We start from the raw sequence: 1,153,433 nt of genomic DNA, 5'->3' as shown, positions 1-1,153,433 counted from the left end.
GGTCCTGAAGTCCTGAAATAAAGACTGACAAACTAGTATTCCCAACCCACATATCATCTTCCATTCATTATTGAGTTGGTAGCTCCCACTGGACCATAATAAGAGCTTTCAACTACCACCGGCTAAATTTTCAGACAAGCACGATGTGATGGGTTCGGCCACAGAGACCCCCTTGGGACTGTCCCCTGACGTGCTGAAGTTACCTCTGAGCCCATTTTCCCTGCCAGCTTGAGACTCCAGATCCCTACCTTGTTGAGCCAAACATGCTAGCCTGCTGCAACACAGACCCCGGTCTGGTCCATGCCCCCAGAGCTGCAGACTTAGGTGACTTGCTGAGCAGTTTTTGGTTTATCTCCAGCACCCAGACACCCAGTTCCCAATGGGATCCAAACCCCAAATAAATCCATTTTACTCTGTATAAAGCTTATACAGGGTAAACTCATAATTTGTCCGCCCTCTATAACACTGATAAAGAGATATGCACAGCTATTTGCTCCCCCGTCCCAGATAATCACTTACTCTGGGTTTAATAATAAACAAAAGTGATTTTATTAAGAATAAAAAGTAGGATTTAAGTGGTTTCAAGTAATAACAGACAGAACAAAGTATATTACCAAGCAAAATAAAACAAAAACACACAAGTCTAATCCTAATACATTAAGAAACTGAATACAGGTAAATCTCACCCTCAGAGATGTTCCAATAAGCTTCTTTCACAGACTAGACTCCTTCCTAGTCTGGGCCCCATCCTTTCCCCTGGTACAGTCCTTGTTAGTTTCAGCAGGCATCTTAGGTGAAAAGCAGGGGCTCTCTCATGACTGGGACCCCCCTTTGTTCTCTTCCACCCATTTTATAGCTTTGGCACAAGGCAGGAATCTTGTCTCTCTGGATCCTCACCCCTCCTTCTAAATGGAAAAGCACCAGGTTTAAGATGGATTCCACCATTCTTCCTGGGCTGGCTTACATGAACACAGGAACGCTTTCAAGTAAACAGAGCCATTTACAATCAATTGTCCTTGTCAATGGGAGCCATCAAGATTCTAAACCATCATCAATGGCCCACACTTTGCATAATTACAATAGTATCTCAGGAGTTACACTTTATATTTCTAGCTTCAGATACAAGAATGATAATACAAACAAATGGATGAACACACTCAGTAGATTATAAGCTTTGTAATGATACCTTAGAAGAGACCTTTTGCATAAAGCATATTCCAGTTACATCATATTTACACACATTAGCATATTACCATAAAACATTATGGAGTGCAACATCACACGTGTGCTTTCTCCTATGCTACCCCCTCATATTTGGGAGACACTTGCCACAAATCTCCCCAAAACTACCTCATCTTCCTTCAAAACTAACCTTCTGTAATGCTGTCAAAAACAATTTTTTTTGACAAAATGGTTAGGCTGCTAGTGTGCTGAGATTACCCCCCTATTATGCTGATCAATATGGTCTCATTTTTGCCTTGTAGTCCCCCTACTGGTTGGTCTGTATCCATCTGTTGCCTCTTGTCTTGTCCATAGGTTGTTAATTCTTTGGAACACAAACTGGACTTTTTGTTCTTCACTTGTACGCCAAGCCCAATGGGGTCCTGGTCCATAACTACATCGCCTAGGAACTATGGTAATACAAATATTATGTTATTGACAACAGTCAATCCCCTACTACTCTATCTTCCCCAAAGTGTTTCCCATCTCTCCATCATCTTCCACCTTGATGCACAGATTCGTAGGGTATTTGTGTTAGTAAAATGTTTGCAAATCTCATGGTCAGTCCCCTTCTCAAATGGGGACAGCATTTCCTGAATCTGTCTCACCATGAAGTAGGAGGGTGCTTTATCAGAGATTGCATAGTGGGGGGAGGGCCCCACTGGCTAGTCCCTGCCTCAAGTTGCTAGCATGTGACTCTTTCACTTCACTCCTTGCAAAGAGGAGGACTGCTGCTATGGGAGATCCAGGGGAGCTTGTTCACATAGTCACTGTGATTGGAGAGCCACCTTGTTATTCCCTGCTTCCAGCAAGAGGGAGCCTCTCTTGTGGTAGCTGCATGTCAGCTCCCTCATACCAGCAGCCTTTCAGCTACTCACATTCTCCACTGGGCTATGCCAACCCTAACTTCACCTTGCAGGTACATAGTAGGTGCATCCTGTGATGGTGACCCCCATAAGGCTTTATGGAAATATGCTTATGAATGTATATATGATATAACTGGAATATGTTTTATGCTACATATGCCATGTAACATATCTCTGTTAAGGTTATGATCTATGAATCTATTAATCCCATTTGTATGCATGTATCATTTTTGTATTTGTAATTATGAATATTGGCTGTGTACTTGCTACATTTTTAAGTAGCTGTAGTAAAGTATTTGGTCAGTTTCTTGAGAAAGGAATGTGCAAATTAAGTGCCCAATCATAGCACTTAACGAACTATGGATCTTGGAATGCTCCAATCCACATAAGAAGTCTACTTGAGGACATTCAAGGTAGCATGTGAACCATGGCTGCTACCTGTAAGTTCTGAGTCATGCATGGACATGTGACTGGCCCATGTGACTCCAAAACTCCATCTTGTAGAGGGGATTGTATGGGGGGGGGGGAGAAGGGTGTCCACCCATAAGAGAGAGTCTATTTAAGCCCTGGGGAGACCCCTCCATTTTGTCTTCAGCTGGCTCAAGAGATGGCCTCTCCACCCCCAAGGATACCTGAAAGAAACTGGAACAAAGGACAGTAACTACAGGGGGTGTGAGTGATTGCTGGACCCAGACTAGTCTGTAAAAGGAAGCTTACTGGAACACCACTGAGGGTGAAATTTTGTCTGTATTCAGTTTTCTTAGACATAGATTTGTGTGTTCTATTTTATTTTGCTTGGTAATTCACTTTGTTCTGTCTGTTACTACCTGGAAATACTTAAATCCTACTTTCTGTATTTAATAAAATCACTTTTTACTTATTAATTAACCCAGAGTATGTATTAATACCTGGGGAAGGGGGCAAACAGCTGTACATCTCCCTCTATCAGTGTTATAGAGGGCAAACAATTTATGAGTTTACCCTGTATAAGCTTTATACAGGTTAAAACGGATTTATTTGGGGTTTGGATCCCATTGGGAGTTGGGCATCTGAGTGTTAAAGACAGGAACACTTCTTAAGTTGCTTTCAGTTAAGTCTGCAGCTTTGGGGCATGTGGTTCAGACCCTGGGTCTCTGTTGGAGCAGACTGGCATGTCTGGCTCAGCAAGTCAGGATGCTGGAGTCCCAAGCTGTCAGGGAAAGCAAGGGCAGAAGTAGTCTTGGCACAGCAGTTGGCAACCCCAAGGGGGTTTCTGTGATCCAACCCATCACACCCCCAATCCCCTTTAAATCATACCCCTGCGATATCTAACCTCTGATACTGGCTACTCACAGAAATTCCAGATCCTCTGCACCCAAAGGAGCAGTGTACCCCAATTTACCATTTTTACTTTAAACCACCACTCCTGTAAGCTGCACTGCTTTTGTGATCACTTATAAGATAAAAAGAAGGTTTATGTAAGAAATAGAGATTTAACTGGAAACAGAGTGGGGGATACAAAAGGTTACAGTGCAAAACAAAAATCACAAAATGCAAACCTGGGTCTATACTTATCAATAAAGTAGATTTCCCACTCTTCCCACCCCCAAAGTTCAGTTTGTTGCATAGCTGACTTCTCGACTTCTCAAGAACCAGAATTCAAACCTTCATGAAAACACCCTCACTTCACAAGGAGTTTCCTCAGTGAATGGATATTGAGTATTTCACCCTCCTCTCTGTTGTCCTGAAAACAGTCTTTTGTTTCTATTCACAGACCAGGCGAACCCATCTTGATGTAACATTTTTGTTTTGTTTGGTTTTTTAAACCGTTAAGTAGTTTTGATCATTTGCTGTTGCCTCTGATGGTTTCTAATTCATTGTCTTGTACAGTACAAGGCTAAATTATTGAGCCTTGCATGTCATCCTTGTCTGGCCAGTGATGCCAACTGCCCCTTGCTCAAATGGACCACCACCAAGATGCATTATCTGCTGGTGAGTAATTTCTACTCCAAGTCCATAAATCATACTTTCAAAATAAATACAGTACTCTTTAAATGTTACCTGTACATACATCTCACAATGATTATAAATCTTGTGACGTTGCAAGCTTGCTGTAGATATTTTACATGTTATTCTTTATGGATAAATATCCTGGAAGACATATGTTTGTAGTAAGTTTGTAGACATATGAAGTAAGTCTGTCAGGTCTGAAATGAGTTGTTTGCAAAGAACAGGGGATAACAAGGGGTCTCCGTGTCAGTTACCAAAAGAGACTGAAACTTCTGTGTGCTTTTGCACAACATGAATAATCCACTTTAATAGTCTGTCTTAAACGATGGTACGGCAATAGCCTTTTAAACTAGTTCCCCTCTGTAGTAGAGCAATAGAAAAGAGTTCATTAGTGGATGTCCTTTTTGCATATGAAATTCCATTTAAATCCCAAACTTAATATTTCATATCTTAGCCTGTGACTGACTCATCAGTACAGTGCACCCCCTTGCAGTAAGACCCAGCGTTGAAGCAATCCTGCCTTCTTTGATCCTCAGAGCTCCCATGGCCTGGTGTCTTGGTTTGGCTTTCTGTAGTCCACCCCTGCCAAAGTATCAGTGTCCTGCACCAACAGCAACCCACACGACATCATCAAAACATTTTCTGTCACTCCTGGGCTCCTCTTCAATCCCACTCTTCTTTTAGAGTACAGCGCTCCTGGATTTCTCCCTGGTATCCCTCAGCAGAACTAAAGACTCACAAACAGAACTACACTTAATCCACTCTGCCCACCCTGGGCTTGAGCTTTTAGTCTCTGTCTGGGGTCTCCCCAGCTCCCTGTTTCTCTTCCAGAACATTAACCCCCAGGGCCAACTACTTGGGGTCTTGCTCCTTTGTCAAGGTGCAGCACAGGAGTTCACTCCCACTCCTGTAGCTTCTGTCTCTCCCTGGTCCTGGCCCTTTGCAAGCACTCCCTTCTCAGGAGAGGATCCCAAGGCCTACTCTCTCCCTAGGCCTCTTCCTCACTGCTTGAGCGCCTCCCTTTATGAAGATGACTTAGTTCCTCCCCAGCTGGATCTGCTAATGATTTGTATGTAATACACACCCCAGGTGCCACCAAAGTGAGGGCTCATTTACCGCAGTCTCCTGTTAAGCCTGTCCACGCGAGGGTGGGGTATATGCCCATCCTATCAGCAGACTTAGTTACTAGTGAAATACTCAGAAGTGAAAAGCCTACTGTTTTAATGATAATCTCAGCCTGTTACTTTCCACAGAGAAGAAAACCAATTAAGCATACTGTAACCCAGACACTTTCTGGGTGTGGTGTTCTGTCCCATTGAGACCACAAAGAGAGAGAGAGAGATTGAGACTGCTCTACAGTCTTAGCTAACAGCCAGCCAGCGACTTGGCTTTTAGCTCATACAGTAGAGGCCCACGCACTAAGCTCCAGAGGTGCCCGCTGACAATCAGGGTCTGTTGGCGGTACAATAGCACATTTCTTTCTATACAGTCAGCCTGTTTTTTCAGACACTATTTCCTCTGTCAAAGGAGGAATGCACTCTAATTTAGTTTTGTTTTCTAATGAGCCATAGAGAAGAGCCTCTTGAGAGGGACCATATTTTATTTTTGTCTTTCTTCCATCTGACCTTCTCAAACCCCACTCACCCCTTCTATTTTTGTTACTTAGAATTTCTTTCTCTAGTATGACAGCTGGGCCCGCAATTTCCTTTGGCTAGACAGATACCTGCCCCAGAGAATAAGCATATCGGCTTTTGACATGTACCATGCAGCCTGCACCACCATGACATGTGTCCTTGATATCAGATTTTCAGCATAATTGTACTGTAGGCGACAAGTTAGCAAGCTACATTCTGCAGCAGCTATGCTATTCAAATAACTTCAAAACATTTAAGTGAATATTTCTCTCTTGTTAAAAGAAGATGGTATCACAGACTGACTGGCTGTAACTCCACATTAACCTACTCACTCCTGAAAAGTACAAGTCTAATTTGGGTAACCATACAAATGAAGGCCTGATAAATAACACTAAGACAGATTTATCTGCTCTGATGTTTGTGGTGAAAATGTACCTTCAATCTCAGCAATGCATAAAAAATAATCCATGGGGGAAGTAATTTTTTCCTGTCTCATTTCAAAACGTCTTCAACAATAAGAACCCAATGGTTGCTATATAAAAGTGTCTGGAGCACTGGGCTGGGAGAAATATATTTGGCAGGAGGGCGGTGGGTTTGGGGAGGTGTTTTGCTCTCCCAGAATTATGCCCTTGGGAAGCTTTTATTTGCAAAGGTAAGTGCTGGTGTTCCTGTAGCAGCACTTACTGATACACAGGGGAGCAAAGGCATGACATGCTCCCAGATACACTTTATCTGGAGCAGAAAGCACTGCGGCAACACTAGCTCTGCCTCACATTTTGTGCTCCCAAGTTCAGCCAGGAAAATTATGTCTGCATTCTGCATGGGAATGCTATAAGGGAAGGAGCAACTTGTGCCACCTTCCTCTTGTTTTAACACACTCACTCAGAGATGGCATAATTTAGGGTATGTCTCCACTACAAGCTCGGGGTGTACTTTCCAGCTTGAGGAGACATACCTATGCTAGCTCTTATTGAGCTAGCATGCTAAAAATAGCATTTAGCCATGGCAGCATGAGGGACTAGCCAATTGGGGTATATACCTAGCATCTCATGCCACAGGGGCTAAAATTCACACCTCCAGCTCAAAATGTAGACATACCCTGCCCACAGTCTCAAAAAAAAATTTCTCAAAAGGAAACTGGAAAAAAAAAATCATCAGGCCAGGTTGTTCTGTAAAATCATTCTGAAAGTGTGTGAATGATGTGACTTGGAAATTATTGATTGCAATTGAATGCAAAGGACCAGATTCTATACTTACACTACTTTACACCTGAAGTGACACCACTGCCTTCAATGGAGCTACTGTGAATTTAAAACAATGAAGAGATTTCAGGTCCTTGTAGTATTCTTGAGCTTGGTGCTCGTGACTCACCGTGATCTGGCTGAAAACACAATTTATGACACCGTCACCAGCAGCGTATGGAAGCCCCCACATCACATTAAAAGTTTGAAGCATCCGTTCACTGCAAATTAGCACCCACAGCTCATTCTTGACTTAATCTAAACTATCCATGTCTCTGCATATGAAATTTCTAATTCTATAAGTATTGACTTTTGCCAGCGTTTCTGTACTTGCAGTTAAGCCAGAAGTAGAATAATAAGAGCCCTTCTCATAGTATTTCAGTAATTTTGCCTCCAGTCCCAACCACAAACAGAAACTGCAGAGGCACATGAATGAAATATTTTTGTGTTAAATTCATAGAGCATTTTCTGACTTCAAAAAAGGTTTGATCCAAATTTTATTAGGTAAAAGTTTGGATCAGTTCTTATTTTATCCCAGCTGAGTCTCTCATCTCTAGGCTCAGGTGTTTAGTCAGTATTAAAACAGGATAGAAATTGATTTAAAGTTGGTGACAGTGCAGGTATCAGAAATAGTTATTTTTCCGCAGCTGACAGCAGTAAGCTTTGGAATGTCAAATATAAGTAAAAACTTTAGTTTAATATAGCCCATGATTTTTTACACACCTTTTGAATTTTAGGATTGCTGTGCTGAGCAAAATGGGTGCTCACGGCTTCAAGACATAAACCACTAACTGCCTAGGGATTGGATTTCAGTGGAAGTTTTCCATGAGGGGGAAAAAAGTGCATGATCATGCTCTATATATGATAATACAAACAACAGGCAATGAAAATAGGTCATAAGGGGAGAGAGAAGGGAAGGAAACAGACATTTTAGAAGAAAAATTCAGAAACCTTAAGACCTACCCAGCATTTAAATAAAATATTTCTATGCTTTGAAGCTAAAGTTCAAATTCAGAAATGACTTTACTTAAGGAAGTCTAAGGCCTGGTCTACCCTTAAAGTCGACCTAGCTACATCACTCAAGGCTGTGAAAAGTTTCACGAGCACCATAGTTTCATCAACCTAACCCCTGGTTTAGAAGTGGCTACGAATTCTTCTCTCAACCTAGCTACCACCTCTCAGCGAGATGTATTCATTACATTGATATAAGCATCTACACTACACCCTGACAGCAGCACAGCTGCGGCACCATAGCCATGCTGCTGTCACGTCGACATGGCCAAAGTGAGTCTAGGGGGAATCTAAGGCTGTCTATACTTGGAGCGAGGGGTGTGATTCCCAGCTTGTGTAGACATACTTGCATGAGCTCTCATTCTAGTGTGCTAGCTCAAATTACAGTGTAGCCACAGTAGCAAGGGCAGCAGTGACATGGGCTAGCCACCCCAAAGTCCACACCCACAGGATCCAGGCAAGTTTGTACTAAGGGCAAACAGTATAGGCATGATGAATGGCGGCATGAGCTACCACAGCTACACTACCTTTTTAGCATGCTAGCTTGATGACAGCTAGTGGAAGTGTGTCTGTACACACTGGGAATCACACCATGGGACCCGGAGACCCTCAGTATGCCTGTATGCGTACTGAGCCACAAGTTAAATAAAAGATAGCAAAATCTACAAGAAAGAAAGTCTACAGGATTAAACAAACAGCAGGCAATGTCCTGTTTATGCATAAAGACAAAGAAACACACTGGGTCCTTCACCAAGGAGGCAAGTTGGCAGCACGTCAGTCTCATGAAAGGAGTGTTAAAGCCAACTTGACTGTAAAAAAGTTGCAAATGTTTCAGGTTAAACAATATTCTGTGAGACATGAGTGTGTCTTGCTATTTAAATCTAAGCTCTAGAATGCATGTTATGGTTGTTTGAATATAACCATTTGTTTCAAGTAATAGCAAGTAGACATTAGAATCTCCAGGCTTTGTTAAATAAACATATACCTGATTTCACTATAAACACATCTCAGCTGTGAGTAAAGCAGAGTGGTGATGTGAAGTGGAACGGGTAAGCTTGGATATAGTGTAAATACTGCAAGGGTCCAGTAGACCAAGAGCTAGACATTCCAGGGAGACGTTCAGAGGGCTTGAGAGTTGGAGTGTGTCTATCACTAACCTGTACAGTAACAGCGAGGCCTGGGAGGGAGTGCTTGTGATGCCCTTGGCGTTGGTGACTGACCCACAACTGGCATACACAAGACTTCCTCACTTGAATGCATGTGTTAGAAATGTTAAGAATGCTTATAGGAATTTAATAGAAATTGTAACAAGTAGAAGAAACTAAAAGTAAGTATGACAGGTTTCAGAGTAACAGCCGTGTTAGTCTGTATTCGTAAAAAGAAAAGGAGTACTTGTGGCACCTTAGAGACTAACCAGTTTATTTGAGCATGAGCTTTCGTGAGCTACAGCTCACTTCATCGGATGAAGTGAGCTGTAGCTCACGAAAGCTCATGCTCAAATAAACTGGTTAGTCTCTAAGGTGCCACAAGTACTCCTTTTCTTTTTAAAAGTAAGTATATTAAGCTTTGCTATAGGTATTAAGGTTTGAGAATTAGCATGAGGTCTAATTATTGGCTTAAGTTTGCATAAGTTCTTGACCTAATGTTATGAAATGTAGCAATACGTGCTTTGGAACAAATGAGTGAACCACAAGAGAACAAACGAATATACTGCAGAGTTGCATAAATATTTTAGGTATGTTTTGCAATAAGGTAAACATGGAGCTAACTGCAGTGACTTGTGTCAATGGTTAGAAATCTAATTATAGTCAACCAGAATACCTATGAGCAAAGGGCACAAACATCGGTGGATGGAATGGGAAAAGGTGGGTAAGATGTGACATTTTGGGGTTCATCCAAGCCAGTAAGGGGTTGGGTCACCTTTGCCTGGTACTCCTGATGTCTTGTGGCTGTGCAGCTTTGGTCAAGAACTCTGACCCCAACACTCTGCAGGCAGCCCACAAGCCTCGCCCTGTGTTTGCTCAACCAGCTTACTCCTTGCAGGCTGACCTTAGTACCCTTCCAGCACCAAGTTTGCCCCCGAACTGTCCTACTGCAGGGTTCAGTCTCTCACTGGACCCTCCTAAAAGTGTTAGGCTTGCTGCCTTTTCAGAGACAGTAAGATACTCCAACCTGTTAAAAAAACTTCACAGAATTTACACACACTGGTGATTTATAATGAAAGCAAAGCAAGTTTATGTGATACCAAATAAAAAGGTAGAAATTGTTACAAACAAATAAAAGTGAAAAAAAAAATCTAAAAAGTAATCTAGCATGATAGTGTCTTTGTTCAAGATGGCTTCTTTCACCCAGTCTCCTTTCCATATATTACCGGCTGGATCACTCAGAGCCATAAGGCTCTGCATCAAACAAAAACCCTTCTTTTGTGGCCTGGTCTCTGTGTTTTGTCCTGTCCTCTCCACTCCACCAACTACCTCTATATTAACCTCTAACTCCTTTCAACTCTCTCTCAAAAAAACCTCTGCAAGCCTTCTTCAGGGCTGTTCCATGTGTTTGAAAGACCCTTCTGAAATTTTTTTTTTTTAAATCAGGTCTCCACCCTCATCTCATTTGAATCACACCTAAAATTCCACTCTGAAGCACCGCATACAAAAAAAAAATCACATTATTCATATTTACACATTTATATCTAATCATAATCTCCATAATTTATGTCCATCCTTGCCCCTCCTCCTCTTGGTGAAGATTATATCCTCACTGGTCTTAAATCCATCATTTAGGTTGCAATCTCTTCCTGCTGTGAAGCACCTAGTACAGCTGATGTTATGAAGAATAGATACACAATAAATCAGTCACAGCCTCTTTGGTTAGGTGTAGCAGACACACTGTGGGTCAGTCTCCCTATAGATTTGCTTAGAACTACTTGAACTTACACGCACTTACCAATGTATAACTTCACACCTGTGCCACTTACACATCACCTTTGAATTTGGTCCAGGTAGTCTATTCTACTTAAACATTGAGCTGCAAATAGATTTTTTCAATCCAGGGCCAAACTAAAAATATCCCAAAAAAGATAGAGTTCTGTTTCAACCAAAGCTGATATTTTTAGGTTTCTCACCAAAACGTGGTGGTGGGGGCATTCTTTCACACTGAACCAAGTGTTTCATTTGGCCTGGAATGACATTTTTTACTTTGGGTATTTTTTCCCCTCCCCACTTCAATTCAGTGAAATTTCTAAACAAAACTCTATTTCATTTTGAAATGTCAAATCTAAATGTTTTCCTTGGGAAGTGCTGAAATATTTCATTTCAATGTTTCTTCAACTTTTGTTGCAGATTTTTCTGGCCAAAGCTATTTACCAAATTCATGAATATTTTGGCAAATTAACTATTTGCCCCTCCCCACATCCCACCCCCCCCAAAATTGCCCAACTCTAGTTTAAAGAGCCAGATGGTAAGAGTGAAAAGTAAGAAAAACAGCTAACAGGAGGGTGCTAGAATTTGTTAAGTTACGTTGCCTTTCACTATAATTTACGTCTTTTTATAGCATATGTCATGCAGAAATATAGGAACTGTCATACCAGATCAAACCATCAGTCCAGCATTCTGTCTCCGGCAGATGAAACAACCTGTCCTACAGTTTGAAGAGTGAAGGTTTATAGCCCTTTTAACCATTATCTTTAATAATGGGAGTTCTCCATAATTCCTCTGTAAATGGGCATAAGTGAGTATAAAAGGGAGTCTTATTTGCACTTCCTTATAATTTACCTTTGATTTTGGCCCTCAGTTTCTCTTTTGATGTATGTATCTATCCCCTTTTATCATGATAGGAGTTAAACACATACACATCAAGAGGAGACTATTCTTTTGATTAGTTTCCCCTCAGCGACCTACTCCCACAGCCACTTAGATTTGTGACTTACCCAAGAATATTCTATTCTTCAGGCTCTGTTTTTATTTTATAAGCAATTCATCACTATTTTGTGTGGATTAGACTTTCCAAGACGAAAGCTTCAGCATTTCATTAATCAGCCCTAAAAGGCCCTTTCTATTTGGGATTTGCTTCCATTGTAAGACCTTGTTCTGTTTCAAGACTCCAAGATTTGCATCAAATTCAAACAAAAGCAGGCATGTAAAGTTGTATTCCACTTGAAATTCCTATGCATTTTCTACAGCATTTGGTTGTCTATTCTAACCACCACTTTTTGCCTCCTTTTCTTTGCACTGGGAAGACAGTTTGGATTATACGTCTAGGGTTTAAAAACCAACATATTTCCTTAATTGGCCTCTCGACACTTTTTCCAAATCTTTGTCCTTCAATTGCACAGCAAAACTAAGTTGCCCTGTGTCTAGAGATACTTGGCTAATGTCATTTCCACTGCTTACAGGACAAAACTCAATGTTAAAGAAAATGTAATGCTCAGTTCTGCAGCTTATACTGTATAAGGTGTACAGAGGTCACATGAATCGCTCCCTGGGCTGAGGAAACTATGCCAAGAACATCCTTTTATTCTTAAGAATGAACATTCTGCAATCACATATATTGTGTCAGGACTTACTGCCATTTCTCCAGTCTAGATAGTTGTCAGGCACCGAACAATCTCTCAGATACTACAGTGATAGGTGCAGTATAAGAACCTAACAAGACAGATTTGATATTGTCTTACCTAATGACGCAGCAAGTTGATCTCTACAAAATATGCTCCAGTTCTCTGGTATTATAAATGTAAGCAGGGTCTGAATGAATTCTCCCCTGACAGCAAGTTCAGGGGGGAGAGACTTCAGGAGCAAACTGTACTAGGTAGGTACTCGATGTAGGTATCTAGCAGACAGGAGTTGTGTAGCTCCAAGTGATCAACTTTGGCTGGTGTTGGGTTACAAATCATTTTAGTATGGAATGCAGGGAGAGCAAAATGCTATCAGTGTTATCTTCATTGTATGACTAAAGGGGAGCAGAACTGTGCTGAGCTTGTCCCGATTGAGGGGTCCTAAGCTGAAAGGAACTTGTGAAGATAGAGGCTCAAATGCCAGACCCCTGTGAAAGAGAGGTGGGGACAGATGTCCCAGCCAGGAGGTGTGGACTCTCCCTCAGGGTCCCCATTCTGATTTAATATGTTCCTCCCCACTATTCAAAGAGAGCTAAATAGGCTTCATTAGGAGCCTTTTGTTATGTTAATGTGCTCAAATGAGAGCTGAAATCACTTGTGGTGGGGCAGTATTTCTGCCCAGCCTGCAGAGACTGATGTGCAGACGTCACAGCAGAGAGGCAGGTGACAGCAGAAGGTGACTGACAGTTGACGGTGAGCAAAACAAGCTGCTGGTCTTCTTCCCCAGATGAGAGGTGAACTCACACAGATGCACCTCTGAACCCTGGGTCCTTACTGTCCAAGGACAACCATTGCAAGTTGGGTATGGTGAAGAAGCAGAGAGGGGAACAGAATAGGAACTTTTGGTTGTAATACTTAACATTAGGCAGAAGGCACTGTCCCACACACTCGAGGGTGGGTGTCCTGCTCACAGTTTTAGGATTATGAATCCTGCTTGTGGCATTTTCCCTAATTAATGTCAGGTGACTTCTCTCCTTTCATTAATTTTTTTTTCTAGACTCAGACTCTGTGCTTGCGAGTGGGGAAGTATTGCCTTTCAGAGGTGCCCAGTGGTGGTGTGTAGTTTTCCCAAGTTACTGGGTGGGAGCTCGAGCTAGTTCTGTGTTGTATCGATGGAAAGGAACTCCTAGATATTGAACTCAGCCCTGGCTGCTGCCAGTGCCACCTGGCAGAAAGGTTACATAAACATGGGCTTATAGCCCTCAGTTCACCCATTAGGCTTGTGTCTGGCTCAATATTGCTTCCGCATGCTGATTTGGCCTGATTGCTTCAGCCTGATGTGACAGAAAGATTGGCTGCTGACATCACCAATGCATTCTCTCCTTAGGCCCCACTTTGAAGCAGTCAGTTAAAATCAGCATGATGGCGGCAAGCACTAGCGCCCCGCGCGCCGCCGCCCCCCCCACCACCACACACACACAAATATTTCTGTAGGCCTGAACTAAAGCTGAGTCAGGGATAAAATACAAATCATACCTGGACAGGAGTACAGGGAAATTTCTTTTAAAAAATATGTAAAAGATGTGCATTAAATGTGGCTTTAAAGAGAGACCAAGTTGGGGATCTCTAGCCTGGAGGATGGGGAGCAGAGGCTGATTTTTAAAATAATCTAGCATTAAAAAAGCTTGTAATGGGAGCCGATCATATGACTAGGATAGATGGCAGAAGTAATACTGTATTTATTAAACATACTAGTTCTTTGCACTTCTATAGCATCTTCCATTCAAGAATTTCAGAGCACTTTGCAAACATTGATGCGGGTAAAGTAGTATTATTCTCCCGACTTTGCAAATTGCGAAGTTGAGGCAGAGAGAGATTCAGGGCTTGACTCTCAGAAATTCTGAACACCTGCAGCTCCCATTCACTTCAAGTGAAGCGGTGGGTGCTTAGTACTGCTGAGAGTCAAAGAAAAGCCTGCAGATGGCCCATGTCCTGGGACCCTGCAGGATGGGAGGGTCCTAGAGCTTGGACTCTAACCTGAGCCCAGAAGTCTACAGAGCAATGAAAAAGCCCTGTAGCTGGAGCCAGCTAGTACAGTCCAGCTGCGGGCATCTAGTTGTTGTGTAGACATATCCTCGGTGGCTTGCTCAAGGACTCAGTACTTGGAGTGGTCTGAAGAAAAAAAGTGTGGGTGGGGTCTCATAATAGCCAAAACAAACATTCAGGCTTTTGGTAACACAGTACTTAAAACGTGTTCTTCAGTGACGCAGTTCAACTTTTAATTTTTTGTTTTGGCAGGTCTGTGACCCCTTGTGATCCCACTCATTTTAAGTTCTGCAAGGATCCATAGGAAAGTCTGTGGCTGAGCTGTGAGGAGAACCCAAATCTCCTGTGTTCCCCTCTTGTATCAGCCACAAACCCAACCTCCTGCCTATTGTCATTTTGACATTTCTATGCATTCCCTCTCCAGCACCAGGCTGGAGTGAGCGCTTCTCAAGCAGTGTCAGAGTTCAAGTAACTCTGATTAAATGAACTGCATTTACAGAAACTTCAATTAAGTTGATTTTAGCAATCTGACCTTAGAGCAGGGATTGTCTAAGCATGGTCAACAGGACCAGTGCAGCCCATAAAGTTTTACAATGCAGCCTACAACTGGCCTTAAAAAAGTAAATCTGTGAATACTTTCATCTTTAATGAAAAAGAGCAGCCTGCAGAGACGATAGGTCCCCTTATAACACTTCATGCTGATCTGAGCAGAATGAAAATGAACATTTACATATTGATACGTGTAACCTCTGCCAGTCTGTACCTAAGATCAAATTGGAGCGTTACATATTTTGGAACCTGTGCTTGCTCTATGGATATCATTATGAAGCATTGCGTGCTGGGACCTGTAGTTTCCAAAGCCCACACCTGAGTCAGTAAAGAGTAGAGAAACTGAAGTCTGCTCCATGCTATACATTAATCATTTGTATAGAGAGTGTAATGAGCACAAGGTTTCTGTGTAATGAGCACAAGGTTTCTGCCTTTATTCATGTCTCCTCCCACACACTTGTCTCATTCCTGTGCCCCTTTCCCAACCGTCAGAGAAAGGGGTGTCCAAACCATCAGCACTCAGTCTAAGAAAGCATCACTCCTGCACCTATAGGAGCAGGATTAGAAATACACTTTGCACATTTACTAACACTCCACTCCTAACTAGAAACATCATGAAAGGAAGGATGGTCCATAGGCTAGGACATTAGTTTGGCATTTGGGAGTCCCACGTTCAATCTTTTGCTTTGTGAGAGACTTCCTGTATGACTTTGGACAAATCATTTAGCCTCTGAGCATCTGTAAGTATATTATGGTGATAATAGCACTTCCCTACCTCACCAAGCTGTTGGGAGAACAAGTACATTAAAGATTGTGGCATTTTTATAGTAATGGGGGCCACATAAGCAGGTAAAAATAGATAATCTCCATGATCCTTACAACTCTCCTATGAAGAATGTATTATCCCCATTTTACAGGTTGGGAAAGGAGGCTTCTGAAAGAGCAACTTGTCTAAGGCAACAAAGGTGGGCACCAATATTTCAAGGAAATTAAGGAGAATTGTAGAAAACTACAGGACAAGGTTTATATTTTTAAAGGGACAAAACCAGACCAAAGACCAAGCCATCCATGGTACAAGAGCACACTTTTGTACTCGAGTGTGTTTTCCTTTGAATGATTACAGCTGACATACAAGATAAGGCACATTCTATACTGATTTGACAGGATGTGCGACAGGCACAAAATAAGGGGCATTCATAGAATCATAGAATATCAGAGTTGGAAGGGACCTCAGGAGATCATCTGGTCCAACCCCCTGCTCAAAGCAGGCACAATTCCCAATTTCTTTTTCCCCCCTCAGGGATTGAACTCACAACCCTGGGTTTAAGCAGGCCAATGCTCAAACCACTGCGCTATCCCTCCCCCTCTATTCCTTAAAATAGGTGGCTATGCTAAATACCACATAGTTCAGTGATAGGATTTGGATGCAAACTCAGGGGTATCTGGCATCCAGCCCTGCGCTTAGTCCACTAGACTCTGCGCTCTCAAAAAGGTTACTGGTACCCTGAAGAGTTATTCAAATGCTTCAAGCTGCACTTAGCTGCTCTGACCACTTCCTGTCATACACCGAACCAGCTCACATCAGAACCAGAACTAGAGATCTCTGCTTTGTTAAGAACTTAAGAATGGGCCTACTGGGTCAGACCAAGGGTCCAGCTAACCCAGTATCTGGTCTTTCAACAGTGGCCAGTGCCAGGTGCCCCATAGGGAATGAACAGAACAGGTAATCATCAAGTGATCCATCCCGTCGCTCATTCCCAGCTTCTAGCAAGGCTAGGGACATCATTCCACACTAATAGCCATTAATGGACCTATCCTCCATGAATTTATCTCATTCTTTTTTGAACTCTGTTATGGTCTTGTTCTCCGCAACATCCTCTGGCAAGGACTTCCACAGGTTGACTGTGTGTTGTGTGAAGAAATACTTTATTTATTCTAAAACCTGCTGCCTATTTATTTCATTTGATGACCCTTGTGTTATGAAAAGTAGTAAACAACACTTCCTTAGCTACTTTCTCTACACCAGTCATGATTTTATAGACCTCAATCATATCTCCCCTTAGCCGTCTCTTTTCCAAGTTGAAAAGTCCCAGTTTTATTAATCTCTCCTCATACAGAAGCCGTTCCATACCCCTGAACATTTTTGTTGCCTCTTTTCTGAACCTTTTGCAATTCCATTATATATTTTTTGAGATGGGGCGACCACATCCGCACACAGTATTCAAGATGTGGGCGTACCATGAATTTATATAGAGGCAACATGATATTTTCTGTCCTATAATCTGTCCCTTTCTTAATTATTCCCAGCATTCTGTTCACTTTTTTGACTGCCGCTCCAAATTGAGTGGATGTTTTCAGAGAACTATCCACAATGACTCCAAGATCTCTTTCTTGAGTGGTAACAGCTAATTTAGACCCCATCATTTTATATGCATAGTTGGGATTATGCTTTCCAACGTGCATTACTTTGCATTTATCAACATTAAACTTCATCTGCCATTTTGTTGCCCAGTCACCCAGTTTTGAGAGATCCTTTTGTAGCTCTTCGCAGTCTGCCTGGGTTTTAACTATCTGGAAATTTTGCCACCTCACTATTTACCCCTTTTTCCAGATCATTTATGAATATGTTGAATAGGACTAGTCCCAGAACAGACCCCTGGGGGACACCACTATTTACCTCTCTCCATTCTGAAAATGGACCATTTATACCTACCCTTTGTTTCCTATCTTTCAACCAGTTACCAATCCATGAGAGCATCTTCCCTCTTATCCTGTGGCAGCTTACTTTGCTTAAGAGCCTTTGGTGAGGGACCTTGTCAAAGGCTTTCTGAAAAATCTAAGAACACTATATCCCCTGGATCCCCTTGGTTCACATGCTTGTTGACCCCCTCAAAGAATTCTAGTACATTGGCGAGGCATGATTTTCCCTTACTAAGACCATATTGACTCTTCCTTAACAAATTATATTCATCTATGTCTGACAATATTGTTCTTTATTATAGTTTCAACCAGTTTGCCCGGTACTTAAGTCAGGCTTACAGGCCTGTATTTGCTGGTGTAAGCGGGGGAATAGTCCCGCTATTGTGGGGAACTTCCTGGCTTCTGCACTATCCCGGTGAAGTGGGCTAGTGAAAGGATCTGAGTCCTCACTCCCACTTACTTTACCCAGTGGCCTCCCTGCCCTTGAGGACTCCCCTTCCACTCTCCTGTCTGGCAGAGTCCTTGTACCCCAACAAGGCTGGGCCCAGGATTCCTGAGGGGCTTGACATGCAACCCTGCTGTGGTCACCTAGGACAGGGGTTAGGGTGTCCCCACTCCAGGGTACTCTCTCTGCACTGGGCACTTCTCTGACCCACTGACCATTACATACAATTTAAAGCAAATGCAAGTTATTCTTTTTAAAATTAATTGTTGATTAAATAAGGAAAAATGGGAAAGGTTAAAGGAAACACATCAACCCGCTCTGTGGCAGGGAACACCACAAACAGTGTCTCTGGAATATCAGGGCAGTTCACAGTCTCTTCCTTGTAAGTCCCAGGCCTTCTTCTCAGGCCCTGGCTGTGCTGTAGGGATGCTGTGGGTTGGACACTTGCTCTGGTGATGGCCACATACTCTCAGGCTCCAGGTGGTAGAACCCTTCTTCCCAGTGTCGCCCCCGCTCTGTCAGGGTTACAATTCAAGCCTGGCCTGCAGAGCCTCTTGGCTGAGGTGTCTCCCTGTGCTGGGCCCCCTCGCTCTCCCCAGCTGCTCACCGCACTCAGCTCCACCACTCTGTCTCAGCACTGCTGCTGCTGCTCTGCCTCCAGCCCCCTGGGCTGCTTCTTTGGCCCCTCCGGCTCTGGTTGCTACCAGGGCCGATGCAACCACTAGGCGAACTAGGCGGTCGCCTACGGCTCCAAGTGGTTGGGGGCAGCAGTGGAGCGGAGGTAAGCTGGGGCAGGGGGACGCGGGGAGGGCCACCTGCAGCAAGTAACAGGGGGGAGGGGGAGGCAGTGCACAGGGGAACCGCTCCCCGCCCTTGCTCACCTCTGCTCTGCCTCCTCCCCTGAGCACCGCCCCACTCTGCTTCTCTCCTTCCCAGGCTTGCGTGCCAAACAGCTGATTGGCGCCGCAAGCCTGGGAGGTGGGAGAAGCGGCGGCATGCTTGGGGAGGAGGTGGAGCAGAGGTGAGCTGGGGCGGGGAGCTGCTGCACACGGCTCCCTGGGCCGAGGGGAGGAGGGGCAAGGTGGAAGTTTCGCCTAGGACCCTTCCCCTTTTAGTACTGGGAGCTAGCCAACCAAAACACCCCCACTGAATGTTAGTAGGTGGACAACAGTCCCCTTACACTGGGATCACCTCTGGAGCCCTTTTTAAAAATTGGCATCGCATTAGATATCCTCCAGTCATCTGGTACAGCAGGGATCGCCAACCTTTGGCACGCGGCCCGTCAGAAAAATCTGCTTGCAGGATGGGATGGTTTGTTTACCTGCAGCATCTGCAGGTTCGGCCGATCGCAGCTTCCACTGGCCGCGGTTCGCCGTTCCAGGCCAATGGGGGCTGCGGGAAGCGGCGGCCAGCAGATCCTTGGGCCCACGCCACTTCCTGCAGCTCCCATTGGCCTGGGACGGCGAACCGCGGCCAGTGGAAGCTGAGATCAGCTGAATCTGCAGACGCTGCAGGCAAACAAACTGTCCCAGTCCGCCAGCAGATTTCCCTGACAGGTCGCTTGCCAAAGGTTGCCAATCCCTGGGTTACAGACTACAGTTAGTAGTTCTGCAATTTCACATTTGAGTTCCTTCAGAACTCTTGGGTGAATACTCTTGTTGGAGGTGATTAAAACCTAGAAGCAGTCACAAGAGAATGTGTATAGTCGCTGGGTTTTTTTTAAAGCTGATGATTGGTCTTTTTACTTTATAGGAGCCCTTTAAGTGTTAAAAAATGGGGTTTAAGGTTTAAAAGAAAAAAAGTCACATTGCCTACCAACCACTGGCCTGCTTCTGAACTAGATTGTGCCTTTTGTCTATTTGTCAAAAAGCTTAGTAAGACCTACTTGGGTCTGGGGTGGAGTGCATCACCAGTCAGCAAGCCAGCAGAGAGGGAGAGAGTGAATGAAGCCTGGCTCTACCTCCTCACACTTACTCACTGGTCAACTAATCTGTGCATGAGACTACCAAACTAACTAGAAGGACCTTGCTAGCATGCTTGTCCAAGATGAAAGAATGCAAACAAATGCATACATGCAAAATAAATTTGATTATAAATACTCTTAATACTTTAAGATATTGTTAGGTAATGTATGGTGTTAGTAGCACAGGGAAAGTATTTTAAATAGGATTTTCATCTTTAGAGTCCCTTAAAACCCCCATATATATCCTCAATTGCCACTCCATCTTCCAGTTTTCCTCGTCCTCATAAAGAGATATTGCAGCCATTCAACTCAAAATAATGCCAAATGTGGGGGAAGGGGAGGGGGGTGTGGAGTAGAGGCAGAACTGCAGAAAAAAAATTCCAGGAGCAAAACACATTGCAATGCTAAAACAGACACACTGAACAACGGATTATACTTCCTTGATTTGTATTATCTGCACATTCTCTATATTTTGATCAATTCATCTTCATCAGAGCACAGCAGCCGACTAGACTCTGCCTGCAGATCTCCCCGCCAGAGGCAAGAAGCCCTTGGGGCAGCTGGGCTCCCCGTAGCAAGCTGCGCAAAGTGCTCTGGTGTGTATGCACACCACCAACAGAAGGAGGGTAGTGTGGACATCAGTAATTATTGCAGTGGCTGTTAGTCACCCTAATATAGGTCAACTTAAGATTGTAGTGTAGACATGCTCTCTTAGCTGTGCTCCACAGAGGCAACCTGGTGCAGAGGCATTGCCTCTCTGCTGGCCCAGGCGTTTCTACTTCCCCATCCTTCTCTGCAGTCTCTCCTTTATAGTAGGCCTTGTTTTCTCTGGTGGATGCAGCTGTGAGTGCCTGCCTCCATGATTGGCAGCTGTGTGTGGCTCTCCTCCCCCTTCTGTCTATGCTTGGTATGGGGTTTGTAAACCCCATTACACACAGTTTCTAAAATTTGAACCTAAAAACAATAAAAGTTCCTCCCCACATGAAGAAACTGATCATGAAAATTAATTTGGCCTCATCATTTGAAGCTTTGCATTTCTGTGATGTACTAAGTGGGAATAGTTTTCTGTTTTGGTAACTCTTATAGGACAATGTTAATGTAACACACAATTGAATAGGACAGAAATTGCTTATGCGTTGAGAAAAAGTAACTGGTGGCATGCATTTTAACACAGCCTTTCACACACATCTTTTTTAGCTGTGGCATGACATTTTCAACTGAATGTGCCATCTTACCAGCGAAAGGGGCTGTAGCTCTAATGCTTTTTCCAGAGGCACTACCTTCTTCAACCGCCCAGCCAGGGCCCATCTCGGTACCCTCACGGTCCTGGCCAGGTTCTTTGCTCAATCTCCCTGAGCTTCAGCCTGCCTCCACTCACCTTCCGCTGGCTCTACTGCTCTTCCAGCCTGCCAGTCACCCAATCTTCACTCCTCCACAGAGCAACTAAACTACCAGTCCCTGCTCTGCTGCTTGTCTTATATAGGGCCCTTCTGGCCCTTTATTGGTCACTCCAGCAGCCCCTCTGATTGGCCACACCACTCTAGGCTGCCAGGAGGACTTCTCACTGCTCTATTCCGGAGCAGGGTGATGCAGGGCCATGAGGTCTCCAGCAGGGGGCCTTCATACTGAGTCCACCCTGCCACAGGGCACTCACTTGAGTGCCTCCTAGCAGCTGGCTATGATACTGCAGTGCTATTCTCACCCCTGGCACCCTCTGTGGGCTGCCAGCCAACCTTGGCAGGTCTTCAGTCCCATGACTCACCAGCCAAGTCACAAAGTCAAAACAAACCCCTTCCAGTGTATTAAAGAGTCCAGCAAATACAACAGTCCATTCCCTTAGAGAGGGTCTTCAATACAGCTGTGGGCCCTTTAAATTCAGCCCATTGTTCAGGCCCAAATGAGCCCTGCTTCCTTTTGTGGTTTATGCTACTTTACCTGTGGGGGAACCCAGGTTCACTCACTACTCTAGGTTATAGCCCAGGGACCCTATAAACAGCAACCAGGTACTACTGACCGCAATCCTCTACTGCTAGTTCCTAGAGCCTCTTCCTGCCTGGCCCCTTTTAGCTTCACCCTTATCTCAGGGTTAAGATTCTTAGCTATTTGTTCAAGCTTTCCCCCACTCCCACCTAAGTAAAACACAGCCAGAAGTAAACTCCAGCTATCCCTCACACTTCCATCCTTACCCCTCTGGGCCCAGGCATGAACTAACTTCCTAAGCCCCTGCAGCTCTTTTTAACTGAGTCTGCTCAGCTCTGATTGGCTGCTTCTGTTAGGCCTCTGTAGGCATGCATGGAGGACCCACATTCACTGCTCCTTTCCTGTCACTTTGTTGCTCCCTGGGGGCGGGATGTAGTAGGACAGTGGAGCCTCCTATAGGGAACTGCAAAGGCCAAGTAGTCCCTGTCACACTGATCATCTGCCAATAGACAAAATGTTCTCATGGCTAGATCTGTGCACTGAGATCCACATTTGTGGAAGCATGCAGCAGTATGCTGAAATTTACATTTCTAAACAAATCTTTTTTTTTTTCCAAAGGGCAAGATCTGACACTTACTATCTTCATAATCCCAAGGTTTATTCACAATGAAACTGAGTTTAAGAAAACGTATGAGGCTATTGCAGGCATTACATATATTTGTTTTAATATATAAATTTTGAATAATTCAATTTTCATTGATTTTGTCCTGCATAAGAATTGAACAGAACACAAACATGAAAGAGGAAACGTTTCCAAAACAATGTTATCTTCTGTGTAATTTTGGTGAATGCGAGGGCTGACAAAGATAAAAGTTTCTCTCAAATATTCTTCAGTGGCAGAGGTACCAAGTTCCATTATTAAGAGAATTTGTTTGGTTTCCCAAGCTATGTTTCCCCTGCTTTCTTTATGACTGTAAAAGGGTAAATAAAATCCTGCTTACAGATGCACATGTGGAGAAACTAGTTTTCTAAGTGAAATAATTCAACATTTTTAAAAATATCTAGAGGAATAAAATCAGTCCCAGCTTCTGCCAGCAAAACCCACAGATGCAGGCCCCATTATTACATTAAACTGGATCAGTTAATGTTGGCCTTTTTCCGTTTGTTTCAAATGACATAAAATAAATACAACAATAAGTGAAATAGTCATTTAAAAATCAGAATGTTCTGATAATTCACTAGTTTTCAAGGTGACCTTAATTTTAAGAGTTTGCCTTTCAAAGCTTGGAAATTCAGAATGAGTACTCTTAATTCAAGCTTTTGTCCAGTATTGCAAGGGAATGAAAATAGTGCATGGTTATATAATACATTACATGTCTGCAGAGATCCTGAAGGCGGGCACAATGTTGTGAGGATATTGTAAGGCTTTAAAAATATGTAAAACTATACCCTTTTTTGTCACTACAGCTACTGTTCAGACTGGCTGTCAAGTTCTCAAAAAAAAATTTTTAAATCCAGAACTGTTAGGGGGTAATGTTGAAAATTATTGCAGCTTTTTAAGTGTTTCTCCTTTCACGTCATTATACAGGCATTAGACATCTATGTGACACTACTTCAAAATATTTCAACATGCTTCAAGGTATGCCAAAGTTTTCCTAGATTTGGCAATTCAGAGCAGCCTTACTGCATCAGTTCAGAGCAGCCTTACTGCAGCATGAATTGAAAGACCTGATTCAGAAGTCCCCCAGAGACCTATTATCTGTGGATCACTGACACAATAAACCAGAACAGCTTTAACGGAACCACTCAGGCCAGTCATGTCACTTCATACACTGTACCTGGGGAATTTTTAATCCATTACTCACTGAAACAATTCGGAGCTGTTCCAGACTGTACTTATGGAACCTTAGGTCAACAAATCTGCACATGCACCATAACTCAGCCTACTAAAAATCCTGCTTACAGATGCATATATGGAGAAACCAGTTTTCTAAGTGAAATAATTCAGCATTTTTAAATATATCTAGAGGAATAAAATCAGTCCCAGCTTCTGCCAGCATAACTCACAGATGCAGGCCCCAAACTGTAGATTCCCCTCCTCCACTGCATCAGTACAAGTCCTGCTCCTCCCACTGCCTACAGCTAACCGTTGCAATCTAAAAAGAAGGAGCCACTGGCTAGGGAGAAGGGTCCCCTAGGAGATGCACTTATTCAGTACACTACCTGGAAAGCCTCTGTTGCAAAAGAAAGGTGCTTTTCCCTGATAAACAAACAGGGAGGGCCGTAGTATAAACATCTGCCCTCCTCCAGGGGTAAATCATTGAGGGGTGCAGGTGAAAACACACCCTGTACCAGCAGGGTGAATTTAGCCCACGGGCTTTAACTCACATTTGGAAATATGGACTACCAATTATTAAAATGCTGACACAATGTAAGCTACAGCAGCACAGCGTTTTACTTAGGCTAATATAGCAACAGTTATCAACAGGATGATTGTTCCCCATTCCTCCAGTTATGACATGAATCCTTTTTTCCCCAAACTATTTCTCCACTCCGCAGAAAGAGGTGTTTTTATTAGCTAGATAAATAAATAATGTTTTATAGGTGTAAGAGCTGTCTCTCCACACTCAGTAGGAACAGCTGTCTTTTTTATTTATAAGTAAGGTTTCATAAGTCTCAGACATATAAAGCCAGGCCGGATATGGTTACATTTTGTACCATTGTGGTCTTAAAGTTATATATCAAAAGTTATAGATTGTGTATATCCTCAAAATGGTTTCCCCAGCAACTATTTTTGGGGTTCATTTTGCTATGGCAACAAGAAATGACTGCTTATTTTACTGCTTGAATTAATAGTCCATGATCTGAACCATAAAAGAAATAGTTAGATAATATGACTGCAAAAGGGTAAATAAATATCTGTTACACAAGCACAAGGTTTTGCAAGAGTTCATTCTCCGGTGCAAGGGTAATAAATAAGTGCATCACTAATGAGTATTTGTGTCCCAGTGCTTATAATGGAAACATTGGCTCAGTTCTAGTCTCAGATACAGGAGAGCATAATAGTGGGTTTGGCAATCTTCTGTTATGTGACAGTTGAGTCAGCCTCAGCTTAGAAAGGCCTGAGAACCAATTTCACAGTGTAGGGTGACCAGATGTCCCAATTATACAGGGACAGTCCCGATTTTGGGGTCTTTTTCTTATATAGACTCCTATTACCCCCCACCCCCTGTCCCGATTTTTCACACTTGCTGTCTGATCACCCTATCACAGTGTGCCCTTCAAAACCCTTTCGCCCACTCTTGTCCTCAATTCCATGGGTACAAACCACAGTGAAGTCAAGGGGAATTGCTTCTGTGTAGCTGAAATAGAATTGGGCCTTTGACACTCATCTCTAAAGAAATCCTACCAACACTTAACTCCGCTAATCCATTGCTTTTGTTATATAATTGACGAGATACACAACAATAATATTTTAAGACTTCTTTAAACTAGGGACAGACCAAAACCAGAATCTTCAATCTAAAATCCTTCAGATTTCAGAATAATGTGGGGGTTAGATCTGGTTTCCCAGATCTGAACATACACCTCTGATTTTGCTCTACCAGTAAGTTGTCTACCAGTATTTTCTCGTTCCAGTTTAGACACAGCTAAAATGTTGTGAACGCGGCTGATCTCGTGGGGTTTCGATGATTTGGGATGGTGGAAATCTCACAACATCAGCTGATAAATATGTTTTGCCATTTGGGGCCAAAATCTCAGCAGAATGGTGCTCCAGATTTTAGCACCATGTACTCTAAACCTTAACTGGATCCAAGATTTGGCCATGAACCTTAGCTCAAATTTAGTCTGGATCTGAACATTGCCTTCTCAGGCCATTTCTAGTTTAAACCATTTGACATAGAAAAATACAAGTGTGATGGGGTGTATAAACCCCACCAGGTGATGAAGAGGCTAAAGAATTTCCATAGGCAAGGCTGGCCCTGCCCCTCCAGACCTGTCAGTCATGTCAAGGGTGGCTTAAGGGCTTAAAAACAGGGAATTCCCAGGAGTTACTGAGCAGCTCTGAGAGAAAGCAGGTGGTGGTTCTATAGTTCCCAGAGTTGTTGAACAAGGCAAAGAAGCATGTGGGGATTGTTCAGGATATATATGTCTCCCATGATTCATTTTGTTCAATGTACTTCCACTTCCCATTGTTTCTCTCTGCTGGCTTGGCTGTCTCTTTCTAGTCTCTAAGGTGCTCCTCGTCTCTGGCTCTCTCAATATTAATGGATGTCGCGATGGTCATAAAGGGACACGACACTTTGAATTTCTCAGACAAAATGGCGGATGTTGTCCTCTTCAAGAAACGCACTCAGACCTGATAACTAGGGGAACTGGCTGAAGGAATGGGAAGGAGAAGCTTTCTTGAGCCGTGGCTCCAATGTCACTGCTGGGGTAGCTGTTCTCTTTTCCTGGGGGGTAGGGGCAGGGAGGTGACAGATCCGCTCTGTGAAGGAGATTGTGCCGGGCTGGCTCCTCCAGGTAGAGACACATATTGGCTGTATTGTTTTTAATCTTTTTACTGAGGTGAGATCATGTCCTTTCTGCAGATACTTGCCCGGGCCATGCTTGGCTATGACCCTGATACTGCTAATGTCCTGGGAGGGGTTTTCAATTGCACTGTAGATGATATATTAGACAGGAACCATGAGAAGTGAGGAAACTGCATTTCTCCTGCAGACCTTTGGACTAATAGATGTTTAGAGGTTCTCTCACCTTACTGTGATGCAGTACCCTTGGTTGAAGGCTACTCCCAACAAGGACTCAGGGTCTAGCTTGGATCACTTTTATACCTTGAAGACTAATGTGAATATGTTTGTTTGGTCTACCATGTCTCCCACTCACTTGTCAGATCATCCTTATGTCTCTGTCAGTGTGTCTCTCCCTCTTCCCACCTGTATTTTCCACTGGTGCTTTAATACAAAATTATTACAGGACTTGAATTTTACCCAGATGTCGCTATGTTTTGGGAGCATTGGCAGCAGCACTGGCCCCTGTATGAACCCCTGAGATAATGGTGGGATGTCAGAAAAGTCCAGATTCAACTGTTCTGCCAGCAGTATACACAGGCTGCCACACAGTCCATGCATCAGGCAATGAGTACCATGGAACAAGACATCTTGGGCCTTTCTAGCAAAACTTGATGTGGAAAGCCTGGTACAGATTCACCAAAATTTAACTGAGGTGCTTCTTGGAAGAGAAGGTGCAAGGAGCCCTGGTTCAGGCCCATTTTACTCAACTTCATGAAATTTACACTCCCACAAGTTCTTTTTCACATTGGAGAAAAAATTTATGGACCATCTGCAGAATATTTGACTGACCCTGCTGAGATCCAGAAAGCAGCTATTTCTTTTTTATAGCACTCTGTACTTCCCTCAAGCCTGTGATGTGCTGGCAATGGAGGAGCTGCACCAGGGGCTACTCTGTCTGACTGGTGAGGAACAGCAGTGCCTGGATACTCACTATCACCGCAGGAACTCTCTGTTGCAGTCCAGCAGGTCTCTAAGGGCCAGGCCCCAGGTATCGATGGGCTGCCATCTGAATTTTACAGACATTTCTGGAGCATATCCAGGAGAAAGAGCTGCCCCTATGAAAAAAAAAAGGGGACCTCTGTGAGAACTGGAGAACTATCGAACTGGAGACCTTTTTCTCTTCTTTGTTCTGCTTACAAGATTTTATCCAGGGCTTTAGCTAACTGACTGAAGGACTGTCTGGACTCTTTGATACACCCTAAGCAAAGATATTGTACTCCTATACTTTTGATACTTTGTTTTTACTGTTAGCAAACTTTGTAATCTGAATGTGGGACTTATCTCAATGGACCAAGAGAAAGCCCTTGATAGAGTTAACCATAGTTTTCTTTTAGAAACATCAGAAGCTTTGGGGATTGGGCCAGTGTTCTCTTCATATATTTCTTTATTGTACCATAACATTTTTAGTGTCCTAAAGATTAATGGGGGCCTTAGCTGCTGCTTCCCAGTTCGCAGAGGCATTTGTCAGGGGTGTCTTCTGTCTGGGATGCTGTATGCTCTTTTTTGGAGCCATTCCTGCACCTCCTCAGAAGCCATCTGCCTGGCCTTTCTGTGCCAGGGGTGGCGGATGCTTTCCAGTTAATCTGTCAGCCTATGCTGATGATATCTCAGTCTTTAAAACATCTGACAGTGACGTACAGGCACTTTGTGCTTGTTTACAAGTGCATTAACAGGCATCTTCTGCCCGCATTAACTCGGCTAAGAGTAATTTGATCTTACTGGGCTTGGCAATGTAGCTGTCCACCTTTGTTGCCCCGGCAATTGCAATGTGGCTCCTCTGGGATTAAGGTTCGGGGCAGGGGGCGGGGGGTGTCATTTTGGACCTGAACAACATTTGTTAAGGAACTGGGAGGGGGCCAAGGAGAAGGTGTAAGGCTGCCTTCAGAAATGGCCCTGGCTCCTTCCTAGACTCTCCTTGGGAGGACAGGTTTTGATTGTCAACAACCAATATTGTGGCCTCAATATTGTGGCACCAGTTGTGTGTCTGGGCCCTCCCTTGGGCCTTTTGGACCAGATTCAAAGGCACAGTAACAATTTTCTGAATACTTACTACTGGTTGCACCCAGCTTTGCTGTTCCTGCTATTAGATGAAGGAGGCCACGAGCTCATTGATTTAATCAGCAGGGTAGAAGTACCTAGCTTTTGTGTCCTCCATCATGCTGAGGGGATGGACTTTGCTGTCACCTATTTTTGTTAAAAGAAAAGGAGGACTTGTGGCACCTTAGAGACTAACAAATTTATTTGAGCATAAGCTTTCGTGAGCTACAGCTCACTTCATCGGATGCATTCATGGATGCATCGGATGCATCACACAAATGGGGGGAAACTCGCAAGGTAGGCTGGGAGGGGTAGATGGGGAGGGAAGCACCAGATGGGGTGGTGGATGAGGGGAGGAGGGAAGGACAAGGGCACACTACAGTTCAAAACTTATTGAATGCCAGCCTTCCGTTGCTTGGGCAATCCTCTGGGATGGAGTGGCTGGGTGCCCATAGCCTCCTCTTCCCTCTCCCCCCCACATCTGGGTGAGGAGGATATGGAACTTGGGGAAGAGGGCAGGCAGTTATAAAGGGGCTGCAGCGGTGGTCTGTGCTCCTGCTGCCTTTCTTGCAGCTCCACCAGACGCCTGAGCATGTCAGTTTGCTCCCCTATTAGGTTCAGCATTGCATCCTCCCTCCTCTCATCACGTTCATTTAACGCTTTCCTGGACTCTGCCATTGTTTGCCTCCATGCATTCTTCTGAGCTCTTTCAGTGCGGGAGGACTGCATGAGCTCTGAGAACATGTCATCGCGAGCGCGGTTTTTTTTTGCCTTCTAATCTGCACTAGCCTCTGGGATAGAGATGATATGGGGAGCGTAGAAACATTTGCAGCTGCAGGAGGAAAAAAAGGGAGAGTAGTATTTAACAAGATACATTTTAGAGAACAAAGGGAAGACTATTTCACACACTGAATCAAGCGATTCACATTACACAGTACATGTGCTTCACCTCCCCCCCGCCACCGCGTGGCTAGTATCAGGGAAGATCCTTCTCAGCCAAATGCGAACAGCTCAGCATGAACGGGCCTCCCCCACCGCATGGCAAAGTCTTTTAGAGTACCTCCAGGAGAGCTTCATGGAGATGTCCCTGGAGGATTTCTGCTCCATCCCCAGACACATTAACAGACTTTTCCAGTAGCTATACTGGCTGTGAATGCATCCCAAGTCTTCAGGGCAAATTAATCATTAAACACACTTGCTTTTAAACCCTGTATTATATTTACAAAGGTATACTCACCAGAGGTGCCTTCTTCAGCTTCATGGTCTGGGAGCCTGCCTTGGAAGGGTTGGGAGGGTATTGGCTCCAGGGTGATGAACAGTTCCTGGCTGCCGGGGAGAAGAGATTCTCTGCTTTCCTGCTGTGCGCTATCCTCTACCTCCTCCTCCTCCTCATCTTCCTCATCCACAAAATCCTCATCCCTGTTGCGTGAGACTCCCCCCTTGCAGGTGTCCATGGACAGTGGTGGGGTAGTGGTAGGGACCCCCCCTAGAATTGCATGCAGCTCATCATAGAAGCAGCATGTAGGGGGCTCTGACCTGGAGCGGCCGTTTGCATCCTTTGTTTTTTGGTAGGCTTGCCTCAGCTCCTTAACTTTCATGCGGCACTGCTGTGTGTCCCTGTTGTAGCCTCTGTTCATCGTGCCCTTGGAGATTTTGGCAAATATACTGGCATTTCGTCTTTTGGAATGGAGTTCTGCCTGCACAGATTCTTCTCCCCATACAGCAATCAGATCCAGTACCTCCCGTTCAGTCCATGCTGGAGCTCTTTTGTGATTCTGGGCCTCCATGGTCACCTGTGCTGAGGAGCTCTGCATGATCACCTGTGCTGATCAGCTCACCACGCTGGCCAAACAGGAAATGAAATTCAAAAATTCCCAGGGCTTTTCCTCTCTACCCGGCCAGTGCATCTGAATTGACAGTGCTGTCCAGAGCGGTCACAATGGAGCATTCTGGGATAGCTCCCGGAGGCCAATACCGTCGAATTGCGTTCACACTATCCCAAATTCGACCCAGCGAGGTCGATTTTAGCGCTAAACCCCTCATCGGGGAGGAGTACAGAAATTGATTTTAAGAGCCCTTTAATTCGACAAAACAGGCTTGGTCGTGTGGACAGGTGCAGGGTTAAATTGACCTAACGCTCCTAAATTCGACCTAAACTCATAGTATAGACCAGGGCTAAGTCTCCTGGTGGCTCCAGGCATTAGCCTCTCTATGCCTCTGTTCCGCATCTGGAAACAGGGATAGTTTCACTTCCCTACCTCACAGGGGTGTTGTGAGGATAAATACATTTATGCTTGTGAGTTGCTCAGATACTAAGGTGATGGGAACCATATAAGCAATTAAGATAAATAGAACAGGAGTACTTGTGGCACCTTAGAGACCAACAAATTTATTAGAGCATAAGCTTTTGTGGGCTACAGCCCACTTCATCGGATGCATAGAATGGAACATATAGTAAGAAGATATATATATACATACAGATAAGTTGGAAGTTGCCATACGAACTGTGAGAGGCTAATTAGTTAAGATGAGCTATTATCATCAGGAGAAAAAAACTTTTGTAGTGATAATCAAGATGGCCCATTTAGACGGTTGACAAGAAGGTGTGAGGATACTTAACTTAGGGAAATAGATTCAATATGTGTAATGACCCAGCCACTCCCAGTCTCTGTTCAAATCCAAGTTAATGGTATCTAGTTTGCATATTAATTCAAGCTCAGCAGTTTCTCATTGGAGTCTGTTTTTGAAGCTTTTCTGTTGCAAAACTGCCACCCTTAAATCTTTTACTGAGTGGCCAGAGAGGCTGAAGTGTTCTCCTACTGGTTTTTGAATGTTATGATTCCTGATATCAGATTTGTGTCCATTTATTCTTTTGCGTAGAGACTGTCCGGTTTGGCCAATGTGCATGGCAGAGGGACATTGCTGGCACATGATGGCATATATCACATTGGTATATTCAAGTGACACCATCATAGGACCTAATCACATTAGCCATGCCATCAGGGGCTCATTCACCTGCACATCTACCAATAATTAAATCAGAATTACACACCCACTCCCCCTTCAGAATAGAAATATTTTAAAACTTATTCACAGTAGAAGTTGAACCTACAGTGTGGCTCAAGCCAACCTGATGCACCAGAGAAAGTAATTTGCACACATGAGGCAGGACTAGGGCTCTATGGCAAGCCATTTTGAGGCAGCTTAGTGACAGAGTAACTGGGTAGCCCATGGTGACATGGTGTGGCCATTGAACCCAAGCTGCAGCCATGTACTAAAAGTTTCAATCCTGCCCTTAGCAGCTTTTCTGAGAGTGTGTCTTGTACACAATAGTTACTCTGTGCTCACAATATGCAGGGGATCTTTCGGGAAGTTTTGCCCTGAGAGCAAAGCTTCTGGTTTAAGAGATGATATTTCAAAGTGCTCTAAAATCTACATGTGTACTCAGATTTTTTTGAAAATGCTTGTGTCTCATCGGAATCAGAGCTAGAGATAGTACTACAAATTTGGGGTGATGTGTTCCAGGAATTTGTCAGAGACAGATCCCCCAATGAGGAGCTGTTTTTACTATTCAAATTGCTCTAAAACTCACATACATAGTGATATTGTCGTGAAAATTGGTACTCCAGAACAGGGTTCGGGGTAGAGTTTGTGGTGTCAATTTGGGGTAATGTGGTCTAGGGCTTCCTGAGCTACAGTCCCCCTAAAGAGAACTGCTTATAATATTTTCAGATTCTTATAACTTTTTTGGTGCAGAGCTAGGGAAAATGTAAGGTCTCTGTGGTTACCTTGACTAGCTATATATTAAGGCAAAAACTACAGTGTCTTGTCTCCACTAGGATTTTACACTGACTTAGCTATCTGGAGTAGCCAGAGTCTACTATATTCGGGTGACCCTGAGCTGCAGAACAGCTACTAGGGGGGATTGTTCCATCTAGTAGAAGCTGGGGCAGCCTCATGGCTGCTCTAAATTGTGCAAGGGGGCTGAACAAGTCCCCAGGTGCTCCCAGGATTGAGGGGTTGAAAACCCCTGGCCTCGGATGTAATAAAGAAATTACATCACAGGATCAGCCAGAGAATTTCAGTGCTCAAATATCATTCTCTCTAAAATACTATTTCTGGATTGGAATTTCTCCTGTGTACCACTAGTGCATTACATTTTGGTTGATACCTCCACAACAGCACTTTTTAATATTTAAATTGTAGTTTATTTTCGTTTCCATCCAATTTTCATCACTATAGAATGGTTAATGATTCTGTTTTGAAATGAAAACAATTAATTTGGTACTTACTGAATGTACTTTACTTTCTTAATAAAAAAAAATACTTACCAAATTGTAAATGGATGTTTTCAATATTTAAATTCCTGGACAGAATTACAGCGCGAATCTCCAAAGACACACACATTTGGAAGGAAAATGTTCCAACCAAAATTCACACTAGAATCAAGAAAGAAAACATCTCACTAGAAATGCAGCTGAAGAAGGACTCCTTCACATAGTATTTACTCCATTTTGAAATGTATTTTAGTTACTTTTAAGTATTTGAACAGTAAATTCTAGAAATAAAGGAATTGTATAACTTTCAAAAGGAGTTTTTATTCTAATTTCATTTTACATGCTAAATAGCATAATTCCTGCTTCAAGAAAAAAAAGCACTGCAGAGTTAATTTGGTGCAGTATATAGTTTGGGACTGAGCTCTCTGCATAATACAATCATTTGTGTTGGTTTTCACACTCCAATAATTACTGAGCAAGCCACAGTTAAACATAACTCTTGCCAAAAGTACTCTTCTTGTGGTAACCAAATAATAGTTACTCCACACAAGTTAAAGTTCCACAGAGGTATACTCAAAATATGCCATGAAGTACAGAATTTTTTGTGAGCACTTTGGGTCACAGGCTGTATCTTCCTAGATAGCTGATAGATTCCTGTATTTAGGAAAGAAAGCAGTTCAAAAAATGTGATAGGGTGTGAAGAGGTGACTGAACCTTTGAACTGAATTTCCTTAGCAATAAGAAAGAGAAAACAAAGGGAAAGTAGCAAGTTCTCAGCAGCTGGAAAAGAAAGTGGGATGGGGGGGCAGCCAGTTGCAAAACAGCCACTTTAGAGCTGCAGCTGTTTGGTTCTGCCAAATGTAAAGGGCCAGCCTTAGAGAGGCAAGCTGGGGGAAAAGATCACATAAAATGATAAGTACAACAAGAGTTGTCAGCCCAGTAATGAATCATAAGGCAAACAATGTTACAGAGCAAAATAAAAATAGAGAGAAGCAATCCTAACTAAAGATTCCATAGTTAGAAGCCTATTTATGGCCCATATAAAAGTACAGGTGGTGTGCTGTCTCCAGAATATTACAATAAATGATAAGGAGGCTGGGAATTTCTTGCTGATTATAGCTCATGAGGGAATAAACAGCAACAGCAAAAGAAATTTTGATATATCAAGAATCTGTTCAGAGAGCTAGAAAGAGAACTAAACATAAAACTGACGTGATCTCAGAGATCCTTCTGGAATTAAGTGCAAGCAAACAAAGGCAGAGACTGATATTGGGGACCAGAAAGTGGTGCAAAGAGAAGACTTCTGGGAAATAAGCAAGCAGGTTAGTAAATCCAGATTTGAAATGGTCAAAGTATAATTGTTACAGCACTCCCTAGAATTGACAAGAGAAATACTTACTCTTAACTACTGCAGTGCTACTGGATACCAATAATTAAATCAGAATTACACATCTAGGACCAGAACCTGAGCTGGTATAAGTCATACTGAGGATCTAGCACCTTATCCTTTTTATATTTGCTCTCGATTCAAAAGAGGCAAGGAATTAACTAAAAACAGAGGTTCCAATTCTCCTCTCTCACTGCGGAAAATCAGGAGTAACTCCACTGAAGTCAATTACTCCTGATTTTCATCAAACGGGAGAAAGCGTTCCTCTTTGCTTCACTGAAGTCAATGCAGTGATATTGGTGACAGCCAGTGTGAGATGAAAGTAAGGTCCAGAGGTTTATTTATCTATTTGTCTAAAGAATCATAAATCTTTAGTGAATGATTTTATGGCACTAAGGCTCTTAAAGAAAAACCATTACTGAAGTGTAATCTTTTCAGAGAGATTACAATGCTCTCTGAAAAGTAAATGAAATTATCATTTTGAACAGGAGTCCTCTCTTCCTAGATAAGTTTCTCATTTAGGGCTAAGAATAACACTCAAGACATGATCAGAGCATTACCCCAATTGCACTGCTGCTAGTGGAAATGGACCAGAAGTGCGGCAGCCGTGGCAGACACATAGCCATGACAGATCAGTTTCAAAAATTGGCTGTGCCTGTTGCTAATTCAAGCCAAGATACCATCTCCAAACTCTTTAATAAAGGGAGGTTTCAGAGTAGCAGCCATGTTAGTCTGTATTCGCAAAAAGAAAAGGAGTACTTGTGGCATCTTAGAGACTGACAAATTTATTTGAGCACAAGCTTTCGTGAGTTACAGCTCACTTCATCGGATGCATTCAGTGGAAAATACAGTGGGGAGATTTTATATACACAGAGAACATGAAACAATGGGTGTTACCATACAGACTGTAACCAGAGTGATCAGAAAAGGTGAGCTATTACAAGCTGGGGGAGGAGGGGAAGAATTGCCACTTTGAAGTCTGTAATCGAGTGACCAAAGAGATTGAAGTGTTCTCCAACTGGTTTTTGAATGTTATAATTCTTGACGTCTGATTTGTGTCCATTTATTCTTTTACATAGAGATTGTCCAGTTTGGCTAATGTACATGGCAGAGAGGCATTGCTGGCACATGATGGCATATATCACATTGGTAGATGTGCAGGTGAACGAGCCTCTGATAGTGTGGCTGATGTGATTAGGCCCTATGATGGTGTCCCCGAATAGATATGTGGACACAGTTGGCAACCGGCTTTGTTGAAAGGATAGGTTCCTGGGTTAGTGTTTTTGTTCTGTGGTTGCTGGTGAGTATTTGCTTCAGGGTGCGGGGCTGTCTGTAAGCAAGGACTGGCCTGTCTCCCAAGATCTGTGAGAGTGATGGGTCATCCTTCAGGATAGGTTGTAGATCCTTGATGATGCGTTGGAGAGGTTTTAGTTGGGGGCAGAAGGTGATGGCTAGTGGCGTTCTGCTATTTTCTTTGTTGGGCCAGTCCTGTAGTAGGTGACTTCTGGGTACTCTTCTGGCTCTGTCAATCTGTTTCTTCACTTCAGCAGGTGGGTATTGTAGTTGTAAGAATGCTTGATAGAGATCTTGTAGGTGTTTGTCTCTGTCTGAGGGGTTGGAGCAAATGCGGTTGTATCGTAGAGCTTGGCTGTAGACAATGGACCATGTGGTGTGGTCTGGATGAAAGCTGGAGGCATGTAGGTAAGTATAGCGGCCAGTAGGTTTCCGGTATAGGGTGGTGTTTATGTGACCATCGCTTATTAGCACCGTAGTGTCCAGGAGGTGGATCTCTTGTGTGGACTAGTCCAGGCTGAGGTTGATGGCGGGATGGAAATTGTTAAAATCATGGTGGAATTCCTCAAGGGCTTCTTTTCCATGGGTCCACATGATGACGATGTCATCAATGTAGCGCAAGTAGAGTAGGGGCATTAGGGGACGAGAGCCGAGTCAGCCATAAAAATGTTGGCATACTGTGGGGCCATGTGGGTACCCATAGCAGTGCCACTGATTTGAAGGTATACATTGTCCCCAAATGTGAAATAGTTATGGGTGAGGACAAAGTCACAAAGTTCAGCCACCAGGTTTGCCGTGACATTATCAGGGATACTGTTCCTGACGGCTTGTAGTCCATTTTTGTGTAGAATGTCGGTGTAGAGGGCTTCTACATCTATAGTGGCTAGGATGGTGTTTTCACAAAGATCACCGATGGATTGTAGTTTCCTCAGGAAGTCAGTGGTGTCTCGAAGATAGCTGGGAGTGCTGGTAGTGTACGGCCTGAGGAGAGAGTCTACATAGCCAGACAATCCTGCTGTCAGTGTGCCAATACCTGGGATGATAGGGCATCCAGGATTTCCAGGTTTATGGATCTTGGGTAGCAGATAGAATACCCCTGGTTGGCGTTCTAGGGGTGTGTCTGTGCGGATTTGTTCTTGTGCTTTTTCAGGGAGTTTCTTGAGCAAATGCTGTAGTTTCTTTTGGTAACTCTCAGTGGGATCAGAGGGTAACGGCTTGTAGAAAGTGGTGTTGGAGAGCTGCCTAGCAGCCTCTTGTTCATATTCCAACCTATTCGTGATGATGACAGCACCTCCTTTGTCAGCCTTTTTGATTATGATGTCAGAGTTGTTTCTGAGGCCGTGGATGGCACTGTGTTCTGCACGGCTGAGGTTATGGGGCAAGTGATGTTGCTTTTCCACAATTTCAGCCCATCCACGTCGGCGGAAGCACTCTATGTAGAAGTCCAGTCTGTTTCCTCCTTCAGGAGGAGTCCACCCAGAATCCTTCTTTTTGTAGTGTTGGTAGGAAGGTCTCTATGGGTTAATATGTTCAGAGGTATTTTGGAAATATTCCTTGAGTCGGAGACGTCGAAGATAGGATTCTAGGTCACCACAGAACTGTATCATTTTCATGGAGGTGGAGGGGCAGAAGGAGAGGCCCCAAGATAGACAGCTCAAACAGTTCAACTTGCCACTTTTCTTGCAATTATGTCCAACAGCTGAGCACTTCTCCTTTACCCATTCATGCTGTCTCCCACAGTAAATGCATCTCACCATGTGTATGGAACCCTGGCTACCTGCTCTCCTTTGCTTTTGTCTCCCTGCATGTACTTCTGGTGGTACGGTGCCTCCTAGGGCTTTCATTCTTTCTTTTGAGGTTTCTGCTGCATGCACAATGTCCAAGTACCCATTTAATGTGAGATCACTTTCCTGGAGCAGCTCCTCCTGCAGGTGATGACCCAAAGCTCTGCAAGCTATCCTGTCCCAAATTAGAAAGTCTGTCAAAATTGCATGTAGCAGCCAGAGTGTGTAAGCCTGTAACATAGGGGTCTATCCCCACCCCTGTGGATAGGTCTCTACTGAAAAACCTATGTTGTACCAGCTTCATTCTGCTTTGGAAAGCAATAGGTCCTCAGGGCTTCTTGGACTGCTGTGAGGCTTGAGGTAGTGGTGAGCTTCAGAGTGCTATCTGCCATGTTGCCCCAGCAAGGTAACATATCAGTTTAACTTTCTGCTGTTGTCCTCCTGCATAGCCAGGTCTGTGTACAACTCAAACTTCTCCTTCCACCAGGTCCATCACTGGACTAGGTTTGTGTCTGCAAAATCCAGGACTCCAGGGACTTCAGACAAATTTTCATGGCTCACACTGCCAGTTGCTGCCAGAACTCACACTCAGACGCTGCCACCACATTTCATTCACAAAGCGTGAAGCTGAATGCGTGTTAAGTTGAACAAGTGGCACTGTATTAAACCCCATGGAATAGACGGCTCTGTCCATGTGTCTGACCTGCTTCCCGCCTCACACCCCAGGTTCCCTGTTCCACTACTGTCCTTTCAATAACAGTCCCTCCAGGGAACATGGGCCCTCTAACTCCTGTTCCACTGATCATCATACAAAGCAGGGCACAGAGAAGGCCTGTATACCCTGCTACACTACTATGTATAACCCAAGTTATCTAAAGAACTGTACGCATCAATAGGTAACGGGTTCAGCACTTGCTACTTAAAGACACTATTACCTGTATTTTATATAACTCCATTGTAATTGCCTCTTTACATTTATATAACTGACAATCATCCTTTGCTTTTGCTCAAAATCTACTTGACAGCTTTCCTTATCTAAAACACTACATGGTTCATATTCAGTGCTGAAGATGTTTTGCCTAGAAACTGATCACCAGATAAATTCATTACCAACCAAAGATCCTGAAAATGCAGAGAGGTTTTATGGTCATTTAGCAAAGTACCACTGTGATACTTGGCTTGTTCCCTAGTCATTCATAGATAGGTCTTATAGATTAGAAGGGATCACTTAGATATTCTAGTCTGACCTCCTGTATAAAACAGGCCATAGGATTTCCCTGAATTAACTCCTTCCTTTGTGAATGAGAAATCATCTTTTAGAAACCAAATCCAGTCTTGATATTTATTTCACTTTCAATTTCCAGTGGTGGAGAATTCACCGCAGCCCTTGGTAAATTCTACTGGTTAATTACCCTCGCTCTTAAAAATCTCTGCCTTAGTTCCTGTCTGAATTTGTCTAAAACTTCCAGCTATTGGATCTTGTTTGCTAGACTGAAAAGCCCATTAATAAATTGTTTCCTATGTAGATACTTTTAAGTTACCCCCAAATCTTCTTATAGTCTGGTGGGTCTGTCCACCGACTTGGGAACAAAACAGTCAGTCCCACCCATCTCTGTTTTAGCCTTCTGGGTAGACTCTTTTATTCTTCTGCTGCACATGTACAAATGTATGAAAAAGTAACAGAGTGGCAGCCCTGACCTGGATTGATACTGCAGAGTCCTCTACCCCTGAGTAGCTCAAGAGTCACAGCCCTCCTCTAGCCTCAGGAATAACACAGGATGGGGAGGTGTGAGCAGATGGTAGACCAACCAGCCTCTATTTGTCTCCCCTTGCCCCCCCCATTGCAGAGCTGGGTCCTCATTTATATCTTCCAGCTGGGAATCAGAGCCAATCATTACCTGCTGCTTAGCTGGATCAGCAGGTTCCCAAAACATGCCTGCTGAGTTTCACCTTAGGGCAGGGCTTGCTGCTCCCTGGCTCTGCAGGCCCATAAAGGGGCAGACCACCCTGCTACACTTCTCTTTGTTAAGCTAAATAGATTGATTTCCTTGAGCCTATCATTAGAAGATGTGCTTTCTAATCCTTTAATCATTCTCATGGCTCTTTTTTGAACTCTTTCCTATTTATCAACTTCCTTCTTGAATTGTGGACACTAGAACTGGACAGTATTCAAGTAATGGTCACACCAGTGCCAAATACAGAGGAAATACACCCCACACACACACACACACTCCAACTCAATACTCCCCTATTTATACATCCCAGTATTTTATTAGCCATTTTAGCCACAGTATTCCACTGGGAGCTCACGTTCAGCTGGTTATCCACCATAGAATCACAGAAGTGTAGGACTGGAAGAAACCTCAATAAGCCATCTAATCCAGTCACCTGCACTCAAGGCAGGACTGTATAATAACTACACCATCCCTGACAGGTGTTTGTCTAACCTGTTCTTTAAAATCTCCTATGACAGAGATTCCACAACCTCCCTAAGGCAATTTGTTCCAGTGCTTAAGTACCCTGAGAAGTAGGAAGTCTCTCTCAATACTTCGCTAGTGACAAGCAGCAAACCCCTCCAGGCACTGTTATCACTCAGCACAACTGCATGTGGAGCCCCACACTCAGTTAGATTGCATGAATGCTCCCAAAGCCACTCATGAATCACCCAGAGAAAGGCACTAGCCAATTCCCCCCAGCTCTCCAGCCTTATACCCCACAGCTGTACAGTCTTGCCCTGGTTGTTAATGTATTACCTGATCCACCCTTCCCTCAATGTGGAGTGGTCATGCACTAGCCTTTGTAACCTGAACTGAGATTTCCCAAGCACTTCAAGCAAAACATAGTGTTTTAGGTAAAGTATAAAACAGATTTATTAACTACAGACAGATTTTTAAGTCATTATAAGTGGTAGGCATAACAGGTCAGGGATAGTTACTAAAGAAAATAAAAGATAAACACACAAACCTATTTGTGATGACGACAGCATCTCCTTTGTCAGCCTTTTTGATTATGATGTCAGAGTTGTTTCTGAGGCTGTGGATGGCATTGTGTTCTGCACGGCTGAGGTTACGAAGCAAGTGATGCTGCTTTTCCACAATTTCAGCCCATGAATGTCGGCAGAAGCACTCTATGTAGAAGTCTAGTCTGTTGTTTCGATCTTCAGGAGTCCACCCAGAATCCTTCTTTTTGTAGTGTTGGTAGGAAGGTCTCTGTGGGTTAGTATGTTGTTCAGAGGTATGTTGGAAATATTCCTTGAGTTGGAGATGTCAAAAATAGGATTCTAGGTCACCACAGAACTCTATCATGTTTGTGGGGGTGGAGGGGCAGAAGGAGAGGCCCCGAGATAGGACAGATTCTTCTGCTGGGCTAAGAGTACAGTTGGATAGATTAACAATATTGCTGGGTGAGTTAAGGGAACCACTATTGTGGCCCCTTGTGGCACGTAGTAGTTTAGATAGTTTAGTGTTCTTTTTCGTTTGTAGAGAAGCAAAGTGTGTGTTGTAAATGGCTTGTCTAGTTTTTGTAAAGTCCAGCCACAAGGAAGCTTGTGTGGAAGGTTGTTTTTTATGAGAGTATCCAGTTTTGAGAGCTCATTCTTAATCTTTCCCTGTTTGCTGTAGAGGATGTTGATCAGGTGATTCTGCAGTTTCTTTGAGAGTGTGTGGCACAAGCTGCCAGCATAGTCTTTTTGGTATGTAGATTGTAATGGATTTTTTACCTTCAGTCCTTTTGGTTTGCATTTGCAGGGGACACCATCATAGGGCCTAATCACATCAGCCACACTATCAGAGGCTCGTTCACCTGCACATCTACCAATGTGATATATGTCATCATGTGCCAGCAATGGCCCTCTGCCATGTACATTGGCCAAACTGGACAGTCTCTACATAAAAGAATAAATGGACACAAATCAGACGTCAAGAATTATAATATTCAAAAACCAGTTGGAGAACACTTCAATCTCTTTGGTCACTTGATTACAGACTTAAAAGTGGCAATTCTTCAACAAAAAAACTTCAAAAACAGACTCCAATGAGAGACTGCTGAATTGGAATTAATTTGCAAACTGGATACAATTAACTTAGGCTTGAATAGAGACAGGGAGTGGATGTGTCATTACACAAAATAAAACTATTTCCCCTTGTTTATTTCCCTTCCTACTGTTCTTGTCAACTGCTGAAAATGGCCCACCTTGATTATCACTATAAAAGTTCCTTCTCCCCCCCGCTTGTAATAGTTCACTCTTGTTACAGTCTGTATGGTAATACCCATTGTTTCACGTTCTCTGTGTATATAAAATCTCCCCACTATATTTTCCACTGTATGCATCCGATGAAGTGAGCTGTAGCTCACAAAAGCTTATGCTCTAATAAATTTGTTAGTCTCTAAGGTGCCACAAGTACTCCTTTTCTTTTTAATAAAGAGAGACACTGAAAGGAGGAATCAAAAATTTTAAGTGTGAAAATGTGTTTTACAGGAACTGAATTAAAACTATCAACTTCCATAAGATAGAATATTAGCACTTAGTGATATGTCGACTTGCAATTTGTCTTTTAAAAGGGAGGGAAATATGTCTGCATTTTAAATGTTTCAACGATTATTCAGGCTGGCATACCTTTGTGTTTTTTTTCTGAACTGAGGTAGCAAAGTCAACAGTAATGTTCCTGGGATTCACAATAAGGCTGCGACCACCAGGCTGCCCACTTTCAGAGAGACTACAATTTACCATGTTGACATTCTTACTAGTGGTGTAGCTGTTCCATCTCATGCAGAAGGAACATACTGTCATGTTAGGGTTTGACAGGTCTGAGGAAAAATTGCACTTAGATGGCATCTTGTATGCAAAACACACTAAGATCTCTAACCCACTTTTGCAAAGAGCAACAGAAACATTTTTATGACTATTGACAATGCAGTCAGCATAATATGGATTTTCTTTACAGCATTTTGTCTTTAGGAAACTTTTGGGAAGTTTTGAGATTAAAAATACTGTTTTTCTAGTGCCTAGTCAATACAGAGAAATTCAGGACATTGATTTCCAAGATCTGAAGGCTCATATTTTCTTGAAATCACTTATTCCTTTCAAATGTGTTTTAGGAGCAACAGATTGAACCCAAGGAAGCTTTTCTTTATCCTTCCTGAAAGGTTTTCATTATTTAAAACCTTTCATCCACAGGTTTACTGCCCAAAGTCTAAAATGCCATTTCCATTTGTCCTCTTGATTATCTGAGAAAAGTTAAGGAAACTCAAGCTTATTTATTTTGATTCTGGCATCTTATTAGAATGGCACAAGCCATTTTCGGCCTAGGCTGATGTAAAAGAATGGCCTTTTCTGCTTTACTCTGTCTTGGAAGAGACTAATCCAGCCTTTTTCAGCATAGGTTTTATAGGGTTGCTTATTTGATACATTGCGTCGCTATACCATGAGGATAAATATGTTGCCCTACTGAATGCCATTTTCTCATTCAGGTGCTTTGCATGACGTCTCTTCAACTAATTATTTGTCTTGGGTTATCACTGGTGAGATCTCTAGCATCATTTGTTCAATGTGTCTCTGCATTGCTTGTTTTCTGCTTTTGGTTACTGAACGTATCTGCTATTTAGACTGTAGCTGAAAGAACATGCTGGTAATAAAGTAATAGTACTTGGCATTTATATACAATGGGCGCCCTTATAATTTGCTAACAAACCTTGCTAATGCAGTATCTAAAGCAACTGTCAAGTGTTTAAGGATAACTACTTTACAAAGTGAGTAGGCATTATTATCCCTCCTGATAGTTGGGGTATCAGAGGTAAATTAGTAGTAAAGTGATCTGCTTAAAATCCCATAGCAACTTGGTGGCAGACCCAGGAATGGAAGGGACCCAGAGTCAAGAATATGCCCAGTACTGTAATCCACTAGACCAGAGATTCTCCTTTTCATTCACAACAAAAGCCTACAGTTTGTAACCTGATCCAATTTTCCTGACACTCTTTCATTGTTTACTTTCTATGGTTAATGACTAGGGACTGTAAAGGCCATTTGTGTAAAGGCATTCAGGTCCTGATTGTTCGATCTGCTTCCACAGGTGGAGAAGATCCAGCGGATCCATCCATGGAATCATCTTTCTTTCCTAAGACATTGCCATAGCTCTTCCTCCATAGCTCCATGCAGATGAGGTTCTAGAGAGCCAACTCGTCTTGAGCCAGGCACCAGAAGATTAAGGCTCTCCTACTGACATTTGTAGAAACTGAATTTTATTTTTTGTGTCTGTAAGTACTTGCACCAGAAGTGCTTGCACATTCAATCAAGAAACAATACAATATGACTTATCTGATCAACCACAATTCGCCAACAAGCTCAGGTAGTGAATACTTGGTGAAGACTATTCATGATCTCAGAAAACTAAAAAAAGTTAGCATGACCAGTATTGAATACATTCTAATAACCTTGAGAAAGTCATAGCCTGCTTTCTGTTATTCCATTCGCCAAAAAAGGGCTAATTTTGCCATATACATTATTGGTTCTGAGTAATTCACTCATCAAAACTACCATATGTCATTTTCATAGGGTGCCAGTGCAGTAGTCTACAAGTGATCATGACAGTCTATCACTAAAGTACTAATCTACTTTTAAAATTTCATTATTATTTAAGTGGTGTCATGCACTATAGTCTATCACACCAACAATTTACTCTGCTTTATAGTAACCATAAACTTTCTTCTTAACATGAAACTGGATAAAACTGCATTTATTTTTGTGTTATGTGGGGGAAACAGAATTTTCAAAAACACTTTTGAATATGCTCCCAGGATTTTCCATTAAAATATATATTTTAAAAGACTTAGGGCCACATTTTCGTCTACATTAATTTACACTATGCCACATAAATGTAATTTACTCCCACTTCAGGGCCCCTTTACACTGCCACTGTAAATGACAATCAAGTCCTTAGGGCATATACTGCCTTAGATCTGTGTGTTAAAATCCAATTGCTGTATGGATGAGATGGTATTTGAATTGATCCTACAAAGGGCAGCAGCACGGACTACCACTAGGGTATTGGACAAGTCATCAATTTTACAGTGGTGGATTTTCAAACAGGCCCCTTAAAACTCTCTTTGAGGGAATCCTGTCAAGCTGGTAGCACCCAGTTTCCTTTTTCTCTTCTAGTAGAAACCCCCATTAGCTATGCAATGATTCACTGATCTTTCCCACCACTGGCAGTTTCCTACCAGATGTTGCTCTTATGTTGCATTTGGTGGTGGTCTGAAATTCCAATGTGGATCAAAGCTAAATCTTGTGGATCCCTGGGAACACAATGGCTGAAGACCATGTGGAAAGGTGTTCTTCACTCCCCATATTTTATGGGCTGAGAAAAAAACAGTTTCTGAGTGACACAAACTGTCAGAGCAGGTGGACTTTACTGCCTTTAGATCCAATTACAGCATCTGGAAAGGGCTTGTTTCCCCACAGGAAAGGAGGCAAGAGAGACTGTGTGGAGAGATTTCTAGAGAACAGGGAACTTTGGTTTGCCAGGATTATAGCACTCAGGAACACAGACCTGACTTGAAATGGAAAAGAAATAAGTATTTCCTGTCCTACATTCCATACTCATGTTAATCTCCCTTTGACTCCACAACTGTAGCAAACTGTCATAGTCCCTGACAAACCCCGTAACAGGCGGCAGTCTCATGGCTTGTAAATGCTGGCCAGATTTTCCTAGGAGACTAAGAGAGTTAGTTGGCTAACAATGAGAGGTGGGTGCTTAACAACTTTGAAAATCCTAGGTGCTGTCTATGCCAACATGGCTCTGAATATTTAATTTTACAGCAATCATAGGTCAAAATTTATTTCTGATGTGCTGCGAGGAAAGAGTATAGGTATCAATTTCCTTAATACAATTACATGCAAAATAATCAGCAAACTACACTTCCACACACTGGGATTGCTGCATGTGTTATCCCAAAGAGAGTCTCTAGCAACTGAAAAAATGGTCAGGATTGGAGTTTCTCATATCTTCCCAAAATCCATTACTAGGTGGATCCTTGTGTGCATTACATGATTAGATCAAAGAGATCTCTCTCAAGTTAGTCTCATGTCAGCCATTGGTTTGTGAAATAACATTATCTTGCATCCGATGAAGTGAGCTGTAGCTCACGAAAGCTTATGCTCAAATAAATTTATTAGTCTCTAAGGTGCCACAAGTACTCCTTTTCTTTTTGTGAACATTATCTTTGTTTTTCTGCAACTTTGGTTTGCTTGCTCAATATGCAATTGAAAGTACACGGTGGTGCTAAACTTGCCAATAACATAAAGAATGGAAAAAATAGATTACCGACCACCACCACCACCACACACACACACAAGAAAACAATGGTGATTTATTTGTCCAGGTTGGTGATAATGGAGAAATAAACTTTTGCATCGCTTCAATTGGCATTTTGCTTGAGCAAAGACTCCAGGATCTGGCCCTACATAGCGGTGATAGGCAAGTAACTTTTAGAAACTACACAGCTGTTTCCAATCTGCTATGTTTGCCAATAGTGATAATTCTCATTCTCACAACAGGGCAAGTAGCCAAGGCTAACAGGGACATAAACTCTGACAGTTAGGGGTGCTGCTTTTTGAATGATACAGAAGGCAGATTCTGCTTGTCTCTGCTGGATATCAGGTGGAGGATAATGATCTGATTAATCTTCTCTAAAACAACAGAAGATAATCTCAGTGAGCATGATGAATCATTGTGTTCTGGCTCCTTTATGTCAGCTATGCCAGCACAAAGGGGTCATAAGGCCCTAGTATCTGGCCACTGGAGAATTCCATTAGTACACAAAGAATCCCCACATGGCACAGAGCCCCCATAACAGATCTATACTGCTCCCACTACCACTTCCAACACAGGGGTATTTAAGGGGAATGAGCAAGTGCAAGAAGGTTTGTGCTCCAGCTGTTCCTAAGTGCCTGGACAGCCTTGGTGACATAGACAGGTGCAATTTAGAGCACCACTGAGGCTGTTTTAACCCACTCTGGGGGCCAAATTGGTATAAAGCCACCTACACCCTACCTCTTCAGGTCCTGCACCAAAAGGCATCTCAGCTGCATCCAAGAATCTGTCCTAGTTTCCTGCTCAACCTTCTTCCTCTCAGTAAAATAGATTCTAGTCTCCAAAGGCATGTAAGCTATTACTGGGCACAAAATAGCTACCTCATCTAACAATGCAGTTATTGAATTAGTATTATTAGTATAATTAGTATTATTATTGCAAAGTACTTTGAAACATCCAACACAGGAAAACAGCTTTCGATAAAACCAAATTCTATTGTGTGCCATTTTTTGTTCAATTGTTTAACAGTGAAGTTCTTGAGATACTTGTATCAAGATAACTATGTTAAATTCAATTGGCACAATTTGGAGTAACAAATAGATGCTGTTTCTTCTAACAGTTTTTAATTTATATTTGTATGGATATGTCTACACTACGAAATTAGGTCGAATTTATAGAAGTTGGTTTTTAGAAATCGGTTTTATATATTCGAGTGTGTGTGTCCCCACAGAAAATGCTCTAAGTGCATTAAGTGCATTAACTCGGCGGGGTGCTTCCACAGTACCGAGGCTAGACTCGATTTCCGGAGTGCTGCACTGTGGGTAGCTATCCCACAGTTCCCGCAGTCTCTGCTGCCCATTGGAATTCTGGGTTGAGATCTCAATGCCTGATGGAGCTAAAACATGTCGTGGGTGGTTCTGGGTACATATCGTCAGGCCCCCGTTCCCTCCCTCCCTCTGCGAAAGCAAGGGCAGACAATCGTTTCGCGCCTTTTTTCCTGAGTTACCTGTGCAGACGCCATATCACGGCGAGCATGGAGCCCGCTCAGGTAACCGTCACCGTATGTCTCCTGGGTGCTGGCAGATGTGGTACTGCATTGCTACACAGCAGCATCAACCCCTTGCCTTGTGGCAGCAGACGGTACAGTACGACTGGTAGCCGTCATCGTCATGTCCGAGGTGCTCCTGGCCACATCAGCCAGGAGCGCCTGGGCAGACATGGGCGCAGGGACTAAATTTGGAGTGACTTGACCAGGTCATTCTCTTTAGTCCTGCAGTCAGTCCTATTGAACCATCTTATGGTGAGCAGGCAGGCGATACGGATTGCTAGCAGTCCTACTGTACCATCTTCTGCCAGGCAGGCAAGAGATGAGGATGGCTAGCAGTCCTACTGCACCATCTTCTGCCGAGCAGCCATGAGATGTGGATGGCTTGCAGTCCTTCGGCACTTTCTGCTGCCAGCCAAAGATGTAAAAGATAGATGGAGTGGATCAAAACAAGAAATAGACCAGATTTGTTTTTACTCATTTGCTTCCCCCTCTCTCCCCGTCAAGGGGACTCATTCCTCTAGGTCACACTGCAGTCACTCACAGAGAAGGTGCAGCGAGGTAAATCTAGCCATGTATCAATCAGAGGCCAGACCAACCTGCTTGTTCCAATAAGAACAATTACTTACGTGCACCATTTCTTATTGGAACCCTCCGTGAAGTCCTGCCTGAAATACTCATTGATATAAAGCCACCCCCTTTGTTGATTTTAATTCCCTGTAAGCCAACCCTGTAAGCCATGTCATCAGTCGCCCCTCCCTCCGTTAGAGCAACGGCAGACAATCGTTCCGCGCCTTTTTTCTGTGCGGACGCCATACCAGGCAAGCATGGAGGCCGCTCAGCTCACTTTGGCAATTAAGAGCACATTAAACACCACACGCATTATCCAGCAGCACCAGAACCTGGCAGAGCGATACCGGGCGAGGAGGCGATGTCAGCGCGGTCACGTGAGTGATCAGGACATGGACACAGATTTCTCTGAAAGCATGGGCCCTGCCAATGCATGCATCATGGTGCTAATGGGGCAGGTTCATGCTGTGGAACGCCGATTCTGGGCTCGGGAAACAAGCACAGACTGGTGGGACCGCATAGTGTTGCAGGTCTGGGACGATTCCCAGTGGCTGCGAAACTTTCGCATGCATAAGGGCACTTTCATGGAACTTTGTGACTTGCTTTCCCCTGCCCTGAAGCACATGAATACCAAGATGAAAGCAGCCCTCACAGTTGAGAAGCGAGTGGCCATAGCCCTGTGGAAGCTTGGAATGCCAGACAGCTACCGGTCAGTTGGGAATCAATTTGGAGTGGGCAAATCTACTGTGGGGGCTGCTGTGTTGCAAGTAGCCCACGCAATCAAAGATCTGCTGCTATCAAGGGTAGTGACCCTGGGAAATGTGCAGGTCATAGTGGATGGCTTTGCTGCAATGGGATTCCCTAACTGTGGTGGGGCCATAGACGGAACCCATATCCCTATCTTGGCACCGGAGCACCAAGCCGGCGAGTACATAAACCGCAAGGGGTAGTTTTCAATAGTGCTGCAAGCCCTGGTGGATCACAAGGGACGTTTCACCAACATCAGCGTGGGATGGCCAGGAAAGGTACATGACGCTCGCATCTTCAGGAACTCTGGTCTGTTTCAAAAGCTGCAGGAAGGGACTTTATTCCCAGACCAGAAAATAACTGTTGGGGATGTTGAAATGCCTATAGTTATCCTTGAGGACCCAGCCTACCCCTTAATGCCATGGCTCATGAAGCCGTACACAGGCAGCCTGGACAGTAGTCAGGAGCTGTTCAACTACAGGCTGAGCAAGTGCAGAATGGTGGCAGAGTGCGCATTTGGATGTTAAAGGCGCGCTGGCGCAGTTTACTGACTTGCTTAGACCTCAGCGAAACCAATATTCCCACTGTTATTACTGCTTGCTGTGCGCTCCACAATAGCTGTGAGAGAAGGGGGAGACATTTATGGCGGGGTGGGAGGTTGAGGCAAATTGCCTGGCTGCTGGTTACGCGCAGCCAGACACCAGGGCAGTTAGAAGAGCACAGGAGGGTGCGGTACGCATCAGAGAAGCTTTGAAAACCAGTTTCATGACTGGCCAGGCTACGGTGTGAAAGTTCTCTTTGTTTCTCCTTGATGAAACCCCCCATCCCTTGGTTCACTCTACTTCCCTGTAAGCTAACCATCCTCCCCTCCTCCCTTCGATCACCGCTTGCAGAGGCAATAAAGTCATTGTTGCTTCACATTCATGCATTCTTTATTCATTCATCACACAAATAGGGGGATGACTACCAAGGCAGCCCAGGAGGGGTGATGGAGGAGGGAAGGAAAATGCCACACAGCACTTTAAAAGTTTACAACTTTAAAACTTATTGAATGCCAGCCTTCTGTTTTTTGGGCAATCCTCTGTGGTGGAGTGGCTGGTTGGCCGGAGGCCCCCCACCGCGTTCTTGGGCGTCTGGGTGTGGAGGCTATGGAACTTGGGGAGGGGGGTGGTTGGTTACACAGGGGCTGTAGTGGCAGTCTGTGCTCCAGCTGCCTTTGCTGCAGCTCAACCATACACTGGAGCATACTGGTTTGATCCTCCAGCAGCCTCAGCATTGAATCCTGCCTCCTCTCATCACGCTTCCACCACATTTGAGCTTCAGCCCTGTCTTCAGCCTGCCACTTACTCTCTTCAGCCCGCCACTGACTCTCTTCAACCCACCACCTCTCCTCCCGGTCATTTTGTGCTTTCCTGCACTCTGACATTATTTGCCTCCACGCATTCAACTGTGCTCTGTCAGTGTGGGAGGACAGCATGAGCTCAGAGAACATTTCATCACGAGTGCGTTTTTTTTTCTTTCTAATCTTCACTAGCCTCTGGGAAGGAGAAGATCCTGTGATCATTGAAACACATGCAGCTGGTGGAGAAAAAAAAAGGGACAGCGGTATTTAAAAAGACACATTTTATAAAACAGTGGCTACACTCTTTCAGGGTAAACCTTGCTGTTAACATTACATACATAGCACATGTGCTTTCGTTACAAGATCGCATTTTGCCTCCCCCCACCGCGTGGCTACCCCCTCAACCGTGGCTAACAGTGGGGAACATTTCTGTTCAGCCACAGGCAAACAGCCCAGCAGGAACGGGCACCTCTGAGTGTCCCCTGAAGAAAAGCACCCTATTTCGACCAGGTGACCATGAATGATATCTCACTCTCCTGAGGATAACACAGAGAGATAAAGAATGGATGTTGTTTGAACGCCAGCAAACATACACGGCAATGCTTTGTTGTACAATGATTCCCGAGTACATGTTACTGGCCTGGAGTGGTAAAGTGTCCTACCATGGAGGACGCAATAAGGCTGCCCTCCCCAGAAACCTTTTGCAAAGGCTTTGGGAGTACATCCAGGAGAGCCGCAAATGCCAGGGCAAATTAATCCTTTCACATGCTTGCTTTTAAACCATGTTTAGTATTTTAAAAGGTACACTCACCGGAGGTCTCTTCTCCGCCTGCCGGGTCCAGGAGGCAGCTTTGGGTGGGTTCGGGGGGTACTGGCTCCAGGTCCAGGGTGAGAAACAGTTCCTGGCTGTCGGGAAAACCGGTTTCTCCGCTTGCTTGCTGTGAGCTATCTACAACCTCATCATCATCATCATCTTCTTCGTCCCCAAAACCTGCTTCCATGTTGCCTGCATCTCCATTGAAGAAGTCAAACAACATGGCTGGGGTAGTGGTGGCTACCCCCTAAAATGGCATGCAGCTCATCATAGAAGCGGCATGTTTGGGGCTCTGACCCGGAGCGGCCGTTCGCCTCTCTGGTTTCCTGGTAGGCTTGCCTCAGCTCCTTAAGTTTCATGCAGCACTGCTTCGGGTCCCAGTTTTGGCCTCTGTCCTTCATGCCCTGGGAGATTTTGACAACGGTTTTGGCATTTCAAAAACTGGAACAGAGTTCTGATAGCACGGATTCCTCTCCCCATACAGCGATCAGATCCTGTACCTCCCATTCAGTCCATGCTGGAGCTCTTTTGAGATTCTGGGACTCCATCATGGTCACCTTTGCTGATGAGCTCTGCATGGTCACCTGCAGCTTGCCACGCTGGCCAAACAGCAAATGAGATTCAAAAGTTCGCGGTTCTTTTCCTGTCTACCTGGCCAGTGCATCTGAGTTGAGAGTGCTGTCCAGAGCGGTCACAGTGGAGCACTCTGGGATAGCTCCCAGAGGCCAATACCATCGAATTGTGTCCACAGTACCCCAAATTCGACCCGGCAAGGCCGATTTAAGTGCTAATCCACTTGTCAGGGGTGGAGTAAGGAAATTGATTTTAAGAGCCCTTTATGTTGAAATAAAGGGTTTCATCGTGTGGACGGGTGCAGATTTACATCGATTTAACGCTGCTAAATTCGACCTAAAGTCCTAGTGTAGACCAGGGCTATGACAGCAAATTTTGCACAGATATATCATTTCAAACGACATATTTCATAATCGCAAACTCCATACTACTGGGAAAAAACATACTGTTATTCCACATCCCAGCCACTGTCCTAGGATTAATCCAAAAGAGAGTTTTAAAATCAAATCACTATTATTCTCAGGGATTCAGCTAATATAATACTTTAGAAGTAAATCCAGGTATGGAAAAAGTCAAAACCTGACTGCTTTTATATTTGCTTGACTACATTTCAAATAACTCCTATGTTGTTTCAGTGTTTAAAGTACAGTTTGGTGATAATCTTGCATTCAAATAATATGAATGATAAACTTGTATCTGTATTCTTATGTTGGAAATAGTTTTATTTCCATTACCCAAAGCCAGTTTTATTTCCATTAAAAATAAATCTGGCCCTATGATTACATTTAAATAAAATATCCAAAGCTATGTTGATACAAGAGACATTTGCAAGAGGCCACAAGACTTCTGCGTTAGAAGAATTGTCATAAGAGTAAATTATCTTTATACTATTTCCCCTCCTTTCTGCAGTTTTTGTCAGGAGAATAAATGTGTCTTACACTGCATTTTGCCCTGTCTATAGTCTGCAACTTGAATGAATGATCACCAAATTTTTAATGCTTCAGTACTGTGCATTTTTATTCCCATTATATTCTCCCTTTTTTCTCAATTTTGTGAGAAAAATTATAATAATAAAGAGAAAATAGCAGACCATTTATCCATTCCCTTGACACTCTTAAGACTGTGACCAGAAAAGAAAATGATATGAAAATGATTTGTCCTTACACTAAATATAGTGATGAGGAAAGAAATAAGTTTAAAATTAATCAGTTTCCTGAAAAATATGAACCCTTGGTCCATCTTCAGTGCTCTTGACTGCACTTCTACATGTAGCATTATCATCAATTAAAGCTATAGACAGTAATAAAATATTGACATCCGCAACCCTGATGTCAATTGTTAGGGCATGAGTCTGCTTTTGGTCACCACAAGGCTGTACAAGGAGTAGAGAGGTGGTCCTATTTTTTTTCTTTTTTTTGCAAAAGCACAGGTTTAGAAACTATACAATCTGCAAGTCCATGGCTCTGAAATCCAAGGATGGGCATTTTTCTGCTCAGTATACAGTGTGGCAAAATACCTTGTTCGCCTCAGTAGGCTCAGTCCTTTTTAGCCTTGGAAACTCAGGTTTGGGGCAAGGCGAATCCTTATAGGTGGCACAGAGTCCTGCTTCTCCTCTCCTCAGTCAGTCCCTTGTGCTTGTTTTCCTTCCCTTCGGGGGAGAGAGTGTAGTCTCCCTACTGGGAAGGTCTGGTGTCTTTCTGCAAACAGCCTACTGGCAACTTCCCTGCTCCTCTCACTCCCTCACTCTCCCCCCTCCTACCACCCAGGGGAGGGTTTAAAAACGTCCCAAGTAGTTGGAGTCAGCTGAACAGAATTGGTTCCCTAGCAATCCCTTTTCCAGCTGAACCTTACTGCCCCTGTGGTTCTCTCTCCTCAGTGGATAGGGAAGGGGCCTTTTAATCCCCTGGGACTAATTCCTACTACCCTTTTGTAGCTGTTTGTCCTGGGTTTACCACATATCTCCCCCCCCTCCAACACTACGGGGTTGGGCTACTTGGGTCGGCAAACAGTGCACTCTCAACAGGCCATCCACATTGCCATGTTGGATTCCAGACCTATGTTGTACTCTGAAGTGGAAGGGTTGAAGCAACAAGAGCCATCTCGTCACTCTGGCATTTTTGTCTTTATTTTGGTGCATCCACTGCAGAGGGGCATGGTCCGTGACAAGGGTAAACCTCCGTCCCAGTAGATAGTAGCGGAGGCTTTCTATGGCCCATTTTACCGCCAGGCATTCTTTTTTGACAATGGCGTATTTCCGTTCCCTAGGCAGGAGTCTCCTACTGAGGAAGAAGACGGGATGTTCGTCATCCCTGACCATTTGTGAAAGTACCACCCCGAACCCTACATCAGAGGCATCGGTTTGTAGGATAAACTCCTTCCTCCAGTCTGGAGCCACAAGTATGGGGTCAGTGCAGAGGGCCGTCCGTAGATCTGAAAAAGTGTCTTGAGCCGCGGTTGTCCATCTTACTATGTCTGGGCCCCGAGCTTTCGTTAGGTCTGTTAATGGTCATGCCCTGGTGGCAAAGTGGGGAATGAACCATCTATAGTACCACACTAGTCCCAGCAATGCCCTGACCTGTTTTTTTCGGAGTGGTCAGGGCCACTTCTGTATAGCTTCTAACTTGTTGAGTTGGGGCCTCACCACGCCCCTCCCCACTATATACCCGAGGTATTTGGCTTCAGCTAGCCCGAGCGAAGACTTGGAGGGGTTTGCCGTCAGCTCTGCCTTCCTCAGGGTATCCAGCACTGCCTCCACCTTCTCCAAGTGTGTCTCCCAGACGGGCCTATATATGATAACGTCATCGAGATAGGCTGCCGCGTACTTGCCATGTGGTCGCAACAGTTTGTCCATGAGCCTTTGGAAAGTAGCGGGCGCCCCATACAACCCAAAGGGGAGGACGGTGTACTGATATAGTCCCTCTGGAGTTGCAAAGGCCGTCTTCTCTTTGTCAGCCTTGGCCACTGGGATCTGCTAATAGCCCTTGGTCAGGTCAAGAGTAGACATAAACCGTGCTTTTCCCAATCTGTCAATTAGCTCATCTCTCCGGGGTATAGGGTACGTATCAAACTGGGACACCTCATTCAGCTTTCGGAAGTCGTTGCAGAACCTCACGCTGCCATCCGGCTTAGGCACTAAAACCACTGGACTTGACCATTGGCTATGAGATTCTTCAATGACTCCTAAGGCCAGCATTTTCCTGACCTCTGTCCTGATCTCCTCTCTTTTGGCCTCTGGGATCCAGTATGGCTTGACGTTCACCTTCACTCCAGGCTCTGTGGGGATGTGATGGTGAACCTCAGTAGTCCTGCCTGGCTTTTCTGAGAACACACCCTGGTTGTGTTTAATCAGGCTGATCACTTCAGATCGTTGCTCCGGAGTCAACTGCGGGGATATTCCCACTTGGTCGGGCTGGTTGCTTTTAGGGGATGGTGCCCCTAGCACAACCACATGCGCTTCTCTATCCTGCCATGGTTTCAGCAGGTTTATATGGTAGATCTGCTCCAGCTTCCGGCGACCCGGCTGTTGGACCTTATAGTCGACTTCTCCTATGGCTTCTATTATCTCATGTGGCCCCTGCCACCTGGCCAGGAGCTTGCTCTCTGCTGTGGGTATGAGCACCATTACCCGGTCTCCCATCTGGAACTTCTGGGTCATTGCTTGGCGATTCTGGTATGTCCGTTGGGCCCCTTGGGCCTTCTCCAGGTCTTCACGCACAAGGAGGGTGACTTGGGCTATCCTGTCATTCATTTGCAATACATGTTCAATTATGCTTCTCCCGGAGTTCGGCTGTTCTTCCCAGGCCTCTTTGGCCATGTCCAATATGCCCCTGGGGTGGCGACCGTACAACAGCTCGAATGGGGAGAATCCAGTGGAAGTTTGGGGAACCTCCCGTACAGCAAACAACAAGTATGGCAGCAGGGCGTCCCAGTCTTTCCCGTCGCAACTAATCACTTTCTGTAGCATGTTCTTCAATGTTCTATTGAAGCGTTCGACAAGACCGTCAGTCTGGGGATGATAGACTGACGTCCTGAGGGTCCGTATATGCAGCATTGCACATAGGTCCTTCATTAACTTAGACACAAAAGGGGTCCCTTAGTCCGTCAGGATCTCTTTAGGTATCCCTACTCTGGAAAAAATCCGGACTAATTCTTTGGCTATGGTCTTGGACATGGTGTTCCATAGAGGTACAGCCTCGGGATATCGGGTGGCATAATCTAGTATGACCAGAATGTACTGATGACCCCAGGCTGACTTCTCCAGTGGTCCTACTAGATCCATAGCTATTTGCTTGAATGGGATTTCAATAATTGGTAGAGGTGCCAAAGGGGCCCTTAGGTGTGGTTGGGACCCATGTAACTGACACTCTGGACAGGAGGTACATTATCGCCGGACAGCCGCATAAATGCCGGGCCAAAAAAACCTCTGCAGAATCCGATCAAGGGTCTTATCTACCCCTAGATGGCCCCCAAACAGATGGCTGTGGGCTAGATCCATCACACCCCTCCGATGCTTCTGTGGGACCAAGAGTTGTTCTACGACTTGCTCTTGGACCTGGACTACTCTGTATAGCAGATCACCCTTAATCACATAATATGCCCTGGGCCCTTGACTCTCCCCTCTGCGGGGACCCCATTTACCTCGACTACTTCTTTACAAATATTGCTGTATATTGGATCATTGGCCTGATCCTGACCAAAATTCCCGAGTGAGGTCCCCATTTGTCCAAACTCAGGGGGATCTACCTCTGTCTCCCCCTCGGGGAAAACCCCCGGGGAACAAGGTCCGACTATTGGGTCATTGAACTCCTGCCCCGCCCCACTGTCTGTTGAGCCTCTTTCCCCTACAAGCGTAGATTTCTGGTACTGGGTCAAGATCCTCGTTCCCCTCCTTTTATCTGCCCTCCGTTCCCTCCAAGTCTTCTGGGGCTTTCCCAGCGGGGAGAACAAATCCTGGCCAAATTCGTGGAAGGCCGCAAGGTGGGGTTATCTATCTGGGCCACCCCCTGGGTCCCGGGTTCATTATTTTCTTCCACCTTCTCCCCAGGGAGTAGGCTATCAAACCCTGGGAAGTCTCATCCAATAAGGACTGGGTAGGGGAGTTTCGGAACTACTCCCACCATCACCTTAGTAGGGTTTCCAAGAACTTCTATTTTTACGGGGATGGTCAGGTAGTAACTGACATCCCCATGCACACAGGATATTCCTGAGCATTTGGCCCAGGATAGTTGGTCCTGCCCAACCAGCTTCCCTGAGACCAGCGTGACTGCACTTCCCAAGTCTACTAATGCAGTGGTCTTTATACCATTCATCTTAACGGGTCTAGTGTATCTATGAGGGACCATCACAACCCCTACTAGACTTATTAGATCACATGGTCCCCCTATATCTCCCAGTTCGCATTGCATGGGCTCTTCTAGATTTGGGCATTGGGCAGCAATATGCCCCAATTCGCCACATGCATAACATCGGTACCCTGCTTGGGGCAGCCCCCGATTTTTCGGGCTACTGGGCTTTATCCCCTGAGCCTTTCTCCCCCTGTTCTCAAGTCGCTCCGGGAGCTGCTCTTTGGCCTCCTTCCTCCCCTCCATAGTCCGGCCTGGTGCTAGGGCAAACCGGGGCCTCGGTGCAGAGACTTGTCTCCGATTCTGGCGCCTTCCTTCCCCGGTGGTCCGCAAAAGTTCTTGGGCTGCTAGGTGTCTCTCTATGAGGGCAACTAGTTCATCATAGGAGGAGGGATCGTTTTGGCTGACCCACCCCCGTACGTCCAGCAGCAACCCCCTCATGTACCTGTCCAACATGAGGATTTCCACTATCTTCTCCGGCCCATGGGTCTTGGGGCGGAGCCACTTCCGGGCAAGGTGGATTAAATCAAATAGCTGGGACCTCGGCGGTTTGCTGTCCCGGTATTTCCACTCATGAAAGCGCTGGGCCCATATGGCTGACGTCACACGTGACCTTGCCAGGATTTCCGCCTTCAGCTGGTGGTAATCCATAGCTGTCTCTGTGGTCATGTCGAAATAGGCCTTCTGGGGCTCCCCACACAGAAATGGAGCCAGGATACGTGCCCAATGGTCTTGGGGCCAGGCCTCCCGCAGTGCCGTCCTCTCGAAGCCGAGGAGATATGCCTCTATATCGTCATCCATAGTCATCTTCTGTAAATAGTTGCTTTCCCTCAGCGGCTGGATCCCCTGGGGCCCGTGCGTCAGCGTGGTCAGGGGTTTTAACTGGTTCACTACTTCATTCAGGGTGGCTCGATCTTGGGCCGCCTGGTTCATCAGTAATTGATTCGTCTCCTGTTGGACGCGTACTGACTATTGCTGGGCAAGCATCTGTACCCTAAGCCGCAGTGCATCTTGTTGGGCCGCAGTGGCCTGTACCAATGCCTTCACTACATCCTCCATTTTTTTATTTATTTTTTTTTTTTTGTGATTTACCCTGCCCTGAGATGGCTTGCCAGAGAGCCTTACTCACTCACCACATCCCACTCCTGACACCATGTGAGGCAAAATACCTTGTTCGCCTCAGTAGGCTCAGTCCTTTTTAGCCTTGGAGACTCAGGATTGGGGCAAGGCGAATCCTTATAGGTGGCACAGGGTCCAGCTACTCCTCTCCTCAGTCAGTCCCTTGTGCTTGTTTTCCTTCCCTTCTGGGGAGAGAGTGCAGCCTCCCTACTGGGAAGGTCTGGTGTCTTTCTGCAAACAGCCTACTGGCAACTTCCCTGCTCCTCTTACTCCCTCACTCTCCCCCCTCCTACCACCCAGGGGAGGGTTTAAAAACATCCCAAGTAGTTGGAGTCAGCTGAACCGAATTGGTTCCCTAGCAACCCCTTTTCCAGCTGAACCTTATTGCCCTGTGTTCTCTCTCCTCAGTAGATAGGGAGGGGCCTTTTAATCCCCTGGGACTAATTACTACCCCCCTTTTGTAGCTGTTTGTCCTGGGTTTACCACAACAGTAAATGTCACATGTTACACTGCTCTGCTGTCACTGCTCTTAGGACAGACTTGGGAGGGGGGAAGGTGCTTTTTCTGTGGACAAAATTCTTTTGTATTAAAAAAGAATACTCAAATCTAATTGTTCATAAAAGTGATGTGTTAAAAACATTATTATTATTTTACAATAACCCCTAATGCCACCATGAAGATCAGTTGATGCTAATGAATATAAATCAAAAGTTAGGAATTGTAGAAAATTGATAAGGAAGCCAAGGTATACAATGAGAAACCTACGGCCAGCAGAGTTAAGCACAAAAAGAAGGAGTTTTTAAAATAAGCAACAAAAAATCCTGATAGTGGTATTGGTCCATTACTTGATGGAAATGGTAGAATTATCAATAACAGTGCAGAAAAATCAGAAGTATTTGGGGAAAAAACAGAAGATATAGTCTTATCATATGGTAATTATAATACTCTTTCCATTCCACTAATATCTCAGGAGGATGTTAAACAGAAGCTACTAAAGTCAGACATTTTTAAATCAGCAGGTCCAGATAACTTGCATCCAAGAGTTTTCAAAGACCTGGCTGAGGAGCTTGCTGGATCATTAAGTTGTTTTTCAATAAGTCTTGGAGCACTGAGGAAGTTCCAGAAGATTGGAAGACAGCTAATGTGCCAATTTTTTAAAAAGGGTAAATGGGATGACTCAGGTAATTATAGAACTGTCAGCCTGACATTGATCCCAGGCAAGAAAATGGGGCAGCTGATACGTCTCAATTAACAAAAAATTAATGGAGGGTAATGTAATTAATGTAAATCAACATGGATTTATGCAAAATAGATCCTGTCAAACTAACCTGATTTTTTATGAGATAACAAGTTTCATTGATTAAGGTGTAATAGTATTGACATAACGTAACAGTGTTGCATTTGACTTGGGACAACATGATACTTTGATTAAACAACTAGAATGATACACAATTAATATGGCAAAAAAATGCATTAAAAACTGCCTAACTGACAGGTCTCAAAATATCATTGTAAATGGGGAATCATCATCAAGCAGGTTTGATTGCAGTGGGGTCCTGCAAGGATTGGTTCTTTTGCCAGCCACTATTTAACATTTTTATCAATAACCAGAAAGAAAACAGAAAATCATCCCTGATAAAGTTTGCAGATGACACAAAGATTTGGGGAATAGTAAATAATGAAGAGGACAGGTCACTGATGCAGAGCAATCTGGATCACTTCGTAAACTGGGAGCAAGCAAACAGTCTGTATTTTAATATGGCTAAATATAAACATATCCATCTAGAAACAAAGAATGTAGGTCATACTTGCAGGGTGAGGGACTCTATCCTTTTTGTGAATAGAATGAACAACAACAAAATAAATTTAAAAAAGAATGGTGATCCTTAATAAAATATATTTAAAAAAGAATCCACCAGAAGAAAGAAACTGTTGTTTGTGTTATCAGAATAATAATGAGATCTTTGTGAAGTGTAGGTGAGCATTAATAACTTTGGCAACAAAGAGATAAAAGCAGGTAGACATATTTAATATGGAAAGTATGATAGCACTAGTAAGAATATGCACATACCAGAGTCAGGGAGTTTCCCCCTTCTAATTATGCAATTGATAGCATGAATAAAGGAAGTAACTTTTATTAATTAATTTGTATTCAGTACAGAAAACTAAAAGCTATGCCCAAAGACAATGCATTTCACTTAGCAGTGAAAGAGTTTATACCTACTGCAGGAGTCCAATATGGTTAGGCGGATTATAAAAATAGTCTTTAAAGACCAGAACCCCTGAAAATCTGGGTTGCACTTTCTGAAATGAGGGAAAGACACTGCAGTTAGAATCTCACATCTGTCTTCTTGAAACCAGTCATGAGCGAATGGTTTGTTTCAGTAAGCATCTTTCTCCAAAATTCTTTGGTATAGAAACTTGGCAGGAAATACATCAGATAAATACTTTCCTATGAGGTTTCAAGACCATGTTGATTCACACATCTGGAACAATACCACGAGATTACCCAGGTCCTCAAGAAACCAGGAAATGGAGAAGTCATGAAAATGAGTAAAAGAAGAAAGAACTAAGCATTTGAACTCAAAAGAGCAACTCCAAGCACTAAAGATATAGGAGGAAAGTATATCTAGAGAGGAGAACAGCTCTCTATATCCACCAAAAAAATAAAAAGTGATGCCCTTCAGATATTTCTTACTTCTTAGGAGGGAATTGTTACTTTTTTATAGTGGCAAATACAATATTCTAATAGAGGGACATTCACCCCTGTGCAGAGGGTCTGAACAAGGGTTATATACGCCTAAACCCCCACTTAAGGCCTATCTTTGCTGGCTCTGCATAAAGGTAAACTTAATCTTGAATAGAGAAAAGCAAAGCACATGCCCTAACCTCCTTTCACTGGTGGTACAACAGGGATGAATTTGACCCCAGGACAGTATCTCAGGCAGAATTGAAGGGGGAAAAACAGGATTACTGGGAAAAGGGGTAATTATTGAAGTGGTGATGGACTTTAAGAACTTTGCAAGCTATGTTTTCCTCTGGGTTGAGGAAGTATCTGTATTAATGACATTGCGCGGCAACAATTCTAGTATTGCAGGCCTGATTGTGATTTACACTAAGGCCAGTTTGTCCTGCTCTGGCAGTGTAAAGGGACCCAAAATGGGTGTAAATTGCATTTTCACATTAAGGCTCCTTTACACGGATAAAAAAGTCTTAGGCTTTGTTGTCACTGCAGTCTAGCCTCCACCTGGGCAAAGGTGAGTCATCTCACTTCAGTTTAACTCAACAGAGCACAACCGCACTGCAGAAGAAGCAGTTGAGTTCCAGGTACCTGCTGTCATACCCTGCATCCACACTGGTGCTATATCCAGTTGTGAGAGATGCAGCAATATGTGGGGTGCATATCCCTGGATGATTCTTGGTGTTACAACTCATTGAGCTGCTCTATACTCATTTTCATAGGGGCCAGGCTTTGTGGGTTGACTTGTCTATCTCTTCTGAGGATTCTGAATGAAAATGGTGTGGGCCCAGGAAATGAATTTCCTTGCAGGACCCAAGCAGGACTCCAGGCCAATGGGAGCTGCTGGAAGCAGTATAGGCCGAGGAACATACTGGCCGCCACTTCCAGCAGCTCCCATTGGCCTGGAGCAGCGAACCGCGGCCACTGGGAGCCACGATCAGCCGAACCTGCAGACATGGCAGGTAAACAAACCGGCCTGGCCCGCCAGGGGCTTTCCCTGCACAAGCAGCGGAACAAGTTTGGGAACCACTGCTCTACTGCAACCCAAGGTGGTTACACTGGAAATTATCCCTTAAATAATTGTGTGATCTGTATGGTGCAGGTGCCTTTGATGACACATATAGAACCATTATATTCCTACAATTTGGAGTGACTACATTCACAAGAAAGAATACTACTCTATTATTATGCAGAGTCTTGTAGACTACAGTGGCAGATTCATGGACACTCACATAGGCTATACCAGCAATGTGCATGATCCCATGGTGTTCTGCAGGTCTGGGATAGTTCTGATATTTCATTCCCTCCTATTGACACAGGCCTTGTCTACACTGTGCCACAGTGCGGACTACAGGAGCGTGAACTGCAGAGCACATATGAACTAAAAGGTACCTAGTTCATGTTAACATAGTCCTGATTGAATGAGTTCCAAGCTTGGCTAAAACATATTCCCAGAAAAATAATGACTAGTTACCAGAACCTTACCACTCCCCAAAGTGTTGAGTTTATATAAAATCAACCAGACTGAACAACAGGACAAGATAGGTATGCCAGCTTCCCATCCAATATTGAGTCCAGTTTAAGGTCATGATTCTAGACTTCAGAGCTTTTAATGGGGCTGGAATTTCTACTGAGTGAAAAATGCTACTTTATTACTTCTCAAAAATGGAGCAACATCAACTGGGTATTATGCTAATGAGAAGACGATACTACATGTTGCCTTAACATGCTGGGGTGTTCTTGGTAGTACCTTTAAGGATTGTGTTTGTGCAAGCTATATTTTGCTAAGGCCATGGGTGCAATGCTTTTAACTTTTAAATCTTTTGCACTCATGCAATGCTTTTTTATTAATAAATTGCTACTTTTACCAGTAAATTTCTATAAACAAGTAGTCAATCTAACAAACCTATGTGACACTGAGCTGGAAAGGGTTAAACAACCAGCAGGCTAGGTAACCTAAAGATCAACCTTTAAGAAGATATTAGAGAAGTATTGAAATAATAAACAGGGCCATTTCTTGTAGATCGTTATCAAAGCCATGTAAGTAGACTAAATCCTTTGAAATGTAAACCTATATTGTCAGAGAATTAGAAGTAAATACTAATTATATTTTTCTGTGTTTACCTGTATCACTTAGGAGTTTAACAATGTGATCTAATAGCGTGTAAATGCTAAAGTTCGGTTCCTTTCTGTAATATTTCATTACTGTGTTCTATTGATTCAGAGATCAAAAGGGAATGTTAGCAATTAGATTAAACATGTGGTGTAATGATATCATTGTCTTTATTTCTCTTTGAAGTTTGTAGTAAACTAGCTGTGAATCTTGGAATGGTTAATTCTGCTAGTCAATGCAACTAATTACCCGTGTATTCACAGGAAATAGGAGGTTTACTTCAAAGCAACAATGTGTGTTACCTATTTTTCATCCAAGGAATGTCTGCTATGTTATCTGCTGTCAAGAGGCTATCATAGCCAGCCAGAAATATATAAAAGAACTCTAGGGCCTGATCCTGTCATCTCAGATCGGCTTAAATTTTGTTAGGGGAAGTACAAGGCACAAGACTGAGGTCTCCAGTTGTGCCCAGATTACCTGCTATTTCTCATGGAAGAATTTGAACAAACTCTGCACATGGATTGACTATTGGACTATAACCTATGGAATTGATTCTAGAAGAACCTTTTACAAAAATCAGCTGCTCACCATCTCTGCTATTAAATTGACCTAAGGACTTTATTCATATCTGTATGTATAATGACCTTTTAACCATAATAACTCTTTCTTTTCTTTTTTTAATAAACCTTAGATTAGTTCATAAGAATTGGCTGTCAGCGTGTATTTGAGTAAATCTGAAATATTCATTGACTTGGTGGGTGATGTGTCCGATATCTTGGGATTGGTAGAACTTTATATATGGTAGATAAGATTTTAAATAATCCTCTCCATATTTGACTTGGCTGCCTGAGTGCGAGCCAAAGGCTGCATTGCTTAAGGGGAATTGTATTTTTTGCTTCTGAGTAACCAGAAAGGTATTATAGAAGCTGTTTTGTTGCTGGCTTGATGAATCTAATTATTAGAACAAACTACCAGTTTTGGTGATTGTCTGCCCCATTCTTTGCTGTTTGCCCTGATTGAGGAATCTCAGCGTGTCCCCTCTAGTACCCAGGGTCACAACCTAAATTCAGTAATAAATTGATAGAGCTAGCACAGAAAAGATATATGTGTCTTAAATGAGTTTCGTCAGCAGATCACAGAGTTAAAAAGCATTAATTCATTCATTGCTTGTCTCACGATAAGGCCAACTGCTAATAAAGGCTAAGTAATGTATCTTTGTGTAGCTTTAAGAGCTTCAGTGAAACATAATTGCTAGGTCTCATCATCTTGGAAATGTCAGTTGTAGGAACTGATCCAGAGATGTATATATGTATTATTCAAGTTTTCAGCATTATACTGACCTTAAAACAGATAGTTTTTTAAAAATAAGAAAGAAGAGAAATAAGTACACTTCCAGGAATAAGTGATCATCCAAGAACGAATGGGGATGAAGAGACTTAACGCAGAGTTTTTTCAGATGAACACATCCATTTATTCATCGCCACATCAGGTCATCTGTTCAGTAGTGCTAGCAGGTCATACATTTTTCTGAACCTTACAGTACCTTGAAAGAGTTATCATTTGCCTTTCATGTGGATGGTAAAAACATAGCAATTTTTATACCATTTGAGACTTCATGAATATAACTAAATGCTGCAGGGGTTACTAAACAGGCATGCTAGCTACCTTTCCTTCCTGAGCATTGTTCACACACCAAAATTCACAAACTATTTTGCTATCAAAATGACTTAAGATTTTTAGTGCAGTCATAGAAGAAAAAAGGAACTTGCATGAACTGAGAGCCTATAATTTGAAGAACATTTTAAATAAAAGTTTTTGATATTTTCAGAATACAAAAGTGTTAATAAATGCAGCCATCACAATGACTCAGGGGATTGCTAATGAGCTATGCAGCTTCCCACCTCTAGGCTTGCTTGTTCAAATCTAGGCAATTCAGTAGTCACGGAAAGTTTTTGAACTAATTCAAGCTATTTGATGGTCTATGTAAATAAGTTTAGATGGTCTCCATCCAGGGTTTACATCACAAAACACACCAGAAAAATTAATCCTTTGCTCCCTTTCTCCATTGCTGTTGACAAAACCAATCTAATTGTCATTTGTTACTCCACCCTTTGCTTCCCCCCAAAACATACAGTTACATTATATATTGTCACTTCTTTTTCCCTAACATCTCAAAAATCCAACCTTTCCTCTCCACCTTGACTGTTAAACATTAGTCCATGCTCCAGTCACTTCCTGCTTTGGCCTCTGTAACCTCCTCCTCCATGGACTCCTTGATACGCATATCACTCCTCTCCAATTGATCCAAAATGCTAAAGAGGTCAATCCATAAGGGAAGCAATGTCTGAAACTATCTGTGCAGAGTTATTGTGTTCTAAGTTAGACACCTCAGTGTAGAAATATGCTTTCTAATTGCCTGCAATTTTGGATAAATATGAGACTACATTATATAGGTTCCCGCTGGTAATGAGAAAGTCTGACTTATTATCTCTATTTATACTGCAAGTCATAAAAGAGCCAGAATAAATTTTGAATCCCTCAATGCTTGAGACTTTTAGAAGACATCAGATACAGGCACAGGGAGCCTCTAGCTACTATGAATGCAAGTAATTAGCACCATTTATTAGATCCTCCCAAGCCAAAGTTATACAGTACAATTTACAGTGGGTATAAACAGACAGGTTTGCAATTTTAGTGTCAAAAGCATTAGAGCATAGGGGCTCAAATGACGTCATTTCCAAACTTGGTAATGTACAGCCAGCTCCATAACTTCCCCCATCGAAAGAAATTTGACCCTTCTACATCCTCATAAACATTCTATATTAACACACATTTTCAAATGGGCTTCAATTTATCCAAATTTAGTGGCTGATTCAGGCTCAGTCAAAGTCAGTGAGCAATGGGATCCAATTACTTGAGTGAAAATGAATAAAATGGAGACATCTACCTAGCTAATTTGTGAAAGCATGTTTTTTTTAAAAAAAAATCAGAGTTGCTTTTATGTGGATACAGATGCACATGTAATTCCACACTTCTGATTCAAAGCAGATCTATAGAGTATGCATTCACCTTACTGCAACTGAATGAACAAAGTCAGGTGTCTAGGGACCTATACTCATGCTTTTGCAGTAATTGCATGAACAATCACAACAGTTTGGTAGGCAAATGTAGGCATGTAATTTCACACACACTTTATCAGCATGAAAATGGACTTACACACACTGAATATCTAGCCTTAACACTTAGGAGATTCTCATCAAAAGATGGCAGTTTCAGCCACATAGTACACACTAACAGTATGCTGGGACATCTTACAAGGCACTCGCCCTGATCCAGTAAAGTACTGAAGTGGCTAACTTTAAGCATGTGAGTTATCCCATTGGCTTCAGTAGCACTATGTACATGCTTGAAAGGAAGTACAACTTCACTGGATGAGGTTCAGGCTTCTCTGCACCTTGCAGGATCAAGCCCTCAGTGCAGACTCCCACGGAAGAGTATTTGTAGAAGAGTGCACCCGCTGCTGGCACACCCCTCTTGTGCCTGGGCATGGCAGGATCTGCCCTTCTGGTGACCCCCGTTGGCAGTCACTTCAGCCCTGAAATGGTCTGCTTCTTCCTGAGACCCCGTCCTCCAACCAGGTCATATATAGACAAAGCTGAGCCTGACTCCCCTTAAAGGGCCAGGCAGCCTGAGACAGTACTACATATTGCAACATTAATTTTTGTAGCATGTTGGGTTTTTCTTGGAGGTATTTTATCCAAGTACTGACCAAACTTTACCCAGATATGACTTCTGAAAACTGAGATCACTGCCTGAGATTATATGATCAGAGGCCATACTTATGGACACGTGAGGAGAAATAAAACATTTTAGCCTATGAAATATATAGTTTTTCTCACTCTGTCTTTGTGGAAAAGACTTATTCTCAAGGGTAATGGCATGACAGTCACCAAATAACCATCTAAATTCAGCAGCCCTTCTCCTTTTTGTGTTCTAACATCTGCAAAATAAAATAAGTCACAGGTGATCCCTCAAGAATTTGCCACTGAACTTTAATAATAATTCTAGCAATATATATCCTTGATGTGGATATCTGTTGTTCTCAAACTGTCGTCTTGATGTCACAACTGGAACATGAGGACAGACAATACTAGATTTAGTCATTACAACATACATCTTCTAAAGAGTACTGTTGATGAGTGGTCTTGCGGGAAATTCAGTACATTCAGTGTGTTCACCTCAACAAAGAGAGTGGGATTTCACAAAAGGGCTGAACATTTTGTTTAACTCTGTTTCCATTTAAATCAATGGGCATTACCACTGTGGGCTTTTGAAAATCCCACTCAGAATGTTGATTGTCAAATCTAAGATTGACATACCATAATTTCCTTTTGAACACAGACACAAATCTACATTTAATTACTTGGGCCAACTGACTGTGGCATCCATCATGTTGAAAAACAGAATAATTTATTACAAGAACACTTTGTATACAAGTTTTCTTAAAGACAACTTATAGAAAGTTTGAGGAGTAGCATGTTCCGGGGGTAGGAATGAGAAGACGTGGGTTCTCTTTGTGACTTTGCCACTGACCTGTAGGGTAGCCAATTTTGACTGGATGTATTCCTGGAGATTTCATCACATGACATAATCTTTAATTAAAGAGTAATCTTTAATCCCTGGAGGGTTGGCAGTCCTACTGACCTGCTGTGTGGCTTTCATCAAGTTATGTACCATTCTCTGCCTCAGTTTCACCATTAGTAAATGGAGATAATACAAATAAATAATATACATGAAAAGGTAGAGGAGAATATCTGCCAAGCTGAAGAGAAGGAACAACTGTAGGGAGAGCTGAGCTAGTTGGTCCCTTTATTTCTATCTCTGTGTGAAGAGTAGCACATACCCATGCCAACCACTGGAAATGCCCGAGGAAGGAATTTTGCCTTAAAGAGTAAGCAAAATGCCTTCCCTGGTTTCCTTCCTTGCTCTCAAGAACTGGTAAACTCCTATAGGACATAATCAGTATGAGATTGGTGCTGATGGCAAAACAAGGGCGGAGGTTGACCTCACAATAAGATAATGAGACAGATCGAAAGTACCAAAATTGACCATGGAGTATTCTTAAAATCATAGTGCGGCCATTTAGTAAAGCAAAGGCTGCAGCGAGAAAATAAACAGAGTGGGAACAGGAATCACATCCTTTCCTCAGTGATCAGTGTTAATGGAGCCATAATAGTATGAAAGAATTCCTTATTGGGAAAAACAAAACAAAACAAGCACCCTGATCCATTTGTACCAGCATCAATCTTATTTACAGAAACGGTGCTCAGACGCCAGTCTGCCAGTCTTATTCAGTCAAGACTTATTGATTTCCAATGGCAATTTTGCCTGAGTAAAATTTAAGTTTTAGCCCAAAGTAAATCAAATAACACAGGTACTAAAGGTCTTTCTGAACCCATATCATGCTACCATGATGTACCTCCATTAACTACAGTGGAGTTACCCCTGATTTAGGGCCTGATCCAAAGCCCGTTGAAGTCAGTGGAAAAAATCTCATTGTGACTTTGTCGCGGGGTAGGCCCAAGGCAGCATGGCCTAATGGCCGGAGTCAGTGTAGCAGCCCTTTGGTGTCGGACAGTGTGGCCCGACAGCTCAAGTCAATAGGACTACCCCCTGTGCAATAGAATTGCCCTTCATGGCAGGACACTGCAGCCTAGTGGATGGAGGGGAGCGAGTCACCACCCAAGGGTAGCCAGCAGCTGAGGTAGGGGGACCCATGCCCTTCCTACTCCACCGGGTCTAAGCCCAGGACCTGCCTGCAGCAGGGGTAGCCATCACCAGGTCAACCGGGATCATTCCAAAACACATTGAGTCAAACCCCAGTTTCACACCCAGATCAATGTGTAGTTCCCCTCTGCTGCTTCCTACCTGTTTTTCCACAGCTGGTGGGCTTGGGGGTTCTGCAGTCTCTCCTCTGCCTGCGGTGTCGGGCGGTTGGGGGTCAGTTGGTGCCACAATTCAACTGATCTCTGTGTCCTGCAGCACCAGTAGTCTCTTCGCAGAAGCCTGCAGCACACCTCTGCTCCCTTCAACGGTCTGAGCTGTTTCCTTATATATCCTGGTTCCACCTGGAGCATGCCTAGCATGGATGAGGGAGCATGGCCTCCTCAGCCCACAGAGCGTGCTTAACCCGCTTACCGGTAACAGGATTTTGGTCCTTTGTCCCATCAGCGCGTGCATTGGACTGTTTTCGCACCCATGTAATGAAGTATTCTTGTAGGCCAAAAATGCTGAACCACAAGAAACAGCATTGGGTAACAGTCGCATAGCTGTTTTCACTGCTAATTCTACCTTACCATTACTCTGAGAGTATGATGGGGAGATCTGGTGGTCCAACTCCCATTTGGGTGTAAATTTCTTAAATTCTTCCAAGGCAAATTGGGGCCCACTGACAGTGAATACAGTGTCTGGAATACCATATCTCACAAGCAGGGACCTCAATGTGCCACTAAGACAGGGCTCTGGCCTCCCAAAATTTGAATAGTAATCAATTGTAAAAAAGTACTGCTTTCCATTTAAGGTAAATGAGTTCATTCCCGTCTTTTCCCAGGGTTGGATGGACAGCTCATGTGATAACAGTCTCTTTCTGCTGGTGGTTATCACATGACCAGCAGGTGTCACACCCTTTCCTCAAGGAATGGAGTTGTATATTCATTCCTGGACAGTAAACACACCCTTGAGCACATCTAAGACAGTTAGCAATGGCCAGCTGTGAGGGATGTATTTTTTGCTTGACATTCTTATGTAATGAGGCGGGGACAACAGCCCTCTGTCCTTGAAATCTGGTTCCATCCTGCACAATCAGCTCATCTTTAATTTGAAAATATAATTCTGCTTCTACTGGTACTTAGCTTTTGTCTTCTGGGCATTCTGTTCTCTTGATGGCCTGTAGTTGGATGTCCTTTTCTATAGCCTCTTAGATTTCCATCCACTTTGCTGTTATAACTGGGATACAGTGCAGCATGTGTAAATGGATTCGAGTTCCTGATCCCCTTACCCAATGCTGGGTATATAGGCCCTACTCAGGGTGTCAGCTAACACCAGTAATCATCCTGGATAATATCTGATCTCTGTTGATAGTGCTGGAGCAACTTCCTTAGAACACTAAGAAGGGTCTGTGGCAAGGCACCTTCTTTGTCTCACAAGCCTCAGCACTTCTCCCTTTTGTGAGACGGACCTGGGGTAAAATCAACCCGTCTGCCACTCTGGGGCAGTCTTCCCCTTTCTGTGTTCCTTTGGCCATATTTTCTGAGTAGGTCTCAGGGTAGGTCTAAGGGGTGATCCTCCAACAAACAGAAGGAACTATTTCACTAGACACCAATACAAAAGGGAGATACCTTTCCCTGCCTCCTCGTTGGTGTGGGGTATCGTCCTGTGGTTTGCCCTGGGGAGTCAGTTCTTCCCCTAGCAAGTGCTCAGTCTTATCTGTTCCCCCTTCTCAGCTGATCCTAATTGACCTGAGATACCCCTTCTCAGCTGATCGGGAAGAGGGCCTTTAACATTTTAGAGCTTACATATCTGCCTTCCAACACCCTCTTGCATCTGACTTTGTCACAGAGCTTTGCCATGATTGTCTCTACGGGTTGCGGTCTGCACTATTACTGATTGCAATGGATGGCCATAGGTGTACTGATTTGCTCCACTCCAAATACCACAGTCAGAAGCACTTTTTTTATTTGAGCATACTCCTGTTCAGTCCCTATTATTCTCTATTTACATAAGCGACTGGCTACTCCTGCAAAAGAGCTACAACCAGTCCTTTCTCTGAGGCATCACACTGAAGTGTCAGTGGCCCAGTCCCACTCAACATCCTGCCTTGTCAGCTGATGTATGGGTTCCACTACTGCAGCCAGGTGTGGACAGACCTTGGACAGAAAAATGTATCATTCTTATGAAGTCCTGTGCCCCTTTCACATTCACTGGAGCTGGTATGTCTGACTACCTTGGTCTTGTTGGGATCTGCTTTCAGTCCTTCTGCTGTGAGCAGATTCCAATGTATGTCACCTCATGTTGTTTGAGTCTCAGTTTTTCTGGGTTGTGTTTTATATTGTTGTCCCTGCATCACTATAGAAAAGCTTGTCGTTTTCTGTCATGTTCTCATTCAGCTTCTGTATCATTGCTCCCTTCATCTACAATGAGGATATCATCTGCAATTATTTTCACCCCAGGCAGTGCTTGGGTGAATCTTCTCCGGAACAGCTCTGGTGCTAGGCTTACGCCCATTGGCGTGCAGATGTCTGTAGCAACCAAATGGTGTTGCAAAGTTGTCCATGTACTGGATTCTTTAGCCAGGGTTATGTACTAAAATCTATTCCTCACATCACAGATCATAATGATTCTGGCTTTGAAAAGTTCTGGCCAGATGCCAGTAGTAGCATCTTCGCAATGTCCAGTTCAGTGGCTTTGGGTCTATGCAGTTGCTTAATTTCCTTATGGATTCTTTACCATCATGTTGTGTACCTAGGCTGTACTAGCCTCTATAGGTTCTATGATACCCCTGCACTGCAATTTTTTGAGCTCCCTGCATACAGGATTACATCGTGTCACCGGAATTCTCAAGGATGGCAGGCTCCCCAGCTTTAGGCCAGGAGTCCTGCATTGATCTGGCCCGAAGTGGACGCCCGAGGTGGATGCCAGATGGTTTTGCTGACTCTCCCACCAGAGAGCTAATCTCCTCTAGACTGCTGTGTTGCTCGGCCTAACGGCAGGCCAGAGCCCCTTACCTGATTGCTGCCCTGTCCTGAGTGAGGGCCCCAGGCAAATAGACACACTACTGTTCTGCCTGACGGCAGGCCAGAGCCCCTTACCTGATTGCTGCCCCGCCCTGAGTGAGGGCCTTGGGCAGATAGACACACCACTGCGCGGCCTGACTGCAAGCCAGAGCCATTAACTGATTATGGCCTGTGGTGGGGCAACTGCCCCACCCCTATGAGAGATAGGGCTAGAGTAGGCCACAGCGGCTGCGCAGAAAGGAAGCCAATCAGGAAAAGGCCTACTGGGAGCCAATCAGGGCCAGTATTACAGCCAGCCAATCAGGGCTAGGCTAGGCCCTATATAAAGGCTGCCCAGGAAGGGAGCAGGCAGTCTATCCTGGACCTTCAAGGGGGGAAGGTTGGTGGGCTTGGCTTGGCTTGAATACTTGCCAGATTGAGGGCCCTGATAGAAAGGGCCTAGGGGGTGTGAAGGGCCAGAGGGGAAGTGGCCCAGGGACAGTTAGACAAGGGGAGAGAATGAGGGCAGGAAGGCTGCCACTAGGGGTCCCTGGGTTAGGACCCAGAGTAGTGGGTGGGCCTGGGTCCCCCCCTTCCTCCTTGTACAGCACCTGGCCATGGAAGGGTGGCTGTGACAGACTGCCACTGGCCCTTGAACAGAGGGGCTAGACTCGAGGGGTTGTGGCTGGCCACTGCAGCAGGTGCGAACTGGAAAGACTGCTGTTAAACCCTACCCCCCCCACCCGCCCTGGAAGGGAGTGAGTGTGGACTTGGGGGCACTGCCGGAGGGCAGTGTCCTGAAGAAGATGCTGGGAGCAATGTGGGTCGAGCTGCCAATCAATGGTGAGCGATGGATGGGACACCACTGGCAGAGGGTGCTCTGCATGAGCTGAGCTACTTCCCGGACTGAACAACAGGAGGCATGGTGGTGAGTCTGAACCCTGTCACATAGCCCCATCCTGATTGAGGGCTCTGGGTCTATAGATTTGCTGCTAGTCTGTCTGACTGTGGGCCAGAACTATTAACTGTGTGCTGCCCTGCTCTGGCTGAGCATCAGGGCTACCAGACCCAATTGCTGCCCAGTCTGGACTGAAGGCTAGGTCCTATTAACTGTCAGCTAATTCCCCCTGAATGGAGTCACTCTAGGAGCAGCGAGATGGCATGGTCTCCCTCCCTGACAGACGGGAAGAGAACCACGACTGCCTTACATACCTATTTTAACAATATTAATGCACAGGTGAGCCAGACTGATTCCAGCTATGTATTTATCAGTTCAATTGAGACAGAGGGACCTTGACACGAGCCGGCACCTGGGCTGACAGCACCACAGCAGTTATAAAATTTTGACTCTGTACTCTGATCAAATCCATGGTTTTATTCTCCAAGATGGGTCCCTGGTGGCTACCAAACACCACCACAAACTTCAGTTGGTACCATCTGTTTTTCAGGTTAGTTATTATGAGACCTTAATTTCATATAGGCTGCATTACGCTTTCATTGTATATTATTAGACTGTGCCTCCTCTTTGTAATGAGTGTGTTCAAGGCCTATTCACCCTGAGGATTTACACTGCAGGAGGCCTTGCTATTCAGCTGAAATCAGACAAGGCATTTCCCTATTAACATTGTTGCATGCATAGGGTTGGTATTGTCCCTGTTTGCTTTCCTGTCCTGACAGCCTGAATCTCCTATGCTCTCAGGCTGAAGGAGAGAGAATCATAACGACATCACCACTGCCTAATGTGCCATATCTCTTGTATACAAGTCTGACTTAATCTTTGTGAGACCTTCTTCTGCTCTTGCACACACAGCTCAAAGAGGCTTCAGAGTAGCAGTCGTTAGTCTGTATCCGCAAAAAGAAAAAGAACACTTGTGGCACCTGAGAGACTAAAAAATTTATTTGAGCATAAATTTTTGTGAGCTACAGCTCACTTCATCGGATGCATTCTGTGGAAAATATAGTGGGGATATTTATATACACAGAGAACAAGAAACAATGGGTGTTACCATACAGACTGTAACCAGAGTGATCAGGTAAGGTGAGCTATTACCAGCAGGAGAACGGGGGGGGGGGAGGGGGGACCTTTTGTAGTGATAATCAAGGTGGGCCATTTCCAGCAGTTGACAAAAATGTCTGAGAAACAGTGGGGGAATTTGTTCAAATCATGGTGGAATTCCTCAAGGGCTTCTTTTCCATGGGTCCACATGATGTCATCAGTGTAGTGCAAGTAGAGTAGGGGCATTAGGGGACGAGAGCTGAGGAAGCGTTGTTTTAAGTCAGGCATAAAAATGTTGACATACTGTGGGGCCATGCGGGTACCCATAGCAGTGCCGCTGATTTGAAGGTATACATTGGCCCCAAATGTGAAGTAGTTATGGGTGAGGACAAAGTCAAAAAGCTCAGCCACCAGGTTTGCCGTGACATAATCAGGGATACTGTTCCTGATGGCTTGTAATCCATCTTTGTGTGGAATGTTGGTGTAGAGGGCTTCTACATCCATAGTGGCTAGGATGGTGTTTTCAGGAAGATCACCGATGGATTGTAGTTTCCTCAGGAAGTCAGTGGCGTCTTGATGATAGCTGGGAGTGCTGGTAGCGTAGGGCCTGAGGAGGGAGTCTACATAGCCAGACAATCCTGCTGTCAGGGTGCCAATGCCTGAGATGATGGGGCATCCAGGATTTCCAGGTTTATGGATCTTGGGTAGCAGATAGAATACCCCTGGTTGGCGTTCTAGGGGTGTGTCTGTGTGGATTTGTTCTTGTGCTTTTTCAGGGAGTTTCTTGAGCAAATGCTGTAGTTTCTTTTGGTAACTCTCAGTGGGATCAGAGGGTAATGGCTTGTAGAAAGTGGTGATAGAGAGCTGCCTAGCAGCCTCTTGTTCATATTCCGACCTATTTGTGATGATGACAGCACCTCCTTTGTCAGTCTTTTAGATTATGATGTCAGAGTTGTTTCTGAGGCCACGGATGGCACTGTTCTGCACAGCTGAGGTTATGGGACAAGTGATGTTGCTTTTCCACAATTTCAGCCCATCCATGTCAGCAGAAGCACTCTATGTAGAAGTCCAGTCTGTTTCCTCCTTCAGGAGGAGTCCACCCAGAATCCTTCTTTTTGTAGTGTTGGTAGGAAGGTCTCTGTGGGTTAGTATGTTGGAAATATTCCTTGAGTTGGAGATGTCGAAAATAGGATTCTAGGTCACCACAGAACTGTATTATGTTCATTGGGGTGGAGGGGCAGAAGGAGAGGCCCCAAGATAGGCAAACAGTTCAACTTGCCACTTTCCTTGCAATTATGTCCAACAGCAGAGCACTTCTTTACCCATTCGTGCTGTCTCCCACAGTAAATGCATCTCACTATGTGTATGGAACCCTGGCTACCTGCTCTCCTTTGCTTTTGTCTCCCTGCATGTACTTCTGGTGGTACTGTGCCTCTAGGGCTTTCATTCTTTCTCTTGAGCTTTCTGCTGCATGCACAATGTCCAAGTACCCATTTAATGTGTGATCACTTTCCTGGAGCAGCTCCTCCTGCAGGTGATGACCCAAAGCTCTGCAAGCTATCCTGTCCCAAATTAGAAAGTCTGTCAAAATTACATGTAGCAGAGTGTGTAAGGCTGTAACACAGGGGTCTATCCCCACCCCTTTGGATAGGTCTCTACTGAAAAACCTCTGTTGTACCAGCTTCATTCTGCTTTGGAAAGCAATAGGTCCTCAGGGCTTCTTGGACTGCTGTGAGGCTTGAGGTAGTGGTGAGCTTCAGAGTGCTATCTGCCATGTTGCCCTAACAAGGTGACGTAACAGTTTAACTTTCTGCTGTTGTCCTCCTGCATAGCCAGGTCTGTATACAACTCAAACTTCTCCTTCCACCAGGTCCATCACTGAACTAGGTTTGTCCGCAAAATCCAGGACTCCAGGGACTTCAGACCAAGTTTCATGGCTCACACTGTCTGTTGCTGCCAGAACTCACACTCAGACGCTGCCACCACATTTCATTCACAAAGCATGAAGCTGAATGCGTGTTAAGTTGAACAAGTGGCACTGTATTAAACCCCGTGGAATAGACGGCTCTGTCCATGTGTCTGACCTGTTTCCAGCCTCACTCCCCAGGTTCCCTGTTCCACTACTGTCCTTTCAATAACAGTCCCTCCAGGGAACATGGGCCCTCTAACTCCTGTTCCACTGATCATCATACAAAGCAGGGCACAGAGAAGGCCTGTATACTCTGCTACACTACTATGTATAACCCAAGATATCTAAAGAATTGTACGCATCAATAGGTAACGGGTTCAGCACTTGCTACTTAAAGACTCTATTACCTGTATTTTATATAACTCCATTGTAATTGCCTCTTTACATTTATATAACTGACAATCATCCTTTGCTTTTGCTCAAAATGTACTTGACAGCTTTCCTTATCTAAAACACTACATGGTTCATATTCAGGGCTGAAGATGTTTTGCCTAGAAACTGATCACCAGATAAATTCATTACCAACCAAAGATCCTGAAAACGCAGAGAGGTTTTGTGGTCATTTAGCAAAGTACCACTGTGATACTTGGCTTGTTCCCTAGTCATTCATAGATAGGTCTTATAGATTAGAAGGGATCACTTAGATATTCTAGTCTGACCTCCTGTATAAAACAGGCCATAGGATTTCCCTGAATTAACTCCTTCCTTTGTGAATGAGAAATCATCTTTTAGAAACCAAATCCAGTCTTGATATTTATTTCACTTTCAATTTCCAGTGGTGGAGAATTCACCGCAGCCCTTGGTAAATTCTACTGGTTAATTACCCTCGCTCTTAAAAAATCTCTGCCTTAGTTAGTCTGAATTTGTCCAAAACTTCCAGCTATTGGATCTTGTTTGCTAGACTGAAAAGCCCATTAATAAATTGTTTCCTATGTAGATACTTTTAAACTGATCAAGTTACCCCCAAATCTTCTTATAGTCTGGTGGGTCTGTCCACCGACTTGGGGACAAAACAGTCAGCCCCACCCATCTCTGTTTTAGCCTTCTGGGTAGACTCTTTTATTCTTCTGCTGCACATGTACAAATGTATGGAAAAGTAACAGAAGTGGCAGCCCTGACCTGGATTGATACTGCAGAGTCCTCTACCCCTGAGTAGCTCAAGAGTTACAGCCCTCCTCTAGCCTCAGGAATAACACAGGATGGGGAGGTGTGAGCAGATGGTAGACCAACCAGCCTCTATTTGTCTCCCCTTGCCCCCTCCATTGCAGAGCTGGGTCCTCATTTATATCTTCCAGCTGGGAATCAGAGCCAATCATTACCTGCTGCTTAGCTGGATCAGCAGGTTCCCAAAACATGCCTGCTGAGTTTCACCTTAGGGCAGGGCTTGCTGCTCCCTGGCTCTGCAGGCCCATAAAGGGGCAGACCACCCTGCTACACTTCTCTTTGTTAAGCTAAATAGATTGATTAAAGGATTAGAAAGGACATCTTCTAATGATAAGCTCAAGGAAATCATTCTCATGGCTCTTTTTTGAACTCTTTCCTATTTATCAACATCCTTCTTGAATTGTGGACACTAGAACTGGACAGTATTCAAGTAATGGTCACACCAGTGCCAAATACAAAGGAAATACACACACCCACTCAATACTCCCCTATTTATACATCCCAGTATTTTATTAGCCATTTTAGCCACAGTATTCCACTGGGAGCTCACGTTCAGCTGGTTATCCATCATAGAATCACAGAAGTGTAGGACTGGAAGAAACCTCAATAAGCCATCTAATCCAGTCACCTGCACTCAAGGCAGGACTATCTAATAACTACACCATCCCTGACAGGTGTTTGTCTAACCTGTTCTTAAAAATCTCCTATGACAGAGATTCCACAACCTCCCTAAGGCAACTTGTTCCAGTGCTTAAGTACCCTGACAAGTAGGAAGTCTCTCTCAATACTTCGCTAGTGACAAGCAGCAAACCTCTCCAGGCACTGTCATAGAATATCAGGGTTGGAAGGGACCTCAGGAGGTCATAGAGTCCAACCCCCTGCTCAAAGCAGGACCAATCCCCAATCAAATCATCCCAGCCAGGGCTTTGTCAAGCCTGACCTTAAACTTCCAAGGAAGGAGATTCTACCACCTCCCTAGGTAACGCATTCCAGTGTTTCACCACCCTCCTAGTGAAAAGTTTTTCCTAATATCCAACCTAAACCTCCCCCACTGCAACTTGAGACCATTACTCCTTGTCCTGTCCTCTTCAACCACTGAGAATAGTTTAGAACCATCCTCTCTGGAACCACCTCTCAGGTAGTTGAAAGCAGCTATCAAATCCCCCTCATTCTTCTCTTCTGCAGACTAAACAATCCCAGTTCCCTCAGCCTCTCCTCAAGTCATGTGTTCCAGACCCCTAATCATTTTTGTTGCCCTTCGCTGGACTCTCTCCAATTTATCCACGTCCTTCTTGTAGTGTGGGGCCCAAAACTGGACACAGTACTCCAGATGAGGGCTCACCAATGTCGAATAGAGGGGAACGATCACATCCCTCGATCTGCTCGCTATGCCCCTACTTATACATCCCAAAATGCCATTGGCCGCCTTGGCAACAAGGGCACACTGCTGACTCATATCCAGCTTCTCATCCACTGTAACCCCTAGGTCCTTTTCCGCAGAACTGCTGCCTAGCCATTCGGTCCCTAGTCTGTAGCTGTGCATTGGGTTCTTCCGTCCTAAGTGCAGGACCCTGCACTTATCCTTATTGAACCGCATCAGGTTTCTTTTGGCCCAATCCTCCAATTTGTCTAGGTCCCTCTGTATCCTATCCCTGCCCTCCAGCATATCTACCACTCCTCCCAGTTTAGTATCATCTGCAAATTTGCTGAGAGTGCAATCCACACCATCCTCCAGATCATTTAGGAAGATATTGAACAAAACCGGCCCCAGGACCGACTCCTGGGGCACTCCACTTGACACCGGCTGCCAACTACACATGGAGCCATTGATCACTACCCGTTGAGCCCAACAATCTAGCCAACTTTCTACCTACCTTATAGTGCATTCATCCAGCCCATACTTCTTTAACTTGCTGACAAGAATACTGTGGGAGACCGTGTCAAAAGCTTTGCTAAAGTCAAGAAACAATACATCCACTGCTTTCCCTTCATCCACAGAATCAGTAATCTCATCATAGAAGGCGATTAGATTAGTCAGGCATGACCTACCCTTGGTGAATCCATGCTGACTGTTCCTGATCACTTTCCTCTCGTGTAAGTGCTTCAGGATTGATTCCTTGAGGACCTGCTCCATGATTTTTCCAGGGACTGAGGTGAGGCTGACTGGCCTGTAGTTCCCAGGATCCTCCTTCTTCCCTTTTTTAAAGATTGGCACTACATTAGCCTTTTTCCAGTCATCTGGGACTTCCCCCATTCACCACGAGTTTTCAAAGATAATGGCCAATGGCTCTGCAATCACATCCGCCAATTCCTTTAGCACTCTCGGATGCAACTTGTCTGGCCCCATGGACTTGTGCACGTCCAGCTTTTCTAAATAGTCCCTAACCACCTCTTTCTCCACAGAGGGCTGGCCATCTACTCCCCATGTTGTGATGCCCAGCGCAGCAGTCTGGGAGCTGTCCTTGTTAGTGAAGACAGAGGCAAAAAAAAGCATTGAGTACATTAGCTTTTTCCACATCCTCTGTCACTAAGTTGCCTCCCTCTTTCAGTAAGGGGCCCACACTTTCCTTGGCTTTCTTGTTGCCAACATACCTGAAGAAACCCTTCTTGTTACTCTTGACATCTCTTGCTAGCTGCAGCTCCAGGTGCGATTTGGCCCTCCTGATTTCATTCCTACATGCCCAAGCAATGTTTTTATACTCTTCCCTGGTCATATGTCCAACCTTCCACTTCTTGTAAGCTTCTTTTTTATGTTTAAGATCCGCTAGGATTTCACCGTTAAGCCAAGCTGGTCGCCTGCCATATTTACTATTCTTTCGACTCATCGGGATGGTTTGTCCCTGTAACCTCAACAGGGATTCCTTGAAATACAGCCAGCTCTCCTGGACTCCTTTCCCCTTCATGTTAGTCCCCCAGGGGATCCTACCCATCCGCTCCCTGAGGGAGTCGTCGAAGTCCGCTTTCCTGAAGTCCAGGGTCCGTATCCTGCTGCTTACCTTTCTTCCCTGCGTCAGGATCCTGAACTCAACCAACTCATGGTCACTGCCTCCCAGATTCCCATCCACTTTTGCTTCCCCCACTAATTCTTCCCTGTTTGTCACTCAGCACAACCGCATGTGGAGCCCCGCACTCAGTTAGATTGCAAGAATGCTCCCAAAGCCACTCATGAATCACCCAGAGAAAGGCACTAGCCAATTCCCCCAGCTCTCCAGCCTTATACCCCACAGCTGTACAGTCTTGCCCTGGTAAGAAGCCTGACCAGTGTAAATGACCTGATCCACCCCTCCCTCAATGTGGAGTGGTCATGCACTAGCCTTTGTAACCTGAACTGAGATTTCCCAAGCACTTCAAGCAAAACAGTGTTTTAGGTAAAGTATAAAACAGATTTATTAACTACAGACAGATTTTTAAGTGATTATAAGTGGTAGGCATAAGAGGTCAGGGATAGTTACCAAAGAAAATAAAAGAAAAACACACAATCTAAATCTTAAACCTTATTACACTAGGCAGTATTTTGATGAAGTATTGGTGAAGGATGTTACAGTTCATACACAGGTCTCAAGCCTAGACCAGTCTCCTCAGTTGAAGTTTTTGTCTTCTCTGCGTTCTTGTTGCTTCCAGTGTAGGTGGGGGAGGAGCAAGGCCAAGGCATGATACCACTGTCCCCTATTTATATCCTCAGTCCATGTGCCTGGAAAATACTAGCCTGGACATGTCCTGGTAGGCTTTGAGTCACAAGGTTGAGCAATCCCCTTGGTGGTCTTGTGCAACTGAGTCCTAGAGTTGAGCAGTCCCCACTGCGTGGTGCTTGGGCAGCCATCATTGAATAGTAAATCCCCTGATTGCAACTCCCCTGCTGATTGGTGGTCATTGAGCACCCTCACTGGAGTGGCTTGCTGCCTTTGTATGTCACTACCAAACTTACAGCATATTTCAGTGACAACCATACAGTTAGATCATTAGTGTGTATGAAGTTATGAGATTATGTATTTTGATACAAGGGGTCTCAGCAGATCATATATCTTACATGGCATACTTTCTATGAAATATCACAACCACATGTGAATGATCAATATAAGGGTTAGTGTTTTGAAGTACAGTGTCACAATACCACATCTGCTTCCCCCATCCACACGGCTTCTTACCCTGTCAAAGAAAGCTACTAGGTTGGTTTGACCTGATTTGTTCTTGACTGTTACTTAACACCTTATCTTCTAGGTGTTTGCAATGATTGCTTGATTATTTGCTTCATTATCTTTCCAGGTACAGAAGTTAAACTGACTGGTCTTTAATTCCCCAGATTGGCACTATATTTGCCCTTTTCCAGTCCTCTGGAATCTCTCCCATCTTCCAGGAGTTTTCCAAGACAATCACTAATGGTTCAGATATCTCCTCAGTCACCTCCTTCTAGGATGTATTTCTTCACACCCTGCCGATTTGAAGACCTTTAACTTGTTCTTTCCCTATTTTCCCTCAGATCCTACCTCATTTTCATTCGCTGTTTAACATAGTGACTGTCAATCACTACTAACCTTTTTGGTGTAAACCAAAACAAAAATCATTTAGCACTTCCATTTCCACATTTTCTGTTGTCTTCCCTCCTGTCAAGGTTCCTACCCCACTCTGAACTCTAAGGTACAGATGTGGGGACCTGCATGAAAGACCCCCTAAGCTTAATCTTACTAGCTTAGGTTAGAAACTTCCTCAAGGTACAAACTTTGCCTTGTCCTTGAACCCTATGCTGCCACCACCAAGCATGTTAAACAAAGAACAGGGAAAGAGCCCACTTGGAGACGTCTTCCCCCAAGCCCTACACCCCCTTTCCTGGGGAAGGCTTGATAAGAATCCTCACCAATTGGTACAAGTGAACACAGACCCAAACCCTTAGAGCTTAAGAACAATGAAAAAACAATCAGGATCTTAAAGAATTTTAATTAAAGAAAAAGTAAAAGAATCACCTCTGTAAAATCAGGATGGTAAATACCCTACAGGGTAATCGGATTCAAAACATAGAGAATCCCTCTAGGCAAAACCTTAAGTTACAAAAAGACACAAACAGGAATCTACATTCCATTCAGCACAGCTTATTTACCAGCCATTTAAACAAAAGGAAATCTCTCGCATTTCTTGCTAGATTACTTACTAACTTAACAGAAGTTCTGAAGAGCATTCCTGACCTGGTCCCAGCAAAAGCATCACACAGACCCTTTATTTCCTCCCCCCCACTCCCCTCCAGCTTTGAAAGTATCTTGTCTCCTCATTGGTCATTTTCGTCAGGTGCCAGCAAGGTTATCCTAGCTTCTTAACCCTTTACAGGTGAAAGGGTTTTGCCTCTGGCCAGGAGGGATTTTATAGATCTGTATACAGAAAGGTGGTTACCCTTCCCTTTATATTTATGACACCCCCTCAGTGAATAATGGGCCTACCCTGTCCTTGGTGTTCCTCTTGCTTCTAATGTATTTGTAGAATGTTTCTTGTTACCCTTTATGTTTCTAACTAGTTTAATCTAATTTTGTGCCTTGACTTTTCTAATTTTGTCCCCACATACTTGTGTTTATATTCATCCTTAGTAATTTGTCCTAGTTTCCATTTTTGAAGGACTCTTTTTCTCTGAGCTTCAGATCATTGAAGATCTCCTGGTTAAGCCAGGGTGGTCTCTTGCCATACCTTCTATCTTTTCTGTGAAGTGAAATAGTTTGCTCTTGTACCCTTAATGTCTCATTGAAAAACTGCCAGCTCTCTCAAACTGTTTTTCTCCTTAGACTTTCTTCCCATGGGATTTTACCTGCTAAATCCCTAAGTTTGCTAAAGTCTGCCATCTTGAAATCCATTATTTTTATTCTTCTGTCTTCCCTCCTACCATTCCTTGGAATCATGAACTGCATTATTTCATGATCACTTTCACTCTTAGCCAGTTCCTCCCTATTTGTCAAAATCAAATCTAAAGCAGTCTCTCCCCTAGTTGCTTTCTCCACCTTATAAATAAAAAATAGCCTCCAATGCATTCCAAAAATTTGTTTAATTTGTGCCCTACTGTATAACTGACTTTATCTGGTTAAAATATGACCATGTAGATCATTGTTACTATATAACAGTGGTAGCAACAAATCTTGTACAAAATCTGTCATGTAAGGTGTCAATGGAAAAGTTATGATTTGCTGAATATGATTATCCTATTTGTATGCACATATCGTTTTCATATGTGAAATTATGAATATTGACTATCTTTATTTCAAATGTGTTTGCTCCTCAGTAACATGTAGAAAGTAGCTTACATCTAGTCTAGCCAGCACATTGTGAAATGAGTCAGTCAAGCTGATAGCCCATCAATGAACACAGTGGGCCATGGAAGAAGCTTATCCCCACCTGATGGACTTTCCTGTGGACATTCTAGCCAGAATATGGGTAATGGCCCCTGCTTCGACTTATCGAAGCATGCAAGGGCATGTGACTAGATCATGTGGTACTCCATCTTTGTGACTGTACTTTTACACAATGTGCTGAGGGCTTTGCTTAGAACAATTAAGTTCCCTTCACATGGCGGAAGCTCTAAAAGGCCCTGGAAAGATCTCCATTTTACCTCTTTCCTGCTCTGATATCTGGACTATGGACTTATACTAATGGGCACATTCTAACCAAGGGACTGAGGACCTTCCACTTATTTGGAAGCAACCAGAGACTTAACAAGTCAGCAGTTTATTCCATCACTACTTCAAGCCTGGTCCAATTTGCAATTGTATATATTTGATTTCTTTAAGCAATTTAAACTCTCACCCAGTGATGAGCTGCCAAAATCTTAACAACCAGTTCCCTTCTCACCCCACAAGGGAGTCGTGGTCCACCCCCACCCCTGTCCCCTGACTGCCCCCAGAACTGGGCAGGAGGGTCTTGTGGGCCACAGTAGTCAGTGTCCACCCCGCCCCTAAGAGCCAGAGGGACCTGCCAGGGGCAAGGTGGGGAGTCCTAACAGTGCTTCCCTGGGGCAGCTCCCAGGAAGCATCCGGCAGGTCCCTCTGGCTCCTAGGGGCAGGGGAGCATAGCTAGGGGGGAAATGGTCGCTCCCCCACTGATCACATCAAAAGTGGCGCCTTAGACGCCGACTCCCTGGGTGCTCCGGGGCTGGAGCACCCACAGGGAAAATTTGATGGGTGCAGAGCACCCACCAGCAGCTCCCCACACCTGGCCCCAGCTCACCTTACCTCCGCCTCCTCCCCTGAACACGCCTCCCTGCTCTGCTTCTCTGCCCCCTCCCCTGGCTTCCTGCAAATCAGCTGTTAGCAAGGGAAGCTGGGGAGGGCTGAGAGGCAAGCAGCAGCTTCTCTGCCTCCCTGGGTCTGAGTGTGGTGAGCTGCGGCGGGGAGCAGTTCCCCTGCATTGCCCCCCACCAGGTTACCTGCTGGGCCATGGGTGGCCTCGTGCCCCCCCTGCCCCAGCTCACCTCCACTCCACCTCTGCCTCCCTGGGCCTGAGCACAAAGCCGCTGCCTGCTTCTCAGCCCGCTGGCTTCCCATGCAAACAGCTGATTCGCGGGAAGCCAGGGGGGTGGAGAAGCAGAGTGGGGTGGCACATTCAGGGGAGGAGGTGGAGAGGAGGTGAGCTGGGGGCAGGGTGGAGAGCTGCCAGTGGGTGCTCTGCACCCATCAAATTTTCCCTTTGGGTGCTCCAGCCCCAAAACACCCATGGAGTCCGTATCTAAGGCATCACTTTTGGCCGCTTGTTAAATTTTAGAAGCCATTTTAGAACAAGGGACAACTGGTTCTAAAAGGGCTTCTAAATTTAACAGCCAGTTCTAGCAAACCACTGCGAACCGGCTCCAGCTCACCACTGCTCACCTTTCTTTTCTCTTATAAATAAACTTTTAGATATTAGATATTAAAGGATGGGCAACAGCATGATTATTGGGTAAGATCTGAGTTATATATTGACCTGGGTATGTGGCTGGGATCATAAGAACCCTTTGGTTGATGAAATTTGGTTTTAAATAACCACTCATCAAGTCTAGTGTCTGGGTGTTGAAACAAGAACTAGAATACCTAAGGAGGCTCTGTCTGACTTGTTAGCCAGTGTGGTGAGACAGAAGTTTACTTTTGTTGCCAGTTTGGTATATCTTATGGAAAAATAACCACGAGTTTTGGGGTGTGCATGCCCTATTTCTCAGCATTTGGTATTCTCAGTTGTGATGCACTGAGGCACAGTGACAATTACCATGACCCCAAGTCTTTTTCAGAATCACTGCTTCCCAGGATAGAGTCCCCCATCCTGTAAGTATATAGCATGCATTCTTTGTTCCTAGCTGTGTAACTTTACATTTAGCCATATTGAAATACATAGTGTTTGCTTGACCCAGTTTATCAAACGATCTAGATGGCTCTATATCAGTGACCTGTTGTCTTCATTATTTATGGCTCCCCCAATCTTTGCATCATCAGCAGACTTTATCAGTGTGGATTCTGTTTTCTTCCAGGTCACTGATAAAAATGTTAAATAGTGTAGGACAGTGGTGGGCAACCTGCGGCCCAATAGCCGCATGCGGCCTATCAGGGTAATCTGACTGTGGGCCACAAGACATTTTGCTGCTGATGACCACCTGCAGGCATGGCCCCCCCCACAGCTCCCAGTGACCGCAGTTCGCTGTTACCGGCCAATCGGAGCTGCAAGGGGCCATGCCTGCGGATGGTCAACATCAGCAAAATATCTCGCGACCTGCAATCAGATTACCTGGGTGGCCCACGTGTGGCCCACAGACAGCAGGTTGCCCACCACTGGTGTAGGGCCAAGAACCAATCACTGCAGAACCTCACTCAACAATGACTTCATTTACAATTACATTTTCAGACCTGTCAGCTAGCCACTGAAATTTAAAGAGTGATATTCCTAAAGTTCAGGAGGAACCTGGTATGGTAAGTGTAATTTTGATTAGCCTTGTCACCTTAGCTAGTGGGCCTCAGAACTGTTCTCCTTGTTCCTTATAAGCAGATTTATTGCATCCTGCAATGTTGACAGGTACACACTGTGCTGCTCTGCAATGTCAACCATATTTCTTGTAAATTTCCACACTGTATTTGTTGACACCATCACCTATAACCTAAACTTTTCAATGTTTGTCACTTATTCCTACACAGTAGATGTGAGGTGACTGCACAATGGAGTTGTAATTCAGTCGATTACTCCCAAGAACAATAATAACCAAAACCACAGGGTGCAAACCCACTTGTACCTTTTCTAGGGGAAGGGCAGGGGAATATAAACTCAGTGGCAGACTGAACAGAGTCATTTGCTTCCTCTCCCAACCTCTAAGCAATTTTAATAAATTAAGACAACTGAAAAAACTGGGCAAGTAAGTTGGGGGGAAACCTACCATCTTCCCAAAATCTGGGAAGCCTGTCAGGTAGTTGTGCAGGCAGGAACACATGTAGTTGCAACAGAGGTCTTTTTTAGAAATCTGAAAGACTCAGTCAGCAATACTTCCAGGTGTAGTGAGACCTCCAATGCCTTCCATCATAGCACCGTCTTTAGCCTCAGAAACACTTCTGAACACCAAAAAGCTCAAGAAGGCCTGACTTGTCAGGAAGGATGATCCAGCAGTTCAGACCCTACTTTCGAACTTGGAAAAGGTGGGTTCAGTTCCTAGCTCTGCCACTGACTTCCTATGTGACTTGGAGTAAGTTATTTTGGCCTCCTGATGCCTCAGTTTCCATCTGCAAAATGGAGATAATAGCACTTCCCTACCTCACAGGGGTTTTGTGAGGATAAATACATACAAGATTGCAAGGCATTCAGATATTACAATAGTGGGAGCCATATAAATACCTAAAATGGATAGAATTACAAACTTGAATTGGAAGGCAAGGTAGACAATGGCAAGCTCCATTCTTGGTCATAAAATAATGGAAGAACTATTCTGGCTTTTTCATCACCATAAATTATTAAACCTGTTGTGACGCTGACTTGTCTTAATCAGAATTTTGGTTTTAACCTTTTGCATCACTGAGACTTGTTGACCACATCAGTCACCAGAACAACCTTCTTTCACTTACAACTGGCAAAGACTGTCCTTCCTATAAGATGATAGTTTAGCCTTGATCATCCATGTCTTAGTTCTTGGCTTAATAGCATGCCTTTTCAATTCAACTATTGTAAAAAATTCTACCTGTGACTGACTATGAAGACTGTCCGAAGCCCTAACTACTCTAGAATGCAGATGCCCCTCTCCTGAGTGGTGGTACTAAAGGTGAACACCTCCTTATTGATCGATTGCATGTTCTGGCTCAAAATTGAGGCTGGGAAAAATGACTTCATATATTTGTGTGAGGATCCAGGCAACAGTAAGGACAGTGACTTGGCGGGGATGTCACTTCCTTTCATCTGTTCTGCAAGGCTTTTCTGGAAGCAAAGGATGACCAGATGAATGGAGTAGTGAAAGTTTCTGGTTGAGGGTATCTGGGAGGGCTTTTTTTGGAACGAAGTTAATTGTGATTTTGTAGTTTTTAATAAAGATTGTACATGCATCCATAATGACACTGGGTTAGCTCATTTTAATATAGGGAAGGATTCAAAAGAGTAATCCCATGTCCCCTACATAGTACAAACAGCTACACCATAATGAAAGTATTCATTTTTAGGGAGATTAAATATTAGAATATTGTGTGTGTTAGAATTGGCCTTAAATTTAGGCTTTCTTTTAAAAAAAACAAGTTTTAACCAAACATCAATAAAAATGTGTCCATCCATTCTTTAAAAATGCCAATTGAAACAATATTTTTGAACACACATCACTCTGCAGCGTTTGCAAGGTAGACATTGCAGCATTGTCCTACACAGTGCAGCAATCTTGCAATGTACAGCCTTGCCACAAGCAGCATTGTCCAATGGAGAAAATACAGGAAAAAAATCAGGACAACTAGTTCCTATACGTGACTCTTTCATAGACTTGCTCGGTGACCACAAGTAAATCACTTAACTTTTTTGTGCCTCAGTTTGTTTTTAAAGGAGCTATAATTTTCACCTTTTAGAAGTGCTTTGAGATCTCTTGATGAAAAGTGATATTTAATTGCTAATTAGTATCATTATTATTTATTACGTCTGGTGCATGAAACTCTGAGCGAAATTAATGACAAATCGGCTACAGCCAACAGTGAAACTAAGTGCTCTTATCACAACTTGGAGAAAGAAAATAGGACAAAACAGGGATTGACCAGCATGCCAAGAAAACTAGATTTTTAAATTATTTCAATTTTAATAAACAAAGGCATTATTTAGGGTTTAAAATGTGTCCCTTTAAATGGCTTGTACTAAAGTTAGGATTTTTTAAAATATTGATATTAAGAACTGCCCCTGGATTATGACTTCCATATGTACTTCATGTCTTTTAGCCCTCCCCTACACTAGCATTTTTGGAGAATTCCCCCAACAATACATTACAATCAGGGCAGCTGCACTGGTGGTAACAATGGTGAAAGTACTAGTGACGACAGGGCTCTGTGGGCATGCGGAGTTATGCACTATCTTTCCGCCTCCCTTGTTCTGTGCCCTGTAGTTTGGCACCCTTTTTTTTTTTGTAGAATTGGGTCTAAAATCCCTGATTCTTCAATCTGATCCTCAAAGGCAGACCTCTGCGTCTGTTGGGGCCTTGTGTTTGTGTTTCTAGGAGGTACCAAACCAGCTTTTGGGTGCTGCAGAAAGAAATAATTATGGTAGTATTAATAGCAGCAATAATTTAATTCTAGTGATCAGGCAGTAGCAAAAAGTTTTCATGTTTTAAGTATGAACGCTGCAGGGGAATAGTTAGGTATTGATTTAGGAGATTACACAAACAGACATAAAACATTTGCCTGGTATTAGTTTTTATTAAATGAAAATTAATAATAAGCCACATCACTATTAATCATAGATTCGAAAGTCCTGGTTCTTCTGTCGGTTATACAGCTGTAAACCAGGAGCAAAAGTTGGTGGATTTACACTGATGCAAGATCCAAATCAGGTCCTAAAAGCTGTATAAAGCAACCCAAAGATTAGTGCATAGCAGATGGAGTATAGATATATTGACTGCTGTAGACTCAGTCGACAATCTGAATTTCCACTGGAAGAATGCCTGAAATTTTATTTTTATTTTTATTTTTTTTAGAAATCTACCCTTTATGTGTATCTAAAAGGTTAACTCTGATCTGCTCTAATGCACTGTGGGAATTGTAGGCAGCACAAATGCTGGGAAACGTAGTCAAACTGTCTTCCTCTTTCTTTCTTCCTCTAATGGCTGCCTCCAGGAAGGTAATGCACATACGCCTGGCTTCTAACACAGGGTGAGACTATAAACTTTGTAGATTAAAGAGATCCGGGGCCGTTCACAGCTCAAGCTCCCCCTTTGCTTTCAGACCCAGAGTTCATATTTTGTGCAAAGTTGTCGGCAGAGAAGCCGATTTTATTTGCCAGTCACATGGTGCTGCACATGACTCTTAAGCTCTGAGAATTTTTTTTACTCCCTTTACCGCCTCTTCCTCTTTTCCCTTCCACTGTCTATGGCTAGCAGAGCTTTTACATTTCCATGAACAGAACAAATAACTCTCTTGATTTTTGACAGGTGATGACTGAGTGGAGTTCATTGCTTTCTAGATTCCAATGCTAACCAAAAAGGAAATATTAGAGTAATTATAGAGGTTAAGGTAAGTTGCTGTTAATTATTTTAATAGAAGACAAAAACTTGTAGATAATTGACACTGTCCTGTTTTCTCAATCTCTATGCTCATCTGCCCTTCAAACTCCAGTGTTTGGACAGAGGGAAGGGAAATCTGGAAAAGTGTAGGCACGGGCAATTTCATTCAGTTTTAGGTCCACTTTTTTAGGTGGAGTGGGATGTTAATTGTGGCAATAACATAAATGTTATATCACTGATAAAGCTAATATAATGCATGGATCACCCTAGCAATGCAATCAATTAGGGGATAATTATGGGAAAACTGAAGCACAGTGAGATTTTAGTGACTTGCCCCAGGTCATATAAGAATTTTTGGCAGAGCCAGGAAGAAAACCTAAGGGCTTGTCTGCTTGGGGGTATTGACCAGAATAGTTCCCCATGTGGACACACTTACTTCAGAATAAGAATGGGTTTTTTCCTGATTTAGCTTGATCCACTTTGGAAGTAAATTAAAGCTAAACTGGAAAGGCTTCTTATTCCAGAATAGGACATCCACATGGGGACCTATTCCACAATAACTTTTTCATTTTAAATTCCCACCCTCCCTTATTCCAGAATAATTTCCCTAAAGCAATGTCTTCACTGATCAAAAAGGTGTGTTTTTTCCTGCATTAGCTATCCTGCTGTAAAATCCTAGTGGAGACAAGTCACTTTAGTGTTACTGCAAAATAAACTAGTTCAGTGCTGACCTTGGCTAGCTTCCTTCATGATAAACACTATGGTGTCTTCACTTAGGATTTTACAGAGAACTCTCTCCAGGTTTTTTATCTTACTCTAAAGAAAATCACTTTTTGTGTCGGTGAAGACCAAGCCTGAATCTCCCAAGTCTCATTCCTGCTCTGTGGATCAATCACATGACAATACATTTCCATACAGATTTGGTGATCATAGAATCATAGAATATGAGAGTTGGCAGGGACCTCTGGAGGTCATCTACTCCAACCCCCTGCCCAGAGCAGGACCAATCCCAAGTAAATCATACTCCAGTCACATCCAGTGATACTCCAGTCACATCTGTTGATCTAGAGTTCTTGGAAATAAATTTAAAGGAAAAAACCCTGTCATGTTCCTTTTTGTTTTATTTTTAGATACATTTGAAGTACCAGCTTCTCGTCATTGTTTAACCTCCCTTCCAAGACCACCTGATCAGCAACATGGCTTTTCTTGGGAACACCTCAGAACTCTTTTTGGTGCTGCTTTCACTGGTGCTTATGCTGCCTGTGGTTGAAGCCCTGGACACTGGAGACGCAATTGCTCTCTTGCTAGGCGTAGTTCTAACTATCATTGGATTCTGTGCCTGTCTAGGCTTGTATGCAAGGAAAAGAAATGGACAGCTATGACTTTTTAAAGAGATGACCTGGTCAAGCATAATCCTAAATTCTACTTGTTACAATTTAGGGTTTAAAACTGAGCCTAGTTCCTGACAACTTTCAAAACCATGGAGCACAATCCTGCAAATCCTTCTTGCTATGCCATCCTTGGTAATAAAAACCCTTACTGGTAGAAAGGGTTTACAGGGTCTGTCTTCATGACAGTAGGAAGATGATTATTTCATATTCCTTGGGATGAGGGGTTGCATTAAAGTAAAGATGGAAACAAGCTATTTGAAGAAAAAATTGCCCAGGTTCATTCACAGTGAAAGTTCATATACTGAATGTAACGTTTCTACAATTCGATTTCCGGGGCTAGTCAGCAGGAAGGCAGCCATAAACCTCCTAGTCAGGATAATAGATTTGGAAATATTGATGCACTCTTAATATGATAACTAAAGAATAGCCTACTTAGACATCTGTGTGAGTGCAGAGGTTCTTTCTAATTAGAATTAATCCCCCTGCAACAGCTCACTTCTGCTGTAATCAGGCTGAGACATGGGCAAAATAGACAAATGTGCAAAACCTTTTCTGTATTCTTATCTGAGAATGTGCCTCTTCTGTAGCTTGGATTCATGTTACAAATTAGAATCAAATTTAATCAATAGCTATGCTTAAGGATTAGACCATGATTTTTCTTTAAAATGTGTATGATGTATTACATTCTCCTATATAATATATATATATATATAATCAACCAGTCAAACAAGGAAAAGATTTCTGAAGAAAAGATTGAAATGACCAAATGTTTTGTGAATATATCTGTTGGTTCATATACATTTGTTTTAGTTTTCTTTTAGATGCTCACATTTTTGGGGTTTGTTTTGCAACAATGAAGACTTATATATTGTTCAGTGACTGGTTCTTTTAATTCTGAGCAGTAGGGGTATTAGAACCAGCTGCTTATGTAACTTCCCCCTGTGATCAATAAACTCAGTACACTCTTTGACGTCTAAGTGCCAGTGAACAAGCCCCCTGGACATTCTTGAAGGTGCACTGCTCAACACTTGAGTTTACACCCCCTTTCGCTACTCGCTAAGGCCTAAATTCTGAACACAGTTGTCCACCTGATCTCCGTGCAAAACCAGAGCTGAAACTTGTGCCAAAAAACAAAACTAAAGCTGTGGTTAGAATCGTACTCCAAAGCTAGTGTGTGTTTCTCTGAGCTTCAGTCATTCACACATGGTATGTTTTGACTTTGATATGCTTTGTACTGCTTGGCTGGAGGGCTCTGCTGAGAGAGCAACATAGTTGGCCCTGCCAGGCTGATAATGGTGAGGTAGGATCTCTTAAGCAATACCCACCCTCTGCTGCCACCAAAGGGGACATCCTTGTAGCACCCTGATGGTAGTCATGGTTTTGGCCCCAAATGTCTGTTAGCAGCTGGCATCTAGCTGCCCTAACTTGCCAAAGGGGGTGTAGGCCTGCACAAAGCAGCAGAATGAAGAGTGGAAAGGTGAGCTTTACACCATCTGCAACCTCAGCGCACACACACACTGCATGTTTAGGAAGCTCAGAGCAACTGGGCTGGTGTTTATGGGAAGCAGTAGAAAAGGCTAAAACGGAGATGCAAAGTTGTGCTTTTTACGACCTTTCTCTCCTCCCTGCCGCCACCCCTCCTTCCCCTTCTCCCAATGCCTCTATCAGAGTGGGAGCATAGACAGGGATAAAATGTTCACAAGACTCACTTGACAACCACAAATAATCAGGCAGGTCCTATTTTGACATTTTGGAGTTGTAAGACTTCCAAATGCCATTTGTAAGTGCTTTGACCCTTATTTCCCTCTCCTGAGGAAAACAGACAAGAGAGGAGAAAACGTAATTGTTAAAGCCATGGACTTGTCAATTTTACTATTCTTCCATTGTAACTGGGCTTCCAGGTACCACACAGGGCTGACATCACAGGAACAAATACAGCTGCCCCATTAACATCTGACTCTAGGGAGAGATACCCTTTGATTCCATGATTCCCCAGCTCAAGTGCTGTATGGCAATGCAGCTCACAAGGTTGTTCTATGGACATGCAGGTGTTTCTCTAGCTTTCCTAACATGAACCCCCCCAGCCCCATTTCTACAAGTCTGCCTCTGTTGTGTGCAGAAATAATGTAATGAAATTTGCATTTTAAGATCAAGGGCCCAAGAGAGGGGAACAAAGTGCTTAAAGCAGCTGCCACCCTCCCGGGCTTGCAGTGTGGGGCCACTGCCTAGCAGTGATGGATGTCCTGGACATGACCAGGCAGTAGAGCTGATGCTAATAAGCAAATTTCATTGCAGCTGGCTTTTCCCAAACACCTCCCTCATTGCTTTAACAGAAAATCTCTGATAGCTGTTTCTTACAAAGGAGTTTCACGCAATTACGCCATAGCTTTTCCCTGTAGATTAGCACAACCACCACACAATTTGTGTCATGCTATGGGATACCTGGAGTTTTATTCTTTTGCCTGTAGTGGCATGTGCCTAACTAAAGGACATTCACTATGCATAATGGTGTATTTACTGGGTTATAATGGAAATTAATTATTGCTCGAGAATTAATTTATTAATGGTTTGACTAAGAGCACATCATGGCCAATCTTCCTGTTTTTCCTCAATTTTTAATAAACTCTTTCAAATAGATTCTACTGTTAATTTGATGATTCAATTCTTACAAGCGGGCAGGGGGGAGGATGAGAGAGAAGTGACTGAAAACTTTAAATAGATGATTCAGCTCTTACAAGAAGGGAAAAGGGAGATGAGAAAAATAATCTGATTTAAACAGTTCAAATAAAGTGGTTTTTTTTCCACATTTTAGTTGATTCAGGGCATCTAGGTAAGTATATTTTAGGTTTACTTGTCATAGTGTATGTTTGTCTTTGTCCTATTGCCAAGATACATCAATAATATTGCATTTCATTGTCCACTACCAACATCAAAGCAATTTAAATCCCCTTAAAGGCATGATCCTATTCCTTTGAAGTCAACAACAAAACTCCTGTTAAGTTCGGTGGGCCCTTAATTGGCCGTTGGTTCCTGGGAGACTCGAGTCATTTTTATAAACTGTCAATTTCCAGGATTGCAATGAATGGCTTTCTCAGTAAAAAAAAAAAACAAAACACAAAACCCAGCAAGTAATGGCAGCTTTTCTGATCAGATACCCAAGTAAAAAGACTATTATACTATTTCCAAAGAAAATTATACAGTAATGTTTTATAAATATTATGAGACGTTTTCATAAAGCAATACAAAACAGGTTCTTGCATCTCAGCATTCCACGGTGAAAACTGTGGTCTAGTTATTTAAATACATTTTTTGGGCCTCAGTTCAGTGTGTGGGGGCAGTTCCCTTTCTGCACAGAACAAGTTGTCATTAGTATTTGTTTCTGTAGTGGAGAGCAAAAACAAACTGCAGCCTTGCAACACCCACCTCTTAGTGCACACAATCTACCCCCTAATTAATGTAGAAAGGTTAGCAGCCAGGAGCTAGCAGCTTCCAGCAGGTATTTTCAATCTGCCTTAGCAATAGTATGGCTCAAGATCAGCAACTCCACCGACATTTAACAATCTGCATGAAGCCCACCCTGCAGCTGGACAAGACAGAAAGGCCTTCACTCCTAAGGACCGTTGCTGGGGCAATAGCTTCCAGTGCTACATAAGACCTAAGTATTATTACTCTATGCTTTACAGGAGCCCTTGAATATTGGATGCAAATACTTCAGCTCACTTGCTTAGCACACTTGCCTCCCCTGAGGTGATAAAATGGACTACGCCACTGCTGGAGCCTTTTGCCCACTCAGATAAGCATTGCTGCAACTGCTTCAACACTTACAATAATGCTTTGGACAGCACCTTCTATATGAGAATCCTGTCCTGAACATTAATGAATAAATCCTCACAATGCCCTTTTACAGATGGGGAAACTGAGGCACAAAGCAAGACTTGGCGTAGTGGTTCACGGGAAGTATGCGGCATAGGTTGTAATGCTGGCAAAGGTCACTGGAGCAAAGAACGCTTTGGCCATGCCACCTCTTGTTTATAGCCCACACCCAACATGCCGCATCCCAAGGAGCACTCACAGGGTACTATCCCTCTGGTAGCCCAGGGACTCATGCCTTTACTATTACTTGGGGATGGTGTGGGGCTCCCAACTCCTACTGGTTCCCTGCATAGTGTTGTTTACTTGGGCTTTGTGGGAGGGAGGTGGGCTGACTTCACTGTTGATTTATAACAAGACAAAGCATGACTAAATAGAAGAACCATAATAAGTCTATTACTATGGTACAAGTGGTAATTATTACACTACAATATTGACAGTTCCATTCGCATCATAACTGACAAAGGGTTTTTGGGTGGTGGAGGGAGAGCTTGGGTCTGATTCCCCTCTCTGTTACACAAGTAAATTAAGAGTAACTCCACTAAAGTCAATTGGAGCTGAAGATCAGGCCACTGATTTTAGAACCCAATTTGGCAAAGCAACTAGAGACAGATTTTTAATGGTATTTAGTCCCATTCAGAATAATAACTAAATCCCAATAAAGATTCGGGTAGGTGCCTACTGGGATTTTCAACAGCACCGGGTATCTAAGGCCTATTGAAATAAATCTTCAAATCCTTTAGAAGACAATGTTTTAAGATTCAAATATTTAATGTGGCAAGAACACTTAAACTGTTAGCATATATCGACAAGGGTGCATTTATGAAAAAAACTTAAGCAGCCTTTAGTTATTTAGGCCTCTTGACATGCATTGAAAAGTGATTAAAATAGACTGCTTACAGTGCAATTCTCTCAAAGTGCAAGCTAGGGAGAGTACCACAGTTCAGTGAATCTCCTGAGTCTGCACTCAGCTTCCAGGAGAGGGAGAAGTAGAAACCATTAGAATCAAGGATGAAGTTACCTGGCCCAACACCCACCATCAGAACAAACCAGGCCCCTGCAGCTTTCAGGGGGTCTGGGATGGTTGGGGTGGGCGCTTGGGTTCCCAACTAGGTTTTCTAGCCTTTCAGCTACAAGGGTGGGATTGGGAAAAATAATGGCAGCTCTCCAAAATGCCACTCATTCATGGCATCAAAATGAGCTGTAATTCCCAAGAGACTGTGCAGCCCACAGACCCAACTTTAGTCTTAAGCCAAACTAGAGCTGAAAGAAATTTTCAAAGAGAAATGTGCTTTCATCAAAATATATCTGTTTTAGGTTCACAACATTCTGTGAAATTAGAACAACTTTAAATAATTTCTGAACTCAATGACATTTCCCCCCAAACTTTCTTTAGAATTAGGATGGTTGTGAAAATTATGCAGCAAATGCCTGTGCTCACTTTTCATACTTTTAACTGGGTTGTTCGTGACTGGTCATAAGTCACATGGTATGAGTTCTTGTTCTCGGATTGGCTGAGCCTCCGCAGGTGATCTTAAGGGTTAGTAGAAGTCATTTTGACTAATGCCCTCAGAAAGCATGGCTGAACTTAATTCACTCTCTCTGAGTGTAAGTGGCAAGGAACAATTTACTGTTCTGTAGTATAGTGTTGTGGAAAGGTCATGCACAGGCAACCTCCAAAACCATCAAGGATTTGAGGAGATCAGTGATCTTGAGAAGACTGCAGAGGGGCAAGCACATCTTCCAAAGATGCAAGGGGGGGAGTAGCAGACCATCTGCCCTTCCTCACAAGAAGAAATTGCCAGGTCAGGGTGATGGGAATTAGTAAGCTTTTCCACTGCACATGTATAGTAGTCAATTTTCAATCATTCCTAACTTAATTAACTAACCGTGTTAAGTGCTGATCAGAGACCTATAGTGGTTGCTGTTAGGATACCACATAGTAACATTTGCTTCCTATTGTAATTATGGGGGAAACTGTGAATCCCAGATATCTTCGTATAATAACAATTGGCAAATAGTGACTTTTTAATTACAATTTGACTGTAGTCAATGAGGACTATGGTCCTGCTCAAGAAGCCAACTGAAGTCAATGGGAAGCTTTCTGCCTATTTAAATGAGCACTAGATCAGGTTATGTCTCCCTGTCAAATTGTAGGTGTCACAAGTTCAATGCTTTTTTGATTTATCTAAAAAAAGTGGAAATAATTGTATGAAACACAAAATGTGTGGGGTGGGAATGGCGGCTGGGTTGGAGAGGAGTGGCAGAAAGGTGGTCTCATTTCCACAGGACTCAGACTTGGCTCAAGGGATTTTCTTAAACTCTCCACCCACAAAAATTCACTGCTGGGAGATCAAACCTGGACAATGTAACAGCAAACTCAGATGCATACACAGCAAGTCAGTTTACTTGTACCTTTATGGAGAATCAGCCTGTATTAATGGTGAACAAATCTAATCACAGTGAAAGTCTGTAGGAAAGCTGGCAGCAAAAGCTGTGAATCTATTCAGTCATCATGTCAGACTATGGGGAAACCAGATGTGCTCGCATTCTCCCACTGAGTCTAGTCAGCCTCAGTCCCTGTGGCATTAAACTGTTATGGAAAAGGGAACAAATACAGCATACAGAGAGTAATCCTTTTTTTTAGGCTGGGATTTTGAAGGGGCTTATGGGGGTTGGGGGCTTAACTCCCAATGAAATTCAGTGCTTCAGTTTAAACCCTGAAATGCTAATATCTCATTCCTGACAAAATCAATTTTTTTAAAATAATAAAGGTTGCCAGTCTTGTCCTGCATCCAGAACTCCTACTGATAGCAGTGGAATGGTCAAGGGCAGAATATGGCCCTTCACATGTGCCATCTGAATTTTCTATTTTTAAAATCTCAGGGCCAGATCCCCAGGCAGCATAAACCACCATAGCCTTACTGAAATGGCAGTTATACTGCTTTACATGAGCTGAAGATCTGACCCTCAGCCTTTAAATTCATTTTGGACAGCAATCGCACGAGGTCTGATTCTGATTTTATGCTGGGGTGTAACACCATTGACTTCAGTAGAATTACTCCTGATTTGCACTGCTGTGAGATTGGAGCTGGCTCTTAAAAGAGCTGCTACCATTTCTCTCTTATTTCTAATTTGACCTACATTTTTACACATATTAGAAAAAATATTTCCCCTCACATATGCACACATTTCAGAACCTGTATATTCAGTTTCAGTCTAAATGTTTCCCCCCTTCCCAGGATTTTTCAACCGAGAAGGTAGAAATAATCAGAGAAGCCCAGTATCAAAAACATCTCACTAATGTCTATTGTAAGTTGACCCAGAAATATACATAGGTACATGGGTACTGCATATAGATGTACATTACATACTCAAGCTCCTTTTCTGGGTTATATTTACTATACTCTCAATAACAAGCCAATTTTATTTCAGAGCTTTTCCACATCACTTTCCTTCACTCAGTCTACCTGACGTTCTCTTCATTAAATCTGCAAAGCTTTTTTTATGAGCTTTCTTCTTTTTTCTTCCAACTCAGATGTAATTTAATGAACTCCCAGTAACAAATAATCATGTGCACTTCATTCCAGATGGATGAACAAATATTTTAGTTAAGCAGTGGATTATAAACGTATTGTACACAGAATCAGTACTCACAGATTCCAAGGGCAGAAGGGACTATTATGATCACCTAATCTGAGCACTTGCGTAACACAGGCCACAGAACGTCCCCCCAAAAATTCCTAGAGCATATCTTTTAGAAAAACATCCAATCTTGATTTTAAAATTGTCAGTGAAGGAGAATCCACCACAACCCTTGGTAAGTTGTTTCAATGGTTAATTACCCGCACTGTTCAAAATGTACACCTTATTGCCTGCTTGAATTGTCTAGCTTCAACTTCCAGCCATTTGTCTGCTAGATTGAAGAGCCCATTATCAAATATTTGTTCCCCATGCAAGAATTTATAGATCGTAATCAAGTGACCCCCTAAACCTTCTTTGTTAAGGTAATCGATTGAGTCCATCACTATAAGGCATGTTTTCTAATCCCTTAATCATTCTTTTGGCTCTTCTCTGAACCCTCTCCAATTTATCAACATCCTTCTTGAACTGTGGGCACCATTGCTGGACACAGTATCCCAACAGCGGTTGCACCAGAGCCAAACACAAAGGTAAAATAACCTCTCTACTTCTACTCAAGATTCCTCTGTTTATGTATCACAGGATCACATTAGCTCTTTTGGCCACAGCATCTCACTGGGAGCTCATGCGCAGCTGATTATCCACCATGATACCCAAATGTTTTTCAGAGTCACTGCCTCCCAAGATAAAGAGTTTCTTCTGTCATCAATTTCCCAGGGATTTACATGCTTAAATACCATTAGATTTTATGGGAATTAACCATGTAAGTCCCCTGTGCATCCAGGGGAGTACTGACCCTCCGAGTAGACTGAAAGTCTAGAATACCAGGAAAGCGTGATCACCTTATGCACATCACTTTGTTAAATTAATAGTATATTTCAAGATGAAATCCTAGGAATTTGAAATTGTCCGGATGCAGCAGAGATGTCAAAAAGCTGCCTTAATGTATTATGGATTCAATTTTAATAATAATAATAATTAATAATTTAATTAATAAGTTGTCAAATAACAGGCTCAATCATAATGTATTAATCAAAGATTATTAATAGAAAATCAATACATCACAATACAGAAAAGAAGATTTTATGTTACCAAACCAATCTGGTGTAGTGATCCCACCGCTCGATCCACTCCCAACTAACTCCAAGAAACTTTCTCCCTTATATACTATGTTCAAGATAAAGAAAATTCCTTTTCCATAACTGATCTACCCAGGAGTTCCTTTTATGATATCTCATATTTCATAATCAATAAGCTAAAGACAACTGCAACCAAGTCATTATTACAGAAAACATCTGTGACAACAAGCAATTCCTATTGAGCTAAAAACCCCTTTCAATAACTCATTATCTCATCAATCACAGAACACATAACAAATATTCCTTATCAATCACAAATGGTCATTTCTTGGTTTCCTGGACTTTTGGTCATATTTTCTAAAAGTCAGTGGGGTCAGAGCAAGAGATTACACACCTTCCATCATTGATTTAATACATTCTATCATTTGGTCACACTCTAAGGTTCACCCTAAATACAGAGCACTTTTCGATTATAGGTATGGTGCTTCAGCACTTTGGTTCATTCACAAAAGGGTTCTAGGAACTTTCTGTACAAAGCATGATGGGAGTTTAATGTCTATTAACAAATGTATTATTCTGCCAACCAAGCCTTAAGGGTTTAAGACAATAAGAATTGCTTGATCAGGTGTTGTGTATGATTTAGCACACAAGATAGGTTCTTGGATTTAATGACATAGGATAGGTACAGTATGAGTGGGAATACACACTAGCTTTGTTATGGGCAGTAGTAGTGAAGCCCTTTGTACACGGAGAACTCTATATACAGTTGTAAGCAGAGTCAGGATGAGCTCTACCCTGACATCTGGTGGCGAGTCATGGTGGGTTGTGGAAAAGAACTTCAGGGGCTGATCTCATTTGCATAGGCACACCCACCCTGCCTAGATGGTCACTTTGGCTGCTGTAGGAGCCCCAGTTTCTCTGTTATTAGGGCAGGAATAAACTGTTATTACCCTGATTATGTGAATCAAGGACAGTGGAACTGTACTCGGCCTTTTGTTATGATGGAGGGACTCACCATCAACTAAGCAGCACTAGCTAGGCAAAGGTCATGGGTTCCAAAACCCAGTGAAGGGAGAGAGGTTGGGGACAGGTATTAATATTTGGTGGCATGGGCCCCCTGGTGAGGGTCTTACATGCTAATTGCACTTCCTCCTCTCTCCACTGTGGAATATCAGAGCTAATTTTGATTCTATTAGGAGCCTAGTTACAGGCTGCTGAGCTGAATTCACTTTGAGCCAATCGTGCACCAGTACTGAGGCTCCCCCACTACAAGCTGAAATCACAAAAGAGCTAAACTTACTAAGAGCTGAAATCACTGAGTGTTGTGTTAAGTAGTGGAGGAGCCTGAAGATATATGGCAGAGCAGAGCGGCAAGTGGAGCAGAGCAATTTATTGGATTCATGGGGCGGCTGGCAGAGCAGAGCCCCACGGAGAGGTGGGGCAATCAGCTTTGGACCACATAAGGTGCCACTTAACCACCACCCCCCCATCTCCACCCAGGTTGGGAGGTAAAACTCTGCAGATAAACTTTCGAACTCTGGGGCTGCCCTGACCAGGGACAGACACTTTTGGGTCGTTGGATTTTTGGGATTTTGGGTGATTTTGGGTTGCTGGACTCAAGAACCAAAGGGAAAGGACACGCCCCAATTTTCTTGGGGTGGGTTTTTTGCTCATGGGTTGTGTTATGAATCCTGTTGGTGTTTCCCCAACATAATGCCACATTGTTTCTCTCTGTTATTAAAAGGCTTTTTGCTATACTCAGACTATGTGCTTGCGAGAGGGAAGTATTGCCTCTTGGAGTCGCCCAGCGGGGGTGGTATATATTTGTCCCAGCTCACTGGGTGGGGGCTCGAGCTGGTTTTGCATTGTCTTATTGGAATGGAACCCCTAGATACTGAATCCGGCCCTTGTTGCTGCCAACTCTGACAGGCAGAAGGGTTACACAGTTGTTGAAGGGCTGGGGTTTTGCTTTTTATTTTCTAGTGATGTAAAACCATTTTCTGTTTTTCTCTTTGTAACAAGCATACTCCGAATTCTCAAGAATTAAGCCCTGAGCAAGAAAATTTAACTGAAAGATAATTTTTTCATTGTGATTGGTTGATCCGTGCCAACTGCTTTCAGTAACTGCTTATGGTCTTATTACCAGATCAGGTAAATGTACAGGTTACGTGAGAGTCAGAAATTTCTATAAGGTTTTATTAGTACATATGTTTCTGTAAATTCCCATAATATATGTGTGTAGAATATTTTCTCGGGATCATGGTAATAAAGAAAGCTCTAAACTAGTGCTTGGTGCAAACAGTCACTGAGAAAATTCTCACACCACCTGCCAGTACAAACATTTCACTTTCCCCACTATGATTATGGGACAGACACCAAAAAAAAAAGCTATTCCCAAGAAACTGTACAATTGAGCTGTATTCACATGAAACCATTCATTAATGTCAAATCAAAGTCTACTGTACTTTTTGTTTCCTTTTCTTCATTTCAGCTTGTTGAAAGCAATTGCTGTGATCACAAACCCTCCTTTCATGCTTTCCAGCATTGTTCTAGTTCATAAGCCTTAAAAAGTGACTTGGCATGTAGGTTTTTTCATTAAAGAGAATGTTGGCATTTTTTTAATCACACACTGTCAGGTTCCTGATTTTAATGTACTTTACTGTATTCAGTTGTTAGGAGCCATGTTTGAATATACATATGGCCCTGTTTCAGCAAAGCACTTAAGCATATCCTTAAGTACAACATTAAGGATGAACTCCTGGCCAAAGTGAAGTCAATAGCAAAATTCCCATTGACTTCAATAGGGCCAGGATTTCACTGTAATGTGAAGCAGTCTTAGGTCTGAAAATGCCATCATTAAGGTAGCCTGTATAATGTTTACTCTGCCCCATTATAGCTCTTGAAGGGTGTTCCAGCCACACTTGCTAAATCAGTCCACACAGGAGCCTGACTCTGGCACTGCGTCCCTGCCAAATTTCTGGTTTCCCATCACCTCCTGCAGATGTGCAAATGTTGTTCAAAAAAAAAATCAGAAAAAAAAATAGCAGAAAGTTTGCATATTTTTCACTCTCTGTATTTGAAAAAGATCTGAACCATTTTATCTGATACTTCCGGGGGTGGGGGGGAATCCCTCTTGCATTGAGAACAAACTTTCCACATTTTAGCCAAAACAGTAAAGATTTGAGAAAGTAATAAGAAAATGAAAAGGAAAATTTAGAATGAAAATGCTTGGGCAAACCTAACTATATGCAAAGATACATACTTCACCATTATGCGAATATATATGTGTGGGCAAGGGGGTATAAAATGATTAAATATTCTCTGATACCTCAAGTTTACAAAGCATGACACAATGACACATTACATAATAGGGTATGTTTTACTGGGAGATCGCTACAAGTTGTGGATGTGCTGTGAGGAATCAGCATGTTTGATCATCTGATGAGTGTATTTATGGCCAGACACATGTCCCAGAATGTCTGAAACTGTATTATTATGATTATCACTAATTATTAGTATGTAGATCCCATTTTTACATTTCATTTTTTAAGTTACTGAATGTGTTCCAGAGACGAAATATATTTAAGACTAGTGAAAATGTGTAAACAGTAAATTCCTTTTTCTTGCTCCCTCCTTGTACACTAGAACCATCCCAAAGAGTCCTTCTTCCTGTCACTCAACATGCCTGTGCCGAGTCAAATTCTTTCAGTTACACCACTGCTTGGCACCTTCTGCAGTTGTGTGCGCTTGGGTAAAGTCAGTACTGTTAACCCCAAGAGTTTACAAGTCCCCCCCCAAAAAATATATAATATTTGTGTCCAAAACCACTGGAGACTCTTTATATTGGCCTTATGGTTTCTGAGCCTTTAAGCATCACATTGTCCAGATTTTCTTTGCAACCATGAGGGCTAGAACCTTGCCCAGTTTCCACCCAAAAAAATTAAGTTTCTTGCAATATCACAACATCCCAGGTGCTGGGACTTCAAGAAAAAGACCAAATATGTGAGAGTTGTGATAAAAGCACAAGAGTGAGCAACAATGAAAGTCATGGTAAAATACTACCATCTCTGGTGAGTTGAGTATTCTTATTTGGTAGCATTTTACCTCCATTTTACACTCACTTTCCACTGTGTGTGTGTGTGTGTGTGTGTGTGTGTGTGTGTGGTACTAGAGACTCAGCTGTAATTTTGTATGTCTACACTTCAGTCGGGCCATGTGATTGCAGCCCATGTAGACATACCCAAGCTAGCTGTGACAGAGCCAGCTCATTAAAAATCAGCGTAGCCATGGTGATGCAGGCGGTTGCATGGGATAGATGCCCCAGTATGCGCCCAGGGTCCTGGGAAGGAGTGTACTAAGGAGGCTATCCCACATTGCTGTGGCTATACTGCCATTTTTAATGAGTTAGCTTGATAAAAGCTAGCTTGGGTATGCCTACACATGCTACAGTCGCTCCTCCAGATTGCAGTGTAGACATACCCAATGCCGTTGGAGTTACCCCAGGATAAACCACTGTAACTGAGGGTACATCTACACTGAATAAGAGGCTGTAATTGCAGCACATGTCGGCATACCCAAGCTAGCTTTAATCTAGATAGCTTGTGAAGCCATGGCAGGACAGGCTTCAGCCTGGGCGGCACAAGCCTGCCCAGGACCCTGGGAATGGATTGAAGGCCGTGCTGCCTCAGCTTTACTCATATTGGTACCCAAGCTAGCCAGATCAAAGCTCACTCAGGTATGTCTCCATATGCTGCAACTGCACCTAGGACTGCAGTGTAGATAGTAGAGTATGTAGGTTTTATAATACAGAAGTATTTAGCTAGACACCACCAGAAACCTGCCATATTGCTCCTGAGTACCAAGGAAAGAATATGGCTCAATCTTTATTTACCAGTTTGTAGTTTAAAAGATCAGATCTCAGAACTGGGCATTTTGAGCCTGATCTAGTGCTCACTGCAGCCAATGGAAGGATTTCCATTGATTACATCAGGCATGGAAACAGGCCCTAACCTGGCACTTGGTTAATCACCATTAAATTACGTAGCTCTAGCTAAATTTATGCTAATACTAGTCCAATTAAGCAGCAGTTATTGCCATTCACTATCATTAGGCTAGATTAGTTTCCTGGGTGAGGGCCTAGTAAAACAGTTATCCCTTTATACCATGCCCAAATGAAATAGAAGATGCTGTACTATCATATTACATTTCTGTGGTCTTCTTGGAGCTGTGTGGATACAGTTCCTGATGTGCCATCTCAGCACTTCTCCGATGGCTCCACCAGCTTCTGCAGAATTTAATCTTTCATTGTTTAAGAGATGTCTAGCCCTCAGCCAAAGAGATTCTCTTGTTTTCTGCATTCCCAACAAGCATTGTAACATCTAAAATTGTCTCTCCTTGGTTTGTGTTCTAAATCATCACATTTCACTCTTCATTCTGTTTGCAGAATATTAAACTATAGCTCCATGTGCCAGATGCCAAGTCTGGGACAGAAGGAAAGGCAGGCCTTTAACATGCAAGTGGTTTGTGACATGTCTAGAGCAGTGCAAAAGAATGTCCAGGAGAATTCCCCACTATGTAGATCCTAAAACCTAAAGCCACAACATAGGGGATACACAGGGCTCCCAGCTGGTACTGGACCCCAACATCCACATGCTGCCAACAAAGCTGTGGGGCTTGATTCTTCATCACCCTGGATCTTGTGTGGTCGTTTACACCTGTGCAAACTGAGTGCCGTATAGAGTGGTGTCCTCCTACTCCTGCATTGCATTCCCTCTGCAAAGGTGTCAATAACAGCAGAAGGTAATGGGCAATCGGGTCTGTAGTGTTCTTAACATCCTGAAAATTTCAGACAAACTGCCAGGGAACTCAGTTTTATCTAACACCTGGATCTGAACCACTGGCACCACTGAGAGTCAGGGTTTCCAACATGAAGTTTACACCTCCAAGCCTTTGCCATGAGTGGAGCCTGAAAGCCCTACCAATGCAGTGGGTGACAGTCTTCTCCTGGTCAATCGCCTTCTCTGGATACAGAAAATACTATTGCTAAATAGTCCTTTTCCCTAGCGACCTACAGTCCCTTCCCTTCCTTCTCTGTGATATCCTGACCCTCTCCTATTCCCTGCCACCCCTCACCAGGGTTGTGTGGAAGGCAGTAGACCTAGGATATATTCCCCCTTGCAGTGATGATGTATGTGGGCGCAGAAGAAGCCAAGCACCACAGCAATCCTTTGGAGCAGGGAGTACTCCCTTCCTAATTCCCCCCAGTGAGTAAATTGCTCAAAAGGAGATGGGGCCAGGCCCCCACCCAACCTTTGCCGCCCCCCGCCCCAGCCTGCCAAGCGCACTCACCAGGAGAAACACTCAGCCCCTACCCCAGTACACACTAGGAAGCTCCAGGGTAGGTTGAAGTGTAACATCTCCTCTGTGTGTGGTGTAGCTATGTGCTGCCCCAGACACAGGACTGTTCAGCCTCCAGTTTTTAAACAAAGCTCTTTCTTCACATAGTTAACTAGTGTCCACTGGGCCTATAGTGGTGTCACACTTTTGTCCGCTAGAAGTCAGCCTGTTCGTGTCTCACAACTATTTCTAGGTTCCTTCTTTAAAACCTTTTTTTGTTTCAGATTTATCACCCTGCTACTCACTGTCAACGAGGTTTCACTGGCATCCGGGCTAGTAACAAATGAAGCACCACCGAATGCTAGTGACTGGCACCCTGTAAGGCCATGACACTGAAGAGTGTACCAGCTGCTCTCTGCTTCATCAGTGGCTGGCTTACTTCCAGCTTTGACTTCCCATTTAGCAAGGTAAGCCCAGTGCATTTAATAGTCTCTGAGTAAGCATTTCATTGAAAACTCAATGTTACATGTGGCCTAGACAAAAAAGCTGTCAAACATAATAGCCAAGAAGGGGTGAGGTGGGCAAACGGAACACAAAACAACCAATTGCACTGTTCAAAAATGAAAATCTACTGGCTTTTTGTTGACCATCTGTTTCTACAGTTAATAATTTATGCCTTTAAAACCACAGGGACATATCCTCAGCTGATGTAAACTAGCGCAGCGCTGTTGAAATCAACGGAGCTGTTAGATTGATTGGCACTGGCTAGCATAGTATGTAAGTGAAAGAAGACGGGGTGAAATTCTGCCCCACACTCACTCATTCCTGTGCTGTGAAAAGACCAAAGCACAGCAGACCCACTGTGGAGGTAAGAAGGAGTGGGAATGTGGACAGGTCAGTGGAGATGTGTGGGCATGGCCAGTGTGTCTGACAGGGTTTGTCTACACAGCATTGTAAACCCTGGGCTGTGGGACCTGGGCTTGCAGACTCTGTGTTTTCAAACCTGTGTTTGAGCACCCATACTGCATGGTAAACCTGGGTTTACAATTGCTGGACCCAGGTCTCACAGGCACATTAACGTGTCCACACTGCACAATGCTGACTGTCTGACTCAGGTCTGTGGCTTGAGCTGCATCCACACTGCAAAATGATAGGGCTTGGACCGGAGTCTCAGCGGACTTGGGCTCTGACCCTTTCCCCTAGCAGGGTTCTAGGACGTGGGTGATTACAGTCTCAAGTCAGAATGATGGAAGCAGCCAGGGCTTGGGCTCAGACCTGAATCAGAGCCAGGATAAATGTGCAGTGTAGACATAGCCTGAGCCATGCATCAGTCCTGTGGGAGTGATGTCACTGGCTGCAGTCACTACAGCCTAGTATCTGCAATGTAACTATGGGGAAGCTCCAAGCCCAGTCTCTTGCCCACTTCCAGCCACCATTTTTTCACATCACCTATGAGACAGACTTTGGCCATGTGTGATGACTTTCACCTCTGGGGATCTGGTAATGAACTCAGACCTGTGTACAAGTTCTTTTATCTGTATCTATACAGGTTATGGTGCTGCACCTGTGATGGTCAACACACATTCCTGTATGACACAGAGAACAAAGCTAACCAGTGAATCAAGTATATTTATAGCACTCGAAAGCCATGTTCTAATGAAGCTTATACTAAAATATGTATCAGTAATTGGATTCATTAAACTTTAGAAGAAAACAAATGAAATAAATGAGTCAGTCCTGCTATAAGTCTATTTTTAGTATTCATATGTGTGTTTCAGTGCCTCTCGGTTACTGAGTATGATACTGTGAAGAGTTTGTAGGGTTGGGGCAATTTTATTTTTCTGGGGGGAGGAGGAAATGGTGCGGGGAGGTTTTCCTGAGCCTCCGATTCCTCCCACTACATCTTTAATTACCAATGCCTTAAATAGACTTTCAGACTGAGGGGACTAGATGCAGCATGAATGCTGTTCTGAAGTTGGTCCACAGGGTTCACTTGAGGATGATGTGAGGGTCTTACTTCTTCCCAGGAGAGAGGTATGGCCTTCGTACCAATCAACTCCCTACAAGGTTAGGCACTCGAGATCTCAGTGCAGATCCTACTGCAGAGCAAGCTGGGAATTTTCCATCAGAAAGATTTCCCAACAGAAAATGCCCTTTTTTGCAAAAATTGATTTTCCTTGGGGAAATTTCAGTTTTGCTGAAAAATGTCAATTGGATGTTGGGAAACATCAAAATGATGGCTCCCCTGTTCGGGGCTTGGAAGTCTCTTGCGAATTTCACTGGTGTGATATTTTTAACTTAATCTTCTAATAATTTAATGAGGTAGGCTCCAAAAGCCATATGCAGGCATCTGCCTGATCTTAAAAAAAAAAAAAAAAAAGTACAGCGCACTCAACAACTCACACTGCAGTTGTGTTTCTGACATTTTGCCCTGATTTAGGATGATTTTTTGTTTTAAATGTGACATTTTTATGGAAGTGGAATTTCCAGTTTCCAGCTAGCTCTATCCTACTGTTTTGCAGCATGTTGAGCCATCACTATGCATTGACCATGTTACCTAAAGATAAAGGTTGGAATAGGATTTGCCAAAATGGGAGCCTACGGTTAGGCTCCTACATCCATGTTTAAATATATAGGCATCTCCCTCAAAAGTGCTGAGCGCCCAACAGCTCCCATTGAGCTTAATATGAATTGTTGAGTGCTCAGTACTTTTGAATCAGGCAGGTGCCTGAATATGGATGTGGGAGTCTACCTCATTGAATTATTAGCAACCCAAATACAAATATTATATCATTTTAAAAACCTTTACGCATCTAATTGGTCAGGAATCCAAAGTGGCCACTACTACAGAAATGTTGCAAAATTTGGCTTTTTTCTAAGTGTTGTTATTATTCACTTCAGGCCAGATCCTCAGCTGGTACAAATGTCCATTGCTCTGCTGACTTCAGGGGAGTTACACCAATGCGAAGATCTGGATGGCTGTATCTTTTAAAGACATGAATTTTGAATTATCACTCCAATGTGGCTTTGAAATCATTAGCAATTCAGTAACTTTTCAATAAATCACAAGTGAGTTACAGACATTGTGGGCTGTTGAATTTTAAAGTGTCTATGTTGTATACGGACACAAGAAAATAAATACTTTGTGGAAAATAACAAGCCTCGTCCTATGTGTGATACTCTGACCTTTCTGCATTTATGCATAACTAAGAGTACGCTGTGAATTAAAATCAGGGCTTACTCTGTATGAACAGGAAGTAAGCGACAATGAGTTCTCCTTTAAATGTTTTATCTCAATGAAAAAAAAAGTTGCCAAGGCAGTTTTGAAACATTTTCAAGAATCTCCTTAAATATTCTTGAGGATTTGATCCTATATTTATTTTAAAAAAAACCTCTTCGTATCATGCAATTGCAATAAACATGTATATAAATTTCCCTAGTGGACATGCATGTAAAGAAAGTAAAGGAGTCTATAGGTAAGAATAACTTATGCTCCTGAAGTGGAGTACAGTAAGAGATTTTTAGAAAATAGCACAGGATCCAGTTGTGTGTTGCATGTAAAATGTTTGCAAAACAGCATCCCTTCCTGAAGCTTTTACTTCAGACATGTGTGAGACATGTGCCTGGAGAGAGACACTCTCTTTGAAGTATGTCAGACTGCAGCAGAGCCTTGCCTAGGCGTTTCAGCTTAGCTTACAATAATACACAAAGGCTGAAAACAGAGATTTGATGCCAGAATTTAGCCCACTGTTTAAAAAGTGTCCTCGTATTTCAGCAATCTCTCCCTTGCATATTAGGGGCCACCTCACTATCTGACCATTTTGGGCCTTGTCCACCTGTCATTTGTATTTGGATAAGTTCATCACTATTAGTCCCTCATGCTCCAAAACAGGTCTTTCATTGTAAAGACGATGCACGTACACACCGACACCACAGGTGTTTTCCTTACACACCTCATGCATTCACCTTGATTTACATCTTCCCTGCCTTCTGCTGCTTGCATAGTTTTAGGACAGAACTGGTAAATTTTACTACACACAAGCAAGAAGTATGGCAAACGCAGTATAATACAAGCAGTGTGGGATGTATGGGGCAGTTGGAGTGAAATTCATCCCTGTAGCAAGGCACAGCACAAGGCCATGGCACTGCTAAGAGCTTACAAATACCAATCAAATACAATAGGGGTGAAATTCACCCCTGTGCAGAGAGCCCATGCAGGTCTATGTATCACATTAGGCCTGATTAAATATTATTTCTACATTTTAAACTGGGGCTTCAGTGGTACACCGAGTTTATTCTGGCTTTCTGCGCAAAGATAAAATTTCTCTTGGAAGAATTCCATGAGTGGTTTGAAAAGGATATACTTTTGATAACAGCCTATCACAGTCACATAAGCAGTAGTAACACCTTGTGCTGGCCCTCTGCTCTGAGCTGGGTTTTACCCTTGCGGAGCATCTGTGCTATTCTGAAGAAACCCCACAAAATTGCTCTACAAATTGCATTATGGAGAATAAACAGACATCGCAAACATCCAGTTTTCAGGAACATTAGCCAACACCTCAGTTATCCATATAAGCATGGGAATGGTGGAATGAATATTCTGCTGTTTGTGTATTGATAATTTATAGCCATTGAACTGAAATCCTGATCCCAGTGAAGTAACTGGGAGTTTTGCTATTGATTTCAATAGGGCCAGGATTTAACTCCCATGTTTTGATCCTTTGGCTCCACCTGTCATCTTTAGCAGGTTTCAGAGTAACAGCCGTGTTAGTCTGTTTTCGCAAAAAGAAAAGGAGTACTTGTGGCACCTTAGAGACTAACCAATTTATTTGAGCATAAGCTTCGTGAGCTACAGCTCACTTCATCGGATGCATACGATGAAGTGAGCTGTAGCTCACGAAAGCTTATGCTCAAGTAAATTGTTTAGTCTCTAAGATGCCACAAGTACTCCTTATCTTTAGCAGAATCTGTCTTCAGGCCCTGATACTGTCTCAGTTTCCACTTCTTCCCATTTAAGCAGACTTCACATCGCAGATGGTTTTTTCCCAATAACTCTCCTCTTTTCAGAAATCTGGTTTATTAACATTAAGCTCAAAACAATGTATCTTCCACTCACCCTTCCTAACTGGCTCATACCTTTGATATTGGGTTCTTAGTTTGGTCCCTGCTGAGGCTTTCCTCCTAGCTGGTTCCTGCTCCTTGCAGACTTCTCTCCCAGGCCTTCCACCTAAGAGCTCTGGAGAGTTACTCAGCCTAGGCCTCCTCCCAAGCCCTTTCCTGACTTTCTTCCCACTTTTTGATGGACCACTCACTCCCAGATCTGCTCTTCTTAGAGTCTTCCCAGCCAGCCAGGTTCCTAGTCACATGATCCTGGTACTTTGGTCCCTCTACTGAGGAAGCAGCCCAACCCCTTAAAAAGTCAGCACACCCTGTGACAAAACATATTCCTCCAAGCATTGGTGTTTGGATTCTGAAATTACACATGTGCAATAAGTAGTGTTAATCTGCATTAGACCATCTTTTTTTTATATATTTTCTTACTGTGTGAACACATTACCAAATTGTGTTCTATGAATAAATCCTACTTGTGCGCATATTATAACAATTATATTCAACAATGAGTTATACATCAGCCGACCTGCTTCCTAATCAGAATGTTGAAGATACAGTTGAGATGCTATTATCAAAAGTACATCATTTTCAAGCTATTCAGGGAATTCTTCCAGTGTATTTGATCAGTCTATTCAATTTGCCAGATCATAGCAGGCATTTATTTGTCTTTAAAGTTTTTTTGACCACAAGTATCAGAAAAAAGTATTGTTTAACAATACGCTTGGGAACATGTATTTGAATACAGAAAATTAGCTAAGGTGACTATGGAGTAACAATTGTACATCTTGAAGTGATGTAACTTTAATAACCTTTTTAATCACCCACAGAGTCAATTATTGAAGGTTAAAATTAACCCCGTGTGCAGTGCACATACATGTTCTATGCATAAATTGAGCATCAAAGTCCTCAAAATAGGACCGAAGTTGTACATAAGCTTTGTGCGGGCTCTCTTCACAAAGATGAATTTCATCTGAAGTGAATAATACACATTAAGGAGTGGGTTTTTTTGTTTCGTTTTTGCTTTCAATAACCACACTTTTCAGTCGCTGAAGTCCCTTTGGGCCAGACAGTACTCCCATTGAAGTTAATGGATTTTGCCATTGAATTCAAGGTCACTTTAAAAGTGAAACAAATCCCAAACAATTCTGACAGCAGATTAACAAAAAGGACTGCAATCTACTAATGATGTCAAGATAACTGTATTCTGAAAGGCCTGAGCTACAAATAATGAGCTCAACCCTACAAATCCATCCTAGAAAGGGTTCCCTTTGACTTGAATAGAAGTTCATCATGCGGAAGACTTGCAGGATCAAAATTTCCCCGCCAACAATTAGCTGTTCCATAACAGTCTTGAAATAAACTAAATTATTTTTGGTAGTTGTTTTTTTTTTCCCTGTGCTTCTCCCAGATAATCTTGTATAAAATTAAATATGCCAGAGGGCAAAGGGACATGCTCTATGAGGTTTAATCCAAAATCCTCATGTTTTTCTAGTTTTAAATATTGCGATTGATATCCAACAAGTAGAGTGAATTGTACACCACACAGGGAGAATGGGAATAACGTATTGCAATAGCCTTTGGTCAGCAATGCCATCTCATAGCACTTGCATTTCATTCCAGCGGTTCCCGGCTGGGACAACATCAGAACCTCGCCATATGCGGAGCCTTATAGCTCTATCGTCAGTTTAATATTTCCATAGGCACTGACACACACACACTGCTGTTTGGATGCTCTCGGGACATGTTACAGCACTTCCTAGACATTTGGGGGTAGGGGAAATGGTGGCCTGTCGCCTTACCATGAACTGTGCTGTTGTCACTGTAAGGGGCAGGGGCAGTTCTGCAAGTTTTTCACTGAAATCCTCAAAACTTGCTTCACCACAAACAGACCTACAGTGTGTGTGTGGGGGGGTGTATTTCCCCATCACCCCTCTGCATCCCTTCCAGCGATGGCCCTTGGCTTGGGGCCCCTCGACCCTTGCTAAAGAGCGAACCAACTGGGGGCGGTGTGAGAGCCGGAGACCTGGGCCTCATCCCCAGCAGCAGCCAACGACAGACCTCTGCCTCCTAAGGGGCTGCAATGTACCAGCCTGCAGCCGGCAGGAAAGGCAGGCGCCTTCCGCGGCCCCGATCGGCGCGGGGAGGGGCCAGTGCAAAGGCATGGGCGAGGAGCTGGGCAGCCGAATCCCCCGCCCCGCTGGCTGGCCCCGGCTCCCCACTAACTCCGGCTGGGCAGCCGCACAGGGCAAGGGCAACGGGCAGCCGCCTTGGGCTCAGCCAGGCGGCGGCGGCGGCGTTACGGGAGAGACACTGTGCCGCTGCGACAGGGGAGGACGAGGCTGGGAGCTGAAGGAGGCGCAGTGAGCATGCGCCGCCAGAGCCACTGACTAGGTTCTCGGTCCAGGTACCAAGGCAAAAAAAAAAAACAAAAAAAAAAACCCAACCACCAACCCCACTGAGCAATTTATAGCCCGCCGACGCTGTAGTGTGTGTGGCTCTCCAGCACCAACAGGTAGGAGGAGAGGGGCTGGAGGGGCGGCGTGGGGGGGCACCGTGCTGGTGCGGCTGCTGGCTTTGCGGGGAGGGGGGAGTGAGCTGCCTCCCCCGGGTTTTTTATCATTCTTATTATTTTATTATTTTCAAACTAAACTGCACCATGGACGTGCCCACAGACCATGCGTCTTCAGCCGGGCTCCGTCTGAGCCGCCCAGGGCCGGGCAGGCTGGGCAGGCGCAGGGCAAAAGGGGCTGCAAAGCACCCGCAGCACCCAAGGCGCCCTTGCAACCCAGAAGCAAGGCTCCCCCGGCCTCGCTGTGTAGGTGTGTGCATGCCGATCTAGCTGTGTGTCGGGCAGAGAGGGGAAGGAGGGGGAAACTGGGGGGCGGGGGGGGGGAGAAGGATTTCATGGGTTTAAAACGTTGCCACGATCCGATCAGCCTCTGTTTACACAGCAGTAATCAGGCGCTTTGTGGATGGTAAGAATGGAAGGATTCTGGTGGAATTCAGTGTGAATCTCCTTTGTACACCCGAGGTGGCATAGGAAGCACTTCATGTGAATAACGGAGGAGCCTGATCATACTTGCAGTGGCTCTTGTCCCTGGGCTTTGGAAAAGCAGCAGGCAATTTTTGATTGTATTTTTTTTCCTTTTGCATGAAATGTATTCAGTTGCAATTCAGCCGGAGAATTTGTGTAAATCGTGGAGTCCTAATTAACTAAAGGAAGATCTGTTCATTATACCTTTATTTAAGCACAGCCAGAGACAGCCCTTTCAATGGAAGGGAATTATTTCTTGGGTGTGTTTCCTTTCTCTCCTTCCCCCCTCCCCTTCAATGTTTACATTTACCAGGGTTTAATAATAATGTTGGGGCTTTAAAGATAATGTTGGGGCTTTAAAGATTTATAATAATAAAGGGGGGGGCAGAAGAAGGACGGGGGGAGGGAACCTTTAAAGCACAGTGCTGTTGTCTGTCTAGCATCTGTGTTTATTTCAAACCTAAATGACAAAATCATGGTTTACAGGGGAAAAAACAGTGAATACCATTTTCTTTTACAATGTGCATGAGCTAACACTGTGATTAATGTGCTTTGGTGACTTGGGTTAAAAAGCATAAATTCTGCAGGGTTTCTTTGGGTATGATCCATATCAACACAGCAGCTGCCTCTAAAACATTGACAAATATGTAGATGTAAAATAAATGTAGGTAATGTGCAAATATAAGTGGCCTTTTAGGATTTTTTTTTTTAAGATGCCAATGATTATTTCCTGGAGTTATGAACTGGGGATCATTTTATTCATAAAGCCTTTGAGGCATGAATTATAAAATTGTATATTCTGCCAAATATAAGGTGTATACCAAATATGATATGTTTGATCAGTTCAGGGGCGATAAACAAGCCAAATCTATGAAATTACAAACAAGCCAAAATGTTATACAATAAGTATGCAGGTTATATAAAAAATGCCTCATGGTATATAAAAACAAATAGTGCACAGATTTACAACTTGATTTGGGTCCCCATAAATTAACATCTTTGTTAGCACTTTCTGACATCATTACTTAATAACTTAAGAACTGATAGCTCACTTTTTTTTTTCAGATATTTTGATGGCATGACAAGTCAGAAAGAAGAAAAGAGGATGTACTGTATGACTAGACACAAGATCTGTTCTGTTTGTGGATTACATTTGCAGTAAGATGTATGGATCTATTTTTCCCTTGTTCTTATATATAGATCATAAGACTTGACTGAGGCAATATCCATATCATCCATCCATCTATGGCGAACTACAGCCATGCAGCTGACAACATTTTACAAAATCTCTCTCCTTTAACAGCCTTTCTGAAACTGACTTCACTGGGTTTCATAATAGGAGTCAGTGTGGTGGGTAACCTTCTGATCTCCATTTTGCTAGTCAAAGATAAGACCTTGCATAGAGCTCCTTACTACTTCCTGTTGGATCTTTGCTGCTCAGACATCCTCAGATCTGCTATTTGTTTCCCGTTTGTTTTCACCTCTGTAAAAAATGGCTCTACTTGGACGTATGGGACTCTTACTTGCAAAGTGATTGCCTTTTTGGGGGTTTTGTCCTGCTTTCACACTGCTTTCATGCTGTTCTGCATAAGTGTCACCAGGTACTTAGCTATTGCCCACCACCGGTTTTATACAAAAAGGCTGACCTTCTGGACTTGTTTGGCAGTTATCTGTATGGTGTGGACCCTTTCTGTAGCTATGGCTTTCCCCCCAGTTTTAGACGTGGGCACCTACTCATTCATTAGGGAGGAAGACCAATGCACATTTCAGCATCGTTCTTTCAGGGCCAATGATTCTTTGGGATTTATGCTTCTTCTTGCCCTTATACTCCTAGCCACACAGCTTGTCTACCTCAAGCTGATATTTTTCGTTCATGATCGCAGGAAAATGAAGCCAGTCCAGTTCGTTGCTGCGGTGAGCCAGAACTGGACTTTTCATGGCCCTGGAGCCAGTGGTCAAGCAGCAGCTAATTGGCTGGCTGGATTTGGAAGGGGTCCCACACCACCAACCTTGCTGGGAATCAGGCAAAATGCAAATACCACCGGCAGGAGAAGGCTACTGGTCTTAGATGAGTTCAAAATGGAAAAGCGAATCAGCAGAATGTTTTACATTATGACATTCCTCTTTCTGACCTTGTGGGGTCCCTATTTGGTAGCCTGTTACTGGAGAGTTTTTGCAAGAGGGCCTGTCGTACCAGGGGGATTTCTAACGGCCGCTGTCTGGATGAGTTTTGCCCAGGCTGGAATCAATCCTTTTGTCTGCATTTTCTCCAACAGGGAGCTGAGGCGCTGTTTCAGTACAACCCTTCTTTACTGCAGAAAATCCAGGTTACCAAGGGAACCTTACTGTGTTATATGAGGGAGCATCTGTAAATCTTTAGCCTTGTGAAACACTACCCTTTATCTGCTAAGCAATTGTGGCCTGTAGCCATGTCTTGAGAAGAAAACCAAGAATGGGAAGTCAGCAGCTATAAGGATTTGGGCAACATTCTGCAGTCTTTGCAATAGCTCACCTATAATCCTATTTGAAACCCAAAAGTGTTCCTGCTGACCACTGGTGAAGGTTTGTAATTAAGAAAAAAGGACTGAACCACTGCCCTGAATTCCTTTATGTGGTTGAAATCTAGATAAGGATTGCAGATGCTAAGTATCAGTGCTAAATGCTGTGTATATCACTACATAAAATAAGACCATCAAAACGATTAGCATTGGACATCTTAATAAGTTAAGTTGATATGAGGTTAATGTGTTGATAAAACTAATTTTAGACATCTGAAGACGTTTAAAACATTTCATACAATTATTGTTTTGCAAAGACTGAAAATTGGGGACTCGTAAGTACCGTAACTAATTAAAGATGTGCCATGCATTATTGGATTATCACACTGACAAATCTGTTTGCCTTGTGAGTGAGTTTTGGGGAGCATTCCAAAGCAGTATTTTTGTTCAAATTAGACTTTACTCTTTTTTTCCAAATATATTACTCTTTCTAAGTACCATTTCCTTAACAGTGAAATTACTAGCATTCAACTGTATTCTGTGGTTTTTGCTGATTTGGTATAAAGTTTATTGGCATCTTATTTATGTTTTTTAAAAAGCTAGGTATCAGTCTGTTAGGCAACGTTAGCCTAGGTAATACCCAGTCATAATTGAATGGTCATAATTATACAGAATAAACACATGTTGCCTTAAAGGGTTATCTAGTATCTTCCATTTTGTTTAGCAATGAAGCAAATAAGCAAGGAAAATTGAATCAGTAACTCTGGTCAGTCATTTGGGAGTGCATGAACGATCACATAATCCTCTCTTTCCTTTTTACTGCTATGGTTCCCAAAATCGGTATGCACATCACTGGGATGATATATTTTTTCTAGGTGTGCTGCCCATTCTAGTTTGCTCTGAGAAACACAGGCAGTTGATGTATGTTTATATTTTAAGACAGCTGTCATAGGGAGACCGCAGCCTTGGTATGATATCTTGCACAATTTTTGAAGCATTTATTCTACTGAAGGCACAGTCTTGTTTATACTTTCTGCACATTTGGTGTATTGGTTGTTTTAAATTCTTTAAGTTTTAACTTGTGGAAGCATATAATATGATTTCTAGTATTTTAGAAATACATTAGAGTCTGTGAGTCTTTCCTTCTTTAAGGTACAGATGTGTGGATTTCAATATAAAGTTGCATTTGCCAAAATTTACCTGTGTAGCCTGTTAATTTTCTTGGAATAAAATTTTACATTTTTTCCAGTTTTATACAGTTAACCTTTTTTATTTTGTCAAGTGAGCTAGCATGAGATTTGAGAATGTAGCCATTATGGATTATTATTCTTTGCAGTCACTGTATTCGCAAACTGTAAATGCATGAATGATGGGGACCACAGGATTGATAAATGATATTATCTACAATAGCACTGTTGTGTAGTTTATCATAATTATCCCTCTTATCTATTCTAAGATGTCAGTTATATTTAAAGGTACAACACAGTATTAGACATAAACTTCACAGTTTAATTTTGGTAAGTGTATACATTTGAAGCACAACATCATGAGTCTGTCAGACATAAAGAATGTTGGTTTTCTTAAGGTTTGAAAGAAAAGACTAGTGGTTTTAATTAAATATTGGTGTACTCTGTCATTGTAGTTTTATGACCAGCCGGGTAATCCAAATATACACAAGCAGCAGTCAGTAACTGAAATGCTTAAGTTTGTATGATAACATTATACAGTGTGTATGCAGCAATTCAGAGAGTTGTGTCTATATATGATCAGACAACTTGATCACAGATTTTTAGTGAGCAATCTGTTTATTTGACCTCACTTACACTTTATACCAAGGTTGATTGGTTGAGAGACATAGTTTAATATACAGATTTGAAACAGAAAAATCACTACACTAATGATTTGTCATTGGACCAGGAATATTGCAGATCATAATTTGAAATGGGACCAAGAAACTTCTAGCAAAAAGGCTTTTTTATTACACTGAAAAAGGCTTTGAAATTAATATGGCTAAAAATTTGTCTAAAATAGCAAAATGGAATAAAAAGTAAATTATATGTTGAGAAAAATTCTGGAAGTTGTCCCACTTACGTTTATAAACAGTTGATTGGCAATAACTTTAGTCTGATTTCTATAAAATAGTAACCTTTACAAGGAAAATTGATATTACATATTGTAATAAAGATGTACATACACATAAAGCTGTAAATAAAGTTATAGTAGTACATATAATAGGTTCTGAAGATTAGCCAGATAGTTGTCAAGTAAGATACTTTCAAAAACTGCAGATTCAGGCCTGGGCGTGGCTCCTAAGAAAGTCAATTGGTATTTGCCCATTAACATAATTTGGTAGCAGAAGCAGACCCAAACATTTCTAGAATGCTCTGATTCTGGAGTACTAAGAAGGCTGTATTTACTCTGCAGTGGGAAAAAAAACTATTTAAAATTATTTCCCTGGAAATTTTGCAAACAGTAAAGATGTTAATTATAATAATAAACTACAAACAAGTCTGAAAGCAATTTTTTTGCTAAATATATTTCTTTTTGACATTAATATGCTTTGTTATACAGTTTGATACAATTCTTTGGACTTTAACTAAACATACACAGTTGTGTTATTACTTGACAAGAAGCCAGAACTATTTTCAAAATTACATTATAAGAGGTCCTATGTCAGAGCTACTTCCTTTTATTCTGTCCCACTATAAAGGAACAAGGGGACATTCAATGAAATTAAAAGACAACACATTAAGTTATGTTTTATGCAACATATAATTGCTCTGTGGAACTCACTGGCACATGATGTTATTGAGGCAAATATCTTAAATAAGATTTCTTTAGGATTATATGCTTACATGAATTAAAATAGCATGTGCAGTTATTGTAATTCTTGTCATTTTGATCCTGGTTAATGTATCAACCTCATGCTTCAGGATATAAATTGATTGGGCCAAGAAGATTCTCTCCATATTACTGCACAGTTGTCAGGGTTCCTTGTGGGGGCTTTTTGCTTTCCTCTGAAATTCAGGGTTTAGGCCACTGCCAGAGCTATGATAGTAGACTAGAAGAGTTACTGGTCTCTTCTGGTATAACAATATCATCTTACTGTACAGCTGCATTTACCTTTTATTCTCACACATTTAACTTAAAGTTAGCCGTTTTCATTTTAATCTTACTGACGAAGTATCGGAGGAAATCAGCAGGAACAGGCCCCTTCAATCAAAGTGTCTCCAGCCCCACTCCCTACCTCCCCCTTAATTGCCCCTCTGACCCCTAGGCAGCCTCCCTGTCCACCCCATTTCCAACTGCGTTGTTTCATTTCCTTAGTTTCTCTCTGCTCCCGTTCCTGTGCTCTTTTAGGACCATCCCACCCAGTCCTCCACCCTTCTGCCTACCCCCATCCAAATAGTGGATTCACTTGCTGCAGCAACAGGCCCCAGCCATCTGGATTCCCTTCCTGAAGAAGAAGATAGCAGGCAGTAGGTTCCCTGCAGGTATTGCTAGTTTCGGAGCTGTCATTTCCCATTTCCTGGCTAACAGGATCTGGTCTCTGTGCCATGGGGCTTCATCCAAGAAGTAGGTGAACCAGAAAGGAAAAAGTTAAAATAAAAGTAACTTTTTTCCCCAAAATAAAGGAGACCATAATTATTGTTCTGTTGCCCAGGAGACATCTGATTTGTGAAGTCTTAGTTTAAAAACACGTTAAATGGATAACAACATCTACCTAGTAAATGAAAGCAACATTTTGTACAACTACAAAATATTCTTATAAAACAGCTTTCAATCAATCTTTAGACCTGGAGGGCATAGGAGACCAGTGTGGTGATCCCCTTTGAAGTGTGTTGTGTTTGTTCACTTGCATTGTCTTTGCTCTGCCTTTTATGCATAAGAACATTTACTTTTATTAATACAAGTCCACTGCTGCAGCAGCATGTTATTACTGATGGGTAAAGAAGCTAGTTCGATGACTTTCACAGAGGTGAATTAGAATGTGTATTTTGACTAGAACATTTGTTTTTTTATAAATGTTGACTAAAAGTTTTGGGTTATCAAGCCATTACATAGTTATACAATCTTACATACCAGGTAGTGAACTTCCTTCTAATTTATATTCATTGAGCACTATTTAAGTGCATGTTACTGCATTCCTCTAATTGACTTTTCAGAGGAAGAGGAAGGATGTTCATCCTAAAATATTGTTCTCCATTATTACAAGTCAGTATAAAATCCTTTCCTACTAATTATTGAAGTGACTTTCAGTGAGAAGAGTTCAGTGGGCTCAATTTGATGAGTAAGGGTCATAAATTTCCCTCCATTGAGGGGACGATATGGCACTGTACAATGCATATCCCAGTCCCAAATCAAATACCTTGTATAATATACAACGATTTTCCTAGAATGACTTGGAAGTATCTCATGTGCTTTATATCCAAAGAAAGGGAGCTTCTGGGTCACAGAGAGTCTTTGGCTAGCTAACATGGAGAAAGCATGTGTTTATGTTAGAGATTACCTCATGATACATAGCAAAGTTCTTTTTTTTCTTATTTAGCTAAATGGTATCAGTATGTAAAAAGATGTTGACCAAAGAAGTGATGCAGTAAGTAACTTGGATCTTTCTTTATTGTCTAAACAGGAAACATCGTCTTATGGTAAAAACAATATTTAACCTTTTGAAATTAAATATATCTGGTTATCCATGTAATGCATACAATTGAGATACACCTATTAACAGAAATAATAATGATCAAGATTTTCAAAAGTCACTAGTGGTTTTGGGTGCCTGACATGAAACATCTTAAATGGGCCTTGTTTTTAAAGGGGGGAGGGAGAGGGAGGGTCTGAATCTACTGAAGTCAAAACCTATACAAATATTAGGCAACCTTCTGTCTCCAGAGGTTGTGCCTAAGTATCCCCAAATGAAGTGAGTAAACTTCTGCTCCACCTTTGTTAGGAGGCCACTTTTGTTAAGCAACCAAATCTTGTTGATCTCTTCACTGGTTGCTTAAAACAAGTTTCACTTTAATGTAATATCTAGAAATCCTGAGTGTGAAATAATATTGTTGACTTTCTATTGTTGTGTCACCATTTTGTTGCACTGTTATATTTAAAATCTAAGTCAGAGAGCAAAGATAATGACAAAAGAAAGGAGTGAGCCACTGATAGAATAAAGACACATGCTTCATGCAATCTCACTCTCCTCACTCCCTCTCTCATTTTAAATGAATGTCAAAGTTACACATTCAAGATCAGCTCATACATTCTGTATTCAAGCAAAACTCCTACTGAAGTTACAACGGTTTTACTTCAGTGAGGAATGCAGGTTTAGGTTTTGAAAATATATTAAAAATAGTCCGGAAAAGTATAATGCACAAGCTCAGGTTTTCATAGCAATGAAAAATATGTTATCTCAGTCATATTACGTGTTCTGTATATTAAAGCATGCATTTAAAAGCCTAACAATCCCAACTATCAAGTACCAGGATGTATGTGCTGTATGGGACTTTAACGTTGTTATGAGAATCTTATGTTTTTTCTGACTCTTTATTTTAACCTTGCAAATTCAGGGCTTGCTAGTGTGAATAGTCAAAGAGGATTGTTCACAATAAAAAGCACTACATTAGTGAGTGTTAGCAGGTCAGGCCCTTAAAATGGACACGGATTGAGGCTGCTCTGGCACAGGTGTGCAAGAGGGAGAAGAGGGCAAGGAAGATTTCACCTACACCCTCATCCCTTGTGGCAATGGCCAGCCACAATCCCAATCCTGCTGTTCCCATGATGACATTAATTCATATGCAGAAGGCCAGCACAAGGCCTGTGCCCCAAGTAAACCCTGTTTTGAGGGATTTACGAGGAGCATAAGTCTGGCATTAGCTCTCTGGCTATTGGTGAATGCTAATCTCCCCACAAAGCAACATCAGCTTTCCCAGTCAGCCAGTGGCAATATGCTCTGCTGTCTGTTGAAAAGTTGAAGAGTGGATGCTTTGTGTCCTCTTGTATCCTTGAAAGTGCTGGAGAGGACTGCCATCTTCGCCTGGTCCTGCCCTGCCCTGCCCTGCCCTGCTTAGCCCAGCACCACCTGAGCAGCAGCTATATATGTATTTGCTTTTACATCTAACTTCTTTTGCATGTGTGTGAGAGAGAGATGATTTGCCTTTTTGGTTTGGTTTGTTTTATAAAGAGTACAAATATGTATATCTATGGCACTAACTCTCGGGGTATGCGGTGGTGTGTGCATTTGCACATTTCGGTAAACTTCTGCTCTCTTACATAAACACACGCCCTACTTCTGAGACAGTGGTATTGTGCCTTTCCTTCCCTCACAGGCCATTCTCTGTAAGGGCTCCTCAGCTTTGAAACTTGCTCCCACTTAGGCCAAAACATTTCTTGTTTGTTGCTCTTAAGGGCATGCTTCCTTGCCTGGGAGAACTCTGGTGGGAGATCATAAAGATCAGAAATACATACTTAGCTGCTGGGTTATTGTTTATGGTAATTACTGGGTGCGGCACCCAGAGCAGTCTGTTTGGTTCACTGTAATTTCATCGGTCAAAGGACACCTACAGCAGAGGATAGTGCTCCTTTTGATGCAATGAGTATATACATGGAAAGTAAACACCAAAAAGAAAAAAAATTCCGTAGGTTTTCAGTTTATCTACTCTGATATAACTGTAGCGCTATGGACATAACATAACGACCAACCTAACAAAACGAAGTTTTACTGAGATGTAATTGCTTGCAACTTTTGGTCCAATTCTGTACTTGCTTCTCAGTAAAGAATGCAAGATCTTTGTTATTTCAAAATAAATAAATAAAAATGTTCAGGCTTTCCAATCAACTAGTCCTCAGTGAAGACCAGCCACAGAAGGACTTTAAAAGTTCAGCGATTTGTTAATTTATTTATGTGCAAAGATAGTCTGTTGATTTGTATTCAGTGTGTATGTGTGTGTGTACACACAAACAACTAAATGGACTTAGCTCAAACTTTCCAAAATAATTCAGTTTAGCTGAGACCAAGCATGGAAGGTTTGAGCCCAAAAGGAGGACATATGAGCAAGTAAAAACAGTTGTAATGAAAGGTGAGGGGCAAGCTTACCTATAGCTCGCTAATGTCTAATCTGTAAGTGATATTTTCGGGCTCTATTGTGAATCCTCCTGCTCCCCTAACTGGATGCCTAAGTGGGTGTAAGGGCTACTTGCATTGCCAGAGGCTGTGAGTGGGGTGTGGGGAATGGCACCACCTAGCTGCTCTTCCCCATCCTGCACAGGTGTGTGGGGAACGGCTGGAGCACAGGGGGAAGCAGAAATTGCACTCTGCTTCCTGCTTTATTCCTTGCTAAGCCATGCCATCTGAAGCCTTTCTCCACAAGCATTCTTAGGTCACAAAGCAGCTTTTTCAAATGGAATTTCAGTGAATTGTTTCTACTTTTATTAAGAAAAATGAAAAGTGTGATTAAATAAAATGGGTGAAATTCATCCCTTTCTGCACCTCAGTGTAGGGAACGTCCTGAGGGTTGAAAGATGGAATCCATCCCCACCCTCTCCAGCTGCCATATTGCAGTCGCTCTTGTATTCCAGCTCATAGGCACACACCACACCTTTGCAGAAGTGGGATCCAGTGACCTTTCCCAACAGCCCACTCTTATTTAGGGGTGAGGTGAAACCAAGATACCAAGACCTCACTGCCCAGCTGATCTGTCTTTGTTCCTCCCAAGAGGCACGTCACAGGGTGTAAATGGCAATGTGATCTTTGCTTAGTTCTTTCGTGCTGGGGTGAATTTCACCTATTTTGAATATCTCTCGTTAAAAGCTCTCACCACATAAGTCATCTCCACTCATAAAAGCAAGTTAATTTGTCAGGAAGAAGAGAGCATCACAAAAGAGTAGCTGGCCCATAATGAGTCACAGAACTGAAAGACTAACTGATAAACACAATCATGGTCAGGCACGGCAGTGTGGTCGAGAATTGATAAAATTCTTTAGGAAGCAATTAAATACATGCTTATACAATAATTATTACTAAGACATTTTATTTAAAGGTTCAAAAGCTTGAAGAAATTGGATTTCCCCTTTTGACATTTCCTTTACACTAATACCTTCCCTCCATGCGAGATCGGTTTGGCTAATGGGGACACTTTGCATGATATTAACATCTCTTAAACCATGCCATCTAAGGACAAATACTAACTGCTAAATAATTTATTACTTTAAAGCTCAAAAGAGACAATTACTTCCCAGTCAAACTAACTACAATGGAAACAAACCTCCTGATCTAAAGTAACACATGTAATGCATTAAACATTGGCACTGCCACTCTGGGTGTTGTCAGAGTTAGCAAGTGTGGAATTATACAGAATCCAGACAACTGACAGAAGAAGTGAATTAAGCTAAACCAAATTAAGGCCACTTCAGTTCTGAATGAGAGTGACCGGCCAAGAGTTTAGGGCAGTTTAATTGATCGACTTTAAATTCACACCTTTACTGAATTCAGATTAATTTTCTCAAGTGTCTCCAGGTAAGCAAGCCTAGAGTGTCTAGAAACAGGCTATTACTAGGGGATGTTACTATTTTTTAACAGACTATAATGAAGTATAATTGACATAGGTGCAGCATCACTGCTTTTTGACACAGTTGTGTTAAAAAGTCAGTTGATATGACCTCATTGAAATTATTGGCAAAACTCCCATGGATTTCAAAGGAACCAGGATTTCACCCGTAACACCTGACGTTCAAAGATGCTGAGTGTTGCTACGGCTATAGGTGCAGGTGCCCAGCACATCTGCAGATTGTGTCTACAGGGCCCCATACAGCCTTCATGGAATTCTGTCAGTCTTATCTGTCTGTCTCGGATTTATACTCTGTCTGAGTTCCTACGATTTATTTGTAGTACCATCAAGTTTAGGGGATCCCTGCCTCAAAAAGTTTACACTCTAATAAGACACAAGACAATACCTGGATACAGACAGATACACAGGGGAATACAACGAAACAGTGCGCTAATATGGGTCATCACACTAGGCAGTGGTCTCAGCACACCAGCAGCCTAGGCATTGTCAAATTTTTTTGTAGGCCTCCTGGCAAAGGAGAGTTTTAAATTGGGTGGATAAAAAGGCTCCTCCCAGGCACGAGGGGCAACATGGGAGAAAGCACAAAGGTTCTTGTTTGAAAATGTAACCAGTGGGCGGTGGAGACTGGCATCATGGGCCAACCGGAGACAGGAGTCAACATTGCAATACTGAATGAACAGTGATAGGTAGGGTAGATGCTGTGAAGATCCTTGAAAGTGAAGACAAACAGCTGAAGTTGGATGCAATAGAGAAGGGGGAGCCAGTAGCAGAATGACTGGAGCGGATGGGTGATGCTGAAAGGGACCAGGTGATGGTTGGGGAGATGAGAGAAAGAGAGAGTAGTGCTTGGCGAAGACCAAGCCAAGTGGCCTTATGGTGAGTGGGTGAGTTGCACCAGAGCTGCAGGTTTAATGAAAAGGTGAGGGTGACGAAAGATGAAGAGGAAGAAGCAGTTAACAGGTCAGATGGGCTATTAACATGGAAGTTGAAATCACCAGGGGTGACTGGGGGAGATTGTGAGAAGAGGAAGAGATACAGCCAGGAGTCAAATTCAGAGAGGAAGGCTGATGGGAAGGAGTTGGGTGGATGGTAGATTATAGCAGTATGGACGGGTTTGCGGAGAAGAGTGTTTTTTGAAAGAGTGGGAAGGAAGACAAAGAAGGGTTGGAACCATCAGGAATGGGAGAGAAGAAGCCCAACACCTCCACCATGGACTGGGAAGTGTGAGAGAAGAAGAGGCCTCCATAAGAGAGCACAGCTGCCGAAGAAGTGTTGGACAAAGGAATCAAAGTCTCTATGGGAGCCAAGAGATGTAGGGAGAGAGAGATGAAGAGGTTGTGGCTGACTGAAATATTTTTAGATGGGAGTGAGCATTCCAGAGACAGCAGGAGAAGTAGAGGAAGGAAGGTGGGGGATGGGCATGACATTAGAAATTGTGGACCTAGAGATACTGGTGGGGACAGGTGTAGGCGGTGGAGGGAGGGAGGGCCAGGGAGAAGGAGGAGGATTCAGATGTAGGATCAGGATTGGGGCTGGCAAGAGCAGCGAGGAAATCGGGACGGAGAGGGACAGAGGAACTGGAAGAGATGGCAGGAGCTGTAGAGAGGTGAGGATGGGGATGGGGAAATGGAGCCAATGGGAGAAGGAAGGATGGAGGAAGAGGAGGACAGATGCTATGATGCAGACAAAGAGTATGGTGAGAGCCATTGGGGAAGGGCAGGTGGCCAAAATTAATTTAAAAAAAAAATCATCCAAGTTTGAAAAATGCTGGGAGGTGGGGGGCAGGGAAAGACACTGGGACAGGAGTGGCTTCCCAGTGCTTGTAGCAGCTCCCCTTCCCAGGCAGCTAGAGTGTGTTGCCTCAGGAAGGGAGAAGAAGATGGCCGAGAGGGAGAATCTGGGTGGGTGGGAGACTCCTGGACAGGAGCGGCTCGACAGCGCTTGAAGCTGCTTCCCCTGCTAGTTCTATATTTCACCTCAGGAGTTTTGGGGATTCAAGGAAGACAGGATTAGATCCATTATTTACTTTCTCTTTTTTCATTTATTACAGCAGGGAATTATATTTCTGTTCTTGCTTTTTGATGTGGTATGAACACTAGTCTACCGACAAACTACAGGTTCTCGGATAGGTGTTCCTATATATTTAGAAGGAGCTGGGCCTGTAATTTTGATACATTTCAAAGTGAATGATAGCTTTTCAGGGCAGTGAAAGTGCTATGCATTTTTGGTGCAGTGTGAAAGCACCTCGCCATTATATTATCATTATTTTGTATAACAGCAACAGTATGGTCCAGTGAACTGATCATTGGGATGGAAGCCAGCAACTCCTGGATTCCAACTGCAGCTTTGCTACTGACCTAATTTCCAGTGTGACCTTGGACACATCACTTAGGCTATTTTTGCAGCTGTCCACTAATTTTAGGCATCTCAGCTTTTGGGTTCCCAACATGAGTCATACAGGACCCAATTCCCAGGAGAGCTGAGCACCCATAACTCCTGGTTAAGTTAATGGGATCTGCAAGTGTTCATCACTAGGGCTGGTTAAAAATCTCCTGTTGAAATTATTTTCCAAACTGTCTGCTTTCCATGCAAAAATTCAGCTTTTCAAAACCCTTTTCAGATTTGGTTTTTTGGCCTAAAAGTCAAAATTTTCTATGAAGAAAACCTGATTTTCCAACCATCTCTGCTCACCACCTCTGAAACTCAGGCCCCGAGGTGCTTCAAGTTGGTCATACAAAAAATGAGTGGACCCTTCTAAAAAATTTTGGTTTTAGCCTTTTTTTGTATCTCAGTTTGCCCAATCTGTAAAATTGGGATAATAAAACTTATTTTGCATGGGTGATGTGAGAATTCATTAGCTAATATTTGTAAAACTCTGAAAATAAGAAGTATTTAATACTATCAATGTTATTATGGAATATAGATGATTTGGGATGTTCCGATAGTCCTGTCCTGTAAGGGGGTTTGTCAGTAAAATATGACAGCAACCTCATTAAGGTTGTCAAAGAATTGAAATGTATATATTGCTTACTCATCTGTCACATCATAATTGAACCACAGTTGAATTCCTGACCTCTGGGATAATATAAGCTTTTGCCGTTAGAAAAAACCTGATATATTTGCATAAGCAAAAGCTTTTGGAGTAAAAGTGCTTTTATAAAAGGAGAGGCAAAAAGCATTTCTGAGAGCTAAAGACAGCATTGATCCATGGTGAAATGCCCAAATATAAAAATATCTCTCACGGAAAAAATAAGAAATAATGCTTCAGTGGCACCGCAGGCTTTCAGCACATTTAATAAAGCCTTTCTCTCGCCTGAAGAAAGATGGCAGCAGTTGAAGTAGCTGAAATAGAGATACGGCCTCGATCAAAATGAGCTGTTTCTGAAGGCTGAATAAGTAATCTGCATGATTTAAATTATTAAAAGCCTTTTTCAGGTTTCCAGATGTGCTTGCAAAAATGCAAGCTGGCAATTACACATAGTTTTGGCAGAGTCATCTGGACAACTCCATATCTGGAAAATTGTTATAAATAAAAGCAAGTATCAATACCTGATTTTTAAAAAAAATTATAAATATTCCTTTACCCAGGCAGCTATGTTCTCGGAATTTAGAAGGATTTGAGCCGCATTTTTAGTATTTTAATATTTGAAGCAAGATCATCGTGGTGTTCTATTAAGAGCCAGTCCGGCAAAAAAATGTAGATTTTTATAGATAATCGGCCAAATGCAATTACTCAGTTTTCAGTCTGCCTTTACTCAGGCCTCTCTCTCTGAGATCCTCATCTCAGTAAGGTCTGAGTGAAATCTGAATGGAGGCTGAACAATCATTCTCCCTTTGTGCACGGACCTGAAACCTTCTGGGCACATAAAGCGGTGAATCATCTGACTCTGCAGCAACATCCCCTTCTGCCCGGAGGGCAGAATCCTCTTCAGGTCAGGGGTGGTAAGGAGGGCCAGTAGCAGAGACCGGCAATGAGAACTCTGACTAGAAAGTAATGCAGTCCTAAGCTGTATTAGCTTTCCTGCAGCCCCCTGCATGTAATGAAAGCCCTCGTTGGGGGTGGGGGGAAGTTCTGGGGGCAGCCAATGGGAAGACACTCTGGCACTGAGGCTCTTGGAGAGGTGCTGCCAGGCAGCAGAAGAGAGCTGCAAGAGACCACAGAGCTGGTGTGGATGGTCCTAATCTCCTGTGGATCCTCAAGATCCATGTGCATTTTAGAGGTTCCACAAAGTTTAGGGGCTGGACCTACTACTTCCGCCAGCCTTCAATGGAAGAATTTGAATGAAATTCTGTCCGAATGAGCTTGCAGTGTTTTGCTGTCCCATGCCTCCTCTCAAAGGTCTTACCACAGCAGGACTTCAAGATTTGGCCAACAGGGACTCTTGTCTCTGAGTTTGCAGTGTCTGGTCCTTACTCCAAGTGATTATGTTAGATTCATTCCATGGGTTCTGCCAGCACCTGCCACAGAACCCAGGTTTCAGTTCACTTGCACCTGAGTGTGCACCAGGAGTCAGGGGTTCAATGGCACAAGCTGACCACAATCCCCACTGCTCCAGGGGAGCTAGTGTGGCTGGCTCATCCCCCAGTGTGGGCAGAGCCAGCCAGCCAGCCAGGGTGAGGGGCCATACTTGAGGGAGTGAGTGATTCAGCAGCTCTCCTGTACAGCCATTGCCAGCCTGCTCCTACAGAACCTTAGTTTGAGCTGAAAGCTACCTTCCTCTAGCAGAACTTCCAAGGGAGGAGGGCGACAGCACTGCCTCCTGTCCTAGGGATGAGTTCCTCCTTCCCTGCCCACCATGCAGCAAAAGAGGGAGATCAATATTGCATCCCATTAATTCTACAAGGTGAATCTGGCACATTTTTACCATAAGCGGGAAGTTTCTTTACTGGATTTTAAAAAAAAAAATTGAATTCAATGACCTCATCAGCTTTCGACAAATCTTGAAAGTCATTTTATGTGCATGAGCAAGTCAGTTTGTTTGTTGCAATGACCCAGTTGAGAAGTGTATGTATCCAAGGCCATTGTGGAATTAAGACTGAGGACTTTAAGCAGGTCTGCATGTGAATAAATAGCATTCATCCTCCTGATGCCCGAAAGGTACAAAGGCAAATCCCACAGAACCAACGCTTTCAGCACAACACTGCCCTCTGGAGCATTGTGAGTCACTCTCGTCAAATACCAAACAAAGGAAATAAGAGGGGAAAATACAAGCAAAAGGCCTTGATCTCTGCTGTCAGAATGAATAGCACAGTAAGACAAGTAGTGCAAACAAATACTGCAGAAGCTCTGGAAATATAAAGACATTCATCCAAGCCACGCATACTGACAAATGCATTTCAGCACTGTGTGAGGAGCAGCATGAACTTGGGCATTTTGGATGGTGGAGAGAGGAACCTGCAGCAACATCAATGCTTTTAATTTGGCTTAAAGGTCTTTTGGCAGAAAACTAACACAGCAAAATCAAAGCCCAATCTGAAAAAAAAAATTGTTCTCCCAAGCCCAGTTTCGATGCAGCCCTTTTACAGCGATGCATCCCTTCACAGTTTGATAGTGTCTGTGTCAACTCAAAAATGATATGTTAGCTTGTGCCAGCGAGAGCTTCCCAAAATAAACCTCATCAACAAAGCATTAAATAATAATATCACCTTTTCCCTGAAGTTTAGGTATTCTCTGTGATGTAGTTATGAACATTTTTTAAAAGGAACATAAATTATTGATTCTCTATCAAATCTGTCTAACCAGTGAAGTGCACGTAGATTGCAGCCCAGTTCTAAGATGTATTAAGGAATAAGCCACAGCTGCAAACAGAAATCATGAAATTATTAAGATCATGTGAATTTCTTGCGCTTATTCAGGGCCTGATCCTGCAAACGCTACCATGAGCAGTAACACTGACTACAATATGATGTCAATGGCGCTGCTCCCAGTAGCCGACACCACACTCAGGCCGTGGTGCTGGAACTAGGGGTGCTCGGGGTGCTGCCACACCCCCTGGCTTAAAGTAGTAATAACAAACACCAACTACGTGGTTTCCATGGTTTCCAGCATCAGCACCCCTACTATAAAAATTGTTCCTGCACCCTGGCACTCAGACCAGGTCATCAGTATAACTACATCACTCAGGGCTGTGAAAAATCCACACCTCTGACTGACATAGTTACACGGACCTAACCCCTCATGTAGACAGTGCTGTGTCGATGGGAGAGCTTCTCCCACTGATAGAGCTACCACCTCTTACAGAGGTGGATTCGCTAGGCCGACGGGAGAAGCTCTCCCGTTGGTGTAAGTCTTCACTAAAGTGCTACAGCAACACAACTGCACCACTGCAGCTTTTTAAATGTAGACCTGCGCTGAGTAATAAGTGTGCGCAGCACTGGGTCCTAGGGTATGAGAACCACATCAGAATATCTGTTTCCTCTTCAAACATTCATATATTAATTATTAGGGGAATAAAAGATTATAAATAGATATTAGCTGCCAGCAGGAGGAAACAAAAGCCCAAATAATGGGTTGTGAAGAAATGGCAGGATGATTCTGCTCTTACCTCAGTTGAAACAGAGATCATCGGAGGACTATCAAGCTAAAGAGGATGCATAACAATAAACAGGAAAGGCTAAAGAGATGAAGCGTCAGCTTCTTACAGAAAAAAAATCATTCTGGTGAGAAGAAGAAAACTCTATTCTGAGCAATGCACTGAAGGTCTGATCCTGTGCCCAGTGGGGTTTTCCATAGGCTTCCGGGGGTCCTGAATGAGACCCTAAGATACCTGTATGATGAAAGGAAGCAGACAAATGTTGTTACCTCATGAGATTGAGACAAAAATAACAAAACTCCCATAGGTTTCAGTTGGGCCAGGATTTTACCCACTGTGGTGATGTTTCTAAGGCTTAAAAATCAAATGAAAGTAATTAAAAAAACAAAAAGCAATTGTGACTTGAGTAGTTTTGTGGGAGAAAAGAAGAAGGATCATAATGTTCCTCTGAGATTTTGGCTTAGAAATAGAAGAGTAGAAGCAAAATACAAAGGACTCATCAGGAGCATCGTGTGCTTTACCTCTCCCTGTTGAGGTATTGTCTCCTGCATGGTGGGAGAGAGGCACAATAGAGTTGACTGTGCTGACATCCCTATGCCAGCTGCATGTCTGCTTGATGGAGCTGAGGTAGTGTAAAGCAACAGTACTCCAAAATTAGAATATGGCCCTTTGCTTTGACAACAGTGTAGACAAGGCCTGTACCTCTCTGCTATTGAGATGCTCAGAACTTTCTTGTAGGAGCACTATTGTTTTGGGGTCAGTCTCACCAGAATGAGCTGTTCAGCAATCACATCAACTGGAATGTATTCCACTGGATTTAACTACATCATCTCTTTGGCTGTGCTTTTAATTTATTTTTGTTAGTTTGATATGATTGTACTATTATTGTTGTGAAGTACAGCCAGCTGGCTGAATGGAGTTCTGTGTATACCACAGGAGAAAAATGTGCATGTCCCCTGAGCCTTTGGGAACATGCGAGGCCCTGCAGAATGGGTTGACCTTCCCAGGAAAAAGGATTGTCCCCTGCTCGTGGTCAAAAGGAAAAGAGTGCTCATGGTGGAGTTGCTGGAGTGTGGGGGAACAAGTTGCTCAGCTGCTGCAGGGGCGGACAGGTGAGAGGACAGGATGTGGGAATGTATTGTTTACTCATCTCGTTGTAACTCATTTACTGGATCTAGTTCTGCACCCTTACTTAGGGGCTATATTGATCCATACCCTCACTTCCAAAGGAGAGGTGTGGGCTCCTGCTCCTAGCTAGCAGGGCTCACTCTTTCGGTCTCTTGCTCTCTTGTTTTTTCTTTCTTTCTTTAATGAAACCATGCAGAGAGGTAGGTGGGTGAGGGGGGAGCCCCTGTGACTAATCTCAGATCCTGGGAATGGCTGGGTGCTGACACATTCTTCTGTTGGCTCCGGCTTGTTGTTTGAGGGGGATATTTTCCCCATTCTAGTTCAATAAATCAATAAATACTCCCTGAACGTTAGGACTAGGTGCCTGTAACAGCTGAATAGCCTCATTTTTAGCAAATATGCAACAACCCATTCAGCCAAAGGCAATACACAATACATTGTAGAATACATACAGGAACAGGGTGACCTTGACCAGCTATGTTCAAGCAGCACAACATCTGTCCTTGTCTCCACTATGAGAGCAGCGCTTTTCACAGTATTTTGGCACTGGAGCTCAAAAGTGCAGTAGCTTGCAAACGGGGGAAAAATAGGAACTCCAAACCAAACTTTTTCATATTGAATAAACTTCAGCTGAGGTTTGGTTTGCGATCTGGGGAATGGTTCAGACTGACTCTCCTTTTGACTGAAGCAGCTTGCCTATCTCCCATCATTAGTCTGGAAGTGTCAAGTACAAAAGGTAGAAATTTGCAATGCAACAATCCATGGCAGCACAATCCCGCCTTTCTTCCTGGCATTTCCTTTGCAATCAGTGCAAGCTGGATGGACTTTGAGCACTATGTAGCACCAGATGCAATGATTTCTCACAATAACTGACCTATTGCAACATGCCACCGGTACAGTGTGAAGATTACATCACTCAGGGGTGTGGATTTTTCACCGATATAAGTCTGAAGTGTAGAGTAGACCTGGCCTCAGCCAGCAGGGCTGTCCCAGTTCCCAACCATACTATTATAGAACCTTCTACTCCCAACATTTCAAACAGCCAGGCCCTCTTTTGGGAAAGCTTTTTAATCTCCCATTTTAAACCTTCATTTTCTAAATGTTGAGCAGTCTGAGGGAAGAGCAAATGGATCATCTTCTTCATGGCTCCATTGCAATAAATCAGGAAGACTCACTGAAGCACAGGGGCTGAAGTGTCTGCTGTTGATGGCCCATCCAATTTTAAAATGTCTGTTGTTCCCAGTTAAGTATTCCATTCAGTCCACTTGACACTGAGCTAGGTTGATCTGCAGTGACAGTTAGCCTCGTCTGGTCACTGCTTAGATATTTTCTTCACTGTTTTAATATATTTTCTTTTTTTGACATAATTTTGTTTGTCTTTATATAGGGCCTTTTATCCTAAAGGATTTTAAAGTGCCCTGCAAACTATTAATTTACACCACTATACAGTTTTGGAGCTGAAACAGAGGGTGGTGCACTGGTTTGAATAGTAGCCCGGGACGAGGGAGATCTGGGTTCCATTTCCAGCTGTGCCACAGACTTCCTGTGCGGCCTTGGGTAACTTGCATAGTCTCTCTCTGCTTCAGTTCCCCATATAATAATTAAAAAAAAGCACATTTCTTCATTTGTGCTAAGGCTTTGCCCTCATAGAGCTAGAACGATGGTTAAAACCAGGGCTAATTCCAAGTCGAGGGTGAGCCTAAGGCCAATATTTTCAAAGTCCAACTGGGATCCTAGAAAGGGAGGCATCCAAAATCAGAGGCCACTTTTGAAAAAAATGTGACCTAAATATCAAAGTTAAGGTTTGGTCCAGAAGCAGTTTGGGAAGTATAGACATTTATATTGGCTGTAAATGGCAAGTCAAATCAAACCTCTTTCGTACTATTTGCCTTATTGTGAAGCTATGACATTTGGAGATGTCCTTCGCCCCTTGGAAAAACCACTGCATACTGGTCTGGAGTTTAATCCACAGTATGGGAATCATTTAGCTGTCAGCACTTTGAACTCCTCCATAAATAGCTTTTGATGACTGAAATACATTTTTTGTCACTGACATAAAATTGTTTCCAGTAAAAGGCACAGGGTTTGGAGGAGACAAAAATTACACTTTTAATTTCTTATCTAAATAACTTGGGATTGTCTACTATGTAAATAAATTATTTAATATCCAACCAAGCTTGGAAAGAACAAATTCTATTTGTTCTAAGGCACTGGGAGGTGGCGAGGGTTGGGGAAAACAGATCTGAAGAAAAATAGATACTATTAGTAATGATTCCAACATGGAGCATGTCAGCTTAAGCCATAAGGAGAATAGTTTTAAATGTATTGTTTACTCGTATCTATCTTAAAGACAGTCACTTATAAATTCATTTAATTTGAATTCCTACATGGCCTCTGCAAATAAAAAGAATGAATAACCAAATGGAAAATGTTCTTGCTAACTCCCAGCTCTAAACGTGATTCATTATTGAAAACATTACCATTAAAAATGAATTATTTCTACAGAGAAAATAGAAGAGAGAATTTTTTACAGGCATCCATACTACACAGCTCTGAAAAATGTTAATTTCTACACCAATTTGCATGCCTGTGTAACACAGCCTCAACAACAAACATACAGACATCACATTACCATCTATACTTCACTGTAGCCCTTGATTTTTATTTAAAGTGATTTAGTGATGTTGTATTACACCACTGTGGGTTTGGCTCTGGTGGCTACAGTCTCAAGATCAACAGTTACCGCTGCCACTTGTTTCAGATCTAGAGCTTCTAGGAACACATGAAGACCAGGGAAAGTAATACATACAGTCATAAGAACAATGTCTAATATCTTTTATCAATTTAATTAAAGTTACTAACAAAGTTATGAATATCCAAGCACAGATAAATCCTACATATATCCAAATTAAAGCTGCAGTCATACTCACATCATCCTAGAAAGTATTAGGGTCTGATGAAGCTCGCATGGATTGATTACATGTAGAGGGATGGTTCCTGCTGGAGTTTTCCTGTAGGTAGCTCAATTTTCCCAATCTGGCCATCCTTTTATAATGTGATTCTGACTATACCTCATATTCTGTGCACGTGCATGGAAGTGTCAGCTCTCTTTCTCCTTATTTGTATTGTGTCCTCCAAGAATATTGGGGTACACCATTTTCAATAGGTTGTATATAGTTCCTTTTATTCTCATTAGCACTGACACACATAACCTGTCACACGTATCCTGTGGTTAAGGCACACGTTAGAAAAAATGTGCCTCTAGACCACTTTCTGATTAAAAATTAATCTCACAGCAATTTTTTCACAATACCACCCATTGGCATATCTTTTTCGGTAATCTTATGGTGTCAGGTTATTCTTCAGTCACTTACTTATGTCAAGCATTTCTTAATGCTAAGATCTAACACAGCTAAGCTAAAATCATACAAGCCTCAGCCTTGCGTTTCAGCCCCACTTATTTAGATACCTAATACATACTTACCTCCTCTAACTACTAATCAATCTTATACGTCTATAATCCTATTACACAACACTCAATAAATGAAAGATAAAATAATCAGCTACAGCTCACATGCAAAATGGGGATAGAACCCAAGACATTTGACTTCAAAATATAAGCTTCTATTTATTGCTTAATCTAAAGAAAATTCTCCTGTTTGACTATACTCAGCGCCAATTTGTCACTGCAACTACAGAGCCACAGAAGTTCGCAGGCCTCACAGCTGCAAAAGCTGCTCCATATTATGAAGCAGAATTACTTCCATAGAGGTAGCCACTTAATGAGAGTTTGAGCCTTACACTGCTACCTAAACCTACCCCTTGCCCAAGAATAGAGTCTCTGAGAGCTCTGCTCAATTTCCACATAGAGAAATCTGACCTTCAGAGTGTACTTCTAACTTGCTCATTGCTACCTTTGATGTCCTACCTGAAGATGAGTTCTTACTTGGCTGACTACAACTTGTCAGTCAAGAAGACCTGAAGAAGAGCTCTGTGTAGCTCATAAGCTTTTCTCTTTCAGCAACAGAAGTTGGTCCAATAAAAGATATTACCTCATCCACCCTGTCTCTCTATATCTCAGTCAGTCAGGGAAGAATTCTTAAGGGAGCCACAGAGATTAACTGGAGCAGGGTCTCTCAGTCAGGGAGAGCGGAAGCCACCTCAAGCCACAGTAGTTCTTCCCTACCTGCCCACACAAAGCAGAAATTCTGATTAGAGAAGAGGAGGGACCCTGGCCACCGTCCATTAAGGGTATTGCCCCAACAGTGACGGGGAGTGGATACAAATATATTGGCATCTGTTAGAAAGACTGGTTATAAAACACATACTGGTTAAATTGTTTAACAAGTTACCTCTATTAGGGTTCTTACTGTTCTTTGGGTCTGTGTTCCTTAACTAAAATACAGACTTGGAGAATTATGATGAATCAAAATAGTTTCTAAAGCAGATAAGAACATTAAAGATGGTTAGATTATAGTGTTCACAATGTCAAAACTGAGCTCAACATGGGATGTTACAATTTTCAAGAGATGATAAATCAGTTCAATTCAAGGTGTCATCACAATCTTGCAGTCTAGGCAGGTAATTTTGGTACTAACATAGAACCATGGATCCTTACATATAGACCCTTATTTACTTCCAGTTAAGCTTATGGGCCAGTGGAATTATTCAGCTTCTCTTATCAGTTCAAGCAAACAATTCTAAGTCAAATTTAAAATTTAGACAAGTTACTTAATTATCAAGCAATGTCCATTTGCTTCAGAATTACCCCTTCCCAATGTCATTCTCATAGCCACACTTTGCCACATATACACACCAGACTAGGACATCGTAAACCCAAAATATAACACACAGGTAATTATTTTTAAGTTATTCCAATTTATCTGAATTTCACCAGTACTATAGGCTTTGATGCCACTTTGCTGAAAGGTTCAGACAGTGGCAAAATATTTAGCTTACAAGCCGATTCGAAGCTTCTTCCTATTTTTATCTAGGAAGCTGTAGATGCTCTTGGCCACAAAATCTGTGTGAGTTCTAGACCAAAGTCTTTGAAATATTCAGGGGTTCTTTTTCATGTTGCTGTACAGAAGCACAGTTTCCTGTTACAAATAGTACTGAGTTTAGTTAGTTGTGATGAATTTTCTCCAGCGTCAACAATCTTAACTGAGTCATTGCAACCTCTAGACAACTAAGACCAAATTTGTTAGTGAAACACAAGCACACATCATACATTTTAGTCACTCAGAGTGGCTTTAACTCAAGTACAAACTCTTTGAGAAGCATTTAGCTTAACATAACCACATCGTCAGGTAGATAAACAATACATGTACAAAAGTCATTTTTCTACGATCAGTTGGAATTGGCATGAAGGTAGGTTCTCCAGCTTTAGTGACTGGTTTCTCATGATGAAGTTCATTCCAGTGATTCAATGAAGGTGTTATCACACCTGTTTTCCCCTTCTGTTTCTGGATTTCAAGGGGTCTCCCTCAATAGGACTTTAAAAGACAGAGTAAATAGTAAACAGTTAAGTTGATACCAAGCAGGGAGCACTCTCACTGCTAGGCAATGAGAGTTCCACTCACAGTCTCTCTCATCCTAATGTCTGGCTTCTGGGAGCAACATATTGAACAACACAGGGCATTTTATACAGTTTCTGCTGGGCTGCATGGCCTGGTTCCTCTTCTTGGCAAAGCTGATGTGGACCAATCAGAAAGTGACCCATGCTTCTGGCAAAGAATTGAAAGGTCCAACCAGGATATGAGTTGTGTCCCTTCTGATCACCCAATAAGAAAATGAGGTGTCTCTTTTATGGCTTCTTGAACTTTGTGTGGCCTCTATGCTATTTGCATCAGCACTTTCAATTTCTGCAGAAATGTCCATTTTGAAGTGAGAACAGTGTCTTTGTGTAACATCTCTTCACACTCCTTGATGGGATTGTCCTTGTTTAGTCTTTCATCATGCAGCACTATAATTTGATTCATTTGCTTGGTCAATCACCAACAGGAGATAGCAGTTAATGAAATTACACAAAACAGCCAAACACACTGTCATAAATATAAAGGGAAGGGTAACCACCTTTCTGTATACAGTGCTATAAAATCCCTCCTGGCCAGAGGCAAAACCCTTTCACCTGTAAAGGGTTAAGAAGCTAAGGTAACCTTGCTGGCACCTGACCCAAAAGGACCAATGAGGGGACAAGATACTTTAAAATCTGGAGCGGGGGGGAGCAAAGGGTTCTGTCTGTCTGTGTGACACTTTTGCTGGGACCAGAGCAGGAATTCAGCCTTACAACTCCTGTAAAGTTAGTAAGTAATCTAGCTAGAACATGCATTAGATTTTCTTTTGTTTAATGGCTGGTAAAATAAGCTGTCTTTTTGTAACTTAAGGTTTTGCCTAGAGGGTGTGAATCTGATTGCCCGATAAGGTATTTACCATCCTGATTTTACAGAGGTGATTCTTTTACCTTTTCTTTAATTAAAATTCTTCTTTTAAGAACCTAATTGGTTTTTCATTGTTCTTAAGATCCAAGGGTTTGGGTCTGTGTTCACCTGTACCAATTAGTGAGGATTCTTATCAAGCCTTCCCCAGGAAAGGGGATGTAGGCCTTGGGGGGATATTTTGGGGGAAGACGTCTCCAAGGGGGGGTCTTTCCCTGTTCTTTGTTTAAAACGCTTGGTGGTGGCAGCATACGGTTCAAGGACAAGGCAAAGTTTGTACCCTGAGGAAGTTTTTAACCTAAGCTGGTAAGAATAAGCTTGGGGGGGTCTTTCATGCAGGTCCCCACATCTGTACCCTAGAGTTCAGAGTGGGGAAGGAGCCTTGACACACACAGCTACATTTGTACCAATACTTGATTATTCCCTACACTTCAGTGATAAAGGATCACTTCATTTGGAAAACTCTCTCTATGCAACTGCCAATCAGACAGTTAATGAGCCCTTAAGTTCCTTTAGGCCTTATAACATTTTGGTTGGTTCACTACAAAGATTGACACTTCACACTGGCTTCTCAACATTCCATTTGAATGTATCAGCTTTTAAAATACTAAACAAATACTTTGTAGACATACCTTTGTTATAGATTAGTTATATATCTTATTGATCACATTTCTGTTTAAAATAGAAAGTATGGTCCAAACTATTTGCAATATTTTGTTATCAGGTTGCCTAGGCAATGAAAGTTCTTCAAGCTAAAGGGATCTGTTAGCAAATGCTTTAGATAGCTTCAATTTTCTGATACAGTTTCATAAATCTTACTTGACACCTTTTATATTTATTTTATCTAATAACATATCTTATACTATATCAAATATTGTAGCTTGATCTACTCTGTCTCTCTTACAAATTTATAGGCATAAAGCATATTGTTATGATCTGGGTGATTGTTATGGGTTGACTTAAAACCCCATTGAAACTGATAGGTGTGAATTCACCCTTCAATTCACATAACTGTAAACATAAGCCCGACCTAATGTGAAAGCTGTGTGTGAACATACCCAGGAGCGTGTCTGTGTGTGTGTGTGTGTACAGAGAGAGCTCACCGAAACTGAGGTCAGACAAGAATAAATAGCATCAGAGAGGTACCTTGAAGGAGCAGCTAAAAAGCATGTGGTTGACCCCGGAAGAAACCTAGGGAAAGGTTTTTGTGTCAGGGTACAGACTGAAAAGTGTGCTCTTGAAGATGTGAGGAAAGGAAGCTGTTTCCTGCTATATGATTCCTTCTGCATTCAGAGACACAGGACTTTGTACATTCTTTTAAAAATAAACAAAATTGTATCAAATAAATACCTGACTACCGACAATTTCTACTCCCAACTGGAACACCGACAGGCCCCAAACTTTGACTAGCCTCTCAAGTTGCAAAGAGGCAACAATACTAAATAGAAGAAAAGGGTGAAAGAGGAAGGTACTCCACAATTCAGCAAGAGTTTGTGATTAAGCCTCTCTAGTTAGTTGTTTACAATTACTCAACCTACATTTCCTGTGAACCACAAAAGAAGCATCTGATGTTTGACATGATTTAAAAGCTTAGACCTAAGTTATACCAAGATTCAGTCCTATGACTGGATGTCCATAGCATTACTGACTAACAGATTTATTTGGGCATAAGCTTTCATGGTTAAAACAACACTTCTTCAAATGCATCTAAAGAAGTGGGTTTTTTACCCATAAAACAGTTAGTCTCTAAGGTGCCACCAGACTACTTGTTGTTTTTGTGGATACAGATTAACATGGCTACCCCTTTGATATTGTATAGCATTACTGTTAATGAAAAGCTCCATGTTTTCTGTATCACCACTACACATCTCGTTCACATGATGGGAGTGGGAGCTCCCTCCATCCGCACCCCTCTTTCACTGCATTCATTAACAGAATGTGTTTGAGCCCATCCCATGCAATGATCAACACAGCAGTATCCCTCTCTTTTCCTAGCAGGTATATGATACTAGTTTTTTAAAGGATTGGGTAGAACCAGATCTGTCCCTCCATGTCCTTCTGGGACCATGGAGCTGGAATTAGGTGGCTCTAGATAATTAATCATTTTAACAGGTTGTGTGGACCCAATGGTAGATGGAGGGACAGACCCAGAACAGGGAGTAACACCTACATTAATACCCCAACCCTACCCCCCGAGCAGCTCTTGGGTACATGAATGGATGCTTTGGGGGTGACAGTGTGGGGAGAATTGTTTCATTTGTGGACCTGGCCAGCCTTCCCTCTGAACAAATTGTACTAGTGCACAGCTGGCTTATGTGCCCAGAAGGCCACGTACGTTTATTTTTTACTATGACCCTCAGATGCCAGTAATTTTTAAGCCTCATAAGGTCTCCATTGGACAGCTACTAGATAAGAACATAAGAACATAAAAATGGCCATACTGGGTCAAACCAAACCATCTAGCCCAGTATGCTGTCTTCCGACAGTGGCCAATGCCAGATGCCCCAGGGGAATGAACAGAACAGGTAATCATCAAGTGATCCATCTCCTGTCACCCATTCCGAGCTTCTGGCAAACAGAGGCTAGGGACACCATCCCTGCCTATCCTGGCTAATAGCCATTGATGGACCTATCCTCCATGAATTTATCTAGGTCTTTTTTGAACCCTATTATAGTCTTCGCCTTTACAACATCCTCTGGCAAAAAGTTCCACGATTAACTGTGCGTTGTGTGAAAAAATGCTTCCTTTTTTTGTTTTAAACCTGCTGCCTATTCATTTCATTTGGTGACCCTTAGTTCTTGTGTTATGAGAAGGAGTAAATAACACTTCCTTATTTACTTTCTCCACACCAGTCATGATTTTATAGATCTCTATCATATCTCCCTTTAGTCATCTCTTTTCCAAGCTGAAAGTCCCAATCTTATTAATCTTTCCTCATATGGAACCCATTCCATACCTCTAATCATTTTTGTTGCCCTTTTCTGAACCTTTTCCAATTCCAATATATCTTTTTTGAGATGGGGCGACTACATCTGCACACAGTATTCAAGATGTAGGCATGCCAGTGATTTATACAGAGGCAATATGATATTTTCTGTCTTATTATCTATCCCTTTCTTAATGATTCCCAGCATTCTGTTCACATTCTGTTGACTGCCGCTGCACATTGAGTGGATGTTTTCAGAGAACTATCCACAATGACGCCAAGATCTCTTTCTTGAGTGGTAGCAGTTAATTTAGACCGTTTCATATGTATAGTTGGGATTATGTTTTCCAATGTGCATTACTTTGCATTTATCAACATTAAATTTCATCTGCGATGGCTAGAGAGCTGCAGGAGGATCCCCCGCCACCCGCAGGGGCCGGGGAGCTGCAGGAGGGTCCCCCACTGCTGTGGTGGCTGGGCTGCTGTAGGGCGCCAATGTCACAGAGGTCGCAGAAAGTCACAGAGTCCATGACTTCAGCAACCTCCGTGACATACTTGTAGCTTCAGACATAAGCAGACTAAGCAGTTGCTTAGGGCCTCAAGCAACGTAAGGGAGTCCCCTATTCACTTTTTATTATGGGCATGTCTACACTACAAAGTTAAGTCAATGTAAGACAGATTACGCCGGCCTAACTATGGAGGTGTGCACACTGCAATGCTCCTTCCGCTGCTTTAACTCACCTGCTACACCAACCTAATAAAACCACCTGGACGAGTGGCATGGAGCTTTTCGCAACTTAATTAGAATGACACAGTGTCAAGGTAAACACTGTGTTGCGTACATCAGGTTAAGTGGCCTCAGAAGGTGTCCCACAATGCCCACCGTGACCACTCTGGTCACTGTTTGAACTCCGCTGTCCTGCAGCCAGGCACACAGGTGAACACCCCTTCCCCCTTTAAAGTCCAGGGAAGTTTTGAAATTGCTCTTCCCCTTTGCTAGGCTTGGAAAGCAATTGCCAGCTGACCAGGCCGGCTCCACACAGCAAACACGCTCCTGCCCGGAGTACACAGGTGGTGGTGGATCTCCTGGGTCTGTGGGGAGAGGAGGCTGTGCAGGCACAGCTCTGCTCCAGCCTCAGGAACTTGGATATCTACAGCAAGATCACTTGGGATATGGTGGAGAAGGGCTATGACAGGGACACATGGCAGTGCCACGTAAAAATCAAGGGGCTGAGACAGGCGTACCAGAAGGCAAAGGAGGCAAATAGACACTCTGATGGGAGCCACAGGTGCCACTTCTACAAGGAGCTGCATGCCATCCTCAACGGTGACCCCACCTCCACCGCCAAGAGCCCTGTGGATGCATTGGGGGAGCTGGACTAACTAGCCACTGGAGTGAACCCAGAGGACGACATGCTGGACAAGGAAGTGTAGGTGGAGGAGGAGGGTGGACAGGTGACAGGGAGATCCGGTGGCATGGCAAGCCAGGACCTCTTTTTGACTCCTGAGCAGTCTAGCCAGTCCCAACAGTCCAGCTCTGCTGAGCCTGATGCAGAGGAGGGAACAGCTGGTAAGTACTCAGTCTGCTTCAATACTGCAGGAACACATCTGGTCATATACTGCTTTTTTAATCGGGCTACAAGAGATAGTGAAATAACCAACACAGGAACAGTTTCTATCTACTTCTCATTACCCTATACGGCTAGATAGAGGGGACCCTGTGGAAAAGTTTGTTTATGCACAACAGGCTATCCCGTAATCCTCCATAGAGATCTCAGGGACAGTTCCTGGAGGTAATCTCCAATCCTCTGCCAAAAAAACAACAAGAAGTCCGGTGGCACCTTAAAAACTAACAGATTTATTTGGGCATAAACTTTCATTGGTATTTGAGGAATTGGTTTTTTACCCACAAAATCTTATGCCCAAATAAATCTGTTAGTCTTTAAGGTGCCACCGGACTCCTGGTTGTTTTTGTGGATACAGACTAACATGGCTACCCCCTGATACTTGAATCCTCTGCCAAAGGTTTCTTGGGAGGTGTCAAGGTTCCTTCCCCACTCTGAACTCTAGGGTACAGATGTGGGGACCTGCATGAAAGACCCCCTAAGCTTATTTTTACCAGCTTAGGTTAAAACTTCTCCAAGGTACAAACTTTTACCTTTTGTCCTTGAACCTTTATGCTGCCACCACCATGGTGTTTAACAAAAATAACAGGGGAAGTGCCCACTTGGAAACGTCTCCCTCCCCCACCCCCCACCCCCAAATATCCCCCCAAGCACTACACCCCCTTTCCTGGGGAAGGCTTGATAAAAATGCTCACCGATTTGCATAGGTGAACACAGACCCAAACCCTTGGATCTTAAGAACAATGAAAAAGCAATCCGATTCTTAAAAGAGAATTTTAATTAAAGAAAAGGTAAAAGAAAAACTTCTGTAAAATCAGGAAAACCTTACAGAGTAGTCAGATTCAAAACATAGAGAATCCCTCTAGGCAAAACCTTAAGTTACAAAAAGACACAAAAACAGGAATATACATTCCATTCAGCACAACTTACTTTATCAGCCATTTAAACAAAACAGAATCTAACGCATATCTAACTAGATTGCTTATTAACCCTTTACAGGAGTTCTGACCTGCATTCCTGCTCTGGTCCCGGCAAAAACAACACACAAACAGAGAGAACCCTTTGTTTCCCCACCCCTCCAACTTTGAAAGTATCTTGTCTCCTCATTGGTCATTTTGGTCAGGTGCCAGCGAGGCTTCTTAACCCTTTACAGGTGAGAGGGTTTTTCCTCTGGCCAGGAGGGATTTAAAGGTGGTTAGCCTTCCCTTTATATTTATGACAGGAGGGCTGCTTTGTTTTTTTCCCCTTGGTAGGAAATTTTGCCAGGCCACTCAGCAATTACTTCAGCAGGCACCATAACAATACAAAGCGCTGCAGCATACGGTCCTGGTCTGCAGCCACTTGCAAGCAGGAGCTGGAAGTTAACCTCAGCAGTGAGATATCAGCTGCAATCATCCCTGCCCCCCTACCACCTGTGGAAAATAGTGCCAGTGTTCAGGACAGTTGCCTTATGCTCTGGTTCTGACACTGCATGACTACCCCTCCCCTTTGTCCCAACTACCCACTCCCCCACCAGGCCATGCCCACCATGGCTGGGGCTACCACCGTGCTGTGAGAGTGCCAAGGGGAAGTGAGAAAGATTTACTAGTTACTTGTTTGAATCAAGGGTGTAAGTAATAACACCTCTGTCTATTCTACTGCTGTTTCTTTGGCAGCTGCAGATGTGCCCTTGAAGATCTCCCTTGAGATCGGCTTAGCGCCTCTCTCAGATAAGGAAAGAAAACTGGAAGAGTAAAGCAGACAAGTTCAAAGAGGTGCTGCAGTCATCTGGTGCTTTGGATTGTGAACAGAGAGAATGCAGGGAGGCAATCAGTGAGAAATTGCAGAGGGACAGTCAGGACAGGAAACTGGTGCAGGAACACCAGGATAGCTCTGCTCAAGGAGCAAATAGAAGTGCTGCGGTCCCTGACTGAACTTCAGGCTGAACGCCTCCCCCTACAACCCATACAGAAGTGCCTTCCTGCATGAATTTGTGAATTTTCTGTTCCTTCCCCTTTAAAGATACTTTCCCCTGTATGTATGAAGTTTAAGTTACCAATACATGAATATGTTTTCATGGGTGTGGAATAAAACTGAACTTTTGGGAAGTGAATGAATCTTTATTATTCTCCAACATATGGTGACTACTGCTAACTTCAGAGACAGTACCACTGCATTTGCAGTATTTTAGTAGTGCACACAGTAATCATTACAAGGGGTAATGTGTGCCATCTATCGCCCCACCTCAATTAGGGAATCCCATTTGCTGCAAAACCATCCACTATTCCGCTCACATTGCCCAGAGTCACAGTCCTTTATAGCAGGAGGCGATTAATGGCCCTGCACACTTCATCACTGCAACACTCTTGGTGGATTTTCCCACTCTAAACTGATTCGCAACTGATTGGTAGGAGTCTGGCATTGCCAGCTTCCACACAGTGATCACCACGCACTTCTCCACCGTTAGTGATTCTCTCATTTTGGTGTCCCTGCTCCAGAGGGCTGGGGTGAGTTCTGTGCACAGTTCCAGGAAAGTGGCTTTGCTCACCTGAAAGGTCTGCAGCCACTGTTCATCATCTCATACCTGCATAACAATGCGATCCCACCACTCAATGCTTGTTTCTTGAGCCCAGAACCGATGTGTGCAGCTGCTCTGTGAATGCCAACAGCAATCTTGAATTGTTTCTATCCATGGCACACAGCAAGGCAGACACCACGGTATCATCATCATCATCATCAGAGTTTTAGCTCATGATTAGGCACGTTGTGTTCATAATGCTCATCACAATATTGGAGAGCAGTGCAGTATCCAGAGATGGTAGACTGGCAGTTTACAGGGGCTGTTGAAAAGCGGTGCGAAACATACTAGAAAGCCCATGGAATCCTGGGACGTAAAAAGCTTCATCATGGGCACTGAATCTGCCCCCATGAGGCATTGCAAACCCTTCCCAGAACACCCTGAGGCAAATGGTGGCCAGTTGCACAGTGGGATAGTTACCTACAATGCACTGCTCTCTGTGTCGATGCAAGAACTGCTAATGTTGACATGCTCTGCTGGCACAAGGAGCATAGTGTGGACATGCACCAGCCCTTTAATTACAGCGATGGCTGTATGTTGACATAACTTAAGTCAACTTAAGTTTGTAGTGTAGACATGCCCTGTGTCTTGTGCGTGGGGAGGCCCACAAAAATATTCCTTCTTATGGCCCCCAATGCAGTAGCATCGCCTCTGCTAACATGTCACATGTAGGCCATTTTTCTGCTTTCCTCACCCCAAGTGCAAATTGTGTGAGGATTTTTTTTATTAACTATCTATGTAGATTGGCTTCATGTTGACATTAGTAAAGGTAAGGCTCTGACACAGGGTTGGGCAAACTACGACCCATCAGACCATTTAATCTGGCCCTCAGCTCCCGCCGGGGAGCAGGTGGCATGACCTGCCTCCGGCTCCTATGTAGTATGTGGAGATGTGGCCAGGCACCTCCGCCCCCGCAGCTCCCATTGGCCGCAGTTCCTGGCCAACGGGAGCTGCAGGGGTAGCGCCTGCAGACAAGGCAGCACGCAGAGCCATCTGGCTGCGCCTCGGAGCCGGAGGGGGGACATGGTTCTGGGACCTGCTTGCGGTAAGTGCCACCCAGAGCCTGAACCCCTTCACCCCCCGCCCACGCTCCAATCCCCTGCCAAAGCCCTGATCCAGCTCCCGCCCTCCGAACCTCTCAATCCCAGCCCTCTTGTACCGCAAGCCCCTCATCCCCAGCCCCACGCCAGAGCCTGCACCCCCCAGTCAGAGCCCTCACCCTCCGGTCCCCCAACAGCCTGCCCCATCCCTGATCCCCCTGCCCCCCGAACCCATTGGTCCCAACCCAGAGTACCCTCCTGCACCCCAAACCCCTCATCCCCAGCCCCACCCCAGAGCCCTCCCACCTTCCCCCCACACCCCAACCCGGAGCCCCCTCACACACCACGAACTCCTCATTTCTGGTCCCACCCCAGAGCCCACACCCCCAACCAGAGCCTTCACCCTCTCCTGCACCTCTATCCCCAATTTCATGAGCATTCATGGTCCACCATACAATTTCCATACCCCGATGTGGCCCTCAGGCCAAGAAGTTTGCCCACCCCTGCTCTGATACCTTTTATTTTAAAAATAGTTTGCTATGAGGCGGATTGATTAAACATAAATCTCCATGATTCCTCGTTGCAGTGTCATTCAATTTGACCTTGTTTAGCAAACATTGCCTATGAAACACCAGTATTACATATAACCCTATGAACTTGTTTCGGGAACGTCTTGTTTAAAATAGCTGGGAAGTTTCTTTCATTCTCTCCTACAAATGGATAAGAAGAAATCCTAATCAAAGTAATGCAAATTGCAAAAGTGTCACCCTGTCCTTTCTGAAAGTAATATAACCATCACATTGACTTATTCTGAATCTACTAATGGGGCTCTTAACTAAGAAGTGGAATAAACTGAACAGAGAGAATGATTCCAAGTACTTCAAATGTTAGTCCAAAGTTGACTGCTTTATCCTGAATCTTTCAGTTTGAAAAGCATTACAAAGAGAAGGACAGATCTTGGGCTGCAGCTGAGGAGGCACTTAGTATACCTGAGGACAGGCTGGTTTTAAACCATATTTATGTACCTCCAATCCTGGAGCCATACAGACTCTACACTGCCTAAAGTAGAACAACCTGATTTATGACTGTCATAAGTATAAAGGGACGGGTAAACACCTTTAAATCCCTCCTGGCCAGAGGAAAAACCCTCTCACCTGTAAAGGGTTAAGAAGCTAAGATAACCTCACTGGCACCTGACCAAAATGACCAATGAGGAGACAAGATACTTTCAAAGCTGGAGGGGGGTGGAAACAAAGGGTTCTCTCTGTCTGTGTGTTGTTTTTGCCGGGACCAGAGCAGGAATGCAGGTCAGAACTCCTGTAAAGGGCTAATAAGCAATCTAGTTAGATATGTGTTAGATTCTGTTTTGTTTAAATAAATGGCTGATAAAATAAGTTGTGCTGAATGGAATGTATATTCCTGATTTTGTGTCTTTTTGTAACTTAAGGTTTTGCCTAGAGGGATTCTCTATGTTTTGAATCTGATTATCCTGGAAGGTATTTACCATCCTGATTTTACAGAGGTGATTCTTTTACTTTTTCTTTAATTAAAATTCTTCTTTTAAGAACCTGATTGCTTTTTCATTGTTCTTAAGATCCAAGGGTTTGGGTCTGTGTTCACCTATGCAGATTGGTGAGCATTTTTTTCAAGCCTTCCCCAGAAAAGGGGGTGTAGGGCTTGGGGGGATTTCTGGGGGAAAAGATGTTTCCAAGTGGGGTCTTTCCATGTTATTTTTGCTAGACGCTTGGTGGTGGCAGCAATAAGGTCCAGGGAGAAAAGGTAAAATAGTTAGTAACTTGGAGAAGTTTTAACCTAAGCTGGTAAAAATAAGCTTAGGGGGGGTTTCATGCAAGTCCCCACATCTGTACCCGAGAATTCAGAGTGGGGAAAGAAACTTGACAATGACAAATAGCAAAACGGGGCTATTATGTGTGCCAAGGATCACCGGAGTCAAGGGACATTTCTGCCATGCCTCCGTTCCCCTGCATCCATGTACAAGGGCTGGCATATCTAGGGTTTACCATTACCTAGGAGACTCCTATGCCATGGGTATCCTCCAGTGGCTGGATACACCATTTGGGGGGCAGTTCTGTGCCAACAGAGCAGTGTAAGGAAGCCTGAATGAAAAAAAGGATCGGGCCTATTATGTGTTTGCTCAGAATATTGCAGTTCAGTTCAGTTATTACATGTAATGCATGGCAGTAATGGCTCCATTCTGTGTGAAAACGAGCAAAACTCCCACACTTGTTGAGTGATTGGAATGCAAACCCATAAGTCAGGCCAAATTCTTTCAAATCTTTGCCTAGTTGCTTCAGTACTGGTAAAAGGTTTACTCAGACATTAGCAAAGGTTTGCTCTAAAGATCACAAACCTTTTGACAAATCTGGTCTGTATATTAAGGTAAGTTTCACACAGTTTGTAACTTCACTGGTGCAAACATGTATAGTTCTACTTTGTACTTTTAGGAACAAAACTCCTTTTGACAAAGTGATGATGTTGTGATTAAGGCACAGGAACAGAAGACAAGAGACCTGCATTTTAGGCCTGGCTCTGGCTCTGACTTCCATGTTAGTTTAAGCAAGTCACTAAGGGCATAATTCTCAGGTATCTACTAACTTTGAGTGCTTCAGTTTTGGGGTGCCAGCTTCAGAGACACCTTGGGCCTGATTTTCAGAGGTGCTGAGTGTCTCACACTGTCTAGAGAGGCTCTTGACTGTGAGTGCCAACCTCGGGGCAGACTGTCAAAAACAGGGCAGACACCCCAAACTGGTGGTATGCTCTGTAATTAGATTTCACCAAGCCAGTAACAAATGTGAACTCCTGGATCACTATAACAGTCTCACCATGGAGTCACAGTCAGTCCCCCTTAGGCTCTCCAGCCTATCTTGCCACCTGGCAAGCTGGATTTAATGAAAAATGGTCACTGACACCAAAAATCACAAAATATTCAGGTTGCTTCCAGTCCCAATCACTTACACCAGATCAGTTGGTATCTAGATCTTACACCAAAGACCATGCTTGTAGCCAATCCTGAAATAAACTATCTAAAGTTTTATTAACTAGGAAAAAGAAATAAAAGAGTTATTTACAAGTTAAAGCAAGCAAACATATGCACACAAATGATTTACCATCTATGGTTCCTAAAGGTGACAGAGATGTAGTAATCTGTCCATTCAAAATGTCTCTCAGGGCAGACTCAGGTAGACCCTGTGGATCTCTGCTGTAGTTTAGTGTCTCTGGCCCTGTGAGAGTTCAAACAGCAAAGGGATGAAAAATTTTCCTGTGATCCTGTTTTATCTTTTACATTGGCCTTCCAGTCCATAAGCCGAGCTCTCTGGCACATAGCATTTCCAAGGTGTGCTAGGTCTGTTCACCAATCCTTTGTGATGTCCCTGAATGGCCCCTTTAATCATCATAGGCCTCCTGAATGGGCAGGGAAAACCACCCTTCCCATCGGAGTTCACAAGTTCAGAGCAGAAATTTTTACAATTATAAAACAAACGTATATTTTGTCTTGTAGCATGAAATACAGACATTACAAGTGAGGTTAATGCAAGCAGCAATTTACAAGCATTTCATAGAGTCTAAACACTAATTACATTCTTATAAGACCAATACCTATTCTGAACAAAACTAACATGCAAGTGAGCTGGTTTGGTTTTCAGCTCTGAGTTTGTCAGTTCTTAGCTAATGCCAAGGGCCTTGGCCAGAGCTGGCACTTGGTTTACCAGTCATTAAGGGCCTAATTCTCATGTATATACTAATTTTGAATGCTTCAGTTTTGGGGTGCCAGCTTCAGAAATCTTGGGGCTGATTTTCAAAGGTGCTGAGCAACCAAAATTGTAGTTAAAAACAAGGAAACTGCAGGTAATGAGTGTCATGCTGTCTGGAGTAGCTCATGAGTGTGAGTGCCAACCTCAAGGCAGTCTATCAAAAACAGGGCAGACAACCCACACCGGTGCTGTGTTCGATAATTAGATTTCACCAAGCCAGTAACAAATGTGAACTCCTGGATCACTATACTAGTCTTACAAATGGAGTCACAGACAGTCCCCTTCGACTCACCAGTCTACCTTGCCACCCGGACAAATGAACTTTGTGATGAAAGGTCACTCAATCCAAAGATCTCACACCACATCAGGTTGCTCCCAGTCCCAAGAGACTTACCCCAATCAATTGGTTCCCTAGATCTTACACCAAAGCCAACGCTGGTAGCCAATTCTATAGTAAACTAACTAAAGGTTTATTAGCTAAGAAAAGGAAGTGAGAATTATTGAGAGGTTAAAGCAGGTTAAATATACACACAGGGGAGTCACAGTTTGTAATTCCAAATGGTGGCAGTCATGTAATAAACTGTCAGTTTCCCAGAAGTCTTTTCAGGGTACCCAGATTGTCTCTGGGGTTCTCTGCTTTGCATCTGGTACACTTTCCTGTAAGTCCAAACAGTCCAGAGATGAAAATTTTTCCTTGAATCCATATTTATAGCTTCTCCTGACAGAATCACAGGCTGACAGTGTCTTTACCCACATGGGCTTTTTTTTTTGATGACTGTAAGTGAGAGATGCACTTTGAGTCTCTTGACCTCCGGTCATCACACACAATGGCCATTCTGATAAAGTCCTTCATTAGCATTCCACAAGGCTTCTTTGATGTCTGATGAGTTATTTAGTACAGGGTTATTTATAATGCAAATGTTTGCTTCTGCATCATAACAGGATATACATAAAACAATGCACGTAATGTCCCATTAGTTTTATGACGTTTAAACACCCAATACACATATACATTTAACAGTCGCTTTAATCTATAGTAATACACAAGTGAATTGACTTGAATACACTCTAGCATGACCTGGTCTGCCAGTGTCACCGTGAGTATCTCTGAAAACTAGGCCCAGGAATCTCAAGATGGCCACCCCAGAATTGAGGCACTCAAAATCATTGGAAACTTTCAGACATGCTTGCTTTACCCTCTGAATATCTATTTGCCCACCTGTAAAATGGGAAGAACACTTACCTACCTCACATGGGCCTTATGAAGAATTATGCAATAATATTTGTAAAGTACGTTGAGATCCTCAGATGGAAGGTACTGTAAATGGCAAAGTATTGTTATTATTGCTATGGCTTACCTGGTAGGGGTCATGGATGTATAAGAACCCAGGATGAAACTCCCCATTGACAGAGTTAAGATGCCATGCATAGGCGCCAACTTCTACTGGCGCCGGTGGGTGCTCGACCCCCCCGCCCCTGGCCCCGCCCCAACTCCACCCCTGCCCCGCCCCTTCCGCCCCCATTCCAACCCCTTCCCCAAAGTCCCTACCCCAACTCTGCCCCCTCCCTGCCCCTATTCCGACTCCTTCCCCAAATCCCCACCCCGGCCCACCTCTTCCCCGCCCCGTCCCCTGGGCGTGCCATGTTCCCGCTCCTCCCACTCCCTCCCGGAGCTTGCTACTGCTGTTTGGCAGTAGCAAGCGCTGGGAGGTAGGTGGAGGAGCAGGGTCGGGGTGCACTCAGGGGAGGAGACAGAAGTGGAGGAGGAGGTGAGGTGAGGTGAGGTGGGGCGGGGAGCTTGCTCACTCATTTTTCCCCATGGAGCTCCAGCCCTGGAGCACCCACGGAGTCACTGCCTATGATGCCAGGCAGTAACCACACCCAGATATTCATGAAGGGTATTGTGGGGAATAAAGTGCTCTCCTCTGTCTGACAGTTAAAGGTTTGTGTTTCTTTGTGTGAGAGAGTGGCTACCCAAAAGGAGGATAAACACACAGTCCCAGCAGGCTGGGCCATGTGATCTCAGCGGTCAGCCTTGGACTAGAGGTTTTTCCAGGTAGAAATGCAGTCTGAGAGAGGAAAAGGCACAGGGTTTGTTAAACAGAGAAGATTCATGAGAGCCTGGAGTGAGACAGGGGGTACATCTACACTGCAAAAAACCCCAGGGCAGCAAGTCTATGAGCCTGGGTCAACTGACTTGGGCTTGTGGGACCCATGCTACGGAGGTAAAAATAGTCATGTAGATGTTCCCCTTTGGACGGGACCCAGGTTCTGAAAACCAGCGAGGGGAGGTGGCTCTCAGAGCCCAGGTTCCAATCCAATCCAAATGGGGACGCCTACACTGCTGCTTCTAGCCCCATAGCATTAGCTCTGCAAGTCAGTCAGTTGACCCAGGCTCTGAGACTCACTGCTGCGGGTTTGGTTTGTTTAGTTTTCTGCCATGCAGACATACCCAGAGGTGTAAGACAGCTGCTTCTGGGGGCAGGTTTGACGTGCCTTACCTGAGGCTGCTGCAAGTTCTCTATTTTATAAATAAACAGCATATGCTAAGAAAATATCTGATTCTGTGTCACCAATTTCTGCTCCTACAAGGCTGCAGATTCTGCTACTGGTCAGCAAAGGAGCAATATTCTAAAACACGTTAAAAGTGTTTTAAACAACTGGTCATAAGGGAGATGAGTTGTTAACAGATTCTAGAATGTTACTCAGACTGATATTGAGAGGTTACTAGTAGCACATTTTGTGCAACATTGCACTTATTTTCTGCTGAAACCAAATGTATAATTAACTTCTACAAAGCTTCAATACTATGCATGACATTACATGATATTACATGACAAAGACCAATACTGTGCATGACGCGACATACATTTTAAAAGATTTTGGCGGTGGGAATGGCTAACCCGTGGGGATTTTAGTCTCAGTCCACTTGCTATTCTATTCCCAGCAGAGGCAAAGATTTGAATGGTTGTAAAAAGCCCTCTCACCCCTACCGTCCCTCCAGAGCAGGGTAGAGGCATGTTAGTAGGACATAGAGCTGTGTCAAATCATCCTAATGAAACCTGAAACCAAGCAGTGATTGGCTTGTTAGAGTTTTGAACAAAGCTGTGCCGAATTTCACAGGGATCTCCGCATCACAGGGTACCTAGCAGTAACACAACTGCATAAGTGACGTTCAGGAGGGACCTGGAGAGAAGGATGCATGAGTCATGGCACAGACAGTCTTTGTGGGTCCACAGACTCTGTGGCTATGCACCCTGAGTCAGGGAGACCTAGAAATGTAAGGAGAATCTCCACACTCATGTCTTGTTTACAGTTAGTTACTAACCCTTTTCTTTATGAAAATGGCTTTGAAACCCTAACTGACATGCACTGATCACTTGGGCTGCTACTGATCACTGATTTTTCCTAAAGATTAAATATGGAATTTTTCATAATCCCCTCACAGCCACCAAGGGATGGTCTTTGGGGTCCAGAAAAATTAGTCATAGATCCGCTGATTTCTGGAAAAACTCCCAGAGCAGTTCACAGCTGCATTGGGCTGTGCCATCCACACTGTCTTTGGTTACTGAGCAGCTCATGAAGTAGAAGGGAAAGAAAGTCATTGCAATAAGACATTTTAAATACTCTGTTAGGTATTAATACTGAATAGGAGAGAATATTCATTGATACTTTTGTCCTTGGAAATGTTTGTTGTCATACTCTTGCATCAGGGGTAAAATTTTAAAAAGCACCCAAGTGATGCAGGAGCCCATTGACTTTCAATGAGACTGAGTCTCCTAAGTGCCTAAGTCACTTTTGAAAATGGGACTTAGAGATGTTTGAAAATGTTATCCCATGTCATGAATTAGATTGTAAGCTCTTCCGGGCAAGGACTGTATCTTCCTGTACAATGCAGCTATCATCCTGATTGGGGCCTTTGGGCACCATTGCAAAAGACATAGCATAATAAATGTATCATTATTTTAAATCTTAATTTTATCATCCTTTATCATGTACAAATAATATCACGAGACATTACTTTTAAAGACAACAGCAAGAAATATCTATTAGAGCTCATAATAATTGTAAAATGTTTTAAACTTCTGAAGGTAAACATATAAATAAAGTATTTTTCAAATAAAATCTTACAATGAGAATAATCTATTTCTAGGATTGTGATAAATATTTGAGCATGATAGGCACTGATTCATCACTACTCCAGTCCCCAGCATATTGTTTCTTTTATTATATCCATCAGCAGAAATTTCAGTAGGCTAGTTTTCCCCCACAAAATAGGTCTTTTCCATATTGGATGAGATGTAATTAGAAAAGACAGACAGTTTCAAGGACCCAGTCATGCAAGCTGTCTCCTGGCATAAGTAATCTCAATCATCAGAATTATCCCATTACTCCCAGGGAGAAGCATTTTCAGGATTGGGCCCTCTGTCTCCACAAAAACTGTTGCATGAACTTGATTGTATATTGGGAATAGGTAAAAAGTTTAGTTTTTCAAAGATGGTTAAAATCACACATGCATTTTGCTTCCTGAAGGGAGGGGAATAGTTTGCCACTTTCTCTGCAGATTTCTACTTGCTGTTGTATTAACTCAACCTTTAAATGACCCATGACATTCTTCCATGTCTATGCTACACAATGGTTAAGATATGGTACCTTACATTATTTCCAGCATATTGGAGCTGAAAAAGCCTTTTCCACATTTTTTTTGTATACAGTCTTACAGAAAGCCTAACTATATAACAAACAGAACAAGTCCCATCTTCTCTGAAGAGACCAGTATTTTTCGTTCCATCTAACAATGTTCTCCTGTCATTCTGTTACTTCCAATAAAAGCAACTTAACATAAGACAAATAAACAATAAAGAGACAGTCTATATAAAATTTAATAATTCATGACAAATATCTTTCCTGATGTACTAGATAGGAATTCTGATTTGCATACTATCTGCCAATTGCCATTTGCAAATCCTTGGGATGTTTTTCATCTATGATAATAACAAACCTTTCCATCTGTGAGTGTTTCTATGAGAAATTTTTATCAGAAATGGTCCCAAAAGGCACTATATATATATATATATATGCTACAAAACTTGAAAGGGTTTCCCCATTCTCTTATGGAAAAATAGTATAGAATTTAATAGAAAATGATAACTTTTTTCTATAGGTTTGTTGAACCATCCTTCAAAAATTGACAGATGATGATACCCTTGCTTTAGAAGTGGATTTTAAAATGTACAGAAAAGTTATCATTTCCATTAATTTCTACTAGTTTTTAGAGTAGTTTCCCAGTACTGTGCTTTAATCACAAAACTACTGCATTTTTTTAAAGATGAAAAACGAACCGACATAGTAAATCCTGAAATAGTACAAATTGACCTTCATTGGGATGTTAAGGAGGGACACTTTGTAGGACCCAAACAAAATATTCTTCTTGTGGACATAAATAAAGACTATTATTTTTACATACCTTTAACACAGCAAAGAAAATAGTAGGGAGCAAAAAATCCTGCAATCTCCATCAAAAATTCTCACTGAAGTGATAATTCAGCAAAGCACTTAAGTACATGTTTGAATCTCTCCCTGTTGAGCAAAATAAATGAGATAAACTTCACGGCTCACTTCAAGACTCAACTTTTCCCAAACCATTTGAAAATAGAGGGGAATAATAGCTGATGGGATAGGGAATTTTTCAGGAGAGAGAGAGATTTGTGAGGGAGCCCCTCAATGGCCACTAACAGTGGGCTTGCAATACTGTAACTCTCATATCAAGCCTGACTACGGTGACCACATGTCCCAATTTTATAGAGACAGTCCTGATTTTCGGGGCTTTGTCTTATATAGGCTCCTATTACTCCCCCATCTCATCCCGATTTTTCACACTTGCTATCTGGTCACCCTGGGCCTGACACACTCACTACTCACAACATATTGTTGTCATGCTACGTACCCAAACAGGTATTATATGTAAACTGATGATGAGCTGCTCAGCAATATCACTGCATGGTTTATGTAGGAGTTGCATACAAAGAATTATGCATGTGTGCTAGAAATATGTTCTTAAAATATATTTTGGAGACAGCGTATAAATCAATCTGCCCCAGACAAAGGAAAGTGGATTTACTTATCTGACTGGCTTGATTGCATGCAGAGGACAATGAAAATACATTTACATATAAGGTGAGCAAAGCAATCAAGTTAACAAGCGTAAAAGTGTTTAGTGTGCCCAGCGAAGGACAAAGGGCTGCACCCCAGGAAGTCTTGCTGGCTCTTGAGACAAAGACCATGGACTTGGGGAAATATACGGGAAGCAAAAAGACATTCTAGTTATCCATCACTTAGAGGACATAGGCTACAGCACCCTCTGAGTCTGTGAAAGTTGGATCCCCTCCACTGGAGGGCTAGAGATGCTGGTAACTTGATGTAAGTAAGAAAAACTCTTAGGCAAAGGTAACGTGCTAAAAATAAGTTTTAGGCACTACAACGTGTGTTTTGCTTTGTTTGTAACCATGCCCTGTCTCTTTTTCTCTTGTTTATTAACACTTAAATCTATGTTCTTTGTTAAGAAACTTAGTTTTAGTTTTACAGTAAATCATTTCACTGCTATTATACTGAAGTAGAGAGTGAGACCTCAGCTAACCGAACAGGCTGGTGCGTGCACTGTCGCTCTCTGGAGGCAGAAGAGTAATTTCTGTGAGTGGTCAGTAAGAGGACTGGACACTGCAGAGACACGTCTCTGGGGAACTCAGGAATTGGGGTTCACTGAATGTTACCTGGACAAGGTTTTGACTGGCAGAGTCTTGAGGAATTTGCAGGAAAGACAGACAGACAAGATAGTCAGGGAGTTGACATACAGCTTAGCACCAGCAAAACTCTCACTTGCTGAGGCAGAGGGCAACACCGTGGGTTATGGTTCTGCAGTTCTTGTGGAGACCATCACAGGAGGGTTATCCTAAATGTTCCACTGGTATTTTTAAGTAATGACAAGGCCATATGCAGCATGTGGAGGGGTGGGTTTTTGTAGCATGTCTGTAAACTGAAATAGGTAAATCATAAATAAAACACCTAATCAGAGTCTTTATTTTAACCATGTGCTTAAGCGCTTTGCAGACTAGGGATGGAGTGCTGTCCAAAGGCCTGACTTGAGTTAGTTTGCCTGAGCATGGACAGCAGGATTTGACTGTAAGAGTCCAAAGGCTGGTTCTAGGCTACTAAATCATGTGGGAAGATACATTTCAATCTGAAGTTGATTTAAAAAATCTCCATGGAGTCAGGCAAGGAAACATTTTCATGTCAGGTTTCCCCATTACAATCCTGTGAGAACATGTTTTCATGTAATGTGTTGCGGAGATCATAATGACAAGAGCAATGTGAAAATGTACATGGTACCAGAGTTCTTACACCAAGTGCTATTACCATATTGATAACTGCAGAAAATCATTGTAGTAGAAGAACATTCAAATAACAAAAAAATGCGTAAGTATAGCAAAAGCTGGGAGACTGTGAGAGCTGATGGATCAGCTAGATTATCCAGAGTTAGTAAAGGGAGCAATCAAGGATAATAATAAGGATAATTAATAAGAATAATTAATAAAGTGCTTTTGATCTATCGATCTCACAGTGTGTTGGACATTGCAGAGAAGCTAAACAATTTCTTTGCATCAGACCTTGTCACACAGATTGTTCGTACAAAATATCCAGTATTTTCAGGTACCAGAGATGAGGCACTCTCAGAGAGTAAGGTGAGTGGGGGGGAATAGAATAGCCTCTGCAAAGGAAGATCATGCCTCTCCACTCTACTAGAATTATTTTGTGTGTGAGTGTAAAATCATGGATAACGGAAAAATGGATGATATTATTTTGTTGGACTTGAAAAAACTTTTGATTAGAGCTACTCACAAGAACTTGCTAAGGACACTAAATAGTGAGAATTGAAATTCTGTCATGGGTTACATACTGGAAAAGAGAGATACCTATGAGTATGAATGAATGGTCAATTTTCAACTTAGAAGAAAGTTAACAGTGGGACACAACAGAGGTCCATACTAGGAATGTTGTTCAACACATTAGCTAATTATCTGGACAAGAGGCTGAGCAGTGAAGTAGCAAAGCTTTTTGATAACAGAATTATCTACGTTAATCAGGAGGAGAAGAGGCTATGAGGAACTCGGCTATTGGGCAACATGCTTGCACATGAAATTCATTCTAGGCAAATTCAAGGCAACGTACACTGGAAGGAACAATTTGGACTACTCATATAAACCGATGAATTCTAAATGAACTGGAACCACTCAGGAGAAAAACTAGGTGTTCAGTTAAAAAATCTGCTCATTGTGCACTGGTAGTTAAAGAAGCAAATAAAATGTTAGGTTGTATTAAAGCAGGGGTGGCCACATGCAGCTCTTCAGAAGTTAATATGCTGCTCCTTGAACAGGCACCGACTCTGGGGCTGGAGCTACAGATGCCAACTTTCCAATGTGCCGGAGGCCGCTCGCTGCTTAAGGAGGCTCTGCCACAGGCCTTACCCCCACTCCACCTCTTCCCGCACTCTCCCCTGAGCCTGCCATGCCCTCGGTCCTCCCCTCGAACCTCCTGCACACCACAAAACAGCTAATTGGGAGGTGGGGGAGGGAGGGGAGGCGCTGATCGGTGGGGCTGCAGGTAGGTGGGAGACACTGGGAGCAGGGTGGGGAGCTGATGGGGGGCTGCTGACATATTACTGTGGCTCTTTGGCAATGTACATTGCTAAATTCTGGCTCCTTTTCAGGCTCAGGTTGGCCAGCCCTGTGTTAAAGCATAGAGAATAATACTGAAAATATTATAATGACATTATAAGAAAAGGAGTACTTGTGGCACCTTAGAGACTAACCAATTTATTTGAGCATAAGCTTTCGTGAGCTACAGCTCACTTCATCGGATGCATACTGTGGAAACTGCAGAAGACGCAATTACAGACATGAAGGTCGCTATCTTACAACAAAAAAACTTCAAATCCAGACTCCAGCGAGAAACTGCTGAATTGGAATTCATTTGCAAATTGGATACTATTAATTTAGGCTTAAATAGAGACTGGGAGTGGCTAAGTCATTATGCAAGGTAGCCTATTTCCCCTTGTTTTTTCCTACCCCCCCCCCCCCCCCACGTTCTGGTTAAACTTGGATTTATGCTGGAAATGGCCCACCTTGATTATCATACACATTGTAAGGAGAGTGGTCAGTTTGGATGAGCTATTACCAGCAGGAGAGTGAGTTTGTGGGGGGCGGGGGGTGAGAAAACCTGGATTTGTGCTGGAAATGGCCCACCTTGATTATCATGCACATTGTAGGGAGAGTGGTCACTTTGGATGTACTATTACCAGGAGGAGAGTGAGTTTGTGTGTGTATGGGGGTGGGGGGGTGAGAAAACCTGGATTTGTGCTGGAAATGGCCCACCTTGATTATCATGCACATTGTAGGGAGAGTGGTCACCTTGGATAAGCTATTACCAGCAGGAGAGTGAGTTTGTGTGTGTGTGTTTTTGGAAAAGGGGCGGGGGGTGAGAAAACCTGGATTTGTGCTGGAAATGGCCCACCTTGATTATCATACACATTGTAAGGACAGTGATCACTTTAGATAAGCTATTACCAGCAGGAGAGTGGGGTGGGAGGAGGTACTGTTTCATGGTCTCTGTGTATATAATGTCTTCTGCAGTTTCCACAGTATGCATCCGATGAAGTGAGCTGTAGCTCACGAAAGCTTACGCTCAAATAAATTGGTTAGTCTCTAAGGTGCCACAAGTACTCCTTTTCTTTTTGCGAATACAGACTAACACGGCTGTTACTCTGAAAAATGACATTATATAATACGATGGTGTGACCGGGGTCCTAGTGGGGAACCAGCCAGCTGTGGTCACTCAATTAGGGTGAACTGCAAAGAATGAGGCAGACAATCCGCATAAAACTGGTGGATATTCCAATACCTAGATTTACCAAGCCAGCATAAAACAGCTTCTTTATGCCCTCATTGGTTACTTAGAAGTCCAAACAACACAGTTCCCCTCAAGTGATCCAGCCTCAGGCCTCCATCCAGATACCCACTTCAAATATGATGAACATTTCTGTAAATCTTATTTCATCATATAAAAAAAAAGGTTTTACTAATCCCAAAGGAGCAGACACATTACCCTCCTAGGTTAATGACTATTTCAGATCTCACCCAAATATATGCTGCAGCCAATTCTTATTAACTAAACTAAAATGTATTAAAAAACAAAAGAGAGAATATGGTTAAAAGATCATTGTAGATACAGACATGAGTTCAGTTTATTTAGGTGCAGATTCATAGCAGAGATGGTGAGCTTCGTAGTTGCAAGAGTTCTTTTAGAATTCAATTCATAGGTTGTAGTCCAATGTCCAAATCTCATATTCAGGGCATACCAGCATAACTGGGACTTCAGTCTTGTGACTCAAACTTCCCCTGATGAAGTCTAAGCAGATCTGAGATGACAGAATCAGGACCAAAGGATCTTTTATACAACTTCATGTTTTTTGACAAGTTGGGAGTTCCTCAGGGAACAAAAGGTAATTAGGCCATTTGCTTTTTCCTCCACCATTCACAGTACATTTCAAAGAGAGAGGAATACTGAGATATCCCATGTTTACAATTCATTTACATGATAGGATATTCTTTTCAGAGTAACAGCCGTGTTAGTCTGTATTCGCAAAAAGAAAAGGAGTACTTGTGGCACCTTAGAGACTAACAACTTTATTTGAGCATAAGCTTTCGTGAGCTACAGCTCACTTCATCGGATGCATACTGTGGAAAATACAGAAGATGTTTGTTTTTATACACACAAATCATGAAAAAATGGGTGTTTATCACTACAAAAGGTTTTCTCTCCCCCCACCCCACTCTCCTGCTGGTAATAGCTTATGTAAAGTGATCACTCTCCTTACAATGTGTATGATAATCAAGGTGGGCCATTTCCAGCACAAATCCAGGTTTTCTCCCCCCCCCACCCTCCCAAACAAACCCACTCTCCTGTTGGTAATAGCTTATCTAAAGTGATCACTCTCCTTACAATGTGTATGATAATCAAGGTGGGCCATTTCCAGCACAAATCCAGGTTCCCCACACACACACAAACCCACTCTCCTGTTGGTAATAGCTTATCTAAAGGTTTCAGAGTAACAGCCGTGTTAGTCTGTATTCGCAAAAAGAAAAGGAGTACTTGTGGCACCTTAGAGACTAACAACTTTATTTGAGCATAAGCTTTCGTGAGCTACAGCTCACTTCATCGGATGCATACTGTGGAAAATACAGAAGATGTTTGTTTTTATACACACAAATCATGAAAAAATGGGTGTTTATCACTACAAAAGGTTTTCTCTCCCCCCACCCCACTCTCCTGCTGGTAATAGCTTATGTAAAGTGATCACTCTCCTTACAATGTGTATGATAATCAAGGTGGGCCATTTCCAGCACAAATCCAGGTTTTCTCCCCCCCACACCCTCCCAAACAAACCCACTCTCCTGTTGGTAATAGCTTATCTAAAGTGATCACTCTCCTTACAATGTGTATGATAATCAAGGTGGGCCATTTCCAGCACAAATCCAGGTTCCCCACACACACACAAACCCACTCTCCTGTTGGTAATAGCTTATCTAAAGGTTTCAGAGTAACAGCCGTGTTAGTCTGTATTCGCAAAAAGAAAAGGAGTACTTGTGGCACCTTAGAGACTAACCAATTTATTTGAGCATAAGCTTTCGTGAGCTACAGCTCACTTCATCGGATGCAGTGAGCTGTAGCTCACGAAAGCTTATGCTCAAATAAATTGGTTAGTCTCTAAGGTGCCACAAGTACTCCTTTTCTTTTAGCTTATCTAAAGGGATCACTCTCTTTACAATGTGTATGATAATCAAGGTGGGCCATTTCCAGCACAAATCCAGGGTTTAACAAGAACGTCGGGGGGGTGTGGGGGGGAGGGTTAGGAAAACAAGGGGAAATAGAAAAGGAGTACTTGTGGCACCTTAGAGACTAACCAGTTTATTTGAGCATGAGCTTTCGTGAGCTACAGCTCACTTCATCGGATGCATCCGATGAAGTGAGCTGTAGCTCACGAAAGCTCATGCTCAAATAAACTGGTTAGTCTCTAAGGTGCCACAAGTACTCCTTTTCTTTTTACGAATACAGACTAACACGGCTGTTACTCTGAAAGGGGAAATAGGTTACCTTGCATAATGACTTAGCCACTCCCAGTCTCTATTCAAGCCTAATTTAATTGTATCCAATTTGCAAATGAATTCCCATTCAGCAGTCTCTCGCTGGAGTCTGGATTTGAAGTTTTTCTGTTGTAATATCGCAACTTTCATGTCTGTAATCACGTGACCAGAGAGATTGAAGTGTTCTCTGACTGGTTTATGAATGTTATAATTCTTGACATCTGATTTGTGTCCATTTTTTCTTTTACATATGAGACTGTCCAGTATGACCAATGTACATGGCAGAGGGGCATTGCTGGCACATATCACATTGGTGGATGTGCAGGTGAACGAGCCTTTTGACTTCTGAATGATCAGAATACAGCAGAGACAGGGACTGTTGATTACATTATCCACCCTACTCATACATATGTAAATACACAAAAACACAAACATTATCTCCCCACATGTCTTCTGTGGATTACTTATTTTGCAGGATGTTTAACCCTTTCTAGCCATGCCTCACACATGGTATAGCTTCACCCTGACTACTTTTATTACAGAACCAGTAATTAAAACAACTTTAATTTTCAAATACATATCACAGCCCCTTTACAGAGAGAAATGAGTGTGCACATCAAAATTTCAGAATGCTGGACAAAACAAACTAAGGAGTTTTCTGTTAAGTCTTCTTACAGTAGAGCAATTATTGGCATTACAAATATTAATATAGACCTGAAATTTAATGGGCTCAGAATTCACTCTTGGAACTTTTCAAATTCAATTCCAGATCTCCCAGTGATTTCAGTAGGACAGGACCATAAACACTACATCGAAGCACAAAGAAAATCAAGAATTAGGGTGACCAACTATCCCCTATTTTAAGGGGTATTCTTCATTTTATGGACCATCCTCTGGTGACTAATGTAGTGAATCAAGTCAATACAGGATGCTTTCTGTTATTTCAGCAATAATCATGCAAAGGATCATGCCCTGTATTACAAATCAAACAAAGCTGTCCTCTGTGTCTTCCATAGGCCTTGGCCACACTTGCAAGTTAGAGCACATTAAATCAGCCCCGGGCACCCTAACTCCTGAGGTGTTCACACTGGCAAGGCATTTAGAGCACCTGGACTCTGCAGCTGGAGTGCTCCTGGTAATCCATCTCCACGAGAAGCATAGAGCTTGCAGCACCCTGGCTGAAATGCCGGGGTGTCACTGTGGACGACGTGTTGCATTACTGCGCTGTGATTGGCCTTCGGAAACATCCCATAATCCCTTGAAGTCAAGTGGCCACTCTGGTCATTGTTTTGAACTTGGCTGTAGGCATGCAGATATCCCCTTTCAAAGCTCAATTTCTGACTGCCGGCATGCATAAATGCTCCAGGACACAAAGCAAACCATTACTGTGAAATGCTCCTGCTGCAGAGGCAGGCATTTGTGCGTTTGTGTGTGTGAGAGAGAGAGGCAGGGGTGGGGGCTGATGTCGGGGTTTCCCCCTTTCCCCCCGCCACTGTTTGAACTTACTAGTCAGCATGCTGACACACTCTGTGCGCCCCAAAACACATTGTCTCTTCCCCCACATACACACAACACACTTCCTGTCACACTCCACCCCCTCCCCCATTTGAAAAGCACGCTGCAGCCACTTGCACACTGGGATAGATACTAAAATGCACTGCTCTCTATGATGTTGCAAGAGCTGCTAATGTGGCCACACCACTGCGCTTGCAGCTGACAGTGTGAACACACATCAGCGCTTTCCCTGCTGTGGTCTCTGAGGGCTGGTTTAAATCCTGGCACTCTACATCTGCAGGTGTAGCCATGCCCATAGAGTGAGTTCATAGGTTCATAGATTTTAAGAGCTGGAGGTCATTGTGATCATCTAGTTTGAATTCCTGTATAATACGGGTCATAGATTTCTTTGAAACATAGATTTTCTTGTCCATCATATCCTTGAAACATAGGTGGCCACTCTATGATGTTTCTTCCATCCTTACTCATGTGAGCAAGTCCTTACTCACAAAATAAAGAGATTCCAATCATAAAAAAAGTGTCTGGGTTATAATGAAAGAGCAGTTAATCAATCAGGAGTCTTCCAGTTTGACAGCCTCATAAAGCAAATGAAGACTATGAAAATTCATGTCCTATTAAAAGCCATTGAGAAGCTGTCTTAAAGTCAATTCTACTATTATATTTTAATTGTTTTGGTTAATTTAACAGCTTGATAAACACTTCGTTGCATTATCTAAAAGCTTTTTAATTGACAGAATTGACCTTAAAACACCATTGATTTCTCCAAAATCCTCTAATAGGATATGCATTTTTTCAGTCTTAATCTCTTTCATGAAGCTCGGCATTCTGCTGTAAAATACAATTCGGCATCAATGAGACAGAGGCCTCCAGTTTGTGAGAGACACTAGCCCCGTTCTCTGAATAAAAGCCCTTTCTATAAGTCTCTTTTGGAAGTTCCTTTTTAATATACATATTCTTATTTGGCAGATATTTATTTAGTTCCCTAGGATTCTAACACATCACTGACATTTTCCTTTAAATGTTTAGTAGTGTCAGCATTCCAAGTTGCCCTGGCTAAAACGCACTCATTTCGTCAGAAATTATTATAGCATACGTTCAAGTATGTCAAAAAAATATCGCTTAACTGAGAGGCACAGGCAAAGGGATTTAGCATGAGACATTCTCAAAACTGCTACCTTTCCCAGAAATTAACAAGAAAATGTTATCTTAGAAATTAGCACTTAATCTAAAAGCCTATATCAAACTGGCAAAAAGCTAGACTGAAGTCAGGTCCCCTTGTTAAAATAAAGCAATTAAATGTATATGCACTGCACAGAATAGCAGAATGACAGAAGGGAAACATGGTTACTTTGTTAAGCAGTCTGTTTTGCTTAATTGGGGCAGATTCACCCCCTTGGGTGCAGTGTGCGTGCAAATTGCATCCCCCTGTGAGCAGCTGTACTTGGTGGGGAATGACTCATCCTGGAGAAGGGAGGCAGCAGCAGTTCCATCACTACTCAATGGGGTTCCCCGGGGGAGAATAGCTTCAGAATCTGCCTCAAGTTCTGTAGGAGTCCTGCCAATGAATCAGTACATCTCCCATCCTGGGTGAGTAGCACCCACTGGAATGAAGCTGCACTCGCTATTCTGCACTAGCCATTTCGGCTGCACTAGCCATTTCTGGACCCCAGGCAGAGCAGAGCATGGGAGCTGCCAGTAATTTGGGCTATGCACCTCCTTTGTAGAGGACTTCCCAGTGTCAAGGGCCCACAGATAGAACTGCTGGAGCCTATGAAATGAATCTGGCCTCTAATATGTAGAGCAGATTCTTAAATTTTTACCAATGGATACCTGCTTATCCAGTCTCATTCAGTTATTCAGTAGCTTTTCTCCTCTTTTGTCATCACAGAGAAAGGGCACCACTGCAGTAATTGGTCAATGGCAGTGTTTGTGCAGGTGTTGACTTAGCTTGAAAGAAGAGAGGCAAATTGTGTTAGCTACAGAAAGATTCACTTCAATCCCATATACAGCAGAAGCCTCACAATTCTTGCATTGAAACCGTGACTTTTCATAAGTGGACATTAATTAATGTTAAATTACAACAGAGCTCTGAAAGCAGTACTTACAGTTAGGCAGACACACAAGCACAATCAACATGATAAATGTGATCTCAGTGGATATAAAGCAATTAAAATAATTACTAAAAATATCACTATTGTACAAAATATTTTTGGAGTAACAAAAACAGCACAAAGAATTGGCTGCTGCTTTCCCAAACAGAACGTATGGTATGAAATCTAAGCAGCCTGGAGTAAAGTTATTTTGAACTACCTGCCTCTAGGTAGGATCAGATTCAAAAATCTGTAATAAATGGAGAAAGAAACTACAACGCAGCAACGTTTTCAAAAGCAGCCTCTAATTCTGGATGTCCCACTGTGTGGGAGCCCAGTTTTAGACACCAAAATGCCCATGTGATTTTTGATCCCTCCCTCCATGCCCCACCAATTTCCAGCCACCAGTCCATGTGTTCCTCCCCCATGCCAAAACTAGGTAGCATGGCTTCGTGCCACCCCTCATGTGCTCCAAGATCTCTATACACAGTCCATATCCTTCTGAGCCCCCTTTCCAAACTCCTTCCGAGGCTCCTGCCTCTCCACATTTTCCCCTGATCTTCTACCTTCCCGCTAACTCCCAAACTCTGCCTAAGCCTAGTAACTGGAGTCAGAAGGTCAGCTTTTATTTATAAATGTTTCTGCAGCTAACATTGCTCTTTATACTCTCAGAAAAAAATCTTGAGATTATTTTACTCAGCACCATCCCCATTAGCCTTCCCGAAATATTAATCGGCACTTCTCAGAAAGGCCTACAAAAATAATTGGAGGCCACAGGCCATGCCAGTTCACAGATATGGTAAAACAAAATACCGTTACAATCAGCTGAAAAAGTAAACGACAACTACATTTGTCAGCACCAGGGATGAAATCCTGGCTTCACTGCAGTCAGCAGCAAAACTCCCCTTGACTTTCATGGAGCCAGGATTCATTCTGGCACTTTTTACAATGATTTTTCTCATTTTTACCAAACTTCCCAGAAAAACTGTTCTCTAGGAAGAGATGCAAAGTTTTAGAAAAATCAGTTTCTTTTTTAGAGAAATGAGGCATGGGGTAAATGAAAATCAGGCTTACAGTGGAGAGCTGGCTTCAACTTTAACTATGAAGCAACTAATATTGGCATCATGGGAATAATCTAACTGCTCTCTCCACTGACCAATTTTAACAAGCTATAAAACTCAAGTTATAAAATATACCATGCCAAAATGATAAGGGCTACATTTCATTATATTTTCAAAGAGTACATTTATTTTTAATTAATTTAATTAATGAGTTAATGTGAATGAAAGTGCTTTAAGGATTAAAGTGATACGTAAGTGCTCAGTATTATTATTTCTGTTAGCAAGATGACTTTTTTTAATAAGAGCAAGATCATCACTGTATGTGATACTGGATATGCAGAGGGCCAGTGGAGATTGCAGCTATCTAGTTAATTTATTTGCTTGTTTATAACTGAACATTAAAATTAAATTAAATTACATTTTTGATAGCCACATATTCCTGTGGCTGGATCTCTCAATCTCCTCTCACATAGTTCCTCCTGCAAGCTCCGATACAGGAAAGTATCCCCTGGCAGGATGGCAGTTAGGCGTATGGTAAATTGAACTGAATGAGATTTCAGCACAGGCTTAAAGTTAACCAAATACTTATGTGCTGTCTTAAAGACAGGTGGATTTAAGCATGTGTTTAAGTGCTTTTATGAACCGGGTGCTTTTATGAACTTGTTGGGTCTTGTCTTAGGCCCCGATCCTGCATTTAATCTCTCTGGGAATACCTATGTGCTACCGTGGGGCTCTGCATAGGTGTAAAGATTAGATTGTAAATTAAATCAGATTATAAACCTTTGTGACTGAGGTCACAGGTAAAATCCCGGTGCTATTGAAGTCAATGACAATGGGAATTTCGCCATTGACTTCAATCTGACCATTATTTCTCCCCAGGAATTTCTTTATGTTTGAACATTACCAGTCTAAATGGGACCTCAATCCTGACTGAGGCGTCTAGGTGATACTGCAGTGCAAATATTTAATTCAACTCTATTGTTACTACAGTATTATGAGGTTTGTCCCATTCGCTGTGTCTGTGATCTTTCTGACATCGAGAAGGATTGTCAAGTCCTATAGGATTTTTATAGGAATGAAACCAATAGAGGTTACATAAAAGATAAATAGGGTTCTATATCCATTATTCTAAAATCCTTTACTCTTAAATAGAGAATTATAACCCCACTTTAGAATTCCGCAGGTTGGTTAAAAATGTCTGTAAAGTTGATCATTGTCTATTTAATTCTATAGGACTTTTCCATAGGGTGCAGCACTGCTCAGAGTTGCAGAATGGTAGTACTAGCATCTATTAATGCTCCTATACAAACATGGAAAAAGGCAAGAAGGGGCACTGAAAATAGTTCTATTGATTTCAGATACAGTACAGCAGGTAGCTTTTAACTATATCTCTATACTGCATGATTGTAAATACCTGGTAACTCCCTTCCAGCACTCATATATGTCTATGAAACTTGCCCTTACAACATTCATCCAGAATCAAGTAGGTAGCTTTTATTCTGAGGATGATGCAAGGAAAATGAGTCATGACCAACATATCTTTGCATTTTTTCCCTCTAGAGCACCATTCATTATCCATTGGTTCCTAGAAAAGAGGCAGATTGTGGATGGTCCTAACACAGACAAGCAGGGGTACAAAGAGGAGTGAGATGCCCCCTCCAACTCCACTGTGCAGCCTTCCCACATTTGGACTACAATTGTGAGAGCTGCGTGAGCACACCTGCTGCTTCCTCCTGTGCAGGTGGATGCGGGGGGTGGGCAGAGCCTTGCGGGAAGTAAACTGAACCTGGTAACGGGTGGACTAGATCACTCCCCACTGCAGCAAGGGAGGGATCAGGGAAGTAATATAACTGAGGGAAATTTTATTTGCTGGGCTGCTCTTGGGGAGCCAGGCTTGGCTGCATGCCCCCCTTTTTGCAGAGGAAGATATAAATTCTCAGTTTAGCCCAGAATACAGGAGAGTCAGGCAACCCACAGAATTAGGTTACTATGGATCATAACAAAAACTTATCTTCCATTAGAATATGATATTCTCAGAAAAATGAAAAGATCCATCTACTTCCCAAACTGACTGTAATTTTCAGATCTTGCACATATTAAATTGGTTTATGGTATATATGTCATATTTAAGACGAAGAGACATCTGCAATATAAGTTGATTTGAACAGTTAAATATATGGCACACAAGTTACACACTTTACTTTATGCTACACAAGTTTGATTATGCTTCTTTATCTGTGTGCCATAACCTTCATATAGAAAATATGGAATATGGTTGAATTTTAAGGAGAATATTTAAGCAACTGTACTGCAAACAAGAAGGAATAAGCCTAACTTATTTCACTTATTTTTAAAACTAAAAAGGAGACAGAAAGATGTATCACTTGAAAACTATTAACACCCACACCCCACGCGCGCACACACACACACAAATTCTAAGGCTAGATGTGTGAGACTAATCTAAAGCTGGGACCTGATCCTCAAAAGTGCTAAGTACTTCTTGGATGGTGCTCAATATTCTTGACTCCTCCAACTAAAATCAGCTCTAAACAAGAAAGGTCTAAGAATTGTCCAGATCATGAGACAAAATTTGTGGGAATGGAAATTGGCTTGTGCCCAGTGTAGTTGCTAACAAGGTAAACAGATAAAAAATATCACAGATTTGTCTGAATTTCCAAGTCTAGTTATGTTGTAACCTAGATCTAAAATGAATGTTTATTCTTAGTTCTAAAAATAAGGAATCAAATTCCCACTAAGTGATAAGTCACAGCAGTGCTTCTATTATGTACATAATAGACTTAAAAACATGAGAGTGTGATGATTTTAGCTTGTTCTCTTTTTTCTAATCCAAAACAAAATATATATCAGCCTATTGGTCATGAATATAGTAATAATAGACTCAGTTCTGCTGCCCTTTTGCACGCATTCAGGAAACACTTGGTTTCATTGTTGAGTAATCATGCACAAAGCACAGTTACAAGCACAGGTTTTAACCTATTTTGTAATCTCTCTGGGATACCTTTTATAATATAAGGAAAAGTAAACTGTGAACTGGATTGTAAATTTCCACTAAAAGCCTCAGGCTGGGGGCTTTATCTCTGAGGAGTTGATGTGTTTTACACATTTCAGTAAAGGTAACTTCAGGTCTCCAGGTTCAGTTTTTGTTGGTCATCGATACAAGCTAATGAAAAAACCTTTCAGTGTTATTATCTCTGTCTGCTACACTGCCCTTGTTATCTAAGCTATAAACTAAGCGCTCAGGAAAGATTTAAAACATTCTGAGTAAAATCCTGGCCCCGTTGAAGTCATTGGAAGTTTTGCTAGTGACTTCTATGAGGCCAGGATTTCCCTCTTGTATCTATTGGCATTTTCAATGGCAGTCTTCTTAACCATACCTAGGTATGTTGTTACATTTGTATGTATTCATTTATATGTATTCAAAATCAAGGAGTTTTATTGAACAATGATTGGCTAAGCTGTTGTGACACAGTTTTATCCTTCTAGGCACTGTTATGTTGCTCTCCAAATGGATTATCATAAATAGATTTCTATTTTTGAATTTCATCTCTTTTGTCTTGCATCAGAAGCTTAGCGAATCCCCCTTTTTCCATCTATGGTACTTATATGGCCCTCAGTACTGTAGTATCAAAGCACATCACAATACCCTTGTGAGATAGGGACCAGGAAATACTCTTATCCCCATTTCACAGATTCATAGAGTTTAAAACCAGAAGACACCATTAGATCATCTAGCCTGATCTCCGGTATAGAATCATAGAAGTGTAGGGTTAGAAGGGACCTCCTGAAATCATCAAGTCCAGCCTCCTGCACTGAGGCAGGATCAAGTAAACCTAGGCCATCTCTGACAGGTGTTTGTTCAACCTGTTCTTACAAACCTCCAATGCAGGGGAATCCACAACCTCCCTTGGAAGCCTATTTCAGAGCTTAATTACCCTTATAGTTAGATATTTTTCCTCATATCTAACCTAAACCACCCTTGCTGCAGATTACGCCCATTACTTCTTTTCCTACCTTCAGTGAACATGGAGAACAATTGATCACAGTCCTTCTTATAACAGCCTTTAACATATTTGATGACTATTATCAGATCGTCCCTCAGCTTTCTTTTCTCAAGACTAAGCATACCCAGTTTTTGTAAGCTTTCCTCATAGGTCAGGTTTTCTGAACCTTTTATCATTTTTGCAGCTCTCCTCTGGACTCTCTCCAATTTGTTCACATCTTTCCTAGAGTGTGGCACCCAGAACTGGACACAGTACTCCAGCTGAGGCCTCACCAGTGCTGAGTAGAGCACAACAGTTGCCTCCTATGTCTTATGTACAACATTCTTGTAAATACACCTGGGATGATATTAGCCTTCTACACAACTGCATCACATTGCTGACTCATATTCAGTTTGTAATTCACTATAATACCAGACCCTTCACAGCAGCACTACCACCTAGCCAGTTATTCCCCATTTTGTAGCTGTGCATTTGATTTTTCCTTCCTAAATGAAGTACTTTGCACTTGTCTATATTGAATGTCATCTTTTTGATTTCAGATCAATCCTCCAATTTGTCAAGGTCATTCTGACTTCTAATCCTGTCCTATAAGGGTAATTTAGCTCTGAAACAGGCTTCCCAGGGAGATTATGGATTCACCTGCACTGGAGGTTTGTAAGTGCACCCACTTTATAGTAATTTCATCTAGACCTCACTTCTAATTTGCTTATGAGAATGTCATGTGGGACTGTGTCAAAAGCCTTATTAAAATAAAGATATTGCATGACTATTGCTTCCCCCCATCCACTAGGCCAGAAACCCTGTCAAAGAAGGAAATTAAGTTGGTTTGGCATGCTTTGTTCTTGGCAAATCCATGCTGGCTCTTCCTTATAATTCTATTATTCTGTAGGTGCTTACAAATGGATTGTTTAATCCTTTGTTACAGTATCTTTCTAGGTAACTAGGTATCCTCTTTATTTCCTTTCAAAAAAATGACACTATGTTTGCCCTTCTCCATTCCCCTGGGGACCTCACCCGTCTCCCACGAGTTCTCAGAGATACTTGCTAATGGGTCTGAGATTGCTTCAGCTAGTTTCTTAAGTACCCTAGGATGAATTTCATCAGGCCCTCCCAACTTGAATACATCTAACTTATCTAAAGATTCTTTAATCTGTTCTGTCCCAGTTTTGGCTTGCTTTCCTTCCCCCTTTTAATTCCCCAATATTAACTTTTTGAGTATCTGTTCACCATTCCCTTTTTCCTGAAGACTGAAGCAAAATAGGCATTAAACACCTCCGCCTTCTTGATGTCATCAGTTATTAGCTCTCCTTCCCCACTAAGTAAAGGACCTGCACTTTCCTTCATCTTCCTCCTGTTCTTAATGTATTTAAAGAACCTCTTCTTATTGCCTTTTTGGTCCCTTGCTAGGTTTAATTCATTTTGTTCCTTAGCCTTTCTGATGTTGCCAGCACATGCTTGTGCTATTCGTTTGTACTCCTTTGTATATAATGTATATCATAGGCCATTAAATTTCACCCAATTAAACTTGTATTTAGCCCAATAATTTGTTTGACTAAAGCATATCCTCCATAAGGGCATCCAGTTGTGACATGAAGACACCAAGAGATAGAGAACTAAGGCACAGAAAGATTAGGTGACTTGTCCAAAGTCACACAGGAAGTCTATGATGGAGCAGGGAACTGAATGTTGGTCTCCCAAATCTCAGGGAACCATTCTCCCTATTCTGACAGTGTGGCAGCTTCCCACAGACTGAGAAGTTCCTTCGAGAATTTAAAAAACACTGGAGTTGATTTCATGTCCCTAATAAAACACCAAACTGGCAGGATGGACATTTAGGCCAAAATTTTCCAAGCTGGTTGCCTAAAGTAATGCTTCTAAATACAAGTGACCTATTTTTTAGAGGTGCTGAGCACATGGAGCTCCCATGGACTGCTTTTTAAATGATAAATTGATTTTGGGGAGAGCTACACATGCTCTGAAAATCAGGCTGCTTTTATTGAGAAGCCTAAGTTTAGACACCCAGATTTTAAAATGTTGGCCTTATGTCTTCTGATTATCCACAAAATAGGTATGTAGGGTGAAACTTATCCCCAGTGCTCTGCCAACACATAACATTCCAAACCTAGAAGAACCACTTCTGCAGGTCAGAAAGTAGTTCAGTTTTCATGCCTATCTGCATTGACTTCCATTTCCAATTACAGGTAAAAGATGCCAAATATAATCTTGGCAGTGGGAAGTTGTTTGTTATGTGGGCATCTGTTATTAAATATTGAAATTAGAATATAGCAAGAGCATCATGCTGTATAGCTGACTATCTGCATCTCACATCCACATCCAGAACAGCACTTCTTAGATGTATGAATCTAAGTGATTTGGAGCATGAGTGCCATTGGCAGACGTGTGGGTTTTTTACCCACAAAAGTTTATGCCCAGATAAATCTGTTAGTCTTTAAGGTGCCACCGGACTCCTTGTTCTTTTGTGGATACAGACTAAAACGGCTACCCCTCTGATATTCACTCTTAGTATCCATTATAGCAAATTCACTTGGCTTGCACTAAGTACATTCGGGCTAAAAGAAGTAAATATGCAAAAAGTTAGAGGGAGTCATAATCTGGATTAGTATGGAAACGGTTTTACGGCCTTCAGTAGTGTTATGGTGTTACTATTATGGCTGCATAATCTTACTTCTTTCTCTCTTTCTAAGGCCAAAATCATCTGTGCACATAGCCTGAGAAACTCAGCTGGACCATGGAGAACTGCCAAGGGATGAGAGAAGAATCCCCTAAGAGGCTGCCCTGTAGCTGCTACTCCCACTAAAAAGCCCTAGCATTCTCCTTCGCTGGGGTGGGAGAAGGAGAAAAGTCAAGATGATTCACTTAGAAGTAGATCCTCTCACTTGTGGTTTCTCCCTTGCCCATAAGTGTGCCAGGAGCCCCTGTGGAGATGGGCTCCATGGCATGTAGAATTTGTGCTCCGATTGCTGGTCTCCTCAGCTCCTACCCCTTCTTGCCCTCGGTTCCTGATATGTGGGTGCAAGAATTCTAGCACTCTAATCTTCCCATCGGGTGACATCTGTAGAATGGTTTTTGGGTTCTGCAATTTGAGGATGGTGGGTCACTAGCCTTAGATTGCCCTTTTCTTATTTTTTTATACAAATTCAGGTTTACAAACTCTTACCAGCAAACCACACTGGAATTCTGGATACGTGGCATTATAGCATGCATCTGTGTGGCATTTATTTTTATCTTGCTTTATAGCTCCTGGGTCAAGACCTTCTTCGCAGGCAAAGTCAAATGTGTAAATTTCCACTGTATGGGGGCCAAGTTTTCTTTTGAGCACAAATCCAGTCTCACAGCCCAGTGCATCAGACAGTGCAATCTGTCACAGTGGAGATAGGATGAACCAAGTAGAGTCATTCTGGGCAGGTAGGGAAGAGATACAGCCATTGACAACTTGGTAGGCTCACAGCAGTAAACGGGTTCATTCTCTGCATTGGGGTGCCAGTATAGAGCACTCAGAGCTGACACATTTCAAGTATCATCAGTTCACTGAGGTAAGCAGGTACAGGGACTGTATTCTTCAGTTAAATCACCACTTATAGTTTAGGTTCACAAAACGGTGCCCTTTGAAATCATTGCAAGTAAGTAGATACAGGGAGAATTAAAACAGCTGAACCCATATCTAGATGGCAGCTTTCCTCCCGGGATCCAAATGTCAGCTGAGCAAATGAGTTTATAAAGAGGGTGAGGTGATCTGCAATTATCTACTCTCAGGACAGTAACAATATGGACAATGGGCCTGATTCTCCACGCACTTACATAGGGTTCACACCAGTGTAGCTCCACTGACTTCAGTGCAATGACTCCTAATTTACATCAGCACAAGTGAGTATCAGAGCCAAGGATTTCATGTATCTGATTTCCGGAATGATAATGGTGATGCTTTCTAGCCACAAGACTTGCCTTTCCACACTGACAACAAGGGGCGTTTTTCTACAGGGCATCCTGTGTAGCTGACTATATGTGGTATAGTTCCATATGACTTAGGTCGATGTAATGGAGGATGCTGAGATGTACAGTGCTTGTTAGATATGTGAACTGCATTACGTGTATCTCCATCTTGTCTGCCAGTCTCTTTTGCCATACTGCACAGTAAGGCTGCTCCTACAGTGTCTAGTACAGATTGCTGAGCCTACCTTCTAGGTCCTCTCTGCCACAGATTCCACATCCCTCTATCAAAGTAGCCCCACTCTGAAGTCTAATGCTGTGCTCCAGCCTGCCTCCTGGAAACCCTGAGCAGCTGTGGCCAGGAGGAGTCCCTGTAAACCTAAACTCCCAAGTTGCTGAAGGAGGCTAGATCCTCTGCATAAATGGCCATGAGAGCCTATAGATCTGCCAGATCTGGAGATGGGTCCAATGGCCTACTCCAGAGCTGCATGACACCCAGCCCACAATGGAAAAATAGATGAGGAGCTCTTTGAGGGCATTCTTATGGAGATTTCTTCCTCCAGAGCTCCCTAATGTGGGTTTTACTGCAGGAGCGGATGATCCAGGCAGTTGTGAAACTTCTATTCTTCCACGTGGGAATGTTTTTAAATATTGTGAAGGTCTTTCTTCCATGAAATATTTAACATATTATTGTTCACCCCACACCCGTGGGAAATACTCAGTATGCAGGAATAGTTCACTAGCTGATCTATTACTGGGTTCTTATCTCCTCCTATGAACACTTGTATATCTTTTTTCTGCTGTTAGAATCTCAGTTAAATTTCCAATGAGATTAGAAAAGAGGCCCTAGAAATGATCAATGCTATTTAAAATAATGGGAGAAGGATTGAGAAGACAGTGCTATCAAAATATATCTACCCTCCCTATTCTGCTTGGATTTGGTTATACTGAAGGATACTTTTTTTGTCGATAAGAATAACACATCACTGGCTTTTCAAATGATCTGAAAGCATAATAGCTGCCTTCTTCTCAGTCTCTTCTGAGTATCGATGTTTCATTTTCATCCAAATGAGTTCCTTGTAAAAATGCCCCATCCCAGTGCTACTCAAAGGCTACTTAATATTCATCTTTTCTTAACAGAACTATGGAATCCCGACATCAGAGGTTTTTTTAATCAGCTCTGATGATAGCCTGTCTCCCATACTGTTTTCCTTACTACATTAAAAGAAAATGCACCAAAAATGTATTGTCCAGCTGTACTGAAAGGAGGACAGGAGACATTTGATATGGTTTTAATCAGGCCACAACTTTATTATTAGACGTCTGGGACTACCCAGCAGATAAAAGTGTACAGTGCAGGTAACCCCCTGTTTATTCCATAATTACCTGGGAGGCTTCCACCAGCTTCACCTCTTTTTCCATCCGGGTCCCTCGAGCAAATCCATTGCTTGGACCTTACCATCCACACACACCCATAGGAGGGTTAAGGTGAGCCTATAATAATGGTGGGTTGGCTCCCTGGTGGACTAATGATAGGAGTCCCCAACCTTCCCCCCCCACCTCCTCCCCCTTCGTTCCTTTAACCAACACCCTTTTACGTCCTTTTCCAAGCTGTTTATCCAGTCACTGTGTACCTTTCCTATGGAGTACCTGCACTGGATATCCACCCTACACTTATATAATGAGTCGCGACATATGGCCTGCCACCCTTCCTGCCACACATGAACAAAGCCCTTCCTGAACCCGCTACGGGGAAGGAGAGGAAACCCCAACTGCACCGAGGCCAATCTGGTAGTAAGGGAAAAATTCCTTCCCAGCCCCGCTAAAAAAAGGGCGGCCAGTGCAATGCCCCCACCTAGTCTTGACCAAACCTGGTATTTCACCATCTGAAGGGGAGGGATGATGGGTGCTGCCTCAGTCTGCTCCATATAAAAGGGGGCTTCACGCACAGGGCTGCCCCTTTTAAACCTTTCCTCCCATCCAGTTCCCAGGGGATGAGTCAGTGTCGCCCTTGTCCCCTTTTGCAGCAGTATGATCTCTCCCCCACACCACCCCGCAGCCATAAAACACTGTTCCCTTCATTCAGCTAGCCAGTCAAATTCCCTCATGGTTAAAGGTGCATTGTGGTCAATCTGTACATTTCTTATCTAAGTGAAACAACAAGGTTTAGTATGCAAAGTTTTTTCTGTCATTTCTAAATACACACACACAAGATGAAATAAATGAGGCTACTTACATGTGTAAACGATATTCACAGAACTAAGGGTTTTGCAGAATCAGGCCTGATGATAATAAAAACAGAGGTAAAAGAATGAGGATTGTCCAGATATCTCACACAGTAATGCATTTTCTTACTTTGTCTCTCTTGTGACACTTCATAGTTTTGAAAGAGGAAAGTGTAAGATAATGATTGTGATGATATTATTAATTATTATTATTTAAACTAATTCAGTATTGTGGAGCTAACAGAACAATAAGCAATTGATTATGGACTGTCTGTTAGTCTTATGCCTCAGCCCCCGGCTTGCAATTAAATGTTAGTGATAGTCCCCAAAAAAGAGATAGAACTGGTCAGAAAACTGGAATTTTATTTTTGAAAATTGTATTCATTCCAAATAGGAACAAAAATATCCAAATTTTTGAAACTTCCTGTGAATCAAAAATTCCAAAACATCTTGATTCAGAACTGTTGAAACATTTTGCTAGTTCAGAGCTGTTGAATCATTTTGTTTTGATAATGTTGAAACAATATAAAATATAATAAATATAATGTATGTTATATAATATATATATTAAAGTTAATATTTTAATCTAATATAAACATCAAATCTAAAGTAAACAAAATGCTAAATTAAATCAAAATATTTTGACATTGAAACAAGGAAGCAGAAATGGTTCATTTTGACTTTTTTCTGCCTACATTTTTGTCAAAATCAAAATGTTGAATCAAAATGTTGTGATTTCGATAAAACTGCATTTTCAGAGAGTAAACTTAAGTCAAAATATTTTTGACCAGCTGCAAAGTAAAATGATCACTCAAATATCTGCTCATCTACAAGTTTCAAAGTGTAAAACTTGAACTCATGAATAGAAATGTCCACATGCATCATCATAAATTAATCTTCAGTGGAATGGCCTTCATCCCTCTCAATGCATGTCTCAGGTTTATGAAAGGCAAAGTGTTGCAATTTACAACATAGCTGATATTCATTAGCAAAGGGCAGGCAAGGGTACAGAGTATATTTGACCCTGCTTTATGAAGCAATGTAAACATTGCTGGAGCTGTCCTGTCTTCTAAGGATTTGTAGAGACAAGTCTAACCAAAGAGTGCCAAGCAGACTTCTTCCTTTTGTTGAAGAATCAAATCACATTGGGCTGAATTCTGGTTTATAGTAAGGCTCCTTTACACCTCTCTGGCAGGGCCCTAGAGTTATTTAGAATATGCCAATTACCTGTTTAAATGTGGCATGGCCAAAACAGTAACTATAAAAAATGGCAGTTACCTCATTTTCTACTTCTTACACCCTGTTTAATTATACAAACCAACTTATTCTTCTGTCAGCATGGCAGAGACATTATAGCAATAAGACATAGTCTGCTTTATGTATGATCAGAATAATTGGCAGGTAAATTCTGGATTTAAGAGTTTTTTATACAGTTTGATAGTAATTGTTGATAGTACCTGATGCAGATAAACTCATCTTTACTTTCTGATCTAAAGTTATGCTTGCAGAGCTAGAATTAGACAACTCTTGTTTTGTTATTTTGTCCTATACAGTGAACAAATTTGACACACAAATTCTGAAGGATAAATATGAAACAGTAATATGTCATTTTTACTGAGCAACTTTTGTGATTATAAACATACTTTGTCTGATTTTCATCAAATGTTGCATCCATATAGAATTTTTCATGGATGGAGAGAAGGCTTTGTTTTGAGCCTTGTATCTAAAATATTTAATTATCTTTTCTGTGCCAATGCCAGACATTTGTATTGTATTCATGTGACTCCATCTGGTGGCTAATTTAACAATTCTAAATATGATGTCAGCTTTTTTTTTTTAATACTCTGTGTAGCTCAGTGGCTAGGCTACTAAACTATAATCTGGCATGTTAGAGGTTCAAATCTTGATAAGGTGGTTGTTTTCATTTTTTAAAAACTCATTTTCCTCTTTGATACCAAAGACTACATTTTGATAAAATACTTTGCCTGAGTCAAATGGAAAAGTGAATACTACCTAATCTGTTTTTCATTCAAAAGAATCCAACCATGTCAGAAAATAATTCATTAAAGGTTCATTATCTACACAAAATCAAAGCCCTCTTATGTATCTATTTATGTGGACCTTAACGCAGTCCTCTATAAATGCCTCACAAACATTCCTAAATTCATTCTCCTAACACCCCTGTGAGGTAAGAAAGTGTTATTTCAATTTTAATGGTAGGGAACTGAAGCTTAGAGCTAGAATTGAGAGCTTGGTTCTAATTTACCCTAAGGCCATTTTATACCCCCTTAGTCATGTAAGGAGGTTAACTGAATGAATTGAGAAGAGTGCTTATGATTTTGCTTTACCTTCTAAGGACAGATTAACACATTTTTAACCTCTTTTTTTATAAAACAGAGTACTATTTCATAAAGGAAGAATTGTCATTTTTTCAAAATATTGTACAGCTATGCTCATTATGCAGTTTCAAGGCCTTATTCATTTATAATAAAGCATATACAAATAGGACACCTTGGTTTTGATTTTTTTATACATGAATCATACCTATTGTGGATCCTATTAAATGCAGACACGCACACCCTCATTGGCATGGAGTCACAACAATGACGCAAATTGAACATAAGCATATTGTGTACTTCTGCTGTCTGGTATAGACAGTTCCAACTATATGTGCCCATACCACGCTCTGCTTTGTTGTTGTCTGACCTGTATTGGACCTGCTGTGTCTTCACATTGGAGGCCAGACTGAAAATGAAAGCTGCAAGCACAAAGAACACGGATGCCTGTGTAGCTTTGTATACAGGATCGGGGCATTGATTTATGAAACCTTTCCACCCAACGGTGTTCCACGTAAGACCTGATCTATAGCAAAGAAAGTGTGCATGAAGTGTTGCCCTTAGACACAATTGGGTCGAGTTGTGCCCATTCACATATTCAAGCCAGGACCACAGGGACCTGCACAGCTTTGGGGATGCACCCGATAGCCTGATTTTCAAAAGCTGTGTGCCAACAATTTTAGGCTTAGTAACATCCACTCAAGGCTCATTGGTAGGTGACAACAGCTTGCAGGTCTTTGGGGGAAGATGTGGGTGGGGGTGGGGTGACCAGCTAATAATATTATTCGGCCAGGTTCTTAGCAGGTGTAAATCGGTGTAGCTCCGTCAAAGCAGTAAAGTCACAGATATACAACAGCTGAGAATCTCCCCCATTGGCTCCCATGATTCTGTGGAAAAATCCTGTGACTATAAATCCTAATGTAATAAGTGTATGGTAACAATAGGTACATCTACACTGGAACTGGAGATGTAATTTCCAGCTCAGGTAGACATACCTGTGCTAGTGTTGATTGAGCTAGCACGCTAAAAATAGAGTGTAGCTTTAGCAGCACATATGAGGGGATGGGCTAGCTGCCTGAGTACATACCATGGGTCCTGTGCAGGATTGTACCTGAGTGGCTAGTCCATCTCACTGCTGGTACTGCCATAACTACACTTCTATTTTTAGCACACTACTTCGATCAGAGTTAGGAGGGTATTACATATTTCAGCTCCTGTGTGGACATGCCAAATAACTATGGGAGTCATAAGAACATAAGAATGGCCATGCTGGATCAGTCCAATGGTCCATCTAGCCAGTGTCCTGTCTTCCAACCGTGGCCAGTGCTTGATACTTCGGGGGAATGAACAGAGCAATTATTGAGTGATCCATCCCCAGTCATCCAGTCCCAGCACCTGGCAGTCAGAGGTTTAGGAACACCCAGAGCATAGGGTTGCATCCTGACCATCTTGGCTAATAGCCGTTGATGGACCTATCTTCCATTTACTTATCTAATTCTTTTTTTGAATCCCGTTATATTTTTGGCCTTCACAACATCTCCTGGCAACGAATTCCACATGTTGTTGTGTGAAGAAGAACTTCCTTATGTTTGTTTTAAACCTGCTTGTTAGGATATAGATATTCAGGCCTGTCTGTAAAGGTCTATAGTCTAAGAATTTAGGTGTATTCTTATCACTTAGCTAATTATAGAGGTATAAAAGAAAAGAATCAAAATCACTGTCTGACTGTATAAGGCCTTTTCTCACTGTGACAGTCTGAGACCCTGTTCTTAGGCTACAGAGTAGCAGCCGTGTTAGTCTGTATTCGCAAAAAGAAAAGGAGGACTAGTGGCACCTTAGAGACTAACCAATTTATTTGAGCATAAGCTTTCTACAGCTCACTTCATCGGATGCATGTTTTGCTAAGGGGTGGGAATGGAAACAGGGACACAGGTAAGGCTCTGTGGTGTCCGAGCTGGGAAGGGGGACACTAAGGAAGGAAACTGGAATCATGCTTGCTGGAAGTTCACCCCAATAAACATCGAATTGTTTGCTCTTTTGGACTTCGGGTATTGTTGCTCTCTGTTCATGCGAGAAGGACCAGGGAAGTAAGTGGGTGACGGAATAAGCCCCCTAACACTGCTGCCTATTCATTTCATTTCATTCACTTTCTCCACACCATTCATGATTGTATAGACCTCTATTATATCCTCCCTTAGTTGTCTCTTTTCTAAGATGAACAGTCTTTGGCTTTTTAATCTCCCCTTGTATGGAACCCGTGCCATACGGCTCATCATTTTTGCTGCCACTCGCTGTACCTTTTCCTAATTCTAATATATATTTTTTGCAATAGGGTGACCAGAACAGCATGCAATCATAGAGTCACAGAATCATAGAACTGGAAGGGATCTCGAGAGGTCATCTAGTCCAGTCCCCTGCACTCATGGCAGGACTAAGTATTATCTAGACCATTCCTGACAGTTGTTTGTCTAACCTGCTCTTAAAAATGTCCAGTGATGGAGATTCCACAACCTCCCTAGGCAATTTATTCCAGTGCTTAACCACCCTGACAGTTTGGAAGTTTTTCCTAATGTCTAACCTAAATGTCCCTTGCTGCAATTTAAGCCCATTGCGTCTTGTCCTATCCTCAGAATATTCAAGGTTTAGGCATACCATGGATTTATATAGTGAGATTTATGATATTTTCTGTCTTCTAGGGCCCTACCAAATTCATGGTCCATTTTGGTCAATTTCACAGTCTTAGGATTTTTAAAATAGCAAATTTCATTATTTCAGCTATTTAAATCTGAAAATTCATGGTGTTGTAATTGTAGGGGGCTTGACTCCAAAAGGAGTTGTGGGGGTGTCAAGGTTCCTTCCCCACTCTGAACTCTAGGGTACAGATGTGGGGACCTGCATGAAAGACCCCCTAAGCTTATTCTTACCAGTTTAGGTTTAAAACTTCTTCAAGGTACAAACTTTGCCTTGTCCTTGAACCCTATGCTGCCACCACTAAGCGTTTTAAACAAAGAACAGAGAAAGAGCCCACTTGGAGACGTCTTTTCCCAAAATATCCCTCCAAGCCCTACACATCCTTTCCTGGGGAAGGCTTGATAAAAACCCTCACCAATTTGTACAGGTGAACACAGACCCAAACCCTTGGATCTTAAGAAAAATGAAAAATCAATTAGGTTCTTAAAAGAAGAATTTTAATTAAAGAAAAGGTAAAAGAATCACCTCTGTAAAATCAGGATGGTAAATACCTTCTAGGGTAATCAGATTCAAAACATAGAGAATCCCTCTAGGCAAAACCTTAAGTTACAAAAAGACACAAAAACAGGAATATACATTCCATTCAGCACAGCTTATTTTACCAGCCATTAAACAAAAGGAAATCTAACGCATTTCTAGCTAGATTACTTACTAACTAACAGAAGTTCTGAGACTGCATTCCTGGTCTGTTCCCGGCAAAAGCATCACACAGACAGACAGACCCTTTGTTTCCTCCCCCTCCCGATTTGAAAGTATCTTGTCTCCTCATTGGTCATTTTGGTCAGGTGCCAGCGAGGTTACCTTAGCTTCTTAACCCTTTACAGGTGAAAGGATTTTGCCTCTGGCCAGGAGGGATTTTATAGCACTGTATACAGAAAGGTGGTAACCCTTCCCTTTATTTTTATGACACGACCCCCAAATCACAGATAGGGTGAAAACACTGGCTGTGATTTCTTCCTGGAGCTCTAGGAGAAAACAAAGTTAATAAGACACATGCACCTCTAAATATACTACCAAGTGTATAAAGACTAACAATATTTTCTATATCTCAAGGACGATGTTAACCAGTTGATTCTGGGTAACTTTCATGAGAGAGTATATCAGCCACTTTGTTAGAAGCTCCTGAGATGTGTTGGATGTCAAATCAAAATCTTGGAGAGCTAAACTCCACCGAATAAGTTTTTTGTTACTTCCCGTGTCCGTATGAAGCCACTGTAGCGCAGCATGGTCGGTTTGCAGGTGGAAACGCCATCCCCAAACGTATGGGCGTAGCTTATCCAGAGCGTAGACAATGGCATATAATTCCTTTTCACTGATTGACCAGTAGCTTTCCCTTTCAGACAGCTTCTTGCTGAGAAACACGACAGGATGGAACTCTTGATTCAGTCCTTCCTGCATTAAGACTGCTCCCACACCATGCTCGGACGCATCTGTGGTTACTAGGAACGGTTTGTTAAAGTCTGGGGCCCTTAGCACAGGGTTAGACATGAGTGTTGCTTTAAGCTGGTTAAAGGCCTTCTGACACTCTTCAGTCCACTGAACTGCATTTGGCTGTTTCTTTTTGGTTAGGTCTGTCAGTGGGGCGGTGATTTGGCTATATTGCGGTACAAATCGCCTGTAATATCCGGCCAAGCCTAAGAAGGATTGGACCTGTTTCTTTGACTTTGGGACAGGCCACTTTTGGATAGCATTCACTTTGGCCTGTAGGTGGTTGATAGTTCCTTGACCCACCTGGTGTCCAAGGTAAGTCACTCTGTTGAGGCCTATTTGACACTTCATAGCCTTAACAGTTAGTCCTGCCTCCCCTATGTGCTCAAAGACTTTTTGTAGATGTTCCAGGTGTTCTGCCCAGGAATCCGAAAACATGGCCACATCGTCAAGATAGGTGACTGCATATTCTCCCAATCCTGCTAGGAGACCATCTACAAGTCTTTGGAAGGTGGCGGGTGCATTCCGCAGCCTGAAAGGGAGCACATTAAATTCATACAGCCCGACATGTGTGGTGAAGGCTGACCTTTCCTTGGCAGATTCATCTAGCGGTACCTGCCAGTACCCCTTGGTTAAGTCCAAGGTAGAGATGAACTGGGCCCGTCCCAGTTTCTCTAATAGTTCATCTGTGCATGGCATAGGATAGTTGTCTGGGCAAGTCACAGCATTTAGCTTACGGTAGTCCATGCACAAACTATCTCCCCATCTGGTTTGGGAACTAGAACCCCTGGAGATGCCCATGCACTGCCAGAGGAGTGGATTACCCCCATCTGTAGCATATCCTGGATCTCCCATTCTATAGTAGTTTTAGCTTGAGGAGACACCCGGTAAGGTTGGGCTCTAATTGGGTGAGCATTACCTGTGTCATTGGAATGGTATGCCCATTCAGTCAGTCCTGGGGTGGCTGAGAACGTCGGCGCGTAGCTAGTGCACGGCTCCTTGATCTGCTGTCGCTGCATACGCCCAAGGGTCATGGAGAGGTTCACCTCTTCCACGCCACCATCGCTTTTCCCTTTGTAGTAGACACCTTCAGGCCACTCAGCGTCATCTCCTCCCTGGGCTGTAAACTGACAAACCTTTAATTCTCTGGAATAAAAGGGCTTTAGAGAATTAATATGGTATACCTTACGCTTTCGGTTGGAGGTGGGGAATGTTATGAGATAATTAACAGCTCCCAGGCGCTCTTGGATTGTGAATGGCCCTTCCCATGACGCTTCCATTTTATGGGCCTGGAGCGCCTTTAAGACCATGACCTGGTCCCCTACTTTGAAGGAATGCTCTCTGGCATGTTTATCATACCAGGCTTTTTGCTCTTTTTGAGCATCTTGTAGGTTTTCTTTAGCAGGGGGGTTGCAAGGGTATTGTAGCAGGGGGTTGCGATACTGCTACCCTTACTTCTGCACTGCTGCTGGTGGAGCGTTGCCTTCAAAGCTGGGTGCCCAGCCAACAGCCACCGCTCTCCGCTCGCCCACTCTGAAGGCAGCACAGAAGGAAGAGTGGCAATACCGCAACCCCCCTAAAATAAACTTGCAACCTCCCTGCTACTCCCTTTTGTGTCAGGACCCCTGATTTAAGAAACTCTGGTCTCCCCCGTGAAATCAGTATAGTATAGACTAAAAGCACACAAAAGACCAGATTTCATGGTCCATGACACATTTTTCACAGCCGTGAATTTGGTATGGCCCTGGTTATTACCTATCCCTGTCTTGATGGTTCCTCATATTGTTAGCTTTTTTGACTGCCACTGCATCCTGAGCTGATGTTTACAGAGAACTGTAGATTGGGTAGATACAGGTGCATGTCATGTATCGCTCTATGGATATTTGCCTTTGGAGCCTTGACCCAGTTCATGTGATTGGATTTACAAATAAAGCTTTTATTTCCTGATAGCGCTCCTATGTGTCAGACCTATATTAGAGCAGTAACCTTACCCACTAGTAATACTGCCTTAGAACCACTGCATCTGACTCCCAAGTCCCTTTCAGTTCTTCCCAGGGGTGATGGAATGTTTGTTTGTTTGTTTGTTTGTTTGTTTGTTTGTTTGTTTGTTTGTTTTACAAACCTGTGCCTCTGGTTCACTTGCTCCTTAGTTATTTCTAGACAGCTGGTGTGTCACCTAAATTGTGTAAAGTCACAATTCTCTCCAAGAATGGTTAGAACACAGTTCATGCACATTCCCTTTGCAGGGCACCAGCATCTCATCTATTTCACCTTCACTTTATAGGTATATCTGTTGCCCAGGGGTGCCATTTCAGATTTTGGTAGGGAGGGGGGAAACTTTAACCTTGATTCTAAAGGCTACTTGGGCACCTGAAAACTGTTGGTTTTTTTGCAGATAATAACTTAGATACAGTGCTCCTGTCAGATAATAATTTATAATTCCTATATAAAGAAAGAAAATTAAATAAATATTAGACCCACTCATCTCTAATACTTGTTCTGACATCTTGTGTCAACTCACTTAAGGGATACTGATTAGGTTTAAAAAAATTATGTATTTTCTTACTTTGTTACTCACACTTGAATGCAACAATTGAAACAAGTGTAGAAAAACCTAGATTACTTCCTATCACTTTTTTGCAGTTCACCAAGCTTGGAATAGATCATTTAATTTTTGGAAACATCCTATTAGGTCAAGGCCCCGTGAATTTATACTGCACCTGCCTGGAGCTCTAGGGGTGTAACCTCACTACAAATAATAGGCTGGAAAATGACTTTAAACAGGAGTGAAACTGATACTTTCATGTCACTTTCATAGTATTGCCAACCCCAAATGTTCAAAAATCAAGAATCACGCTCACCAAAAATCATGAGATTTGCTTTAAAATAATGAGATTATGTAAAAATAATAGATTTCATATTTTTTTGTTTATATTCTGCTTTTTGAGCCTTTAAGGTGCACTGGGGTCACATTTTGAAGCTTTCTTCACAGCCACAAGGGCTAGAAACTTCATTTTTTTAAATAATGAAGAGTGAAATCATCACATATCACTTGACTCCAGGAGCTGGGACTTTAGGGAAAACAATAATTATCATGAGACTCATGACAAAATCATCAGACTTGGCAACACTGCTTACACATCAATTTAAAGGTTAGTTACTTTCCAGAAGGCTCTTAAACACCACACTACAGTGATTGAGTTGCAGTTTTCACAGGAGAATATTTTAAATCAAATACCAAGAAAATTCCACATTTTAAAGTTGGGGGAAAAATTAAGACTTCTGAGGTATATCAGGGCCACTACAAGCAGGAAAGGAAAATAAACAGGCACAGGAGCTCTGGGCAGCTCTTCCTCTTGAAAGAAAGTTAGAGGGTCAAATCTTCTAGTCCTTAATCAAGTAAAACTTCTATTGCCATCAGTGTCTCCACTCATAGATATAAACATCACAGTGACCATGTGATAACAGGTCTGGTCAGTAACTATACACTTCATACTTAAATATCTGAGCCATCTTATTCAGAAAAAAGAAAAGGAGTACTTGTGGCACCTTAGAGACTAACCAATTTATTTGAGCATAAGCTTTCGTGAGCTACAGCTCACTTCATCGGATGCATCCGATGAAGTGAGCTGTTGCTCATGAAAGCTTATGCTCAAATAAATTGGTTAGTCTCTAAGGTGCCACAAGTACTCCTTTTCTTTTTGCGAATACAGACTAACACGGCTGTTCCTCTGAAACCAGTCATGGGTTAACCTTCCCCACACCATGCCAGAGTTACACATCTTATATGTATTGGCTCAGGGACTGGATTTTCTGGCATATTCTGAACAGTGCTGAGTACACATATCATGCCCAGTGCAAAATACAAATCATGATAATAATGACAGGTTTCAGAGTAACAGCCGTGTTAGTCTGTATTCGCAAAAATGCTCAAATACTACAGTGATGGGGTCACATAAGTACCAGAGGTAGAGTGGGAACTTCTCTATACCACTGCTGTCCCTTCCCTGGGTTTTGGCCCCTTCTTTTCACTTACGCCCCTCACATCTTCCTCTTTTCTGAATGTAATGTTGGCTCAGAAGGCTTGGCTGTATTTCTTCTGAGTCCCCTGAGGTCTCTCTTCAACCCCCACACCTTCACTCCCACCTGCAGAAGATTCCTGTTTTACAGGTTCATCTAAAGACTTCCAGATCCTTAATTTAATTACCAGCCTTTTTTTATCTTAATCACCCTGCCTCTGTTTGTAAACAAAACACTGACTCCCTGCCCCAGGGACCCAGGCTGGGAGAAACTCCTCTCTACAAACTATTCCACACTCATGCTGAGAAGTTAAGAGCTCTGCCTGGAAGCCCACCTCCTGTATGAAACTGGGGGGGAGGGAGGAAGGGGAGGGAGGCAGCAGCCCTCCCCCCCCCCGCCCCTCCCTAACTGGCGCCCTTGCTATTGACCAGTTCAGCATTTCTCCTTGTGGGTAAGGACACTAACTCCCATCTGTTAAATTCTCTGTGTGTTCTGTCTCAGGGCAATTTGTTTCTCACAGCCAACTGAAGGTGAACTGCACACCAATTGCAGCTAATCTGTATACTGTCCAATGATGGTTAGCAGAGGGTACTCTGTATATTTATGGTGCATCCCTATCTGCTTAGCTGTGACCAGAATGTCACACTGAACCAGACAGCTATGGATCTGATGCGTGAACCTCGGTTTAATTTGGATGGGTGCACAGCTGGATTTTATATACCCAATCTTCTGAAACTCTAGCCCTCTACATTCTTTTGGATACAGACTTATATGTTTGGTACATTGCTCCAAGCGTACACCGTCATGTACATAAATAATAATAAGGGCACATAGAATATCACTTGTGTGGAATGGACACACTTTCATTTACCAGCACGGAATCTATATTATTAACTATTATTTATCCATCCATGTTCTTAGAGAACCCATGCCACATTTTAGCTTAGAGTTTATACAACAGAAACGGCCATAACAGCATGTAGAATCTAACTGACCAGAGCATCCTGAAAGAGAAGAATGCCAGATACTCTGTTGCTGGAGAGCCTACTGCTGTACCTAAATAATATTGTAGGAACATAAGCCAAAAAAAAAACGGCAGTGCAAAATATTCTTTGCTTTTACTGAAGTGAAACAAAATGCTGCATCAAATAAAAATAAACAGACAAATCAATAATTTAAAGACAGTAATTTAAATGAGCACAGGATAAAACAACCAGAGGGTGAAATAGAGCCTGTGTTATATTGTGCAGCTGTTCTGGTTATTGTGTGCTGTAGGGACTCAACCCTGCAAAATGTGCAGTACTCTCATCTCCCTGGCAATGGAGGGTGCTTAGCAACCTACAGAATCAGGCTCTTGACTTATGCACTGTGTTTTCATAAAGTCTTCTCCTCTTGGTCATGCAGAAAGCTAGCAACGTCATGAGGGTTTCATTCTCTTTGTTTTTTGTATTGGTTTTCAACCCAGCATTTCTAATCTTTTTGAGTCCAATTCGGTCCTCATACATGCAGTTGCAGTAGTGATGGATGGGTACATACGTACATCCAAGAACAGAATCTGGCCTTTTCTCATTAATGCCCATCTTTTCATGCGCACTTTTGTTGATGACAATTTATTCACACAGGTTTAGCTGCCATAAGGTCTGCAACTGCAGCAAAGAATTATAGTTACAGACAACGTTTTCTTTGTTATGTGTTTGCTAATCCAGGGATTCTCAACCTGGGGAGAGTATAGGGTTGCAACCACCCTTCCTTTCTTTATGGCTACCTGGGAAAGTGAGTCCCAACACTTTTTTCTATTGTCACCTGGAGGCATGGTGTGGGAAAGGTTAACCCATGACTGGTTTCAGAGTAGCAGCCGTGTTAGTCTGTATTCGCAAAAAGAAAAGGAGTACTTGTGGCACCTTAAAGACTAACAAATTTATTTGAGCATAAGCTTTCGTGAGCTATAGCTCACTTCATCGGATGCATTCAGTGGTATTTTCCACTGAATGCATCCGATGAAGTGAGCTGTAGCTCACGAAACTTATGCTCAAATAAATTTGTTAGTCTCTGAGGAGCCACAAGTACTCCTTTCCTTTTCTTTTTGTTAACATGACTGATCACTCTCGTTACAGTGTGTATGGCAACACCCATTGTTTCATGTTCTCTGTGTATATAAATCCCTGCACTGTATTTTCCACTGAATGCAACCTGTTAACATGACTGTATTCCTATATTGGTTAATTCTGTGAGTGGGCGTGGCTTGCAATCACGGTCAAGGAGGGACTTTAAAAAAAGGATGTTTTTAAAAGAAAATGCTTGGTTTGATAATGAAACCCAGGTCTGGTAGTATTACACAATGCAGTTATGCCTAGTAAAATCCTTAGCAATCAAACAAATTATGCAAACGGAAGGTCAGGTGGTAACAACAACCCCCATTATATATTTTTTTATATAGCCAGCATGTCCCTGTGGCCTGTGCTGCTTCCCGCAGCTCCCATTGGCTGGGAATGGCAAACCACGGCCACTGGGAGCTGCAGGTGGCCAAGCAAATGTAAACAAACTGTCTGGTGGCCTGCCAGCTGATTACCCTGACGGGCTGCGTGCGGCCCATGCGCCGCAGGTTGCCCACCACTGGTCTAGAAAGCCCCAGACTTGTACCGCTGTTTGCAACGGGGGGACACTTATATGTGCTGGTGTAATGTCTTCCAGACAGAGTTGCCGACCTGCAGGTTCACTCTGGGGAAACAGTCTCCAAACTGAACAGTAGTTGTGATGCTGGTAAAGTAAAAACTGTCTATGCCAGTAATAACAAGTATTGAGTGGTGGCTGAAGATGCCCACTTCTGGTATGGAACCAGGGAACTTTATTTTAATTGGCCTATGTTTCACACCTAAATTTCCCATGGTAATAAATGAAAAGATATTTATATATTGCATCAGTTTTTTATAATGTAATAAAAGCAAAGTTAGAATTGCAGATGGATGCTTTAAAGGCAAAGCAAGCTCATAATGTGAAATTACACCCTGGTGGACTATACCATAGGAGGTCAGCTTGCACCCCCTGGTTCGTACTTTGAGTCTAGTATTAATGGTGGTTCAAATGATTGCAACTACTGTGGTCTTGGGAACGTATTGCTGTGAGGTGAACTTAAAAAAGAAAGCACAGAAAAACAGGAATATAATGCAAATATAAAAAAGAAAAACAAAAGCAGTGGAATGTAGGCCAGTCTTGACATGAGTAAAATTGACATGGGTGAGGCCTCATTTCCTGGGAGACAGGATTAGGGAGGTAAATGGAGCCACAGGCTGGAAACAAAATGTTTGTACTAGCTAAGATAAGAGAGAACATCCCGGGAACCATTTACAATGGACAAGATAACAATGGATAAAATAAGTCTGGAATGTAAAATGAGGTAAAGAGTAAATTGTGCATAGACAGTGTATGCTGTACAGGTATTGGTTCCTACAAAGTGACCAAGGCTATCCCAAAACGTGTGACACAATGTACAGTAAATGCAATGTAATGTGTAAATGTATATCAAAGAAGAGGTTTGCTGTGTAACTCTGGTTGTGTGGTATGCCCTATTCCCACCCCATATGCTTGAGTCTGATCAACTCAGGGTAGTTTTGCTGAGTGATGAGAGTGGAGTCAAACTGAGCTCCTGGAGACCCAAGTAGAAGGAGTATCTGGGGAGCACCAATAGTTATGAACTGTTGGTCAGAGTAACATATAATTATGATGCCACATATGTGGGGGAAGATCTTGTTATTTCAGGTTGGAACCAGTCATACTGATCTAATTCCTAAACAGGAGTAGTTAATTCTGTTTGAAATATGATTTCATATTTGGAGAAATCACATTGGGACATAAAAACTAACATACAAGTCACATTATGTTTATAAGATGTGCTTTTCATTATCTCTCAGTGAAGAGAAACTGACAACATTGTTTTGATGTGTTAAGCAGGGTGACATTAAAGGTGACTAATAAGAGTATGCTGCCATTACAAAGTTTCAGGTATACTTACTGAAAGCAACAGACTATCCTTTTAAGAATACCCATCTGAAGAACACCCACCTACAGCAAAACTTCAAAGGATGGGTAGAAAATATATTTCAGGCCAGGATTTTGGAAGTGAATCAAAGAAATATGGATAGCATTAAACCATGAAGAAGCTTAAGGAAATACAAACAAACAAACAAAATGGATTCAATATGTGCAAAAAAATATTGCAATGGATATAGATGAAAAAGAAGCCATACTATTTGGGGAAACCAGTGAAACAAAGAAAGTTTTAGAAACACCCTAAGGAAAAAATTACATACAAGGACAGAAAAAAATATGTGGATGTACAACCTAACCATGAAACACTTTTAACGTCCTCTTTAGCATTTAACACTCCCACTATCCTTAGCTATCTAGGCCCTTCCGAGCCCTTTTATTTAAATTACTCAATTCAGTTTTTCATTGTTTAAGACACTTCCCAAGACCTCACTAGCTACTAAATTCTGAGACTGTAACTCTTCTATTTTATCTTCCAGAGTAACACATTTCTTTTTCTCCAAAACTCTAAGCTTATCTTTTATGGTTTTTGCACTTATTTCTTAACTTGTTATACTTGGACTGCAAAGCTGTACTCGGTAAACACATCCTTGAAGAACAGCTGCTTTTTACTTTGAATTTATGCAAATAGGTAATAGACACTGTGTTCTCTCCTGACCTTTCAGGATTTTTTTTTTTTTACTTTGTTTTTTCTTTACAACTTTGATTTGCTCTTCATGCTGTTTACCTTCTTCTCTCAAGGTGGCACATTTTATTTGTAAAGTTTTAGCCATGAGAAATAATTCTTGTAAAACTGCTGCTTTGATTTGGACTTTCTTTCCCTTAGAATCAACACGGTTAGTAAAATTTACCTTTACAAGCACAATTCAAGCAGGTCTTTCTACTAATCATCATGTTGGGGTTTTTTTCCCTCCGTAGTCAGGTATCACTGATTTTAAAGTATTTAAAATTGTAATTTCACCAGGATGAGTAGGTGTCTTCATAGCATATGCATTCTCATTAGTCCAGAATCACTGTTACATTGTGTCACAGTTTAGAGCAACTGCACCATACTTCCCCTCAGTGGTCCAGGAAGGGCACCCACTCTGAAGTTACCAGATCCCCAGTCATTGCCTTTCTTGGGTGGAGATCCACGTGTCTCTCTCCCTCCTGACTGGAATATATCCAGGCTGCATAGTTCCCTGCCTTCACTCTGTTATTCCCAGCAGAGACAGGTGACCTAAGCACACCTGCTTGCTTTCTCTTCAGAGGCTGATAACCTGTCAGCTGTCTAAATGGGCCATTTTGATTATCACTACAAAAGTTTTTTTCTCCTGCCAATAATAGCTCATCTTAATTAATTAGCCTCTTACTCCACCTTTTCATGTTTTCTGTATGTATATATATAATACATATCTTCTTACTATATGTTCCATTCTATGCATCCGATGAAGTGGGCTGTAGCTCACGAAAGCTTATGCTCAAATAAATTGGTTAGTCTCTAAGGTGCCACTAGTACTCCTTTTCTTTTTGCCAATACAGACTAACACGGCTGCTACTCTGAAACCACTCAGAAAATGGTTAGTCTCCCCTTTATACAGTTGAGGGGTCTTTGAACTGGAGTTTCCAGGAGCAGATAATTAGCACACAATGAGTTTTCCTCCCCAGGGCATAGCTTCAAAAGGGTCAATTCAAAGTGGGTGATTTGCATTCCTTTTACCCTGAGGAACTTCTTAGGAATTCCACTTCAAAAGGCATTGTTCCAAAAAGCCCTCTGAAGTTCCTAATATCTTCCAGACATTGCATTAGTCATGGTATGTCTACACTAGAAGCATTACAGTGACATTGCTGCAGCACTTACTACAGCAACAGAAAGGGCTTTTCTGTCCCTGAGGGCTTGTCTACTTTTAAAACGCTGCACCAGCACCACTGTAGTACTTCAGTGATGACACAACCTACCCCGATAGGAGGGGTTCTCCCATTGTCATGGGTATTCCACCTCCCTGAGAAGCAGTAGCTAGGTCAATGGAAGAATTCTCCCATCGACCTAGAGTTGTCAACATCAGGGATTAGGTTGGTTTAACTGTGTTGCTCAGGAGTGTGGCTTTTTCACACCCCGGAGTGACGTAGTTATACCAATCTAATTTCCTAGTGAAGACCAGGCCTGCAGTAAATTCTCCTCTCAGTTTCAGAGCTGTAGCCAGGTTGATGGAAGAATTCTTCTGTCAACCTAGCAGTGTCTACATCAGGTCTTAAATTCGCTTAACTACATCACCCAGAGTGTGACATTTTTCACAGCTCTGAGCATGTAGTTAAGATGATCTAACTTTGTAGTCTAGAGTTAGACTACCCTCAGTGGCCTAGAGAAGTTATGCAGATACAATTCCACAATAACACATACACAATGGCATTTTTAATACAATGGTCCCCAGAGGTATTACACCTAATTCAATAAGCTTTAACTGAATTCAATAACGTTCATTCAGGATATTGCAGGAAATTATCAGTCAGTCACACATTAGTCATGCTATTTCAGACCTGAAGTAGAATAATCTTTCCCACAGGCAAATATCTCCCAAGTGGAATAGTTCCACATCCAGAGCCCACAGAAAAGGGCACTGGTCAGAATGCTCCTTAAGGTTAATTTGTTTGACATTATTTTGTCTGGCTCTATGCTGCAATGCAAGAAGCCTCTTGTGAAATCAATATATACAACCATTTGCCATAGTGTATGCCATATGTATACAACTCAGGCCAGTAAGAGATTTAGGAATTGATCCTGAATCATTTGGTGCATCAAAACGCTTACTGACTTAATGTAAGTATGGGGGAATGCATGAAATGCAGGTCTTGGTCCCAGTTTGGAAGTCTGGATTTTTCTCTGTAAATGTACATTGAAATGGTAGCTCATGTGGCACATAAGTGTCTGACATTTTCTGAGAAGGCAGTGTATATTTTTTCTACATGCATTGCTTAGCATATGTTTATAGATAGTGATCATTTTTCAAAAATAAAAGTCTACTCATCTAACAGAGCTGTTTGTAGTATTAGGTTTCACAAATGTGCACTGTTATAACTCATATGCGCATTTCAAAATCCTAAATGGGAAAGCAACAATATTTCTGTCTCTAATTTTAGCATGATCTGCTTTTCTTCTGGTTGCCTTTCCAAACACCTCAGGCCAGACACATCAGTAAATTAGATTATGCTAAAATGCATATTAATGAAGCTCAAGCAATGGTTCCCCAAAGGGACAGTAAAGCTATATATAGCTCTTTTTTTTCCTCTTGGTTAATATGCCTTTCAACACATTTAGCTCCTGCTAAAATCCTTCAGTTCTAGAACTGTAAAGAAAATACTGGGAAATGATCAAATAAATGAGCTTCTGATGTTTTTAAAGCATGTAAATGATCCCCTTGTATAGTATTCTCATTTAATGGTGTGCTATTTCAAAAGAAATATGCTAAAAATGACCTCTTTTTCACCTGATGTGTCCTACATGGGAAACTCAATATCAGTGCTCCAGGAGTGGGGAAAGAGGACATGTTCTCCACTAGTTCCTTACCCTCATTTCTGTATTTCCCCCAGTAAAAAATAATGGTTATTATTGTAATTAATAATAGGAGGGCAAAAACCACCTAGCACATAGCACTCTGCACAACAGAGTGGAGAGACAAAGTTCTGGTGAAGGACACTGGGATAAATCCCCATTCTTAAGAAAAGAGACATGGAATCTTAAATATCCATGCAGTGCACACAGAACCTCAGTTTTTTAAGGTCTCGTGTAAAAGACTCATACGCACTAAACAGGGAACTCAGTTTATCAACCACGTATGAATAGGGAAGAGTCAGCCCTGCCAGTATTCAAACCAACAGTATAGGAAATCAAGTTGTTTCAAACCTAATACATGGGCCACTAATTCTGTAGTTGATTGTACCAGTTGGTCTAAGTAGCTATAGTTAATCAGATTATAAATGGTTGTGGGGTTGATCACCTTTTATTGTCACATATATCTAACATTTGGGTTTGGGCTGAAATATAAATGGATTAGGCCATCTTTGAAGTGAATGATTAAAAAAAGTATGTATAGGTTCCAGTCTATGACTAGGGCTCCTAGGCTTATAGTCAAAAAAACCAATAATAATAATAATAGACCTCTCACTGTGAAAAAACAAAAACAAAAACTGTGTACCTTTTTAGAATGAGGACTAGTGTCACTGCTAGGCCTGAAAAAGAACTGTTTGGAAATGTTGAAAGGAATGCTTATCTGAAAACACCACCTTGCACATATACAGTAGAAATGTCCACTGTCCGTGCGGGGGCACTTGTAAATATGCAAACAGATTTCCAACCATGGCTACTGATTTGGGTGCCCAATTTAAGGCATCTCAAGATTGGAACACAATAACAGTGACATCCAAAATCAGGGGCTGCTCTTGAAATTGTTCGCTGAAGGATATTTGTATGCAGAGCTCAGAGTGGGTGATAAGAATTCAATAAACAGCCACAACAGTATAAATACAAAATGTAAGATCTACCTCTATTTAATTAAATTGTTCCTTTCTCTGCTCTCCATTTCTTTCCCACCAGCCCATTGACATTGAATGCCTTAGCATTCCAAATTCTTGCCCCTCCCATAATGCTTTGCAAATGACAGTGAAATGTGAATGTTTTTAAGTTTCATTCTTAGTGTTTTGTTTTGTTATTTTTAATTATTTTCCCCACAATTAAACACGTTTAATTCCTTTCCCTGTCGTCCCGCCACTGTAATTAGTAGAATTATTATAACACCTAAGAGCTGTAGTCATGGCTCAGGACCCCAATGTGCTAGCCCCCCATTGTGCTCCACCCACACTGAGCCCAGCCCCCATTCCAGAATCATTGTGCTCTCCTCCCCCACAAAACACATCCCCTTCCCAGACACAAGTTTGCAGCCTGATGTTCTAGATTAGCACCAAGAGTTCATGGGTTGAGAAAGTGTGCTGAAAAGGGCCTATTGTATGCTTCAGAGATGTGAGAGGTTCAGTCCAACCCTCTTCCTCCCCCAAGTCCTTCCTTTCTCTCCTATTGCTACCGCATGTCTAGGAGCAACCAGAGTCGGTCTTTTGCAGGGGCTCAGGCTCCAATTCAGTGGGGGTGGGGGTGTGGAGACATAGAATTGTGTGGCTCCTGCCTAAGTAGCTCCAGGATGGGAATGGCTACTTGATTTAAGTCACTCCCAGCGCTCACTCTGGAGCCAAGGAGGTTGGGAAAACTTAGCCCAGCCCTGTAACTTCCATCTTCCAGCATTAACTCTGGTTCTATGCCGGCACACACACCCCAGAGAGTAAAGGCTTTGTACAGATATAGGCAACACTGGCAGCAGCCATACTGATAGTGGGGGATGAGGAAGGGCAGTTGGCAGCCTGCCCATGGGGGTGGAGTTTCCATTCCATGAATCTACAGGGGTTGGAGGCTACAAAAGGAGGTTGGTTCTATGACTCAAACTCATTCCCCTGAGAGGCCTATTAGTTCATGGCTCTCACTTTAGTTGCCTGGGACCTCTGACCCTCTTCTCTATGATTTACTATGGGATGGTTCAGTATCACCCTGAAAAGTTAAAATGCCAAAAATTAAGTGAACACATCATCAAGGTGTCATAAATATAAAAGGAAGGGTAAACACCTTTAAAATCCCTCCTGGCCAGAGGAAAAACCCTTTCACCTGTAAAGGGTTAAGAAGCTAGGATAACCTCACTGGCACCTGACCAAAATGACCAATGAGGAGACAAGATACTTTCAAAGCTGGAGGGGGGAGAAACAAAGGCTCTCTCTCTGCCTGCGTGTTGCTTTTGCCGGGAACAGAACAGGAATGGAGTCTTAGAACTTAGTAAGCAATCTAGCTAGATATGCGTTAGATTCTGTTTTCTTTAAATGGCTGAGAAAGTAAGCTGTGCTGAATGGAATGTAGATTCCTGTTTTTGTGTCTTTTTGTAACTTAAGGTTTTGCCTAGAGGGATTCTACATGTTTTGAATCTAATTACCCTGTAAGGTATTTACCATCCTGATTTTACAGAGGTGATTCTTTTACTTTTTCTTCTACTAAAATTCTTTTAAGAACCTGATTGCTTTTTCATTGTTCTTAAGATCCAAGGATTTGGGTTTGTTTTCACCTATGCAAATTGGTGAGGATTTTTATCAAGCCTTCCCCAGGAAAGGGGGTGTAGGGTTTGGGGAGGATTTTGGGAGGAAAGACATTTCCAAGCAGGCTCTTTCCCTGTTATATAAAGTTAGATGCTTGGTGGTGGTAGCAAGGTACCTTGTACCAAAGTACAAGGGCAAAAGGTAAAATAGTTTGTACCTTGGGGAAATTTTAACCTAAGCTGGTAAGAATAAGCTTAGGGGGTTTTCATGCAGGTCCCCACATCTGTACCCTAGAGTTCAGAATGGGGAAGGAACCTTGACACAAGGGTAAAAAGGTAAATTAATGAATTAAGAGGTGAGAAAGTGAAAGAGTCATAGAACCATGTTATGGTGACTGCACTGCACAAATAGTATTTTTGTTTCCAGTTTCCTTATTAAATGTAATCCTTAAATATTACTCGACATTTTAAATGTTTAGCACAAAAATACAAGATATCTAAGTGAAGGTTATTTGTAAAGCCTTTAAATTGTCATTTAATATTTTTATTATGTAGCATTTAATTGTGCAGTGTTACCATATTGATGTAATTTTTGTGGGTTTAATTTAACAGTTTCCAAAAGTCACAAACATGGTTTTAAAACCACACACCTTGCATAGCAAGTAATATTTCCAATAACACAGCAGAGGAAGTTGCCACACAAAAAAACCTTTATTAATTCTATTCTAAATTACTGATCTATAAGTATAGTTGTGATAACAAGTTATTGCAATGCCAAATGTAAAACCTGAGTTGTATGTTTACTTACTGATCATATATAACATGCACCTCAGCTAACATCTACCACAATGGGGTTGCTTACTCAGATTTTCCCATTAATCATACCATGTTCAAATTAAGAGGAAAAAATCAATTTTGAACACTTTGGGGAATAAAAAAATTACTTTTGAAATAATGAATATGTTTATTAAGGTCTTCCCTACATAGCTGCCCAATGGAAAAATAAAATAAAGTGGCAAACCTGCACTTTCATTTAAGCCATGACACTTGCGGTATCTAGTTGTTTAAGATTTCCTTGTGGGAATAACCGAGTGCCCTTTCAGAGTATGTGTTTGACTCTGAGGTGAGCAGCACTCTTTTTTCCTAAAGCATCAAGGTGTAGAAAATTACCACTACTTGTGTGTTTTTGCTTCTCAGTCCATCTATTGGTGACAGCATGGTAATGGTTTTAAGAATGACATACGGTTCTGGCAGTTTGAGGCACTACACAATGGAGACAATCAGTAGCTCAACCTGAGCATTTCTAATAGTAAGAAATATCTTACTTAATAGTATATCACTAATCATCTCAGGCTGGGTAAATTTAAAGTAGATAAACTACCATGGCAAGTGTTAATAATTGAAAAGCCTCCATTTTGCTACATACAAAGACCTGCTCTGTTTTTGAGATCAGCTTATCCTCTCTCTCTCTCAAGACTCTAGTTTTTTTAAAAGTAAGCATATTTGTCTTTTGTTTTGATCACTGTGGCTTATTTTGGAATAACTTAGTTGTTCAACATCCCACCTTCAGCCAAACAGCAGAAAATATGTAAAAAGGTTATTGATTCCTTGGATTTCATATCACATTGGGAATGACAGTAAAAAATTAAAAGGGATTTTTACAGTGAAAAAATCTACAGTAATGGAAGGATTCAGTTTACATATGGTAAAAGCTCACGTCTGCCATGTTACTATGAAAAGGAGTTAAAAACACAACTAGCTTAAGCAGAACCATCAAGCTGTTACATATCTTTGGGTTAACACATGGTAACTGCATAGGTGCTGGAACTAGGGGTGCTTCTGCACCCTCTGGCTTAACATGGTTTCCATCATATACAGGATTTACAGTCTGGTTCAATGGCCCTCAGTACCCCACACTATATAAATTTTTCCAGCACTCCTGGATAACTGTCCCCATTCTACTCAGCACTGGTGAGGCCTCAAGTGTATCCAGTTCTGTGCAACACACTAGAAGAAAGATTTGGACAAATTGGAGAGAATCCAGAGGAGAACAACAAAAATGATAAAAGGTTTCCTATGAAGAAAGGTTTACAAAACTGGGCATGTTTAGTCTTGAGAAAAGAAGACTGAGGAAGGACCTGATAACAGTCTTCAAATATGTTTAGCTCTACGTAAGTACTGATGAGCTAAGGCATAAAGTTAATGCATATATTTTTGTGACTTTTAGCATAGATAAGTGAGGATGAGCAAGTTAGAGCTTTGTCATAGATAGATGGCTACATAAGTTCATGCCCTCTTTAAACTTAACAGGTACACCACAGAGAACATGGAAATAACTAGTTAGGCCAGAAATAACAGCTGTGAGAATGAGCTAATGGACATTAACCATAGAATCATGGAACTGGAAGGGACCTTGAGAGGTCATCCTGCACTCAAGGCGGGACTAAGTATTATCTAGACCATCCCTGACAGGTGTTTGTCTAACCTGCTCTTAAAAATCCCCAATGATGGAGATTCCACAACCTCCCTAGGCAATTTATTCCAGTGCTTAACCCCTCTGATAGTTAGGATGCTTTTCCTAACGTCCAACCTAAACTGCCCTTGCTGCAATTTAAGCCCATTGCTTCTTGTGCTATTCTCAGAGCTTCAGAAGAACATTTTTTCTCCCTCCTCCTTTTAACAACCTTTTATGCACTTGAAAACCATCATCATGTCCCCTCTCAGTCTTCTCTTCTCCAGACTAAACAAACCCAGTTCATATGAATACATATGAACATGCCAGCCTATAAAGTAAGCATATCCTGATATTTTGTGAGTGAGGAAATTAAGTTTGGACAAGGAAGGTGGAAATGTAGCGCTCAGGTTCAATAAGAGGAGCAACACACGATGTATGTTACTTTTAGTCAGGCTTTCACTTAGCTTCTATAGCCTTTCTATAGCTTTTTAGCTCTCTAGCGTCTCCTAAATTCTGTGCCTCTCACTCACTTGAGTATTGAGGAACCTGGTCCATCAGTTTCTTTTGTCATGCCATAGGCAAGGCTGGTCCTTGGAAGGGTCTGAGCATGTTAATATACAAAGTTTTATCATATATAATACCACATGTACCTCTAGAACAATGTTATTTCCTTTGTAATTCTGATTGATTACTTTCCATTTGATTATTATTCCATTTATCTCAATAAAAAAGTCTTTAAGGCTGTATTTTTGTTCTCAGTGTAAGTATCCTTGTCATATATCCCGACGGTCCTTGCAAAACTCTGTGTAGCCTGATTCTGAGACAAGAATATTATCTTCTGATCAGATTAATCTGCGAGTCTATAAGCCATATTATATAAACAATAATATTAATCCCCTAAAACCAGGCAACAGAGAGTTAAAAGGAAAGTTGTGGAATTCCCGTCATTGGAGGTTTTTAAGAACCAGTTAGACAAACATCTGTCAGGGATAATCTAGGTATACTTGGTCCTGCCTCAGCACAGAGCGCTGGATTAGATGATCTCTTGAGATCCCTTCCAGTCCTACATTTCTATGATCTTACTTTAACTGTTAATCCTTCTGCCCTGACCTTCCTGCTCTCCCCCAATCCCCCTTTTCTGTTTAAAATACTCACCATGTGCCATGTCTGAATTTGGGCCATAAGGTAAATATTTTCAAGGATATCCACTGTATGGAGTGCCTCCTTTTTGGATTTCTGTGGCCTGGATTTTTAGATATTCTGAGCACCTGCAGCTTGCTGTTGATGTCAACAGGCATTTGGATGGCTCTGTACCTTGGAAAATGGGAGGGAGGGGGATGAATTGTCTCAAAGTGGACACCCAGAGGCATTCAAAACTGGCTGCCACTTTGGGAAGTTTGTCTCTAAGCTGTTTGGGGGAGGGACTGTGTCAGTTTCTGTGTAACATCTAGCACACTTTTGTGTGTTCACTGTTCAAACGTGGATTCTTGCAACAGCTTTGTGCTGACAAAGCAGGGCAAAAAAGTCATAATGCTGTCCTAAGGGACAGTCAAGGATTCTCCCAGTAGAGGGGGATCTTTGGGTGGCATACAGCCAGTTTCTATCCTATCCACTTAGCAAAACACCCTACCTGGTGCTCAGATGTTCTGAAGATGGGCACTAGTATAAAACCTTAACATAAATAATTGCTGGCACATTCTGGTTTTGTAACAGGTTGTTTCCAAGAGGTTGCTGTAAATAAGGACTGGAAATATGGCATACTTTTTAACAGTGAGGGTAATTAAGTACTGAAACAACTTACCAAGGGTAGTGGTAGACTCTCCATCACTGACCATTTTAAAATCATGACTGGATGTTTTTCTAAAAGATACACTCTAGGAATTAATATGGGGAAGTGTATGACCTGTGTTATACAGGAGGTTAGACTAAATAATCACAGTGATCCTTTCTGGCCTTGAAATCTATAAGTCTTATACAGGTTTGATACGTGGAAAGTATTTTAATTTAATGAATTCCACACACACGCACACACACCTACACCTCAGGTCAATTATTACATCTTTCCTTTTAATGCACCGGGAGTTTGTTTTTTGTTTATTAAAGCTTACTCTTTTTTTTTTCCTTTAAGGAATGCCTGTATTTCTGCATATGCTTGATCTCGAAGAACTAAAAATGTGTTTTAATACATTTAATTCAGCAGCTTCTATTCTGTCCTTGTTTCGTCTAGTTCTAGGCAGGGGGAGAGAGGAAGGAATTCAGTTAAGGAAAGACTCAACTCCAGGAGATCAAAGAAGAGGATCTGTCAAGACTTCATGCTTTCCACGTCTTATATTTTATTGCAAGCCACTGGGGGCTGAAGCAAAACCTTTAGTTTCAGAGCTCAGCCTTAAAAAGTTCCAGAATACTCAAAAATGGATGGGAGCCAAGAAAGGAATCTATAAGCTGGAGATTCACAGGAATAATAGGAGAATTAGGAAATGCAACATATTACCCACAGCTGCACTTGCTAGCATGGGAAAGGGAGGATAATAAAATGATGTGTGGGGATAATTAGCTAACACTGTGTCGTAATCTTCAATAGAAAAATAGATCCTTTACAAAGAACTCCCACCTGATATCATCCTGCAGTATTTATCACTACATGTTGTATTTTGATGTTCCTTTATATGTTCAGATACTTTATGTACACTTAAGATGCAACTGGTATTTAAATGTGTGAAAGAATCATCCATTTTTCTTCAGCACTGTAAGAAGCTCTAAGGACAAAAGCAATTTAATCAGAAATATGGGATGATGAAAAGAGGCAGCAAGGGAGTGCCTCTTCATTGCGGCATGAAGAAATAATTAATACCCACAGAATGTCTATTAAATGAAACATAATTTTTGATTGCTAAACAGTGCAGCCATATATACCAATTTTTGTATCATGCTGGTATTATTACTGTACATTGTTAAGAAAGATGACAAGCTGAAATTCACTGACAGCGAGTAGGGGAGCAAGAGTTGCAAACACCTTTTTGCTCTGTTAGATCCCACACCAAACTGCTGCAAGTCAATACTTCACTCACATCAATGCTTTCTGATTTCTTTTTTTTTTTCTTTTTAATTTCTGAACGTGTTATGTCAACAAGGCAATTTATACAGCACTGGGAAGTGGATCCTGTTTCAGACCTGAAAAATAAAGAGCAATTGTTAAGAAGTTATTATTAGTCAGGTGAAAAGTTCTTAGAAACTTAGTTTTTCTGCTGGAATGAAATACACATTTTATCACAGAAGACAAAATAGTTAAATAACTGACACAGACACAAATGCACTGTACTAAATACCATAGAGAGGGCAGTGACAGGAGGAAAGAGGGACAAGTAAAAAGTGACAGATTAGATATATACAGTAACAGAGGCTTTATGGAAACAAAGGTTTTCAAAAACTGGATATTCAATTACTTCAGGGTTGGCCTTAGGGAAAATGGTGCCCTGGGACAACTTGTATTTTGGTGCTCCAAGCCCCTGCTGCCCCCCCCCCCCCGTATCTATCTTCCCATCACCGCCTGCCTGGGCTTCCCACCCACCCTCCTGCTCCCTCCCCAGGCTTCCCACCCATTCCCTGGGCTCCCTACACATCCTCCCAACCCCGATGCCTCCCTGGGCTCTCCACCCACCCCCCCACTGGTTCCCACTGCCTCCCCAGGCTTCCCACCCACCTCCCTACCCCCTCTACCTCCCCAGTTTCCCCACCCATTCCCCCTGGCCCCTGCTGCATCTCTGGGCTCTCCAGCCCCCATCACCCCTGGACCCCACTACCTCCCCGGGCTCCCTGTAGGGGAAAAACTTTGGTGCTTAACATCTTAGGTGCGCCATTTTGAAATGCCCAAACAACAACTGGGAATCCGTCGTGGCTGCCCTTCTTCCCCCTCCTCAGGTACAGTTTCCCACCTTTTCTGCCGAAAAGTGGGAAACCAAGCAAACCATGTGACCCATGATCTGCCCCGTAACAGCAGGGCATAAGGGCATGCACAGCTGAGGGAAGGGGCTGCCCTTCTGAGTGGCAGAGTCTGGAGGTGCTGCTGCTGCAACTGTTGGGAAGCACAGCAGACACCTCAGCCCTCTAGATTGCCTCAGAGGAGTACGCTGAGCGCCGCACGCTTAAATCTGGTTGCAGGAGGGTAATTCTCACTTACATGCAGAGGTTATCACCAACTGCCACTCTTCTACTGAGGACACACACCCCCCCACGACGTCACAGGGGGAGTACAAGCAGAGTCATTGCTGGGGAAGAGCTGTCATCGCCTGATCCCGAGGTCCCTCCTTACCTGTGGGTTCCTCCTACCTGGACAGAGTCCGGAGCTGTCCTGTCATCATGAGGGTCCTCAGAGCTGCAAGATATGGTAGTGGTCCGTTGATCCTCCATTCTTTTACCGGGTCCTGTCCTAGGGGAGGGAACTTACCCTTAATCACAGTCAGCACACTGCCTGTCCTTTATTTACCTTATATCAGTTGTTGTGGGGGTCCTTACCTTATCTGTGTTCTTATTCATTTGGTTTACCTTGTTTAGAATTGTTGATAGTTTAATAAATACCTTGGTTGTTTACACCCACACATCCTAGTTGATTTTTTTTTTTTTTAAAAAAGGGGCTAACAACAAACCCCGATGATACATGCAGGTATTGGGACATTCCCCTAGATTGGTTTCAACATCTCCACCCATCCCACATCACTCACAGGCCCCACTGCCTCCCCAACTGCATTGCCTCAAGCTCCCTTCCGCAGCCTCACATCCCAGGTCCACCCTACTCCTTGCTTCTTAACCACAGCGCCCCCTAACAGTGCCTGGGCGGTTGCCCATGTCACCCATCTGTAAGGCTGGTCCTGGAGGTCTGTGATATTTTATAGAGTTTTCTGTTTCTCTCCCTTTCCTGGGAGCTCTGTGTGAGCTATGTGCATAATGTTTTTAAATCATTCTGGTTATGATGGTGAACCTTTATCAAAGATGTATTACTGTCCAAAACAACAGAAATCCACAATTGAAGGGGAATGGGCTGTCAGTGTTGTGGAATAATGCAACCTCCTATTCATTTATAGTAAAAGATACTGCAATGGGAATCAAAAGATACATGGCATGAACTATGTAATACAAAACCAAAGACAGTTCTAACACTGCAAGCAAAGGCACTAGTTTATCCTGACAGTTTAATAGCTGACATAACAATGAAAGCCACCTGTAAGCAAGACAAGGGGTACAGGGAAGCAGGTATCTGATGATTACCATGTAATGACAGCTCACAAAGAGCAGGGAGTGATTCCAAATGCAGATCCTATTGTACTGAAAGACACAACAGTCTCAGCTCAGGCTGATAAGGAGACATTGCAGAAAGTGGAAACCGCATGCTGAGGTGATGATCTCCAAAGGAATAGAATTGCTGAAACACAGTTATGGCTTAAGGATAGGAAGTGTCGCAAAACGTCAGCAAGATCTTGAGTTTCTGTGTATTACACATTTAAATTTCTGGGGATCTACTATCTAAAGAGGCAGCTGCATGGGGAAATGGGTCATTACACAAAGTAAAACTATTTCCCCATGTTTATCCTCCCCACCCCCGCTGTTCCTGAGACATTCTTGTCAACTGCTGGAAATGGCCCACCTTGATTATCACTACAAAAGGTTCTCACACCACCCATCCATCCCCCGCACCGGGTCTCCTGCTGGTAATAGCTCACCTTAAGTGATCACTCTCGTTACAGTGTGTATGGTAACACCCATTGTTTCATGTTCTCTATGTATAAAAATCTCCCCACTGTATTTTCCACTGAATGTATCTGATGAAGTGAGCTGTAGCTCATGAAAGCTTATGCTCAAATAAATTTGCTCATCTCTAAGTTGCCACAAGTACTCCTTTTCTTTTAACACTAAAAATAGTTTTCTGTTTTTCAGCACATGACCACATAAGGAACAAATATAGAGCTACCATCAATTTTGAGCTATGATTCACATTCACTCTCATTTTTGAAAGACTGCATATATCAAGAACCGTCTGAGTACATTTATGTATGAAAAGTAGCTTGTTTGTACTAAAGGTAGAAAAGTTGGCACTCTTAAAGTGACTTAGAAAACCCGAGAAGCCTGCAGTTGAAATGTATTCTCTCATGGAATGAATTTTTCTCCTTTATTTTATACTGCTTTGTTATTTTAAGGTTGCTTCTGAAGCCTAGGGATTTTTTTCTTTGCTTGTTTTCAGAAATATTTGTTCTGAAACTATCACCAACAAATGACATGAAAATGAAAACAGGTATGAGTGGTTATATTTTGGGCCAGCAGCTTCAACAAATCTCTTTAATCATATGCTAAAAAGACTAATTAGATGATACCACAATAAGTCTTATATACATAAAAGACTGGTTATCCATATTGAATCACTTTGGAAGAAGAAATTAAGGGCTTGACTACACATACAGTGCTGCAACAGCGCAACTGCAATTAATGAAGATACTACTTACACCGACGGGAGAGCTTCTCCTGCCGATGTAAATACTCCATCTCCTCGAGAGGTGGTAGCTAAGTTGACAGGAGAAGCCCTCCAGTTGACATAGTGCTGTCTACGCCAGCAGTTAGGTCAGTAGAACTGCATCACTCAGGGGTGTGGATTTTCCACACCCCGAGCAACATAGTTAAAACAACATAAATCTGTAGTGTAGACCAAGCCTAAGTACACCCTTTGGAAGGAGATGAATTCCACATCTAAAGCAGACTGAGTGCTTTATGAAAATGAATATGTTCTCCCCAGCTGAACATCCAATTTATGAGATGAAAGACCTATTTGTATCAGTTTTCTTCTATAAGAAGATATGAAAACCATAGCAATATTATATAGTTTTATTATTACTACTGAAATATTACATTATTTACTATATAAAGAGAATTTAGGGACATATTGTTAAAGGTATTAATGTGCCTGAAGTTGCAGAAAGGCACTTAGTGTAATTTTCAAAACATACCTGGACCCCTGACTGCCATTGAAGTCAATGGCATCCACTGCTTTTTAAAATCCCACCAGACTTTCATCTGCATCTTTAGGCATCTGAGTACCTTTAAACAATCTGGCCTTAAGACAACTTGGAAAAATGTGTTATATATCCAAATGAAGCCCAATGTCATTGCATTCAGTTTTTTATCTTATAGTTTATCTACTTTTCTTTGGGTATGTCTACACTACGAAATTAGGTCGAATTTATAGAAGTCGGTTTTTTAGAAATCGGTTTTATATATTCGAGTGTATGTGTCCCCACAGAAAATGCTCTAAGTGCATTAAGTGCATTAACTCGGCGGAGTGCTTCCACAGTACCGAGGCAAGCGTCGACTTCTGGAGCGTTGCACTGTGGGTAGCTATCCCACAGTTCCCGCAGTCTCTGCTGCCCATTGGAATTCTGGGTTGAGATCCCAATGCATGATGGGGCTAAAACATTGTCGCGGGTGGTTCTGGGTACATATCATCAGGCCCCCGTTCCCTCCCTCCCTCCCTCCATGAAAGCAAGGGCAGACAATCGTTTCGCGCCTTTTTTCCTGAGTTACCTGTGCAGATGCCATACCACGGCATGGAGCCTACTCAGCTCACTGTCACCGTATGTCTCCTGGGTGCTGGCAGACGCGGTACTGCATTGCTACACAGCAGCAGCAACCCATTGCCTTGTGGCAGCAGACGGTGCAATAGGACGGGTAGCCATCATCGTCATGTCCGAGGTGCTCCTGGTCGCCTCAAAGATGTAAAAGATAGATGGAGTGTATCAAAACAAGAAATAGACCAGATTTGTTTTGTACTCATTTGCAACCCCCCCGCCCCTCATCTAGGGGACTTATTCCTCTAGGTCACACTGCAGTCACTCACAGAGAAGGTGCAGCGAGGTAAATCTAGCCATGTATCACTCAAAGGCCAGACTAACCTCCTTGTTCCAATAAGAACAATAACTTAGGTGCACCATTTCTTATTGGAACCCTCCGTGAAGTCCTGCCTGAAATACTCCTTGAACCCCCTTTGTTGATTTTAACTCCCTGTAAGCCAACCCTGTAAGCCGTGTCGTCAGTCACCCCTCCCTGCATCAGAGCAACGGCAAACAATCGTGCATCTGAGTTGAGAGTGCTGTCCAGAGCAGTCAGAATGGAGCACTCTGGGATAGCTCCCGGAGGCCAATACCGTCGAATTGTGTACACAGTACAACAAATTCGACCCGGCAAGGCCGATTTAAGCGCTAATCCACTTGTCAGGGGTGGAGTAAGGAAATCGATTTTAAGAGCCCTTTAAGTTGAAATAAAGGGCTTCATCGTGTGGACGGGTGCAGGTTTACATCGATTTAACGCTGCTAAATTTGACCTAAAGTCCTAGTGTAGACCAGGGCTTTGTATGTGCTTGCATGGTTGAAAAGAAATGCTGACCAAGTAACAGACAAAAGAATATGCTCAGTCTTTTTCCTCTGAAGTTAGGAAAATAGATTCCAAGAATATAGGGCAATAAAGAAGATTATTAAGGATGATACTGAAAGTGCCCATAAAATGAATGAATTGATAGAAAGATTACAAATGAGTAAGAGGCATATGTCTTTACACATTAGTACAAATCAGACTAGGCCTACACAAAAGAACAAGATTTTTTTTTTTCCATCTCATTCGTCTCTGTTTTAGCTCTCAATTCCTTAAAGGAAAAGGAAATTATATTATAGCACTCTACATTTTAGTAGAGGATTATGGATTAAAATTTTTTCTTAATATCCACTTTTAATGTTAGCTAGAAGAAGCAGAAAGAACAGAGGCACTACAGTTGTCCATTTCATTTCCAATAGGGCTCATTTTCCCACCATGCAAAGAAATTACCAGAACCATTTGCTTCTTCATAAAGAATAATTTTATGCAATTAATTTAATCTGTTTCTGTTTGCAAATTGTCTGAGAACAGCTATTTTCTTTAATGTGTTACTCAAATTATTCAGGGATTAATTTCAGATAATAATTCACACCCTGAACTTCATTAGTGAGTAGTTTATTGCCAGTAGCTGATGTTAAAAAAAAATTAGCTGTTTTGATTGAAGATATGTCACATGGTGTTTTTCCGCCTTGATTGCATTAATGTAAATCTGACAATAAATTTACCCCTGTGCAGATGAAAAAAAAAAATCAGCATTTACTTTCAACTAATATTTTGCAATATTCAGTTAATTCTCCATTTTGGTAAACATTCCTGCAAGTAAACCCATTTGCTAGCTTTGCAGAAAGTGGACTCCAAAGTGCACCTGTGTAAACTGAGTGCAGGCCGGCTGTAAGGCAGTACCAAATCAGAATTCTTGCTGCCAATGGTGATAGTGTTTTTATACCCCTCCCACACACCTTTTATAACCTCCTTCTTGCACAAGAATAAATTACCAGATACAGAGCAAGCTTAACGGAGAAGCATGCTCCTAGTGTCTACATTTGCAATCCACGAAAGAATTATCTAAAGCTGAGCACAGTTATGTTATTAGGACCTCAAGGGCAATGAAGGTAGCTCTGCAGTAATAATAACTCCCCAATAGCAACATATTCTATGAAATCACTTTTAGTTTACAGCAACTCCTTCTGCACGTAGACAAAAGAGGAAGGAGTAAAAGTACTTCTCCCCACCCTGTTGCTGATCCAAAGGGATAAAGGAAGAAGGGTCATCCTGTGTCTTGATGGCATGATCTGGCCCCTGAAGAGACGTGGAATATTTAGAAGGACACGCCATTATGGACCTACAAATAGATTCTGGATCAGGGAACCAGAACCTGCAATATGTGGAATTTATTAACAGAAATACAGTGAGGTAGCTTCTATTATATATGGACATTTTGCTCATCAGTAAGTCATGGCTGGATTAATACATATCGAAACAAACCTGACTTTTCAGATGGAACAAAGGTCTTAGTATTGATCTGTAGGCTTCACAAATTATAAAACCACAAAAAAATTAGGCTAAGTGAAGATTGAGATCATACAGAGGTTGTTTATGTAGCTAATGAAAGAATCACACCACACATACACTGTGGTATGAACATTCAGTTATTTTCCTACCTGTCAATTGGCCACATTTCACACAATTTAGAGATAAAGTCTTGCAAGCTTTAGTGATCGTACTAAACACAGTGGTTGCTTTATCTTCTCATAAAAAGAAGTTAAAACTAAAAACAAAGGAAGGAGGTTAATATGATCTTGCTTAAAGATTACCACCATCTAGCAGTCTGTAATAGGGCAGAGGTTTAGATTTCAAGGCTAACAACAGACAATGAGAGTGTGGCCAAATTCTTAGCAAAAGAGCAGTAAGGTTCTTTGTGTATTTCAAAATTAGGCAAGGGCTTGAACCAAAAGATCAAATTCTAGCATTCCTGAATTACTGGAATGTAGAGAAAAGATGTCATCCTGGCTTCAGATCCTGATTTTGCAGCTCAGCCACATCTCTATTTATTAAAGAGGAGCTGCAAACACAGTGTTTTGATCCCTTATTCCTCCTTTTTGATAGTGACCATCTTGCTGCCATCCCTATTTTGGTGGAAGATACGGGCAAGATCTCTGGAGAACCTAAATACTGATGTCATACCAAGCTGAAACCTGAGTTACAGCTTCTCCTCCTCACAAGAGAGGCTGTCCCCCTCATGGGGGAGGAAGGGAGAACCACAGTCCAGGTTACAAGACTCTCATTTGCCACCTCTCACTTTGCTAGAGGGCTGGAGTAGTGAAGCAAGTATCTGACCTTTCTAATGTAAAAAACAGAATTTCCTTTGATGAAGGAAGGGTCTGAAATTTTAGACAGGAGAGCACCTCACTTGTTTGCCTGTCAATTATGCATGCAGGTAGAGTCTTCTGGCAACTACACATCATGTATCCTTCAAAGTGATCTCTTAAATTAATAGCATCAAGGCCTTAATTAGTAACAACCCCTTTCTGCCTCCCCCAGAGGATTATAACAATTCAATTAGGCTCAGGTAGATCAGTGAGATATGTTCATCCTAACCCAGCACTTTTTATGCAGGCAAAACTTCCAGAGAGGTTAGATGAGTTTGATGAGTGCAGGATTGGGCCCACTTGATTGAAGTCATAAATCTATCATCTTCTTCCCCTGGGCAGGCTACCATCACACAATGCCTTGTCTCTTGGGTCTTGTCTATACAAGAAAAGAGCACCTATCTAACTAAATAGATTTAAAAATAAAATTAATTCATCTGGTCCAAACTCCTACTGTAGATACCCTTGAACCAGTTTAATGCTTGCTTATATTGATTTTGTTTAAGTCAGTAACTTACTGATACAAGCAAAACTGATTGGTTCTATATTAAGAGTCTGCACATATAACTAGATTGACTTTTAAATTTATTTGATTAAAACAGGTGCACATTTCTAGTACAAAAAGAAAAAGGAGTACTCGTGGCACCTTAGCATAAGCTTATGCTCAAATAAATTTGTTAGTCTCTAAGATGCCACGATGGTGCTAAGGTCTCTAAGGTGCCACGGGTACTCCTTTTCTTTTTGCAGATACAGACTAACATGGCTGCTACTCTGAAACCTGTCATTTCTAGTACAGACAAGGCGAAGGACTGGCTGACTCCTCCAGACGTTTAACAGGTTCCCTCTCAACAGCTGCACTATTTCACATACCATGACTAATTACTTTCAAGGACTGTCCTAGTTATGGTGCAAGCTGCACTGCAGACACTTTTCAGTCCCTCTCAAGTGTACCCTTCTGGGGACAATGTTTCACTATGGTCATCCCTCTCTGCTGAGAGCTACACCAGTGCTTAATTTGTAATGAAAGAGGTGCCCAGGCTCAAGAAAATTTTAAAAATCATAACTGATGCAGCAATCCCAGAGGTGCTGGGGCTATGAACTACCAAGCCAATAGGTGCTGGGGCTCAGCCCTGGCAAGAATTAAGCACTGAACTACATAGTCCTTCCATTCAGACTGGAACTGTGAGCTGCAGTCCCCCTGATTCCCAACCATGCTAAGCTGACTGACCCAACAGTGTAAGCCCTTTTTCTCTGAGAGCCTGTGACTAGCAACTGATTATGGTGATTCAAAAACATCTTCAAAACAAAGCATTATTTATTCACCTGTTGCCGGTACCCAGTGCCGAGAGGCTGAACAACAGCTTGAGTTGGTTCGTTACCCGGTGTGCTACACCCAATAATCACAACGGGGTGGAGAAGCAGAAAAGTTTATTTCAAGCTTCAAATAGATACAGGGAGATTTGAATCTCAAATCCTGTACACAGAGCAGGAAGTTACACAGGCTTTTATACATCCTTTTTCCCAGCATACTTATCCAATAGCAAGCTGCCCCAAGTATCCATATAGCCAGCCAATCCAGTTCCCAGCTAGTTCCCTGGTTCTCTGTATCATTTATTAAACTATACATAAAGCTGCTTTATTCAGCATTGTTCTTCCATATCTGCCCTTTGTGGCCTTGCTTAGTTTCAGGCAGTCTGACTCTGCAACATATTGTTGCAGATTCTCAGCATAACTGCTGTGTGTGCCTCCAGGCGGGGGGGCCAAGGACACTTGGGCCTAGTACGCAGAGCTGCTGCGAGTGCCTCCAGGCGGGAGGGGGGCCAAGGACACCTGGGCCTAGTGCAAGGGGGCTTCATCGACACTCGTGGTCTTCCATCCCCTCGAGTTACCTAGTGGCCATGCCCCAGTGTCCCCAACACACCCAATGGTACATACCATGCAGATACAAGGGATACAACACAAAAGGCCTATATGCATATTTCTCCTTACTTAAACCTTAATCTTTCCTTGCAAACTGTAGTAAGTTCCATTCAGATGTTCAGATACATCCAGCTCTGGCTTGGGGGAAGTAGACTGACAAGAAGCAGCATGCTCTCCATGTGTCTCTCTGTCAGTACCACCTAACACTCCCCGGGCTCACCCTAAAAACTCACTCAGCGTCCCTTCTTTTCAGAGGCCCAGTGTCTCTTAGTGGTTTAATATCCCTTTTGTAGCACCCCTATTTACCCAGTTGCCTCCTTTAGCGCTAACCTCTTTACAAGTTTCAATGGGCAGGCCTGGGTTCATCTGGATCCCACTTCCAGCTCAGCATGACATAACTTTCCTATTCTCCTCACAGATAAATTTACTTGGTGGTGCCTCCCCCTATTTGCTCCTTCCTGGCAAGGTCACCAGGGCAGCTTGGAAGGAAAATTCTAACCACAGGGTAACCCCAGATAGTTGGAGACTCTGAAGGAATCACACAACATAAACACACACAATATAATCAACACAGGAACTGTATTAAACAGGAAGTAATTATGACATCAGAGTAAATCAATACTCTCAGGGTCATCAGTGCCCGCCCCATGCTGGCAATACCCATGAATTTCCCCACATATGATCTGATAGAGCAGGAGTAAAATTTACAGTTCTGTTGGTATGCTTACTTCGCAGGGGCTCTTGATGACCTATGACAATGATATCTTCTGTAGCAGCAATAGGCTGGCAGTACAGCTCAAAAGACTGACGTGGCATAAGATGGTAAGTTCCTCCACAGGTTTAATAGACAGTAGGTAACTAAAGCCCTTACCCCATGGCTTGAGGGCAAAGTTCAGGGAATCGGAGGTCTTCAAACAATTTCCCTGACTATCTGACCAAAATATGGTGCACTTCCAACTCCACGAATGATCCTCAGGTTCAGAGCTGAATCAGGACTCCCCAGCAACTGTGGAGGGGCTGACATTCACAGTTGGCAGGTATCCTCTTCATGCAGGAAACAGGCTGCTTCTAAACCTAAGATTTCCCCTCACCATAAAGGGATGCAAGGATCTGGCAACATTTTATTCTACTTTGCATGAATGTAAAGATTTATGCATTGTGCACAGCAGTGAAGACTCAAGCCCAGTTATTTTAGTTGGAGTTAGAACTACAAATAGGGTGATAAAATACATTTCTCACCAGGTCCCATATAGAAGCCAGGATTATCTTACATCTGTGGTTGCATAGACTGAAGAGAGCCAAGTCAGGTACTAGTGAAGCAGCAGAGCATGAAAGTGTGAGGACTCAATCCTCAGCTGTGCCAAGTTCATATTCAGACCAGAGAGGAGAACAGTAAAGAAATATGGGTCTAAGACACCTGTCCACTCTCCTGGGCCATCTAGGGGCCAGAATTATCTCCAGCATAATTTAGAACAACTTTAGGGACCACTGTGCAAACCAAGGAGTAGCAGTTTGCTTCTCCTCTTATAGTGAGCCAGAGCAGAACCTGGTGATATCAAACCAGCTGTCTACCATCTCTTCTGTGCTATGGAGACATTGACCCCCACACAGGCTTTGCCACTGATTCCAGATTTAATTACCCATTTGTCACATTTTCAAACAAACACCTTCACTGTGACATTGCAGTCATTCCTATGCTGCCCTTTCTCTCTTGATACCCTTCATGCATAGGAGGAGCTCCACATAAACATCTGCAAAGCCACATCATTGTCCTCCTTCAAATACCTCCCAAAACTCTTCCGCTGTGAGGCCTCCAAAAAGCTTGACAATGTTTAGACAGCTGGTATGCTGAGACCACTTCCCATCATGCTAACTAGCATTTTCTCATTGGTAACTTGAACTCCCACAGTCTTTGTCTTATATCCACCTATTTAATCCTGTCTCATACACAGATTATAAACCCTTTGGAGCAGGAATGTATTTTTGTTATGAGTTTGTATAGCACTAAGCAGAGCAGAGATCTGGTATGGCTAGTGCAATACAAATAAATAAAAATACACCAGCTCTGTACTACCCAAGGATTTCCCTATGTAAATAGGAATACTCAGCTGCTCCTTTAGTACCAGAGTTAGGCCCGAGGAATGAACCTTTACAGTCTAAGAACAGCAGCAGTTGTTCACACAGCTTTTTGCAGGAGAACTGTATGCCAAGTAAGAAGTCACTAAGTAACAGTTCTTATATATCCACAGTAACATCACTCTGTGACCTTGACACACAATATATTAAACTACAGGATACTGGTAAGTTCATATTTGCCTGCATGTTTCATCAAGGTTCCTCCCCAGGAGACAGGCTCAGAGCTTCCATTTTGAATTAATTATTGTATGGTAAGGCAATTGACTATATTTGTAGTTGCATTTCTGATCACCGCCCTTCCCAAACAGCCCCCCAAATAAAGCTGAAGTTGACCACATGACATATATACTGGAAGGTCACAAAGACACTGAAACTCACCATGAGATTTCACACAGCAAAATATATTTGGTAAATCACAAAACAGTGAACTTAATCTAAACCTTACTAGTCATAGATAGCCCTGCCACAAAGCTGTTCAGATCCCTGAATTCATCACAATGAGTACACTGATATGTTGCCATTACCAAACTGGCCATCTCACTACAACTCAGACACTAATATTTCATATTTATCTAACCTAGCTGCTGATTTCCAGTGCTCTGATAAAGGTCAGGAAGAGTTTTCTAATATGATGCAAGAGAAACCTTTCAACAAAGAAATATACACAAGCAGCCTTGTTTCTTAAACTTTATCAATTTGCCTTGCCCTCAAATAATCCCAGTCTCTCCCTACCTCAGCCTCCTCAGAGATGGCTTCCCTCAGCATCCCTTAAAGCACTGAGCCTTATTCTCTTGCATCAGTTTTACACTCATGTCACTCTGCGGACTTCAGTGGAGTTGCTACTGATTTACACCAGCATAAATGAGATGACAAGCAGGCACAGGCCCTCTAACCAGTGACTCAGGTGTTTTTGACTTGATGTCCTGTGCTGGAAGTCTTCCCCAGGCAACATCCCATGGGCAGTTTCTTTTCAGAGCAGGCCTTTGGAATCTAACCACAATCTCCCCTGCTTTTGAGATCTTCAAAATGTTTTTAAAAGAAAGAGAGAGAGATTTGTCTTCAGTATGTTCATAGACATTATCACAGTGTTTCATTCCTTGCAGATGTAAACTGATCCCTTGGGTACAAGGTGTGCCACTTTAGTTTTCCTTCATACAGTTGCCCAGGGTTGGTAGTGAAATTTATGGCTGCAGTTCTCTCCATTTTTGGAGAGGGCTTCTAAAACAGTTAGCACCAATGAGAGATGCTGCTTCCTGGGTCCCACCATGAGCTCCCTAACCCAGCAGCCATTGAGCTGCTTGCGACTAAGCCAGCTCCTCTGCATTGGCTTCTGACCAGAAAGAGCTCTCAATAGTATAAGCGGTAGCACGGCCTGGTAGTATAAGCCTGTCTTTAGGAATAAGGAATTCCTGTATTCTAATCCCAACTCTGACATTGACTATGACCAAAATACTGAAATCACCACCTCAAATTTCCTCATAAAACATGGTTAGCAGCTATCAGTTTAATTGTGATGTTGTGACTTGTGACGGGTTGGGTCACAGAAACCCCCTTTGGGACTGCCACCTGATGTGCCTAGACTATCTCTGAGCCTGTTTTCCCTGCCAGCTTGGGACTTCAGTCCCTGCCTGGTTTGAGCCAGACACTCTTGCCTGCTGCAAACACAGATCCAAGTCTGAACCATGTCCCCCCACAAGCTGCAGGCTTAACTGAAAAGAGTTTAAGAAGTGCTCCTGTCTCCAGCACTCAGATACCCAACTCCCAATGGGGTCCAAACCCCAAATAAATCCGTTTTACCCCATATAAAGCTTAAACAGGGTAAACTCATAAATTGTTCGCCCTCTATAACACAGAGAGATATGCACAGCTGTTTCTCCCCCCTCTCCCCCCAGGTATTAATACATACTTTGGGTTGATTAATAAGTAAAAAGTGATTTTATTAAATACAAAAAGTAGGATTTAAGTGGTTCCAAGTAATAACAGACAGAACAAAGTGAATTACTGAGCAAGGTGAAATAAAACACGCAAGTCTAAGCCTAATACAGTAAGAAAACTGAATAGAGAGAAATCTCACCCTCAGAGATGTTTCAATAAGCTTCAATCACAGACTGGATGCCTTCCTAGTCTGGGCCCAATCCTTTCCCCGGGACAGTCCTTGTTCCAGCTCAGGTGGTAGCTAGGGGATTTTTCATGACTGCAGCCTCCTTTGTTCTGTTTCACCCCCTTATATATCTTTTGCACAAGACAGGAATCCTTTGTACCTCTCTGGGTTCCCACACCTCCTTCTAAGTGGAAAAGTACCAGGTTAAAGATGGATTCCAGTTCAGGTGACATGATCATATGTCACTGTAAGACTTCATTACCCACGTATACAGGAAGACTTGACTGTAGATGGCTCTGTTTACATGTAATTGTCCTGGTTAATGGGAGCCATCAAGCACCACCATTAATGGTCCATACTTTGCATAGTTACAATAGGACCTCAGAGTTATATTTCATATTTCTAGTTTCAGATACAAGAATGATACATTCATACAAATAGGATGAATACGTGCAGAAGAACATAACTTTTGCACAGATATGTTACATGGCATATCTAGCATAAAACATATTCCAGTTATGTCATTTACATTCATAAGCATATTTCTATAAAGCGTTATGGGGTGCAACATCACATGACTAAACATGGTAGATGATGGATCAAAATCTGCCGTGACATACACTCCCAGCAACTTGAAATACTTCAACAGGTCTGCAAAAGGTGTAAATCAGGGCAGAACTTAGTTTCACATTTGTAAAGCATATATAAGGGCTAAGTATTATAATTAGAAAAGAAAATATCCAGACCTGACCTTGAAGAGAGAAGGTGAAAGATGATTAAGAAAGGGAACAGATGTAAGGGGAGGTGGTGTTTTTCAAAGAGAGAGCATAAAAATAAGAACACGGTGTTCAAATGAGAAAATGAAATTTGGGAAAGACAGACAGAAATTGTTTTATAGAGGTCTACTCTGAATCACCAAGGTCAGCTCTGTCTAATAACTCCTCATGCCCATTCCTAAAAATACTTTTAAAGTTTGCTATTTTAACTAACCTAATATAGGTCAGCCCATGCTAAATGCATCCAACGAAGACACCCCTTAAAACTCATATAGGACTGTGATCTGACCTGACCTGAAACACTAGCCCCCTAAACACTAGTTAGTTTCGACTTAGCACAAATTCAGCCCATAATTATTCTCTTCTTTGCTTACTACCTGACCTGCGCCATGAGAATCTCTATTTTTACTCTTTATTCTGAGCAGTCCTTTAAATACAGCTTACTTAGTAAGATACCTCTATTAGCAATTGCTTTAATAGCTTAATTGTGCTGAACTCTCAGATATACCAGGTTAATATTTGATGCTAATGCTCGATAAGGAAGAAATTTATCATTTTCAAATAGTCGCTATGAGGTTAATATAGAAATTGGAGGTGTCCTCCCAATATTAATGATGAGGTTAACATTTTCCATAGCTCCTCTTGTTACCCACTTACTGAATGTGGACTAATAATTGTGACATGCCATAGATATCGTGTCCTACTTTCTACTCTATGTAGTAATTCGTTTCTTCCCCTAGTGACAACGTTATCTTAGAAAATTACTGATCTATACAGTACATTGCACATAAGTCAAAAAGATTTTCAGTTTAGGTTGCAGGCTCCAGAGGACCCTGCTAGCATCTGCTGATTGCACACAATATACACAAATACATGAAATATACATTGCAGCTATTGATATAGTGCACAGGGTTTTTATAGCTTATTAATTGTTTATAGAGTACTCAAATGTGCACAGTGCTTAACATGTGAAGTGACTTGGTCCCTGCCTTCTTAGAGGATATAATCTAATTTAGACAGGATAACTTCTCAAGAACAAAGAAGGTGTAGATACGCTGTTTGCAAAGAGATAAACAATGGAAAGCTTCAAAAAGACAGGTTTAACATCTATGCTTAAGATGTGGACATTGATGGCCAGCAGTGAGTGTAGCTATATCAGTGCAGACACCCAAGTGTAGAAAAAAGAAAGTCACGATTTACACCATTTGAGCTTACTCACCAGTGTAACTTGGTGTTTGCATGGGTGCTGCAGCTCCAATTGCTGGCCACCAACAACTGAACTGGGGCTAGACCTAAATATAAACAAGGCCTAAATTACATAGGATACAATCTTACGAGCCAGAAAACAATGACTTCAACGAAACAAAAAGGCATCTTTGTGAAGAACGCATTGGCATCAGGGAAATTTAACGCAGTAAGAAAGGTGTCACATTCCAAGAAGCAAATTTTGGGGACTTCGGAAAATGTAAGAACATAAAAAAAATTAGTTAATAGCCGAATATGTTAAGCTGATTATCAAGGGCTTTATCAAGTACATTGGGGAAAAAGTAGGTTTAGGGAGGGGGAGGAAATTAATGATGATTCAAAACTGACAGATAATGAACACTGTCTGAAAATAAGTCTGAACAATTGGTAAGAAAGGATGACCCTATAAAATAAATACTGATAAAAGGTAAGTAAGAGTATACCTGGAAAATGTGAGCATCCATATATAAATTGGTCTGGTTGATATGATGGATTAAGAACATTATCCAATGCACCAATAAATATTTTTGAGGGGAAACCCTCTCAAATCCTGAGTCTATAGCAAAATAATAAATAAACAGGCTTTTAAAAGTTAGTGGCTAAAGGAAAGTGACAATGGTAACTATAATCCCATAAATTCTGTTTCTATCTTTATTATATGGTTATGCTGGAAGGTATTAACAGCTGCCATCAGTCACAGGCCTGGTTAAAACTGATGGGTGAATTGAGCACTCTTCATTCATAAATGAAGGTGCAGTTAAATGTCCCTTTGCATGGTGATAGCTGAACCATCAGAAGCCACCACCCAAAGCTTGGGCAGCACGGGCTTAGCAAAGCTAAGGTCTTGTGGTCTGAGGGATTTCCTTGGAGCAGGGCTGTCCCTACCCATATGGAAAGTATGCAGCTGTGTAGGGCACCTGTACAGCTGCATGCTGCTCCAGCCCCTGCTCCGCCTCTTCCTCATGGCCCCCGCCCGAGCCCCGCCTCCACTCCAGCCAGCCCTTCCCTGATCAGGCTCCCTGCACTCACCAGCAGCGGTAAGTAGAGTGACCCGGACCCAGCCTGCTCCACTCCCCTGGCTCTCAGCCATGCTGGTGACCTGGGGCTGCGTAGGGCACCAAAATGGCTAGGGACAGCCCTGCCTTGGAGACTGATTGCAAATGCAGGGCTGGGGAATTGATTGGTTGCAGCTGTGTGTCTGAAGCAGAAATGAAACAGAAAGCCAGGAGAGAGTGAGCAGATAGAGAGAAGCAGTGTAGAATATAGCTCTGACAGGGAGCAGAGACAGAGCTCCTGGTGGCAAAGGACTCACTGGAAGGGAAGGCTTGGCTTTCTGGTTAAGGAAACTGCCTGCGGTTGTTTGTTCCTACTGAGTTCTGGGAACAGGACTCTGTGTACATTTTTTGTAAATGAACAGGATTGCACCAAAGAAATACCTGGCTCCTAATCAATTTCTCCTCCTACTGGGAATAACCTGACAAGGCCCTGAATATTAACTAACTCCTCAGGCTAAACAATATTAATATGTCGTTATTAAGCTGGTCCTCAGGAAGTATACACGTGAGGGCATTAAATCAAAGAAACAGAATGGCGTGGGCCCTGATACTGAACATAATAGGCCTCCCAGGCACACAAGGCCCCCTGAAAACCCTCTCTCCCAACTACAGAATCTGAAGGAAATAAACTTCCCTGGGGCTTGGGCCAGCCCTTGAGGGGAATAAAGTGCTCCACCAGCAGCCATAGCTATTCTGCTGTATTCAGATTCTTATACCACGCCTATCACCGCAGTATAAATGCTTTCTAGCTATGCCTCAAACAATAAGGGGTGTGGGGAGGAGTCGTGTATGTATTCCTTGTCAGAGAAGGCAAGATCAAAGTGCTTTTTGCTCTTGGAACAGAAAGTAGTGAGATTAGAGGTGGCTTGTCATTCCTTTGGGAGACAAATAGCATGGACTGAGACCAGCCTCCAAGAAAGCTTTTTCTCCTGCACAGTCTTTACTCTTTTGATGATAGCCAGATTTGTTGTGCCAGAGCTGACATCTTCACCTCAGATAAACGTAGTGATTTTTGTAGTCTCCTAGGCCAAGATCTTTAAGAGCCTTGAAGATGAGAACTGAGATCTTGAATCTGACATGATATTTAGTCTGTGAGGAGCAGGTGTAATGAAGGAAGGACAGGTTCAATGTGCTCCCAGTAACTTGTATTCCTGAGGATTCCAGCAGGAGCTCTCCCTTTGTCTTTGCCACCGCTGGACAAATATCACATCACTGGGACTTGACATTTTACAGTTTTGCTCCTGGGTACTCTCCCTACGTATGTGGGGGGGGGGGGGGGGGGAGGATGGTATAAGATAGCAGAAGGATCAAGAGGCAGCATGCATCTGACATTTAATATTGTTTCTCTTTTTGCCAATTAAAAAAAAGTTTTATATTCTTCCCACTACTGAGCTATGTTTTCCTCTTGCTAGCCTCTATTACGCTAGCAAAAATCCAGTAAACTGAATTGTTAGAAGTTGCCTCCTGAAATTTCATTCCAATGTGAAATTTGCTGAGGAATGCTGCTTTTCTAAGGTCTGGTCTACGCTCCAAAGTTAGGCTGGCATAAGACACCTTGCATCAATCTAGTTGTGCATGTGTCTATATTAAAATTTGTCTCCCACTGATGTAAGCACCCTATTACAGCAACATAGCGACCACCTTCCTGAGCAGCATTGAGCCACAGTTGATGTACTGAGGTCTATGCAGTGCAGGTGTAGACACCATGTTACGTATGTCAATCCTAATGCTCCTCCAGCTGCTGTCCCACAATGCCTGAGACTGACCGCTCTCCTCACAATTGTGCATTCTACTGGCCAGGTGTCATGCAGACCAGAAGACCCTTCCACTCCCTTTTAAAGCCCTGAAAATTTTTGAAATGCCTTTTCTTGATTGTCCAGCTTGGCAAGTACACCTAGCAGTTCTCCCTTGTGTGTAACTTTTGCCCAGCTGACCATGCCAGCCACACGCTCCGGCTAAGAGTAGACAAAAGATTAGATCTCCTGGGCCTATGGGGAACAAGAGGCTCTGCAAGCCTTAGAAAAGTGGACATCTATGAGCAGTTTGCACAGAGGATGCAGGAGCAGGGGTACTACAGGGACCAGCAGCATTGCCACGTGAAAGCAAAGGAACTGAAGCAGGCTACCAGAGGGCCAGGGAAGCAAACAGTCGATCCAGTACCAACCCTTAGGCTGGCTGCTTTTACAAAGCACTGCATGCCTAGTTGGCAGAGGACCCATCACCATACAACAGATCACTCTAAATGCCTCCAAGGAGTGCGAGTCACAGTCCCCTGTGGCCGAGGAGGAGAAGAAAGAGCCCGAGGATGGGGGACATGAGACCCAGAGGGTGGGGATCCAGCTAAGCCAGGACCTGTTTGAGACTCCACCGCAGTCCAGTCAGTCCCAGCAGTCAATCACAGGCAAGTCTGATGCAAGGGAAAGAACCTCAGGTAACTGTGCAAATGTATTTCCCATTACAGTGATGTACAGTTGGCACCCTCCACTTAACAGCTATCGACTTTTCATTATTTACTCGTACCAGAAGAGTTAGCAGTACAAAGAGAGAGATAGCAATTGTCTGCTTTTCATCCCCCTGTACTGTTAGGCAGTGGGGTGCAATTTGTTTATGTACACGGGGATCTTCCTGAGAGATCTCAATGACGCTTTGATGGAGTTACTTTGCAATCCTCTCTCAAAGGGATCAAGAGATAGCAGCCTTATTTCTTCCTCCCGCACCAGTCAGCGATAACTTCAGCAGGCACCATTGCGATATGCAGGCTAGCACAATACAGGCCTGAGCAGCTTCGGGATGGCAGCAGCAGCTGTGTTCTCTGTGCTGTGTCACCCTCAGGAGGGACAGATCAGCTAAAATCACCACAGCCTGTGGAAAATGGTGCCAGTATTCAGTGTCATTGCCCTGTATTCATAGGGTCATGCACCTGAGAAATTCTCTCCTCATTTCCCTCACCCCAGCAGACTGTGCTCACTCTGGCTGGTGCTGTGCACAAGCACTCCAGAGCAGAAGTGTCAGGAATCATGTCTTGTTTAAAACTTTAGGGGAGCAAGGGAAGGGAGTACTGAATTTTCTGTTGTGGCTATACTGACAGTGGTACCTCTGTGCATTTATTCTGCAGCTGCTGCCTTTGCAGCCCCTCCACACCCACGGAAGGCCTGAGCCAGATACTGAGGAGAAAGGAGGACTGGGGATGACATACTCAGCAAGATCATGCAAGCCAGTGCTGCATCAGACCAGGAGCAGAGGGCCTCAAGGGTGAATACTGAAGACTGTATGGCAAAGAACAGAGCAGTCACAAGAAAGGCATAGGAAAAGGAGAGGTAGATGCACCAGGACATAATGGGGCTTCTCCAGGAGCAAGCAAACAATGATACTGCAGACTCCTGTGGAACTACAGGTTAAAAAATCCTGGACTCGCCTCCCTTTGTAGTTGTGATGGGATCCCCAGGATACAGCCTGTAACTGAGTACTGCTTTGCCCCCTTAACTGTCTCTCACAGTGCTTTGCTAGTGACAAGTAGCAAACCCCTCTAGGTGGTTATCACTTAGCTGGGTGTGGGGCTCCACATGCTGTTGTACTAAGCAGCGTGAATGCTCTCTGAGCTACTCACAAATCACAGAGAAAGGCACCAACAAATGTCCCAAGCCCCGAGTCTTGCACCCCAGAACTGTACAATTTTGCCCTGGTCAGAAGCCTGACCAGTGTAAGTTCATTACCCAGTCTACCCTCTCTCGATGTGGAGAGGACACACACTAGTCTTTGTAAGCAGAGCTGAGATTTCCGAACCACTTCAACCAAAATGCACACTTTTAGGTAAAAAATAAAACAGATTAATTACAGAAAGATAGATTTTAAGAGATAAGTGGTAGGCACAAAAGGTCAGAGAAAGTTACCAAGAAAATAAAAGGTAAGTATGTAGTCTACATCTTAAATCTTATTAGACGTGGCAGTATTTGGATCAAGCAGTTTCTCACCCCACTGGATGTTGCCGGTAGGTTAGTTCTTAATACGTAGGCTTCCCCTTTAAGCCTGGAACCGGTCTCCTCAGTTCAAGTCTTTGTCTTCCCAGCATTCTTGTTACTTCCAGTTTAGGTGGTGGAAAAGAAAGGTAAAAGCATGATGCCACTGTTCCTTATTTTATATCCTCAGTCCAGGTGCCAGGAAAACACTAGGCCAGACATGTCCTGGTGGGCTTTGCAGAGTCAGAGTTGAGCAATCCCCCATTATGTGATGCTTGCGCAGCTCTTACAGCATTGTAAATCCCTTGTTTACAGCCACCCTGCTGATTAATGGTCATTTAACAACCTCCTGGAAGTGGATCCCCTCCTTTGTGGTCACTGGAGAACTGGCAGTGGATGACTCTCAGATTTACTGAAATACATTGTAACAACCAGACGGCAAACTCTCATAACCTCATACACACTAACGATAAACCTACTTGGATAGAACAGTGGGTTTCAGCAGATCATGAGCTTTCATATATCTTCTATTTCATACAAAGTAGGCTATGTATCATAATTATATGACAGGGTTAATGTGGGAGTTCCAGGGTGCTGCTTTGAGGTACAGAGTGCCATAGTAGTCCATGGAGAACTCTATTATAACACCTCCCTAACCCACCCCGCAAACATTCTATGTGGCATCAAGGGCTGTATCCCTATCCACATCACTACACCCCAGGGGGGCATTAAGGACCACCACAGATTCACATGTCTTGACCTGTGAAAGCCCAGATAGTTGTATTTGTAGCTAAAATTGACATGAATGTTCTTTCCCCTTGTTAAGTTGCATTCCATTAATTTCTTAAGTTAATGTTTTTTGCTTTTAAGTTGCATAAAGGTTTCTTTGCAGTGTGTTTGAATTATTTTCCAAATAACACAATTTTGAGTAACAATCTTTATTTGTTCACAACATATGCTGCAGAGTACACAGCAGTTTTGAAAGCAACCAATTAATTATACAGTGTGACAACTCAGGATCAGTGACAGTGTAACAAACACATGTACAGCAAGCACCACAACATTAATAGATGCATTGACAGTGTTATCTTCATAGATGCGTACCAAGCACCATACAATTCCTAACAAGCCCCAAAACAGCATGGTTAGGTATAGCACAGGTCACCACACTGCATTACTATGGCTCACTGTTAGAGTGGTCTTTCAAAGCCTCCGAGACCAACAGCTCCACACTGAGCTCTTCTAATAGCCCTAGTTTCCAGCTGTTCAAACTCAGCAGACAGCTGCTCCACCTCCACAGCAACTCCTCTCCCCCCGCCCCCCATTCCTTGACAAATATTATGCAGAGCACAACAGGCAGCTATAACCATTGGGATGTTTTTCCCCCACTGAGATCAAATTTTGTGATTACAGAACATCTACCAAAAGTACATTCAACTGTCATTTTGCACCTGCTGAGCCACTAGTTGAATCTTTCCTTGGCGCTATTGAGGTGGCTGGTGTACAGCTTCATGAGCTAGGAGAGCAACGGGTAGGTTGGGTCCCCCAGGATCACTGCCGGCCTTTCAACATTGCCAATGGCAATCTGCCAGTCAGGAAACTGAATCCCTGCTTGTAGCTTTCTGAATAGTCCTGTTTTCTTAAAGATGAAAGAGTCATGCACCTTCCATGACCAACCAACACTGATGTTGGTGAATCATTCCTGGCAATCCACCAATGCCTGCATAACCATAAAAAAACAACAGCCCTTTCATTTGATGGACTCTGTGGCAAAGGTGGTCTGGTGCCAAAATAGGGACACTCGTGCCTTCTGTTGCTCCACTGCAGTTTGGGAACCCCACAGCTAAAAATCCATCCACTATGTCCTGTACATAGCTGAGAGAGTCACAGTCCTGTGTAGCAGGAAACAATTAACAATCCTGCATACTTGCATGACAACAGGCCCCACAGTGGATTTTCCAACTCCAAAATGATTTCCCACTGACCAGTAGCAATCCGGCATTGCAAGTTTCCACAGTGTTATCACCAATTGCTTCTCCGCTGCCAGCGCAGCTCTCATTCTGACGTTCCTGTGCAGGAGGGCTGGGACAAGCTCAGCACGCGGATCCAGTAATGTGGCCTTGTACATCCAGAAGTTCTGCAGCCACCGCTTGTTATCCCAAACCTGCATTATAATGAGATCCCACCAGTCAGGGCCCATTTTTTGGGCCCAGAAGCAGTGCTCCACCATTTGAAGCTGCTTCATAAATGCCACCAGCAATCTTGAGTTGATTCTCTGTGTCCCACAGCAATCTATCCTCTAGCAAATTGTCACGTTCCCTGCGGCTCTTCTTGCAGCTTTGCAAATAATGCAGGATTGTGAGTCCTATGCTTGCAATGCTTATGACAATAGTGCAGACCTGTGCAGGCTCCATGTGTCTGTCAGAGATGAAGGACAGTGAAGAGGAATGCATGGATTCATGGGGATTTTTTTTTTTAAAAAAAGGAGCAAAAATTATGGGATATAGAGGACCTCATGGAATGGAGACAGTTGCATGCTAGGATATTAACCCCTTCCTCCCAGTCACCCCTATGTGACTGGTTTCTGCCCCACCATCATTGCCAAAACTTCCTAAAGAGTGTACTGGACAGTAGCAGGTTGCACATTGGGATACCTACTCATTGTGCACTTCACTGTGCATCCACACAAGCACTCCCAATCAGAGGCCAATTAAGATTTATTGGGGCCCTGGGCCCAAAGAGCATTTGGCTCACCCCACATCCTGCCACAGGGACCCACCCCCTGCCAGAGAACCCCACCCCCTGCACCTCCTCTTCCCTCATGGCCCTTCCTCCTGGCCTGACCAGAAGCTGAGTGGTGATAAGAGCTGCTGCCCAGGGAGCCTGGACTACTCGGTGGAGCCCTGGATCCTCCACCTGCCCTGGGCAGCATGTCCCAGGGGGCAGGGACACAGGCAGGTGGAGGGTCTGGGGTTCCCCAGAGTTGCCTGAAGGGCTGAAAGTTGTTTGTAGTGGGGTGTGACAGAGCTCAAACCTCACCACCATAGCACCTCCTGCTGGTGGTTCTGGAATTAGCTCAAGTCCTTCTGCAGGCTGCCCTCCTCCAGTGGTGTCTCACTCGCCATTACTCCCACTTTGCTCTCTCCACAACTCTGGGACCCACATCGCACCCCCACCCCCCTTTGTCCTCTTCTGGGTTCAGCCCTCTAGCTGTGTCTTGCTATGCTGTCTCCCCCACTTTTGGGGGGGAACCAGCAGTCTATAATCCAGCCACTCACCTCAGTGGCCTGCTGCAGGCACTAGTCCCTTGCTCCAGGTGCAAACTGCAGTCTGCATCGGCCACTTCCCTCAGGGCAAGTGCAGGCAGCCCTAGCACCTTATTTGCTTTTCCTCCAGAGCCTCAGTCTGACAGCAGTCAGCCAGAAGCTCCTACTGCTCTAGCCATGATGCTCCTAGGCAGCCAGTCCTTCTCCCTCACAGACCACAGAGAGACTGTCCTCTGCTTTGTTGAGCAGCCCTTTATATATGGCCCCTGCTGGCTTTGATTGGCTGCTGCAACAAGCCACCTCCCGATTGGCTCACTTAGTGAGCCCTCCTCTGATTGGAGGGTTCTGCACAGGCTCCTTCTGGTCTGCTTTAACCCTTCCTCTTCCTGGTGTGGGGCAACTGCCCCACTACACGGGGGCTGATGGAACCTAAAGACTGCCCACTCTCTGAGAGCCCATTTAGCCAACTTCCATATGTATCATCCAAAACTAGGGGAGCAGCTTATCTAGCTGCTTTTGAAAGCCTTCTATTGTTGCTACCTCAGTGTATGGTGACACAGAATTTTTAACTCAAGTTAATTGCCAGTTAACTCAAATTAGTTAATATGTTTGTATGTGCTAGTCTGGATAATACAAACCTTTGTTCCTGGATACAAATGTTTAGGTAAACCACAGATGTTTGTGTCCTGGATTCCCAAACATGTTACCTTAGTTGAGTTAATTGGGAATCGATTAATGTGACTGAAAAACTTCTAGTATAGACAATACCTCAGAGTGCATCTTCACTTGAAAAGAAAAGCGTGTGCATAATTTGTGTTAGCTGGTAACTAACATGAGGTAAAATCCTAGACAAGGCAGTTGGTAGTTTTAACATGAGTTAGCAGATGAAGGTAAAGACTATGGGGAAGCCTAGGGTGTATCTCAACCTGCTCATGCATCTGACAACTACAAATCTTTTCTCCTAGTGAAGATGAGGTCTCATTGGCCTGTCGTGGCAAGTCCGGCCTTTTCTGAAATGGAGCGAACAAACAAACAAACCATATTTAAAGTTGGGTATTAGGAAAAGTACGTTGATTTCAGGGCACTTCCCCTAAGTTTATTACCAGTAACCATCTTCAATACCTGAAGTAACGTGTGAGGGAGAAGAATTACATAGACAATCACAGCCTCATCTTTGTAATCTTTTCTCTGCACTATGCATTTTAAATTCCTTTATTCTCCCTTCCTTAATCATATCCTCTAATAGTTTATCATCATTGTCACCTTCCTTTGAATTCCATCCAGTTTATCAGTATCCTCATAATGGGAGCCCAAATCTGTATACAGTACTTCCAAGTGTAATTTAAACAAAGTTGTATTAAGCAGAATTACCTTTCTTGTCCATATATATAATAGTCTATTTCAAGGTCCCAGTTAAACTCTTACTTTTTGCAAGCACATTGTGAGCTCCTGTCTAATTTGCTGTCCATCACCTGCAGGTCCTTGTCTGTATTACTGAATTTTTAAACTGGGCCTTAAATAAAAAGAACTGACTGAATTAGCCCTTTCCCAGGATTTTTAAATTAAGACAATGTACCTCTTTCCCCTCCATCTTCTCCACCAACTCCAGCTGGATTCACAAAGGGATATAGGCACCTAGAAAGTCACTGGAACAACAATGGGATCCACAAAGCCTGAATTAGGCACTTAGGCTCCCTATACAATGAATGAGGAGAGGTAGGTGCCTTAAAACGTGAACCCACAAAAGCCATCACACTAGTGGGGAGCTGTCTAAGCTAGCCAGTGGGAGATGCCAAGGAGTGTGGTGTATGCTAAACCCAGTCACTCTCATAGAATTCAGTGCCTAAGTTTGGGCTGCAGGGAGGTGCCTATCGCTGCTTGCGATCCACAGCCAAGAAACCCTCTCCTGGAGCTGAACAGCTTAGACACCAAAGCAATTCTTGCAAAAATTGCCAGAGAAGGCACCTCCCTTTCAAACCAGTGGTTAAAGCACGCACGCATAATGGGCAAGACCAAAGTTCAATTTCCCCTCTGCCTGATGGGGAGAAAGGATTTGAATAGAAGGCTCCCACCTCTCAGGAGAGCACCCTAACTACTGAGCTACAGAATAGTCTGATCCCTCACTCTCTCCTGTTGAAGTGGTTCCACTTTTTATAAATACTTAAATAGTTACTGTGCCAGAGAACAATTAAGAGTGACTCTCTAGTCTGGTGGTTAGGTACCCACCTGGGAGATATTGTAGGCCTGGTTTGGCATGAGTTATTAAACATAAGAAAGGCCTCTTTTTTTTTCCCTTTTTTTTTTTTTTTTTTTTTGAAGACAGGATTAGAGAGGAAAATAGTTTAGCAGGCTGAAAACAGAAAGTGTGTGCTAACTAAGATAGGTCAGGGAGCTAAGAAACAGAATGTTCGAACTAGCTAAAATAAAAGGATAGAATTCCCATGGAACCATTTACAAAGAACAACATAACAATGGACAAGGTATGTGGGGAATGTAAAGATGACTTAAAGAGTAGGTCGAACATGGACGGTGCATGGACAGAGCATGCTGTAAAGGGATTAGTTCCTAGAACATAATCAAGCCAATACCAAACTGTGTAATGCAATGTATAGAAAATGCAATAAAATGGGTAAATGTATATGAAAGGAGAGAGTTTCTGTGCAACTTTGAATCTGATGTACACTGCACCCATCCTCTTCATTTGAGTCTGATCAACTCAGCCTAGCATTTCTGTATGCCAAATAAAGATACCCTAGTGACAAAGCCTGAAGTCAAACTGAGTTCTTGGGAAAACACGTAAAAACAGATCTTAAAAGGAATCCCAAAAGATATGAGATCCAGCATCCAGTCTTCTTCATCCAATGGCTATTTATCCAAAATGGAATGGCTTCAATAGGAGAGACTTCAATAGGAGAGGCCAGTGGTTAGGGCACTCTTCTGAGATGTGGGAGAACCCTTCTCAAAACCTCTTGCCTAATCAGGCAGTGCGGGGAATTGAGCCTGGGTGTCCCACATCCTGGCTGAGTGCTCTAACCACTGAGCTAAAAGTTGAAAGGGAGACACCTCCCTACCCAGCCAGATTTTGAATGGGGCACCAGATCAGGCCCCACAGGAAAGTTATGTGGAGGAACACCTGTCTTCTCCTAGTTTGAGAATCACGCTGGGGCTTAGGCATGAGATAGGCCCTTAAATGCCTAAAGAGGGGCAGCAGCGTGCATGTTCCAAAACAGAAACGTAGGCACTTAGAGAACTTTTACAGCAAAAATTTAGGTGCCAAGTGAGTTTACGCACCTACAGAGTTTAGGCAACAGCCAAGTGGGGGGCTTTGTGGACCACAGTGGCGCTTAAAACTAGGACTTAGGCACCTAAGTCTCTTTGTGGATCTGGGACTCCTTCCCCACACTCTTGAAAATCCCACAGTAACTACCTCTCAAAGATGCTGTTGTTGTTGATTGAGCAGAGAAGATGAGGGGGGATTTTCCAGCACTGTTTCCTCTCCTCTACCAGGGCTCCTGAAGCACTATGGAGGGACAAAGTTGATTATCCCTCAAAAGTTCACGTACAAGTCCATCAGTTCTTCAGGCTGCCTGCTGGAACCATGGCTTGATTCTTCTTCCAAATTACACCCACTACGACGTTTCTCCATCAGAGGCTGACAGTACTCATGGGGGCATTTCCTCACCCTCTCTCCTTCCCTTCAGAAACTCACATTCTCCCACATAGCTTGAAAACTCCACTCATTAGTGACTAATGGGAAGCTTTTCTGGACTAGAATGGGTCCCTAAGCTATTGATTTATGTGGAATGTAAGATTTCATTGAAAACCAATTAAGTTTGTAGCCATTATAATATTGCCAATCCCAAGCATGCAACTATTATGTGAACCCTCCCAAATCCTAAGATTGGCTTGAACATCAAGAGATTTTAAATAAGTGCATTTAGTGTGGAGATTAACCCTTTCCTTTTTGAACCTTCAGAATATACTCAAGTCACAGTTTAAAGCATTTCTCCACAACCATGAGGGCTAGGAACTTATTTTTTTTCATCAGTGAAAGCCAAGATTCTCATATTCACATGAATCCAGGGGCTGCAGCTTTAAGAAAACCCCCAAATATACTAAGAGTTGGCAACACTGGCAGATCATTTATTTCACATCTGGAAGGTCAACTGATGCAACTGATGCGATACTGTCTTTCTGATGGCTCCAGTCTATCCGTTGCTGCTCCTACCCTTTCAAAGCAGCAGCCAGTGAAACCAAGACATGGATTGGTTTCTCTGTTGTTGTTCAGAACCACGCAGGCAGCTGTGAAACTGTCAGGAAAGTCAGTTTTATCTTGTTGCTGCTTGGGGAAACAGGCACTGGGGTTATTCGCAAGGAAGGAGAACCAAAAGAAATAAAAGTCTGGGGGATGGGAAAAGTAGAAGAGACCTTTTTCCTCCCTATCTCTAACAGCAGCCACAAAAATCAGAAGCAGACAGAAAGCAGTTCCTCCCCCCCACCCCGCCCTTTCAGCAGTATGGGGTGGGTGAGTGACAATGTAGTTACTGGATACTGACCCATGTCAAAGCCAGGTACATTTGCTAAATAGGCCAGATGTGTTTGCCTTTAGGGCCCTGACCCAGGCCATGTTACTGTGGACAAGAAATAGTTTCAATTTCTTTCCCACAACCCTGTGTGTATGACAGGGTGCACGAGGGAGATGACTGGAACTGCAAGTTTGTAATACACTGATTAATCATCTGGAGAAAAAAAACATGTTGATGGAAATCCCATCACCCTCCCCCTTCCCAGCAGTGTGGGTTGCAGGAGAGTGGGTTTTTCTTCAGGGCACTGACCCTGCAATCTCACAGAGCACCTCCTTCCCATTTGTCTATATCTATCTACTTCCAGTTAGTTGGTTTGAGTATATATCCTTCCATCTCTCTTCAATCAGCTAAGTTCAACACTCCACTATTGTAAGTTGCAATAGTGATATTAGTTCACAAATCAAAAATAAACATTAAAAAAGCAGAGCTATCATAAAAAGTGTACAGAAAACAGAGCCTGAGATGGTGTAACCTTTGTTGCTATCTTTAGCCATGCTATGGTTTCATGTAACCTTTAAGGAACTGATGGCATACTTTATTTACCCTGTAGGCCACTGTACATACTTATGGTACTGTATATATAACTAGAAATGCTGTTCATACACTTTCAGACTGATGGGAAGGTGAAGTCTTTCATGAAGGACTGTTCTTGTGAAACTTCCAGCTGTGTCTTGTAGATCCCAAGAGTTTTGGGTAATCACCTATATGTGGTATTACATTTGCTTATAATGGGTAACATGGAAGGTCCAAAAAAGTTAAAATTACACTTAATTTGACCTGCAGCCATGGGTAATAAGCAGAGGAGATGGTTCAGATACCTCCATTTTACACATTTGCTTCTCTATTTAAATGGATTTTTTTCATAGCTCTTGTACCTAAAGGCAGTGAATATTCTGGCTGTAACATCAGCTGCAGAAGCAGCTGTGACTCCAACTGATTTTCTTCCCTGGGGTGAGTATAGCAACAAGATATTTAGATTTGGTTTTTGTTTCACCATAAAGCACTTACAAATTCCTGACTTTTAAATAAGTTCTGTTTCTCAGGACACAAAATTTGAGTAGTATACTTAAGATACTAGCTTGCTTAAAGAACAAGATGTCTGATTTTCCAATATCTCTTGTACCTGGTGTCATTATTTACACCTGTGCAAATCAGAATGGTAGCATTCTACACCCACTTTGCATAAATGTAAATGAGGATATACAGTTCGAACCCATGAGGAATCAGTCCTGTTGCATCTGTTCCTATACCACTGAAGTCAGAGGGAGTTTTACTATTGACTTCAACAGGAGAAAGATTGGGGCAGTTGTTCATTTAATAGTAAATTTAGGACTTCTGGATGGTGATAGGTTCATAAAACACTGGAAACAGGCATTTTCTAAGGGCAAATCTACACTACCAGGCTATATTGATGCAGCTAGAGCAATGCAACTGTGCCACTGTAGCGCATCTGGTGAAGACATGCTATGCTGATGGGAGAGAGCTCTCCCATCAGTGTAATTATTCCACTTCCGTGAGAGATGGAAGCTATGTCAACGGGAGAGCATCTCCTGCCGACCTAGTGCGGTGTGGACAGCGCTTAAGTCAATGTAACTTATGTCACTTGGGGGATATCTTTTTCACACCTCTGAGTGACATAAGTTATATCGACTTAAACAGTAGTGTAGACCAGACCTAACCAGATAATAGGGACACTACAGGCAATGGCAGTCCAAGTTCCCCCACATTTTGCTGTCTGTGTGTCTCAAGTGTTCTAAAGAGTAAAGTGTTTCTGGAGGGAGAAAGTGGTTTATTTTCCATGCTGATAAACTCCTTGCTGAGACAACTAGAGATGGCAATTGTTCATCTTGGTTTGCAATACAGACAATACTTCCTGTCTAGTAGGAATCATCATTGCTAGCTAACATCAAAGACCACTATAGAGCTATCATGAAAAAGTTAATTTAAGTTAATATTTATTAGGAATAAATTTGAATGACTGACCTCAAGGTGAAAGGTAGCAAATCCCCTAACATAGTCAGTCCCGGGAATGGCTACCTTAGGTTAACAGTTGATTTTTTTTCAATGAGATTCTTTTCTACTTCAGAAAAGAGAGAGCAAGGGAACAGGAAAACAAAACAAAACAAAAAATAAGGAAACTGCTTAGGGGAAAAAGAGAGACAGCATGGATAAAACTACATGATCCTTAACTGGTATGAAAGGAAAAGTCTGCCCTTATCTCAGTCAATAAAGATGCAAACATTACATTACTAATTAGATGCAATCTGTCTTCTATGTTCTGCTCTATTACTTTGTCACTGCTCCAGATTCTGGACTGCATCCCCTAAAGGTGAAACTATCAATACATCTCTCCTTCCTATGCCCTCTAATTGCTCATCTAATTTGCTGGCTATTCTAAAATCTATGTTCCTAATACATGCATTTCCATGTTTTGGTCCCTCAATTTCCACTCCTTATAGTCTTAAAAGACTATAAGAGAGCAATTTAGAATTCTCCACTTTTCTGATCTCTTACAACTTCATTAGTATCATACCCTTTTCATGTTTTCTTAACATATTGTGAATTTTTAGCAAAATATTTTGTTCCGCTGTCACAATGTGTAGAATAATGACCTTTTTGATCTGATTAAATGTTGCAATCCATTCCAGTGGATTGGTAGCTGGTTCCTACAAGAAATCTAGACACCTGCTAATTGCCCTATTATCTGCAAAACTCCTCCAAGTTACTAATATTCAGCTTGAGACACTTCTAAACCAAGCAATCATTGAGTAATTTCCACCTCACTGATCCTATCTTATGCCTTAGGGCTGGTCTACACTAGACAGTTAGGTATGAAAAATTCAACCCCCTGAGCGATATAGTTAAGATGACCTAAGCCCCAGAATAGACAGCTCTAGGTCAACAGAAGAATTCTTCTGTCACCCTAGCTACCACCTCTCAGAGAGGTGGATTTATTACAGCAATACAACAACCCCTTCCGTTGCTCTAGTAAGTGTCTACACTACAGCGTTACAGCTGTGCTGCTGTAGTGCCTCTAGTGTAGGCCTACCCTTAGCATGTAGTTAAGCGTTACAACCAATTTGCTGAAACCTGAGAAGATAACCAAAAATTGAAACTAGTACTAAATAGTTATCTTATGTGATTAACTTCATGCACCTACCTCTTCCACCATTATACGTAGGTAAATCTGTGCAAAGAATTTTTTTTTTCGGTCAACTGAGAGTGAATACTAGACTGAAATTACCTTTTAAAAGTACTTATTCTTCAATTAGTAAGCAAAGGAAGAATGATCTTGTGGTTAAGATATTGGAATGACAATAAAAATGTTGGTTTCTATTCTTCACTGTGCCACAGATTTATGGCCTGATTCTCCACTGCCTTGCACCTTGTGGGGCAGATTTACCCCTGTGCTGGCAAACAGACACAGAAGAGGCAGTTTGTGTCTCTTCTATTCAAGGTCATAGAATATCAGGGTTGACCTCAGGAGGTCATCTAGTCCAACCCCCTGCTCAAAGCAGGACCAATCCCCAATTAAATCAATTAAATAGGTCGAGGGTGTGCATGTGGGGGAGGGGGGAAATCCAGTCCTCATTGAGGCTAGGCCCCCAGGGAGCTTTGCAGGAGTGAAGAATCACTGGAGCACTCCAATCCAGAATAGCTCCTGTGCCCAGGATGGCTGTGGAGGAAGCCTAGAACCCTCCTGCACCACACATATTCCCTGAGGGCACCTACATTCAAGCTAGCTAGATACAGGGACTACAGGGAAACAATAAATTGGTTCTAGATTATTTATATCCACTTGTGAAAAGTAGGTATAACTCATTACAAAATCAGAAAGATAAATTGTTTTATACCACTTTGCACAGGTGGAAATGAATACACAAATGTACCAGACCACAGAAAATCAGGCCACCTGCCTTCCCTTGACACAATAATGTGACAGATTTTTGTTACCAATTTGCCTGAAGCGTCAGGTGATCAGACTGAGGCCACAGGATCGTTAAGGGAGGAGATGACGGAACACACCAAGTGTTTAAATTTTAAAGCTTTATTGATAAAATAATAAAATAACAGCAGAGAGTCCTGGAAATGCTTCCACCTCACTTAAAGGAAGGAAGAAAGCATTAGTGCCCCAAGCCCTAACCCACTTTCATACTCACATACACCCGACCCAAAGCTGGCCAAGCCTGGGTGCAACGTAAGAAGACGACGGGAGGGAAGGGTGGTCAGGAGTGCTGTCCTGGGCCCAGGTCGTCCGAGGATCCACTGTGATCTTCAAGTTGCTCCAGCTTTCAGGAGGGTTTTAAGTCCCAGGCTCCTTTAGGGGGTGCTTCGTTCAGGGACCTTTGCTTCTGGTGCCCTCTGTGCCAGTTCAAACCTGCTTTCCATGGTGTTTTTAGCTTTTTTAAAACACCCTGGCTCCAGGGACGCAAGGCTTGGCTCCCCCTCTTGCCGGTGTTTTTAATTTTTGCAGTTTTAGACCTTGTGTTTTTTTGTTTTTTTTTTCCTGGCCTTACTTGCCTTGCTTGTTATGGGCTGGCTTTGCAGGTCTGTTTAGTTTAATTTTTCTTTTTTACGGCTGATTGGTGGATTCCAGGCCCCCCTCTTTCTTGGCAGGCAGCCGAGAGTCAGATGTGTGCCGTGGCCTTGAGCTGGCTGGAGTCAGCGTCTTATTTTCGGCCCTAGCAGAAGCGTGGAGTTAACCTGTTTTTTGCTCTTTTCCGTCCCCCATCCTGTCCCCCCCGGGCCTCTCGCGACCTGCAAAAAAATCCTCCATTTCACACTCACTCACACCTTTGACCCTTTTCAAAATACCCTACAATGCTTGCAACAGTGTTAGCAATATACAATGCTGATCTGCCTTCCCCAGGGGACCCTTTGAGGGAAGGGGCCATCAGGGTGTGACAATAAAAGGTTAAGGCTTAGACCCACAAAGAGACTTAGGCATTGCAATGTTCAGTGTTGCAGCATATAACTTTTAGGTGTCTTGAAAAACTGCAATCCAAAAACCCTGTGTTAGGTACCTCGGCTCCCTATACAAGGCATGAGGAGAGAGAAGTGCCTGAGAATGGGATCCACAAATGCTAGTACGGTAGGCAGAGAGCCTGCTACACTAGCCAATGGGAGATGCTCATGAGGGGGGTGTGTCCTAAGCACCAGCCTTCTCATAGAGTTAGGGACCTAAATCCGGGCTGCAGGGAGACACGTATCTTTGCTTGCGATCCACAGACAGCAACCGCCTTTCCTGTAGTCAGATAGCTTAGGTGCCATTTCTTACAAGAATGAATTAGATGCCTGCCTTACTTGAGACCTGAAGCAAGGCAGGCATCTAATTACTTCCCAGAGCTTAAGAAGAGCTTTGTGTAAGCTCAAAAGCTTGTTTCTCTCACCAACAGATATTGGCCAATAAAAGACATTACCTCACCCACCTTGTCTCTCTTATTTCATACAAAACAGCTGCGGAAGGGAGGAGGCAGTCTCCCTTATAACTAACAAAAAGAAAAGGAGTACTTGTGGCACCTTAGAGACTAACCAATTTATTTGAGCATAAGCTTTCGTGAGCTATGAAAGCTTATGCTCAAATAAATTGGTTAGTCTCTAAGGTGCCACAAGTACTCCTTTTCTTTTTGCGAATACAGACTAACACGGCTGCTACTCTGAAACCTTATAACTAGGGGTCTACTTCAACTGAGGAGAAATCACACATTTTTTGCAAGTTGGTCACAACATAAATAGCAAATTTCGCAGATGTGTTCATACAGCATACTTACACAAGTATTGTACTTTAATACTGTTACCTTTGTAAGTCACCCTGAACAAGGCAGTCTGGTAAATAAATTAATAAATTTATTAATAAAGTATAATACTCAAAGTTGCACGTAACGCTTAGAAATAGACATTGATGCTTACCTAAATAAAAGTATGTTTTATTTGTTAAAAGTCAGCATGCAGAATCCACCAGCAGTTGCAGTTGACAGCTTCTGACTCCATGGGGTGATACCTATCCATACATGGAGATCACATGTTTTGCATACATGGAATTGGTAGGAATTGTAAGGCAGCATTGTGCTGGCTCGTAGAGATTTGGGAACCGATCAGAAACAGGCATCTAAGCATTCTTTGACAAAGGTGAGAAAAGCTTACGATTGTTGTCATGATCTTTCTTCCATCCATGAGATGCTTGAATTAGCTCAGGGTCAAAACACAGAAAAGGCACCCGATTTGGGTCAAAAATACAAATAGCACTCAAAAAATAGGCAGCTGGTTGTTTAAACCGAGGTTGTGACTGATCATACCTGTAGTTTTAGTTTAACTTTTCTGCTATTGATTGATTTCTGATCAGCTCTATCACTTTGTTCTATGCTTTGTGAATCAAAACCTGCCAACTTTCAAACCATGTTAGAAGCTGTATGAACTGGATTGCATTCTCAGCCATGAACTTCACCTGGTCTTCAATGATGCTCTGTTTTAAACAGATCAGGGACTTTAAGCAAAGACTGTACCTGGTGTGATTTCAAGCTCCTTAAACACAAAATTGCCAGTAATATTTAATATTCTTTACATGGTAAGCAACTGCATTAAATCATAAATTCTATCCTGTAGTCACTGGTTCAGGTGGAAGCAACACTGATTGGCTACCATTTGATTGTCCATGGACTCCCTGAATCATAGTTTACGGCTTGGACAATGCTTGAATATTTTTTTGAAAGAAGAAACCAGCATATCCACATCAGGGAAATGTGTGTGCCAAATATCACTGGCCATTGAAAGAATGCGTGCATTACAGGTAACATGAATTTCATTGGGCATCATTCCTTGTAGTACATCAGAGAAAGTTTTGCACATGTATATTGTTATCAGAGAGAAATGCAGAGACCTTGTTGAAATCTAAGCCATAGTTTACAATAGCCTTTATTACAGCTTGCGATACAGTTGAAAAATTTACCGACTCAAGCTAAACAGGCTCTATTAGGAAAATGGGCGTAGTCATCTTTCCAGGTACAAATAAAATATGGAGTATGCATTTATGCTGTGCATCTGTTGCTTTGTCAGCGACAATTGAAATGGAATCATGTTCCGCCAGCACAGATTTTGTAGACTGAACATGCTTTGCAATTACTTTTGTTAGATAATCTTGGTGAAGCCTGTTTGCACACAGGAAAATGTCAGCATTTGGTACATCACTTAGTTTTGGATTATCGATTTTTTCTAAAGGTATGTTGGCAGCAGTGACCAGTAGCTCCACTGTAGCTCCTGTTTTTGGTAAACTACTTTCAGTTGTTCTTTTAAACGTTATGGACATGGTCTCTTGCTTTTTGTTCTCCTGTAGCCTTTGCACATGCTTTTCATTCAATATGTGATTCAGACTCAAAATGGAGATCGGTCGTATTTTTCAGAACAAATCCAGAGTCACGGTGGAAGATGAACAAAACAATTTACCAACGTCTGCATGTAAGGTTCTTACTTGATACTGCTTCACATGATCCAAAGCTGAAATGTTTTTTTCTTTTTTTGATTTATTGTCAGCCATCTTTATATGCAACAATCCTTTCACTCAACCTGATGACTGTCATGCTCACTTATCTTCATAAATGTTGACACACTCTCAGTCGACGATCTACTGTAATGACGGCCGTGCCCTCTTTAGTCTACATCATGCAACTTGGCAAACACTCTCAATCAACCATCCACTATAATGATTAGAGTGATATCACATGATTATAGTAAACTGTTTTTTCATTGTGGTAATCACAGAAGTTTTGCAGCATATTTTATGAATAATACATATTTTTATTTTGAAGGTTAATTTTGCAAATGGTCCCATATTTCATGAATTCCATGAAATCCACAAAAATCGCAAATTAAGTAGGCCTCTACTTATAATCAGTAGACCAGTGATTAGAGTATTCACATGGGATGCATAAGACCCTGGTTCATAAGATGCATAAGACCCTCTCTAGCTGCTGAGGAGAAGGGAGTTGAACAGAGGTTTCCCACCTCTCAGCTGCACTATAGTAATTCGCTCTCTCTCTCTAGCCCAGTGCATGTTTAATTATTTATACAAAGTGGAACGGCTTCAACAAGAGACATTGAGAGAGACCCACGTCTGAATATCCTATAGCTTGGTAGCTCTGAGCATGCCTACCAAATCAGGCCCACCTATATCAGCAGGTGAAATAGGTTGGTCAACACCTATATCCACCTGGTTTGAGGACTGCACTGGTGTTTAGGCATGAGATAGGCACCCAGATGCAACTGAGCAGCATTTTCTCAATCACAGTAGTACCTAAATCTGGGTTATAGGTGTGACGGGTTACCCCCCCATTCCGGGGTGCCACATGATGTACTGGGGTACCACTGAGCCCACCAGTTTCACCAGTCTAGGTTCTCTTACACTGCCCTACTGAGCCATGCCCTCAAACCTTCTCCAGCACACACGCAGGTAGGGCCATACTCAGCTACAGAAAAAAACAGTCACTGAGATCAGCTCTGCATGGGAAGACTCAGCTTGGGAATTGCCCAGCACTCAAGTGCACACGCCCTCTGGAGTGCTAACCCAAAATTGTATTGTTTGTACTGCACAGAAAATGGTACAGAGTAAGCTCATGAAATTTGCTCCCTCCCTCAATGTGGAAGAAGATATGCACAGCTTTCCTCTCCCCCCTCCCCCACTTATGAATTGCACAAACTGGTTTAGAGAAAACAAAAACAAGTTTATCAACTACAAAGGATAGATTTTAAGTGATTATAAGGGATAGCAAACAGATCAAAGTAGATTACTGAGCAAATAAAGCAAACATGCAAACTAAGCTTAATGCACTAAAGAAACTGGCTATAAGTAGAAAAATGAGGAGTACTTGTGGCACCTTAGAGACTAACTAATTTATTTGGGCATGAGCTTTCATGGGCTAAAACCCACTTCATTGGATGCATGCAGTGGAAAATGCAGTAGGAAGATATATATACACAGAGAACATGAAAAAATGGGTGTTACCATACCCACTGTAATGAGACCAAATAATTAAGGTGGGCTATTATCAGCAGGAGAAAAAAAACCTTTTGCAGTGATAATCAGGATGGCCCATTTCAAATAGTTGACAAGAAGGTGTGAGTAACAGTAGGGGGGAAAATTAGCATGGGGAAATAGTTTTTATTTTGTGTAATGACCCACCCACTCCCAGTCTTTATTCAAGCCTAATTTAATGGTGTCCAGTTTTCAAATTAATTCCAATTCTTCAGTTGCTCGTTGGAGTCTGTTTCTGAAGTTTTTTTGCTGGAGAATTGCAACTTTTAGGTCTGAAATTGAGTGACCAGGGAGGTTGAAGTGTTCTCCGACTGGTTTTTGAATGTTATAGTTCTTGATGTCTGATTTATGTCCATTTATTCTTTTGTGTAGAGGTTGTCTGAAATGGAATCATGTTCCGCCAGCACAGATTTTGTAGACTGAACATGCTTTGCAATTACTTTTGTTAGATAATCTTGGTGAAGCCTGTTTGCACACAGGAAAATGTCAGCATTTGGTACATCACTTAGTTTTGGATTATCGATTTTTTCTAAAGGTATGTTGGCAGCAGTGACCAGTAGCTCCACTGTAGCTCCTGTTTTTGGTAAACTACTTTCAGTTGTTCTTTTAAACGTTATGGACATGGTCTCTTGCTTTTTGTTCTCCTGTAGCCTTTGCACATGCTTTTCATTCAATATGTGATTCAGACTCAAAATGGAGATCGGTCGTATTTTTCAGAACAAATCCAGAGTCACGGTGGAAGATGAACAAAACAATTTACCAACGTCTGCATGTAAGGTTCTTACTTGATACTGCTTCACATGATCCAAAGCTGAAATGTTTTTTTCTTTTTTTGATTTATTGTCAGCCATCTTTATATGCAACAATCCTTTCACTCAACCTGATGACTGTCATGCTCACTTATCTTCATAAATGTTGACACACTCTCAGTCGACGATCTACTGTAATGACGGCCGTGCCCTCTTTAGTCTACATCATGCAACTTGGCAAACACTCTCAATCAACCATCCACTATAATGATTAGAGTGATATCACATGATTATAGTAAACTGTTTTTTCATTGTGGTAATCACAGAAGTTTTGCAGCATATTTTATGAATAATACATATTTTTATTTTGAAGGTTAATTTTGCAAATGGTCCCATATTTCATGAATTCCATGAAATCCACAAAAATCGCAAATTAAGTAGGCCTCTACTTATAATCAGTAGACCAGTGATTAGAGTATTCACATGGGATGCATAAGACCCTGGTTCATAAGATGCATAAGACCCTCTCTAGCTGCTGAGGAGAAGGGAGTTGAACAGAGGTTTCCCACCTCTCAGCTGCACTATAGTAATTCGCTCTCTCTCTCTAGCCCAGTGCATGTTTAATTATTTATACAAAGTGGAACGGCTTCAACAAGAGACATTGAGAGAGACCCACGTCTGAATATCCTATAGCTTGGTAGCTCTGAGCATGCCTACCAAATCAGGCCCACCTATATCAGCAGGTGAAATAGGTTGGTCAACACCTATATCCACCTGGTTTGAGGACTGCACTGGTGTTTAGGCATGAGATAGGCACCCAGATGCAACTGAGCAGCATTTTCTCAATCACAGTAGTACCTAAATCTGGGTTATAGGTGTGACGGGTTACCCCCCCATTCCGGGGTGCCACATGATGTACTGGGGTACCACTGAGCCCACCAGTTTCACCAGTCTAGGTTCTCTTACACTGCCCTACTGAGCCATGCCCTCAAACCTTCTCCAGCACACACGCAGGTAGGGCCATACTCAGCTACAGAAAAAAACAGTCACTGAGATCAGCTCTGCATGGGAAGACTCAGCTTGGGAATTGCCCAGCACTCAAGTGCACACGCCCTCTGGAGTGCTAACCCAAAATTGTATTGTTTGTACTGCACAGAAAATGGTACAGAGTAAGCTCATGAAATTTGCTCCCTCCCTCAATGTGGAAGAAGATATGCACAGCTTTCCTCTCCCCCCTCCCCCACTTATGAATTGCACAAACTGGTTTAGAGAAAACAAAAACAAGTTTATCAACTACAAAGGATAGATTTTAAGTGATTATAAGGGATAGCAAACAGATCAAAGTAGATTACTGAGCAAATAAAGCAAACATGCAAACTAAGCTTAATGCACTAAAGAAACTGGCTATAAGTAGAAAAATGAGGAGTACTTGTGGCACCTTAGAGACTAACTAATTTATTTGGGCATGAGCTTTCATGGGCTAAAACCCACTTCATTGGATGCATGCAGTGGAAAATGCAGTAGGAAGATATATATACACAGAGAACATGAAAAAATGGGTGTTACCATACCCACTGTAATGAGACCAAATAATTAAGGTGGGCTATTATCAGCAGGAGAAAAAAAACCTTTTGCAGTGATAATCAGGATGGCCCATTTCAAATAGTTGACAAGAAGGTGTGAGTAACAGTAGGGGGGAAAATTAGCATGGGGAAATAGTTTTTATTTTGTGTAATGACCCACCCACTCCCAGTCTTTATTCAAGCCTAATTTAATGGTGTCCAGTTTTCAAATTAATTCCAATTCTTCAGTTGCTCGTTGGAGTCTGTTTCTGAAGTTTTTTTGCTGGAGAATTGCAACTTTTAGGTCTGAAATTGAGTGACCAGGGAGGTTGAAGTGTTCTCCGACTGGTTTTTGAATGTTATAGTTCTTGATGTCTGATTTATGTCCATTTATTCTTTTGTGTAGAGGTTGTCTGGTTTGGCCAACCCTGTAGTGTCAAAGCAGCCATAAGTCCTCAGGAAGACTTCCCAAGAAGGTGGGAGATTAGCATCTTTAATGTCCTATTGTTCTCCCTAATGGCCCATCCAGACTGCATTCTGTCTGGTGAGCGTTCCCCAGATGTAAACCCACTTGTAATTGTTACATAGTCAATATTCCTAACTTTAGATACATAAATGATACAGGTTTCAGAATAGCAGCAGTGTTAGTCTGTATTCGCAAAAAGAAAAGGAGGACTTGTGGCACCTTAGAGACTAACAAATTTATTTGAGCATAAGCTTTCGTGAGCTACAGCTCACTTCATCGGATGCATGTAGCTCATGAAAGCTTATGCTCAAATAAATTTGTTAGTCTCTAGGTGCCACAAGTACTTCTTTTCTTTTTATAAATGGTACATGCATACAAATAGGATAATCATATTCAGTAAATCGTAATCTTTCCAATGTTAACTCACAAGACCCATCTTCCATAAAATACATCCTAGATATACTATAATAATCTTATAACAGTATTTCTCTGAAGAATATGGGGAGTAACGTCACAATAGGCCTAAGTGATTTGTTCAGTTACCCATCTGTGCAGTGGGGATAATCTTTTTACCTCATACCCATGTTGTGAGGAGAGTCAAATTAAGCCAGAGGTACTATAGGCCCCCTTTCACAGAGTCTTACCTCCTGGGGTCATGTGAATGGATCAGAATTGAAGCTTTCATTTAAAAAAAAAATTCTAGCCCTTATGATTATGAAGAAAAGCCTCAAAATGTGAATGAAGCACAATCAATATATTTGTAACCCTTCTGCCTGTCAGAGTTGGTAGCAACAAGGGCTGGGTTCAATATCTAAGGGATCCATTCCAATAACACAATGCAAACCGGCTTGAGCCCCCACCCAGTGACCTGGGACAAATATATACCACCCCTGCTGGGCGCCTCCAAGAGGCAATACTTCCCCTCTCGCAAGCACATAGTCTGAGTGTAGCAAAAAGCCTTTTAATAACAGAGAGAAACAATGTAGCATTATGTTGGGGAAACACCACCAACAGGATTCATAACACAACCCATGAGCAAAAAACCCACCCAAAGCAAATTGGGGCATGCCCTTTCCCTTTGGTTCTTGAGTCCAGCAACCCGAAATCACCCAAAGTCCCAAAAGTCCAATGACCCAAAAGTCTCTGTCCCTGGTCAGGGCAGCCCCAGAGTTCAAAAGTTTATCTGCAGAGCTTTACCTCCCAACCTGGGTGGAGATGGGGACGGAGGTAAGAGGCACCTTACATGATCTGAAGCTGACCGCCCCACAGCTCCATAGGCCTTCGCTCCGCTCCGCCAGCCGCCCCACGAACTGCTTCGCTCAGCTCCGCTCTGCGGCCCACAAGCGGCTCCCGCCGTCCCACGAACTGCTCCACCAGCCAGTCCACAAACTGCTCCGCGTCCCACCAGCAGCTCCCACTGTCCTATGAACTGCTCCACCAGCCTGTCCACAAGGACTCCAGCCATCCCACAAACTGCTCCACAATATATCGTCAGGCTTCCCCACTACTTAACACAACACTCAGTGATTTCAGCTCTTAGTCAGTTCAGCTCTTTGGTGAATTCAGCTTGTAGTAGGGGAGCCTCAGTGCTGGTGCACTATTAGCCCAAAGTGAGCTCAGCAGCCTGTAACTAGACTTCTAATGAAATCAAAATTAGCTCTGATGTTCCACAGTGGAAAGAGGAGGAAATGCAATTAGCATGTAAGGCCCTCACCCAGGGACCCATACCACCAAGTATTAATACTTGTCCCCAGCCTCTCTCAATTCACAGAGTTTTGGAACCCACTTGCCTAGCGAGTGCTACTTAGTTGATGGTGAGTCCCTCCATCATAACAAAAGGCCAAGTACAGTTCCAAGCACAGTTCCCATAATCAGGGTAATAATTTATTCTTCCTGCCCCAATATCAGAGACACTGGGGATCCCACAGCAGCCAAAGTGACCATATGGGCAGCTATGGCCTCATTCTAGGCGGGGTGGGTGTGCCTATGCAAATGAGATCGGCCCCTGAAGTTCTTTTCCACAACTTGCCACACCTCACCATCAGATGTCAGGGTGGAGCTCATCCTGACACTGCTTACATATTGATGTTTGCCTGTGCTGCAAATAACCTGAAAGAGTAGCTCTGAAGGGGTGAATTGCCTCCTGGAGGAGTCTCTCAGGGCCATTGTATGCTTACAGTCCCATTTGCCTTTATCAAGCCCTAGTTATGAGGTTACATTCATCAGGGTTTGTGAAGTGTTCCCATATGAACACCACAAGACACCTAGATAAATTAATTATTAGAAAACTCATTATATTACAGTGGTGAACTCATCATATTATAGTTAAGGTTATGGAAATGATTCTTTATGTTCAGGCTTTATTAATTCGGCTGCAATATCTGCTTTGGTTTGAGGATTCAACTATAGGGAGATCTTTAGAGAGAGGGAAATGTACACATACCTACTGGTGTTTTTGTAAGAAGGTCAACACACACAGTGAGAGAGGAATGAAAAAAGTCTAGTACAGACATTCTGACTGATATTCCTGCATCCAAAACTGTAGCCATTTTCAAAAACTACTCAAACATTTTACTCATTCATCAGTATTTCCACACTGACATGTCAGATGCTCACATTTCAGAGTTACCTAAGAGCTATTAGTGTATTTGTATTAAAGAGATAAAGACCTGAAATATTAGATTAGAACCAACTGCGCATTTGTAAAATTATTGCAGAAATAGTGTGTGCAAAGCAATAGTTACTGAAAATTGCTGACTGTGTATTGACCCATATCTTGCCACTGAGCATAAAAGATTCAAAATCAGACTTGATAAGCAACTACTGTCAGAAATTATAGCTGCTTATGCCATTCACTTCTGGGACATAGCAAGTACATATGCATTCAGCAATCCCTAACAGTGAAAGCCAAATTCAGATAATAGCAACTTGCTTGTCATCTTCACTTAGAGGACAGGTTTTATAGGAAGAGAAGACTAGTCTTAAAGAATTCACCCATGGCTTGTTAACTTGAAATTTCAGAACGGCAAGCAAGACAGAGTCACTGAGCAATTCTTACGTGCATTCAAGTACGAAGAGGATATAGAAATTTATTTATTTTAAATAAGCCTTCCCAAAACAGTGAAATGAACCAAGTTAGGCACCTAGGGGCCCGGATCCACAAAAAGAATTTTAGGTGTCTAGAAATTCCCTGGAACAATAGTGCAATCCACATAGCATGAGTTAGGCACTTAGCCTCCCTATACAATGAATAGGGAGACACAGGCTCCTTAGAATGCAATCCACAAAAGCCTGCATGCTAGACACAAAACCACCTAAGCTAGCCAGTGGGAGATGCTGAAGAGAAGGTTGTGTCCTAAACCGTTTTTCTATCATGGAGTTAAGCACCTAAATCCAGGCTGCAGGAAGGTATCTATCAAAGGTGGTGCTAGCCCATTGGGGGACATAAACAGGAATATTTATGGGTGCCTCCCCACACAACACATACTAAAAAAGCAAAGGGGCGGGGGAAGGCTTGAGCTGCTTGAGGCCATAAGAAATCGCTTAGTCTGCTTATGCCTAGTGCCGGTTAGGATGCCTAGCTCTGCTTGTGATTCATGAACGGGAACTCCCTCTCTTGTAGTCAGGCAGATTATGTATAGGTGCCTAAACTGTTTCTTATGAGAATGAGTTAGGTGCCTGCCTTACTCCAGACAAAATAGCTTGAGGTGATAGTGCTTAATTCCCCTCTCTGCCTGAAGAGGAGAAAGGGTTTGAACAAGCCTTCCTGCCTCTCAGGAGAGGTACGCTAACCCCTGAGCTACGGGATAGTTTGAGAGAGAAGGGGCTCCATCAGTCTCTCTTGTTGAAGTGGTTCCACTGTGTATAAATAATTAGAGTCATTGGACTGGACCCTGGGTCATCTACCTCCCAGGGGGATGCCCTGACCCATGAACTATAGATACATTTTCTCTCTTTCTCTCTGGGCTAATGACTTTTTTATTAGACAAAAAATGGTCTCAACCACTGATATTATGGCATAATATCATGCCCACTATACATTTATTATGGCCCACTATACATTTAAGTGCTAAAGACAGTGATGCAGAGATTACCATTTTAGAACATTTAAAATTCAGCTTCTTCTAATAGTTATTCTGCACATTCAGCATGCATATCAAAGTGGGATTCAAAACAACAAGAGCACAGACATCTTCTTTGCATCCCTCTTGACAGCCCAAAGATTTCACACCACACCTGATCATGGAAAGTCTCCCTCCAGCATAAAATAATTGGCTGGGACTTTGTAACAGAGAGACAAATTTCTCCTTTTGTCCCACCCTATTAGAAGTATAGGACCCTTACAGGGGTTTTCAGGTTAAACTAAAGTTAATTTCTTGGGGTAAGTGTGGATTGATAGACTCCACCCTGGCTCTAAGGAAAGGAGCGTAGCCCTCTAGCAGAAGGAACTAGAATACCTTCAACTATAAATTACAAAATTCCTTTTCATGTATGTTTTTAGTACTGACAACCTCAATGATTCATATTCATGAGATAGGCTTAAAAATGAGATTCTTTAAAAAAATAATAAATTTGGGGTCTTCTTAGTTGCTGGCATGGGGGCTTGTAGGGATAACATTATCAAGCATTTCTCCACAATTGTGAGGCCTGGAAACTTACCATTTTTTAAAAAATAAAGCTGAGATCCTCATGTAATAACATGAGAGGAGGTGAGGCTTTCAATACTATGAGACTTGTGATAAAATTGTGAATAGGCAACACGGCCTTTTCTTTTCACCTCTGCTTGGTTATAGACATTTTTTTCTCAAATATTGCCTTGAATGCTTGTTTGACGCCCAAAAGCATTCGAAGTTGTGAAAAGGGGAGGAGGAGAATACTTCCATGACAAAGCTATTAAGCTCTACAACATGGGTTTCATTTGCCATTGCCATACTAAAGGTTCCATGCTAAATATCAGAATTGACTACTTCCCAACACAGCCATCCAGCACAGATCATCTAACATGTTTTGATATGCTGATATTTGAATGTAGTGAGGAAGTAGGGAGGGAAAAAAAGAGGTGGATGTGATCCATGGATTCTGGGAGATATATATCATTGACAAGTAAGCTGCAAGTTGACATAAAGAACATAAGCATACAACTGCTATGTTATGGGGGCTCGAGGGCTGCCTTTGGAAGACCAGCCTCCTTTGTTTCAGCTACCTGTTTTATCTGATTCTCCATCTTTAGGCCTGATCTATATTACCATAAGAATGTGCTAGGAAAACATTTTGAAGTAGGGTCAGCCAGCACAGTTTTGTCCCCTTCAGAGTATATAATAATAGTAGGGCTGTCAAGCGATTAAAAAAATTAATTGTGATTTATCTCGCGATTAATTGCACTGTTAAACAATATAATACCATTTATTTAAATATTTTTGGTGTTTTCTACATTTTCAAATATATTGATTACAACACAGAAGACAAAGTGTACAGCACTCACTTTATTTTTGATTACAAGTATTTGCACTGTAAAAAAAAACAAAAGAAATAGTATTTTTCAATTCACCTCATACAAGTACCATAGTGCAATCTCTTTATCATGAAAGTTGAACTTACAAATGTAGAATTATGAACAAAAAAATCTGCATTCAAAAATTTAAAAAATGTAAAATTTTAGAGCCTGCAAGTCCACTCAGTCCTATTTCTTGTTCAGCCAATCGCTCAGACAAACAAGTTTGTTTATATTTTCAGAAGATAATGCTGCCCGCTTCTTGTTCACGTCGCCTGAAAGTGAGAACAGGTGTTCTCATGGTACTATTGTAGTCGGCATCGCAAGATATTTATGTGCCAGATGCATGAAAGATTCATATGCCCTTCATGCTTCCACCACCATTTGAAAGGACGTGTGTCCATGCTGATGACGGGTTCTGCTTGATAACAATCCTAAGCAGTGCAAATCAATGCATGTTCATTTTCATTATCTGAGTCAGATGCCACCAGCAGAAGGTTGATTTTCTTTTTTGGTGGTTCAGGTTCTGTATTTTCTGCATCCGAGTGTTGCTCTTTTAAGACTTCTGAAAGCATGCTCCACGCCTCATCCCTCTCAGATTTTGGAAGGCACTTCAGATTCTTAAACCTTGGGTTGAGTGCTGTAGCTATCTTTAGAAATCTCACATTGCGTTTTAAGAAATCTGCAGAGAAAGTATTCTTAAAATGAACAACATGTGCTCGGTCATCATCCGAAAGTGCTATAACATGAAATATATGTCAGAATTAGGGTAAAACAGAGCAGGGTACATACAATTCTCCCTCAAGGAGTTCAGTCACAAATTTAATTAACACATTTTTTTTTTAACGATCATCATCAGCATGGAACATGTCCTCTGGAATGGTGGCTGAAGCATGAAGGGGCGCATGAATGTTTAGCACATCTGGCAAGTAAATACCTTGTAATGCCGGCTACAAAAGTGCCATGCAAATGCCTGTTCTCATTTTCTGGTGACACTGTAAATAAGAAAAGGATAGCATTATCCCCTGTAAATGTAAACAAACTTGTTTGTCTTAGCTATTGGCTGAACAAGAAGTAGGACTGAGTGGATTTGTATGCTCTGAAGTTTTACTTTGTTTTGTTTTTGAGTGCAGTTATGTAAGAAAAAAAATCTGCATTTGTAAGTTTCACTTTCATGACAAAGAGATTGCACTACAGTACTTGTATGAGGTGAATTGAAAAATATTATTTCTTTTGTTTATCATTTGTACAGTGCAAATATTTGTATTAAAAATAACATACAGTTTAATTTCAGTTACAACACAGAATAGAATATATATGAAAATGTAGAAAAACATCCAAAATATTTAATAAATTTTAATTGATATTCTGTTTTTAACAGTGCGATTAAAACTGCAATTAATCGCAACTAATTTTTTAATTGTGATTAATTTTTTTGAGTTAATTGCATGAATTAACTGTGATTAATTGACAGCCCTACACAATAGCTTTCAAAATTGTGCCCTGCCCACAGTGGGGGCAAAACTACCAGCTGAAACAGCTTTGTTTTTATTAAAAATGGTTTCCTTGTATATGCTTCCACATAACCGTCTGCACCCAGTCTTCCCCTTAGCTGTGGTTTTCATATTGAGTGGTTCCACTTTCTGATTTGACCTGTTCTGGCTACGGTCTTTAGTATGTGGATAACCCTTTCTGGTACATTCAGCTCTTTTGCTTGTGCTTTCACAGTTTCTACTGCCCTGCATATTTGGAGAGCTTTTTCTAAAGTTAAATCTCCTTCATGGAGCAGTCTCTCTCTTAACACATTGTCTTTAATGTCAGAAATGATTCTTTCTCTCACCAGAGAAATCTGTCAACTCACTAAAGTCACAGATTTTACTGAGTTTCCTTAATTTTGTGACATATTGCTCAATCATCTCATCAGTTTTTTGCATGCATGTTAAAAATTTGTGTCTATCAAAGGTTTTGTTCCTTTTTGGCCTTCCATGTTCCTCAAATTTATTCAGTATTTTACTTAACTTCATGCTTTCACCTTCTTCGAACTTAAAGTTGTTATAAATATCCATAACAACATGCAAAAAGATTTACGATTTCACTTCATCATTTTTCTCCTCTTCCCCTATCGCTGCTAAATACAATTCAAATCTCTGTCTGGAATTTTTCCAGTTCTCTTCAACATTGCCTGACAATTGCAGACTAGAAGGAGGTTGCAACACATCCATTTTGGGCTTTCCCTCCCTCCCCTATTGTGCTCACCAAATACATGCAAAAGCCTCTGTGCCTGGGGCTCCACTTGCTTCCCTGATGCCTCCCTTTGTTTTTGCTTTCAGTTGCAAACACAGGAGTTAACTTCAAAATGTCAGAAGTTTCCTTCTCACTTCTGACACCATGTAACGATTTTGGGGTTCATTAAATAACAAATAAAATGAATGAGAAAGGAATAAAAAAATTAATAAAACAAACTGGAGAGTTTCTGTAGTGAGTGGCTGCACAGAGCCATGCAGTGTTCCCAATCCTTACTTCCAGGGCACATCTCCAAAATCCCACACTCACAACACTGTCCCTTATGAGGGAGTGTCTCCAAATCACAATCTTCTCTACAGTGCTCCTATCATTGTAAATTCTTTTTAGCTAAACCATTTAATCTGAAAAGGAATATGAATGTCTGTGATGCTGCTATTCTTAGAGAGACACTCTGTACTGTTTTAGGTATTCTCAGATTTATTTTATTGGCAGCATGTGACTGAATCAATCACAGTATTCTTGATGGCTCCAAATATATAGTTATTTTTCCCACCATTCTATATGGTAAATGTTCCAGAATACTTGGCATGCTATTCCATCTTCAGTAAACCAAGATGTTATATTCTCTCATCCACGTGTCAGGGCTGCTGCTATCAGACCAATCTTAAAGCACACAAAGATTCTAATCCATAGCAATTGGGGATCAAAGAATTGTAGGAATGAGTCTAGTGTGGAGAATGCTAAATTCATTGTCTCAATTTGTTTAGTAGAAGCAAAAAGAGATACTGTTCTTCTAACCCTAACATGAACATTCTATAATCCTGCATGTGGTGCAGTTACAGGAAAACGGCAATGACTCTCTATGTACATATAACCAATAATCCTGAAGTACCACTCCTACTTGCTGTTTCATTTGTCATACCACCATCCTTCACTGTCATAACTCCCAGTCTCTTAAATCTATTAAGAGAACAACATCCTGTCCTTGAATGCATCCGATGCATCTGAATGCATCCGATGAAGTGAGCTGTAGCTCACGAAAGCTTATGCTCAAATAAATTTGTTAGTCTCTAAGGTGCCACAAGTACTCTTTTTCTCCTTCATCCTGTCCTTGGACATTACAATCTGTTTATTCTCAATAGCTTACACCTTAAAGTGTTAATGAGGACCAGAATTATCCAACTTTTAAAAAGATGATCACAGGAATTGTCTCAACCTTCTAAGACACTGAGTTCCTCATGTGGGGTACAGTATGTAGGAGTTATGTAAAATAGCATTTCTGTAATTTTTTTCAAAACATATTGCCTTTTACTTTCCTCAAATGACCCCCTTTTTGATGCTGTATAAACAGAGCTGTCCTCCTTCTATTTTTCCTCTCTCCTTTTCAGCATTAATAGGGAACTACTTGCACCTCGCTAGAGTTCAGAGCACCAACACTCAATATCATATAATAATAGAGGATATGAAAAGGAATTGGAGAACCTCAGAGGAAAAATCAGACAAAGGAATCGTTAATGCATACCAGTGGTGGGCATTTCCTATGAAGCCCATCCCTAATAAAAGCCAAAATATATTCCCACATACCTCTTGAGGCTCAGGGAATATAGACGGTGGATCCGCACCCACCACACTCTTGCTGAATCTTCTCTCTAGAGCCACCAATAGTTTGAAAGCTATCTGAGGTCGAGCTGACACTCAGCTCCATTTGTCTCTCAGTGGTTACTGCACCTGCTGGAAAGACATTCCCTCTCCCAGTTCTTTCTGGCACTTGTAGTTCCCAAAAATGTGTAAGGTCAACATATTCAATGAGTCAGCCTGTCATATCTGCAGTACAAAAAATGATGCAGTACACAATAGTAGAGATCCCAAATTGTACTGAAACAGTGGTTGTCATTAGTTGTAAATTGGTACCAGTCCTAACATTTCTACACAGGTGCACCTGCTTTTCTACACTAGTGAACCGGAGTCTGTACTTAACTGACCCACACAAAGTGCCTACAATTTAAAGATGCTCCCAATTCTTGGGATACTAATGCTGTCAACTCCATTATTCTTTCTTTTAAATATTTTTATGTTCTCTCTTATTCATCTCCTTTCAAAGTAAATAATCCAAATCTTTTCAATCTTTCTTCATATGAGAATTTTTCCATGCTTCTAATAACTTGCTGAAATTCGTCTATTTCTGCACTATCCTTTTGTGAGATGGGATAACCAATACTACACACTATTCTAAATGAGACAGAACCACTGATTTATGTAATGCATTTGTTTAATGCCTTATTGACATACACTATACCTTTACAGTTTCAAAGCTGAAAGAAAAGCCAGAAACTAAAAGCATAAATAACACAATAGACTTATGTTTATATTCTTTGACCTGATGTCAATAGCAAATTGTTCTATTAATTTACGTCTTATTCTTGTTCCTGTATTTTTTTAATTAATTGAAAATGAGAATATCTTAACTCTTCTAGTCAACAGAAAATATAATGGTACATAAACATACTGGTGAGAAACTTGCACTAGTCGATTAAAAATACCTAAGCGAGACTGACAAACTTTTTAGACATCTACTGAGTAAATCTAGATCAACGTCTTGATCTATAAATCAGCACCCTATCTTCAATGGTGGTTGGGTGCAGGTACATGGGTTTGCCTGGACAGCCCTCACTGTAGGATCAGGCCCAAAAGGAAGAAACAAAGGATGTCGCTGAATTATGAGACACTTGCGATGAAGGAATTCCATTTGGGCAAATTCAATTTGGTATCCATTCTTCCAGCTTTGTTAATGCAGAAGTTTATCACCAATACTAAATTATATTGTCTTCAGTGATTAGTTTTAAACTAATTCCAATGATGCTGCCAGAGTGCTGATAAGAGACCAATAAACCATATCATATGGAGTCTATTTCATCACTAAGTTAACATTAGGGGTGAAATCTTGGCTCTACTGAAGTCAATGTAACTTTTACCATTGATTTCAGTGGGGCCAGGTTTTCACTTGATGTTTAGAAGCATTCCCAAGCAAGGAAGCTAGCTTGTCCATAACAGCCAGTGACCCGAGGAGAAGGAGGAGATATGAAGCAAACATAAGAGGAAAAAGTTGAGGACAATAGGCAGAAAAGCCTAGGTATAAATCCAGAAACATGAAGGCAACAAAGGAATAAAGGGGCTTTGGGACAGATATTTCTCTGCTATAATACCAGACGGAATGCAGTAATTTTAGTAATTTTTTTTGTTTACTATTTTGGAGGCATCTTGTTTATCATTTCTATTTCAATTATGTAAAAAGGAAAAATTTAAGAATAATCAGGATAGTTCTGCAACATCAGAAAATAATGGCCTTGATTCTGGGTTCTGCAATGGAATTTTACACTAGCATGAATGGGCCACCAAGCCAGCAGAACTGGATAGTAGGAAATATCCTGGCATAGGGGGTGTCTCCTCCTCCGCATGCTTCCTATCTTTTTCCTTCTCCTCCAGTTCTTTGTCCCTTGCCTCCATTTCTCTCCTGTGGGCAGCCTCCATTTCTTTTTCTTTGGCCGCTTGTGCGTCCATCTCCATCCGTCTGAGTTCTACCCATCTTTCATGTTCCTTTTGTCTTTCCTCAGCCTCAAATCTGGCTAATTCCAGCTTCTGTTGAACAGTGCAGTCTGTCATCCTAACCTCTCTGTTTTTAACTAACTTTACACCTGAGAGTTAGAAAGAAAACAAAAAAAAACTTGGCTTGTAAAATTTTGCTGTGCTGTCCGGATACCTATGTTCTCTGATAGTGATTGTCAGCCTACAGAAAAATCCTTAAAAAAAACCCCTAACACCTTTGTCTCCAGGTAAATAGGCAGAAAACCCCTCTAGTTGCTCTTAGGTAAAAAACAACTTCAGGTCTGTGAAGACTTGTGAATTTCCCTGCAGGAGGTTAACTACCCTGCCTTTAGGTAGAGAAAACTCCAGCTCACAAAAGACAATCCCCTTTTGTCTCTGCTCTGGCTCCCAAGAGAGAAAAAAAAACTCTAACTGCTTTCAGCTTAAAACCTGCTTTCCAGCAGCCCAAAGGGAAAAAAAAAATATTTCCTTTTAGAATCTGTGCTTCTGGTTCAAAAAAATCTCAAATTGATCTCAAAATAATTTCAAGTTAATCCCATTGCTCTGCCACCATGTCAAGGTTCCTTCCCCACTCGGAACTCTAGGGTACAGATGTGGTGACCTGCATGAAAACCCCCTAAGCTTATTCTTACCAGCTTAGGTTAAAACTTCCCCAAGGTACAAACTATTTTACCTTTTGCCCTTGGACTTTATCGCTGCCACCACCAAACACCTAACAGATATATAACTGGGAAAGAGCCCGCTTGGAAACGTCTTTCCACCCCACCCTCCCTTTCCTGGGGAAGGTTTGATAAAAATCCTCACCAATTTGCATAGGTGAACACAAACCCAAACCCTTGGATCTTAAGAACAATGAAAAAGCAATCGGGTTCTTAAAAGAAGAATTTTAATAGAAGAAAAAGTAAAAGAATCACCTCTGTAAAATCAGGATGGTAAATACCTTACAGGGTAGTCAGATTCAAAACATAGAGAATCGCTCTAGGGAAAACCTTAAGTTACAAACAGACACAAAAACAGGAATCTACATTCCATTCAGCACAGCTTACTTTCTCAGCCATTTAAAGAAAACAGAATCTAATGCATATCTAGCTAGATTACTTACTAAGTTCTAAGACTCCATTCCTGTTCTGTCCCTGGCAAAAGCATCACACAGACAGACAGAGAGAGCCTTTGTTTCTCCCCCCTCCAGCTTTTGAAGGTATCTTGTCTCCTCATTGGTCATTTTGGTCAGGTGCCAGCGAGGTTATCCTAGCTTTACAGGTGAAAGGGTTTTTCCTCTGGCCAGGAGGGATTTGAAAGGTGTTTACCCTTCCCTTTATATTTATGACAGGGGGCTTCCCTTGATATAGGGCTAGCAGAACTGTCGTATGCTGCCACACAGCAGTCTCTGTTGCAGAGAACCAAGGGTGAGAGGTTACATTGTTGGAGCACACTGTACTCTAGCTACTCACTGCTGCTGAATGGCACTTAGGGAGTTATTGCAGGCAGCCATAAATCAGAGCAGCCCAGGCAGCTGCCTGCAGAAGGTAGTGGGGAGGGATGGGTTGCCTACAGATATCTTGACTTCCACTGGCCTGAGTTGCACCGAGCCCAGAAACAGGAATGTTAGTTCTATAAAGGCAGAATGGATATTTTCAGAGTGTTTATGATGGTCAGAAGGTTCAGAGTAAGGAGACAGACCTGCTAAGGCTTACTCTTTAGGAGAGAGACTCACTTATTTTGAACTGAATTATTTTTAAAGGAGTTTTTACAATTTTCTCCACTGGGGAGGATCAATTTTACCAGGCCTATTTCAGTAAGATGTAAAATCTGACCCATTTAAATTGTCACCGCTCAAAGAAGCCTGCTTGTCTGATCCTTGGCACTTGGGTACAATCTGAAAAGTCAATGGTGTTGTAAAGAAAAGAGGGGAAGAGAGCCTAGGGAGAAAAAGACAAGGTCAAATCTGCAGAATGCAATTTGTCAGAGTGTATTCACTATTATGGCCAACTTTTGTCATCTGCTCTCTCTGGCTAGGCTGGTAAGTATCGTGAAAAGATCCTCTCCAGAAGACAAACCTAAATCAGTCAACACAGGATTATGCCTTAGAGTTGTAGGCTCTCTCAAGCTAGGACCATATACAAAAAAGGTGCTGCCTTTGGGATGGAGGGTAGAAACCAATTTGGCCACAGCAAGCCGCAAGAGTTAGGAAGGGGTGGCGGGAGTGCAAAACTTAGCCAAGGAGCTCAGAGCAAGCTCCACCTCTTGTGAAAACTGGTTTGGGATCTTTAAAGTCTCCGTAGAGCAGTCAGTACGGTGACTACAGAGGTCTTGTCATCAGAAAGCAGACACACAAGCTGCATGAAACACGTTGTATTTCCCTTGGAATTTAAGGGGCTTCTGAAATTTGAACTTGCGGCTCTGGGAATTTTACAGCAGATGCTGAAACAAGTAAGTTATTCCCAGGGGCCCCAAGAAAAGCCTTCAGGTGATTGCCTGAAAGACCTGGGCATTCCCACTGAAGTCAGTACAGAACTCCCACAGGGTGTGATGGTGCAGGATCAGGCCCCACTGGATACAGTGAGTTAGGCTGGCTTGAGAGACAAGGTGCATGAGATAATATCTTTTATTGGACCAGCTTCAGTTGGTGTGAGAAACAAGTTTTTGGGTTACACAAAATTCTTCTTCGGGTCTGAAAGGTACTAAGGGCAAGCCTACACTTAAAATGCTGCATCAGTGCAGCTTCACCACTTTAATGTTTAAACTTGGCTTTAATGAAGACTTTATAAGCCAATGGGAGAGCACTCTCTCTTTGGTTTAGTTAATCCACCTCCCTGAGAGGCGGTAGCTATGTCGGTAGGAGAAGCTCTCCCACCAACATAGCACTGTCTGCATGGATTTTTTATACCCCTGAGCAACGTAGTTATACCAATATAGGTCTATAGTATAGACCAGACCTAAGAGTGTCAGAGCTAAATACAAGATTGAACAAAAAGTGTAGTGTAAGTAGCTAGCACGTATTCTAAGGCAGCATTTCTCAAATGTGGCTACCGTGACTGTATGCGACCACCAGTGGCTTTTCTTGCAGCCATACCTTCCTGGTCAGTGATTGCGGGGGGGGGGGGGGGCGCAGCAGCCCCTCCCCCAGGGCCACCAACAGTGGTTAGGCCAGGGATGGGCAAACTTTTTGGCCCAAGAGCCACATCGGGGTGTGAAACTGTATGGAGGGCTGGGTAGGGAAGGCTGTGCCCCCAAAACAGCCTAGCCCCCGCCCTCTATCCACCCCCACCCACTTCCCACCCCCTGACTGCCCCCCTCAGAACCTCCAACCCATCCAACCCCCTCCCCCTGCTCCCTGTCCCTGGACTGCCCCGACCCCTATCCACACCCCTGCCCCATGACAGGCCCCCCGGGACTCCTATGCCCTATCCAACCCCACCTGTTCCCCGACCCCTGATGGCCCTGCCCCAGAACCTCCACCCCATCCAACGGCCCCCTGCTCCCTGTCCCCTACCCACCGGGACCCCTACGCAACTCCGCCGCCCCCTTACCATGTCGTTCAGAGCGGCAGGCGCTTGCAGCCCTGCTGCCCTGACGGAGCCAGCCATGCTGTCCGCACGGTGGGGTAACTATGGGGGTGGGGGGACAGCTGGGGTGGGGCTGGGGGCTAGCCTCCCCAGGCAGGAGGTCAAGGGCCGGGTAGAATGGTCCCACGGGCCAGATGTGGCCCGTGGGCCGTAGTTTGCCCACTTCTGCGTTAGGCCCTGCCTCCCTCTGGAGACACACAAGCTGGAGGAGCAGGCAGCCAGTGAGTTCCCCACCTTCCTGGGGTTGGTGGGGTCAGGCTCTAGCTCTGGGATGGCTGGTGGCAGCCATGGAGATTCAGGCTCCCTTTCCCAGGCTGTGCGACGGCGGGCTCTGGTCCCAAGCTCACTCCCTACCCCACATCACCCCCGGCCTCTGCTACTTCCCCCAGGGCCCGATTGCCCCTGACCCCTGGTGCCTCCATACCCACCTCCCCCATCCAGGGCTTAATTTGTCCCTGGGCTTGCCGGGACTGAGTAATTCTGCTGTGAAAAGTGATATTTGTATGTTTGCTAATAACACTTTTCACAGCAGATTTAGTAGCTAGCAAGTCTTAAAAAAAACAAAAAAGCAAAAGAAACAACAAGAAAAAACAAACAACAACATGCAAAGCACCTTATTTGTGTTTCTATTCTGTTTAGGTCCAGTAAAGAATAGCGACAACTGTACATTATTTTTATTATTGAGTCTATCCTACATAAATAAATTACAATGATTTGGACACATATATGTGCATATTTGTTTTTCCTAAAGTTAATTAAGTATTTTGGGAAAAATTATCAGAGTGGCGACCAGCAAGAGTTGGTAGCCACACTCTGAGGTCACCAAAAATTTTGTTGTGAGAACCCCTGTTCTAAGGGACCATACAAGGTGAAGTGGCCTGTTAACACCTCTGTAGTCACAGGACAAAAATGGGGGTTAGTGAGTTACAGATTGTTGTAATAAGGCACATATCTAGTGTCTTTATTAAAAACAGGATTCTTAGTGTCTAGCAAAGTTATGAATTTAAGCTCCCAGGTTCGTCTTTGAAAGTGTTGTGCAGGTTTCCTTTGAGGATTAGGACTGAGAGGTCAGATATAGAGTGATCGCTTTGTGAAAAGTGCTCACCCACAAGTGATCATTTTCTTGTGCGAGATCAATCAAGAGCATAGTGATTGTCTGGTTTCACCCACATTGTTCTTATTGGGGCATTTAGAGCACTGGATGAGGTACACCACATGTCGTGATAGGCACTTATAAGACCATGGCCCATATTCCATGGGGACCCTTGTGACCGGGTGCCGGGGTTGGACCACACTGAGAATGCTCTCAGAGCAAACAGCAAGAAATAGGGAAGACAATCCCCAAAGCTGGTGATTTATTCTATAATTAGGTTCACCAAGCCAGTAACAAAAGAGCTTCTGCAGTACTACACTGGTTAACCAGAAGCCAAACACAGTCCCCTTTAGGCATTCCAGCCCTTGGCTCCAATGCAGACAACCAATATAGTGAGATGTTAATGCAAACCTATTTCACCATATGTGAGTTTCTTACTAATCCTAAAAAGAAAAGGAATACTTGTGGCACCTTAGAGACTAACCAATTTATTTGAGCATAAGCTTTCGTGAGCTACAGCTCACTTCATCGGATGCATTCAGTGGAAAATACAGTGAGGAGATTTATATACACACAGAACATGAAAAAATGGGTGTTATCATACACACTGTAAGGAGAGGGATCACTTAAGATGAGCTATTACCAGCAGGAGAGTGCGGGGCGGGGGAAGCGAGGGAAGAAAACCTTTTGGAGTGATAATCAAGGTGGGCCATTTCCAGCAGTTAACAAGAACGTCTGAGGAACAGTGCGGGGGGGAGGTAATAAACAAGGGGAAATAGTTTTACTTTGTGTAATGACTCAACCACTCCCAGTCTCTATTCAAGCCTAAGTTAATTGTATCCAATTTGCAAATTAATTTCAATTCAGCAGACTCGTTGGAGTCTGTTTTTGAAGTCTTTTTGTTGAAGAATAGCCACTTTTAGGTCAGAAATTGAGTGACCAGGGAGGTTGAAGTGTTCTCTGACTGGTTTTTGAATGTTATAATTCTTGACATCTGATTTGTGTCCATTTATTCTATTGCGTAGACATTGTCCGGTTTGGCCAATGTACATGGCAGAGGGGCATTGTTGGTACATGATGGCATATATCACATTGGTAGATGTGCAGGTGAACGAGCCTCTTATGGTGTGGCTGATGTGATTAGGTCCTATGATGGTGTCCCTTGAAAATATATGTGGACAGAGTTGGCAACAGGCTTTGTTGCAAGGACAGGTTCCTGGGTTAGTGTTTTTGGTGTGTGGTTGCTGGTGAGTATTTGCTTCAGGTTGGGGGGCTGTCTGTAAGTGAGGACTGGCCTGTCTCCCAAGATCTGTGAGAGTGAGGGATCATCCTTCAGGATAGGTTGTAGATCCTTGATGATGCGCTGGAGAGATTTAAGCTGGGGGCTGAAGGTGACGGCTAGTGGCGTTCCGTTACTTTCTTTGTTGGGTCTGTCCTGGAGTAGGTGACTTCTGGATATTCTTCTGGCTCTGTCAATCCATTTCTTCACTTCAGCAGGTGGGTATTGTAGTTTTAAGAACGCTTGATAGAGATCTTGTAGGTGTTCTTCTCTGTCTGAGGGATTGGAGCAAATGCGGTTGTATCGTAGAGCTTGGCTGTAGACAATGGATCGTGTGGTCTGGATGAAAGCTGGAAGCATGTAGGTAAGTATAGTGGTCAGTAGATTTCCGGTATAGGGTGGTGTTTATGTGGCCATCGCTTATTAGCACTGTAGTGTCCAGGAAGTGGATCTGTTGTGTGGACTGGTCCAGGCTGAGGTTGATGGTGGGATGGAAATTGTTGAAATCATGGTGGAATTCCTCATCTGGACCCATGAAAAAGAAGCCCTTGAGGAATTCCACCATGATTTCAACAATTTCCATCCCTTGTGCTCCTTGTTTTTTTTGCTGATACAGACTAACACGGCTACCACTCTGAAACCTGTCACCATGATAGATAATATATGCTTATAAACAGGATAATCATATTTAGCAAATCATAACCTTTCAACTTTGTATAAAGATACACTTTGTATACATTTTGTTGCGATTGTATACACAGATAGCAACACTGATACAAGTGGTCATTTTCAACCATACAGCATCACAGACCCCACCGTGAAAGAAATCTTACCTGAACCATCTCTTCTGCCCTTCAACCCCCTAACCTCTCCAAGCTGATCATAAGAAGCAAGCTCCCCATAGACCAGGACACACCAACTCAAAGTGACAGCAGACCCTGCCAGAACAATAGATGCAAAACCTGCAGACATATCTCCACTGCTACCATGATCAACACTTTCCCCTGCCCCCCACCACAACACACCTTTCAAGATCCATGGGTCCTACACATGCCTATCACAACGTGTGGTGTACCTCATCCAGTGCACTAACTTCCCCAATAACAACTATGTGGGTGAAACCAGACAATCACTAGGCTCGCCAATGAACTCTCACAGGAAAATAATAGAAGACAAAAACTCTACCACCTGTGTGTGAACACTTTTCACAAAGCAATCACTTGATAGCTGATCAGGCCTCATCCTCAAAGGAAACCTGCGCAACATTTTCAAATGATGAGCCTGGAAGCTTATATTCATAACTCTGCTGGCCACTAAAAAATAATGGACTGAATAGAGACATCGGATTTACGGCTTATTACAACAATCTGTAGCCCATTAACTCCCCCTTTTTGTCCTATGACCGCAAAGGTGTTAATGGACCATCCCGCACAACACGTGCTACCAATCTGTTCCACCTTGCATTTGGCTGTGACCTCAGAGTACCTAGCCCGGACCTGAAGAAGAGCTCTGTGTGGCTCAGAAGCTTGTCTCTCTCACCAACAGAAGTTGGTCCAATACAAGATATTATCTCACCCACGAAGTCTCTCTAATGTCCTGGGCCCCACACCACTACACTGCAGACAAGGCTGGCTTCAGGCAGCTCCGCCTCCGGCCCTGGCTTTCGAGTGCCCCTGCGCTGCCAATGACTGAGGACTACACTTCCCAGCAGGGAGGGCGGGACATCACATGACCACGCATGCCCAGTGCTTGCTCTGACCTGCCATAGAGACAGAGCGGAGCACTCTCGCCTCCCGGCCGGGCTGCGCACGGAGGGGGAGGAGCCGCGGTAACACCATGGAGCCCGAGCCGCGGTCCGGGGTCGCCGCCGCCGCGACCGTGACCCAGCCCCCGGAACAGGAGAGGAAGCTGGAGCAGGAGAAGCTCTCCGGGGTGGTGAAGAGCGTCCACCGCCGGCTGCGCAGGAAGTACCGGGAAGGTAAATGCCGGGGCACGGCTGGGCCCGCCCCCCGCCCCGAGCCCCTCGGCGGCCGCGGGTGGGCGGTTAGAGCTGCCCGTGGGGCCCAAGCAGCCGCCCCCTGCACGGGGCCCGGGGGAAGGGAAGGGGAGCGGAGCCGGGCCGGGGAGCCGCCCCCTGCACGGGGCCCGGGGGAAGGGAAGGGGAGCGGAGCCGGCCCGGGGAGCCGCCCCCTGCACGGGGCCCGGGGGAAGGGAAGGGGAGCGGAGCCGGGCCGGGGAGCCGCCCCCTGCACGGAGCCCGGTCTTGGGGAGCTCCCTCTAGGTGTAACAGTTGGGGCCTGGAAGGGTGGGGGGGAGCTAGATCCTCCCCCAATGCGGGGGCCCGGGTCTCGGTTTCCTGCCTCTTTTCGTGGCGCCCCCCCCCCGCCCCCAATAAACACGGGGGCGGGGAGCTGCAGCCTTTGCATGCAGCTGTAGGCGCTGCTCACAGGCTGGAGCGTTGTGTTTGTGCACCTCAGTGCCCACAGTACTTCATCCTGCATAGCCCCGCTCCGCTGCCCGTTGGGCTGCTCACAGCTGGCAAAGTGTCCCTTTGTCCTGCGGCCTGTCGTGTCTCCTCTCTCTCTCCTCCTCCCCCCCACAAAGCTGCTTTTCCTGGCCCAGGAGTGCTCAAATTTCTGAGCTTCTTCCTTGGGATGTGCAGATAATAGGAGTCCTATGGCAACTTCCACTTTCTGTGTGTGTGTGTGTGTATATATATATTCTTACTATATGTTCCATTCTATGTATCCGATGAAGTGGGCTGTAGCCCACGAAAGCTTATGCTCTAATAAATTTGTTAGCCTCTAAGGTGCCACAAGTACTCCTGTTCATTTTATGGATAAATGATACCCTGTGATGTAAAAACAGACTGTTAATTTATATCAATAACCAAGTGCATTATAACCTGTCTAATCTGCATATCATCAGTGCCACTCATCCTAAGACTTAATAGCTGATGTTGTAGTGAGCTCTTGCAACAAACTTTTACCTTATGAAGTATATTATCGCACCTGACCAGTAGCCCTGGACATATGATCCAGGAGGTTACTGGTAAGAATGCTTGCCTTACCCTCCTCCATGAGAGTCTCAAATGTGTGCATGCTGTTGTGTGGGATTGGGATAGCAGAAGCACCCCAGAAATTAGACATACCAGTTTGAATATTTAAAATATGGCAAACTGTAAAGTTGAGATTAATAGATCTTCATAACAAAAAGGACTATTATCCTCTAGTCTGACCTCCTGCAAAACAGAGGCCATACTATTTCATCCAATAATCCTTGCATCAGGGCCATAATTTCTGATTGAGCTACAATATATATCTTTTACAAAAATATTAATGGAATGGAAACTGTTCTTATAATAATTAATAATAATAATAAATACTTAGCTCTTATATAGCATTTTTAATTGTTAAGTCTCAAAATGCTTTACATTTCAAACTAGTTCCTGCCTCTTAGTCCATGGCTGCTTGAAGGCCATCTTGCTGCAGAACTGATACTATGCTGCTCTCTGTGGAGTCTCCCCAAATTCTAAGAACACATGTTTCTTCTGCCTCCTAGCCCAAATTTGCATGTGATTTGGTCTTAGCTATCCACTGGATAGATCTATCAGCTCTTTCATGCTGGAGACCAAGGAGCCTTGGTTACTCCAGCCCTTCTGGGCATGTCTACACCACATCTGGGAGTGAGCCTCTCTGTCTGGGTCTACAGAGTAAAAATAGCTGTGTGAATGTTGCTTTGACATTGAGGCTCAAGCTGGCACTCGGGCTCTCAAGCCCACATCTGTTCCCCTCAGTCTTGAAAGCCCAAGCTCCAGTCCAAGCTACAGTGTCTATAGCTATTTTTAGTACACTAGCATGAGCCCCATTACCATAAGTCTGTCAACTGGGGTTGGGAAGCTCATTCCCAGATATAGTGTAGGCATACGCATAGTGGCCACACAAGCTTGAAAGGATTTCTCTCATCTTCCAGGCTGAGGAACCATTACCAACACATACAGCTTAGCTGCTCAAATTGTGTTCTGTTGCCAGGACTTGTGCTTTTGGCAGTTCACACTTTTCTGTTATTTCAGCCTGTCTGCAGATTCAGAAAGACAATGCTGGGTCACATTTAGGGCTTTTCTACACAGAAATGTCATGGGGAAGTTCGTGTAAAATAGCTAGGTTGTGAATTTTAAGTGCAATAGTTATTTGGCACTAACTCCCTGTAAGGACACTCTTATTCTGCACTAAAAGTGCCTTTTTGTGGATTAGGTTGATCCATTCAGCACTAGCTATTCTGCAGTAATTATTCTGGGCCTTTTCCCTTGTGTGGAAAAGCCCTTAGCTAGCATTTTTAATTGTCATAAAATGAATTTTTTTATGAAAGCTTAAATTCTGCAGAAATCGGGGTAAGCCTGCCTCTGCCCAGGAAAAGATTCTTACTTGCCACTGGCAAGTGAATATGTAGGGAATAATTTACTGGTACTAATACTGGTGGTCTTATTCAGAATGCACAGTTATTATTTGATTTTTTCCTCATGTACTGCATCTTGCACATTACTGAGAACTTCAGTGTCTTGTATTTTGGGGTGGGAATGGGGAATAACAAAACTGTTCAACAAATCATACTTCTACAGCATGGAGTTTTCTACCCATTATAATCTAATCAGTTGTAATCCTCATGAGTTACTAGCTATCAGTAGTACTGATTCAGTACTATTAGTTTTTCACATTGAAGTTGAAATAATTATCTTCCGTTCAGTTATCTTCTCCACTGCACCTAACCTTCCAAAAACGTGCTTGGGAATCTCCCTCTCTAGAGTTTAACATCTTATTGAACTTACAGTACCTGAAAATGCTTGCTTTCAGAATTCTGTATTGCCTTCTTAATACGCATTTTATTCTGTATAACTATCTTTATGAAATCCAAAATGGCAGCTTACTAAAGAAGCAAAAGGCTGGCATACTACCAAATAAATGAAGCATTTCAGTTGTCATGTAAGTGTGGAACATTCAGAAAACAAGGCAAAAGTTAAATCCTTAAACATCTACATCCAACAGGTAGACAAGGCAGTTCACCCAGCTGGCTTTATGCAGGTAGTAATGAAGGTGCTGATCTTTTTGATAAAGGCATTAAGATCTAAGAGTGACTAGGCTTTTTTTCTGTATTTTTTTACTTCCATTTGTCAAGCCTTGTTCTGTAAAGCTAATTTCCATCTCATCTGAATGGTATCTAGCAAGCCACACCAAAGTTGCTGTTTCATGGACTTTCCAACAGTACTTGACTTTTAATATATGAAATCACAAGTGGCGCTGTTCTGTGTGCAGTGAGCTACCACTGAAAAAGGGAGCATGCTCAACTTCCTCAGAGAGAACTGTATAATTACTTGACATAATACAGGTGATTCTCAGAGAATGCACTTTTATACTGTCCTTGCCATTTTAATAGTTACTTTGTTCTGAGAAAAGTATTGAATTAGTACCTTCCCCAAGGTGTTTGTATAACTGCAAAAAATTTCATCTAGACTTATTTCTAATAAGCAGATTTCAGTGCTGATGTGACTGAGACCATTACTGGAATTACTTACTATTGGGTGAATTTAAAAGGCAAGTTCATGCCTTACCTGACTTGCTTACAGCTGGCATCACTGACCTCACTTTGATTTATTGTCCACCACTTTCTTTTTTTAAAGAATGAGTCAGTGTAAAAATGACATTGGCATGCTTTAATACTACAGGCTAATGCGGGTCTCAACCAGTTGTAAATGTTTGTGTTTAAATGTGAAAGCAATGTTTGTTTTAATGTGCAGTTGCTAGTTAAAATATAATCTTGTCTAATAGGATGAACGTAACCGAAGAAAGGCTCATTTAACAACAGGTCATCCGGAGAGCCAGGCAATTCTTTCAAAAGTTGATACCATTCTATGAAGTCACTTTGCTCAAAGTTGCATCTTGGCTTATTTCCACGTTTTCTAGGCTTCTCCCATCTTCAGCAGCACTGTTGCATGTTAGATCACCCACATTTTGGCTATTTTATTTGTAATGTGACTAACCTCTAGGATGGTTTACCATATTAGTTCTAATTTATTTAATTCTCTTTGTGGCAACATGTCAACCTCTCATTACCTAACTCATGTGTTAAAACCTGTAACTTTAATCTGGAAATGAGACTGGAAAACATGGTGGTTTCTCTTCTGTAGCTCTGAAACGCTCACCACAAAAAATGCATTTTAATTTTATTTCCAGATCATTACTTTGCATCTCTTCACCAGTACTTCCCTTTTCTGTTTTCAGGGCATGGTCAATCTGACCCACTTCTAGTGCAAGTGTTGGGTTTGCCTTTGGCTTTTAGATGGGAAATGAGAGGGAAATGTTGTTTGCAGAAAAATGGATAAGCAAAAATGGTTATAAGTCTGCTTTGTGATTTATACTACCCTGCATCCCTGTCCACACATCTCTGAACCATATTTTCTGATTCATTATTAAACAAAGCTTAAAATAGCTTCAGTCTAACATGGCTTTAATATTAGATAGTATCTTATTTAAAATTCTCTTTTTAACAGTTGTTACATGGTTGAATCCTATCAACAGTAGTTAAACACTTCAACCAAATTATCCTAAATTCTTAATAAACTATTTCAGGCCAGTGACCTCTGCACAGTGTAGACAGTTTTTCTGAAGTTATTAGATGAAAGGGCTGATAGATGAAATCTCCTTCTTCTGAAACATCAGAGATGGCTATGGCTGGAGATGGGATGAGGAGGGCTAGGGCTTGGAGGTGGCACCAAGCATTTTCTGCCAGGTGCTTGGCTGGCTGGTTCTTGCTCATGTGCTCAAGACCTGCCCGTTAACCTTTATGGGATCAGAAAGGAATTTTCCCTATAGATCAAATTGGCAGTGACCTGGATTGGCAAGATATTCGCCGCCTTCTGCAGTGTGTGGGTTGGATCACTTGCCAGGATTATCTGAGTTTATCTCACTTAATCATTTTCCTGACATTGCAGGGGCTTCGGGCACTGGTTCATCTCAGTCCCTCCAGTTCTTGCCTGTGACACATAATAGTCTAGTCTCTGGGTTGTGATACTTTGGTCTAATTTTGGTTGTTGGATTTAGTGTACAGGTGCTGGATGATGATGGTGACCTGTGAAATACAGGAGGTGAGACTACCTGATCAGGCCTTAAACTCTGTCTCTAAGAAAATCTAATAAACTTCTAACATGTTTTCTCCCACACAAAAAAGGAAAAATAAAATTAGATACAAAACACTTGCTTTCAAAAAGCAATATAAATAAAATAGAAAATGAGGAATGAACATTATATATGCATAAACTTCAGTTATTTTATAACTTCATTTTGTATTAATGTTATCTTGTCCGTAAACTCTATTTCTGTTCCCCATCTGAACTGTTTATCTTAGATCAGTGGTTCTCAACCTTTCTAAACTACTGTATCCATTTCAGGAGTCTGATTAGTCTTGCGTACCACAAGTTTCACCTCACTTAAAAAACTACTTGATTATAAAAGGAGTGATTCTGGCATCTTAGAGACTAAGAAATTTATTTGAGCATAAGCTTTCGTGAGCTACAGCTCACTTCATCGGATGCATTCAGTGGAAAATACAGTGGGGAGATTTATACACACACAGAACATGAAACCATGGGTGTTACCATATACACTGTAACCAGAGTGATCACTTAAGGTGAGCTATTACCAGCAGGAGAGTGGGGGAAGGGGGGGGAGAATCTTTTGTAGTGATAATCAAGGTGGGCCATTTCCAGCAGTTGACAAGAATGTCTCAGGAACAGCCTGTGGGGGGGAATAAACATGGGGAAATAGTTTTACTTTGTGTAATGATCCATCCACTCCCAGTCTTTAGTCAAGCCTAAGTTGATTGTATCCAGTTTGCAAATTAATTCCAATTCAGCAGTCTCTCGTTGGGGTCTGTTTTTGGCGTTTTTTTGTTGAAGAATTGCAACTTTTAGGTCTGTAATTGAGTGACCAAAGAGATTGAAGTGTTCTCTGACTGGTTTTTGAATGTTATAATTCTTGACGTCTGATTTGTGTCCATTTACGTAGAGACTGTCCATTTTGACCAATGTACATGGCAGAGGGCATGCTGGCACGTGATGGCATATATCACATTGGTAGATGTGCAGGTGAACGAGCCTCCTTTTCTTTTTGCGAATACAGACTAACACGGCTGCTACTCTGATACTTGATTATACAATCAAACATAAAAATACAGAAATGTCATAGCACGCTCTTACTGAAAAATTGCTTACTTTCTTATTTTTACCATATAATTATAAAATACATTGATTGGAATATAAATATTGTACTTACATTTCAGTGTGATACTTGAGCCTGTTTTTCACTTTGAGCCTTGTCTGAAGCCCAAACCCAGGCCGTGGGGCTGAAGCATGTAACTTAGCTTTGTGGGGCCCTCGGTCAGTTGCCCTGCTTGTCACCCCTAATGCCAGCCCTACACTTGTGACCCCCCCCACCCAAAAACCAATCTCTCAACACCCCCCCCCCCCCCGGGTGCTGCAACGCCCAGATGAGTGGCGTATCCCCCCGGAAAACCTCTTAGTACCCCCTGGTTGAGAACCACTGTCTTAGGTCCTCAGAGTAGGAATGTATTTTGTTGTATTCAGGTTTTAATACCATGCTACTCACTGTAGTATCTGAGCACCTTGCAGTAGTGCAGTAAGCAATGTGATTACACATCTGTCACATGTTGTTTGTTCATTCATCCTCTTACCAGAGGGAGAAACATGGAATGGAGTTTCTCGCTATGGTTGGGTGGTGGTTGTTCAATATACCTGTTGCTATGTGTTTATATTTGAGAAGGCAAGGTCAAAGAAATGCACCTTTCACTTGGAGGTGAAAGTGGTGAGGTTTATGATAGTCCTTAGTTCCTGGGGGAGTTGATTCCACAGTCTTGGACTAACCTGGGGAAGATTCTGTCTTCTGCCCAGATGAGCTTTACTCTTATAATGGAACTCTCAGCAATGCCAGAGGAGCAAAGTTGTTGACCAGCATCTTTATCCTGGACCTTTAAATAGTCTTTTAGGTATCCTGGGCCCAGGCCAGAAAGTGCTTTGAAGATAACAACTAAGACCTTGAACTTGATTCATAATTCTATGGGAAGCCAGCATAGAGAGTGGGGGACAAATGTGATTTGCTTATGATAGCCTGTGTTGCTGTGGAGCCGTACAGCAGTATTTTGTATCGGTTAGAGCTTCTTAAGACCTGAAGGTTTCACCCCCAGGTATATTGGATTGCTGTAGTCCAGCTGAAAGGTGATAAAGGCATGATTAACTAAGGCCAGGTCTTTCTGCCAGAAAGGGATGGTGTCTCCTAGCTAACCAGAGATGGTAAAAAGTGAAACAGAAGCTGCTCCAGGTCAATTAAGACACCTGGGGCCAATTAAGAACTTTCCAGAAGGCAGGGAGAATGCTAGGTTGATTGGGACACCTGAAGCCAATCAGGGGCTGGCTGAAACTAGTTAAAAGCCTCCCACTTAGTCAGGTGGGTGTGCATGTCAGGAGCTGTGGGAGGAAGTTGTGCTTTGGAGAGGCTGAGTAGTACACACCATATAGGCACAAGGAAGGAGGCCCTGAGGTAAGGGTGAAGTGGAGCTTGAGGAAGTGAGGGCTGCTGTGGGGGAAGTAGCCCAGGGAATTGTACATGTAACGTTTCTAAAAGGTCAGCTACCATAGGGTACTGATACTATTAGGGTCCCTGGGCTGAGCCCGGAGTAGAGGGTGGGCCCGGTCTACCCCCCCCACCTTTGCCCCCTGATTAATCACTGAGACTGGGAGACAACAGAGACGGTGCAAGGAAAGATAACTTCTCCTCACCTCCCTTGCTGGCTTATGATGAAAATGGCTCAGTAGACTGTGACCCTTGTCTCTAGAGAGAGAAGGGTTACGTGCAGGGTCACAGTGAGTCTCTGAGTCTAGCAAAATCTGCCAGGAAATGTGGGACCCACGGAGGGAAGGACAGAGCTTTGTCACTATATCTATATATATCTCTATATCTAAATCTTACTATGTGTCCCATTCTATGCATCCGATGAAGTGGGCTTTCAGTTTATCTGTTTTCAGTCACCTGACTTCACAATAAAATAAAAACAAATTTTCCCCATTTTTTTAAAAAAGGATTTCTTTTAACAATGTTAAGTCTTTGACAAAGAATATAAAGTGTATATTTTACAATTAAAAAAAAAAATACAAACAGGAAGGACGGGTTATGTGCACATGCTAGAATCTCTCCTCTACCACCCAACCAACCAACCAACCACAAAAAAAACAACAAAAACCCAACCCTAACCAAAAATCACTTTTGCAATGCAGCTCATTCTTTCCCTATCTTCCCAAAAATAACCGGGGGGCCGATCTCTTCTTTAAGTGAATTGTTCCTTTTGTAGCAGTACAATCATGTGAAGCTTCTTGAGTAAGTGTCTTCTGTGCAACATTATCCATGGGCAAGCAGGTTTTATACATAGTTTAGATGGGAAATTTACAAGTGCCTTACTTCCATCTAAATCCAGTGGAGTTGAGTGCATTTGAAAAACTCCCCATAGATACTCTTTGAAGAATTAAAAAGATATTTGACCATGGTAAAAAAGCAAAACAGGAAATTGCAGTAAAATACTGGGCTGTCTGACTTTCTTTAAAAAGAAAGAAAAATCTCTCTAGAGATCACCAATACCAAAGCCACTTAAATCTTCTATAGCTAACATATAACATCAGTCTAATAAGCATTACAGCTTCTACATTCTTTTAAAAAACTTAGATTTAAATATCATTATAGAGCCAGTGCTATTCATCATTTTTTTTTTTAAATCTCACACTGGAAAGAGGGAAATACTTGTAGATACCAGCAGTTCCATTTTCAAACAATAATAGTCATCAGATTCAGAAGTTCATTAAGGCTTTAATTTTTTAGTAATGATTTCATGTAAATAAGCCCCAAAATGTGACTGACCTTTCAGCAATAAACGTTTGAGAGCTGGAAGGTGCTTTCCTTAGAAACAAGTTGTTTGTTTGTTTGTGGTTTGCTTGTACTCCCTTTTTTGGATTTGCAGAAGTTAAATAACAAACTATATTATTTGGTTTCTACCAACCTGAACAGTGGCATTACAGATATAACTGCACAAAGAAGGAAGTGATCAAACAAAAAGCCTCTTTGAAAACGGAGGGAAAGTACATCTGTAACTGTCAAAGTATGTTTGGTAGAGAAATGTATTCTAAATTGAGATTAAAAAAAAGCACACATATCTGTGATTCAGACAATTCTAAAAAAATCCCCCATACCTCCTGTTAACGACTCCAAAAATAGACAACAGGTGGTCATGTGATCCTTTATGTACTTTTCAAGCATTACTTTTAAACAACAAAGTTATTCCAAGACTTGTATTTTTGGTATATTTGTATTGTTTCATATATAGTATTTCCAAAACTGATATTGCAGGTCGATGCATGATATCAGTTTAACAAGTGCTGTCATTTGCTTTTGTATTCTTGGGTCTGTACTGTACACTTATTTATGCAGTGTGTGCTGAATATGCATTTGAGGCCCAGCATAAAGTAGTCTGACTAGGTCTCTCGTTAAAATATCTTCCATTTGAGCTTATATAAGTAGTCTATTATGAGACATTATAAACTAGAATTTGCATCAGCCTTGGATAACATAAACTGTGCAAAGTTTTTAGCATTGCTCTAGTAGTAGCAGAGCTACTGTATATAGGGATGTAAATAGCAATTTAAAAAGTTGACCAGTTAAACGATTAAAATTATATTTAATCGTTTAACTGTACCGCAGTAGCTCTGGTGGGCCTGGCACGGCTCAGGCTGGGGTCACTCTGGCTGGGCCTAGGCGCCCACTCCGACCGTGGGGTTAATGGGTTACCGCTTAACCTTTTACATCCCTAATTGTATGTTTAAAGAACTGTTATACTGAAGTTTTTGCTCTTCTTTCTATGACGATCAAATTAAAAATAAATAAAATATTACGTCAAATTTAAGTGAGGGAGTTAACTAATGTGGTCATATCAGCTATGAATTTTCTTCTGAAATTTATGGGATAACTTACTGCATAGCCTCAAAAGAGTTTTGTGTTGACAGACAGAGGAATATATTGCTAAATGAAAGTTTGCTTATATTTCGTTGTCACTATTAGTGGTGTCATCCTTTTTTCAGATTAGATCACAAAATGCAAGTTAAAGTTTGTAAAGCAAATTCTTATTTCACTTATGAAAAATAATCAATATCTAATTACCCTTACTTTTCATGTAAATAATTCTTAAATTATATTCCGTTTTGGACAAATATAAAATTAGACAAACTAGTCTTGCAAAATAGTTTGAGCTCCATTGAAATAGTAAGTATGTTGTGTGAGAAGAAGGCAGATGATTAGTAAACTTCTAGAATTTTGAACATGCTGAATGTTTTAAGTGGAATAAGATAGTGGGTAGCATTCCTAATTTAATTAACTTTTTCTCTGCTTAGCCACAGCCACATCTTCAATACTGTAGCACCAAGAGGACATACTTGTTGCATAATGCAGCACTGGGTATTTTTCCATCATCGCATACCAGAGTCTTACAGCAGAGAATTGGATAAGTTGTATGTTAAATTTCTCTGATAATGGGGATAGGATGAGAGAGAGTCAATTAGTGGACTATAATGTAAGAATATATTCCATTTTAATCATTTAAATTGTATAAAATGGTGTTGGTACAGTAGGTGGATGTATCTGAAGTCTAGAGTCTGACGTGATAGTTTGACAATAATAAAATGGGTTGTCCGCTCAGACTTTAAGAACAGAGTGGAATTTGTCATGTTGAGTTTTTCTAGGAATTTTTTAACCTACATTGCCCTCGCTCAGTGGTTCCCCACCTTCTTTCATATGCAGACCTCAAAAAAATTTCTACTGGAGGTGTGTATCCCTTTGGAAATCTTAGGCATAGCCTGTGGACCCCCAAGAGTCCATGGGCCATAGGTTGAAAACCCCTGTGCTATGGTAATGACAACCTTTCGTGGACCCCTTAGATAGTAGTCTGAGGTCCCCCAGCTGAGAACCACTGCCCTAGTTGACAATGTTTGTTCCCATTTATTGCTGTTCAGCATGTTGTGTAAACTGATATACTATTTCAGTGAGGAACCAGAGGTATTTTTACGAACACTTAAACTGTTCCTTTTGTGGAACACTGAGGCATGTTAAAATTAGTCTGATTGCAACATATTCTAGTTAAAATCTAAGCAGAACTTTTACAGTATAAATGGGATGTTGCCATAGCTAGGCTTTTGAAATTTGGAATCTCCCAGCAGTGTCATTGTATCCTCGCAACTAATAGATGTTGCTTTCCTTTAAAATGGAAGATTAAAGGGGTGTATCTATAAGCATCTTTGTAGAAACATAAAAATGTTTTCAATGCAGCAGTAGGCAACATGCTATGTTTGAGTTTTCTCTCTGGGACCAGCAAAGATGCACAGTTCTAGGAATTTTTTTGCTAAATAGTGAAGAGCAGCAGGGAAAAACTCACACATTATGTTCTGAATCAGCTTAATTGTCACTTTATATTTCTCAGTGACATATTTATGGATTTTTTTAAAAAAATAGATGAGATTCTTGAGGACAGTGCTGCTCCAGATTCTATCCAAATCTGTTTTTTTACCATTGTTTTACAATGGTTTGCATCCCTTTTACTAAAATTAAAACAAAAGTATAAGCTAGTAACATGACATATAAATTGAAATAAATGTGTACTACCCCAGTCTATAGTTCTGGATTGCCATAGCAGACTCTTAAAAATACTTCCATAAAAAAATGTTGGCATAGTGTTGATAGAACGCTATCCTGGCAGCAACATTAATATAACAAAAATTTTAATAAACTCCACTAACAAAACCTTTACCAGAGTTGCCATCCTCAGTTTTGCCCAACTCACATCTTCTTTTATGCACAAAGGAGGTTTACCGTAAGTTAAGAAAATTCTTGGTGTTGTCAAGATTTGAAGTTGACTTTATGTGGATGGTGTAATTATTCAGTGTTTTTGTTTAAATCTAGAGATTTGCAGGGAATGTATTCTGTTTCATAAAACATGCCTAAAATGGTGAATAAGTAATATATTTCTAGTGAAATAAATAACTAAGTGTGTTTTGGTAATTAAATTGATATTTATTGGTTTTGTTTTGTACTTTTTAAAGGACTTTAAGGCACTCTAAAATTGTTAGTGACAGCTTCTTACTTTCAATTTCTTTTAAGTTATGTTCCGTGTATACTTCAGACTTTTTTTTGCATTTGAATGGTGTGTTTTGTGTTTAATAGATAGGGTAATGTTACAATGCTGTCTCTAAAAGGTTATTGTCTGAATATCAGTTTTTACTATCTTTATTACAAGCTGATTAACTTTTTAGTTTACTCTACAGTTTACAACACTTGAACCTTCTGAGAGTAGAACACCTGATGAAATTTCTTACAACAGGGGTGGGCAAACTTTTTGGCTGAGGGCCACATCTGGGTGGGGAAAATTGCTTGCAGGGCCATGAATGTAGGGCAGAGAGTTGGTGTGGGGGACAGGGTGCGGTTTGCAGGAAGGGGCTCAGGGCAAGGGGTTGGGGCAGAGCAGGGGTGCAGCGTGTATGAAGGGGCTCGGGGAAGGGGATTGGGGTACAGCAGGAGGCTCAGGGGGGCTGAGGTGCAGGCAGGGGGCTCAGGGCAGGGAGTTGGGGTGTGGGATGCAGGAGGGGTTCGGGCTCTGGCCAAGCGCCGCTTACCTGGAGCAGTTTTGGCACGCACTGGGGTCAGGACAGGCTTCCTGGCCCTGTTCCGGGAAGTGGCTGGCACCACGTCTCTGTGGCCCCTGGAGGAGGGGGTGGAGCAGAGAGCACCACACGCTGCACTTGCCTGTGGGTACCTCCTCTGAAGCTCCCATTGGCTGCGGTTCCCCATTCCTGGCCAATGGGAGCTTCGGGGGTGTCAAGGTTCCTTCCCCACTCTGAACTCTAGCGTACAGATGTGGGGACCCGCATGAAGACCCCCTAAGCTTATTTTTACCAGCTTAGGTTAAAACTTTCCCAAGGCACAAATTTCGTCTTGTCCTTGAACAGTATGCTGCCACCAGGTGATTCAGACAAAGAACAGGGAAATGACCACTTGAAGTTCCTAATTCCCCAAAATATCCTTTCCTGTGGAGGCTTGAGAATAAACAAGACGAGCACAAACCAGCCTTGGATTTTTAAAACCCAAAAAACCCGATCAGATTCTTAAAAAACAGAACTTTATTAGAAGAACAAAAACAGATAAGAGAACAACTCTGTAAGATCAGAATGGAAGATAATCTTACAGGAAGTCAGATTCAAAACATAGAGAATCCCTCTAGACAAAACCTTAAGTTACAAAAAGACACAAGAACAGGAATACACATTTCCTCCAGCACAGCGAATTTCACAAGCCAAAACAATTTTCTAGCTAGATTACTTACTAACTGTATGGGAGTTGGAGGGCTTGCATCCTTGATCTGTTCCCCACAAAGGTATCACACAGACAGACAAAAGCCTTTTTCCCCCCACCCCAGATTTGAAAGTATCTTGTCCCCTCATTGGTCATTTTGGGTCAGGTGCCAGCCAGGTTACCTGAGCTTCTTAACCCTTTACAAGTAAAAAGACTTTGCCTCTGGCCAGGAGGGATTTTATAGCACTGTATACAGAAAGGTGGTTACCCTTCCCTTTATATTCATGACAGGGGGAGGTACCCACAGGCAGAAGCAGTGCCCCGCCCCAGGAGCCACAGGGACGTGGTGCTGGCCGCTTCTGGGAGTAGGGCGGGTGTGGCAAATCTGCGGGCCGGATCCAAAACCCTGAGGGGCCGAATCCGGCCCGCAAGCCGTAGTTTGCCCATGAAGAAGGCTTACATGGATGGAGAGCATAGTCTGGGGAATGCATTTTAGCTAGATACATGGGATTGGACTTCTGCATCATATCCAAGAATATACTGCTATAAGGAATCTCTCCTGGATCATCAGTTGTATTTGCATTCAGTGACAGAATTGCAAGGACAGGTGAACAAGTAACTGCTTAAAGAAATAATCTTCCAGGACATATAGAACTGGAAAAATGTTATTTTTAACAACCCTGGAGAGAGGGAACCAAACAGAAACACAATTATTTTTTTTTAAAAGTAGAGCTGCTGCAGGGACCTGAAAGGCTTGTAAAACTCACGTTGTGAGCGGTCGTTATAAATCAGAATCTCCCGGGTCTGACACTTACATGACTGGTATCTTTTATGAGAGGAATGGGGTATAGAACAGCTTTTTTTTTTTTTTTTAAATACAGGCAATCCATGCTCAAATAGGATTTAAATTGCATGGAAGGGGAGAGATGGAGACAACACTCACATCTGTACTTGACACCCTATGATGAAATTAAGGAATCCCTACAGTAAAGATGAACTGGAGGCAATGATTATCTGAAGTGCAGAGCTTAATGTAAGGGACATGAGAAAATATTATTCAAGGAAGCCCCCTGGACCAGTCCACACAAGAGATCCACTTCCTGGACACTACGGTGCTAATAAGCGATGGTCACATAAACACCACCCTATACTGGAAACCTACGGACTGCTATGCCTACCTCCAGCTTTCATCCAGACCACACCACACGATCCATTGTCTACAGCCAAGCTCTAAGATACAACCGCATTTGCTCCAACTCCTCAGAGACAAACACCTACAAGTTCTCTATCAAGTGTTCTTAAAGCTACAATACCCACCTGCTGAAGTGAAGAAACAGATTGACAGAGCCGGAAGAGTACCCAGAAGTCACCTACTACAGGACAGGCCCAACAAAGAAAATAACAGAACGCCACTAGCCATCACCTTCAGCCCCCAACTAAAACCTCTCCAACGCATCATCAAGGATCTACAACTTATCCTGAAGGACGACCCATCACTCTCACAGATCTTGGGAGACAGGCCAGTTCTTGCTTACAGACAGCCCCCCAACCTGAAGCAAATACTCACCAGCAACCACACACCACACAACAGAACCACTAACCCAGGAACCTATCCTTGCAACAAAGCCCATTGCCAACTGTGTCCACATATCTATTCAGAGGACACCATCATAGGGCCTAATCACATCAGCCCCACTATCAGAGGCTCGTTCACCTGCACATCTACCAATGTGATATATGCCATCATGTGCCAGCAGTGCCCCTCTGCCATGTACATTGGTCAAACTGGACAGTCTCTGAGTAAAAGAATAAATGGACACAAATCAGATGTCAAGAATTATAACATTCAAAAACCAGTCGGAGAGCACTTCAATCTCTTTGGTCACTCAGTTACAGACCTAAAAGTGGCAATTCTTCAACAAAAAAACGTCAAAAACAGACTCCAACGAGAGACTGCTGAATTGGAATTAATCTGCAAACTGGATACAATTAAATTAGGCTTGACTAAAGACTGGGAGTGGATGGTCATTACACAAAGTAAAACTATTTCCCCATGTTTATTCCCCTCCTCCCCCGCCCCCTGCTGTTCCTGAGACATTCTTGTCAACTGCTGGAAATGGCCCACCTTGATTAAAAGGTGTCCCATCCCCTCCCAGCTCTCCTGCCGGTAATAGCTCATCTTACCTGATCGCTCTCATTACAGTGTGTATGGTAACACCCATTGTTTCATGTTCTGTGTGTATATAAATCTGCCTACTGTATTTTCCACTGAATGCATTCGATGAAGTGAGCTGTAGCTCACGAAAGCTTATGCTCAAATAAATTTCTTAGTCTCTAAGGTGCCACAAGTACTCCTTTTCTTTTTGCGGATACAGACTAACACGGCTGCTATTCTGAAACTTCTGATTTTATGTAAGAATTCCTGATTAATTCTAGGTTATTCTGGAACATAACCTTTGACGCCTCAATGTCAGTCTTAGTACATTCTTTTGAAATAGTCCATGAGACATTTTCATATTGTATTTTGTTTCCAGTCATCCACGTAGCCCAAATTTGCTATGCAAAGTCCTTCCTGTAAATTCCACTGCATTTATAGTTACCTAAGCTTTGATTCATAAATCAGTTTCTATCCCATCTAGATTAGACTGTTCGTTAGTTTATGTTCTGTAACCAATGTACTGCAGTCTGCATTTCCATTATAACTCTGAAACTTAAGTGGCAAACTCAATTAGGTACAAAGTTTGAATATATTAATTCACCGTTAGTGTGGACGTGAAATCCAGATGTGGCAAACACCTTTTGGAGTTTGTCCACAAATACTGAGTCTTTTCAAGACTTTGCTTTCAATTTAAAGGACATGTGAATGTGCTTGTTCTATCAATGTCCTATTCAGTTTGAAGTGAAAAGTATGCTGTTAAGCATATTCAAGTCAGTTGAGGATTTTTGTTGTTAAGGTGGAATTCCAGGGGATGGTTTGAGGTTTATAGAATATCAGGGTTGGAAGGGACCTCAGGAGGTCATCTAGTCCAATCCCCCAATTTTTGCCCCAGATCCCTAAATGGCCCCCTCAAGGATTGAACTCACAACCGTGGGTTTAGCAGGCCAACACTCAAACCACTGAGCTATCCCTCTCCTCTTTCAGTTTGCACTGTGAATACATTACTTGTCAGGTGCCTAATTGTCTTGCTGTATGTGAAGCCTTTGAGAGCAATGGGAGTGTCTCAAAATGAAGTGCCTCCTCGGTGCAACAATACTAGAGTAAACATGATAAATATGAAAAGAAATATAGAGGAGAAAGGGGAAATTGTGTGAAGGAATTCAGCTGTGCAGTATTAAATATTTATCAGTTAAATCACGTCTTAAATTTATGCTACCAGGGAGGTGTAGGTTAGGGAAATAAGACATGGCAATAAGGTAGACTTTAAAAGCTAGTTTTTAGTTTTTGCCATACTTGAAATGGGCAGAAATATAATTTCTCATTTCCTTACAATTTAAGTAATCTCTTCTCCTATGTCTTTTTTTTTGGGGGGGGCTTTTCTTTTAACACAAGTGTAACCCTTCTGCGCATCAAAGTTGGCAGCAACAAGGGCCAGGTTCAGTATCTAGGGGTTCTATTCCAATAAGACAATGCAAAACCGGCTCGAGCCCCCACCCAGTGACCTGGGACAAATATATACCACCCCCGCTGGGCGCCTCTAAGAGGCAATACTTCCCCTCTCGCAAGCACAGAGTCTGAGTGTAGCAAAGCCTTTTAATAACAGAGAGAAACAATGTGGCATTATGTTGGGGAAACGCCATCAACAGGATTCCTAACACAACCCATGAGCAAAAACCCACCCCAAGCAAATCTGGCCATGTCCTTTCCCTTTGGTTCTTGAGTCCAGCAACCCAAAATCACCCAAAGTCCCAAAAGTCCAACACCCCAAAAGTCTCTGTCCCTGGTCAGTGCAGCCCCAGAGTTTTTTGAAAGTTTATCTGCAGAGTTTTACCTCCCAACCTGGGTGGAGATGGGGGGGGGGGGGGGGGGGGGGTGAGGCGGTTTAAGGGGCACCTTACATGGTCCAAAGCCAATTGCCCCACCTCTCCATGGGGCTCCACTCCTCTCCACCAGCCATCCCACGAATCGCTCAGCTCTGCCAGCCGCCCCCATGAGCTGCTCCAGGCATCCCACAAACTGCTCTGCTCCAAGAGCTGCTCTGCTCTGCCAGCCGTCCCACAAACTGCTCCACAATATATCTTCAGGCTCCCCCACTACTTAACACAACACTCAGTAATTTCAGCTCTTAGTAAGTTTAGCTCTTTTGTGATTTCAGCTTGTAGTAGAGGAGCCTCAGTGCTGGTGCACCATTGGCCCAAAGTGAATTCAGCTCAGCAGCCTGTAACTAGGCTCCTAATGGAATCAAAATTAGCTCTGATATTCCACAGTGGAGAGAAGAGGAAGTGCAATTCGCATGTAAGGCTCTCACAGTGGGGCCCATACCATCAGGTATTAATACCTATCCCCAGCCTCTTTCCATTCACTGGGTTTTGGAACCCATGACCCTTGCCTAGCGAGTGCTGCTTAGTTGATGATGAGTCCCTCTATCATAAGAAAAGGCCAAGTACAGTTCCATTGTCCTTGATTCACATAATCAGGATAACAGTTTATTCCTGCCCCAATAACAGAGAAACTGGGACTCCTACAGCAGCCAAAGTAGCCATCTAGGCAGGGTGGGTGTGCCTATGCAAATGAGATCAGCCCCTGAAGTTCTTTTCCACAACCCAGCATGACTCGCTACCAGATGTCAGGGTAGAGCTCATCCTGACTCTGCTTACACAAGGAAGCCCAGTCCCTGGAGCAGCAGGAGGGCTCCCGGGGCAGGTGAAAGTGGTTAGGCTAGTCCTGCTTTGACAGCCCCAAGAAATGGTGACAGCAACAGCAATTTCACAGACCCAGCTGCCTTGAGCCAGCCACTTAAAGGAAACCACAAACACAGCTCAGTCTTCCTCTGATGCTGCCTAATTTAATCCATTTGAATTCATTCTACATCTGCTCTAGACAAGTGTTGTTTTTTCGGGTGAGGGAGAAAGTGAAAGGATCACCAATAAAAGAGTAGGTGAGGGCTCAGAGTTGGGAAAGGGTTTGAAGAGGCATCATTACAATAGGGGGCAGGGGTGGGGGAATGCCTAGGGTTAAAACCTTAAAATATGGGAAAAAAGAGGTATGACAAGGCTAACTAGTAAGGAAAAAAAATGGCAGTTAGGAATGTGATCAGAAGACAGTGATGAGTGATAATGGTAGAGAGTAAAATTGAGTGTAGTACCACAAAGCTAACTCATCTTCTATCTGTAATCTTTTTTTCCTTGTATTCCCTTATTTTTTTTATCTTGACTCATCTTGTTGTCCTGTTTCTACTTAGACTGTAAGCATTTCAGGGCAGGAACTGCCTTTCTTGTGTTTGTGTATAAGGTGTCTAACATACTTCTGAATGCTCTGTAAACAAATAATAAACTAGAGCAACTAATCAAAGTAACTTTTAGATAAGCTTCGTCCAGGAGTCTTGTATTTATCATGAGGGGCCTATTAACAGGAGCCCAACTTAGCAAGATTCAGAGTATTGTGGTGAAACAGTTGCAAGACCGCAGTTAAGGTTGTGTTAGAATTTATTAACTACCAAGTTTATTTATATCTAAGCTTGGACTGATCAGTGGTTGGTATTTCTTAAATTGGTTTTGCATAGCCACAAACATGCTTCATTAACCCACCAACCAGGAGAGAGAAATTACAGGAGTTGTATTAGTGTCTTACCAGACAGCGGAGGGTGAAGAAATCTAGGCTATGACTACACTACAGCATAAGTTGACATAAGTGATGTCACTCAGAGGTTTGAATTAGCCAGCCCCCTGCACTACATAACTTATGCTGACTTAAGCGCCGGTGTGGACAGCTTTCTGTGTCAGCGGGAGAGCTTCTCCCACCGACATAGTTCGCGAGGGCTGGAGTAATTAAGCTGACGGGGAGCTCGCTCCCATCAGCTTAGAGCAGCTACACCTGGGATGGCCAACCTGAGCCTGAGAAGGAGCCAGAATTTACCAATGTACGTTGCCAGAGAGCCACAGTAATACGTCAGCAGCTCCCCCATCCCGTTCCCAGGGCCTCCCACCCACTGGCAGCTCTGCTGATCAGTGCTGCCTCCTCCCGATTAGCTGTTTCGTGGTGTGCAGGAGGCTCAGGGGGTGGGGAGGAGGAGCAAGGGCACTGCAGGCTCAGGGGAGGGGGCAGGGCCTGTGGCAGAACCAGGGGTTGAGCAGCGAACATCCCCCAGCACACTGGAAAGTTGGCGCCTGTAGCTCCAGAGTCAGTGCCTGTACAAGGAGCTGCGTATTAACTTCTGAAGAGCCACATGTGGCTCCAGAGCCACAGGTTGGCCACCCCTGGGCTACACTAAAGAGCTTGCTGCACCACTGTAAGCTCTCTAATGTAGCCATAGCCTTACACAGTTTCTCGTTCTATCCTCCGATGTCTGTTCAGTCCTATGTTGGTACTGCATGAAATGCCTTTTCCAAGGAAACCCAGCAGGAGGAACAGAGGTTGTACCAAAAATCGGGAGTGCCTCTGCGTCTCATCCTGCTCAGGCATGCTCCCAGGCTGATGTCTGTAACTGCTGATGTCTTTTATTGCCAACTACACAATTTAACACACACGCACCTCTTAATTCAGTGCTTTTGGGAAATAATGAGAATGAAAGGTGCCATATATATGCTTTCGAGTGTTCTGATCAGCCAGCCAATTTACTAATTGGGGCAGAGTGACTTTCCTGCCGTGTACTAGTCACGAAGCAGACAGACAAATCTATGGTAGAGCTTTTTTTGTTTGCCCTGTTTCCCCAGTCTTTCTGTTGGATTTAGACTGTATGTGGTCTGCTTCTTGGCCTTACGGCATGAATGCCATCTCATATGAGAGAATGCAAATGCCAGATTGGAAATATGCCTTATTCTGTTGATATCTGCATTTTATGCCTTCTGAAACCTTTCCAAGGAAAGGAAATTGGCTTAATATCCCTGAACCACAGTTGGACAGGCAGTCTGAGTAAACAAGAAGCTAAGCTGCTTGCCTTAGATTTCTAAGTTATGCAAGTTAGCAAATTTTTGTATAGTAACTCCTCACTTAACGTTGTAGATATGTTCCTGAAAAATGCGACTTTATGCAAAACAATGTTAAGCAAATCCAATTTCCCCCCCATAAAAATTAATGTAAATAGGGGGGGTTAGGTTCCAGGGAATTTTTTTCGCTCGACAAGACATCTTATACACATATACAGTATAAGTTTTAAACAATTTTAAACAAACAGTTTAATACTGTACACAGCAATGATGATTGTGAGGCTTGGTTGAGGTGGTGGAGTAAGAGGGTGGAATATTTCCCAGGGAATGCCTTGCTGCTAAATGATGAACTAGCACTCAGCTGAGCCCTCAAGGGTTAATATGCTATTGTTAATGTAGCCTCACACTCTACAAGGCAGCATGGACTGAGGGAGGAAACACAATAGATTCAGGGCAGTAGCTGCAAACACTTCCCTGCAAAAACTGAACATGATGGTGAACCCACGCTATCCAGCTGGAGCAGTGCAGAAAGCCTCCTCCTGACAGCAGTGCAGAAAGCTCCCGGGAGCAGCTCCAAGGCAGAGAGCAGGTCAGGAGCAGCAGAGCAGTGCGGGGTGGGCCAACCAAACTGCTGCTGGGCAGCTGCTGAGCCACATACCTTACAGGGAATTTAGGGGAGCTGATCGGGGAGAGTGGGCTGCCAGCCCCCCGGTTCTAATCCCCGTGAGGAGGGGCTGCTCTTCCAGAGAATCCTGCAATCAGCGGACAAAGCAGGCAGCTGCCAAACAACATTATGAGGGAGCATTGCACAACTTTGAACAAGCATGTTCCCTAATTGATCAGCAATGAAACAACATTAACTGGGACAACGTTAAGTGAGGAGTTACTGTATACCCACACCTGCTGCAATCAGAGGTCAAATGGGGGAGGGAAAGCAATGGTAATGTTTGCCCCCTCATGACACCAAAATAAATTGCTATTCAAGGTAGATTATGCAGTTCTTCTAATCATCCCTCTTCCTTGTTGGCTTTGATTAGCAGTAAATAGCTAAGCATGTTGACATGTAAGTTGTCATAAGTAGATTTAATACGTTAACGCTTCAATTGATATGAATGGGAGCAATTTTGCTATATTTTTAGGGTGCCTTTAGACTTAGGGAGATATCACTGCATCAATTTATGCTTGGCTCACGCTTTAAATGTCTTCTTCACAATCTTTAGACCTAGATGCTGCTTTCTGGTGACAAACATTAAACACGTATATTATTCTGCTAACACTGTTTTTGTTTTTGTTTAGTGGGAGACTTTGAAAAGATCTGGCGTGAACACTGTGAGGATGAGGAAACTCTTTGTGAATATGCTGTGGCAATGAAAAACCTTGCAGATAATCACTGGACAAAATCTTGTGAAGGGGAAGGTCGAATTGAATGGTGTTGCAGGTAAATCTTTGTGTGGTTTAACAAGATAGGATTGTAAACTCTGTCTCAAACTGGCAATCTGAGTCTACAGTGCAGAGCATATTCTTGCTTTCCGTACTTATCTCCAACACTCATGTTTTAATGTGTGGTTATTTTTAAGTAAACATCACATTTCCCATTATTCTATCTCACTATTCTTAGAATTTTAGAATGTGATGTTCTGAATTTTGATCTTTAAATCCAGAATAAAGCATTCCCAACTAGGTTTAGCAAAACTTTAATGTGTTGAAACTGTTAGCAGCTAAACTTGTTATAAAGAACATGATTAGTACTTGGTTCTAAATCTAGATTTCTCAAATTCAGGTAATCCTAGAACTGAAAGGGACCTTGAGAGGTCATCTAGTCCAATCCCCTGCACTCAAGGCAGGACTAAGTATTATCTAGACCATCCTTGACAGGTGTTTGTCCAACCTGCTCTTAAAAACTCCAGTGATGGAGATTCCACAACCTCCCTAGGCAATTTATTCCAGTGCTTAACCACCCTGACAGGAAGTTTTTCCTAATGTCCAAGCTAAACCGCCCTTGCTGCAATTTAAGGCCATTGCCTCTTGTCCTGACCTCCGAGGTTAAGAAGAATAACTTTTCTCCCTCCTCCTTGTAACAACCTTTTATGTACTTGAAAACTGTTGTCATGTCCCCTCTCAGTCTTCTCTTCTCCAGACTAAACAAAACCCAATTTTTTCAGTCTTCCCTCATACGTCATGTTTTCTAGACGTTTAATCATTTTTGTTGCTCTTCTTTGGACTTTCAGGAAAGATGTGGACAAATTGGAGAAATATGGTGCCCAGAACTGGTCACAGTACTCCAGTTGAGGCCTAATCAGCATGGAGTAGAGCGGAAGAATTACTTCTCGTGTCTTGCTTACAGTACTCATGCTAATACATCCCAGAATGATGTTTGCTTTGTTTGCAACATCATTGCACTGTTGACTCATATTTACCTTGTGATCCACTATGACCCCAGATCGCTTTCCGCAGTACTCCTTTCTAGGCAGTCATTTTCCATTTTCTATGTCTGCAACTGATTGTTCCTTCCTAAGTGGAGTACTTTGCATTTGTCCTTATTGAATTTCATCCTGTTTACTTCAGACCATTTCTCCAGTTTGTCCAGATCATTTTGAATTTTAATCCTATCCTCCAAAGCACTTACAACCCCTCCCAGCTTGGTATTGTCCACAAACTTTATAGGTGTACTGTCTATGCCATTAGCTAAATCATGTATGAAGATATTGAACAGAACCAACCCCTGCGGGACCCCACTCGTTATGCCCTTCCAGCATCACTGTGAACCACTGATAACTACTCTCTGGGAACGGTTTTCCAACCAGTTATGTACCCACCTTATAGAAGCTCCATCTAGGTTGTATTTCCCTAGTTTATTTATGAGAAGGTCATGCGAGACAGTATCAAAAACCTTACTAAAGTCTAGATCTACCCCATGGACTGCTTTCCCCCCATCTATAAGGCTTGTTACCCTGTCAAAAAAGCGATCAGGTTGGTTTGGCACGATTTGTTCTTGACAAATGCATGCTGACTGTTTATCACCTTATTATCTTCTAGGTGTTTGCAAATTGATTTCATAATTATTTACTCCGTTATCTTTCCAGGTACAGAAGTTAAGCCGACTGGTCTGTAATTCCCCGGGTTGTCCTTATTTCCCTTTTTATAGATAGGCACTATATTTGCCTTTTCCAGTCTTCTGGAATGTCTCCCGTCTTCCATGATTTTTCAAAGATAATTGCTAATGGCTCAGATTTCTCCTCAGTCAGCTTCTTAAGTATTCTAGGATTGATTTCATCAGGCCCTGGTGAATTGAAGACATCTAACTTGTCTAAGTAATTTTTGACTTGTTCTTTCCCTATTTTAGATTCTGATCCTATCTCATTTTCACTGGCATTCACTATGTTAGATGTCCATTCGCCACCAACCTGCTTGGTGAAAACCGAAACAAATAAGTCATTAAGCACCTCTGCCATTTCCACATTTTCTGTTATTGTCTTTCTCCCCTCATTGAGTAATGGGCCTACTCTGTCCTTGGTCTTCCTCTTGCTTCTAATGTAGAATTGCAGATGTAATTTGTAGAATGTTTTCTTGTTTCCTTTTATGTCCCTAGCTAGTTTAATCTCATTTTGTGCCTTGGCTTTTCTAATTTTGTCCCTACATACTTGTGGTGTTTGTTTATAGTCATCTTTTGTAATCTGACCAGATTTCCACATTTTGTAGGACTCTTTTTTTTTTTTTTTTTTTGAGGTTTAGATCATTGAAGATCTCCCGGTTAAGCCAGGGTGGTCTCTTGCCATACTTCCTATCTTCCCTACGCAGTGGGATAGTTTGCTCTTGTGCCCTTAATAATGTCTCTTTGAAAAACTGCCAACTGTTTTCAATTGATTTTCGCCTTAGACTTGCTTCCCATGGGATTTTACCTACCAACTCCGAGTTTGCTAAAGTCTGCCTTCTTGAAATCCATTGTCTTTTTATTGTGCTGTTCTCCCTCCTACCGTTTCTTAGAATCATGAACTCTACCATTTCATGATCACTTTCACTCAAGTTGCCTTCCGGTTTCAAATTCTCAACCAGTTCCGCCCTATTTGTCAAAATCAAATCTAGAACAGCCTCCCCCAAGTAGCTTTCTCCACCTTTTGAAATAAAAAAAGTCTCCAATACATTCCAAGAACTTGTTGGATAATCTGTGCCCTGCTGTGTTATTTTCCGAACAGATGTCTGGGTAGTTTAAGTCCCCCATCACCACCAAGTCCTGTGATCTGGATGATTTTGTTAGTTGTTTTTAAAAAAAAAAAAAGAAAGAAAAGAAGAAAAAGCCTCATCCACCTCTTCTTCCTGGTTTGGTGGTCTGTAGTAGACCCCTACCATGACGTCACCTGGGTTTTTTTACTCCTTTTATCCTTACCCAGAGACTTTCAACAAGTCTCTCTTATTTCTATCTCAACCTCAGTCCAAGTGTATACATTTTAATATACAAGCCACCTCCTCCCTTATAACCTATAACAGTAATACACTGTTAAGAAATAATTCATAATGTTTTATTTGCAGAGGACTTTTAAAAGTTGGTTGCTTGCTGCTTTTTATAGCTGTTCTGATTTTTTTTTTTTTTTTTTTAAAAATACAGGTCTTTGCTATGTAATAGTCACATGTTTTAATGACTTCCCAGTGGCTTTGTAAGCATATCAAGTTTTGCACATGGATTTAATTAAAGATGTAGAGTATGAAAATCCATCCCTGTGTTACTTCTCATACCCAGTGTTCCGTATATAAAGTTTTTCTTGCAAAAATGACTTGTCTGAGAGACAAGGTGGATGAGGTAATATCTTTTACTGGGCCAACTTCTGTTGGTGAGAAGAGACAAGCTTTTGAGCTACACAGAACTCTTCCTCAGGTCTGGGAAAGGTACTCCTTTTTTTCTTTGTCCACATAATCCCAAACTTCAAACAATATATAACAGTGCTGAGAAAATACTTTGCAATTCCTCACTTCATCTCTAGAGGCCAGGAGTTCTCAAACTTTTGTTCTGTGTATCACTGATCTGCAGAGAGGTGATGGGGCACATGATACTGGCCCTTCCTGTGTCCTGCTGCTTAACTGAATGAAAATAGTTTTAAAAATAAATAAATATTTTGATTACATAGAAAAAGAAATTATTGTTGGTACAGTTAGGTGATCATAAGTTTCTCTTCAGAAGTGGAAAACTCTGAAAACGTTGGAGAACCCCTTCAGTAAGCCTTATTTTGAGGACAGGATGGCTTTTGGAGGCATATCTTGGGTATCTGTAATGAGGAAAAAGATTTTTACCCAGAAGCTAGAAAAAAAACTTGTATAGCCACTTTACCTTCATTTTCTCTTGCCTCCATGCAATCTTTTCTCACCAAATACCTGAAAAGCAACTGTCTCCAAATTATTTAGAGGGCTAGCCTACATAATACAGTACAATCATTAAAGCAGGGCTGGGCAAACTTTTTGGCCTGAGGATCACATCAGGGAATAGAAATTTTATGGCGGGCCATGAATGCCCACAAAATTGGGGTTGGGTTCTGGTTGGGGGTGCAGGCTCTGGGGTGGGGCTGCAGATGAGGAGTTTGGGGTGTAGGGAGGTTCTCTGGGCTGGAACCGAGGGGTTCAGAGGGCGGGAGGGGGATCAGGGCTGAGGCAGGGGGTTGGGATGTGGGGAGAGGCTCATGGGTGCAGGCTCCGAGTGGCGCTTACCTCAAGCGACTCCCGGAAGCAGTGGCATGTCCTTTCTACTCCTATGTGGAGGCGTGGCCAGGTGGCTCTGCACGCTGCCTCATCTGCAGGCACCGCCCCTGCAGCTCCCATTAGAGTGCTGGAGGGGGCCATTGGAATGTGTAGGAGCCGGAGTGGGGCCATCCCGCAGCTTCCGGGAGCTGCATGGTGCGGCCCTGATCCTGCGCCCTGGCTGGAGCACCAGAGTGGGTCCGGGCCGTGTGGTGCAGCCCCTGGACAGAGCTCACGGTCCAGCTTAAAACAGCTCTTGGGCCTTAGTTCGTCCATCCCCGCATTAGAGAAACCATCTATACTCTTCTTTGGTATTAAGAGTGACAGTTATGCAGATTATTTTTTAAACTTTTTCCGCTGCCTAGTTGGGGAGGCTGAAAAATATTTTGAGATTAATTCATAAACTAGATGCTATGTGTGCCTTTCATTTTTGATTATATAATGTTTTTATTCTTTAATTGAAATATTTCTTCATGGTTTGTAAAAAATATTAAATATATGGTGATCGATACTGACTATTTGCATTTAAAATAAGGAGACTGCCTTACCCTGTATATGTGGTTGTTTCAGGGAATACCTTGGAAACCTTTAGTTATAGGATTGATACAAGATTTGTCTACTGAATTCCAGAAGCATTTCTGGACCCCATGACCTTAGAGTGCTATTGCAATAAGCTTGAACAATACATTAATCCTATACCCTGCCTGTGCTTTCCTCAAACTCTACTTTTTTTGTTGTCTTCCCACTTCTCTTTTGTATTTAAGACTATAGCTTTGTAGAATCATAGAATCATAGAATATCAGGGTTGGAAGGGACCCCAGAAGGTCATCTAGTCCAACCCCCTGCTCGAAGCAGGACCAAGTCCCAGTTAAATCATCCCAGCCAGGGCTTTGTCAAGCCTGACCTTAAAAACCTCTAAGGAAGGAGATTCTACCACCTCCCTAGGTAACGCATTCCAGTGTTTCACCACCCTCTTAGTGAAAAAGTTTTTCCTAATATCCAATCTAAACCTCCCCCATTGCAACTTGAGACCATTACTCCTCGTTCTGTCATCTGCTACCATTGAGAACAGTCTAGAGCCATCCTCTTTGGAACCCCCTTTCAGGTAGTTGAAAGCAGCTATCAAATCCCCCCTCATTCTTCTCTTCTGCAGACTAAACAATCCCAGCTCCCTCAGCCTCTCCTCATAAGTCATGTGCTCTAGACCCCTAATCATTTTTGTTGCCCTTCGCTGGACTCTCTCCAATTTATCCACATCCTTCTTGTAGTGTGGGGCCCAAAACTGGACACAGTACTCCAGATGAGGCCTCACCAGTGTCGAATAGAGGGGAACGATCACGTCCCTCGATCTGCTCGCTATGCCCCTACTTATACATCCCAAAATGCCATTGGCCTTCTTGGCAACAAGGGCACACTGCTGACTCATATCCAGCTTCTCGTCCACTGTCACCCCTAGGTCCTTTTCCGCAGAACTGCTGCCTAGCCATTCGGTCCCTAGTCTGTAGCGGTGCATTGGATTCTTCCATCCTAAGTGCAGGACCCTGCACTTATCCTTATTGAACCTCATCAGATTTCTTTTGGCCCAAACCTCCAATTTGTCTAGGTCCTTCTGTATCCTATCCCTGCCCTCCAGCGTATCTACCACTCCTCCCAGTTTAGTATCATCCGCAAATTTGCTGAGAGTGCAATCCACACCATCCTCCAGATCATTTATGAAGATATTGAACAAAACCGGCCCCAGGACCGACCCCTGGGGCACTCCACTTGACACCGGCTGCCAACTAGACATGGAGCCATTGATCACTACCCGTTGAGCCCGACAATCTAGCCAGCTTTCTACCCACCTTATAGTGCATTCATCCAGCCCATACTTCCTTAACTTGCTGACAAGAATACTGTGGGAGACGGTGTCAAAAGCTTTGCTAAAGTCAAGAAACAATACATCCACTGCTTTCCCTTCATCCACAGAACCAGTAATCTCATCATAAAAGGCGATTAGATTAGTCAGGCATGACCTTCCCTTGGTGAATCCATGCTGACTGTTCCTGATCACTTTCCTCTCATGTAAGTGCTTCAGGATTGATTCTTTGAGGACCTGCTCCATGATTTTTCCAGGGACTGAGGTGAGGCTGACTGGCCTGTAGTTCCCAGGATCCTCCTTCTTCCCTTTTTTAAAGATTGGCACTACATTAGCCTTTTTCCAGTCATCCGGGACTTCCCCCGTTCGCCACGAGTTTTCAAAGATAATGGCCAAGGGCTCTGCAATCACAGCAGCCAATTCCTTCAGCACTCTCGGATGCAACTCGTCCGGCCCCATGGACTTGTGCACGTCCAGCTTTTCTAAATAGTCCCTAACCACCTCTGTCTCCACAGAGGGCTGGCCATCTCTTCCCCATTTTGTGATGCCCAGCGCAGCAGTCTGGGAATATAAAGGGAAGCAGAAAGACACATTTTGGAAAATAACTCCAAATCAAGTCTTCACTTAGAGGTTTCGTGGTTATAGCAAAATCCTCCTTGTATATAAATAGCATCTACTGGCAAAAGAATGCTTTAGCTTTTATAGCTAATCTGGTTCTGCAAGCAAAATAAGTTATGGCAAAAGCACTCTTTTAATGGTATAACTGCATCTAAATTAGGGCTTTTTCTAGCATAGCTATGTGGTATCTAACATAGCTATGCTAAGAAAACTTTTAAGTATAGATGCTTTGGCTGGTTCTGAAATTTACTTATGTTCCTTCAAGAAGGAAGGGATGAAGTGGGCCCTAAATTAGATACAGATGGAATTTCATGTTGTCTTGTTCGGGGGGTTTTTTTTGTTTGGTTGGTTTTTTTTAATGCCAGTCTGGATTTTCTCTCACTTGTAAGGTGGTGATCAGCAGAACTATCTAAAAATTCTTCTTGCCTAATAAAATCATAAATTGCTTTTCTAATGCTTCAACAGAATCAGAACATTGAACTTGTGGTAATTGATAGAATAATCTCAAGATCTCTCTGTTCTAGTGCAATCCTTGAATCCTCAATGGGAGAAACTGCATCCAAAGATGTTCTTCCAAAAAAATCTTTGACATCTGTCTCAGTTCAGAATCTGTTTTAAACATTATAACTGTCTAAGAACCTGAAATTAGATCCCTATATCAAAACCAATATCTCTCTCAGTAAGAAGAGATGCAAAGCCTCTGATCTATGAAAAAAACAGATTGTAAATGTTTAGCTGCTTTTTTATTTTGTTTATATCATGTGAAACTTGAAGTTGAAAAATCTTCATTGTGTTTTAGAACAAGATTCCTAGTAGAAACAAGGCTTTATATTATCCTATATGCTGAGACAATTCCAGCCTTTCTAGTCTTAACCTGGGAGCCTACAATGACCCATGACACAGTCAACAATAGCAAAGCTATATAATAGGGGGAAAAGCTCTGTAATCCAAAGGTGAACCTCTTCTGTGCTCTGGTTGATATTGCTCATATATGCGTATAAACAGTTGTATTCTTGCCCTCCGTGGGTCTTGATGCTTATAATTAAGTCTTCTCTGCTTTCCTGCTAGTTTACCTACACCAGTCCTTATGACTGGATTATATTCCTCCTTTCCAATAAGTGTCTTACAAGTACTTGCTAAGCCTCCCCATTTCTGGAGACTACAGAGCTAGTACGTAAGTGGGGGAAAAGGTTGAATATACTTCTAATTGTAGCTCTGATAAGGATATCTTCATTAGGTCCACATTCCCTCTCCTTGAAAGTTAGGATCCATTTATGTATAGATAATACGGAATTTATCCAAAAGGGAAAACAATCCATATACCTCACATTAACTTAATCTAGCTTTTGACTGCTGCGTCTGGATCAAAACATCTGGAAGCAATTAAGCCACTCCTCATTTCATATGTGATCTGAATGGAAGATAAATGGCCAAAGACATAAGGATAATAAGTGCCTTATGAAAACTGTTGGAAACAATGCATTCTACAGGTAGCATTGTGGGTTTTCCTCTTTGAATATGTATTGTAGTTTTAATATGGGACTTTGTTATGAAACTCTAGTTATTAAGTGTTTGTATCCTTTAATGAATTCCATTTAAAATTCTTTTTTCCTTCATTCTCAGTTTGTCATGCTGCTGCTGAGTTCAAATTAATATAGGTAAACCCCAGTAATAACTTTTACAAAAGTCTTGATCATCTCGAAGCTTGGTATAATCAGTTTTTCATAATAATTAATGTACCTGCAAGTTTTAGATAACGTGTAAACTCAAGGTACCTATAGTTATAAGTATTGCTAACCCTCATTACCACTGGTCTGCTGAAATATTACTTTGGATATTTTCTTTTTTAGTGTATGCCGAGAATATTTTCAAAATGGCGGAAAGAGAAAAGCACTTGAAAAAGATGAGAAAAGAGCAGTTGTTGCATCTAAGACCACTTCAGCCTTAAATGTTCTCCAGAATCCCAAAATTGAAGAACCCTTATCCAACTTCAGCTTTACAAATCATGAAACCATATCAGAGGAGTAAGTTGTAACTTTTTGCTATAATAAAAAAAAAAAAGTTTGCAAAAGAGAAGTTTTTCCCAGTCGTATAACATTGACTTCTGTGAAATTGCATTGCCCTAATGTATTTCCAATGCAACTTTTTATAGTTTTTAAAAAAGGAAAGAAAGTTAAAAAAAAAAAAAAAAAAGTAAGTATATATTAATATGCTTCAGAAAATATTTGTATCATCACATTTTTTGGAAGCTAATGTTACAAAAATAGTGGCCCATAATTTATTCTGAGATTGACAATAGTCTTTTTTTTAATTTAAGGAAAAACTCATAATCACTTGTGGAACACTTCTATCTTGTTAATGTTCTTGGTGTGATTTATAATACAATTTGGGTTTGGACAAAGGGAACATTTAAGAGGAAAGTGCTTCAGTGGGAAACTGCTGAGTATTTAGCACTCTTGAAACTCAATCCACTTTGCCTAAATATGGACTGGGTGCCTAAGATTACACTCCTTTTACCAAAAAAAATGGGCAGAGTTCTTTGACATTACCTGTGTACTTCCAAATGACTTCTTGAAGTCTAACTTTTTTGGAACTTCTTGGTTTCCTGAGTTATTTATTTTTAAAAGTACATAAATAAATAACAAATGCATTACTTTTCTAAGGTATTTTTCCCTCAATATTCTGACTTGTTTTCAACCTTAACTCAAATTAATAATTTTTTTTAAACTTTTGGTCCTAGAATAGCACTAACTTTTGTACCTTTTATTATAGTTTAAAATTTCTGCCACCTTATTATAATGGGAAGACATTCATACTGTACAACAAGTATAGTAGAGTAATGAGACTACATAAATATACTCATTCAATTTTAATATGCTTTTAAAAAATAAAATTAGTAAATTTAATTTATGTTCTTAAATTCATGGGTCAACTCTTATGACTGCTTAGCTGCCACAGTATTTTGTTAGCAGTTTCAGGAGCGTTTCTAGATATTGCTTCTGTGCCATATCTTCTGTGAACAAGTTGTATGTATTATTAATTAGGGAAATGAAGGGCAGGTTGGTAATGTTAATAAATATCTTGTGTCCACATCAGTTAGTATCTTTGTGCCTTTAACTCTGTTAGAATAACTTGTACATGCCCTAAGTGTCTCTGTACAAAATGGCTAGAAACAAAACAGAAAACAAACAATTTGTTCTCTAATATTATTTTGCATTATGGAGATGTGCAGTATCCACTACATAATTGAGGTTGCAACCTGAGTTCCCATCAGAACCCTGATTTCTCTCCCCTTCTTCACTCCTCCCCCAAATTCAAACTAAGAATTATTCTCTTCAAAATTTTGTTTACTCTGTCTGAGTTACACTTGCTCATCAGTAGAAAATAAGTTAGTCAGGGAGTTAATACAGTATAGCATATAAAATGAAGAGATGTTCACCTAACTTAAAAAAAAAATCAAGTAGAAATGAATCCTGGTTCATTGTATTTATCTATTAAATCCAGTGAACAGGGCCAAAGATTAGGTGGTTAGACACTTAACTTCTAAATAACAGTTTAAATCAGTGGTTTTCAAACTTTTGTACTGGTGACCCCTTTCACATAGCAAGCCTCTGAGAGCGACCCCCCCTTATAAATGAAAACACTTGTGTGTATGTTTAACACCATTATAAATGCTGGAGGCAAAGCGGGGTTTGAGGTGGAGGCTGACAGCTTGCAAACCCCCCCCCCCCCCATGTAATAACCTTGTGACCCCCTGAGATCAAGTTTGAGAACCCCTGGTTTAAACAGTAATATTGGCAGGTGACTTTTTTGGGGGGGGGGGGCAAGTTAACTATTGACTCTTTATCAGCTCCAGAGACAGACTAGAAAGCAGGAGGAGATGGGTCCCTCTCCAATTTTCCTGCATAGGTTTTGGGATGGAAGAGGTGTGAACCCCTGCTCTACTCCACTCTTCCCAGGGCCCCTGCTCTGTTCTGTCTCCTATTGTGCAGCAGTGTGTGCATGCATAATATTTAAGGTCAGTAAGAATAGAATCTTGCATATATTAAGAGGTTTTCTTGGTGTTGAGGTGCTAGAAAGAACAGGAGGCTTGATTTAGTATCTGAATTAAAGGCTGTTTAATAATGTGGATGTTAAATGAGACCATACCTACTTGTATCATCTCCTTGATGCTCCCTACATCTAGCTAGATGCATAGTTGTTTGTCATTACTTTTTTTCTTATGGAGTGATTTTTTTTCTGTCTTCATATCGCACACAATTGCATTTCCATTTGTGAGGATACTATATGAGTTGCTTCTGTCTTTGTCCATCAGAGCTGCAAGTAGTTAATGCATAAGAATTCAGGATTCAGTGCTTGAGATCATGTGGCTCGTAAATGATAAGAAAAGCACTTTACCAGGGAAAGTCACTCAAAATGCTGGTAAGAGGGGTAACAGTAGAGGCAAACCTAAGAACAGTGGGAGTTCAGCTAGACAAAGTACTTCAATTATGCGGTCACAGCAAAATATCAACTTCCTGTAATTATGCACAATAGATAATCGCACACAGATCCAGCACGCAGTTTTTGAACACCCAGCGGTACCAAGCCAGCCAGTACAACTTATCTGAACAGGCAGTTTGGCAGGATAATGGGAACAAGAGGCACCAGTCTGAATCAATGGTCCATGACACTATTAAGCTGAGTAGAAAGTTGCATATACTCTGTGATCGTCAGCTTTGCACTTAGGTGACCTCGGTGTGACAAACTAAGCAGGTGACTGTGCAGAGAGAATTGAGCTTGAATGTATGTGTACAGTGGGTACATTTAAGGTTTCTAATGATTAGAGAGAGGAGCAGTTCTAAGTATAATAAATATAAGAATCTCAATTTGTGAGGTTCTTTCAAAAATAAAGAAACTAAAGTACCAGCACTGTATTCTGAGGTAACGGAATGCAGCTGCAGACATCCGGTTGTGGGAAGTTTTAGAAGGCTGTCTGGGTTGAAACTGCAATGACAAGTCAATTGGGTTTAAAATATGGTTCTGAGCTATCAGAGTAAAAATATTTCCCTAAACAGGCCCTGCGCGTTGAGTCAGGCCTGCTGCTTCAGGGTTTTGCTACTTACTTTTTACAGCTGTTAGCTCGGCAGACCCACTAAGGCTAGGGAAGAGTGGGATGGATTCTTCTGCTTCATGAATCAACAAAGTTCCTACTGTAAAATTTTTATTATCGGTGATACGTGTGTTGGAAAGAGTTTTGCGAAGATTCCATGTTCAGAGTCTCTTCTCCCTTGCAAACAGAAGGAAGACTTAGGGCAGGGGTTCTCAAACTGGGGTTGGGACCCCTCAAAGGGTCGCGAGGTTATTACATGGGTGATCGTGAGCGGTCAGCCTCCACCCCAAACCCCACTTTGCATCCAGCATTTATAATGGTGTTAAATATATAAAAGTTTTTAATTTATAAGGGAGGCGGTCGCACTCAGAGGCTTGTTATTTGAAAGGGTCACCAGTACAAAAGTTTGAGAACCACTGACTTAGGGGGTGGGGAGGAAGGTAGCACTGAGAAGAGCACATTAATTGACACACCTAGAAGTCAAGTAGCAACAAGCAATGAGGGGAGGGAAAACTAATCTTCCACTTCCGTTTTGATTTTATATGTTTTATATGTAGCACTTAAAGGATGTTAAATGCTTTTCTGATTTTATTTGTATGTTCAATGGGAAAACACTTCAGTAACAATGACAAAGTTGCTTGGTGTATGTTCTCCTGCAGAACGGCGAATTGAGCAAAACTCAAACTTCTGAAAACTAGGAAATGCATGGTTCAGGTTGCCCTGCACATAGATGAACATGATTTGTTGGGTAATAGTCAACATGTTTTTTGTAAAGGGAAATCATGCCTCACCAATCTACTAGAATTCTTTAAGGGGTCAACAAGCATGTGGACAAGGGGGACCCAGTGGAGATAGTGCATTTAGATTTTCAGAAAGCTTTTAACAAGGTCCCTCACCAAAGGGTCTTAAGCAAAGTAAGCAGTAATGGGATAAGAGAGAAGGTCCTCTCATAGATTGGTAACTGGTTAAAAGATAGGAAAACAAGGGTAGGAATAAATGGTCAGTTTTCAGAATGGAGCAAGGTAAATAGCAATGTCCCCCAGCAGTCTGTTCTGGATCAAGTCCTATTCAACATATTCATAAATGATCTGGAAAAGGGTAAACAGTGAGGTGGCAAAATTTGCAGATGATTCAAAACTACTCAAGATTGTTAAGTCCCAGGCAGACGGCAAAGAGTACAAAAGGATCTCTCAAAACTGGGTGACTGGGCAACAAAATGGCAGATGAAATTCAGTGGTGATAAATGCAAAGTAATGCACATTGGAAAGCATAATCCCCACTATACATATGAAATGATGGGGTCTAAATTAGCTGCTACCACTCAAGAAAGAGATCTTGGCATCATTGTGGATAGTTCTCTGAAAACATCCGCTCAATGTGCAGCGGCAGTCAAAAAAGCTAAAACAGAATGCTGGAAATAATTAAGAAAGGGATAGATAATAAGAGAAAATGTCATGTTGACTCTATATAAATCCATGGTACGCCCACCTCTTGAATACTGCGTGCAGATGTGGTCGCTCCATCTCAAAAAATATATATTGGAATTGGGAAAGGTTCAGAAAAGGGCAACAGAAATTATTAGGGGTATGGAGTGTCTGCCATATGAGGAGAGATTCATAAGACTGGGACTTTTAAGCTTGGAAAAAAGACGACTAAGGGGGGCATATGACAGAGGTGTAAAAAATCATGACTGGTGTGGCAAAAGTAAATAAGGAAGTGTTATTTACTACTCATAACAAGAACTAAGGGTCACCAAATAAAATTAATAGGCAGCAGGTTTAAAACAAACAAAAGGAAGTATTTCTTCACACAACACACAGTCAACCTGTAGAACTTTTTGCCAGAGGATTTTGTGAAGGCCAGGACTCTAACAGGGTTGTTAAAAGTAGATAAATTCATGGAGGATAGGTCCATCAATGGCTATTAGCCAGGATGGGCAGGAATGGTGTGTCTAGCCTCTGTTTGCCAGAAGCTGGGAATGAGCTACAGGGGATGGATCACTTGATGGTTACCTGTTCTGTTCATTCCCTCTGGGGCACCAGCCACTGTCAGAAGACAGGATACTGGGATAGATGGATCTTTGGTCTGACCCCGTATGGCCATTCTTATGGACCGGTCATGGGCCGTAAACAAAAATTCATGGGCCCATGACCTGTCCATGACTTTTACTAAAAATACCTGCCGTGACCAAAACTTGGGCAGGGGGGCTGTGGGTGCTCTGGGTGGGCGCCTGGTCCGGGGGGTGGGGAGGGAGGGAGCTGTGGCTTGCAGCCTGGGACCCCTGCTCGTGCTGGGGGGAAGGTTGGTGGGGCTGGCAGGGGCTTCCTACCCAGCTCCATGTCCCTGCAGCTCCAAGGCTGCAGGGGCCATGGCAGGGGCTCAGCCTATGCTGCTCCTGCCGCAACCACCGGCTGCCACAGCTCCTATTGGCCAGGAATCGCAGCCAATAGGAGCTGCGGGGGCAGGATCCACGGGCAGTGCATGGCACGGAGACCTCTCTTCACCCCTCCGCCGCAGCCAATAGGAGCTTCAGGGGGATCATGCCAGTGGGAGCTGGAGAGCCCCCCACCCTGAGGTAAGCGCCTCCCTGCACTCCCCAACCCCCTCCCACACACCCAAACTGCTGCTGCTTGCCCGGGGGCTGCCAGGCTCGGGCAGCCCCTGAGCCAGCACTAGCCGCTACAGAGGTCACGGAAAGTCATGGAATCCACGACCTTCCTGGCAGACTCGCAGTCTTAGTTACGTTAACTGAAGGGTGAGTTCACATCAATCTTAATGAGGTCTCTGATTTACCCAGCCATTAGAACCTCTCAGTCTAACAGTACAAGGCAGCAGAAGGAAACTTTTTTGTATGGGTTTTTTTGGGAGAGGGTACTCAGTAACTTGGGAACTCCTTTGTCATATGTCCCCAAATCTGGATCACTAATGCTATCCCGTTCCCCTATGTGTCACACCAAATACTGAAGCAATCCAATTAACTGATCAGATTTTAGAGCACGTAAGAGTTGAGGTTTAAACCATATCAAATGGCAGGAATGGAAATCCTCTAGCTTTTTTTTTATTGGCATATTTGCACTGTAAAAAGTGAGTATTTTTATAAATACTGTTTAGTTTGGGTCTCCCAAAGTTTTAGTGGGTGCCATACACTGCCTTGGGTAAAACTCCACAGATTGAGACTGTTTTGACCCACATCACATCAACAGTTTGATCTCAAGCTCTGGGCAAAAAACCCCACCTGGAAACTTTTTGAAAAATGGCTATGGGGGGGCGTGTATCTCTGCAACCCCTAACTCAAAATACCCCAAATTTGGGTCATCTACCCTACCGTGCATCCTCTTGAGGCACATCAAATTTCAAAGGAATCCAGCCAAGCATGTCTATTTTAGAGTACTTAAAGAGTTACGGGTGCGCTTTCTGGGGGAAGAGTTGAGCATATTTTCAACAACGTACACCGTATCTGCACATGCTGCCGCTGATTTGAATCTCTTATCAGACATGTTAAGTGTTAATGACTTTGCACTTTATCTAGTGACTGAAGTACAGCTATAATTTTTTAAAAAGTTTTTATAAATATTGGAGTATTCATTCTCCCTGCTAGCTGTTTTTGTGTATTGTGGCTATTTGTTAATCGTCTGGCATATAACTGTGCATTGTATGAAGACAAGAAAATGGATAACTAAACCCAGACTCACGGAAGCACTAATGGGCAGAAGAGAAGGATTTTTGGGTGGATGGGTCATTAGAATGCTTGTGATGAGGAAACTTATATTTGGTAATTCAAAACAATCTTTCAAGTTTAAAAGCTTCCTCTTTCCCTACCTAGCTTGAGCACTGAAAAGTATGAACGTTTGTGCATGTAGAAATGCACTGATTATGGTAACCAAGCAAGAGCAGCTAAGAGTGATAACCAATGGAGATTATAAACTGAAACATGTAGGATAAATTCTTATCACTGGAATGTGAAAGCAGATTTGTTTGTTTGTACAGAGATTTTTAGAGCAAGGCCTGAGTCTCTCTATTAATAAAATGGGGGAAAATACTAGATGGAGTATCATGGTCTGACCCACCCTGAAGGCCTGAACTCAAAATGTGTGCGCAAAAAAAAAAAAAAAAAGAAAGTTGACAAACATTCCAGGCCGTCTTAATACCCAGTAATGAAACAAGGACAAAAATCTTCTTCCCTGCTATTTTATTTCTTTCCCTATAACCAAGTTCTTTGGCAATGAATTACCTTTTAGTTTTTAGAAAGCATTTCCTTCTAATACAGAATATTTTTCACTGTGACAACATGTGACTGAAGATTATAGTTCTTGAAATATAAAACAATTAAATAGTCCATAATCTCCTTTGATCACCAAGTGGTTCAGCTGGTAGTTTACAAATGTAGCTGTTTGCACTAACAGAGTTTGCAGCCTCTTCGAAAACTGTCAGCTGGTCTGCTCTTGTTCAGATGCTGAGGAGGCTTAGTGCACTGGGGCATGAAGTGGAAGAGAGCTGCTTCCTCATCCACACCTTTTAAGGAGATATACATCCAGGAGATCCTGACAGTGCTCTATCAGTTTGACTTGTATGTCTGTAGGGAAGAGTGGGAGATGGAAGGAGAACCCTGACAGTTCCTCCTTAATGGTATTGCTGATATCATATTAATGACATTGAATTTAGGAACAGAATCTTGAGAAGTGCTGAAGAGGATGAAGATTTTCACAGACCATATAGGAAAGGATGGGAGCAGGGAGAGAGAAATGATCATTAGAAGCAAAAATATTAAGATTGGATTTCTGATTTCTTGTGATAGATGAGATGGAGGAGGATTATGAAAGATCACAATGACCAATAATCAGTCTACATTCTGAAGACTTATATTACAAGCAACACCTTCATTTTTTTAAAATGTTGTGTCTCCATCAGGCTCTGGCCCATGTGAGAATCTTTAGTCCCATTATATGAAAGATTGTGCAGAACCATCATTCTCCGTCACACAATAGAGCCTGAAAGTTTTGACTGGAAAATTCTACAGAACATTTAGAGGATGAGGTGCTGTATTCAACAAAATATCACCTATCACCAACTTCTCCATACCCGGGGGCGGTTTCCCTCCTCACTAAGCAACATATGTTGAATATCAACTGTACATCATTCTCCTTTTCTGCCTAGACAGAATGCTGTGTGCTCACCCCTTAATCTGCATAAGGCTTCGAAAGATGATGCATCAACACTAACTAATAGCCAGTTATTATACTGTAATAGCCAAGGGGGTTCTCCAGGTGTTCTTAAGAAAAGGGGAACAAACAAATTATTCAATGGTATCTCTGCCCCTAAAGATGAAGCTTAAATATGTGAAAATGCAATTTGATTCATTTCACTTTTGATTCTGTCATAGAATGTTAAAGGTCAGTGAATACATGAGCTATATAAAATAAGGGTACGTCTTCACTACTCGCCGGATTGGAGGGTAGTGATCGATCTATCAGGGATCAATTTATCATGTCTCATCTAGACACGATAAATCAATCCCCGAATCGACGCCTGTATTCCACCTCGGCAGGAGGAGTAAGCGGAGTCGATGGGGGAGCCGCCATGGTCGACTCGCCGCCGTGAGGATGGCCAGGTAAGTCTAACTAAGGTACTTTGACTTGAGCTATGCTAATAGCATAGCTGAAGTTTGCGTATTTTAGTTCGTAAACCGCCCCACCAGTGTAGCCCAAATCTAAGTTATTTACATTCTTTACAATGGAGCAAATGCTGGTATTTATATTTGTCCAAATATAGTTGGTTTCAGATTCTGTTGTGCAGAAAAGCTCTTTGGTTTTAGTTTAGGCAGCAGGTAGACAGGACATTTTCTTCATTTGGATTAGTTCATTCAAAGTTGAGAAACTGAATGGGAGTTGGAAAAGCTGGAAAGCTTACTTTTTCAATAAAAAAAGAGGTGGAAGAGGATGAGAACTACTAATTCTCAAAATTTGAAGGAAACTGGGTCAGATTTTTAAAGATATTTAGGTACCTGAAAATGCAGATAGCTACCTAATCTGTTTAGGTGCTTTTTGGAGGGTCGGGGTGGGGGGAGAAGGAATCAAACTAGAAACCTATCTTCATCTTTAAGTGCATAAAGACTCTTGAAAATCCTTACCATGACTACCAGAAACAGTTAGTTCATCAACTACTGTTAATATTTCTTTAATCAGTTTTAAATGCAAAATGTATTTTGATTAAATTTATATTTTCTTATGTATTCAGCACATGTTAAAAGGTACTTGTGTTTAACAAGAAGCCATTTTAAAAAATCAAACCTAGCTGCGAACCCATCTGACTTAGGCCTGGGCTACACTAGGGAGGGGGTTCGAACTAAGATACACAACTTCAGCTACGCTATTCGCGTAGCTGAAGTCGAAGCATCTTAGTTCGACTTACCTGGCCATCCTCATGGCGGCGAGTTGACTGTGGTGGCTCCCCCGTTGACTCCGCTTACTCCTCCTGCTGAGGTGGAGTACAGGTGTCAATTCGGGGATTGATTTATTGCGTCTAGACAAAATGTGATAAATCGATCCCCGATAGATCGATCACTGCCCACTGATCCAGCGGGTAGTGAAGATGTACCCTCAGATACTTAATGAGGTACCTGACATTCTGACGTATTTATAAACTTGAGTTGACCTCAGAAAAGAACGTTTTCCCTCTGATTCTGTATATAATTTTAAAAAAGCAGCACCCTTTAACTCATTAAAATTTGAGGAAGTCTCACTGATGCAGCATACTTTATTTAAATGATTTTAATAGATTCTAGTAAGTTGAGGCCTTAATATAACTTCAAATTTAATTTTAAATAGTTTATTTGAGAAAATGTATTTAAATACAAAATCTGATTTTAATCTTAATTTTAATCTTTAATCTTTAATTTAATTTTAAATTTAATCAGTTTTGTTATATAGGAGAACAAAAAAAATCTTAATATCAGAGGTGTTTGTTTCTGCATGTCTATCAATATTTTGTGGGAGAGCACTTTATTTTTGTGGAAATTTCTCACCAACTGAGAATTTGTCACTTTTTCATTTTGGAGTGAATTTTTATCATCTAGCCATTGAAGCCAATGGAAAGTTTCATAGGGCCTTAACTGATGGGACCATGTGTAGTATTAATTCTGTTTTAAAATGTTGTTCTTGGAGTCCTGCAGTACTAATCATACTGGCAACAGTTGCAGCCAAAAAAAAAAAAAAGCCTACAGAACTGTGGATTTATCAAGAGCCTCTAGAATTAGTAACTGACGTGCTGTTGTGACATGACTAAAGTTGCTGCTGTTACAGAATTGAACCCTTCTTGTATTGTAGATACTTGCAGGGGAAAAGGCTGACAGATGCTATAGTGATTCTTACTGACATGCTGGATAGATAGAAAATACTTTTAAATGACTGAGAATTCATCATGATTTTGGTCCACTGGGATGCTACTAATATTAAAATTGATTTGCTGTATCTCATTTCTCAGATCTTTTACAGGCATTTTTAAGGAATGTGTGCATCGTCTTAAAAAATGAACAGTAGTTTACATTCCATAATTTAGTTAAACTGCAACTAGTGCAGTTTATCTGTACCTCATGTTTTACTGTATTTTCTAATAGTTTTAGAAGTAAACTTTTATGAACTGGTGCCCAGGGGAACTTATTTCAACACTAGTAAAAATACTGAACTTGTTAAAATTCTGCCTTAAAAACAGCTTAAATTTCAATCTGGATCTGATGCAGATAACATCACATACAGGCATGAAGCATTATATGGTGCTGCAGTGGTTCTTTTCATGTGTGGCACTCCCAGATATTCCCAGTACACCTGGGTATAGTGTTAAAAATGTAATGGAAAATTATACTGTGTGCATAATATGTACTTTTTGAAACCATAACTTTATTACCAAATCAAATTTCTTCAAACATGTTAGACTTTTCTCACTGAGAATTAAGTACTGCACCTGGAAAGCTTAGTTTTAAAATCATCCTACAGTTTTTGGCTCATGTAGTACCCGAGCAATATTCTTTACATATTGTGGCAGAACTCCGACCTTGTCCCCATGGGTCCTGCGCTTCATGCTAGGTTCAGAGGCTCACTGCAACCCTCCACGTAGTCTCTAGGGCCAGGGATACAGTCTACTGAGCCCTTTTCATCATAAGCCAGCAATGGAGGTTGGTGAGAGAATTCCCACAGTCTTTATTGCTCCTATATGCAATTGGCCTCATGCAAAAGCAGTTTAGCCTCCTGTTCTGACAGGGGCCTGTTTTCCCACCCCAGGAGGTGTTTCTGTAGTGGTGGGTTGAGGGGAACCCAGGCCCGCCCTCTACTCCAGGTTTCGGCCCAGGGACCCTAATGGTAGCAGCTGTTGGCAGCCAACCTTTTTGATTAAGAAGTTATGGATACAATTATTAAACTTATAGTGAACTAAGTATACTAAATTTTACCTAACGTGGGGTACAATAAATGTTACTGTACAAAAATAAAATGGCAGGGATTTTTTGTCTGCATGTCTCCACTGGTGCTTCAGCGTTATGATCTATGATCTATAGTTTTCCTCCAAGGTGCTTTTCAGCTTAAAATCAGAATATCAAATGCACCATTCTGTCTTGGTGATGCATTTTTTTCCTTCCTTAGAAAAGGTTGTGGTTAACCTAAATCAGGGGTTTGCAACCTTTCAGAAGTGATGTGCCGAGTCTTCATTTATTCACTTTAATTTAAGGTTTCACGTGCCGGTATTACATTTTAATGTTTTTTAGAAGGTTTGGAAGAAACTCCATGGTTTGGACAGCCATTGTATCAGCTGCCAGCCCCCCACCCTCAATGGCCATATTGAGATCCCAGGTGGGGCCAAGAGACAAGTCTCCCAGGCCCCTAGCGTAGCATACCATCCTCCTCCAGCTGCAGCGTCAAAGGGGTTGGAACCTCCTGAACAACTGGTGAAGGAAGTTGAAGCTGAGGCAGAAAAGGAAGACACCCTTCAACCTGTCTTTCATCATCCTCGCCTGATGAGGTGGTGATGCCCTCTCCGCCATCCACGGTGATGACTTTAAATCATTCCAGGACTTTACTCAGAGGGTGGCAGCAGCCCTGCAAATACAGCTGTATGAAGTGGCAGAGCTTCACCGCAAACTGGTGTACATTCTACACTCTTCCATCTCTGCCAGAGTGGCACTTCTGGATCCTGCCAGAGTTATATGGCAGACCCCTGCATCCGTCCTGCCAACATGCAAGCAGGTGGCCAAAAAGCATTATGTGCCGGTGAAGGGCACTGAATTTTTATTTTCCCACCTACCTCCAAATTCCCTCATTGTGGATGTAGTTAATTGGAGGGGCTGTCAATGCCAGTTCAAACCCACCCCGTATTACCAAGATGGGAAACATATGGACCTGTTTGGCAGAAAAACATATTCATCAGCCACTCTTCAGTTCCAGGAAGCAAATTACCAGGCCTTGTCAGCCACATATGACTACCAGAACTATGTGAAACTAGGTTCCTTTATTGATCAGCTCTTGGACTCCCGCAAAGACCAATTTATGGCCACAATTAACAAGGGGCAGCTGGTCATGAAAACATCTCTCCAGTCTACATTAGATTCAGCAGACATGGCTGCATGTTCAATTTCCACGGCCATGGTTATGAGAAGGGCTTCATGGCTGCCTTTGTACAGCTTCCGTAAAGAGATCCAAAGCATGGTGGAGGACCTTCCATTTGAGGGAAAGAAGCTGTTCGCCAAAAAGACAGATGCATCCCATCACATGTTGAAGGATTCTTGGGTGACTCTTCAATCCCTAGGGATATACATGCCGGCCTACAAGAGAAAATACAGCCCTCAGCCGCAGTTTAAACCCCAGTCATCACAGTACACATCTCAATACTCATCACAGAGCTCTTATGAGTCACAGAGAAAGAAATCTAAGTTCCCCAAGCAAAAGCAATCAGGACCACAACTGACTTAGTCTCAGCCCTCAACTTTGAAGCCACAGTTTTATGTGTTGGTCGAGGCACCTGTAGAATACTCTTCTTGCTATCTTACCCTGGGAAACCCCACTCCTCTTTTCGGAGACTGCTTTACCCTGTTCTGCAGCACCTGGGAACAGCTAATCTGCAACAAATGGGTGTTGGAAATAATCTAGAATACATATGCCATCCACGTCTCCCTTCCCTGTCCCTCTTCAGGGACCCTTCTCACAAGAGTCTAACTGCATCAAGAGCTAAGCCATCTCTTCAGTGTAGGAGCTATAGAGCCTATGCTGGTACATCTTGTTACCCATTCTTGGACCAGCCAAGAAATAACCACAAACAAAGGTGAACTAGAGCAGTACTGAGGGTTGATTTATTGCTTCCCTTATTTGTGCAATTATACTCACAAAGAATGCATTTATGCTGACAGGCTGCAGGTGCAGGTATTGGTTTCGATTTTGCAGTAGAACTTTCTGGTACCAAAGAGAAAGGGAGGTTGGGGACCCATATTGGACCTCGGAGTGCTCAATAGATATGTCAAAGCACAAAAATTCAATCAACGATCATCCCAGCATTAGAAGGAGATTGGTTCTCGGTCCTCAACCTTCAAGATGCATACTTCCACATTTCTTTCATACCAAGTCACAGGCGTTACCTCAGACTCACGCTGGGCCAGGACCACACACTTTTGGCTTCTCATCGGACCCCAGCGTGTTTTCCCAAGGTCCTCTCGGTAGTAGCAGCCCACTTACGCTCTCAGGGCATAATGTTTTATCCTTACCTGGACGATTGCCTTCTCAGGGCATGGTCCTACACAGAGGTCCAACGGGTCACTCAGGTCACATGCAACCTGTTTCTGAATCTGGGTCTACAGATTAACAAACAAAAATTGACCTGTAATACCAGTGCAGATCCTAGATTTCATAGGAGCTGACCAAGACTCCATTCAGGCAAAGGTGGTACTCCCACATCACAGATTTCTCAGTCTCTCTTCTTTGATAGAAACAGTGCAATCCAGGCCCCAAATTTCAGCCAAGCATTGCCTCCAGCTTCTGGGACACATGGCCACAGACACATCAGTTATTGCTCATGTCAGACTATGAACGAGATGCCTTCAAGCATGATTCAGTTCAGTTTACAAGCCAAACAGAGACAACATAAACTTATATCAATGCCCACCAGGGTCAAACTATCCCATAACTGGTGGAAGAACCTGATAGACATCTTTACGAGAATCCCGTTTATTCAGTCCTCCCCATCTCTACTCCTGATTAGTGATTTATCCCTCAGAGGATGGGGCGCGCATCTCAGTGGTCACAAAATACAGGGCAAATGGTCTCTTGTGGAGACACGTCTCCATATCAACCTGCTCAAGTTCCGAGCAGTCAGAAACACGTATGCTCACTTTTTCTCCCACTGATTAAGGACAAGCATACAAAGGTCATGACAGACAACATGGCCTGCACGTACTATATAAACCGACAGGCAGGTGCAAGGTCTAATTCTCTGTGCATAGAACCTATGGAACTAGTGCATCTCCCACAACATCTTAATATCAGCATCCTACCTACCAGGAATATACAAAACAATGGCTGACCATCTCAACCACAAATTCCCACATGAATGGGAGATAGTTGGCTATTCTACACGACATAGTCTGACAATGAGGGACACGAGTAATAAATTTGTTAGTTATCAGAACAAGAAATGTCCACTGTACTGCTCCAGGGCGGGAATTGGACGACACTTCTTGGGAGACACTCTCCTTCCTTGAGTCAAGGGCCTACTTTACACCTTTTTCCCCCATTCCCTCTATTACCGAAGGTCTTGTTCAAGATAAAAAGGGAACAATATTATTCTGATCACCCTCACCTGGGTCACGCAAACCGCTGCAACTGGCATTTTGTCCACCAATGACTCTACTGGTCACTCCTTACCTCCTGTCGCAGAATGAGGGACAAACCTTCCACCCCAATCTGTGGATCCTGCGCCTCAAAGCATGGCTTCTTCGTAGATTTGGCACATAGAGATATCTTGCTCTGAGGAGGTACAGGAGGTGCTATTACACAGTAGAAAGAGCACTACTCATTGTACCTACCTCCAGGAATGGAAGAGGTTCCAGATCTGGTGCCAACCTAAGGGTATCACATCTAATATAGCCACCCTACCGGTGGTCTTAGACTACCTGTTAACCTTAAAGAAATCGGGTCTCTCTATTAACTTGCTGAAGGTTCATTTAGCAGCAATCACAACTTTTTACTGGTAGGTAGAAGGCTATTCAACCTTTTCCCACCCAACTACAAAGAGGTTTCAAAGCAAACCTCTTCCCACAACCCAGGCCCCCCACTCCCAGTAGAACCTCAGTCTAGTGTTTAAAAGGACTGACTAGACCGCCATTTGAACCCATGGCCACTTGTTCACTAACTCACCTTTCCATGAAGATGGTGTTCCCCATTTCCATCACTTCAGCCTTAAGAATAGGGGAGATGAGAGCCTTGATGGCGCATTCCCCTTCAATGTGTTCTTCTCTGATAAGGTCACACTCAGACCACATCTGAAGTTCACCCCTAAAGTGACTTCTGCATTTCACATGTATCGACTTATTCAGCTTTTAACATGTTATCCCAAACCTCATGAGGACAATAGGGAAGCCATCCTCCATATGCTCGCCGTGAGAAGAGCTGTGGCCTTCTGTTTGGACAGGACAAAGGCCTTTAGAAAATCTCTGAGACTCTTCCTCTCTGTGGATATATTGAAAGGTGCAGTCGTCTCAGCTCAGAGGTTCTTCATGTGGGTCTCTGGCTGTATTAAACTCTGCTACCAACTACGTGGGGTGATACCTCCATCTTCAATACGCACGCATTCCACCAGGTCAGTCTCCTCATTGATGCCTTCTCAAAGGGTATCCCTATATCTGAGATCTGCAGAGTAGCTACCTGGACATCTGCGCATACCTTTGCAGAATATTGTGCTATTCTAGGGGACTTGGCTACAGATGCCCAATTTGGTGCCATAGACTGTCATCTCTATCAGCCTCTACTCCAAAGTCCCAGCCTCCAGTGGTGGGTACTGCTTGGGAGTCACCTACAGTAGAGCACCCATAGGGACACTACTCAAAGGGTATGTCTACACTACGAAATTAGGTCAGTTTTATAGAAGTCGATCTTTAGAAATCAATTTTATACAGTCGATTGTGTATGTCCCCACTAAATGCATTAAGTTGAGGGAGTGTATCTTCAATACTGTGGCTAGGATCGACTCATGGAGTGGTGCACTGTGGGTAGCTATCCCACAGTTCCTGCAGTCTCTGCTGCCCATTGGAATTCTGGGTTAAGCTTCCAATGCCTGATGGGGCAAAAACATTGTCGCAGGTGGTTTTGGGTCTTTCCCTCCCTCCCTTCGTGAAAGCAACAGCAGACAATCATTTCATGCCTTTTTTCCCGGGTTACCCGTGCAGATGCCATAGCACGGCAAGTAGGGAGCCCGCTCAGCTCACTGCTGCTGTTGTGAGCATTGTAAATGCCTTACGCATTATCCTGCAGTATGTGCAGAACCTAGCTAAGAGATGCCAGCACGAGGATAATTGTGAGGAGGACATGGACACAGACATTACTGAAAGCATGGGCTGTGGCAGTTGGACATGGTGGTGGCAGTGGGACTGGTTGATGCAGTGGAATGCCGATTCTGGGCCCGGCAAACCAGCAGAGGTTGGTGGGACTGCATAGTGTTGTAGGTATGGGATGATTCACAGTGGCTGCAAAACTTTTGCATGCATAAGGCCACCTTCCTTGAACTTTGAGTTGCTTTCCCCTGCCCTGAAGTGCAGGAATACCAGGATGAGAGCTGCCCTGACAGTTGAGAAGCGAGTGGCGATAGCCCTGTGGAAGCTTGCAACACCTGACTGCTACCGGTCAGTCAGAAATCAGTTTGGAGTGGGCAAATCTACTGTGGGGACTGCTGTGATCCAAATAGCCAATGCAATCCCTGACGTTCTGTTATCAAGGGTAGTGACTCTGGGAAATGCGTAGGTCATAGTGGATGGCTTTACTGCAGTGGGAATCCCTAACTGTGGTGGGGCAATAGACAGAACGCATATCCCTACCGTGGCACCAGACCACCTTGCCAACCAGTATATAAACCGCAAGGGGTACTTCTCAATGGTGCTGCAAGCACTGGTGGATCACAAGGGACGTTTCACTGACATCAACATGGGATGCCCGGGAAAGGTGCATGATACTTGCATCGTTAGGAGCTCTGGGCTGTTCGAGCAGCTGCAAGAAGGGACTTGCTTCCCAGACCAGAAAATTACCTTTGGGGATGTTGAAATGCCAGTAGTTATCCTTGGGGACCCAGCCTACCACTTGCTCCCATGGCTCATGAAGCTGTACACAGGCACCCTGGACAGTAGTAAGGAGCAGTTCAACTATAGGCTGAGCTAGTGCAGAATGGTGGTAGAATGTGCCTTTGGACGTTTGAAAACTCGTTGGTGCTGTTTGCTTACTAGGTTAGACCTCAGCACAACCAACATTCCCATTGTTATTGCTGCTTGCTGTGTGCTCCATAATATCTGTGAGAGTAAGGGGGAGACGTTTATGGCGGGGTGGGAGGTTGAGGCAAATCGCCTGGCAGCCAGTTTTGAGCAGCCAGACACCTGGGCAATTAGAAGAGCACAGCTAGGCATGCTGCTCATCAGAGAGGCTTTGAAAACCAGTTTCGTGACTGGCCAGACTACATTGTGTTTCTCCTTGCTGCAAACCCTCCCCCTTTGTTGATTTTAATTCCCTGTAAGCCAACCACCCTCCCGCCTTTGATCACAGCTGGCAAAGGAAATAAAGTAACTTGTTTTGAAACCATGCATTCTTTCTTTATTAATTTAAAAAAAAAATTGAGAACTGACAAGGTAGCCTGGGTGGGGTGGGGTGGGGTGGGGTGGGGGAGAAGGAAAGGACAAGGCTACATTGCTTATTGTAGCCACACTACAAATCCAAACTGTTTGAATGGCAGTCTTCTGTTGCTTGGGCCATCCTCTGGAGTGGAGTGGCTGGGTGCCCGGAGCCAGCCAGTCCGCCCCCCTGTGTTCTTGGGCGTCTGGGTGAGGAGGATATGGAACTTGAGGAGGGCAGGCGGTTATACAATGGATGCAGCAGGGGTCTGTGCTCTTGTTGGCTTTCGTGCAGCTCCAACAGACGCTTCATCATGTCCGTTTGCTCCCCCATTAGCCTCAGCTTCGCCTCCTGCTTATCGCAGTCACTTAATGCTTTCCTGGCCTCTGCCACTGAATGCCTCCATGCGTTAAGCTGTGCCCTATCAGTGCGGGAGGACTGCATGAGCTCGGAAAATGTCATCGCGAGTGCATTTTTTTCGCCTTCTAATCTGTGATAACCTCAGGGACGGAGATGATAGGGGGAGCATAGAAACATTTGCACCTGGCGGGCAATAAAAAGGGAGAGTAAAATTTTAAGATGATAACATTTCTGAGAACAAAAGGGAAACTCTTTCACAGTGAATCAATTCACAGCAGACCGCACATGTGCTTCAGGTACGAGGTCACATTTTGCCTTTTATATTGAGCGCCTGCCAGTACGGTGACACATCACATATGGCTGGGCAACAGAATTCGGTTTCCAGGCAGCCATGATAAGCCAAAGGGTACACGGGGTTGTCGTCTTACACCTTCATAACATGTGGGAATGGTTTCAAACTGCAATGCCCTCCTTTCCCATAGCAAGCAATGCTAGTTGGGTTTCACATTTAAAAGGAGGGGCTGTGGTTTTTGGGTGGATGTGCAGCGCGCACCTCCCCCCACCCCGCCGCATGGCTATTCTCTGGGATGATCCCTTCACCCCTCTCCCTGCCACATGGCAGTTCTCGGGAATGATCCTTTTTAGCCAAGCGCAAACAGCCCAGCATGAACGGGGTCCTTTTACTGTTCCCTTACAAAAATTCCCCTATTTCAACCAGGTGACCATGAATGATGTCACTCTCCTGAGGCTAACATAGAAAGATATAGACCAAATGTTGCTTGAATGCGACCAGAACCCAGGACCATTTGCTGCCATGCTTTGTGCTGCAATGAGTCCAGACTACTTGCTACTGGCTTGGCGTGGTAATGTGTCCTACTGTGGAGGACGAAATAAGGCAGCCCTCCCCAGAAACCTTCTGGAAAGGCTTTCAGAGTACCTCCAGGAGAGCTTCAGGGAGATGTCCCTGGAGGATTCCCACTCCGTCCCCAGACATGTTAACAGACTTTTCCAGTAGCTGTACTGGCCGCGAATGCATCCCAATTCTTCAGAGCAAATCAAACATTAAACACTATTGCTTTTAAACCCTGTGCTGTAGTTACAAATGTGCACTCACCAGAGGTGCCTTCTCTGGCTTGAGGGTCAGGGATCCCGCCTTGGGAGGGTATTGGCTCCAAGGTGATGAAAAGATCCTGGCTGCCAGGGAGAACAGATTTACCGCTTGCCTGCTGTGCATTCTCCTCCTCCTCCTCCTCCTCCACAAAATCCTCCTCCCTGTTGCGTGAGACTCCCCCCTTGCAGGTGTCCAAGGACAGTGGTGGGGTAGTGGTAGGGTCCCTTCCAAGAATGCCATGCAGCTGATCATAAAAGTGGCATGTATGGGGCTCTGACCCGGAGCTACCATTTGCCTCCTTTGTCTTTTGGTAGGCTTGCCTGAGCTCCTTAACTTTCACGCGGCACTGCTGTGTGTCCTTGTTGTAGCCTCTCTCCACCATGCCCTGTGTGATTTTGGCATATATATTAGCATTTCTTCTTTTTGATCAGAATTCGGCCTGCACAGATTTCTTCTCCCCATAGAGCAACCAGATCCAGTGTCTCCCTTTCGGTCCGTGCTGGAGCTCGTTTGCAATTCTGGGGGGATTGCATGGTCGCCTGTGCTGCTGAGCTCACCGCCCTGACCAAACAGGAAATGAAATTCAAAAATTTCCCAGGGCTTTTCCTGTATACCTGGCTAGTGCATCGAAGTTCAAAGTGCTGTCCACAGCGGTCACATTGGAGCACACTGGGTTAGCTCCCGGAGGCCAGTGCTGTCGAATTGTGTCTGCACTACCCGAAATTTGACCCAGGAGTCTATTTTAGCGCTACTCCCCTTGCCGGGGAGGAGTACAGAAGTCGATTTTAAGAGTCCTTTGGGTTGACTGAACAGGGTTGGTTGTGACTGTAGACGCATTCATTTTAAAATCGACCTAACGTGGCTAAATTCAACCTACACTTAGCCCTGGTCTACTCTATGGGGCTAAGAAGTTGTTGTTATTCACCTTGTTCAGCAGTAATGGTTTTTTGAGATGTGTCCCTATGCGAGCTCCACGACCCACTCTCCTCCCCTCTACTTTGGAGTTCCACTAGTTGATTCTGCGGTAGAGAGGGAACTGAGGAGGGTGCCTGTGGACGCTGGCCGGCCTCGTGGCGGGCTGGACGTACTGCTGTTGAAGTTCCCAATCAGTGGTCCAGGGCCATGCACACGCCTACAGTGGAGCACCCATAGGGGGGACACATCTTGAAGAACCATTGTGGTGAGTAACTTGTTCTTTTGTCCTCCTTAATTTATTTCAAAATGTTGTTTTCTTTAGATGTGGAAGGAAGTGAAAACACTGCATGTCTCTTAAAATTCTGATATTTTTTTCCTGCAAGAGTCTCTGCGAAAAGGATGATTTCCCCCCCCCCCCCCCCGCCTCAAGCTGTGAGGCCAGTTGTCTTTTTAGCCCTTGCATAATTGTTTGATCACACTAAACTCATTTTTCTTAACTACAAATTTGTCAGAGACTGTGGAATCATTAAGAGTGAGGTGTTTCTCTAATTATCTAATTTGTAGATGCAGCTACTCTGCTTTCTATATACCTCTAAAAGTCCTTCTTATCATACCATCTGAAAGAGTGCCAAAGCCAAAATCATTTAAAAATAATGGATACCTGCACGGTGATGAAGGTATGACACCTGGGCTGATGCTTCAGAAATTACAAGTACATAAATTAATTCCTTTTTTATATTGCAGGTACAGACTGGGACTGATGTATGGATATATGAAACACATGGTCCAATCCCCCAAAAGTTTACTATCTAACATTTTAAAACAATAGGTGTGACAAAAAGCCCACCCCCGTCAGTGATCAGGGTAATTAGTACTAACTGTGTTAACTTTCTCTTCAAAATATTGTGAGCAACTCTAGCCAATAGTAAAAATGTTCATCTCTAGTTTAGAATAAGATTTTGGATTACAGTCAGGTAGTAACTTTAGTAACTTTATCACCTGTTTGCTATTTTTCCTTGGATGCAGGTTACAAATTTAAGTCCTTTCTAAACATTAAATTAACTTTTAAAAAAAAACCTTGAATTGTGTAAGGATGATACACACATTGGCAGATTCTGTACTCTGAAGGGCTGTCATACAAAGATACATCTGAATAGTTTAACTAGGTTGTAATGTACATAGCAAAAATAGTTTTAAATGTAAGTCTAAAACTATTAGACTTATTGGGGGGAGGGATAGCTCAGTGGTTTGAGCATTGGCCTGCTAAATCCATGGTTGTGAGTTCAATCCTTGAGGGGGCCATTTAGGGATCTGGGGAAAAAATTGGGGTTGAAGAGGGTTGGACTAGATGATCTCCTGAGGTCCCTTCCAACCCTGATATTCTATGATTCTAATGCTATATATTTCTGATAAAACAGCAGTGTATTCCAATAATTATCCAAATTATGTGAAATAAAAATTTAAATTCTGCAGTTAAGAGCACTGTTGTCATTTTGCTATATATACAGCATTGACAATGAAGCTAACATTGGACATTTACAGTGGCATGATTTCTGCCTGTAGACATTGACACAACACAAATAGTAAATCTCACTGTGAGGACACTTTTTTCGTGAAACACTGTATACATTTTTTTCTTTAACCTCACTACTTCTAGTTTGTGTGTGTGTAAAATTATTAGTGTCGTGTGCATGGTTCTTTACAAAGAGAACAAAAATGCTTCATGTGAAATAATATTTAAACCTTTATGTATTTACTAGAGATTTTATTTATAGTCGTTTGTTTGTTGTATTTTAACCATAGTATGAAACTAGTGCAACTACTACAGAAATCAGACTAACAAAAACCAGGTTATTCAAAACATACACAGTATTCCTAAATCTCTTTTTAGTTACTGTAACATGTTGGTGTAATATCATCCTCAGCCTTTTCATTTTGGTAATTCTGGTTCAGTCAGTGCCCTCAGGAGAACGTATGTTTGAAAAATAAATTGATTCATAGCACCAAGGGTAAGCATCAGCCACAAAACTCAGTATTTATCATGCTGATCAGAATTGTTGCCTTGTGCTTCCTACCTGTCTCTGCATTGTGTTCAGCTGTTGTCTCTCACCTTATGGTTAGGTTATACCGTCTTCAGGGCATGGACCATCTTCTTAGCACAATGGGCCGCCTCTAGGCAACTTCAGAGTACAAATAATAAATAATTTTCCCCTCTATTTAGTCGGCACTCAATGTTCTACATAACCGTCTTTTGCTCCAATTGTCTAATTCCAAATATACCTTTTAACAAATAGCATTTGATAAAACTGAATTTCTACTTTCTTAGGTTGCTGCCCCCCTCAGGAAAAATTAGATTACTTGATGTCGGCAGCTGCTTTAATCCATTTCTGAAGTTTGAAGAATTCTTGACTGTCGGTATAGACATTGTCCCAGCTGTTGAGGTATGTAATGTTTACTGAATTTATTTTTAGTTTGAATTATGTATTTTAGGGGTACTTTCTAAAGTGTAAGACTTAAGGGAATATGGGTCTGTTTTTAAAAGCAGGTATTCTGTTTGGCTTCTGGAGGATGGGGGGATTGAGGAAGGAAATATCTCAAGTTTGTTGAAACAGTCTAAGTTTATCAATCTTATCACATTGGTCAAGCCTCTATAATATGAATTTTTAGTGTTAAACAAGAAAAAAAACTGGCAAATCCCATAGACATGCAGTATATTTTTAAAGGTTGTTTCATTTTTCATTAGCTAAGAACAGGAAAGAGAAGACAAATTACTTTTTTTCCAATTTATAACATGGTAAATATACTATAATCGGAGCCGTTGGCTGGATGCAACAAACACCACAGAATTTATGGCTGAAGTTAACATTTGTGGCCCCACACAAAATTGCACAGGCTTAATTAAATCTGTGCAACACACAATATCCTTAGTTAAACCAGTGCAACCTCTGTGTTTTGGAAAAGTCCTGAAATGTTTTTAACTTGCTGTTATCATGTACTGCTTTTGTCTCCCCATTTTGGCCTTACTTATGTTAGTGAGGGTTAACCAGACTCTAACAGAATAACAGTGCCTTCAACAAGAGTGAGTCACAAGAGAGTAGGAGGGAGATGAGAAGATACAGAAAGGCATAGATTTTTATTTTAAATCTTTAACCACATCCACTGACTCCAAGAATCCTGAAGTGAATGAGCAATTTCATATCTTTTATTTTAGAAATGTAATTAGAAGCTAATAAATATTACAACTAATCTTTGTGAAGACAAAGTAAAAATATAAAAGCAGCCACTGAGAGTAGTGCTAGTCAAATCAATAGTATGACCAAATTTGATTGAAAACCGAAGGAGTTGTCATATTTAAACACAGTAATATTTCAGCCTTCATATTCTTTGATACTAATCCAGACAGTAGTTCACAGTGGGTGTTAAGTCAGGAATATATAGGATAGATGTGGATTCAGTAATATTAACAGCTTGAGGATAATGCTGTCCTTCAGCAAAGATGTACATTCCGTTGTTTGCTGCTGCTTTGTGTGAAGGCTTATTGTTTGCTGCTGTATAGCAGTGTTTAGGCCGTGCATGCACTGCATGTTGATGTGATCACCAGACTCGATGCTGGATCCCTAAAAGGATTTGTGCCTAAGTCAACATTTAAACACTACTGAGATGCTCAGCTCAGCTGCTGCTCAACTGTAGGTGCTTAAGCTACGTTATTCCAGTGAGTATGTGCATAACTGCCTCAGGCTAGGTGTCTGGGTGCCTATCTCATGCCTAAGCCCCAGCAGGATCCTCTAACTAGGCATTCCCCATCTGTCTTGCCTGTAGGACCCAATCCGATTGGTGTGCTCTGAGCATTCCTAATCCCCACATAACACGGCTTGTGAGGGAGAAGTGACAGGTATGCCTCACTCATAAGGACTTGCCCACACAGAGACTTGGTGCTTAGTAAGACAGGGTTTAATTCTACAGTGCGCTAACCTGCCGCACACTCAGTCACTGTGTGGACCCTGTTGCTGTATGCTAAAAGTTCTGTAGTGTGCTTTTACCTGTTGCTGGTAAACTCTGATGTCTGTTACAGCAGTAGGTCAGATTGCACTAAGGAACTTTAGTGTGCTGCAGCAGCGTCCACGTAACAACAATGTGCAGCAAGCTACTACACTGTAGACTAAGCTTATGTCTACACTACAGCTTATGTTGGCATAATTTATGTCACTCAGTGCTGTGAATAAATCACCCTCCTGCATGACATAGGTGCTGGTGTGGACAGTGCTATGTTGGCAGGAGAGCTTCTCCCTCCGATATAGCTACCTCCTCTCGCACACACTGCAGTGGCACTGCTGCATCTGTGCAGCTGCAGATATAGACAAGCCCTTACACTGTGGATTGACATGCACTAAATCTCTTTATAGATGAGCTCTAACTTTTAGCCCAGTAGTTAGAGCACTCTCCGTGGATGTGGAAGACCTGAATTCAGTTCAGTTCCCGCCCACCCCTGCCTCATGTGGTGAAGTAGATTGAACCTGGGGCTCTCACCTCCCAGGTGAGTGCTCTAACCACTAGGCTACAGAGTCATTTCATCTCTCTGCCCCTACAATATCTAAATCTCTTTGTGGATCTAGCCCTTGGTCCATGAACCCTTACTGTTGTTTTTTTCCCCATTTTTAAAACTAATTAAGGTTATCATAGAAAAATTTGTCTGTGCAAGTCCTAGATACATTTTTCTGTACAATTTAACACTAGTATCCACTAGTATATAAAGAAATGTAAATTTCCAGACATACTTAGCAAAACTAATTACACAGTCTGAAAATAATCATACATTTTCAATAAGATCATAGTTCAAGTGAGGTTCTTTGTAATTGCATAGAAGAATGTAAGATCAGATAGCAATGAATAACTGGATGCCTAGATGACTTATAAACTTTAAGATGCTACTAATGTAACTCATGGATCTTAATCCATGTCCGGCATTAGGAAATGGAGATGTTTAAGTACTTACATGACTTTCATTATTTGACCCATAAAAGGTGTAAAGAGGCTACTATGGAAACTAGTAATGGGGTGAAGAGTAAACTCTTGTCGTGAGTAGAAACTAGCAGAGACACAGCAAACAGAGCAGGAGTTAAAGGTCAAGTTTGTAAATTGCAAAATCTTAAATGTGGATGCCGTATTCTGAGAATTAGGGTTTTTAGGATGTTAGAATTTTGTTGCTGTATTTATTGCTTTTGTATTACTATAACATTAATAGTAATAAGAGTTCAGTTTCTCCTATCCCTGAGGACTTGACTTTTCTTTCTGTACAATACCAAATGAAAAAACAAAAACGGGCAGGGAAAGGTGAAGAGTGCAGTTAAAAGTCAAAAGATCAAGTAAAGCTTCTTGTTGATCCATTTTCTTTCTTTTTTGGATCAAGTTTTTTAAAGGCAAAATCTTTTTGTGAATCTGTCAGATGGCAGAAAATGTGCTTGGTGGGGAAAAAGAGGTCAGTTGTAGGTGGTAAATTGAAGTTCTCCCGTTCTGTTAGTTTTATGTCTCAAGACAAAACAGAGCATGGTGGTGAGGAAGAAATCACAAGATAGGAAAATGCATTTTTGTTCCCTGGATTGTAGTAAAATTGCAGGAAGAACCTAGAGGTACAATACAACACCTAGTTGGATGCTTTGGGAGCTGACTCTGTATCCCTTGTTTGGGGAAAAACTGTTGCCCAAGATGTTCTTGTGTTACTCTTGTTTTGTGAGGGAGATTTTTTCACTGAGATCATACTGGCAGCTCAACAGTCATTTTTAGCTTGCCAGACCCGTCCCACCAAAGTACTGCAAAGTTAAATTTGCCCTGGCTGGTTATATCAGACTCCTAGGGGTTGTATGCATGGGGGAGTTATTCCAAAATAGTTATTTCTGATTAACTCCCATGTATGAATGCTCTCATTCTGGAGTAGGAGTATTCACATATGGCGTTAAACAGGAATAGCTAATCTGCTTTAAATTCACACTTTACTTTATACATGAAAATTAATCCAGTATAGACAAACCCTTAAGGCAGAAGGAGGAAACCTAATATACAGGTGGCCTTGCTATTCTTGCTGAGTAAAACCCACCCCTGTGAAGAAATCCAGGACAAGGCCTATGAACCATTCAGTAAATTTAAGCCTTGCGCTGGTTGTCTGCATTAGGAGGCGGGGGAGGAAGAGGTGGAAGAAGCTTTTTGCTTTCTCTCCTCATTTCTGTCCAACATATAAAAGCACAGTATATTCAGAACTTCTCATTCAGAAGCACAACAGCAGCCAATGTGGAAAATCATATGTACATGCACCAGTCTGGGAAGCAGCATAAGGAAAACTACAGTGGTTACTGGTTAACTTTTTTTTTTTTTTCTTAAATCCAGTTTGATAAAGCACTCTTAAGTAACAAGTCCTGAAATTGTTTTAAAATTTCTTTCTCTTTTTCCCTGTTGGTTTATACTGAGTCTTGTCTTGTCAGCATCTGAGACTGACAGGCATCAGCAAATCTGACCAAAGCGCTATTTTCAAAAATATATTTTGCTAATTTTTTGCTAGTGATCGTATGTTACTTGAAGTATGTACAATTTTCAGATGGAAATACACTGAAAATCACAATGGGGGTATTTTAACTCTTAACAACAAATACCATGCAGTTACCACAGTTGCATCCTATTCTAAATATACTGTGGTAGAGAATGTGATACCACAGATCCTGTAATGTGGCTACCTTGGCAGAAGCTGAGATTTTAATTCCAGTTACTATATATTCTCTGTTCACTTCATGCCACAGTGCAAGCCTGTGAAAAGCAGCTGAAAGATTCCTGGAGCACTAATGACATTTTACAACTTTATATACATTCTCTGAGGAAGAAATTATTCTAGACAGACACACAGAAAATCAGAAGAGGAAAAGTCTTAATGTAAACAGTGACAAGTAGCTTTATAACAGTATGGTCTCTCTATTTCACAGTTTAGTAACTTTTACATAGTGTTTACCATTGAAAAGTGAGCCGTGAGTGTTGAGGTCTGTCCCACATTTTGCTTAATATGCCACAATTTTTGCATTGACAGTGTGCAGCTACATTGGGAGAAAGAGAGGATTTTGGCAACTGAGTATGAGACATTTGTGGATTTGAACATTTGGAGATGCAAGAAGACAATGTGGAATGAGCACATTAGATGAGTGTTTCTACCAAAATTATCAGCAGCAACACTTTAATCTGCAACTTTTAGAGATGACATCAACTGAGATTAAAATGAGTAGCTCACATTTCTGAGCTATTGGGTGTTAATGCATTGATTCACATTTTGAAGGCTTTCTGTGAAACTATGATAGCTGGCACTCTTACTTTTTTTTGTAGCTTTAGATTCTACAGCACAATTTAGTAGCAAGAGACATTAAAAGGCTTCTGAATACCGAGGGGCCTTTTCATAATCATCACATGCATTTGCATAATGTTTGTTATTGAGCATAATCTTAATCTATTTTAATATTTTCTCTCACCAGAGTGTATACAAATGTGACTTTTTAAACCTTCAAATTCAGCAACCTCTCCAGCTTGCACAAGATGCTATAGATGCCTTTCTTAAACAGCTGAAAAATCCCATTGATTCTCTACCTGGAGAACTCTTCCATGTTGTGGTTTTCTCACTTCTCCTTTCTTACTTTCCATCACCTTATCAACGATGGATATGCTGCAAGAAGGCCCATGAACTTCTGGTGCTGAATGGCTTGTTGCTTATAATCACTCCTGACTCCTCCCACCAGAATCGCCATGCTATGATGATGAAAAGCTGGAAAATTGCCATAGAATCCCTGGGCTTTAAACGTTTCAAGTATTCAAAGTTTTCTCACATGCACCTGATGGCATTTAGGAAAATCTCCCTGAAAACTAAAAGTGACTTAGTTAGTAGGAACTACCCAGGGATGCTGTATATTCCACAGGATTTCAACAGTGTAGAAGATGAGGAATATTCCAGCACTTCCTGCTATGTCCGATCAGATATTGAAGATGAACAGCTAGCTTACAGTTTCATGGAGCTTCCTGATGCCCCTTATGACTCAGACTCTGGAGAAAGCCAGGCTAGCTCAGTCCCTTTCTATGAGCTAGAAGATCCTATATTACTTTCAAGTTAATGTAACAGTTAAAATGCCCTTTAAGTCCAAACTTCTTTATTGCTTAACAAATTTTGCTATACTAACATGGGCTTGTTACATAAAAATGGTTTGCATAAAGAAAATGCAAAGGTTTACAGAGTTTGCTATTTTTTTCTACTTTTGAATTTTAAAATTTATTCTTGTACAAAAAGTGAAGAATACACATTTTATGCAAAATGACTCACGTCATAGCATAAATTGCTGTTACTTTCTTTAGGACTTTTCAGAAAGGTACCATTCTTTTCTTCAGTGCTGTGAAGTGTGAATTCTACTTAATTTTGCTAAATGTCTTGTTTCAATATTTTTAATTCTTAATACGGTTGGGTTTATGACACTGGAGTTGGTGGATTTCTGAGAAGTAATTTGCACTTTGACAGTAAATGTGCAAATAAGTTTGGAGTAAGCTGTTTGGTGGTTAAACTTGTCCATTTTTTTTATTGAACAAAGTTTGTTCTGTGTTGCAGAAAGTGGTTTCATTCTGGCTAAGCTTGGGCTGAAGAAACTTTAATACTTGCACATTTGGTTTTACTTAAAGATCTTGTTGATCTTTCTATTTCAGTTAATTGAGGTAATGCCAAAATACTGTATTGGGGCATACTCTCCCATCTGTATACACATGTAAAAACCTCACTGGCATAACAGAAGTTAGACGTGTGTTTGAGAGACAAGCCCTGACAAATGCTATAGTACGATAGGTTTAGATACCTTTTTTTACTTCAAAGCTGGAAAGTGTTTGCAATTTTATGATTATAGTAGCACTAACATGTCAGTATTGCCCACATTGGATAGTTTTCTGTATTCTCCTGAAATTATATTTTGCACAGTTTTAGAGCAAAATACTTATGGGTGGGGAAAAATGCTAATAAGTATTCTTTTATAATTTCAGAATTTCCACACAGTAACTCTAGTAGGCCAATTTTGTAAATACTAGGACCCAATTCTACACATATTTAAGGATGTACATACCTTTAAGTGACTAACCTCACTGACCACTCTCTCAAATGTGAAGTTAAGCGCATCCTTAAGTGTTTGCAAGATTTGGGCCCCATTCTAGATAAGGCATTTGGCTGGACACTCTTCTCGTGACTTTCTAAGAAATTGCTCTGCAATTTGACACAGACAAAATCTGCTCAGTACACATTCTCAACTATTTTGTTTAAATGTGTATAGTAAACCTACATCCTTCTGCAGACAAATTTCTGTACTGATGTAGAATCAATGATTATTTTTTGTGGGTTTTTTAAAATACTTTTGCTCTCCATTTAAAAAGAATTGCCAAAAATATCAAACCTGGGTACCTGAAGTTAGTCTTAAATCCTTCTACCTAACTAGAAGTAGCTTGAATTAGGTTCTGAAGTGTGGGTTTTAAGACCTTAACTTTAGAGTAGGCTTGAAAATTTTTATCCAGTGTTATAAATGTAGTTTCACAAATGATAAAAAAATATCTTTAGGCCATATAAAATTAATCTCGTATTCATCAGTCAGAAATTACCAATTGCCATTTCTAGTGTGAATTTTTAGGTGTTTATTATTTTTAGTTTTGTTTTTAAAATACTTCCATGGAAGTTTTGCACTGAAGTTTCACAATTTCCAGCTTCTTGATTGCTTTTTCTTTGTATTCTGTATCTTCTTGGCAATTGGTCCTACTTACACTAAAAATTTCACGAACTGTATTAAGTTGCTTTATTCTTCGACATAAACTTTTTGTACATCTTGCACATCACAGATTAAAAGAATTCCCTATCATCCAAACTTGATTGCTGTAGTTAACTATGAATGGCACAGTTTATTTATAAACAAAACAAGAATTATATTTAAAAATGTAAACATCTTAAAACTAGATGGAAGTGTTAAATTAGAACTCATGGTAAATTAAGAGAATATTAAAAATTTAACAGAAGGCCCCTAATCTAAATCCACCATATATTTTGAATTAAGTTAAATACAGCTTGATGTTCACATGTAATGCTTAAAAATTCACTTTTGCTAAACTAAGATGCTTGGAATCAAGACTGCATTCTTCTCAGTTGAGCACTGCTGGAGTCAGTGGTTATGTTAAAGCTAAATGTTGGTGCTATAAATTCTCAGTTGTTTACAGAAATTACTGATTCTGCTTATACTCCAAAGTGTGCATGAGCTATTTTAATTGGTACTCCTTTTAAGAAACACACACAAAAAAAAACTATACAAAATTTATTACCACCTAGTATAAATGTATTTGTACTGGTTAATGTAAATTACACTCCATTTACCATTCATTCAGATGGGGATGGCTTGGAATTCAGACCAAGGTATACTCAACAGAAATAGTTCTAAACATTGAATGTTTGAATTCAGCCTACCTGACAGCTTGGTGACGTTATGGTTGTGAATCAGGGACCCCAGATTATTATAGAAGCTGTGGTTCTTTTTGCTGCCCAAGCTCAATACCTTAAATGTTTTCCAGAAATGGAGGGTTTGGGCTGGCGTGAGGAAAAGTGGCTTTTTGCTACTAAGGCCTCCCAAGACAAGAGAGAAATGTCATGGTCTTCTAGAAATACAGTGTTGGAGGTTGAAGAAGAATGTCGCTAGGTTTTGAAACTCTGCAAAATTATGATTGTACATGATATGGTGAAAGAAGATCCCCATACTCCAGGTGTCAGGGAGAGGGGAGCAGGCATACCACAAAATATTTGTTTCCATTTATGTTGTCTTTATTTCACTACTTTTGTGAACAAAGCACATGTATTAAAAAAAATAATAAAAGCCTTTTGTAAAGTGTTTTGTTTCAGTGGAACTGTTGTCTTTTCTTGCAAGCTATTTATATTTATATTGTAATTAGTGTATATTACCACATAAAATTATGATTACTTATAAAACACTTTGAAGAGGAGTATTGAGTTAACATTTTATAAAGTAAGAAATAGTAACTAAAATGCAAAATTTGGTACCTCTAATTTTTTTTTATAATTTTGCTTCATAGTTAACAGAAACAAACATAACTCACTACTTTCCTGTCTGCTACATGCTTCCCTTTGGTTTCTCCCTTTCAGTCTCTTCCTCACAGTATATCAGAACACATTGGGCTTTCCTCCACCACTCTGCCCCTTTTACAGAGCACAACCTTGCAGCACCTAAAATAGGTGTTTCCTCTCAGCCATTATCAATCACAGAGGCACTTTCTGAGATGTTTTCTACTGCAGCTAACGGGGCAGAAGAGAGAGAATGGCAGTGAAGAAAGCAGAATGTAGACCCAGAAGATTGAAAATGCAGGATTCCAACACCATTTCAGGAAAAATGTAACGAGTCTTGTCTCTGTTAATACAATGGACTCCACTTAAGAGTGTATTTTTCTGTGGAATTTTAGCAATTCTCAAGCTAAAAGGTGCATAGAAAATGTTTTGAGTGTACATCTCCTTTCTCATACCCACTTGGAAATAGGCTCCCATAACCCACTGAAAGGGAATAAACTGTAAGCACTGGATACATTGTTGGCGTTTTTTGAAGTTTAGAAGGCAAAATTATGAGAGCTGCTCATACTGCCTTGTCCAAGCATAATACATAGCTGAAGTACAAACCAACTTCTAGTGATGTCATTTAAGAATCCATATGAAAGCAAATGCTGTTCCCACCCTGCTAACCTGTAACTGGGTTTTCCTTCACTGATAAACAGCAGCAAATGTTCTTTGGCTGCTTTAGTGTTGCTCCCTGCAAAAAACTTTCCATACTTTTCTCCCTACCGGAAAGAGGGTTCTTAAACCTTTTAAAATAAATCTCCAGTTCCAACTGTTAAACAGCCCTCCTGGGTGTTATCTGCATGAATCAGCAGAATAGCTCTTTATTATAGGGGCCTAGTAAACAACTTGTTTTAAGTTTTGGAGCTCAAATCACTCCAAAGTAAAAAGGCTGGTCAATTTTACTCCTTTTCTTTTTTCTTTCTTCTGTTGATGTTTGTTTTACTTGTGAATGATAGTCTGCTAGTGTAACATACCAGAGGGAGAGGTTGCAAGAGACGGGTTCCTTGAAGAACTAGTAATTTTTAAAGAGATTTCAGTCACTTGCGCAGTAACCGGTTTCTGTCTTCTCCAAAAATTTCAAGGGTATTCCTGGAGCTGAGCCAAAAATAGGGATAGGGAGTTCCTTTCTTTTGAGACTTCTCTCAATAGAGAACTATCTTTTAACTACTCTGCCAGTTTTAATTAATAGTGGGAAAGGTTACCATAGTCTAGTCTTTCTGCTACACATTCCCACTGTTGATTCACCTTTTTCAATACAAACTCAAACACCAGCTTTCTGTTCAAAGGCTGTAGTTATTGCCCACACTCTCCAAGTATTAAAGGTCCATGCACTTTCTCTCCACTGCATAAATTCCTTATGGAATTGAGAAATCATGGTTATATAAGCTATACAGAACTTTTAAAACAATATTCCTTTGCTCAAAACTTGATATACTGTTTTGTAACTAGTGATATCCAGCCCAAATAAGCTTCAGACCAAACAACTTTTGCTACATTTTATTAATATACTTCAGATTTTATGTGCAGGAATACATTAAAAGCTTTCCTTATAGAGAATTTAAAGTATTGGGTGCTTATTGCTTGAATGTTTGTGTCAGCATAGGGCATTTCTAATTTGCATCTTGTACTTAGTTTTTTTTTTTTCTCGATTTTAGAAAGCAAATTTATTTCTGTAATGCTCACAGACGGCAGACTGATTTAAACTAGAGCACATTTTCTCTATTTGAAGTTGTATCCAAGTTGTAGCATCACCCTGATGTTATGAAATTTTATAAAAACTCTTAAATTACAGCTATATTATACGAAAAGGCCCAGTTTTCTAACAATCCTTATCACTAGTAAAAATTCATTTCCATGTTGAATACCCCCCTCTATTAGATCGAAGACACTCAACCTCTCAATATGATCACGGATTGCGCAAACCTTGTTTTCTTGAATTCTGCACTTGTACATTTATGTATGTATGCTTTGAATACATAAGTTGCATTGCATGGTGATGCTGAATGGGCAGCTGCTTGCATAATATTAGCATGACAGTGATGTTTTAAACCTTGGGGAATAAATACATCCATGAGCTAAAACAATCTCTGCGCCCTCAGAATCCCACTGCTGAGCCAAGACGGATAGAGGTAGTTACACTATGCAGTATTGGTCCCAGGGTATTACAGAGACAAGGTGGGTGAGGTAATAGGTTTTACTGGACCAATGTCTGCGGGTGAGAGAGAAGCTTTCGAGCTACATCCATCTCTTCAGGTAGTATACTGTTATGCAGCTTTCCAATAAATGTCATTCTACTCTTTGAAGGAAGGGCAGCACTTGCCTCCAGGCGTCAGTGGGCAGAGTAAAGGGGGACTCGGCCCTGTGCTTAACCGGACTGTAGCAAGCGCCCTGAAAGAGAAAGAGGTGGGAGCTTTATACTGTATAGCAGTGAGTCGGGGCTGCAGGAGCAGTTTGACCTCGCGAACCCCCCAGGCCGGGAGGTGGCGGCGCTGTGGCGGGAGGGGAGCACTGCTCACGCCGTCAGCCCGCGTGCTGGGTCCCGGCTTGGCCCCGAGGCGCGAGGGAGATGGGATTTCTCTCTCCCTGACACTCCTGTGCCGCCCCCCTTCCAATCTTGTCCTAATGAGCGGGGGCTGGGGCGGCGGGGAGGCTGCTGCTCCGATCGGGGTGCCCGACTACGGGGTACCCCACCAGGCCCCGGCCTCTCTCACCGCTGTTTCGGGGATGGGGCGCCCTCCCACAGAGAAACGGCCGGGGCCCATCCTCCTGGCCTCGGGCCGCCCGCGCGCGCGCCTGCCAGTTGTTGCTCGTGCGCTAGCCCGTGCCGTAGTGCGCTGTTTGACCCCTCGCTCTGCCCGTAGTCTGGGAGGTGCTAACATGGCGGCGGCGCTGCGGTTCTTGTGGGGGTGGAGAACGTCCCGGGGAGTCGGCGCAGGGTGAGTCCAGGCAAGGGGGAGCTAAGCCGCTCCGCGGGGCTCCCGTTGCGGGGCCGGGTGGTGCGGAGCTGGCGAGAGGGAGGCCGCGGTGCGTGTGGACAGGAGCGTGGGCGGGGCTAGGGAGAGGCCGGGGCGCGGGGTTACTGGGTCCCCCTGTTCAGAGCGGGGCTGGGTGGCACAGTAGCTACAACGCCAGCGGCCGTGGGCGCCTTGCTGGGGGGGGGCTCTCGCCCGTGGAGCTGAGCCTGGGCGAGCGACGGCGGGAAACTGGAGGGGAAGTTTGTTTCCAGGGTAGGCGAGGCCTGTGCCTGTCTGACGTGTTTTCCTTTCGGTTGTACGTTGCTTCTGTCACCGTGTTAACGCAGCGCGGGAGCGAGCCTCGGAGCACCGGGTTCGCCTCAGCAGCAGCCGCCACAGAGCTGCCTGCGCAGGGGTGTCCGTTCTCAGACGACAGAAGGTGCCCGGGCACCTTAGCGCCAGACGATCCCTTTGGCTTGTCTGCCTCATGTGAAGCCCAAGCTAAAAAACCAACCCCGCTGATAACTGAGACACTTCACAACCACTTAACCCTGGCTTCTAAGGTTCCTGTCTCCCTCCCTGAAGAGAGTAGGTCATTACCATGCAAATTCTCCTGGTGGCTATTCAGGGATATCAGGAAGGATATGCTCGGACCCTGTTGCTCTTCAGTATACTGTATTGTTCAGACATCGTTGTAACAAGCCTTTGATTCATCCATGTTGTCTGACTAAAATCTAGTCAACACACCAGTTTAAAGGTGTGCTTTTAAATCCGTGCAAGATCCTGAGCAGACTCTTAATTTTATTTAAACCTAGATTACGTTGGTTTAACTTTCATTCGTAAATCGATAGAAGAGTATTCGCACAGGAGTATTTACCAGATTAACTAAAGCTTTGTATAGTGTAGGTGTTATGGGTATGTTGTTAGCAGTGTTTAATTTCTGTTGAAAGGTGCCAGGGCTCAAGCAATTGTTTTACATCCATAACTGATGTAGCGAGCCCAGAGTGCCAGGGCTATGGACTGCCAAGCCTAGAAGGGGCTGGGGCTAATCCCTGGCACAAATTGAGCACTGGTTGTCAGTATGTATTCTAACTAACACATTTTAGAAGTCTGGTGTAGACAATGCATACTTGATTTAGCATGTGCTAAACTGGTTGTGTTAAACCTAGTAAGAAGCGTAGGTCAAACTTTCCAACAAGACACCTTAAAAGCCTCGCCTAGATAAGACCTAATTTGGTTTTGAAACCAATTTTAGTTAAACCTCTTCAACTTCTATATATAGACAAGGTCTAAGTCAGAAGTCCCCCAACTGTAAGGCGCGCTCCCCTAAGAGGGCCGGAAGAACATTTGCAGGTGGGTGCACTGGGGCCCAGGCCAGCCCCCACAGGGGGTTGGGAGGGAGTGCCACTCAGGTCCACTCTGCTCCCAGCTCTGGCACCGCGCCCAGCCACAGCCCCAGACTACAGTCTAGCCATGGCTCTGCACCTGGCCCCGCCCTCAGCCTTGGCCTCTGGCCCTGGCTCCATTCCAGGTCCTGCCCCCAGCTGCGACCAAGCCTCAGCCCCCTAACCCCCATTCCCCAGAGCTGCAGCCTCACTCTTGGCCCAGCTCGCCAAACCTGATGACTGTAACAGAAATGTTTTCATTAAAAAATGAATGCAAATATTCTGTTTTCTTTGGATTTAAATATGAACTGCCTGTGTTTCCAGCTCAGCCATTGCAATAGTTCACTGGTGATGAGAACTGGATACATTGAGGGCACTATGTAAATAATTAAGTTATATTGATTAGCCTAGTTTCACAGTCGAAACAGAGTGAAATATAAAAAATAACCAACAGTATAAATATTAATGGGTAAATGAGATTTTTAAACTCTTCCAATTTTAATAACCTTAAGTGTTAACACGGTCAAGTTAAATATACTATGTATTTTAACATTCCTTATCTATGTCCTTTTAATAATGAGAATGCTGCTCTTTTCCTTTCCCTTCCAGAGAAAGGTGAAAACCTCTGATAGTTTTAACCTACCTAATTAAATAAATGGCATTAATAACATTGGATAGAAAGAAAGTAACATCCATTTGTACTGGGGATCAGTGTTATGACTGGGCAGTACATTTTATTAATAATCTGATTGGAGGGGAGGCAATAGTGAGGGGGGCTAAATCTGCTAACTAACACCCTGATTTAGACACATGCTTAATTTTATACACATTAATAGTTCTTTTGAATTCAGTGGGACTACAGTATACTCTTGATTATCCAAATAGCATGGGGGATATGACTTTTATTCAGATAATTAGGAGTCTGGATAATTGAGAGGGCAGGAACAATTCGGCAGCAGAGGGCCTCCACCCGCAACCAGGAACTCATACTTCTTGCAGTTCTGGCTGGGGGTCTCTGCTCTGCCCCACCAGGGCCCTTTGTACCTGCAGGGATCAGGAGTCACCAGCTCTGTGGCAGTGCAGGGAGGTCTCTGCAGCCTTCTTGCCATGGCCCCACTGTCTCACTCCCTTTACAGTGGGGCTGCAGTCAGCTCCCTGTGCTGCCACAAGGCCAGTAACCTCCCACCAGGACTCTGCCCCACCAGGACCAGAGCCTTCCCTGTACCTTTTTCTTGTAGGGAGTGGGTGACCCTAGACATGCAGCTGTGCAGAGAGACTTCTGCAGCTCTGTTCTCATGGCCCCGTTCACTCACTCCCATGACAGCAGGGATGTAGAGGACTCCCTGCACTGCTACAGGAGCCATTCAGCATTAGGGTGGCCTCCCCTAAGTCTGGGACTTCTCTTCCTCCTTCTCCTTGCAGTCCTGGCTGGAGGTCTCTGCTTTATTATCCAAATGTTGTTATCCAGAGCCCTTCCTTGTCCCCCAGTATGAGATGCATGCTGCAGAGGACTTGTGCTGGGGGACAAGGAATGGATTTGGATAATGTGGAGGTTTGGGTAATAGTTTTTCAGATAAATGGGAGTATGCTGTACTTGGCTCCATAAATGACTTCAGGATCAGCCCCTTAATTGTGAGGCTAGTGAGGAACTCCAGAAAGACTTAACAAATAACATGGGAGATGAAATTCAGTATAGTCAAATATAGGTAGTGCACATTGTCAGGAAACATTTAAACTGCTCCTACACATTGATGGGATTTGAACTAGTGATAACCTATCAGAGAAGAAAGATAAAGGAGTTAAGGTAAAAAGCTCAGTGAGCTGCCCAAAAAGTGAATGATAATAGGTTGTATTAAGAAAGGGATAGAAAATAGTCCAGACAATACTATAATATCATCTACATCACTGGTACTTCCTCACCTGGAATATGATATCTTACTTTGGGTCACTTCATCTTAAAATACATAGCAGAAATTTAAAAAAAGGTCAAGAAGACCACCATACCAATAAATTAAAGGTAAAAATTTACAAGGATTTTGTAATTATCTCTAAATCAAGCACTACAAATTCAGGAAATTCAGAGTTAAGGTTACATTTAACAGAAATCCAGTCATGTTAAGCTATTGAAATAAATAGTTAAGACATCCAAACAACCTTAACTGTACCTTAGAGAGAAAAGGTGGGTGAGATAATATCTTTTATTGGACCAACTTCTGTTGGTGAGAGAGACAAGTTTTTGAGCTACACAGAGCTGCTCTTCAAGTCTGGGGGTCCCTGTGTAGCTCAAAAGCTTCTCTCTCACCAACAGAAGTTGGTCCAGTAAAAGATGTTACCTTACCTACCCTGTCTTTCTAATATCCTGTGACCGACAAAGCTACAACACTGCATTAACTGTACTTTGTAAGGCATCAAGCAAAACTGTATGATAAAGCCATAGAAATGTAGGGCTAGAAGGAACCTTGAGAAATCATCTGGCCATCCCTCCATGCTATGGTGAGACAATATTATTAAATAAGGCATTGTAGGGTTTGGTTAGCCCAGTTTAGATTAAACTGATTTAAAGACACATTCCCCCTGCGTGCCATTCATATCATTACTTTCATTATTGGGCATGCTGCTTTGATATTGCCAATGATTTAAAAATGTGCAGCATTAACATTTTAAAAAATGATTGATCTTTTAAGGCCTAATTCATCATCAGTACACCAAAATAGCCAGAGTGCACTTGCTAGTTAAACTATGTTTATAGTGGTTTTACATCGCAAAAACAGCCAAAGTATGTAGGTGAATATGCCCTTCAATTTGCAGTTGACTTTAGGCTTATGTTACAGAGACTGGTGCTGCAGGAAAACCCAGTTCCTGAGTCCTGATATCTCTGCACTTTAAAGGCTCCCTCTTATGTTGTTGCCTTATTTCTTCCAGTAATGCTCTCTCGTTGTTCAGGGGAGCCATTCAAGTCCTGATGCCCAAGCTACCATGCAGCTATGGAACCTTTAAAGAGTAGTGGCAATTGGGCCAGTCATATACCAGTGAGAACTCTTGGCACATGTCCAGTCTCTCCCCTATGAGTAACTCATTACAAACTCTTGAATTGTTGCTAATTAGCTATAGAGGAAGGGTGCAGATTGGTTTAATTACTGCTGATGTCTCTGAAGTCCCACATGAGAGTTAACCTATCTGTTGAGCTGATCCTGCCTGTAACTTACATAGTCATAACAATTCAGTGCTTGAGTCCTGCCAGAACATTCTGGGACACTTCTCATGATGTTTTGGTTAGCAATGCCAATACTTGTGTTCCGGAATTTCTTGAGTGCAGCACTCACCTACTATACTTAATTAGACATAATTTCTTCATATGCAGCCTATATTCAAGATTTCTATGAGTTTTAACTGTATGGGAAGTTGGAAGAGTCTGTTCTATTAAGATCATTTGCAACAAAGGACTGACAGATGTTTGCTTTCTGAAAGGACCTAGTTTTTAATATTAATCTCCTTTGCCATGATGCCTATAAAAACAAAACATGACCACTGTTAGGCATCTGTTACACTGAGACCACTGGCTGTCACACTGATCAGTATTGTGTTTTTGTGCTCCCTGGTCCGTCTGTATCCACCCATTGTCTCTTGTCTGATACTTATTTTACGGTGACTAACACAGTGGCACTCTGGTTCTTGACAGTACAATAAAAGTAATTATAACTCACAAACTAATCAGTTTACCTGTAAGTTCTCAGAAAATTCATTCTCACAGAGTAAGTGTGGTAAATTTAGAAAGAATACATATTTTCATACATAGCCTGGATTCAGCCTCAACAATTCAGCTTTAACTATGGAACCTCCATAATATCCTTTTAATACAAATAAATGCAGTAAAAATAAGACAGTTTTAAAATACAAAGAAATATATTTTTACTCAAAATATGATTAAATTACTAGATATTGAAACAAATAGCTGTATTTCAATAGTTATATTAAAAATATAATTGATATTTACTGTAGGTAATAATATTACCTAAAGTAGCTAGGATTCAAAATTTAAAATGTTACACCAATCCTCTTGTTTCAAGCAACAAGTAGATCGTCACTCGGGGTCAGGAAGAAATTTTCACTGTAGAATAGTAGTGGTCTCTGCTAGATATAGGATGTCCAGAGTACCTGGATCATTGATCAGTTTTGAGAATCAGTATATTCCAAAAATATTTACAAGTTTCTCCCTCACAAAATGTCTCATTAAAATATCATATTCCCATTCCCCAACAAGATTTGACCAATTAAATTGGACATGGGGTCAATAATGCAATGGTTTACAAAGTGGTGAAATAGTTAGCAGATTCTAAATATAGCAATCTTTATTCTGGGGAAATTTTTCATTTCATAGTGGCAGATAAGTAGAACTTTGATTTTTGTGAACTCAGTCAGTTTGAAAGACATTTGATGATTATTGGTCTTTTCTCAGGGAATTTAGGGGTTAAAAGGATGGTTTTGTGATTAAGGCCCTGGGCTTGGGCTCATGCTTGTGCTCAGGAGGTCTGGAGTATGTTCCTGGCTGCGACATTGAGGAAATCAGTTAATTTCACCGTGCCTCAATTCTCCATCTGTGAAATGGGGATAATGATACTTCCCTGTCTCACAGTGTGTTGTGGGGATAAACTTACTAATGTTTGTGAAGTGTCCAGATACTTCAGTAATCAAGAAAACCTATTAAGTACCTATATAAATAAATTATTGAAAAGGTTACTAAAAATATTTAATAAAAAAGTAGGAATTTAGTTTTGTTACCTGAAATAATGTGGAGTGATCATATTGGAAACAACAGATCTGGGTTATGGATTTAGCAAGTTTAATAACATTTTATTTTTAATATTTTACTGGAATAAGAAGATGTTAGAATTTAACAGAAATATCACAGGAATATTCTGAAATGTGTTGGTGACTCATGGAAAGATTGTATTGTCAATTAGGGTTTGATCAGCTAACATTATATTCCTCATTAATTTATTCAAATTACAGAGCAGTTTTTATGAGATGAGACTGATGAGAATTTCAATTCATATTGGTTTTGAATAACTTTCAATGATCCACTAATTATAGAACATATACTTAAAAAAACCTTACACATTGTATATAGTTGATATTTATTGTATGTTTTTAATTTAGATTGTAAACTCTTTGGGACCAGGAGAGTATCTAATATGTTAGTAAATAAGTTTAAAGTTTGTAATTTAGCACTGACATTTCTATTCATTTTTCTTTCAGGACTTCTATAATCCAGGAATGTTACTGATGAAATGACATTGCAGGAGGTTATTGCTGCACTGCATTTCTTGGATGAAAGCCAAACAGTTACTTTCTGTAGAGTGGGTAAAATCCCCTAATTGCATATTTACATGTGTAGATCACTGCGTTACTGTGTTAGTCACTGTCTCTATGCAGCAATGACAAGGCTGGAAGAAGCAAATAGAGAAGTGAACATGCATTCATCGGTCCGATACCTTGGCTATTTAGCCAGGATCAGCATATTGGTTGCTATATGTCTGGGCCTTTATGTCAGGTGGGAGAAGACTGCAGATGCACTAATACTGGTAATATTTATCCTGGGACTTTTTGTTCTTGGAATTGCCAGCATACTTTATTATTATTTTTCAATGGAAGCAGCAAGTTTGAGTCTCTCCAATCTTTGGTTTGGATTCTTGCTTGGCCTCCTCTGTTTTCTTGATAATTCCTCTTTTAAAAATGATGTGAAAGAAGAAACAACCAAATACTTGCTCCTTGCCTCCATAGTTATAAGGATATTGTGTGCTTTGGTGGAGAGGATTTGCGGCTGTGTCCATCATCGACCAACTCTGCTGACAACAGTTGAATTTCTGGAGCTGGTTGGATTTGCAATTGCCAGCACAACTATGCTGGTTGAAAAATCCATGAGTATCATCTTGTTGGTTGTGGCTTTGGCCATGCTGATTATTGATTTGCGGATGAAGTCTTTCTTGGCAGTTCCAAATTTGGCAATTTTTGGAGCTCTGGCATCTTTATTGTTTTTTCCTTCCCTGAACATTCCCACAAACCCATTTGCCTTGGGCTGTTTCTTTAGTTGCCTGATTTCAGACCCTCTTCTTGATGTCTATTTCAGCGGACTTTCAGTTACTGAACGATGGAAGCCCTACTTGTACCGTGGTAGAATTTGCAGAAGGCTTTCAGTCATCTCTGTTGGAGTAATTGAACTTATCTTTTTCATTCTAGCAGCATTTAAATTAGGTGACTTGGGTCTCTGGTATTTTGTTATACCTGGTTTTTCCATTTTTGGAATTTTCTGGATGATCTGCCACATTATTTTTCTTATAACTCTTTGGGGGTTTCATACAAAATTAAATGACTGCCACAAAGTCTATTATACCCACAGGACAGAGAATAATAGCCTTGACCGAGTCATGGCTTCTAAAGGAATGCGTCATTTTTGTTTAATTTCAGAGCAGCTAGTATTTTTCAGTCTCCTTGCAACTGCAGTTTTGGGTGCAGTAACTTGGCAGGTAAATTTATAATATATTTATCTCTTTACCTCCTCTGATATTATAAAGAACTGTTTTCTAACACTTATGATATCCAATACTTAGGGCCCTGCTAAATTAACGGCCGTGAAAATCCACCATGGACCATGAAATCAGACCTTCCCTGTGAAATGTGGCTATTGGAGGGAAGGGGCAGGGCTGGGGGTACCCCAGCTGTGGGCTCCTCCCATTCACTGGGCTCCAGCTGCTAGTCAGCTGGGATGGGATGGGACAGAACTTCCTCTTCCCCTGAGAACGGCCATGCGCGGGAGATGAGACCCCCTTCCGGGTTCCTCCCCCAGCTGCTGGAAGCTCTGTGGCTGCTCTGCCTTCAAAGCTGGGCTCTGAAGGCAGCAGCCACGGAGCTTCCTGCAGTCGTAGGAGGTTCCGGAGAGCTGGGCTCTGAAGGCAGCAGCCATGGAGTTTCCTGCAGTCGTAGGAGGTTCCGGAGGTGGGTCTGATGTCTGTGCTGCTGGGAGCACCCCAGCCAGGGGCTGCTAGCTGCTAATCCAGGCTGGGCTGGAGGGGGACAGGACATCCTCTTCCCCTGCAGGGCTGCTTGAGGCGGGGACGGGGGAGAAATCAGCCAGCAATTAAGGCAGCATAGCTGCGGAGTTTCCTGCCTCTGAGAGAGGTACCGGGATTTGGGTCTGATCTCCCTGCAGGGGCCATGCAGGGGAAGAGAAAGTTTTGTCCCTTCCCAGCCCGGCCTAACACACATGTTCCTAACAGCTAGGAACATGTAAACATCTGAAAATTTGAAATTGACCAATTTAAAAACCTTTTGGCTGTGAAATTGATCAAAATGCACTGTGAATTTGGTAGGGCCCTACTAATACTGTACTAGGGCCAAGACACAATTGAGCAATTCAAATTTTAAAGTGAAACTGCTGGCTTCAAATGCAGATTCTTTTACTCTGGCACTTTTTTTTGTCTGACTATGGCTTAGTGAGGCCACTGAATCTAACCTAATCTGGTATGATTAAACTGACAGAAGGTACTAATTAAAGGCTGGAAGAAATATTAAAATAATTTAAAATCTGAATTTGTTTAATTTACAAAGCCACTGTCTTTATTGCCAGAATTTTCACAGCAGACAACATGCACATTTCTATAGCCATATAATACGAATTGAAATATGTTGGTGCGTTGGTCTGGGGACATCTTTTATATGGGGTAGTTTTAATGAAACCAATAAAAGATAATATTTATGTATAAATTTTTCAAGAATTTAACCGTATGACTCTTATTAATCTCAATCGAGGACAAACTTCTAAATCCTTACAAACTACTTTGCAAATGTATCACTTGCATCTTCCCCATGTGCAAATATACTTGAAGATAACATATATCTTCTAATTATTTCCTTAAAGTACCCACAAACTTTTCAGTTTTGTTTTTTTCTTCCCATTTGACTTTCCTGAATGGAGGAACATGCCTTTTTCCTTAGCAGGCTGAGCCAGTGTACATTTGTCTGAAATATTTAGTCAGGTCCCAAACTGAAGTATGCTGAGTGTTACTGGTACAACAGCAATTTGGGAGCTGGTTTAAGGTAGATATTTTTAAAAGTGGTCTTAAAATGGCCGTTGTTTTTTATATGTCTTCAGCCCCACCCCAAAAGAGCTTACGACTAGCAAGTCACATATGCAGAAATGCCCCTGCAATGCTTTCAAAATCATTTTGCCATCTAGTCGGAAGGACCTTGTGATCCTGGATTACCTCTTGCTGCTGACTCATATGAAATGCTTGATGAAGAGGGAAGCAGAATTTTTTTTTTATCAGAGAATCAGTTTTCCTCTGCATCAAGCACATTTGTGGTTTGCAGAGGGAAGCTGGCTAGAATCCTGGTTAGTTTTCCTCTGCAGCACTTCCTTCCATAAATCATCAGTATATAACTACAGGTGCAAACTTGGAAGAGAAAAAAGGTGTAGGGGAGTGATTGGGAAGGGATTTAAAAGAGAATGGGAAAAGTGTCAATTTAAAAAGACAACTAAAGAAGAAAAGAGGAGAAAGAAATGCACTGACAAAGATGAGATGGTGTTTAGGAAGAGATAAATAACACCGGTCGCACAAACATTGGTGACCAATGTAACTTTTTCATTGAGGATTATGCAAGGCACCAAAGTTTAGAGGTGGCCAGTCCAGAGTTTGAATTTTTATAGACTAGTATATGATCAAACAAGTTTTTCATCACTGCTGAATAATTTTCTGTTCCCACTTAGCCATCTGTGTATTTCGTGGAGTGCTAAGACAACATTTGTCCTTTCTTAAAATCTTAGGGAGCGCTACATGGTAAATGTAATGCTACTTTAAAGTATCTTGTTTTCTTAATTTGAGTGTTATAAACAGTTTCTGTGTTCAAAATTAATCTGAGATAGCTATCTATGTTGTATTTATTCTTGAAAATAATTACCGCAGTTCTGCAGTTGCACATTTTCAGATACCTGTAATTCTTAAGAGTCATGCTTTACACTTTTATCCTGATAATGTTTTGTGCTTGTGAAGGTTCATGAGAACCAAACAGGCCTATTTTTCTTAAGGTCGTTGTATTTATTTTTAGTGAAGTTAGTAGAAATTGAAGGGTATTTATTTCAGTATGGATCAGTTGATCAGATGTACATCACTTGTAGCTGGTAGAAGAAATGTGTACTTGTCTATTCAGTTGGGGAAGGAAGGAATAACTGCAGTATCATAGGGAAAGATATTGACTCAAGTAGTAATTTTCTCTTTTAGAAAATCCAGTTAATTGATTCTAGCCATGAATCAGAGCAAGGAGAAATAACCAGTCATTTATTTATGATAAAGTAACCAGTAAATTAGTCTAAGATTATAAATGCATGTATCACCTACTAGAAATATTTCTACCTTTGTAGTGTGAATGTTTCTTGATAGATCAGCATGAGCTGTCACCAAGAGGTCAAATACGTGCTTCTGTTTGCTAATTTGTGTTACAGCAAGATACGATAAAATATCACTTATTGCAGTAGTTCCCAGTGATTTCTGTAGTTTTTGAGGTTGTACACATTTTCAAAGTGATAAAAAACTGCAAAAGTACACCTGTATAAACACACCACTTACACCTGATCCAGCAATTCAGAACTCTTTGCTGGAATATTGTGCTGCCCTTTTTTTTTTTTTTTTTTAAAAAGCTTTGTGTTTAATATAGTTTAGGTAAGCTCAGTGGCAGTATAGCAAGTGAGGTGCTACAGCAGATAGGTACCTTCTTTCTAACCAGTTGTGTGTTTAGCCTTTAGCCTTTCAAACAGTTTTGGGCCTTTATGGTATTTAAAGCTGACATTCAAGTACCATTGTACACATGTTAATTCAACATAAAAGTAGTCACTGATGAATATTTAATCAGTGAAATGTGTCCTACTTATAAATTATAGTTTGATGTTAAGAAGTCAAAATATTTGAGAGGCTCTTTAAAGGTTTAAAATAAAAGAACAAACTTCCACTTACATTTTTAAAGAAATCCTTGCATAGATAAAGGTCAGTACTGTCAATATGCATTCTCTTTTTTAGTTACGTTTTAATTTTCTGCGTATGTTCTTCTTCCTTCCTTGGAATTCTCAACTCCTCACTGTCAATGACTCTTAAAGTATATTTAAATTATTATTTTAAGACTAAAATAATTTTGATAACTTAATATGACGAATGAAATTGCATTTAATATTGTTGGCCAGTTAGAATAATTTGGCATCAATTTTATCTGTTTCAGTATAAAAAAGTGGCAACTTTGTTTGAAATTTGGTAAATATAAGCTAGAAAATGCTGCATTTCAGTATAGAACTCCCGTATAAAAATGTACTGAAAGTTTGTTTAATAATTTAGCATTTGATACAGATATGTCTCAATGTTTGCCTTTTGGGTTGCTGCATAATGAATAGTACAGATTAAAAATTCAAATCTTGGAAACATTCTGAGTTGTCAAAATAATTTGTTATCGATAATTAACTCTAGCATATCCGAGATCTAGCACTATTGCATGTGGTTGTTAAAATTTGAAAGGGAAGCCATTTTTCTCGGTGATTGAAGAGCTTATCCTGTAATAAGCACATTATGTATGCATTTCTAATGTCTACACATCAAAGAAAATCTCACAGCTAGCCTATGCCAACCAACTCTGGCTCGCAGGGCTTGGGCTACAGGGCTGTTTCATTGCTGTGTAGACTTGCGGGCTTGGGCTGGAACCCAAGCTCTCGGATCCTCCCACTTCACAGGAAACCCCAATATGCTGTTTATAGTTGGCCCCATTTTGGAGGTGAACTACTACATGATGAACAGGCTGCAGCTTTCAGATAGGGCATGTTGCAGTAGTTTAAACTATAGCAAAGACTCCTTCTGAAAGGAATTCCCAGCTAGTTTAAGAAAAAAGACACTCTTGACTACTGTTGTTATGTCCAGGAGCAGCAAGTTTGTTGAAGATCAACTTGCTTATAAAATCTTTAGGGTCTGTTCCTGCACAAACTTACACTTGAGTAACTTTACTCGCACTTCACACAGTTCCTGTGACTTTAATAGAACTTATTCACGTGAGTAACTTTACATGTGTGAGTAAGTGTCTGCATAATTGGGTCCTTAGGTCCACGGCCAGACTAGCGCATGTAAGTGATCCAGATAATCTCGCTTACTGCAACCCACAAAACGTGACTAATTTGTAGACAAACGTGCACCTGGGTGAATCTTTTCTTAGAAACTCTTGAATATATATGCCAGCCATTGCCATTTGTTCTTTCCCAAAGGCAAGAAATTCAGAATTATTTTTATGGGCTTGAGATAAATGTTATCCCTAGAAGGGATGAATTTAATATTATCAGGATTCAGAAATAAACTCCCTCAGAGAAAGGGAAGTCCTTGCATCACCCTGCAAGCTAATCTACAGACTTCATAGTCCATATGCAAAAATGTCTCTTTCTCAGAAGATTTGAGTGCACAGTGCTATAGTTAAGTTTCATATTACTAAGACTAAATTATTTTTACAACATGTACTACAAGGCTCTGACAGGGTAGTCTAAATAAAGCTAAGTTTTGATTTCCAGATTAATGGAACAAAGTAAATGGTGATACATTATTCTTGTTTAAGTATTTATTAATTTACTAATTTACAAAATTCAGTAACTTGCAGTATATCTTCCCCTCTCTAGTGTGAATTAGCTAGGTTGTACTGTGTGTTTGTGTGTGCACGCGCGCATTCGTTCGTTCCTTCGTTCCTACCAGCCTTGCAAAACTGTCATGAAAGCTTGGCATGAAAATATTTTGATATTTTACTTACTCTTCAAAACACATTACTCTCTTGGACTGAGTTATTGAGTTTGCAAAGCTAGTCTATACAAGTATTTACAGGTGGGTTTTTTTTGTTTTTTGCATTAAATTGTCAACTTCACTTTCTTCCTATTATGTATTTTAGTATATCTTTCCCTCTGGCTTTTTCAGTCATTGGTTCCTTTCCATTCCCTCATGTTTCTTACCCTCTTTTCCCCTCACATTGTGATCTCCTCCTCCCCCCCCCCCATTTTGCCAAACTCTTACTTGATGCACTCAATAGCGCAAAGCTCCATCTTTTTTTTTTTTCTTTCTCCAGGAATATAGGGTCAGAATCTAGCTTCTGGGTTGCATGGGTGTAACCGAGGGCATAATTTGACTCATATGTCTTTCTGAGTCCCCAGTGTTGTCACGTGTTGTGTTGTGTGTTATTTCTTTAATCTATCCATGCATTTCTTTTTCTTAAATGGTAGTTCTGTGTATAGTTCTTTGTAGGGTGACCAGAGGACCTGTTTTTAAAGGGACAGTCCCATATTTAAGTCCTCCTTCAGGTGTCCCAACTTTTTTTAAAAAATAGGCAAATTGTCCCATATTTTCTGCCTTCCCTCCCTCCCCCGCCCCCCATTAGTACTGGTGGGTCCTGCTGCTGGCCGGATCCCTGCTTGCCAGCTGCCTGCCCACCAGCAGTGAGTGGGGGGGTCCAGTGATGGACGATGGGGATAGGTGTGCAAGGCTGGTTGCGGGGCCAAGTTGCAACGCGCAGGACTGCTTCCCCTGCTGGTTCGTCGACGCAGCCCCTTATGTACTCCCCCGTCTCTCTGTCCTCTCCCTGCTTTGCCGGTTCATCCCCTCCAGATCTGCTGCTCCTCCATACCCCGCTCCCCTCGCAGGCAGGGCACGTCCTGCTCCCAGTGCTGTGCAGAGAACCAGCCCCTGGTCGGAGCATTCAGCTGACTAACAGGCTGGCTGGCAGGCTCCTTCCTTCCCCCACTGCCTCTGTCTGGGTCAGCACCCCGGAAAAATCCAAGACCCTCTGACCTGGGGCGCTGGCCAGGAGGAGCCAAGCCTTGCATGTGCCAAGCTCCCCTGCACAGCGCTAGGACAGGGAAGCCTCTTTGCCCTTCAGCTAAGCTCTGGAGTGGTCGGGAAGCAATTTCCAGCCTGTTCATGCCCCAACCCTGCAGGCTCCACAGCACCACCCAGGCAGGGGCTTAGCGCCCTCTTTACCCCACACACCTCCACCCTGGGTCCTGCCCCCAGGAAGTGCAAGGCTGCTCTGTCCCCTAGGCACCCTCCCCTGCTGAGCCACTTCTCTGGCTGGGTTCACTGAAGCCCCTGCAGTCAGGTTCCCTGGGCCCTGGTGCACAGTGCATCCTTAGGGCTTAACCCCGTCCTGCCTGCCATGTAGCCGGGGGACAGGAGGTGGCTGGGTTACATCCATGGCCTGTAGCAGCCTGGAGGTGTTAGCTATCTTTCGGCACTGTGCGGGTAGGAAGGGACAAGCTGCTTCCAGCTACTGGGGAGCAGAGGGTGGGGGTTAGAAGAGGTGAGTTCTGCAAAGACACTGGCCAGGTCATCACTGCCTCCCCCTCCTCTCCTGCGACTGGAAGCAGCTCTTGTCTCTTCCCTCCCACGCAGTGCCGAAAGGCTGCCGCTGGCCACATTCTGATGTGAGCACCGGCAGGAATCTGGGGAGTGGGGGCATTTGACCCTGCGTGCCCTGCCACATGTTGCCTCGAGAAGCGGGGCACCAGGTACCAGGAGAGGCAGGTCTGTCCCAGGGACTCAGTCAGGCATGGAGGGCTGAGAGTGCCTGGCAGGGAGGGTCGGGTTGGTCGGTCACCCCCCTGTGTGAGAGAGAGGTAAGAGAGTGTGTGTGTCACCTCTCCCAATGTGAACCCTAAAGCCTTAAAGATAAGGTAAATAAATAGAATCCAACTACGCAGTATTTCTTTTTAATAGGGGCTCAGTCAATTTGATGTTAATTTGAACATTTGTACTGCATAGTTCTGATTGATTGCCGTTGAACTCGCTTGAATATGAGTAATTTTATCAGGTGTCCTGTATTCAGCATAGGGAAATATGGTCAGCCTAGTTCTTTTGACATACTGTATATACTCGTTCATAAGCCGAATATTTTTGGTAGAAAAGTGATGCATCAAAGAGCGGGGGTCGGCTTATAAACGGGTCTACACCAAAATTTGATGATTTTAAACTCTATGAAATCATTGAATTGAATATCTAATACATTGTTGTTTTGTTTACCTGGAGCGTCTGCAGGCATGAAGCCCCTCAGTTCCCTGTCGCCACGGTTCGCCGTTCCCAGCCAATGGGAGCTGCAGGAAGTGGCACGCCACTTCCTGCAGCTCCCATTGGCTGGGAACGGCGAACCGCGGCAGCAGGGAGCCAAGGGGCTCGGTGCCTGTGAACGCTCCAGGTAAACAAAATGTCCCGACCCACCAACGGCTTATCCTGACGGGCCGGGAGCCGAAGTTTGCCAACCCCTGAAATATAGGGTCGGTTTATGAAAGGGTCATACAGTTTTTATTATTTTTACCTATCCATCTTGGGGGGTCGGCTTATAAACGAACGGGCTAATGAACGAGTATAGACGGTACTTTCTGTTTAGCTTATTTCCCTCAGTTAATGCTTTCAAACTCTTCTTTCTTCCTGTTATCTTTATCAACCTTTTCCTGCTAATACTCTGGCGTAGAGTACTTTTCTGGTTACTCCTCTGGCACTTTCAATAATTGCTTGCTCCCTTAGAACTAGAGTGTCCCATCAATAAATGTCAACCCTGTATGTAAAATGACCTTTGCTGTTAACAAAGGTATATCCCTTACTTATTAACAATGTCACCTGAAAATATTTAGAATATTTTAAAGTAGAAAGATCATGTTATTAGGAAACATCGCAAATGTCTTATTGTCTAACATATCAACAGTTACTCAGGAAAAAAGCAAATGGGAATTTTTACCCAGTTTGCACATTGCTTGAAATGAGCACACACAAATTATATGCATCCTAAATGTTCAGGAGAGACTGTCAAGGTAAAAAAGAAAGGCAGCAAGAGAAAATGCCCGTTGATGATTTCCCTCTGCACTCTGTTTGCTTCCAGAGTAGTTACTTAAAAGAAAATGGGCACTTCAAGGTCACAGATGTACTGAGGGCTTAGGCTGCAAGACTTTGTGCCACTACACTCCAAACAATGAAAATGGCTAGAGCAGATGAAAGAACATAAATTGTTTCTGGCTCCACTTATATGTGTGTGCCATCTGTTCTTTTGGGTGCCACAGTCATCAAGTCTTTTGAATTTAGTGATGCAATGACACACTCCAGCTGCATGTTATTGAAGGTATTCCTGTCTTAAGATTTTTACTGTCATTATTAAGCTAATCAGATATTATTTTATGTTCTTTCAAATGATCACATATATACATATTAAAATGCCTTCGGATCATAGAGAGTAGGGAGTGGCACTGTACCAGAAAGAATCCATAGATTCTAGTGAGAAAAATTTCACAGTAAAATTTTTAAGGATACAAATTCCAAATAGCATACCAATAGGGTTATCAGGCCTTTGATCAGCTTTGAAAACACAGTGTTGCGGGAAATCAAAGGAATAACCCAAATCTAATAAGCCAGTAATAATGAGTGACTGTTGCAACTTGCATGGATGCTAGTCAAATGTCATATGACGTAAGGTTTAGAGAAGCAATTTTGTGATACCTTAAGTGATTGCTTCTAGGAAGAGCTGGCAAGTTGTACAGTTCAGTGAAAAATCTCTGCTCGCTGCAGCTGGGATTGGAAAGGCAAACATTGTTAGGATGGTTAAGGAATGGAAAGGAAAATACTACTGGCATTGTTGTAATGCATAGTATAAATCAACATTCTGAATCCCAGTGGTATAGCAGAAACAAAAAGGATTCAGAGATGAGTGATGAAAATGGTCAGGCATGGAAAGGCTTCCATTTAAAGACAGAGTGAAAAGACTGGGATTGTTAAATTTCAAGAGGAGAAGAATAAGGGAGGACATGATATGGGCTTACAAAATAATGGTTAATATAGAAAAGATAACTCAAGTGGTTACATTCACCCCTTCTCATAATAAAAAAGGAAGGCTGTAAAACTGAGAAAAGGAAATACTTTTTTATACCAGGTATAATTAACCTGTGGAAGGTATTGCCGTAGAACATCATTGAAATGAAGAAAGTAGTAGTAATAATACCACTTAGCACTTATGTGAAACTTTTCATCTGTAGATCTCAGTACTTTTACATAGATAGAATTCAGAAGTGGATTAGACATTTAAATGGATAATGAGAATATTCTTGATTACATTATATAGGATAAATAGATTTCTTACATATATCTTTTTAAGGGGATAATACATACCTTTGTGCGTCAGAGCATAAGCTGAGCATAAGCTGACCACAAACTGATGGGGGTGAGGAAGAATCTTCTCCTATAGTCAGGTTATTTCATAATAGTTCCCTAAGGGTTTCTTATCCTTTCCTCTGAAGAATCAGGTACTGGCTACTGTTAAAAACAGGATAGAATAGATCACTTGTCTGATCCAATACAGCAAGGATCATCTTTTTGGTTTGTGTTTGTACAGCACCTAGCATGATGAGGTCCTGGTTCTTGACCAGGCTTTTAGGTCCACAGTAACATAAATAATAATAATTCCTATGTAAGCCCCTGATTGTGCAAACATTTACACATGTGTTTAACTTGATTTTGATGGGACTACTCATGATAGTAAAGGTAAGCATATGTGTAAGTGTTTGCATGATTGTGGCCTAAGAGTCTTAACTAATATTGCCAGAGATGTGCACTGGGAAGCAGCATGGTAAATTGTCAATTCTCCATTGGATCACTGCCTCCCAAAACACTACAATAGTGCATGTTTTTTGGTGTTTTGAAGAAGTGGGGAGGGATGTGTTTTAAAAAAGTGTTGTTTTTTCAATGTCAAAGCATGTACTGAATTGCTTGAATAGAAATCTACATAAAATAAAATTGCTACATTATGATCTGTTAGAAACCACCAGATGTTGCCTTTTGGAAGAAAGAGTGTTTACTGTAAGGCAAAAATAATTTTTAAAATGTTAAGTTTTAAATAATACAAAAATAACAAATTATTTAAAAAAAATAAATTCAGTAGAAGTGCAGTTCTGAAAGACAGTTCTGGCTTAGACAGATCCAAGGGGAGTGCATAAATGGAGAACAGGCCTAATCGGTGTTATGTTACAAATAACTGTCTTAAAACCTTACCTTCCAAACCATGCATAGCATTATCTGAAATCTTTGTTAAGCTGAGAGATCAGGGTCCCAACTGATTACTTGAAAGATCAGTTAGTAATGGAATATCCTGGTCCGTTATTAAATAAGTAGTATGGCAGCATTACGCAGTGGGGAGTGAATAATTTTATGTCATATATGCTGTCACGCTTAGGAGGCATTTCACACATACATTTTGGCTATCTGATAGTAGAAGGCCACAGCTGAAAAGCCTGTCACTTCACTGACATACTGAAAAATGATAGATTTCAAATTGCTATAATGGCTATGTATTGCATGCTGACTCTCACTTTGCAAAAGCACTTAATACCTCATTAAACTCAGTCTACATCATATTTAAACAATTACACAAAACATGTAGAGATTTCTTTATCTCAGAAACCTCAGTTTTCAGGAACCAGTGTCGATTTATTTATGCTAACAGCTGTTGCTTAACTTTTGAAATATCAAGGTGAAGTTTCTGATGAATATGGGAACACACATATTTTAAAATAATAATGTATATTATTGAAGTCATATGTGCAGGGGCTGTCCTCAGCCCCTAAAAGGCATAAACCACCTTCTGGATATAACTTGATGACCTCCTGAGGTCCCTTCCAACCCTCATATTCTATGAATGAATGCTATGAATATCTGGAGTGCGGGTGCTATAAGATTCCAGTGAGTTTTAAGAGCCAGATATTGCTTTTCTGCATCCGATAAATAATTATCATTTTCAAGTAAAGTGCTTTGAAAGTACCCATAAATCTTCTGTTTAGTACAATCATATGGTAGAGTATGATACTGAGATATTTATACCAAAGGAGCTTTTAAAATATCAATGAAATAGGCTGATGAATAGTTGAATTTTATGGGTTTGGCACGTTAAGCACAGTCCAGCCAGCTATGCATGTAAGAGAGTCCAACAGATCAAGACTGAAGGAAAAAGATAAATAAGCTGACCCAGGAAGAAGTAGTGGGATGTCATAAAGGAAGAAATTAGCATGTGTTGTGATAGAGGATATGGCATTGAACAGAGCACTTTGGAGGGAGTGGATTTATAGAGCAGACCCCATTTGATGGGATTAATGCAAGGAAGAAGAAAAATAATAGTTGAATTTTATATTCCTATTACATGATACAGTGTACTGTCATCTAATATTTGGTATCTAATAGTCTCCATCATGTTTACCTAGGTCCCAAATCCTGCAAACACTTATACGCATGCTTAACTTAACACACATGATTAGCCCCATGGAAGTCAGTGGCTGTAGTCAAGAGCTTAGAGCTAAGCATGTATCTAAGTATTTGCAGGATCAGGGCTTTAGGGTCAAAATCAGTGGTCGCCTAAATGGTACAAATGCATATATTTCTGTGGAGTTGCTCCTGCTTATGCAACCAATAAAATTGGCCCGAAGTCTGTTTTTAGAATGCTACACTGTGTAATTAGGTTTATCTTTGGTAATCTGTAACATATAATAATTTGCACCTCATGTTTCAGCACCAAATTAGATTTGCTCACATAATTTTCGCAAATCACTGAGTTTAAAAAAATAAACTGAAATCTGAACATAACTTTTTTTATTGAATTTGCAAATGGCTATCATCAGACATAAATATATCTATTTTCTTTTTAGCCAAAGAATGGGATCTTCATGAGTGTGTTTCTGATTGTTTTACCTCTGGAGTCCATGGCTCATGGGCTTTTCCATGAACTGGGGAACTGCTTGGGAGGAACATGTGTTGGATATGCTGTTGTGATTCCCACCAATTTCTGCAGGTATAGTTACCATGGTAAATGTACGCACATTGCAACTTCATATTGGAATTAGTGCAGCTGTTACACGAGAGGCAATTCAGTGGTGTAGCTTTTCTTTTTCAACTATTAAATACTAGTTTTGATATTTGATGGCTGTGTTTGAATGAGCATTCTCCTTACCTATCCTCACCTTTCAAAAATAATAATTTTAATTATTTATACAATACAATACAAATACAATAATAATATTGTATTTACAATACAACTTCAAATTCTGTATACATTTGACTTGCTTTTAACAAGCCAATAAATATGCTAAACCCCAGTCCTGCAATGTACTGCATGAAAGAAACTGCTGATTCCATGTGTTGTATGTTTCAGGATCAGGGCCTTAGATTCTGGAGTCAGTGCAGATATTTTATGTAAAGTGATTTAATAATCTAAGCAGGCAATGAACTCATGCTCAGAACAATTTTATAAACTGTATTAGAATGATTTAACTGAGTGGCAGTACTAAAAATATGTAGATGTCAGAATGATTTTGGATTACTTATAAACTACATGTTATCTATGTATTTACAGCAATTCCTATTTTCAAAATAAAGGTTGCAGTAAAAATTATTTTCTTTGATACTAATCATTTACCAGCTCATCCAGCTACAAAAAATAGCTTCTAAAGTTGAAACATCCTATTTTAATTCCATTTTTATTCTTATAATTTAAATCCTTCATAAGAGCATTATCTTGTAAATGACACGAGAACTCATGAAATTCATATCTTCCTGAGTGTCCATGGAAATGGGATTGCAAATTGGAATTTGTATGAAAATGTCCAGCTTGCTATGACTATGGATTTAATGTGCAAGGAAAAGATCCGGGTTTTTTTTTTTTGAGGGGAGGGGTGAGGGGACAGGGATAAAGGGGGAGTCAGAGGAGGGAAAAAAAGATTGTGTGCTGATGTTCAGTTGTTAGATACCATGTAAATCATTTGAAAATGGTGTAGCCTTGAACAGATTAAGATTTCCACTGTTCATCTGGTTATTTCTGTTGAGAGATACATATATATGTGTGTGTGTGTATATATATATATATATTATGTGTATATATAGTAATAACATAAATATGTTTTTAATGGAAGTGTTTACCCATTTAAAAAAAAATTCTCGGATGTATGCTCCCCCATCTGCTTAACTGTATAAAGGGAGTCTGCATCCATGGATTATTGCTCGGGGTGGGGAAAATGATCTATCCTTCCCCTGACTCCACAGAAGCCCCTGGGTTGAGAGTTTGGAAGGGACAAGTGGTTGCCTAGTTTCAGAAGTGGAGTGACTTATGCTGCTTCCCCCATTGTGGTTTGGAAGACTCCTTTCCAAGGTGGTGTTCTGAGGCAGCTGCGGTCTGAGAAACACATGAGACTGTGGGGGCTGAGTGGTAGCTTGAAAGAAAGATATTTCTCCGTGGATGCCACTTATGGCCAGTAGAGATGCACAGGTCTGTGGGCTTAGTGATGAAACCACAGAGGATTAAATGACAATTGTTCTGTCTAGATGAAAGAGATGGTCCAGTGGTTTAGTCCTCTCTTCCCAAATGAAAACTTTAACACCAAGAGAATTGCCAGGACAATAAGTGAGTTAAAACTGCTAGAGCTCCTGTGACAGAATGATCGTGATAGGAGTGAATTTGTCCCTCTTGTACATTGTTGCATCTTTTCCATTTAGAATGCAGAAGGGTTTATATTTTATCCACAATAAAATTATTGGTGTCACATCAACTTCCTGAGCTGTGTTCTTGTAATGTCCTTAGCTGCCCACATTCTGCAGCCACCAAAATGAGGGCATAATATCCCACTTGGTCCGTTTTTGTGAGGGCTTAAAAAGCAGGTTTAATAAGCTTACGTTATAGTATAAATAATATTACCTTTCTTGTCCTAGATGATAATCCAATTCCTGCATTGTGCTAAATTATTCTGTCACTGGCAGTTTAGTTTCTCCATGGAGAAATTGTAATAAGGTCGAGAAAAACAGTGTGAGGCACTGGCAATGTTACCCTTTCATAATAATAATAATAAAGTTCAGTTAATAAGCCCATTCTCTAATTGTTCAGATAAAGTATAGGCAATATTAATATTGTATTTACTGTAATACAATTATATCAGTGCAGTGTAAACCTATTTAGGTCCTGTAAGAGTGAGGAGATGTAGAACCAAAGCAGTTTGGTCAGAAAAAAGGAAACTGGTATAATATTATATAAAAGACTTATTTCAAACAAAAGCAGTGGGAAAAATGTGCCCCAAAAACACTTTTCTTTCGCTTGTTTTGTTATGGCAAGGGTCTTCTGGGACAGAACACCTCACATTTTCACCCTTCAGAGTCTGTGCATCCCTACAGTCTTACTCAAGTGAAAAGATTTGATACAGCTCTCTCAAGCCCTCCAGTTCCAGTTATGGAAGTAGTTGAAAGGCATTGCTGGAAAGTGATGACTGATGCTTTTTCCCACCTGGAGGCTGAGCACAGCCTCTGGAGTGCTCCCAACCCTTGCTGGCTTGGGAGACAGAATGAGTCCCTTTTGTGATGTGTTATTTACTGACATATAAGCCCTAATGATTTACGAAATCACATTTATATGCAGTTTTCAATCTAGCATTTAGATTTCAAGCCTTGCAGTGAGTATTTCATCAAAGTAGTTAAACACTTAAATATCAATAGTGAACAAAATATTCCACACAAAGAGAACTGATTTCACCAGTTGCTACAAGTATGTGATGAATACAGTAATAAAATATAACTAAATATTTTTTCTTCTGTTTAGTCCTGATGGTCAACCCACGCTTCTTCCACCTGAGCATGTGCAAGAGTTAAATTTGAGGTCTACAGGCATGCTCAATACCATCCAGAGGTTTTTTGCATATCACATGATTGAAACATATGGCTGTGACTATTCTACAAGTGGACTTTCTTTTGATACACTTCATTCTAAGCTGAAATCTTTTCTTGAACTTCGGACTGCAGATGGACCCAGACATGATACCTATGTTTTATATTATAGTGGTCACTCCCATGGCACTGGTGAATGGGCACTAGCAGGTAACCAGCATTTGGAGCTTTTGATAATACTTTTTTCATTGATAGAACCTACAAGTAGATAATTATTGCTTTATTCCTATGAAATCATACCATACTATTATTAAAACTCAGAAGTTTCATATGTGACAGCTACACATGTACATGTGAGCATTCTAGTTCTAAGAACAGGAGGTGTAAAACACAAATGGCTAAAGTTAACCAATCAAGCTTTCAAATAAATTGAATTCCTTGTTGCTTAGTCATCTACAGACTTGAGAGTACTTATGAATTTACAGTTTTAATAACCACAATAAAAATGAAAAATAAAAGGCTTATGATAGCAATAACAAAGTGAAATATATGTAATTAAATGGAACGTTCAGAGTTCATCAAGAAGCTATATGAAACTTAATGAATTCAGAAGTCTTAGAATAAAGTGATAATCTTATCTAATTCAATTCATAATGCCCTGGGAAGATGATTTTGTTCAACATTATTTATGAAGCATTTAATACAGGTTTTGTTGTCCGAGCTTGCGAAGCCCTACGTATGCTCAAATTGGTGGCATTCGTGTGGATAACTTTTGAATGCCGCATCCAATCAATTACAAAATTTCAGGGAGGGTTCTAGGCATTAGTGGCCAGACCCCTCTTGATTTTGGGGAGAATTGGAAGGGGGGAAATGGGAACACATGATACCTCTGCCATCTGTTTTAGCAGAAAGTTATCTTCCAGCACCTCTCTAATTATAGATCAAAGAACTGTTTGATGGCATCCATTAGTGTCATGGAAGTAGGCTATTGAAATTGCTGTGTTGAGGTGGGGAGCAGAATTTTTGGTGCAGAATTTGGATCCCTGTAACACTGAGGTCTGGTCTACACTTAAAACTTGTCAACCTAGCTACATCACTCAGGGATGTAAAAAATCCACATCCCTGAGAAATGTAGTTAAGCTGACGTAAGCTCCAGTGTAGACATGCTAGGTCGATAGAAGAATTTTTCCATCAACCTAGCTACCATCTCTTGAGGGAGTGGACTTCCTACAGCAACAGAAAAACCCCTTCTGTTGCTAAAGCATGTGTACATGGTGGTGTAGCTGCAGTGCCGCAGCTGTGCTGCTGTAGCACGTGGTATCGATATACCTTAAGTATTTTTTAAGTTTTTAAAGCTTTTTTTTTTTCTTGGAAGTCATTGCCACTTAATTTTTTACACCTGTGTCAATTTGTGCCATAGGACCTTCTGTAGGGAAGCTCTGTCTTCATGTTACAATAAAGACCAACACAGAGAGAGTGCTGCTTTTACAAAAAATAGAGAGGAAACATGATAAAAAATAAAATATAGAAAGAATAAAGGATTTAAAAGCCATGACAACATTTTTCAGTGGATTTGAATTTTCTTGAGAGGAAGTTCCTCCTAGGTTACCCATGAATGGTTTGCGTGTTGGCACACCTCCAGTTTTTTCTCACAGAGATAGTATAAAGCCACACAAAGAAAAGGAGCAATCAGTATTTGTCATGAATCACTTTCATGATCAGTTTCCCATTGTGAGATCTAGGTAAACCATGGTGTGTAGCTTGATTTTCCTGCCTGACAGAACTTTTTCTGAATGCATCCAGCTGTATAAGCTGAAAAGCTGAAGGGTATTTGATAATATAATTGTGCATAGTTTATCCGACAGTGATGTTTTGTGACAGATGGAACAGACAGTCATTAGCTCCTCTAATCTGTACCATCCTCTGACCTCTGGAGCGGATTCATGACAACAATGAAATGTTAACATTCAGATATAGTAGAGAAAGTAGTATCTTCTGGGGGCTTGAACAATGATGTAGCACAGCAGTAGCACTGTAGTCTTTGTGCTGTAATGACATCTTTAAGGGAGGCTTGCTGTATTTATTAGCTCACTAACAATGTTTCTTCATTGTTGGAAGCTTGGAAGTAGCACAGTGGTGTATAAAAAACTGTTAGTTGGTCATGCATAAAGTATGAGCAATGAAACAGCCTGGGAGGTCATGTTCACTGAGTGAATTCAAAAGGCAAGAATCGGGCTCTAAAGCCTTGTCTGTGTCACTGGAGCTGTCAGTTTAACTGCCTGTGAAACTTGCCGAAGGAGTCAGATGCTGCTACGTATCCATAGGTCTCTTCCACAGCTTGGTGTCTAGCTCTGATGTTGGCTGATCTTGACATACGTGTGAGGGGTTAGCACTTGTATGTATGGGAGGGTCAGAAAGACTTAAGTTGCTCTCTTTTGGTTAGGTCCACAGTACCGTCTCTTCTGAATTATCTATACCCCCACATGATCATGCTGAAATGTAGGAAAGTCATTCACGCGGGCTTGGAAATGTGAAAAAGTAAGGAATACTTTTTCCTAATTTACATTTAGGGCTTACCTAAATTAGGGAAATTTTCACTAGTGCAAATCCAAAAATCAGATATGCTACACTGGAGCAAAGTGGGACTAAAAGAGGTATAATTTACTGGGTCAGTCACACCACTTTGCACCAAACTAGTGTGTATACACAGTAGGTTTCTGTTTTTTATAAGATGAACCTGACACTGAATTTTGTGGATTTATCTTCTTTGTTTTAGAGATGATTCTATCCCTGTAAATTTGTACTTACAATATGTACTCTGAACCTTAACTCCATCCTTAATGTAATTTTTCTCTGGAAGTAACAGATTACAAATGCATTTTTGCCATCTATCAAAGATAGGAATCTGCAGACAGCTACGATATCCCATATACTCTTGAGTATCACTTGACATTCACTATTTTAGAAGAACACCTCTTCTGGCTACACATCTCCATGACTAATAATAAACTGCCACCTTCTGATAAGACTAATTGGAGTTTAGTTGACCAAAGAAATGGGAGATGTAAGATGGACTCATAGCCACAAATTCTAGCTGGTGGTGGTTCTTACTGGATTTATTTCTTTTTATTGGATGCACTTTGGACTCTGCATCAGGCACCTTACAAATGGATGAAATAAATACATGAGTGGAGGAAGAAATTGCTATTTGCAGCAAAATTTATTTTAAAATATTCTAAATCAAGCATCTGAGCAGAATTTTTTTGGTAGAAATTGATCCAGTTGTATGAAGACAGTAAGTAATTAAAATATTGAATAGAATCAAGCAAATATTATAAAGTAAAATATGCTCCGATTTGTAGCTATAGTAAGTCTTATTTACAGCCACTTGAGCTTCACAGTCGTGATTTATATAGTCACTAGAAATTCTTGATTTCAAATGCAACCCTTCTCTAAGTTAGGGTATGGTGACTCTATATGTTGATAGTAATCATTAAAGCATTAAAAGAAAATGCTACTCAGATAACAGCCTGGATTGCTGATTGTCCTATAGAAGTGAGCAAAAGACAGGATTTGTTTTGTTATAAAGTTGCCACAAATTAAACACTTTTGAGTGTCTGGTTTGAGTCAGTCTGTACATTTATTCAGAGGTTACAGTAAAGTTTCTTCATCTTTATCACACATTTTTTCTTGGCTTGAAATTGTATCCACTCTGCACCCACAGCTAGGTTGTAAGGGAATTGGCTTTCTCCATGATAGATTACCTGCATCCTTAATGTAAATCCTGAATGTAAAACCTGTTTAAGAAGAAGATGGATGCCACTTTTTCTGACTGAAATATGCTTGTAAAAAGCACAGATAAAATTACTTCGGTGGCTTTGATCATATCTAACAAAGCATTAAGTAGAGTCTAGTTAGTCTAGTTTAAATTGCTGTAAATTCTCATACAATGAATGTGCATATTTCAGAAGTCAAGTAAAACCATGCTGTCAGGGGAGAACTACTTCCAAAATAAGATCTAGACCAGGGGTGACCAACCTGTGGCTCCGGAGCCACATGTGGCTCTTCAGAAGTTAATATATATAGGCACCGACTCCGGAGCTGGAGCTACGGGCGCCAACTTTCCAATGTGCCGGGGGACGCTCACTGCTCAACCCCTGGCTCTGCCACAGGCCCTGCCCCCACTCCATCCCTTCCCCCAACGCCCTTGCCCCTTCCCCCAAATGTGCTGTGCCCTCTTTCCTCCATCCTACCCCCCAGAGCTTCCTGTACATGCAAAACGGCAGATGATGGGGAGAGGGAGGTGCTGGGGGCTGGAGTGGGGGAGCTGATGCGGGGCTGCTGACATATTACTGTGGCTCTTCGGCAATGTACATTGGTAAATTCTGGCACCTTCTCAGGCTCAGGTGGGCCACCCCTGATCTAGACTTTCATATTTTAGCCTTCAGCCTTTAATACATGAACTTGTTGCCTCCTGTCTGATGTACCAAATGCTTTATCTGTTCTTCCAATTGAGAAACTTTGGTGATACATATTTTGTATATAAATTCAAAGAATTTAAACACTATTTAAATGTACTCAGATTCCCTGGTGCAGATTATCTCTAAAGGTGCATTGCTAGGTTAAAATTCATATCTGCTTCAAAAATCTAATTTCCTTACCTCTTCCTACTAATGTCACTTTAGATTAGATTATTAAAAAATAATCTTTTTAAACTAGACCAAAATGTTCAGTCTTGGGTCCTTAATATTGTGTATCTAAATCCTTATTATAGCTTCAGTCTGCAAACATTATAGGTGTGAGTGAAGTTCATCATGTGAGCAATCCAATTGAAGTTAGTGTTATCAGGATTTTTTCCTTATGCTCCTCAATAAGTAGCCTGATTTTTCTCAGGTACTGAGTACCAACAGCACCCATTCAATTTATTGGGCCAAAAGTGATCCAAATTGTTAACAACTTTTCCTAATTATAGTCTGTTTTCTTCAAATATAGTTTGAATTTTCAGGAGATGAAACTATACTGAAAGTTTGAAGCACTAATCAGAAGTAGTTTTTGAGATAGAAGGAGACAAACGTTAGATACAAATCAAAGTTTCAAATCATGGTAACTTTTTGATGACTTGTAACTTAAAATCCATTTAAATTTTCTTTAAAGATCACAGAAACATTCTCTTCTGCCTTTAGAGTAAATCTATCAATGTTCAGGCCAAATGACTTTTCCAAGGCAAAGGTTATGGTGGTGTATGAGCAGATGGCTTACTAATTCTGCTCTAAAATAGGCAGGACATATTATGTAGGTTTAAAACATACCCTATTCTGAGGTTTGAACTTATTAACATAACGCAAACAATATAAACTTCAGCTCAAGCTTTCTGCCCCTGCTTAGCTGTTCTTCTCCAAGTGCTTGCACATGTCCATTCCATTGTAGGTGTGTGCATGTCCCGAGCACAGCTGACAGAATGTTTTCCCTGAACGGTATCCGTTGGGTCGGCTCCAGCTCTCTCTGGTGCCTCACGCTCCTCATGGAGGCAGCCTTAAGCCTTGAAGCCATGCTCAGTCTCGGCATCCAGCACCAAATCCCCAGTGCAGAGAGCTCCTCCTAAAGGCTGCTCAGCTTAATTTATTTCACGGTAGGGTAGGGTTTTGCTCCTACTTGCCGTAATACAAGGATGAGTTAATGACTGCATCTGCAGCATTGAGTTGGCTGGGTTAGTTAGCATCTCTGCAGTGGAAAAACCCTACCACCTTCATAAAAGGTGCTAAAACAGGTTTACTGTTGGAAACTGAAAATTTAACTATACTAAGGTGTATATTTTTCTGCTTTCCTGCAGGTGGCGATGCATTACGGCTTGACACGCTTTTGGAATGGTGGAGAGAGAAGAATGGTTCTTTTTGTTCGCGACTTATAATTGTGTTAGACTGTGAGAACTCCCAGCCTTGGGTTAAAGAAGTAAGAAAAGTAAATGATCTATATATTGCAGTACAAGGAGCAGAATTTGCCAGAGTGGTAGACATTGAGGAAGCAGACCCTCCGCAACTTGGTGACTTTACCAGAGAATGGGTTGAATACAATTGTAACCCTGACAATAGCATCAGCTGGTCTGAAAAGGGCCGTGCGGTGAAAGCAGTGTACGGTGTGTCAAAACGCTGGAGTGACTATACTCTACATTTGCCAACAGGATGTGATGTTGCCAAACACTGGATGATGTACTTCCCTCGTGTTACCTATCCATTGGTGCATTTGGCAAACTGGTTTTGTGGTCTCAATCTGTTCTGGGTCTGTAAGGCTTGTTTTAGATGCTTGAAAAGATTTAAAATGAATTGGTTTCTTCCCACAGTGCTGGACACAGGACAAGGCTTCAAACTTGTCAAATCATAATTAAAAACCAAAGATGAGTAGAAGTGGGAGCTCTGGGAACTTTCCCACTCTCAAATTTGATTGACTTGCAATTTTTTATATGTAACAGTTTTCTCTGTTGAAGAAATCTTGCTACTTCAGTAGCTTTACTCACTGTGTTCATCTTTTTGAGCAATTACAGTATATGCAAAGGGTTGGAAGCTTCATTCTAAAATGAGGAGGATAGGATTATACTTTTTGAATTTTGTTACTGAGTTGTATATAAACATGTGAAAGATTTATTAAATATGACCATGCACTTTGGAGACAGAAAGCTGCCTGTGTTCAGAACCAAGAAATTACAGGCTTTAATAAGCTATGGCTCATATGATGATACATGGCAATTATATCCCTCTCAAACGTCAAATACAGGAAAGGAAACAAGCCAGTGTTCAAATCATTTTATTATGCCCTCACACTTCTATGATGGGTTTCAGAGTATTATAGAACAACACAGAGTCAAAAAATAGAAAAACTCAAGAAGCACTGTAGGTAGGTAGCTGCAAGGATATTTAAATTAATTTACATTAGCATTCTCAGTCCCTGCCTGCGATCCACATTGACAACAATAGGAGTTGCCCACACAGAGTGAGGGAATGAAATGGATCTTTGTTAGAACATTTTGTGGTTCCAGCCATGTTCTTGTTGACAGCCAACAAAGAGAGGTTTTCAAATGTGATTTTTAAAATGTTCAATATTTTTTCAAAATAAATTCAGTCTCTCAGGTGACATTTTCTTTTAAAAAAGTTAATAGGTATAAGGCATAATAAATGTGCTAAAGGTTTTGTGTGTGTGTGTGTACGCGTGCGTGTGCAGTTGGGGGCGGGAGGGATGGGCTATTCCATCAGATCTCCTGGACTTCCATCAGTTTGGCTTTTGAATTATTCCCTCTGCAGAAAAACTCAAAATAAAAGAAGCTGCTTAGAAAGAAATTATGCAAAGTTTACATAAAGAAACTATGTATGAATAACAAAATGGGAAGTTCAGAGGTAACCTTTCCCCCAGGTTTCTTATCTGAAATCTCTGCTGTGCCTAGGACCCCAGTCCTGTGGACTGGTGAGTATAGGATTGGATCCAGGGGGGTGATTATCTCTTTTTTTTTTTTTTTTTTTTTTTTTTTAAACTGAAACCAGACAGTTTGACAGGGAGAGTTGGGTTTTCCCTTTGTTGGGGAAATTAGTCCTCTCCGCCCTGAGTATCTCTCTTTGGAAGACCGGTCAGCACTGCTCCTTCAGTCAGAGATGTTTGTCAGTTTATATGAGGTAACACTCCCTCCAAAGGCAGAACTCTCTGGCTCCACAGTACTCTTAGCCTTTGTGCACCTGAAGTGCAGGAAACCAAGAGTGGTAGGCTGCTGGGTGGATCCACTTAAAATTGTTTCAGAATAAGTGTGTGTGTGAATAATTTATAAGATTTTGGATTTACATCATTCGTTCACCAGCATTTTAGTAAAAATGCAAGTCATTTTATAAATGAGACATTAGCTGAAGAAGTTGCCTGAAATGTAGCTGTGGTTTAAACATCTGAAAAACAATGTTATGAGCTCTGTAACTCTTTGACTTCTGAGGGCTCGTAGCCTGCTGGGTTTTTTAACGTAATGATCAACTCATTTAGATAATCTGCCAATCCTGGTACATATTAATTTGTAAACCCTACAAGAGAGGAAATATTCTAGTAGTAGTTGTTGGGCACGCCAGTAACCCCAATAACTCATTGTTCCTTCAAACTGTCAATTCCAATGAGTTAAATTCACTGGCAAGTTAGGGCTCCTTCCCTAAATTTTGTTTATTATCCTGTGTTGTGCAAGTTAGTTTAGCAAGAAAATCAGCATTCCCGCCCTGCCGCAAAAAGGGGGGGGGGGAGTTAAGGTGGGTGAGAGACAAATCAAATCATATAAACTGTTAAGTTTCATTCCATTCAACCATCTCAAAATAATAACTGAGCTAATGGTAACTAAGAGAAAGCAATACAGGAACAGAGAACACTGTGTCCCAAAAAAGGGAAGCACTGTCTTGATCTTACAGGGCAGGTCTACAAAAGTATTTTTCAGCTATTTCTGAGTGACAAACCTTGGGTCTGGATGGGAGGGATCTTCAAACAGACAGTTGTTATTCTTGGTAAAATGATCATTATTTTGGCTTCAGTTTTGGTAACAGTTAATTTAGTTGCAGTAATAGAATGCTCCATCTAGATGGCTCATAGTACCCAGACAAATCTGTGTGTAATGTAATGTAAATATGTAATGACAGATTTAACTTGTTAACTATGTCTCTTTAAAGCCCCATTATTAGGACATAGTAGTTACAACACAAACTTTTACAAGTCAAAAAATTAGAACATTGTAATTCAAGGAAACGTAAACATGAATCTGCAAATACTGTTGATTTCATCACCAGCCTTAAGTCCTCCCCTTGCTTATTCACTATGGACTGGTGGGCGATCCTTTACTCTCTAGTTGCAACTGGAGAAATCTTGTGTTTATATGAACTACATCAGTATATTCTGCTGTTGTACAATGATATAACTGGCTTTCATCCTTGTAGCCAGTAATGGTTGCAGAGAGAGCCCATCATTGGAGAGTTTATTAGAGGTCTATGGCCTATATGTTGTGAGAAGATATAGAAATGGTGATATTTTGTCCGCATATGAAAGTGTGAGATCTCTGACCTATGCTGGAAGTGTGAATGGCCTAGTGTGGGGAAACCTGCCCATAATATAATCATGGGCAGGGGCAGAGGGTAATATGTCAAATAATGTCTGCTGTGGCATGTATGTGGAAGGCAAGGAAGGGGCTGATCCTACAGCCTCTACTTAGTGGATTTGTTTACAGTTTATGTACTGGCCTGCTGCGTTATCTCTAGGATAGTGGGGATCGTCTTTAGCCTTTAGTTGAGAGATGGATGGGGGATATTGCTATTGATTAAGAAGGCAGAGGTAAAGTTGGTATTTGGAAACTTAAATGAGTATCTCTAGATTTTCCCATGTATTTATTTAACTACAACATTCTGATTTCCTGAGTTCAAATACTTGTGTTTTAACCTGAACTCAAAAGTCGCTCACTTTCAGACTTTTAAGAATAACAATAGTATTCTAATAATACTATTTTAGATGTAAAGATCTGTTTATAGCTATACTAACTGGACTTTTTGTCTGGAATCTTCCTTTCCCATTGTCCAAAAGAACATGCTGTCCATCTGTTTTTAATCAAAAAAAGAACCACAGGGGTTGGGAGCCTACAGAACTCAAACACATTAATTCTGAGTGGCACTAACTTCCATGCTCCATTGTCTAGCAGCACGAATGACTGCAGAATTCCATACTTCTGTGGCTAGCTCTCTGTATAGGTGCCACAAGATCAGCAGGGATGCAGCTTGAATTCTCTAGAGGTGTTGTGGCATCCACACAATTACAGGGCCATGCCCCAACTTCATGTGGCTGCAAACCCCTCTGGAGTGGGTAATGCATCAGAAACCTTATGCCTAAGGTTGGTCAGGATTGGACAGACTATTTAACGGTATCTCAAGTTACTGATTTTGTTGACAGATACTGGAGCATAGACGACATGGTGACACTCCTGTGGAACTGTGACCTGCCTAATGTTAAGCAGAAGTGATTTTAGGAACATTTGCAGTTGCAAGCTCCAGCCCTGCTCCAAGGTCCATGCAGGCAGACCTCATTGAGACTCACTGACTTCAATGGAACTCTGCCTAAATTGATCCTGGTGTAGGGTTTGGGCCATATTTGAATCTCAGTGCCATAAGGTGCTATTTAAATCTGATTCCAAAGAGTATCTAATTTGAGCAAAAGCTTAGGAATGAGCAGTATGGCGTCAGCAGGTGACTCAAGATTTGAACTTATTTTGCAGGTACTTGACTTCTGCACTGTACATTTAGCCACTCATTCAAAAGGTGTGTATTTTTACCACAGCTGTGAGCTCACTTTATATTGGCTTGGTTTACATTTCAGTTACCTCGTTTACAGGGCACGCTTTGCTGAAACATACAGCTGCACTGATTCCTGAAAACAATTGTCTTGAAATGGACTGCATCTTGAAAATGTACAGTGATGTTTTTCTCTGACTAAACACAGGACGAATCCATTTCCTTTTTAAAAATGTTTGCACTATCACTTCTGTATCTCCACCTTTTTGTTTGTGCTTTGGGAGTTTGGGTTTTGTTGTCTTGTCTTTAGCTAAAACATTTCCTAGGATTTTTTTTTAACTTATAAATTCTTCTTCCCTTCAGTTCGCAAGGTGATAATCTAACAGGGTGATACACTTGAGTTGTTAGATGGCATTTTCAGTTTGATGCCTGCGCTGGATAGTGTAATTGGATGAAATTCCTTGTTTATAAATGATGATAGAATTTTTGTTTGGGGAGATTTTTTTCATATTTGGTTTTAGATTCTGTAAATGAAATCTGTGTTGTAATATTATTGCTCAAATATATTTTGCTGTTTTGGATGCTCATCTCCATTTCATTTTCTTTTTTTTCTTTCCTTTTGTTCGTGGCTTGACACTTTAGTTTTGTTGTCATGCATTAAGCTTCCATTTACTGTAATTTCTCGATTTACATGGTTTTTAAACATGGCTTGTTTCAGTGCATTGTAGATAAAAATCACAGCAGAACTGACTGAAAATATATCACTCAGTGATGCGCTGCAGTTTGATACTTGAAAAGAAATTAAAAGTAATATTTACTAGATTAAATCATGGACACAAGAATCTTTTTATGTTGCACTATTTTTTCTCCCCCTTATCTCTCAGCCTAATATGAATGCTCAAAGGCTACATCTGCATAAGCATTTTTATTTAGCCTGATTATTCCACCTCTTCTTCACTAACAGCCTATCCCAACTCTCAATTAAAATCAATGGAGACACTCCTATTTGAGTTGGATCAAGCCTAGGAGACTGAGTGGAAATCATCAGATCATGGCACTACAGAATGCTGAAGAAATCAAAACTGTTCTTGCGCCCACTGGAGTGGCACCCGCATGGCGCGGTATAAGGGATGCTGCTGCCCCCCCCCCCGCCCCCCCAGTTCCTTCGTGCCGCCAGTGATTGCACTGGAACTTCGGCTGCTTCAGCTAGCTTTCGCTTAGTTCAGTGTGTCCCACGAACGTTTCTTGTAAAATAGTTGGATATAGTTTAGTAATACCCTTAGGGTTAGCTTTAGTTAGTTGGCCCTGGACAGACTCAGTCTAGGGACAGGGTATGCCCCAGTCGCCAGGCTTTAAACCATGCGATGGTTCTAAGCGGCCGATTCCCATCAGCGACCCGCATGTTAGCTGTTTAAGGTGTCTAGCAGAAGGACACATAAGCAGCAAGTGTCACATCTGTAAGTGGTTCAAACCCAGAACGAAAAAGGAGAGAGACATCTGTCTCAGGGCACCCCTGATGGAGTTGGCGCTGACCCTGGAACCGGAGCAGAGGTCTGATTCGGCCCCGAGCAGTGCAGCATTGGTACGGAGCACCCCGCTGGTGCCATCTATGAGCCAGCACTGATCCCCCCCACCCCAGCCAAGAAGCCCAAGAGGTCCACGAGGGGAAAATCTCCCACTTTCCGTAAGGGAAAGGAGAGGACCGGAGGAGAGCCAAGACCCGTGCTGGGCGGCTCAACACCTCCGTCAGGGAGTCAGGCCCCAGCTAATGTCGAGTCCCTCCCGTGCTATGCCTGCCACACCGGACAGTGATGAGGGCCTCTGTCAGCTCAAAGTTCCGTAAATGCCCAAAGCCCTGCAGGCAGCACAGGAGATCCTGACGCTACTGGTGCCACCTACACCGACTCCAGCAGTACCAGGGTAAACCCGCCTTGGGACCATTCTGAGTGTCCCCGCCTCAGCAGTGCCACTCCCCATCATGGGGAACATCCTACCAGGGCTTGCCCACATGGAGCTGTCATGACTTAGACTTTGGGAGGCAGGCTCAAAGAAGCCCTCTTTGGTCTCCAGACCCTGGGCACCGACAGCGGGATTCGAGGCGCTGCTCACCAGTAACCTGGCAGAGACCTGTGAAGGCACCCCTCCCCCCCCCAGCTTGAGAGTTGAGACTGACCCATCGTGTCTCCAATGCCTCGGCACCGGTCCTGTGGCCAATTGGCGGAACGGGATCATCGGTTACGCGCCAGCTGTCGCCGAGGTGCAAATCCCCTCGATCGGGGAGATTCTACTGATGACTGGCCCACTCTGATTCCCGGTCCTGCTCTAGATCCCAGTACAGGTCAAGTAGCATGAGGCATAGATTGCCGGTCTGACGTAGATCCGCTGAACGCCAAAGATCCCCAGGGTCCTGTCGGAGGAACTCATCCCGATCGGACAGGTTGAGGTCGATGTCGAGGCACAGCAGCTGGCACTGTAGGGAGGAGGGCTGCCAGGCCAGCTGGTCACGGTCACATCGCAGCATCCACTCCTCTTACAACTCTGGTGCTGATCAGGAGTCCCTGGTGCTGGCACCAGTGGTACCATCAACCTCATCAGCACCACAGCTGACCCCGTGGCCTCCGGGCCAATGGCCGGCAGCCTGGTACCCCTGGAATCCATGGGGGTTCATCCAGCCTTCCCAGACTGCCTGATCAGTGGCGGGGGGCCTCAGATAGGCTATCGACCGCAGCATCCCACCCTCCTCCAAAGGTGGAGGCCCCACAGGGAAAGACCCCTCCCAGGCCCGTGAGGAGCTAGGGGAGCAGCCAGTTGGACCACCAGGAGATGTGGTGGATCCCTCAGTGCTGGCTTCATCCTCCTCATCGCCGGATGAAGCGATTACGAGTCCCCCACATCCGCAAGATGATGCCAAGGCTCATCAGGAGCTTTTGAAGAGGGTTGCCTCTAACCTGGGGCTCCAGGCGGAGGAACTTGAGGAGCCATCAGACTCACTGTTTGACATACTTTGCTCCACAGCACTCGCTAGAATGGCTTTACCCCTACATGAGGGGGTATCAAAAATAATTAATACCCTATGCCAAACCCCCTCCTCCCTGCCACCCATCTCAAAAAGGACTGAGCGCAAATATTTTCTGCCAGCTAAAGGCCATGAGTATCTCTATGCTCACCCGGCCCCAAACTCCCTCGTAGTTGAGGCCATTAACCAGAGGAAGAGGAAGGGTCAGCCCGGGGCTATGCCCAAGAGTAAACATTCGAAGAGAGTGGATCTGTTTGGGTGAAAAATTTATTCATCTTCCAGCCTTCAGTTGAGAGTGGCCAACCACCAAGCCCTCCTTGGCTGCTATGACTACAATATGTGGCAGTCTATCGCCAAATTCGAGGTCTCAGTGCCCAAAGGAAGGAAGGAATTCCTAGCGATCCTCAAGGAGGGCACTGCTGCAGTGAGAGCGGCCCTCCAAGCAGCCTTGGATGCAGCAGACTCCGTGGCTCACAACATGGCCGCGGCCCAGGGTGGATTTGATTTAAATCAAATTGATTTAAATCACTAGTCAGGAAGACTCAATTTAATCATGAATTTCTACATACAAGTGCATTCTTGTTGGTTGTTATAACCTTAATACATATTCTTCACAACTCAGAGGTAGACGTAGGTTTCATTTTTAGAAGGTACACACTATACATTTTTAAGTGATTTATTTTGAAAACTTTTCAGACTAGTTTTACAGCTATGTCAGAAAATGAATGATTGGTTATTTCATTCACCAAAGTTAATTGAAGCAGATAGTTCACCCCCATGACTTCATAAATATCTCCAATTCAACAGATCAATCATTAATATTTGGAGAATTTTCTTGCCATGTGGTATTAGGATGAGAACATCACCAGACAGACATTTAAATTGTTTTATTTAACTAAAACAACAGCGTTATGTATTCTGGATTTTTTCTTCAACATATAATGTTTTAACAAAACAAGCATATCAATTTTTGAATTTAAACATTCCAGTTTTTTAAAATCAGGTTTGTTTTTGTTAAAATAGTTTTTAACAAATAGCTAAATGAAATGTTTTTTTTTGTTCTTTAAAAAAACCCAAAATTAAATCTACTATGTCAGCCAGGTCAACATGAGAAACTTAAAATATTGGCTACTGTAGCTAACTCAGTCGTCGTCACCTTCGTTTTCCTGTTTGTTCATAATCTGGAAAAGAAAAACAAGCTTTCCTGCTTTTTCAGGTTCCAAACAATTTCTCAATTTGGAATGAATTATTCCAAAGGAAGAAAATATTCTTTCTACACGGCAGAAGACGCTACTGCTATTAAAAGTGAGATTATCGCTTCAACCGTCTCTGAATCGAAGTGCTTAAGTGACTTCCACCAGTTCACTGGTGTGACTTTCTTTAAAACATCATCAGCAAACGTATAATTCTTGAATGGTTCACCCTTAGCTCTGAAGTTTATTATAGTTGGCATTATGGAGGGTTGATTGCTGGATGTCCATGTCATAGCCAGCTCCTCTTCTTCAGCAGTTAAGGTTTGACCCTGGTACTGAGAATATTTGCAAGAAAATGAGCTGCAGATAGTGCTTGTCCCACTTGTTTTTTTAATGCTTGTAATTTAAACTCTGTCATTGCATATTTTTCTTTTTAAGATCTCACTCAGTTCCTTCCAAATTTCAGCAACATCAACAATGAAATAGCTATTTCCCTGCATTTTATTCAAGGCTACAGAAATAGGCTTCAGGGTACTCAGCATATGTTCAACATTTCTCTTAAGCCCAATGTTGAGAACTTTGGCTGTGACAGTGCCATCTAGTTTTTCACGATTTTGTTCACAAATTGTCATCAGATTAGGCCAGTTCTTGATATAGTGCTCAAAACAGTCCACTACTGAGTTCCATCACACGTCTTGTGGGAGAATTAGCTTGATTCCTCCCACTTTTTTCAGAGCAGCTGCTGCAAGGTGGTTGTTACGGAAGTATTTTGCAATTTCAACAACATTCGCCTTTATTTCTGGAACGCTGAAGTCTTTGGCTATGAGATGCATCAAATCAGCACTGCAACTGTATGTTGTTAGCTTGGGTCGCTCTTCTAAATAATTTCTTCTCATCTTGGATTCATATGCAGCATTGTCTGTAACCAAACTGCATACTAGACATTTGAATTTTTTTTCACAGTTTGTTATAGCTTTTACTGCTACTTCTTGTAAGTTTTCTGCTGTGTGTGCATTTCCTGATGTATCAGTTGTTTCTGTAAGGAAGACATTCCCTTCTTCTGTTGTCACACAAGCACGTACAACAGTATCATTGTGGACATTGTTCCACCCATCAAGACTCAAGTTAACAATTTTACCTTCTAGACCAGTGGTCCTTAACCTTTACTGCAGCCTGCACCTCTTTGGTTCTCAAAATATGTTCTCTCACCCCTTATCAAAAATTGTTGAAGTAGGTCAGTTCTTTAAACCTAGATATATTTTTTGTTTGTATATTACAGTAATCATTAAAAATGTATAATGTTAATAAATACATAGGTTTGATGAAAAAAAGTAGTTGTACTTACATGCCTGTGCTTAATTTGTGTTTTTGATGATTTACCTTCTAAAAAAATCTGGCATGTCTTGCACCCCCCAGAAAGGGCACCTTGCACCTCAGGTTAAGAACCACTGCTCTAGACCTTTTGCACACTGCTCAATTTCTCTTTCATACACTTTATCCAGCAACTTGCCTGTGACATCTGCTCTGTTGGGTGGAATGAATCCTGGTCTTAATGACTGAACCATGTTAATAAAGTGTGGGTTTTCAATCATATGGAAAGGAGAGTTTGTTGCATAAACATACCGGGCAATTTTTTCATCAGTTACCTCGTTCTGTAATCTGCTGGTTCTTATCACAAACTTATCAATGGTTATTTCTGGATGATGGAGATTTTTTTTCTTTTTGCTACAGGTGATGTACTGTGGCTATGTGACATACATGATGTGACTGAAACACTATCATAGGCAGATAACTCTGAAACTATAGAAAATGATGGTTATCTTGAAGGTGGATAGTGTTCAGAATCCTGTATGTTGAGGATGGATTCTCCTAAACAAAATAAGTCAATGCAGTTATTTAATTATTATTACCATACCGCTCATTTAGTATTATTCATTGCATTCACTGACACTCAGTACTACTTTTAAAGGTGAAATTGTAAAAGGAAGATCTGCCTATTTCAGCTATTTATTTTTTATCACAACTGCATCTAAAATGATAGTACCATAGACTAACAATTCTATTTTTTGCTCAAACATGAGAATTCAAGAATAATCCAGAAGGAAGACAGGCAGTCCTTAAGAAGGAAATATAAAATAAAAAAGTTTTCCAACCTGAAGATCCTGCATGTTCAGACATGTTCCTTTCATCATCTTCAATGCAGCTTCCTCCTGAGAAGGAACACTTCTAGAATCATAGAATATCAGGGTTGGAAGGGACCTCAGGAGGTCATCTAGTCCAACCCCCTGCTCAAAGCAGGACCGATCCCCAATTAAATCATCCCAGCCAGGGCTTTGTCAAGCCTGACCTTAAAAACTTCTAAGGAAGGAGATTCCACCATCTCCCTAGGTAACGCATTCCAGTGTTTCACCACCCTCCTAGTGAAAAAGTTTTTCCTAATATCCAACCTAAATCTCCCCCCTGCAACTTGAGACCATTACTCTTTGTTCTGTTATCTGCTACCACTGAGAACAGTCTAGAGCCATCCTCTTTGGAACCCCCTTTCAGGTAGTTGAAAGCAGCTATCAAATCCCCCCTCATTCTTTTCTTCCGTAGACTAAACATCCCCAGTTCCCTCAGCCTCTCCTCGTAAGTCATGTGTTCCAGTCCCCTAATCATTTTTGTTGCCCTCCGCTGGACTCTTTCCAATTTTTCCACATCCTTCTTGTAGTGTGGGGCCCAAAACTGGACACAGTACTCCAGATGAGGCCTCACCAGCGTCGAATAGAGAGGAACGATCACGTCCCTCGATCTGCTAGCAATGCCCCTACTTATACATTCCAAAATGCCATTGCCCTTCTTGGCAACAAGGGCACACTGTTGACTCATATCCAGCTTCTCGTCCACTGTAACCCCTAGGTCCTTTTCTGCAAAACTGCTGCCGAGCCATTCGGTCCCTAGTCTGTAGCGGTGCATGGGATTCTTCCATCCTAAGTGCAGGACTCTGCACTTGTCCTTGTTGAACCTCATCAGATTTCTTTTGGCCCAATCCTCCAATTTGTTTAGGTCCCTCTATATCCTATCCCTACCCTCCAGCGTATCTACCTCTCCTCCCAGTTTAGTTCGGGCAACTAAGCCTTGCATTTCTTGGTTGCACTGTTTGCATTTTGCACGCATGCCTCTCTTACCCACAGGTAGAGGAACTTCATTAAAATATTCCCAAACTGGGTCTCTTTACAGCCTGCTGCCATTATAGGTTTTTCCTTCAAGTGAAAGAATGGTATGGTAGATCTCAAATCAATGAAGGCTACACTCAAAGACCTCAAGACTTCTGAAATATGCTGCTCAAACAGTTTCACTTTTGTTTCTACTGCCTGTCCCTCCTTTCTCACATTTATCTCCAGACTACTTCTTGTCCAGATCTATCTGCCCCCAACAATCTTCTATTCAGTACACTTTTTGAAACTCTGCACTTTTAGAGAGAGGTAAGGAATTGACTCTGTACACAAATTTGCAGAGGGACAACTGAGGTCTATTATTTCTCACCTCTATACATTAGTTATTTATTTATTTTAAAACATTTTTTCTGTTAACAAGCATGTTATCTCTGGAGAGACAAAGCCAGAGTTAGAGAACTGCAAAACTAAGCATCTTTGATGGTATCTTCTAGACTGAGCACTGAGTCCCTTTGGGTAGATAGAAAGATTAACCTATATAATCTATACAGAAGTCCCTGGAACCCCATAAGATTGGATCTCTAATCCATGAACTATTGGAACTCATTTACAAAACTTTTCTTAAACATTACAATCTACACATCCATGAATTCCTACCTGCCTCCAGGGGTTCTGCTTGGGAGTCACCTAATATGGAATGGACATGAGCAAGCACTCGAAGAAGAAAAGATTGTTACCTTTTCCATAACTGTTGTTCTTCAAAATGTGTTGCTCATGTCCATTCCATAACCCGCCCTCCTTCCCCACTGTTGGAGTTTCCAGAAGAAGGAACTGAGAGTGGGGGGAGCCCCTTATACCGTGCCATGCAGGCGCCACTCCAGAGGTCGCCAGAGCTGGTTCCCTATGGATACTGCTAAAGGAAAAACTTCCGGCACCAGTGTATGTGGTGAGCACACACACCTAATATGGAATGGACATGAGCAACACATCTCGAAGAACACCAGTTATGGAAAAGGTAACTCTTTTCATCCTTAGATGTTGTTAAATGTATTATGCAGTTGGAAAGCAAATGTATTCTTCACATAAAAGCATACCCAGCTAATAGCACAGTAACGTAAATAGAACACTAATGTAAACAGAAATGACTTTCAGGAAGAGCATTCAATTTGAACAGCAGGTTAAAATAGCTCTGCCCTTGCATTTCAGAAAAGGCAGTTGAAGAAATAATCCAGCTGTTGATTAGGAAGTTAAGGCACTAAAAAATACAGAGGAAGCATGCAAAACTCACATACGTTTTTCAGAAACAGCCATATTTGATAACACCTAGATAAAATGCAAGATGCATAAAACCAAACAATATTAATATATAGAATAAAAGAGGGGCAGTGAAGAGTTCTGGATTTTTTTAATAAGCACCTTGGGGCTGAATATGCATGTTCAAGAAATCATACAGGGAAGAAAGGAGAGAACGTGCTAGAACTTTGAAGTGTCATAGAATAGGGATGACAAAGACTGTATGGACGCATGGAAGCCTTTGGCAGTGTTACCTGCTTTCCTTGACCCTATCACCGTTGTATCTGAGCATCTTATGATCTTTAATAACTTATGCTCACAACACGCCTGGGAGACAGGGAAGTATTATTGTTCCTGTGTTGCAGGTAAGAGAGACTAAGTGACTTGCCTAAGGTCTCACAGAACGGCTGCAGCAATGCAGGAACTGACTGTGGGGCTAGTACTTGTACCATCCAGCCATCTCACTGATCATATTGGCCATCTTCTTGATAACGTACACTGTGGCAGGAAAATCCACTCCCAGCATGAAGGGCTCAAAAGACATTTTAAAAAGTTAATAAGGCAAGCAAAAGTAGTGAACAATTGCAGCGACAAGGGTAAGTTAAGTGCTTAACAAGCAAACAGGTAAGAAACGACTGAGTCATTCAGTGATCCTTGTCCCGTTCAGCTGGCTGGGAGATTGTACTCCCTTAACAAATATGGACATAGGCATGGTAATCAAGTATTCATCAATTCTAGGCTAGACTACTATAGCATTCTCTCTCTATAGCTCCTTCCTGTCTGTTAGACAACATTGCTATCCCTACCAGTGAAGAATCCACTGCAAGATCCTGAAGCTAATCTTTAAAGACATCAGTGTCCTGGTTTGTTCCCGCAAAAAAAACACCTCTCTGAGCTTGTCCATAGGGCTGTGATCCATGACAATGCTGAAGCTCACAGCTCAACCAAGAGAGGGACAGGCAGGGGAGATGGCAGGGAGTTCTACAGCCGGGGCTCAGCGTGAGCCTGACTTCTGTCCCCTTGGGGCTGCGAGGCTCCAGCCTTTGTACAAACTTCCCTGCAATGGGGAACCAATGGACCATGCCTCCCCTGCAACCAAAAGAATGGCCCTGTTTAGAGTGGCAACACCTATGGAAGCATAAGGAGAATAAACTTTTTGGATGAATGCTGCTTTATAAATAGTGTCTAGGGCCCTAGATACAATGACCCTGGGTCCATTATAAATGCATAAGACGGATGCATTAAGAGATGAAAGTGTGTGGGGGTGGCAAACTACATTTACATGGCTGAAAGCCCTAACGCTTCCTTCTGCTTTACAAAAAGAGGCTGAAGAGCTTAGATAAAGGTTACAAAGTTCTTCAGCCTGAGGGAGGGGGCAGGAAATATAGGAAGAGGAAGTAGGAAAAGAAATGTAATCAAAGGGCCAGATGCTGAGCTGTGGCCAAAGAGAGATCGAAACAGTGTGGGAGGGGGATGCAAATGTGGGTTTAAGGTATCTTTGTGTTCTCCCAATCTTAGCTACAGCTGTATTCGGCCAGTGGGTCCTGTCCTATCTCCTCTCCACTACTAAGGTCCCCCAGGCTAGTGATCCCTTTGCTATAAGGACATCCTATCCATACCCTCTGTGTTGGCTGTTGAGGAAGGAGACATAGGCTCTGCTTATGATGGCTCTATAACACCTGAGGTTTCCCTTACCCTGGGAAATCCTCCAGGGGCTACTTTGTGCCAGCACAGGGACACAAATCTAGCCCTCTAGCCTCTACTTTCTAACATTACGTAGGCAAATGGCTTTTAAAGCCATGTGTATAGTACTTTCCATACATAAAATCCAGCTTCAGAACATAGCTGTAATGTAGGTAAATGATACCCATTTTATAGAAGGATAAATTGAGGCACAGATTGGTTAAGGACCTTCCAAAGATCACACAATGAGTTGATGGCAGAACCAGAATGCAAGTCTTTGCTCCCACCTCTGCTCCACATGTTCTGGACCACACTACACAGTAAAGAGAAAACAAAAATGACTGCTTGCTGCTGGCAAGTATTCCAGTAACTAGGAACCATACAGAATTCATTCACCTTCAGAATTAATTGTTCTACTAATAAAATGATGTTTTACACGCTTAAACACAAAGCCCTGCACAATGTGCCAACTATCTCATTTGGTATCTCAGCACCACTGCGGCTAGAATGTAATTTAGTTCCAAGCTTTGCCCTGATGTTCAGATGTAATTGTTGTCTTGTAAGTGACAAATGGCTTGTCCACACAGAGACTTAGTGCACAGCAAGCCAGTGTGTGAATGTTCAGCGCACTAGCCTGGTAACGCACTAACTCACCATATGGACCCTGCTACAGTGTACTAATAGTACCATAGCGTGCTTTGACCTAAAACACTATGGAACTTTTAGTGTGCAGTAGCAGGGTTCGAAACAGCCGGACGTTACAGTGCACTATTGTACTATTAGTGCACAACAGCAGGGTTCACACGGCCACTTAGCGCCCAGCAGGCTAGCGCACTGTAGATTTACACCCTAGCTCACTGCTCGTAAGCTGACCACGTACACAAGCCCTAAGGCAAGAGATATCTAATTAAGAGTTTAAGTGAGGAGAGATTTAGTACCTGTGGTTATGTAGGCCGGGTTATGTTAGGCCTTTTGCCAGGGCGAAGTGAGGAATCAGCGTTGTTTAGGAAAACATCCAATGGCAATATTTCAAAGCTATAGACAAGTTCATATATGCCAGACTTTTAGAGTGATGTAGGTTAGGTCTGTGCTAAATAGTCTTGCGTTTTCTCTGTTTTACATTAACCTGCTTGAACAATAGTAGCAAATCTCAGCCATTAATGGGGCTGTGTTCAATTGTGCTGTAGTATACTTCCCCTAACCATATGTCCTCTCTACCTTAAAATGCTTTCAGTGACTTAAAGGCCCTCTTTTGGTATCTCCTCCCTCCATCAGCTAATAGGCATAGGCGGTATTTTTCTCCCAGCTGCTTCACTGCTAGCTTCTGGGGTACATTCACCTACTACCCTTTCTATCTGCAGCGACACCCTCAGCTCTTTTTTGTTTTAGCCTCTCTAACTGAAGCAAATCAATGTTGCCACAAAGCTTCTGTGTCTTGGGCTTCTGGCTTTTTTTTTTTTTGTATGCAGAGTAGGTATAAAGTCTCACTATACAGTGGACACCCTTACGAATTCAGCGTTTACCTTGAAACCATGCCAACTTTCCAGATGTAGGAGATAGTTACTGTGGAATGGCAACTGCTGAGATTTTAATGTCATTCATTATAACTTGTTATTGATCCTTTTCCTCTGTTTCCTCAGCTGCAGTTAAAGCTCGAAGAAGTCTCATATCTACTTTTTCTCTGAGTTCAGCTTCAATATAAATTTACTAAGGAGATGAACCATTCGTCAATCCTCTCAAGTGCTCTGGAGGGGACTTGCAGACATCAGTCATCAGGGAGACCTGACACACTTGCTTAAATCTCTTTGCTCTAGGGCAACTAGGGACATGTCCACACTGAAGAGTTTAGTTGACGCAAGTTATCACGTGCGTGCATACGGGGCTGCCTGAGTTGGCGCTGCGTGCACGCGGCAGGAGGGCTTGTGTTGATGCAAAGCGTGATGTGCCATAAGTACATATTCCAGTGTACCATGCGCTGCCATCCAGCACCGTACCTTTTGGGAAATGTTTGCAAGTTGTTGTGGGATAAAAATGACTCACCCAGGGATCTCTGGGAGCAAGGAGCCATGTTCCCAGCATGCAAGTTTCTCCATCTCACGCCCCCTATAGCCCATAATTTGTGTCTTTAAAAAAAAAAATCCCACAAATCTGCACCGCATTCCTCTGCCTCTGATAGATGAATAGAGCCTGTGGAGCTCCGTCCTATTTTATGAATGTTGCAAATAAAGGACACACAATCCTGTATTTGCAGACCCCCAGTAACAGCTGCAACAAGGGACAGATTGTAAGGGATGTAGCAAAAAACAATTCATGGGGGTTGGTGGCTTTCACTTCATTTCTAAAGTATTTGCTGGGTTATTATTGTGCCCGTAGCCAAGCAAGTAAAATAGGAAGCGGGTAGCAAGGCATGGGCGAGGTGAGAAAATAGCAATAAGGAAGTGACTCAGTTGCTGTGTGATAGCATGGCAAGCTGCCACCATCAGAGTTCCCAGCAGTCAGCCGCACTAAGACAAGAGGAGCAAAGCTGTGGTAGCTCCACTAAAAAGATTGCAATCGGTCCGTTTGCTGGGTTCCCTTCAAACTCCCAAATTTCAGACCTGTCCCAAACGCGAGATCCAAAGGTTGCTCAACAGTATGAATTGAGCTTGAACCCCCCCATGGAAGTTCTGTGGTTGTTATGAAGACAAAGGGACTGAGTGAAGGGAGAGTCATTATTGATGTGTATAATGAAATCCTCTAGAGACAGGAGATATTACAGTGTGGAACAGTCAGTCTGGTCCCTGGAAATTATTGACTTCTCTGAAAGTAGGAGGTGGTCCATAGTGACGAGTGGCATTTAGCAGGATGCTGACTCAGTAGCATCTAATATTTTTGCCTTCATTTTTGAAAGCATAATTGAGTATTATTTCTTATGCATTTAAGGTCAATTTCCTTTAAGATATCTGCCAACCAGTTAAAAAAGTCTCAGTGTCATAGACTGTCAAGTTATTATTGTTGATACCCTTATTTTGCCCAATGGGAAAATGAAGGTTTCAAGCTCACATTAGACCTGAAGAGACAGTCACTCTATTAACAGAGAAATCATCAAAATTGCACCCATAATGCTGGTTCAATCTACTACATCAGAATTATCATGGGTAACCAAGAATGAGTTTTATTCTCTGATGAGTCAGTACTTAAAAGCTCTCACTGTGTTTGTTATCACTTCTTTTGTTTGTCAGTTACAGCTGCTGTTTTTATAATTTCCCAAGGTTTTAGGATATTTACAAGCTTATGTTAGTGATTCATGCTCTGTCTTTATATCAGACACATCCTTAGATCACAAACAGAAAAGTCATTCTATCACTAGTCATTGGCTGTCAGTTATTAGATCATTCTGGCTCATCCATCTTTCATTTATGCTTTTGTTTCTGCTGAGTACAATTCTTAGTTCTACATGTCAGGTTTCACATAACAATACAATCCCTAGTTCTGGCTGTTAGGTTTTACCAGTGTAAAGTGTTCAGAATGATATTGATTATCAGGATGATATTATCTAATGTATAGGACTGTTGACATTGGGTAGTAATGAACAAGTCATTAAGGTCTAGAAAATTAGCAAGGGTCTAAATCATCAGCAAGTGTATAGCAGAATGAACTATAGTTTTCATGCCATAGCCACAAAATTCAGGATATTTGCTTTGACAGCCTATGAAGCATTTTTGTCAACCAACCTGCTCCATGATACCAGTCACTGTTTTATTTCTGTTTCAGCTTTATGCAAACTTCACTCCAAAGGGCACCTGTCAAGGTTCCTCCCCCACTCTGAACTCTAGGGTACAGATGTGGGGACCTGCATGAAAAAAACCTCCTAAGCTTATCTTTACCAGCTTAGGTCAAAACTTCCCCAAGGTACAAAATATTCCACCCTTTGTCCTTGGATTGGCCGCTACCACCACCAAACAAATACTGGTTACTGGGGAAGAGCTGTTTGGACACGTCTTTCCCCCCAAAATACTTCCCAAAACCTTGCACCCCACTTCCTGGACAAGGTTTGGTAAAAAGCCTCACCAATTTGCCTAGGTGACTACAGACCCAGACCCTTGGATCTTAAGAACAATGAACAATCCTCCCAACACTTGCACCCCCCCTTTCCAGGGAAATGTTGGATAAAAAGCCTCACCAATTTGCATAGGTGACCACAGACCCAAACCCTTGGATCTGAGAACAATGAAAAAGCATTCAGTTTTCTTACAAGAAGACTTTTAATAGAAATAGAAGTAAATAGAAATAAAAAAAAATCCCCCCTGTAAAATCAGGATGGTAAATACTTTACAGGGTAATTAGATTCAAAACATAGAGAACCCCTCTAGGCAAAACCTTAAGTTACAAAAAAGATACACAGACAGAAATAGTTATTCTATTCAGCACAATTCTTTTCTCAGCCATTTAAAGAAATCATAATCTAACGCATACCTAGCTAGATTACTTACTAAAAGTTCTAAGGCTTCATTCCTGGTCTATCCCCGGCAAAGACAAAATATAGACAGACACACATACCCCTTTGTTTCTCTCCCTCCTCCCAGCTTTTGAAATTATCTTGTCTCCTCATTGGTCATTTTGGTCAGGTGCCAGCGAGGTTACCTTTAGCTTCTTAACCCTTTACAGGTGAGAGGAGATTTCCTCTGGCCAGGAGGGATTTTACAGGGGTTTACCCTTCCCTTTATATTTATGACACGCCCCCCAAATCTCAGCTAGGGTGAAACACTGGCTGGGATTTCTTCCTGGAGCTCTAGGAAAAACAGAGTTAATAAGACACATGCATCTCTAAATATACTACCAAGTACATAAAGACTAACAATATTTTCTACATCTCAAGGACGATTTTAACCAGTTGATTCTGGGAAACTTTCACGGGAGAGTGCATCAGCCACTTTGTTAGAAGCTCCTGAGATGTGTTGGATGTCAAAATCAAAATCTTGGAGAGCTAAACTCCACCGAAGAAGTTTTTTGCTATTTTCTTTGACCGTGTGAAGCCACTTCAGTGCAGCATGGTCGGTTTGCAGGTGGAAACGCCGTCCCCAAACATATGGGCGTAGCTTTTCCAGAGCGTAGACAATGGCGTAACATTCTTTTTCAGTGATTGACCAGTTGCTTTCCCTCTCAGACAGTTTTTTGCTGAGGAACACTACAGGGTGGAATTCTTGATCAGGTCCTTTCTGCATTAAAACTGCTCCCACACCACGCTCGGACGCATCTGTGGTTACTAGGAACGGTTTGTCAAAGTCTGGGGCCCTTAGTACAGGGTCAGACATGAGTGTCGCTTTTAGCTTGTTAAAGGCCTTCTGACACTTTTCGGTCCACTGAACAGCATTTGGCTGTTTCTTTTTGGTTAGGTCTGTCAGTGGGGCGGCGATTTGGCTGTAGTGCGGTACAAATCGTCTGTAATAACCGGCCAAGCCTAAGAAGGATTGAACCTGTTTCTTTGACTTTGGGACAGGCCACCTTTGGATAGCATCCACTTTGGCCTGTAGGGGGCTGATAGTTCCTTGACCCACCTGGTGTCCAAGGTAAGTCACTCTGTTTAGGCCTATTTGACACTTCTTAGCCTTAACAGTTAGTCCTGCCTCCCTTATGCGCTCAAGGACTTTTTGTAGATGTTCCAGGTGGTCTGCCCAGGAATCCGAAAATATGGCCACATCGTCAAGGTAGGCGACTGCATATTCTCCTAATCCTGCTAGGAGACCATCTACAAGTCTTTGGAAGGTGGCGGGTGCATTTCGCAGCCCGAAAGGGAGTACATTAAATTCATACAGCCCGAGATGTGTGGTGAAGGCTGACCTTTCCTTGGCAGATTCATCTAGCGGTACCTGCCAGTACCCCTTGGTTAAGTCCAAGGTAGAGATGAACTGGGCCCGTCCCAGTTTCTCTAATAGTTCATCTGTGCGTGGCATTGGATAGTTGTCTGGGCGAGTTACAGCATTTAGCTTACGGTAGTCCACGCAAAAACGTATTTCCCCATCTGGTTTGGGAACTAGAACCACTGGAGATGCCCATGCACTTTCAGAGGGGCGGATTACCCCCATCTGTAACATATCCCGGATCTCCCGTTCTATAGCAGTTTTAGCTTGAGGAGACACCCGGTAAGGTTGGACTCTAATTGGGCGAGCATTACCTGTGTCAATGGAGTGGTATGCCCGTTCAGTCAGTCCTGGGGTGGCTGAGAACGTTGGCGCGTAGCTAGTGCACAGCTCCTGGATCTGCTGTCGCTGCATACGCCCAAGGGTCATGGAGAGGTTCACCTCTTCCACACCACCAGCACATTTCCCTTCGTAGTAGACACCTTCAGGCCACTCAGCGTCGTCTCCTCCCTGGGCTGTAAACTGACAAACCTTTAATTCTCTGGAATAAAAGGGCTTTAGAGAATTAATATGGTACACCTTAGGCTTTCGGTTGGAGGTGGGGAATGCTATGAGATAATTAACAGCTCCCAGGCGCTCCTGGACCGTGAACGGCCCTTCCCACGATGCTTCCATTTTATGGGCCTGGAGCGCCTTTAAGACCATGACCTGGTCCCCTACTTTGAAGGAACGCTCTCTGGCATGTTTATCATACCAGGCTTTTTGCTCTTTTTGAGCATCCTGTAAGTTTTCTTTAGCAAGGGCTAAAGAGGTTCGGAGGGTGTTTTGTAGGTTGGTTACAAAGTCCAGAATGTTAGTTCCTGGAGAAGGTGTAAATCCCTCCCATTGCTGCTTCACCAACTGCAATGGCCCCTTAACCTCACGGCCATATACAAGTTCAAATGGGGAAAACCCTAAACTGGGGTGTGGTACAGCTCTGTAGGCAAAGAGCAACTGCTGCAACACTAGGTCCCAATCATTGGAGTGCTCATTTACGAATTTACATATCATGGCCCCCAAAGTTCCATTAAACTTCTCCACCATGCCATTTGTTTGATGGTGGTAAGGAGTGGCAACCAAGTGATTTACCCCATGAGCTTCCCAAAGGTTTTTCATAGTTCCTGCCAGGAAATTAGTCCCTGCATCTGTGAGGATGTCGGAGGGCCAACCTACCCTGGCAAAAATGTCTGCTAGTGCCTGGCACACACTTTTAGCCCTGGTGTTGCTTAGAGCTACTGCTTCCGGCCATCGGGTGGCAAAATCCATGAAAGTCAGTATGTACTGCTTTCCTCTGGGTGTCTTTTTCGGAAAAGGACCCAGAATATCCACAGCTACTCGCTGAAATGGAACTTCAATGATGGGGAGTGGCTGGAGAGGGGCTTTGACCTGGTCTTGGGGCTTTCCCACTCTTTGGCACACCTCACAAGACTGGACATAGGTAGAAACATCCTTGCCCATTCCCTCCCAGTGGAATGACCCCCCCAAACGGTCTTTGGTCCTGTTCACCCCAGCATGGCCACTAGGGTGATCATGGGCTAAGCTCAAGAGCTTGGCCCGGTATTTAGTTGGAACTACCAACTGTCTCTGAGGATGCCAGTCTTCCTGGTGTCCACCAGAAAGAGTTTCCTTGTATAAAAGTCCTCTTTCTACAACAAACCTGGATCGATTAGAAGAGCTGAGAGGCGGTGGGTGGCTCCGTGCCGCCGTCCAAGCTCTCTGGAGGCTTTCATCTGCTTCCTGTTCGGTCTGGAACTGTTCCCTTGATGCTGGAGACATCAGTTCCTTATTGGATTGTGGACCTAGGCTTGGTCCCTCTGGAAGCGATATAGGGGATGGGGCTGTTTCTGTTGACTGTGAACCGCTCTCCGCTGGTGAACTATGTTGGGATTCAGGCTCCGGCTGAGCCTCTTGTGTCGGGTTATCGGCTGCTGTCGGTTCAGGGTCGGTGGGGCCCTCTGGTGTTGAGGTTGCAAGTACTGGATTCAGTGCTGGCAATGGGTCTGGTGTTGGTTGTTCGGCTGGTTCCGGTTCTGGGACTGGTTCCGTCTGGGTCTCTGGGACTGGATCCACTACTGCTGTTGCAGACATTGGTCTGGGGTCCGGATCCATCACCTCTGACCGGGTCCTGATAGAAGTTTCCGGAACAGAGCTAGGCCTCACGGCTTGGTTAGCCTGGCTGCGGGTGACCGTTCCCACCCTCTTGGCCTGCTTCACATGATTGGCCAAGTCTTCCCCCAACAGCATGGGGATGGGATAATCATCATAGACTGCAAAAGTCCACGTTCCGGACCAGCCCTTGTACTGGACAGGCAACTTGGCTGTAGGCAAATCGAAAGAGTTGGACTTGAAGGGTTGAATCGTCACTTGGATCTCTGGGTTGATTAAACTGGGGTCCACTAAGGAAGCATGGATAGCTGACACTTGTGCTCCGGTGTCCCTCCACGCGGTGACCTTCTTCCCGCCCACACTCACAGTTTCCCTCCGCTCCAAGGGTATCTGGGAGGTATCTGGGCCTGAGGACCTCTGGTGCGATTCCGGTGCAATGAACTGTAATCTGTTGGGGTTCTTGGGGCAGTTGGCCTTTACATGCCCCAGCTCGTTACATTTAAAACATCGTCCAGCTGACTGGTCACTGGGGCGAGGAGGGTTGCTGGAGAACGGGGTGGAGGGACGATAAGGGGTCTGGAGGGTTCTTTGGGAGGTAGGTGGGGCTTTGGGCGGCCCCCGGTAATAGGGTGTGGTCTGGGGTTGTCCCTTCTGGTCTCCGCTCCAACTGCGACCAGTTTTTTTTCTTCTCTGCCACCTCCACCCATCTGGCTCCAATCTCTCCTGCCTCGATTACAGTTTTGGGCTTCCCATCTAGGATGTATCTTTCTATTTCCTCAGGAACACCCTCTAAGAATTGTTCCATTTGCATTAGGAAGGGCAAATTTACTGGAGATTCAACACTTGCTCCGGATATCCAGGCCTCCCAATGCTTCACAATGTGGTAGGCATGTCGGGTAAATGACACATCTGGTTTCCACCTTAGGGCTCTGAACCTCCGACGAGACTGCTCGGGTGTTATCCCCATTCTGACTCTCGCCTTGGATTTAAACAGTTCATACTTGTTCATGTGTTCTTTAGGCATTTCAGCTGCCACCTCAGCTAAGGGTCCACTGAGCTGCGGCCTCAGCTCTACCATGTATTGGTCAGTAGAGATGTTGTACCCAAGGCAGGCCCTTTCGAAGTTTTCTAGGAAGGCCTCAGTATCATCGCCTGCTTTGTAGGTGGGGAACTTTCTGGGATGGGAAGTGGTACTTGGAGAAGGATAGCTAGGGTTTGTTGGGATATTCTCCTGAGCCTTTATCTTCTCTATCTCCTCCACATACTTCCTCTCTTTTTCCTTCTCCTCCAGCTCTTTGTCCCTTGCTTCCATAGCTCTCCTGTGAGCAGCCGCTTGGTGTTGTTCTGCCTCTTTCGCTGCCTCTTTCGCTGCCTCCCTTTCTTGTTCCTTCTCCTCCTTCTTCAGCCGCATGAGTTCTATCTGTCTTTCATGTTCCCTTTGTCTTTCCTCAGCCTGAAATCTGGCTAATTCCAGCCGTAGTCGAGCCGCAGATATTGTCATTCTAACCTCTCTGTTTTTAACTAACTTTACACCCGAGGTTTAGAAATAAACAAAAAAAAACTTGGCTGTAAAATTTTGCTGTGCTGGAATAGAATACCTATTCTCTGATAGTGATTGTCAGCCTACAAAAAAAAAAAAAAAAAAAAAAAAACAATTCCCTTGTCTCTGCTCTGGGCCCAAATCAAAGCAAAAACTTCCAGCTACTTTGAAACCTGTTTACCCAGCCCAAAGAAAAACCAAGTTTCCTTTTTAAACTTGTGCTCCTTGTAAAAAATCAAAATCCAAAAAAAAAAACAACCCTGCCCCTTTTGTCTCCAGGCAAATGGGTAGAACACCCCCCCTTCTATTTACTTTTAGGGAAAAAAAAACTCTGGGTTGGAAGACTGTGAATTTCCCTGCAGGAGTTAAGTACCCTGCCTCCAGGCAAAGAAAACCTGCAATTCACAAAGATAATCCCCTTTTGTCTCTGCTTGGCCACAAAGCAGAGAAAAAAACAAGCTGCTTTCAGTTTCAGCTGCTTCTGGACTTCCTTTTTAAAAATCTGTATTTCTAGTTCAACAAAATCTCAACTGGATCTCAAAATGATTTCAGGTTAATCCCACCACTCTGCCACCATGTCAAGGTTCCTCCCCCACTCTGAACTCTAGGGTACAGATGTGGGGACCTGCATGAAAAAAACCTCCTAAGCTTATCTTTACCAGCTTAGGTCAAAACTTCCCCAAGGTACAAAATATTCCACCCTTTGTCCTTGGATTGGCCGCTACCACCACCAAACAAATACTGGTTACTGGGGAAGAGCTGTTTGGACACGTCTTTCCCCCCAAAATACTTCCCAAAACCTTGCACCCCACTTCCTGGACAAGGTTTGGTAAAAAGCCTCACCAATTTGCCTAGGTGACTACAGACCCAGACCCTTGGATCTTAAGAACAATGAACAATCCTCCCAACACTTGCACCCCCCCTTTCCAGGGAAATGTTGGATAAAAAGCCTCACCAATTTGCATAGGTGACCACAGACCCAAACCCTTGGATCTGAGAACAATGAAAAAGCATTCAGTTTTCTTACAAGAAGACTTTTAATAGAAATAGAAGTAAATAGAAATAAAAAAAAATCCCCCCTGTAAAATCAGGATGGTAAATACTTTACAGGGTAATTAGATTCAAAACATAGAGAACCCCTCTAGGCAAAACCTTAAGTTACAAAAAAGATACACAGACAGAAATAGTTATTCTATTCAGCACAATTCTTTTCTCAGCCATTTAAAGAAATCATAATCTAACGCATACCTAGCTAGATTACTTACTAAAAGTTCTAAGGCTTCATTCCTGGTCTATCCCCGGCAAAGACAAAATATAGACAGACACACATACCCCTTTGTTTCTCTCCCTCCTCCCAGCTTTTGAAATTATCTTGTCTCCTCATTGGTCATTTTGGTCAGGTGCCAGCGAGGTTACCTTTAGCTTCTTAACCCTTTACAGGTGAGAGGAGATTTCCTCTGGCCAGGAGGGATTTTACAGGGGTTTACCCTTCCCTTTATATTTATGACAGCACCTAAGACATACATTTAAAAACACACAAAGTTAGACAATGCAAAACAAAACCAAACCAGAACAGCAGCATTTCTTCCTGCTGCACATCATTTGATCACCAGTCACTGTAGTTTAAAACCCACCCACTAAGGGCTAGATTCACAAAGCGGGGCTAGGTGCCTAACTGCCACTAAGTCCAGCATTTACTGACATTCCCAAAACCATCTCTCAGCTGCCACCTAACCCTGCTGGTGCCTAAAGTCCCCTGGACACCTCAATTTCTGCCCCTGGCCATGCACAAAGCCACCTCAGTCCTGCCACCAGGAAGCGGCCCTAACTCCTGGTGGGATTTACAAACTAGGCGTTCCCTGCCTATCTCACCTGCAGGGTCCAGTCTGGTAGGCATGATCTGAGCAAGAGCCCAGTGGTTAGGGCATTCACCTGGGACACCCAGAATCAAATCTCTTTTCTGCCGGATTCATAGTAGGAACTTGAACCTAAGTCTCCTATATTCCAGCAGAGTTTCCAATGATCAAATTATTGCTTATTCTAGGCTGGTGGGGGTTGGAGGGGGGGAGGGCGGTGGGTGTTGAAGGTGTTCTACATTGTATAAAGAAAAGGAGTACTTGTGGCATCTTAGAGACTAACCAATTTATTTGAGCATAAGCTTTCATGAGCTACAGCTCACTTCATCGGATGCATACTGTGGAAAGTACAGAAGATCTTTTTATACACACAAACCATGAAAGTTCCCAGAAGTCACCTACTACAGGACAGGCCTAACAAAGAAAATAATAGAACGCCACTAGCCGTCACCTTCAGCCCCCAACTAAAACTCCCCCCTCCAACGCATTATTAAGGATCTACAACCTATCCTGAAGGATGACCCAACACTCTCACAAATCTTGGGAGACAGGCCAGTCCTTGCCTACAGACAGCCCCCCAACCTGAAGCAAATACTCACCAGCAACCACATACCACACAACAGAACCACTAACCCAGGAACCTATCCTTGCAACAAAGCCCGTTGCCAACTGTGCCCACATATCTATTCAGGGGACACCATCAAAGAGCCTAATAACATCAGCCACACTATCAGAAGCTCGTTCACCTGCACATCCACCAATGTGATATATGCCATCATGTGCCAGCAATGCCCCCCTGCCATGTACATTGGTCAAACTGGACAGTCTCTGAGTAAAAGAATAAATGGACACAAATCAGATATCAAGAATTATAACATTCATAAACCAGTCGGAGAACACTTCAATCTCTCTGGTCACGCGATTACATTCATGAAAGTTGCGATATTACAACAGAAAAACTTCAAAACCAGACTCCAGCAAGAGACTGTTGAATTGGAATTCATTTGCAAATTGGATACAATTAACTTAGGCTTGAATAGAGACTGGGAGTGGCTAAGTCATTATGCAAGGTAACCTATTTCCCCTTGTTTTTTCCTCACCCCCCTCCCCACTCCTCAGACGTTCTTGTTAAACCCTGGATTTGTGCTGGAAATGGCCCACCTTGATTATCATACACATTGTAAGGAGAGTCATCACTTTAGATAAGCTATTACCAACAGGAGAGTGGGTTTGTGGGGGGGAGAAAACCTGGATTTGTGCTGGAAATGGCCCAACTTGATTATCACACATTGTAAGGAGAGTGATCACTTTAGATAAGCTATTACCAGCAGGAGAGTAGGGTGGGGGGAGAGAAAACCTTCTGTAGTGGTAAACACCCATTTTTTCATGGTTTGTATGTATAAAAAGATCTTCTGTACTTTCCACAGTATGCATCCGATGAAGTGAGCTGTAACTCACAAAAGCTTATGCTCAAATAAATGGGTTAGCCTCTAAGATGCCACAAGTACTCCTTTTCTTTTTGCGAATACAGACTAACACGGCTGTTACTTTGAAACCATACATTGTATAAATAAATACTGATTGAAGCAGGGACTTAAACCTGACTCTCCTACATCCTAGGTGGGTGTACTAATTGAGCCATTGGCTATAGCAGGGTGGGTCGTTCCCTTGCTCATGAGAAAGGGCTGATCTGATCTGAGTGCCTAACTCCAGGCATGGGTTCATGTATGTGAATCTGTGTGGAAATAGGTGCCTCCCTCCCGCCTGCCAGTCAGGCACCTAAAGCTGAAATCAATGGGAGTTAGGTGCCTAAATACCTTTGAGGCTCTAAGCCCTAAGTCCTGCCCTTCCGAAACTGTCTCAATCTTCTGGCCAGGCACAGGTAGGAAAAGCCTTCCTGAATACTGCTGCTGTGTGACCATCCAACAGCAAATGGGGCCCCGGGACGGGCACCTGAGTGACAGCTGACAGGCGATAACCTGGCCAGAGCTTCCAGTTTACCAGCATCCCCTCTGTCCGCTCTGCACAAAGTGAGTTGGCTCAGCCATGCCCCGTCTACTTATCTAGGCATTTCCACTGCACTCCTCCCTGTGGTAGCTAAGCACCAGGAGTCCTCATTCCCTTTTTCACAGTATGTCTCCTAAGTTCAGTCAAGGGAAGCACTAAATTCATCAGTATTCAGGGCAGGGAACAGTGCTAGAAACAGATTGTCTCTGTCCAGTCAGTTCTGTCCTGTACGTCCTGTTGTAGGTAGGAGTATATGAATGTTTACTTACCTTCCTTTCATCTCAGGAAACCATGCATGTGTGCCAGGCAGCAAGTAGGGGGTTAAATATCACAATTAGCTTTAACAGGCTGTTGTTGATGAGATTTTCCAGCCCAGAAAGAGCCCCCAGCATCAAGAATAATCTAATTTCAGAAGATATTAAATTACTGCTGGTATTTCTTTCTCCCTTTCCCGAACCACACACTTCAAGTCAAGCACCAAATACTAATGCCTGCCTCTCTGCTGGCATTTTACAGATACACGCTATGAAAAGCCCATCATTTTAGCTTGAATTAGCATTTTAATTAATCAAATACATTTCATCTGATGATTAATGATACTACACAACTGACACTCATCGTCCTCTCTAGTGTGACACAGCATGTGTGCTCCTAGCAGCTGCCAGCTGGTGTTGCTTTGGGGACTGATAGTACAGTAGGCTGATCTGTGCAAACAACACCTTCAGAGTCATCAGCGTGCAAAGGCACTTGGCCAAATCCGTAACTGCTATAACTGCTCTGTTGACTTCACTAATGTTACACCAAAGATGATATTAGCCCAGTTCTGAAATGATGTGAATATTTGTTTATTTACACGTAACTAAAGCTGTAACATAACTCCATCCACACACCCCCTCCCACACACACACACACCCCCTCCCACACACACACACACACACACAATCTTAGCAAGGCCGGTTTCCTTCCCTGCACTTCTACAACCTTCCACTGTAACTAACAGCCATGGGCCAGCCACCCAGCTGAATTCATCCCACCGTCACAAGTTATGGCATGTTATAAACAAGTTACCATTTTATTTCCCAATTCTATACAGGTTCAGAGTTATAGCTGGCTACTAAGGGTTATAACAGTGCTTAGCACTTACTGTATAGTGCAGCACTGAAGCACTTGAGAGCCATTAGTTAACGCTCATAACCCCCTCATGAAGGCTTATGCCCAGTGTATGGATGAGGAAATAGGGCACAGAGAAGCAAACACAGGCCTGGCGTAAGTGGGTGCAATGCCATTCAGTTTACTGAACTTAAACCTGCTTAAGCCAGGCCTGAGTTTGGCCCAGGTAGTTTAAGTGAGTTGTTCAATGCCAATTTTAGAGCCATGCTTAGAACTTGGCAATTCCTGGTTCTGTTTGTTTCTCTATCGGGGTTTAACTGAGGTGTAGTTTGTTGATGGGGGATGAGGACAACAATCTAAGTTAATCGCTGTCCTTTAACTTCTAGTATAGCGCATGACTTGCTATTATCCAACCCATCAGCTCACTGGCTAAGCTAATCCTCTCCACTAAAAGACAGTGTCCTTCTTTGCATGGACCAGCTTCTTGAGCAATAGTTCAATGCATAGCCAGAGTTTCCTGGCTAGAGGTAGACATAGGAGGCTTGATTTTTCAGAACTCTGTTATATGCAGCTACCCCAACCCCGTCAAACTAGGTGTAGCTGCCTCCTTGTCAGAGGCCACAGGCTGAAGAGGCATGGAGCCTCTCGCCCACGCCTAGGGGTTGCCCCTTCCAGTCTGAGTGGAAGGACCGTCTGGGTAAACTTACACTATCATTGCTGTTCTGTGGATAAATCCATGCCTTTGGTCTCCAGGGCTGTCAATGCCTCTCTTTTCAAGAGCATGACAGTCACTTTAGGAAACAAGCCAAACCTAGAGTGGGTAGTTTACGTCAGCAAATGCACTACTGGCCATGTGTTTATTTCATTGTGTGTGGAGAGAGTGTATAATGACAGCTATGCCCTGTGCATCATTAAACATTTAGAGGAGAATCTCATGTACAACCCACATGACTCCAACACTTACAACTTTGTGCCATCTAAACTACACTTTTCAAACATGTCATAACTGAGAACTAAGCCCGTGGCAAGTATGAATTTTTAATATGAAGCTATTTGATTTGCCCACGTGAAGAAGGGTTAAAACAAAAAACATTTAAGCCTGAAAAATATCTCCCGATACTCAAATAACTGGAAACCTGGCAATGGAAGATTTATGCACCTGAAAATGGGCTTAGAATGAAATACCTCTTTAGATGTAACCAAAACATCACTACTGCCCTTTATTTGTACACTGATGCTATTCCCTGAATGGCGCATTTCTTTAAAAAAAGCTCCACACCTTTATTCTTTATTCAAATAAGGGTTTCGGTTTCTAAACTGATTCATAGTACAAAGCCATGTAATTACATTACAAGACAGTTTAATCTGCAAATTCACCTCTTGCTAAGAGCCGTACGGTGGCTAATTCTAAATAAAATCTAATTTGCACCAAACACCCTCACTGAAACCCTCTAATCAGTGTTGTAAAAGGACTTCACAGGGACATCTTGTGAGCAGCAGTGATTCGTCAGACAGCCGCACTACCTTGGGACTACACTGCTTTTAAATAGCAGCCCATGTATTCCTACTTTTTTCCAAAAATGAGGGTTACAGTTTCTTCTCGCCTCAAACAGACACATCACCACTGTTAGAAACCCAGGGCCAGGGGTGACAGTAAGTCGAGTGACTTACCGGTACTCTGGGGCCAGCTCTGGCCCCCGGAAGGGGCGGGGCCTAGGGCAGAAGGGGTGGGGTTGGGCGGGTCAGAGCCAGCCCCAGCGCACCCTGTAAGGTAAGTGCCCCCCCCCAACGGGCTAGCAGCAGCAGTCCGGGGCTCCGGGGGCTATTTAAAGGGCCTGGGGCTCCCCTCTTCTACCGCCCTGGCCCTTTAAATAGCCGCTGGAGCCCTGGGGAAGCAGTGGGGCTCCAGCAGCTATTTAAAGGGCCGGGGCAGTAGAAGCAGGGGAGCCCCAGGCCCTTTAAATAGCTGCCGGAGCCCTGCAGCTGCTACCCCAAGGCTCCAGCAGCAGGGCTCTGGAGGCAATTTAAAGGGCCCGGGGCTCCCCTTTTCTACAGCCCTGGCCCTTTAAATATCTGCCAGAGCCCTGGGGAAGCGGCGGGGCTCCAGCGGCTATTTAAAGGACCGGGGCAGCAGAGGCAGCTGGAGCCCCGGCCCTTTAAATAGCCCCTGGAGCCCCCACTACCCCAGGGCTCCGGGGCTCCAGCCACTGCTGGGAGCCCCAGGCCCTTTAAATTGGCCCCTGGGGAAGCTGGGCTGCCCCACTACGATGCACCGGCTCTTGCCGGTACGCCGTACCGGGGCGTACCAGCTTACTTTCACCTCTGCCAAGGGCCCTTCCCGTACATTCTTCCTCAGCTCTATTATGCCCAGAAAGATAGTGTTGTTACTATAAAATATGTACGTTACAGTAGCTATACAGCCCACCATTTTCCACTGATTGGGAAAATGGCAGGCAATGTAGACTCAATTCTGCACCACAGAAGTCAATGACAAAACTCCCATTCATTTTACTGGTGCAGGATAAAGTCTATAAAAGGAAGAGTGAAAACCTAACAGTGCCTTGAATTATGTGGGCTTGATTCCTTAAGGTGCTGAGCACCTTCCACAGCCATTAATATCAGTGACTCAGCCAAATCTTGAGGTCCTTGCTCAGTTGTTAGCCAAACTCCCATTGCCCTAGGAAAAGCTGAGAACCAAGCTCTTTGGCCAGTTGAGAGTCTTCAGCCCTTTGAAGGAGACACTTGGACACCTCACCAAGCTGGGAAAGGCCCTCTCCTGTCAGGAAGCACCAAAAGAAGATGACAAACCACACCACTATGTTCCATCTGTTGTGTCCCTCACCATAGGCACCGACTCCGTGGGTGCTCCGGGGCTGGAGCACCCCTGAGAAAAAAAAGAGTGGGTGCTCAGCACCCAGCGGCAGCCACACCGATCAGCTCCTCTCCCCCCCATCCAGTGCCTCTCGCCTGAGGGGTGGGAAGAGGCAGGGATGGGGCCTTGGGGGAATGGGTGGAGTGGGGGTGGGGCTCAAGGCAGAGCGGGGGGTCGAGCACCCCTGGGGAAATTTGAAAGTCGATGCCCCTTCCCCTCACTGTAAGCCAAATCCTGAGACTATTCATCAAGCAAACTCCTACAGAAGGAGCTTTCCTGAGTAAGGAAGGAAGGACTGAGCAAACTCAGTAAGGACCTCCAAGGGTCATCCCTATAGTATCTAGGCACATGTAATGCTTCCTCTTACTGGCAAACCTGACTCTCTTACTGATTTAGCACTGTGTGATTAGTATGACATTCAGAATTAGTTACACAACATTTACCATCCTGCCTGGCACAAACTGTGTGTCATGGAAGCATTGTATATAAAGAGATTTTGAAAAAAAACCAGCAGAGAAAATAACCGAGCAGAAAGAGTTTAACCCAGGATTGTCATAGTCAAATTACTGCTGTGCTGAAGGAAATTAGCTATTGTAAAATGATAATCAAAATGGCACTCTTAAGCAGTTATATAGCATATTGCATGCTTGACATGTTTTGCAAAGTCAAGTAATCTTCAAAACACCTTTGTGAGGTAGGAAATGTAAACAAAATGGGTGCATGTCAGCTAGGGATTTCCCTCAAGAGATAATACAGTACCGGAAATCAAAAACAGGTTAACATAAGCAAAGAATAACAGAAAACTCCTTGGCCTGGTTCTGGATCCCTTTCCCACAGCCGTTCTCCCTTTTCCATCTCCCAAGCAACCTGAGCGCCTGTGAAGGGGCCCAGGAAGCGACACCTCATTGTAGTTTTATGATCACCATTTTAAAGATGGAGAAACTGACAGTCAAGTGACGCAGTAGCAGAAGGCGTAGTACCCAGGATTCCCAACTTCCAGTCCCTTGTCTAATCTACTACAACACATTGCCTCAGTATCTGACAGTGGTTTAAATTGCCTACAAAACCTGTATCTATGCCTATGCTCTAATAAATTTGTTAGTCTCTAAGGTGCCACAAATACTCCTTTTCTTTTTATGGATACAGACTAACACGGCTGCTACCCTGAAACCTGTATCTTTTTTGGCCATTAGACACAAAATATAGCACTGACACTTGAACTACAGTCCAAACCAATATATATCTAACTGAAGGTAGGGATTTGACAATTGCTCTGTGTTGTCAAGCAAAGTAGATTAGGCTGACCCAGAGAATACATACATTTCGAAGAGAGAAAAGGAGTACTAGTGGCACCTTAGAGACTAGTCCTCCTTTTCTTTTTGCGAATACAGACTAACACGGCTGCTACTCTGAAACCTGTCATTTTGAAGAGAGGAGTTCTAGTAAGCTGGTGCAGCGTCTGGAGAGTGACCCTGCTTGTCTTTATGGCATTTTACAGTTTTTCCTCTTTAAAGGTACAACAATTCACTGCAGTGAGGTAAATAAAGCTCAGTCACAGATACAGACCTTTCTGAAGTAAATGACACCATCTGGTAAAGCTGATAAGGTAAATTGCACTGCTATTAAATCTTCAATACCTTGTCTAAAAATGAGTCTTTAGTAATTGCACTGAGTCAAAGCTGCTCCTGAATTCATTAGTCAGAAGGAGGGTCTGTTTATCTCTCCCTGCCATGTCAGACTTAAATGGGATTTTGCTGTTCTCTTCTGTATATGCTCTGACTAGATTGTGCTACTAGCAAGATCCCCCTAACCTTTTAACACAAAGCCATCTTGGTAGGACACAGTTGTGTGTGTATAAGAGTGAGGGAAAGCTAGTTTTACAGCTAAGTAGGACATTTGCATCTGTCTATGTTCAGACAGATATTATGCAGTATAATGCATAGATGAAACACTAGATGCCATCAGTATTTCTTTAACTGTCTCTCAATTTACAGATGTAACCAGTACTTTCTCAATGGGCGCTGCAGAACATCCAAAAATGAAGCCACATATTTAAGTGCTGTGTAGCACACAAAGGTGAGAATTTAGGCTTAAATTAGTTGCAGAGTTTTAGCTCATCATACTAGACAGTCATAAAATGCATTGACTTTTATGTCTCTCTGCTCTTCAGATCAGCACAGAAAGTAGTTCAGGTAATACTGTACTAGTCAGAGTCAGAGTTTCATCAGTACTTTTTCTACATTGCACTGCAAAATTGCCATCTCCCTTTAGGTTTGAAAATGATGACCTTAGTTCATTGCTATCTGCTAACATAGATCTTACTTAGTCTGGGGGGAGGGGAGGGTTAGGATACTATGAATGCAATACTGAATATCGCTAGAATCAGCATGGATGTGCCCATTTTCGTTTCCCATTTCCTCCCCGATCCCCAGAGTGTGTCCTATGGCCACAGCTGACAGGCGAACCCTGGCAACACAAAAAATCTTGCAAGACTCTCCAGCCTCCTCCTTTCTTTCCCCTAGGAAAAATATGAAGGTCACTCTCTGAAAGCAAGGTGGAGGTTACCTTGTACTGTGCAGTCACCTCTCCATGACAATGACTCCCAATTCTGTTCCCTCAGAAGGCCCCATAGCCTCGGAGTCCACCAGCATGTAAAGATGTGTTATTTTTCCCTGTGTAGTTACTGACCCAAGTTGGATTTAATCTGCCTTTTTGGTAACCCTCCCAGCATATAGTTAATATTAATAGTACTGTCACTCTGTGACATTGTTTAGATACGTTTCCCTCTCTTTCTCTCTCTCTAGTTGGCTACCATAGCTCTGCTGAAGGGCTAAAAGCAATGTCATAAAGCTTCAGTAAAGCTCTCATTTCTCTATAGGTGATACAATTTTTAATGTAATTTCTAGACAGGCTCCACTTTTAATTTTTGAACTGCTTACGCATGACAATCAGAAGGAGGAAAAAAACTAGATTCTCAGTCATGATCAGCTTGTTTTATAAAAAGACTAAAGGACTTAACATAAAATCCTGTGTTTCAGTCTAATTAATAAGAGAAGCAGACAAGTTGCTGGTCTCTACCAGGATCAAACACATCCCACAAAGCAAAGTATCCTGCAGACAACAGGTGCAAGCAAATCAACACCTCAACCCCACTCAATCAAAAATCTCCCAACGAAATGCAGGTAGGCCTAATGACACTAGATCCCGATTAAAAGCACAGTGATTCTTACGGTTCATCCACCTGTAAACCTGCAAGCTGGCCACACGGCCAACCTCCCCAAATCAGCTTGTGGCAACAAGAACCTGGCTTCCAAAGGATCCTAAGTAAATGAGCCTGGTGGGGCGGGGTAAGAAAAGGAAAGGTAAAGGAAATCATCTGGTTCTTACCTCTGGTTGGCTTCTTTCCCAAGCTATGCTGTCATTTGCTAGTATTAAAAAGCCAGTTTTTGAGTGATGGATTCACTCTTGTATTGCTAAGATGAGCTTATGTTACATTGGTGATAGAAAGATGTTTGGTTTTCTAGTCAATGGCCCTGCTATGCACTGTAAGTATATGATAGACACTATGTAGATAGGCATGAACAAAATTGTATCTTTAATGAAAGTGAGTCACTTTCAAACTGCACACAGCAGGAGGAGCCATAGTACCACTGAGCTCCTTCCATAAGCCACTCCTGTCCCATGCAGAGACATCAGAATGGTTTGTTGGAGAAAGCTGAATATGGACCTGTGTTCTGCTTTTCAATCCCATCATTTTGGAAATGGCCACTTTTTGGAACCAAGGGTTCTCCAGCCTGTGACATATAAAAAATGACCCATGTTGCTGAGCTCTTACTATCTTTATGATTTATGGCAGTGCCCACCATGCACTGGTGCTTTCCAGGCATTCCGAAGAGGACAGTCCTTACTCAAAGAAGCTCATAGTCTAAGGACAAACACACAAGTAAACAGGGGTTAAGGGAAGAGGAAAATAAGGAATTTTATACAGGTTAACGAGACCCACTGTAGGCAGCATGACAGTAGTGGGTTTTTAAGAGGGACTTGAATGTTGGCAGGGCACAGGCCTAATGGATGAACGCAGCGAGGTCACATGGTTTACAGAAAGCCATAGGAAAGAAGGCATCTTAGTGTGTGTTTATCTTTATATATAAATATATTTGAGTATTTAGAAATTCCAATTAGTATTCAAATATACTTTCTTTAAAAACAACGTTTCTACATAGCAGCAGCTGTGCCTGAAGCCATTACGAGTGCAGTGCCAGTGTACAATTCTTGTGATGTCACTAGCTGCCTGGAAACAAATGGCAACATTTCCATCAACTTCAATGAGACCAGGATTTCACCCTTTATGTGCTTTCTCTCAGTAATGCCTCATTAAATTGACAGGCCTCTACTGTCTAATTTAGGTTTAGATTATGCACTTACATTTTCATCCACCACTTTTTATTTCTGCATTTGGCCCAACCAGAGGTGGAAAGCACTGATTTTTAAACAAACTGGCAGGTGTGATATAAATTCAGTTCTGGGGGATTACAAAACAAGAGGCCGTTTTAGAAAATTTGGCTTTGTGGGTATTATAAGTAAAGTGGACATCTTGGGGTTAACTGGATTACTCAGAGTACTAGGGGATGGTGCCATGCTCCATCCCTTCCTATTTCCCTGTTTGTCACTGGGAGTTTCCCCCCTACACATATTCAGTTTGTCTATGATGCAGGTGAATAAAGCAGAAAGTTTCCCAACTTACAGTTCTGTGAGTAAAATATTTGTGTTGCCCTGAGCCATCCCTACTCAAAAAGTATGCCCTTCTCCAGTCATAGGCTGTCATTACCACCATTGGGAGAAACAGGCTTTCAGTTTTCAAACCAAAGTACAGTAAATCCTTGTACTAGAAAATAAAATAATGTTGCAAAAATGACCAGTAAGACTAACTCTCCAGGCCAGCTAAAGAAATTGGTCAGCTGAGTCACCTGATATCTCCTAGATGCCCAAAGTTAGCATGACATTCGCTGCCCCTAGCTTCACATCTACTTTCCTTTAATGTGTAATAAACATAGCTTTGCCTGAAGAGTTCTGGAAACTTCCTGGTCTGATAAGTCTGTTAAATCCAGGTTCTGAACACTTGAGAATCAGGCCACTTACATGGGTGCCTATCTTTAGATACCCTCAGTTTGAAAAACCTGGCATTACCGGCTGAGAAGTACTATTAAAATATAAAAGGAATTCCAATGCAACTCTGTATAGGGCTCTTGAGAATGGTGTTATGATATAAACTCATGATACTACAGCAATTTGGATTGAAGTCTGAGAGTCCTTTAAATATAGCAAAATAAAAATTCAAGGTAAAGCTTTACTCCTGCTAAAAAAAAAAAAAAGCAGAAGTTGAGTATCTCAGCAGCTTGCAAGAGGTACGCAGCAATTTGCAGGATTGGGTTCATATATCGCATCAATCTGGTAAAATATTCAAGTAAAAAGGAGCCCAATCCTGCAGGTTTTACAGCGGGGATAATCTTACTGATGTTAATGGGATTACTCAGGAGTAAGGGCTGTAGGACTGGATTCCCCAATGTACTCCAGTAGAAACCAACTCACAAGAATGAAGCAGAGTGGGTGAGTATTAATCTATATGTAAGCAGAGTCAGAATGAGCTCTACCCTGACAGCTGGTGGTGAGCTGTGGAAAAGGACTTCAGGGGCTGAGCTCGTTTGCATGGGCAAACCCACCCTGCCTAGCATGATGGACTGCTTGCCCAAATGGTCACTTTGGCTGCTGTGGGATTCCCCAGTCTCTTTGTTATTGGAGCAGGAGTAATAAAGGGTTGTTATCCTGGTTATGTGAATCAAGGACAGTAGAACTGTACTTGGCATTTTAAGATGGAGGGACTCGCCCTCAACTAAGTAGCACTCGCTAGGCAAGGGACACTGGTTCCAAAACCCAATGAATTGAGAAGTAGGTATATGTATCTAGTAGTGTGGGCTCTTCTCCTTCTGAGGGCTTTAAAAGCTACTTTGACACCTGCTGTGCAATAATAGAGCCCATTTTGGCTCTATTTAGAGTTTTGTTACATGTTGCAGAGCTGAAGTCACTGATACCTAGGTCTAAGCATTAGACCTACTTTGGGCCAGTGGTGCACCAGCAATGAGGCTCCCCTACTATGAGCTAAAAATCCCTAAAGAGCTGAAGTTACTGAGAGCTGTGTTAAGGGGGGGGAGCTTGAAGACAAGTTGGGGAGTGGACAGCAGGATGGGTAGTGTGGAGAATGGAGCGGATGGCTGGCAGAGAGGAGTGGACAGCAGGATGGCTAGTGGAGAGAGTGGAGTGGATAGCAGGGTGGCTGATGGAGAGGAACGGCCAGCAGGACAGGTGGCAGAACAGTGCAGCTGGTGGTGAAGACTGCAGCAGAACCCCATGGAGAGGCATGGCACTCGGCTGTCGACCCAAGCAGCGGAGCATGTAAGGTGTCCCCCATGCCTCCCTCCACTTCCACCCAAGCAGGGAGGTAAACTCTTCAGATGAACATCTGGGGGGGCTGCACTGACCAAGGACAGAAACTGTTGGGGGGTGACTATTGGGTTGCTGGACTTAAGACCCTGAGGGGAAAAGGACACTGCCAAACTTACTTGGGGGTGGGTCTTTTGCTCATGGTTGGTGCTATGAATCCTGTTTGTGGTGTTTCCCTAACATAATGCCGCATTGTTTCCCTCCTTTATTAAAAGGCTTTTGCTACACTCAGACTCTGTGCTTGCGAGAGGGGAAGTATTGCCTCTTAGAGGCGCCCAGGGGGGTGATATGCAATTGTCCCAGGTCACTGGGTGTGGGCTCGAGCCGGCTTTGCATTGTGTTATTGAAACGGAATCCCTAGAGCTGAACCCGGCCCTTGTTGCTGCCAACTCTGATGGGCAGAAGGGTTACATATACCTTCAAACAAACCACAGTAACACATTTAGATCAATCAAAATTATTAGTGTAAGTAGCCATTCTTGCTGGGCCTGATCCACCTCCCACTGAAGTCAATGGGAGTGCTTTCAGTGAGATCTGGATTGGAGCCTTGATTGCATGCAGAACCATTTAATATAATTCATATGAACAAATCCAATATATCACAGTTGTATACAGAACACAGATCACATCAATGCAATCACCAGGTGCCTTTTATAAACAAAACTTCCGAGAAATGATTTTCAATCCTATTAGACATAAAAAAGGCAGGGACAGTTGGCCCTGTGAATGAGACTGTTTTCTAAACAAACAATATTGGAGAAATGTTCAATTACATGAAATCAAGAAAACAAGAAAGGTAGCACAAAATTCAACATTATTTTTAGTAAATTAACTTTTTTTATTTAATCAATTTTTATATCAGAAAAAAGAAACACAATATAGATAGTAAAATTCTATGAAGTGCAAAGATAAAATAATGCAAAACAAAAGTGAACTCATAGATCCATTCTGTTGTGTTCATAATAAAATTATATAGAATAGTACATCACATCAGAATCATAATAGGAAAGCCATTAGAAACAGCCCAACATTAAATATTCCATAGTGACTGGAAACAAATGGCTTCAAATATTGACTTTTCAGTGAAAAAATGGTCCATTCAGAGAGCCTTAATGTGATGACAAATTAAAATAACAAATTGAAATTTTTCAGAGTAGTAGCCATGTTAGTCTGTATTCGCAAAAAGAAAAGGAGTACTTGTGGCACCTTAGAGACTAACCAATTTATTTGAGCATAAGCTTTTGTGAGCTACAGCTCACTTCATCGAATGCATCCGATGAAGTGAGCTGTAGCTCATGAAAGCTTATGCTCAAATAAATTGAAATTTGTGATGACAAATTCCACTGAAGTGCCCTCTGCTGTCTCAGAAATTAGTGGGTACTGTTACAGACACACTAATGACTGGATGAACTTTGACATCCCGCACTGCAAAACAATTTACATTAATCTCTAGTTGAGACAACCTGTCTGAACACCACTGAAACTGATAACTGCTGATGATATAAATCTGCCAGAACTGTTAAAGATATGTGTTGCCTTTATTTAGCCTGATTCCCTCTCCAACATGTAATGTAACTCTTCCATTAGAAGTTTGCTGATGATCATTCTGAAATGCATAATTGTCTGAAGTTTTAAATGAAAATTACTGTCAAGGTTCTAAACCACCAACAGTATTAGACTAGACTAAATAAGAAACATTCTGCTACTGAACTTAATGAAAGAGAAGGTGTAATACTTCAAAAAAATATAGCAATACTCACTTAGCTACATGATAATAATTTACTATGTCATATGCGGGGAAAACAATTTGACTTCTCAATATATAGATACAACCCTGGGGGTCAAGTTCTGCAAGGTATTGAGTGTCCTTAACTGTGGTTAGTTGAAGGTGATCCACATCTCACAGGTTCAGGACTCAAGATTAGCCTAAGCCACAAAGTTCAGATCCTAATTTCCACAAAGTTGATGTGTTCCAATCCATGCTTTGGGTATTATAAAGATAAGGGCCAGAAATACAATAACCACTCTCAGACTTTGGGGAAGTTAGGATCATTTGGGTCCACTGAGAATATAAACATGACAAAACACGAAACAGAGAATTGATCAACAAAGGTTAATATAGAAACAATGTTTTATTTTCTCGTTAATGACAAGTGACAGTTTTACTGTGTATGAGACTGAATGTTAAAATATAAAAAAGCATAACTTGCACAAAACCTTTTGCTCACCAAATCATCCGCACCACCCTGCTAGTGGGTTATGTTGAAAAGTTACATGACCAATTAACAAATATTACTTTCTTGGCTGTGATTTCATATCTCACAAGTGTTCACAAGTTCTGTACTTCACCTACAAAACAAATCAGCTCTATCTAAACCAAACATAAATAGATTTAATGAGTTTCCAAGAGCATTACCTAATTGTGAAAATGAGGACTTGAGGACATCAGGGTCTTATGTTGCTTAATGTGACTTTAAGCGAAATGATGTTAAGCGAATCCAATTTCCCCATAAGACTTAATGTAAATGAGGGGGTTAGGTTCCAGGGAAATTTTTTTCACCAAAGGACTATATATATATATACCCACACACCGTATAAGTCTTAAACAAACAATTTAATACTGGTACACAGTGATGATGATTGTGAAGCTTGGTTGAGGTGGAGGAGTCAGACAGTGGGCTATTTCCCAGGGAATGCCTTACTGCTAAATTATGAACTAGCAATTGGCTGAGCCCTCAAGGGTTAACTCTAACAATCTACAAGGCAGCAGGAAAGAAGGGAGGGCAGACAGAGACACACACCCTGTGTGTGTTTGAGAGATAGAGATGCACATTTCCCCTTTAAGTATGAAGAGTGGGGTCAGAAGTACACTGCCTTGTTAATTAGATCAGCAGGCTGAGACCGGACTGCAGCTGCAACTGCTGCCTAAGGCAGCAGCTCCCTCCATCCATGTGTCCCCCTGCTCTATGGAAGATGGGGTAAGTGGGGTGCAGGAGCAGGGGGACACCCTGACATTAGCCCCCCTCTTCTTCCCTTCCCCCCCACACAGCAAGTAGGAGTCTCGGGGAGCAGCTCCAAAGCAGAGGGCCGGAGCAGCAGATGGCAGTGGGAGGAGGGACAGCTGAACTGCCGGCAATTAATAGCCTGCTGAGCAGCTGCTGCACAGGGAACTTAGAGAAGTGGGGAGCTGATAGGGGGGCTGCCAGTCCACCCTGGTTCCAACCACCCACCAGCTAGCTGCAAAGGGCTGCTCTTCCTGCAAGCAGTGGATAAAGCGGGCGGCTGCAAAATGACGTTAGAAGGGACCATTGCACAACTTTAAACGAGCATGTTCCCTAATTGATCAGCAACGTAACAATGAAACAACGTTAACCAGGATGACTTTAAGAGAGGACTTCCTGTACCAATAAACCCTCTTGAGTAGACCCATGATAACTTGTCGGGGAGGGAGCTCTAACTCTGGAGCAGAGGCAGTGAAGGAAGGATTTCTAGTGGGTTTCACACTCCAAGGAGTCCAATTTGTTCAAGACTGTATGTTGTAAGTGTAAGGGGATGGGGATCATGGCAGTGGAAACCAGAATGATTATTCCCCATTAGATCTCTGAGGTCTGGTTTGTAAGGGGGATTGCTGGATACCCCAGTATGTTATACTTATAAGAAGCACATGGGAGCTTTACAGGGGAGAAGGCAGCACACCGCATTTATTGAGAATACAACAGTTAGCATACGCTTTTCGATCTCTCTCTCTCTCTCACACACACACAGTCCTGCCAGTTGATGTTTATAGTTACCAGTCCAGAGTCTGGATCAATCTAGTGGCCAGCCAGATTGGTTACAGAGGGGAGCAGGGCTCTGTCAGTTGCGATCCGATGCTCCTGGAGTGTGGCAAGATGAACCCAAAGTCCCATGGCCAAGCACCCTGTTCTTATAGTCTTTTTTCTCTGTTGAAGTCTATGGATTTTGCTGTGTCGGTTTGTGACCGGTTACTTCTCAATTGGTGTATCTTGTGATGTAAACATTCCAATACACCTCCAAGAGGGTCAACCTGTCCTGGTTCCAATTTAATCAACGGTCCTGTCTTTAGGGGTGTCAGCCTTCACCTCAGGGTCGTCAATCTGCCCTTCCTTCATTATGGATGCACATTGATGATTCTCTGGTGTCGTTAAGTCTCTTCACTCCTTCTTCCTTGACCATCTGGCTATAACAATGGCCTTCACACCTTACCTTTTCCTGATGCATACATTCCTCATTCACACAAACAGTCTTTTACAGAGACCTTTGAGAATACAGCAGTTTTTATGTTGAGCAAGAAAGGCATAGTAAATTAAGCCTTCCTCTAATCTCTTTGACACAGACACAATACAAGATCCTGTCTCTTACTTACTAAACCTTAAAACAAAGAAATGTATATTTAACTAGAGTGCCTAATTTGTAATACATGTAGGAAACCATAGTAGACATTATAACTTATCCTAAAACAAAAGGGTGACCATAATCAGTCATAAGGCTTCTTCTGGTCTGTCCCTGCCTTAACATCAGTACAGACACTGGCAGTCTGTAAGGATGAAATCAAATCATACATTAATTCTCATAGTACAATTATAAAATCCTGTAAGTAGACCAGTATGGCTCATATGAACAAGCACGAGGTGTATGGATGAAGGATAGTTCCCTGCTATGTTTGGAAGGGGAGGTGAAAAAATACTTATTTCATGGGGGAGATACTCTACCTGGTGTGCTAGGGAACTCTCAAATACCACTCAAAACCTAAACAGGAAAGCTCCTCAGTACCAGGGCAGTATTAGTGAGAAGTACCAAGTTAGTAGCACTTCTAGAAGAAAAGGTTAGAACAGCAGATAAGGACAGCAAGGGTGACTGGTGCAGTCACTGAGCGGATCACTAGGAGTACCAAGAACATCTTTGATACTGAGAAAGCCAGCCCAAGAAACACCTACACTATGGAGGCTTATGCAGGCACTGAGGTTTTTGGTACCTAGAGCACAGGTACTGAGGAGTTAATACCAAGAGAAGTGTACAATTTCAGGCAATATCATCATGAGTACTTGGTGAGCAGCCTGTGCTGAGGCATCAGAGAGACCTGATCTGAGTCATGTACTGCCCTCCACCTGAACAGAGACATGATGGGTCTTTTGTCTTGTTTTACTAGGCACCAATGAAAGGCTGTGTTCGCTCTGGGAGCGATGTTCCTTCTTATCTCCTTCTGATGATGACTGAGCAGAGAAAGTCTTGACTATTCTGCTGGAGTAAGTAGTCTAGAGGTTCGATCTCTTTGAAGAAAAATGAACCTAAGAGTTCAGTGCTGAGCTGCAGCTCACAGTCAAAACTGACTTTTCCAGCTTGCTGGGATCTTTTGTCTCCAGCTCTGAAGAGCCCTCATTTGAGAGCTCCAGTTGAGAAAAGTTGAGGTGGGCCTTCCTCACTTTCTGTGTCCTTTTGTAGAAGGAGCAACAGATGAAGCATCTCTCAGGAATGGTCTCCTGCTGAGGTGAAAGAGGCATCTAGAGTGCCCATTGTTGATCAGGATAGTAGCCTCACAAAAGTTTTAAATCTCAGGGATTTTATTTCAGCAAGAGTGGCTAGTGGCCTGGTACCATGGGTACCTGGTACCCCTAAACTTTTCTAATTTTTATTTATTCTATGTACATATTTATTTATTGCCAATGGGTGGAACCAAATAATTAGTAACTATACTGTGAGGATTTGGGGAATCTGTTTGATTTTATGAACTACGTGTATGTTTATGCCCTTATAGGCTGCCTGTACTGTAGTCTTGCATCACACTATTTGTGTTAAGGAGAGGGAGTGTGGCCGCTGGGGTCAGCCTCAGAATGGATGGCCATTAAGTACCATCAACAACTGAATAAGCCTTGCCCTAGCAGGAAAATGGGGTGGTTGCAGTCTGTCTAGATCAAACCAGTTATCTCCAACTTGTCTGCAGAGGAGCAGAGAAAGAAAATACAAAAACAAAAACAAAAAACAAGAGAAGGAACAATGAACCCAAGATGTTAGTGCTAGCTTTTAAGAACATAAAGTCTGGGAGGGTCAGAAACACAAATAGAGTTTAGGGCAGGAGTGAGAGCAGACTCCATGATCTGGACATGAACACAGAGTGGGAGGAGTAAGGTTCAAAAGAGACATGAGATCCTGAAAGGACACTGACCAAATCTCAAAGAATGCTCAAGAGTGATGAGGAGACTGAGGTAGGCCTGTCTTTTAACAGCTTTTAACTTTTAACAGCCCAGTCGGCAAGAGCCGCCAGAGTCCCTTTTCAACTGGGTGTTCCGGTCGAAAACCGAATGCCTGGCAACCCTAGACCAGACCGAAGGGAGCAGAAAAGCTCACTGATCTAGTGCTTGGATCCAAACACAGCAGCCTGGTGAGTGTTCAACACGGGGGAGCTACGCCCCCCTTAGGTCTCATTCCTGACTCCAACAGACACGGATGGCCAAAATAATCCAATCTTGCATGCATGGGGCTTGTGCGCACCAGAAGTGGAATCCATGTGGATAATCTTTCAAAGAAGAACTAGCAGACATTCTGGGTGGGATTTTCAAAATAATTTTAATGGAAATTGGGCACCCAAATCTCTTAGGCAGAGTTGATAATAGCCTCAACGAAACTGAAAGGGAACAAATTACAACTGATAAAAGGAACTATTCTTTTACCCACAGCATATTTCACCTGTGGAACTCATTGCCACATTATAACATTGAAACCAAGAGCTTAGTAGGTTTTAAAGAAGGATTATATATTTATATGATAATGAGAACACCTGCATTTACTTTAGAAAGGCTAAAAAATTGTAAGAACTATAAACCCTTGTCCTTCAGGACATAAATTGGCCACTAACCGATGGGGATTAGAAGGAAACTTCCCCAATGGGTAGTTATTCCATCACTGTCCACTACTGGTGGTTATAGTTCATTTTGGGAACCTCTGCTCTAAAGGGTTTGGCCTTAACCAGGTTTGACCTTTCTTCTTCTGTGATACCTTGGTCACTGATATCAGCTGAGGTGCCCAAGCCAACAGCTCCTTATTTAAATAGGAAGAGGGTGGGGACAGAGGATTTCTGATGAGTGGCCCTCTACTTTGGAACTCGTTCCTCCCACCCAGAGCTATAGTCTGTTCATTCTGCAAGGCCTGCTGGGTTTATTCTCCCACACTGCGACAGCAGAATCCAGATTTGTAGTGCTAGGGGAAATGAAGCTCATATCAGGTTGCACATGTCAGTGAGGTGAAAGAAAATGGACACATCTAATCTGCACTTCTTCCTTTCATCATTCTAGTTATTCTCACCACGCCTTGTGATGTTATTGAAATGAACTGTGACTGTATACATCATTGTTGCAACCAGGGTCTTATGGTTGCACCAGGTCTTGTACAGAGGAGGTCAACTGGGGTGTCTATGGAAAGAAAGGTTGTAGTTTGCTGATTATGATTATGCTGTCTGTATGTGTGTACCATTTTTGTATTTGAAGTTATGAATATTGGCTATGTACTTGTATCTCAATGTGTTTGATTCTAAGTAGCCTCAGTGAAGCATTTGGTCAGCTTCTTGAGAAAGGACTAGTCTCAGTAAGTGCCCAATTAAGAAACACTTAACTGACAATGGACTTTGTGAGACGCCAATCCACATCTTAGCTTTCCTGGGAACATTCAAACTAACACGCAAACAATGGCGTCAGCCTGCAAAAAGCTGAATCATTCATGGACATGTGACTTGCCCAGGTGGCTACAAACTCCATCTTTTTGCTGTGATTTTGCACAGGAGACCAAAGAGGTTTTCGCCCACAAGAGAAAGAATATAAAAGGCCCTGGAAACCGCTCCATTTTGTCTTCAGCTGGCTCAAGAGATGGCCTCTCCACCCCAAAGAGATGCCTGAAAGAAACTAGAACAAAGGACAGTAACTACAGGGGTGGAAGTGATTGCTGGACCCAGGCCATAAACTACAACGTTGGTCTGAAAAGTATTGGGCCCAGACTAGGAAGGAGTTTAGTCTGTGAAAGAAGCTTACTGGAACATCTCTGAGGATGAAATTTTATCTGTAATCAGTTTCTTAATGTATTAGGCTTAGACTTGGGTGTTTTGTTTTATTTTGCTTGGAAACTTACTTTATTCTGTCTGTTATTACTTGGAACCACTTAAATCCTACTTTTTATACTTAATAAAATCATTTTTGCTTATTAATTGACCCAGAGTAAGTAATTAATACCTGGGAGAGCAAACAGCTGGGCATATCTCTCTATCAGTGTTATAGAAGGTGGACAATTTATGAGTTTACCCTGTATAAGCTTTATACAGAGTAAAACAGATTTATTTGGGGTTTGAATCCCATTGGGAGCTGGGTGTCTGGGTACTAGAGACAGGAGCACTTCTTAAGCTGTTTTTAGTTAAGGCTGCAGGGTCAAACCCTGGGTCTGTGTTGGAGCAGACTGCCATGTCTGGCTCAACAAGGCAGCGTTCTGGAGGCCCAAACTGGCAGAGAAACCAGGCTCAGAGGAAGTCTCAGCACATCAGGTGACAGTCCCAAGGGGGTTTCTGTGATCGAACCCATCACATGCCTATCCTGAGATGAATGAGCCCGATATAGAAACACAGACTGATGGAAAAATGTTGCCTTATTTTTTGGCCAAACCACTTCTTCTTTTAATGATCTGATGGTGTCAACATGGACTTGGTGAGCAGGCTGTTGAAATCCCTGTTTGGAGTATGGAAGCAACTGGAGAAGCCATGTGTACTGCAACAAATCTAAATTCTCAACATTTATGCTTATGCCTAATCTGCCCAGCAGATGTGATGGGATGATTCTGTCATAGATGTTTACTGTTTGAGCCCTGACTCATAGTAAGGTGTCAATTACATTGGAGTTAATAAGAAAATATTTAATTTACTAACTGCAAGATCCTATTAAATGGAATATCAGCAATTCAAGCAATAGGATTAGTTAAAACATCAACAACAATAATTGCCTGTAATTTTTTTTAAGGAGAAGACAAGTCTACAAATATAAAATCTGGCTCAGCCTTATTTTTCCATGCAAGTCAGATTATTTAAATTCATGAATAATGGATACATCTTTTTTATGATGTCTCATTGCTTTTCATAGTAGAAGAAGACTAGCATTATGCAAATGTAATGTCTTGAAAATGGTCTCTTGTCAAATAGGCATCATTTTCTATTTCTCTGTTGTTAATGTAATTGACAAAACACTCGATACTACTGATTATGCCTTTTCTTGTAAACCACTTATTTTATAGGCATAAACAGCTGTGTTTATGCCTCTATGAATTTCTGATTTCATTATGAAGTTGTCACCATGCTGTGAAAGAGCAATAGGCAGAGTCCTAGATACTCCACTTACCAGCTGGCAAAAGCAGTTCTTTAGTAATAAAGGTATAATTCAATCAACGTTTCTAATAGCACTGGAAGGTTTCTTTTTTTTCTTTAAATAGTTGATCCCACATGAAATGTGCTTGGATTTAACAAGTTGATCTGAATGCATGTATTCTTGATTTACATGAATAGTACCTGTCCTTAAACCTTCAAGCAGATGCCATGGGTTAACCGCTTGAGACCTACCCTGTGAGGACCTGAGCAAACTCAACTCCCTTTGAAGACTTCTGTGGTACCACTGCAGCTGCCATAAAGTTATACCAGGGGACATTTCATCCACCGGTGGCCTCAAGATCGCGGGAGTGGAAAGTTGGTTTACAGCTACTGCTGCACAAAGGGTGTGGCCCACAGGATCTGATTTTCACTCTCTTACAAGTTTTATGCCAATATAACTTGACTTACTTCAGTGGGGTTACACTGTACAAATCTGGTGTAACAGAGTGAAGAATCCAGCCACTTTTGTCCAGGAATTTGTGCTATATATTTGTTATTCATCACTAGAAATATACCAAACCTCCTATACAGGGAACAGATAAATCTCACAATATTATTGCCGTTTTTCACCCTGAGCAGCTAGTTAAATTTTGGGGCCCTGGGGTTGTTCTAGTTGGAAGCAGAAATTGACAGAGTCTGTCTTTGATGCCATCTTGTTTATTTACAAGTAATGTACAAAGTCCTGCTCCTTAAACACATGAGGAACCATGTGAAACAATGGAACCAAAAGAAACAATTTCTTAGCTTACCAGCCCCAAGCCTCTTTAGCTAACAGAACCAAAAGCTCTCTCTCTTGCCTCTCCCAAGCAGGATCACACTATGCTCACAGGCTACTGCTTGGCTTTCTTGCTTTTTGCCTCTGTCCCTCTCTCTGTTCTTGTCTGTCCCCAATTTCTGTGTGTTCTCTTTCACCCTCACCACACAAATACCTGGCCACAATACCCAGTGGAATTCCCAACCCATATGGTGCTAGTTTTTGGGCAGACTCTATTAGGCCTTGTTTTAGGTGTAGCCCTTGTGTGGGCCCTTACAACTACCTCAAGTGAAGAACAAGTTAAGGTTGCCAACCCTCCAGGATTGGCCTGGAGTCTCCAGGAATTAAAGATTAATCTTTAATTAAAGATTATGTCATGTGATGAAATCTACAGAAATACATCCAACCAAAATTGGCAACCATATCAGCTTGAATGAGATTTTAACTCAACCTGTAACAAGGTTTAGCTCAGCTCCCAACAACTCCCCCCACCCTCCACATTTGTTTTGCCCATCATCTCTATGAGGCCTAAAATAGTGACACTCCTATAACCCATCCCAAACAGAAAGAAAAGAAATAACTGAACAAATTACAAATGATACAAGCTTAACTGTTTACATATATACAGTATCAGAGGGGTAGCCGTGTTAGTCTGGATCTGTAAAAGCGGCAAAGAGTCCTGTGGCACCTTACAGACTAACAGACGTATTGGAGCTAGTCTATAAGGTGTCACAGGACTCTTTGCAGCTTTTACGATACATACAGTGTCTTTCTGTCGGGATAGTTTCACATCACCAGCATAAAATAATTTTATTCCCACCCAATTCTCTTTGGGGCTTTTCTCTCTCTGATGGACTTTTTTGAACTACCAAGGAAGGGTCCCCTTTCAATCAACTCCTAAGAATGCCTGTTGCTTCTGTGGAATTTGCTGGCTAATGCAGAAACTGCCCATTCTGTTTGAGTAGGACACTCATTACAGTCACAACTTTTCCAGCCTCAACTTCTACAGCTACATTCTTAGAGTCAGGGGACAGCCAAGATGAAATTCTGTCCTCCTGATAGCATCTCAAATGGTTCTTATGGATAACTTTGGGTTTAGTCCTCAAACCCAAGTGTATCCTGTACACCATTTCATTGATTTGGGTCAGTACTCCAGGCTCCCTCCCTTAACCAGTTTAGGGCTCCTACCTTTCTTTCCCCTAGGATTGTGGAACCAGAGCAGGCCCCCTCTTTTAAAAATTCCCCCATATGATCTTACATACAGTCATATAGCCTTTTCATTTTGTCAGAGACTATCCTTGAATTTTCCCTGGCAAAGGTGTGAACATTTTCAATTTTGGATTGTAGGCCTTCTACATAATCCAAATGGTCCAAGTCTCTCTGTTCCTCTTCAGGAACTCCACACCAGAGATTTGCTGGGGTCCTTAGCTCATGCCTAAACATTTGGAGTGCTGGGATATGCTTTGTACTCTATTAGCCATCAAAAGGAATGGGATATGCTAGTTCCACAAAACTAGCTAACTGAACCCCCTAAGTCCTATTGAACCTTCCCACCAGCCCATCAGGTCATGGGTGTGCGGGGGTGTGCAGTAGTTTCTCTCAAGAGAATTTAGACCTTTGCTATAATAACCAGCTACCCTCTCAAGTCCCCTGCATTACTGTGTCAATATTGCCCCCAAACCATAAGCACTAGCATCTGTGTCCAATATGAAAGGGGGTTTGAAACATGGAGAGGCCAAGACAGGTGCAGTCACAAGAGCCTTTTTCAACTCTGAAAGTGCTACATCATGCCCTGCTGTCCACTGAAATGGTTTCCCTTTTTCACCCAACCTATGCAGCTGTTTGGCAACATTGGCAAATCCACAAATGAGCCTTCTGTAATAGGAGCAGAGCCCTGTCTTTTGGAGCTACTTCCACTTGCCAATACCCACTTTTAAGATCCAGTGTGGGAAACTAGACTGATTCTGCTACATCTGTCTCATCCCTTTTTGCTACTGGTAACTGGTAAGGTGCCAGTTTAACAGGTTGATTTCCCCTAGTATCACTCTTGTTCTGGATCAATGCAGTACAACCTATATTTTTGTTGGATCTGAAAAACATCTCCTTATTCCTAACCGGAAAGTCTCTTATGCTGTTCTTCTGCTCCCTAAATAAGTGTACAGCACTGCATTAGAACGTGTCCAATAGAAACTCTGAGAGCTCACCTTCCCTCTTGTCGTTTTCTTCTATACTATAATTTACCAGATCCACTGGCTTACATTTTGCTACTGCAGTTCCCTTTTTTATTATTTACTCTTTGTCAGAAACATTCAGCAAATGAATCAGTTCTTGTGTCAGATCCACAAGAGCTTCAGCAGCTAAGATTTCCACAAAACCCTGGGTCTCAAAACAGATTTCCACTAATCCCCACCTTTCCTTTGCAGGAAAGCTACCACAGCGTGTAGCTGGTTTCTGCTCCCAGGAGCAGGATAATTAGTTCACTGCAAACCAATTACCTACAAACCATTTGTCTCACTTGTGCCCTAACTTTAAAGAAAATTTCCACAGACTGAATTTATAAGACATCTTTCCTTTTTGGCACTGATTACACAGTTATTAGCCAAAATGAATCCAAGCCAATTATTATCACATTTAGCCTTCTTGCTCGAATTTCAGAGGTCCAATCTTCAAAAACACTTTTTCCAGTTTTTGGAGGGGTGTCCTGGCCTCAGTCACTGTCTCTATTTGAGACCAATTAGGTAGTTTTTTATCCCCTATTCCCTAGCCTTTTTAGTGTGTCTGGTGTAATAACTTACATTTGAGCCTGTCAACTGTCCTTATAGACATCACAGATCCTATTATACACTAGTAGCCAACCCCCCAGTTACTGTTGTTACTGTTGTTGCCCAGATCTATACAAAACCTGTGGGGCTGCCCCTTCAGCATGGTGTTCTACCATTTCCTGAACTGGGCGAAACACTTGCACTAGACACCTGCAACAGCCTTTCATGGCCTGCCTTAAATTTACAACCATCTTTCTTTCTGAGGCCAGTTTTGTCACAGTACCAGAATTTAACTGAACTGTGTCCTTTAACTTTTGCATTTTTGCCAATTTTCCTAGTTTTACAAACTAAAATTAATAATTTTTTCTAATAAATTTAATAAGGTCATGAACGAGATTGGAATCCCCTCTTTCATCATACATATCAGAAATAGAGCTGTACTTACAGGGCTCACAGTGATCAGCTTCCATCTTCCTCAATACCTCAATTTCCTGGTGTACTGCTGCAAGGAAAGGTTCAAGTTTTGTGGCAAATTCCACAGGCTCTTCGAGTGTCTCTGGCCTCCTTTCGCTGATCTTGATTTGCAAGTCCAAGTTCAGCTGAGCATCGATGAATTGGTCCATTGCCTCAGTGGTATCCTGATATGCCAGGAACACAAGTCTCCGCAGGTCCTCTATCAGTTCAGGTGGGGTTTCTTCTAGCCCCACAGCCTGAGCCTGAATCAGCTGACCTGGGCTAGCTGTGGCCGTGCCATGGTTATTTTATTGCAATGCAGACATAGCCTCTTCCCAGCTATTCATTTGGACTATAATGTTGAACTGAGTCAAAGAAGCCTCTCAGAGAGCTTTTCCCTCAAAGTTTTTGCATCACTGGATCTGGAATAGCCTGGCATTTCCCCCCGGGCCTCTGTGGATTGCAAAAAGGGTAGAAAACTGTTGTAAATGACCAGTTTTATCCATGTCTTCTGGCTGGCTCAATTCCTCATCCAGGCAGCTGCTTTCCACTGTGATTTGTGACCCCCTTTGATTTCCTTCAGGAGTTGAATTTTCAGCTCCTTGCATCCTTGCTGCAGCTCATCTCTGTTAGCAAGTTGCAAGTTGGCTAAAGTTTGCCTGGTCTCTTCTATTTCATGGAAAAACTTCTGGTCTATGATAGTCAGATTGCTGGTCACCTCTTAGATCTGTCTTGCCATTTCAGCCTGGGAGTTTTGCAGCTGAGCTTCCCAACTTGTCTGGACTCTTTGAAATTATTGCTCCAACTGAGATTTGATCACCACTGGAGGTCAACATTCAGCCCTTTCTGGGAATCCTCCACATACTCCCTTAGTTTCTTTTGTGAAGCCTCCAGTCTTGGTTTAAATTCTTTTGTCCATCCTTGATTTCTGCAAGCATCCCCATTATTTTCTCCATCTTGGTTCAACAAGAAGACCAGCTCACAATTTCTATTCTTGAAAATTGGATCACACCCCTAACTTGTGTTTCCCCTTTTTGACCCCAGTGGAATTCTGGACCCTGGAGACATTCCAATTAGAAGTAGAAACTGATGGAATCTGCTATTTTCTTTGGTGTAATCTTAGTTATTTACAAGGAATGTACAAAGTTCTGCTCCTCCGAATGCAGGAGGAACCAAAAACAAAAGGAACAGTTTCTTAGATCACAGCCAAGCCTCTTTAGCCAACAGACCCAAAAGCTCTTTCTTTAGCTTTTTCCAGGGTCACACTGTGCAAATAGGCAATTGCTAGGCATTCTTGCTTTTTGCCTCTGTCTCTCTCTGTTCTTGTCTATCCCCTGTTTGTGTGTTCTCTCATCCACCCACCCAAACCCCTGGTCACAACTTTTTTTACAGTGGTTTGAACTTTGGTGTAAGAACATCCTTTGAAGAGCCAGTCAGCAGGAAGACAATCATTCTCCATTGATGAAGTTGTGTGGCAATCACTGCCATGATGACTTTTGTAAACACCCTGAGGTAGAGGAAAGCCTAAAGAGGAGCACTTGATATTGAAAGTGTTCCTGGACTTATAACAAATCACAGAACCTCTTGTGAGAAGGATGTATCGTGATATGAACGTTTGCATCTTGTCGGTTGAGAGTTGTGAACCAGTCCCTCAGATCTAGAGACAGTATGATAGCTGCAAGTATCACCATCCTGAACTTTTGTACGTTGATTAAGGTATTGACCATCCTGAGATCTAGGACTGGTCTCTATCTACCTTTCTTTTTGGGGGAAATGAGGAAGTATGTGAAATAAAATTCCTTTCTTCTGTACTGTGAGGGAACCAGTTCCACAGCTCCTATTGAAGAAGGGACAGAACCTCTTGTTCCAGGAGAGGTCCATGAGATGGGTTCCCTGAAAAGGGATGAGGAAAATGGTTGGGAGGAGGGTGTAGATTGGAAATGGAAGTAGTTTCCTGATATTACAGCCTCCAGAACCCATCTGTCAGAAGTAATCTACCCCTGTGATTTGTGGAAATGGCAGAGAATCTCCAAAAGGTGGGAGGGTGTGGGTAGCATGGTGCAGCAGCAGATCTGGAACATGGGAATGTTCATGATCTTTGATCAAGGTGTCAGAATGAATGTGTGGCTGATGAGGACAGTTGAGTTGTCACAGATGGAGCAGTCAAGGATTTTCTTTTCTGAAACCTAGGTTTATTTTTAGGGGTTCTGACAAATATGTAGGAAGAAAATTGAGATGGACTAGGTCACTGAGCTGTCTTTTTCTTCCTCTTCAGATGATTCCTCTTGTGGTGGAGATTGATATGGAGGGACGGAGGGAACAGGAGAGCACTCCATCCAAGACCTAGGTGCCTTGGAGAACCACTGGCAGTAGGCTGCCCAAGGATCCCAATGTGCCCATTGAATAGAGCCGTAAGGACGCAGAAGAGGCATCCAACTGCAGTCATACCACAGAGGATGTGGAACAATTTGAGGCTGTTTCTTGAAGTGTCCCTCAAGGAGACAAGTTCAGGAGAGTCAAGCCTGGGTTGATAATCAAAGAAGCCTTGGATGGAAATTTGGGAATTAGCAGAGCTGCCATCTGCTTAGACAAAAAGGGGAGGCACAGACAATGGTTGGGTTTTGGGTTATCTGTCCCTCCCATGTGTACCAGGGAACGGTTCAGTACCAATGATTGCTGAGGTATTGCAGATAACACAGGCTGCAGTACTCAATAAGGGGGAATTCAAGTTCACTGAAGACAAATACATCTCTGGAGAACCTAAACTACTGCAGTGCCAGTTGTATTTGTGCAGAAACCCGGTAAGTCTGATCCGTAGGACCCTGCAGTACTGAGGAGGGGGCAGATTGCATCAGCACCAGTTGAATGACTGGTCTGGGTACCGAAGAAGCAGTTGAACACCATCTTCCTTGGTGCAGAATTGTTAGAGTCTCTAGCACTTCAATCATGCTTTGATGGTACTGAAATGTGCTTTGGTGCTGAGTGATGGGTAACGTCACGATACCCATCACTCAGCACCAAAGCACATTTCAGGTGTACTTAAGGGTTTCAGTGTATAGTGGCGATTGGTACTGGGGCCACCTAGAGTCTAGGTGGTACCCTTCATGGGGTACCAGACCTCCAGCAAGGCAGGAACTCCTTTTTGGAACTCCTTTTGGCCGAAGACTTTGCACCATCACCTGCCCATCTCTCTCTCAAAAGTAATCAAGCTGTTGAGGTTCATGGGGCACTGTGGTCACTCGAAGACCACTATACTAGTGGAGAGGGCATTGTCTCTGGATTAGGATCTGATGTGGGATGGAGGGAGCATTCCATCATGTGGAGACAAAGCTTTATTTTCCTATATTGCACGGAATGACTCTTGAATCCAAAGCAGATTTTACACTTCAGTGACATGTGAGTATCCTCTAAACAGTGAATACAGTGTGAGTGGCTGTCACTCACTGAGAAGGACTCTGAGGAAGTGAGGCAACGTTTGAATCCTGGGGCCAGGGCTGGCCGTAGGGGTGGGCAGACTGTGCATGCCCTGCTGAGGGGCACCTCCAGATCAGCGGTGTCCTGTCCCTCCTCCCCATGCTGCTCTTCAGCTGTCTGCAGCTGTTTCTGCTCCTGTCCAGGAGCGACAGAAGCTCCATAAAAGTGTGCATGTGGGGGGCTACCAGTGCCAAAACAGTGCCCCTGCTCCCCCATGCTACTCCTTCCCCTGAAGCACAGCCCCCGCTACCCCTTCCCCACAAGCCCCTGCCCACACACTGCCCCTTCACCCCGAGGCCCTGTCCTCACTCACTCCTCTCTGCCCCCTCCCCACCCATTGCTCACACTTACAGCTGGTAAAAGTGGGAGGGCATAACCCTCCCACTTTTAAAACTGATGGGGCCATAGTCCCCTGGTCCCCCTGTTCCAGCGCCCCTGTTCCTACCCCCTCACCCACGCTTGGAGCTGCCCCTGGCCAAGCTGTTCCCAGGAGCCTCCTGTCTGCTGTTCCTGGGGGGGACGGTGTTGATGTCAGAGTGTCCCCATCCCCCTGCCCGTGTACCCAGTCTCCACTGAGCTGGGGTGAGGGGACAGGAGTTTGTGCTGCTTCCTCTGGGTCATGAATGGACGCTGCTGGCCTCTGCTGCGGGGCTGAACAAACCTTCAGACTAGTGAGTGCTTAAAGTGACAGTGTGCTGTCTCTCACACTCCCCAACACGCACACTGTCTCACACACTCCGAAGACACACACTGTCTCTCTCACACACACATATAACATTCACACTCTGTCTCCCACACTCTCCCAACACATGCTCTGTCTGTCTCTGATACACACACACACACACACAAAATCTCTCAAACTCCCCCAATCCACAAACCCCATCTCTTTCACACACCCACTCTCTCACCCCCTCAACACATTCTATTTCTCTCACACTCACTGTCTCACACACTCCTCCAACACACACTCTGTCTCTCTCTCACACCCCCACAAATACACCCACACTCTGCCTCTCTCTCTCTTTCACACACACACGCTCTATCTCTCACACTACCCCAACACACACTCTGTCTCTCTCTGGTGTGCGCACATGCGCGCGCGCGCACACACACACACACACACACCCCAACACACATTTGTATTATTGTTGTTGTTGTTACTTCTTAGTATTTCCAGTTGAAATGCACATATATTCTCTGTAATTTTATTCTTTCAAAGTTTGTTAAGGATTACAATGCTGTTATTTTAGGTTTTTGACTAGTCTGTGCATTTCATAATTTTATTTCTCTCTTATGCTTAAATTTAATTCTTTGAGTAGTGAGTTCTAAAATGCCTAACCTGTCTTGGCTGGAGTAATTACCATTATTACTTTTATTATCATATTGTGCTTTGTCATTCATTATTGAAAGTGGTACAATCAAATAATAGTATCCTACTAGAATGTAAATTTAGCTTGTACTCACCTTAGTAGTCCCAGTTTAAAAAAATTAGCTAAACACATAACTTCAGACATTGTGTAGATGAAGGTAGCTTATTTTCAAATTGTATTTTTAGTTATATCTGTAAAATAACTTAAAATTCATATGAAAATAAATGCAGTTCCAAGTATGATACTAATAGCAATGATGGAGTCAAATGTTAGTGAGTCACATACATGGTTGTGATTGGTAAACATAAATGCCAAAATAATTACAAAAATAAATTCCCTTTCTTAACAAAAGAGAAAAAACCCTTAATCACATATGTTAAAAATAAGTAAATATGTTTCTAGTGGAGTGAAAAACAATTGACTAAAATAGAGGAGATAATGGCAGTAACAGAGTGTGTCTCTTAGAGAAAGTAAGCAGATTTTAAGATTTTATTTATTTTTATTTATCTCTACTAAAGATAGTGTGCAATGTATCAAACTTGTATTTCTAATATCTGTGTTAAAGCTTCATTACTGACACCTCAAGGTTTGGGATTGGGAATATTTTGCTGTATTATCTCCTGATTGTTCTAAATTTATATATAAACTTAAAATGTGGCTTTAATTGGAGTTTGTATATATTTTTTCTTTCTTTATATAGGAATTAGATAGTGTCCCTGCCAGCTAATTCCTAAGTTATTATCTGCAAAAAAACCCTAGAGTTTTCAAGTGCCTAAGTAGCTCCTGGAATCACACTTAAAGTTGCTCCCTATCACTCAAAATCTGAAATGGCGCCCCTGGTGAGCCAGAAGTGGCCAGAGGGCTGGGGGAGGGCCATGGGCTCTGGCAAGATGCAACCCCTGTGTGACGGCACAAAGTCCACCTTGAGCCAGACGCTGAGCACCAGGCACCACAAACCACAGCAGCAGCGCAGAAGTAAGAGTGCCCATACACCACATACCATGCCATCCTTACTTCTGCACTGCTGCTGGCAGTGGTGTTGCCTTCAGAGCTGGGCGCCTGCCCAGCAACCACTGCTCTACAGCTGCTCCGCCAGTGCTTAATTTGTGCCGAGGCTGAGCTCTGGCACCTCTTTCAACACAAATTAAGCACTGGGGGGGAGGCAGCGGGGCCTAGAGGTGGTGCGGGGTGGGGATGGTGAAGAGCCTAGAGAGCCTATGGGGACCAGGGGTGATGGGGGGGAACCAAAATACAAGTTCACCCAGAGTGCCATTTTCCCTAAGGCCGGCCCTGCCTGGGGCTTTAGGCATACCCAGAGGAGAAAAGAAAGCCCCTTCAGAGAAGGAATGTTCTTCTCTCAGTGGAGGGAAGGCTAAAAGCCTCAGTTTATCAACCCCCCCCCCACCACTAAACTATAAAAGCAAAACTAGCAGAGAAAGCAAACTAAACTAAACTACAAGGAACAAGCAAGGTAAGTAGCTGTGCAAACTCTACTGTCTCAGGCCAAGGCCACTGATAAGAAACTGTGAGTGGTCTGTCTGTCATGGCCCTTTATACCATTGGTGTGGGGTACAAGAGTAGCTAGGGTGTATGCAGAGACCAAATGTGCATGGCTGCTGAAAATCTCCAATCGAAAGCGCATGGGGGCATCCACACTTTAAGTGGATTACCCATAGGGACATTACTCGAATAAGGAAGTTTTAACTCAACCCATAACAAGGTTTAACCCAGCTCACAACAGTGTTATATCCTGGAAATGAAAGGCTCCATTCTGAAAAGCAAGTCTGAAAAATGGCATTGTGATATTTCAGATTTATTGATTCTTGGTGACTTCCAGATAAAATCTGCTCACATTACAAGTAAAATGATGGGGAGGATTTCTAACTGGCAGCCCTGTGGACTTAACCTGGGTTCTGAAAGGCAAGCTGGGTTCTTTTCTTGTCCTGTATCATCAACAGTATAGATTTTGCAAGCCCAATAATGTCCTTGACTACAATTATTCAATGCCATTGTCTTTACTGGATTTGCATGGTCCCATAATTGGAACTGAGTAAACTTTTCTGTAATTGGAATGGACTAAATCTCTCTTGATTCACAAGAAGGACTAGAATCCAGCTCACGTTCTCAGCTGTGTTTATCCCTGCAGGGATAACAAGATTAATAAAATCTTATTTTTGTCATTGAAGAAAACAGATTTGGTTCTGAATACCCATAGGAAAGATTCAAAGTAAGACAGTGCCATTTTTACACAGTCACTTTTCAGAACAGAAGAGAAGGTTACTCACCTTGTGCAGTAACTGAGGTTCTTCAAGATGTGTGTCCCTGTGGGTGCTCCGCTTTAGGTGTTCGTGCACCCCTGTGCTCGCAGTCAGAGACTTTTAGCAGCAGTGCCCGGTTGGGTCGCACATACGTGGTCCCTGCCTCGCGCTGCTGCAGGCAGTTAACCGATGCTGTGCGACCAACCCCCACTCAGTTCCTCCTCTACTGCAGAGACTAATTAGGAAACTCCGAAGTAGACAGGAGGAGGGAGGGTAGTGGAGCACCCACAGAGACACACATCTCGAAGAACCACAGTTACTGCACAAGTAACCTTCTCTTCTTCTTCGAGCGCTGTCCCTGTGGGTGCTCCACTTTAGGTGACTTCAGAGCAGTGCCCTCCAATGGAAGGAGGTGCTTCGGAGTTGAAGTCGTGACCTCTGATAGTAGAGAGCATCCGAAGGAGGTATCAGCTGTTGCCTGTTGCTCTAAGGCATAGTGCTGTCTAAAGGTATGGGCTGAGGCCCAGGCAGCAACTCTACAAATGTCTGTGACAGGTGCATTGTGCAGGGAAGCCGTGAAGGCTGATAAAGCTCTAGTGGGATGTGAGCGAATCCCCATGAGGGACTGGCAGTCACACTGATGATAGCAGAGTTTTGTGCGATTATGGATCTATGTGGAAAGTCTTTATTTAGAGATGGTGCTCCTTTTGAAGCATTCAGTGATGGATAGAAACAGTCTGGATGATTTATGGGATGGGTTAGTCCTGTCTATGTAAGAAGCAATGCTCTCCGAACATCAAGATTATGAAGTGTGTAATGTGTTCTATCTGTGTGGGGTTTAGGGGTGTGGTCTGAGGAAGGCTTTATCCTCAAAGAAGACCATGTATGGGGGTTCCGCCATGAAAGCTCACAGTGCTCCCTCTTGTCCGACAGATGTCACTGCCAGAAGAAATGCTCTTTCATAGAATGGTGTAGTAGTGATTATGTCTTCCTGGGTTCAACCGGGGAAGAGGTGATGATCCGAAGGACCACGTTCAGGTCCCATGGTGTAGTAGGCTCACATAGTTCAGGGTATGCATTATTGAGTCCTCTGAGGAAACACTGGGTCAGTAGATGGATAAAGACGGGATGGCAATCCACCTGGGGTGGAATGTTGTGATGGTAGGTAGATGGACGTTTATTGAGCTCATGTATAGGTCTGACCATTTGAGTTCTAATAGGTAACGCAGTATAGAGGGTAATGTCCCTGGAATGGAAGTCATCCGTTTTAGTTGGCACCAGGTCTTAACTTGTCTCCCCTTCAGGGTGTATGGGCGACAGTTCATTTCTGTTCAACTGTGTAACTATAGTTTATATCTCATCTGAACAGGTCAGCTCAGGTTCCGTGAGCCATGGAGGAGCCATGCTCTGAGACTGAGTTTCTGTGGATCCAGGACATGGCCTGAGTCCTGGGACAGTGGGTGAGACAGAAGTGGGAGTGAGATTCATGGATTCAAATAGCCTTGTCCTTGATGAGTGGCAGGAATTGGGAGCAAGCGTTGCGGACAGCTTGAAGTTCCAATAGGTTTATATGTTGAAGGGATTCTGCAAGGGATCAGCAGCCCTATACAGAATGTGGGTGCAGGTGTGCTCCGCATCCCAGGAGTGAGACATTTGTGGTCTGAATGAAGGGTGCTCCCGTGCATACGTTGGTCGGTTTTGCCCACCAGAGAAGGGAGTCCTTTATTTTGCCCAGTATCATGGGGTGCATGTTTATGCCATGCCTGTGTGGAACAAAGCTGATACATAGCCTTCCTTGTAGGCAACGGATGTTTAATCTGATGTGTCTGACAGCAAATGTTGTGGCTGCCATGTAGTCAAGGAGTTGGGAGCAAGTCCTGGCAGATACCTGTGGGCTATTTCACGCAGTAGGTATGAGGCTGGTGAGAGTGAGAGAACGGTGTCTCGGTAGTGAGATTATAGCCTTGAGAGAGTTGAGGTGGGCCCCAATGAAGTCCAGCTCTTGCACTGTTGTTAGAGTGGGCTGGTCGGTATTTATTAGGAAGCCCAGATTCATGAAGAGGGTTACCACCTCTTCAGTGGCTTGCAATGCTGTCTACTGGGTTGACACTTTTAGCAGGCAGTCGCTTATAGTGTATAGTGGGACCATCTGGAATCATTGTGTTTCTGACAAACTTGTTGAATTATTGGAGGTCAAGCATTGGTGTCCATCCACCGGAGTTCTTGTTAGGGGAAGTTGATGGTTGGGATGCAGCAACTTGAGAAGTAGATTGTTGGCCCCTCAGGGACTGTGTCTGCGACCCTGTGAGTCAAATCACCCTGTTGTTGTTTGAATACATTGGCCAGTGGTATCACTGGGGTGTAAAGTAATTCCTCTGTTTCCTGTTCAGTTTGGGGTTCTAGGTTCCCAAGGATCAGAGAGTCACTCGTGAGTCCGTGAGTGAGTGGAGTGAGTCTTCTGTCTTTTTGGTAAATAACTGGGGCTGGCAAGTCTTCCACTGTGGATTGCACCTCTGCGGGGAAGCCAAAAAGATAGAGCCATGAGGCCCTTCTCATTACAACCACCATCGACAACGATGTTGCAGCCCTGTCCTCAGAATCAAGTGCTGCAAATTGTTCTCCCTTGTCCTTGGCAATAAAGTTAGTCAATTTGGACATTTTTGTGTAGTTTGTATAGTTGTATTTTGTTAGTCATGTTGCATAGTTGGCTATGCGGAGATGAGGGATAGCCGAGGAGTAAGCCTTATTGCCAAAACTGATCAAGTCTTTTCCAGTCCTTATCATGAGTTGTGTTTCAGGGCTGTTGTTGCATGCCATGTCGCTGGACTGCGTCTATCACTAAGAAATCAGGTGCTGAATCCATGCCCTTTGTTGGTACACACCTCCTGTCAGACCTCCCACCAGCTGGAGGGGCAGCCATAGGGGTCCACAGAATGACCCTTACAAGGTCCATCAGTGCCTCATTCATGTGAAGGGCAATTTTTTTTTTAAACAAAGCAGCTGTATGCAAAAAGTCCACTAGCCCATGCTGTATCACCGGGATCTCCTCAAGAGAGATGTCCAGAGAGGGCCACACCCTCTCAAATAAGCCATGGAACAGTTTGAAATCATCCCCACTATTAGGGGGAGGAGGCATAAAGTTGTCCTCTGCGGACAATGATGGTAAGTGATGTCCCCTGCAGGGGTGGAGGTTCTTCCTCCTCTTCCCCTGGTACCACTGAGGGTGCTGGTACAGAAGCTGTGGGGAATTACTGTGTGCTGGGTCTGGCCGTGGTGGGCAGTCCCCCCTTGTGTGGGGCATATGACCCATGGAGTCCAGTATGCCCATTGGGATGGGAGCGGCATAGGGGGTCCCCATACCACTGTAAGTACCCAGGGACAGCATAATATGCCCCAGGTGAGACTCCTGAGTTTACTGACTCCTGATGGATAGGAGCCGATGGGGGAATAGCTCCCTGTTCTTCCTCATCTTCCTCCTTCAAATAAGGAGCGAGACAGTGAGTGATGTCGGGGACACAAGGAGACTTGGTGCCGAGGGTATCATTCTCGTATTGGTACCACAGATAGGAGGATCAGGGGCAGAGATGAATACCAGAACCCTCTGTCTGAGGAACTGCTGCTGTGATGGTTTGATTGGCCCCTGGGGCTGCCTCCTTGTTAGTGCCAGGGCTGCAGAGAAGGCAGCGCTGCTGGCTGCGCCTCTGTGCGTGTTAGGTGAACTTTTGAAGAAGCTGCCTTTTGTAGTGGCACCGCGCCACCATTTGTAGATCGCAATGCGGAGGCACAGGGTTTTGGTTTCATCTTAGTGCCTGTGTCGGAGCCGGCTCTTGTAGAGTCTCTGGCTCTAGCGGTGCCGGGAATTTCCGCTACTTCAGCTCCCGGTGCTGACAGCACAGCCGGTGCCGGTATTGGATGCCTGCCCGTGGAATGAACGTACATCGCAGTGCAGAGGCACAGGGTCTTGATTTCCCCTTAGTGCCTGCATCGGAGCCTGCTCCTGTAGAGTCTCTGTCTCTAGCAGTGCTGACGGTGCTGGGATTTTCCATTACTTCAGCTCCCGGTGCTGACAGCACAAACACCTAAAGTGGAGCACCCACAGGGACAGCACTCGAAGCAGAACCATAGTTTAAAGCCTAAGAAAAGGCTGGAGGTGGCATCTTGTGTGGTGTCCATCCACTAAATGCATGGAAAGAAAAATTTATGCTTGGACATGGATGCTATATTAGAAAGAAAGAAATTATAATTCTACCTAGTTTAGGACCTCAAATTAAACCATGAGAATACGGATATTCTAGCCCACATAATTAGCTGAACAGCCTCCCATATGTCACACTATTGAGCTATTGGTGACTCATAATAGCTATGGTGCATAACAATGACTGCCTCATTTTAGAATATTTTGACAGTTGTACTTTACAGTATGTTGAACATTATGCCTAATATTTTGAAATGAAATTTTTAAAAGAAAAGAGTCTGAGAGGCCCACCACCCCTTTTAATTCATACTGGTGCTACTACCTCACCATACAAAACTTCACTCAGTGCTCCAGGAAACTACTGTTTGAGGTGGCAGAAGTACTGGTGTCAGAGAGGAATGTGCTACTTAACTTTTTATGGGCACTCACAGGAAAACTGGAGGGAAGGATTCTCTGTCCCAACAGGTAGAAAAGTACGACTCAGGAGCTGCATCATAGTCTAGAGACTTTTTTATTTTAATGACAATGTCCTTCCAGCCTAGGCTTTGGAGGTAAGGAGCATGGTTCCTGCAGTTTTTCTGCTGAATGGAGTGAACTATTTTGAGTAGGAGGTAGGACAGGAGAGACTGAGTTGTATTAACAAGAACTGCTTTTAGCTACTTTTTAAATAAAAAAAATGTAAACACAAATACATTTCATTGGGATAAGATGTACAGCCGAGTCACTCAGTTACTCCTACCGCTGGAGTAACACAGTAGACTGGTCTCATACAGAATATACTGTAATTAGCCAGGAAGCCTTTTCATTTGTTTCAGCAATGGTGAATTGGTTTCCTTATCCCCTTCCACAATTACATAGTATAGGATGAAGGACCTGGCTAAAACAGAAAGTGCCAGATCTCCAGGTGCCGCATTCAGTGCATCAGGGCAAGCTGGGGCATAGGTATACTAAGTTCTTGGGAGGTAGAGAGGACTGAGGATCTGGGTGACAAAATTTTCAGAAAAAGCCAGTGATTTCTCTACAAATGGACTGGCCAAATAGCCAAATGTTTGACAGTTTCATTCTGGATGCTTTCCTCTGTGAAATATAGGCACAAGGGGCCTCTAATACACACAAAACATTAAAAAGTGAAATAAAAATGACAGAATTTCATCAAGTTAGCACTGGAGCTAATTTTGTGAAAGGGAAAAGCTAATTTTAAAACCTGTGTACCACAGAAAATATCACACATGATCTTATTTAATGGGAAAGGCAAAGTGTGGCCATTGTTTGAAACTACACTTACAGAGAAATCTTATTTATTGGATTTGGTCTTGCTGGCTTCAGATTTCTTTTGCTCTGGCTTCTTCTTACTAGAGAAATGGAATAGAAAGTGCCATATGTCATTTTCACCTATCAATTATTAACTCAACAGCCACAGCGTTTATCTTTATATTGCATTGCTTTACGCTCTGATATCAAAATTACAAGGAAATGTTATTCTCATACTTAGAATGTCATGTGTTGAACTTTATTTCTTCGTTTCACTGTTACAGTAGAAGATAAAAGAGAAGTTTAAGTAACTGTCAGCAAGTTTAGGTACCACATGTAGTTTTCCCTGTGCCTAATGGACTCCAAAGTCTTGCCTCTCATAGAATGGGATGCTTTTGTTTTTTTGTTAAAAGAATAAAAACATTTCTTGGTAGGAAAGTAATATGTTTCTCTGTGTGTGTGTGTAAACGTAGTGACTGCACAAGTCAAGGGAGTTCTCTCTGCTCTATCTGAGCATCTAAGAGGCACCCAACAAAAAGTGCCATCAAAGAAGACAAGCAATTACTGCCCCCAGAAACCTGAAGTCATCTCCTGAAGGGTGCACAAGCAACCTGTAATTTGGATTCAGGTGGAGATGGAAAAGTTATTACAGCCTCAACTAAGAGGTAAATCTGGAGAAAAATGAAATTGGTGAGGGTGGCTGCTGGTTGACATTTATGGGGTATATACACATTACATCCCCAAACCCCATGGAGCCCGTCCATTTCCAGAAGCAGTAGCTACTTCCCTCTCAATCCCCTACATAACATTTTAAAAACTTGGTTACAGCCTCAGTTCTTTCTTGCCTCTCAAAAGACATAAATGCTGTTGAGGACCAACCCATTCTGTTATCCGGATCTGTTTTACCCCATTTCCCCTCCAGTGGTAATTCCAGCTAATTCTCAAAGCACCCACTTTCCCAATGTCCTCCAACTTATTATATTTGCTCCCCAACATACCACATAGCCTAACAAATTCTTCCCAGTTACCTCCTACAACAAGCCACAGCTGGATAGATACTAGAGGACTGCAAAAAGGGCAAATATAGTACCCATCTATAAAAAGGAGAATTACAGACCAATTAGCTTAACTTCGGTACCCAGAAAGATAATGGAGTAAATAATCAACCAATTTTTAAGCACCTAGAAGAAAATAAAGTAATAAGCAACAGTCAACATGGATTTGTCAAGAACAAATCATATTAAACCAACCTAATATCCTTCTGTGATAGGGTAACAAGCCTTGCGGATGGGGGAGAAGCAGTAGATGTGGTATATCTTGACTTTAATAAGGCTATTGATACTGTCTCACGTGACTTGCTCATCAACAAACTAGATAAATGTAGCCTAGACAAACCTGCTATAAAGGTGGGTGCATAACTGGCTGGAAAACTGTACTCAGAGAATGGCTGTCAATGGTTCACAATTGAGCTGGAAGGGCATACCGAGTTGGGGCCCATGGGGATCCTGGGTCTGGTTCCATTCAACATCTTCATAAATAAGGCTAAGCTTATGTCATGGAGGTCATGGAAGACACAGATTCCATGACTTCCAGAGACATCCGTGACATTTTCCATTTCAGCCCCGGGTTGGCGGAGCTGGAGCTGTCAGCTGGTAGGGGCCCTGGAGCTCTGAACCACCGCGGGCAGCAGAGGGCCCCTACTGCTTCCAGCCGCTATGGATGGCAGGGAGACCTGGAGCTCTGAGCCACCACGGGCGGCAGGGGCCCCCGCAGCTTTCAGTTGCCATGGTTAGCAGGGGGACCCCGGAGGGAGCTGTCATACACAGTGGCGGCAGGTGCTGGACCCCCACTTTATCTCCCGCAGCAGGTCTTAGGCTCTCTTTTCCCCGCCGTCCCCAGTCAGCCCCATTTTGTCACAGTTATTTTTAGTAAAAGTCAGGGATATATCGGTCATGGACTCCTGTGAATTTTTGTTTATTGCCTATGACCTGCCCCTGACTTTTGCTAAAAATTACTGTGACAAAAATCTTAATCTTATTGATAAATGATTTAGCTAATGGCATAGAGAGTACACTTATAAAGTTTGTGAACGATACCAAGCTGGGGGGTTGCAAGGGCTTTGGAGGACAGGATTAGAATTCAAAATGATCTTGACAAACTGGAGAAATGGTCTGAATTAAATAGCATGAAATTCAATAAGAACAAATGCAAAGTACTACACTTAGAAAGGAATAATTAATTGCACAAATACAAAATGGGAAATTACTAGGAAGGAGTATTGCAGAAAAGTATCTGGGGATTATAGTATATCACAGTGGTCTTCAACCTGTGGTCCGCAGACCCCTGGGAGACCGCAGATTACATCTAAGATTTCCAATCTGCACCTCCATTTGAAACTTTTTAGGGGTTCTCAAATGAAAAAAAGGTTGAAAACCAGTGATGTATCACAAACTAAATATGACTCAAAAATGTAATACTATTGCAAAAACCATGAACATCATTCTGGGATATATTAGCAGGAGTGTTGTAACACAGGAGAAGTAATTCTTCTGCTCTACTCAGCACTGATAAGGCCTCAAACTTGAGTATTGTGTCCAGTTCTGGGCACCACACTTCCGGAAAGATGTGGAAAATTGGAGAAAGTCCAGAGGAGAGCAACAAAAATTATTAAAGGTCTAGAAAACATGATCCATGAGGAATGATTGAAAAAACTGGGTTTGTTTCATCAGGAGAAGAGACGACTGAGGGCGGACACGATAACAATTCTCAAGTACATAAAAGGCTGTTATAAAAAAGAGGATGATACATTGTTCTCCTTAACCACTAAGGACAGGACAAGAAGTAATGGGCTTAAATTGCAGCAAGGGAGATTTTTGGTTAGACATTAGGAAAACATTCCTAACTGTAAGGGTAGTTAAGCACTGGAACAAATTACCAGGAAGGCTGTGGAATCTCCATCTTTGGAGGTTTTTACGAACAGGTTAGACAAACATCTGTAAGGGACATTTCTATGATTCTATGTTAATCTAGGAATGCCCATATGGTTAGCATGCTAGGACAAAACATGTATAGTTGGGATTATGTTTTCCAGTATGCATTACTTTGCATTTCTCAAGTTGAATTTTGTCTACCATTTTGTTGCCCCAAGACTCAGTTTTGTGAGATCGTTTTGTAACTCTTCAGTCAGCTTTGGACTTAACTATCTTGATTAATTTTGTATTGTCTGCAACTTTTGCCACACCTATTTACCTCTTTTTCCAGATCAGCACAGGTCCAAGTACAGATCTTTGGAGACGCTGCTATTTATCTCTGTCCACTGTGAAAACTGACCATTTATTCCTTCCCTTTATCTATTAACCAGTTAGTGATCCATGAGAGAACCTTTCCTCTTATCCCAGGGCTGCTTACTCCACTTAAGAGACTTTAGTGAGGGACCTTGTAAAAGGCTTTCTGAAAGTCCAAGTACGTTATAGCCACTCTTGTCCATATTTGTTGCCATCCTCAAAGAATTCTAATAGAATGGTGAGACAGGATTTCCTTTTACAAAAGCCATGTTGACTCTTCTCCAACATACAGGGAGTTCTCGGACTTACGACACAATTTGTTCCTCAGAATTGCATTGTAAGTCAAAACGTTGTAAGTCGAAACCGCTTTTCCCATAGGAATCAATGGCATGAAGGGGAGATTGGTTCCTGAACCAAGGCTTGATACACTATTTTCACCACAGTAACCCAGATTTTTGTACTAAATGAATTATAGATGACTAATGTTGCAACATCAATGTATTTACTGTACACTGTATTTTGTAAACAGCATTCAAATAAACATATAAACTCACATATACTGCCCAGAATGCTGGCAACACAGGCTCAGAAAGCCAGGGAGAACGGCACATATGCTGAGCCTTAGCCAATCACTGTTCAAGCTTTCTGATTGGCTCCCAGCCCTGGGCTTAGCCAATCAAAAACAAGCGGCAACCCCACCCAGCAACAAGCTACCCTGCTGCCTTGAAGCCAATCACAAGTGACCCCTTCCAGCTCCATAGCAGTATAATGCAACCAGGAAGTGATTTCAAGCGAACTTTATGTAAATAGAGTGTCATAAGGGCAAAACAAGCATCGTAGGGGTGAAACGGGCAGTCAATTGAAAAGCGCTGTAAGTGGCATCCGACGTAAATCGGGCGTCATAAGTCCAAGGTCTACCTGTATTGTGTTCATTTATGTGTCTGATAATTCTGTTCTTTACTATAGTTTCAATTAATTTGCCTGGTACTGAAGTTAGACTTGTGAGCCTGTAATTGCCAGGATCACCTCTGGAGCCCTTTTTTTAAAATCAGCATTACATTAACTATCACCCAGTCATCTGGTACAGAGGCTGATTTAAATGATAGGTTAGTAGTTCTGCAATTTCATACTTGAGTTCCTCCAGAACTCGTGGGTGAATACACCTGGTCCTGAGGACTTATTACTCTTTATCAATTTGTTCCAAAACCTCCTCTACTGACACCTCTATCTGGGACAGTTCCTCAGATTTGTCACCTAAAAAAAAAAAAAAAAAAAAAAGGCTAATGTGTGGGAATTTCCCCCCACATCCTCTTCAGTTAAGACTGTGACAAGAATTCATTTGACATCTCTGCAACGGCCCTATCTTCTTTCAGTATTCTTTTAGCACCTTGTTAGCTTTTGTCTTTTGCTAGTTGCTCTTCAATTCTTTTTTTGCCGCCTAATTATACTTTTACACTTGACTTGCCAGAGTTTATGCTCCTTTCTATTTTCCTCAGTAGGATTTGACTTCTGATTTCTAAAGGATCTCTTTTTGTCTCTAACTTCTGCTTTTACGCTGTTGTTTAGCCATGGTGGCATTTTTCTGGCCCTCTTACTGTTTTTTTAATTATTATTTCTGGTGTACATTTAGTACTATTATGGTGTTTTTAAAAAGTTTCCATGCAGCTTGCAAGCATTTAACTTTTGTGACTGTTCCTTTTAATTTCCATTTAACTAGCTTTCTCATTTTTGTACAGTTCCCCTTTTTGAAGTTAAAAAGATACTGTGGTGGGTTTCTTTGGTATTTTCTCCCCTATAAGAAAGTTAAATTTAATTACATTATGGTTGCTATTACTGAGTGGTTCAGCAAAATTCACCTCTTGGACCAGATCCTGTGCACCACTTAGAACTAAATCAAGAATTGCCTCTCCCCTTGTGGGCTTTAGGACTAGCTGCACCAAGAAGCAGCCATTGATGGTGTCTAAAAATTTTACCTCTGTATTCCATCCTAGGGTGATACATACCCAGTCAACATGGGGCTAGTTGAAATCCCTCATTATTATTGATTTTTTTTATTTTTATAGCCTCTCTGATCTCTCTGAGCATTTCACCATCACCATCACCACCCTGGTCAGGGTTTCAGTAGTATACTCTTATTATTCAAGCATGGAATTTCTGTTCATAGAGATTCTATAGTAGTTTGATTAATTTAAGACTTATCCTATATTTGACTATATGCTTTCTTTCACATATAGTGCCACTCCCCCACCAGCACGATCTTCTCTGTCATTCCTATATATTTTGTACCCAGGTATTACCAAGTCCTGTTATCATTGTTCCACCAAGTTTCTGTGATATGTATTATATCAATATCCTCATTTAATATTGGGCATTCAAATTCACCCACATTAGAATTTAGACTTCTTGCATTTGTATACAAGCACTTGTAAAATCTGTCAATATTTAGTTGTGGGCCTTTATTTGATGTAATTGAAATAGGACTCTTTTTCATGTTACTTTCTGTTCAGTTCCTGCATGTACTTTATCAACTTCTATACTCTTCTCTTTACTAAAATATAGAGAATCCCCTTTAATAAATCTTCCCCTAAGGGATGTCTCGGTCCAAACCATGTGCTCCTCCGCACCTGTTGTTTTTTCCCCAGACCTTAGTTTAAAAACTCCTCTACAACCTTTTTAATTTTACATGCACTCTGGTTCCCTTTTGGTTTAGGTGGAGCTCATCCTTCCTGTATAGGCGCCTCCTTTTCGAAAAGGTTCCCCAGTTCCTAATAAATCTAAATCCCTCCTCCAAACATCAATGTTTCACCCATGCATTGAGACCTTGCAGTTCTGCCTGTCTAACTGGCCCTGCATGTGGAACTGTAAGCATTTCAGAGAATGCTACCGTGGAGTTCCTGGACTTTAATCTCTTACCTAGCAGTCCGAATTTGGCCTCCAGGACCTCTGTCCTACCTATCCCTATGTTATTGATACCTACATGTGCCACGAACACTGGCTCCTCCCCAGCACTGCACAAAAGTCTATCTACATGTCTCATGAGGCCCGCAACCTTCGCACCCAGCAGGCAATTCACTAGGCAGTTCTCCTGGTCACTATAAATCCAACTTTCTAGTAATCAAATCCCCCATTACTATTATCTGTCTCCATAGGCGCCGACTTCCCCTCTGCCCAATGGGTGCTCGACCCCCTCATACCCTGGCCCTGCTCCTGCCCCACCATTGCCCTCCCCAATTCCACCCCCTTCCCCCAAGTCCCCGCCCCTGCCCCGCCTCTTTACCGCCTCCTCTTCTGAGCACACTGCGTCCCCACTCCTCCCCCTCCCTCCCAGAAAGTCCTAAGCGCCGCCAACAGCTGTTAGGCGGCGGGTGGGAAGCGCTGGGAGGGGGAGAAGTGGGGACGTGGCACGCTTGGGGAAGAAGGTGAGGTGGGGGCAGAGGGAGCTTGGCTGCCAGTGGGTGTGGAGCATCCGCTAATTTTTCCCTGTGGGTGCAGCAGCCCTGCAGCACCCACGGAGTTGATGCCTATGTCTGTCTCTTCCTAATAACTGGGGTACACTCCCCCAGAGGGGTATCCTCAGTGTGAGAGGATATCATGACACCATCATCGGGAAGGTTAGTCCCAACTATGGGATCATTTCCCTCTGCTGCAACTTGATGTTCTCCTTCCCCAAGACTTTCATCCTCCTCCACAGCACAGAGGTTATCAGGCTAGGAGTGGGACTGCTCTATTGTGTCCTGAAAAGTCTTATCTATGTACCTCTTTGTCTCCCTTAGCTGATCCAGTTCAGCCACTCTGATCTCAAGATCCCGAACTCAGACCAGGGCAACACTACAGACCTCTATCGGTATAACTTTGTTGCTCATGGCTGTGAAAAATCCATACCCCTGAGCAACATAGTTATACTGACCTAACCCCCTGTGTAAACAGCGATTTGTTGATGGGAGAGTTTATCCCACTGACATAGCTACCGTCTCTTGGGAAGGTGGATTAACTATGACAACAGGAGAAGCTCTCCTGTCACCATAATAGCATCTTCACTAAAGCGCTACAGTGGCACAGCTCTGGCTCAGCTGCACTGCTGTAGTGCTGTACATGTAGACAAGCCCACAGTCCCTGAGATCTCTGAGTTGCTTGCAGCAAATGCACACATACACCACCTGCTCACAAGGCAGGTAATTTTACATGCTGCATTCCGTGCAATAAATTGGACAGCCTTCACTCTGCTGCTGGACTTCTACCAGCACTATTTTTACTCCGGCATTTTTTTGTTTGTTCTTTGGGCTTTTTGTTTGTTTTTTCTAGGGGGAGGGCTTTATTTTCCTGTGTTTAGAGAATTTTTGTTAGGTGTATCTGGCTTTAAACTCCCTCACAAAACTCCCCTGTTTGCTATCTCCTCGCTTTGTTAAGGAGCTGGCTTTTTAAACCCCTGTTCTCCCTGAATTAGCCCCGCCCCCTTATCTAAGAATCCCAAAGGGATTAGGGATCAAAGGATACTAGACCCTCATTAGGAAGGTCTGCTAGGCTCTGCACAGAGCCCTCCAAACAGACTACACTATAAACTTCAATCAAGCAGTCCCATGGCAAGCAAGCAAGCACACAACAAACAATGGAGTACGTCTTAAAAATGGAGAATGTCTTTCAATGGAGTATGTCTTAAAAATCCAAATGTACTTTCTAGCCTTTACTTAAAATTTGAATTTAAACCCAATCTTCTCTCCCCGTATCATATATTTAGCTAACTGGATATTTTTAGTATTCACATTCCTTGTTTATCAATTAGTTTATAAATAGTCTTGCAATTAGACTGGGTCAAAACTCAGCTTACATTTTTTTTGTGAAAGGGGCTGGTGGTGTCTGTTCAGTCCCTAGTGGTCAGGTGTCCAGTAAGGCAATGGGATGGCCATTCATTAATTTTGGCCCATCCATGATGTTTCCAGGCTCCCGCATAGCATGGCAGCCTGTCTTCCATGCTGCCACTGGCTACGCACCCAGCAGCCATGCACTCCTACCCAGCCCTTCTGTAGTATAATAAAGTTACAGAAATACACTGTATTGTAGTTTATGCTGCCTTAAGAGGAATATGACACTCCTCTCCAACTTCATTCTCGTTCAGCTGGTCATTCTTCTCTTGATCTGCAGCTTACTACTTCTGAGGCCTGTAGCTTGCATCAGCTTGCAGACAGCCTCTGAGTCTAAAATATTTAAACAGCAGGAAAGAATATTGCTACTCTTCCCCTTAAGGCAACCTTTCCTTACCAAATTTTGGTGGTTTTTCTGGAAATTCGCTCCCTCCTGCACCAGGGAGCAGAAGGGAGAACATTGTCCTCTATCGCTTCTTATGCAATGCCAATAAAATGGGCCCAGTCTCCCCTTCAACCACATATTCAACTCAATGGGAGTTCTGTCCATATACCAAAGGGGAGAATTTGTTTCAACAGCCAGCTTGGTCTAGCAACTAGGCCAATGAGCTGAAGCAAGAGATCTGAATTCTATTTTTTCTCTCCAGTGCTTGGCAGGTTGGTTCTTGCTCACATGCTCAGGGTCTAACTGATTACCATATGTGGGATTGGGAAGGAATTTTCCTCCAGGTCAGTTTGGCAGTCACCTTGGGGATTTTTTGCCTTCCTCTGCAGCATGGGCGGCCGGGCTATCCCTCGCCCCCTCCCCTTGTGCCCGAGGCCCCTCCCCTCCCTTCTACTTCTCCCTCCCCTGCAGGAGCCCAAAGCACCCCCACTGCGGCCCTAGCGCCGGACAGCTGGGGGCGATAGGGGAGGCGAGGTCCCAGCCCCACTGCACCGCAGTCTCAGTGCCCACAGCCCTTGGGCAGTGCAGTCGCCACGTCCCCAGCCCTGGTGCTCAGGCGGCCAGGTAGTGCAGTCGCTGTGCCCCCAGTCCCGGTGCTTGGGTAGCCAGCCCCAGAGTGCCGGGCAGGCAGCGCCAGATGCCCTGGCGGCCCTGAGTCCCTGCAGGAGGCATGCTGGCCTGGAGGCGGGGCCATGGTAGGCTATTTGGGGAGGCACAGCCTCCCCATGCTTACGATACCCACTGCCCGTGCTCTGCAGCATGTCGAGGCAGGGTCACTTACTAAGATTATCTGGGTATTTCTTACTTAATCATTTCCCTGCCATTGTGGGGGCCACAAGCACTGGTGCACCTCAGTTCTTCCTATTCTCTGCCTGTGGCACACAATAGTCTAGTCTCCTGTGGGCTATAATACTTTGGTCTCATTTTGGTTGATGAGTTTAGTGTGAGGGTGCTGGGTGGTGGTGGCCTGTAATGTACAGGAGGTCAGATTAGATGATCTGGTGTGATCCCTTCTGGCTTTAAACCCTATGAATCTATTCCAGGCTCTGTCATGTGACCATGGGCAAGTCATTTTCCCCTCTAGGAACTGAAAATAATGACATTAACCTTTCTTCATAAAGCACTTAAGATCTTCGTATGAAACGCTCTACATGTATAAGCCAACCCCCTCTGCCCAAGTCTTGCGCACATACACATGCACACACACACGCACACAAAACAGAAGTAACTATTTAATCAAATTGCACTTGCCCACAGAGGTATTTAACCATACTTCACATTCACAGACAAGGGATTATTTTTACCATGCAAGGGCGCCAGATGTTGATGCTTCTGTTGTCTGTGAATCTTCCTTCACAGATTTACAGGATGTCCTCTTTTCTGACCATTCTGAAGCTGCCCGTGTAATTCTTAGAATCCTCTCTGAAATCTCGCTGCCTAAGGAACATATAACCATGTGCAGGATTCAGCTCATTTTCGTACTTCAACATTGGTTTCACATTTGTGATATGCTAGTTGCAGTGTTTTCTGAATTTTCTCATATAATTCTGTATGTGTTCCACTGTTAAGATAAACTGTAACCTTTCTCTGATTACTTTCACAGAACATAATAGTTAAAGCTCCAATTGTATTTATATGAATATGTTTTCTAATCTAATCTAAATGTAAACCCAGTGACACCTATTGGCGATGATAGCACTGTTACAGCAATAGCTATGAAGGCAACTTTGCTTCCCACTCTATCGGCAAGGTCCTTCACATTTGCTTCAGAGATGAAATTATAATCTAAATAAATTGGCATGTTGATTCTCAATCTAATTCTTACATGCAGCTTGGGCTCCTGTTCAAAATCTCCTTGTGCAGCATTTTAGTCTAGATGTAATCTGTGGGTAAAATGGGGCCAGATCAAAAGTTTAGGATCTGCCTGCAGAAAGGACCATCTGCACATGGATCTCTCCCTCTCTGTGCAGAAAAGCGTCAGCTGCTGCCATAGCAGTATTTGTCCCCTTCTCTTGGACTCAACATCTGTACTGTTTCAGGAATCCATGAGGGCAGGGCTGGGAAGTGAGCAGGAGGAGTGGGACTAGGGTGTTGGATGCACATAAACACACACACCACACAGCTCAAGCCCAAACATCCATACCACATTTAAACAGGCCCTTAGCCCAAGCCTCACGAGCCTGAGTCATCTGACATGGGTCAGCCTCAGGTGTTTAATTGTAGTGTAGACATACCCCTAAAGGGTGGGGAGCGAGGGGCCAACTAGGGAGTCCCTTGCAGTGCAGCTCCACTAAGGCTGGGACAGAGATACAGGAACCCAGAGTTGATTCAGAGGCCCAGAGTTCCTCAAAGATGCCCCTGTGACCTGGAGGACCAGCACTGATCTTGGAGGTTCATGGTATTTGTGTTTGTCTCACACTGGGGCAAACCCTATCTCTCAATGGAAGAATTCAGGAAAACTCTGGAAGGCAAAGTTCATGGAGTTTCCTGGACCTACATGGGCATTTCCTTGTAAGCAATGGTGGATTAACACATGGGACAATTTGGGGGCCCTAGGAGCACTGGAACCTGTGTAGAAAGGGGAGTGCCACCAGCACCGAAACTGTGGCCCAGCCCCTGATCCTCCTCTTCTCCCTGAGGCCCCGCCGTCTGGCCAGGATGGAAGCTGGAGCCTGGCCAAGGAAAGAGCTGCCCTGGGAGCCCAAGCCACTGTGCAGAGTCCTGGACCCTCCACCTGCCCTGGGAGGGGGCCCTGATAGCAGCCTTCATCCCCTGTCTCTGCCCCCTGGCGTGTGCCACCCATGGCAGGTGGAAGGTCTGGGGCTCCCCACAGTGGCCCAGGCACTCTGGGTGGCTCTTAGGGGTCTTGGGGGGAAGAGGAGGAGCAGGGCCCACCTCAGACACCGCCCTGCACTGGGAAGAGGCTGGTGTTTCGTGGTGGGGGAGCTGATCACCCCAGCATGCAGGGTCACGTGCCCCCCCCCATATTTCTCAAGATGCCCAGCAACGAGGAGGCAGTGCTCCCCCTGGCAGCAGCATTTTCCCTGTGTCCCTGCAGCCTGGAGAGGGAAGAAGCAGCAGGGCAGCTGGCTGAGCTCTTCCCCTGTCAATGGGATTGGTTCACCTTCCCTGATGCTCCATCCCCTGACTCACCTCAGTGGACGGCCTGCAAAGGAGGCAGCAGCAGGAGGGTGGGCATGGCATGGTTCTGGTGCCCCTGGGCCCCTGTGGTGTGGAGGGCCCAAAAGTTCTTTGTGCCCAGGGCCCCAGTAAACCTTAATCCACCTCTGCTTGTAAGGGCTCAGTCCAAGCCTTTCCTGGTCATCATCAGTTCATCAGTATTCTCAGTTTCCACATGGTTTGAAGCACTAATATGGTGCAAAGATTTTCTGCTGCTGCTCTCACAGTTTTGCACTGATTAGTGGTAAATAGTTTTTTCTCTTAATAGAATTATACATTTTTTAAATCTCCTAAAAGAGTGTTCATGTGTTTTTTAATCATAGAAACAAACTTCTCTAATTCCTTACATTTTGCTAACTATTAAAAATAAAATACTAATATGATACGAATAAAAAGTTTTATGGAGGAACTCCATAGTTAAGAATTAACTTAGATTTTCACTTCAGGTAGGACTTAACGAAATTCCTTCTTCTATTTCACACTTCAACAACTGAACTTAGGCTTTGTCTACATTAGCACTTTTGTCTGTAAAACTTTTTTCGGTCAAAGGTGTGAAAAAAACACATCCCTGACTGACAAAAGTTTCACTGACAAAAGCACCGGTGTGGACAGCGCTGTCGGCAGGAGATGCTCTCCTGCGGATATAACTACCACTGCTCATTAGGGGTGGTTTAATTATGCCTGCGGGAGAGCTCTCTCCCACTGGCATAGAGCGGCCACACAGGAGACCATATAGCGGCACAGCTGCAGTGGTACAGTTGTGCCACTGTAAGGTCCATAGTGTAGACATAGCCGAGTTAAATCTATCATGGGTCATTCAAATTTTCTAGTGTTTTTCATCAAAAGAAACATTTACTAACGAGCCTTTTTTAAAATTTCCCCTGAAAAAACATCATTTGTCCTTGGGCTCTTAGAGCAAAAAAAATCATGATCATTCTTTAAGCACAAAAAGAGTTATACCTCTAATTTAGTATAACCAATTTGACGTTTGCAAGGAAATACTGGACCTTCTCACCAGTTCTGCTTAGTACACAGAGCCTCTGCCCTTTCCTGCCAGCACCCCAACTCACTCACAAAGGATTGTGAGGGTTAGGTGGGTTCCAGCAAGAAACAGACTATGGTCATGGGTGAAAAAAAGCTGAGAATCACTTTTTGTCCCACACTTCCAGCTATGATATCTGCAAAGTATTGCAGCTGTCACCCTTTAAGCTGATCACTCCTAAATCTACCTTTCTCCCCCTGAACTCCACCCATTGTAATTTTCTCCTCTCTCACCTTCCCATTCCATCCTCTCCAATCTCCAGTCTATTAAAAAGTTCTTTGGGACAGGGACCAAGAGTTATTCTCGTTTATATTCCATAAAGCACCATGTACATCTGCAATACTATATAAATGATTCATAAAAAATAAGAACAGAGAGTGTTATAATGAAAGAAGAACTGGGCTGGGGGAGGGGGTAGCGGTTATTTTTAGCCAGTAACAATCTGTATAATCATTACCGTTCAATTTTAAACCAGAATCCTTCAATGCCTTTCCATATGATGCCCTCTTTGCAAAGGCAGTGTTGTCAAGATAACTGGTTGAAGTGCTACAGACAAACGACCCCACTCTCTGCCCGGGAAGTAAGTCCATTCTCTTCTCTCTGTGAAATGCTGATTTGGGAAGAAGAGACTTTTTAAGAAACATGAAGTTCTGTATTCCAACTGGTTTTAGAAGAAAGGTTTTGGGAACTGTTTCTTGAAAAAGTGCATAAGCTGCATTATAAAATCAGTAGTGAATTCAGAACAAACATCTGAATTTAAGTAAACTTAAATGTCCAGTATATTGAAAAATATAACTTACTCTCTATCTTACTTTAAAGTGGTTTCATAATGGTGCTGATATTCAGACCAGGGTCTAAAATTATGTTGCACAAAATACTCAGAGTGGAAATAATGATAACTAGTTTACACAGTAGCAGAGTCAGCATTTAAAATAGTAAGGGGGAGTCCTCTGGAGAAAGAGAGGGAGTTTCATCTTCAGAAGGAGTAGGTTATTCTTTGGAAAATTCTCAGGATTGTGAGGCCTCAAAGATTTTCATTATGACACAGTGTGCAGAGACCTTTATCTTTTATTGCTGGAACATAGTTTCCACTGCCTAAAGTGTGGTCCTGTTCCATTGTGGGGGAAACTGACTTAGAAAGGACTGCCCAACTTGCCTTTAACCCAGAATTTGGTAATATCAGTTGCAGGATTTGTAAGGTGGACATATCAAATTCTAGCTACTGACCCTTCACCCTTCTCCATTCCCGCACATCAACATGCCCCCTGTGCTGGGGACTGCAAGAGAGAGAGGCATAGATGACGACTCTACAAGTTCTATGCCCACTGGGGAGTAATGGGAGTAACCAGCTGGGTGACACAAAGGGAACTGGAGAACCTAGCCCAGTATCTTTGAATCAAAAAATGTTTGATGGTTGATTAGTTTAAACTTGATTTTAACTTGGAAGACATATTTCATTGTAATTAGTCACTGTATTGAAGGAATCAGTAGATAAGTAAAAACTTTACGCTGAAGTCCACATAGGTATCTATAACTATTTGTAAATACTCTGTGGTGAAGTCAGGGCTTAGTGGTATATTACATTGTCAGGCAATAGACCACGGTGCAATGCCAGGTCTCTCACTGTCTAGCAGGTAGAGACTGAGAGCTCTGCAGTGGTAATCTGCTGAGTCCTGGGTAAGAAATGCTTCATGTTTCTCTACAGAGAACTGTTTGCTTAAAGGAGATCTGAAAGGGGCTTCCTCCAGTCCTCCTCAGCTGGAATAAAAGTGGCAGCAATAAAGATCCTTAGCAGTGATGAGGTAGAGACCTTTGAGGAGAAAATTACAATTTCATTGAATAATTAGCAATAAGTAAATATAATGTTACATTACAAAGAAATATTGTCCATTAAAAATAGTGATTCCTGTTGTAGGGCTTGTGTATACAGAAAAGTTGTACCACTTTAACTATACCGGTACAGTTAAAGTGGTACAACCCTCTAGTTGGACGCAGTTATACAAATACAAATGTGCTTATACCAGTATACAGCTTATTCAGATACAAGAAGGGAAATAAGCTACTGCAGTATAAGGCACCCTTATAACAGTATAACTGCATCCACACTAGGGAACTGCACCACTATAACTATACAGGTATTGGCAAAAACCCCACATCCCTTACTAACACAGTTTTACTGGTACAAAATCTGTGTGTAGACAAGGCCAACAAAAATGGTCCATTTCTAACATGACTGATGGCACCATAAATATTTTTTTAAATCTTGTACTATAGGAGGCAAATAAATATTACTTTTCCATCAGCAGCAGCAGCATATTAGTCTGGAGCAGTGGCCAGCCTAGTTAAACTGAGCTATCAACACTTGATGGCAGATACAAGTTCCTCCCATTGTGAGGAAATTTCATGTTACATTGCAGATCAAATAAAAAGGATTTGGACCATCTGCTTTGAGTGGATGCCAGGCCATATCTGGAGGGAATGTTTTAATTTGAGGGGTTTTGAGGCAAGGGGATGCTGCTGGCTTTATCTTTTATGACACTGTGCTTTTAATAATGTCAAAGGGCCCCTACAACTAGAGCTGGATGACATTTTTCAAATAGTTTATTTGCTGACAAATATAGTTTCGAGTCACCTGAAACCATTCATGAATTCATATTGAATTCACTGAATAGTTCTGACCAAACAAAAAAAAATTGAAATGTTTTGTTAATGTCAAAATGAAATGTTTAGTTTCGACCGGAAAAATTTGTATCAACTTTCAGTCATTTTGATTAAAAAAAAGGAAACTAACAACATGGCTGAAGGAGGAGAAGTAATATTAAACACAGAAGGCGCAACAGACAGGTCATTGCACCAAAGTAGTTAAAAACACTTCCAATGCTCTTACAATCAGATGGTAACTGTGTAGTGAATGAACTTCCAGCCAACAAGTTGACTTGCATTATTGTGTGGGGAACATTGAGGGACCATAGGAATCTGTAAGACATCAGAAAAGAAAAAAAGCCACTTAATATTTTTCTTAGGAGTTACTGTCATTATGTGGGTTCAATTCCTTCCCGTTCTCCCCACAAGTTGTCCCCAAACCAGACAAATTATGTTATTAATTTTACACAAAGAAGTGCCAACTCAGATATATGGAGTCTCATTCAAAAAAGAATTAAGTGCTACTAAAAGCTGGATTAATATTTACTTTGATTTTGTATTAATTTATAAATGAATATTATTTTATTATATTCTCTTTTCAGGTTTTAGCATGTTGTAAGCTATTACACAAGTATTCTACATATTTGGCATTCTTTATCATGTTTTATTTAGCGTGTGTGTGTGCATGGCTCTTAAAGTACAGCTCTAAAACATACATTTTTAGAATAAACTTACATGTGCAATATCAGACTAACTCTCCTGGAGGTAGTCATCTTTAGGTTTTAAGTGTCATGCACATCAATGTTCTAACATTACAGTGAAACAAAGATTGCAATTAAATAAATTGTCACCTATCAGAACTTAGAAAGAGAAAAGACCTATTAGTCAACAAGTCTCTTTCCACGCTATAGCAGAACTTTCTCTACAATTCATTCAATAGATTCACGGTTCAGACAGAAAACAAGATCAAACTACAATATGTGTACCATACCTAGTTACAAACATTTTTTATGCTTTACTACAGTGGTTTGCAGCCTTTTTTCATCCCTACAAATTTTGAATGGAGGTGCAAACCCATTTGGAAATCTTAAACTTAGTCTGTGGACCCCCAGTGGTCTGAGGACCTTAGCTTGAAAACCACTTTTCTATGGTAACAACATCATTTTGTGGGCCCCTTACATAGTCTGCGGACCCCGCAGGGGTCTGTGGACCACAGGTTGAAAACCACTGCTTTACTACATCAAGCAATTCTTCCTGCTTATATCAAATGTTGCACTTTCTGTCCTGACTATTCACTTTCATTAATCTCACTGTTTAATTATGGAGTCCCTGGAATGAAGATGTTAATATATGCTCTTTGGTGTGGTCATTTAACTTAACTTTCGTATTAAACTAGATAGAAGATAATATAAATCATGCTTATTTTTATTTCCCAGATGAAAAACTTGGCTAAATTGGAGTTAAGGTTGACAGACATATCAATAACATGAGGGTTAAAAAAAATTAAGAATTTTGTAGTAACAAAAAAAAAGGAGAAAATCAGGAAATTCAGAGTTAAAAGTTAAAAGAAATACAACCATCTGAAAGTATGGTCATGCACATTTGAGGTAACCCAAACAATTTTAACTGCCTTCTTTGCAGTGCTGGCCTTCCATCTTGTAGTCTTCATGGCACAAACATGTACAAAGTGTAAACCGATGCAATGTCATCTTCTCGAGTTTGCGGACAGGATGAAAAATAGTGCTGAATGGTGTGAACTACATCATTATATTATTTTTTTATATTTTATTTAATAAAAACCTCCATTTTAATTTTTTTTTCTGAAGATACCACAGAAATTTCTGCCAGAGCACTGCCACATCCAGTGACTTTGCACAGAACATAGGTCCTGCTTGCCAGAGAGTACTTGGGCCTTGCACTAGACTCTTAATGAAGATGCTATTTGTTTAATTAGGAATTATACATTTTTGTTTGACTGCACATAGCACAACTGCTTTAGACAATAAGGCATTCTAATTTTTGAGGTTACTGATTAAAGTGACATCCTTTTTATGGTGGTAGCCGTGTTAGTCTGTATTAGCAAAGTACAAGTACTCCTCATCCTTTTTATGGGTAAGATTGTCACAGATGGTATGTCTATACGCCAATGTAAGCCCAGCGTTTGAACTCAGGCTCAAGCTTAGCCCTCTGCTTCCTTCCCCCGTCTACAAATAAATTGCACTAACTCAGGGCTGGGATTCAGAGTCCCAGGACCCCAAAGGGGTGGAAGGTCCAAGCCTGAGTCAAGCTGGGACTAGCAACTAGCCCCCAGCCATGCCCCTTCCACCCAAAGCCCCCCCTTCTGTCCCCCCCCCGAACCCCCTACCGTGGCTGCCAGCTCCTACTCCAGGCGTGCCAGGACGACCAGGAGGGCGGGTGGTGGGCCACAGCCTCTGAAGCACTGGGAGGGAGGGCAGGGCAGTGTTGAGTAAAGAGTACCCTCTGGATTCCCCAGCTGTGCAGGTTTAGCGGACTATGTCCCAGCCACCTACATACCCCTTCATGAGGAAGAGTGAACATAAAACTTCAGTGAGTTTTCTGGATCCTTTGTTCCCCATCTCTGGGATGTCACCAAGGAAAGGTACATTATTTATTAATTATATTATTATTATTATTTATATGGCCCAATGGCCCCAGTCAATGATCAGGGTCACATTTTGTTAGGTACTATACAAAGTAGTAAAAACCCAGTTCCTGCCCCAAAAAGCTCTGGTCCAGAGTTCTTATTTTCTAGCCTCAGTTCCAGTGGAGTGTATTTTCTTCCATAACTGCAGAAAGGGCCACATGACCCTTCAACACTGAAATATTTAGTAAGATTTAATGCTTCTAAATTCACGGAGAGGCTATTGGGAAATAGCTTTAAAGAACCTGGCCATTGAGCCATTAGATCAAATCTGAAGTAATGAAGGAATGAATCATATTCCAATATAATGAATTATGTTGAAAAAGAGGAATGTTTCAGCTCTTTGATACTTCTATTATTAGTTTGATATAAGTATGAGCTCTCCTTTTATAATAGCTTGGTTCACCAAAAAACAAATGACCCTCATGTCAGTGTATCATCTCAGGAGCCCTATTACTGTGGAATCAGTACTCGTAAGCCCTGCTTAAATACAGAGACAGAAATAAATGTTGTTTTTTAGACCAATTTAAATTTGCAGATTATTCATTCCCTTATTTAGCTTTATTGTAACTGTTCACAAAATTACTGGTTTCTAGATAGAGCAGTAACCATAGCAACCAGACATCATAAATTATATAGCAATCAGAAGCAGGACTATCAGCCATAAGCAACAATTTCAGGCTGGCAATGTGGAAAAAACAATGGTTATGAAGTATTTGTGCCTCAGCCTTGTCATATTCAGAAGCTGAATTCGCATATGTTGAATTTGCAGTCTGTACATACAAAGAATTGTTGCATATGTTACTGCAATGATCCGACCTGCAAACAACTGCTAGCAGTAATAAGCAAGAACAACTGAGATCCAGAGCTTTCCTTGGAGATTAAACATTGACTGGGAGGAGTTTCTGATCTCTGGCCAAAGTATTTCTGACCCTGTTGCTGGTTAACAGTCATCTTGCTTAAAAAAAAAAAAAGTGCTAGGATACTCCAGGGTGCAAGCCACACAAGAGAGCGGCTGTGTCACTCTTGCTTTGCTGCTGTCGTTCCCAACCTGGGCCCCTCAGAAACAGCAAAACAGCATGCAGGTCACACCCTGAGTATCTGTGTATAGCTGCAGCCTGCAATCCAGTTACACTTTGATTTTCACCAACCTAGGTTGCCATTTGCAGGGTGACCCCAACATGCTCTCAGTCCCAAATCCTACCACCCCCCCCCTCCAAAAGTGTGTTCTGCACTGTCCAGCCCTCTCCTGGACAGTTCAGATATTTTGGGTCTTTTGCCCCTGTAAGGGGATCAATATACAATAGTTTGCTACTTTACATAGAGTTACCCAATTCACAACATTGGATTAGTTTTGATCTAAGAATAAAACAAATTTAACTAGAAAAAGAGATTTTAAGGGAGTACAATTAAAAGGCATTAAAGTCAGAAACGGTTACAAGAGAAATAAAGATAAAGCACTTTCTACTGCTAAAACTTAAACTACACTTGGTTCAAGGTGATATCCCTTATCATATGTTCCCATTAACATTGCTAGCCAAATGTTCAGGCCAGGACCTGCTTGCAACTGAACATTAAAGATTTCTTCTGATTAGTAAATCTGTTACTTTGTAGCGCCAGTTTAGTGGCAGTCAGGGCCATTCTGTGATCAAAGGTTTGCAACATTTCTCCACTGCTTGTCTCTCCAGCATCCAGTTCCCCCAGTTTGCATCAGATAGAACAGCTGTAGCTTCTCACCCTGCCAGCTAGCCTGACTCAAAACCAGGGCTCATCTTCCCTGCACCTCTCCAACATGATCTGGCAGCACCTCTCTTTTCTCCTCCCTCATCTCCCCACATGTGGCACTTATGTTCCATCAACCTCTGCCCCAGGGATCTTTGCTTCCTCTTCAACTCTGCTCCTCTTTTCCTCAAGCCCTACATCATCTTTATTCCTAGCTCTCAAATTATCCTCTGCTGAAATCTCCCCTCTGCCCACCTCCTAGTTTGTGCTGTTTCTAATCCATTAAAATAACTTTTTAAAAAAAGATCAGAAATGGAAGGGCTAAGCTGTGGAAACATTACATAGTTGGTTAAAACTTTCAAAAGTGCATAAAGTATAAGTCCTATTCTCTTAAGTGATTTAGGCCGTTGACTCACTGACTTTTAATAAGATTTAGGCTCTTAAGAGTCTAAGTCACTTTTGAAAATTTTATCCAGTATCTCATACTTTCTCCCATACTGCCTGTCACATTTTTAGCAAAAGAGATCAGAAAAAGATTCCTGCCAGCTCCATTTTACAGTTTATTCAGATGGTCAGATGTATTTTTATCTGGAACTTTCAGATTGCTGGACTGAGGAAAGTGGTGGGAGTTTTCCCTTAAATAATATCCGTTTTGTCTTGAAGCATAAAATGAATAGTCCGTTTTTAAAAACAGTCTCTGACATAAACAAGAAGAAAATAACAATTAAATGAATCTTTATCAAATATGCTGTTGCCACTTCAAGATTTAAACAGAAAGACTTCCCACTTTTTGAATCCTTGCAAGTGTAACAGCCTTGCTGCTTATCTTGGTAACAGTCCTGCTCCCCCACTAGGTGCACTATTCATTGCTCCATTCTGGAACCTGTTTGTTGCCTTGTAGTGTAATGCACAGCTACCTTCAGCATTAACTATAGAACCATTCCATTTATATAATTCACTGACCTTTCACTTTATAGGGCTTGGTTTCAAGTCACTAGTCAAACAGCTTTTAGCTGAAGCATTTGCTTGGACTGCAGCATATGAACTCTTTTACAAGCCATCTGCACCAGACAACTAGACACACAACAGCCTTTCCTGGAACAGTACTCCACGCTTGAATGGCTGGAAGTGATCAGGTCTGACCTGTGAGCACTGCAGAACTGAAGAGGATTACAGCCTTTTTTCACCACCCACTAGATTTGTATGTCCCTGTATGGTGCCCTTTCTAGAATTACTTAGACTCAGGGAGCAGTGACCTTGAAAAAGAAGGTTTCAGAGTGGCAGCCGTGTTAGTCTGTATCCGCAAAGAGAAAAGGAGTATTTGTGGCACCTTAGAGACTTGAAAAAGAAGCAGACTATTGACAAAGTCATAACTTACATAGAGAGGTTTCTGTCTCCTGTTTTATTTGTGTGTGTGAATTTGCAGTCATGTTGCACGTATGTAATGGGGCATGCTGTTTAAGAAACAAAGTTTTCAAAAACAGCATGTTGCTCTTCATCTCAGTCTTAGCAGACAACTACTTATAAAGCTCATCAAACCAAATGACAGGTGATATTTTAGGCTCAAAATAAAAACCTCTAGAACTAAGCAACAATAATTCTCCTTGAAGGTGGTCTATTCAGGTTTAAGGAGAGTTTTAAATTTGGTTCCAGTTTGTGGCTTTTATTTCCACATCCCTAGAAGCAAAAAGGATGATTTGAGAATGTAATATTCCCTTTCAAAAAGCTTTGAAAAGAAAACAGATTGATAGACAGCTAAAAGCAGCTTCAGAGCTGAAATGAATCTTTTTTGGAGGGAGGGTAGATTTTGAGGGGGTTACTGTATATCAGGTGAGTAACAATTAACAGATTCCACTCCCACCCCAACTTGGCGGTATAACAGCAGAGATCTGTGTTTCTGTCTCTAGAAACGAGAACTTCTATTTAAATTTCCCACTGCCAAACACACACGAGCTCAACTTTTAAAACATCACATTTTACCAACATTTAAGTAAGCTGTCATTTTTTCCCTGCCCAGCATTACTGCCCATAAAAGGGAGAGCCATGATACATCACTTCAAATTGAAGACATCACCTGGCTCACCCTGCCTAATTTCTTACAGGAGAAATATCAAAAAAAAAAAATGCCCTAGAGCGAGCTTATTCTGTTTCAGAGGTGGAGTTTGCCCCCTGGCAGAATGAGCTGGGGTTTTCGCCACCAGAATCTTCAGATTCTTTGGGATTGAACAGAGGTCTGTTATATTAATTTAGAAGGATTAAAGGGCTCAAAGGTGTTAATGTAACCCAGTCACTGTACAACATTAAACAGTTTTAAACAAAGTTCATAGTTCGGTATACAAAGACCTCAGCCTACTTTTACTAGAGCAACACACTAAAATTCACACCAAAGGTTAGAAATTTATTGAAACATACAAAAAGAAAAGAATCAAAACAAGGCAAAGAGCACTGAAACTGATTATGCAAAATAGATGTACTCAAAACCTGTCAAAGTCTCTATTTTGAGACACTGAATATTGGCTAAAGTCTCTTATTCAATTAAACAGTCCTTCATAGCAGGGAAGAAAGGGGTTAGTTCTGTTGCTCAGTTCTAAATTGGAAATGTTAGTCACTTTGTTGCTTTAGGCAAAACAGATAGACACAGAAGGGAGATAAGATCATAAAGATGGGGGAAATATGGCTTTTGTTGATGTTCTCAGAATACAGGGCAGCTGGTCAGTCACGGACAGATGCTTTGGGCTGACAAATCAGCCACAACAACTGTTGCTCCATATCTCAGCTCACCTCCCCACTCAGGTAAATCATCTGATTGTTCTGGTCAGATCCCCATCCTTCACTGGTCCTTCTCAGGCTCAGCAGAGCTGGATGGGCTGTCTCATCCCATTGTGCTGGTGTCATGCAGTACAGCTGATTTCAGGATCAGATGAAAAGCCGAGAGAGAGAATGAGAGAAAGAGGGACAGGAGGAAGATGGGGGTAGGGGGCAGGACAGAAAGAAGCATACAAGGAAGGGGAAGACAAAGCAGAATCTCACATATATCAGGTTGGGATCCTCATTCATGTAATGATGATGGTCAAATATCCCCACTGGAGTACCAAAGTCTGATGTCACGGCAACAATCCCAACACAGCTGTGGTGATGGTAAAAATTTCCCCATTTTTCCTCCAAAGTCTGTTTATAAAGGACCAAGAAAGGCAGTGGGTGGAATAATCCAGCCTCTCATTATTTTGTCCACCAATTAGGCCTAATTTCCGACACACCAATTTTGGTTCTTTGATTTCCAACTCTCAACTCCTCTTGTTTATCAGTTACAATCTTTCAGTGGTATTAGTAGACCCTTTCTGTTTAAAGAAATTCTGTCTGTCTCCTTCTCACATCTTTTCTTAACCAGTTTCATACAACAGATCATTGTGACAAGTCATGAAATTTTACCCACTTTTCACCAAGTAGGCTAACAATTAAAGTAGGCCTGATAGACCACAATTATTACAACAGGTCCTGTGGGTCTGCTCCATCTACAGGACTTCTTGCCCCTCTTTCAAAAACTGGCAGCATTTCCCCTTTCTGGCAGCTGCCCTTAGAACTCCACTCCAAGAGGAGGAACCAATATGAAGGGGGCTCCATGCAAATACAGGCTGAATGCACTTTTTAATACATTTATCATTAGTTATCAGGGAACACTTATGTCACCCAAACCTCACTTTTGCGATCTCCCCACAGATGAACCCTGATCTATGGAGTGTCTGCTGCAGGACCTGTAGTGGGGAAATATGGTGCCACAAAGGTCAATACAGGAAGAAGGATATCCACATGTTGATCCTGGGGGAAAAGTTCCCCCAAAGAGATGCCATTAAGTCTTCTTATTGGCTGGGGCTTCTGATGACACAGCTACTAGGAAAGAAATTAGGACCAAGTGCAAAGAAAAAGGCAACTCATAATGGAATGATGGTTAGGGTCTCTTCTTAGTAAGAGTAAAGCAACAATAAGAAAATTAGCTTATCCTCACTTCAGCCATAACAAAAATAAGTCATTTACTTCTCCTTGCAGTAGCCATGTGCACTAGTACTTACCTATCATAGAAATCATCCATTTTAGGACTATGGAAATCTCCTACATCAAAGAAATTTTTACTAGTTTTGTCCAGTTTATAAGCCTATTGAGAAGAAAAAAAATGTAACTGTTGATAGATCATCAATAAATAAAAGTCTAATACAACCATCAGTGACATTTTGGGAGACATGAGCAAGTTTGTAAGGGCTGAGAAGCTAAGGGAATTCGGATTTCAAAAGTCATCATTGGTTTGGATGTATTTGTCTGGGGGAGTAGATGGCTTGAGGAATCAGTCACAGGAAATTGGGCCAGTCTAGGTTGCCAGTCAGGGCTGTCCTTAGGCATAGCGGCTGTGTAGGGCACCTGAACATTTGGGGCACCACTGGGTCTTAGTGTCCACTGTCCCGGTTCTTCCTATCCCTGTTCTGACCCTTCCTGCAGGTTCCCACAGACAGCTGCAGCAGCCTGGTGACTCTTATTCTGGAGGGGATCTAGTAACTTAAAAGTGAAAAAGCCTTCCTGCCTTCCAGACCTATTAGCACAACACTGAAATTGTTAAAGAGCCATTCAAGTGGTAATGAAGCCATTTAACAGGCATTTGCCAACCTCCAGGTATATAATGTCAGTTTCTGAATTTACTGACAAAAAACAGTAATATTTACTCAGAACATGTCTACAGGACCTTAGTTTAAAATTTGCTTTAAAAATATTTCATTAGTGAGTTGGTGAAGATTATAAAATCACATCTCTAAAAAATCCTTGCATAGCTTTTCAGATGCACAATCATCTTTAGCCTTAAATGCTTGGATCTTCAGACCTATATTTTTTTAAATAAATCCTTCAAAAGACCACCCTTATCTAAAATACTATAATTTTAATTACTATAGGAAAAAAACTTGCTTCCAAATACTTCCTGTCCTTTCTGTCCATCCCTTTCTCCCTTCAACCTTTCCCCCCACACTCAGTTGAAGAGATCCCTTAAAGGGATAACACCCCTTTCCTTCAGATAGCTGGACAAAGAGTTTCACTTTCTTTACTTCTGACTATCTGATGAACTAGTTTTAAGAGAACCCTCCAGCAAAATCAATACCTAGTAAGATATAAAATCCTTTGTTATGCCTAAAATCTTTGGAAAATATTTTTTAAAGTTGGTGAAATTTCATAAACATGTCTATTGTTATGGAGATCACACAAAGTAAATTAGTGATCCCTTTTTCTAAAAGCAATGAACATTGTTATGAACACACTAAACCTCTGTGACTGATTAATTTAAAATAATGTCTTTGTTTCAGTGAGTTAAATATGTAGTAATCTGGAATGATTACTTTATGAAGGTTTAAGAGAACATTTAAAATATAAAATCAGCTTAGAAATACTGATTAAGAAAATGTAAAACAGAGAAGAGCTACATCATGTATTCTATAATATCTAAGGTTGTATTCAGCAAGACAGCTGACTCGTTCTTACTACAAAGTTTTTGCAAATAAATCTCTGACAAACTTCAGGGCATACCAAAAAACCTGTGACTAACATTTTTTATTCCCAAGTTTAGTGCTTTTAATTAGGTACCTTCTGCATGTCCATTCTTCACCATCTGGCATGCAGTGGAAAACATGCTCCATTTTCTTTAGAAAGAAATTGCAGAAGTGTTTTTTTCAAATGCCATTTGCCTCATTTGGGTTCAGGGATTTAACTGGAAGGGGGTGAGTAGGGTGAGGGAGGGAAGAGAGGAGGGAGACAGTGGGGGGAGGGCAGGGACTGGATGGAGTGGGGTGGAGCAGGAGTGGAGTATGGGTGGTGCCACAGGCAGAAGAGGTGGGCTGCGGAGCTAGCCTCCCCAAGCGGCAGCTTCACCCACTGCCCATGACATCAGGTAAGAGAGGGTCAGCTCCCACACACCCAGCGTGCACTGCAGTCTCCTTAGGCAGGGGCCGCATTCACAGAGCTGAATGTGCCGGCGCCGCACATTCTGTGTGATGGAGAAGGTACAGGGGTCTCTGCAGGGAACTGTGACTCTCTTCCACCAGGAGGCTGGCCGGGTGACTCGGTATCCTTTGCTGACTCTCCCTCCCGCCACTGGGCTGCGAGCACGGGCTGCCATCGGGGATAGGGCCCCATAAATCCTAAGGACAGCCCTGTTGCCAGTTATGATGCAGCCCATGTCAGTAGTGATCAAAAGTTGTTACCACGTAAAGGCTGTTTGGTGGCCTGTGGAGATCAAGTGTTGGCCTCTATCCAGTTCCCAGTGGAGCCACACGTCACACAAATCACCACTATAACTGGCACTTTTGGGCAGCCTCCGCAGAGGCGCCAAGGATTGGAAAACATGGAGACTGAACTATCCTTTCTTTCCCGGATGTGGCCCCTGTGGGGCAGGATTGAAACACATTGACATGGCAGTTTCAGGAAACTTGCACTACTGTGGCCTATGTTGCAGCTGTTCTGTGGAATAATGGGGGACTGCATTCCCTAGGGCTGATAATCCCTAGGGCTCTATACTCATACAAAACATTTAAAATAAAGTGTTCGTTTACTGTTACTAATTGTACACTAATTACTACAGTATTTAGTGTTATGTTGGATCATATTAAAGAAGTTCTGTGTTAAAATCACAAATGAGTTTGACTCCCCATAGTTTAAATTCCAAGGTATTACTAACGAAGAGGTCTCTTGGTTTTTGGTCTCTTGTTTTTACTGTTTCTCTCCCTCTCTGTGTGAAACTTGCAAGCTGCTAATTGTGTTAGTACATCCTAAGACAGAGTCTGTTCTCAAAGCAATACTTTGTAACAACTACTCACACACAGAGAGAGAGAGAGACTCAAAGAGATACTTTGTAACAACAGAAACAGCACACAGAGACTCCCCGCCCTTTTTTTTGTATTTATCTCGCTTTGTTAACAATTGTGATTAAAATAGAGAAAGAGAATGTATGTGGATGGATGCTTGGTGCAGATAATAAATGAATGATCAGGGAGGTGCCAGCCTAAGAATCCAGTGTCCATTGGCCAAAGAAGGCGTCAAGTGGAAATAAGCGGAGGACCCCGGAGGGCAGACTGGAATCCACCCAACAGCCTCAAGGATGGGAGAACCGAAGAACAAGATAACATCTGGCAGCACGGAGCCATCAGGAATGTGCCATCTGCTGATTGATTCAGCAACAGCATGATGAAGCAATTCCCATAGACTGGCATAGGAAGAAATTCCTATAAAAATGGACTCTAGAAAGTGAGAACTTTGGGGTCTGATTCTGCAAACCAACTTCCAGGAGCATCAGATGAGCATCTGACAAGGCCCTGCTCTCTCTTCGTGTCCAGGCCACCTGGCCAGCGGCTTGGCACGAGCAACTCTAAGGCTGGTAACTATGATAACAACCTTGCAGAACCCGTGTGTGTGTGTATGAATGAATGTGTGAATAAATATGAAATTGAATGGAATGTTATAGCTATAACTAACTGCTTACTGTGATTCTCTCTGGATTCACAATAAGTGTGGCATTTTGCCTTATTCCCTTGAATAAGATCCTGCTGGTTTTTATTTTATTGGTATAACATTAGCACATGTTCTTATAGTGCAAACAGCAGCCTTACAAGATTACAAGCACTCTAGCAAATAAATTTGAAACACCTGAATTGTGAGAATTCAGTGATTATACGTGTCATACACAGATTTTATACACTTCCTTCCTCTCACAAACAATTTGTCAAATATTTACAAACATAGAAGAATAAAAGAGAAACTGTTTCGTTCTATAGGGAGAGAGAGAGGTTAAACTTCAGATGCCAATGGTGATGGTTTAGGCTCTAATCCAACAAAGCACACAAGTACATGCTCAATTTAAAGCACATGGTTAATCACATTGAAGTCAGTGGGATCACTTGTGCTTAAAATTCAAGCACATGTTTTAGTGCTTTGCTCACTCAGGGCCTTATTTTGGGGTCTAACTATCAAGCCTGTTTGAGCAAAATTCCTTGTAACTACATGTTCAAATCCCATCCAGCAGAGTGACTTCAGCCATTGTTTCCCAAGAGAGAAACTGAATTTCATGCAGTTTGTTGTGTCTGGGTTTTACTGGTGACTTAAAAATTGAGATCTTGTCTGCTCTGCATGGATGTTAAAGAACCAGTGGTACTTTTTGTAATGGCAGGGATTTATCCTGCTGTCGGGCACCATGCTTTCTCATGCTTCTAAAAACTATTTAAAATCACTTATGCATATAGCAAAGGAAGTAGAACCTTTGGTAAGTCTGTGCACTAACCTCAGGTACAATTTTCAAAATTGTCTAAGTGACATAGCCCTGGTCTACACTCAAGTTAGGTCAACGCAAGGCAGCTTACATTGACCTAACTCAAAATGTCACTCCCACCTATGTAACTCGTCTGCTACACCAACTTTAACTTCACCTCAGTGAGAGATGTAGCACTTAGGTTGTTGTAGTTAGGTCGATACAATGTCAGTGTAGACACTGTGTTACTTAGGTCAACTTTAGTGGCCTCCAGGAAGTGTCCCGCAATGCCCCACCTTGACTGCTCTGGTCACTGTTTAGCACTCTGCTGTCAAGAGGCCAGATACACAGATACATGCCCTCCCCTTTAAAGACCTACGAATTCTGAAATCCCATCTCCTGTTTGCCCGGTTTGGAGAGCTCACCTAGCAACTGTCAAGCATGCATAGCAACTGCCCAGCTGACCATGCCAGCTCCATGCTGCAGACACACTCCTGAGTGGAGTACACAGGCGGTGGTGGATCTCCTGGATCTGTGGGGAGAAGAGGCTGTGCAGGCACAGCTTCGATCCAGCTGTAGAAACACCGATATCTCCCAGCAGGTCGCTCAGGGCACGGAGGAGAAAGGATACAAGAGGAACCTGTAGCAGTGCCACGTGAAAGCCAAGGAGCTGCGGCAGGTGTACCAGAAGGCAAGGGAGGCTAACACTTGCTCTGGTGCAAAGCCTCAGACATGCCACTTTTACGAAGAGCTGCATGCCATCCTTGGCGGAGACCCCCCCACTCCCCCAAAGCCCCATGAATACTTCGGGGGAGCAGGAGTTACAGCCCCCCCTCCCCCATGAACAGTGATGAAGAGGAGGCGTATGGGGGACAGGCGACTGAGGAGATCCAGCGGCACAGCAAGCCAGGAACTGTTTTTGACTCTGGACAGTCCAGCCAGTCCCTCCAATCCAGCACAGATGAGCCTGAAGCAGGGGAAGGAACCTCTGGTAAGTATGCAATTTGCTTGGAAATTGCAGGGACACATCTGTTTATTTACTCTTTTTTATTTATGCTAGAAGATGTAGTGAAATAACCAAAAGACTTAGAGTTGCGATCTGCTTCCCATTCCCCTGTACAGTTAGGCAGAGAAGGCCATGCAGAACGGTTTGTTTATGTGCACTTGGATGTCCCATGAATCCTCCATACCTACCACTGCTGGGACTGCCACCATGCTCTATGAATCCCAACGAGAAGTGAGAATATACTGCTTGCAAATTGTGGGGGTCAAGGGGAGTGAGTTCAGTATACTAAGTTGCCATTTATCTCGTGAATAGTACCCCTGTGCATTGTACCTTTTCCAGCCAGAAATGTGGCCTTAAGGGTCTCACCATCCACAATGGCGGAGCAACTCAGCCAGATAAAGAGGAGGGGGATGACATATTCAAAGATGTCTTGCAAGCCTCTGCTACTTCAAATACCAAGCACAGGGCTTGGAGGATCACTCATGCAGACAGCAGGGGCAGGGATAAAGCGGAGAGGGGAAAGGCACAGGGAAAGGAGAGAGACATGTACCAGGAGATACTACTGCTTCTCAAGCAGCAAACAAATATGTTGCAGACTCTTGATGGCCTTCAGGTTCAACAGACCCGTGCTCACCTCCCTCTGAAGCCCATTCCACGTGGCATGTAGGGCCACTACATTACCCCTACCAGCTACCATTTCACCCTGGGGGAGAGTATAGGCAATCACAGCTGCACATACACGGACCAATGAAAGATGCAGATGGTGTATATGTATGGGAAATGGAAATGACTGTTCTTTCCCCTGTATTTATAAAGTTCCATTCTGTTATAAATGTGTCTGTTTGCATAGGTTTGGAATAATAGTCTATTTATGGAAACTTAATTCATCTTTATTAGCTCACAACATATGCTGGCTGAGGCTGACATCGTTCACAGATAATAGCAATAGGTGCATTTACAATGTTATATTGCTACACGCACAGCACTCATTACAGGGGCGCAAAAAAGCAATGCCAGGCACACTATAGCAACACATATTACCATAACTCACTATTAAATTGGTCTTTCAAACCCTCTGTGAGCCGAATAGCTTCACGTTGAGCTCTTCCTATAACCCTGGTATCCAGCTGCTCAAAATCAGCAGACAGCCGTTCCACCTCCTCCCTGGCAGAAATTTTTCTCCCTTTGCTTCACAGATATTATGAAGGACACAGCAGGCAGCTATAATCACTGGGATATTTTTTTCATTGAGGTTCAATTTCATGAGTAGACAGTGCCAGCGGCCACTCAAATAGCCAACAGCATATTCAACTGTCATAATGTATCTGCTGAGCCTGTAGTTGAAGTGTTCCCTGGTGCTATCAAGGTGGCTGGTGTATGCTTCATGAGCCACAGAAGTAAGGCGTAGGCTGGGTCTCCCAGAATCACGATTGGCATTTCAACATCCCCAATGGTAATACTCTGGTCTGGAAAGGAAGTCCCTGCTTGCAGCTTTCTGAACAAAGCTGTGCTCCTAAAGATGTGCATGTCATGTACCTTCCTTGACCAGCCCACATCGATGTTGGTAAAAGATCCCCGGTGATCCACAAGTGCTTGCAATACCATAGAAAAGTAGCCCTTTCTGTTGATTTACTTTGAGGCACGGTGGTCAAGTGCCAAAATAGGGATATGCATGCCATCTATTGCCCCACTGCACTTTAGGAACCCCACTGCTGCAAAACCATCCACTATATCATGCATATTGCCCAGAGTCACAGTCCTTCGTAGCAGGAGGTGATTAATGGCCCTGCACACTTGCATCACAGTAATCTCCATGGTGGATTTCCCAACTTAAAATTGATTCCCAACTGATCAGTAGCAATGTGGCATTGCAAGCTTCCACACAGCAATCCAGGGCCAGCCCACAACATTTTGGCACCTGAGGCGGGGAGCTCAAATGATGCCCCCATGTCCCCTCGCTTGGGCCAAAACTTTGAAAGGTCTCAATTCTGCCTTCTTCCTGTTCTACTCCTCTCATGGTACTGCTCTGCTATCTACCCAAATAAAGGAGAACTAACAACTTAAAATGCCTTGTTCAAAAATTTTAAGTAACACTTAACTTTCAAACACCTGAACAGCAAATGTAACTTTTCTTGTCTGCATAGTAAACACTGGCATTTTTATCTGTTTGAATAATCAAAGTGGTGCTTTCCATGCCTTCTTGGTTGCAAAGATTTGAACTGCTTCCTGAAGGTCCACAGTCTGGACCAGCTCATGCTTTATTGAGATGGTGCAAGGCCGACCAGCCTCTCCTGTGGCATTGTGGAGCGTAGATGTATTTTTATTAACTTTCAGCTTGGAGAAGCTGCGTTCTCCACTGGCAACTGTTACAGGAAGTGTTAGAAGTATGTGCAAAGCAACAAAAGCATTTGAGAAGAGGGTGGTCATCTTATGTGTGCACATATATTCCAGAACAGCCTTTGGAGTTGATCCTGCTGAAATGTATCTTGAAAGAGCTTTCAGTTCATCACCTAAATCACTCGCATCAATATCGTGCATGTCATCATGTGTCAACACTGTCTCTAGTGCCCTGCATTGCCGGTGTAGGTCTTCTTCAGGTATAGTGAGGAGTTTTGGAATATCATACCACATCCCAAATATACTGCTGTGTTCCTTGAGCTGCATGAAACATTCTTCAACTGACTGGATTGCACAATCTAGCACCTGGTTAAAGAATTCAACTTTGAATTGTTTGGGATCTCTTATGGGATTATCCTGCGCCTCGTCATCAAAATATCTTCTTCATCGGTGACTCTTGTATTCTTGAATGGGTGGGAAAATAGCTTCAGTGTGAAGTTCCTCTGCCAACTTCTGTGCACTCTTCAGAACGTTTTGAAATCCCTCTTCTGACCGGTAAGACTTTGCTTTGTCCAGTTGTTCCATTGCTCCAGATATATCAAGGTCAACACCTTGGAGTCTCTTGCTTACAACATTTATTTCAAACAGTATGTCATGCCACAACACTAAGCCACACAGAAATTTGAAGTTATGTATGTTTCTGGTGATTCCATTTCCCTCTGCCACTGTTCTCCCACGAACAGTTCCTGTCATAGCATTATCCTCCATAGTGGCAACTATGGCATCATCTATCTTCCCAATTTGGTGTTTGATAGGCTTTATTGCCTCCACTCGACTTTCCTATCGTGTGGCACTCAGTGGTTTCAGTGTCAGAGAGGATGTTCCCAGATGTTGCTTCAAAATTTGCCATTGATGAGTTGATGCAGAGAAAAGTACATAGATGCTTTGAATTACATTAAAAAATTCAGCAGCCTCACTAGAAGCTGATGCTGCATCACTGACCACCACGTTCAATGAATGAGAATTGCATGGGACAAAAAAAGCTGGAGGATTTAATTCTCAGATCTGTGTCTACACTCCTCTGTTCTTTCCTCTCATGTTGGCACCATTATCGTAGCCCTGACCTCTCATGTCAGCTATCACAATTCCCATATCTTCCAGTTTTTTAAGAAGCACATTTGTCATACCAGCTCCTGTAGTATCATCAATGTCAATAAATTCTAGAAAATGCTCTCTGACAGTCTCCACTGCAGGGACATTTTCACTAAGTTCTGTTGTTGTTACAAAACGTACCAGTAAAGTAATTTGTTCCATATAGCTGATGTCAGGTGTGCAGTCCAGAATAACAGAGTAATATCTTGCTGACTTCAGATCTGCCACAATCTTCTGTTTCACTTTTGTTGCCAGTAACTGTGTGATCTCATTTTGAATTGTTTTTCCAAGGTAGTGGTGTGTGTACATTTCTTGGGTGGTGACTCTTCTTCGATGCTCCTGGAGTACAGTATCAAACTCAGCCATCAGCTCCACAATTTTAAGGAAGTTTCCATTGTTTGGCACATACAGCTGATCTGAAGTACCACGCAGTGCTAGGTTTTGGGTAGCAAGCATTCTCACAATGGCAATGAGCCTTTTCAGAACATTTTGCAGTGAAGAGACTCTGATGCACAATCTTCTCTTGATGCTGATCATCTATGGTGGCCTTTAACCTTAGTCTCATCTCAAGCTCTTTCCACCTATGGAATGCTCTCTGGTGATTTGCTGCTTTCTCATGGCATGCCAGATTTCTAGCCAGATTTTTCCAGTCCTTTCTTCCTGTAGAACCCAGTGTGGACGGAACATTAGACTGGAAGAGTTTGCAACAAAAACAGTATGCAGCATTCTGGGTTTTTGAGTACATAAGCCATGGCTTCTCCACTTCGTCACCATTGGGGATTTCACACCAGTAATGTGTTGGATGGAAACTTCTATTTTCATTGTCTTTGGGGAACGTGAAGTTTTTCACTTGCTGTGGCCCATGCCATACAAGGAAGTCCCTCAGGCTACTGCTCAAGTGGGTCCACAGTCCTGGATCATCTAGACTTAAGGAACTAAATGCAGCAGCAGCTGTTTCTTGCACCTCCACCACACTCTTCTCTGATCTACATTTTTCTTCAGGAATGTGCATGGTTACATCCATCTGAGATGGAGATATGGATGCTGCAGTAGCTGCCAGGTCACCTGTACTCTGACTAACTGAAAGATCAGGCATCTCCTCACCACTCACATCCTCACTGGGGCCGGAAGGCCCACCATGAACATTTGTGTCTATGTATCTCAGGAAAACTCCTTCCTGCTTAAACAGAAAAGCTTCCTTTGCTTTATTTCTTTTTCTGAATGCTGCCCCAGAGGGGTGTTTTCTTCTTTCATTCATAACTGCTGTTCTGTGCCAGCTATAGTGGCTCTCAACACTCAGTTGAAGGGGACAAATAAGCAGGCTGGTAGCAGGGCCTGAGTGAGGGAAGATATCAGCGTCCTAAGGGCCTAACTGGCTCCTACTACTTCAGTTGACTGCCTGTTCTCCTCAAGTGGATTCAGGGAAGCAGTAGGAAACAGGAAGCTCCCTGAGAAGCTGGTGTTAATCAGTCCAAGCTTCGGGGGGTGCTAGAGAGGTACATAAGAGGCTTCTCCTCCTCTTTCTCCCTGCAGCTCCTGCTGCTTTCTGTTATTCCCTCTCATCTTTTCTCTTGACTGCCTGTTATGTCTCTTGTGCCCTCCTTCCTCCAGCACAGCACTCCACCATCTCTGCATCTAGAGCAGAGAGAATACATATGCACCAACAGCAGACACAATTTTCTACACTCTGGGTTCTAGTGGCATCCCCTCACAATCTGGCACCTGAGGCGGCCGCCTGAGTTTGCCTCATGGTAAGGCCAGCCCTGCAGCGATCACCCCTCACTTCTCCACTGTCAGTGCAGATTTTGTTTTGGTGTCACTGAGCTGGAAGGCTGGGGCGAGCTCCACACACTGATCGAGGAATATGGCCTCATGCATCCAGAAGTTCTGCAGCCACTGCTTGTCATCACATACCTGCATAACGATGCAATCCCTCCAGTTAGTGCTTGTTTCTCAGGCTCAGAACCAGCTCTCCACTGTCAGCAACTGCTCCGTGAATCCTGCCAACAATTTTGAATTGTTTCTTTCTATGTTTCACAGCAATCTAGCCTCCAAGGAATGGTCATGCTTCCTGCTGGTCCTCTGGGCAGCTCTGCAAATTCTGCATGATCAGGCGCCCCGTGCTCACAACGCTCATCACAGTTGTGCAGAGCTGTGCAGGCTCCAATGCTTCTCAGAGAGATGGGTTTCCAGGGCTTTTGAAAAGAGGCATGAAACATTATGGAATGGAGAACACTGCATTATGGGAGTTGAAATCATGTTCCCAGTCACCCCTGCATGACTCGTTTGCCCACATGAGGCATTGCAAAAACTTCCCAAAACACCCTGCGCTAGATTGTCGGAAGTTGCACAATGGGACAGCTACTACGATACACTGCTCGCTGCACCGAAACAAGCGCTGCTAGTGAGGATGTGCACTACCGACACAAGGAGCATAGTGTAGACAGTCAACAGTGATTTAATTACTGCTGCGGCTGTATGTCGACATATTTAGGTCAACATAATTTTGTACTGTAGACAAGCTCTTTGGGAGACCAGGTGGGTGAGGTAATAATATCTTTTACTGGACAACTTCTGTTGATGAGAGAGACAAGCTTTCAAGCTTACACAGAGCTATTCTTCAGGCCTGGGAAACTTACCAAGGCCAGGTCTACACTACAGACTCATATCGGTATAACTACGTCGCTCATGGGTGTGAAAAATCCACACAACTGAGCAGCATAGTTATATCAATCTAACCCATCGACATAGAGGTGGATTAACAACGCCAATGGGAGAAGCTCTCCCATTGGCATAGGAGCGTCTTCACTTAAGCACTACAGTGGCACAGTTGCATCAGTGCAGCTGCGCCGATGCACCGTTTTAAATGTAGTCCTGCTTTAGGACTGCAGCTGCATCGCTGAAGCACTTCCATGAAGATGCTACCTATGCCACTTCTCCCATCAGCGTAGGTAATCCACCTCCCCAAGAAGCAGCCGCTGGATCGATGGGAGAAACTCTTTCATCAACACAGCGCTGTCTTCACTGAGATTTAGGTTGGCATAACTGTGTCGCTCAGGGGTTAGGAAAACTGTTTAACGTAAGTAGCTAACACACATTTCCAGGGAACATTCAAGGTGAAGTGACCCGTTAGCACCCCTCCAGTCATAGGGAGGAAAGGAAGGGGGTGGGGAAGCAGTTGGGGGCATCGTTAGTGGGTTAGAGACCGATTTATGGCTCATTACAACAATCTAACAATCCCCCAGCTGCTTCCCCTGCCCCCTTCCTTTCCTCCCTATGACTGGAGGAGTGTAAACAGGCCACTTTGCTTCTACTTATGTTAAACAATCTGTTCCATCTTGTATTTAGGTGCAACACTCTGAGGCTTGGTCTACACTAGCAACTTATGTCAGTATAACTACGTAACTCAGGGGTGTGGAAAATCAACACTCCTGTGTCACTCAGTTATACCAACCTAACTCCCAGTGTAGCCAGCGCTATGTCGATGGCAGGGCTTCTCCTGTTAACATAGCTACCCTTCTTGGGGAGATGGAGTACCTACACTGAAGGGAGTGCTACTGTGGTGCAGCTGCACCAATGCAGCTGTGCTGCTGCAGGCTTTTAAGTGTAGACAAGCCCTGAGTACCTTTCCCAGACCTGAAGAAGAGCTCTGTCCAAGCTCAAAAGCTTGCCTTTCTCCAAAACAGAAGTTGGTCCAATAAAAGATATTTCCCCACCTTGTCTCTCCAGTATCCTGGGAGCAGACATACCAACTCTCACGAACTGAACATGAGAGTCGCAATTTCTGAGTAAAATTAAGTCTCACTCATGATCTCGTGAGAGAACTCAAGTGCCAGTGTTTTTTTCAGCCGTGGCACAAATGTGTTTGCAGTCAAACAGGAGTTACGTCACCCTAAACAAAGGAAAAAATGGTTACTCCCTTCTTGTAACTGTTGTTCTTCAAGATGTGTTGCTCATGTCCATTCCAATTAGGTGTGCGCGCACTGCGTGCACAGTCATCGGAAGGTTTTTCCCCTAACAGCACCCGTCAGGTCGGCCGTGGAGCCCACTGGAGTGGAGCCTTCATGGCGGTGAATATAGGTCCCTGCCAACCCACTGCCTCCTCAGTTCCTTCTTGCCGGTTACTCCAACAGAGGTTGAGGTGGGTGGGTTTGGAATGGACATGAGCAATACATCTCGAAGAACAGTTACGAGAAGGTAAGTAAACGAGTGCTTGCTCATGTTGATTCCAATTAAGTGTCTCACAAGCCCTACCCAGGAGGTGGGGTTGGAGTTCATGGAATCGCTGACTTGAGCACCGCTCTGCCGAATGGTGCATCGTCTCTGGCATGCTGGGTAATTGCGGAACGAGAGGTTGAAGTGTGACCACATCACCGCCCTGCAGATCTTCTGTGTCGGGACCTGCACCAGGAACACCTCCAAGGAGGCCTGTGCTCTTGTGGAATGTATCGTTAGCGTGGGGCCGGTACTTTGGCTAAATCATAGCATGCCCGGATACAGGACATGATCCACAATGAGACCCTCTGCAACAAGACCGGGAGTCCTTTCATCCAGTCTGCGACTGCCACGAACAGCTGGTTCAACTTACGCAATGGCTTCGTGCATTCAATGTAAAAGGCCAGCGCTTGCTGAAAATCCAGGGAGTACAGCCTTTTTTCTGGGCTATCTGTGTGAGGCTTAGGGTAAAAGACAGGCAGAAAAATGTCCTGGTTGGAGTGGAATTGAGATACAATCTTTTGGAGAAAAGCCGAGTGAGGCCTAAGCTGCACCTGGTTCTTATAGAAAATGGTGTAAGGAGGGTTGGAGGGGAGGGCTTTAAGCTCCGACACCCTCCTTGCTGAAGTAATGGTGACTAGGAAGGCCACCTTCCACGATGGGTAGAGCAGCGAAGAAGTCGTCAGGGGTTCAAACGGGGGCCCATTAGTCTGGAAAGGACCAGGTTGAGGTCCCACACCGGGATTGGCTGTCTGATCTGGGGGTATAGCCTGTCTAGACCCTTCAGGAAATGGCTAACCATCGGGTTGGTGAAGACAGAACACCCAGCCGCTCCCGGGTGGAAGGCAGAGATGGCTGCCAGGTGTACTTTGATGGATGATGCCGCTAGGCCCTGCTGTTTTAAGTGCAGTAGGTAGTCCAGGATAAGCGGTATGGACGCCTGCATTGGAGGAGCGTGACCCTGAGATCACCAGATTGCAAACCTTTTCCACTTGGCCAGGTAGGTAGCCCTGGTGGAAGGTTTCCTGCTACCAAGTAAGACCTCCCTAACAGACTCAGAGCACATGAGCTCCATACGGTTTAGCCATGAAGACTCAAGATCGGGATGGTGAAGGCTACCGTGGTCTTGGGTGATCAAGCCTGGGACCAGGGACAATGTGATTGGGGCATCCGCCGACAGCTCCAGGAGCATGGTGTACCAGTGCTGGTGGGGCCATGCCAGTGCTACCAGTATGACCGCCACCTTATCCCTGCAGATCTTGAGCAGAACCTTGTGGATGAGTGGAAATGGTGGGAACACGTACTACAGGGGGTCCGTCCAGGGGAGGAGAAATACATCTGCAAGGGAGCCCGGACTGTGATTCCGGAAGGAGCAGAATTGAGGGCACTTCCTGTTGCTCCTTGTGGCAAACAGGTTGATCTGGGGAACTCCCCACCCCCGGGAAATGCTGTGTATTACATCCAAGCAGATGGACCACTTGTGATTGTGGAAGGATCTACTGCGGTAGTCCGCCAACTCGTTCTGAGACCCTGGGAGGTAAAACGCTTCCAGGTGAATAGAGTGGGCTATGCAGAAGTCCCACAGGTTGAGGGCTTCCCGACATAGGGGAGAGGAACGAGCCCCTCCCTGCTTGTTTATGTAAAACATGGCAGTTGTGTTGTCCGTCATGACCTCCATGCAACTAGGCTTGGAAGGTTTGATACGCTTGTCGGACCACCCTCACCTACTTGACGTTGATGTGGACTGAGAGCTCGTCTTGAGACCAGAGACTTGCACCTGTAGTTCTTCCTGGTGAGCACCCCATCCCAGCGCCGATGCATCTGTTACCAGAGACAGAGAGGGCTGGGGCTTGTTGAAGGGGACACTCCCGCATACCTCCTGCGGAAATGTAGAGTATGTAGAGACTCAATAACCTGCACCAGAAGGGTGACCACTGTGTCCAGACTGTTGCGGCCCGGACAGTAGGCAAACACCAGCTAAGCCTGGAGAGGCCTCAGCCTCGTGTGCTGTACCACATATCTACATGCTGCCATGTGGCTGAGGAGCCGCAAGCAGCCCCTTGCTGTGGTAGTAGGGTACCATCTGAGGCTCTGTATGATGTCTGTCATTGCCCAGAAACGAGCCCCCAGCAGGGACGCCTTGGCCTGGCCCGAGTCCAACACTGCTCCTATAAACTCTACCCTTGGTGTCAGGGATAGGGTTGATTTGTGCTCGTTGAGTAGGAGACCTAACCTGTCGAAGGTGGACCCCACAAAGTTGACTTGTGCCTCCACTTGGCCCCTAGAATGCTCCCTGCACAGCCAGTCATCAAGATATGGGGGTATACCTGCACCTGCCTCCAGTGGAGGAAGGCGGCCACGACCAACATGCACTTGGTGAACACTTATGGGGCCATAGACAGGGGAGGACCTTGAATTGATAATGGTTGTGGTTGACCACGAAACTGAAGAAACTTCTGTGGGCAGGACATATCAAGATGTGGAAGTACATATCCTTGAGGTCGAGGGCGGCGTATCAGTCTCCCGGATCCAGAGAGGGGATAATCGTACTTAGGAAGACCATGCAGAACTTCAGCTTCTTCATGAAGTTGCTGAGGCCTCGCAGGTCAAGGATGGGTCTGAGACCCCCCTTGGCTTTGAGGATTAGGAAATAACGGGAGTAGAATCCCTTGCCCCTTAGCTCCTGAGGAACCTCCTCCACTGCCCGTGCAGTGAGGAGCGTTTGGGACCTCCTGTATAAGGAGATGCTCATGAGAACGGTCCCTGAAGAGGGACAGGGAAGGGTGGTGGGAGAGAGGGGAGGAGCAGAATTGAAGAGAATATCCCACTTCTTCTGTGCAAAAGACCCAGTGATCTGATGTTATCTGGGACCAAGCACAGTAAAAGTGGGACAGACAGTTCAGGAAACAGGGATGAGGATCCAGCATGTCGACTGGTGTGCTGTCCTTGGGCGCATCTTCAAAAGGCCTGCTTACAGCCTGATGAAGACTGCGCTGGGCCTTGGCCGGGTGGAGGCTGGGAAAGCTTACACCAGCCGTTCCTGCCACGCTTCCTTGAAAAGTCCCGCCTGCGCAGGGGAGGACAGAAGTGCTGCGTGGTCTGCGGCTTAAAGTATTTGTGTTGGATAGCAAGGGTATGCACGCCCAATGATTTTAGTGTAGCCTGCAAATCCTTTAGGCTGTGTAGCCTGTAGTCTGTTTGCTCCGTAAAAAGGCCTGTGCCATCAAATAGCAGGTCCTGCAGTGTCTATTGCACCTCTGGGGGAAGCCCGGACGCCTGAAGCCATGAGCTTCTCCTCATGGCAATGCCTGAGGACAGGGTGGGTGCAGCCGAGTCCGCAGCGTCCAGTGAGGCCTGTAAAGAGGTCCATGCCACTGCCTTGCCCTCATCCACTATGGCCCCAAACTCTGCCCTGGACTCCATTGGTATTAACTCCTTGAATTTCAACATGGAGTTCCATGAATTGAAATTGTACCTACTCAGGATTGCCTGTTGGTTGGCGATCCTGAGCTGGAGCCCCCCCAGTCAAGCAGACTTTCCGGCCAAAGAGGTCCAGCTTTTTAGAGTCCTTGGACTTTGGGGTAGGACCCTGGTGCTCCTGCCTCTCTTGCTCATTCACCGCAGCCACCACCAACGAGCAGGGCTGCGGGTGAGTAAATAAGTACTTGTACTCCTAAAAGGGGATGAAGTACTTTCTTTCCACTCCTTTTGCAGTCAGGGAAATGGAGGCAGGGTCTGCCATAGAGTTTTAGTGGTGGCTTGGATTGTTTTAATGAGGGGCAAAGTCACCCTCGATGGCCTCTCTGGGGCCAGGATGTCCACCATTGGATCCTCTGGCTCAACTACCTCCTCAGCCTGCAGCCCCATCTTGCAAGCCACCCTGCACAGCAGGTCCTGGTGCACTCGACTGTCAATCGGGGGCAGTGTGGAGGAGGAAGTCCCCGCCACCACTTTGTCTGGGGAGGATGCCAATGAGGCCAGAGGAGGCAGAGGGCATTCCTGGACCTCCGGATCCCTGGAAGCGTCCTGCTTGGTACGTGGTCCTCGGCGCTGACTGCGGGCTCGGTGCCGGTGACAGGTCAGGATCTGGATGCATCTGTTTAGCCCACACCGATGTTGTCTCTCAACCTCCAGGAGTGGGACAACTTGCAGCTGTCGGGGGCACTCACGGTTCTGATTCCACCGAATGCGAGCCTTTGGAGTAAGTGCCCTGGGCTTGGTGATAGGCCCAAAGTGTCCAAAAAGCCCACTGCACAAGCCCCTGCCACTGCACTTGCATGGTACCACCCCAATCTCCTGCCTCTTGTGACGGTCCGACCTGCGTCGGCTGCGCTGTGAGTAGTAGGACTCCGCCTCCGAGTCCAACGATGTGGATCTGGAGCGCGAAGACCACAGCGGTGCCGAGCAGAGCAGTGCCGTGGATGGGTGCCATGAGTGTGGTGCCGGAGAGTGGTGCCGTGATGGAAAGCTGTGCCACATGGCCGGTGCCAGGGAATGGTGCTGCTGGGACGGTGCTGCAGTAGCACCAGGGCACAGTGCCACAGAGACAGAGTTGGGGACCAGCGCTACAGAGATGGAGATGGAGACTGGTGCTGTGCGAAGCGGTGCCACAGGGAGCAAAGCCTGGGGGATGGTGATCTCATCATCACTGCAGCGCCAGAGGTCTATTTCGACTGGCAGGGGACTGTGGAGCCGTCATGGCAATCAAGTCCCGAGTGGCCTCAAAAGTATCTGGGTTGGAGGGGAGTTCTAGGTCCTCTACCTGGCACTCATGCTCAGGAGAATTCACTGGCACCAGACTCAACGGCCCCCTTGCAGGGCCAAAGTTGATGGTGCCGACTCCTGTGCTGTCGGCACCGGGTGCTCCTGCGTAGGACACACTCCAGCAGCACTATCCTATGTGGCAGCTCTCAGCGTGGGCAAGCACCCCCTGTTTGTCTTTGTTTGATGTATATGCAGCACCAGGGAGTGAGAGCGGTGCCATGCTGCCTTCAGTGCTGGGGAGCATCGGTGCCGAGTGTCTCTATGGCCAGAGTCCTTCCTTGGCACCGTCTCATGCATGGAGGCCATGGCACTCTGCATGGAGGAGCTCAGTGCCGGGTCCTGCCGGCCTGGGGTGGTTGAGGATGAAGGGTTGTCTCCAACAGGATCTGTTTGAGCCTGAGGTCCTTCTTCATCCTTGGACAGAACCCTTTGCAGATCTTGCACTGGTCTGTTTGGTGCGCCTCCCCGAGACACTTGAGACAACAGTCGTGAAGGTTCCGCAGGGCTCAAACTCTTGGGATCGAGGCGTGCCCCGAACTCCAAAGGGGAACAGGAATTTGGAGTGGGGGAAAGCCCCCACTCCTACAACAACTGACAATTAACACTACTAACTAAGAACTTTAGATATTTACAAAAACTAAGCTAAGACTACAAATTAGGGGAGCACTTGCGAGAGCAAGCAACTGCAGTTCCAACGACCGTCACTGGCAGTAAGTAAGAACTGAGGAGGCAGTGGGTCGGCAGGGACCTATGTTCACCGCCATGAAGGCGCCACTCCAGGGGATTCCACAGCCAACCCAACAGGAGCTGCTAGGGGAAAAACCTTCTGACACTGTGCACGCAGCGCACACACACCTAATTGGAATCAACATGAGCAAGCACTGGAAGAAGAATGTGGTTTCTCCTTCCAAAGTACTTTGAAAGACAATGAGAATTCATTCACATATCAGATAAACAAAGCTATCAAGCTAACAAGAGACAGTGTGGCTACACCCCAGCAGGGAAGAGAAAATTCATCTGAGACAGAAGGGGGGAGGGCCAACCCTCAAATAAGCAACGGAATCAAATGAAAAATAAATCCTGACATTTGAGAATTATAAAAGTGAGCCCTAATTTTACTGAGAAATTCTGTCAGCTGCCCCAAGCATGGCTGGGGCTCCACTCCAGCTGTCAGCCCCAGGGCAGCTGCTCCCCTGCCAGCCTGGGAAGTATGAGAAAGGCATGGGGAAGGTGAAGAACCCTAAAGAGGGCTGCAGAGAGGTAAAAGCTGATGGAGTGGGGAGGCTGTATTGATGTCTGGTTCCGAGCAGATGAGGTGAGTGCTGGGAGGGTGAACTGAGGGCAGTAGGGGTCGATGGGGTAGGCGGGCTGAACTGATGGGGTGGTGATGATGGGAACTGGGGGACTGAACTGGCGGGGGCTGAATTAAGGGGGGTTGGGTGGGAAGAGAATTAATGGGGGACTGGGAGACAGGACTAATTGCTGAGCAGGAGATGGGCAGATATGGGGAGGGGAAGGGAGCGTTCCTGCAACAGGAGCCAAAAATCATCTTATCCAGTACATGTGAAAGAGTGGGCAACACTAACTGTCACATGCACGTGCCCTGGGGCTGGGCAGGGGGAGTTCAAAAATCAAGAGACTGACCTAAAAAACACAATATCATCCTTTTTTAAAAATGTCATGATTTTTAGGCCAATCTCATGATTTTGGGCGTCTGACTCATGATTTTTGATCTCTTGATGTTGGCAATACTGTAGGAACAACACAGCTATAACAACACTGCATATAAGTGTCTTAGGCACTTCTGAAAATGTTATCCTGTGATTTGTATACAGACCCAACTTTAATTTCTAAACTAAAACAAACAGATTCACACACTGCATCATCCAAAGAACTGACACCTAGTACAAATTATATTGAAAGAAAACTATGGTTCTACTCTAAGAACACTAAAGAAATGGGGTGGGGGGGGAGAGGGGGAATCAGCAGAGGATTAATCCTCAACTATCAAATCAAATAAGAGCACTTTCTCTTAATGTGGTATGCTGTGATGGAACTGACATGTTTGATACTTAACAGATCATTTCCTTTACTTTGTGGGCTTGAGCAATATCTTTAACATTCCTTTAATGCTATTTTGCTAAATGAGTTACGTTGCACATATCATGCTTAGTAAATGAAAGTCTACTGTGACGGGGCAAGGCCAGATGGTTATAGAAAAGTAGTGTGTTTTTTTTTTGAAGCAGAAAAAAAATTTTATTTGTGTAACACTTACAAAGAATCACCAAAGAGGATAAAGCAAAACTATGCAACAAAACAAGAGCAAACAGAAGGTATAACACAGCAGCCTTCAGGAGGGAGAAGTGTTCAGGCTAGCCTGGGCCCAGAGCCGGGGGGCTTCCTCAACACTCGTGGTCTTCCACCCTCCTGAGTTACCTGGTGGCCTAGAGCGGGGGGGCTTCCTCGACACTCATGGTCTTCCACCCCCTCGAGTTACCTAGTGCCACGCCCAGTGTCACCGATTATTCCTCTCCTGAGAGTGCCCAACAAGATGGGCACGGCTGCAGGGTGGGCGGTTTGGGGTGGGGGGGATTACACCCACGTGTTATAGGACTCCTCCTAGGTGACAATGATGATGGTATCCATGGCGGCAACGGCTGGGCTGGAGTCTCTCGCTCTTCCCTCAATCAAAGGGTCAGACGGAGGGAACCGGACGGGGTCACCGAGCAGAGAGAAAAGTAGTGGGAGATAGATATATTAGCTCCAGGCTAAACAAATCCCTGGTACCAGGTTAAGTGAAATGGAAGCTGCTCCAGGTCAATTAAGACACCTGGGGCCGATTAAGAACTTTCCAGAAGGCAGGGAAAATGCTAGGTTGATTGGGACACCTGAAGCCAATCAGGGGCTGGCTGAAACTAGTTAAAAGCCTCCCAGTTAGTCAGGTGGGTGTGCATGTCAGGAGCTGTGGGAGGAAGCTGTGCTATTGGAGAAGCTGAGCAGTACACACCATATCAGACACAAGGAAGGAGGCCCTGAGGTAAGGGCGAAGTGGAGCTTGAGGAAGTGAGGGCTGCTGTGGGGGAAGTAGCCCAGGGAATTGTACATGTAACGTTTCTAAAAGGTCAGCTACTATAGGGTACTGATACTATTAGGGTCCCTGGGCTGGAGCCCGGAGTAGAGGGTGGGCCTGAGCTCCCCCGCACCTTTGCCCCCTGATTAATCACTGAGACTGGGAGACAACAGAGACTGTGCAAGGAAGGATAATTTCTCCACCTCCCTTGCTGGCTTATGATGAAAATGGCTCAGTAGACTGTGACCTTTGTCTCTAGAGAAAGAAGGGTTACGTGGAGGGTCACAGTGAGCCTCTGAGGCTAGCTAAATCCACCAGGAAACGCGGGACCCACAGAGGCAAGGACAGAGCTTTGTCACACTACATATAAAAATGTTAGCCGTTTTCAATTCAATGCTTTTAAAAAATACATTACATTTTCTATGCTTTCCTCCCCACCCATTTTTAAGTAGTCCAGTATTCATCTCCTGGTCTCCTCTTCAATATCTCCTTTCCATTGTTCAACTGTTTTCTGAATTCAAATTTGAATATCACTTCCATGCAGATAACATTCAACTGCAGATCCCTTTTACTGCTTTGGCTGTTTACTATCAGCCTGTATTAACCTCATCATTTCTTTGTTCCATTATAATTTATTTCTATTCAACATTTCAAATATTTATATCCCACAAATTCTCTAAGAACACTCTCCATCATTTCACTCCTCCTCTTCAAAAATCAAATAGTACATTCAGTCCTATTGCTAGGAACTAAGACTCACCCCCAGTTCTTAGGAACTTAAATTCATCTTCAGTCCTCTTATCTTCCACCTTTCCTAAGTTTGTAAATATTCCTCTTATCTCCTCTGAAACAACTTCCACATCAGAAAATATTTTGACTACTCCTTGGAAAAAACCTCATATTCAAGTTTTCATCTCCCTTTGCCTAGTATCATTTCATCTTTTACGTTCTCTCTAAATCCCAACTTTCCAGAGTTTAATCAGTTCAAAATGCAGTGGCTCATCACACCAATGCATCCTGACAAATTATCATGGATTTCCTATCAGCTTCAGAATTTAAGAAAGAAAAAAATCTCCTTTGAAGAGCTACATTCATCACAGGATCAACAATGGCTTCCTTCTTCTTTTGGAGATGGTTGTGGCAGTAAAAAAATGTGTAACCTCTTGTCAGCCAAGGACACCTGTCATGGGGTCTATACACCCCATCATGGTTCACCAGCTAAAGAGTAACAAAGCACCTGCCTGCCTGCTCAGCCAGACCTGACTAAGTCCCATAGCAGCTATAAGGACAAGAGGGCTGCAAAGTAAGAGGGTGTGGTGGCTGCTAGAGAGGCAGTGGGACTGCAGAGAGAACCCCTCCAGTAGACTGTGAGAAACTGTCTGAGAAGCCAACACTCCAAAGAAGGAGATGCAGGACAAGAGGCTGAGGAAGCCTACAGAGGAGGAGAGGTAGGAAGCAGTTCAGGTAACAGCAAGGGACTGAGAAGGACTGGTTCTGGCTGTTCCTAACAAGGACCCTGAGCCTACTTATTCCAGCCAGTAACTTTTGGAGAAGAAGGCCCTTAAGTTAAAGCCAGGAGACATAGGGCTGATTAGCCCTTGCTAGAGCCTTGGCATTTCTAACTCCCTACCGTTCTGAAAGTACGCAGCTCTGATAAATCTTGAGTTTGGTTTTGGTGTTGTATGTTGATGATTTCCAAACTATACTTAAGCTCCTGAAGGTGTTCCTGGCTTTATTGATTTTGTTCCGGATGTCCTGGCTTGTTCCACCATCCTGGCTGATGGTGCTGCCCAAGTATGTGAATGTTTCTACATTGGTGAGAACATAATCCTCTATCCGTACCTCTGGTGATGGTGAGGCAATATTAAAGGTCATGCTATCTGTCTTATTGCAGTTGATTTTCAGTCCAATTTGCTGGCTGAATGCATTGAGTCAAGTTGTTTGTTCTTGTATATGGTGTAGGGTATGTGATAGGAGAGCGACATCATCTGCGAAGGCCAGGTCTTCAAGGAATGAGAAGAGTGTCCCTTTAATGCCTCTTGGCATGTCTTCTGTTGTATGCCGCATTACCCGATTAGTCGATGGCAATGTTGAAGAGGATTGCAGACATAACACACCCTGATGTACTCCTGTTTTGACTTCAAAACTGAGCTCACTGTGATCAACACCACATGTAAAGTTGAAATAGAAGCTTTTGATGACATTGATTATATGGAAAGGAATTTCATATGCCCGCAGAATGTACCATAGGCTGTCCTGTGAATGCTATCAAAAGCCTTCTCAAAGTCTATGAAATTTATGTAGAGTTGCCGTTGCCATTCTAAGCACTGTTCTATTATGTTTCGTTGAGTGAAGATCTGGTCTGTGCATCCACATGCTTTCTGGAAACCAGCTTGCTCTTTTCTGAGAATGCTATCAACTGCCTCTGATATACGCTGGACTATGATCTTACACAATACTTTGCTTGGTACAGATAAAAGTGTGATACCATGCCAGTTATTACAATCGCTGAGAGTTCCTTTCTTTGGTATCTTCACTATAACCCCATTGGTCCACTCATCTGGCACTTTCTCCCTTTCCCAGACTGATGTAAATAGAGGGGCCAGGATAGATGCTGCTAATTTAGGATTTACCTTGAACAATTCTGCATTCAAGTTATCCTTTATAGTGCAGAATGCTGGGGAATGAGAAAGTATGACATGTCCAAACTGTCTTCGTTCCATACAACCTGCCTCAGAAAAATCCTCCATATCTTTTGGCCCAGAACAATCTCAAACCAAGATCTATTGACACAGTGCAGCCAAGAGGATCTGACCACCATCATTGCCAGGAGGTGTTGGAGAGGGATTGGTCCTGTGCTTCGGATGGAAACTGATTCCATCACCAGAGTAGCAATAAGATGGACACCTGAAGGCAAGTGAAAATGAAGCCGCCTGAAAACAACATGGCGAAGAGCTGTGGAAGCCGAGCTGAAAAACCTGGGGCACAGCTGGGGAACGACTGAAAGACTTGCCAGAAACAGACAGAAGTGGAGGAGCTTCGTCACTAACCTAAACACCAGAAGCGTAATAGGAACATGATGATGATAATGACCATTCTGACAGAGACTATTGAGAACCCAGTCAGGAGGGGTCGAGTCATAACAAGGACTTGATAAACATGGAATTGGGTGTGGTGACATAAGGGGGATGGAGCCAGGTTGGTGTAGCTCCCCATTTTGCCATAAGGGGGCACTAACAAAGACCCCATATTACAACACCATAGTAAGTAAAGTATGTTCAAAAAGTGGATGGTGCTGCCCAGAAAAGGAGCGTGGCCAGGAATGAGAATTCAATATATCCCACTCAGCAGCAACTATATATTTTCTTTTTATGTACCTGTTCTGTTCTGTGTCGGTTCTGACACCGTGGCTCATTGTTGCAGTATCTGAGCACCTTCTACTAATGCATTAAGTGACATGATTAATATCTGTCACATGTTGTTTTCTCATCTTCTCCCTAGGGAAAGAATGTGTGTGGGTAGTGGAGCATTTCATTTTTGGTAGTGTTTGTTTTTTAGAACCAAGTATTAGTAGATACTGCAGAGAAGATGCAGAATCAGGACTGAAAGGTGGGAAGGGCAATGCTCTATCTTAAGTAGTCAACAATATGGGACCAAATTCAGCCTCAGAATTAGCACTGACAGCAATAAAAGAGCTTCCTCTGCTTTCGCCACGGCTCAGTTCGGTCCCATGTCTGAGCCACAGTCCTTTTTTTTTTTTAAACACAATATGAGACAGATAAGTTAAACCAGATGTCACTTACCTTTTCATGATCTTTATTCTTCCCTACAAACTGTGGATCCCCTGTTGCCATAAGAGAATTTTTAATAATTCCCTTTATGATCAAAGTGGAAATATGACAAGGCTTTAGTTTCTGGCTGCAGTTTAAATCAAAAAGCGCTTTCTTCTTTTCTTTCATTGTGTTCCAAACAAGAGCACGAACACAATATACATCCTAGAAAATAGAAAGAACAACAGTGACTTCAGTTTTCTATATCCTGGAAGACTACTCAGGACTAAATTATGGCTACACTAAAAAAGAGAATGGGAACAAGGGGCCTCTCCTTCCAATTTCTCTGTAGATAAGGGGTCTGAGCTAGCACAGCTAGTTAGTTATTGCCAGCAGACGATATATGTCTGGGCAGAATAGAGAGGCATGATACAACACTAACACCATGGGAAGCACCTTTTCTACTAGCAGAGTAAAAGTAGATGCACATTATACCTTACAAAGTTGCTCTTGCTCAGGTGATGCACCTCCTCCTCTCATTCTCTGTATGGCTATGCCTTTATGAGGCACAATTTTGCTTACAGCCTCTAAACTCAGACTACTGCACAAAAGTTGTACCAGAGCCTTAGAGTTCTTATGAACACTTCTGTATGTCACCATTGTTTGAATTTTACTACACTGTGTGTACTAACCCTTCACTACTGATAAAACTTAGAGTTTATCAAAACTGTTGGAAACTATCTCACTAACAGCAAGGTATAGTTTTAAAAATGGGAAGTATGAACAGCTGATCTCTGGCTGAAACACAGACCAGATCTGCTCTCTAAGGCAATGAGAATGAAGCAGGTCACTGATGATGATACAGCAAGCAATGGTCATTGCAGTAACATCCATCAAATACATTAATTACCTACCAAAAGAATATAGATAACAGAAATAAATTGTAACAAAACATTTTCCCAAGACCAATGTCTCTTGTTTTAAAAATAAAACTTCCAGCTCTGCTGTGACAGTTATACAGAAGCAACAGACCATACAGAAAACTGCCATCTGATAACAGTAAAGCAAGGTGAAAAGTTATGAATACTGCTATTGATTGGCTAAGAATTATGCACACAGCTAGACTGCTAAAACACTCTGTTGTTGGTTACCCCATTTCTCTCTTTGATGTGTTCCCTTGACTTGTTTGTTCCATCCACATATTTGTCTTTCAGACTGCAGGCTCTTTGGGACAGGGGCTGTCATTTGCTATTTGTTTGTACAGAGCCTAGCACAAAGGGTTGGTTAAGGCCTGTGTGACCCTAAGAGCCCCTCAATGCCCATTGGCAGAGGGCCAACACTCTGCTGTCATAATATGTACCTAAAAGTGTCAGGGAAGGAATCATATGTAAACTGATGATGCACTGGTCCTGAAAATTATTGTGGGATTATCTATGGGTTGTGTGTGTGTGCTGGAAATATGTTCTTAAAGTGTGTTTGGGAGGCAGTGACTTCACCAAGCCTGGACAAAGGAATGTGGACTTACCTGTCTGACCAGCTTGATTACAGGCACAGGACAATGAAAGTACATTTACATATAAAGTACACAAAGCAATCAAGCTAACAAGCAGAGGAGACAACTTAGTGAGCACACCAGGGCACCTTTCTGGCTCTTCAGGCAAGAGACAGGCTTTGGGTAATGTAAGGGAAGCAAAAAAACACATTTTAGTTATCCATCACTTAGAGGACATAGGGTACAGCACCCTCAAGCCTGAGAAAGTTGGATCCCCCAGACTGGAGGGCTTGAGATGCTGGTAACTTGATGGGAGTAAGAAAAACTGCTTAGGCAAAGATTGTAACATGATAAAATTAAGTTTTAGTAACTAGAAAGCATGTTTTTATTTTGTTTTATTTGTAACCAGGCCTGTCTTTTTTCTTTTGTTTTGTATCACTTAAACTTCTATTATGTAATAATAAACTTTGTGATGTTATTGACATGAACTGTGACCATATAGATCATTGTTGCAACCAGGGTCCTATGGTTGCACCAGGTCTTGTACAGAGGAGGTCAACTGGGGTGTCTATGGAAAGGTTGTAGTTTGCTGGTTATGACTGTGCTGTCAGGATGTGTGTATCATTTTTGTATTTGAAGTTATGAATATTGGCTATGTACTTGTATCTCAATGTGTTTGATTCTAAGTAGCCTCAGTGAAGCATTTGGTCAGCTTCTTGAGAAAGGACTATTCTCAGTAAATGCTCAATTAAGAAACGCTTAACTGACAATGGACTTTGGAGACGCCAAACCACATCTGAGCTTTCCTGGGAACATTCAAACTAACATGTAAACAATGGCATCAGCCTGCAAAAAGCTGAATCATTCATGGACATGTGACTTGCCCAGGTGGCTACAAACTCCATCTTTTTGCTGTGATTTTCCACAGGAGACCAAAGGGTTTTCGCCCACAAGAGAGAATATAAAAGGCCCTGGAAACTGCTCCATTTTGTCTTCAGCTGGCTCAAAAGATGGCCTCTCCACCCCAAAGAGATGCCTGAAAGAAACTGGAATAAAGGACAGTAACTATGGGGTTAGAAGTGATTTGCTGGACCCACATTAGGAAGGAGTCCAATCTGTGAAAGAAGCTTACTGGAACATCTCTGGGGTGAGATTTCATCTGTAATCAGTTTCCTAATAGGCTTAGACTTGCGTGTTTTATTTTATTTCATTTGGTAACTTATTTTGTTCTGTCTGTTTTTACTTGGAACCACTTAAATCCTACTTCTTGTACTTAATAAAATCACTTTTGTTTATTATTGAACCCAAAGTAATTAGTACCTGGGGGAGCAAACAGCTGTGCATATCTCTCTATCTGCGTTATAGAGGGCGGACAATTTATGAGTTTACCCTGTATAAGCTTTATACAGAGTAAAATGGATTTATTTGGGGTTTGGATCCCAATGGGAGCTGGGTGTCTGGGTGCTAGAGACAGGAACACTTCCTAAGCTCTTTTCAGTTAAGTCTGCAGCTTTGGGGCACATGGTTCAAACCCTGGGTCTGTGCTGGAGCAGACTGGTACGTCTGGTTCAACAAGGCAGGGTTCTGGAGGCCCAAACTGGCAGAGAAAACAGGCTCAGAGGTAGTCTCAGCACACCAGGTGACAGTCCCAAAGGGGTCTCTGTGACCGAACCCATCACCAACTTATTCTTGTTTTGTTACAAAACCATGTCAGAGCTGTATATTAAAGTATAGTGTGAGTCTTCAACTAACCTAACAGGTTGGTGTGTGCTCTGTCTCTTTAGAGGTTGCAAACTCAGTAATTTCTGTGAATGTCCAGTGAGAGGGACTAGAGAGACGTCTCTGGGGAATTCAGGAACTGAGGTTTCACTGACTGTTACCTGCAAAGCAAGGTTTAGATTGGCACAGTCTCAAAGAGGCAGACAGACTGGTATATCAGAGAGCTGACGAAGCTTAGCAGCAGCTAAACTCTCACTTGCTGAGGCAGAGGGGTAGCAAAGAGGCTTACAGTTCTGGATATCCTGAACAGAATGTCTCAGCCTGTAGGTGCTACCATAATATAAATGTTAAACAACAAATATTAATAATACTCTTTAAAAACATTCTGTACTATTCAAAGTGGCCTTGATTCTGTCAGAGCAATAAATGGAAGAGCTGCACCATTGGGCCCATTGTTGCTTAAGTAAATGTGATGTTGCTCCAGCCCAGTTTTAAAATATTGAGCTATACAGAGACATTTTCCAAAATACCACTCAATTTGTCACTTAAAATATTCCCAACATTTTACACAAATACCTCCCAACTGTAATGTCACTAGTTAAAAAACAATGCTGCATGGAGGCACATACTAAGATGCAGGCTCTTTCATATATGTCAAATTTGACAGTTCCTACACCAAAAACCTAGGGCCCAGTACCACAAGGGGACTTAAGCATTGTTAAGCCTAGCTTTTAGGCCCTTAGAAAAATCACAGGAGCAACACTGCAATCCGCAAAGTCTGAGTTAGGTGCTTAGACTCCTTGTACAATGAATGGGGAAAGGAGAGGTGCTTAAGATTGGAATCCATACAAGCCAGTACACTAGGCATGGAGCTACCTAAACTAGCCAATGGGAGATGCTGCGGAAAGGGGTTTGCCCTAAACCCCACCCCTCTCCTGGAGATAGGCACGTAAGCCTAGACTGAAGAAAGGCACCTATTTCTGCTTAGTGATCCACAACTGGGAAAACCTCCCCTGGAGTTAGGCAGCTTAGGGGCCCAAGTCTTTTCTTGTGAGAATGACTTAGGTGCCTTCCTCTCCATACAAAATAGCCAGAGGAATATATGATGATAGTTGTGCTGCCTTTACCCCACACCTTGTAACTTTTATGCAAGTGATTAGAACGCTCATCTAGGACAGGGGAGACCCAGGTTCAATTTTCCCCTCCACCTGAGGGGGGGGGAAGTATTTAAACAGGGTTCTTCCACATCACCCCAAAACATGTTCTTAACCACTGAGCTGGGGATATTCTGATGATACAAAATTATTAAAGATAGTTAAGACCCAGGCAGACTCCGAAGAGCTACAAAAGGATCGCTCAAAACTGGGTGACTGGGCAACAAAATGGCAGATTAAATTCAGTGTTAATAAAAGCAAAGTAATGAACATTGGGAAGCATAATCCCAACTATATACATATAAAATGATGGGGCCTAAATTAGCTGCTACCACTCAAGAAAGAGATCTTGTGGATAGTTCTCTGAAAACATCCACTCAATGTGCAGCGGCAGTCAAAAAAGCAAACAGAATGCTGTGAATAACTAAGAAAGGGATAGATAATAGGACAGAAAATATCATGTTGCCTTTATATAAATCCATGGTACTCCCACCTCTTGAATACTGCAGAGGTGCAGTATACCTCAAAAAAGATATATTGGAATTGGAAAAGGTCCAGAAAATGGAAACAAAAATGATTAGGGGTATGGAAAGGCATCTGTATGAAGAGAGATTAATAAAACTGGGACTTGAAAAAGAGACAGCTAAGAGGAGATATGATTGAAGTCTATAAAATCATGACTGGTGTAGAGAAAGTAGATAAGAAAGTGTTTTTACTACTTCTCATAACACAAGAACTAGGGGTCACCAAATGAAATTAATAGACAGCAGGTTTAAAACAAATAAAAGGAAGTATTTCTTCACATAACGCACAGTCAATCTGTGGAACTCCTTGCCAGAGGATGTTGTAAAGGCCAAGACCATAACAGGGTTCAAAAAAGAACTAGATAAATTCACGGAGGAAAGGTCCATCAATAGCTATTAGCCAGGATGGGCTGCAATGGTGTCCCTAGCCTCTGTTTGCCAGAAGCTGGGAATGAGCGACAGGGGATGGATCACTTGATGATTACCTGTTCTGTTCATTCCCTCTGGGGAACCTGGCACTGGTCACTGTCAGAAGATGTGGGAGACCCCTATTCAAATCCCTTCTCTCCATGAGGCAGAGGAGGGAACTGAACTCAGGTCTCCCACATCTCAGGACAGTTCTCTAACCACTGATCTAAACATTGTAAGGTTGGTTTGCACGCGCATAGAATCACACACGACATTTTGAATGGGAACTGATCCAGTAAGCAGCCTCTGAGTACATCTACCAGATTGTGCTCCACAGGACACACAGGCAGAGGGGTGCCTATCTTCCCGTGGTTTCTGGATCACTCTGTGGCTTTGCAGGAGACCGGTATTCAGATGCCTAGAGGGAGGCAGCAGTGCACATGCCCAGAGGCAGAAACATAGGCACCTAGGGAACTCTTACCCAGAAAATGTAGGCACCAACTTTAGATGCCTACTGGGCTAGATGGCAGCTGAGTGGAGGTTTTGTGGATCTCAGTGAAACCTAAAACAGGCACTTGATGGCCTAAACCTTGGGTTTAGGCACCAAAATATCTTTGTTAATCAGGCTTTACAGCCTAAGAGATAAGCTATAACAAGTGGATGAGACAAGCAAGTCAGCACAAAGTCTCAAGGGGAAAAATGAGGTAACAGGAATAGGATATGATAGGATAGGAGTGGCTGGGTCAGTTACGCATATTGAATCTATTTCCCTAAGTTAAGTATCCTCAGACCTTCTTGGCAACTGTCTAAATGGGCCATCTTGATTATCACTACAAAAGTTTTTTTCTCCTGCTGATAATAGCTCATCTTAACTAATTAGCCTCTTACAGTTTGTATGGAAACTTCCAACTTCTCTGTATGTGTATATATATCTTCTTACTATATGTTCCATTCTATGCATCAGATGAAGTGGGCTGTAGCCCATGAAAGCTTATGCTCTAACAAATTTGTTAGTCTCTAAGGTGCCACAAGTACTCCTGTTCTTTTTGCGGATACAAACTAACACGGCTGCTACTCTGAAACCAGGAATAGGATATGTTAGCACAGACTAACTTTGTGCACAATTTCCAGAACAAAGGAAAATTACATATGAATAAAACCATGTCCAATGTGTATTAGGGGCCAGTTCATGTCACTATTACTTACAGGGTTCAAAGGGTCTAACTCAACAGCCTTGTTAGCGTCATCTATTGCTTCTTTCAAACGATCTAAAAACGCAGAAAAAAAGAGCACAAAATAAAAGTTTAAGAATCATTTTTCTATGACCAGCTATATTTCATAAAGAACCCAAAGCATTAAATGCAATAGCACCATTATGTAGTACTGATACTGTTGATTATGACATCTTCTAGACATGATCCGCTGGAATCCTTCTTCTTCTATGCCCTTCCAAAGACTCTGCATTGCTCTGACCTTGCCTAAGAATGAAGAAAGCTTGATGTGGTGGCTCCTTCAATCACCTCTCCAAAGCTACTCCTGTGTTTGGCCAGACATATTCAGTGGGCAGTGATATGAGACACTTATCCCTCCACAAGGGCTGAGAACACTGTGTCCACATATTACATTTCTTGTCCTTGTCCCCCAGAGCACTCAACAGTGAACTCAGTCAGGACGCAAACTCAGACTCCCTGTGGGCAACTACAATACAATACCATGAAGCTGTCATGCTGGCCCTGAGGCCACAATTTGTGAGATTATATGGAGACACACTGGATTCTATTATATATGTGAAATGGTGATTATTCAGTAATTAAAACTAAAATGACTGCCAGGAAAACTTTTCTAAAGTCTCTGGCTTTTAATGGTAGTTTGGTGAGTAATATTTCTCTCCATATTGAGCAGAAATGCAGCCTACTTATTTTTAAAAGTATAACTCGGATATCATCTAAAATTATGATCCACATAATCAAATGGACACATGAAAGGTAGTGTTGTATAGCTGTTAGAGCACAGAACTGGGAACCAGAACTCCTGGGTTCTATTAGAAACGCTGCAAGTGTCTCACATATTTACCCAGTAAGCTGCACAAAACCCTTGTGAGATAGGTAAGAAAAACAAACCACATAAGAATAAGAGGCTTGTGTGAGCATAAATCCTGATATACAAGTACATCCTGGGTGCAAACAACAAATGCATATGTGGACAATTTTCAAATGGGCTGGTTGGACATTCAGAACATGTGCATGTTGAAGGATGGGTGCTTATAAAGGAACAGGCAGTGAGCACAGTCAGAGATGCCCATTTTCAGAACGGCATGGGGTCAACAACTAAAGTTGTAATTCCACTATCTGGAGCACTGATTGGCTGTTATCTTCTAGAGGAACAGCCAGTAGAGGGGGACATAACCCACACTCTGCCAGTGTATTACATAGACATAGGTGGAGAAGGTCTCTACTCAGCCATCCACTGTCTGCTGGATTACCCGCTCCTGTTCAAAATATGCAACTGCTGAGAACAGGGGGTTGTATGAGAAGGGTAACAGGGTTTGAGGTAAGAGAGAGTATTAGGCACAGTTTAGGAGGCTGTTGCAGAGAACAGCAGACGGGGCTTGAGAGATGCACTGAAGAAAAAAATAAAAATATATAGAAGAATTAAATGATGCTTAACATTGACTTGGTATAGTACAATCAAACATTTTTGCATCAATCCTGAGGAATTTAAAGCTTTTCCATTAACATTTCTTCAATGCATCCTTATGAACAAGGGCTGTCTGCCTTTAGAAACAAAGAGAATGCATTAAAAAGTAATGAATTTGTTTTGAAGGCATAAGCTTGGCTTCAGAACTCATCTTCACAGCTATGACCTTCTCTGCTAGAGAAAGAAATTAAAGAGAAGTGGTGTAATAGCTGAAGTGATAGGTCAATTCCACCTATCACAAACCAATTCACTTCTATTTAATTGAACAAACCCCTTTTTTTAAAAAAGGAGAAAAATCAGGTATGCATCAGTTTACCAATACTAAACTAAAGATGCCACAACCTCCGCCCCCCCTTCCCCCCGGCCAATATTCCCCTATTATTTACCCTAAATTTTCATCAGACACCAAGTGTTAATCTGGATGTCACTCAATTTTTGCCAATCTTCAGCGGGGTGTTTTTAAGGCAAAATTAATAAAAATAACTACCATGTGTTCTGAGAGATGAAATAACACTGCTTATCAGTGTTTTAAAAGCCAAATCACAGCATATAGAGTACTAAATTCATTCAGAGATCAAGTACAACATTTCAGAGGAAGATTAGACCATTTGTGATATTTAAGAATTATACTGAATGTACTAGGACAGGGGTCGGCAAGTGGCCCATCAGGATAATCCGCTGGCAGACAGCAAGACATTTTGTTTACATTGACTGTCCACAGGCACGGCCCCCGCAGCTCCCAGTGGCTGTGGTTCGCCGTTCCCGGGCAATGGGAACTGTGGGAAATGGCGGCCAGCCGATTACCCTGATGGGCCACGTGTCGAAGGTTGCCAACCCCTGCACTAGACATGTCAAACTCTAAATTAAAGAAGTGCTTAGATAAGTTTTTAAAAGGTAAGACCTTAAGTACTAGCAAGTTACATCCTAATAACATAAGGCTTTCTACATCCTCCAGGAGCTATCTGCACCTATGATCATATTAGACATCCTAAACAATGCTAAATGGCATCTCACATTATACAATGATGAGCAGAGTTTCAAAGAAACATTGCAAATGGGAAAAGATTTTGAGTTTGATAGAATTTTGTTTTCACCACGCTCAGGAGGAGCTACCTGTCGCGTGGTCTCTAATACGTATAAAGAAAATTCTCTTTACACTGAATTTCATTAGATGGAAGATAGGAAACTATCCATAGCTTCTCAAAGTAACTCCAACATGCTTTTAGTATCTACTCTGACTTCCTTTAGAGGTTGCTAATTAACTTGTTTCTCTGCTCTCTGTTTCTACTGCATGCTGTCCATTCTTGGCTTTTCTGTGCATGTTTTCCTTCAACCAATGTCAAGATGGCAGATATTGCAGCATCACACATTATCATCATCATCATCATCATCAAGGCAAATACCAAAGGGGGACAGCCTTCTTGCAGATGGAGCACACCAAGATCGATCTCTAGCTCGGTTGTTCAGACTGTCTGTCACTGGCAATCTTATCACACTACCAAAGCTTTTGGTAACCCTGTGATCACCCACCATGTAGCAGAATTCTTTGGTAAACACTTCACAATTCGCTGGTCTTCCATCCTAATAATATGTCCCTATCAAGAAACTGCCAAAATTGAAGCAGTGCTGATGAGGGTGGTTTCTGGGTTCAGCTATGAATATCCTCGCTGCTGATCTTGTCCTGCCACTTAAGTGGAGCAGCTGAGAAAGATGACAAAAATAAAAAAAACATAAATCTGCCACTCACCAGCCTTCCTCCACGTTTACACTTCATTGCCTTACAATAAAGTTGGTAAAACCACAGTTCTATACATCTGCAGCTTTGCAGTAAGCTTCATGTCCCAGTGCCTCCACAGGAGCTATCAAAGGGTTCAGAATATGTTGGTGGCTGCTTCTATACCAGCAACAATGTCCATCGTGGGCTATCTCAGAACTAAATAAAAATGCCTTAAATTGGGCATCTAGCATGTAGGAAACTGTATATCTTTGTTCTACTTCAATGTGGCTGATCCAGTCTGAAATGGAATATAAAACCTAGATTTTGATTACTCTGATACCAATTTTCAGAGTAGCAGCCGTGTTAGTCTGTATTTGCAAAAAGAAAAGGAGTACTTGTGGCACCTTAGAGACTCACAAACTTATTTGAGCATAAGCTTTTGTGAGCTACAGCTCACTTGCATGTGTATATATAGGCAATCATTTGGGTATCACCCCTAGGTCGGCTGTCAATGCTCAAAGTGCAGGTCTCACAACAGAAATACAGGCTTGACAGGATCCAAGACAAAAATTACAAAGACGAGCCTCTGTGAAGCTCCGCCAGATTTTGGGCCTGTGTGGAACACTAGGAACTTCTGAACAAAAGATAGCAAGAGCCTGTTCATAGTCCTGAAAATATCTAAGCATACTGAAAGTAGAATTCTCCTGGGTCACGCATCTTGAATCAGGTAACAGCCAGTTTTAATTCCTGTTAGATAAAAACTTGGACACATCCAGCTCTGCAGTGCAGATAGGAGATAATAGAAGAGGCATATGAGAAATGGATAAGCAACTTCTTGTCGACCTTAAGTTCCTCATGGATGGCTATTTAATACTGCATCCTGGAGCTGGGTGATAAAAAAAAAATTGATGGTTGTTTTTTAAAAAATTCTTCTTTATTATTTAAATACAGGGATTTTTTTTTAAATAAACCTATTTAAAATTAACTTTGAAATAGCTTTTCAATGTCAAGGGCTAAATTTATTGTAGTCTATTAAAAACATTTAATTTAAGAACATAAGAATGGCCAAACTGGGTCAGTTCAAAGGTCCATCTAGCCCAGTATCCTGTCTTCTGACAGTGGCTAATGCCAGGTGCCCCACAGGGAAAGAACAGAACAGGTAATCATCAAGTGATCCATCCCATCATGCATTCCGAGCTTCGGGCAAACAGAGGCTAGGGACACCATCACTGTCCATCCTGGCTAATAGCCATCGATGGACCTATGCTCCATGAACTAATCTAGTTCTTTTTTTAACCTTGTTATAGTCTTGGCCTTCACAACATCCTCTGGCAAGGAGTTCCACAGATTGACTGTGCGTTGTGTGAAAAAATACTTTTTTGTTTGTTTTAAATCTGCTGCCTATTAATTTCATTTGGTGACCCTTAGTTCTTGTATTACACTCCCTTATTTACTTTTTCCACACCAGTCATGATTTTTAGACCTCTATCATATGTCCCCCTTAGTCGTCTCTTTTCCAAGATGAAAAGTCCCAGTCTTATTAATCTCTCCTCATATGGCAGCCTTTCCATACCCCCAAACATTTTTGTTGCCCTTTTCTGAACCTTTTTCAATTCCCATATATCTTTTCTGAGATGGGGTGACCACATCTGCACGCAGTATTCAAGAGGTGGGCGTACCATGGATTTATAGAGGCAATATGATATTTTCTGTCCTATTATCTACCCCTTTCTTAATTATTCCCAACATTCTGTTTGCTTTTTTGACTGCCGCTGCACATTGACTGGATGTTTTCAGAGAACTATCCACAATGACTCCAAGATCTCTTTCTCGACTGGTAACAGCTAATTTAGACCCCAACACGTATAGTTGGGATTATGTTTTCCAATGTGCATTACTTTGTATTTATCACCATTGAATTTCATCTGCCATTTTGTTGCCCAGTCACCCAGTTTTGAGAGATCCTTTTGCAGCTCTTCATAGTCTGCCTCGGACTTAAGTATTTTGAATAGTTCTGTATCATCTGCAAATTTTGCCACCTCACTGTTTACCCCTTTTTCCAGATTATTTATGAATATGTTGAATAGCACTAGGCCCCATACAGACTCCTGGGGGACACCACTATTTACCCCTCTCCATTCTGAAAATTCATCATTTATTCCTACCCTTTGTTTCCTATCTTTTAACCAGTTACCAATCCATAAGAGGACCTTCCCTGTTATGCCATGACAGCTTACCTTGCTTAAGAGCCTCTGGTGAGGGACCTTGTCAAAGGCTTTCTGAAAATCCAAGTACACTATATCCACTGGATTCCCCCTTGTCCACATGCTTGTTGACCCCCCCATCAAAGAATTCTAGTAGACTTGTGAGGCATGATTTCCCTTTACAAAAAACACGTTGACTCTTACCCAAGAAATAATGTTCAATCGTGTCTGACAATTTTGTTCTTTACTATAGTTTCAACCAGTTTGCTCAGTACTGAAGCCAGGCTTACTAGCCTGTAATTGCTGAGATCACCTCTGGAACTCTTTTTAAAAATTGGTGTCACATTAGCTATCCTCCAGTCATTTGGTACAGAAGTTGATTTAAATGATAGGTTACAGACTATAGTTAGGTTTCAGAGTAGCAGCCGTGTTCGTCTGTATCCGCAAAAAGAAAAGGAGTACTTGCGGCACCTTAGAGACTAAGAAATTTATTTGAGCATAAGCTTTCATGAGCTACAGCTCACTTCATCGGATGCATTCAATGGAAAATACAGTGGGGAGATTTATATACATAGAGAACATGAAACAATGGGTGTTACCATACACACTGTAACGAGCGATCAGGTAAGGTGAGCTATTACCAGCAGGAGAGCGAGGGGGAAAAAACCTTTAGTAGTGATAATCAAGGTGGGTCATTTCCAACAGTTGACAAGAACATTTGAGGAACAGGAGTGGGGGGGGGAATAAACATGGGGAAATAGTTTTACTTTGTGTAATGACACATCCACTCCCAGTCTTTATTGAAGCCTAAGTTAATTGTATCCAGTTTGCAAATTAATTCCAATTCAGCAGTCTCTCGTTGGAATCTGTTTTTGAAGTTTTTTTGTTGAAGAATTGCCACTTTGAGGTCTGTAATCGAGAGACCAAAGAGACTGACGTGTTCTCCGACTGGTTTTTGAATGTTATAATTCTTGACGTCTGATTTGTGTCCATTTATTCTTTTACGTAGAGACTGTCCAGTTTGGCCAATGTACATGGCAGAGGGCCATTGCTGGCACTTGATGGCACATATCACATTGGTAGATGTGCAGGTGAACGAGCCTCTGATAGCGTGGCTGATGTGATTAGGCCCTATGATGGTGTCCCCTGAATTGATATGTGGACACAGTTGGCAACGGGCTTTGTTGCAAGGATAGATTCATAGAAACTAAGGTCAGAAGGGACCCCTATGATCATCTAGTCTGACCTCCTGCACAACGCAGGCCACAGAATCTCACCCACCCACTCCTGCGAAAAACCTCTCGCCTATGTCTGAGCTACTGAAGTCCTCAAATTGTGGTTTAAAGACTTCAAGGAGCAGAGAATCCTCCAGCAAGTGACCCGTGCCCCATGCTACAGAGGAAGGCGAAAAACCTCCAGGGCCTCTTCCAATCTGCCCTGGAGGAAAATTCCTTCCTGACCCCAAATATGGCGATCAGCTAAACCCTGAGCGTATGGGCAAGATTCACCAGCCAGGTTCCTGGGTTAGTGTTTTTGTTGTGTGGTTGCTGGTGAGTATTTGCTTCAGGTTGGGGGGCTGTCTGTAAGCAAGGACTGGCCTGTCTCCCAAGATCTGTGAGAGTGATGGGTCATCCTTCAGGATAGGTTTGTAGATCCTTGATGATGCGTTGGCTTTTAGTTCGGGGCTGAAGGTGATGGCTAGTGGCATTTTGTTATTTTCTTTGTTGGGCCTGTCCTGTAGTAGGTAACTTCTGGGTATTCTTCTGGCTCTGTCAATCTGTTTCTTCACTTCAGCAGGTGGGTATTGTAGTTGTAAGAATGCTTGATAGAGATCTTGTAGGTGTTTGTCTCTGTCTGAGGGGTTGGAGCAAATGCGGTTGTATCGTAGAGCTTGGCTGTAGACAATGGATCGTGTCGTGTGGTCTGGATGACAGCTGGAGGCATCTAGGTAGGCATAGCGGTTAGCAGGTTTCCGGTATAGAGTGGTGTTTATGTGACCATCGCTTATTAGCACCATAGTGTCCAGGAAATGGATCTCTTGTGTGGACTGGTCCAGGCTGAGGTTGATGGCGGGATGGAAATTGTTGAAATCATGGTAGAATTCCTCAAGAGCTTCTTTTCCATGGGTCCAGATGATGAAGATGTCATCAATGTAGCGCAAGTAGAGTAGGGGCATTAGGGGATGAGAGCTGAGGAAGCGTTGTTCTAAGCCAGCCATAAAAATGTTGGCATACTGTGGGACCATACGGGTACCAATAGCAGTGCCGCTGATTTGAAGGTATACATTGTCCCCAAATGTGAAATAGTTATGGGTGAGGACAAAGTCACAAAGTTCAGCCACCAGGTTTGCTGTGACATTATCGGGGATACTGTTCCTTACAGCCTGTAGTCCATCTTTGTGTGGAATGTTGGTGTAGAGGGCTTCTACAACCATAATGGCTAGGATGGTGTTTTCAGGAAGAACACCAATGGATTGTAGTTTCCTCAGGAAGTCAGTGGTGTCTCGAAGATAGCTGGGAGTGCTGGTAGCGTAGGGCCTGAGGAGGGAGTCTACATAGCCAGACAATCATGCTGTCAGGGTGCCAATGCCTGAGATGATGGGGCATCCAGGATTTCCAGGTTTATGAATCTTGGGTAGCAGACAGAATACCCCTGGTCGGGGTTCTAGGGGTGTGTCTGTGCGGATTTGTTCTTGAGCAGATGGTGTAGTTTCTTTTGGTAACCCTCAGTGAGATCAGAGGGCAATGGCTTGTAGAAAGTGGTGTTGGAGAGCTGCCTAGCAGCCTCTTGTTCATATTCCAACCTATTCATGATGACGACAGCACCTCCTTTGTCAGCCTTTTTGATTACGATGTCAGAGTTGTTTCTGAGGCTGTGGTGGCATTGTGGTCTGCACGGCTGAGGTTATGGGGCAAGTGATGCTGCTTTTCCACAATTTCAGCCCGTGCACGTTGGTGGAAGCACTCTATGTTGAAGTCCAGTCTGTTGTTTCGATCTTCAGGAGGAGTCCACCCAGAATCCTTCTTTTTGTAGTCTTGGTAGGAAGGTCTCTGTGGGTTAGTATGTTGTTCAGAGGTGTGTTGGAAATATTCCTTGAGTCGGAGACGTCGAAAATAGGATTCTAGGTCACCACAGAACTGTATCATGTTTGTGGTGGTGGAGGGGCAGAAGAAGATGCCCCGAGATAGGACAGATTCTTCTGCTGGGCTAAGAGTATAGTTAGATAGATTAACAATATTGCTGGGTGGATAAAGGGAACCACTGTTGTGGCTCCTTGTGGCATGTAGTAGTATAATTAGTAGTTCTGCAATTTCACATTTGAATACCATCTGGTCCTGGTGACTTATTACTGTTTAGTTTATCAATTTGTTCCAAAACCTCCTCTAATGTCACCCCAATCTGGGACAGTTCCTCAGATTTGTCAACTAAAAAGAATGGCTCAGATTTGGGAATCTCCCTCACATTCTTAGCACTTAGAATTAATTTAGTTCCTCCGCAATGGCCTTATCATCCTTGAGTGCTCCTTTAGCATCTCGATCGTCAAGTGACCCCACTGGTTGTGTAGCAGGCTTCCTGCTTCTGATGTACTTAAAACATATTTTGCTATTACTTTTTGAGTCTTTGGCTAGCTGTTCTTCAAATTCTTCTTTGGCCTTCCTAATTATATTTTTACACTTCATTTGCCAGACTTTATGCTCCTTTCTATTTTCCTCAATAGGATTTAACTTCCACTTTTTAAAGGATACCTTTTTGCCTCTCACTGCTTCCTTTACTTTGTTGTTTAGCCATGGTGGCACTTTTTTGGCTCTCTTACTATGTTTTTTAATTTGGCGTATACATTTAAGTTGAACCTCTATTATGGTGTCTTTAAAAAGTTTTCATGCAGCTTGCAGGGACTGTACCTTTTAATTTCTGTTTAACTAACTTCCTCATTTTTGTGTAGTTCCCCTTTCTGAAATTAAATGCTACAGTGTTGGGCTGCTGCGGTGTTTTCCCCAGCACAGGGATGTTAAATTTAGTTATATTATGGTCACTATTACCAAGCAGTCCAGCTATATTCACCTCTTGGACTAGATCCTATGCTCCACTTAGGACTAAATCAAGAATTGCCGATCCTCTTGTGGGTTCCAGGACTAGCTGCTCCAAGAAGTAGTCATTTAAGGTGTCAGGAAGCTTTATCTCTGCATCCCGTCCTGAGGTAACAGGTACCCAGTCAATATGAAGATAGTAATAATGGGGGATTTTAACTGAGTTTTTTATTTTAATAGCCTCTCTAATCTCCCTGAGCATTTCACAGTCACTATCACCATCCTGGTCAGGTGGTCGGTAATATATCCCTACTACTATATTCTTATTATTAGAGCGTGGACTTACTATCCATAGAGATTCTATGGTACAATTTAAACACAAAAAATAAGTATTGGCTAATTCACATCCCTGAGCAACATAACTTACGTCAACTTAAGTTGTATAGCCTAATCTTCGTATTACTTAAAAAATAACCTTACCACAATAAACCACTACAGCGCACACACAATTCTCCCACAAGAGAGAGGATATGAGAGAGAGAGAGAGAACCACACATGACAGATGTTAGTCACATTGTTTAAGGCACTATTGGAAGGCATTCAGACACTACCGTGATGAGGGAAATATCAGAACCTGAATTGCAAAGAAGAAAATGTGCCCAATTTCCACGTGCACCTAGATGATGTGGAGTTGCCAGACACTTTACTGCCCAAGAGGCTGGGGCGGCAGGGGAGGGAGGGTGTTTTGTTTTTTCTTTACATATTCTGCAGTGATCTTTAACTGGATTTGAGTCACAAAGAATAATTCCCAGATAATACTTGTGTTGTTTTTGCTCACTCTGTCCCAACCAGAGCAAAATATGGATCTTTGAACCCCAACTGGCTGTTTTTGAATTCAGAGATACCAGTCACAGGACAACCTGGCAAATGAGACCTCAGTCTCAGTTTGGGACTTCTGGGCATTCCTGCAATACAAATAATGAATAATGATATAATTGTGTTATGTTCTATTGTGTTAGGGCGCTCTTCAAACACACAGTAAGAGACAATCCAGAAAAGTGTACAATCTAAATAAACAAGACAGATGAATGGTAGGAATGGAAACAGAAGTACCAAAATAAAAAGTGAAGCAACATCTTCAAAGTCACAAAGGAAGTTTGTGGTAGCGGCAGATGTAGAACCCAGGTCTTGAGTCCCAGTCCAGTGACCTAACCACAAGACACCACTGCCTCTACATTTCATCAGGGCCTCACCTGACAATCCGTTACCCATATAGTCTCAAAGTATTTCGGAGTGCATTCACTATCACTGGGTTCACCTCAAAAGAGAACACGGTATTTAGCCAATGAATGTGACTGTGGGTATCTGAATATGTATGTGTTACTGTGCTGCTATATAGTTTTCTTTTTGAAAGCAAGGCAACCCCAAAATCCTATTGAGACTGTTAGCTTGTTTGATGCCATTCTGGTGTTCACTGTGAGCTGAAAATACATTGAGGGTTATGCATTGTTTTCAAGTTTATGTTTTGTTCAACTAAAACAATCAACCACAAGCCTAACTGTGCTTGCAACAGGACTGTAATATTTTCAATAGGTGGTGCTGGTGAGCCAAGAAATTGCTTTTGCCCAGATACACAAAGGTACTTAGGCATCTAAACCCCAGATTTAGCACCTAAATCCCAGGTTTGGCTCCACTGCAATCCACAGAATTCTCACCGAACCCTGTAGGTGCCTAAACTCACCCAGCACCTATATTTTCAGGGTAAAAATTCCCTCTGCCTGTTTTTCTGCCTCTTGACATGTGCACTGCTCCCTCCTTCTAGGCGTCTGGAACCTATTTCCCACCTAAGCCCCCCAAAAATTCTCAAACCAGGGGAAGATAGGCGTTTAGCCACCTAATGCATGTGCATTGCTGTAGGCATGCTCAGAGGCACCTACCAGAGTGGTAACTTTTAGCCCACTGGTTACCACTTGCCTGGGATGTGAGAGATCCAGGTTCAATTCCCACCTCAACCTGAGAGGAAGAAAGGATTTGAACAAGGGTCTCACACCTCAAGAAGGCACTCTAACCACTGAACTATGGGATATTCTGATGTGGGGCTCCCTCAGTTTGTCCTATTGAAGTAGTTCTACTGTGGACGAATAATGAAAAAGCAACTGGAGCAGGAGGACTGGATGCTGGGTCTCCCACTTCCCAGATGGGGCCCTAACTACTGCACTACAAAGTGAATCTGTGCGTGTGTGTGTGTGTCTCTCTCCTCCTCGCCAGTGAACGTTACACTGTGGATAAATACATAAATAGTCATTGAGCCAGAGAGAGAGAGAGAGAGAGAGAGAGAAGCAGAACTAGAAATCTATAATGGAGGGTGAAGGTAGGGATGAGTTGAGACCTTGTTTGCAAAATTTTTGAACTGCTTCAGTCCTTTTTAATTCCCTTATATAATCTACTATTGACATCTTAAATCAAACACAAACCAAAGGTTTGCCTGCCATCCTTTTTACAGAGAATGTTTTAACTATTTATTTTAGATTTTTTTTTACTTGAACCTTTTTTTTAAATCAAAATTTGTTGAAATGTGGTGTCATTTTAAATAATGGCATGACCACTCATGTTACAAATGGTACGTGTCTACATCTTGTTTTAATACTAGTTCAGTAATCATTAAGAAAAGTACTAGAGACAAATTTTCTGAAGTGGTCCTAAAATCAAGCCTGCAATTTAGTATGCATATTTTCACACCTAAGTTTTTGCATAAGCAGAGTACACTTTTCAGTTATGCAATTTGTTTTAGTGCACTTTCCCACACATGCCTCTCATGGAAAAATACAGCTGTTGTCTTCAGATTTAATAAAATACATCTCTATTTTGTAACATTATTAAACCTTTTATTTATGTATGCATCAATAAAAATGCTATTAAATCTTGCTGAATTTGGGTTTCTTTGAACAAAGATCCTAGAAAAGGATCCACACATGGACTTTATGCCTGCCTCAATTCACACTGAAATTAATAGGTCTATGGGGAAGGTCCTCCTGTCTGGATCCCTTTGTATTACACAGGTCTTGATTTGATCCTTTGAGCCCAGATAGCTAAATTCTCTCTCTCTTTTTTCCCCCAAAAGCTCCTGACTTGAAACAGAGAAGCTCCTTTTTGCTTTACTTTTATTTTGAGAATTTTGTAGGTGGGATAAAACTTGGATTAAATTTGCTGTTTACTTAGTCTTTTGGGATTTTTTCCCTTTGTTCCCGAAAACTGTAAAGTATTTCTCAATAGTTAATATGCTCCATTCTCTAATTACTCAATCACATTTGTATAGGTAAAATGCATAAGTGCTTACAAATTTTTTAAGTATTTCTTTTTTAAATTAATTGTTTTCATTTTACCTCTTAAACTTGCATTTTTATTCCTTTGCTGACCTGCAGATGATGAAGGGACTGGACTGTCAACAAGAACCGGTCTTAGAAGAGAAGCCCTCATCTGTACTCAGCAGTGGAGCAAGTAGGCAGCTGGCCACTAGGATCCCCATCTATCAAAGTCACACTGTGCTCAGAGGATTTGGAGACTGCAAGTTGCTCTGAGCACCCCTGCTGTCCCTTAAAGTCCACCCTGCTGTCAGCACATAAATCTTTCCTGGAAGGCTGCAAAGCTAAGTGAATGTATATTTATCTCCAGACTCACCCAATATTTCCCATATGCTGCTAATTATAATAAAATTGCAAGGCAGAGCAAAAGTATTCCAGAAAAATCTTTCTCGATTTGGAATTTCAATGTTTATTTACTAAGTTAAAATAGGGATCTAGGGTCTCTTACCACATTTTACATATGCATACGCTCTTCTCGCAAATAGTGGTGTATGAAGGAAAGTTCTGGAAACACAGCCAACTCGACAGGCAATCTGGAAAGAAGATAGTACAAGAACTGTAATAAAACGATCTAAAAAGCAGCTTTACAGTACATCCAGCATTGTTACACCAAACAAACCTGTCATTATGAACTTAATGATATTCTTGAGCCATCCACATTAGCACCACTGGTCTTTTATTTATTTCAAATTACTGTTCTTATTTACCTCAGCAGGGCTCTATAAGATTACTCCCCAGACTGCTCAGACTCCTATGGGGATGATTTATGTCATCATTCCAGTGTAACGTTTCCCATAATTGTACTGAGTTTAAAAAACATTAGAACCCAAGGGGCTAGACAAGGAGCTATAACATTAGCAGCATGCTCGTATAAATCAATTTACTCCCTTGGAGGAAAAAAAATGAAGGAATTTAATGAGATTGCACATGAACCGCAAAGCCAATGTGCAGTTACCATTAAGTGTGTTTAATCCAAAAGTACAGATGTATCGCACAGATAAATTCAAAAAACAAAAAAATGCAGGCATCCATTTCTATACAATATTATCTGAACAAAGAGCAAGTGAACTTAGAGCCTATGGTGCCAGAGGATTTTAATGGTCTAATTTTCAGTTTGTTCATCAATTTTATGACTATTTTTACTGCTTGTAACTCACCATTGTTTCCTATTTACAAAGTCATTTATTATTATTCCTTAAAATATAATTCAATTGCTGTCAATGCCAGTGGTAAAAAAAAAAATTATGACTAGCATGGCAAGATTGTTTCCAATTACCTTAGATACAATTTATCCTGCCAATTAAAAATTTCTAGATTGGAAAGACTTTAGGGTGTGCATGAAATCTCAGACATTAATCTGAACATTGTACTTTACCCCATATATTCACATGGAGCAGAATTTAATCAACCATTTCAAGCAAAAAAGTTTCTGCTTTTTCCATGCGATTTTAAACTCAGTCTATTTTAAAAATATTATGAACTAATAAACTTTGACAAACGGTGGATTCCTGTGCAATTATAACATGCCTTAGAGTATATAAAGCACGAGGTCAAAGACCAAGGGTCAGATCCCAATAAATGCTAAGTGTCTCCTGCAAGGGGCTGAGAGGCTGCAATTTCCATCAAAGTTATCAGGAGCTGAGGATTGAGCCCCCTTTGACTAATTATCCCAGAAACACATTAGTCACCCGGTCCAGAATGTCTTATTGCCATTAGGAAATGGAATTCAGACATCAAAATTAGGAAAGCAGTTACTTGTCTTTATAAAGCTCAATCCTGTGAGGTGATGACCGTCCTCAATGCCTACATATTCCAGCATAACACCTCACAGGAGTGTTCAGACCCCACAGGATCAAGTCCTTAACTTATAGGGCATTAGATGTAGGTATGACATCAATGATTCATAATTATAAAGGGTCCCAACATTTGAAGCAGTCAAGGTCCATCCCTCATTTTCAAATATAGTGACCACTCAGGATTAAACTAATGAGTGGAGGTTGTAGGGGTAGGAAATGGGAAATTTCAGCTTCTTCCTCCCTCCCATTACCTAAAACACCCTATAATTTTATTCGAAGATGTCTTACAGGTCAATTTCTAATATGCTTAATGCAATGTGCAAGCATAAGATAACCTAATATATTCAGAAAATGGATTATTTGTGGCTCTGTCTGATTTGAGTCTCCAAATGCAGTGGTGTTTATTATTCTGGATGATCTCATTTTGATGTACAGTAGCTGTGACTCTAAGATGCAGCTGTCATTCACTTTAGAATAAATATACCATAATAAAACCACAAGGTAGACACAGGACAGTATATCTTAAAGCACACTCCTTTGATTTAATCATTGGTTGAATTTTTACATAAAAACACTCATTATGTAATGTACATACTATAAATACTACTGCAGTTTTACCTTAGGGATAGATGCAACGTCTATTGCTTTATTAAGCTCTTGCACTGCTTCCTGATGGCGATTCTGTCTTTGGAAAGCTACAGCTAAATGATAATAGGTTTCAAATAGCTGAAATACACAATGAGAATCTCAAATTATTATTGAAGTTTTAGTATCGCTGAGGTTCTCAACATGTTTAGGACCGGTTTTTAATTTGTTTCAAACCAATGAAACTGCTTTTTTACCATTTCTCTTGGGCAATCGTTACTTTACATATTTGTATTCTAAAATAATTTCAAATTTATTCCCTCCACTACTCCCTAGGTACTATTTACTTTGGGCTAGATTCTTAGCTTAACTCCATTGAAATAAATGCCAGTTTACACCAGCTGAAGGTCTCGCCCTTCAACAATTATCTGGAACGTTAAAATACATTGTCCAGAAGAGAACTATAATATCATTAATATTTCACATTACAAAATCAGTAGTCCCTCTAATAAGCTACAATAGAGATATTTGTAGATCATCTAAATTAATTTAAAATACTGCAAACAACACAAAACTAAGCAGGCCCCATATTAATAAAATGGCACAGTTGTAAATCTGCAGAGGTAAGAACAGGTGCAAATTGTCTCTGTCCTAAAATTCTGCCAGATGCAGCTGTCTCTAAAGCCTGGCTGAGCAAATGATTTAATCCTCAACTGAACAGCATAACCAACATGCATTAATTTATTTCTAAAGACAAGTATTTGTACTTGCAATGAAGAAACATATGGCAGCTGCACACTGGAGCCAATGTTACAGACAAATAAGGCTACATCATGGTAAAACTCTGGCCCCAGTGAAGAACGATTGCCAGGTGTCCAGTTTTCGACCAGAAAGCCCAGTTGAAAAGGGACACTGGTAGCTCTGGTCAGCACCACCGACCCGGCCATTAAAAGTCTGGTCGGCAGTGCTGCAGATCTAAAGCAGGCTAGTCCCTACCTGTCCTGGCACTGCGCAGCACCCCAGAAGCAGCCAGAAGGTCCAATTCCTAGGCAGGGGGCCACGGGGCTCCACATGCTGCCCCTGCCCCGAGCAGCAGCTCCGCACTCCCACTGGCCCCTCCCACACCCTGAACCCCTCATTTCTGGCCCCATCCCAGAGCCTGCACCCTGAGTTAGAGCCCTCACCCCCTCCCGCACCCCAACCCCCTGCCCCAGCCCAGTGAAAGTGAGTGAGGGGAGGGGAGAGCGAGCCACCAAGGGAGGGGGAATGTAGTGAGCAGGAGATGGGGCCTAGGGGAAGGGACAGGGAAGGGGGTGGGGCCTTGGAGAAGGGGTGGGGCTAGGATGTTCGGTTTTGTGCGATTAGAAAGTTGGCAACCCTACAGTGAAGTCATTAGGAGTTTTACCATTTACTTCAATGGGGTCAGAATTTAATCCTATGCCTAGGAAGACCTGCACAGGGAGTGGGGGAGGAGGTGCAGCACCTGAGCAGTGGTGGCTAGGGGATACTTGAGGGAACATTACTGCACCTTTTGAAGGCTGTAACCAGCTCTCCCCCAAATACTCTATCTGGTGCACAAAGGGCCCATCCCATCAAACATGTCAACATGGCAGAGATGACAACACTGCCAGTAGCACTGCCCTCCACCACTACCTTGTGCTCTCCAGCACAACCATGCATCATTAAGCTAACAGCTCTGGTTCTCTCTTTTATCTGACCAGACAGTGTGCTCTCTCAGCTTCCCTGGCATCCAGTCAGATAAATGTGGATCAAACATATAATTCAGTTATATGTTCTTAAAATATAATACATTCACATGTTGGTGTTATCCAAATGAAGGCTCCAATCCTGCAACCAGATCCAGGTGAACCCTTGCACACATATAGTGCCCTAGTGATATCAAGGGTCCATCCACAAAGATCTGATTGCTGAACTGCAGCCTGACGTATCATTTTGTAAAACAACATTTGTCCAGTACTGTCAATCCTGAGTGTTCAAAAGTCATGAGCAATGTCTCCAAAAATCATGTGACTGAATTAAAAGTCATGAGGTTTCTTTTTAATGGTTCTTTTTATTTGCCTTCTGCTTATTGAGCCTTTAAGGTTCCCATTTTCTCTGCAAACGCGACGGTTAGAAACTTTTTTTTAAAAATGAAAGCTGAGATTTTCACATAATCACATCACTTCAGAAGCTGGGATTTTAAGATAGACCATCTATTAGAACACTTGTAATAAAACGGCAAGAGCTGACAATCCTGCTTGTCACTTGAGAAATGGTTTTAAAATTACCAGTTGTGAATAGTAAGGACCAGGCTCAAAGTCTTTGGGAAGTTCCTCTTTGCTCAAAGTTTTCAAGAGTGCTGTGTAATGTGCAACAACCTGAAAGCAAAAAACATAAATGGCAAAATGACCGAAAGCCAGCATCAGACTCTGGGAGTTTTTGAGAGTCAGAAATGAGAAGCACTGCAGAGTGCAAAGCTCAACTCAGCTCCTCTGGACACCAGACTCCACCTCATAGGCCTAGGAGAGCACTACCTCAGAGCACAAAGAGCCACAAATGAGTGCCACAGCAAGTTATCATAGTACTGGGTTACCTGCTGTGGCTGGGATGAAGAACACGATTGCTAGTTAAGGGAGTCGGCATAGCTAATGTGAATAAGACACCCCTCCCCACGGCGGTCTCCCATCCCTGCCCCGACCCAGCCGGGCGCTGCTTAGCCTTGGGGTGGGGGGTTCCCCCAAACCGCCCGGCCCGTGCCCAGCGCCCTCTGGCGGAGGCGGGCGGAGTCACCTCGCTCCAGCGCATGGCCCGCTCGCTGGCTATCGCGGAGATCAGCTGCGCCTCGGCCCGCGCCCGCACCCGGGTTAGGACCGTCGCCGCCGGGGAAGAGGGGAAGGAAACGGAGGGGCTCGAGGCGGCGACTTGCGGGAGCGAGCAGGTCCTGGCCGAGGCCATGGAAGGCGGCCGGACGTGGGCCATGCAGAGTCGCGTGCGGCGCCAGGCGGCCCGCCGCGCTGGGCACAACGGGCCGCGTTTCCATGGCACCGGGAGGGCGGGACCGCAGGGCTGTGGGAGAGCTGCGCTGAGGCCTCCCTGCGGCCGCCCGTTCCTCCCCCCGGCCAGCGCGCGCCGCCTCCGCTGACCTGCCCCCCCGCAGCAGGGAGCGTTTCACCCCGAGTCTGCCTCGCAGCCTGCGCTCCTCGCCCTGCCTGGGCCGCCCGCGCCGCCCCGCTCCCCGCTGAAAGCCGCTAGGCAGGGCAAAGGGCCGGGGCAGCCGGTCCCGTCCCCCGGCAGGCGGTGGGCTGGTCTGTTACTGGCGGGGGGATGCCGCGAGTTTCCTGCCTTCGGGCCGGGGTGGGAGGGGGAGCCAGTCACGTGCCGGAAAGGCCTTTTCCCCCAGGGCAGGGCTGCTGCGGCTGCGGTTCCTAACGCCGGGCGGCGAGGGCGGATTCACTTGATCGCCTCGGGAAGGCGGCTGGCTTGAGCCCTGCGCTCCCCCCTCACTTCCCGCTGAGCTTCGTGGTCTGCCTTGTCCACAGCGTGGCGGGAATATCCAAATGTTGTTGTTAACCTCCTTCTTCTCTTCCTTCTCCCCCCCCACCCACAAATATTCACTCAAACCATCCTTCCCGGGAGTGCAGGACTGGGTCCCAGGCTCTTCTAAACCATCGTAAGCAGGATACATTCCTATGCAACAATGAATGCCCCACGTCATCCAAACGCCTTCTTTCTAAATCTTTGCAAAACAAAATTATTGGAATACATGTGATATTGACTGACTCTCCTTGCTGTTATTTATCAGGCGGGCTTTGGCAGACCATTTCCTAAATTTCCATAACTGTCTCATCCCACGAACCCAAACACCCTTGCCCGGCCCGCTACCCAGAGGCCACGCCCTGGGCCCCATCCCTGCTCCCAGACCATGCCCCCTCATTCAATCCCCCGACCACCACCCATCACTCACTCACCCTCACTCACTTTCACCAGGCTGGGGCAAGAGTCTGGGCTCTGGGAGGAAGTTTGGTTGTAGGCTTGGGCAGGGGGTTGGGGTATGGGGGGTTCAGGGTGCAGGCTCTGGGCTGGGGCAGGGGTGCAGGAGGGGGATGAAGCGTGCGGGCCCTGGGAGGGAGTTGGGGTGCGGGCTCTGGGCTGGGGCAGAGGGTTGGAGTGCAGGAAGGGGTGAGAGGTGCAGGTTCCGGCCAGGCAGCACTTACCTTGGACAGCTCCCGAAAGCGACTGGCACATGCCTCTGGCAGCAGCTCCTAGGCGGGGAGCCACAGGGGTCTCTGTGCATTGCTCCTGCCCAGAGGCACTGCCCCCATAGCTCCCACTGGCTGCAGTTCCTAGCCAACGGGAGCTGCGGAGTCAGGACTGCCCCCCCTCCGGGGCCGCGGGGACATGCGGGCCGCTTCTGGGAGCGGTGCAAGACCAGAGCAGGCAGGGAACCTGCCTTAGCCCTGCTGCAACACCAGACTTTTAGCATTTTGACATTTCCCAGATTGGCTATAGCAGGAGATAGAGCCCAATTCCGGGAGACTCCCGGCAAAAGCGGGAGAGTTGGCAACCTTATTACTACCATGTTCCAGTGAAGAAATGGAGAATTAAGCTGTTATTCTGAAGGTTTATCTCTGTTCCATCATTAGTTCTCAGCCTAATAAATAACCAGCATGAAGAAAATGAGTTGGTATGCAGAGTTTTCTTAGAAGAATTTAACCTATCATTGTTCATTATTACATAAAAATTGTGTTTTTAATTTATGCTGTTGAAATATTACAGGGATATTCTTTGTCTAGTTTGTTTTGTTATATGAGCAATAGGTGTAAGTGCCCCATTTGTTGGCTGCCTCTATCTCCACATTGTTAGTAGCTTGAAGCAAAAGTGGTAATATCTGGAATAATTATTCTTTTACATATCTTTTTTCTTTTAATATCACAGTATTAATAATATGATCCAGAACACATTCAGGACATTTTATTAACAAGCATGATGATGACTCATTCACTCCATTCTGAGCATAACTTTTCTAAAGATTTACAAGTTATCCACCCCAGCTGCAAAACTGAAAAATACTTAACTGTGGGGCGAAAAGTCAGTAGGTTGTGACAAAGCATTTGAAGTACTCCACCATTTTTTTTTCAGTACCTAGAGCCTTGAGAGCTGCTCATGTGACACTTTAAAAGGCAAAGTTATCATTTAGGATTTAGGCCTGGTCTACAGTATGCGGTTATTTCAGAATTAGCTGTGTTAATTCAAAATAAAACTGATTCCGTCCACACGACCAAACCGTTTTTTTCAATTTAAAGGGCTCTTTAATCCGATTTCTGTACACCACCTCAGCAAGGAGTAGCGCTAAAATTGAGATCGCAGTTCCAGGTTACAGGTACTGTGGACGCAATTTGACGTTATTGGCCTCTGGGAGCTATCCCAGCATGCTCCCTTGTGACCGCTCTGAACAACACCCTCAACTCTGATGCACTAGCCAGGTAGGCAGTAAAAGCCCCGGGAACTTTTAAATTTCATTTCCTGTTTGGTCACCATCAGCACAGTCCACCATCACAGGCGACCATACAGAGTCCACCATCACAAGAGACCAAGCAGTCCCGGATTCGCAGACGAGCTCCAGCATGGTCCGAACCGGAGGTACTGGATCTCATCACATGTTGGACAGACGAATCTGTTATGGCAGAACTATGTTCCAAAAAAAGAAACTTAAATACATATATTAAAGTCTCCAGGGCCATGACAGAAAGAGGCTACTCCAGGGACACAGAGCAGAGTCATACAAAAATCAAGGAGCTCAGGCAAACGTACCAAAAAACCAGGGAGGCCAACGGGCGCTCTGGGTCACAGCCCCATACATGCCGCTTCTACTGTGAGCTGCATGCAATTATGGGGGGTGACCCCACCACTGTCCATGGACCCCTGCAAGGGGGGAGTTGCACGGAGCGAGGAGGATGAGTTATTGGAGGAGGAGGACGACAGTGCACAGGTGGCAAATGGGGAATCCGTTTTCCCCCCTAGCCAGGAACTGTTCTTAACACTGGACCCAATAGCCTCCCCACACTCCCAATGCAGGCCCCTGGACCACAACCCTGGAGAAGGCACTTCTGGTGAGTGAGAGCCTGATCGGAGATGGGGGGTGGGAGGGAAACCCAGCTGTGCTGGGCTGTTCGCATTTAGTTTAAAGGGCTCATCCCTGCTCAGAGCCTCATCAGAGCCACAGGGTGTGTGTGCGGGGGGCGGGGGGGCTCTCTTCATCCCAGAGAGCCTGTGGAGGGGGCGGGGTGGCTCTCTTCATCCCAGAGAGCCTGCAGGCCCTCCTTTTATATGGCAAACTCACCAGGCATTGCTTGCTATGGGAAAGGGGGCCTAGCAGTTTGAAAGCATTGAAATGAATGCGGAAGAAGCAGAACCCCGCGTGCCCGTAGGGCTTACCATGGCTGCCTGCAAGCTGAATTCTGTTGCCCGGCTGCGTGTGATGGCTTACTTACACCAAAGTGGCAGGCACTTCAGTATAAGAGGCAAAATGCGACCTTGTACAGAAAGAACATGTGCTGTGTACTATGAATTGCCTGTTTCACTGAGAATGTGTCCCCTTTGTTCTCTAAAATGTATCTTTTAAAATACTACCCTCCTCCTGCAGGTGCAAATGTTTCAACGCGGCCCCTATCCACTCCATCCCAGAGGCTGGTCCAGATTAGAAGGCGGAAAAAACGAACTCAGAATGACATGTTCGCTGAGCTCATGCAGTCCTCCTACACTGATAGGGACCAGCTGAATGCATGGAGGCAAACAATTGCGGAGTCCCATAAAGCGTTAAGTGAACATGAAGAGAGGAGGGACGCACGCGATGAGAGCAGGCAGGATGCTATGGTCAAGCTCATGGGGGAGCAAACTGACATGCTCCGCTGTATCGTGGATCTAATGCGGGAAAGGCAGAAAGACCGCAGACTGCTGCTGCAGCGCCTGTATAACCGCCCTCCGTCCTCCCCAAGTTCCATAGCCTCCTCACCCAGATGCCAAGAACACGGGGGGAGAGGCTATGGGGACCCACACACTCAACCCCAGAGGACTGCACAAGCAGCAGAATGCTGGCATATCCAAAATTTTGATTTGGTTTCTGGACTTGTCTTTCCCTCCTCCTCCACCCCCCTTCCCCAGTACCCCCACTTCCCCTGGTCTACCTTCTGATTTCTCTCAATGTGTTGTGTAATAAATAATAAAGAACATTTTTTAAACAATTGTGACTTTATTTCCTTTCATATATATAGGGGGCGGGTAACTTCAAGAGAAACAAACACAACTGTCACACCATACCCCGGCCAGTCATGAAACTGGCTTTCAAAGCTTCACTGATGTGCTGCGCGCCCTGTTGTCTGGCTGTGTGAAATTGGCCGCCAGGCGAGTTGCCTCAACCTCCCACCCCACCATAAATGTCTCCCCCTTACTCTCACAGATATTGTGGAGCACACAACAAGCAGCAATTACAATTGGAATATTGGTTGTGCTGAGATCTAACTGAGTTAGCAAACTGCACCACCATGCTTTCAAACATCCAAAAGCACATTCTACCACCATTCTGCACTTGCTCAGCCTATAGTTGAACTGCTCCTTACTACTGTCCAGGGTGCCTGTGTACAGTTTTATGAGCTATGGCATTAAGGGGTAGGCTGGGTCCCCGAGGATATCTATAGGAATTTCAACATCCCCAACAGTAATTTTCTGGTCTGGGAAGTAAGTCCCTTCCTGCAGCTGTTCAAACAGACCAAAGTTCCTGAAGATGCAAGTGTCATGCACCTTTCCCAGCCATCCCATGTTAATGTCAGTGAAACGTCCCTTGTGATCTACCAGTGCTTGCAGCACCATGGAAAAGTACCCCTTGCAGTTTACGTACTGGCCTCCCCGGTGTTCCGGGCCAAGATAGGGATATCTGTTCCGTCTATCGCCCCGTCGCAGTTAGGGAACCACAGCGCATTAAAGCCATCCACAATGGTCTGCACATTTCCCAAAGTCACTACCCTTGATAGCAGCTGGTCAATGATTGCGTTGGCTACTTTCAGCACAGAGGCCCCACAGTATATTTGCCCACTCCAAACTGATTCCTGACTGACCAGTAGCTGTCGGGCATTGCAAGCTTCCACAGGGCTATGGCCACTCGCTTCTCAACTGTGAGGGCTGCTCTCATTTTGGTGTCTTTGCTCTTCAGGGCAGGGGACAGCAAGTCACAAAGTTCTATGAAAGTGGCCCTACGCATACGAAAGTTTCTCAGCCACTGGGAATCATCCCATACCTGCAACACTATGCGGTCCCACCAGTCTGTGCTTGTTTCCCGGGCCCAGAATTGGCGTTCCACGGCATGAACCTGGCCCAATGCCACAATGATCTCCCAATCGCCACATGCCAGGCTTCTAGGAACGTCTGTATCACTATTGTAATCTCGCTGTCGTCGCTTCCTCGCCCGGTTTTGCAAGTACTACATATACTGCTGGATAATGCGCGAGGTATTTACAATGGTCAAAACTGCAGCAGAGATCTGAGCTGGCTCCATGCTTGCCGCGCTATGACACCTGCGCGGGTAATCCTGGAAAAAGGGCACAAAACGTAGGAGAGCATATTGGCAGCGGAAGAGGTGCTGTTCGGTTCACGATGGCCGAAAAAAGGAGGGAAATGGTTGTCTTCTGTAGCTTTCATGGAGGTGGGAGCCCAGGACAGACAACATGGAGAAGCTCGGTAGCGCGGCAAGAGCGGGAAAGCAGAGTTGGCGGCAGAAGCTGTGCTGCTCGGTTCATAGTGGTCGAGCAGAGTTGGCAGCAGAAGTGGTCGATGAGGAAGAGAAAGAGTAGATACTTATAGATATTACATAGAAAGACAAGAGGAAATGTGAGGTGGATTCATAGTACCAGGAGAGAAGCGGTCCACCGTACTGCACCATCGGCTGAAAGCAGTATGGCGTCTGCACACCAAAAAGGCGCAAAACGATTGTCTGCCGTAGCTTTCATGGTAGGAGGAGCGACTGACGACACACACCCAGAAACACTCGTGAGAATGTTTTTGCCCCATCATGCACTGGGAGCTTAACCCAGAATTCCAATGGGTTGCGGGGACTGCGGAAACTGTGGGATAGCTACCCACAGTGCACCGCTCTGACGTTCGATGCTAGCCTCAGTACTGTGGACGCACTCCGCCGAATTCACGCACTTTAGTGGGGACACGCAAGACTGAATGTATAAAATCGCTTCCGAAAATTTGAATAGAATAATTTCAAAATAATTTCGAACTGTAGACGTCCCTTAGTCCTGCCATATTAGACTAAGGTACAAAGTAATGAGCAGCACAGAAACATAAGCTTCAGCACAGGCATGCAAAAGAATGGGAAGGCTTCAGGAACTTCCCCAGTACCACTTTGCATCCCAAAAAGGGATCATTACAATGTAGCTGTGACATGTAGTCCCTTCCCATGCTAGCACCCTCATTGGTGCTAGATGCCTGCTTAGTGAAAGGTATAGGACTGAAGAAAGAAATGTGGGTAAGTGCTGCTTTAGCAAGATGAGAATTTTTCTTCATTCCCTTTCTCCTTAGACATACTCATTCTCCTCTATCCCGGTGCTTTTTATCCTGCCCACTTGTAGTAAGGGCCAGATTTTAAAAGGTATTTCGGCACCTAAACATGCAGATAAGTGTCAACAGCCAGGTTGTGGGTGCGGTCTGAGCTACTGGTGAGAGTCAGAGCCAAGAGTTGGAGTCTAAAGTCAACAACCAGAAGCCCGTAACAACAGCCAAGGGTCAGAGGTGGAATCAGGAGCAGAATAGGAATGAAGTAGAAGTAAGGCTGGAGCAAGACAGGCACAGGAGTAATCACAGCTGCAGGCATAAGCATTGAACAGCAGCCAGTGACCTGTTGCTGCTGGGCTTTAGAGAACACCTGCTGGTTCCTTCAGCCAATCAGGCAGTTCTGTTGTAACTCATCTGTGTTCATTAGTCTGTTGGAGACAAGTCCCAACAGTCCCAAGATCAGCTGCAGGCCTTCATTTGACAATAGGTGTGTAGTGACTTTGAAAATCCCTCTAGGTGTCTGTCTACATCTTTAGGTGCCTAAATACCTTTACAAATTTGGTCTTCAGTGAATAGGTGTGCAGGGCGCTTGAGAATTATCTGTGCTTAGTGCTGAGAATCACACTTCATCTTACTTGTATGTGCACATGTCAGGAGTGGTCCTTATGGACCTGACACTGAGCATGGTGATGGGTTAGAAAAGACTCCCAGGAGCAATCTGATCTGCTTCAGGAAGGTTTTTCTAAAAACTACAAGTCAGTGTGTCATGGGATAGTGTTTTTCCACATGTTTCAATCTCTTTTCAATGGCTTCAATTTTCCATCAAATTCATTCACTTAATAAGAATGTGATCCAACTCTTAGATGTCTGGACCACCAACATTTCTCATCTAGAGTGTTTTGCATCTTTTCTCATTTGGCATTTAACTCCTGCCATAAGTTTATTGCTTGGTCTCATTGGGAAGTGGCAGACTGACTCCACTCAGTCACCCTGCTGCTTAGCTGTTGGGGTGTTTCCTTAGAAAGAAAGAAACCTGAAAAACCATATTTTTCAATCACTTCTCTGCATGATTAAGTTGTTCATAGTTTTATATGCCATGAGGTTACAAATGAGTTTAAAAATGTGGCCAAATAAGATTGTCTTTTAAATTGTTTGTAGGCATTTCCTTAAACTGTGGCTGTCTCAGCTGATTTTCCAACTACCTCTTTTCTCCTTATATCCAATCATGCTTTGTAAAGAACTGGTACAATATTAATAATCCATATGAAAAGAAGGTAATGTACATATATATTGGCTGCTTTTCAAGGGTAGGTATCTTGGCCATTTTCATTTTTCAAAATATCAAAGTTCACGTGACTTAGATGCCTATCTACATGTGGCATTCCTCACAGCAGGATCTGAGCTACTTCCCAAACATTTAAAATTAAATCAATTTATAAGTTATATAAACATGGATGCATCATTTCAGAATGTGCCCTTGTGCTTATTGAGTTTTAGACATACAGGTCTGGGATGTCTTAGCTTTTTTATGTTTTTATTTTTACACATATGTATTTGAATTTGTGCCTCAGTATTGTACACATACCACTTAGTTGGTCTGGATAATTTAGATCTTAAATGTCACAAAATTAGCATTAGCTGATTTGTTTTATATTTCCACATTAGCTATTGACACTCACTTGGGCCCAAAACCACAAAGGGACTTGGGAATTGCAATGCATAACGTTTTGGCACCTAGCCACCCAGTGGAATCCATAAACCCTGATTTAGGTGCCTAGGCTCTCTATGTAATGCCTGGGAAAAGATAGGTTTCAGAGTAGCAGCCTGGGGAAAGACAGGCAACTAAGAATGGGATCCATAAAAGCCAACAAATTAGGTGGGAACTGCCTACGCTAGCCAATAGCAGATGCCAAGGAGAGGGGTGGTGTGTCCTCAGCCCTGCCTTTCCCAGAGAGGTAGGAACTTAAATCTGGATGAGAGGGACGCACATATCTTTGCTTGGGATCCACAGCCAAGAACCCTTTCCTGGAATCAGTCACCTAAGCTGTTTCTTGTAGGAATGGTGGTGATGCATGCAAAGTCCTGCACAAAATGGCCAGGAGGTGGCAGCTTTCCTTATAACTTTTATCCCAGTAGCTAGGGCACTAATGTGGGATGTTGGGAGACCCTGGTTTAATTTCCCCCCATCTGATGAGAAGGGATTTGAATGTGGGTTTCCTCCTCACAAGAGTGCCCTAACTACAGGAAGAGGGGATCTTCTGATACAGGTGGCTCTCAACCTTTCCTCTTGAAGTTGTTGCACTTTGTATAAATAATTACATATGCATTTGGCCAACGAGGATGATTCTATAGTCCAGTGGTAAAGGCACTCAGCTGAGAGATGAGAAACTCATGTTCAAATCCCTTCTCATCAGGCAGAGAGAGAATTTGAACTTTGGTCTCCCAGCTGAATGCCCTAACTATTGAGCTAGAGATTATAAAGAAGGCAGCTGCTGCCGCCGCCTCCCCCCACCAGCTGTTTTGTATGGAGTTAGGCAGGTGTGCTTTGAAAATGTTTACTGGATCAGGCAAGCTAGGCAGGGGAACACCTTGGTTTGAGCATCCCACTGGGGCCTAGGTGTGAGACAGGCACCTAGGCCTCTCTACCAAGTCACTGTGTGCATGCCCAGTGGCAGAAATTTAGCAGCTAGGGGAATTTTACAACAAAAATGTAGGCACTGAGGGATTTTTGGCACCTCTAGAGTTAGACAGCAGGGGTTTTGAGGAACTCAGTGGTACCTAAATTTGGGAGATTTAGGTGCCTAAAGTGTGAGAAAGGCACCTAAGTCCTTTTGTGGACCTGGGTCTTAGTCACAAAGGTCTCAAAATTACTTTATTTACATGGTTCTGTCTCCAGCATGAACACACACATAGATCAATATCTCTTTAAAATCAGGGAACCAAGATGTTAGAATGCTATGTGGATCTGCTTCTCCAGTGTTTTCTGGCATCAATCCTCTCCTTCCTGGCAACATAGTATAATTATGTGTGGTACTGCCATTGGTTCCCCCAAGAGCAGCTGCACACTTTTATCTACTTTGTAGGGGATAATTTCTCAGGCGAGTAAGTTTCATTTTCCTGTTTCAGATTGTTAATTGTATATCTTGGTGCAGAGTTGACCGGTTCTGCCCTGTCTTGACTGAAAGCATAATCCTGTTTTTGTTTTTAGTTTGTGATGCTCTCATGTGACCTGGTTACAAAAATCATGTGTCAAGCACGCTTGCGCATCCACACTCACTTTACTAATTGTGTTTCTATCAGTGCAATTAGGGGCAATGTAGGTGGCTGTCCCATATTGTCGGAATGGGGGAGAGAGTGCTAAGAGGACTCACCAGCACTCAGAGCAGCAGCAATAGCACATGGGACTGTGTGCTTTTGGACAGTCTGCTACACAGAGCCGCAGAACTGGCCAATTTGGTTTCACGGAGCGTCCTGTACACACGGGGGACAAAAAAAGAGTGTAAAACCAGTTACATAAAGACAATGTTGTGTTAGACTACGTCAGTAGCTACAGCAAAACACAGTTACCTGCCATGATTGCTGATCAAATATTGACCATGTTGTCGGCGGACAAAAAAACTAAGCTAGAGCCAACTAGGAACTGACCACTTACAAATTTAGGCCCCAAGCCTGCAAACACTAACCTGCTTAACTTTAAGCACAAGAGTAGCTGCGCAAACTTCAGTTTGTCAGACCAGCAGTTATAATACACAACAAGCCAACACTAAACTAAATCCACTTAGGTTACAAGGCAAGAAACCAATCCAGACAATTGGCAGAATACAGTTCATTCAAACTTACGCCAGAGTATGTAGAAATTTAGTGTCATTGTGTGAAGAAGAATCTTCATTTTAGCTGTAATTTTCCTGTCCACAGACGGGAACTAGAATTGCCTACAAATGAGGTAGTTCAAATGGAGTTAATCAAAAAGTGAGCACTTAAATACAGCAACTACCTTTAAGATGAAAATTGTGGTGCCTGCATCAAAGGTAGAAGATGCAGGAGGGTCACCTTTGCCCCAAATTGTAATGTAGAGCTTGAGAGCACACAGGCAGGTCTTTGTAGGACATGGAAGCAATTTGCCTTGGAGCAAAGCTGATAGGCAGTAATTACACCCTGTTTGATGCCCCAGTGACTGAAGAGGTGATTAAGTAAAAAGAAAAAAACGTTATACTGTGGTTAACAGAGACTCAAAGGCCTGAACTATAATTTAGCATAGTGAATAAAAGTTATTACCTGGTGCTTTGAATTATGCTTTAACCTAATCTGCTCACATTGCTCCTGTACAGAATGAAGCGAAGCAAGGAAAACCGGTGTATTATGCAATACTCTGTGATCAATACTTCCAGTACCTGAGCAAAAGAGATAAATTAATTGGAACAAGAGTTCTTATATCCTTATCTTACCAACTGAGGATGAAGCGTACTAGGAAGCCCTTTCTGTTCCTAAGAACAGTAGCTTTTAGAAAATAATCAATTAACTAATGTAAATCATTACTGAGGAGATAAATTTGATTGTATTCTTCAATTCTATGTGCACCTACAGATCTGTTGATTGGTAGAATTCATTAATCTCAGTAAATAAATTTTATAGCTAGAGGTCTTTGATGAGACTTGGTGTTGTAAAGTGTACACTTGAAAGAGCATTTATCACAAAAGCATAGCATAGGATTATGAAAATAAGGTTAACCTGAAGATCCTGGACAAATAAAAAAAATCACATCTAGGCACTAAATCACATTTTAAGCCCTGCAACTCACCTAGTTAACATTGCCCATCTACAATCAACATTGTGCAGCCTTTCCCCCTGTGACACTCTGTACCCTGGGGGAACACCCTACATCCCCATGTTCATCCTTATAATATGATTGTGTGGTATCCAATGCAAAGTTTGTCATGTCGGGTGTCTTTGGAAGGCTCATGATGCACTGAGCATTGTTGTTATAGTAATGTTGTAGTAATGTTATAGTAATGTTATTGGTTGTAATTTCATGTATATAGTTATGAGGATGAAAATGTGTCCCCATGGCTTAAAACAAGCCCAGGCAAAAACTCTCCAAGAGCAGAAGTGCAGTTCACACCTCCTCAGGGCATGTATGGGACAAACCCAGCCCAGCCTCACAGGAACAAAGGACACTGTCCTAAGCAGCAACAAAGGAGCTGTTGGATCCTCGAGTGAGTCACCCCCCTTCCTTTGGTCAGTTTGGGACTACGATGAGGTAATGTCACCTGACTCTGAAGGGGGACGGCAAAGCCAGGAGGGAAGAAAGAACATGATAAAAGGGATAGACGTTTGCCATGCTTTTCCTGTGTCTTCCACCTACATCTACAGACACCACCCCCACCAACTGATTGAAGCACTGATCGAAGCGGAGAGCCTGGGTGAAGGGCAACCAGCCAGTCTGTGGTGAGAAGCATCTAAGTTTGTAAGGGCACTGAAAGTGTTAAGATCAGCTTAGAATGTGTTTTGCTTTTATTTCATTTGACCAAATCCGACTTGTTGTGCTTTGACTTATAGTCATTTAAAATCTATCTTTTATATTTAATAAATTTGTTTGTTTGTTCTACCTGAAACAGTGCATTTGGTTTGAAGTGTGTTCAAGATTCCCCTTGGGATAACAAGCCTGGTATATATCAATTTCTTTGTTAAATTGACAAACTCATATAAGCTTGCAGCGTCCAGCGGGCATAACTGAATACTGCAAGACAGAGGTTCCTAGGGTTGTGTCTGGAACCCGAGATATTGGCTAGTGTCATTCAGTTGCACAATCGAAGCAGCGTCTGGCTGGGAGCAGCTTACATGCTAGAGGCTGTGCAGGAACAGCCCAGGAGTGGGGGTTCTCACAGCAGAGCAGGGTAAGGCTGGTTCCCAGAGTTGAGGATTGGAGTGACCTAGCAGATCACTGGTCCGGATAACACCAGGGGAATGTCACACCCCCCTCCTTCTCTAGAGTAAAAATAAGATACTAAGTCAGTGATCCATATTGGAGAGCCTAGGAACTATAGACTCCATCAGAAAAAGCACATTAATATTCCACCAGAATAGCAGAATCATGATGCCTCCAGTCATGCCTTTGTACAGAGCAGCAGGTTTCTCCTATTTAATATTAATTAACTGAATAAGATTCTACCATAGAAAATGTCCTAAGAAAATTAGGAATCTCCCAGAACAAAGTATAGTGTCATAAAAAATTGCAACAAAACTGTAAGCACTTACCAACATCGTTTACAAATGTAAAAGTCTTTAGTGATTCATCACCAGTTTTAGGACACAATGTTCTACTTTAAAAACCCATAAAGATACATTTTCCCACATCATCATATTTGGTCCATTTTCCTGTCAACTTCCACAATAGCTTTGTAAACTATGTACCACTGACATTTTTGGGCCTCTGGTCTGGGGTCAGGTAAACATGAAGTTTTCTGATCCCTTCTTTCATTTTCCGAACCCTGGTGTCTGGTGCATCTTCTATGTCAACGAGTTATAGCTCTATGCAGGAGCAGGGACGCTGTTTGCTCGCACAGGGTTTCAGTGCTGTCTTGCAATGGTGGCTGACAGAGGGTTTCCCCTCCCTCTCCCTTCTCTACAGAAGTGACAAGGTGGGTTTTAGAATGCCAATATCCATATAGATCTTAGGAGAGGCTACCAGAGGCAAGCTACCAGAGGCAAGGGCCATCTGCACAGACCCTGTGTTTTCATACAGCTGCCAGGAACTCTGAACATTATTTATTCAGAATTATAATACACAAAAAGATGCCTATTGTAGGTTCTAGGATCTTTTGCCATAAATTAAAAATAGTCACATAAAATAACGGAGCCAGTCACTACTCCTCACCCCAAAACCAAGCCAACCAACCAAAAATATCCAAAGATACCCCCCGCCCACACACACACACACCTTCCCAGAAACCTGAATAAACAGGCCTTTCAGCATATCCTGAATGGCTAATAGATTTGTACTATTTCCAGCCCTGAGTTGGGGGGAGGACTATGATCAGGAGTGCAAGTAGGGTGGTACCTTCCAGAATTCAGTATCGGCAAGAAATTTTTAGCAGGTATGGGGTACCAGAAAGACTTGGAGCTAGGCCTGCCCCCTAGAGATGGTGGGTGGGGGTGGGGGTGGGGGTTGCGCTCTGCTCCTTAAAGGAGCAGAACATGGCTAGGGAGGGCATTCATTCTTTATATGGATTTAACAGCACAATGCATATGCTAACAAACTTAAACAAAGGCTTTGTTTAAGTTTGTTAGGATATGTATTGTGCTGTTACCTTGGTCAGGAGTCCTCAAGGCGGGAGGGGTTGGACAGAAGGTGTTTAAACAGTGTTTTTGATTCTCAAAAACAACAAGGAGTCCAGTGGCACCTTAAAGACTAACAGATTTATTTGACCATAAGCTTTCATGGGTAAAAACCACACTTCTTCAGGTGCATGTAGTGAAAATTATAGATGCAGACATAAATATACTGACACATGAAGAGAAGGGAGTTACCTCACAAGTGTTTTTGATTCTGTTTCTCCACATTAGTCTGAATTATCCATGACATCCATACTGCATCACATCAAGTCCAAATCATTAGAGGAATGCCTCTGCTTGCACTGACCAGAGGATGTTTGGATTCTGATGTCAGCCCAGTTTTGCATTCTGATAGAAGTCAGGTGTTGTTCCCAGTGAACATAGAATTCTTCTTTACAGGCAAACTAGTCTAACATGCTGTCATAAACATACAGCTAAGGGTAGCATAAAATCCCTCCTTTACCTGTAAGGGGTTAAGAAGCTCACATAACCTGGTTGGCACCTGACCAAAAGGACCAATAAGGGAAGAAGATCCTTTCAAATCTGTGGGGGGAGGTTTTGTTTGGGTGGTCTTTTGTTGTTCTCTCTGGAACAAAGAGAGACCAGGGCAGGAAAAACACATTTCCTAAAACCCTACCTGAAATAAGCATCTAAGATTACAGATTGTAAGTAATAACAAGGAAAGGTGCTAGATTATCTTTTGTTTTAGCTTGTGAATTTTCCCTATGCCAACAGGGAGGTTTATTCCTGTTTTTTGGTAACTTTAAAGGTTTGCCTAGAGGGGAATCCTCTGTGTTTTAAATCTTATTACCCTGTAAAATTACCTTCCATCCTGATTTTACAGAGGTGCTTCTTTTACTTTTTTCTTTATAATAAAGTTCTGTTTTTAAGAATCTGACTGGTTTTTAGTCTTCTAAAAACCCAAGGGTCTGGTCTGTGTTCACCTTGGTTACCCATTTGGTTGGTATATTATTCTCAAGCCTCCCCAGGAAAAGGGGTGAAGGGGCTTGGGAGGGAGGTCATTTTGGGGAACCAGGAACTCCAAGTGATCCTTTTTCTAAATCTTTGTCTAGTTCACTTGGTGGTGGCAGCGATACCATCCAAGGACAAGGAATAATTTGTGCCTTGGGTAAGTTTTTAACCTAAACTGGTAGAATTAAGCTTAGGGGGTCTTTCATGCGGGTCCCCACTTCTGTACCCCAGAGTTCAGAGTGGGGAGGGAACCCTGACACATGCATTTTGTTAACTGGAACTGGAGCAGCAAAACAAAAAAACCTGAAATGCCTCATTTTCTAGCTTTGTGGGTGAGAGAACTATAAGTGAAGATTATAATGCCAGACACTGACGGCCTTAAACCAGCTGCCTCAGGAATTTGCCAAGAACTTTGCTGAAAACATGTTCCTCATCTTAGCAACAGAGCTAAGACTTATCACACATCTGCCCACCTTTATTCGAATGAAGCTTCTTCTGGTCTAACAGCTCAGGCATTGTCAGTTTCTTCCAGAACAATTTACAAACTTGGAACCTAATCCTGTAAACCCTTAATCATTTGATCAATTCCATTGAAGACAATGGGACTATTTGGATGACTATGGACCATGTTTGTAGACTGGTAAGAGTTTCAGGAGTCTGTTCTGTACCTATAAAGGAAGTTGAATCTCCTATTGAAATGCAATGTTTGGATACAATACCATAAAGCAGTTTAGGATACACTTCTACTTAAAATTTGTCTTTTAGTAAGTCATACATATGCTGAAATGGCTCCTCACCCAACTCCAATATTCCATATAAACAGACTGAATACTACATATTTGGGGAGAAAGAGGCCACTGGGGGCGGGGAGGAGTCACATTGGGAGGTCACGTGCCCCCGTCCTAGTGTTCCCCCCCCCACCCCATGAGTGCAGAACTGTCAAGAAATTATTTCTACTTCCACCACTGACTAGGATCCAAAGTTGATGGCCTCAGGGGCATGCACAAGGGGGGGCAAGCAGGGGCACAGCCCCCTAATAATCACTGGGGGCATAGAACTCCTCTGGCCCCAGGGTTGCGGGGGCTGCAAGGGAAGGGAGAGAGAGCTCCTCCTGGCTCAGAGTCGCAGGGGGTGGTGGAGGAAAGCGAGCTCCTGCTGGGCCAAGGCAGGGGAAAGGAAGATGGAGCTCCTGTTGGGGCCTGGTGTTGTACCAATAAAATAAAAACCAGCTGGATCTTATTAAAGGGAAAAAGTTAAAATACCACATTTATTGTGAATACAGAAAGAATGATAGTAAGCAGTTAGTTATAGCTATAACATTCCATTCAATTTCATATTTATTCACACATTCATACACACACACACAGGTTCTGCAAGGTTGTTATCATAGTTACCAGCCTTGGAGTTGCTCATGCCAAGCCACTGGCCAGGTGGCCTGGACATGAGGAGGGAGCAGGGCCTTGTCAGATGCTCATCTGATGCTCCTGGAAGTTGGTTTGCAGAATCAGACCCCAAAGTTCTCACTTTCTAGAGTCCATTTTTATAGGAATTTCTTCCTATGCCAGTCTATGGGAATTGCTTCATCATGCTGTTGCTGAATCAATCAGCAGATGGCACATTCCTGATGGCTCTGTGCTGCTAGATGTTACCTTGTTCTTTGGTTCTCCCATTCTTGAGGCTGTTGGGTGGATTCCAGTCTGCCCTCCGGGGGTCCTCTGGTTATTTCCACTTGACGCCTTCTTCAGCCGATGGACACTGGATTCTTAGGCTGGCACCTCCCTGATCATTCAGTTATTATCCACACCAAGCATCCATCCACATACATCCTCTATCTTTATTTTAATCACAATTGTTAATACAACAAAAGGGAAGGGAGTCTCTGGGTGCTGTTTCTGTTGTTACAGAGTATTGCTTTGAGTCTCTCTCTGTGTGAATTGTTTTGAGAACAGACTCTGTCTTAGAATGTACTAACGCAATTAGCAGCTTGCAAGTTTCACACATAGAGGGAGAGAAACAGTACCAAAAACCAAGAGACCTCTTAATTAGTAATACCCTGGAATTTAAACTATGGGGAATCAAACTCATTTGTGATTTTAATACAGAACTTCTTTAATATGATCCAAAACTGGGGGAGGCTCAGAAGGTACCTCCCACAAAGAGGTCAAAGTTAAATATTTGCGCACGCCCCTGATGGCCCTTCACAGAAATACCCAGATAACAGTTCTTTCTGTTTTATAAGGTGGGGACTACCACCTGAGCACCCTGCTGTTTTAGCCGTTACAGTACTGTACCAGGAAAGGTAGACAGGTCCCAAACCATTTAGGACTTTATAGACCAAAACCAATACTTTAAATGAATGAATAGGCAGCCAGTGTAAATTGTGAAGCACTGTTGTCATTTGCTCCTGGCAAGACATGCTGCTTCATGGGTGGACTGCTGAACACCAGCTTCTGGGTCTTCTTTGATCGGAGGTGTAACCCAATAAACAGTACCTTACATAGTCTAATCTCAAGGTGACAAAGGCACAATGATGGCAGCAACATCTTCCTCTTAAAAACAAATCACACCTTTCTGTCCAGATGAGGATGAAAGAAGCCTCCATAGAAACTGCTGCTCTATGATTATCTAGCAGGAGCTGGGAATACAATAATTCCCACACATCATGAACTGTAACAACAACCAGCAATCACGCATTGAAGGCTTGTGCTGGCTCTCCTCCTTGTTTCCAGGTGCTAAATTGCATTATAAGACAGCTAAACCTACATCACTGTTCCTGAGGGAATTCTGCACCAAAAAAAAAAAAAAAAAAAAAAATAGAAATTATGTGCACCAATGTTTTCAAATTCTGAAAAATTCTGCATATTTTATTTGTCAATAAATAAATGTGGCCCCAGCTTGGCAGGGGGGAGCACAGGCCACTGACTGCATTGAGGTGGGAGATCACCCTAAAGCCCCCCTGGTACAGGAACTCGGCAGTGAGGCTGCACCTGACCCTGACACAGTGCAAGGGCTGGGCCTGCCCCAGAAACACCCTGGGGCCCTGCCCCTCTGTGCCAGGTGCACCAGCTATGGGTGGGCAGGCTCAGCCCAGAAGGATCCAAGTGTGGAGGGGCTTAGTGTGGGGGGGATCCAGGTGTGGGGTGAGAGGTTTCTGTGTGGGGCAATCTGGGTGCAGGTGGCTCAGTGGGAGATCTGGATGCACAGGATCTCATTGTGGGGTTCCAGGGGCAGGGGCAATGGTACTCTGCAGGGGATCCAGGTGAAGGTGGTTGAGGCTCAGCAGGGGGGTCTGGTGCTGGGGCACTGAGGCTTGATGGGGTGGGGGTCCAGGTGCAGCTGGTTGGGGATCAGTGGGTGTGGTGGGCTCGTCAGAGGGGTCCAGGTGTAGGGCGATAGGGCTTGTCAGGGTGAGGGTTCGAGGGGCCTGCTTCGCGGGGAAGCCCCAGCTGCTATCAAGGGGATGCCGCATGCCGGGCTCCCACTTCCTCCCACAATTTCCCTATCCCCTTTTCTTCTCCATCCCCCTCCCGTCACTCCCACATTCCCCTTCCCCTGCCCTATTCCACCCCCTTCCTTCCCCCACTGCCTCTTCCCCCCTCCCTTCACCCCCCTTCCCTCACTTCCCCCGGCCCCCCTTACCCAGCCCCATCGCAGGCACTCTCTGTTGCACAGAAAGCAGGAAGGCTCCCAGCACGCAGAAGGGGAGAACAACTGGCACTAGGACCCAGGAGGCGGCATTCAGCTGCAGAGGCAGTGGAGCAGAGAGGCAGCCTCCTTTAGCCTTCCAGAACTGGGGGGGAGGGGGCATGTAACCCCATGTGACCCCCCCCCCATGCCTCACTTCTGTTTGGAGGGGGCAATCCCCCCCCACAAAAACGCACCTATGGTCGTCGTCCCCGCCCCCCCGGCGTGACTTCCCTTTGCTTCCCTGCCGTTTTCCACAGGAAAGCACAGGAATGCGGGGGTGGGGGTGGGGGGTGTTGTTTCTGAGGGCGCACAATCCTGCAGAATCCCCCTCAGGAATCAAATACTTTCAAATTGACTTTTCCATATCAAGGAACGCTCTCCTCTTTTGAAATTGGCCTCAACTATGAAAAAGGCTTGAGAACCCCTACCTGTCTATATCTAACTGTTCTTTCTTAGGTGTTGCTCAGTTTTCCATCTTGTGGATTAGGATAACCGGTTTTTAACTGAGGGGAGTTATCGCTTGAAAATTCTAGCAATTTAGAAATCTCCTTGACATTTTCTGCTGTACTCTGGGGGTTAATAGGGACAAAAGATTCTTTGGGGCATTTAAAAGTTTCCCTGAATTTGTTGGTTCCTGAGAATGGGAATTCCCTAACAACACACAATCCTTCACTGCTAGGATTGTACCTTTATTTATAGCCCCGCCTTATTTTCTCTGTTCCTCTGACAATAAAGTTTCAAAGTAGACAAGTTTCCCTTCCTGGCTGCCAGCCTCTCCTCTGCCCGATACGTTAAGAATAGCAATGTATGAAATAAAGCAAATAAGCAGGCTGGCCAAACTATAATTTTTAATGTAAGACTGACACATATATAAACACCAAATCATTCAAAATTCAACCTATTCCATGAGGTATTCTGTTTGTTTATAGTGTACATTGTATTTGGAAATGGTAATCTCTATGCTGTCCCAGTCCCTGTCGTGTAAGTGGTAAGAGGAGATCCATCCTTTCATGATGTGGGGTTTTTTTTGTTGTTTTTAATCTGGAACCAAAAGAATAAAAAATACAGCCTGCACTCTACAGGACAACTAAGCAATAAATTTATTTCCTAAACATTTATAACCTAATACAATTACTCCATTTCAACACAATTCCAATTTTCCATTATTGTTAACCTCCAGATTGAACCACTGGAACAATGCACAGCAAATTACTTCTTCAGATTACCTCTTCAAATTTTCTTCACATCTCCAATTCCATTAATATTGTCCTTTACCCTTTGCCAAGCAGTAGTAGATTTTTGATCTTCTAGGTAAGTTTCCCATCAGAAGAGAATCTGATGATGCAGAGTCAGGGTATTTTCTTAGTGTAACTTGTTTATTTGCATCAGAGGTGACCAATGCCCAGCCAGGTGTTAAGCTATCATCATCGGCCATTCACTGGCAGGGGTGTTATAAACAAGAAATTTACAATTCACATGAAAGACAGTTGCTTGAGAAGGTACACAATGGGTCTGCCTAAACCCCATGAAACAGTAAGGATCTTTCCAGTACCTAGAGGAGAGTATTAAATAAGGGACAATGACATCACACTTCACCTCTCCTTCCCCACCTACACTGAATACAAGGAGAAGGTCTGGAAGACAAAGAAACATTTGAATTGGGGAGCATGGTCCTAACTGGAAAAGCTTTTCAGTTAGCACAGACTGCTGTAGGTTTTGGGGTAAGAGAAACCTTCTTATTTCACATTTGACTTAGCCTGATAAAGTTTAGTAATTAGATTGATTTTTATCTTTTATTTCTTTTTGTAACCAATTCTGATCTTCTATGCCAATGCCACTTAATCTGTTAAATCTCTTTCTATAGATAATAAATCTGTTTTATGTTTAATCTAAACCAGTGTGGTTTTGGCTGAAGTGCTTGGGGAATCTAAGAACATAAAAATGGCCATACTGGCTCAGAACAAAGATCAATCTAGCCCAGTATCTTGTCTTCTGACAGTGGCCAATGCCAGATGCCCCAGAGGGGATGAACAGAACAGATAATCATCGAGTGATCCATCCCCTGTCACCAATTCCCAGTTTCTGGCAAACAGAGGCTAGGGCATAGACAACTGATGCCTCCCCATACTGGGGTGGCAGAATCTAAAGGGGAAGACACGTGACCACCCCATGTATCTCCCCTGCCCAGTGATCCCCCCACTCTGCACACAGCCCAGGGCTGCCAAGCTCTCCCTACCTCATGTTATCTACGGGACGGAGGGTGTTCTGTCCTTCTCTCCCTGTGCCTCCCCCGTGGCATGTTCAGCCGCTCTCTCTGGCAGCCAGGCGGGGAGTGGGACAGAGCTGCTTTTGCCTGAGAGAGCTTGGTTTATTCATAGATAGATTCATAGATATTTAGGTCAGAAGGGACCATTATGATCATCTAGTCTGACCTCCTGCACAACGCAGGCCACAGAATTTCACCCACCACTCCCACAAAAAAACCTCACACCTATATCTGTGCTATTGAAGTCCTCAAATTGTAGTTTAAAGACCTCAAGGAGCAGAGAATCCTCCAGCAAGTGATCCGTGCCCCATGCTACAGAGGAAGGCGAAAAACCTCCAGGGCCTTCCAATCTGCCCAGGAGGAAAATTCCTTCCCGACCCCAAATATGGCGATCAGCTAAACCCTGAGCATATGGGCAAGATTCATCAGCCAGATACTACAGAAAATTCTTTCCCGGGTAACTTGGATCTTACCCCATCTAAAACCCATCACAGGCCATTGGGCCTATTTACCATGAATATTTAATTACCAAAGCCATGTTATCCCATCATACCATCTCCTCCATAAACTTATCAAGTTTAATCTTAAAGCAAGATAGATCTTTTGCCCCCACTACTTCCCTCGGAAGGCTATTCCAAAACTTCACTCCTCTGATGGTTAGAAACCTTCGTCTAATTTCTAATCTAAATTTCCTAGTGGCCAGTTTATATCCATTTGTTCTTGTGTCCACATTGGTACTGAGTTTAAATAATTCCTCTCCCTCTCTGGTATTTATCCCTCTGATATATTTATAGAGAGCAATCATATCTCCCCTCAACCTTCTTTTAGTTAGGCTAAACAAGCCAAGCTCCCTGAGTCTCCTTTCATAAGACAAGTTTTCCATTCCTCGGATCATCCTAGTAGCCCTTCTCTGTACCTGTTCCAGTTTGAATTCATCCTTCTTAAACATGGGAGACCAGAACTGCACACAGTACTCCAGGTGAGGTCTCACCAGTGCCTTATATAACGGTACTAAGACCTCCTTATCCCTACTGGAAATACCTCTCCTGATGCATCCCAAGACGACATTAGCTTTTTTCACAGCCATATCACATTGGCAGCTCATAGTCATCCTATGATCAACCAATACTCCAAGGTCCTTTTCCTCCTCCGTTACTTCTAGTTGATGCGTCCCTAGCTTATAACTAAAATTCTTGTTATTAATCCCTAAATGCATGACCTTACACTTCTCACTATTAAATTTCATCCTATTCCTATTACTCCAGTTTACAAGGTCATCCAGATCCTCCTGTATGGTATCCCTATCCTTCTCTAAATTAGCAATACCTCCCAGCTTTGTATCATCTGCAAACTTTATTAGCACACTCCCACTTTTTGTGCCCAGGTCAGTAATAAAAAGATTAAATAAGATTGGTCCCAAAACCGATCCCTGAGGAACTCCACTGGTAACCTCCCTCCAACTTGACAGTTCACCTTTCAGTAGGACCCGTTGTAGTCTCCCCTTTAACCAATTCCCTATCCACCTTTCAATTTTCCTATTGATGCCCATCTTATCCAATTTAACTAATAATTCCCCATGTGGCACCGTATCAAACGCCTTACTAAAATCTAAGTAAATTAGATCCACTGCGTTTCCTTTATCTAAAAAATCTGTTACTTTCTCAAAGAAGGAGATCAGGTTGGTTTGGCACGATCTACCTTTTGTAAAACCATGTTGTATTTTGTCCCATTTACCATTGACTTCAATGTCCTTAACTACCTTCTCTTTCAAAATTTTTTCCAAGACCTTGCATACTACAGATGTCAAACTAACAGGCCTATAATTACTTGGATCACTTTTTTTCCCTTTCTTAAAAATAGGAACTACGTTAGCAATTCTCCAATCATACGGTACAACCCCTGAGTTTACAGATTCATTAAAAATTCTTGCTAATGGGCTTGCAATTTCTTGTGCCAATTCCTTTAATATTCTTGGATGAAGATTATCTGGGCCCCCCGATTTAGTCCCATTAAGCTGTTTGAGTTTCGCTTCTACCTCAGATATGGTGATGTCTACCTCCATATCCTCATTCCCATTTATCATGCTACCATTATCCCTAAGATCCTCTTTAGTCTTATTAAAGACTGAGGCAAAGTATTTGTTTAGATATTGGGCCATGCCTAGATTATCCTTGACCTCCACTCCATCCTCAGTTTTTAGCGGTCCCACTTCCTCTTTCTTTGTTTTCTTCCTATTTATATGACTATAGAACCTTTTACTATTGGTTTTAATTCCCTTTGCAAGGTCCAACTCTACTTGACTTTAGCCTGTCTCACTTTATCCCTACATATTCTGACCTCAATAAGGTAGCTTTCCTTACTGATCCCTCCCTTCTTCCACTCCCTATATGCTTTCTGCTTTTTCTTAATTACCTCTCTAAGATGCTTGCTCATCCAGCTTGGTCTACAACTCCTGCCTATGAATTTTTTCCCCTTTCTTGGGATGCAGGCTTCCGATAGCTTCTGCAGCTTTAATTTAAAATAATCCCAGGCCTGCTCTACCTTTAAACCCATAAATTCTTCAGTCCAATCCACTTCCCTAACTAATTTCCTTAATTTTTGAAAGTCAGCCCTTTTGAAATCAAAAACCCTAGTCGCAGATTTATTTTTGTTAATCCTTCCATTCAGTTTGAACTGAATTAGCTCATGATCACTTGAGCCAAGATTATCCCCTACAACCATTTCCTCTATGAGGTCCTCATTACTCACCAAGACCAAATCTAAAATGGCATCCCCTCTAGTCGGTTCAGCAACTACTTGCTGAAGGAATCCATCAGCTATCGCATCTAGGAAAATCTGAGCCCTATTATTATTACTAGCACTCGTCCTCCAGTCTATATCTGGGAAGTTAAAGTCTCCCATGATCACACAGTTTCCATTAGTATTTACTTTATTAAAAACATTAAAAAGGGCTCTATCCATATCCAAATTAGATCCCGGCGGTCTATAGCACACCCCAAGCACTATCCCAGGGGAGGCTCTAATAGTTTTCTTCCCCAATTTAATTTTTGCCCAGACAGACTCAGTCATACCCATTTCATCGCTTCTTATTTCTTTACATTCTATCTTATCATTGATATACAGTGCTACTCCACCACCTTTACCTTTATTTCGGTCTTTCCTAAACAGCACATACCCTTCAATACCTGTAGCCCAGTCATGACTACTATTCCACCAGGTCTCTGTTATACCTATGATATCTGGTTTCACTTCCTGCACCAGTAACTCTAGTTCCTCCATTTTGTTACCTAGGCTCCTTGCATTAGTGTACAAACATCTTAATTTTTGCTGTTTAGCCTCACTCACATTCTGTACCCTATTAGGCACGGTTATTTTACTACCAGTATAACCTATTAGACTTGTATCTACACTGCCCTTCCTCCTACCTACAGCTGTATCCACTCTTACTTCATTTTCTTTCCACTCTATGCTTAATTCTGGCGTGGAGATTACCTGGACATCTCCCAACCATCTCCCCCAAATTCCTAGTTTAAAGCTCTCTTAATCAGTTGTGCCAGCCTCCATCCTAGAAGTCTATTTCCTTCCCTACTCAGATGAAGTCCATCCCGAGAGAACTGTCCTCTATCCATGAATGCCTCCCAATGGCCATACATCCCAAAGCCCTCCTTATAGCACCACTGCCTGAGCCATCTGTTGATAGTCATAATCTTGTCACACCTTTGTTGCCCTTCTCTAGGAACAGGCAGAATCCCACTAAAGATCACCTGAGCCTCAATTTCCTTAAGCGTCCTCCCCAGCCTAGCATAGTCTCCCTTAATACTTTCCAGCGAGAATCTAGCCGTATCATTTGTTCCCACATGAAGGATAATTAGGGGATTCTTTCCCGCTCCCTTTAGAATCCTTTTCAACCTCAGGTCTACATCCCGTATCTTAGCACCCGGAAGACAGCACACCCTCCTATTTTCTGGATCAGCTCTGGTTACAGGCCTATCTATTCTTCTCAGTAAAGAGTCCCCAATCACATAGACCTGCCTTTTCCTAGTGACGGTGCTATTCTCCAGTCTATCCCCTGTTCCCTCTGGCTGCAAGTTCTTTCCATTCCCATTCTCCCTTGTAATCCTTTTTAACCCATCCTGTATCCTATTGGGGCTCATATTTGGTGTAATCTCCATTAACTCTTCCCCTTTTCCTATAGGACTAACCTCTCTTCTCTTCTTCCTTGCCCTGTCACCCTCAGTGACTACCTGCTGAGCCCCTTCTTCATTTTCCAACTCTGCAAACCTATTCTTAAGCTCTATTTCTCCTTCACTAGCCCGCCTTTTCCTCTGCCTAGTTCTTTTAGTCACATGCTTCCACTGACCACTTTCCTCACCCAGTCTCCCCTCAGAATTCCCTAGTCCTGCTTCCATCTGCAAGTCTGAGCTTTTCCCTTCAGATACCTCATGTCTTTGCTCCATAATCTGCTCAAACCCCTTCCTAAACTCTACCAGACTTTCCACCTGCATCTCCAAACCTCGAATCTTTTCCTCCATCAGCTCTATCAGACGGCACTTCATGCAGACAAAACTCTTACCAGGTGCCCCCTCCAGGATCATGTACATACCACAGCTTCCACATCCAGTCATCTTCATTGTGTCATCTGCTACATGGGTCACTCCCACTGCCACCTCTGTATCTGTCATATCCTTTCCACCTAAATCCTGTTAATCTGGGAAACACAAACCACACCAAAACACCACCACCCACAGCAAAACCGAACCCCACACGAGCACCACAAGACAAACTCCCCTTTCAAACTCCCACTCAAACTCCCCTGTTTACAGCTCTGTTTGCTAGCTCCTGTGCCGCTGCAGCTGTCTGTGCTGCTGCCTGACTGGCTGCTACCTTAACTAGGACCCCTAGTCAGTGAAGCCCCGCCCCCTAATCAGGGCTCAGCTTCTCTCCCAGCACAAAGCCCCTACAAGCCTCTACACATACAAATACTACCAATACAAAACCAAGCACACACAAATACCTTCTCCTCCAACAGAACTCCCACTCAAACTCCCCTGTTTACAGCTCTGTTTGCTAGCTCCTGTGCCGCTGCAGCTGTCTGTGCCGCTGCCTGACTGGCTGCTACCTTAACTAGGACCCCTAGTCAGTGAAGCCCCGCCCCCTAATCAGGGCTCAGCTTCTCTCCCAGCACAAAGCCCCTACAAGCCTCTACACATACAAATACTACCAATACAAAACCAAGCACACACAAATACCTTCTCCTCCAACAGAACTCCCACTCAAACTCCCCTGTTTACAGCTCTGTTTGCTAGCTCCTGTGCCGCTGCAGCTGTCTGTGCCGCTGCCTGACTGGCTGCTACCTTAACTAGGACCCCTAGTCAGTGAAGCCCCGCCCCCTAATCAGGGCTCAGCTTCTCTCCCAGCACAAAGCCCCTACAAGCCTCTACACATACAAATACTACCAATACAAAACCAAGCACACACAAATACCTTCTCCTCCAACAGAACTCCCACTCAAACTCCCCTGTTTACAGCTCTGTTTGCTAGCTCCTGTGCCGCTGCAGCTGGTTGGGAGGCTGCAGCCCACTCCCTGCCTGGGCTCATCTGCCAGGGACAGGGGCCGAGCATGCCAGCAAGAGAGGGCTCTGGCTTGCTCAGCCCCTGTCCCTGGCAGCAGGGCCTGAGTGGGGGGCAGTCTGCTGCCACCTCAGCTGCCGGGGACTGGTGCCGAGTGAGCCAGATTCCCCTCTTCCTATCTCCACAGCATGCTTGGCCCCTGTCCCTGACAGTCAAGCCCAGGCAGAGAGCAAGCCGCTGCTGTCTTCCAGCTAGGGTCTCTCAGGCAGAAGCGGCTCTTCCCACTCCCTGCCTGGCTGCCAGGGAATGCAGCTGCCCATGGCCGGGGGAACCACAGGGAGATAAGGACAGAGCCTCTCCCTGCCTGCCAGGCCAGGCTGCCCCTAAGCATCATCTCTGGTCTAGGGACACCATCCCTGCCCATTTGATTAATAGCCATTGATGGACCTATCCTTCATGAATTTATTGAGTTCTTTTTTGAACCCAGTTATAGTCTTGGCCTTCACAACAACCTCTGGCAAAGAGTTCCACAGGTTGACTGTGCGTTCTGTGAAGAAATACTTCCTTTTGTTTGTTTTAAACTTGCTGACTATTAATTTCATTTGGTGACCCCTAGTTCTTAGTATTATGAAAAGGAGTAAATGACACTTCCTTATTTACTTTCTTCACACCAGTCATGATTGTATAGACCTCTATTATACCCCCCTTAGTTGTCTCTTTTCCAAGCTGAAAAGTCCCAGTCTTATTAATCTCTCCTTTTAAGGAAGCTGTTCCATAACCCTAATAATTTTTGTTGCCCTTTTTGGTATCTTTTCCAATTCCAATATATCCTTTTTGAGATGGGGTTATCAGATCTGCATGCAGTATGCAATCTACTCAGCTTAACAAGGGCTGGTGCATATCCATTTCCCTTTGATGGAATGGTGAGCTAATTAATGAGCTTGCATTGATTAAGAAGGTCTTGAGCAGTATCGGATGCACATTTCTGGGGTGCAAGGCTGGGACTGGGGGAATTTGCAGGTGTCTCCCTCTATACAGTTCATGAGTGGCTGTGAGAGCCTTCATGTACTTTGCTGAGTGTGCCTCTACATGCTGATGTCTGAATGAACAGAGCCTGGAGGGGTTTGCATTTCACTAGCACAGCAGTGTAGGAGACAGCCTGGGCGAGAGAGTTAAAGTGGTCACAGTGGTTCCACAGTCCAGATTGCACCCTGGGGGAATTACACGAGAGGAAAGTGATCAGGAACAGTCAGCATGGATTCACCAAGGGTAGGTCATGCCTGACTAATCTAATAGCCTTCTATGATGAGATTACTGATTCTGTGGATGAAGGGAAAGCAGTGGATGTATTGTTTCTTGACTTTAGCAAAGCTTTTGACACGGTCTCGCACAGCATTCTTGTCAGCAAGTTAAAGAAGTATGGGCTGGATGAATGCACTATAAGGTGGGTAGAAAGTTGGCTAGATTGTCGGGCTCAACGGGTAGTGATCAATGGCTCCATGTCTAGTTGGCAGCCGGTGTCAAGTGGAGTGCCCCAGGGGTCGGTCCTGGGGCCAGTTTTGTTTAATATCTTCATAAATGATCTTGAGGATGGTGTGGATTGCACTCTCAGCAAATTTGCGGATGATACTAAACTGGGAGGAGTGGTAGATACGCTGGAGGGCAGGGATAGGATACAGAGGGACCTAGACAAATTGGAGGATTGGGCCAAAAGAAACCTGATGCGGTTCAATAAGGATAAGTGCAGGGTCCTGCACTTAGGACGGAAGAACCCAATGCACAGCTACAGACTAGGGACCGAATGGCTAGGCAGCAGTTCTGCGGAAAAGGACCTAGGGGTTACAGTGGACGAGAAGCTGGATATGAGTCAGCAGTGTGCCCTTGTGGCCAAGAAGGCCAATGGCATTTTGGGATGTATAAGTAGGGGCATAGCGAGCAGATCGAGGGACGTGATCGTTCCCCTCTATTCGACATTGGTGAGGCCTCATCTGGAGTACTGTGTCCAGTTTTGGGCCCCACACTACAAGAAGGACGTGGATAAATTGGAGAGAGTCCAGCGAAGGGCAACAAAAATGATTAGGGGTCTGGAACACATGACTTATGAGGAGAGGCTGAGGGAACTGGGATTGTTTAGTCTGCGGAAGAGAAGAATGAGGGGGGATTTGATAGCTGCTTTCAACTACCTGAGAGGTGGTTCCAGAGAGGATGGTTCTAGACTATTCTCAGTGGTAGAAGAGGACAGGACAAGGAGTAATGGTCTCAAGTTGCAGTGGGGGAGGTTTAGGTTGGATATTAGGAAAAACTTTTTCACTAGGAGGGTGGTGAAACACTGGAATGCGTTACCTAGGGAGGTGGTAGAATCTCCTTCCTTGGAAGTTTTTAAGGTCAGGCTTGACAAAGCCTTGGCTGGGACGATTTGATTGGGGATTGGTCCTGCTTTGAGCAGGGGGTTGGACTAGATGACCTCCTGAGGTCCCTTCCAACCCTGATATTCTATGATTCTATGATTCTATGACTGGTAGGTAGGGCTGTCAGGAAATAGTGTTCATGTCCATCTCATAATTACACTGCATGAGAGAAAAGTTGCAAGGGCTTTAAATGCAGAAAAAGATTAATTAAAAAATCACTATAAATCAAAACACTGAGGAATTATTTTACTGTATATGCCAACAGCAAACACTTCCCCATGCATTCATGTGCAATACTCACCAGTTAATGGGTGCATCACTCCAGACAGGCAAAGCCATCCTGGAATACCGGCAGAGCCCGCTTCCTACCAGTCTTTTTCAGAGGGGGCAGCAGCTTGCATTCTCTCAGGCACGGTGCCAGCTCCTCCTCAGGTAGATTTGTGCTGCTGGTGGTGGTGGTGCTCAATTTACTGAGTGAAAACCTGGTCCCATTGAAGTCAGTGGCAAAACTTCATTGACTTCAGTGGAGCCAGGATTTCACCCATAGAGCTCTGTACTCGGTGAGTATAGCACTGCAATTCAAACCAACCTCCTCTGCAGGGATGCAAGGAAGGGAAGGTTGCACCATCTTGTGGACCCACACAGGAATGGATATAATCTGGCTGTTGGCATCACTAATAAGAATCTTGATTCTGACTTTACATGAGGGTGGCTTACACGTGATCGGACAAGACATCAAATTATCACTGGTAGTATCACAGAATTAATGGAGCAAATTTGTCCCTTGTGCAAATCCGTTGACTTAAATTGAGATAAGGCAGGGATGACTTTAGCCCCTGAATATATGGCCCCTGAGTTTTTCATCCTTCACTTGCATGGTGAGATTAAAACCAGGAGTGCTAATAAATTGCAAAACGTTGATTATTCAAGTTGGCTTCATGGTAGCAAGAAAATTAATAGAAATTGAGAAAGTGCAGGAGCTGTTTTCACTACAAGAGTAGGTGAATCTCTTTCTTATAATCATTAATTTAGAAGGCATGAGATGAGATTTATGGGATTTTGAACCTTGAAATATAGATGTCAGGAAGGAAACTGTTTATATAACGTGTGCAGTCTGCAGTTTCTCATGGAATATTACATTAAATGTTAGACATTATAGTTATCACTTTCAATCTGCTTCATGCTTACCAAGCCATCTCTCAGACTAATGTAAAATTATCAGTACTGGATAGAAGCAGTACTGTATTTTTAATAAAAATAAAATGCGGCCATTTCTGCTAAAAACACACTGTAAGATTAAATGTTACATCTATGAGAAAGTACTCTGGGTTTTAATACTTCTGTATTGCTGATGTAACTGTAACCCTTCTGCCAGGTGGAGTCATCAGCAACTAGAGCCAGGTTCAATATCTAGATGTTCCTCTTAACAATACAAAACAAAACTGGCTCGAGCCCCCACCTAGTATTCTGGGAAAACTTACCACCAGCCTTGGGCACCTCTAAGAGGCCATACTTCCCCACTTGTAAGCACTGAGTCTGTGTATAACAAGAGAACTCTCACAGTCCAAGTGTGACTATCTAGAGAAAATGCTGAAGATGACCAACATCAATGTCCTCACCCTCCAGGAGACCCACATAGCAAATGAAGAAAAAGCCCATGGCTACAAATTCAATGGTATAAACTCATAGACAGCAATTACTCATAGCCATCCAAAATATGGGCTGGCAATTTACATAAAACAGCAGATCCATGAATATGTGGTTCTACTTCCAACAGCGCACAAAAAACACAACTACAATCTCTATGTGCATTGGCATGCTAACCATCATTAATTTATATAAATTACCTGGTGCACAGTGATCTCAACCAGCTCTGGAGAATGCACAGGACCATGGTGTATTTGTGGGCAACTTTAATAGTCACCACACACAATGGGGCTATGCAGCAAAAAACATTGCAGATGAAGAACTGACACAATGGGCAACAGCAAATGATATGCTCCTCCTTTTCGATGCAAAACAGCATATCAATTTCCTTTCTGCAAGATGGAGCAGAGGATACTGCCCTGACCTGACATTCATCTCTAAAGATGATACTGGCACACTGACATCTGCATTGCGTCCTCGAGGACTTCCTGAACAGCCAGCACTGATCCCAAATCCCAGTGCTCTACTCAAAATCAGCGCCATGCTGGAACTTCACAAAAGAAGACTGGGCTACTTTCACTATGACTGCGGACGATACAATCTCCCGCATTCCCCCAACACAGAAGACTTTGACCGTTTTACTGCACTCCCAATCTCCGCTGCAAAGAAAAACATCCCCCAGGGACACAGGTCATTGTACACTTCTTGCTGGACTGCAGAGGGTCAAGAGCTCCTCCACAAATACGATGAGTATAGAGACCCAGACACTGGAAAAGCCCTTCTGGTGTCACTGGATGCAGCAAGGCAGAAATGGTGGCTTGAATGTGTAGAAGGTCTCAACTTCACACACACTTGAGCAGAAGCAGCTGGAACCTGCTAAGACACCGGGGGCTGCAAATATCACACATGCCACTAGGCTGAAGGTGAAAGCCAATGCCATCGCTGCGAAAATTTGTGGACATCAAAACAGCCAGTGGACAAACACAGGGGATGTTTTTCTTTGCAGCGGAGATTGGGAGTGCAGTAAAACGGTCAAAGTCTTCTGTGTTGGGGGAATGCGGGAGATTGTATCGTCCGCAGTCATAGTGAAAGTAGCCCAGTCTTCTTTTGTGAAGTTCCAGCATGGCGCTGATTTCATGAAGTCCAGCATGAGCTTCAGCAGGTAGTGTCCACATGCGCTCAAGCATCCCAGTGGTCTGGATTGTTCACAAGTAAGGAGATTGATGCAGCCATTGTAGCCATGAAATTGGGAAATACAATGGGAAAAGGTGGTGTTTATCCTGAGTTCCTACATAACCTAGGTCCACCGGCACAGAAATGGATGATGCAGCTTTTCCTCAACATCCTGGAGGCTGGTGAAATGCTCTGTATGAGGAGAGAAGCCAAGGTCATTGCACTCATAAAGCCTGGAAAACCTGCAGATCACCCTTCTAGTTATAGGCCAATCTCTTTCTTGAGCTTCACCTATAAAATGATTCTGAACCAATCAGGCCCACTGTGGAGGTTAGCCTACCCAAGGTTTTTCGGTTTTCGATCGCACAGAAGTTGCTCTGACCAGGTCCTGGCCCTCAGTACAAACATCGAGACTGGATTCCAATGAAAACTAAAGACCAGTAATGCATTCATTGATCTGTCAGAGGCATATGACACAGTCTGGAAGGATGATCTGCTACTGAAATTGGCCAAAGTGATCCCCTGTGTACGGATTATCAAGCTGCTCAACACCAGGCTTAGCAGCCAAAGAAGGCATGTATACCTCAGAGGTCAAACCAGCAAGCCGCCCACTTTTGCATAAGGGGCTACCACAAGATTCTGTACTTGCACCAACACTCTTCAATGTGTACACAAGTGATATGCCTGAAACAATAGCACAGAAGTTTATATGTGCTGATGATTTGGCACTCGCACCTCAAGCCCGTAGCTTTAAAGAACTTGAAGTGACCGTTACATCTGACCTTAAGATCATGGAGAAATACTTCCAAAAGTGGCAACCAAGACCAAATCCAAGCGAATTGGCAGTCTCTACTTTCTACATTGACAATACCATCACACAAAACATGCTAACTGTTGAGTTTTATGGTGAAACTGTGCATTATGACCCAAAGCCAACATATCTTGGTGTCATTATTAGCCTCACACTGATCTTTCATGACCACCTCAAAAAAGTAACCTCTAAAGCACACTCGCATCAACATTATTCAAAAGTTAGCAGGAACAAGTTGGGGATCACTTGTCCTGGTTCTGAGAACATTGGCCTTGGCCCTAGTGTACTCATTTGCAGTGCACTGTGCACTGGAATGGACAAGAAGCTGCCATACCCAACTTGTGGAAAGGCAGCTGAATCAGACCACATAAATCATCCTGGGAAATTTAAAATCAACACCCTTACCATGGCTTTCTGTATTAGCAAACATCAGACCTCCAGCTATCCACTGAGATATAGCCACAGCACGAGAACTTAAATCCGCTGAAGACTACCCAGAAAGAACTTCCCATCTGGCATGTTATGGATAATATACCCCAATAGTGCCTGAAATTGTGAAAACCACTAAGGACCACACTGGACCACCTCATGTCTCTGTATCTGGCAAGAAAATAGCAAAGTGTCCGGACCTTATCTGCTGTTCCAAACAAGCACATTATTACTGAACCAACAAGCAGCCCTCCTGGTTTTGAACTGCCATGCAGATTTTGGACCACATTAAACTGCATTCAAACAAACCATGGAAGATGCAGCTACTTATAATTCTGAAGAGGGGACTCTTATTCTGGACTACGGCCAGGTCTACGCTTACCAGGGATCAACGCTGCTGCAATCGATGCACTAGGGTCGATTTAGCGGATCTAGTGAAGGCCCGCTAAATTGACCACAGAGCGCTCTCCAGTTGATTCAGATACTCCAGCTTCCCGAGAAGAGTAAGGTAAGTCGACACTGTAGTAAGTCGACCTAAACTACATCGAGTCCTGCTACGTTATTCACATAGCTGGAGTAGCGAAACGTAGGTCAACTTACCCTGGTAGTGTAGACAAGGCCTAAGAGTGCCCATGCAGGGAGTTAGGTATAGCTATTCTGAAATAACTCCCCACATAGACAAGCCTTCAGAGGGAAGAATGCCACCTGCGTAACACTAATACCATTTTCTGAAGTGCCTGGGGTTTTCCTTGGAAATCTCCCCTCCAAGGACTGACCAAATCGAAGCCTCCTTTGTGTGTGAGACATGAGGAGATCACACAGTGAAGAGGCATGTCTGCAGTTAAACCCATTAACTAAAGTTCAGCCAAAAAAAAAAAAAGAGAGAGAGAGAGACAGAGAGATGTTTTAGTGTTGTTATACTGCATCTTAATGACAGGAAACATTTGGAAAGAAGATATCATCTCACCAGGAGTGTTTCTGGGTAAAAAAGTTGAAGGAAAATACAGTAACTTCTGAATTTTAATGACATTGTACTAGGTGGAGCTCTGTGTGCAGAGAGGAAATGGTCTGGATTATGAATACAATTGTGTGTAATTAGGAGCCACTAAAATAACTTTTGTATAAATGATACTGAGTTTCTGAGGATGAAGCATAACTTTGTAAAACGAGAGACCTAAAATTAGGTATAATGCTTAATGAATAATAGATAGCTGGAAGGTTTTGAACAGTGTCTGTGGAATGCAGAGTTTCTGCTTTTCTATGTAGCTAGTACAAAAAAGAAGCTGTCTTCAGTTCTTCAGACAACCTTAACGTTTTGAACGACACTTCAAAAATCAAATAGAAATGGGAATATTATCTCCCTTATTAACATTTGTGGTGTAGTGTTGTTTGCTGTAGTTTAAAACTCCAAACAGCCAAAGGAAAGCACAGAAAAGGCTAAAGTGCATATAAAGCTGTTAATTAATAGAAGAAAAATAAACTCATTATCTGTGTATCTGTCTATCTCTGTGTATTGCTAACTAGCTAGCTCAGGGCTTTCTATAGCACCTGTCACCAGAGTATCTAAAGTCTGATCTGAATTAGTTACTATAATACATATATCTGAATTTGTGATCAGCTAAATATACATACTTGGTTAAATATTAATTGAACAATGATCACTTATTCAGTTCAAGTACCCACAAAATATATACAGTGTACCTAAATCTGTGATTGACCAAATATATACACCCATGGAAATGCCTTGCAGGAGGAATTTCATATTAGTTTCAGAATAAACACAATACAGTATATTAGTTACCATGCTGGCAACCGGCAGGGGACAACTGAGTTCTAACCAGATGCCTTGATTTGACTGTATTTGTAAGTTAGAAAGGGCTTAACAAACCCTCTGCAGGCATCAGCCTCTGAGGTTTAAGCTAATCATATTCAGTGGAACTGAGCTCAAGACCACTCCCTAGCTCTAAAAGTGTTTTTTTAACCCAGCTGTAACTCAGCTTTAAAAAATTCCATTGAGGATACAAACCATATTAACCACTAAATACAGTTGTCTCTCCACCCACTGAGCAGCACCAAGGCCACAAAGGAGAATTATGAAGAAAATATGTTTTAAAGAAGTCTCATTATTATAAGCATTTGTTAAATATTTTAAAAAATCTGTAGTCAACTTGAAACTTCACAGTAGTCAGTGTGCTGCACAACAAGGACACTAGGCATTTCATGGTCACAGTGGGGATAGAATCCAGATCTGCCTGTTCCAAAAGCACCACTAGAGCAAAGGCAACTCATCATTAGCTGTTAGCACTGTGGAGCCTATGACGCACAGTTGAGTAGTTCTGATTTCATCTTACAGAGGGCAGAGGCACACAGGGTAGCTTGTTCATTACAATATTCTAAATTGCTATACTTCTTGTCAATAGCAACATTGAAAGTAAGTTTAAAACAAATGTGATGTACATGTAGAGGACTGAGAGGAACTGAGACTGAGCAAAAATCCCTTGTCTAGGCAGCTATCAAAGAGGCTGATAATGCAGATAGCATTGTTCCCTTTTACATGAATCAGAAAACAAGATTGTTTATATTCAGGGAATGTAAGTTACATTTTAGAAATGAACAGAGTTCTACTAATTCTTTATTTTTATAAATTATCTTTAAAATATTAGCAATATTGCCCACTCCAAAAAGACAATCAGACCTTTGTCTGCCTGTATATAGATTAGGACATCTAAGGTATAACCAAGTGCAATACCTTATTGAAGTTCTAGGGAAAATTACCTTTCCTATGATGTGGAATGACCTTCAGTTGCTAAGAGTGCAGGTGGAGTTAAAGGCTGAGCATTCATGCAGTCAGAATGCTCACATTTTGCAGGGCTTGATTTTCTGACGTGCTGAATGTACATAACACCAATTGTTGGTGCCGGGAGCTGTGGGCTCTCAACACCTATGAAAGGTCCATATTGTACGTAGTTGTCACTTTCATCACATAGCATGAGCCATAGCATATGACTCACAGGTAAGGTATGCAAAAAAAAGCACTGGAGAGAGGGCATCATGAGTTTCCTGCTGGTCTTGTACAAGCAGGTGGCAGGTAATGCACGTTGGGCTCCTGTTCCTTCTCTCTTGTAATTGCCCCAACATGTGATTTGTTAGTGCTGTTCCAGTAGCAGCTGTGGGTGCATAATGCCAGTGATACCAGAAAGCTCTCTAATTTACAGACATGTGGTTTGGGATGTTAAATAATTTATAGTCTTGCTGCCACCATCTGGATGCCTCTAAAAGCAACACTTGCATCCCTGCCAGTCTTGGGTTATGGGAGATCTATTAAATGACATGTTAATTCAAACTCTACCAATTTAAAATATGTATTTTGTCAATGGAAGATAAATAAGTGCATGAGAGATTTGTTTCCTGAGCTGCTATGGTCTGAAATTACAGATGACAGTCGCTCTGCAGAGGCTGAGAGAATTCATTTAGATGAAATTATCCCTTCATTTCCTTTCCTAAAACATCTGAAAACCTCCCTAAGTGACATTTGTGCCTCTGTGTCAGGGATAGTATTAAGAATAATTTTCTGTGATTGTCTCTTCTACAGGCAGAGAACTCATTTTAATCGATACATAGTAAGCTGTTATTACAGCTATTTTCTATCTTAATTCAGCCTGCCCTTCATAATTAAGTGAATTTTTCTGTTTTTTAAAAGCTACGGTTGACGGCAGATTTCCACCACCTAGTGGAAAAAGTCTATATTTTCTACTGAAAAATTCCTGTGCAGTATTTCACCCTTACTGGGGTCTGCTGTAGACTTTCCCATCCCAACAGCCTTCAGGCTCCCCTTCCAGTCAGATAAGAAATGGTCTTTTTTAAAGCACCTTTCTGTTTACAATAAAAATCCATACAACTGGCTTTGAAGAGGTCACTATATTACCTACCAAATAGACCACATGTGTTGGTATCAGAGGAATTGCATGTCCATTTATCCTTGTATTCAGTGAGTTAGAAATTAGGAGCCAAATCATGAAGGCTAAAGCACAGTGTGGGCTAGGAGCGAGCAAGCTTCCCCACACAGCTCTACGTATATACCTCATTGCTAAGCTGCAGCGTAGTTGCTATTCTGAGTCCTGGGCTCTCCTAAACGCATGCTGCCAACTGGAGCTAAGGGGTAGATATGGGCTGCTAGATGGGAGCGGTTTAAAGACAGTGAGGCATCTGCTGCTGGAAGCATTCTCTCTCTCTCTTCTCACTCAGTTCACACAATCACACCATTCTCTCTCACTGCTACCACCAGGGTCTTTACCCCCCTCTAGATCTGGGGAACATCTTCACCCACCCCACTTGGCCAAGGTTGAGGAAGGAGACTCTTCACCTCCCCAGGCTCGAGTCACCTTCTAGCACTACTTCTGAGTGTGAACTTCAGTAGGGAAGAGTGACAGCCATAGGAAGCCTTCCTCCCCTCCACCCAACCCCACTGGGCTGCAAGGAGATGGAGTCCATGCGCCTTCAAATGGGAGCCAGCTGGTGTGGCTGGTGTTTACAGTGATAAGTCACTAGAAATAACGAACCTGACACTGCTCGTGATGAATAGCTAGATAGGCTAGGTGCTGGAATCTGTTACCTTGCACACCAGAAAGGCAGCATCAAGGAGACAAGCCAGAAATTGACTCAAGGGGCCACACTCGGTCAGGATCACCCAGGACACAGAAGCCAAAGCAGGTGCCAGTTGTCTTGAGAGGATCAGAACCAGATCATCGTAATCCAGGCATGAGGATGGACACAAATGGAGACTGGGATCTCCTTAGAGGGAGAAGCAGAACTGACCAGACCCAACCTGAGTGGAACCAGATTAGTCTGGGATATTGGCAAGGACAAGAGGAGACTGCTTACGTTGGACACCTTTAGGGTGATAGATCTTCCAGAGGGAATCCTGTATTTGGGGACGTTATCATAGATACTATATTAGGGCAATGCTGAGTCAAGCCACAGCTCTCACGGGCCTTAGTAAGTGGGAAATGTTGATTTGTAAAACATAATATTCCTATATATAGTTTCTTTAAGGCTGTTTATTGAATAAAATGGACAGATCTTCACTAACCCTATAGAGTGGTTAGAAGTGTCCTCAGGGTGACTTAAGAAATGCTGCCTCTGTGAGGGGGTGGATAGGGCTCTGACGTGAAATTGCTCTGTATAGTATAATCAATTTCAAGTGGTCCTATATCCCCCCAAATCAATGACTATGCCTAACCCTTGTTAGATTAATGACTTAAGTATGTATGTCTGTGTCAGTGATTGCCTAATCAGTTCAGTTGTGCATCTTTCCATCGCTATGAGCAATTGCTCTGTGATTGGGGAGATGTCACTGTATCTCAGATTTGAAAGGTGGCAGCCTGCCAGTGCGCAAACGGTGAAACTGAAATGAAATGCTTTAAATCTAAGGGACTTTTAAAGATCATTTCTGTTTCCTTCCTTGTTAGTCTTCACTCAGCATGGACGCTGGCTGTGAACCTGGGCTCCTCGGGGTATATTCAGTGTCCCCTTCCGGTTCTTGAGCCTAGGATGACAAACACTACAGTGTTTGGGGTGCAGACACAGGACAGTCACATCTTTAAAAAAATACTGGGCTTTTACTGATTTTTTAAATCATAAAGATTTCTCATAAGATGAAGCAAGCCCTCTCTCTATAGATGTTCTATGTAAACTTGGGACCCTAGAGGACTTGACAATCTGCCATAAAGGTACAAAAAACAATCTAAAACCAAAGGAAGCCACTCCATCCGTGTCTCTGGAAAACATACTTAAAAGAAAACAACTAAAACCAAATCCTGATCTTGATGGTAGAGTCACAGATTCTAACGAGGTGTGTTATTTCTGTGCTCGGCTCATAAACACACTCTATCTTTTTACAATGTATATTGATCATGCTTATATACCCCCCATCCAGTATCTGGCAGTCTGTGGGGATTGGCTGAGGGGAAAATACCACCCCCTGTCGATCAGGGTGGACACAATACATTTTCAGTGTATCCTGTGACTGACTTGGTCATAGGGGCATCATCCCAACAGGCAGGGCTTTTATCCCTGAAGAGCCCATTTGTTCTCCAGGACCCCAGTGAGGTAGGAGAGTGTTATCATCTATTTTACAGGTGGGACACACAGAAGCTAGGTAACTAACTCAAGGACACACAGAAAATCTATGGTAGAACAGGGAATTGACCCTGGGTGTATTATTCTCTAGTCTAGGACACTGCTCTAATCACTGGGCCACCTTTCCTCCCCTCCAGTGCCTTTAGCCCTTTAAATTTCCCCTAATTTATAGCTCATTGTGTGATCTCCACAATACATTCTATGATGGTTTCCAGGTTTCTCTGTTTCCAATAGTTAGGAATTAGAGTGCTGGCAGTTTTCATATTATTAAAATAAGACACTTTTCCCCATCGCCTTCATTTTCTTTCCATCCTTTTCATTGCTTCAGCTGCCCCTTTCTTTCTCCCACCCATTCTATTTCATCATTTCCTTACTACTATCTCATCACTTCCATTGTTTTCCCAGCCCTTCACTTCCTAACTCTAGCCAGTTCTTTTCACTTGATCCTTCCTTGCCGTCTTCCTTTTTTTCCCTAGAGCTTCTCATGCCCTCCCTTCAGTCAGTTTTTATAAAGCATGGCTGATTCCCCCACTATATACGTCAGGAGTAACTCTACCAACTCAATGTAGCTACACTGAAGCAGTCAGAGGAAAATCAGAGCCCATGTCTCCTTGATTACAAATTACTATGTCTACCACCAGGTGTCCCTCTTCCCTTAATAGTGAAGAGCCTTTTACAGTAATGGAGTACTTGTGGCACCTTAGAGACTAACCAATTTATTTGAGCATAAGCTTTCGTGAGCTACAGCTCACTATCGGATGAAGTGAGCTGTAGCTCACGAAAGCTCATGCTCAAATAAATTGGTTAGTCTCTAAGGTGCCACAAGTACTCCTTTTCTTTTTGCGAATAAAGACTAACACGGCTGTTACTCTGAAACCTGTCATTTTACAGTAATGACTGGAAGGGGTGGCCAGTTGACAGTTTTCCTCACACACACAGCTTCCCGCCCACATCACAAAGGGGCACTTTTCAACAGGGAAAGAAAGGAGAAGTCTTGAATAATGGAGCAACATAAAATGGTAGAATCACTCCTATAAATACTTCAGACCTGCCACTTTTCCTGTGGGTCTTGTGGGGATATGCACTTCGACTTCTGAACAAGAAGCTGTATGCTATTTTATTTTTCATGAATATGCTTTTTTACATTCCCTTTTAAGCAGCAGTACCCCAGGTCCATGGAGATGGGCTGATGCCTATCTCTTCAGTACAGTTTTGCAATTATTAGCCTGTTCCTCCTGCTCCTCTCCTTTTTCCTTACACATCACCACTTGCATCCATCGTCGGTATCCTATCTGTATCTTACCCTTTATGGAACTCACCCTACTACAAGGCAAAGGCTGATTCAGCTGACTGCATCGGACAGTGCAGGGATTCTGTAGGAACAGTATGACTGTTACCTCCAGCCACAGCTCATGTGTATCCTCTTATGTGTGTATGTTGTTATCCTGGAATTAACCTTATAAAGCAACAGAAAATCTGTTGTCAATTTCACACTGTGAAAGACACTCACACTCCTAGAAGGCTTTCAAATGGTGTATGTTGGTATATAACATTTCTAGAGTACAATAAAATATACATTCTAGTTTCCTTTTGTCTGAGCTCTTTTAACACCCTTTCCAGGATGACAAAACTTGTCTGCCAACAGGATATTTGCAAAACTATGCTAAGAGGATTTTTAAAAAATGTTTATTAGTAACAAACATGTCTAGGACTCTGATCTTGCACTGTGCATATATTAGCACAATGGGGAAATATGCTCAGCAGGCTGAAGAGTTTAGGGGAGCCTGGTACTCCATGAACTAATGAGAGTCTCCCCTTCCTTTTGCAGAGATGCTTAAGTAAATACTGTAAATTGGCTGCTTGGAAGAATCAGAGAGAATACGTATGGGAATATAGGGAGACACACATAGGAGTGCTTTGAAACCCAGGTTGTAGGGCTTTCTGATTCCTTTTTTGCCTGTCAGTTTATTCTGATTTCTTGTTATAAACATTATCCCTTGAGAAAAAGGGCTGACTGGCTGTCACAGTACATTTTTCTTGTGTGGAGTCATTTCACTAGGCTTCATTCATCCTCCAAACCTTTTTACAAACTGATTCGCTTGTGGGCAGCAACCCAATTGCCGCATCAACTGCCCACTCCCATTGGCTCGGGTGCAGCATCTACTCTGCATGGGAGGAGTTTGTGTGCAGGCGGGATACACATTCGCACAGCTGACATTGGACAGGATCTCTTTGGATTGCTTCCTTGGGGCACTTCACTTATCCTAATGAATGTAAATCATCAGATACATGCAAATCAGAATCTAGCTAAAGTCAGGGCTTCAAGTGCGGTGATCCACTCAGAGTAAAACCCTAGATGTGTGATTTTATAATAAGCTCTTCTCCAGTAATCTCTACTTGCTCTCTCACCTCCCAACTAGTTGGAATTGTTTTTAATCCCTTCAAGTACACTGAAAACTCTGTAAAACTAACATTGTAAGGTTCCTTATCTTATGTTTATAAGAAGAAAATGTTTTCTGTAACTTTCAGCCCTGCAAGATCAGCTTGGGATCTGAGCGTCAAGCTGGTTATGTTTCTTCTCACTCATCAGAATCACAAATTAAGGTTCTCCAAGCTAAACAACACCTCTTTAACTCCCATGGTTTCTGAGTTGAACTTAGTAAACAATTACATTGATGATGCACATGAAGGTACAGACTCCCCCTGACTTTCCCATAGCTAGCTGAGGTCTGTAAAAGTAATAAGCAGGAAACACTTATTTTTGTCATACACATCTGCAGCTATAACTTTGTCTAAACACAGGAAGATCTTCTAGGAAAAAGATAACTTTTTTACAGTCACTGTTCAGAACAGAACCAAACTTTAGCTAGTTTTTTGTAATTAAAAAATTAACCACAAACTTTTGCTGAGTAGCAAAGAGCTTGGAGTACTTCTCTGAGCCCACTAAAAGATCATGTCCCCCTGCAGGTATTTTTCAAAGTCAGTTGCGTAATGAAAAAGTTATTCAGATGAAATAGCAGTATCGAATTTGAAAAACAAAACCATAATTATTTATAGGGTTTTCAATTGTCCTTCCACCCCATTTGTATGACTGTTTGCTTCTGAATTGTCAATTAGCAGCAGCACAGTGCTGAGAGTATTGCTACTGAATGATCTCATTACCATTCAGAGCTTTTTGCTGGCTCATCAGAGAGTCGTGAAGTGCATTTCAACTTCTAAAATGTTGCTCAGAAACCAGAGAAAGGATAGGAAATAAAGAGAGTCTATAAAATCCTTTCCCTGAATTTTGGACTCTGGGACTGATTCTGATATCAAACCACTGTCATCCCATTGACTTCAGTGCCATTATTCTTGATTTTAGCAAAGCTTTTGATACGGTCTCCCACAGTATTCTTGCCAGCAAGTTAAAAAAGTATGGATTGGCTGAATGGACTATAAGGTGTATAGAAAGCTGGCTAGATTGTCGGGCTCAACAGGTAGTGATCAACAGTTCGATGTCTAGTTGGCAGTCAGTATCAAGCAGAGTGCCCCGGGGTCAGTCCTGGGGATGGTTTCATTCAACATCTTTATTAATGATCCGGATGATGGGATGAATTGCACCCTCAGCAAGTTTGCAGATACTGTGGGGAGAGGTAGATACGATGGAGGGTAGGGATAGGGTCCAGAGTGACCTTGACAAATTGGAGGACTGGGCCAAAAGAAATTTGATGAAGTTCAACAAGGACAAGTGCAGAGTTCTGCACTTAGGAAGGAAGAATCCCATGCACCGCTACAGGCTGGGGACCGACTGGCTAAGCAGTAGTTCTGCAGAAAAGGACGTGGGGATTACAGTGGACGAGAAGCTGGATATGAGTCAGCAGTGTGCCCTTGTTGCCAAGAAAGCCAATGGCATATTGAGCTGTATTAGTAGGAGCATTTCCAGCAGATCGAGGGACATGATTATTCCTCTCTATTCACCACTGGTGAGGCCACACCTGGAGTATTGCATCCAGTTTTGGTCCCCCCTCTACAGAAGGGATGTGGACAAATTGGAGAAAGTCTGGCAGAGGCAACAAAAATTATTAGGGGGTTGGGGCACATGACTTACAAGGAGAGGCTGAGGGAGCTGGGGTTATTTAGTCTGCAGAAAAGAAGAGTGAGCGGGGTTTTGATAGCAGCCTTCAATTACCTGAAGGGAGATTCTAAAGAGGATGGATCTAGGCTGTTCTCAGTAGTGGCAGATGATAGAACAAGAAGCAATGGTCTCAAGTTGCAGTGCGGGACGTCTAGGTTGGATATTAGGAAACACTATTTCACTAGGAGGGTGGTGAAGCACTGGAATGCATTGCCTAGAGAGTGGTGGAATCTCCATCCTTAGAGGTTTTTAAGGCCCAGCTCGACAATGTCCTGACTGGGATGATTTAGTTGTGGTTGGCCCTGCTTTGAGCAGGGGATTGGACTAGATGACCTCCTAAGGTCTCTTCCAACCCTAATATTCTATGATTCTTGATTTACACCAGATTCAGCCCCTGTCCCTAGCTCTAAATCCCAGTATCCCTGTTACTCTATCAGAAGAATAAAGACTGTAGAATGTAATGGGTTAAACATCACATTGTTCATTTGATAAGAACAGTTCACTGCAGAGCTGGGCTGCAATCTAAGGATGTAAACATAAAGCATGCTGAGCTCTCCCAATTCCCAAGAACTGCAGTGAGAGCAGTAATCACTCAGCACCTTCCAGGATCAAGTACATTAGCAGTTACAGTGAATACCAAGTGAAAGGCTTTTTTCTTGAGTCACGTAAGCACCAGATGATTCTGAAATAATAGCCAGGAACTTAAATTCCATATTTGGTTGATGCTGTATGTTGTTTTGTTTTAGACATTTCTGTCCAGGCATTGCTTAGTTCTAATTAGAACTGTCAAAGTTTGACTCAGACTCACAATTTATCAGACCACTCTGTTTTATTAGTAAAGCTGCTCTGCTAATACATTTAGAAGTGAGCCCCCCGAGTGGGGCTTGTGTCTTTTAATTTATACAGTCTTTTGGAGAACAAGTTACAGAGAAGTTACAGACAAAAGAAGAAAAAGATTTTAGTCACCACCCTTCGAGATCCCTGAGACCAGTCACGTATCTTCAATTACCTGCCACCCTTAACAATCTCCTTTAACAGCTTCCAGTTAACTTAACTAATTGCCCTTCACACCTTCCATTCTGATGCCTGCTTCTTAGACGTGCTGGCTCTATCTTAATTGCTTCTCCATTCAAAAGCTAACTGTCCCTACGTGTGCTCCCTCAGATACTTTGTAACATGTTTTGGCATGCCCTCTCATATACAATGTATCCAGCATGTCCCCTTATACAACGTTATACTTATACAATGTTATACTTCCACAGAACTGATCTGAATATGCTCAACTAGACCCTTTTTGTCAAGATATATTGTTTTGTCAAAATGGCAACATTTCACATATGTGTATTGATTTCAATGTTTTGGATAGGAAGGTTTCTGAGATCCAAGGTGGGCTCTCCCCAATGGGAGGATGGTGGGGGCAGGAAGGAAAGAGAGAGAGAGAGAGAGAGAGAGAGAGATCAAACACCTGACATTGTCAAACCAAAACCAGACACTGACACAATTGTATTTCACAGCAAACTTTGAAAAGTTTTGTTTTTCATACCAGTATGGAACAAAAGCAAATTTCAAAACCTTGAAAACTAACAAAAACAGAACAGTGTTGTCATTCTCTGAACAGTTATACTTTTTGTTTTTTTATTGGGGTGGGGAAGGAGGGACAGGTTTGGAAATAAAGGGGGTATTTGAATTGTGAGCATCACTTACAGTAGAAAGGCCTTCTCAAAGAGGAAGGCCTTGCAATATTTTCTAAAGCTGGTCAGACTGCATTCCTCTGATGTCCTCTGGAAGAGTGTTCCACAGCTGGATCCCCATGACAGACAATGCTTTGTCCCCAGTTCTCACATGCTTCACCCCGGGCTTTGAGATCTGCATGGTCCCAGAGGACTGCAGCTGTTACGGTGGTTCATAGATCACAATTTCGTGTTTGATGTAGTTGGGGCTTGATCCATTCATTGCTTTTAAATTTAGGATCAAGGCCTTAAACTGGCATCAGAATCTGACTGGGAGGCAGTGGAGGGACTTGAGCATGGGCCTGATGGTAGCCTAAGTCATGGAAAGGACAAGCATCCACATACTGTAGCAGCTGGCACCTGTGCATCATCTTCTTAGTCAGCTTCAGCTACAATGAGTTACAGTAGTCCAGCCTGGAAATGACAAACACTTGGATCACAGTGGTCAGGTTCTGGTCTGAGACAAAGTGAGAAAGGTTCCTAAAAAACTGGAGGTGAAAGAAGGTATTTTTTTAAACTGGTGTACCTGGTCATCCAAGTTCAGTGAGGAGTCAAGCAGGGGTCCCAAGGCTTTGTACCACTTTGATGCATGGGGGCTGTGTGCCTTTGATGTCGTGGCCAACTCATTGAAGTGTTTCCCCTTTCCAGTGAGCATCACTTCAGTCTTGCCTGGGTTCAGCTTGAGCCAGCTGCTCTTCATCCAGGAGTTGATTCCTTGTAGACAGTCTCACATTTTAGCAGTGGTGGTGGTTGCATCAGTTGAGAAGGAGATAGATATATAGTTGATAGCTGAGCCCAGCCATTTCCCTATCTGTCCCAGTACTCTGATGTAGATGCTGAAGAGAAGTGGAGATAGTATGGATCCCTGGGGGACTCTGCAGGTGAGAGCTTTCAGAGAGGAGGAGCAGTAATCCATCACCACATTGAGTTCTGCTGGAGAGGTGGAATTGGAGCCACTGTAGTGCTGGGCCATCTACCCCTGCTATGTCATGTAGTTGGATTTGTAGCACCTTTGTAGTCCACTGTGTCAAAGACTCCAGAGGGGTCCAGCAGTATGAGCAAGGAGATCTTATCTGTGTCCATGACTATGAGAAAGGCATTTTTAGTGTCTTTAGAGTCATCTCTGTGCTGGGCCCTGGTGTCAGCTGGCATAGCTGCACCTGATCAGACAGCTGTAGCCTCAGTAGCTAGACTACCTGATGGATCACTGCACCTGATTGGTTAGAACAATCAGCAGACTGGCTCTTAAGCCCAGCCGCAGCAGTTCAGTGGCTGCTCAAGGCAATAGCTTCTGTGACTGCTTGTTCCCAGCCTTGTCTCACTTTGGGTCACTCAGTCCTGATCCTAAGCTCTGGCCTTTGAATCCAGTTTTGACCCTTGGCTCCAGTTCCTGATCTCAGACTGCAAACACTAGGCCTGACTCTGGCTCCAACCACTCCAGCCACCTACAACCTCATCTGCTGACACCTGATTTCAACCTTGATTGTGAGGCATCCAGAATGTTGGCTGAGGTGGTTGCTCAGTTATTTTGCCCAGGAAGCGTAGGTTGGAAATGGGAAGATAGTTGGAGAGATCTTCAGGGTTGAGTGTTGGCTTCCTGAGGATTGGGCGAACTCATGCATTTTGCAAGGAGTTTCACAGATGGGCTTCTCTGAAGGAGGTATTGACTATTTCTATGAGTAGTGGGCATATTCTTCACTGGCTTTTAGCAGCCAGGAAGTGCAAGTGTCATAGGTTTTCTCATATGAAGTACTTTATGAAGAGCTGGTTTGATCTAAATATGCCCACACTGACAGAGATTAATCATGAGAAAGTAAGAATAAAAAAGGTGACCTTGACAGAAGGTTGGGTGTGGGAGGAGGAATGGAAAATTACAATAGGTCATAGAAGCAACAAGTGGGGAAATAGTGGAGGAGTCTACTCAACATCTTAGATGTCTGTACACGAATGCAAGGAGTTTGGTTGTGAGGGGCTGGGACAAGTGCAGTCAGGCCTAGTGGATAGTGCAGGAGTCAGTAGCCAGGAATAGGAATCCAGAGTCAGAAGCCAGAGCCAACGGTCAGAACCTCAGTCAGGAATCAGAGCCGAGGGTCAGAGCTGGGTTACCTGGAGTGAGGTAAGCCAGGAACAGGGCTGGAACATGGCAGGGGGCTAGGAACAAGCAGGCACACGAGCTATTGTAGCCATGGGCAAAGGCTTTGAGCAGCCAGCACCCTGCAGCCACTGCTGGAATTAAGAGATTTGCTGATCTTCTCAGCCAGTTGGTCTAATTAGGCAGCTCAGTTGCGTCCTAGCTGCACTCATTAAACTGCCTGCGGGTTAAGCTAACAGGTAACCATGCTCTCTGCAGGTTCTTACTTCTGATAATGGGAAATAAACAGAAAGAACTGAAAGTCTTAATACACACACAGCATTATGATGTAATTGACATCACAGAGAGTTGCGGGGATAAATCTCATGACTGGAATACTGGTACAGAGGTGTATAACTTGTTCAGGAAAGACAGACCGGAAAAAAAGGAAAGAGGTGTTGCATTACACATCAAGAATATATACACTTGTGCTGATATCCAGAAGGTGGTGAGAAGAAGACCAACTGAAAGTCTGAATGTGAAGGTAAAAGGGGAATAGAAGGGGGTCATCACAGTAGGGGTCTACAAAAGGCCACCAAATCAGGAGGAGGAGGTGGATGAGGCATTTCTAGAACAGAATATCCAAAACACAAGACTTGGTAGTAATGGGGGACTTTAACTGCCGAGACATCTGTTGGACAAGTAATATAGCAAAACTAGTCTGTTGATTATACTCATGTGATTAACTCAAAAAAATTAATTGCAATTAAAATAATAATCACAATTAATCACAATTTTAATTGCACTGTTAAACAGAATACCAATTGAAATTTAATAAATATTTATCGCGGTTTTTCTACATTTTCAAATATATTGATTTCAATTACAGCACAGAATACAAAGTATTACAAATATTTGCACTGTAAAAAAAACAAAAGAAATAGTATTTTTCAATTCACCTCATACAAGTACTGTAGTGCAATCTCTTTTTCGTGAAAGTGCAACTTACAAATGTAGATTTTTTTTGTTATATAACTGCATTCGAAAACAAAACAATGTAAAACTTTAGAGCTTACAAGTCCACTCAGTCCTACTTCTTGTGCAGTCAATAGCTAAGAGAAACAAGTTTGTGTACATTTATCGGTGATAATGCTGCCTGCTTCTTATTTACATCACCTGAAAGTGAGAACAGATGTTCGCATGCCACTTTTGTACCTGGCATTGCAAGGTCTTTACATGCCAGATATGCTAAACATTTGTATGCCCCTTCATGCTTTGGCCACCAGTTCGTGCTGATGATGCTCATTAAAAAAATAATGTGTTAATTATCTTTGTGACTGAACTCCTTGGGGGAGAATTGTATGTCTCCTGCTCTGTATTTTGCCTGCATTCTGCCATATATTTCATGTTATAGCAGTCTCGGATGATGACCCAGCACATGTTGTTCATTTTAAGAACATTTTCACTGCAGATTTGACAAAATGCAAAGAAGTTACCAATGTGAGATTTCTAAAGATACTCGACCCAAGGTTTAAGAATCTGAAGTGCATTCCAAAATCTGAGAGGGCCGAGGTGTGCAGCATGCTTTCAGAAGTCTTAAAAGAGCAACACTCCGATGCAGAAACTACAGAACCCGAACCACCAAAAAAGAAAACCAACCTTTTGCTAGTGACATCTCACTTAAATGATAAAAATGAGCATGTGTTGGTCTGCACTGCTTTGGGTCATGATCAAGCAGAACCCATCATAAGCATGGACACATGTCCTGTGGAGTGATGGTTTAACCATGAAGAGACATATGAATCTTTAGCGCATCTGGCATGTAAATATCTTGCAATGCCGGCTACAACAGTGCCATGCAAACTTCTGTTCTCACTTTCAGGTGACGTTGTAAAAAAGAAGCAGGCACCATTATCTCCTGCAAATGTAAACAAACTTGCTTGTCTGAGTGAATGGCTGAACGAGAAGTAGGACTGAGTGGACTTGTAGGCGCTAAAGTTTTACATTGTTTTATTTTTGAATGCAGTTATTTTTTGTACATAACTCTACATTTGTATTAAGTGAATTGAAAAATACTATTTCTTTTATTTTTACAGTATACATATTTATAATAGAAATAAATATAAAGTGAGCACTGTACACTTTGTATACTGTGTTGTAATTGAAATCAAAATATTTGAAAATGTGGAAAACATCCAAAAATATTTATATAAATGGTATTCTATTGTTCTTTAACAGCATGATTAATCATGATTCATTTTTTTAATTGCTTGACAACCCAAGGCAAAACACAAAATTGTTCTCCATGTCCACTGTAGGTAGGACAAGGAGTAATTGTCTCAGTACGCAGAAGAGGAGATTCAGGTTAGATATTAGGAAAAACTTTGTAATTATAAGGGTAGTGAAGAACTGAAATTGGCTTCCAAGGGAGGTTGTAGAATCCTTATCCTGGGAGGTTTTAAGAACAAGTTAGACAATGTCAGGGATGGTCTGGGTATACTTGGTCCTGTCTCAGCTCAGGGGGCTGGACTAGATGGCCTCTCGAAATCTCTTCCAGCCTCATTTTCTATGATAGGGTGATTTAGGGCTCAATCCTACATGGTGTTGAGCCAGATAAGCTACTGTTAAAGTCAATGGAAGTTAAGGTTGCTCAGCATTTTGCAAGATAAAGAAAACAGCAACATATTTAATCTACCTCAGACTGTAGTGGTTGTATTTTGGACTGCCATTTAGTTACCAGATGAGCAGTAACTGAGACCTACATCACAGAGAAGATGAAGTGTTTATTTCCCTGGGGACTGGTGTTGGTACAACATATGTGATTTATGTTCTCTCGTGCCAGAAAAATCTATAGGTTAGAAGTGTCAGTTTCATGTGACACCACAAGCTGTCCTAATGACTGCAGCGCTTGTGACTAGGGGTTTGACAAATCCACATGTATGGGAATGCCAAATACTAGCATTTTCCCCCACTGGTTTGCATGATGGATGTTTGTCAGCAAGAGACAGAACCAGAAAGCAGTCATGGTAACAAGAAGATGAGTGGGAGAGATTGCATGAGAACTTCATGTTCCATTAAAAAGCAACTGACAGCTGCAGGGAGGATTTGAAACAACTTTTGTGAATGTCATATTTTCAGAGTGTTGGGAAAGTTTCTCCTAAATCCTTTATCACTAAAGACATTTACAGAAACATACGATTTTTGTTTCTAGGGTTCATCTCATCACACAGTTTATTTCTCACTTGCTGTTATAATTGTCTGTTGGCGTCATTATAGATCTTCACAGCAACTAACTGTGGTGTCCAAAAGAGACAATTATGACTCCAGCTGGGGAGTTAGCAGCAGAAGCTGATGAACTCTTTAAAAAAATCTTGTGTTCATGTGAATGTATTAAACTAAGTAACGAAAGAAAAGAAAAAACTGAAATAGGAGATAAAGAAAAGTGTATAGCACATAGGCGTAGTGTATACTGTTCCCTTCCTAGGGGCTGGACCACATAGCAGATAGGGACCAGCTACCACTACTAGCAGAAGAAATTACTCCTGTAGCTCAAGTAGTATAGGCCTAGGTGTTTCTAGTGTTAACGGTATGGGCTTCGGTCCCCTCTGATGACTCCAGGTGAAGGTTATTATGTAAACACACACTGATTATATAGAAGTAGAACGGTGTCAAAGGTATTTTAGTTTTCCATGATGCAATAGCAGGTCTTTGTGACCAGCATACTCTTTTTATTTTGCACTTCAACTATATGATGCATCTTTTAAAAAAAGTTAAAGTCTGTTTAGAGTATGTGAAAGGTGCCATATTGAAAACCCTGAGGGCTGAAATCTCCTATTTATCCACAGAGCAGGTATGGCAAAGGTAGCAACAGTGCAAGTTCTCTCCTTCCATCCTTCTTGCTATTATCATTTCAATGGGCATCAACCCTAAACTGGCGAGACCACATTTGGGATAAGAGGGCACTTCAGGCTCCAGGTTCATCCTGTAAAGTGCTGCACACTTCCTGGGATCGCCTCATAAAATCAGTCACTAGTACTTGGTCTTTCTGCTGCAATTGGTAACAAATACCACTAAGAATGGCCAATTAATGCCCTTTGTGCAGTGGACATTAGTCTGCTAGGAACCAGACTAAGACCCACCAGCTCATTGATACAAGAGGCTTTTAACTGCTCTATACCATGTAAGAAAATCAGCAGCACCAAGAATAGCACTCAACCATGTAGCTGAAAGCATGCAAAAAGGGGCAGAAAACATCGTAAAATTCACCTCCCCCAATTATCATAACAAAAGTGGTGACAGGATCATAATGCTTAAACATGCATAAATGTGTAGTTAGTGAAAGATTCAAGGCTTTTGATAAGTAATAAATAGTAATAGTTTAGAGTAGGTATCGCTAGAAATCTAAAATGGCGACAGCAATTTTACATTAGAAAAATCAAAATGGAGGACTCAGACCGAATTGATCAATAGCAGACAGGAGACTAGGGTGAAATAAAGTTCAGCAGGGTGAGGCTGAGTTCACTCCAAAATACCTGAAGGGAGGGATCAGGAGCAGGATCTCAACTAGGTTCAGCTGGTTCATGACAGGTAAAGCTTATTGGCTAAGCAGGGATGGCCCCACTGGGAGGATCTATGCTAATAGCTGGAATTGAGAAAGCAGCCAATCAGAGAAGGCCAAAAATCGTATATAAGGCCGAGAGCTTGCTGGCTTGGGTGTGGGTTGGACAGAAGAAGCACAGAAGAACAGCAGCGAGCAGAGAACACAGCAGCACCAGCACCAGCGAGAGAGACACAGAGCAGAAGGACCACAGATGGTACGGAGGGATTCTAGAAGGAGAGTAAGTGTAATTCCTTCTTAATTATAAAGAATGCATGGGTATGTTGTAAATAAAGCCGGATGCCTGCGTCTGAATGGATTTTACTCCACCCATTCTACAATTGCATGATCACCACTCATAGAATGTTATTATTTAGTAATGTTCTTTAAGGTGTAATGTTGCTTTATACCTATGTATAAGGGATCTGTGTGTTACATTGTAATAGGTTTAATATTATATCACAGCATTGTATTAAGGCTTGATACATATGTATAAGGGGTCAATGTGTACCATATCATGCAACATTGTATGTGCTATATGGTTTGTGTAGCCTACTGCGTTACCTTAGTATATGATCGCATAACACAATTGTATTGCATTTAGAAATGTGTCATGTATCGCAGTGTATTCTTTCTTGATTATGTGTATTGTAACTGATTATTTCCTTTAAATAATAAATAATAAATTAATTATAAATAAATAAATAATAAACTTTAAATTCCTTTTAATTCCTTTAAATAATAAACCTATTTTGTTTTTAAAGAATTACTGCTTGAGTGCCAATCTTTTGAGCAGAAGACTGTATCTGTATCCTCTCACAGGTTAACAGAACTAGTCTGTTCTGGGGAGTCCTCTGAGAGTCAAACTCCCTGGTAAAACCTCGGCAATTCCTTTAGGGCAGGCCACCTCCTGTTACCCATTGAAGTGGGCCAAATTAACAATTGGTTTACAGTTATAGGCAGGCAATTATTGGGGGGCCTTTGGTCCAAATTTTGGGATACATCATTTCACACTTGAAGCCATAAACAATTGACAATTGACAGCCACTTTCAGTCATTACCAGCCTGGTCTGGATTTGTCATGTTACAGACTCTATTTTTTTTTTAAAGGTTTTGATATTTTAAACTAAGCAGCATGTTGATATTTTTAGTGAAGCTGTAGTAAAACATCAGGCCGTGTGGCAGAATCAGGTATATTTTAGAAGTTGTCATCCTCTCAATACAAACAATATACAAGCAAATGTAGAACTTACTCCGGATAAAAAGACCCACTGAACAGGATCTGAGTTGAACCACTTCTCACTGAAAACTGAATTGTTCTCTAATAGAAAAACAGCCATTTGCTTTTGTGGGTAGTAAAACCTAGAGGCCCTGACCCTGCGACCACGTGGAGACCCATTGACAGTTCACTCCATTCATTGTAAATTCCAGGAGCCAAGCCTACTAGCCCAATCCTGCAAAACTTTACACATATAAACCAGGATCAGGAACTATTTTCTGTGTTAAATTTAGAAGCTATTAGAAATTTGGGCCCAGATCCTGCAAGATACTTTGCTCACATAGAGTTATTTGCAGGAACGGGGCCGTAGTGAAGCATTGCAGAGTCAAATGCCAGAGCTAAACATTTGTAACATCCATATATTCAAGCTAGGTGGATGTAAATCTGTGCAGTGTTAATGGCTCCATTCTCTTCAGGTTGCTTTTCAAGTGTTGTTATGGCACCTGCTAAATCTGAATAATTAAATAACCCACCTGGTTACGTAGGAGCAGAGTTGAAAGCAAATGAATAAACTGAGAGAATAGTTTTCATTGCACAGGGGATCTACTGCACTGTTGCTTCCAGCTTTGAACCGGGAAATAAATAGTTACGAAGGTAAGGAGTGGGTGGTTTTTGATCTGTGAAGAGATTTTCTTCCTTCTCCATAATTCCTGATTGGTTTAGATGCTTTAATATCATATTGTTTATATTCTTAAGATCTTCTGTGTTCTTCCTTTCAAATGCTAGTCTGTTTGATATTTCATCCATCTTGTTGCCAGTGTGAACTTTAAAAGGAAAGGACATTATGTTAAACTGGTAACATTTAAACCAAGTGGATCATTGTCATTTGGTGCATCCCTATGGGAAATTGAATGGGAATTTATTCAGAGACATAACAACATGATAGCAAGTTCAGAAACCTAGTTGGAAAAGGTTGTGTGTGGAGAAGTTATGGGCTGACTGAATTCTTTTACAACCGATTTTTGTTTTTATTCTGATGTAGTATAATGCAATAAAATATACTGCTTAAGAGTCAGCATATACAGTCTTCAGGTAGGCAACCCTCTCATTACTATCCATAGAAGATTTACTTATTTAAGGGTTGTAAGATTTATCCCTATGTCTGGACAGAAAACATTCACACGTCCCTTCGGGCACAATCCCTAAATAAATCACAGAAACTTAGGACTAGAACCAGAACCCTTCATTTCCCAGAACATAGGCCTCTGAGTTAAAAGAACCCCTACAACTATTAGTATTAGTAGCCTCTCATCCTCTCTGTGGAACACAAGAGGATGATATCACTCATTTATTTTTCTATATATATCAGTCCAGTACATTATGTACTTGGGCCTTCTCTAGTTAGACAAAACTTTCCCCAAGGTTCTGAGTATGATAGGAGCTTAAATCCAACAGCAGGGTGCCAATCCTTGATGACTCTGTCTGCGGATTACAGACATAACATTAGATAAACCTCATGGCTGGGAGAAAAACCTTGGAACTTCAGCTTCCAAAACACAGGCCTCTACCCCTTTGGGTCCATGAAGAACTTCTGTAATATAATAATAATATAATAGTGGGTCCCTTACCCTCTCTGCCACCTAGTCATTACCCAGCAACATTATGCTTTGAGTTATGCATAATATAAAGCCAATACTTGCAACAGGGACACATCCTGTTTAAGCAAATTTGGGGCCATCGTAAAGCAATTTAATTGGACTTCTCAGGTACAACATTCAAGATTCCCTGTTGCAGCCTTTACTTCCCTGACAGTCCTCTGCTTTGCCAGCAGGCTCTGTCATGAGTCCAGAACTGCTGTTAGTGGAGGCAGTGTAGGGAACAGTGGATGAAAGTTTCCTGCTAAAAGAAAAGCATGAGGAACCTGTGATGTGCCTCAGCTAGAGCCATGACATGGGGGGAAACATCCTGCTGCCAAAGGGCCTCAAGTTCTTATCACCACAGCATCCTCAGTTAGCAGTATGCACCTCATCCGATCTAACACCTTAGCCTGAGCAGTGAAAACCAAACTGTTGGGTCCCTGTGATTCAGGGGTAGCCAGGGCTGTTGGCTTGGCAGCATTAAAGGCCCTACAAATGGATAGTTATTCCCACAGAGGTGATGCTATTAGCCAATTCTGATATCGCATCTGATTCTTCAGGCTCCTTTTGTTTGGGGAATTCTTTGTTCCAGATTATTTCCACTCAGCTGTTAGCACGGGAACCTGAAGCCCTCTCTGAATAACACAGACTGAATGTCAACTTAGCTAAATTCACCCCCTCCCATGTTACTCCATCAGCCTTAATGGAATTACACCAGGAAGAAAATTCTTCTGGAGAAGAAAAGAAAAAGGATGTTTTCAAAACATTCCCCAACAATACAATCTACTAGAAAAGGAAGCACTCTGCTTTACAGTCAACATTTCCAGGAACCACAGCCTAGCACTGCTGAGCTGTATTTCAACTACTGTTCTTATCACATCAAGGTTAAATGCAGGTTGTTTAAAATCCTCCTTTAAGGTATGGGTCACACTGATAACCTGTTGCTGGGCTTGGCTGATGAAGTAGCATGGAAAGATAAACTAGCTTTTTAAAAGTTGCCCTGCCAGCCTTGCTTAATTCAGATAAATTGGCACACAGCAGCAGCCCCTCCACAAGACATTTTTAGCTTAATTCATTTCTATACCTTGTACAGAGGGAATGGGTTCAAGGTTGACACTGTTGCAGTGCTAGGAGGAGAGCCTAGTTCTGGGGCCAAGTAAGCAAGTCTGAATAATTCTCTGGCCTCCCTGTCAAACCTAAGACACATTCCAGTGAACATCTGTCATTTCCCATCTCAGGAGGTATCTAACTCTCCCATCTTGGGACACCACTTATCCAGGTTTTAGTTTGTAAGAAACATCACTAGCCTTCCCAGTGCAGGGCTGCATTGCACAGCCATTCAAAAATGCAACATATTTAAAGGATCCAATACAATAGTGTAGCTCCTGCTTACACAGTGTGGCTTTCTAGCCCGCTCGAGTAGTTAGATCGGAGAGGTTTGTAAGTCTGAAGCCTCAGAAGTGGCTTCTAGTCCCCTGAGCTTAGGGACTAGAACAATGGTTCTCAACCGGAAACCCACAGGCCACTTGCCGCCAATCAGCACAAAGCTGTGGCCCATGTGACATCCTCAGAGCCATACAGGTAGTATTGGATGCAGCACACATAAAACATTATGGGCTGCATATACGTCCCACAATTGTAAATAGGTTGAGAACTACTGGACTAGAAGCTCATGCTTTTAGATCCAGAGGTTCCACAGATTCAATGCCTAATGCCAGTTACCAATCCAAGTGTTACAATAGCTTGTTACAATGTAGCCCAATATATTCCAACACTTCCTTCAGTTTACAGGCCACATTATTTACAAGAATCGTAGCATGCTTTACTTACTTGTTAAGAATATTACAAATGAAACAAGTGCCAAACTGACAATCAAAATAATGATCAGTGTGACGAAGAAAAAATGTTGGCAACTTATGCTGCTCCATGTCATCAAACCGCCAGTGTTCTCTTCCTCCTGGGCTGCTATGGAATGAAAATAATATTCTGATATGAAATTGATTGGAGGTTATTAGGAAAACAAATAACAAAATGCCTCTGGTTCTAAGCAGAGAGAAGCCAGAATACAGTAGCTCCTCACTTAAAGTCGTCCCAGTTAACGCTGTTTCGTTGTTACGTTGCTGATCAATTAGGGAACATGCTCGTCTAAAGTTGTGCAATGCTCCCTTATAACTTCGTTTGGCAGCCACCTGCTTTGTCCACTGCTTGCAGGAAGAACAGCCCATTGCAGCTAGCTGGTGGGGGCTTGAAACCAGGGTGGGCCCGCAACCCCCCTATCAGCTCCACGCTCCCCTAAGTTCCTTGTGCAGCAGCCGCCCAGCTGGCTATCAATTGCCAGCAGTTCAGCTGTACTTCCCCCCTCTGCCATGTCCTGCTCCTGCCCTCTGCCTTGGAGCTGCTCCCTGAGCCTCCTGCTTGCTGAGGGGGTGGGTGGAGAAGACGGGGGCTAATGTCAGGGTGTCCCCCGCCCCCTTGCTCCTGGACCCCGCATACCCCATCTCCATAGAGCAGGGGGACACACGACAGGACTCAGGATGGAGGGAGCTTCCTGGCAGCAGCTGTGGTCTCAGCTTGCTGATTAACTTAACAAGTCAGTGTACTTAAGAGTGGGTCAGCGTACTTAAAGGGGAAATGCGCGTCTTTCTCTCTCACACACACAAGGTGTGTGTCTCTCTCTGCCATGCTGTCTCCCCTCCCTCTATTTGTGCTGCCTGGTAGAGTGTGAGGCTACATTAACAACAAGTTAACTCTTGAGGGCTCAGCTAATTGCTAGTTCATCATTTAGCACTAAGGCATTCCCTGGGAAATATCCCACTGTCTGACTTCACCACCTCAACCAAGCTTCACAATCATCATTGCTGTGTACAGTATTAAATTGTTTGTTTAAAACTTATACTCTGTGTGTGTGTGTGTAGAGAGAGAGAGAGTGTCTTTTGTCTGGAAAAAAAAAATTTCCCTGGAACCTAACCTAGCCATTTACATTAATTCTTATGGGGAAATTGGATTCGCTTAACATCGTTTCGATTAAAGTTGCATTTTTCAGGAACATAACTACAACGTTAAGTGAAGAGTTACTGTACACCCAAACTTTGAGAATGCTCAGAGCCAAGTCCACCCTTTCTGACTTGGATCCATCTCTGTTTCTGAGTAGGGTACAGGCACCATGTTATTAATAACTTTAGCCGTTTCCTGTTAAATTGCAGTCCTATTCCAGAAAGGAGATGTGTAAAAATGGCAGTGCTTACTTAACAGATCTGCTCCCTTTATGTATTCAGAGTTATACTGGCTCATCTTAAGCAGCAAAATATTTTTTGACACTTTCACTCCTGATAACCACAGGAGCCATACAGCTAAGAAAGAGTGAGCAACATTCCTTTCCAAATTGTGAATCATCAGCTGACTGGCTGGCTTACACCTGTGCAACTCTGCTGACAGCAATGGGCCTGCACAGGCTGAAAGCCTAATTTGGCCTGCAGAACCCTTATTTCTTGCAATGTAACAAGAGAATGAGAAGGGAAGAATCCAGTTTTACTCTCCCAAGTTCAGGCTGAATGGGCAGGGGAAGTTAGACTATATTAGAGCTTGTTGGGACATTTTCTTTAAATATACTGTTTCACTGAAATGGAAACCTTTTTCCAGAGATGTATGGAGTTTGGTGAAGTTTTTGCTTGCCGGGTTTACTAGGTCCAGGATGGACTCTCTTGGCACTTCCAGGAAAACGGAGAGAACGGGAGACGCAAATAGAAAACTGACATTTTGGGGATCTGCAAATGGCCTTTTTTTCCAACACAATTCCATTTTGTGAAAACACTCAGAATGCTTTGGTTTGTTCCTATGCAGAATGAAAACAATTGTTGAGACCTCAAAAGTTGTCATGAAATGGAATTGTCCTTCTCCAGCCAGATCTAGTATATATAAACTGAGCACATTTGGCATCGGGGTGAGAAGTAAGCCCACTTGCCACTCCTCCTGCAGATGCAAGAAGAGGGACTAAAGGACACCCTGTTAGCCACTCCTTCCCTGAAATTTGTGGGGCAAGCCAGCTTGCTGCTCTTTAGAAACTTTGGTGGGTGAAAGGACAGGTCCCTCATGAAAAACATAACAGTTAAGTGTGGGGTGGATGTGGGCCTAGGGATAGGAAGGATAGTGGGAACCAAGGTCTGAATCCTCCTCAGAGTTCCTGAACACAACTGAGAGTTTTGTGTGAACCTTAGTTTCCCATTTGGGCAGCATTTGCCCTAGGAAACCTTTTGGGGAAGTTCTGTGGCCTGTGTTATACAGGAGGTCAGACTAGATCTGTGGTAGGCACGGCCCACGGCCCATCAGGGTAATCCACTGGCAGGCCGCGAGACAGTTTGTTTACATTGACTGTCCACAGGCACAGCCACCTACAGCTCCCAGTGGCCCATGCAGCTTCCCGCAGCTCCCATTGGCCGGGAACGGTGAACCATGGCCACTGAGAGCTGCAGGTGGCCATGCCTGTGGATGGTCAATGTAAACAAACTGTCTTGTAGCCCGCCAGCAGGTTACCCTGATGGGCCGCATGCGCCCTGCGGGCCACAGGTTTCCCACCACTGGACTAGTTGATCACAATGGTTCTTTCTGGCCTTGGAATCTATGACTCACAGTCTAAAATCCCTGTCTGGAAAGAGGACAGATGTGCATCTCTGCTCATAGACAGCTGAAGGCTAGAGGCTTGAGACTGGAGCAGGCAGTCCTTGAGCAGACCACCGAGGGGAGATTAAAGGTGGGTTTACACTGAAGCTTTGACAGAAATCACAGCTGCATATGATAATCTCCTATGAAAAATGTATTTCCAAATTTCCATCAGTGTTGTGCTGAATCTGGTAAGACTCTTGAAGGGCATTGCAATTAAGCTGATGGTGATAAAGAAGAAAAAGGATTGCGTATGCCATAACAGCACATTGATGATGAGTAAACCCACGGTTTGGGAGTTCACTGAACTAGTCAGAGATCCCTGGGAGTATTTTTGCTGTCCTTTATTGCATTTAATGTGTGCCTGCCTGTGGATAAAGTAAAGCCTGCAGCCTTTTAATATTTGGTTTTTTATTATTATTATTATCATGGCCTCAGCCTTCATAACAAATACAATTTGTACTAAATGCCACCACCACAGATATTGCTTCCTAGCCAGAATAATAAGGCTGGGGGAGCTGCTTTCAGTCTCTCAAACATTGCCAGCTATCAATAGAATTCTCATAAATGCCACTTGTCTGCTCTGCCTAATGAACGCTTCTTACTAGCCAACTGGCCAAACGTGCCAGCTTACGCTATTGCAAGTAACCAGTGAACAAGGATTCCTGCCAAGCTGCAAACAATGAGAACATTTTATGTTGTGAAGCAAAAAGTAATTGGTGTGGAGCACCTACCAAAATTAGAAGCCCTTTCTTTTTAAAACTACTTTAAAATTATGGCTAATGTGTTGCCTTAGGTTTGGTTATGTCAGGTCACATTAAGCTACTGAACTAAAGGAATGCCGTGCATACTGCCGCACAAGCACTGTTGAAACATCCTTTTGTTTAAATCCAGATCTGGCATTTTCTGTAGAAAATGGTAGCACTGTCCCATTTATTTTTCATGATTAACAGAGGGTGAAAAATGCTCACACAGTCCAAAGGGGTGGAAGCAGTAGATATGGTCTAGTTTGACTTGAGTCAGGCTTTTGATACGGTCTCACAGGACCTTCTCATAGACAAATTAAGCCTAGATGAAGCTACTATAAGGTGGGCGCACAAGATGTGGACAAATTGCGGAAAGTCCAAAGGAGAGCAATAAAAAGGATTAAAGGTCTAGAAAACATGACCTTGGAGGAAAGATTGAAAAAACTGGAGAAGAGAAGACTGAGAGCATGACAACACTCATCAAGTATGAAAAAGGTTGTTATAAAAGGAAGGGTGATAAATTGTTCTCCTTAACCACTGAGGACAGAGCAAGAAGCAATGGGCTTCAACTGCAGCAAGGGAAATTTAGGTTGACGTTAGGAAAAAATTCCTGATTGTAAGGGTAGTAGAACAAATTACCTAAGGAGGTTGTGGAATCTCCATCACTGGAAGTTTTTACGAACAGGTTAGACAAACACCTGTCAGGGATGATCTGGATAATACTGAGTTCTGCTTCAGACAGGAGACTGGTCTAGATGACCTATGCAAATGGCATATACAAATAGTGCAGTCTCTTGGAAGATATTCTACTGGTGTGAGGGCAATCGGATACTTACATAAAACTCCAAGCATTAAAGAAACATCTAAAAAATATCATAGAGAAAGAGCCAAATTGGTGTACAAACTATACATAGCACTGCTTTCATTTTCTGCTGAAATGCAGCCACCTGTAGGTAACTGTTTAACAGCACCAAAATTACTGTATAATAATTTAGTCCAGAAATGAAGAATAACATCCATTAAAAATTACAGGCAGAATTTTGGTAGGCAAAAGAGAAATGATCTGACACTAGAACTGATTCATTCTGTGCCATTTCTTGTTCTTGTTAAAATGAGGATAGCCTACATTAGACAATACTATGGCAGCTTTCTATCATTTTCAATAGGGGATCCTGGTGTCTGGCAGCTGTACCACCGTAGTAATTAACAGCAGAAAAATGTTCAGCCTCTTGGCTAAGATGTTGATGTCTTTCTAACTCCTCTTGCCTCAAAGCTCAAGTGTCACCTATGATATTTCTCCCAGCATTATCTATAAGATATAAAATCAGTCAAGGTGGTGGCTGAGTGACTATCTGCATTTTTGTCCTATTTGAAGCCTAGTTAATTATGACTCTTAATGTACAGCTACTCTTCAGCCAAATTTCAAAAGTACACATTGTGCTGCTAAGCTAAGGAGAACACTACAGAATACTGTACCTACTTAAATAGCATAATGTGGAATGCTGCCAAGAAACTGCTGCTTGTAAAGTGCTTTCAGATCACAAAAGAGTCAAACACATCTCGACTATTGCTGGCTAAAAATATTCTTGTCGCCATGTGTGAGTCAAAGATAAAAGTGCACAAAAGCAGTAAAATCAGGAGGATAGTACAATTCTGAATCTGTTTGAAATAAGTTCCCTGAATTAAGATCTAAAGAAGGTTCATCGAATACCTCAGGAAAGTGGCTGGGATCATCAGGTGATAGTCATTCCTTAAAAGCAAAAACAGGATCACAATAATTTTAGTTGCTGCTTATTATTTTCTTTAAGCTTTTATGTGTATTTTAGTAATTGTGAAAATTGCCAGGCAGAAGAGAGAGGTCATCATTTTTATTCCCAGAATAGATACATATTGGGAATGATGGCACAGGCTTCCTACAACGTCCCACCCATGTGCCTCAGACATGACGTGAAGGGCCTAACTAGAAGTGGAAGGGTACCTCAGTTTTAACAGAGCATCCTTAGCCATGCTGTGGACGCTGCCAACAAGAATCTGGCACTGGCAACTGTCACAGACAGGTTACCAGAGTAGTTAGACCACTGGTCCTATGTGTTCTGTGCACATGATTCCAGTTGTGCTGGTCATTTTTGTCATAGCTATCTCTAATCAGAATTCAATTTCCTTTAAATGCCTGAGTTGAAGTGCACTTATTAAGTCAGATCCTTAGCTGTTGTAAATTGACATAGTGCTGTTGACATCAGTGGAAATACACCATTTGGATTTACACCAGCTGGGAATCTGGCCCATTTTGTTAAAACATGTAGTGCATGTGCTTATATGGTAAATAAATCCCAGAATGATAAGCGTTAGTTTAAATTGTCAAATACATCTGTACATTAGTTTCTTTTTTTTTTTACCTAGTGTATACTGAGAATAGTTGCCAAGCATTATCTGGCATACATACTCAGCAGGTGTTGCGATCCATCAGAACATAGATGCAGTTTGTTTAGGTTGTTTAAGGAATCAACCACATAAAGTTTTCCTTCTTCATTGGTATCAAGTAAGTCAATTTCCAGAGAAGAACTCTCCATTGTACCTAAAAGAAAACATGAATATTGGAAATAACGACTACTATTAAGGGGCCTGATCCTGTGAGGTGCTGAGCTCCCTTAACTCTCACTGAAGTCAGTGGGAGTTGAGGATGATTAACTCTTTGTAGGAGATATTCAGAACCTTTCAGGATAGGACCAATATGAGCTGTGAGTAACTCACCAGTTAACATTTCTAGTTTATTGTTCGAGATCTCTAAGTGTTAAAGTTCATTGCCACATCAGAATTTTGTAGTATACTGTTCCACTTTTCTAGCTCCTGCATTGATTTAGGTGTAAACTAGTACTTATTTGTATAACATCCAAAGCTTGGAAGGTACTTTACAGACCAATAAAACAGGGTGAAATCCTTGCCCCATTGAAGTCAATGGCAAAAATCCCTAGTCTCTCCCCTAATTATCTCACAATCTAAGTACCAGAGATGTGAGATGATAAGTAAAAAGTGGGTAGGAGAGTGAAGGAGAAAGGTTCCCCATGTTTATTTTTTTCCCCTACTGTTCCTCAGACGTTCTTGTCAACTGCTGGAAATGGCCCACCTTGATTATCACTACAAAAGGTTTTTTTTTCTCTCCTGCTGGTAATAGCTCACCTTACCTGATCACTCTTGTTACAGTGTGTATGGTTACACCCATTGTTTCATGTTCTCTGTGTATATAAAATCTCCTCACTGTATTTTCCACTGCATGCATCTGACGAAGTGAGCTGTAGCTCAAGAAAGCTTGTGCTCAGATAAATTTGTTAGTCTCTAAGGTGCCGCAAGTTCTCCTTTTCTTTTTGCGGATACAGACGAACACGGCTGCTACTCTGAAAAATGACAAGCTCGTTCATTTGCTTATAAATACTGATACATCACTGTGGCTTGTTTTTATCTTGATTAAACAAATGATTGGGGTCAGGGTGGTCAGGAAAAAGTTATAGCTTGCCATAATTGCTCTTCTTTCTTTATTTTAGATTTGGTTGACACCAGGACCTACTTTGAAAAGGGTCTGGGCTGGTAGCATAGGCCTGTGCCACTCCAAAGAAGGCAAGACAATTCTTGAAGAAAACACAGACTATTTCCATGCCTTAAGGTAATTGTTCTGATATTCTCTGATATATGGCTTAACTTTGGATATGTTTACACTGCATTTAAAAACCCATGGCTGGCCCATGCCAGTTGACTCAGGCTAAGGGGCTCTTTAATTGCAGTGTAGACATTTGGTCTCAGGCTGGAGCCTGGGCTCTAGGGCCCAGTGAGGTGGGAGGGTCTGAGAGCTTGTGCTGCAATTAGGCAGCCCCTTTATCTGAACACCATATGCCTGAGTCAGCTGGCACAGGCCAGCCATGGGTTTCTAATTACAGTGCAGACTTACCCTATAACATCTCCTCTTTGCCAAGGGCTTAGCTCTCAATGCGCACAAGTCCCTTGGAAGTGTTAGAAATTTACATTCACAAATTAACAAAATGACATTTAGAAATCACATCCTATGTTTTTAGAGTGGATTACTTCTTATCAATTTTCAAACACCCAAAGGTGTGAGGCTCCAGCTCTATCTCTGCTAATAAGAAATTTGAAACTGCAGCTACCAGGGCCCAAAAGAGGCTGCTAGACCAGGGATCAGCAACCTTTGGCACATGGCCCTTCAGGGAAATCCGCTTGCAGGCCGGGACAGTTTGTTTACCTGCAGCATCTGCAGGTTCAGCTGATTTCAGCTCCCACTGGATGCAGTTCGCTGTTCGAGGCCAATGGGGGCTGTGGGAAGCGGTGGCCAGCTCATCCCTGGCCCACACCGCTTCCCGCAGCCCCCACTGGCCTGGAACAGTGAATCGTGGCCAGTGGGAGCTGCAATCAGCTGAACCTGCAGACGCTGCAGGTAAACAAACTGTTCTGGCCCGCCAGCGGATTTCCCGGACATGCTGAATGCCAAAGGTTGCCGATCCCTGTGCTAGACTAACTACGGACCCCTTCTGATGTCATTGCAGAGGATAAAAACTCTTATTCCCCCTCACCTTTAAGAAAGAATTAGAAGAGATTTGGCTCCCCGATGGCTTCTCTGCTGAGTCTGGGATAGAAAGCCCCATTACTTGGAAAATGTGAATCACGTGTGTGTTTTAACAAATATACATTCAGCGTTATGGAGAAAGATGTCTATAGAGGGAGTAGAGCTGGCCAGAGTCACTCAGGCATACAATCTTTTATCAGGCCTTTACCATACCAAAGCCCGTAAAAGTCTCCTCAACATTACCATTTATGCTGGTAACCTTTCAGGACTGGTACCCACACTACTCTGGGTAACATTCAACAGTACATTTGCTCTAGGCACATGAGACCTTTTCCAGCTCCCTCCTTCTTGACTCAGTTACCAAACCCAACTGGCAAGTTTTTGACTCACCCTTTCCATAGTATGACATCATGAAGAGCAATTTCCCTGTGTACCAACATTTTAATAAGTGCTGTGGGGAAAACTGGGACTGTTTCCTGTCAGGCACGCGTAGGAGCAGATACTTATAGCATCATGCCAACCCATGCTGCTCTAGGTCGCTCCCAAAGTTGGGGACACAGCCAAATAACTACTCATTGACTTTCAGTGAGACTTAGGCTCCTAACCAGCTCAGGTGCTTTTGAAAAGGGGACTAGCACTCGTAAGGGAAAATAAGCCTGATGGCTCTGTAAATACATGAACAGAAAGAGTAAAGTCTTTATTCAATTGAGGGGAAATGACATGAAAATGAGTACAGCTCCTTTTTCTTTTGTCATTCTGAGCAGTTACTGAAAAAATACTAAAATAAGGTGAAAAAGCTAGAACTGCAACCAATCAGCTCAATCCAGTAGCTTTTATATATGCAGCAGTAATTTCAGGACAGATGACTTCTATGCACTAGAATGTATAAGGTAACAAGTTCTAGTAGCTATATCATTACTATCTTTGGTATCTCCATATGACCACATCCATGCCCAGCTGTACTTCTTATGGGACAGTTATGCAGCGTTCTACAGATTCACCACCTCTCACACACAAGGGCCTCCCGCTATTTTTAGCTTCAGAAGGGCAGTTGTTTTCCCTGAACGTTTTCCATTTTGGTTAGACTTCCTTGCAACAACTTTAAGAAAGACTCTCCTGCAGACTTGAGCTCTAATAAATGTAAGTAACTGATCTGATAGTTTTAGATATGTGTTACATTCACAAGTTGTAGATTTTTGTAATTAAGTATTTAGAACCAATTTCCCCACTGTACACTCACTTTCTGTACATATAAACAGCATGCTATGAATGCTCTGTTTTATGATTTATTTCCACATCAGCACCTTGAAACAAACAAGATGCGAACACAGATATCAGCGTCACTGGCTTCCTAACTATTAATTAGTTTCACAACAGGGCTAAACTAACTCTCATAGCTTTTAAATTAGTCATTGTAATTTGTATTTTAATATTGCTTAAAGGCCACCAACTCATAAGCATTAAAATATCATAACTTAATACTTTTAAATGTAAGTTATTTTTGGTAATGTAAAATAAGTACCTAAAGATTCTTAACAAAGAATAAAATCAAGACTAAATGGATTAGCAAAACAATAGAATGTAAATTACTTACAATTTAACCATAGTCAGCTAAAAATTCAGGATGGAAGAAGTCATCAAGTATCAAGTATGAGAAGAAAACTTGCTTTGTAGTTTCCCCCCTCACTTTTAGACCCTGTAAACTCCCACAGGACCCATAAACACAGCTATGAAACTGACTATCCCTTTCAATCTATATTTAGCGTTCATTTTGGCCAAGAAGTCTGGTTTCTATTTAAAACACACACACACACAGAGTTCACTTATTAGACCAGAGTCACTATGAAATTTTAATATTTACTGCTATTATGGTGAGTTTTTAATATGCTTTTGACATGTATCATTTTACTAATATTTTGCCTTGAGTGACTTTTTAAAATAGGCTTGATAAACTAATCTAACCAATATTCTAGTTAATGAAATATTTAGACATCTCAAGATACACAAACTACATCCGTTTATCTTCATAACAAAGTGTGACTTTTTTAAAGTACTCCATACAAAGGACTCTAACAGATTTTTCTGATGTATTGGTTAAGAATGTGTAAAATACTTGCAATGCAAATTTCCATTTTCCCAGTGAACATTACAGAAGGTTGGATGTATTTAACAATTGCCACAAGTGGTGCGGTTGATGCCAACACAAAACCAAATAGGCTCAGATAGCTGATCTATGGAGCAGTCCCATATTTCTACAATACCATTTTGCTGTTAGTCTGCATTTTAACAGTGTGAAATTTAGGTCATGACAAGTGCCTAAATCATGTAATCGTTTCTGTAATGAGGCATGACAAATACTAAAAGTCAGAAGACACATAGTTACACTATCCTCTAACAAACAAGGCACTCAGAACTAAAAGCAATAAAGAAGTGTGTAATCATAGAATCATAAGACTGGAAGGGACCTCGAGAGGTCATCTATTCCAGTCCCCTTCACTCAAGGCAGGAATAAGCATTGCCTAGACCAGAGGTTCTCAAACTGTGGTCCGCGAACTAAGCTCCATGCAGGTGGTCCGCAGATAGTTCCCTCTAAGGTGCGTACCTGGGCAGCCACACTGGAGAGAATGAAGGGCCACCCACAGGGGTGAAAGTAACTCCAGACACTTACCGGCCCCTGGAAGGGGCGGGGCCTCAGGCAGAAGGGGCAGGGCTAGGGGGTCAGCGTCCCCCAGCCAGCTCTTCCAGGCCACCATGGCAGCTTTAAGGACGGTGCTTTGACGCGGCAGCGCTTTAACGTCGCTGTCCCTTTCCCCCCACCGGTCAGTGGCCCTGCTGGTATGGACCCTACCCATGGGGGAGGCAAAAGGGGCAGGGACATTAAGCGCTGCTGCACCAGTGCTTTAATGTGGGCTGCATACAGGCCGGTGCGGGTTCTTTCTGGTACACTGTACCGCTCGCTTTCACCCCTGGCTACCCACCTGATTAGTGGAGCCACGCAGGTGCCTGGACCCTGGAGAAGATGCACATGTAAGGTGAGAGGGTGGCCTTGGGGGGATAGGTGGGAGGGGGCAGTGGGGTGAGAAGAGGGGGTGGCAGGGATTTGGGACATGCAGGGCTGCAGTGGCCAGAGAAAGAGGAGACTTTCCCCAGCTCCAGGGCTGGGGCTGCCAGGGAGAGACAGGCCTCCTTCCCAGCCTCAGCTCTGTGGCTGCTGTGGTGGGGAAAGAGACCCCTCTCTTCTCCAGCCCCAGCTCAGGGGCTGCCATGGCAGGGGAGAGAGGGCACATCAATCACATTAGAAAGGTAAGACTACTGATATTAAGATATGAGTTGTGTGCTTTTATTTGTAGAACAAACAATGTTAAGGTTTTTTTTATATAACACTTTTATCCAAAGCGCTTTACAATAGTTAGGTAACAGTACAAATAATATTTGGAAAGATCATTAAGTGGTACGCCAAGACCCTTAGCAATTTTCAAGTGGGTTATGGGAAAAAAAGCTTGAGAACCACTGATCTAGACCAGTGGTTCTCAACCTGTTTATCATTGTGGGCCGCATATACAGCGCACAATGTTATGTTGGCAGCAGGTTGAGAACCACAGCATCACTTCCCCAAAAGCACGCACATTCCCCTATGCCCAGTGCCCCCACCCACAGCGGGGCCAGGGGCAGAGCTCCTGGCACGGGTCAGCAGACAGGACCCGAGAAGGGGGGCCAGGAGCAGAGCTTCACTTAAAACCTGAGGGTGCGACAGCAAACCCCTAGTTTCCAGCACCCCTCACCCAAACCTATCCACAGACCTGCTCTCCCACCCCCTGCAGCACCCACCAGCTCCCTGTTGGCAGGAATGCTGGTGCAGGCTACAAGACACTGTCTCCCCCTCAGCCAGCCCTGCCCCCTGCCAGCCCAGAGCAGTATATTTTAATATTTTTAGCACACCGCTGTGTGCAAATTGGGCTGCATGCAGCCTGAGAGTCACAGGCTGAGAACCACTGATTTTGTCCATCCCTGACCAGTGTTTGTCTAACCCGCTCTGAAAAATCTCCTGTGATGCAGATAGTTTAACTACCTTGATAGTTAGGAAGGTTTTTTTTTCCTCCTAATGTCCAACCTAAACCACCCTTACTGCAACGTAAGCCCATTGCTTCTTGTTCTATAGTCAGAGGTTAACAAGAATATACCTCCCTCCCCCTTGTAACAACCTGTTATGTACTTGAAAACCATTATACCACTCAAGTCTTTTCTTCTCCATACTAAACAAACCCAATTTTTTCAATCTTCCATCATAGGTCATGTTTTCTAGACCTTTAATCATTTTTGTCGCTCTTCTGTGAACTTTTTCCAATTTGTGCCCAGAATTGGACACCACACTCCAGTTCAGGCCTAATCAGTGCAGAATAGGTGCTTACCAACACCCCTGCTAATACACCCAAGAACGTTTGCCTTATTTTTTGTTGCAAGTGTTACACTGTTGACTGATATTTAGCTTGTGACCCACTATGACCTCCAGATCTCTTTCTAGGCAGTTTCCCATGTTGCATGTGTGCAACTGATAGTTCCTTCCTAAGTAGAGTACTTTGCATTTGTCCTTATTGAATTTCATCCCATTACTCCAGATAATGTTGAATTTTAATCCTGTCCTCCAAAGCACTTGCAACCCCTCCCAGTTTGATATTGTCAACACGTGTTCCCTCTATGCCCGTATCTAAATCATTGATGAGAATATTGAACAGAACTGGTCCCTGAGGGACCCTATTCAATATGCTCTTCCAGCGTGACACTGAACCACTGATAACTACTCTGGGATGTTTTCCGATCAGTTATGCACCTACCTCATAGTAGATCCATCTAGTTGTAGATCCAACTAGTTCCCCTAGTTTGTGACATCATTCAAGACCAGTATTAAGAGCCTTACTAAAGTCAAGATATACCACATCTACTGCTCCTCCCCCCGCAGCCTTGTTACCCTGTCAAAAAAAGCCACTAAGTTGGTTTGACACAATTTGTTCTTAACAAGCGTATATTGTTACTTATAATGAATAACTACAGTGTAGAACTGCACTGTTAAAGGCTATTGAAACAAATTGCTCAGTAAGACTAAAGAGCCAAAGAATAGTATCTGCAGTTGGCAGGAAGTAGAATAAAAGTCAAAGACCACCAACTTGCCTGCTTTGGGGCACAGGTAGATCTGCAGGCGGTATCAAATTTATCACAAAAAGATTTGATAAATAAGATGGATCTAGTCTGATGCTGTCAGACAGGACACAACACTAGGCAGACATTTTTCTAACACACTATTTACTGTGATTAGTGACAAGGACTTGAGCCCTTAAAAACTGATTGAGGACCCACCACTGAATCCATCAGTCACAGACTATTAAGAAAAATCATGAAGCAACAACCAGTTAGGTCTGCACACTAAAGAGATTTATTCTCTAAAATAGCTATCATGACCACTCAATTAGAAATAAGAAAAGGAGTACTTGTGGCACCTTAGAGATTAACAAATTTATTTGAGCATAAGCTTTCGTGAGCTACAGCTCACTTCATCGGATCATACTGTATGGATCCAATGAAGTGAGCTGTAGCTCACGAAAGCTTATGCTCAAATAAATTTGTTAGTCTCTAAGGTGCCACAAGTACTCCTTTTCTTTTTGCGAATACAGACTAACACGGCTGCTACTCTGAAACCTGTCAATTAGAAATGTAATACAAACCTATGCTAATCATGTGAAGAATGCAGATAAAATCATCATTCACATGTTTCACCCTAACTTCCCCTACAGTTGGGCTCATATCTTCAGTTATACTTAAGAGAGCCTGCTAAATCCAAGTTTTTCCTTCTTCACTTATGGCTGTTTGGCAGGTTCCAATTTTCACCAGCCAATTTGAGTTTACCCTCTGTGCTCTTAAAGGATCCTTGATTTCAAACCCTCCTCACATAGATGCAACTTCTATAAAGTGTTTTCAGGTACAGCTTATATTAATTCTCTGAACCATTTTTTACTCATGTATTTAGACTAGGGGTTTTTGATAGTATAAAGTAAAAAATCACTCCTATGACATCATAACAGCTTGAGTTTTTAATGTAAGCCTGCCCTAAGTGTTAATGAGTTGTTGGAAAGGCAAGCTGTGTCAGAATTTAGAGTTAAATTTGCTTTTATCTAGTTGAATGATGGTTTGAACACCAGTCATTACTCTATAGCAGGTGAATGTAATAAAGGCAGTTGATGGGAGTTCTCTTTGCTATTCCTCATCTTTCTTCCATTTCTTTAGGTAAGGTGAACTTCACCTGGTAACCATATGAATGTTTCCACAGTATTGTCGTGACTAGGATTCTGTAAAGCATCTATCCTGCTACTGCAAGCACCATATTTTACAGAAAAAAAGATATATAATCATACAGCTGAGGTTACGGATATTGCCCTGGATCCTCCAAGTTGACAAGTTAAACAAATTTAAGGCATAAGATTGAGTGGACAGAGTCATGACTGAGCTTTCAGACTAAGTTTGAGCACTCATCCTGAAGCCAGGTCATGCCAATGCTAGTTTTGTGTGAAGCACACTTTTTCAATATATTTTATAGCTACTATATCCTTTCTAGCGATAAAATGAAAAACACACTAAGTGTGCAGTTATCTGATCTCGTTTACTTTTAGACAAGGTGTATAACAACCACATTTTAAAAGACTTCAGTGAGAAAGATTTTTATTCCGAAGATGGAACAGTCTTATACAAGTAAATATGTAAAATGTGTCACCACTTTTAAAGTTAAATGTAGTCAAGTATGTTTGTACTATTTACTACTTCATTTTAAGTGCCAACAGCAGGACTTCATGGCACTGGTATAATATAGTAAGGTTATATCTTCTGCCATTTGTCAGTTCAGCAGCCAGTTTAAAATAAGTTAAAATTACAGGGTATAATTGAAGAAATAGCAGCTGTCCCAGAGGCATGTTTGTTCTTGTACTCTGCTCTTCTGATCAAGAAGACTTGCTCTTCTGTGTAATTTCATTGCTGTATTAACACCAATCCAAGATGAGCTGGGTCAGACAATTTTGGCAGTTTAATACATATATAGCCTTCAGAGCCATCTAACAACTGAATTGTTGCTATATTTACCAAATTTATGAGTGATTTTGATCCAGCATAAGTGTTACAAGTTACATTTCCACCCAATTTTAGATCAACTGATCCTATATACATACAGTACACACACACCTAAAGCAATTATAACATGCATAACATTTACAGATACTATACATTAGATATTATCCCTGTGCAATGAAGTGTAAGCTATGTGGATATATAAATTAAATCTCAAATTTCAAGGTTACAACAATTACATTTATAAAAAATTATGAAATTACGTAAGTCTTCAACATTGGAACCCACATGGAAGATCTAAAAAAATTCACCCACATCTGTTCTTTTGTCACGACATTTGCTTCTAGCCTTTGTTCGAGCCTTGAATGCTGCAGAGTTGTACAAGTGCTACAAAGTGAAAGAGAAGCTTTAGTCAGATGTTTGAAATATATACGCCTAAACTAGTTTAAGTTCTTTACATAATTAGGATGTAAAGGATTTTAAATTGATTTAAATGTCATTAGATGGTGTCAAAATTGTGGTACAAAATGAATACAAATTTTATGTCAAAGGTCGGTCATAGGTTCCAAGATTTTAGCACATAATGACCTAATAAACAGATTAAACGAGAACGACCACTAGATAAGCATGAGTGTCACCATATGGAAATAAGATCTAAATTTTTTCAAAACAGAGAAGATGACAGACATTCAGGAGTCTAAATGAGAGGACCTTAAGTCCCTAAATTTCACTGGAAGTGACTTGGTGGTTTTGAAGTTTTACTCCTTGTCTGGATTCTAGCATTTAACAGATCTGACTATTTCTTCAAGGCTCCCAAACAGGTGTCACTCATTCTGTGAAGAGGACAAAATTCAATTTAACTATGGTCCACAGGTCAAGGAATGATTTAAGACTACATACTGTCCTCGGTGTACAGCAAATTCTCCCAATGTCAGTCATTTAAGCTTTAAAGTTAAAGTTAGAGTTAATTCCCCTACCAAGTTAGTTTTTGTATTCAGATTCAGGAAAACTCTGCATCAGTTTTACACTGTATATACTGGGAAAGTGATCTTCAGAACCCACAAAGGTAGGAAGTATTTTAGATGACTTCTGAATATCATGCAAACCACAAATACGTGAAGTTTGACTGATCTGACCCACAGGCTGGGTGTTTGAAAACACTGCTCCATAACACTGTGTTCTAAATAAATTGAGTAATCTGACTATGGCTAGAAAACATCTATTCTTAATATTCTAGTATTAACTGGCAAGAAAACCCTCCTCCTGCCTCTGAAAGGTTATACTATACATCCAATTGGTGTGGATCCTAATCCACTGTAGGAGAGTTTTGGATACATAAAATGGTACAGGCTAAGTTTTGTACGCATAAATATAGGATGGTCACACTGTTGGAGAGTGCCAAAACAAGGATTACCCAATCACCCTAAAGCCATACAGCACGAATCCTATACTCCACACATCATGCATTCTGGATGTCATTTTACAGAAGTTTTGAAGATTCTGTCAGGACCATTTCTTATATATCTCCTCATGAACAGCTAGGTCTCCTAGTTGCCATGAGTCCCACTATACAAGCTTTACAGGAAGAGCATTAAACAACTTTAATGTCTGAGGTAAGCAGCTTTTCCATAGGTTTCAGTTGTCACACTCCAGTGTAACATCTCAGGACCATCTACGGACAGAAGCAAGTGCTGTACCCCCACGCAAAAGGCTGTTCAAAAGTCTATACAGCTCTCATTACTAGCTCTTCAGTCACCAGGGTGAACCTAAAACTTGATCCAGGACAGAATGTGTTTGTGAAGCACCCCAGACCAGCCATTTTTCATTAAACCAAACATTTGTAGCAGGTTGACTCTAAAATGGCAGCTGTTCAACTGTTCAGATTTCAAATGTTATTTAATTCTCAAAGGGAATATGATAGCATGGTAAGAGCAAGTGATACAGTTAAAGGTGTGATAACATACCCTTTCAAAACGGGATATCTTCATTGTTTTAAGAGTTGCAGCATCAAGCATTACTGGTGGTCCAAGTTCAAACACATTCCGAAGAAACTCATTGGACTGAGTAAAAAAATTAACACATCAGTAACCAAGGTTCTATATGGAATATTGTAGCAGCTTTAATCTTGAGATTTAAATTACATGAGTCCATACAAGTAATTTACACTTGTTGAATACGGTCCCCTGCCATCATTTTATTATAATGAATCAGGGCTCAATCCTTGCTTCCATCAGACAAATCAATGCTCAGCACAGGAGCTGTCAGAGGCAGTTACAGCATCCTGATTCTGCAATACCCTGACCTCAGCATCAAAGTTTCTACACTGCCATATTACCCACACTGGGGTGGGCTGGTGTAAGCCACACTAGAAGTGATTTCCCTTCTGCAAGGGGAATTTTCAGCTGGCTATTTATGATTACACTGGTCCAGTGTAAAATAACCCTTAGTTTTCTCTTTACAAAATTTGAATTGAAAGTTACTTTAGAACCAGTTTACCATAGCTATAATTCAAGACATGTTGCTTTATTCTTAAATACTTCTATTGGGAAACAACTTTAACAAATCATTGGCTAAATTCCAATAGAAAACAGGAAAATTTCAAATAGGCAATAATTATTCAAGTGGCCAGACAGGAAACAGTGTGAAATAACAGCTCACCTGCAAATGATATTGCATCCCTGATCCCAGAAGCTCCTTGAAGGTATCATATGTTTGTTTCTTAACCCAGCAGTCAATATACATGCGCTCAGGTCCAAATTTGACAGTCTCTGTAGGGAAGTCACGCTCCTGTCCAAAAACCAAAGACAAAACATGAAGACTACATTACCAAAACCCCGATTTAGAAAAAGTCCTAAGCGGACAAAAAGGTTATATAGAAAGCTTACGCATGTTAAGAACTAGTGTAGTTTTCCTTTCACCGAGTGATCCTATGTAATAAGGACAAGAATCATTTAGTGAGCTGTAGCTCACGAAAGCTTATGCTCAAATAAATTTGTTAGTCTCTAAGGTGCCACAAGTACTCCTTTTCTTTTTGCGAATACAGACTAATATAGCTGCTACTCTGAAACCTGTTATTCTGTAAAGTAACCTACTATGCATGTATAGTACAATTGCAGATTTTACTGGACACAGGTTGATTCAGGACTGAACCTTAAGAGTATTTATGCTGCTACAGGTAACATTAGGAGGTACAATGATGTAAGCATGAATACAGAAGTAGAATATCAAAAGAAATGTTCACTTGGTATGGGCTTTGTCCAGGGGAATTTGATTCCCATCTGTAAATCAGTCAGGTCTCGGTGGATCTTTAAAGATCCAGGCAAGGTCTTAACACTGTTGAAAAGGAAATTTTATAACCCCCTTTAAAATGCTGTGTTTTGATGCAAACCATACTTATGGGTATACATTTCAGAAAAATCAACTATGGGTGCCAATATAAGACCTTAAGTAAAGAATGTTCTCTAATTCATTTTTGGGGCTGTTAGTGACTAAGTCACCTTCTTCTGTATTTACGTAACTGGTAATGTAATTACTCCTGACAGTATAAATCTAAGCATTCCACCCTATCAGCAATTAGTTTCTTTCTCAGACCAATGTTCACTGCTGAGAACTTTTGATTGTTTGAAAATACAATTATTTCATTTAGCTGGTATTGGCCCGATTTTACAGAGTTAAAGATTCAAGTGTCATCTAACCTACCAACACCCTTTCATTACGAAATGTAAGCTTATTTATCTGGTTTAGTAACTTGTGAACACTTTGCTGGTGAAGAGCTGAAAGTTACTGTCCAGAGCTTTTAGCAATGGTACAGTAGCTCCTCACTTAACATTGTAATTATGTTCCTGAAAAATGCTATTTTAAGCACAACTATGTTAAGTGAATCTAATTTCCCCATAAGGATTATGTAAAGGAGGGTTGGGGGGGGGGTTAGGTTTCAAGGAAATTTTATTTGCCAGACACAATATATAGAGAATTTAATACTGTACACAGCAATGATGATTGTGAAGCTTGGTTGAGGTGGTGGAGTCAGAGGGTGGGATATTTCCCAGGGAATGCCTTACTGCTAAATGATGAACTAGCACTCAATTGAGCCCTCAAGGGTTAACACGTTGTTAATGTAGCCTCACACTCTACAAGGCATCATGATGGAGGGATGGGAGACAGCATGGCAGAGAGACAGAGACACACACACCGTGTGTGAGAGAGAGACATACACATTGTCCCTTTAAGTATGCTGACCCAACTCTAAGTACACTGGCTTTTTAAGGAGATCAGCAAGTTGAGATAGCAGGTGCTGCCAGCAAGCTCCCTCCATCCAGAGCCCTGTCGTATCCCCACCCTGCTCTGTGGAGATGGGGTAAAGAAGTGGGAGCAGAGGGGGACACCCTGACATTAGCTTCCCTTTCCCTCCCCCTGCATAGCAAGCAGGGGACTCCTGGGAGCAGCTCCAAGACAGAGGACAGGAGCAGTATAGGTCAGTGGGGGGAAGGGACACCTGAACTACCCAGCAATTGGTAGCCTGCTGGGTGGCTGCCGCACAGGCAACTTAGGGGAGCTGACAGGGGGCTGCCAGTCCACCCTGGTTCCAACCCCCACCAGCTAGCTCCCACGGGCTGCTCTTTCTGCAGGCAGTGGACAAAGCAGGCGGCTGCCAAACAACATAAGGGAGCATTGTGCAACTTTAGAGCACGTTCTCCAATTAATCAGCAACGTAACAACGAAAAACTGTTCAATGAGAAGTTACTTTATTCTGTACAGTTCTCTACAGCAATGTTAACCTAAACACAGAGATATGCTTTAAGGGACGTAATTCTTTAAGCCCTTCGAGTGGAGCAATTATAAACTGAATCCACACAAGAGCTGAATAATGCAAGCTGTTTCTTGCTTATACTGCAAGGCACTAATTCCGCTAATGAACTGATAGATTTTAGAATTCCATAATTCAGAGTTTGGCTGTAAAGGACAAGTCTCAGCAGAAAACTCAGTACATTGAATAAAGGGGCACTTAACATTTATATTGCAATATTTTATCCATTTTATAGAAAACCATATATCCAATATGGAAGTCAGGTTTGTATTTCCAATCTAAAATGAGGTTTTTCAGTTGACCATTGAATCCTTTTTTAGATTACTAAGCATGAACCTTTGAAAGATGTAGTTAACACTAATCCTGCCTTAATTCTTAATGAGTTAAGAAACTCAATTTAAGTTATTTGGCGCTTATGTTCAAAATTCATCTAAAATTGTAAGAGTTTTTCAATGGTCCAGTGTTCATACAACTGTTTTATAAATTGTGTGCCACTTTTTGCTTTACAGATCAGTATGTTCAAAGCAATCAAGAGTACCTCTACTGCTCGCAAGACGTCTCTAAAGACAGATCGCTGCTTTCTTTTGTCTACTTTGGCACGGTGCTTGTTTCCATCTGTAGCCAGGGCCTTTAGTTTCTGTGTTAAAAGTTCCATATCTTCATAAAAGAAATCCTAGTCAGACAAAAGGAGATATTTCAATTTCTGGTCTTTACACCCATTTTCTCTAAGTGGTAATACATCAACTTTTCCCATGGTATTGTCTGTCACTTGTATCACATGAGGCGTTTATAATGTAAAATAAATGTATTAACTGTACTTGAATGATTAAGTGATCAGGGTCCAGGTTACCCAAGCATGACCTGTGTGCACCTGCTGGTACAGTTATCAGCTGAAGCATTCAATGTGGAGCTCCCTCAATATGAAAGAAGCTGCCAACAAGGTCTCTTGTAAGGCCCTTGGATTATGGAACAAACTCCCCAGTTAGCCTGCTAGCTAGTGCCTAGATTTGTTAACCCTCTGAACATGCTGCAGCATTACGTTCTCTAACACTTGAAGTCAATGAGATGTTTATTGGCATAGGATAATTGAGTTTTGGGGTGGATTTCAGAGATACTGACAGTTGACTTAAGACGTTTAATGCCATTTATTACTATTAATTTAAGTTTTGGAAAGGGAGCCTGGAGCTTACAAGGGGGACTTCTAATATTTTTAAAGAATAAATCTGAACAGTTTTTGGAGGTCAGATGAATTCCTAACCGATTACAAGCACATCACATGTTTTGTCCTTTTACGGATTCCACATTACTCTTTCAAATGGCAGTGTTTTACTTTGATAGCGTGCTATTTGTGGCATGGACATTTGTTAGTTTTTGACCTGTGCCCAAAAAAATAGAACCCTGCACCTTAATTGAGTCTCCTAGGCACTACTGTATTTAATAGCTGTCTTCTGTGTGTTTATTTCCTTCGTCATGGCAATTTTTAAATCGCGTTTTTACCTCAGTCCTCCCAGTCTGCCCCATATACCATACCACACAAATATACTTAGTCTCATCTGATCCTGAGATTAAGTTGGTAAACTTAAAAGTGAATACTGCATGTATTCTTGCATGAATGAGATAAGATTAGCATCAGACGTGTTACAAGGCCATTGGGATAATCCTTTTGTCATAAATTCTGATTATACAAGCCACTGAACTGAGTAATTTACATATGAACTGATGTGCTTTTCTTAAAGGAAGTGTTTTAAGATTTTAAAGAATGCAGATTTATATTTAATCAAAACCAACTACATTCAAACCAAAATTTCAGTCACTTGCAGCCACAGTCCAAGTGATGAAAAGAGTTCAAGCTCTGGACTCATCTTGCCAGGCCTAATAACTTCACTGTCACTGTCAAGCCCTTTCAAAGTAGGCTTCCATAGCTAGAATCTTGCAGTCTCCTGTATTTAGAAGCACTACAAAAAGCAGCACAATTTAGATACTATGTGAAGTTACTGTGCTTGGTATCCTGCCTCATTTACAGTTAACCTTCCCTCTCAGACCATGTTCTAGCTTGGTCAAGGCTGATGTGCTTTGCCAGGAGCACTTCTGGCAGCCCTCCCAAGCTGTGCCCATGGATAGTTGAAGACTATTTTCTTCAGTGCTGTCAAAAAGAACAGTTAAGAAGTTAAGGCACATTACTGAAGGGTAACAAAACAGATTAAGTCTGTGTTGTAAAGCAAAATTAAAAGTTATTTAAATTTCTAACCATCTGGTGCAAAGGTGAACCACAAGGAAAATATACCTATCACAACCTCAGTAGCACAACATAAATAAAAGTAACTCCTTAGAAGTCTTCCTCCAAAATTGCAACTGGCAAAATGCAAATCAACCAATCTACTTTCAGATGCCAAAAAATTGTTCAAAAGAATCAGGCAAGTCCCATAATGTTTTACTAACCTCTTCATCATTGGGTACCCCCCCTTTGAGGCAACATAAGGAAATGGAAAACCCCCAACTAAAGATACTGTCTAAACTCAAGAGTGCATTGCAACGGTGACAGCACACAGTGATGCTTTCTGGGAGTCCTTGGAACCGGCAGATTTGGACAAGCTGAAAAGGGTAAGAGTCTGTACCGAATGTCCCCCTTACCATGGTTTGTTGGGGTACAAGATGCCAATCTACATTTATTTTCCTTGCAGTTCTTTAAAAAAAGAAGTTATTTAGATGTTAGTATCAGATTTTGTCAACTCTAGCGTTCCAGCAGCCCTGGAGTTATCACAGGGAGATAATAGGAGGGCTAGCACAAGTAAGCTTGTTTTAATTGGAGTAGTTCTAATGTATCTACCTAAATTTCATTCTACTGTTTAGATGCTTTTTCTTCATTATCTTAAGTTGTGGAGTATTTATATGCAACTTTCCCACCCAGAATGTGCACATGGATACAACTAGAATGTAAGAGGTGGTCCTTTGAAATCAGGGATGCTATGTGAAAGAGCATTACATACCACAGTGTTTAGTTTGTAACAATCTCAAAGCAAGAAACCTGTCACAGCTAAATCCACTATACTTACAGCTTCCATTTCTCGTGCCAGTTCAAACAGAAGAGCTAGTGTTTCTCCAGCAGCAATTCTCATGTTGACATCATCACAAGATAACAAGTTTGGAAGTTTGTGTAAGTGCCTAGAAAAAAAGCCACATTTTATTAATCTGTAAAGAGTGATTTTTACAATAAAGCAACATTAAGGCAAAGTAACAGATCATTGTAAAAGCTGCCTTCCAGGAAAGGAACATACATTTCAAGTTTTTTCTTCACTTCGCTCACTGGACAGATGGTCAGCAACAGAGTCCATGCTAAAAGTGCACTGATGTGAAGCACTGTGTTGTGAGTGCTAGAGATGCCATTAGTGTCTCTCTCTCTCTGATAGGATTTTGTGAATATGTTTTCCAGACACTCCATAGTTGAATACAGTTCCTGGTTTAAAAGAAAAAGCAGTATAAGTGGCTAAATTCAATCATTAAAATTTGTGTAAAACTTGATATAAAGGGTTAAGTGTTTATCCTTACAGTAATATCATCAGTGACTATGAAACAGCAAACTCCCAAGCAGGTTGCACACTAGAAATGGAAAAGAAATAAAGCAAGTCAGTATTTCATAGTTTATATTGATTCTACCAGACCTGACAAGATTCCAAAGTTTAAAATTTGGTCTTCGTTACTCCAATATACTTCGTTATTGTATAAATAAGTATTTAAGTTCTACATTGAGTGCCCATGGAACCATTCCTTAAGCAGAATTAACTCAGACTGAACTGTTCCCTCCTATTTTTTGCTTTTTTACTTCATAGCTATATCTGGTCCGCTTTACAACATGCTGCTCTGCATAAGTATTTGCACTTCTGATATATGTACCTCTAAACAAAGAGATACGTTGCCAGACTGAGCTGTTACAAAAACTGTATATAGCCTGCCTTTCACCTGATTAGCTAAATTAGAAGAGCTAGTAAAAGCTTACTACTATGAACTACAAGTTTCACAATGAAATAAAAGGGATGGCTGGTGTCCACACACTGCTGTGGGAAGGATTTTCCAGAATTCTGATTAGTGGCATTTTAAGGGTCTACTCTACATGTAGTCTCACCAGCTCAATGTGGTACATTTTTCCAGTTTCTCATGGGTACTATTTTCTAACACTCAAAAAGCAATTCAAGCTCCTCCTAAACCCGTGTATTAAATACCAGGTCTGCTTTACTTTTAAAGCAGTGTTTCAGTTGTGCTTTGATGCAACCGTAGTCAAGCTAGAAACCTTTGTTTTGACACTACTTGAGGACAACAAAACAGGCAAACCAGTTGTACAAGAGTGAATGCAAGAGTTAAATGGTACTAGCTCAAAAAAACTCAAGACACTAAAGTTACAGAAAAACCCAGTATCATTAGCAGCAATGGCTACTACTTTGAAGGAGCTTTTAGTTAATAGTTTGGTAGGTGCAGGAACTGAGGCACAGGTGGATTCTCTGAACTTGGCTTTGAGGCTACCATCCCTCCAAAAAGGGACCTTGACTTGAGGAAGGCATGCAGCTTTACACACTTTCCTGCTAGGTTTAATTATGCTTATCCCACAAGTTTTACAACTTGCATAAATATTTGTGGACTCAGTATATTGTTTTGGGAAACATTTAAAATAATCCCAGAGGACAGGCAATACAATAGGAATTCTAGAAGTGAAAGGACCATGCATTGTCTCACACCTAATTAACGGTAGGAGTCATATATTGATCATGTAGTCCCAGGACAGAGCTATTAACAGTCCAAGCTGAAGGAAAAACTGACTGACTAATGCCTAGTCACATCATAAGATGTAACCAGAGTTTTGGGATGGAAAAAGCACAAAGGAACCAAGATACTTTACATGATGCCCCAGTTTCCACGAACATAGCTCTCTATGGCTGACAAAAATGCTTTGGTACTGAAAAGAATGGTACACGCAGAACTTGAAGTTTCAGGTTAAGTGAACATCAACATGCACCTCTTTCAAGCCAATTAGTGGAACACCAATTTTCAAATCTCATGCCATCACCGAAAGCTTCTGGCAGCCCAACACCTGTGTACGTTAGGGCAGGAATTAAATTAATTAAATTAAAACACACCAATAAAGTAATCTGTATTTTGGAAGCAAGGAAAGAGCAAAGTACCAATAGCTTTAAAAAGTTGTACTACCTCTCTTCTATAGCCCAGTACATTTTATACTTACAGCCTGTCTAGCCTGGATACTAGCTGTTCCATCACAGATTATCTTCTTGAGAACTGGTCCAAGGGTTTTAAGGATTTCTTCACTTTCAATTCCCGACCCCAACTGCACACAGAGAAGACATGCCAGCCTTGCCGCTGCAGACTGTTCATCACTCTTACCTACAGATTAAGGAAATTGAGTGATCGATCACCTGTGGATTTTATCCTGCACTGAATCACACATTCATTTAGGGGCTCAAAGTGAGATCCAGCAATGAAGCATGCTGCATCTTAAACAAAACCCAAATGAAGAAAACAGCACTGGAAATGGTACTAGGTTGTCATTAATTCCAGCTAAAAGGAAGGATGCAAAAGTCAAGATAATTTTGTAGCCCAATGATCAAAGAGCAATACATGCTCACATCTCACTTAGGACAAGAAAAGCTTAGCTAACAAATGTATGTGATCTACTAAAATTTTCTGTAAAATACTAAGAAGTCTCATCACATCAGTTAACACTACAGTGGTATGACAAATCAGTCCCTATCCTATAGTTCTGTTACCTTCCAGTAGTGTACAAGCATTTATTACCTTTCTTTATGCAGCGTTCAATGCTATCAGTTAAAGTCATTCTCCTTTCCAGGATAAATTCGTATAGTATTTTAGAAGTCAGAGCATTTTTAAGACCTTCAAGAGCTGCTTGTCTTGTCTTTGCACTGTTGGAGGAATAATACAGATTAATACAAAAGTTTTCATGTAAGCTAAAGCTGAAGGCTTTGCTTTAGTACACTTTTACAGCAGTCTACATTACACATCTACCGGGTGCTGTCAAAATCTACGGAAGACCTTTGAATTAAGTAGAAACATTTAGTACAGATTTGAACAAATCTTCTGGGCAGACCAACTCCTCAATTACAACTTGGTTTATTTTCCTTCACCTCTTTCCTCAGCTAGGATGCAGAGGCATAAAAACTTTGGTTGAAGGCTCTGGCATATGCTTTATGCAGCACTGCAAAACTCATGGTAGCTTACCAGCCCAGAAAAACTCTAGTCACCCATCCTTTATCGTGTTGACATTGTGTGCAATTAGTTTAAGTTGCTTTTCTGAGGCAAACAATTTTGCAAGACCAATTTACTTGAACAGAGCCCCTGATCTGACAATACACAAGCATTTTAAATTTGTATTAGTTAAAAAAAAGCCAGGCCTACTTCTCTAGTTTACATCAACCACCACTGACTCCAGGATAGCTATTCCTGATTCATAGGAGAGGAGAATCAAGCACCCAACGTGGATTGCTAAATTGTGATTTTAGTTAGTATGCAACAGAAATAAAGATAGGTTAAGTTTCTATGGGGCAGCAACACATCACTAATTTATATTAGAGAAGTCAAGTGAAGATTAATGATGCTTAAGAGCATTGTTTCCAAACACCCTATACCTCTTGTCCAACGTAAGGTCAATGAATCCCTTTAACTTGTACTCGAAGTCTTCTTGAGTTGCTTCTTCATCGACTTCAGGTCCTAATGTATACAAGATAATTTAATCCTAATGCACATTACAACGTTCACGTTTAGATCACTAGAAACATAGTATGAAAAGTGACTACTGTATTTAAATATCACAACATCATCCACCTTTTTTCAGGTAACAGGACCCTAGCAACAAGCGTGGGATACTACAACAGAAAAATGACACCCAGGAGTGGGACCTGGTTATATCCAACTGACACTATGGAAAAGTATTTGGTTTTAGTAGCCAATTTATTCTGAGTTGTTTGTACATGTACATTTCAGAATGAAGCAGTTGTCATGAATGCAGGGGGGCTGATGTCTTAGGTCCTCTTATTGTTCCTGAGACAGGTGGTGAAAGTTACATGTGAATAAAGGCTTTATCGATTTCCGATTAAATCTAAACTTTGTTTTAGAAATTAGCATAGTATAGTCACAGAATAAAGAAACCACAGGAGGTTTAAAAATCTTATGAAACATATTGTACATTTATCTGTAAATACTTTAATGGGTACCTCAAAGTATCTATAAAAATGGGGGGGGTCAGTAATGCCCTGAAAACCCCAAATTTTTGGTTATTTGAATGATTATTGCACTGTTTGTGACTGAAGATTAGATAAGACACGTGTCAAAACATCAATTTTGTTTCTGAAGAAATTCTTTCAGAAGATGCATAGATCAAAATCTAAAATATACCTTCTTCAGTGAAGCTAGCAGGATCACTGAAGCCACTGCAGTGGCTCATAGTCTCAATTGATGCATCCTCATCACTGAAAGGCTGCACATTTCTATGCTGACCACCTTAAAAAAAAACAACACACACTTAGTGACTACTTCCATATTTGGAAAACACTGCAGCTCCACATATTGCTGTCCCACCCCGTTCTCCCTGACCCCATGCAAAAAGTAGGGAGAAATAAGGGACTCCCATGTCAAAGGTTGTTTTTTCTCCCTACAGACCCCAGCTTCCATCTCTTCCTGGCCCTACTTAGGGGTCCAAGTTATAAAAGGGCGTTCAGAGAATACTTTCCTAGGCTTAAAAACTACTTATACACGGATTTGTACCAAGAATAATGAAAAGATATGATATAGAGTATTCAGTGTACTGCTGGAATTTAGAATTATGGAGGAGCAACACCTTCTGTCAAGGCTGTGTCTAGCTATTGTATTCGATTGGGCTGTCAAACAGCAATGTCTACATTTAGAAAATGTATTCCGCTCACACAGATATAACACCCACAGTCAAAGATAGTGGAATTTCATTGGTTTTAATTTTTTAATCTATTTTAATCAAAATTTAATAAGATACAATTAGTTTTTTTAAACAGTGGATTAACCACTGAGCAAACTACTAAGGGACTGGTGGATTCTGCATCTCTGGATATCTTGAAATCAGTGAAGGATGCCATTTTGGAAAATATGCTTTAACTAAAGTTATTGGGCTCAATACATGGGTAACTCGATTAAGTTTAGGGCTTGTGATATACAGGAGATCAAACTAGATGATCTAAGGGTCCCTTTTGCCCTTAGAATATGAAATTATGAACATTTTGGATGAAGCCCTGAAGCAACCCTACAGCCTTTAAAAAAGTTTTGCCTGGGAATATTTTATACATGTTCAAATATACACAGTAGTCCTTTACATACAGAGGCAGAGCACCACCAAATGCACTAATGCGATGGCAAAATGTACTCATTCAACAAAGAATTGGGAAAATGTTGGAGATGAATTTGACACAGAGTGGCCTGGATACCACTGGAAATACAGTGCACCAAGAACCATTATCTGCTGCTCATGGAACACGTAAATAGCAACACCAAGCCATAAGCCAACTAGAAATATGTTTTTGGTACAGGCACAGAGTGATGTCCGTGCCAACACATGCAAAGGGAGGTTGCATTCATGGTGGATAAGGCTGTTGCGATTTTCCCAAAATCAACCCCCGACTTTTTCCTTGAAAAAAAAGGTAGTAAAGATACCCAAGAGATCTTAGGACACAAAATGCAACTCATTATGTAGTTCATTGCAGTTTTTTTCTTCAGCATCTAGCATACTACAAGATTTCAGCCAAACCCAGTTAAGTCCACTAAATACAAATATGACTGATGCTGAGCTGGCTGTACAACCCATTACTTTCCTTGCAGGATTCTCTTTTTTTGTATTGCAGTAGTGCTATCTAAGTAACATTCAGTCTTAATGTTACCAGAGGACGACAGGATTTCATCTGAGCCCCATTTAAGTTTCCTTTTGTCTTGGTTCAACCAAAACCTTCACATTTGATGTCAATAAAAGTTTCTATGGTTATGTCTCCCCCCCAGCCCCATTTTGTTCTTGTTCAATTCCAATTTTATGAGCAGCTCAAGCCATATTTCCTCCAATCAAGAAGTTACTAAATAATGATTAGCCATTTCCTTAAATTACTCACTGTGTGCAATAATGTTAGCATAAAAATTGCAACTTTCCTCAAATGTCCATCTTTACCCTGTCTCTTATTATGGTATAATCAGACAATGCCATTTGTAGGTGCAAAAGGTAACAGCAATTATTCCTTAATTAATCTGATGCTGAAGTGCTGCTGGAAGCAGTGGAAGAGATACTCAAATTTGTTAGTCTCTAAGGTGCCACAAGTACTCCTTTTCTTTTTACTTAAATTACTGGGACTAAGTTTCTCTGACAGCTTAAGTGTTTCATTTGCAGGATGCTCTAAACTCAATGTTTGTTCTTTCAATTTCACAGAGAGTTTACTTTAGCGATACAGTTGATTCTGACTGCAATTTGAGATAAACCTTTTTTTAATTTGACTACCAAAGCCTGAGAAGATATTTTAAAAATTTACTTTAGGCAGCACTTCATTTCCACTGTTCTTACCATATACTTGAACTTTAGGCACATTGAGTGAAATTCACATATTAGTATTTGGTAGTCATTACACATAAATCAGCTGCGTCCAAGTTGTCCCAGTGATCTACATTGTGAACTTATATTGCCATAGCTACATCATGCCCCATAGACACTTAGTGATGCTGGCCTAATCCCCAATGTAGACAAGTCAACAGAAGAATTCTTCCATCAACCCAGGTGCCACTTCTTGGGAAAGTGAATTACCTATGCCAACAGGAGAACCCCTTCCTTCCACCAGCATAGGCGTCTAAACTGAAGCACTAGAGTAGCATAGCTGCAGCTGTGCCGGTACAGCAGTTAAGTGGAGACATACACTCGAGTGAGAAACTACCATCTAGTGTAGTGGTCCCCAACCTTTCTTCTTGGAATAGCATATTGCTATTCCCAGAAGACGTGGGGGGTGCCAGACACCCCACCACCAAGAAGCACCGCAGCCGAAATGCCACAGAGAAACAGCAATGCTTCTTGGCAGTATTTCGGTGATGGGGTATCCTGCGGGTGCACAAAAATACCCTGCTGGGCACCATGGTGTCCGTAGGCAGAGCGTTGGGGACCCCTGATCTAGTGCATGGATTCTCAAGATGGCAGGTCATGAACCCCAAGACGGTTACAAACAAGTATTCGAAGCACGGCCACCTTGTCACTCCCATATTCCTACACAGTCTCAGCATGGAAAAGACTGAGAACCACCGATCTAGTGAAAATTATGATGAGACACCAACTTCAGAAAAATCAAATACACTGTCCACATTCTGGAAGTTTTTAAACAATTCACAGCTCCACAATCACAGCTAGTTCACAATTCCCAATAATCAAGTCCCTCACCAATCACCAATGCCTCCTCTGCCCACCGGCTAACAGACAATTTTGGAGCGCTCATTGCCTAGCGGGCATAACAAGGCCCTTACCAGTCTCCTTGGGCTTTTGAGGGGCCGAACTCTGAGCTTTCATTCCCAGGGTGAAACTGAAGCCTAGCAACAAGAACTCTCAGGCACCGTCACTTAATTCAGGGTGACAGATCTGCACATAAAGGGCCCTAGAAACCCACTGAACATTTTCTCGAGCGGCCCCAGCCCGGGCGACAAGTCACGTGCAACACTCCAGCCAGAGGGCGGCGACCCCCGGTTGCAGGCGGAGGCAGCTGGCCAGTCCCGAGGCTGGGCCAGGCCATTAGCGGTGACGCCAGCCCGGGGGTTGCTGGCTGGCTCCGCGCAGCTGACCTCGGGCACGCCAATCTCTGCGCAGCGGCCGTCAGCGCACTGCGAAGGGGCGGCCCAGCTGCCACGGGGCCCTGCCGCCGGCGCCGCGCTGGACACGCAGTTCGCCGCCCGCGACCCCTGGGCAGAAGCGGCTGACGCACGAGTTCAGCAGCAGGCGGTGCGCATGCGTCGGCTGGTGTGTGAGGTGGCGGTTTCCAACCCCGGCTCCTGCCAACCCCGCGGAGATAAGGCCGCTCGCTCAGGCGGCGCCGGGAACGGGGACGAGCAGGTGCCCCCTGCCCGGAGACCCCGGCCGCGCAGCCAGACAGGGCGGCTCCGCTGGCCGAGGCCCGGCTGCCCCCCACCCTGCCCTCGAGCACCAGCGCATCATGGGAAATGTAGTTTCGCGTTCTCGGCGCCCAACAGACAAGACTGGGACAGGCGGCAGGAGAAAACTTCCTCTCCCAGGATGCCTCGCGGCTCCTACCTGCTCCGCGCTGGTGATTGCTCCCTCGCTTCTTTGACTTGGGCATGGCCACCGGCGGTGCGCAGCTCCCCTCTGTGGGTCTCGGTCTCTCAGTTCCCCCCCGCCCGGGTCTCAGCGACAATCAGCCGATGGAGGAGCAGGAGCGCTTTTTACTACAGCGTCTCTGCGGGGCTGACTTCCCGGACCGAGGCAGTGGAGGGGATTGGCGGAGGCAGGCGAAGGACAAGGCGGTGGTGGCGGTAGAAATCCCCGTGAAGGCCCGTGAGCAGAATCGATGCATCTTTCTCCTCTCAGACACCTGGAGCTAAAGGCGAAAAGAGGGCGCCAACGCTGCTTTTATAGCCAAACGGGCTAAGGGGGCGGGCAGAGTGACGTGTTGCCGACGTCAACCGGATATGACCAATGACCAGCTCTGGTTTACTGGACTCGTGACTCATACGCGAGCGATGCCGATCGTGGTGGCGCGTTGCATGTTGGGATGTGCAGTCCCCGAAGAGGTCACCACTTCCCTCAGGCTCGTGAGGACAGTCTCCCGCGGCGGCACTGGTAGTGTGGAAGGGCATCCCAGGACACCATTGCATGCTGGGAAATGTAGGCTCAGCCTCTCTGGGCGATGGTAGGACGCCGTGGAGCGCACGTCGGCAGTCCCCTTACAGGCGTGTCCCCGTCTGACCCGTTGAGTGGGTGGTGCTGAGCGGAGCGCGCGCAGGCCCGGGAGGAGAGGTTAGGGTAAAATCGGGCTGAGACTCACCCAGGCGCTTGAGTCAGATCAGAGCCTTCTGGTGCTGCTAGGGCACCAAGGGGAGGGGAGTATCAGAGGGGTAGCCCTGTTAGTCTGGATCTGTGAAAGCGGCAAAAGGGGAGGAGAATAGCACCGAGAATGAGGTGAACAGAACGCTCCTCCTTTCAATGGCTTGTAGCCTGGTGTTATGTGTCTTAATTTAGCCCCACAACCCAGCAGTTCCCAACTATAGTAATGTACTGGAGGGTGGTGGAGACGAGTTGGCTGGTCACACGATGCTCGTCTGGCTCTCCTCATTTCCAGCTGCGATGTCGCATTAAAGACAGCTAAAAATACATTGAATATTACACTACTAATATTCTGCTATGGGATTGCCACAGAGCTATTATGTGATCGTGAATGGAAGGAAAGGCAATCCACGCAATTGTGAATGAGAGAGGGTGGAGGCATCTAAAAAGATGTATGCATATGACTGTTCCACCTTGCATTTTGCTGTGACTCTGGGAGTACCTTTTCCAGATCTGAAGAAGAGTTATGTGTGCGACTCAAAAGCTTGTCTCTGTCACCAACAGAAGTTAGCCCAATAAAAGATTTTACCTCACTTTATATCATCTTGTCTCATATCCTGCAACCAACACGGCTTCAACTACACTGCACACATACAAGAATCTCATAGAGCAATTATAAATGCATCTTGATGTTCTTAATACAATGTACAATAGTTATCCAGTGGAAGTGAAATGTAAATAGAATGTTAATTATGGATAAAGATTACAAAAGGCATAGATCTGCTGGACCAGACAAGGAAAACATCCTTATTGTGTTTATTCTGCCATTAAAGTATCCATAGGCTATTCTATTCTATTCTATTCTACATATGGTCTTATACCGCACATCACTGCAGTATCTATCATTTCTGTGCCATTTGGGGATGTAGTTGGTTGTGTAGAATTTAACATAATTTAAATTAATATTCTAGTTAAAAATAACTTTAGAACAGTGGCAAATTAACACACGGTCCCACAGGGCCTGTGCCCAGGAGCCCCAGCCAATTTGGGAGCCCGCAAGTCTGGCTGTGGGCCCTGGAATCCAGCCATGGTAGGGGGACTCTGGCCCCAAGTTCACGCATGTGCCATTGCCATAGCCCCCGTTGCCTCCTCCAGCCCCAGCCCTAGTTTCGGCCTCACAGTGGCAGATTCTGTCCCACAGCTGCGGGCCCCAGGCTCATCACCCCTCCCGCCCCGGCCATACCCTTGCTGCTCCCAGCTTCTCACCTCCCCCCACATTGCCCTGGCCCTCACTGCCTCCCTCGGCTCCCTATCCATTCCCCCCCCCCTCGCCCCGGCCCCCACTGCCTCCCTATCCACCTCCCCATCCAGGGCTTAATTTGTCCCTGGGCTTGCTGGGGCTGAGTAAGTCTGCTGTGAAAAGTGATATTTGTATGTTTGTTAGCTATATGGGAGGCTGTGAAAAGTGATATTAACATATAAGTATCACTTTTCACAGCAGCAGACATACTAGCTAGCAAGTCAAAAGCAACCACAAAAGCCAAAGAAATAACAACAAAAAAGACAAGAACGTGCAAAGCACCTTATTAGTGTTTCTATTCTGTTTAGGTCCGGTAAAGAATAGAGACAACTTTATATTTTTATTACTGAGTCTGAAAAACCATACATAAATTATAATGATTTGGAAATGTATATATGCATATTTATTTGCCTTTTCTAAACTTAATTAAGTATTTTAGGAAAAAGTGTCAGAGCAGCTACCAGCAAGAGTCGCAGCCTTTGTGAGGGGCTCCCAATGCATAATGGTCAGGTTTAAGAAAACTGGGAGAGATGAAAGAACCACTTCTTGACCCTGATTGATTCTTGTAACACTAATGTTGTCCAAATTATCAGTGAACACCTTTGTGTGATGCTTATGGATAATATCTAGCCCTATTCATTTTCTATGTGGAAAAATTGAGCAGTTAATTTAGGCATAATGACCTGGGATATGATTTGCTTCATTATTAATGCAGTGTGTAAACACTGAATGGAGTCTTTGTATTAATTTTGATACCTTTATATCAATTTTGATACATTTCTGTTTTTAATGGGGCATGGGGAGCCCAAGTGTTCTTTGCGCTCAGGGCCCCAATAAATCTTAATCCACCTCTGCTGTAGATATAAGGTAAAAGATGGAATCTTCTGCAATATTCATCTTTTGGAAAATTCTGGTAAAACTCAAGTGCTTTACTCAGCCTCTTAACTGTACATAAATAGACAGCAGATAACTTTTTTTTAGACACAGCATTTCTTTCCCACACAAACCTGGGTTTATCGCACTGTTTATTTCTAAGTATTTAGATCATAAATGTGAAATCTTGAAAATGAGGATATGCAAATATGGCTGCAGGTTGAAGAAATGAACCCTTCATTTCATGCTTGCAAATCAGTGGGGGTCTTTTTCACACAGTAAAAAGGTTCGTGTGGCACATCTGGATTTAGGGGCTGTGTTTCAAGTGTGTTTGATTTTTCTTCATGCAGATTTGTCTATCCACTAATCTGCCACTAATTGCCCCTAATTGTAAAATGAAAAAGTAGCCCTCTGTGGGCTCCCCAGGCAACAGCAAAGGATAACGATTCTGATTTTTCTAAAACAAGACTTCAGTTTTTCAATCCCGAATGCTTTGAATGTTTACATCCTCGTTACCCATTTACTGTAGCAGTATTGCCGTGTTTGATACAAGGAAACCAACAGCTGCAGAACATACTGAAAAGTGAAGTAAGACAGTTAATTACAACATATCTATGAAAATCTTTTGCTAAAGTCTGTCTTTTTCCATTTCCGAGAAAAAAATGTAACTGCTGTTCTTTGAGAGAGTTGTCTCTGCATATTCACACATATGAGATCCACTCCCTAGCATGCTGAGCTCTGGAAGCCTTCTGGAAAGCTGTGGCTGTTGGGGCTACATGAGTGCCTCCTGGCAGATTCAGAACTAAAATTATAACATGGGCTGTGTGGCTACATCCACTTCACTTTATTTTAAAGCCTTATGAGAGTAGAACAAAGAAGAAAGGAAGGTGGGCATGTAGTGTGAATATACAGAGGCAATACTGTCCAAGAACTTCCGTTTTTATGGAGAGCAACTATTTCTTTTTTTTTTTTAAGATGATCTCTGCATATTTTTATGTGTGGAAATCTAGGTGGCAGTACAATGCCAGGTTTGATTAAACAAGGGTTGCAAAACTACCCTCCCAAAGTGGGCATTAGATCGTATGGTATATCAAGAGGGTTGTATTGGATAAATGTGCCACAGAACTCCACGTATCAGCCCTGTAGATTTTTATTGTGGAAACATTCCAGAGGTAAACCATCTTAATCCGGTAGGTGGACAGATCTTTAGGTACTCTCTGCCTAGCTAATGTATTACAAGTCTAATGCCCAGTCTAATCCACTTGGACCAGCATTGAGTGAAAATGGCATTCTCTTTCCACTGATCCCCAAAGTCTACCACAAATCATGTCTATTTTCTAAATGTCTTAGTCTTATCCAAATAAAAACTTAGAAGACCTCTTGACATCTAGAGTAGAGAGTCCATTTTCTGCTGGATGAGGTTTTCTGAAAAACAACAAATTGGTAGTATGATTCAGAAGGAACTCAGACTTTGGCATAAATTTAGCAGGGCAACTCTGTACCCATAGAATATGATGAAAAGAAGATCAGCTACTAAAGCCTTCAACTCTTTTGCTCTTCTGTCACAGATGTAATTACAATTGAAAATGCTGGACTAGATCATCAGCTGCTGCAAATCGACATGGCTCCACTTGAGTCAATGGAGCTAAGGTGATTTACATCAATTTGGGCTCCAGCCCAATGTCTTTAGTCACAGAAGGAACAAAGAGCAGTCTCCCAAGGGCTCAAAAGATGATATAACCTTTTCAGCACCAGATTAAGATCCCGTAAAGGAACAGGTTCTTTAAACAGTGGGAAGGCATTTACCAGACCTTTCAGGAATAATATGATGGGAAACTGAGTGAAAACAGTAGAACTGTCGCTGATGGATCATAGGCAAAGGTGACAGTCAGATGAACCTTGATAGAAGACAAAGAGACTGTGAACAATAAATAGTCCACAATACACCATATAGATGCAGAATCTAGAGAAAGATTGTTGTCTCCTGCCCACAGAGGAAACACTTTTAGAAATGGAAACAAACATTTCAGTGTAGATTACTTTCAGGGCTACTGCAGAGACTCTTGCGTTTCCATGGAGTATGTCAGGTCAGACATTGTCAATGTTATATGAACCAAGCCACAAGTTGCAACACTGGATTGGGATGTAGGATTAGAGTGTCACATTTAGATATCAGATCTGTAGATGGTGGTAGGCTCACATGACACACCTAGAGATCAGTATGTCAATACTGTCCAGCCCATGCTGCAGCAACCAGTATGAGCTGGGCTCTGTTTTAGTGTATCTTTTTGATCAATAGTAAGATTCACCTGAAAATACCACCAAAACATCCATGAAATGAGACAGAATAAAGAAACTCCTTTTCCCAGACTAACAGGAATGCATCTGTGAGTGAATTTCTACCAGTACCTGTTCTGGAGAGGACCTCCACATATCCAGAGTCATCCCCAGATAATGTTCTCTCAGAGGCACGATCATATGCTCTGATGACAGTGCTAAGAGCTGCAAAGCAGATAGAGGTGGAGGAGAGGAACCAGAAATTGTAGGAATTGCATGGTGCCTTGACCTCCCTTGGTGGTGAGTTTTCCTCTTCTGGTATGATATTGCTGAAAACTTGCTACTGAAAAATTCTTGGCATGTCTCTTTTTGTTGAACTTGAGGACAGCCAAGAATGGCACCAAAGCATCCTTGAAATAAGCACCTGCTTGAGGCTTAGCAGACATGGAAAAAAGTTCCCTACACGCTGAGTAACTGAGGCAGCTGTGGCCATGTATCTCTTTTATAACCCTCGCTCTGAATGTTTGGTGTTGTGAGGAGCTATACATGCAGCCCCAAGAGGCACTGCTTTCCAGAAGGTTCCCCAACTCAGCAGTGCCTGGGGGCACATCCAGCAGGTAGAAAGATGCAGAAGCCACTTTGAAGGAGAACAGTGCATCTCACAGAGAAACAGTCACAATTATAACAGGTAAGAATGTGGATGCAGTCAGTCTAGCTTGGATATCATGTATCTGGCTGCTTAGGGGCATGTCCACTAATCACTTCAGCAGCCAACAAGCGGTTTAAAATATCATCCTCTTACAAGGCTTATTGCTGTTTACTATATACACAGCACCGGAGGAATACATGGTCCCTGCCCTGCTGCATTTACAACCTGAGTTAACAAGCATTTCTGTAGTACTTTATGCATGTGCTTTATCAAAGGTTGAATATTTTACTCGGATGAGATGCCCAAGTGTTTTTTTCTGCCTTTGATATATAAGATACACAGCTTTCCCCTGCTCCACATTTGCACTTGCTCAGCGCCGGCAGACCTACTTTCCAAGGTAGGAAGGTTCAACTAGGATCATGGCACAATCATTTTATATGTGTAGAGGATTTTACACTGGCACACTTATTTCCCCCAATCCTTCAGTCCTTATTCATGACTTATACAGGCAAAACTTACTTAGACATCAGTGGAAATATTTCTTGAATAAGTGATGAGTAACCACTGCAGGATTTAACTCTTTGTGCATACACCATTGTAAATTTCATGTCAGAATTTGGCTTTAAGAAATTGTTACAGTCAATATCAGTCAACCCCAAACTCTCCACCTAACAGCTACAGATTTACTGTGCAAATATCCCTCATATCAAAAAGACTGCACTGAATCCTGAGGTCCTTACTCAGTTTTTACTCAGTACTAAACAAAATCTCATAGCAGTTAATAGGATTTTGCCTGTGTAAGGGCTGAATACATTTGTATGAAAACTGAGTAAGGACCTCAGGACTTGGCTCTGATTTGAAATTACTTGTGGTGTCTTCTTAGTGGACAAAGAACACCTCTGCTGTTGCAAAGTTTGTAGATATGTTGTCACTGTGTGTCTTTCTTAACTTTGCTTTTCAGCCTGTTTTGCAACTGTTGGTTTCCTAATGTCAACCACTGTTGTTAATTGTTCCTGAAGATGCTTAAAGATTCTCTGAATGGAACAAGGGACAGTTTTAAAGCTCAGAATGTTTCTGTTTTGTAAATTTGTTAGATCCTTGCAACTATTTAATGGCATTTACCAATGGCTCATGCTCAGTTCTCAGCTTTCCCCAGTAACTGTGCAGAGAGACTTCTGCATAGTGTGGAGAAATGTGCATATCTGCACCCCTACAGGATGAAGCTAGACTAGAGACACTGAAGTACAGATTTCCCAGTCTTGGCTGGCAACTGGTCACTCCTAATACTCTGCTACTCTTATTCTGTAGTACTTAAGAAACTTCTTTTTTGTAGATCGTCCAAGTTAAAGTTTAAACTCAAAAGCTTTTAACTTCCTTGCCTCAAAATAAGTTGTTGCAAAGTATATTGCATTGTATATAGTATGTATAATATTGAAAGTAAATAATTACAATTTGGAAAAACTGTCTAAGTAACAAACATACAATTCCCTATTGATATTTGAATATGTCTAGCAAGGGGATCCTAAGGGATAAAAAGGAAGAGCAGGCTGTGGAAAAGAAAGGAAGAGAAACAGGGAGAGAACAGAGCTGCTGTATGTCAATATCAGTCTGACTGGTCAGGCATGTTAGTCTCAGTATTGGACATAGGTTCGCTTTCCTGCATAAGCCATGAGACTCAATGTGTGGAACAGCTTCTAAATGAAATCATGTCTGCCTCCTTCAAATAGAATGTGTGTCGTCAGACCGAGAAAACCCCTTTGTAATCTACACATAATTAATTTTTTATAGTTTTTAACTACAATCAGAAGAAACATTCTTGAACATGGGAAAGATGAATCACCTACAAATTCCTGGGGGGGAAAGGGGGGCGGCCTTTGAAATCCCATGCAAATGCACTTCTAATGGATACAGTCATATGTATGGTAGCAGAAAATACAAATGGAAATAGCAACAAATCTGGTGTCATATGAACTGAGTCACTAAACACAATAATAGCAACAAGTAATTCAGCCAAAATTCTTTCACCTCTGAGATCAACATATCAAACCAGTCAGACTGATATTGGCATCTAACCATACCTACTGACCGTGTTGTTAAAGGGCCATATCCTGATGCCTTAGAAGTCAATGGCAAAACACTATCAACCTCATTGAAATCAGTATTAGGACCAAAGAGAATAAAATGATTATGAAAAAAAATAGAGATCCTGTAAAACATACCTTCTATTAATGTAAGAATATTGGATTTGTCTAATGAAGAGGAAGGAGAGAGTCTTTCTTTTTGTTTTATTTTATTTTCATTTTGAAGTGATTTCTGGAGATTTCACGACTACATATAAAGGCAGATCCCCTTTATCTCCCAGTGCTCAGGAGAACTAATCAATCTCCCAGCCTGGGCAATACAATTATATTTAGACCAAGTGTTCTCAGTCCTTTTCACAGTGTGTTTCATCTTAATAGAGTCTTAGGCTGAGCTTCTGTGCTGCACATCTAAAAGACACAGCACAGGACTTGCAGCTCAGAGGGAGGGGGAACTAAAATGGCTTTAAGCAACCCTTTCACGCCTTCCTGATTCTGGGCTGCTCTAGGGTCTGGAGATGCCTGAAGAGCGATTTAAATTATAGCAGCTGCTTCAGGCTGCTGCCCAGAATCTACTAGGGTCACCAGGTGTCCCATTTTTAAAGGAACAGTCCCATATTTAAGCCTTCCTGCAGTGTCCCAACTTTTTCTTAAAAATGGGCTAGTTGTCCCATATTTTCTGTCTGTACTGGCAGGTCCTGCTGCTGGCCAGGTTCCTGCTCACAAGCCGCTCTCCCTCCAGCAGTGAGTGGCGGGCGGGAGACGGGGGCGGGGGGAAACGATGGGGGTGGGTATGCAAGGTTGATGGCAGGGCAAAGCTGCAGCACACGGGGCCAGCCACTCCCCCCTGCTGGTCTGTCAGCACAGCCCCTGTTGTGTGCCGGGTCCAGGCCAGCAGGGCCCTGCCCCCGTCCCGTTTCTGCCCAGCACTGGCTGCGCTCTGTGAGCTATGGTGGCTGGTGAGTGCGGGCAGGTGCCAGGCAGGGGCTGGTTATGTGTCGCCTCTGTTGCTCACCCATCAGCCCTTTATATGCTCTCCCTCTCACTGTCTTCTCCCTGTTTTTCCCCTTTGCCCCCCTCCAGCCTGCTGCTCCTACATATCCCTCCTGGAGTGGTACGTCCCACTCCCAACGCTGTGCAGAGAACCAGCCTGTGGTTGGAGTGCTCGCCTCACCAACAGCCTGGTCGGCAGGCTCCTTCCTTCTCCCACTGCCTCTGGCTGGGCAGGCACCCTGGGAAAGCCCAAGACCCTCCAACCCAGGGTGCTGCCCAGGAGAAGCTGAGCCCTGCATCATGTGCTAAAGCCCTGCGCAGCACTGGCATGGGGAAACCTCTCCACCCCTCAGCTAAGCTCTGAAGTGGTGGCGGGGAATCGATTTGCAGCCCGTTTTCACCCCGACCCTGTAGGTGCCACAGCAGCCACCTGGGCAGGGTCTTAGTACCCTCTTCATCCACCACCCTAGGTCCTGCTCCAGGGAGCTTGAGGCTGCTCCATCCCCTAGGCACCCTCCCATGCTGAGCCATCTGTCTGGCTGGGTTTGCTGAAGCCCCTGCAATCAGGTTCCCTGGGCCCTGGTGCACAATGCATCCTTAGGGCTTAACCCCTTCCTGTCTGCACTGTAGCCGGGGGGACAGGAGGCAGCTGGGTTATGTCAATGGCTAGCAACAGCCTTGAGGTGTTAGCTGCCTTTCAACACTATGTGGGCAGGAAGGGACATGCTGCTTCCAGCTGTGGGGTGGGAGAGAAGAGATGAGCTCTGCAAAGACACCGGCCAGAAACGTTTCCTCTAATTTTTTACATCCATGTGCAGAATTAATTTTGTTATGTGCACCAATATGCAGGTGATGTGTGGTGGGGATGGGGCTGAGGGGTTCAGGGTGTGGGAGGTGGCTCAGGGTTGGGGCAGAGGGTTGGGATGCGGGGGTTAGGGGCTCTGGGGTGGGGGATGAGGGGTTTGGGGTATGGGAGGGGGCTCAGGCTAGGGCTGAAGGCTCTGGGATGGGGCAGAGGATGAGGGGTTTGGGATGCAGGCTGCCCCGGGGAGAGAGGACACCCCCCAGCCCTCTCTCACTGCAGCAACTCAGGGCTGGGTGAGAAGCACCTTTCGCAGGCCATGGCAGTTCCAGCGGGGCTAGGCTGCGCCAGGCCCAGGGCAGGGTTCCTCTCCCTGGCTGCTCTGGCAGACCTGGGCTGGGCCAGGCCAGGCCAGGGGAGGGGGCTCTCCTCTGCGCCTGCACAGCCCTTGATAGCCCGCTGCATGGCCACGCAGGTGCAGAGCTTACAGGGAACTCAGCTGGCCAGGTCCTCCCTTCACCCACTCCTCCCCTGCAGCTGGAAGCAGCTCCCGTCCCATCCCTCCCACACAGTGCCAAAAGGCTGCTGCCGGTCACATTCTGGTATGAACCCTGGTAGAAGTCTGCGGAGTGGGAATGTGACCCTGCGTGCCCCTCACCCACGTGTTGCCTTGGGAAGGCTTGGCACCAGGTACCAGGAGAGGTACCTTTCTGGGGGCCCAATCAGGCATAGAGGGCAGAGAGCACCAGGCAGGGAGGGTCAGGTCAGTCGGTCACCACTCCCTGGGTGAGAGAGGTGTATGGGAGTGTGTGTGTGTCACCCCTCCCTGTGTGAGCCTTAAAGCCTTTAGGATAAGAAGGTAAATAAAAAGAACACAACTACTCAGCATTTCTTTTTAACAGGGGCTCAGTTAGCTCAATGTTAATTTGAACTGCATATTTCTGATTGATTGCCATTGAATTCACATTAATACAAGTAATTTTACCAAGCATCCCATATTCAGCATAGGAAAATATGGTCACCCTATTCACATAGCACTGCATGATGTAGCCCTGCCCCTATTATACCCCCTCCCACCCCTAACCACACCTCTGGCACGCTCCCTACATTGTCCTCAGAGGACAATCTGCCAGTGTCTTCAATTCCTGCACACGGGGAATTCTCCCCGCTCTTGATCCAATACTATTAGAGCCCCTTTAATCCTCTTCAGACCATTTGTCTGGCATAAAGGGGCCAGAGTTGGAGTAAGAATTTCTCCAGTTGATTAACTTCATTTTAGATTTTCATCTGAACAGAAAGTTTGTCTCCTAGACCACCTCCCTTTCCATTTCTGATTACACAACATCCCTCAGGTAGTTCCAGGAACATATTGAATGCTGCTTTTTAATGCAGTTTATCAGCTGGAAATAAAGAGTGGTGGGGAGCCAGATTTACTTTTCAAAGTACCACAGACCCAGATAGGATCTTCAGTGTAGTTTAAGAAAGATTTGATACAGGTAATAATATTCTGGTCCTCTGAGAGAGGGCCTTCTGATCCACACCAATCATATGAACAATTAGAGATCCAAAACTCCATTTCCCTGGTGGCCTCCAAAAGCAGTATGTGCCCTCCAAAGCAGAATATACTGAATTAAATTTCTGTACAGTCCCAGAGATTGTGGTCTTTGTTTCACTAGATAGCCATGCTCATGGATACAATTTATGTGCCTCATTTAGACTTCTTCCAACTCTAATTCTTTTAGATCAGGTTACTTCACATCAAGATAATCAGAGACCCAATTTACATGGTGGACATCTCCAGGCAGTAATAGTGAGATTTTCGAGCAGAGGAGCCCATTACATCTAGATGCAGGGTTATATTTCTTTCACTTTTAGAAAATAAATTGCTTTAAGACATCTATGGTGCTCATACAGTAATGAGGGTTTGGTAGGTCCTATTGACTTTGATGCCATTCTGAAAATATTGACATTTATAAATGAAGGTGAATTAACAGCAGAAGTTGTTTTCAGACGTTATTAACCATTTCTCACAAAGCATAAAGGGTGCTGTCCCACTCAGATTTACTTCCATGGACCTGATTAAGTGTAGCTCCAAAGATTGATACATATTTGGTAGAGGATCCTTCAGCAGTGGCTGCTAAATAATGCTGATAATATAGATCTAACAACTGTTTGTCTTGTGAGAAATACATATTTAATATTTTTCAAGGTAAACAGTCCTTCCATGTAAAGGAACACCTGGCTACTGCTCCAGATGCTCAGACACACATTTAAAATACAGTTATATAAACAGGTTACTCTAGGATCCACATCTTACCTGATCACTAACTTAAATCAAATCACCATGATACTGACGCGTGATATCACCGCTTGCCTAGCACCTCCTCCTGGTCACTCTGAGGATTATCTCTAGGCCGATGCTGACACTCCTTCACACGCTGTCACAATGTCTCTTACAGGTCTGCCGCTCCTCTCTCATCCCAAGGACTGCAGCATCCTCTTTGTGACTCAGCCTTCTGGCTAGGTCATTCAAAGTTTTCCCCCCTTCTGGGGTACAGTCCTCCGGATTCTCTGTGGCTCCCACAGTGAACTAGGCAGTCTTCCAGTCACTGCCCCGCTGGTGCCACTTCCTCAGTGGCAGGTAGAGGAACCCTGTCCTGCCCTCTACTCTGGGTTCCAGTCCAGCGACCCTCAATCCAGCAGTTCCGGGCTTTCCTCCCCCAGCCCTCACTGCTCCTTCCCTGGACTGCTTCCTACAACTCCTGGTTCCCCTCCTTTCTCTGGGTGTATCAGGTCCAAACCTTCCTCTCTCTTCCCAGGGAGTTAATGCTCTTTCCTAGCAGCTGCACCTGTCTGTTGCCAGCTTCCTGGCTTTATAGACCCCCCCTGTTCCCACAGTGCTGAATTTACTTGCAAACAACTCTCTGCTCCCTGGCTCCTCCTCCAGATGCAGTCTGTGGAGTTAATAGATTTACCTGGCCACCTGAACCCCTTCTAGTCCTGGGTGGGGTGGACACCCCATCACAATCATCCTGCAGCTAGAAGCATAGTTCTGATCTTTATGACCTCCCAGCAGAGTCCTCCCAGTCTCAGTCAGCTCAGGAAATCAAATGTCCCTTGCTGCATATCCTGAAGATTGCTAAACTAGGAGCTTTGGACTTTTTCAGCCAAGATGGGAAGCTCACGACATCCAACATCAGCAGTTATTGGCCCCAGTGTTCCTGACCATCAGAATGTAAACATTAAAAAAAAAATCCTGAGCCTCCAGTTCTAAAAAAATCAAAAATAATTTTTTTACTTCCCATGTCACTGTAAATGTGGTGTTGGTTGGGCTGCTATTTTTACAAAGTAATTAAAATAATTCCTCTAGCACCACCATCACCCCTGCCATCATTTCAGTGATTGACTTGCTCGGTGCTAAATGAATGGTGGGTGCATAGTAGTTTGCATTGCTGCCATCTACTGTTGTATAGGGCAAACTTCATGTACAACAATTACAATCTTTAAAAAGGGTTCAGAGAAGCAGCCGTGTTAGTCTGTATCCACAAAAAGAACAGGATGACTTGTGGCACCTTAGAGACTAACAAATTTATTGGAGCATAAGCTTTCGTGAGCTACAGCCCACTTCATCGGATGCATGAAAAAGACAGTCAACTGGTGAGTTTCAAAAGTGAGTTAAAAATAATTTCAGACATTACAGCTGACTCTGTAGCCCTCAGCCAATTTTGGGGGTTTTACATTTACCTAGTTTAAAAATTGTTCTTCCTCTCTTTTGCCTTTTGAAAGGTCCATACAAATGAAAGGGGACAGTGACTATAGTGAAACAGTAAAACTGACTATACAAGCAGTGCTGTCAAATGTTTTCCAAAAATACAGGTATATTTTTTTCTAATCTCTTTCAACTATAGGCTTCTTATGTGTTAGTTATTACAATAGTAGGCAAAAACTTCCACGGACAAATGTGATTTTTCACTGAGCGTGTCTCTTCAATGTCTTTAGTATATGTCCCCTGCAACACTTCTCTGGTATCTAACTGCTGCTTTCAGGAAGCTTTATTTTCTCATTTATAGCTTGTTAATTTCTTTTAATTGTAGTTATTTCTCTTTGTTTCATATTTCTGTATGAACTAGGAAGGGTGGGGGAAAGGAGTCTGCATCATCCTATGGGTTAGTGTCAATTGAGAAGATATTGATTGGATTCAGACCTAACCCCAATCCTGCAAACTCTTACATGCATGCTTAACTTTGTACAAGGGAGTTCTCCCAATAATTTTGGTAATGAGAGAGAATGTTCTCTAATAGTTAGGAAAAGACCCATTAGTAAGGACTGTCAAAGCCTGGATTACTCCTTCTGTGGAAATACCTATTGGGGGGGAGGGGGGAAGAGATGGAAAACCCCACAAGGAACCCCTCACTGAGTTTTCCCTCAATCGTTTAATCAGATTTTGCCCCTGGATTCCCCAGAATCTTCCTGGGCTCCAAAAAAAGACCAGAATCCTCGAATGCAGGGCCTCCTACAGCTCTTCCTGACAGCCTAGCTCTTCTGGTAATCTGAGATGCCATCAATAGACCTAGATTAGGCTTCAATAAAATACATGTATTATATTAGTGAGATCTCAATAAATTGTAATATATGTGACCTAATTAATTTCAGCTGGAGGAGCACCTGTTTACATCATAGCTGTATACAGCCCCCTGCCCAACTACATCCTGCCTCAGCCATCCTGTCTCGTATCATCACACTGTCCACATGCTCACTGGAACCAAAGAAACATTTGCATAGAAAAAGAAAGGTTTTTCTAACTGTCTGCTACATGCTTAGGTCCCTTGTCTAATCTCTCTGGCTACCTACTTGCATTGGTTCTTTGGCAGGTGCCTTCAAATGTATATTTGATAAAATCGTATGACAATGGATTTGATTCCCCATTCTCAGCAGAGCTTGGATGGAGTGGAATGTGTGGAGGAACTGGTTGCTGCTCCCCGTTTCAAAGCTGGCTGGTACTAGTGCAGATGTCAGACACCACAGATATCAAACCCACTCCTGCTAAGCAGGATCTTAGCCTCTGCACCACTAAGATACAGTAGCTGGGAAGTTTCTGCTGCTAATACCCCACACTGGAAGCTACACTCACAAACTCAACAGGGTCAAATGGCTAACAGACTGCTGATTGGACACCACTGGGTATAAAGCTTCCTGTTCCTGTCCCATGCCTTGTCTGAACAACTAGTTATTAGGTCTGTTGCTGCCTACACCTTTGAGACCAAGTCCTGGCTTCCTTGCCTGGGTGCTGCTCCTTGTTCTTGCTACATCAGCTTGTTCCTGCTGCCATGCCTCATCCCTGTTCCTGTTACCACACCTTGATCCCTGTTCCTGCTTCCTTGCCCTGGATCTGTATCCTCAAACTTCCTTACCAGGCTCCAAATAGCCCCCTCTAATGATCCTTTTTTTAAAGCTTGTAACCTCAGACACAGGAGAGCTTCATGCCACCAAATCTCCTCTATTCCACATCCTGCTAGGTGAGAGTGCCTCTACATAGGGAAACCTGAGGTTCTGGCTTTAGTTTTGAAGCTGCACTGCACTCTGCAGCAACCTTAGTTACTGGGCTATACTGGAGATTTTATTGATTGAATAAACCCCAAACAAGACTAACCCCGAGCCTTTATTTGCCAGAAGCTGGGAATGGGCAACAAGGGATGGATCACTTGATTACCTGTTCTGTTCATTTCCTGTGAAACATCTGGTATTGGCCACTGTTGGAAGACAGGACACTGGGCTAGGTGGACCATAGGTCTGACCCAGTATGGCTGTTCTTATAAGACCTTGTCCAGCAAAGAAATGCAATAATCTGAGTGTTGCTTTGTGCCTTCATTCATGTTCTAGGTCACTATTATTGATGTGGAACACATCATAGGTCCTGTCTAATCAGTATCATTTGACAGAGAGTTCTGCATTCCAGTCATATTGTACTAAGATACCTGACAGTCAAACCAACCCATGTGAAAAGATGGATTGAATTAAAAATGCTGGGAGTGGAGTCATGAGATATGAATCCTCATGCATCAAGACATGAAAAAACCCACTGACTGCCTCTCATTTGGAAGAAGCTTCCTCCATAGGCATTTATTGTATAATAGTCCATTCTAGGGGGTTTCCACTTTCCTCTAAAGCATCTAGTACTGACCATTTTCAGAGACAGGGGACCTGCATCTCCTCTCACCCTACATCAATGTGAGTCCACTAACATCTGTTGAGTTACTCCTCCCTTACTCCTATGTAAATGAGAGGAGAATCAGGTCCTGATATTGTACTATCTACACCACAGGCTTGGTATGGCAATACCCATGCTCCTGTGTTAAAGGATCTGTTGAACCTTGTCTACTAAAGAATGTTATTGCTGTGTATATCAAACAGCAGAAAAATGAAATGCCCTCAGATTTCCTGAGTTTCATCTATTTCGGTTGACGATTCAGAAGGATCTCATCCATCAGTCTCCTCACTTGCATCATCCTAGTTTGAAGGTACCATCACAAAATACACAGTTCCCTTTCGAAATCAAAAGGGCAAGGGCTTGTTCAAAAAAAAAAAAAAAAAAAAAAAAAAAAAAAAAAGCCCATTGTGATTCCAGTAATTGTGGGCCAGCTCTAGGCCTTCAATACCTACGCTAAGCTCTGACTGATGTTTAACAAAGTATGTGACAGCAACAGAAATGTCAGCTCTGGGGTTTTACAGACAATGACTGGGTGACTTCAGTGAATTAAATGTATTACAGAGCCTTTCACCTCACACTTTCTGGTTCAGGTCCCTTGCAGGTTGGTTGTGAATAAAAGCTTCTACTTCAAGTTGCTATGGTGAGGTGAATTGGTCACCTCAGTTTAGTTGTGATTCCTCAGGTGTTCATGTCACAAAAAACAATACCCCAGCTGGCATCTGTGCATCATTAAAACAGGCTGCTTGTTATTGGTAGATCATATCTGATAGACCCAATCAGCCCTTGAGAGTTGGCAGCTGTTGATGCTTCATATTTTACTAAAGGCACCATTAGGACAGAGAACAAAAACAAACAATGAGTCTGATTCTATCCCACCCATACTCCTGCTAAGTAGGCTCTTAAGGCTTGTGTACACACAAATTTTATCACTAACTGTACCAGTGTAGTAAAGTGGTACAACCCTCTTTAGTGGAGATGAAGTTATATTGGTATAAAGATGCTTTATACTGGGATAGCTATTCCTGTAGGGAAGGGGAATGAGTTATAATGGTATAAACACCTTTATATTGATGTAGCTACTTCCACATCAGAGGCTGTAATAGTGTAACTACCAATAAAAAAAAAAATCACACCCTTAACCGAACTAGTTTTGCCAGGACAAAATCTGTATGTAGACCAGGCCTCAATCCCTAAGCAGTTCAACTGAAAACATCGGGCCTATTTCTTGTGTAAGGTACTACTTAGCACAGAGGTGGGCAAACTATGGCCCACGGCCCACATCCGGACCACAGGACCCTCTTGCCCAGCCTGGCTGGATAGGAGGGGGGGGCCGGGCCACGCCTGGCTGTTTGGGGAGACATAGCCTCCCCTAACCAGCCATCCATACAATTTTGGAAACCCAATGTGGCCATCAGGCCAAAAAAAAAAAAAAGTTTGCCCGCCCATAACTTAGCATGATGGCAGAATTGGGCCCCATAATGAATCTGCTTTTCCACTGCCTGACACCTTGTGAAGTCATTTATGACATTGCAGAGTGGGTGTGAAACATTATCAGTCTGAGTTGCTAGCATTTTACATATGCGTTTTACAGGTGTAAATGACTACAGTGTGCATGGCAGTGGAGAATCAGACTGAAGAGCTGCAGCGATGCTGCTGCATAACTAGCAATTATTGTCTCATTGTTTCCTTGTGCTCCCCCACCTGTTTGTTGCATCTACCTGTCATCTGTTTCTTTAGGTCTTATCCACAAACCGTTTATACCAGTTTAACTATTTCAGTTAAAATTGTGATTACCAAAATAGTTAAACTGACATAGCATCTAGTGCAAATGCAGCTATAATGGTGCCTTACACTAAACATGCTTATTCACACCAACACCTAGCCCTCAAAGAGCATTTGATTTCAAAGCACTTCTCAACCTTTAATGCACTTAACACCCCTGTTTGGTGTTATCACCACCTTACAGATGCAGCATTGAGGCACACAGAGGTTAAATGACTTACCCATGGCAAGTCTGTGGTAGAGGAGGGAATTGAACACTAGCCTCTGAAGGCATAGACTAGTGTTTTAACTATTACATCATCCTACCTCCACATTTAGTCCCCTTCCCAACAGGGCTAGCTATGCTGGTACAAAACACTTATATTGCTGTAACTGCCTCTACGCTAAAGGGGATTGTACAACTTGAACCCCATATAGTTAAAGTCAATTTTTGTATTTACACAAGGCATGCTACTTAGACTATAATGTATGGGATAGGAGAGGGTGTGTTAAGGTTTTGAGCACCAAATTTACCCCCAAAATTACTCAAAATTTATAGTCTACAGAAACAAGAAATGATAGGCCAAATCTTAATAATCGCATCTCTTAATGCCTGTTCAGGGATGTCACTCCCACTGTTTTAGACACCTTGGGTTCTTGCCTTCCATGGGGAGGTACCACAATAAAGACAAGCAAAATCCTAATTATTAACTAGGACTATTTTATTATTAAAGAAAAGAAAAAACAAACCACAAGCAGTAAACAATTCAGTTACGATTTCTTCTGTGTCTCAGTGAATTTTATTCTTATTATTAGTTATTATTTGTATTAATGTGATGCTTAGGAGCCCCAGGCATGTACCAAGACCCCATTATGCTAGGCAGTGTTCAAACAGAACAAAAAGACAGTCCCTGCCCTAGAGAGCTTACAATCTACATATAAGAAAAGAGAAGCAAATGGATACAGAAAGGTGGGAGAGTACAAAGAAACAAGGAGACAATATTGTCTAATAGACAAGACAGACAGCAGGGAAGGGGCATAACACAAACCAAAGTTAACAATGTGTTGATGGCAAAAGTTATATTAGTTCCATGATTTGGGGGAATTTGGGGGTGGATTTAGATAGGAGGGAATAAGCTAAATGGAAAGAAAAGGGAAGGATTGAGGAGGACAGGGCAGGGGAGGAGAGGTAGGTGTGAAGTGAATCTAAGGTGAAGAGATTGAGGGAGGGGAAAGGTTGAAGCAAACAGCCAATCAGCACAGCGTAGAGAGTCAGAGAACTTACTACAGTTTTGACTGGAATGTTCAGAAGTCCATGCGTTGGCTGCTTCTGCTTCTCCTTGCTGGAGCCTGTCAGGCTGCTCTGACGTTGATCTCCAAGGTCACATGGTGAGAAGAAGAGACACCACCCGAGTGCTTTTAACAGACTAGCTTTCAACAGCTTACACCTTAAGATGCTGGTGGGGACATGCTTCTATATGTATGTAACCCTTCTGCCCGTCAGAGTTGGCAGCAACAGGGCCGGGTTCAATATCTAGGGGATCCATTCCAATAACACAATGCAAACCAGCTCGAGCCCCCACCCAGTGACCTGGGACAAATATATACCACCCCCGCTGGGCGCCTCCAAGAGGCAATACTTCCCCTCTCGCAAGCACATAGTCTGAGTGTAGCAAAAAGCCTTTTAATAACAGAGAGAAACAATGTGGCATTATGAATCCAACAGGATTCATAACACAACCCATGAGCAAAAAAAACCCACCCCAAGCAAATTGGGGCATGCCCCTTTCCCTTTGGTTCTTGAGTCCAGCAACCCCAAATCACCCAAAGTCCCAAAAGTCCAATGACCCAAAAGTCTCTGTCCCTGGTCAGGGCAGCCCCAGAGTTCGAAAGTTTATCTGCGGAGCTTTACCTCCCACCCTGGGGGGAGATGGGACGGGGGTAAGAGGCACCTTACATGATCTGAAGCTGACCGCCCCGCAGCTCCATAGGCCTTCGCTCCGCTCCGCCAGCCGCCCCACGAACTCCTTCGCTCAGCTCCGCTCCCACAAGTAGCTCCCCCTGTCCCATGAACTGCTCCACCAGCCGGTCCACAAACTGCTCCGCGTCTCACCAGCAGCTCCCGCCGTCCTACGAACTGCTCCACCAGCCTGTCCACAAGGCACTCCAGCCGTCCCGCAAACTGCTCCACAATATATCTTCAGGCTCTCCCACTACTTAACACAATGGTCAGTGATTTCAGCTCTTAGTCAGTTCAGCTCTTTGGTGAATTCAGCTTGTAGTAGGGGAGCCTCAGTGCTGGTGCACTATTAGCCCAAAGTGAGCTCAGCAGCCTGTAGCTAGACTTCTAATGAAATCAAAATTAGCTCTGATATTCCACAGTGGAGAGAGGAGGAAGTGCAATTAGCATGTAAGGCCCTCACCAAGGGGCCCATGCCACCAAGTATTAACACTTGTGCCCAGCCTCTCTCAATTCACAGAGTTTTGGAACCCATGACCCTTGCCTAGCGAGTGCCACTTGGTTGATGGTGAGTCCCTCCATCATAACAAAAGGCCAAGTACAGTTTCAAGCACAGTTCCCATAATCAGGGTAATAACCATTTATTCTTCCTGCCCCAATAACAGAGACACTGGGGATCCCACAGCAGCCAAAGTGACCATTTGGGCAGCTATGGCCTCATTCTAGGCAGGGTGGGTGTGCCTATGCAAATGAGATCAGCCCCTGAAGTTCTTTTCCACAACTTGCCACACCTCACCACCAGATGTCAGGGTGGAGCTCATCCTGACACTGCTTACATGTAAAAGCAAATCAAACTATATTATCCACCCAACCAGTATAATAGATAACTGGAACAGTGTATAGATCGGCAAAGGAATTTCATTGAAGGCCAGTGAGTCCTGCTTGGTTTATCAGGGGTAACCAACAGTTTTTAAAATTGGCAAAGGTGAGTGATTTTAACTAAGTATTTAAAAGAAGCCATTCAAGAAGTATTCTTTTCTTTAGTGAATTAAATTAATAAGAATCTTACATTCAAATTAAATGCCACCATAGATTTGTTCACAAGAGCTTTGTATATGTCAAGCTCATTTTTGTTCACTGTTTGGAGAAGCAGTTCTGTCATTCTTTGACATGATGAATCACTAATCTTTGAGAATCCAAAAAGGTGCTCCTCGATATTTGTTGAGGTGACACTTAACTCTAACTGCAAGTCACAACAATTCCTAGCAATTCATTTCTTGATCATCCAGGTTGATGGAGTATTGTTTAGGTTGTGATCTCTGCCATGACTGTTCTTGTGCTCAGTGCTAGCTAGCTGTAACTGTTCAGTCTGACTTCTCTTTCCTTATCTAAGCAGCCCTGCCATAAGCCTGCATCTCATCTATGCATTCTACTCTTCCCCTGCAGATGTTACCATTTCAGTGGTTATACTCCACAGTCCCTTAGCAGAACAAAAATCGTGTGGTGCCAAGTTTCCCCGGCCAAGAAACAGCACTTCATGATTGAGTTTTTTAGAATCTATGCCAGTGATGTACATCCTCCATCCCCATGAACAGAATCTTTGATTCATGTTGCCTGCCAGCATGTCAATCTGAGATCCCAGTCTGAGTTCTGTGTGTTTTCCACATGATCAGGTGAAGTTATCCTGGCAGTGTAGACAACTTCCCAGTGTGGATAAGTTCACAGCACTCTCTGGACTATACTTCTATACAGTCTCCCTGGTCCCTCAATAACATACTTAAAAGTGGCAATTGAACAAAAAACCACTTCAAAAACAGGCTCCAACATAAAACTGCAAAACTAGAATTAATTTGCAAATGGGATACCATCAAATTAGGCCTGCATAAAGACTGGGAGTGGATGGGTCATTACAAAAGCTAATTTCCCCCATACTGTTACTCACACCTTCTTGTGAACTGTTTGAAACAGGCCACTCATTACCACTACAGAAGTGATTTTTCCTCCCTTGGTATTCTACTGTTAATTGAATTATCTTGTTAGACTGACCCCCCCACTTGGGAAAGCTACTCCCATCTTTTCATGTACTATGTATATATACCTGCTACTGTATTTTCCACTCCATGCATCTGGAGAAGTGGGCTCTAGCCCACGAAAGCTTATGCCCAAATAAATGTGTTCATCTCTAAGGTGCCACAAGGACTCCTCATTGTTTTTGCTGATACAGACTAACATGGCTACCACGCTGAAACCTATACTTCTGTATGTTATACAAACACGTTTTACATCAAAATAAACCAGAGCTCCTGAAAAGTAAAATACAGTATGAGCATAAGATACTTTTCCTATTAGAGTATAATAATTAGGAGAGGTAAAGCATTCTTTACGATCATCTTACCAACCTCACATAATTACGTGAGGTTTTCCTATCACTTTCAAGTAGAGCTAGTCAGGAATTTTTCAACAAAATGGTTTTTCATCAAAAATTTTCACTTTATCAAATCCACATTTTTTGTGGGAATGTGCCAATTAGGACAAAACTTTCACTGTGAAGGTTTCTCAAGTCCAGGATGGAATTTCTGGTCCAAATGAGACACCAAGAGAGGCACACCCCAGAATAGCCCATAGCCTAGCCCTAGAACCTAGGTATCCCACACCTTAATTGAATGCCCTCACCCCCAGGGTATTTATTGTCTAGGAGCATTTTTCCCCCCTCTCTCTGACTTTTTTGCAAAAAACCTTAGAAAAGTCTCAGTTTTACCCCAGTGTGGAATGGAAAAATGTTTGAAATCTCAAAAAGTTTTGTAGGATGGGAAAACCATTTCCTACTGTGACAGGGTTGAGACTCACCACCGCAGCACCTCCTGCTGTTCACTCTGGGAATTAGCTCAGTTCATGCAGAGCATCCTCTGCCAGTGATGTCCTATACATCTCTTGCCCTAGATTGGTGTCTCAACCCACATTGCTCCCAGCATCCTCTTCAGGACACTGCCCACTGCTCCAGTCTCACCTCCTTCTTGGGGGTTTGGTGTTATCAGCAGTCCTTCTCTTCACCCCAGCCATAATGGCCAATCACACCCCAAAGTCTAACCCCTTTTGACAGGGGTCTGGTGCAGTCCATGATGGCCATTCCTAACAGCCAGGTGGAAGTGCAAGGGGACCCAGGACCTTTGACAGCAGTTTTCCTGCCTGCCCTCTTTCTCTCCCTTTGTCCATCTCTCTCCCTGGGTCATTTCCCCTTCACACCAGCTAGGCCCTTTCCTCAGGGCCCACAGCCAAGCCCCCACTAGTCTCCTCACACAGGAGAGGGACCTTCACCCTCTAAAGACCTGAGAGAGACTGCCTGCTCCCTTCCTGGGCAGCCTTTATATAGGGCCTAGCCTAGCCTTGATTGGCTGGCTGTAATATTGGCCCTGATTGGCTCTTTAACAGGCCCTCCCTGATTGGCTGCCACCTTGCACAGCCACTCTGGCCTGTTGAAGCCCAATATGGCATGGGGGTGGGGCACCGCCGCACCACACCTACCCAGCTCTATTCTCAAGATGGAAAATGCTCAACAGGCCAAATCCATTCTCAGTTACTCGGGTAGAGCTCAACTGACTCCAATAGAATTGCATAAGGATAACTGAGAGCTGACTTTAGACCTCTTTTTTAGAAGTGGTAAGTATTGTAGTTGTATGGAATATGCTAGGCAAAGTTATATCATATTTATTATATAAATTACTTTCTTGATTCATCTATGACATGGTTGAGTTGCGTTAAAATATGTGTAATAATAATAATTAATTAAAACCCAGATATTATCTAGAGATAAATGAGATCTACTCAGTAGTACACAAAGCACTACATTGTAAACAAAAATAAAAATAAAATATACATGCATGATGCTACTCTGATGGTAGGTAGCTTGTCTAGTACAGTTCAAGGCAAGGCATAGTGATGGACATCAGAATCATAGTTTTCTTTTAGAGCAGATGAGAATGAAGAGTGCACAGATATAAAATATTTATGGAATCTTTTTGTCTTTTCATGTCACTAAGTCTCTGCTGCTGACATCTCCTCTTGGTAAGAAAGCTCGCTTTATCTTGTGCAGACACAAAAAAGAGGGTTAACTATCTCTATGCCAGATAATATTTGCTGATGTGAACAGTCAGAGTGAAATGCTGCAGTTAGATGTGCATTTGTACATCTTGAAAAAGAGGAGTAAATGAAGAACATGTTTTGTTACTCAGCAAGGATTTTCTCTAGGGAGTCTCTCCCAAATGACTAAAAAGCAAGAGCACCATACGACTTCCACATAACTTCACAGAGGAGCAAAAAGGGGAATCCTGCATTCGCTCACCAACTGCTGTTCCTCGGGCCATAAAGATTTGTGATATTTAGTTGTGTAGCTATCTAGTTGTGTGGCTATCTATACTACAAAGGACTGACCCAAATCTCTCTGCTTTGTGTGTGTCATTGTAGAGGTAACAGGGAACTGAGGAACATTTCCCCTAGTTCAGATAGTTAAATCTCTGCTTTCTGGGGTATTCCAAGGAATAAAATATCTCATCTACCCTCCATCTAAGTTGTTTACCCTGACTAGTACCATTAAGATGAGTCTCCTGAAAGGACACATAGTCCCTGCCCTACCTATTTTTTCATTCACACTGGAGTTTCATTTAATGAAGCTGTAACAGGGCAGCCCTTCAGGTACTACAGAACAGGGTGCATGACAGCTAAAGTTGCAGAAGTCAGTGACTCAAGTGGCTGCTATGTGTTATTTAGCTGACTTGTAAATAAAACCTCACACATTTTGGATTTAGAATAATCATCTTAAAGTTTTAAGGGGCAATGCAATGACACCATTTAGGCTACAGTTTAAAGCATGTTAAAGAGAAAGATAAGGGTAAGGTTCTAGATGGTTTAGTGATTTATTTGACTGCAATCTTAACTGCCATGATTATTGTGACATTTGAGATCTTAGGCATTTAACAATGTGACATATGGAAGAAAGCTCTTAGAACACTAATATCCAATCATTTTGGTCCTTTCCCTTTTTTAACATTTGTTTTGCATGCTCCTCCTCTTGTTTAATCCTTCATGCTATTCTCTTTGGAAATCCTTAGGATTTATACAGTAAGGTCTCACTGTGTTGTTCATCATTAATAAGGTAACAGTCCTTGAGGATTTACCCTCCTTCAGCTGTCCATGTTTTAAAGAAGCCTATCCATCCATATAGCAGGATAAGAAGAGTTGCCATCTTTTTGAAATTTTATTTGATGATGGGGACCTAAATGACCCAGAAGCATGAGCATGGACTCTGTAGCCTTCCATTCTACATCACTAGTTTAAATCCAGCCTGCATTATTAGTGGCTGAAAATTGCTACCAACTGTTGGCTGTGTTGTGGTCCCAATTCAGTTCCCAATGGATCACTGTCCAGAAAATACATCCACTACTACTATTATCAGTCTTATTATTCCCCTGTGGTTATGTTATAACAGCCTTATTGTTTGTCCCAGCAGAGAAATTGAGAATTGGATGGGCCTGAAGAATGAACTATGCTCTTGCCCTTAGAGATGGGGAAGACATGCATTGGGGGCAGATGTTGAATTGCAGATGTTGAAATGTCCATTATGCCTTTCCTTGGATAAATCTGGGACGTCAGTTACCAGGGTTCTTAGCCTAGCAACTTTGATACACACACACACATTTTATCTAAAAGCTAAAGTACATTGGAAACTGGATCCTAACGAGATGGGTCCAGCTGACCAATATTGTCTCATTGTTTCCTTGTACTCCCCTGTCTGTATCCGTCTATGGTCTTTTGTCTTATACTTAGATGATAAGCTCTTTGTACAGCACCTAGCACAATGGGGTTCTGATCTAGCGCTTGGTTTCCTAGGTGTTATGGAAATACAAATGATAAATAGTACTAATAATTAGAAATATGAAAGATTTGATTAGATTCATTCTACAGGACAAATACTTGTTACAAAAAGTTTTAGAGGCTGTTGTGGGATGGAGCCAATGAATTTAGACTTCCTTTATGGTTTTAGGTGCTTGAAGATGCAGTCAGAACACTTCCCTTGCTATGTTTTCTCCCCTAATAAAACATTTATTGCTGCAGCATTTTGACACAAAGAATTGCAGGACTGACATTCAAAATTAGAGCTGTCCTGCAATTTTTCTCTGGACAGGTTGACTCTTAGGTTGAAGAAAGAGCATGCCCCTCACTAGCTCTCAGAGTTACAGGTCACAAACAAAACTGTACTGTCAAGCAAATGGTATAGTCTCTGAGCAATGACAGATTCCTCATGTGACATGTTTAGTCATTCTGATGACTCTGCTGGAGTTTTAAAATATAAATGTGATGCAGTGAGACAAAACCTGAATTCTTAAAGCTACTTGGATCTGTCCAGAATTCCCTGCAAATATGCACGCTAACGACAGACGGTCACATGCTGTTTGACTGCACTGAGATGGTGTTAATACTAATCATGAAATAATAAAGCAAGATAGGTTGTGTTCATCAGGTGATAATCACATCTCCAGGGTGGAATGAAGCAAGATGGAGTGATTGACATATAGCCTTAATATTCCATGCCCGGGGGAAAAGACAGACATTTTAAAATAATGCGTCAGTTTAATGTAGTTACATTTCTGTCCTCTGAGTCTGAATGCCAGGGTAGATGATTGATACAGCCCATATGTCACAGGAGGAGAAAGAAGATCTAGGTTAACTCACACAGGAAGAAACACAAATATTGAATATCTAATCAAGACTAGTAAATGTGAAACGCTGAAAATAGACTATAGTAACACTATTATCAGAGGCTCAAAATACACTATGTTGAGCTAATATTGTGAATACAATCCTGCAGGAGAGACAACAGACTTGCTTGCCTATGATGGATGGTCAAGTGGAAGTCCCTGTGGTCCTTTTCAAAAAGAATAGAAGATAACCTTGCTCCTGGACCAACATTCCCACCCTCAGTGGTAGAGGTTCCTGTGCTCGAGGCTGCTTGTAACACGTTACTTGATGTATAATGACTTCTGCCTTTGCATAAAGGTCTCCTTCAGTCTGCACAATCATTGTCCAGATCTGCCCCATGAGACATTCAGCAGATAATGGAGAATATGGCTGAGGACTAAAATCAGGGTCCTGGGCAGCACGCTGGAGTTGGAGAGTTTGGATCACATGCACTTTCATGAAAGCTCTATTTTTTCACCTTATAAGCATAACAAACGCCTTCCCTGTAAAGCTACCTTGCATTGTGCTATGATTATCTTTCATCTGAACTCAGTAAATGCCACTGTCGAGTGACATGTTGTGACAGAAAGAGATAACAGAAGAAGGTTGAACTAAGGGTTAGCTATCCAGCCATCTAACTGTCGGGCATCTGTTGCATTTCCTGTTGTAGGATTCAAAATGCATAGGCTTAGAATTCAACTACTGCATTGTGACAACTGTAAGCCCCTAGAGGAAAAGTCCCATGTCATCTCCTATCTATGAGTCCCATGCAGGGCTGAGCGATGTACTGCCTTGAGCTGGCTTGTAGTGCTTGAATAAATATAATTGTTTTTGACTCTTAATAATGAAAGGTGGAGGGAGCTGTCATAGTCAGTTCTGATCATGAGCACAAGTGATTTGTCAAGGAATCCCCCTCAGATAAACTTAGCTGTGACAGCATATGGGGCACATATGCAAAGCCTGTCCCCTCTCTGCCCCTCGAGTGTGCAAAACTGTGTACAGCAGAGAGAAATGTGCAGAAAATTGCACTGAAATGTTTACACACAAGCGTCATCCCACCATTCTTCCATGTCTCTATCTGTTGATCTAGGGTGTTTCTATAATGTCCCTCACTGTGGTATCTAGGTGCTTTCTGTTAGTGCTCATTTTCGCAGCTGCTGTTCTCTTGGCACTGCAGCCTGCATTTTTGTATATGCACTTTCCTTGGGTGCTCTGGTACATACTCTTTCCAGCAGCATAGGTTAAAGCTGCCAGAGGCTGTTGTAACTTGTACTGATTCTGTCTCTCCCTATGCACATGCAGTAGGGGGTGAATATAAGGGTACAATTGTGCCCTTACTGACATGCTCATTTTCTTCACATGTTATATTCTTAATGCCCCCAGTGCTCACAGGTGCTCACAAAAGGATCTACACTTGGAGGGGCATCATGCCAGTGCTATGGTTAGGGTGATCAGATGTCCCCATATTATCAGGACTGTCCTGACATTAGGGGCTTTATCTTATATAGGCACCTATTACACTCCCCTCCCCCTCCGCCCATCCAAAAAAAAGTGTCCTGATTTTTCACACTTGCTAGCTAGTCACCCTAGCTGGGTTCCGTGTGCAGCTTTCACTTCCTTGCGTTCTATTTGGTGAAACATCAACCGTCTGCTTCTCTGTGTGGCACACAGTTGATGGGATGAGGCAGCCTCCTGTGAGGAACTATGTGCAAGAGAAAATAAGAGGTGGGAAAGGCCATTGTACTCCATGGAAGGTAGTTACAGGACCGTAAATTTCTTGGAGCAGGGATTGCACCTTCCTTTATGTGCAATGCTGAGCTGTCAGCACTTACCAAATTGTAAATAATAATCATTAATATAGAATGTTAGCTAGTGTGAAAGCTGCTCCATGACAGCTGACACATCCGCTGCATCACCACTGTAGTCATAGAAACTCTGATCTGCAGACAGTCTCCTTTCCCAACCCCACTCCTCTCTCTTAGAAGTAATTTAGTTCTGAATTGCTCTCCGACATGGATTAACAGTTTTGCCAGATTATGTGCAGCAGTCAGTAGGGTGGTCTCCACCCCACTGTTAAACTCAGTGAGTTCAGACCTATATAAGCTATTTTATACTGTTCACCAGTTTTGATTTCAATCAAGATTTCAGTGGAGAGAGGATTGTTTGATAGCCACTCAGCTGAAACATATGTTTGAAGTACAATAACATAACCATGTTTCTATGGTGAAAGTCTCATCTTCCGCTCCCCCCCCCCACCCCCGACAAAGGTAAGGTACAGCATAGTTAAAATATAGCAATCAGCACCTATTAAAACGGTGTCAAAGAGACACTCTAGGAACCAAATATTTTTTAAAATTGCAAATAACAAAGCATCATCATTAAGGCACCAGTTCTTTGCTGAATCAGAACTGAAAACTAGTGGTTACTGAGGGTAAGGGTCGTACGCTCAGACCAACATTGTTTAAAACAGAGGCAAAACTGAAACAAGAGTGTCTTCGGTGGATTTTTAAATATGGGAAGGGGCGAGCTGAGTCAGAGGAACAGGGGAATGAATTCCACACCTTAGTGCCAAAGACAGTAAAGCCTCAGCCATTTGTTAATCTCAGGGATGATGGTGGAATCCCTAAAGGGCAGGTGGCAGCGGAGCAGAGATACCGATCAGGACAAGATTTAGGAAGAAGCCTTAAATAAAACCTGATATATGCAGGTACAGTTAAAGGCTAATGTAACTCACGGTTAGTGAGTCATTTCTTCCAATATCAACATCTCATAATATAGCTTTACTGAATTTATTGGCAAAGGTAGGAAATAGTCTCTACACAGTGCTTGGCTACACCATAAATGCCTACTAATGGATTAAGATGTAAGGGCATATCCTCTGCTAGGATAATTGGTAGAGCTCCATTGAAGTGAACAGAGCCATGCTGAAATACACTAGCTGAGGAACTGGCCCTAAATCTTCCCTCCTGGTTTAAAAAAAAATTTGCATGATGTCTGACTCTGCTACCCACCTGCTTAGCTCGGATTTTTACTTTGTTCTCAAGACCAGCATCTTGGTGTGACCCTGTTGCTGCATGCTCTGACTCCTCCCCCAACTACCTGCTCAGTAAATGTGTATGTCACCAGCTTCAGGCTATTTCCAGAATTTATCCTTACTTTAGTTTTGTCTTGTGGCCTTCTTAATCCCTAGCGTCTGAATTAAAGTGAGTCCAGAAGGCTACGGTCAGGCTACCCTCACCTGAGGGAAGTGGACCATGTCAGCCTTGTCCTTCACTAGTTTTCCAGCCATCTCCGACATCAGTTCCAAAACTGCCCTCTTGATTTTTCTGAACTTACCCTATCACATTTCTCTGACCCCATCTCCAAATACCCCCTTGCCTGCTGAACCTGCCCTGTTCATTTGGAGAAAGCCGCTCTCCTTTCTCTCACCCTCAACTCTCTCCCCAACCAAGCTAATGAATATCTTCTCTCCCTTGAATTAAATTGTTTCTTTTGCATCAGTGTGTGACTGGCACAAAACTCCCATTCATTTTGCCTTACTCATTATTGTATTGTTCCATTGATTTCCCACCTCCCCCCCACACACTGTAACTAGCTAGTACGCACAGGTATTTGCATCTTTTCTGCCTTTAAGCTTCAGCTTTTTCTTTTTTATCTATCCCGTCTGTATTTGTCACATTCATTTAGTAAGAACAGGAGTGGCTTCAAAGTGTCTGCTCTCTTTCCTGCCTTTCTTCGCACAGTGTCTTCTGATAGCGTGTTCAAATGACAGAATCAAGACAAAAACGAAATTGTATTGTAATGCGCTTTGGGGTTCTATAATGAGGCAGACCAATAGGGTTCAGTACCACACTGCACTCTGCTTCTCCCAGACATGGCCAGTACATACACAAGCACTTTCCATGGGCAAAAAGTAATTTTCCATTCCAAAAATATGAAATTCAATTGGCTGTCACTAGTTCCACATATATTTCTCAGGCATCTATGGGCCCTCTTAGCTAAATTAGCTAAATTGGGCCTTCTTAGCTAAACTCTGAATTGCACACAAATAAAACAGGGCAGCCAGAGAAATTTTTTATCTATTCAATATACTATGCAATCCCATTTAAAACAAATACTTTAAGAGGTAGCCATTTTACAAGTTCCAATGAAACCCTCACAGCAACAGTTACTCACAATGTGTCCTTGCGGCTTCAGAGCCTCAGCAAACAGCCATCAGTCTTCAAATAACATGTATGTGTCCTGACTGCAAAGTGGATTTAAAGAGAGCTCTTATAAATAGCTAGTACAACATAAATAGCACATAAAGAAACAGACTTGCTAAACAGGAGTTAGAAAGGTCTCTTATTTATGAAAGAGACTTGCAGTCAGCCTGAACTCTCTTTCCCACACACACTACCCCTAATTTCACTCATGGCTTGCCACTTCAATCTTCTCCCCCTCTGCTAATGCCAGTGACTGGAACGAACAAACAAAAGCTGCAAGCACATAGCTGTCATTTGCATTTCCGTGTGCTGCAGGCCAGGATGCTGAGCTGGTGTTAACCGGCATAATTCTGTTGAAGTAAATGGAGCTGTGCCCATTTACTCCAGCTGTGGATCTAACCTACTGCTCTATGTTCAGAATTCTAGTAGGCCTGCCTGGTATAGTGTACTGAATGGCTGTAAATCAGAGAGCTATTATTCTAGATTTTCCTTCTCATGATGCAAGCAAACACGAGCCAACGGTGTTTGTCTCTGTGTGCAACTTATTGTAGTTTCTCCTCCCAAAGCCAACTTATTACCTCTAATAATTAGAATTGATACTTGATTTCATCTGCCAAACTCCCTTTGTTAAACATGTCCATAAATGTCTAGCTGGCATATGCTGAAGCAGTGGGAATGCCCTGCACTGCATATGCTTTGTACTGCATATTTTTTGCATTGAGAAATTTGGCTTTTTTTCCACTGCCTGTGTACCAGCCCTGTCTGTGAGAAATAGAATTCAGTGTGGCAGACCACCTGACAGGTTACTGCAGTTTGAATACACAACTGCATTATGGGCCAAATCATGCTCTGACTAGAGCTGTGGAGGGCCCTGGCCTAGCAGATTCACTTTTGTCCTGATGTAGATACAATGCTGATGAGCTTGCGGATCTCCCTGCCCCCAGTGGCGCTGGAACAGTCTTTACAGTGGGGGTGCTGAAAGCTATTGAACCCAACTGTAAACCCTGTATATGATAGAAACCACTTCAAGCCAGGAGGTGCTGCCACACCCCCAGCACTCGGAATTCCAGCACCTATGCCTTCCCCCAGCATTCAGAGGGAGTTCGTAGAGAGGGAAATTCCATGACTCTGCAAATCCAATGGCTATCCTCCCTGTGGCTGTGGATTACACCAGGCGCAGCGGGCTACTACAGACCTGAGGCTTCAGTAACAGCCATGGAGAGGCTCAACTACTACTCCATGGCTAGAGTGAGACAGTTACTTCCTCCACAGGCCTGCAGATACCAGCATGGTTTACTTGTGATTAGGCACTAATTCCAGGATTGGGCACCCCTGCTTAGCACATTTCTTGTCTCTCCTCATATGTACAAAGTTCTGCTTTCAGCTAGACACATACAACAAATACTGAAGTCAAAGAGAATTGCAGGAATGTATCTTTAAGCAGTATAAGAATTTCTACATCAGTCTGTTTTTTAAAGGCTGGTTTTAACACTATTTGAAATACACCCTTTGTTTTCAATTACTAGCAGGAAGATCAATTTTAGGTAATTCCATGTTTTTAGAGAAATAACAATGGCTGTTATTTAAAAATAACAATGGCTATTACAAATCATCCCAGTGCAACAAAGCCTGTTTCAGGTACCTCCCTGGTTGTTAGGTTTACATTATTCTACTAATAAGAAACTTTCAAAAACATATTTACTAGTAAATATTTTTGGTTTTGTGGGGTTCTTTTAAGTCTGAAATATTCTTAGAGACTTGAAAATAAAATTATGTTTCCTAATAGATTTGTTCTTTTCTGTTCAATAAATACACGTTCCTCTCCCTTGGTAAAATCCACAGGCCATGAAGCGTAACTTGAAATTTCAGTGTCTTTACAGTTGTGGAGAACTTAATAATCCTTCCTTCCATCTGAAGGTGTTTGTAGCAGCAAAAAGGAGGCTGAGGAGATGGCCAGGGAGATTAGGCTCCAACTGTTCATATTCCGGGTCATCCACAAGGAGAGCCTGCCCCTAACTGTTGCTGCCCAGCTTCCCCATCCTCTCTGACATCCCAGATCCATTTGCCATCTCCCCAAGAGCTGTGCATCGCCCACTTTTTGAGGTAGAAAGAAGCTATGGAGAAAAACTACATGTTGGCTCTATTCCACAGGTTCAGAGGCCTTTCCTACTCTTTGTCCTCTCCTTCATTCCCCTCCACACAGTGTAATGAAGCCAATAACCAGCAAATCCTAAAAGTTAGGAAAGTGGGACTAAGTAAGTGGGGAGTATCAAACACGCCAGTGGGTGCCTCAAACTGAAGCTTTGCCCATCACATTGTGCACAGAGGTGTTCAAATGAGCGCACTGGGGAGTGGAGTAGAAAGATGGAACCAAAAACATAGCATAGGAAGGGAGAGCCAGGACCCAAACCCACACAAAACAATTACCCACAGTGTATCTGTATAGCTCAATAGAAAGCTGCTGCTCGCTCCTCATCTCATTGCCCTTACTGAGAAAACCCACTGACCCCTGTACATAATGTCACTTGACAAGCTACACAGAACTTGGCAGTTAGGCAAGTCTAATATGTTTCAAAGGAAGGCAAATGTAACAAGAGGTGTGTGTCATTTCCAGGGACATCTTTCTGGAAACTGATGAAGGAGTTAATTGAGGAAAATGCTGTGATGGTTCTTGGGGTACCCAGGACTGTGAATCGTTTTGTTACCCCTGCCTCCAGCATGAGGGAGTCTTGCTTGTGGTAACTGGGTACTAGCTCCCTAACACCATTAGCCTTTCAGCACTCACACACTCTCGTCTGGACTATGCCAGGCCTGTCTTCACCTTGCAGGTTAACAACAGGTGCACCCCAGATCCCAAGATATGTGTTTGGTACAGTGAGTTTGTCAGGTCTGAGATGAGAATTGTTTGCAAAGAACAGAGAACCCTTTGCCAAAGTCCATGTACAGTCAAAACACAGAAAAGTTGGATTGAAGTACATTTTAAAAGGCTTTGCACCGTTCCTAAAATGACTTGTGCACCTGCATTCTCAGTATTGTGAACTCCAAGCATTTAAAAATCATGAGTCAGGTCCCAAAAGGTCATAATATTGGATTTAGAATTATGAGATTTAAAAAACAATACATTTTGGGTTATTTATATTTGCCTTAAAAGCAAGGGCAACCATACTGACGCTAGCCATTAGGCCACACATCCCTCAAAGCAAGGGCAACCCACTGACTCTGGCCTGTCGGTCACACAGCCCTGCAGGCAAAGGCTGCCATATTGACTGTGGCCATTCAGCCACACAGCCCTGAAGGCAAGGGCAACCCTATTGACTCTGGCCATTAGGCCACACAGCCCTAGAGGCAAGGACAGTCATTCTGACTCTGGCCATTGGGCCACACCACCCTGAAAGCAAGGGCGGTTCCACAGAGACTTTGGCCACTCGGTCCCTGCTACCCAGAAGCAGAAGATAGCCTGCATGCTTACCCGCAGGATTGCAATGCCCCTACCCTGCCCCAAAAGGGGGACAGGATATATTTGCCTTGAGACATTATACCTCATTTTGGGCCTTGGCAGGTTGAGAATTATGAGTTTTTGTTCATTTAAACCAGGTCTGAATCTTTCTGTGGAAGAATCACTCAATTGGTAAAACTTCACATGAATTATTTGATTTTTTTAAATTTGTTTTTAAGATGTCAAGTAGTGTGCCTTGTTCAATGTAATATTCCAATTCCTACTGTAGGGAGGGCAGAGATTCTAATCTTTCAGTGTATTCTGTTGTATTAGTACTACCCACAATAACAATGATGACACAGATGTGACAATTATGCTTAGTTGGCAATGGGGATAAAAAATATGGCAATGGGGATAAAATTTCTAATTCATGGAAACTCTGTAAGGAAATCAGACCACGTGGAGAAGATTTAAACCAGATTGTGAATGGTGTTAAAGTAGATTAGACAATTTTAATACCAGGTCCCAAAAAAAGTAGTGTAAGTAATTATTATACACAAGCCCAAAGAGATAATCATATTCTACATTGGGAGTAACTCCATTGACTTCAGAAGTGTTACTTCTAAATGACACCAGTGTAACTGAGATCAGAATCAGGACCTCTGAGTTCTGAGATGAATACAGCTGGTTTAATTGCTCCTAAACTAAGCATGTGAGCCAGTTTGTTCCTGACACACTATGATGTGCTTATTTTATGATTTGACCATTTGTGACATTTGAAGAGCCCTATTGTTATTTATATGAGCAGTTCTTTCAGTAGATCTGGCTTTGAACTTCTCTTGGAAGCCAGCTGAAAATATTTCATTCAACAGAGGGTGGCGGGGGGTGGCGGGGGAGGAGGGGAAACTAGCCTTTCATATTATTTATAAATTGCAGCTGGGTGTTTTTAGCTGCCAATAGTCAATATATGCAACACCTTTAATATTTCAGAAAAAAATAATTGCTATGCAGAACATAGTAGTTATACTTGGACCCAGCAGTGAAGGAGATAGACACAAGAGGAACTGATTTAAACCTGGCTATCTGCTATGGTATCTTTATTGTTCTGGCAACATGCAGAAGTAATGCTTTGCACTGAATACAGAGTGTCCAACCATTTAAAGGGGCAAGGCATCACATTCCTCCACCTTACTTTAAAATACTTTCCACATATGTATGCATTATTGTTTGCATGACTAACATAAAACACTACATAACTTAACTAAAAATTGCAGGTAGACTACTGCAGACTTCCAAGTTGCAAGGGATTATTCTGTCCCAGTACAGGAACTCACTAGCTAACAATGTATAAATACAGGCACACCACTTGTTTTCATACCCTCTTGGGATCATGTGGTGATGGTAATACAGCATTGTCGGGTGAACCAGGAACAGTCAGTGGTAAGGAATCAACAGGATCTAGTTCCAAAATTTATTCCAACAGGACATTCAAATTAGAAGTTGTAACAGGAAGAGATTCCATTGGTGGAACAGAAAATCCTACTGGAACATTCCCAGATGCTGGTACTTGCTGAGGCTACAACTGGTCCATAAGTCATTTCCATAAAGTACCATTGGATAGTTTTACCAAGAACGACAGGTCCTGTGTATTTCACAAGTTCTCCAGGTACCTATTTCACTCGATAACCATAGTTGCAAATCCACACAAAGTCTCCTATTTGAAAATAACGATGATGAGTTCTACATCATCGATCAATTTGCATAGCCTGGGATTTGGCTACAAATCAGGCAAAATCAGGATGTAGCAGGTCCAATCCATAAAGCAGTTTCTTTTTGATGTCTGTACTAGTGGTGGGTAACACTTCATCACTTCTTTGAGTTGATGGGAGCTTGGGCAGGGCAGGTGTGACAGCCCATCAACATTGCCATACTGAGTCCTTTACGGAATTAAATAGCATAAGAATGAGCTGAAAGTAGCAATGCCCATCATTGCATATGAGCAGCAGATAAAGAAAGAATTCAATGTTTTGGTCCAAAAATTTAAATTAATGGGCAGTGATCCATCAGTAGAGAAGTCCCTAGGGCAGTGTTTCCCAAACTTGGGAAGCCGCTTGTTCAGGGAAAGCTCCTGGCGGGCCTGGCCGGTTTGTTTACCTGCCATGTCTGCAGGTTCGGCCGATCACAGCTCCCAGTGGCCGTGGTTCGCTGTGCCCAGCCAATGGGAGCTGCTGGAAGCGGCATGGGCTGAGGGACATACTGGCCTCCACTTCCAGCAGCTCCCATTGGCCTGGAGCAGTGAACCGCAGCCACTGGGAGCCGCGATCGGCCAAATATGCGTACGCGGGAGGTAAACAAACTGGCCCAGCCCGCCAGAGGCTTTCCCTGCAAAAGCAGCGGAACAAGTTTGGGAACCACTGACCTACATCAACCAAACTTGTAATCTCATCAAAAAAAGAAAGCGAGTTAGTTTGACAAGATCTATTTTCCATAAACCCATGTTGATTGGCATTAATTATATTACCCTCCTTTAATTCTTTATTAATTGAGGCCTGTGTCAACTGTTCCATTATCTGTCAGACTGACAGGCCTACAGTTACCAGGGTCATCCTATACCCTTTTTAAATATTGGCACAATGTTAGCTTTCTTCCAGTCTTCTGGAACTTACCCAGGGTTGCAAGACTTGTTGAAAAGCAACATTAATGGTCCAGTGAGTTCCTCAGCTTGCTTCCAAGTGTTTTAAAAGAGCTGGCTATCTGTTCCTGCTGATTTAAAAATATTTAATGTTAGTAGCTCCTGTTTAACCTCCTCCGGAGGATTGTAGAGATGAGGGTTAGTTAATAACTTGCTGTTGGTCTATAGCAGCAGTAAACGGATACTGCCCGTACTGGCTTGGCTGTGCTGACTAGCAGTCCATTCCGTGTCATCCAGCGGTGGGTAGTGGGGAGAAAATAGCAGGTACGCAGTGCATGCTTATGCCAGTGTGCCAGGACCTCAGATCTGGGGAGCTTGCTCCGGGGGCTCTTCCTCCCCTGTATGGGTATGTAGCCCAAGTCATGATCTAGTCCTAAATTTGGGATACTTGGGAAAATTTCTCTTGCCTGGAAGAAAATTAATTCTTGCCAAAGGAGGAGGATTCCCAGCTTTAACAAGCAACTGACTCTTCTTTAAAAGTGACCAGAGGCGCTACTTTTTTTATCCTATGTGCGTATTTGGGCAAAGGCAGAGCATGCCAATTACACTTAATCAGATTTCCCCACTATTTAGTCTTTTTAATAAATAAATATTCTTGAGCCACGTTTCTGCAGCTGCCTGCTGAGAATTTAATTTAGTGCCATGGGTATCAATGGTCTTACCAAGCATTTCAGAGGTTTCATAAGCATTATCCAGCTGTGACTGAAAAAAAAATACTTGGAGCCTATCTATCCTCTCAAGGAAACAATTGCTGCATGCATTTCAATACTATCCCCTTCTCCTGTGATGGCAAGGTCATAAGTATCTGGGGCGCTCTGAGAAAGTAAATAGCTGGTAAATCCACTGGTCCCAGCAGCAAATGCTGGTGCAGGATGTTTGAAGCTGGCTGGGGAACCCCAAGGACATGAATCAAGAGGCCAGAATTGCGGATGCGATGGAGCTGCTAAAACTCCTCTGCTGTTGCTCCCATGTCTGTGCTTCCCCCATGAAACAAGAACACAATGTTCAAAGAGAAAATTTTTCAGAAGAAGCAGAGGTAGATAGTAGAGCCAAACTTGAAAGGAAAACACAGTAGAAAAGGATATGCTGGCATAAAGCCCTGTTTCAACAGAACAGCTTAACAAACAACCATCCGGCCTGCCCCCTGCCTCAGCTGTTTTCTCCTAACTTGCTTCTGGGCTTTTAAAGCCTGATTTGAAAATCATCAGTGTGCACAGTGCACCTAGCTTGCATGCATGATTACTGGAAATACCAAATCTGCGAGGAGGTCACAATGACTGAGGTTTGCCATTCTGCATGTATTTTTTGCGTGTGGCCCTGGGCTTCTGATGGTGGGGTGTTTTTCATATCTATTGGAATTATTATTTCTCCAAATGCAGCTGAGAGCTTGCTAGGATTATTACACAACATGTTTTTCAAGAGTGATTTAGCCAAAGTTTGATTTTACAATCTGTAACACACTTCAAATGTAATATGTCTCCTTTGCAAAACAAGGGAATATATACTAGTAATATGATAAAAGTAATATGTGCCACTTGAATTAGAGGTAAGATCTGTGGAGGTAGGAAGTCAGTTGTAGAGCTGTCACATGTTTACAATGAAAGGTAAACCTGGGCTGAATGTGCATCTGTAAATTTGCTTATTAAACCGTTTCTCTTACCCTAATCTCTGCCTATCTGTTCTTAGATTGTGCAAACCTCAGAGAAGAGGGGTATTTGGAAAGCATGTAGACCTAGATCCACAAAGGGACTTAGGCATTGCAGTGCTGAGCATCCCAGTGCCTAACTTTTAGGCACATAGAAAATCACGGGAACAGCCCTGTGATCCACAAAGCTGAAGTTAGGCACCTAGTCTCCCTGTACAGTGAATGCGTGGAGACAGGCACCTTACACTGCAATCCACAAAAGCCAGCATGCTAGGAAGGGAGCCACCTAAACTAGCCAGTGGGAAATGCCAATAAAAGAGTGTGTGCAAAGCCCCATCTCTCTTAGAGGTAGGTGCCTAAGTCCAGGCTGCAGGGAGGTGCCTAGCTCTGCTGAGCAATCCACAAATGGAAACCTGCTGGAGTCTGGTGGCTTAGGTGCCTAATGCATTGCTTGCAGACATGATTTAGCCACCTGCCATGTGCCACCAAAAGAGCTGGAGGAGGAGCCAACCTTAGAACTTTTAGTCCAGCTGTTAGAGCATGTGACTAACTTAGGCCTGGTCAACACTACTGCAGTAAATCGATCTAAGCTACACTACTTCAGTTATGTTATTAACATAACTGAAGTTGATGCTCTCCCGCCGGCTTACCTTATGCTTCTCAGGGAGGTGGATTACAGAAATCGATGGGAAAGCACTCTCCCTTTGATTTAGCACATCTTCATTCTACCACTTAATCGATGCCGCTGTATCAGCACTGATTTAGCTCCATAGTGAAGACATGGCCTCAAGTTCAGTTTCCCCTTCTACCAGCAGGGGAAACAGGATTTGAACAGGGGTCTCCCACATCCCACAAGAGTAGTCAGACCACTGAGCTGTGAGATATTTTGAGGGCAGTCTCCTCTGCTGAAGCTGTTCCACTGTGGCTAACTAATGAAAGAACGATTGGAGCCAGGGGCCCATTCTTGGGCTCAATGACCGTTCCACTGTTGATAAATAGTTAAATAGTCATTGGGCCAACAAGAGAATGACTCTATCAACAAGTGGTTAGGGCGCCTTGAGGGAGACCTGATGTCCAGTCCCCTGGCTCCAATCACTGTTTCATTATTTATCCTCAGTGGAACACCCTTAGCAGGAGAGACTGAAAAAGCTCCCACATCACAATGTCCAGGGGTTAGTTATACCATGCTCCTGAGACATGTGGGAGAGGCCCATTCAAATCCTTTCTCCCCATCTGGCAGAGCGGGAGCTTGAAGCTGGATCTCTCACATCCCAGGCAAGCGTGCTAACCACTGGGCTAAAAATTATAAAGTGGGCACCACTACCTCCTCTTCCCCTGCCCAGATTTTGAATGGGGCTGACCCAGTAGGCAGCCTCTGAGTGTGCCTACTGGATTGGTCTTTGCCCACAACGTAGGCAGACAAACACCAGTCTACCCTCTGTTTGTGAATCATTCTAGGGCTCAGGCAGGAGATAGGCATCTGGATGCCTAGAAGGAAGAAGCAGTGTGCATGTCCAGAGACAGAAACCTAGGTGCTGAGGGAACTTTTACCCTGAAAATTTAGATGCTGAGTGGATTTAGGTACCTTGACAGTTTGGTGCAAGTTTTGTGGATTGGAGGGGAGACAAAACTGGGATTTAGGCACCTGAATCTGGGGTTTAGGTGCCTAAGTACCTTGGTGGATCTGGGCACTAGTACACTGTGGTGCTGCTGTAAAAGGAGTCTTTAATAAGGGTAGCTCAATTTGCATACATTTCAAGCACACCTGTCCGGTGCCAGACTTCTCACAAAACATAGGATCATCTTTAAGCGTCTGTCCATTTATAAGATGTTCATTGCTATAGAACATAGGTCTCATGCAGAGCTTGGTGAAATTCAGTGGTTTCAACTTTGAATGGTTTGAAGGGGGGGAGGGATAGCTCAGTGGTTTAAGCACTGGCCTGCTAAACCCAGGGTTGTGACTTCAATCCTTGAGGGGGCCATTTAGGGATCTGGGGCAAAAACTGGGGATTGGTCCTGCTTTGAGCAGGGGGTTGGACTAGATGACCTCCTGAGGTCCCTTCCAACCCTGATATTCTATGAAACCTAAACTCAAAACAAAGACAAGGCTTCTCTAAAACTGTGTGACAGGGAGCTGCAGGCTAACAAGTGAGCTAGCCTTCTGATCACTTAGGCACCAGTTAGTTCCCCTGGAGGAGGCTGAGTGGGGAATATGTGGCTAATTAGCTGACTAGTCTGGGGGTCTGACAAACCAATTAGCCATCAGCTGAGGGCTATAAAAGATGACACAGGACAGAAGTAAAGGAAGAGAGGATTGGGTTGGCTGAACTCAGTATGCTCTGACATCCCAGGGGAGGGAGTCTCTGGCCCTGGGGGAAAGGGCAAGAAACAACTGTAAATACTTGGCTGCACAAGAGTGTATTGAGATTGGTGGTGGGAATATAAATAAATAAATAAAGTGGAAGTGCCATTCATTGGAGAGGCTGAGAAGTTTCTGGGCATGAGTGGGCGTGAATGGAGTGTGCCCCTTTACAGGCAGGAACATCTATGTTTTCACAGCTCTAGTAAAGTATACATTTATAGAAAGGTATGTGGGGGGCAGATATGAGATGTATTTGTAACCCCCCATGCATTATGCTGAAAATGGACTAAGTAATGATTTCAAGCTTATTCCTTATTTCCTTTCACTAACTGTAAGTCACATTAATCCCCTTACTCATGTTGAGCAGTATTTTTAGTCTGCAAAGGAAGGTATAACTCAGTGTTAATAAGGATGGCAGAATGTGACCCCATGTGAGTGCACAGAACAGTGTGTCAGGGAGGGGAAAAGACTTATTGTATAGCATCCAAAAAGATTCCCTAAAACACAAAGCAAGCCAAAATGACAGGCAGTGATCACATGTGTGTTGCTAATAAATGATTCCATATGGTATGACTGAGAACCTGAATTTGTATCAGCAATTTTCACTGGCTGTTAGCAGATTGTAAGCTGATGGTGCATAATATCCTTGACTTTTGTCCAATATTAGTTATAAATGGACAAAGTGCCTTTTTAGTTCCAATATTTGAGCATTTTAGTGCCTTTTATTTAAAGATCTCAACACACTGTGAAAACCATGAACTTATAATGACAAGCCAGGTTCATTCCCTGCAGCCAACCCAACTAGGATGTTCTTACAAGTGCACAAACACTATTGAATTAACCCTTACACCATGTCCGTGAGGAAAGTGGTACTAGTTTCCCTGTCTGATTAATGATTCAGAGTACTTAACTTATGTCCACGAGGTCAGGCTGTGGTCCAAACTGTCTGAAGGGCAACCTACCTTCTGAGAATGCAGCTCTACAACCTGAATTTTTACCAAGCATAGAGCCCTGATCCCTAACTTCTAGCCCTGTGTTTTAACCATCATGTTATTCTTCTTTATGTCCCTGAACCTGCCATCAATGAAGTCACCACCCGAACTTCAATAATTTCAATGATGCATAATTGGGCCTATTCTAGAAAATATCAATTGTTGGATAAATGTAACACACTTGTGCAATAACTCAGCAGGGTGTTGTGTCAAAGTTAAGTACATTTTTTAATGAAGAAATTAAAAAAATATCCTTTAAATAATTCAGAAGAGCCCATTTAACTTGCAATAGGCTGAATGGAGAAATGCTCTGGCATCAGTCACCAAAACATATTGCAACTCTGGGAAGCTGTAAATTATTTGAATGATCAAATTGTTTTTTTAAATTATCCATCTTGGGAAGTTTGGATTTAACATTATTCTGTGAGATACAAATAAATAATCGTGTAGTGTAAAGCCCACATTTGCACACTTTTATGATATATGTAATCTTGTTTTCTTTCCTCCAGTTTGCAGAAACCACAAACTTCGTTCTTTCTCCATCTGGCAGAAGATCATAGAATCATAGAATCATAGAATATCAGGGTTGGAAGGGACCTCAGGAGGTCATCTAGTCCAACCCCCTGCTCAAAGCAGGACCAATCCCCAATTAAATCATCCCAGCTAGGGCTTTGTCAAGCCTGACCTTAAAAACTTCTAAGGAAGGAGATTCTACCATCTCCCTAGGTAACGCATTTCAGTGTTTCACCACCCTCCTAGTGAAAAAGTTTTTCCTAATATCCAACCTAAACCTCCCCCACTGCAACTTGAGACCATTACTCCTTGTTCTGTCATCTTCTACCACTGAGAATAGTCTAGAACCATCCTCTTTGGAACCACCTCTCAGGTAGTTGAAAGCAGCTATCAAATCCCCCCTCATTCTTCTCTTCTGCAGACTAAACAATCCCAGTTCCCTCAGCCTCTCCTCATAAGTCATGGGTTCCAGACCCCTAATCATTTTTGTTGCCCTTCGCTGGACTCTCTCCAATTTTTCCACATCCTTCTTGTAGTGTGGGGCCCAAAACTGGACACAGTACTCCAGATGAGGCCTCACCAATGTCAAATAGAGGGGAACGATCACATCCCTCGAACTGCTGGCTATGCCCCTACTTATACATCCCAAAATGCCATTGGCCTTCTTGGCAACAAGGGTACACTGTTGACTCATATCCAGCTTCTCGTCCACTGTCACCCCTAGGTCCTTTTCCGCAGAACTGCTGCCTAGCCATTCGGTCCTTAGTCTGTAGCGGTGCATTGGATTCTTCCGTCCTAAGTACAGGACCCTGCACTTATCCTTGTTGAACCTCATCAGATTTCTTTTGGCCCAATCCTCCAATTTGTCTAGGTCCCTCTGTATCCTATCCCTACCTGCCACTGTATCTACCATTCCTCCTAGTTTAGTATCATCCGCAAATTTGCTGAGAGTGCAATCCACACCATTCTCCAGATCATTTATGAAGATATTGAACAAAACCGGCCCCAGGACCGACCCTTGGGGCACTCCACTTGATACCGGCTGCCATCTAGACATGGAGCCATTGATCACTACCCGTTGAGCCTGACAATCTAGCCAACTTTCTACCCACCTTATAGTGCATTCATCCAGCCCATACTTCTTTAACTTGCTGACAAGAATACTGTGGGAGACCATGTCAAAAGCTTTGCTAAAGTCAAGAAACAATACATCCCCTGCTTTCCCTTCATCCACAGAACCAGTAATCTCATCATAGAAGGCAATTAGATTAGTCAGGCATGACCTTCCCTTGGTGAATCCATGCTGACTGTTCCTGATCACTTTCCTCTCGTGTAAGTGCTTCAGGATTGATTCCTTGAGGACCTGCTCCATGATTTTTCCGGGGACTGAGGTGAGGCTGACTGGCCTGTAGTTCCCAGGATCCTCCTTTTTCCCTTTTTTAAAGATGGGCACTACATTAAACTTTTTCCAGTCGTCCGGGACTTCCCCCGATCGCCATGAGTTTTCAAAGATAATGGCCAATGGCTCTGCAATCACAGCCGCCAACTCCTTCAGCACTCTCGGATGCAGCGCATCCGACCCCATAGACTTGTGCACATCCAGCTTTTCTAAATAGTCCCTAACCACTTCTTTCTCCACAGAGGGCTGGCCACCTACTCCCCATGCTGTGTTGCCCAGCGCAGCAGTCTGGGAGCTGATCTTGTTCGTGAAGATAGAGGCAAAAAAAGCATTGAATACATTAGCTTTTTCCACATCCTCTGTCACTAGGTTGCCTCCCTCATTCAGTAAGGGGCCCACACTTTCCTTGGCTTTCTTCTTGTTGCCAACATACCTGAAGAAACCCTTCTTGTTACTCTTAACATCTCTTGCTAGCTGCAGCTCCAGGTGCGATTTGGCCCTCCTGATTTCATTCCTAGATGCCCGAGCAACATTTTTATACTCTTCCCTGGTCATTTGTCCAATCTTCCACTTCTTGTAAGCTTCTTTTTTATGTTTAAGATCCGCAAGGATTTCACTGTTAAGCCAAGCTGGTTGCCTGCCATATTTACTATTCTTTCGACACATCGGAAATCTTTCGACACCCAAGATGCACCTGTGGGACTAATAACATACCCCATAGGCCATATATGTCAGCTGTGTTATGCGTGTAGCCTCTGCTAGCAAAGTAGCAGAGTCTAATTATAAATTGATGTTACCTGGGCATCAATGAATCATAGGACTGGAAGGGACCTTGAGAGGTCATCTAGTCCAGTCCCCTGCACTCAAGGCAGGACTAAGTATTATCTAGATCATCCCTGACAGGTATTTGTCTAACCTGCTCTTAAAAATCTACAATTATGGAGATTCCACAACCTCCCTCTGCAATTTATTCCAGTACCTAACTACCCTGACATGAAGTTTTTCCTAAAGTCCAACCTAATCCGCCTTTGCAGCAATTTAAGCCCATTGCTTCTTGTCCTATCTTCAGAGGTTAAGGAGAACAATTTTTCTCCCTCCTCTTTGTAACAACCTTTTATGTACTTGAAAACTGTTATCATGTCCCCTCTCAGTCTTCTCTTCTTCAAACTAAGCAAACCCAATTTTTTCAGTCTTCCCTGTAGCGTGATGGTGGTCATCCCTCCCCCTCAGGCTCGGAGAGAGGCCACTCTGCCTCTCTGTGTCACAGTGGTCAAATTAATTTGCAAGGGAATTAGCAAAGCACCAGTCTGTAGCCCTGGCCCTTTGGGCAGGGCCCAGCAACAATCGGTAGTCTCGAGGTCCTGGCTCTCTGGACAGGGAAGAACAATAAGCCATTTAAAGGCTTTGACTCTTTGGGCAGGGCAGAGCAATAGGCAGTCTATCACCCAGATTTGGGGCTGGGGAAGACAGCAAACAAAGACAGTCAGGTTCAGCCCTTTGGATAGGGCCAAGCAACAGCAGTCTAAAGCCTAGCTCTCCAGCCGGGCAGACAGCAGACAAACACAGGCCGCTCGACCTAAGATGAATAGGCTGCCACCCCAGGAGTGGGATTGGCAGCAGGGGGTAGGAGGACCCAGGCCCACCCTACTCCACCAGATCCCAGGCCATGGCCCTAACAGTGTCAGGGAATCCCACCACTGGGTTGGCAGGGATCCTGCCAAAACATGCTGATTGCGCTCCGACAGCAAAACCAGACTAATGTCTTGTTTCCCTGGGCTACTTCCTACCACAATCTGGGGATAGGACTCAGTAGTCCAAGGGTCCTCCATGTCTTCGGGGTTCTCAGCAGCAGGCAGTCCTGGCAGATGCTTGGGGTACTCATCAAATGGCAGTCCCAGCAGCTCCTTGGGGTCCTCCTCCATGGGCAGGGGGTGGTACCACTCGGTCCAGGGGCTAGCAGCAAGGCAGAGGTGTCTGACTCCTTCCCTGACTCTGGCTCAACTGAGCTGGAGGCTATGCCTCTTATACTTCCTCTTCCACCTCTGTTTCGAGCATGAGGGGTGGGCCTGGCCTGGCTCTGCCCCCCAGGGCCCTCAGTCTTCGAGGGAGGCCATTCCGCCTCACTACATTCTTCATAGGTCATGTTTTCTAGACCTTTAATCATTTCAGTTGCTCTTCTCTGGACTTTCTCCAATTTGTCCACATCTTTCCTGAAATGTGGCACCCAGAACTGGACGCAATACTCCAGTTGAGGCCTAATCAGCGCGGAGTAGAGCAGAAGAATTACTTCCCGTGTCTTGCTTATAACACTCCTGTTAATACATCCCAGAATGATGTTTCCTTATGCTACATTATCAACTGTTTGACCAGGGAGGAGTTTGGTAGCTAATATTATTTGCTCATTATTACTAGGGTAGCACCTACAGTCCATAACTATGGGGTCCTAAACCATTGTGCTGGCCACTGCACAGATATAAAAGTTCCTGCCCAGAGAGCCTAGAATCTAAATAGGAACAAGACAACTGAAGTAGAGGACAAAGGCGGCAGTAATAAATAAAAAAAAAGGTTGCTTATTATCAAATGTAATACGAATGCTTCCTAGGATTTTTTTAATGAGAATAGTGACTCACTAAAGAGGCCAGCTGTCTAGCTAGAGAAAATAGCTGTTCATTCCCTAAGACAAGTACACAGAAATGAAATGCAAACAAGGATTTCATCCAATTTATCTCAACTCATCTATCTAGCTTCTTATAATACATCCATAACTATAGGATCTGAGGAACTGCAGTCATGATATGCAGAATCCTCTCTGGTGGTGTCCTAGCTGAGCTGAGAGAGTGCTTCTCCTTCTAAGAACATGAATTCCCACTACAGCTATTGTTCCAGTGGGACAATGAAGCTGCAGAGCAAAACGGAATGCTTAGGAGTTTGTAAAAAAAAAATGCACCCATGAGCTAGGACTAGATTATGGAACTCATGCCACAAGCGAAAATAATGACCAGGGAGCTAACCGCTTAGAACTAAATGGAAAAACTCCATTGCTTCAACCAAATCTTCTCCCAGTAACTTCTCCCAATACTCACTCACTTGCACATTCAAGCAAACAAAATAATCCTGTAAATTAAACAAGCTATTTCTCCCTCTGTGTGAAAAGAAAGACAGACAGTTACAATTGGTAGTTCTGTCTTTAAATACTGAAGGGGCACTTGAGGAGATGCAAACATACACACACTTCGTGCTCTCATTGCAACTTTTTTGGGGATCTTTTTTGTTTTGTTTATCCCTTAATATAAAATAAATGCTATTCAGGGTATATGGAAAAACAGGACAAGGATGGGATAAGCAGCCCTGAATTAAGAGAGGATACCAAACATTGTTCATACAAAAGGACTCTTCTAAGAAGGGTTTTGATAGAGCTTTAGTGTGAGACCTTGAAAGAAACTTGCTCTACAGTTCAAGAAAGCACCACTACAAACTTGCCACATGGAGGCAGGAAGGTCCCATCGACTGATGAAGATAATGCACCAGAAATGCTGTTCAGCTTTGCCTTGCCAGTCACCCAGGAAAGGCAATGACATTGGTTTACCATATTGTATTAAAGTGTTCTTGGCTTGGTACCAGCAATCTTATCTAATGCCGATTGCATTATGCCCTCTGCTCAACCCAGTCTATTCACTGTAAAGAGTTCAGAGCCAATGTCAATAATAGGAGGCAGACTTTGGAGGCTGTATCTAGAATAAGCTACAAAGAGTCACAAACATTGGTAGAAACCTTCAATCTTTTATCTTAAAAAGCCTTGTCAGTGGTAAAAAAGGAAAAGAAACTGCGGCTGCTTAATGCTTGTTGCTCTCCTAGGTCACATGTCCTGCATTAAATTGTATTGCACTGAAGTAAGTTGGAGAAAGATTGCCTGACTTGTCTCCTCACACAAATGGGATGTGTATCTTATGAAGCTACCACAGTGAGCAGAATTCTAAATAGATAAAAATAAAGCACGTGCCTGATCTACCACTACAAGAAAAGACACTGGTGTGCGGTACAGGTACTGACACTCTCCAGACCCCAAACTAGATAATTCCAAAGAAGCCAAAGGTTGGGGAGGGAAGAAGAAACTAATAATTCCCAGGAAATAAAATAAAATTATGTGAATGTATGGCTCAGAAACGTGCTGGGTTGATGGCACTGGAGTTTAATGTCTAGTCAGAGAATATATACAGCTACAGGAGGAGATCCCTGATACTGTCCTAGCAGGTTCAACCCTGACCTGAAGAACCACCTCTATGATGAGAGGCTTGTTCAGAGTCCATGCCTCTTACTTTGCCCAGGGCCTCTCTACTGAGCACCAGCAAAGAAGCCAAGGAGCACAGTGGATGGAGACCACAAAACTCATTTCTTAAATGAAGTTAGTCCAGTGTAACTGAGATTGGGGTCTCGCCCTATGTTTCACAATGACTGAGTGTATTGGCTGAGCGAGGATTAGTTTTGTTGTGTACCTCAAAGATCATAAAATATTCTCACAGTAAAGAAACAGGATAATCGTTTGGGTGGGTAGAAAAACTGAGTGGCATGAAAAGAAGATGTCAAGGTCCAATTTTTCGTTTAAAGGAACAGGATGCTATTAAAAACAGTTAGCTGAGTTAATATTTACTACTATATATTATTTAAAAAAACAGAGGGTCTCACTTATGCCAGGGCTGAATTTAGCCAACCCCACTAATTTCAATATTTACTCCTATTTACACCAAGCTCTGATGCCTTGGTTTACTAGGATTGTCCTACTTTTAGGATAGCCCAGTTGATTTTAAACCACTTTTTTTGGCCCATTTTAATATAAGCAGCTTGGTCTACCCATCTTTCCCTCCCTCTTCCCTCTGCCACCCACCATTCCCTGAGACTCTGCCTCTTCATGTGACTTACCTGCAGCCTACTCTCCAGTTTCCTGCTGCTTCCTCTCTTACTTCTGCAGCTGGTCCCATCTGTGCCTGGGCTGTGCAGATACTCTTTCTCTAGCTCCCACCCGCAATTCCTAGCTCTTTCTCTGTCAGGCCTCAAAGGCTGCCACCTCGTCACTGAGGCCTGCTGCCCTATGAAAGGAAATTGAAGTTTCACAGATTGTGCCTCAGATACTCCCTCATCAGCCCGGGTGGCAGACTTCAAGAAGAAGGTGGCTGCGGAGGAACAAAGGAGGGAAAGCAAACTGACTGAAGCAGAGAGGAGACAGTGTTGCTATCAGTCCATGCTCTGATGAAACAATGCTGAGGAAAAATGCAGAAACTGGATTGTTTACACTGAGGAATTATTTCTCAGAAAGGGAACGTTAAGGCTGAATAGCAGGAAAATCATTGCTTCGGGGCTGTCTATATTGAGACGTATTTCTAACTGATTTCTTAAACTGGTTAGAGTCATCACTAATTGGTTTAAAATCTGTCAAGTTGAACTGGTTAGAAAATTTCCCCAATATAGACAGGCCCTTAGTGCATAATATAATCACACACAGAAAACCTGTCTCTTGGGTCATTTAAAAGTCACTAGCAAACATACAATCGGGAACAGTCCTGCATTGGCAGGGAGATGAGCCATTGTAATACCAGTAAAAAGAAAAGGAGTACTTGTGGCATCTTAGAGGCTCCTGCCACTTTAAGATTCTGTGGGAGAGATTCTGCATGCTGCCTCTACATCGACACTGCAGCGGTTGGTGTAATTGGCAGCTTGGATAGACGTACCCGTGCTAGCTTTGATTGAGCTAGAGCACTAAAAGTAGCATAGCCACAGCAGCAGGGGCAGCAGTACAGACTAGCTGCCTAAGCACAAGCCTGTCTGAGACCCTAGGAATGTACCTGAGTGGCTAGACTGTGGCACTGTGGCTATACTGCTGTTTTTAGTGCTTTAGTTCACTCAAAGCTTGTGTGTGTACGGTTACCCGCAGCTGGAAATTACACCTCCAGCGGCAGTGTAGACATACCCTAAGGGTACATCTGCACTTGGAGCTAGGGGTGTGATTCCACGTATAACCAGACCTTAAGAGGCACAGTCCAGCACTCACAGCCTGGGTGAGGGTGCTATTAGGATGGCTTTAGCCCACCTTTTATCTTCCTGGATATGGGAGCCATCCAAGTTATGCCCTCCATCCAGTGCCATGCTATGGGCTGCAGCTCTGCTCAGGATTTCTACCCATGTCTTGCTGCTGACATGCCCCCCGTGCTCCTACCATGCCCCCTATGCCAGAGTTTGCAAGGAGAGTCCTCAGGAGGCAGCCTTACCGCTTCTTCCCTTGCCCAGATATTGGGCTTTTAAGGCCCTCTTGTGCATCATAAATAGGGCAGCGAGGGGGTGAGGCCACCATAGCTCTGGGCATGTTTTTCCCCAAGTGAGAGGATTTTGTCTGGGCCTGGAATCTAGTCGCACGATGACATGAGACGGTCCAGCATGCTAGTGAATTCAAGCCACCTGATTGGCTGCCTGCCCCACCCCCGGGGAAAGAACAACCAGTCGGAGCTGCTGCAGTCAGCGCTCTCTCCCCCTCCTCTCAGCAACCCCAAGCCATTCTCACAGAGAGGTGGGAGCTAAAGAGCCCAGCAGCTCGGGATGGCTCTGTTCCCTCCTCCCCCCTCCTCTTATGTGGGCAACAGGGACAGGATGGTGCTTCTGTTCCTTCCCCTGCAGCCCCTAGGCCTTGGAGAGAGGGCGAAGAACCTCCGAAAGAGCATAGGCGAGACTGGGGGGAGGGGTACTGATCTGAGGGGGGAGTGAACTGCTGGGTGGTGGGGGCTGGGCAGTTGGGGCGGGGGGGATGGGCAGAACATATAGGGGGTAGAACAGATGAGGCAAATGGGCGGGGCGCAGAATTGATGTGGGGATGGAGGGGACAGATTTTATTTGGTGGTTGGGGGAAAGAATTAATTACTGGGCAGGGAATGGGCATATGTGGGGATGAGAGTTCCAGCAGTAAGGGGAAAAATCACCTTTCCCAATAAATTAGGGAGAGTGAGCAACACTAATTGGCCACACACCCACACCAGTCCCTCCGCCCTCACACACACACACACACTGGAGGTAGGTAGAGGGAGTTGAAATGAAACAGGATCAAAAAGGGCAATATAACCTTTTTTTAAAAAAAATCTCATGTTTTTTGACCTGTTGGGGTTGGCAATACTGTAGAGAATTGCACCCCAAGATTTTTTCTCATGGTTTATGTTTACAGAAACAGACCAGTGGCTTATTATTTATTAATACTTTGATAGACTATTTAACTGAAAGCCAGCCTGACTGCACTTCATGCATTTCTCCCCTTTCACTTCCCCCAACTCCATAACGAGTGGAACACTGCGGCTTCCACTTAAAAAGAGCAAATCAAAGACTGTAGCACTGTGGTAAATTTGAGGAGTGACCTTCTTCCGAGCAACAAGTGTGAGAGAAAGGAAATTTGGGGTAAGTCTCCTTTTACACAGCATCCACTAGAAAGAGAGCCCCTTCCCGCACAGCACTTAGGAGATGAGAGACGGGACACTGGATCTCCCACGTCAGTGCCCTAACCACCAGGCTACAGAGTCATTCCCTCTCGCTTTCTGGTCCAATAAGTCTTTAAGTATGTGTGAACAGTAGAACAACTTCAACAGGAGAGACGGAGGGAACCCCAGCTCAGAGTATCCTATAGCTGAGTGATTAGGGCACTCACCTAAGAGAGAGGAGCTGCCTGTTCAAATCCTTTCTCACCATTAGGCTGAGGGGAGAATTGAACCTGTAATTCCCATGTGAATGCTCCAATGGATGGGCTAAAAGTTATAAGGCAGGCTTCGACTCCTGGGGCTGTTTTGTGTGGAGTTAGGAAAGCACCTAACTCATTCTTGCAAAAAGAGCTTAGGTGCCTAAGCCACTTGACTCAAGGAAAGGAGTTGTTGGCTGTGCATAGCAGGCCATGATGGGTGCCTCCTGGCAACTGTGACTTAGGCAGTGAACTCTGTGAGAGTAGTGGGACTTAGGACACACACACCCTTTGTCAGCATCTCCCATTAGCTAGCACGGGGGGGCTTCCTACCTAGGATCCCAGCTTTTGTGGATCCCATTCTTAGATTCCTCTCTCTCCCCTTTCGTTGTACAGGGAGTCTAGGCACCTAACTCAAACTTTGTGGATCCCATTGTTGTTCCAGTGATTTTCTAGGTGTCTAAAAGTTAGACATTGCAATGTCTATGTCCCTTTCTGAATCCAAGCCTTTTAGTCACCTCTTAATCTTCTCATTGATAAATTAAAAGATGAACTAAAAGAACTTCCAGAAGCTGAATGAATTTATTAAGGAAGTTCTAGAATCCTACTTTATCTATCAGGTTTTATATCTGTGAAGTAGCTACTATAATCCAATTCCCATTTTACAGATCAGGAAATTGAAACACAGAAAAGTGTTTCAATTGTAAGTCAGTGGCAGAGTCAAACTAGAGGATTCCAGACATTGTCATATGCTCTAATCACCATGTGCCACTCCCTCACCATTCCCAATCCTTGTCCTTTTAATTTAGATATTAATGTTCTCTCATCACATCTTCTCTACAACATAAATGATGCCTTGTGCACTTTGGAAATATTTTATCACTGTTGAGTCAAATCTTTGTGTGAAGGTCTGCAAACTGAATAAATACAGATATGTTTCAGAAACAACTACAATAGGCAAACCTCAGCAACAGACTTGAGATGTGAAACCAACCAGAAGTTCAGATGTTTATCTGACCTGATCAACTCTGCAACGAGGTGGGCCGGTTGCAAAAACAGGCTCTCTCATGAGACATCCAGTAACTCCTGCAGCTGTCTGTGTTGGAAATATTACAAATCTATCCTTTCCTGCACGCTGTTCTAGCACTTCCAGGAAATATAAAAATGAAAGATAAATTAACCCAACTTTCCCAAAGAAGGTTTACTTTGGTATAGAAAAAAGTTTGTCAGTAGTTTACCTAAACTGGTTTCACTGCATCATAGAATCATAGAATATCAGGGTTGGAAGGGACCTCAGGAGGTCATCTAGTCCAACCCCCTGCTCAAAGCGGGACCAATCCCCAACAAAATCATCCCAGCTAGGGCTTTGTCAAGCCTGACCTTAAAAACCTCTAAGGAAGCAGATTCCACCACCTTCCTAGGTAACGCATTGCAGTGCTTCACTACCCTCCAAGTGAAAAAGTTTTTCCTAATATCCAACCTAAATCTCCCCCCCTGCAACTTGAGACCATTACTCCTTGTTCTGTCATCTGCTACCACTGAGAACAGTCTAGATCCATCCTCTTTGGAACCCCCTTTCAGGTAGTTGAAAGCAGCTATCAAATACCCCTTCATTCTTCTCTTCTGCAGACTAAATAATGCTAGTTCCCAGTCATAATATACAATATCAAAGAATAAGAGGAACCTGCACAAATTAGCCAGTCTCTGAAACGTTGATGTATCTGATTGTTCTTTGTAAGTGAGAAACACCTTTGGCGTGGACTTTGCAGTTTTTAATTGCTCAACCTCAGCACAATCTAAGTCTTGCACTACAGACCTGCCACATTCCGAACACTCTTCTATTGTAGATGTTGAAGAGGGTTGATGAAGTGTTGCTAGAGCTTCATTTTTCTGATAAATGGCAATGCTAGGTCAATATTTTAAACCATTTAGGAATGAAACCTGCCTGGATGGTGAGAGCCTGCCAGCGTTTGGACCCTTGAATGTAAAGTCCATGTGAAAGGTAGTGTTTTTATTTAATTTCCTTTCCATGATGGAATGATGTTCCTTGCAGCTGCCATGGACCACACTTTCTTTGTGATATAAACTGATAAATGATTTGTCAAAATAACTTGCTCAAATGTGTGTATTTTAAAATAACAATTAGAGATTACTAATATCTTGCTTTGGTTTCACACCTAGCCTTCTTTTACTTCACACTTAAAGGTTTGTCTCATCATAATTTCCTGTTTTATATTCATACTTTAAGGTGGGTGTCAGGATACTGGTCACACTTAAATGAGGGTCTTTTTCAGTCCTATTTTTGAACAGATTGCAACCTATTTGCTTTGCAAATACTTCCAGAAGGGAAATACCTGTCATTTTTAGTACTTTCTAATACCTTCTCTGCCATAAGTTATAACAATCTTTGTACTAACTTATGTCAAGAGCCATCTTAAATTAATCATGATAAATCACAATTCATTTTCTGGAATGTCATTCCAACAATTATTTATATGATAGTTTCAATGCTATCAGGGAGGGTGTCATAGTTCCACATTTCCACATTTAGTAAATTAAAACCCATTCTTATTAAACACTTCTATATTGCAGTAGTTGTCCTGAGGCTTCAGCAAGTTTGGGCTCCATTGTGCTAAGTGCTGCAAATAGAAAATGAGTTTTCTTGTCCTAAAGCAATTAGAATCTGAACAGCAAAACCTGATGGGGGGATAAGACTATGGGGTGTCTGTCATGGAAGTAAGGAAAGGGAAGATGGGGCAAAACCCACAATTTAGCCTCATGACTCTCAATGAAATTAATGAGCATTGTATGGCTGACTTGCCTAGTTAGCAAGGAAAAGTTCATCCCTTTTTTCTGACATATCCAACTTTCAGAGGCACTTCCAGGTCAAAAATGGGCACACAATAATCTAAGGGTCAGAAAAATGACCCAATCTGCTAGAGGTATTTCAACCTTTTCATGAGACATGCCCAGCTTCTAGCTTACTTCAGTCTGAATACCCTCCATCTACTCAGACAGTTGAAGAATTTGTGATTTAAGCCTGTTCTGCTATTTAACTGAATGTGTTTGCAGTCAAAGGTTGTAGTTAATGCTGTAATGTGATATGCCTTCTAAGAGAGCAAATAAACAAACAAGGTATATTTTGTGATGCATTATCTTTGTTTCTTATGGTTTGTTCACTTAGGACTAGATCCACAAATGGCTCAGCATTGCAGCATCTAACTTTTAGGTGCCTAGCCACCCAGTAAAATCCACAGCTCTCAGTGCTCAGACTCCCTATACAATGCATATGAAGAGATAGGTGCTTAAGTATGGGATCCATAGAAGCCAGGCTGTTGAGTGGGGAGCCGCCTAACCTAGCCACTAGGAAAAGCTGAGGAAGGGGTGTGGCCTAAGACCACCTCTCTCAGGGAGCTAGGCTTCTATCTGTGCTTGGGATTGAAGAGGAAGATGAGGGTAGCACCCCCCTTATAACAATTAGCTCAACTGTTAGGGCATTCACCCTGGATGTATGGGAACCAATGTAAATTCCCCCTTCTGCCTGATGTAATTTGACTTGGGGTCTCCCAGCTCTCAGCAGTGGCCTAACCCCTAGGCTATGGGGTATGCGGGTGTTGGGCTTTCTGGGCTTCCTGTTGACGTTTTTCCACTATGTATATTTAATTAAATATGCATTGGGCCAGAGAGAGAGAGAGAGAGAGAATGGCTCTACAGCCCAGAGGTTAGGGCACCAACCTGAGGTGAAGAGCTGCAGAGGACTAGAGCTTGCGCCCCTTGAAGCATATGAGGTTAGGCACCCATGGTGAGGGGAAGAAGTAAACCCACCCACAACCTCAATTATAAATGGAAAGGCAGGGGCAGGCTTACTGAGCCAGAAGGCTGTGGCAGCAGAACCATTTATGAGGAGCTCCCTCCCCATAGAAGCACCAGCCCTGCTGCCAACTTCTAATGCCTTGTCTGTAGTAGCATATTCTGCATCTGTTGTCAGCAGCTCATCTGCACCAGCATTGACAATGGTTTAAATGCTAATGTAGATAGGGCTAAAGCCTCTAACCCTGTGTTGATTGAAGCTAGTCTTCAACAAGAATGGAATGTGCTGGTGTAGACAAGGTATAAGCGAATCTTTGAGCACTAGAGAGGACTCACACTGAGGGTGGGTCTCTATTCCCCCAATCCAGGAGGACGACTGTCCTACTATACTGTGTAAGCAGAGATGCAGTTTGGATTCTCTCCAGGCAGAAGAGCAAAGATTCCACCAGGAGATTAGAGGCAGCTCTCCATGGTACTAGGAGGGGGTTACTCACCAAACTCCAGTGCTACTCACTGTCCCTGCAATCCTGTGCAGTGCTCTCCCTGCCCCATTAGCTGTCCATCTAACTTTTTTCAAGTGTGAAGAAGTAGGTTCTCTTCCTGTCCAAAAGGCAAAATATGTCAAATTATAGGTTGGGTCTGAATGTTGAGTGAGGTGGGGAGGCTCAAAGGTCTTGATAATGCCTATGGCAGAAAAATGACTTTCCTTCTATCATTCTAAACCATCTGAGGAAGACCAGCATTGAGCAGCATCTTTTGATGAACACATTCTCTGCTCTTTCCCTGTTCGCAAAATGGGGAGGATTACTTTATTCATGACATAAGATACCAAAGCTGATACCCAAGTAGTGAGTAATATGGTCACTTCTAATAAGTTACCTAACCTGTACCCCTCATGCACAAGAGGAAAAAAGCTATAAAAGCAAATATGAGCAGCTAAAGATTCCCCAAGTGGAAAAAGTCAAATCAGGTCAGGGCTTGTGGCAGAGGAACCTGTCATGGAGAAAGGCTGCAGCAATGAGGAAAACATCAATATTCAATACTAACGGAGAAAAAGAAGGAATATGACATGAAATAGGACTCTTCATATGGCCTGTGGCATTTCTGTAGCTGCTCATTCTAATGACAGTCAAGCTGAAGACAGTCACTGTGGATGTGAAGATGCAAAGGGTCCAATTTCACTCTACGTTATACATCTGCAACTTGTTGGACTTTGACAGGGTGGCATACATATAAAAGAAAGCAGAATTTGGTCATGTCTATTTCAGTCTCTCTCCTGTAATTTAGGCCAATAATCCTAGAAAAAATCAGAACAACACTATTCAAATAGCCAGGAGAAAGGAAAATAAAGAAAGCTTCTTAAATATTTTTCATGTGACTGCTGTGAGAAACAGTATATCCTAATGGACTCTTCCCTTTTCTCTGTGTATGTATAAATAAAATATAAATAATTCAAAAACATCTGATGTAGCTATGAGTAATCAACATAGCTAAGAAATTCTCCACAGCTCCGTGAATGCTAGGTGTGGCCAAACACCATAACTTGCCTATTATTGTCTGAGATCTTGTATAACTAGCTTACAATTTACTTATGGTGGAGCATGGAGGCCTTATAACAACGAACAGCAGTTTTATTTCTATCTACACACTAATTTCTTTTGCCAGATCTAGGCCAGTCATGCTACTGTATAAAATAGGAGGATGGGATAACTCTATGCTGTTGAGTAAGTTATTGGTTGTCAAGTGAAGAATGCAGAAGCAATGAGGGGAACTGAAAAACATCTGTTTCTTCCATCAGAGGTCTATTTCAGGATCCCAGAATATCAGTTAGCATTTAACAAGTTCACATAGTGGTTCTAAAACAGTTCCTGCTTAGAACTTCTGGGATTCTACAGTTGCAACCAAACTTTTCAAGCTGTATGCATACCTAATTAAAGTAACCATGCATGCTAGGAACTGATTGATGAACAACATGCCAGATAAGTATAATATAGGAACATGACGAATATAATCATATCTTTAGATGAAATGATTAAAATGAAGAACAAATATTATCAGAAATCATATTACATTTGCACAAAGTTGTCAGAATAATTTGTTGGTGAAATACTTTTTGTTAATGGTGTCGAGACATCAGATATTTGTAAACATGGCCTAAGTCCACAAGCCTAACTCTCCCCTCTCCTAGCATAGGTGCTTTGGGAAGAGTTACAGCTATAAAAAGGGCAGCTGCAGAGACAGAAGAGGAAGAATGCATGGGAAGGTAGGGTATCCTATCCAGCTGCTGAGTGAACCCCAGGCTATGGAATCTTTTTGTTATCTTTATAACAACCCTGAGTTTGATTTATGCTGATAATTAAATGTGGTCTTGATAAGGGAAAAAAAATCCTGCCAATTACTGATATTACTGTCAAGTCACCCTACCAGCCTTTGGTCTTCTGACAAAGTTATCTGCACCTTTTCCTGCTTTTTTAAAATTCTTTTGTTGAGGGTATGTGGTAGAGGTATTAAATTATTAGAGAATTTGCCACAAATATGATTATGTGCCAATTTTAGTGTAATCTGTTCTGCAATAATCCCTTTGAGAATTTACTGAGCAATGAAAGTGTTCCAATGACACCTGTTTTGTTGTCCAGTATGCATATTTGCAGTAAGAGGTTGTGACAATAGACTTCATATAATTCCAGAGAGAAATTTACTTAGATTTTAGTAAGGCGTTTGATACGGTGCCACATGGGGAATTATTAGTTAAATTGGATAAGATGGGCATCAATAGGAAAATTGAAAGGTGGATAGGGAATTGGTTAAAGGGGAGACTACAACGGGTCCTACTGAAAGGTGAACTGTCAAGTTGGAGGGAGGTTACCAGTGGAGTTCCTCAGGGATCGGTTTTGGGACCAATCTTATTTAATCTTTTTATTACTGACCTGGGCACAAAAAGTGGGAGTGTGCTAATAAAGTTTGCAGATGATACAAAGCTGGGAGGTATTGCTAATTTAGAGAAGGATAGGGATACCCTACAGGAGGATCTGGATGACCTTGTAAACTGGAGTAATAGGAATAGGATGAAATTTAATAGTGAGAAGTGTAAGGTCATGCATTTAGGGATTAATAACAAGAATTTTAGTTATAAGCTAGGGACGCATCAACTAGAAGTAACGGAGGAGGAAAAGGACCTTGGAGTATTGGTTGATCATAGGATGACTATGAGCTGCCAATGTGATATGGCTGTGAAAAAAGCTAATGTCGTCTTGGGATGCATCAGGAGAGGTATTTCCAGTAGGGATAAGGAGGTCTTAGTACCGTTATATAAGGCACTGGTGAGACCTCACCTGGAGTACTGTGTGCAGTTCTGGTCTCCCATGTTTAAGAAGGATGAATTCAAACTGGAACAGGTACAGAGAAGGGCTACTAGGATGATCCGAGGAATGGAAAACTTGTCTTATGAAAGGAGACTCAGGGAGCTTGGCTTGTTTAGCCTAACTAAAAGAAGGTTGAGGGGAGATATGATTGCTCTCTATAAATATATCAGAGGGATAAATACCAGAGAGGGAGAGGAATTATTTAAACTCAGTACCAATGTGGACACAAGAACAAATGGATATAAACTGGCCACTAGGAAATTTAGATTAGAAATTAGACGAAGGTTTCTAACCATCAGAGGAGTGAAGTTTTGGAATAGCCTTCCGAGGGAAGTAGTGGGGGCAAAAGATCTATCTTGCTTTAAGATTAAACTCGATAAGTTTATGGAGGAGATGGTATGATGGGATAACATGGCTTTGGTAATTAAATATTCATGGTAAATAGGCCCAATGGCCTGTGATGGGTTTTAGATGGGGTAAGATCCAAGTTACCCGGGAAAGAATTTTCTGTAGTATCTGGCTGATGAATCTTGCCCATATGCTCAGGGTTTAGCTGATCGCCATATTTGGGGTCGGGAAGGAATTTTCCTCCAGGGCAGATTGGAAGGCCCTGGAGGTTTTTCGCCTTCCTCTGTAGCATGGGGCACGGATCACTTGCTGGAGGATTCTCTGCTCCTTGAGGTCTTTAAACTACAATTTGAGGACTTCAATAGCACAGATATAGGTGTGAGGTTTTTTTTGTGGGAGTGGTGGGTGAAATTCTGTGGCCTGCGTTGTGCAGGAGGTCAGACTAGATGATCATAATGGTCCCTTCTGACCTAAATATCTATGAATCTATGAAAACTTACAGAAAAGAATTCTCTAGTGGTCTGAAGTCCGCTTCCTCTCTATTCAAAAAAGTAGCTCTAATCCACAAAAAAGCTTCCTAAAATGTGCTTCTTAATTCTACAAACTGCCATTTCAGATTTCTCTTAGAATCAGGAAGAGCAGCACTCTAGTTTTTCTATCTTAAATGTTATTGATTTCCATTTTGTACAGAGTTGTGTGACTCAGTGTCACATTCCTCCTGATTAGGTAATATTTTGCAATTTCACTTTGAAGCATTTCAGTAAAGTTCTCCTCTTTTCATTAATTAGTACTTTTGATAGCCTTTGCTGTATGTTATATTCATATGCTGTTGTTTAACCAGTCCTTGCTGCTGATTTTTCCATTACTTCAACACCCACTTATCTGTCATTAATGCAAAATCCACCAACTTTTATTCTCACTTGAGAGTGAATGTATGATTGATCCCACAACCAGTTTTCTCAATTTCTATTGGGGGGCGAGGGGGAGAGAACAGCAATTTGAGAAGAGAACTCCAAACCAACTACCCCTGAATGCATGTAATGTTATCAGTGAGATTGCAAAAGCACACACAAGAAACAGAAGTTATAGCACTCATAAATGATGGCCATATGTCTGAATTTATCAGGATGGTCATCATGTGACAGCCGGTTCTGCTGGATTTTTCTAGCAGTTTGAGTAAAACCAATGCAGAGAATATGGTTGAATCTGCTTTACCCTTTGTTCCACCCCTTTGACTCCTCCCTGTCTGAGTCCCTCCCCTTTCCTCCTATCAGGAACAAAAATTGCCTCTGTGTTTGGCCCTTTATGCAACCTGATAGCTGATGCCTCTCAATAGCCTCTTCCTTTGGTTTCTACTGTGCTACTGTTTCAATTTGTAGATTCAGAGGAGAGACTCAGAAAGAGGGACTAGTGGATGACAGGTCAGGTCAAGTGAGCTGCTGCTGGGATCCAATTAAATAATAAGATGGAAGGAACTGAAGTAGACATAATGTGGCAGGGAGGAGAGCAGAGAAGACTGGAAGAAGATAAGAACGGCCATATTGGGTCAGATCAATGGTCCATCTAGCCTAGCCCAGTATCCTGTCTTCTGACAGTGCCAATGACACGTGCCCCAGAAGGAATGAACAGAACAGGTAATCATCAAATGATCCATCCCCCATCACCCATTCCCAACTTCTGGCAAACAGAGACTAGGGACACCATCCCTGTCCATCCTGGATAATAGCCATTGATGGACCTATCCTCCATGAACTTATCTAGTACTTTTTTGAACCCTGTTATAGTCTTGGCCTTCATAACATCTTCCAGCAAGGAGTTCTACAGGTTGACTGTGCATTGTGTAAAAAAATACTTCCCCTTGTTTGTTTAAAACCTGCTGCCTATTAATTTCATTTGATGACCCCTAGTTTTTGTGTTATGAGGAGTAAATAAAACTTCCTTATTTACTTTCTCCACACCAGTCATGATTTTATAGACCTCAATCATATCCTCCTCCCTAGTCGTCTCTTTTCCAAGCTGAAAAGTCCCAGTCTTATTACTTTCTCCTCATACAAAAGTGGTTCCATACCCCTAATAATTTTTGTTGCCCTTTTCTAATTCCAATATATCTTTTTTGACATGGGGTGACCACATCTTGAATACTGCATTGAGATGTGGGCGTACCATGGATTTATATAGAGGCAACATGATATTTTCTGTCTTATCTATCCCTTTCTTACTGGTTCCCAACATTCTGTTCTCTTTTTTGACTGCTGCTGCACATTGAGTGGATGTTTTCAGAGAACTATCCCCAATGACTCCAAGATCTCTTTCTTTAGTGGTAACAGCTAATTTAGACCCCATCATTTTATATGTATAGTTGGGATTATGTTTGTCAATGTGCATTACTTTGCATTTATCAACATGGAATTTCATCTGCCATTTTCTTGCCACATCATCCAGTTCTGAGAGATCCTTTTGTAGCTCTTCGCAGTCTGCCTGGGACTTAACTATCTTGAGCAATTTTGTATCATCTTTAAATGTTGCCACCTTACTGTTTACCCCTTTTCCCAGATCATTTATGAATATGTTGAATAGGACTGGTCCCAGTACAGACCCCTAGGGGACACCACTGTTTACTTCTCTCCATTCTGAAAACATTTATTCCTACCCTTTGTTTCCTATCTTTTAACCAGTTTCCAATCCATGAGAGGACCTTCCCTCTTATCCCATGACAGCTTACTTTGCTTAAGAACCTTTGGTGAGGGACCTTGTCAAAGACTTTCTGAAAATCTAAGTATACTATCTCCACTGGACCCCCCTCAAAGAATTCTAGTAGATTGGTGAGGCATGATTTCCCTTTACAAAAAACCATGTTGACTATTACCCAACAAATTATGTTCATCTACATGTCTGACAATTTTGTTCTTTACTATAATTTCAACCAATTTTCCCAGTACTGAAGTCAGGCTTACCAGCCTGTAATTGCTGGGATCACCTCTGGAGCCCTTTTTAAAAATTGGCATCACGTTAGCTATCCTGCAGTCATTTGGTACAGAAGCTGATTTAAATGATAGGTTACAGACTACAGTTAGTAATTCTGTAATTTCACATTTGAATTCCTTCAGAACTCTTGGGTGAATACCATCTGGTCCTGGTGACTTATTACTGTTTAGTTTATTAATTTTTTCCAAAACCTCCTTTAATGACACTTCAATCTGGGACAGTTCCTCAGATTTGTCACCTAAAGAGAATGGAATTAATGGAGAATTAGGTTTAGGAATCTCCCTCACATCCTCAACCATGTAGACCGATGCAAAGAATTCATTTAGTTTATTTGCAATGGCCTTATCGTCCTTGAGTGCCCCGTTAGCATCTCGATGGGCCTGTGGCACCACTGGTTGTTTAGCAGGCTTCCTGCTTCTGATGTACTTAAAAAAAATTATTACTTTTTGAGTCTTTGGCTACCTGTTCTTCAAATTCTTCTTTGTCCTTCCTAATTATATTTTTACATTTCATTAGTCAGAGTTTATGCTCCTATTTTCGTCACTAGGATTTAACTTCCACTTTTTAAAGGATGCCTTTTTGTCTCTCACTGCTTCTTTTATTTTGTTTAGCCATCGTGGCACTGTTTTGGTTCTTTTACTATGTTTTTTAATTTGGGGATATACATTTAAGTTGAGCCTCTATTATGGTGTCTTTAAAAAGTTTCCATGCAGCTTGCAGGGGTTTCTCTTTTGGTGCTGTACCTTTTAATTTCTGTTTAACTAACTTCTCAGTGCGAGATGATACCACATCATCATCTGGAGGGAGGGTTCCAACTATGGGATCATTTCTCTCTGTTCCAGTTGGATGTTCTCCTTCCCTGAGGCTTTCATCCTCCTCAACAGCTCAGAGGCTATCAGACCGGGGGGTGGCACCATTCTACTGTGTCCCGGAAAGTCTCATCTATGTACCTCTCTGTCTCCCTTAGCTCCTCCAGTTCAGCCACTCTGGTCTCCAAAGTCCGTACACGGTCTCTGAGGGCCAGGAGCTCCTTGCACTGAACGCACATATATGCCACCTGCCCATAGGGCAGGTAATCATACATGCTGCATTGGGTGCAATAAACTGGATAGCCCCCACTCTATTGCTGGACTTCTGCCTGCATTATCTTTTTACTCCTGGCACTTGTTCCTTTGTTGTTGTTTTGGTTTTATAAGGGGGTGTTTGGCTTTAAATTTAAAGAATGTTAAGTGTATCTAGCCTCCCCGCCTCACATTCTCACCTGGAGAACTCCCTCGCAACTCCCTTGTTAGTCACTCCTGTTTGCTAGCTCCTCTGGTCGCTTAGGAGCAGGCTTTTTAAAGCCCTGGTCTTCCTGAGTAGCCCTGCCCCCTTGTTAAGGGTTGATGGGTGCTAAAGGCGTTAGGGATCAAAGCCTTGTTAAGAAGCTCTCAGCCTTGCCTAGCAGGCCGCTAGGCTCAGCACACACACGGTCAGCACATGGTCCACCAAACAGACCACAGGGTATATTTCAGTCAAGCATGAAACACACCACAAACACACACACTGTAGACAACAAAGTTACCCCAAGGATCACGTAATCGCTCCTCCTTCAACTGGAGAACTCCCTCGTGAAACTCCCGTTAGCTGCTCCTGTTCGCTAGCTAGAGAGGAGATATGTCCTTCACCCTCATCTTACTGAGCACTTCCACCCTCACCCCCAAAAAGATGCATTAAATCCTCCTCCTGTCACCCAGTCACATCACCTTCCCAAAATAACTGTCTTCCCCCTTGCCAAAATAACTCATCTCGCACCCAACACACTTACTCCAAAACTCTTCCACATTACACAACCAAAAGGACAGGTTTCCCTGCAGCAAGTTGCCAAACCAGTCTGTGTGCTCTCTTCCTAGTGAGCAACTTCTCTTAAGCATTTCTAAAGTGTCTGCTTCAATAATACAAGGTGCAATGGTAGCATCTAGGTACTTAAGAAAGATGTCTTGGTCTGGGGGGGTGGTTCAGAAATCTGGTTATGCAACTCCCATCATACTGTAATTTTGCTTACATACAGTGATCATCACACACAGTCACACAAAATGTTGCATACGTGCAAGGAAATAGAGCATCTATGGTACTTCCTATGGCCCCCATTACCCTAGTATTTGAACACCTCACCATCATTAATGTAATTACCCTCACAAAAACCCCTGTGAGGTAGGTAAGTGCTATTATCCCTGTCCGTAAAATGGGGCTCTGAGGCATAGAGAGGCTAAAGCTCAGAATCTCAGACACCTAGTTCCCATTGATTTCAAATCCCTAAACACCTGCAACAGTACACTGGGTATGTTAACCATAACTGGATTTCTTGACTTGTACATTTAAATTCTCAAACCATAATGATGCATCAGTACCCTCTTGCATTTAATAGGCTTGTCTCCATTAATCATATGCCTAGTAAAATGTGTATGTTGCTTTTGTTACATTAATTCATTTTCATATAACTGAAAGAACTGTAGAGCCATAATTACTATGAGCAAGTAGCAAGTTTGTAATTGAAGAATGGAAATAGCATTTTAAATTATTCTAACAGTGAGCCAGAGTGACTCTTGATTATCATTTTAAAATAGCAAAAGAAATCTTATACATAAGCCTAGATATCCACAACTGGGGAAAACCTTCAACTCTGGATTATAGAATCAAAGAGCAGTAAAAGAGGCTTTTGCAAAGCTACTGAACATACTATGTAACCAACTGTTCAGTGCACATTATACCCACCGTGCCTCAGGTATCGACTATGTGTGAGTCTGTTACAGCTCTCAGCTACAGAACTTCAGGTCATGCTGAAGAGACTCATGCTTTTAATTCTTGAAATCCCTGATAACAACCAAGATGGTCGTCATTACAAATGCAAACCAAGGCCCTGATCTTGCAAGCACCTCCACATATGCAGATGCTTGTGCTCATGCAGAGCTCTACTGAAGGTGCTGGGACTCCAAGCAGACAAATGAGTTTGCAGTTTTCAGGATAGGAACCCAAGACTGTAAAGTAAAAGCCATGAGATGTACCAATGACGCCGATTAGACCTTAGAAGTGAAAAATTATCTCTATCTGAAGTTAAATATTGGCATTTGTTTTAAAGAATAGTTTTGTGATTAGGATTCAAACTGAAGTCAGTTTTTTTTCCATCTGACTTCTAGCAGCAATATATAATATAGCAAAGCTTCATTCCTTCTTCATATGGCGATCTGGGTTCTCTCATCTCGAGCACCAGATGCTCATCAAATGCCAGCCACCACGAATTGCTACACTGTAGATGTTCAGATAAAATAAAACAAAACTGTGTACATAAACAACAATATGCTACTGAGAATTAAATGGAGAAAAAACACAGCATGAATTTAAAAACAAAGTAGCATCAATCAAGAAAAAATATTATAAGTTTACATACAGTTTTTACTGCCTATTTTCTTTATTTGGTATTCCCATTCATTTACAATCAGTGTGTTTATAGCAATCATGGGCTAAATCACACTAGTATGTAAGTGAGATCAGATTTTTCCTTTTAGTCTTGCAGGTAGAATGCCTGAAGATTAGTAAAACTCTCTCTCAACGTTTAGGCTTTCCTTAATTGTTGTTCTCTTCACGCAGAAGTTGGTTTAAAACACTGCTTTGTCTCAGAGCCTCTAGGTCGGAAATATCTTCACTAATGATAGGGACATCTTCGCTTTGATCCTTGGCTGTCAGTTCATCTTCACTGTCTGACAGTGTACATAGGAGTGTATCATTTTCATAGGTAGGAAAATAATACCTGAAAGCGACAAAATGTAAGAATAAAATATTACTAGAGGGCCACACATTGCATTGAACATGTAGGCTGAGTGCTAGGAGTTAACTGTAAATATCCAACTTAAGTGCAAATGGAAGCCTGACTGGGAGGAGACTGGCTGTCCAGGTGGGGGAGGGGGAGAGGAGGAGGAGGAAATGGCTGGGGGGAAGGCTTTAGTGGGGGACCAAGGGAAGACTGGCTGGAGTGGGGGTGGGAAGGGTCAGTCTGGAGGGGGGCAGTGAGGGATGTAGCTGGGTGCACAGCAATGAAGCATGTAACCCTTTAGTAAGCTGCTTCCTGTGATGTGTAGACAGCAGCAGAGGGCTCCAGAGAGATTCCTCTGCCCATAGCACCAAATGGATACACTGTGAGCCTGACTTTAATGGAAATCAGGCTTTTCTGGATTTCAGTCAATAAGGTTCTGCCCACTGAGCACCCCCCTGAAGTTTTGGAATTGATCAGATGCAGCATTCCAAAGTTATCATGCTCCATACAGACAAATGGAGAAATGCCATCAAGTGAAGCGTAGTGTCACATTTCAATTGGGCAAGAAGTTTGACTCACTGGACCACAAATGGTCAGTCATAGCATATTATGCTGCATATACCAAACAGCCAGACACTTGTTCACAATTGCTGCAAGCTTTTTGCAGATCCCATGGGACAAAGCCAATGCCTCATTATAGAGATTTCTGCAAGATTTGCAATCCCTACCTGAAGGATTCTGCAGGGAAAGATTACTTTTTAGTTGTTTTCACTATATATTTTCTCATGCTCTGGTTTTAAAGTGTGGTTATACCCTTATCGCAGCATAGTTGGATTCTTGAGAGTAAAACCTCAATATTTTTTCTTCCCTTGACACTTTTTATTGAAAAAACAAAACAAAAAAACCCCCACTTTTTTTTTGTTCCTCATCGCTCCATTGCCTGGCAGAAGGGACAGGCTGGGATTACTGTTGCAGCTGTCTGAGCAGGAGGAAAGCAAGCAGGTGAGAAAACAGCATCCTAGTGGAAGCTAAGCTGTTGTGTTAACTGGACCCCTCCACAACCAGAGCCAGTATGATGAAGCATAGGAGATGGGAACTAAAAAGTTAGGTTGACCCAGCTACATCACCCCAGGGTTTGAAAAATCCACACCTCCGAGTAACATAGTTAAGCCGACCTAACTCCTGGAGTAGAGGGTGCTAAATTTACAGAAGAATTCTTCCATCAACCCAGCTACAGCCTGGGAGGTGGATTAACTATAGTGAAGGGAGAACCCCTCCCATTGCTGGAGTGAATATCTGCACTGAAGCGCTGCAGCTGTATCACTGTAGCATTTTAAGTGTAGATACAGCCATATAATTCTACTGTAAGAGTCCAGAACTTTACAGCTCCCAGCAGAGCCCCTGCAGATGTTTCGGGCAATTAAGCTGTTTTTAAGCCGACTTCTAGCGGGCATGAATCTGCTGGCTTTCTGGGATGGGAGTTATAAAGCATGAAGTGGAACAGAGTATTTGAAAAGTCAGGTTGCTACTGTATTTTATAAGAGCCACATAAGGACTAGGGGAAGCAAGCGTTCAGCTGTCTGAAGCCAGTTCCTTCTTCCTGTTTTTTCACCTGTGTAGCATGTTGTCTCTGACTGTGGCAACATAGCGTTAAGGCATCTGGGACAGCAGTCTGTGCCAAAGCCCCGGTAGTTTCACACAGTGTGGGGATTTACAATTTTGGCTAGGCCTGAGGGAGCTGTGCTCATACCATCACTTGGGCCTGGAAGAGCTAGGTAGCTCTGGGTGCCATAGTATTGCCAGAGAATGGACCTTTCAGACCATACTCATCTGGGGCAGTATCAAATAGGAACATAAATGCTGGAGGAAAAACAAAAGTTAGCACGTACTGTGGTTGATCCCATGTAGACCTGGTTGGCAGGAATGTAATGTGTTTGGTCACTTCCACGTGACTTATTAATTCAGTCTTAGACTGAAACATCTCCTTGCAGTTGTAACATCGACACTGGTGGATTTCCCTTCTGATGAAGTTCACTAACTTCACTTGCTGATAAAACTTCAAACCTGGCAAAGGCAGAAAACAACAACCTAAGAGATACAAAATACAAAGAAGCACTTGTAATGCAAAGGAATTTGACTGAAGGCATACACAGGCAAAGTCCTATAGCTCAGCAAACGTTTATCCCTGTATACTTTTTTGTAGCTGAAGCAGAATTGGTCAGTAATACAGCTTAAAAATTAAGGACACTTTGTTTCCCTTCACCGCATGGCAGAGAGCCCTATGGCTTTGGGCACAGGGTGCACTGTGCTTCCTGCCATGTAAAGTGGAAGGAATCTCAACAGCATTTTTGAAATAATGATTGAAGGGGTCTTATGGCAGAGTCTTAGACCCTTCGATTGGGGATCTGCAGAAGGTTATTCCATGAAAGAACCCAAAATGTCAAGAGGCAATATCAAATACCCGGAGATAGCTATTTCATGGGAAGTATTAGCAGCAATTCCAAAAAACAGAATAGACTTGGCTGTCCTTTGTCAGCTGGCAAGGCAGCGATTCCATAAAGGAAAAGTTAAAATCTGAAAAAATTAAAGTGATGAAGTTGTTTTCCAGTAGTCTTATGCTGTGGTTTTCTCCACATTAAAGACAGATGCTGACAATTACAGTATCTCTTACTCACCATGCTCTGCCTTTATTTTAAGAAGGTCAAATCCATGTGCTTCCTGGAAAAAAAAAACATAGCTTATTATTATTACCACTACTTCTAGTATTCCAAGTTGAAAGCAGCTCAATGTTTATATAGTCAGGCTAACACAGACAGATAGATTTGTGTTTGCCAGAAATTTTTGTATGTGGTTAGTTTAATTACCATTCTCTGTTTAACATCTAAGTTTCAATTTTGTAGCATGTTTAACTATAATAAATGCTAAGTCAGCAAATCATTGTAGTTAATAAAATTTTATTGCTGCCTCTATTATCTTAGCATGTAAACTTGCCAGAGATGGTGATTCACATTCTCATTGTAAAACTTGGCTCCAATGAGTTTTCCATAAAGCAGACACTGGAGATGCAATGACGGTATTCTGCACCAAAGAGGGCATTCTCCGATTGCATTTTGCATCATTCTGAATGCATGTTGTATATTCATAGTGCAACAGAAGATCTGATCTCAACAGCGCTGCCAGAATACAACTTTTCACTTCAAACTGATAAAAAAAAAAGTGATTTAAACATATTTGTACCTTACCTTCATGTGGAAACATAATTTTTTGGTAGTGTCTGCTTGCTTTTCACAAAACAGGCAAACTGCACAGACAGGATGCTCCTCCCAATCAGACCAGTCTCTATGATGAAGGAGACAAGGTGTTTGTTTAATTGAAAAGGGCTTGAAGAGACTTTTTGTGAAAGATAAGATGATGTGAAAGTGTGAGCCAAATTTTCCTCTCACTGAACTACAATAAGTGAAGAGTAAGTCATTTTCCTTCAGTCGAGTTACCATAGTTTGGATTTATTATTAATTCTATTATTATAGCACCTAGAAATCCTAGTTATGGACCAAGATGCCAATATGCTACATTGGTAGAATTTAGTCCCTTGACTAAAAAATACAAAGGTAGAGGTTATCAAAGGTCAGATTTGGCTTTTAGTTACAGTATTGTAGATTCAGAGTAACTCTACTGACTTCAATATGGCTATTCTGAGCGCAAAATATAGCAAAAAACGAGTATACAGTGTTGCTGGAATTTGGCTCTCAGAACCTGTTCAGGCCACTACTCTAAGTCAACTTCCCTGCAGAGAAGTACTAGAGCTCCTTCCTGGGCTACTGGGGCTCTGAACTGCTCTACAATTAACTCCATTTACAGTTAGGACCCTGTGCAGCGAATAGCAGTGCAGGCAAATTCTGTAACGCTTAATCGAATAAGTAAATCGAATCTGGTAAGCTACAGCAAATTGCTTTTTAACTGAATATTTCCATAAAGTCTTTCACACCTTACTGTGCCTCTCTAATTTTTTCATATACTAACAAAAGACACAAATGACAGGCAGCTGGAGTTTTCTCAATTTTATGTACCTATCAAACATTATTATTCCATAGAACAGATTCTTGTTTCTGCTACATTTAGTGCAAGCGCACACACGTTTTATTTAAGCAATAAGTTACATCCAGATCTGTAGTGATACTCTGAAATAATAATACTTAGCACTTATACAGAGCTTTCACCTAAGGATTTCAGAGTACTTTACCTACGCTGATTCATCAAGCTTCACAACACCTATGTGGGGTAGAAAAGTATTATTATAACCATATTTTACATAGTAGGTAAACTGAAGCTAAAAATCACAGGCAGAACCAGGAACAATCATCAGTAGTTTTGATGCCCAATCCTGTGCTTTAACCACTAGAAAATGCTTCCTGCTTGTTAATGATTTCCTTATTCACTTAAGTAGGGTTGAGCAGTTGCCAAGCTCTAATAAGTGAAAAGCAATTCAGCCATTTCTGAGTATTAAGAAAAAGAGGGGAAAATATGCTTTATCCGCATTATAAATTTTTTTTGATGACCCTCATTTGAAACAGTTTTGCAGTCAAAACAGCTTCAGGTTGAAAGACTAAATGTGGCTTGGAAGTAGCCCTCCCTGTGAAGTGCCTTTGATGAAGTGTTCCTATTTTTAAGAAAGGTAAGAAATGCGATCCGGGTAACTACAGGCCTGTTAGTTTGACATCTGTAGTATGCAAGGTCTTGGAAAAAATTTTGAAGGAGAAAGTAGTTAAGGACATTGAGGTCAGTGGTAATTGGGACAAAATACAACATGGCTTTACAAAAGGTAGATCGTGTCAGACCAACCTGATCTCCTTCTTTGAGAAGGTAACAGATTTTTTAGACAAAGGGAATGCAGTGGATCTAATTTCAGTAAGGCATTTGATACGGTTCCACATGGAGAATTATTAGCTAAATTGGAAAAGATGGGGATCAGTATGAAAACTGAAAGGTGGATAAGGAACTGCTTAAAGGGGAGACTACAGCAGGTCACACTGAAAGGGGAACTATCAGGCTGGAAGGAGGTTACTAGTGGAGTTCCTCCAGGATCGGTTTTGGGACCAATCTTATTTAATCTTTTTATTACTGACTTCGCACAAAAAGCGAGAATGTGCTAATAAAGTCTGCGGATGACACAAAGCTGGGAGGTATTGCCGATACAGAGAAGGACCGGGATATCATACAGAAAGATCTGGATGACCCTGTAAACTGGAGTAATAGTAATAGGATGAAATTTAATAGTGAAAAGTGAAAGGTCATGCTTTTAGGGATTAATAACAAGAATTCCTATTATTATCTGGGGACGCATCACTTGAAAGTAACAGAGGAGTAGAAGGACCTTGGAGTGTTGGTTGATGACAGGATGACTATGAGCCGCTGATGTGATATGGCCATGAAAAAAGCTAATGCGGTCTTGGGATGCATCAGGTGAGGTATTTACAGTAGAGATAAGGAGGTGTTTGTACCGTTATACAAGGCACTGGTGAGATCTCATCTGGAATATTGTGTGCAGTTCTGGTCTCCCATGTTTAAGAAAGATGAATTCAAACTGGAACAGGTACAGAGAAGGGCTACTAGGATGATCCGAGGAATGGAAAACCTGTCTTATGAAAGGAGACTCAAAGAGCTTGGCTTGTTTAGCCTAACCAAAAGAAGGCTGAGGGGAGATATGATTGCTATCTATAAATATATCAAAGGGATAAATACCACGGAGGGAGAAGAATTATTTAAGCTAAGTACCAATGTGGACACAAGAACAAATGGATATAAACTGGCCATCAGGAAGTTTAGACTTGAAATTAGATGAAGGTTTCTAACCATCAGAGGACTGAAGTGCTAGAACAGCCTTCCAAGGGAAGCAGTGGGGGCAAAAGACATCTGGCTTCAAGACTAAGCTTGATAAATTTATGGAGGAGATGATATGATGGGATAGCCTAATTTTGGCAATTAATTGATCTTCGACTACTAGTGGTAGATATGCCCAATGGCCTGTGATGGGATGTTAGATGGGGTGGGATCTGAGTTACTGCAGAGATTTCTTTCCTGGGTGTCTGGCTGGTGAGTCTTGCCCACATGCTTAGGGTTCAGCTGATTGCCATATTTGGGGTCGGGAAGGAATTTTTCTCCAGGGCAGATTGGCAGAGGCCCTGGGGGTTTTTTGCCTTCCTCTGCAGCGTAGGGCATGGGTCACTGTCTGGAGGATTCTCTGCACCTTGAAGTCTTTAAACCACGATTTGAGGACTTCAATAGCTCAGACGTAAGTTAGGGGTTTGTTACAGGAGTGGGTGGGTGAGATCCTGTGGCCTGCATTGTGTAGGAGGTCAGACTAGATGATCATAATGGTCCCTTCTGACCTTAAAGTCTATGAGTCTAAGCGTTCTGATGAAAACTAGCTTGATTTGACTATGTTATGAGTCTTTTCAAATTGCATACCAAGCAAAAACTCCCCATTAACTTGCATAAAATGGCTATATAACTCTTACTCTTCCAGGTTATCTAGCAATTCTCGGTCATCTTCTGATTGAACTTCCTCCCACGACTTTCCAAATTCCTGGAATTGAGAGAGAAAGGAAAAAAATAACTTCCACACAGGTGCCACATATTAAGAAACGAATGAATGAAAAACTTCTTAAGTCACAGTCAACATCTTATTCTGGATTTACTCTTATATGTTTGTGGATTTAAATTAAACTAATTATTTTAAACATAATTTTATTCACCTTATTCATAATAAAAAACAAGTGAGAGGTCCCAATTTAAAGGAAAGCCATGTTTGCCTAGAGATTCACATTTATGCACAATAAGTCAAAGCTGACTTTCAATGCATACATATGGTTTCCAATTCCACCAACTTACTGGAAGCCCTTTTGGATCTCTGAAGACAGGACTACATCACAACAGACAACCAGTATTAGAGCTGGTTGAAGATTTTAATTTTTTAGCAAGTTTCCCCCACCCCCAATGCTGTGAATATTATGAAAAAAACCCCTCTATTTTCTGATCTATTGCTTACACAGGAGCAAGTCAACATCATGACTATAAGTGAGATGTGCTCCAAAATGCACTAACACAATGGTACTCAATCTTTAACAGTTGGAGGATCATTTCATCATCTGATGGAGTCACAATGCAATCATGGAAAAAGTGTCAAAAACATAAGAACGGCCATACTGGGTCAGACCAAAGGTCCATCTTGCCTAGTATCCTGTCTTCTGACAGTGGCCAATGCCAAGTGCCCCAGGGGGAATGAACAGAAGAGGTAATCATCAAGTGATCCGTCCCCTGTCTAGCACAATGGGGCTCCAGTTTCAGCTGGGACCACTAGGTGTGACTGTAATATAAACAATAATTAGAGCGCCAGTCCTAGGCTGAACACCACTGTTCTATATCCCAACAGTTATGCTTTAACTTTCTCTCTCTAGTGTTTCTTTCTCTGAAAGAGTCTTGCTGCCTTCAAAAATAAACCAGAACCAACAATTTAAGTAGTTTTTTTGTACTCATACTTTCTACACTTTTGGTATACACACATCATATTTAATTATCTTGGCCCAACTTTTTGACACATCTCAGATACATATGGGAAACTTTTAAACAGGGAGCCTAAATATTTGAACATGCCCTGTTCCCTCTATTAAAATACTCAGTCACTCTAATAAAGATATTCATTATTAAGTATACCCTGGTAACAAATGCTATTATTGTCAATGTGGTTTTATTAAAAAAAAAAGAAAAAGAAAAGAAAAGAAAAGATATCCACCATTTAACAGTTTAATGAGAATTTCCAAAGCTGTTACAATCTATCAGGTAAATGGAGCACACACAAACATCTCTGATAGCCCTTAACATGATGCCATTACCATTTACAGAATGAAGATTCAGTAATTAATTCAGAGATGTTACGCTCTAGTGTGTAAACTCTCCAAGTTACAGTGGAGACTCATTAATGTCACCATTCTTCTGAGATAATGTGCAGCTATTAACACCTCTCCCCACACGTTGTCACAGCTACACACCACCATTTCCTATGGAAACTGTGGCTGCCAACACCACAGCCTGTAATGACAGAATAGCAGTTCATGACTGCAAAATTAACAGATATTTTCACAATTTTTCTTCCCTGCTACCTTGAAGTCTATGGGCACAAGAGAGTATCTTCAAAAGAAAAGGAAAAAAAAATCAAACTTTACCTTTTGGTTAAATGTGAACTGCAAAAAGGGGAAGGGGAAAATAATTGGGTACGACCTTTTGTTTCTTTGCAATGCTTACATAGAAAGCAAAGTACATAAGAGGGGCTTTTTTGACGGCTAGCTTTTTACATAAAAAATTCAGGTCTGATCTTCCCTGGTGAGTGGTGAACTAGTGAAGCTACAATATCATAAGAACCAAGAAACTGGGGGGGGGGGGGGGGGGGGGGGGGGGGGGGGGGGGGGGGGGGGGGGGGGGGGGGGACTTTTAGTTAGATTGTTAAAAATTCTTTTTTTGGCTTGTGTGCACATTTAAATTTTAGTGTCTAATGAGCATCTGGCACAAAGGGATGTCTTAAAAAAATTCAACATCCCTGCCTCTTCATCTGAGATGTGAGAACTCTATAAATATCTCCTGAGACCTCTCTAAATTTTTTTTTTTTTTTTTGCAAAACCAGGGGAAAAAACTAGACTTAACATTTTTAATAGTTCAAAAAGTAGAAAATACATGTTTTAAAACAGCATTCAGGCCTTTTATTATACCATAAAGAACCACCCCCCCTAACCCCCAAAACCAAAAAACAAACAAACAAAAACCCAAATAAAACAAAAACACAAGAACAGGTTTTGAAACTTTCTTTGCAGGTCACCTTCAAGGCTCTGTGTAAAATGAGTTCTGTAGACAAGAATGGCTGCATATTTTACTATTCTCTCTCCCAAGATACAGCATGAATCCATAAAGATGGATTTTTCTGCCATTGCCTATCACTTTCAGATTTCGACAGATGTGGGACTGTGTGCCTAGCTGAGGGAGCATGCACCATCATGAGGAGAAGGGGCCGAAGCACTGGCTTGGAGGGCTTACAGAAGCTGTCAACTGGCATCCAGGGGTTCTGAAGCCACACACTAGTGGAACTCTGCATGGCAGGCACCTTCCCTAGATGCGCAGCTCCTAAGACGCATGGAAATGGAGCCTTTCAGTCCCTTCTTCATCTGCACGCCAAGCTGTGTGTGCTCCCCTTCTCCCATACCAGATTTCCCCACTCTTCCCCCCACACCAGAGGTTGTGTGTTTCCGCTTCCCCCATTCAAGGGTCCCCTATCATCCCCCTCATGGCAGGGACTCTATGTGCACTCCTATTCCCCTGACCCCTATACTGGGGTCCCCCAACTTCTCCCCACCTAGCCTTTTGTATACCCTCACATTCCTTCCTCCACCCATTCCATGGTTCTCCATTCTCCCCCCATGGCCGGGGCTCTCCATGAGCTCTCATTACCCTCTCTCTACCCATTTATTCCCATCCCAGGGGCTGTCTGACCCCCATACTCCCCATGTTAGAGGCCCTGTGTGGCCCCTTTTCTCCCTTTCTCTGTATCAGAGTCCCGCAACCTCCTGCCTGTCAGGGGTTTGTGTGTCCTCACCACCTCCTCCCCAATGCCATGGGCTGTGTGCATACCCACATACACGCCAGACCCACCATAATTCTTCTCTCCGTTTGGGAAATAAGTCATTCAGTGTGTCAACATGTTAAAATTCTATTGGGAGAAGAGACAAGAGATGAGATAGGAGTGTTAGGAAGGAAGGGGTAAACGGATGCTATCAACCAGTTGCAGCTGGCAGAGGGTTCATCCTATTTTCCCCCTTTTGGTCTTCCGATTTCCCCACAAATCAATCAGGTCTGGCCACTGATGCCGAGAACATTCCCTGAAATTTTGGAATTGACTGGATGTGATGTTCAAAAGTTATCACATTACAGACAGAGAAATGCCATCAAGTTGAGCACAAGTCCTTCCCAAGCTCAGCCAGCAAGCAGCCAGAAAACAAAACATACAGGGTAACTATTATTTGCAGTTTGGCCACAAGAAAAAAAGATCAGTTTACTCTTTAAAAAAAATATATCAAAAATGACTTTAAGAAATAAAATTCCTGTGAGAGACGTGTATGCATTTCAGCAAATTTTTACAATTTGAAAATAAACACATTCATTAGAGTGCCATTGCTTTACTCTACGTTAGAGCCCCTGTGAGGGACTAGGGTAAAGCGGGACGCGCAGGACTGGGATCCTGCGCGTCCCACAGGACCTGCTGCCATAATAGCAGGAGCGGGTGAGAGTGGTATTAAAAAATAGCCCCACGCAGGGCTCTACTCTATGGCCTATTCTCAGCCAATTTAAAATTAAATGTGTAACTGATTAGGGAAGTGCATGCCCAATATTGCCAGTCCTCCTGGCCACACTCCAATGGATACCCAAAGGGGAAGGATCTGTTAGACAGGCTGTGACCCAGCCCCTAAAGACAGTGCTCTCAACCCCCTTCAGGGTGGAGGAGGAAGCAGCAAGACTGCCTACCACCATTCTGTGGCCCTGAATTATGGGTTTTGGGCCAGGCCCTGTAAGAACAGACACCATCAGAGACTGTCAGGGTTTCCCCCCCACCACTGGACCCAGACATTATTATGGAAAGGGCAGAGTGAGCAATGGGGACAGAAGCAAGGGGAAGTGGAGTGGAAAAAGCTTCTGGGGAAAATCCTGTTTTTAAAAGGACTATACATGTACCTGTGATGTGATGTTTCCAGGTTGTTTGTCTTATCATGTGTTAGTCTTGTCTGTTTATATTGTAAGCTCTTCGGAGCAGGAGCCCTATCTAATGCGCTCATATAATGCCTACAGAGAGTCCCTGATCCTAAAGGGGGCCTCTGGGATTTTGAAACATGCCTAAATGACTCTGAAGCACAAGTCCTCTTGATTTTCAATGGGATTTGTGAGCCTGAGTCTTCTATCTTTTGAAAATCCCACCCTAATGCAACAAGAATATTAAATACATCATAAATAATCTTTTGATTGTTGCTTAGGGCTGAAATTACAAAGCTAATGAAGTTTCAAGAAAAGCATCTATCCTTACATAGCTAAAGATCACGTGTACTACTGTATAGTACTATGAAGCAGAACTCAACAAAATATGTGATTAATTATCATGGCAGCACAACAAAAGCCACTTTTAAGTGATGTCAGACAGCTAAGGAATCTTGGTAAATCAGAAGATGACTTATTGATACATGACCCTACATTTACATAATTCCCTGCAATGTCAAGTAGGCTACTTAAGGCAGGGAAGGACCAATACACAGAAGAAGTAAGCCATAAAATGCCACTTGTCAGTTCAGAAAGGAAATCCTCATAATTAATTACACTATAAATGCTAATGAAGCCAAAAGCATAATTCAGAAAAACAAAGGATATGTTCCTGCTCCAACTGAAGTCAACAGGAGTTTTGCCACTGACTTCAATAGGAGCAGGAATGGGGCTGAAGTTTGTGAAACAATTCAATAAAAGCTCTCAATACATGTGAACAAAAAGACCTATTTAAAACACCCCCACAAAAACAAAAAAAATCTCCAGCCCTGGCCTGACTATAACCATAAAGACCATTTAACACAGTGCTCTGTGAAGGTTCATATGTAAAGCAAAATTATAAAAAGAGCAGGGACACAGATAAAGTCTGCTTTAAAAAGGAATACTTTTAATTACAAAAACATATAAATAGGCTTCCATGTAAATAGGTTAAGATCCAGCTACCATTTCAAGAGGTTTATTGTATGTATTTAAAAAGGGCTGGAGATTATAATGGTGCTTACTACTAAAGACCCATTTTTACAACACTAAGCTTCACAGAACTGACATTTGGAAAGATATTTGCTGTTTCATTCTGAAAACTCTCTAGTTTGTCTATTAAACAGAACAAAAAAAACCCACCCCAAAAACCTAAAGTCACATTTAATCAGAAGCCACAAATCTTTATATCAAGCAATGCTCTGTAATGAATGACTGACATGTAATAGCCACATTCTGCTAGCTATATTGAAAGCTGTGAATCTCCTGGACATTTCAAGTACAGCAAAGGGAAAGAGCTTTCACAGGGGATGAGAAACCAGAAAAGCTTAATATGGCTTGCCTTAAACAGTTAAACATGCAAACAACGCAAAAAGTTGAGGAACAGCAATGTATGTCATGTCATGTCATTATGGAAAACAGGCCCTGGGCAGCTTCAGTTCTGGTGCTGAACCTGGATTCAACTCAAAAACAGCTTCATCACATTACCATTATCACCATGGTCCAAATGTGCACAGTAGGAACTAACATTATGTCTTTGTGAGTACAGGGTAATCCATTGAAACCCCATTGAACGTATTGCAGTCTGCATTTCTCTTGAATCTCATTGCCTGCTCTGTGTAAAAATAGATAAAAAGGCACCAGAGAACACTAAGAGTGCAAGCACCCTTCAGAGTGTAGGAAACGTTCTTACACTTCAGACTGATGCTAAAGGAAACCTTTATACCATCCCACACTAGTCTGTCATTTGTCATTATGTCAGTAAACGGATTTACAAATGTTTCACAGGGTTTTTTTTCTTTTTTTTAAACCGTATCTGTACTTTTTTGTATCCTTTCACCTAGAAAGCCAGGTGACCCGGGGTGTGTCTACACAATCCACAGCAGCGAGCCTCCCAGCCCAAGCTGACAGACTTAGGCTAGTGGGCCTTGCGCTAGCGCTCTAAAAACAGCTGCGTAGATAGCACTTTGAAGTTACAGCTCGGGCTGGCACTGAGGCTCTGAAGCCAAGAGGGAGGGGGTGGGTTTTGGAGTCCAAGGTCCAGCCTGAGTCGCAACTTCAAAGCACTGTCAACACAGCTATTTTTAGAGAGCTAGCACAAGCACTGCTATCCCAAATCTGTCAGCCTGGGTTAAGAGGCTTGCTGGGGCATCTTTGGACCTTTGGGTTCAAGCTACAAGGGCTCAAGCATCCAGGATTCTGAAGGAGAGAGATTTTAGAACCTTGTAATAAAACCGAAGGCAGTTTTTCTGTACACAATAATGGCACAATTACAAGGTCAGATATTCGAGACCTTGAATCAAGTGCTGTGTAGGAGTCAAAAGATATTGACTTTGCATGTCATTGGGCCTGGGCTGATTATGACATCTTGCACTTCACACTAATGTACTTTTAAGAAGGAAAGAAGGAAACCACGGTGTGGTTGATTTTTGTTTTTAAATAAATATATATATATATATATATATATATATATATATATATATATATATATATATATATATATATATATATTTAATAAATATTAAATATATATAAAGAATGGTAGATATTTGGCAGCAGCTCAAAGATTTGAAAGGTTTAAGTATTGGGTAGGGGTAGGCTAGTGGGTAGAGTGTAGTCAAAGATAAATGCTAAATAAAACAACATGATGTTAAAGTGTGGTATAGAGGTTTTCTTGGCATGGGTATGGGATGGCTGCATTTACTAATGAGAGGCAAAGTCAGGGCAGAGTTATGGTCATTCAAAACAAGTGTCAATAAAACCTTGTTAACACACCATCACAAATATTGTCATGTTACTGAAAAGCTACTTAAAATATTTGAGATTTAGCGTTTTTACAGGACTACTTTTAGTATCCCTCACCCTTAAAGGACTTGCTTCTTAGGCAATGTCTTCAATGCAGCATTAGCCTGGGTGATCGGCACCAGGGTAAGCCTAGCCTGGGTATGAGCAGGCACACCAAACTACTGTGTCCTCATTAGTGCTGTATTTACCCACATGTGTTGCTAAGACTTCTGGAGACACATCCATGGTTCTTTGTGCAGCAGAAAACTGTGACACTCCATTAGTCTTTCCCAGAAAATTGTGGGAGAACTCATCTATCTTTCTGGGCACATGGGGGAACTATGGGAAGGCACTGGAGGACTATTAGTACTCCAATTATTTACCTGGCATCTTCACTGCAAAGTGGCACCCATGCTCAAACCCATATCTCCAGCTGGCCCAGCTAAAAAATCACCAAACTCAGATTAGAAGTTTTTGTGTGTGCATGGGAAGAAGGTAGGGAGAACACCCAAGTAAGAACCCCAGCTAACTGCAGTAAAGACATACTCTTATATTTACATGACTGTGAGTAAGCCATGAAACCTCTAAAATTACCTAACGTAGTGCCTTTAAAAAAACCACAATATCATATTTAGGTCTGATATCTCAGGATCTTGCAGAGCTGGCAGCAAACACTGGGCCTGTTGGGAGCCTGGGAACCCCTTCTTTTCAACTAATATAAAGCTCTCGTTTCTCTAGCCCTGCAGATCAGACTTTAGAGTAGAGGTGGGGAACCTTTTTTCTGACCAGGGGCCACTGACTCACAGAAAAAGTCAGTCGTGGGCCACACACAGCCCCACGGGGCTGTGGGGGGGGAATGGAAGAGGACACGGTGTCTCAGGGCTTCCCCTAGGGTCCAGGGTGGGGCCAGAAATGAGGAGTTCGGGATCTGGGAGGGGGCTCCAGGCTGGGGCAGGAGGTTGGCGTGCAGGAGGGGATGAGGGCTCCGGCTGGGAGTGCAGGCTCTGGGGTCGGGCTGGGGATGAGGGGCTTCGGGTGCAGAAGGGGGCTCTCGGCTGGGGCCAAGGGTTTGGAGTGCGGAAGCGGGTTCACGGCTGGGGCAGGGGGTTAGGGTGCAGGAGGAGGTTTGAGGTCTGGGATCCGGGAGGGAGTTTGGATGCAGGAGGGGGCTCAGGGTTGGGGCGGGGGGGGGGTTAGGATGCAGGATCTGGGAGGGAGTTAGGGTGGGGCAGGGGATGTGGTGCAGGGTCTGGGAGGTAGTTAGGGTGTGGGAGGGGGTTCCAACTTGGGGCAGCGAGTTTGGGGTGTGGGCTCCGGCCAGGTGGTGCTTACCTTGAGCTGGCTCCAGGTTGGAGGCCCAGCGGGACTAAGGCAGGCTCCCTGTCTCCATGCTGCTCCCAGAAGCAGACGCCATGTCCGGCCCCTAGGCAGATGGGCCAGGGGGCTCTGCGCGGTGTGCACTGCCCACACCTGCAACTCCCATAAACTGCAGTTCCTGGCCAATGGGAGCTGCGGAGCCAGCACTGGGGGCGGGCAGGGGCAGCACAGTCGCTTCTGGGACTGGCAACCCCAGCTTCCCTCCACAGCGGGGCGAGCTGGCACTCATGGCTCCAGCGCCAGGGGGCAGGGGTGGCTCGGGGCTTTCAGTTTGCGGCGTGGACAGTTGCTGTGGGCCGGATTAAATGAAGCAGCGGGCCGCATCTGGCTTGCAGGCCATAGGTTCCCCGCCCCTGCTTAGAGCAGTGCCATTTTTACATCCAGAAGAGGCATCACTGCACCTGGACTGAATCTTCCCTGTCCTAGTCCTCAGGCCTCTGTGGTCTTTAGCAGTGGAAGGGGACAAGGGAATGAATTTCACACTGGGGAGGAGAAGGAAATAAATCAACTTGCCAGAGAATTAGAAACAATGATGGCTGTCTGATTACTAGCATAAAATCTGGGGAAAGAGGGGGAAAGGAGGAGGATTAAGGGGCAGAGAGTAGGTGAGGTAGTCTAAAAGATGCATGAAAAAATAGTTTATCACATGGATATCAACACAAGTGTAATACTGACATAAAACACTTTATCCACAACTGAACTGCAGCAACTTCTGGGGTAGAACGTGGCAGATTTTGGAACAGCTACTCCACACAAAAGTTAAGGATGGAGCGAAAAACTGCTGTTTATACACAGAAGGAGATTTAGACCAAATGTAAATACCTAGGTGGAATTTGTTAATACCTATCACAGACTACACATCACCTTGGGAAAAAAATCCAGCCTTATTTTCTATTCCACTTGAAAGCCACTGATTAGCTTCCTTGCATATACTGTGTAGCCTAAAGAATATTTTCAGCTTAAACCTACTAGAAAACAAACTCCAATCCAACAACATTCTAATTCGCTCTCCCTTTATTTCATTACTGTATTTAATTTTCCCTCCTGCTTATTAAAGCTGAGATTGAATGCTAATGACTTTAATCATAAAGTGTCTTCAAACTGAGTATTCCTGAGTGTCTTAGAATTCTAAAACATTTATTATTCTGTCGTTCAATAATGATCCAAAATATCATTTGATAATTAAGCATATTTCTTAAGTGTCCTTCACTTGAATTTTGACCTTTATGCTAACTGCTTGTTCAGAATTATTCAGTCTTAACAAGATATTTTCTGCAGTTCCACAGTCAATTTACTAATTATATAAAAAACCTCTTACCAAGTAATTAATGATATAAAATCTGTCATATTCTGTATTTTTGGCATTGATTCTGCGATGCTGCTTTTTTCTCATGTGATCTTTAAGTGTATTTTTGTCTCTGAAGGTTTTCTCACAGTATAAACACTGCAAACTAAGATAAAAAGGTAAACAGATTAAAAGACAATTTAACATAGACCGAGGTTCTCAAACTTCATTGCACCGCAACCCCCTTTTGACAACAAAAATTACTACATGATCCCACAAGGGGGGACCAAAGTCTGAGCCTGCCCGAGCTCCATCGCCCCAGGTTGGGGCGGGGGGGAAAGGGAGGGAGAGGACGCCAAAGCCCAAGGGCTTCAGCCCCAGGTTGGGAGCCTATAAACTGAGCCCTGCCACCGAAGGCTGCAGCATTCAGGCTTTGGCCCTGGGCGATGGGGCTCAGGCTCAGGCTTCATCCCCGCGGAGGCTGGGCTCGGGCTTCAGCTTCGGCCCTGGGTCCCAGCAAGTCTAACGCCAGCCTGGTGACCCCATTAAAATGGGGTCACAACCCACAGTTTGAGAACCGCTGAGATAGAATATTGCAAAAGTATGTACTGAGAGCCTGAATGATAGCCATACAGTGGAAAGATTTTGCATTAAAACAAAACAATTTAATAATATTTAATTAAACTGAAGAGATATATGGTAGGATTAATCCTAAGAATGTGAGAGCAAGCTAAATGAAAGAGATATTCAAGAATTTATCTTGAGGTATCTTAAAGTGGTGCAGGACAGAGTCAGACCATGGCATAGTCAACCAAACACACCCAGATGACAAGTTAAGAAACTATTAAAATACATACAAAAAAATAAAAGGATGTTATTTATTTATTTTTATTTATCAAAAATTTCCTCTTTGTGAAAAAAATAAGTTAATTTTTTGGGAAAAGGCCAGGTCTGACTGAAGAACCACTTTATCATTGTGGAATATGCAGTCTGTTCCTCAATAGATAATACCCCAAGCTCTGACACCCTTCAAGTGATGGCAATGTCTACCAGGAAGGTCATTTTGATGGAGAAGAAATATCTGGATATCTTCCTGAGGTGCTCAAAGGGACATCGGGACAGGACTTTAAAAACCAAACTGAGGTCCCATGGCAGCCCTTGATGAATCGTAGGAGGATAAAGATGCAGTTGTGAGAAACTGCTTGAAACCCCAGTATAAAGAGATCCTCTTCCTGCCTGTGGAGGAAAGTATGCTAGGCAACGCAGGCACTTCACCTTTTATGGTTGAAACAATGAAGCCCTTAGTCAGGCCCATCAGTAAGAATTCCAAGATCGCAAAGGAGAGAAGCTATGTTTCCTGCACCACAGCTTGAACTTCCACCAAGTTCAGGAATGGGAAGAATTTGTGGAAGATTTTCTAGATGCCAGCAAAGTGGAGGTTACACCTTCTGAGAGTCCTTCCTCTCATGTGATATTATCACTCAAAACCAGGCAGTTTGTTTTAGGTGTTCTGGCTCTGGGTGACAAATTGGTCCCTTAGAGAAAAGGTCCTGCCCCTTGATGACTTCTCCCAACTTCCCTTTTTGAGGTTTCTTTAGCCCTCTTCTGCCTCAGGTGCTTCTGGGAAGAGGGAAGGGAGCAGGGGATGAGCTACCTGGCCTGTGTGGCAGCTGGGCTCGCGTACTCCACTGCCAGCTGGGAGGGCTGGACAATGGGGTCGGAGTGATCCATGTTGAGGAGATCAGAGAACTTGGCCCTCTCAGCCAGTATAGAGCCATCCATACTACCAGTGCCCTCTCCCTCCTGGATAGTTCTGGTTAGCAGGGGAAAAGGAGGCCACCTCTAGGAGACAGCATCTGTGCCTACTGCCCTTGGATCCCTCTTGGGAGGAAAAAAAAGAGGAGATCTTGCAGTTCATCTGTATTGCGCATAGGTCTACTGGGTCAGCACAGTAGGTCTATTGGGCCTCCCCGGAGAAGAACTGCTATGCCAGATTTGAGTCCATTATTGTAAATCCCAGAATCCACATTTAACTGAGGCTGGTAGTGACAGAAAGTGTTCGGGAGGGATCAGGCTCTAGTGGGAGGGAATACCCTAGGACTGAGAGCTGTAAGAAAACCTTGTGATGGAGTAGCTGGAAACACATTGACTGGGTCATTGCTTACATGAGCTGATAGCAGGCTGCTATCATGGGGAGAAGGGAGGAAGAAGAGTCTGTGCTGCCTACCCCTTGAGGACTTCTCCCAAGTGCCCTTTTGAAGCCTCTCTAGCCCTTTTTAGCCTCAGATGATTCTGGGAATAGAGACGGGACCAGGGGATGAGCTGCCTGGCCTGTGTTGCAGCTGGGCTCGTGTACTCCACTGCCTGAGTTGGGGGCAATTATATGTCCCAATTTTTTTAAAAAATGTTTTTGTTCTGAAGCAGAAGTCTGGTAAAACTTCCCACACCTATGGATGCAGAACAAAAAACTGGCGGGCTCTTCACTGTGGCTGGCTATGTAATTACATGAAGGCTGAGAGGCCACTGGTTAATGGATCTCGAGACCTTGTAGACCAAAACTGTCACTGGTTTAGTAGGCAAAAGTAAGGGAGCTACTGGGACCACGCTGTATTTGCTAATGGAGTAACCCTGAATGTTGAAACATGGCTCATCTCAATGAGTGTTGTCAAAATGTTGTCAAAAGTTCCTTATTTCAAAGGGGTCTGACAGGCTTATGGCGTGGATGAACATTAGATGTATTCAAATTTATTCCAATATATTAATTTAGCTGCCACTAACGAGGTTCTCCTATGGATCTTATCACTTGTAAAATTTATGCTACAACAAATTTTTCTAGCACTATAATATTTACATAGATTTATCTGTGCTTTCCATTGGTAGAATATTAACTAATATGGGATACTGAGTAGTCTCTCTCTCACTCTCTCTGGGTTGGTCACACACAAAAGAGCACTCTGACTCTGAAATGATGTCAACTCCTACTTACGTGGAGAACAAGCAGCCAAGGCTGGCTTTTGGACTCAGATCTCTCACTTTGCAACACACAGAATTACCACTTAGTTGGCAGCACAAGGTTTTCTGATTCAGAATCTTTTAAAAAGCACATGATTAAGTCATTTTCAATCAGTGAATCATCAATTACTTCCTAAAACTGTTCCGGTTTCAAATCAAATTTCTTTAAGTAGCCATGGATACAGCAGTTTTTCCACTGAGCAACTGGCTCAGCTGTCTGCTCTCTCACCCTTGCGTGCCACGGGAAACCAACAATTTCCATGTGTACACATGCCTGGTAAGAACAGAGAGATGTTGCTTGCAATGAGGCTCACTTTCGATGTGTGTAGCAACAAATCCCTTACTAGCCATGGTTGTCATCTACTTTCTCAATACTTATCTGAAAGGAGAGCTAGGGTTTACAGACACCACAGTGATCACGCCTACATAGCTTTCTGGTTTGTATCACCACAGATACTGGGAGTATTACAGAGAGACAAGGATCCTAGAGGAGCTAGGAGGGAGTATGAAAAATGCATAGGAGCATGCAGAAGGCCGGGGCCTGCACCACTGGTATACAAAGAGAGAGGTAACAGGAGGTAGAGGAGTGCTGCCTTGGGTGATGTAGGAGCTGTTTAGCCAAAAGAAGTTTAAAATAAGAAGTATGAAAACCTGCCTAGAAGTATGAAGATTTCAAAGAAGTATGAAAATCTAGCAGAGAAAGGTATAACATGATCCAACGGCTGGAAGCTGAAGCTAGACATATTCAGACTAGAAACATGGCGTAAATTTTTAACAGTGAGGGTAATTAACCATTGGAACAATTTATCAAGTGTTGTGGTGGATTCTCCATCACTGACATCTTTTAAATCAAGATTGGATGTTTTTCTAAAAGCTCTGCTCTCGGAATTATTATGGGGAAGTTCTATCACCTGTGTTATACTGGAGGTCAGACCAGACATGGGGTTCTCCAACTTCATTGCACCACAATCCCCTTCTGACAACAAAGTTACTACACGACCCTGGGGAGTGGGGGCACAGCCCGAGACCTGCTGCCCCAGATGTGGGGAAAAGAGGCCGGAGCCTGAGCCCCACCACCCTGGGTAGTGGGAGAGGGGCTGGCGCCTAAGCCCCGCCGCCCTGGGTGGGAATGGAGCTTGGGCTTCAGCCCCAGATCCCAGCAAGTCTAATGCTGGCCCTGGTGACCCCATTAAAATTGAGTCGCAACCCACTTTGGGGTCCCAACCCACAGTTTGAGAACCACTGGACTAGATGATCACAATGGTCTCCTCTGGCCTTGGGATCTGTGAATGCATGTAGGCTCTGATACTGTAGCCCTTACTGCACACAAATCTCACTGCAGTCAATGGGAGCTCTGTGTGCATAAGGGTTGAAAGATCACACCTTTAATCATTTAATTATTATCTAATAATTTAATGTAAATCAATGTACATAATACAAGAAATTATGAAGTAGCCAGAATGAAATGTGAAAAGAAAACAGTAAATTTTCTAAGATTACACCTGAGAGAGCAACATCCTAATTTTTAAAGTCCTCCTGAATGCTCACTTACATTTTAGCCCAAATTGCTTTCAAGACTAACAGTAAAATGACTTAAGGCTATTTTTTCCAAAAAGATTACATACTTGTCAAGTTTCTTCTGTAATGCAGCCAAAAATTCATTACAATTTACAATGTTATCGGGCAGCCCAACATTAAAAGCATGATCTCTTGCCATGTGATTGAAAAGAACAGACCTACAAAAGATATTAAAGAACATTGGATATATTTGTGTAAGCATGTGAGAATCACTGAGTTAGTGCTTTACCACACACTAATTGCATTAAAATGTAGACAAGCCAGCATCAAATAAGCAGCAATAATAACGTTTCTGTTGCTGGTAGGGATGGAATTAGTTTGACTTACTGAAGTAGAAAATTTTAATTTCAGCCCTACTGCATGTTTCAGTAACACTTCAATTACTTAGTCCACATGCATGAAATCTGAGCCACTAACTGAAAACAACAACACAATTTTATTTTTGACCCACATTATTATTACGGTTCATCTACTAATTTGTACAGGTGTTTTGAGAAACGTGATAAGAGGTCATTTCTCAGCTTGCTCTCTGCTGGTTATCTAACAAAAAAATCTAAAAAATACTACTGTATATACTTCTCAAGTTTCTTCTGTAATGCACCCAAAAATTCATCGTGATGTAATGGGGCCTTGGTGTAAATCAGAATCAGGCACTACGTCTTTGGAATGGAAGAAATTAATCAAGATGCTCCCTATTAGAAAACTTCCTTGAAGGGTCAGCTGTATTTATTTTTTAATCACCATCTTTTCAAAATATTTAGGGAGGATTTCCATTTAATTTTTAAATTTCATGCAGAGGACTTGTTAAAGTCCTTCCACCTCTCATTATCAGTTCCACATTTTACATACATTTATTCATATGACGATTCATATTTCCTTCTTTTATATATTCCCATAGAGCTAGACCAGGGGTAGGCAAACTACAGCCCATGGGCCAGATCCGGCCCGCGAGCCGATTTAAGCCGGCCCCTGAGCCACACCAAGTGGCTCGGCCCTGCTCCGGCCGGGGCACTGGATTGGGGGCCGAGCCACGTGGTACGGCCCCGCTCCAGCTGGGGTGCTAGGTCCAGGGCTGCACTACGCGGCTTAGCCCTGCTCTGGTGCTCCGGCTGGAGCGCTGGGTCGGGGGCCGCACCCCTGAGCCTCTCCCCACGCTCCAACCCCCTGCCCCAGCCCTGATCCCCCTCCCGCTCTCTAAACCCCTCGATCCCAGCCCAGAGCACCCTTCTGCACCCCAAACCTCTCATCCCCAGCCCCACCCCAGAGCCCGCACCCCCAGCCAGAACCCAAACCCTTTCCCGCACCTGTGCCCCAGCCCTGATCCCCCTTCTGCCCTCCGAACCCCTTGGTCCCAGCCCAGAGCACCCTCCTACACCCCAAACTCCTCATCCCAGCCCCACCCGAGAGCCCACACCCCCTCCTGCACCCCAACCTTGTGAGCATTCATGGCCCTCCATACGATTTCTATTCCCTGATGTGGCCCTGGGGCCAAAAAGTTTGTCCACCCCTGGACAAACTGACTTTCAACTTCCATCTGAGGATTATTAGATGAAGATCCCTTCTAATGCTGATCTTTAGCTTGGTCAAATCTGGTGTAAGATGGTTTCACAGGCTCCCAATCTCTGGGCTAAACAACACTTCCAGCTCTTAACAGTACAGGATACAGAAGTCTGGTTCCAAGAATCACATCAGAATCTTTCCTCAGTTCCAGAGCCCTACTGTTATCCACAAGCCAGCTCAATGGCATATTTTACAATCAGTGAACAAAAGACAGGATCAATCAACAGTTAATTAAGAGGAAAACAATAGTAAATATGCTCAAACTACAAACCTGTTTCCTGTGAATTCTTTATCGCAGAACATACATATGCTATGAAAGCTTGTATCATCTCTTTCACGCTGTTGTTGCTCCAGAATTTCTCTCTGGGAAAATAGAAAAAGTATTTGAACACTAAACCTTAAAAAAAAAAAAAAAAAAAAAAAAGGAAGTCTAGCTAAGATCATTCCATCAAGATATTTTATATTTTGGACGACTGTATATCATATCATATCTTAATAATTAATCGTTAATGCACAATAATGAGAATATGCAGCTGAATCTTGAAAGTTAGAAAGATTTCAACAGCATACATAATGGGAGTGTACAATCCAGAGAAGCTCTGAAACTCAAATAATGCAGTACAGATTAGATGGAAAGAAATACCATTGACAATGAGATTTTTTTCCTCAGCTGGTTAAATGATCTATCAAGCAACATATTAACTGGATTTACCTCAAGGCCCAAATTTAGGGCATGGCTACACTTGCAGATGTAGAGCGCTTTGAGTTAAACCAGCCTTCGTAGAGCGCAGTAGGGAAAGTGATGCACACTGTCCACACTGACAGCTTCAAGCGGACTGGCGTGGCCACATTTGCGGCACTTGCAGCGGCATTAGGAGCGGTGCATTATGGGCAGCTATCCCAGCAAGCAAGCAATTGCAACGTGCTTTTCAAATGGGGGTGGGGTGGGGTGGAGTGTGACAGGGAGTGTGTTGTGTGTATGTGGGGGGAGAGAGAGTGGGTTTTTGGGGGGCTGAGAGCATTTTCAGCATGCTGTCTTGTAAGTTCAGACAGCAGCAGACCTCCCTCGCCCCCCTCTCTCACACACACAGCATTCCAACCAATGGTTGCTTTGTCTCGGAGGAGATAAGCAGCCGGCTGTCAGAAATGGAGCTTTCACAGGGCATTTCCGCGTTCCTACAGCCGATTCCAAACAATGACAAGAGTGGCCACTTGACTTAAGGGGATTATGGGATGTTTCCGGAGGCTGATCAGAGCGCAGTAAAGCAACACCTCATTCACACTGGTGCCGCGGTGCTCCAGTGAGCGCACAGCAAACGTTATTCCACTCGTCGAGGTGGAGTACCAGCAGCGCTGTAGCCGCGAGTCAGAGCGCTCTACGTGCCTTGCCAGTGTGGACGGGTAGTGAGCTAGTGCACCCGGGGCTCCTTTATTGTGCTGTAACTCACAAGTGTAGCCAAGCCCTGAGACCCGGTGTAAATAAGTGCAATGGAGTTGTACATGCTTAATTTAAATTTGATCCTCAATATCTTAACATAAGCACAGACAAGGTAAGGACATTTTTAATAGAAACAGATATCATAAAAGTAGTCCGAGTTCTTACTAGTAGTTATGGGGTTAAAGAAACACATTGGAAAAGTGAAGCTTGACTATCCTTGCCATTAGCCTCATCTGATTTAGAGTGACAGGCTGGAAATTTCAGAACACTGTGCTCACAGAACTTTGCTAGCAGAAAAACAACTACCACCACCACCACCTCATAAGAAATCATACTGTGCCTGAAGATAATTGTTATGTTGTTTCACAGTATCAATACGGTAGTTACACTTGAGGAGGCACCTTCATTCTATGCATTTCAAGACCACAAAGTTTGTCATCCTCTGGAAAACATAACCTTTGGGCTAAAATTTCTCATGCTTTTTCTCAGCCCAAATGATGTATTGGCAAGGTGCTCATTCTCTGTGCAGAGTGGAGCTGCTGCATTCTTTAGAATGCTTCCTCTCTATGGACAGCCAGCTCTGCTCTCTGGAAAGTGCAGGGACTGTGAATTGCCAATGCAAAGTAACTCAGTGTATTCAAACCACTTTCTCAGACATAAGCCAGGGGAAAATATTAAGGTTTTGCCGCATATCCTGGAAGCCAACTAACTCAAACATTATTGGACCAACAGGTGAAACACATTTGAAGTCTAGAGCCTCACTGAAAACACCCTGTCTCCATCTCCTCAGAGACTGGTCAGAACTGTCTTATAGCTAATCTCAACTGTTGGAATGAGGCATGGAGAGAGAGATAGAGAGAAAGAGTATGATTGTTAGGATCCAAAACACATATGGAGCTCAAACATTTTACTGCCAATAAGAAGAAACCCACTCAAGAATTCCAAACTCTTTTTGAGTGCTTGGAATCTGGGACAATAGTGTCTTCTGACTTCCAGCCAACCAATACTCTCAGAGGTTGCAGATAGTACATATCAGCAACCTCGGCTTAAGAGTCTGTCACATCAAAAAGTTTGAAAATGAAAAGCATTCACCACATCACACCATTGGGTGATAATATCTTTCAAAATCAAAACCGTGCTCAATAATGACTCCTTCAAACAGGAAGAGGATGGAGGAGGACAGAGATGACCTGGAGGTCTAAGCATCAGATGTGAAATGCCTTCCACTAGACTCCCTAAAACCACCAATTCACATCCCATCAGCGCTGACTCCTGAGGCAAATAAATGGAGTACAGTACAATATTAACGGTGGGAGTCTTTCAGAGGAGACTATATGAAATGAAAAGGCCTGTCTGCTTTGCATGGACACAAAATGTCCCATAGCACATGTCATAAGAGTGGACACTGATGTCCTTGGCCAACATGTCCTCCTCCACCCAATGTCGTGCCCCATGATGACTGGCTACTAGCACTATAGAACTTTTAAAACACAGCGGTTGGGATCTGTTAGAATGAAAGATGCTATGTGCATTTTAAACATTTTAAATAAATTATTAAATAAAAGATTTGAGTTTAAACAAACAAACAACAGAATGAATTTCCTAGATAGCTTCCTAACTGTACTCTATTACCAGGAAGACACGATTATGCAATATTTGATGTTTAGCTGGATAAATCATGATTCCCACATCACATAAAACTCCTTTTTCTATCTCCTTCAAAAGATAACATACTTATTATTCTGCAGCACAAATCTCATTTTCCCCTAGATAGGCATGTTTGGAAGCTCAAAGGCATTATTTGAAGATGTGAGATATAGCCATTAATACAGCATCACTGTTCTAATATTTTCACTCCATGAAGTTTTTAAAAATCTCATTCAAATCATCCAAACAAAGTATTCACTTTATCATTTTCTTTTATTATTCATTGTTAGTTACTTTTAAGGCTGAGAAGTGCATTTAGTGCTTGTGAAGGTGAGCGATTAATAGCATTGGTTTGAGTCACATATAGTGAGGACAAGGAGTTGTGCAAGATTTCCGTACAACTCTGCCAATGCACCCTGTTTTTACAGTCCTGGGATTCTGCTGAATAGAGAATAGTGATTGTACCAAACTGTGTAGCAGTTCTGTGATCTGCATGAAGAACGACTTTTTTGTTTTGTTTTTAAACTTGTGACAAAAGCCAAGGTTTGAACTCAGGTTATGAGGAAAAACGTTGGTGCAGTAATGCATTTCACCAGCTGCATTAAGTTTTGTGACAGTTCTATCTCTTTAAAATATATTTCTGCAATTAAATATGTGTCTTACAAACAGAAGTAAACAACATATTTTAGAAATGTATAAGAATGTTCCAAGACAATTGCAGTACACTATCATATCAGAGTGATGAAGAATGTTTGGGCAATCAAAGTTACTGGAGGAAAACAGGAGAGAACAGATTACAAAATAAATGGAAGTTATAAAACTATAACAAATAAGAATAAATAAAGCTTTCAAGCACAGACACAAATGGGTAGTCCAAGATGCGAAAACCAGAAATATTATTTTCAGGCAATTAATTTACAATATAAATGCCAAGCCCACATGCCAAATGGAAAAACATATGGATTTTAATGGAGTCCCCCTTCCTCTTCATTGATACGTTCTATTAAAGAGACAATGTCAATCTGCAATCTAGTCAATTTCAAAATATGCGTTAAAAATAACATCCCCAAATCCCCCAGCCATTTTTTATGATTTTTAGACTCCCTCTCTCCGCTGTTGCTGAGGGAAAGACCCCCACAAACAACATGGGAAACTGAGTAAATAATTTACGGGACAAACAGATATACACGCAAGGTGCTATCAAATGCAATGTTAAACTGGACAAAGATTTTTTCTAATCTCTTTGTGACAGCAATCCTATATGTAGTGTGACAGGATCGGGCTAGATGGCTACAGGAGAGTAACAGAAGGCAGATATATTAGCCCCAGGCTAAGTAGGTCCCTTTTCCCTGGGTAAGGTAACAGGGAAGGTTTTTTTTTTTGAAACAGAAAAGAATTTTATTGTGTAACACTTGCAAAGAGTTACCAAAGAAAACAAAACAAACTATGCAACAAAACAATGCAAACAGAAGGTATAACACAGCAGCTTTCAGGAGGGAGAAGTGTTCAGGCTAGCCTGGGCCCAGAGCGGGGGGGCTTCCTCGACACTCGTGGTCTTCCACCCTCCTGAGTTACCTGGTGGCCTAGAGCGGGGGGGCTTCCTCGACACTCGTGGTCTTCCACCCCCTCGAGTTACCTAGTGCCGCACCCAGTGTCACCGATTATCCCTCTCCTGAGAGTGCCCGGCAAGATGGGCACGGCTCGGGGTGGGTGGTTTGGGGGTGGGGGTGGGGGATAGACATACATGTATTATAGGACCCCTCCTAGATGACAGTAATGATGGTATCCACAGCGGCAATGGCTGGGGCTGGCGTCTCTCGCTCTTCCCCTCAATCAAAGGGTCAGACGGAGGGAACCGGATGGGGTCACCGAGCAGAGAACCCCAGACAGCGCCCACCGCTCTTCGAAGGCATGAAGGGAGTCGGTGGACGCCGCCCAGAGGAACTCTGCCCGGATACGTGAATGTACTGAGGATCAGAAAAAGGCCCTACAATCGCAGGTCGCTTCATGGGCCAACCTCCTCTCTCTGGTTTTATAAATGGCTGTTTTAGCCAAGGCTAGGAGGAGGTTAACCAGGAGATCCCGCAATTTTGTGGGGCCACAGATGGGGAGTGTATAGATAAAAAGGTGAGGGGAGAAATGAAGCCAAAAGCGCAATAGAATATTTGTGAGGAGCCGGAAAAGGGGCTGCAATCTGGCACACTCTAAATATACGTGCGCCAGGGTTTCCCTCACATTACAAAAAGGGCAAGTATCCGGGATGGGGGTAAACCGTGTCAGAAACACGCCCGTGCTCACAGCTCCGTGAAGGAGCCACCAGCTGATGTCCCCGACGGGCCTCGGGACCAAGGTGGAATACAGGCTGGCCCACCGAGGTTGCTCACCCTCCAAAGGTGGCAGGAGGTCCCGCCACTTTGTATCGGGGCGGGACACCAGGGACACCAGGGACACCAGGGTGTGGGCGTGAAGGGTGTGAAGCGTGAGTGTGTATAAATATTTCCATGGCGCAATTTGAAAACTGACCGGCTGCAGTTCATGCAGCCGGCTTGCAGTGAAAGGGTGAGGGGTTTGTTGGGATCGGCAGGGTAGGGGCCCAATGGAAAGGTCCGGCGGGCCTGGGGTAGAGGATGGGCAGGGTGCGCCCTCGCGCAAGGCTCGGTTGACATAAGCCCGAGCAGCGGGGGTCAAGGCGGCCATCACCTCCTGAAGTACGCGCCGGGGGCTGGAGAGCCCCATGCGCCGAGCGAGCGTCAGGGGATTCAGCCAGTCTCTCCGGTCATAGTCCAGGAGGTCTCCGACCCTCGTGACTTCCGCCAGGACCAACCTCTGGCGCACCGAGCGGGACTCTGCCACCTGCACACGGAGTTGGGGATTGTGTAGCAGGGGCTCCGTGAGGAGATCTGCTCCCATGGTGGCCGCCACGGACCTGGTCGTTAGAAACAGTTTCCAGGTCCGGAGGAGGTCCTGGTAGAAGACCGGCAGTCCGGAGAGGTCTCGCGGAAAACCTCTCGGACAAAGATAAAAGAGCTGCCGGTCGTATCGGAGCCCTTGGAAGCCGCGCAGGAAGGCGTGCGCCAATATGCTCCACGTCGAACTACCTGCACTATAAAGGAGCCTCTGCAGGGCCTGGAGGCGGAAAACGCGAACCTGAGTGTACAGACACTTCAGGCCCTGCCCTCCTTCCTTCAGGCTGGCCCACTCCAACTCCAACAGGGGCCCAGTGCATTCCTGACCAAAAGAACTCTAGAATCAATCTCCGGAGGTGGGTCAGGAAACCCGGGGCCGGGGCCAGGGTGTTGAGCCGGTACCAGAGCGTGGACAGGACTAGTTGGTTAAGCACCAGTGCTCTCCCTCGGAGGGAGAGACATCGGAGTAGCCTCGTCCATTTCCGGATCCGCTCTATCACCCCGCCCTCTAAATTTTGCCAGTTCTCCGGCGGGGAAGGGTGCGTGGCGGAAAGGTAAACGCCGAGATAGAGCAGAGGACCCGCGCTCCACCAGATGGTCTGAAGCGCGGGTGGGAGGGAGCTTGCCTGCCGCCAGTCCCCCACCGCCAAGCCAGAGCTCTTGACCCAGTTGACTCGGGCGGAGGAGACTGCCGAATAGATGGCCTGGCATGCCTCCACTCACGCCAGGTCGCCCGGGTCCTGGACCACGAGAAGTACGTCATTGGCGTACGCCGACAGGACCAGCCGCAGCTCCGGCTCCCGCAGCACCAACCCCATCAACCTCCTGCGGAGGAGACAGAGGAAAGGCTCGATCGCAAGAGCGTACAGCTGGCCCGAGAGGGGGCACCCCTGTCGCACTCCTCGCCCGAAGCTGACCGGTTCGGTCAGGGTCCAGTTGAGCCTAATCAAACACTCCGCGGAGGCATACAGCACCCGGAGAAAACTCACAAACTGAGGTCCGAATCCAAATGCCTGCAGAGTGCTCAGGAGGTACCCATGGTCTACTCTATAGAACGCCTTCTCCTGATCAAGAGACAGGAGGGCGAACGACAGACCGTCTCTCCGCCCGAGTTCCAAAAGGTCTCGGACTAGAAATAGGTTGTCAAAAATGCAGCGACCTGGGACAGTATAGGTCTGGTCTGGGTGGATCACGTCTGCCATCACGGACCCTAACCGCAGCGAAATTGCTTTTGCTACGATTTTGTAATCCGTGCTAAGGAGTGAGACGGGACGCCAGTTTCGTAAATCGCGGAGGTCCCCCTTCTTCAGCAGCAAGGCGAGCACCGCTCGCCTGCACGACAGAGGGAGGACCCCGCCCTGCAAAGACTCAGCCCAGACAGTGACTAGGTCTGGGCCAAGGATGTCCCAGAACGCGCGGTAAAACTCCACGGTCAGCCCGTCCATGCCCGGTGATTTATTGGTGGGCATGCGGCGGAGGGCTTCCGAGAACTCGGCCAGGGTGAGAGGCAGCTCCAGCCGGTCTCGGTCGCCCACGCTGACCGTGGGGAGTTCCTCCCAGAGCACCCTGCAAGCGCCAGGATCGGTCGGATCCAGGGAGAAAAGGCTTGTGTAGAAGTCGCGGGCCCTCCCACACATCTCCTCCGGATCCGTGAGGGGGGTGCCGTCTTCCGCTAGAAGGCAGGTGACGTGTTTCTTGGCCCCCCTCGTTTTCTCCAGGGCATAGAAGAAGCGGGAGCCACGGTCCATCTCCCGAAGGAGGCGGATGCGGGACCGGACGAAGGCACCTCGGGCCCAGTGGTCCTCGAGGGCCCGAAGCTCCTCCCGCTTCTCCCGGCACGCTCCGCAGAGGGACGGGTCCTCGGGGTTGGCGGCCAGGTGCCTCTCCATCTCTAAGACCTCCCGTTCCAACTGCTCCATCGCCGCATTTCTCCGTCGGCTGGTGCCCCGAGTGTAGTCACGGCAGAAGAGCTTGGTGCGTACCTTCCCTAGATTCCACCATCGCCGCACCGAGGGAAAGGCACGCCACTGCTCTCGCCAGGCCAGCCAGAACTCCTGGAAGGACGTCACGAAGCTCTCGTCCTCCAACAGGCTGTTGTTAAAGTGCCAATAGGCCGGCCCTGGTCTCTCTGCACGGAGGGAGACCGTTATGGTGACTAAATGATGGTTGGAGAATGGGGCCGGCCGAATGGTGGAGGAGTGGGCCTGTGAAAGATGGAAACGGGATAAGTAAATACGGTCCAACCGAGAGTGGTGTGACCGATGGGCCTCCACCCGGACAAAAATGAACATGGAAGTGTCATCTGGGTGATGGTCACGCCAGACGTCCACTAGGGAGTGATATTCGACTATTCCTCGGAGAATGTTCACGGCAGCTGGGCTCGGCTCGGCCCCTGAGCGGTCCTGTTCCTCGAGGGTGGTGTTAAAGTCCCCTCCCAGGACCAGGCACTCGTGCGAACCTAGGGTGCTGAGAAAGTCGGACACCCGCTGATAGAATTGTGGCTGCTTTGGGCTCGTTTGCGGGGCATAGATATTAACAAGACTGACCCCGAGCCCCTCCATACGGACTCGAAGGTCCAGCAGGTGGCCCGGCACGGCCTCAGTGACCCCTAGCACCTCGGGCCGTAGGGTGGGGGAGAACAGGGTCGCCACTCCAGCTTGCCAAGTCGTGAAGTGGCTAAAGTATACCCCGTCTCCCCACTCCAGCCGCCACCTATCCTCGATGGTCGGGTCCGTATGGGTCTCCTGCAGGAAAGCTACAGAGTACCCCCCTTCCCGAAGGTAAGAGCACCTGGGACCTGCAGAGAGCCATCCTACAGCCCCTGGTGTTCAAGGTTGCAATAATGAGAGGCGTCATGCGGAGGGCTGGGGGTTTCTTATTGGTGGGGATGTTCGTGGCCCCCGGCGGGTTGCGCAGCAACCCGTGACCCATCCCGCGGATGAGTAGATCTTTTCGGAAGCCGCGGGCCCGCTCGTAGGCCGCAGCATCGCGTTTTCCTTGCCCCCTGCCCTCCTGTATAAGGGCTCTTGTGGCCTGAAGAATTTGATCAAAGTCCCCCCATAGCTGAAGAGCCAGCTGTACCCTATTGTGGGCGCCACGGGTGTGTTCTAGGAACTTCCGTAGTGCATGCCGCAGCTCATGGGGGGGTGGGGTTACAATTTCCGGGGTATTCCCTGGTGGGTCTCTTAATGCAGCCTCGTGGTCCGCTAAGGCGGGTAGGCAGGGTGCGGACCACCGACGGGGCGTCTGACAGGCTGGGGTTATTAAATCCATTTCGCGCCTTGGGGTGGAAGGGGATGGCGGGGGAAAAATTGCAACTCCTAATGGGTCATGACTAGAAAGTGCAAAAACTGCTCCCTGCGGGGAATCTGCAAAAGGCGGGAAAAAAATAACCCCAGGGGCGGCAATAGCATTGCAGGAGGAGGTAAACTGGGCAGGGACAGGGGTGGGGGCAGGGGCAGAGGTAAGGCTCTGGGGTTCAGGAGGCAAGCAGCTAAAGGAAGGTGCCTCCTGAGCAGAGTCAAGGGTTAAGGGGTAAGGGAGGGGGCTCCCAGTAATGCTAGGCGCTGGCTCCGTGGTGGTCTTGGTGGCCATGGCATCAGGTGATGGACCACCTTCTGCAGGGTGCTCACCCGGGAAGGCAATTAGGGGGAGGGAGCATGGGGAAAGGGGGGCTGGGGTGAGGCCAGCCGGCAGTAGATCATCCTCTCCCTGGGTGACCGGGGTCAAATCTAGGGCCTCAATCTCCTCATACACGGAGGAGAGGCCAACTCCTGCCACCCCGGGGGCCTCTCCTCTAGGGCCCGTCTCAACGGTCGCCTCGGGGTTCGCGGGGGGTTCGGGTGGTATCCGGGCAGAAGGGGCGTCCTCAGGAGTCTCGGAGGGGAGGGTCTCCTGTGGAGAGGGGGTTCTGCCCTCCAATGTCAGTCTGTCTTCCCCTCCCGACACCAGCGGATGGATCTCACTCGTGGACGTAGCGGAAGGCTCAATATCAGTGCCTCCCTTCCTGGTCTTCCGGGGGGCTTCCGCGTCGGAAGGATGCAGCGGAGCTCGAGCCTTCCGCTTGCCTCGCTTCCCCTAGACTAGGGTCCAGCCCTCCATAGCGTCGTCTGGGGGTTGGTTAGCAGGGGTCGTGTCGGGGGGTGGAGGCGATGGTTCAGGGGTTCGGGGGGGTAGCGGTGAGGCAGCATGAGGGGCGGGGGGTTCTCCTTGGGGCAGGCCCTCTCATGTACCCGGTAATATTTTTGCCACACCCTCCACCATAGGCTCTGCTGGATTGGTAATAGCAAGGGTGGGACTCCCTTGCTTGCCTGGGCATTGTAGGGAAGGTGTCTCTTGGGCCCGGACGGGAGCAGCGATGGATCGAGTAGGAGGAGGGTTGGTTTCAGGTGCTGGACGGCCAGGGGCGTCAGCAACGACGGGGCCGATGTCCTGCCGGGTCTCGGGGGTCTCGGGTGCCCCTCCCCCCGGGGCCAAAGGGCAGTCTCTGCGGACATGTCCCGCTGAGCGGCAGAGGTAGCGCCGTGCCTCTCCGGTGGAGTAAAAGACCCGATAGCGGGCTCCCTGGTAGGGGACTAGGAAGGACCCCTCGAGCGCCTCTCCGTCACGCGTCCCCGCCGGCGGTAGAAGCTGCACTTGCCGGAGGAACGAAAGGACGTGACGGAGGGTGGGGTCCTTGCAGCCCAACGGGAGAGGGCTGATGACAGAGACAAGTTTCCCCAGGGTGGAGAGAGCGGGTAACAGGGCAGCATTGGGTAAAAAGGGAGGAACGGAGGTGAGGACGAGGCGAACGCCCAGGTCTTCTAGCGGCTCTAGGGGGACAAACACCCCCCCCACCGCCAGGCCCCTCTCTACTGCCTCCTGGGCGGCAGCCTCCGAAGCTAAGAAAAAAACGACCTTCCCATACATCTTGGAGGCCGCCACAATAGCCGTGGGTCCTACCACCTTCGCCAACGCCTGCACGTATGTCTCCACGTGGGGCGAGGCGGGCACCAGGAGGCAACGGACACCGTGCCTCCTGGTCAAGGTGGGGAAGGGGCCCCGGCCGCTGGTGATGGTAGCGGAGGCAGTGGGTGGGCGAGATGATGAGGCGGCAGGCAGGGGGGAGCCTGCCACCGCCCGGGCATACGTCCTGGGGGCCGGGGGAGGGACATTCGCAGAGCTGGTGGAGGGAAACGCAGGGAGGGGCGCCACGGTCGATGATGAGGCCACAGCTGTGGGGGCAGCCCCTGCCATGGAGGGCCTAGGTGTTTTAGCGGGGCCCTTTCCTTTCTTCCCGCCCTGGCCTTTCCGGCCAGCTGGGGGGGGTTCCTAGAATCTGGGGGGGCAGTGGGCCCAGCAGCGGCAGTAATCGCCCCGGTGCCTCCTGCTGCCGGTGCCCCAGCGGGGGCGGTGGCAAGCATTTTAACAATAGTGGTGTGGGGGGGGGCCTTGGGGGTTGGGCGGGGGGGAGGTGGGGGAGGGACAGCTGATATTGTTAGAGGGGCCTCGCCCCTCTCATTCCCCATCATTGTGAGCAGGGAGAGACGGGGAGACACCGGAAGGAGGAGGGGGGAGGGGGAAGCAGATTAACCGCTCCTCCCTGCTGGGCTGCAGGCGGGGTGGGGGGGAATGCCAAATGGGTTGACTGGGAGGGGGGGAATAACAAAAATCGGGGTCCGGTGATGGGGCAAGCTGTGGGAGAAGCAGTCCGGGGCGGGGGGGGGGGGGTAGACCCACGCACGTTTGTCCAAAGAGTCTCATTTGGTCGGCTGTTATGTCCGGTCCGAAAGGCAAAGTTCAAAGCAAACAGCTGGATCCGAAGGCAGATGGCAGGTTGCCAGCAGGGACGGACGGCGGGGGGGCCGTGACAGTTGTAGTAATGGTGGGGGGGGCACCGATGGATCGGGGGGCAGCTCCGTGCCACACCCCCTCTGCAGCCACAAACGCAATTAAACCACAGTCAAACTCCCCCCCATGAGAGTATAATTCAGAAAATTACTCAGTCTTACGGCCCCCTTCACGATGATTTGTAGTTTCCCTGGGTGATTTCTTCTCCAGCTTGTTGGCTGTGTACCAAGGCTTCCGGCAGGCCGAGATAAGAAAGGAATTCCAAACAGACAGCAAAACGGCTGGGTCTGGGGGCTTCCACTCCCCCCTCCGGATAGCAAAATCGGTAATCTTCCCCCCCCTCCTCCGGGGGTTTCAGCTGAGGCAAATAGCTGCGCCCAAAAGCAGGCGAGGGGGGGAGAGTGGTGCCGGCTGCAAGATGGCAGCCTGTCAGCACTCAGACAAAAGCAAAAAGCGGCAGAAAATCAAACCAAAACAAAAAAAAAAACACAAAAAGCATCCGGCCCGTTCGGGGGTAAACTAAGGCAGGGTCCAAAAGTAAGAAAAATCCAGGCCAGGGGGCTTTAGGAAAGAATAGAAAGCAGATAGCTAAGGAGCGAGCTAGGGACGGTCCGTCCTCCAACAGGGAAGGTTCCAGAACCATCAGGAACCTTCTGGAGACAATTAAGACAGGCTGATTAGAACACCTGCAGACAATCAAGAAGCTGCTAGAATCAATTAAGGCAGGCTAATTAGGGCACCTGGGTTTTAAACAGGAGTTCACTTCAGTTTGTGGTGTGCGTGTGAGGAGCTGGGAGCAAGAGGCACTAGGAGCTGAGAGTGAGAATGCGGACTGTTGGAGGACTGAGGTGTACAAGCATTATCAGACATCAGGAGAAAGGTCCTATGGTGAGGATAAAAAAGGTGTTGGGAGGAGGCCATGCGGAAGTAGCCCAGGGAGTTGTAGCTGTCGCACAGCTGTTCCAGGAGGCACTCTAAACAGCTGCATTCCACAGGGCCCTCGGCCGGAACCCGGACTAGAGGGCGGGCCCTGGTTCCCCCCAAATCCTCCCAACTCCTGGTCAGATAGAGGAGGAATCGACCTGGACTGTGAATTCAGAAAAATGGCCAAGCCGAGGGCTGCCGTGAAGCTCCAAGGCGAGCAAATCTGCCAATAAGCGCAAGACCCACTAAGGTAGAGCAAGAACTTTGTCACAGTAGCTTGTAAGAAATGTAAAAAGTTTCAGACAAAAGTAAACATTTTTAGATAGCAAACTCTTTAACTATGTGTTTATATTGAGACTAACACAATGAGGTGCTAATCCTGAGTGTAGTGTTTGAGAATTAGAGTCACACAAATAAGACAACAGTAACAGTAGAAATGTTACTCAAGTTGATAGAAGCCTTTTAAGCCTTCACCTTCTCAGTCTATGCACAGGAAAATTCCTGGATATGTTTTCCTCATCACCTACGAACAAGGAGGCTATAGGTAAAAGAAAGATGCAAGTGATATAGAACATCTAAAAATCACCTTTAACAAAGAAGCTAATGTATTCAAAAGTTGACCATAAACATTTTCAGTTTCAGTTCCCTCTTTTCTTGGTCTTTTTGAAAAACCTTCCTAAAGCTCCTACTACATATTGCTCTCAATAATGCTGATCTGCCAATATGGAAAAATTCAACCAGATTATGAGCTAATGTCCACTTTCCATTTAAACGGAAAGGATCAGGGTAATAGTATATAACTGCACAGACCAGGGCAATAGTCTTCAATTGCACCAGTATATTAAACTGGGAATACAAAAATTTGATCACTGAGAAGAAATATGAAACTTGGAGGTTAGAAAAACGTCACTTGAGGTTGTGAGAAGTTCAGAGTCTCTGGCATAAAAACTGCAGTCTCCCAAGGGAGTCTGAGAAATTGCAAGTGTTTCTCTTCTTGGCAGCATTGTTTTGGTAGGAATTATCAGCTTCTCCCAAAAGCACTTAAAATAGCTTTTGTATGGCTAGCAGCTTACAGCATGTCTATGAATGAATGACTTTTCCATGTCGCTCAAATGCAATAGACCTGACCTTAACAAAAACTCTAGGAATTGTTGAATTAGAAAAGACAGAAGGTTCAGACTAATGAAGAAACATGTGTCTTCTTATACTCTCCTTCTTAGTTCCTGAGGATAGATAGCACTGAAGGCCTCAAAATTCTAAAGAAAGAGCTTCAGAAATTCTGAAAAACAGATCTTGACAAGCATTAGGAATAGGGGACAGAAGGTCTGTCTAAAAACGTAAATGACCTTATCACTATAGAGTCTGAGCAAATTACAGTTATTAATGGGTTTTATCTTCACAGCCTCTCTGAGATAGGGAAGGATTTTATCCCCATGGTTGCAGATGGGAAACTGAGGCATAGGGTACACTAAATGAGACTTGGTCACACAGGGAATTTGTGAATAGAGTAAGAATTCAGCTGTTTTCTGAGTCTCAGTCCAGCATCCTATCCACTAGACTACCCAATTCCTACAGTTGTGGTTAAAGCAAAGGAAATGGAGGCTGTTCCTGGTTCTTCCCCATTAAGACCACTCTGGTCTTCTGTTTCCCAGTTCATAAAATAATGATACTTATCCTCCTTTGTAAAGCCCGTAGAGAGTAGAGGTGCTATTACTGTTATGGGGCTTAATCCTGCAAGGAGCACTCCAGCCCTGATCCAGCAAAATACTTAGGCATGAACAGTTTCATTGTTAAGCACATGCATAAAAGTTTTCTTGGACTGGGGCCAGAGTGCTCTGAAGCTTGCAGGTTCTAGCCCGTCACATGTTGCTAGACGTGGCCCCTCAATCAGTTTCTCTCTAGACTGAGGCCGTGTCCACTTTGAAAGTTTGGTTGACGTAAGTTGTCAGCGAAAGCTGCCAACTTCTGTATATTTCTTGGGCGCATGAACTCTTGGCTGCTTGGTTGGTGCCGGGAGTGTTCACCATGAATGGATGTATTGAGAGAAAATGCAGCACACCAGGGGTAGATAAGCCTGTAAACCCCATGCCGCCATCCAGCACAATGCCTATTGTGGAACATTTCTGCAGCGCTTTGTGGGTTACCAGCAATTCACCCAGGGATTTCACAAAAGTAGGAGTCAAGTTCCCACAATACAACTTTCTCTATCCCATACTGTTTGTTCCATTCCGTAATTTTCATGCCATTTTTAAATTCTCATCATTCCAGGAGCCACTTTTCAGTTTCCACTATGTCTCTGTCAGCAGCATGGACCCTTCAGAGCTCAGCATTATTTTACTCATTGCCAATACAGGACGCACAATTCTTCTGTATTTGTGAAACTTCAACAAGCACTACTATAATCAGGTGCGTGAGGAGGAGATGTTCAACAACCATGACTGGATACTAATGGACAGTGAATAAAAATGCCGGGTTGCTCCTGGCATCACGGAGCACCTCCACATAGTGGATCGCAGTTTCTGGGCCTGAGAATGGAGTGCTGATTAGGGGGATCACATGGTAATGCAGATTTGGGATGACACTGCAGAAATTTTGGATGCGAAAGGCCACCTTCCTGGATCTGTGTGCTGAGCTTGCCCAGCCCTCCTGTGCAGGCACACTAGAATGACAGGTGCATTGACATTGGACAAGCGAGTGGCAATTGAACTCTGGAAGCTTACAACACCAGACAGCTATCAGTCAGTGTACAGTATATAGTTAGTTGTCATGGGATAAGTTCTTACTGTAAAAAGTTCTTATCTTACCCTACTGGGAAATTATTTTGAAGTCCATTTGTTTAAATATGCCATGTTTCTCACAGAGGAGAAAGCTACTATGTGGTTGTTATTGATAGTGTGATCGCATTTAAACACCCACGTCAGCATCAGAGTCCCATTATGCTAGGCACAATACAAATTCATAAAAGTGATTGCTCTGAAGAGCTTATATTCTGTCACCCTTACTTACAATGGGAAGTAATTTACTCCCTGAGTAGGCTATTGATATCCACCTGTCTGCTTGAGGAATAAGATAGTGCTCAAGATTAGCAAGGGTGGCAGAATCTGGCCCTAAATAATATTGGTTAAAATCTTCACAGGCAGAATACATATTTTAAATCAAGATCCCCCAGCAGATCTCTCACAAACTCACCAAGTACCTCTATGTCTAGTGTCTTTCTATTTAAATAAAAGTTACATTTCACTGCTGACTACTCAGAGAAACTAGCTGTTTATTGCTATAGGCAAATGAACTATGTAAAACAGCTTCTAGTTAAAAAATGCAGAGACCGCAACAAGAAGTCATTGGCAGGTTTTTACACTTAATGAATAGGAGTGCTATACTACTTCATGGCACAGATTAGGATTGGTAAAATGGGATGCACTAATAGTCAGCCATTCTCTACCAGTCTGGTGGAGAAAATTAATTAGGAAGTATAGGTAACACCAGGCTTAATTATATTCCCAGTTGCATTAGTGTAAATACAGAGGCACAGAATAGAATTCAGCCCTCTGTCTACAGTTTCAGCAGAGATTAGTTGCATGTACTTTGAATCGTGTATTGTGTTTATGACTGGTGGGGAGAGAAGAAAGGGCTACAAAGGTGGAAATATAAAATGCTCAAAATTATAAATATCAAAACCCGCACAACACTATGCAAACTTGCAGTCTCTGGCCTACATCTCAGCTTTCATTATCTCATACAACTATGCTAATCTCTGCATCCAGCCCACGCCCCTCCTCCTTACTACTCATTTTGTCTCTTTTTCCCTACATCACACCATTCTCCATGCTGTCCCATGAGCTTGAAACAACCTGCTAATAATTGTACACAAAACACCTCCCTTCTTCAAATCATCTGTTAAGACAGACCCATCTGTACCAATGTTACAGGCAAACAAAATCAGAACAGGCTCAGATTTTCAGAGTCCCTGTCATGGAAAGGTGAGAAAACCTTGGCCTGAGCATTTATGAGGAGTGTGAGAAAGAGCAGCTCCACTCTCAGATTTGGGACTCTCTACTAATTAATGAACAGCCATACACAGAAGTTTTCAAACTGGGAGTTTTCAAACGTACTTCACAAAGTGATCCAGAACAGGAGTTGCTTAACTAATGATAGTAGGCATGAAAAAAACCTGCTCGAGAATGCTAAGCAAACAGCAAAGGAATTTGATTGGCTGAGAGAAAAAGCTGCTGAGCTAATGAGGGTCAAGAGAGGCAACAGAGAGGCGCTGGCTATCTGCCAGCATATTAAAGGTCAGTCTCATAGCTTGTTTGATGTCCAGAGTAGCCAGACTCCATAAGGACGGAGACAGTATTTGGCAGACTACTGGGAGAAGGGCAGAGGGACTTCTGAACACTCGAGCCTACCAGTTTTTCACACGATTCCCAGCTTGCCACCAATTTAAAAGGAAAGTGCAATTATGCATTTCAACTGTAAGAGCCACAAGCGATCAAGACAAGGAAAGAGTAGGCCCATTACTCAATGAGGAGGGAAGACAACAACAGAAAATTGTGGAAATGGCAGAGGTGCTTAATGACTTCTTTGTTTCGGTTTTCACCAAGAAGGTTGGTGGCGATTGGACGTCTAATATAGTGAATACCAGTGAAAATGAGGTAGGATCAGAGTCTAAGGAAAGAACAAGTCAAAAATTACTTAGAAAAGTTAGATGTCTTTAAATCAACAGGGCCTGATGAAATGCATCCTAGACTGAGTCTAGTCAAGGAGCTGACTGAGGAGATATCTGAGCCATTAGCAATTATCTCTGAAAAGTCATGGAAGACGGGAGACATTCCAGAAGACTGGAAAAGGGCAAATATAGTGCCCACATATAAAAAGGGAAATTACAGACCAGTCACCTTAACTTCTGTACCCGGAAAGATAATGGAGCAAATAATTAAGAAATCAATTTGCAAACACCTAGAAGGTAATGAGGTGATAAGTAACAGCATGGATTTGTCAAGAACAAATCGCGGCAAACCAACCTGATAGCTTTCTTTGATGGGGTAACAAGCCCTGTGGCTAGGGGGGAATCAGTAGATGTGGTATATCTTGACTTTAGTAAGGCTTTTGATACTGTCTCACATGACCTTCTCATAAACAATGAGGGAAATACAACCTAGATGGAGCTACTATAAGGTAGGTGCAGAACTGGTTGGAAAATCATTCCCAGAGTGTGGTTATCAATGGTTCACAGTCATGCTGGAAGGGCATAATGAGTGGAGTCCCGAAGGGGTTGGTTCTGTTCAATATCTTCATCAATGATTTAGATAATGTCATTGAGAATACACTTAAAGTTTTTGGATGATACCAAACTGGGAGGGGTTGCAAGTGCTTTGGAGGATAGGATTTAAAATTCAAAATGATCTGGACAAACTGGAGAAATGGTCTGAAGTAAATAGGATGAAATTCAATAAGGACAAATGCAAAGTACTCCACTTAGGAAGGAACGATCAGTTACACACATACAAAATAGGAAATGACTGCCTGGGAAGGAGTACTGCGGAAAGGGATCGGGGAGGCGGAGGGGGCATAGTGGATCACAAGCTAAATATGAGTCAACAGTGTAACACTGTCGCAAATAAAGCAAACATCATCTGGGATGTATAAGCAGGAGTATTGTAAGCAAGACACGAGAAGTAATTCTTCCGCTCTACTCTGTGCTGATTAGGCCTCAACTGGAGTACTGTATCCAGTTCTGGGCACCACATTTCAGGAAAGATGTGGACAAATTGGAGAAAGTCCAGAGAAGAGCGACAAAAATTATTAAAGGTTGAGAAAACATGACCTACGAGGGAAGATTGAAAAAACTGTGTTTGTTTAGTCTGGAGAAGAGAAGACTAAGAGGGGAAATGATAACAGTTTTCAAGTACATAAAAGGTTGTTACAGGGAGGAGGGAGAAATATTGTTCTTCTTAACCTTTGAGGATAGGACAAGAAGCAATGGACCTAAATTGCAGCAAGGGCAGCTTAGGTTGGACATTAGGAAAAACTTCCTAACGGTCAGAGTGGTTAAGCACTGACATAAATTGCCTAAGGAGGTTGTGGAATCTCCATCATTGGGGATTTTTAAGAGCAGGTTGGACAAACACCTGTCAGGGATGGTCTAGATAATACTTAGTTCTGCCTTGAGTGCAGGGGACTGGACTAGATGACCTCGAGGTCCCTTCCAGTTCTATGATTCTGAGACGCTAGCTGCTTGCAGAGGTATCAGGGTAGCATGAGGCATTTGAGGGTGCCATGTGAGAAATGAGCATGGACAAGGCTGGAGTGCAGGATTTGGTGTGACCACCAAAGAGGTGGCATAACTATAAAAAAGAAATGGAGTCTTGGAAGACATGACAGTGTTGTCAAAGACCCAGTGATTGCAAGGATCAGGAGAGACCAGGCTAAAGAAAGGAAATGCTGGAGGCAATCTTTAAGATACTGAGTGAAGAACAGTAAGTACTGCTAGCAATAACCACATGGGTTTTTTTGATCACACTGAGATAAAAAGTGATATTTAACCCCGCATAGGATTCATTGCCCAACTGATGTGTCACAATACAACTTGCCCTATCTACACCAGAGTTTTAAAACATGTTAAATAAAATGTATTAGCTAATATAGCTTGAAACAACTTTTATCCTACTGTGAACAAACCCTTGGAGACAGAAGGTTTGAACTGAGAAGAAAGGGAAATCAATGGAAGCCATATTAGTTCCGATCTTTTCTTTTGTACAACTCACACAAACCTATTTGTCAGCTGACTCTTAATTGTTGGATTTATTCAGAGGCAGAGGGCTTCGCAAAGCAAAATAACTGTTTTACCTGCAAATCAACACTCAGATTGCAGCAAAGGGAAGTGAAAAACTGGATGCCTTTATTGCTGAAACCTGAGCTGTGACTTTCTTAGCCACAGCTGCAGCTTCAGCTCAGGGTTCAGCCTCAGGTTTTCAATAAAAAGCGGAAAGTCAGGATCTGACATTTCTAAGATTCAGAAAAGGGCAGAAAAAATTATGGATTCTTTAAGTTTCATAAAACAGCAATAAAGGGCACAAACATTTTAAATTTTTTTTTCTTTACTTCACAGCTAACCTTTGATAAAAGCAATGTTTGCTTTGGGCCAAATCCTGCACTTCTGGCTAAAGCTGAGGAAGTCCCTAATTGCAGATGTGCTGGTGTGGGTCTGATGCAAATAAAATCCAAACCCCATGCACAGAAGACTCCCTGGGCTATTTTTATTGTGGTATCGCACAAAGCCCCTGATCGGGACTGGACCTGACTGTACGTAAGCACTGTGAACACATGCTGGAAGACATGGATCCTGCCTCAAAGAATTTACAATTTGGTGTACCCAGGTTCTGGGGACAGATCAGAAGAGGAGCAGGGTAGGGACGAATGGATTTACTATCTGTTTCTCCCTCCCCATCTACCTACCCACTGGTGCTATCACTGCAGTTCCACAGGATGTACACAGCAATGAAGATTTCACATTGTAGGGCAATTCCTGCTTCCTCCTCTGAAGGCACAGAGAACCCCTGGCAGTGAAGCTAATGTGTGTGTGTGGGGGAGGAAGTGGGAAGGGAAAGGAGGATTTGGAGTACTGTGCCAGGGATACACATATTCCACAGGCCCAGAGGATTCATTGCGGCCCAATCCTCTGGTGTGCTCTCATGTGACGGTGGGGTGCATTGGGCTACAGGGCACTTCTTCAGCCAGTGGGCTAATGTTGCTCTGCAGAGTGGCTAAGAAAAGATATAGCTTCCCTCTCATCTGCCAAGCCACAGCTACTGGGTTGGATGGGGAAGGGGGACTAGCAAGACGATTTGCCTTTGTAAGACCTCAAAATGCCATTCTGGTCTTCCCATTTTTTAAACCACAGGATTGGCGTATTATTATTACACACAGGAAAATTTGTGCTAATGCATGGCACATGCTTCCGAGAAAAAATTATTCAGCACATTCAGCTCTTTTTTTGCTCTGGGCATATTTCCCACTGGAGTGGAACACTGACATACAGCCTGCAGGTAAAACTACGCCAAGAAAATGTGTTTTGTTGTTGTTTTTTTAAACTGGCAATCAGGGAAACAAGCTAAAATTAAGATTTATCTCTGCAGTTTAGCATAAAATGCCTTCCTCTAATTCCATACAAATGTACATATTTGATTTTACATTATGTTGTTTCAGTTTCTTAAGATACTTAGTCCTCAAAATAATTACTTACCAGTCTCTTTTGCTGGAGCTGTTCTCTTAGTAATCTGTCTTCTGGTAAAACATCACATAAAAGAAAATAATTGTCCTGCTCCTCTGTTAAGAGATTAGAAAATAAGCGTAAAGGAGACATTTGCAGCTGTTTTGCCCTGTAACATGCTCAACCTTAATTTTTTCCCCCAGCCTCAGATATAATTAGACTGTTTCAGTTAAATATTTAAAAAATTAATGTAATTTTCATTTTAAGAGAACTACAGTTTTATTTTACACTGCTGGAGTTATTTGTGGGTCAAAGCCAGGCATAGCTAGGTAAAATCCCATTAATATAAATGGACTTGCAGCCATTTACATCACCAATCGAGTTATATAAGGCCAGAACGTGCATAGCCCTTGCATAGCTTCCCCACTTCCTTGTGCCCCCTCTATTGTATATAGGTTCTTATATGGCCCTTGTCACTGTCGTAGCTGAACACGTTCTAGTTGTGTATTTAATGATGCAACTAACATCTGCAATGCGTGGTTTGCTCTCTCTCTCTTTCTCTCAGCAGAAGGAGAATTGTGTGTGTGGGGGCGGGGGGATTGTGTTTTATTTTTATATACACACTGCTATGAGTTTATGTTAGAGAAAACAAGACTGAAGAAGTTTGATCTGAACTGGGAGATAAAGCTGGTGAGGTTTGTGATGGTCCTTAGTTTCTGGGAAGCTCATTCAACAGCCTTGGACTGGCCCCTGAGAAAGATCTGTCTCCTGCCCAGAAAGAAAGTTCCATGGTGCCAGAGAAGCAGAGCTGTCAACCACAGTGTTCATCCCGGAGCTTTAGAGGATCTTTTGCAGAGGCCAGACACAACTGCCATCTTGGCACTCTTAGTGCACTGAATATTTCCTCCTGTGGTAATAGTTCCCACTGAGTGGGAGAAGAAGTGAGGCCATGACCCAACTGTGCACAAGAGTTGGCCATAGAGGGAGGGTGTGCGGAGCTGAAGTATTTCAGTGGGTGTGCTTCCCTGCACATTGGGGCAGCTCTGTGAGAACTGTGCCTCCCACTCACACAGTTGGTACCTGAGCTCCCTTTGCAGAGCAATGCTACTTCCAGGGCTTGATCCCGGAAGTTGCTGAGCACCCTGGCCCAGATCCAGCAAAACACTCAAGCATGTACTTAGGCTCATTCCTGTTCAGCCAGGCATTTAAATCCCACTGAAGTCAGTGGACCTAAGCATGCATGTAAGTGCTGAGCTGAATAGGTAGGAGCTTAAGTATGTGCTTAACTTTAACCACATGTGTAAGTACTTTGCTGGACTGGTACCTGGATGCTCACCATTTTAAAGGACTGAGCCTATAGTACAGGCCACAGTGTAACAGGTCAGGAAATAAGCAGGGTAGATAAGGAGCACACTTACCTACTGGAGCTTCTGAATTTGTTCTTATCACACTACAGAAATCTGTGATGGGCTGCTCCGTGAACCTCTTCTTCCAATATAAAATGTATCTTAAAAAAAAGCGTGTGTGTGTGAAGGAAGAACCTTTACCATAAAATACTGTATTTCCTAAACTACTGGTCCACTGTATCCTACTCCCATCCTTTTAATTCTTATGTCAAAGAGTTTTTTGAATGTAAAATTACTTATCCAATGCTGGTTCTGTAGAGCTGCCATGTATTGCGAGACTAAAGTGAAATTGCTCTCCAGTTCATGAAAGTTATTCAGCTTCACTTAAGCCGATTTCAGCAAAAACAGGCCTGATCCAAAGTTCACTGAAGTCAGTGAAAAAGATTTCTACTGGCTTCAATGAGTTTTGGATCAAGCTTCACATAAGTAATGGGAGTTGGTCACATCTTTAGAAAGACCCATCACTCGGTTACATTTTTACTAAAAAGAAATACTTAGAAATTCCCAAAATACTAGATATAGATGGGAGCTATATGTGAAATCCATTTACCATTTCCATTTTCCATTTACTTTGGAGCAGGCCCTAAAATAGGAAGATATTCTCATGTTTGTTTCTAAATTCGTGAACTTCTCCTACTCTGAAGTTCTAAGGAGAATGATGCTGCATAACAAGAAATCAGGATAGAAGTTCATCTTACAAGATTGCATTAACAGCACTCCAGTGTTTATTCTTTATGGAACAGGTTAAGACGCAGAGTTATTTGAGACACATGCAAAAATACAAGACATGATGGAAGCATCAACTTGAGAAACTTGAATGCTTTTATACCAAAAATTTGGTAATGGTCACACAAGGTATAACAATATCCAATGGCTGGATATTGAAGCTGGGCAAATTCAAGTTCTTAACGGTGAGGTTAATTAACCACTGGAACAACTTACCAAGGGTTGTGGTAGATTCTCCATCACTGGCAATTTTAAAATCAAGATTGGATGTTTTTCTAAAGGATATGCTCCAGTTCAAACAGAAACTGAATCAGGGAAATTTTATAGCTGGTATTATGCAAGCGATCAGACACTAGAGCAGAGGTCCCCAAACTGGGGCAGGAATGTTCGGGGGGGTGCAGCGGAGCCCAGGCCACCCCCCACAGAGGGTGGAGAGGGAGCACCACCCAGCCCCACTCCGCTCCCAGCTCCGCTCCAGCCTCACCCCCAACCCAGGCTCCTGGCCCCGTGCCCATCCCCACCCGCAGCCTTGGCTCCTGTCCGCAGCCCAGGCTCCTGTCCGCAGCCCAGCCGCAGCTCTGCACCCAGCTGTGGCCCCACCCTTGGCCCCTGGCTGTGGCTCCGTTTCTGGCCCTGGCCCTGCTCCCAGCCTCAGACCTGCCTCTAGCTGCATCCCCAGCCTCGGCTCCCATATCCCTGTCCACGTCCCTGCTCCCGACTCCAGGGGAAGAGTGGGTCGCAGACAGGTAAGGAGGGCATGACGCTGAAAAGTTTGGGGACTACTACACTAGAGGATCACAGTGATTCCTTCTGGCCTTATAATCTGTTAATTATGACTGCATTCATAGGGAAATATGGCAATCCAAGGGCTTGTCTACACAACACTTAGTTTCCAGCAAGCTAGGGCATTAATCTGCCCTGCACTAAGTGTCCACACAGACAGTGCTGCGATGCTAACAGATCCGCAGTGAGCTTTAATTTATTCCCAAAGCAGTGTAGGTCAAAGTGCACTATGGAAATGTTTGTGCACTGCAGCAGTGTCCACATGGACATTTAGTGTGTGCCAGGATAGTACAGGGTTGATGTATACCCCTGTCTACCATGAACAAAGTATTCGTGTAGAGAAGCTCCAGGTCACTCTGGTCAGAAACTGAAATGACTCTCAAAATATTATAACCACATCTCAACTTTAACAAAGAATTAATGAATGTCTCTGCAAGAAATTTGGGACAAAAAAAGAGTCTCCACTCAGAGAAGATTTTTCTTTTGCAGAAGAACAAATCGAGGCCTGTAGCTAGGCTAACAGAAGTAGAAATGCAGAAAAACCCTTCCTCTGCCACCCACCTAAAAACAAAACCAACAACAACAGAACCAACTCTAACCACCCTCAACTGGGAAAGAAGATTTCTCCAGAAAATCCTGCAACAATTGCAATTAATGTTTTAAAAAGTTTAAACCAAGATTTTGTTATTATTTATTACTTGAATTACAGTAGGACTAACAAGCCCCAACCAAGACAAGGGCTCCCATATGTTAGGAGTGACTGTACAAACAGATAAGGGACAGCCCTTCTTCCAAAAAGCTAAAGATTTGGCTGGGGCGCGGGGGCGGGGGAAGTAAACCAGAACAGTCTACCTGCTAGTTATTTGGAATACTAAAATTAAACATGATCCTGAAAACACTTATATATGTGATTAACTTTACTCATGAGGTGACTCAATGGGACAACTCACGAGCATAACGTGTAACTGTGTGCAAGATCAAAGCCCAAGTTGTCAGTGGAAATTACATTCTGTTGAGTAGATGCTACGAATGTTTTTAAAAATCCACATTGGTAAGTTAAAACATTTCAGATACTATTGTTGTAAGGATCATTTATAATTCTTACAACTGAAAGACAGGAGAAAAATGTTGGTGTTTTTTTCAGTTGGTGTATTTTGTGTATAGCCAAGTTTCCTTGTTGCCCTGAATAGTCATCTTCTAGGAGGAACTCTCCAGGGATTTGCAGGCTAAAATGCTGTGGACAAGAGGTCCCTCCAGCTCCCTCCTACTCTGGCAAGCCCCTTCAATAGCTAAAAAGTCTAACCTCACATTGTAGGAGTAACAGGGCTTATGCAGAACTGGAGACAGTACAGCAAACAAGACAGAGCATGCTGCAAAGTTGGAGGTTCACCATTTCACACTCTGCTGCCACTTTGAATCAGGTTTGGTTCCTTTCCACTTGCATTAGCAGGGAAGAGAATCTAAATAGGAATTTTCTAGAAAAGGTGATTTTAAATTACATTTCTGTAGCAAGAACAATCCCAACAGCACCATTTAATTAGCATTCCTTTAGTGAACACTTCTTTTTTTGTTTATATGAAGAAATTAGCATTATCTCCAAAGAAGATTGCAAACAGAAACAAGTGCCGTTATTTGATTTTAGCAATGTTAAGCTTACACTTCTGAACAAATGAATGATTCTTAGGGTTTTATGTGGCCTACTTTTCATTTCCCGTGTTTCATCTTAATCTTTCACTGTAAACCATGGTATTTAGACATAAATCACTGCTTAGTAAGTGAGCCTGACTGCAAGAATCTAGAAAAGTGGGTATTGTGTAAGTGCCGAGACCTACTTTGTTTTAATTGGATAATTTACCTACTAAAACGTATCATTTCAACAAAGCAAACAACAAAAAAGAGTAGATACGAGCCAGCCTGGTGGCCTAATACCACACACTGCCATGCGGTAGGGTAGAGTTCCAAGCAAGAGATTATACACAAATCCACATCTAGATTTGTGAGCCAGCTGGGCCTGAGCTAGCTGCTGAGGGAGATGTAGGAGAGAGCTGGGATGACCAATGATGTAAATGTGGAAGGGGTCTCAGTTACACAGAAGTGGCAATACTGCATGGCACAGTCAAGGATAAAGTGGAAACGAAATGGAACAATACAGGCCTAATTAAGGTAAATTGATATGACTTCTTAGGCAACCCTCCCATCACTAAATTCTAAATTACTCACGCCCGATGATAGAGAACAAGGCAAGACAGAAAGAACTAGCTAGAAAGTAGCCATGCAGAGATGGGAATAAGGCCTCAGAATGAGAGGAAGGTAGTCAAAAACAGAAAAAAAGTAGATAAACCAAAATGTGTATCTAACAAGATAGCTGGCCCTTCAAATAAAATCAGGTCCAGCTCTCCTCCTCCAGTCCAGATACACCCTAGTTTGGTGTAATAAAGACAACAGGGGGTCCCTTGGAAGGTATACATGAAAGACACCCCAAAGGCGAGAGAGAACACAGAGTCCAGAAAGGGAGCTCAGAAGAGCAGAGCTGGGCTGAGAGCTTCATAAGAACAACCATACTGGGTCAGACCAAAAGTCCATCTAGCCCAGTATCCTGTCTTCCAACAGTGGACAATACCAGATGCCCCAGAGGGAATGAACAGAACAGGTAATCATCAAGTGATCCATCCCCTGTCACCCATTCCCAGCTTCTGGCAAACAGAGGCTAGGGACACCATCCCTGCCTATCCTGGCTAATAGCTATTGATGGACCTATCCTCCATGAATTTATTTAGGTTTCAGAGTAGCAGCCGTGTTAGTCTGTATTCGCAAAAAGAAAAGGAGTACTTGTGGCACCTTAGCGATTAACAAATTTATTTGAGCATAAGGCTGCATCCGATGAAGTGAGCTGTAGCTAACGAAAGCTTATGCTCAAATAAATTTGTTAGTCTCTAAGGTGCCACAAGTACTCCTTTTCTTTTTGCGAATTTATTTAGTTCTTTTTTGAACCCTGTTTATAGTCTTGGCCCTCACAACATCCTCTGGAGTTCCACAGGTTGACTGTGCGTTGTGTGAAAAAATACTTCCTTTTGTTTGCTTTAAACCTGCTGCCTATTAATTTCATTTGGTGACTCCTAGTTCTTGTGTTATGAGGAGGAGTAAATAACACTTCCTTATTTACTTTCTCCACACCAGTCATGATTTTATAGACCTCTATCATATCCCTCCTTAGTCGTCTTTTTTCCATGCTGAAAAGTGCCAGCCTTATTCATTTCTCCTCATATGGCAGACACTCCATACCCCTAATCATTTTTATTGCCCTTTTCTGAGCCTTTTCCAATTCTAACATATCTTTTTTGAGATGGGGTGACCACATCTGCACACAGTATTCAAGATGGTGGCGTACCATGGATTTATATAGAGGCAACATCATATTTTTTGTCTTCAGAGAGGGGATGTCTGAAAGAGGGAGCGGTGAGAGTTCCCTTGTTGAGCAGTGAAGCCAGATCAGGTGGGTGAAAGCAGAGGGCAGTCAGGGTATGGCGGGTTCACCTACAAACTTCTCCAGGCCAGAGAGCCATGGCCCGAAAGGGCTGGAGGCTGAAAGCAGCAGAGGGAGATGCCTGCTGGCTCTCTGAGTCAGGGAGCTGAAGCTGGGGGACAGAGAGAGCAGAAGGTTGGGGAATGATGAAGGGGTGAATCTGCTGATGTTTCCAGGCAAGAGCTGAAATCATAACTGGGAAGGAAACATAGCAGAGAAATACCGCATCCAGAGGGGCTGGGGTGAGGTGTGGTGCAAAACATCGGAGCTGTACCTGAGAGCTGGAGGCATGGTGAGATGCTGGAGCTGTATTTGGTGTGTGGATGGACTGTTCGGATTTGAAAAAGTGCGTGTAGAGGTTGGGCTGGGCTGGGGAAACTGGACTATGGTTGAGGGACTTTCTGTAATAAATTTCTCTCTCAAAGGGCTATTTCTATTCTGAAAACTGGTGTGGAATTACTGGGACTCCAGAAGAAAGGGGAAAGTGAGGCAGACACGTCTGTTCTGTCATAGCCCACTACTGAAGGTGTGCCAGGAGGGCTGCCATACCACATAGGAAAATGAATGTGGGCAGGTGAAAGGACCCTGAGAAGAGGGGAACTGTAAGTGTGTGAAAGAGGGATATTGAGGCATGGGACTCTTTGCAGGGCCCTTTCTGAGGCTACGAGGGGACACCTTAGAGATGTCAGCCCTTTGACACAGTGTGCTTTATGAAATCAACAGAACTTGTCAATACAACAAAATAACTTCATCTGAAGACACTGACATTGCTATTGATTAGCTGGACAACTGGTTTCTTGCCAGTTGGCAATTCCTATGTCCTAACTACCAATCACAATTACCTATTTGTATGTTTTAAGCAATACACTATAAATAACATCAAACCAACACCGTTAGATAACAGTTTGCAAATGTTCTAAAAAAGTATCAAAAAGTTACATACCAGGTGATCCACGATACACATCTTATTTACACATTTGCATGATCTATTTTAACTGAGAAAAATTTACCTTCTGAAATCCGCAACCAGCTTGACATCTGCTATGACAAGCTTGTGTTCAATAATCATGTGCTTCAGAAGTTGGTCTTGTTCTGCTTGTGGAAAATATTCTTCACAGAAAATACAAGGCACAGATGGAGACTCTTCCACAGCAGCTACACCACATGGACTTTCTGGCAAAGACAGCGGCTCCAAAATACACTCACTATCTGAAGGAAACAAAAACAAAAACAAAAAAATCTTTGTCGGACTTCAATTTCTCCTTTAATCTCCAAAATAATCTTAAATAAACCAACATTCTTTCAAAAACCTATTTTGTATGGAGGACTCGTAAGCAGTGTAGGTAGAATCAGGAGCAAGGGAAAACAGCTTTTGTTGCTTTAACATGGCTTCCGCCAACAACAGCAAGGAGCAGATTTATTAGCAAGGCCACCAAATGTTTCTTCCTCAAAGCCAGCCAATGGCACCACTTCTAGAGTGGGTTGATGAGGCTCTGACAGCACAGGGGAACCAGCTCTAACTGTGATCCATGACTGACATTAAGGCAGGATGTATGTGTCATGTAGTATGGTCTGGGTGATATGTGTGTTAGTTATTAATGCAGGGAAGTTTCTTCCCATAAGTTGGACCCACTTTATTTTCTCAGAAACTAGCCCACATGCTGGTGTGTGTGAGGGATGCCTCTGTGTTAGGTTGACAAGGTAGGTAAGGTAATATCTTTTATTGGACCAACTTCTGTTGGTGAGAGAGACGAGCTTTCGAACTCTTCCTCAGGTTTTCCTCAGGTTATAATAATAACCTGATAATAAAAAGGTTAAATTGTACAGGGTGGGCTGTTTTTGCATGTGGATTTATCCCTGTTAGTACAGACCATTTCTTGTTCACAGGAACCTTTTAACACTCACTCACTTTTGTATGATTATATAAATAATTTGCCTTGTTCCACCAGGCATCTGTTAGTTTGACTCAAAACGTTTCTTGTCGCACAGATGTGGTTTTTGCTGATGGAGAGGCCTCCACTGGAGGAGCTGGATCTGCTGAAATATTTCTCAGCTGTGCACGTGCTGGGAAAGGAGCTGTTATGACCCACATATTAAGTATTACCTATCAGCTCTGTGTTCTTGGGGAACCAGGGTGCAGCACCCAGCCTGTCTGAGTCATGAAAGACCTTCCTCCCCCCACACTCTACTTGAACCAAAACCTATCAGAAGAAAAACTTACAAAAAGCAATGAAAAGGTAGTGGGAGACATACCTAAACACCTGGGATAAGGATGACAGGATTAAGGAAACTCCCCTAGCCTCATTTGCATCCAAGATGGGACAAGGAGGCATCTCCATTAGCATACAAAATGGAGAACAGAGATTCCAAGGCAAGAACCGCACAGAACTCTGGGAAGCACTGCATGACAGTGGATCTCTGCTCCAGGTGTTAATGAACCCACACCTGCATACACCCAGCTCAGTAGTTATCAAACCAATTCTAGTAATAAATCCTTTATTGGTATCCAAAATAGTGAAGCTCCCTAATTGCACTGTGAGCTCCCACAAAGGAACACCACCCATAGCCAGGAATGATCAGCTCCCATTGTCTAGCCCGAACAAAACAACTTTGGTATACTCCCTTGAGCCACCAGTTTACACATAAACAAATCTAGTGCTCTCCCTTGAACCATTGTTGTTTCTCTACAAAAACCCTTAACCATGCTCAAGCTAATGTCCTGATGCCTGGATCCAAAATCTGAATCAGTTCCCTGAGGACTTCATCTTCTCCTGACTGATCGTGCTGGGGGCTCTACCTGTCTCCAATACTCCGGACCCCCAATTGATTAAAGCTTTTCATGCAGTGGTGACAATCCAGCTCTCTCTCTCTCTAGGTATAACCTTCTGACCCTGATTGGTTTGATCAGCTATAGTTTTCTAAACCTGACTTTTATACTCAAATTTAAGTTAGATTTAATATTATAACTGTTTCATTTGTTTGGCTCCCCTATGGTTATTACCTGGCAATAAATAACTTTCAGGATTAAGCTGGTTGCTTCTCTCCCCCCCGCCCCCCCTGTGGGTTTTTTCGGTTTCCTCATTCGCTCTGTAGCAACGCTCCTCGTACCTAAGCTAAAAGATCCCTGCAGTGCCCAAAAACCCTGTGAGGTTTGCTCATCAAGTGGGTTACTACCAGAACAATCGTAATGTGAAAATTGGGATAGGGACATGCTGAACCTGGGACCTATGAGGGTGGCAGCATGGAAGTGCTGCTCAACCCAGCCTGCTGAATCCAGGGGCGTATGAGGGTGGCAGATGGAAAGTACTGCTCAACCCAGCATGCTCAGGCGAACTCTATTCCTGTTTGGTGCCCATGGCATAGGAGGCTGGCAGCTTGGAGGTGCTGCTCCACCCAGCCTGCTGCGTCCAGGGACATATAAGGGGTCAGATTGGGAGTGCTGATTAGCCCAGGCCTCTCAGACACGTTCTGTTAAAGTGTGTGTGTGTGTGTGCGTGAGTCTGATTCTGGGGCTGGAAGAACCCAGCCCTAGAGAACCTAGGTCCTGCACGATAGCTCCACTGGGAGGGAACTTGCAGCAGGAAGAAGTAGAGCTCCACATGAGAACACAAGTGACACAAGCAGTACACTGATAGAAGACAGAACTGCCCCCTCACCCCCAGAAGAGTAACCCTAAAAAATGAGCATAACACAAAGTAATGGGCAAAGCCGGTAATAAGGCATCACTATTTCCAATGGCCCAGTTTTGTACAATAGCGAACGGGAACAAGAGCACAGTTAATCATTTATTCAGGGCTAAGTCAACGACTGACCACCTCCTGGTTCATGGGGGTTTGGAGTTCATGGATTGCTCTCAGTAGGTGGATGGACTGGACTTGAAGAAGGGCTGCCTCTCCTCCTTGTCCCACAGCAGATTAGTGGTGTTCTGCAGGGCCAGCATGCCCAAAATTTATCGTCAATGGGATGATGGGCCAGATCCTCTGCTGGTGTAAATAAGTGTACCTTCACAGAAGCCTGATAATACAGCAACTGAGGCCTATAGCAGCAGGCCCTATGAGTTTAACTCAATAAAGGACATCTCAATAAGTTCCATTGGCTTGGAACTAAAAAAAAAACCGTAGCACTAATTTTCCAAAGAAATCTTCATTACAGAAGAACACCAGTTTCAAAGATACACAGACCGTAGGCTTTAAGCACATGAACATTAGAAAGCAAAGTTAAGTAAATCAGACACAGCTCCTGTGTTCTGGCAAAATCAAGCAGTCTTCTTGACCCTTTTGGCCTGAAGCCAACTTTACAACTTGTTCAGCTGGACGGGCAGGGGAAGAGGGAACAAACCATTTTCTCTTTGTGATTCACACTACTGCAGGAACAGCACACTGGAAAATGATGCAGCTGTATTTGTGAAGCTCTCTTGATGATTCAGAAATTAATAGATGTATTTATCTCAAAGAAAACTTGCTTTAACCCAGCACTTTACTCTTACATAATACAGAGCACCTTTTATCTGAAAATCTCTGGGTGGATTGGAGAAGTGTAATTAACAAGACTAATACTACTTCCTGATGACATGAGTGAAGGTCCCTTAGGCTTATGAGTGACAAATTTTGGCCTGCACAATAAATAGCTAGTGATTGCATAATCCTAAAGTAAATTGGAATCTGGGATTGTGGACAATCTGTCCTTTTAGTAATGGCAAACTGGCAAGAGTTTATATTTTGCTTTTTTATTTTTTTTTTCTGACTCATGATGTTCAAAAAGCCCAAACTTTCTGGGAATGCACCAACAAGTGTGGCTGAAAAAAGACTGACAGTGAATATGCATTGAATTCAGCTCCCATGATACAATTTGTCCTGTGCTGTGTGGTTGTAAGAATGCAAACACATACACTATAACATCCCTAGGAGCAACAGCATAGCTAGCCTAATTCTATTCTGAAGTAATAATAAGAAAGAAACTTTGGAGTATAATTTACCTGCATGTCAGCCCATCTCTGCCTCATCCTCCTCAATCTTTTTCATAGCCGAGTTGGAGCAGTACCAATGTTTTCATATTGTAGTTTTCATTCTTTTAGGGACAACAGTGTCTACATTAAATGGAGCAGCGTTTCTAGTTTGCTCTCTGTGCATTTATCTGCCCTTTCTGGCTCTGCAGACTAACAAGGAATAAGCTCTGCTTTCCTGACCAAAAATAGTGATTCTACCTGCAGCATGAAAGTTTCTAAGGTTTGTGAATCCTTACAGTATTAGAGCCTGCAAAATCAGTGACCTGTTTCTGTGGAGGAAGGCAGAGCAATTCCATTTCCTCTGCAGCTGCTGATTCTCACTGATGTCAATAGAGCTAAAGAAGATAGTTTGTCAGCCAGTTAATTTGTGTCTAGGGTGGGCAGACTACTGATTTGTTCTCCTCTGAGTTGGATCTGTTGGAATGCCGTATTTCAACAGCTTGGCCATTTATTTATCTGGACTCTTACCTGATCAACTCCATCACAACAAACCTGTTTAAAAAGATACATTAACATGAGGGAGAGAGAGAGTTCTTGACATGGACAAGGAACTGACCTTGTTACTGAGAACAATGGATACTTATGAGTGGCAACCATCTGGGTTGGAGGGAGGTGATCTGTGGTGTGCCAAAGGGATCACTAACTGTGATGTTCATCTTGTTATATCAGTGAATTGCAGGAGGCAAGAAACACAGGTGAACAAATATGCTGATATGTAACTGGAAGAGTAGACTATACAGACGAAAGGTAATTAAAAGTAGAGTGCTAGACTAGAAGCATGGGCAACTGAAGTAGTTTATGGAATTTAGTGCAGAGGAAAATAAAGGAAGGTAACTAGAGATAAATTACATGAAAATATCCTTGGTACTTCTCTGCAGCAAAACATTGAGCAGCAGAATAAATAGGTAGTACAGATCAAAACTCTACAGCCTTCAGCACAGTGCTTAAATGGATTAAAATGTAACCACCACAGGGCACACACATAGTAGTACAAATAAATATTATTCAAAGCTCAAACTACTGTTCCAAATGTGGTTCCAGCGGGGTCACCTTATTATAAAAGAGCTGTTAGAGAACTGTAGACTGAGGCAAGGGGCAGGGTGTCGCACATTTTGAAGCGTGTGTCAGCTGGTCTTACTGCACACACCAGGGGCTCTTTGCAGCCCTCTATTCTCCACTGCCCCACAGCTCCCTGTTTGCCATCCTCTCATCCCCCTGCTTTTCAGGGACCCCTGCTACTCCCCCCAGTCTTCCCCCTGCCAGGGGTTCTGTGTGATCCCCACTTCCCCCTCCTATACCACTCTCCTGCCACATCAGCAGCTGCGTGCACCCCCATTCCCACTTTCTTCATACGCCCCCCCATCCCCCTCAATGGCAGGAACTGTGTGCACTCCCATTCTCCCCATACCTGGATTCCCCTTTGACCCTCCTAACAGCAGGGGCTGTGTGCTTCCTTGATCCCTCACTCCATGTCCCCCATCCCCTCCTTCATCCACAGCAGGGCTCCCATGCCAGGGGCTCTGTCTTACCCCCCACCACAAACCAGGGTCCCCTAATCTCTCCCCCCATCAGGGGTTCTGCGTGCCCCACTCCACTCCTCAAGCCAGACTAGATCTGCTCACCATGCCAGGGTCTGTATGCATACCCCTATGCTTCCCATTATTCCTTTTTTCTGGCTGGGACACAAGTCATTCAGCATGTTGACATACTAAACTCTATTGGGAGGACAGGCAGAGCTGAGATGGGAGTATTGTTATATGGAAGGCACTAATGGGTGCCATCCACCAGTTGTTTAATCTATAGAAAATAGCAGAAGTGCTTGAAGCTGTGGCTGTGCTAAAGAACTGTGGTAAAGAACTGGCCCCCCAGTTTCCCCTTTTCAACACATGGCTGAAGACAAGCCCGGAAATAGAAATACTCCCCCCTTCCCCTCCAATTCAGAATAATGGGAAAACTCCATGGCTGTAGAGTTTCTACCAAGTCATCCAGCTGGTGGGGTTTCCTTCCTGCAACACAGTGGGCAGACAGCACATCCCTCGGCCCACGCCGCTTCCTGCAGCCCCCATTGGCCTGGAACGGCAAACCGCACCCAGTGGGAGCTGCGATCGGCTGAACCTGCGGATGCTGCAGGTAAACAAAGCGTCCTGGCCCGCTAGCGGATTTCCCTGACAGGCCGTGTGCCAAAGGTTGCCGATCCCTGATCTGTAGAAACAAGAGTTAGATTGTAGCTTCTCTGGGATTGTCTTTTTGTTATATGTATGCACACTACTAGCACAATGGGACCCGATCCCCACCTGGAACTTGTGGGCACTACAATAAGTAGTAATAAGAGAAGAACCAGAGGAAGGAGGCAGAGGCGAATTAAGATTTATTGGGGCCCAGGGCACAAAGAACATTGGGGACCCCCCCCCCATGCGCTCCCAGAGCCCCACCACTTGCTTTTCCCCCTCCCCCCATGGCCCTGCTTCCTGGCCTGGCTGGAAGTCAGGCCATAGTAAGAGCTGCCCAGTGAGTTTGGGCTGCTGGGGGAAGCCCCGGACCCTCCATCTGTCCTGGATGGTGCGCCCTGGAGCGCAGGGACCGAGGCCGGAGGCTGCTTTTGGGCACTCCAGCTCCTCACCCAGGACAGGTGGAGGGTCTGGGGCTCCCCACAGCTGCCCGGGCAGCACAGAAATAAATATGAATGAAAATAAACTGTTCAGTGCACTAAAAATGTGGCCATCTTAAAGATGTCATCTTGTCAATAAATTGTTTGGTTCTGAATGAATAACCCTGCTGACACTTGTGGCAGTAGTTTTGGAGCCTGTAGGTTCAGGTGAGTGAGAGTGGACAGCTGCAGCTGTCTGTATACATAATACAGCATTATGCCAGAGAACTCTGCCTAAGTGCCAAATATTGTACTAACTAAGACATGAGGTTTTCTGTTAAAACAGTATTGTCTAGTGGTTGTGTTAGAGAACTCAAGAGTCCTGACTGCTGGTCTCCAACTAGCAGTGATACCTGATTCTGTTTGTGCTTAACTGCAGGCAATTCACTTAACCTTTGTGTGTTTCACTATACCCATGTGTAAAATAAGGGGAAGGAGAGGAGCTGGGTAGGGGGCAGCTCTGGGAAGGAGGGAGGAGGGAAAAGGGGGGGTTGGGGGACAGCTCCATGGCGGAGGGAGGGAAAAGGAGAGGGAGTCAGGGGTGGGGGGAAGCTCCGCATGGGGGAGAGGGGCTGGGAGGCGCTCCGCAGAGGAGGAATATGCTCACTGCTCACCCGACCACACAGCTCCTGCATCCATCTGGTCTGGCCAGGGGGTGGGGTCTCAAGGGGGAAGGAGGAGGAGGAGCAGGGTGGTGGGGCCCCAGGGGGAGGGAGAGGAGGCACGGGGGAAGGGCTGGAGTTCCGGCTTGCGGGGGCTCCCCAATTGGCCAAGGGCCCTGGCATTGTATGGTAATCCGCCACCGGAAGGAAGTGATAGTTTGGGTTCAGTTTACCTTGAGCAAAAGCTATAGAGAATAGCCAAACCTGACCTGCAAATGGTGCAACAGCTGTAAGAAAGTTAATTCATTTTCCTTACTGGAACATTTTTAGTTCCAATCAGACTAAGTAAAAACCATTATGCAGATTAAAAAAAAAAAAAAGATCACTTATTACAGTATATGGGTGTTTTATATCAAGTGTTCCAGACAAGGTATTCTGCCTGTGTAATCCCACACTAAATTATGAGTGATACCTATTACAATCAGGTGATTTTATGGCTGTAGATCTGAAATAGTAGAAAACAGGCAGGAATTCATCACTCAAGAGAAGGTCAGCTGCAAATGGTAAAGTCTTTAAGCATTTTCTACTTATTTGTCAGTTAAAGCCCTTATCTACATTACGGGGTTAGGTCGAATTTAGCCGCTTTAGGTAGATTTTAAACCAACTCTGTTCCGTTGACTTAAAGGGCTCTTAACCAAGACTTTTGTACTCCTACCTGGCGAGGGGAGTAGCGCTAAAATTGACCTTGCTGGGTCGAATTTGGGGTAGTGCGGATGCAAATCGACAGTATTGGCCTCCGGGAGCTATCCCAGAGTGCTCCAACGTGACCGCTCTGGACAGCACTTTGAACTCTGATGCACTAGCGAGGTACACAGGAAAAACCCCAGGAAATTTTGAATTTCGTTTCCTATTTGGTAAGCGTGGCAAGCTCAGCAGCCTAGGTGACCATGCTGTCCCCGCAGAATCGCAAAACAGTTCCAGCATGGACCGAAAGGGAGCCACTGGAGCTGATTGCTGTATGTGGAGAAGCATCTGTGCAAGCAGAACGCCGAGCAAAAAGAAGAAATGCCAATATATTTACCAAAATCTCACAGGGCATGGTGGAGAGAGGCTACAACAGGGACACACAGCAGTGCCGCATGAAAGTTAAGGAGCTCAGGCAAGCCTACCAAAAGACAAAGGAGGCAAACGGGTGCTCCGGGTCAGACCCCCATACATGCTGCTTCTATAATCAGCTGCATGGCATTCTTGGAGGGGATCCTACCACTATCCCACCACTGTCCATGGACACCTGGAATGGGGGAGTCTCACGCAACAGGGAGGAGGATTTTGTGGATGAGGAGGAGGAGGAGGAAGAGAATGTGCAGCAGGCAAGTGGTGAATCTGTTCTCCCCGGCAGCCAGGACCTTTTCATCACCCTGGAGCCAATACCCTCCCAAGGCGGAATACCCGACTCTGAAGCCGGAGAAGGCAGCTCCGGTGAGTGCACATTTGTAACTAGAGTACAGGGTTTAAAAGCAATAGTGTTTAACGTTTGATTTGCCCTGAAGAATTGGGATGCTTTCGTGGCCAGTACAGCTACTGGAAAAGTCTGTTCACGTCACTGGAAGATTCCCGCTCTATCCCCAGACATCTCCATGAAGCTCTCCTGGAGGTACTCTGAAAGCCTTTGCAGAAGGTGTCTGGGGAGGGCTGCCTTATTTCTTCAACCACAGTAGGACACTTTACCACAGCATGCCAGTAGCAAGTATCTTGGAATCACTGTAGCACAAAGCATGGCAGCAAATGGTCCTGGGTTTTGGTTGCATTCAAGCAACATTCAGTCTATATCTTTCTGTATTAGCCTCAGGAGAGTGATATCATTCATGGTCACCTGGTTGAAATAGGGGAATTTTTGTAAGGGAACAGGAAAAGCACCCCGTTCACACTGGGCTGTTTGCGCTTGGCTAAAAGGGATCATCCCGGAGAAAAGCCACGCAGCGGTGGGAGGGATGAAGGGATCATCCCAAAGAATAGCCACGAGGTGGGGTGGGGGCAGGTGTGTGCTGCACATTCTCCCCAAAAACACAGCCCCTCCTTTTAAATGTTAAACCCAACCCAACCCATTGCTTGCTATGGGAAAGGATGGCGCAGAAGTTTGAAACCATTCCCACATGTTATACGTAAGAAGCCAACCCCGCGTACCCTCTGCCTTACCATGGCTGCCTGGAAACCGAATTCTGTTGCCCAGCTGTGTGTGATGTGTCACCATACTGGCAGGCGCTCAATATAAAAGTCAAAAATGCGACCTTGTGCCTAAAGCACATGTGCTGTCTGTTGTGAATTGCTTGATTCACTGTGAAAAAGAGTCTCCCTTTTGTTCTCAGAAATGTATCATCTTAAATTTTACTCTCCCTTTTTATCTCTCCGCCAGGTGTAAATGTTTCTATGCTCCCCCTATCATCTCCGTCCCTGAGGTTATTGCAGATTAGAAGGCGGAAAAAAACGCACTCGCAATGACATGTTTTCCGAGCTCATGCAGTCCTCCGACACTGATAGGGCACAGCCTAATGCATGGAGGCATTCAGTGTTAGAGGCCAGGAAAGCATTAAGTGAGCGCGAAGAGCGGAGGCAGGAGCGCGAAGAGCGGAGGCTAATGGGGGAGCAAACGGACATGATGAAGCGTCTGGTGGAGCTGCAGAAAAGCCAACAGGAGCACAGACCCCCACTGCATCCATTGTATAACCGCCTGATTTCCTCCCCAAGTTCCATATCCTCCTCACCCAGATGCCCAAGAACACAGGAGGGGGGGGTGGTGGTGGCTCCAGGCACCCAGCCACTGCACTCCAGAGGATGGCCCAAGCAACAGAAGGCTGTCATTCAAACAGTTTTGCTTTTTGTAGCCATACTACAAATCAATGTGGCCTTGTACTTCCCTCCTCCCCCACCCCACCCAGGCTACCTTGTCAGTTATCTCACTTTTTTTTAATTAATAAAGAAAGAATGCAGGGTTTCAAAACAATAGTTACTTTATTTCGAAGGGGGGAGGGAGGGAGGGTGGTTTGGTTACAAAGAATTAAAAATCAACCAAGGGGGGTGTGTTTGCACCAAGGAGAAACACACACAGCAGTCACACCGTAGCCTGGCCAGTCATGAAACTGGTTTTCAAAGCCTCTCTGATTCGCAGTGCGCCTAGCTGTGCTCTTCTAATCGCCCTGGAGTCTGGCTGCTCAAAATCGGACACCAGGTGATTTGCCTCAACCTCCCACCCCACCATAAATGTCTCCCCCTTACTCTCACAGATATTATGGAGCACACAGCAAGCTGCAATAACAATGGGAATGTTGGTTGCGCTGAGGTCTGACCTAGTCAGCAAACAGCACCAGAGAGCTTTTAAACGTCCAAAGGCACATTCTACCACCATTCTGTACTTGCTCAGCCTATAGTTGAACTGCTCCTCACTACTGTCCAGGCTGCCTGTGTAAGGCTTCATGAGCCATGGGAGCAAGGGGTAGGCTGGGTCCCCAAGGATAACTATTGGCATTTCAACATCCCCAATGGTTATTTTCTGGTCTGGGAAGTAAGTCCCTTCTTGCAGCTGCTCGAACAGCCTGGAGTTCCTAAAGATGCGAGCATCATGCACCTTTCCCGGCCATCCCACGTTGATGTCGGAGAAACGTCCCTTGTGATCCACCAGTGCTTGCAGCACCATTGAGAAGTACCCCCTGCGGTTTATGTACTAGTTGGCAAGGTGATCCGGTGCCAAGATGGGGATATGCGTTTCATCTAACGCCCCACCACAGTTAGGGAACCCCATTGCAGCAAAGCCATCCACTATGACCTGCACATTTCCCAGAGTCACTACCCTGGATAACAGAAAGTCAATGATTGCATTGACTACTTGGATCACAGCAGCCTCCACAGTAGGCTTGCCTACTCCAAATTGATTCCCAACTGACCGGTAGCAGTCAGGCGTTGCAAGCTTCCACAGGGCTATCGCCATTCGCTTCTCAACTGTCAGGGCAGCTCTCATCTTGGTATTCCTGTGCTTCAGGGTGGGGGAAAGCAACTCACAGAGTTCCAGGAAAGTGGCCTTACGCATGCGAAAGTTTTGCAGTCAGTCACTGTGAATCATCCCATACCTGCAACACTATGCGGTCCCACCAGTTTGTGCTTGTTCGCCTGGCCCAGAATCGGCGTTCCACTGTATCAACCAGCCCCACTACCGCCATGATGTCCCAATTGCCATAGACCATGCTTTCAGGAACTTGTGTGTCCATGTCCTCATCAAATCCTCCTTGTGCTGGCATCTCTTAGCCCGGTTCTGCACATATTCCAGGATAATGCACAAGGTGTTTACAATGCTCCCAACAGCAGCGGTGATGGTGAGCTGCGCAGGCTCCATGCTTGCCGTGGCATGGCATCTGCACAGGAGCAGAGTTGCCGTGGAAGCGGTGGATGACGTCGGTTAGCAGTCCTACTGCACCGTCTGCTAACAGCAGCACCCAGGACACAACAGCCGCTGTGACGGTAAACTGAGCGGGCTCAGTGCTTGCCGTGATATGGCGTCTGCATGGAAAAAAGGCACGAAACAATTCCCTGCCATTGCTTTCACGGAAGGAGGGGTGACCGACAACATATACCCAAAACCACCCGCGACAATGTTTTTGCCCCATCAGGCATTGGGAGCTTAACCCAGAATTCCAATGGGCGGCGGAGACTGCGGGAACTGTGGGATAGCTACTTACAGTGCACCGCTCCATAAGTCGATGCTAGCCACGGTAGTGAGGACGCACTCCACAGACTTAATGCACTTAGTGTGGACATACGCAATTGACTGTATAAAATCTATTTCTAAAAATCAACTTCTATAAAATTGACCTAATTTTGTAGTGTAGACATACCCAAAGTAAGAATTAGCCACAGAACTGCAGCATACACTTGTGACCTAGAGTCAAGTCTTGTGTGCAACCGCTCCCATTGTGTTACGGAGGCCAAGAAGAATAGACTCTGTATATGGAAGGATATGTTGCATGTTTCCAATGAGGGAGAACACTAACCTTGCCATGTTTTGTTTTCCTTTGTATATCTGATAATCTCCTAGGGAAAACATTCTTTGGGTAGTGCATTGGATTCAAAGTGCTGTCCAGAGCGGTCACATTGGAGCACTCTGGGATAAATCTCGGAGGCCAATACCGTCTATTTGCGTCCGCACTACCCCAAATTCGACCCAGCAAGGTTGATTTTAGCCCTGCTCCCCTCGCCGGGGAGGAGTACAGAAGTCGATTTTAAGAGCCCTTTAAGTCGACGGAACGGGGTTGGTTGTGTGGATACATCCATTTTAAAATCGACCTAACACGGCTAAATTCGACCTAACCCCGTAGTGTAGACCAGGGCTCAGTTACACCATTTGCCTCTCCATTAGTTTTTACTCATTAAGCGCATAAGTGTGGACACCAGCTCCTTTAGCTAATGGGAAGAGCCAAAGATACTGGAGCAGCCACACTCCTTTCAGAGCTTACACACCAGGCCTGATTCTCCACGGTGTAGTCATTTAGACCTGTACAAATTGAGTGTAAAACACTGCCACTGGTGTGCACAGAGTGCCTAATTCAGCTTTGGTAGCAATTTACACCTAATTGCTCAAGGGTTAAAGGTCAGATGAGGAGCAAGGGAGTAAAGCATCAGATTCTTTGGCTCCCATTACTGAAAAATTGCTTACTTTCCCATTTTTATCATATAGTTATAAAATAAATCAATTGGAATAGAAATATTGTACTTGCATTTCAGTACTTGCGTGTCTAGTATATAGTGCAGTATAAAACAAGTCATTGTCTCTATGAAATTTTTGTTTCTACTGACTTTGCTAGTGCTCTTTATGTAGTCTGTTGTAAGCCTAGGCACAGATCTATAGGAGCTGATGTACCCCCTGGAAGACCTCTGCGTACAAGAGTATGCATATCCCTGGTTGAGAACCACTGGACTACATAATCACATAATGTCAATATTTTGTTATTTCTGGTACACTAAGGTTTTAGGTTTAAGTGTATATTATGTAAATAGAGGTGTACAGTATATATTTATAAACCCCTGTGTGAGAACACAAGTATAATGAAACCAAATAAGAACATCTGCTGGAATGTTTAGTGTCTTTCTAATTAAATTCAGCAGTTGAATAAATCAATTCATGAGCAACAAGCCTAGCTTATTATCTCATTAATACAGCTGGTTAATATCATGAGGAGATTAGTAGGAGAACTTGAAATGACCCTAAAATAAAAATGAATGCAACAAAAGACACAGGTAAGTAAAATGAGTTACCACAATGGGCACAAGGTAAGAGCAGAGGAAAACAAAACCAAAAAAACCCCAGACGCATTAAACAGCCCCTCCCCCCAAAACTACCACCTCACATAAGAGCAACAGACATCTATTGAAGTAGTGGAAAAACGATCCTTTTCTATACAGTGAGAACATTAATGTCTGTCATTGCGAGCAAAAGTATTTAAATAAATTCTCTAAAGTAAGTTGGCACCAAATGCAAACCTATGCATTAGACACTTTTCTACAAATAGCTACGTTAAAAGCTTTAATAGAAGGGACAGAAAAAAATAAAAAAAATCTATAATAGGTTAGCAAACACATTGGCTCTACATATGTCTTATACATATTACAACTTCTCTCTACTGCTGACTTGCTAATACTGAACTGGCACAGCAACGTTCTTACATTTAATTTATAGTGATACCCTTGAAAAAGCTTTTCCATTTGTTACAGGATTTCTTTTTTGTTTTACAGAGTATCAAAGATAGATGATTAACAACTGCCCGACACTATTTACAACTAATTACACACACAGCATGCTATTCCCCCTCCATCCAAACAGCACATCAAAAACATGTTCTCAGTGAAAAAAGAATCACAATACACAGAACAATTTCCCAGCTAGCTATTGTAAAAAGCTCAAGCACTCCTGTCATGAATATAAAGGGAAGGCTAACCACCTTTAAATCCCTCCTGGCCAGAGGAAAAAACCCTTTCACCTGTAAAGGGTTAAGAAGCTAAGATAACCTCACTGGCACCTGACCAAAATGACCAATGAGGAGACAAGATACTTTCAAAGCCGGGGGGGAGGGGGGAACAAAGGGTTCTCTCTGTCTGTGTGTTGTTTTTGCCCGGACCAGAGCAGGAATGCAGCTTAGAACTCCTGTAAAGGGCTAATAAGCAATCTAGTTAGATATGCGTTAGATTCTGTTTTGTTTAAATGGCTGATAAAATAAGTTGTGCTGAATGGAATGTATATTCCTGTTTTTGTGTCTTTTTGTAACTTAAGGTTTTGCCTAGAGGGATTCTCTATGTTTTGAATCTGATTACCCTGGAAGGTATTTACCATCCTGATTTTACAGAGGTGATTCTTTTACTTTTTCTTCAATTAAAATTCTTCAAGAACCTGATTGCTTTTTCATCGTTCTGAAGATCCAAGGGTTTGGATCTGTGTTCACCTGTGCAAATTGGTGAGGATTTTTATCAAGCCTTCCCCAGGAAAGGGGGTGTAGGGTTTGGGAGGATTTTTTTTTTTTTGGGGGGGGGGGGGGGGGGGGAAAGACGTTTCCAAGAGGGCTCTTTCCCTGTTATATATTTGTTAGACGCTTGGTGGTGGCAGCAATAAAGTGCAAGGGCAAAAGGTAAAATAGTTCGTACCTTGGGGAAGTTTTAACCTAAGCTGGTAAAAATAAGCTTAGGGGGTTTTTCATGCAGGTCCCCACATCTGTACTCTAGAGTTCAGAGTAGGGAAGGAACCTTGACAACTCCTATTAACTTGAATTACCATTCCGTCTTAGCTCATGAAGGATTATTTGGCCATTACTTCTGCTCATTAAAACACTATCAATGATACGTGGGAGTTAGTTAAAATGTCCATGTGCTCTAGGAGACAACACACCTCCTAGCTTCCCCAAGATCAATCAGCCTCTACCCTCTGCAGCATTTCATTGAATGCAAATTAGTACTTCAAAAGATTACTTCATCCTACAGCTAAACCTTGTCAGTTTTATAGAAATTGTACATAGTCTGGAGCATCCACAGCCTAATAGGAGACTTCATTCCAGGCATAATCAGACAGGTATAAGAAGAGCAATAAGTCACCAAATCCTGATATCTCAGGAAAGAGTTTCCATATAGCAGGAGCTGGAACTAACAGAAATACAACTGTGTTTAATAGCCATATTTAACAGGGCTGCTCTGTTGGGGAGCTTAACATGTTGCAGTTTCATTAGCATTAACAAGTGTTGCTATGGGTACCAGCGTGGAGGCATCAGAGAACAAGTGAATGGAAGAGGTGGAAAATTGATTAATAAAAATCTTAAACTGTTAGAAGTAAATAAAACAAAACCAATGTGCCCGCCAATAAGACCCTATTTAAAATATAAATGCTATTTATTAATATTACTGCCTAGTTTGTTGACTTGCACATGCCAATGCATGTCATAACTTTTTCTTTTTAATTAAAAAAAAAAAATCTACCTCAACATAGACAAAAGATACATGTCAAAACAAAATATCATGGGATCTCTTAAGATTATATATATTATGTACATGTTTCACCCTTAAATGAAACTGACAAATGTGTCTTTAAAATAAATATTATGAGCCCAACTGTAATCAATACACAAACATTCCTATTCTTCCATTTATAGTATGTTAAATACTTCTATAGACAGAATAATACTGTGCAAATCTGGAGTTCCATAAGTCCACTAACATCAAGGTAGTTACTTAGGATTTACACTAGTGTAGCTAAGCGCAGAAACTGATCCGTAGAGAGCAAATAGGAAACAATGCTAAACTGCTCTCAATAAATCTGAAGTAATGCTACTGTATTCAGTGGAGTTACTCTGGTTTTACAACATCATGACTGTGGAGAATTAGACCCACATCAGTTTAACGTTCAAAGTATTAACAATGTATTACTGATACTTAAGATACATTTATACCGGAAAAAATTAAGACGTATTGTACTCAAAATACATCCTCCTATTACTTTTAAAATAGAAGATATTCTCTTTCCTGTTTTGCTAATTATCAAAGATATTTGCTTTTAAATTTTCTCCTTTCATAGCTCCAAAGTCATAGTGCAAAATGTGCCATGACAAACCATTTCCAAGCGTGATACACTGTTGTACCATCTATCACAGTTCAGAACACCTGAACCTGTATTCCCCCTTCATAGTTCAGCAAGGGTACCCAATTTCAGGCTTCTAGCTTCCCTCTCCCCATCACTTCTCTTGGGTAGAGAGACACATCTCTCTCCTACTCCTGACCAGGGTACTTCCAGGATGCAAAGCTCCCTGTATACATTATGAATATCCCAGCAAATCACACCATCTCAGCAGGCCTGCTTTGCTTTCCTTCCTCAGAGGCTATAAACAGCATAATTGCCCACAGTTAAATTACCACACAGCTCTTTCTAACCAAGCACATTTATTCTTAAATTAAAAAGCATTATACATAAAACAATAAAAGAATCTACGCACATGCTAATAAGCTTACCAGAGATCAGCCCAACTCCAACAATGGCTCTGGCACGTGAAGTCCTTAAACCCCACCAAGAATGTTTTCCTGTGATCACACACTCATAACTGCCTTGGCTCAGGACGAGCATACTCATGAAAAGTTTAGTCTCTCCTTTGTACAGCCTGGGTCTTTGATCTGAGACTAGGTACAATGGATCTCTTCTCAGGGGATAGCCTCCAAAGGCTGGGTTTTTCTGTAACTGGAGAAGTTACATTTGCATACACTTCCCTCTAGAGTTTTCCTGGCAAATCCACTATAAAAGTTTACATTGTTTCAAATAATATAAAGGTCATAACATTTCCCAGGGTTTACATTAGCCAGCTCTCTCCCCTTCAGACCCTACACACAATTCCACAATAATACATTCACATTTACCTTTCTAATACAACAAACTCCTAAAGATACTTAAGTGAAACTGAATTAAGTTCATTTCAATAAATGCCGAATTAAGTTCATTTCAATAAATGTAATGCCCAGTGGCTGAGGCGAGCTAAGGGACAGTCCAGTCAAGCCAAGCATATGCAGATGGTTGGATCCTGTTGGGATCCAGGAAGTGGGTGGGCAGAAGACCGCCTACTGCTAAAAGACCCTCCCCCACCCTAAGGGGAGGATCCATAGGTCTGGGATTCCAAATAATTGCGGGGGACAACTAAGGAGATAACAGGAACAGGAGTGAGGTCGCAGGGCTAAATGAAGGGAACCCAACGGGGACAATGAGCAGAGAACCCTGGACAGCGCCCACTGCTCCTCGAAGGTGTCAAGGGAGCCAGCGGACGCCACCCAAAAGGAACTCTGCCCAGATGCGTGAACAGACTGAAGAGTGGAAATAGTCCCCAGAGTTGCAGGAAACCCCATCGGCCAACCTCCTCTCCCTGGTTTTGTAGATGGCCAGGGCTAGGAGGAGGTTGATAAGGAGGTCCAGCGACTTTGTGGGGCCATGGATAGGGAGTGCATAGATGAACAGGTGAGGGGAAAAGTGCAACCAAAAACATAACAACATATCCAAGAGGAGCCGGAATAGGGGCTGCAATCACTCTTCGATAAACATTACTTACCTTCTTTTTTCCAATAATCTCTCCACAGCTGTCCTCTTCTTGAACTTTGGTTTTAGGTCTGGCTATTGTTTACCTTGTTTATCTTAGGGCCCAAACTTGCAAACAACTTATGGATGTGAATAACTTTACCTACTTGAATATTCCAGTCCCATTACATTAAATGGGTCTATTCAGGTAAGTAAGGTTATTCATGTCCATAAGAGTTTTGCAAGTTTGGGCCCTTACACTGTAAATTCATGAGGCAACTTATCAAGGTTATGCAAGGATGGGACTGAAACCTGGGTCTGGGTGACAACCAGTATCTCTGTGCCACTACCTGACAGCTATGGTAGGGCCACATGCATGGTCACAGAAACCCTCTGGGAGATAAACAGTACAGGAAGTACCCACTCAGAAGGTTGGACTGACTGCTTCCCTCACGGTCCCTGATTGGTCCACAAACCCTATGTCAGCCCAGGAAGAGTTCCAGGAAGTGTCTGTGCAATGAGATACATCTCTCTCAATCATAGTGACAGACCTGCATCTCAGCTCACTTTTGACTCCCAGCTTCGACTCCTGCTTCCTGGCTTGGGCTCTGACCACTAGGCCTGACTCCTAGTTCCACCTGCTAGGCCAGACTGCCCATATCCTGCTTGTGACAATATCTTTGTAAAGAATCATGTATGTTTTCAGAATTCAATAAATCTGATCAAATGACAACAGAATTATGGAGATATACAGAGGAGTCACTGGCCCTTCCCTGTATTGGTTCCTACCAGTGATGCAGGAATTGTGCAACACTTATCCATCTCCCCCAAAAACCCCCAAAACAAATGTTGAGCCTATGTTACCTGAGAATACTGTGCAGAGGTGTGAAAAGGAAGGGCAGTTTTCATCTACGGTATCTATCTGAAGTGGGGGAGGCGATATGGGTGGGCAAACATTGCCCACACCCCCAAAAGGAAGAATTACAAGCAAACGCCCCAAATTGAAACTCAGAGTTCCAGTTTCCTGACATAGGAAAATCCTACACACCAAAAATGTGGACTCTCCCTCCCTCCGCCATGCTCAATTTGGTTACTTTTGATTTTTATATTCTATTTCTGATTTGTCAGAAAGTGGTACAGTTCCCTCTTGTTTATTTCTCAGTTAGCACACAAGCGTCACCAACTACGTCATAATAAGGAATATGCACAGCTCAGGTTAAAGTGAACGCAAGTTACCTTTTGCAACAAAAGCAAGCTCATATTGGTTTTTGGTGTGCTGCAGAAAAATTGAAGTAACCACTCTTTTCTTTAAAAAAAAAAAGGTTTAGATTCTTGCTGACCTTCCTCATGCAAACTAATATTAAAGATGTCATGGTTTGGACAGTATTAAATAGTTTAGCTTCTTGTCAATCCCTTAAAAGCTATCTATTTACTTTTAAATTGTCTGAAGAACAGTGTTAAACCAGAGACTGAAGTTAGGACTAGAGTTCAATTACTGCAGCTGCCACCAATACACTTTGTGACCTCAGACCCCAATTCAGCATGGTATTTAAGCAAGTGCCTAACTAAGTTTATGAGCAGTCCCATTGCCTGCACTGGATATTCCTATGTGCGTCAAGTTTGTCACATAACTTGCCTATATTGCTGAATCAAGGCCTTAGGGCCTGATTTTCAGAGGTTCCAAGGATCAACAGTTTCCATTTACTGTAACTGGCGAATCAGGGGTCTCAACCCTGTACTAAATAGGGATAACAACACTTGCTGATTTTTTAACGGCAGTTAACTGTGAAGATTAATTGCAGCAATTAATAACTCTGAAATATTTAGCCATCCTTGTATGAGAGGTGCTGTTATTAACAAAGCTCCCCCTGCATCCCTCATTTAGTTTTTACGAGCTTAGCGGAAAACATCCATTCCTTATAGTCAGGAAAATATTTTCATTTTCTTCCCAAAACCTTTACCACAATTCCCCAGCAGCGTTCCCCTCCCAGGCACACTGAAATTATACTCAGAAACCTCAAATGCCTTCTGTCTTGGTTACAGAGTTCTTTACAGTTGGTTCAGGAACTGCTGTGTCATTTTCTCCAAAAGAATAATTTGTTTGTTATTGCTACCTCTAAAGCCTATTATTTGTAGTTTCCATACGAACATCCCAATAAGATTAATATAGATATTCACACCACATAACACCAACCTATCCAGGCACGTTAACAAGATGTCTCAGTCTCTCTCCTTTTCTTTTTCCCATTAGCAGGATTTCTTTTTTCTCTATTAATACTACTGTTGTTGTGGGAAAGCTAAATTGAAAATGTGAGTTTGGCATTTTAGGCACTTATTTTAGCTGGTGTAATCTCTTACGGAAGTGAGTTCCAATTTTGAGCTAGCTGCTGAGAAGTCCCTGTCTCTTGCACTGCCCCTGTGGTTGACAGTTTGATTGTTCCTCACTCAATACAGCCGGTGTGTGTATGTGGGTCAGGCTCATGGAGCAAGAGATGGTCTCTCAGGTTTTAAAAAACCCTCCAAAGACTGAAATCTGGACTCAAGCTTTGCATTCAATGAAGAACCAGGGCAGAGAACAGACATTGAGGGGGTAGGCTCTTGGGGAATCTATAAGTCAGCTGCTCCTGCATTCTGAGCCAACTGGAGCTTTTTCAGGGGGAGGCGAACAGAGAGAGGAAGTTCACACCTCTGTTGGTTTTACCATTTCAAATCAATCCATCTTCCATGATCATTATTCAAACTGGATAAAATGGTGAGTGGAAATGGCAGTTCATTATAACATGCACCGACGTGCATCACTATGGTACAGCATAATTGCTACTGTAGTTTAGGGAACAAAAGGTTTGAATAAATTTCAGATATTACCTTATTTGTATTCTTCAGAAATATACCTAGAAAATAATTTTCAAGAAGGACGCCAATTTCAAAGCACAAAATGTTAACAATGTTTTGAAAATATGGGGGATAATCACTGCAGGCTGTGTCAAGTTTCCATCTATGTCTTTCTACTGTGTCACAGAGTATGAAATAAATATTTTTGTAAGTTGTACAATAGTTCTTTATTGCTCTTGCACTTTATAAATTCACTAGATAGGACAAACAGGCAAGATTCCTCTAAGTATCTATTTTTGGGAGTGGACTACATCCACCCTGATCGAATTGGCCCTGTCAACACTGGTTCTACACTTGTGAGGTAACTCCCTTCTCTACATGTGTCATTACATAATGCCTGCATCTGTAATTTTCACTCCATGCATCTGAAGAAGTGGTTTTTTACCCACGAAAGCTTATGCCCAAATAAATCTGTTAGTCTTTAAAGTGCCACCGGACTCCTTGTTGTTTTTGTGGATATAGACTAACACGGCTACCCCCGATACTTGTCCAAAGTATGGTAGACAGTTACAAATATTACAGCTGGTATGGCTCATGGACTGGAATGCTAAAACAATTTAGCTTGACTTCTTCAGGAAACAGCAGGTATATCGTGTTAACATTTAGTGATAAAAATTGTGGAGATTTTCCAAGCAATATTTTGTGGTATAAATAAATGGAGGTTGAGACTCCTGAACATTAAACATTAGTAATAATACAAAAAAACACTTTCAGACTACCATGAAAATCATTCACAGACAGCACACCAGGTTGTACATTTTCATCACAGACAAAACAAGATTAAGCTAAAAACTCAAAAAACATTTTCTGTGGCTTACTTATATACTTTGGTGAAACAAAGACGTACCACATATTGATGCACTACTGCTTTATAGCATATATAATCCTGTATTGGCATCCCAGTCAAGGCAAATGATAGCAGTGTGCCAAAATGACAGCAACCTTGATTACTCCTCATGCTGGTTTCATAGCCATTGTCCTTGTGTGGTGGCCAAAAAGTAAGATGGATTGTGCTTCCACTATTTGGGGCTCCAGGGAGCGTGTCTGCCTTTGGTGCAGGTTATAAACTGTCACGAAGATGCAGAATTCTGAGGATCCATCCCTTCCCTCTTCTAGACCATCCCCAGCACATACACTGTATTGGAGTCTGTTGTAGAGCGGAAACAGAGCGGTCAGGTCCAGCCCTGCACCTACTGTACAGGCCTGCTAGGAAGAGAGGGACTTTATGTCAGCTAGTATAGTCTGCAAAGAGCTGACTGATCACACGGTATAACTTTCCTCCTTGGGTGCTTGTAGAAGTTTCTGGAGACAAGGAGAAGGAACCAGCTTTGCTGCCTCCATTAGGAGCCATTACTACCAGACAAAAAAAACAAAAAAAAAAAACAGCAGCCACCCTAAGGGACTGAAACTGCCCATCACCCTGCACACCCTGAAGGAAGGAGATGGTGTGCAGGCTGCTTCTCCCTCTGGATCCCTGGGCTCTGGGGATTAAGGGATGTGGGCAGTGATGAGCTGCCAGAAGCTGAAGAACCGGTTCCTTCAGTCGCTCCGGGTCTTTGGTGGCACTTCAGCGGCACGTCCTTTAGTCGCTCCGGGTCTTCAGCGGCACTGAAGGGCCTGCTGCCGAAGACCCAGAGTGAGTGAAGGACCCGCCGCCGAAGGACCGCAGGGTGAGTAGAAATTCTCAGGGGAGCCTCTCCAGCAGACAGCTCAGGCGGGACGGACAGGACGGTCCTGCGAGCCACATGTGGCCTGTGGGCTGGAGTTTGCCAAACCCCTTTAACAACCGGTTCTAAACCGGCTGCAAAATTTAACAACTGGTTCGCATGAACCGGTGCGAACCGGCTCCAGCTCACCACTGGATGTGGGTTTCTGGACTGGGGGAGTCCCTGTGGCTGGGCTCTGGGGGAAGAGTGTCTGGCCAGGGAGGCCCACAGCTGGGCTCTGGGGGCTAGGGTGTAGGTATCTGTCCTGCCCTCCCGCTGGGCTCTGAGCAGGAGGGGGCAGAGAAACAGGGGTTTCTTTAACTCTCTACTCCTGAGGGCATATTTTTGTGTCTGTATTGTTACAGACATAGTTGCTGACAGGTATTTTGAAATAAATTAACGAAATAATTGACACTGGTGTGATTATATAATGTTATTTTGACAAATAAAACATGCAGAATTTTGCAGAATTTTTATTTTTTTGGTGCAGAATTCCCCCAGGAGTATTATTTTGCTTCAGTCTTCACTAATCAAGTTAATGGTGACCAGATGATTAACAAAATTAATATTAACAACAAGAAAAAGGAACAAGACAAAATAGGGAAAGAACACGTTAAAGAATATTTAGATAAGTTAGATGTATTCAAGTTTGCAGGGCCTGAGGAAATGAACTCTAGGGTACTGAAGGAACCAGCTGAAGCAATCTGTAAACCATTAGTAGTTATCTTTGAGAACTCATGGAAGACAGGTAAGGTCCTAGAGGACTGGCGAAGAGCAGACATTGTACCTATCTTTAAACAGGGGAACAAAAATAACCCGGTGAATTATAGACCAGTCAGCCTAACTTTGATACCTGGAAAAATAGTGGAATAAATTATTAAACAATCAGTCTGTAAGCAGCCAGAGGATAATAGGGTAATAAATAACAGCTGAGATAGATTTGTCAAGAACAAATCATGCTAAACCAACCTAATTTCCTTTTTTCACAGGATTACTGGCCGGGGGGGGGGAGAAAAGGGAGGGAGAGAGGGAAGGAAGGAGCTGCAGATGTGACATCTTGATTTTATTAAGGCTTGTGACATGACATTCTGATAAGCAAAAAAGAGAGATGTGGTCTAGATGAAATTACTATAAGGTGGGTGCACAACTGGCTGAAGGACTGTACTCAGAGTAGTTATCAATGTTTGCTATCAAACTAGGATGGCATATCTAGTGGGGTACTGCAGGGTTCAGTCCTTGATCCAGTACTATTCAATATTTTCATTAATGACTTGGATAATGGAGCAGAGAGTATGCTTATAAAATGTTCAGATGACTCCAAACTGAAGGGTTTGCAAGCACTTTAGATGACAGGATTCAAATTCAAAAGAACTTTGATGAATTCTCCCATTTGTCTGAAATCAATAAGGTGACATTCAGTAAAGACAAGTGCAAATACTCCACTTAGGAAGGAAAAAAAAAAAAAATCAAATACACAACTACAAAATTGGGAATAACTGGCTAGGCAGTAGTACCAGAGAAAAGGATCTGGGGGTTATAGAGGATGACTAACTGAATAAGAGTCAACAATGGTATACATTTGAAAAAAAGGGTAATATTCTGCGATGTGTTAACATAAGTGTTGTATGTAATACCCAGAAAGTAACCTTCCTGCTCTACTAGGCACTGGTGAGTCCTCAGCTGGAATACTGTGTCCAGTTCTGCATGCCACACTTCAGGAAAGATGTGGACAAACTGGAGAGATTCCAGAGGACAGCAACAAAAGTAATAAAAAAAGTCTTAGAAAACCTGAGCTACAAGGAAAACTTAAAAAAACCGAGCATGTGTAGTCTTGAGAAAAGAACACTGAGGGCGGACCTGATTACAATCTTCACGTATGTTAAAAGCTGTTATAAAGAGGAGGGTGATCAATTATTCTCTATATCCACTGAAGGTAGGCCGAGAATGGGCTTCATCTGTAGCAAGGGAGATTTAGGTTAGATATTAGGAAAAACCTTCTAACTATAAGGGTAGTTAAGCAGTCTAGAGTAGGCTTCCAAGGGGGTTGTGGAATCCCTGTCATGGGAGATTTTTAAGAATTGGTTGGACAACCACCTCTCAGGGATGGTCTAAATATACTTGGTCCTGCCTTAGTACAGAGGGCTGAACTAGATGACCTGTCAAGGTCCCTTCCAGCCTCACATTTCTATGAGATCCTAGATTTGTAAGCTTCACCCTGATAGAGGGGAAATTTATGGAGCCTAATTAATCCTATACACTGTGCTATGTTCTGATTAAATATACATGCTAATTAGTATAGTGTCAATGATTCTGATAAAGCTTCTTTTACTTCTTAAATTTTATGGTAGTTTACCAAGGGAGCTAATTTAAGAATGAAATGGAACACATTAAATTGCTACAATCTTGTTTCTTAATTAAGTGGAAAGTACTATTGCATCTTTTTGAAATAATGGGCTGACTCTCCAGAATTACCACTTCTAAACAAAGGCAAGATTAGTAAGAAGAAAACATAATAGCACACAAATATATGAGTATCACCTGTATTCAAAGATTCTTTGAATTAAACAGGATCTATGCTAGCTTCAAACTACGAATGAGCCATGTGGGCAAGGAGACGACACAGGTTTATTCTGCACAGTGTACTTTTAAAATTCATTTTTGGAAACAAAGCCAAGTATCACCTATTGTAATTTGCAAAAGCAAAGAAATCTTGGAAAGATTAAAAGAAATACGGGGGGGAAAATATTCCTGTGGAAGTGACGGTTTAGGTAAGGAAGATGAAACACACCACACTGAGTTATCAAAAAGAAAATAAAAGCGAGGTAACAAAACAGCTCAAGAAATTCAGTTGCAGTACATCACAAAAACAGATGGCAACCATCTGAGAGTTTTGGGGTCTCTCAGCCACTAACAAAACCATGTACTGTTAATATTTTACAAATAGGAACTACTATATCAAAAGATGAGAGGGTGCCAAATGTGAAGGTAATGGTGATCATGGGAAAAAATGGTTACCTACCTTTTTGTAACGCTTGTTCTTCGAGATGTGTTGCTCATGTCCTTTCCATTTTACGTGTGCAAGCACCCACGTGCACAATGGTCAGAGATTTTAGCCTTAGTGGTACCCGTATGGTCAGCTGTGGCGCCCTCTAAAGTGCAACGCTCACGCCTTAGTATATCAGGTGCCGCTGGCCCTATGCCCTCAGTTCCTTCTTGCTGACAACTCCAACAAAGGGGCAGGAGGGCAGGTAATGGAATGGACATGAGCAACACATCTCGAAGAACAAGAGTTACAAAAAGGTAGGTAACTGTTTTTTCTTCTTTGAGTGCTTGCTCATGTTGATTCCATTCTAGGTGTCTCACAAGCAGTATACCTGGAGATGGGCTCAGAGTTCACAGCCTTGCAGCATTGCCCTACCAAAGGCAGCATCATACTGAGCTTGCTGGGTAAGCACATAATGAGATGCAAACGTGTGGATGGACGACCAGGTGGCAGCCTGACAGACTTCTTGGATCGGCACCTACACCAGGAAGGCCGCCGATGACACCTAGTCGAGTGAGCAGTCACAATTGCCAGTGGGGGCACCTTTGCCAGCTCATAGCAGTAGCAGATGCAGGCCCTGATCCAAGACGAGATTCTCTGGGCAGACACTGGACAACCCTTCATCCTGTCTGTGACAGCAACGAACAACTGTGCTGACTTACGGAACGGCTTTGTTCTATCTATGCAGAAGGCCAGCACCTGTCTGACATCCAGGATATGTACCCTGCATTCTTCATCCGTTGCATGGGGCTTTGGACAAAAGACTGGAAAGTATGTGTCTTGACAAGTATGAAACTGGGAAATGACCTTCAGCAGAAAACCCAGGTGTGGACGCAGCTGGACCACGTATAAGGCGGCCCCGACATGAGCGCCCTGATCTCAGACACCCTATGGGCCAAAGTTATAGCGACCAAGAAGGAGATCTTCCAGGAAAGAAGCAGGAGGGAGCAGGAAGCCAAGGGCTCAAAGGGGGGACCCATGAGCCTGGACAGCACAAGATTCAGATCCCACAGGGGAACCGGGTCCCAGACATGCGGGTAACGTCGCTCCAGACCTTTCAGGAACTGCACCATCATGGAATGGGCAAAGACCGACCTGCCTTGAAATGGAGGGTGGAACACCGAAATGGCCGCCAGGCTGCGGTCCCTCTAAGCTGTGTGCTTGGGTGGCTGCCCAGGAGTGACTGAAGTGCCGCACAGTTGATTAGCAGAGCCGCTCATATCCAGACTTCCCCAACTCACACTCACAGAGTCTGTGTCTATACACACACACACACACAGTCTTTCACACTCACCTCCCAACACATACTTGTGTTATTTTTGTTTGTTGTTACTTCTTGGTACTTCCTGCAATGCATATATATTCTCTGTAATTTTATTCTTTCAAAGTTATTTTAGTGTTTTGACTTGTCTATGCATTTCATAATTTTTATTTCTCTCTTACTACTCAAAGAATTAAATTTAAGTGTGAGTTCTAAAATGCCTAACCTGGCCTGGCTGGAGTAATTATCCCTATTGGTAACTTTTTAAAAAAAATATACATTACATCTAGGTTTTTTGTTTCTACTGGTGGCGCACATCTGCGCATTACCTCGGTGCACATAACATTTATTCTGCACATGGATGAAAAAAATAGAGAGAACATTGCCACCAGGTGTACCCTGGCTGAAGATAGCAACAGGCACTGGTGCTTAAGGTGCAGCAAATAGTCAATGTCCTGCAGTGGGGCTTCTTCAGCATGAATGTGTCGATCTGAGGCCCAACACGAGAACCGCTTCTACTTCGCCACGTAGATAGCCCTGGTGGAGGGTTTCCTGCTGCCCAGCAGGACCCAGTGGACACCAGTGGGGCACTCCCATTTGTCAGTACCTAGCCATGCAGTAGCCAAGCTGTCAGGTGCACCGTTGCCGGGTTTGGATGCAACAGATTGCTGTGGTTCTGAGACAGCAGATCCGGCCGAAGAGGCAGCTGCAGCGGGATAGCTGCTGAAAGACTCAACAGCATGCTAAACCAGCGTTGGTGAGGCCATGCTGGGGCTATGAGGATGACGTTCGCCTTGTCTTGCTTCACCTTTAGCAGGACCCTGTGGATTAAAGGCATCGGTGGGAAGGTGTACATCAGCGCTCCCAACTACTAAATCAAGAAGGCATCTGGCAGGGATCCCTTCCCTGCAGAGAACAGAACATGAGGCACTTTCTGTTCTGTTTGGACATGAACAGGTCCATCTGCGGAGTCCCCCACCTGTGGGGGATTAAACTGACAACCTCTGGATGGAGCGACCATTTGGGGCAACATGAGAAGGTCCTGCTGAGGTGACCTGCCAGGACATTCTTGGTTCCAGCCAGGTGGGTGGCTACCAGATGAATGGCATGCTGCACACGAAAGTCCCAGAGGCTGAGCACCTCCTGACAAAGGGCCAAAAACCTGGCACTGCCCTGCTTGTTGATAGAATATATCGCAGCAGTACTGTCCATCAGGACCTGCACCACCTTGCCTTCCAGGTAGGCAAAAACACCTGGCAGGCCAGACGAACCGCTCTGAGCTCCCTGACGTTGATATGAAGGGCTAAGTCATGTTGAAACCACTGGCCCCGAGTGCTGAGCTCACCCAGATGGGCTCCCCAGCCCAGATCCAATGCATCCAAGACCAGGGTAAGTGACAGGGATGGGGTCATGAAGGGAACTATTTGCAGCACCGACTTGGAATCCAGCCATCAGTCCAGGGACGAGAGGACATGGCTCGGCACCATGACCATTTGGTCCGGGGTGTGCCTGCTGGGGGACATAGTCCGAGACCAGACACATTTGCAGAGGTCGCAGATGAAGTCAAGCATGGCTGACCATGTACGTGCATGCGGCCCATCAGCTGAAGGCACGTGTGGGCCATGGTGAGCGGGTGGCTATTTATGGGGGAGATCAGGTCCGACACGGCCCGAGAATGCGTTTTTGGAAAGAAGGCCCTGGCCTGCAAGGAACCACTCAGATAAACTCTACGTGTTGGACTGGCATTAACGTGGACTTTTTTGTATTAGCAGGACCAGGTTGCTGCTGGTGGAACCCACCAGATCGAAGCTCCTTTACATCTGCCCTGTGGACATGCACTTGATGAGCCTGTCATTGAGATACAGGAAGATCTGGACCCCTCAACATCTCAGGTAAGCCGCCATCACTGCCACGCAGTCCATAAACACCCTGGGAACCAAGGACAGGCCAAAGGGCAATGCCATGCACTGGAAATGGTGCCCAGCCACTATGAAAAGTAGAAAACGCCTGAGTACCAGGAATATGGAGATGTGAAAGTAAGCATCCTTTGAGTCGAGAGCGGCATACCACTCTCCCAGATCCAGGGAAGGGATGATGGAGGCCAGAGAGACTATGCAAAACTTCAACTTCTTGAGACACCTGTTGAGGCAACGCAGGTCCAGGATGGGTCTTATGTCCCCTTTGGCCTTTGGGATTAGGAAGTAGTGGAAGCAGAATCCTCTTCTTTCCATGTCCTGAGGAAACTCCTCCACAGCCCCCAAGCCCAGGAACTTTTCGACCTCCTGAACAAGGAGTTGCTCGTGAGAAGGGTCCCTGAAGAGGGATGAGGAAATGGGAGTGGGGTGGGAGGAAGGGGCAGCCAAGAATTGCAGGGAACAGCCCCAAGCTATTACATCCAGGACCCAGCGGTCTGATGTAACCTGCAACCAGACTGAGCAGTAGGGAGAGAGGTGGTTGAGGAAAAGGCAGGAAGGATCTGGGTGGCTGACTGGGGCGTCACTCTCGGGCACACCCTCAAAATGAGCGCTTTTGGCTCCTTAGATGTTTTGCGGACCCAGGTTGTGCAAGTGAGTGGGAGGAAGAAGGGCGTCCATAAAACTCACATCCCTTCTTCTTGCAGTGCTCTGGGAGGTTGCCAAGGTCTTGGTGGCAGGGGCGGCCGGAAGGGCTTTCTAGCCGACTATGGCGTGTGCATGCCCAATGAGCGTAAGGTGGCTCTAGTGTCCTTCAACCCGTGCAGCATGGCATCCGTCTGCTCAGAGAAAAGACCAACCCTGTTGAAAGGGAGGTCTTGAATGGATGTCTGCATCTCTAGGGAGAGGCCCGTCGTTTGGAGCCAGGCGCTGCACGGCAACACAACTGCTGATGCGACCACCTGAGCCGTCAAGTTTGCTGCGTCCCAGGCCATCTGCAGAGATCATCTGTCCGCTGCAGTACCCTCCTCCAACAAGGTGCTGAACTCTTGAGCTAGACCCTGCAGGAGGGACTCCTGGAATTTTTTCAGACCATCCCAGAGGTTAAAGTTATATCTGCCCAACAGGGCCTGAGAGTTCGCCACCCAAAATTGTCAGCTGGTGGAAGAATAAATCTTTCTCCCAAATAGATCGAGACTTTTGGCCTCTCTTCTTGGGAGTTGAGGAGGTGTGACTCTGTCCTTCTCGTTGGCTGCAGGCTCCTGTGAGCAGGGAGTGGGTGGGTATACCTTGGCCAGAATGAAATACTTTTTCTAGGTTTGTTTTGAGGTGGGAGGAATGGAGGAGGGGGTTTGCCACTGGGCCTTGGCTATCTTGAGAACCTCTTCATGCACAGGCAGGGCGACCTGGGTGGGCGTAGAGGCTGAGAGGACATTGAAAAGGGTGTCCTCTTTCTCCGCCGTCTCCTGCACCTCCAGCCCCAAGTTCTCGGCCACCCGCCGAAGTAAGGCTTGATGCTCCCTGAAGTCATCCAGGGGGCTAGCCCTCGAAGGTCCCGCGATCTCTTCTTCTGGGGTAGAGGAGGAAGATTGGACTGCTGGGGGAGGTCCCGGGGCATCAACTGCCACCGGAGATGGAGGCTTCAGGGTGGGCCCAAGCTCCTCCACTCTGGTCTCCGAACAGGCCCGTGGAATCGAGCCCAGTGCCACTGGTCGATGCTCCGATATAGCAACCGAGGCGCGCTGAAAAGGGGGCATCGTCCTGACTGGTATGCGCCATGTGCTCCAATAAGGCCACTGTGCTGGCCACTGGCTGTGCTGCCACTGCGGTGCCGCAGACAACAGTGCAGGTTCTGGCACCCAATCTTGCCGATGGGACATGGGTGGTGGTCTCAACTGGCCCTCCGTGCTGGAGGAATTACCTTCCGGCAACCAGGGAGGGGCTGTTGATGACTGTCTGTTCGCTGCTCATGGCTACTGACGACCACTGACCAGACTGGGGAAACTGTTGTCAGTACCAGGGAGACCGGTGCCAAGATGGGGAATGCTCCCACTGAGCAGGCAGTCGGGACCGACGTCTGGAGGATGACTGATGAGAGGATGAGCTGTGCCAGGAGTAGTATGGGGAGCGCCAACCCCGTACCGGTGAGTAATGCCGAGGGAATCTTGATGCGGTCTGGGTGACTGATGACACATCTTAGACTTGTGCTGGGACCCTCAATGCAGCGGAGAGGATAGTCGCTTCCTGTCCAGCGACTGGCAGTGTTCCCCTGCCCCTTGAGGGGTCTTAGTGGCTGGCTTTTCCTCTTGGGGAGCCATAGCTGAGTCCTGCAGCACCAGAGTCATCAATGGAGCTGGAGGAGAACTGTGTTCTCTCGGCACCTGGGGAGCCTGGAAGGATGATGGTGCAGGCAGGGGTGTGGGTCCCATACCGCTCCCAGGAGTCGGTGGCAGACCTTTAAAGGGGGCTGGGAGCCCCAACTAGGAAGGCACGATCACTTGGCTCTGGAGTAACCTGGTGGCCAGGCCTGGGTCCTTTGGTCGACGACCCTTAGGCCTTCTTGCTTGGTGCTGGGGAGCGCTTCTTAGCTTTCTTCTTCAGCACCGACGATGTCAAACAGTGCCAGGAGGAGCCGGGTGCTAACGGCGCACTGCGCACATAGGCCGAAGCACTCGGCGCGAACTGCCTGGACGGCCAGAAGCCGGGCAGAGGGCAGACTCCATTAGGAGACCCTGAGGCGGATATCCCTCTCCTTCTTGGTGCGGGGCCGAACGGTCTTACAAATCCAGCACTGATCCTTAACGTGCGACTCCCCCAAGCACTTAAGACAGCTGCTATGGGGGTCACTCACACCATAGCCTGTTGCAGTCAGAACAGGGCTTAAACCCAGGAGACTGGGGCATGCCCTACCTGGGGCAAAGTCCACGCTGGGACCCTAACTAACAAACATTTAACAACTACTTAACCACTACTGTAACCAAACTATGTACAAAGGCCCTAAGGCATGAAGTTCACAGAGAAAAAACCACTAGCTCTTACCTACACAAGGAAGGCACTCCAACTAACCACCACGGGCGATAAGAAGAAACTGAGAGGGCATAGGGCTGCTGGCATGATATACCGTGGCATGAGTGCGGCACTCCAGAGGGTGCCACAGCCAATCCTACGAGTACCACTAAGGCAAAAATCTCCGATGACCACACATGTGGGCGTGTGCATACCTAGAATGGAATCGACATATGCAAGTGTAATGCCGAAAGACCCCGGTCGTCAGCAGGTGGGATCGAACCAGGGATCTTTGGAGCTTAGTGCATAAGCCTCTACTGCATTAGCTAAAAGCCAGCTGGCTGTTAGCTAAGGCTGTAGAGCAGACTAATTTTATCTCTCTCTTTAAGTGGTCTCAGTGCCACTAGATGGGACAGAATACCACACCCAGGTGGTGTGTGGGTTACACAAGCACTCGAAGAAGAATTATAGATTAGGAAACTACACTCCAGTATCCGTGATCAGACATGATCTCCAACTACTGTACCTCCTCTAGCTCTAACATTTAAAGATGAGCATCACTGTTTCATACTAATGAGCTGGAGCCCATTCTAGTGAACAAAGCCAATCAAAAATACCCAAGCATAATACAGAGTGTAGTTCATTCATTTACTTCACAAGTATACTTTAGCTTTCATAACTGTATCACATTTTGTAACAGCAATGAAGTATTAATGTGAGACCTCATTATAGCCCTCTCCTATTAAATCTTTGATAAAATGTGGTGAGAGATCGCTTTTATTTTGTATATGAATTAACAGGGGTGAGGACTGTTGCAATTCTACAGTACACGTGTTTTTCTTTATACTTCAGGGCATAAAGTGATCACAAGCTGGGTCAGGAAAGGTTCCCTGCATGATACAGTATCGCATAACTGGTGGAATGCATTACTGGAAGAAGGCTTTGCATTCTTATGTAACACTTTGTATAAGTCTATGCTCCTACTGTTATTGCAGACAAAATCTTTTAGAAGTTTTGTACATTTCAAGAACTGATGCTTTGTGTTACTGTGCAGAATAACCAGAGCTTTTGTTATTACAAATTATGTAGCATAGTATTACTACCCAAACTATTGACTGATTCAAACTATTATAACTGTAATCATTGTTACCGGGGATAGTATAAATTTCATTCTCAATTGGTTATAATGAACGAATATATTATTGGTTGAGGTGCCAATCCTTCCCTCCCCCGAAACAAAACAAAAACACACCCCATAAACATGGACCCTTATTCACACATGAGCCCCACTGACTTCAAAAGGATACTGTGCAGAAGTACAGGACCAGCTCCCAACAGAGGCATGCCTGCCTTAAAGTAGTAGAATGAAGTATTTTAATCTTCCCAGATCTAAGGTTTTAAGCATTTAATGTTTTCCATGTGGACAAAAGTCCTCGTCCTCTCTCTCCCCACTGTACACCAGTCCCACTCAGGTATAACTTCCCTCTCACTTCCACATCATATAGACTTGCAGAAGGAGAAAAGCTTATTTTTAATAGATCTCACAATATATCAGCTATACACTATATAATTTTTGGGTCCCTTAGATCCTAGCCAAATTTACGTTTTTGATGTTCACTCAAAAAACTGGGAAATTCCCAAACAAAACAACCCATTAAGTATGGAGTAAGGTTGAAAGTATGTTTTGTGGAGTCCAACTAACATAAAAAAGCTCCTATATTACATGTAAAAACACACACACAAAATCTTTAATAAGATTCCTCCCCCAAAAATATTTTCTAGATTTTAAAAATAATTACTTTTTAAAAAGTAGAGTTTTTTTGGATAACTAACAACTTTAGGCCTGTCCATTTATGCAAGTAATGAGAGAGAATTCTACTAAAAGTTAGAAAGAATACATATTGTTAGCTATTATTGATTCCGTTAGTGCAGTTAAAATCACACATGAATCAGCAGCCTGTAATTTGAAAAATATCCATGACAGATTCTCTCTCCTTTAGAGTTGCCAACTATTTAACTGCAGAAAACCGAACACTCTTGCCCTGCCCCACCCCTTCCCAGAGGCCCCAACCTGCTCTGCCTTGCCCCTGAGAGCCCATCCCTGCTCACTCCATCTCCCCTTCCTCCATTGCTCGCTCTCTCACACCCTCGCTCATTTTCACCAGGCATGGGCAGGGGGTTGGGGTGCAGGAAGGGATGAGAGCTCTGGCTGGGGATGCGGACTCTGGGATGGGGCCGGGACTGAGGGTTTTGGGGTACAGGGGGGACTCTGGGCTGGGGATGAGGGGGTCAGAGTGCAGGAAGGGGCTCAGGGCAGGAGTGCGGGAGGAGCTGAGGGCTCTGGCTGGGGGTGCGCGCTCTGGGGTGGGGCCAGAGATGAATGATTTGGAGTGCAGGAGGGGGCTGGGGCAGGGGTGTGAGTTAGGTGCAGGCTCCGGGAGTGAGTTTGGGTGTGGGAGGGGGTTTCCGAAATGGGGCGGGGGTTGAGGTGCAGGAGGAGGTTCAGGGTGTGGGCGCCGGGCAGTGCTGATCTCAAGTGGCGCCTGGGAAATGGCAACATGTCCCTCCATCGCCTAGGCAGAGGCACAGCCAGGGGGCTCTACCTGCTGCCCCCCCGCCCACAGGTGCTACCCCCACAGCTCCCATTGGCCGCGGTTCCTGGAGTTGCGCCTGTGGGTGGGGGCAGCTTGCGGAGCCTCCCTGACCGCCCCTTCACGTAGGAGTCAGACATGCCGGCTGCTTCCTGGGAGCCGTGTGAAGCCGGACAGGGAGCCTGCCAGCCCTGCTGTGCCGCCAACTGGACCTTTAGCGACCTGGTCAGCAGTGTTGACCGGAGTCGCCAGGCTCCCTTTTCGACCAGGTGTTCTGGTCAAAAACCTGACACCTGGCAACCCTACCATCCTTGTTGTTCAGGAACTACTGTATGGTAGGTAACAGAAGTGAAGTGAAGACCTGAAGCAACTGAATTGCTAATAAGTAAATAAGAATGTCCCAGATTGCTGAAATTAAGTGTAAATTGCATGTCCATTAATAGATATTTAAGATATTATATTTAGAAGGATAGTTGACTTACAGTTTATTTTTTAAGCTACGGTTATACTTTAAATTCCCAGAGTTTTCAAACTGTTTGTTATGTTCTGTGAAAAAGCCAATTGAGACCAGTCTAACGTTAATGGGAGTTATGCATACATGCTAAGGCGTGAGGAGATCCCCCATTGTTTTATACAGGCATGTCATCAGAGCAGATACAACACACATTCATGTTATACAATTATCTGTAGAATTATGGTGGGATCATAGACAATACAGACTTGTTTCACAAAGTAAAATAATCCATTACATATTCTATTGAAATATTTAGTCTCATTATGTTCTCCTGTCACTCATTCAGTTTACAAAAAACACATTGTGGAAGAATGTAAACTAGCCTTGTTGCACTAAAATTCTGTTACTGTAACAAACATTTATTTAAGAGGATGATGCTGGTATTTTGACACAACTCCACATAGAAAAGGGATTTGTTAAACCAATCAGTTTCCACTCTATTAAACCTGCTTTCAGTCCTCTATAAAGGTCAGTGTGTTCAGCAGGTAATAACGTAAGAAAACTTTACTAGATTCCTATAAATAATTTTAAAAAATATATGAACTAGTTTAATATAAAGAAAGTGCAATATTTTTAAAGGTCCATTTCTGTAATTATATTACTTTAACTTAAATACAGTAGGCTGTATATTATTAATTAGTAAACCTATTTCAGCAGCGATCACTAAATGTTGCTGGTTATAATTGTTAACATATACCACTTGTACCAAACCAGTGTCCTGAAAGGTTCTGACAGAGGCTATAGGTAGGAAGGCACTGGTCTGTCTCCCTTCTCAGGAAGGAGGCTGAGAAAGGTACAAGTTTGGAAATGTTTCAGACTGAAGGAGATGTAGGCACAGAAATAAGAGAAGTTCCCAGGGAGTCAATAGCATTTTGGATCCTTAAGATTAGAGCTCTGCAGTGAGACTGGGATCCTGTGGGTTGTGCGGGACCTGCTGCCGTAAATGCCATAGCTGGAGCAGATAAATGTACTTTGTTGAGGGTGGGATTGGGTGGGGGAATAAAACAGGCTGTAATTTGTGGGAAAAAAAACACGAAATCTTCCATCAGTCTGTCACAAATAGAAAAACTTGCTTTACATTATTTAAAAAAAAGAATTTCAGCAAAGGTTTTAATACTTAAAATTTAAGCGAGGGATAGAAAGAGATTTAATGTCTATTATAACAGGAATTAAAGGTTTTTTTTCACATGGCTTAAGCAAGATTTGTTTTATTCTTTTAGTGGTAAAATTGTGTTTGAATTACATTTTTTTATTATATATAAAATATATATAAAAATAAATAAACCAACCTATTTTTTTTTTTTTTTAGTAGCATGGGGCAATCTGGCTCTCTTGTGGGATTTGCGGGGATCTCAGGTTTTTGCTGGTGGGAGCGGGATAATATTGCAAGAAACAATGCAGGAGCGGGTGGGAGTGAATATTGTGGGGTAGGACAAGAGTGGGATAAAAAAAATAGTCCCGCGCAGAGCTCTATTAAGGATCCCACATGGCATCAGTAATGATGTTTAAACAACTAGGAACATTTGGGGTGTTCACCAGGAGTCTGGGTAAATTATGATGTCACAGGACCTTAACAGGGCATTTGGGGTGCTTTGGGTACAGCAATTTAAAATCCATCAGCATTCAAACGCACAGGGCAATGGGCTTGGGTCCTCTGGATGTTCCATCTTCCATCAGATGTTATTCATCAAAGTTCTACTGACCTCACAAAAAAGTGACAGTTGTTTGCACAAGGCAAAGACCCATCAGAATAGCTGCAATGTTTTATGCAGCTCCCTGAGTGAATTTCTCACCAGTGAGAAAAAAAGTCACTATTTCTTACTCCCACACACATTGTGCACACTGGGAGAGGAAGGAGCCATCCTTGCACCCCTCTGCAGCAGGTTGGAAGGATCCAAGCTGACAGGGGTTGGGAGACTTGGGGAAAGTGAGGTGAGACGGTCAGCCAGAAAGGCATGATGGTTGCTGGGAAAAGGAAGAGGTTGTCAGAGTGGGCCTATGGGGTGTAGCCCAGGAGTGGGGGCTAGAGGTTTCTAAAGAGAAGAGGAGAAACCTATACCAGTTTCCCCTAATTTCAGCCACTGACCATCCAATCCCCCTCCCCAGGCTGTCCCCACTCACCCTGACCAGTGCATAGATGTTTCTGTCCCACCCAACCCACCACATTCTGTGCCACTAACCCCTATTACCCATCTGTCCCCCAAGTCCTGCTCTGCCTGCACCTGAGCCCTCCCATCACTTCTAGGGAGCTTCTGGCACTTTCACCCAACCTCCCCAAATGCAGGAGTCATGCACCGCCCATGGTGGGGAGATGCATAGGAACTGGAAGTGGCAGAAGATGTGTGTGTGGGGGGGATGGGGAGGAGGAGGTGAGGGAGGAAGAGCAAAGCGGGAACATGGAGTGGCAGAAAGTGTGTGTGAAGGGAGGGAATAGAGAGGAGATGTGGAACCCAGGTGGGACAGCTGAGGGAGGAGAGAGAGTGTAGCAGTTTTGTTTTAAAAGGGGTATAAGAGGAAAGTACTGGGGGAGGAGAGAGAGGAAAGAATAAAGGGCATCGGGGAAGGTAAGAGATCGGGATAAGTAGAGTGAAAGGATTTGTGGGAAAAGAATAAAGAAAAAGGGGGCTACTGGAAGAACAAGCAGGAATGTAACAGTGATCCCAGATAAGAACATTCAGGCACACACTTGAAAGAAAGCGTGGGAAGCTATTAGCTTTGAGCAGTCTATATCCTGTCTCCAACAAAGTGACACAGCTGTTCTGCCAGTGCTTGGAATGAAAAGATCAAAAGAACATTAAACAGATAAAAAGCCCTTCTCAGGAGAGAAGGGAGGTGTCAACTGTCAGGAGGACAGGTTGACAGTCTGCAGAGGAGCCTGAATGAGTTGGAGCTTTCCCTGGATCCAGGGAATAGTAAGCCTTAGGAAAGGCAAGCATGTGGACTGTTTAGTTTATTCTTTTTAAGATCTGTTTTCTCAAGTCAATTGGTTCTATATAAAATAGTTTGCTTTAAGAAGGCAGTTTCGTTACCAGTTACCAATCTCAGTGTATTATTATTTGTGTTATCATAGCACCTATGAGCCCTAATCCTGGCTCAGGACCCCACTATGCTAGAGTCATGATTAGCACAATCACAAACCCTGAAGAAAAAAAGATAGACTGTAAGCCCCTTAGGGCAGAGGCTAAATACAAGACTTTAGACAAGAGACAGATATAGGTAGACTGACAAGGGAATACAAGGAAACAATGAGACAATATTGGTCAGCATGATAAGCAGTGGCAGTAGAGTCAAGTCTTTTGTAGGAATCATGGTGTGATGCTTCTTGGGAGTACCCAGGGTTGAGAGACACCTCGCTACCATCTGCCCTTAGCATGAGGAAGTCTTGTCTGTGCCTACTGGGGGGAAATGCCCCAAATCCACCAGCCTTTGGCAACACAAACAGTTGCTTCTAGGCTTCTGCAGGCCCTGCTTTCTCTTTACAGGTTAACAATAGATACACTCCAATGCTCGAGTCCTCAGAGCTTACTTCTGGAGTGCCCAGCCTCTGACTGATTCTCAGATTTGGCTAAGAGGAGGTCACTAGTGACTTCAGTGTGCATGTTGAGTTCTTAGTTGAGAGCAAGGGGTAAAAGTCAAATTGGAGATGTTGCAGGATGGAAGCTCCAGACAGCAATTATAAACAGCATGTTCAATGAGTTTAGAAATGAAAGGGAGATGAAGTGGTAGCTGAAGAGGCAAGTGGGGTCAATGGTGGGTTCTTTAAAGATGGGTGATACTAAAGCATGTTTGTATTGTGAGAGGAAGAGTCAGAGGAGAGGTTAACGAGAAAAGTAAGGGAGGGGATGAGAATGGGTTCAAAGGAGATCAGGAGATCATATGGGGTTACTGGGCAAAGTAGAGGGGTTAGAACAGGAGAACAGATTGGAAACTCTTGCATCTGTGACCATGGAGGAGGACAGAGTTGGGAAGGGAGCGAGAAAAAAGCAAGGAAGGAAAGGTCATGTCACAAGCTGTCACGAAGGTCCTCTCGTGAATTGGTAACCGGTTAAAAGACAGGAAACTAAGGGTAGGAATAAATGGTCAGTTTTCAGAATGGAGAGAGGTAAATAGTGGTGTCCCCCAGGGGTCTGTACTGGGCCCAGTCCTTTTCAACATATTCATAAATGATCTGGAAAAAGAGATAAACAGGGAGATGGCAAAATTTGCAGATGATACAAAGCTACTCAAGATAGTTAAGTCCCAGGCAGACTGCAAAGAGCTACAAAAGGATCTCTCAAAACTAGGTGACTGGGCAAGAAAATGGGAGATGAAATTCAATGTTGATAAATCCAACATACTGCACATTGGAAACCATAATCCCAACTACACATATAAAACGATGTGTTCTAAATTAGCTGTTACCACTCAAGAAAGAGATCTTGGCATCATTGTGGATAGTTCTCTGAAAACATTCACTCAAAGTGCAGCGGCAGTCAACAGAATGTGAACAGAATGTTGGGAATCATTAAGAAAGGGATAGACAATAAGACAGAAAATATCATATTGCCACTGTATAAATCCATGGTACGCCCACATCTGCATGCAATATTCAGGATGTGGTCACCCCATCTCAAAAAAAAGATATATTGGAATTGGAAAAGGTTCAGAAAAGGGCTACAAAAATTATTAGGGGTATGGAAGCTTCTGTACGAGGAGAGATTAATAAAACTAGAACTTTTCAGCTTGGAAAAAAGAGACAACTAAGGGGGGAATAAGGTCTATCAAATCATGACTGGCATGAAGAAAGTAAATAAGGAAGTGTTATTTACTCCTCCTCATAACACAAGAATTAGGGGTCACCAAATGAAATTAATAGGCTGCAGGTTTAAAACAAACAAAAGGAAGTATTTCTTCACACAAAGCACAGTCAACCTCTGGACCTCTTTGCCAAGGGATTTTGAGAAGGCCAAGACTATAAGAGGGTTCAAAAAAGAACTAGATGACTTCCTAGGTGCATCAATGGCTATTAGCCAGGATGGGTGTCCCTAACCTCTGTTTGTCAGAAGCTGGGAATCAGCGACAAGGAAAGGATCACTTGATTATCTGTTCTGTTCATTCCCTCAAGGGCACCTGGCATTGGCTACTGTCAGAAGACAGGATACTGGGCTGGATGGATCTTTGGTTTGACCCAGTATGGCCGTTCTTATGTTCATCTTTACAATCTTCTCTTGAAAGAAATCAGCAAGATATTATGCTGAGAGAGAAGTAGTGGCAGGATGTGGGGAGGGTTTCAGGAATGAGTCAAAGGTGGTGAAAAGTCAGCTGGGATTGAAGGAACAGAATGGCAAGATCTGAGCCTAAATCAGACTTTCTGAGGAAACCACAGTGAATAGCAGGTGACTGCTGCCCTAGGCCCAATCTGAGAGTGGGAGAACTGTGTGATTCCACTCCAAGAAAGGGAATGGCTGAAGGCCTGAGACCTTAGGGGAGGTAGGGATACACTCAAAGAGACCAGGAGGGGTCAAAGGTGCATTGGGTCCTGTCACAGTTCTCAGGCTTTCTATACTGGGCAGAAGCAGCCATTTTCAGAGATACCTATGAATGTTTGAGAGAGACAAACTGCAGTGCACCTGCTGTTAAGAGGATGTGAAGAAAGACTGAAAGTCCTGAACACAAACCATTGTTGTTAAAAACAAAACAACTCCTCATTGGAGGAGCTAGGGTACTTTGACTTCACCACGAGAAAGTAACTTACAATAAACAGAAAAAAAATCTAGGTTAGATCTCCGAACCCCAGTGGGAACAAACTTACTCTGCAGTACGGTAAGTGGCTTTAGACCTCTTCCACACCAGAGATTTCAGGCTAACTCTCCTTTTACCAGAGCGCTGTCTGGTTCTTAGGCCTGGTCTACATGCAGCTTTGGTAACAATACAACTACTTTAGTTAGGGGTATGTTTTTTTCCCCACACAAATTGTTATATTGGTACAACACCTAGTGTGGATGCAGTTATACCAGTATAAAGGGGCCTTATAGCAGTACAGCTTATTCCCCTTCCTTTGCAGTAATAACTATACTGATATAATGCACCTTTTAACCAATACAAGTGCATCCATACTAGGGGTTGGGTTTGTGTAGGGGGGAAAGAGGAATGCATCGCCTTAACTACCAGTATATATAATGTGATACAGCTTTTGTGTTTAGGCAAGCTATATATGTGCTGTGATAGGTGGAGGATAAGCTTGCCAATGGTACCTGTAAGTTTAAAAGCCACAAAGATAGAATGTTCTACTACATGGGTTAAAAGCTGCCTGCTCTGACCGAACTGATTTCTCACTCTATTGGCATCAACCTTTCATAGTGTGTTTTCTTAAATATATAGTTAGCAAGATCAACATTGGCAGGGTTTCTATGCACATTACAGAAAAAAAAATCCATTTCTAATGCTACAACAGGTACTTTTCAGTTAAGCATCCATTCTCTGGCATGCTTTCTGAACAGCATATTGCCAGTTGTGCTACAGACTGCAGCTGTTTTCATATTCTTTGCTTGCCTACCTTTGCAACATGTTGTGATGAAGTATTAATAAGTACAACAAGGAGCCTGGTAGCACCTTAAAGACTAACAGATTTATCTGGGCATAAGCTTTCGTGGGTAAAGGAGTGTTTTTTACCCGCGAAAGCTTATGCCCAAATAAATCTGTTAGTCTTTAAGGTGCAACCGGAATCCTTGTTGGTTTTGTAGATACAGACTAACACGGCTACCCCCTGATACCATTAATAAGTAATGATGATGAGGCTCTGGGACAGAGATCAGGTCTAACTTGGCCCAGGGACCCCCAACAAAGGTCTGCTACAGTCCCACTCACGCTTTCCCTGTAAGCACCTAGACTCACTAGAAGGGACAGGGCGCTTGAACAGGAGAAGGGGTCCGGACCCGACACTCAGGAGCGCACCACACTCACCGCCTCTTTCGGCCGCAGCGCCAACGCCTGAGGAAGCTGCCATGCCACCGTTCGCAGATGGACCCAAGAGTGACGTGCACGCATTAGAACGGCGCCTAAACCAATAGGAAAGAGCCTCGAGGGCTCCGGCCCCACCTCCAGAACGCGGAGCTCATCAGGACTTGCAGTTTCCCGGCTCTAAGGAAGCGGGCGCTAGAAGGGGGCAGGGCTATGGTTGGGCCCCGCCCCCCTGCCGCTGTACTCCGCGGGGAAACTACGCTTCCCGGCAAGCAGCGGGGCAGGGGAGGCGGGCGGCCGCTGTGAGTGGCCGGCGGGGGAGCGGGGCTGAGTCAATCACAACAATGACTTCTCGGCTGGAGCCCGAGCAGCGCGGCTGAGCCCCGCCGAGCAGCGGCAGCGGCGGCGCTGGGCAGAGGGGCTGGCTGGGCGCTGCTGCTCTCATTGTTCGCCGAGGGACAGAACCACGCTGTGAGCATGTGGATCCCTACAGAGCACGAGAAATACGGCGTGGGTGAGTGGGGCCGCTGGCACTGGTGCCCCGCCGGCACTGGTCCAGGTGGCGATAAGACTGTAACCCGCCCCGAACCTCCCGGGTGGGGGCATGCCTGTGGTTCTGCCGCTGTCCGGGGAGTTTGCAAGCGGACGCTGCTGGTTCATGTGTCAGGTGGGGAGGGAGGGAATGGATTCCTGTCATCACACCCCTTTCCTCCCCCCTCCGCCCCCCCGTGCAACGAATAGCTGCAGAGATTGAAAATGTGTGTGTGTGTGTGGGGGGGGGGGTTGTGTTATGAACAAAAAACAGTTGGAAAGCATAAGTCTCCGTAAAGCCTGATCACCTCTGCAAAGAGTCTGTGAGGATTGAATAGCATCTCAGTAAAGCAGCCCCGCCGGGAGACTCCTCTTCCCACTAGCCTCAACACCGGAGGGAGGAGAGGGGGAGAGAAAACCACACAATTGTTTAAAAATGGGTATTCTGCTTAACGGGCACGCTCAGTTTAAGCTACTGCCATCTTTCGAGACAGGCACCAGTCCGCAGTTGTATGTGTTTTTGTTTGTGTGTGTGTGTACAGTGTTTAATCAGGACAGTAGTTTACTTCCTATGCTAACGTTTTGTTTGGCTGTGAAATGGAGTTTATAAAGGTCTGGATTTCACAGAGGCAGGGAAATGTGTTTCAGTATTTGAAGTTCAGGATCCTGTTTGTGAGGAGGAGAGACAGCTTAGCATCGTCCTATTCGAAAGGTGAACAACAAAGGACGTTAGATATTTGACTGATGAATCTGGGTTTTCTCATCTCTTTTTTACTTCGGCCCCAGTTACAGAATAGGGAACGTTTCCTCCTTTTTCTCTCTGCCCCCTCCTCTTAGCTGCATACTTAAAACTCTTATTTTCCTTTTCAACTATTGAATTCAGCCTGATCCCCCTGATACTTTTTGGAAGGGCTAAGATTTTCTGCCAGCTATATAAACAGTCCTAACAACAATAAAACAATTTTCAAATCCTAGCAATTTGATAGGGAAATAACCCACTATTGTATCTATAACACTTTTTATTAAAAAAAAAAGCTTAACTGTATAAATGTTGAAAAAAAATCTATTTTACTTTCATATGGTGTGTGGGGTTTGGGATTTTTTGTTTGTGTGTGTGTGTATTATTATTATTATTTTTTTTTAGTAAAAACAAAACAAAGTGACATTCGTGGAAGTCATTTGCACTCGGTTATTATTTGTTCAGCTCCGCCTGAGGGCAGGACTCTGGAGCCCATTAAACTGACTTATGAAGTGATTAAAAAGACTCATTGTAGTTTTTGACACCATCTATTAAAACCACTAATACTTGATCGGCTTTGGTGACTCGTCCTGGACAATAGCTACCATTTCACACAAATGTAATTGAGTTCCTTCGCAGATCATTGGCATTGCAAGAAACTGTCTGTGTATCCAGGTTATATTTGTACATTGAGTTGTGTATGTTATGGAAAATCCACGAGGAACGTAAAGACTTCGTCTTTGTGTGTGCGTAATCTCGCTCTGTTTAACAATTAGTACAGGAGCCAAGACTCATTCAATGTGACTATGTTCCATTTGGAGTTGATCCCAGATGTTGCTGTCTTCCAAATGTTAAATCCCACTGATGATCTCTATAATTTATTTTCTTGAGTTCTTTATGTGCCAGGTCACAGCTGGGTTGCTAGATATCGATTAGTCCTCCAGTCCGCTTTCTTTATGAGGATGGGCAGAGGCTTAAAATCCACTCTGGGATTTCCTGGAATGGCATGTAGGATATTACCAGTCAAGTATTTCAAGCTGCAGCACTCCCCTCATTTTTTGTTGTTGAGTGAAGGAGAATATTGCACAGCTGAAGCATATCTTCCTTTTTGTTAGTAATCTCCTTTTTTATCTACTCCCCCCGATAAAACTCAAAACAAAATCATTCCCCCCGTTATTTGAATAATTAGCCTGTGGCTGCTGAACAATTAAATAGTATCCTTCAGTCAAATTTTTCTGTGCTAGTAAGTCTTGATTGAGTACTTAACCAAGAGCATCTAGTTGCGAATGCCAGTGTTTGCAGAAATCTTATGACTGCTGGAGAAGTATCCTTGTAATCTCAGTAAGTGTCCCGTTTCCCCCACCCCCTTTGGATGACTCAAGAACAAATATAAAGATCTTCAAGCTTCCTTTTCTGCTTATATGTAATGACCAGTTCTATGTTTCTTTTTCACTTGCGTCCAAAAATCCATCCAAAATACTCCTCATCCAGTTTGTGCATCATCATTACAAACTGCTGAAATATTAACTCAGAAACCATTTCACTTGCTTTGGGAACAGTATTTTACAGTCTACATTATATAATCTTTATCCTTGCAAGAACAACACTCTGAGACAAATTTTTATACTTAAACCGCAATTGCAACACAAAGTGATGAGGTGGTATATGGGAAAATAGTATAATATCCTCCTATGTGTATTTCCTGAAGCTTCTTAGGAAGATGATTTTTATATATTCAAAATCGAATATCCTATCTCAAAGACTTGTTTAAACTATTCCTTTTCCGATCACAGGAAATGGTGTATTTCTGAACAGTTATTCTATGTTACTTTGGCATACTAAACTGCCTTGGTAAAATGGGTACATTATAAAATCCCCTTGAGAATCCTGATTAGTTGTACCAAACATATGTATCCTTTGTATGAGTGCGCAGGGCTCAGATCAATGTCAAATCTCATCTGCATTTTCAATCTGAATTTTGCAGCACATGCTGTGTGATCCATGCCTCTACTGTGGCATACCAAAATGGATGAATAACCAAGCAACAGCCACCTAGTTGCAATGAGGGACTGCTGGTAACCAGGTGGCTGTTGCTCACTCGCATAGCCTGGCTGACTCTCACTGTAAGCAGTATTTTATACATGAGTAACACAATCTTCCCCATCTTCTATGTTTATGAAACTACTGCCAGCTAGCTGCAGAGAATTCTTTTTGATTCCTTTTCATTGACCAGGTTGCTTTACTCTCAATTCAACTAATAATGGGTACTGCATACTGACTTGGTTAGGAGCATGTCAGTTATGAGTGATAGAACCTTTGCACCAAGGTTTACTAGATATAAACTCGCAGAAAATCTTAATCTTCTGCTATGAGTTGGAAACTGTCTTAAGGTTTACTCCCAGTTTGGTATGGGGCAGTTTTATCTTTCTCATGTTCTGCCTTCATGTGGAATCTGCAATATGTTGTCCTCCAGGATGCTGTTGATGAAGATCTATGCAGTATATTTTTCATTCAAGAAGTTCCTTTCTTTCTTGTTTAGGGAGGGGAAACTCTTTTCTGTTTTCTCATGCTGCTGTGTCAAACTGATAACAATACTCAATAAAAGAACATTGTCCAGTTACAAATAACACTTAAAGCCTAGTCTGAAGAGAGGGTAGGAGAGGTGCAACTTCGGAATTTTTGTGAGTATATCTGAAAGTGAAAAGAAAAGGAGTACTTGTGGCACCTTAGAGACTAACCAATTTATTTGAGCATAAGCTTTCGTGAGCTACAGCTCACTTCATCGGATGCATACTGTGGAAACTGCAGAAGACATTATATACACAGAGACCATGAAACAATACCTCCTCCCACCCCACTCTCCTGCTGGTAATAGCTTATCTAAAGTGATCACTCTCCTTACAATGTGTATGATAATCAAGTAGGGCCATTTCCAGCACAAATCAAGGTTTTCTCACCCTCCGCCCCCCCAAACTTTGTGTGGGGGGGGGGGAGGGTGAGAAAACCTTGATTTGTGCTGGAAATGGCCCTACTTGATTATCATACACATTGTAAGGAGAGTGATCACTTTAGATAAGCTATTACCAGCAGGAGAGTGGGGTGGGAGGAGGTATTGTTTCATGGTCTCTGTGTATATAATGTCTTCTGCAGTTTCCACAGTATGCATCCGATGAAGTGAGCTGTAGCTCACGAAAGCTTATGCTCAAATAAATTGGTTAGTCTCTAAGGTGCCACAAGTACTCCTTTTCTTTTTGCGAATACAGACTAACACGGCTGTTACTCTGAAACCTATCTGAAAGTGGTAGACGCATCTGGTAAACATCTTACACAAATCACAAATGGAGTTGGATCCCATTGGACTTTCATGAACCACACTGTATAATCGGCTGTAGAAGTATCAGAAGTGGTTTGATCAAGACTATCCAGCAGGGATTGGCAACCTTTGGCACGCGGCCCGTCAGGGAAATCCGCTGGCGGACCCGGACGGTTTGTTTCCTTGCAGTGTCCGCAGGTTTGGCTGATCGCAGCTCCCACTGGTCGCGGTCCCCCATTCCAGGCCAATGGGGGCTGTGGGAAGTGGCAGCCATCACATCCCTCAGCCCCTGCTGCTTCCCGCAGCCCCCATTGACCTGGTACAGCGAACTGCGGCCAGTGGGAGCTGTGATTGGCCAAACCTGTGGACGCTGCAGGTAAATGTTAAGGGGCTTAATCCTTCACCCGCTTACTTCCCTGGTCCTTCTTGCATGAACAGAGAGCAACAATAGCCGAAGTCCAAAGGGGCAAACAATTCAATGTTTATTGGGGTGAACTTCAAGCAAGCATGATTCCAGTTTCCTTCCTTAGTGTCCCGCTTCCCAGCTCTGACTCCACAGAGCCTTACCTGTTTTCCTGTTCCCACTTCCCCCCTTATCAAAACATGATTCCAGTTCCCCCACCCTCATTCCCTGTTCCCATTCCCCCCCCTTACTTCCTGATTGACTGCAGACTATATAGTAAAACTTGAGTTTTGCTTAGCTATACCTTAACCAATCATTTTCCTGAAATGTAACTAACCAATCCTAACATATTGTAACATGATTATTTAACCAATTATATCCCACCACCTTAATTAGCTTACACCCAGCAAAATTCATTATATAGCAGACAGAAACAATCACTGAACCAGACAGCGATTATGCAGACAAAGAATAGGGAAATGGGGACTACAGTGATAGAATAACACAGAAATGAGGATTTCACATCCCAGCTATTGATAAGTGAGTTCTTGACAGACAGGATGCTATCAAACTAAATTTCCTTTTACTTCTTCTAGGCACTTCCCTTTCTCTGGAGGTGATAGGCATTATCAGGACAGGATTGTGTTCCCAACAGCCCAATAGCACCTTACTTCAATGTGACTAGTTTGGAATGTAAGGATGTGTGGGCTTTTATCTCCTGCCCCCATCGAATCTTAAAGTCCATCTCTCTAGGTTAGCCACGCTGTATTCAAAGATACTCTGTTCCTTCTTTGATAGGTGGACTACATCTCTTCTCAGAACAGCATGCCAGTTTGCTTCCCAGCTTATGGCTGCCTCTGCTGCTTAGCCAAAGATCTTAGCCTTAGAACAGGGCCTCAGACTGTCACAGTAAGAGAAGACCCTTACACCGGCAGACAGTGATTTTGATTCTTTCTTTTATACCTCTATAACTAGCTAAGTGATAAGAATACACCTAGATTAGAGTATAGGCCTTTACAGACAGGCCTAAATATCTATATCCTAACAGTAAACAAACCGTCCTGGTCCATCAGCGGATTTCCCTGATGGGCCGCGTGCCAAAGGTTGCTGATCCCTGCTATATAGCTATGGCTATTTCGCACACAATAGATCAGTGAGTAGGCACATCTTTCAAAGCCAATTCTTACTGCTTGGTGCAAACCTGAGACTTGTAATTGTACTAAAGAAAATGCACTGCTTATTCTGTACATGGTGTTTAAAGAGGAGAAAGGAAGTTCGGTTGATTGCTAAATGAGTAGTTAAAATATAAATAATAGATTTACTCCTCCCCCCAGAAATAATTCCACATACTGCACAATGCCAGATCTGTCAACATTTTAGTTTGATAAATCCTGTATCTGAGAATATACTTACATTTTCTAGAACATGATCATTTTATATTGATTTAGTCACTGAATGCTGATGTTAGCCTGGGGAGTTATGGGGCATGCGTGAGAGAGGAAGGGAGAGTTGGAGAAAAATTAAGAATAGCTAAACACAGTGTATCACTTACAAGTAGCATGCTCACCCAGACAGTGCAGTCATTCGATATAGCACGGTGCACTTTTTAAACTCATACAGATAACATAAGTCCAAAGGGACTTGGCATTTATATTGTGCTGTTGAGCCATAAATCACAGTGCTTCAAAAAGTGTGCAAAGGGTGAATGTCTCCATTTTATAAAGGGAGGAACTGAGGGGGTTAAGTGACTTGTTGAAAATCACATAGTATGGCCATGGCAAAACTGAGAACTGAACTACCATTCAGTGTAGCACGAAAGAATTAACACAACAAAGGCAGTGTACAAATAAAACCAATGACCAGAATTCCACATTCTTGTATCCAGGTAGTATCTCAAATTTCAGATATGTCCATAACGCAATAATTTTACATTTTTAAAATATTTTCATCTTACTTAATGTCACTTCATTTGTTGGGCCCCATCAGGATTTTCTAAAGAGCTGTTGCCCAGTGGATTATTCATACAGCACCCATGCTCTGTCAGACTTAAGTTTAACCCATAACTTTCTGTATTTAAAACCATTTTTTACTGATCCAAGTTTAAATAAACTTTTCAGCTCAGAACATATTCAACCCATGATATTGGTGAAGGACAAAGATCAGGGTTGAGATTTTCAGAGCTGGCTAGGAGATTTAGCCACACAGCTCCCATTGAAATGATAGAAGTTGTGTTGCTAAATATCAAAGTCATCTTTGGAAAATCTCACCTTAGGTACCTGTGCTGATTCTGGAATTGCTTAGCAGCCTTCAATACTGTTGATGAGACCCAGATTAACAGATCACTGGGCCCTAGGCAAACCCTGGCTCCCGTCTCCTGACCAGCTCCCTCATTGCAGTTCCTCATCCAAAGCTCTGGCTGAGGTACTAGTGCAGGTGCTGGCCGCACAGCAGTGATAAGGAGGAAAAGCACGGCCCGCCCTCTGCCCGTTTGGGTTTGGCTCCGCCCATCCTCTGTCATGACAAGGGTTAGGGCAGTGGGGCCAAAACTGAGGGAGTGGCATTGCAACCTGGTGCATGGGGGTCACAATGCCATTCACTCAGTTTTGGCCCTGCCACTCTGTCATGACACCAGGCTGGTTGGCCAAACCTGAGTGCACAGTGGGACAAGTAGCGCTACTGTGGAGCTGGCTCCTGTAGCAGTAGTTGAGCCAGACCAGCCAGAGGTGTCTAGGTTGCCTATGCATTAATCCGGCCCTGCTGTTGACCCCGAAGTGTCTGTGACAAAACAACCCAGAGAATAGTATTGGGTGATAGCTCATCAGTAAAGCTACGATTTAGTCACAGGTATTTTTAGTAAAAGTCACGGACGGGTCATGGGCAATAACCAAAAAGTCATGGCCAGTGATCTGTCTGTGACTTTTACTAAAAATACCCCTAACTAAATCTTACCTGCTGGTGAGGGGGCGAGGGGGAGAGGGTGTGTTCCAGCGGACGCTGCTGCTCCTGGGGGTGAAGGATGTCCCGGGACCCGCCGCTACTGCTCCGGGGGGGCGGGGGTGTACCGGGGCCCTGCCACCGCTGATGCTGCTCCTCCTCTGGGTGGGGGTGGCCTGGGGCATTGCTGCTGCTCCCTGACCTCTGCTCTGGGGCAGCGCCCGAGACCAGTTGCCTGGGACCGTCGGAGCAGCTGCTGGGGCGGCCTTGGGGTCAGCCACACCAGCCGCTGTAGCTGCGGAAGTCACAGAGGTCATGGAATCTGTGACTTCTGTGACCTCCATGAAAGAGTTGCAGCCTTGAAGCATCTCATGTGGGGTGTCGCAGAGTTCTCTTCTGTCATCTTTTCTGTTCATGGTATGTGTGAAGCTACAAAGGGAGATCATGAGAATATTTTGGCTGCAGTGCCAAAAGTACACTGATGACATTAACCTCTGTCTGTTTCATGGAACCTGGTTAGTGCCAGTGCTGAACTTTCCAGTGCCCAGGCGTGGATGGGAACTAACTGGTTAAAGCTTAATCCAAATATGAGTGAGGCAATGCTGGGTTACATAACCCAAGGCAGTGGCAGAAGTGATAACTCCCTTCTTGAAATTATGCTTACTTTTCTGTTACTAGGTCCTGTTGAATTCTGGATGTTCAAATAGCAGGTGTGGCTACAATGATTTCCTCCCACCTTTTCTGACTAATAGGGTGTGAACTCTCTTAATTAGACGTGGCTCTCACCATGATATCCATGTCTTTGTCTATCTGGTATTTCATGCAAAGAACATATATCTCCCATGTTCCAGCTACAACACTGACTTCCAACTTATTTCTTACTATAATTCAATGTTTGTTTTGGTCTGTAAAGCCTTTCATGATTTGGGTGCTTGTGTATCTTAGGGAAAACTCGGGAAAGAGACAGTCTGACAGGTAAGATCAGCTGGAACACTTGAGCCGACAATCCTTAGATTTGAGCAGTGGACGACAAGGTATTTTCAGTGGAAATTCAACTCTGGAATTTTCTTCCCTTTCTCCTCCTGGGTCTGACAGCCAGAACATTTTGATCATTTGGGTTCATTACAAGGCCTGTCTGTTTATTCAGGCTTCTTCTGTGGTGAAGGATTGAACTGGGAGGGACTTGTTTCCCTTTCTGTTGGTCTGGGAGTTCTTATTGTGTTCTCTTGCGACTGTTAACAAGTTATCTTTGCATGTGACTGCATCAGTGAAAGGTTTATTTGTTTTGGCTTTTTAAATAAAGCATTCTATCTATATGCTCTTCTTCACTTTGCTGGGGCTGCCTTCATGTGATTTCTGCCTCCTGCATTCCCAGGTATCAAAAATCTTCACATTTTGGAGAAATTATTCTCCTTCTAGACAACTCGTGTCTTTTGGTTTCTCACATTGGTGACAGTAGCAGTATCAACCACATAAAAACCGTACAACTCAGTCCCTAGTTTTATCATGTTTTATGCCCTTGGTCACATAAGCAGCTTGGAAGCATCTTTGCCAATAGTCTCTTTCCTAGAGAAACATATTAGGAAACATAGATGTTGGCAGAAACTATGCACAATTAACAACTGAAAGACATGTGGATGGTGTATGGAGAATGAAAGCTCCAAGGAGTGCCACACTGACCTGACACCTGTGTCGGATCTTTGGATGTCAAGCTGCTACCGTTTCAGATCTCTAAGTGAAAAAGATTGAAGGGGCTAAACTAGTTAGAGCTCCATGAAAATAGGGTTTCTCCATAATAATTATAGTTCTCCAAATGAAGGAGAAGGCAGGGATCTGATGTTTCTAGGGTCTTGGCTACCTGAAACTCTTCACTTGAAGACCGTGCTGATCCTACTTCCAGGTGTTGCAGAGGAGTCTGTCCAAGGATTTGGGAGCTACAAATATTAGTCTGCTAAGTGCCTAGCGTCAGGGACAAGGAAAGGTACCCTTAGATCCTGTAATTTGTAAACAGTTTTTTCTTGACGAGAAAATGAGGCTATGTAAAGTATAATTTATGCAGTGAAAGTGGTCATTGCTGCTATGGAAATAGATGCAGAACTATGCTCTTGAAGGAGCCCTAACTCTACTACAAACCACCTGGACTGGGTCAGGAAAAATAGCTGCGGAAGCTGACTGGATGTTCCTCCTTCGGTTGTAGTTGTTGAGGAACACTGTCCGCTTTAAAGATCACACTTCTGTCTGAAAATTGTTACCTGCTTTGTTTCATGTAACAGCTAAGATTGTTACCTGTGAATGAGTAGAGGGGAAAATATCTGTTTACTTTTGTGCTCTGATGTGTGCACTGAGTTAGTGTTTTTTCACACAGCAACAATAAGGGGAACAAACAGTAGGTAGGGAAATGTGATTGTAAAATCACAAAAACGGACAGGAGGGCATGGAGGAAGGTATAGTACTTAAACTTATTTCTAACTCCCTTTAAAAATTGACTAGATCAAGTATCTGTGTCTTTTCAGTGTGTGGGGGTTTAAGTGGTTGATCTCATGAAAGTTAATGCATAAGTGATAAGCTTGCCTGTCCCCATCTTTTTCCCCAGCAGAGGAGGAAAGGGTACGTGAGAAATGGACTCAAGTGCCTTTTCAGGTGCTTTATTTTGATGATGCTGTCACAGCTTGTCTGTGTTTGATGTTTTTTTATCTAACTGAGCCAGTGATTGTAGTGTTCCATTAAACACTGAAAACAATAGCGAGAAAGAAGAAAGTATTCGGTCCGAGCAGCTTTCTTTTTAAATGTGTGATTGGTCTGTGTTCTAGGGAGCAGAAAATAGGAAAGAAAATAATTCTTCTTTAATAATTTGTATTGAACTCACACAACCTCATATAAACTAACAACTGGAGCTGAGCCCCACCTGCTGAAGGAGTAAACCCAGAAACAGCTCCTACAGGACTGTCCAAAAATGTAAGTAATCGGAACTATGTGAAAATTCTATCCATGGTGACACAAATCACCAGGGTAGGGCTGGTATCGCTGTTGGTAGGGTTAAAATGTATCTAACATCTTTTACTCAAAAATAGGTTAGCCTTGCCAAAAAAAAAAAAAAATAGTCTGTACTTTATTCCACTTAGGTAGGGATAATGAGCAGAGAATATACAAGACACTTTCTCTCGGGAAAATAAGTGTTTATCAAACCAGAGGCTGTAATACTGAGTATAAACTAATCAATGTCCTTACATGAGCTATATGAAAGACAACTGCCTCAACCCAGACTCTCTTCAGAACACAACAGAAACTGCTTTGTATTATACAAACAGTAATGAAAATCAACTGGTTTCTCTTATGATATAGACTATGACATTTGTTGAATAGTTATATTTTATTGTGTTAAAATATTGTTAATATTGTTTGTTTGAATGGATAACAGTACAGTTTGATAAAAAGAGGATTTTTTTTAAATGTGAGTTGAGTCCTCTGTAAAGACAATGATATGAATTCCCCATTGTAATAACTTCCTATTTTTGGATGAAGTAACTTCTCTTTTATACTGTCAATCTGTGGAGTTCCTAATGTTATCTCTGATTTCATGAGCAATAACCTGCTCTCCAATTCATCCCATTAAACTAAATTGTCCACAGATGTATGTATGTAAGCTGTAACTATACATTTTTACAGCTGATAAGGGTGACTGTTATAAGGAATAATGCTAATTAACAATGATCATTTTTCTTTCAAGGACCCTACCTGCAAATAAAAATGTACCTGCTTTCTAGCAATGATGCATGCAGCTCAACAAGGTTTACCTATGATTTCTGAAATGGTGCTGCTCATGCCTTGTCCTCACCTACATTTGCAGCCAGCCATGGCCAACTGCATCCATTGTTAACACCCATTCTGAGCAATGGGCACTTCTGCTAGCACAGAGAGGTTAAAGAGTTTGATTTGCAGTCCTCTTTGCTAACTGGAAGTTCAAATTGCTCCATTTATTTTATTTGTGTAAATGACAGTGGTTTTATTTTTGTATTTCTAGTTTGTGACAGCAAATTAAAGAGTAACTACTGAGTTTGGTAGTGTAGCAGAAACTTGAAATTCATGGGCATATTATGTACTGCATTTAATTCACTGAACCTCTATTAATAAGGCTAATAAATTAGGGAAAACACATTATTCACTATTAGTGATGTTAGAAACTTTTGAATCATTCTTCAGTTATTTTATACAATTTTTTTTGTCAAATTTGTAAAATTTCCCAGACAAAAATAGAGTAAGAATCATTAAAAAATACAATTAATAGAAGTGTTGGTGGTTTCCTTCTTACGTTGTACTGTGCAAGGCAGATTAGAGTCCATTCACTATCTGCACTTATTTCCCCAATAAGAAAAAAATGAGAATAATTAATCATTGTAACAAGAGCCAAAATGTCATCACTCTGTGAAATCCTTTCTTCCCCCTGGAACAACAGAAGACTTTTAAAGCAAACAAAATTCCTCTTTTACGGGGCCAGATATAGTTCTACATATTCAGCTGTGTTGAACAAATGGACTGCCCTACCCTTTCCCTCCCCACCTAAATAAGGGAAGGCATAGTAGCTGACCACACAGACTTACTGTAGTTTTTCTCAGCTGAATACATAGTAAAATATTTTTAGCATTATTGTTAGATTCTCAGGAGACTAGTCATTTCTAATTACTAAAGTAACTGGAGATGTAGCACACTTAATTATTCAGGAATTGAATTTCATAATCTTGTGGCGTGAACTTCTTTATATATTTAAGTTTTTTTTTTTTTTTTTCAAAATTACATTAAAAGAAAAAGGTAGACAAATTATTCAGTTGTGTTAAATTAATCTGGTGTGTAGTTAAGACTGCATATGCACTTGTTAAGAAAATAATCATTTGAAAATTTATTTCAATCCACTGGAGAAGAAACATTGTTCAAGATGTAGAAAAATGAAAAAATTGAGTTATTTTCTGTTGTCTGTCCCTTGTAAATCTTCAGTAAAGCATAAGTGCCAATTTCCAAGTACAAATAAATTGATCTTTGAAGGCATAGCAGCTTCGTGATCTATTAAAAATTCTCTCACTATTTAGATTTTGCTGGGTATATTTCTAGTTTTTTACAGAATCTAAATCAGATCTTGACAAACTTACTAGAGATTTAACAGCATTACAATTAAACCTACTAATCTGAGGCTGATATGAATGAAGGGCACCCACCAGTTAAGTCCAGAGGCAGGATAATGTTGAGAAGTGCAGCCCTGCAACCATTTGCTGGGATTTTTTTTCCAAGATGCTCTCCATGGACTCTGCTTGAAAGCTTCATTTTTTGCTTCACCCTCACCTTCACCTTAATTATTTGTTAAAATCTGCAATCCCCTCTTCTGGCTGTGGAAAAGGAGAAAGTTCTCTCTTTGAAACACCAAAGACTCAAGCTTCCTCTGAGATGTAGCAAGGAGAAAAAGCTCTGCTTCTCCATTGCTCCTGCCAATCTTTGTTTTTTAGGATCCTTAATCTCAGTGAAGAGTGTTGGCCTCTGCTGCTGTTCATGCCTTTCAGCGGAAAAGGTGTTGTGACTGCTGTCAGTTTTGCTGCTGCTGCTTGGGCTTAGCCATGAGCAATAGACAGCCCCTAGTTTGGTCTGTCTGCAGACTCAAGAAGACTGTCTACATTTGGTCATGTTCAGAAACTTCCTTTAAAGTCTGAAGGCTAGAAACTTCTTTTTGTTTGTTTGGGTAAAGAAAGCTTACATTCTTCAGAAACTGATGGCACAGGCCCCTCAACTCAGCAGGGAAAAGGTTCCTACTTGCTACTGGTGAGTAGCTGAGTGGAATTTTCAAGCCTGGACTAAACAACTTATAATTGCAATGTTTGGTTCACTTCTATCAAAGGGTCACTGAGAGAGGTTAAATTTGGGCCTACATCTTCATTTGTATGTTTTTACTCCCTCCTAAACAAATGCCAGTTTTTTTTTTCCTGTTCTTGCTTAATAAAAATAGAGCTAAACTTCAGAACACTGGCATCATTCATTATGCAAGCCTGTGGGTTTTTTCTAAGAAGAATTTCAGTTTGAATGAATATGTATTCATGCTCTTGTCCTCTTTTGAGTAATCTCATAGTCCTGCATAATGACTGGGATATAGTAGTAGCTCAGCAGCTTGCAGAGACCAGGAACAGCAGTCTGCACCAATATCACGGATGCCTAACGGTCTGGATTCATCAATAAAAATGTCGTGGATGGGTAGAGTGAGGTTGATAAGGAAAGGTCACATGGTTTGAGACTAGCAGTGGTAAATTCATTGAACCCATTGCTGGCCAACTAACATTTTCACCAAAAATTCTCACTTGCTGGTTAAATGTATTAAATAGGCTTTTAGTTACAGAGCTCAACTGGAATGTTAATGTGTATGTCTTTGGTTCTCCTAACTCCCTATACAAAATATCATGAATTAAATTATTTAATACCCTTTAATGCACAATCAGTGTATGTAGTCTAAAAACACTTAACAAAATACAGATGGGGGTTTCCATCACCCATTATTGATATACAACAACTCTTGGGTGGAACATGGAAGCTTTGGCACAGTTCACTTCAGCACCATATGGTACAACGGTTCAGGAAATTCAGAATAGCCTATCAGTCTGAACATGCAGAGAAAAGTAAATAGTCAGAATGTAATTACCCAGTAAGAGAAGTTGTTACGCCAAGGGTAACATGCCTACTTGTGGGTTGGAAACAAAACAATGTTCTAGAGTATCTTTAATGACCAAAAATGAACAGGATCTTAATTTTACAACTTATCTAAAAGAAAAAACAGTGCCCTATGTATCCTCTGGCAGCAATGACTAAGGCTGCGACTCTTTCACGGAGGTCACGGAAGTCACAGATTCTGTGACTTTCTGGGACCTCCGTGACTTCCACAGCTGCATCGGCCACTGCTCCGGTGGCCCCAGGCAACAGGTCCCAGTGCTGCTCTGGAACAGCGCTCTCGGAGCAGCAGCAGCGCCCCAGGCTGCCCCCACTCAGGAGAGCAGCAGCAGTGGTGGCAGGGCCATGGGCCACCCCCACCTGGAGTAGCAGCGGCAGGACCATGGGTCACCTCCTCCCACCCTCTCCAGGAGTAGCAGTGGCAGCAGGGCCCTGGGACACATGCACAGCAGGTAAGATTTAGTTAGGGGTATTTTGAGTAAAAGTCACAGACAGGTCACTGGCCATGACTTCTTGGTTATTGCCAGTGACCTGTTGGTGACTTTTACTAAAAATACCCGTGACTAAATTGTAGTCTTAGCAATGACTCATTGGATTGAGTGCTGCCTACCAATGCATCTTTTTGCAGCTGTGACAGGGTCGGGCCAGATGACTACAGGAGAGTAATAGAAGGCAGATATGTTAGCTTCAGGTTAAGTAGGTCCCTTTTCCCTGGGTAAGGTAACAAGGAAGTTCCAGAACAATCAGCAACTTTCTGGAAACAATTAAGGCAGACAGGCTGATTAGAACACCTGCAGCCAATCAAGAAGCTGCTAGAATCAATTAAGGCAGGCTAATCAGGGCACCTGGGTTTAAAAAGGAGCTCACTGCAGTTTGTGGTGCGTGCAAGGGAGCAAGAGGTGCAAGAAACTGAGAGTGAGAAGGCATACTTCTGGAAGACTGAGAAGTACAAGCATCAGACATCAGGCGGAAGGTCCTGTGGCGAGAATAAAGAAGGCGTTGGGAGGAGGCCATGGGGAAGTAGCCCAGGGAGTTCTAGCTGTCACGTAGCTGTTACAGGAGCCACTGTAGACAGCTGCAATCCACAAGGCCCTGGGCTGGAACCCGGAGTAGAGGGAAGGCCGGGTTCCCTCCATCCCCCCAACTCCCTACTTGATACCGGAGGAGTTGAACTGTGCTGTGGGTTCCACCAGAGGGGAAGGTCTCTGGCCTGTTCTCCGATCCACTAGGTGGATCAGCAGAGACTGTGGGGAATTGTTGTTCTTCCTTTTCCCCATGCTGGCTAGTGATGAGGCTAACGGAGTGAACGGCAGATTTGAGCCACGAAAGTGGCCAAACTGCGGGCTGCCATGAACCTCCGAGGCGAGCAAATCTGCCAATAAGTGCAGGACCCACCAAGGCAGAGGAGGAACTTTGTCACACAGCACTTGGAGTTATTTCTTGGTGGCTATGCGATTCAGGTACTGTCTCAGCCTTAAGCTGTTCAGCTAAGTACATCTGAGAAAATCACTTTTTGAGCAGGTACAGCAATAAGCTCCTCACTCCTATAAATGGGATGAAACTTATACTACAGATGAGGGTTAGTAGACAGTCTTCTGTCTTAAGAAACTGCCTCAAAGTGTCTCCAGATGTCCTGAGCACAACTCTGTCCTAGCTCTTACTTTGAATGCTAATTTAGCAACTGTTTTTTGTTGGTCACTAAAACAGGTTTCACTGTAATGAGACTGTGGCTGATAAAATGGCAAGCTGACAAGTAACTTGAAAATTAAAACTTGTGAATCTGTTTAATTTTAATGATATGGAAATGTTTTGTATTTACTCTTAATGCAGAATAAGTTATGTGGAGATATATCGACATAAATCTCCACATTAAAGGTCTGACAGCCTGTCAGCAATAGCAAGAGTTCATAGAAATAACACAAATAAATTGGGCAGAGCCAAGTCAAAGTGAAGGCAGCATGGGTTTAATACTCCCAGCACCTTTCAGCTGTCCACATTTCACCAGCGTATTCTGAGTTGAAGTACTTTTAAATGAGCTGTCCTAGTCTTTTGAACATGGAAGGTGGAGTTCATAGTTTTATCCCATTGCTTTCTAATTAAATTTGATTTTTGCGGAGTATGCAGTAGCTATAAAAAACCTTGAATCATCAGAATTGCATCTTCTCACAAGGTGAAGCTTGCTAGGCATTATTATTGCCCAGTAATACCTCCATAGTTCTGGAAAGGGATCTCTCTGCCTATTTTCAACTCTTCCTCTACTACCCTGGTAATTACCCCATGCCCTTTCTCTGTCATGGATGGCTTGTGGCAATCCTCCTGGAGCCTGTCAAGAGACTTTATTGTCTGGTAAGGAATTTGTAGATTGTAATGAGACACTCCCTTCTTTAATTCCCTCAATCCCTTTGTCTAAATACATTCCTTCCACAGCATTTTCAGACCCTCTTGGCCCAAGATCTAGGAACTGAGCTTAGGATAACCCCTATTTTTCCTCAGTATGTTCGTCTGTTGCTAGACCACAGTGTTAGTCTAGACAATCCTTAATTCTCATGGTTGTTCCATGATTTACAGTGGAAGCTGGCCCGAAACCCTTGTGGAAGAGTGGAGACGTATGGTATTTATTATGAAATATCAACGTGATTAGCGCTTGTAACTTGTCCTTTCTCTGAAAACAAATAACAAATTCCTCCCCCCAAAACAAATGCTAAGGTTCATCTTTCTCTTTCTGGGGGGAAATCAAGATTTCCTTGTTTGTTTGTTTTGTTTTGTTTGTTGATTAAAAATAAATGCCATGACTCATGATGGCGAAGTGTATAGTACCCTTTTGTTTGTCTTGCCACATAGACAACAAATTACACTGCAATCACAGGGCTAGTAAGACACATCTAGCTATTTTTGTAGGGAACTGTTTCTGTTTTATTGACACAACTTCTTTTTTAGACTTATTATGCAACATCTTTTTGAGATGTTGATGAAAATTCAAACAGGCATTAACCTATTCTCTGTGTGTGTGTGCTTTCTTTCTTGGGGGGATTCACATTATAGAGTGAGGGAAAAGCAGGTAAGATAATGCTAGTTGGATCAGTGCTAACTTTCCTACTAAAACCATGTAGGTTTGGGAGAGAGTAGATACTTTAGAGTAGCTGATTATCTACCCACATCTCGTCATTGCCTCCTGCATGAAGAAGCCATGCCCTCGCTTCCTCTTGGATTTAGTGGCTTTTCATTCCCCCGCCTGTGATTTAGTATCTGAGGGCCACATGTTGAGGATGTTAAAACCCCTCAAACTGACTCGCTGCTCTTTATGTAACACACTTTGTAGAAAGTGTATCTGATAAAAAAGGTGATAATTTGCAGTATACAAGTCAGATATCAGATTTTGATTAATTGCCTCCCCACTAAAGCAATAACACTACAGATTTACATTTTCTTGTTTGCATGAGGTATGCAGATGAAGACTTGTTGTTTAACAATACTGTCTTGGTCTCTGTAAGGAACTGCACAGGGAGCGACTGTATGGTTCGGGGAAAAGGTAATAGGAGAGAGGGATATTCACCCCTTGATCTTTGGTTCAAATCCAACCTAGGCCAGTAGCAGCCTCAAATCATCATTACTGGGTGAAAGCTGTTGCTAAGTTATTGTGTGGTATCTGTCCATCTCCTGTTGTGCAAGGGTGTGATACTTCCTTGGAGTACCATCTGCCCTTAGTGTGAGGAAGCCATGCGTGAGCCTGGTGTGGGTCAGCTCCCTGACTCCACCAGACACTTAGATATGTTTATAGTGGAATCAATTATATATTTATTTAACCAAGCATAGAGGTTCAAGTGATAGCAAATAGAAGTATTGGAAACAAAGGGTTACATATAAAATAAAATCATAACATGCATTCTAGAATCTGGACTTACTTAACTATATACTTTTTCATGTCTGAGGGCTTGTCTACGCTATCGTGCGGGGTTGATCTAAGATACGCAACTTCAGCTATGTGAATAGCACAGCTGAAGTCAACATACTTAGATCTACTTACTGTGGTTTCTTCACTGCAGTAAGTCGACAGCTGATGCTCTCCCGTCGATTCCACTTGCGCTTCTTGTTCTGGTGGAGTACCGGAGTTGATGGGAGACTGCTCAGCTGTCGGTTTATTGCGTCTATACTAGATGCGATAAATCGACCCCTGCTGGATCGACTGCTGCCCGCTGATCCAGCGGGTAGTGTAGACAAGCCCTTAGAGAGCAAATATCACCCAATGTCTTTCCAGCTTTTTACAGACAGGCTTGGCCTGTGAACTTCCGCTCATGAGACAAGTCATATTGTCAGCTTGCCTCTTTTGTGAAAGATGCAGGATGTCTGTTTGCATCCTCAGATATATCCGAACAATTCATTGTCTTTATTCATAAACAGGATGCCTTCCTGCTTGTTGGTTGTTCTTGCGTACTCCTTTTTTTAGATTTCATAGTCTCTTAATCTGCATCTGGCTCAGAGGCCTACGCTGTGAGATACACAAAGACCAGTCAGGGAGGTAAGTGCCTGTTACCCCCTGCCTGAAACGAACCTGTCTGAGACATATCAGCTGCTGATTATCTGCCCTAAGAACATGATTTTCAATATAGACACACAATTCCTTAAATATTATCTTTACATACATTTCATAATGATTAGGATGACCATTAGGCTACTGGCTCTTGGCAGAGACCTCAGATGCCACCCTTTAGTGAATTATTATGTATATATCTGACCCACAGGATCCCCGTAAAACTCTATACGCAACCTATGCCATCTGCTAGTTGGCACCAAGTGGTCCTTGGATCACAAAGTGCCCACATAATGAAAACCATCACCATCATTAGTATGAAAGCATCGCCTTTATCAACCTTCTCAATAGAGCGAAACAAATTACATAACTACATGGAAACAAAAAAACCTTTTCTGCCCCTAAAGTCTCACCAGAGCTAAATTGCCAGGTGACCGCTTTTGCATGTAGCATATTCTCATCTACACAAACACTTAGCTGACGGCAAGCTGGGGTGTAAATCTGTCCTTTACCGGCCTGCCGCACACTAAGTGTCTACGTGAATCCTGCTGTTGCACACTAAAAGTTCCATAGTGTTCTTTGCTCTACTCCACTTCAAAATAGGAATCAATAGTAGAAGGGGGAAATGAATCCAAGTTAAAAACAAACAAGGCAAATGAAATGCCTCCTGTATCCTAGCTGGTTAAAAAGAAAATGTCTGTATCTTTTTTTTAATTTTGCTTAAGAAGAAAACCAATGAAAAAACAAACCCACTTAAATATCTTTTGAAATAGTTAACCAAGATATTGCAATACTGTCACTTTTTATTGTACAGATAAAGCATCCTTTTTTTTTTTTTTTTTTTTTTAAATTCTGTCAATGGCTAATTTTAGAGGCTCTGTGGTTTACCTGTAGAACATGTTGTGCTTATATGTACAACAAATTTTAAGGCTTTTTAAAAATCCAAAACCTCTCCTATTGAAATGTTTGTAAATTATCTCTTCCTGGCTTTTAAATGAACAGAATATTATTCAAAGATTTTTGTGTTTTATACAAAATGATTCTGTAAGGACAGTAAAACAGTAGCCACTTTAATTATAAAAGAGCTGCCCCACAACTAAATTCTTGGTAAATTATAATAGAACACAATTCAGAAGAGCAAGAGTTATTGTCCAGAAGTGACGTTTGTTTGTTGTATTGAGTTAATATCAGTTACACTGTACAACTGCTGGAAAACCTAACTTTCTCTGGGATACGCAATTGTACTTGACTCCATTTTCTCAGACCTGACATGAGGGGAATTGTGCTCTTCTGTGGATTATATTTTTAAGAATGCATAAAACTTTTTAACTCATATATAAAACAAGAAAAATTACATTGGACCCAGCACAATGTTTGAGCTACTGAAGTACTAGCTATCTTGAATATCAGTATAAAATATCATTTTAGAACTAAGATTAGAAGTTCATAATTGCACATATTTTTTTATCTTCCTAAAAGACTGTTTTCTTTCCTTTTAATTAGAATAATTGTAAATGGAGTTTCACATATATTTGAAAGCATCTCTTTGCCCTCCATTTAAAATTCCTTTAGAAGGCAAACTAAAATTCCTTTTGGTTGGTGAGGTGTGAGTGTGTGAGAGAATTATAATGATGATGGAAACTGGTCTACAACCCTGACAGGTATTATCCCAACCCTTCTGCTCTACCAGTCTCAACTGCTGAACTCGCTTCCAACCCATTATCATACTGAGATTTCAACTTGATGATCCTCCCTGCTGTTGAGCCCCATCAAAAAGTGATCAGCCAGATGTGGAAAAGAGAGGAACCATGATAAAATTGACCAAAATGCAGAAATCATAGAAGAGGGCTAAAATCTTGGATTCTGTTATGTAATGATACTTTGTGTGAGTTTGAAAATATACAATTTTGTTTTAATTTTTCTGATTTATTATTTTTACTTGGAGATTTGTACCTTGGATCTCTGAAACATTTGAATATTACACAGTTAAGCGGCTAACAGTAGCGAGTGTTATTTTTGCTTTCCTCTAGAGTGCTTAAAAAAAATCAGCTCAGTATGTCTGCATCGCTTTGGATGATGAACCTGCAAAAATGGGCATTTTCTTTTCACTCTCTCTGAAAAGGAAGAGAGGGAGGTAATTTAGTGAGCCTGGTGTTACAACTGTTTTTCAGAAAGGAATCTCTTGAGCCTTTTTAGATGTGTGTCTAATACAAAGCTGCTTGACTACGTGGGTCTTTACACCTCTTTTTGTTCCAAAGGTTAGAAGTAGTACTTCACCACATGGAGAATTTGTGACCCTCTGCAGAGAACTTCATCTCAAGATACCCATAAACACATAATTTATTATAAAAATAATTATTTTTCAGCCATGGTATTGAGGCGGATCTTAAATTTTTTACTGTTTTAGAGTATCATGATTCTGAGTGGAAGTTGACTTACGCAATATGAAAGAGGGTTAATGCATATGGGTGGTACGTCATGGTACCAAAGGGTGGTACGTCATGCCAGCCCATAGGAAGTGAAAGTCATGTCATGCTGAGACTTCAGATGTGGCTTTGAAATGCTGCTACCAATACTATAAAATGTTGTGGTACACTGGCACTGCTGAACTATGTGTATTCTTATTATAAATTGGGAGATGGAAACAGGAGGCTATATAGCCCATATTGTAACCTCTTAATTTTCTAACTGTCCCCTCCTGAAATGCACTTTATGCTCTTAACTGGCAGGCTTTTGTGGCTCTTGACCTACAATCAGGACAGCAGAATTTACCATGGAGCAGAGTTAGTTCTTCATTGGTATGGTTGAAGCAAGCTTCCCATTTTTTCTCTCTTTTAAAATTAGGCCACATACCAGTTTCTCCAAAAAATAAACTGATCTTCCTAGAACTTTACACACAGCATTTTATTGAAAGCTTGGTAAAATTTGGAAAAGGAACTTTAACATTTATGGTGATCTGAAAATGTACTGAAGAGTTTTATTACTCCTGGGGGCATTCTGCGCCAAAAGATTAAACATTCTGCGCTCAACATTTTAAAATTCTGCAAATTTTATTTGTCGATGTAACATTACATAATCATGCCAGTTTCTATTATTTTGGTAATTTTATGTAAAAATACCTGTCAGCAAGTATGTCTGTAACAATACAGATACACACAAATTCCCCCAGGAGTAGAAAGTTAAAGAAACTTGTATGACAACCCAGTTCCTGTTTCTCTACCCCCTTTCCCACCCTCCCCCTCAGCCAATATACCCAAACCCTCTCCTCCGCAGAACCCAACCGTGGGGCCCGCCCAACTCAGATACCCACACCCCGCTCCCACCAATAGCCCATCTGTGGGGCTCCCCTGACCCAGGAATGTGTACCCCCCCTCCCCAGAGCCCAGGTGCAGGGCCCCCCTTACCCAGACACCCGTCTCCCTTCCTCTCAGAGCCTACAGATCCATAGGGAGAAACAGCCTAATGCTCGGTTCCAGGCTTGCATGGAGTTTCCTTCGTGCCGCCGTCTCATTCCCTCAAGGCGTGCTGGGAACTGCAGCTGCCAGGAATCCTCTAGCTCCCTCTCTCTCCCCACAGCAATGTCTTCTATGTGCAAGCTAGGCTTTGCTGAATGCAGTGGCCCCTAGTGGCAACTATCAGCACTGCAGCCCATTTCTGTAGGGGAAAGGGAATTCTGAGTGCACAACATTAATTTCTACAAATTCTGCATTGCGCAGTGGCATAGAATTCTCCCAGGCGTATTTTATGGATGTGTTCTTTTTTTGTTTTGTTTTTTGTTTTTGTTCATTATGTATACAAAATGCCTTCACCTAGAAACAAAATGACTTGCCTTGCTAAGGGAAATTGCCTATAAATATTTTTAGAAGAATTAGTAGGGGACTTAAGCCACAAATGTAAAAAGTAAACTAGTAATATTACCAGTTAATGTACATATCAACACCTATAATATAAATTGACCTTGTGTTGGTTTCAGGCTTGCTGCAGCAGCTACAGAGCTGACCCAGAGGTGTGGGGGGGCATGAATTGGGGGGTAAGAGACATGGGAAATGTGAAGGGTCAGGACCATGGACAGTGGAATTGGTGGGGGAATCATTGGGGCAGGGATTGGGGTCTAAAGATGGATATAGGTGGGGTTAGACGATGAAGGGGTATGGCAGGGCAGCAGTAAACCCCTTTAAGGCCCTGCCAAAATGCTGGCTGCAGCCTGCTCTCTGGCCAGGAGGCCAGGAGTAGAGATGCAGGTACTCAACAGGGAGCCCAGCTGCAAGCCCTAACAAGGGCTGGCTCAGAGGAACATGCTGAGCTAAGTAGTGACAGCTGGGCTGAGGCATGAGAGGGCTATAAAAGCCCTGGGCAAACCTCAGTGAGGAGGCTAACCTGCAAGGAGACAGGAGGGTGGTATTGCTGTCTCCTTACCAAAGAAGGGCGCCTCAAAAGCCGGGAGACCCTGGGGAGGGTCTGTGGGGCACTAGCTGTTGGGAGATCTGGGAAGTGCACAAACACTGTAAATAAAGACACTCAGGTGATCCAGCAAAAGAAGTTGTGGAAGATTCTTTATTATACCAGCCTAAACACAGGGTGCAGGCTCAAGAGGGAGAAAGCCTGCGGGGACCCTGTGACACAAGGTCAAAGGAGTGGCATGCAGTTATATTTGGACATTGAATGGGAGTGCTTAGGAGGAGCTCATTGCGGGACTCAAAGGAGGAGAGAGGAGTCTGGGAGGGTGCATGGAACAAGGAATATGGTGACTGAGAGAAGGTTACAGGATGTGGTTGCAGGGCACTAGGAGGCGTGGAGTGGGAGTGGTGGATGATGGGGGTGGCGGCTAGAGTGGGTTCTGACAGGCTGTACCCCCTGTGGTCCTGGGAGTTGGGGAAGGGTGTTCCAGGATTGGAGGGGAATCCACAGAAGTTTGGCGAGTGCTTGTGCAGGTTCTCACTTTTCCTCCATACATCATACTAGTATTTGTCCTCGCTTCATTCACTGCACGAAGAGACAAAGCCCTGCAAGTCTGGCCAAGCATTTGGAGCTTACTGGATCTGTGGCCCATCCTGTGAGTGGTCAATGTCTTCTTCCTTCCTTAGTTTCCAGCTTGCTCCCACCTCCTGGTTCCTGCACCTAACTAGACCGGCCACTCTTCTAGGGCCCTCTCCCCTGGGGGCTTTCTCTTTACACCTGCTCCTTCCCCAACCCACATTCTCTTTCGGACCCCTCAATCCCACTAGATGGGTCATCCTCAAGGGACTGTCTTTCTTGAGGGCTGCTTCTGCCCCACCAATTCTCTACCTTTTCATGCTGCCTGCTGCTTTCTGGCTCTGCGTTGTCTCTCTTGTCTGCCTTCCTCTAATACCCATCCTGCCTGGGTGGTGTAATTCAGACAGTGTGACAAATGGGAAGGATTATGTGGCATTGGTGGAACTGGATCTCAAGTGTTAATTTCCAAACAATCTACCACCTGGGGTTTCTTTTTTTGAGTGTTTTAGAGAACTAGCTAGACATCATTGAAACACAGTCAGTCCTTGACTTTGTGTTTTGTTTTTGTTTGGAATACCTGATTCACTTCTGATTTTCGTGGCCCTGTGCTTAGCTGTGGATGAGGTTCCCAGATTTGCACATTGTGCCTGACGGGTCAGGTTTAACCAGTTCATGTGTTCATTTATATTGAAGGTACAGTTAAATTGTAGGTACAAGCAGTTTTCAGTTTGCGGTATGGTAACTGCAACCAAGAGTTCCTTTTGTTTCTTTGAGTGCTGCTAGTGTGCTTAGTGTTGGTCAAAGCAGAGAAAGATATGATCCTTGTCCTGTGGAGCTTACAGTGAAAGGGACTTGCATTCTTTTTCTGGTTCTTCCATACTTAACAATGCAAAATTCTCACTTCTAAAAAGTCACCTGGGAAGTTTTGTCTGAGTAAGGACCACTGTATTGTGCCCTAAGAATGGCAAAATGAAGAGAGGCAAGGAGATAGTCATATTTCCAGGTTGTATACTCAATTGTTTTTTCATTGGCTGTCTATGAATTGCATTATATAAGGAATAGACAATATTTAATTGACATTGCAGGATCCAGAGAGTTCACCTAACATATACATGACAACAACACAACGTTAGGGTTGATGTGTTTTTAAAAAAAAAAAAAAAAAAAGTGGTGGGGAAAGTGAATATTCTTTTACTATACTGACTGCCTCTTAACCTGAGTAGTGGGGTCCTTTAGAATCCTAGTGCTAATGGAAAGTCATTTGCAGGTCAGCTTTGAAGTGGTGCAAATGATCCTACTGAAACGTGTTTTGTTTGTTACAAGAAAAACCTCCTGTTCAGTGTGCAAAAAATTATAACTCCCTGACTACTCATACAATACAGTGATGCCTTTCTGGCCTTATTTCAAAACTGTGAAATATAGGGGATTTACACATCGTATATGCCAAAAGTAGGAATTATAAAATAAAATGGGGTGGGATGGGGTGCTTAAGGTGTAAAATATAATGAATGGGCAAGTTGAACAAGGATTGATTATACTCAGCTTGTAGGATTTTTGAGGTCATACATTCACTAGGCTGCTGTTTAGAGAGAGTGCTCTGGAAGATTAGAAAGCTCTGGCAAGCAGTTTTATTTAGAGAACAGAGAGGGGTATGTGCCTGTACATATGTATGTACACCCTTGGTATTCAGATGCTACCACAAAGGGCCTCTACAGAGAATGTGATGTGAGATGAGAACTTGCATTAGCATGAATCGTGTGTGGAAACAGTGTAACAAATGCCCATAACATTAGCTAAATACCTTTTTCACTGATGAATGACTGTGGAGAACTTTTAATTGCTGGAATTGTAATTTTTGAAGTCTATTCTGGAGTTAACCTTTGTGAATTTAAATACGCAGTTTAATCTGCTTTGCGTTCTGTCTTGTCACAAACATGTTTTAAAAGTTTAAAGTAACCATAATACAGCTGTGTGCATTGAGGGAGACACTAGTGACCTCAGTGAGGATTGAATTCAGGCCATTTGGCTACTGTCCAAATGCTGCACCAGCTTAGCTACTTGACCACCTGCTTCTGTTTTTCTGTTCCGTTTGCAAATGTAGGATATTAGTTCATCTTCTGCCTTCTCAACTTTGATGTTTTTTGTAAGAAGAAATTAAATCGCTCGAGCAGAGTCTGCACTCTTAGACTACTTCAGTTGCTGTGCATTTTGTGTGAAACAGCCATTTGAACTTCCTGTAACGCATTTGTCTCATCAGATCTTGATGGTAAGCATAGCTAGGCAATATCATAACAGTGGCCATCCATTACTTTAGTGCAGCGGTTCTCAAATTGTGGGTCCGGACCCTAAAGTGCGTCAGGACCCTATTTTAATGGAGTTGCCAGGGCTGGTGTTAGTTTAGCTGGGGCCTGGGGCTGAAGCCCAAGCCCCACCGCCCAGGGCCAAAGCCCAAGCCTGAGCTCCACTGCCTGGGGCTCAGATTTAGGTTTCAGATGAGGGCACTGGGGCTCAGGCCCCAAGCCTGGGGACGACGTCCTTGGGCTGCACCTTCCCCCCCCCCCCACCTGGGGCAGCAGGGCTGGGGTGGGCTTACGCTTCAGTCCCCCCTCCTGGGTCCCTGTAGTAATTTTTGTTGTTAAAAGGGGGTCGCAGTGCAGTGAAGTTTGAGAACCCCTGCTTTATGCAATTACATTCTTTAAAAACATGCAGTTTAGCGATAGTGAGTGTTCTTGTCTTGTCAATGTGAAAAATTAAAAGGCAAAACAAAATGTAAATCATAACGGGCATCGTGGCTATACACTGCACTCTCTTCACTTGGGAGCCCACCATGTGTAGCAGCCAGAGCAGGGAGTCTGGGGAGACCCATGTTCTGTTCTCATCTAGGCCGCTGACTTGCTGTGTGACCTTGTCCAGGCCACTTAACCTCACTGAGCCACTGAGTGTAAATGATTATTGCTGTAACCCCAGGCCTGCATGCTCCCCAAGCTGGCATGGTTGGGATATTTCTGGAGGTAGTGTGACCAGATATTGCAGAATTGGGGCAAGAAGTAAAGAAAAAGTTCTGTGGTGGATAACAATCATCCTTCCCACTCTTTGAAGACTGATATTGGCAGTTCCTGAAGAGCACTCTGTCTTGCCCTCATCATCCATAAATATGAGGGTGTATGTATTTGAATACAATGTGGAAGGAAATGGAGAATCTTCAAGGCTTTGACAGGTAAGGAAGGCCCCTGGGTAAAAGTATACAAAAGGACAATGAACTCGGCTTTATAGTTCATACTGCTGAATTGATTAGTTGGGTGCACAGCTTGAGTACAGAGATGAATACCCAACGTTTTGGTAATGACTTCATTAAATAAAGATCCCGTATATATGAGCTGCCTCCTTTTGGCTTCTTCAGTAGAAATTTGTCTTTACAAGTCTGGACTGTTTTAATTTTTATTCATATAGCACAAGCGGTGTGCTTGGAGCCAAGGACCTAACTTCCAATCTTCCCATCCCCCTTTTTTTCTTTGTAAAGGAACCTACCACATAATGAAACCACAACAATAAAACAATAAGTTATTAATGAATCTGACCCAGAGCAATTAGGGGTTGTGGGATTGCTTTGAGTGCAGGGCAGATACAGCTGCAGAATTAAGCAGTGAGAACAGATAAACCTAATCCCACGCTTGCAATTTTTATTCTTCAACAAACAGTGTCATCTGGTACAGAGAAGACTTCTGGTATTGTGGGCTGTTAAAGGATTCTGCTTCCTGAGTGACAAAATTTTGTGAGTTTGATAACCTAATGTTGTTCCAATTAAGAAGAGAATTCGTTCCTAAATTGGAAAGCGTGAATAACTGACTATTAGCAGCTCATTCAAGTTGCATGTAGGATTGCCACCTCTGAGGTACAAAAACTGGAACATCTGGGATGATTCTGAGCTCGTAAAACTGGACAGCTGGCAGTGTGCATTGAGCACCCTTACAGATTTCCCTGGACAGCTACCTCAATCAAGGGACAATCTGGGAAACTTGGACCAGTGGCAACCCTAGGTGCACACTGTCGGCTACTTTTTAATAGTTTTCATTCTGCACAATACACATTGTGTTGGGCATGTGACTGAGAAGTAGGTGGATATATACCAGTCATTTACCTTTGCAGGCTGGGAGTAGTATTTGGCTTTAAGATTACAAGTAAACTGCTTGTCTTGATTTACCCTTAATAGATAACTGTTAGAGTATCTCACATCTCCAGAGGAGGCATGGGAATTAGTCTACTTGGAATCTGAGACATATGACTGCTTAGGAAGAGGTGGAAAGGTGATAAGGGATTTGATTTTCTGTAAACAGTAAAAATAGAACCCAGGTACATTCCTTGTAGATAAATCAGTGATGTCTAGGCCTCAAAATAAACTTGAAGCAAAAAAGAATGAGAATCCAGCTCTACTGTTCATGTCTTGCCTTTTTAATCACCCTGATGTTTGGACTAGTGACACTGTACAGTATCATGAGATACCCTATTCTTCCTTCAGCATTGGTACTGTATTCAGTTGTTAGAAAGCCTTAAGAGGTTAGGATTTATTTTTGTGTGTGTTAGTAATAAAAACTTCAATTTTCTTTATGTCAAATAACACTTAAAGAGAGTGAGAATAGCACCATTAAATAGTTCACCCCATGTTGTCAGAGAGAAACAGGATCAATGCTCTCCATGCCGTTCCTTAGTTACTGTTATTGGAGAAAGAATTACTTTGGTTTAAAGGTTCAGCAGTTTATTTTGTTATGTCGCATTAACCAGGATGGAAAATGTCATAAGTGAACTACTGATATTATTTACGTAGTCCAGAGACAGTTGTCTCAGTTCTCAAGCTGTTATACCCAGAGGAGTCTAACCTTCCTTCACTGCGTTAATAAATGATTTGTTCTATTTGTGCATTGTGACAACTTTTATTCAGTGTGAATGGACAGTAATTCATTTTGTGTGTGTGTGTAAAAATGGTGGAAGCGATTCTATTACTTCAATTATTTCTAGCATTTAAGCTTCTTTAAGGTTCATAGCTAGAAATACCTCATTTTAAAAAGCAGACTTCATGGTAAACAGATTGATCCCAGTACCTAAACAAACCCAAACCCTGTGATTACCCATTTCTGTCAGTCAAACTCAAAGTTTGTCAGCTGTTGGGGAGAAATGTTCTTTGTTGAGTTGCAGGATAAAATTGCAGTTTCTTCAATTAGATGTTCTGTGCCAAATGGAACCCCCCCCCCCCCATATTTACCTTTCTTCTCACTGTTTGAAAGACAGTGTTTATAGCCAGGTTGCAGCATATTGGGAATAGCATTACAGTCTGGGGAGATAGAAGGTTTTTTCTTATTTAAAGAGACTGCAGGAGGTAGAAAAACTGTTTAGATTATATACAACTTCTGAATTCAGTGATACATCTAAAAGGATAAAATTTCTCAATACTAAGTCTACTTCTCAACAACGGACAGCTAGCATAAGCTGTTTCTGTGTTTACTTCCGTCATTGTCAATATTGGTAGTATCTTATGGTTAAAATTGCATTGGGAGCTGCACTTAAGGCAGGACTAAAATTTCTCTTTTCAGACTTTAATGCTTGACTTTAGGCCTTGCCTTTGCTACGGGCACTATAAAGATAAAGCTACGGTGCTGTAACTGTGCTGGCATATCAACGTAGTGTAGACACAGCCTACCAGTGCTGAAGGAGGAATAGGGTATCTCATGATACTATACAGTGTCACTAGTCCAGAAAGGCAAGGCATGAACAGTAGAGCTGGGTTCTCATTCTTTTTTGCTTCAAATTTATTTTGAGGCCTAGAAGTCACTGATTTATCTACAAGCAAGGCACCTGGGTTCTATTTTTTTACTGTTCACAGAAAATCAAATCCCTTATCACCACACAATTTCCAAACAAATTTGACAGCTGCTTCTGTTTTCAGATGCTGTCAATCAAGCTCCATGATTATTGTATGATTTGTGTTACCATAGCACCTAGGAGCCCTATGACTGGAAGGAAAACTTTGACAAAACTCCTGTATTTCTGTTTGTTTGACTTTCGGGGCGGGGGGGAGAATAGGGGAGGTGGGCAGAAGAGATGAGTTTGAAGTTTCCCAACCAGCTTTGTCCCTGGCTCACTAGCTCTGCTCTGCATGCAGCCTAGTGACCAGGGAGGCAGGCTGGGTGTCTAGGAGCAATGCATGGAGGAGCTGGCTGAGAGCAGGAATTTGGGAGGTGGGAATCATCAGGAGTCAAGTGGGAGATATAGGTGGGGAGGGAAGGAGTGTTGAGTAGATATGGGGCTGAAGTGGGGATAGGAGAGCCCAGTGCCTCTGTTGCCAGGCATTGGCACTTGAAGGGTTCCCCAGGCACTGCTTTCTTAGCTTCTCAGCACACAGAGGTGCAGCATGTGGGGAGACAAGTGACTGCATTGAATCACTGGAGCATCAAGGGCTTCCTGTGGTGCTGCTGTTAGAGAGCGGAGACAGCAGTGTCAGGCGACAAAGCCCCAAAAATAAATCCCTCCACCTTCTCCCAAACCCACCAGCTCTTATATCAGGGGTGGGCAAACTGGCCCATGGGCTGAATCCAGCCCTCAAGCTCCCTCTGGTGAGCAGGGTCCGGGGTTTGCCCCACTCCAGCCGGGGAGGAGGGTCGGGGGCCGTTCCACATGGCTCCTGGAAGCAGCGGCATGGCCCTGCTCTGGCACTCCAGCCAGGGAGCAAGGTCGGGAACCACTCCATGTGGCTCCTGGAAGCAGCAGCATGGCCCCGCTCCGGCTCCTATGCGTAGGGGCAGCCAGGGGGCTGCGCTCTGCACGCTCCCCCTGCCCCAAGCGCTGTCTCTGCAGCTCCCATTGGCTGGGAACTGCAGCCAATGGGAGCTGCAGGGGCCATCCCTGTGGACGGGGCAGCATGCAGAGCTGCCTGGCCGCAGCTCCATGTAGGAGTTGGAGAAGGGACATGCCTCTGCTTCTGGGAGCTGCTTGAGGTAAGCGCCGCCCAGAGCCTGCACTCCTGAGCCTCTCCCCACGCCCCAACCCCCTGCCCCAGTCCTGATCTCCCTCCCATCTTCTGAACCCCTCGATCCCAGCCCAGATCACCCTCCGACACCCCAAACTCCTCAGCCCCACCCCAGAGCCTGCACCTGCCAGCCAGAGCCCACACACCCCACTGCACCCCACTCCCCCGACCAGAGCCCACACCCCCAACCAGAGCCCTCACCCCCTCCTGCACTCCAACCCCAATTTTGGGACCATTCATGGTCCGCCATACAATTTCTATTCCCAGATGTGGCCCTTGGGCCAAAAGGTTTACCCACGCCTGTCTTATATAGTGCTTTTCTTCAGGACATCTCAAAGTGCTTTATGAAGGAGGCCAGGATCATTATCCGTATTTCACAAATGGAGAAACAGAGGCACAGAGACGGGGATATGACTTGTCTCACATCACCCAGCTGGTCGTGGCAGAGCTGGGAATAGAACCCAGGACTTCAATATGGATCACTCTGTTAAATGTCTCTGAATATACTGGTTTTCTAATTATATGACCTGAACACTTAACAGCTTGGTCATCAGGCTGACCGTTAGTTGCAACAACTGTCTCTGGTTGGTTTGGAATCCTTGAGTTGGCTTCCTGTTCTGCATCCACGATCTGTAGAGTTTTTGTTGATGGTTCATTCTAAGGAAAAATCTCTAGATGTCGATGGTTTCTGTTGAACTCTTCACTGTTGGTCTCGATCACATAGGATCCAGACGATTGAATTATTTTTCTTTACAACAGCAGGAGTTCTTCATCCTTTTTCTCCATCCAGTTTGACACAGTCACCAGGTTCTAGATCCTGCAGTTCTCTGAGTGATAGCTGTTCTAAAAATGATCGTCAACTCTCTCTGCATTTTAATCTGATTTGGCTTCTCTTTTCATGTCTGGCCACTTTGGTGATAGTTTCTTTTCCAAAGTTGGAACAATAACTCTGAGTTAGCTCCTGATGGGATGATGTGCTGGAGTATATCCAGTAGCCGTTATCAGTGTTGTTCTGCAGCACAGAAGAGCAAGGAATAGATCTTCCTTCTGTAGCATTTTCTTTGCTGTCCATACAGGTCTCTCAGCTTCTCTTATTTCTATATACTTGGACAAATATTATGACCTCATAATGATTCCTCTGAATTTTCATGAATATGCATCTAGTTTCTTCAATGGTCTGTCTGGTAGAGCTGTTTGTACACTGTACAGGTCAGCACTGTCTCTTGAGGTTATTTCTACTGATCTCCTTTTAAAAGTTCAATATCACCAAATTTGCGACTGAGTTCTTTTACACTAGGCACATCATGGCTGCCTGGCTGCAGCTGAGAAGATTGTTGGTCTTAGATGCTTTGATCATGCACAGTCTGAATGTAAAGCTTTTGTCTTAGTTAGTTGTTTCAGTTTCACCCTCCAGCCAGGTTCTGTCTCATCACATATGATAGATCCCAGAAACAATGGCTTTTGATTGTCTGTAATATTAGTCAACTCCCTGAGTGCTTTGGTATAGCAGACAGCTGCAAAATGTCCACATTTTGTGCATTTAGTACACCTTGCACCTTTGGCTAAACATATTTGTTGAGCTATGAATTTTTCCAAATTTTGTACGTTTAATCTGAAATCTTTGTAGCTTGCCTTGAACTGCCTCATAGCCCAAGGGCTTTTATGATAATGAAACTTTTAGCACTCCTGCTGTGTGTTTACAGCTTCTAAGCTAGTTTCAGGTTTTTCAGGTTGTGCCTGCCTTTTATTTTGCTGTTTGACTAGTTCAGTCTGCTTTGCTGTCTGTATAGCTGTGTGTAGAGTTTATTTGTGCAGTGTTCAATTGTGTGAGAGGTTTGTGATAATCAGTAATCAGTCTGATGTTTTCATGATTTATAGTCCCAAAAGCACGGTTTTCAGCCAATGCATGCAGGGCTCTTACAAAAGATTCAGCATTTTCTCTTGGTTCCTGAATTCTCTGGTGAAAACATATTTTAATAAATGACATGTATCTGAGGCATAAAGTATACATCAAACATAGCCAGAACTCGTTCATAGTCATCTTTGTGACTGTCTTCAGTAAAGTCAAAGGATTTAAAAATATACTCTGCTTGCTTCCTTGTAACATAAATTGAAGATACCTGAATATATCCAGTTTCCATATGAAGTTTTTTAGCCATGGAAAGTCTGCAAAACGTTGCTTCCAGCCTGTCCATTCGGAAGGTCTATCAATGCCCCAGACAACTTCAACTTTGAAGAGTGGCATCTTGATGAGATCTATCCTGCAACCTTTGCATTGTTGCTTGTGTTTGGAAGCTTTGTTGCTGTTTTCCTTCTGTTTCTGTTCTCCTCTGGCACTAGTTTATTTCTGACGTCATGTCATGAACACTGTGTACGTGGTAGGTTGCAGGACTGCTCCTAGCAGGTCAAGTGTCTGTACCCTATATGGACTGGCTACAGAACTTCCTTCCCAGAGAGATACACCACATATGTTAATGATAAGATCCTTTAATATGCTGCCAGGCATATCTGTTGTACGCTCCCATAAGATAACTTACACATGGCACGACCTAGTGGACAAACACTATACCACAGTTTAACATTCTGTTGCAGGGTCAGGTTGGAAAACAACTTGACCCTGTTGGGTTCAGGTCAGGCCTAAAAATTAGGCCTGAACAGATCTCTAATATATGAAGCTACGTATAATGTAACTTATAAGAGCCACATTTAAACTATATCAATCACCAGAACTTACGGTCTGAGATAAGGCAGTACGTTGGACTCAGGACAAGGTAAGAGAGAATGTGGTCTGTCAGTGGTGTAATGGAGACCTTTGTGTTTGATGAGGGGAGCATAGATGAGGTAATGAATGATTCATCAGCTTGTGTCCTTGCTCTTTGTAGTATTGTGGGCTATGCAAACTAACCACCTTAACTCCAAGTTAACAAAATTCTTGTGTATGAATATAAACTTAAGAAGTCCTAAAGTAGCACTGATGGTTAACATACATGTATTAAACTGTACTGTGTATGTAGAAACTAAAAGGATTTACTTGTGCACTATAAATAACTGAAGCTTGCTATTTTGGGAGAGGGAGGCTATTTTGATAAGTCCTTATGGCACCCCTAAGACACAAGAAATTAAGCACTTATGTTAATACTCAGGGAGCCTGTTACTTTGCACGTGAGTTTGAATCCAACAGCATTCAGAGGAGAGAGTTTTAAATTAGCTTGAATAAATCTCTTTAGACATGTACACGTTCGGTCAAATTATGTTTTCCATTAGTGTTGTTGTAAATCTCAAGGAACTCCATTGGAGATATTTACAGTTATGTAAATCCAGAGTAACAGAGAAAAATTTTGCCCATTAACGTAAAAACGCTTCTAAAACATGTTCATGCATGTGTATCCTAATGCTTTTAAGTACAAAATGTGATACTAGTCAATGTTAGTATAAGTCATAGAAGGTGACAGTTAAGCTGTCCGATACTAAATTAAAGAGCAATTTTTTTGGTATTACTTTGTTATATTTAACACAAGATAATGTACTGTTTTAACAGGCCCTCTTCTTAAAGTTTCATAATTTGTAAATGTTACCTTGTCTGTTGATTAGCAGACAGTTTTTTACTTTATAAGTGGCATTTTACTGAATATAACATTAATCACAATGTCAAAGTACTTTAGACAAACAAGGCAGACTAGCAAAAGGGAAGATAATTGATAAGAGCTATGGGACTCAGAAGATACTTTGAATTCTCAGGTGATTTAAATGCCTGCACAATGTGCTCCTGAGACACTTGTAAAATGAGAGCTTTGAAATGGTTTTTTAAATTAAAATATACTTGCATTTCTGCACATGACAACATTTTTTCCGTCTGGGTACAGTATTTCTCCCGATGACGGTGCTTATAGAACCCGTGAAATATTCTGTTATGTGGCCTATGGAGATTCAAGAGATCGACAAGATGAAGTATATTCTTTGTATTTAGGAACAGGAACCCTGATACAGATCAGCTGCATTAGAGTCTTCCATTTGTGGGCATATACAATCTGTGCCAATATTCCTCGGAAATATGAGAGAGCCTTTATTTTATGGAGGAATAAATACCAGTCTCCATCTTTGCAAATTCTTTGCAGAGGACGGTTGTCTTGGTATGGTAGACAGTACTTCGTGGATTGAGTGATAATTTTTATTCATGAAACAGGGAAGTTGTCTTAAACTTTGAACAGCAACAACTTGAAGGAATGTGAAAGTGATGTACAGTATTCATATATGTTTCAGAAATGCAGTACAGATAAAGTGGTTTGTTTAGAGAAACCATTTACCATAATACACATGGTCAGCCCTCTCAGAAATGTCTCTCTCTTCTGGTATTCTGTTGCAATGGAGTGGTTTCTCTTTCCCACTTAGACCACTTTTCTACCACAGATATCATGCCTTTTAAACAGGGCAGTTTTCCCAGAAGAATTAGTTTAGGGACAGGGTGCTGGTAAATACTGATTTAATCGGGAAAGCAGGAAAAATGAAATTATTAAAATATACTAATGAAAATTACAGACAGAAATTTAGCAGTTTGATAATAGTTATGCAGTAGTACGGTCTGTTAAATTTTACTGAAAGGAAATAAAATAAATAAATAAAAGGGAACTGTGTGGTATTGCCTCACTTACCTCACACAGAATCTGGAACTTCTGAATCTGGGAATTCCCTGTCCTTTCTTTTAGCAATGAAAATTTACACTTTTGTTCAGCAAACAAAGAAGTGGAATTCTCAGACTCAGAAGTTTCAGCTTCTGTGTGAGGTAACCTGCTAAACTAACTGTCTAGTCCAGCTCCTGTCTCTTGATCTGACTAGCTGGCTGACTAATCAAAAATATTTCAACATGAGCAAAGGTGGAAGACCACTTCGTGTGACCCAATTCATGGCGATTTTGATGAAGTTCATTAAGATGGCAAAGAAAAAGTAAATGGGAAGGCAGATCGTCCGAGGAAACATTTTGTAACATGAAGTGGAAAGAGCAAAGAGACACGAGAAACACTGACTTTGGCTAAACATATGTGAGTATTAGAATCAGACTCTGAGGCTGAAGGTAATGATAATACTGCATTACCACTGCCAATTATATTGAAAGAAAGCCATATCTAGGTCAGCCAAAGACAAGGAGGAAGTATCACTGCTTTTCAACCACAAATGGATATGTTTGTGTAAAAAAACAAAAAACAAAACAAAAACTCACTCCAGAATTGAAACAAAAGGTAGACTTGAAAATTGTAGATTTTTTTATGACTGTAATATTTCCTTTTCTGTTACTGAGCATCCAGTTTTTCAAACAATGATCCGTTGCCTAAGGCCATTCTACAAAGCACCCAGATGAAAGCAGGTAGCAGTTGAACTGCTAGACACATTTGTTGATGACTTAAAGGTGGAAGAACACAGCAAACTACATTGAAAAGCCGCTACATTAATACAAATGCCTGGAGGAACATGCACAATGACCCAGTAATAGCGAACTGGTTTATGTATCAGCGGTTGATACTGGAAGCAATAAGAAGACTGGAAAGACCTGTGCTACCCTGGCAAGAGAAGCCAAGGCATTAGAAAATGAATGCTGTGGTTGTGTTAAGAGCTACCTGATAGATGCAAAGTATGAGAAGTGATCCGGAACAAGATGATGACACTTTGGTTACATATGGATGTGCATCACATTGGCTAAATCTGCTTGGACAAGACCTTACATCAGGTGCTTTGATGAAATATGTTGTAGATTTACAAAAGTATTTTTGTAATTACCGTCAGCCTGGAGCCTGGTAAAAAGAATGCCAAGTTCTGTAAAACCCCAAATCCCTGGTGACACATGGTGTCAGAACAGTCAAACAACATGCCTGGAAACGTATGTTTAAAAATTGGCCTCATTATCTCAGAATTGTGAGTGATCATGAGGCAGAGCTTGAAGACAGAGCGGTCACTATAATTAATAATCAAGGGATTTACAGGGAAGCAAATAACTTGATCAGTCAGTTGAAATCAGTTGCTTGCCACTTGACACTCTGCAAAGGGACATGTCAACAATTGCTATTGCATGCAAAGTATGGTTGGATCTACTGATCAATAAAGGTTTTACACCACACAAAGCAAAAGCACAAAAGAAATTTCATGAGGCAATTACTCCTGTACACATGTTGGCCAACCTCTTTTATCCAAAATAGGCAGAAAAGAAGTTTGTCAGCTGAACAAGAAGAATTTGCAAGGTAGTGGTTGGTCAGCAAAAATCCCAACTTTCTGCTATATTTATTTGCATCTAAAGTAGATGTGCCATATCCAAAATCAGTGTTTTCATCCACTATTAAGGAAAGAGTTTCCCCTGCAACATGGTGGAAAAATCTGAAGAATGCTGATATTCCATCTGATTTCATACAAGTTGGCGGTGCAGTTGCATTAGCGTCCACAAGTTGAGAAAGCATAGAATCTTAGAATTCATAGAATGAATCTTTTCAAACTTTGGATACATCCATTCTAAACTGAGGAATAGGCTCAGTCTATTCACTACATCAAAGTTGGTCCTCTGCTACAGAAAGGGAGGTCTCAAGTAAAAGCTGGTGTGACACTAGTCATCAATATCATTGTAAAACGCATGTCCAGATGTGGTGTAAGGAGTTGTGAATATTTGCGCTGAAAGTTATGTTCTTAAATTCTGTGTCTAGCTACTGGTCACTAGCAAGGGTGAAAACAAATCTGCTGTCAGACAAATGTTTATCTAGCTTGCTATTTACATGTAAATTAAGTATTGTATGTTTCATAATGGGACACCAGTCTGAACTGAATGTAACAAAGTATTGCAAGAAATTTAAAGAAATGGAATTTCAGAATGGAGAGAGGTAAATAGTGGTGTCCCCCAGGGGTCTGTACTGTGCCCAGTCCTATTCAACATATTCATAAGTTATCTGGAAAAAGGGGTAAATAGTGAGGTGGCAAAATTTGAAGATGATACAAAATTGCTCAAGATAGTTAAGTCCCAGGCAGACTGCGAAGAGCTACAAAAGGATCTCTCAAAACTGGGTGACTGGGCAAGAAAATGGCAGATGAAATCCAATGTTCATAAATGCAAAATAATGCACATAGGGTTATGTTTTCCAAACTATACATATAAAATGATGGGATCTAAATGATCTGTTACTTAAGAAAGAGATCTTGGAGTCACTGTGGATAGTTCTCTCTCTGAAAACATCCATTCCATGTGCAGCAGCAGTCAAAAAAGTGAACAGACTCTTGGGAATCATTAAGAAAGGGATAGATAATAAGATGGAAAATATCTTATTTCCTCTATATAAATCCATGGTATGCCCACATCTTGAGTACTGTGTGCAGATGTGGTCACCCCATCTCAAAAAAGATATATTGGAATTGGAAAAGGTTCAGAAAAGGGAAACAGAAATTATTAGGGGTATGGAACGGGTTCCGTATGAGGAGCAATTAATAAGACTGGGACTCTCAGTTTGGAAAAGAAATGGCTAAGGGGAGATATGATTGAGGTCTATAAAATCATGACTGTTGTAGAGAAAGTAGATAAGGAAGTATTGTTTACTACTTCTCATAACACAAACTAGGGGTCACCAAATGAAATTAATAGGCAGCAGATTTAAAACAAACAAAAGGAAGTATTTTTTTCACACAACGCACAGTCAACCTGTGCAACTCCTTGCCAGAGGATGTTGTGAAAGCCAAGATTATAAAGGGTTAAAAAAAGAACTCGATAAGTTTCTGGAGGATAGGTCCATCAATGGGTATTAGCCAGGGTGGACAGGGATGGTGTCCCTAGCCTCTGTTTGCTGGAAACTGGGAATGGGCGACAGGGGATCGATCACTTGAGGATTACCCGTTCTGATCATTCCCTCATTGTTCACTGTCAGAAGACAGGATACTTGGGTAGATGGACCTTTGGTCTGACTCAGTATGGCTGTTATGTTCTTATGACTCTCTAATCTTTGATAATAAACTTATTTTTGTTTTCACTATAAGTCTAAGTTCTGTGACATTAAGCAAAGTGATGATCCTGTGTTGAATCTTACAAGCTGGTATGTGCTGTTCCTTTGGGAATGGCAGACCTGAAATTCTGTGAGTGTTCAGTGGCTAAAGGGCTGGACACTACAGGAAACACTCTGAGGATTCTGGGGAGTTGGTGTGTGCACCAATTGCTACCTGTACAGAGAGAGCGAGGTTGGCAGAGGCCTGGAAGGCAATGATTGTGTTGCCAGAAGCTGGTGGTTTCAGGGATCTGATCCACAGCAGGCACAGAGAAGATTTCCTCATGCTAAGGACGGATGGTGGTGAGGTGTCTCACAGCCATGAGAGAGCATCACAAACACTATTTGGTGCCTTCGGATGTAGACTCATCACAACTAAGTTTATTTTGTTAATAATGATACATCATTAAAATGTTCTGTAATAGAATTCAACTACATTTTCAAGCTACATGATTCCCTAAAAATTCTCCCAACATTGTTTTTTAAGAACATGTTTTACTTAAATTGCCAAAATGAGTGATCTGTAGTAACTAAAGCATTAGTCCCCTAGCTAATCTGATCTCATCTTCTTAAACTGTTTCCACTTAAAGAAACACTGCTGACAAAACTGTGAAGGTAGTACTTATGTGGATATGATTCCTGTTCTGACAAAGGTGAATATAAGTGTCTCTGAAGGAAGAATTAAGCATTAGGAAAGCCTATTTCTCCATCTGTTAACAAAAATCATGCTCTTCAAAGTTGCCATGGAAACTAGCATTGGTATCTCATATTATTACTAATCTGGACATGTTACATGTGAGCATTTGAACTGATTTAACTTTAGAAATTTAACCTTTAAAATTTTATTGGACAAAACACTTTCCTTCCAAATCACTATAAATCCATAATATCGCTGATTGCATTATATGTTTGAAGATTTTCTTAACTGTTTTTTGTATTGCCTTCTCCTTTGTGTTTACCTAGAGAACTGAATTTTGCATTTTAAAATCAGATGCGTTCTTCAGAAAGCAGGCCTGGATGTAATGGGAAATCTAATTAGTATTTTCACTGTTAAAAATATTGTGGTGACTTGCATTATGATTTTCACAAAATCCTGGAAATTACAGATGAGCGAGACTTGGTCATCTGATCCTTCTGCATGTTAAGGTCAGATTGTTTCTTATATTTTAGTGTAGTCATTGTTCAGGGTCACTTTTTTATTCTAGGGGTGGAATCTAATTTCTTAGTTGCTGTAAGAGGAGAATTTTTTGCGAACTAAAAGTTCATAGTTTTGTATTGTTCTACATCAGTGATTTCTAGTCTTACAACACAGGTATTATGTCTTAGGTTACATGTTGTACTGCATGTTGATCCAGTTACCAATTCCATAACTGTCAGTTGGTGGAACATCTGTTGTAAAGCACTACCAAAAGGCTACATATATTTAATAAATACTCAAATTATTCTAAACCAGCTGCTATGAAAATGAATGCATTTTACAGATTTAGACAACTTTACTAAAACTCGAAACATTACTGCATTGCGATTGTCTAAATCCTGGGCTCTGTATCTCCAATGGAGCCATCTGAAACCGCATGGCTTAGCGTGACTCTGCAACTGTGGAGATCTGAGGCAATCTTGAGGCAGACCACCACATGCAGCGCTCCTGTGTAGCATTTCTGTGTCCACTTGATCTTGTCCTGTGCTGAGCAGCTGCACTCAGGAACTCAGGAAGTGGCAGTGAACATTCATGGTGTTGCCTGGACTCTGTAAAATGAGGCTGGAGAGAGTAAATTTCTCTTCACATGTCAGTTGCTGGAGAACACTGTATATGTCATATTCCTCCAGAGAAATCGGTTATGGTAATCAGCCAAAAGTAGAATGGTGGTGCTGAAGAACCTCTCCTTCTATAGCATTAAGTGGGGAAGGGGACAGATCCCTCCAGTGAAGTCTCACACTTACCAAGAAACCATATGTACTCATGAGCACCTTTCCTGGCCTCCCTTTTCTCCCTGTAGCCATTGCAATAGGTTTTGGCAGCCTGAGAGCCACAGTCCAGGGAAGAGGGTAAGTAACAGTGGGCAAGGTTTTTCTTTGGATCCAATGTGTTAATAGGTGTTGGTACACTCCTGGGAGTTAACTTATTCCCTTGCATCACTGTGGCAGGGGCAGCTTGTTAATTCTACCCTGGATGGAAGAGTGGAAGGAATGATCCTGGGGGATCTAGAGTCTGGGACAGAAGTCCTACAGAATTCTAGGAATGATCCAGTCTAAGGAAAAGGTTTAGGCAGGCCTCTGTTGTATACTACTTGGTTAATAAAGCTAAACCCCAGGAAAGTAGTGAGTTTGACCATACATGTAGTAAACAGAGCAATAAAAACAATAGTTTTTTTTTCTTTTTCTTTCCTTTTTCTTTTCTTTAACAACAAAAACCAAGAGAATTTAAGCTGACTCCAAATGGTGGTGGTCAGGTCCTTAGCAATATAAGTCACTGAGACCACGTCACTCCTGTTCTCTACTCACTCCAACAGAATACTGAGTTGAATTCTAAGTTAGTATTCTTATCTTCAAAGCCACCCGCCAAGGCATTGCTCCAAAGAGATGGTTTCTCATCAGTCAGGTTCCTCTGGAACTATGGGGTAGTTGACCACGAGGGTGAAAGTTGTGAGTGTAAGAAGCAGAGTTTCCTTGTGGTGGCCCAGTACATTTTGTCTCTTGCGTGTGCATCGCTTATAACGTAAGTTCTTCAGGATGGAGATTTTCTTTCCATCCTGAGCATGTTGGTATTAAATGGCTAATTTGATTTGTCAGTTTGCAAGGTGACATAAGATAAATGAGGCAGTAAAATATAAGATATCAACTCCTGTAGAGAATAGATACTGTATTGTATGGTGTATGGAACTGACTACAGGAGAAATACATTCTATATTATGATTCTTGTATAGTCGATAAAGATGACAGGAATTAATAAGTAGAATAGCAGTCAAACAAATTTTAATGGAGCTACGCAGCTGAAGATAAGAACCAAGAGTGGGAGGGAATTGTGTTATCAGAAATTATTATTTCTTGAGTCCTAGGGTCCTATTCACAAACATATGCCTCATACATGGTTAACTTACATGCAAACTGAAGAGAAAAAATCCTCTCTGCGTTGCTATAATGTATTTACATGTATGTTTAGTTAAATCTGGTAAATTGCAGTGAGAGTCAGGCTGATAGCACTGACTAAAATATAACAGTGTTTGTAATAAATACATTTCCACAAATAGCTCTGCCAAAGTATCTCATCTTTGATTTGCTATATTTCAGCTATTTAATTCCATGCAGTACTGAATTGCTACAGTATGTTGGGATTTTGATACAAGAAACTTAATTACTGTCAGTTAAATGAATAATTGTAAATGAATTGCCAGGTTAAGTAACACCTATTTTTGCTGATCAAACCGTTTAAAAATTGTGGAGGATAATTCCTTTGTCTTGTTTCAGGGCTAAAGGTTCATGTATTTTGGATAGCAATAAATTCCTTTAAATCAACCAAAATCTAGAAGGATCAAGGAGTTAACAGACATTTATAAAATTAATCATCTCTCAGCCTTTTACAGTCTGCTTCCATTTTAATGTAAATGTGTAGAAAACACTAAGCATAGTTTCAGTTGCCTCGAGGCTGAAATGATAAAAACAAAAGCTTAGGAAGGTCCATATTTATCACCCTGCTTATTCTGAATTTATTAGCAGCTCTGAAAGTTCAGAGGACTATTTTATTATATTAGGTTAAAAGACAGCCTACAAAATGTTCATAATCTTATTAACTAGAAAACAGTTGGCTAATGAGCAAACTGAGTTTGTTTAGTCAAGGCTGTAGAATTGCAGGAGGCTTTAGTTACATAGATGTGACGAGCTACTATTTTTCACCTCTCATACTCGAAAATATTAATAATCCAAGAATTAACAAGACCTGATTTTCTCCTTTATAACGGGAAATATGTCTTCGCTGGCAATAAAATTACCACTATCTCAATATGAGAAACAGAATTCTCTACCTACGTAGGACTGAGAAGAAAATGGATTTGAGAAGTTGAAGTGGACAAGCATGTGACAAAAAGCTAAACTGGTGATGAAATTGTTCATGACTGTTAATAGATCAATGTTGAAGTAAAGCTGTTCTTATTTCAGATGCTCTTTAAAATACAGGAACAACAGTTTTTTCCCTTGTTTTTATTAGTGTATATAATTAACTTGTAAAATCAAATTATTAGCTCTTGCTAGGAAATGCCATGATCCTTCTATGGGAACATAAGAATTGATGTCTTGAATCAGACTAAAGGTTCATCTCTAACAGAGACCAGGAACAGCTGCTTCAGAGGAAGGTGCAAAAAGCCCTATTATAGACAGTTATAGAATAAGCTGCCTTTAGCTCAAGAAATTATGATGTGAAGTCAAGGAATTATGATGTGATTGGAATAACAGAGACTTGGTGGGATAACTCACATGACTGGATACTGTCATGGATGGATATAAACTGTTCAGGAAGGACAGGCAGGGCAGAAAAGGTGGGGGAGTTGCACTGTATGTAAGGGAGCAGTGTGACTGCTCAGAGCTCCAGTATGAAACTGCAGAAAAACCTGAGTGTCTCTGGATTAAGTTTAGAAGTGTGAGCAACAAGGGTGATGTCGTGGTGGGAGTCTGCTATAGACTACCGGACCAGGGGGATGAGGTGGACGAGACTTTCTTCCGGCAACTCACAGAAATTACTAGATCGCAGGCCCTGGTTCTCATGGGAGACTTCAGTCACCCTGATATCTGCTGAGAGAGCAATACAGCGGTGCACAGACAATCCAGGAAGTTTTTGGAAAGTGTAGGGGACAATTTCCTGGTGCAAGTGCTGGAGGAACCAGCTAGGGGCAGAGCTCTTCTTGACCTGCTGCTCACAAACCGGGAAGAATTAGTAGGGGAAGCAAAAGTGGATGGGAACCTGGGAGGCAGTGACCATGAGATGGTCGAGTTCAGGATCCTGACACAAGGAAGAAAGGAGAGCAGCAGAATACGGACCCTGGACTTCAGAAAAGCAGACTTGGACTCCCTCAGGGAACTGATGGGCAGGATCCCCTGGGAGAACAACATGAGGGGGAAAGGAGTCCAGGAGAGATGGCTATATTTTAAAGAATCCTTATTGAGGTTACAGGGACAAACCATCCCGATGTGTAGAAAGAATAGTAAATATGGCAGGCGACCAGCTTGGCTTAACAGTGAAATCCTTGCTGATCTTAAACACACAAAAGAAGCGTACAAGAAGTGGAAGATTGGACAAATGACCAGAGAAGAGTATAAAAATATTTCTCGGGCATGCAGGAGTGAAATCAGGAAGGCCAAATCTCACTTAGAGTTGCAGCTAGCAAGAGACGTTAAGAGTAACAAGAAGGGTTTCTTCAGGTATGTTAGCAACAAGAAGAAAGTCAAGGAAAGCATGGGCCCCTTACTGAATGAGGGAGGCAACCTAGTGACAGAGGATGTGGAAAAAGCTAATGTACTCAATGCTTTTTTTGCCTCTGTCTTCACGAACAAAGTCAGCTCCCAGATTGCTGCACTGGGCAGCACAGCATGGGAAGGAGGTGACCAGTCCTCTGTGGAGAAGGAAGTGGTTCGGGACTATTTAGAAAAGCTGGACGTGCACAAGTCCATGGGGCCAGATGCGCTGCCTCCGAGAGTGCTAACGGAGTTCGTGGATGTGATTGCAGAGGCATTGGCCGTTATCTTTGAAAACTCATGGTGATCGGGGAAGGTCCCGGACGACTGGAAAAAGTTTAATGTAGTGCCCATCTTTAAAAAAGGGAAAAAGGAGGATCCTGGGAACTACAGGCCAGTCAGCCTCACCTCAGTCCCCGGAAAAATCATGGAGCAGGTCCTCAAGGAATCAATTCTGAAGCACTTAGAGGAGAGGAAAGTGATAGGAACAGTCAGCATGGATTCACCAAGGGCAAGTCATGCCTGACTAATCTAATTGCCTTCTATGATGAGATAACTGGCTCTGTGGATGAGGGGAAAGCAGTGGACGTGTTATTCCTTGAGTTTAGCAAAGCTTTTGACACGGTCTCCCACAGTATTCTTGCCAGGAAGTTAAAGAAGTATGGGCTGGATGAATGGACTATAAGGTGGATAGAAAGCTGGCGAGATCATTGGGCTCAGCGGGTAGTGATCAATGGCTCCATGTCTAGTTGGCAGGCAGCATCAAGCGGAGTGCCCCAAGGGTCGGTCCTTGGGCCGGTTTTGTTCAATATCTTCATAAATGGTCTGGAAGATGGTGTGGATTGCACCCTCAGCAAATTTGCAGATGACACTAAACTGGGAGGAGAGGTAGATACGCTGGAGGGTAGGGATAGGATACAGAGGGCCCTACACCAATTAGAGGATTGGGCCAAAAGAAATCTGATGAGGTTCAACAAGAACAAGTGCAGGGTCCTGCACTTAGGACGGAAGAATCCCATGCACCGCTACAGACTAGGGACCGAATGGCTAGGCAGCAGTTCTGCAGAAAAGGACCTAGGGGTTACAGTGGACGAGAAGCTGGATATGAGTCAACAGTGTGCCGTTGTTGCCAAGAAGGCCAATGGCATTTTGGGATGTATAAGTAGGGGCATTGCCAGCAGATTGAGGGACGTGATTGTTCCCCTCTACTCGACATTGGTGAGGCCTCATCTGGAGTACTGTGTCCAGTTTTGGGCCCCACACTACAAGAAGGATGTGGAAAAATTGGAAAGAGTCCAGCGGAGGGCAACAAAAATGATTAGGGGACTGGAACCCATGACTTATGAAGAGAGGCTGAGGGAACTGGGATTGTTTAGTCTGCGGAAGAGAAGAATGAGGCGGGATTTGATAGCTGCTTTCAACTACCTGAAAGGGGGTTCCAAAGAGGATGGATCTAGACTGTTCTCGGTGGTAGCAGATGACAGAATGAGGAGTAATGGTCTCAAGTTGCAGTGGGGGAGGTTTAGGTTGGATATTAGGAAAAACTTTTTCACTAGGAGGACAGTGAAGCACTGGAATGCGTTACCTAGGGTGGTGGTGGAATCTGCTTCCTTAGAGGTTTTTAAGGTCAAGCTTCACAAAGCCCTGGCTGGGATGATTTAGTTGGGGATCAATCCTTCTTTGAGAAGGGGGTTGGACTAGATGACCCCTGAGGTCCCTTCGAACCTTGATATTCTATGATTCTTCCTAACTCCCAATAATTAGAGGTTGGCTTATGCCCTGAAGCATGAGGCTTTACATAACTCTTCTAAACATTTTATCTTTAACTTTTACTAAAGTAACTCTGGTTGCTTTCATTATTCTCATAAATATCCAATCCCCTTTTATATTCTGCCAAATTCTTGGCTTCAGTGATATCTTGTAGCAGTTCTACACTAATTGTTTGTATGGTCACATACTTCCTTTTGTCAGTTTTAAATTTGCTTCCTTTCAGTTTCATTGACTGCCCATTGTAAATGAAGTACCTGACCTGTTTTCCCCTGTACTATTCATTATTTTGAATACCTTTACCATGTTCCTTCTTATTAAGACTGTCCTTTAGAGAAGGAAGAGATCTTTTTAAGCTCTTTCATAGGGAAGTTTTTTCATGACCCTTACCATTCTTGTCACCCAACCCAGATCACCCTCACTTTTCTGATAGTGTCCAGAACTGAAAACAGTGAGGATGTACTGATTATTATAATATTTTCAGTGTAATTCTGCAGCTCATTCTTTATGCATCTTAATGTTTGCTTTTTTGGCTGCTGTTGTACATTTAGTAGATTACTTCATTGAGTTGCTAATAATGTGTATGTGTCTTTCATGGAATTATTGTTAGTTTAGAGTCCCAGTACGGTGTATGAATAGTTAAAAGTATTCTTTGTTCATTACCTTTGTTTTCAAACACTGAATTTACAAATTTACCAAAAATGAGTTTAAAAAGTAGAACAGGATTTACTTGAAATGTACCCCACTTGTTGCTGTGCTTTCCAAAAAATAGCAGTTATCTGCAAACAAGACAGCTTGCTGCCATGGGACACGAGAGAGAATGGAACACTCAGATCAATAGCTTCCCTTGTCTTAAAGGGAGTGAGTATGTCAAACAGTCAATAAGAATTTTGTTTCAGTGGAAAAGACTTATTTTGGCTTCTTAGTCAAGAATTAATCTGTGTAAATCTATGCTGGTGCCAATCTAATTGTATCTGTCCCTCTGTACTTCACATCATGTTTCCCAGGAGGGAGCAAACCTAATGAAAAGGTAGAGACTGCTGTGGTGGTAATGGTGACTGGCCAGTTGTAGCAAAAACAATAGGTAATTGCCCTTTCTTCCATATTTGGATGAACCAGAGTAACAGGAGTCATAACTCTCAGGGTATGTCTATACTATGAAATTAGGTCAAATTTATAGAAGTCGATTTTTTAGAAAGTGATTTTATACAGTCTGTTGTGTGTGTCCCCACGCTAATGCACTAAGCACATTAAGTCGGCGGAGTGCGTTCACAGTACCGAGGCTAGCGTCGACTTTCGGAGTGTTGCACTGTGGGTAGCTATCCAACGGTTCCTGTAGTCTCCGCTACCCATTGGAATTCTGGGTTAAGCTCCCAATGCCTGATGGGGCAAAAACATTGTTGTGGGTGGTTTTGGGTATGTGTCGTCAGTTGTCCCTCCCTGCATGAAAGCAAAGGCAGACAATCGTTTTGCGCCTTTTTTCCGTGCGGGTGCCATATTGCTTTCAGCAGATGGTGCAGTAGGACTGCTAACCATCGTCGTCGTCATCCCTGCTTCCACTACCACTCTGCTCTCCTGATGCTATGAATCTACCTCGCAGGTCCTCTATATGACCGTCATCATCCACCGCTTCCGCTGGCAGTCTGCTCTCCTGGTGGTCTCGCACGGCCGCTTCTGCTGCAACTCTGCTCGGCTGCTCTTGTCTCGCCATACCACGGCAAGCGTGCAGCCCGCTCAGCTGTTGTGTCCTGGCAGCAGACGGTGCAGTAGGTGCAAAACTGGTCATCCAACCACCGTTTCCCATGCAACCCTGCTCTCCTGCAGACACCATACCACGGCAAGCATGGAGCCTGTTCAGATCACCGTGGCAGTTATGAGCATTGTAAACACCTCACGCATTATCATGCAGTATATGCGGAACCAGAACCTGCAAAAGCAGGCGAGGAGGCGATGGCAGCGCGGTGATGAGAGTGATGAGGACATGGACACAGACTTCTCTCAAAGCACGGGTCCCGGCAATTTGGCCATCCTGGTGGCAATGGGGCAGGCTCATGCCGTGGAACGCCGATTCTGGGCCCGGGAAACAAGCACAGACTGGTGGGACCGCATAGTGTTGCAGGTCTGGGACGATTCCCAGCGGCTGTGAAACTTTCGCATGCATAAGGGCACTTTCATGGAACTTTGTGACTTGCTTTCCCCTGCCCTGAAGCGCAAGAACACGAAGATGAGAGCAGCCCTCACAGCTCACAAGCGAGTGGCGATAGCCCTGTGGAAGCTTGGAATGCCAGACAGCTACCAGTCAATCGGGAATCAATTTGGAGTGGGCAAATCTACTGTGGGGGCTGCTGTGATGCAAGTAGCCCACACAATCAAAGATCTGCTGCTATCAAGGGTAGTGACCCTGGGAAATGTGCAGGTCATAGTGGATGGCTTTGCTGCAATGGGATTCCCTAACTGTGGTAGGGTGATAAACGGAACCCATATCCTTGTCTCGGGACTGGACCACCAAGGCAGCCAGTACATAAACCGCAAGGGGTACTTTTCAATAGTGCTGCAAGCACTGGTGGATCACAAGGGACGTTTCACCGACATCAACGTAGGATGGCCGGGAAAGGTACATGACGCTCGCATCTTCAGGAACTCTGGTCTGTTTCAAAAGCTGCAGGAAGGGACTTACTTTCCAGACCAGAAAATAACCGTTGGGGATGTTGAAATGCCTGTAGTTATGCTTGTGGACCCAGCCTACCCCTTTATGCCATGGCTCATGAAGCCATACACAGGCACCCTGGACAGTAGTCAGGAGCTGTTCAACTATAGGCTGAGCAAGTGCAGAATGGTGGTAGAATGTGCATTTGGACGTTTAAAAGCGCGCTGGCACAGTTTACTGACTCGACTAGACCTCAGCGAAACCAATAATCCCACTGTTATTACTGTTTGCGGTGTGCTCATCAATATCTGTGAGAATAAGGGGGAGATGTTTATGGCAGGGTGGGAATTTGAGGCGAATTGCCTGGCCGCTGATTACTTGCAGCCAGACACCAGGGCGGTTAGAAGAGCACAGCAGGGTGCGCTGCGGATCAGAGAAGCTTTGAAAACCAGTTTCATGGCTGACCAGGCTACGGTGTGACAGTTCTGTTTGTTTCTCCTTGATGAAAACCCGCCCCCTTGGTTCACTCTACTTCCCTGTAAGCCAACCACCCTCCCCTCCCCCCTTCGATCACTGCTTGCAGAGGCAATAAAGTCACTGTTGTTTCAAATTCATGTATTCTTTATTTATTCGTCACACAGATGGGGGATAACTGCCAAGGTAGCCCGGGAGGGGTGGGGAAGGAGGGAAGCACCCGGTGGGATGGTGGATGAGTGGAGGAGGGAGGACAAGGCCACACTGCACTTCAAAACTTATTGAATGCCAGCCTTCTGTTGCATGGGCAGTCTTCTGAGGTGGAGTGGTTGGGTGCCCGGAGCACCTCCCCGCCCCCACCCCCTGCGTTGTGGGGCATCTGGGTGAGGAGGCTATGGAACTTGGGGAGGAGGGCTGTTGGTTACACAGAGGCTGCAGTAGTGGTCTGGGCCTTTCCTACACCTCAACCATACGCCGGAGCATATCAGTTTGATCCTCCAGTAGCCTCAGCATTGCATCCTGCCTCCTTTCATCACGCTGCTGCCACCTCTCCTGTTGCTCCAGCCATCTATCCTCTCACACATCCCTCCTGTCCTCGTGTTCGTTTTCTGCTTTCCTGGACTCTGACATTGCTGGGCTCTTTCAGTGCGGGAGGACTGCATGAGCTCAGAACATTTCATTGCGAGTGCGTTTTTTTCACCGCCTTATCTGCGCTAGCCTCTGGGATGGAGATGCTAGTTGCAGCGTTGAAACATTTGCAGCTGCGGGAGGGAAAAGAAGGGAGATTAAAGTTGAAAAAGACACATTGGCCATTTAAAAGGAGGGGCTGATGTTTTCAGGTTAACGTACAGCACAAACCCAACTAAACCCCCCACACATCCAATTCTCTGGGATGATCGCTTCACCCCTCCCCCCACTGCGTGGCTAACAGCGGGGATGATTTCTTTTCAGCCACAGGCAAACAGCCCAGCAAGAACAGCCACTTCTGATGTCTCCTTACTAAAATTCCCCTATTTCAAGCAGATGACCATGAATGATATCACTCTCCTGAGGATAACACAGAAAGATAAAGAACAGATGTTGCTTGAATGCCAACAACACGCTGCCATGCTTTCTTATTCAGTGATTCCAGACTGCGTGCTACTGGCCTGCCATGGTAAAGTGTCCTACCATGGAGGATGCAATAAGGCTGCCCTCCCCAGAAACCTTTTGCAAAGGCTTTGGGAGTACCTCTGGGACAGCTTCATTGAGATGTCCCTGGAGGATTTCCGCCCCATCCCCAGACACGTTAACAGACTTTTCCAGTAGCTGTACTGGCCGTGAATGTATCCTAAGTCTTCAGGGCAAAGTAATCATTAAACACGCTTACTTTTAAACAGTGTATTATATGTACAAAGGTACACTCACCAGAGCTGTCTTCTCCTCCTTCAAGGTCCAGGAGCCCGGATTGGGAGGGTATTGGCTCCAGAGTGATAAACAGTTCCTGGCTGTCGAGGAGAACGGTTTCTCCGCTTGCCTGGTGTGCGCTATCTTCAACCTCCCTTTCCTCATCTCTTCCTCTTCCCCAAAATCCTCATCCCTGTTGCATGAGACTTCCCCCCCAGCCTTGCAGGTGTGGGGTAGTTGTAGGGGCACCCCCTAGAATTGCATGCAGCTCATCATAGAAGCGGCATGTCTGGGGCTCTGACCCCGAGTGGGCGTTTGCCTCTTGGGTTTTTTGGTAGGCTTGCCTAAGCTCCTTATGTTTCACGTGGCACTGCTGCGGGCCCTGGGTTAGCCTCTGTCCTTCATGCCCTTGGAGATTTTTTTCAAGTATTTTGGCATTTCGTCTTTTGGAACGGAGTTTTGATAGCATGGATTCGTCTCCCCATACAGCCATCAGATTCAGTACCTCCAGTTCGGTCCATGCTGGAGCTCTTTTGCGATTCTGAGACTCTATGGTCACCTCTACTGATGAGCTCTGCATGGTCAGCTCTGCTGATGAGCTCACCACACTGGCCAAACAGGAAATGAAATTCAAAAGTTTGCGGGGCTTTTCCTGTCTATATGGCTAGTGCATCCGAGTTGAGAGCGCTGTCCAGAACGGTCACAATGGAGCACTGTGGGATAGCTCCAGGAGGCCAATACTGTTGAATTGCATCCACACGAACCCAAATTCGACCCGGCAATGTCGACTTCAGCGGTAATCCCGTCGTCGGGGATGAGTACAGAAACCTATTTTAAGAGTCCATTAAGTCGACAAAAATGGCTTCGTTGTGTGGATGGGTGCAGGGTTAAATCGATCTAACTCTGCTAAATTAGACTTAAACTCATGGTGTGGACCAGGGCTCAATGTATCTATGTAATCCAGTGGAATGAAGGCAGTTTTCCACCTCCACCCTCCCCCTTTCATTTTTTTGATTGAAATTTTACTCTGCTGGCATATTTAGCTGAATTAACCACATGCCCTCCAGACTGTCTCCCCCTCCATGGAGAATGTGTTTCCTCTTCTAATCCATGCGAGAGTTTTTGCAAGGAATTGTTTTCCCTGGGGAAACTGGTTTCTCTTCCTCCATCCTCTCCTGATGTTCGTATTTTGAAAAGTAGTGCGCAGCTTGAAAAGTTAGGATGGATTCTCTTACCACCAGAGATTTCACCCAATGCATTACCCCTCCACCAAGAGAAGGGTTTTTTCCCCCAAAAGGGCTGAGGAGGAGCTTTCCTGAATTAAAATATCAGATTGTATCATGCATTCTGTCACTTGCAGCTGTTTTTTGTTACATTCCAGTGTTTCTCACTCCTTTGTGGGCTCTCAATCACCTATTTACAAGGCAACTTGGGGAAAGGTGTTGTTATATGATTATTCAAGCCCTCATGGAAGCTGTTTCCAAAGAGACCACCATGGTATCTCCCTAATTTTTGACTCTCTAGACCAGGGTTTGGCAACCTCTGGCACGCGGCCCATCAGGGAAATCTGCTGGCGGTCCAGGATGGTTTGTTTACCTGCAGCGGCCGCAGGTTCAGCTGATCGCAGCTCCCACTGGCTGTGGTTCGCCGTTCCAGGCCAATGGGTGTTGCTGGAAGCAGTGTGTGCCGAGGGATGTGCTGGCCACCGCTTCTCGCAGCCCCCATTGGCCTGGAATGGAGAACCGCGGACAATGGGAGCTGTGATTGGCTGAACGTGTGGCTGCTGCAGGTAAACAAACCGTCCCAGCCCACCAGCGGCTTTCCCTGATGGGCCACATGCCAAAGGTTGCCGATCCCTGCTTTACACCTCTCTTTTCATGGCTTCACTTGGGCTGGAAGATTGAGCAAACAGGTGTTCTTTTTTTTTCTTTTGCAGACATGTATTTTCAGCTCCACAAATAAGGGTGCTCTCCAGATCAACATTTGGCTGTGACTTATTTAGAATACTGTGATCCACCTAAAGCAGTCCGTCCCTTTCCTCTTTTTTTTGTCCATCAGTATTTTCACCATCTAGAAATGCTTTTTTTTTCTCTTCTCCCCCACCCCCTTCTTTGGAAGAGATCCTATAAAACGTATTAATCTAAATTATTTGATTCTACTGAGGGAGCTTAGGTCTTTCTTGAGGTGTTTGGCAGTCTCAGGAAAAGACTAAATAAATCCCCAACTCTACTTTTCCAGATCCATTTTCCATATCGATAAATCAGCAAGTTGTGAATCTGATTCTATAACTGGCTCATTTTAGTCCTGAGAGAACTACTAGTTAGTTGTTTCCGTTTGATCCATAGTCACGAGTTTCTTTTATAGCACTGTGTTACCCTTCCTCTGTGGTTGGTTACTGTTTGCTTTAGCAAGTTATTATGCGTCTCTGCAGAGTAATGTGCCATTGCAGGAGAAAGGCAAAAATACATTGTTTTGTAATAGTATTCCTTATATAAATCCATGGTGCTGACAGACCTTCCCAGTGCTCATCTATTCTTCTGTACATGTTTAATTAGGCCCAATCCTGCAAACGCTTAAATATGTCTTTATGTGGTGGTAATAGTGGCTTATGGTCTATGTGGTAGACCGTGGGGCTGTTGAACATGTATAGTTAAACATGTGCTTAATCTTTGCAGGATCAGGGTCTTAGCCAGTGTTGCAATAACAAAATCAATGCAGTAGTTGTGTTGCTTCTTCAGTTTCAAATTATAATAATTGTTCTAATTTTATTTTGTTTCCGGAAATTCTCATTTTAGGGTGGGGGAGGGTTAGGATACTGTGGTTAATTCAACAGATATTTCAGGAGCAGCTTTTCAGCTTAATTCTGCTGCATCAGAGAGAAATAGTCATTGTTATCACTTTGACTTGCATCCAGCATAGTGGATTGATACTTAGAGAAATCTAAATTCCAGCTAATCTTGTCTTTCTGTAAGGTATTTTATTTGGAGGGGGAAAATCCATTTGAGAGGTGCCTATTTCATTTCTTTGGTTAAACAAAATCCTTTAACAAAACTGATAATTAGTCTTTATTGGTATACATTATTCTGCCCATGGGAGATTAGTTGATTGTTTCAATTAGCAGTCTAATACATTTGAAACAATAATTAAGGAAAGTGAAAGAATGTTACTTCATGCACCTGTAGCAAATCTGACTGGTGCCATATATTGAAACAGACCCAGAACTGGAGACAGTATATTCTTTAGGATTCATTCTTGGCAGTATGTTCCACTTTATCCTCTCTTACTGCAGTCTTTAGTTGCAAACTGATTCTTGTCATGGGGAACATTTTCAAAAGCATGAAAGTGACTAAATCCTGTGAGGTTTTGGCGTCTACGTCATTAAGGTGTTCTTGAAATCCCCTCCCCACCAAATCTTCATAGTTCTGTTTCTCAGTTGCATGATTATAAGGCAACTTGGTGAAAGTTAGGAATGGAACTTTTGATACTATATTTATTAGCTACCATTTTGTATAAAGGTTCAACAGTTTCTCCCTGAATTCCATAAAGTGCTGCTAGCTCTTAGAATAGATTTCTTTAGGTTACCTGCCCGACCAAGGATCAGATTAAGTGGGTGTATCACTGGCCATTTTATCAGTGATACAAAAGGGAATTATGTTTAACTGGATTACTCTGGTTTACATAGGAGGATTGTAGAAGAAAATGTCCTATATGACAATATTTGGAAGTTAAATTCCAAGACTGCCTACTAAAATAAAAAAAAAATCCTGTTTTAATCAGACGTAGCTCAAAATGTATCCCACATAAAGACAAAGGATTTAATTTTTGCATTTGCACAATATTGGAATGTCACATGTTTATTCAGCAGTCAGCCCAGTGCACAGCAGAAGCTGTAATAAAAATAAAAGGCAACAAGATATTATGTTGTACTGATGGAGAGAATACAAAATAAAAGGTAAAGATACTATATAAAGCACTGGTAAGACCCCATCTGGAATATTGTTGACATTACTGGATGCTACACCACAGTCAAGATATTATTGTTTTGGGAAAGATCAAGAAAGAAAGAAAAGGAGGACTTGTGGCACCTTAGAGACTAACAAATTTATTTGAGGTAATACCATCTGTGAAAATAGTAAATCATGAAGTTGTGTTTACTCTCTAATCAGTTTTTAAGATTATGGAGATCCATACTTTTTCATAGAGGTTAGGGGTTCAAAACCAGGGAATGCCGCAGCTTCCACAGGAACCATCCATAGTGTAGGAGTGAAGCAGACATTCTTTCTTGACAATATACAGATGTTGAGAATGAGGGTGATATTGGTAGTATTTTGTATGAATCTTCTATGTGTCTCAGTTTCCTTGCTCAATATTATTCTGGCTGAATGCATGGAGTTTGAATCAAAGAACGTGGAGGGGGAGAACAGGCAGGAAATGAAACAATGACAGATCTCGTGGACCAAGTGGATTAAAAATGGAAAATTTAAAAAACAGATTTTTTTAATATAAGAAATACATTTTTATTTTTAAGCATAAACCTATTTTAAAATTAATTCAAATTATGGCAAGCTATATTAAGTCTTAAATTTACTACAATCTACTAAAATGATTTAAATTAAATAAAAAAAATTGAGCATTTTTGCTGCCATCATTTTAAAGGAAGTCAAATCACTAAACTGATGGGAATCACTGTCTAAGCCCCTGGAACTAGAGTTTGTTGAAGTGCTATACCAGTTTTGACAGCAGTTGCCTCTTTTGCACAGAGAATATTTTTTTCATTTTGGTTTATTTAATTAGTTCAGTTCAATGACTAGTTCATTCAAACTTGAGAAACTGATTGGGAGTTGAAAAGATCAGAAATCTTGTTTTCCTCTTTCAATCTATGAATAAAAACAGGTATGCGGGGATGAGATCTACTAGTTCTAAAATCTTAAAGGACATGGTGACCAGAAGCAGTTAGTTCAGTTCACTAACTACAGATAATACTTCCTTTGTTTAATAAATCAGTTAGTTATAAATACAAAACATGTTTTGAGAAACTTACTGTTTTAATTATGTATCCAGCACTTCTAAGGTAGTTTTATTTAACTAGTAAAATAACCCCAGTTTTAAAATGCTACTTTTGTACATTATAATTTAATTCCAATTTCCATCTAAATGCAACTTGACATAAATCACAGGTAAAAATTAATATTAATCTAGTAAATAAGAAATGCATAATTCACCATTTTCTAACCTAATTAAATATAAAAATTAAGACTCTGAATAAATGTATGTTAAGTGATATAATTTCTTTCACTATATCTCTATATATTTATATATCCTCCCGGTTAGCAAAAAGACCTGAATGAATAATTGATTTTTCAGATTGGTGTACAAACAAACACAAAAAATTAGTTTTTAAACTGAAATTTCTCAGTTTTGCTATCTGAAAAACAAAACAAAACTGAAAATTTTTTTGATCAGGTTGAATGAAACATGTCATATGTCAATGTGAAGCCACATTTTTTTAAATGAATTTGTGAAGTTTTTGGAGAAGTTTTAGTGAAAATTCATGCAGCTCTAGTACCAAATCTGGTAAGAAACCCACAGAATCAGCATCAACATAACAGTAGAGAATTCCTTTAAAATAGAAGCATCATCTGCTAACTAGAGGGAGGTGCCTCAACTGAAAAGTTAGATTTCTGAAAGTTTCTGAAGGATATAAATTGTTAGGTTCAAATCCCCAAGGTAATTAACCTCCTAGACAAATGAGAGCTGAAGGGTAGCATACAGATAGTAAAAAGCTGGCCTTCAGCAGGGACTAAGAAGTTTTTTGAAGGACTCTAGGATTTTTCAGCATCTAAACACTTGGTTGGAACAATTGAAGCTCGATGCAAGAGGTGTGGGAAGTCATTTCTAAGGAGACGAAGCTGCCACTGGCTATTTCATCAGACGCATTCAGATTTTTCTAGCAATGTCCTGCAGGCCTGTACCTGAAAATTCCTTCTTTTCTGAAGGGAAATGCCTGCCCTGTAGGATGACTTCCATTGACGTCACACACTGTTCCTGCATTTAAAAATATGGACAAAGGTTCTTGCAGGACAGGAGGAATTCAAAGGGGATAGGAATGTGTGGCTTTTTCCTGCTTAGTTCCAGTGGTGGTGGCGTGGAGGGAGAGATTTTTTTTTACAAGACTAGACTGTACCTTGCATCCTTTTAGCTAGTCAAGAGAACAAAGAAAGGACACTTGATTTTGTTCAGGAAGACAGTGGAACAGGGGTCTTGAGAGGGGAGGGATTTCACAAGATATTGTTACCTAGTGTGCTGACTTCTCCAATTACTTACAACCGTTAGTGCATTAACATCAAAGTTGCTTTATCAGGCTGGTGAAAGGGTTGTGTCTTTTTCCAAAAGAATGGCAATAGTAATGAAATTGGTTCTAGAAATAATTGAATGGATACACCATAAAGCTGATAGGAACACAAGGATGCTTTCCTTGGTATAAATAATCCATATGAAAAGGAAACCCTAGGACATGAGTGCCACCTTTTGCTAGGTGAAAGCTAGAATATGTTCCAGTGAAAGAACTCACTGCAGTGCGGGAGATCTCAGAAGGAGCCCAAGCTGTGCTCTCCCCTTCCTCCCCCACAAAAGGCAAAGCAAAAACAAAACCCCAGTCTCAACCAGTTCAACCATTCTGGATTGTATTCCTACTATAGGACTCTCATTTATTTCTTGAAAAGGATCCTTTTTTCCCCCCTGTAGGCTTGATAAAACTAAATTGTACATTCCCATAGTGATCTTTCTTGCTTCTTTCTGCTCACTCTCATGGTTTACAGTATCATCATACCGAAGTGTGTGTGTGTAATTTTAAAAAATGAGTGATTAATATATTTTTAAGTGTTTGAACATGTGTTCTGGAAAGAAAGAACTCTAATCCTTTTGTCTAGCTCATGTTGCATGATACTCTGTCTTGGATTAATTCAAACCACTGTTTGCAGAAAACTCACTCTAAAACTGAGATATAAAGTAAGATTTGAACTAGATCAGTTTACAAGCTTGTTTTATGATGTCAGCCACCACTTTCCTCCTATTTTTTATGGGTAACCATATTGGCAGCATGAAAAACTTATACACCTTTAAAAGCGGTTTGACACGAACACATCTGATTGGATATTAAAGATTGAAAAGATTGTGAAAGATTTAGTCCATCTCTCTGCCCCCTAGCCTCCCATCAACATAGGTCTGTTCCATACAGTGCACATGTATTTATAAAGCCTAGTGTTAAATGACCTGCATTAAGAGGCTTCCACCAGTTATCTTGGGAAGCTGTTTTACAATCTTAGATCTCGCAGTTGGGAAAATTTGACTGATAACGGGCCCACACTTTCCCCTTCCTTATTTTCTTTTCATTACTCCTAGTTATCCCGTAGCATCACCCTAAAAATTCCAATCCTTCACTTGTATTTACACCTTTCACATGTCTGTAGACACTCATTGACTGCTCCCACCCTTGTCTTGCCTCACAAGGCAGGTGATTAGTACTCAGTTCTTTTAGTCTTTCTTCCGAAGGAAATTCCTTCAGCCCCTTGGTGATTTTGTTGCCTTTCTCTTTAATTTGACTTTATTAAAAGATATTTTAATTACAATACTATTACCTTGCATTTGGATTAAAGGATCTTCGATTGCTTTACAGACAATTATGAATGAAACTTCACAGCACCTCTGTAAGGTGAGAGTAGGTGTTTCTCTACCTCTTCTTCCTCTGTTTTATTATATTTAGAGTACAGAAAGAGTATCTGAGGCACAGTGAGATTGTGATTTACCCATGGCACATGGTAGAGCCTAGAGCACAGTTCAGTTTGCCTGATTCCCAGTTCAGTGCTTTAATCATACTGAGGTGAATAAGTTTTGCACAGGGTCTCCTGAAGAAATGAAGGAGAGAGACACTACTTTGCACACAGTGATTTGTGGGATTAGGAAATCCAAATGCACTTTGGAATTGAGGTACAACAATGGTAGTTTGCTGAGTAAAAATAATTAGATCCTATGGTGCCAGGAAAACCGTGCTGGGAAATGAGATTAAGGATCTAGCAGAGGCACTTAGAATTCAAGAAAAGTCAACAAAAAGCAGCCCACCAAGGCTAATTGGATTAAGGTACAAGGTATTAGGAATGAGCTGGAGGGTATACTGTGCAGCAGAAGCATTAATATACGGGGAAAAGATATTTGAGGGATGAATGCATGCCTTTTCCATTCTGCCCTACACCAAAATCCAAAAAATGTCAAAAATTCATCCCCTTCTGAGGTTTGGCTTTATTAACAATAACAAATTTCAGCTCCAGCCATTTTCCCTTCCTTGACTGCTCAGCACATTTCTTAGATCCTCTCTGGTCTGGAATGCCACTCCTTTATATTTGAATGGGGATTGAGCCACTTGCATCAGTGAGTCAGCAGTGCCCACTTAACCCTTGCTAATAGGATGGTTATTTGAGGCAAACTGCCAAGTTGTTGGAGGGTGAAAGCCAGAAATTGGCTGGCACAAGGAATTACTGAGAGACAGAAACAATCAATAGGTGTTGAGACAAGAAGGGGCCTCTGACAAGACTCAGGAAAAAAATACATGATTTAGGGCTTACCATAAAGTTCTGTATCTGCAGTGGGTAAGAAGAGGGGGAAGAATATTTAGGCATGGCTATTTTGTCTAAACTGATCATTCAAAATAAGGCTCCTGATGGGGGAGAGGGAAGTCAAGAGAAGTCTGATAAATTTATGTAGAGTTCCTAGGCTGTGATGGACATACCTTTGAGTTCTGTAAAAAAAAAAGTTTAATCATCAACTGACTCCATTTATGGGGAGTGCTTTGAACCATATATGTAGAGTAGGAATGCTGCCTGAAACCACAAAGAATCTGCTGTATCCTTATATATTATTTTAAAAATTCAAATGTCTGTTAGAATTCAGGAACTATATACACACCTCTTTTTACAGTGCAACTGTGAACTGTTAGCAAAATTTTGGCTACCCCATGGACCAGGTAATTTGCTTATATCAAGTGGGGTTGGTCAAAGGGTGCTGACTTGTGGATGATCTACGGAAGACATTACAGACAATAACAAGCAAAGTATAGGACCCGTTAGCTGTCTCAAAACCACAATGAAGTGATTTGTGTACAGTTATGAAGTATTATGAAATAGGGGGCTTACTCGTTTTGATGTGCAACAACACCATTGGCTGAGGCATATACAAATGATGCACCTGCAAATGAGTTCTGTTTAATGGGGTGACTGAGGCAAGGGTGTCTCCATCCCCACTGCTGTATATAGAGTTTAATTGGGGGATGGTCCTTGGATAGAAAATAGTAAAATTCAGGGATTGTGTGATGAAATGGATTATAGATGAATGATACTAAAACCTCTGGTAATAAACTGAAAATGTAAAGGAGAGTTATATACCTCAGCATCCTCAAGGTTCCCCCACAAATTTAGACAAGCAAAGGTTGTACACTTGCATGAAAGATATGCTGAAACTGAATGAAGAGTTTTAGTTTTAAATAGAGATTATTCAGAGAAACTTGGGGAGCAAGCTTCATCCAGAAACAGGGAGAATTTGTAGTCAAAACACTGCACTACCTGTACATGGGCATAGCTCATCAGGGTATTATATTGCCATGCTGTAGTAATTGTCAGATGCTTTGGGACCTGGACCATGCCTTTCCTTAGGCTATAAACTGACATGAACATTTATGGCATTGTACTGTATAAATGATGGATGTTCTGAGCTGAAAGATGGTATCCCAAATTTGAAACCATGTTTTTTTCCTATTCTCAGTACACGTGCGTAAGTGAGTGAAGTTTCTTAAATAAGTATTTTCAGGACTGAGTCTTCAGTTTAACTAGTTCCATTTCTTTCACATACTTTTATTTGTTTATTTATTGAAGGCAAAAATGGGCAGAGACCCTTGTGTAGATTGTCATGTGGTGATCAGAATTTGGGTCTAATTGAGGTGTCCTACTTAAACTGTCCGTAACCTACAGGGCTAATGTGCCTTTCCTATCTGACAACTCTGGAATCTGGCAGGGTCTCACTGTCTTAACTTGAATCTGAGTACATTGTTTTATCACAGAACGTATACCTTGTTCATCAGACTCCTTCCACTGACATAAAAGCAAGCTTTAAAAAAGAAAAAAAAAAACAGTTATAGAGACCGCTTAGTACAATTTTATATTAGTCACTAACCTCAGTTCTACGTGGTGCATCTTAAAACATTCAGCCTCCTTGTTTTTGTCTAATATGTGTGACATAATAAGTATAAGTAGGGGCATAGCGAGCAGATCGAGGGACGTGATCGTTCCCCTCTATTCGACATTGGTGAGGCCTCATCTGGAGTACTGTGTCCAGTTTTGGGCCCCACACTACAAGAAGGATGTGGATAAATTGGAGAGAATCCAGCGAAGGGCAACAAAAATGATTAGGGGTCTGGAACACATGACTTATGAGGAGAGGCTGAGGGAACTGGGATTGTTTAGTCTGCAGAAGAGAAGAATGAGGCGGGATTTGATAGCTGCTTTCAACTACCTGAGAGGTGGTTCCAGAGAGGATGGTTCTAGACTATTCTCAGTGGTAGAAGAGGACAGGACAAGGAGTAATGGTCTCAAGTTGCAGTGGGGGAGGTTTAGGTTGGATATTAGGAAAAACTTTTTCACTAGGAGGGTGGTGAAACACTGGAATGCGTTACCTAGGGAGGTGGTAGAATCTCCTTCCTTGGAAGTTTTTAAGGTCAGGCTTGACAAAGCCTTGGCTGGGATGATTTGATTGGGGATTGGTCCTGCTTTGAGCAGGGGGTTGGACTAGATGACCTCCTGAGGTCCCTTCCAACCCTGATATTCTATGATTCTAATAATCTCCTTCCAGAAAGAGGAACTGGTTAGGTTATGGTCTAGTGCATGCTTGGTTTACAGTGTGAGATCATTAGAAGTCTCTTACTTCAAGGAACTGTTAGTTATATGGGGACTTTGTTTTCTCACATTGTTTTCCCCACTCCATATCTATAGAATGTTATGTTGGGTTTGGTAGAGGGAAACTTCTGTTGAGCTTTCCCATCATTACTAAAGTCTTATGTTTACGGTGTATTAACTTTTGATTTAATCTGTACCTTTATTTTATTTTGATGTTCTACTGTATAAGTCATATTATCTTGCAAAATTATTCCTGCCTTTCTTGGCTAATCTACTTGCAATGTCTTCTGTTGCAGTGGTTACATTCAGATGAGCTTTTTAAAAATGCAATATTTCACACAGTACTATGCTGGAGTTTACCTAACAGAAATATTTGCATATTGAAAACTACCTGATATAATTAAAATACTGGTTGCAAGTAAATTTACATCAAAGTATATGCCTTTCAGTAGTAGGATGATCAGAATATCATACCACTTCCAAATCCTGCAACGACTGCCAAGGTTAGTGTCCGGGTGCATCTTGGTTGCAGAGTAAAGGTCACTTATAATGTCCTTCAGATTTTGATATGTTTAAGTGGATACTTCGGATGATGGAGGCACATTGTTTTACAGAATATTATTGTGTTTAACTATCAAGTTGAAAACAGTTATTGTTGCTGTTTCACTTCTTTTCTGTCACTTGCACAGTGCAAAGTTTGTGAGACCTGAGAAATAGCCTAACATTTAGTTACCCTCCCCCCCCCCCTTTTTTTTGGGGGGTAGCAAAATCATATTGTAACTTACAACTGTGTTCTGCGTTATAAGTGATAATGACAGTGCTGATGTTACTGAAGGGGAGGCAGTATAGTCTGGTAGACAGGACACAGGGTCAGTTGTCTGGAGACCAGCACTCTGTTCCTTTCTCTGCAACTGACCTGCTGTGTGACCTGTGGCAAGTCATGCTCCCTCTCTGCCTCTTATCCCACCCACACTATCCTTTGTTTGTCTTGCCTATTTAGATTGTAAGCTCTTGGGGGCGGGGTCTCTCTCTCTCTCTCTCTCTCTGTTTGTACAGTACCTCACACAATATGGACCTTGTCTCGTTTGAGGCTTCAGGGTACTACAGTAATATAAATAAGTGAAGAAAATCCTTTAGATGCAATACAAGAACTACAGAAAAATATGCAATAAAATTATGTGTAGTCATTACTTCTAATACAGACCAATTGACCAAGTCTAAGAAGGAAATATGGTGTATTCTGTGAGGGGTTCTGAGTCTAGCACAGGCACCTGGCACAAAAGTGCAGTATATGTAATGTCACTCCCACCAAGAGGCCGCTTCCTACTATAATACAGCAGTTCTCTAGTCTTTTCATTCTCACTTGATTTGAAAGAGTCTCTTGCGGACCCACCTCTACCTTCCAGCACCCCAGTGTTCCCTCAGTTCGCTTGTCAAATTGCTCATTCTACAGACCACTAGGAATGTGTCCATGAAGGAATGCTCATAGAACAGAGTTTGAGATCCACTAGCCTCTACAAACTGTTATCCATTGGATGTCACCATCTAAAGATTTCTACAAGTATGTTTTGGGGGTGGTTATGCTCGACTTGGATTCAAACCCTGGATTTCTTTCTCAGTTGCTGTTTTGGAGTTTTAAGACATAATTCAACACTTAAACGCATACTTAATAGGACTCCTTGTATGCATAAGTGTTTTGCTGAATTAGAGCCTAAAAGACCAACCACAAGAAAAGGGGAAAAAACAGATAAATTTATTTACAAGTCTAACAAAACTGTGGGGTAACTATTTAGATATAAACTAATAACAAATAATCACCATAACATAAAATAAACAGTAGTTTAAAAATAACTACATACCAGAATAGTTAAACCACAAACTTGTGAACAATGAACATATATTTATTTCCTGAGCTACAGTCACCTATTAAGAGCAATTCTTATCATAGCCTTGTCCCTCAGGAGGCTTGTACTCAGTTTTCTTGTAGTCTGCCAGTGCATATACAGTCAAAGGCTCTATCAGTTTGGGCAGACTCCTCTGCCATACAGAGACCAGTTCAGGCATCGCACATGCACAAGGGCCCTCCACTACTTTTGCATTATTTTGAATGGTTTTGCATCCCTGGCTAATAGCCATTGCCAGATTGAGGCCATAGTTTCTTCTTTCACCAGGTTAAGATAATCGCATCTGCTCTCTTTCCAAGATGTGTTCATCCGTTAACCTGCAAGCCTGGACACCCGCCTCCATTCTTGGTAAATTCCAGCCGCAGACTTGCTTTGCTAGTGAAGAATCTAAACCAGTCCAAAATATGGCTTCTGTGTCTTCATCCTTGTTTGTTGCTACTCTGTTGTGAGGCCAATTAAACTCTCAGTAGGTATGATGCCTTTTAATATAGGGTATGTGCCTCACACTTTAGGGGAGGAAGAGTATTTAATTTTCTGAAAGATTTAAAAAAAAGACAAAAATTGAATTATATAAAATCAGGTTTCAGAAAATACAAACCATTTGGGATCTGAGGAGTGATGTGTGTGGATTCTTGCTCCATCCCAAGAAGTTTACAAAAATTTACTAGTTCGGATTGTCATGTATTCTTGCTATGTAATGCACAAGAAAACAAAACTATGGTTAGAAGGATCATTGTCAGAAAGGGAAGAGCATTTGGTCAGGAGAGTGAGATTCATCTGTGTGGAGCAGTGCTCAGTGGTGGATGTGGAGGTGTAGATGGGACTTGAGATTCTGATTCAAGAAGGATTTACGGCCTGATCCAAAGCCCATTGAAGTCAATCGCCTTCTGTTGTCTTCACTGGCTTTGGATCAGGCCATTAAGGCTTGAACTTGCAGGCTCTGGCCCCAATCCAGCAAAGCATTTAACAGCATGGGACTACTCATGTACATAAAGTTAAGCACATACTTAATTTGCGAACTCGAATCAACCAGAAGCAATGAATTAAGGCCTCAATTCAGCAAGGCACTTATTTGCCAAACAATAGTTTTGGCTACATAATGTTTGCAGGCTGTCTCAAATTGACAGAAGAACTCTGCATAGCTCAAATCTAAACTAATGATAGTTAAAAAAATTAAAAGTCAAAATTAATATCTAACATTTTGAAATTATCACAACAAAATATTTTGGTTGATCCAATCTACATATAATATATATTTTAGATTGTCAGTTAGTGAAAACGTTTGAAATTTTGACATCCTAATTGGGAATGGGAAATTTTTTTGGGTTCTTGAAAATTCACCAGGAATGGTAAAACCATTTCCTGTTAGCTCTAGTCTCCACTTCCCTGGCAGCAGTGAAAATGGCTCTCAGTAAGTTAGCATCCCACAATTCATCCGCTTTTTCCATTCAGTCTTGCTCTTCCCCCCCATGTTCCCATATTCTCTTTCTCCTCAGTGTTGGTAGTGCATGAAGTTTTGAACCTGGGTGGGCCTCTAACTCTCACGTGACTTGATATCTTAGGAAAGTATGATGCAAATCCATTAATTGGTTCTGATTTGTAATAGATTATGAATTGCCAAGTCTCTGTATGATGTGAAATAAGGGGTTTTTTTGTTTTTGTTTTTTTCTCAGCAGAAGGAATCAGGAGTCATTTAGGGATCCTGCTGTTGGCCTTCCCTGAATTATCTTCACTTCTGGTGGGGAGGATGAATTGGGCTATCAGTGGCTTCCACTGAAGATCCTGTGTGTGTTCTGAGCTGTGACATGAAACATAGCACATGGTTCATTAATGCAAAATGAACTGTGCTTTTAAATCTGAATTCTAACAAAATGGCTCAGAAGTGTGAATTAGTAATTACTTATAACAGTGCTTTGTAGTAATTTACACATTTGAAGTCTGCTATGATTTAATTCATTAATTCAGGTTGCACATGAACTTGGAAGACTTCACACTGAATATTTTCTAAATGCAAACAAAGCGTGATGTATAAAGAAACTGCACTGCGCAATTCAGGCTGAAGTCCAGAAGTGTGTTCAGAGGTTTGTTTGGGGAGGGAAGAGGAGAGGTGCACATTTATAACAGAACATTTTTATTCATACTTTGCCTAGTCACTGACGTATAAAGAGAGGTAAATTGACTGAAATTGTGAAATTACAGTTTCTTTCTCTTGGTACTACCGACCACCCTATTTTAAAAGAGCTGAGCCAGGCAATTCTGGAAGGAATGCAAATAAATGAAACCTTACTTGAGTGATTAAAAAAGCGAGGGAAACCGTCTTCTGTATAAACTGCAGCTACTGAAAATTTAGTAACCTAAGGCAACTATTTCATAACAATAAAAACAGATTTTTCTCTCCCTTTGGTAAATGCCATCCAGATGCAAGCCCAGAAATAGATCATGATCTAACTTCCTAAAAAACCCAAAGCAAAACAGGAACATGAATATGAGAAAACAGAATTCTAAATAAGAGACAGACACTAGATTTCTTGATTTATTTTACAAGAGGGTTTCCCTTGGTTTTATAATCATTTTAAAAAAATCTTTCTCTATATAATAGACCGGGGTGGGGAAACTTTTTGGCCCGAGGGCCACATCGGGGTTGCGAAACGGTATGAAGGGCCAGGTAGGGAAGGCTGTGCCCCCTATCTGCCCCCTCCCTTTTCCCGCCCCCTGACTGCCCCCCTCAGAACTCCTGACCCATCCAACCCACTCTGCTCCTTGTCCCCTGATTGCCCCCTCCCGAGACCAACCGCCCCCGGGACCTCACCCCCATCCAACCCCCCCCTGCTCCCTGTCCCCTGAGTGCCGTGCCCCCATCCACACCCCCCCCCCCCCGGGACCCCCGACCCAACCAACCCCCTCCCCACCTCCTTGTCCCCTGACCGCCCCCTTCCCGGATCCCCATCCCTAATTGCCCCCCACCCCCTGTCTGACCCTCCCAGTCTCCTGACCACCTCCAGAACCCACTGCCCCATATCCAATGCCCCCTTCCGCCCCCTTACCACGCCGCTCAGAGCGGCAGGACAGGGTTATTGGAAAGCCTGGGAGGTGGGCGGGCGCAAGCCGCACTGTCCGTGCGGCGGTGCAGCTGCAGGGGATGGGGGGACAGCGGAGGAGGGGCTAGGACGAGCCTCCCCGGCCGGGAGCTCAGGGGCTGGACAGGACGGTCCCGTGGGCCGGATGTAGTTTGCCCATCTTTGTAATAGATCCTCTGGAGACTAAAACTCAGGCCATATGATTTGCTGAAAGCACATCACCAAGTTACACAGGCTTTTTTGTATAGACAAGACCCCCCACTGTGGATAAAACATCCCTTTGGGGAAAACTGTGTCTCACTGTGACATAAACAATAATAGCCATGCCTGTGTGGGAGGAAAAACTACCAGCCTGGAGCCCACTTTCTTTCATAGAAAAAGTCTTCTGTGAGAAAAGGTCCATTACACACATGTACATACAGCTCAAACCATCTGCATCAGAGTCTTACTTGTCCCTTTCTACGTGTTTCTCCTTATTTTGAAGGTACTTACTTCCAGTGTATATCTGTAACTTCCCTTTGTTGGCAGATATTCTGTGCATCTTTTACTTTGTTGTTCTTCTTTCGACTTCAAACATTCACTGCATCTTGGTAGGTAGGTGCTTCCCTGGGCGAGTGCAGTCAACATCTCAAGAACTGTTTTCAGAGTAGCAGCCGTGTTAGTCTGTATTCGCAAAAAGAAAAGGAGTACTTGTGGCACCTTAGAGATTAACAAATTTATTTGAGCATAAGCTTTCGTGAGCTACAGCTCACTTCATCAGATGGATCCGATGAAGTGAGCTATAGCTCACGAAAGCTTATGCTCAAATAAATTTGTTAGGGTATGTCTACACTACGAAATTAGGTCGAATTTATAGAAGTCGGTTTTTTTAGGAATCGGTTTTATATATTCGAGTGTGTGTGTCCCCACAGAAAATGCTCTAAGTGCATTAAGTGAATTAACTCGGCGGGGTGCTTGCGCAATACCGAGGCTAGAGTCGACTTCCGGAGTGTTGCACTGTGGGTAGCTATCCCGCAGTTCCCGCAGTCTCCGCTGCCCATTGGAATTTCTGGTTGAGATCCCAATGCCTGATGGGGCTAAAACATTGTCGCGGGTGGTTCTGGGTACATATCGTCAGGCCCCCGTTCCCTCCCTCTCTCCGTGAAAGCAAGGGCAGACAATCGTTTCGCGCCTTTTTTCCTGAGTTACCTGTGCAGACGCCATACCACGGCAAGCATGGAGCCCGCTCAAGTAACCGTCACCGTATGTCTCCTGGGTGCTGGCAGACGTGGTACTGCATTGCTACACAGCAGCAGCAACCCATTGCCTTGTGGCAGCAAACGGTGCAATACGACTCGTAGCCGTCATCGTCATGTCCAAGGTGCTCCTGGCCATATCGGCCAGGAGCGCCTGGGCGGACATGTACTCAGGGATTAAATTTGGAGTGACTTGACCAGGTCATTCTCTTTAGTCCTGCAGTCAGTCCTATTGAACCATCTTATGGTGAGCAGGCAGGCGATACGGATTGCTAGCAGTCCTACTGTACAATCTTCTGCCAGGCAGGCAAGAGATGAGGATGGCTAGCAGTCCTACTGCACCGTCTTCTGCCGAGCAGCCAAGAGATGTGGATGGCTTCCAGTCCTTCGGCACCATCTGCTGCCAGCCAAAGATGTAAAAGATAGACGGAGTGGATCAAAACAAGAAATAGACCAGATTTGTTTTGTACTCATTTGCTTCCCTCCCTCCCCCGTCTAGGGCACTCATTCCTCTAGGTCACACTGCAGTCACTCACAGAGAAGGTGCAGCGAGGTAAATCTAGCCATGTATCAATCAGAGACCAGACCAACCTGCTTGTTCCAATAAGAACAATTACTTAGGTGCACCATTTCTTATTGGAACCCTCCGTGAAGTCCTGCCTGAAATACTCCTTGATGTAAAGCCACCCCCTTTGTTGATTTTAATTTCCTGTAAGCCAACCCTGTAAGCCATGTCGTCAGTGACCCCTCCCTCCGTCAGAGCAACGTCAGACAATCGTTCCGCGCCTTTTTTCTGTGCGGACGCCATACCAAGGCAAGCATGGAGGCCGCTCAGCTCACTTTAGCAATTAGGAGCACATTAAACACCACATGCGTTATCCAGCAGTATATGCAGCACCAGAACCTGGCAGAGCGATACCGGGCGAGGAGGTGACGTCAGCGCAGTCACGTGAGTGATCAGGACATGGACACAGATTTCTCTGAAAGCATGGGCCGTGCCAATGCATGCATCATGGTGCTAATGGGGCAGGTTCATGCGGTGGAACGTCGATTCTGGGCCCGGGAAACAAGCACAGACTGGTGGGACCGCATAGTGTTGCAGGTCTGGGACGATTCCCAGTGGCTGCAAAACTTTCGCATGCGTAAGGGCACTTTCATGGAACTTTGTGACTTGCTTTCCCCTGCCCTGAAGCGCATGCATACCAAGATGAGAGCAGCCCTCACAGCTGAGAAGCGAGTGGCAATAGCCCTGTGGAAGCTTGCAACGCCGACAGCTACTGGTCAGTTGGGAATCAATTTGGAGTGGGCAAATCTACTGTGGGGGCTGCTGTGATGCAAGTAGCCCACGCAGTCAAAGATATGCTGCTATCCAGGATAGTGACCCTGGGAAATGTGCAGGTCATAGTGGATGGCTTTGCTGCAATGGGATTCCCTAACTGTGGTGGGGCCATAGACGGAACCCATATCCCTATCTTGGCACCGGAGCACCAAGCCGGCGAGTACATAAACTGCAAGGGGTACTTTTCAATAGTGCTGCAAGCTCTGGTGGATCACAAGGGACGTTTCACCAACATCAACGTGGGATGGCCAGGAAAGGTACATGGCGCTCGCATCTTCAGGAACTCTGGTCTGTTTCAAAAGCTGCAGGAAGGGACTTTACTCCCAGACAGAAAATAACTGTTGGGGATGTTGAAATGCCTATAGTTATCCTTGCGGACCCAGCCTACCCCTTAATGCCATGGCTCATGAAGCTGTACACAGGCAGTCTGGACAGTAGTCAGGAGCTGTTCAACTACAGGCTGAGCAAGTGCAGAATGGTGGTAGAATGTGCATTTGGACGTTTAAAGGCGCGCTGGTGCAGTTTACTGACTCGCTTAGACCTCAGCAAAACCAATATTCCCACTGTTATTACTGCTTGCTGTGTGCTCCATAATATCTGTGAGAGTAAGGGGGAGATGTTTATGGGGGGGTGGGAGGTTGAGGCAAATCGCCTGGCTGCTGGTTACGTGCAGCCAGATACCAGGGCGGTTAGAAGAGCAGGAGGGCGCAGTACGCATCAGAGAAGCTTTGAAAACCAGTTTCATGACTGGCCAGGCTACGGTGTGAAAGTTCTGTTTGTTTCTCCTTGATGAAACCTCCCGCCCCTTGGTTCACTCTACTTCCCTGTAAGCTAACCACCCTCCTCCCTTCGATCACCACTTGAAGAGGCAATAAAGTCATTGTTGCTTCACATTCATGCATTCTTTATTCATTCATCACACAAATAGGGGGATGACTACCAAGGTAGCCCAGGAGGGGTGGTGGAGGAGGGAAGGAAAATGCCACACAGCACTTTAAAAGTTTACAACTTTAAAATTTATTGAATGCCAGCCTTCTGTGTTTTGGGCAATCCTCTGTGGTGGAGTGGCTGGTTGGCCGGAGGCCCCCCCACCGCATTCTTGGGCGTCTGGGTGAGGAGGCTATGGAACTTGGAGAGGAGGGCGGTTGGTTACACAGGGGCTGTAGTGGCAGTCTGTGTTTCAGCTGCCTTTGCTGCAGCTCAACCATACACTGGAGCATACTGGTTTGATCCTCCAGCAGCCTCAGCATTGAATCCTGCCTCCTCTCATCACGCTGCCACCACATTTGAGCTTCAGCCCTGTTTTCAGCCCGCCACCTCTCCTCCCGGTCATTTTGTGCTTTCCTGCACTCTGATATTATTTGCCTCCACGCATTCGTCTGTGCTCTGTCAGTGTGGGAGGACAGCATGAGCTCAGAGAACATTTCTTCATGAGTGCTTTTTTTTTTTCTTTCTAATCTTCACTAGCCTCTGGGAAGGAGAAGATCCTGTGATCATTGAAACACATGCAGCTGGTGGAGGAAAAAAAAAGGGACAGCGGTATTTAAAAAGACACATTTTATAAAACAGTGGCTACGCTCTTTCAGGATAAACCTTGCTGTTAACATTACATACATAGCCCATGTGCTTTTTTTACAAGGTCGCATTTTGCCTCCCCCCACCACGTGGCTACCCCCTCAACCCTACCCCCTCCCCGTGGCTAACAGCGAGGAACATTTCTGTTCAGCCACAGGCAAACAGCTCAGCAGGAACGGGCTCCTCTGAGTGTCCCCTGAAGAAAAGCACCCTATTTCAACCAGGTGACCATGAATGATATCTCACTCTCCTGAGGATAACACAGAGAGATAAAGAACGGATGTTGTTTGAATGCCAGCAAACATACACTGCAATGCTTTGTTGTACAGTGATTCCCGAGTACGTGTTACTGGCCTGGAGTGGTAAAGTGTCCTACCATGGAGGACACAGTAAGGCTGCCCTCCCCAGAAACCTTTTGCAAAGGCTTTGGGAGTACGTCCAGGAGAGCCACGAATGCCAGGGCAAATTAATCCTTTCACATGCTTGCTTTTAAACCATGTATAGTATTTTAAAAGGTACACTCACCGGAGGTCCCTTCTCCGCCTGCCGGGTCTAGGAGGCAGCCTTGGGTGGGTTCGCGGGGTACTGGCTCCAGGTCCAGGGTGAGAAACAGTTCCTGGCTGTCGGGAAAACCGGTTTCTCCGCTTGCTTGCTGTGAGCTATCTACAACCTCATCATCATCTTCTTCTTCTTCATCCCCAAAACCTGCTTCCGTGTTGCCTCCATCTCCATTGAAGGAGTCAAACAACACGACTGGGGTAGTGGTGGCTGAACCCCCTAAAATGGTATGCAGCTCATCATAGAAGCGGCATGTTTGGGGCTCTGACCCGGAACGGCCGTTCGCCTCTCTGGTTTTGTGGTAGGCTTGCCTCAGCTCCTTAAGTTTCACGCGGCACTGCTTCGGGTCCCTGTTATGGCCTCTGTCCTTCATGCCCTGGGAGATTTTGACAAAGGTTTTGGCATTTTGAAAACTGGAACGGAGTCCTGATAGCACGGATTCCTCTCCCCATACAGCGATCAGATCCCGTACCTCCCGTTCAGTCCATGCTGGAGCTCTTTTGCGATTCTGGGACTCCATCATGGTCACCTCTGCTGATGAGCTCTGCATGGTCACCTCTGCTGATGAGCTCTGCATGGTCACCTGCAGCTTGCCACACTGGCCAAACAGGAAATGAGATTCAAAAGTTTGCGGTTCTTTTCCTGTCTACCTGGCCAGTGCATCTGAGCTGAGAGTGCTGTCCAGAGCGGTCACAGTGGAGCACTCTGGGATAACTCCCGGAGGCCAATACCGTCGAATTGTGTCCACAGTACCCCAAATTCGACCCGGCAAGGCCGATTTAAGCGCTAATCTACTTGTTAGGGGTGGAGTAAGGAAATCAATTTTAAGAGCCCTTTAAGTCGAAATGAAGGGCTTCATCGTGTGGACGGGTGCAGGTTTACATCGATTTAACGCTGCTAAATTCGACCTAAAGTCCTAGTGTAGACCAGGGCTTAGTCTCTAAGGTGCCACAAGTACTCCTTTTCTTTTTATCTCAAGAACTGACGCTTTCATTTAAAAAATATATGAGGTATGTAGTGCTCAGCTACTGTGTTGCATCCCTAAGGGAACAGGCTTTGCAATATCTTCAAAGACAAAAAACCCCAGGCACATCTATGTATATTGGTTTGTTTGTTCTGTTGCTTTTCCAGATAGACCATTGGTCAGTTCTGTTAGACATACTAAAGACATTAATAGACCGATGATCTAGCATTTAGGCTGTCTTGACAATATTTTACTGTAGTGTGTGTGCTATTTTTGTCAGATTAGCAATATAATGTTGGTTATGGTTGTGTATTACACAGTGATTATAACTGCTATATGGGAAGCTGGGCACAGAGGTCTAGTGCAAAGTGTTAATTTTCAGGAATTAGTACTATTTCCCAGGATCACAACTTTCAGTGTGTGATGATGCGGATAAAAGCAAATGATATTGCTTATTACAAACAACCATGAAATATACTGAGAAATTTTGAGAACATCATATGGGTCCCATCCAGTTGTGGAATCATTGCTCACGACTGTGGCCAGTACAATGAGGAAAAATGGGAGAGATAAAGGGGAAGAACATTAAAAACATAGCTTTGGTGTCTTTCAGGCGCTACTAGTATCGGAAGACCTGTTGCTTTTCACCTTAATATAGCAGGGAATCTGGGAACCTGTTGCATTTGTGTGCTGAGGAAAAATGTTTCTCAAGTTCTGTTGCACTATCTAAATACTCTTAATTGAAAACACATTTTGGAAATATTGTATTTCACATCCCATATTTGTAGAACTTTTGTTTTTAAACATCCCCATAAATGAAATGGGGACAAGCAGGATTGACTAATCCCTTTGAAATTCTCACTTTTTGTCATGAAAGCTTGGAGCTGCATCAGGACTAGCAAGTGTATGCTAAATGGTAAGAGGTGATCCTGTACCAAACCTGTCATGAGTGGTTTGGTCCTGCACTCAGATATGTGAGGTCATACCCTTGTGTCTCTAGGGAGTCCGTTGAAGACTGATTGCACAGTCCGTTGAAGACTGATTGTGGGACCTGGGCCTAAATGGTTAAAAAACAAATATGACTGTGTTTTTGTCATAGTGTGGGGTATTTGTGACTGGAAGATCATTTATATAATTTGTGAAGGCTGAATCCCGGATATGTCAATTCAAAGCTGCTTTTGAGAGTGGCTAATCTCATCCTAGAATTGAGCCTTAAAATATGGCTAAAATGATATTCATAGTTTTATTAACAGTTACTCCTGGGGGAATTCTGCACCAAAAAATTAAAATTCTGTGCACAGTATTTTAAAATTCTGCAAAATTCTGCATCTTTTATTTGTCAAAATAACACTATATAATCACACCAGTTTCAATTATTTTGGTAATCTATTTCAAATTACCTGTCAGCAAGTAAGAATACAGACACACACAAAAATTCCCCGAGGAGTCAAGAGTTTAAAAAAAAAAACCCTACAACAACCCAGTTCCTGTTTCTCTGCCCCTTTCCCCCAACAGAGCCCAGTGTGGGGTGCCCCAGCCCAGACACCAGCACCCCCTCCAGAGCCCAGCCACAGACTCTCCCCAGCCCAGACAACTGCGTCCCCTACTCATCAGAGCCCAGGGATCCAGACGGAAAAGCAGCCTGATGCTGAGTCCCAGGCTTGTATGGAGTTTCCTGCATGCCGCCTCCTGCCTTCAGGGAGTGCTGAGAACTGCAGCTGCCGGAAACCCTCCAGCTCCCTCCATCTTCCCAGCACTGTCTTTTATTTGCGAGCTGGTTTCTGCTAGGTCCAGAGGCCCTAGGTGGCAACTGGCAGCTCTGCAGCCCATTTCTGGCACAGGGGAAAGGAAATTCTGCATGTTCAACATTAATTTTTGTGCAAGTAGCGCAGAATTCCCCCAGGAGTATAACAATATAGTAGCAGCTTGGATCAGCGTATAAGGGGAAGGTACATCAGTAATTAGGGAGAGGGAGACATTTGAAGGTAATATTTGAAACTATCTTTATGCCACCATTATCTTGGTTAAAGTAATCTGGATGCGATAGGTGTACTTTTTGAGCTAGGATCAGAGTCATATATGATATGTATATAATATTTGTGAAGCTGCCAAAGGTATTAATCTGTGACTAGCTGTTTTTTGGTAAATACATCAAAGATGATGGACTGATCCTACAAACCCGTACTTAGGTTGCAAGGATTAGGGATGTAAAATACTAAACAGTTAAACTGTTAACTGGTAAGCATTAGTCTTACCGATTAACTGACCCTAACTATTAATCACCAGCCACAGAGTGGGCCGGCCGGAGCGGCCCCAGCTGTTTTGGTCCGCCGACCCCAAACCAGGCCAGCCGGTCTGCCCACAGCTTCAGCTGCGCCCACTGGCTGGAGCAGCCCCAACCCCTCTTCCTTTAATTGGTTAACTGATTAAATGACATAATTTTAATTGTTTAAATGGTTAGCTTTTTAAATGGATATTTACATCGTAAATGAATTTAAATCATAAGTGAATCAAACTGTACCATAGAATGTCTATGGATAGAAATTCCATGCTCTAATAATAAGAATATAGTGGTAGGGATATATTACCGACCACCTGACCAGGATGGTGATAGTGACTGAAATGCTCAGGGAGATTAGAGAGGCTATTAAAATAAAAAACTCAATAATAATAATAATAATTAATAATGGGGGATTTCAGTTATCCCCATATTGACTGGGTATATGTCACCTCAGGACGGGATGCAGAGATAAAGTTTCTTGACACCTTAAATGACTGCTTCTTGGAGCAGCTGGTCCTGGAACCCCCCAGAGGAGAGGCAATTCCTGATTTAGTCCTAAGTGGAGCTGGTCCAAGAGGTGAATATAGCTGGACCGCTTGGTAACAGTGACCATCATATAATTAAATTTAATATCCCTGTGGCAGGAAAAACACCACAGTAGCCCAACACTGTAGCATTTAATTTCAGAAAGGGGAACTATACAAAAATGAGGAGGTTAGTTAAACAGAAATTAAAAGGTACAGCGCCAAAAGTGAAATCTCTGCAAGCTGTGTGGAAACTTTTTAAAGACACCATAACAGAGGCTCAACTTAAATGTATATCCAATTTAAAAAAACATAGTAAGAGAACCAAAAAAGAGCCATGGTAGCTAAACAACAAAGTAAAAGAAGCAGTGGGAGGCAAAAAGGCATCCTTTAAAAAGTGGAAGCTAAATCCTAGTGAGGAAAATAGAAAGGGGCATAAACGCTGGCAAATGAAGTGTAAAAATACAATTAGGAAGGCCAAAAAAGAATTTGAGGAACAGTTAGCCAAAGACTCAAAAAGTAATAGCAAATTTTTTTTAAGTACATCAGAAGGAGGAAGCCTGCTAAACAACCAGTGGGGCAACTGGCTGATCGAGGTGCTAAAGGAGCACTCATGGACAATAAGACCACTGCGGAGAAACTAAATGAATTCTTTGCATCAGTCTTCATGGCTGAAGATGTGAGGGAGATTCCCAAACCTGAGCCATTCTTTTTAGTTGACAAATCTGAGGAACTGTCCCAGATTGAGGTATCATTAGAGGAGGTTTTGGAACAAATTGATAAATTAAACAGCAATAAGTTACCAGGGCCAGATGGCATTCACCCAAGACTTCTGAAGGAACTCAAATGCGAAATTGCAGAACTACTAACTAGTCTGTAACCTATCATTTAAATCAGCTTCTGTACCAGATGACTGGAGGATAGCTGATGTGACGCCAAGTTTTAAAAAGGGCTCCAGAGGTGATCCCGGCAATTACAGGCCTGTAAGCCAGACTTCAGTACTTGCCAAATTGGTTGAAAGTATAATAAAGAACAACACTGTCAGACACATAGATTAACATAATTTGTTGAGGAAGAGTCAACATGGTTTTAGTAAAGGGAAATCATGCCTCACCATTCTACTAGAATTCTTTGGGGGTAGGGGGGGTTGGGTGTCAACAAGCATATGGACCAAGGAAATCTAGTGGATACAGTGTACTTAGATTTTCAGAAAGCCAACTGACAACGTCCCTCACCAAAGGCTCTTATGGAAAGTAAGCTGTCATGGGATAAGAGGGAAGGTGCTGTCATGGATTGGTAACTGGTTAAAAGATAGGAAACAAAGGGTAGGTATAAATGGTTAGTTTTCAGAATGGAGAGAGGTAAATAGTGGTGTCTCCTAGGGGTCCGTTCTGGGACCAGTCCTATTCAACATATTCATAAATGATCTGGAAAAAGGGGTAAACAGTGAGGTGGCAACATTTGCAGATGATACAAAATTACTAAAGATAGTTAAGACCCGGGTAGACTGTGAAGAACTACAAAAGGATCTCTCAAAACTAGGTGACTGGGCAACAAAATGACAGATGAAATTTAATGGTGATAAATGCAAAGTAATGCATATTGGAAAGCATAATCCCAACAATACATATAAAATGATGGGGTCTAAATTAGCTGTTACCTCTCAAGAAAGAGATCTTGGAATCATTGTGGATAGTTCTCTGAAAGCATCTACTCAATGTGCAGCAGCAGTCAAAAAAGCAAACAGAATGTTGGGAACCAGTAAGAAAGGGATAGATAATAAGACAGAAAATATCATATTGTCTCTATATAAATCCATGGTACGCCCACATCTCCATGCAGTATTCAAGATGTGGTCGCCCCATGTCAAAAAAGATATATTGGAATTGGAAAAGGTTCAGAAAAGGGCAACAAAAATGATTAGGGTTATGGAACCGCTTTTGTATGAGGAAAGATTAATAAGACTGGGACTTTTCAGAGATGACTAAGGGGAGATATGATTGAGGTCTATAAAATCATGACTGATGTGGAGAAAGTAAATAAGTGTTGTTTACTACCTCTCATAACACAAAAACTAGGGGTCACCAAATGAAATTAATAGGCAGCAGGTTTAAAACAAATAAAAGGAAGTATTTCCTCACACAACACACAGTCAACCTGTGGAACTCCTTGTCAGAGGAAGTTGCAAAGGCCAATACCATTAGGGTTCAAAAAAGATGTAGATAGATTCATGGAGGAAAGGTCCATCAACAGCTATTAGCCAGGATGGGCTGCAATGGTGTCCCTAGCCTCTGTTTGCCAGAAGCTGGGAATGAGCGACAAGGGATGGATCACATGATGATTACCTGTTCTGTTCATTCCCTCTGGGGCACCTGGCACTGGCCTCTGTCAGAAGACAGGATACTGGGCTAGAAGGACCTTTGTTCTGACCCAGTAGGACCATTCTTGTGTTCTTACATCTCTAGTAAGGATTCATATAAGTAAGGATTGCATGATTAAGTCCTAAAGCCATAATTCAGTTAACACTTGCCTACATGTCCTGAAGTTAAAGGGGATTGTTCACATGGGGAGTGATAAGCACATACAGAAAACTTTGCAGGATTGGGACCTATATTTGAAATATGGCAAATTTTAATATGTATATGTTGTCATAAATATAAAAGGAAGGGTAACCACCTTTCTGTATACAGTGCTATAAAATCCCTCCTGGCCAGAGGCAACATCCTGTTACATTTAAAGGGTTAAGAAGCTCAGCTAACCTGGCTGGCACCTGACCCAAAGGACCAATAAGGGGCCAAGATACTTTCAAATCTTGGGGGTGTGTGGGGGTGGTGGTGGTGGTGGAAGCTTTTGTTTTGTACTCTTTGTTTACGTGGTTGTTCTCTCTTGGGACTGAGAGAGGCCAGACAGAAATCCATCTTCTCCAACCCATCCTGATCCAAGTCTCCAATATTGCAACTAGTATAGGTAAGCCAGGCAAGGCGGATTAGTTTATCTTTTGTTTTATGTGAATTTTCCCTGTGTTAAGAGGGAGGTTTATTCCTTTTTTCTGTAATTTTAAGATCCTCTGTGGATCCTCTGGGGGATCCTCTGTGTTTTGAATCTGAATACCCTGTAAAGTATTTTCCATCCTGGTTTTACAGAGATGATTTTTACCTTTCTTTTTTTTTTTTTTTAATAAAATCCTTCTTTTAAGAACCTGACTGATTTTTTCCATTGTTCCAGGATCCAGGGGTTTGGGTCTCTCATGATTTTGTAACCAATTGGTTAGAATATTATTCTCAAGCCTCCCCAGGAAAGGGTGTGTGTAGGGCTTGGGGAGATATTTTGGGGGAAGACGTCTCCAAGTGGTCTCTTTCCCTGTTCTTTGTTTAAAATGCTTGGTGGTGGCAGCATACTGTTCAAAGACAAGGCAAAGTTTGTACCTTGGGGAAGTTTTTAACCGAAGCTGGTAAGAATAAGCTTAAGGGGTCGTTCATGCGGGTCCCCACATCTGTACCCTAGAGTTCAGAGTGGGGAAGGAACCCTGACATGGTGGCAGAGCAGTGGGATCATTTTGAACCAAAAGCACAGACCTGAAGAGGTTTTTTTTTTAAGCTGAGAGCAGCTAGAGGGTTTTCTGTCTATTTGCCTGGAGACAGAGGTGTTAGTTTTTTTACAAAAGGAGTAAAAACTTTTTTGAGCTGGAGTTTTCTCTACCTAAAGGCAGGGTAGTTAACCTCCTGCAGGGAAATTCACAAGTTGTTTTTTCCCCCTAACTCTCGGGTATAGCTAGAGTTAAGCACAAGAAAGCAGGAAAATGACTACCAGTGAAGCAGTTAATCAACTAGAGCTGGCCAGATTCGAAGCTGAAGAGAAACAAAAAGAGCATGATAGACAGATGGCCTAAGGCGCTTGAAAGTGGAGGCAGAAGAAGCCAGGGTGGAGGCAGAGGAAGCTGCCCACAAGAGAGCTGTGGAGGCAGAGGAAGCCAGGGTGGAGGCAGAGGAAGCTGCCCACAAGAGAGCTGTGGAGGCAGAGGAAGCCAGGGTGGAGGCAGAGGAAGCTGCCCACAAAAGAGCTGTGAAGGCAGAAAAAGTCAGGGTGGATGAAGAGGAAGCTGCCCACAAGAGAACTATGGAGGAGAAAGAAAAAGAGGAAGCATGCACTGGAGATGGAGAAGGCAAGGGCTCAGCAGAATTCACCAACCAACCCTAGCAATTCTTCTCCAGGTACTGCTTCACATCCCAGGAAGTTCCCCACCTACAAGGCAGGCGATGATACCCAGGCCGCCTTAGAAAACTTTGAAAGGGCCTGCCTTGGGTACAGCATCTCTACAGACCAATACATGGTAGAGCTGAGGCCACAGCTCAGTGGACCCTTAGCAGAGGTGGTGGCTGAAATGCCTAAGGAACACATGAACAGTTATGAACTTTTTAAAACCCAGGCAAGAGTCAGAATGGGGCTAACACCCGAGCATTCCCGTTGGCGGTTCAGAGTCCCAAGGTGGAAACTAGACGTGTCATTTACCCGACATGCCTACCACATTGTGAAAAACTGGGATGACTGGATATCAGGAGCAAGTGTTAAATCTCCAGAAGAGTTGCCCTTCCTAATGCAAATGGAGCAGTTCTTAGAGGGTGTTCCTGAGGAAATAGAAAGGTACATCCTACATGGGAAGCCCAAAACTGTAAATTGAGGCGGGGGAGATTGGAGCCAAATGGGTGGAGATGGCAGAAAAGAAGAAACCTAGTAGCAGTTGGGGTGACTATCAGAAGGGGCAACCCGAAACAAAACCCTATCACCGGGGGCAACCCAAGGCCCCACCTACATCCCAAGGAAAACCGCAGACACTTTATCGTTCCACTACACCGTTCTCCAGCAACCCACCTCACCCCAGCAACCAGTTAACTGGGCGATGTTTTAAATGTAATGAGCTGGGTCATGTAAAGGTGAACTGCCCAAAGAACCCCAACAGATTACAGTTCATTGCACCGAGGTCACACCAAAGGTCCTCAGGCCCAGATGCCTCCCAGATACCCTTAGAGCGAAGGGAAACTGTGAGTGTGGGCGGGAAGAAGGTTACAGTGTGGAGGAACACTGGAGTGCAGGTGTAACTATCCATCAATCCTTAGTGGACCCCAGCTTAATCAACCCAGAGGCCCAAGTGACGATTCAACCCTTCAAGTCCAACTCTTTTGATTTGCCTACAGCCAAGTTGCCTGTCCAGTACAAGGGCTGGTCAGGAATGTGGACTTTTGCAGTCTATGATGATTATCCCATTCCTGTGCTGCTGGGGGAAGACTTGGCCAACCAGGTAAAGCTGGCCAAGAGGGTGGGAATGGTCACCCGCAGCCAGACTAAGCAAGCTTCCATACCTATCCCTGTTTCTGAGCCTTCCACCAGGGCCCTGTCTGTGTTACCAGAGACCCAGATGGAGGTGGTGGAACTGGATCCCCTGCCAACGACTGCAACGGCCGTAGTGGATCTAGTCCCAGAGACCCAGTCAAAGCCAGTCCCAGAACCGAAACTGGAAAGCAACCAGCACCAGAACCATTGCCAGCACTGAGTCCAGCGCTTGCAACCACGTCTACAGCTCCAACACCAGAGGGCACCACCGAGCCTGCACTGGCAGCAGCAACAGATGACTCTACACAAGAGGCTCAGCCAGAGCCTGAAATACCCCATAGTGCACCAGTGGAAAGTGGTTCACCATTAACGGAAACAGCCCCATCACCTGCATCGCTTCCAGAGGGACCAAGCCCAGGTCCACAATCCAATGAGGAACTGATGTCTCCAGCGTCAAGGGAACAGTTCCAGGCCGAACAGGAAGCAGATGAAAGCCTCCAGAGAGCTTGGACGGCGGCACGGAGCAACCCACCACCTCTCAGCTCTTCTAATCGATCCCGGTTTGTTGTAGAAAGAGGACTTTTATACAAGGAAACTCTTTCTGGTGGGCACCAGGAAAACTGGCATCCTCAGAGACAGTTGGTATTTCCAATTAAGTACCAGGAAAAGCTCTTGAGCTTAGCCCACGATCATCCTAGTGGCCATGCTGGGATAAACAGGACCAAAGACCGTTTGGGGAGGTCATTCCACTGGGAAGGAATGGGCAAGGATGTTTCTGCTTATGTCCGATCTTGTGAGGTATGCCAAAGAGTGGGAAAACCCCAAGACCAGGTCAAAGCCTCTCTCCAGCCACTCACTATCATTGAGGTTCCATTTCAGCGAGTAGCTGTGGATATCCTGGGTCCTTTTCCAAAAAAGACACCCAGAGGAAAGCAGTGCATACTGACTTTAATGGATTTTGCCACCCGATGGCCAGAAGCAGTAGCGCTAAGCAACACCAGGACTAAAAGTGTGTGTCAGGCACTAACAGACATTTTTTCCGGGGTAGGTTGGCCCTCCGACATCCTTACAGATGCAGAAACTGTGGAAAAAGCCTTTGGGAAGCTCCTGGGGTAAATCACTTGGTTGCCACCCCTTAGCACCATCAAACAAATGGCATGGTGGAGAAGTTTAATGGAACTTTGGGGGCCATGATACGTAAATTCATAAATGAGCTCTCCAATTATTGTAAATATGGCTCCTAAAATAATTTAAAACAAATGATGACCATAATTTTCAAAATGCTGAACTCAGCTTGAATTCTTTTATTAGCATAAAGACGCTTGAGGAATTCAGTCTCTGTTTTTTCATTTTAGTGCATTAACGTTTTCCTGTGAACTGAGGCAGAGAGTTTGTCTTTAATGGGGGCTTTGCCATCTTTTGTTGAATTGGTTCTTTTCAATTATACCTCGGAAACTTAGGGCATTATTCTCTACTCTCTGCATGGCTCTTCGATTGCACAATGCCTGGTAGTGTTAATGAGAGTTGAGACTAATGTTTTCTCTCTAGTACTTTAAACTTCAGTTACCACCGTCTGCTAGCAGAAATGAGCTGTGCTCATTAAATAACTTTAGAGCTGGTATTCTGGAGTACATTTATCAAATCCATAGGACTCTGCCAGACAAAAAACTACAATGAATTGCTTATACCTCCAGCCACTGACACACCTTTCCCTGAAAACGCTATCTGCTCTGGCTTTTCACTCCTTTCTCTTGGGTTCTCCCCTTGATTATTTTTCTCCCCAACTCCCACAGAGACCCTCTAATGCATCCAGATACTTCTCCTAATATGTGCATTGCTCTCACTCTGCTTCTTGCTTCCCCTGGGGAATCTCTCTTCACAAGTGAGAAGACTATTTTAAACTGAAGTACAATACATAATATTTAAAAAATTGGCTTTTGATGTGATTTATCCCAACCTTTCATGTCAGAAGTGTTACACGTTAACAAAGTAGTTTTTCTTCATTAGTAGAGGAGGGAGGGAGAAGCTGACTTCTGCTTTGTTTGGTTTGTCTAGGATTTAAAAGTGTATTGTTGGATCATAGAATCGTAGCAGTGTAGGGCTAAAAGGGACCTTGAGAATTCATCAAGTCCAGCCCCCAGCGCTGAGGCTGGACCGAGTGTATCTAGACCATATTTGACAGATATTTGTCCAACCTTTCTTAAAAACTGCAGTGCAGGGTATTCCACAATCTCTGTGGTATCCTATTCCAGATCTTATACCTTTATGGTTAGAAATCTTTTCATAAGTGAGATTTCAGTTAGATTTTGCTGCAGGTTAAGCCCATTACTTCTTGTCCTACCTTCAGTGGACATGGAGAACATTTGATCACTGTCCTCTTTATAATAGCCTGTATCATATTTGAGGCTGTTAACAGGTCCCCCTCAGTCATCTTTTCCTGAGACTATTTAAGGGGAAAAGGAGTTCAGGAGGGCTGGCAGTTTCTCCAGGAGACCATATTAAAGGTCCAACTGCAAACTATCCCAATGCAAAGGAAAGACAGGGAGAACGTGGCTCCATTGGGAGATTTCAACTAGGAGCGCAGAAGTAAGGATGGCATGGTATGTTCTTGCCACCCTTACTTCTGCGCTGCTGCCTGCAGAGCTAGGCCCTCAGTCAGCAGCTGCCACTCTCCGGCTGCCCAGCTCTGAAGGCAGCAATGCAGAAGTAAGGGTGGCATGGTATGATATTTCCACCCTTACTTCTGCGCTGCTGCTGGCGGGGAACTGCCTTCAGAACTCGGTGCCTGGCCACCAGCAGCTGCTCTCCAGCCACCACTCTCTGGCCACCCAGTTCTGAAGGCAGCACAGAAGTAAGGGAGGCCTCCCTAAAGTAACCTTGTGACCCCCCCCCCCCGCACCTCCCTTTTGGGTCAGAACCCCCAATTTGAGAAATGCTGGTCTCCCCCGTGAAATCTGTATAGTAGTGGATAAAAGCACAGAAAAGACCAGATTTCACGGTGAGAGACCAGATTTCACCATCCGTGATGTGTTTTCCATAGTCATGAATTTGGTTAGTACATACTAATCTTCTCAAATCACAAGTTAGAGGGGGAGCTTAGGTTTTAACTTTCCTAGTTTAGCATGGTAGCTAATGCAATCTAACAACACACCTTTTTAGATCTAGTTAGGACAAAATTTATGTTTATTCAAAGTCACATCTGATTACTTTATTGACAAATTATTTTACCACTCCTTACTCATAATAATGCCAACAAGTTATGGGAGAGCAAGCTGAGTTCTAATCATGGTGGAACGTAATGATCAGAATTGTGAAGGTTCAATTGAAGGGCTGAATTCTACCCTCAATTGTACCTTTGAAGACTTTTTAAGATAGGTAAAATTGAGAGCAGAATTGGACCTACTGAATAGTCCTTTCTGCTACTGAAATGCAAACCAGAAAGAATACAACTTAACTTTCTGGTCTTGGCTTGAATTTGCTGAGCTGTCAGTTAGAAATAACCCTACATATGACTTACATCACGTTATTAAACAGGATAAATGTGATTTAGTAGTCACTATCTATCTTGATTAAAAGTTCAGTTTTGTGATTAAGAAACATCAACTCTGGGCACTTAGTTAGGGGTAACATAGATAATTCAGTCTTCATGGTCCATGAATTTCTTGGCCTCTCTGCTCTGTCTGCTAATTAGTGGACAGCATGGTGGCGAGTTTATAATGTGGGAGGTAGAACTAAGACCCAACAAACTTCTCTCAAACATCCATTAGATGGGAACAGCTTTCTATATGCTTGCTGAGTTGGGTAGGATTCATACTGGTAGAATAAAGGCCGTGGAGGTCATTAGCAATATCCTGAGGCTTCTAGACCCTTAATTAGTGCTAATTTTACACCTCTAAGAGTGCAGCTTGTTTTCTTGATTTACTACATCAAGTTTTGACCTTTCTAGAACTTGTATGGACAAAGGTCTGATATTCTCTGCACACGCTGTTCTGTCTTCAGATAAAACTGCTTATATGTGCACCGCTGTTCTTAAAGGGATAGGGCCCATTAACCAAAATATGAACACTAAAATACAATAATAAAACAAATTATCACAACATCAAAATTCAGATCTAAAATATTTTTGCAATATAAAATCATGTAAGTATAAAATATAAATATATGTTTCCCTCTGTTGGACCCACAACTTTCAGGCCTAGAGCATAGGTTTCTACTATTCCAGCTAAAGCAGAGGCAACCCTCTGTTAGGGACAACCCATAGGAGATGAGACAACAGCCATATTATCGCTGGGTTATCTAATTATTTGTTAACTAGCGCTAGAATGTTGAGTTCTGTTCCTGAATCTGGTAGTATGTAATAACATCCTGGTTTGGATCATCTGCGGGGATTGAAGGTAGAAACTCTATAACTAAATGATAAGCTTCTACCACCCAAGCTAATGGATAAAACAGATCAGCATGGGGGGCCAGAAGCAGACTCATGAACCCCTATATTTATTCTAGCCAATAGAGAGGAACAAAGATCCACACTTGGGTTTATGTGGTTTAGACAAGCACATAATTTGGACCCTTTCTTTTGAAAGGCAGTGTGGCAAAGTAGATGAGATTGGTATACCATATTAAACATGGATTCTGCTCCTACATCAGCTTGCTGTGACTGTGTCTACCTTCCCAGTTTTATAAGCTGCAAAATAGGTCATTGATAGCTGCCTTCCTTAAGGTTGGTGGATGAGACCTTGGATAATAAGGATTGTGCAGTGCACAGAAATATTAAGAACAAACAGCAGAAGAGCTAGGATTAGAACTCATGGGATCTTGGCTGGTAGCTGAATGTACCTTCCCTTTAGGCTGTCGTGTGGGATAATGTTTCTCTGTATGTGACATTTCAGCAGTTATGTGGAAATGCATCACAGACCTGCAAAATGTGTGAGTGTCATTGGCATGTCCAATAATGCTATAGTCACCTACATTTTTACTCTGAAGTTAAAAAAATTGTTTTGTATTTGACTGGCTTATGAAAGAATGTTTGCAGTGTGGTAGCTGGGTTGACCCCAGAATAGGAGAGAGACATGGTAGGTGAGGTTAGACCATTTATTGGACCAACGGCTGATTTCCTTCCCCAGACTTGATGAAGAGCTGTGTGTAAGCCTGAAAGCTTTCGCCTTCCACCAACAAAAGTTGGTCCAATAAAAGATATTACCTCACCTACCTTGTCTCTCACATGAAAGAATATCCATCATTAACATTTTGTTATGGATGAACACTTTTATTTTGGGGGGGGAAAAAAGTTCTGCTTTAGCTTTTTGTTTGACTTAACCTCTATTATATGTTTAATTAAATATTAGTATTGTTCTGTTACCTTTGCAGGTGAAAACATTCATTTGAAAATTAATCCTGTTTCATTTTTAGAATAAAATAGGAAATTTGGCCAGTGAGAAACCAATTTCATTTTCTGATAGTGGTAAGAGCACTGTATAGCCAGAATGTTCAAACTAGCCGCTTTAATATTTACTGTGATGCTACAGCAAAGAATGGTGCTTCCCTGTGAGACACCCTTTCTTTTAAATGCTCTGTGGAGTCTTGATGAGTTTAGAATTGGAAGTTACTCTTATGCTCAAATTTCTTTTGTGCAGCCCAGGCTAATTAGAAAAGAGACCAGTGACAAGACATGATTTGTCTTTTTTTTTTTTTTTTTTCCTCCTCTCTCTCTCTCTCTCTCGGTCATGAACCCAGAGAGGCAGAGTAAGTTCCTTGAAAGCATTTTCACCCTCAGTCTAGATAGAGTGTTCAAGAATAGCAGCTTCTGAAATATTATTCCAGTCTCTGCAGCAAAATATTCCATGATTGGATAGACCTTTCATGTGATACCTCATTTTGTTAAGAATCTCCTGATGAGTATCTGGGATCTGTACTAGCACTAGATTCCAATATTGCTGAGTATCTTGTTTAATGGATGTGATAATGTCTGTTTTCCTTTGCCTACTCTGAGTTGTGTATCTGAGTAACTTCTTGACTCAGAAGAGATTTTGTTTTTAAACAAATGTTTTATTTACCTGGAGTTTGTGGTGGAAACAAAATGTTAACAAAAGATCTAGCACAGCATCTTGTATTCTCTTTGGAAGATAAGCACAAGTAATAAGAGATTGTAAGATACTTAAACAAAATGCGTGTGACACAGGCAATGGAAAAGTAGCAGAAATGGGGGAGAAAGCTTCCACTACAGTGCATTCTACACTAAGAAAACAGGGCAATGATGCACCATAAATTTTAGTATAGTTGCTAGGGAACCTTAAAGTTTATGGGGCTTCCCAGCTAGAATGGGTTCACTGGGAACACTGGTGTGGATTCTCTAGCTACCATGCTGAGACAGAACCCCCCAAAAATAAACCATCCCAGAAAAATTATTAATGGATAAGTAGATTTATTTATATTCCACTCTTTACCATGGTAGCTGACTGCTTAACCGCCCACCACGCCCACTTGGAGAACTTGGGAGGTCCCCAGGCAACTGGCAAGGGTTACTCACATGTGTTTATTCCTATTTTGCCTAGTTGAACACAAGTCTCGTGAATTCAGCCGGCTTTATGTGTTTGCATGTTCGTATATTTCATCCCCTTCACTCAGACTTGAAGACACACTAATTTTCTCTTGTGCATACCTACTTCCTGACTCGAATAATCACTGTGAAGTGACTTCTAAGACACGCTTCCTGTAATACATGGCAGGCTTGCAGCAACTGATTTAAGTGCAGATTGGATAATAATCTTTAATGTTTCTGTAGTTAATTGAAAAACTAAAACCATTAATTGCTTTAAAGGCACTGAGGTAAAATCTGCGATATTGTAATTTATGTAGGTAACACTTAGATATTTATCATAAATTTAGTTTGTATAAATCATGCATTGATTGTAATTGAGCATAATATGTATCCTCTCCAATGTGTTGTCATGCTATTTTTAGCATTACTCTCAGTAAAGTGATCTGCATATCCTTTACTTCATCTGAGATGTCAAGGCTTAATTAATTGATGTTTGTAATTTGAGATCCGTGGATAATAGAGTTTCAGAAGTGCAAACTTGTTGATTTTTACCACGACAGTTGCTTAATCTTAAAATGATCCATTAGCCAGTTATGGTCAGCGGCATTTACACCACTCTCAAATTGCAATTACATGCGATCAAACTTCATTTTGGTCACAATCGTTGAGTAAAACATTGTCTGGCTTCATTTGACACCTAAACATAACAGAACAAAGCACGACAATAGCACCTCCTGTGTAAGGTAAGTGTGTCAATGCCAGGATAGCTGAAAAAGGTAGGTAAATTTTCCTTCTGTCAAGGCTTGTTCTACACTTAAAAATTATATCAGCAAAGTTCTGTTGGTCAGGGTGAAGGAGAAAAACCACACCCCTGGCTGACATAGCTATGTCGACAAAACACCCAGTGAGGAAAAAGTGCTTCTGTCAGTGTCGTTTGGGGAGGTGGTATTCCTGAACCACTGAAAAACTCCTGTTGGTGTCCACTGTTTCTATGTTAGGGTGCCGTGCCATCATAGATATGCAGACATAGGCTCCGTTATGCAGACATAGCCTAGGATTGCACATAAACCTCTGCTGTTGTGAACTGCCATTTGGCACTCACAAAAATGTAACAGGTAAATAACTATCCAGTTGGACCAAACATGTTAAAGGTATATCCTGCCTCACCTTCCTCTGTATAGCACAGATAAATTTAAAAAAAAAATCTTTGATTTATGCAAGAATTATTTGCTGCTGCTGGCTTAATGTTTAGAATGGCAAGATCATAACTTTAACTTTTTGTAAACGTGACTTGAAAACACCGTGTATATTTAATATCACTGAAGAAAACTATTACTGCAGCCAGAGACTTCTCACTTTGCTAATTTCTTGCTTATAAAGCATTTCTCCTATAAAACTGCATTGCTGAATCCGAGCTCCACTGAAGACGCGTTAATCCCACAACAAATTGCTCTGCTCCCTAGAATTGTTAGAACATATCAAAGGTCCACTTGGTAGTCATCACTGGACTCTACTGTAGTGTTAATACATCAGTTTTCCATTTAATTGCATGATCACTGTTAATTTAATCTACAACAGATCAATGGTACTGAACTATGGAGTACGTTATTTTTAGTGAGTAGTAAGTGAATGGGGTGATTACACTAGCTTAATGTTATGTTGAATAGAAGAGAAATCAATTGGCCTGAAAGAATTAACTGCAGAGCAACAATGTAAAATGTGTGACCATTCTCCCCTTCCCAATGAGGTATTTTGTAAAGCGGTGGTCATTCTGCACATTGCATACACAATCTGTGCAGTTATCTCCTCATGGGTGTCAGTGCTAGATTGTAATTCCCATTTTGTGAGAACAGAGCCGATAAATCTATTTACTGATTTGCATCTGAAGAAGTAGTTTTTTACCCATGGAAGCTTATGCCCAAATAAATCTGTTAGCCTTTAAGGTGCCACCGGACTCCTCATTGTTTTTTGTGAATACGGACTAACACGGCTACCCCTCTGATACTATTTACTGAATTGTGACTCAAGAGTTCATACATCTTATTGACATGTTTAGTTTTAGATCTGTAAAAACCTTAGATTTCTCTTAGTCTCTCTGTACTCTCCTAACTGAGGATACAAACACTTCAGCATTTTTAGGCACACAAGTATTAATATAAAAAGCTATCCTGAGCATGTTAATTAATAGTCCTGTTTCCTCATGATAGTAGAAGGTAGTAACTTTAAAGCGTAAAATAGTGATAACTGCTTTCCAATATGCTTTTGTCAGTCAGATTTTTGGATGGCATTTAATGTAATCCAGTTTTCTTTCAATCTTTGTCTAAAAGCAATTTCCCTTTTTGAATGACTTAAAAGTGCTGCTTCTTGCTGATTACTTTACATTTTTTGATGTGTAGGCTCTGCATCCTGGTGCTACTGGTAGTATTTCTAACTTGATTTCAGATCGCAGGGGTGGTGAATGGGATGTTTCCAGTGTTTAGGGATCAGGAGGGCCTGTTCCACATCATCCTCTCTTAGCAGATCTGAAAGGTAAAGTTTATGGCGAGGGTGAGGGGTGGGGACTGTTTGTTTGGATGGTAACCTGTTACCTCCAAGTGGATAAAGAAGCAGTGAGATTAGAGCAGTTAAAGGGGAGAAAATCTCATCTACAAGACTTTGAATCTTCAGATGTAAAGAACCAGCATGATTCTGTTTCTTGAAGTCCATTAATACACAACTAGCTCTCAATAGGAAGTTAGAAAGAAATACAAGGGGCAGAGGTAAAAAGGGGCTTGCAGCATGGTTTGAACTAACGCTGCAAAGGAACATTCATTTTGTGGGTACTTGGAGTGTTTATTATAATTGACTCAAACACTCAAGAAGTTCAAACAGGCTAGAAAATAAGGTTATTTAAAGCAGCAAAAATGGTGTTCAGTATTTAGGCTCGGACTGAACTTATTGCTTTGTAATACACAAAAGTCTGTAATAGGCTTGAAAAATGGTTGTTCAGAGACTAATTGCTGTTTGGTATTTGTCATTATTTTGAACTGACATCAAAGGAGCACATAAGTCTTCTACACTAGCATCTTCATAATGGAAATAGTTTGTAATCCTTTGGAATCCCAGGGCATATATATATCCTCAGAATTCCTTTGTGTAGCAAAGCTCATTGCATTAGGTTAGAACGTTTTTATCATTTTGATAAGAAAGCAATGAAAAATGTTTTAATGAGACCTGTGCAAAGCCTTTGATACAGTAAGAAAGATCTTCTCAAGAGTTCTGCAAACCTACCTTAAGTGCAGTCCACTCTGCAGTATAAATCTCTAACACATTGTTTCCTTAGTGAATTGGCATCAATGCCACTCACATTATTAGATAGATGAGACTAATGCTACCAGGACCATTTCAAGTGTGCATGTTCTTTAGATTGCATCAATGGATATGTTAACAAACTAAATTAAATTAGGTAAAAATTTACTGAGCTCACAATGTCTCCGAGCTGCTTATTTAACTTCGTGTCTGTTCCCTCTTACCTTTCTGCCTTTTAACTTGGTAGAAAAGAACACTGTGGTTTCATATAGAAAGCCTCAGAACAATGAGTTGTATGATAGTGGTATGTATGCATATAATGCCCTTAATATCCTGTATACAGCCATCAGGAATACCCCTTAGGCATTTTGGACAGATTCCACAGAATTTTTTTTTAAAAAATCCTTTTCAGGAATAACAAATTAAAACAGTCAAAGGAGGGAGCAACAATACTAAGCAAATATGAAAATGCAGGAGAACAAAAAAAAATCAAATGGTGAAATGAGGAGTTGAATGGTGAAGAGAAGAACACATGTGCATGCACACACACCTACAAAAATCAATTATTACACTGTATTTATCTGGCTTCCTGGCTGTTTTGAAGGGTTATCTGGTTAGATTCTGGGGAAAAGAGGCCATTTTCATGGAAATCGCAGAGCTCACTGACTTTTACCCGCCCGCACTGTCTTACGGAGGTGCCTGTGGCCCACTCCTGTTAACTTTAATGTCTCATGCCTAGAACAGATCTGTGGGTAATGTAGCACCTTTGTTTAATGCTACATGTCAGAATAAGGATTGTACTGTCTGATGTATGATTGCTTAACAAACTTAGATTTTTGGACAGTGATCATTACAGTGTGGTAACACTTTGTTACACTAATGATTCTTTGAGTTGGAAGATAGCGACTAGATAAATAACCAACAGAATTGAAGAAAGACTTGATTTTGGGTGCAATAACAAGGTGAATTTAACCTAGTAGAGTTCTGTAAAGATGATTCCCTAAGAAGAGAGGAGATTTCTGCAATAATATATCTCTGTTTTTGAAACAATCAAGCATTAATTCCTGTTTAGGCAATAGGTACACATTGTTGTATAAAATTAAGTAGATATCCCTTATAATATGGTACAAAAACCCTACTTTACCATTAGTATAGGTTTTTTTCTTATTTCTTTTACCCATACGTGGTGTTTTCCAATAACACTTCAGCAATTCATGATAAAGATCCACCAATTTCTTGTTCAAACAATAATTCTTGTAGACTTTCTTTCTCCTCAAGCTGTGTCTCAAGCACATCTTACAGTTACTTCAGAAGTCCATCTCAAATGAGATAATGCTGTGGCAAATTGCTCTTTCTATAAAGCATAGGTGGTTTTCTATTTGGATTTAAGATAACTGACCACATCATTGTGTTTTGGTTTTGACTTTTCCTTTCTGAAATACTAGTGAAAGTAGGTGTCATTTTCTCTGCTCCAATGAACACTTATGCTTTTTTACTACTTTCAGTTATGATTGCTATGATATCTTCATTGATCACAACATTAATTCTTTTGTTGGTTTGATCAAATAGTGTAATGCAAGCCATCAGTGTGATGTATTTTAGCAACTGGACTGTGAAAGATACAGAGAAGGGTTCTGCAGTACTTAAAAAAATTGCATTATAGTGCCACTGAAGTTTAGTTCAACCCAGGATGGCAAGAACAAAGTCATTAATTAGTAGTTATATGCCTATCTTAACTGTGTTTTCCATCTACATACTACAGCAATCAGTGTCATATGAAGAATAATTTAGCTAGATAGTTCTATGTGGACAGCATGTGTGTTTTGTGTGTGTGTGTGTGTGTGTGTGGTTTTTTTGTTTGGTTTGGTTTGGTTTTTTTGCCAGTGGTGAGGAAATATTCAAGCAGATGTTGATAATGTGTCATTCATGATTAAAGGCTTCAAAGAGCAGATAATAGTGCTGAATTATATTACAGTAGCACCAAATGATGATAGGTGCTATATGGACATATAGGAAGATCCCTAGGAGTTTATGGCCAAGGTTTTCAAGTGACTAGTGATTTTTGGGTACCCAATTTTGAGGCATCTTAAAAAGCCTGTTTCTCCTGCCCCCCCCCCCCAGACGGTGAAGTGCTTTGCCCTTCTGAAAAGTCAGACCCCTTAAAGATGTTTCCAATCTGGCACGCCTTGCTCTAGTCACTCTTGAAAATGTTGGCCTGTGATCTAAAAAGATATAAAGGGGATATGCTGGCACATGCCTTGTCATTTCCATGGCTCTTAACCAGAATAATCATATAAACTATCCCCACATGTCCCTCTATTTAGCCATTGTTAATTGGCTTATTTGTGGTAGGTATTGCATCAAATCCTTTCTTAAAGAAGGATTTGAATGAGAAGAGAATAGTGCCCTTACGGACAGGCTTAGGGGGCTTTTTCACTTGCGTAGTTCATTCTGTTTTCAAAGTACTATGCCAAGCCCAGTTTGTACATTGAATTAAATGAGAGTCAAAGCACTAGTGCCAGTATTGGATGTTGGACTGGAGAACGCTAGGGTTCCTGTGTAATGTGCATGCATTATTAAAAGGTACTGCAGTGAAAATGCAAGGGCAGAAAATATAATGTTTCTGATGCTCCTATCTGGGCCTCCTCTGCCTATACTTATGGTTCTGGAAAACCCAGGGAAATGCTGCTCAGAAGATATACAGAATGGCCCTTGAACTGAAACCATTTCCTTTTTCCCTAGATGTTGCTGGGAAGGCTTGGCCCTCTGTCTTGCAAGGGAGATAAAACAATGTTTCTACAGTTTGAACCAATAATCCGGGACTGACGGGTTACTTTCCGACTTTCCTAGTAGGCAGGATTTCTTCAGTAATTTACAGGCCAAATCGTTTTTGCACATTGTCAAGGTTCCTTCCCCACTCAGAATTCTAGGGTACAGATGTGGGGACCTGCATGAAAACCCCCTAAGCTTATTTTTATCAGCTTAGGTTAAACTTCCTCAAGGTACACACTCTTTTACCTTTTTGCCCTTGTACTTTATTGCTGCCACCACAAAGCGTCTAACAGATATATAACCGGGAAAGAGCCCGCTTGGAAACGTCTTTCCCCCCCAAATCCTCCCCAAACCCTACACCCCCTTTCCTGGGGAAGGCTTGATAAAAATCCTTACCAATTTGCATAGGTGAACACAGACCCAAATCCTTGGATCTTAAGAACAATGAAAAAGCAATCAGGTTCTTAAAAGAACAATTTTAATTGAAGAAAAAGTAAAAGAATCACCTCTGTAAAATCAGGATGGTAAATACCTTCCAGGGTAATCAGATTCAAAACATAGAGAATCCCTCTAGGCAAAACCTTAAGTTACAAAAAGACACAAAAACAGGAATATACATTCCATTCAGCACAGCTATTTTATCAGCCATTTAAACAAAACAGAATCTAACGCATGTCTAGCTAGATTACTTACTAAGTTCTAAGACTCCATTCCTTTTCTGTTCCCAGCAAAAGCATCACACAGACAGAGAGAGCCTTTGTTTCTCCCCCCCTCCAGCTCTGAAAATATCTTGTCTCCTCATTGGTCATTTTGGTCAGGTGCCAGCGAGGTTATCCTAGCTTCTTAACCCTTTACAGGTGAAAAGGTTTTTCCTCTGGCCAGGAGGGATTTTAAAGGTGTTTACCCTTCCCTTTATATTTGTGACACACATTCTGGGTGTCTTCAGCTTCATGCCAGCACTCTTGCTTTACTTTTTTAGGGAGTAAAGTTAATTTTTTTCCAGTTTTTTCATCCCTTGTCCCCAGCTGGCTCGGAGACTGTTACTGTAATGTTCAGTCCAAAAAATTTAAATTACAATCAAATTAATCATTGTTATGTTGTTCATATTGTGGTACTTTCTGGGAGCCTGAGGCATGGGCTAGGTGCTGTATAAACATAGAACAAAAAGATGCCACAAAGAACTTAGTCTAAATAATACTTGGACTGTCCCGTAGCAGCAAAACGAACAAAATACCCTTCCTACCCAATCATGGTAACCTGAAACCAGGGGGGAAGCTTTCTTCACTCTGCCCAGCCAATAACCATGTTACCAGTTTTGACTCCAGCTCTGAGGAAAGAAAATTCTCTGATTATTTCAAAGAAAATCAAGAGATTGAAATCCCGCGGTAGACGTTTACTTCATGCTACTCTGACTGCTTCTAGCTCATCTACTTTAAGTGCATTTGCATAGTTTCCTCACCGCTCCCCTTGTTAAAACACTCCTAACTGTGGGAGGGAGGGAGAGGACCAAGAGGCAGAAGGGAAGGTCTTGCATGTATCCTACATGCAGATACAGTGAATAGGCATGGGTTCAGCCTCTTCAGCTTTCCCAAACCCCATTCACTCTGTGGTGCCAATATTGTTAGCAGGCCAATATTGCCATGAAGTGGGGAATTCATCCAGACCTGTACGTTACTTTTGGTTCCTTCCTGGGACTAGTGCTTTATAATGACTTACTGGGCCAAGAGGCCTGATTGTGGAAAGCTCCGCAGAAGGCAAGAAAATTTTCTTAGCTGACAATTCAGGAGATGAGATGTTCCTGTTATTAATGACTATAAATAGGTGAAGAAAAGCTTTTAAGCCCCTCTAGCTCTAGGAATATAGGAATTCCATCTAGCCCAATATCCTGTCTGCAAGAGTGCCCGGAGCCAGATACTTCAGAGGGAGGTGTAAAAAGCCCTGCAGTAGGCACTGTGTAAAACCCATTAGATCATTTGATCTGTTGTAGTAAAAGTGCAGAGAGTATGTAAGGGGATAATCTATTGGTCCCAACTTCCCTTTTCAGAAGCTAATGAATTCTCAGAATGGTGGTAATCGTAATTTTCCCTTCCCTGTTAATTTCAGCTAAAGGAGATTGCTGTGCAGATCCAAATAGTGCCCTGGACTGGTGAATCTGAAAATGTAGAAAATAGGATTTTACCTGATAACAGTGACCTACAAAGGAGATAGAAATAGGGATTGTTGGCCTCCCCCTGAATTCCTGCTGTATGATGAATAAAGAAAGCTTGAAAAGTTTGGCTTTTTTTGCTTCTTGCAGTTTTATCTTAAACTATCAGGAATGTCAAGCTTGGTTTTCTATGGCTTTGCTGGATGTTTTCTTAGGGGATTCTGTGTAATGGGAGCTTTTCAGTCTATGATTGAAGAGACAGAGGATGTTGAACCTCCCATCAAACAGATCACTTACACTCTCTGTCAGGCTTCACTTGATTGATATCCTACCCATTCTCCTGCCATCCCTAGAGACTTCCAGGAAAACAGGGTCGCCAAAATCTGAATTTCTTGTGTTTGTGTTTTTAAAAGCATGTGTGTGAACACAGCCCGCCACCACTGAGAGTCCTCCCCCTCCCATTCTTCTTTGTTTGGGGGGTGGGCGGGGGTGGGATTGTAAGCAAAACAGAAAACTTGTCTTATTATACGTTGTAAAGAAGCCAAAAAGGGGCAGAAAGACCTTCCCCTGCATCCCATCCTTTATGCTGTCTCTGAATCTTACATACACCAATTTGGGATGATCGCCCTCTATGATCATGCATTATTTCATTTCCTCCTTCTGTCTTGGAATAAATCCTGGTGAGCAGCGTAAGTGTTTTGGAGTCTACTTTGTTTATTTCCTTTATTAGCTTCCTAGCTAATTTTCTTTATAAAATATTGTAGATGTGTAAGCTTTGTGGGAAGGAAGGTGAAAACTGGACAGTGATCCATAGGCACCAAAACTCTTAGGCTAGCCGATGCTGTACATCAGTTAAGAATGTCTGAATAAAATCCTAATTAGTGTGAGTGAGATTAAAAAATCATAGTTACACTTAATCTTTCCTTTGTATATTGTCTCCGAGTTAAAGAATTAATTCTCCCTCATTTCACCTGAATGTAAACAGGATATTAAGCAATATTATTCTTCACTTTGTTTCTGCTTAATTAAAGCCTTTACCCTAAAGTATCTGGAAAGTTTCAGATGTAACAATCTTAACTTTCCCTGTACTAGAAAATACTTTTTATTGTATCTGTGGCAATAGCTCCATTGTGAGCCAGGTAGCACATGCATTTTATTTTGTGTTTTGAAATACCATGGTTTTTTTTTGGTGGCTCTGTTTTTGTTTTAGTGAACTGTGAATTGTGTTGGTTGTGAAGGTGTGAAGTATATTGATAACCCAGGAAACTGAAGTCTTTTTTTCTCCAGGGCACCAACAGTCCAAGCTCTCTTCCTTGCCAATATGCCCAAACCCTAACCTTGATGGATCTTCTCTAAGGACAAGAGGTTACTTCAGTCTCCATGCCTTTTTGAGACTGCCAATGAGGGAGCCAGTAATTGTTTTTGTGACATGAGTGTGTGTCTGTTAGGATCTCATTCAAGATCACCAATTCATTTTGCACAGGCTATTGAACAGCCATCATGAGGGGACAGTTAATCACTGGTAATCTTGTAGCTTTCAGATTGATGATTTAGAGGTGAAAAACTTGGTCTTGTTACTCGGGCTCATACAGCCCCACTAGACAGCTTTTTTTTGGGAACTGAGCACTTGTTCAACCAGTGCATTTATAATATTAAATTAATTTATACAAACTGTTTGGGGGGGGAAAGTCCTGTGAATTAATGGTCTCCTAAATCCAGTTAACTCTCTGTTAAAATTATTTTTCAGTTTATAATCCTGTAGGGGGCAATTTCCCTTTTTCAGCCCAATTCTACAATGTGCCAAGTACCCTGAACTCCCATTAAAGTCAGTAGGAGTTCCAGTTGCTCAGTGCCTCACAGAATTGGGCCTCTTGCATCTGTCTTCAGCTATAACAATAGCTGCACAGGTGTATCAGCAGGAGACTATAGCTCTCATTATACATGCTAATAAGTACAGAAACTAATGACTATAACCTTTACAAACCTACCGTAGCAGTAATAAACCTTGTAAAAAAGTTTCTCAATTTAATATTGTATTCAGTTGTCATGGGTTTTGCATGCAGAGGTGGTTGTGCACTGAACAATTGCAGTGAAACAAGGTGGTGATAGAGCAGTTATTCAAGGTCTCCAATGGCACTGCTTCAACTAAAGTGTACTTCCCTAGCTCCTTGCTCAACATTGTACAAGGCAAAGTACTTCATGCATCATTCATGCTTTTATAGATCAACTGGAGTGTACGCAGATTTTGGTGCACTTATGAGCAAAATTGTTAATTTTGTTTCAGTTATGGTGAGATTTAAGGGATTTGGTGAAGACAAAGCATTACTGCTGACATGACTAGTGCATTATGCTATACGTGCCTGGTACTGGCAGTGCCTGTGTAATGTATGACAAGGATGCTTCATAAGCATATATTGCGTAGAATGGACTGTGTACAGTAGAATCTCAGAGCTATGAACACCAGAGTTACAAATTGAGCAGTCAGCCACACACTTCATTTGGAACCAAAGTACGCAATCAGGCAGCAGCAGAGACACGCCCTGCCCCCCCCAAAGCAAATACAGAACAGTACTGTGTTAAACATAAACTACTAAAAAGGGGAGAGAGGGGAGCAGCGTTTTTCTTCTGCATAGTAAAGTTCCAAAGTTGTATTAAGTCAATGTTCAGTTGTAAACTTTTGAAAGAACAACCCTAACGTTTTATTCAGAGTTACGAACATTTCAGAGTTAGGAATAACCTCCATTCCCAAGCTGTTCGTAACTCTGAGGTGGTTCTACTGTTTTTTGTTACTGGAAGAGTTCTTTCTTTATAAATAATACTAATGAGGAAAAGCAAGATACGAAAACACATACCTGCTTTTGTGTGTGTGTGTGTGTATATCTCTGAAACTGGTCTGCTCAAACATCTTTTTTGAGGATTCTTAAAATATGGAGAAACAACAAAATCAGTTTCACTTGTTACATTTTTTTATTGAATATTCCATATGTAGACTATATACTACTATTCCTTGTAAGTATTCTCTTAACATTAATCATTAGTTTCACTTACCTTCTTTTAAACCTTTCTGTTCATGTGCAATTACTATATAGGTAATATAGCTACCGAGGGTTTTTTAATTAGTACATTAATAGCTTGGTTGCAATTTGGGGGTGGGGAAACGAGGAAGGTGAAAAAGTCAAACAGACTTTAAGTGCTGAAAAACTTTAGTAAAGAATTTGGTTTCAGAGTAGCAGCCGTGTTAGTCTGTATTTGCAAAAAGAAAAGGAGTACTTGTGGCACCTTAGAGACTAACAAATTTATTTATGCTCAGATAAATTTGTTAGTCTCTCAGGTGCCACAAGTACTCCTTTTCTTTTTTAGTAAAGAATTTGTTTGTTTTTGGCTGTGACAACTTTACTAACCTACTTTACATAGAAAATGGGACAGAGTTCAATTGTTCAGCTCCCTCCTTGCACTGCCCTATTGATTTTTTTCCCATCCCCCTTCCTCACCAGCTTCACATGCGATAAAATCAAACATGTCCATCTACTGCACATTCAGTGGTGTCAGGCATGTTGATCAAATGAGAAAAAGATGTCCAAAGTCTTTGTTCAGTACTTTTGGAAATAAAGTAGCAGCATCAGTATGAAGTATGGGCTGGATGAATGGACTATAAGGTGGATAGAAAGTTGGCTAGATTGTCGGGCTCAGCGGGTAGTGATCAACGGCTCCATGTCTAGTTGGCAGGCGGTATCAAGTGGAGTGCCCCAAGGGTCGGTTCTGGGGTCGGTTTTGTTCAATATCTTCATAAATGATCTGGAGGATGGTGTGGATTGCACCCTCAGCAAGTTTGCAGATGACACTAAACTGGGAGGAGAGGTAGATACACTGGAGGGTAGGGATAGGATACAGAGGGCCCTAGACAAATTAGAGGATTGGGCCAAAAGAAATCTGATGAGGACGAGTGCAGGATCCTGCACTTAGGACGGAAGAATCCCATGCACTGCTACAGACTAGGGACCGAATGGCTAGGCAGCAGTTCTGCAGAAAAGGACCTAGGGGTTACAGTGGACAAGAAGCTGGATATGAGTCAACAGTGTGCCGTTGTTGCCAAGAAGGCCAGTGGCATTTTGGGATGTGTACGTAGGGACATTGCCAGCAGATCGAGGGACGTGATCGTTCCCCTCTATTCAACATTGGTGAGGCCTCATCTGGAGTACTGTGTCCAGTTTTGGGCCCCACACTACAAGAAGGATGTGGAAAAATTGGAGAGAGTCCAGTGGAGGGCAACAAAAATGATTAGGGGACTGGAACACATGACTTATGAGGAGAGGCTGAGGTAACTGGGATTGTTTAGTCTGCGGAAGAGAAGAATGAGGGGGGATTTGATAGTTGCTTTCAACAACCTGAAAGGGGGTTCCAAAGAGGATGGATCTAGACTGTTCTCAGTGGTAGCTGATGACAGAACAAGGAGTAATGGTCTCAAGTTGCAGTGGGGGAGGTTTAGGTTGGATATTAGGAAAAACTTTTTCACTAGGAGGGTGGTGAAACACTGGAATGCGTTACCTAGGGAGGTGGTGGAATCTCCTTTCTTAGAAGGTTTTAAGGTCAGGCTTGACAAAGCCTTGGCTGGGTTGATTTAGTTGAGGATTGGTCCTGCTTTGAGCAGGGGCTTGGACTAGGTGACCTCCTGAGGTCCCTTCCAACCCTGATATTCTATGATTCTATGATCATATCCAGTCATATTTTTGTTAAAATATTTTGCATTCTCTTTATGGAAGATCAAGACATTGAGACTAACAAATACTTTGGGCAGAAAAGATTGTTTAAAAGAAGCACAGACTAATGTATGCTGTTAACAATTTTCAAAGTACGAATTTCAAATCTCCTTCTAAGTGAATGTCTATTAGCAGCAACTATTTGACATGGAAAATGGGTTTTGATATTCTTTTAATCTTATTTTAGTAACAAAAGAGTGTAGATTTCTTTAAGACTCAGATTAATTAATAAAAACTAAGAGACTAAGGTCAATATTAACACTGAGATTGATTTTTATTTTTTTGGAAGTATGTCCAGAAACCAGACCAGCTTGGCATATTTAGGTTTTTCAAAACTTCTGTGCAAGAACCTCGTCCAGAGGGTCTTGAAGTGGAGTACTATAAATAAGCAAGGAAACCACATGTCTTGGATCTGCAAAGCATGCATGAAAAATGTGCAGAACTAGTTCAGACTTCCCTTCTTGTGGTATATAAGCTATTTAAATAAATCTGCCTGCTAATATCTCTGTAGTGAAAGGTAATTTTACTAGCAAGTAGCCTAATGGTGGAAATGTGTTCTTTATGCTTTACTAAGATGTCATTTATAATCACAACTCTATAGTGCTGAAGATGAAAGAACTGATTTAGTGTGGAATGGTATGTTTGGCTTTTGTCTTTATTTATCCTGTGCTAGAATATACATGAAGTTCAGGTTTCAGAAACTATCAAGGAAACTACGTTCTTAAGTTTTATCCAGTGATTTGTGTGCTGCCGCCATACCTAATGCCAGCCTGAATAATTATTAGCTGTGGGATGCTGGCTCTAATTTATTGAAAGTTACATGGCTTGTTAAATTACGTTATGATGAAATAGAGTGACCAGGTGTCCGGTTCTCGACTGGAACACCCGGTTGAAAAGGGATCCTGGTGACGCCACGCAGCGGGGCTGGCAGGCTCCCTGCTAGCCTCCATGCTGTGTGGCTCCCAGGAAGGAGCCAGCATATCCCTCCTACGCGTAGGGGCTCCCAGGAGGCTCTGCATGCTGCCCCCACCCCAGTTGCTGCCCCTGCAGCTCCCATTGGCCGGGAACCACAGCCAATGGGAGCTGCAGGGGCGGTGCCTGCGGATGGGGCAGTGCATAGGAGCCGGTGCATAGGAGCCGGAGGGGGGACATACCGCTGCTTCTGGGAGCTGCTTGAGGTAAGCGCCATCCAGAGCCTGAACCCCTGACCCCCTCCCATGCCCCAACCCCATGCCCCAGCACTGATCTCCCTCCCACCCTCTGAACCCCTCACTCCCAGCCTGGAGCATCCTCCTACACCCCCAACCCACCCACCCCAACCCCCTTCCCCAGGCCTGATCCCCCTCCCACCCTCCAAACCCCTCGGGCCCAGCCCGGAGCCCCCTCCTCATTTCTGACCACACCCCAAAACCTGCACCCCAGCCCAGAGTTCGTACCTCCTCCCACACCCCAACCCCCTGCCTCAGCCTGGAGCCCCCTCCCATACTCTGAACCCCTTGGCTCCACCCCCCCCCCAGCCTGGAGCCCCCTCCAACACCTCAAACCCCTCATCCCTGGCCCCGCCTCCAGCTGGATCCCTCACCCCATTTCGCATCCCAACCCCCTGCGTCAGCCTGGAACCCCCTCCTGCACTCTGAACTCCTCATTTCTGGCCCCACCCTGGAGCCCACACCCCCAGCCAGAGCCCTCACCCCTTCCCACACCCCAGCCCCTGAGCCAGCCCAGTGAAAATGAGCGAGTGAGTGAGGGTGGGGAGAGCGAGCGACGGGGGCGGGAGGGGGAATGGAGTGAGTGGGGGATGGGGCCTCAGAGAAGGGGTGCGGCATGGGTGGGGCAAGGATGATCAGTTTTGTGCAAGTAGAAAGTTGGCAACCCTATGATGAAAGCAAGCTTGGAGCTTCCCTTTAGACCTGAGAGGAAAAGTGGCTGCCCAGGGAAACGTGAGACTGTAAATCACAGTCATTTTTCCTGTGTTTAAAAATGAAATCCAGTCTTATGTAAAAATAAATGCACAACAGTATGTGAAAATATTCCCTCATGAAGGGAAGCAATAGCTTTGTGCCTCTGCCTACAGCAGTCTCTGTTGTGTTGTAACAACAGCTTTGCATGAGTATTAGCTTTATCACTAAAGAAAAAGAGTTAAGGCTTCAAGAAATTCCAATGTTGGCTTTTAGATTTTTTTTTTCTACAGTAAAATGGACTGATAGACGTGTATGTGGAATTGTGTGTGTTCAGTACTGGTATCAGCTAAGAAATTTAAATAATCAGAGCTGGTTTTGTGTCTATTGTGCCTTTCTCTGATCCTGGATATTTTGGAAGTCTTTATCCACCTCCTCTTGCAGAAGGCTTGAGAGGAGGAGAATGCTATTTAGTAGCTAGGATTCAGTATGGGAGACTACATCTATAATATGGGTCTGAATGATGCAAGCATGTTAGCAACCTTCTATAAGATATTTCACAGAGCAGGTTAAGAGAGTCTTGAAAGGGAATTTTTGGGCAGAGAACGGATTTAAAAACAATGGAAAAATACACTTAAACATGAAACTTTCTCCTGCTTGTGAGATATGCAATACAGATTAGTCATGCAAAGACTTAAGGTTTGTCTACACTATAGATATCAATTACTGGTGTAGCTGCACCAGTGCAAAACCTCTGATGTAGATGTGCTGCACTGGTGCAAATCAGTTTTCACCAGAGCAGAATGCGTGCACTAGACGTTTGCACCAATGCAGCTACACCAGTGGCTAAAATCTTAATGTAGACAAGGCTCAAATATTGCTCCTGTTGTAGGAGGTAGGTTAGTCTGACTGTGTCTCAAGTGTAAGAGTGGAAAGACAAACTGGATTCACTGTTGTCTGTCTACTTTTTTCCCTTTTTCTGAATAAATTCCTACTTAACTATCTCTTTCTCTCTGCCTGGGTAATGATGTTTTCTATAAAGCCTAAAGCCAGACTGATCGTACTGGGTGATATGTATGACACTAAAGATCTGCCCAAGGATGCAAAGAGCTGTTTCAGAGTGACCTTCTGTGTTGGCTGAAAAATCCATAATTTCTTGCTGTTTTACACTCTCTCCCTGCTTCATGTCTTCCTTAATCTTGAGGGAATTTGTGTAACTGCAACTTTGGGTGCTTAGGATTGAGGAGGGAATGTCTGTTGTGGGCAATATTAACTCATAATGAACCATGGGTTTTTTTTGTTTTTTGTTTAGGTAGACTATATTCTGTCTGACTCAGTTTGGGAATCTCTAGTCGCCAATGCTGCTCACCTTGTATGTGCATATAAATCAAAGTTGGTGACATGGCAAGCATTTTAGCATGGTAGAGAGTGCAATTCAACAAAAATAAACTTCCAGAGCACCTGAAGCAAGCTTTTGTTGTTGTTCTTTGTTTAACAAGTTTTCTCAGAGAGCCAGAGCTGCTTTTATTATTTGTTACTGTTTGTATTATGGCAGCACCTAGAGACCCCAGTTAGGTTCCCATTGTGTTAATTGCTGTACAAATATAATATGTGTGTGTGTGTGTGTGTGTGTATATATATATATACAATATAATGTTTGTACAGCACTTAATATATATAGTGTCAGCAGGGAAGAATATTTATTTTCTTATTTCTTCAAGATATTGTTTTGGAATCTCAGACTCCAGTATTGGCCCTTGATCCTGCCTGAGGTATTTGGACATTATTGTAATATATAAATGGAATGATAATGATGATTTGTTGTAAGGATGTTTTCTTTATATATGGAAGCCCTTTTCAGGGAGGTGTGCTCCGAAGAGGAGGGCCTTAATGATGCTTTGTTACTTAGTGGACTGTACCGTGCATTTCTTCTGCCTAGCTGGGGGGACAGCATGTACGTGAGGATTCATAGGTGTCAAGTGTTTCGTAGGTGGTGAAGGGCAGCCCTACAGAATGAAATCTTCTATTTATTTTGCAGGGCAGGGACAGGGCAAGTTTCCAACACATACACACTTCCCTGCCAGCATGACTCATCCCTGATCTAGGGGCCGGGGTGGAGGCTTCCGCTTGGGATGATGAGTTGTTCTCCCTCCACGACCCATTGAATTATTGAGTCTATCAGTTAGTGCAAATTACAGTGGTGAGTTAGTGCTGCAGTAGTTGGACCTAAGAACCCACCTAACCCCTCTCAGATAAGGGCCACCAGACATCAAACTGGAGATCTACAGGTGTAGGGCCTTGTAACCTTTTAGCCATGCCCTAGTGCCTAGCGTCCCCCAATACGTGCTAACTGTAGGAAGGTTTTATTTTTATTGTAATCTCACACACACAAACTCTTGTAACGTAACATGAAGTTTGCAAAGTCACCTGCTAGAAAGTTGGAAAATGCCAAACCTAGGTTGGCTGTGCACCCTGAATTCTGTCCCCTTCTACATGTATCTATTATGATACAATCTTTAAAGACGTGATCCTGTGCTTTTTCCTCCTTCATCCCCAAATGGGTCATTAGCAGGAAGCTTAACAGCCACAGCACAGACTTTTTCCACTTGCAGTGAAGAAATAACTGGTACAGAGAGAGCCTGGCACAGCCCTGGGGGCTGTGGTGCACGGACAGTGAGATACTTGAGGGTGTTGAAAGTGTGGAGGACTTAGGGCAGCCTCCCCCATTCTGCTCCATCCCTTTTTAGCCCTATATTCTGCATTCTGTCCATTATGAGACCATGCCATACCTCTTCTTTACCCCCTCCCCCAGCCTTCCCCTTCCCCAGGACTGTGTTCTCAGCTCTTCATTCTTTTTTAGCTCTTCATTCTGCCCCCACCTTCCCTCCAGGACTCAGGAATATATGCACAACAGCAGCCTCTAGCAGCCAGCCAGAGAAACTGAGGCTCTTGTCCATAGCCTAAGGATGTATGAGGATCCACCTGGGTTGTGGGAATGTCCAACAGGATGACCAAGTGTGTGAGTATCACATGAGATGTGTGACCCTTGGCAGCCTGTTTCAAGACCATATTATCTTCTAGGAAAGAAACTGGGTAAACCAAATTACACTTTAGGGGTACATTGATAACCAATGCAAGACTGCTTGCAGCAAAGCTGAGAAAAAATGTCTAGGGTGTCATGAGGGATAAAACTAGGAGTGAGGGGTTGAAATTAGAAACAGAAAACTTAGGCTGAACCTGAGGAAAGAGTTGCTAATGGTAAGATCTGTTTGTGTGATTAATCATTGCAGGAAAGTGACTGACTGGCATTTAAACAAGACTGGAAAAAGCACTATAAAAGTATACTGTAGGAAATAACCGTGCATTGGCAGGAGGATTGTCGATTCTAGATGACCCAGTGAGTCTCTTCCTTCTCTAACTACTATCATTTACTTAAGATGTAGACCTGGAAAGTGCAAATCTTTCCCAGAGGGGTAATTTGGTAGCAGAGACAGCAAGCCGTTTTCTCAGACTTGATTATAACTGTTGGATTGGGTGGCTGTTCAGTCTGATAAAAAAGTAGTTCTGTATATTTAAATGTACAGTTATTTTTATGCTAATCAAAGGGCCTCAGATCATCAGTTTTGCAAGTTTGTGGCAAACACCTTGTTAGCCAGTGTCTCCATAATTTTACTCATGTTATTTACTAACTACAGCGAGAGGAACGTGGAAAAAAAAATACAGGATAGGAGCAAGGAGGCTAAATAGGCAAATGATGAATGCAAAGCAGTTCTTTTAGGTTATTGCCATGTTTTGTTCTTCTGGCTGAGTGTTGAATTGAACTGTATCCTTAATTTTCCACCTCCCCATTTCTAGGCTGATTTAAGTAGTTGATAAAAACACAAATGAAGGAAAATTGAAAGTGCTCCACAGCAGATTCAGTATATTTTGTAATTGTTCATGTTTTAAAGTGACATGTCCGCACAAAGAATAGGTGCAAGCCCTTCTCACTCTGCTCTTGATTTAATGTCTTGCCAGTAGAGGACATTGCCAATGTCTTGCCAGTTAAATCTGCATCATAAAGCAACGAAAGGAAGAATGTTCTTGTGGTTAAGACACGGGATAGGAGTCTGGGGCCCAGGGATCTATTCTTGGCTCAGTCACAGACTGCTTGTCTAACTTTGGGCAAATAACTTAGCTTCCTCATTTTAAATCAAGGATAATTTTCCAACCTCACAGGCTTGTTGTAAGATCATAGTCATTACTTCTGTTTTGTTTATTTTTTGTTTAAAGAGCTGGTGTTTGCAGTGGTATTGATGAAACCCTGGTCTTTTAGGTCTACCATGCAGTGCATATATCCATGCCTGTTAAACTCCTTTCCCTGTCTTTATTTTCATCTTCAGTCTCAATTTTGAGATTATTTTGAGACCAATCAGTGGTATCCTTAGCATGTGCAGGAGTGCAGATGTAATTTAGATTGCAACTTTGAACCTCTCCCTGCCCTCCCTTCATTTTAGCTTGTTCCTTTGTTTTATGCCCTCTGCATTTGATGTGCTCACAAATGACTGTTTTGTGGGATAGACCAGATGATAACGCTAGCCTGCCTTTTCATATATTCAGCTTGTGTTTTATTCTAAACTTTATTTTTTCCATGAAATAACCTCTATATTCCTCTTCTCCACCAATTTTATCCAGGAAGGATTTGCTGTGGATTTACTGTAGTGGGCATATCTCTGATTTCAAAGCTAGTCTGGAGTGTTTAAAGAATTGTTAACGTCCTCTTTCTCACTTGTCAAACCTTGTTTTGGAGGGTTACGGGGTTGTAAATCATCTTGTGAACCAAAACAGGGGGAATAGAGGATTCAAGATCAACTTAGATATGTGTCCCTCTTCCATTTAATTGTCAAATTATTTATCTCCTTTTTTACCCAGGGTTTGACACAAAATGTGAAAGTTCACAATTTCTTCAGCGGGAAGAGGACAAGGAGATATAAAAATACCAGAAATTATCATTCTCAATATTTGACTGACTGGTCTCCTGTAACCTGAAGGTTAAATAGCTGATCCGTAAAATGAACGTGTAACAGGGCCTGGATAGGGAAAGAGGGCTCTTCAGAGTCATCTTGTCATGTCTTTAACCCTTCTCTTCACATAAGGTTCACTACCGTTGAGAGAGAGTGACAGAAGCTCTTGTAAACTCCAACAAGGATACAAAAGGGGTTGGAACAACTCTATCAGAGGCAAGAGGCTGGGATCCAGGCGGTTCTGCAGAAGTTAAAAAAGGAGAAAGTACTCTCTCCGCCTCCTTTCTTTTACAGTTCCCATTTTTTTTCTTTCCATCTTGCCATTTTCCCTCATAGTCTTTTCTTTAGTCCTTCTGTATACTTCCACTCTCACCACCCCACACACTCCACTGATGTCAGTAACTTGCTACTTCCTTCTCTGTCTCCCAACCACCTTTTGTTAATGATCTGTATGTGGACAAAGTCAGCAAAGAGAATGGTTTAGTGGCAGCAATAAAAATAAAACATATTTTAAAACACTGCAATGTAAAAATAGGAAGCCTTAATACAGATGGCAGGCATGGAAATACCCTGCGGTTTCATTTTGTGTTTCTTTTTAGGAATGGTATAACATACATGCTGAGTATGTGTGTTTGAAAGATCCTATTTCCAGATGTCAGAATACAATTTTCTACCATTTTTTGCTGTCAGATGTTTAAAAAAATTAAAAAGGGCTCTCCAAATAGCTTACTTTAATAGGTGAAAAGCAACAGTAGGCACAGAGTTTAATTCTGGGTTATGACGAGCTGTATAATATTCCATTTACCTCACAGAACATCTCACGGTAGTTCCTTAATTCTACATTGGAGGATATTTTGTAAAGGAAAAATCAGAGAGATTACAGAGTGGTATTCATAAAACCAGAAATCTACTTTGTCACTCAAAATTCCAAAACATGATGGAGGCTTCAAAATTGTGGATAAATGGAATCCCATGGATTGCCTCTTTGAATATTTCAAAAGCTTTTGACAGGTCCCCTCAAAAGAGACTGTTGAAGAAATTAAATTACCTTGGATTAAAGGGTAAAGTCTTGCATCAGTTAGAAACTGATTGTACGGTTTAGAACAGAACTTATCTCGGAGTGAAGAGAAGTCAATAGTATGGTGTCTCAAGCAGTCGATTTTGGGGTCAGTGTTACATGTTTTCAATAAAGATTTGGTGGAAGACACAGAACAACTTGATGAAATTTGTTGATTTCACAATACTATTAACATTAGTAAAAACTACAGTAGGCATTACCAAACTCTCAGATCAACGTAGGAGGCAGGGTAGCTAAAACAGCAGACGGAATTAAATAGATAAGTGTAAATTAACACAAATTAATTTAAACTCACACACACACTGTGCTCTGAACTAAATGGATTCTCTCAGGGAGGAGAAAATGGTTTGCGGGAGACCTCTTGAATTGCTCAATGAATGATTATCCCATTTGCAACATCATTTTAAGAGCATATAAGATTATTGTATATACTTCAAAAATGACTAGAAAAATCAGAAAATGTTGCCATGAAGTGGTGATTCACCTTCACTTGGAATAGTGTTTAATTTTGAATCCTCAACTCAAAAAGAATACACAGTATAGGTTATTGATTCAAATCCATCTCTGCTCAAAAGTAAAGTTATGGAAATTGGTTATCTACTGATTCTTTTTGGTGGAACTGTGTGAGATGAGTTGGTGATTCAGCTCAGTTCCTAGTGGGCGTGTGTCTACATCCTAAATGCACCACCCCATTTGACAGAAATTGACACCCTCTTTGGTAATTTTAACAGAGAAGCCAATAAATATTTGGGAACCAAATTACTCTTTCCCTTTTTAGCTGGTCCCTATAGAAGATGAAGATGATTAGTAATCACTTTGCCCCATAAAACGAGCGCCAGGGGACCTTCCAAGAATCTGAAAAAAAGTTAAAGGGTCATGGAAGATGGCATTTTATGCAATATGTAGTTAATTTATACTACAGAGGCTACTACAAGAAGTTATTGAAACAAATAGTTTGACAAGATTTTTAAAAGATTTTAACAATTTAATGAATATTAGTAACATTTGTAGCAACAAAAGCTACAGTTAAATCAGATGCAAGAGAGGTCAAGCTTCCTGCTTTATGGCACCTATTGATTGCCTGCGTGGGTTAGGTAAATACCCATGCCCCCATTTCTGATCATTATACAATGATTTTTGTGTGGTATTTTTGTTGTTACTTGCCTCCACAGCCCCTGGTATTGCCAACTGCAAGAAGTTGAATACCAGTTTGGTTCATTCAATGACAGTCCCCTGGTTTGGAATCTTGAGAACCAATAGAAAATGCGATGAGTTTATTTTCTTCTGCAAAAGCTGGTTTTGTTATGTAAATATGTAAAACCCATTTCATGAGAAAAACAGAACATACTTAGATTATTTAGGTTTCAGAGTAGCAGCCGTGTTAGTCTGTATTCGCAAAAAGAAAAGGAGTACTTGTGGCACCTTAGAGACTAACCAATTTATTTGAACATAAGCTTTCGTGAGCTACAGAATTGTGTGGAAGAGGTGTGTTTGATGATCTCAGGCCCTGGGAGAGGAAGAGGGGAAGCAGCAGGATAGAGAAAAGGCCTGGAAATAGGCATCCAATGAAGTGAGCTGTAGCTCACGAAAACTTATGCTCAAATAAATTTGTTAGTCTCTAAGGTGCCACAAGTCCTCCTTTTCTTTTTTTAGATTATTTAAGTCACCATCTTTTTGACCCAGTGGAAATGTGAGTTTCTGCTGTACCACGTCCTGTTTTATTTCTGCACTACAAACTGTTGAACTGGATCCAAGGTAGAACTGTAAAAATACTCAAGTTGTAGTTCTGCATTATGCTATAGTTGGTTAAAACTCTGACCCATGTTTAAATTTTCTGTTTTATTGATAATAGGAAAACAGAATCTCTTTGTTAGCGGGATTTTTTGACTGATTAAAATAGCTGACTCGTTACACATTAATATTTACTTTAGTTGTGTAATGCATGAATTCCTTTAATTGATCTCAATTAATGTAATGAAATTGGAAGGGAGGGGTTGGGGTCAGATTGCTATGACTGATGTTTTGGGAAGTAGCAACAACTATCCCTGTGCTGAACGAGGGGGGTTGCTCTAAACACTTCCTGCCTTTGTTCAGGTCGTTGCAGCAGGATCTAAAAAACAGACAAAAACGTAACAGATGGCAAATTGGTATAGGAACCAGACAGACATAGTCTAAGCACAGAACATATAGCTAAAGTGCAACTGCTTTATATTTGTTTAAAAGTCAAGCCACCCATGTGTGCATTGAATGCATGAAATATTGCAGAAGCAGAAAAGACTATCCAAGGAGCAAGAAGGTTGGAGTAGGGAGATCCTAATGGCTAGCTTTACTAAAAGCAAATTTGGTCAAGGTAACTTAATCTTACAATGTAATACAAGGTAACTCGCATCTTACAATGTAATAAATAATTAACATAATTGTTGCATTCACATAAGCTTTTTTCCTCCCCCTATCTCTACCCTACAAATCTACCTGCATGTAGATCAGCTGCTCTCATGCCTTCTTTGTCCCAACTAAAGGTCATTTTCAGGAATGAATAGTGCTTTTGTTGATGGGATGTGACTATGACCTACAGAATACTAGACTAGAGCTCCAGGCCTTATTTGAAATAGAAAATTCGCCACAGATGAAAATTTATTTTTCCTTTAATGTATATACATCTTGAATAGAACTGGATCTGTCATAAAGTCTTGTCTTCATCTGGAATATGTAAATTATTATGTGCAAAAATCTGGTCAGGCTGAGATTTTAGTTACATATGTTAGGAAACTGAGAATTATAGGACCAAATTCTCTGGTAGGGGAAGAGAGCAGGAAAGTAAGTGATGGCCCCAAAATGCTGTGTATGTAAAGGAGCTCGAGGAATGACTGATGGAAACTTCCTTGTAAGGGAGAACCTTGAATTGTGCTCCAGCCAGGACTGCAATAAAGTGGAAGACATTCTAATTCCTTAGAGGATTCATGTCATCAACACATAGCTCCCAGTATAAAGCTATTTGTACTGCATGTCTTGTGACACTTGTTGTAGAATAGACATCACACAAGCATTTGCAACTTGTCCATGGTGGATGAGCTATGCCACTGACTCACTGTGTCTTAGGGCTGGTCCATTTTCTCATCTTTAAAAGGGGGAAGATACTTGTCTCTTACAGGAGGGCTGTTAGGTTTAGTTCCTTAATGTTTGTAAAACACTTTGAAATCCTCAGACAGAAAGCCTTATAGAAATGCAAAATATCGGCATTATATTTTTAGAAGGACAAAGTCCATGTGTTCTGGTTTGTTTTTAAACCTGGCTGGATTTTTGTTGAAGATGGAGAGTTTTTCTGTTTACCAGGCCTAATGGGACCTGTCAGATTCTGTACAAGAGGATAAGATCTTTCCAATTGATCTACCAGGAGAGATGAGTTCAGCTGCAGACACAGACTGATACTGATGCAGAACCCTTTGGGGGTTTTTAGGTAGATGACATCTTCAAATTCCAGGGCTCTGCTGTGGAATCCAGAATGTAATCAGAATTAAATAGCAGAGAACTTTATTTTTGTGCTGTTTGTTATGAATAAAAATGACTGTGCTTTACAAATATGAGCTTTGCTGAGTCCTGGGCTTTCCCATCCCTTGTTAATTACCTGTAGACAGTCAGTCTCTCTCTTCATCATCCTCCCAGCATCTATTATACCTCTAAGTCCTCTCCTGAAGCACTTTCATCTTTGCTATGAAAACCCCTTGAAAGAAACTTAATGAAAAATGTTCACTCATAGGGCTTGATGTGAAAAGTACTTTTTTCTTTCCTTGCCCATTGATTGAAAGTAATTTTAAAAAAGTAAAATTTGTGGCAACTGCTCTCCAAGGTCTCGCTTCCAAATAGATCCCCGTCCCACCTCCCCCTCAAAAGTTAATACTTCTGAAATAGGGAGTATGAGGCTTCTGTCAGTTAAGTGTTATATATCTACCTTGTGTGTGAAACTCACTGGGACTTTATCTTCACTGTAGGATCACAAGGACTGCATTGTCTTAAGACCACGTCTGTAATTGTACTTCTTTTCCCCTCCTGCTCCATGAGATAATAATGCCTGGCTGAGTGCATGGCCACTTATCTCAATGCTGAGCCGGGACCTCTTACAGGGTGGCCATTCAGCTCTCCAGCCAATCAAGCATGGCCATGGGAGTTCTGGATTCCCAAGCTATCCGGAGCCACTCATGCAGCTCTGCAGAGTGGCATGGGGCAGTAGTCTATCTCTGGCCCCACCCCTGCTCCTCACATAGAAAACAACTTTTTCTTTCTAATCCCCCCCCCCCCCCCCAACACCCTCCGTGCTTTTTATGATCTTAGACCTTGAAGGCCTAAGCCCTTTGCCTTCCCAGTAGTTCTGTGCATGGCTCCCTTCATCTCCTAGTAATATAGATGCCACCAGCCTGTTAACAGAGCAGCAATGCTAAAGGGAGCTGTGCTGTATAGTGGCTGGAGGAGGCAGAAAGATTTGGCTCTGGACCTTGCAACAGAGAGATCCTGTTGCTTGCTACCCTGTAAGGCTCAAAACCCAGGAACATCTGCCTTCGCTGGGCACGAAAGGGAATCTGAAGGGAATAAGGGCCAACAGATTAGGGAAGTGAGAATGTTTCCTTGCTGGCAGAGGAAAATTAGGTTGAGGTAGAGGCAAAAGAAGGGGATGGCAAACTCTGTTCTAATCACTTACGTATGCAGCATGGTCTAGGGGATAGAGCACTGGACTGGGACTCTGGAGACCTGGATTCTGGTCCCAGCTGTTCCACTGGCCTGCTTGGTGACCTTGGACAAGTCATTTCAACTCATGCTTCAGATTCTCCCTCTGTAAAATGAGGTTATGATACTTACCTCCTTTTGTAAAGCACTTTGGGACCTATTGATGAAAAGCACTATATATAGCAGTAGCATTATATGCAAATCTCTTTCTCACTACCAGTTCAATAACACTTTGTTGGCATAACAAGCTATACAAGTGTTGTCATCATGTAAAAAGAAGACATGTCTGTCCGAGTTAGACAGAGTGGATGCGGTTTCTCCCCTGCTAGGCTGTTGTTGTTGTGTATCTCTGATTTGATGGCAGGTTGCTATCCAGCATGAAGCTATTTCTGCTCCAGGGTTATGCATAAGATATCCTCTGCTGTTTTACAGAAGTCTTTGCTTTTTCTGATAACTGGAAGAAACACCTTTCTCAGACTTTCTTGTATTTAGATATTAAATTAGTAAATGTCTGTTTCTATTTCCCCTTTGTTGCATTCACTTCACAGTCATCTCTCCCTCAGGTTGGCCTGTGCTTTGTGTCTCCTAGTTTCCATCTCTGTTTTCTAGCTGCCGAAGCCGTATTTGTTACCAGTCTGCCTTAGTTTTGTACAGTTCACTGTGGTGACAATAATCTACTGGTGTGTCCACTTTGTGCAAGGATTTCTCATGTTTTAGTTTGACCTTAGCAGCAATTCCTATTTGTGCCTACGTGCTATATTGAGTATTCTTCAGTTTTGTGTAAGGTTATTTTCTTCACTGCCTGGGAGGTTGATATTGATGAGACCTGGCAATGATATAGAAAAGTATACTAGATTTTCATTGAGATTTGGTGTTTTGATCCTCTGCTGCTATGCAGTGAGGGGAGCATTTGTTACAGGAGTCTGGGCTTGAGGAAGCCCCCATTTCTTTGCTCTCCCTCCCAATAGAAGTGAACTGAAAATCTCTGCTCACTAAAAGTGCTAATAAGGAAGCTCAGTGGCTTCATCATGTCTGCCAGCAGTGATAACGGTCCTTCAGTGGTGTCTGTGCTGGGAATTTGCCCTCGTTACAGCAGTCACTGTAGCTGCTTGAATTGGTATACCATTTGGTATATCACCATAAGCTATATCAATTGCTGTTTATAGTGGCTTTGCCTGTCTACAAACTGGACACTGATAACTGAAGCCCCCAGTGAGGAATATGCAAAAGGATGGTGGGGGAGTATAGTATCCATAGGTCAGTAGCTTAAGCGGGATGGGAAGAGAAACTCTCCTAGAGAATACAATACCACCAGCCATCATTTACCAGAAGCAAGATGACTGGAGGAACCCTGACCTTATTTTCCTATTTGTTGCCTGAGCTCAGATTTACTTAAAATTTCTTGGCAAACTATTATGCCCAAATATCTGAAGCCAATTCAAAGATTAAAAAGTTGAAACTGATGTGGAAGTCTCTTGGCTGTTATAGCAAAAGGGAGTTACCCTCAGGGGTTTGTTGTGAAGAAGTTTCCACTTCAAATTCTTCCCTTAACTTCGCTCTCCCTCCTCTCTCACTTTTTTCTTTGCTCCTTTTACTTTTTTTGGTAGCTTACCATTCTAAGCTTCAACTTTGTCAGATCTAGACTTCTTTGAACTACAGGTTCAAATTCCACCTGTACTGAGTCTGCCTTTTTCTTCATGGGTTTATGAACTGAGTACTGTGTGGTTTACTCTGGTTCAGGTGAAACTTTAAAAACCAAGAGCCAAATTTTCAAGTAGTTACTAGGTTTAGGTTTTGGTTTAGGTTTTGGCTGCCCAGTTTGAAATACCTTGGGTCTGATTAATGGAGGTGCTGAGCTCTCGTTGACCTCAGTTACAGGGTGGGTGTAGCACTTTTGAAAAACATCAGAACCAATCTGTCTGAAGGTGGGCACCCAAAATCACTTTTGAAAACATTGACCCAAATTCCTCTCTGTCCTTGTTAAACTTTTAAAGATCTCCCACAAGAGCAGGGCATTGTTCTCACTTCTCTACCAGAAACTTCCTTTCCTGGGTAACAGACTTTGTACCATTTTGCTGCTACCCTACAGGCATTTTCTTATCTCCACTACAGTTTTTTACCTTAGTAATTCTCTTACCTTAAAAACAAACAAACAAAAAAAAAAAAATGAGGAGTCCTTGTGGCACCTTAGAGACTAACAAATTTATTTGGGCACAAGCTTTCGTGGGCTAGAACCCACTTCATCAGATGCATGGAGTGGAAAATACAGGAGCAAGTATAAATTCATGAAAAGATGTGAGTTGCCTTACCAAGTGTGAGGTCAGTCTAACGAGACAATTAAATTGACAGCAGGATATCAAGGGAGGAAAAATAACTTTTGAAGTGGTAATGAGAGTGGCCCATTTCAGACAGTTGACAAGAAGGTGTGAGTAACAGTAGGGGGAAATTAGTACTGAGAAAATTAGGTTTTGTAATGACCCAACCACTCCCAGTCTTTATTCAGGCCTAATCTGATGGTGTCCAGTTTGCAAATTAATTCCAGTTCTGCAGTTTCACGTTGGAGTCAGTTTTTGAAGGTTTTTTTGTTGAAGAATTACCATTTTTAGGTCTGTTTATTGAGTGATACAACTGCATTTGCTCCAATCCCTCAGACAGAGACAAACACCTACAGGATCTCTATCAAGCGTTCTTAAAAATACAAAGCGTTCTTACAAACTACCCACCTGGTGAGGTGAAGAAACAGATTGACAGAGCCAGAAGGGTACCCAGAAGTCACCTACTACAAGACAGGCCCAACAAAGAAAGTAACAGAACACCACTACCTGTCACCTGCAGCCCCCAACTAAAACTTCTCCAGCACATCATAAAGGATCTACAACCTATCCTGAAGGACGATCCCTCACTCTCACAGACCTTGGGGGACAGCCCCCCCACCCTGAAGCAAATACCAGCAACTACACACCACGCAAAAAAACACCAACCTAGGAACCAAATCCTGCAACAAACTCCAGTGCCAACTCTGTCCACATATCTATTCGAGGGACACCATCATAGGACCTAACCACATCAGCCACACTATTAGGGGCGCGTTCACCTGTGGAATGAGCAGTAGAGCAGTGGTCCCCAAACTTACCATGTACCCCTCCTTGCCCCCTGTCTGTGCCGCCCCCCCCCGGGAACCATGGCTGGGAACTGGTGCCAGGAGCGTGGCTCCCGGCGGGGAGCGCGGACAGGGGTTAGGGAGCTGAGGCTGAGGCGGGAGCTGCAACTGGGCTGGAAGCTAGGGTCCCAGGCTGGGGCCACAGCTGGAGGGTGGGGCTAGGGCTGGGGACTGAAGGGCGAAGCCATGGCTGGGGCCGGGACTGGGCCAGGAATGGAGCCACAGCTGGGGCTGCAGCTAGGGCCAGAGCAGAGCTAGGGGCAGAGTGGGCTTGGTGCCACTCTCTCCCTGTCCCCTATGGGGGTTGGCCTGGTACCTGGTGCACCCCCTGATGTTCTGCACTGCCCTGAGGGAGTGTGCCCCACAGTTTGGGGACCACTGCCATAGATGGATGTCATTTGTGAAGCAATTTGGCATTCTTTGGGATGAAAGATGCTAGATAAATGTTGTTGTTTTGTTTATTGATCAGGTTTATTAGAGAAGTATTTAAGTGCCAATCACGAATGAGATCCCGTTGTGCTAGAAAGTGTAGAAATACAGAGTAGTAGAAGGTGCCTGCCTCAAAGAGTTGATAATTTAAATACACAAGACATATCCCTTCCCACACAAGGTGACTGACAAACAGTGTGAATTATATTTTTCTTTTTGTCCATGAAAACAGCTTAAATGCCAGTTGCACCTCACTTACCTTAGCTACCGTTTCAGAGTGCTTGATCCCATCTTTTCTCATACAACCCATACAGTGAAGTGTAATGCTGAGAGGTTGGTGGGTTTAGCTGAGAGGAGGAAAGTGAAGAGGGTAGCAGCAGCAAGTGCTGTTTGAAAATCAGAGGTGAAATGCACTTAGAGCTCGTAGGGGTGTGCTCAAATGGATAATGCAGAGGGATATGAAAATGGGTTGTCACTTGGAAGTTTCCAACAGAGAGCACTGTTCGTCCCTATGGATATGTATGTGCTAAAAACATAGTGTTTCACAGGAGATAACAAATATATTCCTGCACGTGGCAAAAGCAGAACAAATCACTAATATGAATACAAACTGAATACAAACTGTAGTCAAGCTTTTATGTTTAGAGAAAATAATCCCTAGTTTTCTCTTCCAAGCTATTTCTGTTATGGGGATATGAAAAGTGCTAACCCTCTGAGTGTTATATGAAAACTTATTTGCTTTTTCTTTCAAAAGTAACAAGTAAATTATAACCAGAGCTGAAATATGTCAGTGTCTTCATGGTCAGCGCAAAGGAATCCCAATGGACTGGATATGTTGTTCTGTTACTGTGATATCAACTTGTTGAAAGGGCTGGTTTCCTATCTCACTCCTTTAATGGAGTCCGTGACCATAGCAACATCTGTTGGTAGCAGTGATATTACAGTACCACTGTTGCCCAGCCTTCAGCAGTGCTCTGCTTCTGTTGGTACACTGGCCTAGAATACTGCCCTAAATCTGTTGCATAGGATTCTTCTAATTTTCCCCCTTTTGGTTTGATGTACACCCCCTCAGGATAATAAATTGATTGCCTGGTGTGTTCCGATAGAACTTGCTGCTAATTAACTCTCCCACAAACATTAGCTCTCATCTTTTTTCTTTTCCTTTTTACCCCCATCCCCTGAACCAATTTTTTAGTTGGTTTGTCTATCTGCCTCATCAGTCTGACTCATGCAAATGTAGTTGCCTTAGGCTACCATATTGTTCCCCATAAATTTTTTGCTTTGTATGTGTCAAGATTCCTTCCCCACTCTGAACTCTAGGGAACAGATGTGGGGACCTGCATGAAAAACCCCTAAGTTTATTTTTACCAGCTTAGGTTAAAACTTCCCCAAGGTACAAACTATTTTACCTTTTGTCCCTGGACTTTATTGCTGCCACCACCAAGCATCTAACAAATATAGCAGGGAAAGAGCCAGCTTGGAAACGTCTTTCCCCCCATAATCCCCCAAGCCCTACACTCCCTTTCCTGGGGAAGGCTTGATAAAAATCCTCACCAATTTGCATAGGTGAACACAGACCCAAACCCTTGGATCTTAAGAACAATGAAAAAGCAATCCGATTCTTAAACGAAGAATTTTAATTAAAGAAAAAGTAAAAGAATCACCTCTGTAAAATCAAGATGGTAAATACCTTACAGGGTAATCGGATTCAAAACATAGAGAATGAGGCAAAACCTAGGCAAAACCTTAAGTTACAAAAAGACACAAAAGCAGGAATATACATTCCATTCAGCACAACTTATTTTATCAGCCATTTAGACAAAACAGAATCTAACGCATATCTAACTAGATTGCTTACTGACTTTTTACAGGAGTTGTGACCTGCATTCCTGCTCTGGTCCCAGCAAAAACAACACAGACAGAGAGGACCCTTTGTCGTCCCCCCCACCCCAGCTTTGAAAGTATCTCATCTCCTCATTGGTCATTTTGGTCAGGTGCCAGTGAGGTTGTCTTAGCTTCTTAACCCTTTACAGGTGAAAGGGTTTTTCCTCTGGCCAGGAGGGATTTAAACGTGTTTACCCTTCCCTTTATATTTATGACAGTATGACTGTAAATATAAATAGTATGTTAAGCTAATGTTAAGGTTGGAGGTGCAAATAGTCATGCTCCTGCTCGATCATTAAATTGGTCTGTTTATATTGCAGCACTTCTGGTATGATAAATCACAACACTATGAGGCCTTTGTTTACTGTATACTATGAAGTCACTAAGAATAGATTTTCATTCTTAACTGTTAATTTCTTTTTGTTGGCTTGTGTCTAAATTATAGGCTTTCTAAAAGTTAATACGGTATATAAGATGATGGGCTCGGGCACTGTTAATGAGAGACATTTACCTTTAAGTTCCTGATTGAAATCCAAAAGTTATAGCAATGTGCTGGCTGTTGATGGCTTATGTGAAATGTGTTTGGTCTCAGTCCAGTTCTCTCAGGACAAGTGTCCACATCATCACAAAATCCACTAGCACTAATTAGCATCGTTTGCTAGTAGTTCCATCAGACAAGCCAAGGACGAACTGGATTTGGAGACAGTCCTTCAGATAAAGTTAGAGATACAATGGTAGGGCAGCTTGCATTGCCACTGCCAGTAGTTTACCTGTTCTGTGGAGAAATATCGAACTGTCAGGCTGGCCTTAAAATTCATACAGTAGTTTTGGATCTTAAAAAACACAACCAAACAGTGTTTAAAATACACAAATCATTAAAAGTTTTCTGATGTTTTGTTTTGAGATCTCAGTTTAAATCTCTGCTGTGGTGTTTTGAGGAAGTTTTGAGATGTGTTGAGCCCCCATTGAAGCACTGTAGCCTTTATTGCAATGGAGTTACCAGAAAGCACCAACATACCACGAATGTCCAGTGCAGAGAATTCTAATGTTGCTTTTTACGTAACACACAGAGAACATGTACTATGAGCTTAGAAGAAGTGGCTCGGCATCTCAGTAGCCAATGTGCATTTCATCCCCAAACTGTGTGACATTTTAATTTTTCCCCTTTATATAAAAAGACACTAGTGCACATAAAGGAAAATTCATTCCTTAAAAGTAGGATCTATTTTCATGAGAGAAAACAGTGCCTAAAACTGGAAATCATTCTTTTACAAAGTGAGACAAAAACATAGACAATACTTTTCTGCAACCAAACTGTCATATGGATTATAAAATCCATTTAAGAGGAAATAAACTACCTATTGCATGCTAAGTGTTTTCTACTTTTTAAAAATCCGAACCAAATTAAAACAGCAGAATATTTAAACCACTCAGTGGTGACTTGTGGTCAAAATGGGACCTCACCTTTTAATTATGGTGTCACGAATGGGATGCTGTAATATAGAGAGCAAAATCTAAAGCTTTGGGAAAATTAGGAACCTTCCAAAAATAAGCACCACGAAGGGGGTCTGATCTTAGCAAGGGATGAGTTGGTGTCTCCAATAATCAGAGAGGGCGTAAAAGGACAGGGCAGGCTGGGTCCCTGCAAGATTTCCAGACCCTACAGGACTTCTGGGTTGGGCTGACAATCTCGCAGAATTTTGCATGAGATTTGGAGCCATAAAAGGAGCCCTGTGCTCAGGGCCACTTCGTGTTTGCTGGTTTGTCCAGCAGTTAACCCGTCTTCTCTCCCATATCTAGGTTACTGCAAGCTATGTTAGTTGCCACACTGGGGCTGGGAAGGATTTTTTTTCCCATACCACCAAATTAGCCAAGGTTAGTCGGGGAGTGGGGTGGGGGGGTGAGTTTTGCCTACCTTGCAGCAAAACTTTTAGAGCTTGGGCAACCAGAGGGCTTGGATTCTCTGCCTCTCAGAGGGCATCATTTGAGTTTATGTGAGAATCATTTAGTTGTCACAACTCTTATTAGATTCCCAGTGCAGGAACTCACTGATTGAGGCTCTAGATCCAAAAACAGGTAACAGAGTGGGCAACCCAAGGGCATCTACTTATGAGATGAGGGCAACATATCTAACTCCCTAGGGTCCGGGACACTACCTTAGGGGAACTGCCCCCTCCAATGCACTTTGCGGCTGTGCTGGTGGGGGCAGGGAGAAGAATCCCCTCTTGCCTCAACCCTCTGAAAGGGGTAGGGGTCCCAGGTGGGTGGAGGTGGCCAGAGAACCTCCTAATCTGATGGTTGGTTTCCTGGAGCACAATAAGAATTGGCAAAGGATCAAGGGGGTATGAATGACTGCACTGGGCTGTCCCCTAATGGAAACGGTGGATGTAATTTGACTAATAAAGTTGTGCTTGGTTAAAATCCATACCACATGTCCTTGCCATTTTAATATGTGGTGAGCACACCAAGAAAAAATCCTCCAAGTTACACCTGAAATGTTAAGTTAAATGCTCTGAACCTCAGAATTAAAAGTGTGAAGTGGAAATTGATCAGAAGGGATTTACTAGTGGTGAAAAATGTTATATACTGAGAGGCTTATCTTTTTGAGAAGAGAAAATCCGTTCAGGATCTTTGTGTCTTACATTTCCCCACTTTAACCCACTGAATGCAAGGAAGACAAATTATTGTATTTACTTAATTGTGGCATATTAACAATACCAAAAGTGATGTTTCCAAATATCAACCTTTTGCAGTGCAACTCCTTATAGTTCTGAAAGGTAATGATGCTTAATTCTTCTCAGAATTTTGTTTTCTTGTTTTATCATTCTAATCTTATGTTGATACTCTCTCAAGGATTAGTTTTACCACATAATGGTACTTGTTTTGTTTTCAGGATGCACTGAAATTTGAGGTAGAAAAAAAAAAAGAGTGAATATGCTATTTTATTTACAAAAAATTGTCTACAAATAAATCCCTTTGCCTCTCCTTCCCCACTCTGCAGGAGTGTTTCCTTTACTTATAAAATGTTTTTAATTGATGAAAGATGATCACATTAAATGTTGGAAAGAGTTAATTGAGAATTTAATCTGAGTTATTGTCATAAATATAAAGGAAAGGGTAACCACCTTTCTGTATACAGTGCTATAAAATCCCTCCTGGCCAGAGGCAAAACCCTTTCACCTGTAAAGGGTTAAGAAGCTAAGGTAATCTAGCTGGCACCTGACTCAAATGAATTATGAGAGGACAAGATACTTTCAAATCTGGAGGCAGGGGGATGGGGGGGGGACAAAGGGTTCTTATGTCTGTATGATGCTTTTGCCGGGAACAGATCAGGAAGGCAGCCTCAGAACTTCTGTTAAGTTAGTAAGTAATCTAGCTAGAAATGTGTTAGATTTCCTTTTGTTTAATGGCTGGTAAAATAAGCTGTGCTGGATGGAATGTATATTCCTGTTTTTATGTCCTTTTGTAACTTAAGGTTTAGCCTAGAGGGATTCTCTATGTTTTGAATCTGATTACCCTGGAAGGTATTTACCATCTTGATTTTACAGAGGTGATTCTTTTACCTTTTCTTTAATTAAAATTCTTCTTTTAAGAACCTGATTGCTTTTTCATTGTTCTTAAGATCCAAGGGTTTGGGTCTGTGTTCACCTATGCAAATTGGTGAGGATTCTTATCAAGCTTTCCCCAGGAAAGGGGGTATAGGGCTTGGGGAGATATTTTGGGGGAAGACTTCTCCAAGTGGTCTCTTTCCCCGTTTGTTTAAAATGCTTGGTAGTGGCAGCATATGGTTCAAGGACAAGGCAAAAGTTTGTACCTTGGGAAAGTTTTAACCTAAGCTGGTAAGAATAAGCTTAGTGGGTCTTGCATGCAGGTCCCCACATCTGTACACTAGAGTTCAGAGTGGGGAAGGAACCTTGAAAATTTTTATTTCAATAATTTCAATAATTGAAATTTTTTTTGAGAGTTTATACTGATCACTATATTTAGAATTAGGATTTAGATATACTTTATTTGTTCTCTTAATACCTTCTAATCAGTGCGCTTAAATTAATACTGATCATCAGTAAGTCACTACATAAGGGAAAATAAAAACTAGAAGAATTTTAGATTGATTAAGGGTGGTCTAGAAGCCCGCTTCATTTGCCACCACTCATCACATACATATTGTAATTTCTGCATAAAAATATTCTTCTGTTCTAGAGTTTCTGGAGCCTTTTACAGTTGAGGTTCATCAAAATCATGAAAATATGTACCAACTTTGCTTCAAGGTGATTTGCATCACTTTACCCATCATTCTTTGCTTGATGTCAAAATTCTTTAAGCTTGCAATGACCTACTTAAGGGACTTATAGAAAGATTAACATTTCCATTGATTTCTTTGCTTCAGGCTGCAGTAGTTTAACATTTATATTTTATATTTTCCCCTTTTCTTTGTGGTGATAATGGATAGTGTGTCACCATCGGCCAATAATTAACATATGGGTTTGTATCAGTTTGCTTTCTTTTGACTCCTAAAAAAAACATTGTTTATAATTTAGCATGTCTGATACAGCATTTCAGAAGCAGGTTCATCTTCCCTATAATTCTTCCTGTCAGCATTTCCATTACAAACACCTACTTTCATGGGTTAACTCAACTGTAAACACTTCCTCTGGGCTGAAAATAGCCAAACAGTCTTTCCTGAAGCATAAATTCTCATTCCTTCTTCCACCCTCCCTCCACAATTAAATTAAAATAAAATATGAAGTTAATGTGTTAAGAATTAAAAGACATAATAGTAAAAATCAGTTTAAAAGTAGTAAGCCCACGTGCATTTGCTTATTTTCACACATTGGCATATAATTTGTCCTGAAGTATTATAAGCAATTGGTTCAATTTCCCATTTGAAAAATGGAATCCATCATGGAGCTCTAAGAGAACAAAAAAATTCATCCATAACAAGAGAACTTCTATAAACAATAAATGAGTCAAAATGAGAGAGAATAAAATCATGAATGGTGTGGAAAAAAAGAATGGAGAAGTGTTATTTACCCCTTCACATAAAACAAGAACCTGGGGGGTGTCACCGAATGAAATAGTAGGCAGCAGGTTTTAAATTAATATGAGGAAGTACTTCTTCATACAATGCACAGTCAACTTGTGGCCTTCAGTTGTGCAGGCCAAAAGTATAATTGGGTTCAAAAAAGAAATAGATAAGTTCATGGAGGATAGGTCCATCACTGGCTATTAGTGAGATGGTCAGGCACCCAACCCCATGGTCTGGGTGTCCCTGACCCTCTGAGTGCTACAACTGGATGATGGGATGGATCATTCGATAATTTCACTGTTCTTTCATTCCATCTGAAGCATATGGCACTATCCACTGTCAGAAGACAGGATATTGGGCTAGATGGACTGTTGGTCTGACCCAACATGGCCATTCTTAGTTTATCCACACATCATGCCCTGAAAATTATGGGGAATTGGATAATATAAGAGCCAGACCCAAACCACCTCTGGCTTTGATTTGGTAAAACAAAACCGGATCAAGATTTTGCAAAAGCAAAGATCGCACAGGTTTTATTAATTTCAAATTGATAGGCAAATGTACATCTTAAGAATTATTTAAAAGGGAAACAGACAGGAAAAAAAACCCTCCCAAAATAAAACCCTCCTATTTCACATTAATATTAATGGTGATAGAAACAAGTCAAAACCTGAATATTAAAATGTGAAACATCACTCCTGAAATAGCATGTGCATGGGCTTAGGAGCCCACCCACACAGAGTCACTTGCAGGATCAAGACCTCAGGCTGATATTGTCAGGGTGGTTAAGCACCGGAATAAATTGCCCAGGGAGGTTGTGGACTCTCCATCATTGGAGATTAAGAGAAAGTTAGACAAACAACTGTCAAGGATAGTCTAGAAGATTCTTAATCCTGCCGTGAGTGCAGGGAATTGGACTAGATGACGTCTCAAAGTCCCTTCCAGTCCTATGATTCTATGATTATTATCTTGATTCTACCAGCATTTACGGTACTCTTGCACTAGTGTACAGTAATTCCATTGAGGTCAATGGAATTATATCCTTGTAAGACACCAGAATTTTAATATGTGCTTAACTCTTGCTATCATCTTTTTAGGGTGTTGTCAATTAAGATCAGTTCAGTTTAACTTGGAATTCTAGTGCATCCTATACTTTGGTATTTGGTTACCAGTTTCACTGGGTTTTGTCTGATTTGTGCCCATGTTGGTGGTCTTATTACATTTTTTAAAATGTTTATAATAAAACAACAACAGTAACTTGAATTGAAATAAACATGTCTGATTTCTTAACTGGTGCAAAAAATAAAATAAAATAGGATCCCTTTTCTAAGGCATAGAAAAGGTGAAGTGTAAGCAGTGCTATTTCCTAGTAAAATTTATAGCTTGTCTTGCCTGTGTCTAATCCAGTTGAACCATAAAGGCTGCAAATTCTGCAAGACATATTTGAATAAGAACATCCTATTCTGTCATCCTTGAGACCTTCAGTTCTTTTCCAGATTGCAGCCATAAAATCTTCTAATTTCCATATGTTTTGGAGAAAACAGAAGTATGAAAAATCATGATACTTTACTTCGCTGATTTTACTTATATGTAATTTCCTTTCTGTGATGCATCAGTGGTTTACACATGCACCTTCCAAGGATTAGATAGTGTTAGGCTGGTCACATCATGGTATCTCCTTCTGTCACCCCAAGCAACCAAACCACCCAGTGAGTGTAATTATTATATTCATTAACACTGTTGTTTTTTGGAACTAATGAATTTCCATGCAAGTTCAAGAGTGATTGTCGGATAACCTTTTAGATAACCCTACTGAAATGGAAAAGTAGTTCCTTTTAATTGCGTAATTGGAGGGTTAATAAACTGCATATATTTGATAATCAAGTTAAATATAGTAAATGTATGTTGCAAAGGCAAATTAGGGGCTTTGTTATAAGCACCAGTTTCTCTTGCTTTCTTCCTGATTTATCTGTATTTATTGGTAGGTGAATACCTTAACACCATATGAAAATGTCTGTCTTACTATACTCTTCCATTACTTAGTATACAAAAAAAAAGGGAGCGGAGACACTATTTACAAATGCATCTGAATTTTTCTAGCTGTAATAGTTTAACAATTGCTTAGTGAGCTTATGCTTGTATTTGTACCCTAAATTCTTTATCATGTCATGGTGGGGACACTGGTTAAGAAGCTGTCCCATCCATTCCTAAACCCCTTTTTATCCACGTGAAATGTACTCACAGATTTTGTTTTTGGGCTGAAATCTTGGCTAAGTGAGCCCATAGCAGTTGGGGAGATACATATATATGGGGGCGGGGGGCAGGGAGGAGGACTGAAAAGGGATTGTGGAAGGAAATGGAGGAAAGGAGTTTGATTAAATCTGTTTGGAGAGCTACTTTTGTGATTAATACATAGATTTTATTTGTGCTCGCTCACGTAACTTCAAGTTTGGCTTATGGTTTGCTCTTTGGAAAGCAGCTATTGCTCAGTAAGTTTGAATATTTTTTGTACAGAAATAAGTAGAGTTGCCAACTTTCTAATCACACGAAACTGAACACTCCTGCCTCGTCCCTTCTCTGAGGCCTCAACCCCCACTAATTCCATTCCCCCTCCCTCTGTCACTTGCTCTCCCCCACCCTCACTCATTCATTTTTACAGGGCTGGGGCAGGGGGGTGGGGTGCAGAAGGTGTGAGGACTCCAGCTGGCGGTGTGGGCTCTGCAGTGGGGCCAGAAATGAGGGGTTCAGAGTACAGGAGGGGGCTCCATGCTGGGGTAGGGGATTGGGGTAAGGGCTCTGGAGTGGGGCCAGGGATGAGGGGTTTAAGATGCAAGATGGGGCTCTGGACTGGGGGGTTGAGCCGAGGGGTTCGGAGTGGGAGAAGGGGCTACAGTTTGAGGCAGGGCCTTGGAGTGTGGGAGGAGGTACGGGCTCTGGGCTGGGGGTGCCGGTTCCAGGGTGGGGCTAGAAATGAGGCGTTCCTGGCCAAATGAAGCCACTTAGCAGGTGCAGGGACAGCGCGCTGAGCCCCCCTGGCCTCCCCAGTGCCTCAGAGTTGCAGAGACACGTCGCCGCTTTCGGGAGCTGTGCAGAGCCAGGTAGGGAGCCTGCTAGCCCCACCAACCGGACTTTTAACAGCCCAATCAGCAGTACTGACTGGAGCTGCCAGGGTCCCTTTTCAACCAGACACCTGGAAACCCAAGAAATAAGTGATTAAAAATTGTATACAGCACAAGCACAGTGTTATCTGCCTTACCAATTTTAAATGCATGTTTTATTTAGCTTTAGAACCTACCGTTGCAGTCCACCAACCAACCATTCTTTCCACTATCAGGTTCATGCATTTCCACCACTGTCCCTCATTGTCTAATTTAAAGTTGGCATCAGAAGGTCCCCAGTAGACCTGGCAAAACTTTGTTGATTTCTACAACTTTTTATATGCAAGCTCTGGGCTTGTGCCCTGCAGAACACATTGATATGTAGGCATCAGTTGCCAGACTTATTTGAAAAGTCCAGTTTCAAAAATGGAGAAATACTGGAAGATTTTTATTTTATCTGGATTATTTCTCATGCTACTGTTGAAGGGTTAGCTGTGGTCTGGACTGTCAGTGAAAACTGTTGAGAAAATGCAGAGAACTGTGTCTGTGTAAATGTGTTACAATTGTTCCTCATATACTGTATGCTGACTATTCAATTTTGTGTGTCTTAGTTACTGGCCCAATGACCAGCCATTTTGTGGTATGGTGGCATATACAATTATCACTTTGATTTTTTTTATATTGAACTGTTTCACGTGCTTTGTGATTTTTTTTCTAGTTAGTTTTAATCAACATATCACTCACTACTGGGGCAATTTACCAAAAGGACAGAAAGGCCTCAATGAATGTGAACCTTCTGAAGGCAGATGGCATAACTCTCCTTTTGTTTAGATGTCAGAGCTACAGGGAAGATCAGTGCACACTCCAGTGCCTGACCAAATATTTTATTTTACCACACACCAATAATTAAAACTATGAACACAGCAGTTTATGACTTTGAGGATGAGACATTTCTACAAATAATGCATTTTTCTCAATTTATTTCTAAATTATCTTGTTAGGAGATTGTCTAATCTCTTCTTCCACATTCTTGTCTCAAGCAACAATTGTTTTTCTCAAAATCCTATTAATAAGTCCGACCATTAAACATAAGTAAAATGTACCTTTGCCTTCCACTTACCACATCATGTTTTGGATATTTGGATAAATCCTTTGAGGCCCCTACGGTTCTGTCTAGACTAATTTAAAACTTATCATGAGAACTTTTGTGGCAGATAAAGTCCAGTGCTACAACACATGAATGATTTCACATTAGGGTAATCGTGGTGTTACCCTGAAAAATGGATTTTGGGACACCCTAGAATAACCTGCCTATCGCCCCCTTAATCTGTCCCTCCCGAGGTATGGGTTTCTGGGGCAGTTAAGGAAATGCTAAAGGATCAGATATAGCCTTCCAATAAAATGGCAGTTTTTTCCAAAAATGAAGTATCTTTTATGAACTAATAATCCCTATTATAGTGTATTCTAAGAATAAAAATCAGACACAAATCCCTTATTGCAAGTTAAAGAGCATCTAAACTATAGTAGCACACAGTCTAAATGATATGCTTTGCCACAGATGGCCAGTCTGGGACAGATCACTGACAGCAGTTCTTAACTTACACTTTAAATCCTACATGAGAAAACACACATCTCAAGATACACTTACTAATACTATTCTACATTGTGCTTATGCTAGAGTATAATTAAAATTAACAGGCTTACTCTGTTTATTGATTCTGCTGCATTGTGTGCTGTTTGCTGCTCTGTGAGCTCTGGTCAGTCAGCATGGTTCCATGTCAGGTCTCTTCAGCAGCCTCTCAGAACTTTCTTTCCAGCAGTTCTTCTCACTGGCTCCCAATTGACTAACTGCCTGCCAGCACACTGCCTTTTATACTGTCAGATCTCTACTGAGCATGCTCACCATCAAACATTACCTTATCCGTGTTTATTGCCCATGCTCACTACTACCAGAAAAAGCAGTCCCAAATCAGTCCTGGCTGGAGCTGTTTGATCTCTCCCTTCCCTACTACTGCACGTAATTGCTAAGTATTATCTCATTCTTCACATGCTCACTTGAATTGTTTTACCTCAGACCCATGATTACCTCATCTGATTACCTCATCTGCCCATGCCACAGATCTAGCTTACTCTGTGGCCATACCTCATTTTATATAACTTTTGCTACTGGGCCTACTCAGCCCATAGATACTTCGTGGCCATACCTCATTCTACTCTCAGCTCTGGTCATGTGAGTTACAAAGTCCAAGGGTAAGGGACCTTCAGTTTACAGTTGGTGAAGTGGCTCTTGCTTATTCAAGAGGGAAGCCAGTGACACAAAATGGAGTTTAGGAGTACAAAATGGAGTTCAGAATTTCTTTGGTATCAATGGTACCAAACTTGCCCAGTTCTCCAGGCTCTACATGGTGGTCCTCTTGATGGTCACCGGCTTATGACCATGTCTGATACTCCCTTGGATGGCATCAGACTGTCTTTACCTTGTTTCTGAAAAGGTTCTGCTATTCCCCTTGCTACTAGCTACTACTCCCCTTTTGGGGGAGGGGGTTAAATTAAGTTTGGCAGCATCTGGTCTGGGACAGGCCTGTAAGTCTTAAATCTTTGTTCCTCTTTCATTATGTAGCAGATAGGTACTCTGACTCTGGTCAGGGCCCTGGCTTGGCATTCGGGAGACCTGGTTTGAGTTCCTGGCTTTGCCACTAACCAGCTGTGAGACTTTGAGCAAGATATTTGACTTCACCTCTTTGAGCCTCAATTTCCCCATTTTTAAAATGAGCAGAATGCTACTTACATTATTTGTAAAGCTTTGTATAAGAGCTAAATGTTCACACCTTGTGGCAATCTTGATTCATGGGCGGGTAGGAGGGAAATATGCTTAAATAACCCAGTGCCTACATATTACACCCAATTCCTCCCAACCCTGATGGTAAAAAGCTACCCACCTTAGGGTGACCAGGTAGCAAATGTGAAAAAATGGGATGGGGGGTGTTAATAGGTGCCAATATAAGACAAAGCCCCTAATATCGGGATGGTCCCAATAATATTGGGACATCTGGTCACCCTAACCCACCTAGGCATGGACTAAAACCCATTCAGGAGACATCTCACACTACAGAGTGCTAGTCCATGTAACAGAATGACAGTTGGGTCAGTATTACTTTACATGGGACAGCGCTCTCTCTTTCTGTTGTTGTTTGTTTTGTTTTTTCTTCTCAGCCACATCTTCCTGGACCCAAAGAATCCCATACATAGAGTCACATTTTTGCAGATGTGTTTGGGAGAGAATTGTTATAATCATTGTTTCTGGTGACTCCTCCAGCATGCTAAGCACTTATTTGTTAGTCTCTAAGGTGCCACAAGTACTCCTTTTCTTTTTACAAAAATGATGGTCCTTCTTCTCTTTTTAAAAATATATATGTTCTGATACTACTACAGTGACAGGCGCAGTATAAAAGAGGGTAGCTGTGGTGTTTGCTCAAACCCTTCCTTTGACAGAATTGTGGCCAAATTTGATCATCATCTTCCTTCTATCCTAGTGTCATAAATCACTATTTGGCCCTTGGTCAATAAGCTTCCCTTGTATCTTCCTGCCTATATTTTAAGGTTCTGTCTGTCTTGCACACTCTTGGAAACATCCATCTGGATCTAAATTCTCTTCCCGGTAGTTTTTGATTAACCAGTAGGAATTTTTCACAAAAATTTGAACCCCATCTCCTCCAAACTTGGGTTACTAGAAGTTAAGGCTCCAGATTTTTAAAGATGATCTTACAGTTGTTTTTCGAAAAACATGAGAGGCTAATAGTAAAACAAGTATACATCTAGTTTTGTTTTAAAACCTTTAAAAAAGGCTAGATGTATACATGTGAGAACAATAGCCATGTGGCACACCTTTAGAAGAAAAACTGTGTGATCACCTCTTTAAAAAAAAAAAAACAGAGCCCTAACTTTTTGGAAGATGTGCTTCAGTCAAACACAAGTTACAGGGCTCAATACATGAGTAACTGGGTGAACTACTATGGCCTGTGTTATACAGGATAAGACTAGAGATCCAGTAGCCCCTACTAGCCTTAAAATATATTAAACAAAACTTCTACTTAAAAAAAGAAGTTGGATGGATAGATATAGTCCAGTGCTAAAGAGTTCTGTATCAGAAAATATCACTATGCTAATCATGAGTGATATTTCCAGTGCAGTTTTACTCCTGTAACTGATAGCAAATCAGGGGAGAGCTGGCTCTGTTATTTGAGGTAAAGCCTGTCCAGAAGTACTTTCTCTCAGAAACTTCCCATCAAAGTGAAAAGGCTTTTCTTATGTCACTGTTATACTTGAGAATAATTGTAAAAAATACTGTTGATTCTTGTAATAGAATTAATTTGCTCCTTGCAGTGCTGTTAAGTTTTGAAGGTGGTTGTATAGTAGCTAAGATCTCAACTAGAGGTAATTGGTACAGTTGACTTAATTATGTGACTGGCTATGGAGACCCGCAATTAATAGTCATGTTTTATTTAAAAATATTACTAAAACACTCGGAGAGAAGAGCTTTAGTTTTCTGTAGTAAATAAATGATTATTTGCTAATAGAGTTGTAGTGGGTATATAGTAAAAATTACATGTCAAGTGTATAACAACCTCATTAAGGCACACAGTTACTTAGAGCATGGGAAAAGAATAATACAAGCTAAATAGCTTCTCATGTTATAAATGCAATGGAAAGGACTGCAGATGTGTAGAAATCCAAAATGACGACAAAATCACAGATAAACCATGCTGCTGACAGCACAATGAGGATTAAAGAGTGCCTCAGTCAAAAAAATTTGCTTTTTTCTGTTAAGTGAAATTGTTTGTACTTTTTAATGCAATAAAGTTGAGTGTGAAAGAGAGAAATACAGCCAAGTGTGAGGGGTGAAGTCCATGCTAAGAAAAATGATACCTGGCAAGGCTGGAAAATACTGTCATTCAGAAGTGTATAAACTGCCAATTCTCTCTCTCCTCCTCCCCCCCCCCCCCCCCCAATTAGTATTCCAGTGGCCATGTCCCAAGTACAGAGTTAAGACCTGCTCTTTGGAAGGGAAAAATAGAGCTTGAAACTTTTTTTTTTATATCCCGATGATATGAGGTCATTTGATGGGCTTTTGTGTTATAAAGATTTTACTCCACAAGATAGGTGTGGTGCTTCTGTGCTATTAGAGAGAATACAGTATTTACTCATTTGCTGAGCTTGGCCTTCTTGGGTAATCTTTACTGCTTGAATAGGAGTAAACATGGAATTTTAAGGGGAAAAACAGTGTCCGTAGCCAAATTTCTCGGCCTCAGCTTAACACCAACCACATGGAATTTCACAGCTCCTGTGCCCCTGCTGTTTAATCGCATGTTCCCCTTGAATAACTCTGTTAAGTGATAGAGTAAGGAATAATACTGCACTGTAACTCCCATGACAATCTTCCTTTCCTTTCCTTTCTTGAGTGCTTCCAGGTTTAGGCCTGATCTACATTAAATTGGCTTAAGTATGTTCTTCAGGGGTGTGATCCTGAGCAGAGTAGTTAAGCTAACCTAACCCCCAGTGTAAACAGCACTAGGTTGATGGAAGAATTCTGCCGTTGATCTAGTTCCAGTCTCTCGGGGAGGTGGATTACCTGCGCCAACGGGAGAACCCCTCTTGATGGCATAGGTAGTGTTCAAGTGGTTTGCTGGCCTGTCTTTCCCCAGACAATAAAGGACTAACACGTCATCCATCTCTCTTTCAGGCTCTTCCCTCAGTGTACGGTTTATTAACTCAAATAAAAATCTAGCAAGCTAACACAAAACAAAGTTATTCCCCAACCATCACAAGCTGCAAGGACGCAGAGGCCTTTCACGACACAACTGTCTTCCCCTGTTCCACGGCCTACCACAGCCAATCTCCCTTCTATAGCGCACGCTCTCTCACTCTCTCTCTCTCTGCTGAAGCACTTCCTGCCTTTTATAATCATTTGATCAGTGTGACCTGGGAGGTGGGTAATGGATCAGTAACAGGTCAGGCTGGGCCCTAAAAGTGCCAGCCACCCTGTGACATGGTTCATCCCACATAAGTCTCCATCAATATCAAGGGTTCCAAGAAGGCCAGAGTCAATTAGGGCTTTCTGCAGCCTTATCCAAAAGAAAAAGATAAGGAGTGGCTTGCTCCAGCCTAGCCAGCCCTGGGGAAAACCATCTTGGGTGTGTATATATAAAATAATATAACCTGTCCCTATTACTACTTATTTCTCACCCAGTCACTTGGAGGGCCCTTTGATTTGTATCTGAGCCTTTTCTTCTGGGTTCTCATGAAGAACTTCCCTCCCTCCCACCCCTTTTACTCCTCCCTTTAGTCTCCTGTTCTCTAAATGTAAAGGTATAGGTTATTGAGCCAGCTGGCTGCCGTGAGTTTTATTTAGCCACTTTACTGCCTTCAAGTTGCATGGGGTCTCTGCACTCAGTTGCATCTAGCTCACCTTAGAAATCTCTGAGATTTTTGCATAGGCTACAGTAATGCCTGCTGTTATGAAGGAGATTGGTCACAGGCAGACTTTCCTGCTGATGAGCTTCATCAACGTGCCTGCAGGCTTCAGAGGCTGTTTGAGTGCTCAGGCCTGTAAGGAATGTTGTTTTATCTCTATTTCAGGAACAAATATAAACCAAGAAATTTGTCTTTCACAAGCTCAGCAGGATCAAAATTGCTGACTTCATCAGTGGTATGAGAAGTCTAAGTAAAGTAAAAGGCTTTAAAAAACTAATATACTTGCCAGCGTAAAAGTCACGGTGGGTAGAATTTCACTATTGGGAACACTGTTGATGCATGTTGAATTATGCCATATGTGATGATATAGGTTGGCATCCATTCCTTTGGGGTTAACAATTAAAGCAGGTATTCTACACTTGATATTATGCTAGAGACAGTGGGGAACTCATTAGTTGGGGGAATCAGAGGGAAAAGTTGGTAAAAATTCTGGCGATAAGTAAAAATCTTGAGGGAACCGACCAAACCATTGTGCAAGGGGTGTTCTCTTGTCCTGGAAGTTCCTGAAAATGCTATGATTGAAAGGAAAAATTGGTGTGTATAAGAGTGAACAAAGTATTCTAACAGTGTTTGAAAAACAAGGAATTGATGCGCTGTGTCTCATACCTTCTCAGTTTTACAAAATGGATACAGGTATTTAGGCATGCAACTTTCACTGGCCAGGTCCACCCCACAAGTACAAGATGGGTATAATTTGTATATAGCTCTTCACTTTTGGGGTTAAGATGTGCCAGAGAGAGAGTGGGGGAGATTCACTCGGCAAAGAGGCTGTTTAGAGTCAGGTTAGGACTTAATAGGAGCTCTGCTGGTGAAAGTTAGTCAGAGAAGTGCTGAACTATTGCATTTCCAGGCCAGGTGGGCCTTGACCTCTCCTGTATGAGCCTTGTCCTCTCAAGCTCTGTTGACTTTAATGGACATCAGGTGCTAACCACTAACAAATGGAAAGGTCAGCACTTACTGTATGGGTTAGAGAACAGCCTTTCCTTCTCTCTCTCCTTCCACCAGCAGATGCAAAAAATTCTCCTGTCTAGTTCAGAAGTGAGACAAAGACTGACTGCGGTTTATTTGATTGCAGCACTTGGAATTTTGCATCCTGGTTAGAATGGTCTCTAGAACAGCTTTTTATGTTTGCTTTTAGCTGATTCCAGCTAGAAACATCCGTTGTGTTTATGTCCGTCAGAATTTTAGCCAAGAATCTGACAGAAGATAACCTTGCTGAATTAAAGTAACGAAAGGGGAAGGGGGAGGGAGTACTCTAGTCTCAGCTGCGTATTTGTGCGTGTGCCAGATTTAGTGCTAAACTCATCTCTATGGGTAGCCAGTGCTCCACTAGCATAAGGGACTAAGGGTGGGGAAGATACCATTGAGCTTTTTCAGACAATCAGATGACAGATTTCGGATAAAGCTAATGACTTTGCCTACATATTATTTTTGAGTCCAGACAGCTGATTAGGGTTGCCAACTTTCTAATCTCACAAAACCGAACACTCTTGTCCTGTCCCGTCTCTGAGGCCCCAACCCCCGCTCTCTCCATCGCTCGGTCTCCCACCTCACTCACTTTCACTGGGCTGGGGCAGGGGGTTGGGATGTGGATGGGGCTGTGGGCTCCAGCTGGGGATGTGGGCTCCAGAGTGGGGCTGGGGATGAGGGGTTTAGGGTGCAGGAATGGGATCAGGGCTGGGGCAGGGGTTGGGGTGCGGGCTCCAGGGACAATGCTTATCTCAGGTGGCTCCCAGGTGGTGGCACAGTGGGGCAAAGGCAGGCTCCCTGCCTGCTCTGGCTCCGCGCTCCTCCTAGAAGCAGTCGGCATGTCTGGCTCCTAGGCAGAGGGGTCAGGGGGGTTCCTGGCTAATGGGAGCTGTGGAGACAGCACTTGCAGCGGGGGCAGCATGGCTGCCCCTGGACCTAGGAGCTGGCCGCTTCTGGGAGCCGCACGGAGGCAAGGAGCCTGCCTTAGCCCTGCTGCACCGCCACCCAGTCCTGCTTCAAATCCATTGATTGCTTCTCCAACACAACAGAGCTGCTTCCTCCAGTCTAAGTCCCCCAGACAAGGAACTAGTCCCTTTGCCTTAACACAACCTCTCACCAAATCAGTTTTTTAACAACCCCACTGCCTCGTCAGTCTCAAATATCTTTCAGCTGCTCCATTTGCTCCTGTTCTAGGGGAGGTAGTGTTTTTTGGATAGGGCGCTGAACTGGGTTCTGTTCCCAACTCTGCCACAGCCTGCTGCATGTCCCTCTCTGCCTCTGTTTTCCCTCCCACCTTTTGTCCTTCTCTGTTTAGATGTTTGGGGCAGGGACTGTCTCTTACTCTACAGTGAGACCCCTGGTCTGTGCTACCATAATACAAATAATCTCCGTCAGGTTGCTGCTGCCACCACCATTGCATCTCTTGTCATCTGTAGTTGCGTATACACATGCTCACAAAGCTAAATTTAGACTCGTGCAACACTGCTGTTCCAGGTCCATAGGATGCTTCCTTTCTCTATTCCCTAAAAACAGAGCTAGTGGGGGGAGAGGAGGCAGAAGAACTTGCAGCTAAGGTCACAGGGAGGGGAGGCAGCTTCAGCCTCCAGTGGAGGGACGTAGTGGTGCATGGGCAGGCAGCAGATGTTCAGTATTGTGGATGGCCCTCTGCTGTGCGAAGCGATCAAAGGCCATGAGAGGTGATTGAACCAGATTTGCACTCCCCCAGGCTACAGCATTTAAAAGTAGGGCACAGTATAGTCACCAGAGGTATGTAAGTGTAGGTAAAGTGGTATTTGGGGGATTTCTTTTTGGGGGGTTGAGGTGCACATGTAGCAAGAGGGAAGCCTTTTAAAGGTGTGAAGACACAGCAAAGAAGTTCTCCCCCGCCCGTCTTAATTGATGACATTAACTTAAAGAAGCTTTGTGATTTTGGTATTTGTATCCCAATTGCATTATTTTTGTCAGTGCAGACTCATGATTTTCTCAAACAACACACACACAAAATACACACACCACATTGGAAATTACAGTAGATGCTTCTCCCTCACAAACTTCTTAGAATCAATTTAGGGAAACCTATTTGGTTTCTCACACAGTTTATGAAGTAAAAGTTGCAATATCAGTTAACTCCCCAACAAAAAAGGAAAGGCTTTACTTGTCAGATAGGGCTCAGTCCTTACAGCTTTAGAAAGAAGAGGGATTCCTTCCTTTATTTTCCCTGGTGCATGAGACAAGGGCCATCTCCAGCAAACATGTTGCAATGCATAAGAGAGGCCGATACTTTGTGTGTGGTGTTCTCATCAGAAATGAAACATAGCATATTTTGCAAGTGATTCTTTTTTAGGCTTCTACAAAATGCTTAGCAGCTTTTTTGTTGCATTTTATTTCCTTCAAATATTGACAGTTCGCTCTCTATCAAATGTGCCTCACTTAAGTTTCAAAGTACTGACTGCAGTTAAACTATGAGTTTTATTTATGACAACACATCGTAGCTACTTTACAAAATCATATGGCAAATTCCTGCCACAAAGAGCTTATATGCAGCAAGGAAAGAAAGGGTGATGCATTAAAGCCATACCATAGATTAGTCAAGACTCTTATGTCCCTGCCTCAAGACATTGAGCACCACCTTGGCATAATCCTTACATGAGAGTCTACTTTTTAGAGACGAGCCTGAGGGCTCTTTCCACAAATGCCTTCACATTTTATATATTTACCACAAACATAGAACATTAAGTGACAGCCAATTCTAAATGACAGAGAGTACTATAAATGTAGCAAATAAAGCTAACCTTTTTAAAAGCAGATTCACTTTTCTGTGTATAATAGTTTGGGAATTTTTGTGCTTTACTTTAAATTCTGTGCCTCTCTGCAATGCACTTTTAGTTTCCTTTGAGCGGTGCTGCTAGGAACACACACTGGTTGTATTGAATCTGACCTTGATGCAAGACCTCTGTTAGAATTCTGCCAATATTCTGGGAATGGAACAGGCAAATGTGCTGGTTCAGTAGGACAGGTGGGGGCCTCCTTTCTTTCTTTCTTCTCCGTGATACTTTACAGAATACCCCTTTGCCAGATGTATCAAGGTACAATTTTGTTCCATCTGTGTTCCAAAAAGATTTCTGTTTTTTTCTCCACTACATATTAGTTTTAGTTGTTACTTTTCCTGAAAAGTTTCTAATGTTAAAACTTACCTATTAAAAAAATCAAGTGTTTCTCCCCTCCCCAAGAATGTATGACATCCAAGAAACTTAGTGTCAAACAAAATCAGTCACAATAATAGAACAAAACAAAAATGTGACAGGATATGTTGGTTTTTGAAGAGCAAATTACAGTCAGTACTATTTGTTACTGTTACACTAAAAGTGAAAAGACCAGTATATTCCTGCAGTTATTGTCTTTGTGTTAATTCCAGTCATACTCTGATTTTTATTTCAGCTACATTGTAAATACAGAGTCACTTTTGGTAGCCTTCGTAACCTAAGGACACTTCTGTTAAACAAGTGCCATTGACGAAATGGTCCTGGTCATTCTAGGGAAGGTTTTCAAAAGCAACAAAGGGATTTAGGAGCACAAGTCCCATCGATTCTCAGTGGAACTCATGCTCCTAAATCCCTTAGGTGCTTTTTGAAATATCCTCCCTACTTAATGCTTTTGTTAGCCCCACATCTTTACAAAATAATTAGTTGAAAAATAAATACTCAACTCATTTGCTTTGGATGAGTAAGCTATCATTAGCAAATTATTCTCTTACTCAAATATTTATATTAACCTTCATCCTCTTGCAAAAAAGACAGTTGTTTGAGTTTTTATAGCTCTTTTTCTTGTAATAGACCTAAATTAGGATAGTCTATGTTTCATATAGGCACTCTGGAGAAAGACAGGCGATATAAAATCACTAAATTAAACTTCAATATATTAATTACATTTCTAAAAATAATAAATAAATATATGTATATATTATATATATGCTTAAGTAGTGTTCACAGTGCTACAAGTTCAGGCTATGTGGTATGTGGTAACCTTCTGGGCTTGCCTTGATGGCCCCCTAAGCTCACAGGCTGTTTATACCGGGAGAAATTATGGCTCTTGGGAGCCATATAAGTCAGTGAATCTGGGAGCATTTGAATTCTTTAAAGAGAAATTTGGCAAGAATTTAAACTTTAGAAGTGAGATTGGATGTTCTGTCTGTGCAAAGGCCACAAAGCATACAACCTGTCCCTCCAGCAATCCAGCATATAGGACTCCGAAAGACCTTTATTCTGTGGAATATGCTTGTATATATCCAACTTGCACTGAATCCAATGAGTTGTGTGCAAAGCTGAGGGTGGAATATGTAATAATATGCCATTGACACAAGTTTCTTTCAAAAGTTTTAGTCTCAGTATCTCTGTGTGTGGGGCAGAATTTTTGAAACTGTTGCTGTTTTTAACCACTGAAAACTTGAACCATGTATTTTTCCCTGGGACAATTACTACAACAACAAGAAAGCCCCTCTTAAATTTCTGGTGTGTGAAATTATACAAGCAAATAGTTTTCTGAATTACCAAGTTAATTCCATTAATGTTCCATGCCAGTCTTGGTCATATAAGGAAACAGCAGTTTAAACTCTGATTAATTCGATATTTGTATGTTTCATTTTACCTTTGATTTTCTTAGTTACAATACAGAACATAACTGATCTGAAGTGAAACACAGTATATCTTTTGTTTTTACAAATACTTTAAAACTTTGTGAGCTATAGAGTTGGGTAATTCTTGTTAACTGATGTTTAGTGCTGGGGGCAATTCTTGTATGACCTTTTAAAATGGGCATGAGATCAAAATAAAATGTTTCCTTACTACTTGATGTATCTGTTCTAAAAGATAGGGTTTGTCATGCTGCTTCAGAATCAAAACCTGGAACTTTTAGGTGAAGACTCAGAAATGGATTTTAAATTCTAGTGGTTGTTTACAGCTAATCACTTCTGAAGATAAGTGCAACAAGATCACAAGGCAGGACGGTACATTATGTCCTAATAGGATGTATTCATGGCCTACAGGGAACCAGACAAATAAGTGTAGTCGAGAGGCTGTAAAATGGACACTTAATTTGCAGTTGGGATTTAGAGATTATTGCAGTTCTTTGGCTGAGGTAGTAGCTCATCTATGTACATGTGGTTTCCTTTTTCCTTTAGTGTCAGTATCTTTTGTTATGTCTGCCTCTCTGACTTTCTATTCTTTTCTACACATGTTAAGATTCATTCTTTATGACTACTATTCTTGTAAGTAGCCTTCTGAAATGCCCCACCAGTCAATTGATCCAGTAGCATGTTCTGGTTTAGCTGTATCCTAATAAGTTTCTTATGGTTTTCCTGTTAGTTAATGGATTGCAAAATCAAGCCCTGAAAGATTATTAGCAGTTCAGGGAATCAAATCAGTCTCCTAGGTTAATAAGCTAGTGTCACAACCCGCTTGATCTTACTTGGCATGTTAATTCAGGACCTAGAATCCTGTGTGCATAGGGTTATCTGGAGCCCAACTGATACCTGCTGTGTGGGTGAACATCTAGTTTATTACTTCTGGATAATTGGGGTTTCTCACTATTTGGCTTTTAATTTGACTTTTGGATTTTGATCACATTTTGTTTTTGTCAGGCTTTACCAACTTTTTTTAAACTTTAAATATGACACTAAGGGTATGTCTACACTACGAAATTAGGTTGAATTTATAGAAGTCGGTTTTTTAGAAATTGGTTTTATATATTCGAGTGTGTGTGTCCCCACAGAAAATGCTCTAAGTGCATTAACTCGGCGGAGTGCTTCCACAGTACCAAGGCAAGCGTCGACTTCCGGAGTGTTGAACTGTGGGCAGCTATCCCACAGTTCCCGCAGTCTCCGCTGCCCATTGGAATTCTGGGTTGAGATCCCAATGCCTGATGGGGCTAAAACATTGTCGTGGGTGGTTCTGGGTACATATCGTCGGGCCCCCGTTCCCTTCCTCCCTCCGTGAAAGCAGCAGCAGACAATCGTTTCACACCTTTTTTCTTGAGTTAGCTGTGCAGACGCCATACCATGGCAAGCATGGAGCCCGCTCAGGTAACTGTCACCGTATGTCTCCTGGGTGCTGGCAGACATGGTACTGCATTGCTACACAGCAGCAGCAACCCATTGCCTTGTGGCAGCAGACAGTACAATAGGACTGGTAGCTGTCATCGTCATGTCCGAGGTGCTCCTGGCCACGTCGGCCAGGAGCGCCTGGGCAGACATGGGTGCAGGGACTACATTAGAAGTGACTTGACCAGGTCATTCTCTTTAGTCCTGCAGTCAGTCCTATTGAACCATCTTATGGTGAGCAGGCAGGCGATACAGATTGCTAGCAGTCCTATTGTACCATCTTCTGCCAAGCAGCCATGAGATGTGGATGGCTTGCAGTCCTTCTGCACCGCCTGCTGCCAGCCAAAAGATAGATGTAAAAGATGTAAAAGATAGATGGAGTGGATCAAAACAAGAAATAGACCAGATTTGTTTTGTACTCATTTGCTTCCCCTCTGCCCCCGTCTAGGGGACTCATTCCTCTAGGTCACACTGCAGTCACTCACAGAGAAGGTGCAGCGAGGTAAATCTAGCCATGTATCAATCAGAGGCCAGACCAACCTGCTTGTTCCAATAAGAACAATTACTTAGGTGCACCACTTCTTATTGGAACCATCCGTGAAGTCCTGCCTGAAATACTCCTTGATGTAAAGCTACCCCCTTTGTTGCTTTTAATTCCCTGTAAGCCAATCCTGTAAGCCATGTCGTCAGTGACCCCTCCCTCCGTCAGAGCAACGTCAGACAATTGTTCCGCGCCTTTTTTCTGTGCGGATGCCATACCAAGGCAAGCATGGAGGCCGCTCAGCTCACTTTGGCAATTAGGAGCACATTAAACACCACACGCATTATCCAGCAGTATATGCAGCACCAGAACCTGGCAGAGCGATACCGGGCGAGGAGGCGACGTCAGCGTGGTCACGCGAGTGATGAGGAAATGGACACAGATTTCTCTGAAAGCCTGGGCCCTGCCAATGCATGCATCATGGTGCTAATGGGGCAGGTTCATGCTGTGGAACGCCGATTCTTGGCTCGGGAAACAAGCACAGACTGGTGGGACCGCATAGTGTTGCAGGTCTGGGACGATTCCCAGTGGCTGCGAAACTTTCACATGCGTAAGGGCACTTTCATGGAACTTTGTGACTTGCTTTCTCCTGCCCTGAAGCGCATGAATACCAAGATGAGAGCAGCCCTCACAGTTGAGAAGCGAGTGGCGATAGCCCTGTGGAAGCTTGCAATGCCAGATAGCTACCGGTCAGTTGGGAATCAATTTGGAGTGGGCAAATCTACTGTGGGGGCTGCTGTGATGCAAGTAGCCCACGCAATCAAAGATATGCTGCTATCAAGGGTAGTGACCCTGGGAAATGTGCAGGTCATAGTGGATGGCTTTGCTGCAATGGGATTCCCTAACTGTGGTGGGGCCATAGACGGAACCCATATCCCTATCTTGGCACCGGAGCACCAAGCCGGCGAGTACATAAACCGCAAGGGGTACTTTTCAATAGTGCTGCAAGCTCTGGTGGATCACAAGGGACGTTTCACCAACATCAGCGTGGGATGGCCGGGAAAGGTACATGACGCTCGCATCTTCAGGAACTCTGGTCTGTTTCAAAAGCTGCAGGAAGGGACTTTATTCCCAGACCAGAAAATAACTGTTGGGGATGTTGAAATGCCTATAGTTATCCTTGGGGACCCAGCCTACCCCTTAATGCCATGGCTCATGAAGCCGTACACAGGCAGCCTGGACAGTAGTCAGGAGCTGTTCAACTACAGGCTGAGCAAGTGCAGAATGGTGGTAGAACGTGCATATGGATGTTTAAAGGCGCGCTGGCGCAGTTTACTGACTCGCTTAGACCTCAGCGAAACCAATATTTCCACTGTTATTACTGCTTGCTGTGCGCTCCACAATATCTGTGAGAGTAAGGGGGAGACGTTTATGGGGGGGTGGGAGGTTGAGGCAAATCGCCTGGCTGCTGGTTACGCGCAGCCAGATACCAGGGCAGTTAGAAGAGCACAGGAGGGCGTGATACGCATCAGAGAAGCTTTGAAAACCAGTTTCATGACTGGCTAGGCTACGGTGTGAAAGTTCTGTTTGTTTCTCCTTGATGAAACCCCCCGCCCCTTGGTTCACTCTACTTCCCTGTAAGCTAACCACCCTCCTCCCTTCGATCACCACTTGCAGAGGCAATAAAGTCATTGTTGCTTCACATTCATGCATTCTTTATTCATTCATCACACAAATAGGGGGATGACTACCAAGGTAGCCCAGGAGGGGTGGTGGAGGAGGGAAGGAAAATGCCACACAGCACTTTAAAAGTTTACAACTTTAAAATTTATTGAATGCCAGCCTTCTGTGTTTTGGGCAATCCTCTGTGGTGGAGTGGCTGGTTGGCTGGAGGCCCCCCCACCGCGTTCTTGGGCATCTGGGTGTGGAGGCTATGGAACTTGGGGAGGAGGGCGGTTGGTTACACAGGGGCTGTAGTGGCAGTCTGTGCTCCAGCTGCCTTTGCTGCAGCTCAACCATACACTGGAGCATACTGGTTTGATCCTCCAGCAGCCTCAGCATTGAATCCTGCCTCCTCTCATCACGCTGCCGCCACATTTGAGCTTCAGCCCTGTCTTCAGCCCGCCACTTACTCTCTTCAGCCCGCCACCTCTCCTCCTGGTCATTTTGTGCTTTCCTGCACTCTGACATTATTTGCCTCCACGCATTCGTCTGTGCTCTGTCAGTGTGGGAGGACAGCATGAGCTCAGAGAACATTTCATCACGAGTGTGTTTTTTTTTCTTTCTAATCTTCACTAGCCTCTGGGAAGGAGAAGATCCTGTGATCATTGAAACACATGCAGCTGGTGGAGAAAAAAAAAGGACAGCGGTATTTAAAAAGACACATTTTATAAAACAGTGGCTACGCTCTTTCAGGGTAAACCTTGCTGTTAACGTTACATACATAGCCCATGTGCTTTCGTTACAAGGTCGCATTTTGCCTCCCCCCACTGCGTGGCTACCCCCTCCCCCCTCCCCATGGCTAACAGCGGGGAACATTTCTGTTCAGCCACAGACAAACAGCCCAGCAGGAACGGGCGCCTCTGAGTGTCCCCTGAAGAAAAGCACCCTATTTCAACCAGGTGACCATGAATGATATCTCACTCTCCTGAGGATAACACAGAGAGATAAGGAACGGATGTTGTTTGAATGCCAGCAAACATACACTGCAATGCTTTGTTGTACAATGATTCCCGAGTACGTGTTACTGGCCTGGAGTGGTAAAGTGTCCTACCATGGAGGACGTAATAAGGCTGCCCTCCCCAGAAACCTTTTGCAAAGGCTTTGGGAGTACATCCAGGAGAGCCGCGAATGCCAGGGCAAATTAATCCTTTCACATGCTTGCTTTTAAACCATGTATAGTATTTTAAAAGGTACACTCACCAGAGGTCCCTTCTCTGCCTGCCGGGTCCAGGAGGCAGCTTTGGGTGGGTTCGGGGGGTACTGGCTCCAGGTCCAGGGTGAGAAACAGTTCCTGGCTGTCGGGAAAACTGGTTTCTCCGCTTGCTTGCTGTGAGCGACCTACAACCTCATCATCATCTTCTTCTTCTTCGTCCCCAAAACCTGCTTCTGTGTTGCCTCCATCTCCATTGAAGGAGTCAAACAACACGGCTCGGGTAGTGGTGGCTGAACCCCCTAAAATGGCATGCAGCTCATCATAGAAGCGGCATGTTTGGGGCTCTGACCCGGAGCGGCCGTTCGCCTCTCTGGTTTTGTGGTAGGCTTGCCTCAGCTCCTTAAGTTTCACACGGCACTGCTTCGGGTCCCTGTTATAGCCTCTGTCCTTCATGCCCTGGGAGATTTTGACAAAGGTTTTGGCATTTTGAAAACTGGAACGGAGTTCTGATAGCACGGATTCCTCTCCCCATACAGCGATCAGATCCCGTACCTCCCGTTCAGTCCATGCTGGAGCTCTTTTGCGATTCTGGGACTCCATCATGGTCACTTCTGCTGATGAGTTCTGCATGGTCACCTCTGCTGATGAGCTCTGCATGGTCACCTGCAGCTTGCCGCGCTGGCCAAACAGGAAACGAGATTCAAAAGTTTGCGGTTCTTTTCCTGTCTAGCTGGCCAGTGCATCTGAGTTGAGAGTGCTGTCCAGATCGGACACAATGGAGCACTCTGGGATAACTCCCGGAGGCCAATACCGTCAAATTGTGTCCACAGTACCCCAAATGCGATCCGGCAAGGCCGATTTAAGCGCTAATCCACTTGTCAGGGGTGGAGTAAGGAAATCGATTTTAAGAGCTCTTTAAGTTGAAATGAAGGGCTTCATCGTGTGGACGGGTGCAGGTTTACATCGATTTAACGCTGCTAAATTCGACCTAAAGTCCTAGTGTAGACCAGGGTTGAGGGGTAACTTGTGCCTTTAGGCACAGCCTAAAGCCGGCACATTTATGTGAATAGCATCACCCAAGAGTAGCCAGGGGAGACACTGAGATTCTGAGGTACAATTTCTTCCCTGATTCTTATGAGGGGAAGTACTTCACTGTATCCCTTCCCATGCCAAACCCCTTATACTTATTCTAGGGTGTGTGTGGGAGGAGGAGGGGCCTAGTCCAGTCGCTTATATCAGAGAGTACAGTATACAGAGAGCAGGGTCTGTACTCCCCACCAGACCTGGACCCACAGTTGAGGCGGAACTTATTCACTGCCGCAACGGGGTGAGGTGTCATAACTCCCCACCTCAATGAAGTAAGACATGGACGCTGTCCTGTTGTTGCGTCTGTGAATATACTTTGAAGTTATTTTTTTTTTAAAAAAATCCACACTAGAGAATACAATCCTTTTTGATACTGTGCTTCACAAAATGTTACTTGCTTCAAAATGTGCATCTAACATATCCACTTTGCAGGGCTTGAAAATTGAACAAACACAGTATTAGCTGGAGGATTACCTGGTAGCTAGAGGTAGAGGCTTAAGACCATGAGGGGCAGAGGGCTATTAGCTAGGTCCAAGAACACCACACTGGTGAGAAGCTGTACTCCCCTGCTTACAGCTGGTACTAGGAAGAGGAAGGATGCATAGGTTTCTAACTGTGTTGTCTGTGGACCATGTCTGGGGCTCCAACTCACATATTTCTAGTTAGTAGGTGCCCTATAAATTGGAAGCCCACCCCTTCTAGCTGCTAGAAAATGTCTTTCTTTTCTTCCCTCCATTTTGCCAGAGTTGCAATGCTACTGTGAGGTTAGAGTCTTTACTCTGGGCTGAGGTGGAAAGGGATCTGAGAATAGGAAAAAGGTCTCTGCTACTTTCTCTTTCCCATTCTCTATTTTTGGATCTCATCCTTTGTGAATAACTTAATTACCTGCTTTTGTTGCTTTTCCAAGCATTTCCTATCCACTGGGTCCTGAATAGCTTTAGTTACATTGACCAGATATATGTTAATTTCACCTTGATGTTTGGCAAAGGTAGAAGAAGCAATACAAGCACTGGTGCTGTCTGTCTTGCAGACTCAGGAAGTCTGAAATGCATCAGTTCCAATTTGAAAGGATATTATCGCAGCTGTAAAGGCTAGAAACTTTAATTTAAAAAATTAAATTATCCAGAAATCAGTGGATTTGGCTCGAGGACTGCCTTTCCACTCATTTTTTTATGAGTGAACATGCGGATTTTTCAAGTTCTACATTTGGCATTCCATTAACAAAAATCACATGCTTTGGTCTTTGTGCATTTGAGGCAGCCCACAACTCCATAATTTTCATTAAATGTCCATGTTAAACACATTCCTTTTCCCTGCTGCATAAAAATTTTAATAACAAGGAGCACATCTGATTTTTTCAATGTTGTGATTAACTGCAGTATAATATCTCTTTCAGTGATAGCCAGTTTTCGAGGAACAGTCCCACATGGCTTATCATTGGAGATTGGAGACACAGTTCAAATACTAGAAAAATGTGATGGTAAGTACACAGGTTAAAACTCTCTGTTTCAATAAATTGTTACTGTGCTGATGTGAATTTGAGTCCCATCACTCTTTGTTTAAATGAAGCAAAAATGTACATCTATGCTTGCATGTGTTTAAGCTTGAAAGGATTCGATTTTTTCCTAAATGTCAGTAAATATTGATTTAACTGTGCACAAAGAAACCTACGAAAAAGTATTTCCATTGATAAGAATTGGTAAGAACTGATAACATTATCCCAACTATACATACAAAATGATGAGGTCTAAATTAGCTGTTACCACTCAAGAAAGAGATTTTGGCATCAGCTTGGATAGATCTCTGAAAACATCTGCTCAAAGGGTAGCGGCAATGAAAAAAGTGAACAGAATGTTAGGAGCCATTAAGAGAGGGATAGATAACAAGACAGAAAATATCATAATGCCACTATATAAATCCATGGTACGCCCACACTTTGAAGACTGCGTGCAGTTCTGGTTACCCCATCTCAAAAAATATATTAAAATTTGAAACAGTGCAGAGAAGGGCAACAAAAATGATTGAGTCTGGAACAGCTTCTGTATGAGGAAAGATTAAAAAGACTGGGACTTTTCAGCTTGAAAAAGAGATGACTAAGGGGATATGATAGAGGCAGGGCCTTCCCTAGACCAAATGGTGCCCCAGACGAGGAGAGTCTTCTGTGCCCCCCCTCCATTTGTTAAACTTTTGGAATACCTTATAGCACTATGAGTCCGGCGCACCCCAAAACCCTAAACCCAGCACCCCTGGTGTTGCCTGGGTCGGGTCACCTGCCCCTAAATCATGCCCTGGATAGAGGTCTATAAAATCATGACTGGTGTGAAGAAAGTGAATTAAGAAGAGATATTTACTCCTTAACACAACACAGGAACCAGGGGTCACCCAATGAAATTAATAGGCAGCAGGTTTAAAGCAAACAAAAGGGAGTACTTCTTCACAGAACACACAGTCAACCTGTGGAACTTGTGGAGTGTAGTGAAGGCCCAACTATAAGAAGGTTCAAAAAAGAACTAGATAAGTTCATGGAGGATAGGTCCATCAATTGCTATTAGCCAAGATGGTCAGGGATGCAACTCCATGCTCTGGGTGTCCTTAGTTTCTGATTGCCAGAAGCTGAGAGTTATTATAACAACAATGCTCAGTGCATCATGAGCCTTCCGAAGACACCCGACATGACAAACTTTGCATTAGATACCACACAATCATATTATAAGGATGAACATGGGGCTGCTGGGTGTTCCCCTGAAGTACAGAATGTCACAGCCTAGCATTGGCCACTGTCAGAATACAGGATACTGGGCTATGTGGACCATTGGTCTGACCCAGTATGACCATTCTTATGAAATTTTCAGATAGACAAAGTAGAAAAAATGGTACTTCAGAATTTTATTTTAAGAATATTTACTTCGTATATATTGACATGTAATGTTGACAGCTTGTGTTTTAATAGTGATAAAGCTTTTTGAATCTGTGTCTGCTGTCATTAAATAATTATCTGACCACCATAAGCTCCCACAACTGTGAAAATTAAAATCAATAAAAATAAAACAATGCTTAAAACCCATAATATTTGCACAGCTGTGAAAATTTAAATTGATAACTAGCTAAAAATAAGCTTACAAATAAATACTGATCGTATCCATGAAAATTATAATAAAAATTAAATTCTGCCAAGCCTACATATGTTTCTGTATGTCAAAGGAATTCTAATGACTTGGTTTTATCTTTGTAACTGTATTGCTTTTTGTTTCTTATCTATGTTTGTTTAATATCCAGGGAGAAAATAATTGTTAAGCAGTAGGGAGGTCTCATTGTGACTTTTGTTTGTGCTCTCTTGGTTTTTCCCAGGGAAGCTTGACTTTCAGCAGGAGGCTTTTAAACTTCATGCCAAATCACAAGTTTAAATCCTAGAGTAGTGTTAAAGATTCCTGACCTACTTCTGTTTTGATATAGAGGCTCCTGGAATAAAAATATTTTTAGACTTGATTTTAATGTATGTACAGAACTAGAATAAAGGAAATAAAACTGCATTTCTTCCACAGAATCTCCTTAAGATCCTACGTAAAGTCAGTTTTTCAAAGCTATATTTTTGTTGTTTAAGATAACATACATTTGTTGGCATAGAGGTGGGGGTGTTAAACTGCTGATCTAGTTAGTCATGAATGATTAATCTTTGTCACAAAATGCATTAAATCTGCTTTAATTATTTTGAATTTGGTTCTTTAGGATTTTTAGTATAATAATGTAGCTAATAGCCCTAGCCTGGTCAGCATAATCATAGTTCATAATAGCAGTTAATGGAATACCTTTAATATTCGACACATTGCTGGATACAAAAAAAAGTAAGATGCATGGTTGGGGTCATATTTGGAGCATATAGCCGAAAATAACCATAAAGCAATTTCAGTTGATACTTTAGCGAGTTAAAAAATTACTTTTCAATGCACAGAATGTACTCAAAATGACTGTAGTCTATTACACTGTGGTATGTAGTAGTCACAGCATTCCAAAAGAAAAATATACAACAAGTTTTTGAAAATGGCAATGGTTTACATGTCTAAAAAACCAAAAATATTATTTCTCCACAGGCTGGTACAGAGGATTTGCCTTAAAAAACCCAAATATCAAGGTAAAAACCCAGATGTTTCTAACTATAGTTTGAATTCTTTGACAAAAATGTGAATTCAGTCAAACATGTTCATAGGTGAGTGTAAGAATATGATATTTACCATTATGGGAATGCCACAGTTCGATAAGATACTATGGTATTTGGTGTTATATGTTTTAAAATCAACGTTGACAGAAGTATCCTTGATCATGGATTATATATATATATTTTAATGCTCTCATGTTAATACTGTGAGCCCCTTGAATGTCAAGACCTCTTGGCAAAATTAACTTTTGTTTCGGCAGGATAAATTAAGCCTGGGGGTTTAAGAGAAAGCTAAATGAAATTATAGAGAGCTAGCTATCATGAATGCATGGTGAAAATAGTATTGATCAGATGCTTTGACTTTAATGTGCAGACTCAGTGTAGCCTCAGAGCCCAATTAGATAGCTATTGTACCTCTTGCAAATGCACATGACGCTTCTTGATGCCAGTGAAAGTCATAATGCTAGAGTGAGATCCCTTATTCTTTCTGATTTTTACACTTTTTTGCATTAAAATAGGTTCGGAATTAGATTTTGGTGCTGTTGGGTTCTCATTTTTGTATCTTAATCTGTTTTGTAAGACGTTTGCAATTACCCTTGCACCATTTTGGATTTGAGCTACAGCCTAAAGTGAATATTGATTGCATTTGATCATCATGTGCTTACTGTCAGTGTAAGTTTGTACCCTACCAGATGTGTCAAAAAAAGTTATGAATGGGACATCCTAAATACGACTCAAGCTCTGTGAGGAAATGAGCTAGCCATTTGTGCAATGTTGTCACCTTTTGTGGATGAAGGTGATTTTCTGAACTTGACCTTGAAAACTAGTCTTCCTGAAGGCAGCATGGTCTGCTAGCGTTGCTCTGCCAGACTTCTTCACTAGCTATCCTACAATCTGTCTCATAGCAAAACGGGGCACCATCAACTGTTCTTAAACCATGAAGGATTTATTTTTTTAAATTTTCCATCTGAACATTATGTTAAAACTAGTAACGTTTTCCTTTTTGGAAAGCTCATCATGGCTTTCTCTTGCAGTTGTTTCTTTAGTGTAAACTTGCCTGCTTTTGTTTACTGCCCTGCTTGTGAATCACAATGCTCTGTAAGGAGTGCTTGGTGGAAGTTAATTGCTGCTGCTTTGCTACCAGAGAATATAAAAGAATACTGTATTCTTGAGTAGATCCCAGATAAACCATGGAGTCATTAAAAATGCTGTGTTTTGAAAATCCATTCCAGATGTCAATTTTAAGATGTCATAGATAAATGTTGTCCACAGACTATTTGTCATTGTCCCCTTAAAATAGGACTTAGTAAAAATGTTAACTATCAAAGAGCTATGCTGCAATGTTCTATACATTCTATACACATTTTTAGCTTCGTATTTGAAGTTTCAATCATTTAAATCTATATTATATATACTAAATAGTCACAGTGGGATTTTGTGTCACAAATAGTGTCACTGATAAAAAGAATCCTCTATACATTGTGCAAGGTTTTCTCTGAAATGGTTAGCCTAAACCAAGGTTCTCTCCTAACAGTAGGCAGCTTGTTAAAACTTTGTGCATTTATTAAACTATTTTCTCTTTCAGGGTATATTTCCATCCAACTATATTCACTTGAAAAATGCGTGTGTTAAGAACAAAGGGTAGGTTGTGATTTTGTATTCAGCTATTTAAGGAGGCTGAGAAGAAGGATCTGAACTTGTACAGATTGTTGTAACATGGCTTCTTTTCAGGCAGGATAAAGATATGATTTTCCACTGGTGTTTAACACTGTAAAACTTCAGCTCACTGCCCCCAAGGATTTAAATGAATGTCCTTAACCAACCTGGCACTTTCATTCAGGCATAAGTTAGAAGTCACTTATTCTAAAAATACGTGGAGCAGAAATGGGGAAGTAATTTCTGTGTTGTCTAGTGTATGCAGAGAACAATTACTTGTTTTAACTACTGGTGTTACTCAGATTGAGTTTAATAGGCTGGCTCTCTTATTTAAACACAGTAGTAGCTCCCTACAGGGTTCTGCATAGAATAGTCTATTAGCCATTGCTGAACATTGCTCATTTTATTTAGGGTGTCAGCTGCTTCATGACAGAACTAGGTTGCCATTATTTGAAACAATCTCCTGGCATTCACACACAACGTTGAAAGGGACAGTTTCAAGTCAGTGTATGCGTTATAAAAAGATTTTACAAATCTAAAATTAATAGAATTGTTTTCATGCTTTTTGTTTTTAAATTACAATAAAACATTTTTTGTTTTAGTTTTGGATGTCTGCTAGTCTATTTTCATTATCAAAAGCAGAGTTAGTAAAAACCAAGAGGTTAGAAATTCTTTCAATTAAAAAAATCCTAACGTTAGTAAAAGAGAGAGTGACATTTTGTTAAGGTGTCACTTTTAACTTGACAACAACCCATTTAAAATATCCTGTTTATCAGTGGTTATCAGGCCAGCACAGTTATTTTCCGTAGGTGTTTGCATAATTCCTGAACATTTATTTCCTAGAATTGACCTTCTTTTGTTACATGCATGAATAGAGGAATTATTGATTAAAATTAGCAAAAATAATTTGGAATTACTCATCATGGAAGAGTTCTTGTTTTCAGGGTCCTTTTGACCTGAAAGGACCTGGATAGCATGTATTACACAAATGCTTTAAGGTTTAAAACTACATCTCCCTTATGGGAGGGGAGAATAAGAAAGTGAGTAGAAGGTCAAAGCTCCATGACTGGCAAATAAAATCTTCCTGTTTGGCATCCTCTAACAACTGGAAACCTGGTCAGGACAAGTGAAATTGAATTTCTTACTGCATACTGAATGAGCCACTGTCTGCTACATTTCTAAATTACTATGCTATCTCTGCCCAGCCAGTTAAGCCATTCAGTAGGGCTGGTTGAAAATTTTCCACTGAAATTGTTTGTGGACAGAAAATTGGGTGCTTGACAAAATAAAACTCTTTGTTGAAAGTGCACAAAAATGGTTCTGTGTGGAAAATTTCACCTGCTTCATGCCCCAGTTTTCCTTTATGGGCTTTACTCTGTAGCCAAATTACCTCTCCCATGATGCCGTATGGCCAGGGAATCACACGGTGCTCCACAAAAACTCAACAAAAGGGGAGACTGTGGTGATTCATGGGAGATGTAGTTCAGCCAAGAAGCCAGGCCATAGTTAACTATTGCAAACAGCCTCTTCCTCCTCCTCCAGATTGGACCTGATCCTCCATGGTGTGTGCTGTTTTTACATCTGTGTAACTTTGAACTAATGGAGTTGCACTAGTGTAAAATCAGTGCAACACAATGGAGGATTTTGCCCACAGGCTTATTTGAGAAACATATTGTTTGTCATTGGACAAGAGAAAGTCAACTTAATACATTTTCCTAGCTAAGGCAAAAACGTCACAACTCCTGTTTCCACACTGAACAACCTTGCTAGCTTTCTTTCCTGAGCCCTTGCTTCCATTCTATCCCCTCTTTTTATAGGCATTGCATTTCTGGAGTAATTTACGTAAACAGAAGTAAAAAAAAAAAATAAAAGGGAGGGGGGAGCATGTTCACTTGTTTAGTCACTAAATTATAATAGCACCAACAAACTTTTCTTTTAGCTGAGGAGATATGTACAAACGTGCTTGAAATAATTGTATTGATATAAAGCTATGCGTGAAATCCTGCCCCCTTTGAAGTCAATGGCAAAACTCCTATTTACTTCAATGGGACCAGCACTTCACCCTATGTTTTTTTTTTTTCAAGTAAAAAGAAAAGTCCCAGGGATGTTAATAAATATCAACATTTGTAAGAGAGAGGTTTTATGTTAGCAATAGCAGGGTGGTTTATATTGTTTGTATAATGCCATATATTCTTCTGCATGCCACAGGCAGTTTGAAATGGTTATTCCAACAGAAGACTCCGTTATCACAGAGATGACATCAACTTTAAGAGACTGGGGGACAATGTGGAAACAACTTTATGTGGTAAATACTATATAATATTGCCTCGCTTGAACGCAGTTTAAAATAGATTCTGTCACCTTACAAATAATAAAATAAAGTGGTTTGTATTTAGGAAAAAACAAAAGGAAAAAAGTATTCATCCAAAGATCAAATTGTTTGGCTTTTTTCTCCGTGCAGGATTTATTTAAACCTCTTTTTTTCCCCCAGTTTTTTTTTAATCCAATATTATGGTTTTCTGCCAGAGACTAACTAGGACATCTGTTCACCGTGTAATTGATAGTAACACAGAAGAATAAATGGGAATGGCTTGATTTGTTATCAAAGTCTAGATTTAAAAATGGTATGTTTTGGGAGCTGTGACTGCAGAAATCTGAATGACAATATTAACATGGCTATTAAAAGACAAAGACCAAAAAAAGAGCAAGAACAAGAAGATCAAATGGTTCTTTTTCAAATATAAACAATCAAAAGCCACAAACAACAGGGTGAAGGAAATAATCTAGAACATAGTAACAAACAGAAGGTAACATGAAAGAACTGCAGTTTCAGTCCATAATATTAATCAAACAAGAAAGTAAAGTGCCACAGTTAGTTGCAGCTATTGTAGGGAGAAAAGGACTCAGGGGAAAAGAGGGAAAAACATTCTTCCAAAATCTGACACCTTTCCAGCAGCTGTGGCTTTGATTTGACTTTGATTTTGGAATGGGAAGTTAAATTTTGCACAGATTGTTTTAAAAAAAAAAATTTTTGGAGGACAAAAAGTCAAGAACCCACAAGCCTGACCTTGAACCTCTTTTGAAAGAAATGATGAACAGCCAGTGGAAGGAAAGCAGCTTGATACTTAAGTAAAAAAGCATCAGCCGCACTATCAGAGGCTCGTTCACCTGCACATCTCCCAATGTGATATATGCCATCATGTGCCAGCAGTGCCCCTCTGCCATGTACACTGGTCAAACTGGACAGTCTCTACGTAAAAGAATAAATGGACACAAATCAGACGTCAAGAATTATAACATTCAAAAACCAGTCGGAGAACACTTCAATCTCTCTGGTCACTCGATTACAGACCTAAAAGTTGCAATTCTTCAACAAAAAAAACTTCAAAAACAGACTCCAACGAGAGACTGCTGAATTGGAATTAATTTGCAAACTGGATACAATTAACTTAGGCTTGAATAGAGACTGGGAGTGGATGGGTCATTACACAAAGTAAAACTATTTCCCCATGTTTATTCCACCCCACCACCCCCCACTGTTCCTCAGACGTTCTTGTCAACTGCTGGAAATGGCCCACCTTGATTATCACTACAAAAGGTTGTCCCCCCCCGCCCACCCGCTGCTCTCCTGCTGGTAATAGCTCATCTTAAGTGATCACCCTCGTTACAGTGTGTATAGTAACACCCATTGTTTCATGTTCTCTATGTATATAAATCTCCCCAGTGTATTTTCCACTGAATGCATCCGATGAAGTGAGCTGTAGCTCACGAAAGCTTATGCTCAAATAAATTTGTTAGTCTCTGAGGTGCCACAAGTCCTCCTTTTTCTTTTTAAGATAAAATGTGTTTCACAAAGTAAAAGCGTGATTGCCGAGCTAAAACAATGACATGCTGCCAGACAGAAGAGAGATTTAAAAATACTAATACTGAAGATTGTCAGTTACATAATAAGTACGGTGTATAAGTTAGTTTTAAAAATATTGGCAGGATGGGAGAGAACAGCTTTTATTTTGGCTTGCTGTACTTTTTCCTTTTTTCTTTCTTAGCAAAGACAATTTTTTTGTTGCTTGAGTCAATTTGTCTTGTTTATACTTAAAACCCTGCAAACTCAGCATGGGTCAGTCTGTGATCTGAGAGCCCTATTATCCTATTTGCATGGGTTGCAAAGAAACCAACCCCTGTAAATTAATGTGGAGGTCTGATTATAAATAAAGTCCAGCCTCCAAAGAGGGCATCCATTCTCACTTACCTCAGCACCTCCTGAGTAGAGCCCAAACTTAGCAAAGCATTGACTTAAGGCCATCCCTATTCAGCAGCATTATATGTAAACATGTGGTTAAGTCCCATTAAGGTCAATGGTGCTTAAGTACATTCCTAAAGCTAAGCATGTGCATAAGAGTTTCACTAAATAGGGATAAATGTGCTTCTGATGTGAGGTCTTATTAAGGAGAATTGTAAAAGGTGAAATCACAGCACTACTTGTGGAAAGGAGGCTGACTAAAAGGATAGTTCCCATGGATTCACAAAAATTTGTAATTGTGAACATCCTTCATCCGTTTCTATAAAATCTGTTGAACCTTTACTACTGAAAGTTTGGAGAAAAAAATTCTGAAAAGGAGTTCTAAAGTTACCGTGTTTCAAGGATTTGGTTCATGCTTCCAAAATGCCTTGTCCTACATACTCCAAATTTGCTTTGTTGAGCAAAAGTACCATTTTAATACTTTGATGGTTGGGTGGCAGGGGAGCTATTCAAAGTTGTATATGATTTAAAGAGCTTGTGATAGGATGTACATACATACAGCTAAAGTAGGCTGGGGTTAGCTAGGGGTTTGTTAGAGCTAGGGCATAAAAAAGAGGCTAAGGGAGAACTCCTAAAGGGAACAGGAAGTGCACTCTGTCCCCAAGTCCAGGGAGGAAACACTATCATGTCCCAGACCAGGAAGCAAGGAGAATTTGGGAAATTGACTGTAATGTTTAAGCAGAAGAAATATATTGCTTGCTGGGGATGATGTGAGATAGGGACTATTTCAGGGTTGGCCAAATTGTGGCTTGTGAGCCACATGTGGCTCTTTTACCATTGAAGTGCGGCTCACAGAGCCCCCCCACCCATTCCCCACCTACCAGATGGGAGGGCGGGGAGAGATTTGGGACCATTGCCTTGCAGCAGAGTAGTGGTGTAGGGGCTTCTGCCCAGTGGGGAGGGGGAACTCGGGGCTTCAGCAGGAGTGGGGCTGAAGCCCCAACCCCTTTCAGGTGCCTCCCATAGGGCTGAAACAATGAACTGGGCAGGTGTGCCTCGGCTCTTGAACTTCTGAAAATTACCTTATGTGGCTCGGAGGGTCAGTAAGTTTGGTCATCCCTGGACTATTTGTTTTTTCCCTTATTTGAAGCAAACTATCTTTTGTTGCTATTTTTCGACCCTTAAGAAAATTGACTGATCTGCTGCTGATTCCAGAGTTGGTCAGAGTCCAGTAGCATGTTTTGCGGGTTTGAAACCAGGAAGGGGGCCCAGCAAGGAGCCCAGAAAGGGGGACAGGGGCATGGAAGGGACATGGACTCATTCTTCCCTGACTACAAATGTGGGGCTTCTGGGGAGGTGGGCAGGACTTATGGGGCATGGAGAGGGGGAATTATAGGGCATAGTGGATGGGCATTGAGAGAGGCAGGGAACTGCAGGGCATAGAGACAGAGGACCATAGATAGATGCAGCCTTTTTATCGACATTAAAAGGTTTGTAGATACACAAAACCGCTAGAAGCCCTCCACTTTGCTCATCCCCTCCATTCCCTCCACCATTCTTAACCCTATACCCTACCCAGCTTGAATTTCCTTTTCTTCCCTCCTATCACTTCTTATGAATTCAATAAGTCAGTAGAAGAAGAATGCCACTTTGGGCCTTATAGATCTGTCAGACCAGGGCTCCCCACCTGCAGACGCTATACACAAACTCCATTTAAATTTCAGGACCTAATTTTTAAAAAAGGGAAATCTCCCCCAAAGTTTGTTCGATCCAGCAGAAGGTGTTTCACTGGCATTTATCTAGCATGTCCCCAGAATTACATTTTCTTCATGACCGTTCCACACCTTTATAAAACTAAAATGTTGAATCTGGAAATGACCGATTAATGGCTCCAGCCAGTTCTCCATCATTGACTATTGCCAGGTCTAATGTACATAACCCACCCGACATTAATTATGTCCCCTATAATTAGCTAAAATATAAGCAACGGTTAAAATAACAAAATACTAGTACATGGTAAAATCCCAATTTCCTGTGTAAAGGATGCACTTCCAACATGCCTTATTAATAACATGTTCGTATGTGGTATTCCAGTAAACTACTTTCTAATGTTGACTGCAGAAAAAGAACTATGTGGGTTAGTTACTACATAATATAGTTTATAAATATGAACTTGAAGGGTCTTGCATACGCCTAAATGTCATATAATCCACAGACTTTATAGCACTAAACAAATGTAATCATGCTATTTCTGAGAGCAAAAATATTCTTCTACTGCACCCACACATCAGTGAGAGAATTTATACAACTGACCTATCTGAATGTTTCCTGGAACTATGTTCCTTTCACAATCTTTGCATGCTAAAATGATATATAAATTCAACAGTGTATGTCTAACAGCATATTTTCAATGCAGAACAAAACAAGGAGCAAAGGTAAGGTACGCTGGGTCATATTGAGTCACAGAATATTAGGGAAATTGACTGGACCCCTTAATTGTTCATTTCTAGACTTAACTTTTACATTTTATTTTTACTAAGGGACCTTATTTCCAAACAGTGCTGAGTAACTGCCCTCTGAAACCCAGATCCCTTTAAGATATGGACACTTAAAAATGGAGATGTCCAAAATCACTAGTGATTTTTAGAAAATTTAGACCAGGAAATTTTGAGAAGACAAAATTGTTTCTGTAGACCTCTTCTGCACACGTTCCATGGTGCTTCAGTGTTTTTAAAGAACCTGTTATTGTAGTTAGCACAGACCAGATATGAAGAGAGGGCCCGATATAAAGCCTGTTGAAGTTAATGGAAAGACTGCTCTTGTCTTAAGTGTTTTGAGTCAGATCTGTAGTGTTGTCTTTGGATAGAGTGGTGCTGTCTAGGTAGCTTGTATCTCTCGATATGTGAACCCTCACCACTCAAACACTTTGAGCAGAGTCGTTTTGGAAGTGTATTTCGTTTTCAGTATATTTAAACCCACAGACAGGCCTATACTGTAATATTTTTATAATACAAAGTGCATCCTCCAAAGTGCACATGGACCTCTTGCTTTCAGGAGTAAATTGCAGCAGTGATTGCCACTTGGGGAAAGTTTGTTTAAAAAAATGTGTTTGCATATAAACATAATACTTCTACAGTGTCTTAAACTGGCAGAATGAACTGCAGGATTCTGCAGAGTACACTCTGGGGACTTGCAAATTTCCAGCCAAACAAATCCCAGGGGTAGCATTTAAAACTTCCAAAGCTTTATTTCTTCTGCATAGTTCCACTTGTGGGATCAAGGTGCAAGCAGTGAAAGCTTTTGGAACCTTCTGGAAAGCAGTGTCCATTGGGGCCACTTACCCCTCCCTTCCCCTGTCATCCTGGTGGGTTCGGTGGGTATAAAAGGGGGAGTGGCTCCGACTACCCCTCAGTTCCTTTCTAACTGCTGAAGGTTCAGCGAGCTCAGATTGCACATAGTGTCCTTGATGCGTGCCTCTTGGTTTTTTCTTTGCCCTTTTCTGCCCTTTTGATGCAAATGTTGTTTATAGTTTGTCAGTCAGATTTTTCCTTTAAATGACACAAGGCAATCTCCATCCAGCCTGTGCATTGTCTGGACCACATCACACACCTTACTGGTATGGTAGCTCACCAGACCCAGTCAACTAAGGTGACACTGAATAAGTTCAGTGTCACCTTCAAAGAATGTCCCTTAGAAGTGGGTTTGGCTGCTTCTTACACCCCTGCACTGGGGAGGCATCTCAGGCTGGTCACTGTCAAGGTCCCTGGGCCTGTTCAGGTGACCTAGGAGACTTGGCTATGTGCCTAAAGTGGCTCTCTTGATGTTGGATACAATTTCCAAAGGATCTGGATCCACAGCTTTCAGATTGTGCCACCCAGTGTGGATATGGAGCTACAAAACGCACATCTGGATCCAGCAGCCTAGTGTGGATCTGGGGCTGCAAAACATGGATCCACAAGAGAGCAATGATCGAGTGCTACCAATCCCCTCTCCTTCCCCCTCCCCCCAAACCGAACAACGTGTATACAAATCCATGTCCAATAAATATCGCTTTGGGTCCATAAGAGTCTGAATCCAGATTCTATAGTTACATGTGAAGAACTGCCAAGCACAGTTGCCAAGAAGGGATCCTGTTGCCTGGGATCCAGCCAGCATGAGGATCTGACATCTTTGACTATTGAGTCACTTGTTTACAGTCTCTGTACCACTAAGGCCCAACATCCACCAAGGTCGGTGGAGTCTGGTGCTACATTTCCAACACCATGATCTTTGCAGAACTGCTTGCCTCACTCAGTGGTGCTGGCACTATGGGTGCTGGGGGTGATGGCACAACCCTGGGCTTGAAATAGTAATAACAAACACCAAATACATGGTTTCCATCTTCAGCACCCCCACTATAAAAATTGTTCCAGCACCCTGGCCTCACTGATTCTGTGCCCAATAGAGTGGTGTAAAGAAGCAGATCAGTGTGGAGGTCTCACAACACTGGAAAAAAGAAATGATCAGAGCTGGAATGGTGGATCCCTCAGTTTACAGGACAGTGTTTACACACTGTGTTTCCTGTCTGGCCATTTTCAGATGCACACACTCAGTGCCCTGCTTGTCTTCCAGTGTTCCATCTGTCAGACCCTTGCCCTGTTGTAGGTGAGAAGAGGGACTGTCCATTCTTAGGCTCTCTTACTATCAGAAGCTAAAAAAGCCAGTTTACTTAGTCCTGGGCCTGTCAGTTCCCTTAGTTCTGGGTGTGAACTCAAGTTTTTCTCAGGAAAACATGGAAAGGTCCCTGCAGCAGGAAAAGGCTCTGGCAGGGAGAGACTGCAGGGACAGGCTCCAGCAGCTCCATGCTGCCTCCTCCTCAGTCAGTTCCTCCCCATAGCCACACATAGCTACATGCCACAGTGTGGATGCAGTCTTCTCACTGCAGCGTGTAGCTGCACATACTGCACACACTACCGCCAGTGTAGACAAGGCCTAAGTGTTGAGACATCCATAACCTACACTTAATGGTGCATAAGGTTTGTTTCCTGGCCACAGTGTGAATGAAATATAGTGTGTGTCACTGGGCAAAATCTGTCTGGCTGTACTAACTCCCTGAGGTTCATTGTATTGGTCTCTGGGTCCCAGAGACAGAACTCTCTCATTTCCAGAAGTATTCCAGAGTTGTTACTCCTTCTATGTCATATATTTGTCTCTTTACAAATAACTCCTATGGGAGTCAAAGAAGACCTCTGTCAATAAAACTGTACCTTACTACTTGGCTTTTCTGTGGCAGCAAGAGTTCTATTAAAGGCCTGGCTGTCATGACTGTTCTCCACAAATTATTGGGTATCTGTCTTCGCATAGATTTGTCCATTAGTAGAGTGTCCAGAGGGTTCTTTACTAATAGTTTGAACAAACAAGGGTACCCATTTAGGAGATGTATGCTCACTGAAGCCTTGATATATTCCAGACTTAGAAACTTTCTGACAGTGGACAGGTTCAGTGTTTTTGCTGTGATGCGATAGCTTGAATACCAGGCTATATTTGAGGCCTCGGTCAGGCTATTTGTGACTCTCCCATCTTTTCTTGAGACTAGGAACACTTGAACCACAATGTCTCAGTACTTTCCAGTTTCCTTATCCCATAAAATGGGGAAGAACGTGCCCTCCAGGGAGTTCCCTTATCATCTTCCTGCCATCTGCAGTAAAAATCCTAGAGGATGTAAGGGATTCTTCACCTTGATATCCATCCACTCCAATGTTTGTGATTTCAGTGGAAGAAGCAATCAGAATCTGTCTAAATTCTGATGGGATAGCATTATGGGAATGCATTACACACATCACCAAAAAGTTTGTGCTAGCCAGTTGTCAGTCAAATTTCCTGTTTGTAAAGGTCAGTATCCTCATTGTATGGGTCCTATATCTCATCTACCAGGGGAAAATGGTGTATTAGTAGATTATTTGAGAAGAGCTTTTCACTGGACGGTACAAGTGCTCTAGCAAGGGCTCCATTTTATATTATCTTGTTCTACAAGTGGGGTAAAATCAGAAAGGGTAAGGCATAAACTGTGTTCTACCTAGCAAGGGACATAAAAAGCAAGAAGAAGAGGTACTATAAGTACTTTAGGAGCAAGAGAATGACAAAAGAAAGTGTAAGTCCTTGTAGCGGGGTGGTCACCCGCTCCTGCCTTAAAAGGCTTAAAACAGCCCAGGGAGAGGGCTGTGGCAGGGAAGGAAAACTGGGGCTGATTGGGAGAAGCAGCCTCAGCTGGGGGCCACACCCTAATCAGGCTGTGGCTGGCTTAATCAGGGCCCAGCTGGCCCTTATAAGAGGGCAGTGGGCCAGGAGCACACAGAGTCTGTTACCCGGGGTTCTTTCAACCCAAAACTCTTGGTAACTTTTACTCTGTGTGAGGTGGTGTCAGGAAATAAATCAGGGGAGACACGGCTGTCCGACCGATAGATGGCTGGCACAAACAGGACAACACAAGAGTGCTTTCACTTAAAGCTAAACTTTACTTAGTCTCAAGCACTTATACACACGTCCGCAACGGGTTAGTAAAACACCTCCAACCCTTCATAATTACCAAAGCTGAGTGTGACTCTCGAGTGGCAGAGTGGCAGTCCGTCTGCTAGTGGGGAACACAAGATGCATCCAGAGGGAGAGTACAGTCCTGAAGAGTCCCACTACCTCAAACTTTTCCCCCCTTATTTATACATTAGTAATAGAATGACATGTCCCTTAAAGAAAACTTGTTAAGCAAGCAGTTCCAATGGGCAAGCAGAGGCTTCTTCTGATTATCGATTAACCAGGTGTGGGTTTTTCAAGTTTGCAGCCTTGAGGCCCCAATAGACATTCCTGGGGCACATCCTGCTCTTCTAAGACACATGTATCAGCAACTTCAACACAGTTCTTAACAGGAAGGACACGGGGTCAAGCTGCCCTCTCTGGCACCCAAAAAAACCCCTCCCCTCCTGCCTTGGTTAAACTGAGACTGCTGAATGGCGAGTTTACAGCCTGCTGACTTGTCTGCTTTTAGCAATAAGCCATAGTGGTTTCAGGCACTTTACTGGTTTGCCAAAGTCTCCCCGTACAAGTCTCCACTAGCTGTGGAGGGAGACGGGCCTGGCTGCTGGGGAGCATACCAGGGTACCTAAGGTGAAGCAGGGCAGGGGAAGGCCAAAGGAGCTGGGAGGCTCCAGGCTGGAAAAGGCCCAGGCTGCAGGCCTGGCAGACAGCCTAAGACAGGGTACTGGGGTTGAAACAGGGCAGCCCAAGGATAGGTGGAGGGAGCAGGTCCAAACCCCCCTTGCCTCTGATGACTGGCTTATACAGACTGCAGTCGGCCCCAGTGAAAGGGTGCTAGATGGTGACTGGCAGTCGCCCACAGGCTGAGGCAAGGTGGGGATAGAGGGTGGGGGGTTCCCCAGGGAGGGGAGACCCAGATCTGTGGGGTATTGCCTGGAGGGGCAGCACTCCAGGTAAAAGGGCACCGGGGTCCGGGAGGGACATGGGGGCCAGTGATGGTAAGACACCGGCAGAGGGCGCTCCGGGGTTGGTAAAAATTCCCAGACAGCCAGCAGGAGGCGCCGCTGAGTGAGTCTCCACCCCGTTACAGTCCTCTACATAGCCTACTAGGAGAGGTAATAACAGATGATCTCAAAAAGGCTGAAATATTTATTGCCTGTTTTGCTTCAGTCTTCGCTAAAAAGATAAATTGTGATCAGATACTTAACACAATTAATATTAACATCAATGGGGAAGGAACACAAGCCAAAATAGGAAAAGAACAGGCTAAAGTATATTTAGATAAGGTAGATATATTCAGTTTGGCAGGCCCTGATGAAATTCTGTCTGTGGTACTTAAGGAAATAGCTGAAGCAATCTTGGACCCATTAGCGATTAGCTCTGAGACCTCATGAGGAACAGATGAAGTCCCAGAGGTCTAGAAAATATAGTATCTCTTTTGAAAAAGGGAAGCAAAGAGGACCTGAGTTACTTCCATACCTGGAAAGATACTGGACCAAATTATTAAACAATCAATTTGTAAGCACCCAGAAGATAATAGGGGTAATAAGTAATAGCCAACATGGATTTATGAAGACCAAATCAATGCAAACCAACCTAACTTTCTTGTTTGACAAGGTTACTGTCCTAGTGGTTGTGGGGAAGCTGCTGCAGATGTAATATATCTTGATTTTAGCAAGGCTTTTGATTTGCTTGAGTAAGGCACATTGCACTCGCATAAGCAAACTAGGGCAATATGGTCTAGATGAAATTACTATAAGGTGGGTGAACAACTGTACTCATGGTACTGTAGTTATCAATGGTTCTCTGTCAAACTGGGAGGACGTATCTAGTGGAATCCCACAGGGGTCTGTCCTGGTCTAGCACTTTTCAATATTTTCATTAATAATTTGTGTGATGGGATGTACCCCCCTGGGGTGAAGCCTCAAAGCCTTGGAACCACTGTGCACCCAAACCATTCAGCTGGCTTGGCCTGAACTGCTCTGCTCATGATACCCAGCCAGCCCCTTATCTCCCAGCACGACAGCAGGTGGTGCCACACATCCAACTGAGTCACCTGAGTGCTTTACCTAAGCCACTCATGGACTGACAATAGCAATTGAATTTGACAGTGAAGCTGTAATGAAATTGTATGCACTACTTCTTAATTTGAGATAGGCTTCAATGCTTCATTATTTAATGCGAGTCAAGCAAAGAGATCTCCTTAAATAAGGCTCCTGTACATATTTATTATGACAGGGATGTGGAATCGACTCCTTTTTGTAGTAAGATATGTGGGCTCTAATTTCACAACATATATGATTAGTTGAACTAATGTATCACTGAATCATCTGTAAATACAATTATTTTAAATGTACTTGCTTATCAAGGTGTTTAGAACTGTTCTTCATTATTTTAACTCATGAGAATCTTTTTCTCTGCTAATTTTTATTTTTCGATCATGGATTTTTCCACACTATGTTTCTAATAAAAGTGAAATTAATACATCTCTAGGGGCTTTCTTAATCCTCCTTTGCCTCCTTCCCCAAAACCAAAACAAGGCACTTATAATTTTATAATTTTGTAGGCAAAAACATTTTAGTACATCAACGTATTCAATAATACTAGGATAGCCTTTGTACCAAAATGCAGCTATGAAGCATAGAATTGGTTAATATAATGGTTATTTTAATTTCTCAGCAATAGTGACAATTGGAAAAACAAGAAGTTCTTTGGGTCAGGGACCATATTTTTGTTCCGTCTCTGTACAGCACCTAACATAATGAGTTCTGATCCATGATCAAGGCTGCTAGGCATAACAGCAATATAATTATAAAATATCCAAAATATTTATAGAGCTTGGGAGATATTGAACATCAGACTAAAATAATTGTGAGGAAGGTCACATTTTGTGTCCCATGGTGGTGTCCATTTTCAATGGCATAGCCTATATTTCATGTTGGAGTTCAGCTATTTGAAAAAGAGTATATTTCTATAACAAAATTAGGGTCTGCCCCTGCTAACACTTACTAAAAGGAATACTGACCAACTGGTGCCTGATAGAATGTTTTTCAGAGTTTTCCATCTGGAAGCAGTTCTGTGTCTTCTAGATATTCTGGTTTGTTTCTATTTCAAGGGACTTGTGCATGAGGATCAAGACCTGTGTTGCTAAGAAGTTCATATGATCCTGTTGCTTAATCTTCTTCATAGCAACTAATTATGATTATTTGGTACCAAAAGTGGGCTAGGTGCCTGCTTTATGCTGTAAATGAAATAAATAAGGAAGACAAAACAAAGCAGTTGGAAGAGGTTCTCGGGTTCAGAAGTTACAGATACAAGGTAGTGATGTGACAGAGGATTTTGACTTCTCATGGGGATTGTGCAGCAGGGGCAGCTGATGTTCCTGTTTTTTATGAAGCTGTTCATAGTAACAAGGAAAAGGGGAAGAGGAGATACCATGCCAGGATAAGAAGAACTAGCTCTGAACACAATGTTTTTCAAAACTCTGTATGTTATATCATCAGATCTTAAAGATTCAAAGCACTTCCTCAAAATAAGGTTCTCCAGACAATATAAAAAAATATGATGATGTTAATTAATGAGAGTTGGAACTGCTGAGGGAAGGGGAATGTTGCTGTCCTTTGGTTTTATGGGAAATGAAATATACTCTGTACTTCTAGAGTGAAGTGTACCCTTATATAAATATACCATTGTGTAACTATGATGGGAAAGTGTGGGGAGAAGAAGTCATAAGGCAATTCAGATAATTCCCCGTGTTTGAGAGTCAAGTTAAGCAGAAAGTGCCTGTCAGGAAAGATTTAAAAACATGTACTTATAGCTATTTGCAGGTGACCCAGGATATACACTACCAGTAATCAGGCTTGCCTAAATAAGGACTGAAACGGGTTCCTTGCCCCTCAGGCCAGCAAGAAGTAGTGAAGGCTATGGAGGTAGTGGTTCAAGAGTAGCCTTTAGTGAACACAAGTAACTTGTGCTTGAAGTGATGTTGAGTCTCTGAATAGATTTGTTCCTACCCTCCTCACCTGTTCTTTGAGGGAGAATCACAGTACGGTGGGGCAAAGAGGAAATGAAGCACATGAGGGAGAAGTTAGGGAGGGTCCTAGAAGAGCTTTTGTTCCCCCCTCACAGTGTACCTGTTTGCATTGTTGACCTCCTCAGTTGGTGTATACATAACTGTTTGTTTGTGTATCTGACAGAGAAATGAAGGGGATCTTTTTCATCGACTATGGCACATAATGAATGAAATCCTGGACCTGAGAAGGCAGGTGCTTGTTGGCCATCTCACCCATGACCGGATGAAGGATGTAAAACGGCATATCACTGCTCGCCTGGATTGGGGCAATGAGTAAGTAAGCATTAATAATAGAAGCAGTTATGGTAACACAGTCATGATAAATGAATGACAGCGCCACAATTTTATGCTCATGGTAACGTGTTAAAATAAGGAACTGGTGTGTGGCAGAAATGCTGAGTCTGATGTCAGCATTTTCTGAGGACTCTTCCCCTCCCATCAATTCTTTTCTGTAAGAGGGGTGGATTTGGACCAGCATATTATATACTTTGAAAAGAAATGATTTGTAGCTTCACTTTATTTAAAAAAAAAAACACCACAAAATAAAACAAAAAAACCAACAAATATTTGCTTCGTCTTGGCACTTACCTAGCAATCCTAGAAATGTAGGGCTAGCAGGGATCTTGAGGTGAAAGGTGACTTCCTTTTTAACACCTTATCAATACATGCAAGGCCATATCCTCACGTGGTATGCTGATTCATGCCAGCTGAGGTTTTGGTCCAAGATTTTTAGTTTGATTCTGTCGTGGGTCAGTTTTTCCTGGGCAGCTTCAAGATATATTAAGAAACAAATAAAAATTATTAAAGAAAACCAATCAGATTCCTGCATTTTGCTTTTACCTGAATATTATTTAAGAGAGCTAAGTAAATCAGATACGCTGTCACCATTTTGATAGCAAACAAGTATTTTTTTGCCTTTCTATTTAGCTAAACTCATACCATATCAAAGGCTTTCACTTCACTGTTACTAACTGCATAACAACATCATGAATTCTAGAAATAAAAAATTAATAGCTTAAAGTTTTGATGTTGAATGTGGTTTTAACTTTTCAAGACACCGCTCACGCTGATCTTGACACTATCTTGCACAGTTTGAAAGGCCAGCAAGCTCATCTCTATTCCAGACACGCTGCACGTAGGAAAAATAAACACAATAGGCTACTCTCGACTCAATATTACTTTTGAAAACAGCAGCACAGATTAAAAGCACATTGGTGCTTGCATTCAAAATCAAGACTTATTTGATGCCCTGTTCTTATAGCTGGCAATGAGGCAAAAGGCTCTTGTGTCTCTTTTCTAGAGAGGTGCCAACCGTTGTCGCCTGGCTTGGGCCATGTTTGGCAGCTGAATAGCACAGATGCCAGGAAATGAAGTGTACTCTTAGAGTGATGACATCTGTATACGTATCTAGCTTTCTGCCTCTAGCTTTGCAGCATGATTTTGAAAAACTGAGATTGTGGAGGGAGAGGACAAACTGCACTGAGATTAACCTGCAGCTGACCTGTCGTACATTACTCTTCTTTTGCTGCTGTCTTAATTACAAGGACTTTCTAGCCTGATTTTTTGGAAGTGCTGAGCCACATGTACTCCTGTTAAAGTCAACAGGAGCTGTGACTGCTCAGCACCTCTGAAAATCAGGCCACTAGTTTCTAAAGCAGTGTGTCAATTTCCGCTATAAACTTAACTGGTCATTGGGCAGCTTTTCTGCCATTATGTTTGTTCTTTTTGTGATCCATGAGGAATGAGTATGGTCTGACTTGAAATTATTATGTGAGAACATAAAGCCTGATCCCAAACTCTTTGAAGTCAATGGGAGTTTTTCCAATGACTACAGTGGATTAAGATCAGATCCACATCTTAGAGAATTTGAAAGAAGATAAAGTAACAGGTGATACTTCTCAGGATAAGGGATGTTGAAAGATTAATTAAAAATACAGTAAAAGGGGGCAAAACAGAGAAAATAATTAACAGAATTGGGGAGAAGGAGTAAGGAAGGAAAAAATGAATCCTGATTTGCAGGTGGAATCTTCTTTTGTAATTTTCTACCGTCCTTTTACACCAGTAAATAATTTGCCCACCCATTGCTTAGAAACCAAGGTGATAGGCATCTTAGAAATACTGAGGAGTGGTATTTAGTTTATTACTAAATCGAAGGAGGATATTGTACACTTTACAGATGTTCATAACTACTTAAGTATTACTGCTGGCTTTGATAGAGTAAGCAGATGAATTCTAGAAACAGACACTATCTGCAGAGGGAGGAAATCATCAGCAGCTAGTCTTTATGAAGAGAGATTCTTTTTACTTGGGTTGCTAATTTCATTAGTTTTTGGGTGAATTGGAGAGATGGGAGGAAAGAAATAAAAAGGGAAGAGAAGGAGCATCCTTGTTCATAAGGTGCTCAGTCCTGCCAGGCACAGAGAAGTGCTGAGTGCCCTCAACAATCATTGAAGCCAGCTCATATTGAGGGTACTCTGTACCTTGCCAGATCATTTCCAAATAAATTATTGGTTTTTATTACTAGCTTTTTTTCCCATTGACATAATTTCCTGTTACTCTTCTTTACCTGTCTATATTCCATCTTATCCACTGCCCCTTCTATTTCTCAAGCTAATGGTGTGTCAGCTTCTTGCCACACCAGTCTCTCTGCATCACCAGCAAACTCCCCAAGACTCTTCCAGTCTTCACCTTGCCTTGCAGATAACATTCCTGAGTTTCCCAGAAACGTGTCCATAACGTCCAGCTCCTATCACTTGTCACTCATAGCAATTACCAAGTTTGCTGCTGCCAAAGAGAGAGTGCACACACCAGCCTGTTAGTCAAGGGCCCACACTTCGGGGCATTCTGCGCCAAAAAAATTAAAAACTAAAAACTACACCAAAAAAATAAAAATTCTGCACCCAATATTTTAAATTTCTGCAAATTTTATTTGTGAAAATAACACTACATAATCATACCAGTTTCTATTATTTTGGTAATTTATGTCATAATTCCTGTCAGCAAGTATGTCTGTAACAATGCAGACATACACAAAAATTCCCCCGGGAGTAGAGCATTAAAGAAATCCCTGTAACAACCCAGTTTCTGTTTCTCTACCCCATTTCCCCCCAGAGCCCAGCTGGGGGGCCAGGCAACCCACAACCCCTTCTCCCCAGAGCCCAACTGTGGGGGGCCTGCCAGCCCAGATACCCCCACCTAGAGCCCAGCTGCACCCCCCTGCCCAAACACCCATCTCCCCCTTCCCCCTTCTCCCCATAGCCCAGGGATCCAAAGGGAGAAAAAGCCTAATGCTCGGTCTAAGGCTTGCACAGAGTTTCCAGCGCACCATTGTCTCCTTCCCTCAGGGCGTGCTGGGAACTGCAGCTGCCAGGAACCTCTAGCTCCCTCTCCCTCCCCCAGGAGTGTCTTCTATGTGCAAGCTGGGCTCTGCAGAGTCCAGTGACCCCTAATGGTGGCCAGCAGCACTGCAGCCCATTTCTGTGGGGGAAAAGAAATTCTGCACGCACAATGTTAATTTCTGCAAAATTCTGCATTGTGCAGTGGCACAGAATTCCCACAGGAGTATCACTTCAAGCTTCTGCCATTTCCAGCCCCACAGGCAGGAGGATCCATCATTGACAGATGCAGAGGGTGCTGATCCCTTTGTCCCCTAAGTGATGGATAAAAAAGGAGTTTCCTTTCTTTGTTTTTATAGTCTGGAAAACCTTTGAAATGTATTCTTTAAAAAGTAAACCCAGACAAAGTTCCTCTCCCCTGCTGCGAATTCTTTAGGGTGCAAGCTCCAACCCCCTTTTTCATCATCTGGTCAGCTTGCTTTCTTGATTGGCTTGATCACTTTGTTTATCTTAGATGCAAATGTACTTTCATTGCCCTTGCTTGTAATCAAGCCATTCTGTTTTCTCATCCACCTGTTAGCTTGATACATGCAGACAGGTAAATCCACATTCCTTTGTCTAGGGCAGGCTTGTTTTATCAACTGCCTCCAAAAGATATTTTCAGAACATTTTTCCAGCACACACACAAGTCTTTATATGCAGCCCATACATACAATCACACAATGATATTCATGACCATAGAATCATAGAAGATTAGGGTTGGAAGAGACCTCAGGAAGTCACCAGCATGTCACCAGTTTTTGTATGATACCTTACAAAACACTGATTGGCTAGTTATTCTGACAACAATGTGGTTGGGTGTGTCCTTTGCTAATTGGCATAAATGGGCTCCTGTGGTCACAGTGTCCTATGTCTGGAAGTGGTCTGTATCACATTCTATAGAAAGCCTTCTCGATTATGTACCTAGATAGTTATACAGTGCTGTACATGTATAGTTGGGAAGTTCTTCTTGACCTTTTCAAGAGATTGGCTTGCACTTTGACGTATGTGATTTGAATAGTTAGGTCACTCTAAATTGCATAGTGCAAATGTTTTTAGTAGGCATAAAAATGATCAAATCCTTTGAAGCTTACAGCTACAATATATAGCTCTATAGCAGTAGATTCCTTTATTTACCAATCTAGCATACCCTTCAGAGTCATGTTCTTTCTCCCACCCATTTTCTGCTCCAACAAAACACATATGGAGGTAGAAAGGAAAAAAGAGGGCAATGATCAGCCTCCATATCTATGCAGTTCTTGAGGCCACTGCTGAGAATGCCAACATGGGTGTCAATTGTGATAATGAGTTTTGTAATAGGAACATCTGTCCACTGAAAACTGGACAAACTACCAAACCTGGACTGGATTTGAACCAGTGACTTAAAAGTCTAAAGCTCCATATTCCATGATCAGAACCTAAGCCATCTAGTTACACATACCTTTTTTCTTTTCATATTTAGCCTCCTTAGAACCATTATCTCTATTTGAAAACTAAAAGGTTTGATTTATTAGCTTGGATACTTAGGGAAAATTAAGGCTCGGCCAACGGAGGGTTCCTTGTGAGTGCAAGGACCGAGGACACACATTCAGAGGCAGATTTATAATTTGGATGCAGGTTTTGGGGAGAACAAATCAGGGACCAGCTATAACAACCATCATCAGCACCAGCCTCAGAGGAGGCAAGATGAGAGTAGGGCTGTAGCATCGCTTCACCTCTCCGTCACTTCATATCAGTAGGCCTGCTATACCTGCTGAACAGGAGTTCCAAATCCTGCTGACCAATACATGGGCTACATCTACACAAGGATAAAAGAACCACGGCACAGCCACGGCTCGCCAGGTCAGCAGACTCAGGCTCGTGGGGTTGGGGCTTTGGGGCTAAAAATTGCTGTGTAGACATTCAGGCTCCACCCTGACAGGGTCCCAGAGCTCAGGCTCCAGCTCGAACCCAAATGTCTACACAGCAATTTTTCAGCCCCAGGGCCCAAGCCAGCTGACCCCGGCCAGCCCTGAGTTCTTTATCCCTGTGTAGATGTACCCTCTGTGGCCTCCATAATAAGCCTAACTGAACACATGGTTTTGTAATTCAGTGATGTGTGTACATAATTCCAGAAACCCTTTATGCGGGGCTGAGTGGACACAAGTCACTGAGTTTGTCCCCCACATCCCTTTTCTTAGCAACAAGGGTAGTGCTTCACATCTATATTGTAATGGGTGATGGAGAAAGAACTCTGAATTCTATTTCACTTGACAATACTTCATTTGTTGTTGATAATCTTCCAAACCTTTTAAATGTAAGTGAATCTTGTCTTCCTTCCATAAGGGCGCCTTCAACTTTCATAACTGAACTTTGCAGCCATTTCAGTCTTGATAAGATCTCTCTTATGCCTTAGAGTTTATTGATTACTTAATATTGCAATATGTGAGAAGTTAAATTCCCATTGATTGTAAGGGTAGGATGAATAATGCTTTTTAGTTTTCTCTAAATGCCAGATTAACCTGTAGTTTAAGACCTTAAATAGAAGTATAAAAATATTGAGAATGATACAAAAGTTGTGTAAAATACAGTGTTTGTTTTTTATGTTGTTAAAAAACATTGCATACAAAATAGTACGTCCAAGGAAAACTTAACCAGGCAACATTTTGTATAGCAACACTAGATCTGCTTAATAGTTAGCACATGTATAAAATGAAAAACTTCACACAGTGGTCACAATTAAAAATTTCTGTGGTTTGAAAGAGATTAACATTTCTCATTTTAAGTACAAGGAATATTTTACAAACTGGAATAATCTTTTAAGTACAGCCGGTGTATATGATTATAGATTGAGAATCCTTTTTACAGTACATCTTTTGCTAGTAGATACCAATATTCTGGTAAAACAGTGATTTTTTTTCTTGCCCCATATACGAATTTTTAAAATGTAGCAGAATAAGAACTCCCATTAGTTAGGCAAAAAAACTTTGGTGGTACCCTTGGTGTGCCACAACTTTTCATTGCTATTTTTTTCCTCTGTAAGGGTAACAGAACTCTGGAGCAGATTTTAGTACTTTCTGCTCTGTTGTCTGTCATCATGTGTACTCTAAAACCTCTTCCAGTGGATATTATTCTTAAGGAAACCAGCTGCTTTGGAGAGTGAATGTGTGTGTTTTCTTTTATTACCTTGAAAAAAGATAGAAATGAGTAAAAGTGTTTGTCATATAAATTCTTTTATTTTCAGTTTTCCCCAATGCGCATGAAAGTGGTTGCTATTCCCAACAGAGCCAGCACTGGATACTTTGAAAGTACCCTAGCTTTGAAAGAAAATGTCATGGGACTGATTTGTAGGCGGTCAGGCCTAGTAGCCGGAGTTTGAATGCCAGGGTCAAGGGGCAAGACAGGATCAAAACCAGGAACCAGGGCCGAACATCAGAACCAAAGTCAGAGTCCAAAAGCCAGAGCCAAGGGTCGAGTCAGAGCCAGGAATCAGAGCCAAGGGTCAGAACTAGATTACCGGGAGTCAGGGAAGGCAGGAGCAGGGGTGATTCTGAGGCAGCAGAAAGACTGGGACAGGATGTGAACAAGACTGGGTGCAGGGCAGAGTTTATACTGGAGCTGTGGAGGAGATGATCAGGAGCAGAGCTTGGCGAGAGACAAGCACAGGAAGGCAGAGAATCCATGGGTGTGGGTGTTGAGCAGCCAGCAAGCTACTGCTGCAGCTGGGTTTAAGAACTGGCCTGCTAGCTTCCTCAGCCACTCAGGCAGGGCAGTCCATCAGGCAGGCGAGCCGGTTTGTTAGGGTTTCAGGAGTACTGAGCAGACGCAGCTGCAGAGCCTTACTCCTGGCAGAAAGTGACAGTGTGTATTAGTAGGCTGGGCCCTTCCACAGTGATCATAATACACAAGGAGATTGGCATGGACAGGGTTCCAGACTGAAATGCAACAGGATGCACAATGTGGGTGACAGCAGAACAGGAATTACAAAAACTGAGTGGTGTGTGAAGGAGTTTGTGTCAAGGAGTATTTTAAATGTGAAAAACCTGTAAAACAAAATAACTTTTTAATTCTTCCCTCCCCTACTCCATTATCTTTCACCCTTTATTTTTGTTCTCATCATCCTTCCGCTCCCTTGTGTTCCATTTCCACGAGCCAAGTGTGACAAATTCATTTTTTTAAATTAGTTTTTTAAAATGTTTGCATCAAGCCCCAAATTTCACCACGGACCCACCATTAGACACTGCTAATAAGACTGCATGTCAGCTATCTGGCAAGGTTACATTGCCTTTTCCCATCTCAGTGAGAAGGAAGACTGGGAGACAGAGGAGAGAGAGCTTGTGCCCAGACATGCTGGAGCTTAGCCCCTCCTAGTGCCTTAAAGCCCACACGGGCTTGAGCCAAGCAGGGGATTGAGGAGCAAATAGGCACTAACACCACCCCACACACACACACCATCTCTGCCCATCCTGGCTAATAGCCACTGATGGACCTATCCTCCATGAATCTGTCTAGTTCTTTTTTGAACCCTGTTATAGTGTTGGCCTTCACAATATCCTCTGGCAAGGAGTTGCACAGGTTGACTGTGTGTTGTGTGAAAAAATACTTCCTTTTGTTTGTTTTAAACCTGCTGCCTATTTATTTCATTTGGTGACCCATTCTTGTTATGAGAAGGAGTAAATAACACTTCCTTATTTCATTTCTCCTCACCAGTCATTATTTTATAGACCTCTATCATATCCCCCCTTAGTCATCTCTTTCCAAGATGAAAAGTCTCAGTCTTATTCATCTCTCCTCATATGGCAGCCGTTCTTTACCCCTAATCATTTTTTGCCTTCTTCTGTACCTTTTCCAATTCCAATATATCTTTTTTGAGATGGGGGTGACCACATCTGCATACATTATTCAAGATGTGGGTGTACCATGGATTTATATAGAGGCGATATGATATTTTCTGTCTTATTATCTATCCCTTTCTTAATGATTCCCAACATTGTTAGCTTTTTTGACTGCCACAGCATATTGAGCGGATGTTTTCAGAGAACTATCCACAATGACTGCATGTCCTGATTAAACACAGAAATCTCCAACAACTGTGCTGTAAATTACTGAATTTGTAGGTGCATCTTCAGCTATCAGAATCTTTGAGGAGCCCTATAACAAAAAAATTGTTAAAGAACTGTGTCCTAAGAATTTTATGCTAATTGGAGGGACACAGACCTGACTTACTTTGAATGTCACCTGTTCCTGCTTACATAAGAGATTATCTTTTTCAAGAGTTGTCTAATATTTTAAAGGGCAGCTCTCCTGACTGTTTAAAATGTCATCACCTTAATTAAGCACATCTGTACCATGTGTGTATTCAATGTCTTAACTTCTTACATCAGTGACAAAAATAAGCTTCTGCTACATTTTACTTCTGTTAACTCAAGTTTGCTTCATTATTTAATTAAGGCCAGAAATTCAAGTGCAGTTGATAAAGTTGGGCCTATATAAAAAGGAGCTAATGCTTTCACATCTGCTGGATATTTTTTTTTACTGTCTCTTTGGGTTTCCATCTGACTTGACATTACAAATCACCTCAAAGTGTGCTATCTGCACAAGAGTCAGGCTGGAATATAAATTAACAATATTATGTAATACTAAAAGCTGTGATGGAACATATCCCAGTGTAAATGTTACGCAGCAAAAGGGAGGGAGAAATTATCAATGGACTTATAATTAATTAGATACCTTCACAAAATGATTTTTAAAATATATTAGTGGCCAACTGGAATCCAGGCATGACACCAATTAACAAGCACAGTATTAGACATGCTGTTTCCATCAAAATTCTAATATAGGGAGAAACAATGAGTTCAAAATATGCACAAGCAAATAAGGAAAGCAAGAGAGTCCTAAATATAATTTTTTCATGTGCTCTGGAATGTGTCCCCATTATTTCCATATTCTCCTTTACAGGCAGTTGGGGCTAGACTTGGTTCCAAGAAAAGAATATGCTATGGTGGATCCTGACGAGATCAGTATTACAGAACTCTATAGGCTGGTAAGTAGATAGCAACTGTGCTTTCCGGGGGCACCCAGGGTTGTGAGAGCCCTTGCTACCACATACCCTTAGCATGAGGAAGCCTTGTTTGTGCGTGCTGGGGTCAGCTTCCCAAATCCACTGGACATGGGCCACACAAGGACTCCCTCTAGGCCTATGCAGGCCCTGCTGTCACTCCACAGGTTAGCAATTGGCACACTCCGGCACTTGAGCCCTTCGAGTTTGTACCTGGAGCATCCAGCCCCTGGTCTACTGGACACTTGCAGTATTTACAGATTCACTGCTTCCAAAGAAGCAGTATGTGCCAGCTTACCAGTTCCACTTCAGATCACTGCCCAGTTATAAACATATCAAAGCACTTAGATATGTTTATAGTGAAATAAAGTGTAAGTTTATTTAACAAAACTAGAGATTCAAGTATTAGCAAATACAAATATTGGAAACAAATGGTTACATAATAAATAAAATCATAACCTGCATTCTAGACTTAATTAATAAGATACTCTTGTGCAGGGGTCAGCAATGTGTCCGTACACGGACACAAGTGTCCACTGTAAAAATTTTGAGGTCCGTGGAGGGCACTCATGGGCGGTTCCCTGCAAGCAGCTCCCCGTCTTTGCTATTGCTGATGGAGGCGTGGCCAGGTGGCTCTGTATGCTGCCTACGTTCCCCCTCCCCGAGTGTTGACTCCCAGTCCATTGGCTGGGAACCGTGGCCAATGGGAGCTGCAGGAGCTGGAGCGGGGACATGGCGCTGCTTGAGGTAAGTTCTGGGAGCTGCTTAAGGTGAGCACTGCACAGAGCCTGCACAACCCCCACCCTCCCGCCCCAGCCCTGATCCCCCTCCTATCCTCCGAACCCCTTGGTCCCAACCTGGATCACGCTCCTAAACCCCAAATCCCTCAGCCCTACCCCAGAGCCTTCACCCACAGCTGGAGCTCTCACTCCCCCACACCCCAACACCCTGCCCCAACTTGGAGCCCCCTCCTGCACTCCAAATCCTTCAGTCCCAACCCAGAGCCCTCTCCTGCACCCCAAATCCCTCATCCCCGGACCCACACGAGAGCCTGCACCCCCAGCCAGAGCCCTCACCCCCCCACACACATCCCAACCCCCTGTTCCAGCCCAGAGTGCCCTCCTGCACCCTAAACCCCTCATTTCTGGCTGGCGGTGACCCTGTTTTCATGAGAAACACTCTGTCAGTTTGTGTCCGCCAAGGACTCTGTGTGTCCCCTGGCACTCCAAGAAAAAACACATTCCTTTGTTTTTATTCATAAACCAGACACCCCATCCCTCACTGTTTGTTTATTCCTGTAAATTTCCTCTCTTAGATTTCCCAATCTCTCAGCCCACCCTGTATTATATGCCTCATATGCAGTATGTATTGTGAGGCATATAATACAAAAATCCAGACAGGGAGATAGGTGTCCAATACCTACTGATTGAAAGGAACATTTCCAAGGTGTGTCGCTTCCTGGTGACTGCCTTAATTCCAGGACCTTAAGAACATAATTTTTAGTATAGATACATAACTCCTTAAATATTATCCGTTTATACATTTTACAGAGATCATGATGACCAGTGGGCTACTGGCCCTCAGAAGAGATTTCACATTCCACCCTTTGGTGAACTGTTACGTAGATATCGCTCCCAGAGTATCCCGATAAAACCTGATGCACCCCCTGTGTCCAATGACAGTTGGCATTAAGAGGTCCCTAGGTCACTGTATCTAATTATCTCTGAGTTTATTGTCTGATTCGGCTGACATTTCAATGGCAATTTTCACTCTTAGTTAATGCGTTCAAAATAAAAAATAATTCTAATGTCTGCGTCAGTATATTTCTATTGATAACATAATGGAATTTGTCTTGATATCAGAAATTTCTTTGGGGCTATTTTGATATGTCTGTAGTTATGAGAGATGCTTTCATTTGAGTTAAACTTTCCAATGACTCTGTGTGTGTGCACGTGTGCTCCCCATGTTATGTGGATGTCATATATCATCACTGAAACCGTTCTGGAATTCTGGAATGGTTCCATAAAAGCTTACTCATGAGTAAAATCATCTGAGATGCTTTCTTTAATACTGTAACTGGGCCCTTAGTTGCATTAGGCTATGCCAAGATTAATGGAATTGAAATAATATATCCATTGTATGAGTATTGTCACTCTTAATCATATTGGGTTATGAGGTCTCTTCAGCTAATATAATAACATGGATGTCAATAAAGCTGTAAGAGACAACTCTCCTTTTGACTTCTCAGGACACAGAAAGAACAGGAGTACTTGTGCCACCTTAGAGACTAACAAATTTATTTGAGCATAAGCTTTCATGAGCGTGAGCTGTAGCTCACGAAAGCTTATGCTCAAATAAATTTGTTAGTCTCTAAGGTGCCACAAGTACTGTTTTCTTTTTGTGGATACAGACTAACATGGCTGCTACCCTGAAACCTGTCAGGACACAGAATGATCAATTTTATTTTATGGGAAATTATCATAATTATTTCTCAAGGGGCCTGATCTATACAAACTCCATTGAAGTGAATGGAAAGACTCCAATTGACTTCAGTAGGATTTGGATATGACCTATGGTAATGTTAAATTGCTGCAGTAATACAGATCAGAGTCTTATCTGCTTGAGTTTAAAAACTTTTTTTAAACTAAGTTTTACTCTTGTTAACGCAAATGTATTTCAATAATTAACATGGGCCATAGAATAAAGCACAAATGATAAGATTGGGCCCGTATAAATGTGAGCTGGCATATTTATATTTGCTAATATTCTTGTTTTTTACTATATATTCTGATTGTCATTTGACTTGACATTACAGATCACCTGTTTCATTGTGGTGTCAGTTCAGTATTTGGGTTACATGTTGAAAACACTGGGTTGGTCTTTCTCAAAGTTCAAAACTGTATGTAGTATTACAGAATCATATTTGGACACTTAATGTGAAATATTTTTCTAATTATGTGGAAAGGAAACTGTAATCAAGTGAAGAAAAATGAAAAATACAATTAAGTGGACAAACGCTGACTACTTCATAAGATTAGCTAAATTAGATAAGAAGAATAAAAGAAATAAAATTAGCTATTGCTAACGTGGGCAATCTTACTAAAATTAGTGATCAGCTAAGAGTCATAAATTTTAAAAATAAAAAAAGGAGAAAAGCAAAAGATGTTAGCTTACATTGAGGATTAAGTACTTTGGAAGTGTCAGCATTTAAAATTAAATTTTTTTTATCACAATGTAAGAGACAGAAATAGTGCTACTTGATTTTTTTTTTCCAATCCTGGGTTCTGTTAAAATGGTCAAACTATAAACTGATAAATGAGGTTATTAAGGGAAAAAGCAACTCACCTACAGAGCAGTCTGGCACAGATTATACTATGTCAAAGTGAACTTTTTGGTTTTAGAATAATAACTACAAAGCAACTATATAGTATATTTTAAGGAGCAATTCTTTAAACCAGATTTTGAATAAAGCTTGGGTACATACCTGCTTACGGTGGTTTTGGGTTCTGGTGGTTAGAAGAAGGAGCTGGAAATTTAGAGATTAATGGATTCTAACAGTCCCAACTGAGCTAGTGTGTAACCCTGATTAAGTCACACCAGCACCTTATTCCTCTTATCTGGGAAATGGACAAAAATCAGTTGGCTCATTGCAGAACAGGTGCTACATCTAAAATGAGGGGTTTGGGATTAAGTAATTACCCCCACATTTAGAATTTTTAAATAGTACTATGTTTAATGTATTAGGCTTTTTTATAAATATTTGAACCTGCTGATACATGTGGTTGTTGTTGATGCCAATATGTAGATGGAGCATCGTCATCGAAAGAAAGACACTCCTGTGCCAGCAAGCAGCCACCATCTTTTTGTGCAGATGAAGAGTCTGATGTGTTCCAACCTGGGAGAGGAACTGGAAGTCATCTTCTCACTGTTTGATAGTAAAGAGAATCGACCAATTAGGTAATAACATCAATTTTCAGAAGGACTTAGATTAGTGTGTTCCATTAATCTTACATGATGGAGGTAGTTGTGATACATTTAGGACTTGTCTACACAGTGTAGCAATGCTGAGTACGGGGGTCTGATTTCTAAAGTGCACTGATGTGTTACACATTAATTGGTCCATATAGACCCTGCTGATGTCAACTAAAGGTTCCCTAGTTCGGGGTTCTCAACCTTTTTCTTTCTGAGGCCCCCCCACCATGCTATAAAAACTCGATGGCCCACCTGTGTCACAATAATTGGATTTTTGCATATAAAAGCCAGGGCCGGCATTAGGGGGTAACAAGCAGGGCAGTTGCCTAGGGCTCCATGCCACAGGGGCCCCTGCAAAGCTACATTGCTAAGGCTTTAGCTTCAGTCCCGGGTGGCAGTGCTAAGGGCACTGGGCTTCAGCCCCATGTGGTGGGGCTTTGGCTTTCTGCCTTGGGTCCCAGCAAGTCTAATGCTGGCCCTGCTTAGTGGACCCCCTGAAACCTGTTCGCGGCCCCCCAGGGGGCCCCAGACCCCAGGTTGAGAACCACTGCCCTAGTTGATTCTAGGACTAATTAATGCACAACATGTTAGTGCAGTTTAGAAATCACAGCCCTGTAGTGTGCAGCACCCCACTGTGCAGACAAGCCCTTAGTTATACTTTCAGAAACAGGTATAGGCCTTGATTATTAGAGGAGCATTAGTAACCTTTGTAATACCATCCTAGTTTCAAATTAATTTCTTTTCTCCACCAAGTTCTTCACTTTTTTCAAATATTATTTTGTTTTTGTGTGAGAGGTTGGAGGTGTGTGCCTCCACGTGCACGTTTGCACATACAGTATTTACTTTGTAACGTGGGGGTCATTTTTAGCTGCTCCTTCTCTTCCAGCAGTCAGATTGCATCCATATTTTGCTGCCACTTCCTCCATAATGTTTCTAAGATCCATTTGCTTTATGTTCAGACAGCCAAAATTCTGTCCAGGCCCTTATCTCCTGTTTTGATTACTGTAACCTTCTGTAGACTCCTTAATAACCATGCCATCCCTTTCCAGTTCGTACAAAATACAGCTTCTACTGTCATCCTCCTTTGTCATCACTGTGACAATATCGTCTTCCCCCTTCCACTTGCAAAACTGGCTTCTGTGGTTCTGTGGGGCTCATATTTTTTAATTCCCTGTGTTTTCTTTTTTAGTCACCTTTTGAATCTGGATCATCAGTATCACCAATGCTGGTAGTGGTGAGCCCCAGAAGACAGCAAGCTTGTGCTGTATGTTTCTCAGAAGGACACAAGAGAAGGGGATGGAGTGGGACAACACTGTTGTGTTGCGGGCAAGATGGGGAGGAGCAAGGGATGGGGGTAGAGCCATGGAAGTGTTGTACAGTGCTCACCCCCATCCTCTGCACTCATCTGGACAGGAGAGAAGATAATCGGGGGTTAGGACCATGCTGCATTTTGTCCACACTCAATATATGTGAGCATAGGGAGGGGAGCCCAGTGTGGAAGAGTCTCAAGGGTCTGGTCTGATAGGAAGTGTGTCAAGGACTTTGGGAATGTGAATCATGAAATGCTTCCTGCTCTCCTGGGTACAGACGGAGTGTAGGATGGAAGTGGGCAAAGTCTTTCTGCAGTGAAGGAATTTTGAGACCAGACTGCAGGGTAAACATATCTTAGGTAAGATGGCACAAGACCTCATGAAGAATTAAATAAGTCACTGGTATGGGATCATTAATAGGATAATAGTTGTTAGTAGTGTGAAAACAAATGGCTTTATGTGATATCTGTGAGAATCTTTTCATTCATGTCCGAGGGAATGTTTTGGATCAAGTGGAAATCATGACAGAATTTGACAAAATGACATCTGACCATTTTTGGTAGAAAAAGGGCAAGGAGATGTCTGCCTGCTATTTTGGAGAAAAACCACCCAGAATAAATTGATTCTTGTTGCTAGTGAGATCGCGCAAACATCTGTTACTAGGATCAAAACTGCTAGGTACTATTATGTAATCCTAGATGGCACATCTGACATTAGTCACCTAAAACAGTTCACTGTCATATTGAGAATTGTGGCCACCTGTGAGTAGGAGGCATCAAGGAATATTTTCTGGAATTCATTCCAGTGAATGGCAGAACAGGTGAAGGGTTAATTGAGAGAGAGCTTCAGAACTTGAAGGAACATAATTTGGACATTTAGGACTGCTGAAGGCAAGGGTGTGGCAGTAGTAGTTTGAAATGCAAGAAACTGAAATGCTTTTATGTGAGCATGCACAACTTCTAGAGTTATCAGTAACCCATGTGCCTGCCATGATCTGAACCAGGTTGTTACTGACAGTCCATTCCTCAGAAATTGTGGAGTTGCTCTATAGCTATTTAGAGTAGCTTTACAATCTCTGTGCTTTCTCATCATCTCACTGGCAAATTTTAAAGCATGTTGCCATGATTCCAAAATAGCGTGGTGGGAAAGCAGGATAAACTCTGTGAAAGCAGTTTCCTATGTACTGAAGCGTTTTTTGAGATGCACTACTAACGAATGCTGAAAATATTGAAACCAGTAGAGCATGAACTCCTTGTAGATGTTGTCAAACTGGTAAATGAAGTATCAGTCCTACACAATGTTCCCTCTAATTTTTTTCCTTCCATGTGCAAAATGAATTTTGTTATGTGCACCGATATCGAGGTAATGTACGGATGTGTGCCACCAGTAGAAACAAAAAACCTAGATGTAATGTATATTTTTAAAAAGTTACCAATAGGGATAATTACTCCAGCCAGGACAGGTTAGTTATTTTAGAACTCGCTACTCAAAGAATTAGATTTAAGTATAAGAGAGAAATAAAAATTATGAAATGCATAGACCAATCAAAACACTAAAATAACACACTTTGAAAGAACAAAATTACAGAGAATATATGTGAATTGCAGGAAGTACCAAGAAGTAACAACAACAATAATACAAGTATGTGTTGGGAGGTGAGTGTGAAAGACTGTGTTTGTGTGTGTGTGTGTGTGTGTGTGTGTGAGAGAGAGAGAGAGAGAGACACACACACACACACACACAGACTGTATGTGTGTGAGACAGTGTGTGTGCACTAGTTGCTGGGGAAGTCTATGAGAGATGGTGCGTTGTTTCTTTAAGGCACTCACTCACCAGGCTCGTTCAGACTGCAGCAGCTCTCCTGCTCCTGAGCCCTGTCTCTCCCCCCTCCCCCCCCGGCTCTGCAGAGATGGGATACATCGGTGGGGGGGACACCCTGACATCAGCAACCCCCCCCCCCCCCCGCCACTCTGTACAGCAAGCAGGCGTGGACCAGGAGCAGCTGGCCAGGGGCTCCAAGGCAGAGGGCAGGAGCAACATGGCTGCAAGGCAGCGGAGGGAGGGGCACCTGAACACACGGATGTGCGCAGCTCTGCTAATGAAGTGTGTGGCGCTTGATTCGCCCCTGGGCAGCTGCGCAACCACGCAGCTTATAGGGAACACAGGTCCTACACATTCATTATGTGCATAGAAGAATGGTATGATGTGCTTGTTGACCCGAACCATGTCTGCAAGATATTTCAGAATGCTTCAACTAAGGTGTCTGTCTAATTCAGGCTTCTTTGTGCAAGTCGTGATGTGTTAGAGAAAAAACAGTGGAATCAATTCTGATCAAACACCTGCTGATACCGCTAAGGTAGTTAAGGAACTAGATTTATCATTTTAATTCCTTGAAACAAGAAAGAAAAGATCTTTGATTAGGAATGGCAGGATGAGAACATGCACGATCCAGAACTCTAATTCAAAGTGGATTTCTTCAACAATTTGCTGGATACAGCATTAGCCTCACTTGTGTGTATAGCTACTTTCTGAGTTCCAACCAAAATGTGGATTTTTCCATTACATCACATTATGCAGTAATCTTTCAGATTACTGAGAGTAAAGTACAGAGAGTAAAGTACAGAGCTCTGAAAATAAAATACCAGTAGACAAAACAAATAATCATTCTTACAAAGAAGTTGCAAAGTCTTGCTGAAATGATACAGACCTCACCTTGATCATCAGTTTTCTTGTGAAGAATAGACTGCAGCAGGCTTGTTTTCACACCTGTGGTGCTCTGCATGTTTTTGCATTTCTGCCTGTTAATGTAGCTTCCGTAGAATGAAACTTGACAAACTTAAAATGGTCAGGACATATTTGAGGGCTTAAGTGAGCCAATAAAGACTCTCAGGATTTGACAGTGAAAGCAGTACAACATAAACTTTCCAGAAACCTTACCTATAATAGTCAGATAAAGGAATTTGTACCTAAAAACTGTGAGAGATCCACTGGACAACTGAAGACTATGGCGCTCCATGTGTACATAAATGTCTGTCATGCAGATCGGTTTGCAACACATCCGTTATACATTTGTTGCTGTTTTGCTAGGGCTGTGGAGTTATTTTTGTTTTTTAAATTATATCAAAACTCAGGATTTGCTATTTTGATGAGTAGCACAACTTAAAATAATTAAATGACAGCTGTGTGGAAATAGCAAAAGCCCTGTGAAACTGGAGTGGGTAACAGCTGTAGAGATGTGCTTTTTGTCACAGCTGAAAACACTTCTGTAAATATTCCTTAAGACAAAACACCAAGCTATTTGGGCTGTTTGAGAAATTATGCTCATAGCTGTGCAAATGGCAGTACTTGCAGGGCTTTGCTGCTTATCGAGTTGAAAGACATTAAAGGCATTAGTGGAATTAAACTGTATTATAATAGCTAGTTCCCGATAAATGGACTCTCCATTTGTTCATAATGGGGGTGTGTGTGTGTGTGTGTGGATTTGGTAGGAAGAGAAGATGCTTTCTGCTGTAAATAAATAATTCAGTGGGACTGTATGAAGGAAGAATCCCCATCATTTTTATATTAGGTGGGTAAGGATAGTGTCTTAGCCACTACTCCCCTCCAGAAAGCATTAGAACCACGTGATCTGTACAATGGAATGAAAACTACACATGCAGAGCACGGATGCCTTCTCTGTCAAAAACAAAGCTATATGCTGGCATAATTTTCTTGTTCGTAGCAGCCTGTGCACCTTGTGTTAACTAACTGATGCTCGTTTAATCAATTTCAGAGTAATGAGTAAATATTTAATAGGATTTTGAAAAAAATACAATTTTATTCAAATTGTAAGTAAATAATTATAGGGAGGCATTGGTTGGTAGTTGTTTATTCATACAAATGTGAATATGTAATGATAGTAAAGTTGAGAAAACATTTTAATTACTTTGTTTTTTAGAAACATCAGCAGATTTTAAGTATCATTTTACTCAAATGTAAAGTAAGCCTTTTACTCATATGGATAGTCTGAATGAATGATTACAGGGAGATTACTTGTTGAAGTGTAAGTCTTTTGCAGATTGGGACTTATTACTCCGAAGTTCAGTAAACTTAGTAGTACTAAATAGTACATTAACAAAGTACACTGATCTGTTATCAGAGACATGACCTGCGCTAATTTCTTAAGAATGAAGTGCATGTGGAGGGAAAATAGAAGACAAATGGGTGTACTAATGGCAGTATATAGACTATAACAGGGTTCAAAAAAGAACAAGGTAAATTCATGGAGCAGAGGTCCATCAATGGCTATTAGCCAGGATGGGCATAGATGATATCCCTAGCCTCTATTTGCCAGAAGCTGGGAATGGGCAACCGGGGATGGATCACTTGCTGATTACCTGTTCTGCTCATTCCCTCTGAAGTGCCTGGCATTGGCCATTGTAGGAAGACAGGATACTGGACTAGAGGGACCTTTGGTCTGACCCAGTGTGGCTGTTCTTATGTTCAGTTTCATTCCCCGACTCTTTTGTCATTCATGCAGCACCCAGCTCCCTTTCGTGTGGTTTGCAATAGGTCTGTATTTTTTAAAGTTTGTGTTTTTTCTCATAACCTCAAGATTTGACAGACTGTATGTAATTGAAATACCAGTTTAAAAAAGTAGTCAGGGAAAATTAATACCTTTAATGTTTAACAGAAGGGGTTTGCTCTTTTTCTATGGAACACTTGATTTTTTTATAAAATATTTTCTCCCCACACAAAATGTAGAAAATGTTATAACAGAAGTTTCATTTACCCACACTTTATGAGTAAATTTGATTAAAGGACATTCATTGGGCTAGATTCTGTACTGTGGCAGTGATTTGCTGAGTACAGCAAGGATGAGTGGGAACTTAGGGAGTTGATTACTGCTCCTCTCTTCTCTGCCCTGCTGCAACCTGGAGTAGCTTAGAGCAGCCTCTAGTCTGCAATCTTCCAGGTTGCTCTTAACTAGGCCAACTGGCAGCAGCCCTTAAGGGGCTATCTTGCAGTTGAGAATAGATGGAGCATAGCATGCTGCAGCTCTACATTCCCTTTCCTCCCTTGACATGCCCAGTATATTGGGGCTTTAGAAGGTAGTGACAGAAGAACTGGCTATGTCAGCTTTATGCACACTGGAAATCCCCAGTTGGAGCAATGCAGTTTGTTTCCACTCTCTTTGTGTCACCTGAGTGTCACAAAGGGAGCAGGACAACGAATCCTCCCCATTGTTCATTAATAAAATTTTAGGCATAATGAAACTGAACTTTTTGTTGCATTTTACTAAGGGGAAAAATACATTGTCCCACTAGAAAGTAACTCAGGTTGATATTGCCTTATTTTTTCCACAAAGTGAATTGTGTTTTACGAGCTACAGTGTTAATTATTTGCACATTTTTAAAGCATTTTGACATACATGGATAGGGTATATAATCTTAGACTTTGATACATGTTGATGATTTGATCTTGTTATGATCATGTCATTTCTGCAAAATTCACAACGGCTGATTTTCTAATCCACAGTAGGTAGGACCTTTAAGTTTCAGAATAGTGCTGGAAGGGTTTGATGTTATCTTCTTTCTTTCCTTTGGGGATACTGAAGTGATTCATGGTATCTCTGTAACATTTCTGTGCTTTGAAAATAAAAAAACAAACAAACTTAGTAATATTGGAAAAATGATGGTTTAATAAACTGAGTTTCATATTAAGGTGCAAGAAAGAGTTTGTCCTCTGGCCATAGTGAAGTTTAATTTTCCTCACAGTATTGTCAGAAGCAGAACAGATTTACAATCTAGCCTTTGCATTATGAACGGGAATGAGGGGTTGTTTCCATGACAGGACTGAGAGATTCTCATTGACACAAGTGTACCCTAGCAAGCAAGCCAAACCAAACAATGGACAGATAGAATAATGGTGAAAGAGCTTTAGTCAGTGATTTCATTTGGGAACAGAATCAAGCCCCACATGAATAAATAGGAAATCACCTCATGATGCACTTCTACAGTGTGTATATATAGTCTCTCTTTGGATTTAGATATAGAATGTTTACAAAGCACTTGAGAGTACCTGGATGAAGGGTGTGATACTGAATGTATATTGTATACTGTATATACTGTGGAAATTATTTTTATTTTATCAAGGTTGAAATTTTGTTAATTTTTTTATGATTTCGTCATTGAGAGTTGTCTCATTTCAATACTGTGGTTGTCAACCTATACATTTATGGGATTCACATCTTAACAGCTAAATGTGTCCTCAGATAATGGGTGGCTTCTCAGGGCCTAGCCCGGTTCATTGTTCATAAACAGTGCGTGTGCGCACACACCCTGGACCCAGCAGGAGAACGAAATTAAAAACTATATTGATTCTCCATAACTTCTGGCTTGCACTACTTTGTTTTTGTAGTCTTGAGTCAGTATTTTTAATCAATTATTCTTTTTGTATGTTATGTTATGTTTTATAAGGCAATATAGTCAAATCATTGATAACAATAGTTAGCATTTATGTAGTACTTGTCATCTTCAAACAACTTAACAAATATTAGCATATTAATTTTCCCAACATACTCTGTGAGATATTGGGAATTCTTCCCATTTTACAGATGGGAGGGCCTGAGCTAAGAATAGGTAAATTGAATAGCCCAGGATCAGAGCAGGAGTCAATGTAAAAACTTAGAAGTAATGTTCGGGAGAATCCTGGTTTCTAGTAATTTGAAGTGACCTCATCATGACAGTTCATTGGAAAATTGTTTTCCCATCCTGCAAAATCTTTTGAGATTTCAAACATATTCTCATTCTGTGATGGGATGAAACTAAGACTTTTCAAAGTTTCTTTTTTGTGAAAAACGAGAGAGATGCCCCAGAATAGCCTGTATCCCAGTGGATAGAGCACTCACCTGGGATGTGATAGTCTCAGGTTCAAGTCCCTGTTCTGCCTTATTCAGACCAGGTAGCTAATGCAGTCCTATTTAGAGAAGACTATGTTAATATGAAGTAGGAACCTTTTAGTTCATGCCCATAGTGTCCACAAGGGGGGATTTCAATGCGGGATTTTGGCGCACATACCCATAGTCTGGACTGCGAGGCAGTGTAGCCATAGCCTTGGAACCTTGTTAGCATAACACACTGAGGTTGAAAGAATGCAACAGTTTGTTTTCTGGGTTGATGTAAAATGGTGGATGGTAGTATTGATAGGCAAATATTCAGAAAATTGAATAGTCCTTTAGCCTTGTGACATTGCCTTCAATGGGAAACATGCAGTATTTTGAATGTGTACTGTTAAGTCTGCATATGGACACTCCTCCATTATGGTGCTAAGTGCTCTGTGGTTATTTGGATTTGTTCTGGGGAGTTTTTGCCCTCATACCAGAACAAACAGATCATTTAAATTAACCTCTACTGTAATTAGGTCAAAATGACAGAGCTAGTAAGTGTTTAACAGGTTACACACACTTAGGAATCCATGACAATTTTGTGGTTATTGCCCCTTTATTTCTCTCTGAATAAATCTGACATCTGATCATAGTGCGTTTTCCTCCCCTTTTGCCACTTGCCAGCTGTGGTAGTTTGTAAAACAGTGTGGCCTCAGCATAGCCAGAGGGACCAATTACATTGGAGCTCTGATAAGACTGATTGTTTAATCAAAAATACATTGATTTTTTTAATCAGATCTTGGAAAAATGCAGCTTATCTGTTTTAATTCAAATTGGTTTTATAAGCAACTAGGGATACAGTCATAAGTTGGGTGACCCTCTGAACAATTTAAATTATCTACTCTGACTTGGTTAACTTTATGTCTGGTCATCAAAACGTTCCATTACTGCCAAGAATAAGAGACATACATTTGTGTAAGTAAGTTATTTTGTATATCAGTCATTGAGAGGCACTGTTCCAGTGGATAGGACGTTGGACAGGAAGACAGGAGATCTGGCGTTTGTTCATGGTTTGTCTGACTCATTGCAAGTCCTCTGTTAAGGCCTTTTAGCTTTTCTGTGCCCCCAATTTCCCCATCTATAATATGAGGGTTAAAATACCTTCTTTATTAAATGCTTTGAGATCCTCTGATGAAAATAGCTTTATCAATGCTAAATATTATTAATTATGTACAGCACTTAAGAAGAATACAGTTTGCCCAGTAGAACACTATATTAATTGTATACGTGTATCAGAGTGAATGAAGTATAGACATTTTTCTTCTCAACAGCACTACATCCATCTAGTGTTATACCTCACATTGCTACCTGAAGGCTATAGTTTAATGTACAATAGCATGTGCCAGTTTACTGCAGCTGTGATTGATTTAATGAGTACAAAGTGGATGCAGATAGTGTTAAACGGGGTCTTCCAAATAGTTGTTAACATTTTCTGAGGCAAACCGTACCAAAAGCTGAGCTGTGTGTGAGAGCAGGGTAATCTTGGTTTTAGTATTTTTAGGTTTCTTCAGTCTTGAACTTGCAGACCATAAGTGCTTACATACTACAGTGGTAAGTGCTATAGAAAATCCTAAATTAGATGGTAAGACCCTATGCAGATTGACACAATTATATCTACTCTCCAGATAACTGCTTTATCCCATTTTCCTCAGAGGCTTTTACCTGTAGTGTGTGGAAACTGCTAACACAAATTTAAATTCATAACACATTGCTAACTAGAGATCTCTGCTGCTTTTTTATTTAAAACACAGGCTGCCATCATCTCAGAAACCTGAAATGAAAAAGGGAATAGAGCGTATACACACCCTAAGTATGTTTGTTCCTATCACAAGTATTCAGTTCTTACATAGATTGGTATGCAAGAGAACAGTGCACCAGCACCTTCCTAAAATCCCAGTTGCTTTGCTGACCCTTAAATCTCTGCAGTATTAGTGTCTTTGTATGTTATACTTCATCTGATACATTGCAGCAGAACATGCAAGTGATTTGTCTCTTGTTATTTAGTAAAACTTACATTTGCTAACAAGGCACAAAGCTTCCATCTAATCATGCCTTTTCTAAACCATTTGGTTTATGGTGTTAGCATTGTCCAAATAAGATCATCTATTAACACAACAATTATAAGGTAGCAATTCAGAAGGGTGGAGATGTGTTTACTTTGTGACTGTGTCAATATGATATGAAAGTCTTGCCAAAAATGACTCATACCTGTGGACCCGTACATATGAGGAGCAAAAATAAATCCCCCTCTTTCCATCACCTTGAACTCCCTTGTTTTATAAATATCATATTGTCCTCAGATGAGTGCACATTCATAAACTGTATAGACAAATAGGGGTAGATCATTTATCCTAGGCTAATGAGAGCAAGATGTATTATGCATTTTCCCTTTTGTGCCCTTAGTTATATACTTAAAGGTTACAATACACTTCCTTTCTCAACCATGTAAAAGAATAAACCAGAATTATCATTTAATTATCCCTATGTAGTACTCTCAACTTCACCTTTTTAAGTGGCATTAATATAAATAATTAATCTTTTCACATTTTCGTCATTCTATTTTACAATTGCTTTCAAATAGTACTTTTGAAAATCCATTGCAACCTATGAACTGCAGTCTGTCCATTTATCAAAATGTTTCTTCTTTGCATGCGTGTTGATTTTTTGGTGTAGGATTACTCAAGGGCTGGGCTGTTACCATTGATTTTTTATTTCAGAAATAAAAAAACATTTCAGCATCTGTGTTTAGGGAGGGAAGCATGTGGAGTACTGCATAAAGAGTTGCATGGATTTTGGAAAAGGAGGAAAAGAGTATGTTGTTTCCACAAAACCTGGTTCAAACTTCCAAACTTTGAGATCCTTCACCTCCCTATGAAAGCCCTAAGAATCCCATTAAATCAAATTTACACATTTTTCTGAGTGAGTATAGGCTGAGAATACTGCCTCCCATGGCCTCAACTGAGCAAGAAGTCTAAGCATGTGTATCCCTTTAAACTTATGAGTCAAAGGGACTATCTTTAAAGTTACATATGTTTAAATATCTTACAGAATTGAGGCCTGTGCTCCGAGACCAGGGCTTGGCAACCTTCAGTACGCGGCCCATCAGGGTAATCCACTGGTGGGCTGCGAGACATTTTGCTGATCATTTGCTGACCATCCACAGGCACGGCCCCCCGCAGCTCCCAATGGCCGCAGTTGGCCGTTCCCAGCCAGTGGGCGCGGGCCACAGGGACGTACTGGCCACCACTTCCTGCAGCTCCCATTAGCTGGAAATGGTGAACCACTGGCCACTCGGAGCTGCAGGGGGCCCTGCCTGCGGACGGTCAACGTAAACAAACTGTCTCGCTGCCCACCTGCAGATTACCCTCATGAGCCGCATGCCAAAGGTTGCCAACCTCTGTCCTAGACGCTGCCATCTGTGAATGCAGGAGAACAGAACAATTCGAACCTGCATAACACTACACAACACTTCCTGAAAGCCAGCAGAGGAGATGGGCTGTGGATAGACTGTCCTCAGAAGGTCATTGCAAGACTGATGGAGCTTATTCTGTAGAGGGCTGAGGCAACTCCAGCAGAACTCTCTTCTCCACAGGGTTTTTATGTGGTGATAGCTACTGGAGAATCTGCTACCAGTGCTGTGTTGGTTCCCCAGGTTGAGGGGAACATTAGCCAGATGTTCTGACATCACTTCCTCCCATTTTGTTTTTGAAAGGAGGGAGATTCCGTTAGCTGCAACCAACTCATGCTTTAATGGCCAATATTTCTGTTTTATATATACATTTCGTTCTCCAAGTAGAGATTGCTTAGGCTACCAAAGGGCAATTAGAAAGGGTGATTAGCAGCATGGTGGCTCTTACAAAGGCAGCCTGGCAAGGAAGAATGTCAAGATTTGGTGGTAAAGAATTTCAGGATGCAGCTGTCCAGTGCCTTTGATGTCATTTAAATAAGAAATTTACGGTAGAGAAACACAGCAATTTGAATATTTCCTCATGGTTAGTTGATGATGTGATCACCAAGCCCAGTGCCCAACCACGAATTTTATTTTGGTCCTCTCTAATGTGTGTGGGGAATGTGGTTACTGCCCTTTCTAGTCTTTTGATATTGTGGCTCTTCTCTCAAATGGTAAATAGGAGAACAAAGTAATACCTCAAAAGAGAGGAAAGAAGTTAACTGCATTTGAGATTATTTTGTAGGTCTAAAATCCAGTTTTGGAAAGCCATTTACATGGATTGTGTATCTAAATTTGGGCAAGGAGCAGAAAATGTGTCTATAGCTAATATATTTTTAACAGCAGATAATATTTGTACATGCTTTGACCATGTAAACCAGCATCTAAGTGATAAGCATTGTGTTAAATCCAGTGTTTATTGAAGGTTGTGAAAATTTGGAAGAATGTATTGGTTTGTTAATAAACAGCAATAAGATAGGTATTGAAGAGAAGGATTGGCATCCACCACCATTTAAAAGAACTAATGCCATTCCCCCGAGGTAACACTGAAGAAGTTGTGCACTTTCAGTTGTCTAAAAAGAGGCTTCCTGTTTATCATTTTTAATTATCTGATCCTAGTGGAAAAAGATGACTCAACTGGGGTGAACTCTGATTATATAGACACAGTTTAGTCTGAACGTATTTCTCACCAGCAGAAGTTTGCATATGGTTCGGTATTGGTTTTGTGCCTTACATGTCTCAGGGTGAATGTGTGAATACGATTGCTTGTAGAATACAGCGTGCAATAATTAAGAAATGTAGGTACTTTTTATTACCCATCACATGTCAATATTTCTTGTTGCTTAAATATTTCTTTTTCCATATAAAGGATTAAAAGTCTCCCTTTCCTTTCTTCTTTACCTGCCCCCACAAGTCTGCATTAATTCCCTGTGGGCACCTGCCTGAGACAGAGCATATCTTGGGATTTTTCTACAACTGGGGAGCTGGATATTATTTGGCTATGTCTGTGCTGTTGTGATAGCAGACAGCTCAATTTTGTCTGTAAGTTTCTCTGTGCACTGTGCAAGGAGTTTTTATTTCATATATCATTTAGCACGTATTGCACTGAGACTCCACAAATTCAGCAAATATACTTAGCACACAAAAAGAAGAGAGGAATTTTTGTTGTGTTTTTCTGAGAGTTAAACTCATTAATAATGGATTATATTTTCACTGCATTTTCATAGCTGCACTAATTGCAAAATCAGATAAACGTAAACCTTTACAGAAAGTGAAGAAAAAAGAAAATGTCTGTAGAGGTTTGTGAAGGGCACAGATGACATTTGGAAGCTTAGAAATGTAAAGCAGGCTAGTTTGTTTTTTCAGATTTTCTAGAAGGGTTTTTCGGTGGGCTCAAACACATGGCTCACTGTATAATGAATGGTTTCAGAGTAACAGCCGTGTTAGTCTGTATTCGCAAAAAGAAAGGAAGACTTGTGGCACCTTAGAGACTAACCAATTTATTTGAGCATGAGCTTTCGTGAGCTACAGCTCACTTCATCGGATGCATACTGTGGAAATTACCACTATACATACAGACACCATAAACAATAGCTCCTCCCACCCCACTCTCCTGCTGGTAATAGTTTATCTAAAGTGATCATCAAGATGGGCCATTTCCAGCACAAATCCAGGTTTTCTCACTCTCTGCCCCCCCTCAGACAAACTTACTCTCTTGCTGGTAATAGCCCATCCAAAGTGACCACTCGCATCACAATGTGTATTATAATCAAGGTGGGCCATTTCGTGTGTGTGTGTTTTGGGGGTGGGGGGGTGGGGTGTGAGAAAACCTGGATTTGTGCTGGAAATGGCCCACCTTGATTTTCATGCATGTTGTAAAGAAAGTGGTCACTTTGGATAGGCTATTACCAGCAGGAGAGTGAGTTTGTGTGTGTGTGTTTCGTGGGGGGGGGTGAGAAAACCTGGATTTGTGCTGGAAATGGCCCACCTTGATTTTCATGCATGTTGTAAAGAAAGTGGTCACTTTGGATAGGCTATTACCAGCAGGAGAGTGAGTTTGTGTGTGTGTGTTTCGTGGGGGGGGGGGAGGGGGGGGAGTGAGAAAATCTGGATTTGTGCTGGAAATGGCCCACCTTGATTTTCATGCACGTTGTAAGGAGAGTGGTCACCAGCAGGAGAGTGAGTCTTTGTGTGTATGGGGGTGGGGAGGTGAGAAAACCTGTATTTGTGCTGGAAATGGCCCACCTTGATTTTCATGCATGTTGTAAGGTGCGTGGTCATTTTGGATAGGCTATTACCAGCAGGAGAGTGAGTTTGTGTGTGTGGTTTTTGGAGGGGGGTGAGGGGGTGAGAGAATCTGGATTCCTGCAGGAAATGGCCCACCTTGATTATAATACACATTGTGATTCGAGTGGTCACTTTGGATGGGCTATTACCAGCAAGAGAGTAAGTTTGTCTGAGGGGGGGCAGAGAGTGAGAAAACCTGGATTTGTGCTGGAAATGGCCCATCTTGATGATGTATAATGATTTTGTATAATGAATGTTGGTTAAGAAAAGCTGGGCTGTGCGTAACATGATCACTTGTGACTCTATTCCCAAGCTTCCTGCACCTCAGGCCCCTCTTGGTCTCCTTGAGTGTACCCCTTGGTAAGGTTTCAGCCTAATACCATTGCTCTTCTTTCTGGGTAGAATCACAAGATCCTCTGAGATCAGGTCCTGACTGCCATCCCCTATGATGACTTCAGCAGGTCTGACTTACCTTCAGCCTGCAGTTCTGTCCCATCCAGGGGCAATGACAGTGGTATCAAATAACCAAATAGCCTTCTTAAAGCAAAGTATTAGAACAAAAGCCATCTAGAGAAAGCAGATCTTAAAACAATAAAACAGTCTATATACATGCCTTCCTCTCTCTAAGGGTTACCCCTCTCTCATTCCCTAGATCGGCGGAAGGCCCAACTCTGTCTGCCTATTCCTCTGGCCAACTCCTGACAGTTAGTAACCATTAATTTCGGCATTAATAAGCTGACATTTTCCCCCCCTTCAATTGAGAAGGAGTGATTTCAGATGTCCATTATGTTCTTATACATGCAAATTTGAGAACTGTAATGCTCTAGCTTAAAAAGCCCTCTTCTTTACCACAGATCCCAGCATTTTCCTGTATTGAGACTCATTATCTATAAGCTTCATTTCTGTGTTTCAGTCTGGACCAGTAGTAATTATGTGGGCTTGGTCTGCACTAGGAAAATGAGTGGAGAGTTGTGCTGGCTAACATGCTTTGATCAATATAATCTCCACTTGGCATCTGGTGTAAACGTACCTGTCGTCTTCCACGCTGGATGCTAAATGGTATTTACAACATGCACTTAAAACATAACTCAGCACACATACCCAGTTTACAGAAAACCATAGTCTTAAGATGCAGACATGGTCAGAAAAGTGACTATGTAAAAATAATGCTTTATCATGCAATGGCTTGTTCCTGGGTGTGTTTGAATGGCTACTCACTTTCTAACACCTGGTTGCACTGCAGAGCCAACACAACTAAGTGAGAGTTAACTAGATTCTATTTTGCCTTTCACAATAAAAAGAGAATTGCTAACCAAGATCCAGTTACAGAATCTTTAGTACTGATGCATGAGCCAGAAAACACACAACTGAACTTTCCGAACTTAGGCTGAATTTGCAGTGCTAGCTCTTAGAAATAAAAATATCTTTTTGCTTGTAGACAGAGCAAATTTGATGTGGAAGTCATGGGAAGCAAATAATCATAGAACTCCATGATGTAACTTTAATTCACTTTTCTGGTTACAGCTGCACTTTAAATATCTACTGGCAACTCATGGAAATATTTTAAAACCCTGCTATTTAGAAATGAATATGGTTGTGTTTTTTGGTATTTTTCATGCTCTGTTTTTAAGTACTTACGACACTTGCATGAAAACCAGGATCTTTGTTACTTAGAAGTTAATTGGATCCTGCTGTTTATTTCTTACTTTGAATCCACATCCTTCGTAACATTGCTGGTGGTTGCCTCGGACATGACTCTGATGTCACAAAATGGGATTTTGACTTGAAATAAAACAGCAGGATGTGATGAATTCTTGAGAAATAAAGCTATTGTTTTTTGGTGGGAAGGAAATTAAAAACAAAATGAATCAGCAGAACTGTTTCTAAATACATTTTTAAAGATGTATATGAGGCATCAGCTTGAAGTTGACCACAGTGTTTGGTATAATTTCAGACAGGTGCCCCTTACAACATAGCATCACTTCAAAATGTTTTCATCCCAACAAGCTGAAAATAAGCATAGCAATTATAATGTTGCCAACTCTTGTGATTTTAATGCAAGTCTTACAACGTCTCTTAAAGACCCAGGTTCATGTGATTACAAGAGAAATATAGCTTTTATATTATATTATATTATATTTTATATTATAATCATGACTTGTAAGCCAATCTCATGATTTTTTTTGGCACCAGACTCACAATTTTTGAACGCTTGGTGTTGGCAATACTGCAAATGAGACATGCAGTTTTCTCAGTGCTTGATATTTTTTTAAGGTATAGAGAGAATGCTGCCTTTCTTTTTGCTTCAGCTAAACGTTGAGAATTCATAGGATCAGCTTGTACTTGTGTTGGGAGGAGAGGAGGAGCTGTGCGATGGTGGCAGTTGCAGGAGGAATTCTAGTTGGCTCAGGAATTCTTCCTAAGATTCTGGGAGACTCCATGCTGAATCATCCACTCATCTGCTCTTCGAAAGCGCACAGTGCAGGCTCCCTCTCTTGTTGCATGGCTAGTACTGTAGGCTGGTGGTTGGGCCGCAAAGGTTTTGTCCATTGTTTTAGACACCAGTGTGGAGATTCCCAGGCTGTAGAGGTTTTTAGGCCTGGCAGAGTTCTCACGTGCCTCTGTTAGGCAGCTCTGCTGGAGTTGTGAGCTATTTCTTGAGTGTCCCAGAATATTGGCTACCATCTTTGCCTGCGACTCCACTTCATTTTCTACACAGACTAAATGGGTCTCTAACACTTCCATTTAACATCCAAGTTACAAATTCTAGTTTCCTTCAGTCACATTTTCTGTTCAAAGAAGGGAAAGAGCCAAACAGCCTCCCCCATTTGGTTTTCAGTATTTTCTGCAGATCGTGTATCTGCCCTCATTTATGGATGAAGTTTGCCTGCTATTTGAGCAGGGAAGAGTAATCCAGCCTTTTTTGCCCCTTTGTCATCCTTGATGTAATTGATTTGGAGCTCAACCCAGTGGGTGAAATTCACCTGAGATGTGGAAGGCCAGTGCAGGTTCATCTGCACCCTTTCACCCCAGGTACAGGCTGCACTGGGATGTGGGAAGTGGGGTCTGTCTGATGAGTAGCTGTAGAGGGTACCTGCTCCCACCCTGTGCACGTTGATACTGATCTGTGCACTAACCCTGTATAGGCCAGCATGGAAGGCCACTTGGGTGCCCCAGGGAGAGGCTATGGATGCATGTTTATGCAGACCACAGCGCTGTGCGCTACCAGTGTGGAGGGCTGCCGTCACTATTCCAACCTTTAGGCTGCAATAGAAGGTGTGTGGCAATTCCCCACTGTTGTCCTGGCTTGAGAATGGACTCTACCATCCCTCACTCTATCAGCTTAGTGTGGACACTTGTACTTTGTGGGTAGAGTGAATTTCAGCAAGCATAAATTTACACTTAATGTTCAGTAATTTTACCTCATCCATAATTATTTTTCCTGTCCACAATTAAGGGTTATAGTTTACTCTCTATCTTTGCATTCAGAAAACTTCTACAGATAGCAGTGGGTTATGGCCTTTGATATTAAGTGTCTTTTAAAATTGAAATACAGTGATACATTGTTTTAATACATAATCACTGTTACATAGGTCACAGTCATTGGTGTATTTGTAACTGTTAAAGATGTACAACACACAGTGATCAAACTGTATGCTAAAGCTTTTCTGAATCAGGGTCAAAGTGCTGTCAAATGCATAAAGTTAGAGACTCCAGTGGGCCCAACTCTGCTCACGTGCAATGGAGATTGAGATGGGTCAAGAACTGGTTATAGCTCACTGATTATCAGCCGTTGAGCCCTGGCTCAAGTTGAAGATACAAGGGGGCAGTTTTAATTTTAATCTCTAATGCAGGTTCCCTCAGGCACTTTACACCATAGAGCAGCCTTGCTCTACCATATCCATTCCCCTCTCCTTTCTGCCATGTCCCCTAACCACTCTTTCCCTTACGCTTGGTATTGGAGGGTGGTGTCTGGCACGGGAGACTGCAGGAGAGTGTTATGCCGATGGAGAATCTTCGTACATTGGGAGAATCCTCCGGTTACAACCCCTTGAGAAACATGGTGGACTTGAGAATCCAGGCCAAAGAGAGTGGTGTGTGTTGCTTCCACCTTACCCGCATTTCTTTTTATCTTAACTAACTTTTGGTAAAATCAGTGAGAATTTTTACCCAGAAATCTCCTTTTTTTTGTTCCTTCTCTTTCACAGCATAAGCTGCCATGCCAATAATTAGGTGATCTGAAAGTCCGTTCCATCTCTAATTAGTGGTATTTGTTTTCTGAGCACTTACATGTACAATAGATCAAAATTATATTAATATATCTTCTAACCCAAACAAGAATGTTATTTTAGTGATGCTTATTGTGAGAGTCATACATATGTATGTGCACACGCATACACCTTTAATAAGAATAGTGTGTTTATTTAACTGTTATGGGTAAGTTATTTTTTGCAGCTCAACTTTGTACCTGTCAGCAGCTATCGTATAAGCAGAAATAATTTATATACCATGAAAGAGTACATATGTGTATGTGAAAGGAATGTTTGGCACAGCTGCCTACTCCAAAAGCTATTGACCATGTGCTATTTTCTGTAGTAAATGTGTGTGCTACAGATTTGAACAATCAGTCATTACTGGTTGAGCAGGAGGGTCCTAGCTTTCAAAAGTTTTGTATCTGCTGGAAACACATTTTTGCAATATGCTCATTTGGGGTCTGATGTTGTGTACCCAAATACAATATTGTGTAATTTTCTATGGAATGTTGAGATGTGTTTAAGAAATGACTATTAAATAGTAACCCTCTCTGAGTTACCGCAGGAAACTGTTTCAACTCAGGGAAGTGTCCCAAATATTATCTGCCTGTTTTGGATTCCAACAACTCCATCTATGCTTGCTTTCCTGGCCAGAGTCTGTCAGATTCTTCAGTAGCTATGCTGAAGCTTGTGCATATGTTACTTAAAACTATAAGCACTATTGCATATTCTATTAAGTTCTGAATGACATATTTTGCATGTACTTTAGTGATAAATGAATATCCTGCTGTTGTCAGTGCAGTTTGAAATAACTGCATGAGAGAGGATTCTTGCTGCTTTCTGTAGTATTTCAAGGTATTGTCCTTTCAGTGTTTTGTTTTGATAGAGTGTAAAATGAGGATATTGTTATTTCTTTGATGGAATGTATAGTTGCTTTTGTGTGAGAATTCAGTGAACAGTTTGGTTTCTCATCGGATCTGAACCATGTTAATAGTACTAATAGTCATGTAGTGGGTATACAAAATTCTTGAAGCTCTCAGTCAGTGTAAAGAGTGCAAAGCTGAAGAAATTCATGGTAGGCAAAGTGAAACTTATTTTTTAAAGAAAAACAATGTAAGCTAAACAGGAAAGTGCCATTGAAAGATCTTTTAAAATAGTTCTGTATATTGCATGGCCGTGTGCTTTATATTTTTAAATTATGATCTGTAATTCACACTCAAGACCAAAGTGCACAATGAATTCTTCCCAATCCAAGTGCATAACAGTAGATTCCTGGTCACATTCAGTAATGCCTATAATCAGTTCAGACCTGTGAACCTTTTAAAGGTTTACTTTAGGGGTCAGATACACTGCTTGGGTTTGTGGGCTCTGCTCCGTTGTGCAACTGAGTTGTGTCTCTTCGCACTGGTGGTGAATTGTTTGCTTTTAGCCTGAAGAAAGGGCCATGTTCCAGAAAAACAAACCCTGTTGTTTTAATAGCAAGATTCAAAATGATTACATTTTAAATACACTTAATAACAAACCTCATTTAATTTTAATCACTCACATACATACAGTACTACTACGTTCATGGAGAAATTACAAAATATGCACCTACAACACAAGTGAGACATCCTCGTAATAATTAGTGCAGGAATCGGATTTAACTATCATCTGCTGCATTGGAATTGCACTGGCATTTTCTGAACTATTTCCTTTAAACTGATGCTTGCTAATTTAGGGCCAAACTCTGCCAACCTTATTACTGTTGAGTAGTACCGTACTATTTAATGGTCAAATTGATTTAAATGGCTCTAGTCTCAGAGAAAGATACTACTCATCATGAGTAAAGGTGGCAGAATCTAGCCCTTAGGTATCAACTAAAAGTTGTATTAACTTGTAAAATAGTTGAAATACCTCGAGCTCATTAAGGAGTTAATTTTCATAATAACTAGGAAATTTAATATTCTACTAAAATCAACAGTATGTCCAAGCCCTATTTACAATATCAAGTGTATTTTCTCATCTTAGGGTACAAATTGAATCAAGATGCTTTTATAACTAAAATAAGATTAAATTAGTGGTTCAATAAAGAATAAAAATATCATATTAGTGGACACTTTTTCAAAGTGACGAACTTTGTACATCCTGACAAGCATCTGAAATTGAATCAAGTATCACGGTTGCTGTCATGGTCTCTTTTAAATGTTGGTGAGCACAGTTATTGGTATCCTTGGGAGAGCTGACAAAATAACACAGGCATGAGTATATTCACTGTTGCTAATGTTATGTAGTCAACATCAAATGTATGGCTTCAGGTGGGTATAAAAGGCAGGAGTCTCTAATCATTGATAACATCAAATTAGTTGCTTGCTGTAAAATTCAGTAGAACAACAGTAGAAGCGGATGAAACTAAACAGCACAAATTCTGTTTTACATACAAATGTCGTGGGTGATAAACATAGGAAGACATTTGTTTGATATTTCATCACTGACACAAAACATGTACCTGCCTCTTTTGTTTGTACAATATTATGGACTGTATTTCTACTCGTTTGATTGGTTCAGGATGGCAGAATGTGTCATTGTGAGTAGGGTGGGGTAAAAAGATGGATTTGAGCTGGATGCCTCTGAAAACAAAGGTGGATGACTGAGTTTTTTCTTTTTGTCTTAATGGCATGAATGCTACAGATCTAAGGACTGCCCATCTGGGCTGGAAGATCATCAATTCCATAGAGCAGATTCAGATCAGGACATCTTGCTGATCTTGGTTAAGAAGATGATTACTGCTGATACCATTAATTCAGAAAACAAAAACTTATCTGCTTAGATTGGTACACCAGGAATGGATTTGTTCTGATGGCAGATAGATAATAAAATGGTAATCGATTTGTTCTTTTTAGTCCTCTGATTGGCATGAATTTTGTTATTTATATTTAGAAGCTACTGTAAGTGCTTAATTACAAATCTGAAAAAAATAAATTACATAAACCCGCTCACAACAGGTAGCAGTAAAAACTTTGCATCAGATCCTGCCTGGCTCCTGCTCCATGCCCTTTGTGGTGGTGTGGTACAAAGGGGCCAGAGAGCTGGCTTTAGCAGTGAGCTGGGATCCCCCAGCATAGTGGGCATTCCAAGGGCAGCAGAGGGCATGACAGTCCTGAGCTCAACCAGTTTTGGGCCAGTGGGCCAGTCCCTTTGGGGCTGTCAAACTGCTACAAGCTAGAGCTTCACAGTACTAAGCCTGGTTTGATCCCTGGCTCCCCGCAGGATGGGATGGGAGGTGAATAGAAAGCCACTTCTGCGCACCCCTGAAGCTGATTTTGTAAGTGAACCTTACAAGAGAGCAAATACCAGAGTCAGGGACCCTCATCTGCCAGTAGTTACAGAATGGTTTTAAAACTGGGAACCAACAGCAAATAGTTTTTAGCTACTCTTAGCTGCCATGAAGGTGTACAGTGTGAGAGGCAGCCTCTCTTAGATAGCTGGTGCCTGACCATTCAGTGCTTGCAAGATCAAAAATTTTTAAATTATATCTGGAAGTGAACAGGATTCAGCACAGAGAGATTCATGCAAGAGGCATTATGTGCTCATGGTAATGTGCCCTGCTCAGGTGATGAACTGCATTCTTCACCAGCTGGAATTTAGGGAGGGTTTCAGGATATTCCTAACCAGCCAGGCCACATTACAGTCACCAAGCTGGGTGCTGACTGTAGCAGAATCTGCATGAGAAAAATAATCAGTCTCCTGGCACTGTGGACCACCCCAGTAAATCCACAATCACTGTGAATTCAGTGGGTTGATAAAAGATAAATATATATCCTTGGATTGTGGTATAGATAACCGCTGCCAGCCTTTCTTCTGAACTCTTCCTGCTGTCTTCAAGTTTCATTTCCATCTTATTGATATTGAGTCATAGCAAATTTACTTCTATCCAGACCCTTATCTCAGAGAGGCACTGGGAGAAAAATTGAGACTGTAAAATTTGGGTTCAGCGTAAAGGAGCTGTAGAGCTATGTATTGATGACACCACAACCCAAAATCTCTTTCTCCTGTGGTGCTAGGCTAAGCTTTAAATAAAAGCTTACCATTTAGTAAGGCTCCAGCCTGGATTGTACATTTGTTTCTTTCATCATAAATTCCCTGCTATCTGGTTAAACATACTTTGTCTTCTGAAGCTATTTCTGTATCTCTCTGACTCATGGTTTCTATATGAAATATTAGTGAAAAATAATTAGTGCAAATTATTTATGCTAAAATCATTTTAGTTGTTACTCTAAAATTCATTTCAAGATACCAAAATCCCAGCCTAAGCCTTCAAAATATTGCTGCGTGCAGGCTAGCACACAGAGTTATGTAGTCTCCGTGACTAAAAGAGTCAGCAGAGCCATGAAGGTCTCGTTGAGAATTACTGTATGTTTCTGATTTCCCTCTCTGGATTAGTAGCCAGGTTTCAGTTTATACCAGTAGTTGGCGTGTAATCTTAATTCAGAATATTCAGAAGTTGTTCTTTTCTCTCACACACCATTTAATATTCTTAGTTAGATTAGTCTGATGTAACTCCAACAAAGATTCTGGGCAGGCACTATTTTGAGAAATGCTTAATTGACTTAAAAGTGCAAGTCCCATTTGAAAGTCAGTTGGACTTGTGCTCCTGCATCACTTAGGCATTTTTGAAAACCTTTCCCAGTGTCCATTAATTACATTCCTGTGACCTCCATTTTGGAGGTCTTACTATCTCTTTATACCAGGCATCTGTGACATTCTGTAGAACATCTTGCATGTGTACTATCATTAAATGTAATGGTAATATTTTGGATTTGATTTTATTGTTACTGAAGTCAGTGAACCTTTTGCAACTAACTGTTCAATGGGTACACGATTGGGTCTGTAGTGTATGCACATTGTAAGTGTGATAAAATATAACTAACTTTACTCTTGAAATCTGCGTTTTGTTCTAAGAATATTTTAGAAAATTATCTAACACTTTTTTTCTCAGTATCTGTTGTGTTCATTGTTTTTCCTTACTTGAACCCAACCTTACATAGTCTCTATCTAAATATGTCTAAAACCATGTTATACTGAGGAATTTGGCCAGAGTATAAGGAAATCTTTTATACAATAACATGTCATGTGGCATAATATCAAAAAGACAGCCAGATTTGTGTTTAAAAATCATATAATAGGCAATCTGTCTAGACTAATAACACACAAGTAGTAATATAAGTAAATAAGAATCAGTTATGAAAATAGAACCGTTTATGGCAGTGTTCCTTTTAGGCAATCGGTAAACTGCAGATTTGGAGCACATCATTACTTCAGTATTACAGAGGACGTTTCAGTAAAAAAAATCCCATGTTGACCTGCTTAAATTAATCTCTTCAGTGTTCGTTATTTCTGTATTTCTTGTCAGAAGACAGCAGAGCTAGAATGTGCACAGCATATTTTAGTGGCGAGATTAGCACTCATAAAAATGCTTAGAAGTCTAAGCTAAAATCAAATGCCCTGAATACAAAGAAAAGATCCTTCTGCTTTGGGTATTGCTGAGCATATTTGCCAGGTATATTTACCGGTGACTGACTGACTGAGAAGTAAAACACTAGCCCCAGCTTTAACTGTCTGGAGTTTTGGCTGATTGAAGCCAAGCTGTTAGATCTCAAAAATTCTGTATTTTCTTTTAGTAAAGCAGTTCACTTTTCTCATTCATTTTCTAACCTGGTTTCTATGAAGAAATCCATGAGGTTTTGTGAACACACATGCCCTCTGTACTTAAAAGTAACTGAATATCAACATTTCCTAACATTTTAAAAGGCTGACTGCTCACTTTTGCTCTCTGCTAACGTATTCTAAAGTTGTAGTCAGAACTGTAGCTTTTGCTTCATTTTTGTTTAAATCATACCAAGACACTGAACAAAGATTTTACTGTGGAAACTGCATCTAGAGTTTTTTTCCTTCAATCATGCTACATTTAAAATGCGTATGAGAAATTTAGCTCTGCATCACCAATTAAGTGTCTATCGCAATCGGTATATTTCTGTGTGGCATGACAGTGCTCGCTTGCTGGCTTTTAATAATTGTATCCTGAATTACACTTGCATAGCCTAGCTTATGCAGAGTGTGTGTGTGATCAGGGCTTGAAAAATCCACACACCTGTGGCAAGTAGGAAGCATTTCTAGGGCAGTGCCTTCGACATCTGCAGAATCTAAATGTAATTTTTTTTCCTAAAAATAAATTCCTAGCTCTTATGTTTATGCAAGCAACCTTCCAAATGTGAGCTAAGTGTTTTTGGATATCTACAGGCAGGCAGCCCATTGTGTTCTTACCCTGACTTGTTGATTTATATCTCAAGCTATGAGGTGCTGAGTAAATTTTTCAAGAGCGTGTAAGCGATAACAAGCCATTTAGCTATATGACAAGGTATAGAGCAGGAATGAATGGATCATCTGAAAGATGAAGTAACGTGAATGTACAGTAAGCTGTTACAACAGGCACTGGGTTTTGGAGGGCATGCATACTCTTTCAACATTTGCCAGCCTATAAAAACTGTTTGTAAACACCATAAGTCTGCCAAGGATCCAGTTTCCTGGAAGCTGCTGTTCTTGTTTTGGACAATCATTTCCATTTGCCTGCTTTAAGCACAAATCATGCAGTGAAACATCCACAGCTGTTGATACGTATTACTGATGGACAGGTCTATAGACTGGAGATAAGGCAGTGAAATTCAGAACGGCCTTGTTGGTTGCCTGGACTAAAATTATATTGACACAGTTCAGATTCATTGCTGGTTGCAGATCATAGAGACAGGCTATGTAGCCGATGTGGGATAAGAACCATCTTTTTTGTTCTGTGCTTGTATGGCATCAGCCACAATTAGATCCTGGCCCATGACTGGGGCTCCTAAGCGCTATATAATACACACAGTAATATTCTTGCTATGGTGAGTGCTAACTTAAAGTTTATTTAGAACCCGGAGATCAACATCTGATATAACAGCACTCTCTTAGTGTATTTCATTTGTATTAAAATGTGCTAATTTTTTTTATAAATTTTGAAAAACACTTCATCTTTTAAATTCATATGCAGCAGAAAACAGTTGAGTTTTGCACAGAATGTTGAGTGACCTTATTTTTAAACCCTCTTTTAAAGTTACCATGGAGACTTCGGCTGCAGGAGATGGCTATATACTAAAGTATGTGTATGTGCTTGAGAAATGACATTTCCAAGTCTCTGCCTATGAAATATACAAGAGTTTAGACTATCCTACACTTAGCTTCCACTTATTCTGCCATCAAATGGGAAACTGGATAGCTATAAATGGGGAATGTGGTTTAAAGTGAACTACTCCAATAAAACGTCTAAGTACCTGGGGATTCAAACTGGCCAGGTTGGCTGACTTGTACAAATTAAACCAACCCCCAAATGTAGCTCAGGTTAAATATAATTTTGATTAAATGATTGGTCTCCAGATTTTGTGAATGGGGAATGACAGCACGAGAAAGATTTAACTCATCTTCAGGATTTTGTATCTCATCTGGCATATTCCTATAAAAATTCCTGCTGCTGTTTTTAAAAGATATATATTGGTATAAAACATTAGCAAAAAATTTTGGGCTTCGGCCATAGGCAGACGAGATGGAAACAGCTGAGAAAGCTGTAGTTAAAAATGTATGTGCAGGATGATCTCTTGGTAATTTATTTTATAACTTTGGGGTATCCAGACAGCTGCTTGGCTGGGGGTGGGGGGAAGTGTGGAAGAAAAAATAGATTTTCTGCACATCGTACTATTTGTGACCCTGTTGTTCCCACCCTTTAAAAATAGGGTTATGACACATCCCATTAGAATTGGTCCAAAGCATGGAGGGTTCTGACTCTCTTGTAAACTTCCCCCACACATGAATTGCCCGGTTCATAAAGTGAACTTTCCTATGGGCCTGATCCAACTCCTATTACAATTCAATGGGAGTCTTTCCTTAATGTAACAAATGTCCTTTCTCCCCTTTTTCATAGGTTCTGCCCCCTCAGTGGCTCTAAAATTCTCTCTTTCTCTCAGCTTTAGCAGAGGCAGTCTTAAATTTCCCAAACTCTTTGTTTTGATACTTGTTTCCACAGGAACATTTAGCAAACACTGACAGATTTTAAAGGCAGAATTCTGGAAAGAATGCTTTCCTGACTGCTTCTATAAAGGCTCTTATTCCATAGTATACTAAAATCCATCTAGTCTAACTCCATTTGGGAGGGTGGAAGTTAAAGTTTAATAGTAGGGACACATATCATCAACATCATCTTACCTATTACCTTTTCCTCTGACAATTTTATTAATCTGTGAGAAAGATACTGATTGAATGCCAGTTTGTGTAATTATGCCAATGCACGCACAGTTAGAATCCTTACCAATATATTACATACCTCCTGTAATAAAGTCCAGTGTACCTAGACTTGATAGTTTTCATATTTCTATGTACCTACATCATTTCACAGGAAGTGAATACAATCTACAAAATCACAGCCCAAAAAATATTATTTCATATCGGATTTGTTGTAATTACAAGCAAAATATCAACATTCAGTATACTTTTTTTTGTTATCAAGTTCTTAGAAATGTTATTGCTCTATATTTTGAGGAAGATTTCACTTTGAAACAAATTCAGAATGAAGTCTCATTTGCCTTAACATTACTCAGCATACTTTATTTTCTTGCAGCGAGAGGTTTTTTTTAAGACTGAATAGGAATGGTTTGCCAAAATGTCCAGAGAAGCCAGAAAGACAGTGTTCTCTCTTTGTGGTGAGCTTTACACATTCTTTATGCTCATTTTGTGCAATTGTGCTGAATATTTTAAATAAAAGATAGAGTAAATTAACTATTGTGTAATTAAATAGTTCAGTGCTGTGTCGGAGCTGTTTGATTGGCTATTGATTTGAATCCTAATGAAAGATTCCGCTGTGTCGTTGTGGCACGGACCAATGCTAAAGGTCTTGCAGAGCTGCACCACACCTGGGGGAACACGAGAAAGAATTCTGCCTATTTTCTGGTGCTTTCCCAGTGCACAGGTACAGCATATTCCTCCCTGCAAGGCTGGCCAGCGCCGCCGCCTCCTTGTCTCTCCTGCACCCAGAGGTTGCTTGGAGACAACAATCCTTGTGCTTTAAAGAGTGTAGGGACTGCAGTCGTGCATCACTGATGTGCAGGGGCTCATGAGGGAGCTCCTTGCGTCCTGCCCCTCTGCAACCTGGATGCAGCAAGGCACAATCTGTTCCATAGCATTTTAGGACAGAAGTTGCCCATACTCCTGCATGGTCACAAATTTAAAGTGTTCAAGAATGTAATTTTTCAATATTGTATTGTAACAAATCCTCTGTTAAAAGTGCACTCCATGTTCATTTATCACTTTCATTGGCACATAGAGTAATATGCTAAGATCTTTAAATGTCATACTTTAATTGTGGGTCAAAAATAATGAGACTCTGATTCTCTGCAGGATTTGAGTAGCAGTGAACTCAGGAAGGACATCTACATCACTGTGCACATTATCCGCATAGGTATGTACGATAGCCTGCCAGCATAAACTGTACATTTGGAAGGCATTGGGTAGTAAATAAAGGAAAGACAATGTGCTTGAGTTTTGCTTATGGCATCTGTCACATTCGCTGATTGTATGTCTCTGTGTAAGCTTTGAAAAGCATAGCATAATGAATGAGTTTATAAAGAGTTTTAAAAACTCGCTCTTCTCTCACAGAGTAATTTCAGGCATATTGCACAAGTAGAACAACTTGTCTGGAAATTTAGCAGACCTAATAAGTATAAATGGACTGATGACAATGTGTACTCTGTCTTTTACATAGTTCAAACAAATTCAGTGCCCTTTTTGTGGGATAAGGGAAAAGAAACTGCAATGGAGGAGATGTTGTTCCCTTTAAGAAAATTTTAACATACGATATGAACAAATCTTATTTCCTCCAAAGACAGTGCTTAAGTTCCGTAGAAGTGAAGAGCATGTACTTTATTTAATCTATTTCTTTAAGAAATTGTCTTGTGGCTATATTGAGTTCACTCAAATAATCTTCACATCTTTCCTGAGTATTTCTCTTCTTAGAGATATGCATTGTTGCCTGTAAAATAATGGTAGTTGATGTACAGCACTAAGTCTACCTTCATTTCTTCCTGATCGTTTGAAGAGTATTTTATTTTTGTTGTAATAATCATCTGCACCGCACGCTGGGTTTGGATAATGCATACATACCTGAATAAGCAAAATGTCTCAGATCTTTTCTGTATACTTTTTTCTTTTTTATATGGTTGTGGTGTGTCACCAAGACTTCAAAGCTGGGAGACATATACTCATTTAATGAGTAAGGTGTAGGAAATTGGGTGGTAAACAATTTTGAGGAGAAAATGGTGCAAAATGTTAACTTTTGAGCCAGCCAGCCAAGTTGGTAAGAATAAACCTTTAAAATAAGGGCAAGGTAGAGAATCCTCCTTGTTTCACCATTTTTCTGAAATATTGACAATCCAGATTGCAAATAAGAGCCTGCCATTGTGTCAGCAGAGTTTCGGGAGGAGGGTGGAAGGAGGAAGCTAATTCTCTGTTTTTCCATTTTTTTAGAGCAAGGAAAAAAACCTCAAGTCTTTGCATTTAGATCAGTTTAAGATTCCAGAAAGGATGCCTATGAATTTTGTATGACAGTCTTGATATTCCAGTCACTGCATATGCTATTTGAGTTGCATCAATTCAAAGTCTCTGTCTTCTGATTCTGTAAAGTTGAAATAGGTTCTGTGTGTTTCATAGCTCCACAATCAGGCCTTTTGAAAGGTCAGTGCAGTTTTTAAGGGCCTTCAGTAGGGAACCCAGAATCTTTTTATTCCAAAGGAGCAAGGAACACTGCAGAGTCATAAATAGTTTGCCATTTGTCAGTGCATAAACATAGCACTGATGTGGGATTATGAGAGAGAGCTATTGAAAGACCAAGGACACTTGCTGAAATATTTGAGATTAAAATAAGATTTGGACAATGTACTTGGTGAAAATGAAAGATTACTCTCCTAGCTGCTGTGATTCAGGGAAATGTTATGGGGAGGCATTTTCCGACAACAGCTATGAGCAAGTGCTTTTCATTTCAGAAACTGGCATCAAACACATATGCACCTGGTAGAAAAGGTGCATAGCTGTCATTGAGCAGAATAGGTGAAGGAAGGGATTCCCCTCTATTTTCATGCAGGACATGCAGCTGCATGTTGGGCTATTGCTTTGTTCATGCAGTTGGGCTATTGTTTTTTGAATAAAAGGGGAAAGAATGTTAGAAAAAGGTCTGGTTTTCATCACTACTTCCTTTTGCTTCGTTTGTTTCGTTATACTTATTTGCTTTCTTATGCTCCAGCATCTTTCCTCTTCTTTTTTGTTCTCTCCTCGTCTTTCATCTTTAATAGCTGCTCTTGCATTCGTCCACTTATGCTAGTGAATTGCCTCTTATGGTGGCAGCACCTGTCTGCTTAATTGTCCTGGCCAGAGACAGCACTTCCTATCAATCACAGGGCAGAGGACTATTAACAACAAAAGTCATGAAATAATATTTACAAATGTGATAAGACCTAATGTCCGGTAGTACATGATACCTGAATGCTAAATTTGGTGCAGCATTGCCCAATGGAATATAGTTACTGGGTATTAAACAAGAAGTATATGATAGGGGAGTTCAGGAGAAGGTAACCAGTGTCCTCTCAGTTTTGGACCTTACAAAGGCACTATAAGTGTAATGCACTTTTCATATTTTCTACTGTTCTAATTTAAGTGGAAAATATGGAAAGATGGAAAAGATTTGTAACCACTACGCTTGCCATAATCTCATAAAAACCATTAAGTTATCTACAGGTATCAGCTGAGCCGGTCTCTCCCTCCTTTTCTGTGGCTTTAGAAAGAGGCATTTTAGTGGATTATGCATCGTATTTGTGTTATATTTGACAGGCCGAATGGGAGCTGGAGAAAAGAAAAATGCTTGCAACGTACAATACCGACGGCCCTTTGGCTGTGCAGTCCTCAGCATTGCAGATCTACTGGCAGGAGACTCAAAGGATGACCTTATCTTAAAAGTATACATGTAAGAGATTCTTTCCTTTTAATTTATTAAGAGGTTTGGAGTCCATTTATATCAGTCTGTACCAAGAAGCAATGGCTTTTAATTAGTGTAAGTAAAGGGCTTTAGTCCTTTAAGGTTGTTTAAGCATTTCCATTCTAATCCCCCATAATATAAAATAGTATATTTTAGAGCTGGTCAAAGAATAGGGAAAGGGTTTGATAAAAAAAATCAGAATTTTTCACCATTTTTGTTGCTGTTGAAAAAATTTCCATCAGCTCTTCATGTTTGTTTTTTCAAAAATTAAAATATGTTATAAAAAATTGCACAATTAAACATTCAGAAGTCAGGAAATATGTGAGTTTGGGGTGCATGTGTTACTTTAATCTGGCCCTGATTGGATACAATTATCAAATAATGCAATAGGATATCATAATATTTTTCTATGTCTGTAGGCCTTCATCAAGCAGATACTCATGCAAACAGTCCTGTTAAGTTTTCAGGATCGAGGCCTGTGTAATTTCATTTAGTGTGCCATTTTACAAGAAACACAGTGAACAATTTGCTGCACACCCTCACTGGAGTTTTCACTGTGCTGCTAAGCCATGCATTCATCTACAGCTAGGTCGTCTTTAGTGCGCATTTTACAAGTTTTGCAAGAGCTCCCTGAAAAATGTACTTTGCTTTCCGATAGTGTGATTTTTCATTTGTTCATAGTTCGTATACACGCTTCCTCTCCCTGTTGAACTGCCGCTTTCTACCCATAGGTTTTCAATGTCTGAGCAGTGTTTTGATAATTATGAAAGTGTATTTTGTCTTTCACTCTACTCATACTCCAAAATACCTGAATTGTTTTTGCTCCAGCTTTCCAAAATGATTTTCCTTTGGGCAAAGCCTAAATCTGTAAGACTTGATCCTGAGAGGGGTAAGTTTCAGAAAGTTTTAAAAGTCACTGAAAATGGGGGATTAGAATAGAAATGCTTAAACAACCTTAGGCAGAGAAATTGCTATAATAATCTTTATATGGCAATGTGAAGTGTTTTGGGGACTTTTTTGAAGTTCCTTGTACTGCCCAAACATCTGCCAAGAGTATTTTATCACTCCAGGAAGAAGTAGGCAGGGCAATCATTTATATATAATGATGCAAAACATTTACAAAACTGCAATAGCAAAAAATGTAAAATATTAACAATGCCATAAGTGAAGGGGACTGGAAAACCAAAACATCTCATTCAAAATCTAATTATTTTAAATGCATGGGTTTATTAAATGGCAGATGAGATTTTGGCTGATAGTAGATAGAAAGAAAGTTCAATTTCCTGGATGCGGTGACACAGAACATAGAATTCCCTGCTGACCTTGGGCTCGATAAGTTAAGAAATATTTTGTGGGATGATCTATTCTAAGAGTATAAACTGAGATACACTAGTCAGACACTTAAGGGATTCCTCTTCCAGTGAAGTTTAGTACTTGAGTCTTGAAGACACTTCAGTCTCTAAAAAGCTGCCCTTCACCTGTCTCTTATTCCCCACTGTGCTGAATTAGAACTGCTGGAAGCAGTGCTTCTGACGGCAATTTAGTATGACGGTGAACAGGTGGCTGACTTTTATTTTACTTTAATTTTCTGTCAGTCTAGATTAAAGTGCTCTCTGTTGGATACCATGCTGTTAAAGGTATTGGTTGGACAGTTGAATTTCACTTTCAAAGTCTGTGGTTGGTAAAAATAAATGTGGCGTTAGTACTTCAGTTAGATAAAACAGAACAAATTTGATACTGAGACTAACTTCAGTCTAAATGACCAGAAAAAGTTCTGTGGAATATTTATCAAATAATGGTCAGATTATGGAATTCAAAAATTTTAATTAAAGCAACTGAAAATGCTAAATTTTAAAGTTGTGGCAAGACGCTTTTGCACCTACAGCATTGTTTAATCTGTTCAACTGGCTTTCTCCTATAGGCAGCCTCCTATCCCTGTGAAACTAAGAACATAATTTCCTTTGCCCTTTAGTTAAACATCATCTCTGCTAGATGTCGTGTTTCTGCTGAGCTCTTGAATGGTCACATTAGGGAGGTTTCACTGTAATTTAGAGCTGAAGAAGAGATTAATACACATGAGTAATTCAGCAGTAGCTGAATTACTGAGTACCACCAAGGACACCCTTCCACTCAAATTTCCCAGGCAAAGCAAGTATTCCTACAGTGACATCCTCAACCAATGCATCTGAGTGCTGCCATGACACTGCTCCCTGTTGTGGCAAGCTGCTTCACTGGGCATCATGTCAAAACCCACATTGTGCCACCAATATGACCTGCTGATTTAGATAAATTTCAAGATGCTAGTTGGTGAGCAGAAGAGGATTTATTTGGAGAGGCCAGTTAAGTTTGTTACAGTGGGTCTGACAACTGTGAGCTCTCATTTCAGATTTAAGAATATTACCATTTTCATAGGTGCAACACAGAGAGTGACTGGTATCAGATCCATGAAAACATCATCAAAAAGCTAAATGTTCGTTACAACCTGACAGGCTCCAATGCTGGTGAGTGTATGTTGCAAAATGTTCTATTGCATTATTTTAGTTATTTTTTAAAGTTTTACAAATAAAATGTTTTCTTTTTGAAGGGTTTATGACTGTTGTTTTCCACTCACGAAAAAGGAGTGCTATTGTATTGGTTAAAAACTTGAGGGGTGCCACAGCAGTTGCACATCCTGCCTTTCATCTGCTACTTAAAAACCTAAAAGCACATCACTGAATTCCCTTACAGAAGCAACTGATTAAGAACTTTCATTTTGAAGGGGTGCCAAGTTGCTGTGAAACCTTGATTACAGTCAAGTCTCCAGATGTAGTAGTCAAGTATAAAGCTAAATCTTCAGCTGGTGCGAGCTGGTGTTTGGTATCCAACTGGAAGTGCTGCCTGGTCAATGATACTGCTGATCTTGAATTATAAATAGAAAACTGATCATGTTGTTGACATGATGTATCAAAATCTCTAGGCAAGGCAAAGTGGGAGGCCACCACACTGTTCGCAGAACCTCTTGCTGAGTAGGTGAGGGACATACATTTTGTTGGCATCTAAAGCATTTTGATATGCCTCCATAGCCAGCATCCATAGCTGTCATAGAATCACAGACTCATAGAATCATAGACTTTAAAGTCAGAAGGGACCATGATGATTGTCTAGTCTGACCTCCCGCACAATGCATCATGAGAATGGATAAAGTAGGAATAAGCAAAAAGCAATGTTAAGGGACAGAGACAGTTGGCCTAGTAGTCTTGTAATACTGCTCTGTATCCCCAGACAGGAGACTCTGAGATTTACATGCTTCCTGGAATTGGCAATTTTTTTTTAACCACTATACTCCAGGAAAGCAATCAAACCTCATCTAGCTGGAAAGAGAGGGTAAGTCTATACTGCAATTAAAAACCTGCACCTTGCCCGTGCCAGCTGACTCATGCTTCCAGGACACAGGCTGTGGGGCTTTTTCATTGCTGTGTAGACTTCTAGGCTCGAGCTGGAGCCCACACTCTGGGACCTTCCCACCTTGCAGCATAGACCAGCTGTGGGTGTCTAATTGTAGCGTAGACAAACCCATAGAAGTATACTACAATGACTTGGGGTTTGTCTACACAGTGGGGTCATGCACGCTACAGGCATGTGATTTGTAAAGCACATGAATGTGATGCACTTTAATTGATCCATGTAGTCCCTGCTGGTGCACACCAAAGGTTCCCTAGTGCGCTTTAACAAGTACAGTGCTACTTTTAAGTGCTGTAGGGAACGTTTAGTGCGTACCAGCAGGGTCTATATGGGCCAATTAATCCACAGCACATTGGTGCGCTTTAGGAATTACACCCCTATAGAACGCACTACCCCACTGTTCAGATAAGCCCTTAGTTTTTGCTTTCAAATCCTATTTCTTCCATGTTGGTCCTGAAAACACATTCTTTGACATTTAAACTGCAGAATAAACTCAGGTGAGCTAATTTTCAAGTTAATGTTATGTTTCAGTGCAATCTTGTATCATCTGAAGTTGTAAACCCATAAATTTAGTAGATTAAGTAGGCCTGTACAGTTCAGTTAACTTGATTTGTGAACGTGAAACTTGTATTGAAAAGTTACATGAAACATGGTCTTCAGCAAGGTGTGAGGGGAAAAAAGCTCTAATGCTCCATTTCATTTTTAAATATTCAAATTAATTGAATTAAAAGGACACTAATTAAGCTTCTATAATTTAATATGAAGCCTGGCTAGGATAGCCGTAGCTTGTCATTTAAATTTTTTTGCAAAAAAATGCATTATGATGCAAAAAGAATACTTGTTTGTGAATTCAGTGTATATAATAAGAAACCTACTTTCTGGGTTCCTCAGATACCGAGCATCACCCCTCTATGGAGGTGGAAGGAAAAAATAATACCACTAAAGTATTTTGCACTGATACTGGACAATTTGTATTTAGGATGGTGGACTAGAATTTGGCATTTGGAATGCAATACGCCCTGTAGGACAAATGTTCTTTGAGATGTATAGGGAAAAACATTCTGAAAACAAGAAAGGAATGTTTACTATTGATGCAAATGTGAATGCCTGCTACTTGGTAGTCAAACTCCCCCGGAAGATTTTATTCTCCAAACAGAATTGCCTGGGTATATTCCTGTGGTAAACCCTTCTGATTGTTCATGCGTTTGATATTGTGATTTGTGGTCTCCCTGTATGTGTCTGGACAGGGTCCACTTTAAATACTGGAGTTTGTTCAGCTGCCGATAAAAGTAAAAGTTAATTTACTTTTTCTCAGTTTCATTTGTGCGTGAGCAGCAATTTACATTTCACATCAGAGCCTGCTAACAGAGTAGGAAAGGAATAGCTATTACAGCTAATGCAGAAATTACTAGCACCACCTATTGGAATAAACTGTTGAACTGAAGTTGAAGTTACTCTGAGTTTTGAATATACAAATTAAGTTAGAAGAACCCAGGTATCTTGCTCTTTGTTTGAATTATTTCATTTAAAAATGTTCACAAATATGTGACACATTTCAACCATTAAAAATAATAACCATGATATCATGATCCATAAGCCACTGGAAAAGAATGACACTCGGAAAATTGTATGCAGTGTAGTTGTAGCCGTGTTGGTCCCAGGATATTAGAGAGACAAAGTGGGTGAGGTAATATCTTTTATTGGGCCAACTTCTGTTGCTGAGAGAGACAAGCTTTTGAGCCACACAGAACTCTTCTTCAGGTCTGGAAACAGTACTTCTAGAGTCAGAGGCGATGTGTTGTGGGGAGAGGGCACATGCGGGGTCATGTGCATCTCCCCCCCGCCACCAGATTTGCTGCTTGTCTTGTACTGTGCATGCTCACACGGACTGAGGATGCTCAGTAACACTGCTGAAGCCCATTAACACTTCTGCAAAAGGGAGGGTTAGTGGGTTACAGATTGTTGTAATAAGCCATAAATCCAGTGTGACTGTTCAGTCCATCATTTTTAGTGTCTAGCAATGTTATGAATTTAAGCTCCCAGGCTCATCTTTTGGAAGTGTTATGCAGGTTTTCTTTGAGGATGAGTACTGATAGGTCAGATATAAAATGATTGTTTTGTGAAAAGTGTTCACATACAGGTGTTTAGGGTGTTTTTGTCTTTTATCATTTTCCCGTGTGAGTTCATTCAAAAGCATAGTGATTGTCTGGTTTTACCCACATAGTTGTTATTGGGGCATTTAGTGCGCTGGATGAGGTACACCACATCACATGTTGTGATAGGCATGTGTAGGATTCATGGATCTTGAAAGGGGTGTTGTAAGGGGTGTTGATCATTGTAGCAGTGGAGATAAGTCTGCAGGTTTTGCATCTGCTGTTCTGGCAGGATCTGGTGCCGCTTTAAGTTAGTGTGTCCTGGTCTGTGGGGAGCTTGCTTCTGATGATGAGCTTGGAGAGGTTTGGGGTTCTTTGAAGGCCAAAAGTGGAGGTTCAAGAAAGATCTCTCTCAGCAAGGGGTCCCCATCAAGTTTGGGTTGTGATTGATGTTGCTCCGTATGTGTCCGTGTGGGGTGGTAGGTGAGAACTAGGGGTGTGCAGTCTGAGGGGTTTTTATTTCTGTATTGAAGCGAATTCTCTCAGGATATGTGGGTGGCCCGTTCCATGATGTGGTCTATTTCTCTAGTTGAGTGTCCTTGTTTGGTGAAGGTGGTTTTAAGTGTATTAAGGTGTATATCCCGGACTTCCTCCTCAGAGCATATTCTGCAGTAGCTCAGTGCCCGACTGCTTTCTTGGTGTGTTTTGGGGTCATTACTGGATCTATGAATGTAGGTGTGGTGACAAAGGCACTCTATCACCTGTGGGTGAACACTTTTCCCAAAGCAATCGCTAGGTATCTGACCTAGCCAGTCCTCCTCCTCAAAGGAAACCTGCACAACACTTTCAGAAAATGAGCCTGAGAGCTTAAATTCATAACTCTGCTAGACACTAAAAATCATGGACTGAACAGAGGCACTGGATTAATGGCTGCTTATAACAATCTGTAGCCCACTAACCACCCCTTGTAGTCCTGTGACTGCAGAGGTGTTAACGGGCCACTCAACTTTGAATGGTCCCTTACAATTGTGCTAACCACTTATGCTAAACAATCTGTTCCACCTTGCATTTTGCTGTGATGTTGGGACTACCTTTCCCAGACCTGAACAAGAGCTCCGTGTGGCTCAGAAGCTTATCCCTCTCATCAACAGAAGTTGGTCCAGTAAAAGATATTAGCGCAAACACTTGTCACTCAGAAAATTGACATTTGTCTTTAAGTTCTTAACGGGTTGTGAGTGACTCCTAATGTAGAGGGGATGTATATTGTTATCAAGCCTGACATTTCTGTGGGCTATATGAAAATATTTATTGTTCTACAGAGCTCTCTTCGTTTTGTTCTGTTCTGTTCTGTTGGCTGTTCATACTTGCCTGCATTTTAAAAAAATAAACCTTAAAACCATGTATTTTTGCCTAAGATACATTAATTTGAAATCCCAGGAAAGATGCAGGAGCAATGGTTGATGGGATACCTTTCAGCAGCCCATTTGAATCTGTGGAAGAAGCTATTTAAAAATATGTAATTCATGATTAGTTTAAGTAATTCCTCTTGATGTTAAACAGATGGAAGATCTGATATGTTTACATTTTAATCAGTGAGAAAACTCATAGACATAAAATTAATATAAGCAGTAAACAGTTAATTTCAGTTTCTAAACAGGTGGTATGCTTCTGAATAGATTTGGATAAATTCACAGTTTACAAAAGGTGGTTTGTTTTATTAAAAGTGGGTTGCTGTAAATATTGATATTAACATGAGATATGAGTCTTAATATTGTTTGTTTCAGTTCCTTATCTGAAAAGCTAAATTGGCATTATTTGGTAATCACTGAATCACTCACTAAGCAATAGGACATGACAAACAGTGCTCTTCTGGGTGGTTATTGAATACCTTGGGTAGTGGTATCATTTGAGACACAAGGCTGATGGCAGAGTGATTTTTAACCATCTGAAATCCACTGTAGTCCTCAGCATGTGTGCTTCATGCAAAGCTTTCACTCTAATAACAAAATATAGATCACTTTTGAAATGATAAATCAGATCCAACCTTTTACTGGATATTATTGACATGAGTATGACATTAGTGCAAGCCAAACAGTCAGCTCCCTTTGTATACAGAATCAAAAGTTTGGGCTGTTTTACAGTATACCACAAATCTCCCTTCAAATGTAGCACCTTGAAAGTGAGATGTGGGAAGTTACTGCATTGTCTCTTTGCTTATTAGATTTTGGTTAAAATAATGGCTTAAGTATTCTCACTGTCTTTTAAAGCTTTGAATTATCATAATAATATTTGGGGGGGGGAGTTGTCTTTACCAGTCCTATTTAATAAAATATTATGTAATTTGCTCATTTTAGATTACATTTCCAATATTATGAGTTGAGTCAGTAACTACACCTGTAGTTAAGATTGCCTCACACTTTGTTTTAAATCCGTTTTCAGTTGCTTATAACTTTGCCATACTTTAACCATTCATACTGAAATGTTCCAAGCTTGATCTCTCTGCTTCAGTCTCAGAAAAGTGAAAATGGTTCAAGGCTAGTGCAAAATGGATAATTTTGGCAAACAATTTCTTTGAAGCGCTCTTGTGATTCCATGTTTTGGGACAAGAATTTGAAATTGGGCAGGGGGATAGTTCTGGGATCACAGAAGTGCGTTTTGCTTTCCCTGTGAAATTGGACAACTTTATAAGCCTCTGAAAATCACCCTCTGCACATATTCATATAACTTGTGAAAGGGATGCTGCTAAAATCTCCACGGAATATGCCCCAGCCCCAAAGAGTTCCCTGCATGTCCACACCACTGAGCACGTTCTCTGTTCCTAGTGGGTAGGTAGAGCTAGAATTCTGGATGGGGACATGTTGCAGTAGCCGCAGACATTGCCTGCTTTGGCCTAAGGGAAGGTGCACTGAGTTGAGAGACCACCATAAGTTCCAGTCTCAACTGTTCCACTGACTGGTGGTAATTCTGTGCACTTCACAGCCCTTATTGAACGAGGTCTCATACCCCTACTGTAGGAAGCAACCGAATATCTTTCAACATTTACCTACGGTCTCTAATATGGGAAATCTCATCAACATAGCCCCATTGCCTTTCAGAATGATTTTGCCAAATCTGAGTGCTTGGCTTTACTTTCTGTTACTATTAGACCACACTCACTTCCACAACCTTCCTGATTCCCATATTCCTCTGCTGTCTAGCAAAACAGTACTCTATGAGCAAGAGGTGTTGTGTCCCATTTTAGTAGGTGATCTGCTTAGTGAACAAGTCTGTTACTGCTGCCAGTTACTCTTTTAGCTCAAGTGGTAGAAGTCTACACACTCCTGAGTTCCAGCCTGCTGATCACCCATTTGCACGGATCAGTATGGCTCCACATGATGTCATTTGTTTTTCAGTTTCCTATTTAAAAAAATTGAGGGAATTACACACAAAAACCTGTTAAAACAACATGAAGGATGCACAGTCAATTATTCAAACTTTAGGTAATGCCAGAATGAAAACAACAAGGAGTCCTTGTGGCACCTTGGAGACTAACAAATTTCGTGGGCCCACAAAAGTTTATGCCCAGATAAATTCGTTAGTCTCTAAGGTGCCACAAGGACTCCTCATTGTTTTTGCTGAGAGAGACTAACACGGCTCTGAAACCTGTCACCAGAATTAAAGTTACCTTTGTATATATTTTGATGCTAATGGGCATTAGGTGCCCAACTCCCCTTGACTTTTAATGGGAAATTATTATAATGCACGCACACAAGGATATGAGCAACCAGAATTCTGGCATTTCCTAACTTTGAGTCCTTGACTTTGCAACCATAATGTTCCTTTAATGCATTTTATTTATTCTGTTATATAGTTGTGGCATTGGTGTGCACGGTGATTTACAGGCACATAAAAAAATGGGCCAGAATAATCTCTAGGGTATCTTCTTTGCTAGTGAAATTACACATGGGATTAATTTGGCCCAGTGATTTTGCCTCAAGGATCTTAAAATCTCAGTGGGATTGATTACAATGAAAATGATAATGCCAGGGTGGGTTAGAGAGGCACAGGATGATCAATGATAGAACATCAGGGAACAGAGGAAAGGGAATATGATGATCATGATGGTTTCTTCTGGCATTAAAGACTATAAGATTATGAGTACTGCTTCTGAGGAGCTAGAGTATCTGAATGAGGAATAGAAGCTGTTCTTTCTAGTAGCCATGTTAATACCAAAACTACAGTTGTGAATACATTGTCTACTGCACTATGCTGTATGACCATCTTATTACAAGTTATGCATACAGCCAACTGAAATAACTGCAGGTGCATTTTACAATTAAACAAGTTGAAAAAACAGGTGTTTTCCTATTTTATTTCAGACCAGTTCTGCTAATAATTGCACGAGTGAAAAATTCAGTAGATGGCATACTCCTATTCAGTGTGCAAAGCCGTAATGCTCTTGCTCTGATCTGAAAATCTAGTCATATTATGCAGCTACATAAAGAGCCTGCTCCACCATTCGTCATTCACGCAAGTAGTTCCACTTGAATCAAGGCGACTACTCATGTGAATAAGGATTACAGGATCAGGCCCTTTATGTAGCTGCAGCACCGGTAGTGTGTAGGATTATTGTGAATACCAAGGAACTGCAGTTCTTCCAGGCATTATAACTCACTCAGAATCCTTATCCTTACAATGCCCTAGGATAATGGTATCCCTGATCGTAGTTCAGCCCTGCAAAGAAGCATTTATATGGCCCCAATCGTGTGTCTTATACATCTCTGTACCCCTTTGAGGAAAAACAGATTTACTATTTAAAGATATGATCCAACGTGTGCTTAGTGGAGAAAGAAGACTCATAACATCGAATATAATAGGACGATCAGAAAATTGTCAACTTGAAAAATGGTAGGGTCATGATTTTGCATCACAATACAACTTATCCTATTTGTTTACTCAGATATATTGTATATTATATTCCAGTCTCATGAAGTAATGTGGCTAAGATGTAATTATTTGTGTGTCCCAGAAGACCGTTAGCAGGTGTGGATAATATAATTATATGAATTTTCAGTGCGCAAAATATTGGGGGGCATGAAATTGTTACAGATAACAGGAAGGTTTGGTAACTGAAGCCTGCATGATTGATGATCAGCTCTGTTTTGAGAAACTCATGATGGGGGGGAGGCGCGGATAGGGGTGAAAGAGAGAGTTGGACATGTAATTCAAGCAAGAATGAGATAATTTTCAGTGGAGTATTCAGTAGCTGTACAGTCATAGTAAATTGTGAAATTTTATTTCGTTCACATTAACTAATGAAATTAATTCCTCTGTGGTTGCTTAGCAGCCAGGAAAAAGCTTTTTTGAAGAGCTTGCCAATATGTTCAGATAGATTTGCTGACACCTCATGGAAAATATTGTTGTTGCATTACTGTATGCGGCGTATAATACATATTCTGTAGCTTCAGTCTTTTCCTTCCAAAAGCTAGCATGACAAGATCTGAATCCCCCTCACTACCACCACCACCAGATTTTGATGTCTTATACTTATTAAAAGAAGAGAAAAACCTGCATTTGAATCTTCCTCTTTCTTGTTCAGCATCATTATTTATTTAAGTGCTGATGCTGAACAAAGCAACGAGACTGCTTTCCTTTGTGCAAAAACAGTTGTCTATTGCATCTCCAGCTGAAGTCTGAACTGCACCTTAACAACCAACTTATAGTCGTTTTGTAAACAATAGAAGGTATAGTCAGAATCAGGGGAATGCTTTTTGTAGTAGTTATCTGATGAAAGGAAAGGAAAAAATGCTTGAAAATTCTGTTTCTTAATTACTGATATGGATATTACTGGATTTCCACTCATTAACCATATAAGAAAACATACACAGCGCTAGGTCCACAGCCTTGCTGTCAGTGCAAATGTGGACAGAAAGCTGGAATAAGTTTTTCCCTTAATCCAAAAACCCCTTTCAGCCTCTTTACTTTCTACATAACACTTTGCCTTGCCACCTTTTCAAAGCGAACTGGCAGTTTTTCTGTCTTCAGAAACTCAGTTATTCTCCTCATCTGAAAAGAGAGAAATCCAGATCAAAACCAGAATTTGACTCCTTACATACTAAATATAAATGTCAAATTTTGCCACTGCTTTTGTATTTACCCCTTCAAACAGACACTGCCAATTCCTTGATTGGTTTATTTCGATAACCCTGAAGGTTGGTGTTCCTCATAAATTTTCATCCTGGTTTCTTTCCAAAGGAGAGGAGGATCTTCTGTCCTTGCTCCCCCATGTCACAGGCCAGGATGGAGTAGTAGCTGAATGTTTTGTTTTGTTTTTCATCCCGTTTTCCTGTCTGTGGGGAGGGAAATGGGAGGAAAGTAAGGTTAGAGCTTCATGGACAAATCATCACTGAGTTTTGGTGGGGTAGCCATAGTGTACTATCTCTGTAGGGCCCTTTGTTTTCAGTTTTTGTTTTTATTTAATTTTCCCCAGGAATTCATCAGTGTTTATTACCACCACAACAAAAACAGGTGAAAATCAGTGCAAAAAACTATTAATAATTTTTCTGAGTAAATAATGGGGTTTATTTTGGTGGACAGAAAGACGGGGGAAGGAAAAGTGTTCAGTAGATTAATGCTTTGAATTTCGTTCATGAGCGTGGTTTGCTGCAGAACTAAAACAAAACTCGAAACACAGTGCTACCTCTGAGCTTAAGAAAACAATATATCTCTAATCCCCAAATAAAACTTTTCATTTGAATAAAAAGTTTACTGTTGTAGACTTAGAACTATTAACCTATAAAGATTTACATGTAATAATTGGACCATACCATTTTTCAGTGCATACACTCTACTTCATCTTCTTCTCCTGTTTTTGTTTTTTAAAAACTTTTGAATACTTCCTTGTGTTCTGAAATGTATTCTGATACAGATTTTTGTTTTCTTCCCATTTTAGTGTATCAAATCTTTAAACCATTATCTGCTAACAGCTTGAAATGTGTATGTGGTGGGGGTGAGATTCATCAGTACGTTCAGAAGTGCACGCACTTCAGAGCTTGTGAGCGAGCCTGTTTGTTTATTGTGTGTATCTTCTAGACTAATACATAGCCTTACAGGCAGCTTTGCGTATACACACAGACTACTGTATTATCATAATACATGTATCTCATGCAATGTATTGTATTTTCCTAATAAAATAAGTTATTTTTATATATTTGAATGATTTCAAACGTAGGGTGAAAATAAAAAAAAAAACCCTGAGTAATACTTTTTGTAAAACATGGGAAATGTTCGGTAAAAATCGGTTTAAACAGAAAACAAAGGGGCTTAGCTATCTGGTAGTAATAACTAACATAGTGCTAATGCAACACAGGTAACAGAATGGAGATCAAAGCTCCTACTCTGCACTGGCCCTGTGGCTGCTGTCAGGAATGAACATGCTGAGCAAATTGCCTAACATCTGAGTTCAGGTCCTAAACATAGGGGGCAAATAGTTACCTTACTTTCAGTTATGCTATTCATGGAGTAAGTACTACTCAGTATGGGTAATGGTGGAACAATCCAGCACTAAGTAATTAAAGAAACCCAGTTGTACCAATTGCCATGGAAGGGTTAATTATCGGAAAGTATTTTGGTTGTAATCCATTTCCTGCATTAAAAGTAGCAGATGGTTTCTGCCCAGATTTGAAACAAAACATCTTTGAAGGAAAGCAGGAGCTTTATGACGAAACCATATCTATCCACGTGCTCGGTCTTACGTGATGTACCAATGAAGATTACAAAATTAATATTTATCTATGTTTACTAACAGAAAAATTTGATTTACTTCCTGCCGAGTCTTAAATCATATACAGTTTTGCTACTTTTTATTTTCTGTTGTGTTTTGCCTTTTTATGTTATCTTTTCTTTATCCGCTCAACCCCATTTCTTCAGTTTTAACTTGCATAGCTACTTGGGTAAGGCCGCTGTAAATATACTTTATAGAACATTAACATGATTTTTCAGATCATTTTAGGAGTTCGCCTGAAGTTACAAACGTGAAGCATCTAGTAAATCTGGAAAAGGAGACTACACTTCACCTAAGTTTTAAATATTTGTATACTAATTGTAAAGTAACACACACAGTTATTACAGTACTATCAAAGTATTAGACAATAGTATGTTTCAGATGATAGAACACTAGCCTCTTGTCAAGAAGGTTGACTCTCATACCAAGACTTAGTATCAGCATTTGATTAAAAACCCTCTTTTCAGTGCTAGGTAAGGTGGGCAGAGCTGTTGCAGATGTTACTCTCTGTATGAGGCTTGAAACCAGACTCGCTTAAAGAACAAGGGAGAAACTCTCTAATGCATTCACTAACTTTTCTCTTTCCTAATAAAACAGTCACTGATACCCAAGGGCCTAAGTAACCTGCTACTGATCAAGTAATAGCTGCCTCATTTTACTACAGAATCACTGCACAACCAGTGAACTTGTTGAATTGTAAAATGGCTTCAGATACAGTTAATATAAAAGATGTGCAAAACAAAGCCAAATTCTGGTCATAACTAAAGGTGATTTTAATATAGAAGAATAACAACACAATTTGTAATTCCAATGTATAAATATTGATTTTTTTCCCCCTCTAACAGTAACACCTTCACCTTGGGGTGAGAATATACCATATTGTACTTTTTTCCTGCCTAAAAACATTTGATGTTTTCAATTCATTAATAAACAGTTACATGTGATCAGCTTTTAAAAAATTGATATGCACCATGATGAAAGGAAGGATGGTCCCGTCACCAAAGCACTGGCCTGGGCTGTGGGAAACCCAGATTCACTTACTTTCCTGCCAGAAGCTTCATGTTTGATCCTGGACAAGGCACTTAATGTGTCTCTGCCTCAGTTCCCCATTTGTAAAATGGGGATAATAGCACTTCCCTACCTCACACGGATGGTGTGAGAATAAGTATACTGAAGATTGTGAGGCATTCAGACGCTGTGGTGACATAGGCCATGTAATGACCTCAAATAGCTAGATAAAGAGAAACAGAAATAGAATAGATTTGATTTGACATTTTTCAACATACAGTTTAAATCTGTTTAATGCTTTCATTTATCAGTGTGAAATAACTCAGCAAGTTCTGAGGTAGACTATTACTTTCATATCTCTCCCTTACACAGACTAAATCCATCTGCATGCAGAAGACAGAAATGGATTGCCTAGGATCAGACAGGAAAGGTTCAACAGTGTGTAGATGCCAACTTTGATGCTCTAATAAAAGCCCCTTAAAATTCCTATGCTCTTGATGCAATATTTTTGCTCTTGAGAGATAAGAGTGGGGCACAAACATACACAGTCAATTTTTCACTTGCTAATGCCAAGAGGAAGAAAATCAATTTAAATCCAATACAGATTAAATTACCGGTGGTGAAGATTATAAACTTAACTAGCTACTTTATAACTGTGGCCTCTGTCAAAGGGATTTCACAGAAATAGTCAGTATGGGGGAAAGATCTTCTCCTATCCCAATATCTTGGAATGCTCTTAATGAGATTTACAATGGTGACACAACTTAATTGCATGTTTACTGAGAAGCAGCATGTTATTTTGTGGCAGTAATGCAATGACTACATAGTAACTGTTGAAACAGTGTTAACTATACACTAACTTGAATTGATGGGCAGACCTCAAGGTTTAGATCAGATAAAAATCCAAAATTGTAGGGTTTTCCTCCTCTTTTCAGCTTGAGTAGGACTCCTTCCAAATTTTTTTTTCAGTCTTCTGGCACCATCTATCTTCAAAGCTGCATTGTGGGGTCAAGATGAGGGTTTTTCTTGAAACCTCCAAACAAATATTTCACCCTTTTGCATGAGTCTGGGGCATACATAGTCCAAGACCAACATGAGAAATGAACGTCGGGGCCAGGATTAGGCAGAACCCTGAAAATAGTCTTTAAATATGGGGGCCAGGGGAGAGAAAGAGAAATGGGAGGGGCAGGGTGTGAGACCTAAATGGGGAGGTGGCTTGTGTTGAGGGAGAAAGCCAGGATTTGGTATGGTTGAGTTGTGGAAGAGAGTGCACCAACCCCAAACTTTAAAAATTTGATTTGACAGAGAGGGATGAGATTCAGGTTCTTTCTTAAAATGCCTAGCTCACCATCCCTAGTAAATTCTCTCTCTTTCCCCTGATAACTGTGCAGTAACTTGATCTTTCCACTGTAGGGGGAAGTAGAACATGAATTGGGTGATACTGTCTTGTTTTGTCCTCAGTTGTCTCTGTTCAACAATGAGACATAATGAATAAGGAAGCTTATGAACAAGAGAATATGTTAGAGAAATTGTTCAAGTATCATTCTTTCTTGTGGAAAGCATTATTTCCATATTGCTGTCAAGGTCAGATAAAGGTGGATGCATTTGTCACACTAGCTTCTGGACATTTTCATCTTGTGCATCTAACTTTTAAGACCATTTGTACTTTTTTTACACACACGTTTATGTAAGTAGATTCTGAATATTACGGTATTATTCAGTATTATATCAGTTTTAGCCTGTTTACTTTATCCTCTCTCACTATTTAGTTTGTGCACCTTCTGATAATGTATTAGTTGTTTCTCTTTTTGTGCACATGAGGTGCTAACCAGGGAGGTGATGGATGCCCTCAGCTCCCACTGAAGTGGATGACTTATGCGTATTTTGGGTACCATTCATGATTGATCCCCTAGTGACATGTGAGTCACTCCCCTAGTAAGTTACACCAGACTTGCTAACAGAATCCATTAAGTGGCCCCTTAGTTACTTGGAGGAGGAATTTTACTAGGTTTTGCAGCAGTCAGAAGAAATTGTATAATTGATACAACTGAAAATCTGGAGCTCTGTTCAGAGTACATCAGCGAACTGAATCAGTGTTCACACTGAAAACCCCACCCAGATTGTCCTCCAAAACAAAGATACTGCTATCTTGCCTTCTAGCATCCTCTTAGTCCCTGCCATCTCTTCCCCAGAAAAATCTTGTTCGAAAAGACATGCATTGCAATATGATCTAAAGAACAACAAATTCTTGCTTTTTCAAACTAATAAGAGAAACTTGAATGTGTAAATTGGAGGACCCTTCTCTGGAAATATCCTGTCTGTGGGCCCTCCTATTTAAATTGGGAGACTGTTAAGTTAAGTGCCTCCATTGAATTCTGCTTCCATGGTATCATATGAGGAAAGATGTGGAATCATAGAGGGTTCATGGAGGAGTCTAGGATCTAAATCATTTAAAGATGGAGGAGTCTAGGATCTAAATCATTTAAAGATGTATAGGTTTCATAGAGTTGAAAACCTGAAGGGGCCATAGATTACCTAGTCTGACCTCCTACATATCACAGGCAGTTAAATACCACCCAAATAGCCCAACATTAAAACTTAATACCTTAAACTGAATCTAAAACAAAATCTGAAGCTAGTCTTGCTCATGTAGTACAGGCATAACATTATCCTAACAATAGCAAGACTGCTTAACAAGTGAGCAACGCCATGCTGCACCATCTGCAGTTTGAGTGGCTGAAAGGCCCAGCTCTCAGTAGAGTGTTTTACAGGTATCTAATTGGGAGATGGCAAAGGCTTAGGTCATACTGGGCTATGGAAAGGGAAAGTATACAAAGGAAAAGGTCACCACATTCTGGTAAAAATAAATAAATAAATACGTTGTTGGGCTTGGATACTATCTTGGCATCCAGGAGCAGCTGAGGATCCATGGGATCAGCAATTGCAGAACTGAGAAACTAAAGCAGAGCAAAGTCCCTCGATTTGGGAGCTGATGTCATCTCTGTTCATTTTGTCCTAATTTATCAACATCACCTCAGTCTTATTTGCTTTAAATCCCAGCCAGCTCACTCTCCTCTAAACCCCAGTTCAGGAAAGGCACTGCTGCATCAGCCAGGTCTGACAAAGTAGGGTTTGCCTACACTGCAATAAAAGACCCATGGCATGGTTGCAGCTGGCCTGGGTCAGCTGACTTGGGTTTGCAGGGCCCAGGCTGCAGGGCTATAAAATTGCAGTGCAGGTGTTTGGGCTTGGGCTGGAGCCTGGGCCCTGAGTCCCCATGAGGGAAGTGGGTCTGAGAACCCAGGCTCCAGCCTGAGCTTGAACGTGTGCACTGCTATTTTTAGCTCCTCAGCTAAGTCCTGTGAGCCCGAGCCAGCTAACCTGGGCTATGAGCCTTCGTGCCACAGGGCTTTTATTGCAGTGTAGACATACCCATAGAGACTTAAGTCCCAACTGTGCATTGTTTGCTTCTGTGCTTAGTGCTGTAACTGAGGGGTTTGGGTGGCAAAGGTGGCTCTGAGAAACTTGAGTGGTTCCATTTTCTGGGGTAGCTGATATGCCCAATCCCCATCCACCCAGTGTCAGAGTCATCACACACAATTTTAAGTTACGCTCTCTTTCTAGTCACCACATATAGGCAGTGGGAAGCAGAGAATCACTGGAGAGCAATGTGCTCCAGATGTTCCCCCTCTTCTCCACCAAAGCTAATCCCTTGATCATACCTGATGCTCACAACAGGGCTAGGAGCGGGGGAGATCAATAAAGAGACATTAGGCCAGCTGATGAGGCACCTCCTGGACTCCAGAGCAGCAGCTTTCCACCCCTTGTATGACATAAAGAGGCATGCAGGTGGCAGAATACAGCAGAGAATCAGACCCTTATAGCTCAGTGTCATTCTCCTATTGGCTAGAGACCCCATAGCCCAAACTGTCCCCTCTGATGTCCTCTCATACTCGTTAAATAGAAAGGATGACACAAGAGAATTTACAAAAAGAAAAGGAGTACTTGTGGCACCTTAGAGACTAACCAATTTATTTGACCTTAGTCTCTAAGGTGCCACAAGTACTCCTTTTCTTTTTGCGAATACAGACTAACACGGCTGTTACTCTGAAACCTGACAAGAGAATTTAGTGCACCATATAAAATAGCCCTTTGGGCATATGAGTAATCACCGAAACCTATCCTCTGTGTTCTTTCTCAGCTAAAAGAACAGAACTACAGTAGTGAGTCTGACGATTCTTGCCAGGGTTCATAGATGTGTCAACAGAGCTCCTGAAGCTTATTTTGTATTGACACATTGCTAGCGTTTATACAGTAGAGTGCTTTTGTTTAATTACTTGCCACTTCTGTGGGAGTTTATTAATCTGCCAGTTTAATCCTTCGTTATATTTTGTGACAAGGGGATTATGTATATGATGTTTTGATGTGTTTAAGAATTAGTTGTCGCTGAAGACTGCTATTTGAAATACATTTAAAGTAGTAGCAGTGCTGAGATATTGTGTTTTGATATCAGTACACAACGCATAAAAGCATCTTTCTTTGTTCTCAATAAATGTGAAGGCTGCAAGATTGAATATTTATAGAGAACTTTTCCAGGAAATTATTGCTAAAGTAGCTTGAATGATAACTTTGCAGAAAGAAGTTTGGAGAAAAAAGCCACATTAGAGCTGACGGGTTTTAGACAGGATTTTTAGAGTACTTTGTGTCCCTTCATTTTTTCAAGTAGTAGATATAGCTTTACAACTAACAACAAATAAACTAATGCAGGAATAGTCAAAATAAATATTGAAAAACCATAGACTAGTCAACCAAGGGAACATATTACTGTGAGACAAAGATGATACTAATTCTTCAAGGCAGGTTCAGAGAGCCAATCCTTGCGTTATTCTGGTAATACCAACATGTTGTGCCTAAAAAGGTTAAGGCTGCTTGTATACTAAAAGTGATTTTCAGAAGATACATTTAATGTACCCTTGCTATGTAGAATGGCTCCACTAATAGGCTGCTGGGGGGAGATGGGCTTCAATAATGAGTGGTTTCATCTTGAACTGCACTTTTAAGTATTTGTGAGTACACTTTTTCTTGCTTCTACTGAAGGTGAAAAATGTGAGATTTGTGAGATTTTAAGGGACATCTCCATAATAGCGACACTGGATGGCTTACTGTGCCTCCGCACTGCATTGTACGTGTGATTTACCGAGCCCTGGCTCCCAATTTAAAGTCTGAAGTTTTGTGATAAGGTTACAAAATGAGAAAAGCTCATTCCCATTTTCATCCGTGCCGTTCTCCAGCTTTTCAATAATTGTGATGTCTTACTGGTGAAGTTTTTTAAGCCTTTTCATTTCCCAAATTCATTCTGCTGGTTACTATTGCATAGTGCTGCTGACTTGCTCAACTTTGTCTATTGAAGGAATAGCTAGCACTAAGGAAGCTTTAAATGATCAGTTTAATGAACATGCCTATAAGGTTTTAGTTCCTCCAGGGGTTATACCTACAGAATTATTACAAAAGTCTCTGGGCTTGCTTGGCTGCGGGGATATGTTTCTAACTCTTTCCTTAGGTCTCAGTTAAATCTTGATTGGACTTTTATGTGAAACAAAATATTTAAGTAATAAGCGGAGGTTAAATAGCTTCGTATGATATTTCTAGTACGATGATGTTAAAGCTGACAGAGCTTCACTTAACGAAGGAGAAAATAGCAGATATTCCCCTTTGGGCCTTTAGTATCTTAATTGCAATTGAAAGATACCCAATCTCACATTTATAAATACTTTATGTATTTTGTAGATTAGGTATAGATTTTAGTTAACATAAAATGCATAAAAACTCATTTTAAATTTTAATGTTCAGTTCAGATGTCTTGACTTTGTATCTCAAACAATAAAATATGAGTATCAGACTTTACATACTGTATTTCTCATTAAAAGAAAAGGAAGGTCTGTAATCAGTAGAGTAAGGTAGAGGTAAGGAAAGCAGAATACTACTCTTGAAATTAGCATAGAAAAATAAACCCACCTGGTTCCCAAATTGGGGTGAAATGCCTTGTTTTAAAACATGTCTGCTAACATGTTCATTAACAGATTTATCTCATAGGATAGATAGACACTAATGTTTAAAAATGTGCTGGATCCTCAACTCTAGGGAAGTTTGCAGTGATATCACCTGTGAAATACCGCTTTGTCTGAAGAAAAGATGCCACTGATCCATTGGAGGTGTAAGGAGGAGTTCCTATCCATCTGGTCATGTGCAGCTGTTCTCAGCAGGATTTGGAGATAGTTATATCGAGTGACCTGGATCACTTGGTAACAGGGGCACTGTTAATACAGCCAGATGCAAGGTCATATGTCTAGGAACAAAGAATGTGTGTTGCACTTACAAATGGGGTACTATATCATGGAATGCCGTAGCACTGAAAAAGACTTACGAATCATGGTAGAAAACTAAAAGGAACATGAGCTCCCGGTGCAGTGCTGTAATTAAGAGGCCAAAAAAAAAAAAATAAAAAAGATTCTTGGATGTATAAACAAAGGAATATCAAGTAGAAGTAAGAATGTGGTTTTACCTCTAAACTTTGCATTAGTGAGACCATTACTGGAATACAGTGTCAAGTTCTGGTATCCACACTTCAAACAGGATGTTGAAAAATTGGAGAGGGTTAAGAAAAGAACTACAAGAATGATTTGAGGTCTGGAAAACGTGCCTTACAGTGAGAGACTAACCTAACTAATTGGCTCATCTAAGTCAAGGTTAAGTGACTTGAAGATGATCTACAAGTACCTACGTGGGGAAGAGATTTCTGATAATAGATGGCTCTTGAATCTAGTGCAAAAAGGCAGATTGAGATCCCATGGTTGGAAGCTGAAGCTAGACAAATTCAGACTAGAAATAAGACACAATTTTTTAACAGTGAGGGTAATTAATCTGTGGAACAAATCTAGGAACATGGTAGAGTCTTCAGTATATGAAATCTTTTAAATCTGGATGTTTTTTCTAAAAAATATTCTTGCTCAGACAGAAGCTATGGGATGTACTCAGAAAAGCTTGAATGGGAGAGGTCCTTTGCTCTGTATGCAAGAGGTCACACTGGATCATCCTAATAGTCCCTTCTGGCCTTGAACTTTATGAAGATGATCTTCCAGATCCTAATCAGCCAGTGCTTCTTGCAATTAACAGGTGGTGAAATAAGGCTCCACCATTTCCAGGGTGAAGAAATGCCAGGCATACACTCTTGTTACAATGAAACACCACTTGCATGGAAGTCTTTGTTTTCATCTACATCAATAAGTGGAAACAAGCCGATTAACCTAAAAAGTCATGAAGAACCGTGGAAGATAAAGGAAGGCACAATAAATAAATATACATTCATGTGACAGCAGGGCCATCAATCTGTGGGGTTTGGAAGACATAGAAAAAAATAGAAGTAGAAAAAAACTACTTCATTTTAAGAGGGCTTGACAGTATTCACATCCAACCTCAAACCAGTTGAAACCAATCCTTAGGTAAAAAGTATTCAGCTAATTTATGAGCTGCAGGCCATGTGGTCAAAAGTGTAATTGGGAAGCCAATGAACCTCCCTTTCTGTACCAGCGATTTGAAGAATCCTCACTCAGACATCAAAGGCTGGGAACAGAGGAAAAGCTGTTGGACTTTTCCTTGATAATTCAGATTAATCAGGCTCATGCCTTCAAGTGAAATTGCAGGGGTTGGCTGGCTCCCCCTCCCACTTCCCAACTTGAACAGTACTTTAAATTCCTTTGTGAACCAAAACTCACAGCGTTCGTCACACCCTCTGTTTTCCATTGTTTTAAACTGCAGTGAATTGACACACAGTTAATTTTTGGCAGGATAGATACTGACTGTGCTTATGGTTATCTGTGCTATTGCAATGTGGACACGTTAAACACTGTCAGAAATGCAAACACCTGTGTGCTTTCAGAGTTATTTTAAAATCTTTTGAGAGCTTTGTTTGGACAGATGCCTGATTTTATTACCTTTCTAAAAAAACAAGCGGAGCTGGTTAGCAGTCTGTCCAAGTTTTTCATGTCCGCTTCCTGTGCAGCTGCTAGACATTCTCCTCTTAATATGATCTAGGAGTTTCTGTTGCTTGTGGATAGAAATTGAATGTAAACACTTTTTATTCAGAAAACCTCAAACATAAGTGAATAGGCTGTGGGCATAATGAATACAGTTTTCCTTTCTCTCCACTTCACAGTTACACACAGGAATCAGTACTGCAGAATCAGAGCCAGCCTAATGTAAAATGACAGACCTAACAAAAATGTAGAACGCTTGTTCAGTAACTTGTCTATTTTATACATCATCTCTGTTCTGAATGGGAATAATAATCTATGGTAAATTTTAATGCAGCTAAATGGGGAGAAATCTCTTGAAGCTGAAGTGACAGGTGTGAAAAACTGTTTGCAATACCATACAATGTTATTTTTAGTGTTGTTCTTGCAACTGGATTATTGTAAGGAGTGATATTAATTTGCATTTATTGTGTTAAATATTAAGAGGATAAAAACCTAAGAGATTTGGTTTAAGGAAAAAAAATGTATACTTGATCATTTAAAAAAAAATTGAATTAATTGTTTGCAGGCAGATCAGTTGGTTTCTTTGCACATTTTAACGACCATTTTTCTAAGAATACCAAATATATCGTTTATGTATATTTTATGGGGTGTTACTGAGATACTGATTGTGTTAGCTAGAGCTAGACCCGTTCCAGGGATTTTTGTAAAATTTGCAACACCCTGTTGTCAATGCACTCCAGTTCTAACAGGTTCACTCCAGTTTTTGAACCTCTCTGGACTTGACTGATAATTGTGTGGATGGAGTGGGGGTGAGAGGTGATAGGGACATAGATTAGTGGGGATTGATATGAAGCCATCAGATACGTGGCATTTATGATCTGAGACAGAAACAAACTCAAGTTTTCAGAGGTGAAATTCTAGTATTATCATATTATTATGCCCCAAGTTCTTAATATGCCTGCATTCCTTTTCTTCTGGTATCTTCCTCACCTCTCTCAAATCTGCTGTTGACCACACTCTTCTTAATAACCTACGTCACCTGAAGTCTGGCACATTACTGTCCTGTCACTGAAACTTCCTTTCACAGAAAAGTAATATTCTCTCATCTTTATAATCCTTCCACATAAAACTAATTTTGATAAAATGCAACTTGACTTTCTCTCTGGCAGGGGTGTGCACAGGAATTTAAATTTGACCACTTTTGGAGGGGCACGTTCTGTGCCCCCACTGTGGCCCTGGGGCCGGAGGACCTCTGTGCCCGTGTTGCGGCCCCGGGGTTGGAGGAGTTCTGTGCCCCTGCCAATCATTGCGGGGGGACACATGCCCCTAGTTGCTCCCCCTTGTGCACGCCCCTGCCCTCTGGCCATAGCATGGAAACAAACAACTCTATAGCATATTGTAGTTACAGTTAAAAATCTTGTTTCTTCCATGGCTTCTCATTGTCTTGCCTAGACTAGGACTTTAGGTCCTGTTGTAATTAACTAGAGTTATAACATTTTAAAATGTTAATGTCCTAGAACAAACATCTGTGGGGTGCCTAGATTATAAAAGGTGGTGGCTTGAGTTCACTGACGGTCAACTGACTTGAGTTATAACAGGACCCTATATTCTAGTTCCTTCAATACTGTGCAGCAGTCCATCCTCCTAAAGTACCCCCAGAGCTATGTGCTAATGTTTGTTTGTTTCCCTCCTGTCATTGTTACTGTCATATTGATCACACTGCTTCCTCCTTGGTGTTTGTTCCACCTTTATATTAAGATGCCTCCTGAGTGGAAATCATGAATTTTAAATTTCAGCCACTATGCTTTTTCTATCTTGCTTCTCTCCTTCTTAGTCTTATTGAATGTACTGTTCAGATACTGTGTAATCTTATGATGCCTTTGTTCTCCTTTCTCCGAGTGACTTAAAGCTATGGAAACAACATGGAGTCTGGTGGCACGTTTCAGGTGCCACCGGACTCGTCGTTTTTGTGGATACAGACTAACACAGCTTCCCCCTGATACTTAAAGCTATGGCTTTGTCATCAACTTTTTCAGCTAAATATTTAGAGGCATCTCCTCCTCTTCTCTCCCATGCTTGTAAATCAACTTATCACAACTTTCAGCTATGTTGACCATATATCTTATTGCCTTGACTTATTGGTCAGCTCCCAGACTACTGCACTGGGCAGCACAGCATGGGGAGGAGGTGACCAGCCCTCTGTGGAGAAAGAAGTGGTTCGGGACTATTTAGAAAAGCTGGACGAGCACAAGTCCATGGGGCCAGATGCGCTGCATCCGAGAGTGCTAAAGGAGTTGGCGGATGTGATTGCAGAGCCATTGGCCATTATCTTTGAAAACTCATGGCGATCCGGGGAAGTCCCGGACGACTGGAAAGGCTAATGTAGTTCCCATCTTTAAAAAGGGGAAGAAGGAGGATCCTGGGAACTACAGGCGAGTCAGCCTCACCTCAGTCCCTGGAAAAATCATGGAGCAGGTCCTCAAGGAATCAATTTTGAAGCACTTAGAGGAGAGGAAAGTGATCAGGAACAGTCAGCATGGATTCACCAAGGGCAAGTCATGCCTGACTAATCTAATTGCCTTCTATGACGAGATAACTGGCTCTGTGGATGAAGGGAAAGTGGTGGATGTGTTGTTCCTTGAGTTTAGCAAAGCTTTTGACACGGTCTCCCACAGTATTCTTGCCAGCAAGTTAAAGAAGTATGGGCTGGATGAATGGACTATAAGGTGGATAGAAAGTTGGCTAGATTGTCGGGCTCAACGGGTAGTGATCAATGGCTCCATGTCTAGTTGGCGGGCAGTATCAAGTGGAGTGCCCCAAGGGTCGGTCCTGGGGCCAGTTTTGTTCAATATCTTCATAAATGATCTGGAGGATGGTGTGGATTGCACCCTCAGCAAGTTTGCAGATGAGACTAAACTGGGAGGAGAGGTAGGTATGCTGGAGGGTAGGGATAGGATACAGAGGGCCCTACACCAATTAGAGGATTGGGCCAAAAGAAATCTGATGAGGTTCAACAAGGACAAGTGCAGAGTCCTGCACTTAGGATGGAAGAACCCCATGCACCGCTACAGACTAGGGACTGAATGGCTCGGCAGCAGTTCTGCAGAAAAGGACCTAGGGGTTACAGTGGATGAGAAGCTGGATATGAGTCAACAGTGTGCCCTTGTTGCCAAGAAGGCCAATGACATTTTGGGATGTATATGTAGGGGCATTGTCAGCAGATCGATGGATGTGATCGTTCCCCTCTATTGGACACTGGTGAGGACTCATCTGGAGTACTGTGTACAAGAAGGATGTGGAAAAATTGGAAAGAGTCCAGCGGAGGGCAACAAAAATGATTAGGGGACTGGAACACATGACTTATGAGGAGAGGCTGAGGGAACTGGGATTGTTTAGTCTGCAGAAGAGAAGAATGAGGGGGGATTTGATAGCTGCTTTCACCTACCTGAAAGGGGGGTTCCAAAGAGGATGGATTTAGACTGTTCTCAGTGGTAGCAGATGACAGAACGAGGAGTAATAGTCTCAAGTTGCAGTGGGGGAGGTTTAGGTTGGATATTCGGAAAAACTTTTTCACTAGGAGGGTGGTGAAGCACTGGAATGCATTACCTAGGGAGGTGGTGGAATCTCCTTCCTTAGAAGTTTTTAAGGTCAGGCTTGACAAAGCCCTGGCTGGGATGCTTTAGTTGGGGATTGGTCCTGCTTTGAGCAGGGGGTTGTACTAGATGACCTCCTGAGGTCCCTTCCAACCCTGATATTCTATGATTCTATGACTCTCCTTCTGAAATCCTCATTCATGCCTTATTTTTTTCTTGCCTTCACTGTTGCAATTTGTTTACCTCTAACCTCTAAGGAAGTGGTTCTCAAACTTTTGTACTGGTGACCCCTTTCACAAAGCAAGCCTCAGAGTGCGACCCCCACCCCTCCTATAAATTAAAAGCACTTTTTTATATCTTTGACACCATTATAAATGCTGGAGGCAAAGCGGAGTTTGGGGTGGAGGCTGAGAGCTTGCGAGCCCCCCCATGTAATAACCTCATGACCCCCAGTTTGAGAACCCCTGCTCTAAGGGTACATCTACATTGCAGCTGAGAGCTATAAACAAGCTAGCCACCGGAGTATGAACCCAGGGGTGTGGGCAGGCTTATACTTGGGTAGCTAATCTGTGGTGCTGTCCATGCCACAACATCCCCATTGCTATTTTTAGTGCTCTGGCTTGAGCAGAGTTAGGGTTGTCTGCCTTCCCAAGCTGGGAGGCATACTCCCAGCTGCAGTGTTAGACGTACCCTAAAAGTCTCAGCTCTCTAGCCTATGCATAATGCTTCAGTTTGCCTTTACACCATATTCGTGTCACTTCTGTCTTCATATGCATTAATTGCAGTGAACTAGTTCAAAATTGCCTTCCTTGTGTTTAAAATTCTCCATGGATGTGTTACAGTTTACCTTGCTAATATTTCCTCTTTCTTCTCACCTTTCTACTTCCTCTTCTCATCTATCAGCTGAGTCCCCTAGTATAAGCTTACTACACTTGTCCTTTAGAATTCTTCCATTTGACCTACCTGTATCTCTCTGCCTTGTCGCTCCTTTTTTCAGATTTTATCTTAAAACATATTTTCCTCCCATCTGTCTATGCCTCTTATTTTTTTTCTTTCTCATTGGCATTTACTGCATATTTGAATATATTTACCATCCAATGTCTTTACTGTTTTTAAAATCTCTTGCCACATATAGTACATGATTTATGTGTCTATAAACTATCTTTTGCATTATTTAATTCTAATATATTTTGGGGTACAGTTTATATGAAAGATGCTACACAAAATAAAAATATTGAATTATATATCTTGGTATGTGTCTAAATGATAGATGCCTTAGAGAGTTTTTCTTTAAGCTTTTGTAGATCAGAAGAGGATTCCTTCAGTTTTAAACAGTGAACTCTGTGAAACACAGAGCTGTACGTGTCTTCTTTTGCAGGAGACAGTGTATACACTCCTTTGACAATCAGTTCCATTTCCAGGTTAAAACTGCTTTTGCCATTGATAGTTTTTAACATCTAATTTTTATGAGCAAAATAGAGTTCTCCAAAGCAAATCTGTGAGATAAATGAAAAAGAAAGATTGCAGAAATCTTTATATGCTAATTGGATTCAAGGTCTTGAACTTTCATTTAAAATGTTTAGGGAGGATAACAGCATTACATGACACACAGCAGTGTACAATATCTGATTATTTTTAGCACCGTTCTTCTACTTGATGTGATCTGGGTTCATGGCAAATATCTCTTAGGTTTTCTGGGAGACAACATTGTAATTTTTTTAAAAAAATCTTTGATAAATTAGTGAAATATTTCTTAATATATAAAAAGAATGAGGTTTTGGTAAGAGGCTAAAAATTTATGTCTCTAGGTCATGGTTTGTCATGTGCTCCAGGTTGATGGTAACTGAAAGTCATTACCCCTTCACAGCTGTTCAGTTGCTTATATGGAATTAGTTGGTCATCTCTGTACAGTTCCTAGAGAACAAATGTCTATGACCAAGACAACCAATACCTGGAGCTTTGTTGTGAATGGGAGCAGTACCTTAGAAGTGGAGTGGATGTCATCAGTCTTTTGTGGTGGTGATTTGCAAATGAAATCAAAATAAATGAAAAGGCCCGTTGGTGAGCTGAACATATTCATATTAACCATTTGCTATTTAGCGAGATGTAACAACCTAAGGTGCAAGCGCACTTTTACTTTGAGGGATTTAGTCACTCATTGATAGCAAAATGAACTACCATAAATATTAATGAGTAAGGTGGATGAGGTAATATCTTTTATTTGTCCAACTGTCGGTCCCAGAGAGACAAGGCGGATGAGGTAATATCTTTTATTGGACCAACTTCTATTGGTGAGAGAGACAAGCTTACACAGAGCTGACCTGAAGAAGAGCTCTGTGTAAGCCCAAAAGCTTGTCTCTCTCACCAACAGAAGTTGGTCCAATAAAAGATATTACCTCACCCGCCTTGTCTCTCTGGGACCGACACAACTACAACAACACTGCATAAATATTATCGAAAATTGCCCGCTCAAAGGCGCTACTTCATGTAGCTGACACTTCGTCAAAATAATAAATTGTTATTGTAAATAATAAACTACAGAAGAAAGATAAAAAATTTCTGTACTGGATTAGACCAGTGGTCTATCTAGTCCAGTATTCTGACTGACCGTAGCTGATACCAGATTTCTAGGCAATGGTGCAACAACCACAAAATGATCAGTTACAACATAAATTGTTCAGTGGGGAAATTTCTTCCTAATCCCACAGAATGATGGCCCTGCTGTCATATGTGTGTATATTTATTTATTTATTTATTGTGCCTTCCTTTATCTTCTAAGTTTCTTCTTCCTTTTTAGGTTTATCTGCTTGTTTCCACTTATTAATGTAGGTCAGGAATTTGTCCCTGTCTGCATCTGTATGTGTCTGTTGACACACAAAATAAGTTCAAGTATGGCTGAGATCAGGGAGGATTAATCCTTACAAACTGTATCATCCTGACACTTGTCTCAATGATTATATTGAAATTACCAAAAAGCAAACATATCCTTTTTGTTAATTTCAGCTATGAAATTATTCTGGTGCTTCCAGTTACATTGTATACTGAAATTATCAAAGGTGAGACACTCCTTTCTTCGAGAACCATTATTTCATTGGAAGGGGAGTAATATATTATACTCATTAACCCTTGAGTATCATGTCTTCCAGCAGACACAGAACGGAGCCTTTGTTAGAGTGAATCAAACATACTGAAAAAATGATTGTTTATAACTTTAGCCATTATGAGAGTTAAAGTGTGTTCAACATACAATGTTGTGTTTAAGCAGAAAAGTAGCAGGACTTGGTTTTCTTACATTGTTCTTCTAATTTACCTTGAGCTTTTGGTTTTAATGGCAAGAGTTTCCTAAGCTTTGCTGTGATTAGGAGTGCACTGGTGATGTAGCCATACCTAATGATGCTCATTGAGACTCCCACATTCCTCCACTAGGTAGTCACCTTCAAAACCACTATACCTTTTGCTCTGTATCAGACAAGACAGTATTTTGTTTGCATCTGCTTTTCTATTAAATTTTCAGGACCACTGCAAGCAGTCATGTAGTTTTTCTCCCTTTGTATAGTACTTTCTTAGACAACTAATGCCTTTCAAGAATAACGTTGTGACTTCCTATTTTGTAAATGTTGAGATCAGAGCTTTTTTTTTATTTTGATGAATATTCTAATACCTTTGTGACATGTCATGATAAAAACATTATTTAATTATAGAAATACCTCTGTAGAACCTTTGTCAAGATGGGTATTTTTGTGACTCTGCACCTTAATTTTTTTTCTAATATGTGCATTTTTTCTTGGGCTCTCCAACACGCGGCTACCTATTGGCAAAGGGGAGAGTGATGCATTTGTCCTACTGCTTTAAGACACACACTGAATTCTAGTTTTTTGTAAGACTAGGTGGTGATTGGTTTGATAAATAAGCAAATAAAAAGATTAAGTCTCAGCAGAGTATTACTAATTGACATTTCCCAGAAGTGCGTGTGACGGGTTCGGTCACAGAGACCCCTTGGGACTGTCACCTGAAGTTAGCTCTCAGCTCGTTTTCCCTGTCAGCTTGGGACTCCGGAACCCTGCCTTGTTGAGACAGACACTCTAGCCTGCTGCAACACAGACCCAGGTCTGGTCCACACCCCAAAGCTGCAGACTTCAACCAAAAATTGCTCAACAGGTCACCTATCTCCAGCACCCAGATACCCAGTTCCCAATGGGATCCAAACCCCAAATAAATCCATTTTACTCTGTATAAAGCTTATACAGGGTAAACTCATAAATCATCTACCCTCTATAACACTGATAGAGAGAGATGCACAGCTGTTTGCTCCGCCAGGTATTAATCACTTACTTTGGGTTTATTAATCAACAGGAGTGATTTTATTAAGTATAAAAAGTAGGATTTAAGTGGTTTCAAGTAGTAACAGACAGAACAAAGTAAGTCACCAAGCAACATAAAGCTAAAACCACGCAAGTCTAAGTCTAATACATTAAGAAACTGATTACAGGTAAAATCTCACCCTCAGAGATGTTCCAATAAGCTTCTTTCACAGACTAGATTCCTTCCTAGTCTGGGCCCAATCCTTTCCCCTGGTACAGTCCTTGTTAGTTCCAGCAGACATCTAAGGTGGAAAGCAGGGGTATTCTCATGACTGGCAGCCCCCTTTGTTCTGTTCTACTCCCTTTTATAGCTTTGGCACAAGGCGGGAATCTTTTGTCTCTCTCGGCCCCCACCCCCCTTTCTAAATGGAAAAGTACCAGATTTAAGATGGATTCCAGTATCATGTGACATGGTCACATGTCCTGTGAGACCTCATTCTTCATTACCCACAGGCTGGCCCACATGTACACAGGAAGGCTTGCAGGTAAATAAACATATTCACAGCCAATTGTCCTAGTCAATGGGAGCCATCAAGATTCTACCATTAATGGCCCACACTTTCCATAATTACAATACAACCTTAAGGTTATACTTCCTATTTCTAGCTTCAGATACAAGAATGATACATACATACAAATAGGAGGAATATATTCAGTAGGTTATAACCTTTGTTATGATATCTTACAAGAGACCTTTTGCGTAAAGCGTATTCCAGTTACATTATATTCACATTCATAAGCAAATTTTCATAAAACATATGGAGTGCAACGTCCCAGTGCATTCTTATAAGGACTTATTAGATCTGCTTGTCTATGGTTTGAGCTGCTGTAATTGCCTCAGTTACAGACCAATGGTAGCCACCTTGATACTGCTTGTGTATGGCTGGATGGCTGTCTAGTGCTTACCTGGCGCTCTACATGGAGGATTTTTGTACAACGTTTACCCTTCCCAAATGCATACATCTTCTGAGATGGTTTAGAGTTATTGACCTTTGAATGAGAAAGATCATAATGAATTATGTAAATCTTCTAATATTAAATACCGTGTTTCTGTTTGAAACAAAATGTTTGAATGGATTTTAGACATAATGTTGCATTATACCATTCTTATGTCTCTTATTTCTTCTCTTCATTTCCAGGTCTGGCAGTTTCTCTTCAACTGTTTCATGGAGACATTGAACAAATTAGGAGAGATTACACATCCATGTTTACTCATGGGGTATCAATAACAAGAAAGCTGGGTTTTTCCAATATTATCATGCCTGGTAGGTTAAAAAGAAAAATAAGAAAGAAATAAAAAAAATTGAAATCATTTAATTTTGGATTCCTTTCCAAAGAAATTCTGTACTTCAACAATTCTCAGATGTCAGCCCACTAGGACTTTAAAAAGAGGTCTGTTGGCATTAATGAAATTCAAGTTTAAAAAATGGTCTTTTTTTCCATGCCTTGGAAGTCACTTCTGCCTATGCCTAGTAATTTGTTGATTTGGTAAAATTTAATCCTAACTTTGTACAAGTGCAAATGATTAAATAGGATGAAATGCAGTGGACTATCAGGCTCTAAGTAAAGTACGATGTGATCAGTGGAGTTTTTAGGGGCTGTTGTTAAAAGCTGCCATTCAAAATAAAGGCTCATGTAACTTGGCTGACACTTCCCGTATGACACTTTGACCAGTCTCTTGTGTGTATAGTTGGTGAAAAAGAAGGGGCAGATAAGTCGCTGCACAGATGCAGATGGTATGTGGTACTCAGAGGTTTTATTAAAATTAAATGGTATTTTTAACAGCATGTGATTAAACAGGTGTTAAGAAAGGCTGGATAAAGGATTAATATGAATGTGGAGGTGTGAACATAGTAAAATAACTGATGGTGATGTTGATCACAATTTTCTCTGGTTTAGCCTAATGATCGGTTGTTTGTACAAAATAAATACAATTTTTTTAAAGTTTTTTTTTTAAATTCCATTTTAAAAATAGAATTTATATAGTCAATATCTCTTTGAAAGAAAACCATACTTAAAACCATAATGACCTGAAACATTATTACTTGGATATTGTTACTGACAAAAACCTTGAAATGTGCTAGTGGTATAAATCGTCCTCATGACTCACTGTGGATTGTTAATAGGGACTCCTTTGCCTGTTATAAAGCTGTATCCTTGCACTCTTCAACAGTTAAACTAGAGGCAAATCAAGGTCCCAATTCAAGAAAGAACATGCTTAAATCCATTCCAAATCAGGAATGCACTTCAATATGATTTAAATTGGAATTTAAGTCAATAGGATTTAAGCACATGCTTCCTGAATTAGTGTCTAAAATCTGGCAGTTGATAAACCATTCTTATGCTTTTACTACCTGTTAAAATATCTGGTATTCAGCATCCGTATTTCAGATTACTTAAATTCAGCATTTGGATGTACAGAATCTGTAGGTTAATAAAAAAATCTTATGATTGTTGTGTAAATATTTGGGAAGTTTCATTGCGATATTTAGCAAAACATACCAAATGACTAGACAACACAATGTAAATATCAATTTTACATGTATGTTAATAGAAGAGTCAAATTTAAATATTATGGACTGCTATGTAATTGTATTTACTTGGTGTGTTGGTGTGGGGTGTTCCATAATTTAAAATAAATAACATATTTTAAAAATTATATAAATGACAACAGTGGGTGTAGTTTTACTGAGGACAAGATAATTCCCAGTAAGGGAAGTATCTGCAGCTTATTGCTCATGTATGAGTTAATGAGTTGTCACATTGTCTATGACTGTTGTAAATAATTCCTTACTCATTAGATTTTCTCCTTTATCTTCCTGGTGAGGGACAAAGTGATGAACTAACATATTATGAAAAACATGTTATAATACAGCAGTATTGTAGCCAGCTGCTGGAGAAATTTCACAGCTAAGTATTGTGTGGATTCATTTGAAAGTTGTCTATGTATACATAGATAAATAGATTTCAGTGTGCTCAATAATTGTCTGCATACTTCTGTTTTGGAATCACATAGATTTTGTGAGTCTTTACTGGTGTAAATGAGATTTTTATCATACTCAGATAATTACTATACTCTAGTCAGGACAAGTTCCACATTGCTAGGCAGAACAGTACACTGTAGAGAGTGAAATGCATGTAGAAGATTGGTCACTGCGAACGCTGTGGATTTTTTAAAATATAAAGCTCTTCTTTCATTTTTGTTTTCTCTTTCAGCTTATTTTCTTCAGAAATGCTTCTGAGGTTGTGATCAATTGAAATATTAGGGAACATATATACTCATTTCATATTGGAAACATCCATTCATTTTATTGTTTCCTTTCTTTTTGTTGCAATTTAGTATTTTGTTAAGCTCAATTAACTCAAGTCAGTGCTCATAATCAAATCATAGTTGAATTATTAAATAATAGGCTTGGTGTACAGTGTAGCTCAGAGTCTGTGGCACAAATTGCAGTGTCTGCATTGAAAATGCCAAATCTGAAAACACTTTCCCTTACTGGTGCCTTTTGAACTATAATTGCCCTTCATTTTCTATCTTCATTATTCCTTTTCTCTTTGGGGGTTTTACCACTGAAAGCAATTATGCATGTTTTTTTATAAAACAGTGCCTTTTTATGACACTGAAGTCTGACGGGATGAGGCCCCAGAATGCTCTTTCCAGGGCACATGTAATACCATTTTAAACCCCACATCTTTTAGGAAATGGGGAGCTAGATTCTGATGGACAGGAAAAGCCACTTATATCTCAGCCTCATTCAAGTCACGTGCGGCTCACTAGACTATAGCCGGCGAGGAGAAGGAAGTTCTGTGGACGGTATTCTCCATGAAGTCTAACTGCAAATGTATTTTCTAAGTGTAAGTGCGATATTGGGGTAGATTCTGTAAAACTACAGCTACACACACTTTCCGGCGCCTCAGTTTTAACAGTTTGCTGAAGCACAGGCCAGAGTTCTCTTTCCAGGACTGCTCAGAAAGCATTATACAGAGTTAAACTCAGTGTAGTTGTATTTAAACCCTGAATTTAGGTTTTAGCAGCTCCAACTCACCTTCAAAGACAGAGTACCACAGTTGTTTAGGATATAAATATTTACATTGAATATTAACAAGCCAGACATTTTGAACGGTACTTGAAACGACCTTTAAATAACTGTTTGTTCTAATGAAAGATATTGGGTTGTAATAGTACCAGTGTACTCTTCTATACAGGTTTTATAAACTTTGGCTGTTTGTACAGCACACATTACTGGAATAGAAGTCCGATTTGTAGCATCTGAATCACAAAGTGCAGCTTTTGTGTAATGTGTTTATACTCATTTATTCTACCACACACATTCATATGCATTCTTTCCCTCTGATTTTCAGAGGTGGTTCTAAGAGTAGAGAAGTTTAACCTTCAGTGTGTGTCACCAGGACTCTTCACAGCTGGAATGACCACAAAAGTGTGTCTTGGTCTATATCCAAATCCCTCTGTGGGGTCAAGAGAGAGAAAAGTCTGATTTGTGGATGCTTCTTGTGAGCAGTGTTCAGCTTCCCTTTGTTAATGGTTGGCTTGTTACTCAGTCTGTGTGATCATAAGGAAATCTTCTTACTGCCATAATATTAGAGGTCTGAGACATCTGCACATAAAATAATGTATCCCTTGGATTTATATAGGGTGCTACCTTTCCCCATACACTCAATTAACTCAAAGAAGGGATTTGAAAGCTCTCACCTCCTTGACCTCTTCCCTTGTTTTTCCCATGAATTAAGACAGAATCACATTTGAAAGCAACTGTCTAATAACTAAATCTGACTTCCACAGGCTATGAACTTCTAGGGATGACAAAAGCTCTCCTTCTGGTACCCTCTCTAAGTCCATAAAACACTGCAGTGGACCATGCATTGTTTTAGTGATTGATCTCTTGGCTCACTTGGCAATAACAGGAATCTCACAGACCATCTCTTGACCCACATATTCAGGATGGACACTATCTTCAGTCTAGGAATAGACATAGGGGATATCGCTAAAGTTCCACTCTCAAGATCTGACCACCGCCTCTTCCAGGTGAAGATCAGAAGCTTCCTTTCTTCCTTCCCATCAGCTGGTTCACACATAAAAACTTGAATTCTCTAGGTTTTCAACTCACCTGAGGAGAGCAGACCTCCCAGCTACAAGACCAAAACAAGACCAAGACAAGTTGGTACAACAGTGTAATCAATTGATGTGCCCTACCATCAATGCCTTGGTCACAAGCTATCTGTTCTTCCTCTCTCCACCCTGAGACTCAGCAGATAGAATGCACAGACAGAAAGATGAAATGTCTGTGCCACAAAATGAATCTGAATCGCTCACTAAGAGTACTAAAACTTCGTACTGGCCTATACCACAGCAGCAAAGGGGGGAAACGAAAAGAGTCATCTACAGGAGCTGTCATCAACACAGCACCATACTGGCCGATAGCTATTTTGCACAGTGATCCAGCTGATCAATTCAGACTGCGTAGTCAAGATATCGGTGCCAAGCATCACCTGCTATGAATCTCTTTCCTCAGACTTTGCTGAAGAAATTTACCGGATACAATGAGAACTAACCAAGAAATAAAGGTGAATTCCTGACCAGACTGCACTACCCACCCCCACACTTGCCAAAACCCAAGAAGCCCTGAGAAATATTAGAGCGATCTCCTGTGAAGCAGATGCGTGCTCTTCCCTGTTGGTAAAACCATCAAATAACAGCTATTCCCGCTATTAATGGAAATTTCAAATGCCAGAGAAGTAATAAAAAACCAAGGGTCTACTGTGATATCCTGCTTGGGGTAGCCAGAATTCTGAGTCCCTGTGTTAACCCTCTTAGCCTCAGCAAATGAGTTTTGTTGCTGCTAAGCTATGTGTCAGCTCCCTGACACACCAGCTTGTCTGCCTTGCAAGCAAACTCTTCAGGACTCTGTCAGTCCAAACACTGCCTGGCAGGTAACAACCAGTGAGCCCAAGTTTCTCTGCAGTGTCCAGTCCCTCTCACTGAACACTCTCAGAAGTTAAGTTCACTGCCTCTGAAGAGAGAGAACACACATCAGTCTGTTTGGCTAACTGAGGAGTAACCTTCCAGTTTAATAAACAACACTGAGATGGTTTTGTAATAAGCCAAGAATGAGTTTATTAATAAAAAATAGAGATTAAGTGATACTAAGTACGAACAGAAGACAGGAATGGTTACAAACCAAACAAAACACACTTTCTGGTGACTAAAACTTAATTTCAGCAAATTACAATCTTTGTCCAAGTTCGTCACTTACATTCATTCTCCAGCAACTTTTGCATTCCCTTCGTGTCTCCAATGCCTCAGCACCCAACATGTGACTGATCGTTTGAGCGGAGCCACCTGTCACCGAGATGTGGATCCTCACGGCCAGAGAGATCCTCCCAACGACCGGCCCGTTCCAGCTCCCAGTCCCAGTCTAGATTCCGGTACCAGTCGAGCATCATGAGGTGTAGATCGCCTGATTACCAAGGGCAATCCGCTGAATGTCACCAGTTCCCAAGGTCCCACATGAGGGACTTCTCTCGATCGGACAGGTCTATGTCTAGGCGAAGCAGCCGGCACCACACAGAGAAGGGCCACCGGTCCGCCCGATCATGGTCGCCTAATAGCGACCACTCTGCTTCCATCTCCAGCACTGAGCAGAGTCCTTGACATTGGGACAAGCCTCGCCACAGGCAGTACCATCTACATCATTGGCACCGCAACCGACCCTGTGGCCCCAAGGCCAGTGGCCAGCAGCCTGGAATCCCTGGAACCCTTGTTGGTTTACCCAGCCTTTGTGGGCCATCTGGTTGGTGTTGGGGGCCTCGGATTGGCCATCAGCCTCAGCATCCCGCCCTCCCCCGGAGGTGGAAGTCCCAGAAGGGAAGACCCCCGCCCCAGGACCATGAGGACCCAAGCGAACAGCCAGCGAGACCACCAGGGGACGTGACAGATCCTACGGTACCAGCTTCTTCATCATCATCATCGTCGGATGAAGCTATTACGGGTCTCCCTCACCCAGTTCCACAAGATGATACTAAGGCTCATCAGGAACTATTGAAGAGGGTCACATCCAACCTGGGGCTTCACGCAGAGGAGCTAGAGGAGCCAGCGGACTTCCTGTTCGATGTCCTTTGGTTCACAGCACCTGCTAGGGTGGCTTTGCCCCTATATGAAGGGGTATAGAAAATTACTAATGACCTATGGCAAATCCCCTTCTCCCTGCCCTCCCCCCCCCCAGTTTCAAAAAGGGTCTTCCCTGGCCCCTGCCCAACTGACTAGACTTGTTGTCTCAGGACCATGGATGTGTCCTACATCCCAATCTCGCCCCCCTCCACCTCTCAGTGTGGATGCTGCAAGGCTGAACCCGGAGGAGCAGACCCGCTCTCATGAGGTCCAGCAGGTCCTCTTGGGAAGTAAGAAGCCTTCCACTAGAACGACTTACCTGGCCAAGTGGACAAGGTTTTCCTGCTGGGCATCAGAGTGCGGTATCTGTACAGTCTATCCTATACTACCTGTTCCATCTAAATCACCAGGATCTAGCACGCTCTCCAATCAGAGTGCATCTCGCGATCATCTCTGCCTTCCACCTGCCGATCCAAGATCAGACAGTGTTCTCTCATGACATGGTCAGATACTTGAGAGGCCTCAAGAGGCTCTTCCTGCCGGTCCAGGCTCCTATCCCACTGTGGGACCTTTACTTGGTTCTTTCTAGGCTCATGTGCCTGCCCTTTGAGCCGTTGGGCCTTTGCTCCCTTTCCCGCCTGTCATGGAAGGTCACCTTCCTTGTAGCAGTAAAGTAGGTAAGACGAGTCTCAGAGATTAAAGCCTTGACATCAGAGCCACTGTATACAGTGTTCTACAAGGACAATGTTCAGCTGTGACCACATTGGGCCTTTCTGCCAAAAGTGGTGTTTTCCTTCCATCTTAACCAGGACAGCTTCCTCCCAGAGTTTTGTTCCAAGCCGCACACCACTAGTGACGAAAGGAGGCTGTGTGCCTTGGATGTCAGATGTGTCCCGGCATTTTACCTGGAGTGTACCAAGCCTTTCCGCAAGTTGACCCAGCTCTTCATCACAACAGCGGACAGAATGAAGGGCCATCTGGTGTTCTCACAGAGGATTTCCAACTGGATCATCTCCTGCATCCAGACCTGTTACGAACTGGCACAGGTCCCATCACTGCTGATGGTCAGGGCCCACTTGACCAGAGCTCAAGCATTCTCAGTGGCCTTCCTGGCATACATTTCCATCCAGGACATTTGCAGAGCCACAACGTGATCTTTGGTTCACACATTCACAGCGCGTTACTCAGCGGGCCAGAGACAATGCTGGGTTCAGCAGAACTGTGTTACAAGCTACACGTCCATGAACTCCTACCCACCTCCAAGGGTACTGCTTGGGAATCGCATTTGAAGAAGAAAAGACAGTTACCTTTTCCATAACTGGTGTTCTTCGAGATGTGTTGCTCATGTCCATTCCATTGTCCACCCTCCTTCCCCAGTGTCGGAGTCTCTGGCAAGAAGGAACCGAGGCTGGGGGGTGCGGTGGCACCCTTTGTGCCGCGGCATGTACGAGCCACTCCGGGGAGCGCCAAAGCCGGTTCTCTGTGGATACTACTGAGGGAAAGGTAACTGTCTTTTTCCTTGCCCAATCATTCTCACTGCCCTTTTCTGAACTTCCTCTAATTCTGCAAAATCCTTCCTGAGATGGACTGACCAGTACTGCACACAGCACTGGAGATGCAGCATTGATTTATATAACAACATTATATTTTCTCTAATAATCTCCATCCCATTCCTTATGCATCTTAAAATCTTGTTTGCTTTTTTGACAACAGCTGCAGATTGAGCTGAAGTCTTCGTTGAGCTGGGTAAACTGAAACTTGGCTCCCTTTCCTACAGTTAATATAGAACCCTGTGAGGGTTCTGTGTAACTTAATTTTTTCCCCAGTAGCGTGCATAACTTCACATTGTGAACATTGAACTTCACTTGGCATCGCATTGTCCATTCACTTATCTCTTAGGTCTCTCTTAAGTTCCTGACAGTCCACTTTTCAAGAAGCTTATTGACTCCATAACTACCAATGCCACTTCTGGATTTTTTTCTAGGTGCTTCCTCGTCTAGTCTTTGCTCTGCTTATGTGTAGGAACACATGTTCCAATCAATCCATTCCTCTGCTCGCACCTTGCTCCCCCTTTCTCTGGAATTAAAAGAAAAATGCTGTATGTAGAGGCTTGTGGGTTGTGTAGTTTTATGAAAATAACCTCATAGCCTATGATGGATGAAGCTGTAAGGACGTTCTTTATAAGTTATTTTCAATAATTTATGACTTTGAGGAGGAAAAGTGCATGTTTAGCATGCAAGAGCTCAGGTGAATTTAAAAGTAATGCTAATGAGAGCTGTGGAGTAAATTCCCTGATGATTATGTTGAGCATTTACCTCTGCATCTGCTTGTATATTATTTACTTAATAAAGAACCATTACTTTTATTAAATAAATGTGCATGCAGTGAGAAACAACATACATTTGTGTATTCTTCCATGAAGAAATAGTCTGAATTTTTCACCTTCCAGATGAATCAGACCTCCCTACTTTTTCTACATGTTTGTTTCTTTTCCTAGTTGTCAAGACTACAAAAGTTTTGGTTTTTTTTTTAATCTTTGCTAGTAACCTTGTCTTTTTGCATTAGGTACTCAGAAATGAGTTTAAAAGAATATTGTCCAGTAAAACAAACCTGAAATTCCAGCGTCCATAAAACTATTATGATCTGTGGGGAATATATCTTCTGCATTCAAAACCCTGCTCTAATTCCTTTTTAAAATCTTCAGTTCTGCCAGACAAGCTACCATTTATGCAAGTCTTGGGAAGTGGGGGACAGGAGGAGATATACATGAGCATGTCTCAGGATGGATGAGTAAAATGAGCTTTTAATCTCTCTCTCTCTAACACACACACACACACACACACACACACACACACACACACACACACACACACTTTTCTTCTCCTCCTGCTGTGTTGATTTGCTTGGTGCGTTGGGAAACGGGGTAGTGAGAGTAATGGTCTGAGAAAGGGGTTAGAAGAGTGGAGTGCTCAGAGAACTTGTTAATTGCAGCTTTGCTCCTATTATAGCTTGTGGGTCTGGAGAGAGAGGCTACAGAGTGAAATTAAACAGTATGTCAGAGATCTGGTTGCTTTCACTTTGCTGCTTCTGCAGTTGGAGTGGAGGAGCAGCCTGTGTGTGGTAAGCAAATTCATTTAGCCAGATGCCCCTGACCTCAAGTGCAACCAGGATTTCAGCAAGGCACTGCCAGATGTGTTTCCCTAAAAGACCCAGAGGGAAGAGCACTTCATTAAAGAGACTACAGGCAGAAATAATCTGGCAATCTACTTCTGCAGGAGCTAGCACAGGCAAAATAACAGAATTTAAAGCTAGAACTGAATTTTGTAAATCATCATGCAAAAAACTTTAATTCTATCAAAATCCTGTTGCAAATGAAATTTTGAGGACTCAAAAGCTATTTCAGAATCAATTTATGAAAACTGTTGTTTGAAATCTGGTGAAAAATGCTTCACCAATTTTGACCTGTCCTGGTAAATATGTGTCTAATTTAATTAGTACTGTTGTGGCCTGTGTTTTATTAAGATTATTTTTATTTATTATTGCTTTGTAAATCTTTTACCCCACTTTTGCTTGAAATAATTTGTTTTAAGTCTACTAGTTAAAATGATGAATGAGACAAAATTACAAAACTATTGAGTCAGGAGTTCTTTCTTGAATAGTCCATTCACAATGTGCTGGCTAGACTAGATGTAAACTACCGGGTTACTCCAGGAGCACACACATTTGAAATACTGGTACATAGTCAATGCTCCTATCTTTAGATACAAAGGTGATATATGCATACAAATAGGATAATCATATTTGATAGATGGTAACTTTTCCATTGATACCTTAAATGAAATACTCCAGGATAGTGGGGGACAGCTGGTCTCTAGCTGTCTGGCTTTCTTGTCAATTTCATCGCTCCTGCCGTGAAATTGACAAGACAGCCAATAGCCAATGTAAGTAACACAGTGTCTACACAGACAGAGTGTCACCCTCACTAAACCCCAACTCAACCCCTACGCCTCTTGTGGAGATGGAATTATGTTGGTGTAGTAAGGCACTTAAACCGGAGAGAGCAAGGCTGTAGTGTAGATACTAACCTAATTAAGGTTTCAGAGTAGCAGCTGTGTTAGTCTGTATTCACAAAAAGAAATGGAGTACTTGTGGCACCTTAGAGACTAACAAATTTATTTGAGCATAAGCTTTCGTGAGCTACAGCTCACTTCATCGGATGCATTCAGTAGAAAATACACTGGGGAGATTTATATACATAGAGAACATGAAACAATGGGTGTTACCATACACACTGTAACGAGGGTGATCAGGTAAAGTGAGCTATTACCAGCGGGAGAGCAGGGGGAAACATTTTGTAGTGATAATCAAGGTGGGCCATTTCCGGCAGTTGACAAGAACGTCTGAGGAACAGTGGGGGGTTGGGGGCGGAATAAACAAGGGGAAATAGTTTTACTTTGTGTAATGACCCATCCACTCCCAGTCTCTATTCAAGCCTAAGTTAATTGTATCCAGTTTGCAAATTAATTCCAATTCAGCAGTCTCTCGTTGGAATCTGTTTTAGAAGTTTTTTTGTTGAAGAATTGCCACTTTTAGGTCTGTAATCGAGTGACCAAAGAGATTGAAGTGTTCTCCGATTGGTTTTTTGAATGTTCTATTTCTTGACTTCTGATTTGTGCCCATTTATTGTTTTACGTAGAGACTGTCCAGTTTGACCAACGTACATGGCAAAGGGGCATTGCTGGCCACATGATGGCATATATCACATTGGTAGATGTGCAGGTGAAAGAGCCTCTGATAGCGTGGCTGATGTGATTAGGCCCTATGATGGTGTCCCCTGAATAGATATGTGGACACAGCTGGCAACGGGCTTTGTTGCAAGGATAGGTTCCTGGGTTAGTGGTTCTGTTGTGTGGTGTATGGTTGCTGGTGAGTATTTGCTTCAGCTTGGGGGGCTGTCTGTAAGCAGGGACTGGCCTGTCTCCCAAGATCTGTGAGAGTGGTGGGTCGTCCTTCAGGATAAGTTGTAGATCCTTGATGATGCGTTGGAGAGCTTTTAGTTGGGGGCGGAAGGTGATGGCTAGTGGCGTTCTGTTATTTTCTTTGTTGGGCCTGTCCTGTAGTAGGTGACTTCTGGGTACTTTTCTGGCTGTGTCAATCTGTTTCTTCACCTCAGCAGGTGGGTATTGTAGTTGCAAGAATGCTTGATAGAGATCTTATAGGTGTTTGTCTCTGTCTGAGGGGTTGGAGCAAATGCGGTTGTATCGTAGAGCTTGGCTGTAGGCAATGGATCGTGTGGTGTGGTCTGGATGAAAGCTGGAGGCATGTAGGTAAGTATAGTGGTCAGTAGGTTTCCAGTATAGGGTGGTGTTTATGTGACCATCACTTATTAGCACCATAGTGTCCAGGAAGCGGATCTCTTGTGTGGACTGGTCTAGGCTGAGGTTGATGGTGGGATGGAAATTGTTGAAATCATGGTGGAATTCCTCAAGGGCTCCTTTTCCATGGGTCCACATGATGAAGATGTCATCAGTGTAGCGCAAGTAGAGTAGGGGCATTAGGGGACGAGAGCTGAGGAAGCGTTGTTCTTAGTCAGCCATAAAAATGTTGGCATACCGTGGGGCCATGTGGGTACCCATTGCAGTGCCGCTAATTTGTTCTTGTGCTTACCGAAAGAAACTACAGCATTTGCTCAAGAAACTCCCTGAAAAAGCACAAGATCAAATCCGCACAGACACACCCCTGGAACCCCGACCTGGGGTATTCTATCTGCTACCTCAGCTCTCGTCCCCTAATGCCCCTACTCTACTTGCGCTACATTGATGACATCTTCATCATCTGGACCCATGCAAAAGAAGCCCTTGAGGAATTCCACCATGATTTCAACAATTTCCATCCCTCCATCAACCTCAGCCTGGACCATATGGAGCATCAGGCATTGCCACTGCCTCTGCTGTGCTGCACTGTACTGTACAAGTTCTGACTTAATTCTCCAGTTGTTTCAATTCAGTGCCTTTCACATACAATAAAATTTATTTTAAAAAGCAAATGGCCATACAGTATGTGCAGCAAATACTCAGGATGCATGAGAAAGTTAAGGCTGAATCATAGACAGTATTATTGCAGTTTCCCCACCTTCTGTTAATTTAATATGGCCATACCATAACTTCTGTATTTTCAAAGATTTGCATGGAGATGTAACCCCACAACTCCCATTGGAAGTCCATGTGAGAATGTTCAGATCTGTAAGTTCTTCTTCGCGTGCTTGCTTATGGCGATTCCATTCTAGTTCTAGGTGAGTGCGCGCCCATGTGCACAGTCATCTGATATTTTTACCTTAGCGGTATCCATAGGCTGGGCTGTAACGCCCCCTTGAGTACTGCGCTCATGTGTTGGTACATTCGGCGCTGCCGATCCTACACCATCTCAGTTCCTTCTTACCGCCTGTAACAGTTAGTCGGTGTGCTTTGTTTTGCATCACAAGAGCATTAGCGGTTCTTACAGTCCATTGTTCTGTCTGGGGCTGTTAATAAACAAGAAAAAAAAATGGACCTTAATTCTATTAAAATGCATATAGTTCATTGAAGCGGTCCTCAACTCTACTCAGATAGAGCCTTCCTCCCGAGGTTTGGTTCCAAGCCATGACAGACCTGATCTTGTGCATGCAAGCCCACCCTCTCAGCACCGCTCACATTGCCTGCGATTGTTAGGCCACATGGCAGCCTGCATTTGCATGGTCTGGCATGCACGGCTCCACCTCAGGCCCCTGCAGATGTGGCTGGCGTCAGTCTATATCCCCAACAGACACAGTGTGAACCGTATGGTTAGGGTCCCGGACACGTACTGCCATCACTCAAATGGTGGTGGAATCCTGCATCGATGTTGGAGGGGATTCCCTTCGCAGCTCTGTCCCCGTTGGTGACCCTTTCATCTTCGAGGTCTGCTTGGCTGCTATTTTGGTCTTCCATCCTCCGCTCGAAGGTAGGTTGGTTTTCATCCAGGACATGACTGCCAGGTTCCACAACGGACTCAAGCACCTCTAGACGCACGTTAGGGACCCCGTTCAACTATGGGACCTGAATCTTGTTCTGTCATGGCTCACGGGACCCCACTTTGAGCCTCTGGCTTCCTGCTTTCTCCTTCTCCTTTCCTGGAAGGTTGCATTCCTAGTTGCAATATCATCTGCCCGCCAAGTCTCTGAGATTAGGGTGCTTGCTTCGGAACCGCCCTATATGGCCTTCCATCTGGCTTTCCTGCCCACGGTGGTCTCGCAGTTTCATACGGGCCAGGACATTTACTTGCCTGTCTTTTTTCCAATGCCGCATTAGTCGCAGGAGGAGCATCGATTGCATTCCCTATACGTCAGGAAGGCACTAGTCTTCTACATTGAATAGACCAAGCCATTCTGCAAGTCGACGCAATTGTTTGTCGCGGTGGCCAACAGGATGAATGGTCGTCTGGTGTCTGCTCAAAGAATTTCTTCTTGGATCACTGCCTGCATTCGCTGCTGCTATGATCAGCAAAGGTGCCCCCTTCGGCGATTGTAACCTCCCATTCAACCAGAGCGCAAGCCTTTTCGGCAGCTTTCCTACCCAGCTGCTTATACAGGACATCTATAGGGCAGCCACCTGGTCATCCATCCACACATTTACGTCCCTTTATGCACTTACCCAGCAGGCCCGGGAGAATGCTGGCTTTGGTAGAGCAGTACTGCAAGTCGCTAGACTGTGAACTCCGAGCCCACCTCCAAAGATACTGCTTGTGAGTCACTTGGAATGGAATTGACATGAGCAAGCACTCGAAGAAGAAAAAACACTTACAAAAAAGTAGGTAACTGTTGTTCTTCAAGATGTTTTGCTCATGTCCATTCCATTACCCGCCCTCTTCTCTGTTAAAGTTGTGGGCAAGAAGGAACTGAGAGGGCGTATGGTCAGCAGCACCTAATATGCACATGAGCATGGCACTCAAGGGGGCGCTATAGCTGACCCTATGGATATCACTAAAGTAAAAATCTCCGACTGCGCATGTGGGTTTGCACACAGCTAGAAATAGAATGGAATGGGCATGAGTAACACATCTTGAAGAACAACAGTTACAGAAAGGTAGATAACTATTTTTTTAGTGTTTAGGTTTTGTTTTGGTTTTAAAAATATATTTAGCTATTTCTTCACACAACTTACAATCAACCTGTGGAATTCTTTGACAGAAGATGTTGTGAAGGCCAAGACTGCAGCAGGGTTCAAAGAAGAACTAGATAAATTAATGGAGGATAGGTCCATCAATGGCGTCTGTTTGCCAGAAGCTGGGAATGGGCAACAGGGGATGGATCACTTGACGATTACCTGTTCTGCTCATTTCATATGAAGCACCTGGCATTGGCCACTGTCAGAAGAGAGGACACTGGGCTAGATGAACCTTTGCTCCCAGCCAGTATGGCCGGTCTTATGTAGAAGAAAAGGGAAAAATATACTGTTACCTTTTGGCCAAGTGGTGCCAGATTTTCAGGGCCATTCAGGCCAGTCACCTGATTGGTGACGGAGAGTCAGGGTTCTTTCTTTGCATAATCTGTTTGTTTTCTGAAACAGGAATGGTAACAAACAGCCAACTCCCTTTAGCAGAAACCTCAAGCCTTGCACCGAGGCCATGTCCAAGAAACGATCATGTTGCCTCTCTCTTTTCCAAGGACTGACAGACCCACAAGCCAAAACTGTCTACCAGTTTCTTTTGACTCTCATCTCATGATTCCACATCCACACAGAGAAGCAGCTCTTAGCCCTGCTATAGCTGTGTGGCTGGTTATCAGACCCTGGTCATTATTAGCTTCATTAGTGACTTTGTTGGTATATACCCTCCCCTTTCTACAGAGTTCCTCCTACATCAAGAGCTCTTAATGGTGGGCCATTATAATACCAGCTGTGATCCACTGGAGTTTGTGATAACTGGCAAATGTTATCTATACACACACAATCTTTGAGGAGATGCACAAATCACATCTGTGTTTATATTTTTTATACCCAATATGTATATAATAGGTAGAGCTGGTAGTGCCATCTATACTTAAAGTTGCCTGGCACTACCCATTAGAAGATCCTGATTTCAGTTGCTTATAATTTTGTGAAAATTTAACTTCTTGGGCTTAAATTTACCATGCTAGGTGTCTGCCTCAGGCTGCCTTTTAAAGTCAAATAAAATAAAATAAAATAAATGCTTCACCCAAGGAATTAAAATATGAGATGGGGGAAGATACATTGTTTGCCCATATTAAAAACAAACAAAACCCATATGCTCATAAACTTATTAATTTGGCAGCTAAATTTTTTGAAGATTCCATTTGTATTGATCATGCTTCATCTCTGCAACTATTGCTCCTGATTTCAGCTGCCTCCCTTATTACACAGCCCTGATTTGTCCCCAGAGGACCATCTGCTCTGTGCACTGAATGAGGCACTGAATGAGGTCCTGTTGCATGGTATCATAATTAAAACTGTCGGATAACGCATATGTGCAAGGGTGCCAAATTAAGATTGCACACATTACCTTAATTCTAACATTTACTAATTTAGGAGTGCTTTACTTTACAACTTTAACATTCTTTTAACCTATTTTTTTGTGTATAATACATAGACATATAGAAAATGCTAAAGATTTCTTGAGAGCTTGGCTTCAAGTACTGTAGCATCCCAGTACAGTTATGTCTACAGCATGTATATGTGTTTTGTTGAACTAACTGTATCATCTAATAGAAATAAATATTTAATAGAAATAAAATGGGCTATGATGCAATAACAGCATCAAAAGTGTTGCATTATAGTGCTTCATATTTGATATTGGCCTTGTGAATAGCAGCTTGTTGTTTTATCTGCCTGACATTGAGTGTATATTTGCTTTATATGGGTATTTAAGTATAGCATCCATTCTATATGATTCATCCTCCTGTGTGACTCAGTCATTTTCCCTTGGTTTTTACCCATCTTTTACTCTATAAAGCCACGTTGTTCCTCCCATAGCATGAGAGAGATGTATGCTCTTCATTGTTTTAATTACCATTGGATAATACTGAAAAAATTCCATGTTTTCTCCAGTAAGGCAACCCAGATGACTTGGTTTATCTGAGACGTCAAAAACAGGGAGAGTTTCCGGAGTGAATTTAGATCAGGAAGCATATTGTCTAAATTATACATCCCTCTGCCCCAGTAAAGTCTGCTGTGGCTCATTCAGCTGATAGCACGTTGATGTTATGAAGGGCACATCCTCCTCTTTTGTCCCTTCTTCCCTGCAATTAGAGCTCCGTGGGCAACAAAAAAAGAGTTGGTTTGGCATTTTGTTAAAAAACTGAAACTTGGACCATGGCATTGAAAGCTTTACAAAAGTTTGTAAAGCTTTTCAGCATGCCAGAATTGCTATCTTGTTTTGCATCAAACTTCTGCACAGTTTAAAAAAATAGAATCAGGAGGAATTCTGTGATTTCAACTGAGTTACAGATTCATTAGGACCTAACATTTCTGGAACTTGGTGATATGTGTTTTTAGGGAGACAACATACAAAATATGCACAACTCCTTATGAAGTGGAACTGCTGAATTTACAGCAGATGCACCTAGAATTCAAGTTTATCTTTGAAGGAGATATATCCATAGCTCCCACTTCCATGCCAAAATTATTGCTCTCGCAAATCATCTTTTTAATTAAAAAAAGATGAATTTTTAACTATTTCTCTGAATTTAAAGCTCTTCAAAGTGAGAGACTAGAACCAATACTTGAGTAAATGTGTCCCACACGAGGACCCCACATGCCACACATTTCTGTTAATTAGCATCTTGTGTTATTTCTAGAAAATTTTATTATAAACTTTTTTTAAAGTAGACAAAGTTTCTGTAAAATCCAGAAATAGCAAGATGTGATATTCCTGGTTTGCTTGCCACTTGAATAACATAATCTAGACCCCCATCTTCATCTTTGTTATGGCATAGTCCTGAAGGGCTAAAAGGAAATTGGTTGTGTAGCAAAAAAAAAAAAAGTCTGTACCTTTGTTCATCGGGCCATAGTTTGGATTATGTTTTGGTGGGATGATTTTATTAACAATCTCACATGTATCAGCTGACTTATGTAAAAACACTCATTCCTATCACAGTGCCAGCATTTCTGCTACTTGAAAATCGTTAGTCGCATGAAGTAGAATTATGCAAGGAAAAGTGACATAATATGATGCTATCCTGCAAAGTTTAAGTTGATTGAATCTTAAGATGAACTATTGTAATGATGTGTCATCATTGTCATTATTTACAAAATATTTATTTGAATATTTATGACTCTACAATAAAAAGAACACCTATGGGCGTCCTTGATGATTTTTTTAAAAGTACATACATATGGCTTTGTCTTATAGCCCCATCTGTGTATAGCAAGGTCATGAACAGATGTCATATAGGAATGTATAGGCTCCCACTGAAGACTTTGCATGACTCTTGGCCCTATTTTCGGTCAGCTTTTTGCATCTGCCTTTTTTGTATTTACAACCTTTATGCATAGTTGCTCTCCATTCAGGTTGTCCTTGGCTGTGTCTTTGAAGTTATCATAGAATCATAGAATATCAGGGTTGGAAGGGACCTCAGGAGGTCATCTAGTCCAACTCCCTGCTCAAAGCAGGACCAATCCCCAATTTTTGCCCCAGATCCCAAATGGCCCCCTCAAGGATTGAACTGGGTTTAGCAGGCCAATGCTCAAACCACTGAGCTATCCTGCCCCCCCCCCAATATCCATATTTATGCTACACAGTTGACATACAAGTTAATGGTATCTTTGAAGTATTTAGAATGATCACCCTTCCTGCTCTTTCTGAGTTGCAGCTCACCATAGAGGACTTTTTTGGGAGTCTGTCATCACCCATTATGATAACATGACCTGTCTGTGACACTCAGTCACACCCTGGAACCTCCATATTCACCACTGTCATGTAATGATATCTTTTGTACAAAGTATGCCTTGTGAGGTATCATTTTAAAAGTCTTGAGCCATTGGATTGTATGTACTATCCTTGTATGTGAAGTTAGGAAGTTTTGTTATGTGTGTATTACTGAAATATATTGTGAGGTTGGGAACACCCACAGCCAGCCTTTCAGGTACAACTATGGAGTAGCCAGATGCTCTAATGGCCAATTAAAAGGATTCCACTCTCTCAATGGCCATCCTAGAAGACTTCTCAGAGAGAACATGTAGTCAATGGGGCTGCCTGGTTCCCAAGTCAAAAGCTATAAAAGAGAGGGGAAGTGATATAATCACTTGGCCTCTCCCCGCCCCTCCGCAACTCAACACTTGGAAGAAACGTCTGGAGGACAAAGACCTTGAACTGGCTGAGGGTGGTCCTGGGCTGGAAGGCAGTTCCAGCCTGTGTATTAAAGATCTGTGACCTGTCTGGACCATCTGCCAGGGTGAGACACTGCTTGTTTCAAATCCTATTTCATTTGTAGAACTCAAACTGAGAATTTACTTTTATTTCTTAAGTAACCAACTTTTGATCTCTACGCTTGCTACTTATTATCACTTAAAACCTTTCTGTATCTATTTATTAACTATCTTTCTGTAGTTAATAAATCTGTTTTATATAAAACAGTGTGTTTTGGTTGAAGGATTTGGGAAATCTCAGCTCAGTTTACCAAGCCTAGTATGTGCCCTCTCCACATCGAGGGAGGGGCAGACTGGGTAATGAACTTACACTAGCCAGGCTTCTGACCAGTGTAAGACAGTACAGCTCTCGGGTGCAAAGCTGGGGAATTGGCTGGAGCCTCTCTGCTGATGATTCATGAGTGGCTGAGAGATCATTCATGTAACTCAGTTGTATGTCCCCCTGCCCGTGGATGTCTGAGTAAGTTCAGTGCCTGCCAGCGTTTATGGCTTGACACAGCATCACAGTGTGAGAGGGATACTCCAGGTTGGTGGGACAGAGGGCTCATTGGTCCCACAGTCCAGGGTGCACTATGGGGACCCCCTCATACTGTCCATTGAAGCTGAACTTCAGTAAATCACTGCCTCAGTGCTTATTGTTTAGCTTTTCCAAGGATGTGAAAGTTTGACACTTTGTCTTGCCAGCAAACCTTCAGCAAAGACAATGCATGTGAAATTTTTCAAGTTGCTTGATGTTTCTGTGGTAAACTCTCCCAAGTTTCACATCCATGTCACTGCTGCATTGTACAGCATCAATTTTGTTAAGACTGATGGTATGCCAGTTGAGTATCTCGTGCCAAGGTCTTCTGAAAGCCTGGCTTTCTGTTTGACATTTCTTGATCCACTTTAGATGGTACTGCCAAGCCATTTTATAGTTTTGTACCATCAGTGGAGATATTTGACTCAGTGGTCGTGGCTGAAGGGGCTGACTGGAAGAGTTCATTTTTTTCCCCCAGGCTGATGGGGAGTGCAAACTGTTTAGATATGGGAAATGGTTTTGCGAGACCATCATCTGAGAATACTTGATCAGTTATGTCTTTGTGGAATTGACAAAGGATATTAATAAATTTGGTGGGACAGTCAAATATCTCTAGAATTTTCCAGAGACCATTTGTGCTGACAGTGTTGAATGCTTTTTTTAGATTAATGAAGACAGCATACAGTTCCATGTTTTGCTGAATGCAATTTTCCTGAATCAGTCTCTCTCTCAAAAAAAATCGTACCCGTGGTGCTTGGACCCGATCTAAATTCACAATGGGTCTCTTATAGAAGTTTCTCTGATACTGTTTCAACAAGCCAATTGAGCAAAATACAAGCAAAGATCTTACCACCCTGCTGACTGAAGAAGAATGACACACTCTAGCTTTACAGAGCATGGTGTACGCGCTGATGAGTTTTGGCTGCTGAGTCTGATGGGACAGTCCCATAGGTAGGGCACACCCACACACTAGCAATGCTCTGAATCCAAGCAGCAGATTCTTTCCTCCTCTGATGCTGGTTATCACAAAGCATGATCCAGTCCTCCTCACAATGCCTTGCTCCGTCTACAAGCTGACTCCACCAACCAGAGCTGCGTTCTGCACTCCTTTCCCAGTCATCCACAGAGATTCCAAAGGATACTAAATCATCTTTGCAAGCATCCTGAAATCTGTGCAGCGGTCTGCCTCTCTTTCTAGACCCTTTGTGAACTTCAGAGTACAGCTGTACTCTGAAGTTCGCAATCTTCAGGATCCTGTAATCTGGCATTTGGTTGACATGTCCAAGCCACCTGAGTCTTTTCTTACTAATCAACATTCCCATGAATGACATACCAACACTTCTACATTTGTCACCCTGTCTTGCTATCTTATTTGAAGAATTTTTCACAAGCATCTGATATGAAAACTATTTAATCTTTTGGTATGTTTGGAATAAGTCGTCCATGTTTCTGAGCTACATAGAAGAGTGCATAAGATGCATGTCTCATAAATATGGATTTTCATATTAGTTGACAATTTGTTACTGTTCCAGATTCTGTCTTGGAAAAGACCAAAGTTCCTGACTGCTTTGCTGATTCTGCTAGTGAGCTCAGCATCCAGATCTACATTGCTGGTAACAGTAGAGCCAAGGAAGAGCCTTGATAGCAGGGAAGCCCTGATAGTAGAGCCCTGATAGCAAGGAAGATAACCTGATAGTTGCCACAATCAGATTCATTGCCTTTATTTTTGTATGGTATAATTATGCTTGCATCTTTTGAAACCTTGCGGAATTTTCTCAATTTCCCGAATATCCTTAATAATTTCATATAGATAGTTGACAGTTAGGAGGCCTTCAAGTTTAATGATTTCACCTGCTGTTTTGTCTTTCCCTGGTGATTTACCTGTCTTCATTTGTTCACAGCTTTTTGCACTTCTTCAGCAGGAGGTAACTTCACAATTTCTTCATGTTTGAGGTGCTGTGTTAGTTCCTCTGGCACCTGTGAGTTGACAGTAGAGGGAAGGTTCAGTAACTCAGTAATGTGGCACACATCTTTCGGAGTTGCCTGTCTTGTCCTTGATTAAGATAGATCCATCTGAACTCTTTAGTGGAGCTGGACCTGATTTCAATGGGCCATAAATGGCCTTCAGGGAGTTATAAAACAACTTTGTGTTGTTACTATTGGCATAATGCTGTATTTCTTCTGCTTTCTTTTCCCACCAGTTATCCTGTAGAACACAAAGCTGTTTTTGAGCCTTGGCTTGCAGGCACTTGAATTTATCTTTGTTTTGATGTTGATTCTTTATTATTTTTTCAAGCCATAAATGCATCTCTCTTTTCCTTTAGATTTTTGTTTTCATCATAATTTTCATCTAAGCAATCCTGGTGTCATCTTTGATTTTTGCCTAGAGTTTCTTCTGTTGCTTGGAGGATGGCTGATTTCAGTATATACCACTTTGAGTGTGTTTTTGAGTGATGTAATGCTATCAGATTTTTTCCTCTCAGTTTTCCCTGATGAAATGGAAGTTTCAAGTTTGCTATGTTCAATTTTAGTTTGATCTGTTTGGCACTGTTTCATGAGTGAAATACCACATGTTAAATGAAAATGGCTCTGGTCATCCTGTGATCAGTCCAACTGTTTGCTCATCTTGATGTCCCTAATGTCTCTTTGCTGTATAATGACATAGTCAATCAGGTGCTAGTGCTTTGATGTCAGATGCATCCATGAAGTTTTATATTTGTCAGCTTTCCTAAAGATTGTGTTGATAATAACAAGCTCATGTTCTGCACACTTCCTGAGAAGGAGAAGACTGTTGCTGATGATTTTTTGAATACCATAGTTCTTTATTAGACTAGTTGGAGTCTGCACTGTCTTTTGCAGCTCTGGAAGTAAAGTCTCCCTAAGGTATGAGTTTGTCTTCACTGGGTGTAGATTTGATTGTGTCATCCAAATCAGAATAGAACTGTTCTTTTAGTTCTTCTGTATTCTTTATGGTTGGAACATAAGCACTGATAAGAATCACAAAGCATGAATTTCTAAGGGAATTCATAGAGTCATTAAGTGTTCATTTTTGCCCACAGGTAAGTCTTTCACTGATTTCAGGAAACTGTTTTTAATGACAAAACCAATGCCATAAATTCTGTTTTCCTCTGTTGCTTTCCCTTTCTGAATGAAGGTATAGCCATCTCCTAATCCTTTTGTGTAACCTTCATCTGCAAATCTGGTTTTGCTAAAGATAGCTACGTGATGCTGTATCTAGCAAGTTACCTTACAGTCAATGCTGTACATCTTTCAGGTCTTCATGTATTATCTCTGTCCTTTAGGATCTGTATGTTTCATGTCACCACAGTGAGAGCTCTTATTTTTCTTATAGAACAACCTCTTTTTGGATGATCTACCAGTTGTGGTGAACTGGTCAGATTAGAGTAAACTTTAAATAAACTGACCCACAAAAGTATTGTGCCTGATGTTCACTAAACCCTGATAGACAATTTACTGTACTATTTAAGGGGCAATATTTAAATTATAGAACATATCTAACTTTATTCTACAGTTTGGACTCCGCTTGCTATAGGGGTGTAGCCTAAATTTGACTTCTACCAAATCTAGAGGTGAGACCTGAAGAGGAAGCTCCTAAAGTCACGGTTGTGGTCCCTAATTGTTGACATAGTTTCACTGGGAGTTCTGCCCATTTGCTCCTAAACAGCTGTAATTAATCCCGTCCCTAGAGAGAGCCAAAGCCAGACTGGCTTTTACTTTGAAACATACACTTAAAAGGTATTTAGCATTCTCATATGGAATTTGCTTCTCTACTTCCTTCCCACAGAATTCAGGTTGTATTAATGTGGTTTGCATTGCCCCTTATACTTTTGGGTTTTATGTTTTCTTTCTGTAGGCGAAATGAGGAATGATTTATACATCACTATAGAAAGAGGAGAATTTGAAAAAGGAGGAAAAAGTGTGGCCAGAAACGTGGAAGTGATGATGCACATTGTAGACAGTTGTGGCCAAATTTTAAAGGTACTACTTTGACACTAACGGTGAAAAACAAAAAGAGAGAGTGAAGGCTTGTGTTTAGTGTTGATGCTGAGCAAATATTGTTAATTTAAACTATTAACTATGTTTTTTCTCAAAATCCTTTTTTATTTCCTGGCAGCTATTATGATTTGTCATATTAACCTTTACCTGAACGTCCTATTAACAGGCCATATTGCTAAACTGCATATTAGGTAAAGATTTGTGATAACTGGCCTTAGAGCAAATATTTTCACTTGTACTGTGAGATATAAATTAAATTTGAATTCTTTCTCCTTAGAATAAGCTATTTGCTACCCCAACTACTGTAGTTTAGTCAATCAGTGATAGCTAATACGTTTTTGCAAACCACTCACACGGTCTCCCATTTTTGTTTATATTTTTGTTATTGTTTATTTGGTCATAGGTTTTCTGGATATTTTTGTGGTTGCAAACTTTTAATGTTGCAATACTTTAATATTGACGAAGGTTTTTAAAAATAAAAATGAAAACCTCTGATAAATATGTTCACATTCAAATATATCCTTCAGTTATTTGATGTTTAGAGAAAACGCAACAAAGATTAGCAAATGAAGTAATTTTAATAAATTAATAGTTATTACTGTGTGGAAATTAACCCATTAGTTTAAGAGCATAATTAGTGCACTTAAGTATATTGAAAATAGACTTGCAAATTTAAATAAATGGGCCATTCCCAGACCCACCCACTTATTTCTACAATCTCTTAAAAGCATATAATGGATTTTACATTCCAAAGTGCAAATACGGGAAAGTATCCCTCTTCGGGAAAGTATTTAAGCATGTATTTAAAGTGCATGCTTAATTCCCATTTAAGTCAATATGCCTTATGCACATTCTTATAATGAAGCATGTGCTTAAATACTTTCCTGAATTTGTAGCATAGGCACAGATCCAGCAGAGCACCATGTTAAGTGGAAATGCTTATATGCTTAAAGTTGAGCATTTGCCTAAGTTCTTTACTCAAATGGAAACTTAAGTACTACCTGTCTAAAACGTTCATAGGCACACAAGTGTCCTTGACTTCCCAATATTTTCACTTACAATTCCAGGTACATTTCTTTGAAAATTACCTTTTTTTTGTGATGAATACAAAATGCAGTCTGATGGTGTCTTTATTGCTCCCAGTAGGACTTGGATTAAGACACAAGGCAGAGATGGCTATGCCTCAGCCTGCAGCTTTTATTGAGCACTTTCATTATCAATCAAGACTCTCAATCATTATCATTCCTGTTTTGTCCTGTTCCATTTAAATCATAGCCTGCTAGGTCTACATGTGTTGAGTCACTTTAATGTTTGACCAAACAGACTGAAGTCCCCTAAATGATCTCTCACCTGAGAGGAGAATGAGAGGCCACACATGGAATGTGCTAAATCTCTGTACAGTATTAAATCTGGCTCCCATTTACACACTGATCAGTGCATATCCTCCCTCCCACCCATCAGTGCATATCCTCCCACCCACTTCCAGCTACGGTCAGGTTATGGTGAGATGTGACCCTGCTAATGCACCAAATCAGAATGGACTCTTGCCAGTTGCAAAGTTGGGACAAAATGAATAAGGCTAAACCTCACCCTCATGTAATAACACTAGGTGAAGCTCAGACATTTGCAGAGCCCACAGCTATGGTACCTGCTAGCTGCTCTAGAGGAAATCCAAAATCACCACCATCTTATCACACAAGAATGGGGCAAATATTCGTTCCCTTCTCCAGATTTGATGGCCAGCTCTTGCCCTTAGCATGCTAGTAAGCACCACTTAGGTCCTATATGTAATGATAGATAACCTGAAATTTCAAAGTGAAGAAACTTCCAAAACAAATGGCCCATATTACATGTAAAAAAGTGATAGGGTCATGGGTGCAAAGGACGAAGAGTATGTTCCAGCTTACTGATGGTAATTTATATTACCCATAGGAAGCGTGCAGCCAGCACAGAGACTGGAACAATAGAAATCAGCCTGCCCTCCTGCTACCCTACAGAGAGGAATCCATAGCCCACAAGGCAATCCAAAGTCTGTGCTAACCACCTTCAGGGAATACACAATTACATTCCCCATGAATGCAGGGACACAGTATTACAAGAGAGAACAAGTTTATTTTAGATTATCCTGAAGATCGTGGAGCCTGGAGAACACCAATTTCAGGGCTGTTCTCACGTCAGTTTATAGTTAATCTATCTTTAAACCTTTAATCCAGTTGTTTTCTTCATTAGGATTTTATCTCCTTTGGCTCTGGAGAGCCGCCAGCTAGCAAGTTCCATTCCTTTGTGCTTTATCACAACAACAGTCCCAGATGGGCTGAGCTGCTGAAACTTCCTATTCCTGTGGATAAATTCAGGGGAGCACACATCCGCTTTGAATTTCGGCATTGTTCTAGTAAGCGTTGTTCATGATTTATTGTAGTGCTTTGTGTTACAGTTGCATTAAGGGTATTGAATTTCATAACGTCTAAACAGCAGAGAGACATGGGGTAAATATTCTTTACCTATAAAGCTTCATGAGAGAGCTTTTCAGGTTTTGCAGTCTGCTTTGGTGAAATAGGAAAAAAATTTAATACCTTAAGAAACTGATCTCATTTTATTAAATGGAAAAATGCAACATGAAGGGGGCAAATTTGAACACAAATTCAGGAAATGCAAAATCCAATCCCAGAATTAACTTGGCCAATTGCATAATGATATTTGTTCATTTACACATGTTGCAGTCTAACCCGGTAACAGAAAGTATTGCATATACCTGTAGTGTAGCCATGATAATGTTGTTATTGGAGGTGGACATTTTCTGACTTTCTGGTTTTATATAACATTAATAATAAAAAAATAAACCACTCAGGGCTAAAACACAAGACATACGTACAGTTGTAAAAACTTTGAGCTGCAAAGCTCAGGTGTGGATCTCAGCTACCCTAGGATGTTGGGTCCGAGGTTTTGAATTGGGCCCATCTGCAGTAAATTACATCAAAGAAATTACAGGTTCATCACATATCCTCGAAGTAACACTTTGGAATTTGGAAAAAACAACACACTCATAACCTTAGGAAGGGGATTTACTTCATAAACATGAAAAGAAACATAAGATGTGCTGGTGCTAACTAGATGTAAATGGATACCAAATATACACATTCATGCGTTGGATTATTTTCAGTTGCTTTGTCTAAGGGCTTTTCTTCCCTGCAAGGGTTAGCGTAAGTGCACTCAAGTTACTCCACTCTACTAGCCTAGCTCAAGTGAGAACAACCATACTGGGAAACAACACAGAAGCTACACAGAATGATTGCATTAGCAGTTGATGAGTTGTTGTAACTGGAGCTGCTGCATCCCTATAGCTATAGCACTATTAGCAGAGTGTCAGCAGCACTTAATCCTCAATGACCCCCTTTCTCCACCCCCTTACTCCTCCTGACTGGCCAGCTAGCTGAAGTTTAAAGAACCACTTAACGCAAGCTAGAGATTTATGTGTGTGGGGACAGGAGTTGGGTTGGGGCAACACTCAGGTTATACCTCAAGCTAACAGTGCAGTAAAGAAAAATGCTACGCCATGCAGTATAAACCTAGTCCAGAATGTGAGTGGTTTTATTTATATATGTTTTCAGCAAAAGAAAAGGGCGAGAAGAAGTTGTTTGGCTTTTCTTTCGTGCCCCTGATTCAGGAAAATGGGAGGACATTGCCAGATGGCACTCATGAACTCATTGTGCACAAGGTAATATCAGTCAGAAATCATTCTTTGATGATTCCTCTGAAAAGTACTCCAAATGCCCAGAGGCATTAAACAAAAGAAGACTGAACTGTTAGCAAATGAGTGATAGTCTTATTGTTAAAATATCCTCTCAACATTCTGTTTATAATTGCAGTTGAACCTCGTTATGTGTCTCAATGCAGCATGTACTGTAAAGTCGCAGTATCTCAGAATGTAGATTTGAAGAAAACCTCAGTTGCATAAAGAATTCCATAAAGCTAAAAATTGTCACAATATAAAAATGATAGCCACTTCTGGAATATATTTGACCAGGTTGACCCCTCCAGGGCCTGCTATTCTTCAGCAGATCTGCTATGTGAGGTCTGTTTAAATTTTTTCATTCAGATGTGCATTCAAGATCTGTGTTGAGATGGACTTTGATCTACTCCTAATAAATATAACAACTTGCAATATATAGGTGCTGCTCTGTTCAAAAAACTGAGCAGACTGATTAATGTTTTACACCAGATGTGTGGGTACGATCTAAACGCACAGATCCAATGAGGATTTTCCCATCTATAACAAGAGCTACCCATGAAAGCTCTTGTATAGGCAAACATTCTTGCTATGCTGAGATGCAAGCTTAAAATTATTTCTAACTTTGCTATTTGAAAAGTCTATTCATTTTTAATTCTGCAACAGACTCATCTTGTCCAGAGTTGAGCCTGCTCTGGAGCCAGTCAGTGGCTGAGAAGGCCAGAGACAGACTCTGCTGGAGAGAAGACATAAAGAATTAATAAGACTTGTAAAAACGTTTTGTTGTGTTAGACTCTAGTACCGATAACATACTAGATGTTTAAGTATATTGTTGAAACAGGGTGGTTTAAAATATCAGGTGCTCAGTTTTTCTGCTGTTTCTCTGTGCATTTATAATGCAAATCTAATCTTTGGACATTTGTGCTGTTCTTATAAATGTTTAAACATCTTTAAGAGACCTGTCTGGTTGGTTCATAATTTATTCAATGATTTGTATGTGCATTATTTTAAGTTGTGTGTTTTGAGAAGTGCTTGAAAGATTGTAGGGTATCTATACAAAATAAAGCAGTCAGCAACAAAGACAATGCAACATTTTGTATGTAAAGTTTTTGAAACAAAAAACATACTGTTTCTAAGAGATTTGGCTTGTTGCAATGCAGTTTGGGTGAGAGCCTCCGCTAGTGAAAATTATCATAGCTCCATTGACTTCAACAGAGCTACCACAGTTTGCACAAGATGAGTCCTTTGTTTTTATTCATTGCAATGATTTTAACTTGGTTATTTTCACAGTGTGAAGAAAACACAAACCTTCAGGATTCTAGTCGCTACCTCAAACTCCCCTTTTCAAAGGGAATTCTCCTAGGGAATAACCACCAAGCAATAAAAACCACTAAAGAGTCTTTCTGGATTACATCTTTTCTCTGCTCCACTAAACTCACACAAAATGGTAGGATGATATGTTGATTATTTAAACATGATGAACTCAAGTGAATTTGATGGGTGGATTTTTCAACACTAAATGGGCACTAAAGCACTCGTGTTATGACATAAAAGATAGCTGATGCTCTCTTTTGGGGCTTTAAAAAACAGTATTTTTCCTTACTTTTGATGACCGGATGGAAACAAATGGTACATGGTGAACCATTGATTTTATGCAGTTCAAGGATGCTTTTAAATGAACATAATATTGGAATTATGTACGTTATTTTTAGAATGAGTCATCAAAACCCAGCTGCTTTGAAAAATCTCTTAATCTGTTTGTGTTATTTTTTTAAAACATGCTTATTGTAGGCTTCAGGGTAAAGCAGTTTTTATTTATTTAGATGGTTATTGCTTTTCTGATATGACATTGCTTTCCCCTCCCTTTTAAGTCGAGGATCATTTAGCGAGTTATGATTAATTAAAATAACCTTATATTCCTGATAGTGTTGTGAATATATAATCTATGATGAAGCATACAGGAAGATTTGTGTTTTGAGTTGTTCCACTATACCACATAAGATTCTTGGTTTGGTTCCTGTATACCTAATAGTACAATTCATGATGGCAAGGAAGTGTGGCAGGATACCTTCTTTGTCTCACCACACTTAGCGCTTCCCCCTCTGGCGGTGGTGGACCTGGGATAATCAGCCCCACTCAGGCAGGGTTTGCCTTCCCCCTTCGGTTCTCCCGTGGTCATATTTTCAGGGTAGGCCTGAGGGTTGTCCTAAGGGGTGATCCTCCACCAAACAAAAAGGAAACAGACTCAAAAACAAACAAACAAAACCCAAGGTGGGTACCTTTCGCTGTCTCCTCACTGGTGCAGGGTGTATCCCTGTTGGTTGCTCTGGGGTGTCAGTCCTTCCCCTGGCAGGCACTCAGGTTTGGCTCTTTCCCCTATGAGAAGGAGCACAGCCTCTAACCCTGGAGACGCTTATTTCCCTATTGCCACTAGCCTGGCAGCAGCTTCTCTCTCTCTTCCCCCTTTCTCTCACCAGAGGAGGGGTTTTTAAAGGCCTCAGGCAGCCTTAATTGGAATCAGGTGTCTCTCATTGACCTGAGGTAACTTCTCAGCTAGTAGGGAAGAGGGCCTGTAACATTCTGGGGCTAATGTATCTACCTTCTAGCATCCTCTTGCAGCCATCCAACCTGATTTTGTCAGAGAAACTACTCACAAACAACCAGATCTTTTCTTCTCATAAATATTCTTTATGTACACTTGAGACTGTTCTTTGATATCCTCTTTTGGTTTTGTTTTGTGTTTGTTTTGGTTTCATTGTTAGTTTTTGTTTTGAGTGCTCTGAAACCAGTTATTACAGCCAGTTCTGTAGAGGTGCTGTGGTTTCCCCGTGGTGCCTGTTCTGCCAGTTGGTGTTCAGCAGGAACACCAGGAAGTCAGTGACCAGTTGAATGCTGTAGACTAGCTAGTCCTCAGTCATTTTTACATGTCCCACAGCCACAGCCTTTTTCATTTGAAATTTGATAGTTGGCATGACTTCATTGACCTTGGCCACCGTGTTCTCAATGTGAATGAGGAGAGAGGGGAATTTACCAACTTTGTTCAGACCTGGACCTAGGATATGAGGAATCTGTTAGATCAGTGACTCTGAAGCCAGGAAGGCATCATACTTTTTTAGCCAGCTTTTTCACTAGCTTCTTTTTCTTGTTGAGTTTCTTCAGAGCCTCTGTGTTTGTGAGGGATGTTGACCGCTTTGGCCTCATCACAATGTTGCTGGTCTCCTAGCGCGCAGACTGAGAATTTAGGACATGGGTAGACTTAGGTCTGAGTTTACCAGAGAAACACTTATCCTTCTGTGGGTCATAGTTTTTTTAGATTGATCTGCAAATCTACAGTTTCCAAAAACTTACGTGGTTTTACTTGAGTCCCTTTGCAGGACCTCCCTCAATGCTTTGTGGAGGGTGATGCTGTAAAGCTTCTCTCTCCCAAGTATCTTCTTTGGGGAGGTTCATATTGATGAGTTTCCAGCCCCTCATTCTGAATAAACAAAAAAATGCTTAGGAAATGAATGCAAAGCATGTGGATATTTGGTCATGTGAGCATTAACTCTGTTGGGATTCTGCATGTTTATTACAAAAAGTTCACAAAATTTAAATTTTATCCAGCAAACCACTGTATCAAATTAACTAGTTCAGACTTTACTTAGTAGATCTGTTTGTTTGTTAGTTTTTCAAAGTTATGAGAGAGCCAGATGTGCCTAGACACAAAGGGTATCTACCCTGTCCGTAAATAGGAGGTGAGGACATTTTAGCCAGTTGGCCTGCCTTCAATAGTGATGCTCACTACCCATTGAAATGAGCACAAAGAAGCAGCTGTTCCACAGTGAAAGGACATGCGATATTAGCGTGTGTGTATTTCAAGTGATGGACCTGTACTTAAAATTAGTCTATCCACATTCCAACAAACACCATTCAATATCTGATGATAATTAATAAGAAAACGGGAGTGACTGCACTTGGGAGATTCTGGAATTCCCAGAACTGAACTTTTCAGAATATTATACATACTATATATGGGAATTTCATATTTCATTTGGGAGAATAGTAGGCCACATGACTTCTGTCACAAGAAAACTTTAGAATTTATGGGAGAAGGACAGAAAGTTAATTCCAAATGCTTTCCTTATAAAGATGATCATAAACCTTTTTTTTTAACTCAAGAAGTTAGATCAAAACCATTGCCGTAGTGCCAAAGGGTTTATTTTTCAAACTAACAAATCAGCTCATGTTTAAAGAGTAGGCCTGTGAAATGTGAGTTTTTCTCTCCTCTTGAGTGCAATTTTTTTTCACCACCATTGTCTTTTTCTCTGTTCAAACCTCCGTTTTCCTGAAGGGTTTGTTATAATCCCATATCTCTGCTGAGAACTGTTTCATTTTCTGGTTTCTCTTGACATGTGAAAGTGGTTGTCTCTTTTCCCAGTCACCTGGGATTCTCATACCTCATATTGTTCTTGTACTCAGTTCATTTCATTTATACTTGAGTATTCTGTAGTTGTATTTTGCCCCTTAAATGATATCTTTGAAGTGAATGTCTTAGAGTTCCATTTTTTTATCCCCAACAAATCCTTTGTAATGAGAATCAACCCTCCATCCATCTAGTTCCTTCAGAAAAAAAGTGAAAATAAATATTTTCCCTACTGTCTTTAGCCAGTCTCATTTGATGAGTCAAAGATGATCCAAGAATCAAGTTACATTGCTAGGTGCGTCATCCAAAAGTTGCATTTAATCAAAGATATGCTGCATAGTTGCTTGAAGAAGAAAGGAGTAAGGAGAGAGCTGCAGTCTGACATTGGTCCTTATACCCATGCAGAGTTCCATTGAATTCTGCATGGGGGCTTAAGGGTTCACCTGCATGGATCCTTGCCACACCCTCTGACTTGAAGTGGTTTCCATCATACACAGGGTTTACAGTTTGGTTCAATGGCTCTCAGCACCTCCCCTCTACAAATTTTTCCAACACCCCGTCCCTTTGTGGAATGGTGTCCTGAGGCTCACCTTAATCAAGCGTGATCTCTTCGACAAGTGTTCAGAATTATTAATGGAGCAATTTCAAGTTGTGGCTGAACAAGCTGGCCAGATCTTGTTACTGCAGACCCTAGGCAGTTCCCTTATGAGATGATGTAAACTCAGTTTTCATATATAGGTTGCAACTGAAGAATTTTAAAATCTAAAGTGCTGGCATTCTTTCAGCTTTAATCTTCAGTGTATTTTTTGCAGGGGATATGCTTGACCTTCTTAAGTGGAGAGCCCACCCAGACAAAATAGCAGGTTGCCTCACAAAATTAAAAGAAATCGATGGTTCAGAAATAGTAAAGGTATACATTGTTCTTTCCTTGTTTCTTTTGCAATTAACTAATGTAAGGAATATAATTTCTTTACCTCTTACAAAGAAGTATATTTGATAATAAATTCTTGTTATTCTTTGTCCACTTATAGTTTCTTCAAGACACACTGGATACTTTATTTGGCATTTTAGATGAAAATTCCCAAAAATATGGGTCAAAAGTATTTGATTCTTTGGTAAGTTGTACTTCATGTTTCTGCATAACCATGCTTACAATAAAGATACTTGATAATTTTTAAATAAAATTGTAACACTTTAACAAACGAGAAAAGGGCATTACAATTTTTCTTTTTCCTTTTTTCTTTAGGTTCACATAATAAATTTGTTGCAGGACAGCAAGTTTCATCATTTTAAGCCAGTAATGGACACTTACATTGAAAGTCATTTTGCAGGTGCACTTGCATACAGGTAGGGTCCTAACTTTTTGTAACTGTTTGGAATTTTGACAATTATAGGTACTAAGCCGAGCCAGCCATAAAATTAAATTAATAAATGTGTTGAACTTAATTTCTTCGGATACTATATTTTAATCTCCAAAATGAAGTCCAATAATAGCTGAAATAATTTTAAATGATCAGAGAAATGACTTCCTTCAGTTCTAATATTGGATTAAGAACTAGACTTTGAATAGTCTTCTATTTTTAACTTGAGCATAATAGGTGAAAACCAGATATTGATCTTGGATTTGAACATCAAGTAAAAATAAATAAATAAAGTGCATTCCTCTTTATGTAACTTGCCATCACGCTGTGGCAAGCTAGAGCTTAAAACTAGAGCCAGTTGAAATTTTTAAATGTTAAATTTCAAAAATCTTGGGGAAAATTTTGCAAAATATTCTGTCCATCTCTCACCCTTCTGCTCCCCTCAACCAGCTCAACTTAAAACCCACTTCCCCAAACTTTTCCAATGCTGATCTCACCAGTCGTGTCCTTTTATTCAGGCCCACCTGAAATGCAGCAATTGGTGTCTGGGTTTTTTGGACTGTAAATTCTAATAACCTTATTATTCATCTCACGATGAACCGCAGCCACCTGGAGGATATTATATGGCTATATAACTGTTTAGAGCAGAAAGTGAAGATCATGGTGCAGATTCTGCAAAGACTTACATACATGTTTAAGTTTATGCCCTGAAAAGTCCCACTGACTTCAGTGGAACTACCCACAGTACTTTTAAAGTTAAATATGTGCATGCGTCTTTGTACTATATCCAACTGAAGATTCTTAGGTATTCAGAATGCAAGTATCCACACTGAAACTTGGCCAGGACGCTATGGCTCATAACCCTACTATTGTGAAAAATACCATGGGATCTTTAATGACTGTAAATGGTTTGGAGGACATTTCTTATGCATCTAAAATCAAGAGAGACTGCTTCTAGCAGTGCAGTACCCTACCATCATGGTGTTCTACTCTCTCTGAGTATACAGTACTGAATCATGTACATCACTTATTTCCATACTCTGCTTAGTCGTTGTTGATTTACCATCTAAGGGTTTGTCTACACTTACTGGGGGATCGACATGCGATGATCGATGCATCGATATAGTGTAGTGTGGACCCCACAGAAAGTAGATCTAAGTACGTTGACTTCAGCTATGCTGTTCACGTAGCTGAAGTTGCGTAACTTAGATCGATCTCCCCCCATAGTGTAGACAAGGCCTAAGTACTGCTCAGGTCCAGTGCTGCTTAGTTTTTGTGATCTAATGAGATCACAATCCAAAATCACATGACTTCAGGGAGAAGCAGAGACTATTTTAAATGCAAATTGATTTGTTCTTATGCATTAAATGAGTTTTTGCATCTTTATCAAAAGCTATTTAAGAGTTTATACTTAATACTACAGTCAAATTGTTCATTAACAATCAGATGACTTTGTAGCAGATCTACAATTAAGTGAAAGTTTGGCCCTGTAATTATGTACAATAGACTGCTTTTGTAAGTTGAGCAAACTGGTAATTGCTGGAAGAAGACACCTTGTGTTACCGAAACTTTTTTTGTGTTTATTTTATGAAAGCTATTTGTTCACATTTCAAATCCTAAATTAGTATAGTCCATACTAAGAAATTTGTTAAATAATGCTTTCCATGCTTCTGCACTGTAATCATTTTCCTTTTTATGTTCTAGAGATCTTATAAAAGTACTTAAGTGGCATGTTGATCGAGTAACAGACATGGAGATACAAGAGCATATCCATGAAGTGTTAAAGGTAATAGAAATCATCAGAGACAATAACATACCTGACGAGTGCATTTGTATAGCAGTACTAATTTAAATCAATTGATTTCACATGCATTGTGAGAATTACAAAACCTGTTCAGTGCACTCACACACCTGTTGGGTACAATCAGTCAGTTTATTCGCCCTTCTGGAAACTCTTAATTGTGAAAAGAGTTGATTCATGGTGTTGACTCCAGTAGAACTCGGGAACTGAGGACTCATTTGTTGATTGCAATACGGATAGTAGTTGGTTTCAGGAAACCTTATGTAGATTACACACGTGGTAATTAAGTCTGTGATAAAATAGAAGACTCCCGTGACCAGAAATAGCAATTTAATGAGACAGTCCTTATGTCCCAGACAGTTCTATTAAAACTGGAGTTTTGGTTTGGTTTCAGTCAACCCAAGTTACCATCAGTCACGCTCTCTATTCCTCTTTCACTGCCTCTCTGTCGTCCATTTCCCTCCTCACTTGCAGCTGTTTGGATAAGGTCTCGCCTCACCTCTTACTTGAAGTTGAACATTGTGTTTTATATTACCAATCTACTTAATATATACTCCAGCAATTTGCAACTTAAGTTCAGCTTGTTTTGTCACTGATGTTGCCTCATTCTCTGGTTATCGTTAAGAGGAAAGCCTTTTTTTGAAATGGGAAAACAAATAACTAGATTTCCTAGTCCTCAATGCCACCTCTTGATGAGCAAGTGCTCCCTGGTGTATAGATTTTATTAAAGGAAAAAGAGTAAAAAATGTTGAGAGGCCTTATTAAAAGATTGGCAGTAGATTGCTACTAATAAGAAGATTAAAAACTTTCCAGAATTATATGGTATGTTCTCCATACTAACAAGTGCTATAAATAGGTTTGAATTATATAATTTCACTATGTTTTATATTTACTAATTTTAAAGAATAATGAGTTCAATATGATTCAGGATCTTGTGTTTTGACATTTGTAGGCACAAGAATATATCTTTAAATATATAGTTCAGTCTCGGAGGCTTTTCTCGCTTGCTACTGGTGGACAAAATGAGGAGGAATTCCGCTGCTGTATTCAAGAGCTGCTTATGTCAATACGATTTTTCCTTTCCCAAGAGAGCAAAGGGGCTAGCGCTTTAACTCAATCACAAGTAAGTGTCATGAGTTTGCTCTGTTGGATTATTATCGTTACCAATATTCACTGGGAAAATGTGTGTGCGCGTGTGTTTGTTACACAGAAGATCAAATTCATGTTGTCTGTAGTAAATTGATAGTTCCAGTTTATGCTTGAACCGGTTGTGGCTTATAATGAAAATTTTCTGTACCTCCAACTTCTGAATAGCAGAACTAGGGTTACCTTAGCCAGACTGTCTGTTCTGAATCGGAAAAGGATTGTAGTCTGTTAATACTTGCTCCAATGGTTAGAAGAAATCATAACTGCAAAACAGAAATCAAATGGTGTCTCCACATGATTTTGGGTATTCAGTGTTGCATCATTGCCCAGCTTGTTTAAGCACCTTGAAACCTGATCTCTTGAACCCCCAAAAAGATTTCTCACTTTTAAAGATTTAATATAATAATCTTGCTAATGTGCACATTGTGCTTTAATCAGATTCTTAAGTTACACTGGGCCTATTAAAATTGACCACTGCAAAAGGCAGTGGTCAAAACACATTGAGAACAACTCTATAAATCCAAAATTTTATACAATGACAGAGCTCTCACTTTGGGGGAAAATATTGGACACTAGGTATCTTCAGAAAATGTTTGAGTGCATCCCCAGCCCACTCCATGGCATAGTCTCCTGACCAAAGATCTGCTTTTCCATGATAGTTCATCCCTTTGAGCCGCACAGAAAACTATGTTTCAGGAAAAGACAAAATTAGTAGGCAAAGAGCAGAGAGATGATTAGGCCAAATTCTTCCATCAGATCTCATATGAGCAGCTTAACTGAAGTATTTTGGGCAAAATCATATAAATGAGCAACTCTGGGATTTTCTCACATCCCAAGTAGTATCTTTAACTCTCTCGCTGTTTACATCATCCACACTGGGACCAATACTAAAAGGAGATGAGGGTTGGCTCGAATAAGTGATTTTCATTTCAATGAAGTAGGGTCAGAAAGGTAGAAGGAAAGACATTCCAGGTTGTAACTATCTTTATGTAACATAACTTTATTTTTCTTCAGTATTTCTTGTTTATCTTCCAAACCCATTTCTTTCTCCAATGAACTACTAGCTCTATTTTTAGATTTCTAAAGTGCTGTTTCCATCCAAAATAACCTCTTTAAATACTGGAAAAAAATGAGAGAGACACTGTTGTATTCCTTACCTAGAGGAACCTCAATGTCACCTGTTCGTGGCATCTGCCAGTTTCTGTTGTCCTTGTGAGCGAATAACCTCGTCTTACTTGTGGCTCATGTGAAGCCTGTAAGTGATAAAGTATCTGTAGTCAAAGTTCAGTTGTTTTATTTGATAAAAGTTGGGATGTTCATGAGAGAGAAAAACAAAGAACCTTAAATAGTAGGCTGAATCGTGTTTTAAAAGAAAATAAATATATAGCTTTAAATCTGAGTAACATGAGGATATTTCTTCTGAAAATCTAACAAATTGATTTGAATGTTTCAAATCTGTATCACATTTTATAACTTGAAATTGAAACGTGAAAATAGGTTTCCATGGCTGCTAAAAGTGTGTGATGCTCTTGTCACTGGTCATTCTGTAAATGCTGAAAATTTCAAGTGTGTTTCTATGTATTTAATTGGTATTTTTTAACCTTCTTCTTTAGGCTGTTTTTCTCTGCTCCTTCCCAGCTGTGTACTCTGAGCTGCTGAAGCTCTTTGATGTGCGAGAGGTGGCAAACTTGGTGCATGATACTCTGGGCAGCTTGCCAACTATCATGCATGTGGATGAATCCCTTCAAGCTGTTAAACTGCAGTGCATTGGTAAAACAGTGGAAAGTCAACTATACACTCATCCAGGTAAGGTGATAACATCCTAAGCTGCCTGCCGTCAGAAAAACCTTAATGACGTCTCACATGCACAGGTCAATAGAGGCAGGGGTAAAAAACAGGTTTCATAGTCCTGTTTCTTGAAAGTTACAGTTCCCAAAGCATTGTTTTGCAAAGACAGTTACAATAAAAAAGTCGTCTATTTTACACAGTATGGTTAGTAAGATTCCAGTTGTAAAACATGAGACTAGTAATGGCCAAAGCTGTGGTTTTGTTTGAACCATGAGCTAGTGCTGGATAGGTGTAGGCATGTGGAGTTTTTGTTACATTTTTAGCTCCGCTAATGTGTCTTTTTGTGAAAGTTATAAGCTTTTTTTATCTTAATGGGAAGTCTTGGAGTCTAATTCTTACACACCCATAAAAGAATTTTGTCTCTGTAAGTATTGCAGGTTCAGGATCTATGATCCTCTATTGCCCTAAACCAGTTTTATGCTGTTGAGTCTCCACTGAGATCAATGGAGTCACGACAGCATAAAACTGTAGTAACTACCTATATGTGTGGTGCCAGAGTAGCTAAGTAATAGAAAAATCAAAGACGTTTGTAGAAAGAGCACACTTACCACTGGAAGCAGTAGTTTATGAGAATGGAACACAACCGCTTCCCCATTCATACTGCAATTTCTTCTTGTACATTGTGAAAGTGGCCAACTCCCAGAGTCTGATCCTCCAGCAGCCCCATAGCTCCTTGTCTGCTTTGTACCACTTCAGTAATGCAAACCAGATAGAAATCTAGCAGATCCAGCTGCTTGGGGACCCTCTTAGTGTAAGAAGTCTGTCACAAGTAGGGCCAGAATATTGCTGAGCTCTGTGTATCCCTGGACACCATAACTGGACGGCTCTAAGTTACACTCGTGGACGAATCATCTCCAGTGTCCCTGAGTGCAGAGGGGCTTAAAAACACCTTTGTCAGGGTATACTCTACCCCCTTCTCCCTTTGGCTGTTCCGAGCAGAGCTCTGCTGCAGTGAGAATTTGGCCTATTATTTTATGTACATGGGAAGGACTGAATATGTGTATTTTTGGCTGCATCCTAGCCAGAGTGACCTTAATCTCTCTCTGTTTGTTAGTACGAAGTTGAGATGACAATGATACTTACTTTTAACACAGCAAACTTTGGAAAGGCAAAACAAATGGAAGAAGTGGTAACTGGAATTTTCAAAAGCACCTCAGTGACTTAGGAGCACAAGCCCCGTGAAAGATGAGTAGGTGTTTTTGAAAATCCCACACTTATAGTAATTTCATGATAAAAGAAAATTGGAACACAAACAAAAGTGGCGGAATATTTCAGAATGATCTGGGTAGAGTAGGAACATTAGCAGTTAGGGCCATGCCATTCAAAGTAGAGACATTAGAGTAATGAAGCCAGAACAAAAAACACAAAACACCAGAACATAATATATATTTTCAATGCTTTTGAGCTGCAAAACATAGGAGAAGCTTTTAGGACATTATTTTTTAATAACCTTAACACTTTCAGCACCATGCTTAAAAACGCTTAGGAAAACAAACAAATGTCTGAGAAACATAATTAGAGATACTGGAACAGGTCCTACCCTGCATGCCTGCTGCTTTGCTTTGCTCAGGGGGTACAAAGCAGCCAGAAAACCAGCCAATTTGACCCCCCACCCAATGGATTCTCCCAGTTTGCCATAGTGGTTTCTAGGTCACCCCCATACGTGCTCTTGGTGGAAGGGGAGAGACCAATAGCTAATGGGTGTGGCTGGGCTATCCCTGTAGCTGCCAGAACAGACTTTGAGCAGCCTTTATAGCAATCTTGACATACCTTTGTAGCAATCTTAAGGCTGCTCTAACATACGCCTTCCATTTTCCAGTCAGCTTAGAACATAAGAACAGCCATACTGCATCAGACCAATGGTCCGCCTAGCCCAGTATCCTGTTTTCTGACAGTGGAAAATGCCAGATGCTTCAGAGAGAATGAACAGAACAGGCAATCATCAAACAATCCATCCCCTGTCATCCACACCCAGCTTCTGGCAGTCAGAGGCTAGGGGCACACAGAGCATGGGGTTGCATCCCTGCACATTTTGGCTAATAGCCATTGATGGACCTATCTTCCAGGAACTTATTTAATTCTTTTTTGAACCCTGTTATACTTTTGGCCTTCACAATATCCCCTGGCAACGAGTTCCACAGGTTGACTGTGTGTTGTGTGAAGAAGTACTTCTTTATTTTTGTTTTAAACCTGCTCCCTATTCATTTCATTGGGTGATCCCTGGTTCTTGTGTTTTGTGAAGGATTAGTTAACACTTAGAATCATAGAATATCAGGGTTGGAAGGGACCTCAGGAGGTCATCGAGTCCAACCCCCTGCTCAAAGCAGGACCAATCCCCAACTAAAGCATCCCAGCCAGGGCTTTGTCAAGCCTGATCTTAAAAACCTCAAAGGAAGGAGATTCCACCACCTCCCTAGGTAACGCATTCCAGTGCTTCACCACCCTCCTAGTGAAAAAGTTTTTTCCGAATATCCAACCTCCCCCACTGCAACTTGAGACCATTACTCCTCGTTCTGTCATCTGCTACCACTGAGAACAGTCTAGATCCATCCTCTTTGGAACCCCCTTTCAGGTAGTTGAAAGCAGCTATCAAATCCCCTCTCATTCTTCTCTTCTGCAGACTAAACAATCCCAGTTCCCTCAGCCTCTCCTCATAAGTCATGTGTTCCAGTCCCCTAATCATTTTTGTTGCCCTCCGCTGGACTCTTTCCAATTTTTCCACATCCTTCTTGTAGTGTGGGGCCCAAAACTGGACACAGTACTCCAGATGAGGCCTCACCAATGTCGAGTAGAGGAGAACGATCCCGTCCCCCGATCTGCTCACAATGCCCCTACTTATACATCCCAAAATACCATTGGCCTTCTTGGCAACAAGGGCACACTGTTGACTCATATCCAGCTTCTTGTCCACTGTAACCCCTATGTCCTTTTCTGCAGAACTGCTGCCAAGCCATTCGGTCCCTAGTCTGTAGCGGTGCATGGGATTCTTCCGTCCTAAGTGCAGGACTCTGCACTTGTCCTCTTTGAACCTCATCAGATGTCTTTTGGCCCAATCCTCTAATTTGTCTAGGTCCCTCTGTATCCTATCCTACCCTCCAGCATATCTACCTCTCCTCCCAGTTTAGTGTCATCTGCAAACTTGCTGAGGGTGGAATCCACACCATCCTCCAGATCATTTATGAAGATATTGAACAAAACCGGCCCAAGGACCGACCCTTGGGGCACTCCGCTTGATACTGCCTGCCAACTAGACATGGAGCCATTGATCACTACCTGCTGAGCCCGATGATCTCGCCAGCTTTCTATCCACCTTATAGTCCATTCATCCAGCCCATACTACTTTAACTTGCTGGCAAGAATACTGTGGGAGACCATGTCAAAAGCTTTGCTAAACTCAAGGAACAACACGTCCACTGCTTTCCCCTCATCCACAGAGCCAGTTATCTCGTCATAGAAGGCAATTAGATCAGTCAGGCATGACTTGCCCTTGGTGAATCCATGCTGACTGTTCCTGATCACTTTCCTCTCCTCTAAGTGCTTCAGAATTGATTCCTTGAGGACCTGCTCCATGATTTTTCCAGGGACTGAGGTGAGGCTGACTGGCCTGTAGTTCCCAGGATCCTCCTCCTTCCCTTTTTTAAAGATGGGCACTACATTAGCCTTTTTCCAGTCATCCGGGACCTCCCCTGATCACCATGAGTTTTCAAAGATAATGGCCAAGGCTCTGCAATCACATCCGCCAACTCCTTTAGCACTCTAGGATGCAGCGCGTCCAGCCCCATGGATTTGTGCTCATCCAGCTTTTCTAAATAGTCCCAAACCACTTCTTTCGTCACAGAGGGCTGGTCACCACCTCCTCCCCATGCTGTGCTGCCCAGTGCAGCAGTCTGGGAGCTGACCTTGTTGGTGAAGACAGAGGCAAAAAAAGCATTGAGTACATTAGCTTTTTCCACATCCTCTGTCACTAGGTTGCCTCCCTCATTCAGTAAGGGGCCCACACTTTCCTTGACTTTCTTCTTGTTGCTAACATACCTGAAGAAACCCTTCTTGTTACTCTTAACGTCTCTTGCTAGCTGCAACTCCAGGTGTGATTTGGCCTTCCTGATTTCACTCCTGCATGCCCGAGCAATATTTTTATACTCTTCTCTGGTCATTTGTCCAATTTTCCACTTCTTGTAAGATTCTTTTTTGTGTTTTAAGATCAGCAAGGATTTCACTGTTAAGCCAAGCTGGTCGCCTGCCATCTTTACTATTCTTTTTACACATCGGGATGGTTTGTCCCTGTAACCTCAATAAGGATTCTTTAAAATACAGCCATCTCTCCTGGACTCCTTTCCCCCTCATGTTGTTCTCCCAGGGGATCCTGCCCATCAGTTCCCTGAGGGAGTCCAAGTCTGCTTTTCTGAAGTCCAGGGTCCGTATTCTGCTGCTCTCCTTTCTTCCTTGTGTCAGGATCCTGAACTCGACCATCTCATGGTCACTGCCTCCCAGGTTCCCATCCACTTTTGCTTCCCCTACTAATTCTTCCCGGTTTGTGAGCAGCAGGCCAAGAAGAGCTCTGCCCCTAGTTGGTTCCTAGTTGCACCAGGAAATTGTCCCCTACGCTTTCCAAAAACTTCCTGGATTGTCTGTGCATCGCTGTATTGCTCTCCCAGCAGGTATCAGGGTGATTGAAGTCTCCCATGAGAACCAGGGCCTGCGATCTAGTAACTTCCGTTAGTTGCTGGAAGAAAGCCTCGTCCACCTCATCCCCCTGGTCCGGTGATCTATAGCAGACTCCCACCACGACAGCACCCTTGTTGCTCACACTTCTAAACTTAATCCAGAGACTCTCAGGTTTTCTGCAGTTTCATACCGGACCTCTGAGCAGTCATACTGCTCTCTTACATACAATGCAACTCCCCCACCTTTTCTTCCCTGCCTGTCCTCCCTGAACAGTTTATATCCATACAAGACAGTACTCCAGTCATGTGAGTTATCCCACCAAGTCTCTGTTATTCCAGTCACATCATAATTCCTTGACTGTGCCAGGACTTCCAGTTCTCCCTGCTTGTTTCCCAGGCTTCTTGCATTTGTGTATAGGCACGTGAGATAACTTGCTGATCGTCCCTCTTTCTCAGTATGAGGCAGAAGCCCTCCCCTCTTGCGCTCTCCTGCTCGTGCTTCCTCCCGGTATCCCACGTCCCCATTTACCTCAGGGCTTTGGTCTCCTTCTCCCAGTGAACCTAGTTTAAAGCCCTCCTCACTAGGTTAGCCGGCCTGCTTGCGAAGATGCTCTTCCCTCTCTTAGTTAGGTGCTCTTCCCTCTCTTAGTTAGGTGGAGCCCGTCTCTGCCTAGCAATCCTTCTTCTTGGAACAACATCCCATGGTCAAAGAATCCAAAGCCTTCTGTCTGACGCCACCTGCATAGCCATTCATTGACTTCCACGATTCGACGGTCTCTACCCAGACCTTTTCCTTCCACAGGGAGGATGGACGAGAACACCACTTGCGCCTCAAACTCCTTTATCCTTCTTCCCTATTCGCTGGTTCTCTGACCTGGAGCCAGAGGTGCACTGAGGTCTGGCCAAGGGGCAAAAAGGAGCAGGGGAGTGGGGGCAGAGGGCGGAGAGGAGCCCTTGGTCGGCTGGTGGGCAGGTCAAGAGGAGCAAGTGGGGAGGGGAGCCAGCGGGGTGTCAGGGTGTAGTGCAAACAGAGCAGGACGGGGCCCCTTCTGAGCATGGGGCCGGTTCCCTGGAGCCAGTGGCGCCACTGTAAACCCAGTACTGCATGCCATTCATGATTTTATGGACCTCTGTCATATCCCCCCTTAGTCATCTCTTTTTCAAGCTGAAAAGTCCCAGTCCTTTTAGTCTTTCCTCATATGGAAGCTGTTCCATACCCTTAATTATTTTTGGTGTCCTTCTCTATCTTTTCCAGTTCTAATATTTCTTTTTTAAGATGGGGTGACCAGACCCCAGTATTCAAGCTGTGCGCATACCATGGATTTATATAGGAGCATTATGATATTTGTCTTATTCTCTATATCTTTCTCAATGGTTCCTAACATTCTCTTCGCTTTTTTGACTGCTGCTGCACATTGAGCGGATGTTTTCAGAGAATTATCCACAATAACTCCAAGATCTTTTTCTTAAGTGGTAACAGCTAATTTAGATCCCATCAGTTTGTATGTATAGTTGGGATTATGTTTTACAATATGCATTACTTTGCATTTATCAACACTGAATTTCAACTGCCCTTTTGTGCCGAGTCACCCAGTTTTGAGAGATCTCTTTGTAACTCTTTGCAGTCTGCTTTGGACTTTACTACCTTGAATAATTTTTTTATCGTCTGCAAATTTTGCCACCTCACTGTTTACACATTTTTTTACAGATCATTTATGAATATGTTGAACAGCACTGGTCCCAGTACAGATCCATGGGGGACATCACTGTTTACCTCTCTCCATTCTGAAAACTGACCATTTATTTCTACCCTTTGTTTTCTATCTTTTGTCCAGTTACTGATCCACGAGAGGATCTTCCCTCTTACCCCATGACAGCTTACTCTGCTTAAGAGCCTTTGGTGAGGGACCTTGTCAAAGGCTTTCTGAAAGTCCAAATCCACTGTATCCACTAAATCACTCTGAAAGCTTCACAATCAAGGCAGCGTAAAGGTGACTTAAAGCCACCTTTCCTCTTCCCTCTCTATCCTGTACTGAGTGCAGCTCAACCAGAGCAGAGAATCTAGCCTACGGAATGAAATTCAGAGAAAATGGATTTAATTCCCTATCAGGCATTATTGAGGATGCTCTTGCAATTTTATATCCCACTCTGGTCTGGAAATGGTACAATGAGGGCAATGCTCATGATACAATGTTCTTAGTTAAAAGTGTCAGTGAAACTAGATTTGGGAAAATGAATACTCCTTTAAGAGTACAAGCCCCAACAATGACAATCTGGTATTAATGTGAAGAAAGGGTACAAAAGGAATTTAGAGAGAATTTCTGTATCCTAAGATTCATGGATATGAAAGAAATTATTACCAAAATCAGTAATATGAACAGCTAGTATAAATGATAAGGGAACAGAGACAGATCTTGAAAATATATTGTACAGTGTAATTTCTGTCACCAGTTAGGGGAAGGATTTCCTGGAGCTCGTCGTCTTCACCTCTTTCAGTCCTATAATGTTCCATTCCTAAACATAAATGCAAGTAGACCCTCCATCAGCCCAGGCATAGAGGGGAGCCCTCTCTAAGTCTCCATAGGGGAAAATAAAAATTATGATGAATTATTTAAGATATGTTGGTCTGGCAAATAGTAAACCATTTACATCCTGGGGCAAAACTGAGACTCTCTGTGATCTTAAGTATAATTAAACTCTGTGTCTCAGAGGTAGAGGATGAACACATTAAACTGCTTATACCACTTAATGCCATTAAAAGTGGATATAACATGATACTTTTGTTAAACAGCTGCAAAAACAGTGTTATGCAGGCTTCTGTAACAAAGGATACTTCATATGAGGATATCCTGTCTCTCTCTCTCTCTCCCCTCCTCCTCCCCCCCTTTCCCCCCAACATTTTATTAGCGACTAACCAGATTTGTGTAGCACTGAAGTTTGACATTTTTTGCTGCAAGGGCATAGACAACTAGCAGCATTGTTTCAGTAGTTGATTGTTTGTGTGACCATAATAGAGTTCTACTACTGCAAAGATGACACCAGACTTGTGATTTTGTTGAAATCAGCATAAGTAGTTAATATGCTACAGCATACAGAAAAATCAGACACTTAGAATTGATTTTGGGATATTTGGGCACTTTCAGTCTAAATCCCATGTTATAGCTAACAGATTAGGGAACTACTGCAGAGGTTTCCAAAGGCACAAGTAGCAGTTAGGCTTCAAATTCCCATGGAAAGTGAATGGGACTTTGATGCCTAACTGCTTTGGGATTTTGCAAATCTTCCCCTGAATCACTGTGATGTGCTATGCTGGGGGACTGAAGTGGAGCTCACCATGGTGTTCTCTTGCTATTAGAGCCTGGGAGTTTTTTGATTTCTGGCTCCTGTCCTCTCCCCAAGTCTGTTACTGTTTGGTGCTACCATCTCTTCCTGTACTTATGAAGCTAATAGATTCATGACACAGACGCTAGGGCTTAGCTGTGCCATGCCATCGTTCATGAGATCTTCCACTTTTGCAGGGCAGCTGCTGTAGTGGTCTAGCACTTCTGTTTTTTCCTTTTACACACACAGCTTTTACAGCTCACTTTGGGAAAGAAATGAGCACCCTTGCTCCAGCTGAAGGTATGTGGTTAGTGAGTATCACTCATGGAGACGCACATATTGGATCTTCGCCATCTCAGCATGGTGGAGTAGGTGAAGAAGGTAAAGCCCAAGGCCATCAGCAAGAAGAACTTATCAGGGTCCTCTGAAGCTGCTTCAAGTTCAGGCCTCCACGTAGCCATAAGAAGGGGCAAAGAGTATAGCTGGTACAGAGTGGACTGAGACACATTTGGAAATAGTATGGACCAGCAGTTCTCAACCCACAGCCCAATTAGCACACAGCTGTGGCCAGGCTCAGCTGTGTGCTAAAGTCTGTGGGTGTGCCTGGGATCCCAGGTTCCCAGCTGCCCTGGGGGCGGGGTCCCCTAGGGCAGGGCCCCCCCTGCTGCCTCGTGTGGGGGTTGGACTCCCAGCCGGCCCTATGGGGTTGGGGGTCCAGGACTCCCTGCCAGCCCTGGGGTGTTGTGAGCTCCGGGGTCTGGGGCAGCCGCCTGGACTGCACTGCCCTGCCACCCGGCCCCTGTGGCCCAGGATAATGTGTAATATGGACCAAACAGGTCAGTTGTCAGCAGAAATCAGTCTAAGTTAGCAGGAACAGCCCCCTTGGGGAGAGACCCAGCAGGAGTATGTCAAAGAACTCTTTCAAAAGTAAAGCTACCATCTTACTCAAGGAGAGTGTATCTAATGTGCCACCCCACCTTCTCATGTAGGTGATTTACTCACAAGACAAAGGGTCTGGCATCCTCCTCCAAAAAGAAGGAATTGGGCCCTTGCTCTGACCTTCCCCTTTGTTTTCTCCCCAGCTGTGCCTGAGAGTAGGAAAGCCCTTCCAGTCCTAGGGAAACAAGCGTTTCAAACAAAGTATTCATGTCTCCTACTTCACAGTTTATTGTTGGACAACTCTTTGGGAGAAACTGCAGCAAGCGGTTTGCTTTAAAAAGAAGAGAAATCTAAGCATTCTCCATGCACTCCAGATTAAACCTCGTTGTGCTACAAGTCCTCACACAGAACCAAGCATCCTGTCATCCCTCTCAGCAAAGGTACGAGAGAAGAGACTCCACCATTCCGGAGGCAAATCATGGAATTGCAAGCCCAGAGGGAAACTTCGTAGAGGCAGTAACTTCTCCTCTTCCCGACTGAAGCTTTCAGCGTGACTGCAGTGGGTACTGCATTCAACCAGATATCCTCTTGGGAGGAGGAATCTCATACTTTGTAGACACTTGGCTCCACTATACATCAAACAGATGGGTCCTGGAGATCCTGAAGTTGGAGTACACCCTGGAGTTAGGCTCCTTGCCTCACATCTTCCTCATCACATGAGCAGTATCGAGAGACGCAAGGATCTCCACAGGGTGGTGCCTAAATAGATTCCTTTTCTTGCTTCCCTACATTCTATTTCTCTTTGGTGCTCATTGTATCATTACAGTGAGAAATTAGAGGATGACAAGGTACAGATGGAAAACGTATTACCCAACTGTTTCCTTTTTGGGACTGATCTTTTCCCTCAATCCATCCCACTGTGGATAGGTTTATCTGAGATTACACTGCCCATCAAAAGAGCATTAATTGTGTACATCATTCTATTTGGCTGAAAATCTATATAAATTTAGAGGTAAATCTTTCAGTTATGAAGTTTGTGATGAAATTTGAATATATCTATATCTTTGTAAGTACCTGAAAAAGAGCTCTCTGTAAGCTCAAACGTTAACCTTTTTCGTCAGCAGAAGTTGGTCCAATAAAAGATATTGCCTCACCCATCTTATCTCTCTAAGTACTTACCTGGCAGACAATCAAACATACTTTTGCAACCATCTGACTAATGCCCCTTCAATTAAAAAAAATCACTTTTCCCCCCAACAGTGTTTCTTGTTCTTCACCCTATCTAGTACAACTTTTAAAATGAAAATAATGTTTTATGAAAATTGTCAAATTAGAAATTGAAATGCCCTGTTTAGACAGACCAGAAATGTATGCTTGTTTTTTCAGAATTCCAGTGGGAATTTTTTTTCTTTTTGTGCAACTAAAGATTCCCACACAGTGCTTCCAATCTAATAAGTGCAAAATTGAGTGTGTGCAAATGAAACTGCTTTAAAAAAAGTGAATGGCTGCCTTGATTTTCATGCTCAAGCAGAAGGAAAAATAAAATACAAACAATACATACTGAAAAGTTAATTGAATTTTTAAAATTCGTCCAGTCTACAAGGTCTAGGTTGTAATTAGTAATGTAGCAATGAACTAAAAATTCTGTGCACAATATTTTAAAATTCTGCATATTTTATTTGTCAAAATAACACAATATAATCATGCCAGTTTCAGTTATTTGGGTAATTTATTTCAAAATACCTGTCAGCAAGTATGTCTATAAGAATACAGACAACAAAAAAGATTCAGGAAATGTTTTTTGTTAAGTAGATTCCTTCCTAGGCATATTAATACAGAACTTTGAGTAATAATTCATTCAAACTACAATACAGAAATGTATTTCCTGCACATCTCAGAAGCAGTGCAAAGGCTTGGGGGAGTCAGGGACAATGGAGAAGCAGAGAGAGAGGAAAGTAACCACTGGAAAGGATCCTGGGAGTGAACCTGGAGGGTTGCTATGTGTGGATGGGAGAAGTATGGAACAGGTTTTGTTTGGGAGGAGGAATTGTTAGGGAGTTGGGGAGCCTCCCCTATGCAAACCCTGGCTCTAGCCTCTCCCATTCAGTCTGGCACATCTGCCTCATCCCTGTGTGTGTCCCTGCACCCCCCTTCGCCCTTTCTCCATGTGTCCCTGCACCCCACTCAGCCCCCCCACCCCGCGAGCTCCATGTGTCCCTGCACTCCCACTCTCATGCAGCGCCTGGCTCAATGCTGTCACCCCACTAGTTCCTGTGCCCACACCCCAGTCTGTCCATCCCACTAGCCCTTCTGAACCCCAGTCTGTGTGACCCCCAGCAGCCCTGTGTTCCCCCATCTGTTCATATCCTGTGTCTCCTCACCTGGCCCTATGGGCAGGGCACTGTGAGGAAAGCAGCCTATGACCCCTCCCTCTCCACGGCTGGCTGCTCGGCCCTGAGCCAGCTGCCCTCTCTTCTGGCGCTACAGCAGCCCCTGGTGGGTGAAAGGTGTAACTGCAGCACCTCCTGGCAGAATGTATTTTCTGCTGAGAATTAAAAAACTGCAGAGAACCTGAATTGTACGTGTGTGTGCAGTGGCACAGAATTCCACAAGGAATATTGCAGAGAAAAGGCACAGAGATGCCCTGAGGTTTCATCATCGATTTGGAAAGATTGATATCATAAAAATTTTGTTTTTCCACTTTCTGTATAATATTTTTAAAAGTGAGTATTAGCATTTTAAACAGTCAGCTAATTTGGTTTTTGGAGCAGGTTGGGGGAATTAGGACAGAGTGACCAATGGCTAAGGCCTCTAAATATTGTGCTGTACCTGCATTCAATAATTTGACTATCTACAGTGGCTGACATTGTACCTGACAGTTGTTGAGAAAAAAGTAAAGCCTGTAGGCAAAACATACACATTGCTGTGTCTGAACTTTCACAAATGGGTTTTAGTGTGTGACTCAAGGCTGGAGATGATAGTTATCTCATCCTGTTCAGTGATCCCATCAGATCTCACAGCCTAAGGAGATTGTGACGGATCAGTTTTTCGGTTAGAGGTTTTCAAGGAACATGGCCTTTAGGTGGTGCAGGAAGTGATCCGAGTAACTCAGTAGATGGCACTATTCCCTCTCTCCCTGAGTCAGTCATAGTAAGTCAGCATAGTATTAGATGGCTTTGTGCTTTTGGTGGTGTCATCTTTTATTTGAGGTGTAAAACAAAGGTTCTGGCCATTTATGGCACTTTAGATTTCTAAGGCACTTTTGCAAAAGTAAACTTGTTTAGAAGTCTACTAATAAATAAGGAGGGGAGTCAAATTAAAGATGGCTCATAGACGGCTGAGGTGCTAAATTTTGCTTCCACATAACACATGAATAATTAGCAAGGATAGAAGATCCTGTAAAACAGTTAAAGAGCAAACAAAGGAGTAAAGTACTTGGAAAATGGGTTTTCAAATCCACAGGTCCTTATGACACTTGTCTAGGGGTATTTCTACACTATGAAATTAGGTCGAATTTATAGAAGTTGTTTTTTTAGAAATCATTTTTATATAGTTGATTGTGTGTGTCCCCACACAAAATGCTCCAAGTGCATTAGGTCGGCGGAGTGCTTCCACAGTACCGAGGCTAGCTTTGACTTCTGGAGTGTTGCACTGTGGGTAGCTATCCCACAGTTCCCGCAGTCTCCGCCGCCCATTGGAATTCTGGGTTGAGATCCCAATGCCTAATGGGGCAAAAACATTCTTGCGGGTGGTTCTGGGTACATGTTGTCAGGCCCTCCCTAGCTCCCTCCGTGAAAGCAATGGCAGACAATTGTTTTGCGCCTTTTTTCCTGAGTTACCTGTACAGACGCCATACTACGGCAAGCATGGAGCCCACTCAGCTCACTGTCACCGTACGTCTCCTGGGTGCTGGCAGACGCAGTACTGCCTTGCTACACAGCAGCAACCCATTGCCTTGTGGCAGCAGACGGTGCAATAGGCCTGATAACCATCGACATCATGTCCGAGGTGCTCCTGGCCGCCTCGGTAAGGTCCGTCAGGAGCGCCTGAGCAGACATGGGCGCAGGGACTAAAGTAGGAGTGACTCAACCAGGTCATTCTCTTTAGTCCTGCCGGCAGTCCTATTGTACCATCTTATGACGAGCAGGCATGAGATGAGGATGGCTAGTAGTCCTATTGCACCATCTTCTGCTGAGCAGCCAGGAGATGTGGATGGCATGCAGTCCTACTGCACCGTCTGCTGCCAGCCAAAGATGTAAAAGATAGATGGAGTGGTCAAAACAAGAAATACACCAGATTTGTTTTGTATTCCTTTGCTCCCCCCTCCCTCCCTCCGTGAAATCAAAGGCTGACAATCGTTTTGGTGGGATCTGTCAGGGCACCTTGAAAAGTTTAATGGAGATTCAGTCCTGCCTGAAATACCGGAGGGAGGCATAGCTCAGTGGGTTGAGCATTGGCCTGCTAAACCTAGGGTTTTGAGTTCAATCCTTGAGGGGGCCATTCTGTGTGACGGTTGTTTTTCTTTCTCCTTGATGTAAAGCCACCCCCTTTGTTGATTTTAATTCCCTGTAAGCCAACCCTGTAAGCCATGTCGTCATTCGTCCCTCCCTCTGTCAGAGCAACGGTAGACAATCGTTCCACACCTTTTTTCTGTGCAGTCGCCATACGACGGCAAGCATGGAGCCCGCTAAGATCACTTTGGCAATTAGGAGCACATTAAACACCACGCACATTATGCAGCTGTATATGCAGCACCAGAACCTGGCAAAGCGAAACCGGGTGAGTAGGCGACGTCAGCGCGGTGACGAGAGTGATGAGGACATGGACACAGACTTCTCTCAAAGCAGGGGCCCTGGCAATGTGGACATCATGATGCTAATGGGGCAGGTTCATGCGGTGGAACGCTGATTCTGGGCCCGGGAAACGAGCACAGAGTGGTGGGACTGCATAGTGTTGCAGGTCTGGGACGATTCCCAGTGGCTGCGAAACTTTCGCATGCGTAAGGGCACTTTCATGGAACTTTGTGACTTGCTTTCCCCTGCCCTGAGGCGCAAGAATACCAAGATGAGAGCAGCCCTCACAGTTGAGAAGCGAGTGGCAATAGCCCTGTGGAAGCTTGCAACGCCTGACAGCTACCGGTCAGTCGGGAATCAATTTGGAGTGGGCAAATCTACTGTGGGGGCTGCTGTGATGCAAGTAGCCAACGCAATCAAAGATCTGCTGCTATCAAGGGTAGTGACCCTGGGAAATGTGCAGGTCATAGTGGATGGCTTTGCTGCAATGGGATTCCCTAACTGTGGTGGGGCCATAGACGGAACCCATATCCCTATCTTGGCACCGGAGCACCAAGCCGGTGAGTACATAAACCGCAAGGGGTACTTTTCAATAGTGCTGCAAGCCCTGGTGGATCACAAGGGACGTTTCACCAACATCAACATGGGGTGGCCGGGAAAGGTACATGACACTCGCATCTCCAGGAACTCTGGTCTGTTTCAAAAGCTGCAGGAAGGGACTTTATTCCCAGACCAGAAAATAACCATTGGGGATGTTGACATGCCTATAGTTATCCTTGGGGACCCAGCCTACCCCTGAATGCCATGGCTCATGAAGCCATACACAGGCACCCTGGACGGTAATCAGGAGCTGTTCAACTACAGGCTGAACAAGTGCAGAATGGTGGTAGAATGTGCATTTGGACGTTTAAAGGCACACTGGCACAGTTTACTGACTCGGTTAGACCTCAGCGAAACCAATATTCCCACTTTTATTACTGCTTGCTGTGCGCTCCACAGTATCTGTGAGAGTAAGGGGGAGACGTTTATGGCGGGGTGGGTGGTTGAGGCAAATCGCCTGGCCACTGGTTACGCACAGCCAGACACCAGGGCAGTTAGAAGAGCACAGGAGGGTGCGGTGCTCATCAGAGAAGCTTTGAAAACCAGTTTCATGACTGGCCAGGCTACGGTGTGAAAGTTTTGTTTGTTTCTCGTTGATGAACCCCCACACACCCTTGGTTCACTCTACTTCCCTGTAAGCTAACCACCCTCCCCTCCTCCCTTCGATCACCGCTTGCAGAGGCAATAAAGTCATTGTTGCTTCACATTCATGCATTCTTTATTCATTCATCACACAAATAGGGGGATAACTGCCGGGGTAGCCCGGGAGGGGTGGTGGAGGAGGGAAGGACAAGGCCACACAGCACTTTAAAACTTTAAAACTTATTGAATGCCAGCCTTCTGTTGCTTGGGAATCCTCTGGGATGGAGTGGCTGGGTGGCCGGAGGCCCCCACACCGCATTCTTGGGCGTAATTCTATTCGTAACATACACTGCAATGCTTTGTTCTGCAACGATTCCCCACTACGTGCTACTGGCCTGGATGGTAAAGCATCCTACCAAGGAGGACGGAATAAAGCTGCCCTCCCCAGAAACCTTTTGCAAAGGCTTTGGGAGTACATCCAGGAGAGCTTTATAGAGATGTCCCTGGAGCATTTCCGCTCCATCCCCAGACACGTTAACAGACATGCTTGCTTTTAAACCATGTGTACTATTTAAAAAGGTACACTCACCAGAGGTCCCTTCTCCGCTAGGCAGGTCCAGGAGGCAGCCTTGGGTGGGTTTGGGGGGTACTGGCTCCAGGTCCAGGATGAGAAACTGTTCGTGGCTGTTGGGAAAACCGGTTTCTCCGCTTGCTTGCTGTGAGCTATCTACAACCTCATCATCATCATCTTCCTCGTCCCCAAAACCTGCTTCCGTGTTGCCTCCATCTCCATTGAAGGAGTCAAATAACACGGTTGGGGTAATGGTGGCTGAACCCCCTAAAACGGCATGCAGCTCATCATAGAGGCGGCAAGTTTGGGGCTCTGACCCGGAGAGGCCGTTCGCCTCTCTGGTTTTGTGGTAGGCTTGCCCCAGCTCCTTAAGTTTCACGCGGCACTGCTTTGGGTCCCTGTTTTGGCCTCTGTCCTTCATGCCCTGGGAGATTTTGACAAAGGTTTTGGCATTTCGAAAACTGGAACGGAGTTCTGATAGCACGGATTCCTCTCCCCATACAGCGATCAGATCCCGTACCTCCTGTTCGGTCCATGCTGGAGCTCTTTGCGATTCTGGAACTCCATCATGGTCACCTCTGCTGATGAGTGCTAATCCCCTCGTCAGGGATGGAGTAAAGAAATCAATTTTAAGAGCCCTTTAAGTCGAAAAAAAGGGCTTCGTCATGTGGACAGGTGCAGGGTTAAATCGATTTAACGCTGCTAAATTCAACCTAAACTCCTAGTGTAGACCAGGGCTAAGGTTATATGGGTAACTAGCAAATGAACTTACTGACTCAGTGGCAATGAGGGAAGACTGGAGGAAGAGCAGAGCACCGATAATTTTCAGTGTAGGAAAGAAGCTTAATCCTGGGAGAGACTACTATCCCTTAAATCAAACTTCTATACCCTTTTAAAAAGTAGATTAAAAAGTCAGAGAAAAAAAATCATTGATCATTCAGAGGTTAATGGAATCATAAGCACTTTGCAGCATGCGTTTATAACAAACGTTCTGGCTAGACCAGGGGTAGGCAACCTATGGCACTTGTGCCAAAGGCGGCACATGAGCTGATTTTCAGTGGCACTCACACTGCCCGGTCTGGGGGGCTCTGCATTTTAATTTAATTTTAAATGAAGCTTCTTAAACATTTTAAAAACCTTATTTACTTTACAGACAACAATAGTTTAGTTATATATTATAGACTTATAGAAAGAGACCTTCTAAAAACGTTAAAATGTATTACTGGCACACGAAACCTTAAATTAGAGTGAATAAATGAAGACTCAGCACACCACTTCTGAAAGGTTGCCGACCTCTGGGCTAGACAAACTTGCTTCCTTTCGTGAAATAATGAGAAACTTAATGAATTAATGGCAGCAGAGGGTTTAGTTTTAAATAATGCTTTTAAAATATCTTAATAGAAATACTAATTTGAGTAGATTTAAAATAAAAACAGTGTCTCAAATATACGTGTGTGTGTGTATATGTGTGTATACATATATATAGTATGTGTGTGTCTAGAGTAACTTTAAACAAAGGATAATAACAAGTTCCATCGATCAGAAAGGGAGGTGGTATCTAGTATGGCACCACAGAAATCAGTGTTAGGACTGGTCTTATTTAATATCTTTATTAATGATCAGGAAAGGAAATAAACAGCACATTAGTGCAATTCACAGCTGATACTAAATTGGGAGAAGTCAAAAAAGAAAAATCATAACAAAAGGCTGTGGGCAGAAAATGAGATTCAGCTCGGAAAAATGCAAGTTAATTCCAATAGAGACAAATAATCTGTATTCCACATACTCAGTAGGAGGGAGAAATCTGAAAAGCAGTAATAGTGAAAAAGAGCTGAGCATGGTAGTGGACAGTAAATTAGATCTCAATTTGGAAAGTGATATAGTTGCAAAAAAGGCCAGTGATAAACCAGGGAGGTAGGAGAGAATAGTTTCCATGTCATTTTGTATACCTACATTATTATGCTAATGTTTTCTGCAAGAAAGTTCTATAAATATGTAATTTAATTTTACATATTTAAAATCATACACAGTAATGTGTATGTCTAGAGGTGATTTCAGCAAAAGATAGTACATGAAATTTTTCTTTTGGTTATGATATGGTATAAAGCTGCTGAAAGCGTCTGATGTTCAGGAATATTTGTATGGATATAAGACACATTTACAGTTTATATATGATTATATTTTATTAAAAGATATATAAAATGAAAAATGAAAGGAGTCCACTCATACCCTTTCTCTCTCCTTGCAGATTCCAGATATATTCTTCTTCCGGTAGTTTTACATCACCTCCACATGCATTTACAAGAGCAGAAGGATCTTACAATGTGTGCACGTATCCTTAGCAACATATTTTGTTTCATAAAGAAAAATAGCTCAGTAAGTAAATCCAGGTTATGAACAGTAGTGGTTTTTTTAAACTTCATTATTTGGCTCCTCGTAATAAAATAAACTGTCGCTTGAACAAAAAGTGACATTTAGAGCATTCTCTAGGAACTGAAGCTTGATGAATATGTCAGTTAGATTTTTCATCAATTTTTTGGACTGTTGCAAGAATATTTTTAATCTAGCACTCTGTGTTCTACTGAGTGTTGACACTGTTCCAGTGTTCTAACATGCAGTAATTTAGATCTGTTTTCAAAGACAAACAGAGAAAGATTGTCTGGTTTAAGATATAAATTCTGTTGTAAATAGCATCTTTTTGTCAGGCCTGTGTTTTAAGGTTAGGAGCTTTAAAAGAGGCCACCTCCCTGTTTCAGCCCACCTGGACTTGAGGAAGCTTGGGGTCAGAAATGCTTCTTCACTTGCAGCCTGCCCTGCCCTTTTTCCACTGAGAACAGGAAACTAGAGGGATCTTGTACGAGGGACACTTATTACAGCCGAGCAGGAATTGTGGACCTAGGGCTGCTTCTCCACCTGTAGCCTGGTCTACCCCTTATTATTGACCTTGTTTTCGTGGGTTTGTTGGAAGTTGACATTCTGAAGATAGTTTTTGTGCGTGTAATGGATGAAGGGATTGAGTTGGATGACCTGTTCATGGAGAACGGATATGAAAGGGATGTACTGGGATGTAAAGGGATGTAAAGGGATCGTTCCCCTCTATTCGACACTGGTGAGGCCTCATCTGGAGTACTGTGTCCAGTTTTGGGCCCCACGCTACAAGAAGGATGTGGATAAATTGGAGAGAGTCCAGCGAAGGGCAACAAAAATGATTAGGGGTCTAGAGCACATGACTTATGAGGAGAGGCTGAGGGAGCTGGGATTGTTTAGTCTGCAGAAGAGAAGAATGAGGGGGGATTTGATAGCTGCTTTCAACTACCTGAAAGGGGATTCCAAAGAGGATGGCTCTAGACTGTTCTCAATGGTAGCAGATGACAGAACGAGGAGTAATGGTCTCAAGTTGCAATGGGGGAGGTTTAGATTGGATATTAGGAAAAACTTTTTCACTAAGAGGGTGGTGAAACACTGGAATGCGTTACCTAGGGAGGTGGTAGAATCTCCTTCCTTAGAGGTTTTTAAGGTCAGGCTTGACAAAGCCCTGGCTGGGATGATTTAACTGGGAATTGGTCCTGCTTCGAGCAGGGGGTTGGACTAGATGACCTTCTGGGGTCCCTTCCAACCCTGATATTCTGTGATTCTATACTGACTGTGAGAAAGATGATGTTCTTAACGAGTTCATAGATGGAGGATAAGAGGACTGTTTAAGAGCTCGGGCATTGAGTGGAGTGAGTAAGGAGGAGATTTGTGGAAGGGTTTAACAGGATTGATCATTTGTGTTGGGTTGCTCTTCTGGGACTGCTGAGCCACCAGTTATGATGGCCTGTCCTAATAGCCAAGATCTGACCCTCAGCCCTTTGGATAGACCCCTCTAGTATAACTGTCCTGCCAGGATCATTGTGCTGTCAATGTGAAGGTTGACCTACAGTGGTTTGGAAGTGTGTTGGGATTAATAGACCACTTATTCATGTAGGATAAGTGAAGAGGATGTGCTGTGGGCTGATCTATGCACTGTTGGAGAGGGATGATCTGATGTATTTGGAGACTGTTTGTGGGACTGTTGGTTATGATGGACTTTGCAGATGGGTCTCGGTGTTCTTATTGAGGCACCTAGTTGTGATGGCTGCATCTCTCTGAGGGCCACCTTAGGTTGGTCATGAAGGTTCAATGACAGTGCTGCATACTGGGGATATGGGGAAGTATCTTGACTGTGAGGGTTAGGTCCCCTCAATCCCTGTGGTAGAGCGAGACAAGGCAAAAAGAAAGTAGCATCATACACTAATCGGTGTAGTAAGTGTGAACCATGCAGGTGCATGGTTAGTCTCAGTTCCTTTGGTCTCACATAATAACAGTTGTCAGGAATGCAGGACATTGGATCTGGATCTTCATTTCAGGCTGTTAAATAATACCGTATATGACTGAATATGGGGCTGTTATTTTGACACATTTTTGTTGCGGCTTCCCTGGAAAGGTGTATAGTTCAGCATGAGGAGAAACATGATCTAGGCTGGTGGGTAGCTATATTTTTTTCATCTGACCTCAAATACAAGAGATCTTGCATCCTGAAACTATGTCACATTGAACGTGTCCTCCTGGCCAGAGAGTCCAAAGATGGACATAATACACAGTTGGTGGTGTAATGTCCCTCTATGTTATGTCCCTCTGTGTTATTTGTTGTCCCTCTCTAATTCAGAGGCTGAGCTGATAATGTTCCTCACTTGAGTCACTGAGATTGATAGTACCTAGACATTTCAATCACTGTGTGTTGTTATCTGTGATGAATTTTCTGATTCAGCTCACAGTTTCACAGCTGCCAAAATAAACATTGGACTGTAGTCTAAACACTCTGGTGTTGGAGTCACGAGTGTAGATTGGAGAGATATTACTCCTCAGCTACAGACTGACCACTGTCTCTTTTGGTCTGAAGTTGGAACATACTTGTCTTGACAGGGCAATGGAAATGTTTTGATGGTCTGCTTTCAGAAACTGTTGAAACCATTTCCAGGCAGCTTTGAAGGATAAGGTTATTCTTCTATTGTCCACTCTAACAATAATTTGGTAGGAGTTCATAATAATAATTTGTCCTCCCTTATTGATACAGCCCCTAAACACACTGTGTGCTGGCTCTATCTTCAGAAGTCACCTGGATTTACAGGTGAAGAGAGAGAGGAAATGGCTAGGGCCCCAGACTCCTACTGTGTCCAAACAATAGCAACATAGAGGATTTTTTTTTGAGTCTTTTAAAGAACACATGCTCTGGCTGTGAGGGAGGCAAAGACAAATTTCTTCACTTCCATCATAGCATCTGCAAAGTCCCATGCAAAAGAGTTAATTCGACTGCGTGGTGAATGCTGGCTGTCTCTATTTGGTTACAGAGTCAAGTGTTTCTTGCTGTGAAGAAATGTCACGTTATTTTGCAAATAAAATTGCTCAGATAGGGACAGAGCAGTCTACTGCCATGGAAACAGAACAGTGTGTTGCAGGGGAAAAAAGCTTCAGTTTCAACTCATTGAGCGCAGAGAGGTGCAGGTGTGCAGCTTTGTGCTACAATTTTGTATTTCCAGGGTGGTGGGAAAAAAGAGAGCAGTTGTGAAGTACTGGGTCCACAGTTAGCTGAGGTTGTCAGCATTTCCTTATAGAGGATGAGGCACTAGAAGTCATGGGGAGATCAGTGTTCAAGAAGCCAGCTCTTTACTTTGGAAATAAACCAGTATCCAATCTCCCATTTTGGGAAAAGGTAACAGAAAACTTGGTGGTTCTTGTGAGGCAGCTGTCTTAACTTACGATCTTACCATAGCAATGGATAGAGATAGTGTCTGCAGACTCTATAAGCAGCTATCTATAAGCAGCTTTTGATACCATTGACAATGAGATTTTGTTGACTTGCTTGTGGATCCTAGTATGGATGAATGAATTGCTCTTAAATAGCTCCACTTTTTGGCCACTAGAGATATTGCCCAGGGATAGTTGTAGGCAATTGTTTCTCTGCCTCGGGGGTTCTTACTTGCAGGGAGTCTGTATTGTCGCCCCTTTTGCTCAACTTGTAGCACTGAGAGAGTGAGTGGTGAGACAGTAGACCACATTGCATTCATTATGCTGTGTCTCCGTGTTTGACCAGGCCAGAGAAGTGGAACAAATAACCCAGTGTTTATACTAACTTAGGGCTTGGATGCAGGCTAGCTGTCTGTGACTAATCAAACAAGATAGAGACGATATGTTATTGATTTGAGGGAAGCCATCCCACGATTTCTCAGAACTTGTATTTGTGTCCTTGCCTGAGGGAATACACCTGGCAGTTGTAGCACAGGTGCACAAAGAATAACTGGGACCATTCAAACGTTAACATTTACTATCGCAATAAGCTGCTTTTTGTAAAAATCAATAAAAGAAATCAACCTCCCAAACTAACTGACATTTAAATTAATGTGACGTTAAGAATGTTGAGTAAAAATAAAATCAAGTCAGGAAGTGCAAAATTTTAGGTTTTTACAGAAATATTAACTAAATTGCAAATCCTAGGAATATGGTGCATATTTTAAGACAGGCCCTTATCCCTTAAAGGGCTTCATACAGGTGCAAGTATGCACACCCATGAATTACCTTCAAGGACTGGGGCCATAAACATTAATATATTGTTTCGACAGGGATCACTTGATGGTGCTGTTTCCACATAGTCCTACAAGTTCTTTTTCTTAGTATGCGAGCAACATACAATCTTTGAAGAAATGCAGGGTTTATTTTGTAATGGGGGTTCTCTTAAGGGAGTTGTTGCCTTACAGCAGAAGAGTTTGTTCCCTTCCTTGACCTCTCTAATGAGAGGTGGAATTCTTGGACCAGAGTGTTTGGGCAGGGATTACTGGAAGACAGGATTGCTTATGTGTCACATGTGATCACCTCTGTTCAAGGACTTGTGTATAAAGTGTAACTAAAACAAGTTACACTAAGAAAATACCCAGATTTTGTGTTGTTGATTTCTTCTCCAATAGGAAATTGACCTGCAAGACCCAAAATCTGCTACCATTTGGCAAATGGGTGAAAATGTAATCAATGATTATATAAAATAAAAATAAATCAATAGGTACATTAATTAAATAAAATGAATAACATCAAAATAATAAAAATATCATTTGAAAACTAAAATGGGGAGATTGCTACATATGTGTAACGTAGCAAAATTAAAATATGTATTTCCTGGATTTTCTAATAACTGTGCAACTTTAACACTGCACTAACTTTGTTCTTCCTTGTTAGTTAACATTTTTGGCCATGTTCAATGGTCTGTACTTTGGCTCCTTTGCATTATTCTGATGATGCAAATCAGCTATAAACTTGCATAACTGGCCAGAGATATGTTTGCTTTCTTCTCATCGGAGTGGCGCAAAGTAGCTGGACGTTGCTGGGGTATTTGGCCTTAAATAGTTGCTATACCCGTCTGTTGGTTTTTGGTGGTAGTTTCTTTGTTGATCACATAAAGTATTCAAAACAGAATTCTCTCTGCTTTAGATTTTAAATCTCCTCTGTCCATTTCTATGGCTAAAATGTATGAGTGTTGACTAAAGATCTTGGCCAAATAGCTGTCATAAATCATGTACTACTTTCCTTTATACTGTACCTTGAAAAAGAATTATGTTTAATGATGAGTACTTAGGCTCATGTTTTTAATAACCGTCTTCTATATATCAGTAACGTAATTAATTTGAGAACAGTGGATTCAAGTAAATGGAATGACTCTGATATCTTGGGTGGAAAATATTACCAAGGTTTATAAAGTGCAGTGGCTGTGATGAAAACTAATTCTCACCTCAACTAAACTAATCCAGGTGCTAACACTGTCCTAGGGAAAATTCTGCATGTGTCTATTCCTTTTTCAGTAATAGCAATCTGAAAAAATATTTTTCTTTATTTTAGGAAAAATCCGTCTTGGAAGAAATAGATGTGATTGTGAACAGCTTGCTAGATATACTGCTGAGAACCATATTAGAGATCACAAGCAGACCTCAGCCATCAGGGTCTGCGATGCGCCTGCAGTTTCAAGACGTGACCGTAAGGTTTTCATCATAAAACAGACCCATACCAATTTAAGACTGTCACTGGGCTCTTAACTCATCCCACTGTGTTTAGGTGGATTGCCTATGTGTTGTAATGCTCATTGTTAATCAGATTACCTGCTGTTTTGAAAAGATTGCATTAGGCGGGCTAAGGGGGATGTGGGAAGTGAAGTAGATTTTACTTGCTTTTCTGACTTTCAATGGAATTATTAGTGCTGTATGGTTTTATTTATATATATGTATATGTATTTATACATTGTAGTAGTCAAAAAATTAAGGGGACGAAATTCTTCCATTTGACATTCTGTTAGGTCAGTGGCAATTTCATTATGCTGCTTTTATTGACAGTTTAACAGCTTCCTGAAAGGACTAGAACACAGCACTCATGAAGATGAAATAGTGTGGCAAAACATTAACATTTTTACCTCCCAAAAATCCAAATTTTTGACGGGGGGAAAAGAATCTCAAAACACACTCACACACCCCGAAGGTATTTAAATCAAAATTAAAATAATAATAATAATAATTAATAATAAAAATAAATAAAAAAACTAGCAACACTTATCTGGGTCTGAGCTTCAGTTCTAACGTGCTAACTAAAGTCAAGAGATCAATGTTCTGCAGGGAACATAAGTGGTATTTAGGTCAACACTATATAATGGCTGATGCATTAAAAGGTTTTAGTGCAGTCACTGGGATTTTCTCTAAAAGTTAGTGTTCTTGAAATAAAACGAAACTACACTTTGCTCTGCTTTCAAGGAGGTTGTATTTGGGGAGAATAAAATCTTACACAGCAGGGGAAATGTAGTGGCCTTACAAAAGAGCACCTGAGTAAGAGGAGCAGGTCACTTACTGGTCATTCAGCAGAGTTTTCTGTGAAAAACTTAAAGTACCTGGACATTCCTTCTTTTTGATTTTCCATCTCATTAGACCAGCTCCTTACACTGTTACTTTTTATTTTTCCAATGATATAGGGATTCTAGCCTTTCAACTTGAATTCCCTCTGAGGACAAGCATTGTAAAAAAGTATTTAATACATGTGGAAAATATTTTTTACTTTCTCCCACAGGGAACAAAATTATTGGAAGCATTTGTAAAGTTAACCATGAGTTGACTATCTTATGTTTTACAGTAGCACTGTGCTCCAATTCATTATGCATCAGAGGGATTGTACTTCTAAGATTTCACATTTCTTTAATTTTAAACTGCAAAAATGTTCTCTGAAGTTCAAACTTCTTGCATAGGGAAGTTCTGCTTTATCTAAATAAAAGTTGTAGAACTGGGTCGGAAGTGTGGCAAAACTCCATTGTAATTGGTTTCCATTAAAATATCCAATTGTTTGTGGATACTGTTTTTTTTGTAAATTAGCATAAAGGGCTAATTCATCACTCTATCAAAAATTAGATTGTGAAGGGCCTTGCAAGTTATAAAGTTTTCATTAGCTCTATATGCATCACTAAGGCTTGTCATCGTTACTACACGCACCTCACAGAATACTTAATGTGGAAGTGACTCACAGCACAGCATAAGGCAATTATATACATTTATGTGAGAACATCATGCAGTACGGCATGCACACTGAGCCAGGTTCTTGGAACTATTTGTGGAGTAAGGCACCACCCAACATGAGTACAAATGGTAGAATCTGGCCCAGCATGTTGCCATGAGTCAATCCTGTATCATTAAATGCTCTTTGTGAGGTGGGATATAGGCTTTATGGCAACACAATCACCTAAATTCTGTCACTCTTCGTCTCGTTGGGTACTGCCTCAGTCTGCAAGTAGTCTCAAAACTATGTCTCCGTGTTGCCATAGGCCCATCCTGCATTGTGTTTCTGCATAGATGTATATTCTATCTCAATCTTACCTTATGTTCTGCTGTGAATTATTTAGTGCACTCTGTGAGATGGATGTGTGGGGCTTGAAGCTGTGTGCCTGAAAGAAAACTTTATAATTTCCAGGGCCAGTGATCTCAGTGAAGTTACACCAGCATGAACTGGAGTAATGCAGTGATGTCAATAAATTAGCCCTTTAGGTTGCTTTATGAGAAATATATCTGCACACAATTAGATTGCTGAAAGAAACCAATTAGAGTGAAGCTTTTCACATTTACAAAATACTTTTAAAATTTAAATTAAAGGAATGTGAAATCTTAGAATTACAGTCCCTGTGAAGCATAATGAGTTACAGCCGAGTGCTACTGCAACATAGTCAGTGCTATATGTGTTAAATAATTTTGTTCTTTATGGAAGAAAATGGAAAATAACTTGATGAGACTACTTGTGGAAGTAAGGTGACTTAAGGTGGTAGACTCTACCCCTATGCTTTTTAGTATGAGAGGATAAGATGTACAGACTATGCTTTCAGTCTTACTTAGAAATGAATGATGTTGCTTGCACTCCCTGGTTCTGTAAATGACATTGGCAGGAAACTGGGCCAAGATTTTCAAAATAGGTACCAATGTTAATTTCAGTGGGAGGTACTGAGTGCTCATCACTTTTGAAAATTAGGCCACTTTTTTAGGTGTCTAAGGCTGAACTAGGAACTTAGCTTTAAGAACCCATTAAAAAAATCTTGGCTACAACTTCTGTCTCATTTGAAAATCAAGTTGTGTACCATATAGTAACAATGTGGAACTATAAAATGTAATTTTGATGTTGTAGTGTATTATTTTAACTTCAGTATGTTATCTGTAATATAAAGTTAATATGGGGTCGCAGAAGATATGCAGTGTAAGTGATTAGAAGGGTCTAAACATAGAAACAAAAAGAAAAGTTTGCACAGTTCATTTATTTAAAGAATGTGTATTTGAGGTTCATGTCCAAATGTGTTGATCTAGCTGTGATTAAAGTAAGATAAGGCCATTTTTACTTACTCCACTGTTTATTTATGCTAAGTAGCCTAATGACACACAGGGGTCTTGGCTTGTAACTGAAGGAGAACAGCAGTCACAGAAACGTGTAGTTGTTTTTTTAAACAGCTAATCTAATCAGACCACCATTTTTTCCTTTTGTACACTGTATTGAGATACATTACATTCAGCTTGAATCTCTGCAGATATAATGAAATATAAAATATTTTAAAATATTATAAAAGCTTCATGATCAGGGAAGATCATCAGCAAGGATCAGGAATATAGGATATAATCTGATCATTTAAAGATGATTTAAAGATTTAAAGGATCATTTAAAGATGCTTCCTGTTTACAAAGTACTAGTGGTAGCCTGGGTGATTATGCTTGGGGGCCGAAGGTTGAGAAACAAACTATCCCAGGCTATTAGTATAATAATCTGAGGCTACATCTTTCTGCAAAAAAAGGTGTTTACTATCTTGAGAGCCATCTCTGTGTAAAATCCTAGTAGAGACAAGGCACAGGTATTTTTTTTATCTTGGTGTCACTAGTCAAGATAAAACAAATACCCTTCTCCCTCCACCCCCTCCCAGCCCCAATGGGGTTTATCTCGGCTAGCAACATCTAGGTAAAAACTATAGTGCCTGCGCACTCTCAACGTTAGTTAGCTATTTCATTTTGCAGTGAAGACACAGCATTAGTATTTCAAAAATTCAAATTTTAAATAAGAGAGGGAAAAATCTACCCAAAATATATGGGCTGGCAAACTACAAAAACAGTGTTTAAAAATACTTCAAAATTTTTTGTCCTTCCTTTTCTCCTTCCTGTGATCTCCCTCCTCATTTCCCTCCCCACAGGTAAACAAGAGTTCTTCCCAGAATTGTTGCAAAATATTTTTATTTATGTTTTCTTTCAAAAGCAAACGGTCAGGAAGAGATGGAATTTTTGCAATGTAAACTAGATGCATAAATATAGTTGCAAGGGAAACAATTCATTATTATGTAAACATACTATCAGCTTATATTGATTACTTTTTCACGTCATGCTTGTATTGTTTTAGTTGCTTTTGAACTGATTCACGTAGAGGAAATTGCATTTGGAAAACAAAAGTATGTAAGTGGGAAGCAAATCCATAGGTAAAATATGACATTTTAAAGGATTATAGCCCTATTTTTATTAATAAGAAAATATTACACAAAATATCAAGAAATGTCTTTGAAAATTGTTTCAGCCTTTGCAGTGCTCATTTTCTTTAGATTACTAATTTGTTTTTAAGAGTTTCATAATGTGATTGTTCTGATGTTTTCTATATTTGGGGCTTGAGGTATAACATTTCCTCTCTTGGTTTGCATTAGGGGGAATTTGTTTCCTGTCTCTTGTCACTATTACGACAAATGACCGATAGACATTACCAGCAACTTCTTGATAGATTCAGCACAAAGGATGACCTGAGAGTAAGTAACAGATCTTCAGTTTTATGCCTTTAAATGTTCTCTCCTCTTCTTCTTCTTCTGCGTCTGTTCAGGAACTCTCCTGTCTCAGTTAAGGGGTGTGTTGATGTTTAAATATAATCTGTTTCTCTGACACACTGATGACAACTAATAGCTACATAAGTTTTTTCATTCATGTTTACTCAGGGGAATTTTTGTGGCTGTGGGTAGGATTTTGTCGTTTCTGTACTTAAAGCTGGTAGGAATGGGGAAAGGAAAACTATAGAATAGTGTTATAGCCCTTTCCTCACTCTCTAACCCCATCACAGCGAATAAACTAATCACAATCCAAGTTACAAATATGAAAAACCTCCATCCAGGGAGACAAAACTCTCCTGGATTTTTCCTATCAGCCACAGTTTAATTGATGTGACATGGTGCAATGACAGACTGGCAGCTTAAAGAAAATATACTCACACTAGTACCAGATTCAGAAAGAACAGACCTCTACGTATAGCTCATGAAACCCTGTAGATCCCTGACACTGTCCACTAAAAGTGCCAGGACCCTCCATAGTGAGTAGTATGACAAAGTTCCTCCTCTACCTTGGTGGGTCTTGCGCTTATTGGTGGATTTGCTCACCTTGGAGCTTCACAGCAGCCCTCAGCTTGGCCGTTTTTCTGAACCCACAGTCCAGTTCGACGACTCCTGTGTCTGACCAGGAGTTGGGAGGTTTGGGGGGAACCCGGGCACACCCTCTACTCCAGGTTCCAGCCCAGGGCCCTGTGGAATGCAGCTGTCTAGAGTGCCTCCTGGAACAGCTGTGCAATAGCTACAACTCCCTGGGCTACTTCCCCATGGCCTCCTCCCAACATCTTCTTTATTTTCACCACAGGACCTTCCTCCTGATGTCTGATAATGCTTGTACTTCTCAGTCTTCCAGTAGTACGCCTTCTCACTCTCAACTTCTTGCACCTCTTGCTCCCAGCTCCTTGCACACACACCACAAACTGAAGTGAGCTCCTTTTTAAACCCAGCTGCCCTGATTAGCCTGCCTTAATTGATTCTAGCAGCTTCTTGATTGGCTGCAGGTGTTTTAATCAGCCTGTCTGTCTTAATTGTCTCCAGAAGGCTCCTGATTGTTCTGGAACCTTCCCTGTTACCTTACCCAGGGGAAAGGGACCTACTTAACCTGGAGCTAATATATCTGCCTTCTATTACTCTCCTGTAGCCATCTGGCCCCAACCTGTCACAGTAGATATTATCCTAGCATCTTCCAATACGACGGCTGACTTCACTCATGTGCATAGGGAGATTAGCATGTTGCTTATGTTTAATGTAAGCTATTATACTATTGGTAGAATGCCTGAGTTACTTCCATTTTTAATTTTGATAAAGAAAAACCATCATTATTGCAGTTTCTAGACACAGTGGAAGTTTCTTAGGGGATCGTAGTTTGTGCGTAGAGGGTAATATTCACCCCTTCTCCTTGTAGCACAAAGCCTGTGTAAACTGTAGCTGTCTGAGGACAGAACTTTTATTATTGTTATTATTATTATTATTATTTATTAGCATCCTCTTGTCTATGAGAGATGCTGGGAATTGCAGCCTATGGTGTAGATGGTTTTTCAATGTCTCGTGTGATTGAATAGTCCAATCCGAGATTTGCACGATCTTTAACAGTTATTGCAAATGTATGTGTCTTGGTTGGGAGCTCCTGGCTTCCTATGGGCTCTTTTTCCTTCAAGCTGTAGGATCCAGCTTCTGTCATGGACTTTGATACCCTGTTGGAGATGATGGCGACACTTGTTACAATCACTTGCCAAGATTTTCCATTGGTCAGGATCAATTCCAAATTTCTTCATATGTAATTTGCATGTGTCTTTATAATGAAGCTTGTGATGTCCTGTTCTTGTTCCATCTGATAGCTCCCCGTATAGCATGTCCTTGGGTATGCATCCATCTTCCAACATACTCAAATGGCCCAGCCTGCGGAGTCATCTTTGCTTGAGCAGGGCTGTCACAGTTGGTAAATTTGCCCTTTGATTAACCTCTGCATTGGTGACTTTATCTTGCCATTTGGTGTTGAGTATGCAGTGAAACAGTGTAGGTGGAAACTGTTTAATCTTTTCTCCTGATGAGCATAAGTTGTCCATGTTTCCCCATCATACATGAGAGTGCTGAGAGAACACAAGCTTGGAAAGCTATGATTTTGGTCTTGATGGTAAGCTTTGAGTTGTTCCATGCTTTTTTAGTTAATCTGCTAAAGGTGGTAGCAGCCTTTCCAATGCAAACAGTTAGTTCTTCATCCAATGAGATGGATGGTGGTCACTGTAGAACCTAAACAGCTGAACTTTTGGACTACTTCTGGCTAGTTTGTATTTAAGGTGATTGAAGGATCTTGTGGAACTCCCTGTCCTAACACAACCATTTTCTTAATGCTGATGATGAGAGCAAATGCCTGACAAGCATCTGAAAGGCGGTCCATGAGTTCTTGTAGTAGATCTTCATCATGGGCTATGACGGCAGCATCATGAGTGAATAGAAGTTCCCTGATTAGCACCTTTTTAACTTTGGTCTTGGACTTTAGTCAGGACAGGTTGAAGAGTTTCCTATCCAATCTTGTGTGGAAATACATTCCATCTTTCCTGTCCTTAAACACACAGTTCAAGAGTACCAAGAAGAAGATTCCAAAGAGTGTAGGGGCAAAAACACATTCTTGCTTCCCTCCGCTTTCCATCTCAAAGCTGTCCAAAGTGGACCCGTCAAACTGGACAGTTGCTCTCATGCTGTTGAATGAACTTATAAGACTTAACAGGGTTGGTGGGCATCTAGTATTGCAAATAGACCTACTCTGCTGACTGTGTCGAATGCTTTCGTTAGGTCCACAAAGGCGATGTACAAAAGGCGGATGAGCAAATTCACTCAGTGTTTTTGCCAACCACATCCACACAGGATAGATTGGGCCCTTCAGCTGTGTCTGATAACCAATCGAGGAGTGGAGCCCCGAAAGGAGGGCATAGGGAAGATCTCCTTTGCACTGGGAGAGGGAAGATCTCCTGCAGCGTAGCTGGTTCCAAATATATCAACTCCCATCATTCCTTTGGTACAAACCAGTGAAGTCCAGAGGGGGACGCTGATACATGGGCAAAGCAGCCAGGCTATTGCAGCCACATCACATGGAGAGGATACTCCATCCTTTCTGGCAGCATGGACACAACACAGAAAGTGGCAGTTACAGGTTATAAACTCTCACTTGATTGGCGTAGAGGAGGGCTCCACAGATCACCTTCGATGGTGGGAAGAATCACTGCGTTCCATTGGTCAGCCCCGCCCACACAAAGCTGGGCAGCTCCCAGACAGCTAGGTGCTGACCCAGCATGGTATGTCTGCCTCATGGAGCGCATGGGACTAGACCAAAAGTTGAAAGGCAGACCAAAATCTTGCACCTGGCAAAAATAAAAAACCAAGAACTTCCCAGCTTGGAAGCTGGAATGTCAGGACCATGTGTCCAGGATTGACAGACAGTCACGACCTACAATACAAAAGTAGCATGCGGAAGTCAGCTTTGATAGACTATACTGCTGTACTGTGCTGTACAAACTCAATGTTGACATTGAAGCACTCCAGGAAACAAGACTTGGAGATGCTAGTTCTGTCCAAGAGGCCAATTATACCTTCTTTTGACAAGGTAAAAGCAGTGAAGAAAATCATCTGCATGGTGTCAGTTTCACTGTGAGAAACAATTTAGGGTAAAGCTCCTAAAAACACCCATTGGGAAGTCAGAGCATATCATCTCACTTGAACTTCAGACGACCATCGGCTCTGTGAACATCATTAGTGCTTATGCACCAACACTCAAATCAAGCCCCAAGGAAAAGGATACATTTAACGACTCTTTGCATCAAGTCATCAAAAGAATACCATCAACTGAGGACAGAATTTAGGGGCAGAGTATGTGGCATCCTTGCATCCTTTCTGTGTTTGCCTAATCCAGGCCATCGAGTGGAACAGGAACTGGAACCCCCCTACATAGGAGCTTCTATCAATTGGATCCTCATTATTGTGGACTTATTTGCCACACCCCAAACACCTCCATTCTGGGCCATGTGGAACTGGTGAGGAGCCCTAATTTGTGGCACGCAAAGAGTGTGGAGTGTTCTTACACATCCACTCTTCGACCACTCACTCGCTGTGCAGCCATGGGGGGTCCACTAGTGAGCCTTCTTGGAGTTAGTATATGTTCCTACTTGGAGGACTTCAGTTCTGTACTGAAATGGTGAATCTGCCGTAATGGTGAATAACAGCCAGAGAGTTCACTAAACTTTCAATAGCATTTTACCAGTAATTTCATTTACAATATCTTAGAGTCTAAATCTAGTAAATTTTGAAAAGTCGTACTGTTTCTGTATGCACTAGTTACTACACGGTGCTATAATAGTTGGGATCCCTTAAGTGTCAGTTCTAACATTCCATCATACTGTTCAACCCCCAGACTCTGAAAAGAATGGCAGTAACTCTCAAAATGAGGGACAGCTCACCATGAAATATGAGAGAGAATGAGGGACATAAAATTTTTTATTCCTTAATTTTTTTTAAAAAATGTACACCTATACAAAAGGCCTGGAACATATTATAATGAAACTAAATAATGATTCTGTGAACTAAAGCATACATTAGGTAGAAAGCCATTATTTACAATAAAATAAAAGGTCACAAGGAATAGATGCTTTGAGAGGAATGATGCACACAATATATCGCTTGGTTGTTTCTGGAGCATGGGAAGGAAGGGAACTCTCTACAGAGTACACACACACAAATTACTCAATTACTATTGCCCGGCAGATGGCAGGGGTGTTCTGTTGCTCATCATCTACTGCCTAGTGGGGGTGTGAAGGGTGTAACACACACAGTATATTACTCTGTCTGTCTTCCCTGAGGTGAGGCGTATAGAATGCAGTGTATATGTCAGGGTTCCTTCCCCACTCTGAACTCTAGGGTACAGATGTGGGGACCTGCATGAAAACCTCCTAAACTTACTTTTACTAGCTGAGGTTAAAACTTCCCCAAGGTACAAACTATTTTACCTTTTGCCCTTGGACTTTCGCTGCCACTATCAAACATCTAAACGGTATATTACTAGGAAAGAGTCTGTTTGGAAACATCTTTCCCCCCAAAATCCTCCCAAACGTTACACCCCCTTTCCTGGGGAAGGTTTGATAAAAATCCTCACCAATTTGCATAGGTGACCACAGACCCAAACCCTTGGATAATAAGAACAGTGAAAAAGCATTCAGTTTCTTAAAAGAAGAATTTTCATAGAAGAAAAAGTAAAAAGAATCATCTCTGTAAAATCAGGATGGTAAATACTGTACAGGGTAATTAGATTCAAAACATAGAGAATCCCTCTAGACAAAACCTTAAGTTACAAAAAGACACAAAAACAGGAATATCCATTCCATTCAGCACAGCTTATTTTCTCAGCCATTTAAAGGAATCAGAATCTAACGCATATCTGGCTAGATTACTTACTAAGTTCTAAGACTCCATTCCTGTTCTGTCCCCGGCAAAAGCATCACACAGACAGACAGAGAGAGGCTTTGTTTCTCCCACCCCCCAGCTTTTGAAAGTATGTTGTCTCCTCATTGGTCATTTTGGTCAGGTGCCAGCGAGGTTATTCTAGCTTCTTAACCCTTTACAGGTGAAAGGGTTTTTCCTCTGGCCAGGAGGGATTTTAAAGGTGTTTACCCTTCCCTTTATATTTATGACAGTATATTTCACAGTATCTGTTCCCTGGGAGATGTCCTTGTCCCCCTTTGCAATGGTGTGTCTCAGGGTCCCCTGATGAACCAACACTTTTTGAGCAGGGCTTTGTGCAGAGACTACCAAGCAGGGGAGGAACAAAGGAGAAGGCAGAGGAGAGTGGTGGTGGTGGCGACATGGTGCATTCTGTGAGTAGTAGTTCCACACCACTCTACGATTGCTTGGTTTCCTCTTGTGGGAGACTCCATCTCTTAGGATGCTGTGGGCAGAGGGAAGTCAAATGCTCATGGTTGGGCCAATGGCCTCAGAATCTCATGTCCAATCTCAAGAACCTCCAGTCCTTCGGTAAGGGACATCAGCCTGCCAGGGACTTTGCAGTTGCAATGCAGGACTGTGGGACTGCTCTAACAATCAGGGCCAGGTGCTGGAGGTCCCAAATAATGCATGGCCCTTGAGAGGTATGCACCGCATTCTTGTGAAAAGTACTATGTATTCTTTAGTGGGCACAGTCCAGACTGAGATTAAAGTTTATCAAAATGTATTTTGTTTACAGTTAGAGATGTCTGGATGAAGTTTTCTCTGTTCCATGTTATATTTGTAGAACAAATAAGATGATGTTGAGAGATCATCTCTGGGATGAATTAGTTCAGAAAGATGTTGCTTTCTTATACTGAGATATTTTCTGTGAGCGGTAATCTGTATTACATTTCTTGATTTAATACAAATTTTCACCTACTATAGTAGCTGTAATTAGTCCAAGGTGGTAATTAATGTATGTTGTGGAGAATTGGGCAACTAAGTTGGGTAAGAATTTTTATAAGGTTTATATTCCTACTTAATTTTAAGACGCTGTTTTTTGTTGCTGATTCCAATGAGGATTTAGTTTTAGGAGTTTATTTCCAGAGGTTTTGAGTCTGCATGAAATATGGAAATGTATAGTTTATAAGTACTTACTGGGCAAAATGTTTTTGAGTTTATTCATGCTTCAGGAATGCAAAATTGAAAATGTCTAGGATTATTGTTTGAGTGGTGTTTAGTTCTTGGTTTGAAACACATTTGTATTCCCAACCACCCCCTAACCCCCACTCCCCTGTTATTATACAAAGACCTTTAGAAAGCAGCCATAGTCAGCTATGTCAGTCCTCAAAGTGAGCAGGTCCCAGGAACTTATCTCGAGCATCTTTTATTTTCCACGAGATGGACCCTACTCCCATCAAAGTCAATGCAAGCTTTACTGCTGATTTCACTGAGAATATGTTCAGTACACATGATAGGCATACCTGCACTTCTGAAATTGAAATAAGGAAATTGAAAAGGAAAAAGTGCAGATAGGAATCAGTATTTTGTGTTAATCTTCTCTCTTTCTCTCTCATTTGATATGTTAATCATTTTGTTTGTCTTAAGTATGCTTTAGGCCAACACCTATCTAAACTACATCATGCCACTTACCTCTGTATTCTTATGTTTGTTTTATTTTGGCCACTGAATGTTCATGATATGCTGTTTGTAGTGTTTAAAAAAAAAAAGACAGCATCAACATGAAATCAAGTTTTAAAAAGTAAAAGCACCTATCACCTGATGACATTTCTCTGCTATGTTGCTGTTAGCCAGGGTTATCTGAACTCAAAGCTATGGTAACTATTCTCTATTTTCCAGGCAGTGTCCAGAAATAAAGCAGTGGGGGACACAGCACCTCTGTCTGATAAATCACTGGTGCACACAAGAGTGCTTCCACCCAAAAAATCCTTGTTTTTATTTAAGCACACATCTAAAACAGCAATAGTCTAGAGCACCTCAGAATATAGCTACTCAAAGTCTGAAGTGGTGGTGAGTGGCAGCAGCAGGTTTCCAGTGGCCAGCCTTCCTCCTCGCAGCTGGGGAGATAAATGTCAGTGTCGTCTTGCTCGTAGAAAGTCTAAGCTTCTCCGAGGCTTCTCCAAAGTGCACACACTATCTAAACTCCTTGTAGGTTTCTCCAGACAAAGCACATAACTCAAAATAACTTGTAATAAGCTAACAATTTCCCTAACAGCAGCAAAGAACTCATAATTTTTACTTATCAGCAAAGCAGCTCACAAGAAACTTGCAAACACAGGCACCCAGACCAAGGTCAGCTATCCTTGTTAGTAACACCACAGCTGTGGAGATGTCTTTGTCTGCCGAAGCAAGGCCAAATTCTTTCTTGCTATGTGGTGTTCTCACTTCCAGCTTATGGTGGGTAAGTGCACAAGATGGATGCGGGTTACATCCAGACCAGTTCTTTCATAACAACTGGAGACTTACACAGTCACTCTGATGTATTTTGTGCAGAGCGGGTGGGTTGGCCAAGACATCAATGATAGTAGACATCAGATGATTGCATTGTGATACCAGCTCATTAGCACCTTTGCCAGGTATTTGAGCAGTGTGCTCTCCTAAGGTAATTTGAAAACCTAGAGGGTTTGGGAGTTTGTAAATGGCTTATGTAAACATATTCTAGACTTTGTATTGCTCTCACTGTGAATATTGCTTTCAGTATTCTGTCCCTGTAATTTGCTATTTGTGCTGAATGATTAGTCACCTAAACTACTGATTTTCAAGGTGACCATATGAACACTTGCAGTATGAACATCTGAATGAATATGTTTGCACAGTATTTATGACATTTTCTCTTTTCAAAAATGCTTGTGCAAACAAAAATTCACATATGTGGACAATTGTGAAAAGGGAACTAAAGGTGTTGCTGGTATTATCAAAGTGGAATTTTATTTTTAATGGTACAAAATTTTGTTTACAATATTCACCTAACTCTATTAAAGACTCTCTGCACAGTTCATTAATTACTATATAACATCCAAGATATTTTAAAGGAAAACATCAATTTAAAAGTAACATTTGTATCTAATTTTTTTTATCTAATGCAGCTAGAAGTAATACCTCAGATTGTTGTAACTGAAAGAGATGTGTATATAGACAAATATGTCCTACATTTCTTCAGTTTATTTTGTGTACATGACAGTGCTTTGAATATAGTTATTGTTTCATTTTGGTCAGTGCACCAAGTTGTTTATGTGGTTCTTTCACCTTGCAAAAAGGAAAAGAAAAAATATCTTTTGAACGGAAATGAGGCTGTAAAATGACAAGAAAGAAAATGACAAAGGATTCAGGGACAGAAATATAGCACTTGAAACTCCATTTAACTCAGTTTTTGAAACTGACTCAATTTCATTTGGCAGCATCGCTTTCAAGTCTATGTAATTAAGATTATGTATGTCTTTTTGTTTACCTTTCAGTATAATTTTATAGTAGCAGAGCTACTGCTTTCTTTCTCTTTTGGGGGGGCAGGGAGGAGGGACACCAGTAAGTACAAACTAATTGTATATAACTTTTAATGTATATATTTTATAATAATGTGTAGGGGCACCAGTCCGGTTCAGAGCACTATTGTGGAAGGACAGTCCCTGCCCCAAAGAGCTCAAATCTAATTTAAGATGAAATGGAACAGTGGGAATTACAAAAACTAGGAAGGAGTGGGAAAGAGGAGGAGGAATAGGAAACAGCAATACAAGCAAGCCAGCTATGTGCACAGCTCAGAAGCCCCTGCTGGCCATCTACCTAACCTTTATCAATTCATAGTTTACCATGGACAAAGTGACAGAGTGGGTATACAGGAGAGATTTGAAGGAGGACAGGATAGTAATTTTACAGACTATGGGTGAGATCTTTATCATTGCTCTGGCCCTTCACACAATGGGTAAGAGGACTGGAGTGGTAAAAAGGCGTCTTAAAAGTCCCAATTGCAGTCTGGGGAGGATTCTCCCCAGCACAGGCACTGTGGAAGACAGTTCTCGGATTGCCTTCCAAGTACCCCATCACAAGCCCAAGTGGAGAGGGCTGGACTGGGGGAAGGAGTGGCATGTCAAGGATAGGGATGCAGGATGTAGCATTGTGGCCTATAGGACAGCCATGCTCTAGCCCCTAGAGCAGCCCATGATTGGAAGGGTGCAAAAGTGGTTTAAAGCCAATTTACCCCCTTAGCCTGTAGGCTTTGAGTTCTGTGCTTCCCTAGTTTGGGGAGGTTTTTTCCGTGTAAGAAGACTATATGGACCAAAGCTCAAAGGCACTTGTGAAGAAATCAACAAACGACCTTCACTATTTCAAAAGGCTGTGCCTTGCATTGAATCACAATAGTACACATATTCCATTTGTTGGCACAAAAGAATATTCCTGCTGGAAGAAATAGCACAAAATGTCACGTTTGTGAAGTGGCTTGAATCTTGCAGTAAAATATGGAAGAGTTTATATAAATTTCAGTTAGGATTATTAAGAGACAGTGTTTGGTTGCCTGGAGCATAGAAAAAGAAGAAACTACTCCCATGCTGCCAATTAAAATCTGAGATATACGAGACATTAATTATAACTATACTCCAACCAACCAAATGTTACTGCAGTTATACTGCCAGCTGAAATGCTTTTTAAATGTTAAAATCTGTTCCTGAATCATTATGATGTGTTCACTGGGGCTGGTACAGCTGTGTGAGACAATAGCTTATGGAAAAGCAAGTGTATTTGGAATTCTAGATTATGAAATTGATTTGCAGTGAGTAGTACCTGTTAGTAATGCCTCATAAGGATTTTGGAATATAGGGACCATGAAACAGAAATGAGCAATTCCATCATACTTTTCTATCCTATGTCTCCTGGAGGTATAATTCTGACAAAAAATGTGCTGTGGAATTTATTTTAAAGTGATTATAGAGTTAAACTGCTTGGCACTAAGTATTTGGGGAGGAGTAGTGCTGACATATGGATGGATTCTAGCAAACTAATGCCCCAGACAGTAAAACACCAATAGCTGAACTGTAACTAAATGTATACATGTACCTGTCCATTTGCCCACAAAACTGTAATGGATCCTTGAGTAAATGTGTTACCAAAATAAAAAAACCTAAACAAAAATTAAAACCAAACACTGTATGATTTCTAAGAAATAAAATAAAATAAAAATTATCTATGGATTATTTACTCTTTTGAAGACATTACAGTCTATCAGCAAATATTACAAAAAGCTCAGTTTTGGAAAATGTTTCTCTCCTCCTACTCCTCTCCCCTTGCTTCACCTTTTCCCAACTTTTAGCTATGAATTATTCTGGCTTTATATGTATATATTAAATTTTAAAAGTGCATTTAAGGTGCCCAGTAATTAAGGTTTTTTGGACATTTGCAGTCGTGCTTTACATATATATATATATATATATATATATATATATATATATCTGCAAATTTACAACCTTAATTACTGTATCGGGCACCTCAAATGCATTTTTTGTTTTAATATAATTTGTCACTGGGCTTATGAAACAGATTTGCAATATTCTTGTTTTTTCTGTTAAAATTATTCAATTTAGAAAATAATTGTTCTGGTGTAGTTTACCCAGATTGTAATCAAGGTATCTAAATGTGTTGTTATTTTAAGACCCCTTGAAATCCAAGGCTTGTGTGGCTTTTATGTTTTGTTTTTGATTTGTTTGTTTGTTTTAAGGTGGGATTTTTGTTGTTAACTTAAACACATTTAGAGAGGAAAAAGCTGCATTGAACAAATTTTGATCAGAAATGGTGCGACAAACTAGGAAAATAACTATATTATGTTATGTGTGACTTTGTTTTCCATGGCATGTGAGTGAATACAGACAGCAATATCAAAGAAGGCTGTAAAGAGGTCGTTACAAAGCTGGCAGGAAAGTAAAACAGTGAAATGGATAAGTCAGCCTCACATACACAGCTTCAAAGGAATTAAGATAACAATGGCTGGGCCATCAATTGGTGGGAAAATTCACCTAGCTAGCTCAATCCATCTTTACTCTTCCCAAGGCTAAGCCTGGCATCAGGAAACCTAGCTCCTCAAAGACCCTAGAAAAGGGAGGGATTTTTTGGATGATCTGAGAGACTGGCCAGGATGTACCAGTGAAAAGGCTGACAATCTGACCAAGATACAGACAGAGGGAAAAGGCTGCAAGCAGTACAGGCTGTTTCTCCCAATTCAGAGATGGGGAATAAGCCAGACCCCTTGATCTCTCTCTCTATGCAGAGAGGCTAAGTTTAGGGAGGAGAATATGCATACAGGTCTCTGTCATTGTAAATATAGTTTCCTAAGCGTTGTGTGTCTTTTGGTCAAAATAAATTAGGTTTTGTTCTGAAGAAGACATTTCTGTCTCACTGCAAACATATGCTATCACAGGATCCCAAAGAGAAACCCTGGCAGGGCCCATCCCCAGTTAGACTTGCTGAATTAGATATGATTAGTATCAAGAAGCTATAGCCAAGGTCCTACTCTGAGGGTATGTCTATACTACCGGTCGGATCAGCGGGGCCGATCGATCCAGCGGCGGTCGGTTTATCGTGTCTAGTCTAGTCTAGACCCCCGAGCATTCTCCCATCGACTCCTGTACACCACCAGAGTGAGAGGCGCAGGTGGAGTCGACAGGGGAGTGTCGGCAGTCGACTCACCGCAGTGAGGACACCGCGGTGAGTAGATCTAAGTACGTCGACTTCAGCTACATTATTCATGTAGCTGAAGTTGTGTAACTTAGATCCATATCCCTCCCACCCCCAGTGTAGACCAGGCCTGAGAGTGGATAAATTCAGAGAGCTAAAGGCCCAAGGCCTGACCTCTTTGAGGGATTCATTCAGAGAGACCCCAAGAAGGGACAGCTATGCAGCTAGCCTGGTATCCATGACAGATGATGCCCTCCATACCATAAACACAGAGATTTTTTCAACATGCTGCTGCGGGGGGCGGGGGGGAGTCTGGTCAGTGTAATCTGCTTCCAGATTTTTGTGCACTGGCATCTTGAATGTCATCCTTAGCTGCTGTACTCCCCTTTACAGTGCTTCTCTCAGGAATCATCTCAGCTTCAGACAATGTCCATCACCTACAATTCAGTAAATATTGTGTTTGAAATGTACATCTGGGCATTCAGAACTATTAGATATCCTGAGCCTGTATCTGCATATAGGGAGCTAATTCAATACAGTTGAGATAGGCAGAATCAAATACTATTGTCTCAAGGTCATGTACTGCATTGATTCTGTTCAGCCAATAATATCCCTCGCATCACATTTTTCATGATGTGATGCTCACTTTGCTTACTAGAAAAATACGGACAGTGTTAAACAAAAGAAGAATGGGCCATTGGAAGTAATGCCCTGTCCAGGAATTTTTTATTTATAAAGATTTGAAAGACTCTCTACAGTGGCTGTTTAATTTTGTCATTTCATTTATCTCACTGATTTAAATTATTTGAGATTACTTAGCTCAGAAATGGTGCTTTGTATCCTCAAAGCAGTTTACAAACATTAGCTATTTTTACAAATGAAAAGAATGAAGCAGAGAGGTTAGTGACCTGCCTAAAGCAAGATAGCTGGGGTTAAAAGTCTCTGGCCTACTCATCACTATTGCCCAGTCCTATAAGTGTCCCCCTCTGTTTCTGACCTCCTGCTGCATAAAGTGGAGATTCTCTTATACATTTTAGGAGTGATGAAAACTGGACATGATCATGGAGACATTAAGATCTCTGTAATACTTGGGAAATGTTGCTTTGGCTTGCAAAGTGCTCTTGGAAACACCTCTGTGGAAATGTATGTGTGGGAAACTTGGAGTATCTTTGCGATTTCCCCCTTCTGTATGTCACTGTCACTCAAATAACACATTAAATCAATTTCCCTATTTTTAGGAAAAGTGAGTTAACAATCTATTGACATTTCCTTGGGAAGTAAATAAAAAGTGTGGAAAAGAAGTACTCCTGGAAACAAGTGTCACAATATGTTTGTGGTTCTGTTCTTTGTAATTGCTTTTATCGTGGTTATGAAAATATTTCTGGAGTTCATTTTTCCTTTTCTTTTTTTTTAACAAAAAGATAGAGTGAGGTTTCCTCTCTTCCTTCCCTAGGATTTCCTGCTGCAAATTTTTACTGTGTTTCGAATACTCATACGACCTGAGATGTTTCCAAAAGACTGGACTGTGATGCGTTTGGTTGCGAACAAGTAAGACATTTTTAAATACAGTATAATTAATGTTCAGGAGGAGTGAATATACGTGTGTGCTATATATAATAAATATGCAAAATTTCCTTTAAATCTTTCCATTTACAATATTTGATGAGCACAAAATATTTTTTATAATTCTCCTGATCCTTTCAGTTAATTAATTGTCACATAACAAATTCATGACCTAACTAGTATCCTTTATACTGCTGATAATGAATTTTAATCAGCTCTTTATAACATGGAGCCCTCTTAAATATGTTTACAGAAAGGCAGTTGTTAATAATTACTATCTTTCTTTTCCAAGTTGCAAATGACAAATTATTACAGAACTTCATCTAAATAACTGTTTATTAAAATAATAACTTGGTAATGATTCAGATCTGCTTGTTCCCAAAAGGAAATCAAACTTTTGCAAGAACATTTTTAAAAAATTAGGGCTTGTGAAAGTGCCCAAATTGATCTTCTCTGTTCACAAAACAGGTACAGGTACAGCGTAGCGTAGGCTTCCATCCACTGCCCTGCCAATATGCCTCAAAGACTGAAATGAAGCCACCTCTTTGCTTATTCCATTCTTGCACCTAAGAGACTGACAACAGCATGCCAGTTTTTCTGATTTGGATACTGATCACTGGCAGCTGGACTGAAACCACCAAACTAATTTCACCAAGATCACTAAACAGCAAAACATTTTGTTATAATCCCAAGGGTGACACCTGACAGGAATTAAACCATTGCATCCAGTGAAGTGAGCTGTAGCTCACAAAAGCTTATGCTCAAATAAAGTTGTTAGTCTCTAAGGTGCCACAAGTACTCCTTTTATTTTTGTGAAGACAGACTAACACGGCTGCTACTCTGAAACCTGTCATTATTATTGTTAGTGTTACTTATTTGTGTTGTGGCAGTGCCTGTAGGCTCCAGTGATGCTGTACAAACTCATTATAGCAGTCTGTGACGTTCCCCTCTGGTGTTATCCGGACCAGTGATCTGCTAGGTCACTCCAATCCTCGACTCTGGGAGCCAGCCTTACTCTGCTCTGCTGTGAGAACCCCCACTGCTGGGCTGTTCACACACAGCCCCTGGCAAGTAAGCTGCTCCTTGGATTGTGCAACCGAATGACACTAGCCAATATCTCTGGTCCCAGACACAACCCTAGGAACCTCCATCTTGCAGTCTCCAGTTATGCCCACTGGATGCTGCAAGCTTATATGTGTTCGTCAGTTTAACAAAGAAATTGATATGTACCAGGCTTGTTCTCCCAAGGGGAGTCTCTGACACGCTTTAAACGAAACGCACTGCTTCAGGTAGAATAAACAAACAGATTTATTAACTATAAAGATAGATTTTAAGTGATTATAAATCAAAGCATAACAAATCAGATTTGGTCAAATGAAATAAAAGCAAAATGCATTCTAAGCTGATCTGAACACTTTTAGTGTCCTTACAAACTTAGATGCTTCTCACCACAGGCTGGCTGGTTGCTCTTCAGCCAGGCTCTCCCCTTTGATCAGTGCTTCAGTTGCTTGGTGTGATGCCTGTAGATGTAGGTGAGAGAGAGCATGGCAAATGTCTTTCCCTTTTATCATGTCCTTTCTTCCCTCTTGGCTTTGCCACCCCCTTCAGAGTCAGGTGATCATTACCTCATCGCAGTTCCAAACTGACCAAAGGAAGGGTTTAAGGGCTTGTCTACACTGGCAATTTACAGCGCTGCAACTTTCTCGCTCGGGGTATGAAAAAGCACACCCCTGAGTGCAGCAAGTTTAAGCGCAAACAAAAGTGTAAACAGTGCACCAGTGCTGGTAGCTATGCCCCTCGTGGAGGTGGTTTTTTAGAGCACCGGGAGAGCTCTCTCCCAGTGCTGTGCTGCGACCCCACAAGCCACGTTAAAGCACTGCTGTGGCAGCGCTTTAGTGTTGCCAGTGTAGACTACCCCTAACAGACGCTTTTGTTGCTGCGTAGACCAGCATCCTTTGTTCCTGTGAGGCTGGGCTGGGTTTGTCCCATACCTGCCCTGTTGAGGTGTGAACTGCCTCTCTATTCTTGGAGAGTTTTTGCCTGGGTTTGCTTTAAGCCATGAGGATACATTTTCAGCCTCATAACTATGTACATGAAATTATAACCTATAACATTACTGTAACAATTACTATAACATCACTATAACAACCATGCTCAGTGCATCATGAGCCTTCCAAAGACACCCAACATAACAAACTTTGCATTGGATCCCACACAATCATTTTACAAGGATGAACAAGGGGGTGCTGGGTGTTCCCCCGGGGTACAGAGCATCACACAGTCCCTGCCTATTATGGCTCAATTCAGCAATATTTGGTGTCCAATGACTATGTGTCTGTGTGTAAGCATTTGTCAAGCTTTCTTGTGATTTAGGAGGCAAACATTTTCCCTCACTTATTTTTCTCACTTGATTTAATTCTCCTCATCTTGCTGAATTTAAATTCCAGTGAGAAATGCTAATAAGCAAGGAATGGATGTGATCATTTATTTCTTCGTGAGATATAAGAAAGATGAGTCTGAAAGGGAGAACGTACATCTGAGTAATCATGCTGAGGAAATAAATCGAGAAACATGAAAGAGAGAAAAACAGAAGAACCTTCAAAACGAGAACATAGTATAAGAAAGTGTTACATATTTCAGAAACAGCTGGGTTGGCAGATGGCTTGGCAACAGCTGACATGTAGAAGACTGAGATTTAGGAGTGACCTTGACATTCATTCCCCAGGCTGGCGGTGATCAGATCAGCTAAAGGTGAAGTCTTTCAGCTCTGCAGGGAGGCTATTGGCCCCACCATTATCCTAGTTAGCATCAAGCATTGCTGTTACTGAATTCACATCATGCCATTGATGACTGCCTAGATGGGAACCATGTGCCCAGCTCCATCATGAAATAAGATAGATACTGGAATGATGATAATAGCTTATGCTAGGAATTGATGCCATGAGGGAGAATAAGGGAGATAAAAATTCACTTTGATACTATATCATGTGGCGATTTGTGAAGAGAAAAATATTCCTGTATAAAGGGGTTTCTGGATCGTGGCCTTCCACCATTCTGGTAATATTGGCCTGCACCTCTCTCACTATAAATACCAGAGGCAGCTCTGGTTTGTCTGTGAAAGTGGGGGATGTTCACCAGGCCTTTTACACTGTTGTGCCTCTGACAGGGCAATCAAAGTGGAGATTCAGCATTCCAACCCTATCCATTGCAATCCTATCTCTTATACCTGCTTTCAAGGGTAGCAGTGAGCCCCCGCTCTCTGTTTTGGCTTAGGTTAAAAAGCCCCAGATGCATTGGTTTCCTAACTGGAACCACCTGCTGAACTCCTCTCCATTTCTTAGTCATGCGGAGCAGGTCCCCATGGAAAGCCCAAAGCTAAGAACTTCTCTTCCTGCAAGGAGCCACAGAAGAGTAGCTGAGCCACAATCGCTCACAGCCTGAGCACCTTCCTGAGTCGGGGAAGGTACTGAGGGGTTGGGTGACATTCTAAGGCTCTAACATCACCACACAGTCAATGAGATCACTACAGAGATGCCTCTGGAATTGTGGGGCAATCCTCTTTAGCTCCTGTAGTTCAGCAAACCCAGCTGTTCTCACTGATCAAGGACTCTTCTTGAACTCATTATTCCAATTCACCTCTAATGGGAAGAACTACAAGATCCTAGCCCAGGTTCTTAAGAGCATAATCGTTGAGAAATCTGGCATCTTTTCTGACTCCCTTCTTTCCAGAAGGAAAATCTGGGCTCTCTAAGGGATGTTCCCTTGTACTTTGCCAATTACATATTGGCTGGAGAGTGGTGCCAAGAGGCTAAGACATAAAAGGGAATATCAGACAAGAAAAGAGGCTGGTTCTTCATCAATGACGACCATCTCCACCAGAGGGAAAAGTAAACCAATTGCCCAAAAAAACCAAACCACTATCCCCCAACCCACCTGAATAAAGCTTAAAAGCATTCCAGAGCCTAATTTCTCTTCCACAAACTGTGGTTCCTCCCCTGAAGAAGGGAAACTCTTGGTTTTGGATCCTGATAACCCGAAACTGGAGAAGCAGGTGAGAGGCTGTGGTGCTTCCCAGGGGAATCTAGGATTTTGAGGCTCCTTACTGCCACCTCGCCTTAGCGTGAGGAAGCCTCTCATGGGTCAGGTCCCCAACTCCACTGGCCCCAGGCAACCTAACCACTCCACTGTAGGCTACAGCCCTCACTGTCACTCTGCAAGTTAGCTGTTGGCACACTCCCACCCTCAAGCCCTGAGTGCCTCCCTGGAGCATCCAGCCTGTGGTCCACTGGACATATGCAGAATTCACAGATCTGCTGTTTCTAAAGAAATAGTCTACCTCAGCTTACCAGTTTCACCTCAGATACCACTCCCCTCAACACACAGCACTTTGATAGGTTCAGAGTGAAATCGAGTATAAGTTTATTTAACAAGCAAAGAGACTGATGTAGTAGCAAGTAGAAGTATTGTAATGAAATGATTATATATGAAATAAAATCTTAACATTTATTCGGGATCCTAAGCTTAGTTAACTGTATACTCTGATGTCGTGTAAAGTAATGCTCACCAAAAATCCTTGTACCACTTTGCAGCCAGGTTTGCTGTGATCCCCCTTTCATGAGACATGTATGCTGTCAGTTTGCATTCCCAGGTGAAGGACTCTGTGTGTTTCTTTGCCCCCCAAGATATACCAGTCCAGTCCTTTGTCTTTATTCATATACAGGACACACCTGTGCTGTATTGTTTATTCCTTTCAGTTTTCTCTCTTGTAGATTTTGCAGTCTTTTATATAGGCTCTGGCTAATGTGCAAATAGGATACATTGTACGGCATACGATACACAACTGCTTGGACAATGTCTATTACCTCCTGCCTGAAAGGAACATGTCTGAGATATGTCACCTCCTAGTGATCTGCCTTAACTCCAAGACCTTAAAAAAATAATTTTAGTATAGACAGATAACTCCTTACATATTACATGTGCATACATTCTACAGTGGTTATGATGACCAGTGGGCTACTAGCTCTTGCTAGGAACCTTACATGCCACTTTACGTTCAAGTATCCGACTTAGGGGGTACATGTAAAACCCTGTGCGTGCCCTCTGTGAGTTGGCACCAAGGGTCTGAGTCACAAGAGGTTCTTTCCCCAAACATGTTTAAAGCAATAGAGAGGAAGGTGGTGGCCGCTGTCACGAGACAACCTGCTCATTCTCTTTCTCTGGCTAACTCCAAGGCAGATATCACTTGTCCAAAACTAAATAGAATTTGCCATCTTTTTTAATTCCTCCTCCTCTAGAGAGACTTTAGGGAAACTTGGAAACAGAGGGAAAAACCTTAAGCAACAAGCCCTGAAACTCTACATGGTTCTAGAGTACAAAGATTCTATTTTCCTTCTCCAGGAAGGGTTCAACAAGATTCACTCATCTCTCACTTCAGATACTTATTGTTACTCTGAGTGTCATTTTGTCCATCTTTAGCTTGTAGGTCTTCTGGTCTCATTATTCCATGGGGGTGAGAAAACTTCAGAGTTTCCTCTTAGGGCATGTTTACATTTGGGGAGTGTGTCTGCAGTACTTACGGGCATGCCCGAGTTACCTTTGATCAAGTCATGTCGCTAAAATTAGCAGTGTAGCTGTGGTAGCATATGCAGTGGTACAGGCTACCTGCTGCAGAATGTACTCAAGGTCCTAGGTGGGATTACACTCAGCCACAATGGCATGAGCTTGCCTTTTTTAGCAAGTATCTCGATCAGGTATGTCTAAGTGTGCTGTAGACCCACTTCTCTGTTGCAGTGTAGACATACCCTTAAAGGGCCTGAAACTGTTCCAAACAGAAGCAAAGGAGAATGAAGGCACCCTCCAGAGTGATTCAGTCCCTCAGTTTGTGGTGATCGGAAGCCCAAGTGATGGGAGAATCAGCCACAACTGGACCCCAAATCCTAACAATGGATAGCAATCCATCAGGTTAAGGAATACATCCAGGACAGCACAATACATAAGGAATGTGGTCACGGTCAGAAAAGCTCCAGACTATAAACTTCCTAGGGATGAGCAACTGGGACTTAGGGTCACTTGAGGAAGGGGCACTTCCTAGTTCAATCAGACAGAAATTATAGTTGGAGCAGCTGCAGCACCAAGGCTAGATAGGCCCTCCCTCAGCTATGTATGCTTGTGGTGGGAGGGGGGAAGGTAAAGGGGGAGAGAAAAGCAACAGCACCCGGGGAAGATATAGCCTAGAGATACTCCCTCAGCAGCAGTCAGATCACCACTGGGGACAGGTGGGAGTCTGTCTTCTCACCCTCCTGTCCCCAGAGTCAAGTCTGAACTGTATCTAGTATTTTCAGGAAGAGGGGTGCAACCACATTGTCTGAGACTGGGGGAGAGGTGTACATATAGAGAAGCTATAGCACATTACAAATATATGTCTTTCACTTATTTTTTCCTCTTTACACATGCAGAACTTCTATTAATTAAAAGCTTCTTGGGTCTTCTGATGCTGAAGGAGCCATATTGGGATATATTATTATTTTGCTGCCCTGGCTCCAGTAGGATTTTTCTTTTTTCATTATCTTGTCAGTAATAATGTGGCATCTGATGTGTGTTTTCAGATAAGGTCATCTTTAGTTGGATGCTGTCTGCTATAAATCAAAAACAGAGAGGCTTAGGGAGGAGTGTTCAGAGCCAAAGATGATGATTTGTGTTCAAGCATGCTTTTTATGACAGCTACTACAATTCTTAGTGCTTGAATGTCCATCACTGACGAATGTCACTGATTAGCTTTGCAAAATTGCCAAATGTGCACCACCAGAATTGCTGACATATTTTAACTTTGAGAATAGGTGGCACAAAATATGAGTGAACTCTTTCAAAATTTAGGAAACTGAGAAAGTTGCAAACAAAAAGAGAAATAATATAAAAATAGGAGAAATAAATATTTTTCAAATGTCATGGGACAGAAATGGGGACATGGAAAAGATCTTGTCTCTTATGTCTGTCACTTCTAATGACTAAACAATGGAATACAATAAAAGCTCTCATTTGATACTGTCTTGTTCTGTATAATTTATATAACTACTCAGACATTAATCTATAATAGATAAATCAAGACTCCATAATTATATATGCAACAAAACAGGGTAATCACTTATAGCTCCTAAGCATTATTGGCAAGAATGTTGCTATTACAAGTGTGTTTTATTCTTCATAATGGAAAATATTATGTTCATGTTTCTATTCTTCAGTATATCATCTGTTTACTACCTAAGTTAACTGAAACTAAGTGCCATTTTAGCAATGCTTCTAATCATAAACTGCAATGGAAGACCATGTGGTTGAAGGACTCCTAAATCTGTTATCTGCTTCCACAGAGGAATCCAAAATTCTGCGACATGAATGCCATACTTTATGAATGATGTTAATAGATGGCAAGTTTGTAGTGTCTGTCAAAAACTAGAAATAACACAGTATTATTCATTTAATTAAATAATCCTTAGGTTAGAATAATTTCCCTTGTCTGGATGATTCAGCTGGTTGGCATCTTTCCAGGGCATTGAACAGCCTTGCCTGAATTCCAGAACTGTCATGTTTCGTTAGCGGTGAAGGACAATATTTCTTGACAATAAAGTGAGGTTTCTGTTACACATTAAGCAGAGATTTGATATTTAAATAATATTCAGGTATAATATGATATAATTGTGCATTCATCTTTCCACTCCTGATAAACAAGTCGCTTTCATTTAAAAGATTAGTTAATTTGCAGAAGTCTCATTTGTCTATATGGTATTAACCAATGTGGGTTCTTTCAGCAGTTTTCTAAATGTTAGAAATGCTAGGCATCTGTCTCTTAAAACCCAATGGGCTATTTTTTAGTATGTCTTCAGCACTTACGAAATATGGCAATGGAAGTTCATATTTTTAGTTAAGCAGGTGCGCTGTGAAACAAGCTTTGGTATATTCTGTTTTTTATGTATATTAAGATCCCAGATATATCATTTGACAACCGTACACATTAACTTTTAGAAGACTCTCTTGGTTTACTCTGAACTTAATATGGCAAGGACTGTAATGCCTTTACAAAACCTTCTTTTCATTAATGAAAGCAGAATATACACATGACCCAAAGAACCCAGGTATTCACACACTAGACACAATTGTGATAATCTGTGTACAGAATATGCCATGAAAATATCATTTAAAAACTAATTCACTGGTCAACAATATCATGGTAAAATCTATGTAGCAACATTATATGTAAAGTTATGAATTCCTCCTGAATGATATTACAAGAACATGTTCAAGACCAAATGGCCTTGCCTAGGTAAAGGTGTTAAATAGGTCTGTCCTAAACAGAGGAATGTGGGTTTACCTCAGTTTACATATACACAATAAACAGGAAGATCAAGACAGCAGGGGGAGAAAATTGAAAGAAACAGAACAATTTACATTTGGGAAAACACCAGTTGGGGAAAAGAACAGTGTAAAGCTTCTTTCACTATCAGACTCCATGTCGCCTTCCTCACAGCTTGAAAAATCCATTTCAAAGGTTCACTGGACTACAGAAGAAAGGGTCAGAGAAACCCAAGTTATCTCTTCCATTTAAGAAGACAAAAGAACTAGCACTTTTGGCTTCTGGGCGAGATTCTGACTGAGAGGGTGGAGCTCATCCATTTTTCTGGAAGACAGTGGGTGAAAAAAACCCTCTTCAAGAAAGTCTGTATCTTGCTAGGTTAAGTGTTTAGTCACTAGAAAGCATTTTTTAAATTGATCTCACTTAAAATCCTATTTTCTTTTGTTAATAAACTTGTTTTACTTTTAATTTAAACCAACAATGCTGTTCTTGAATTAAAGTGTTAGGTAACTCCAATTAAAGTGGTAAGCTGTACATTTTGTGTGTTTAACGGAGTAAATGAACCTTATTGTTTCTCTGAATGGTCTAAGAGGGAGCTGAACACTTCAGGGAACATGGTTTAGGGAGTTTGGGACTGGGAGTGTGTTGGAGTCACCTTGGTGGTTGTAACCAAGGCCGGTGGAAGCCAGAGTGGGAATGTGGGACTATGGACAGACTGCTGGGGTCAGAGTTGCTGATTCAGGGCTGGCTGCATAGTACACAGACACTCAGGGTGTGACCTACGTGCTTGTTGCTGACTGAGAGTGTCCCAGGCAGAAAGCAACAGTAGCAAATCATTGTGAGGTACTTAAGGTTAAGCAGAGACACAACCCCTCACTGGTCTGGATTGCTCCCCAAAGCGTGATACTGGGTTAGTTGGCAGGATTTACACACAGTTTGCTATTTTAAATGAGCTTTACACTTCTAAGTAATTTTAAGTGATTCTCAAGTGAAAGGCTGGGAACAGTCAAAGAAAGGTTACAGTTATATTAATTTTTGTTTGATTATTTTGGGCAAGGGAAATAGAACAAAAGGAAGAGTAAAGATGAGTAAACAGCACAAAAGGCAAGCTGGGAGTTACAGCAGCAAAAGCATTGTAAAGCACTCAATACTGCATGGCAAGTGTTGAAACAACCCCTTACGGATCTGACAGCACGTTTCAGAATGCCATGATGATATTCAAGAAAGGAACATGTCAAATTAGTATTAGTTTCTTCATTATGGCCACTTAGGATCATCCTGCTAGCTCACATAGGCTATGGTGCTGTAATCCGAGAGATGTACAATAAATTCTTCATAAAAGTATGTTTTGTAATATAACAATATGGCTTACACAAATATATGAAATACTTCTCCACAGTTCTAATTTTGTAGCATGTATGTGTATAAATATATATACATGGGTCTGCAAGAATGTAATTTTTTTCCATGTGAAGGAAGGTTTTCTCTGTTGAGGATTTCTGTACTTTCATTTCATTTTGAAATAATAGAGCACCAACTGAGAATCAGAAGTTGTACTTGAAAGTGGATGCAAGTGGGTACTTGTGAGTGTCATCAGAATAATGTAAAATTGAAGTTCAGAGTTCTTGATGTGTGTCTGGAAAAACTCAATGGATGAAAATTGGAGTATTTTCTTGTAAAATGATTGGCAGTTCTGAACATATTAATGGCTGGTGATACGAAAGAATTAAGGCATTTTTAATCATAAAATGAATATTTTGCCATTTGTCCACAAGAATTTATATTCAAATTTTATGCTTTTATTTTAAGATCATAGGCTGGGAAGCTGTGGGGTTATGTGATTCCCTTGCTATTGTATGTCTTTTTGGCTATGGATAGCATCTACACTGTGGGACAAAAATCCCCATAAACCTGGGATCCTTCACTTCTTCCATATTCATCCAGACTTCGGCCTTGTCTACACTGCAGGGGAAATTTGATCTAAGCTACGCCATTTGAGTTACATGAATAGTAAATCAATGTAGCTTAGATCAAATCAACGTAGCTTAGATCTACTTACTGTGGGGTCCACGCTATGCGATGTCGACGGGAGACACTCTCCCATCGACTCCCCCTACTGTTCTCGATGCGCTGGAGTACAGGAGTCAATGGGAGAGTGATCTGTGATTGATTTAGCAGGTCTTCACTAGACCCGCTAAATCGACCACCAGTGCCATGATAGCCACTCGTCGATCCCCCGGTAAGTGTAGACAGGTCCTTCCAGTGGAACATATAACAATGTGTCCGAGTCAGAAACTTAGCAAGGAACATGAAAGGCAATAAAAAGAGGCTCTATAAATATATTAGGAACAAGAGAAAGACAAAGAAAAGTGTAGGCCCCCTACTTGGAGGGGAAGGAGAGCTCATAATGGATGATGTCAAGAAAACTGAGGTGTTTAATGCCTCTTTTGTGTCATTCTTTACTAAAAAGGTAAATTGTTCCCAAATACTTAACACAATTAATATTAACAATGAGGGGAAAGGAAGGCAAGCCAAAATAGGGAAAGAGCAGGCTAAAGAATATTTAGGAAAGTTAGATATATTTGAGTTGGCAGGGCCTGATGAAATTCACATCCTTGGTTACTTCAGAAACTAGCTAAAGCAATTTCAGAACCATTAGCAGTTATCTTCAAGGAAATATGGAGACAGGTGAGGTCCCAGAGGATTGGAGAAGGGAAAACATATTACATACCTTGAAAAGGGGAACAAATAGGACCTGGGGGATTTTTCGACCAGCCAGCCTAACTTTGATACCTGGAAAGATACAGGCACTAATTATTAAACAATCACTTCTTAAGCACGTACAGGATAATAGATTAATAAGTAATAGCCAATATGCATTTATTAAGAACAAATCATGCCAAACCAACCTAATTTCCTTTAGTGACAGGGTTACTGGCCTAGTGGATGTGTGGAAATTGTAGATAGAGTGACCAGATATCCTGATATAACCAGGACCATCCTGATTTTTTACACCTGCTATCTGGTCTCCCTAGTTATAGATGTGATCTATCTTGACTTTAGTAAGGCTTTTCATACAGTCTCATATGACATTCTTGTAAGCAAACTAGGGAAGTGTGGTCTAGATGAAATTACTAGAAAGTGGGTACAAAACTGGTTGCAAGCCTTACTCAGAGAGTAGTTAGCAGTGGTTACTTTAGGGAGGCCTCCCTTACTTCTGTGCTGCCTTCAGAAGTGGGTGGCCAGAGAGTGATGGTTGGAGAGCAGCGGCTGGTGGCCAGGTGCCCAGTTCTGAAGGCAGTTCCCCATCAGCAGCAGCGCAGAAGTAAGGGTGGCAATATCATACCATGCCACCCTTACTTCTGCATTGTTGCCTTCAGAGCTGGGCAGCCGGAGAGTGGTGGCTGCTGACATACCATGCCATCCTTACTTCTGCGCCCCTAACTGAAATCTCCCAATGGAGCCATGCTGGCCTCTTCTTATTCTCCCTATCTTTCCTTTGCATTGGGATAGTTTGCAGTTGGGCCTTTTAATATTCATAGAATCATAGAATAACAGGGTTGGAAGGGACCTCAGGAGGTCATCTAGTCCAACCCCCTGCTCAAAGCAGGACCAATCCCCAACTAAAGCATCTCACCCAGGGCTTTGTCAAAAAGCTCAAAAGGAAGAAGATTCCTGACCTTAAAAACCTCAAAGGAAGGAGATTCCACCACTTTCCTAGGTAACGCATTCCAGTGCTTCACCACCCTCCTAGTGCAAAAGTTTTTCCGAATATCCAACCTAAACCTCCCCCACTACAACTTGAGACCATTACTCCTCGTTCTGTCATCTGCTACCACTCAGAACAGTCTAGATCCATCCTCTTTGGAACCCCCTTTCAGGTAGTTGAAAGCAGCTATCAAATCCCCCCTCATTCTTCTCTTCCGCAGACTAAACAATCCCAGTTCCCTCAGCCTCTACTCATAAGTCATGTGTTCCAGTCCCCTAATAATTTTTGTTGCCCTCCGCTGGATGCTTCCAATTTTTCCACATCCTTCTTGTAGTGTGGGGCCCAAAACTGGACACAGTACTCCAGATGAGGCCTCACCAATGTCAAGTAGAGGGGAACGATCACGTCCCTCAATCTGCTGGCAATGCCCCTACTTATACATCCCAAAATGCCATTGGCCTTCTTGGCAACAAGGGCACACTGACTCATATCCAGCTTCTTGTCCACTGTAACCCCTATGTCCTTTTCTGCAGAACTGCTGCCTAGCCATTCGGTCCCTAGTCTGTAGTGATGCCTGGGATTCTTCCGTCCTAAGTGCAGGACTCTGCACTTGTCCTCGTTGAACCTCATCAGATTTCTTTTGGCCCAATCCTCTAATTTGTCTAGGGCCCTCTGTATCCTATCTCTACCCTCCAGCATATCTACCTCTCCTCCCAGTTTAGTGTCATCAGCAAACTTGCTGAGGGTGCAATCCATGCCATCCTCCAGATCATTTATGAAGATATTGAACAAAACCGGCCCCAGGACCAACCCTTCGGGCACTCCGCTTGATACCAGCTGCCTACTAGACATGGAGCCATTGATCACTACCCATTGAGCCCGACCATCAAGCCATTTTTCTGTCTACCTTATAGTCCATTCATCCAACCCATACTACTTTAACTTGCTGGCAAAAATACTGTGGGAGACCGTATCAAAGGCTTTGCTAATTCAAAACAACCTTGACAAATTGGAGCATTGAGCTGAAATCAACAAGACAAAATTCAATACAGACAAGTGCAAAGTACTCCACTAGGAAAGAAAAATCAAATGCACAACTACAAAATGGGGGATAACTGGCTAAGTGGTAGTATTACTGAAAAGGATCTGAGGTTTATAGTAGATCACAAATTGAATCTGAGTCAACAACGTGATGCAGTTTCAAAGAAAAAGCTAATATAATTCTGGGGTGTATTAACAGGCGTGTCGTACAAGGTTGTGAAATCTCCATCATTGGAGGCTTTTAAAAACAAGTTAGACAAACACCTGTCAGGGATAGTCTAGGTATATGTGGTCCTGCCTCAGCTCAGGGGGATAGACTAGATGATATCTCAAGTTCCCTTCCAGCCCTACATTTCTAAGATTCTATGGTTTCATCTTCATGTACTCCACTCAGCTGAATGATTTTTATCTAGTTCCATGTTGATATATACATACAGGCTATTCATAGACACACCTTTCATCAACCACAGAGAATGCACATGGTATCATTGGTTTATCATGTAAACAAGCGAGATGTCAGCTATCGCAACAAATATTTGCATTATTACCATTCTGCTCTCTCAGGAAATCTTAGCAAAAAATCTTTGAAATGGCATTTTAAAATTCTTCTCGAATGTATATTAAAAGTCTGCTGACAAATGATGTAGAGAAAAATAATTCTTTCTGATATAAATACATATATGTAGTATAGACATAGCAATGTACTTGCATTCTTTGTGGCACTGTGACTAAATTATAGTTTCCTTTTAAATCACATTGTTCAAGGATTTATTATTTTGGATTTAAGAATTTCCTAAAAGCTGAAATTTTACTTACATTGTAAGCTCCTTAGTGTAGAACTGGTCTTTTTGCTCTGTGTTTGTACAGCACCTAGCACAGTGGGGTTCTGTTACATTAACTAGGGCTTCTAAGCACTATGGTAATGCAAATAATAATAATAGTAATTAATACATAGGTATAGTTACCCAAGCTTAATTATTTTAATTATTTCATCCAGTGGAATATCCTCTTTCTCTCAAAACTTCTTTCTTCCCAGTTGGTGAAACATCTGTAAAATTGTATAGTGTGCAAATACAAAAATGGCAGGTTTGGCTTTTTTCCCCTCGATGCTTCTGCTCTGACCTCTGATGGTTAAGCACCATTTTCTTCATCCATTAACAGGCTCTTTAACATTCTCTTCCAAAGTAATACAGAGATTACTCCACTGGAGGGGAATTTGGATGAGCTACACAGATGAATGACAAACATGGAACGATATCTGGACAAATAAGAAGCCAGGATGCAGTACAGTTATTGAGAAAATAAATAAATATGGTGATTAGAAGTTCACATAAAACTAGTGAAATTTGAGAACCAAAGATAGTGTTCCAAAAGAGATCTATGATTTTATTCATTCCAGATATTCAGCCACTTCACAGATTGAAAAAAAGGGGTTGGCATTATTGGAGGACCAGTTTGCAAGTTAGGAATTGAAACCCAAATTCTGTAACCAGTGAAGTTCTGAGCTATACTTAGAGAAAAATGTCTTATTCCAAGACGTTAAATCCACCAATAAGGGCACGAAGAAAAATTGATAATTATAGAGAGAGGCTGGGTAAATATTTTGGGTGGAAATGTATGAGCATCTGTGTATCACTTTGCTTTGTCAAACTCTAACATGAAGAGCTTGGTTTAGCAGATACAGCATTGCAAAACAACCCAATGCATTACCACATTGCACTGCGTATGAGGCCGCCAGCCAAGAAGAGCCATAAATGCCAATAGCCCGTATGGAGAGTGCAGGAAAGGGCCTGCTGAGTCTCTTTGCCCTCTCGGTTCCTATAAAGGATAGTTTAATGGTCAGAGCACAGGATTGGTACCGAGGAATTCAGGAGTCCCAGCTTTTACACTGACTCCTTCTGTGATCTTGGGCAAGTCACTGAAGTTCTGTGCTTCAGGTTCCCCATCTCTAAAAAATGGACACTAATATTTATCTATCTATCGATGGTGGATTAATGATCCAATATATTTTTAAGTTCTCTGAAGATGAAAAATGCTCTATCCCAAATACTAAGTATTATTTTTTTTAGAACTGTATCACTGTTTAATCAGATACCCCATTTAAGGGCCTTTTACATATGCTATGTATTTGCACTACTTCAGTTTCAATTTTTCATGTCTTTTGCAGTTAGTTCACAAACTGTGTGTGATTACAAATGAGAACAAAGCACTGCAGCCCAGTGTAGTGAGATGCATTGTGACAGAGGCACAGCAGGTGTCAGCTAAATCTTGATTCATTCAAACAGTATGTATTCAGATGGTCCCGGAATATGTTCCATCTTCATAGAGTTCAAAACCTGCACTTTTGTCTCTGTCGCCTCTTCATTCAAGCCAGGTTAGCACTGGAGTGGCCAAAAGTTTCTAACATCTGAGTACTAATGATAAATAATGTGAAAGGAGTTTGGCTATCTCAATCCAGATAGGATAGATTAATATCCTCAAGGTAAGTATCAATATGGTAAAATGTCATTATCACAGTATCACTGCACTCTTATTGGCGGTCCAGACAGAGAGCCATAGATGTAGTTCCTTCAGGTATTGTTGATGCAGATTTGCATTGCAGTGATTTACACTACTACTGCCCATGTTGTGTCTGTTCTGTCAGCAAATAATGTTTGCAATTGGTGCAATATTAAATATTCTTTCATGCACACACTGAAATTAATGTTTAGAACAAGTTGTTCTCATTGCATACATAATCATTGATAGGACCAAATGTAGATTATAATATATCTATGTGGTTTGGGTTGCACAATAATGTGGTATGTATTTTTCCTGTTAATTTTATCTTGCCACAGCTGTTTTCACAAGCACAGTCCATACAGCTGCACCATACATATTGTCATCAGTTTGTTTCTTGCCATATGTATTTTCTGGCGACAGATTATATTGGTATCCAATTATTCATATATGCTTAGAATGTAGTATTTACTCTAGTTTACACATGGTACCTTGCTTTAGTTTATTGAAAAATGACCTAGTACTTAAAGAATCGAAGTCACATTTTTCCAATTAATGAAAGGTAACACTTCTTTTTCTGTTACCAGTGTTATTATTACAACAGTCCTATATCTTTCGGATGCCCTTCGTAAGAACTTCCTAAATGAAAACTTCGATTATAAGGTAATGCGCTCCCCCAAATTATATCTTTGTTGACATAAGTAGTGCAAAAATTTGTCAATCTGTGGCTCTTTTGATTTTATGTTGTTACTCTTTGGATTAAATTTATCTCTAATTTCTGAGCTGTTAGAATGCCTGCAGTGTTACCAATCTCAGCTGTTCAAAACTCATGAGATTGGTTTAAAAATTATATAGTTATGTGTTTTGTACTTGGGATTCTTTTTGTTTGACTTCTGGTTTTAAGTCTCTAGAGTGCACTTCTGTCATATTTTTTGGATCAAGGTTTCTTGATTACAGAAAATATTTTCTGTTCTGCTCGTATTTTAAGATTCTCAGAAAATAAAATGAACTTTATTACTTATTCCCTGGCATATTTACCAAAAATATGCTTTAGATTTTTTTTTAATTCTCTCACGAACAATTAATATGGCATGTACTGTTAAAATTATAATGCTATGACATGTCATGCTGGATATTGTTAAAGATATTAGCCTGTGTTCAGTGAGCTGTGGTATCTGTAATAACCCATAGCCAGAGTGTTAAATCTCAGTTACAGAATGATATTCAGGGGATTAAAAACAAAAGGCTCAGTGATGGCTCCTAAGAGGTTTACTCATAGGGGAGAGGGAAAGTGACCATACAGTCCAATCAGTGGTGGTTGGAGGTATTATTCTAGCTGTGCATGTTATAAGGCAGAGGGTCTGATTTTCAGGGGTGCTGAACACCCAATGCTGCCAGTGATTTCAAGTACAGTGGTGGAGGCTCAGCATCTCTGAAAATCTAGGTTCATGCTGTGCCTCTGGAGTTATTGGAGAGAATGTTGGCCTGAAGTACTAGATACTATGAAACTATGTAGCCAGTGCTCCCTTGTGTAGCTCTGCCAATGTGCAGGAGCTAAAGCCCACATCATTAACTGCTAACTGACTATTCCCCAGGCTTATTTAGCAGTTATTACTGTCTCCTGCACCTATTTTCCTCTCCTGCATACCTACATTGGAGCAGCTATAATTTGGCCTAGAGCAGGGGTTCTCAAACTGAGGGTCAGGATGCCTCAGGGGGTCACGAGGGTTATTATGTGGGGCGTGGCGAGCTGTCAGCCTCCACTCCCAAACCCTGCTTTGCCTCCAGCATTTATAGTGGTGTTAAATATATTCAAAAGTGTTTTTAATTGATGGGGGGTTGCACTCAGTGGTTTGCTATATGAAAGGGATCACCAGTACAAAAGTTTGAAAATCACTGGCCTAGAGTTGCTAATATTTAAAATGTCATTTCATTGAGAAATCTTTACTTCACAGAAGTTTCAACAGCTGATCCTCCCAGAGCCATGTGCATGGAAGTCAGTTATGGGGCAGTATGCTAACAAACTATATTACCTTGCTTTACTTCATCTTTGCCTTGCTGAGACACTGTAGCTATTGATGCTTGCAAGTTGTATCAGTAATGAGTAGAGCTGTCTATTCCACTTAGAGAAAACCAAATTCTTTTGAAAGTTTTTGCAAAACAGAATTGTGTCAAAATTTCTGTTTTCAGATCAAAATCATCAGGTTTTAAATTCAATTCTCTTTGTCTCTGTGACTGGAGAGTCCACCATGGACCCCAGAAACCTTCCCGCCAAAAATATCGTCAAAATTAGGATGTCTCTACAAAACATTTCAGCATCAACAAAACAGAATATTTGGTTGAAAAAACATTTAATCAAAAATATTGTAACCAGCTCTACTAATGAAGAGTAAGACAAGAGGTACAACTGAAAAATTGCATCTAGAGTAGACATAAAATGTTAGTGCTGAGAAATGGAAATAACCAAATACCTTGTGTTTATTGTAGATCTGGGATTCCTACTTTTACCTTGCTGTCATTTTTATAAACCAATTATGTCTGCAACTGGAGATGTTCACACCTTCCAAGAAGAAAAAAGTGTTGGAAAAGTAAGTACCAGTCAGGTTCCATAAAATTACCGCAGATCAAACAATTATGTTGTTTAAAAACAGGCTTTATGCAGCATATGGACCTGATCCAAAACCCGATGAAGTAGATGAGTCTTTTTGCTCACTTTAATGGGCTTTGGATCAAGTCCTGTGTGAATTCACAATGCCCCAAGAATAAAATTGTTGACCCTAAGAGCCCCTCAATGCCCACTGGCTGAGGGCCCACTATAGTGTAGCTCACATCAGGCCTGACGCACTCACTACCCCAAACACACCGTTGTGATGACATATTTATAAGATGTTTTGTTAGGTATCATATCAAACTGGCAGAAGGCTGGATTCGAAAATCATTTGTGTGATGTATATATGGGTTGTGTATAAAGAATTACGTGTGTGCTGCAAATATGTTCTTAAAATGTGTTTGGGAGGCAGTGCATAAATCAAGCTTGCCCTAGACAAAGGAATGTGGATTCTCCTGACTGACTGGCTCTATTACAGGCCGGGTACATTTACATATAAGTTAAACAAAGCCATCAAGCTAATGAGCGGCGCAGAGAGTCTGCACCCCAGAAGGCCTTCCTGGCTCTAGAAGAATAGACATGGTTTTAGGGTAATATAAAGGGAGCTAAAAGACATTTTAGTTATCCATCACTTAAGGGACAAAAGAGTCAGAGCTCCTGGAAACCGTGGAAGGTGGTTCCTTCAGCCATGTGGGTTGAGGTTTATGGGAGCTGACTATATATGAAAGATTTGCCTGAGACCAGGATTGTACTTTAAGCTTTAGACACTAGAAAGTGGGTTTTGTTTTGTTTGTAACCATATCTGTCGCTTTTACTTTTGCTTAGCATCACTTATATCTCTGTTCTTTATTAAAAAACTTATTCTTGTTTTATTCCAAAACCAGCTCAGTACTGAGTATTAAAGTAAAGTATGAGTCTTTAACACTAACAGACTAGTGTGTGCTCTGTCTGTTTGGAGGCAGTGAACTTTATCGTGTCTGTGAGTCACAGTAAGAGGGACTGGACACTGTAGAGAGACATCTCTCAGGAACTGGGTTGAGTGATTGTTACTTGTAAATCAAGGTTTAGGCTGGCAGAATCTCAAGGAATTTGCTGATGAGTTAGACTACGGTGGCTGTCACCCTGTCTATTTCCAGTGAAGTTCACGCTTGCTGAGACACAGAGTGCCTTATAGTTCTGGGTGTCCAGAAAAAAACATTACAGGGTAAAATAAAATTATTAGTTATCTGGGGCGGAAGACGAAGGAAAAAATCTGAGGCATATTAAGAGCATAGATTGGTATCACTACTTTGTTGTATCATTGTTCCTGTTTGTACCTTTAGGGAGCTTGCACTAACAATATGTGGAAATTAATGTTTCTTTATGAAACAAGCCATTTGATTAGGTACGTATTGGACATTAGCAAACTTCCTTTTTCCTTTTCTGTGTACTACATCCATCCTAAACTTGGGAAAAATCATTACTGTGTGGAAATCTCACAGTTCACCTTGCTACACAGGAGCCTAAATTATAGTATGAGCTTGTAAAATTATTTCCTAAATAATGTTCTGCTTAAAAGTGTTTTTTTTTAAATATTTCACAGATATGGTGACATGCGGGTAACAATGGGATGTGAAATCTTCAGCATGTGGCAAAATTTAGGTAAGGAATTAAAAAAAATCTCCTCAATAAAGATTAACAGTGAAACAAAGTAGCACAAAAAAGTTGAACAAAATTTGTAATGAATTTTAGTTAAGACTCCTGCATTATATTACTGGTTCTGCCAGTTTATCTGGGCAAGCCACTACCTCTTTGTTTGTTGGTTTATCCTCCTGGAAAACCGTTCTAATTCTTTTCAGAAATGTTAAGAAGTTGAATTAATTGTTTGGATTTGCAACGTGTTTTCAGATCCTTTGATAGTTTATTTGACATACACCAATCCCCTTGATTGAAACTCACCTAATGCTTTGGATACAAATGTTGGCCACTAGCTCCAATTCTGTTTACTTCTTGAAAAAACTGAGAATGAACATAATGCTCAAATCAAAGAATTATCATCGTGATGCTTTCTTTCCTCTATGAGAAGCTGTTGTTTTCCAAGATTCTGAAAGATAAGAAAAATCTAAATGATAGATTTTGTTTTTTGACATTTATACATACAAAAATTCTTACCTGTAAGTAAGTGTGTATTCCTCATCTGTCCATCCCAGTAATTTGGGCACTCTTGTTTATTAATTAAAGCTAATACTTTCTCAAAACCATCATCTTCCCATGACTTGTAAGTCAAAAATACCCACTGACAGGTAAAGTATCTGGGAGGAAGGTAACTCAGGAGAACACACCGACTGCTCACAGAACTCCTGTGTGGAGCCATAACAACAACATCAGAGAAGCCAGGAGAAGGAACATCAGTCGCCACTACAATCCAGCAGCAGGATCCAGGAGCTCTACCAGTCAAACGGCCCCAAGACTCTAAGAGAGATCCTCGACGGGCCCTCATCTTACTGTGCAATCCCAACTGAGAGACTGTTCTCATACTTCAAGGCTGTGTTTGACTGTGTAGCTCAGAACGACACACAGCGTCCAGGGTACATTCATCCTCTACCCCAGATTGACTCTGCAGGGGGCCAGGAAGAAGACTTTACATCACAGGAAGTAATGACCAGACTTACAAAGACCAAAAACACAGCTCCAGGAAAAGATGGCATTCACTTCAACTTCCTGAAAAAACGAGACCCCAGTTGCCTGGTATTAACTGCCATTTTCAACAAATGCAAACAGTTCCACCATGTTCCCAGCTCCTGGAAGAAATCTGTGATGGTGCTCGTCTACAAGAAAAATGAGTGAGATGACCCCAGCAACTGGAGACCCATCTCTTTCTGTTCCACCATGTACAACTGTATGCCAGCGGCCTCGCAGCTAGGATCACAGACTAGTGAACTAGTGCATCAGCTCCATCCAGGAAGGCCATCTTTATTCCACCCGCTCCTACTTGTAAGGTTAAGGAGCATGGCAGGGCTCGGAAAGGGTCAAGCCAGTATGCTCAGCACTCCAACTGATCCTCAGATTGTGGTACATCTCACAGGGAAATTAGCTGGGATGTATGTTGGATTGCAGAGGTTGGAAAGTTGGCATTATGTAACCTATACCCCGTCCACTGACGTGCACTGAGCTCAGCTTGAGGATTGAGCCACCGTGACCTGTATTTATTGTATGTCATTTCTAGTGTATTTTTCCTATTATTGTTTCTAAATATGAATGGAAGACGTGTTGTGATCGTTGCAATCTATACGAGGGCTGAAAGACCAGTTGATCAAGGTGATCAAGGTATAGAAATAAAAACACTTGAAAAAATTCAGATTCAAGATCTGCGTGGCCTGCCACTGGGCCTCTGTCTCAGGGAAGCTTATATCCCCTCAAAGTGTAACATATCACAATCCTTTCCTCAACAAACCCATTAATCCCATGAATTCAGACTTCCAAGATTCCAGGCTTCATCATGGATTGTTCAATGAGACCTCAGTCCAACCCCAGCCTGTCAGATCCGCCTCTTCTTCCCTCCCCCCCCCCCCCCCCGAGATACATCGGACACAGACACTGAGAAGTGCACCTTTGAGCACAATGGTTTCTGACTCCAGGGCTGCTGAAGACAGTTCAAAGACTCTAAGAAACAGGGGAGACCTGAGGCTGGTAAGACCAGATTCTCTCACATGAAAAGTAAGAAGTCTCCCTCTAAGTCCTCATCCAAGAAGATGACTTATTTTCTGCTCCTGTCTTGCACCCACCCTGCCTTTAAGTTGGGTGAGATTCCTTGCACCAGTACAGGTGCATCAGGCGCTTATAAGAAGCATACCTGTCAGTGACTGGGCTGTGGGTGGTCGAACCTAGTGATTAGTACAGGCATCTGGCCTAGTGATTAGCACAGGTGTCGGTAGCCAGGAATTGGAGCTAGAGTCAAAGGCAGGGCTGGGTGCAAGACAGGAGCAGAGCTGGAACAAAGCCACAACCAACCTGAGAATAACCAGGTACAGGAGCTACCCCAGAAGTGGTGAATACTTTGAGCAGCTGTTGAACTGCTACTGCTGCTAGACTTAAGAGCCGGTCTGCTGACTATTCCAACCAATCTGGCAGTGTAGCCATTTAGGAAGCCTGCTACAGGTTATCTGTGCTCATTAGGTTGCCCAGAGATGGGAACTGCTGCAGTCCCTGATTCCAGACAATACTCGTTACAGAATACCAAAAACCTGAAACTGCCAAATACCAAAGGGGCAGGGCTATCCACAGCACCAGCAAGGGAAAGAAGTGAGTGGATGATAAATGATTGGTACACACAAGAGTGCTTCCACCCAAAAATCCTTCTCTTTACTGAGTACAAAGCACACATGTAAAGTAGCAATAATCTAGTGCACCCCAGATCATAGTTACCCAAAGTCTGAGATGGTATTGAGTGGCATCAGCAGCAGATTTCTAGTGGCCAGCCTTCCTCCTACCCATTGGAGAGATTAATGGCAGTATCTTCTTACTCATAGAAAATCCAAACTTATCCAAAGTACACTCTCTAACTTATCTTTTTATAGGTAAGTCAAAACAAAGCATAACTCAGAGTAACCCTTTACGGGCTGTTTCTCTAGCAACAGAAAAAAACCTCATAGTTTCTACTTATCAAGAAATCAGCTCTTGCAAGAAACTTAGACACAAGCACCCAGACCAAGGTCAGCAATCCTTGTTAGTAACACTGCAGCTGTGCAGAAGTTTTCGTCGCCTAAGCAAGGCCAAATTCTTTCTCATTAGGTGGTGTCCTCACTTCCAGCTTATGGTGGCTCAGTCCACAAGATGGCTGTGGGTTATCTCAAATCCAGTTCTCTCAGAAGAACACCAGTGGTACCAACTTGCAGAGAAAAGGAGTCATTGGTACTGAAAGATGATGTAAGTAATCAGGCACATCTGGTACCACCAAGGGACAGAAATACTATCCATTATCCTCCATCGGGGGTAGGTACATTATCCTGGAGGACCTTACCATCTCTGCAAACCCAGAATTGCCAGTGGTGTCGGATCCAGTCCTACCCAGAGAGGTCAACACATCATCAGTTTGCCACTCACAGTATCGGTGACTTGCTGGGACATAGTTAGACTGCCGGTACTGATGGCACCATATGCATTGACGTAGAGGCTTCATTCTTTGCTGATGAATGTGGGATCAGCTGTAGATCACAGCCCTTGTCAAGATAGGAAGTCATCCCTGACAGAGGCTTCAAAAAATCATGGGCACCTTCCCATTCCTGCAAGAGAGACTGACCAACCCCGGGACCAATGGTACTCCCCTCCATGAGCATAGGGTGCTCCAGGGCTCAAGCACCCACTGAAAAAAATAGGCGGTGCTCAGCAGCCGCAGGGCTTTATTAATATTTTATGGACGCCAGCACCTGGACCATAGTACCCCCCAACTGTTCCACCTCCATTCCACCATTAAGCCCTGACCCCACTCAGCCTGATCCCCCCTGAGGCCCACCACCACTCGCATGGGGGGAGGGGTGGAGAGGAGCACCCACCAGCACAAATAGAAGTCAGTGCCTGTATCCAAGAGGATCACCCCATTACACCAGTGATGCCTCACACTCGGGTTCCTGAGATCCATATATAAGACATTATGACTACAAAAGGTCAGAATGAAGTCAAGATAGCCATTCCAATCTTTAAAAAAGGGAAGAAGGAGGCTCCTGGGAACTACAGGCTAGTCAGCCTCACCTCAGTCCCTGGAAAAATCAAGGAGCAGATCCTCAAGGAATCAATTCTGAAGCACTTAGAGGAGAGCAAAGTGATCAGGAACAGTCAGCATGGATTCACCAAGGGCAAGTCATGCCTGACTAATCTAATTGCCTTCTATGACGAGATAACTGGCTCTGTGGATGAGGGGAAAGCAGTGGACGTGTTGTTCCTTGAGTTTAGCAGAGCTTTTGACATGGTCTTCCACAGTATTCTTGCCAGCAAGTTAAAGAAGTACGGGCTGGATGAATGGACTATAAGATGGATAGAAAGTTGGCTAGATTGTCGGGCTCAACTGGTAGTGATCAATGGCTCCATGTCTAGTTGGCAGCCGGTATAAAGCGGAGTGCCCAAGGGTCGGTCCTTGGGCCGGTTTTGTTCAATATCTTCACAAATGATCTGGAGGATGGTGTGGATTGCACCCTCAGCAAGTTTGCAGATGACACTAAACTGGGAGGAGTGGTAGATACGCTGGAGGGTAGGACTAGGATACAGAGGGACCTAGACAAATTAGAGGATTGGGCCAAAAGAAATCTGATGAGGTTCAACGAGGACAAGTGCAGAGTCCTGCACTTAGGACGGAAGAATCCCATGCACCGCTACAGACTAGGGACCGAATGGCTCGGCAGCAGTTCTGCAGAAAAGGACCTAGGGGTTACAGTGGACAAGAACCTGGATATGAGTCAACAGTGAGCCTTTGTTGCCAAGAAGAACAATGGCATTTTGGGATGTATACGTAGGGGCATTGCCAGCAGATCGAGGGACGTGATTGTTCCCCTCTATTCGACATTGGTGAGGCCTCATCTGGAGTACTGTGTCCAGTTTTGGGCCCCACACTACAAGAAGGATGTGGAAAAATTGGAAAGCGTCCAGCGGACGGCAACAAAAATGATTAGGGGACTGGAACACATGACTTATGAGTAGAGGCTGAGGGAACTGGGATTGTTTAGTCTGCGGAAGAGACGAATGAGGGGGGATTTGATAGCTGCTTTCAACTACCTGAAAGGGGGTTCCAAAGAGGATGGATCTAGACTGTTCTGAGTGGTAGCAAATGACAGAACGAGGAGTAATGGTCTCAAGTTGCAGTGGGGGAGGTTTAGGTTGGATATTCGGAAAAACTTTTTCACTAGGAGGGTGGTGAAACACTGGAATGCGTTACCTAGGGAGGTGGTGGAATCTCCTTCCTTTGAGGTTTTCAAGGTCAGGCTTGACAAAGCCCTGGCTGGTATGATTTAGTTGGGGATTGGCCCTGCTTTGAGCAGGGGGTTGGACTAAATGACCTCCTGAGGTCCCTTCCAACGCTGATATTCTATGATTCTATGATTCCCACCTGAGAAAGAACTTCAACCCATGCAGGTATGCTCTGAGGAAGAATCTCACCAGGCTGAGCCACAGCCCCTGCAAGTTTATCATTGTCTTCACCAGATAAAGTGGTCACACCTTGTTCACCATCACCACCTGATGACTGTAGGCAATGCTGGACCTCCTAAGGAGAATTGCAGACACACTCCAGAACCACCTGGGGAAATTACAGGACACCCCTCGTAAGCTACTGGATATCCTCCAGAGCATGGAGGAGATTGCTCCGCCAAATAAAAAGGTCATCTTAGAACTGCCATTTGTCTGTACTCCGCCCACAAAAAGATTGATTACAGATATCTCCTTGCTATGTTGAGAAGCCCACCTTGACAGATAGGATACCTGGACCCACCAAGAATCCAGTTGCAAACAGTTCCTGCTGTTTGTTTAGAACTTTCATAGTCAGATCATGCCAGACAACATGACAATATTTTATTATATTAACAAACAGGGAAGAGCAAGGTCTTTCCTTCTCTGAATAGAAGCTGCCTGTGTCTGGAATTGGTGCATTCACCAAAGGATCACACTCTCAACAAGGGAATTACACAATTTGGTGTAAAGAGCATCTTTCTTGTTATGGGAATCACTTTTTGTCTCAAGAGAACAAGAAATGTCCAACTAGTGCCCACCAACAAGGTGACTCACAAGCAGTATTCATTGAGGAGGAGCGTACAAGGAATCCTGCTGTATCACAGACTGGAGGACTGCTCTGCTGAAGGACACACCTGCTGTAGAAGCTTATTTGATTTAATTATACCTGTACAAGTGGATTTGTTCTGGATGCATGGGCTTGAGTTTTCTAAGGCCTGGAGAAATGGATGTAGTTCTTTAAAAGTGTACAAAGTTCCTAGAGCCAGGGCATTTATGCACCTTACGGTTAATATAAAAGCAACAATAATTCATGTTAATTTCCTAATCCAATTAATTAACAAACCTGATGCAGCCAAAGAATGATTTAATAAATATTTCTGCAAGTTTATTGTAGAATTTTAAACATTAGAGGCTTGGTTTCCCATCTGTGTAACTCTAGCTAAAGTCAATGGAGTTCCGCTGGTGTAAATTGGAGAAACACAATGGTGAACCAGGTGCTGGCGGTGTATAAGGTGATTACTTCAATTGTATATAGACATTCGATAAAGCATCATATTCCAAAGGGGTTTTGCTCTTGAGTTTGATAGTTAACTATGGAATTGATATTCATAAGTAGCGACGTGACCTAGGAGCACAAGTCCCATTGAAATGAATGAAAATATATTACAAGCAATTTCAATTTACATTGTGACTTTTGCTCCTAAATGACACAGGTGCTTTTGAAAACCTTGCCCTCTACAAAATGTGTTGTCTTTTCTTTCACTACGATTGTTGGTTGCTTTTTCCCCCTTCTCAACCTCTTTGCATGTCTGGCAATTGTGGTAGACCAGAACTCTCAAAACAGACAGTATAATAATCCTGCAAGTGACAGAAGCTAAATAATTCAAAGCTACAGGTAAATCTCCTAATTTAACCTCACCTCTTTGTGCAACATATACCATGGGGTATATAAATACTCCTACTATTAGGAGACCCTCTACAACATCCAAGTAGAACATAGTAAGTTAATGGCAGAGGTGTCAGCTTTTTTTCTAAAGGGAAACATTTTAAGAAAAACAGTCCAACCATCCATTTTTTGCAGGCAAAATTTATACTCCCATTTCTGTGCCACAAAATGAAGGGTGGCTGCAAATCTGAGTACTTGTGCCTCCACCTAATGTGAATATGCTCTCAAGTAGTAAACCGTATTTGGAGGCACAAAAATGCAGGAGCAATTTGTACCTGCAAAAGGGAAAAACCTTTTTGCAAAAGATGTTCTGAAAGTAGTCTTAAATAAAGCAATGTCCATTGAACCCTTTACTTCTTCCTCTTCCCCTTCCAAAAAAATGGCATTGGGAGTGAACAACCCAACATCATTCATGAGCTCAGAACTCAGATCAGCATCAGGCTGATCCTCTCTTCGGCTCTTTTCTGTGGCTTTTCCCCTTCTTTTCCTGCTGTTTGTTTGAGAAATAGCACATGCCAGGTGTGCTATCCGCCAACCAAACTGCAAACATTTAGAATGCCATTTCATAATTCTTCATACAATATTGTTTAATTTGGATCATTTGGTAACTCACCGAAGAGTGAACCCGATTCACATTCAGCTTCCTTTTAATTTTAGGGGAACATAAACTTCACTTCATCCCAGCTCTCATTGGCCCCTTCCTAGAAGTGACACTGATACCTCAGCCTGACCTACGGAATGTAATGATTCCCATTTTCCATGACATGATGGATTGGGAACAAAGGCGCAGTGGCAACTTCAAACAGGTACCGTGTGTGAAGCTGTTTAGCAGGGAAGATTGACATTCAAATTTTTCTCAGGCAGCCTTGGCACTGAACTATTAACTTGTTAGCAGAATCTGTGATGGAGCAGGATGGAGAAATGGCAACCTTCATTTGAGGGAAGATGGTAGAATTATAGGCTAATGGCTCTTGAAGACCCTTTGGCCCTCTAAGCTCTCCATGGGTTTTTCTGTTCAATATTTTTATGTAGCTAATTTAAGATGGGGATGGGATATTCTAGCCCCATTGAAGTCAATGCCAAAACTCCTGTTGACTTCAATGGGGTTGTTTTATTTTTCTACTTTAGTAGTATATATTGGAAAAAAAAAAAAAGATAATGAAGAAACCCAAGAATGATACCGTGATGGTTTATTGACATAATGTCTGATAACTGTTCACCCAGCCATCAAAAGACTGACTTTTTCAAGAAACCAAGTTCTGCAAGTATCCAACTATTCTTGCCCCTCAAGTACTAGCTTAGGCATCAAGTAAGGAACTGCTAAATATGCCATCTGCTCTTTTGGCTCCCACTCAGTTCTTTCCGGCTTCCTCAAACCACTTCACTGTGTTCTCCTTTGTGCTGTTTCAAATGAAGCAAAGCAGAAGTATTTGAAATAGTTTCAGGCAATGATAAGGATTGGAGTGGGAGCTGTAGGAGCAGTTGGAGTATTTGGAAACACAAAACAAACTATGCAAATGGAGACACATGTGATGTAAGTGTTTTGTTCCCCTCACATTTTTTAAACACATTGTTAAAATAATTGTAAAAATGATGATGAAGACTAGTTGAAAAACAGATTCTGCGTAAGCAAAGCACTGACTTTCTGATTCACTCTGTATTGATCATTGGCTTAAAGGTACACTGTAATTATGATTCATGATTTAATAGAGCAACTTCAATAATAGACTAGTTTCTCCTCTAGTTTTTCAGTCACTAAGTATCTCTATTGCTGGAGGAGAGGTTATTCTCTTTTGATGTATTAATAAACAAAGCAACCTTGTCTACATTTTCTCAATGATCAATATAGTTACAAATATTTTATGCAATGATTTTCAGCTATAAAACCTTTATTCTCCAACTCTTCTTGACAGATGACTCGGAATTTCAGTGCATCTGCTATATACATTACATTGGAGTCAGGGTAGGTTTTCAATATCAGCAGGAGTAACTATGAGCCCCAAACTGTTAATCCCTGGATTTAAAGAATGGGATGTGGGAATCGGAGAGAGTTGGTTTTATATTAAGGTCCAAATAATGACTTGCTCTTGCAGCCCTGCAGTAAGAATTCAGGCAGTCTCGTTGGGCTGCATGCTTTTTTGTTTGACTCTATAAATAGATAGCTGCCTTAGCAGCCGCAAATGCTGCTCAGCCTGTAGGTTGAATCACATTGCTTCATTTAAATTAGTCCCAAAAAATCCTCCGGGATGACAGAAGATGAAGTGACCTATCCTGAAATTTACATTTCTTAACGATAATACTAGGGAATCCATTTAACAAAACCTCTTACAGAAAAAAATCATTTTTTTTTCAATTTGCTCAAACCTAATTTAAGTACAAAGAAGCCTTTTATATGCATATGTTCCAGGTGGAGGCAAAACTGATTGACAAATTGGATAGCTTGATGTCAGAAGGCAAAGGTGACGAAACGTACCGAGAGCTCTTCAACAGCATGTGAGTAATAAATTTGCTTTTAATTCATTCATTGTGTTCCATTTGATGGATTAGCTGCTAATATCATTGTGGACAAAAACTGCAGAAATAGCTGTGATCTCGGAATGCTTTTGTCGTTTTTGAAACCTGTGAAATAAAGGCTAGTTGCCTAAATAAAGTAATGTATCTTATTGTATCTTTGATGACTAGTTGTGTCTATGTTATACCATAAACTGTTCTCTATTATCACTCATACTAATTTTAAAACCAGAAAAGCCAAAGATGTTTAGTAGGTTGGTGGGATGCAGTTAGAACATAAATTTTTTACATCGCATTTGTAAAACATGAGCTTAATAAATAGCTGTTTTGTTAAATCATTCTCATAACTAACCAAAATTTGCTATTGTTCAAATAATATTTCACTTGTTGATTTCCTGATGGATTACAGAATGACCGATAAGATTAATCTCATATAATAATTCTATTTACAAATGATTTTTAGACATTGCATATGTTTTCATAATTGGTTCGTAACATCAGAATCTAATGGTGAAAGAGGACAAATGCTTCCTTTATAATGGAACTCCTAGGACTGCCCATGTGTTATTCCTGGTGACTGAAATTGGTGACCATCACAGACACAAAAACATGAACTGTTTCCCGCCCCCCATCCATTTCAACTTCAACCATGTGGGAGACCTATTTATAGTCACTTTAGAACAAGATATATTGTTCCTCCACTGGATTCCATTTTACATGTGTATTTCCCAGTGCTATTACACATACAGTTTTTTTTATTAGGTTTCATCCTTTTTAAGTGGAAGGGAAAAGTGATATTTTAGATTTATTGCTCTAGAATTAAAAACAATTGCATTTATGTCTTTTTGTTGGTACATATGCCAAGCACATAATACTCCTATAATTCCATTGTGGGGAAAAAACCCATAATACCAAAATAAATGCTTCTGCCCATAACATACAGAGAAGGAAAGGGAAGTTTGAGGTGAAATTACAGCTGAAGAGTATAGTAAAAGATAATTTGTGTAGTAATTATTCTTTAAACATTAAGATAAATTAAGTAAAAATAATAAAAGCTAAGAAAGTTTTCAGAAATTTTAGTAATAGTGTAATTTTTAAGACAACAGCATTAAAGGAGAAGTTCTTTTATGAAGTAATAAAGCCTGCATTTACTCCAGTGCAGAAGCGTGTCATTCACTGATTGAAGTGACTTCTAATGATGTCAGAAAATATATTGGTATCTAAAATATAATTCTTGAAAAAGCTGAGTGTTGAAATTGAGATAGATTTTAAAAGGTAGTGGAAGAATGGGTAAAGCATTTTCTAAACGCAGTTACTTAAGAATGATTATGTGTAATTTAATTCATAAGAGGTCTCATACTACTTTTCCTGACTGGAGGGGCTTAGGTGCATATGGATCTAAAATGGAAGACACTACTGTAACAGGTGACTTGAAGAAAAGGAATCCTGAAAATGTTAAAAGCTTTGAAGTCATTATTTCAAGGATCAGATTCTTAGTGTCAAGGTGTCTGAGATTTTCTCCCATCATCAATTTAAGCAGCTATTATTGGAGGATTTTCTCACATGCCTCCTTGATTTAAAAATAGTGCGCATATGATTAGACTGAGGTGATAATAAAATGATGGGCACATTAGTTCAAGGAAGTGGAAAGCACTAGCACAGTTTTCAAGTAGTCATAGCTTTGTTTTGGGAAATGGAAGTACATTCATTTTACATGATCAAATATGAGTCTTCAAATTGCCCCCTAATTTGTAAATGTATGAAGTCATGGGGACACAGATAATCTTCATGCATTTTCTGGACACAGCATATCAATTTAAACAGTATTTGGGTATTTGTCCTGTTCTCTCTCTCTCTCTGGAGATATACTGTTTTCTAATTCATGCTATCTCCATGTTCCCAGGTTAACTTAATTTTTCTGAGCAATCCATAAGCACTTTTCCACTGAAGACACATCTTGCTTTTATAGCCAAATTATAGATGTCATTGGACATCTTTAAAATGTTGTATGCTTGGGATTTTGATGTTTATAATGAAATATCCTATAAAATGCAAAGGGAGAAGCATTGCTGCTATTTATCTTTTGGCAGGCATCATCCAGGGAGATTTAGAAGTGACCGGAGGGCTGTCTCACAATCACCAACATATCATTACTAAGGCTCAGATTTTGTCAGGGATAAACAAAAATTCATGAAAGCCCGTGACCCGTCCATGATTTTAACTAAAAATATCCCTGACGAAATGGGGAGGGAGGAGGGTCCAGCACCCACAGTGGCTGGGGACTCTGGGGTCTCCTTGCCCTCCTCCCCCACGTCCCCCGCCCCAGGGGCTGAGTCACTGCAGAGTCTCCTTGCTGCCCATCATGGCTGAGCCACTGTGGGGTTCCCTCACTGCCCGCCATGGCTGGGCAGCTGCAGGGAGCACCCCCCACACCTCTGGGAGCTCCAGGGGACCCTGCCCACAGGGGCTGGGAGCTCTGGGGAGTCCCCCCGATGCCCACAGATAGGAGCTGCTGGGGACCCTCCGCCAGCAGTGTCTGAGGGCTGCCTGCTGATAGCTCCAACCCCAGGTCAGAGAATGTCATGGAGGTCTCTGGAAGTCACGGATTGTAGGGCTTAGTCATTAATGAATGGTACTAAAGAGCGGGAGCTGTAGATGTTTTGTTGTAATTAAGGGCCAGTTGCTGTATTTGCTCCCTAATATCATCCAGACAGAAAAAGAACCCCTGATCTCCCTTTAAATTGTTAATCTGAAATTAAAAACAATTGAGGGTTCTAGCTGAATAACATGAAAATATATGTTTATGTTTTACAAAAAGGTTGACAATTAGAACAAAATCTTTGTGTTGTGCTGCACAGTTGCTCAGATCAGAAGCTTACTTTTAGTTTTTAAGTAATGTATGACTTTTACACAGGCCCTTCCTTTCCAAAAGCCTCTCATGCTAAATAACGTGTAGAAAATTACTGCAACCTTCTGAACTTACTGGGCAAGCCATTCATTTTTATATGATATGCATTGCAAACCGCAACAGATGCGCTCCAGTGGTGTTAAACTAGAGGGCCACACATACTAGAGGGCCAGCTTATTGTACATGTCAGGCACTCCATGTGTCTCCCCATTCTCCCACAAGGTCCTTGTGTGCCACCTTCCCACCCCCTTCTATTTCAGGGACACCCTGCAGCTCCCTATCCCCTCCTTCATACCAGGGCTCTGTGTGTCTCCCATTCCCTCCTGCCAGTGACATTGTATACTGCTCCATTCCTTCATTCCCCGTTTCCCTCCCCAAGTGCCAAAGGCTTTGTGTGCCTCCATGTCTCCACTCCTCCCATGCCAGGAACTCTGTGTTCTCCCCCTTGTCTCACTGTGTTCCCCCATTCCCTCTCCCTCCCATACCAATTTTCTCCCCATGCCAGGAGTTCTGTGTGTGCACCCCATTTCCCCTGCCTCTCATTTCCCCATGCCCCACCAATCTGATTTCTTTTCTTTCTGTCTTGGTGATTCAGGATGTCAACATTTTAAACTATATTAGGAGGATGGGTAGAGCTGAGATGGGGTGTTGCTATACTGGAAGAGGTTAATGCCTACCATCAACCAATACTTTGATCTATACACAATTACTGAGTGGTTGAAGTTTCTGGGTTTGCTAAGCAGATACCAGGCGCTCCATCTGTCCCCATTTCCCTCTTCTGGTTTTCTGAATCTCACCAAAATCAATAGGTTTGCCTACTGATGCCTACAACAGACCCTAAAATTCTGCAATTGAGTTGTTGCATCATTCAAAAGTTATTGCATTACAGAGAGACTTGTCAGATAGTAATGCCTCACATGCTCAACCAGTAAATTTAGAGGAAGAAGCCTGAGTAGTGTAAGCTTGAAGCAGGATTGACGTCTGTCACGACCAGGGCATGAGTGGTCAGGCCTAGTGGCTGGAGTGAGGAGCCAGGAACCAGAACCGAGGGACAGAGTCAGGAATCAGGAGTCAAGCCAAGTGTCAGACCATAGGCAGGAGCAAGCAGAAAAATGGGGCTGAAGTGGATCGGAGCAGGTACATTACAATTGAAAAAAGTACAGAGAAGGGCAACAAAAATAATTAGGGGTGTGGAACAGCTTGCATTTGAGGATAGATTAAAAAGACTGGGACATTTCATCTTGAAAAAGAGATGACTAAGGGGAGAAATGAGAGAGGTCTATAAAATCATGAATAGCGTGGAGAAAGTGAATAGGGAAGTGTTATTTACTCCTTCACATAACACAAGAACCAGGTGTCACTCAATGAAATTGATAGGAAGCAGGTTTAAAACAAACATAAGGAAGTATTTCTTCAGACAACGCACAGTCAACCTGTGGAACTCATTGCCCGGGGATGTTGTGAAGGCCAAATATAACTTGGTTCAAAAAAGAATTAGGTAAGTTCATGGATTATAGGTCCATCAATGGCTATAAGCCAAGATGGTAAGGAACACAATCCCATGCTGTGTGTTCCCAAGCCTCTGATTGCCAGAAACTGGGACTGGATGACAGGGAATAGGAATCACTCAATAATTGCCCTGTTCTGTTAATTCCCTCTGAAGCACCTGGCACTGGCCATTGTCAGAGGACAGGATACTGGGCTAGGTAGCCATTGGTCTGACCCAGTATGGCTGTTCTTATATTCAGGACAGGAGCAAGATTAGAACCAAGGGAGGCACAGAAGTGATGGTGACTGTGGGCATACACATTGAGCAGCCAGCAACCCTGCTGCTGAGCTTAAATGGCCTGCTGCTGGCTCCCCTCAGCCAATCAGGTAGGCCAGTCAATTAGTCCATCCTACCACAACCCACCTGACCTCATTAATCTGCCTGGAAGCGGGGCTGGCTAATCCTCAAATTCAGCTGAAGGAGCTCACTCCTGACAACTAACCTTCAGTGCCCAAATCAGGTGGGGAAATATCAATTCTTTCATCAGTAAGAACTTAATATGGCCAAGTGGTTGTGTACAAGTCTGGCTAATACCAAGATTCAGGACTGTGCGTGTTCTTCCGCACTCTGCGGATCTAACTCATTTTAGCACCCACTCTTTTGTTTCTAAGAGCACAGAGTAAAAAAAAGGTGGTGAGGATGGTGCTGAGGTATCGAGTATCATACTCCCCTTTTTAGAGTTACTCCAGCTATGAGTAAAGAGTAATGAGGCCGGGCAGAAGTGCTCTCAGGAATGCGGAGTCAGGTTCCACTGCACTGCTTGTCCTGTTCATCATATTTGCACAATATTTCACAACACTCATCACTTGTGCTGTGCATAAAGTCCAGTGTCTAACAAGAACTGAATGATGAAAGCAGGCATTCTCCAGGTCAGACAAAAATGGGAGGAGCTGGAAAGCAGTGATAAAGAGATCACAGAGAAGAGGTATTAAAACAAAGTGTGTTCAGAGTTTCTGATACAACATGCAGGAGAGAACAGAAGCTTAACTGAAATGCCAGTCATCTCTCTCAAATTTTATCTTGATCTTGCCATGAGAAGCCTGGGGATGTGTTTGAGTGGCTCTTTTGTTATGAATGTTTTCTCTGTGCATTATCTGTGAAAGTAGAATGATGCAAAGGAGAAGACAGGAAGCTGTCAAATTGAAAAGGCAATTTGTTGTTTAAATAAAGATATTTAATATATTCATACATTCTCAAGTAGAAACTGTATAGTGTACATTTATACATATAAATAGAACTTATGTAAGTCAGATATACAATAGACTCATCCTTTTTTAGAAAGGTTAGACTTCTGCCATTTTTAGAAGCATACTAAATATTCTTGTTTTTAAATTTAATTTGAAATACCCTCATTTAAAGTAAGGTTGAAAAGCAATGTGAAGAGAGAAATGTAGTCAGTATTGTCTTCTGGCTATACAATAGTCTTGATTCTCCTCTTGTTTCTTACATACAAAAACTGGTGTTAAAAGAATGTTATGGTGCAAAGGTAAGTATTCAAAAGTTAGGAAATGCCAGAATTAAGTTTGCCCGTGCATTCATTCTGAAAAGCAGTGTGGCTAGTGAAAAAGACATGGATTTGCCAAATTAGAATTCTAAGGTTTCCCTTGTTGAAATTGGGAGAATGATACCTGTTCCTAAGCCCTGGTCTACACTGGGGGGAGGGGGGGAACCGATCTAAGTTACACAACTTCAGCTACGTGAATAACATAGCTGAAGTCGACATACTTAGATCGACTTACTGTGGTGTCTTCGCCACGGTGAGTCGACTGCTGCCGCTCCCCAGTCAACTCTTCCTGCGCCTCTCGTGGCGCTGGAGTATAGGAGTCAATGGGACAGCGCTCGGGGGTCGATTTATCGCGTCTAGACTAGACGTGTTAAATCGATCCCCATTGGATCGATCGCTGCCCACCAAATCCGGTGCGTAGTGAATACATACCCTAAGATAGAAGTGTGGGGCGTTGCTCAATGATATGGGCTGTTAAGTGCACAGAATTGGCACCAGACAGCAGTAGGTCTCCTCCTAACTCCCAGCCCTGTATGCCTTCCCCTATGTCAAAGGATAGGGAGCACTGTGTATATAGGAGTTCAGTGAGCGCTGAGAGCATGATCAGTGAAGTTGGTATATAAGAGTTCTGTGGGGCTGAGTATGCTCAGTGTAGTTGAAGGTGAGTGGAGCTGGCCGCCTTCCCACTGCAGGTAGAAGTGTTCTGAGATTTTACCTACTGAGCATGTGCAAATGGCAGTTTTTTGAGGCTCCTAGCTCAACCAAATATTCATCGAGTTTCATGGGGACAGGATCCACTATCATGCCAAATTTTAAATCTGTGTACCAAAGCACAGAGACACTAGAGCTCTTCAGATAAATGGTTTGGGAAAATGTTTTCGCATTGACAAAACCTCCTATGTTACCCAAACTTCGGTCTCTGAAATGGCTGAACAATTTTTGCTGAAAGTTTTAAAAATCTTAGCTTAAGGCAGAGAGGAAATGTGGAAAATTTGATTCCAAATGGTTGAAATTTGGCAGCGTTATAAGCAACCAAAACTAGGGGTTTATAAAGGAAAATATTAGGGCACCTTCATTGTAAGTGTCACTGCCAGTTCCCATACAGTATTACTTTTACCCCAGGAAATCTGTTCACTTCAGCGTGTAATCCTAATTTATCCTAGTATAAGGGAGAGGAGAATTAGATACAGTACATTTCCCACACAAAATCCTTTGGTTATTTAATATTTAAAGGAATGAAACTATCAGTGCATAAATGGTATGTATTGAGTGGGCAAATGTTAAGTTAAAGGAGAATATTTTTAAAAACCACCTCTCAGAGAAGGCTTTTCCTGTAACAATTACACTACAGTTAAACTGCGTGGGTGCAGAACTATTGTAGAGTGAGTGAGAAAAAATCTATGTTAACAAGTTGGAGGTCCCATTGAAAGGGGATTTAGAGATGCTGGATGTTCTTTTCTAGATTTCAGTCTCCAATAGAGTGGAGCAAAATTTTTCAGTCAAGTAGTACATTTGCCAGAAAATGCAGTTTTGGAGAGACTGAAACTATTTGTGAATTCAGGTTGAATACGGTGAATAGTTTTGGCTGAATAAAAAATAAGAGGAAAAATTTGGAAAAAGTCAAGTTTGTTTTGAGATTTTCTAAATGAACGATTTCAATAGTTCATTTCTAATTGACATTTAATTTAGAAAATGTCATTTTGAATGGACTCGAACTAAATGTTTTCATTTTTTCATTTAATCGAGAAAACCTAAAAAATTTCAGTTTCTACTGGAAACAAATCAATTATTTTGCATATATTTTGGTTTAGCTACCAAACTGGAAAATCAGTTATTCACTCAGCTCTAGTCTTCGGTTTCTTTCTGTTTTCTGAAATGTTAGCATGTAACCCACGCAGTTAGCATGTAATGAAATGTAAGAAAACCAAAAACTATTATAAATCTGGGGATGTATCAAGGTTTTAAAATGTTTACACATTTTATAAATCTGATTATATTTGTATGCATTTTGATTTTGACATGGCTAACCTAGAAATCCATTTGCTTTGTCAATGCTTCCTGGATTAGAATTCCACTCTTTGGTCCCTATCCTAGGTAAGATATTTGTTTTTAAATTGTGCTGCTTGTGAGAAGAGTCCAAAATTAAATCTGTGAATATTGCAGACATTGCCAAGGCATTTGAGATACTGTTGAAAGTAAAGTGGTTGCCATGGTGACAGATAAAAATAAATGTTGAAATTGCTTTGGGTTTCTTCTTTCCAGCCTACTGAAGAAAATTGAGCGGGAAACGTGGAGAGAAAGTGGTGTTTCATTAATCGCCACTGTAACGCGACTAATGGAAAGGTTACTGGACTACAGGTGAGCAATTGTCACATGATTTATATTGAGAATATGGAAGCATTCAAAGTTCTGACAACAAAATTATCCTGCAGGGTTTTGATAACTGGAACGTGGAGACTTTCACCACTAGGTTACAGGTTCAAATCTGCCTCTGGGTTGGGAGTGGCCAGAAGTCATCATCTAACAGCTGTTTCACAGCCTAAGTGAAATTATTAATATTATTTTAGTAGTGCCTAGAGGTACCATCCAAAATTAGGCCCACTGTGGTAGACACTACCGGTACATATAACAAGAGACCATTCCTGGCTGAAGAGTTCAAATCTAAATAGACAGCACAGACAAAGGAGGGAGAGAGGAAGTATCATTACCCTCATTTTTATTGATGGGGAACAGAGGCACAAAGGATGACTTGCCCAAGATCACCCAGGAAGTCTGTGACAGAACCAGTCATTGAATCCAGATCTCTTGAGTCCCAGGCCAGTGTCTTAACCTCCAGGGCTGATATTGTGTTTCCAGACCCTAAGGCAAAGGTCCACACATCAAAATCTATCATGGTTGTCATCCTTATTTACAGTTTAAGAGAAAAGCTGAAGGATTTAGTTGTCATGGAGACTGAACTCTTAACTTCTAGAGAAATGCTACATCTCTTCTGTGGCTAAATAGAACTTCAATCTCCTGTATTGTCAGTCCAGCACCTTTCAAAGCACTGCATTCACTGGCGGTTTTATTGTTCCTTAGTAACTGTGGGGGGGTAATTTCCATCATTTTAATGCAAGGCTGTCATGCTTACACTGTTTTCCTTCATGTGTTGTCATTAGTGGCCCTACATAGCTTTATCTTAACTTTTGATCTAGAGGTGGAATATACAGCCCGTGCAAGCAAGAAAAAGGAGACATGAGGTCAAACGCATCTGGATCTGCTTTCTGGCAGTGCAGAATGCCCTGAGGCTGTATTGTTTTAATTAGTTTGCTTCTACTTAATTCTGTTTTATGAAATGTGTTCCTTGTTCAGAGGGGAAAAACTGTATTGTCCCATAGTGCAGATGTTCTGACTTTTGTTACATTTTATTTTTAGGGACTGCATGAAAATGGGAGAAGTGGATGGTAAAAAGATTGGCTGCACTGTTAGCCTGTTGGTTTGTATAATAATCTTTATCTCTCTTTTATACTCAAGCAATTAACCTTACATAGTAAAAATCTATACATTGTATGAGAAGTATATTTTTACTAACCTACTTCTCAATGCAGAGTGCACTCCAAACGGCAGGTGTAATTAATGCCAGTGAATTCACAAAGTACATTTATACCATCAAATCTGGATGGTATTTAAATACATACTGTTATAGTTCAGAATAATATCATTTGATGGTCTGACTACAAGTTGCTGATATGATACAGTAGTTAGAGCCTGGTAGAATAGGATAAAGTTCAGGATATTTCAGAATGAAGTTGATACAGTTTTCTTGTGCTTTTCTTTCAGTGTTCATCGTGAGAATCCCCCTAGTATCAGCTCATAGGAGTTTAATAAATCTTACTAGAAAGTAACTTTCATAGAAAATTCAAACCAAAGATTTGTACATTCCTGCAAATCTGATTAATTTCTGTGGCTTGTTTAAAAATACACAACAAAGCTCACCTGTATTCCTACCTCTGTCCTCTCATTTTCCCAGCAACAGGCCTCAGCTACTCTTATATATGAAAAATATTTTTGAGGAGTTGATATACCTATTCCCCTCTTAATAGAACTAGAAAATGTTCCTCTGGGCCTGCTATTGTCACTTCTCATGGACCTTCATCTCATTTTAGATTTGAGATACACCCTCCCACCATCCAATACCCCAAGAATGTACTGTGCAAATTGTGAATCCCTATTAATATTATTTTTTATTAATTATAATAACCTATTAGTGAGGTATGTTTTGATCCTAGGCCAAGATTCATTGACAGGCTTTGAACTTCTGTGAACTTCAGAAAGTTTCAAGTTTTGTTATGGAACCATGCAACTGTGCTGTTTTAAGTGGTAACTGAGAATTATAGGGCATAAAGACAAATCTAATTATTAGTTATTCCTGGAGAAGTTTTTGAAGGATAAAGGATTTCTTCTATATGAGCACAATACTTTCTAAATACATTATACGTAACTTGATTATGGGACAACTTGCTTACTATCAGGTTACCCGGCATGGTTTAAAAGGAAGTAAAAACATTTGGTTATTTGCGTTCTAAAGTCAATTTTTACTGCAAGAAATGACCCATAATTTGTATACAAAGAACACACAAAAATAGAGCAAAGCAAACATGGAATACTCTAACAGCATCCTTGAATGGGATTTCACAAACTGTAGTGATCTCTTTTCAGGCTAGAAATATTTTGTGATTCCCTCCACCGAGACAACTTAAGCCTAACAATCAGTAGGCAAAACTATGTATCTCTAACATACCCCAAGAATTAACTAATTTTAGAGTATGAAAGGTGAACCTTCATTATGCAGAAAGTACACAAATTTTAAAACACCATGATGGATGAGCCTCTCGTGCTTTCAGAAGATGTTCCGCGCAAGGTGAAACTGAGGAAATACACTGACTTTAATCACTGTCAGTCAGCAGGAGGCAATGGCACTTCATTTTTATCGGCACTGTTGAAAAGAAACCTGACTTGCAAAAGCAGGAGAGTGGAAATGGCATGGAAATTGAGCTTTCAGGGTCCTACACTGAACCTAGGTCCTACACCTCCAAAGAAACATCCAGAATCTTCTGGGTTCCTGCCTAGAGAAAGTCCATTGCAGCATCTTGTCACAGGAAAGGTCTGTCGTTTTGCCTTGCAGTGGCACAATCAGTGCTGCCATGTCAATTGTATCTTGGATGAAGGAGTTAGTAATCCACTTATTTCCCCTCCCCATCCCCCCAAGGGTCACCTGGATTTGAAGTTCTCTAAGATGCTGATGGTTCTTGAACAGCTGCCCCTTTCTATTTGTGAATGGTGAAACAAGGAAACAGCTACAAGTTTCTTTTTTGTGCCCAGGAAGGCCAATTTCCAAGTTTCTGATGAATATTCCCACCCTCATGTGCAGAATAGTTATATTCCAACCACAGAGAAGGTTTCAGCTTGCTTAAGTGCCCTGAGATGTCAGCACAATAGGCTAACATGCTACACAAGATGAATGTCTGAAGATTGCTGAGGGAAGCCTGCGCTTCTGCTCTTAATCTGAAAAGTCAAGCTGTCACTCAGCTGCATGAGAGCCACCCCACTTCAGCTTGGAAGAGGAGTTGCTGGTGAAATAAATTCATGTCCACCACAGAGCAATACAAAAAGTCAAGAATTTACTGTATGGCCTTCAGTGAAGCTTGCTCCTCCTTCAGCTTAATGAAGGATTAGGTATTTTTTTCAAACATTTTCTTAGCAGAAGTGACTGATATACAAAATTGTAAAGCCATGCATCATTAAGTGCAGTGTTTTCATTTTATGTGACCAGAGTACTTACTATTCTTAAACCTCACTGACTTGATATTATCCATGTAGATTGTAATACACCATTCCCACTGAATGTGGCAATTTTGGACTGTTTCCTAAAGTGTCTCAAATTAACATTCTCCTGTAGTGCACACTGTCACAGCTTTACAGCACAGCAAGTTGTCTTCAGCAGAATTATCGGTCATGTCTGATGAACCCTAAGAGCTATGTCACACGAGACACGCTGTTTGACTCATCAAGTTGAATTGCTAAGTGCTGATTTTTTTAAAGGACTTGTTCTCAGACATCCTGAACCACGTCACTAATATGGGACAAAAACCAGTTTTATTTGACAAAAGTACTGTTTTCAGTTTGGTAGGTGATACAGGCCCTATGAATTTTGAAACCATATCTACTGTGCAGGGAATTATAAGATTTTTTGCAAGGGTCTGTGCTTTACACGTCATGTGATTCATAGAGATACTACCTGAAAAAGGACATTTTTGTTGACATTGCTGCTTCGAAAAAGTGGTGTTGAATTTTTCAAGCTGCCTAGTTTTCTCTGGAAAAAAGTCCCTATTAATGGCTGTCTAATTGCTAAATATTACCTTCTTTGAAGGTGTTATACTCTTCTTAGACTGCACATTATGGCTTAGAATGATTTGACGAAAAAACATGTCGCATATTTCTCATTGTATTTGCACACATTCTTTTTATTTTCTGAGCTGTTAATGGAGCGACTTGCCACTGTCCATTCCACAGAATGTTCTATCTCCAGTCAGAAATGAGCTTCAGCAAAGACCTGAGTAACTTATGCAATACAGGTGCGTGAGGAGCAACAGAGCTCTTAGTCCTTAGCAAGTAGAGCCAGTCTGGTATTACAGTTCAGTGCCACGTCTTGTCGTGATCTGTATGCATGGATACTTGCACTTCATTGGTGTCCTAATAACATTTTTTAATGGGCCTGGTGCTGTTTTACATTCCAGGCACACATACAAGTACAGCTGTAATATTTTGCCTTTTTTGTATTTTAGCAGATGCTCCAGCAGGTGCTGCCCTGCTAGCTGTGCTTCTCAGATTATAGTAATATGGTGGCCTTGAAGGGACATGCAATTGCAGAGCTCGTGTTGTGTCTCCATTTTTATCAGTTAAAAAAATACACTTATTTTTGTAACATTTTACATTTTTTCTCTGACTTCCTACAACAACTTTCTCTGAGATTCGTTCACAGTGCTCCTTCCTACCTTCCTCACTTTAGTGATTGTAACCCACAGTTTGGGAATCTGTGGTCTAGAACAAGAACATTCACAGTTTATTCCAACAGAGGGGCTCATTGGCAACAGAAGAGATGCACGATAACGTGGAACCAATCACAATCTTGAATGTGCAGGGGCATCCTGCAGCATCAAGGTTGTAGCATGTAGTGATATCTTGATCTGAGCAGACCAGTTACAAAATTAAGCGTTGCATGCTGGGACCTGTATGTGCATGCTCTGCAATTCTATCTTCAAGATGACAGCATTTACGGTGTATGGCGTAAGACACCATTCTCCTATTGCTAGCCTTGGAATACCTGATTTAGGGCCTGTACTACTCTGATGAACAGAATTAAATAGTGAACATCATGGACTAAAGTTTCAAAACTGCATGCAGGACTTTATTTATATGAAACCCACGTCAATCACTAACAGTGACACATCTAAAAATCCCCAGTAACTCTGAAAACCTGATTCCACATCCTTTGACATAAGTTCAAAATAGAACTTTTTTTATATTTAAGACATGGTATGCAATAGTCATGCATCAGTTACCAGTTTTCGTGAGCATAAGCCAGAGCTGAAGAAATCACATTTTTTTTCAGGGTTATTTTGGTTTTTACACTTGAATAGTTCTTTGCAATCCTGCCAAAGTCATCCTGGCATTGTGCTATCACACAGTGAAGGGTAGACATACAGTAGCGTAGATATTTTGTTAAAATATGAATACAAAAGCCAGAGTGCTTTCCATTTTTTAAATCAATGTAGAGCTTTCAATGAGACGTTAAATGGCTTCAGTGGGGCTTGATAGAAGTACAGATGTATTTTTTAGATAGCTGAATCGGTATTTTTGAGTAAAATGCGTCAAATAGATAAAACATTATGGGATTTTAGTTCTAGCGGATTCTGACTCTTGTGCAGGAGAATAATTTTAAAAATATTCTGGATATTATGATTGTTCTCAACAAAATGTAAGAGGCCTATTTATAAGGGACTACATGTACTGACCTTTATAGTTTGCCCTTGTAAACACGCAACTTCTTGAAATTTGCATGCGTTTCTGCAACATTAGGTTTGATGTGTATGTTCTGTACACTTAACAATTACTTCCAACACCGATTTTCAGCTATTTATTCTACCATTTTACATTCTCAGAAACATTTTGTTTAACCACCTATATCTTTTTTTATTGCAGAATTTTTATAAGACTGAACTGAATAAGGAGGAGATGTATATTCGCTACATCCATAAGCTATATGACCTGCATCTGAAAGCACAAAACTTCACAGGTAATTGTTGGTACATGCAACCTAGGAAAAAAAATATTTAGAGTTAGATTGTGACTTATGCCCTTTCACGGTCATAGTGAGGTCATAGGCAATAAAACACCTCCTTTAACCCCTTTGCGGGTCACCCGGATCTCAGATTCAGGCAAGTAAAACAGGAGGGGCTACTCACCAGCTTACTGTCCCCACAGCAGGTGAGCAGCGAATACCCAGAGCCTTGGCTCTATTTCATCCACTTCCCCTACTTGCTGCCCGGAGTAGCTGTGCTACGTGGGGTGGACAGTAGTTTACTGCTGGTATAAGACAGCAATGAATTTATTACTCTTTCCCACCCAGGAACAATAGGATTGAAAGACAGAATTGTGATTAACCTGTCTCTCTCTGAGTCACAGTGCCTCTTGGCATTACTTCTGGGTTGATGTGGCTTACAACCCACCTCAGATTGTGTCTCTAGTCACAGTTTAGCCCATATTGATTCACAAAACTGGCTTGGAGTTAAATGAGGCAACTCCTGATTTTTCATTCTTTCTGTTTAATGGTTCAAAAAGAGTGTGAAGGGTTGAGCTGGTCAAATCACACGTGTTTGTGCTCTGAGCCTTCACATGTTTCTGTCATGAATGAAGAGTGGAAATACCAAAATTTCCTTTCCTGTTCAGATGAAGTTCTTTGAGCCAATACAGCTAGGACATGTATTTCCAGCTGTATTCCATGCACTGCTGTGATTCCATGCAGATAAGAAAAAATGGGGACATTTTGTATTCTTAACACATTTAAACTGATTGTAAAACAGAGAGAGAGAGTTTGGATTTTCTCCAAGTGGTGTATTTCCCACTGTTTGGCACCATTCATTCATTTATAGATTTTAAGGCCAGAAGGGACCATTAGATCTAGTCTGACCTCCAGTTCATACATCACAGGCCATAGAATTGTACCCAGGAAATTGATATTAGGTGCATAATGTAGTTATGTGGTCACTTCAGTGACCTGTTATTTTCTTAAAGCCACTACATAATTGCATTCCAAAATCTAAACTTCTGTTTAAAAAAAAAAAATCTTTTCACCCTTATGGTTTCAACAATACCCTTAAAAATGTGAAGGAATGTAACCAGTGCCGTTATGTCTGTTAGAGTCTTCATGCATCTCATAGAGCCAATGTTTCAAGCAGTCTGAACTGCTTCAGTTCATCTTAATGGGGAATTAACTCTGAAGCCTGATATTGTCATTGAAATGTCAATGTTGTTAACTATGTTGCTGTTGGTTTCAGTAGACACAAAAGATAATGTATTTATCCATTGTTGTACATACGACATTGGATGCACAACAGCGGTATTTATCATTGTTGGACAAGTAGGTGCTGTAAAGTTACTGGAGTGGGTAACAAAATATTCTTCTTTCAAGTAGATGCAGCCGTGTATTCTACTTAAATATGGGCACACCCAGCACTCCAGAGCCGAAGAAATTTGCCTAGCAGTACCTGTAGGGACAGTGCTCGTGCCCTGCAGCTCAAACCCCTCCCCATGATCTCCTCAGTTCCATCTCACCATCCTTGACTAGAGCTGAAGCTCTGTGTGGTGTTTTTACCTCATGCTTTCAGTCTGTTTTCTGATTAATTTTTTTTGTGTATAGTAGTTAGGAGTATCTTAGGTTAAGTTTAGTGTTAGTATAGTACGGGGATTAGCTGCCCTGTGCAGTGACCTCACTAGGGTTCAAGCATTGCCCATTGTCGGGGGCCATTCCCCAACAGAGATCCTCACATGAGGGGCTTTTTGGGTCTCAGTGAAGGACACATTAAAGGCAGATGAAGCACTGGTAAATAGTTCATAAAAAGGACTCAAGTGGCAAGAGACTCCCAGTATTTCATCATCCCCAAGCCCAAGGGAGGGATGAGACATGTCTTCAACCTTTACGATCTCAATAAATACATCAGATACATGAGATTCTGTAGGGTAATCCTATTAGCTATTCTCCCCGTCTTAAATCACAACAACTAGTTTTCTGCCCTGGACCTTCAGGACACATACATAGCAATCCTGCCAAGCTTCAGGAGGTTCCTCAACCAATACATCATGCTGCCTTTCGGCCTGTCTTGCGCTCCCTGCGTTTTTACCAAGTGTATGATTGTAACAGCATACCTCAGGAAGAGGGGAATTCATATCTTCCTGTACCTCAACCATTGGTTATTGAGGGCAGGTCCAAAGAGGAAGTCCTCTTTCATGTTCATTTCACACTACCTTTAGTTGATCATCTAGGTCTCATCCTAAAAAGTGGGAAATTAAGGTTGATTCCAACTTGAAGAATTGAGTTCATTGGGGCCCTGCTAGACTCTATGAGCTCAAGAGCATTTCTGCCAACTGACCAATTCCAGGCAATTCCCCACCTATGTCTGGAGCTGCAGTCTCAAACCTTAATCACAGCCTAGGCCATATGGTTGCAGATCCACAGCTAGTCCAATATGCCAGACTACACCTTCATCCTCTTCAGAAGTGAGTGAAGTTTGTCTATCATCTGATTCATCATCCCTTGGACAGGCTTGTCCACCAATCCTGGACTCCTGATGGTGGTAAATGATTCAAGATAATGTGTTCCAGGGCATTCCTTTTGCTCAGTCCCCACTGACCAAGACTGTAGTCACCAATGCCCCCTTAATAGGTTGGGGAGCACATCTGGGATTGCTGAAAGTTCAAGGTCTGTGGTCGGAACGAGAAGCTTCTCTGCATATCAATGTCCTGGAGCTTCAAGCCATCTACAATCCCTGTCAGACCTTTCAGGATCACATCAGGGGCTCAGTGGCACTCATCCTCACCAACAATACCAGTGCAATGAATTATGTGAACAGGTGAGGGGGGAGAACACTCCAACATGCTGTATCAGGAGGCAATTAGGCTATGGCAGTTTTGCATTGGGGAAGATGTTACCTCCACAGCCAATCACTTCCCTGGGATACAGAATCACCTGGCAGATCACCTCAGACAAAATTTCTCCCAGAATCATGAATGGTCCCTGAAGCCAGTGTCCTGCAGTCCGCCTTTGCAGTTTGGAGTATTTCGATGATCAGCCAGTTTGCCGTGAGAGAAATAAGAAGTGCCATCTGTTTTGCTCTCCAAGGGGTCTCCGTTCAGGCTCTTCTAAAATCAAATTAACCCTGCAGCTGCACCCTAAGTTTTTATCCAAAGCAGTTTCCCAGTTTTACTTGAACCAGACCTATATATTCACCAGTGTTCTTCCCCAAGCTGCATTCAACCCCAGAGGAAAAATGTCTTCACATACTGGATGTCAGGTGGTGATTAGCTTTTCATCTGTAGAGGACCAAATCTTTCCACTCCTCATCTCATTTGTTTGTTTCCTATGCAGACCAAATGGAGGGTCAAGTGGTCTCTTCACAGACAGTCTTCAGGTGGATAACGTCCTGTGTCATGAGAACATACAAAGTAGCTTGAGCTATGCTGCCTCAAGAGGTGTGAGCCCATTCCATAAGAGCCCAGGCGACGTCCATGGCATTTCTAAGTGACATTCCTATGTTGGACATTTGCAGGGCTGCAACTTGGTCTTCTGTGCATGCTTCTACAAACTACTATGCCATCATTGCTGCATCCAGATCAAATGGCACGTTTGGGAAGGCAGTCCTGCAGACTGAGTCCGACCTCCTCTTAGTCTTGCTTGCGAGTCACCTTAGTAGAGTACATTGCTGCATCTATTAAAAAAAAAGTTACCTATCTGTAACTGTTATTCTGTGATGCCGGTGTGTATTCCACGACTGACCCTCGGTCCCCTCTGCATCTGAGTCTATACATCTGAAGTTGGATGTGAAGAAACGGAGGGCATTGGGGTGGTGCCCCCTTAAAACGCTAGGGGCTGGGCTATGGCCAGAAGGCGTGAGCACTGCCCCTACTGGTACTGTTAGGCAAAGGTCTCCAGCTCCAATATGCTGGGCATGCACACACCTAAGTAGAATACACATCTACATCACACCACGAAGAACAGTTCCAGGTAGGTATCTGTTTTTTTAGTTGCCTCACTCCGAATTTAATGTCACATTAGCCTCTGTCCAAAATGAAGAAGGAAATAGGAGATCAATCACCTCCCCTGTATTAAAATACTTTGGGTTTGCAAAATCCCAAACTGACCACCTTGTGTACTAGAGGCCTCAATCCAGCTGGCATCCACTCAGCCAAAAAAACTCCAGCTTTTCTTCAGTAACCTGCACATTGTAATTATGAGTGTTCAATACCAAAATCTGTAGTACATTAAAAAGTCATTAGGAGACCAGTTGGGCAAGATGGAGTTGTGAACAGGGTACATGAAGCATGGACTTCCAAAGGTACAAAGGAGAAAGGATTTCTTTAATTCCACCATACCTGTCTGGCCTCTATATATTTAATGTGTCAGAGGACTGAGAGGTTGTATTGAGGAGAGTTTTTGGTGACCTTGCTGTATAACTTCAGGGAACTTCTCGTATAATTTGGGCATAATTACCAACTAGAGATATATGGTTGCCACAGACATGATTTTTGTGACACAACTGTGGCTTTTAGGTTTTTACATAACAGGTTTTAATAACCCACTGAGCAAGGCATGTCAATGGATCCTTAACACACTAGTTTCTATATGTGTGTCCAATATAGTCTAAGCACTGATTGTGCTGATTTTTTTAATGTTTTTAAACTATTCATTTCTTCTTTTAAGGAATATTTTGCTCAAAATAATGCCTCCATGGCAGTTTTTCATTTTTCTATAGATCTTTCTTTCTTTGCCATGACACTCAGTCAGTCTTATTTAGTACTACGTGATTAAGGAACGAGTGGCCTCAGTCCGTGACAAAGAATAGAAACAGTCCTTACATTGAAAAGCAAAGATTCATTTGGTCCATCCTCTTGGTTTACATATTGATGTTCGGTGAAAAGAACACACATCAAAAGGTTAGTTTAACCTTGACCCTTGTCAGTTGCCTGGGTACAGGAAGTAAAGTTCACTCTCTTACCAGCACTCCAGTGTGTTACACTTTTATTTCATCTAGTTGTATAGTTTTGTTCCAGGGATGAAGGCAGCTTTCTCTTATTTTCATTTATTTTATCTGTCTTCACAATATGATTTACAAGACTGGTTCACATTCTAATAATTCTTTGTGAGAAAAGGCCTTTTAAAATCTAATATCTAGCATAAATCTTTCCTTCCACAGTTTCCAGTCATGGCTATGCGTTTAATCCCCTTGTGGGTAGAACATGTAATGTTCTAGTTCCTTGTGTGTCCCCTTCGGAGACCTCAAAACTGGAATGAGATAACCTTTCAGTTTCCATTACTCGTGGAAGTGTTTAACCCTTTGAACCTCTTCAGATAGATTTTTCCATATAATAAATCAGCCACTCTTGTTTGCTTTCTTTTGGGGCATGGGGAATTTATACATACGTCTGCCAGTGGTGTTAATAAGTTACTTACATATAATACAATTTGTCCAAGAACTCACTAATGCAGATTTGTACTACAGAAATCTTCCAAAGCTAAGTCATTCCATGATGGAAATTGAAAAGGAAAGGAACACTAAGAAGTTTTCTTTGTAGTGCATATTTAGATTGAGTAGTTCATTAGCAATAAAGAAGTCAAGCTGTATCAATCTTACAGCAATTAGTTTTAAATACAATTATAAATAAGTATATTGGACATCTTAAATATAAAATTACATGCAAAAATTATATTAAAATAACATTTTTAAGTTGCAAAGACAAGCACTCAGAAGTTAAGAAATGCCAGAACTAAGGTTGCCTGTGCTTCAGTCACTACACACCTTCCAAATCCACAACAAATGAAACAGGGGTCCCACAGACAACAGTTTCCTACACTTCACAACCCTTATGCATTCCCATAACATGGCCCATCATGTGCACTGAACTAGGCAGAGGAAAAAAATAGTATGTGATCATGTAATTAAAGACTGTATCCTAATGCATACATACAGGAGGGCCAAATGAAGATTGCACAGGCAACCTTAATTCTAGCATATCCTAACTTTTGAGCTTTGACTTTGCAACCTTAATAATGTTCTTTTAACACAGTTTGTGTGTGTGTGTAATTTCCTAGGTTTTTAAAAAGCAAACCAAAAAAACAGATTCCACTATGAGGATCATCTGCTGGGTTAGAACCTTTAGATCCACATCTCAGTTCTTGCAACTGAAGCTAACAGAGTAACTGATAGAGGATGACACGTTTCAGAGTGGTAGCCGTGTTAGTCTGTATCAGCAAAAAGGACAAGGAGTACTTGTGGCACCTTAGAGACTAACTAAAACAAGGTGGGTTTTAGTCCACGAAAGCTTATGCTCAAATAAATTTGTTAGTCTCGAAGATGCCACAAGTACTTCTTGTTCTTTTTGCTGATAGAGGATGACAACTTATTACTGCTATGTGGACCAGCAGTAGAGGGGAATGAGACATTGTGCCAGAGGGTTTCACTGATATTTTTGACACCAGGGGAATGTTGAATCTTGGGTTTCTTTGCAGGCTCTAGGGGAGTGTGCTCTAGTGGGCATAGATCCTTCTGCCCTCATTCCTCCCAGCCCTGATCCCTTCTGTGTTGTACCCTTCAGCCTGCCCCTCTACAAGTTCTGGTTTTTTACCCCAGCTCTTCATGCCAGTGACCTCACCACCACCTTCCAGTCCTAGTTTCCTTGTCTAGACATTGCCAGTTTCTGCCCCTCCTCTAGTTTTCCAATCTTTTACATACCCCTTCCCCCACACTGGCTCCCAGTCCCAGTTCCTCTCCTGTTTCTCCCCCTCCCCCAGCTCCCAGTCTGTCTTCTTGTACAGCCACTATCCTTTCTCCCCCTCTTTCCTGGCTCCTAGCCTTCCCCTTTTCTCCCCCGTCTCCTTGACCCAGTCTTTTCCCTCTACTCTTTCTGCCCCCAGGCTCAGCTCCTCACCCCTCTGCATTCTAATCAGTTTGTTCCTCCTCCTTCTCCATGCTGCTGAGGGAACATTGAGAGAACAGGAGAGGCAGTCTCCCTGCTCTCCGTCCAGGTGCCTGGAAGCAGCCAGGATTAGCAATTGCAGGGATAGTCCTGCTCAGCCTTTGCAGCGAACATGCCCAGTGTAGATAGCATCTTTGGAGAAATTAGGTGCTACACTCTAACATGTCTCTACTGAGCATCTGAGAGTTTTCAGTGTCTTATAATTTGGTCATTTTTTATGGGGATGGCAAAAGGCACATATCTGACACAAAGGCCCATCCCTCTGCCAAATTTCAAGTCCGTACTCCAAAGCATAGCGGACCTAGAGCTTCTCAGCAAAACAGTTGTAAGAACTTTAACATGGGCAAAACATCATATTTTCCCCTAATCTCATTCTCAGTAATGGCTGGGCCATTTTTGCTAAAACTTACAGAAATATTCAGCCTGAGGTAGACAGCCAGCATAGGAAATTTCATCCTGAGCAATTAAAGTATGGCAACGTTATAAGCAACTGAAAACAGCATATTATCGTGGGAAGTATAGAGCAACCTTGTGCTACTAGCGCCCCCTATGATGATTTAGGTAAAGTAGTTGTTCTATGCAGAGGTATAACTTTTTGAGAATATTATGGTAGATAGTGGTTTAAATAACATGGCTTTTGAGGTATTTTATATTTTTCATGTTTACATATAACACTTTGTAACTTGTCTGACAGAGGCTGGCTACACACTATTGCTGTACGATGAGTTATTAGAATGGTCTGACCGGCCATTGAGAGAATTTCTAAACTATCCCATGCAAACAGAGTGGCAGCGCAAAGAGTACCTTCACCTTACAATCATCCAGAACTTTGACCGGGGAAAGGTAAGTGGGTTTAATTATCGATTTTTATCATGAGTGGGTAGTAGGATTGTAAAATCACCTCCAGTTTTGCAGTGTTTATTTCTTATATCCAGTGACTGCCATTTAAGTGACTGCCATTTAAAAGTTAGCATTTGCCATAAATTACCACATATGGTGTCTGAAATACTGTTGATTAGGACTTGCATAGTGCTGTTCAACTGGAAGCCTCAGAGAACTTTACAAAAGATGGTGTTTTCCCCATTTTACAGATGGGGAAACTGAGCCACATAAGGACAGAAGCATGCTGAATTCACACAAGTCAGTGACTGAGTTGGGAATAAAACCCAGGTCTCCTGACTCTTAGGCCTGTCCTCTATCTACAGAACCATGCTGGCTCCCTTGAATAGCAACTGCAGCAGCAGTAATACTAATGATAATATTCAGAGGCTGCTGTTGGTAAGTTTTAATGGTGACCATAGCATAGTGCCAATATTCAGAAATCTTATCCCAAATTAGACAGAAACCATTGCTTATTGGTCTGAAGACTGGCACAAATATTGGCCGCCAATATTATCTGGTTTAAAATTATACTCTCTGCTTAATTTTTTACTTAAATCTCTCTCCTCAATCATTGATACAGAGGTACACTGTAATTTTTTGTAACTGGTGTAATATCCATGTAAATTTTTGTAAGTAGTAGAATTAAAACTAATGTTGAATGCTGGTTAGCAATGAGTCAAACAAGTTAAGGATACTCTGAGCTTGTGAAATTGAAAACTTGTCCCCCTACCCCAAAAAAATCAAGGAAGGAATATTTTTCCTAATTTTTCTACTCTTCTATATGTAAAATACATTTTATATAGGAACATATAACCAGTCGAATAAATCCCATGTGCCGTGCTGGAGGAGATGGATATCACTTCATTAGTGATCTCCACCTTCTGCAGTGCACAGTGTGTCTTATCTCAAATGACTCCTTTTATCTGCTAACTCTGGAAATATACGGTTTGATGCCTCAAAGAGTCCAGAAGTTTAGTTAAGGAGTTTTGCCCTTATCAAGATACTGCAGACAGTGGGTATTATGTTCAAGTATGTTCAGTAACTGGGAGTGCAGTTCAGTCAGCCTACAAAGAAGGAGCTTTAATAACATATTGTGAATTGTCACATAACAGGTGTTGTCTGCCTTATATTTGTTGGCTACTGGGAAATTGTATCAATAATAGAAGATACTTGGAAAGCTATTTGAAATTGCCACAAAGCATGATTCCTCTCTGTATTTCTGTAACCTGTTTGTCTACAGTGTTGGGAGAATGGCATCATCTTATGCAGGAAGATTGCAGAGCAGTACGAGAGCTATTATGACTACAGAAATCTCAGCAAGATGAGGGTAATGTACCCGGGTGCATTTTGGTCATTCAGAATAAGGAGCTCCCTTTTGATTAGAGTTAAACAAAATGATTCTTAGCCTATTAAGTTTGGCCTTGTAAGCCTAATACGACTAGTATGCAATCCTTACCTTTGATTCTTATTTGTTCCCTATAATGTATATATCACCGGTGGCCAAACTTACCCACCCTCTTACTGACTTCTGGACAATCTCCAGAAGTTCGAGAGCTGAGGCGTACCTGCCGGGGCTTGGGGCTTCAGCAGAAGTGGAGCTAAAGCCCTGAGCCTTGGCAGGTGCTTCCCACAGAGCTGAAGCCCCAACACCCCCTTTCCAGCTAGGCAGAAGCCAGAGGTGATGTATGGGGGGGCACATGGTTCACCCCCCCCCATTTTTTTCCTGGGTTTGCTGGCTCCGCTCAGTCACATGGTGCCTCCCTCTCCCTGTGCGACAGCTGCTGGAGCCGGCAAGCTGGGAGCTGAGGTAATGGGGAATGGCAGCGGTAAGCAGCTGGGAGCTGCAGGGAGAGCTGCTGCTTTTGCTGCTGCCTCTCCCCATGGAGCTAACACCTGGGAGTTCTAGGGAAAGATTCCTGAGGGTATGAAGGGGGCCTGACTCAAGCTGTTGGGAGGGCCTGAACCTTTAAATTGTGGTTCCCCAACACTCAGCAGGCCCCAGTCCTTTCTGTCAGAAGCCCCTAGCCCCACCACCCTGCCTCAGGGCAGAAGCCTTGAGCCCCTTCTCCCCCCAGTCTGGTAGGTGGAGAATGGGGGGGACATGAGGGTGCTCCACGAGCCACATTTTAACTTAAAAGAGCCACTGGTTGGCCACACCTGATATATATGTATAAAGTATTCTGGGATATTTGCAGAATAAAAGTAAATGGATAGATTTTAAATGCTTCCATTTTGGGCAGCCATCCAAAACATTTTTAACACGAGTGAGTACAAAGCTGTACTTTTGTTGTATTCATATTTCTAGCTAACACTATACACAATCGCTCTGTTATGAGCAGCCGCCCACCTTCATTATTCTAATTGCTTGAAAAGCCAAGCAATCGATCATTAGTTCTGTATAAATATTTTTCTGAGAACCATGATATTTTTTTTAAAATGACAATTTAACAATTCAGAACCTAAATGAGGGTTTTGTCCTCTCTCCTATTAGAAGTTTCCTGTTCCACTAAAAGGTTTTTTTAGGAACTCAAAAGCATATTTAATGTTTAGTTTGCTCTATTGGACAGATCTGGCCAAACACATAAGAAGCAGCAAACTGAGTACTACCATAAAAATTTTGCCCTTAGTAATGCCTTTTCACAGCATTTTTTATCAAACGTCATAGAGCAGACACAGTAAATTTAGTAAAAGTCACAGGTCACTAAATTTACTGTGACTGCTCCATGATTTTCAATAAAACATCTCCTCCTCCTCCTCCTCACTTTGACAGTTGGGCTGGGCACTGACGGTTCATAACAGCACCCCTCCGTCCAGACATCACAACCCTAATCCTGGCCCAATGTGGAAGGTAGGCTGGGGGCTGAGGAAGAATAGAGAGGTCACCGGGATGGAGCACCACATTACAATGGAGGGGCAGCCAGACCTGAACAGCACTGCACCCCCATGCACCAGGTCCCAATGCCACTCACTGAAGTTTGGCCCCTCCACCTCCTCCTACCCGATTCATGACAGAGGGACAGCTGGGCCAAACCTGACCAGTGCTACAACCCCGCACGCCATGTCACAACACCTAGAATGGGCTGCCAGGTCCAGCCTTGTGGGACAGGAGCCACCACTCCGGGGTGAGTCACAGGCACACAAGAAAAGTCACAAATAATGGGAAGATTATGCTATCTGCCACACTTTTTCCCATCATGACAAACCTACATCCCTAGTCTTGCCTATTTAATTGGTTCTTGACATATCTATGTTGTGAATATCTGAAAGACTGAAATGCTAAATAGTCTTCCAGTACATATACACTGTTGATGTTAATCTGACTTTGTATAAAAATGAGGTTTCTTCATGTAATTTAAGTAGGGCGGCAATTAATATTACTTCTGATTACATTTCCCCCCAAAGTCTTCAATATTAGCAAATTAACAAAATTGTATCAATAACTGACTAATGTTGATCCTTTTCTTTTTATCACTATTTGTAAAATATTGACGGAGAACCTGTCTCTTGAATCACATCAAGACAAATAGGAAACTATGAAACCAAGTCACTTTGTGCCAATATTTTGAGTGAAACAACAAGTGTGTATATTGGTCAAAGAAAGGATTTTTATACATTTTCTAGACTGGAATTTTCAAAGGAGCCCAAGGAAGTTTAGGTACTCAGCTTCTATTGATATTAAATTAGATTTAGACTCCTAACTCCCTTGGGCAGGATTCTTTGAAAATCCCAAACCTTAATGCCCTGTGCTCATAAAAATGCCCTTGTTATAGCTAGATACTTGAGTAATCAGCAGAATACTTGGGATTATGTTTCAAATTGGGTGTGTGGGTGTGGTGGTGTGCGTCTGTGTGTGGGTGTGTGTATATAATAAGAATGGAGATGGTAAATTAGGAAGATTAAAGAAGAAAAACATGCACATCTTTATTATTCTAAGAGATTTGTGTGTTGTGATTTCTCACCCCAAAACAAACAAACACAAACAAACAAAAACAAAAGGTAATATCTGTTCTTCCTAAGTGAAAATAACTGCACAAAAATTCTTGGAAACTTTCAATCCACTGTAGAAGAGTCATCTAGTTCTCCTTATTGCTGATTAGAACTGCAATGTGATTCTAATACCTTGGGGCACTGAGCAGTCTCTTCTCTGTAAAAGCTTTAAGTATAAAACATATATTTCTTCTTCTCAATCTTATTCAGATGATGGAAGCCTCTTTGTATGATAAAATAATGGATCAACAACGTTTGGAGCCAGAGTTTTTCAGAGTTGGATTTTATGGGAAAAAGTTTCCATTTTTCTTGAGAGTGAGTAAATTCAAAATCAAGTTAATGCACTAATTCTATCAGTCATGCTTTCATTCATCTTCTCTTCCCCTACTTGAGAACTTGATTATGTCTTATGCCAGTTCTTCCTTTGTAGGAGATGGAAAACTCCAGGTGTTTTGTCTAAATGGGATAGCCTCGTAATATTCTTTTAGGGGAGTGAGATGTTTGTTCCCACAGAATGGACAACAGCTCCTCCAAAACCATACATACCTTGAGCTCCAAGTGTGTCTCGGGATACAAATGGGAGATCAGGCCTCGGCTATGGGCTACTAGGGGAGCAACGCTTCCTCAAGAACCTTACTCCCATTTTGCTTTTATTAGTGACTTCCCAGAAACCTGTTGGTTTGTGTTTGGGGGTGGGGGCAAGGGTCTACTGAGCAAAGGGGCAATTAGGGAAAGTAATCAACACCACCCCTTTACCAAGTACAGACTAGGGATAACTTTTTCAAAGCTACCTATGTCTCATTTGTCCCCTTGACTTTTAATGAGACTTAGGCTTCCAAGTGCCTGAGTCACTTTTGAAAATGGAACTTGGGTGCCTTTGACTAGTTTCCCCCTTTTGTTGATCCAGTTGTGCTGACTGGCACCTTTGAGACAAGCAAAGACTCCTTCCACTCTCCACAGCGTCAATCTCATGGAGTCTGCTCCTCTGTACTCCCCGGCTCACACACTCAAACAGAGCAGTGATCTGGGTAGCCTGCAAGGGAGGACTTATTGGCCTGAGCAGGCTGGTAGGGGAAATCACAGTCTTGCTTTTAGTAGGTATAGTATGAAACTCCTTCCCCTTAAAAGAGGTGACACAAAACACATCTCGTGGATATATTATTACTACTTGGTTCAAGCCATCTTCACAAATCTATTTTAAAATCTTAGGTTATAAAGAATTTAAGGTTTGGAAAATTGGCAAGGTTTGTCAATTGGTAGAATAAATCTTACTTAAAAAATCACTGCACGATAGATATTCAGTTGTTACTGATCTATACATTTGTCTCCGCCTTTTTTAATATACTTTTCCCTGTGAGTTAATTACAAATAACACTGCTAAAGTACAGAGAACAGTGTTACTCTCTGTTGGCTTTGCAAGCACGCTTCAGGACTTACTATTTATATCTGCCTCAATTTTTTAAAGGCAAGTGGCTTGTTAATTATTGTGGTGAAGTCCCTAGCTATGTTTGCTGTAGAAAGGGCTTCACTTTTTCAAATGTAAGTATCCTCAGCTATTATTTGTATTTGCACTCAAAGAATATCAGAGTTTATTTCACCAACAGCAATTCACAAGAAAGGCTGGCGCTCTCAGATGCGTATGGTATCTGTTTGTGTTCTCATGATTTTACAGAGATGATTATTATTTTTACCAAACACTGCTAAACAAAACCACTGCAAAAATACAGATAAAACAAGTGAATTTATTTAACATTATTGCTTGGGAAATGGTGAATGTGCATATTTATTCCTGATAAATTGGATAAAATCCTATAATATACAAAGATGAGGCCCTGTCTAAAGTCCTATGCCCAGGGGTATAGGAAGCTGATGAAGAAGAGTATTTCCATAGCACTTGTGGGTATCAGCACAACCATTGTAAACAATAAGTGCTGCATTGGGAATTCCAGCTCCTGGCATCTAATGGTTTATGTGAGGTTCATGTTGCACACACAAATGTTTAAGAAAGCCCACTTGACCTGGTGGTGCAGGGGAACAGTGAGCAGCCATGTGGAAGATTCAGAGTTGGAACAGGCTCAGCTACCCTCATTCTCTCTTTCCCCCAAGGCAGGGCAGGCCGAATATATCAGACTGGTGATCTGTGCAGTCTTTAGAGGGAGAGGCAATAGGGATGCATTCTGAAGGATTCTTATCCCTTCCCTTTCTCCAAGGTGCATATCTCTAAAGCAAGATTTAGGACTAACCAGCAAAAAAATTCAGTACACTGCACAAAGGACGTATGACTCTCCTGTTCCCTTCACCATCCATTACTTTACATTACCCGTGCATACTTTCAGCTAGTCAAAACAATGTTTGCCTTTCAGATCACGGCTTACAGAAATATGTAATGATTAGATTTTCCAGAATGCCTCAAGCAATAAAATGTATTTTATATAGCGCAATTACATTTGCTTTCCTTTTGACTAAATCACTTTTTCCCTCTATATATTTGTTTTCTGCTTTTGCTTTTTGTTACTTACCTTTTTCTTTGTTCAAATAGTGCAATAAACATCCCCAAAAGCCCACTTTTAAAAGTGTGTGTCTTTATTTATTTAGTGGTACTCAGTTATTTTCATGTAACTAGCTCTGCTTCTTCTGTACAGAATAAGGAGTTTGTTTGCCGAGGACATGACTATGAGAGACTGGAGGCTTTCCAACAGCGAATGTTGAATGAGTTCCCACATGCCATTGCTATGCAACATGCCAATCAGCCCGATGAGACCATCTTTCAGGCAGAAGCACAGTGTATCCATACTTTCACAAGATCATACTCTGCAGTTAATTTTTGCACACTTTTAAAAAAAAATTACATTGTTACAGCCAAATTCACGTGTGATATAATTCCACTGAAATAATTGGAATTACATCTGGAAAGAATTTGACTTCTAACACTTTTTTTTATTCATAATTTCTTCAGGTAAACTATTTCCAGTCATTCTTTCATGTTTCTACATGGTTTTGTTTGTTTGTTTAAAAATCCTTGATAGGAGATCACTGGTTAAACATTTTGATTTCATTTAAATTACTTTGCAGAACTGTCAGACTTTGAGCACTAGTATGTCAGTTTAAGTTGCAATAATTCTAGTTCTTGATTTACAGAGCATGGTATCATAGGCTATGGGTGAAATCTGAAGGAGTATCCATAGTTAAATATTTTAATTTCCATATACTAGATAGCTGCATTTTAGAAGTAAATGTGACTTGTTAAAAGAAGTTAATGGTCTGGAAGCTTAAGGATGTGAACTTTCAGAATTTTTATTTCTTAACGCTTCAGGAACCAGTCTACTTGTTTTGCTGGTGATAAGTTAGTTTGGCCCTTAACTTTTTACATGTAGATCTGCAGATCTATGCAGTGACACCAATTCCTGAAAGCCAGGAGGTCCTGCAGAGAGAGGGCATCCCAGATAACATCAAGAGTTTTTATAAAGTGAATCACATCTGGAGATTCCGATACGACAGGCCATTCCACAAAGGGACCAAAGACAAGGAGAATGAATTCAAGGTATAGTACCATATAGTTTCCTGTACTACTGGTGCTGTATAACATTGTTCATAAGATAATTTGTAGTTATGTGCTGAATGAATTAGATAAGAGTAAATTAAATGGACCCTCCAAATAATGATAAATCAAGTGTCATTTCCATACTCTTCAGATTTTAATTAAAATAAGGAAGACAAACATAAGGCAAGATTGTTGCTTGCCCTACATATCTGCACAAGTGAGTGAGAACGCGTAAGAAGCCCGCTTACTTCCCTTCACACGCTACCTGCATAAGCTACCTATATAGCTTTGCAGCGGGAGAGCAGCACCCACACTGTTTGCTAAAACAGTTAAACTGGCACAGACTCGGAAGTAAAGTAATCTGCACCAGGCATAAGGCACAGGTGATTCCTCCTGCGGAAGAAGGGGGAAGCAGAAACCAAATTGTGACTCTTTAAGTTACAATATGGTTCCTGGTCTGAGCTTGTGACATGACAACTACATGCTATCTTTTAATCCAGGTCCAAGCCACAAATTAGTCCCTAATAAATAAATTATTATTAATCCTATTAACAAAAATATTGGTGTGTGGAAAATTCACTCTTGCCTTTTCCAGTACCAACCTTAACACTGACCCACAAGACACTTGGAAACTCTTTCAGCATATGCCTGCCTGGTTATATATATATATGTACCTAGTCAAAGATATTCATCTCTTAGTAATGTATATATGAAATACATTTGTATATCTTGTGCTTCAATAAGGGAATTATTCAAATGGATAAAGTGCATTATCACATGTTGGTATTGCTGTAAACTTAGAGTAAGAACTATAAGGGTAATAAAAAGCACCATAAAAATGAGCTTAATGAATCAGTTGTATATTCTGATGAAAGTTTAGGATTCTTTAATTGTACTACTCTGATGTATTTTATATAAGCATTATATTATATACTGTAGGAACCCTGTAATTCAACAGACTTTTATGTCACAATAATGCTTTTAAATTACTTTAAGATATTTCCCTAAAAGGCATTTAATAGTATTATGTGTTTGTGGGTGATGCATGCAATACACTTTGATATATTGTAGGACTTGATAAAGGAGAGTGAGTCACTCTTTTTAAACAAGTATTTTTCCCATTTATTCCTTATCTCAGGAATACAAAAACTAGAAACTGTCCTTTTTCCCAATAGATTAGGTTGTGAGTAGCTTTCATCTGTAGTCCATTTAGAGAACAGAGACCAGGATAAAAAGAGTATCCTCCACTCATGAGATCAGCAGAAATTAATAGTCAGTCCTAGACGGTAAAAGAGAAAATTGTATATTGTATTCTTTTGGGTGGTCATTTAAGCAGATTTAGCTATTACCACATTACTGCCATTCAATATCACAAGAATGAAGAAATCCATCAGTTAACAAAAGATCAAACAAACCACCGAAAATAGGGCAAGGTGGCAAAAGCAATGTGCATTCTAGATCACGTGTCTCCAAATAATTTGCTTTTGTATTTTGCAGAGTCTATGGGTGGAAAGAACAACATTGATTTTAGTGCAGAGTTTACCTGGGATATCCCGTTGGTTCGAAGTGGAAAAACGTGAAGTTGTGAGTATAAAGAGATCTATTAATAGACCCTTGCTTCCGAGTTCATTTTGGATACTGGCTTAGCAACTAGGTTACTTCTTTATATGTACAGCATGTAATAAACCAGATTTAAAGATTTATTAGTAATATCTAGTGTTGTTAGTGGCAGGAATCCATCTCAGCCTGCTTTTTATGCTGAATAAAATGATTTTTAAATCCTTCTATGGTATCTAGTTCCCATAAATAACTGAATAGCACTGGTAGGAACCACCAACCATCATTATGATTGATTCAAACAATTCAAGACAAAAAAACCAAGAAAAATATAGTCAGAGGTGACACTGAAAGTCAGCAAGTTATTTTCTTAGAACCTGGTAAGTGTTCACTGCTTAGAATATTTATGGCCTAACATGTCTCTTGGTATACTTGAAAGGTAATCATTCTCAGGGCTCCCATTCTGCTAAAAGTGCCATGGGGGTGGATCCCTCTCTCTGCATGGAGCTCTATTAAAGTCACTGGGTCTCTGCATGGGTGCAGAAACCTGCCTACGTGAAGCTCATTGTAAGATCCAGGTCTAAAGTAGCAACCCATTACTAACAGCTTGTAATTTATTGTTTTTCTTCATAGTTAAATTTCAGGGAAACTTCTCTAATACATTCAAAACATATTCTGAAAAATAATCCTTCTTGTTTAAAGTTCTCTAGCTAACTTGGCAAGCTTCAAGCCCTGAAGGTTGGCACATGCAAATATTCTCCCTCTTGCCAAAGAAGACAGCCCAATACTAATGGGAAACTAGTCCCCATTGAACACAGGGTTACTGCTGTACAAATTATTTCCTTTTAAAAATCTACTCTTTTTTATGTTGTTATTTTGTTTGTCAGTCTTTCTCTCATCCTTCTGGTATAGTCCTAACTGAAAAACAGCTACTCAATTTAGTATAAATCAAATGACACAATTCTGTGTAAAGCAAGAGAAAATCTGCTAGCTAATTGGTACTGTGGCTGCTGCTCCAGTACACACAAATTCCCAGATTAATACAGCACAGCCCAATATTTTGCATGAAAAATGTCACCTCAAAACAGCAGGAGACCCTCCCATAGGTACCTTTATCACCATTACAGTCAGTTTTTGCCAGCAATTATAGCTGAAATACTACAGTTTCCTCTATGCTTAGCATAGCACATACTTGCGTTGTCTCAAATACCACTGGGTGGTAACATTTGGTAAATGATGACAGCTATAGAGGCCAGAGAATAGTCTATTCTCTACTCTAGCTACTGAATTATAAAATTTCTTCTGCCTTTCCTGTCTTCTTGCAGTATATATTAGCAGCTAGGGAAACTCCTCTGACCCTTCAGTAAGGCACAGAAATCACTCCGGGCCTGATAATGAGTGCCCTGTTAATTTCACCAGGAGTTAAAGGGCTCAGTATTTTGCAGGAGGTGTTCACCAGCTTTGCAGAGTCAAATAATATGAATTGCTGATGGAATTTGGTCCTTGCTTGTGTGGTTTAAGTCATTCTGGTTTTGACCCCATATCTCACAAGGCAACCCAAGCATGTAGGAATTATCTACAAATATATGAGAAATTAGTAATACATAATAACCTTGTTTAGAGTCTAGAATTCAGCAAAAACAGCCTTTAATAAATTATCTGTTAAATATTTGAGAATTAAGCATGTTCTTGGTGATTTTTTTTTCCCCCCAGGTGGAAATGAGTCCCCTCGAGAATGCTATTGAAGTGCTTGAAAATAAGAACCAGCAGCTGAGAACTCTGATTAGTCAGTGTCAGACCCGACAGATGCAGAATATAAACCCACTCACAATGTGTCTGAATGGGGTCATAGATGCAGCAGTTAATGGTGGAGTTGCTAGGTACCAAGAGGTAAGCAGTTTATTTATAAAATATATTTTACGGATCTGTTGTATTATCTGTTTCGTGCATAGTTTTACTAATTTTAAGCTGTTTCTGTCTAACTCTTGCTCTGTATAAAAGCATACAGATGGTATTATATATAATGGATGCAAATAGTACTAATAGAAACTGCATTATACATAATCACCTATACTAAAATAAATATCAAAGGTGATATTAAATGTGTGATTTTTTTTTAATTTTATTATTTACATTTGAGTGTAAGTAGCACTATAAAATTATCATAGTGATAAGTAGATCCAGAATTATCTTGCATTCTTTGATGGTTACTTGTTTTTTTTCTGTGAAAGGTTAAGCCACTCTATTTAAAATTAGTTTTATCACTCTTTCCTACATTGTGTCAGTTTCTCTTTAGGTCAGGAGACAGTTTTGAACAGTTTTCTATTTCTTAATGAGGTTGTTCTGCCAATAACACTGTTACATTTATTCCTTAATAAGAAAGGGTGTTTGTGACAACTTGTTCTCCTAGATCTTCTCCAAGTCTTTCAAGAAACCGATCTTCCTGGGAAAGTCTAGAAGGAAACAGTGTGTGCAATGGAAAAGTATTTTGTTTATCACCTCTAACCTATATTCTTGCTGAAGAATTGTTCATGATCATCATCACGCTTGGGTCACCTTCATGATTACCTTAAATTTTTGGAATATTATCCCAGGGCAGAGTTCTGTGGTATGTTGAAGCTAGCTCTGAGTGAAAAAGAAAGGATGTGAACACTACGACTACTAGCTTGTTCTTGACATTTTCCCCAGAAGTCTTATAAGATATTTCTCTGTGTGTTGGAATTCCCCTACCATAGTATGAGAAGGTGAAGAAGTTGAATAACAGGCTTCAACCTACCCTGGAAACAATGGTCCACACCTAGCCATTTCAAAACATCTCATTTCAGATGCTGTCATCTCTTACACCTCTGGAAGCTGAGAGATAACACAGTGTGACTGAACACCAGTCACAAACTATGGACCCACTCTAAATGAGTGCCCACTTTGATCATTTGCTGCCAGCATCTCAGACTTACACTAAGCCCTTCCAAAGATACTCACTGACTCAGTAATCTGCGCTTGGATATTTGAATGTTGCTAATCACCTCTCTTGCCATGCGAAAGAAGAAGCTGAATACCACTTTGCCCACTTGACCGAAAGGTCAAAAGCAGTTTAAAGATTCACTGCTCACTCAGTATGTCAGATTTTTGGAGGCAGCAACTGAAGTAAGATGAAGGAAAATGAACCTGACACATTGTTGGGATGTACCGCTAATGCAGAAACAAATCATGAATTGTTAAACTAAAAGTTTTAGCCTGTTGCCTATTCCTCCCCTGTTCCTGTGATTTATGATCAACCCATATATTCCCCTCCACCCCGGGTGACACATAGTTGGTCCCTACCCCTTTTTCAGCTCTCCCCCTCACACACTTTTTTTTAAAGCTGGGGGAGGTGAAAGAAAATGTAAGACCATGAATAAATGAAACTGCTCTCATTCTTTCTTTTCTAAGAAATAAGTGACCAAGGTAATGTCTTTTATTGGACCAACTTCTGTTGGTGAAAGAGACAAGCATTCAAGCTTACAGAGAGCTCTCTTTGGGTCTGGGAAGGTACTCCGTGTCACAGCTAAAATACAAGGTGAAACAGATCTCATTTTGTCATCTCATTATTTTTTCTCCTCTTCCTCCATTTCACAAAGGCATCACTCCATAATTGCTTTCCCTTACTTTCTCTTCTCTTCCCTTCTCTACGGGGCCACACACTCAATGTGTCTGTCCCCTTTCCAGCCCTGGATCTTCAGGCCTAAGCTCAGGGTAGATCTGAACTGTGAATACAGGCTCTTCAACAGATATCATCCTCCCTGTTGCAGCATCCCTCACCCCAGAAAACAGATTCTTCAGTCAACCCCTTCTTCTTGCAATCTAACTTCCCTCCGCAGGGCCAAAAAGCACCCATCTCCTATTGTCCATGCTGTTTCTTAACACTCCTCCTTCTTTGGGTGCTTGCTCATGTCGATTCCATTCTAGGTGTGTGCACGCCCACGTGCACAGTCGTTGGAAATTTTTGCTTTAGCAATATCTGTAGGGTCATCTGTGGCACCCCCTTGAGTGCCGCACCCATGCGCTGGTTTATTAGGTGCCACCAGCCCTACAGCCTCTCGGTTCCTTCTTACCGCCCATGATGGTTGGTTGGAGCATCTCATCTTGCATTGCAAACGCGTTAGTGGTTCTTTACAGCCCACTGTCTATCTTCTTTGTATATAGTTTGTAGGTACTTAGTTAGCCATTAAGTTAAGTGTTAGGTTAGTTTGGTAGTTAGAGTCCCAGCTGGGACTTCGCCCTGTTCCCCCAGCTGCCCTGTTCCCCCAGCTTCAAACCATGCTCGTCATGCAACAGGCCGATACCTATTAGTGACCCTCACGACAGCTGTTTGAAGTGCTTGGGGGAGTCCCATAGAAAGGACAATGACAGAATCTGTAAAAACTTTCGCCCTAGAATCCAAAAGGAGCAGGATATCCGCTTGAGGGCCCTTCTCATGGAGGCAGCACTTCTTCCTGTGTTGGAGCCCTCCTGCTCGGACCCCACGCTGAGCACCTCGGCATCGGTATGGAGTGCACCGCCAGCACTGGGCTCCGCTCAGCACCGTTCCCCCTCGTCGGTGCCTAAGAAGCAGCAAAAGAAGAAGAGCCCCTCAGCACCAGAGGGGAAAGGGGCTTCGAGCAAAGGACCTATGTCAGGCCAGGTGCCCACCCCGGAGCTTACTGTGGATACCGCTGTGATCAGACTCTCTAGCTGGCCAGTGATCTGCCTCCGACTCCTGGGAGCGACAGGGGACCCCGGCTTCTCCTAGGGCACTCGTTGCCCAGAGCCCTGGCGGCTAAAGAACAAGCAGGCCGTCTGATACTGCTGTTGCCGCGCCAGACTCAACTAAGATCCCAAAATTTAAGGGCAAGCCAGTCATGGACCCACCACATACAGCAGTGGAGCATCCTCTCCGGACCTCAGGCATAAATCCCCATCTCCACAGCCTAGGACCCCGGCACCACTCTCTCCCTACGAGGCATGGGACACTGGAGTCGAGGCACTGGTCCCCATACCCATGGTACTGGCAAGCTTCCCACAAAGATCGCTGTGGCGCAGGTCACCTTCGCTTACACGGTCTCCCAGATGTCAGTCCCCACAGGGGTGGAGTCACTCCCTATCATGACACCAGTCTCAATCTCCTTGGTACTGTTTGTCAAGCAGGCACCAATCCTTGCCCGCATCTCACCGGTCGCCAACTAGGTCAGTCAGCAAACTCAGGCCTCGACAGCTCCGCCCTGGTCGCCGGAAGGGCAAAGGTCGGAGTCAGACTGGGAGTTCAGCCCCTTGCCGAGGAGGGGAGATTCACTGCCGACCCGCAAGACCAGTACAGCATCTGCAGCTGCGGCATGGCAGCAGGGATAGTAGCCCACTCAATGGCCATGCTGGAACCCATGGGGTGTGTCCATAATGCTGGTCCCGTATTCCCACCAGTCTTCCCTGGCTGCCTCGGACAAGCTGCCTCTGGCACCGCTGGCACCGGAGTCAGAACACGACACTGACTCCAAAGCAGGGACGATGCAGCAGGCTTCAACACCCAAGGAGCCATCCCCAGAGAGGGAAGGTGAACCGGCCCCTCCCCCAGCAGTACAATCATCGTCATCTCCAGATGAAGCGGTGGCAGGTCCCTCCCAAACAGGCAGTCCCCTCGACGACTTCCAGGAGCACCAGGCCCTCCTTAAATGGTGGCTGCCAATTTGAACTTAAAAAGTAAGTTCACGGAGGACTCCAACAACCTCTTTAATGTTATATCCTCCTCCGGTGCCTGTCCACGCAGTGGTCCTTACGATTGCCAAATCGCTGTGGCAGACACCCTCTTCCATTCCGCCTACTTCTAAGAAGGTGGAAAAGAAGTATTACATCCCTGCAAAAGGGTTTGAATATTTGTGCATGCACCCTCCAGCGGCATCACTGGTCATGTCCACTGTTAATGAAAGGGACAGGCAGAGCCAAGTCAGTGGCATGCCAAAAAACAAAGAAGCCAAGAGACTAGACTTGTTTGGCGGAAAAGTTTATTTGACCGCAAGCCTGCAATTTTGGGTGTCTAACCACCACGCCCTGTTAGGCAGGTACAATTTTAATAGCAAATTCAAGGAGGCCCTCCCACAGGACCGAGCCCAGGAGTTTGCCGCTTTGGTGGAAGAAGGCACAGCAGCGGCGAGAGGGGCCCTCCAGATGGCCTGGGATGCTACGGACTCACCGGCCGGGTGGTCGCCTTGGTGGTGGCCAAGAGGCACACCTGCAGTCCTCCAGGTTATTCCAGGAGATGCAGGTCACCATTCAGGACTCCTCTTTGAGGGGGCAAGGCTCTTCTCCATGCTCACGGACACAAGGCTTCACAGCCTTAAAGACTCCTGGGCCACCTTCTGCTCCTTGGGCCTTCATACCCTCAGCAGACCAGGAAGCCGTTCGGCCCTCCACCTCCCCAGTCTAGGTCCTGCGGGACTCCCCAGCTGGGCACCTACAGGAGAAAGGATAGAGGCTAGGGGTCTAAGCCGCGTTACACGTTGTTTTCCCATTCGTCTGCTCAGCCTGGCCCTTCCAGAAACCAAGGAGGCCAGAAGCAGTCATTTTGAGGGTGTGCTTGAGGATGGCTCCTCAGTCAGTCCCCAGGATACGCCTTCCCACTCTTGCCTCAACCGCTGCGCCCCTTCCGGTCGGCCTGGTCATGGCTGACCTTGGCCCATTAGGTGCTCGAAGTAATATCTTCAGGGTACACCCTGCAGTTCGTGACTGATCCTCCCTCCCACCCCTCTTCCCCGTCCCTTTTCAGGGACCCGTCTCACAAGCAACTCCTCGTTCAAGAGGTCGAGAACCTCCTGCACCTGGGTGCGGCAGAGGAAGTCCTTCGGGACATGAAAGGAAAAGGGTTCTACTCCCGCTACTTTCTAATCCCGCTACTTCCTAATCCTATGTCACCTCAACAAGTCTCTCAAGAAGTTGAAGTTTCATATAGTCTCCCTGGCCTCTATCACCCCCTCCTTGGATCTGGATGACTGGTACGGTGCCCCCAACCTGAAGGATTTCCATATTTCCATTTTCCCAGGGCACAGGCACTTCCTCCATTTTGTGCTGGGCCAGCACCACTTCCAATTCACAGCGCTGCTCTTCAGTCTCTCGTCAGCCCCAAGGGTATTCACAAAGTGCATAGCACCAGTGGCCGCTTACCTGAGGTGCTGGGGTGTTCAAATTTACCTGTACCTTGACAACTGGCTGATAAAAGGCTGGTCCCGGGATCAGATGTGGTGGCATCTTGATCCGGTTTGCTCCACCTGTCGTGACCTGGGTCTGTTAATAAATGAGAAAAAGTTGGCCTTAATTCCAGTGCAATGGATAGAGTTCATTGAAGCGGTCCTCAACTCTACTCAGACCAGAGCCTTCCTCCCTGAGGCTCGGTTCCAAGCCATGGCAGACTTGATCTTGTGCATGCAAGCCCATCATCTCACCAGCAGTCACACATGCCTGTGATTGTTGGGCCACAATGGTGGCCTCCACTTACACAGTCCGGCACGCATGACTCTGCCTCAGATCCCTGCAGGCGTGGCTGGTGTTGGTCTACGTCCCCAACAGACACAGCATGGACCATGTGGTCAGGGTCCCGGACCTGTACTGTCATCACTCACTTGGTGGCAGAATCCTGCATTAGTGTTGGAGGGAGTTCCCTTAGTGGCTCCGTCCCCATCGGTGACCCTCATCTCTAATGCCTCAGACCTGGGGTGGAGAGCCCACCTGGGCAATCTCAGCATGCAAGGCCATTGGTCATGTCACGATCGCTTCCTACACATCAACGTCAGAGAGCTCAGAGCAGTTCTCTTGGTCTGCCAAGCCTTCCTACCTCACACAGAAAGCAGGGTGGTCCAGATCCTGACAGACAATGCAGCTGCTTATGTTCTATATCAACAAGCAAGACGGAGCCAGATCGTCTGCCCTTTACCAAGAAGCCCTCAGGCTCCGGGACTTCTGTACTACATGACTTTCATCTCATAGCTGCCCATCGGGGCCAGGAACGCTTTGGCAGATTGCCTCAGCAGGACCTTCTCATCTCGCCACCGATGGTCCCTCCATCTGGAAGTGGTCAGCATCATCTACCAGAGGTGAGGGACTTCTCAGGTGGACCTGTTCACACCCAGGCAGAACAGAAAATGACACGTTTTCTGCTCAATTCGGGGGGTCGACAGAGGCTCCCTGTTGGACGTTTTTCTGCTCCCATGGTCAGGGGCTCTGTTGTACACCTTCCCTCCCAGTGCCGTTAATTCACAGGGTCCTCATGAAGATGAAGCAGGACAGGGTGAAGGTGATCCTCATAGTGCCGGCTTGGCTGCACCAGCACTGGTTCAGCATGGTGCTGGACCTCTCGGTGGCTGCTCTGTTACAGCTGCTGCTCAGGCCAGACCTGCTGTTCCAAAACCACAGCAGTCTTCTGCATCAGAACCTGGTGGTTCTGCACCTAACAGCTTGGCTGCTGCATGGTTAAATGCGAAGAAGCAGGAGCGCTCGGCCGGTGTTCAACAGGCCCTGTTGGACAGCAGAAAGCCCTCCACCAGAGCGATCTAAATGGCCAAATGGAAGCGGTTCACTTATTGGACCTTGGATAAAGGCTTTTCATACAAGAAATGGCTGCCATTTATTTGTGCAGGTGATCTCTGTGTATAAGTTGCATATCAGTTTGTTCAAAAAGAACAGCAGTACCTTTAAATATGAAAATGGGTCTATAACTGTGATACGTGATTTTATTATTCTGTACTGCTGTGGGAAGAGTTGGGGTTTTGTTTTGAAAAACCGGGTGCCTTAAAGCTGTTGTAAACATATCCATCAAAATTTGTTGTGACTTTGTGCTGTGATTATGTTCTGCTCAGGCATTCTTTGTGAAGGAATATATCTTGAACCACCCAGAGGATGGGGAGAAGATCACACGCTTGAGAGAGCTGATGCTTGAGCAGGTAAAATGGAGAAAAGACAAAGCAGAGAGCCTGCTGTGTATTCTAGCTGAAATTGATATGTTCCCAGATAAGATATGAAATTGCAGTGTTTAGCTGCTCAATGGCCCTCAATATTTGCTGTATAAGTTTTCAGATAGCCTGCAACTCCCTATAAATAAGTTTAAAAGTGTAGTTAACTTAATCTCTCTGATCCTCTTCATCCTCTTTTCCTCTGTCCAAAAAAATATAAGTGGACCAGTAAGAGGCAGAACTTCCTTTCATATGATAGCAAGTATTTGTTTTATTTGCATGTTGTTACATATTTTACCACTACGACAGACTGACACTGCTATGACTAAAAAGTATATTGTAGCAATAATACAACTTGTATTATGTTAATTAATTAATTAATTAATTATTTTTTAAAACCATTCCACAAATACTTGCCTGACTAGGAAATAAAAATAGACTGCAACTAAGGAATTGAGAGGATGCACTTTATATAAAAATTTACGATCACTATTTGATCTTTGAACTGTTTTTCTCCTTTTTTCCTGTTATATTTGTTTTTATTGTGAGGTTTGAATTACTTAGTGTAGACATTACTATTTATGGAAAATAAAGATAAATGAGCTGCATAGTTTGTGATGAATTGAAAGGAAGAGAGGTGCTGGGAAATAACATTATTGACTATGTCTACTTTTTATTTTGATATTTTATTTTCCCCTTTGTTTCACCAATAAAATAAAATTTGAAAAGGAACTTTAAATATTCACTTGGTTAAGTGATAAGCTGGATAAACTTTACCTACTTGCTAAGCTGGTCAAAAACATCCAACAAAACATTTTTCAATAAAAAAGGCTTTTTTTGTCAAAATAGAAATTTTCTGCAGGAAAAATCAGTTTTGGCTGAAATTTTCATTGGGAAAAACCTAGATGAAATGTTTTATTTCTACATGTTGACCCCATAGTCTTCCATGATGCACTGCAGTGGCTCAGTTGCAGGGAAAGCCATGATGCATCATGTAAGATGTAGTCCAGCTGGAGAGCAGGGCCCCTACGAGAGAATGGGGCACAAGGGATCCAAGGGTAAACTCCCACGAGGCACCACAACACTTCTAGCAGAAGCAGAAATTAATGTTGACCTGCACTGAAACAAAATGGTTATTTTCACCTGTGATGGTGAAGTCAGTGCAGCTCTGCTGATTTACACCCACTGAGATGCTGGCCCAAAATGTCTGCTGGATGCTCTCATTCAAAGATATTACAGCATAATGTAACTATTCTATTTTACATTAAAGTTTATTTGGCTCATCACTTAACCAAGCCAAAGTTTTAAATCCATCTAAGTAAATCTGAACAAGATAATAAGTGATATGTTTTGGTGCTATTACTCTCAAGCCTGGTGGACTTTTGTCCTTCATATAAAGCCACCACATTAATTATCACTGCTTAGGAGATACCTGGTAGAGGAATAACATGGGTTCTGTAGTCATAGCAGGATGTGCATTCCAAGAACTGTGTTTGGACACATCCGTGTTGTCTGCCCAGACCTACTGGCTCCTTACCAGAGTTGTCATCTCTCACGTTTCTATGCAGTGACATTTCCTTCCCAGTATTGTTTGAGGAAAGTCTTCATTCATATTTTTAGAACTGCTTATTCACACATTTCACACCGAGTCAGGTTTTCTCTACACATTGAACAAAGCCACTGGTATCAAGCCAGCTAAGTTCTTCTGAAAATCAAGCAGCACAAAGAGGAGAAAAGTAAATGTTTTTGACTAGATGCCTGGTTTTGGCCTTAGGCTTTGTTTAATATCAAGGTCCTTCTAAAATATGTATTTCTGTGGATTCATAGCATTGTAACAAGGAGGTTAATGATGGAAAGCGAAAATTAAACTGAAATGCAATGTCTTTCTCTCCTTTTTTTGTGAAGGCCCAGATTCTAGAATTCGGATTAGCTGTACATGAGAAGTTTGTGCCTCAGGATATGAGACCTTTACACAAAAAGCTAGTAGATCAGTTCTTTGTGATGAAGTCAAGTTTGGGAATACAGGTATGTGAGCAGATGCACTGACAGGCCATAGGAATAGCTTAGCCGCAAGGACTGCTTCATTTGAACATGGTTGTTAGTTCTGCTAAGTGACAAAGAGTGACATCTTTTGGTTGCTTGGTTGCATTACATTGTTGTAGCACTGGAGCTTGTCTTCACTTTTTAAAATTATCATGTGACTGAAAGAAAAATAATGATTTTACTTTGTCAAGGGAAAATGTTTAACATCACTGAAGAAAAAATACTTTAGCTTCTTAGATATTAATATTTAATGCACCTAATTCAAAATGAAAAGGTACAGATAGTAAATTGAAAAGGTATGTCACAAAATGCTTGATGGTGCTTTTCCTATTCTAATTAACCTTTTTTTAACCAATAATTAGGAATTCTCTGCATGTGTGCAAGCTAGTCCGGTTCACTTTCCTAATGGAAGCCCTCGTGTATGTAGAAATTCAGCGCCTGCTTCTATGAGCCCAGATGGTGCCAGGGTAATTCCTAGACGCAGGTAAATGAAAGATTAAATTACCAGGAATTTCTAGTTTTTGGCACTTTCATACAATGTACTAGAACAATTTTTCTCTGTGATGTAGTTTATCATATATATGCTTCTTCATATATCAGTCCACAGGCATCTGCAGACATCCATAGCAGATAAAAATCACAGTATAATAAATAAACCCAAATTAGAGTAGATGAGATAAGAGATGAGAGTGTTTATTTTCTCTTGGTACCCTATTGATGTTTAATAAATTGGAAAACTTGGAATAGGAATTGACTAAATCAATTTTTTATTTTTTCCTGTAACAGTCCATTAAGTTACCCAGCTGTAAACAGATATTCATCCTCCTCATTGTCATCACAAGCCTCTGCTGAAGTCAGCAATATCACTGGGCAATCAGAAAGCTCTGACGAAGTTTTCAACATGCAGGTACAAAGTATTGCCATAGCTAAGCTAAATATGATCTTATTGTGAGTTTTCTCACAAGAAAGCACTAGATTTATTTACTCACTATCATCTTCTATTTACTTTAGAATTGTGATCGAAAGAGTGTTAAAAGCTTTTTTTATAAACAGACCTTCATATTCTATGTGCTGTCAGCGTTCGTTTGTTATAGAGAATGATTATTATTTACATAACTATAACAGTCCAATTTGAAGATATAAATGCATGTGAGAAAAGTTATTTAAAGCTACACAATCTAACACAAATCCATTTCTTTTCTCTAATTAGACCTTTCAGTCTAATTGTCATTAACACTGCGGCAAGTTCAAAATGTAATAAATTATATTCATATTATTTACGTCTGTTTGCTGCTTAAAGCTCTTGGAAAACTAATGTAACAAACTATAACTCTCTGCTCTGGGCAAAACGTTTGTGTAATAGATATGAAGTATATTTGTATTTTACAAACTTGTATGTATGATGTGATCATAAGAGTGTCTCATCTACTTCCAGCCAAGTCCATCTACCTCAAGCTTGAGTTCTACTCATTCCGCTTCACCTAATGTGACCAGCTCTGCTCCATCCAGTGCCAGAGGTTAGTGCTTGTCCACTGACAAAATGGCTCTCAATACACTAATCCACTGATTCTCAAATTATTGCCTGTGTGATACAGAATGCAGTTTATTGTCAGAGGAAAGTGAATTGTTGGGAGGGGAACAATTGGATGTCTCTCTCTGTGTTATGAAATTGGCCCACAGAATTTAAGTGATCAGTATTTCAATGCATTTTAGTGCATTAAGTTATCTTTTGGGGGGGTTTTTATATTCCAGCTTCTCCTTTGTTATCTGACAAACATAAGCATTCCAGAGAAAATTCTTGCCTGTCCCCAAGAGAGAGGCCATGCAGTGCCATCTACCCGATTCCTGCAGAACCTTCACAGGTACCCAGTTTGTTAGGGAGATCTATTCACATTTACTCTAATGCATATGATGATAAAGCTTCTTTAACTTCGTCTCTAATTCAGCAGGAAAATTTTATTTTAGAAGAGATGAGAGAAATCAGTATGAGAAAATTTGGGCACTTCCTCATTTGTTAATGTTCAGAGATTTGCAGATAGGACAGATAATTGCTTACCACTACTACCTCTACCCACTCTTGTTACTTTTGGTAGGTAGGCATTCCTCTGAACTGGCAACATGATGAATGCAATGGGAAAAAGGAAAGGTTTTCTGCATATTTATAGGCAATATTAGTTTAGTAAAATATACAGTACCTACTAAAGAGCAGAAGCAAGAACTGAAATGTGAATCTGCTTAAATTGATCTACTCTGTGGTTACCATCTGCCCAGTTTAGACCTGGTTTTGATATAAAATCACGGATGAGGGAGATGCAAAGGTCATATAGTCCATCTCCCTGCCATTATGTGACTGTTCTTGTGTGAGCAAGGAAAAGTGGAAGGGCTGTTACAATAGCAGTCGTGCACTGTGAGCTTCCATTCTCCTTCCTCTGAAATATCCTAAATACTGGCCATCGTTAAAGGCAAGATACACTACTAAGCCAATCACATATGGCAGTTCCTAAATCCTTATGTCATTTCAGAGAGGAAGGACAAATAGGAAAGGGGAGGCGTTTTTTCTAGCATGGGGGTGAGAAGGGAGGAGAGAGAGGAGAAATGAGTTTTCACTTTAAAATCACCATCTTTGAATCCTAAATCGGAATATCCCTATCCTTTTAGTTCTGTGGATTAAAAGGCTTACAAAATGAGTTTTGTACCAGCCAATTTTGAATCCTCATTAATTAAATGCTTTTTATTAATAGGCCTACTTTCTTTCCAGTACTTTTCCCCTTGTTATACATGTAAAAGCACTTCTAGTTCATTCCACCTCCACAGCATGGCCATCATTATTGCAGAGACTGGGGGAAACTGAAGCACTTTGACAGGGAGCCCAATGACAGTGGCAAATAACATCCATTCTGATTCCCCCCAGAAATTCTGCCTCTGACAACATGAAACTCAGTAGTTCTGGTTCTTTTACTTTAGAAATGACTTGTTGCTTTCTCTTAAATTTTAGTTCTGCCTCTCTCTCACTCACTCTCCACCTCTTGGCTATTAAGGTGGTTCTTGAATAGAAAATATTCTCCTCTTTTCTATTTAAGCTTTTATACCATGCCCATCATCATGATAGCTGACAATCTCAGAACAAATACTTAATCTTAGCCAGGCTAAGAAGCAGTTCTCAGGGACTACAAAATGAGTATTCTCAACTGTTAGCTTCCTACCACTCTCAGAATGGCAGAGCAGCCAAAGCTGCATAGAGCAAAGACTTGCAGATGTTCTGTATGTAAAGTGGCTTTTCGGTCAGCCATAAAGAAAGAACTGTGCCATTTTTGCTCCCAGCCTATAAACTCTTGCTTTGCCAAGTGGAATGCGGCCTCCGTTCCCCGCTGTACCAGAGATTCACCAAGAGAGCGTGAGGAGCCGCTAGGCCCAATCTCCACTCTCCCAGATGCTCACCTGACAGAAAAATCTCCCAATCTATCTCTATCTTCAGTGTCCCCAGACAGGGTAAGTAGAAAATTACTTTTCTCGTGCAAAGAAGCATATTTCAAAGGCAGGAAGTTTCAACTATTCCCTCTTCCTCTCATGTCCTTAAAGGGGTTCTAACTTTTTTCTAGGAAAAGGGGCAAGTATCCTTCTCAGAGCCCCTTCCTTCCAGGATAGCAAGAATGGATCATATTCAGAAAATACAGTTCTAACCCTCTATCATCAGAAAAAATATTCACTCTTGAGAGATTTTAAAGGCCAAATCATCTCACTCCTTACAGAGATATCCTTAGCACTTTATAAAAATTAGATACTGATGCGGTCACTAGTCCCTACTACTTTTATTCTAGCACTAGTTTGCATTCAGGGTCTCCATCAGAGCATTCACACTATACTCCCTGGATTTCTTTGTCACCAAGTGAAAGAGTAATTTATACTGTTGTCTTTCAACCTGAAAAGAAGAGGCACAAAGGTAAATGCCTGTTCTTCAAATCCTATGCTGCCAGAGCACATCATTTGAGGAAGTTACAAGGACTGAGTAGGACCCAAGCTACAGAAGTATTGGACAAGTATTCCTGCCTTGAGTGGCTGTTTAAGACTACATCTATCCATCTACTGACTACCTTTCAGTGCTAGCTGCTTGGTCTCTGGCTGGGTTGTGATGCCTTGTCTCTCTTACCTGTTCTCCATATGAAGAATGTGAATGCCTATTGTTGGTGTTGAAACGCTCCATAGACACTTGCCCCTGTAATTGGTTTGTTGTCTTTTTTAGTCTTGATTTGCTCCATGATTGGAGTCATTCTCCTACATAAGAGAGACAAGGTGGGTGAGGTAATATCTTTTATAGGACCAACTTCTGTTGGTGGAAGAGAGAAGTTTTCAGTGTTCACAGAGCTCTTCTTCAGGTCTGGAAAAGGTAACCAGAGTGTCACAGCTAAATACAGAGTGGGACAGATTGTTAAACATGAGAGGTTAGCACATGTTGCAAGAAACTCCTTAAAATGAAGTGGGCAATTAACACCACTGCAGTCATAGAAAAAAGGAAGGTTAGTAGGTTACAAAATGTTTTAATGATCCATACACCCAGTGTTTATTGAGACCATGATTTTTATTTGTTTACCAGAGTTATGAACTTCAGGATGAGGACTGAGAGGTCAGATATGGACTATCACTTTGTGAAAAGTGTTTGCCCAGAGGTGGTAGGGTGTTTTTGTCTTTTATCATTTTTCTGTGTGAGGTCATTCAAGAATGAAGTGATTGTCTGGTTTCACCCACATAGTTGTTGGGGCATTTGATGCACTGGATGAGATACACCACGTGTTGTGTTAGGCATGCCTAGGACCCATGGATCTTGTGTGTCGTGTCAGGCATTAATCACCTTAGCAGTGGAGATAAGTCTGTGGGTCATGGCAGATTATCCAATGGACCCATTGAGCCTTTATCCAGGGGCCCTGGCCAATTGGGGGGGGGCCCTGGAAAAATGGGCACCCCAGCAGAAATCCACAATGAGGCAGCAGAAGCTCAGAACCGTGGCAGAAGCCGTGGGGTAGGCAGGGGAAGCCCCAGGTCTCCGACCCTGGTCCCTGACAGAAGTGCCAGGTGTGAATAAATTGAACAACTGTCTTGTCAAGCTTGAACGAAATAGAAGTATTGCAACTGTTTGGCCTCAAACTTCCATATACTTCAAAATGTAAGCCTTGCAGAAACAAAGCTTAAGCTTGTGGCTTTTGGTCAGGACACGCTGCAACCAGATAACAATTTATGCTGACTCCTATGTACTTATCAACCCCAAATTACCCACATTCAAGATCTAATTGGCTACAGAAAATAATTAGGCCTCAATTATACGAACAACTAACAATTGGACATAAAAATTAAATATGCATCAATTATACAACTAGGGCAACCACATAACCAATGTGGCCCACCCTGATTGGTTGGTCTGTTCTAAAACACAGCCATCAGATCAGATAAAAAGAATGAAGGCACGGGACTCTGTGTGTGTGTGTTTTCGGTACACCTGACCCACACTCCCTGAACCAAAGGGACGTGCACGTCTCGACTGTCTGTACCTGACCAGTGCGGAAAACGGCCAACTGAAGGGTAACCAGGAATATAAAGCTGGTAAATAATAGCTTTACTTATGCTTGTCTTCGGGGCTTTGATTATAGCCTGCCAGGACCAGCATATGTAAAGTCACTGTTCAGAAACTCGCAAATGGTTCACAATATTACATGTACTGGCACTTGTCTTCAATATAATCTGCCTTTTGTATTAATTCTCATTCAGTGCTGGTCTTTGCTTTTCCTTTTTTTATTTTGTTTATGCTGTTATTATAGTAAAAAATCATTAAAAGCCTTTCTTGAGGAATAATTAGTAGTTCTTATTTTATACGGACACCACTTAACCTCATTACATCTGTGTTGGGTGACGGGAAGTAGCGAACACCCCGGGGTGAAATAGGGCCCCGAGGCATGCCTCCTTCTTCCTTTATCTCCGCACCAAGCAGGTGGGGTGGGGCAGGGGAAGCCCCAGCACCCGGACCTAATCCCCGGCAGAAGGCCTGGGGGTCAGGGTGGGGAAAGTCTGAGTGCCCTGTCCCTGGCTGCAGCCCCAGGATTGGAGGAGCTCTCGCTTCCTGCCACAGCTTCAGGGCTAGGGCTGTGGTGTGGGGATAGAGCTTTTATGGTCTTGGGGCTTCAGTGAGGGGGAGCCAAAAGGAGCAAACAGGGGGATGGGGCCACAGTGGGGCGGGGCGGGGAATGGGGTGGGATCATGGGCGAAACAGGGATAGGGCCACAGGGGAAAGGGTGGAATGGGGTGGGGCCATGGGTGGAACAGGAGCAGGGCTGCGGGGGAAGGGGCAGAATGGGGTGGGACCATGGGCGGGGCTGCAGGCAGAAGGGAAAGAATGGGGGCGGGACCACAGGCGGAAGTGGTGCAGCGGGGCCACAGTTCTGCCACCGGAGCCCCTCCACTTGCTCTGGCCCAGGGCCCCAGGAGAACTTAATCAGCCTCTGTCTGTAGGTTTTACATCTGTTGTTCTGGCAGGGTGTGGTGCTGCTTTGAATTGGTGTGTCCTGGTCTATGGGAAGCTTGCTTCTGATGATGTTGGGGATTTGTTTGAAGGCCAGAAGAGGGGGTTTCGGAAAGATTTATTTCAGGATGTGATCAAGTATGGGTTGTAATTGTTTGATGATTCCCCGTATGTGTTGGTAGGTGACAAGCAGGGGTGTGCGTTTGGGGTTTGGGGGTTTGTTTGGGTGGGTTTTCGGTTGGTGGGGGGTTTTTTGGGGTTTTTTTTGTTTTTTGTTTTTGTATCAAAGCAAGTTCTCTCGAGGTATTTGGGTGGCCCGTTCCATGATGTGATCTGCTTCTCTGATGGAGTGTCCTTGTCCGATGAAGGCAGTTATATGGATGTTAAAGGTCTATCTTCGGAGCATATTCTATGGAATCTGAGTTCCTGGCTGTAGATAACAGATTTATTGGTGTGTTTGGGATGGTTACTGGATCTGTGAAGGTAGGTGTGGTGATTCGTGTGTTTCTTGTATGTAATTGTCTGTAGGGTTCCATTGTTGAAGCTGATTGTTGCATCCAGGAAGTTGATGCTGGTTATGATGTTGTTCCTGGATGCCCTGATAAGCTTCAACATCCTAGACATAACCAAATATTAGTATCTTCCACCAGTAGAAGTTGGGCCAAATAAAAGTTACCTCTTCCACCTTGTCTCTCTCTTATCCTAGAACCTACACAGCTACAACAGCATTCCAAACTACATAACTGTCATTCTTCGTTTCAATCTATCCTCTTTCCTTTGTGTTTCATATGAATTTGCTTCCTTGATCCCTACAAGTGACTTCAGTGCTTTTTCAGCCCCTGGACTTTTCCTTCAGGAAGGAAACCAGATTTTTTTTTTTACTTATTGCCTCGCTCTCTTGGCAAAGGGCAGTAGTTAATGCTGGAAGAAGATGTGATAACAGGCTTGATTGGTTTTCCCTCTCTGATTGTTGGTCTGATCTGCCTTTAAATTGCAGAACACAGCACTCTATTTAGATTTTCCTCAAAAATTAGATCTGAGTTATTTGTGGGAATAGCTATTTATTTTATTTTCCTGTTATTTAATGTCAAAAAAGATTTCCAAAAAGTGATCAATGTGCTGTGTGAATGTTGCTAATAGAAACACCTAGGAGCTTAGAATAATTTTATAGCATTGTATTCCTATGATTTCTGTAGTAATCAATATTCAGGTAGGAGGGAATTGCCACAATACAGGGGATAATTCTTACCCACTATAAAGCTAAGGAACCCTGCTACCATGAAGAGTCAGATCTTGGGCAGAATTAGGAAAACACCCTGTACCAAGGAAATAGCAACATCCTAGACATCACCAAATATTGGTATCCAATTTAGATCCTGATCCTACAATGAAATCTTTGCAAATGGACCTCTATACCCATTTGGTATCCAACTGAAGTCAAAGCACACAGATTTCACTTCAGGATTGGGCCTTACGTTGTAATTGTAATGGAGCAGGGAACTGCCTTATATACTGCCAAAGCCAATAAATAATAACTGTCTCAAATTATTCCAATATGTACACGTTTACGAAAAGGAGGAATTAATCTCAATTTTTTTCTACCCATTTCCATACAATTTTAAGTTCTCAGGGGGTTACCCCAATATGCCTCTTTAATAAACAAAAAACAAACATACAAAACTACCAGCTCTGTAGACATATATTTGGATTACCTCAGTTTTCAAGATCATTTTCCTTATTTAAATAATTTGGGCCAAATTCTTTTGAACATTTTGTTTTTGCAAAACTAATGTAATTGTATTTTAAAAGGTCATTGGATTGCCATTGTCTTTTCCCATAAAATGCACTGTTCTGAATTTCCAGAGAATGCTGTTTAATCATATCGGAGATGGTGCTTTGCCCCGAAGTGATCCTAACCTGTCTGGCCCTGAGAAAGGTGAGTAGAATCCTGTACCACTGCCAATCTGGGTATCAGTGAAGATATAATTAAAGTTGTCACTCTAGAATGCCACTCCTCCTGACAGGCTGGTGAATAATAATAGTTCCTAGATCTCATATAGCACGTCCCATCCATACATCTCAAAGTGCTTCACAAGAAAAGGACAGGTTTCAGAGTGGTAGCCGTGTTAGTCTGTATCAGCAAAAAAAAACCCCGAGGAGTACTTGTGTCACCTTAGAGACTAACAAATTTATTTGGGCGTACGCTTTTGTGGGCTAAAACCCACTTCATCAGATGCATTCAGTGGAAAATACAGTAGGAAGACAGACAGACAGACACACACACACACACACACAGAGAGAGAGAACATGAAAAAATGGGTGTTGCCATACCAACTGTAACAAGACCAATTAATTAAGGTGGGCTGTTCTAAGCAGGTGAAAAAAAACCTTTTGTAGTGATAATCAGGATGGCCCATTTCAAACAGTTGACAAGACAGTGTACCTGTGATCTGAGCCTTGCATTCAGAAGGGCCCAGGAGACAGGAGGGAGTAAGAGTCAGTGGTGGAGCAGCAGATGGCAACGCATTGCTGCTGGCTGTCTGCCTGTTAGCACGGTCTTGAGCTGGCTGGACTGGCTCACTTGGGAGGAAGTTTAAAGGCTCAGGAGTGGGAGAAAGATACATGTTCATCTGGAGGCTGAAGGGGAGGTTGAGATGATCTTGCCTTGGGATGGGAGGCAACCCTGAAGTTTGATACATCCATTTCCCATTTAGCCATACATAATTCACCCCTGCTCCTCCCCACATATAGTTAGTAATGTTTATATCTGGAATGCTACTGGAAATAGATCTAATTATCTTTACCATATTAAAGTAAATAAGAAACATCCATTATTTGCTATAAAGAAAATATAAATGAGGGTGCTTCTGTATTGTTGGCGTAATTACACAGAGCACTAACCTTTTCACTGAAATCACTCTGGAATACAGAGACACACTCCAAATGGTTTACAGTAAAACAGATTAATTCAAATCAGACATTTCAAAAGAAAATTATAACTAGCGCTGACCAGGAAGTAGAATTTCCATCCTGCAAAGTAAATTGAGTTTTCTAATATTTTTTCATTTGAATCGGGATGAAAGTTCAAAAAACAGAATTTTTCATTGGACCAAAAAATCCAAAATGTCCAGGCAGCAGAAATATTTTGGTCTTTACAGAATGAAATATGCTGGTCTGGGAGCTGAAGAACTGGCCATCTTAGGGAGTTTACTCAACCACGAGTTTGGAGCCTAGGGAGCCAGTTAGCAGGGGTCATGCCCACCTGGTCACTTTTAAAGTAAGGACAGATCATGCTGCTAGATGGAAGTAACGTATTACCATCAACATGTTAAATGTCTCTATTACATATTAGGAAATAAAAAGACAAAATGGTCTTTTAGGAAATAGGCTGATTACTGTGTCCTGCTCTCAGGGTCAACCCTCTACTGCAGAAGCACTCCCCAGGAGAACTAGTCAAAAAGATTGATAAAAATGTTCTCACTGGAATGCATTTTAATCCGTACCTATTAAAAGCATAATATATGTTATGTGTACTTACGAACAAATGAATATTAAAATGTAAATGGTAAGTTGCCAGGTAAACCTGAATCCTGGGTATTAGGACTGGAAAATTAAATATACAAGAAATCTTATTTTGGTGCTTTAAATACATTTGTTTTAATTTAGTTCATGAATTAGTTGTTCTCCAAGCAAACAATTTCATTATTTAGCCCCCCTTGAATAAAATTGTTTACTCATTACAAATTAGTTCTTTGTAATATCTACAGGGAACAAATTATAAAATGTTTCTGGTTTAGAAAGTGTAATAAAATGTCAGGAAATTTTTGTCATTGTTTTGTTTTTTAATGTAGTGACAGGTTATGAGCAATATTTCTGCAAATGGATTACTGTCAAGGTTGGTTCATGCCAATATCAGATTTGTCATTATTATCTAGGCACATGAACATCTGGGTACATATGATTATAGAAACCAATTGGATACTGGTTTAAACACACCTCCCTCTCCCTCTTACCTTGTGCTCCCCTCATTTGTGTATTTATTCCCTGTTCTGTATTTTCTAAATTGTACGATCTCTGGGGTAGGGACTATCGTTGTGTTGTTTGTACAAATCCTTGTGTTATTTGTACAGTGCCTGGTAGAGTAGGAATGTGGTAGTCCTTAAATGTACTGCAATAGAAATAGTGAATAACATTAACACTGTACTCTGACTTTCACTCCATTCTTGTAAATGAGCACAAGGTCCTGCTGTGTTTCAGTACCACGTTTGCACACAAGTATGGAGGACAGGCAAAGAGAAGAATGGTATAGATAGAGCTTGTGCTCCCTATATGTTGGAAGCACTTTGAATGTATTGTCAACAGATGGTTCAGCTTAAAAGGACTTCTACCAATTCTGTAATCCTTATTTTTTTGAAAGTTGTAGATTTTTCATTAACTAGAGGGTAGCTTTAAGGAAAAATGAAATTTTTAAGATCTCTTTTGGGCCTGCCAGTGTTAAATGTCTTTTTGTAAGACAAGTGTGGAGAACATTATAGTATGAGACCTCTCTGCTTCCCGTCATAGAGAATATTCCATGCTTTGTGCAGTAATCACTATTTCATGCACTACAATTCAATTAAAGATGCACAAGCCCCGAAAAATGACACCGATAAATACCAAACAGTGATCTTATACAAGTCAAGGGTGCCAAAGTCATCTGCGAACAAGTAAAATTACATATTTAATTAGAACCTTTGGACCATGGATACAAAGTAAGGGTCATATGCTACCCTCGCTCCATTTTTTGCTTTGTGCTATTTTTAATGTATTTTAACCTTTTTTATCTCTTCTCTTCATCGGCCTATGTATTTTTGTTCAGTTCCTCTCCCCTTCCACTTTGCGCTCTCTCTCTCCCTCCCTCTCTCTCTCGGTTGTTTTGGTTTGGGTTGGGTTTTTTTGTTTGTTTGTTAGTTTTTTGTCTATACCAGAGCAACAGAAGTGTGTTAAAATTGAAGATATTCTGAGGGAATATTGGCTGGAATTCTAGTCAGTTTCCTTCTCCAGTCTTTCCATATATAAAGCGACTCAGAAGAAACTGCCTAGGAACAGTCTGTTTCATTCCACATAGAACTCTTTAAACAGGGAGCCTGTTACAGAGGGAATCTGAGGGCAGGTCTACACTATCGCTTAAGTCGTTGTAATTTACCTTGCTTAGGGGTGTGCAAAAGTCATCCCCCTGAGCGACGCAAGTCACAGCGACCTAAGCACTGTCCACACTGGCGCTGTGTCAGCAAGAGATGCTCTTCCACTGACTAGCTTCTGCCTCTCGAGGAGGCGGAGTACTTATGCCGACAGGAGAGCTCTCTCCCATCAGCATAGAGCGTCTTCACCAGATGTGCTACAGCAGCGCAACTGCATCGGTGCAGCTGCACCTGATGTAGTGCTTCTAGTGTAGACTAGCCCTGACCGTATTCATGGGATCGTAGTCTGTTTCTCTCTGTAGCTAGATCTGCGTGTGCAAAGCACCAGAGTGCTCTTTCAGCTGCTACTGCTGATAAGGTCCAAATTGCTGTACAATCTCAAATTCACCTAGCGGCCACATACATACATCAAGCAGGCCAGGAGTCTAACATGCATGATTTTAAGTGCTTTTTGAAATGCTATTGTAATCATGCAAGTTTTTTCAGGCATGCTGTTAAGTTGGTTAACATTTTAACTCTACATATTTGTAATCTTCATGGATCTAGGAAAGGTGGAGAGGTTGGAATTGAGAGCTGGAAATATTAGCAGATGTGTCAGCATTGTCATTCTCTTCCAGCTGTAAACACCACCCCCAGCAGCTGGAGCCTGGACAGTGGGAAAGAAGCCAGGAATATGTCAGAAAGTGGAAAGCTTATGTCTCCCCCTGTGCCACCAAGACCCACACAAACTGGTGAGTATATGAACATTTCAGGCCAACCTCCAATACAAAATGATTTACTTGATAGTTTTGACTCTTTCGACTGCGATTAACACTTAACTCCCTTGGCAGGATAATTTATCAGTTGATTGCTGTGGATGGAAGACTAGTAGAACTGCAGTTGTTCACCTTGTTAACATTCTGTATTCTTGTAACATTCCATTTTCAATATCCTGCATCTGCACTGAATGACTTATTAGAGTCAAACATGTTGATACCAAAAGAGAGTATTGATTTTTTTTGTCTTTTGACCTTACGATGGTTGGAGGTTAGTAATCACAAACTGGGCACTATGAAAAGAAGGATCTTACTGGGTGGTGCTGTATAGGCTGTCATAAGTCCATGGTTTCAGTTTCATTAACCAGTTTGCCCTTCAAAAATCATTTGTCAATTTAAAAGAAAAGATATTTAAATGCTACTTTAAGTATGATTATTTTCAAGTGATTGAAGATATTTTCCATTTATCTTCATGCCTCACAATACACGATGGACCTTCAGGCTTCTAACAGAAGCATGTTTTGTCATGTGTTGTTGCTTCTTTAACACATACGTATAGAATTTTGTCCTTAAAAGAAAAAGCAAAGGGAGGGGAAGAAAGCATGATAAGGAAATTTTTTCAATCACGTTGCCAGTTAGTTTAGAATGATGTAAAAATTGCCAGGGGAGATGAGTGCATAAATATTTCATGCTGTATGTATTCTCTTGTAAGATAACCTTTGCATAACTTTGAAAACAAATGAAATCTTCTAAAGCATGCACAGCCTTTGAGCAAGATGCACAGAATGGAACAGGGGGAGGTATTGGGTAGTAAAAATTGGATCATCTCTTTTCCATTAACAACGCTTTCCCAAGAATACCTTTGTATCTTTTTTTTTTTCTGTGAACCATCTAAACATACTGGTGACCTTTTGTATCTGGTAGAATTTCTGTGATAAACTTGATTTACGGTTTTCCTGAGGGTGGCATTCTAAAATATGTCTAGTTTCTGTGAAATTGAATTGAAACCTTTCTAACTTCACAGCTTCACCGGCAAGGCATGTGGCTTCGGTTTCCCCTTCTCCTGCTGGCAGATCTCCAATGAAGGTACTGGCCTATTCCGTGGGACTTGTTAAGTCTATGTTGTGTGGTGCATAACTTTTAATTTATATTGGCTGAAGGAAGCAGTTTAGCGGGATTTCCAGAATACACCAACTTTCTTAGCCCGCAGTGACAATTAAGTAAAACCCACTTCATTTTTCCTCTGCCATATGTTGGACTCAATCTTTGGCCCTTCTTCCAGCCCCTTTGCATTGCCCGAGGAAGTTGCCCCTAAGAATCTAATCTAAATTCCATTGATGTAAATGAAAATTTTTCCATCTTTTCAATGACTTCAGTGGGCTTTGAATCAGTCCCTAGATGGGCAGCCAAGAATTCCCCCGACATGGGGTGGGGATGCATAAAACCATCTCTAAGCACCTCTCTCCACTCCACTGCAGTGCTCACAGCTGTCTGATCCTAGTCTGGAATAGAGCAGCTGAGCACCAGCCAGCCCAAGATCATGGGAACAGAAAGTTGTTTTAGATCCACATTCCCTCCATGACTATTCAGCTGAGGATTGAGTCTGCTGTGTCTGGATTGTCTCTCAAACTAGCTAGCATAAATCTAACGTATTTAGTACTTAGCAAAATCTTTTGCATGTGTAATGTCTTTTCTTATCTCTTCAGGTGTTTGTTGTTGTATATTTCATGCTTTAATAATAATACGTCCTGAGTTTATGAGTAAGTCATAATTAAAAACTAATAATATTTCTTACAGGTTTTCAAACCCAAGCTTCTTTCATTCCTTTCTTCATCAGAATCGTGAGCCTCTGGCCTGTAGTACTGTGTGGCCTCTTAACTTCCAGGACAGTCAGAGGAGAATAAGGAGATTCTAATGGACAGTATACTACTGGTGCCTAATTATTGCAGTGATGGGCATTATATAAAAATGCTTAGGATAAACTAAGTTTTCAGCAAATCACTAGAAGTCTACACCTTTCCTAACGCATTCAATTCCTCACAATTCAGTACAATTGCTGTTCTACTGTAAAGAAATCAAAATCAAAAAGGGAAAATTACTTGACTGTGATTCTGCGTCCCTGAAGATGTTCTGCTAAAATTTTCCTTCCTCTCTCTTAACTCCTTAGCGTCCGACCAACAAAACTCTGTTAGTTCATGAAGAATTTTGACCCACAAGGATAGCAGTAATGGAGTAGTGTGTGTCATGTCCCCTCTTTGACCATTGTGCACCATCCCCTGCCTGGTATTAATGCTGCCCAACAAACATTGCAAGTCCGATCCTTCACTTATGTCGGCGGCAGAGTTCCCAGGAGAGGCCAATTAAAAATATTTAATCATCCCTGAAAAAATTGCTCCAGAGAAAAAACAGAAACAAAGTACAAGCACTAAGACACTTTAATAAAAGATTGCTAGAGCTGAGGAGAGAAAAAAGTAAAATTTTCACAATCTCTTTTTTACTGTTAAACAGGTTTGGTTTTTTGTTTTCAAAAAAAAAAAAAAAAAATTCAACCAGTTCTAAAAATCCCCAAATTCTATGTGGGGTAAATGCATAAGAAACCTATTGGAGTAAAATCTACAGCAAACTATAATTATAGGTATTTTTCCCTTCTCTAATGATTCTCACTGACAGGATTCTCACTCCTGGAAGGTAAGAAGCTTCAGAAATATCCCAGTAGAAAAATGACATAAGGTAGCACGATATAGGCTCTGCATCAAGAGTGGAACTTCATGCCCCAAGAGCACTGACGTTTGAGTGTCATCATCTGTGCAAAAACCGGTCTGTCTCGGCCAACAAATCCTATATCTGCCAATGTAGGAATCAAGCAGAGCTCTGAAGATGAGTAGGCTTCATAATATTCTTGCAAAAGATTACAAGTGAACCAGCAAAGCTGGATTCACTCTCCCCACTTCTACAACATGAATGTAGAAAGGGGAAATCTGGAAACCATAATGTGGAGCTGCCTTGATTTGGAGGCCTCAACAGGAGTACATGGGAGAGATCCTGGCCCTCTCTCAGAACCTGTTGTCTTCATCCTTATGGGGGAGGCTCCGCCTTTTCTGAGGACCAAGAACTCAATACCTCTGACTTCAGGTGTCGACAGTGGCACATGACTGCCAATAGAGGGCCTGTCTTATATTCTACTCCAGTACTATTGTTCTTGAGGATAAATATTCTTTAAGAGTTGAGGGAGTTCGACCAATCTTGTGCTGAGGAGCTAGGACTCATGAGTGAGAATCTTAGTGGATAATATCTTTAGTAAATAATATTTTTCACATATACAATAGCTTGAGCTGGCTCATCACCACTTGGCTTAGGGCAAACAATACTTCTAAACCAGGCTGGTGATGGTGATTTGAGTATATTTCCAATCCTGGAAGTCCTGTGGCTTTTACAAGCAGAAGATGCTAAAAATTTTAAATAGCATTGATGCACACTGCAGAATTTGAAGCTACCTGCACTGTTAATAGTATCTGGTAATAAGTTACGGACCTGAAACCAAACACCGCACTGATAAATGCAGGGGAATTCAATAAAAGTTTATTCTCATTTACACAGCTATCATTCCTGTGTTACAAAATTATTAAGTAGTTAATTTTTAAAAAATCATATGTGTAATATTAGATATAACACTGCTTCATGTGTGCTCTTTTTACAGCATGATTCATTGCAAAAAATGGGAGGAAAGCTGTAAATACATTCTAAACCGGAGACTGAAGTAGCAGTACTGAATGTGATGTAGATACAGTGTTCTGGCAGTAGAGGGCACCGTGCTACTAGTTACACTGCAAGCTATGGATACATATTCCATTGTCAGTACTGTGAACGTTTTCTTTTTAAACACTGACAGATTTTTCCTGAGACTGATGATAGGAATACATCATTTTAATATAGCTTACTTCCATTAAAATAAATTGTTGACATGAACAGTATTTGATGTATAGTTTGAAAATATAAGCATTCTATAGACAAGCTTTGACTTGTTTTTTACTGGATCTTAATTCAACCACAAATACATGTTCCATCTATCAAGCCCCCAAGAATCTGTGCCAAAAAAAAAAAAAAATCTACCCGGGTTTTTAGTGTTCACGGAGAAACATTGCTCTTAATTCTCCTTCACATGAATCCTTCTCTTTTCTTCTTTGCAGGGATCCATGCAATCATTTACCCCATCTCCAGTGGAATGTCATTCCTCGGGGCTCATATCCAACTCCCCAGTCTTGTCAGGAAGTTACAGCAGTGGAATCTCTTCGCTTAGCCGATGCAGCACATCAGAAACTTCTGGCTTTGAAAGTCAAGGGAGTGAACAGACTATTCCAAACTACAGTGTTTCTGAGGAGCCAATGAGAAAAGAAAGTAAAACGCCGCCACCTTACAGCGTTTATGAACGAACTTTGAGACGGCCTGTTCCGCTACCTCACAGCCTCTCCATCCCTGTCACTGCAGATCCACCAGCACTGCCACCCAAACCCCTGCTGGCGCGGCCAAACAATCAGGAAAACAGTAGCCGGAGGACTGAACAGGTTCCTCGGCCCAGGCCTCTTCCTCGGAAAGTGTCTCAGTTATAAGAAGTCACTTTTATATGTACTTGCAATGAATTCTTTACCGTTTATGAAATAATATTTAAAAAAATTAAAATACATTTAGTGTAGGCACTTTAATATTTTACCCAGTTTTCTTTTAAATGCTTATTAATATTATGTTGCACATTATTAAACAAAATTAATAATTTTGATTGCCAGGTATTACAGGAAGCATGAATGAGAGAATTTTGTTAATTTCAAGGTGGTAAATATGGATGCATAGCTTTTTGATATCTTATGTTCATTTTTATAAAATATCATTTAATTAAATCTAAAACCCCACAAGCTCTCATTTACATTAGTTGTATGCTTCTTACAAAATGTAGGCTATGTTAACTGAGCTAATCACGAGAAAGAAATGCACGCTTTCTAACAACATTGTTTGTAGGCTAGGACATTTCTGCAAGTAGGCTGAAGGTTGTTCCCCTTTCCCCATGAGCAGGTTGGTCAATTTGGTGGTGGTGGCGGAGGAAGAGGAGGGTGTTAATGCAAGTTACCCCGCAGTAAAAAGTTGTAAGGACATGGGTTAGAGTGAGTTCTTGAAACAAAATACCACTTTTGTATTGCTTTCTAAGAGTAACAAATATCCACATTTCATTCAGTGTAGAACACCTTTCTGGGAATTAATTTGATTGTTGATAAGCTCTTTAGTCCTATAACAGTAGCTTATCTCCTGTATCTGGTGCACTCTTTCTTTTTAAGGTGCGATTTACCTTTACTCTTTCAGTTAGCCCATACAGGGGAAAAAAATCTCATTAACAGTTAGTTGGAGGTTTTCTCCTGTCTTTGAAAGTTAACTTAAAAAAAAAAAACCCTCTGTACCAGAAGAACAAATATCCAGATATTCTAGAGGCACAAATGAATGTGTCCCGTTACTAAGGATACACAAGAATCGATACTGGTTAGTATCAAATCAATGCAGTGAGTGAACAAATTTAAAGAATAAGAATCACTGGGTATGTATCAGTAAATTTTTAAAAGATTCAGGGCATTAATTCACAATTCTGCACAAATTAGCAAAATTCCTAACAGCTCTTCATGTATATTCTTACGAGTGGAGGTTTTTGTTATTGTTTGTTTTGTTTTAACTTAGTTGATCATTGTCATCTTTACTGAAGGAAGATGTAGTAGACAGTTCTAGGTTGAATTTCACTAGATAGCATCTGTAAAGCTATGGAAAGCAAATCCCAGTCGTAGGAGTGTGGAAAAAGCACCTTGTGTATGTACTTTTTGTAGCTCTCTTTCTTTTTCTTACTGTTTTTAACACTTGGTTGACAACAGATTTATGAACTGTATTTTAAATCATGTTAAAAATATTCTCCTTTTTTGGGGAAGCTCATGTTGATTTTAATTGTTTGCTTTGTTGATTGCTTAACTGGAAGAAAGTGACCACTTTTTATATTCTCTCAATGAAACCTTCAGCAGGTATGTGCTGTTGATGGTAGCTATAGAGGTTTTCTATAATAAATGTTCAAGTATTTTTGTACATAACTGGTTAATTTTAATGAGGAGCGTACCATTATGTGAAAAAAGAAGCAAACAGTTGTGTATGCAGTAAGATTGTTATAATTATGCCAAATACTTTATGTATGGAAAAAAATATTTGTACATATGTGCTTTTAACAATAATTCTGCCATATTGACTTTACAATTTTGAATGTCAGAAAAAATTAATATATGTTAAAATATTTATGTTTTAGTGAAAGTATTCATAACTGAAAAAGGAACATATGAATTTTAGCTTTGTATCTTGCCTATTTTGAAGTCTGAAATTCCTTGAACTAGCTCTTGTTTTTGACTATAACATTTTTGTGTCTGTAACCACATTATAAAAGATGTAGAAGGCTACATATTTATGCTGGTATAAAGAGGTAATGCCTGAGATTTAACTAAGGTGTCACAAGTAAGATAACAAAGCTGCTTTGATTTTTTTTCTCCTGTGTAGTTTAATAGATTGGTTGTCTAGTGCTTGAGCACAGTATGAATCAGTGTTGTTTGCTCCTGAAGCCATTTATTTTATTTCTGGCAGTGAGCAGAATTGTTGAATTTATCATTTGCATATATTATTGAAGTCAGCTTTGCAGCAAAACATTTCATGAGGTTTCTGTTTACCCAGATGCTCATATAGGTTGCTGCAGAATAAAGTTACTTGATTAATCTTTATAGTATAATTTGTTTTCCACGTAATAGTTTAATTTCATGACAAACTGATTTATAACCTACTTTCTGCCTTCTTTGCTTCAGCTTGCTTTCTTCTAAAAATCTCCTGAATTGAGTTAGTCCTTTCCCTGCTCGGATCTGTAATGGCTTTGTGAGACAATTGCCAAGACAGTAAAGATTTGGAGGGCATTCACCTGCACTTCTGATCAATGGAGGACTGTAAAATTTACTGTAAGAGTTAGGTTAATTTATGGCAATTTGAACTCCCTGTTTTTATAACCAAGACATCAGGAACGTTCTGAACAATAGGAGACCATAAAAAAATGACAGTGAAGTGCTGTAAAAAGGAGCTGACACATTTTCTGCTTTGCCAGGTTTGACAAATTGTTTCTGTAGATCAGCTTTTCGTCCTGGCTTCTACAGAAATGTAGTCTGAAATTTGTTACGTATGCTACAACAGCCAGAGCTTGAAAGGCTACTATAAATAAAGCTCTCATCTCAATTTTATGCATTATGAATAAATGTAGTTTTATGACTTATTAGTGACATTAAGCAGTTCAGAAAATAATGCAAGTGATGAATAAGAACACTCCCCCATTACCCAATAATGTACCTGTCATGCTGTCTGGAATGACTCTCAAATGTGAGTGCCTGTCTCAGGGCAGACTGTCAGAAAACAAGAGCAGATACCCCAAAATGTAGGCGGACCATATTTCCGAAAGAGAAAATGGGACACCCCCAGCTGCTCGTCCGAGGGCCCCGCCATGCTGTTGCCCGTCACTGTAATCCTGTGTCGTCGTCCCCCCTGCCATGTGCCAGGCTGTTTCCCGGTCGCTGGAACCCTGAGGGGCCCCCCTGTGCAATGGGGGGTCCCCCACATGTGCTGGAACACTGCTGCCCCCACAGCCCTGCCTCCCCACTGTGGGGGTCTGGAATCTCTTCTCACCCCCTCCACACCCCACTTTTTTGACAAAAGTGAGTATTTGACCTGTTTGCTCTTGCCAACTGATCAAGTCAGCAAGAGCAAACGGACAAATGCCTCCATTTGGGAAAAAAATCAGGCCATCCGGGACAGGGCTTAAAAAAGGGACTGTCCTGGCCAAGGCGGGACAAATGGTCACCCTTCCAAAATTGTGGTATGTTCTATAATTAGATTTCACCAAACCAGTAACAAATGTGAATGCCTGGATCATTATACCAGTCTTATCATGGAGCCACAGACAGTCCCTTTAGGCCAGTGGTTCCCAAACTAGGGGCGACGCTTGTTCAGGGAAAGCCCCTGGCGGGCCGGGCCGGTTTGTTTACCTGCCGCGTCTGCAGGTTCGGCCAATTGCAGCTCCCAGTGACCGTGGTTCACGGCTCCAGGCCAATGGGGGCTGCGGGAAGTGGCATGGGCCAAGGGACATGCTGGCTGCCTTTCCCGCAGCCCCCATTGGCCTGGAGCCGTGAACCACGGTCACCGGGAGCTGCGATTGGCTGAACCTGCAGACGCGGCAGGTAAACAAACCGACCCGGCCCGCCAGGGGCTTTCCCTGAACAAGCGTCGCCCCTAGTTTGGGAACCACTGCCTTAAGCTCTCCAGCCTATCTTGCCATCCAGATAAATTGGACTTAGTGGTAATGGTCACATAAACCAAAAATCACATCACCTCAGGTTGCTCCCAGTCCCAAGAGACTAGTCACTTACCCCAGATCAACTGGTATTCCAGATCTTACACCAAAGACAACGCTGGCAGTCTATTCTACAGTAAAAGAACTAAAGGTTTATTAGCTAAGAAAAAAGAATTAGAGTTACTGAGTGGTTAAAGCAGGTAAAATATAATAACGTGAGTCAAAGTTTGTAAGTCCAAAATGATAGTAGAGATGTTGCAATCTGCCAGTTTCCCAGAAGTCTCTCAGGGATACCCAGAATAACTGGGGATCTCTGTCTTCTCATTCAGTTATTCC

General features: G+C 42.4%; 9 protein-coding genes, 3 long non-coding RNA genes and 1 pseudogene across 30 annotated transcripts; 6 read left to right on the top strand and 7 right to left on the bottom strand.

The window, feature by feature from the left end:
* The first annotated feature begins 89,175 nt into the window (after positions 1 to 89,175).
* SMIM30 (small integral membrane protein 30) lies at positions 89,176 to 91,605 on the top strand. Its single transcript, XM_027832726.3, has 2 exons — positions 89,176 to 89,257; positions 90,378 to 91,605. Exon 2 carries the CDS (start codon positions 90,444 to 90,446, stop codon positions 90,627 to 90,629), a length of 186 nt encoding a protein of 61 aa, XP_027688527.1. The 5' UTR covers positions 89,176 to 89,257; positions 90,378 to 90,443; the 3' UTR covers positions 90,630 to 91,605.
* Positions 89,176 to 117,457, top strand: GPR85 (G protein-coupled receptor 85). The gene is given in 4 exon segments (XM_043549673.1): positions 89,176 to 89,257; positions 105,850 to 106,032; positions 114,777 to 116,025; positions 116,028 to 117,457. Coding segments are annotated over 2 exon segments (1,125 nt in total). The 5' UTR covers positions 89,176 to 89,257; positions 105,850 to 106,032; positions 114,777 to 114,956; the 3' UTR covers positions 116,084 to 117,457.
* Positions 117,458 to 263,574: 146,117 nt separating this feature from the next.
* Positions 263,575 to 325,834, top strand: BMT2 (base methyltransferase of 25S rRNA 2 homolog). 2 transcript variants are annotated; one of them, XM_043549651.1, is made up of 6 exons: positions 263,613 to 263,855; positions 285,700 to 285,841; positions 294,454 to 294,627; positions 303,241 to 303,303; positions 317,248 to 317,362; positions 322,424 to 325,834. In XM_043549651.1, the coding sequence occupies exons 1-6, from the start codon at positions 263,714 to 263,716 to the stop codon at positions 323,051 to 323,053; spliced, it is 1,266 nt and encodes a 421-aa protein (XP_043405586.1). In that variant the 5' UTR covers positions 263,613 to 263,713; the 3' UTR covers positions 323,054 to 325,834. The 2 variants fall into 2 exon arrangements, with proteins under 2 accessions (XP_037744702.1, XP_043405586.1); XM_037888774.2 differs by lacking the exon at positions 303,241 to 303,303 and having other exon boundaries at positions 263,575 to 263,855.
* Positions 325,835 to 327,552: 1,718 nt separating this feature from the next.
* Positions 327,553 to 328,920, bottom strand: LOC119565009. Its single transcript, XR_005223735.2, has 2 exons — positions 328,782 to 328,920; positions 327,553 to 328,458 (listed from the first exon to the last, which is right to left on the bottom strand). It is a non-coding gene; the product is annotated as an uncharacterized LOC119565009 (long non-coding RNA).
* Positions 328,872 to 362,986, top strand: TMEM168 (transmembrane protein 168). 4 transcript variants are annotated; one of them, XM_037888719.2, is made up of 5 exons: positions 328,872 to 329,006; positions 335,666 to 336,933; positions 349,134 to 349,276; positions 352,064 to 352,338; positions 357,959 to 362,986. In XM_037888719.2, the coding sequence occupies exons 2-5, from the start codon at positions 335,797 to 335,799 to the stop codon at positions 358,504 to 358,506; spliced, it is 2,103 nt and encodes a 700-aa protein (XP_037744647.1). In that variant the 5' UTR covers positions 328,872 to 329,006; positions 335,666 to 335,796; the 3' UTR covers positions 358,507 to 362,986. The 4 variants fall into 4 exon arrangements, with proteins under 4 accessions (XP_037744647.1, XP_043405580.1, XP_043405571.1 ...); XM_043549645.1 differs by having other exon boundaries at positions 328,999 to 329,297; XM_043549636.1 differs by having other exon boundaries at positions 329,001 to 329,094.
* Positions 362,987 to 367,574: 4,588 nt separating this feature from the next.
* On the bottom strand, positions 367,575 to 368,113 carry LOC122462315. Its single transcript, XR_006284796.1, has 2 exons — positions 368,074 to 368,113; positions 367,575 to 367,752 (listed from the first exon to the last, which is right to left on the bottom strand). It is a non-coding gene; the product is annotated as an uncharacterized LOC122462315 (long non-coding RNA).
* A 31,338-nt stretch (positions 368,114 to 399,451) lies between these two features.
* On the top strand, positions 399,452 to 404,074 carry LOC119564957. 2 transcript variants are annotated; one of them, XR_006291788.1, is made up of 3 exons: positions 399,452 to 399,591; positions 401,781 to 401,877; positions 402,074 to 404,074. It is a non-coding gene; the product is annotated as an uncharacterized LOC119564957 (long non-coding RNA). The 2 variants fall into 2 exon arrangements; XR_006291787.1 differs by having other exon boundaries at positions 401,781 to 403,010; positions 403,921 to 404,074.
* Positions 404,075 to 417,432: 13,358 nt separating this feature from the next.
* On the bottom strand, positions 417,433 to 495,775 carry LOC114022058. 2 transcript variants are annotated; one of them, XM_037888703.2, is made up of 11 exons: positions 495,436 to 495,772; positions 494,934 to 495,023; positions 492,679 to 492,786; positions 490,713 to 490,797; positions 477,463 to 477,524; positions 470,993 to 471,184; positions 446,444 to 446,526; positions 438,237 to 438,325; positions 435,807 to 435,959; positions 432,432 to 432,564; positions 417,433 to 422,640 (listed from the first exon to the last, which is right to left on the bottom strand). In XM_037888703.2, exons 1-11 carry the CDS (start codon positions 495,622 to 495,624, stop codon positions 422,583 to 422,585), a joined length of 1,242 nt encoding a protein of 413 aa, XP_037744631.1. In that variant the 5' UTR covers positions 495,625 to 495,772; the 3' UTR covers positions 417,433 to 422,582. The 2 variants fall into 2 exon arrangements, with proteins under 2 accessions (XP_037744631.1, XP_043405553.1); XM_043549618.1 differs by lacking the exons at positions 417,433 to 422,640; positions 432,432 to 432,564; positions 435,807 to 435,959 and adding an exon at positions 435,995 to 437,159 and having other exon boundaries at positions 495,436 to 495,775.
* A 52,497-nt stretch (positions 495,776 to 548,272) lies between these two features.
* LSMEM1 (leucine rich single-pass membrane protein 1) lies at positions 548,273 to 558,220 on the bottom strand. The gene is made up of 3 exons (XM_007070539.3): positions 557,845 to 558,220; positions 551,830 to 551,964; positions 548,273 to 549,186 (listed from the first exon to the last, which is right to left on the bottom strand). Exons 1-3 carry the CDS (start codon positions 557,969 to 557,971, stop codon positions 548,966 to 548,968), a joined length of 483 nt encoding a protein of 160 aa, XP_007070601.2. The 5' UTR covers positions 557,972 to 558,220; the 3' UTR covers positions 548,273 to 548,965.
* An 8,442-nt stretch (positions 558,221 to 566,662) lies between these two features.
* IFRD1 (interferon related developmental regulator 1) lies at positions 566,663 to 583,535 on the bottom strand. Of its 2 annotated transcripts, none has more exons than XM_007070540.4 (12): positions 583,191 to 583,535; positions 579,299 to 579,403; positions 578,533 to 578,614; positions 577,685 to 577,809; positions 577,116 to 577,273; positions 575,432 to 575,482; positions 575,161 to 575,339; positions 574,939 to 575,047; positions 572,424 to 572,558; positions 569,737 to 569,865; positions 569,043 to 569,138; positions 566,663 to 567,465 (listed from the first exon to the last, which is right to left on the bottom strand). In XM_007070540.4, exons 1-12 carry the CDS (start codon positions 583,234 to 583,236, stop codon positions 567,376 to 567,378), a joined length of 1,305 nt encoding a protein of 434 aa, XP_007070602.1. In that variant the 5' UTR covers positions 583,237 to 583,535; the 3' UTR covers positions 566,663 to 567,375. The 2 variants fall into 2 exon arrangements, with proteins under 2 accessions (XP_007070602.1, XP_037744628.1); XM_037888700.2 differs by lacking the exon at positions 583,191 to 583,535 and adding an exon at positions 582,413 to 583,066.
* Positions 583,536 to 648,435: 64,900 nt separating this feature from the next.
* ZNF277 (zinc finger protein 277) lies at positions 648,436 to 741,493 on the bottom strand. Of its 9 annotated transcripts, XM_037888668.2 has the most exons (14): positions 741,321 to 741,405; positions 721,192 to 721,491; positions 716,408 to 716,630; positions 699,636 to 699,834; positions 693,606 to 693,694; positions 692,221 to 692,303; positions 671,506 to 671,597; positions 669,722 to 669,832; positions 665,118 to 665,250; positions 655,330 to 655,397; positions 652,057 to 652,153; positions 651,490 to 651,532; positions 650,704 to 650,902; positions 648,436 to 648,811 (listed from the first exon to the last, which is right to left on the bottom strand). In XM_037888668.2, the coding sequence occupies exons 2-14, from the start codon at positions 721,300 to 721,302 to the stop codon at positions 648,628 to 648,630; spliced, it is 1,632 nt and encodes a 543-aa protein (XP_037744596.1). In that variant the 5' UTR covers positions 721,303 to 721,491; positions 741,321 to 741,405; the 3' UTR covers positions 648,436 to 648,627. The 9 variants fall into 9 exon arrangements, with proteins under 9 accessions (XP_037744596.1, XP_043405508.1, XP_037744599.1 ...); XM_043549573.1 differs by lacking the exon at positions 741,321 to 741,405 and having other exon boundaries at positions 721,192 to 721,547; XM_037888671.2 differs by lacking the exon at positions 741,321 to 741,405 and having other exon boundaries at positions 650,704 to 650,878; positions 721,192 to 721,543.
* Positions 741,494 to 741,599: 106 nt separating this feature from the next.
* Positions 741,600 to 1,151,994, top strand: DOCK4 (dedicator of cytokinesis 4). 4 transcript variants are annotated; one of them, XM_037888647.2, is made up of 54 exons: positions 741,640 to 741,831; positions 887,120 to 887,203; positions 889,812 to 889,852; positions 891,462 to 891,517; positions 893,741 to 893,837; positions 906,476 to 906,624; positions 915,663 to 915,747; positions 919,568 to 919,719; positions 947,138 to 947,219; positions 947,914 to 947,974; positions 950,395 to 950,527; positions 952,952 to 953,040; positions 981,970 to 982,095; positions 1,004,746 to 1,004,870; positions 1,007,118 to 1,007,280; positions 1,008,497 to 1,008,603; positions 1,009,906 to 1,010,062; positions 1,013,830 to 1,013,927; positions 1,014,049 to 1,014,132; positions 1,014,264 to 1,014,364; positions 1,016,083 to 1,016,164; positions 1,017,132 to 1,017,302; positions 1,018,939 to 1,019,131; positions 1,036,832 to 1,036,959; positions 1,042,486 to 1,042,620; positions 1,046,831 to 1,046,929; positions 1,060,596 to 1,060,690; positions 1,076,886 to 1,076,961; positions 1,078,786 to 1,078,886; positions 1,080,489 to 1,080,547; positions 1,088,205 to 1,088,353; positions 1,089,955 to 1,090,040; positions 1,098,087 to 1,098,113; positions 1,098,282 to 1,098,377; positions 1,099,434 to 1,099,494; positions 1,104,261 to 1,104,354; positions 1,112,002 to 1,112,150; positions 1,113,430 to 1,113,516; positions 1,116,387 to 1,116,491; positions 1,118,819 to 1,118,960; positions 1,119,551 to 1,119,717; positions 1,121,215 to 1,121,301; positions 1,122,988 to 1,123,164; positions 1,130,130 to 1,130,213; positions 1,132,128 to 1,132,247; positions 1,132,628 to 1,132,749; positions 1,133,052 to 1,133,172; positions 1,133,701 to 1,133,782; positions 1,134,018 to 1,134,127; positions 1,135,587 to 1,135,754; positions 1,140,634 to 1,140,706; positions 1,144,568 to 1,144,681; positions 1,145,730 to 1,145,791; positions 1,148,893 to 1,151,994. In XM_037888647.2, the coding sequence occupies exons 1-54, from the start codon at positions 741,795 to 741,797 to the stop codon at positions 1,149,310 to 1,149,312; spliced, it is 6,069 nt and encodes a 2,022-aa protein (XP_037744575.1). In that variant the 5' UTR covers positions 741,640 to 741,794; the 3' UTR covers positions 1,149,313 to 1,151,994. The 4 variants fall into 4 exon arrangements, with proteins under 4 accessions (XP_037744591.1, XP_037744575.1, XP_037744583.1 ...); XM_037888655.2 differs by lacking the exon at positions 1,098,087 to 1,098,113; XM_043549556.1 differs by lacking the exon at positions 1,135,587 to 1,135,754.
* LOC114022170 lies at positions 1,011,408 to 1,013,049 on the bottom strand (annotated as a pseudogene).
* Positions 1,151,995 to 1,153,433: the final 1,439 nt, after the last annotated feature.

Source organism: Chelonia mydas, chromosome 1, assembly GCF_015237465.2.
Source record: "Chelonia mydas isolate rCheMyd1 chromosome 1, rCheMyd1.pri.v2, whole genome shotgun sequence".
Classification (NCBI taxonomy): domain Eukaryota; kingdom Metazoa; phylum Chordata; order Testudines; family Cheloniidae; genus Chelonia; species Chelonia mydas.
Note: the sequence above shows the minus strand (reverse complement) of the source record. Positions and strands in the feature narration are given on the sequence as shown.

Bases quoted from the DNA above. Each gene is read 5' to 3' on its own strand.
- SMIM30 (XM_027832726.3), top strand. From the start codon at position 90,444: ATGGCTTTTCTTGGGAACACCTCAGAACTCTTTTTGGTGCTGCTTTCA.
- BMT2 (XM_043549651.1), top strand. From the start codon at position 263,714: ATGGAGCCCGAGCCGCGGTCCGGGGTCGCCGCCGCCGCGACCGTGACC. The intron at 285,842-294,453 runs GTAAATCTTTGT...TTTCTTTTTTAG, and splicing joins CGAATTGAATGGTGTTGCAG to TGTATGCCGAGAATATTTTC. The intron at 303,304-317,247 runs GTAAGTCTAACT...CTACTTTCTTAG, and splicing joins GCCGCCGTGAGGATGGCCAG to GTTGCTGCCCCCCTCAGGAA.
- TMEM168 (XM_037888719.2), top strand. From the start codon at position 335,797: ATGTGTAGATCACTGCGTTACTGTGTTAGTCACTGTCTCTATGCAGCA. The intron at 349,277-352,063 runs GTATAGTTACCA...TCTTCTGTTTAG, and splicing joins ATTCCCACCAATTTCTGCAG to TCCTGATGGTCAACCCACGC. The intron at 352,339-357,958 runs GTAACCAGCATT...GCTTTCCTGCAG, and splicing joins TGGTGAATGGGCACTAGCAG to GTGGCGATGCATTACGGCTT.
- LOC114022058 (XM_037888703.2), bottom strand. From the start codon at position 495,624: ATGGCCCACGTCCGGCCGCCTTCCATGGCCTCGGCCAGGACCTGCTCG. The intron at 492,787-494,933 runs GTAATTTTAAAA...TGTGTATTTCAG, and splicing joins GTCCTTACTATTCACAACTG to CTATTTGAAACCTATTATCA. The intron at 477,525-490,712 runs GTAAGAGACCCT...CTGCGTTTTTAG, and splicing joins GTATGCATATGTAAAATGTG to ATCGTTTGAAAGAAGCAATA.
- LSMEM1 (XM_007070539.3), bottom strand. From the start codon at position 557,971: ATGGAGAGTTCTTCTCTGGAAATTGACTTACTTGATACCAATGAAGAA. The intron at 551,965-557,844 runs GTATGTATGCCA...TTCATTCCATAG, and splicing joins TGGATCGCAACACCTGCTGA to CAGCCCAGGAGGAAGAGAAC. The intron at 549,187-551,829 runs GTAAGTAAAGCA...TTCCTTTTAAAG, and splicing joins ATTTGTAATATTCTTAACAA to TTCACACTGGCAACAAGATG.
- IFRD1 (XM_007070540.4), bottom strand. From the start codon at position 583,236: ATGCCCAAGTCAAAGAAGCGAGGGAGCAATCACCAGCGCGGAGCAG. The intron at 578,615-579,298 runs GTATATTTTAGA...TGTATACATTAG, and splicing joins TGCTAGCTTCACTGAAGAAG to GACCTGAAGTCGATGAAGAA. The intron at 569,866-572,423 runs GTACTCTTGATT...GTTTTTGGACAG, and splicing joins ACGTCTTGCGAGCAGTAGAG to GAGCGTGACTTCCCTACAGA.
- ZNF277 (XM_037888668.2), bottom strand. From the start codon at position 721,302: ATGAGGAGTAATCAAGGTTGCTGTCATTTTGGCACACTGCTATCATTT. The intron at 692,304-693,605 runs GTAAGTGTGCTC...ATCTCTTAACAG, and splicing joins AAATTCAGAAGCTCCAGTAG to AGGAGCAGGACAATTATTTT. The intron at 652,154-655,329 runs GTAAGAGTTATA...CCTTCATCATAG, and splicing joins TTGCTAGATAACCTGGAAGA to AGACTGGTCTGATTGGGAGG.
- DOCK4 (XM_037888647.2), top strand. From the start codon at position 741,795: ATGTGGATCCCTACAGAGCACGAGAAATACGGCGTGG. The intron at 1,010,063-1,013,829 runs GTAGGATGATAT...TATTTTTTGCAG, and splicing joins CACTAAACTCACACAAAATG to GGGATATGCTTGACCTTCTT. The intron at 1,016,165-1,017,131 runs GTAATAGAAATC...TGACATTTGTAG, and splicing joins ATATCCATGAAGTGTTAAAG to GCACAAGAATATATCTTTAA.